Raw genomic sequence first — 955,878 nt, 5'->3', positions numbered from 1 at the left:
TGACCATTGCAGATTCTTTGAGGAAAATGGAGAATCACCAGAACGCCACATCAATAAGTGCGCCGAGATAACAACCATTCACGCCATGAACATTGGTACAAACGATATAGGAGATGGAGAGCTAACCTCTGCAAAAGCGTCTCAGATACTGGCTTTTGTCAAAGCCCTGAAACTGCATGATGAATTATAACTCAAGAAAGGGGGGCACAATAGAGATCACAGTCTACAAGGCTACAACAAACAATCTACAAGTCTTGTACTGGTCGGTCTTGGTCTTGGTCTCGCAGATCAAACGCTATAGTCTTGGTCTTCATTTTTGAGTAAGACCAAGACCAGTCTTGCTTATAACTAGTAAAAAATTATTTTATTATCAAGTAGTTACAAATATTTTTGCAAGTATTTAGTAAACATTTTTATTCATATCTTATTTTTGATTTTCATTACTTGTGCACTTGAAATAAATGGTATATAAAGGGATCGTTATTAATAGGAATCGATTGTTATATCAAAGACCATTGTGACGTCCTTTTTTTCATTCATGTACTTGATATAATGAACCACTAAAAGAAACAACCTCTAATAGCGAAAAATAAAAGACAAAATATACGAAAATAAATACAGTACGTATTTTTATCGTTTTATGATGCAGTATGGTTTTTATGCTTTTTTTAATCGTCGATTTGTGACAAAACGAGCCGATAATCTAAAAATGGCGTGACGTCGACAACTGGTCGCTCAATTACCGGTTTTTTATTATTTAAAAAGCATCGAACTCGGACATCCATCACAAAATTCGCCCAGTTTAATATTTATTGAGAACGTAATGCCATTTGAATACGAGTTTAGTCATGAAATATGAACGACATAACTTTTTCGTGGTCTATGCTTTTTATATTTACGATTTTTGAATTTATAATGCCGCGCCAGACCAAGGCGACTAAAAGTAAACGCAATTTTGTCGTAAAACATGCATGTTTCTGTCTTGTCGTTGTTTTGTCTGCTTGGTCTGGACCCGCCATAAAAATTACTAGCTCAGTCCGCTAACTAACTTCATACCGTTTAACAGCGAAATGAAGTGAGGATTCTTTTGAAATTATGGATTTCTTTCGGCGCTGCTAAAAATTATCGATGCCGATTTTATTATTTTATACTCATTTGAGGTAACTGTAATGTTTATTTATTTAACGTTTTGTTTTGCAGGATTATGTGGTTATGCAGAGAAAAGCGGACTTTAAGCTTCCGAATGGGACTTTTCTTCTAGATAATATCTTAAGGTAGTAATGCACGTTTTTATAAAGGTTTAATTTAAGCAGAATATGATTGAAGCAAAATTTGCGTAATCATACTCTGCTTAATTTAATTTGCAACTATTATATACCGGGTGCATCTCAAAAGTGGCTCACCCCCTATAACTTTTTTATTTTTTCATATTACAGAACGAGATTTGGTATGTTAGTATATGACATAAATTAGGATTGATTGACCGATATTTTTGTACTTTATTCGATAGAAAGTGACATTCTGAATAGAATGACATATCATATGTCAACTTTTGACATTTTCGCTTAGAAACAAATCGTATTTTAAATTTCAATCTAGAATGCCATGGCTGTGTTAAAGACACTAATTTTTAATCAAGCAACCTTGGAAAAATAGATTTGATCGTCTAATATTTTTAGTGTCTTGTCCTGGCCTGTTAAAAGATGCCCAAATCGTATTTTTAATCATATCTCAATTTTTTCAAATGGAACGAGGATGGCTCATTAGCATATTTGGAAAAAACATATTTTTACGAATAATTTGGTACCATACACTTGGTATTTCGAGTCAAATTGTCGTTATGAATTGGATATTGCAATTTCAAATAAATCATATTTGAAAATGTCAAAAGTTTCTATTCAGTGTGTCATTTTCTTTCGAATAAAGTAAAAATATACCGAGGGTGTCATTTAAAAATCAGAAGTTGTAGTCATTTCCGGTGACACAGGAAGTGACCGATAACGATCGAATACGTCAATCAATCCTAATTTATGTCATATACTAACATACCAAATCTCGTTTTTTTATCTGCAAAAATAAAAGAGTTATAGGGGTGAGCCACTTTTGAGACGCACCCGGTATTTCATCTCGTTGCCCATAAAAAATATGTTAAATAGTGGAAAATTTACTTCGCACAGCCGATGATGGGGTTAAATAATAATCTAATAGATTTTCAATCCGAAGGGATTATGTTTATATCATTCCGATGTCCATTATCGAACTAATCATGTCAGACATTGTGGCCATTACCTGACAAGTTATTAGCGCGATAATACCTGACGTTTTGTACGTTCGCGGCGGGTCGGAAAACACACAACATTATAGCGCTTTAAAATTATAGTGCGGACTGTAAATTATCTATAAAACAGGCGCTCATATTGTGAGTTATCTATATTTAATAATGGCGTTGCCGGTTTCCCTCCATGTCCTATCCGTTATTTACACGTACGGTACGTTGTTTTAGATAGAGGTAATTTCGTTGGTAATTGCAGCTAAAAAATATTTTGTCCTTTTTTATTCTTTTTCCTTTTTAGGGTTCCGTACCTCAAAAGGAAAAAACTGAACCCTGTGAAACTGAAGTCTGTCTGTTAAGACTAGGGTTGCCACCTGTCCTTTTTTGGAACAAATTGTCCCTGTTTTTCAAGTCCCAATTTTTTCCCTGAGAAAATTATATACAGTAACCATACATACCCAAGCAACACAGATAGTAGCAGGTACGTTCCTGGGACTACAAAAGCGACCATCAAGGATGACTTATTAGCATATTTGAAAAAAGCATTTTTACGAACAATTTCGTAATTCGTTTAAATAAATAAATAATTCGTTTTTTATATTTCGAGTCAAATTGTCGTTATGAACCAATGTTACAATTTCAAATAAACCATATGAGAAAATGTTATATTATGATATGTCATTCTATTCAGAGTGTCATTTTCTATTGAATTAAGCAAAAAATATTGAGGGTGCCATTTAAAAATCAAAAGTTGTCCTTTCCGGTGAAACATGAAGTGACCAAAAACAATTGAATAAAAAAATTGATGAATGAAAAAATTGAATTTTTACTTTCACCCTAATTTGATTTACTTCAATTCCAGTCTCCAAAATCTCATTTAATTCTGTTACAAAATCATGTAAAAATTCTTGTAATGGAGCTTTTGTCTTGTCACAATAAATAGCTGCCACCATGGGTTGATCACAAGGATATTCATGCATTTTTAGAAGTATCGGCCAAAATTCTAATGGAGAACTCTTAAATGTAGGCAAGCCGTCAACATTAAAAATTAGAGACACCGATTCTAGGTTGGTCTCTTCGGATAAACGTGCTACTAAAATCTTCCTTATTCCATTGTACCAATGGCACAATATCTCAGTGTACTCAATAAAGTCCTGCTGTTTCCTGGCAATGATATTAAGCCTTCATTTTTTAGTATACCAAGTAAATCTGTTAAAGCAATGTGGCTAATTTGGTGTTTTAATGCCCAATGCCTTAGTTCCTGACTTATGTTACTTTCTTCTCTGAGCTCTGTTTTATCTTTAAATTCATCAGTAGTCACCAACTCGACATTCCTAGAAAAATGCAGCTATAAGATCTTTACAAATTATAGAAAATAATAATAATATGTATATGAATTTTCAAAAATAAATTTAAAATAATTTATTGTCATATCAAAGCCCAGTCATACTTCTCTAAATTTAATCCAATAAACCCTTTATCCTGCTGAACTTGTCTAGGAAGTTCCACTAGCAGCGCAGTGAACAAACAATTTTATTGATCTTTATTCTTGTGGTAACGGACAGGATGGGTAAATACGTGATCTGCTACTATAAAGAAATATTTTTTAGTTTCCACAACTTTATAGTAGCAAGACGTCAATAGGAGTATAGTACCCGTTACTTTATAGTAACAAACCATAGTTGCAGCTACTATTTTGGGACCAACAATCAGTACTCAAATGCCTCGTAACTTTAAGACCCAAAATATAGGGTACTGCGACTATTCTGCGACTAAGCATGGTACTATATAGTAACAAGTACTTAATACACCCAGTTTATTAGCACAGGCTGGTAGCCGTTCCGCATTTATTGTCACTATGTAGATTTTGCCACTTAGTGGTAACAATGAAAGGATTTGCGTAGTCCCAGTTACTAGACGCAACAACCCATTTGCTACCTTAATTTTGGGTCTTTAAATTCCAAATGACTAGTAACAGGGTGGTAACAGATACTATCCAAAAATACTTTGCAGTGGTATTACCGGATATAGTGACAAATTATGTAACAGGGTGCACCCAGGAACTATGTTTTAGTAGCCAGTCTTAAACCGAAGGGATTTGGAACTATCTGTGTTGCTTGGGTACTGCCATTACTCGCTGACGAGTATTTGACATGCATCAGAAGATGGTCACGCAAGGCGTTTTCTTTCATGAGCTTTTCTGTGACTGAAAAACCCGATGCGTGATGTTATCTGTCTACCGCACTCCGGATATTCAAAAATCTCGTTGCTTTGTTGCCTCTTTACTTTTTGGTTGTCGCTGTTAACTGAGTTTACAATTCTTCTCCATTGAGTTCTATTGTGAGCTGCTTTTTCCCACTCATTCTGCATGTTAATCCCCTTTAAGTTTTCGTGGAAAATGTCCTTGTTCCGTTTGAGTTGTCCACCCGGCCTCCTCTTACCGTCTACAAGCTCACCGTAAAGCAGAGATTTTGGTATGCGTTTTTCTTACATTCTGCATAGGTGACCAGCCCATTTTAAGTGGGATTTTGTAACCATGACTTCAATACTTTCGCAGTTAGCCTTTTCAAGGACCGATACGTTTGGGACATGATGAAACCATTTGATTCTTAAGAGTTGTCTAAGGTATCTGTGTTGCAACTTGTTTAATGCGTTCATGTGTCGGCGGTACGGCACCCAGGTTTCGCTTCCATATAACATGGTGGGGATTATTATTGCTCGGTACACTGCAACTTTCGTTTTTGTGCTTAAGTCATGATTGTAGAAAACCATGTCTTTTAATTTCCAGTATGCTCTTGAGGCGCTGCTAATCCTGTGCTGAATTTCAGAGTCGATATTGGCCTTTTCCGAAATCAAACTGCCGAGATAATTGAATTCCGCTACATATTCCAATAGTTCTTCTCCGATTTTTATAGGATTGTTGTGATCTTCCGGGGCAGTGCACATGATTTTAGTTTTATCGATGTTCGACTTAAAGCCCAAAGCGTCATATGCCCAGGTATATATGTTCAACATTTCTTGTAATTGTTGTAACGTTTTTGCAACTAGAGCGCAGTCATCAATGAGCAGACCAAAATTTCATCGTATCTATATCTATTATCTAATGCCCAATCCTCTCTCCTGCAGTTTGCTGTCCACTATAATGGAGAGCGCTGCCATGAATAGGAAAGTAGTATAGGAAAATATATTATTAAACTGACATAATGTGTCAAATTCAACGAGTTTAAGCATATTATTATTACTTAACTATGATTACTTTTAAATATCGTTATATTATTTGCTACGTTTAAAATTGTTTAAAAAACTATTTGTGAAAAAAAATTCCATGTTCTATTCGAAGTAAAAAATGACTTTTTGCGCTTGGCCTGTAATGTCAAACGTACAGCCTTTTCACAAAAATATCATTTTTACTCCTAATAAAACAATATACTATATTTATAATGTGTTCTTTTTTTATAAATTGGATTAGGATCGAAAGAAATCAACAGAAGTCTTTTTCCGGCAGAAATCCGGCATAATATATAACATTCCTTGTACTCAATGTCCTAAAAGCTATGTTGGGCAGACCGGTAGATATTTAAAACAAAGATTGAATGAACATAAAAATGATCAAAGGAACTTTCTTTTGAAATCTAATCCTACCGCATTAGTAGAACACAAAATAGAGACAGGCCATAACTTCGATTTTGACAATACCACTATTTTACAATCACAATCTAATTATAAGAAAAGATTATTTGCAGAGATGATAGAAATCCAAAAAAACAAAAATTGCGTTAATAAAAGAACAGACGTAGAAAACCTGAGTACAGCATATTTTAATATTCTTTCAAAAATTAAATAATATAACTTCAAAATAATAGTTTAAATCCAAATAATATTTTTATATGTTTCTTTTTTCAACTGTTCTTTATCTCCAGGAAAAAATTATATTAGTATTTTATCAACTAGAATTAGTTGCTCTCTGTATACGGTCCACGTAGGTACATCTGCACTGCTTGTCTGTGAAAGAAAAAGATTTTCGTGATATTTTTCTATACATAATTGTGTTATATGTTTTTTTTTATGTGAGTGTGTTATGTGTTTTAAAAGGAAAAAAGGGATATATACCACTCCCCTCTATACCATCCGTGTATTAATGGATATGACTAAGAAAGTCCAGATTTAAATGTGAGTAACATATACATATATTTTATTTAATTGTTAACATTAGGGTAGTTTTACCAATTGTATATGTGTGGAATTCCACTGATATGTATTTTAAGTTGTTTGTTAAATTTTTTGAAAAAAAACTTTTATTTGATTGTAATTTTTGCTCTCTGAACTTTGTAGTGTCCTGAAGATGCAAATAAATTTTGCGAAACGTCGACAAATTTAAAAAAAAAGACTTCTGTTGATTTCTTTCGATCCTAATCCAATTTATAAAAAAAGAACACATTATATATTATTGGATCGACAACAATAAAAATTATATATACTATATTTATTTTGTAGATTTTTTTCCAGTTGCAAAAAATCATTCTTTCAAGAAATAAACCCGCCCCAAAGGTATAGGTGTTATTTGGACTATACTTTTGAACCACTATATTTGAAAAACTCAAATCTGTGTTACAATAAGCTATTTCTACAAATAACAAACGTATTGAATTTTAACCTATAGAGTTTAAATTCCAAACCACTAATCTATATATACATATTTAGTTACATGAACCGCATTATACAAGTTTTATCGGTCTACTACAAGAGCCGGAAATCCTTCTTTCAAAAAGGTATTCTCCGATTTCTACTTTTCAATAATTCATTGCGGCTTTTTTGAAGGTATAAAAGTGGACTACGATCCGACGTAACCATACTATTTCTAGGATTTTATTACTCTGTCACTTTTATAGCTCTTTTTTATTGAACAAGGCATGTCTAAATAAGAATTTGTTTTGATGTTTTTAAGACAGGAACAGGTATAGAATCATAAGAAGAGTCGTAAGGTCAAAATAGGTTAAAATAAATAATGTATCGCCTAGTATTATTGTTTCGAAACAAGTATTTTTTTTGACAGAATAAAAATAATGTTCGAAAATGTTTTGGCATTCTTTTTCACAAAACGGAAACAGAAAAAAGAATTTGGGAATTGGTACACCTGTCTAAAATTTAAAAAGAACTCAAATAATTTTTTCAAAATTTAGCCGGGAAATGATTTTATTTATTACTTACTATCTATACTAAATATACAAGGTGTCCCAGAAATAAGTGCAAATATTTTAAGGGGTGGTAGATTTCGATAAAAGAAACATATTTTCTCTTTATCGTTTTTCAAATAAGTCCAAAATAACGGAGTTATTTTACTTTGAAAATTTCCAAAAAAAAAATTATTTTTTGCTAAAATTTTGAGAACCACTGGATCTTTTCTGGATTTTCTTTCTTGTAAATTTAATCTAATACCTATGTTTTCATATTATTAAGAAATTATGTTTTTTAACTAAAAACTAAAAAAATTTCCAAAAAAAATTTCAAAAAATTGAGCTACCAGTTAACATATTTGCAGTTATTTCTGAGACACCCTGTATAAAATCCTTAAGTAACTGACTGACTGATCCTGCTCAAACATCTCAACGTAAGAAGCTCAAGTTTGGCATACAGGTTAATTCTAGGGTGTAGAGGGATCGATGAGAAAGGATTTTTCGAAATTCCAGTTCCAAGGGGGTGAAACAACCCCTCAAATATTACAATATTTTTTTATTTAAAAAACTGTCAAGTTTCCGAAAAAACGCTTAAATGCGTATATTGTATTTTGTTTTTTACATATTTTAAGATTTTTTATAAGTGTATACAGGGTGAAAACTCTGATCATTGATTAATCACGATCCTGCTTAAAGCGCTTGACGTAAAAAGCTGATTTTTAGAAAACGGATTGACTTTAGGATGTAGAGGTTCGATAAGAAGGGATTTTTCGAAACTCGAATTCTAAGGGGTGAAACCACCCCTCAAATATTAGAATATTTTTTATTTAAAAACCGGTGAGTTTTTCGGAAAAACGCTTGGACACGCATAATTTATTTTGTTTTTTTTACATATTTTGAAATTTTTTAAAAAATCATACAGGGTGTTCCAAAAAGTTGGGTAATTGATTAACCACGATTCTGCTTAAATTGCCAAAATATAATAATATCGCTATATTGTTTTTTCTCATGCTGACATAAATGTAAGAAAATTTTATCCAGTTTGTATGTTAATGGAAATTCTTGCTTTGCTTTATCATCACCATTACAAATGATTAATTCGACGCGAACGAAGTATAATAAAAAAAAATACACGTTAGTATTTCTATAAATGGCAAATTGGGTATATGGCAAATTTGCCATTTATAGAGTTTTTGATATATTTTTTATTTTATACAGACAAATTTGCCATTAATATAAGAGGTTAATTTTTCAACCTCAAACGTAAAACTTTTCAAACAATTTCCAGGCAAAAAGGAACACCCTCGCAAGTAACAATTTCACTCCTCCAACCTCCACATACCAAGAATGCGTAATTAGACAAAGAAAATAAAATCCTTCTACTCTGGGTGCAAGCTCAAGCGAGCAAACGATCAAACTAGAAAAGGAGACAGAACACTTCACTAACTGGACCAGAATCGTTCTGCTTCCCAAGTGGAAACTAACTTAAAACGGAACTCAAGAATCTGGAAGGCTCCATCAGTAACCTGGAATGAAAATCCTCCAATGGTCTAAGACACTCGAAGAAATTTCTCAGGACTTACAATCGAGAAAAATCAAAGATTTTCCTTGATTTAAGTAAGAACAGTCTTCGGATTGTCATGGGGTCTTTAACAGGACACTGCCTCCTCAATGAACACCTCAGTAGATTGAAGCTAAGAAAAAACGGCGGATACAGATTCTGCTGGGAAAATGGGGAGAAACAGCAGAACACTTAATCACTTAGTGCACCGAGAAAATTTCACCTATGCCAAAATTTCACCTATGCCTCGGCAAAATCTACCGAAGAAATTTCACCTATGCCAATAAATAGAAAACATACACATATGATCCAAACTTTATCTATGACACAATATTATAAGCAGTCGATAAACAATAACAGACATACAAAGTTTACGCAAAGAACTTCATATTCGCTTCTTTTTAACTTCAACACTTCAAAGAAAACCTTCATCGCCCCGACTTTATTTACTATTCGCTGTCAGTAGCTGGTCGTACCGATGAAATATGATTAAAACCAGAGAGGAAAGCAACAGACCATACGAAAACTCCTCCACTCTATAGATATACGCACGCAGACACTATATGCCGGCTCATTAGTGGTTTTATTTTGGTTCAAAGTCGTTCCAGTTTGCCGGTGTTTGAAAATATTCTCTTTGCCGATTTTAACGTTCGTTAGAACGAAGATAAACAGACGTAGATAAAATAGGAAATTTAATATAGTTTCAAGAGTTTCTTTTATATGTGTTGTTTACTGTTAACTTTATAGTACTTATTCCGCAACTCTAACTAGCACGCTTGCATCATGCAGGCTGAACCTAAGATCCGTTACTTTTTAAATACGCATTTTAAGTTATTTTTTTATACAAGACGAGAAAATAGTATTTTATATTTCATTATTATATTATTTCAAGGAATGTATTACGAGTGGAAAAAATATTATGCTGGGTTGGCCTTGGTTTCTATGTAATTTGACAAATAAACAAAGCTGTCTCTTTAGTTGTCAGTTTTGAGTCAATATTTTTTAATTCTCTTTCGTGTCGATTGCTGTTTGAATTGGAGCCAGAAGTGGCTCAAAACGAAATAAGTAAATTACCAACAGATATTTAGGCTGAGACGACAAACGCCATATCCAAACCACTCTCCAACTCTGCGTCCAAGTCGGTTCAACCGTCATTCCAAGAGTAAACGTCCTCAGGAATGGGTCGAAACGTCGATTTGGTGGGCGGAATCGGAACGGGCGGTCTAGAAATGGCCCCATGCCAAATTTGAGCCCTTAACTATGGTAAATAAAAAAGTTGGTTCGCAAAATCGTGGGTAATTTTCTTTTGTCCTTTTTGCCCCTGTATATTAAATTGAAGGAACCATATAGGGATGTCCGGACTCCTTTCGAGTACCTCTATCCACGTGCCGGGTTTGGTTCGAATCGACCCAAAATTAAGACAAACCCTGATGATTTCACCCATTTAGAAACGTCGGATCGAAACTTTGGCCACTTCATCTTGTAGCCCGTCTCCAATAGTGCCGAAATCGACCCCCATTTTTCCTCTATATCTAATAGTTTAGCCTACTCTGATGAAGGTTTAAACGAAACGTCGCGTCGGGTCCAACTTTGCACGGTAGAGCCGTGTGCACCATCGCCAATAGAGCCTACCTACCAAATTTGGTCGCGATCGGACGACTTTGACTTTGGACGTCTCTTACGTCAAAACTAACTGTCACAGGGACACGTGTCATACGGGGTCAAGTTGGCCTTGGTCCAATCTATCGACATGCCAAATTTCGTTGAAATCGGACGATTTTTTAGCCAGTGATGATGGGGTTTCATATTGGTCGAAACGTCGTCACAATATCATCAAAAATTGGGGCTCTGCGAGCCCCATCTACGTTCCAAATTTCAAGTCTCTAGCTGTTATAGGGCCGGAGCTATGACGGTCCAAAGACCCAACTATTGAACCAGTTGTATCTATTATGTGTCCAAACTACTTCTATTTAAATCCCGAATAACTTATGAAAGGCTTGCCGTCAAAACTTATGGGTTTGTAGCGCATACGTTGTAGGGCGCTGCTCATGGTACAAAGAAAACAAGGTATGATCGACAGCGGCTCCAATTTCGTTCAGTTCGCGCATACCACCTGTGACGTCACTAGGAAAATATGGAATAAATAAAAAATAAAGAAAGTTGACAGGAGATCTGCATTTTTTGTATTTTTTAGGGTTATGGTTAAGAATTGTTTATTTTTCTGACTTTTTAGTTCGTTTAATTTAATAATTACTAAAACCAGCAGTTCCACAAATATATTTAAAAATAAAAGACAAAAATCCAAAATATTAATTATCTATTAACATGGATTTGGACGATAATAGGTAAGAATCCTAAATTTAAAATTGTGTATTAGGTTTTTAGTTTGCGATGTTTATGGTAAATAATTTTCATGTTCATCGTCTCTGAATTGACATGAGGATATCTATGGAAAGGTAACCAAAAGAGGAATTGTTACATCATTAAAAAAAATTGGAAAGTTGATTGTTTCACGTCGAAAAGTAGAAAATGCCAATGCAGATGAATGTATTGTAATTGTAATAGAAGTAATTCCAAGGGTGAAGTTTATTATAATTAGTGACCTGTGCTTTTCGTTTTATATGTAGATGTTTCAGGTTTTGAGAATAAATCGGTTGAAGAAAACCCAAAATTTTGAGGAAGTACTTGCATACCCAGAATATGCCCATCAAGGATTATAGCTCAGATTTCCTTTAATGGTAGGCAATTATTCAATACAAATTAACTTTTTAAGTGACTGAAATATTAAATAGTTTACAATATGGTATATCACTGTAAAAATATATTACTTTTAGGTACAATTAGGGCCCGATACATTTCAAAAAGTAGAATACTATTTTATATTAAATGAGGTATTGTACTATCAATTTATATTAATTCCGGAGATTAAAAAATAACAGAATAAATAGTTCTTTTTTTTTATACCAGATAAATAAACTATAGAATACAACAGTATTTAAAAAATTAAATAAAAAAGTTTTGCCCCGGCCGAGATTCGAACTCCGGTCTGTCGCTTCCTAGCCTGACTCTTCGCGCACTGCTCCACAGTAACTTACTTAACGATAGTTCAATGACGGCATATAAACAAAAAAACAGGCTCATTACAATATCTTGACGATTTGAATTGGCGCGCGGTACGTGCTGACCAATAGCGCCTGTTATCACCTGTGACGACGTAAAGACCAACCTGCGCAATATCATACCTTGTTTTCTTTGTACCATGGGCGCTGCTATAGCGGTTGCTAAGAACAACCGCAAACAAGAAGAGAAATAATTTTCTCTTGTCAGAGTCAGTATCTTCAAAAATTATAAAATCTTTCAATATTTAAACCGCCTCATTAAAAAATACCAAAAAGTGTTTAAAGCGTCCATTTTCAAAGTAATTATTGCTATCTTGTGAGTTTAATTTAAATTTTGTTTACTCAAACCCGTAATAATTGTGAAAAAGTGGCATTAAAAATTTAAAACGCTGTGTGAACTGTGAACTGCAAAAACCATCGTGAATCGTGGCATAACGTCGGTTTCCAATGTTTCGTAGGTATTTCATACATGTTCTTACATAAAATAATGTTTCTTCTATGCACACACTGTATTTTATTTATAAAATTTAAAGAAAATAATATTAAATTTGAATAAATAATATTGGGCGACATAATTCCGGAAAAAACCGAACCGCTCCGAAATTATCAAAAGCTCTGGAGTGCGGTCAAATAGCGTCAAATCGTATTTACATTGTCCTTATGGGCACTTTCCAATCTAAACTTGTTTCTTTTATCTATGGATGACAACTTAAGGTACGTTGACATCTGCCTGGTTATTGTTTATAACCATTGTTACTGGTTCAGTTTAAAATAAACAAAATATATTATTTTTATTTAACCTTTCGAGGGCTGTAACTTCTTCATTCATAGGAACTTTTTGTTTTATTTTTCTCTATAATCACCCACCGAAGTTAGATATCCTTTTTTGACACCCTGTATATGGCCTGTATTCTTAGTTAGACACAGTCAGGGCCGTTCCTGGCGAGCGTGCACTGCACGCACGTGGGTGCAACATTTTGGGGGCGCAAAATCAAAGGGTCAATCAGTACTTTGTAACAAAAAACCGATACGCTTTCTTGCCAATAAACAAATACTTAAACATACATCACAGGATAAAGTTTGCTTAGCGCCTTTTTTGCGCTAGCCGCACCGAATAAACAAGTCTATGGCAATCTGTCGGCAACACCTCATCTATTTATTTTTCATTTTATGGAAAGCTCTGTTCATTAAAATGTTGTATCCTATGTTATAGGGCTTGTTTCTCTCTACAATTTCCTGTCTCACAATGTACCGTTTGTGTTCGGGAAGGGTTCATAGTTTCATAGTTGTCGATTTTCGAAAGAAATCAGTACATGTATATAATTTCGTATATTTTTCATTTTATTGATTTTATGGAAAGCACTGTTCATTAAAATGTTGTATCCTATGTTATAGGGCTTGTTTCTCTCTACAATTTCCTGTCTCACAATGTACCGTTTGTGTTCGGGAAGGGTTCATAGTTTCATAGTTGTCGATTTTCCAAAGAAATCAGTACATGTATATAATTTCGTATATTTTTCATTTTATTGATTTTATGGAAAGCACTGTTCATTAAAATGTTGTATCCTATGTTATAGGGCTTGTTTCTCTCTACAATTTCCTGTCTCACAATGTACCGTTTGTGTCCGGGAAGGGTTCATAGTTTTATAGTTGTCGATTTTCCAAAGAAATCAGTACATGTATATTATTTCGTATATTTTTCATTTTATTGATTTTATGGAAAGCACTGTTCATTAAAATGTTGTATCCTATGTTATAGAGCTTGTTTCTCTCTACAATTTCCTGTCTCACAATGTACCGTTTGTGTTCGGGAAGGGTTCATAGTTTCATAGTTGTCGATTTTCAAAAGAAATCAGTACATGTATATAATTTCGTATATTTTTCATTTTATTGATTTTATGGAAAGCACTGTTCATTAAAATGTTGTATCCTATGTTATAGGGCTTGTTTCTCTCTACAATTTCCTGTCTCACAATGTACCGTTTGTGTCCGGGAAGGGTTCATAGTTTCATAGTTGTCGATTTTCCAAAGAAATCAGTACATGTATATAATTTCGTATATTTTTCATTTTATTGATTTTATGGAAAGCACTGTTCATTAAAATGTTGTATCCTATGTTATAGGGCTTGTTTCGCTCTACAATTTCCTGTCTCACAATGTACCGTTTGTGTCCGGGAAGGGTTCATAGTTTTATAGTTGTCGATTTTCCAAAGAAATCAGTACATGTATATTATTTCGTATATTTTTCATTTTATTGATTTTATGGAAAGCACTGTTCATTAAAATGTTGTATCCTATGTTATAGGGCTTGTTTCTCTCTAGAATTTCCTGTCTCACAATATACCGTTTGTGTCGGGGAAGGGTCATAGTTTCATAGTTGTCGATTTTCGAAAGAAATCAGTACATGATTATTATTTCGTATATTTTTCATTTTATTGATTTTATGTATTTCATATAAAATGGGTCAGTTGTTTTTCTTTAAGGTACTATTTTTGTTACTAAATATTTTTGTGGTTTTGTTTGTTTTATCTATTTAATAAATGTTTTTATACTTTAATTAGATTAGTTTTTTCACATTTCCAATTACATATTGCTCGTTTGTCGCAGAATATAAATTCTTTAAATTTTTGAGATTTAGATTAAAATATATAAATTGATTTAAGTATAAAAATGGCGCACCAAAGAATGCTGCACGTGCCTGGACACAGTGTATCCTTAACTGGAAATTTACTGATATTGAAGCTAAAAGCTAACTCATAAAATATTTAAACGAAACGACAACAACACAACAACTGTGAAAGATAATGATGTCTAAAACTATTTATTGGCTAGAGATTCTGCGAAAACTCCATCCGTTATGTTCCAGCTGCTTTTTGTGCAGTCATTTTAGTTTTGTACTATTTGAAAGGCTTTCCTTGTTTATTTTCGTTTCTGTTAATTTTTACTAAGTGAACTAATGTGTTCGAGAAAATAAATAAGTGTATCTTATACCGTATGATCGAATATTTTTTATTAAAGAAGTTGTCTAAAAATATGCTACAATACGGATATAGTATAATCCTTTATCTTTAATTTTCTTCTTCATTTGTGTAAAAATACCTAGCCAGTTTGACATAAAACGTTAAATGCCGAACGCTTATTTTGCTACTTTTGAAATGGACTCTCGACCTGGTCAATTTTTTCGTTTTCAGTGTCACAATATCTAAAACATTTTTCGAATAAAAATTCCATTTTGGTTATTGCGCCATCACCAATAAAAATATTTTCAAAGCTCTCTTTCTGGTCCTTCAGCTTTTAGCGCAACAACATCGACTAATCATCGTCGAAGCAATCATATTCCGGCTCAATTTTAAGTGCTTTCGCTAACACTTGAAGTGGAAGCGAGTATAAATGAGGCCATTAAAAGCTTGATGATTCTTTAAAGCAGTCGATATCTCTCAATTAGGATTTACGACTGTTAGAAAAAGCAGTCTAATTGGATTTTTTCGATAATTCGGTTACTAATCCTATATTCTCGGAAATGAACCAGATCCAATGTTGCAATAACTGTGGATTTTATGTTGATGGAATATAATTTTATACAGGCTTTATTCTGAGTATTTTGATTGTTTTTCTAGAAAAAAATTATTGGGATATTTTTTGTATCACAATAATTATTCTTTTACGAGCTACTTTTATTAAGTATTATAGATTTTATTTTTTTAAACAACTTTCAGCCTATACGGAGGAAAAAAATCTCTTCATCAGTGAATTAAGACTTGTTACCTATTTGTAAAAACAAATGAAAAATTACGCCTGTCAAACGTTTGACGTATTTATTTACTGTAACAGGGGCGGATCGTGAATTTGTGGGGCCCTGGGCTGAAACTACTTAGGGGCCTACATAAGTAATAAGTACTCAACTAATAGCCATATCAAAAAACTGTTTCTATAATGATATATTATTATTCTTCTTCTTTACGTGCCGTCTCTTTCGTGGAGGTTGGCGATCACATTGGCAAAATCTTCACGATTCTCGGCTTTCATTATAAGTTCTTCAAAAGTTAGGTGAGTCCAGTTTCTGATGTTTCTCAACCAAGAGTTTCTTCCTGCCGAGACCTCTCTTTCCTTCCATCTTACCCTTAACTGTCAATTGTAGGACGTGGTATTTTTCATTTCTCAATATATGCCCTAAGTATGATGGTTTTCTGCCTATTCTGCTGTAGACTTCGGTATTTGTGATATGTGGATTTAAGTAACATAAATGTTACTTAAATCTACGCAAGTATTAGTTGTACAAAAGGCGACCTTATTGCTGTAGTAGCAATCTCTTCCAGGCAAACTTTGGGTGAGAAAGAAACCGAAATAGTGATATTTTATAAGAATATAAAAAAACAATAAAACAATTTTATTTATTTACTTATTATGAATTAGTAAAATAAATTGATAGGTTGTAGTCACAGAAATTGATAGTTATTTGGTCATCACATTCCAAGTCTTTTGTTAGATCACAATTTATGGAAAGAAGTGATAAATTATTTAGTCGATGGTTCGACATTGTTGTCCTATATTTATTTTCTACATAGGACATCTTGGAGAAGGAGCGTTCTGCTTCACAGCTAGTGATTGGCAATGTTAAAAAAATCTTTAAAATGGTATAGCAGTTAGGGAACATGTTAATAAGTTTATTTTCATACATGAGCATAAAAATGTCACTGCAAGAGGTGTAAGACTCAGACATAGATTGGATTAAGTACGATTTTAATTGAATGCACTCATTCACTAAATGCTCGTCTACGTCATCGGGATAGTAATCAATAATATGACGTGCAATTTCCAAATCTATATTTTCAATATTTTTGTCTTGCAAATCCATTAAAAATTTGAATTTTTTGCATATGTCTCATAGACTTGTTTCCTTTTATTTAAATCCATAATCAGCTTATCCAACGCAACTTTTAACGTGTCTCTTTAAATCTTTCTGCGCCGTATACTGAGAATTCACCTGTAGACTTATCTGAAAATTTTGGGATAATGCGTCTCTTGTTTATGTAATTGTAGTCTACACATGGTCTACACTAGTACTTAATTTTTTAGCTTTTTCGTCGTATTCCTGTAACATTTGATCTGATTGATGTCGTATGTTGCTCACAAACTCTTTTAAAGAAACAATTAACTTGTTGCCTTCACAAATGTCTAAACCAGGACTCTGTATTTTTTTATTAACTAAATGAAATCTCTCCAAAACTTCTTCCCAAAAGATAATCAAAATTGCAGTCTCGAGTTTCGCCATTTTAATGAATAAATTTCGTGCCTCTTTCCGGAAATCAACTTTCTCAACCTCATTTTCGCTGAAACTTTTGAAAATTTTCATAATGTCATCATAATTATTTTTTAAGGCTTTGACAGCATCATAGTGGCAAGGCCATGTCTGGCCATGTCCACATAAGCCTTGTCTGGCTTAAATTTTTAACCTGAATTATAATTTTATTTCACGATTCAACAGTTCCCACCTATGGGTCTATTGTTTTTCTCGGGGCCTGGGGGCCCCTTGTAACCTCGGGACCCTGGGCTGCAGCCCAAACAGCCCGTAGGTAGATCCGGCCCTGTACTGTAACTTCAAAAAGATGTTCTTCTGTTTGTTTTCCTAAATAATAGCAGTGGCACTTCTTTTAATTATTCTTTAGTTTCGTCTAACGTTGAAAAATAAAGCATAATTTGCGCCCCAAAATGAAACAAAGGCTGTTACACAGTTAAAAATCGTTTCAAATTAGTCTCAGAGGTTTCCGTAGCAGAATTTTCGAGCCTAATATTACTGTTTCAAGCATTTTTTGAGAGTTTGTTTTAATTAATGTCACTATACTTAGTAAATGTGATGAAATCATAGAAAAAAATAACTCTAACCCTGACTAATTATTATAAGACTACTGAAAGGGATTATTCTTGATTAAAAAAACTATTTAATAATTGAGGAGCAGACTTTCTAGATGCATTTTGGCCATTTTTTGCTTTTTGCAAGAAACTTACCGAAAAACTAATATACTTAAAAAATGGAGAAAAATTCATAAAAATAATACACCTACATGTGTAAAATTTAGTTTTAGAATGATGTTTTGATTTTGATGATATCTGAAAAAATTCTGAGTGGAATTTCTCTTTATTTTTTCTATTACCACGGTCCGTATCCCCAACCACATGGTGCCCAATTGTAGTTCCATTATTTATTATTTTAAGTACTATTATTCAAAAAATAATGAAGTTGTAGTACAAAAAAACACTCTTCATCTTGCACTGACAAAGAAACAGCACTATGCCCACAGCACAAAAGGACATACTCCTGTTTGTTTGTCTATCGCCAACGGAGATAGAGCACATAGAAAATCTAAAGTATTTTCGCCAATTAATTCGATAGGGATAAAATGATTTTAGAACGTCGTTCCTGACATAATATTGTTACTCTGTGTATGTAGTTTGCAATGCCACCTTTGGTTGAAAATCTTAAAAATTGACAAAATGCATTTAGTAAGTCTGCTTCTCAATTATCAATAAATAAAATGAGTAACATAAAAATATAAGTAAATTAATGTACAGGGTGGGTCAAATTCGACGCTTTTAAATGGAAACACCCTTTTCTATAGGAGATAGACAAAAACTAATATCGGTGTCTGGAGCTCAATTTTCATCAAAAACATGACGGTGAAAGCCGCACATCAATATCTGTTACCGTTTCGGAGTTACGGGGTGTTTTTCAAAAATGTGCATTTTTAACAAATCGCTGTAACTTTTTTGCTATGGAAAATTTTGTATTTCTATGAAAATATCTCTAAAGCACCTTTTTACGTAAAATTTAATGGTTTAAGTATAATTTTTTAAAAAATAATATTTTAAGAGTTATCAACAGAAAAATTGATTTTTTATTTGGGACACCCTCTATATTTTTAATTAACTGAAAAGAATTTAAAATTACCTTTCCAAAAATATAGCACACTTGATATTTTGTTATAATCGCCTTCGAAATACAGAATTTTTAAAAGTTCGCCACTTTTAACTAGTAGGCTTTGGACCCCTTATTGATAATATGCCCTTAATGGAACTAGAAAACATATTTTTCCAGCAAGACGACGCACCGTCTCTAAACGATGAAGTTATCGCCAAATTTTTGCAGCCAATTTCAAGAATTTCAATTGAATAGCTAACCAAGATCCCAGCCGTTGGCCGTCGAGGCCGCCTGACTTAGTGCCCATGGATCTAATCCTATGGATATATTTGCGGAAGAATAAAGGTTCCTTATTCTTACGTATAATCTAGACAAGAATTAGAAATACTTAGCAGTTATAAGAGGGTATCTTTCACCCCCACCGAGTTAATGAATTCCGCGAGAAATGTTCAAAAACTGCCCCGTCTGTCCATAACAGAAGACGGTCGATATGTCGAACACCTGTAGCAAAATCTCATGTCTTGGTTTGCTATTTATTTTTATTGTTATTAGATATAGTTTAAATGTGTTGATGTTGGTTAAATATATTTTAAGTTGTTATAAAATTCTGCATCTCTCATAGCAAATATTATTTTCGTTTTAATTGATGCTCACAGCTAGATTTTTTTTGCATTACAGCCGGTACCGTTCAAAGCCTACTTATTTAAAGCAGGCGAATTTTTATATACTCTATATCTCGAAGAGGAATCGAACAAAATATCAAGTGTGTTATATTTTTGGAAAGGTAATTTCAAATTATTTTCAATAAATTAAAAATATAGAGAGTGTCCCATATAAAAAATCAAATTTTCTGTTGATAATTCTTAAATTATTAATTTTAAAAAAATTATACTTAAACCATTAAATTCTACGTGAAAAGGTGCTTTGGAAATGTTTTTATAAAAATACAAAATTTTCCATAGCAAAAAAGTTACAGCGATTTGTTAAAAATGCATATTTTTGAAAAACACCCCGTAACCCCGAAACGGTAACAGATATCGATATGCGGTTTTCACCATCATGTTTTTGACAAAAATTGAGCTCCAGACACCGATATTAGTTTTTGTCTATCTCCTATAGAAAAGGGTGTTTCCATTTAAAAGCGTCGAATTTGACCTACCCTGTACAATAATTATAGAATACTTATTAGTTTTCTGTAAGTGTAGAAAGGTCAAAATCTGGAAAACAACGACAAAAGAGAAAAAGCAGAATACACCTGATAAAGTGATAACGAGAAAAAAAGGAGACGAAGAAAAAGATCCTGCTATTTTCAGGAAGTTTATTGCTCGATCCGCTTGTTTTATTAGCTTGAAAAATAGTCGGTTCGGGGGAAAAGAAACGACTCTAATTTTCAGGTTCGAATGGCGTTGTGATTGGCTAGAAGGTGATAAATCAGACATTTGGAAACATAGGATAACTAAATAAAAAATAATTTCTATTTCAGTGAAAAAACACCCAGCCTTTTTAGCAAAAGTAAAAAATTATATTTTCTTAGAAACTTCTAATAGTTAACATTTTACAACAAGGGTAAATTTTCCACTTGGTAGATGTACCCTCGGGTAAGTTTTGTTTATGTTCAGAATTATAATAGCATTTCCTTTTGCTTGTTCTCCAAATGAAAGGGGTAAAACCACTCCAGGCAAATTATATCGTTCAACAATATGCTTTATACCAATGTTATGTTAGATTACTAAACTAGACAGTAGTGTAGTTTCAAAACGTACTAAATAAAATATGTAAAAAAAAATAAATATAATAGTAATTACTCCTTCTGTAACCACGATTTACTCTCAATAATGTTGGGAGAAAAACAGTCACACAGTGATTAAAAAATTTCGTATAAAATATATTACAAGATACTCATATTCTTCCAAATTTTATTCGCCAAAATTTACATTACCTTAAATGTTATGAATAAAATTACTTAGATGACAACAAGGCCAAACAGACTAAAAAATGAGCCTAAAAATTGTCAAACCAATAAGAAAAATATCGAACTGAGAAAAAAATTAGCATGTTTAAAAAAATTACATTTATTTATCTTGTTGTCATCTTTCTTCAGTCTATTCTGTAATTAATATCAGAAATATTATTTACCTGAACAAATTGATACTCCATAGAAGTTAAGTCACATAATGAAATCACTTATCTACACTGTTGGATATTCACTATAAATTCATCACTGTCTTTAGTTTAACTTTAAGTATCTAATATTTATAAATATTAATCATTATGTTTTAAAAAAAGCTGTAAATAAATGATAATGAAGAGAAAATTACATTTTCATACAGGATGTTTCCTAAGGTAAAGATATTTATTGAGTGATTTCTCGTTTCACAGTGAGTGATACATTTTACATAAAAGTGTAATTTAGAATATATTAACACATACGGTATTCCAAAAGACAAACTTGTATACAAGGTGTCCCATATAAGAATGCACACTATACGAATATTAGCAACCATCTGTATGAAACAAAAAAATGATATATCACCCTTGTTAAAGAAATCTAGCTTATTTTTTACACACGTATCACATCAAAGCATCAAAAGTTTATTACCATTTTTAGACAGAATTTTACCGGATTTATTTTTATATATACAGCATGTCCCCGGATTGTCTTTATAAGACTTTTTTTTCATTCTTTAATAGATTGTTATTGATAGAATTTAAATTAACGTCATATTTTCTGCTGATTTGAAATGTTAAAGAAGCACAACGTTTATTTAGTTCAATGCTAGGGAGAGGGTGATTTTATCAGAAAATGTAATATTTTAACAACAGCCAAAAATATGACGTTAATCAAAATTAATCAAGACTATTATAAGACTTCAGAAAAAATTCAACTATATTTTCATTTTTGTTAATTTTCTCTAAAACTGGATGTAAATTTGGAAAAATATAAACGGGATTAACCATTTTAAAACAAGTAAAATTTTTTTTTATGAAAAATGCATTTTTCTCAAAACGTCAATAATAAAAAGTTTTTTCCCTTGTAAAGACAATATTCTATAGACATACCGTAGAGTGTTTTCAGTAAAGTCGTAGTTTCTGCGATATAAGCGAAAAAGTGAAAAAATTGACATTTAATTCCTTCCCCCTCCACGAAGTCATCCACGAAGTCGGAACTTTTGACACATAGCCCAATTCCAAAGAAACCGTTTAAAATAATTTTCAAAACTCTACGAATTTTTTCACAGGTGAGTTTTTATTTAAGTAATTTGACTGCGATAACTCTTTTCTCTAATTTAATCATCTTTGAAAATCTTCTGTTGTACGAAATCCCTAAAAAATGCATTCTTATATGCGATACCCTGTATGTTTTCATCAAAATTAAATCACCGTTATCACCTATTAATTGCCAATAAGAAAACAAAAATTTTTGAAAAAAAACTCCTTTCACTATATTTCGATAACTATTCTCACAAAACCATCACTTCAATTCAACTAACCCTTCACTACATTATTACAAATTTTAATCCTTTTAAATTTTTCAACACTTTTTTACTCGCTCTTCTCTAAGTATATTTCTTCGTTTCTATTCCGTAACTCGCGTAAACATCGCACGTGCGACTTTTTCACAAGCGTCTCGACGCTCGATGCTCCGTCGCGACGGCCAGCGGTACGAAGCGCGACTAGCGGGCGCGACGCGTCCACCATCGGCGTCGGTTTTTTACAGTCGGAAATAGACGCACGCGCCTGTTGGGGTGCTGAATGTATGGGCCAGTGGTCGTTGAAATCTAATATAATCAGTGGGTTCCATTTCAAAATTATGTGAAAATTAATCAATTATCGTCTTAATTCAGTGTTTAATAAGTTAATTCATTTATTAATTCATCCTAGTTAACACTGCCTTGTTGCTGACATTTCAGTTGAGAATAACACTAATATAGTTTTGATATGGCTTTGGTTTGATCCAACTATGGTATCAATTGTTTTATCAAAGTGGACTTGGAAGGCTTCGTAGAATTTAAGTAAGTTGACAACCAGCCTACTTACAAAATTTAATCGAAAAATCAATTTTTTTTAAATTTTCACAGTAAAATATTTCGGTTATTCTGGACTTATTTGAAGAATGGTAAAAAGAAAATATGTTTCTTTTATCAAGGTCTACCGGCTCTGAAAATATTTGCACTTATTAAAGACTCACTCTGTATATATATATATATATATATATATATATATATATATATATATATATATATATATATATACTACGCATCATACTTATCATATATAATAGGGTGTCAACAAAACTTTTTCAACTTTAGGCACTGAACAAGTATCCGCGTCGTACGAGAGGCGCCACCCTGTATATAGCACTATCGATGTTCTTCTCGAGAAAAACCTTTTTCCCTTCATCTGCAATATTTTATTCATGTTGTGCCGTCAAGTGCGGACAAAATACGAACAAGCATGAAGATGACCGAAATCTGACAGTATATATCCGAAATATGTTTGGTTTATGTGGGGAATGGACCCAGGGTAAAAAAGCAATTTTCTGTTTTCGGTCACAACAAATTCCCGGCTCAGAGATTGTATAGGTATTGTTATAGGGGTACGCGTAAAAAAATATGTAGATTTTTCACGTAGCTTTTGAAATATATCCTAGTGCGTTACGTCAACTGCAAAACCCTTTATTAAGGTATAACAAATACAACTTTTTTCCAAAATGTGTAAAAAAATAGCCTAAATTCGCGATTTCCGTCATATCACCGAATATTGAAACTGTTGTTATTTACTAATTAAAAGGTGTAGAATAAGAAAATATAAGCCGTTTTAGCCTTTAGTCTTACAAGAACAGTAATTGATGTAGGGGACGTGTTAACCTTTATGAAAAATCGCTGAAAAACAAGGGTCCAAAAAATTAATATTCTTATAAAGCCAAAGTACCTAATGTGGTTAAAGCGTAAAACTTTAGTATATTAATGTTTCTCTATATTTAATAGTTTTAATAGTAAATTAGTCACAGTACGTGCTCATACATTTTTCGTTTGCTGGGACCAGTAGGCGCTTGCAATTTGCTGGTCATTAATAAATTGATTTATGGGAATATAATTTCTGAATACAATGGAATTGTATAAATACTGATGATTCATGACGAAAATATTTCCTATTCTATTTTATCAGAAAAATATAGATATAAAAAATAAGTTGGGGGTGAATGGAATGGCGAGTGGTGAAATTGCAAGAACAATTTATTAATGCTATGCTTGTTACGCATTTTTACTAAAAATACAGTGTATTACAAATATAATTGCCAGATTTCAACATGAGAGCGAGTCTCAGAAAGTGAACATATTTTTAGGGGTGTTATACTTCGAAGAACACAAAACGAAAATTTTGTTCATTTCAAAAAACTTTTCGATTTTTTTTTAAATTTTAAGTTAACAACCAGTATCTTGATAATACAGTAATATAGGTAGTAGATTAAATTTGGAGGAAACTAAGACACCGAAAGAGTCTAGAAATATCAAAATCAAAGAAAAAAATCATTTTTCTTTTTTTTTAATTTTAAACTTGATTAACTCGGTTATTTTGGACGTATTGAAAAAACATATATACCGGGTGAGTCTCAAAAGTGGCTCACCCCCTGTAACTTTTTTATTTTTTCAGATAAAAAGATCAGATTCGACATGTTAGTATATGACATAAATTAGGATTGATTGACATATTCAATTGTTTTTGGTCACTTCCTGTTTCACCGGAAATGATAACAACTTTTGATTTTTAATTGGCACCCAGTATATTTCAACTTTATTTGATAGAAAATGACGCTCTGAATAGAATGACATAATATCATATATTATATCAACTTTTGACATTTTCGCATATGGTTTATTTAAAATTGTATCATGCGGTTCATAACCACAATTTGACTCGAAATATCAAATGTGTAGTACCAAATTATTTTTAAAAAATAATTTTTACCAATATGCTAATGAACCAACCTCGTTCCATTAAAAAAAATTGAAATATGATTATAATTAAGATCTAGGCATATTTTAACCGGTCAGAACAAGACACTAAAAACACCAGACGATCAAAATTATTATTTTTCTAAGGCTCGTTGATTAAAAATTAGTATTTTTAACAAAGCCATGGCAAGCTAGATTGAAATTTAAAATACGATTTTTTAAGCGAAAATGTCAAAAGTTGACATATGATATGTCATTCTATTGAGAGTGTCATTTTCTATCGAATAAAGTAAAAATTTATCGAAGGTGCAATTTAAAAACCAGAAGTTGTATAGTCATTTCCGGTGAACAGGAAGTGACCAAAAACAATTGAAAACGTCAATCAATCCTAATTTATGTCATATACTAATACTAACATACCAAATCTCGTTTTTTATCTGAAAAAATAAAAAAATTATAGGGGGTGAACAACTTTCGAGACGCAGTATAAAAAGACATAAATCTTTTAAATGACATAAGTCTTTTCATAAAAGAATTAAATCTTTTAAAAGATTTAAGCTTTTTTAATGACTTAATTCTTTTTCTATTTCACAATAAAGATTTAAATCACAAATAATTTTGAAAATGACTTAAGTCAGCTTTCGAAAAATGATTTAAAATCAAATGACATAGGTCATTGAAATGATTTAAATCCAAAAAGACTTAAGTATTCTGCGAGCTTACAGCTGTGCCCTCCTATAACACACCTTCTCTATTCTAGTAGTCCAAATTTTTAGTTTTCTGGAGCAGCTGTCCAGCAAATTAATAATATCGTTACCATCTTTCCTCGCTCTGTCTAGTTAATTTCGTGTCACCGCGACTGGAAAAAATAAATGTGGAAAAATGTCGGTCCGTCATCCGGCGCTCGGGACCAAATGAATCATTCCAGACTGCCAAGAAAAATATATATTATGTATGTAGAGAGTATATTTAGTAGCTATGGGCAAACGTGTCGTCTGTGATAACAGATGACTTCCTAATAATGTCATTAATATCGTCTATTTGGGTTTAGGGGCCGTGTTTGTTTCTTTTTAACTATCTGAAAATTTTAAGGAAATGGTTTAAAATAGGTATGTTACGGTAAATCACTTTGGGTATCAATAAAAACTGATTTAATCATGACAATAATGCTAATAAATGTTTAGAGAAAATTAAGCTTAAAATAGAGTCTTTTAGCTTCATTCAGAACCGCGAAGTTATTGAAATAAATTAGTGGTTTCAATTGGCGTAGTTTGTTCCTCTAAATTCAATTTAAGCATTTAGTACGTCAAAATTAGTGGCAGTAATTTTCAATTAATACATACATACATACTGCCATTACTCGCTGACGAGTATTTGACACGCATCAGAAGATGGTCACGCAAGGCGTTTTCTTTCATGAGCTTCTCTATGACTGAAAAGACCGATACGCGATGTTATCTGTCTACCGCACTCCACACACTCAAAAATCTCATTGCTTTGTTGCCTCTTTACTCTTTGGTTGTCGCTGTTAACTGACTTTACATCTCTTCTCCATTGAGTTCTATTGTGCACTGCTTCTTCCCACTCATTCTGCATGTTGATTCTCTTTAAGTTTTCGTGGAAAATGTCCTTGTACCTTTTCAGTTGTCCACACAGCCTCCTCTTACCGTCTACAAGCTCACCGTAAAGCAGATATTTTGGTATGTGGTTTTCTTGCATTCTGCATACGTGACCAGCCCATCTTAAGCGGGATTTTGTAACCATGACTTCAATACTCTCGCAGTTAGCTTTTTCAAAGACCGATACGTTTGAAACATGATGGAACCATCGGATTCTTAAGAGTTGTCTAAGGTGTCGCTGTTGCAACTTTTTTGTTTAATGCCTTCACGTGTCGGCGGTACGGCATCGGCACCCCGGTTTCGCTCCTTTATAACATGGTGGGGATTATAATTGCTCGGTACACTGCAAGTTTCGTTTTTGTACTCAAGTCATGATTGTAGAAAACCCTTTCTTTTAATTTCTAGAATGCTCCTGAAGCGCTACTAATCCTGTACTAAATTTCAGAGTCGATATTGGCCTTTTCCGAAATCAAACTGCCGAGGTAATTGAATTCCGCTACATATTCCAATAGCTCTTTTCCGATTTTTATAGCATTGTTGTGATCTTCCGGGGGAGTGCACAAAGTGCACATGATTTTGGTTTTGTCGATGTTTAGCTTAAGGCCCAAAGCCTCGTATGCCCAGGTATATGTGTCCAACATTTCTTTTAATTGTTGTAATGTATTTACAACTAGAGCGCTGTCATCAGCGTATTGAAATTCTATGATGAATTTTGAGTCTTTTTATGTTGAACAGACCGCCGTCGTATCTGTATCTAATGCCCCAATCCTCTCTCCTGCAGTTTGCTGTCCATTATAATGAAGAGCGCTGCCATGAATATGTTGAATAGGAGAGGCGCTAGACACATCCCTGCCTAACTCCTGTATTTGTTAGGGAGGGGTCACTCAATGATCCATGATGTGACACTCTTGACTTTATGGTTGTTGTTATGGAGGCTTTTATTGTTGGGTACTCCGAACTTTTTCATAATTGTCCAAAGTGCATCCCTGTTCACAGAGTCGAAGGCTTTTGTTAGGTCGATGAATGCAACATAAAGTTTAGACTGCTGCTCTTTTACTTCTTCCTGTAGTTGGCGGATGGAAAATATGAAAAATATAAAATTTTTAATTAATAGAAGTTAAGCTTCATTCAGAACCTCGCAATTACTTTGGAATAGACTAGAATAAATTAGTGGTGGACTTTGGAATAAATTAGTTGTTTCAATTAGCATAGAAGTTTGTTCCTCCAATTTGAAATGTAAGCATTCAGAACATCAAAATTAGTGGTAAGACATTTCAATTAGTAGAAAAAGTTACCAAACTTTTAACTTTTCCACTAATTATTCTTCAAAACTTGCGAGGAATGTCAGTTTGGCCTTTGATTATCATCCGTCAAGAGAAAATGTGATTAGAAATCAAAAGTTGATTGTTTTATAAGCTAAATATTAGGCTTTCTCTATGGATGCAACTGACTAACGCGAGCTGTTGCTAGGATATTCCATTAATTTTAATTGTGTTTTTTTAACATTGTGCCAGCTAGACCACTCTAAGGAAATCAGAAGAAGGATTGGAATAGGGCTGGTTTCCTCAACATGCGGAAGTTCTTATGCCATTCGAGAATAGCTATACCAACGAGGAACATTAAAATGTTATATATGGCCATTACTTCAATATGGATGCGAAACATGGACGCTAAAACAAGAAGACATCAAACGCCTTAATGCGTTTGAAATGTGGATGTATCGTCGGATGCTGAGGATAAGTTGGACCTCCAGAACAACAAATTGTGAAATTTTAAACAGAATGAAAACTCGTGCACACCTAACAGGCCCAATTAAAATCAAAAAGACTTCCTACCTTGGACATATAAAGCGGCACTCAGAATATGAAGAAATACAGCTCATAATAGAAGGAGAAATCGATGGAAAACGTAGCATAGGTAGGAAAAAGAAATCATGGCTACGTAACATAAGAGATTGGACCCACACCGACGGAAACACTCTTATTCACCAAGCTCTGGACAGAGAGTCATACGTCATATTAATCGCCAACCTCAACAGAGAAGGCACCTAGGAGGAGGAGGAAACATTGTGAATGACTTCCGCATGTTAAGCTGCCACTAATTTATCCTACTAATTGGGAGGTTCTAAATGAAGCTTAATACACTATATTTCATAGTCCAAATAAAGACGGTTTTTCTTCAAGTTTATTATGCTTTTTTAAGTTCTTTCTGAATTACAGCTGGATCAAATCGTATCTATATGAGAATGTATAAGTTCGTGTTTAGGCTTCTAAAAATTGTAAAAATAGAGTTTCTTTCATATCATTAAGTGGAATGAATACCAGATGTTCTAAACAAACATAATAAAACTGTCATTAGTTTCGGTGAATAAGTAAGAATTATAATTAATTATGTAAATGATCTTAATGTTCCCAAATAAAGATTAATCTGTATAACTATATATACCGGGTCGGCATTTCTGGCTTTGGGTGCCGATTTTTGTCTGTACGAAGAGTACAGTCAATACATTTAATTTATATATTTCCCATGTATTTTCCCAAGCGATGAAATCTAGCGTCGGGCTAAGTGGTTATCGACGGGTGTCTCACTTGGGTAAAAATATACATGTATTGCCAAACATTTTTTTTTACTGCCAAGCTACTGCCAGCGACTGCGAAAAAGACTGCCTATCTCAAGAGGGAGACTATAGTTTCATTCCCACAGCATCAGAAAATTGTCTGAAATAGTTGACCGAATTAGTTATCCATGTTTTTTGTTGACGACATATCTATGACTTGGTGTGATCAACTGCATTTGACAAGTTTCTGACCGATGTGGATGCTTGTGGGAACAAACCTTTAATCACCGCGACTTTATAGATCTATAGTATCCCTCTTTCTTGAGTTATAACTCATCATACATCATACAGTTTCAGGGCTTTGATAAAAGCCAGTATCTAAATAAATAATAAATAAAAACGCCTTTATTTTTAACTCGGCGAAATTCAGCTGAGCTGTTAGTTTAACCGAGCATTAAAAAAGATACAATTATAAGATTACATTAAAAATAAAAAGTTTCACGTTTACCTATCATAATATACTATGAAAAAAAGACAAAAAAAATAACAAAAAAGACAAAAAAAGATAGCCACCTAGTTATTTATCTGTAAAAGATGCTTTTTAAATTTTGATTTAAATGTGCAAAACGAGATATTGTTTGATTGACTGATAACTGGATATTGGTTAAGAAGTTTAACTGATGCATATGAGAAGCAGCTCTGGGTCATGGCTTTATTCGTTTTGGGTATTTGATAGTGCGTATTAAAACGAGTTTCGCGTGGATGAATATTGTCCACACGTGTTAGTTTTTCAAACAAATATGAAGGGCTCTCAGATTTAATTAATTTATGCAGGAAGCAAGCAAAATAAGACGGTTTTACAGAGGTTAGTAAATCTCCATCTCCGATATCAGGCACAAATAGTGGCCGTCTTGGTGCACTCAGTGATAAGGTGTTCTGATGTTTCCCCATTTTCCCACAGAATCTGCATTCGCCGTTGATTCTTAGCTGCAATCTACTGAGGTGTTGATTGAGTCAGTGTCCTGTTAAAAACCCCCTAAATCAAGGAAAATCCCTGATTTTTCTTCATGGTAAGTCCTGAAAAAATTCTTCGAGTGTCTTAGACTGTTGGAAGATTCCTATTCCAGGTTAAGTTTTGTTGATATGCTCTTTTCCTTAATATCCTCATTCAAAGCTTCGTACTTATTTATTTGTCAGGTTGTCAAGGATAGAATTTTTTTTATTTCACGTATTACATACAAATAAAAATACAAAATTTGACCATTTTTGGAGAAACAGGCCATACATAAATCGCTACACTACACCTATTTTTTGTATTACATCTCATCTAGCTGCAAACTTTTACTGCCGCATCTAAACTTTTTATCCTCCCGGTTGCGAAAGGCACATAAATCCTTATTTCGCGATTTTATATGTTTTCTGAATTTAAACGGAACAACTTTAGACCCCGGACTTACGTGTCTGTGAGTCGCTTTCCAGTTTATGTAAAAGCCAGTTTCGTATAAAGTAGCTCGCTGTTTGTTGTGGAGGTTGCCGTTTAGCGTGTCCAATAAATCCTGAGAGACATTGTTCGATCCGGGGAAAGTTTAAAGTTCGAGACATTATCGAATAGTGTTTTAGACCGTTGGAGAATTCCCATTCCAGGTTACGGATGGAATTCTCCAGGTTTTTCAGTTCTGTTTTAAGTTGGTTTCAACTTGGGAAGCGGAACGGTTCTGGTCCAGTTAGTGGTGATTTTGTCTTCTTGATCGTCAAAATTAGTGTTAAATATGGCAAATTTTGATGTTTTGGAAAGAGCAAATGTTGTTAGAAGACGTTTAAATATTGAAGAAATTGCAGGAGAGTCAATCGCAACGATACGTGTCGCAGCTTTTTACATGTTATGCATTTCTTGCATGTTACACAGTCGGTCATTTCCAGGCTATGGAATCGACACAGTAAAAGTTCACTCAACAAGTAAAAGTTGATTCTCACTCTACCTTCCATATCAGCTCCCTTCCGTGTCCCTTCCGTTTACATAAAATATTATATCATGTAAATGAATAGGATAATGCACACTATCCGTTCCGTTTCCCTTCCGTTCCATATCCTTTCCTTCCATACATTTTCTTGGCGGAGGGACTGAAGCGTATCGGAATCAGCGTTGTCAAGTAAGTATTACATTTGTACCAGTTCTGTTAAAATGTTGCTGCTATTTATTTATTCTTTCACCTCTTAAATAAATCTATTACCTTTTTCAAAAGATACAAATTTTTAAAATAAAACTTTTGTAGTGTAGTTATACAAATTGTACAATAAAAAGTATGGAACGGGTTCGGAACGGAAGCTTACGTATAGCGTCAATACAATAAAAAATAAGGAACGAATATGGAATGGATATGGAATGGAAACGGAAGGCATAGTAAGAAGCAACCTTAAGACGGACAAGGAGACTTGTTCAAGCCGCTCTTCGTGAAAGAACACTTACCGCAAGAAACCTACAAAATCTTCTTACGATCGCCACAGGAACTCAAATTTCAAGTCAAACTGTAAGAAATAGACTGCCTGAAGTTAACATTTTATCAAGGCAAGCAGCTGTTGTGCCGCATTTAACTGCTAATCATCGTAGGGCACGACGGATATTTGCTCAAGAATATCTTTACTGGGGCGTGGATCAGTGGAGACACGTCCTTTTTACGGACGAGTCCCGTTTTCGACTAAAGCTTGATTTTCATGCATCCGTTGTCCGACGATACGTTGATACGATATTAATTTTATTGGTTGAATTTAAAGGCTTCGATTGGTTAACCGTTTCTAGCCAATCAAAGTCTTTAAATTCAACCAATAAAATTAATATCGTATCATCGTATCGTCGGACAACGGATGCATGAAAATCAAGCTTAAGTCATAATGATGCCCGGAGAGTATACAGAAGACCGAATGAACGGTATCTGGACACATGAGTCAGAGAAGCGATTCGTTTTGGTGAAAGTTCCGTCATAGTATGGGGAGGTATAACTTTAAATGGGCTTACGGACTTGCATGTGTTTCTAGCCGGCATAAATAATGCTGAACGATACCGAGATGACATTCTTGAACCACTTGTTCCACTTGCTGCTCAGCATGGTACAGAATTCATCTTACAACAGGATAACACCAGGCCTCATAGTGCAAGAGTAGTTACTCGAAACCTTGAAGAGTCCAATATGACAATTATGGATTGGCCTGCTAATAGCCCTGATCTCAATCCAATTGAGCACCTTTGGGACCTACTAAAGAGAAGACTAGAAGCACCAGATCTTCAAACTTTGAGAGAAAATCTTTGAGAGGAGTGGACCGCCTTTCCTCAAGAGATTATTCGGAATCTCATTCAGTCTATGGCAAATCAGTGTGCAGAAGTGCGTTGAAACCGCGAAGGACACGCACATTATTAGGAAAAAAATATTTCCGTTGATAAAAAAGGGTATATTCCGTTGCTTACCTTGGTTATGGTTTTAAGTTCCGTTTCTATCGGTTTCCTGAAAGTTTTCTTGTTACGGAACACGGTTCCTGAAAAATTCGGTTATATCTGTCACCAAACTAACCAACGCGAGAAGGCTGGTTTTTCTGGTTTTGTTTGTCAATCAATGTCATTTATGTGACAAAAATCAAGCAAATATCGGAAGTTCAAGTGAAATTCTCATTTAATTTCTAAAGTTTGTAATAATATTTTGTATTTACATCCAAAAGCAATGGAGGTAGGCAATAAAGGTAAATAAATTTCATTAACTAAATAGAATGACTTTTTAGGACCATTTTAACTTATCATGCAGCTATTGTTTCTTAAAGTCAGGAACATTTAAAGAAAACATGAACCACAAGACAACAAGTAATCGTGAATGTTTTGTAAGCAATAAAAATATAAATATTGATTAAATTTGTTTATTTATTATTGATCTATTTTAATATTGGATCTGCAAATCTTCACTTGAGCTGTCTAACGAGTTTAACAGTTTATTAATAAAGTACTTTTCAATATTAAACTCCATTCCAAAGAAGAAGCAAACGTAAAAGCAGAGAATAGGTACATTAAAAATGCATAAAAGATAAAATTTATAATAGAGGTATTGAAATTTAGGAAACGTCCACATTTGACTTTTCCAGTATTTTACCAAACCGTTCCGTATCAAACCGATGTTTTTCAGGAACCACTCTTTACCGTAGTCACTCATAACGTAATAGAAATACAATTTTCAACATGTGATACCTTCCAAAATCGATTTCTCGAAGTTTCCTAAAACAAATCCCTTTTTAATTATCCGAGTTTAGTTTCTATTAACCCGATCGGTTATCTCAACCTCTCTACCCACCCCGTCAAACAAATCGTATCCACGCACACGCAATAATTGACACGTTTTCCATAAATCGTAAGGCCGCGATTCCACCGCGACGTAGCGTCGACTCCGCCTCGGATATCCGGCATCAGCCATTAAATTAATTAAGCGCTGGGGGAAACCCCGATAAAAAATGGTTTCGAGCCGGGCCGGCAACAGTGACAGATGACGGATTTTTACATTTCGGCCCGATAAAAGAAACCACCATGTTTCGTTTTCCATTATACCGGTGGGTTTTGATGCTAAAGCCGCCTGAGTGTCACTGTGCAAGGATAATTGGACCAAGGTAATGTTGCTTAGGTGGTTTACACCGGGTGCGTCCCAAAAGTGGCTCACTCGTTTTTAGGGTTTCGTACCCAAAGGGCAAAAACGGGAACCCTATTACTAAGACTTCGCTGTCCGTCCGTCCATCCGTCTGTCACAAAGCTCTATCTTATGAACCGTTATATAGCTAGACAGTTGAAATTTTTACAGATAATGTATAGTCTGTGAAACGAATAACTTTGAATTTGACAGTTCCCGCGGGCTTTTCTAGTGTTAATTTTATTAGGTTAGCAACGTGCGACCATGCTGATGCAATGCCGTCTCTAATAGAGCAGCCTCGGAGCGAGATTTATGACGTCACGCCGGTTAGAAACTACGGATTAATTATGTTGTAGAATACATGGAAAACATAATTATTCCTCGTATATGTAATTTTTTGGATTATATTCGACACTATTTTTTTCATATGACACAATACTGATGAAGGCTATAAACGTTAGCTATAACCTTTTTTTTAAACCAAAAAAAAAATAATGAAAAACTAAATGAAAACTTTTTCGCGTTTTTCCCGAACCTAAATCCGAAGAAAATCAAAAATTTTAGAATAATTTTACTGACGCCTTTTTTTCTATGATATTGTATTATTTGCAAATATAATTTTTCGAACATTGATGCTTGCAAAATATACATATAAATTTTGTGAATGCAAATAATAATACATCACTATTAGTAGATATTGAATGTTTTTTGTTGAATTAGATCGATTTTTCTACAACATATTTATTAATCCGTGGTATCTAACTAGCGTGACGTCATAAATCTCGCTCCGAGGCTGTGCTATTAGAGACGGCATTGGTCTGATATTTAGAAATTTCAAAGGCTGATGACATTTTACTTTTGTCAATTATGACATTTTGCGTTGATTTTTGCAAGAAGAGGAAGAACTGTCACCTGTTTTATTATTTTCCTTTTCTATTTCACGAAAGTAAAAAGAGTTACCTATCTGATTCGTTCAGGCACTCATTTTAAAGAATATCAGTAACTTTTTGGATAGAGGGCTTTTATATTTGCCATGTTGGTAAAAAATAACGGTCAAAATTCAAAGTTATTCATTTTATAGACTATATCTATGTTGCCGCTATAAGAACAAATACTAAAAACAGAATTAAATAAATGTTTATAAATATAAAATTACTTTCTCTAAACATTATCTTTTAAGTAAGAATTTTACATAGAATCTTTCAAGTCCTCGGTGGCCGCGTGGTTTAAAGCGTTAGGACTTTACGCTGCTATGACGTTGGAGCCGTAGTAAGGCAGGTTCGAATCCCAGTCAAGGCGACTTTTTTTTAATCGTTGTTTTTTATTTTTACATATTTTTACATATTTATTTTTACTTTTTACATATTTATTATTGATTAATACAATTTTTAGTAATGTGTGTGCATTTTTTTTAATTGCTTATACGCGCATTCAAAATTTCAGCTAAATAGGAAAAAAAGTTTATAATAATATAGTGTCTGATGTTGGTATAGATAATGAATGGTACGGAACCTTTCGTTCGCGAGTTCGACTCGCACTTGACCAATTTTTATTTTCTCACATAAAAAAACAAGGTTTGATATGTGACAATAATGTGAGACAACAGTATAATTGTCAAAACAATAAAGTCAGATTAAAAGGAACATTCGCGAATGGAACAAGTTAGTCGTATATAATTTTAAACTTTGAATTGATATTAGTTTTCTCTGATTCTCTCATCATAATTTACTTCTTAAGGATAAATATCTTTAAAAATGTGTCTCGCGATTGTGGGGTGAGACAACTGTAAGTTCAGGCGACAAAAAAAAGCCTTTATGCTAATCGGATGTCGGTAACTAGAATTTATTCCGCCACCCTTTGTCTTCATCTGTCTTCCGCCCTGGAGACGAAACTAAAGAAATGCAAATTAGCCTCTTTTTTCCAGGGGGAGAGTTGAAAGAAGTAAGGAAAAAAGACATTTTGTTCCAGAGTGTTTTCTGTCGCAATGTATTTACAATGACACATGTAAAAAGGAGCTTAAATAAGAAGAGTGAATTAAAGTTGAATTAGTATAATTGATTTTTTTTTATATCGGATTGCCTAAAGCCGTTATGGATTGCTTATAGAATTTATTTTAGAATTTGTAATATACAGGGTGGTCCGAACTGTATTCCGGAAACTTCAGCAGCATATTCTGCAGATAAAAATAAGTAAAAAAGTCTGTATAAATGTATGTCCTAAAATGTTTAGTTTCGGAGATACAGGATGTAGAAGATTTATTTTTATTTCGATTTTTTCCAAATAATTTCTGAAGTAACATCAATATTTGGATGAAAATTGGTGTCTGAGAGTTCTTTGATGTGAGGAATTTGATTTTGATAACAATATGACTCCTATTTCTAGGGGACGCCACCTACATGTGTTTTAACTGTTTTGAAGAGTAGTAACTTTTTGTCCGCACCTATATAAAACTACCGAGTCGAAAAATATATGTACATTTCTGTAAAATCGCTTATTTCTGGGGCTTACTCAACCGGGTCTCACAATGCAAATTCACCTCAAATATCCATTTAGTTGGTCATTGGCAAGCAGGCTCTCATTGTACATGAAAATAACAAAACAAACATTTACTGATCTGGATAAAATTGATAGTTAAATAGTAAAACTCACCTGGAGGTACTTCGCCTCCTAGCCACTGGTATTCTATTTAATATATCCCATTCCATATCTTCCATCTAATTCAAATATTATTCGGATCTATTGGTTAATCTTCAACAACTAGCTGGTGTCACCTGAAATAAGTATAGGGGCTTTCCCCGGACGCAAATCTACAGCTAAACAGATTCGCATCCCTAATAGTCAAAAAGACTCTTATCCTTAATAGTCATAAAGACTCGCATCCTTAATAGTTATAAAGACTCGCATCCTAATAGTCAAAAGACTCGCATCCTTAATAGTTTTAAATACTCGCATCCTAATAAGCTTAAAGACTCGCATCCTTTAATAGTCAAAATACTCGTATTCTTAATAGTCAAAAGGACTGTCAACCTTAGTCCAAAGACTCGCAACCTCCAAATGTCAGCTCTGTGACAAAACACAACACTACTTAACAGCCGGCCGTCCCGTCTACTACTGACTGAACTGCCGCGCGCCGGCAAGCTAAGCCTCCTCTTACACATTTTTACCTGATCACAAATATTTGCATCGCTTGCCAATGAATCATACTATTTTCTCTAATCGACGTTCAAATTAATAGAGTGTTCTAGCATTGCTAGGTAAATAAATAGAGAGTTTCCGAATTATAAAACCATTATTATAATCAACTTATTTTCCAAGTCTTACATTTCCGTCATTTTTTACGTAAAAAAATCTCGTCTCTTGATAAAAATGGCTGCGAGCCACCGTTCTTAAGATATTTAGAATAGAAATAGTCAATACATGTCATTATTGATCATATGACAAAAAATAAACATGTTGAGTAGATAGTTATCTAGCTGAAATGATAAATTTGGGAACTGTTTTTTTAAATTAATCATAAATTTTTCTTCGAAAAAAATGACGATAAAATAGTTTCTGCTGAACTTTTGACAAAAAAAACATTTCAAATTTATGATTTCAGTCTAATAACTATTTAATCAACAATTTATGTCAATGATGATAGTTATTGATAATTTCGATTCCAAATATCTAGAACATTACTCGTAGCGATTTTTACCAAGAGACTTTTTTACGTAAGAAACGTCGTAAATGTATATTTTTTTACTCGATTCTTCAATACAGGTACAGACGAAAAGTTATTACTCTTGAAACCAGTTTAAAAATATATAGGTGGCACCCTCTTCAATTAGGAGTTATATTGATATCAAAGTCAAATTTCTTATGTCAAAAACTCCCAGACGCCAATTTTTCATCTAAATGTTGACGTTACTTACTAATTATTTGGAAAAAATCGAAATAAAAATGAAACTCCTACACCCTGTATCTCCAAAACTAGGCATTTTGGGACATACATTTATACGATTTGTTTTACTTATTTTTATCTACAGAATATGCTGCCGAAGTTTTCGGAAAACAGTTTGGACCACCCTGTATAGAAAAAACCACATGGAAGTCATGTAAACTTTTAATAACACCTTTTATACACTTATACTCTCCTTAGATGACTAATTTAAATATCTATCTATCATTATCATTTTCAGCTTATTTTGTGAAGAGCCCTGTATAAGTCTTTAATTAACGCTAAAATAATTTCGCGATATTGTAATAAAATTTTTAGCAAGTTATTGATGAGGATTCTATTATTCCCATCTCCTAATCGTTTCATAACTATAATCCAGGCTATTCTCCCTATTCCTTAAGGAAACTCGGGGAAAAAAGTGGGAAACGCGGAAAACCGGAATAAAGAGCAAAAAGCTAGTTGACTGCAAAGAAAATCCTTTCAGGACTTAAGAGAGAATCCTTTATAAAATTTCAAAATCCTTTCGGATATCCTTTAAGGCCTATTTCAGATAAAAGCACCGTTTTGATTTCTCTGTTTTGATTAATCTCGTAAACGTTTGTAACTTTTACATAATATTTTTATTTTCGAAAGTATAAACTTAAACAAAAATAAAATTAATAAATTATTTACTTAAACTAATTTATTATTAAATTGTATTAAAATTTACAACACTGATATTCAGCGCTATCTACAGCAAATTCAAAAAAATAATGGCATTTGAGATAATAATTATTAAAACAAAACAATTTTTTAAAAATTTTAACAATAAATCTATGCTTTTTTAAACCCATGTTTATATAGGAACTTTTTTTCATATTTTTTGATGAGGAACACTTGGTCAGTTAATAACATAAAAAATGTTCATCAAGGAGATCGAAATAGACAAAATATTTTTTTTATTTATATTTTTTAATACAGTAAATTATATTACGTTTTTGGTCGGGCTATAACTGTCTATTACACAAATTATGACAGAACTAAGAAACTTCCTAATAAAGAATGTCCTGCAGGGCTTCCACGGCGTCTCAAAGGAATTTCCTGGACTCTCCTTTCTTGTCCCCTTCTTATCGTTTCCTATAAGTTCATGCGACAATAGGATTACACGTGTTCATCATCCCTGTTCTCTTTCTGCCAGCCCTCCCCTGGCCCGGATGCTGTCTCTCCCTAGGGATAGCGCCAATGTCAACCTGCATTTGGAGCGGGACGCTGTGAAGTCCCCGCGGTGAATGCAGGAAGACTGATGAGGTCAGACATAGAGAGATCAAAAGCCTCCAACAAATAATATAGAGACTCTAATTTTGAGAAAAATGTTGCTTATTCTAAAATGGTTAATCCCCTTTGTACTTGTTCAAATTTCCATACCGTTTTAGAGAAAATTAAAAAAAAAACATGAAAATGTGGTTGAATTTTAAAGAAGTCCTAAAAATCAAAAGGCCTATGGTAACATAATTTCGATTTTATTCTTTGATAGATTGTTATTATTAATTTTGACGACGTTTTTTGAGGCATGTATTAAAGAAAGATTAAAATTGTGAAGAGAAATTTAAAATATTAAAAGATTGGGTGAAGAAAAAAGAATATGCGCAACCTTATAACCGAATTTGTGACTCAAAAACAGACATGTTACTAGCCAAAACAAAATTTAAAAAGATATTCGCTGCACATTGAAAAATGAGTCAATAAAATACAATAAGGGTTTTGGACTTTAAGTCGTTTTTAATTTTTAAAACATAGAGTAAAATGCCGAAAGCTAGTGTTTACGTATGGATTGTCAAAATTGTAAATATAATACAATTTAAACTTAATTAGTACGCTTGCTCGCCCTGTACATTGTTGTCTAGGTATTGGAGTTTGTCGTCCAATAAGAGATAAAAGGAAAGTCACGTTCACCTGGAGCCGGCGATAGCCTTGCCGGAGTTGAGGAAACTTCAATTATTTCCCATGACTCATGCCACGGTCAAGCCATGTTTTGACTGTACACTGAATCTTAGAATAAATGGCCATTTCATTGTGTTTGCTTTCAGGAAAAATGCGTAACCACCTCACATAAAAATATGACTCAAAAGTGAGCATAGGTTCTTTTTAATCTTAAATACATGTTTGTAATATATGTATATTAAAATACCGTATGATCGAAAAAAACGGCGTCCAGTTGACTGGGAAATGACGATCGATGACATTTCCCATTTAAATTCATATACATTTATATACAGGGTGTCCCAGAAATAAGTGCAAGTATTTTAGGGGTGGTAGATCTGGTCAAAAGATACATTTCTTCTCTTTACCATTTTTCAAGTAAATCCAAAATAACCAAGTTATTTTACTTTCAAAATTTAAACAAAAAATTCTTTTTTGCTTAAATTTTCTTTCATGTAAATGTAATCTACTACCTGTGTTGCCACATTCTCAAGAAATTATGTTTTTTAACTAAAAACTAAAAAAATTTCCAAAAATTTTTTCAAAATTTTTTTTTTTCGCAAAAACAAACTCGTAGGCGTGTTTCTGAGGCCGAAATATACTACCAGTTAAAATACTTGCACTTATTTCTGGGACACCCTGTATAAAATGACAGGGATCTTCATTTTCCAGTCAACTGGACGCCGTTATCATCTATACTACTATATAAAATCCTTAAGTGACTGACATTACTGATTAATCACGATCCTGCTCAAACCACTCAACGTAAGAAGCTCAATTTTGTCATACAGGTTTATTCTAGGGTGTAGAGGTTCAATAAGAAGGGATTTTTCGAAATTCCAGTTCCAAGAGGGTGAAACCACCCCTCAAATATTACAATATTTTTTATTTAAAAAACGGTCAATTTTTCGACAAAACGCTTAAACACGTATATTTTATTTTGTTTTTTTACATATTTTAAGATTTTTTAAAAATATATACAGGGTGTTTCGAAAAATCTGGCCATTGATTAATCACGATCCTGCTTAAAGCGCTTGACGTAAAAAGCTGATTTTTGGAAAACGGATTGACTTTAGGGTGTAGAGGTTCGATAAGAAGGGATTTTTCGAAACTCGAATTCTAAGGGGGTGAAACTATCCCTCAAATAATTAAATATTTTTTATTTAAAAACCGGTGAGTTTTTCCGAAAAACTCTTAAACACGTATATTTTATTTTGTTGCTTTACATATTTTAAGATTTGTTATAAATTTATACAGGGTGTTTCATAAAATATGACCATTGAGTAATCATGATTCTGCTTAAACTGCTTGACGTTTAAAGCTGATTTTTGGCAAACGGATTGACTGTGAGGTGTAGAGGTTCGATAAGGAGGGGTTTCTCGAATTTCAAATTCCAGGAGGGTGAAAACGCCCCTCAAATATTACAATATTTGTTATTTAAAAAACGGTTAGTCTTTCGGGAAAAAAAAGTTGGGTAATTTCTTAACCACGATTCTGCTTAAACTGCTTGACGTAAAAAGCTTATTTTTGGCAAACGGATTTTTCGAAAGTCAAATTCCAACGAGATGAAACTACCCCTCAAATATTACCAAGTTATATAATAATATCGCCATATTGTGTTTTCTCATGCTGACATAAATGTGAGACAATTTTATCCAGTTTGTATGTTAATGGAAATTCTTGGTTTACTTTATCATCACCATTACAAATGATTAATTCGACGCGAACGAAGTCGCTGGTACACGCTACTACGGTATAAGTGGGTATTAAGGAACACAGGCTGTTTTCGAAATTTTAGCGCTTCTTTCAAATGTAGAAATTTTGCAACAGCCAGTGTCATCTTAAATCTTCTCTCTTTAAAACCACTTTTCAATACACAAAGATATTTCTTCTTCCTTCTACCCTCCTTGGTACGATCAAAACTGTCTTCTGGACTAGAGTACGGTTGGCAACACTAGTTATCACACTAAATCACACAATTTAATCTCTATCACAGCGCTATCTTAAAACCGACGGCGAGACTTCGACCGTTTATTCTTATTACAGCAGGAAAAAAGGCATGGAGAATAATCCTCAGCCTGCGAAACTGAGACTGGTCCTTAATTAAGGTAAAAAGGATAGCGGTGTCGTTAGTCGGTCTTAATCCCCCTAAAAGGTTTCTTTTTTTACAAGCAAGGCGAAAAGGAAAAGCGCCATTTTCACCACAAAAATGGCGTAATTAAATGCGGAGTGCGTTTCGTGAAAATAGTTCTCAATTACCGGAGTATTGGGCTATTTTTACGTTGTGTAGTCTGAGATTTAGAAATATGGTTTTGTCTTGTTTTACACGGTATATTTACAGGCGGTTTCGTGGTAAATTTCTTTTTTATATCAACATAGGTCCGATTCCGATTTGTTCCGTAGCTACAGAGGGTTAAAATCTTCATTTTTTTCGATTAAGTATAATTTTCCTCCAAGTGCTTTTAGCGATTCGAATGAAATTTTGAACTAAAGAATGCAACATATTTTAACCAAAAAAACTCTGAGCCACTGACTATTTTAATGTTGCGAGTACAGTTCTGTAGGCAACCAGTATTATAAAATTTAATAATAACATAGTATATAGTATAAATAAATAATTTATTAATTTTATTTTTATTTTAATTTTATTATTTATTGTGATTAATAAAATTGCGTTTATCTCATCAAGAAGATAAAAATCGACAAAATATCGAGACACAACTTTTAATCGGCTTTAAACGGCCTATACAATTTTGCTAACAAGAGAAAAAAGTCAGTGGCGCACATGTTTTTTTAGAAAAATATGTCAGTGATAACCTATATGCAAGTCCCTGGTGAATCTGTCGACACTTTTTAGTCCCAAAAATATGTAACAGTTATAGTAACTTTTACTTTTTTAAAATTATAATAAATCGAAAAAAAAACTTTAAGCCTCTGTAGCTCCGAAACAAAGCAGAATCGGACCTGTTGATATGAAAAATGATTCTTATTTTACATGAGGAATCTGCCCACAAAAGGTGGCACATGTTTTTTGAAACAACCTGTATATTTTAATAGTTATTCTGCTATTTCAGGTGGAAAAAATTCAACAAATCAGAGATCATCAGAGTTGATTCAACCGTTCGTGAGTTAAAAAGGATGTAAGTAACCTGACTATTTTATTTATTTATCCAGCTTAGTTTTGTTTGTTGAAAATATTGAATTCTTAGATACCTAGCTCCCTCGTTCAGTTTTATTTTCTGCAAGGCCTTATCTGATGGCGCAATCAAGCTGAATTTCTGCCTACCCCCTTATTACACGACCATCTTCTTCTTTCGATGGCTTTGCCCATAGAAGTATGCCCACAGGGCGTTAAATATCAACTGCGCCCAAATAATGTCAAACGCAATATATTTTGACGTTGACTCTTGCGAGTTTCACCCATGAATATTATAACAAATAGACTGTTCATGTGAAAAGTTATTTTTTTTAAAGGAAATACAATGTACTTTAATTTCTATGCGATGATGTATTAATATTAATAAAAAAACAAATATGTTTGAAAGTCTTTTATCTGTTGATATACAGGGTGGTCCGAACTGTATTCCGGAAACTTCGGCAGCATATTCTGCAGATAAAAATAAGTAAAAAAGGTCGTATAAATATATGTCCTAAAATGCATATATATAAGAAGTTTCATTTTTATTTCGATTTTTTCCAAATAATTTCAAGTAACGTCAATATTTTGATGAAAATGTGTGTCTAGGAGTTTTTTGATATGAGAAATTTAATTTTGATGTCAATATGACTCCTACTTGTAGAGGGCGCCACCTACATATTTTTTAACTGTTTTAAAGAGTAGTAACTTTTCGTCTGTACCTGTATAAAACTACTTTCTTCCTGCCGAGACCTCTTTTTTTTCTCTATATTTCTCAATATATACCCTAAGTACGATGTTTTTTCTTATTTTTATTATATTGAGCAATTCTCTTTCTCATCCTATTCTGTTATAAACTTCGGTATATTGTGATATGGTCTGTCCCTGGAATTTTAAGCATTCTTCGGTATATCCATGTTTCGAACGATTCGAGGCGATTCATCTCTTGAACTTTCAGTATCCATGTTTCTGCTCCGTATAATAGAATTGACCAAACATAACACCTGACGAGCCTAGTTCTCAACTCAAGCTCCACTCTGGGTTCTGGAAAACGTTCTTCATTTTTAAAAATGCATTTCTCGCTTGTTCTATTCTGGTTTTTATTTCCACGTCGTTGTTCAAGGTGTTAACTAAAATATTTGAACTTGTAGACCTGTTCTAAGGTATTGCACTCTATTTTAAAAAAATATTCTATCTAAAATATTTTACCTACTACTTTTAACATCGATGGTTCCACCCCACTCAACGCATCCAAGGAGAGCACAGAGGGTAGTTTTTCCTTAGGAAAATGGTAATTACTCGCAAATCGAGTTTATCACCCACGGGCACTACAAACGCAATCGTTTTTCAAGTGAGGGGAGGTCTTCGAGTGGAGGAAGTCTAAGGGTCTAAGATCTAAGGAAAGCTGGAATAATAGTTAAAAAGCAATTAGCGGTAGTATAGAGAGATATTTCCTCTACGGAATATACGTAAATCTGCATTTTTTGACAAAAAGATACAGTCAACAGTAAGCCCTATTTCTAGCTAGATCATTTGTCCAAAAAAATCCTATATGGGTATTTCGCCACTGCAAGAAAATCTACAAAATACCATATAAATGCGATCAATTTTACATTGGTGAAACATCTAGACTCTTAAATGTTCGAATTAAAGAATATAAAGATTATTTAAGAAAGGGAGATTTTCACAAATCTAAGATTTGTCAGCATTCATGGGACACAGAGGGCACAGAATAAATTTAACAACGCCAAAATTATAATGAAAGAATCAATAGCCTCTAAAAGAAAAATAAAAGAGGCTTTTTTATACAATCTAATAAAAATAAATGTATTGCTCATGCATTTGTAGATGCTAATAATGTATGGCAATTGCTTCTTTGATTTTAAAGAACATAACATAAATAAACATAACATACGTAAAAATTAAAAATAATCATACAGAAAGTTTTGAGGCTTTTTGGTTTAACCTTGTTAAGTAATTGTTATCAGGTAGTAATTGTTAATTTTGAAGTTTAACTCATGTTTAACTTGATATAATGTCATTTTAACAGAACGTCGACGATTTTTATAGACGTATCTGTTTAAACTGTTTATCAGTTATCTGTTTCTAAAGTGTTTTGGAATAGTTGCATTTAAACATTTTAAATAGTTTTTTTTTATTCTTTGTATTTTTTGGCTTTCGACGACGGAAAAAGATAAACTTTCCGAAACTTTAAGAATTTTTTTGTTCGTTAGGCAAATTTTTTTTATCAGTAAACCTGTATTTTTTCTTCTCTAAACCTGTATTATTTAAAGTATTTGAGGTGAAACTTCTTACGAACAGCTATTAAATTGAAAGATTTGATTTGATATAGAGCATTAAGTCTTCGCATTGGCAAAATCACCAGGTCCCTGCAGTGGCAAAATCACCAGGTCCCTGCAGTGGCAAAATCACCAGGTCCCTGCAGTGGCAAAATCACCAGGTCCCTGCAGTGGCAAAATCACCAGATCCCTGCAGTGGCAAAATCACCAGATCCCTGCAGTGGCAAAATCACCAGATCCCTGCAGTGGCAAAATCACTAGGTCCTGCAGTGGTAAAATCAACAGGTCCCTGCAGTGACAAAATCAATAGGTCCCTGCAGAGGCAAAATCACCAGGCCCGTGCAGTGGCAAAATCACCAAGGCCCTGCAGTGACAAAATCAACAGGTACCTGCAGTGGCGAAATCAGCAGGTACCGGCAGTGGCAAAATCACTAGGTCCCTGTAGTGGCAAAATCACCATGCCCCTGCAGTGGTAACATCACCAGGTCCCTGCAGTGGCAAAATCACCAGGTCCCTGCAGTGACAAAATCTACAGGTCTATGCAGTGACAAAATCACCAGGTCCCTGCAGTGGCAATATCACCAGATACGCGCACTGGCAAAATCACCAGGTCCCTGCAGTGGCAAAGTCACCATGCCCCTGCAGTGGCAGTATCACCAGGTCCCTGCAGTGACAAAATCACCAGGTCCCTGCAGTGGCAAAATCACCAGGTCCCTGCAATGGCAAAATCACCAGATCCCTGCAGTGGCAAAATCACTAGGTACCTGCAGTGGCAAAATCACCAGATCCCTGCAGTGGCAAAATCACTAGGTCCTGCAGTGGTAAAATCAACAGGTCCCTGCAGTGACAAAATCAATAGGTCCCTGCAGAGGCAAAATCACCAGGCCCGTGCAGTGGCAAAATCACCAGGTCCCTGCAGTGGCAAAATCACCAAGTCCCTGCAGTGACAAAATCAACAGGTACCTGCAGTGGCGAAATCAGCAGGTACCGGCAGTGGCAAAATCACTAGGTCCCCGCAGTGGCAAAATCACCATGCCCCTGCAGTGGCAAAATCACCAGGTCCCTGCAGTGGCAAAATCACTAGGTCCCTGCAGTGGCAAAATCACTATGCCCCTGCAGTGGCAAAATCACCAGGTCCCTGCAGTGGCAAAATCACCAGGTCCCTGCAGTGACAAAATCAACAGGTCTATGCAGTGACAAAATCACCAGGTCCCTGCAGTGGCAAAGTCACAATGCCCCTGCAGTGGCAGAATCACCAGGTCCCTGCAGTGACAAAATCACCAGGTCCCTGCAGTGGCAAAATCACCAGGTCCCTGCAGTGGCAAAATCACTAGGCCCTGCAGTGGTAAAATCACCAGGTCCCTGCAGTGACAAAATCACCAGGTCTCAGCAGTGACGAAATCACCAGGTCCCTGCAGTGGCAAAATCACCAGGTCCGCGCACTTGCAAAATCACCAGGTCCCTGCAGTGGCAAAGTCACCATGCCCCTGCAGTGGCAGAATCACCAGGTCCCTGCAGTGACAAAATCACCAGGTCCCTGCAGTGGCAAAATCACCAGGTCCCTGCAGTGGCAAAATCACCAGGTGCCTGCATGGCAAAATCACCAGATTCCTGCAATGCCGAAATCTCCAGGTCCCTGGAGTGACAAAATCAACAAGAACCTGCAGTGGCGAAACCAGCAGGTCCCTGCAGTGGCAAAATCACTAGGTCCCTGCAGTGGCAAAGTCACCATGCCCCTGCAGTGGCAGAATCACCAGGTCCCTGCAGTGACAAAATCACCAGGTCCCTGCAGTGGCAAAATCACCAGGTGCCTGCATGGCAAAATCACCAGATTCCTGCAATGCCGAAATCTCCAGGTCCCTGGAGTGACAAAATCAACAAGAACCTGCAGTGGCGAAACCAGCAGGTCCCTGCAGTGGCAAAATCACTAGGTCCCTGCAGTGGTAAAATCACCAGGTCCGCGCAGTGGCAAAATCACCAGGTCTCTGCAGTATCAAAATCACCAGGTCCCTGCAGTGGCAAAATCACCTGGTCCGTGCAGTGGCAAAATCACCATGTCTCTGCAGTATCAAAATCACCAGGTCCCTGCAGTGACAAAGTCACCATGCCCCTGCAGTGGCACAATTACCAGGTCCCTGCAGTGACAAAATCACCAGGTCCCTGCAGTGGCAAAATTACCAGGACCCTGCAGTGGCAAAATCACCAAGTGCCTGCATGGTAAAATCACCAGGTCCCTGCAATGCCGAAATCTCCAGGTCCCTGGAGTGACCAAATCAACAAGTACTTGCAGTGGCGAAATCAGCAGGTCCCTGCAGTGGCAAAATCACTAGGTCCCTGCAGTGGTAAAATTACCAGGTCCCAGCAGTGACAAAATCACCAGGTCGCTGCAGTGGCAAAATCACTAGGTCCCTGCAGTGGCAAAATCACCAGGTCCCTACAGTGGCAAAATCACCAGGTCCCTACAGTGGCAAAATCACCAGGTCCCTGCAGTGGGAAAATCACCAGGTCCCTGCAGTGGGAAAATCAACAGGTGCCTACATGTTAAAATCACCAGGTCCCTGCAATGCTAAAATCACCAGGTACCTGCTGTGGCAAAATCACCAGGTCCCTGGAGTAAATGAAAAATAAGATTGTAAAGTACTACACAATATCGTCCCTGCAGTGACAAGTTACCGTTGGATTAACGCAGCAGTGTTTACAAAAAAATAACTATTTTATTTTGTAGATTTTCTTGCAGTGGCGAAATATCCATATAGGATTTTTTTGGAGAGATGAATCCGCCACATAGATATAGACATTTTTTAGATCATTTGCCTTGTATCAATCCTTGCAGGGCTGGTGCTGGTACCTAGAGTAGGAGGACTTTATTTTCTTTGCCTAATTTGTTGAGCTTCTCTAGGCATTCTTTGACCAATTTCGAATTGATGGTTACTGAATTGATTGCTCTTGACTAAAAATTTAATAAAAAATGTCTATACCTATGTGGCGGACTCATCTCTCCAAAAAAAAAATAAAAAAAAATATTTAATAATACAAAATTCTTTAGTATGCTGGCAAAAATTTTGAAAGTTTCTTCTTAGTCGCATTTAATCCTTTTTCGAGGTTACTATCTGACCTATTTCGATGCAAATTATAACCCTAAGGACTTCCGCCGTGCCCTCGATAAAGACATACGTTCATTCTGATATTTCCCATTATCTGTTCCGTTTTCTTTCCCAGTTAGCTTTTCATTAAAGGCCTCGGACGACATTTCTATGTTTATTAATGAGACATAAGTGGAAAGGGGAGCAAAAGCTGTGTCCGTCTGCCTTGGTAGGGGGAATAAATAATAAGTTAGTAGGTTAAAAAGGGAAAGGGTTGATGATGGATATAAATATGACTGAAACCCGGAGAAATGTTTGCTTTGTAGGAATAAGGGGTGCTTGGAGGATGCTTATAACTTAATTATAAGGTGGTTTTGGGTTAATAAGAAAAAAAATTGAGATTAATTAAATAATACTAAAGTATTGTATAATTTCCAGAATTTACTGCGACAAGTTGCTAATAATTGCCGAATTATCTTGCCCGTTCATGTCAATTCGTAATTCCTGATTTATTGACATCGTTAATTCAAAACGTTCTCCCAGCTTACCTCGACGAGAGGGTTATACTAGCCAACATGGGTTTACTACCCATTTTCCAGCCTTTTTTTGGCACTTGAAATGTCGTGCAGGAAGAAACAGATAGCCTTTTGACATGCAATCCATTTGACAGATTAAAATGCGAAGTTCATTAACACATTCATAATTATTTTTTTCTTAATTCTATCACGTAATGTCTAATATAAAAAACTGTACTTTTTTATTATTTATACATTTTTATGTTTTATGCATAAATATCAAAAATAAACACCATTAAAGTAATTACTGACGAAATGTTCTCTTTGGTAAACAGTTATCCTTTAAAGCAAATCTACTTTAAAGCTACTACAAAAGACCTTCTTTGACGTTACAATTACTCCAACTATATATTTTATCATCAATGGGCTCTTTCACTATATTTTGGAATTAGCATAATTGAATAAAGCAATTAATTCTAGAATTTTCTGCTATCTCACTTTCGAAAAATTTGAAGTCGTTCTTAAGAAAATAAATAAAAACAAAAAAGCCTAGATTAAAAATCCGCACTTTATTTTTAATACGTCACACCTGGCATGTTGAAAAGCGGCAACACGGCCACGGCCGGGCCACCATGCTGACACACCACCACCTCCACACAAGGCCATTCAGCCTTTTCCAATATGGCGGAGATAGAAGTACTTTATTTGGCGCGTATTTTAAAACCTGTTTTATTTCCAAATAGACATTTTTCACACAAATGTCGGGTTAGATTACGTAATATTTCACTAATTTTTTAATATACAGGGAGTCTAAAGTTCTCCACATAAGTATGGAATTTTTTGTATTATTACTTTTATGAAAACATCAGTTAGTTACTTTTTATAAAAAGGTCTGCTTTCTCAGAAAATAGGTAGGTAGTGTTAAAATATTCAACCTTGAGGTAGCATATATAGGGTGTTCAAAATCATCGGAAAAAGAAATAACCAGAAATATATGACAGAAAATAGCAATATAAACTAAATATTAGAATTAGAATTTACTGAACGTTTGATAAATAATATATACTATTATGGACAGTATAGGAAGTTACTTGTCTTAGTAAAAGCCTTGGTAAATGCTCTTGGAATTATAAACTACACTGGCTTGGGTCAAAAAATATGGAATATTTTTTCTATGTTTTGCAGCATTACACAAATGGGAATAAATTTAAACTATAATAGGTGAGGATAAATAAAAAATATAATATGTCTTTCAAGTTTTCATATAAAAAATATAATGGGTCTTCTATTTAATATAGAAAAAAACTAAATAGCTTTTTGAGCGTTCGTAAGTAAAACTTACGCCTTAGCTTAGTCTTCTTTACTCTTTCTCTTTACATAGGGCATTGTCTTTGTGGTAAAGACGTCATTGGGAATATAAAAGCAGAAACCTTGGGACCCCATCTATAATTCCCGTAACAATTTGGAACAGAGCATGTAAAAGGCATGCAGGTACAATAAAATGTTAAGTAAGTAAGTCACCATTATAAAGTACTATGCAGACTGGCGGCGAAAGCTTTTTACTCATTTAGGTGTAATATCTTGATAAATACTTCTAGTTCTTACCTTAAAATAATTAATAATAGAGGAGTACGACAAGCACAAAGGTTTGAAGTTCCCTATGTGAAACCATGTCTAGTTTGGATTTTTAGTACACTGTTATTTTATCACAATTTTCTGATCACACCATGCACTGAACACTAAGAACTAAACAAACGTGTTGCAGAAGCACTACAAACTAGAGATAATTAATTATTTCTGGTATGCAATCGAAACGAGAAACCACTACCGGCTTTTCAGGTTAAAGGTAAACAATTTAACAATGCGCTGCCTTCGCCGCCATATTTGCCTTGCCCATATCATTTTGATTGGCCTTGAGTTGATGTAGTGCTGGTCAAATCAAATCGCAATGTTGCCAGTTGTTGGCTGGCGCACGAGCACGGTTCTGCAATGTGATTGGGCGTATTTTTCATACGTCATCAATTGGCGGTTTAAAATTATTTCAAATTAAAGCAATTTTGAGGGCCTATAAAAAATTATTCAATGTCATGGAACTATTTTTTTTGGATAAATATACTGAAAATAGTCTTCTATTTCAGATTTTGTCCTTGAATTGGGTATTTTATTTTTTGTGAAAGAGCCTATTATACAGGGTGGGTCTTAAATAAGTGCAAATATTTTCAGGGCTGATAGATCTCGATAAAACACATATTTTCTCTTTACCGTTTTTCAAATAACTCCAAAATCGTTATCTTACTTCGAAAATTTCCAAAAAATTTTTTTTTTCTAAAAAGCTTAAGAAACACTGGATCTTTTGTGCATTTTCTTTCTTGACAATTTAATCGACTATCTATGTTGCTATATTATCAAGAAATTATATATTTTACCTAAAAAATAAAAAAAATTAAAAAAAAATTCGAATTTTTCAAAAAAAATCGCGAAAAAAGCTCATAATGGTGATCCTGGGGTTGAAATACTTCTAAAAATATTAGCACATATTTGAGACTCACCCTGTATAGTTATCAGAGGAAGTTTCAAAACAGCAAAAAACAAGGAACATAGTCAACTTACCTTATAAAAACAACAAAAAAATTCAACAAATGATCATACTACGTATACTCATAAACAAGTAGGAAGATCTTCTTTATTATTGACATTTAGAGGAAAAAGCATTTTTCATAAATAAAATTGCTTGTTCTAAAATGGTTAGCCCCGTTTAAACTTTTCTAAATCCCCATACCGTTTTAGGGAAAATTTAAAAAACATGAAAATATGGTTGAATTTTTCCTTTATTAATTTTGATTAACATATCATATGTCATACATTTTATATGTCATATTTTTTGCTGATGTTAAACTGTCACATTTGCCGATAACTATTATTACCCTTTCCGTAGCATTGAACTAAATAAAGTTTGTGCTTCTTTGGCATTTTAAAAGAGCAAAAAGTATGACTTTAATTAAATTTCTATCAATAACAATATATCAAAGAATCAAATCGAATGATATTACCATAGAAACGCCTTTTGTATTCATATCATATTTTCATGTTTTTTTTTTAATTTTCTCTGAAACGGTATGGAAATTTGGAAATGTATAAAAGGGATTAAGGTTGTCGCCCACTAGACCGCTGCGCGGCGCGGCGCTGGGAAGAGAATTTTTTCCGGCTGCGAAGGGACTGCGCCCACTATAGTGCGCTTTTGAAACGCGGCAACGCTATTTAGTTATAGTCGAAGTGTTTTTTACTTACTGTAGTTTAGTTTTTAAAGCAATGAGTTCAAGTACGGACAAAAGCGTATTTTTTGTGCTCTTCTAACAGAGGAAGAGGAAGAGGGGGTGAGGAAAAGTTTGGACTCATACGATTAACAAAAAAAGAAAGAAGTTTGGAGAATTTTACCATCTTTTTCCAGATTTAATAAAAGACAAAATCATTTTTTTCAGTATTACAAAATATAAAGGAAACATTTTACGCACTCCTCAATTGAGGCCGAAGAAAAACACCGGGTATATCTACTCATCATATTTTTCAGAAGAGACAAATTACTAATATTTTTGATAATTTTATTTATTCTGATGTATATTAGTTATGTGGTCAAAAAACCTTGATCTTTTTTATATATTTAGGTAATTAGAATTAAAAATTGGAGATTGTCACTTTGTTAAAAAGTGGAGATTGCTAGTTTTGCCTCTACACCCCTCAATTATATTAAATCTTTTGATAGAAAGGCATTTCGTCCATCTGTCTCTAGTGAGGGAAGACTAAAAAATATCATATTCCTTATGAAAACTGATTTGCCTAATTTACCTTTAAAAATACAATTCTGCCATTGATACATATCACTAGTTCCTAGTCAAAAAGCCAACTGAAAAGACTCGAATGCAAAATTATCTCCCTTGTGAGTACGCACACTGCAACGCGCCGAAACGCGGGAGACGGAAAAAAGTTGCTAGAGAAGTCTTCCGACTTCTTGATGGAAATTCCGTGGCGCGCTTCTGCGCTGCGCGCTCTAATGTGCGTTGGTCCATTTAAATACATGGCAAGCAGACAAAAGAAATTTCCACATGGCGCCGCGCCGCGTCGCGCCGCGGTCTAGTGGGCGACAACCTTTAACCGTTTTAGAACAAGATTTTTTTTTTATGGTAAATGCATTTTTCTCAAAATCTCAATAATAAAAAAGTGTTTCCTCTTGAAAAGACAATCCGGGAACATACTATATTATAATCAATTTAAATTCAAATCTATTTATATGAGAAATCACACAAAAAAAATGCTACATACAAACGAATATTTCTTAATACAAAATAACAAAACCATTAAACACCCTACCTGTTTTATTCTGTCGTCTTCACAGCTACAGCATCCACTCCAACCACTCTCAATCTCCAATGTTTTCTGCTTACTAACAAACCCCACTTTAGGATAGAACACCCCATATACCGAACCAGGAGACAGCGGTGAATTTATTCCCGAATCAGAGTCCGAAGAAACTTTTCCAGGTTTAATCGTATCACCTAAAGTTTTCACTTGATCACACTCACAACGACATTCTGGAGGTTCATTAATATGCAAACACGCATTTTCTACAGTTAATTTTTTGAAGTTTTTACCGGATTTGTGAGAGTCCATGCAGTCCAAGTTCGTTATTTCTAAGTTTTTTCGCGATTGGAATAGGCCATGAGAAGGTTTTTGGTGTAAAAATTGTCCAGAAGCAGAAAGATTGACACTGGTTTCATTATTTAATCCAACACGAGTTTTCTGAAAATTATCACAGCATCGATATGATTTCTGACAGTTAAAATTAAAACTATGTTTCCCTCTATTACCAGAATCATTAAAACATACTCTAGAGTCTGCATGTGTGTCTTCTTTTACTATACCTTCATCACAAACTGGTGAACTATTTTTATAAAATCTTTTGTTAGCATCCTTAAATATACAAATACTATCGGGATTTACACTGAACTTGTCATCAAAAGTTGATTTAGAGCATTTTCTTTTATCCTTCAAAGCAGATCTACTAACACCTTCTTTGACATTAAAATTACCCCAACTGTATCTTTCATTGCCAATTCTATAGTTTTCAGAGAAAGTTTTAGATGAAGTGACTCTCCCATCACCATTTTCTCGTTTTTCGTAACACCTAAATTCTTTATTGCCATAACAAGTTGGTGCAGATACAGTGTTATCTTCGATCTCTTCAGATATTGGTCTGCGTTTAACGGTTCCAGTTTTTGTGCTGTCCGAGTCCCAGTCCAGAGAATTGGATCTGGATTTGGACAGGTATGGGTTAACGGGTAATTTTGATGAGCGACTTGGTGTCGCCTTAGATGGTTGAGGGAGTTTTGTAGACATATCTCCAGCATAGTTAGAATTGTTAGTTTCAAATGGTTGAAAAGTTGTTTAAAAAAGTTAATCACAGTATTGCACTTTTGTAGTTTTAATTTATTTTTATTGTAGCCAAGGTTTTAAAGAGTATATTTTTTTTTGGCATATAAAATCGATACTTGTAAGATTCCAATAAATAAGTTGTTATTTCATAAAAAAAACCGTAAAAAGACTTGGACTTATATCACTTTCAAAAATAACAGCTCGAACAATACTGAATCAACTGGTTAAAATAAATCTCGTCCATCTCATGTTACACTCTCCATTTCCAGACAAAAAAACACACAATCAATCAGCACACTTCAACACAATTTATCTACGGCACACAATCATCTTCTCCGATTAATCCACTCGAAAACCAATCAAATCACTGCTCGCTAATCACCCGTCAAAATCCCGACAAATTGACGTCACGCGAAAACAAATGGCACGCGACAAACAAACGAGCGATTCGCGATATCGGATCAGGTTTCCATGGCTGGCGTGATGATCCTATTACTGGCCGAAATCAGACTATGGACGGAAAGAACGGTGTATGACAAGTGCACATGGAAGGAAAACGATTCGAGGTCGTGGAAATGGGGGACTGGAAAATCCGGTGATGATTTTCCACCCTCTGGTGAGTTGCCGTCGCCCCCGCACCCTTGCGTTTTATTTGATAGGAAAATATTTCTATTGGTCGTAGAGCATCAATAGATGTAGAGCAGGAAATCTGTATAAAAAATTAAGGGCTGGATTATTACACAGAGAGTGTCTAGGATGATAGAAATGTATTGTAGATTGTATGCGAGAATTATCTGTGCCTCCTATAATAAAAAACTTATTAGTATATTATTCCTTTGATAGATGGAGAATTAAAAAATGAAAATTAATTTAAAGTATTTTAACGTAATAATCTATATCTATACTAATATAATATATAAAATCCTTAAGTGACTGACATACTGATTAATCACGATCCTGCTCAAACCACTCAACGTAAGAAGCTCAATTTTGGCATACAGGTTGATTCTAGGGCGTAGAGGTTCGATAAGAAGGGATTTTTCGAAATTCCAGTTCCGAGAGGGTGAAACCACCCCTCAAATATTACAATATTTTTTATTTATAAAACGGTCAACTTTCCGAAAAAACGGTTAAACACGTATATTTTATTTTGTTTTTTTACATATTTTAAGATTTTTAAAAAATGTATACAGGGTGTTTCGAAAAATCTTGTCATTGAATAATCACGATCCTGCTTAAAGCGCTTGACGTAAAAAGCTGATTTTCGGAAAACAAATTGACTTTAAAGTGTACATGTTCGATGAGAAAAGATTTTTCGAAACTCGAATTCTAAGGGGGTGAAACTATCCCTTAAATATTTAAATATTTTTTATTTAAAAACCGGTGAGTTTTTCGGAAAAACTCTTAAACACGTATATTTTATTTTGTTGTTTTACATATTTTAAGATTTTTTAAAAATTTATACAGGGTGTTTCATAAAATATGACCATTGAGTAACCAAGATTCTGCTTAAACTGCTTGACGTTTAAAGCTGATTTTTGGCAAACGGATTGACTGTGGGGTGTAGATGCTCGATAAGAAGGGGTTTCTCGAATCTCAAATTCCAAAAGGGTGAAAACGCCACTGAAATGTTACAATATTTGTTATTTAAAAAACGGTTAGTCTTTCGGGAAAACGCTTGGACAAGCATAATTTATTTGTTTTTTTTACATATTTTGAAATTTTTTAAAAAATCATACAGGGTGTTCCAAAAAGTTGGGTAATTTCTTAACCACGATTCTGCTTAAACTGCTTGGCGTAAAAAGCTTATTTTTGGCAAACGGATTTTTCGAAAGTCAAATTTTAACGAGATGAAACTACCCCTCAAATATTACCAAGTTATATAATAGTATCGCCATATTGTTTTTTCTCATGCTGACATAAATGTGAGAAAATTTTATCCAGTTTGTAAATTAGTGGAAATTCTTGCTTTGCTTTATCATCACCATTACAAATGATTAATTCGACACTAACGAAGTCGCTGGTACACGCTAGTATAGATATAAAACAAATATTAATTTGTATATGTATTGTATCTAAAATGAGTACGAAAATCAATGAGTATAATAATTTTATTCGTAATTTTGTCATTGATGAATGAACGCGTTCTATGTTATATACAGGATGTTACAAAAATGCACGTTCAGGTTTCAGGAGTTGATGATCCTTCATAAAAAAAATTTTGGGAAAAGTTCCTATAAACATGGGACTGGAAATGCATAGTTTAAAAAATCTTAATATCATTAAAAACAAAAAGTTTCGATAAAACTGTAATAAATCTCCATAGAAAAAATCTTCTATGGTATCGATAGTCTAACCTCCCTCTTACTTTTATTCAGGGGTTAGTTTTGTGCACTTCGCCAAGAGCGGGGGTGTTGAAACAAATGAAACAATCTCACGCACGATATTACCTTAATCAAACAAGCTGGGACATCGGTCCCAATGATCTTGCACCCCCTATTGGACAGTGGTGGGGTGGAGGGTTAGGGTAAAGGAATGAAATTGAAGTATGCGGAAGGAGGACAATCACAGGGGCGCACTAGATTTGTTTAGAATTTCTTCTCTTGAATAGAATTTGTTTTTTTGTATTAATACTACTTGTAAAAAATTGGAGGTCTTTACCGGGTGCGTCTCAAAAGTGAGATTCGGTTGTATCCAGGAAGGGTTCATATTTCCATAATTGTCGATTTTCGAAAGAAATCAGTACATTTATTTTATTTCGTATATTTTTCATTTTATTGATTTTATGGAAAGCACTGTTCATTAAAATGTTGTATCCTATGTTATAGGGCTTGTTTCTCTCTACAATTTCCTGCCTCACAATGTACCGTTTGTGTCCAGGAAGGGTTCATATTTTCATAGATGCCGATTTTCGAAAGAAATCGGTACATTTATTTTATTTCGTATATTTTTCATTTTATTGTAGTATATGACATAAATTAGGATTGATTGACGTACTCAATTGTTTTCGGTCACTTCCTGTTTCACAGGAAATGACTACAACTTTTGATTTTTAAATGGCACCTTGGTATTTTTTACTTTATTCGATAGAAAATGACATTCTGAATAGAATGACATATCATATGTCAACTTTTGACATTTTCGCATATGGTTAATTTGAAATTATAATATGCGGTTCATAACGAAAATTTGACTCGATATACCATGGGTGTGGTATAAAATTATTCGTAAAAAAATGTTTTTTTTCAAATATGCTAATGAGCCACCCTCGTTCTATTTGAAAAAATTGAGAAATGTCATTCATTCAGTCAAAGGTAAAAAACTAGTGACAAGCTAATTCCTGTTTGGATTCTAGGCAGTGGTATTATTGAAAAATATATTTTTTATTTTTTTATATTTCTCTTTTACTGGCGAAATACCCAGGCTTTTTCAAGAAATGAACCCACCGCGGAGGTATAAACATTATTTTCTAGAATGTTGTTTCTGTTTTTATTTTTATTAATTCTTTCACGCGCTTTCAATGCAAATGTCAAACGACATTTCAAACTTCTAAAAATCTAGAGTTGTTGTTTAGGTAAAAATATCTCTGGTAAAACGCTAGAATATAGTGTTTTTAAGTTTTTAGTTTTATTTTTAACGTTTCTTTTACAAGGTTTCAATGTAAATGTCGAGTTTATTTTCAAAACAAACCAATAAAAAGAAACTATAGTCGTTTTTCGTTGTAGTTTCGGGTAAAAAATACTTCTTGTGTACTCGATAAAGCGTGAATTTTGTGGGGCAATAAACTGACAGTTGAAGAAGTTAAATATAACTGAGGAAGTATGGCCAGTCTCTTTGATGATTCGTAAATGTTTTTGTGCTATTTCTAACTCCTATTTAGATAATACAAACGAAATACAGTAAAAGACAATTTTGTAATCCTGAATGTAGGTAACACGCTACAGTTTTATTTCCTATAGGAATTTGACATTTTCAAAAAGGTAAAATAGTGCTTAAAATAGCATAATTTTGTTTAAATTTCGTAGATACAGTGGCGCGATATTTAAAAAACGAATCGCCGTTGTTTCTTAGCTTCAATCTAATGTACTAATATACAAACATCTTTCAAAACACCAAATACACTTAGATCCATTTTAACACACACTAAAAAAATGAACACTGGACAACAAACAAAAAATGTAATATACAAAATACCATGTGAATGTGATAAATGTTATAATGGTGAAACATCTAGACCCTTAAATGTTCGAATTAAAGAACAAGACTTTTTTAAGAACGGGCGACTCACAAATCTAAGATTTGGCAGCATTCATGGAACACAGGGTACAGAATAGATTTTAACAATGCAAAAATTATAATAAAAGAAGCTATAGCATCTAAAAGAAAAATAAAAGAAGCTTTTTTAATACAATCTAATAAAAATAAATGAATCGTTCATGCATCTGTAGATGTTAGTAATGTATGGCAATCGCTTCCTTTCATTTTAAGGAACATAACATAAATAAACATAACATACGTAAAAATTAAAAACAAATTGAATATAATCAGACAGAAAGTTTTAAAGCTTTTTGGTCTTACCTTATTAAGTAATTGTTTTTAGGTAGTAATTGTTAATTTTAAAGTTTAACTTGGTATAATGTCATTTTAACAGAACGTCAACGATTTTTGTAACTATTTTATTTTGTAGATTTTCTTCCAGTGGCGAAATACCCATAAGACTTTTTTTGATAGATGAATCCGCCACATAGGTATAAACATTTTTTTTTTCTAAATACTCATATCCCAGTTCCTGCTTTGGTTTTGGAAACATCGGTGTCATCGGTCAACTGCAGAGCAAACGTTTCTATCTTCCAATTCTTTTTGTTGCAAGATGACACAAATGGGGACCTTTCAAAAAGTGACTGAGTTCATCCCTGTGCATCCCCGATAACCCTCACAGTGGGCATGATATCCAGGCGGCCGCAAATGACCCAGAGCGCGAAACCACCCCCTCGATTGCACCGACAATATGAGTCACGTCTCGGGAGGAGCGGATTCCTGCAGGGAATCCCCCACGCCATGGACCTAATCCTGCAGCGCCTCTAACGTTCATCAGTAACGGCACGCAGGCCGCTGCAAGGACGATATTGAAATTGCTTTACATCTTGTGGGGTTGGGTGGGGTGCGTTGTTATTAAAAAGGGTTGTTGCGAATGTCGCTGGGGTGTTGTTAGGATGAATAAATGCTTCGCGTTTGCTTTTCGGAGATTGATGTTATCGATGGTAATTTGAATAGTCGTTAATTCAAAAGAATAACATATTATTCTTGGAGGGTGGTCCGAAATGTATTCGGGAAACATTGGCAGTATATTATGCAGATAAAAATAGGTAAAAAAGTTCGTATAAATGTATGTTCTAAAATACTTTGTTTCGGTGATACAGGGTGTAGAAGTTTCATTTTTATTTCGATTTTTCCCAAATAATTTCTGAAGTAACGTCAATATTTGGATGAAAATTAGTTTCTAGGAGTTTTTTGACATGATAAATTTGATTTTGATGTCAATATGACTCCTACTCGTTGTAATATGTTTTAACTTTGAGTAATAACTTTTCGTCCGTACCTGAATAAAACTACTGAATAAAAAAATATACACTTACGACATTTTTTACGTAAAAAAGGTATCTTGGTAAAAATCGCCACGAGTAATGATTCTCAAAATATTTGGAATCTAAATTATGAATGCCTGTCAGCATTGACATAAATTACTAAATAGTTATTAGACTGAAATCATAAATCTGAAAATGTTTTTGTGCCAAAAGTTCAACAGAAACTGTTTTATCATCATTTTTTCGAAGAAAAATTTATGATTAATATAAAAAAAATAACAACTTAATGCAGATGTGTGTAGATCGGAATAAAATACCTAATGAATGGAAATTAGCCTATATCACTTCTATATATAAAAAAGGGAAAAGAAAAGATCCGAACAACTACAGAGGTCTTAGTGTGAATTGCACCTTCAGCAGACTTTTTACAAAAATAATTAGAAATAAGTTAGAAATATCTACTTATAACAAAATCAGTGAAGAGCAGAGTGGCTTTACTGCAGGGCGTTCATGTATAGATAATCTATTTACTATCCAACAACTGATAGAAAAACGGAATTCACGTGAAGAAGATACACATCTAGCTTTTGTAGACCTTCAAAAAGCTTACGACTCCATCCCCAGAGTTAAACTATGGTACATACTGGAACAACTTGATGTAGATGAATGTCTCATAAATTTAATTAAGGTGCTGTACAACAACACAGCTCGTGTTAAGAGCGGTAACAAACTGTCTGAGGTAATTTTTACAACTAAAGGCCTTCGACAGGGATGTCCTCTGTCGCCTCTTTTATTTAATCTGTATTTGGAAGTGGTTCTTAGGGACTGGAAGAAGAGGTGTGGGGGAATGGGCGTCCCCGTAGGAGATGACTGTTTGGTTACATTGAATTTTGCCGATGATCAGGTGGTCATAGCTCAAGATGCTTACGACCTTGAATTCATGATGAGCAGGTTAAATTCGGCATACACGGAATGGGGCCTTATTGTGAACATTGATAAAACGGAATACCTAGTGACCAATTCAGATGATAAATTTAACATGTTTATTACTGACAATGCAAAGCTCAGACAGGTTGAATGGTTTAAATATTTGGGGGCACGTATAACCAGAAAGAGACTGGACAAAACAGAAGTATCTGCTAGAATAGAACAAGGGCGGAAGATTATAGGAGCACTGAATGGCATCTGGTGGGACAAAAACATAAGACCAAACACAAAAGTACATATTGGAAGAGCCCTAGTGGAGTCCGTAGTAACTTATGGGTGTGAAGTTTGGACCTTAAAAGCTGAACAAAAGCGAGCTTTGAATGCACTCGAAGTGGACTATTTGAGACGCAGTGCGAGAGTATCTAAAGTGGACAGAGTTAGGAACGTGGAAATCAGAGCCAAAATGGATGCCACACAGACAATAGTGGATAAAATCGAACAGAGGGGCCTTAAGTGGTTTGGACACTTGCTACGCATGGAACACCGAAGATGGCCCTACCGTATCTACAGCTGGTCGCCTCCTGGAAAAAGGAAAAGAGGACGGCCTAGAAGATCCTGGAATGAGGCCATCAGAAGGGCAATGGAGGACCGTAACTTGGAAGAGGAAGATGTTCTTGATCGTAACAGGAGGCGGTTAGGCGTGGGGATGCGACGTTAGTTGCGACAACCCTGGAGTATATACATAAAAAAAATAAAAAGTTACCAAATTTATTCATTTCAGTCAAATAACTATCAACTCATCATGTTTATTTTTTGTCAATAATGACATGTATTGACTATTTCCATTCTAAATATCTTGAGAATTCTAGCGATTTTTATCAAGAGACATTTCTTAAGTAAAAAAATGTATATTTTTTCACTCAGTAGTTTTATACAGGTACGGACGAAAAGTTATTATTTTTCAAACCAGTTAAAATACATGTAACTCTACAAACAGGAGTCATGTTGACATCAATTTTCATCCAAATATTGACGTTACTTCAGAAATTATTTGGGAAAAATCGAAATAAAAATGAAACTTCTACACCCTGTATCTCCGAAACTAAGCATTTTCTGATGTATAGATCGCAGTAGATCAGGCTGACAGCCGCATCGAAGAATCTGTCTATCTATCTATAAAATGAATAGTATTTAAGCATATTTTATAATAAATAAGGTTTTATTAAGTTATCCTCAAAATCATTGAGTGTATTTTGTTCAGGCTTTCAGCAGCGTGACATTTTCGTTTCTACAAAAACAACATAAAAATCAAATATTGCAATTCAGGTCCCGTCATCCCTCGACTTTTTTATTTTAAAAGCGGCGCCTCGGGGCCAAAGTTAAATTGAAAACGGTACAAAAATACCATTCGGAGGCAACTGTGGAGACCGTTGTGGCGTGCTGTGGCTCGATATAAAATTTATAATTCGGAAAGGGAACCGGAAACGAACAATCCGGAGTTTGTTTCGGCCAGTTTTCGGTCAATATGGGACGATATAGTATGATTATTGGAACGGACGGAAAATGTTAATATTTTTTTATTAAAACTTTACCGACAAATGGGAATGGAAATTTAATTAGCTATACCTAATAGAGTAGCACGATTCTTTATCAAATACAAATGTAATAGAGTGTTTCCAAGTATAGTTTTTATTTTTTATAGACTTTTATTATTAATACATATAGAATGTGTTGAGTTACAACTCATCATACAGTCTCAGGGCTTTGACAAAAACCAGTACCTGAGACGGTTTTACAGAGGTTAATTTTCCATCTCCGATAGCAGTCGTACTAAAATTTATGGCACGAATGACTGTCGTCTCGGCGGACTCAGTGATGAGGTGTTTTCCCATTTTCCCCACAGAATCTGCATTCGCCGTTTTTACTCAGCTTTAATTTTTCATAGCCATAAGTTTCTTCATCCCCATTCCAGGTTAATGATAGAGTCTTCCAGGTTCTTGAGTTCCACTTTAAGTTGGTTTCCACATAGGAAACAGAACGGTTCTGGTCCAGTTAATGGTGTGTCTAGCTAGATCGTGTTCTCTCGGTCGTAAGTTCTGGGAAAAAACTATAACTAAAAATAGTTATTTTTTATACAAGACGATAAAATGGTATTTTATGGTCGACCGAAAAGATTAATTCACGAGCGATGAAATCGCGAGTAACTAAACTGAACTAAACTGTTACGTACTTAAACAACCGTACGTTGTTACGTTTCGTTATGATACGGTACGTTGTTACGTTACGTACGAAACGAAACTAAACGAAAGGAAACGAGCGAACCACTCTTGGATGTAATTTTTATGAATACTCCTGCTGTAATTATCCAAAATATTTAGCAGAAAACTTATATATTCACGAGCGACGAAATCGCGAGTGAATTAATTTCGGGAGACGATAATGCAATTTTATAGTCGTGTATAAAACAATATTTTTTCCATAGCGAGTTACGTTTTAAAAAATATTCAGAAATTATTATTTCAAGGAATTTATTGCGAGTAGAAAAAATATTGTGCTGGGTTGGCGTTGGTTTCTATGTAATTTGACAAATAAATAAAGCTGTCTCTTTAGTTGTCAGTTTTGAGTCAATATTTTTTGATTCTCTTTCGTGTCGATTGCTGGTTGAATTGGAGCCAGAAATGGCTCAAAGCGAAATAAGTAAATTACCAACAGATATTCAGGCTGAGGCGACAAACGCCATATCCAAACTACTTCAATTTAAATCCCGAATAACAACTTATGAAAAGGAATACAAAAATTTTCAAAAATGGAAGTAATTAAAAAACGTGCGAGAATAAATAAAGTTTTTAATCTATCTTCGCTGTTAAAGTATCATTTAATCTACCCTTGCGGTTAAAGTACTGTTTTATCTACTATTTTTGATAGATATTAAACAATTTTAACAGTTGCTATAGAAAAAAAAGGGTAATTTTTTTTATTATCGCTTTTTCTATCAATTCATTATTATCGTTTTTCAATCATTTCTGGATCGGCTGGAAGGAAACTAAGAAATGAAACAATTTTTTGTATATCCAAATAAACATTTTGATGCATGGAAGACGTGTATCAAATATACCATCAGAGATATTTTGGAAAAGAAAATTAAAAAATTTTAGGACATATATATTCATATGAAGTTTTTTTTTCTTAAAATAGGTCCAAAAATCACCTCCTTAAATATTAGCACGTCATTAAAGAACACCCAGGTATATTCTAGTATAGGACAACCGTGTATAACACTGATCCCTCCAAGCCATAATCGCTTCACTCCAAAGAAAACAAAGGCAACCGAATTGGCAAATCCGGCAAAACAGCCGACAGACACAGGTAAAAGCGCAACCCCCAGCCCAATATCCCCCTATCTTTTCCTCCCAGAAAGGTAAATTTGAGAAGGAGACCTGGGAGAACTTGGGGAGCAGGGTGGCTATTTTAAACGCGGGCGCCAAACGAAGGTGTTTCGGTGTACGTGAAGGGAGCTTATCTAGTAAAATACGGTTTGGGAGGAACGGGGGGATATGAGGTTGGGGTAAGGGGTAAGGTTACGCCGATGGCCCGCTCTTGGAGGGTAGTTTGCCGCAACTGCCGTGGGCGCAAAGTTAAGTCGACAAAGTCGAACTCATAGAGTCAGATTAAAAGAACAAAAATCAATTGTGCATAGGGTGAATTAGCCAGTGGTCTGACAGTTGGAAACCAACAAAAACTTAAAGAGGATTAACGTGCAGAATGAGTGGGAGGAAGCAGCTCATAATAAAACTCAATGGAGAAGAATTGTAAACTCACTTAACAGCGACAACCAAAAAGTTAAGAGGCAACAAAGCAATGAGATTTTTGAATGTCTGGAGTGCGGTAGACAGATAACATCACGTATCGGGCTTTTCAGTCACAGAAAAGCTTATCGACACTAAGGACACTATAAGGACACTCGTCCGACTACTGGACTTTAAAACATTTCACATTAAAATTGTGCGGAGCAGGATTTGTCATTCCTGCCGTACAGACATACTAGGATATGTGATCCTAGTATTAGCTTGTAAGACAAGCAGGAAGTACTACGTATACTACCTAGTTTAGTATATACTGTATTGTCAAGGATACTGGTTGGATATTTGAATAAAAAATAAATGTAGAACCATAATAGCAAACAATATTTAATTCAATAAAAAGAATAAACACAATTTCCTACTATACTAAATCCTTACACTCTCTCATTCATACTCTTTATGCTAGACAAAAATTTATACTATCTGTTACAAGATCTTTGAAAATATAAAATCGAAAATATAATATAACTAAAACTTGATAAAAAAAAAATTTGCGTGTAAATGTTCCAAAGTCACTCTCGTTAAATTGTCATTAAACCCTGTCATAAATGTTCAAAATTCGTTAGCTCACTTCTGCATTTGTATTGGCGGTAATTTTTTGGATATCGTCTGTCAAAATTTTCCCTAACACGTTGAAGAGATCTTACTGAATACAAGAGAAGAGCGTCGCCAGTCGATGGCCTAGAAGGCGCAGTAAAACAAAATCCTCGTTTTTTTTTGCAAATTTCTCGAAAACTTACCCTTAAGGCAATTTTTTAATCTCTAGCTTACGCTCTGCCCACCCTTAGCTACGCTCTTGCTGGAACATATTTCACGAAAATATATTCACTTGTATACAGGATATCTAAAAAAAGTGCGAGTGTAAAGTATTCCTTTCTTATCACTGTAGAAGTTTTGATAGTTCCAGAGAAATAAACTAACCAATAAATATATATACCTTTACAATATATTTTAAAAAATAACTAAAAACCTACAAATTGACGCCTTGAAGTTAAAACTATACTCAGTGTTTACAGTTGGTTCACACTAACTTATCATGAATATCGTAATCGTACATTGTACAGGGGGTTCAAAATTCGATGCCGAACTTGCAAAATGTCTTATTTTTTAAAAGGAACGCACTGAAATATTGACACGACTTTTTCACCTAATAGTTTTTTGCCCTGTATTTTACTGTTAAGAAAAAAAAAAAAAACAAAGTCCTCCTACACTGGGTGCCTGCTCACCAAGGGATAGAAGGCAATGAAAAAGCAAATAATCTAGCTAGGAAAGGAGCGAACACTCCACTAACTGGACCAGAACCGTTGTGCTTTCCAAGTGGTAACCAACTCAAGGCGGATGGCCACTCAAGGCCATTTCCTGGAATGGAAATCTTGCAATGGTCTAAGACACTCGAAGAAGTTTCTGAGGGCTTATGATCAAGAAAAATCACAGATCTTCCTGGGTCTGAGTAAGAACAATCTTCGGATTGTCACGGGGTTTTTAACAGGACACTGTCTCCTCAATGAACACCTCAGTAGATTGAAACTAAGAAGAAACGGCGAATGCAGATTCTGTGGGGAAGATGGTGAAACACCAGTACACCTCATCACTGAGTGCGCCGAGACGACAACCATTCGTGCCATGAATTTTGGTACGACTGATATTGGAGATTGAGAACTACCCTCTATAAAACCGTCCCAGATACTGGCTTTTGTCAAAGCCCTGGGACTGTATGATGAGTTATGATTCAAGAAAGGGGGACACAATGGATCTGTAAGGTCGAAGTGATTAACCCCCCTCCCAGTCATTCTAAATTCTAAAATTCTAAAAATTGGCGGTGAAAAGGTACAGCTAACCACAGTATAATACCTAGGGGTTATATTATACTGCGCTATAAACTTCTTTTGGTCGATTTCACACACTTTTGGTCGGTTTACACACTTTGTCGCACTCACGGTTCACTGTTCGGAAGCTTATTGTCTAGGAAAAAAAACTATAACTAGCACTAAACTTCCGCGTTTACTGAATAATTTAATTTTAATTTTCCTGGGTTGGAAAATTTAGAATTTCTTAGAGCAGAAACGTAAAACTTGTGTATGACACGTAAATTAACTTGTGTGTGAAACGTAAAATAACTTGCGTGTTTTTCGCTGTATCTTGGTGCAGAAACTTTTATAATTTTTGTTCACTGGCGCGTGAAAGAGACTAACTTGGACTTTCTATTTTTAGTAGTTTCTTGGTGCAGAAACTTTTGTGTTCACTGGCGCGTGAAAACTTTGAAAATCGTAACAGGGTACGATCGCGGGTGTCGGCGGTACTACCCCCTGTCGGTGAGAGACTGAGTTAGACTCTGTATTTTTACTAGTTTCTTGGTGCAGAAACTTATCTTTTTTAATTTACTGGCACGTGAAAACCTTAACCGTAACAGGGTACGGTCGCGGGTGTTGGCGGTACTACCCTCCTCGTCGAGAGGCAGAGTTAGACTCTTTATTTTTACACCCGCAAAATGGTCAGTTGTCCCGGATGGTACGTGATGTACGTGACCATTTTGCAGCCACATTTTCTTCTGGGAATCATACTTTCGTCGTGACTATCTCTTCGTATTTTAGGGTGTTATTTAGATTTTATTGGCGGGAATTTCCGACGGAGTATATTTTTATAGCTTGCTTTGTTCGCAACAAAAATATTAAAAAGTATCCTTTTTTGTTATTTGAAATAAAAGTTTAGGCTATTCTACATACAGGTAAAGTTATAAGTACTTCATAAGTTAGATACATAGATTTAGGAAGAACAGATATCACATTATGCATTTTAAACCGATCAAACATTCGGAGGTTGACTACGTACTGTAAAAACCAACTGAGATAGAGAAGGCGACATTGCCACATATCAAATTTATGCCTATCTACTTAGTTTGATTTGCAGAAAAGGTGACTTTAAAACCTTCACCGGATGTCAATAAATCTCAATTTCTTAATTAAATTAATAGTTTATTTTTAAAGAAGCATGCGTAATAATATGTTATTAACCAGAGGATATATGCGTTACTATTAAAGGACATGTTTACTGTTTAATGTGCTGAAACGTCTAGAACTATTGGCAACGTCGCTGCTAGTCTTCCAGAATGAAATGAGCCGTCCGTCCCACCACCCCTCGCGACGGCCTTTGGTCCGTTATAGCGTACTACGTTTAGCTTACGGTGTGTTTGAAGTCGGAATCAAGTCCGAAGTGAACTTTTCAGTGTTTTTCAGTAGTTTTTGTTTTTGTTTAATGTACTTTTGAATCTGCGAATTTTCAATATGGTACGACAGTGTCAAATGTGTGGACAAATAAGCTCAAATTACCCGAATTTGACTTTTCACAGGTAGGTATTGTTTCCGCCGCGCCGTAATCGTACATAGGCGTCCCACAAGGGAGCCTCTCACAATTAAAATAATTTCTAATTATATTTGTTGAATTTTGATCTATTAAAACAAGAACGTAGTAGCCGGTAATTGAATTATAATTCGTCTCAATTACTACCTAACTGTTGTAGATCATAACAAATTTGAATATAAACGTTACATTTGAAACTTAATTATAAGCCAGAAAGTGACATTTTTTTCTTAAAATTGCGTCCTATTTTGGTCATTATATACGATATTTTAAAGGAATTTTGCTCAACAAATAAATAAAGGTGTTTACCCGACCTTTTTGACATTTTATTGCTTTATTATATCAGCCCCTTCGGCCTTGTTTAGACAATTTTTTACCACCGTACAAATACATCTTCCTAGAGTTATTTGTACGGTGTGTTTAACTTTTTTTAGAATGTGACGAACTGTAAATAATTCTTAGGCTACTAGTTTTATACATGCCTATATAGAGAGTGACCCAGGCCTCCAAAAAAGCTTTTTACCTATTATTACGTTTTTGGTTTGTGATTTTTATTTCAATTTTTTACATAAGATGGGGGCCATTGTAACGCACATTTTCAAAATATTTTTGTCAACATACAGGGTGATTCAAACCGCAATACATATGCTTAATACAGTTCATGAAGATTAGGACATTTAACTAAAATTTGATTATCTGATGAAGCTACCTTTAAAAGTAATGGATTTGTAAATAAACGTAATAGGTATTCATTATTATGCGACAGAAATCCCATACTGTAGCACACAGATTTGATACTTTTAATGATAAATGCCTTCTATTGAGAGACTAAAAGGTAATTGCCTCGTATCAGAACCATTATAATACAAGAAGAAGACCGAAAGTCAAATCTTGTCTTATATTTTCAAAAAAAACACAATTTTCTCATTAAATATTGATTTTAGGTATAGGAAGTTATTAATAATACAAGATTAAACAATTATTACACAGTACTTCACAGGAAGCTATCGATTGCGAACTAACTAAATCGTTACTAATTAGGTACTAATTTTGAAAAGTTCTTTTTAAGATAAAAAAAGGTAAAACTAAAACCTAAACTATCATTTGAGATTAAACGGGAAGTTCTAAATAATGTTGCCTATTCTAAACAAGAAAAATTTATTTATAAGTTAAGTTTTATAACATTCCTAATTAAATTTGGGCGAAAAGAATATTTCTGTTTGCTGTAGGTAATTTTCTCAGCGAAAATACGTAAATAAAAATGACTTTTTAAGTCAAAAAAAGTCAAAAGGACGAAGGAAAGTTATTCTAAAAAAGGACTGTCCTTATCAAAAAAGGACAAGTGGCAACCCTAGGTATTTCGTTCCAAAAAACGATACGCCACTGGCCATTAGAACAATCCAAATGCACCTAGTTGCCGGGGTCGGAAATTTTAGACTTCTCTGTCTCTTCTGTCCTTGTTTGACACATTGGAATGTTTGATACACTACCAACGAGTATTTATGAATGAGATGTTCGGTCTATCTTTATAATGTCTTTGGTTAGATACAAAATTTTTAATTTACCTTACAAACTATCTCACCTCCAACTTTAACAGGCAAAAATTTGGACCACAAACATGTGGTCACTTTCTCGAATTTTTAACGGTCTTTTGGGTGACAATTTAGGCAAAGAAAATGCCTCATCACATTTAGAACACAAAACATTGCGAATACTTGGAAACAATTTTCTCTGGTTCTAGCTGTGGAAACTCGTCGGCCCTTAAGTGCCGGTGGAAAGCGAAATTGTGTTTGGGTGCCGTGGAAAGGTCGTTGCGACGACTGAATGGATCTAATCTTAACGAAACGTCTTTAAAATAAAGGAAAAACTACCGCGTATTTTCCAGCCACGCTGGAAAAGAACGGCAGCCAGAGAAAAAATGGCCAAAGTTATTTTCGTAATGCACTGCAAATGGCTTCGACCCTAAAGGTAGAGAAATAAAAGAAAATTTACTTTAAAAGTCTCATTACTATGGTACATTATACGTACCATACCATAGACTAATTTGTAGATATACTTATATAAATAAAGTCATTATACATGGGGATCTTTCTGTTGTAGGGGGGCGGGAAATTTCCCATCCTCCAAAGAGTGGACATCTACCTCCAACGAGTGGACATCTACCTCCAACGAGAACAAACTCGCTGGTTTTTGGGACTAGAGAGTTATACACCTCAGTGTACAAATGGCAAGCAAGCACCAAATAAAGGTAGATATCTTTTTATTTATCACTATATAGCGTGTACCAGCGACTTCGTTCGCGTCGAATTAATCATTTGTAATGGTGATGATAAAGCAAAGCAAGAATTTCCATTAACATACAAACTGGATAAAATTCTCTCACATTTATGTCAGCATGAGAAAAAACAATATGGCGATATTATTATATAACTTGGTAATATTTGAGGGGTAGTTTCATCTCGTTGGAATTTGACTTTCGAAAAATCCGTTTGTCAAAAATAAGCTTTTTACGTCAAACAGTTTAAGCAGAATCGTGGTTAATCAATTACCCAACTTTTTGGAACACCCTGTATGATTTCAAAATATGTAAAAAAACAAAATAAATTGTGCGTATCCAAGCGTTTTCCCAAAAGACTAACCGTTTTTTAAATAACAAATATTGTAATATTTGGGGGGCGTTTTTACCCTCTTGGAATTTGAGATTATCGAACCTCTACACCTCACAATCAATCCGTTTACCAAAAATCAGCTTTAAACGTCAAGCAGTTTAAGCAGAAACGTGATTACTCAATGGTCATATTTTATGAAACACCCTGTATAAATTTTTAAAAAATCTTAAAATATGTTAAACAACAAAATAAAATATCTATACGTGTTTAAGAGTTTTTCCGAACAACTCACCGGTTTTTAAATAAAAAATATTCTAATATTTGAGGGGTGGTTTCACCCCCTTAGAATTCGAGTTTCAAAAAATCCCTTCTTATCGAACCTCTACACCCTAAAGTCGATCCGTTTTCCAAAAATCAGCTTTTTACGTCAAGCGCTTTAAGCAGGATCGTGATTAATCAATGACCAGATTTTTCGAAACACCCTGTATACATTTTTAAAAATCTTAAAATATGTCAAAAAATAAAATAAAATATACGTGTTTAAGCGTTTTTTTTTCGGAAACTTGACCGTTTTTTAAATAAAAAATATTGTAATATTTAAGGGATGGTTTCACCCCCTTGGAACTGGAATTTCGAAAAATCCCTTCTTATCAAACCTCTACACCCTAGTATCAACCTGTATGCCAAAATTGAGCTTCTTACGTTGAGCGGTTTGAGCAGGATCGTGATTAATCAGTGAGTCAGTCACTTAAGGATTTTATATATTAGTATAGATTTCATCACATCTAAAATAATTATTTTCCCCTCTTCAAATTAAATTGATGTCCATAATATTATTATTATCGAAAAGTGTGTGATAAAAATATGATAAAAATAAAGTTCCCCCAAAACGATGATGGGTAGTTGAAGAAACCAGCAGCTATGTTTGAATTTTTGGACGTCATTTTACATAAGAATCCGCAGGGATGGTCCCTGGTACTCGAAAAAATGATTATTTGCAGACCAACGTTATCAGTAAAAAAATCGACCGCTTGTGGATTTCATTGGTGACATTAGAAATTTTCTGATAGCAGATACAGAAAACGTGTATGGTATAACACATTTGTGGAAAATTGTCACTGTAACTGAAACCCGTCAAGTTCACGTGATCCGTTTGTCGCTTTACCGCAAAAGCGCAAAATTTCGTCTGTGGCACCTCTTCTCTAGTCCCAAAGGGGGAGCTGTGCCCCCGCGGGCGGCTTACCGTTGTTGACTAATTAGTTTTGCATGTAGCGCCGGCCCGGGGCTCTAATTTTACCGAATAACCCTTTGTTTGTCCGGGGCAAATTGTATAATATGTCGTTATGCATACCAATTTTCCATTCGATAGCCTGTATTTTATTATGTATTAAATCGTATTGTATTTGTGCGTGTTTGTTCTACCGAACTTATTAACTATATTGTTTTTATTCCGTTTTAAATCAATCATTGATGATGAATGTAGAGACGAATTGAATAAAAACTACGCTACAGATTTACTACAGTCGAGTCAACAAGTCAGTTTTAAAAAGACTTAAAAGTCTATTACGCTGTACTTTCAGGTTGCTCTCAGGGGTCTGGTAAAGTGGGTGTGTAGCCGAAAGAAATATACAGGATTGTTCACCACATACGACACGGAGTATTGTAGCTAAACGATGAGATTTTTACAAATTGTAAGTTTGGGGTTCGTTGAAGGACTATTAGAGCTACAATTTAAAAATATTTTTACAAGATACAGAGTGTCCCAAATAAATAAAAAATATTAAAGTTGTATTTTTTTAAATGGAACACCCTGTATATTATTACATTTTTAGTTTCTACAATTAAAATAAAGGTAAATTTGATTAAGGTTTATTATACTTAAACCTTGCCGTTTTTGAAATATTTTCAATTTTGTGATATTGCAGTAAAAATTTTAAAGCTTCATTTCTCCAAGGGTATCAATGTTTTTAATACTAAATATTTAATGAAGTTTATTTATTGATCAGTTATTGTGTTGCAATAATAAAATAATACTACCTTATACAGAGTGTCTAAAAATTTATTTTAAATAATTATTAGCTTCAAACGGCAATAACTTCTTTAATTTAAATAGAATGCCCTGTATATTTTAGGAGAATCAGATGCACAATTAAATTGTCTATCAAATTGTGTTATACCATTTTTTACCTATCCCTTCAAGTTTTCGTAGAAAATGCATTTTCTTATAATTTAGACCTCATTTATCAATATATCCATGGAATATTGACATTTTAGATTGTTTTTAAAGCAACAAATGTACAAAATGTCCAGACTAGTAATATTATCGTTTTTAGCAAAACGATAATATTACTAGCCCATTTGTATGTTATATAAAAGAGTATACCATTAATTAAATATAACACCATTATTTCCGCCCATATACTAATTAATTACATACTTAATTGTGTTCGTTAATAAATTATTATAAATAAATGTGGATTTGAGTCAGAAATCAATATAATAATAAGTTATCAAATTAAAGTCTCTGTTGTTATAAATAAGCATCTATTAAAAAATGAAATATAATTTTTAAAGTGTTACTTTTTATCACACTGTCTAATGCCCATACAAAATTCAGTTTTTTAGTATTTGGAGCAATTATTATTAATCAACGCAAACAGTCAGTTAATGTAGTTTGAATACTGGAATCATATTAATTGATCCTCTTTAACAAATATTTAAACAGTTTTTTTTTATTTTTTAATGAAATAAACGAATTATATCGACAATATTAGTATCTGTACTCTTTAAAAATTTGGTACATCTTTAAAAATAATCTAAAATGTAAATAGTCCATGGGTATATTGATAAATAAGTTCTAAATTACAAGAAAATGCATTTTCTACGGAAACTTAAAGAAATAGGTAAAAAATGGTATAATATAATTTGATAGACAATTAAATTGTGCATCTGGTTCTCGTAAGATATACAGGGTGTCCCATTTAAATTAAACAAGTTATTGCCGTTTGAAGCTAATAATTATTTAAAATAAATTTTTAGACACTCTGTATAAGGTAGTATTATTTTTATTATTGCAACACAATAACTGATCAGTAAATAAACTTCAGTAAATATTTAGTATTAAAAACTTTGATACCCTTGGAGAAATGAAGCCTTAAAATTTTTACTGCAATTTCACAAAATTGAAAATATTTCAAAAACGGTAAGGTTTAAGTATAATAAACCTTAATCAAATTTACCTTTATTTTAATCGTAGAAACTAAAAATGTAATAATATACAGGGTGTTCCATTTAAAAAAATACAACTTTGATATTTTTTACTTATTTGGGACACTCTGTATCTTGTAAAATTATTTTTAAATTGTACCTCTAATAGTCCTTCATCGAACCCAAAACTTACAATTTGTAAATATCTCATCGTTTAGCTACAATACTCCGTGTCGTATGTGGTGAACGACCCTGTATATTATATTTCAGAAATCTGCCTAAGACTTATCCTGTCGTGTTAAGCCACACCCAAAATTCCAAACACACGTGCTTTGATTAAAACTTGATTACGGTTTGTAGAGCTTCAGCATTTGCCATAAAGTAGCGAGCAATTTGTTACAAAACCATATAAATTATATATCACTGTAATCACAAAGCTTCAATCTATTTCCGTATTGTAACGGAATTTTAAATTATGTCTTTATTTGCGAGAAAATTTAGTCCAAACATAAGGAACATTTTGTTGATGTTTGACCATCAAAATCTTAAAAATAAAAAAGTTGTCTAAAAATGTGCTACAAACCGGATATAGTGTAATCTTTTATCTTTAATTTATTTTTTCGTTTGTGTAAAAATACCTAGCCAGTTTTACATAAAACGTTAAATGCTACTTTTTCGGACTAGGGAAATAGATCTTAAGGCTTAAATCATTTCTAAAATCGAGTAGTAAAGTACGAGGGAATCATTAAAGGATGTAGCCTCAAAGTACATTGTATTCTGTGATATAGATCGAGTACAATATTCCAAATGAACACATATATACATAATTTCCTCCTAAAATTCTTCTTTTACCTTATCAACCATTCTTTCTAACGGTGCCATTCCGTATTCCTGGAGGACCTCAGATATGGATTTGCCATTAGGAAGAAGGAGGAGGCGCATGTGCCACGTGTCGCACGTGCTCGGGATAAGAAGCGTTAAGGATAAAGAGGGAAAGCATCGGAGAAGGCCTAGACCGCGTGACGTCGAAACTTTTGCTCTTTTCCCAGTCCGTTTTGGGCCCTTTAGGCCGTTTCTCATTTTTTACTTTATCAAGGACTTTTCGACGTGAAAGAAAAATGATCGTAGAAGGGCTTAGAGAAAACTATCGTTTATATATGGAGGGTAAAATAAGAGAGAGAAAATAATTCATTATACAGGGTTGGTCACCACATACGACACGGAGTATTGTAGCTAAACGATGAGATTTTTACAGATTGTAAGTTTTGGGTTCGTTGAAGGACTATTAGAGCTACAATTTAGAAATAATTTTACAAGATACAGAGTGTCCCAAATAAGTAAAAAATATTAAAGTTGAATTTTTTTAAATGGAACACCCTGTATATTGTTCTATTTTTAGATTCTACGATTGAAATAAAGGTAAATTTTATTAAGGTTTATCACACTTAAACCTTACCGTTTTTGAAATATTTTCAATTTTGTGAAATTGCAGTAACAATTTTAAGGCTTTATTTCTCCAAGGGTATGAAACTTTTTAATACTAAATATTTATTGAAGTTTATTTATTGATCAGTTATTGTGTTGCAATAATAAAAATTATACTACCTTGTACAGAGTGTCTAAAATTTTATTTTAAATAATTACTAGCTTTAAACAGCAATAACCTGTTTAATTTAAATGGAACGCCCTGTATATTTTAGGAGAATCAGATGCATAATTTAATTGTCTATCAAATTGTATTATACCATTTTTTACCTATCCCTTCAAGTTTTCGTAGAAAATGTATTTTCTTATAATTTAGACCTCATTTATCAATATACCCATGGAATATTGACATTTTAGATTGTTTTTAAAGCAACAAATGTACAAAATGTACAGGCTAGTAATATTATCGTTTTTAACAAAATGATAATATTACTAGCCCATTTGTATGCAAAAAGAAAACTATTTAAATCCTCATAAAAGAGTACACTATTAATTAAACATACCACCATTATTTCCGCCCAAATACTAATTAATTACATACTCGTGAATAAATTATTCTAAATAAATGTGGATTTGAATCAGAAATCAATATAATAATAAGTTATAAAAATGAATGTCTCTGTTGTTACAAATAACCATTTGTCAAAAAATGAAATATCATTTTTAAGGTGTTACTTTTTACCACACTGTCTAATACACAAAGAAAATTAAGTTTTTTAGTTTTTGGAGCAATTATTATTAATCAACGCACACAGTCAATTAATGTAGTTTGAATACTGGAATCATATTAATTGGTCCTCTTTAACAAATATTTAAACATTTTTTTTATTTTTTAATGAAATAAACAAACTATATCGACAATATTAGTACCTGTACTCTTTAAAAATTTGGTACATTTTTAAAAATAATCTAAAATGTCAGTATTCCATGGGTATATTGATAAATGAATTTAAAATTACAAGAAAATGCATTTTCTACGGAAACTTGAAGCTATAGGTAAAAAATGGTATAACACAATTTGATAGACAATTAAATTGTGCATCTGATTCTCATAAAATATACAGGGTGTCCCATTTAAATTAAACAAGTTATTGGCGTTTAAAGCTAGTAATTATTTAAAATATAATTTTAGACACTCTGTATAAGGTAGTATAATTTTTATTATTGCAACACAATAACTGATCAATAAATAAACTTCAATAAATATTTAGTATTAAAAACTTCCATAGCCTTGGAGAAATGAAGCCTTAACATTTTGACTGCAATTTCACAAAGTTGAAAATATTTCAAAAACGGTAAGGTTTAAGTGTAATAAACCTTTATCAAATTTACCGTTATTTTAATCGTAGAAACTAAAAATGTAATAATATACAGGGTGTTCCATTTAAATTTTTATTTGGGACACTCTGTATCTTGTAAAAATATTTTGAAATTGTAGCTCTAATAGTCCTTCAACGAACCCAAAACTTACAATTTGTAAAAATCTAATCGTTTAGCTACAATACTCCGTGTCGTATGTGGTGAACAACCCTGTATATGAAGCCTAAAAATGATATTTTTTTCAAACGTCACAAAAGTATTAATTATTGACAATAAAAAAAAGTAATTTTAACGCCTAACCATAAAAGTACGAAAATATATTATTAAACTGACATGAAGTGTCAAATTCAAGGAGAGTAACCATAGTTTCTCGATAAATAATTACATACAAGGTATGACTCAAATATCTTTTTATATTATTTGGAACATTTGAAATTGGTTAAAAAATATTTGTGGCGTTTGAAAAAAAAATAGCATGTTTTATTCTACTCACAGCTTCGCCACAGAGTGTCATTTTTACTCCTAATAAAATATACTATTATTATTGTAAATATGATATTAAATTATTTTCTGGAGTGTTCACATTTTAACATATTATTTCTAAATTTCTTTGTGGGAGATGAAATAAGTGTCCCTAACTCCATATAAAATTTAATGTAAAATTTTAACTTTAATTGTGATATAACCCAAGATTTTCGCAGAATTAGACGCAAATAAAACGACAACTAATTCTATTTAAATAATATATTTACATTTCATCTAACTGCAACAATATAAAAAAGTATAGTTTTAAACTACAAAACTGTATAAATCAATTACAAATATTTGTACAAAAAATCCAATCATCTCGATTTTAATAAATACTACAAGCACACGTAACACTCACGCCACAACAGAAAAGTTTCATTTCGCTTAGCATTCATCTATTAGTTACGGTACAATTTATTTTTATTTGTTACATAAACAACAGGGTGTTTCTCTAAAATGGCTCATCCCTATAACTTTTTTATTTTTGCACTTAATAAAACGAGATTTGGTACGTTAGTATATGACATAAACTAGGATTGATTGACACTTTCAATTGTTTTCGGTCACTTCCTGTTTCACCGGAAATGACTACAACTTCTGATTTTTAAATGGCACCCTCGGTATTTTTTTACTTTATTTGGTAGAGAATGACACTCTGAATAGACTGACATATGTCATATGTCAACTATTGACATTTTCTATTAAAAAAATCGTATTTTAAATTTCAATTTTTTCTTTCGGCTGGCTAAAACTGAAAAATTTATAGAGCTGAGCCATTTTTTTTACACCCGGTATACAGAGTGGCCAACTATTCTATAAAAGTATCAGGTTTCCTATTTCAAATGTCACATTTTATCAAAGTAATTTGAACTTATTATCTCACTAAAGAATTAATTTTTCAAGTGACTGAATTGATTGAACATGAAAAGAAATTCATCTTTAACTGAAAACCTCATTTATAGCGCTTTATCAGAATAGTATACCACCCTGTATTATAAATAACAGGAATAACTGTTTTGTTAATGCAGAAAATTCGATATTCTTCAAGGAAGAAACAAAATAAATTTTATTTTAAAGAAATTAACAATTAATTGTTGTCCTTCAAATCCTCACTGACCAGGCTATTTTTATAATAAACCTTGCAAAAATTAAAGCGGATACTCACTAAAAAAGCCTTTGGTGTTTGACTTAAGCGAATATAAGTGAATATAACAAGCGAATCCAATTCTAAAATCGAATAAAGATGTATACAGGGTGTTTTTAAAACGAAACAACACAAATAACACAATTCTCTAATAAATTAAAATAAATTGTTTGAAGAATTTTTTAGAGATCACATTTTTACATTGTAACACCAAATATAAAAAATGACAAAACAAATTAATAGCACTAACGTTTGACAAAAAAAAATAAAACATTTACAAACCCCAAAAAAAATGAGCTGGAAAAAGTCATGACAAATCATTTAAAATCTTAGATCATTTACACTTCCTGGATACCGCTACACCATAATATTTCTATAGTGAACTTTGTTGCCTATATCTTAAACCTATCTATAGTTTAATCTCTTTTTTTCCGTTAGAATATACCGTATAATCAATAAAAAAAACGATCAATGACTAAACCAAATAACAAAAACAGTTAAAGGAGAAATTCTAAAATCACAATTCATGAATGATGTAGCTTTATCCACGAATGTACAATCTAGGCTTAAAATTTTAATTTTTAAAATAAAACACCCTGTACAAGCAAAACGAACAAAAAAAATAATAAAAGCAACAAAATATAACAAGGCCTGGTGCGTTTTAGCATACTTTAAATCTAACTTTTTAAAAGCTTCGTTTGTGTTAAAACTTTCGATACTATTTACACTTATTAATTAATTTCCGACTGTTAGTTTTACTTGCCTGTTTTTGATTATAATTTATTAGTTTGCGACGCGAAATTTGTTACAGATATCTCTTATAGGCGACTAACGTTGTACCGCTGATCGTTGCTTAGAGCGAGATCATTTTGTTTGGTATTTCCGCGACCTACGTGATGATAGAGGCCTAACGTGACGTCACATGAGTAGATCGCATTTTAATCTATCTGACATGATGCGAAATAAAAATTTGCTGTAGGTATATTAAAATTTTATTTGCCACTGAAGTTAATATACTTATATTTTTAGATGCTATCTAGGGATTGAAACACAATTGAACTGAATAAATGTCTAACATACCTACTTGAAATTGATAAAAACAGAACACGTTCAATTAATAATTTAAGAACGTACTTAAAATGTTCTAAACAATATGAACTGATCTCAGACACACCCGAAAACGCTTGATGACGTAACGTTGAACGATCACAGACCGGAGAGTAATCTACTTCCTTGACGTCACGAATTCGTATATCAGGCCTCAATCACCAGTTGGTTTCGGTTCGATATTGCACACACGAAGTAAACATCAACACACAGATCTTACTGTTGCGGTACTACTCAGTCTTTTCGTCTTTTAGTTTCTTTGTAAAAAGTAATTATTACTAGCGATTGTTCGAACAACAATCTGCGTTTACCGCAACAGCAAGAACGACAAAATTTAATGAAATACGCTGTAAAAGTGTTAATAAAAACAAATGTGCAGTATATTGGGAGTAAACTTTAGTAAAAGGGTAAGACAATCAGAGGTACTTGTACTGTTTTCTAGGTTCCTCTTATTAATTTGAAAAGCTTTTTGTTTGGGCGGAGATAACCTACGTATGGGGTTCTATTCTGTGGTAGTTTCTCTTACCGCTACGTCAATGGTATTAAGCCATTTGTCACTGAAATGAAAGAAAAAATAATATAGATAAAAGAACGGAGAAATGTTTCCCATTAAATACAATTTTTAAACAAGAAATGTTCATCATGTTTCTCTAAATTATGAAAGATATAACATTTTAAGATTATTTTTTCTAAAAGTTAAGTAAATGGAATTTAACATTGCGAATATCAATTTTTGTAATCAACTACTGCCGCTATTGCTATAGTTCAGATAGATAAAAAGTTATTTGCATTTATTGAAAAATAAAAAAAGAAATGTGTATCACCTTTCTCTAAATTGTGTTCTCATACATTGACGCTGTATCTTTCTTACCTTTTTCAGACCTTTGATTCACAGCAACGTCACTTCGTCCTCCAGCTTAACATGGAGAACGTTTAGTTCGCCAGAGAGAGCCAAGGATGGTCCAGGACATCCTCTGCGGAAAACCGCAAATCTGGCACCAACTGCAACATGTTCTGGATCAGTTCCTTAGCCAGGGAAGAGACGTCTTGCCAGAACTCGTCGGGGAAGTCGTACTGGCCTGGAAATAAATAATTGAAATTTAAAAAAAACACAACGTTTTGTGATAACCGAACATATACCCAGGTTATTAAATAAATTGCGAATTATTACAAAAGAACTTTATCAATGGCGCCTATAAACAATTGATGGTAGGTGTACTGGAACTTATAACGATTGTATATTTCTCATAACAAAAAATTATTATTATTTAAATTGATGTACAGAAGAAACCAGAAGGTGTAAAGGTAAAGCTATAGGAATGTGGTATAATTAAAAACAATTTTAGGTATTTAAATTTTTGGTTTTAACATTATTATTGGTATTGAACAACAGTATTGGAACTTACCTGACAAAATGCAATCAAAAAGCTTCTCCTGATCATTGTCTTGACTAGCAAAAGGTGGATACCCACACAAGAGGATGTACAAAATAACTCCCGCAGCCCACACATCGATCTGCAAAATAATTAAAAAAAATGATATTCCTAAATAGACCTAGAATGTTGTATTTAAAATACGCCACAGGAAAGGCTGTTATTATTTTATTATTACCTTCAGTCCATATCCACTTTCAGCCAGTATTTCGGGAGCCACATAAGTAGGAGTTCCGCAAACAGTGTAAAGAGGTCCAGTCACTTCGCAGGCTAGTCCAAAATCACCCAGTTTCAAACACTTGATCTTACCATTGTCCATTTCAACCTAATTAATTTTAAGTTTAGAAAATTTCAATATTATTTGCAAGAATACATATTTTATAATACCATGTTGGCAACTCTTACTTTTGGGTCGGTTTTTACATATGTGAAAGTAGCAAAGAGATCTTATTACGTCGGAGTGAGAGAAATGCCACGGTGTGCTGTTACGGCGTTGCCACATGTCTCTGGTATGCCGTTCCCTATCAAGTAAAGTAAAATGGCGATCGCAAACCTTTTTAAAAGACTTTTTTCGAAAAGATAACTAGATAAAATCATTAGATATGTTTCTGAGCACCTGAAATGGAATTATAAGGATATTGTTAGGGTGTCCATATTTTTTATAACGAGAAAACTTCAGTAACCCGTCTACTTAATTTTAGTGCATAGCAATTTTCAGCAATCGTGTAACTTTTTTGTTTGTAAAGATTTTCACTACTGTCTGCGAAGAAAATATAGCAGATATATTAAGAAAGTTTTTGAAAAAAAACTACAATCAATTATTTCTAATAGATTTCGAGATATCGATTTCTGAATTCAGAGTTCTAATAACGAGACCACTGTCGAACACTCAATTCCACTTATTTTTACCAAAAATGCGAGTGTTTCTAACTTGCACTTAAAAATTTACAAGCTACAGGGAAAATTAGGACTCTTTAATAAATAAACAAATAAAATATCACGAGACGTAATTAAATCGTGAAGCTAAACGCATGATGTGCACCCTTGATTGGGTCGACCGGTCGACCGCGACGAATCTGCTATATCCCCTTTCACGTCTCTTAGCGATGTGCACAGTTTCTCGGTTTATTTCATACGTTTGGCAACATTTTTACTGTTCTCTTTTTGTTCAGGACATTATAAACGCATTGTACTCTTCTTACATACGGAAATCTCGACCCAAGACTAACCTTTGCCAGCCCTTAGTATATATTTTAAATAGTTTTTCTTTGTTTTTTATGTTTATTTTTTGCTTGCTACCTCCTTTAATTTTGAGCAGTTTTTGTCCATTATGCAAACTTGTTTTATTAGTAATATGCCGCTGACAAATTGGTCTCTATTGCATTAATGCAGCGGTATTTCAAAAAATACTATTTTATTTTGTAGATTTTCTTCCAGCGGCGAAATGCCACAAAGATATAGACATTATTTAATATTAATTACCAGTAGATTTTCTGGTTTGACGTCCCTATGCACGATATTTAAATTATGCAGGTAGCCTAAGGCGGACACAAGGTGTTTCACCATCAAGGCGGCTTGTTCTTCGGAAAACTTCTGAGCCACGGTGATGACGTCGAACAGATCACCCCCCGCTACGTACTCGCACACCAAATACAGCATGTTCTTCGAATCGTGTTCCTCAATTAGGGACATTATATTCGAATGCGTCACCATCCTTAGGATTTTCACTTCGTTTTCGATCATATCCTCCTGGAAATTAAACAAAACATCTTTTTGACATCCTGTTTTTTGACAAGTTTCTTAATTTTTCAAAAGTCATATAACAGAAAATTGCAAAAGCAGGGTTGGATAACGACGCATAGAAAATTAATTTTTTACGCGTATATTTAAAATTGCGTAGAAAATGATCAGGAAAATTTAAAAAAAATGTATTTCTGCAAAAAAATGATGTTAAAACAGTTTCTGTTGAACATTTGGCACCTACATATTTTAAACTTATGATTTCAGTCTAATAACTATCTAGTCTCAACATGTTCAGTTCTTGTCAATAATGACATGTATTGATAATTTAGATTCCAGATATCTCGAGAAACATTACTCGTGGCGATTTTTACCAAGGGACCTTTTTTACTTAAAAAATGTCGTAAATGTATATTTTTTTAATCAGTAGTTTTATACAGGTACGGACGAAAAGTTATTATCCTTCAAACCAGTTAAAAAATACGTAGGTGGCGCTCTCTACAAGCAGGAGTTATATTGACATGAAAATCAAATTTATCATGTCAAAAAAACTCCCAGACACCAATTTTCATCCAAATATTGATGTTACTTCATAAATTATTTGGAAAAAATCGAAATATAAATGAAACTTCTACACCCTGTATTTCCGAAACTAAGCATTTTAGGAATACAAACTTTTTTACTTATTTTTATCTGCAGAATATGCTGCCGAAGTTTCCGGAATACAGTTCGGACCACCCTGTATACTATCCATTTGTTAAATAATAAATAACAATTAGAGATATCGTTATTAGTTTATTTCATGTTCTAATTATTGTTATTAAAGTATTTGGGAACTAAATATTAACTGAAAAAACGGCTTACAATATACAAAGTAATTTAACTATGTCTGGACATGTAAAAAATGTAGAAAATTTGTTGGTGTAGAAAATTAATTTTCTACGTGTAGAATATACAGTAGAATATATAAAATTTTCTACCTACCCAACCCTGTTCAAAAATAACAATTGAAAAAAATATTTATTATTAAAAGGAATAAATTTTTCAATGCCACTCACCTTTCCCTTACACTTAGATTTATCGATAATTTTTAAAGCGTATTCTCGTTCGGATATCACCTCCTTGCACAGCCGCACGATGGCAAAATTGCCGTCCCCTATCATCCTGCCCACGCTGTATCTGCCCTTCATGCCGGCGGGCAATACGATATTATTATCTAGACTCAGTTTCCTTAGCAGACTCTCTTCGGAGTCGTAAGTCCTGTTCAGTTCTTTTTTAGGCATTTTCGGTTTGGGTCCCGCACTGAAAAACATATAAAAAAATTTGTCAAGTGCGAGTCGGACTCGCGCACAATAGGTTCCGTACCATTCATTATCTATACAATATTAGACACTATATTATCACGGCACATAAAACAATCGGCACGCCAACTCTACTCAGATTCCATTGTTTAAAATTTCTATAAAATTTGACCTTGTCGGCGCCATTATGGTTTCCTAGTCAGGGCCGGATTAAAACGTATTAAAAAATTTCTCAGAAAATACGACAGGGTCGTATTAAAAAAATACTGTAATTGACTGAAACTGAATTTTATTTACAATACTTTTGTCCAAACAAATGAATCGTTAACCGCGCATACTTCTCGAAAAGTAAAAATGAAAAAATCAATTAAATATTTCACTGTAGAGAATAGACAATTAAAATTAAAAAACATGCAACTAACAAAAACATGCCAGGAGTTACAACAAGAATTAAAAAAATACCAATAAAATATTTATTGAACAATATAAAGAGGCTACGTACAAATTATGCCCATCAATGGGCGTAGCAAATTTTATTAATATTCAAATTTCACAAATTAATAAATCCACAATTTTTTTTGAGAAACTTCTATTTTTTTCATGGCAGGAAACAAAGTAGGTACCGCATTGTATTTTATACGGTTACAAAGTGAATTGGTAAACATTTTAAATTCAAAGTGAACAGAACACAACCTGTACTTGTGGACCTTATTTATATCTTCAATCAAGTCTTCTCTGTTAGCTGCAATTGCCCATGTTCTTGCCCTAAAAATGTATTGTTAACTTATTTTCGATATACTCATTTTATTTATTTTTATAATTATATTTAAATGAATAATATAATGATTTTTAAATTTAATTTTTAATGTCTAGATTCTAGATACAACATTAAATTTTATTTTACTAAATATTTAACATTAAATCTTACTAATATTAAAGTTTGTTAAGATTTTTAATTAGATCTTCCTATTTAGCTGAATGTCCTAATATGTATACTACTGTTTTTTTAACTAAAATATGTTAAAATAATTAATCACATATGTATATACATACCTAATCGGATCTCTAGGAAACAGAAAGAAACTTTTATTGCAGTTTAGTCCTCTACTCGGGCAGTTTTTTGCTGAACAACTTCGCCCAGGCATTTTAAAAACACGTAAAAATTAACGATTTAAAAATGTTCAGAAAAACAAAAATAAATTATATAACACAAGAAACGAAAATAAACTAGAAAAACCAAATATATAACACAATAAACAAAAATAAAAAAACAACAACTATAAAATATAACTCAAGAAATAAACAAAATAAATTAATCCGTACGCTACTGACTCGAATCAGCCGAAAGTGTGCGCAGTCGATGAAAGAAACTACGACACTGGTTACTTTCTGTTGATGGAAACCCTAATGGCGGCGTGCGCGACGGTATGCGCGTAGCGTTCCCGCCAAAGAGAGTTAGCCTGCCGTGTGATTTATATGCCGTGATATTATTATAAACTTTTTTTCCGATTTAGCTGAAATTTTGAATGCGCGTATAAGTAATTTAAAAAAAAATGAAGAAACACATTACTAAAAATTGTATTAATCAATAATAAATATGTAAAAAGTAAAAATAAATATGTAAAAATATGTAAAAATAAAAAAAAACGATTAAAAAAAAGTCGCTTTCACTAGGATTCGAACCTGCCTACGGCTCCAACGTCATAGCAGCGTAAAGTCCTAACGCTTTAACCACGCTGCCACCAAGGACTTGAAAGATTCTATGTAAAATTCTTACTTAAAAGATAATGTTTAGTGAAATTACTTTTTTATTTATAAACATTTATTTAATTCTGTTTTTCGTATTTGTTCTTATGGCGGCAACATAGATACATTATCTGTAAAAATTTCAACTGTCTAGCTATAACGTTTCATAAGACAGACCTTTGTGACAGACGGACGGACGGACAGCGAAGTCTTAGTAATAGGGTTCCCGTTTTTACTCGTTGGGTACGGGACCCTAAAAATCAAATATAGGCTTGGTACATTTCAGTTGATTTTACACTTAATTTTTACTACCCAAAACAGCGTTACATCACACAAATTTCGTACCTAAGAATTTTATAGTTTCGATAACCGCATTTTTAAAAACTAAAATACTTAAATACAAGGTCCGGCAATAGTGCATCGGGCATCGGTAGCTACTAGATTAAAAAACCTGTGAATTTTGTTTAAGTGCTAATAAAAGTATTTTAACTTCTACAGGGTGGCTCCGAAAACTGTGAGTGGATCAGGATGATTTTTTTTAAACATAAAACCCTGAATATTATTGCATTTTTGGTATCCTTTCAGATCACTTTACATAATCCTATGATAAATATATTCGGTAGTTTCAGATATATTAATAATTAAATAAAAAAAATATATTTTTCAGCCTTTCTTAAAAAAATTATTAAAAATACAAGAACTGTCCTGAAATCAAAACTATATTAGGTACTTACTTTAGATGTCTGTAATTACTGTGCTATAAATATCGTAATCTTAAATCATACAGGGTGTTCAATATTCTACGCCAAACTTTCTAAAATATAAAATATTTCCTCTTTGTTATTTTAAATGGAACAACCTGTAGATTGTTTCTTTAATAGATAGAGAATAAAAAAATCAATATTTTTGTATTTTTTAGAGTATTTCAACATTTTTAACGGTTTCGCAGATACTCGCGGTATTATTTCATAAAGCTCTTTCAACGGTGAAATACGAGAGAAAAATCATTGGGTGGCTTTGATAAAAATTTACTGTGAAAAATGCCCTAAAATAGTTGAAATACTCCAAATATTATAAATAAATGTCCATTTTTTAATTCTCCATCTATTAAACAAATCATATACACATTTTTAAAAATTAAGAAAAATTATTTTATATTTTAGAAAGTTTTGCGTAGAATTTTAAACACCCTGTATGATTTAAGATTCCGATATTTCGAGCAAAGTAAGTGCAGACCTTCTAAAGTAAATATACCTATGATTCCAAGACAGTGCTTGTATTTTTTTTTTAATAAACGCTGAGAAATACACATATTTTATTTATTTATTAATATGGATAGGATTATGTAAAGTGATCAGAAATAAAGATAAAAATGCAATAATATACAGGGTGTTCCGCTTAAAAAAGTCATCCCGATCCACTCACACTATTTTGAGCCACCCTATAGAAGTTAAAATATTTTCCTGAAATACATCCTAGTACATAATTTAGGTTTGCACTTAAAATTCCCAAGTTTTTATTCTAGGAACTTCAATATTATTTTAATGCAGTCAACATGAACAGTAACCGGGGCACGTGAAATACAGAACCGGAAAGATTTCTGATTTCTGCCGTACCGGCGCTGCTGTCGGGGTTTTAAAAAATCGGTTGAAATCCACCAAGCTTATAGAAATTTTTACGTGAAATTCGTTGGCGATAGATAGTTTTTCTATGCGATTTTCGATGCTAAAATAAATAAATACGTACCCATTTCGTAGACCAGGGGTTTTCTTGTATTGCTGTATAGTCTTGCTCTCCTCGAAATCCAACTCGAAGTCGTCCTGCGAATGTCGCTCGTTGCCATAGATGAAGAAGACATCTTCGCACTCGAAAAGATGGGGAAGAGCTGTCACGGGCTGACCTACACACTCACTCTCAATCATAACATTCAAATTTGACAATTTCAATCAAATGATTTTGATCTGTTTATTTCTTTGAATAAGAAGACTAAGGAAGGAGCATATCAAAAATCTTAGGTACACGGCGATGGGCCTCAAATATGGCCGACTTAAATTCCGGTTTATCAGTGTCGTTCTAATTTTATTTAAAAAATGTAAAACTATGATGTAGGGTAGACGTGGGGTAGACTCAATAATTTGTTGTTTTATTTTACGTTGTGAATAAATGTTGGTAGTTATTAAAATTGTTATAAAAATATATAATTCTAATAAAAATAGATAAGTTATAATAAGTATTTATTAACACAAACATCCGATACGCTACTGAAGCAGGTAAGTCAAATTAACGTATCTAAATTCTTTGACATCTAATCTTTGACAAGTAATAAATAAAAGCTAAAATGCAAGAAAAATATATAATTTAGTTAATTTAAGTGAATTTCATAAATGATCGGTTTACTACACGTATGTATATTATATAGTCACTTACTAGCGAAAAGTTGTTCCATTATTTCACTCAATTTTTGCCGAGATCTACCGCACGCTACACAACCAACTATTTTAGAGTCTTTTTCGATAAATCGCGATAGTGTCACTGTTAATTTAAGTTCTGCCACAATTTCCATCTAGATTTACTACCTTTATACAACTATCAGTAGTAGAATAAATAATAAATAACATAAAATAAGCTCCATAAAGACTGACAAATCCACAAAATTTCAAATCAAATTCAAATGTGTCAAATGAATCGTCAAACAGAACTGTCAAGGATCCCCACCCTAGAGTCCTTTTTCCGCCCACCATGCATGAATACATGGATAGCATTATGCTCCTTCCTTAGTCTTCTTATTCAAAGGTTTATTTCATGCCAATTTTAAATTTACCGCTAGATTAAATACTGTGACATCATGAAATATAATCTATAGCAAGAAAAGCGCCAAATATAATTTACATTATCTTTATAAGCGATTTTCAATCTAAATTTATTTCATTTATCTATGATATCATCATTAGTTTAGATTATGCAGTGTAGAGATGAGGAGAAATATCTCTTATGGGACTTTATTTGAGAAAGTAGTAACAAAAATGGGAAGAATAAGAGTTCACCAAATAACCACAGTGGCGCTAATGACGCATAAATCTAAAAATTGAAAACTAACCATAGATAAGAGAATAAAAGTAACATAACCAAACATTACCCAAAAAAAGCTTTGGTTTTACTTTTTAGAATATAAAATAATTATTTTTATATATTAGAGGCCCAGTCTATTGCTGCTGAATAAAAATCAATATTTTATTTCATGTGACATGAAAATAAAATTTTTATTTTTTTGAAATCGCGCCTTCGCGTCAAATATTTATCTCTTTTGAATCATTTCCTGCTCTAAAAATTTTCGGCGCATATTTTAAATTTTAGGTTTGTGCTACAGCAGCGCCATCTTAAGTCTTCCCTTTTTTATGACCATTTTTAATACACGAAGATATTTCTCCTTACCTCTACACTCCATAGTCTAGATGTTGTGAGTCTTATTTTTCGTTTATTTTTTAGTCCCTATTAAGGTGTAATATATAATTGTCTTAAAAACACTTTTATAAGACCTATGTTAGTTGTACACCTTGACTATTTTGTTATTATACAATATGATCGAAAAAAAACAGCGTCAACGATGGCTATGAAATAAAGATCGTCATTTACGGTCGACGATGGCTATGAAATAAAGATCGATCATACGGTACTTTTAAATGATGAAACGTACCTGATAATGTAAAAACTTTCCTAACGGCTAACTGGGCGACTTCGGAGAAAGCACCCAAAACTTGTTCTAAACTCGACGAATTCCTTTTGTTTAAAAGTAACCGTAAAATCTGAAAAAAATCGTTGTATAATATTATAAAATAGTCACAGAATGTTACAAATCAGTGTCAGATAAAATTAAACTACCGCAAACTAAATGAACACCTCAGTTGATTCAAAACGACGTCACAGTAAGCATAGTAATAAGATTTTTGATTTGGTTTTACCTATGTCCATCGCCAATTCAGTTCAAGTAAAACGGAGCGTTTTTTCCAGATAATAAGTCCGCCAAAAAAATGTATGGATAGGGAACGGAAACGGAACGGAAACGGAACGTATAGTGTGTATTGTCCTATTCATTTACATTATATAATATTTTATGTAAACGGAATGGAAACTGAAGGGATCTGATATGGAAAGTATAGTGAGAATCAACCTTTAACTAAACAGATAAGACTGACAGGTCTTTGCTAACTATACCTAAAGTGTTCTGCTTCCCCAGTAACTTAAAGAAGAAGTCAAGAACCTGGAAGACTCGATCTGTAACCTGGAATGAGAATCTTCCAATGGTCTAAGACATACAAAGAAATTTCTCAGGACTTACGACCGAGAAATATCAAAGATTTTCGTTGTTAAGTAGGAACAATCTAGGGATTGTCGCGGGCTTTTTAACAGGACACTATCTCCTCAATGAACACCTCGTAGATGAAGCTAGGGAACAACGGTGAATGCAGATTATGTCTGGAAAATTGGAAAACACCAGAACTCCTCATCACTGAGTGTGCGACAGTACAGATTACTATCAAAGATGGAGAACTCACCTCTGTAAAACCGTCCGAGACTGTATGAGGAGTATAGAAAATATAACTGAGTGCAGAACGTATAACTCAAGATCACTGATAACTGAAGGAAGTATCTATAACTGAAAAAAAGTAGAAAAAAAAAGAAGAAAAAATGAGTACACAGGCTGACGGAACATATGAGAAACATTTTACAGTAAAAATAAAAAGATGTTGCAACAGTACTATAATAGTACTGTAGTTATAATAAACGAACAAAACGTAATAGCCTGTTTGAACTTAACTGCTATGTGTTCAAATAATACTGTACCTTTCTGGGTTTAATCCCATGTCGTATAATGGTCACTATCCTCGGTCGGACACAGTCGGGTGGTGCGATTTTAGGCGCGCTGATCAGAGAACTATTATTCCTATTCGTCTTTCGGGCTTTCAGTGTGTCCGTTTTGGAGTACTCTACTTTCTTGAAAGTCTCACCTTTACCGCTAACCACGTACTCCTTGCCGTCTTCTAACTCTTCTATAGTTAACACCTACAAGAGGGATAGAATATAGTTAATCTGTAGCCAAGAAATGTCCTATCAAAGAGTCAGGAAAGATTTCGATACATGACATCTAAAAAATGACAAAAAATACAATTTACGTATGCATTAAAATGACAGACACAACTGTCACTGTCATATATCCTCTCGATGGACAGACTATACGTGATTAGGTTAATAATTTTAACTGTTTAACGCAGAAAGAGAAAAATATTTTCTATAAAGTACACCAAAGATTCAACTACTTTGGCGTTATCTTTTTTCACATGATTAATGCTTTGAATTAATTAAATATACAGGGTGGCCCAGTATTGTCAAAAAGCTTCCTATTTTAAATATTTATAGAGTGATTCAAATATACTTTTACACTAGAGTCGTATTTTTTACGCATTTTTACGTTTTCTACACATTTAAAGCCCTTTTAAGATTGCAAAAATAGCAATTTTTATGCATTTTAACTGACAGTATTGTAACATATTCCGTGACGTATGATATTTAATCAACTTTTGTTCCAATCGAGTTTTTATCATGTGTAAATCTGTTAAAAATATGTAGTATTCTTGATTTTTATAAAAAAAAGATGATGTATGAACACTAACAGACTAAAAATATTCTAAATAAATTAGATTTTTTTTAACTGTTAGTATCAATAAGTTCTGCAAATAATGAAATATCATTGAAATATATGTTTACTAAAAGGCTTAGTACTATAAACTTCAATATAATGAAAAATGTGAAATCCCGCTGTATAAAAGACCTATAACATTCTCTAGAATTAATTTTCAAAAACCAAAAATATCTTCAATATTTATTTTCTTATTACTTCCCCACTATAGAAGCGATGAAATTCAATTTAAAATAAAAAGAAAATATTTATCATTTCATAAATTATATAATTTTCTAATGATCTCTCAACTAGATTTTAATAGCTATTTTCTATATTTAGGATTATTTATTTCATTAAACTGGCTGAATAAGCAATTCTAACTAAAGTTTATTTTCCAGAAGATGCAGAGACTAAAACGTCAGAGAAATAAGTAAAAAAAGAGGCGCCCTAACATATAAACAGCTATTAAAGACTGTCGAACGAATCAGGGAAGATTTCAACAGCAGAAATCCGAAAAATGACAGAAAATACAATTTATCTATGAATCTATGAATATCAACCTGACTGTTGTGTCTACTGTGTACAAGTATTTTCTAGGTTTACTTATTTCTCTGAGAAACTAAGAAAAACACTTAAAAATATCAAAATATCTATCTATAAAGCTCAATTAAAATCAGACCATCCTATATAACAGCAACTAAATTTTCTAGTGGCACTTTTCAAAATCCCAGATGTTCAGATTAATCCTTAGTTTTTCTCTGAAATACCTTGCTTATTTACATTCAAAGTTGTGTTTGTTTGGGAAAGAAAGTGCTAACCCAATTTCTTGAACTCCATAAACACCTGCCTGCTTCCTCAATTTGTAAAAATAGTATTTCTAACTCTGGTAATAGTCTGTTTAATTTAAAAAGTTTATACACAAAATAATTCTTTTAGACAAAGACAATTATTTAATTCACTCATAAATTAGTTCAAACTTGCAACTCCATAAAGCTCTAGCTACATATAACATAAAAATAATTTAAATATATAGAAAATTTAGTCCAAAATCGGTCATATATTAAAAACTACTCTATTTATGACAAAAATTTTATGGAAAATCTACTAAACAAAAAAAGTTTAAAAATATATTTGATTACCCAATAAATCTCTAAATAAAAAAAATCGCGCTAATGTTGTTCTCATATTTTGTAAAAAATGTTGAAGCAAAAATCTCAAATAAAAAATCTCAGAGCACTGTATTGTTTGAACTAATTATAACTGACAATATTTCTTTCTGCTAATTTATTATTCATTAACAAAAACGCCAAGTAATATACAAACAAAGTTTATAACAACAGTGGCATATATTTAGGTTTAATTGATATTCAATGTGGATCTCTACATATACACATTCTTCAATGTACTTTCAGTTCGTACCCTCAAACAATGAGTCACTGACCAACTATTTAAAACACAAAATAGTTTGTTTACTGCCTTGAACATTTGATAGCAGAAATATACTGTTTTACAAGAACATCATGCAAATATAAACAATATGTGAAATATACACAATTTTTATATTTTGTCAACAATGAATATATTATACTTTTTTTTTCGCATCACTTTGATTAAACATAATATAGATAATAGATAAAGTTGCATCATCAATTTGAGTCTATTGGAAATGTTGATTATATATATTGATTGCTATTAAGTACCTTTTTTCCATCCATAGAATATATATTTCGTACACCATTTGGTAATGTAACATTTTTGGCTAGTATTGATGTAAGTTCACTAGTGAGACTGTCGAAAGACCTATACCGCTCGTGAGCTACTGGTATCACAATTCCATTAAAAAACTTGTTGCCATTATGGTAAAACCTACAAGTTATAGATAAAATATAAATTCCAATAATCAATACTATGAATTGGACATTAAAAATATGTATCTAGAAACCATCTTTTTTAACTGTAAAAATAATGTATATGTTAAAAATTGATTGTACTAACCTGACCCTTTTCGCTTTGGCTGTTCTTGCTGTTGAGGAAGGCCTGTTTTTCGCTTTTATCGTATCGTCTAATCCATTTTCGAACGACTTCTCCGAATCGGATCGCAGTGAATTAAAACTAGCTGGAGATATACTTCTTGAACTGATCAAATTATTTTTAGACATGGTTTCGGGTGAATCGATCTCTCCTTTACAGTTTCTTTGTCATAATTTATACATTTGTAGTAATTTAACGTTAAAAATCGTGTATTGTAGAGAAAGGTACCGCCTAGCACAGCTGTCACTTGTGGGAGCACGAAAAAGGCACTGATATTGTCCCCCCGAGTAATTTTAAGGTCCAGCGGTCCGAATAAGAGAAAAACACATTATTTAACCGCGTAAAAACTTAAAATTATTTTAAACTAACTGTTTATTTCGTGAAAAAAGTTAATAACCTCTTTTTGTCAATGGTGGGAGGAAGAAATTTGATTCGCAGTGCAGCCAGCTGCTTTCAGATTTTAAATCGGGAACATTTTTATTTTTCGACTAATGGCAATCCTGAATATCCAAAATCTGTGGTTACACATGTCTCGGACCAGATAATTATAAAAAGTAGAAGAACTTTACTGTTATTCTGTGGTTCTTAGAATTTTTCTGATTTTTTGATAAAAAAGTAATTTTTCTGTACACTATTTAAGTGTATTATGTTCTTTTAGGACTCTTTAATATCCAGAAAGTGTAAGTACCCATTATTTTTCCTGTTTTCTATCGATTTTTTCACCTTCAAATATTTCAATTTTATCATGAATCATGAAAAGCTTATATTTTATATTTGTCCAATTTTCATAATTTTTGTTTTCAAAATCGAGTATATGGAAATATAGATACATTTCTTGAAGTATTGTTAGTATTGTCTATATTGTACAATAAAAATATAGTTACTAGAATATTGCTTCATATTTAGAAATATTTGGGTATTTTTTCGGCTTCCTCTTTTGGTAGAATTTAAAGATGTTTTTTATTCCTAAACGTAATTTTTAGGTGTTTGTTTGTACAGGCAATCAACTTTTTTCTACATCTTTTAGAATAGGTCAGTGTTAGATATAGACAAGGGTGTTAGTATACCTATAAACTATGTGGGCCCCACATTCTCAAGAATTACATAATAGGTACTCTCAGATAAAAAAATTGTTTTTGCATTTTTAACATCGTCATATTCAACAATTTTGCATTGTTTTATATAATGTTCTAATTTTTAATTTTCTTTTTTAGGGGTGTTATTAATAATACAGAGCCAGTACATAACGAACACTAAAAGAATAGATTTAGATAATTCTGATGTTTGGCCATTGTTCTGGTTTACAAGATATGGTTTTCCATTATTCAATTAAAAGTAAGTTTATTTTATTATTGAAAAACAATTTTAATAAATTTATTAAATGTTTATTTATTAACAGACTGACCAATTTTTTAAGACTTATTATTTAATCTTAATTTGAAGCACAAAAAAATAAAGACAGTTACAGTTGTGCAAATATAGGAAGAGACTTGAGGATAGCACCGGTCGCATTTCATTCATAGCATTTCTCACGTCTCTAGCTATACTTGTTAAGTTGTACTAAGCATAATTAATGAAATGTAATATTATTTCTCTTTTTTTTACAGATTTTCTACAACAAATCAATGGATGTATACAGTTTCAGGGCAGTACATTTATCCTTTTCATGAATATTACCAACAATGCATCTAAAATATTATATTTCTTTTGGGTGAATATATTTTTTCTTTTTTAATATTCACACTTCAGTTAAATTTAATTAAGTGGAGAAAATTCCAGTGAATCTTGAGTTTCATTTTTATGGTTTCTTATTATCAGAGAGATTCTCTAACTCTATTTTTAACTTCTGCCAATTTTTAGCTTTTAGCCATTTTTGTCTTTGGGAAAGAATCTTTTGCTTGAACTTTGTGCATTAATATTTTTTGAACTATACTTTTATTTATTTTCATTTAGTGAGAATAATGCAATCTATGATTAACTGTTAGAAGTTTATGTTTCAATTTACATAGTCGCAATTTATGTAATAAAATGATATATTTATTATAACGTATCATAATAATATATTTCAATGTTTTGAGTTTTATTTTACTTATATTGATGTATTTATTCTTTAGACTTGACTTACTAACGAGATACATTTACAACAAGAAGTATTCAACAATCTCTACAATAGGTAAGTTTGATATTTTATGCTACTGTGAATGTATATATACAGTGAAGAGATAAGAAAATCTTACATTTACTTCTGAAAAAAACGTCCGACTTTTTGAAATTTTTCCTTTGGCGCGCTTAAATGATTACAGCGCCACATTTATTTAGTGAGAGTTCTTGGTACTATTTTCGAAGCGATTATGGCGCCACCTCATAGGAAGTTTTAAAACTAAGTAGATACAGATTTCTGTTTTTAATAGATGTATGTGGCGCCATCATGGGGTTAGTACACAAACTAGTTATTTATAGGTTTCTATAATAGAATAATATTGCTAGTGATATCTATCGTTAAATACCTAAACTTTTCAAATAATTTTCTTAGAAATTCAAAGAAATCTGCAATTTTTAGTTCCCAAAAAGTGTTGAATGAGAGACATCTATGAATTAAATTTTATACTAATTGTGATTCTAACCCATAAAGTAACTAAATTCTAACCATAGAAAAATATTTTTTTTTATATTTTTCCTGAAATTTTTTTACAATTTACAATTGAATAGTAATTTTTGAGAATAATCTGATTTAAATCAGTTTGGTGATAAATCTGATGGTTAAGTTAAAATGTACGATCTATGTAATATTCTTTATAATTAATTTTTAATATTGTTTATCTTCAATTCGTATTTTTAAGTGTCTTTGAAGACTAGTATACAGACCTAACTTTTTTTTACAGATATGCAATAATACAGTGAAGAGAGATTGCTATGAAGAACAAAGGAGAATACATCAAGTAAAATGGAAAGAAATAGGGATAATTATCTTTTGGGAACATGCGTACGGGTCATAGATATAATTTCGTAAGAAAACCTCACCGATTGTACCCTGCTTTTCAATGAACCAAAAAAGAGTAACCTGGAGCAACAATATTGCAATCGACAAAACCAATATGAGATGGTTTCTGTTTTGGAGTATTATTGTTATGAAGATATGTTTGTAGTCAATTTGTAGTGGATAAGGTAAACTAATTTATTTTCATTGTTTTAGTGTGTTTTTTTATTTGTTCAATTTTTTCTTTAAAGTGAATAGGAAAAAGACGTAAATGAAATAGAATAATGTAAGAAAACACAGATTACACACAAAATAAAACACTAATTCACCGCAATACACCAAAACATTCTACTTTTGCACTGGACGCGCGTTTCGCTAACCATGTTAGCATCATCAGTAGGTATTTATTATCAGCAGATGATTAAAACTGTGTTCCCAGTGAGCATTTTATTTCTTTAAGGGAAATATGTTCTAGGTGACGTAGTTGTTACATTACCAGGCCCTCCTTTTGCCTGATAAAAATGAATAAAAGGCAGATACGTAACTGTTTCCCAAATGTGACAAAAGTTTGCTCACTTGAGTTTTTAATGTGCAGATGTAAGTGTTTTGGTGTATTATTGTGAATTAACGACAACGTTCATACAACACCCCCTGTATAACTATTTTTTTTATCTTTTCAGAAATATATGCGAGTTACTGGAAATATGAGCATCCATGCAGTATTCATCAGAAAGAAAATTCAATAGAAAAATCAAGAATCCATCCAAGTGAATTGTATTTATAGTGGTCTTTTTCTAATAAATCATAATAAAGTTTTCGTGTACATAGTTTCATTTGAATACCTTGAATCTGCCTTGAATAGTCTTTAAATTTAAACATATAATATTAAATGATATATTACTGGTTGCTAAAACAAACAAAAATCGAAATACCTATTTCAGAAGAAATCCAATAAATATTATTAATCTAGTTGCCTTTAATATTAGTACATTAATTTAATAACATATAAACCCTTTCATAGTCCAGACCCATGCGTCATTCTATAAAGATTTTATTTGTTTTGTCTCAAAACAGCCACATCTACCACCAAAAATTACCATTTTTAAAAATATTTTTCTGAAGTGAATTAAATCGGAAATTTTTGGCCAACGAGCTCAAACAGTTAGACTCATTTACAAAAACGTTAATTACTCAGAAACTAATTAAGATATCGGGGCGCGCTTGATGCCATTCGATAGGGAATTCAACCCTCTATCTGTACACAAAATTACAACCCCCCAGGACAAACTTTATTTTTTGGAGCAAAAATGAGCAAAGGGGTTAACCTTAGAAAATTTTTGGCCCAAAAAATAAAGGGTGTCCTAGGGGCTTGTAATTTTGTATACAAATAGAGGGTTGAATTCTCTATCGATTGGCACCAAGCGCGCCCCGATAGCTCTTTTAATTACGGAGTTATTAGCGTTTTAATTACGAAAACGAGGTCAAAGTCTTAGAGTCAACAAAATTCAGCATTTCTCTCCAGTGTTAAAAATTTGTTCGAGGCGTTGAAAAATTTCGCACGGGGCAACCAAATCTTGTGCATTTTTATCATCAAAAATTTCATTTTGAACAGAAATGAGGCACATTTTTCAGAACCATTCTTAACGTATAGATATTTTATATTGCGATTATATTTTTGGTTTGCCATTAATATAAAATTTTAGGTTGCAATTTTATTTTTTCTTGTTATATTTAATAGGAGCTCTAAGAGTTTCTATCTTTCTTTTAATTGTTATAGTAATGGAATTTTGTTATAAATAAAACACATGTACGTTCAATATATTAAAATATTTTATTAAAAATATTCAAATAGGTCCTTCATGTTAAATGTTTATACATATATTAAAAATGTTACCGTTAAGTGGCAAGGTAAATAAATTTTATATGTTGGGTCTAATTTAATAATAGCTAATGCTTTTATTTACATTCTCTTCTAATTATACACAATAAAGAATGGTATTGACATTTATTAAGGAAATAACTTAAATACTAAAAAATATTTACAGGTAAAATATATTTTTGTTGTCATTGATTACAGTTTTATTTAATAACATATTACTTTTTATTGACAATGTTAATATAGATGGTATATTAAAATCCAATGTGTTGATGGACATGCTGATATCTAGGTAGAAGTAATTAAATTTTCTAGCTACCCTTCTGAAGAGTCCTCATTTTATAATGAAAGTATAAAGAAACCAATTAGTTATACTCCATGATAAAACATAAAGAATTATTTTAATAGTAATACAAGAAAAAAACACGCAGTAGAATTTGCAATTGAGAAATATTCTAATTAGAACAATTAAAAAGGTGTTAAACTTAATTAAAATATTCACACCTTAACTATAGGCAACTCAATATACATGTCAAGTGTATTTTTAGTTGCCTATATTAATGTAAATTGTGGCGCTAAAATATTTAATTTAAAATTAATCCTTTTTATATTTACATATTTTACAAAACACAATAACAATAGATATTTATTAAACATATATGATTTAAAAAAACACTTTTTAGTATTTAGCTTCCTCTTCAATGATGAATTTAATTCTAAATCCACTGTAGAATGTTCAATTTAACCATCTAATGGCATCTTGAAGAGGGTGGTTGAATTGAAGTGAAGCTCTCCTTGTCCAAAGATCCTTGTTCCAAAGCAGTACAATATCGCAATCAAAAATTCAATTTTAACAGGAATTAGAAAGGGAATTCTACGTAGGCATCAATAGAAATGAGATTAAGCAGTAAAATAAACAATAACTTAATAACAGAGAAGATTTAGAAATACAATCAATACAGCAGAGATATAATAAATTACATTTAAGAAAATTTAAATTAAGTATACTCTGTATGAGGTATGAAATTATATGTATAATTACAGCTCTATAGAAGTGAAATAAAATGCCTTAGAGAAGTCTTGACATAGCCATGGCACAATAAAAAAATGATACGTTACAAATGATGATTGATAATTCAGAAATACATAAATTAACAGAAGATTTCAAAGAACGAAGAAAATATGAGTGATAAATAAAGAAACAGGGGTATGTAGAATTTAAAAAAATTGCATGAAAATGTGTGATGAACTTATAAAAGTCTCAGAAGAATGACACAAAAAAATTATACAATTATATTAAACGTTCTCCAACCCAGTGTAAGTACATATCAAAGTAAAACCTCTGACGAGGGGTAGGGGACAAATACGATTATATACATTAAGATGTACAAATACAACCAACAGAAGAGTTTATAGAATTGATGAATGTAACATTCCCATAAGGAAGAAAATAACGGGAGACAAATGATGAGAGACATGATGAATTAAAAAAATTGGCATAAAAATGGGAGATAAATTAGGGGAAATGTCATGAAAATATACAAATATATGAGACAGTCATTGGAAGAATGTAATATATAGAAATGATGAAGGATATTCTAATAATAAAGAAAATATGGCAGACAAAAGTAGGGAGAGGTAGGCCAAAAGCAAAATGCAGCAAAAAGTATTAGATGATATTAAAAAATAAAGAAGTATGCGGTCAATAAGAACAGGAAAATTAACAAAAAATTATGCTTAGCTACCTCTAACGAATATGTAGTCAAAATATGACTGAAGTGTGTAAAGAAAAATCCTCCAGATCATATAAGGTCGCCTCCCTTCATCAGATTTAACCCTTGTCCGACGATTAAGCCTCGCCAGTCAGTTCCCATCCCAGCTAAGCAGCCTCGTCTCGGGTCACCCTCGTCACCCATCGAGCGGACATCCACCGGGACCCCCTACAGGCGGACCCCCCTCATCATCTTCCATGTGTCCGATATCCCGCCCCCCCTACTGTCGAGACGTCACGGGATACGTGCACGAAGAAGTCTCGTAGCTTGGGTGCCAGGTCGTATCCGGCCGAAGCCTCTAGCGTTAGAACACCTAGCTCGTAAACCAGAGGGTGGTGACTCCCTTGGGTACCTCTGCATGCTACACAGGTCATCGATGCCCGAACATCAGAGTTAGGGGGGTGACCCGGGTCTCCTCCTCTTAGGGGAGGCTAGTTATGATGTTCTGGAGTCGATGTTACTCAGGAAAATTCATTGGAAAAAATGACAGGCAAGATAGAAGTGACATCGTTAGACGAGACAGGATTTTTAAATAAATGGCGAATGCGCCAGGAATTGACCGGAAATTAAGAAAAATAATACAAATAAAAGAAGACTTATTAAAAAAATATGGGAGTAGTCTCCTAAAAGATAATAAGAAGTGGCCAAAAGCCAAAAATTGGCTCAAATTAAAAATAAATGCTGTTTAGTGGTCATTCAGTGTTTTTATTGTTTTCTGTTTTCCTATTTTTATGTGTAAAGTTACCTTTAGTTATTGTACGTGTGGGACGACCTTAAGATTGAGAGTCGTCTGTCAAAAAAAATGAAAGAAGATGGCGGAACAATAAAGTAGTCAGTAAATACGTCCGCTGTTTTAATACAAGTTTTTAATTGCAATAGTAATACCTCTGAGTAATACTATCAACGAAGAAATAGTTCAATCTTCAACATATTTGGTCCTTCGAGCCGGATAGCTGGGTGAAATCTTCAATTATTTCAAAGATTCAAAGAAAATCCATACTTTTCCGATCAATTTCTATCGTTCAAGGTCGAAGCCGGACGAGTCCATTTGCGCAAGACGATCCAGAATAGGGGAGTTGCGTAGTAAAAGCGGTGCGAAGAGTGGACTGGTCCAACTGCATCGGAAAAGGGGAGGACACATCGACGAAAGCAGAAAAAAAATACGTTTTGAGAGCCGTGCCCGGGATTGGTAAAACGACGACGCAAATTGCCGGTGAGTCCGTTCCTATTTACCTTTATTATCCTTTTCTTTCAACGGGAAGATAGGTTTGCTCCAAGTTCTTATTAATAGGTTTTAATATCAAAATGCAAAACGAGGAGACAAGGGTTCTTTTAGGGAAACGTAGAGTTTTCAAACAACGACATACATTATTTGAAAAATATTTTAAAACCCTAAAGGAATCCTTTCAAGATACTTCGCCTACCGATCGTGAAAGGTTTAAGATTGCTGAATTAAAGTTACGTTTAGAAAAATATGAGAAATTAATACAAGAATACGAGATAGTTCAAACAGAGATAGAGATAAGTTCAGATGATTTAGATACACAAACGTTGGAAAGAGAAACTTTTGAGAAAAATTATTTTAGTTTATTAGTTGAGTGCAAGGAATTCTTAAGCATCTTTGACAAGGTAATTCCAAATTCTCATAGCGAATCGAGTAATTCAAGTAACTTTGATGTAGGCTCAAGTAACAATAATAAAAATGATTTCAATGTAAAATTACCAGAAATAAAATTACCGAAATTTACAGGTTGTTACGATAATTGGTTAGAATTTCGAGATACATTCGATTCACTTATCAATGAAAATTCAAGTATAACAAACATTCAAAAATTTCACTACCTGAGGGCAGCATTGGACGGCGGTGCCATGCAAGTTATTCGTTCTATAGAATTTTCGGCTGACAATTACCAGATAGCGTGGAATTCTTTACTTCAAAGGTATAATAACAATAGCGTTCTGGTAAACAATCATGTCAAAGCCATATTCGAAATGCCCACATTATCTAAAGAGTCAGCAAGTGACTTAAGAAAAATGTTAGATAGCCTCTCTAAGCATTTGTGCTCATTAAAAAACTTAAATCAACCGGTTGAGCACTGGGACACACTTCTTGTTTTTGTATTAAGTCATAAGTTAGACAAATCAACACTTCGAGCATGGGAGCAAGTTAAAGCAGCGACAACTCAGGGCAATTCGGATACGGTGACATTAAAAACATTCAAAGATTTTTTACGTTCAAGAGCCGATTTCTTAGAAACAGTTTTAATGACCAAAGAGGTCAAGATACAATCTCATTCATATCAAATTTCAACAAAGTTCAAAACTGAATGCATTTTTTGCAAGGGTTCAAATCATTATATACAAAATTGCAATGATTTTTTAAAGCTTTCAACTCAAGATCGTCTTAATCAGCTTAAGAATCGAAAATTATGCTTAAATTGTTTACGCGGTTTTCATACGATCAACAATTGCCTAGCAGGACATTGCAAAAAATGTACTCAAAAGCATAATACAATTCTTCATAACGACTTTCAAGTAAATTCAAGACCAGAGCGTCCAACAACTTCATCAAATAACGCATTTTCTGCAACTTCAAGCATTGCTTCGGATAATATTCTATTATCTACAGCACTAGTTCAAATTAAAAATTCAAAGGGATATTTTCAAACATGCAGAGTTTTATTAGATTCTGGGTCCCAATCCAATTTTATTACAGAAGATACATGTAAGAGATTAGGTCTAAAGACATTTCCAGTAAGTATTTCTGTTTCGGGTATCGTTCAAACTCCTTTTCAAATCAAACAGCGATGCAATATTACTGTAGTGTCCATGCATAACTCATTCAAAGCTGATATTTCATGTTTACTTCTACCTACAATTAATAAAGGTTTACCATTCCAGTCATTCGACCTTTCAAATTTAAATATTCCTTCCAATTTGAGGTTAGCTGATCCTGGTTTATCGGTTTCTTCAAAGATTGATATTCTAATTGGTGCTGAATGGTTCTACAATTTATTATGCATTGGTCAGTTCCGCTTAGGACCTAATTTACCTACGTTACAAAAAACTGTTCTAGGATGGGTAGTCTCTGGAAAATTATACAATGATCCTATTGCTGCGCAATCCATGTGCAATTTTAGTACAAGTTCAAACGACGAAATCTATTCTTTATTGAAAAGGTTCTGGGAAGTCGAAGAAACTGTTCCACCTGGTTCAAATGTGAAATTCTCCTCAGATGAACAGCTTTGCGAGGACATATTTTCTAAAACAACCGAGCGAAAAGACGACGGTAGATTTATTGTTCATATTCCCTTAAAATGCGATCCTATTATTCTAGGTGATTCTCGTGAAATTGCTACCAAAAGATTCTATTCTTTGGAGAAGAAATTGAATCGTGAACCAAAGTTAAAGGAAGAATATGCAGCATTTATGAACGAATATATTCAACTTGGTCATATGCGAGAAATATCTAAAATTGACGAACATTCTAATTCTGGTTTTCTGCCACATCATGCAGTTGTTAACGAAAATAATCAAACTACTAAGCTTAGGGTTGTGTTCGATGGCTCGGCACAAACTGATAATGGAATTTCTTTTAATAGTTTGCAGCTAGTTGGTCCTACCATTCAGGATAATCTTTTTTCCATTTTATTAAGATTCCGACAGGGGCCTATTGTCATCTGTGCGGATATTGTTAAAATGTATCGGCAGATAGAGATTCATAGATCACAAAAACATCTCCAAAATATTCTATGGCGTTTCGATTCTTCAGAGGAATTAAAAACTTTCGAATTACAAACAGTAACTTACGGTACTGCATCAGCTCCTTGGTTAGCTACAAGATGTTTAAAGCAATTGACCATAGATTATTCCAAAATATTCCCACAATCATCTCATTTCGTGGCATCCAATTTCTATATGGATGATTTGTTGATAAGTTGCAATTCAGAAAGTGAGGCGTTAACAATATGTGACGAAATTTCAAAAATACTTTCTTCAGGCTGTTTTCAACTTCAAAAATGGGCAACTAATAGTACCAAAATTCTTCAGCACATTCAAAATCCTTCTACTATTCTTAAAATTGGCAAGGATCAACGAACCAAGATTCTAGGTTTGTATTGGTCTTATGAAGACGATCAGCTAATGTACACTATTGCTGATTTTATCAGTTTAAATAAGTTTACCAAGCGTACTATAATGTCTGATATAGCTCAGATTTTTGATCCCTTGGGACTCTTGGGCCCATGTATCATTTTAGGAAAAATTCTTCTTCAATCACTTTGGTCCTTAAAGCTTGACTGGGATGAGTCTCTTCCAGCTACTATAGACAATCAATGGCGGCAATTACGGCAAGAACTACCAGTACTTAACATTTTAAAAATACCCAGATTTGTTTCAAATACGTCAATCGTTAAGTTGGAGTTACACGGGTTTGCCGATGCCTCTTTACAAGCATATGGCGCATGTCTATACATTCGTAGTATATCTTCCAGCGGAGAGATTCAGGTAAAGCTTTTGACAGCTAAAAGTAGGGTTAGTCCTCTAAAATCGTTAACAATTCCAAGATTAGAACTGTGCGGTGCTCTCTTGTTAGCACAGCTAGTTGATCGAGTGAAAAATTCAATGACTTTTACTTTTGATGATATATTTCTTTGGTGCGATTCCACTGTCTCTCTTGCCTGGATTCGTACTTCTCCAAGTACTTTGCAAGTTTTTGTTCAAACCAGAGTCGCTCAAATACAAAGGTTAACACAACCTAACCAATGGCATCATGTTCGAACCGCCGACAATCCTGCAGACTTTCTTTCCCGAGGTATTTTGCCTAGGGCTCTTTTGGATTGTACTATGTGGTGGAATGGCCCACAATGGCTTAGCCAACCTAAAGATCAATGGCCCTATTCTGCAGCTACTTTTGAAGGAGAACTCCCAGAAGTTAAGAAACAAAAAATAATTCTCGCAGCTTTTCAAACTTCAAATTGGATTAATATTAATAAATTTTCAAACTTAATGAAACTTCAACGGGTGGTCGCTTATTGTCTTAGATTCATATACAATTGTCGAAATCCCACTGACAAGCAATTTAAACCTTTCAAGGCAAAGGATTTATCTGATACTCTTAGATACCTTATTACGATATCTCAAAAGGATGATTTTGCAGAAGAAATTCAAACGTTGCAAAGGAGTCATGCGTTGCCAAGGCAATCTAAGCTTCTTTCTTTAAATCCTTTTCTAGACGATGAGGGTATTTTACGTGTTGGTGGACGTCTTAGTCAATCAAATTTTAGTTTTGATGTCAAACATCCAATACTTCTTTCGTCCAAGCACCATCTTACAAAATTGCTTTTTAGACACGAGCATCTAAGATTATTCCATGCTGGACAACAACAACTGCTTTATTCAATTCGTCAACGTTATTGGCCACTGGCTGGTCGCAATTTGGCTAAACAAATTGTTCATTCCTGCATAAAATGCTACCGCTGCAAACCACTGCAACCTTCTCCAATCATGGGTAATCTTCCAAAAGCGCGTGTTACTCCTGCTCCACCCTTTTATAATACTGGCATAGACTACGCAGGTCCAGTATATTTGAGTTCAAAAAAGGGAAGAGGAGCCAAGGTTTCTAAAGCGTATATTGCGCTATTTGTGTGCTTTGTGACCAAGGCCACTCATTTAGAATTGGTGAGTGACTTATCAAAGGATGCCTTCATTGCTGCCTTCCGGAGGTTTGTAGCACGCCGTGGTAAGCCAAGTAATGTTTATTCCGACAACGGAACAAATTTTGTAGGAGCCAATTCAGAGTTACGAGAATTATCTCAATTTTTAAAATCGCAAGAACATTCTTTACAAGATAGTATATCTAATATTGGCGTAAATTGGCACTTCATACCCGCATTCTCACCTCACTTCGGAGGAATTTGGGAAGCCGGTGTTAAGTCGGCTAAAAGACACTTGACTCGAATAATCGGTAGCGTAAAACTTACTTTTGAAGAGTATTGCACTATATTGGCAGAGGTTGAAGCAATCCTAAACTCTCGTCCAATCACTCCCATGTCCTCAGACCCCAATGACCTATCCGCTTTAACCCCTTCTCATTTCCTTATCGGACAACCGGCAACATCACTTCCCGATCCAGACCTTAGAGACATTTCAACGTCACGCCTTTCAAGATACCAGCTGATGCAGCAGTGCCAACAACATTTTTGGTCCCGCTGGACTCGTGAGTTTCTTAGCGAGCTTCAGTTACGCACCAAATGGAAAACTCAGCAAGCAGCACTTCAAGTTGGGTCTCTTGTTGTTCTCAGAGATGACCACTCTCATCCACTTCAATGGAAACTCGGTAGAATCGTCTTACTTCATCCAGGATCAGACGGCATCGCTCGAGTAGCTACTATCAAGACATCAAGTGGAACTGTGAAACGGAGTTTTGCTAAGTTTTGTGTATTGCCGATTGAGGTTGAAAGCTGACTCTTTCAAGGCCGGGGGCATGTTTAGTGGTCATTCAGTGTTTTTATTGTTTTCTGTTTTCCTATTTTTATGTGTAAAGTTACCTTTAGTTATTGTACGTGTGGGACGACCTTAAGATTGAGAGTCGTCTGTCAAAAAAAATGAAAGAAGATGGCGGAACAATAAAGTAGTCAGTAAATACGTCCGCTGTTTTAATACAAGTTTTTAATTGCAATAGTAATACCTCTGAGTAATACTATCAACGAAGAAATAGTTCAATCTTCAACAAATGCTTTGAATTTGTCCAAGAAAATAAGGAACCATAAAAATGTAACTCTGAGACTCAATGGAATTTTTGTCCTACTTCATTAAATTTAGAAAATCATGAAATCCACTAAAGAATATTAAAAACCAGTAAAAATATATTTACCCAAAAGAAATAAAATTTTAGATATACTTATAAGTCAATTGTAATATTCGTGAGAAGGATAAATGTACTGCCCTGGAACTGTATACATCCATCGATTTGTTGAACAAAATCTGTAAAAAAGAAATAAATAGTATTACGATTCCATCATAATTTATATCTACATATCTTAAAAAAATAAAAAATGTGGTTACTAAATATATTTGATTTAAAAAAAACATTTAGTTATATATACTTACCTAAAATTATTTAGTTCCTTCTCAATGATGAATTTCATCCTGACCCCATCTGTTGAATGTTGAATTTAATCAACCTAATGAGATCTTGAAGAGGATGGTTGACTTGAAGTGCAGCTCTCCCATAAAATCCTGGTTCCAAAGCAGTACAATATCTCATTCATAAACTCAATTTTAAAAGGAATTAAAAACGAAATGAAAGAAATAACAATTAGAAAATGAATCGAAAACTATAGAATTCCATGTAGGCATCAATAGCAAAGAAATCAAAGACTTGGTAGTTGGAAGTCTTAGAAGAATTACAGTAAAATAAGAAGTAATACACATAAAAGAAGAGATTTAGAAATACAATCAATATAGAAGAAAAATAATGTAGAGAAAGACCCTTTGTCTTGTTTGATAGCATCATATCTCTTAAAGAAAAGTGAAACTTTGGAAATATGTATAATGAAGAGGAGATCCTAAGATCGTCTGACTGCCAGTCTTTGCTAGTTCATTTAGCGTTACCCAGGGTGCACCACGTGGAGGCGAACTAGCTTTGCACCCCCCAGAATGAAAGAGACAAATAGTGAAATAGAGATATGATGCATCGAAAAACTGGCTTGAAAATAAATTAGAAAATCCTATAATTCTATACAGGTCATAGAAATGATGAAATATATCTCAGAAGATGACACAAAAATGTATAGAAATATATATAAAAATTACAGAAATACAATCAATGGAAGAGTTTATAGAAATTTGAAAATGGCATTCCTATAAGGAAGAAAATATGAGAGACAAATATAGTGAGAGACATGATTAATTCAAAAATTGGCATAAAAATGGGAGATAAATTAGGGAAATGTCATGAAGACATGAAAATATACAAATATATAAGACAGTCATTGGAAGAATGTAATATATAGAATTGATGAAGGATATTCTCATAATAAAGAAAATATGGCAGACACAAGTAGAGAGAGGTAGGCTAAAAGCAAGATGAAGCAAAAAGTATTAGATGATATTAAAAAATAAAGAAGTATGCAGTCAATAAGAACAGGAAAAAATAAAAAAAAATGCTTAGCCACCTCTAACGAATTTTTAGTCAAAATATGACTGAAGTGTGTAAAGAAAAATCCTCCAGAGCATATAAGGTCGCCTCCCTTCATCAGATTTAACCCTTGTCCGACGATTAAGCCTCGCCAGTCAGTTCCCATCCCAGCTAAGCAGCCTCGTCTCGGGTCACCCTCGTCACCCATCGAGCGGACATCCACCGGGACCCCCTACAGGCGGACCCCCCTCATCATCTTCAATGTGTTCGATATCCCGCCCCCTGCCCCTTCGAGGGTCACGGAATACGTGCACGAAGAAGTCTCGGAGCTTGGGTGTCAGGTCGTATCCGGCCGAAGCCTCTAGCGTTAGAACACCTAGCTCGTAAACCAGAGGGTGGTGACTCCCTTGGGTACCTCTGCATGCTACACAGGTCATCGATGCCCGAACATCAGGGTTAGGGGGTGACCCGGGTCTCCTCCTCTTAGGGGAGGCTAGTTATGATGTTCTGGAGTCGATGTTACTCAGGAAAATTCATTGGAAAAAATGACAAACAAGATAGAAGTGACATCCATAGACGAGTCAGGATTTTTAAATAAATGGCGAATGCGCCAGGAATTGACCGGAAATTAAGAAAAATAATACAAATAAAAGAAGACTTATTAAGAAAATATGGGAGTAGTCTCCTAAAAGAGAATAAGAAGTGGCCAAAAGCCAAAAATTGGCTCAAATTAAAAATAAATGCTCTGAATTTGTCTAAAAAAATAAGGAACCATAAAAATGTAACTCTGAGACTCAATGGAATTTTTTCCTACTTCATTAAATTTAGAAAATCATGAAATCCACTGAAGAATATTAAAAACCAGTAAAAATATATTTACCCAAAAGAAATAAAATTTTAGATATACGTATAAGTCCTAATGCATTGTAATATTCATGAGAAGGATAAATGTACTGCCCTGGAACTGTATACATCCATCGATTTGTTCAACAAAATCTGTAAAAAAGAAATAAATAGTATTACTTTGGTATTACATTCCATCATAATTTATATCTATATATCTTAAAAAAATAAAAAAAATGTAGTTATTAAATATATTTGATTTAGAAAAAAAACATTTTATTATATATACTTACATAAAATTATTTAGTTCCTCCTCGGTGATGAATTTCATCCTCACTCCACTGTTGAATGTTGAATTTAATCATCCTTTGAGATCTTGAAGAGGATGGTTGTCTTGAAGTGCAGCTGTCCTATAAAATCCTTGTTCCAAAGCAGTACAATATCCCATTCACAAACTCAATTGTAAAAGGAATTAAAAACGGAATGAAAGAAATAACAATTAGAAAATGAATCGAAAACTATAGAATTCCATATAGGCATCAATAGCAAAGAAATCAAAGACTTGGAAGTTGGAAGTCTTAGAAGAATTACAGTAAAATAAGAAGTAATACACATAAAAGAAGAGATTTAGAAATACAATCAATACAGAAGAAAAATAATGTAGAGAAAGACCCTTTGCCGTGTTTGATAGCATCATATCTCTTAAAGAAAAGTGAAACTTTGGAAATATGTCTTATGAAGAGGAGATCCTAAGATCGTCTGACTGCCAGTCTCTGCTAGTTCATTTAGCGTTACCCAGGGTGCACCACGTGGAGGCGAACTAGCTTTGCACCCCCCAGAATGAAAGAGACAAATAGTGAAATAGAGATATGATGCATCGAAAAACTGGCTTGAAAATAAATTAGAAAATCCTATAATTCTATACAGGTCATAGAAATGATGAAATATATCTCAGAAGATGACACAAAAAATGTATAGAAATATATATAAAAAATTACAGAAATACAATCAATTTTTTTACACAAGAGTTTATAGAAATTTGAAAAATGATGGCATTTCCATAAGGAAGAAAATATGAGAGACATGATTAATTCAAAAAATTGGCATAAAAATGGGAGATAAATTAGGGGAAATGTCATGAAGACATGAAAATATACAAATATATAAGACAGTCATTGGAAGAATGTAATATATAGAATTGATGAAGGATATTCTCATAATAAAGAAAATATGGCAGACAAAAGTAGAGAGAGGTAGGCTAAAAGCAAGATGAAGCAAAAAGTATTAGATGATATTAAAAAATAAAGAAGTATACAGTCAATAAGAACAGGAAAAAAAAGAAAAAAATGCTTAGCCACCTCTAACGAATTTTTAGTCAAAATATGACTGAAGTGTGTAAAGAAAAATCCCCCAAAGCATATAAGGTCGCCTCCCTTCATCAGATTTAACCCTTGTCCGACGATTAAGCCTCACCAGTCAGTTCCCATCCCAGCTAAGCAGCCTCGTCTCGGGTCACCCTCGTCACCCATCGAGCGGACATCCACCGGGACCCCCTACAGGCGGACCCCCCTCATCATCTTCAATGTGTCCGATATCCCGCCCCCTGCCTCTTCGAGGGTCACGGAATACGTGCACGAAGAAGTCTCGGAGCTTGGGTGTCAGGTCGTATCCGGCCGAAGCCTCTAGCGTAAGAACACCTAGCTCGTAAACCAGAGGGTGGTGACTCCCTTGGGTACCTCTGCATGCTACACAGGTCATCGATGCCCGAACATCAGGGTTAGGGAGTGACCCGGGTCTCCTCCTCTTAGGGGAGGCTAGTTATGATGCTCTGGAGTCGATGTTGCTCAGGAAAATTCATTGGAAAAATGCTAGAAAAATAGAAGTAACTTCTGTGGACGAGTCAGGTTTTTTGAGTAAATGGCAAATGCGCCAGGAATTGGTCCTAATTTTGAGATTTTTAATTGTGTTATAGTGTGTTTAAATTATATTTAAACACAAGCAAAGTCCGTATAATTACAGCAATTCGTGGCATATGATCTGAGAAAAATAACACGAAAAAAATCCATCAAAACTAAAATTCTGTGCAAGAAATGGCACAAGCAAAGAGTAGTATAGAAAAATAATAACATAATAAAATACAAATAAAGGAAGACTTATACAAATACAGGGGAATATTAAATATAATCAATAAATGATGTCATTATTCTCCCACAAAGGATAAAATATGGGAATCAAGCTGTTGTAGAGAAAAGAAAGTTAATCAAAAACAACATGAAGTAAAATTCTAAGTAGATGGTATAGAAAACCTGTAGAAATTAAAAAAAAAAGAATATTTTATAAAATTGATGAATAGGGATAGTATTATTCCTATAATCAAGAAAATATGGGAGTCAAGTTATTATAAAGAAATGAAAGTAAACAAAAAAAATTGGACTAAAGTTTCCTAAGTAGATATAGTATTCAACCAAAAATGCCAAAAGTTAAGAACTTGGCTATGATAATAAGGAACCATAAAAATGTAATTCAGGGACTCGTTCGAATTTTTTTTTTGTTTAATTAAATTTTGAAATCATGAAATCCATTGATGAACATTAAAAACCAGTGAAAATATATTTAGCTGAGAGAAATAAAATTTTAGATATACTTATAAGTCCTGATGCATTGTTGGTAATATTCGTGAAAAGGATAAATGTACTGCCCTGGAACTGTATACAATTAATGATTTCTTGCAGGAAATCTACAAAAAAAGAAATAAATAATATTACATTTCATTAATTATTATGCTTAATAATTGTGTTCATTTTTTATTGTTCATATTAAAATTAAATATATCTTGAAAAATATAGTTAGTCTGTTAATAAACATTTAATAAATTTATTAAAATTGTTTTTCACTAATTAAATAAACTTACTTTTAATCGAATAATAGAAAACCAATTTCGTAAACCAGAATAATCGCCAAACATCAGAATTATATAAAGAGCAATCAAAGTCTCTGCTTTAGGTGTTCTTAAGGTGCTGGGTCTGTATTATTAATAACACTCCTAAAAAAGAAAATTAAAAATTAAAGCACTTATATTAAAACAATGCAGATTTGTTCAATATGGCGACGTTAAAAATGTGAAAACAATTTTTTATCTCAAAGTATTATGTAATTATTGAAAATGTAAAAACCCTTTAGGTATACTAACACTGATTTATTCTAAAAAGTCAATCAAAGTATCTTCTTTAGGTGTTCTTAAGGTGCTGGGTCTGTATTATTAATAACACTCCTAAAAAAGAAAATTAAAAATTATAGTATTAATATTAAAACAATGCAAATTTGTTCAATTGTTCAATATGGCGACGTTAAAAATGTGAAAACAATTTTTAATCTGATAATATTATGTAATTATTCAGAATGTATATAAAGCCCCTTTAGGTATACTAACACTGGCTTATTCTAAAAGACGTAGAAAATACTTCATTGCCTGAACGAACAAACACCAAAACAAAAAACTTTAGAAATAAAAAACATCTCGAAACTACATAAAAAAAATGGCCGAAAAACAGTATTTCAACATCAAGTATTTCTAATATTTCAACAAGTATTTCTGAATATGAAGCAATATTCTAAGTAACTTTATTCTTATTGTACAATAGAGACATCAAGAAATGTATTTGTATTTCCATATACTCGATTCTGAAAAAGAAAATTATGAAAATTGGAAAAATATATGCCTTTAACGATGATGTAATTGAAAGTGAAAAAAATCTATGGAAAACAGGCAAAATAATGAGTACTTACATTTTCAGGAGATTAAACAGGCCTTAAGGAACAGAATAAACTCAAATAGAGCACAGAAAAATCACTTTTTCTATTAAAAAATCAGAAAAATTGTAAGAGCGTCATAACGACTTGCTGTTAAAAACGAAAAATGTCGTACGTCAACGTTGTCAGATTGTACAAAACAGAATGGTAATTTTTTGCTGCACTAATAATTTAATAACGCTGTGTCCAAAAGAAAATATATTATTTTTTCTACTGAAACAACCTTTGTATTATGTGTTTATTAGATTTATCATAACTTTGTAACGGTTCAATCCATTTTCAACTTAAAAAATATTGACTTAGATTAGTTGGCAACGTTGGAATTACTTTAGTTCAAAATTTTCTCATTTTTTCCACGATGGCGCCACCTGCAACGTTCTTCTTTTTTGTTTCTCGGGTCTTAAAAGAGCCGTTACCACAGATTTAAAGTAATGTTCTTCTTCTTTTTTAATTTTTCAGGATTTAAACCTGGATAACCATAGATTTCACATAGATTTTTCTCTTCTTTTTTGTTTTTCGTATTTTAGGTCTGTCATCTGTCAAATATATTTGACATTGACAGACTCTTTTGTGTACTTGTTATGGACATGATTTCGTGCCGATTTTGTAATTTTGTAATAATTATAGATTTATATTAATAAATAGAAGCTTGTCAGGTATAGCGCCACAAAAACAATTAATCTAATCAAAAGCCTTATTTTTATTACATTGTTAGTTGAATATTGAAGATGCCTCCTTTAGAAGTAGCAAATGCTGCTACGGAAGAGTCTGCCCCCACAAATCCAGTGGTGGGCATTATTTATCCGCCCCCGGAAGTTAGAAGTATCCTTTTACACAAAAAACCCTCTTAGTAACTATTGTGAAAACATACGTTGGTAAAAATTGCTTTAATTAAGCTGTTGGTGTACGTGAAGGTAGTATAACGTATTTTCAAACATGCCTTATTAATTATATTTTGTCCTTATACTTTTAAAAAGACATAGTCGACAAAACTGCTAGTTTTGTAGCTAGAAATGGTCCAGAATTTGAAGCCAGAATCCGGCAGAACGAATTGGGAAATCCAAAGTTTAATTTTTTAAATACCGGAGATCCCTATCATGCCTATTATCAGCATAAAGTTAACGAATTTAAGGAGGGGAAAGGTAATAAACTTTTGATAAATTTTCGTTTAAATATTACAAAAGAATAATTGGTTTTATAGGTCAAGAACCGACCATATCACATGGTGTGTCCAAGCTCACTGTTTCGGCCAGTGCCCAACAGAAACAGCATGAAATACTTAAACAAGTGGAACAGCCTTTTGTTCCTAAAGATCCACCTTCTGAGTTTGAATTTATAGCTGATCCACCATCTATATCAGCATTGGATTTGGATATAGTAAAATTGACTGCTCAGTTTGTGGCAAGAAATGGACGAGCTTTTCTAACACAACTCATGAATCGTGAACAGAGAAACTTTCAGTTTGATTTTTTGAGACCTCAACATTCACTGTTTCAGTATTTTACCAAGTTACTGGAACAATACACCAAGGTAAGTTTTTTAAGCAATGTTATGAAAATATCTGAATAACTATAACATGAACATTGAAGTTTTGAGATCATATTTTTTTAAACTAGGTACTGTTTGATTATTTTTTTATTATGTTAATATGTATGAAAATACCTATATTTTATTCTTTGATATTTGAGGGTACACTGTGTTCTATACAGAGTGGTCCGAACTGTATTCCAGAAACTTTGGCATCATATTTTGCTGATAAAAATAAGTTAAAAAGTTTGTATAAATGAATGTCCTAAAATGTTTAGTTCCGGAGATACAGGGTATTGATGTTTCATTGTTATTTCTATTTTTTCCAAATAATTTGAACACTGAAAAACATTGAATAAATAACATGCTTCTGTTGTTTATTGATTTTATTCTTATTGAATCCCTCTTAATTTTAGAATAAGAATCATCCTGAATTTACTGACTTTTCATTCATTTACACCATGTTTAATAATTATGAATAGGTTCTAATCCCACCAAAAACGATGCAACAAAAACTGAAAGAGGAAGTCAGAAGTACCAAAACCGTTCTGGAACAGGTGAAGTACCGGGCGGAATGGCAAAAGTACCAGGAAGCCCAGAAAGCCAAAGAAGAAGAGATATTGGAAAGAGAAAGAATCGCGTACGCTCAAATCGATTGGCATGATTTTGTAGTTGTTGAAACTGTCGATTATCAGCCGTTTGAAATTGGAAATTTTCCACCTCCCACAACACCGGAAGAGGTGGGGGCAAGAATTCTAATTCAAGAACGGCTTGAAGATGGGGACGATATTGAGATGCAACTGGAAAGCGACGAAGAAGATGGTGGTCAGGAGGTAAGTAACAAGAAAATACATATTTATAATTTTTTATTAGGTAAAAAACAGGGTTTTTATGTTTTAAACATTTGTTTAAAACATATTTAAAATGCTATTTTAAATAGAGTAGTGTTTAAAACAATACAACCTGTTAAAAAGTGTTTAAAAAAGTTAAAAAAAGATTAAGAAAGGAGTATAATGTTATACAATTATTCATGCATGGTCGACAGAAAGAGGACTCTAGGGTGGGGATCCTTGACAGTTCTGTTTGAAGATTCATTTGACACATTTGAACATTTTGAACACACTTTACTGAGCTTATTTTATGTTATTTATTATTTTTTCCATATCAACTATTAAAATTGCCTTATATAAGTACCTATATAAGTAAGAAACGAATAAGTTTGAATTTGACAGTTCCCGCGGGCTTTTCTGGTGTTAATTTTATTAGGTTAGAAACTTGCGCCCATGCTGACGCAATGCTGTCTCAATAGAACAGCCACGGAGCGAGATTTATGACGTCACGCTATTTAGATACTACGGATTAATAAAAATGTTGTAGAATACATGGGAAACATAATTATTCCTCGTATTTTTGGTTTGTATTTTAAAAATGATATAGTTTACATGAAATATACATAATATACAGTTAATAAATACAATATATATACCTATTTATAGTAATAAATACATTGGCAAATAAACTATGAACCATACAAATGCAGTAAATGTTTTACAATATACAAATAATGAATAGGTACATAAGATAATGGGTAAAATGTAAAATATATTTAAAATTGTGTGATTCGAAAATCGATTTATTTTAACAAAAAACATTCAATATCTACTAATAGTGATGTATTATTATTTGCATTCACAAAATTTATATGTATATTTTGCAAGTATCAATGTTCGAAAAATTATATTTGCAAATAATACAATATCATAGAAAAAAGGCGTCAGCGATGGCTATGAAATAAAGATCGCTGTCATTTTATATGTAAAATTATTCTAAGATTTTTGATTTTCTTGGGGTTTAGGTTCGGGAAAAATGCTGATTAAGTTTTCATTTGGTTTTTCATTATTTTTTTTTGGTTTAAAAAAATAACGTTTCGGCTAACATTATAGCCTTCATCAGTGTTGTGTCATATGAAAAAATAGTGTCGAATATAATCCAAAAAATTACATATAAAATATTCACACCACACACCACATAATGTTTACTGCAATTAATAAACTAATATAAACTTGTCAAAAGATGACCACATATTTTTTAAAATTATTATTCTTAACGCTAAAAATATCTACATCGACTATGGCTGAAATCGTACTCCATAGTCAATGTAGATAGTGCAGTTAGTGTTAAGAATAATAATTTAAAAAAATATGTGGTCATCTTTTGACAAGTTTATATTAGTTTATTAATTGCAGTAAACATTATGTGGTGTGATTATTTTATATGTAATTTTTTGGATTATATTCGACACTATTTTTTCTAACTAGCGTGACGTCATAAATCTCGCTCCGAGGCTGTTCTATTAGAGACGGCATGGGCCTGATATTTAGAAATGTCAAAAGCTGATGATATTTTACTTTTGACAATTATGACATTTCGTGTTGATTTTTTGCAAGAAGAGGAAGAACCAATGGCTAAAGAATATAAGGACATGTAACGCCCCTATACGGGCTGCAGCAGAATTTATGACCTTTTTTTTTGTTTTGGTGGCAAACAATGAGTCATCATTTGGTCACCAGCGACAATTTTAGCTATTTTTAATAGTTTGTGTGTAGTAAACTTTGTATAAACTTTATTATAATGGTGATTAGTTGTTCAGTTTTCAAGTGTAAAAGCAGCAGCGATAAGAAAGAGCCAGGAGTTACGTTTCATAGGTAAATAAACAGTCCACTCCAACTTTTTAGCGTTTCCTTAGTTTTCTTATTGAATTCGATAATTATTCTTCAATTTCAATTAATATCTATATGTACTTGGTATGTACTATACGTCGATACTAGTTTTGTACCTTTTGTTAACATTTTAATACGTTTTTTTCGTAATTAATTAGGATGATACACCATAGGCGTAGTCAAAACAATTATCAAAAAATATAAATATTGCTTCAAACAGCTAGGTTAAGAAAAATATGTGCCACGGCACTGTTTGATGGCATCGTCACAATTTACTCTCGGGTGTTATTGTCCTTGGATTCTTTAGTCATTGGGAAGAACTGTCACTTGTTTTATTATTTTCCTTTTCTATTTCAGGAAAGTAAAAAGAGTTACCTATCTGATTCATTCAGGCACTCAATTTAAAGAATTTCAGTAACTTTTTTTTTGATAGAGGTTTTTTATCTTTGCCAAGTTGGTAAAAATAACTGTCAAAATTCAAAGTTATTCGTTTTATAGACTATATCTATCAAAAATAGTAGATAAAATATGTAGGACTTTAACCGCAAGGGTAGATTTAATGATACTTTAACAGCGAGGATAGGTTATTTTAGGAAACTTTATTTCTTCTCGCACGTTTTTAACTGCTTCCATTTTTGATTAAGTTATTCGGGATTTAAATGGAAGTAGTTTGGATAAGCCTGTATATCTGTTGGTAATTTACTTATTTCGTTTTGAGCCATTTTTTGGCTCAATTCAATCAACAATCGGCACGAAAGAGAATTAAAAATATTGACTCAAAACTGACAACTAAAGAGACAGCTTTATTTATTTGTCAAATTACATAGAAACCAACGCCAACCCAGCACAATATAATGTGGAGTACCACAAGGCTCAGTACTAGGCCCTATTTTGTTTCTTCTTTTTATTAACGACATTGCTAACATAAACATCAGTGGCAAAATATGTCTTTTTGCGGACGACACTAGCTTCACTTGGAGCAACAAGGACATCACGGCACTTCATAGGATTATATCAAATGACTTAATCACCATTAAATCTTGGTGCGATTCGAACCTCCTGAGTCTCAACATTTCTAAAACTAAGGCTTTGTCGTATAAAAACTCGTTGCAGCCTTTTGTACTTGACAACACCACCATTGACGTCGTAAAATCCGTAAAATTCTTAGGGCTTGTTGTGGACAATTCTCTGAAATGGGACATACATATCGAAGCTTTGTCGAAAAAATTGAGCTCTGCCTGTTTTGCATTAAGGTCTGTTTCTAAGGAGCTTAACTTGTCAGTGGCTAGAACTGTTTATTATGCACTTTTTGAGTCGCACCTCAGGTATGCCCTTCCATTCTGGGGTACGTGTTGTGCGGCTCAATTTGACCGCATTTTCAAGCTCCAGAAGAGAGCTGTTCGATATTCACTGGGACTAAACAGCAGAACTCATTGCCGGGGCTTTTTTAGAGAATTAAAAATATTGACTCTTCCTTCCTTATTTATATTTGAATCCGTTTGCCTAATACGTAAACATGTATCAGCTTCTCAAGAAAGGCCATCTCACACTTATCCACTCAGGAACGCGGAGCAAGATCTTTATCTACCTACCCCACGCTCAGAGTTAGTTAAAAGTTCAATATTATACAACTCGAAAAAAATGCACAATCACCTGCCATTTGAAATCAAATCCATAACATCATTTTTTTCATTTCGCAAAGCATTGAACTCTTATTTACTAGACAAGGCTTTCTACGCCGTAAATTAATTAAATTTTGAAAATCAAATTTGATCTTGTAAACACTGGTGTCTAATGTTTGCTATTGCTATATTTACTAATGACATCGAAATGAATTTATTTAGAGGTCATTGATATTTTACTATAAACTAGCAAAATATTTTTGAATATTATTTTTATTTTTTTGTTCTTTGACATTATAAACGTTTATAAATGTTTATTTTAACAATAAGACTGACAATATTATTTGTATAATGTTTTGTATTATCTTTTGTTTGTGTGTTTGTGTACCTTGTTTTTTTACGTTGTTTGTTAGTTTACCTTTGTCTACAAATTGAAAAAAATTTTGACAATAAAGGCATTTATTTATTTATTTATATTTTTTCTGCTCGCAATAAATTCCTTGAAATAATAATTTCTGAATAATTTTTAAAACGTAACTCGCTACGGAAAAAAATATTGTTTTACACACGACGATAAAATTGCATTATCGTCTCCCGAAATTAATCCCTAACCACTTCTCGTCTCGCCCTAGCTTGTGTGTCACTTTGAATTTTAGTTTAAAAATACAAATAACATGTTATTTTTTAACCCTGATAAAATATGTCTCTCATTTCAGGATCAAAGTTTAAGCTATATGGAAGATCGTACCAATACGAACAGAAAAGATGCGAGGGATAATAATCAAGTGCAAGATATGGACGAGGAGAGTTCAGATGATGAAGATCAGGATAAACGTTCAGATCAACCGTCAATTCAGCCTCCACTACCGCCAGTTCCCGATAAAGTTTTGGTTAAGAAATACGATCCTAAGCAAGCTCCTAAAGTCACTCGGCCGACTGTTGGTGACGATTATCTAGTATCACCAATCACTGGGGAGAAAATTCCAGCTAGCAAGGTGCAGGAGCACATGCGTATTGGTCTGCTGGATCCCAGATGGGTGGAGCAAAGAGATAAACACGTTACTGATAAGGTAAGATAACTGAATAGATACTACCCTAAATTATACATAAATACAGCGTTGTCCGAACTATATTCCGGAAACTTCGGCAGCATATTCTACAGATAAAAATAAGTAAAAAAGTTTGTATAAATGTAAGAAATTGATTTAGTCTTTGGTTAACAATAACATTTTTCAGGATTGTCAAGTTGACGTTAAAGTTAGGTTATTAGGTGGTTGTCATAAATAAAACATAGATTATTGAAATTATTTAATAAGAATAAAAGGTATTTTACAGCAGATTCGAAGAGATTTTACTTAAAGGTATTTTATAAACTTTCTCAGTGAGAATATTAACTCTGTTTCTTATATTTCAGTTAAAGGGACGTAAGAACTATAGGAAGTGAATTTTTTGTTTTCATGTTTTGACGATATCTGAGAGTTCCCTAAATTATCAAGATTATTGAATAATTATAGCTGTTTAATAAATTGAAATTAATAGAAGACTTGGAAATAGGATGATTCGTTTCATGTTATAGTTTATAGATTACCTCATTTCTCTTAATTTGTTTTTATTTCAGTACAGTTAATCACAAATTGAATTGATGTGTGCAATAACAGCTATATATTTTCAAACATCTTATTTAAATAGTTCTTTTATATACTGTTAAACTGTTTCAACTACAAAGTCTTTAGCAAAAAGTTATAAGGTAATAAATTTTGTAGATATAATTTATGAAAATTTATATATAAAGTTTAGAACACAATCCTCTGAGGGAAAAAGACATACTCAAAAACTCATTAAATATACTTTATTAAAAATAACAACATACAAAAACAGCCATGCAAACTGTAATAATCAGAACATTATCCACATACCTTTATTAAATATGTTATGACACTCCTGTCAAGAAAGCCAGAAATGTTTGTTTAAATATTAACTTATTTTAAATTGCCAGAAACACATCAGAATATGTCACAACCACAACTATAGGTTTGGAATCAGTACTAAATTTTATACCTAGTAAGTAATGTGTGAACTAACAAGTATAGGATAAAAAGAATTATTAATATAGGGTGTACTATACAATGTCCTGCTTATTTATGAAATTACTTTCCTTTCAAATGCGAGGAATACCAGTAAAATAAAACATAATTTTTTGATTTGGTTTGGTGTTTGATATTCTAACTACATCTATTACAAACCTTAAGTGCTTTTAGTGAGTAACTGTATTTTTATTATTCTTTGTGCATCCTGTAAAGTAAAAAAAATATATATTTCAAAATATATAAAAACAATGCAATAGATATCAAACAGATTCATAAAAACTACTTACAATTATTGTACATATTATATATTTCAAGTGTTATTTGATCTTTGGTCCCATTACCAACATTACCTTATTTAAGTCTTCTCTACTAACTCAACTTTTAAACCTGTTTTAAACCTTCTTTATATTTTAAAATTGATTTACAACAATCTGTAATGCCGCGCTGTTTCCTGAAATATAAGTTTTAATCTATTTATTATCATATACATATTACAAACCTGAAAATTACTGATACGAGGAAACTTCTCAAAATAATTAGAGACCTTTTTACAAACATCTGGACTAATTTATTTTCACGAATTTGTGGACGAGTCAACATTTTCTAATACGTTTTTAAGCGTTTTACACATTTTGAATATCTTCCAGCCTATTCCTCAGTTCTTGATCGGTGAAAAGATTATTTATAACTTATAACTATATAATTAGTACTGCAGGCTGCACAAAGAACAAAAATCAAGTAGAAATTGTGAATAAAATCTCAAAAATAATGAAAATATTTAGAAAAAGGAACCGTAAACGTCAATGTCTGTCAATGTCAGCCAAGTGTCAGAGTTCAATTGGATTTACCACAGATTATCAATTTGAACGATTTGAACTACAGTCGATTCCAGTCTAGAGATTTTCGTTTTTTAAGCCTCCCATACTGAAGTCCGCCATATTGGGAAGTTTTAAATGAATACAAGTATACCCTAAATTATACATAAATACAGCGTTGTCCGAACTATATTCCGGAAACTTCGGCAGCATATTCTACAGATAAAAATAAGTAAAAAAGTTTGTATAAATGTATGTCCTAAAATGCTTAGTTTCAGAGATACAGGGTGTAGAAGTTACATTTTTATTTCGATTTTTTCTAAATAATTTCTGAAGTAACGTCAATATTTGCATGAAAATTGGTGTCTGGGAGTTTTTTGACATGAGAAATTTGATTTTGATGTCCATATGACTCCTCTTTGTAGGGGGCACCACCTACATGATTTTAACTGTTTTGAAGAGTAATAACTTTTCGTCCGTACCTGTATAAAACTACTGAGTGAAAAAATATACATTTCCGTGATTTTCTACGTAAAAAATGTCTCTTGGTAAAAATCGCTATGAGCAACCGTTCTCAAGATATTTAGAATGGGAACAGTCAATACATATCATTATTGACAAAAAATAAACATGTTGAGTAGATAGTTATTTGACTGAAATGATAAATTTGAGAAATTTTTATTTTTTTAAATTAATAATAAATTTTTCTTCGAAAAAATGATGATAAAACAGTTTCTGTTGAACTTTTGACACAAAAACATTAAAAAATTTTGATGTCAGTCTAATAACTAATTAGTCAACATATTTAATTTATGTCAATGATGACAGGTATTGATAATTTCGATTCCAAATATCTCGAGAACCATTACTCGAAGAGATTTTTACCAAGAGACGTTTTTTACGTAAAAATCGTCTTAAATAAACATTTTTTTACTCAGTAGTTTTATACAGGTACGGATGAAAAGTTATTACTCTTCAAACCAGTTAAAACATATGTAGGTGGCGCCCTCTACAAGTAGGTGTGATAATGACATGAAAATAAAATTTATCATGTCAAAAAACTCCCAGACACCAATTTTCATCCAAATATTGACGTTACTTCAGAAATTATTTGAAAAAAAATCGAAATAAAAATGAATTTTCAACACCCTGTACTTCCAAAACTAACTATTTTAGAACCTACATTTATATGAACTTTTTTACTTGTTTTTATCAGCAGAATATGCTCCCAAAGTTTCCGGAAAACAGTTCGGACCACCCTGTATATTCTTCTGAATAAAGCTTGCTATAGTCTGTTAGACGACAAAATCCTTGCCGGTGGTAGGTCTGTCTCTCATTTTAATTTCAAAGTAGTTTATTTTATTTTACAAAAAAATAAGTTGATAAAATTGAATTGCAAAGCGGGAAATTAATATATTTAAAATTTTAGAATGATTAATTCAAAATATTACGAACAAAAACTATTTAAACTGAAAATATCTATCAGTTATTTTAATAAAAGAAATATTTTAGGGTGTGTGTTAATACAAGATAAACAAACATGTGTGTTAAACAAGAAAATCTATAAAAAATAACTATTTCTTACTTTCAAACTTCAAGAAACTTCTTGCATTTATTATTATCAATATAACTTACAAAAAAAAATGAATATTGCGTAGGAATAAATAAAACAAAATTAATAATAATTTTAATAATTTACAAACACTTACTGAATTTTATAATTTAAATGTTGGTTAATTAACTTTAATCTTAATTTGTTTAAAGCAGTACCTTTTTTACTTTATCTTTCTACAGTACTAAACGCTATTAATATTTACCTATCGTGTGATGTCTTTATTTTACAACTACTCCAGTTTTAGTACCATATACTGGATGTTATACAAACTTTATTATTTATTAGCTAATACTACTCTCTGGGTCTACATTTACTTTTCCCTGGATTTTTCCTCCACTTAACTTTAAAAAACACAAAACAAAAGCAATATAACAAATATTTATCATTTTTCAGAACGCTTGTTATTTTACATTATTTGAGACATACCGTGCTGGCAATTCTTACCTTTGGGTCGATATTTACATGTGTGGAAGTAAATCTCATAGGGATCTTACTAAGTCGGAGTGAGAGAAATGCGGCGGTGTGCTGTTGCGGCGTTGCCACATTTCTTCGGTACGCGGTCTCTGTCAAGTAACGTAAAATCACGATTGCAAACCGATTATTTTTTAAAATACTTTTTTTTTGCAAAGATAACTAGATAAAATCATTAGATATTTTTCTGAGCATCTGAAATGGAATTATATCGTGAAACTTTTTTATTTGTAAAGATTTTCGCATACTGTCTGCGAAGAAAATATAGCAGAAATATTAAGAAAGTTTTTGAAAAAACTACAATCAATTATTTATAATGGATTTCGATTTTTGAATTCAGAGTTCTAATAGCGCGACCACTGTCAAACACCAACTCAATTCCACTTATTTTTACCAAAAATGTTTCTAAGTTGCACTTAAGAATTTACAAGCTATAGGAAAAATTAAAACGACTTGTTATTAAATAAAGTATCACGAGACATAATTAAATCGCAAAGCTGAAAAAAAACTGAAGCTGGGTCGACCGCGATGAATCTGCTGTATCCCCTTCCACGTCTCTTAGCAATGTGCACAGATTCTCGGTTTGTTTCATACGTTTGGCAACGTTTTTACTGTTCTCTCTTTGTTCAGTACATTATAAACGCATTGTACTCTTCTTACATGCGGAAATCTCGACCCAAAACTAACCTTTGCCAGTCCTTAGTATATAGACTCCATAGTTAACTTAAAAAATATTAGAAACATTTTTTAGTGAAATAAATTGATTGTTATGAACGTCACCTGCCTTTTTTCTGTCATCGTCTGCCCAAAAAAAATTTTCTGATTCAAAACAGGGTATACTGTAATTATTGTTTGTATTTTAGATGAACCAAGACACGGTGTACGCCCAAGGTACCGCCATCGAGGCCAGCTTGAAACTGTTGGCCGAACGTCGTACCGATATTTTCGGCGTGGGCGACGAGGAAACCGCCATAGGAAAGAAGATCGGCGAAGAGGACATCCGCAAAGACGAGAAGGTCACCTGGGACGGCCACACCTCCAGCGTGGAGGCGGCTACTAGAGCGGCCAGAGCCAACATTACTCTGGAAGAGCAAATTCATCAGATCCATAAGGTAAAAGGTCTCTTGCCGGACGAGGAGAAGGAAAAAATCGGACCGAAGAACGTTACCGGGGGAAGTAAGATGAAAGGTACCGGTCAGATGATCAAGCCACCGCCTCCGCCTCAGCTGCAAGCTCCGAAAGCAACCATTGTAACCGTACCTCCGCAGCCTATTCTGGCTCCACAACCGCCGATTATGATGATGGCTGCTCCGCCTATGCCTCCGATGCGTCCGTCTTTAATGGGTGAGTATCAAATAAAATACATGGAAAGATATTACAGATATTCTAGGAATTAAAAATGAAGCAGCATCCAGTCATTGATATTTGCTGTCTAGAGATCTCTTCTATTGATCTATTATTTTTTGTCTGGCGAACTCTTCTAATAACTCCCTAGAGATCTCTCCTATTTTCTTTCTAGAGATCTCTACTATTCTCTCTCCAGAGAACTCTAGAGAGATAATAGAAGAGTTCGCCAGACAGCAAATAATAGATCAATAGAAGAGATCTCTAGAGAAGTCTAGAGATTTCTCTTATTTTCTCTATATATCTCTTTTATTAGAGAAAATAGAAGAGATTTTTGGGGAGAGAATAGAAGAGTTCTCTAAAGAAAGCATAGAAAAGATCCCTAGAGAGAGAATTGGAAGTATATTTAGAGAGAGAATAGTAGAGATCTCTAGCAAGGGAATAGAGAATATCTCTAGAGAGAATAGATAAAATATTTTGAGAGTAAATAGAAGTAGAGAGAATGGAAGTGTTCTTTAGAGAGATAATAGGAAAAGTTTGCCAGACAGAGTGTCTTTAGAGAGAGAATATAAAGGATATCAATATCTCTTTAGATATCTCTTCTATTGATCTGTTATTGATCTATTATCTGATGTCTGACGAACTCTTCTATTATCATCCTAGAGATTGGTTCTATTCTCTCTTTAGAGATCCCTTCTATTAGCTCTCTAGAGATTGCTTCTATTCTTTCTCTAGAGATCTCTTCCATTAGCTTTCTAGAGATCTCTTCTCTATTCTCCCTCTGGTCCTTTCTCTCTAGAGATTTCTCGAGAGATAATAGAAGAGTTTGACAGATAGCAAATGATAAATCAATATAAAAGAGATATCTAAAGAGGTCTAGAGGTATCTCCTATTCTCTTTCTAGATATCTCTTTTATTAGAGAGAATAGAAGAGATTTCTCTAGAGAGAATAGATGAGATCTCTCCAGAGAGCATAGAAAAGTTCCCTAAAGAGAGAATTGGAAGTATATTATTTAGGGAGAGAATAGTAGAGATCTCAAACATATTCCCTATTAGGAAATATCTCTAGAGAGAGAATAGCAAAAATATTTTGAGAGTGAATAGAAGAGATCTCTGTAGAGAGAATAGAAGAGCTCTCTAGAGAGATATTTGAAGAGTTTGCCAGACAGAGTGTCTTTAGAGAGAGAATAGAGAGTATCTCTAGATCTTTAGAGATCTCTTCGTATCTTTAGAGATCTCTTCTAGTGATTGTTATTGATCTATTATTTGATGTCTGGCGAACTCTTCTATTATCTCCCTAGAGATTGATTTTATTCTCTCTCTAGAGATCTCTTCTACTAGCTATCTAGATATTGCTTCTATTCTTTCTCTATTCCCCCTCTGGTCCTCTTCTATTCTCCTTCTAGAGTTCTAGAGATTTCTAGAGAAATAATAGAAGAGTTTGAGAAATCAATATAAGAGAGACATCTAGAGGGGTCTAGAGGTCTCTCCTATTCTTCTTTAGATATCTCTTTTATTAGATAGAATAGAAGAGATTTTTGTGGAGAGAAGAGAGAGGGAGATCTCTAGAGAGAGCACAGAAAAGATCCCTAGAGAGAGAATTGGAAGTATATTTAGAGAGAGAATTCTATTCTTTCTCTATTCTCCCTCTGGTCCTCTATTCTTCTTCTAGAAAGATGATAGAAGAGTTCGACAATAATAAATCAATAGAAGAGATTCTAGAGATTTTTTCTATTCTCTTTATAGAGATCGCTTCCATGATCTATTATTGATTAATATTTGCCGTTAGGCTAACTCTTATATTATATTTTTTGAGGTCTCTTCTATTATCTCTCTAGAGATCTTTTCTATTCTCTCTCTAAAAAATATAAGATATATCTTTTATTAATCTATTATTAGTTGCCTGGTAAACTCTTTTATTACCTATCTCTTTAGAGATCTCTATTATTCTCTTTCAAGAGAACTCTAGAGAGATAATAGAAGAGTTTGTGAGACAGCAAATAAAAGATCAATAAAAGATATCTCTAGAGAGAGAATCGAAGAGTTTTTATGTTGTCTCTTTATAGATATCTTTAATTCAAGAGAATGTTGCTGCTGGACTATTCAGATTGGCCTGTAGGTACTGTTCAGTTTCCAGTCTTTATAGATCGTGGTTTATTTGTAATATTCCAATTTAGAACAGTTATTTTTACAATTAAAAGACAGTAATACTTTTTTGTTAGATTTTTGTTATATAAAAAAATAATTATACTTCTCAGTTCCAACACATCCTCCAATGGCCGGTTTTGTAACACCTCTACCTCCACCTCCAATGGGTCCTCCAGTAACCATGCCCATGAAGCATCCTAGCGAGGTGCAACTGGATGATGAACCTAGCAACAAAAAAATGCGAAACGAGGACTCCCTGGTACCCGAAGAGGTGTTCTTGGCCAGAAACCCAGTAAGACTAAAGAGAATACTATTAAATATTTAGTTTTTTATTAAACTTAACTTATCTCCAGAGTCCAGTAATGGTGAAAGTTACTATCCCGATGATGCCGGAAAAATCCGAATGGAAACTAAGTGGTCAAGTGTTGAATTTTACTCTACCCTTGGGAGAGTCTGTGGCTAATTTGAAGGCTAAGATCCAGGAGGAGATAAGTATGCCGCCGGCTAAGCAGAAGTTGTTCTTTGATGTAAGTGGAGATATTTTTAAATTTAGATCTAATTTTATGTCAATTAAAAAATAACACGCGTAAAACCCTGTTTATTGTATTGTAGGGCATGTTCTTCAAAGATTCAAACACGCTGGCTTATTACAACATCACTCCAGCGGCTGTCATTCAACTTCAGGTGAAGGAAAGAGGCGGAAGGAAAAAATAATTTCGACAAAAAGGTTTCAATGTCGTATATTTTTATTTGTAAGGTTATTAAGATAAATATTTTAGTTTAATAAAAACAAATAGTTAAAGTGTAACTGAATAACTAATATTGTAAAACTGCGGTTTGTCATTTTATTCTTCGGCTTAGAATTATTAAAGTAAAAAAATAGAAATATATAGAACTATTTTTTTCTGAATTTCCTGATTAACAGATACAATTTAAAGAGTTACTTAAGGGAAATTAATTATTGGTTCAAATAATTTACCAACTAATTCAATATTTAATGGGTATACCGGGTGCGTCTCAAAAGTGGCTCACCCCCTATAACCTTTTATTTTTTCAGATAAAAAAACGAGATTTGGTATGTTAGTATATGACATAAATTAGGATTGATTGACGTATTCAATTGTTTTTGGCCACTTCCTGTTTTACCGGAAATAACTACAACTTTTGATTGTTAAATGGCACCCTCGGTATTTTTTTACTTTATTCAATAGAGAATGACACACTTCGAATAGAATGACATATCATATGTCAACTTTTGACATTCTCGCTTAATTAAAAAAGGTATTTTAAAATTCAATCTAGAGCCGCCATGGCTATGTTAAAAACACTAACTCTTAATCAAGGAGTCATTGGAAAAATAGACTTGATCATCTAATGTTTTTAGTGTCTTGTCCTGGTCAGTTGCTGGAAAATGCTGAAATCGTATTTTTAATCATATCTCAATTTTTTAAAACGGGCCAGGGTGGCTCATCATATTTGGAAAAAGCAATTTTTTAAGAATAATTTCATACCACACACTGGGTATTTCGATTTCGAGTCAAATTGTCGTTATGAACCGCATGTTACAATTTCAAATAAACAATATGCGAAAATGTCAAAAGTTGACATCTGATATGTCATTCTTTTCAGAGTGTCATTTTCTGTCGAATAAAGTAAAAAAATACCGAGGGTGCCATTTAAAAATCAAAACGAAACAATGCCTACCCTGACGAGCCGCCACGGATATAAGGTTTGCTTATACAGGGTGTCCCAGAATTGAGTGCAGATATTTTAAGGGGTGGTAGATCTGGTCAAAATAAACATATTTTCTCTTTACCATTTTTAAAATAAATTGAAAATAACCGAGTTATTTAACTTTGAAAATTCAAAAAAATAATCGCAACATTTTGAGAACCCCCGGCAGATATCGCCAACTACATCCAATTACCCGGATCAAGCCCGGATTTCAGTTAATTCGACGCACTGTGTTGCCATAGGGACAAGAAAGTATATGTTAAAAGTAAGTCATAAAATCACAACACCTGAGGAGTTTGCAGAGATGCATTACATTTTTAAGATTGTGATATTATTACGTAAAATAAATTAAAAGTTAAATGTTTAATAATGTGTTAAAAAATATTGTTAAAAAGTTAAATTAAAAAACTTACCCAACATTAAAAAAGATACTTATGACAGATCGATGTAACTGTGACAGTTCTCTTTTTCGATATACACTTAACTAAAATACACTTCACTGTGCTGCTTTACTTGTACATGCTATTATAATAACTACTAAAATAACAGTCCCCGTTTTTAACACATTAATTTCATATAGGCCTCATCACAATTTGAACCACTGATTTACAAAACACCTTGAAAAGCACACATTACTTTGAATACCTTTCTGAATGAATAAATGTTGAGAATTATTGTCTCTTACCGCCACTTTCCGAACTACTTTCAATCTAAGAAAATACATGTTTCACTCAACAATTTTAAATACGTATTTTGTTTTTCGCTATTTTTCTATGTATTTCAACAATTCCATCGACAGCCCAAACGTCGCGTCGGCCGTCGGCCAAGAGAGCGGCGCATCACTGGTAACTGCTCCTTTGTCGCGCCGCCGTGTCGAGCTTGCGTCATGCGAGGTTGCCGTAGTTTCAACAATTTCAAATTCAAGACACTCGAAGCAATCAAATTCTTATTAAATTTTAAAAATAAAACAGAACAAAACACAAATGAATTGGTTATTGATAAGGTCACAAAAAAGAAATTTCTAAAATGTTTATCGTAATTCAGAATTCAATACATCGAAAACAGCCCGACGAATAATCAATTCATTTTTGTTTTGTTTATTTCCTTTCATGTTTCTCTGTATTATTTTTAAAATTTAATACGAATTTGATTGCCTCGAATGTCTTGAATTTGAAATTGTTGTAACTACGGCAACGTTGCTTAACATCGTCGTCTGACGCAAGCCCGCCACGACGGCGCGGCGACCGGCGACTCAAAGGACCAGTTCACAAGCGGCAGTTCTTGGCTGACGGTTAGGCTGTCGATGGAATTGTCGAAATACATCGAAAAAATATCGAAAAAACAAAATACGTTGTCAATAATTGTTGAGTGAAACATGTATTTTCTTAGATTGAAAGTAGCTCGTAAAGTGGCGATAAGAGACAATAATTCTCAACACTTATTCATTCAGAAAGGTATTCAAAGTAATGTGCGCTTTTCAAGGTGTTTTGTAAAGGAGTGGTTCAAATAAAACAGAGAAACATGAAAGAAAACAAACAAAACAAAAATGAATCGATTATTCGTTGGGCTGTTTTCTAAATTTCTTGAATTTAATTCTAAATTACGATAAACATTTTAGGAATTTCTTTTTGTGACCTGATTGTGAATAATATGAATCATTTTATTAAATTTATTCCCAAATAAAGTTATTTTGCAGCATAACAAAGATTTTCGTAAACGTCATAAACGTAATGTTTTAGTTAATTTTCGGTGGTTTTTGTTAAGTTTTCATTGAAAGGGTAAGTACTAAAAATAATTAATGTGTTTTTTTTCTATAATTATTAATAATGAGCACTGATAAAAGATTAAATTTAACATTCCTGATTTTTTGAGTAGAAATTTGTCTATGAATTTATAAATGTAGAACTATGTTCCGCCGAATTATGGAGAATGTGGATAACATAGGAGGTTGCAACACTGGAAGGTTTAGATACACCGTAGGGAAACCTCAGGTGAATAAACAAGCGGCACTAAAAAGTTTTTTCAAATTTCCCGGAGAATGTCAAGAAAAATTTTAAATTTTCAACATTTTTTTTTCGCAAAAAAAAACCTCATAGGCGTGTTTCTGGGGTTGAACTATACTACCAGTTAGAATATTTGCACTTATTTCTGGGACACCCTGTATAGCTGTTCCTAATAACTACAAATGGACGTTCACTCTTATTTCACTTTGAAGATATAACAGGTTGTGATTTATTGCCCATCTCTACCTTATATCACAAAAATATGTAGGTACAAATAATACACTTTAAATTTTCATATTAATTGTCACAGCGTCCTTTATTTCTTTTAATATTACAATATATTATTATTATTTACAATGTAGTTTTAACTTGCCTGCACTATAGTCTGTCTAACGAGAGAATATAGACATTGACAGTTGTATGATTTTTTTATTCTGACAATTTTTGGATGTCTTTCTCTTGCTGGAAGACTTAGTACAGTACAGTTAGGAAGAATGTCTATTGTGTAGCCACTTTTCTTAGGTATTCTACCTAAGAATCCTAAGTACTACCTATCTAAGTACCTTAGGTACATTTTCAATATTTTTATGAGGAATGTTTAAACCTTTCAGTGAGAAAAAAAAATAAGAAACATGAAAAAGTTTTATAGCTTAGTAAATAGGAAAACTGGGAAAAAATAGTGCATATACTACTAGTTTTATTAGGAATTTTTTAATTAAACAAAAATTGCAGAAGACATTATTTTTTTAGAAGTCATATCAGGAATGTTTTTTAATATTTGGAATGTGTTTTATTAGTTTATTCTTAAATAAATATTCCCATTAAAGCTTAACAATCAGAATATAATATGATCATTTTGCGTAGAAGAAAAATTTGAACACAAAATTGAGTATACCCACAAAAGAGGTATTTTTTATTTACTTGTTTTTAAACAAGAATATAAAAACATATCTTAGCATTACTGGAAAAATATTAGTAATGATGTAAAACACTTTATACAGAACTGGTCCTCTTAAATCTGTAGTTCTTGTTTTAATGAGTAAGACAAAGATAAAGAGATACAATGAAATGTAGGAAGATAAAATTCAATATTGAATTAAACGAGCACAAAAGAATGTAAAATATTATACCGGATTTTAAAATTGCAACAAAATTACTTTAGTTCATTCGGTAATAAATATTTTAATAGAAAACCGGCAATACCGCATAGAAGAAAATGTATTAGCCCATTCTTTACCTCTGTTTAACACAATCGAATTTCCATTAGGTTATCTCCATCATTATCTTGCACCTTAAAATCCAGACTACGGATTTAACATGTCCAGATCTGTATAAAAATATTTATTATAATGTATATATTTCAATATGTGAAGCTGTCAAACTGAAATTGTTAAAGATGAGGCAAATAATATCAAATATGTTTCTCTTCGTTTGAATTAATATATATTATACAAAGTGTCCCAGAAAAAAAATTGAAAATTCGGAATTTGTTGGATTTTTTTTTAGTTTTTAGTTAAAAAACATAATTTCTTGATAATATGGCAACACGGGTAGTAGATTAAGTTTACAAGAAAGAAAATCCAGAAAAGATCCGGTAATCCTCAAAATTTGAGCAAAAAATCATTTTTTTTGGAAATTCGCAAAGTAAAATAACTCCGATATTTTGGACTTATTTGGAAGACGATAAAGAGAAAATATGTATCTTTTATCGAGATCTATCACCCGTTAAAATACTTGCACTTATTTCTGGGACACCCTGTATAGAGTTATTAACTCCTGTCAAACGATAAATTCTGTTTCACAGCATTTTATTTATATATTTTTGTTTATCAATCACTCTGTATGTGATAGTAATGACGAGTTCTACGTATACTTATTTACAGAAAATCAATTAGAGAGTTTTGTTTGAAAATTTTTATTTCTTTTGTGCCACTAATTCTTTAATTATTTGTCGAAACCTTACGACCATGGGGTCGTAGATTTCCGGAGCATCTGGATACGGATCACACACTTTTGTTGGATTATGTAATGCTGCTATGATCTCGTTGTATTTCTTTCCTCCATAACTTTGTTTCGCCTGGTAAGCTGCGCCCAACATGGCCGAGTTAGCTGCGTCCTGTATAATAATAGATTTTTATTATTTTTACAAGGAACAAATATACAGGGTGAACAAATGTTTCCTGGAAATAGATCTACTACGCATTTTTGGAATTTTTCTTTGGAATTTTTTTTTGTTTAATGCCAATTAAAAGTTATCTCTTGATAAAAATTATATTATTATTATTCTTTATTAAATTTGGCCTCCTTGATGAGATAACTGCAATTTTATTAATCACAATTAATAAAATTAAAATAAAAATAAAATTAATAAATTATATATTTTACCTAATTTATTATTAAATATTATTACTATTAGTTCAACCTACAGCAATTTTAAATAAAAAAATAATGGTATTTGAGATAATTACAAAAAACCTAATTTTAAAAACTTTTAATATCCTGTAACTCTAAAACTATGCATTTCATGTTTTTTAAAACACCCTGTATAGTATGTCAGCTTCGATTTTTTTTTCTTAAAAGCTATGCGAAGTCGCATTTTTTACAAGAGACAAAAAACGAAGCAGAAATAGTCAAATTCGCATGCATACCTGTACATATACTGGGGAATTAAAAACATCGGACAGTACTTGTAGTAGGGCTTTGTTCGCAGATGCACCCCCTGTGGCTAGAATTTTAATGTCGCTACCTAGAATTAACGCAAAAAAAAGTATAAACAAACTTAATAAAATTTATTAAATTTTACTAATTAGCCAGTCAGTCGACTTGACGATAATTTACATGGAACTCTGCTTAGAGGGTGTCCATCAACATGGATTTGTTGGTACCAACAGTCAGTCACTCTTGAGACCGTGCATGTATGTATGACAACAGACGCGGCAAGTGAATATCACAAGGCAATACTCAAAATCTGGCCTAGTCGACCGGCTGCCTAATAAATAGGCTGTGATATTACCTATGGCGAGTCCGTAGTCTTCTGCGTAGGCCCTCTTTGCAAGAAATTGACCCTCTACGCACGCGCGAACTTCGACTTCGAGACTGGAGAATTTACTGACGCTTTGCGTCTTATTGTACCTATAGTCTCCTTTGAGGAATGGTAAAATTTCTTCCACGTCGTAATATAAACCTGTAATATAAAATAGAAATGTTGTATAGGCTGTCCCAATTTTACTATCCATCTTTTTTTTTAAATAGACTATATTAAAATGTAGTATAGATAAAATGTAAAAAATAATGTTTACTCATGGTATGATTTCCGAGTTAACATTAATTTTATTTTTTAAAATGACTTATACAGGGTGTCAAAAATAGTGTACCAAATCCTGGTGAATGACAGTCAAAAATTAACACTAATTTACACACGCCATTTCTTTTTCCATCGTATAGTATGTTGTTTATCATTTACCTAGGTTTCCAAAGTTTCCTCTGGGCGTGCTTTCCAACAGTTGGTTGAATATGTCCCACGATCCCTCAGCGCAAGTGTTTCGTATCCTTTCTCTTGTCAAAGACCCGTTCTTGAAGCACAGCAACGCAAAATATTCCTGCGGATCGATGGGATTGCACAGAACGTGGCCATCGAGTACTAATCTGGGTTCTTTTAACCATAGGAAAGCCGTATCGCTGGTACCCAAACTCACAGCTAACCATCCCGCTTGCAGTTTTAAACCTGAAAAGAAAATATGTAGTGATGCAAGACTAAAAGCAAGATTCTCTTGGTCTTTGTCTTGCATTCTTCCTAAGTAGTCTTAGTCCTAGTCTTGCAAACATTCTAATAAATAACACAAGACTAACATATCAGAAGAATAAATGTCCTAACTTAAAGTCTGAAAAGTTTAGACCACTTTACGTATATGATATACAGGGTGTTTCAAAAAAGATGTGCCATCTCTCCCGTGGGGAGATTCCCTATGATCCCTTCCCGGACACAAACGGTACATTGTGTGACAGGAAATTGTAGAAAGAAACCAGCCCTATAACATAGGATACAACATTTTAATGAACAGTGCTTTCCATAAAATCAATAAAATGAAAAATATACGAAATATTATACATGTACTGATTTCTTTCGAAAATCGACAACTATGAAACTATGATCCCATTCCCCGACACAAACGGTACATTGTGAGACAGGAAATTGTAGAGAGAAACAAGCCCTATAACATAGGATACAACATTTTAATGAACAGTGCTTTCCATAAAATCAATAAAATGAAAAATATACGAAATAATATACATGTACTGATTTCTTTCGAAAATCGACAACTATGAAACTATGATCCCTTCCCGGACACAAACGGTACATTGTGAGACAGGAAATTGTAGAGAGAAACAAGCTCTATAACATAGGATACAACATTTTAATGAACAGTACTTTTCATAAAATCAATAAAATTAAAAATACACGAAATAATAAATAATATACATGTACTGATTTCTTTCGAAAATCGACAATTATGAAACTATGAACCCTTCCCGGACACAAAAGGTACATTGTGAGACAGTAAATTGTAGAGAGAAACAAGCCCTGTAACAGGATACAACATTTTAATGAACAGTGCTTTCCATAAAATGAAAAATAAATCTTATTTTTACGTGAAGAATCTCCCCACGAGAGATGGCACATTTTTTTTGAAACACCCTGTATAAAAAATCATACGCATTATCACTTACCTATTAGGGATGCTGGGTTATCTCCCGTCGCCGCAATGATCCGACAGTTGGGGTTAAAATTATACCTGTCCACGAAATAGGAACACACATTGCCCACATCCGTGTCACTTGGAACTGGTTCACCTAACTTGGACTTTAAATCGGGTGCGCACGCGTCCAGTAAGGGTTGATGCCACTTTTTCGTCCTGATATCCAGCAGGTTCATGCCAGAACCGTCTGATAGGTCTATGGGCGCCACCTTGCCCAGGAACAGGCTGATCACGAAACTGCTAACTAAAGATATTCTCTAAAATTATTTTTAATCGTTTAGTTCGTAGATATTTTTATGTAAAAAGCCTGTCCAACGAGTCGGGGGAGATTTCGACAAAAAAAGGTCTAAAAAATGACAGAAAATACTACTGTCACTCTCAAGAGTCTCAAGTACACTCTTGTTGGACAGACTATAGTAAAAGGTGAGTATAGCAAGTCAATAAAAGCTTTTTTAGAATCACTAGAAACTTTAGATCATTAGAAAAAATAAAATGTAAAGGTCTCAGTTCCTTCACTACAAAAAGAAATGAGGTATCAGTAAAACCAAGTCAGTTATTTCAATCAGTGTCTATGGAAGTACCTAATCAACAATTTTCTCCTAAATTGTTTTCTATTCAATTATCTATCAACATTTATAGTGACCGTATCAATTAGGGAATGCAATTCCGCAAATGATGGATCCCGCAAATGCGGGATCCCTTTGTGATTCCGCGGAATCAAATTTGCGGGATTTACCGTGCGGGATCGACACCAGGGGATTCCCCTTACGGCTTGGCCATTAAAAATAAGTGAAACAAACAGGTTAGTTGTTAGATTTCTTTCTGGCGTATGTGGGTAAGTGAAGAAAAGCGTTTAACTAGTCCTTGTGAACAATTTCGTCAAATAAACTGCCGGACATAATTATCGGGACAAGCCAAATTTTAGGGTAAATTCAAAGTTGAATATCTCTTTAACTAAAAAAGATTTTGAGATGCGGTTTGGACCAGGTTTTAGATGCATCTATTGTGATTAAGATATTATGTGGTTTTAGAAAATATATTTAGCGCATTCTCGTATACAGGGTGTTTTATAAGAGTGTGAAAATTTGGTTAAGAATCTTTTTTACCGCAAATTTTCAATTTTTAAGAAATCGAAATTTTTACCAAGTACGACTAATCTGTATTGAAATTAGAAAAAACAATTTGATCGGGTATTTATTTTTTATGTTTTAAGGAAAATATGACGTTTTTTCGAAAAATATGCATTTTTAGACATACGATGGTCCTAAATGGTACAAAAAGCTTTGTACATTCTGCATATGCCAAAAAATTATTGATATAGAGTGTATCTAAAAGCAGATAACTAACACAAGTTGAAAAAAACCTTCAACATCAGAATAATATTTTTATTTATAAAATAAGTAGATAAATTATAATAAAATTTAAGTTTATTTAATATTAAATATATTTTTTGAACACCCTGTATACATCGGTCCAAATTTCTGTACAGCTAGTTTAAGATACACCCTATATCAGTATATTGTGGACCTATGCAAAATGTACAATGCCTTTTGTACCATTGAGGACCAAATGTATGATTATAAATGCATATTTTTCGAAAAAGCTCGTATTTTCCTTAAAACAAAAAATTTAAAAAAAAACACCAAATTGTTTTTTTCTAATTTCAATACAGATTAGTCGTACATAGTTAAAATTTCGATTTTTCAAAAATTGTAAATTTTCGGTAAAAAAAAATCTTGACCAAATTTGGACACTATTATAAAACACCCTGTATACGAGAATTCGCTAAATATATTTTCGAAAACCACATAGCATCTTAATCCCAATAGATGCGTCTAAAACCTGGTCCAAAACCGCATCCCCAAATCGGAGAGAGAAAAGAAGAGCATTTATTGTGACAATCCCGCCATTTTGCGGATCCGCAGGATTGTTTGCTTTAATCCCGCGGGTTTGCGGGATTGAGATTTTGGTACGGCATTGCATTCCATAGTATCAATATTAGACATATTTATAACAAAATAGGAACTACCTACTATAGACACTAACTAAAAAAACTGACTTGGTTTTACATGCATGAGATTTCACAACTTTTTCTAACATTTTTGTGGCATTTTTTTCAAAATTTTATATTTTTGATGGGATATATATTTCGCAGTAAAAACTATTGTACGACCGAAAAAAAAATCGGCAGCAAGTAGACTTGGAAATTCACCATATAATTTTACATACAAAATAACAAAGATCTTCATTGCCAAGCTAACTGTGACGCCGATTTTTTTTAGTTCGATGGTATTGTATATATTTTTACACTTATATATTAATTATAAGTAAGTAAAGGTATCTTACTTCGGTATTTTTGTACGCATCTGGTCTTGTTTGGTATATTTTGGCTATCTGAGACCCGGTAAACCTTTCATAAGCCCTGGATCCGGTGATTTGTGCCAGTTCCTAAAAAATGACAAATTTCAGTACAGGAAGCTGTAATAAAGTAATTACACGATCAAAATTAGTATACCAAAATCAAAACAACACTTTATATTTTACCTTTGGTCCACCGACTGCATCTTCTAACTGTTTACACTGTTTTGTACTGCTTGCGTCCATCCAGATAGGACTATTGGTCACCGAAAAGCTGTGTGACAATTGTTCGTGTAAAAATTGACTAGGATTCAGTTTTTTCAAGGTGTCTTCCGCCCCCTTTTGCCAGTAAACAGAACCATGTTGCTGAATAAAAAAATATCATTGGCTCAAAAAATTCTCCTCCGTGCTGATATTGAATAAAAACGATGCAAATAATATCATAGTGCTATTACCTGCGCTGTACCACTGAGTGCTGTCAGCTTGGTAAAATCCGCTCCTGCCACTGTTAATTTATCCAATAGAATATCAAAAGCCTTCACCCACATCATCACAGGGGCTGAAAAGGTCAGAACCCTTTAACAAATAATGCATGATTTTTTTATTATAAAAAAATGTCTTAAAAACATTTACAGAATGATCAAGATCATTTACACCTTATTGGAATTTTACTACAATAATTGATCATATTGATACTTGTTCAAATTGTTTTTTACCTGTAATATACTGCGGATCTGCCTTGTCAATGACAGCGCCATTTTGAGTACGAAATTCAGGTAAATCGCTGTCAAAACTAACAGCTTCCTCGTAGAGAATCTCTAGTTTGTCGTTTATTATTGCTGCTTTGAGCTGAAAAAAACAAAGACATATAAAATAAAATTTATATCAAAATAAATAATTGGACAGGAAATACATAAGCATTTAAACTTTCAATATTTAAATATATGCGTATGATTGGATATATATTGGATATTGTTGGTTAGTCCTTATAAAATTCCTATATATCATAAAGCCGTCAAGTGCGTCACATCAACGACGTCATACCTATTAACGGCATTTTAGTAAGCTACCTTTTAACGGCAGTTTAAGTACAGCCTATTTTTAATTAGTTGAAAACAATTTAAAATTACCTTTCCAAAAATATAGCATACTTCATATTTTGCTCGATTCCTCTTCGAGATATAGAGTTTTTAAAAATTCCTGCTGGAAAAATATGTTTTCGAGTTCCATTAGGGGCAGATCATCAATAAGGGGTTCAAAGCCTACTAGTTAAAAGTGGCGAACTTATAAAAATTCTGTATTTCGAAGAAGTGTGCTACATTTTTGGAAAGGTAATTTTAAGTTCTTTTGACTTAATTAAAAATATACAGGGTGTCCCCAATAAAAAATCAATTTTTCTGTTGATAACTCTTAAATTATTAACTTTCAGCTCCAGACACCGATAATAGTTTTCGTCTATCTCCTATAGAAAAGGGTGCTTCCCTTTAAAAGCGTCGAATTTGACCCACCCTGTACATTAATTTTTAGAATTTGTTTAAAGGCTTTTAGAGATTCCTAAAATACATATTAACATTAGGATAAATATTGATGAAAGACTTTCTATCATATCTAATACGGTATGGTTAAAAAAACGGCGTCCAGTTGGAAGGACGATCGATGACATTCTCTATATAATTTTACATAGAAAATGACAGCGATCTTCATTTTATAGCTATCGCTGACGCCGTTTTTTTCGTATTGTAGATCTATTATGTATTTGATTAAAAATAGTAAACTTGATAGTCATGATCTTAACTACCCAAATCTGAGTTTTAGCGACAAAAAAAATAATCACGCACAAACAGTGTGTATAAATAAGAATATTCCATTTTATATCAAATAATTGTTATTACATAATTAATTTATTAAACTCAAAATTTACTGCTTATTTACAAAAATATTGTAAACATATTAAGCAAGGAACGTTATAGTTTAATGATACACTATATAAATTTAATTAAACTAAATCCAAATCGTTTATTATATTATATACAGGGTGGCGTCTATTATAGGTTTATCTATAGTTTTAAAGATTTTGGCAAAATATTTTTCGTTAAATTGTTATTTAGGCTTTTGAAAGAAAATTGCATTTTCGATTAGTTCATTGACATCCTTATTTGTAATGTTGTTGATATTATTTGTAAACAACATATCTATCAATCAAAATTAGAAACATCCATCAATTCATATAAAAATGTTTATAATGTTTATTTAAGATATGCTTGAGCGGGCCTATAGACACACACCTCATTTAATTAATATTTCCTGTAACATAATATTTTTATTTGTTTTAGCACGTTTGAAATCACGTGAAAATTAAAAAAAAAACTATATATGTACGTCAGTTTTAAATTTTTACTGCGGTATATTTAAAAATTTTATTTGTTAAAAGGGATGTCTACGATATTCATGCAGAATATTGGCAACATTTCTATGAATAGTAAACAAAGGGTGTCTTCAAAAAAATCAATACTTTTGTTCACTAAATTTAATTCCACTGTCATTAAAATGAAAATAGATATAAGTATTTTTTAGCCTAGAAAGCTAAGAACAGATACTTTTTTTGATTAATTAAATTTGACCTGTATAGAATGAGTAAAAGAGGCAGAACTACTCCTGTATTATGCACCTACTAGATTTATTTTTTATTTTTTCGGCCTGGTATTGTCTATAGTAGGCCTAAACAGTTTTTATGAATCTACCAGAAAACTAGGTATGTCCATTTTAGGAAAAAAATCGATACGTAAATCAAATTTCAATATTTTCGACAGTACGTGTAACGAATTTATCTATTGTCTAATGACGCATGAAACTATAAAACATTTTATAGTCAAAATTAAGTAATTAGTAATGGTTCAAAATAAGTGTTATGTACTTGGTAGCGTTATGGCCAGCATAGAATTAGCAGCGCCTCAAGAGCATTCTGGAAATTAAAAGACAGGGTTTTCTACAGTCATGATTTCAACACAAAAACGAAACTTGCAGTGTACCGAGCAATAATCTTCACCTTGATACATGGAAGCAAAACCTATAGCCTAAGAGCTGACGACATATTTAGAGAACATATTTTAGGCAAGCTAGAATAACTTAAAATGTATAGTTTATTAACTGGTGAACCCAGAATCCTAAGTCTGGCTGGGGTGTTGGGGGTATTTTGCTACTGCGCAGCCCCTAACATTTGCAAAAAAATAAATCCAAAAAACATTCTTTAGGCAACTTGAAATTTGTTTATTCTTAAATTTTAGCATCTATTTAACCTAGAAATAAGTATGCCAGAGTTTTTTTTCGGGTTTAAAGTGTAACCAGACCATTCCAAATATGTTTAATTATTATACCTAGAAAACATACTTTAGGCATTCTAAAATTTTTACGGCGTGTTTATTAGATGATATTAAAAAATATGTATTAATTGCCAGACGAATTCAATGGGATTTAATACTTGCCAGACGCGAATAAAGATTTTAAATGAGCGTGATAAGAAAGTCGTATGAGTATCTATAAGCCCGAGAAAGATAGTTTATTGAGACCCGGTCGGCAGCCGATGTGGCTGACGTAACAGCATTTTGGAGTCGTAAAAACTTAGAAAAAACTTACTAATATTGAATAAATAAAAAGAAACATTTTTTAATAAAAATGTATGATTGAAATCCTTTCAATAAGAAGACTTTTTAATTTAAGTATTTTGTATCTGAAAGAATAAGAAGACGAATAATTATTTTAAATTAGCATAATATAAAAAATATTTTTTTCAAACGTCACAAAAGTATAATTATTATTATACTTTTGTGACATATTATATTATTATTAATTTTTACGACCTGATTGACAATATAAAAAAGTTATTTTAACGCCTAAGCATAAAAGTAAAGCACTTCTACTTACTTTTGAATCTATTTAGAAAGATTAACAATGGTACTTTAATAAAATTCCAGAATACTTATTTTTTTAGCACTATACATGGTACCCTTTTGTCAGGACTACGTTTTCTGGTAAAACCACTTGTTTATATTTTAAGCCATGTTGTTGGCGCACTTTTAAAAATTCTTTGCATTTTTGCAATCTGCCTTCATCAAAAACGATAACTTTGTCACTAGTAACTTTTTCACAAACTACACAATTTAAATGGCTTTTATCCATTGTGATTTAGTTAGTAGCGAAATTAGTAGTTACTAAAATATCTATTTGTACCACTTAACTCCAACAAAATAATCAAAATAATCTATGAAATAAAAGCCTGCAAATAATTGAAATGAAACCGCAAAAAATTGTTTTTATGAAAATTTGAAGTACTCCAAAATACCGTTACGTCAGCCGCATCGGCTGCCGACCGGGTCTCAATAAACTATCTTTCTCGCGCTTATAGATACTCATAAGACTTTCTTATCGCGCTCATTTAAAATCTTTATTCGCGTCTGGCAAGTATTAAATCCCATTGAATTCGTCTGGCAATTAACACATATTTTTTAATATCATCTAATAAACACGCTGTAAAAATTTTAGAATGCCTAAAGTATGTTTTCTAGGTATAATAATTAAACATATTTAGAATGGTCTGGTTACACTTTAAACCCGAAAAAAAAGTCTGGCATACTTATTTCTAGGTTAAATAGATGCTAAAATTTAAGAATAAACAAATTTCAAGTTGCCTAAAGAATGTTTTTTGGATTTATTTTTTTGCAAATGTTAGGGGTTGCGCAGTAGCGAAATACCCCCAACCCCCCAGTCAGACTTAGGATTCTGGGTTCACCAGTTAATAAACTATACATTTTAAGTTATTCTAGCTTGCCTAAAATATGTTCTCTAAATATGTCGTCAGCTCTTAGGCTACTAGGCGCCGCACCATGAACGCATTAAACAAGTTGCAACAGAGACATCTTAGACAACTCTTAAGAATCAAATGGTATCACCATGTCTCAAACGTACCGGTCCTTGAAAAAGCTAGCTGAGAGAGCGCTGAAGTCTTAATTACTAAATCCTTAGTAATTAAGATGGACTGGTCACGTATGCAGGATGCAAGAAAACCGCCTACCGAAATCTCTTCTTTAGGGTAAGAGGAAACCGTAGACAACTCAAAATGTACAAGGATATTTTCCATAAAAATTTAAAGGGAATAAGCACGCAGAATCAGCGGAAGGAAGCAGCGCACAACAGAATGCAATGGAGAAGAATTGTAAACTCAGTTAACAAGGACAACCAAAAAATAAAGAGGTAACAAAGCAATGAGTTTTTTGAATGTCCGGAGTGCGGTAGGCAGAAGATAACATCACGTATCGGGCTTTTCAGTCACAGAAAAGCTCATAAAAGAAAACATCTTGCGGTCTTGCGTGACGATCTTTTGATGCGTGTCAAATACTCGCCAGCGAGTAATGGCACTAAGTTGTCATCATCAGCGATAATTAAAACTAGTTTTAATAATCTGCTAATGAGTAACGCGCGTTCAATGTTTTAAATTAAAGGTTTTTTAGTGTATTGTGGTAAATTAGTGTTTTATTTTGCTGTTAAAACACCAAAGATTCCAACTCCTAACTGTAATATAGGGATGTTAAGACCACACATCAAAAGGCGACAAAAAGTATACAAAAAGTGAAGTTAATCAAGTTTATTTAATTTTTTTTTAATTTACCAAAATCCATTCTGCGTAATTCAGTTTTTTCTTTAAACTATCGACATTTCTATGTATCGATAGCTGTGGACCGTCCCTAAGAAAAACCGCTATTAGGCTAATCAAGTTCTTCCCGTTTAATGAACATAGAAAAGAAAAACGTCGATACAAAACAGAAAACTGCTGTTATTTTATGAGTCACGTAAGAACGTAACATCGTTTTAACTAGTACAATAATTTCTACAAATATTCTACAAAATAGTAATAGTATGATGCGAAGAAAAAATAAACTGGTTAACACATTGCAGGAATTGTCAAGTAAAATGCAATGTAAACAAATCAGCTAAAGTCGAGTTCATACCAATACCAATTGCGTATTTTAATTTTAACTCTCAAAATTGATCGAAATTCATATTAAAATATCTGACCGTGTCAATACACTAATTTTTCTTATGAATTTGAAAGAAAAAATGTCCCAAACTTGTTAATTTCCTTGAAATATTCTCTAGTCTATGTTAAGGACAATTTACACTATACTACTTCTGACGTATCTCCGAAATTAATAACTCAGAGTGTGGGTAAATTTGTTTTACTTGTAAAAAGAAACAATGAGAAGCTGGTTTTCCGTTTGGATTCAACCCAGTGGTGTTTAGTACAAAAAGTTGGCACCGGGAGGCACGTATATGCCGCCCATACTAAAATATGTTAATAAAAAATCGGTAGGCAGTTCTTTTAGTTTCAAACTAAAGGAATTTTTCCAATTTTGGTCCGCGGTTATTTCCTCTATCCGCCACCTGGGGTCGCGTCCGATGGGAGTTTGGAGTTCTCCACACGGATTTTCTCAAAAAGGGACTACGGAAACACGGAATATCTCAAAAGCTGCGACTTTGACTGATTTTGATGTTATTACAAATTTTGTTCCAAATATTATTCGTAATCTTAAATTGAAAACCGCGTTTCGCTAGCTACTGTAATTTTGGAGTTACGATTTTTAAAAATGTTTAACCCCCTCCCATATCCCCTTAACAACCCTTCACCCCCACCAAAAACTAATGCTAGATTCTCGGATGCCACAGCATTTTTTTGCCAAATTTGGTTAAAATCGGTTTAGCGGTTTTTGAGTTATCATGTTACAGACGGACAGACAGACAGACACCATGAAAATATTTTTTATTTAGGTCATTGAGTGGAATTAAAAAAACTTTTTTCTTGCCGATCTTAATAGCCTACGATACCTGTTGGTATGGTCGGCTAAAAATATCTATTTTATTTTGTAGATATATAGAAATTATTTAAGAACTATATGGTTTGACGCACACCGAAAGATCAAAAGAGTTTTAGTCAAAATTGTTTTTGACAAAAACTGTTTTCATGTGATGCCTCAACGAACCCGAGACAAAAACGTTTTAGATTAAAGGTCTGTTCACATTATCATACACGTATCGTTTCCGTGTATTCACATATTCATATAGATGAAGCGTTTCAGTTTGCTTCAGTAAAGTGATGTTTTCCCATTTTTCTCGTAAAAAAATATGTAAAATTGCACTACTACTGGATATAAAAGAAAAAAGAGAAAATTGAGTAACAAGATTTGCAATATATCCAATGTTAAAACAATTAATACAATTTTCTTGAAATGAAACAAAGTCTGAACCATTTGCGTCAAGTGAATCGGATTATCAGCCATCTGAAAGGTCTCTGATTCTATCGATTCTGAAAGTATAGTTTGATTTATCATTATTTCAACTATTACGACATTAATAAGTTAGGCTTTTTTCTTACAAAAATACTTAGATATCTGATATGTTGTTAATCTAAAAAAACTGCACGAGGAAGAAAAATCTTATCATTTCATGTAGACGTAAAGGAACACACGAAAGATCTTCTTCATTTTCCCTTTATCCCGCCTATGTACCATAATTTTTATAAAAATCGAAGAAAACACTATTAATAGGCAACGTGAAGTTAACAAATCCCTTAATGACGAAGAAGAATGTATCGATCAACCAATTTATATCTAAAATTTCAAATATTTTCGAGATAAAACGGCTCAAGTCCAAAAAAGTATAAACAAACGTTCTTAAAAATGACCACAGTTGTATTTTGAGTTGCTTTAGTTTGCAATTATACAATTTAAAATATAATAAAGCATTGTGTCAAGTTTTCTTCTCCAGCTTGTTTTATTTTAATTAAGTAATATTAAAAAATGTTAACTCTCATTTTCCCTATAATTATCTTCTAGGACTTGATCCAGTTCTCTTCTGAACACCTCAATTAACACTTTTATAATTCCTATGATACATAAATAAATATTTCTGAAAACGTTGCATTCCTTAAGCGATACGTGTATGAAAATATGCACAGACCTATAAGGTGGTATCAACCCGCCTTAATGCTTTATCAGCTGATTGATTGATTAAAGTATGAGGCCTACTATGTCACTTACTTGTTGCGTACTCAAATCCAGTCCCATATACGTGTTTGTTCCCGCCTTGTTGTTGCTGCTACACATGTTTTGCGATAATTCTCTTCGGTTTTCCTTGAAAATCGGTCTGTTCTTCGATGGTTCCTGCTCGAAGCCCAGCGAGTACTTTCTTCCTCGAAGAAGGAAACCCGTCGTTTGTACGCGTTTCAAGAATTGCGCTTCTAGGCTATGACCACCTCCTCGTTCGCTGTAACGTAACCAAATAAAATGATTTCATTTCACGTATACGATTGTACGACGGAGGATTATCGCTCTCAAGCCAGTGATATTGCTTTCGTTTTATTTAATTTCCTTTTAAGTTTTTGGTTTGGTTTGGGAAGTTAATAGGCGCGATGTTTGGTAAATGTTTTCTTTCTGGCTTGGGCGTTATCTGTCGCAGAGGTCAATAGTGTTGGCTTTGATAAAGGATGTTATCGGATGGGTTTAGCGTAATATAGTTATGTAGCAGGCGATAGCGTCTTGTATTAATAAATTTTGATTGGTGTTTGTTTTATTTATCTCTTTTTCTTATCGTAATTGGTGTTTTAATAAAAAGTTGTTAAAGCCGTAGGTATGTACAAGATTATTGAAACTTGAAGCCTTGCATGTTATAATAATACAAAAAATCTAAAATTGTGAATGAGATTCAAAATGGACTATAATTAGTTAACAAGTGTTTAAAATACCATTACTTGTTTTAAATTTTGTTTAAAACTATTTAAAATACCTACAAATCAAATATAGGTGTAGTACAGTATATAGATGTTTTCTTCGAGGAAAAAAAATACAAAAATTGTTTTTTTATAATATAAAAAAATGGTCAAGTGCGAGTCGGACTCGCGCACGAAGGGTTCTCTACCATTCATTATCTATACAACATTAGACTCTATATTATTATAAACTTTTTTTCCGATTTAGCTGAAATTTTGAAAGCGCGTATAAGTAATTTAAAAAAAAATGAAGAAACACATTACTAAAAATTGTATTAATCAATAAAAAATATGTAAAAAGTAAAAATAAATATGTAAAAATATGTAAAAATTAAAAAAAAAACGATTAAAAAAAAGTCGCCTTGGCTAGGATTCGACACTGCCTTACTACGGCTCCAACGTCATAGTAGGGTAGTCCCTTTGAATAAGAAGACTAAGGAAGGAGCATATCAAAAATCTTAGGTACACCGCGATGGGCCTCAAATATGGCCGACTTAAATTCCGGTTTATCAGTGTCGTTCTAATTTTATTTAAAAAATGTAAAACTATGATGTAGGGTAGACGTGGGGTAGACTCAATAATTTGTTGTTTTATTTTACGTTGTGAATAAATGTTGGTAGTTATTAAAATTGTTATAAAAATATATAATTCTAATAAAAATAAATAAGTTATAATAAGTATTTATTAATACAAACATCCGATACGCTACTGAAGCAGGTAAGTCAAATTAACGTATCTAAATTCTTTGACATCTAATCTTTGACAAGTAATAAATAAAAGCTAAAATGCAAGAAAAATAAATAATTTAGTTAATTTAAGTGAATTTCATAAATGATCGGTTTACTACACGTATGTATATTATATAGTCACTTACTAGCGAAAAGTTGTTCCATTATTTCACTCAATTTTTGCCGAGATCTACCGCACGCTACACAACCAACTATTTTAAAGTCTTTTTCGATAAATCGCGATAGTGTCACTGTTAATTTAAGTTCTGCCACAATTTCCATCTAGATTTACTACCTTTATACAACTATCAGTAGTAGAATAAATAATAAATAACATAAAATAAGCTCCATAAAGACTGACAAATCCACAAAATTTCAAATCAAATTCAAATGTATCAAATGAATCTTCAAACAGAACTGTCAAGGATCCCCACCCTAGAGTGCTTTTATGGCGCTTTTTCCGCCCACCATGCATGAATACATGGATAGAATTATGCTCCTTCCTTAGTCTTCTTATTCAAAGGGTAGTCCTAACGCTTTAACTACGCGGCCGCCGAAGACTTAAAAGATTCTATGTAAAATTCTTACTTAAAAAATAATGTTTAGTGAAAGTACTTTTTTATTTATAAACATTTATTTAATTCTCTTTTTAGTATTTGTTCTTATAGCGGCAACATAGGTACATTATCTGTAAAAATTTCAACTGTCTAGCTATAACGGTTCATAAGATAGACCTTTGTGACAGACAGACGGACGGCGAAGTTAGTATTAGGGTTCCCGGTTTTATCCTTTGGGTACGGAACCCTAAAAAACAACTCTAATACAAAAGAAATAACAACAAAGCAATCATATTAACCTAATATTGTCTAGAAAAAAAATCGTTCAGCTCATTATAATAGAATAACAAGTAATTATAACTTCGATAACAGAACTCATAAAAAACATGGTACTTAGTCACTTGAGCCTGTTATTTTGTCCTACAAGTCGTACGTGAAATGGGGTGACTTTGCCTCTTGGGGCGACTTTGCCAAATTCCGTCCGAAAATATGTTAGACGTAGCCGTAGTAGAAAAGAACGCGTTATGTGTTATCGGTAAATTATGGGTGGAGGCGCTCCACGTCTCGGAACAGTTGCGATGTAGCATTTACAGTGCTGTGAAGCCAAATCTGTTTTTAAAGTCTATTTTGTGCGTTTCAAACTTCTACGTGGCTGCAATAGTTAACCACGCTATATTGAGGTAAGTATTATGCAGAAGTTCGTTATAATATTGAGGGTGATGAAGCATATTTTACGTAATTATGCTTTTAAATGGGGTGGCTTTGGTCTATCAATAAGAATAAGGAAGAGGGCAAAGACACCCCATATAAGCAACTAACTTTGCCAATCTAGTTTTTTTCTTTTTTTATATATATATATTTGTTTAATAAACAAAAAAGCGTATTATTGTTGTGTTGTCCTTATTACCACTTATAGCATAGACCATGCGCATTTGAGATAATACAACAATTTTTTAAATAAACACGATTTAAAATTCAGAATTGGGTAAAGTCACCCCACTTCACGGTACATTATTAAGTTTCCGAAAAATCGAAATAAGTTATTTGTCACCTTATTGTTACCCAAAGACCTAACGTACTTCCACAAACTAACTTATTGTAAGTTTATGAAAATACTAAATACCACTAAATACTTAATACAAATTGTCTTTGTTTCAAATAATGTTATGTTTAGTTGAGGATGATATATTTAGTTTTAATTAATCCTGTATGTTACAAATAATTGCAAAGCAATATAGCGTATTTAAATAATAAGTAATTTTTTAATCTATGAAAAGAAACGATAACATTTTTCAATATACCTTCACCATATTGTCAAGAAAACCATTCAAAAGATGAAAAGCAACGATAACATTTTTCAATATACCTTCACCATATTGTCAAGAAAACCATTCAAGATATTTGTGCTTCAGAACAGGGGTATCTATATCCACAGTATGTCTCTAAATTGTATTTACAAGAGTAAAAACGTTTTTTATTAGTGAAATTTTGTCAAAAATGCATTCCTCATAAAAAGTTTTGCTTGTTCTAAAATGGTTAATCCCGTTTAAATTTTTCATAAAGTTTTAGAGAAAATTAGAAAAAAAAACATAAGAATATAGTTGAATTTTTTCAAAGTTCTAAAAACCAAAAGGCGTTTCTATGGTAATGTAATTTTGATTTCATTATTTGATAGATGGTTAGTATTAACTTTGATTAATGTCATATTTTTTGCGGTTGTTAAAGTATCTCATTTTCCGATAACTATCATCACCCTTTCCGTAGCATTAACCCTTAATTGGTCCGGTAATAGATATGTATCATAAACGGTCCGGCGTAGTCTATGGGACTACGCGTTCTAAAAAGTAAAAAAAACACAAAAACTAAAAAATAACAAATTTTTATCTTATTATATATTATATTATGTAGGATTGAACTAATCTAGACAAAAATGGGTTCAATTAATATAAACTTTAAGAAAATATAGTACAAAATAAAATAACATACATATAAATTTGAAAAGAAAAATAATTAGATTTTTACTAAGCTCTAAAAAATAAAACTAAAGTACTAACAGTCTTTACAATACAGAAATAAGTTTTTAATACTATATTTAAAAAAAATAAGTTATAAAACTGGTGTTAAAGAAAAGGTTTTTAGTTACAGCATGAGGCAAAATTCATTGATTTCCTGAACATGTTTTACAAAATGGATTCGTACATTCTAGGCATTAAAAATAATTAACTAGGACATAACATTGTCTATTAACTAGGATAAGAACTCTAGGATAAGAATATTTCCATGGGCGTGTTCTGGTTGTACAAGAATTGCAAGTATTCTACCAATTGTAAAGTGGACTTCTCTCTTGGAATATTTGACATTGTCAAACGCATTTGTCTGGCAGATTGTCATATTGTCACTGTCACAGTCCTCATCATATCATTTTAATAGAGTTTCTTCATAACTAGAGTCTCCTAAACGCACTCTTTTCGAAGGCCCGGCTATATTTTACGAAAGTTTGTCACACACAAAATCTTACAACAACGGTCCGGCGTCGTCTGAGAGACTACGGCTTAAGTATCTTTTGCCATAACTTCTAAAAAACTAATCCAGTTTGGGCATAAATATGGCTATTAGTCGTTGACCGAGAGGGGAAGGATTAGCTGGAACGCCAATTGTGTGGGCGGTCCCAGTAACTAATGAGAATGAGTTAATTATTTGGCGTAGTCTGTCAGACGACGCCGGACCAGTTAAGGGTTAATATTGTTTTGAAGTGAAACTTCTTTACGCGCGCTGGGAGTAAAAATTCAAGGCCGCGACACACGAGCTGGCGAGACGAAAAATGGTAAGGACAGCCCACGGCTTGAAATACATAGTGACTAGTATGTATCGGTATTTGAGTAACGCGATTTTGTAACGTCGCGTCGCGCTCCGCAACGAATCAGGAACCTGTTACTGAAGAACGACGATCATAATAACGACAAAACTATAAATTATACAGGGTGTTTCAAAACAAATGCGAAAAACTTTAGGGGGTGATTCCTTGTTCAAAATAAAGGGTAGTTTGCTTTATAAACGTTGGGTCAAAAGTCAACCATTTAGGAGGACGAGTTAAGGGTTAAATAAAATAAACTTTAACATTTTAAAACAGCAAAAAAATATGAGGTTAATTAAAATAATGTCAATAACAACCTGTCTAAGTTAGAAAACGAAATTATATTACCATAGAAACGTGTTTTGATTCAACTATATTTTCATGTTTTTCTTAATTTTCTCTAAAACGGTATTTTCTCTAAAACGGACATTTGGAAAAGAATAAACGGGATAAACCATTTTAGAACAAGCAATTTTTTTTATAAAGAATGCTTTTTTCTCAAAATTTCAATAATAAAAAAGTTTTTCCTCTTGTAAGGACAATCCGGGGACATACTGTATGCTACGATCCGTAAGTATATATTCTGTGATAAAATCATTAAATTACGACTTGAACGATTAACTTTCCAACTAATAAAGCATCTCCAAAGAGAGGATCCCTTATTCCTCACAGTGACAGTTATGTCGGCCATTTTAATTCACAAGAAAATGTATTTTCCGCCATTTTTTCAATGTCGACTGTCGAAATAATCCCTGACAGACCTTAAGAGTCTATTATGCTGTATTTTCGATCTGGCTCATTGATGTCAAAGTCGATCGTGTCTGCTGTGCTGGGCTCATCAGGGTGGTCTCATCAGGAATAACCCTGGACAGTAAACTCCTGTGGAACAGGCATATTAAGAACACTACCAGCAAAGCCATAAAGGCTCTCATGATATGCAGAAGACTGGCCGGAAATAGATGGGGCTGCTCCCCTAACATTTTGGGCTGGATGTATACCATGATAGTAAGACCCATGATTACTTATGGAGCAGTTGCTTGGTATACAAAACTGATGAGAACATGTCCAACAGCAGCAATGGAGGTCATTCTAGATCTAACACCACTGCACATTGTCATTGGTAGATATGCCAATGCGACAATGATTAGAATGGTCACTAACGGAATTAGTACTGGGAGAATTGTAAGATCAGGGGCTTGGAACACCCTCAAAAAGGAAATACCACTCCTGCAACTCCCAGTGGACGATATGCCATGAACGTACAACTTTGACAAACATGTCAATATTGTATTGAGCAATAAGAAGGATTGGAAGAGCGAAACGCTTGCCCAGAAGTTAAAAGACCATACCATAACTTGGTATACTGATGCTTCCAAAACCAATACGGGAACAGGGATCGGAGTGTTTGGGCCGAGAGCTAATTACTCCGAACCAATGGGCCTACCCTAGTATCCTACAGGCAGAAATCTACGCTATCGAGAGATGCGTACAACTTATCTTAGATAGGAACTATCGGAAACAAGAAATAGCCATCTTATCTGATAGTCAAGCAGCGTTAAAGGCGATCAACTCAGTATCAATCAATTCGAAATTGGTCAAAGAATGCATAGAGAAGCTGAATAAATTAGGCAAAGAAAACAAAGTCCTCCTACACTGGGTGCCTGCTCACCAAGGGATAGAAGGCAATGAAAAAGCAAATAATCTAGCTAGGAAAGGAGCGAACACTCCACTAACTGGACCAGAACCGTTCTGCTTTCCAAGTGGTAACCAACTCAAGGCGGAACTCAAGAACTTGGAAGATTCCATCCGCAACCTGGAATGGAAATCTTGCAATGGTCTAAGACACTCGAAGAAGTTTCTGAGGGCTTATGATCAAGAAAAATCACAGATCTTCCTGGGTCTGAGTAAGAACAATCTTCGGATTGTCACGGGGTTTTAACAGGACACTGTCTCCTCAATGAACACCTCAGTAGATTGAAACTAAGAAGAAACGGCGAATGCAGATTCTGTGGGGAAGATGGTGAAACACCAGTACACCTCATCACTGAGTGCGCCGAGACGACAACCATTCGTGCCATGAATTTTGGTACGACTGATATTGGAGATGGAGAACTACCCTCTATAAAACCGTCCCAGATACTGGCTTTTGTCAAAGCCCTGGGACTGTATGATGGGAGTTATGATTCAAGAAAGGGGGACAATGGATCTGTAAGGTCGAAGTGATTAACCCCCCTCCCACTCATTCTAAATTCTAAAAAAAAAGGGTGGTCTCTCAATACGTCCAACCAAACCATACTCTTCATCTTCAGCCGCCAGAGGGATATCTACAGGCAAGTCCAACTCCTCTTCATCGGATTCGTCGAGTGACACTTCAGTGACGTTGTCACAGGATTTCCCATTGCAGTATGCACAAATCATTGAACGTTTTAATCCTGCTTTTCTGCATCCGCAGGCTTTACTATAGTTGTTGGTTTTGCATTTACAGGATAAAAATGCCAACAGGGATTTGTCCAGCACGACAATTAATTATTCATAAATTAATATGAGCGAATTAATGATACGCCACTGTTTTATGACAAAATTGAAAAACTAATACTAGTTTTAGTGAACCCTAATCGACATTTGATTTCGGAAAATCGACTATACATAATATATCATATTGTTACGTTTTTCCTCGGTTCCGTGTGGATAGAAAGTCACAATTTATTTAAACACAATTTATTTAACACTAATTAACAAAAACAATAACGATAAAAGACTTAAAGAATTATTTACAAACGATTTACCACTATTTATCTAGAAAGAATTTATTTTGAACTTAGCGCGTCAACTGTACTCATCTTATTTATATCTGCCCTCTCTAGGCCCCAGCCGCCGGCTTTTATTCCCACAGCTAAAGATTTCTAGAATAGTCCATAGACCGTTAGGTGCATAGAGAAGGTTTCGATTGTTCTCGTATGTACTGCTCCATTCCAGTGGAACTCGATTCTTCTCGAAACTTCGAATGAATTATTACGGTGTCTATTCTTTAATGCGATGTTAAGGTTATCTGAGGGCGGGCCATATAGTTAGGTTAGGTCGAGTCCACACCGGTCCGCAACAATATTTTACGCAAAATTGTAAAATTTCCAGGGATTTTGTGCCTAAACTGTTGACTTTAGCGAAAATTTTCATAAACCTTTTTTTATATGAAATTTTATTCTCTTTAATTTTGCTCTCCTCAAATTTTCGCGAAAAATGCATAGTTTTCGAGATATTCACAAAATACCGATTTCGGGCGCCATCTTAGCAAGATGGCGGCGCCGGCGGCAAGTCTGGAAATGTGCATTTTATGGATTTTAGTTAGGGACCCCAAAACCTATAAACCTGCAAAGTTTCAAAACTTCCGGACTTTTTTCCATGCAGACGCCTTTTTTGATCCCCAATGACTATGTGTAATTGTAATTATGAACTATGTGTAAAAATACCTAGCCAGTTTTAGATAAAACGTTAAATGCCGAACGCTTATTTCGCTACTTTCTCGGATTAGTGAAATAGACTCTTAATAGTTTAGTATGTATTTTATTTTGAACCAAAGGGTATACGGAAGATTAGGACACCCTGTCAAATCACCGGCGTCACAATTCCTCGAAATAAACAAACCGTGTGACTCACCAAAACCAACCACCCCATCAGTATATAGTTCCCTATAGGCACTCACGACGTATTAATCAAAAAAGAGATCATAAGGAAACGGGGGCGAACAGCGCCACGGTCAGTCCCCCTGGTGCCTGGCGAAGGAACAAACAAGAGCGCGACGACGCCGCCAGCAGGAAGACGCCGGGCGTCGCGGCCGTCGACGCCGCCGGTCCTGCCGCCAGCCGAAGACGACGCCACCTTGATCCGTCGTCGGAGGGACGCCGACGCCGGACGACGCTCAAATGGGGAAGTAATATGGGGAGAGGGTCCCTTGGCCTCCTTGTTGTTTGTTAGTTTATCGCCGGGGTTGTTTTTAGAAAATGATTTAATAAACCTTTTCTCAATTCGATTATTTTATTTTATAATGTTTTTCTTTCGTGGTAGAGTACAGGGTGTCCTGTTGAGAGCGTACACCCTGTACACAAATATTCTACAACTTTCTCACTCCCAAACAATCTACAAACTTAGGAAGCAATATCATTAGCGTAACTAGAAATTTATCCTGTGGTAGGCCTGGGGGGTCTGGGGTTGAGCCCAGAGCGCCTAGGGCTTTTTTTGAATAAAACGTTTACATTAATTACTTGGTTATCAAACCCTGTTCCCGTAGATTACTTAAATACCTACAAATTTTCTAAAAAAATAAAAATTAACACATTTTTTGAACCCCACAAAATAATGTTAACTAAACAAAACTAGAAAACGTCATTTTTACTGCATCACAAGCAAATAAAAATGAATACGTAGCCAAGAGTCATAATTCAGGATCTCTCTGGGGGGGTGCCCAGCAATACCTGGGGGTGCGGGCACCCCCAGAAAAGAAAAGCAGAAAAGTACTTTGCCAGAATGGTCCTGGCAGCCTAGGCAACGCAGCTCTCTCCTGAAAATGAAAGTTTGAGAAGAAAGAAGAAGAAGAAATGTTGAGTAGATAGTTATTTAACTGAAATGATAAATTTGGGAACTTTTTATTTTTTTTAAATTAATCGTAAATTTTTCTTCGGAAAAATTATGATAAAACATAATATTTCTGTTAATCTTTTGGCACAAAAACATTTCAAATTTATGATTTCAGTCTAATAACTATTTAGTCAACATGTTTAATTTATGTCATGGATGACAGATACTAATAATTTAGATTCCAAATATCTCGAGACCCACTACTCGCAGCGATTTTTACAGGGGCCCTTTTTTACGTAAAAACGTCGTAAATGTATATTTTTTTACTCAGTAGTTTTATACAGGTTCGGACTAAGACCGACTCTTCAAACCAGTTAAAAATAATGTAAGTGGCGCCCTCTACAAGTAGGAGTCATATTGACACTAAAATCAAATTTCTCATGTCAAAAAACTCCCAAACACCAATTTTGATCCAAATATTTACATTCCTTTATAAAGTATTTGGAAGAAAAATGAAACTTCTACACCCTGTATCTCCGAAACCAGGGGCGCATATACGGGAAGGGTAATGGGGGTAATTACCCCTCCCAGGAAAAAAATTACAAATAAGAAAATCTGGTATAAAAGAAAATTGTCACAAAATAAATTAATAATGTCAATCGAAATAGAAGTCCAGAACAATCTTAGTTTATTTTTTCCATATAGTCATAATACCTTTGAGCGAAAATTTAATTTAAACATATTACTTTATTTAAATATTGCCACCACCCGTCCCAGACTCAATCTCTGGATGCGCAACTGTCCGAAACTAAGTATTCTAGGACATACATTTATACGAACTTTTTTACTTATTTTTATCTGCAGAATATGCTGCCGAAGTTTCCGGAATACAGTTCGGGTTACCCTGTAGAAAAACAAAGCCATGTCCGTTCATTGTAGAATACAGGGTATCCCAATGTTATAAAAATATAGCTCTATAGATCAGCTTGTCAGTGTTACGGCAACACTAGAAAAAATCTTCCGTCAACTGAACTGGGCACTGGACTAACAAAGGATTAAAAATAGATGAAAAATATCTTAACCATCTCAAAGATTCGCTGACGACATAGTCCTAATTGCCAATAGTTCTGAAGAACTAATACAAGCACAAATTAACGAACTAAATACAGCCAGCATTAAGGTAGGTTTCAAAATGAATTTAGCAAAAACTAAAGTAATGTACAACGAACTAGTAAACAGAAAAGACACACTGGAAAAAGTAGAAGAAAATTATATTTGGGACAACAAGGGGACATCTAATAAGAACACAGCTCGGGATTTCTACTACCAGAAATCAACAGAATTAAGTTATCATGGAGTACTTACTGAAGAAACTCGATCATATTCAAACCGAGAATGTCACTTAAAGAAGAAAACATTCGACCAATGTGTACTACCAGTCATGACCTATGCATGCGAAACCTGGACACTTAAAACGGACATTATAAGGAAACTACAGGTCGCACAACGCTTAGTAGAACGAAATATGCTGAGAATAACCAAGAAAGGCCTAAAAGAATAGAGTAGATACGAGAAACGGGACCCAGGTAATAGTTGTCACCAACAGAATCAAATTCCTCAAGTGGCAATGGGTAGGACACTTGGCAAGAAGACTGGACAACAGATGGACCATAAAAATTACAGCGTGGTACCCACGAGGAATTAAAAGACCTAGAAGCAAGGGCGTAGATAAGGGGGGGGGGTACTGGGGGACAGTACCCCCCCCCCCCTGACGCTTGACGAGATACGAGAATTGAAATAGTCATTGACTATGAAAGGATTTTTTTTAATTAATATCCGACATATAAGAACACTTTGTATGCTTTTAATTATGTTGATTTATCGTTCATAATATGTTTGACCTAATTAAAAGCACACAAAGTGTTCTTATTGGCCAGGACAGATTAGTGGGGTTAACTATAATTAATATCCATAAAGATATTGAAATAAATGTTGATGCTGTTATTGATAGGTTTTCCAAACAGCGTACTAGAAAACTTGATTTTGTTTTGTAGTTTTATTTATAGTTTATAGTTTATATAGTTTTTTTTTGATAGTTTAGAGTTTTTTATTTATAGTTTATAGAAAATTAACTAATAAACGTCGTTGTTTCATTTTTGTTTCTGTTATTTACAAATCTATATTTTAATTTTTGTGTTATGTTTTTATATCTTTTTGAAGACAGAAAAATCGCCGTCGTTTTGGTTCGACAAAAAAATTCCGAGGGTGATTTTTTTTGCGACTTAATCATAGTACCACCCCCATAGCATACACCTATCTACGCCCCTGCCTAGAAGAAGATCAAACCTGAGATGGGACCATGATATTAAATAATAGAGGCTACACCATGATTGGATATGGTTGAATAAGCTGACAATGATGATAGTGAAGTCCATTTAAAATTTTGTTAAAAACTTACCAGAACAATCCCCAGTATTTCCAATTACTGTAATAATTCATCTCGTCACATTTTTTGTATAACTATAATTTATGATTTTTTTCTATATATCTAAAAATATTCCCATTAAATTTTTAAATTTAAATATTATATGCCAATGTCATCATCGTTTGATTTAAACGATTTATCAAAGAATCTGTCTAAAATTACCCTCTGTTATCTACAGGGTGGACCAGAAACAGTACTTTTTTTAAGACATTCATGATGTAGGAAATAATACAATTTAAATGTATTTTCGCTTTAAAGTTCTTTTGAAGTTGTTCTATCTTAAACGAAATCTATACGGGGTGTTTCTTAAAAATACGCTAATATTTAAAAGGGCAGTTATTTGCTGGTCATTATACTAGAGAAAAACAAACAACTAATTGATATTTCATAATTTTTCTAATAATCTGGGGGCACGGTACTGCCCCCGCTAAATCGAGCACAGTCACACATCCTTTTTTCGAAGGTTTTAGCGGCACTTTTGATCACTGTGTTACTTAGTTGTGGATAAAGCAAGAATATTAATTTTTACTAAACGTGAAGACATAGGACATACTATAGCTGGCTAGATTACCAAACTATCTAGTAATTACAGGCCAGTCGGCAAGTGCATCGATGGCGGGAACAAATCCGGACAAGCTGGAATAAGTTTTATTTTGTTTAGTTTGGTGCCGAGAAACACGTATGAAATTTGCACTCCCCGTAAAGCCCGGATTTGGCCGGCATCTTGGAAAAATTGGCTAAAATTCGGTTTATTTTTCATTATTTGTCAATAACTCGATTTCTATCAACTTTAGTGCAAAATATGTAGAGACCAAAATTAAAGAAGAGGAAAAACTGTATAAAAAACATTGTATGGGTTTTTTTCGTGCGACTACCCAAAGTATCGAATTTTAGGAAAACAAAATTAAAATTTGATATGATGTACGTGTTCAATATATCCGGGGTTAACTTAACACCCCCCGAGACATAAAGCCTAAAAACTTTGTAGTAACTACCTTGCTTGCAGTAGTCTGCTGTCGCGGTCATAATGGAAGAACGCAATTTGCATTATGACCGCAATAACGGACTAAATTTTTATTGTTGCGCGACTGCACTGGTGGAAACTCAAGTTTAACCGCCTTATCTCTCAGGGAGCTGCCTTGAGGTAAAGTAACCGACGCGTTTTTTTTTGAGTGGTCTTCCCATTTCCAATAAGCCTAATCCACATGTCGTCAACTTAGCAGGTTTCTTTTGAGGTGAAATGTTCATCAGAGTTCCTTCGTTTTTTTGATGTTACTGGCTGGTCAATACAATCTTCCTGAATGTCTTCCACGTCTGTATCATATTCCGGATCTGGTTCATAAGGTGCAGAATATTCTTTTCGTTGATCTTTATCGAGAGGAAAATTGTCCTCGTACTCATCTTCGTCTAATTTTGCCAACTCCAAACTATTCTAACATGATTTGCCCTGACAAAGTGCACACATTACCGAGCAACGCAAACCTGCTTTGCGGCAACTACAAGGGGAACTACATCGGCAACTACATCTTGGGAAGTAGCAATGAGCATTCTTTGAATTTTTCCAGCTCCAATCCAGAGGTGATTTTTCATTTCCATACCATAGCTGTATCTGACTGTACGTACGGAAGGAGTGCGTTTTTGGTCGGTGGTAATGTTGGTAAGCTTTTGGTAATAGATTTTACGAAACACTGGTATCTGTACTTATCTAATGAGTCGAAGAAGAAGAAATCGTTCTCCAGCTTTTTCTGTATCTTCTGGGGATGCGTTTGGGTCTTTGAAAGTTTGTGCAGCTGTCTGTAATAATTCGTTTTCTTTCTGTGAAACTTTAACGAATTTAATTTTTCCTTGTCTGCATGTATAATGCGGATGTGGTGTCGCAGCCACTAAATGCGTGGAGAAATAAAAAGAGTAGGGTTCTCGGAAAGACAAAAACTGCCTAGAATAGAGGAAATAATAACTGCTTATAATATATTTAGCGTGTTTAAGAGATAACTTGGAAACGGGTCGTCGCACGGAAAAAGTACATAGAACGTTTTTTAGAGAGTTTTTCCTCTTCTTTAATTTTGTCTGTACATTTTTTGCACTAAAGTTGATAGAAATCGAGTTATTGACAAATAATAAAAAATAAACCGAATTTTAGCAATTTCTTCCAAATCCTGGCTTTGGGGGTGGTGCAAATTTAACACGTGGTCCCTTACACTAAACTAAACAAAATAAAATTTGTTCTAGCTTGTCCGGATTTGCTCCCGCCATAAGCTATTTTTTAATACTTGGCGACTGGCTTATTATACCTCATAGTTTATGAATTACTATAGCTTGTCAAATTTCTTTAATTTCGACATTGACTCACTAACACTTCATCAAAATTCTAAGGTACTAGATGTGTTGTAAATTTGACAAAACTTGATTTTACATGAGATCTTACAATTTTTTATAGTGGAAGAATTGTCTTGCGAGATTTGCTGTATGTATTTTTTTACATTCTATGTTTTTGATGGGATTCTATTTATTCCAGAAACAATTGCTCATATTTTTTTTAATAAAATGAGACCCTGTAACCTGTGGCTTTAAATTCTTAACGATTTGTTAACTCAAAAAGACTCAAAATCCGTGGAGGTGGACGCGTGATAATTTTTAGCCAACCATACCAACCGATATGGTAGGCTAAGATCGGCAAAAAAAAGTTTTTTTAATTTCACTCAAAATGAATTATTTGGGTCATAAATGACCTAAATACAAAATATGTTCATGGTGTCTGTCTGTCTGTCCGTCTGTCCATCTGTAACACGATAACTCAAAAACCGCTAAACCGATTTTAACCAAATTTGGCACAAAAATACTGTGGCACCCGAGAATCTGGCCATTAGTTTTTGGTGGGGGTGGGGGGTTTGTAAGGGGATATGGGAGGGGGTTAAAAATTTAATAAACTCCAAAATTACAGTAGCTAGCGAAACGCGGTTTTCAATTTAAGATTAGGAATAATATTTGCAACAAAATTTGTAATAACATTAAAAACAGTCAAAATCGCAGTTTTTGAGATATTCCGTGTTTCCGTAGTCTGTTTTTGAGAAAATCCGTGTGGAGAACTCCAAACTCCCATCGGACGCGACCCCAGGTGGCGGATACGGGAAATAACCGCAGACCAAAATTGGAAAAATTCCTTTACTTTGAAACTAAAAGAACCGCCTACCAACTTTTTATTAACATATTTTAGTATGGGCGGCTATACGTGCCTCCCGGCGCCAAGTTTGTTCAACCGCAAAATATTGAACGACGAGTCGCCACTGGACTCTGTCAAATCAAAACGAAAATACGAAATCTTCCTGAAAAAGCAGAACAAACACAGAACAAAGAACTGCCCACACAAACAGTTGATTATTATACACGTTCATCTGTTCCCCTCTGGGTGATATCCCCCACGGTGGTGGCGTCGCTTTTTTAAAGGCCGCGCCGTCCGTCCGTCGGCTGGCGTCCTTCTTCGGCGTCGGGCCAAACCGCACGGGCCGGCGTCGCGGCGCTTCTGTCGCCTGTCTCGACGGCGACGGCGGCCCTTCGCCCGACCGACAACTTCTCTCCGATTTTTGTTTACGGAAAACAACTCGCCACCATTCAATTTATCGACAACATAAACAAAACATAAATTCACCCTCGAAGGATATGCTTGTTTGTCCGAATTAAATAGTTGTTTTCGATGAGGCGCGCCAGAGTCCGTCTAGGTAAATAAGCGTCTTGGCGACAATTCGAATTTGGCGCCATCGCGTTAGGCGGTGGGGCATAAACAATAATACTATAATCTGTGATAATACTCTTTCTGGAATTCGCAATATGTTACTGTTAGTTTAAGCACAGGTTTAAGTTTTGAACCAATATCCTTCTAGATTCATTACCTCTTAAAAAAACGATTGTAGAATAAAAAATAAATAACATAAAATAATCCCAGGAAAGAACAACAAATTCGCAAATTTTCTTTAATAAATTCATGAATATGTATATACCAACATAAATAATATTCTCCCTATATTCTATTTTTAAATATATTTAAACTTACTAATTTTTTTCTTGACAATATGGCGAAGGGAAATACATATTTCTTTTTACCGGCATCGGCACAATAAAATTAAAATTTTCAAAGAAATTATTGCACTGTTACTTTACTATTACTACACTAACCCATTAACGCCCAAATTATTTTTTTTTCGAAATTGACTAATTTTTTAGAGAGTCCTACTTCTTTTTACGTAAATAAACGTAGAAAAATATTATTGTGAAAATAAGTTATCAAGTTTTTCAAAAAACTGCTGGCAAAAAACTGCTGTTGGAAATTCAGGATGAAATAAATATTGAAAAGTATTATTATTATTATGAAATATATATTATTATTATGAAATGGCAATATATTTTAAAGAAATTAAATGAATTTGTACTTTATTTCAGTATTTTATATAAAAAAATGATATCTTTATCTTTTTATTTACGATTTATGGAGATGGCTACTTGGTGAACATCGAACTACAAATTACTTAATGTTAATAGTTAATTCTATCGGATATCCACATTTTTTAAATATGTTAGGCAAATTTTTACAATTATTTTTAATTAAACTTTAAAATGTATTCTGCCGTTATCATATACAATACATTTTCTTAACTTGTCGATAAACGTATAGTTTTCAAATTTTTTAATATTTGGAAACTTTTTATTACAGGTATATTATTACTAGTTGCTAAATACTCGCTAACGCAATAGTAGGATACGCTTTTTTTATTATCTAGATTTTATTTTGTTCATCTTTGCTGTAGTTTATTTCATATTAATATTCGTGCTTTAGATCTAAATTTTAATGCTATTCAATTACTTTAACGCGATAAAAAGTTAAAGTTATTTTTTAATACCTTTCTGTATAATATTTTTCATATTTATATCTGGCAAAATTATCAATAAAAACTATTATTTATGCAAAAACTATATGCAGTACCATATAGAACAATACAAAAGCCGGACTAGTGCGGTGACGTCACAAATCGATGTCTCTGGCCTGTATGTCATGTTGGTTGTGGTAGTGTTAATTAGAGTTTCCAGAACAGTATTAAAATATTTTCGTTCAACGATTGTGGTGGAGTTGTGTCTGAACTCTAATCTTGTAGAGAAAGAAAGATTAAAATTTAAAAAAATATATTTTTTTCAAACAACAATTTTAATATCTAATACAATATGATCGAAAAAAACTGCGTCAGCGATGGCGATGAAATAAAGATCGCTGTAATTTTATATGTAAAATTATATGGGGAATGTCATTGATCGCGCCAGTTTCAAGCGAACTGGACAGCTCCTTCAGCAGATTCCTTACAGCTTCAATCTAGTTATTGATTGTTATCGACAGTTGATGACCGATGCAATCTATTCCAAAGACATATTTATTAAATAGAAATATCTAAATAGGTCGGGTAAACAGCTCCCTAGCTGACCGGCCGCGGCCCTCCGGAGCCTCCGAAGAAGAGACAGACCGCCGCCCCGTGGCCGTCGCGGCTGCTGGCCATTTTCCTGTTGTTTTCGTGGCAGCAGCGGCAACGCACTGTCAAAACACTCCATCGGACTAAATCAATTCCGTTTATGTATAAAACAAACATTAGATGACGACGAGGCGTCCCGGCACCGAAAACCGGTGCCAACTATGAGCTTCACGGCGTCGGAATGACTAAGTTTCCAACGATAAACACCCCGCCGAATTTTTAAATATTGATGAGATAAGGCGATTGATTATGCGATCAGTGTGGACGAGCGGAGTTTGATGAATGTGTTTTGACTATTTTTACCACCTACCGTGGTATAGGCAATGGTTAATTTCATTAATATTGTTTTGAAGTGAAACCACAGCTTAAGTAAAAACCAGCTCGGACAGTGTAGCGTGCCGCTTTGATCTTTTTACGCTCGGATTTGCGATTCGAAAGAGGGGGAACACTAGAGCGGCGAGCTCTCTCGCCTAAACCAATAGCCGCGTAAGCGCCAGTCAGCCCAGAGATGTATTCAAAAAAATTACACGTGACGTAAAAATTATTCGACTGGTGCTAGAACATAATTTAGATACACGTTTTTTAAATTGTTGACTTTAAATAAATATGCATTCTCAAAGAAAAACATTTAAAAAACAAATTAATTAATTTATTTCTAGAAATAACAGCAAAATGAAATAAGTACATTGATTACTTATAGTTATTTACGAATGTTTCTAAATTAGGAGCTTTCGGTTTTTGTTTGCTACATTTAAGTTCTTAGTAATATTCTTTAAGGTATAATAATTTCTAACTTTTGCGTATAAATTTAACAAAAAATACATTATAGGAAAATTTTGATTGATGGTTGAATTTAATTGTCTGAAATAATTTAACGAATTTACATAATATATTTTCATTTAAGAAAAGTTCTTCAAAATTGTTCTGAAAAATTTTATAAAAAAACTTTTTTAAAAACAAGTTTTTATTTAAATACACTAAAAAGAATAAAATAAACTTTTTCTTTAGAACTTTTATTATGAACTTATAACGTCATTACACAATTTTAATATTATATAAAAGCTTGTCGCGAGATTTGAGTGTACATTTGCACTCATAAAAATCTGGTACGACAACTTTATCTTGTAATTCCTGGTCTAGTGGTCTATCATAACAGAAACTTTGAGAATGAGACAGGGTAGACACAGGTTTTAGTTAATTTACTTGTTTATCGATGTAGAGAAATCTCGCGACAAGCTTTTATATATCTAATATTAAAATTGTGTAATGACGTTCTAAGTTTATAATAAAAGTTTTAAAGAAAAAGAGTTTATTTTATTCTTTTTAGTGTATTTAAATAAAAGCTTGTTTTTAAAAAAGGTTTTTTTATAAAATTTATTTTCTACTTTTTAGTTATGCTGGTTTCTCAATGCCACACACTTAAACTCAATTTTTTTCTTAAATAACTTTCTATGGGTATCCTAATAATATGTATATCGATTTTCATTAAAAAAGAAGAACTTAAAGCAAGTTAAATAAAAGCTTATAAAAATAGCCTCCAATGAGGAAACTAAATAAAAAAATGGTCACTTGGCATTAGCAAGCCTCCAAATAAGTAGTCTTCATCGTTTTGAAAAGCTCTAAAGTGTGAATATACTTTTGAATTGAACATTAATTTTGAATTGAATTGAAAATTAAACAGACTATATTTTGAATTATTTCCATAATTATTTGTGCAACCAGCAGCCGCACATCCCGGAAAACCTTTTCCCATTCCATCAATAAAAATAAAATTGAAATAAAAGCACAAATACCTATGGTTAAATATAAGAAAAAAAATCGAATTAAAATCTTCCGTAATACGGCCCTACGCGCCACCGGTGGAGGCTATGCATCGACTGAATGAGCAGCGTTGCCAATGGTCCAAAATTATATTCCACGGCGAACATACCCAAATTCCACAAAATTCCACAATCACTAGCCAGGTTCGGTCTTTAGGTCTGCGACCAATCCGACATTTTTTTTATATAAACCACGTGATCTTAAAGGGATTTTACATTATATAGTGACGTGTGATATGTGATATGTCGAAAAAAAGCTGCACAAAATGCTGGAAAAAAAAGCTGCACAGAATATCTAGCTACGCGTAGCTAGATATTCTGTGCTAGCTGCTAACCTCGACGGCGACGCTCTTTTTACAGAAATCTGTAAAATTATGATGAGTCCTATAATGTTTTTTACTATTAGCTAAATAAGGAAAAAAAAAGAAAAAAAGGAATAATTCCGAAAATTCCACAAAATTCCACATTTATTCTATTCCACAAACGTTCCACAACATTATTACGAATTCCACACATTTTGTGGAATTCCACAAAGATTGGCAACGCTGTGAATGAGGCTGACTGTAGGTCGCTTAATTCAGTTAGCGCATCGTCGGAGTGGGACGTTTTAAATTCGAGCGTGGGAAAAATTGGCGAGTGTCAAAGCTATGTTATTCTGTAAGCTGTGCTACTACGGCTTGAAATACATAGTGACTAGTATGTATCGGTATTTGAGTAACGCGATTTTTTTAACGTCGCGTCGCGCTCCGCAACGAATCAGGAACCTGTTACTGAAGAACGACGATCATAATAACGACAAAACTATAAATTATTTATAATTTGCAAATAAATTATTTATAATTGCTCTTGGAGTTAGTTCGAACCGCATAGTGCCGTGTTTAGCTCCAGCCGTCGCGCTCCTAGGGTAGCGATTTCGACGGTCGCGAACAGTAGTAACTGGAACTTAAGACTTAAGTACAGGTACATGAAAATATACAGGGTGTTTCAAAACAAATGCGAAAAACTTTAGGGGGTGATTCCTTGTTCAAAATAAAGGGTAGTTTGCTTTATAAACGTTGGGTCAAAAGTCAACCATTAGGGAGATATAGCGGTACAAAGATGGCGGAAAAATAATGTTTTTATTTTTTATCTTGTAAACGAAAAGAGATAGACTAATAAAATTTTATGGAAGCATTACTGTTATGAAAACACACTTTCTGATAATTTTTTCACTTTTTTAAAATGAATGGAAGGGGTTGAAATAAACTACCCCTATCATTCTTGTTAACGAAATCTAAAGAAAAATCTTATCAAACACATGTAAATGTTTTAATTTGGATAGTTTAGTTTGTTTAGAAACTTTTTTATCTCTTGTGTTCTTTTGATAAAACTCACCGATTTGAAATTAAAAAATAAAATGTAAAGCATTACATGTCAGGACAAAATACATTTTCTGATAAAGAATCTAGCGGGCTACTGTAATTTTTTAGGAAAAAATCTAGTCGGCCGCTGTTACTTTTTAGGATGTTCCTAATATTATTTTATTTGACATTGCTCTACTGCAATACGATATTATCTAGATGATTATTATTATCGTTATTATCACTAGATTCTTAATCTAAAAATGTTCTTTGTCCTGACATGTAATGCTTTACATTTTATTTTTTAATTTCAAATCGGTGAGTTTTATCAAAAAAATACAAGAGATAAAAAAGTTTTTAAACAAACTAAAATAACCAAATTAATTTTTTTGCATGTGTTTGATAAGATTTTTCTTTAAATTTCGTTAACAAGAATGATAGGGGTAGTTTATTTCAACCCCTTCCACTCACTTTAAAAAAGTGAAAAAATTGAAAGTGTGTTTTCATAACAGTAATGCTTCCATAAAATTTTATTAGTCTATCTCTTTCCGTTTTCAAGATAAAAAATAAGAACATTATTTTTCCGCCATCTTCGTACCGCGATATCTCCCTAATGGTTGACTTTTGACCCAACGTTTATGAAGCAAACTACCCTTTATTTTGAACAAGGAATCACCCCCTGAAGTTTTTCGCATTTGTTTTCAAACACCCTATATATTCCAAGTTTCAGCTCCCTAGTTCACATAGTACCCCAGTCAAATTAGCTAAAAAAAGAAAAAAAGATCCATCGGTGGAAGTAAAAAGAGTTACCTATCTGATTTGTTCAGGCACTCAATTTAAAGAATTTCAGTTAACTTTTTTGACAGAGAGTTTTTATATTTGCCATGTTGGTAAAAAATAACGGTCAAAATTCAAAGTTATTCATTTTATAGACTATACTTGGTTTTGCCTTATTAAGTTGCGAGACACAGAGAGAGTACCCGTACGCGTGAGACGACGTCGGACGCCAGAAAATGTTCGAAAATTCCCAAATAAAAAAAAACTCATCGAAACTGAAAATAATAAGGCCGTAATTACATTATTTATTCTAGACCGCGGACGGGTCTTTATAGGCATTTGGCCGTCTAGACGCTGCAGCGGTCTGGTCGGCGGCTCGCGTACCGTAATTTTCGGTAATTGTACCCGCTGGTACCGCGGTACCGTGTAATTTTCTCCGGCCGATCCTCGTTGCCCACCTCGGGAACGTTCTCGCTAGCTGGGCTACGGGAGAAGAATATCGAAGACAAAACAGCTGCCACAGCAAATACAAATATCTATGGAACTCAAATTTTCTTTGATTTTTAAATTCCAACAGCGGCAATTGAGGTCATTCTAGACCTAATACTACTGCACAATGATAAGCATGACTTATACTAAAACTAAAAAAAAATTTGCGCCGGAGGCACGTATAGGCGCCCATACTTGATATTTTTTTATCTCAAAAACTGCGACTGACTGATTTTGATGTTATTACAAATTTTGTTGCAAATATTATTCCTAATTTTAAATTGAAAACCGCGTTTTGCTAGCTACAGTAATTTTGGGGTTACGATTTTTTTAAATTTTTAACCCCCTCCCATACGGCCTTAACAACCCCCCACCCCACCAAAAACTAATGGCCAGATTCTCGGGTGCCACAGTATTTTTGTGCCAAATTTGGTTAAAATCGGTTTAGCGGTTTTTGAGTTATCGTGTTACAGACGGACAGACGGACAGACGGATAGACAGACAGACAGACACATTTATGAAAGTTCCACGAAATTTATTTTTTTAAGTTGTTGATGTTTTTTAAATGTGTGTTTTATGTTCTTGATGCGTTTATTTTTTATTGTTTATTATAGTTCTTTATATAATATTTTATTCTAATCTGTATCTACAATAAATTAATATAAATAATAAAAAATATCGGTAATGGGTAAAAACTAATATTAACATTTAAAAAAATAGGTATTTAAATTGAATTCTGGTTGTCTTGACTTGAGTGAAATTATATGGATTTAAGTCACTTTACTGACTTAACTTGCAGATTATCACGATTTAAGTAAAAAAGACTTAAATAACTTTATATTGATTTAATTCTTTACAAAAATGACTTGACTTGAAAGAAAATAACTTAAGTTATTTGAACTTTATATTGAAACTGACTTAAAACTTAAATCATTTTGATTTTAGAAATGACTTAAGATAGGAGACGACATGTTTTCTAAGTTAGTTAGACGTTTGACGTATAGTCTGAAGCCGGCTTTAGCTTCAGATTATACACCGTGGCAAAATATTTATTCAACCACTGGCGGATTACCGGTTGTTTGCTCGCGCCCACCCCTCAAACGAAAGGAAGCGGATGGGTGATGATCGTCGCGGTGGTGCCACCGATAGAAAAAGAGGGTCGTCTGTCCGTCGTTGGCGCCGGCACCGTCGGGGTGCATAATATACAAACGACCCCGTTCGCGCGCCCCTAATGCGATATTTTGATTGTCGACAATGCGGCGCGTCCTGACCACCGGCTCCACACTTAATTATTTAGTTATTTTGTTCGTGAGCTACTGTACAGGGTGGCGCCACTCATACGACGCGGAGGCTACCAGTAGAACTACAGCCTGTATTGAATTTTTTTTTTTTGTGAGGGGTGGTTTAAAAATCTTTTATAGACGAATAGTGATCATTTCCATGGCCATCTCGGAAGAGACAGTCATAGAAATAACCCCTAGACAGTGTGGGATTCGAAATACCCACTAAAAACAATCCACCTCCGAGGAATCAGCGGCCGAGGAAAGGCTGCTCTTATTCCTGCTTATGTGTTGGGGAAGGGAAGGGGCGAAGCCCTAGGTGCCTGAAGGCTAGTATTGAGATGCGAGATAAGAAGCTATTGGACATTACGTCCAGAAGAGTTTTGTGATTGTCCGGAAGACAGTTTTGGGAGGGGGGGATTTGAATCCGAAGAATGGAGATTAGATCTTGGGGGGTAACATACTTGTAAGTATGTTTGAAACCATGGTTTTGACATGACTGGCTACTTGTTCAAGTAGTTGTTTATGGAGTTCGGAGTTTATTGAAGAAATGGGTAGGAATTACTCAGGGGTATTACCATGTGGCGAGTTGGTGAGATTGCTTTTGAGCACTGAAGCATAAAGTTTAGGATTTGGAGGGATAGGAGTCGGAACCTTTGAGGGTTCCGGCTGACTAAGGATATTATTGTTGGGAATACGATTTCTCGGATTTTTTGGGCATGAATTGTGGCTAGCGGGATGCGGACCTCCGCAATTTGAACAAATTGCAGGTGCATCAGCTTCTTTATCACAGGACTTAGTGTGATGGGATTTGGGGCACCTCACGCAACGCGGGGCCGCAAAGCAGTTCGAGGCGGCATGGCCGAATTGCTGGCAATTGTGGCACTGACGTATCCCATTACCGCGCCTCGGCGTCACCACCCGAACCCTCAGCGAGAACACATGCGTGATGTCGAAGATGTGGGTTTGGTGTTTGGGGACTCTGACTTTGATGACAGCCATAGGAATACCGTCTCGTGAGAGACGATGCATTTCTCTGACCTCGAAGCCTTGGGAAGTAAGGTCTTCAATTATTGCCGAGTTGTCGACAAAGACTTCTACACCTTTGATTAGGACATTAAGATCCCTGTCATCAGGGGAGAAATAAGTATGGAAGGGAATTTACTTGTTTTTGAGATAGTCGACGATGGCCCTATGGTCATCAGAGGAAGAGGGAGTGATTCTAATGCCGAGAGGCACAGTTTTTGCTTCGGAAAAGCAGATTTTCTGCTCTTTGAAAGATCTTGTGATACTCATCCAGAGACGAGTATCACGAAGTACGACTTGGGGAGGCTTTTTGGGCGCTTTGGTTTTGGATTGATACTCCTGCTGGATTTGAGGAACAGCAGGGGGAATTTTAGGTTGAGGCTCCTGCTGTGTTTGAAGAACAGCAGGGGGGGGTTTGGGTTGGGACGCCTGTTGCGTTTGAGGAGCAACAGCGGGAGGGTTTTCAGTTTTTGGGACCTGACGTTCCGGACAATCAGGCTCACTTTCATCGGGATTTGCACCAGATGAAACTGAGCGGGCGTGTTCTGAGAAAAGTGTTCGGATTGGGGAAGCCTCCCTTGAGGCTGGCTTTTTGTCTGGGGTGGGTGGTAATATAGGAGACTCGTCAGGACTAGCCTGTATTGTCTTTTCGCGTATGATCTTATAGTTGAGGATCCCGATAAAGTCGAGATCATGCTGATGAAGAAGAATTTTATTCACTATCCTCATTTTTTCCTCATAGAAACGGTAAGAATAGATTAAGTCTGTGATTTCGTCGCGGAAGTAATCCCTTGACTCATCAAGACTAATGAACGGGTCTGGGAAGGATGCTAATTTAGAATCTATTAGGCGAGAATATGCAGGGTAGGATTTAACCTTCTTTTTCTTGGAAGCCATGATAGGCGATTAGGATAGAAAGGACCCTTGGAAAGGGCCGTAGGGGGCGAAACTTACTCTGAAGAATAGATGTAAGTTAATGATGATAGGAGGCACTTACCGAGCGCGAGAGCACTACCGAGCGCGAATACTAACGGAGCTGCGATGCACACTGTACGACGCACAGCTGACTGATTGAATTGACGACTACTGAGTAACGTACGTCGTCACGTCGTTGACTATACTGATCAGCCTGTATAGAAATGAAATTTTGTAAGCATATATAGGTTTATTAAGAGCATTTTTTAAAAATATAGGGAGTTCTCCAGGGTGTCTCCAAAATATGGATGTCATATACTAACGTACCAAATCTCGTTTTCTTATCTGAAAAAATAAAAAAGTTATACGGGTGAGCCACTTTTGAGACGCACCCGGTATATTGGCGAGAATTTCTATATAATGGCCTGCCAATACCTTGTTCCATTAGGGCTTCTATGTATAATACACCCTGTATATTTTAACAAAAACCCATAATTTAAATTGCAAACTTAACCAGTATATTCTGTGTATACCAGTTATAGTGATTTCCCGGGTTAGTGATTCACCCTGCCTGTTCAAGTTTATTCGAAAAATAAAAAATCCTGCTTCCAATTAAACTGTGTATTTATATTTTGCACAATTCCCAAATCGTCAATTAATTAATGGTAATTTGATAGTAATTTGATAATAATTAGTATTTATAAGCTAACTTAATGTTAAATAATCTTGAAAAGAAATTCCATTTTATTGATATGTCGGATTGACAACGTACTCTTACTACATAAAGCAATTTTGAATTAGTCTTTATCTAAGGGATTTTAAATTTGAGTTCAAAATTTCGATGGAATTCAATTTGATTTTTTATTTTTATTTTCATGAAAAATTGTGCGATATACATTATTTCATAATTACAATAAGACATCTATGCTTAAACTTATACAACATTCCTTGTTAGAAATGTTAAATGTTTTGTGACAAATTTGGATTTGCGTATTGTATTCTCTATTGACTGTGTTCAGAAAATACACATTTCCTTGGTAACTTTCAGAGATATGGAGATCTCTGGTAACTTTATTACAGGACAGTGGCGCATATACTGGTGGGGTATATGGGGGTAATTACCCCTCCCAAAAAGAAATTTATAAAAATGCTTAATGCACTTTTTCTATACATTCATTACAGTTGAGGGTTGTAACCTTTGGTGTTACACAGCAAAATAAAAACACTAAATCACCACAATACACCAAAACACTTTTACTTTTACACTGGACGCGCGTTTCGCTAACCATGTTAGCATCATCAGCAGATGATTATAAACTAAAGTATAATCTACAAGTTGAGCGTTTATACAGGGTGTTTCAAAACAAATGCGAAAAACTTTAGGGGGTGATTCCTTGTTCAAAATAAAGGGTAGTTTGCTTTATAAACGTTGGGTCAAAAGTCAACCATTAGGGAGATATCAGGTACAAGATTGCGTGGAAAATAATGTTTTTATTTTTTATCTTGAAAACGAAAACGATAGACTAATGAAATTTTATGGAAGCATTACTGTTATGAAAACATACTTTCTGGTAATTTTCTCACTTTTTTAAAATGAGTGGAAGGTGTTGAAATAAACTACCCCTATCATTCTTGTTAACGAAATTAAAAAAAAATGCTTATCAAACACATGCAAAAAAATTAATTTGGATAGTTTAGTTTGTTTAGAAACTTTTTTATCTCTTGTGTTTTTTTGATAAAACTCACCGATTTGAAATTAAAAAATAAAATGTAAAGCATTACATATCAGGACAAAAAACATTTTTAGATAAAGAATCTAGTGGGCTGCTCTAATTTTTTTAGGAAAAAATCTAGTCGGCCGCTGTCACTTTTTAGGATGTTTCTAATATTATTTTATTGACATTACTCTACTGCAATACGTTATTATCTAGATTCTTATTATTATCGTTATTATTACTAGATTCTTTATCTAAAAATGTTTTTGATCCTGGTATGTAATGCTTTACATGTTATTTTTTAATTTCAAATCGGCGAGTTTTATCAAAGAAACACAAGAGATAAAAAAGTTTCTAAATAAACCAAGCTATCCAAATCAATTTTTTTTGCATGTGTTTGATAAGATTTTTCTTTAAATTTCGTTAACAAGAATGATAAGGGTAGTTTATTTCAACCCCTTCCACTCATTTTAAAAAAGTGAAAAAATTACCAGAAAGTGTGTTTTCGTAGCAGTAATGCTCCCATAAAATTTCATTAGACTATCTCTTTTCGTTTTCAAGATAAAAAATAAAAACATTATTTTTCCGCCATCTTTGTACCGCGATATCTCCCTAATGGTTGACTTTTGACCCAGCGTTTATGAAGCAAACTACCCTTTATTTTGAACAAGGAATCGCCCCCTGAAGTTTTTCGCATTTGTTTTGAAACACCCTGTATACTCGCTCAGTGGACACCGAGTGGGCGTGGCAAAATCTAGCCAACCGAGTCAGGGCCCACTGAGCGTAACAGATTTCCGCCACTAGAGTAGTAGGAACAAAGAACTTGAAGGAATTGGACCGTTGTCTCTGTTCATACTATCTTTACATTTATTAATACTTATGCTTTCATATGCATCTAATTGCCTGTAATTTGAGACTTGTTTAATTAATTTTAAATTATTAAGATCTATACAATGTTCTTTATCAACAATATGTTCGGCAACGCAAGATTTATCCGGTTTACCATATCTTATCTGAGCTAAATGTTCTTTAAATCTAGTTAATATTGATTTTCTAGTTTGCCCAACATATTTCTGATTACAATCTTTACAAGAAATTTCATAAATACCCGACCTTTCCAGTGGAGGTGTTTTATCCTTTGGATTACCTAATAATTGTTGTAATTTATTATTAGCACTATACACAAGTTTATAATTTACATTCTTCAAAATTCCTTTTAGACCACGGGATAACTCTCTATCAAACGGCATCGAAAAATATTTAGACGTGTCTTTCTCCACTTGAAAAGTCGAATTTTCAGAAATCATTAACCTATACCTACGTTTTCTAATTAATTTATCAACTAGTGAAGGAGAATATCCATTACACTCAGCTACATTCCTAATGTAATCTCTTTCTATTTCATATCTTTCGTTGGAAAGTGGGAAACTAAGTAAACTATGAACTAAGAAATTTAAACTAGCCATTTTATGTTCAACACTATGATGTGATTCAATAGGAATATATCTGCGTGTGGTCGTATTTTTCCTATAGATATCAAATTTCAGGCAATTATTAGTATTTCTAATAACTGATACATCTACAAATGGTAATCTGTCGTTGTTCTCAATTTCATGCGTAAATTTAATGGAAGGAAAACGATTATTTAACTTAGCAATAAAATTATCTATGGTGTCTGAATGTGTGTCAAAAACAGCAAAAATATCATCCACATACCTAAACCACACTCTTGGAAAATACTCAAACTGATTCTTAGCCTCCACTTCAAACCTGCTCATGAATAAATTAGCCAAAAATGGAGACACGCATTGAGAACACGCCTTGTTTACCCATTGCTGTACCTTCCCGCTGTTCAAAAAAGTTGTTATTAAATTGAAAACAATTTTGTTTCATACATAACAATGTAAGCTCACTATATTCAATCACAGTTTTGTTGTCGAGACCATTTGCGTTCAGTAATTCCTTCAAGTAGCCTAAAGTATGTGGAATTGGAACACTTGGGAACAACGAAGATACATCAAAAGAGATAAGTGATATTTTCAAAAGTCAATATCTCGGAAACGATTTTTTTTTGCTTAGAATTGAAGGAAGAATTGAAATATGCAATAATATACAGGGGGTTTCATTTAAAAGAAAATAAAGTTTGATGTGACACAACTTTATGACCGACCCTGTATAAATAAAACCCATTACAACAGTGTCACTGTTTCGGCAGAATGGCATCATTAAATCAAACCAAACACATCGAAATTAATTAAATCGAATTGTTTAAGTGATATTTTCAAAAGTCAATAACTCGGAAACGGTTGGTTTGAGGTACATTGTGTATATTTCGATTTTTGCTTAGAATTGAAGGAAGAATTGAAATATGTAATAATGTACAGGGGGTTCTATTTAAAAAAATGAAACTTTGATGTGCCACGATGTTATGAATGACCCTGTATAGTTAAATTTATTACCCGCTAATAGATATTTAAAAATCCTGTAACTTTTGTATTGACTTTTTGTGGTACCTCCTATATTTTCCCTAATAATCCACCGTTTCCATACATAATGGTGACCCTGTAGGTATGCCACAATCTGAAAAAAATAGTCCAAAAATTTGTTCACCGACATTTAGTGAACCCGGAATTTGTCGTACAATAAACATCCTGAATTTTGCTGGATTTTTTGCAATTCCTATATTAATTTCTTAGATTTTGATTGTTCTAAATCTAATATTAATGTATTGGTTTTTCTTCTGTTATCTCTTAATATGTAATTAATAAAATTCCAGTAGTTATTAATTGAGTTGACAAAACTTTTTCATTTTTTGTTGGTAGTTGATAACCATGTCCAGTCCCTCCTATATGTGAATACCTCAATAAAGAAAATAATTTAGTTCTGATTTTGGTTAATTTTGTCCCCCATTACACAGATTATAAAATTAGTTTATTAACATAAAATATACATATGTATTCGTATCTCTAGACACCGATTCACAAGGAAGTGCGCCCATATCGAACCACCGTTATGATTGAAAATATTCTGCCGTGTTCAGGAAATGTAGCAAATACAGAATTAAAATAAATTGCGAGTAAACAAGGCATGTTCTCAATGCAACCTGTATAGCTGTTACGTTACAGATTTCATCCGTGAATCGGTAATGGCGAGTAGTAGCGAGTGCGCTCATTATCTGATGAAAGCACTACACGCAGGGGCGGATACAGGAATTTACTGTATTTTGTATTTCTGTTTTACTAAGAGTGGGTCCCAGGTGGGACACTCCACTAAGGCCGCGAGGGCCTATTGCGGCTCAGTTTCTACAAGCTCTTTAATAGGGTGATATGTCTTCTAGGTCTGATAGGTCTAGCGTGGGTTTGCCAAACACCTCAAACCTGGTCCTGCCCCCAGCGGGGCAGGTACACATAACGTGCTTCATTGTTTCGTCATCTTCCATACAGAGTCGGCATTCGGCGTCTTCCACCAGTCCCATCCTCTGTAGGTGTGATCTCAGCCGGCAGTGGCCTGTGTATACTGCAATAAGCACAAAACACATACACAAGAAGAAGTGCGAGCGCCTTGCTAAATATTGGAAAGCGAAATTGACGTTTAAATTTGACACTGTTGACAAGTCTACTGCTACTAGCGCCCCCAATTTCGCTTGTAGGAACTACGGACTAAATTGTCACGCATGGCGGGAAGTTTAAAAAAATAAAAAAAATTATTTCTTCATTTATTTTTAATTTGACATACACAAAAACACAAAAAATACACCATTTTTTAAAAATATGTTTAATATCAATATCAAATATACAACAGAAAGTAATTTCACCACAATAAATTAATAAAATTAAAAGAGTAATGTTACAAGTAGATCAAGAGACAAAATTAATTATAACAAAACTGAAAAAAATGGCGTCATAGATGGCTTAGAAATAAAAGATATATCATGATTTTGAAAGTAAAATTATATGGGAAATGTCTTCGATCATCATTTTTAAGCCAACTGATAAATAGGACGGAAAATATAAAATTCAATTTGATTTGATGATCCTTTTCTGTCACCTAAAATCAGGAGAACGACAATGAGCATGTTAAGATGAAAAAAAAATTATCAACACTTACCTACACGTTAGTCCGAGGAGTTTTATTAAAAACCTATATATTTGCCTAAATAATTTATGTATTAAATTTGCAAAGCAAAATGCAGCGTGTAAACAAAAGAAATAAAATGGCGACAAGTCAACGTCAACGACCCGACAAGGAGAAAAGTGTTGTTCGAATAACAAATTATGGGTCACCAAAAATTGTTTTTGTCTCCTTTCAACGCACACTTTAGAAAGAAAAAGAGATGAACTGGAATACTGAAAGAACGTCAAGGCTTTATCTGTCACGCTTGTCAATAATTTATCGGTAAGGAAGATTCCTAGAAAATCGCTTGTAGTCAAGTTTTCAATCATTGCCAGTTCTCCCATAAGAAGTGTCATCCACCTGGCAGTAAGCGTACGCGCTCCGTTCCTACCAGCCTTTAGGAGTTCATCTGTTCTACGTTTGGATGGCCCTGCTAGGATTGTCTTGGCATGTTCTATTCCGGGACTGTCATACCAGTCCGGAAACGTCGCACCCCTAACCCATTCACAGAACCTGTCTCTTGCGAGATTTTTTGGTACGCTAAGTGTTGGTTCTGAGCACCACGAATGGCGAGCCTGCACCAGTTTTGGCGAGGGAATCAGCACGTTCATTTCCCTCTAGGCCGACATGTCCCGGTATCCATATTAGCGATACTTTGTTTCCATCTCCTAATATATTGAGTAGTTTCTTACAATGAAGAATCGTCCTGGACGTGCTTTTCGTTGCCTCAAGTGCTTTCAACGCGGCTCGACTATCCGAAAATATGCTTATTGTTTTCCCGGTGTATTGCTGTTCTGCCAGCAGTTGCACACAGGTTTCAATCGCATATAGCTCAGCTTGGAAAATTGTGGTGTGTTTTTCAAGACTGTGGTAGATCTCAGTCTTTAGACTGCTGCAGTAAATCCCTGCGCCAGATCCTTTATCGTTTTTGGATCCGTCCGTGTACGAACACATTTCCGCAAGTAATAAGCCGTTTCTCGGCTTATCCCATTCGTCCCTATTCGGAAACAGGACGTTGTAGTTGCGCGTCAAGAGTTGGATTGGTGGTGTGAGCTCCGAGACCATTCCCAGAATCTCATCTGATTGTAGTTTGTCTACTAGTCGGTTTTTTATGAACATGATTGTTCCTTGGCTCTCTTGTGCCATATTTAGAAACCTATATGGAGCCCATCTCGCCTCTCTCTCCAAAATAATTTGAAGAGGAGGTAAGTCGAGTAGGGTTTCCATAGCTTTTGACGGCGTAGAATGAAAGGCACAGGAATTTACGGTAGGAAGGATCCAAATAAAAAATAAGGTAGAATATGCTTTTTAGGACGCCATTTTTAACCCAAAAGCCTATAGCTGCCTCCACATTGCTCGTGATCCTGTTCGCGCTCTTGCTTCTGATTGTGCTTGCGTTGCTCGCGCTTCCTGTTTGTCGTGTTTCTCAAGATCTTTCGGCTTGCAAGCAACGGCGTCCATATTGTAATGTAGTGCTTGCATTCGTGCTGTTCGGACATGGATGATACCAAAGTATTTTTAATAGCCGTTGCTAGTGCGATCATTACTGCAAAACGAAGGAGACGTCAAGAGAAAAAAAGGGGGTGTTGGATGTCTAATAATTTCAAAAGTAGATCCCAGCACAGTGAAAGTAAACATCTACGCGCTTTACAAACAGACAGAATGTTTTTTAATACTTTTTATCGCATGTCTGCTAGTGATTTTGAAAGACTGATTAACTTTGTTGGCCCCCGTGTAGAAAGGAAAATGTATATATGGATGGTAAAATTAACTAGGCCTATTGCTAACTTGTGGCTTTCATTTTCAAGTCTTTTTGCTGGAACTGTCTGTCAATGTTGCACAAAATCTAAAAATAAAAAACAATAATTATTGCAAGTATTCCTGAATAATTTTTGTTTGCCTTTTAATTTTATTTAAACAACTTGCGTGTACCAGCGACTTCGTTCGCGTCAAATTAATCATTTGTGATGTGGATCTTAGATTTAAAAAACATACTGCAAAGCTACTTCAGAGAGCATATTGTAACCTTAAGATGCTTTATCCCCATCGTAAAATACTTGATATACCAACTAAAATAAAAATTACCGATTCATTAGTTCTTAGTCATTTTAATTATTGTGATGTATTGTATGGGCCTTGTTTAGACGTTAGAGATACCGCCAGAATAGAAAAAGTTCAGAAATCTTGTTTGCGTTATATATATGGTATTCGGAAATATGATAGAATATCTCATAAACTTAAGGAGGCAAAATGGATGAACATGGCAACTAGGCGTAGACTGCACTCTCTGACTCTGTTCCATTCAATTATAATAAATAAAAGTCCACCTTACCTTTATGAAAAAATACAGTTTCGTACTGATATTCACAATTTGAATTTAAGGCACAGGGGTCTCATTTCACCCACTCCGCACCGATCTGCATTGTTTGAACGATCTTTTACATTTAATATTTATAGTATGTACAACAATTTAGATGTTAAGTGTAAGAACTCCTCTTTGGGTGAATTTAAGATAAAAGCCAGAAAAATACTTTCTGAATATTGATTAGGTTGCATGTTGTGTGTAGGTGCTCTTTTCTATCTGATTTTTGTGGGAAATTTTAGATTGCCTTTAGTTGTTTTGTTTTTATTATATTTAAATTATTATTTTTTATATTACTTTTTTTTAACTTTGAGGCTGGAACTTGATCAGCAACTGTTGTTTTTCCAGCCTTTTTGTAGTTTGTAAGATTATATTGTTGTTTTTTTTTGTATGATAATGTTTTTTAAACTCATCTGTATAAATTTGTTGCATTGTATATATACAAACTTCAATAAATATATTATTATGTTCTTGAATCTCGGGCTTTCCGGTATTTAACGTAGTCGCGGACTTAAGTCAAGCGTCAACGCTTTTTACTGTGTATTTAAGACTTGTCGTGTAATATTACATGTGTGGAGGATAACTGTTTTTTGAATGGGTATATAAAGTTTTGGTGCAAGTTCAAGGCCTTTCAGACTATCATGTAATGATCTTGGGATCAGTCCTGTTGATGACACTATTATTGGTATAATTTTTACAATGTCCTGGTGCCACATCTGCCTTATTTCTTCTGCTAGAGGTATATATTTTTCAATTTTTTCAGTGTGTTTCTTCTTGACATTTTGTGAATTTGGTATGGATATCTCTATTAAGTATGTCGTTTTGGTTGGTTTGTGGATGAGCGTGATGTGGTTTGTTGTGTGGTGTGGTTTTGTCTGTGATTATATCCCGGTTCCAGTAGAGCTTGGCTGTCTTATTTTCTAGAACGTTAGCTGCTTGATATTTGTAGTATGGTGTATGGTAGCAGATGAGTGAATATTTCTTTGCTATTTCCTGATGGATTATTCTGCAAACATCGTCGTGTCTTTGGGTATATTGTCTGGAAGCAAGTATAGGGCATCCCCCGGTTATGTGTTCTATTGTTTCGGTTTGTGTGTGACATAGTCTGCATTTGTCTGTAGGTGTTTTGGGGTCTTTGATTATGTATTTCTGGTAATTACGTGTGGCGATGATCTGGTCCTGGATTGCTATTATGAAACCCTCGGTTTCTCCAAACAGGTTACCATGAGTAAGCTATGCATTGGATGCTGCTATGTCAATGTGTGGTTGTGTTAGTTGGTTTGCATGTTTTCCATGTAGGGCTTTGGATTTCCATTTTTCAATTTTAGTCTTTGTTGTTGTAATTGCATCAACTGGTATGAATGCTTCATTGTTGAATTGTAACGGTGTACCTGATGTTGTTAGGTTAACAATGCTTCGGTGTAGTGGGCTGGTAACTGCTTTTCTCTGAAATATTCTCTGAGTGTGTGTATTTGCTTGTAGTTCATGTTCTTTAGATCCATAAATCCCCTTCCTCCTTCTTTTCTTTTTAGTGTAAATCTTTCTGTTGCCGCGTGTATATGGTGTATTCGGTACTTGTTACATGTTGTTCTTGTTAACCTGTTTAGTTCTTCTAATTCCGTATCACTCCATTTTATAACGCCAAATGAATACGTCAGGACGGACGCTGCATAGGTATTTATTGCTTTCACTTTGTTTCGACCGGACAGTTCTGTTTTGAGTATTGTTTTATTCTGTTTTGTATTTGCTTTTTAGTTGCTGTTTTATGTTGGCATGCTCTAATCCTGTTTTTTGTAGGTATCCGAGGTATTTGTATGTCTCATCCATTTCCATATTCTGTATGATATTTGAGTCTTGTAGAATGTATTCTTCCTGTATCGAGTGTTTTCCATTTATAATGCTGTTTATTTTACATTTATCTGTTCCTAGTTTCATTTGGATGTCTTCACTGTATGTTTCTGTAATATTGAGAAGGTTGTTGAGTTGTTTTCTGGTTGCTGCATAAAGCTTTAGGTCATCCATATATAGCTGGTGCGAGATGGTAGATGGATGTGTGAGTGAGGATATTTTATAAGCATCTTGGGGCGTTTTGTTGAGTAGGTTCGATAGGGGGTTGAGCGCAATACAGAACCAGAGTGCACTGAGGGAGTCACCCTGAAAAATTCCTCTATTAATTTGAATTGGTTCTGTGTGGATGAGTTGTTTTTTCATTTTGATGTTTAGGGTAGTTTTCCATGTTGCCATGATTCTCTGCAGAAGTTGTATGATTTGAGGGTGGATTTTGTATATTTGTAGAACTTGTATGAGCCAGGAGTGTGGGACGGTGTCGAAAGCTTTCTGATAATCTATGTATGCAAAATGTAGAGACTTACGTTTTAATTTGGCTTGAGTGTGTATTTCTGCATCTATCACCAGTTGCTCCTTGCAGCCCCTAGATCCCTGACAGCATCCTTTCTGCTCTTCTGATATGATGTTATTATTCTGCAGGTGAGTGTGGATCTTTGTTGTTATTATTGCCGTTAGTAATTTATAGGTTGTTGATAAACATGTTATAGGGCGGTACTTAGATGGATTTGCAGTGTCCGTGCCTTTGGGTTTAAGGTAGGTAACTCCCTGAGTTAAAAAAGAGGGGATGGCTTCCGTTCCTTGTACAAAATTTTGAAATATATTCGTTAGTGGTTTGTGGATGCTTGTGAATGATTTTAGCCAGTAGTTCTGTATTTTGTCGTCTCCAGGTGCTTTCCAGTTGTGTGTCTTGGATATGGCAGCTTTGATGTCTTCTAAGGTGATTGTGACATTTGGCATGGCTGTTGTATTTATCTGCTTGTTTTCTTCTTCTGTTATCCATTGAGCTTCTCTGTTGTGTTCTACTGCTTGTGACCAGATATTTTCCCAGAAGTTTTTTACTTCTGTAATTGATGGTGGATTGTTTATTTGCTGTTCCGTTGTTTCGAGAGATCTGTAGAACCTTTTTTCATTTGTGTTAAAAAGTTTGTTATTATTATTATTATGTTCTTGAATCTCGGGCTTTCCGGTATTTAACGTAGTCGCGGACTTAAGTCAAGCGTCAACGCTTTTTACTGTGTATTTAAGACTTGTCGTGTAATATTACATGTGTGGAGGATAACTGTTTTTTGAATGGGTATATAAAGTTTTGGTGGAAGTTCAAGGCCTTTCAGACTATCATGTAATGATTTTGGGATCAACCTGTTGATGACACTATTATTGGTATAATTTTTACAATGTCCTGGTGCCACATCTGCCTTATTTCTTCTGCTAGAGGTATATATTTTTCAATTTTTTCAGTGTGTTTCTTCTTGACATTTTGTGAATTTGGTATGGATATCTCTATTAAGTATGTCGTTTTGGTTGGTTTGTGGATGAGCGTGATGTCTGGTTTGTTGTGTGGTGTGGTTTTGTCTGTGATTATATCCCGGTTCCAGTAGAGCTTGGCTGTCTTATTTTCTAGAACGTTAGCTGCTTGATATTTGTAGTATGGTGTATGGTTGCAGATGAGTGAATATTTCTTTGCTATTTCTTGATGGATTATTCTGCAAACATCGTCGTGTCTTTGGGTATATTGTCTGGGAGCAAGTATAGGGCATCCCCCGGTTATGTGTTCTATTGTTTCGGTTTGTGTGTGACATAGTCTGCATTTGTCTGTAGGTGTTTTGGGGTCTTTGATTATGTATTTCTGGTAATTACGTGTGGCGATGATCTGGTCCTGGATTGCTATTATGAAACCCTCGGTTTCTCCAAACAGGTTACCTTGAGTAAGCCATGCATTGGATGCTGCTATGTCAATGTGTGGTTGTGTTAGTTGGTTTGCATGTTTTCCATGTAGGGCTTTGGATTTCCATTTTTCAATTTTAGTGTTTGTTGTTGTAATTGCATCAACTGGTATGAATGCTTCATTGTTGAATTGTAACGGTGTACCTGATGTTGTTAGGTTAACAATGCTTCGGTGTAGTGGGCTGGTAACTGCTTTTTCTCTGAAATATTCTCTGAGTGTGTGTATTTGCTTGTAGTTCATGTTCTTTAGATCCATAAATCCCCTTCCTCCTTCTTTTCTTTTTAGTGTAAATCTTTCTGTTGCCGCGTGTATATGGTGTATTCGGTACTTGTTACATGTTGTTCTTGTTAACCTGTTTAGTTCTTCTAATTCCGTGTCACTCCATTTTATAACGCCAAATGAATACGTCAGGACGGACGCTGCATAGGTATTTATTGCTTTCACTTTGTTTCGACCGGACAGTTCTGTTTTGAGTATTTGTTTTATTCTGTTTTTGTATTTGCTTTTTAGTTGCTGTTTTATGTTGGCATGCTCTAATCCTGTTTTTGTAGGTATCCGAGGTATTTGTATGTCTCATCCATTTCCATATTCTGTATGATATTTGAGTCTTGTAGAATGTATTCTTCCTGTATCGAGTGTTTTCCATTTATAATGCTGTTTATTTTACATTTATCTGTTCCTAGTTTCATTTGGATGTCTTCACTGTATGTTTCTGTAATATTGAGAAGGTTGTTGAGTTGTTTTCTGTTGCTGCATAAAGCTTTAGGTCATCCATATATAGCTGGTGCGAGATGGTAGATGAATGTGTGAGTGAGGATATTTTATAAGCATCTTGGGGCGTTTTGTTGAGTAGGTTCGATAGGGGGTTGAGCGCAATACAGAACCAGAGTGCACTGAGGGAGTCACCCTGAAAAATTCCTCTATTAATTTGAATTGGTCCTGTGTGGATGAGTTGTTTTTTCATTTTGATGTTTAGGGTAGTTTTCCATGTTGCCATTATTCTCTGCAGAAGTTGTATGATTTGAGGGTGGATTTTGTATATTTGTAGAACTTGTATGAACCAGGAGTGTGGGACGGTGTCGAAAGCTTTCTGATAATCTATGTATGCAAAATGTAGAGACTTACGTTTTAATTTGGCTTGAGTGTGTATTTCTGCATCTATCACCAGTTGCTCCTTGCAGCCCCTAGATCCCTGACAGCATCCTTTCTGCTCTTCTGATATGATGTTATTATTCTGCTGGTGAGTGTTGATCTTTGTTGTTATTATTGCCGTTAGTAATTTATAGGTTGTTGATAAACATGTTATAGGGCTGTACTTAGATGGGGTGAAGTGTCCGTGCCTTTGGGTTTAAGGTAGGTAACTCCCTGAGTTAAAAAAGAGGGGATGGCTTCCGTTCCTTGTACAAAATTTTGTAAATATTCGTTAGTGGTTTGTGGATGCTTGTGAATGATTTTAGCCAGTAGTTCTGTATTTTGTCGTCTCCAGGTGCTTTCCAGTTGTGTGTCTTGGATATGGCAGCTTTGATGTCTTCTAAGGTGATTGTTACATTTGGCATGGCTGTTGTATTTATCTGCTTGTTTTCTTCTTCTGTTATCCATTGAGCTTCTCTGTTGTGTTCTACTGCTTGTGACCAGATATTTTCCCAGAAGTTTTTTACTTCTGTAATTGATGGTGGATTGTTTATTTGCTGTTCCGTTGTTTCGAGAGATCTGTAGAACCTTTTTTCATTTGTGTTAAAAAGTTTGTTTTCTTGTTTTCTTTGGTGGCTCTTCTTGTATCGTTTTAGTCTTTTTGCTTGTGCCTGTAGTTGTTGTTTTTTAGTATCTAATATTTCTACTACTGATTCTTCTGAGCTGATATCTGGTAATATGTTTTGCGGGGGTCTCTTTTTTAGGTTTCCTTTCAAATGTTGTGTGATGACTCCAATTTCTTTCCTCAGTGTGGCTATCTTTTTCTGGAGCCGATGCTGCCATGGGGGTATTGCTGCTTTAGTTTTAGTTAAGTCGTTGTTTTTATTCTTCTGTTCGTGGGTTCGCATAGTTGTTGCTGCTCCACAGTATACGAGCGTGAGAATTTCTTCAATGTCTAGGCAGCTGTTTGATTCCTCAATCCTTTTTCCTATGATGTTATTAATTATTGCAATGGTGTTTTTGATATTTTGTGTGTTTTGTGGTCTGGTAATGAAAGGTCTGGATGATGGGTTTGCTCCCTGGTATTGGGCGTATAGTTCATTAAATGTTTCATCAATTTGATTAGATGGTTTGCATGTGTCTGTTGGCGGGATTAATGTTTCGTGTTGGGTGTGTCTTATCGACGACTCTGCTGATGAACTTTGGGTGTTAGTCAGCATGGTATGTGTTTCGGGTGTTTCTGGTGTGATTGTTTGTGGGTGTGATGTAGGTGAGGCTGATTGTTGTGCTTGTGGTTCGTCTTCATTTTGTATGGCTTCGGCCGCTTGTCTTCTTATAGTTTCTCTTTCTTTCTTTCATATTATTATTATTATTATTATTATTATTTATGTCAGCATGAGAAAAAACAATATGGCGATATTATTATATAACTTGGTAATATTTGAGGGGTAGTTTCATCTCGTTGGAATTTGACTTTCGAAAAATCCGTTTCCCAAAAATAAGCTTTTTACGTCAAGCAGTTTAAGCAGAATCGTGGTTAAGAAATTATCCAACTTTTTGGAACACCTTGTATGATTTTTTAAAAAATTTTAAAATATGTAAAAAAAAAAAATAGATTATGCTTATCCAAGCGTTTTCCCGAAAGACTAACCGTTTTTTAAATAACAAATATTGTTAATATTTGAGGGGCGTTTTCACCCTCTTGGAATTTGAGATTCGATCACCCTGTATAAATTTATAAAAAATCGTAAAATATGTAAAAACAAAATAAAATATACGTGTTTAAGAGTTTTTTCTAAAGTCGTTTTCCAAAAATCAGCTTTTTACGTTAAGCGGTTTAAACAGGATCGTGATTAATCAATGACCAGATTTTTCGAAACACCCTGTATACATTTTTAAAAAATCTTAAAATATGTAAAAAACAAAATAAAATATACGTGTTTAAGCGTCTTTTCGGAAACTTGACCGTTTTTTAAATAAAAAATATTGTAATATTTGAGGGGTGGTTTCACCCTCTTGGAACTAGAATTTCGAAAAATCCCTTCTTATTGAACCTCTACACCGTAGAATCAACCTGTATGCCAAAATTGAGCTTCTTACGTTTAGTGGTTTGAGCAGGATCGTGATTAATCAGTGTGTCATATTAGTATAAATTAAATAATCAAACAAATTTCTGTTTGATAACAGGTTTTAGTAATATAGGTATAGATTTAAAAGCATAAAAAAATAATTGGAGGCAATTAAGAGTAAAAAACATTTTATGATCAACCCTAAATTTTAAGGGAAATTAAACAATACTTGTCTAGAAAATGGCGAATGCGCAGGATCTCTTGAGTTGTTGTTAGGAATTGTTTACAGTCGTACGATGTCTGTCAAGGTAGTCTAATGATGACGAGGCGCCGGTCAATTCTACCACGAAATTCCGCATTCTCAGGTACCAGTTTTACGGGGGTGATTGTTAAGATTCGTCTGGTCGGAGAGGCGACGCTTGCAATTCACCCCGTAAATGCTTGGAGTATGTATGGCAATGTTTTTGCTAATTTTTTCAATTATTTCGAATTTCATAAAAGTAGTGATTATTTTCAAATTAAACAGAGCAAGTTAATTTTTGTCTTTTCTAATTTCAGTAGCGCCAACTTGTTGAGTTTCTTTTCGGGGTGGAATTAATGTACACTGTTGCTTTTAATGGCTATAATTTTTAAACCAAAAAAGATATCAAAAAAATAAAAAATACCGTTTCTATAATATCGAGGGGGAATACATATGATGTATTTTTTGAACCACCCCGACCTACCCCTTAGGAGGCACCCCTACTCACTTGAAAATCTTAAATGGCAACACCCCACTTGTGGCTTCTTTTTGGAAAGCTCATGAAACATGCTAAATGATGATCGGAATAAGTTTGTAGGGTGAAATTGAAAAACTACCCTTACACGAACAATTAGGTGGACATTAATGAAAAAAAAATTTCAGTATAAGTTACAAATTGGGACCCAGCTAAATGACGCAAATGAAGTATTTTTCAAACCACCCCTAGGTGGCACCCCCTCACTTCTAATCTCAAGATAGCGATACCCCACTTGTGACACTTCTTTGGAAAACTAATTGAAATTGCTAAACGATGGTCATACAGACTTCAACTTAATTATTGGTTAGTGACAATTTGAAAGAAATTTAAAATGATAATTTATTTTAATAATTGCTCAAAATGACAGCCGTTTTCTTCCATACAAAAATACAAACGATTTTCAAAATCTACTCTCACTTTTTGGAAAGTCCTTGCAAAAAATTCAACGAACCTGGTTTTGTCTTGTAGACTATGGATTTAGTGTAACCCCACAAGGAAAAGTCTAAAGGAGTGAGATCAGGTGACCTTGGCGGCCACTCGATTAGACCCCTTCTGCTAATCCATTGCCTTGGATAATATTTATCCAACCACCGCCTTGTGACAATAGAATAATGCGAAAGGGCTCAATCTTGCTCAAAGTGTATGAGGTCTTCATTAAGAGTTATAATAAATTTCTTTGCACCAGCTTTTTTTTTCTCGCAATGGTTCATGGAGACAAAAATAATTCATTCTATTGATTTTGACACGTTTTGACATTTTTATTTTATTTTTAGGCTCTATTTTTTTCGTTCTTTTTTATGACAGTCGTTCAGCATTTTTTATACGCTTTCCAAAGAGGTGTCACAAGTGGGGTATCGCTATCTTGAGGTTAGAAGTGAGGGGTGGCACCTAGGGGTGGGTCGGGGTAGTTTGAAAAAAACCTCATTTAGCTGGGTCCCAATTTGTAACTTATGCTGAAAAAATCACTTTTCTCATTAATGTCCACCTAATTTTTCGTGTAAGGGGTAGTTTTTCAATTTCACCCTAAAAACTTTATGATCATCGTTTAGCATTTTTCATGGGCTTTCCAAAAAGGCGCCACAAGTGGGGTGTTGCCATTTAAGATTTTCAAGTGAGTAGGGGTGCCTCCTAAGGGGTAGGTCGGGGTGGTTCAAAAAATACGTCATATGTATTCCCCCTCGATATTATAGAAACGGTATTTTTTATTTTTTTGATATCTTTTTTGGTTTAAAAATGATAGCCATTGTAAGTTTTTAGTGGCCCACCCTGTATAACTTAACTTTAATTATGATGAACTAATTACAATAGTTACCCTGAGGGAAACTGTGTAAAAATAACGTCGTGTTGAAGAGTAGAAAGAGAGTTGAAGAGCAAAAGCAAAAGAGTGTTGGGCAAAAGAATAGTGACTGAAAGAGCAAAAGAGTGTGAGGGCCTGTTTAGCAGTTCCTTAAATAGTATTTAAGCTACAGAAATGCCAGAGGCGTACAGTATAATTTATATATCCTTAAAAATCTAATATTCAGACCAGTGGACTACACTGCCCTAAACTAACATTGTTTAGATAGACAGACGTCTGCGACAGCTATATAAATTTATGATCAAAATTCCCAATGGTAATAGTTAAAGTTATCAATTAGAAATATATATTGTAGGGTCGTTTATGACCCTAAAGTTTTTATGATGGGACATACCTAAACTAATATTACAAATTTAATTAAAATGAGGACAATATACCGTGTGTTGCATCGTCGAGCGGGCATAAGAAACCCCATGTAAATTTTAATGGGGTCAATTATTGGCTTCCCTAATTACTTTAGAGAATAATTCTATTTAGGTTTATTGAAGAGCACTAAAACCCACATTGAAAAGAATAACTTTAGATATTTTTGATTAGCCCGTTTACGAATTATCGCCGATTTCTTTTTAAATATTTCTCCTTTCTTATGGCCCTGTATTTACTTATAAGCACCAGTCAAGGTAAAAGATAACTGTCAAATGAAGTTGTCATTTCAAAAATTTATCTATTTAGTGCTTTATTATTATTATTAAAAACTCATACCTACATCGAAAATATTAGCCATGAATTACACTACCGAAGAAAAAGTATTGATGATTAAATATTATTATCAAGGAAATAGTTATCAAAAGGTGTCGGACATGTTTGCTGCTCTGTATCCGAATAGACCGATACCTGGAAAATCTACAATCGCAGGGAATATCCAGAGAATTGAGACCAAAGGTACCCTAATAAATAACTGCAGATGTAAAGCAAGACAGGAACAAAGAGAAGATGCAAGAAATGATACCGACTTGGAAGTTTTATTGTGCCTGGAAGAGAACGATGGAAAGATCAGCACAAGGAAACTTGAGGATAAAATAGGAATAGAGCACACTACAGCGTTTCGAATTTTGAAAGGACATAAATACTATTCCTTCAAATATGAAAAGCACCAAGAGCTACGAGATGGTGATGAAATACGGCGGCAGGCGTTTTGTTTTGATATGATGGAAAGAGCAAACACGGATAGGGAATTTTTAAAAAACATATGATTCACTGACGAATGCACGTTTACCTTAAATAATGAACCCAATGTTCAAAATTATCGATATTGGAACAATGAAAACCAACACAGGTTCGTCGAAACAAGGACGCAATATCCACAGAAAGTAAATGTTTGGGCAGGGATATTCGGACACAATATTATCGGGCCATTATTTCTTACGCGAAATTTAAATGCAGAATATTATTTGGAACTACTCGAAAATCATATTTTACCTGCTTTACATGATGCCGCTAGGGAAGATCAGGAAGTTTGGTACCAAATAGTACTCTGGCTGTTCGGGAATATTTAGACAATAGTTTTAACGGAAACGTTATTGGTCTAAATCATACAGTAAATTGGCCAGCAAGGTCTCCTGATATTTCGCCAAATGATTTCTTTCTCTGGGGCCATTTAAAAAACAAGATATACAAGGATAAAAAATACCCAAATCTAGACGAGTTAAAAAATGCTATTTCTGCCGAATGCAATAGAATTTTAGTTTACCAACTAGCGAATGTAAGAAGAGAATTTTATGATCGCCTGGGTTATTGTCTAGCAGTCGATGGAGGAATATTTGAACATCTTCTTAAATCCTAAAGTTCTAACAATTTAATAGTACCTAAATTAATAAGTTATTGAATATTGTAATAATACTATAATTAACCTTTAACCTTTTAATTGATTACTTTATTTTACTTTAATTCATATTAATTTGTATTTATAAATACATCTTTAAGATTTCCGATGTAGGAATGAGTTTTCAATAATAATAAAGCACTAAATAGGTAAATTTCTGAAATGACAACTTCATTTGACAGTTTTTAGATCGTTTACCTTGACTGGTGCTCATAAGTAAATACAGGGCCATAAGAAAGGAGAAATATTTAAAAAGAAATCGGCGATAACTCGTAAATGAGCTAATCAAAAATATCTAAAGTTATTCTTTTATGTGGGTTTTAGTGCTATTCAATAAGCTTAAATAGAATTATTCTCTAAAATAATTAGGGAAGCCAATAATTGACCCCATTAAAATTTACATGGGATTTCCTATGTCCCATCCGACCATGCAACACCCGGTATAACACCGCAACAATAACTAGTGGTAGTCGTTTTGTAATAATAAGTATAGTAAATGTAACTTTTAATATCTCTATCCGTAACCTGGAATGGGTATCCCCCAACGGTCTAAGACACTCAAAGAAGTAACTCAAAACTTACGCTCAAGAATCAATGATTTCAAAATCATACATTTTCCTTGATTTAAGTAAGAACAATCTTCGGATTTTCACGGGTTTTTTAGCAAGACGCTGTCTCCTGAATGAACACCTCAGTAGATTGAAGCTAAGAAACAACGCTGAATGCAGATTCTGTGGGGAAAATGGGAAACCATCAGAACGCCTCATCACTGACTGCGCCGAGACGACAATCATTCCATAATAAATATTAAAATAGAGCCATAAACAGTAATAAATTAAAGTTGTCTCTTCCAAGTTTTAGACTTAACTTTCTCGCAATTAGGTTGAGCGTCGATGTTCTGCGGATGGTTCGCCAATCGTCGCGCTATTTTTAGAAAATTAACGATCGAGTTTTTCCATTTGCTCGAAGAAAAATCGTACCGTCCAAGTCGTTTAGCGGTAATAATATCTCCTTGGCGCCACTTAAATATGTAAACTATTTTATGCCACCTAGATAGCCTGCACCTCTGTCTCGTTTTCAAATTTAAATTAAATTGTCGACTATTGCTAATTACCTATGAGTAGGGATGTTGATGTATGTTGAAAAATATCGATAGCTGTACTATCATCATTTTTATTCAACCTTAAGCCGGGTCCAGACCAACGCGACAAAAAGTAAACACGATTTTGAGACAAAAACAAGACAAACTTGAGACAAATGTGTCCACACCGCAAGGACAAAAGTACAACAAAGTCAAAACACAGTAGGCAATATGTCCAAACCAAGTTGCAAAAAATAACATCCACAGTTTATGGCAATAACATTAGATTGGAAACATATTAGTTAAGAGACAAAAATGTCGCAGAAATGTTTTACTTGTCGTTGTCTTGTCTGCTTGGTCTGGACTCGGCATTACAGATCTAGATAATCTCCCTTGCAATTGGGTCTTTCTTTGCACTTGCCTCTTCTTCTAGGTCTCTTAATACCTCTTGAAAATGATGATGATGATGATATATCGATATACTCGTATATTATATGCACATTCCTAGGTTTGTCTCCGATAACGCAATGAACTAATTGATAATTTGTATATGTATATTATTATGTTTGTGTTATTTGAAATGTTGTTACACAAACGCGTTTACTAAATGTCAAGATACCGATATAACATTAAATATGTAATTTTTGAAAATTAAACTAAAGTTATCTAGCCGGTACATTAAAATGTAATTTTTGTTATTTTCTAGATTTGGGTATTATGTCAATGAGATTAAATCGTAGTTAATGTTTAACGATATTTGTAGTAGATGTAATCAATATCTTACCCCATTAAATAGGGGGTATCGACTGAATATTTTTGAAGAAAAAAATAGCAGGTACGCCGTGATTTTCCTTAAAATAAAAAATTCGCGCCGGGAAGCACGTATAGCCGCCCATACTAAAAATATTAACAAAAAGTTGGTAGGCAGTTCTTTTAGTTTCAAAGTAAAGGAATTTTTCCAATTTTGGTCCGCGGGTATTTCCCCTATCCGCCACCTGGGGTCGCGTCCGATGGGAGTTTGGAGTTCTCCACACGGATTTTCTCAAAAACGGCGACTTTGACTGATTTTGATGTTATTACAAATTTTGTTGCAAATATTATTCCTAATCTTAATTTGAAAACCGCGTTTCGCTAGCTACTGTAATTTTGGAGTTATGATTTTTTAAAATTTTTAACCCCCTCCCATGCCCCCTTACCAACCCCCCACCCCTAGCAAAAACTAATGGCCAGATTCTCGGGTGCCACAGTATTTTTGTGCCAAACTTGGTTAAAATCGGTTTAGCGGTTTTTGAGTTATCGTGTTACCACAGTTACAGACGGGCAGACAGACAGACACCATGAAAATATTTTGTATTTATTAAACGGTTTTATTTAGCTCGACCCGTACGGTAGTTATTTATTTGTTTGTTTATTTGGGTCAAAATTAGAAATTGAAATTTAAGTACCTTCCTGTTGTCAGATTGATCTGAAATTTGGTACACACCTTTAGTTCCGATGACAATACAATATAGTAATATCAATAACATTGTAAATCTAAGATGGCCGCCGGTACAAAATGGCGGATTTCATATTTTTCCACAACCCCTCAATATGGGTATCAAATGAAAGGGCTACACTAGTAGAATACTGTGATTATGACAAAATTTAAAATCCAAGATGGACGTCGTTACAAAATGGCGTATTAGGTGAGGGCATGAGTAGTCGTGTCCAGAACAGTTGTGTCCAAGATTGTGTGACGTTAGAAGGACAGATAAAAAAAATAGGTGATTAGATGTACCTACGTAGTTATCGGTAGCTTTACCACCCAAGTTAAGGTAATAGGTTAAAACGTGCTGAGGACTGTATGGCATTAGGGTGGCTAAAAATGTAATGTCGCAAGCGTTTTCCCCTCAAGATTGGGCGCCTCTTGTTGTATATTATAGCCTTGCCCCTCCACTGAACCTCTGGGGGGGTCGACCGTTAAAATGTCCATTACTCGTGGGAACTTCAAAACCCAAGTGATGAGTTTGCAACAGACAAAGCGTTAAGGGTATACCCCACTAATCAGCAAGTAAACAATCACAACGCTGCTGTTTTAAATCTGTTCCGGAATAAGGGATCTCGAATTTATACCATTAAAGCACAGGACCAACTAATTGACCGCACACGAAATACAGATAATTTAAATTTAGCAAATATAATACCAACAGATATAAATAAGACTGGAGGCTTACCATCAGTACTTGAAATATTTGTAGGAGCAAAAGTAATGTTGCGGTCCAACATTGACGTTACAAAAGGATTGGTAAATGGTGCTATAGGCCACATTACAGAAATTGTTTGGCCTCAGTTCCGTCGAACCCAAATGTACGAAACAGATGTACCATCAGTTTGGATTGATTTTGGCAGATACGGCATACACGTTATACACCCGAAAGTCATACAGTTTCCAGCAAAATTCAATTATGGTACGGCTGAAAGAAGGATGTTACCCTTAATTTTGTCATGGGCATCCACCGTCCATAAAATGCAGGGCAGCACAGTCGACCATGCAGTAGTGTATTTGGGGTCAAAATTGTTTGAGGAAGGGCAAGTATACGTGGCTCTAAGTCGAGTCAAGTCTCTGGAAGGGCTATGTATTGAGGAATTAGATTGTAATAAATTATCAAGTAAAAAACCATGTAATAATGATGCACTAAATGAATTAAATAGAATGAGGAATATTCGGTAGGCATTTTCGTTAAATACTAAAAATTAGAAAATAAAAGATCAGTAAAAAAACTTTTAAGTTAAACGGTTTCATCTTATGTGCACTGAAAACTAGAAAATAATAATAACAATTAGGTATTTTGAACTTGACAATCAATAACCAGCCGTGGCGGCTTCACCAGCGAACGCCGAGCTCATGATCTACCAAAGTATAAAGATATGCTTTGCCATAGGTAGGATTTCGGAGGGGCCCCACGTTTTTATTTTAGTCTAATATGCCTAAAAGCTATTCTGCCTAGTACTAAAATATTTCTGAACTAGAAGTTGAAAATACCTAATTGTTATTATTATTTTCTAGTTTTCAGTGCACATAAGATAAAACTGTTTAACTTAAAAGTTTTTTTACCGATTTTTTATATAGGTCATTTATGACCCAAATAACTCATTTTGAGTGAAATTAAAAAAACGTTTTTTTTGCCGATCTTAATTTAGAATTTCATAAACTCAGGGGCGGTGTTAAAATACTTGCACTTATTTCTGGGACACCCTGTATACCTTTCGTCTATTATATCAGAACATTATTCATATTAGGTACTTGCTATTAATATAATTGCGTAAAATATATTATTAGGAAGTGCGGCTTATAACTAGAGTATAAATTCATTGAGGAAGTCATTATTCATTTTAGTACAATGTATAAGGGAAGAAAAGATATAGATTAGGTACTCAGCGGATAGTACTTATATTAAATACTATTCATTAACATAATTGGCTAATATTTCATAGGTCTTATTAACTTCTCATTACGTTTTCTTTAAATTAATTTAGTTACTATTTCTTATTATATTAAATTTATTATTTTTTACGTTGAATTGAAATGTATTCAGGATTCCCATAATTTTCTATTCTTTTCTAATTTGGTATTAACTAAAATGCGTGTACCAGCGACTTCGTTCGCGTCAAATTAATCATTTGTAATAGTGATGATAAAGCAAAGCAAAAATTTCCATTAACATACAAACTGGATAAAATTTTCCCACATTTATGTCAGCATGAGAAAAAACAATATGGCGATATTATTATATAACTTGGTAATATTTGAGGGGTAGTTTCATATCGTGGGAACTTGACTTTCGAAAAATCCGTTTTCCAAAAATAAGCTTTAAACCTCAAGCAGTTTAAGCAGAATCGTGATTACTCAATGGTCATATTTTATGAAACACCCTGTATAAATTTATAAAAAATCTTAAAATATGTAAAACAACAAAATAAAATATACGTGTTTAAGAGTTTTTCCGAAAAAGTCACCGGTTTTTAAACAAAAAATATTTAAATTTTTAGGGATAGTTTCACCCTCTTAGAATTGGAGTTTCGAAAAATCCCTTCTTATCGAACCTCTACACCCTAAAGTCAATCTGTTTTCCAAAAATCAGCTTTTTACGTCAAGCGCTTTAAGCAGGATCGTGAACAATCAATGACCAGATTTTTCGAAACACCCTGTATACATTTTTAAAAAATCTTAAACTATGTAAAAAAACAAAATAAAATATACGTGTTTAAGCATTTTTTCGGAAACTTGACCGTTTTTTAAAAAAAAAAATATTGTAATATTTGATGGGTGGTTTCACCTGGTTTCACCCTCTTGGAACTGGAATTTCGAAAAATCCCTTCTTATCGAACCTCTACACCCTAGAATCAACCTGTATGCCAAAATTGAGCTTCTTACGTCGAGTGGTTTGAGCAGGATCGTGATTAATCAGTATGTCAGTCACTTAAGGATTTTATATATTAGTATAGATTCGTAATTTTGAATTTATCGCGGGAGATGACATTACAGCTCACTACATTTTAATTTTTTTACGATTCTATACTCCACAATAAGCATATCTGTCAACATCATAAAGATCATTTCTTTGACCTGACCCTCCAGATGTCCCGTCCCAGCAGACTCCCTAAACCAACAAACAAATCATTATACAGGCTTATTACCTGGATTATCTCACCCTGCTACCCCCCTCGCAGGTCGTTTGTCATCATCGCCTTATTTCCATCCCCCGTCGGAGCCGGTGCATCGTCAGCACGTGGTCGGCGCCCGTGCCGCAAGGGTTGCGTCTTGGAAATGAATGTGCGGCGCGCGGTGGCGCAACGAAACACAATTTCGTGCCGTCGCCACCGCCGCCGGCTCCTCTCAGTTGTCTAGACCGCCGTCGGTGGCGCACGTCCGCATGCAATGCTCTCGCCAGGCCCGGATTGATCACTATTTCATGTTTTTTAGGGTTCCGTACCCAAAGGGTAAAACCAGGAACCATAGTACGCATGCAGTACGATATCCATCGAAACTGCCGCATTAACGATAAATCGTAGCGTTTGTATGGAAACTGGATGGTTTGCACCATAAAATAATAAATACAAGAAGAAGTGTCAAGTCAATGTTAAATTATGGAAACAGCGTGGCTGCCTGGGTAACTAATTTTCAGATATGGCGGCTGGGACATTTGACATGACATAGACATGACAATTTCAATTTTATGAAATTTCTTTCCGTTTCGGTTTTTTAATGGCGGGCTGTTCAGGAGGTTTAAATGAGGGTTAATATAGTTTTTACTCTTTCTAGTAGTAAATAATACAACAAAATTACTCAAAAATATTTATTTGGAATTTAGAACAATGTAAATATGCAAATCAACACAATTAAAGAGCTATAATCCAATAAACTACTGTATAAATATCAAATATTTAAATAATATCAGAGATGCTGTGTTAAAGTGAATTAGTAAAGTAACAGTGCATTGACTTACAGAAACTTGAAGATAAATAAATGTTTTCACAGCTTCACGGGCATAAAACTAAATAACTGGAAGCAGGAAAAAGGCAACCGAAACCCACACAAAACCTAGAATCAAAAAAAATATGTAAAAAACATAAATGTACATAAGACTTTTGTGAATTAAATCAAACAGGACTTGAATGAAAATAAAATGAATAAAAAATATAATACATATACATCTAATACCTCATTTGTATTTTAAAAATAATCTACATACATAGATTTATAGCATTATTGCTATGAAAATACATAATAGGTACCTATGTGATATGTAATTACGCATTTCTGTTCATCTTGTAGAAAATTAATGTAGGCTAATAATACTTCAATAATCATAATTTACCTTGTATAACTTGCTTTCAGTTGCTCAAAATCACCGATCAGTCTTTAAAGTAGAGATACGGAAAAATCCTTGGCAAAGAATATCCCAAGATCCTTGGGTTTAAAGCTAAAAAAATATAAAAACAGTTAATATATTACCTATTTTTACATATAATATGGCTCATACCTACTACACGCAGAAACGTCGATTTCATCATTTTCTTCATGTAATTAATATCATATATACTTAATTAAAGTGTTAACAAGGAACTTTATATCAAAAAACATCTTTGTACTTATAAATTTCAGCCGAAATATCAGAAACAAACTTCCAATCAAATCTAAACGGCAAAAATTAAAATGGCGCCCGACCTTGCCAGAGGCCTCGGGAGCTGACGCTGACACACAGACAAAAGACAAAAGAACAGGACGCCGACGTGCATAAAAATGTTCCGTAGCAGAAATTGACAGAAATCATATAGAAATATTCAGATTTTTGTCTAGGACAGTCTAGAAGGCCATGCTTTCTGCCTGGGTAGAACCGCGCCACAACTGTTTCCAATTTTCCGGTTTACTGTCACCCCCCTGGTTTGCACTATGCAGTCGTCAATTGTTTGCAGTACGGAGCTTCCGTAAAATATCGTATCAACGGGTCGTGTCTGGGATGGGGTTTGAACGCAAGTCTGAACGTGTAGAGTGTACAGTATGTCTGTCCGTTCTGTGGCTACGGGGTATCCGTGAGAGGAGAAACGATATTCTCTCGATGTTTTTCGTAAAAAATTAGACGACGCGTCCCATCAATAAAAATTCGACAAATTTGCAAGTGGCCAATAAAATGAGTGGGCGGAGCGATTTGCGGTGACGTACTCGTCAAGTCGACGTATAAAATATATTGCTGTTTATTTAAATGTTTTTTGTCCGCATTCCTTTCATCAGCAGACGTACTGTATTCCCTGCCGCAGCGCGCAGTCACGATATAATTTTTATTTATTCTTGGTTTAGTCAATATTATGGATTTAAAAAATAAGACGTTCTGGGAAGACTTTATTGATTTATATAGAGAAGATAGATTATGCAAATAAAATGAAAAGAAATTCCAGTCATGAAATTTTGTTTAAAAAATTTCAGGAATTGTTCCCAGAAGCATCACAAGAAGTGATGAAAAAGAAAATAAACAATATACTTTTACTAACCTCATATGTGAATATTTCTTTCTCTCCAGCAACCACTTTTTACACGATTTTCGCTTTTTAATTTCTTTTTGTTCATCATCTATACTGGCTCCTGCAGCAAATAAAATAACAAATAGTATAACCTAAAATTATAAGTAGCAAAATATAAATACCTATATGGAACAAAGGAATTTGTTCCCTATCCATATTCATAAGTCAATAAAATGGAGAGTTTAGAAAAAAAGGTAATTCACGAAAAGAAAAATTAACAAACATGACGAATTGTCATGATGTTGTCATCTTGGTTGTCATGATGACGAAAACGAAAGGCGATTGTTCTAATTCTATTTAGAAATTACGTTTTATATGGCAACTTCTTTCTCTCTTGTTATATTAGAATGAGATAGTGGACCCAATAGACGCAATGCGCAGATCAACATAAATAGAACGAAATTTTGCGTTCTGAGTTGCGCTACGGGAACGTTGTCCCTCTCTTTGCCATTTAATTTGCCAGTCTCTTTTTATTTGTTTGTCTATGCTCAAAACTGACAGCTAAAGAGACAGCTTTATTTATTTGTCAAATTACATAGAAACCAACGCCAGCTCAGCACAATATTTTTTCTACTCGTAATAAATTCCTTGAAATAATAATTCGTTTTATACACGACGATAAAATTGCATTATCGTCTCCCAAAAATAATTTACTCGCGATTTTATCGCTCGTGAATTAATCTTTTCGGTCCATTTTATCGTCTTGTATAAAAACTAACTATTAATTCGTGTCTATTATATCTATATATCTATATAATACGGGCAATCTAAAAATAAGAGCTTTTATTCTTCCGCAAGGATAAAAATTCACTGAAGATAACAAGCACTAACTCCGACGGCCTCGACGGATAACGGCTGGGATCTTGGTTAGCTATTAATTATACTCGAAATTGGCTGCAAAAATTTGCTGATAACTTCAGCGTTCTGAGGCGGTGCGTTGTCTTGCTGGAAAACTATGTTTTCGAGTTCCATTAAGGGCATATCATCAATAAGGGGTCCAAAGTCTACTAGTTAAAAGTGGCGAAATTATAAAATTTCTGTATTTCGAAGCGGGCTATAACAAAATATCAAGTGTGCTATATATTTTTGGAAAAGTAATTTTAAGTTCTTTTCACTTAGCTGTCCCAAATAAAAAATCATTTTTTCTGTTTATAACTCTTAAATTATTAATCTTCCCCTAGGAGATGCAAGACCTTGTCGTTGGTGGGGAAGCTCCTGGTCAGGTGCTGGGGGAATCCCCTCTAGCACTTGGCTTGGTCTAAGAAGCATCTCACTCATCGTCTTGTCCCTGACTGTAGTGTCGTGGCCAGGGAATTGCACCAAGACATATAACGATACCGGGCGGGGCTACGGGCAGCCTCAACCTTGGGGCGCCGGGGGGCACCCCATTGTATTTTACCCCTTACTTCTACATGCGGGGCTCTGTAGAAGTGGACCGACTGTCCCTAACGACTCATAGGAACACTATGAGATCTGATAATAATAGTAATAAAAACATCACCGGTGAAGCTGTGGGGAAACCCCTTAGCGACACTGGGAACAGTAACAATGAAAGTTCCAAGGGGCCAAACCCAAAGAGAACTACAGGAGAGGTGGCTGACACTTGCATGAGACCATCCTCCGCAAGTGGCACACAAGAGAAGTGTCTAGTCCTAGCAGTCAACTATTAAGCTTGACCAATCAGGTTGGTTAGCGTGGTTATTTGGAGTGTGTTAATTCATTTGTGTTTGTCAAAAATTCTAACGTGATTGGTCGGGCTTAACAGTTGCCTGCTAGGGCTAGACACAAGTCATACAAGCAACCACCTCCTCCAAGGGTCGGGAGCCTACCTCCTACCTCTAAACCCAACAGGCGACACAAGTTACCGTTTCGTCTACCCGGCCTGGGTCGTAGCTTCTCGACTGTGAGGGACACGGGTCTCCGTAGGAAGTCCTGGGACTGTATAATGAGTTATAACTCAAGAAAGGGGGACACAATAGATCTCTAAGGTCGCAGAGATTAACCCCCCTCCCACTTATTCTAATTCTAATTCTAAATTATTAATTTAAAAAAATATTATAGGTACTTAAACCACGAAATTTTACGTAAAAAGGTGCCTTAGAAATGTTTTCACAAAAATACAAAATTTTCCATAGCAAAAAAGTTACAGCCATTTGTTAAAAATACACATTTTTGAAAAACACCCCGTAGCTCCGAAAGGGTAACAGATATCGATGTGCGGTTTTCACTATCATGTTTTTGATCAAAATTGAGCTCCAGACACCGATATTAGTTTTCGTCTATCTCCTATAGAAAAGGGTGTTTCCCTTTAAAAGCGTCTAACACTTCTAAAATATTAAGACAATGAATCTTTTTTTTACTTGTAAACAAACGTCCAACCAATATGTTACACCTTAGTTATCAAGTAAAAACTTAATTTTCATTATTCGTAACCACTTAACACCGAAAAAATCCCGTCCGTCTTCCTGTAGCCAGTCCGCCCCTGCCTTCGCCTGGCGCCACATACCCCTCACCCCACTCCCGCCCCGCCCGAATCAAACGACGACCTTCTCCGACGCCAAACCGAATTCCGCCGATTCAGTTTCGTTTCGACCGTTGTGGAGAGTGTACGTCGCGTCTAGGCTCCGCCAGCCAACTCCGATTTTTTAGCAATTTTCCGCCCCTCATTCGGCCATTTATTTACCGGAAACCTTCTCCTCTCGCTTCCAACAGTGTTACGGATAGATATAATAGTGAGTGGTGCTGCGATCTAGAGGAGGAAATTACAATTGTGGCCCCCAAATGTCCTTTAAATTGTTGTTACCCGAACAAGCAGCGCGACACACACAGTCCCTTAATGTTTATGTCCAAACGTAAGAGAACAGCCAACAAGTTGATCAGCAAGTGGAGGGCCAATTTAAATGGCCCTTCGGTCGTGGACAGGGGCCTGCTGGGATCGGCAGCCGACGCCAGGGAGCAGGATGTCCAGGAGTTACTCAATAAGTTGGAGGTGAGTGAAGTTGTTCACGGTGTGCAACAGGTCACGCAGAAATATATGAATTTTGCTCACTGACCACGTTTACTTCGAGTGAGTTTCAAGCTAAGTTGGCTTCGTATACCGATATAAACATGTGTATTGTTTGTTCAGTGATCGTTCAACGTCACGTCATTATACAGGGTGGTTCTAGTTGTATTCGGAAAACTTCGACAGCATATTCTGCAGGTAAAAATAAGTAAAAAAGTGTAAACTTATCCGGTCCTAAAATGCTTCTTTTCAGAGGTATACAGTGTGTAGAAATTTCATTTTTATTTACTGCTTTTGGTAATTATTGGGAAAACTGGAAATCGTCAGATTTTCACCAAAATTGGTATACCTGGTATTGGTATCCTATTTTGAGGTCGTAGGTTACAAATCTGAACTTTTTTCTTGCTGGTCTCTTACCGTTTTTCAGAAAAACGGAAAATTATATCTACATCGAATTTTTCTTAATTTCTCATATTTTTAAGGTTTTCTAGCACATATTTTGTTAGGTATTCAATAAACAATGATGTTGTTGCTATTTTCTGTTACTTTTTTAACCAGTTCTTTGCTAAAATAAATTTATAAACAATCTGAAAATGTTGGTTTATATGTTTCTGGCATTTAAAGCAACGTTGTCAATGCTAAACCTAAAATCAAAAAAAGATTAACCCCCTCCGCAAAGAAGTTAAAACCAATGCAATCAAAACTCTTTCGTGCAACTTCATGGTTATAAATAGTCTTTATATAACTTCTTTGCGGAGGGGGTTAAATCTTTTTTTGATATAATATAAGAACAAAAGATTAACACCCTCCGCATGGAAGTTGTAACCAATGCAATCAAAATTCTTTTCGTGCAATTTTGTGGTTATAGATATAATATAACAAAAAAAAATACTAACCCCCTCGGAATAGAAGTTGAAACCAATGCAATCAAAACTCTTCCGCGTAACTTTGTGGATATAGGTAGGTATATTTAATAATTATTATTGTCGATCTCTTCGGATTTTGAGCTAATGTATAATAATATTAAAATTAATTCAGTTAAAAGTATAAGGTTTCTGGGAGTGGGAATTGATGAACGACTGGACTGGAGAGGACATATTGAAACCGTGGCGGTTAAAATTGCACAATTTTCTTTTGCGCTGAGGATAATATCAGACGCTGTTGGGGTAGATGCTGCACTTTCAGCGTACTATGCATTTATCTACTCAAGGATAAAGTATGGCATAATATTTTGGGGAAACTCGAGCGATATCGGGAGAATTTTGCTTTTGCAAAAGAAATGCATACGTTCAATATTTAGAATGAAACCCACGGAGAGCTGTAAAAATTATTTTATTGAACAAAAAATACTAACAATAACAAGTATATATGTTGTAGAGTGTATAATGTTTGTTTATGATAACTGGCAATTTTTCAAAAATTTGAAACTAACTCACAATTACCCTACGCGAAATAAGTCCTATTTAGTCGGAGATAAATATAATTTTAGCTACCTACAAAAAAATGTTGATTTCTCATTAATAAAAATGTACAATTTCCTTCCCGAATGTGTTCGAGGTTTGGCAAGAAACAAGTTAAAAGCCACATTAAAAATCTTTCTAGCAAAGAAAGCCTTTTATTCATTAGAAGAATTTTACAGATCCGATAAAGCTGTGTTTATAAGTCTGATATCTAATGTGTAATATTTGTTGTTTGTATATATTAATTCTATCGTTTTTTATTTCTTCTATGTATTTGCTTATTTTACTTAGTTAAGATCTTAGTTTAATTGTAGTATTATCTTAACTGTAATTATATTATTTTGGTGTGAAATATTCTTATTTGACAATGTTTCCATGCCTGTTTGGGCTATTTTATGTGTTTTTATTGTAAACATTGGAAATAAATAAAGAAATATCTATCTATCTATCTATCTATCTCATAATAGGTAACTTATTTAAAATCCCTAATCACCCGAAAAAATAGAAGATATGGCAACGTTGTAAATTTTAAAATTTCTAGATTAGGTCTAGAATATATTTGTCTCTCTCATTACGTAGGAGAGAGAAAGAAGGATATATCAAATGTCAAACTTCCATCTGGGCTCAATTTTCTTTGTTATTTTGTTAAGAAAAGTGTTTTCAGTAAAATTTCGGACATTTTTCTATCCCCAATCAAGTGTAGCTTTTAGATAAACTATAATATAATGAAAATATAGTGAAATTATTACTTTATAGGGCCGAAATAAAGAAAAATTCAATGTTGAAATAATTTAATAGTATAATAACAGATGTTACATACAAATAACCCGAAGGGTGTAGAACATGTCAAAAATGTTCACTATTACTATGAATAATAAAAAATAACTAAATTAACAGAGAAGTAAGAAGATATATAATCATATCCATGATATATGATTAGTAGTTAACAATATAGGTATATACAAAATTCCAAATTTATGTTAATAACAAATTAATCCTGTCGTTGTCGTGGTAAAAATCGTCCACTGAATAGAACGCTTTACTTATCAAGTACTATTGTATAACTGCAAATATAGGAAGCAAACGAACAGTTTCAGGAAGGCTGTTATATAGAGATATTGAGAAGTTCTTAACATTTTTCTGAATATAACTAAAGTTACACCTCTCACCCATTACTATTCGCTTATTCCTTGTATCATAATCATGCTCTAGCCTATTATGGTTAAAAAGGTCTTTATTCTCATGAACAAACAGTATTGCATTCAATTTGTAAAGGCACACAGTTAGTGATGTGCAGGTCGGAACGTGCCCATGTTCCGGGAACGTTCCTCTAAGGTCTGGAAAGTGACTGAAATTCGGGAAAGTTGTATTTTGATGAGTTGGAATATTCCTCGGAACATTCCCTACTTTTCGGGAACTTTTCTTAAATTTTGGGAAAGTAATCAAAACATTGGAAAAGTTGTGAACAGGCCACGCCAGAAGAAGAAGAGAAACTAGGTTATAAACATAACCTAAATTTGTTTCTTTTATCGACTTGTGTTGCTTCGGTTGTTATCTATATATTTTATTTTGTTGTTATTAAATATATTTTGAAAGTTATATTTTCTTAACTTTATCACTTTTCTGCCCCCTTTGGGGAATATTTCCGAGAACCTTCCCGGAAAGTTTCCAATTTTTCATAACATTAAAAAAAAATTCCATTCCCATCACTATCCCGATTTGGGGAACGTTCCCAGGAACATTCCCTCAAAATAAGATTCCCGGAATGTCCCCATCTCTAAAAAAAACGCTTTATTGTACAAAAAGCCAAAACAGCTTCATCGACAAAGCAAAACAAAAAAAAAGCACAAAAACAAATATACAAATAATACAAAAAATGTCATACAATACAAATCAATTCATATATAGGGCTCTCTCCAGTAAGTATGATTTCAGAGCTTTGCGAAATGCGGGAAAGAATGAAAGTGACTTGATATTCGAAGGCAAATGATTGTACATTTTCTTGGCATTGTACAGTATTGAGCCCTTAGCTAGTTCTGAGCTCGGGGTTGGCAGATAAATATCGTGCTCCGCATTCCTAAGTGGATAGTTGTGAGAAGGCCTTTCCGGAATAGAGAATATGTGCTTGCGGATTAAGCAAACGGATTCAAAAATGAATAAGGAAGGAAGAGTCAGTATTTTGAAATTTTTAAAGAAATTCTAGCAGTGAGTTCTACTGTTTAGTCCCAATAAGTATCGAACTGCTTTCTTTTGAAGTTTGAAAATACGATCAAATTTTGTCGCGCAGCAAGTACCCAGAATGGAAGGGCATAACGAAGATGCGATTCAAAAAGGGCATAATAAACCATTCTAGAGGTTGATGAGTTAAGTTCCTTAGAAACAGATCTTAGCGCAAAACAGGCAGAGCTTAGTTTCTTTGATAAGGCTTCGATGTGCAAGTTCCATTTTAACAAGTCCTAAGAATCTCACAGAGTCCACGACGTCAATAGTGGTGTTATTAAGTACAAAAGGTTGTATAGTACTTTTATATGACAAAACTTTAGTTTTTGAAAGGTTGAGGCATAGGAGATTAGAATCGCACCAAGATTTAATGGTGCGTAAGTCACTGGATATAGTATTATCTTTGGTATTATATAGTGCCGTAACATCTGGGCCGCTCCAAGTGAAACTAGTATCGTCCGCAAAGAGGCAGATTTTACCGCTAATGCCTAGATTTGCAATGTCGTTGATAAGCACCAGAAATAAAATAGGGCCAAGTACTGAACCCTGATGGACACCACATTCTATAGGCTTACAAGAAGATATAGACGTATCAATCCTCACAAGCTGCCTTCTGTTGCCAAGATACGACTTAAGCCATTCGAGCGGCATTCCCCTGAATCCATAGTATTGCAATTTGTTAATTAAGATATTATGATTTACACAGTCGAAAGCCTTAGAGAAATCACAGAAAATTGTAGCTGTAGAGTGATGGTTATTCACAGGCTAGAGTATACATTATTAAAAAGGTCGAACATAGCATTAGTTACTTAGAAATCCAAATTGATGGGTAGACAGTACTTTATATTTAAGGAGAAAAGATAGAAGCCTTTTTTTAACCAATCTTTCAATGATCTTAGATAATGTGGGCAGGAGAGCAATTGGGCGATAGTTCGAAGCTTGATCTTTATCTCCTCCTTTATGCAGAGGAATAATTATTGCTGTCTTAAGGCAGTTTGGAAAACTCCTTTTTGGAATGACTCATTAATTAAAGTAGTAAGATAGATTAATGTGCATTCCGGAAGTTCTAGTTAGTCAGCACAGCGCCGAATATGTCAAGTCAATCCCATCACTGTTCTCTAAGATTGATTTGAGTGAAGCTAATTGATATTATCTCCCTCAAATTAATGTGAAATAAACGATTTTTGGATTAGAATCCAGATTGAAGCCTGCTTTAAGTGGAGTTTGCTTGAAACACTCGAAATAAACGTGGTTAGTGTTGTTTGTTGTTTGTTACATCACCTGACGTCATTTAAATACCGAGAACACCAAAAAATAGACTCTTAACTCTAAAATAATCAAGACAGAGTGTTAGTTATCACTGTGAATCTTCTCTAGCATCCGTTCATCCATAATTAAAACAGATTCGGTAGATAGTTTGTAGAAGTTGGCAAGCTGTAATCTCATTTATTTTAGTAACAGGCGTTTTGTTCGTATAGCCGAAATAGATGATAAATTTACAGGAGAAGGACATTTTAAAGTATGTGTGCTTGGTTAAATGCCTTTTTTTATTGCTATTGTAGAAAACACAAGACAGTGTTTTGTGTTTTAATAAACTTTCTATATTGTACTGTTTGTTATCAGTGACCCCCCCCCCTGTGCTTTATTATTATTATTATTAAAAACTCATACCTACATCGAAAAATTAGCCATGAATTACACTACCGAAAAAGTATTGATGATTGAAATGTTATTATCAAGGAAATAGTTATCAAAAGGTCGGACATGTTTGCTGCTCTGTATCCGAATGGACCGATACCTGGAAAATCTACAATCGCAAGGAATATCCAGAGATTTGAGACCAAAGGTACCCTAATAAATAACTGCAGATGTGAAGCAAGGCAGGAACAAAGAAAAGACGCAAGAAATGATACCGACTTGGAAGTTTTATTGTGCGTGGAAGAGAACGATGGAAAGATCAGCACAAGGAAACTTGAGGATGAAATAGGAATAGATCACACTACAGCGTTTCGAATTTTGAAACGACATAAATACTATTCCTTCAAATATACGAAAAGCACCAAGATCTAAGAGGTGGGGACGAAATACGGCGGCAGGCGTTTTGTTTTGATATGATGGAAAGAGCAAACACAGGTAGGGAATTTTTAAAAAACATATGTTTCACTGACGAATGCACGTTTACCTTAAATAATGAACCCAATGTTCAAAATTATCGATATTGGAACAAAGAAAACCAACACAGCTTTGTCGAAACAAGGACGCAATATCCACAGAAAGTAAATGTTTGGGCAGGGATATTCGGACAGATGCAGAATATTATTTGGAACTACTCGAAAATCATATTTTACCTGCTTTACATGATGCCGCTAGGAAGTTTGGTACTAAATGGATGGCTGCCCGGCACCTAGTACCCTGGCTGTTCGGGAATATTTAGACAATAGTTTTAACGGAGACGTTATTGCCCTAAATCATACAGTAAATTGGCCAGCAAGGTCTCCTGATCTTTCGCCAAATGATTTCTTTCTCTGGGGCCATTTAAAAAACAGGATATACAAGGATAAAAAATAGCAACTAGCGAATGTAAGAAGAGAATTTTATGATCGCCTGGGTTATTGTCTAGCAGTCGATGGAGGAAGATTTGAACATCTTCTTAAATCCTAAAGTTCTAACAATTTAATAGTACCTAAATTAATAAGTTATTGAATATTGTAATAATACTATAATTAACCTTGTAATTGATTACTTTATTTTACTTTAATTCATATTAATTTGTATTTATAAATACATCTTTAAGATTTCCGATGTAGGAATGAGTTTTCAATAATAATAAAGCACTAAATAGGTAAATTTTTGAAATGACAACTTCATTTGACAGTTATCTTTTACCTTGACTGGTGCTCATAAGTAAATACAGGGCCATAAGAAAGGAGAAATATTTAAAAGAAATCGCGATAACTCGTAAACGAAACGAGCTAATCAAAAATATCTAAAGTTATTCTTTTGAATGTGGGTTTTAGTGCTCTTCAATAAACCTAAATAGAATTATTCTCTAAAATAATTAGGGAAGCCAATAATTGACCCCATTAAAATTTACATGGGATTTCCTATGTCCCGCTCGACGATGCAACACCCGGTATATGCATTTATATTTTTGTGACATTATTATTTATGTGTATTTTAAATCCTACCCTGGAAAATTTGTGTAAAGAACTGTGACTGGATTTTTAGCAAAGTACCTCGTAAGAAACCAATTAAATTTGGTCGCGTCTTAAAGAAATCGACGCAATATTTTTAGATATTGACCTCCCTACAATAATGACCACGAGCCGCCACTGAATGTGTGATGTATTGATGTGAAAAACTGTATGAATGTTCTGGTGTGAAAAAAGATTTTCCTCTTGCGAAGACAATCCGGGGACCAGCAGCATTCGAGAAAGAATCACGACATATCACCAATTTTTTTAAAAAAGCCTCACTGAAAGTATTTCTCTGTTAATTAATTAATGAGTTTTACTAATTAGGACTTAGTTAATTAGCTAAAGATTTAAACAGGATGAAAGAGTTTTCTGTTTTTTTTATTATTAATGGTGGCTTTAATATTACAAAGGTCTGTTTTTATTATTCTTTTATTTTGTTAATTTTAAATGTAAATATATCCGGTATTCAAGTGTGTGTGTGTATAAGAAAAGTTGCGCTAACCGGTTTCAAATTCAATTATATTTTAGTAATTATGTAATAAAAGAATGGCAAGAATGCAAAGAATAATTATTATTAATTATTAATAACATTTTGTCTATATAGCTTTGTTGTTTGATTGAAATTTGTTCTTTTTCATTTCCTTTTGCATTTTTTTTTTGGTTCAGTGGGTATGTTTTTGTTATGACAGTGTTATTGATTATTCTATTGATTAGTAATATACCTACCTACATATACAGGGTGTCCTTCCAGGAACGTGTTTGCATTAGAAATTTATATATTTTTTTAAATAATGTAGAAATCATTTTATACCGATCTGGCCATCGAAACTACGTGGTCTGGATTTTAACGTGTAAGACAGTGATTTTAGAATTTAGAATTTAGAATGAGTGGGAGGGGGGTTAATCACTTCGACCTTACAGATCCATTGTGTCCCTCTATCTTGAATCATAACTCATCATACAGTCCCAGGGCTTTGACAAAAGCCAGTATCTGGGACGGTTTTATAGAGGGTAGTTCTCCATCTCCAATATCAGTCGTACCAAAATTCATGGCACGAATGGTTGTCGTCTCGGCGCACTCAGTGATGAGGTGTACTGTGTTTCCTCATTTTCCCCACAGAATCTGCATTCGCCGTTTCTTCTTAGTTTCAATCTACTGAGGTGTTAATTGAGGAGACAGTGTCCTGTTAAAAACCCCGTGACAATCCGAAGATTGTTCTTACTTAAACCCAGGAAGATCTGTGATTTTTCTTAATCATAAGCCCTCAGAAACTTCTTCGAGTGTCTTAGACCGTTGCAAGATTCCCACTCCAGGTTGCGGACGGAATCTTCCAAGTTTTTGAGTTCCGCCTTGAGTTGATTACCACTTGGAAAGCAGAACGGTTCTGGTCCAGTTAGTGGAGTGTTCGCTCCTTTTCTAGCTAGATCATTTGCTTTTTCATTGCCTTCTATCCCTTGGTGAGCAGGCACCCAGTGTAGGAGGACTTTGTTTTCTTTGCCTAATTTATTCAGCTTCTCTATGCATTCTTTGGCCAATTTCGAATTGATTGATACTGAGTTGATCGCCTTTAACGCTGCTTGACTATCAGATAAGATGGCTATTTCTTGTTTCCGATAGTTCCTATCTAAGATAAGTTGTACGCATCTCTCGATAGCGTAGATTTCTGCCTGTAGGATACTAGGGTAAGTGCCCATTGGTTCGGAGAAGACAGTGATGTAGACAGCTTAATGGAAAATCAAATGTATTAAAAAGAGATAGAAGTTGGGTTGATATAGGTTTCTTCTCGTCGTGTATAAAACAATATTTTTTCCCGTAGCGAGTTACGTTTTAAAAGATATTCAGAAATTATTATTTCAAGGAATTTATTACGAGTAGAAAAAATATTGTGCTGGGTTGGCGTTGGTTTCTATGTAATTTGACAAATAAATAAAGCTGTCTCTTTAGTTGTCAGTTTTGAGTCAATATTTTTTAATTCTCTTTCGTGTCGATTGCTGATTGAATTGGAGCCAGAAATGGCTCAAAACGAAATAAGTAAATTACCAACAGATATTCAGGCTGAGGCAACAAACGCCATATCCAAACTACTTCCATTTAAATCCCGAATAACTTATGAAAAGGAATAGAAAAATTTTCAAAAATGGAAACAATGAGGAAAATGCATGTTTTTAAATAATGGTTTTAAAAAATAGTTCATATAATTACAAATTGAACAAAAAAAAAATCGTTGAAATCGGTTAAAAACGCTCTCTACCGCGCCTTGCCGCTGTGACGTCACCCGCCGTTCTTTTGGTTGAGTGGAGCCAGACGCGTGTTTATTTTACACAGTTTGCTTTTAAACGCTGTTGAATCCGAGTCGAAATTTTAGTTATTTGTGTTAATTAATACATAATTAGTAATTAGTGATATTTATAAATAGTAATGGATGAGCGAAAACAGAAAAAAATGGTCCAAGGCCATGAGAAGAGATGAAAAGAAAAACGTTAAATTATCCTCTATTTTTACGATTTATTGTTGTGAAGATCATTTTGATGTAAGTTCATCTATTTATGTATATTGTCTTACATAGGTATATGAAATTTGAATGTGTACAGGGTTATTCATTATATTTTGACACCCACATACAGCCTTAACTGCAAGTTTTAGAAGAAAACATTAAATAAAAAAGTTGCATGGTTTTTCATATACTCTCTTTTAAAATTAATTCTAGTTATACAGGGTGTCTCAAAAAAGGTGGTCCAGAAAATTGTAGGTATTTTTCACTTTTCAACTGTCAATATTTCGTAAACATTTGAAGATAGGTATAGGATATCATACATGTATATATATATATATATATATACACACAAATATATCTAGAATATCTAGAAATTTCCGAAGAATCCAAAAATAATTAGGGTGTTTCACTTAAAAAAGTAACTTAATTTTGGCGTTTGCTTATGGGACACCTTGTATAATATTTTCATTACTGATAAACAATTTATTTACTATAATTTCGTAAAAAACAATCTTTAAAAATAACAAGGGTAAGGGGGTGTCAATATATAAAAAAAAACTTTCCTTTTCTCGCTATGCTCTGGAGTTATTTTTCCACGTACTAAACAAATATTTTTGTCTCTTTTCACTTTTACATAACCTACAGCATTATCTCCATACAGTCTCATATAAGTCTCCCTACCTGATCTGAAAAATAAGTTTATAACATTAATTTATAACTATATAAAAGTTCGTAACAGTACGTACCTACTTATACTTAAATATGCCTCAGTACTACAAAGAATAAATGTTACATACCTCTCTGTTTTTTTCCTCGTAATTCAGCCCCAATAAATTGGGAATTTGTATTTATAAAAGCAGCCAACATAAAAGCATCGACTTTTGGCAAGTTATCTGATTGTGCTTTTACAAACCCGGAATCTGCCATTACTTAAAAAATTCTCAGAACACACGACACATACAAATAATAACTGCACAAAAAAAACATAAAAAGCTCCTTCAATCAACGCTAAAAGGAACAAAAATGTCTTAGTACACCACCTAAATACGTACAAAAACGGAACACGCCTGGCTGCTGCTGGCCATCCCGCGTCGACGAGAACGGCGGGTGACGTCAGACCAATAGAATATCGTTTCAATTCGCGAGGCGTCGTTTGCGTTATCCATAGTATTTTAATGGCCCGTTTTATAAAATTGTGGTACTGCTTTCAAGAAAAAAGTTTTTTTTTGCATTTACACATATTTATTCTAATAAATTGAACAGTTTCTGGCGAAAAATAAAATATATGCATCTTCCTCATTAAGAAACGTGCGAGAAGAAATCAAGTTTTTAACCTATCCTCCCTGTTAAAGTATCATTTAATCTACCGTTGCGGTTAAAATACTATTTTATCTACTATTTTTGATAGATATAAGGCAATTTTAACAGTTACTACGGAAAAAATATTATTTTTACCCACGAGAGATGGCACATGTTTTTTGAAACGCCCCGTATATCTTTGTCTTCTTACTAGGACAACCAGATGAAGATGCTGCTGAAGGCGGTGAAGGACTGCGACCAGGACGGCGACTGCATCCTGGTGTCCTCCAAGTCGTTCAGCGAGGCGCACGTGCAGTGTTGCCGCTTCTGGCGCTGGCACGACCTGCGCCAGGGCAGCGAGCTGCGCAGACTGCCCCAGTGCAGGTCGGCGCTGGACTCGGTCTACGTGTGCTGCAACCCCAACCACTGGAGCCGCCTTTGTCTACCGGGTGAGTCTGATTTTTCATTTTTTTTTATCATTTTTAGGATTCCGTCGAGACCATAGACTTAAAATAAAATATAGACTGAGCATCTCATTCATAAATAGCTGGAACATGCGGTCAGACACTGTCTTGTTATTGTTGTGTTATTGTTTTAGGCTATAACGAGTGCGACACGAGCGATAGATAGGTTGTCTCTGTCGTAAATAAGTTGGCGTTAATGAACTCTGCCGAGAAACACAACACTGTCTTTCGTTTCTCAAGTACACCTGAACTCTCCGTATCATAGCCGGGTAATTTTTTTATTTTAATGAAGCTATAAGTAAATTAAAAATATATCGTATTTAAACGTTTTTATATTTTATTAAGATTTAGGACAGGTTTTTTACATAAAAGTTTAGAAAAAACGTCTTAGAGTCCGAAAAGGATAAACATAATAAAATACACGTTATAGAAGAAATTTTATAATCGAAATTACGTAATTTTTGAAATTAATAATAAATTATTAATTTTAGTCAAACATTTACAACCCCTAATATTAATCAAAACCGGATCTATTCCACAGATATAATAGAATCGGCGACAGGGAGAGAAAAAAAAATGATTGTTGTAATTTTTTTTCTAGTTAAGTGATGTCTTATTATGTAAATTAGAGAAAACATAAATCTGTTCCATTAAAGCAAGGAAGGTGATAGGAAGTGGATAAAATAAAAACTACATTTATTTAACTCGGTACTGTCTTTATTATACCGGGTGCGGCTCAAAAGTGGCTCATCCCCATAATTTTTTTATATTTTCAAATAAAAAAACAAGATTTAGTATGTTAGTATATGAAATAAATTAGGATTGATTGACGCATTCAATTGTTTTTGGTCACTTCCTGTGTCACCGGAAATGACTATAACTTTTAATTTTTAAACGGCACCCTCGGTATATTTCTACTTTATTCGATAGAAAATGACACTCTGAATAGAATGAAATATCATATGTCAACTTTTGACATTTTCGCATATGGTTTAATTGTAATTGTAACACGCGGTTCATAACGACAATTTGACTCGAAATACCAAGTGTGTGGTATCAATATATTCATAAAAAAATGCTTTTTCTAAATATGCTAATGAGTCACCCTTGTTCCATTTGAAAAAATGGACATATGTATGATTAAAAATACGATTTGTACATCTTTTAACCGGCCTAGACAAGACACGAAACCTCCTTGATTAAAACAGCTCCAGCTCCTTGATTAAAACTTAGTGGGTTGAAAAAAACTGGATTGAAATTTAAAATAGGATATGTTTTTAAGCGACAATGTCAAAAGTTGACATATGATATGTCATTCTATTCAGAGTGTCATTTTTTATCGAATAAAGTAGCAATATACCGAGGGTGCCTTTAAAAATCAAAAGATGTAATCATTTCGGTGAAACAGGAAGAGATCAAGAAATAATTGAATACGTCAATAAATCTAATTTATGTCATATACCTACTAACATACAAATCTGTTTTTTTTTATCTGAAAAAATAAAAAAAAGTCATAGGGTTGAGCCACTTTTGAGACGACCCGGTATATTAAAAAATATTGTTTCATAATGTAATATCATTTTAAAATTCTTGTATGTTATTTTAGATTCTGAAGATAATTTTAGAATAAACCGGAATATATTTTTAATAAAAACATTATTAATTATTAACAGGGTTATAATTATGATTTTGTTACAATGTAAGTAAGTAAATAATGTAATGTAAGAGAAAAAATTCAGATTTTACATTTTACTAAAATATTATCTAAATAAGCGCCTTTCTACAACAACGCCACTGACTCCCAATGGGTAAATTGAGAGTTGCCTACCGGTCAAAAGTCGTTTCAAGACTTAAATGGATTATTTAAGTCAAATTTCTTGCAAATTTGGCACTGGCGAACCATATTTTATAGTTCTTGAACAGAAAAAGTCAATAAAATAAACACTTAAGCACTACAAGCTAAGAAAATGCGTTAATACAGCCGGGGAGATAGCGGCAACAAAGCTTTACCGCACACGTGCGACACGTACTACAAGGTAATAAATGAATGAATAGGCTCCCTCGCCTCTAATCGGTGTTGTCATATTGTAAAGAACTTATCCTTTTTAAACAGTATCCGACTTATAATTTAGTAGTATAAGGACTATTTAATACATCTCTGGAATATTAAAACCTACTTTATTAAACTGTAGTATTAATATCTCAATATATGTGTATAACAAGAAAAAAAATATTGATAATATTAAAGACGTGACAACATAGGCTGGATGAGGAAGGCTCGGTCGACTGTACCCAGAAGTAAACATGTGTACAAAAAAGGTTGTTTATCCGCGTTGAGATGTAAATAGTGTAGTCTATATTTTATTTTAAGTCTATGGTCGAGACCCTTTATCTCGGGAACGCGTGGAGGTATCCTGTTGACATTTATAGACATTTTTTAAAACCATATACTCAGGTCTATAGTTTCTTGAAGCTGTGAAAAAACTCACAGATTAAATATTCATAATCTAGTCGTTTAGCTACAATACTCCATGTCGTATGTGGTGAACAACCCTGTATAAAAAGAAACATTGTCGATAGGATGAGAATCCTCATTAAATTATATTGTTTAAAAACATCCTAGACTAATAATGTTTCAGCTTTATACCAACAAACACACCTAAATAAACTTTACTATAGTCTGTGAAACGAATAACTTTGAATTTGACAGTTCCCGCGCGCTTTTCTAGTGTTAATTTTATTAGGTTAGCAACTTGCGGCCATGCTGACGCAATGCCGTCTCTAATAGAACAGCCCCGGAGTGAGATTTATGACGTCACGCTAGTTAAATACTACGGATTAATAAATATGTTGTAGAATACATGGAAAAAATTTCCTCGTATTTTAAAACTGATATAGTTTACATGAAATATACATAATATACAGTTAATAACTTTTTTAATAATATTAATTCATTATTATTTATTGTCTTTGTTTATTTTTAATATTTTGTTTATTTTTTAAAATTATTATTCTTAACACTAACTATCTACATTGACTATGGCTGAAATCGTACTCCATCCTAACCTAAATTCCAAGAAAATCAAAAATTTTAGAATAATTTTACATATAAAATGACAGCGATCTTTATTTTATAGCCATCGCTGACGCCTTTTTTCTATGATATTGTATTATTTGCAAATATAATTTTTCGAACATTGATACTTGCAAAATATACATATAAATTTTGTGAATGCAAATAATATACATCACTATTAGTAGATATTGAATGTTTTTTGTTAAATTAGATCGATTTTCAAACACCAAAATTTAAAATATATTTTACATTTTACCCATTATCTTACGTACCTATTCATTATTTGTATATTGTAAAACATTTGCTGCATTTGTATGGTTTATAATTTATTTGCCAAAGTATTTATTACTATAAAGAGGTATATATATTGTATTTATTAACTGTATATTATATATATTTCATGTAAACTATATCATTTTTAAAATACAAACCAAAAATACGAGGAATAATTATGTTTTCCATGTATTTTACAACATATTTATTAATCCTTAGTATCTAATTAGCGTGACGTCATAAATCTCGCTCCGTGGCTGTTCTATTAGAGACGGCATTGGTTTGATATTTAGAAATGTCAAACGCTGATGACATTTTACTTTTGGCAATTATGACATTTCGGGTTGATTTTTGCAAGAAGAGGAAGAACTGTCACTTGTTTTATTATTTTCCTTTTCTATTTCACGAAAGTAAAAAGAGTTACCTATCTGATTCGTTCAGGTACTCATTTTAAAGAATATCAGTAACTTTTGTGACAGAGGGATTTTATATTTGCCATATTGGTAAAAAATAACGGTCAAAATTCAAAGTTATTCATTTTATAGACTATATAATACACGATTCCCTGTGCAGAGTTCAACAATTCTTTGGACTGTACTACATTTATTATTTTCTTTATTTTCGCGGTTGCCAACGACCCATTCCAATACCGTTTTCGATATAATGTATATATCTAAATTTCGTTGTTATTCGGCTTTGAAACGCTGTGTAGCGGCTGTTTATGCCTTCGGGTTCGTTATTTGTGCTAATTACGGGCTAGACTAGGCGCCAGTGCTCTCCGCACGAACAAACATATGATGTCAACGAGTTTATATTGTTAATGCTTTTAATAGTTCGTCTTGTTTGTTTACGGTTTAGTGTCTGGGAACATCGACTTAAGCTGATATAATACTCGACTGTGCTATAGACGACTTTCTTTCTACCTATATGTATTAATTTCTACGAAACGGTTCGTTTTGTTTATAATTATTGCAATTTTATAAAATATATATACTAGGGTGGGTCTTTTTTTTCACTTATAATCTGAAAAAAAGATTGGTAAACACCTCAAAAAAATTCTCTAAAAATTCTCTCTGAAAGTACGAGCTCTTAATTTTAAAGGTAAGGTCCTTCGTCTCTCAGTTTTCTATCTTTTCCTTTATTTTAAGAAAGAAAAATTCATATCTCGGTATCTGCTATTTTGAAAAAATATATTATCAGGAAGCAATTCTAACCGACGACGGCCTAATAACTAGTAGTGGGAACTATCGAATGAATACTATCGAAACATTCGATAGTTGCAATTCATTCGAATAATTCGATAGCTAGTAAAAAAACATTCGTTGAAAACTATTCGAATAAAAATTATCGAATAGATGCGTCATCTGCCTTGAAATACTGTATTCTAGTAATTCGGCAGCAAAAACCATTCATTTATAAAATTCATTCATTTATGAAATTCATTTATTCGTCAGGATCCATTATAATAAAATATTAACTGGATTTTAGTTGTCGCCCAGCGACGTAGGTTTCATTCCGAGGAAACCCGACAGCGGTCGGTGGCAATGCTATGAAAGAAGCCGGCATCTTTGAGTTTTTGCGGAGTCATATAAAGATATGGGACACATTATTTTTTTTATTGAAGGTGCTAGTATTTACACAGAAAATACATTATGAAGGGCGCTGTTGCCATATATATATTGGTATTAGTTGATATTAGCAAAGAATATTATTGTTTGGCTTTTAGTTAGTTAGGGATGGTATGTCTATATATTTTGCATTTTTTTTATTAATATTCTGTTGTTACACTGCAATAATACTTGTTATTTTGGATGTAGGAAAATGATTTTTAATGCTTTTTAAGCAAAGACTGGTTTAATAAAAATAATAATAACAGTAATAATTTGTTATACCTATTAACAACAAAATTTAAAATAATTTAATATAAACATTTTTTTACGTAGTAGCAAAATATAAACAAAAATTTAGATGTCAAAATTATTTATATTAGATCCTATTTAAAAATAATATAGTTTTTAAATTTTTTGGCAACGTTGGTTTATTAAATAATAATAATTACAGAACTAATTTGTTATATTAACAACAAACTTTAAAATCATGAAATATAAACATTTATTAATTTTCTAAGCATGCAGTGTAATGGAAGAAAAATATAAATAAAAAATTAGAAATCAAAATTATTTATATTAGGTAGTTTATATTACTATTTAAAAATAATATTTACCTTTACTGGCATTTACTTTAAAAAATAAATGAAATATTTCTTCGCAAAAAACTACATGTAAGAGAATTAGCATAAACAAAATACAAACATCGTTAACTTTTTTTTAAATTGGCACGTGTAAAACTTTCAATTTAATTTTCACACCCCATAGTTTGAGTTCGATAACCACACATTTACTTAACCACATTACTTAAATATGATTATTAAGTTCAACTAATTCATATTATTAAAACATCTAAAATACAAATATGTATCTATTTTTAAAATTAATTCTAAGTTCATCTCATCTCTCTTAAAAATTGCTTCTTCTCAAAATTTCCCATTAAAAAATAGACCATATATACCATATAAAATTAAATAATTGAAAGATCGGGCTACGGAAAATCACACAAATTTTGGGAAAAATTTTGACACCTGCACACGCACACAATCGTCAATTAAAAAACCTACTATTTTAGTATTTTAAATATTTTAATAAACGCAAAAATAGCACAGTATTTATAAGGTGAAGTTATAAAAATTTGGAAGAACTAATAATGCACTGACGTACACAAAAATCAAACGAATACTAAATTTCATTTATCAAAAGCATTCGATAGTCGTGGCTCAACGATAACCATTTAGTTGCACAGCGAGGTTGTCACATATGCTTTAGTATACAAATGAATGAATGATTTTATTCGAATAAAACCATTCGATAGTTGAAATCATTCATTCAGTAACTATTCGATAGTCTAATTCATTCGATAGTTCCCATCGCTACTAATAACCCGAAAAACCAAAATTCTTCAAACGATGGCCGCAACAGCCTAAGGGCTCGAACTCACTGACGACCACAAAACACATACACAAGAAGAAGTGCGAGCGCCTTGCTAAATATTGGAAAGTGAAATTGACGTTTAAATTTGACACTGTTGACAAGTCTACTGCTACTAGCGCCCCCAATTCCGCTTGTAGGAACTACGGACTAAATTGTCACGCATGGTGGGAAGTTTAAAAAAATAAAATTTTATTTCTTCATTTATTTTTAATTATGACATACACAAAAACACAAAAAATACACCATTTTTTAAAAATATGTTTAATATCAATATCAAATATACAACAGAAATTAATTTCACCACAATAAATTAATAAAATTAAAAGAATAATGTTACAAGTAGATCAAGAGACAAAATTAATTATAACAAAACTGAAAAAAATGGCGTCATAGATGGCTTAGAAATAAAAGATATATCATAATTTTGAAAGTAAAATTATATGGGAAATGTCTTCGATCATCATTTTTAAGCCAACTGGACGATTATTTCAAACATACAAGCTGAGTTCGTTCATAGTGCTCTGAGAAATCTAGATAAACAAAGAATAATAAATTAAAAGTATTCCAGGGGAAAAGAGAGGAAAAACCTGTATCGTCTCTGATATCTGTCAGGGTATTGTTGAAAGTGTCATCTTTTTGCTCGAAGTTTTCAGGTCGATCAAAAAGATGACATTTACAACAATACTTTGCTGTAACTTTCACAAATATCAGAGAGAGTACATACAGGTATTGCCTCTCTTTTCCTCTGGGATGCTTTATATCTGTTGTTCTTTGTTTATCTATATTTCTCAGAGCATAATGCCGAACACGACTACAGTATATAATAATTTCAATATCCGAAGTGGAAAGAAAAAAGATCACCTTTCTGTTTTGTACTATGGTCCCTTTCTTCCGATGGCTCATCTCTTTGATATTTAGGAAGGATAAATAGGAAGGAAAATATAAAATTCAATTTGATTTGATGATCCTTTTCTGTCACCTAAAATCAGGAGAACGACAATGAGCATGTTAAGATGAAAAAAAAAATTATCAACACTTACCTACACGTTAGTCCGAGGAGTTTTATTAAAAACCTATATATATATATTTGCCTAAATAATTTATGTATTAAATTTGCAAAGCAAAATGCAGCGTCTAAACAAAAAAACAAAAGGAATAAAATGGCGACAAGTCAACGTCAACGACCCGACAAGGAGAAAAGTCGTGTTCGAATAACAAATTATGGGTCAACAAAAATTGTTTTTGTCTCCTTTCAACGCACACTTTAGAAAGAAAAAGAGATGAACTGGAATACTGAAAGAACGTCAAGGTTTTATCTGTCACTCTTGTCAATAATTTATCGGTAAGGAAGATTCCTAGAAAATCGCTTGTAGTCAAGTTTTCAACCATTGCCAGTTCTCCCATAAGAAGTGTCATCCACCTGTAGGATGTATTGCGTTTTTAGCTGCGGCCAGATGAACTACCAGTTTCAACAGAGTTGTCAAATCTAACGATTTTTTACGTTTTACCAATTAGAAAATATTGTTTCAGAAATGTTAAAATATCCGAGTTAACTAAAAAGCGAAGTTGCTATTCACAACAAACAAAAAGCATTGTGTACGCGCGTCCTACAAAAAGGGAGATATTCTGTTCCTTTTTTCTACTGATATGGCGCCCTTATCGACTTTAGAAGTAAACATATTAGGGTCATCGTAAAAAAAGATTGTCAGACACTGGCTCTAAATATAAGCAGGTAGAAAGTTTAGCTTCCAGTTATTTCAATGTTTACAATATAGCGAAGAATCTGCAACAGTAATTACTTCTATTTTTATGAATGTTTTAAGTTACTTTCTTATTTTTTTTTCAAAATAATGTACCTAGTAGAAATATAGTCTAATGAACCCTGTTTGAAAAACGTTAAATTAAATATCATATTTAAAATACAGTTGTCCTCCTTGTACATGACTACAATACAACTAAAAAAACTAATTTAATAAAAAAAACAAGTTGTTGTAGAAAAACTTTAAATATTTTTTTTTATTTTTTAAACCTTGAAAAACACTGTAAAATAAATTTTGCAGCCTAATTGATTGGTTTCCATTGATCTCCACCACTTGTATTCCAACAACTCTCTTTTAATCGGTCATATTTTTATTAATCACTCTACTCAAACGAGATAAATCCATCAACGAAAATCATTTCAAAAATAAACTTAGAATTCTGTAGAGATAAACTTAATGGGACGTAATTTTTTTAAGTCACATGCCAGATCTCATCTTACAGATAAGGGAGCCTATTCAATTTATTTCGATTAAATCGTCCGAGATATTATCCACAATAAAAATGGTTTTGGTTCGAAGTTTTGGACATGCTCTGTTGGTCGCGAGCGCCTCTAGCCACTACCTTCTAGAAGACTAAAGCCTCGGACCAATGAGGACCCTACTTTCATCGATAAAACTAAAATCATGTGCACTCTCCCGGAAAATCACAACAATGCTATAAAAATCGGAGAAGAACTACTGGAACTACTACCTCGGCAGTTTGATTTCGGAAAAGGCCAATATTGACTCTGAAATTCAGCACAGGATTAGGAGCGCCTCAAGAGCATTCTGGAAATTAAAAGACAGGGATCTTTGGATTGTCTGGTTTTTTAAAAGGACACTGTCTTCTCAATGAAAACTCAGTAAATTGAAGCTAAGAAACAACGGCGAAAACAGATTCTGTGGAGAAAATAGGGAAAGACTAGAACACCTCATCGCTGGGTGCGCCGAGACGACAATCATTCGTGGGCTAAAACTGGCTAGGTATTTTTACACAAATGAAGAATGAATTTGAAAAACGCAAGAAATATAGATGTAAATGAAATAAGTGTAAACGAGATAAAGAAAGCATTGAAGAACTCAAAAAATGGAAAAGCTGCAGAGCCGGGAAACATTTTCATTGAGCTAATAAAGCAGGGACCCGATATATTATTGGAAATACTAGCTGATATCTTCAACAGATGCCTGATAAAAAACGACAACATTCCTGAAGACTGGAATCTGGCGTACATCAGCTCTATTTTTAAGAAAGGAGACAAAAAAAGATGTAGCAACTACAGAGGCATTAGTTTGACAAGCTCAATGGGAAGGTTGTATGGCAGGATATTAAAAGAGAGATTAGAAGAAAGCTTTGAAGAAATAAAAGAACAAGGTGGTTTCCGCGCTGGGCGTTCTTGTACAGACAACATATTTGTGTTACAACAAATAATTGAAAAAAGGAGAGCTCGAAATTTGGACACGCATCTGGTATTTATAGATTTAGAGAAAGCCTATGACACGGTGCCTTTGAAGAAATTATTTGAAATCTTGGTTGAGTCAAATGTGAGTAAAACATATATCAATGCAATCTGGAATATGTACAAAAATCCAAAAAGTATGATCAGACAGGGGAAGTTCCTATCGGAATCCTTCCTGACTTCAAAAGGACTCAGACAGGGATGCAGTTTATCACCTACCTTATTTAAAATATATATCCAGGAGGCATTGAAAAACTGGAGAAGGAAGAGTAGAGCTATGGGAATAGAGATTGACAACCACTGTCTATCGACCTTGTTCTTTGCAGACGACCAAGTTATTGTTGCAGGTTGTGAGGGGGATGCCGACTATATGTTCAGGAAACTTGACGAAGAATACGATAGATGGGGACTCAATATCAACCTCACATAAACCAAATACCTGAAAGTCGGAGAAGAACAAACTGAAGATCCTGAACTACACATACATGAAATTAAAAGGTGTAGCGAATATAAATATTTAGGAAGTATTATTCTGAAGAAGGGAACTCCAAGAAAGATATACATAGCAGAGTTCAACAAGGTAAGAAAGTAATCGGTCTTTTAAACCCTCTCCTGTGGTCAAATAAAACATCCATCCAAACAAGGCTAAGAATTTACAAAGCAATCGTAGAGCCAATTTTAACATACGGTGTCGAATACTGGTAATTTACAGCAAAAGAAAGAAGGATGGTCGAGTCAGTGGAGATGGACTTTCTCAGAAGAGCGTGTCGAATATCAAGGATGGAGCACATTAGAAATGAGATCAGGTAAAGAACAAGGCGAATATATACCAGCACCGACAACATCGAATCGAGACAGCTACTATGGTTTTTACACGTATAAAACTATTTGTTACTGGCAGAGAACTATTTTTTACGCGTGTAAAACTATTTGTTATTGGTAGAAAACTATTTTTTACGCGTATAAAACTGTTTGTTACTGGTAAAAAACTATTTTTTACGCGTATAAAACTATTTGTTACCCGTAAAAATATATTTGTTACACGAAAAAAACTATTTTTTTACGCGTCAAAAACTTATTGTTTCTGGTAGAAAACCTTTTTTACGCAAAAAAAAATTTACGTGTAAAAAACTATTTGTTACACGTAAAAAATTATTTTTTTACGCGTCAAAAACTTATTGTTTCTGGTAGAAAACCTTTTTTACGCAAAAAAAAAATATTTTTTACGTGTAAAAAACTATTTGTTACACGTAAAAAACTAATTTTTACGCGTCAAAAACTTATTGTTTCTAGTAAAAAACTCTATTACCCAAAAAATATTTTTTACGGGTAAAAAACTATTTGTTACACATAAAAAGGTATTTTTTACGCGTCAAAAACGTTAGAAAACACTTTTTTACGCAGAAAAAACACTTTTTACCTATAAAAACTATTCTTTACGCGTAAGAAAATATTCCTTTAATTTATTACTTTTTCAACATTTCAAACTACACTTTTTCAAACATTTCCTTCAAATTTTTGAATTTAGTAAAATCTTCCTAAACAATAGATGTTCTTTATAAAAATATTTTTAGATAATATCCTAAAATGAAGAAAATGCATACTATTTAATTTATTTTTATTGTATTATTAAATATAACGTCCGCCTATGACGGGGTCTCATCTTAGAAAACGCTAAAGACGCTCCAGAAAACAAACTGATTTGTTTTCATTTGCGTTTTTTGCGAGACACGCCGAACGCTACACGCTTTTGGTGTGGCCACTCCTATATAATCCTGTTACTTTATTTTAGTCGCTAAAGACGCTTCACGCTAAGAACGCAAAAAATGCTTTCTGTGTGGCCGTGGGCTTAGGCTGATTTCTGAAATATAATATATATTTCCTTCGGCCACACACCCACCTTACCCGACCCCTGAGAGCGACCCGAAAGTACAGCGTAATAGACTCTAAGCCTCAAATTCTAAGGTGGCGTTGGAGCATATTTCCAGTGCGTTTCAGAGCCTACGTTCTGTTCCTAGTTCTCATTTACGAGTATTTCTCTCGATTATTATAGAATCTTATTATTATTATAGTTTCTTATGCCTTTCGAGCAAGAGATATTTTAATTAAGTTCCTTATTAAACAATTTGCAAGGAAACGGATGATGGTTTCCCATTCCGTTCGATTTCATCGCTAATTTAATCAATTTTTAAACATTTCCTAATTATAATATAAGATTAAAGTTGGTATTTAAACTATTTTTTTTATAAAATATCTATGCGTTATTGGAAAATGAACTGAGATGTTATACATCTATTATGTCCCCGTTTCTTGAGTTATAACTCATCATACAGTTTTAGGGCTTTGACAAAAGCCAGTGTCTAAAACGGTTTTACAGAGGTTAGTTCTCCAACTCCGATATCAGTTGTACCAAAGTTTATGACACGTTTCAACGGCTGTCTTTTCGGAGCACTCAGTGATGAGATGAGTACTGGTGTTTCCCCATTTTCCTCACAGAATCTGCATTCGCCGTTGTTTCTTTGTCTCAATCTAATGAGGTGTTCTTTGAGGAGATAGTGTCCTGTTAACAATCCCGTGACAATCCGGAGATTGTTCTTACTCCTGTCGTGTAAGCCACATCCAAAATTCCAAACACACGTGCTTTGATTAAGGTTTGCAGAGCTTCAGCATTTGCCATAAAATACCTAGCAATTTGTTACAAAACCATATAAATTATATATCACTGTGATCAGAAAATTTCAATCTATTTCCGTATTGTAACGCAATTTTAAATTATGTCTTTATTTTCGAAAAAAATTAGTCCAAACATAAGGAATATTTTGTGGATGTTTGACCATCAAAATCTTAAAAATAAAAAAGTTGTCTAAAAATGTGCTAATTCTTTTATCTTTAATTTCCTTTTTCATTTGTGTAAAAATTCCTAGCTAGTTTTACATAAAACGTTAAATGCCGAACGCTTATTTTGCTACTTTTTCGGACTATAGTGAAATGGACTTTAAGATATTATAAAAGACTTTTTTTTAAATTCGAAAGGTCATCGTCCCGAGCATCGCAATTTTGTAAATGTATCAAGACTTAAACTGTATTTTGAAATAAGTTTCTGTGTATTTTCGTTCGTAGTTCTCGGTAATTGTGAGTTTGAAAAACGGCACTGCCAAACAGCTACCGCTGCACGCACTATTTGGCCTCCCTCATTGTGCAAGAGGTGAGGTGAATTTATTTTTAAAATACTCGGTACATGTACAACGATTCGCACGTGAATCAGAAATGGTATTTTTAGAAGCGTCTTAGAAAAACGGTCTCTTCTGTGTCTCGTTTTGTCCTCGCAGCACTATGTCGCTGTAATGGACAAATATTTCGTATTTCTAGCGACTGCATTCCAGAATGACACACATGAAGGCGAACACATAAAACTGAAAAAAAGTCTGGTAAAGTTTGAGCCTTTTAATATTAATATTAAGAGGTTCCTCATCGTGATTTTCTATTCCCCATTTAATTAACACGGGGAAACATTTTTTTTTTCTTTGGAATTTTATTGCGTTTTAACAAATCAGCGATTGGTAAAAATCAATACATATTCTTGTAGAAAATTGAACGGTCTTCAAAAAAGGTCTGATATAAATTTTCATTTAATCGACTCGTTTAAAAGTTATTGAAGGTTAAAGTTCAACTTTTAAATCATAATTATATGATATCTTCCACAATCTATACAAAAAGATTAATCACGATCCTGCTCAAACCACTCAACGTAAGAAGCTCAATTTTGGCATACAGGTTGATTCTAGGGTGTAGAGGTTCGATAAGAAGGGATTTTTGGAAATTCCAGTTCCAAGAGGGTGAAACCACCCCTCAAATATTACAATATTTTTTATTTAAAAAACGGTCAAGTTTCCGAAAAAACGCTTAAACACGTATATTTTATTTTGTTTTTTTAGATATTTTAAAAATGTATACAGGGTGTTTCGAAAAATCTGGTCATTGATTAATCACGATCCTGCTTAAAGCGCTTGACGTAAAAAGCTGATTTTTGGAAAACAGATTGACTTTAGGGTGTAGAGGTTCGATAAGAAGGGATTTTTCGAAACTCGAATTCTAAGGGGGTGAAACTATCCCTCAAATATTAAAATATTTTTTATTTAAAAACCGGTGAGTTTTTTCGGAAAAAACTCTTAAACACGTATATTTTATTTTGTTGTTTTACATATTTTAAGATTTTTTATAAATTTATACAGGGTGTTTCATAAAATATGACCATTGAGTAATCACGATTCTGCTTAAACTGCTTGACGTTTAAAGCTGATTTTTGGCAAACGGATTGACTGTGGGGTGTAGAGGTTCGATAAGGAGGGGTTTCTCGAATCTCAAATTCCAAGAGGGTGCAAACGCCCCTCAAATATTACAATATTTGTTATTTAAAAAACGGTTAGTCTTTCGGGAAAACGCTTGGACAAGCATAATTTATTTGTTTTTTTTACATATTTTGAAATTTTTAAAAAAATCATACAGGGTGTTCCACACAGTTGGGTAATTTCTTAACCAAGATTCTGCTTCTTGTAGAAAATTGAACGGTCTTCAAAAAAGGTTTGATATAAATTTTCATTTAATCGACTCGTTTAAAAGTTATTGAAGGTTAAAGTTCAACTTCAAATCGCATATAATACCTTCCACAATTTTTTATATTTTATCACGAAATATTGGCGCATAAACATAAATTGTCATATTTTATCACAAAATCATGCCTCAAACACCTAAAATATCATATTTTATGTTTTTCGAGCCTTGGTGTAAATTTTTCTAAAATACAGTAGAAACGAACTATGTTGTATTCTCGAACGCAGCAGTGCATACATAAAATCTAAGAATATTCAAAGATGGCAGCGTGCCTTGTATACAGATAATGTAGACGTCGTTCAAGGACGCGCAAATATGTGAACAAATACGCGCGTTTCAACAAACAGCACCGCGTTTCGTTCTCAAATAAGCAGAGTTTAGATTAGGCATAAGGTTGGTCGTTCCTTGGCTTTCAGTTACGCTATTTAAACTGTACATTTTTATCAGAAAATTTGTTTAATTTATTGCCCGGAATTTCCTATGCAGTCAGCATATTACAAAAAGGACTGATGTACAGGGAGTTGGAAATTCGAGCCTTAAAAACGCATATTTGCGATTTCATTCATTTTTTGTGACTCTATTGAATAGATATAATGAAACTAGCGTGTACCCGCGACTCCGTTCGCGTCGAATTAATCATTTGTAATGGTGATGATAAACCAAAGCAAGAATTTCCATTAACATACAAACTGGATAAAATTTTCTCACATTTATGTCAGCATGAGAAAAAACAATATGGCGGTATTATTATATAACTTGGTAATATTTGAGGGGTAGTTTCATCTCGTTGGAATTTGACTTTCGAAAAAGCAGAATCGTGGTTAATCAATTACCCAACTTTTTGGAACACCCTGTTTGATTTTTTAAAAAATTTCAAAATATGTAAAAAACAAAAAATAAATTATGAGTGTCGTCCAAGCGTTTTCCCGAAAGACTAACCGTTTTTAAATAACAAATATTGTAATATTTGAGGGGCGTTTTCACCCTCTTGGAATTTGAGATTCGAGAAACCCCTTCTTTTCGAACCTCTACACCCCACAGTCAATCCGTTTGCCAAAAATCAGCTTTAAACGTCAAGCAGTTCAAGCAGAATCGTGATTACTCAATGGTCATATTTTATGAAACACCCTGTATACATTTTTAAAAAATCTTAAAATATGTAAAAAACGAAATAAAATATACGTGTTTAAGCGTTTTTTCGGAAACGTGACCGTTTTTTAAATAAAAAACATTGTAACATTTGAGGGTGGTTTCACCCCCTTGGAATTGGAATTAATATTCTTATCGAACCTCTACACCCTAGAATCAATCTTCTTCTTCTGCTGCTATCCATTAATGGATGTTTGCGATCAGTTCTGACCATCTTTCTCTCTCTCCGGTGGCGTGAATTAATTCTCCTGTAGTTCTTATTCCCGTCCAATGTTTAACATTTCGGAGCCACGACATCCTCTTCCTGCCCAATCCCCTTCTTCCTTCTATCTTTCCTTCTATTATTAGTTGGAGTAAATGGTATCTCTCATTGCGCATAACATGTCCCAGGTACGCTGTTTTTCTGCGTTTTATTGTGCTTAGCAGTTCACGCTCTCTCCCCATCCTCCTCAGGATTTCCTCGTTGGTCTCTTGCTGTCCATGGGATTTTCAAGATTCTTCTGTAGACCCACATCTCGAACGCTTCCAGCCTGTTCATGTTTCTGACTTTCAATGTCCAGCCTTCCATACCATATAGTAACACGGACCATACGTAACATTTTGTAAATCTTACTCTAAGGTCAAGGTCAAAGTCAGAGTTGGTTAAGACGTTTTTAAATTTCATAAATGCGCTCCTCGCTTTTCTCTATACGGCACTTGATTTCCACGTCCGAAGACCAGTCTTCACATACCCAAGTTCCCAGATAGCTGAACTTTTTTACCCGTTCTATGTCTTCCCCATTGTGCGTTAGTCTTGCATTCTGGTAGTCATCTGGTTTGCGGGTAACTATTAGAATTTTGTCTTTTTGTGTTGATGTCAATTCCCATACGTCGGCTGTGTATTCCAATCATGTCCAAGAGTGTTTGGAGGTCATTCATGTTATCCGCTATCAGGACTGTGTCATCTGCGTACCGTATATTGTTGATCCGTATGCCATTTACTTTGATGCCTATTTCTTGTCCTTCGAGCGCTTCTTGGAAGATGTTTTCTGAGTATAGGTTAAACAGGAGTGGGGAGAGGACACATCCCTGTCTTACGCCTCTAAAAATTTGCTGTGCTCCTGTAATTTCATTGTCAACCCTAACTGCAGCTGATTGGTTCCAGTACAAGTTCTCAATACAGCGCATTTTTAGAATCAATCTGTATGCCAAAATTGAGCTTCTTACGTTGAATGGTTTGAGCAGGATCGTGATTAATCAGTGAGTCACTTAAGGATTTTATATACCGTATGATCGAATAAAAACGGCGTCAGCGATGGCTATTAAATGAAAATCGCTGTCATTTTATATGTAAAATTGTATAGGAAATGTCATCGATCGTCATTTCCATGCCAACTGGACGCCGTTTTTTTTTTTCGATCATACGGTATTAGTATAGATATTACTGAAAATGCCAATAAACGGGTAAATAAATATTTATGGTATTGCGTGTATTGCAGGACCCCGTATGTCATCTTTTCATATTGAAATCTTTGACATTTTTCCGTCTCGTTATATCGTTCGATATTAAAGTAGTACGGCGGTGCTGCGGCGCCACGGCCGCGGGGTTCCGAACCAGTTGCCCCTCGCCCATTAGGGCCTGCGTCTCGTCGCAAGTGTATCATTAAGTACCGGGGCCGGCCGAGGATGGCCGTGGCGGCGGTGCGTTTAGTACCGGCCGCGTTCTCAGAAATCCACGTCTGGAATTCGAGTGGGCCGGTACCATCCGAAGTACGGCCGCGATGGCCCGCACCAACGTCCGCTTTGCTTAGAGTAACCGAACGTTCGTCATTAGGGACTTTTTGCTTACTTTTTCATTCTTTTATTTTTATCGGTATTCTGAGCTTGCGCAGTCTCAAAAAGGTAATCCGCTATCTTTATTAATCACAAAGGTTTCATAAAATGTCGATACCTCTGCAGAGGTATAAACATTTTTTGTTATTATTACAGTTGAGGGGTTGGAACCTTTGGTGTTACATAGCAAATTAAAACACTAAATCACCACAATACACCAAAACACTTTTACTTTTACACTGGACGGGCGACTACAGATCTAGCCAACCGAGTCAGAGCCCACCGAACGTAACAGTTAGATTTCCGCCACTAGAGTAGTAGGAACAAAGAACTTGAAGGAATTGGACCGTTGTCTCTGATCATACTATCTCTACATTTATTAATTCTGATGCTTTCATATGCATCTAATTGCCTGTAATTTGAGACTTGTTTAATTAATTTTAAATTATTGAGATCTATACAATGTTCTTTATCAACAATATGTTCGGCAACGCAAGATTTATCCGGTCTACCATATCTTATCTGAGCTAAATGTTCTTTAAATCTAGTTAATATTGATCTTCTAGTTTGCCCAACATATTTCTGATTACAATCTTTACAAGAAATTTCATAAATACCCGACCTTTCCAGTGGAGGTGTTTTATCCTTTGGATTACCTAATAATTGTTGTAATTTATTATTAGCACTATATACAAGTTTATAATTGGCATACTTAAAAATTCCTTTTAGACCACGGGATAGCTCTCTATCAAACGGTATTGAAAAATATTCTGATGTATCTTTCTCCACTTGAAAAGTCGAATTTTCAGAAATCGTATCATGTAATCATGAGATGCACCAAATGCACTGAATAGACTTGGAAAATCCTTTAACAATGGCTCAGCAAATAAGATCAAAGCAGTTTCTGAATCTGAAAATTCAGACAATTAATATTTAGTTACAATTTTCAAGTTTTTCAATGTCTACAATTAATTGTTAAAATTTAAATAAATGAGTAGGTATGTTTTTCATAATTACTCACATGACATCCAAATTATTTTTTTGCTCCTGGTTCAAAATTAAAATTAAAAGTCCATTTTGTGATTACAGTGATATATAATTTATATGGTTTTGTAACAAATTGGTCGCTATTTTTTGGCAAATGCTGAAGCTCTGCAAATCTTAATCAAGCCTTAATCAAAGCACGTGTGTTTGGAATTTTGGGTGTGGCTTAACATGATAGGATCGGGCTAAGCCTTAGCCAGATTTCTGAAATTTAATATATATTTCGGCCACACACCCGCCTTACCCGACCCCTGAGAGCGACCCTAACAGTACAGGGTAATAGACTCTTAAAGGAAAAAAAATAACTTCTATTGGTGCAGATGGTCCATCGATTAACCACATATACCTAACTGTTCCGTCCGACCAACATTCTTCTTCTTCTTCTTCGGCCGACATCGCATCAAACCCTGAGAAGATCCGTGCCGAAGATAGAGCTCGAGCTTTTTCCTCTCCTCTGTTCTTTCTGTCTTCGGTGTCGCAATATTTCTACGACAGATAGATTAGGACGTTAGGCCGCGTTTGAAAGATAAAGAATGTCTTTTGAATCACAGTTAAAAGAAACATGATGATGGTTGGGTCGTTCTAGGAATTTTTCAATTCGGTGTATTTGATTTTGGTTAATTTATTTGGTTTTATTATTAACTTTTACAGGTGCCTGAACATTCAGAATTTTTTTGCGAATGAAAAATATACGAAATAATATACATGTACTGATTTCTTTCGAAAATCGACAACTATGAAACTATGAACCTTTCCCGAGCACAAACGGTACATTGTGAGACAGGAAATTGTAGAGAGAAACAAGCCCTATAACATAGGACACAACATTTTAATGAACAGTGCTTTCCATAAAATGAATAAAATAAAAAATATACGAAATAGTATACATGTACTGATTTCTTTCGAAAATCGACAACTATGAAACTATGATCTCTATGCCCTGACACAAACGGTACATTATAAGACAGGAAATTGTAGAGAGAAACAAGCCCTATAGCATAGGATGCAACATTTTAATGAAGAGTGCTTTCCATAAAACCAATAAAATGAAATTAGAATTCTTAGAGTTAAGCAACTCGCATTTTCAACCAAACCAATATAATCAACGAGAATATTCGTATAATTTAACAAAATTACTGTAAATCACTATAAATAATGAACACAACATGTAAACAAAAACAGACCACAAGAATTGTTGGTTAGTTTCAAAATTTCTTCTCTTCTTAAGTGGATTTTGAGGGGCATTAAAATTATTAGGCATTTGCATAAAAGTGTGTATTTTGGGTGGTATCCCAGAAAATTTGCAGGCTATTGAGAAAACAGAAAATATTCAGATTACAGAAATAAATTGAAAAAAATATTTATATTAAAACGGTATTATATGTCACTTTTTCAAACATGGCCTTCAAATCCTTCAATATAATAGCTGCTAGTAAGAAGTTTAACTTCAAATATGAGCACATAGTGCACACACTGTTTTTTTATATTGCGAGTGGGTATATCAATAAATTTATTTTTGTGAAGAAAGCACCAATATGTTTGCAATAAAAATCGGTGTTTAATATTGTACCAATTCTATTTGAAAATGTATTTGGTAGGTATGTAGTAAAATTAATAGTAATCTGTGTAATTAGAAAATACATATAAAAAATTGTGGGTACTGCCAAGTGGACTGTTGCCCACGTCGTTCATAGCGCCCACGCGCCGGCACTTTAGATTTCTTAAAGTATTTTATATTTTTCCCAGTATTTAATTATTTAACAACAGCTTGCTTTAATCAGGATGGAGTTGATAGAAGTCAGTTTCTTTTTCACAGAAATTTTTCTAAAAATTGTCGTAATTTCTAAGTCCCTTGCCAACTCGGGCAACACCGTACCATCCTTACTCTTTTTACCTACTCCTTTTAAAAGCAAAATATCTTGCCTAGAAACACCGTTTCTAATGTCTAGTATTTTCTTTTCAATTGGTTTGTGCCAAATTCTTCAGTCTAACCAGAGACAAATTCTTTTTTCTTCAAACTTCAACTTGTTATATCAGATGTTAATAGACTTTTACAAATTGTAAGTTTTGGGTTCGTTGAAGGACTATTAGAGCTACAATTTAAAAATATTTTTACCAGATACAGAGTGTCCCAAATCAATAAAAAATATCAAAGTTGTATTTTTTTAAATGGAACACCCTGTATATTATTATATTTTTAGTTTCTAGGATTAAAACAAAGGTAAATTTGATTAAGGTTTATCACACTTAAACCTTACCGTTTTTGAAATATTACCAATTTTGTGAATTTGCAGTAAAAATTTTAAGGCTTCATTTCTCCAAGGGTATCAAAGTTTTTAATACTAAATATTTACTGAAGTTTATTTATTGACCAGTTATTATGTTGCAATAATAAAAATAATGCTACCTCATCCAGGGTGTCTAAAAAATTATTTTAAATAATTTCTAGCTTTCTAGGCAATAACTTGTTTAATTAGGGGGGAAACCCTGTATATTTTAGGAGAATCAGATGTACAATTTAATTGTCTATCAAATTGTATTATACCATTTTTTACCTATCCTTACAAGTTTTCGTAGAAAATGCTTTTTCTTATAATTTAGACGTCATTTATCACCATATACCCATGGAATATTGACATTTTAGATTTTAAAGCAACAAATGTACAAAATGTAATAAAACGATAATATTACTAGCCCATTTGTATACAAAAAGAAAACTATTTAAATATTTATAAAAGAATATACCATTAATTAAATATTCCACCATTATTTCCGTCCAAATATTAATTAATTACATACTTAATGGTGTTAGTTAATAAACTATTCTAAATAACTGTGGATTTAATCAGAAATAAATATAATAATAAGTTATGATAATGAACGTCTCTGTTGTTATAAATAAGCATACGTCAAAAAATGAAGTAAAATTTTTAAGGTGTTACTTTTTACCACACTGTGTAATACATATTCAAAATTCAGTTTTTTAGTGTTTGGAGCCAATTTTTATTAATCAAAACAGTCAATTAATATCGTTAGAATACTGGAATCATATTATATATATAATTAGTCCTCTTTAACAAAACATATTTAAACAGTTTTTTTTTATTATTTTTTAATAAAATAAATGAACTATATGGACAATATTAGTATCTGTACTCATTAAGAATTTATTACACCTTTAAAAATAATCTAAAATGTCAATATTCGATGGATATATTGATAAATGAGGTCTAAATTATAAGAAAAGGCATTTTTTACGAAAACTTGAAGAGACAAGTAAAAAATGGTATACTACAATTTGACAGACAATCAAATTGTGCATCTGATTCTCATAAAATATACAGGGTGTTCCATTTAAATTAAACAAGTTATTGCCGTTTAAAACTAGTAATTATTTAAAATAATTTTTTAGACACTCTGTATAAGATAGTATAATGTTTATTATTGCAACACAAACTTCAGTAAATAGAAATACTTCAGTACAATATTTGGTTTTAAAAATTTAAATGCTCTTAGAGAAATGAAAAGCATTAAAATTATTACTGTATTTTGACAAAAACCTGAATATTTAAAAAACGGTAAGATTAATAATAACTTAGTCAAATTTGCCTTTATTTTAATCGAAGAAACTAAAAAATGTAATAATATACAGGGTGTTCCATTTAAAAAAAACAACTTTGATATTTTTATTTATTTGGGACACTCTGTATCTTGTAAAAATATTTTTAAATTATAGCTCTAATAGTCCTTCAACGAACCCAAAACTTACAATTTGCAAAAATCTAATCGTTTAGCTACAATACTCCGTGTCGTATGTGGTAAACAACCTTGTATAATATTTTATAACATACAGGGTGATTAGTAAGTTCTCGCACGAGGAAAGGCATTAGCTTTGTTTTGGTTCGAATTTCAGGACGATTCTAGAATTGCACAGAACAAATTGCGTACTAGTTATTATCTCGGATCGGTTCGGAATCAATTCGAAAGAGCCATAAACCAAAACACATCAAAGATTATTATTGTTGCGCATGTGCGAACTGTTAATTCGTAAACCGTCCCTACTGAGAGGCGCGAATCGTTAGGACGATCCTAGAACTGTCCAGAACCAGTCCCAGCCAGAAACCAAAACAGCTGTGTAAACATTCAGAATCAATTCCGAATGAACCAAAACATAAAACGCTTACGACGCATGTGTGAACTGTCCTAACGCGTGAACCAAAACAAAGCTATTATTACACTTGGTCAAAATAATAATTAAACCCAGATCTAGGAAATACAGAGTCGCAGGCATTTCGCAACGCATACAGCTACATTATATAGACATAAAATTTTACTACCTACGGAACCCGAATCTCCATCCGATAGAAATGGCAACGGCGGTACTCCATAGCCGACATTATTAACGCATTTAGGTATTTTCATAAAAGGCAACTTGTAAGCCGGGGGCGTGGGCGTCAGGCGCCAGCCGCACGAAATGTGAATGAAAATTTTTACTGGTGGGCTTCGAATTAACCGCACCATTTATATGCAAATATCGTATAGAGCGTCGTCTGTAATAAACGCCGTTTTTTTTTTCTTTGACTGTATACCGCCGTACTTAATTGTCCAATGCGAATGTCATACACGGTATAACCTGTTTCGAGTTATGTGAAATCGCAGTCGCTCGTTTTTTTCTCTTCCGTTTTGTCTCGCCTAGTTCGAAAGCCAACAACCTTTAAGAGTCCATTTCATGCACTAGCCCGAAAAAGTAGTAAAATAAGCGTTCGGCATTTAACGTTTTATGTAAAACTGGCTAGGTATTTTTACACGGGAACCCGGGGGATTCCCCTTACGGCTTGGCCATTAAAAATAAGTGAAACAAACAGGTTAGTTCTTAGATTTCTTTCTGGCGTATGCGCGTAAGCGAAGAAAAGCGTTTAACTAGTTACCTGTGGACAATTTCGTCAAATAAACTTCCGGACATAATTATCGGGACATAGAAATTTGGCTGTACTTAAAATGCCGTTAAACGGTAGCTTACTAAAATGCCGTTCATAGGTATGACGTCGTTGATGTGACGCACTTGACGGCTTTATGAAATATAGAAATTTTATAAGGACTAACCAACGCTATCCACCCCACCAAATAACCAACTTAACCAACGCAACTAACCTACCAACTAACCAATGAATTAACACACTGAAAAAAGAAGCTATTTAACCTGAATAAAAATGGAGTGCAGCAAAATAAATATTTGTTTCCTATAAGCGGAATAAATATTTGTTTTATATTATTTGAAAAAATATTTGAACTTTGCTAAAAATTTTTGTTTAAGTCAAAAATATAATTATTTAATAAACAATATTTTTATTTCCACCAAAGAAATCAGTTTGTTTCTTGACCTTAGCAAGGTCTTTGTATTATGTAAAAATTTGTTTAACGTGCAGCATCTAATTATTCTCTGTAAATAAAAGATTATGTCTTTACAAAATAAATTACGTTTGCTTCAAAGGAATAGTAATTTAAAACCAAATACTTTTTTCAATTTACCTGAATACGCAAGTTGTTTGACTTGTTTTGACGTTTTTTATTCCAAAATACCTATTTGTTTGGATTAACCAAAATGATTTGTTTGACTCAAAATAAAATGTGTACAGGGTTTTCTTTTATATTTGACACCCTCTATAGAGACCTTATTTTTGAAGCTAGTAAAGAACTTCAAATATAAAAGTTGAATGATTTTTTCCATAGCATCTTTTGAATCTATCAGAAAAAATAAATGCACATCGGAAAGTGGAAAAAATCAAAGTTTTATGTATTTTTTATTAAATACCCTGTATAATAATAGCGAAGAGGACTTTTATTTTATCTATAATAATAGACAGACTGTTTAATCTCAAAAACACAACTTTGATTATTTTTTTCAGTTTTCCGATGAGTTGTTTTTTTTGTGATATATTTAAAACATAATAATAATGATATGGAAAAAAATCCTTCCACTTTTGTATTTCAAGATTTTCATAGCTTTAAAAATAAGGTATCTAGATAGAGTGCAAAATATAAAAGAAAACCCTGTACAGTTTTTCTTCAGATTCTCGTATATACCACTATTTTTATGGTCCTAACTAATTAAAAAAAAAAAAACAATAACATTTACTAAGTATATATTTATTGAAAGATATTATCACTATGACATGTGCACACAGATGCACTATTGAAGGGTCCATATATAAAACAAAACATGTTTTTTTCTCAAAATATTGTGTTTCACCTAACATCAAATAACATGATAAATACCTATATCTAATAATAAATATTCAGATAAACATCAGGAAATGGTACTTACAACGCTTTTACCATCCCCCGTGTAATGAATATTAAACGGAACTGGACAAACTTCTTTGTCAAAAGGATAAAGACGTACATACTTTGTACTATTTGAGTTAGAAACCTCAAACGCTTGTGCCTTAAAACTATATCCTACTGTTTCTAATAACGAATCTTATTGATGGAACCTGATGGATTTAAAAAACGCCTTCAATCGTCCAAAGGCACTCACTAAACAGACAATCGAAAGCAGGAAAATTTAGAATACACAGAGACAATCTGCGGTTGAATTCATATTATCTGGAAAATTAGTGGTTTCAAATCACAAGGACAGTCGCATACATCACGCACTAGACACTAGAGTCTCCGACACGAACCGGTAAAGGAATACGGATGATGAAATAATTCGAGAGGGCAGGTCAACCCTACCCCTCAATTTTCGCACGTACACCCGGACATGAATAAAAAGTTATTTAATGTCAATAAGGTATTTTTTGACAAAAATAAAATTACGAAATATGTAGAATGATGTTTGATAAATAAATAGTTATTTAATTAATTATAGAAAATATCAAACAAATATGAGGAAAATAACAATCAAGTCAGTTTACTTAAAGTAAACAAAATTTATTTTGAACAAACAATACTTATTTACGAAAAATAAAAATATGCCAAACACATCATTTATTTACATTTTTCTGTCGTTTATTTTCAGTGTATATACAATATATACAATAAATAAAATAACATAATAAGATGGTATGTTGTTCTTCTGACGAAGCACTCAACCACCTAAGCGAACCCTGTGAACAGGGGGGCCGGTGTTTGCCCTAGGTAGCTCTTTTATTGACCGGGCGAGGACTGCATGTTCCGCTTTTGCTCACACATGCATTGGGAGTATAGAGGCAATGCCGACGTGCTTTACTTTAATAAATATGTTGGTTACTTAAATCAGATCCGTAGAATCGGAGGAAAAAGCTCTTAAAAACCTTCGTCGAAGCGATAGCCTCAGCCACTGACCCACAGGTGCTCTTGCAGAAAGCTTAAGGCTAGGCATTACTTTCCGCCGACATGAACGACGTTACAATATCTATTAACGGCATTTTAGTAAGCTACCGTTTAACGGCTGTTTAAGTACATCGTAGAAATTTTAGGGTAAATTTAAAGTTGAATATCTCTTGAACTAAAAAAGATTTTGGGATGAGGTTTGGACCAGGTTTTAGATAGATCTATTGTGATTAAGATGCTATGTGGTTTTCGAAAATATATTTAGCGAATTCTCTCGTATACAGGGTGAGTATATTTACATACAGGTATATTTATGAGAGTGTGAAAAATTTGATCAAGAATCTTTTTACCGCAAATTTACAATTTTTAAAAAATCGAAACTTTTATCAAGTACGACTAATCTGTATTGAAATTAGAAAAACTATTTGATCGGTTTTAATTTTTTTTTGTTTTAAGGAAAATACGACGTTTTTTCGAAAAATGGTACAAAGCTTTGTACATTCTGCATATGTTAAAAATTACATTGATATAGAGTGTATCTAAAAGCTGATAACTAACACAAGTTTAAAAAATGTCAACATCAGAATAATATTTTTATTTATAAAATAAGTAGATAAATTATAATAAAATTTAAGTTTATTTAATATTAAATATATTTTTGAACACCCTGTATACATGGGTCCAAATTTCTGTACAGCTAGTTTAAGATACACGTTATATCAATGTATTGTGGGTCTATGCAAAATGTACAATGCCTTTTGTACCATTTCGGACCAAATGTATGACTATTGTTTACAGTCCCGCAATTTTGCGGATCCGCGGGATTGATTTGCTGTAATCCCGCGGGTTTGCGGGATTGAGATTTTGGTGCGGGATTGCATTCCCTACTCACAAAACTCATTGTGAAAATAATATCGTTTAGTAATAATCATTTAATATTAATAAATTGTTTTGCAAAATTACATTATTTTGTGAAACTATGCAAAAATAACCTATTAAGTTTCTTATTAAAAATACTGTAATGTATTAATATTTTTTTATAAAATTATTTATATTTTTTTTTCAGTGTGCTATTTCTTGTTTTTCAGTGACATGCATCACTGACCGTTATCAAGCGTGAACTAATCTAAATCCTAAAACAACTGAGTTTATACCAGAACAAAGCATAAACTCGTGGGGGTGAGTTAATGGGGTCAATTATTGGCTTTCCCTAATTATTTTAGAGAATAATTCTATTTAGATTTATTGAAGAGCACTAAAACCCACATTCAAAAGAATAACTTAGATATTTTTGATTAGCTCGTTTACGAGTTATCGCCGATTTCTTTTAAATATTCCTCCTTTCTTATGGCCCTGTATTGACTTATGAGCACCAGTCAAGGTAAAAGATAACTGTCAAATGAAGTTGTCATTTTAGAAATTTACCTATTTAGTGCTTTATTATTGTTGAAAACTCATTCCCACATCGGAAATTTTAAAGATGTATTTATAAATACAAATTAATATGAATTACAGTAAAATAAAGTAATCAATTACAAGGTTAATTATAGTATTATTGTAATATTCAATAACTTATTAATTTAGGTACTATTAAATTGTTAGAACTTTAGGATTTAAGAAGATGTTTAAATATTCTTCCATCCACTGCTAGAGGATGGCGATCCCAGCTAGAGGATGGCGATAACCCAGGCGATCATAAAATTTCTCTTCTTACATTCGCTAGTTGGTAAAGTGAAATTCTATTGCATTCGGCAGAAATAACATTTTTTGACTCGTCTAGATTTGGGTATTTTTTGTCCTTGTATATCCTGTTTTTTAAATGGCCCCAGAGAAAGAAATCATTTGGCGAAATATCAGGAGACCTTGCTGGCCAATTTACTGTATGATTTAGGCCAATAACGTTTCCGTTAAAACTATTGTCTAAATATTCCCGAACAGCCAGGGTACTATGTGCCGGGCAGCCATCCATTTGGTACCAAACTTCCTGATTTTTCCTAGCGGCATCATGTAAAGCAGGTAAGAAATAATGGCCCGATAATATTGTGTCAGAATATCCCTGCCCAAACATTTACTTTCTGTGGATATTGCGTCCTTGTTTCGACAAACCAGTGTTGGTTTTCTTTGTTCCAATATCGATAATTTTGAACATTGGGTTCATTATTTAAGGTAAACGTGCATTCGTCAGTGAAACATATGTTTTTTAAAAATTCCCTATCCGTGTTTGCTCTTTCCATCATACCAAAACAAAACGCCTGCCGCCGTATTTCGTCCCATCTCGTAGCTCTTGGTGCTTTTCATATTTGAAGGAATAGTATGTATGTCGTTTCAAAATTTGAAACGCTGTAGTGTGATCTATTCCTATTTCATCCTCAAGTTTCCTTGTGCTGATCTTTCCATCGTTCTCTTCCACGCACAATAAAACTTCCAAGTCGGTATCATTTCTTGCATCTTCTCTTTGTTCCTGCCTTGCTTCACATCTGCAGTTATTTATTAGGGTACCTTTTTGGTCTCAAATCTCTGGATATTCCTTGCGATTGTAGATTTTCCAGGTATCGGTCTATTCGGATACAGACTAAATAGGTAAATTTCTGAAATGAGAACTTCATTTGACAGTTATCTTTTACCTTGACTGGTGCTCATAAGCAAATACAGGGCCATAAGAAAGGAGAAACATTTAAAAAGAAATCGGCGATGACTCGTAAACGGGCTAATCAAAAATATCTAAAGTTATTCTTTTGAATGTGGGTTTTAGTGCTCTTCAATAAACCTAAATAGAATTATTCTCTAAAATAATTAGGGAAGCCAATAATTGACCCCATTAAAATTTACATGGGATTTCCTATGTCCCGCTCGACGATGCAACACCCGGTTATAGTCATATGAAGTTTTTTTTCTTAGAATAGGTCCAAGAATCGCCCTTTTAAATATTAGCATGTGATTAAGGAGCACCCTGTATAGGCTAGTACGCGTATCTAGACGCGAGTACAAAAATATAAATACCGATCATTAGACCTATTAAAAGTCGGGCGCCTAGTCTGGTAAACATTTATCATTGGTAGGCGCCGCCGAGTTATTTTTCGATGTACATATATAAATGTATATACTTTGGTCGTTTCAAAATAAATTTGACGTATATAGACGCTAGTTAGTAGTGAGATAGGGATCGAACGTATAGAAAAATCATTTAAGGTGTAAAGCTCAATCTACACATTAGGTTTCAGTACTGACTAATTTTTGTTCAGTGGTGGTGCAGTTCATCAATCAGAAAGCAAGGGATGGCTTTTCCAAGTAAAATTGATAAAAAATTGAGATTTTTAATGAAAATAATATCAAATTGTTAAGTAATCAGTCATTAAAAAAATTAACATGAACACAAGTAAAGAAAGTATAGGTAACTTAAAAACACCAATCACTAAACTGAAAAATAAAAAATCAACATCCATCTAAGCGTTGTTGATCGAAGGAGACCAATTACCGAGATGAAAAAAGACACTGAAAAAACAAAACGGGCACCGCTTAATGACTGGCCATCGACACGCCCCGTTAACTTTTTTAATTTTGTTGCGGTGCGTGTTTTCCCGGAACGAAACAACAACGAAAATACATACTCAACCAAGCTGCCAAAATCTCGATTCAATGTGAAATTTTTAGCAAAGAGCGTTGCCATTTGCGCGCGTGGTTGTATCAAAAATATAAGGTTTCAGTATGGGCAATAAAATGCAAGCCAGAAATGGCGGTGTATTTTTTATATAAAAAATATGAAATAAAAAATGCAGATCCGTATTTAAAAAAATTAAGTTGGCCTCTGTATCTCACAAATTATCAGCTGATTTGAAAATTTAAAAATACACACACCGGAAAAATCTAGGGATATCATTTTATTAAAGTTAAAAATAAATGTTTTGAATAAACAACCACATATTTGTAGGCCGATTCTTTCTACTTCGATATTCACACTAGTTATTTCTAAATTTGGGATATCTGTAGAAGTGTGCATTTTTTGTCAAATGTATAAAAAGCACCAAGCATCAATTGTTCGAATTTAACCTGTACTGGCTATGTTTTTATGATAACTGACCAGAATTCATTCAAATAACTTTGTTTAGTATTAAACGACATTATGGAGCGTAGACATCTTAACACAGACGAAATGCTAAGGGCCATGGGTATGCTCGAAGCTGGAATGCGCTAAATCGACGTAGCTAGAGCATTAAATACAACACAAAGTGTAATATCGCGATTAAGTGCACGCTACCGTGAAAGTGGTGATGTTGCTGAAAGGCACACAGGGCGACATCGCATTACTACCTCTCAGCAAGATCATTTTTTACAATTAAATGCTCGACGCCGACCGACTCTCAGAGCTTAGTTTAATTCTCCAGGAAAAACATAATGTAACCGTTAGTCCTGACACTGTTCGGAATAGATTAAGATAGGTCAACTTAAGAAGCAGACGCCCCTGGAGAGCTCAACCCTTAACGAGAGGAAATCGAGAGGTACGATATTTGTGGGCTCAAGATCATGTTCAGTGGTCGAATGAACAATGGGCCAATGTTCTCTTTACGGATGAGTCACGCTTTGGAATTCATCCGGATTCGAGAAGGCTTAGGGTATGGAGAGAACCGGGAAATCTTATTCTGTTCGATCATGTTCAGGAAGTGCACCCTTATCAAGGTGGAACAGTTATGGTCTGGGAGGAGTCCAGTTAGGCCGAAAACCGATCTCGTTTTTTCTTGAAAGGTTTCTAACAGGAATCACATATCGTGATTTAATTTTGAGCCTGTCGTGTTACCATATGCCAATGATTTTGGGAGAAACTTCATTCTCATGCATGACAATGCACGGCCTCATACAGCCAGAGTGGTAAGTGAGTTTATCAATGCTCATCAATTAAACATCTTACCCTGGCCGGCACAATCTCCTGACCTCAACCCCATCGAGCACGTATGGGACGCGGTCCAAAGAAGAATTTTGAGAATGGGTATGCCTCGTGAAACTCGTAGGGATCTGGTTCGGGCCGTGAATGCAGCGTGGCAGGCTGTACCTCAAGAAGAGATCGACAACCTGATCAGGAGCATGGAGAGACGATGTAGGGCTGTAATGAACAGTAGAGGAGGCCATACCCTTTATTAAGTAAAAATGGGTTTATCTTTTTTTTTAATTCACAGATTAGAATAAAAAAAAATGTGTGTATTTTTTTGAGTTCAATAAAAATCAAGGTAAATTTGAAAAATTCGGTAAATTTCGCATTTTTATTTCCAATACGTCCTGTAAACTATTGGTTTATTTTAATTTTATTATATCAGAAATGCAAATAATAAATTTACTGACGATGGTTGGATAAAATTGTAATATCCCTAGACTTTTCCGGTGTGTGTATATCAGATAGCCGTATAATAAAGTGGCTATGAGAATGAGCAATTGGTATTTTGATTTTCTAAAAAGTAACGACAGGAAAAAATAAAATTGATTTAAAAAAAACGCAGCAATCCTTGAAATTTTTAAAACTTTTTTGATGGCATCTTGGTGAACATCCCAAGGCGCAACTTTGCCCCAATTTAACCATCATCGTATCTATTACGGTTTCCGAGATACCAGTGATCATACCTCGAATTTGTAGCACTCTGTATACTTAAAATAACTCTCCTCGGTAATTTTTTCTTATCGCGCAACTATAATTTATATAAAATGTAAATATAATGTACCAACAAATACATCCCATTATAATATACATTTAGTTCCTTTCGGGAACGATAACCGACCTACCTACACATTCTACAACAAATCGTATCGTAACCGAAAAATAAAAACAAATCAAATCGAAATCCCACTAAAAAGGCTACGAGGCTTTTTTCATTCAATCTCCAGCGATAAAACGGATCCATTCACTCTTTCTTCGCTGCAAGAGAGTCTTAAAAGCTTTTTGGGCTGATAAAATGCTTCGCCCGCCCAATTCCTTAACGATAGCGTAATGCAGTCGAGGTTTTGAACGAAACCAGCGAGATTTTCCCATGCAAATAAGAGGATATTATCTCTATGGGCGCCGAGAACATTTATATCTATGGTCGTTTTGGTTAAAAGGAGTTAAGAATTAAAATAATAATAATAACTAGCGTGTACCCGCGACTTCGTTCGCGTCGAATTAATCATTTGTAATGGTGATGATACAGCAAAGCAAGAATTTCCATTAACATACAAACTGAATAAAATTTTCTCACCTTTATGTCAGCATGAGAAAAAACAATATGGCGATATTATTATATAATTTGGTAATATTTGAGGGGTAGTTTCATCTCGTTGGAATTTGACTTTCGAAAAATCCGTTTGCCAAAAATAAGCTTTTTACGTCAAGCAGTTTAAGCAGAATCGTGGTTAATCAGTTACCCAACTTTTTGGAACACCCTGTATAATTTTTTAAAAATTTTTAAAATATGTAAAAAAGAAGACTAGCCGATTTTTAAATAACAAATATTGTAATATTTGAGGGGCGTTTTCATCCTTTCATCATAAGAATTTGAGATTCAAGAAAAACCCGCCTTATCGACCCTCTACACCCCACAGTCAATCTGTTTGCCAAAAATCAGCTTTAAACGTCAAGCAGTTTAAGCAGAATCGTGATTACTCAATGGTCATATTTTATGAAACACCCTGTATAAATATTAAAAAATCTTAAAATATGTAAAACGACCTCTGTGTGCTAGCTCATAAAATATCGAAAATAGCTATTATTTTTGCATCATGTTTACTATGATTTTATTGTTAAATATTATTTTATTTAAATTTTACAATTATGCAACCCGATATATACCGCGCTATAGAGCCACAGAATATTGTCACTGGATGCCGCCCAGCATTAGAATTTTTGTCGACCTCTTTTTATCTTTGGTCATCACTTGTCACTTGTCACTGTCAGATCAAATCAGATGTTTTGGGATTTATTTATCCTGTGTTTTGGTTATTGAAATTTTATAATTATCAGATAAAATTTCGTAGTTAAATTGGTTATTTTTAATGTGGATCGCAGTGTGCAATTCGTTCATTTAATTGTAGGAATTTGTGAGTTTAGTTCGTTCATTGACCGGATATCGAAGATGGCTGTGAAAATAATCTAGAACATCATTTTTTATTTATGCCTTTTTGTGAGTTGGACTAGTCACGATATATAGTTTTCTATCTATATCCTGGAGGGAGATTTCCGGTTGAAATCTGATTTTGTGAAGGAAATCGAATCCTTGCTCACTTCTTGTGTACTCCCCGACCGAGAATATCGTCGTGAAGAACTGGCTGCCGTTTCGTGAAGCATTCCCTGTTGGCGAATAGCAGGTCTTCGTAAAGAAGGATTAAGGCTTCCGAAACACCTTTGGTCAGAGACGTGGTTGGATTTTGATGATTTTATGGACCGCCGACCAATTTCCGTTCATTTAGTAATAATAATAATACATTTGAAACTAAAATAATTTCCATGACTTCCATTGTCTTGATTTATTAAACGGTTTTACTTAGCTCGACCCGTACGGTATTTATTTATTTGTTTGTTTATTTGGGTCAAAATTAGAAATTGAAATTTAAGTACCTTCCTGTTGTCAGATTGATCTGAAATTTGGTACACACCTTTACTTCCGATGATTATATAAGTATACCCCACTAATCAGCAAGTAAACAATCACAACGCTGCTGTTTTAAATCTATTCCGGAATAAGGGATCTCGAATTTATACCACTAAAGCACAGGACCAACTAATTGACGCCACACGAAATACAGATAATTTAAATTTAGCAAATATAATACCAACAGATATAAATAAGACTGGAGGCTTACCATCAGTACTTGAAATATTTGTAGGAGCAAAAGTAATATTGCGGTCCAACATTGACGTTAGAAAAGGATTGGTAAATGGCGCTATAGGCCACATTACAGAAATTGTTTGGCCTCAGTTCCGTCGAACCCAAATGTACGAAACAGATGTACCATCAGTTTGGATGGACTTTGGCAGAGACGGCATACACGTTATACACCAGAAAGCCATACAGTTTCCAGCAAAATTCAATTATGGTACGGCTGAAAGAAGGATGTTACCCTTAATTTTGTCATGGGCATCCACCGTCCATAAAATGCATGACAGCACAGTCGACCATGCAGTAGTGTATTTGGGCTAAAAATTGTTTGAGGAAGGGCAAGCATACGTGGCTCTAAGTCGAGTCAAGTCTCTGGAAGGGCTATGTATTGAGGAATTAGATTGTAATAAATTATCAGGTAAAAAACCATGTAATAATGATGCACTAAATGAATTAAATAGAATGAGGAATATTCGGTAGGCATTTCCGTTAAATACTAAAAACTAGAAAATAAAAAATCGGTAAAAATACTTTTAAGTTAAACGGTTTTATCTTATGTGCACTGAAAACTAGAAAATAATAATAACAATTAGGTATTTTGAACTTCTAGTTCAGAAATATTTTAGTACTAGGCAGAATAGCTTTTAGGCATATTAGACTAAAATAAAAACATGGGGCCCATTAACTATTGCTGTAATACTTTCTTCTATACTAAGTGTGGATTGCATCGACTTACTATAATCGTAACTGGAGATTTTGACAATCAATAACCAGCCGTGGCGGCTTCACCAGCGAACGCCGAGCTCATGATCTACCAAAGTATAAAGATATGCTTTGCCATAGGTAGGATTTCAGAGGGGCCCCACGTTTTTATTTTAGTCTAATATGCCTAAAAGCTATTCTGCCTAGTACTAAAATATTTCTGAACTAGAAGTTCAAAATACCTAATTGTTCTTATTATTTTCTAGTTTTCAGTGCACATAAGATAAAACCGTTTAACTTAAAAGTTTTTTTACCGATTTTTTTTGAAGTTGGCAGGTGGATATTGATTTGATGAATTAATGATGATATTAAAAGAGACCACCGAACCAAACAGCTTTTCAAAAAAAAATGCAAATGAGCATGAGTTATGTAATATTTCACATTGGACGTGGTTCCATGTTCCGATGTAGTTCTTTTTCGTCCCTGTCCGTACCACAAAAAAACTAGACGCTGAAAAAAATCGATCGATGTAACCTACGTCGATAAAATCCCGAACATCGCCGACTCTCGGAAACGGGCAGGAGACAGTGAACAAGAGGAAAAAAATGCCGCCGAGACAAGAGACGGTACGACTTGCGGCAGACGGACGGGACGGTTCCCAGAAAGAAGCCGCCGGTGGCGGTTCTGGGTACTCGAATTGTTCCGAAGAAGCTGAAGAAGAAGAAAGAGAAGCACGACCAGATGTTTATTTTGGAAAATGCGGGTCCCGCGCACATTCGATACGCGGACGGCTTTTGGTTTTTTTTCTGTCCTGTTTTTTATTTACCGGTGGCGCCAAGTTGCGATCGAGGTTAATGTGGAACAAGATTGAACAATTAAACAAAATACTATTTATATCAAACCTGTTTTGTATCATAACTATCAGAATTGCTTTTAAAATTTTACCTAAAACTGCAATTTTACATGTAACAACACTTCGTTTCATTGCGATTCTTGAAGGCACTCAAAAGTGTTATCAATATTTTAACTATTTCAATATTTCCAACTCATGGGCCTGTGTCTATACTACTCTGAAAAAATTGTAAATTTAATAACAATATTGAGGGTTATATCTTGCCAGAGATTATTGTAGTAAATTTACCATCCATTCTTTAGATTTACAATTCGTTTGTAAAATCGCTGTATGGTTAATTTGTGGCATGTATGTACTTAACCAAACCAAACCAAACCAATATTCGTCGTGAATTTATTTAAAAAATGTGTGTCTCATAGTAAATTTACTTATTCATTGTAAATTTATCTTTTAAAATTGCCAACTTCTTGTTTACTATAACTTTTTTACTATAAAGTTACAACAAATTAAAACATTTAATTATAGTGAATTTACAATTACTTTTGTAAAGTCACACTCTTGGAATTTGAGATTTGGGAAACTCATCCTTATCTAACCTCTACACGCCACAGTCAATCCGTTTGCCAAAAATCAGCTTTAAACGTCAAGCAGTTTAAGCAGAATCGTGATTACTCAGTAGTCATATTTTATAAAACACCCTGTATAAATTTTTAAAAAATTTTAAAATATGTAAAACAACAAAATAAAATATACGTATTTAAGAGTTTTTTCGAAAAACTCACCGGTTTTTAAATAAAAAATATTCTAATATTTGAGGGGTGGTTTCACCCCCTTAGAATTCGAGTTTCGAAAAATCCCTTCTTATCGAACCTCTACACCCTAAAATCAATCCGTTTTCCAAAAATCAGCTTTTTACGTCAAGCGGTTTAAGCAGGATCGTGATTAATCAATGACCAGATTTTTCGAAACACCCTGTATACATTTTTAAAAAATCTTAAAATATGTAAAAACAAATTAAAATATACGTGTTTAAGCGTTTTTTTCGGAAACTTAATCGTTTTTGAAATAAAAAATATTGTAATATTTGAACGGTGCGGTGGTTTCACCCCCTTGGAACTGGAATTTCGAAAAATCCTTTCTTATGGAACCTGTACACTCTAGAATCAGCCTGTATGCCAAAATTGAGCTTCTTACGTTGAGTGGTTTGAGCAGCATCGTGATTAATCAGTGAGTCAGTCACTAAAGGATTTTATATACAGTGGTGGCCAAAAGTATGGAAACTTTTTACTTTTTAAAATATCACAGAAAATATTGCTATGCTTAAACTCTCAGGAATATAAATGAACAGTTTATCAGCAAATAAAAGTATTCTAAAAATTACACAGCGAAAAAAATCTGTTTAGCAGTTTTTGTAGGAGAACAATAGATTTCTTGTAGCCAAAAGTATGGAAACCATAAATAAATACATTAAAATTATTTAGTTTAAGCTGATAAACGGTACGATTTGCTTCAGATAAATATAAACATCATGCCCAAGTCTAAATATTTCTACGGATTTAAAAAAATAAAAATAGTTGAATTATACAAGAGCGGTTATAAACAAATTCAAAAAGTAAAAATTTAAACATTTTAAAAGGCACCGTTTCGAAAATAATTCGTAAATTTAATAAAACAGGGAACGTTTCAACAGCTTTTAAGTCAGGAAGACCAAGAAAGTTGTGCAACAGGACAATGAAAGTAATGAAGAGAATATCAATGGGAGATCCAAAAAAACATCCACAGACATTTCTCGAGAAATGGGTGAAAGGGGAATATCGGTGTCCGCACGCACGGTGAGAAGAAGGTTGGATGACATGGGACTTTTTGGAAGAGTTGCGGTGAAGAAATCACTAATACCAAAGAAAAATAGGATGGCCCGCTTTAAATTTGCTCAAGATCATCTCACCTGGTCTTATCAGAAATGGAATACTGTACTGTTTAGCGACGAAAGCAAGTTTCAACTGGTAGTGACGGGAGACGTTATGTCCGAAGACCAAAAGGTATACGGTACAGCCATAAATACCAGACGCCCACAGTAAAACATAGGGGTGGGAGTACAATGGTATGGGGGTGTTTTTATCGCTCAGGTGTTGGTCCTCTTGTTAAAATTGATGGGATAATGGACCGTTTTTTGTACAAAGACATATTGGAGAATAATATGCTGCCTCATGCTGATGAAGAAATGCCACTCAGATGGTTGCCAGCAAGACAATGATCCCAAGCACAAATCTCGGTTTGTTCAAAATTGGTTAAATGAACATAATGTTCCACTAATGGATTGGCCCTCACAGTCTCTGGATCTTAACCCCATAGAAAATTTATGGGACCATTTGGATAGCAAAATTCGAAGCCATTCTATTTCAAATAAAAATGAATTATGGGAAGTGCTAAAAACTGAATGGGCGGCCATTTCCAGTAAAGATTGTACGAGATTGATCGATTCGATGCCATGAAGATGTAGAGAAGTAATTAATTCAAAGGGATATTCCACTAAATATTAGTAATTTTTATATTATCTTGAATTTTAATAAACATTCTTCTTAAGTTTCCATACTTTTGACCAAGAAAATATTCATAATTTTTTATATATTTTTTGATAGCTGTAATTTTTAATTTAAATGTATTAGGTTTTGTAGGAAATTATTTGTAGGTCACGATTATATAAGTCGTTTTATTTCATATTTTAATTTCTCAGCATAAATGACAAATTAAAAAAGTTTCCATACTTTTGGCCACCACTGTATATTAGTATAGATTGATTTAAAACAATATTAAACAAATTGTCTTTATTTTATGTTTATACTTTCCTCGATCCATCATCGCGATGTTCGTGAATGTAAATCGATGGTTTTGGCGAACCGCAGGTACCGGATCGACGGGAAAGAACCCATCATATTATCTGGCCTGGTACTGCCTCGACCGCAGACGAATGCCACCCATCAGATTGTTGGGTCGGCGCCACGGCTATCTCATCTGCTCTCCGCCGTTCCACTTGGTTCTTTTTTATAATTAGCGGTGGCGGTGGTACGTGGGTACCGCCGCCGTCTCTAGAAAGGACGACGGGCGGACGGACTACTCTCGTTATCGCATGCTTCGCTTCGTGGGATTTTCGTGTATATAGTTTTATCGGTTTTGTATTGACCAATCCGCTATTTTTGACAAATTGAATTTTAACAATTCTTACACGGAAATTGTGAAAATGCAAAAATAATATATAGATTTATACACAGGGTGGTCCGAACTGTATTCCGGAAGCTTCGGCAGCAGATTCTTCATATAAAAATAAGTAAAAATGTTCGTATAAATGTATGTCCTAAAATGCAAAAAGAAATTTCGAGAACCATTACTCGTAGCGATTTTTACCAAGAAACCTTTTTTTAGTAATGAACGTCGTAAATGTATATTTTTTACTCAGTAGTTTTATACAGGTACGGACGAAAATTGATTACTCTTCAAACCAGTTAAAAAAATATGTAGGTGGCGCCCTCTAGAATTAGGCGTCATATTGCCATCAAAATCAAATTTCTCATGTCAAAAAACTTTCAGATATCAATTTTTACCCAAATATTGACGTTACTTCAGAAATTATTTAGAAAAAATCGAAAGTAATATGATGACTATTATCTATATATGACTTATACACCCTGTATTTCCGAATCTAAGCATTTTAGCACATACATTTTTACATATTTTTATCTGTGGAATATGCTGCCCAAGTTTCCAGAATACTGTTCGGACCACCCTGTATATTTGTATAAATAATAATGTAAATACATAGCTATGTGTATAATAATATGTTTTTCTTTTTTCAGAAACGCCACCACCTCCTTATAGTCGAACTAGTATAGATAGGATAAGACCTGAAGGTAAGCTATAGTTTAAAATTAAGGGATGTTAAACATTTTAAAATATTGTTAAGGTCAAGGTGTATTACTGGTTGCATAACTGTAACGTGCATTGAGGAACCTGGTGAATTCGCCAGGAAGTAAAAGAAAATTACAGAATTCTTTAGAAAATTCCAGAAACCATCGCCAGGGGGTATATAAGGCCCGCGCTTTGACAGTTGGGAGTCTGAAGATAGTCTGAAGTCTGAAGTTTGATAATACCGCGAAATACCGTTAGAGTAATAGTAGTTGCATAAATTGTGTTGTAAATAATATAAGTTGTGTGTACAGAGTGAGACAAATAAATTCGTTAAGTATTTTATCGTGAGTTTAAATAGTGGTTTTTAAATAAAAATATATTCTAATTTTTGAGGGGTAGTTTCACCCCCTTAGAATTCGAGTTTCGAAAAATCCGTTGTTATCGAACCTCTACACCCTAAAGTCAATCCGTTTTTCAAAAATCAGCTTTTTACGTCAAGCGCTTTAAGCAGGATCGTGATTAATCAATGACCAGATTTTTCGAAACACCCTGTATACATTTTTATAAAATCTTAAAATATGTAAAAAACAATATAAAATATACGTGTTTAAGCGTTTTTTCGGAAACTTGACCGTTTTTTAAATAAAAAATATTGTAATATTTGAGGGGTGGTTTCACCCCCTTGGAACTGGAATTTCGAAAAATCCCTTCTTATCGAACCTCTACACCCTAGAATCAACCTGTATGCCAAAATTGAGCTTCTTACGTTGAGGGGTTTGAGCAAGATCGTGATTAATCAGTGAGTCAGTCACTTAAGGATTTTATATATTAGTATAGATTACCTTTTTTTAAACCAAATCTCAACCACATATTTTTTCCCTTGTAAACCGTTTCTTTGATGTTTGACGACGTTCGAAAGCTCGGCATGCATCTCTTGTATGAACAGCCGGCCCAAGACAAACATTTTTACCCCGGGTCGTCCATTGTGCATTACGTCTAGATAGGTTTTAAGTCGTTTTAACAGCCACTCGAGTGCTAAAAACTGAGGCGAGAGCACTTTGGGCCTCGCTCGTACACCGGACGATAATGGCAGGTGGTAATTGTTTTTTTATGATATCGTGGGACTGGAGAACGACCTTAGCCGGACGCGAAGGGCAAGGGGTTATTATGACGGGCGTTTTTTTCCGGTAGGCGAATGAAAACTAAAAAATCGGAAAAAAAACTTTTAAGTTAAATAAAACTTTTAAGTTAAATCAAAAAAACTTTTAAGTTAAATCTTATGTGCACTGAAAACTAGAAAATAATAACAATTAGGTATTTTGAACTTCTAGTTCAGAAATATTTTAGTACTAGGCAGAATAGCTTTTAGGCATATTAGAACAAAAACTTGGGGCCCCTCTGAAATCCTACTTATGGCAAAGCATATCTTTATACTTTGGTAGATCATGAGCTCGGCGTTCGCTGGTGAAGCCGCCACGGCTGGTTATTGATCGTCAAAATCTCCAGTTACGATTATAGTAAGTCGATGCAATCCACACTTAGTATAGAAGAAAGTATTACAGCAATAGTTAATGGGCCCCACGTTTTTATTTTAGTCTAATATGCCTAAAAGCTATTCTGTCTAGTACTAAAATTCATATTTGAAGGAATAGTATTTATGTCGTTTCAAAATTCGAAACGGTGTAGTGTGATCTATTCCTATTTCATTCTCAAGTTTCCTTGTGCTGATCTTTCCATCGTTCTCTTCCACGCACAATAAAACTTCCAAGTCGGTATCATTTCTTGCATCTTCTCTTTGTTCCTGCCTTGCTTCACATCTGCAGTTATTTATTAGGGTACCTTTGGTCTCAAATCTCTGAATATTCGTTGCGATTGTAGATTTTCCAGGTATCGGTCTATTCGGATACAGAGAAGCAAACATGTCCGACACCTTTTCATAACTATTTCCTTGATAATACCACTTAATCATCAATACTTTTTCTTCGGTAGTGTAATTCATGGCTAAAATTTTCAGTGTAGGTACTATGAGTTTTTAATAACAATAATAAAGCACTAAATAGATAAATTTCTGAAATGACAACTTCATTTGACAGTTATCTTTTACCTTGACTGGTGCTCATAAGTAAATACGGGGCCATAAGAAAGGAGAAATATTTAAAAAGAAATCGGCGATAACTCGTAAACGGGCTAATCAAAAATATCTAAAGTTATTCTTTTGAATGTGGGTTTTAGTGCTCTTCAATAAACCTAAATAGAATTATTCTCTAAAATAATTAGGGAAGTCAATAATTGACCCCATTAAAATTTACATGGGATTTCCTATGTCCCGTTTTACTATGCAACACCCGGTATTCGGTATAGTATGTATTAAAAAATGGGGGCACCCATTTAAAATAAGAAAGTTACTGCTAGAGACAGTCGTTATTTTTATTTTTATTTTGAGGCTGTGGCATCTGTAACTTCCCTACAGATTCCAAGTTTTCTGTTTTTATTTCTCGGCCGTATCCAACGTCACTTGTTGCTTCATTCAGTTTGCAGAGCGATCCTCGATGACAGACTCGAGTTTGTTTAACTTGATATAGACAAACATTCTCTATAACAGACCAGTTGTACGAAGAAGCTTGGAAATAGTATCCGTTTCATTCTTACAAATCCCTTTGATGGAACGCTTTCTAGACATCGAATCGCTAAGTGAAATGTTTGTCTTTTAGAAATAGTTTTTATCGTTTGTATCGTTTGAGTTTGAAAATACTTTAAAGCTTAGTCTACACCTACCGTCTTACCGGACAAAAAGAAGGTTGTGTATACGATACTAAGATTAGAGTATTATATAGTCCATTAAAACTCTATCTCCTGTACAAGTTAAGTGAGACCTCTGGGGCCATTTTAAAAAACAGGATATACAAGGATAAAAAATACCTAAATCTAGACGAGTTAAAAAATGCTATTTCTGCCGAATGCAATAGAATTTCAGTTTACCAACTAGCGAATGTAAGAAGAGAATTTTATGATCGCCTGGGTTATTGTCTAGCAGTCGATGGAGGAATATTTGAACATCTTCTTAAATCCTAAAGTTCTAACAATTTAATAGTACCTAAATTAATAAGTTATGGAATATTGTAATAGTACTATAATTAACCTTGTAATTGATTACTTTATTTTAATTTAATTCATATTAATTTGTATTTACAAATACATCTTTAAGATTTCCGATGTAGGAATGAGTTTTCAATAATAATAAAGCACTAAATAGGTAAATTTCTGAAATGACAACTTCATTTGACAGTTATCTTTTACCTTGACTGGTGCTCATAAGTAAATACAGGGCCATAAGAAAGGAGAAATATTTAAAAAGAAATCCGCGATAACTCGTAAACGAGCTAATCAAAAATATCTAAAGTTATTCTTTTGAATGTGGGTTTTAGTGCTCTTCAATAAACCTAAATAGAATTATTCTCTAAAATAATTAGGGAAGCCAATAATTGACCCCATTAAAATTTACATGGGATTTCCTATGTCCCGTCCTACGATGCAACACCCGGTATTATAGTATGTAATAAAAAATGGAAGCACCCATTTAAAATAAGAAAGTTACTGTTAGAGACAGTCGTTATTTTTATTTTTATTTTGAGGCTGTGGTATCTGTAATTTTATTTCTCGGCCGTATCCAACGTCACTTGTTGCTTCATTCAGTTTGCAGAGCAATCCTCGATGACAGACTCGAGTTTGTTTAACTTGATATAGACAAACATTCTCTATAACAGACCAGTTGTACGAAGAAGCTTGGAAATAGTATCCGTTTCATCCTTAGAAATCCCTTTGATGGAAGGCTTTCTAGACATCGAATCGCTAAGTGAAATGTTTGTCTTTTAGAAATAGTTTTTATCGTTTGTATCGTTTAAGTTCGAAAATACTTTAAAGCTTAGTCTACACCTACCGTCTTACCTGACAAAAAGCAGGTTGTGTATATGATACTAAAATTAGAGTATTATATAGTCCATTAAAACTCTTTTATCTCCTTTACAAGTTAAATGAGACCTCTGGGGCCATTTAAAAAAACAGGATATACAAGGATAAAAAATACCTAAATCTAGACGAGTTAAAAAATGCTATTTCTGCCTAATGCAATAGAATTTCAGTTTACCAACTAGCATGAAGTAATTAGTAGTAAGAAGAGAATTTTATGATCGCCCGGGTTATTGTCTAGCAGACGATGGAGGAATATTTGAACATCTTCTTAAATCCTAAAGTTCTAACAATTTAATAGTACCTAAATTAATAAGTTATTGAATATTGTAATAGTACTATAATTAACCTTGTAATTGATTACTTTATTTTAATTTAATTCATATTAATTTGTATTTATAAATACATCTTTAAGATTTCCGATGTAGGAATGAGTTTTCAATAATAATAAAGCACTAAATAGGTAAATTTCTGAAATGACAACTTCATTTGACAGTTATCTTTTACCTTGACTGGTGCTCATAAGTAAATACAGGGCCATAAGAAAGGAGAAATATTTAAAAAGAAATCCGCGATAACTCGTAAACGAGCTAATCAAAAATATCTAAAGTTATTCTTTTGAATGTGGGTTTTAGTGCTCTTCAATTAACCTAAATAGAATTATTCTCTAAAATAATTAGGGAAGCCAATAATTGACCCCATTAAAATTTACATGGGATTTCCTATGTCCCCTCCGACGATGCAACACCCGGTATACTATCTGTTATCAGAATTAGCAATTCTAAGAGAAAAAAGCAACAGCTTGGTTAAGTTCATTTCAGATTATAATTTGTGATTTATCGTATTCGGAACTATTCATAAATTTACTTGTTAGAGAAAATTCAGACCTTTTAAAAACATATTTTAGTGAATAATTTGTGTAGTAATGTAGTGTTATTTTTATTGTGAACATTTTATCTCGCTGACCTTATGTGACACTGTAAATAAAAGATCTGAAACAAGCGCAATATTGCGTTTAACAATATTTATTGTTAAATATTCTATGTTACATTTAGAAGTAGACTTATATTTGTATTTTATTCCTTATTAAAGAACGAATCTTTACGCGTGTAAACATTATTTGCTCAGAATTAGATTGGGATAAATTATTATAAATTGACATTCACTGGTATATCTGTGAAAGAATTTATTTATTTTGATTTTTTTTAAGTTTTGTACTATCAAGATACATTTCCAAGCCTTGAAGGACAGAATTCGACCCAGTTCAAATATCACATCGCCATGCGAGTACGTTGGGTTGAAGTAGACGTCGCCGAGGCGCGCCAGCGAACGACGTCCACCGTGTAGCGGGTTGGCGTCGTCTGGCCGCCATGTTGCTATTTTTAGCCGCGCCGCTCGAGTCGCGCGAACGCCAGGCGCCAGGAAACACCGCAGCTAGCCGAGATATGCCTTTATAAAGGCTAGAGAGGCAACAGCGCGAACCGCGACCGGCCTTGCCCCATCCGGCAACGCGGTACTTCGCTCAGTCGAGGATGCGCCGTTGCCGCGACGACCCGGACGTGGCAGAGGCGGGGAAATGTATTTATTTCCGTGTTTTGGTTCTGAAGGATATTATTTGGGGGTTTTAATAGTTATTAATAAACTGTTAAACTCGTTAGACAGCTCAAGTGAAGATTTGCAGGTCCAGTATTAAAACAGATCAATAATAAATAAACAAATCTAATCAATATTTATATTTTTATAGCTTACAAAACATTCACGATTACTTGTTGTCTTGTTTTTCATGTTTTCTTTAAATGTTCCTGACTTTAAGAAACAATGCCTGCATGATAAGTTTAAATCGTCCTAAAACGTCATTCTATTTAGTTAATGAAATTTATTTACCTTTACTGCCTACCTCCATTGCTTTTGGATGTAAATACAAAATATTATTACAAATTTTAGAAATTAAATGAGTATTTTACTCGAACTCTCAATATTTGCTTGATTTCTGTCACATAAATGACATCGACTGACAAACGAAACCAGAAAAACCAGCCTTCTCGCGCTGGTTAGTTTGGAGGCAGTTATAACCATAGATAAAAGAAAATAATCTTCTATTAAGATAGATATGAAACTTAATAGTAAAATTTTGGGTCAAAGCGCCCCTCCGTGTTCTTAGTAGAGAGCGCCTTTGCCTTTTCTGCTGTAAATATTTTTTATGTTTATATTTGATTTCAAAGGATTTAGTTTTAAAGTTACACTGATATATTAGTATATCAGAGTAACTTTAATAAAACATAAGAATATATATATTTTACAGTTTATTAAATATAAATTTTGACTATAAGGTAGAAAGTAAATCACAATATTTGACAAAACTTAGAAGTATACCATTTTTACAGTTAATAAATAATAAAACTATTTCTGACTATGATATTTAAAATTTAGATAGATAGAATATTAAAAAACATACCGGTATTTGCAGACGCAGGCCCAAATTCAATAAAAACCAAAATTTTTCCTGCGAAAATCGGGCTTTTTCACAGAAAAGGTATTTTTGATGTATCAACAATCATTGTCAAGTTGACAATATACAGGGTTTTTTCTAATTAGTCTAAAAAATTGTGGTGTGATTCCTCATGTCTTCTTAAAACAATTTTTATATAACCATTGGGTCTAAAGTACTTCCTTTCTGATCTACAGGGTGTTAAAAATTAAAAAAATCGATATTTTGCTTAACATAAATGGTACACTACTGCTTTTTTAAAGAAAATATATTTTTTTCTTGACTGGCCATCCTTTTTCAACAAAATTGATCTTTTGAGTTTTTCTTGTTCATCAAACGGTTGCTGAGAAAAAAATAAATATACTTACTAAGAGCCCGTCTTAAGCCGTTTTCTAACGATTTTTTATTTTTTAGATTAATTAGGAAACACCCTGTATATGCATATCCCAGGCAACCAAATAAACTAGTAACCTCTAAAAATTATTTTTCCTACCACTAGCGACGTACCGTGTTTTTAGTGAGTACTAAATTATTTTATCAAAATTTCACCATATAAGTTTCCAGGCAATGGGCAGATCACCAATAAGGGGTTCAAAGCCTACTAGTTAAAAGTGGCGAACTTATAAAAAATTCTGTATTTCGAAGAAGACTATAACAAAATATCAAGTGTGTTACATTTTTGGAAATGTAATTTTAAGTTCCATAATAAGAAAATTTTCAGGAAAAGGATAGAAACGGAACATAAAACCATAACCAAGGTAAGCAACGGAATACACCCTAAAATGAACGCGCTGAATTTTAGCTACTTGATACGTGTAACTGCGGCCGAGGTAAAAAGGATTTTATTTCGGTAGATATGACAACACCGGTTTAGTTCGCATAGTTTTATTAGTCTGTAATTTCTGATTTATACCAGGTCAAGTCAATGGACGTATAAAAAATGTAGTTTATGATGACATTCCTGCAATGGAAATACTTGTTTATTTTCTATATTATTTGTTTTTCGTATAGGGATCTTGTTCAAAAATATTGCATTTATTTATTTTTATTTTTAAATAGATTTATTTTGCATTAGTTTAGCCAGTTTTATCAAAATCGTTTTGTGATTATTACTAATTTGTTGAAATTGTACAAATTATAAATTATTATCGTTTTACGTGGAATTCGTATATGGATATTTATGATATGTATCGCAAAATTAATTAATATAATTATCTGTGAGTTTTATGACATTATTTTAAATCCCGTATTATAATTCGATTTGGTAATACCGGCAACTGGGTACAGATAAATATAATTATTGTTTTATTATGGCAAGTAGTTAAGTGTTTTATAATTTTGTTAACCGTGCCATTTCTGATTTGTATCAGATTAAATTGATTCTATTTTATAGCCGACCATACCAATGGGTATGGTAGGCTATTAAGATCGGCAAAAAAAAAGTTTTTTAATTCCACTCAAAATTATTATTAGTTATTTGGGTCATAAATGACCTAAATACAAAATATTTTCTCATGGTGTCTGTCTGTCCGTCTGTAACACGATAACTCAAAAACCGCTAAACCGATTTTAACCAAATTTGGCACAAAAATACTGTGGCACCCGAGAATCTGGCCATTAGTTTTTGGGGGGGATGGGGGGTTGGTAAGGGGGTATGGGAGGGGGTTAAATATTTAAGAAAATCGTAATTCCAAAATTACAGTAGCTAGCGAAACGCGGTTTTCAATTTAAGATTAGGCATAATATTTGCAACAAAATTTGTAATAACATCAAAATTAGTCAAAAGTCGCAGTTTTTGAGATAACAAAAAATTGGAAAAATTCCTTTACTTTGAAACTAAAAGACTTTGGCGAGGGAATCAGCACGTCCATTTCCCTCTAGGCCAACATGTCTCGGTATCCATATTAGCGACACTTTGTTCCTATCTCCTAATATATTGAGTAGTTTTTTACAATGAAGAATCGTCATAGACGTGCTCACTGTTCGGTTTTTATATGATTCAAAATAAAAAATATATAAATTGTAAAATTAGTAATTTTTTAATGGCCATAATGCGTTCTTTCAAAATCATCGAACAACTAAATCATTTCCATAGATCCAGTGACGTACCGTGACTTTGAATTTTGAGACCAAAAACTGACAAATAATTTGTCAAAAAAATCATATTACAGCTATATGTTTTATTTTGCATAAAAATGTTAACTAATAAGTTAGAATAATTATATTTCTTCCCTAACTAAGTGGTTTTATCGCTAAATTTAACTGAAGCTAAGTACAACACAAATCTTAAATGCGTGGACTATTATAACAACAACTTCATCGTAAAAGACTATTTTGGTAGCATTCTGAACGAGGATTCAAGTTAAACTTTTTAGAAAATAATTTAAAAGAAAAATGAACTTACCCGCAGATGCTTGTTCCGAGTAAAATCCTAGAGCTCTATGATTTGCTTTTATAAACTCTGGCACATGATGCAGAATTGCATGAATCTTTGGAGTTATCTTAATACCTAAGTTGAGTATTTCCAATCTAAATTGTTCGATGTCATGTTCAAAATATTTGTTTAGTGCTTGACCAAAACGACTCGAAACTACTTGATTGAATGCAGAAAACACTGCATATATTTATTTCCTAAAAAAAAAGATGTTTAGGTTTTTGCTTCTACAAACGTTGAATAGGATTCTTTACCGGGCGATATCGTCTTCAAAATATCCACTTTCTTTAAAAGTTGTCTGGCGTTATTTCCGTTACATTTTCCATAATGATCTAGTTTCAATCCCGCTTTTTTTATCCATTCTGTTGCAACATTGGTATTCTCCAATCAAAACAATCAAATAGTTTTTGAACCACACCTAACAAAAGGTGAAGCTCAGGAGGGGGAATATACTTTAAGACAGGTGTTTCTTCGTCGCCAATAATTAAAGGTATGCTTATACAGTTTTCTAAAAAATAATTGCCCTTTTTGATATGGTTCATTGAACAACAGTTTAAAAAATACAAAAAAAAATATTTCAAACAAAAGCGCTTACTAAAATCTTTGGCTTTTGTTATATTTCCTCCAGATTATTGCCATACATTTATATTTTCTGTAATACTTTTTATAGTTCTGAATGATCCTTTAATTTCCATTTCCTTTACATTTACATCACACCATGGGCAAGTGTGAGTGGATGAATTTGACTGAAGACCAAGGAGAATCATAATAAGCTTAAAGTCAACGGCCAAAGTATAGGAACAAATTCCACATATGGACTGCAGATCTAACGTCTCAAAGAGGCTTTTAATGTTAGCATAAGATTTAACTTTAAGTGATCCACCACCACTATCAATGCCAATTTTTAGATGAAAATCTTCAGATAATTCTCTAATTTCCCAAATATATGATAGAAGACCAGATAAATCTGAGCAGTATACAAAAATTAATATTAACTGAATTAACATTTTTCCTTTAAATTATATTCTAAAATGTTTAACTTGAATTCTAGTTCAGAATGCTACCAAAATAGTCTTTTACGATGTATTTGTTGTTATAATAGTCCACGTATTTAAGATTTGTGTTGTATTTAGCTTTAGTTAAATTTAGCGATAAAACTTATTAGTTATCATTTTTATGCAAAATAAAACATATAGCTGTAATATGATTTTTTTGACAAATTATTGTTTCAGTTTTTGGTCTCAAAATTCAAAGTCACGGTACGTCACTGGATCTATGGAAATGATTAAGTTGTTCCATGATTTTGAAAGAACGCCATTATGGCCATTAAAAAATTACTAATTTTACAATTTATATATTTTTTATTTTGAATCGTATAAAAACGGAACAGTGTGCTTTTCGTTGCCTCAAGTGCTTTCAGCGCGGCTTGACTATCCGAAAATATGCATATTGTTTTCCCGGTGTATTGCTGTTCTACCGGCAGTTGCACACAGGTTTCAATAGCATATAGCTCAGCTTGGAAAATTGTGGTGTGTTTTCCAAGACTGTGGTAGATCTCAGTCTTTGGACTGCTGCAGTAAATTCCTGCGCCAGATCCTTTATCGTTTTTGGATCCGTCCGTGTACCAACACATTCCCGCATGTAATAAACCGTTTCCCGGCTTATCCCATTCGTCCGTATTCGGAAACAGGACGTTGTAGATGCGTGTCAAGAGTTGGACTGGTGGTGTGAGATCCGAAACCATTCCCAGAATCTCATCCGACTGTAGTTCGTCTACTAGTCGGTTTTGTATGAACATGATTGTTCCTTGGCTTCCTCGTGCAATATTTAGAAACCTAGTAGCCCATCTCCCCCTCTTTCCCATCTCGCCCCTCTAGTAGCCCATCTCGCTTCTCTTTCCAAAAAAATTTGAAGAGGAGATAAGTCGAGTAGAGTTTCCATAGCTTTTGACAGCGTGGAATGGAAGGCACCAGTCACCGCTAAGCATGCTTGTCGTTGTAGTTAGTTGGTTGGTTGGCTTTCTGCCACCAAGCAACTGTATTTTTGGGGTTTAATCCCCAGTTTCTACCACAAATTCGGCGGCATGCCCATAGAGCGTAGCAAGCCTTTTTTGATGTTTTTTCCAGATGAGAGGTCCAGCTAAGTTTTTGTCCAGGTTTAATCCTAGATACTTAACCTCCTCCGCAAACAGAATTGTCTCACCAAGAAGAATGGGCGGTTTCAATTTGTCTATTTTCCTTCTTCTGGTGAATGGTATGATCACGGTTTTCTGTGGGTTTACACTTAATTGTTCCAGTGTGTACCAGCTGTGAATTGCATGTAGGACTTCCTGTATTTTTGAGATGTCCTCCTCTTTGTGTCCTTTTACTATGATTACCAGGTCGTCCGCATATGCTTGTGCTTCAACCTCGTATGCATCGAGTGTTTTCGATAGTTCCTATCTTAAACTAATATCACTACAGCTACTCTACCAGACAATGTCAAATAAAATGGCTCTTATAATCATGAACCAATGCTACATTCATAATAATAAAAAATATTATCAGTAGATTGCTTGTGGCGGTAACATTTTTAAAAATCATTATAATTGATAAGATTTAATTATTGTCTTGTATTTTATTTACATAAATACCCCGGGCCTCATTAGTTGTTATATGCATACATAATATACAGAAGGAAATTATTACATGAGTAAAGTGGAAAGCCACTGAAGCGTGTAATGTAACGGATATTTGCGGAACTTTGCCGGGAAAAACTATCTCATTAATTATATATTTAAATCGAGCGAACCACAACGCTTCATTAAGCACAACTTTTATTTGAATCGCGTACGCTTTTAAACGGGCGGGCGCCTTTTGAGTCACCAAAAGCACAAATGCCGACGGCGTTACAGTACAATTGGTTAAATTAATTCCAGACGATGACAGGTGAGTTGAATTTTTAGAAAGTAAATTTATTTCCTGAGTGCTTGAACTTGAACAGCAAGCATCATTGCCAGAAATGTTACCCAAAATATTACATGACACTTTTTTCTTATTTTCTTTGGAATTTTCTATATAGCTCTTTGCCACTGTGTTAGAGCGCCAACCACCATGTCTTTTAACAGTTAATAAATCCACTCCTGAATCTGCAAGCAACGACGCAGACGATCTACGGAAACAATGTCCAGTGTATTGTTGTGGATTTAGAAGACTTTTAGGAACAATGCTATTTTATACGGCATTTTCCCTAAAGTATTAATGCCAACGGGTTGCTTAATACATTTTCCATTTCTGTACCCCACAAAAAATCGAGTATGCTCTGTGTTGCTTGGCCGCATAGCTATATATCTTCGAACCATTTCCACCATATTTATTCCTTCAACATTCCCTTTCGTTATAAAAAAAATTTCGTGATATCTTTGTTTTCGTAAATGGAATAATGACATGAATGCTTTGTCCTTCATTTTTAACATTTTGCAGCTGCAGATTTGTCAACTCGATACGCCGGCAGGCTCCCGCAAGTCCCACTATCAATGAAACTTTTGTCAGGAAATACATTTTATCATCAGCTTCCAACAAAAAACGAGTTATGTCTTCTTTTCTTAAAATTCTCGATTTTTTTTGACCGAAATCCTACCGATTTTCTTTTTAGAAATGCAATTAAATGGACGTACTTACTAATATCTGTATTTTCTTCACTGATATAACTGAACGTAGCATGGAATAATTTAATATAGCCAAAGTGATTGAGCCTTCCTATGTTTTGAAAGATGTTCAAAATATGCCAGGAGAACCTTTTCGTCACTACTATTCTTGATTCCTTTCCCTTTACACCAATCTTCAAGTTTTACATAGGCTTGCTCGTACGTTTGTCTTGATTTTTCGGGTAGTAAGGAATCGACAACGTTTTGCGCAATGCCTTCGATATCCGAAGGGACACTTTCAGAATCAGAATCACCCATATTAATATTATTTTTTGCTTTTTGCTAAAACTGAACGTTTAACACAAAATCGAACATCAATAATGGAGTTGTCAAAGTCAAAATGGAAACAATCAACAAGCACGGTTACCGACGGCGTCGACTAATATGGGCACCTGATAATTTTGAATTTTAATTTTTATGAGGATATCTCTGATATTTTAAATTAAATCAAATCTCTTTGGATCGTCCCTCGTGTCGCGTCGTAGATTAAATTTTGAATGATACACGTTCGATACGAACTTTTTAATGAAACTTGTGTAACTTAACGTTACACGTGTTTCATTATGATGTTCGTATCGAACTTGTATCGTCTGAGAATCTGTCCATTGGTTTTTGGTGGGGGTGGGGATTTGGTAAGGGGGTATATGCTCCACGTAGGAGTAAAGGACAAAATGAAATGAATTGTTCTCTAACTTAGTCATCTTTGTATCTCTTTTAGTTTACGTTCATCCTTATATGGGACACCGTGTATATGTTTTATTGCCATGGGATTTTTCTCAAATCCGACAGCAGACGCGTTTAAATAACTTAACGCTAAACAGCGTCTAGGCGCCACCAGAAAAAATTCCGCATCTCAAATAAATTTCATTTGGCTTATTTTTAACCTTCGCGCTTTTTATTACGACCGAGTTATTATTATTTTTTGTTTTTCAATGTCAAGTTTTGTTATATAGCACACACATTACATTTTGCCGTATCGAAAATAGAAATTGGTCGAATATCATGCTGGTTTTTAGGTTTTTTTTCTTTTGAATAAAAATATTAAGGAATATCTATGTATTCATGCATGGTAGACGAAGTTAGGCGCCCTAGGGTGGGGATCTTGACAGTGCTGTTTGACGGTTCATTTGACACATTTGAATTTGATTTGAAATTTTTTAGATTTGTCAGTCTTTGCTGAGAGGGTGGCCATCGAAAACGTTCTGCAAGGCATAACGGCTAGAGTAATTTTTTTTTCAGAAAATTCAAAAACACATCAATTTGTTGTGCCCCTCACAAACAAAATTGACGTGTTTTTGGATTTTTTGAAAAAAAAATACCCTGGCTGTTATGCCTTGCGGAACGTTTTCGATGGGCCACCCTGTATATCTTGACAACGTATAACAGAACCAACAAATGATTGAGTCTACTCTACAGGTCTTGAGACACGACTATAACTAGGAGCCTAATGTTTAGAGAATCACTAAATTTCTTTTAAATTTTCTTCTATTATAATAGTTTCATGAATATTTAATCATTTCAAAATTCATGTTCCTTTGATCTTCACTTTGAGACATTGTTTGTGATTTTGTTGACTCTAGAAGCACGTAGTCGTGATATAAATACTAAATATCGTCAATTTGTGGGAACAAAACAGTAATTTTCTATATTTTAAACACTAGATACTCATTAAACAATTATAAACATTTTTTAAAAATTTTTGATTTAATATACGTAATATCTTTTTTCATGTTATTATTCATGCAGACGAGGTTACATTATACTATTTTTGTCCCATATTATTCATTTAATTCCGAATTCAAGTTTTTTTAATGATAATTTTATAGCTATTTGTTTTGCGCTTTCTTGTTATGTAGTTTATTACGCCGAAATAGCTATAAAATTTTGAATTTATGGCCATCATTTAAATATGTGTCAAATTTGAGAAAAACAAAATCGATGAATGATACCACCGTCACAATACAGGGTGTCCCAGAAATAAATGCAAATATTTTAACTGGTAGTATAGTTCAACCCCAGAAACACGCCTATGAGGTTTTTTTTTGCGAAAAAAAAATGAAAATTCGAATTTTTTTGATATTTTTTTAGTTTTTAGTTAAAAAACATAATTTCTTGATTATATGGCAACATAAGTATTAGATTAAATTTACAAGAAAGAAAATCCAGAAAAGATCCAGTGGTTCTCAAAATTTTAGCAAAAAATCATTTTTTTTTTGAAATTTTCAAAGTAAAATAACTCCGTTATTTTGGACTTATTTGAAAAACGATAAAGAGAAAATACGTTTCTTTTATGGAGATCTACCACCCCTTAAAATATTTGCACTTATTTCTGGGACACCCTGTATATTGTGTACAATGTGAGGTTTTACATTTATAGACAGCTGCTTATTTTCTAAGTGTTGTTATTGGAGTACTTAGGGCACGCGTAGTCCCTAATCTGATACTTTAAAATATTGTTCCACGTTTTTTTTTCTACTAAAATAGTCGGTGTTAAGTAATATCTTTAGCGCGATATTTCTAAGTAATAAATTATACCGAAAGAACCCACAGAAAAAATTGGTGAATTATTTATTAATTCAAAAATTTAGATTTACGATGTTACTTTTAATTTACATTATTTTACATTTATAATGTTCGATTTTTAAATCTAGAAGATTTACAGTAGGCCTATAAAGTATACCTTATGAGGCTAAAGCGCCGCCTACACCTTCCGTCTTAACCGTTCAGTCAAAACGTACCAAATAAAACACAGTATGTGTAGACGAAAAAAAAAACTGACTATAGTGTCTACGTTAGTCTTTTAATTATTGATTTAAATAAGAACAATTTTCGAATTGTCATGGATTTCTTAACAGGACACTTCAGTGGATTGAAGCTCAGAAAAACCAGAACTCTTCATCACTGAATGCGCCGAGACGACAACCATTCGTGCCATATTTAGTACGGCTGATGTCGGAGATGGAGAACAAATATCTGTAAAACCGTCTCAGAGACTGGGTTTTGCCAAAGCCCTGAGACTGTATGATGAACTCAAGAAAGGGAGCACAATATATCTAGTATTTTAATTCGTTTTACCTGACTGAACTATCAGGTAAAATGTTATGTCTGTGGTTATGTCTAGGCGGTTCACTGTGTTGTTATCTTTCATATAAATTTATATTATTTCTTAATGTGCTTCAATTTAAAAATATTTCTCATTTTTTTTATTTGTCAGGTACACCAATCTATACTAATATATAAAATCCTTAAGTGACTGACATACTGATTAATCACTATCCTGCTCAAACCACTCAACGTAAGAAGCTCAATTATGGCATACAGGTTGATTCTGGGGTGTAGAGGTTCGATAAGAAGGGATTTTTCGAAATTCCAGTTCCAAGGGGGTGAAACCACCCCTCAAATATTACACTATTTTTTATTTGAAAAACGGTCAAGTTTCCGAAAAAACGCCTAAACACGTATATTTTATTTTGTTTTTTTTTACATATTTTAAGATTTTTTAAAAATGTATACAGGGTGTTTCGAAAAATCTGGTCATTGATTAATCACGATCCTGCTTAAAGCGCTTGATGAAAAAAGCTGATTTTTGGAAAACAGATTGACTTTAGGGTGTAGAGGTTCGATAAAAAGGGATTTTTCGAAACTCGAATTCTAAGGGGATGAAACTATCCTCAAATATTAAAATATTTTTATTTAAAAACCGCTGAGTTTTTCGGAAAAACTCTTAAACACGTATATTTTATTTTGTTGTTTTACATATTGTAAGATTTTTTATAAATTTATGCAGGATGTTTCATAAAATATGACCATTGAGTAATCACGATTCTGCTTAAACTGCTTGACGTTTAAAGCTGATTTTTGGCAAACGGATTGACTGTGGGGTGTAGAGGTTCGATAAGGAGGGGTTTCTCGAATCTCAAATTCTAAGAGGGTGAAAACGCCCCTCAGATATTACAATATTTGTTATTTAAAAAACGGTTAGTCTTTCGGGAAAACGCTTGGACAAGCATAATTTATTTGGTTTTTTTTACATATTTTGAATTTTTTTTGAAAAATCATACAGGGTGTTCCAAAACATTGGCTAATTTCTTAACCACGATTCTACTTAAACTGCTTGACGTAAAAAGCTTATTTTTGGCAAACGGATTTTTCGAAAGTCAAATTCCAACGAGATGAAACTACCCCTCAAATATTACCAAGTTATATAATAATATCGCCATATTGTTTTTTCTCATGCTGACATAAATGTGAGAAAATTTTATCCAGTTTGTATGGTAATGGAAATTCTTGCTTTGCTTTATCATCACCATTACAAATGATTAATTCGACGCGAACGAGTCGCTGTGGTGCACGCTAGTCTTTCATATAATATTATTTCTTAATGTGCTTCAATTTAAAAATATGTTTCTCATATTTTTTTATTTGTCAGGTACACCAGTATTACATAAAATTGTGATTTTTAGCCAGTATATCAAATATGACACGTTTTACAAACACCTTACGACATTTTTAAGCGTCCTTCGTATGATGTGCCAAAAAGTTAATTGCATTTTTCAAAAAAAAAACATTTTTTTATTATTCCTTGCAGCAAAGTGTATTTTGTCTGCAAACCATTAATTCTAAGTTATGTTTAACTGTTTAACTATATCAAAATGAAATTGAAAATACTTGTTTTTAAAAATAAATGTGATGGACTGCAAATCGTAAAGATAGCAACATTATCGCTACTGATGATGATTTATTTTATTTTGCTGTATTTTGTTGATTGTAAAATTTATAGCAAAGTTTAACAATATTAGTAAATAATATTTGTTTAGTAAACTTTGATTAGTGTTCTTGATTTTATACAAAATAATAGAATGAGTATTATTATTACTTATTGTTTATTTATTTTATTTTTATTTAAAATATAGGCCATTGGGAGGGGGGGGTAGTCCTACAAGAAAAGAAATAGATGTAGCAGATGCTACAAGAAAAGAAATAGATGTATAAGTCTTTAAAAAACTGCTGTTACTTGCTAAGTAAAAACGCGTAGAATAAGAAAATATAGGTCATTGTTGTCGTACGAGAACAGTAATGGATGTAGGAGAAAATTTAACCATCATCAAATGCGAATATTTTTTTTTATTTTTAGTATTCTATAACATCAGTAATATTTTTACCGCTCTGAGGGAGAGTTACAGGTAACTTCCGATAGAACTAGACGCAGGTGTCGGTAACATCTGTCCTTTTGGGAATACTTAGTTTCCTTTTTTATGCCGGTGGCGCCACTGCACGTACCATACAGGATGTGGTCGTCTGTCTGTCCTAAGTGCTATCGCTTGTATCGCCACATTATATTGTAATTATGATACAGTAGACTGAACACAGGTTGATTGTAGTTTGTATGGTTAAGAGGACACAGCTTCAAAAGATACATTCTTCCAACAGTTGAATGATGAGATTATAAAAGCGGAAAAACGAGAGAAATATTTTTGTTGGGGGACTTAAATAGCCGCACCGGAAAAAGTGATAATGATGTTACTATAGGAAAATATGGAGAAGAGACGCTCAATAACAATGTTGAAAGACTAATTGACATGTGCAAACAGAATAACTTAAGAATTCTCAATGGATTTTATCAACACCGTAACATACACAAATATACGTGGACACAAGACACAAAAAAATTAAGATCTATCATAGATTACGTAATTACTAAACAAAAAACAAAAATACAGATTCAAGACGTAAGGGTATATAGAGGGGCGATATGCGGTAGCGACCACCACCTCCCTAAAAGCGAAAATATTCTACCATATAAACGAGAAAAAATAGAATATAAAGAAATAGAAAATGTAACGAAAGAAATTGAAGAGAGAAGGTACAACTTAACAGCGCTCGAGGACCCAGCGTGCAAATGTTATACAGAAAAAGATTAGAGGAAAAATTACAACAACAACCTTTCGAAACTCTGGAAAAACATTATTATTATATCAAGGAATGCATACACAAAGCAGCTTCTGAGGTCCTGGGTACAATCGACAATAATGAAAGGAAAAGGAAGCCTTACTGGTGGGACACGGATATACAGGATATTATAGAGGATAAAAGACGCAAATATACAAAATACTTGAGCACCAAGAAGATCGAAGACAAACTAATATATAAAAAAGCCCAAGCTAAAGTACGAAGAGAAATATGCCAGAAGAAAAATCTAATATGGGAAAAGAAGTGTAATCAACTAAACACATATATAGGAGGTAGAAGAAGCACAGAAAGTTGGAAATTTATAAAAATGTCAGAAAGGCAAAAGGCAAAGAAATCATCTCCCCGATTACACCACAAAAATGGGAAGAATACATGGAAAATCTTATGACGGAAAATAGAGTCGAATTTATGGACTGCCCTGACGTGACGACAAATATAAGAACAATGCTCGCTAAAAAATCGTAAAGCACCCGGACCGGGAAATATACCGGCAGAGTTAATTAAATCAGGACCGAAAAAACTGTACGAACACTTAAGGAAAATAGTCCAGGACTGCATAAACGGAACGGATGTACCACAAGAATGGAATGAGGCTTACCTCTCAACTATATACAAAAAGGGAGATCGTACTAAGTGCGAAAACTACAGGGGAATATCAGTAACAGCCACCGTGAGTAGAATATATGGAAAATTTTTGAGAAATAGGATCGAAAACGAATACCAAGAAATAGAAGCCGAAGAACAAGCAGGATTTAGAGCCGGAAGATCGACGGTGGACCACTTATTTACAGTCACTAAAGTAATAAGTAAAAAGAGCAATATAAACCAAGAGCTACATCTTGTGTTCGTGGACCTGCAGAAGGCATACGACAGCGTTCCCTTGTGAGACTTTGGGAAGCTATGGAAAAAACCAATATAAATGTAGAGCTAATAAAAGCAGTGAAATCATTATATAAACAAACAAAACTAGAATAAAAGTCGGCAAAAAAGTTAACAACAGGATTTAATGGAACCAAAGGTCTGAAACAAGGGTGCTGTATTTCACCAACACTGTTCAAGATATATCTCGAACAAGTTCTCAAAGGCTGGAAGCAAAATGTAGAAATATGGGAGTACCCATAGGGGTAACATGCTCTACACACTTTGCTTCGCGGACGATCAGGTGATCATAGCACAAGATTACGATGACATAAATTATATGACACGTAAGCTTATAGAAGAATATCAGAAATGAGGACTCGAGATCAATACTAACAAAACAGAATATATGTGTATCGGAGGAGAACAACAAGATCTAATACTAGAAGAAGGGAAGAAAATTAAGTGCTGCACAAAATACAAATATTTGGGTATGCAAATCACAAATGATGGACTGTTGGATACAGCAATTAAAGAACGAAACCAACTTGGAAGGAATGCTATCACGGTATTGAATGGGACACTGTGGGACAGAAGCATAAACAAGAAGAACAAAACTCTAATATACAATACCATCATAAATAGTATAACCACGTACAGCTGTGAAGTCTGGCCAATTAAGGAAACAACAAAACGAATGCTGGAAGCTACAGATATGGATTTTTGGAGAAGATCAGCAGGCAAATCAAGACTCGAGCGAATAACTAATGAACGCATAAGAGAGATTATGGAAGTTAAACATACGATACTGGACGACATAAAGAACAGTCAACTCATATGGTACGGGCATGTCCAAAGAATGGCAGAAATAAGAATCCCAAAGCAAATTATAAACTGGAAACCTGCAGGAAGAAGAAAACCGGGTAGACCGAGAAGAAATTGGCAGGAAGGGATTGACACACGTTTATGGAGAAAAGATCTCTCGGAGACGGTGCATGGAGAGACAGACAGGCATGGAGAGATGGCATCGGAAGACGTAGAACGTTTTAAACCGATTAATATATATGGTTAAGAGGAAAGTTATTATTAATAACCGCGATGTTATAGATCTATTACCTGTTGGTATGGTCGGCTAAAAATTAGAACAATCAAAAGTGAATAAAAAACCACGAACAAAGCAAAACCGCACTATGTTGGTTAGTACCACGTCTGCACCGTCGAAAAATTCGAAGCGCCAGCGCCTGAAAGTAGTACCGTTTCTTCAAATGGCCGCAACTCTTCCACGGATTTCGAACAAAACCACGGGTGATTCACTGATGGTCTTGGGTCTAGGTGAGGCCAAGGAAGAACAAAGACGCCGCGAGCGGCAGATTAGAGTCACAGAGAGAGACGAACGCCGATGCAAGAGTCAGGTGGCTGGAAAGAGGGTCATCGGCGTTGAGAGAAAGAAAAGAGTTAGGTGACATGGTGAAGAGGTCGTTGGCTCGCGACTCGAATGCGTTATGTATATCGACGGTAACGGAAGATAGTGATGCGTTGAACACTAGTGTTTCTTGAAGGGACGTGTAAGTAGTCAAAGTTTATAGAATTAAGAATATCTGTAAACTTTGGTGTTGTTCTTAACTGGGTTCTACCGTTATGTCTAAAAAGAGCGCACCGAAAAAACCGTTCCATAAGTCTGTCCAACGATAAGATCGTTGACAGTGATAGATGTGTGTGTCATTTTAATTTCAAAGTAGTTTATTTTGTTCTACAAAGAAATAAGTTGGTACAATTGGAACGCACAACAAGAAATTTGAGTGACAAGAAGTAATTCCTTCAAAATATTGTGAAAAAAAAACTGTATAAAACAGAAAAAGTCTAATCGAGTTATTTTATTTAAAAAAAAACGGTATGTGTTAATACAAAGTAGACAAGAACACCACATACCAAAAAAATATAAAAAAAGAACTATTTCTTACTTTCAAGCTTCAAGAACTACCGGCATTTATTATTATATATTTATCAATATAACTTATGTACAAATACACATTTGTAATATTCCACAGAAATAAATAAAAGAAACTGTTTTACTAATAATAACAGAAAGGTTGATTAATTAACTTTAATCTTAATTTTTTTAAATCAATACCTTTAAACATTATTTTTCTGCAGTACTAAAATCCATTATTTACCTATCGTGTGATGTCGTTATTTTGCAGCTACTCCAGTTTTTAGGATGTTTAGTACGATCCTTGTACCATATACGGGATGCACTTATCTACGACGAGATGGTATACAAACTTTATTGACGATAACTTTATTGGTGTATAAGCCTTTCTGCCTGGGCACCGAGTATTAACTATAAACTGTGCTCTGGGTCTACAGTTAATTTTTCTTCGATTTTTCCTCCACTTGACTTCAAAAGACACAAAACACACGTAATAACAACACACGAATCAAAATGCATCATCTTCCAAAACGCAGGGTATTTGACATAAGTTGACACAAAAGTATAACCTATAATTTGGCAAGACTTTGACAAGCCTCAAAAATCTAAAGGCGGATTCATACGCATCGGCGTCCGTTTGTCGTTCGTCGTTCCGTCAAACCAATAAAATATGATCTGTCATTTTAGAAATAAACCAATAAAACTGGTTAAAAACAACAAGAGACGACGTATGACGGATTTATAGTTAAACCCATCCATAGTTAACTTAGTTTAAAGTGTAGTATCTTTGGACCCCATTAAAAAACTTTATTTTACACAATTAGTTACTCATTTTACTACAACCGTAATGGATTATATCTAGCTTAGATATATAATCTTCATTTCAGTAGTTTACATGAAAGTTTTTAAAGAAGTTTATTTTTTTCTACACACGTAAAAACCGGCAATACTGTATGTCGCTGTTTATTTTGTCTCTCTATTTCTCAACCGGTCGTTTATATTTATCTCTGTCGCATCCATTAAAATACAGACCACGCAGATGAAGTGTCCAGGATGGTATGTATTGGGTGTACAGTATTGGCCATAAGTGGATGAACTTTGTTAAAATAATGGGTTTTTCCTAATATGTTTAAAATTAAAATTTGAGCTATATTTACTTGAAGTCTAGTGTCAGTGCTATAAAAATAAATAGCATTGTTTTTTTAAAATGTGCTTTAATAAGGTAGCAAAAAATTTAAATTGAAAAAGCTATTGGACAAAAGTAGATGAACAAAATATATATTTAATAAAAAAAATCTTGTGTTAACAAAAACTGAAAAATTAACATATAATTTACTAGTACTTAGTGTAATAACCCTTATTCTTAATTACTTTCAGACATCGCTTAGGCATAGATCCCAGAAGATTTTCAATTATTGAAAAATCGATATTTTTCCAAGACTTTTCCAAAGCTGCAAATAATTCTTGCTTATTTTTGTAGAATTTGGTCCTAATGTGTTGATCCAAAATTTCCCATAAATTTTCTATTGGATTCAGGTCTGGGGATTGCGATGGCCATGTGAGAACAGTCACCATTTCATCTTCCAAAAACATTTTAACCAATTGTGAGGCATGTTTTGGGTCGTTATCATGTTGGAAGTAGTGTACAACTGGCATTTTTTCCTCCAAATAAGGCACTAAAAGGTTTTGTAAAATGTCTCTGTAGCCAAACCGATCCATTATGCCCTCAATTTTGTGGAGAGGCCCCATCCCATACCCAGAAAAACAGCCCCATACCATGATTGAGCCCCCACCATGTTTTACAGTGGGTCGCGTGTACTTTGGTAGCAATCGTGTGTTGGGAGGTCTTCTTACATGTTGAATTCCATCTGATGACACCAAATTAAACTTTGATTCATCACTAAAACAATTTTTTTTCCATTGTGCCACAGTCCAGTTTTGATGTTCCTTGGCAAATGCTAATCGGGCCTTCAATTTTTTTTTTGATAGTAGTCGTTTCTTGGCGGATCTTCGGGAAAACAACTTCTGGTTAACTAATTTACGTCGGATCGTCCTTGTACTCACTGGTGGATAGCCCATTTCTTCAAGTTTTGCTTTTATCTTCGTTGATGGCAAATATGGATCTTGTGAAGAAATTCGTTTTATGGCTTTTATCACATTGGGACCAACTTTTTTAGGTCGTCCTGGTTTTCTTTTTATAGAGACATCTCCTCCTCATTATATCTCTTTAAAATATAATGTACCGCTGATTTTCCAAGGCGTAATTGCTTAGCGATTTCCGATTGCTTCAAACCATCCTTAAAAGCATTCACTACTCGCAACTTAAGATCTGCAGACAAGTTAATTCCACGTGGAATGATATATCACAAGAGCGCAAATATTTTTAAATCGCAATTGTTCATAAAAGCAGAACAAATGAAACTAACGATTTTTAAAAATATTTTGTTCATCTACTTTTGTCCAAGATAAAAGAGCAATATTTTCCAATTTTTATCTGATAACTGATAAGACTAACAGAAGAATTTATATTTGTTTGTAGTATTTTTGTGAGAATGTATTAACCTTTTAACATACAAAGGTACATAAAATAATTTTGATATTTAACACCTCAAATCTGATTTTCTTCGCAATTATTGGTATTGGTTCATCCACTTTTGGCCAATACTGTAGGTATTACCAAAAATTACAGAATTAAAAATAATTCTGTAAACTTTGGTATTACTTTTCATTTGAATGTACGATAATAAATTACTAAATAAATATAAAAACTTATAAATATTGACACAAAACGTATTCATATATTATAGCAATTTAATATTTACCGTATTTTATTTATTAAAGTTGTTTTCTATCTCTTTTCAATGGAAAAAGTCGTAGGTTTTGCGTAATCTGAGATATACGTACGCTACTATAACTATTTTATTCTACTTTGGAAATTAATTGGCGCCAAGCGACTTATTTTATTTTCTCTTGATTTTAAAATATATGATATAGGATTTAACTCCAATTATAACAAATTAATACTTATTTATGTACGCTTATTTTATTTTATTTAATTAATCCAATTTATAGTTTTCAACCAGCTGTAGTTAGCAATTAAGGACACATTGTTTAGTTCTACGTTTTGTTTTGTACGTTAATTAATTGTATTAAATTACTAATTTGATGTATTTCTGTTTCAGATCGTGCACCAAGTGAATTACCTTTTTTAACTAGGAATTTTTGTGAATCTCTAACTACAAGTGGAGGTGAGTCATTTTTTTTATGTTAATTTTTATGTGAAGGGTAAGGGAAAAAACAGACGATGTCACAAAACCGACAGACGATACAAAGAAAAGCGATTTAATGTTGCCAAATATCTTGTTAATGTATTATTATTTGGACCTCGTTTGAGGGGCGGACATAACAGTTTCAGAAAAAACTTCGCTACCTCTTAGGGGAGTAATGGAACGCTTGAACTTGTCTGCACAATTCTTACAATTTCTTGGAGGATATCCTATACAATATAAATTCAAGATTGTGAAAGTCTCAGTACATCTGTAGCTCATAAAAAAATACAGATAATAGGATAATTCAAAAAATGAAATGTTAGGATGGTAATTATTGGGAAAACTGGAAATCGTCCGATTTTCACCAAAATTGGTATACACCCTATTTTGAGGTCGTAGATTACGAATGTGAACTTTTTTCTGGCGGTCTCTTCCCTAGCGGTTTTTCAGAAAAACGAGAAATTATTTCAACAACGAATTTTTCTTAATTTCTCATATTTTTAAAGTTTTCTAGCACATATTTTGTTAGATATTCAATTAACAATTATGTTTTTGCTATTTTCTGTTACTTTTTTAACCAATTCTATGCATAATAGAGGAAAATTTGCTAAAATAAATTTGTAAACAATCTGAAAATGTTGGGTTATGTGTTTCTAGCATTTTAAGCAACGTTGCCAATGCTAAACCTAAATTTAGCGTGTTTTTTTCGCCCATTCTGGGATTACGAAAGGCGGTCGCCGGAAGCACGGCTCCTTCCCATAACTGCTATTTTACCAACGAGATCTGACTATAACCACGACGTTGCACGAAAGAGTTTTGATTGCATTGGTTACAACTTCCATGAGGTTGTTCATCTTTTGTTGTTATATTATATCAAAAAAAGATTAAGCCCCTCCGCAAAGAAGTTGAAACCAAAGCCATCAAAACTCTTTCGTGTAACGTCGTGGTTATAAATAGTCTTTAAGTATATAACTTCTTTGCTGAGGGGGTTAATATATTTTTAATATAATATAACACCCTCCGCGTGGAAGTTGTAACCAATGCAATCAAAACTCTGCCGCATAACTTTGTGGATATAGGTAGGTATATTTAACTATTGTCAGATCTCATAATAGGTAATTTATTTAAAATCCCTAATCACCCGAAAAAATAGAAGATATGGCAGCGTTGTAAATTTTCAAATTTCTAGATTAGGTTTAGAATATATTTGTCTTTCTCATTACATAGGAGAGAGAAATAATATATGAAATGTCAAACTTCCATCTGGTCTCAATTTTCTTTGTTATTTTGTTAAGAAAAGTGTTTTTCAGTAAAATTTTGGACATTTTTCTATCCTCAATCAAGTGTGGCTTTTAGATAAACTATATTAATATAATGAAAATATGAAATTATTACTTTATAGGGCTGAAATAAAGAAAAATTCCATGTTGAAATTATTTTCCGTTTTTCTGAAAAAAAATTCAAGTTAAAGAAAAAATCAGATAATTCTATAAAAAATACAACTGCTCAAGTTTGCATTATTTGTCTAATAAAAGCTAGTAAGAAACAATGTCGAAATGTCAAAAATATTGCCTACAAAATAGTATCAAGTATGATAAACATTAATTGAATAAGATATAATATGATTACTCTGGCTATTAAAATTTAACAACCTAATTCTTTTCACACTTATCTGGTTTTTCCACATAGAATGTTTTATTCGGCACATCATCAAAAGATTACGGCTAGTATAAACAAAGGAGCTTGTTAACAATAATAAATAATGTTCCTTTCTCTTATGCAAGTTTACGTTTTTATTTGATTTTCGCCGAATCAAAAAATCTTTGTCGACATTACTGTTTGCCGAAGACAAGGCATTATGAGTGTATGACTTATGCTTGAATAATGATGATACAAAACCGTTATATTTCTAACAATTTGTTTGCTATACGATTAGGTTGGGTTTCGCGGAACCATATTATTTTAAAAATCCACAGAAATATTTTTTTTTTCGTACAGTCCAGTCCACACGTAACATTTTACCTTAGGTTTTGCCTGTCATTTTTCTGGAAATACTTCCGTCTTACCTCTGTCTATCAAAGAATGCCCAGAGAAGGTGATCAAATTAGTTAAAATTAGTTAAAGAAACCTTTGAAATATTTTATTTAAAATTCTCCCTCAAGAAGGGGTGAAATAAATCAATAATATAACTTTTTCAAAATTTCGTAGAAACGGTAAGAACTAAAAAAATGTTCAAATAAAAGTTGTGGGCCGTCAAATTTTGCATAGAAATGATCTCTATACTTTTTTTGCTCAGATCAAAATTAACCGAGATATTGTGGCTAGAAGCTAGGGGACGATAGTAGAAATTTAAAAAAAAATATAAGTTGCTGAAAAATTCATATATTTAACATTTTTACTCAATTTGCTTGGAAAATTATAAATTTCAATGAAGATTTTTTTAAATTTACCCCGAGAAAGGGTGAAAAATATAAATAAAGTGTGTTTTTTCTACATTTCAAAGAAACGGTAAGGACTTCATAAAAAATCAATAAAAGTTGTGATAAATCATAAAAATAAAATAATCACAAAAATCAGTAGGTCCTCGCAGTGGAAAAATCACTAGGTTCCCGCAGTAGGACAATCACTAAGCCCCCAGTGGGAAAATCACCAGGCCACCGCAATGGAAAAATCACTAGGTCCCCGAAGTGGGAAAATCACTAGGTCCCCGCAGTGGAGAAATCACCAGGGCCTCGCAGTGGGAAAATCAAAAGGTCGCCGCAGTGAGAAAATAACTAGGTCCACGCAGAGGAAAAATCGCTAGGTCCCCGCAGTGGGAAAATCACTAGGTCCCCGTAATGGGATAATCACCAGGTCCTCGCAGTAGGAGAAATCACTAGGTCCCCTCAGTGGTAAAATCACAAGGTCCCCGCCGTGGAAAAATCACCAGGTCCCCGAAGTGGAAAAAACACTAGGTCCCCGCAGTGGTAAAATCACAAGGTCTCCGCCGTGCAAAAATCACCAGGTCGCCGCAGTGAGAAAATCACTAGGCCCCCGCAGTGGGAAATTCACCAGGTCCCCGAAGGGGGAAAATCTCTAGGCCCCTGCAACGGAAAAATTGCTATGTCCCCGCAGTGGGAAAATCACTAGGTCCCCGCAGTAGAGAAATCACCAGGGCCTCGCAGTGGAAAAATCAAAAGGTCGCCGCAGTGAGAAAATAACTAGGTCCACGCAGAGGAAAAATCGCTAGGTCCCCGCAGTGGGAAAATCACTAGGTCCCCGTAATGGGATAATCACCAGGTCCTCGCAGTAGGGGAAATCACTATGTCCCCGCGGTGGTAAAATCACAAGGTCCCCGCCGTGGAAAAATCACCAGGTCCCCGAAGTGGAAAAATTACTAGGTCCCCGCAGTGGAGAAATCATCAGTTCCTCGCAGTAGGAAAAATCACTAGGTCCCCGCAGTGGTAAAATCACAAGGTCCCCGCCGTCGAAAAATCACCAGGTCACCGCAGTGACAAAATCACTAGGCCCCCGCAGTGGGAAATTCACCAGGTCCCCGAAGGGGGAAATCTCTAGGCCCCTGCAGCGGAAAAATTGCTATGCCTCGCAGTGGGAAAATCACTAGGTCCCCGCAGTGGAGAAATCACCAGGGCCTCGCAGTGGGAAAATCAAAAGGTCGCCGCAGTGGGAAAATAACTGGGTCCACGCAGAGGAAAAATCGCTAGGTCCCCGCAGTGGGAAAATCACTAGGTCCACGTAATGGGATAATCACCAGGTCCTCGCAGTAGGAGAAATCACTAGGTCCCCGCAGTGAAGCAATCATCAGTTCCTCGCAGTAGGAGAAATCACTAGATCCCCGCAGTGGAGAAATCACCAGGTCCTCGCAGTGGGAAAATCACAAGGTCACCGCAGCGGAAAAATTGCTGTCCCCGCAGTGGGATAATCACTAGGTCCACGCAATAGGATAATCACCAGGTCCTCGCAGTGGGAAAAATCACTAGGTCCCCGCAGTGGAGAAATCATCAGGTCCTCGCAGTAGGAAAATCACAAGGTCACTCCAGTGGGAAATTCACCAGGTCCTCAAGGGGGAAAATCACTAGGTCCCCGCAGAGGAAAAATCCCTAAGTCCCCGCTGTGGGAAAATCGCTAGGTCCCCGCAATGGGATAATCACCAGGTCCTAGCAGTGGGAAAATCACCAGGTCGCCGCAGTGGGAAGATCACTAGTTCCCCACAGTGGAAAATTCACCAGGTCCCCGAAGTGGGAAAATTACTAGGTTCCCGCAGAGGAAAAATCATTAGGTCCCCGCAGTAGAGAAATCAATCGTAAACAAAGTAGGCCCCGATTAGCCCTGGCGCCAAAAAGGAGACGTTAACTGGAATCTTTACTCCCCGCAGTGGGATAAACACCAGGTCACCGCAGAGGGAAGATCACCAGGTTACCGCAGTGAGAAAATCAGTAGGTCCAACTTTTATTTTACCTTTGTATACGAAATATCGAAAAAATAATTTTATTTATTTATTTCACTCCTTCTCGGGGGGCGAATTTAAAAATATCTTTCAGTTCGTATTTGAAGGCCTATTTTCTTGGACTATTAGAGAAAAGTGATGTTTTTTAAACTCATAAAATTCTACATAGATCTACTTCTGTCGCACAAGCCACATCGTTTTAAACAAAACTTTCACCGTGTAATAATAATAATCAGTGGTCTTGAGTATTAGTCATTAGGCGACTTGAAGAAAGAATAAACCGATATGTAGACAAATATTGATATTTTCATTAGTAAAAGCCACGGCACCGGACACAATCTCGACGTCGCAGTACCCGAATCGACAAATTTGAATACGAAATGACAGGACGAGAAAAACAGGTACACGCGGTATGACATCACACGCGCAGCAGTAGGTCCTCCGACTAGTGATGTGCGACATACATCGATCCACCTAAAACACCGTTATCGACATTTGATTGAAAGTCGTAGACAGTGACAAATCATCTCTTAATTACGAATTAGATAATATTTTTGGAGTAAAACTTCTTTACACGCCTTGGGAGTTCGCGAGTTTTTTTTGTAATGGTGATGATAAAGCAAAGCAAGAATTTCCATTAACATGCAAACTGGATAAAATTTTCGTACATTTATGTCAGCATGAGAAAAAATAATATGGCGATATTATTATATAGGTAACTTGGTAATATTTGAGGGGTAGTTTCATCTCGTTGGAATTTGACTTTCGAAAAATCCGTTTGCCAAAAATAAGTTTTTTACGTCAAGCAGTTTAAGCATAATCGTGGTTAATCAATTACCCAACTTTTTGGAACACCCTGTATGATTTTTTAAAACATTTTAAAATATATAAAAAAGCAAAATAAATTATGCGTGTCCAAGCGTTTTCCCGAAAGACTAACTGTTTTTTAAATAACAAATATTATAATATTTGAGGGGCGTTTTCACCCTCTTGGAATTTGAGATTCACCCCACAGTCAATCCGTTTACCAAAAATCAGCTTTAAACGTCAATAAGCAGTTTAAGCAGAATCGTGATTACTCAATGTTCATATTTTATGAGACACCCTGTATAAATTTTTAAAAAATCTTAAAGTATGTAAAATAACAAAATAAAATATACGTGTTTAAGAGTTTTTCCGAAAAACTCACCGGTTTTTGAATAAAAAATTCTAATATTAGAGAGGTGGTTTCACCCCCTTAGATTTCGAGTTTCGAAAAATCCCCTCTTATCGAACCTCTACACCCTAAAGTCAATCCGTTTTGCAAAAATCAGCTTTTTATACGTCAAGCGCTTTAAGCAAGGTCGTGATTAATCATCAATGACCAGACTTTTTCGAAACACCCTGTATACATTTTTAGAAAAAATCTTAAAATATATAAAAAAAAACAAAACAAAATAAACGTGTTTAAGCGTTTTTTCGGAAACTTGACCGTTTTTTAAATAAAAAATATTGTAATATTTGAAGGGTAGTTTCATCCCCTTGGAACTGGAGTTTCGAAAAATCCCTTCTTATTGAACCTCTACACCCTAGAATCAACCTGTTTGCCAAAATCGAGCTTCTTACTTGAGTGGTTTGAGCAGGATCGTGATTAATCAGTATGTCAGTCACTTAAGGATTTTATATATTAGTATAGACTATTAAAGATCGCGCACACTATACCTACACGGACCGGCACGGACCAGACCAGTAAAATCTACCGGTGAAGGTGACCGTGTTATTTAATAGAGTAGAGCACACTAGACCAGTACCAGCACGTACCGCCACAAGCCACGACCGTCAAAACAGGTCGTGTCGGTCAGGGACAAATATGACCGGCAATATTTACGCCTGGTCGTGCTGGTCCGACCTAATGTGCGCACCGGCGAACCAGCACACCTCCACAAACATGCAAATATTGAAGGGTTCGTCAGTATTTCGAGTACGCTAGCTGGCTCAAATCGCATGATGTAGGTTAGATTTCGTTTATTTTTGTTCGAACCTTTAAATCGTTTTAAATACGAATGAAGAAAAGCTTATTTTACTGGAACAAAAGTATCCAGAGCTGTGCGATACGAGCCAAGCATTTTATATATAGAGACCAAGAAAGAAAAGATGCAATATGGGAGTCGATAGCAAAAAAAAATAATCAAATTTGATTTGTGACATTCGAAAATATTGGAAAAACTTTTCTTCGAATCTTTTTAATTCGGGAAACAAATGATGAAATTCGCCATATTGCTTTCTCTTTTGATTTATAGGGTGAACCCAAAATCTTCTTTTTTTCTTAGCTTCCTTCTCTTCCTCCTCTTCTTCACACAACATGGCTAAAATAATAATTTCTTCCTCTGAACTACTCATTTTCAATACTTCTATGTTGCACGCTCTAGTAGTTGAGCCTTGACAACTGTACTTCTCTCTCTGTCTCTCTCTCTCGTCTGGTTTTGGCTCTGCTACTAGGCAATTGCCAGCTCAATTTCATGATGACCTCAATGTTGTCTGGCTGTACAACCATATTGGGGCCATCTACCATTCCACAATAATCAAAACAAAAAAAAAAGGTCCTTATATGATCATTTCGAAAGCTTCTCCCACGCCGGTAGCATCCGGCTACATAGAACCTGGTTACCCCGTGACAACGTGAAAAAGAGTTGTCCTTTAATAAATTTTCTCATGGCACTTCAAAGTAGGCGAACTTGTATAAAAATATTCATTGCACTTATAGTAGGCGAACTTTAAAAATGTTTCACAAAAATATGTATCTGAATGGGACACGAATCCACTTTAAAACTTTTATACCAAAAAATATTAAGCTTTTACAAAACGATTACAAGAATATTAACAGAAAACAAGAAACAAAAATTGACTCCCGAACAACCAACCATCAGACAGTATTCAATGTTGCCACGACGACTGACCGAACGGAAATCCTGACAACTGTACTTTTTTCGAAACTCTCGCTTATGTTGCTGGTCTGTGGCGGTAAAGTGTGCGACGTCGTGCAGGATGCAGGTTTGTGCTGTGCTGGTCCGTACTGGTCCGTGTAGGTATAGTGTGCGCGATCTTTTAATGTAAAATTTAACCGTGACAAAACAATATCGATATATTTTTCTAGTGCGCCCATCACTAGTTTTTGAAGCCGGTAGCCAGCGGCGGCTCCGAGATACCTCTCTCTTATTTCATTCAAGGTAACCGAGGTGTTCTCGCACTCACCCGCCTTAAAATAAAACTAATTTTTTACGTTAAACACACACATAGACTGACTAATCGTACAGCGATTTCGCATTAACGACTGCTTAGTATATTTATTAGTACCTGCACAGTTAATTAGGTATCAGTTACCTGTTCTACCCGTGGCATAATAAAAAAAACCTCTAAATGCGCTTAGATGAACCGTATGATCGAAAAAAAAATTGGTCAAGTGCGAGTCGGACTCGCGCACGAAGGTTCCCTACCATCCATTATCTATACAACATTAGACAACATTATATTATTATAAACTTTTTTTCCGATTTAGCTGAAATTTTGAATGCGCGTATAAGTAATTTAAAAAAAATGAAGAAACACATTACTAAAAATTGTATTAATCAATAATAAATATGTAAAAAGTAAAAATAAATATGTAAAAAGTAAAAATAAATATGTAAAAAGTAAAAATAAATATGTAAAAAAAACGATTAAAAAAAGTCGCCTTGACTAGGATTCGAACCTGCCTTACTACGGCTCCAATGTCATAGCAGCGTAAAGTCCAAACGCATTAACCACGCGGCCACCGAGGACTTGAAAGATTCTATGTAAAATTCTTACTTGAAAGATAATGTTTAGTGAAACTACTTTTTTATTTATAAACATTTATTTAATTCTTCGTTTTTAGTATGTGTTCTTATAGCGGCAACATAGATACATTATCTGTGAAAATCTCAACTGTCTAGCTATAACGGTTCATAAGATAGACCTTTGTGACAGGCGGACAAACGGACGGACAGTGAAGTCTTAGTAACAGGGTTGCCGTTTTTACCCTTTGGGTACGGAACCCTAAAAAGATCTAAACGCGCTTAGATGAACCGTAAAAATGATCAAAATCAAAGGGAATGAAAAATATATACATATTGTTTTTGTCGCAAAAACTCTTCGACATAAACTGGAGGACCCTGTGCGGTGCCTCACTGAGCCCTAGGGGCACCGACAAACGCGCTGGGTGTGGCTCAGTGCGACAGACTGAGCCAGTGTCTGTATGTGATTTGTGTTTAAATTTAGAAAATCGTCAGATGAAAGAAATGAGCGAAATCGCGACAGACCCGTTTGTTTCTCTTAAAACCGATGTACGATCGGGTCCTTTCAAATAAACACCGACGTCACTACAGCGTGAGTCAGTTAAATAAGTGCAAATATTACAGAAACACGTTCTATGAGGTTTTTTTCTGTAAAATTGGTATTTTTCGAAAAAAAATGAAATTTTAATTAAAAATCAAAATATCTTGATAATAATATGACAACATACAGTGGTGGCCAAAAGTATAGAAACTTTTTACTTTTTAAAATATCACAGAAAATATTGCTATGCTTAAACTCTCAGGAATATAAATAAATAGCTTATCAGCAAATAAAAGTATTTCAAAAATTACACAGCGAAAAAAATCTGTTTAGCAGTTTTTGTAGGAGAACAATAGATTGTGTGTGATTTGTGTTTAAATTTAGAAAATCGTCAGATGAAAGAAATGAGCGAAATCGCGACAGACCCGTTTGTTTCTCTTAAAACCGATGTACGATCGGGTCCTTTCAAATAAACACCGACGTCACTACAGCGTGAGTCAGTTAAATAAGTGCAAATATTACAGAAACACGTTCTATGAGGTTTTGCGCTAAGATCAGTTTCTAAGGAACTTAACTTCTCAACCTCTAGAATAGCCTATTATGCCCTTTTTGAGTCACATCTTCGTTATGCCCTTCCATTCTGGGGTACTTGCTGCGCAACAAAATTTGATCGTGTTTTCATACTTCAAAAGAGAGCAGTTCGATATTTATTGGGACTGAACAGTAGAACTCACTGCCAGAATTTCTTTAAAAATTTGAAAATACTGACTCTTCCTTCTTTATTCATTTTGAATCCGTTTGCTTAATCCGCAAGCACATATCTGCTATTCCCGAAAGGCCATCTCATAACTATCCACTTAGGAATGCAGAGCACGATCTTTATCTGCCAAACCCCGAGCTCAGAACTAGTTAAGGGTTCAATACTGTACAATGCCAAAAAATGTACAATCATCTGCCTTTGAATATCAAATCGCTTTCATTCTTTCCCGCATTTCGCAAGGCTCTAAAATCATACCTACTGGAGAGAGCCCTATATGCGGTAAACGACTTTTTGTTGATGTTTGATTATGAACAATTTTGAATTTTAAAATTTTGATCATCTCACACACTGGTCAAAGGTCAAGTATTTAATATTCTATAACTTTAAAATTATATCTATTTACTGCGTACTGTTCTAAAATTGTCCATGTATATTCTTTTTGTAATTTTAAAGACTTAAATTTTTTTGAATTGTATTATTTGTATTGTGTATTTTTTGTTGTTTGTATTTTTTTGTGATTTTGTTGTTTGTGAGTGCTTTGTCGATGAAGCTGTTTTGGCTTTTTGCACAATAAAGCGTTGTTTGTTTTGTTTGTTGTTTGTTTTGTGTAAAATTGGTATTTTTCGAAAAAAATGAAATTTTAATTAAAAATCAAAATATCTTGATAATAATATGACAACATACAGTGGTGGCCAAAAGTATAGAAACTTTTTACTTTTTAAAATATCACAGAAAATATTGTTATGCTTAAACTCTCAGGAATATAAATAAACAGCTTATCAGCAAATAAAAGTATTCCAAAAATTACACAGCAAAAAAAATCTGTTTAGCAGTTTTTGTGGAGAACAATAGATTTCTTGTAGCCAAAAGTATGGAAACCATAAATAAATACATTAAAATTATTTAGTTTAAGCTGATAAACGGTACGATTTGCTTCAGATAAATATAAACATCATGCCCAAGTCTAAATATTTCTCTACGGATTTAAAAAATAAAATAGTTGAATTATACAAGAGCGGTTATAAACAAATTCAAATAAGTAAAAATTTAAACATTTTAAAAGGCACCGTTTCGAAAATAATTCGTAAATTTAATAAAACAGGGAACATTTCAACAGCTTTTAAGTCAGGAAGACCAAGAAAGTTGTGCAACAGGACAATGAAAGTAATGAAGAGAATATCAATGGGAGATCCAAGAAAAACATCCACAGACATTTCTCGAGAAATGGGTGAAAGGGGAATATCGGTATCTGCACGCACGGTGAGAAGAAGGTTGGATGACATGGGACTTTTTGGAAGAGTTGCGGTGAAGAAACCACTAATATCAAAGAAAAATAGGATGGCCCGCTTTAAATTAGCTCAAGATCATCTCTCCTGGTCTTATCAGAAATTGAATATTGTAATGTTTAGCGACGAAAGCAAGTTTCAACTGTTTGGTAGTGACGGGAGACGTTATGTCCGAAGACCAAAAGGTACACGGTACAGCCATAAGTACCAGATGACCACAGTAAAACATGGGGGTGGGAGTATAATGGTATGGGGGTGTTTTTATCGCTCAGGTGTTGGTCCTCTTGTTAAAATTGATGGGATAATGGACCGTTTTTTGTACAAAGACATATTGGAGAATAATATGCTGCCTCATGCTGATGAAGAAATGCCACTCAGATGGTTGTTCCAGCAAGACAATGATCCCAAGCACAAATCTCGGTTTGTTCAAAATTGGTTAAATGAACATAATGTTCCACTAATGGATTGGCCCTCACAGTCTCCGGATCTTAACCCCATAGAAAATTTATGGGACCATTTGGATAGCAAAATTCGAAGCCATTCTGTTTCAAATAAAAATGAATTATGGGAAGTGCTAAAAACTAAATGGGCGGCCATTTCCAGTAAAGATTGTACGAGATTGATCGATTTGATGCCACGAAGATGTAGAGAAGTAATTAGTTCAAAGGGATATTCCACTAAATATTAGTAATTTTTATATTATCTTGAATTTTAATAAACATTCTTCTTAAGTTTCCATACTTTTGACCAAGAAAATATTCATAATTTTTTATATATTTTTTGATAGCTGTAATTTTTTATTTAAATGTATTAGGTTTTGTAGGAAATTATTTGTAGGTCACGATTATATAAGTCGTTTTATTTCATATTTTAATTTCTCAGCATAAATGACAAATTAAAAAAGTTTCCATACTTTTGGCCACCACTGTATATACAGGATGACAATTTGAAAACGAACAGTATTTAATATTACCCTACCGATGATAGTATGAAAATTTGGCGAAACACGTCAATTTACATATCAAGAGGGACAATTTTCGAGGCATTTATTGTCGTGTTACTTTCAACCCTTTGACCCCAGGGCACCTACCCCTAAAATTTTAAATACCAACCCCTATTTCTTTTACCATTTTTGTGTTTCTTATAGAATTCTACATACACTGCATTATTTTTTTGAGAATTTTATAAGGAACACAAAAATGGTAAAAGAAATAGGGGTTGCCATTTAAAATTTTAGGGGTAGGTGCCCTGGGGATCAAAGGGTTGAAAGTAACACGACAACAAATGCCTCAAAAACTGTCCCCCTTGATATGTAAATTGACGTATTTCGCCAAATTTTCATACTATCATCGGTAGAGGTAATATTAAATACTGTTCGTTTTCAAATTGTCTCCCTGTATGTTACAAATTATATTCTATTTATGTGGTTGAATAAGCTGAAAATGATGATGATGATGATCATGATATAGGTAGTAGATTAAATTCTCAAGAAAGAAAACCCAGAAAAAATCGAGTAGTTCGAAGTAAAATAGTTTGGTTATTTTGAACTTGAATGTGAAAAACGGTCAAAAGAAAATAGGTTTATTTTATCGAGATCTACCAGCTGTGAACCTCTCTCATTAAAAAAATGATACTATACAGGGTGTAGCAGAACAAATGCGAAAAACTTTAGGGGGTGATTGCTTGTTCAAAATAAAGGGTAGTTTGCTTTATAAACGTTGGGTCAAAAGTCAACCATTAGGGAGATATCGCGGTACAAAGATGGCGGAAAATTAATGTTTTTATTTTTTATCTTGAAAACAAAAAGAGATAGACTAATGAAATTTTATGGAAGCATTGCTGTTATGAAAACACACTTTCAGGTAATTTTTTACTTTTTTAAAATGAGTAGAAGGGGTTGAAATAAACTACCCCTATCATTCTTGTTAACGAAATTTAAAGAAAATCTTATCAAACACATGCAAATGCTTTAATTTGGATAGTTTAGTTTGTTTAGAAACTTTTTTATCTCTTGTGTTTTTTTGATAAAACTCACCGATTTGAAATTAAAAAATAAAATGTAAAGCATTACATGTCAGGACAAAAAACATTTTTAGATTAAGAATCTAGTGATAATAACGATAATAATAATCATCTAGATAATAACGTATTGCATTTGCAGTAGAGTAATGTCAAATAAAATAATATTAGGAACATCCTAAAAAGTAACAGCGGCCGACTAGATTTTTTCCTAAAAAAATTACAGCAGCCCACTAGATTCTTTATCAGAAAATGTTTTTTGTCCTGACATTTAATGCTTAATTTCAAATCGGTGAGTTTTATCAAAAAAATACAAGAGATAAAAAAGTTTCTAAACAAACTAAACTATCCAAATTAATTTTTTTGCATGCGTTTGATAAGATTTTTCTTTAAATTTCGTTAACAAGAATGATAGGGGTAGTTTATTTCAACCCCTTCCACTCATTTTAAAAAAGTGAAAAAATTACCAGAAAGTGTGTTTTCATAACAGTAATGCTTCCATAAAATTTTATTAGTCTATCTCTTTTCGTTTTCAAGATAAAAAATAAAAACATTATTTTTCCGCCATCTTTGTACCGCGATATCTCCCTAATGGTTGACTTTTGACCCAACGTTTATGAAGCAAACTACCCTTTATTTTGAACAAGGAATCGCCCCCTGCAGTTTTTCGCATTTGTTTTGAAACACCCTGTATATTGTTACCAATAATTAAATATTGATATAAAAAATAACTAACTCCATAATAATTATTGCCAAAAGGTACGTAGGTAGTGATGTTGGTAACGAATATTTCCATTCGAATTTTGCAGGAAATTTCCGAAATATTCGGTCCCAAGATCGCAAATATTCGCAAAAATCCGAATTTTGCAAGAAATTTCTTTTCAAAATTCAAGACACTGAGCAAAAATTTAACGAAAGTGTATCAAGTATGCCGATTCTTAAGTCAGAAGAAAAAGAATGCTTCTCCGCCTTACAAAATAAAAAACGTATAGCTCTTGAACCAATGCATTTTGCCGCGAATCTCTTGGACCCCTGTTTCCTGGGAGAGCACCTTAACAATGAAGAACACATAGACGCTATGGAATTTATCAACAATATCACCAACAATCATCCTCAGTTTGTCAATAATAAGCCATTTTTACAGATGTAACAAATTATTGCGCTAAGTCGGGTTTATGGGCTCTCGACTACGTTTGGATGTCAGTTAAAAATGTAGACTCTCTAAGTTGGTGGCAAGCAATGTGTAAAATTACGCAGTTGAAATATTTAGCTGTTGCTCTGCTGTCTTTACTAACGTCATCTGCAGCCACAGAAAGAAGTTTCTGTACTTACAGTTTTATCCATACTAAAAAAAGGAATTGCTTAACTGCACAAAGAGCCGGTAAAATAATGTTGGTAGCTCATAACAATAAATTATTACTACAAAAACAAAAAGTGGATATGGAGCATGATATTCAACAACATGAAACTCCTCCAGAACCACTAGAACCCGTAGAGGTAGAGGTGCATCCTTCAGAATCAGAAGCAGATGATACATCAAATATATCTGATTTGGAAATAGAAACTGACGACGACAGTACTATTACTACTACAATACCCTATGAAGATGGGACCAGCTCGGCGCCTGATATTCCGGAATAGAATAATTCAGTTATTTGTGTTTAACGTTTTTTAAATTTATATTTCGTGCTTTTTTGTTTTTTTTTAAATTCATAGTCAGAGTTCGTGGTTTATGCACAAAATACAAATGTTACCAAATTATTTTTGTTATGGGTTATGTTTATGACTTTTATGGGTTATGTATTGTTTATTAAAAATATAACAACTAATATTCTGTTTATTGTTTTTTTTCCACTTCCATGTTGGTATCAAATGTCTATTTAATGTATTCCTTTATTGTATCGACAAAAAATATGTAAAATTGTAAAATTTCCTAATATTTCATAAATTTCCGAAAGTTTCAGAAATTTCCTGCAACAATCAAAAACTTCTGAAATATTAACATCACTATACGTAGGTAATACTATTTACTAATTGCGAGTAATTGAAAAATACGATTTATTCATAGTACCGCCGGCCGTCTATACTGTCACATATTTCTCGAATCCGTACACTAGAATTTACATTTTTATTGCAATTTTATTTAAAACTTCTCGGCATTGCCGTTCATTTCGAAGCTGCAGATTTTAAAGTATCCATGTATTTATCTGAATTAAAATTGAATTGCTGTTCTTAGCTGAGATCTCAATCGTGAGTATCTTAGGAGAACTTACGATCGAGAAAAGTCAGAGATTTTCTTTGATTTAAATAAGAACAATCTTCGGGTTGTCACGGGGTTTTAAACAGGACAGTGTCTCCTCAATGACTTCCTCAGTAGATTGGAGCTATGCATATTGTGTGGGGAAAATTGGGAAACACCAATATCTCATCACTGAAGCTTCATTCAGAACCTCCCAATTAGTGCGCTGAGAGAAAAAACGTTGTAAAATTAAAAATAATGCTAATGAATCAAATAAAATCAAACATGTTTTGGCCTCATTAATGGTCATAATTGAATTAATAAGATATCTATTGATTTTATACATATAGTAGTATATAAAACATACATGATCATTGTCATTGTTAGTGGCATATCAAATTTAGAATAAAAATGCTGCCTATTTGATTTAAAGAAATATACATTTGTTTATTAGTGTTTTCCTGTTGTTTTTCAAATACTTTCCTTTTATTTCAAGCTTTTCTCTTTATATTTTCAAATGCAATGCTTAATGATTTATTAGTATGTCACTTTGTTTAAAACTTGAGTGGATTTTAATCGAATAGGATCAGTACTAATAATTTAAATGAAATAAATATCAAATTTATTAGGAAAATAACTTTATTTCGGAATTGATCTTTTGGTGATAAGTAGGTAAATACAATTGTATTGAATGTCTTCCAAAATCAAAAAAAATAATAGATATAAGGGTATCCTGGTGAATTTTGTCTGGTGACGAATCATTTTTGTAATGTCCTGGAATTGATCTGTCTTTATTAGATTCCTTCAAAGGTCACAGAGATTCTAAAAAAGAAAGCAACGTTTAGTTAAATATATGATATACTTTTCTCCATCTTAAAACTGGAGTTAACCTGAAACAGAAATGTTTCTATACAGGGTATAGAGGATTTGCAGGTTTTCTGAATCGTATAATTGCAAAAAACAGTATGTTTTAGGTTCCTAACGCCACTATAGATGAGAAAACCGCGCTATGTTGAATTTAAAAAGTGGGGTTCTTAAATTTCTTGAAAAAAAAAATCATTCATTCGTGAAAAAATATTGTCGTTGGGTAATACATTAAATTTTCCACCCTGTACAAATTTCTGTTCTGTACAGGATGAGTCAACGATAGAGTAAAGTCCATCATCTCAATAATTGTTTGGAGGTTTACAAATAAATGTTAAATACAAAAATTATAGGGAAGGTTGAGATACACGTTTTAAATTATTGTAGAATATATTTGTATTGTATATTTTTTTTTGTATTATTGTATATTTTTTTGTATTGTATATTATTTGTATTGTTATATTGTAGAATATACTGGGTGCTGCATAAAGTAAAAAAAAATAAGGAAGGTTGGAAAAAATATATTTTTTATTTATTTATTAATATCTCTGATATTATCGAAATATATTTACTCATATATAATATATTATGTAAAGTGGTCCAAAAGGAAGCCAAAAATGCAATAAAATACAGGATGTTCCATTTAAAAAAAACATACCGATCCACTTATACATGTTTGAGCCACCCTATAGAAGTTGAAATATTTTCCTGTAATACATCCTCGTACATACTTTAGGTTTGAACTTAAACAACATTGCGAAGTTTATTATTCTAGGAGCTACAAATGCCCGACGCACTACTGCCGGACCCTGTATATTATAAAAAAAATATTATTAGATAAAAAAGTTATAGAATTTTACGTAGAATTTAAAAAATAAAATAAAAAATAGGGTGTTGCATTTTACATGTTATATCCGCAACACTTTTTTGAAGCACTCTGTATATTCTACAATAATTTTAAAATAAGTGTATCTTAACCCTCCCTGTAACTTTTATATTTAACATTTTTTGTAAATCTCAAAACAAAGGAGATAATTACCTTACTCTATCGTTGACTCACCCTGTACATTCTGTAATGTTCATCAATATATTTTTTTACCTTTTATACTGGTACGAGCTGTAGTAAGTTCCACCTTTTTAACAATTTTGCTTAACAATTCTAAACAACTACTTAAACAACACATTACCTCTAAACGATACAATTCTCCTTTTTGTCACTAACAACTGTCATATACAATAAATATCATTGTACTATTCAAAATCATGGAACGCGACAAAAATCATACAACAACGTGTGGCCTAATCGGGCTTATCCCGTCAATACCGCCAAACACCATCTTTCGATGTCCACCTCAAATGCATGACTTTCTATTGGCAAATATTAATCACGTGGCAAAGTTACAGTTGAGGGTTGGAACCTTTGGTGTTAAGATCTAACATCATTTTTTAGTTCTAGTTGTTAATTCTTGTTAGGTTATTATGTTCTACGAGGCATGTTTTTTAAGTAAGTACCGTTTTGCGATTCCGCCGCCGCAGCGCTACGGTCGGCGTTCCGCGCATGCGCGCTGGTTACCTACATCTCTTGTCTATGCACAGACGCCAGTACAGTCTGATTCTTCATTGTATACGTTGTTTATTGAGTGTTTAAGATGCCTCCGACAATCGTGAGCCCCGCCGATTGTGAAGTACGGGCTGTCATACGATTTCTTAGTGCTAAAGGCGTAAAACCGATCGATATTCATCGTGAGATCTGTGAAGTTTACGGACAAAACACTATGAGTGATGGAATGGTAAGGAAATGGGTGAGAGCATTTAAAGATGGCCGCACAAATGTGCATGATGAAAAACGGAGTGGGCGTCCTTCGGTCGTTAATAAAGATTTGGTGCAGAAAGTGGACGAAAAGGTGAAAGAAAACAGACGCTTTACAATTTCATCATTGTGCGACTACTTTCCTCAATGTTCTCGTAGTGTTTTGTATCGCATTGTGACCGTGAACTTGAATTACCGGAAATTGTGTTCACGTTGGGTTCCGAAAATGTTGACGGATTTGCACAAAACCCAACGTTTAGGCAATGCATTGACTTTCCTTGAGCAGTACCACAATGAAGGTGAAGATTTTTTAGACAAAATTGTTACTGGTGACGAAACATGGGTGGCCTACGTCACACCAGAATCGAAACAACAGTCCATGCAATGGCGACATTCATCATCACCCAAAACAGTGAAGTTTAAGCAAACAATTTCTGCCCGGAAAATCATGTGCACAGTTTTTTGGGACAGAAAAGGAGTATTGCTAGTGGAGTTTCTGCCTCGTAATGAGACAATCAATGCAGCATCTTATTGTGAGACATTGAACAATCTGCGCCGTGCAATTCAAAACAAAAGACGTGGCAAGTTGAGTAAGGGTATTGTTTTGCTGCATGACAATGCCCGTCCACATGTGGCTAATCGGACCAAAGATCTCATCAAATCTTTTAAATGGGAAACTCTAGATCATCCATACAGCCCTGATCTGGCGCCCAGTGACTACCATTTATTCCTGCACTTGAAGAAACACCTGTGCGGTCAGCGTCTTCAAGACGATAACGAAGTCAAAACAGTTGTGATACAGTGGTTAACCAGTCAGGCGGCAGAATTTTATGAGGAGGGTATTGAAAAACTGGTGCCACGTTATGACAAGTGCCTCAATATTCACGGAAATTGTGTAGAAAAGTAGATTAAGGTACAGGCTTTCATGTAAAAATAAAGTTATTGCGATATCTTTGCACGTTTTTTTTTAATTCCAAAACGGTACTTACTTAAAAAACATGCCTCGTATTTTGGTTACCCGTTTGTTACTTTTATTTTTTATGGTATTTATTTTATTTATTTATTATGGAAGATTGGTTTGAAAAGTTTGGACACAGAGTTGTACGGAAAGGTCATGCTAGAGTGTGCTATTTGCGCTATTTTATACTACTTTTTGTTCGCGGAGCAATTTCGTGCATGAAAAGTAGTACCGAATAGCGCAAATAGCGTGCTCCACGAACCCACCATTAGTTTAAACTACCGTTAGTTTTTTTTTTATAATACCATTATACCAATATAATTTTGTCTATAAAACCAATGGCCAATATACGGTTTGTAGCCTAGACTTTATTTTATTTCATTCTCAACTCTATCTATAACACTGGCTATGATAGAAACAAAAATGAATACTGGTCAATATTAATGCCGGGTTTATACAAAATTTGCATAAATCATAATCATAATCACAGTCTTAATCATCGTCATAACTTTTATACGATTATGATTATGATTGTGATTACGACTATGTAAATTTTATATAAACCCGGCATACCTTGCGCAATTTCTTGTCTTGAAATTCAAGACAAGAAATTTTGAAAGTCTTGTCTTCAATTTCTTGCAAGAGTGTCTTGGTCTTGCAAGACTTTTTCAAGACTCTTGTGCAACACTAATAGAAACCAACGCCCCAACCCAGTACAATATTAATTAATTATGACGTTCTGAACGCTTACATTAAAATTAGGTGAACACACTTCTACAACTAATTGAAATTACTAATTTATTTCACTGGTTTCGAGGTTCAGAATGAAAGGCTCTCAATTTCCTTGAAACCGCTAAATCTGCGGCGAGCCGGCAACGGCGCTTGGTGGCGGCACTTAAAAATAGAGATTACGCGCCGCCGGTGGCGCCAAGATTACGCTGTTTACGATGATGGCCGGCCGTTACGTCACCAGGCGACCGACCAATCGAAGGTCTCGTCGAGGCGCGGCAAGGCGCGATTTCGAAAGGACGACCGGCGACGGAGAACCGCCACGATGACGGATTTGTGTGTTTCCATGTACAGGGTGAACAAGAAAATTACCGCGCGTATTAAAAATGTATTTTTTTTTATTATCTTTTACTAGTTGATACTGATGCTCCACTTCACTGTGCACAAACATGTGGAACGATACATTCGTTTAAGCATTGTCTACACAAAAACGGTCCAAAAAACATATTTCACTTATTCTGTGTCTATTGCGAACTAGATGGAAAATTTCAAGCAACTGCAGAACAGTCAGAAAAACTTGGCCCAAATACGTCCAGGATATTGCTGTTAGGGTTCAGAATTCCCGGTTCTTTTGAGGTATGACGTGTTTGACAGATAGACTACGTATTTAACTGCTCAACTTATGAAGTGGTCCTATAAACATGGTATACACTGCTCATAATTTGAAGTAGAATCTATACTAATATATTAAATCCTTAAGTGACTGACATACTGATTAATCACGATCCTGCTCAAGCCACTCAACGTAAGAAGCTCAATTTTGGCATACAGGTTGATTCTAGGGTGTAGAGGTTCGATAAGAAGGGATTTTTCGAAATTCCAGTTCCAAGAGGGTGAAACCAACCCCTCAAATATTACAATATTTTTTATTTAAAAAACGGTCAAGTTTCCGAAAAAACACCTAAACACGTATATTTTATTTTGTTTTTTTTTACATATTTTAAGATTTTTTTAAAAATGTATACAGGTTGTTTCGAAAGTAGTTGTTCTTGCGTAGCTAGATATTCTGTGCTTTTAGGTAGACGATTTCAAATTACTCCAACACATATTTGTGTAACTAGCTTATATGCATGTACGTTCACACTTTTCTTAATGCGCTTGCCAATTTATAAAATACATATACAGGTTGTAGCGTATAGAGGCAGCCTGTAATAAATTAAACCGGTGCCAGTAAATCTTGCAAAGAGCCTGTAACTTTCCCGCTAAGCCGACATTAATGTATTGAAATCATAAGGAGAGAATGCCATTTTGAAAAATCCATTTTCAACTAATTTCGTTCTTGAGGGTCTAATATAGTCACGCGACTGTAAGCTATATTTTTACGTGTAGCATTATTTTTATATACTTATTCTTATTAAAAAACAGTATGTGCACTATGTGTGACAAAGGTAAAGTAAACAAACAAAAGAGAATATAAAACAAGTATACAAATTGCATTGTCAGTCTTTTTGTTTAAAATAAACATTTATAAATGTTTACATTGTCAAAGAATAAAAAAATAAAAATAAGATTCAAAAATATTCAGTAAGTTTATAGTAAATATAGTAATAGCAAATATTAGACCAGTCAGTGTTTACAAATTTGATTATCAAAATATAAGTCATTTACGGCGTAGAAAGCCTTGTCTATTGTCTATATAGTATTTGTTTCGAGTTGTATATTATTGAACTTTTAACTAACTCTGAGCGTGGGGTAGGTAGATAAAGATCTTGCTCCGCGTTCCTGAGAGGATAAGTAGTGTGAGATGGCCTTTCATGAGAAGCTGATACATGCTTACGTATTAGGCAAACGGATTCAAATATAAATAAGGAAGAAAGAGTTAATATTTTTAATTTTTTAAAAAAGTCCTGGCAATGAGTTCTGCTGTTTAGTCCCACTTAGTGAATATCGAACAGCTCTCTTCTGGAGCTTGAAAATTCGGTCAAATTGAGTCGCACAACACGTACCCCAGAATGGAAGGGCATATCAGAGGTGTGAGTCAAAAAGTACATAATAAACAGTTCTAGCCACTGACAAGTGTCTAAGCTCCTTAGAAACAGATCTTAATGCAAAACAGGCAAAGCGACGATATGCATGTCCCATTTCAGAGAATTGTCTACAACATGCCCTAAGAATTTTACAGATTTTACGGCGGTGGAGTTGTTAAGTACAAAAGGCTGCAGCGAGTTTTTATACGACAAAGCTTTAGTTTTAGAAATGTTGAGACTCAGGAGGTTCGAATCGCACCAAGATTTAATGAGTTATTTGATATAATCCTATGAAGTGCCTTGACGTTCTTGTTGCTCCAAGTGAAGCTAGTGTCGTCCGCAAAAAGGCATATTTTACCACTGATGTTTATGTTAGCAATGTCGTTAATAAAAAGAAGAAACAAAATAGTGCCTAGCCGGGGCTTAAAGCGGTGGCTTAAAGCGGCAAAATTTCACCCTTTCGATTGGCCGCCCCCCGCTTTAAGCCCCGGGATCGCGCTGGCAGACATGACTATTTCATAATGGCTACACATAAGGAGACTTCACAAGAAAAATTAGCCATGTAACGATGATGAGGTTTTTTATGTAGCTTAGACTAAAACCTGTCAATGAAAATATCCATGAAATTTTACTTCCTAGCAAAGAACTTTCTTAGCTTTAAATCAAATGTTTTTCTTCGAGTTTTTACCAAATCACAGAAAAAAACAGGGCTTCAAGGGGGACTTCATTGACACAAGCTTAAACATATTTTTAATTATTTTTATGAAGTATAATTTTCGGATTTATGACAAAGAATAAGAAATGAACAAATCTAATAATTGAACTATTAATTTATAATACGTACTTTTAAATTGCGAACTTTGTCAATTTTTTGTTTATTTGATATAGGTAAATATAGCGGGTATATTATGTGGATCTCAAATAAATGAAAACCGATTAATCCCATACCAGGAATGTTTAATATCATGAACAGATATAATTTTCCAAATAACATTTGTCGTTCTAAATATAGTGTTGTCAATAAAGCAGCCGGGTCAACAAACAGAACTTTATTGGTTCTGGATCAGTTGAGAGCAGAATATTAGGAATGTCCCTTTGCCAATAAATTATCGATATTGCCACATCGATTTTCCACTTCTCTGAAACTATTTCAAAACAAAAATTGGTCAAGTGCGTGTCGGACTCGCGCACGAAGGGTTCCGTTCCATTCATTATCTATACAACATTAGACATTATATTATTATAAACTTTTTTCCGATTTAACTGAAATTTTGAATGCGCGTATAAGTGCGCATTTAAAAAAAAATGAAGAAACACATTACTAAAAATTGTATTAATCAATAATAAATATGTAAAAAGTAAAAATAAATATGTAAAAATTAAAAAAAGAACGGTTTTTCGAACCTGCCTTACTACGTTCCAACGTCATAGCAACGTAAAGTCCTAACGCTTTAAACCACCGAGGACTTGAAAGATTCTATGTAAAATTCTTAAAAGATAATGTTTAGTGAAAGTACTTTTTTATTTATAAACGTTTATTTAATTCTGTTTTTAGTATTTGTTCTTATAGCGGCAACATAGATACATTATCTGTAAAAGTTTCAACTGTCTAGCTATAACGGTTCATAAGATAGACCAGCGTTGCCAGGTTAAATATTTTTATTTCCCTAGCATAATCTCAAAAAATTCCCTAGAAGTTCCCTAGATTCTCAGTTCCAAAATTCCCTATAATTTCCCTAGAAAACGTTTTATTTCCCTAGATTTTTCCCGGTTTCCTATTTAAAACAGTTTTTTATATGTTTTTTTTAATGTGCAGGTATTTTATCTGGTATCTACGAGTACGAGTACGTGTTTCCTTCATAAATAAATAAGTATAGTAAACTATTTAGTTCAGATTTTGAATAAAAAAATATTACCTATTATAATTTGTAGATTATATTATATTGAAAACCATTCTGTAAATAATAATATTACATGATATTACTATATAGAACACAAAATAAACAAAACAAAAACATTGAACAAAAAATAATATATTCCGAGTAATATTATAACGAATACACTATATACTCTACCTAGTCAGTAATAGGTGCAAGATATATTTGCTTTAAAAATGTATTTCGATTTAAGAAACACAATTTAATAAAATTTTCTGAAAATTCCCTAGAATACTAAAAAATTCCCTGTAATACTAAAAAAATTCCTTTTTCCCTGCAGAGTTCATTTTTTCCCTAGATCTAGGGAAATTTCCCTGCCAATGGCAACACTGAGATAGACCTTTGTGACAGACGGACGGACGGACGGACGGACGGACAGCGAAGTCTTAGTAATAGGGTTCCCGTTTTTACCCTTTGAGTACGGATAGGGATGTTAATATTTCAGAAATTTTTGATTGTTGCAGAGGAAATTTCCGAAACTTTCGGAAATTTATGAAATTTTAGGAAATTTTACAATTTTACATATTTTTTGTTGATACAGTAAAAGAATAAATTAGATAGACATTTGATACCAACATGTAAGTGAAAAAAAAAACAATAAACATAATATTAGTTGTTATATTTTTAATAAACAATACATAACTCATTAAAGTCATACACATAACAAAAATCATTGGGTAACATTTGTACTTTGTACATAAACCATGAACTATGACTATGAACTTAAAAAAAAAACAAAAAAGCACGAAATATAAATTTAAAAACGTAAAACACAAATAACTGAATTTTTCTATTCCGGAATACTTTCAGGCGCCGAGTTGGTCCCATCTTTATAGGGTATTATAGTAGTAGTAGTACTGTCTTCGTCAGTTTCTATTTCCAAATCAGATATATTTGATGTATCATCTGCTTCTGATTCTGAAGGATGCACCTCTACCTCTACGGGTTCTAGTGGTTCTGGAGGAGTTTCATGTTGTTGAATATCATGCTCATATCCACTTTTTGTTTTTGTAGTAATAATTTATTGTAATGAGCTACGAACATTATTTTGCCGGCTCTTTGTGCAGTTAAGCGATTCCTTTTTTTAGTATGGATAAAACTGTAAGTACTGAAACTTCTCTCAGTGACTGCAGATGACGTTGGTAAAGACAGCAGAGCAACAGCTAAATATTTCAATTGAGTATTTTACACATTGCTTGCCACCAACTTAGACAGTCTACATTTTTAACTGACATCCAAACGTAGTCGAGAGCCCATAAACCCGATTTGGCGCAATAATTTGTTACATCTGTAAAAATGGCTTTCTTATTATTGACAAACTGAGGACTGAGGATGTTTGTTGGTGATATTGTTGATAGCGGCTGTTGATATTCCATAGCGGCTATGTGTTCTTCATTGTTAAGGTGCTCTCCCAGGAAACAGGGGGGTCCAAGAGATTCGCGGCAAAACGCATTGGTTTAAGAGCCATACGTTTTCTATTTTGTAAGGCGGAGAAGCCTTCTTTTTCTTCTGATTTAAGAATAGGCATACTCGATACACTTTCGTTAAATTTTTGCTCAATGTCTTGAATTTTGAAAAGAAATTTCTTGCAAAATTCGGATTTTTGCGAATATTCGCGATTTTGGGACCGAATATTTCGGAAATTTCTGAAATTTCCTGCAAAATTCGAACGGAAATATTCGCTACCAACATCACTAGGTACGGAACCCTAAAAACATCTCAAAAACGTATAATTTTTGAAAATATAATAACTTAATAATATTAATAATATGTAGGTACTTCTCTGATGCTTCAAGAAATAGCTATCTTCCCAAATAGCATTTTTGGACACATTTTAGGTGATGTTTCTAAGAATTGTGTCTGTTTCTTGACACAAAATGGAAACGGTATGCCACAAATAGGAAACATTTTCGAAACCTATATATGGTGGCACTAGCTGTTTCCTGAAATGTTTCGATGCGGAATCAAAACTATTAGAGGAAATGTTTCGAAACATTTTCTGCAATTTGTGTCCGAGATGTTCCCGTTTTCAGCAGCCACTGTTTCTAAATGTGAAGAAACAAAATACCAAACTAAAATAATCTATGTCTGTGTGTGGATTTCAAAATGAAAACAACCATCAACAATGTCGTCCTCCGCCATAATTTTTTTGTCTTAAAATCTTTGTTTCTAGTTTTTTTTGCATAAAAAATGTCTGGCAAAAGCAAATTCATCCTTTCATTTAAAAATGTACTTTCATATTTTTAATGCCTCTTCTATATATCATTATTTGTTGCTACAAAATATTCTAGTTTGAGATATAGATTTTTATTTTTATTTCTATATCAATGGTTCTGAAAATAAAAATATATAAATCAATATAAGTAGAACGCGTTCTAATGAGTTTATAAGCTTAACAGCCGTTAAAAACAGATATTTTTAGTTAAAAACGCTATCACTAACCAACATGGCGGAATTTTAATTCATTATTTTATAAAATTAACATGGAATCGGACACAAATCATCTACATTATGTCATATTTGTGTCTAAAAAGAGAGAAACTCGTGTTTCGAAAATGAATCGACAATAAATGAAAACCTTGTTTGCAAAATGTTTCGATTTAGCGATATGTGTGTAAATTTCGAACTAGTCACCTGTCAACAACGCCAATCAAAACTTCTCGTCAAAAAAATGAAAACATTTTTATTTACTTATTATCAACATCAAACACAATTAAAACATAAAAATATGTATTCCGTTGTGGAAAATGAGAAAAAAAACGTTTGCTGGTAACATTTTTCTTCGGTTTTCTGTTGGGTATGGGTAGTGGCTGTTATTACATTTTTTTTCGTAAAACAAATTATCTCTGTAATGCGTATAATAAATAATTATAAAATCGCATAAGAAAAGTATCTGTATTTGTATTCACCATATGTCCTTCCTTCGGCTTTTTTAATGATGAGTACTAAAAAAATTTGAAAAATGCTTAAATGCAAAAACTGCAAAACAAAATCTAAACAATAAAGTAAGGTTATGTTCTCAAATTTGTCAGTATATCAAATAAGTTACGGAAACTTTTCAGGCACAAAACGGGTACAAAATCTGTAAATGTGAGCTGCATCTGTTTCTTAAAAGTTTCTAAAAGTTTGTGATCTTTATTGTTATAGCTAAACAAAAAGCGATTTATGTTACGAAACGTTTATCAGCAGAGATTTTGTTTCGATTTTGTGTCTAAAAATGCTACTTCGGTCGTTTGCGCGAGTCCAAAACTACCGATTTATTAAGATATCGATATTACGCCATCCGATTTTTCTCAGCGTATCGATATTTTGATTGGTCGATATTTTCGGACCTCCCTACACGTAAATTTTTGCCGGCCGCAGTGATGGCCGTCCGCAAGATAGAATTACGTAAACCAAAACCGAATTCGTTTGATTTTTTGCGACGTACGTACGTGCTGTAGAACGTTTCAAAATACACATGTACGTCCGTATATCTGTATGCGGCGGGAGATAGTTGATTTAAAACTGCTTTGACATCTTTTTATTTAATAAGTTTCTATGGGCTTATCTCTTAACTAGTCGATTTTCAAAAATTTCAAAACACCATAACACGATTTAATTAATTAAAATAACTTATTAATTATCGTTGTTCTACAATGCTGTTCGGTCTCATTTAGATAGCGGGATTTTTGTATATCTTTAAACTATATTTGTTTGTTTTTAAATATTAAAACATTATGACATTGATTATAAACTTAAGTATGGCTTTTTTTAAATTTGTATTTTTTTTAATTGAGGTTTTCGCTTTTAAATCTTACTCTACGCGTAACGGTTTACCTGGCAGTCTTACCTGATCAAGGCGTATCAAGTAAAACCTTGTGTTTAGACGAAAAAAAAAATCGGTAAAAAAACTTTTAAGTTAAACGGTTTTATCTTATGTGCACTGAAAACTAGAAAATAATAATAACAATTAGGTATTTTGAACTTCTAGTTCAGAAATATTTTAGTACTAGGCAGAATAGCTTTTTGGCATATTAGACTAAAATAAAAACGTGGGGCCCATTAACTATTGCTGTAATACTTTCTTCTATACTAAGTGTGGATTGCATCGACTTATATAATCGTAACTGGAAATTTTGACAATCAATAACCAGCCGTGGCGGCTTCACCAGCGAACGCCGAGCTCATGATCTACCAAAGTATAAAGATATGCTTTGCCATAGGTAGGATTTCAGAGGGGCCCCACGTTTTTATTTTAGTCTAATATGCCTAAAAGCTATTCTGCCTAGTACTAAAATATTTCTGAACTAGAAGTTCAAAATACCTAATTGTTATTATTATTTTTTAGTTATCAGTGCACATAAGATAAAACCGTTTAACTTAAAAGTTTTTTCGTAAAAATAGTTTCGTAAAAAAAACAATCTTTAAAAATAACAAGGGTAAGGGGGTGTCAATATATAAAAAAAAACTTTCTTTTTCACGCTATGCTCTGGAGTTATTTTTTCACGTAGTAAACAAATATTTTTGTCTCTTTTCACTTCTACATAACCTACAGCATTATCTCCGTACGTCTCCCTACCTGATTTGAAAAATAAGTTTATAACATTAATATTTATAACTATATAAAAGTTCGTAACAGAATAAATGTTACATACTCTCTTTTTTTTCCTCGTAATTTAGCACCAATAAATTGGGAATTTGTATTTATAAAAGCAGCCAACATAAAAGCATCGACTTTTGGCAAGTTATCTGATTGTGCTTTTACAAACCGCGGCAGTGGCCTAGAGAGGGCAGTTATAAATATACAGTTGACGCGCTAAAATTCAAAATAAATTCTTAGTTATAAATCGTTTGTAAATAGTTCTATAAGTCTTTTATCGTTATTATTTTTGTTAATTAGTGTTAAATAAATAGTGTTTAAATAAATTGTGACTTTCTATCCACACGGAATCGACGAAAAACGTAACAATAACATATTTCACAAAGGTTAAAAAAAATGAGGATTTTAATTTTCTTTCCTCGGCTAAAAATCGACTTTTCGTTCAATAATCATGAACATATTATTTTTTCATGTCTTAGCCCACGGCCACACAGAAAGCGTTTTTTGCGTTTTTTGCGTTTTTAGCGTGAAGCGTCTTTAGCGACAAAAACAAAATTACAGGATTATATAGGAGTGGCCACACCAAAAGCGTGTAGCGTTCGGCGTGTCTCGCAAAAAACGCAAATGAAAACAAATCAATTTGTTTTCTGTAGCGTCTTTAGCGTTTTCTAAGATGAGACCCCGTCATAGGCGGACGTTATATTTAATAAATACAATAAAAATAAATTAAATAGTATGCATTTTTTTCATTTTAGGGTATTACCTAAAAATATTTTTATAAAGAACATCTACTGTTTAGGAAATTTGAAGGAAATGTTTGAAAAAGTGTAGTTTGAAATGTTGAAAAAGTAATAAATTAAAGGAATATTTTCTTACGCGTAAAAAATAGTTTTTTATGCGCAAAAAGTGTTTTTCTTCTGCGTAAAAAAAGTTTTTTTAAGAGAAACAAATAGTTTTTAACGCGTAAAAAATAGTTTTTACGTGTAACAAATAGTTTTTTTACACGTAAAATATTTCTTTTGGGTAAAAGAGTTTTTTACTAGAAACCATAAGTTTTTGACGCGTAAAAAATTGTTTCTTTATGTGTAACAAATAGTTTTTTACACGTAAAAAATATTTTTTTTGCGTAACAAAAGGTTTTTTACCAGAAACAATAAGTTTTTGACGCGTAAAAATTAGTTTTTTACGTGTAACAAATAGTTTTTTACACGTAATTATTTTTTTGCGTAAGAAAGGTTTTCTACCAGAAACAATAAGTTTTTAACGCGTAAAAAAGTTTTATACGTGTAACAAATAGATTTTTACACGTAAAAAATCGTTTTATACGCGTAAAAAATAGTTTTCTACCAGTAACAAATAGTTTTATACGCGTAAAAAATAGTTTTTTACGTGTAACAAATAGTTTTTTACACGTAATTTTTTTTGCGTAAGAAAGGTTTTCTACCAGAAACAATAAGTTTTTAACGCGTAAAAAAGTTTTTTACGTGTAACAAATAGATTTTTACACGTAAAAAATCGTTTTATTTAGTTTTATTCGCGTAAAATAATAAAAATAGTTTTTTACGTGTAACAAATGTTTTTTTACGCGTAATAATATGATTCACTTTACAAAATTTGTATTAAAATATCGGTATTTTTGATAAACACGTGGACTGCTCACAAATACACGTCGCGTCACTATACGTATTTCTAAGCCGTTAACACGTTTCGTTTACAACGAGCTCGTGTGTCAGGGCCGTCTCACTAGCTCGTATGTCACGGCTTTGAATTTTTACTCCCAGCGCGCGTAAAGAAGTTTCACTCCAAAATGTTTCATAAATCATGTCCTAAAATTGCATTAGAAACTAGAAATATTTACTATTCTATTATATAATTATAATTATTTATTATATTATATTATAATTATAACAAGTACTAACCACAACACTACAGCATAAAAAACTATACACATATAAACTAAAATTCGTAAAATAAATGGCAAATAATAATTATTGTTTTTACACACACCACTGGCACTAGCAGTAGATTTAAGGGCGTAGATAAGGGGGGGTACTGGGGGACAGTACCCCCCCCCCTGACGCTTGACGAGATACGAGAATTGAAATAGTCATTGACTATGAAAGGATTTTTTTTAATTAAAATCCGACATAAGAACACTTTGTATGCTTTTAATTATGTTGATTTATCGTTTATAATATGTTCGACCTAATTAAAAGCACACAAAGTGTTCTTATTGGCCAGGACAGATTAGTGGGGTTAACTCTAATCAATATCCATAAAGATATTGAAATAAATGTTGATGCTGTTATTGATAGGTTTTCCAAACAGCGTACTAGAAAACTTCATTTTGTTTTGTTGTTTTATTTATAGTTTATAGTTTTTATAGTTTGTTTGATAGTTTAGAGTTTTTTTTTATAGTTTATAGAAAATTAACTAATAAACGTCGTTGTTTCATTTTTGTTTATGTTATTTACAAATCTATATTTTAATTTTTGTGTTATGTTTTTATATCTTTTTGAAGACAAAAAAATCGCCGTCGTTTTAATTCGACAAAAAAATTCCGACGGTGATTTTTTTTGCGACTTAATCATAGTACCACCCCCATAGCATACACCTATCTACGCCCCTGAGTAGATTGTGTTTGTCTCCGAATATATGCCCCGGCTCGTCCACAATTCAACCCCAGCATCTTTTATCTTCGTCTCTTCAACGCTAACGGCGCCGATCTCGCCTATCTCTTTCTCACAGGATTGATTGTTGGACGGGCCGGGAATCCACGAGCTTGCGACGTTACTTATTGACATCTTGATAGAAACTGCAGACCTTCCGCGTCTTTTGCGTGTTTTTAATGGACACAAATCGAAAAAAACGCTTAAAACGGTAAAATCGCAAAAAGCGCTTGAGACGCAAAACACGCAAAACACTTTCTGTGTGGCCGCGGGCTTAGACTTCTAAGAATTAGAAAAAAAATCATCATTAATTAATTTTAAATTTTACTATAAAAATAAATATAAAATTGAAAAAACAGGTTTTTTTGAAAATCTCGAAAACCGTTTGAGTTAAAGAGCTAAAAATCCAGGTGAATTATTTTGATTCGATACCAAATCGATCCCTTGAGCGCGAGTCAAAAAAGCCGCGGGGGCAGATTTCCCATATTAATCCGGCTTTACACTTTTGTTAAAAAAAATCAAAAGTTAAATCGCTTCGTACTCCGTATAATGATTGTTAATTAGTCAATAACCGATTAATTGATAACGTTCACATGTTAGATTCAGAATAACGTCCTATAATTAATAACTTGTGTGTGTTTGCTGCTCGTTGCGGCTGTGATTCTTAGAAATGAATTAAAAGTGTGTGTAACATTTTGAAGTAGTGCCAGGACCGTTCGTCTCGTTGTTTTTCGTTGCTGTACGTTTTTTACAGATGCGGCGATATTAATATTTCGTTTATAAGTTATTAAATCGTTAAACTTTATATATTTTGTTGGTGCATGATACATTTCTCGTGGGACATTTTCGTAATCATCGCTAGAAATATGTACTACTACCTACGTTAAGCAATCAGTTCAAAAATATATATCATATAATATATAATAACTAAAGTTTTGTCTATAAAAGTACTATACAACCTTTTGTACTTAATAACACCACTATTGACGTCGTGGACTCTTGTGAAATTCTTGTAGACAAAACTCGTTAAAATGGGACTTACATATCGAAGCTTTATCAAAGAAACTAAGCGCTGCCTGTTTTGCGCTAAGATCAGTTTCTAAGGAACTTAACTTTATCAACCTCTAGAACAGTCTATTATGCCCTTTTTGAGTCGCATCTTCGTTATGCCCTTCCATTCTGGCGCGACAAAATTTGATCGTATTTTCAAACTTCAAAAGAGAGCAGTGCGATATTTATTGGGACTGAACAGTAGAACTCACTGCCAGAATTTCTTTAAAAATTTCAAAATACTGACTCTTCCTTCTTTATTCATTTTTGAATTCGTTTGCTTAATCCGCAAACACATATCTGCTATTCCCGAAAGGCCATCTCACAACTATCCACTTAGGAATGCGGAGCACGATCTTTATCTGCCAACCCCGAGCTCAGAACTAGTTAAGGGCTCAATACTGTAGAATGTCAAAAAAATGTACAATCATCTGCCTTTGAATATCAAATCGCTTTCATTCTTTCCCGCATTTCGCAAAGCTCTGAAATATTTGATCATGAACAATTTTGAATTTTAAAATTTTGATCATCTCACACCATCATGTCAAAAAACTCTCAGACATCAATTTTCATCTAAATATTGACCTTACTTCAGAAACTATTTGGAAAAAATCGAAATATAAATAAAACTTCTATACCCTGTATCTCCGAAACGAAGCATTTTAAGACATACGTTTATACGAACTTTTTTACTTATTTTTATGTGCAGAATATGCTGCCGAAGTTTCCGGAATACAGTTCGGACCACCCTGTATATATAATTCTATGGGTCACGAAAACTAATTTCGTTTACATTTTGATATTCTGTTTTACAAAATGCATTTTTCACATTATTTGACTGCCAAGCTATTTTTTTTAGGACATTGTACAGACAGGTTTGTGTTGTGAAACAGGTCTTTGAACAGATTGTTCGCTTTGCCTCGCTAATGTATCGGTCATGTTTTTCATTAAAAAGAAAAAACGAAAACAATCGTGTGGGAAATTTTTTGGCAAGACCGATTAATGGATTTTCACTTTTGGCCTGGCAAAATCCACATTAATGGACTAAAAATATACCTGCAAGTTTAATTGTCGTATGAGTTTTATTAAAAAGAGACAAATTGACATACATAAATTAAATATGTAAAATAAATATCTATACCTAACCTCTCAAGAACCTAGAAGACTCGATCCGTAACTTGGAATGGGAATTTTCCAATTGTCTTAAGACACTCGAAAGAATTTCTCAGAACTTGGTTCAGAGACCTGGAAAATTATATCGCCATTAATTAACAAACTCCCCAGTATTCATAAACCGCTGTCTGCAAAAAATTGTTGGAATATTCTGACCAAATACTATCAAAAATGAGGATTTATGGAGCTTAACCAACCAGAGGCTGGTATATAACGAGATCAAACTGAGGAAATGGAGGTAGATTGGTCACACTTTGATGCGAAGCAGCAACAAGTTTGGAGGTGTTGGTGTGTCTTTGTGGGCGGTATTGTTGCCGTCACTTAGTTTTCTTAAAAGAGACCATGCTTTTCTACTAGAAGTCTTGAAGTCCAATGCCTGAACGGTTTCCACCCATCGCCCTCGACGGGCCGCGTCAAGACTGTGTAGCAACTCGTCGGCAATTTCCTGGTCGTTGCTAGCGAGAAATGCCTGGTATTGGGTTTCGCATTGCTCGTCCCATCCTGGGATATATTGTTTGCGGTATCCTCTGGGTATGGCCTTCTTTGCGGAGCTTACGACCGCAGCTACAAATCTCGTGTATGAATCTGCTCTAGGAGGGATCCACCTCAGGCACTTATCCAGACTATTAGAGAACATTTCCCAGTTTGCTCTCTGAAAATTCCACCGTGGTCGAGGGAAAGATATTACCAAGGGGATAGTTATTCCAATCTCTATTAAAGCAGGTCGGTTTTGGCTATGTGGAAAGTCTGGTAGGATTTTATGAGATGTTCTTAGTGGTATGTTATTATGTAGTTCTTTGTCTGTGGTCACGAAGCAAAGATCCGGATTATACCCACGTTTCCAGGCCGCCGAAAAAAAGGAATCTCTATCCTTTGCGTCAAATACAAGGTACATGTTATTTTCATCCGCCCAATCTACAAGTGCCTCGCCATTTTCATCGTTATCTCTGTATTTCCATTGCGTATGATGGCTGTTGAAATCACCTACATAGATAGATGGATGTTGCAATGGTAGTAGAACTTGTGGCCATGGGACTGCCGGAGGTTTGTACGTGTTATTTATGGTGTAATCTCCTATTTGGATCACCACCTCATGTATGTTGTTGGAAGATGTTGAGTGCAAGTGAACATTTTCGATATTGGACCTCACATAAGTTGCCACACCATAAGCGTGGTGGTATGTGGCCCCGACTAGATCGTAGCCACATACCTTACCCCTCTTCGTAAGCTGCTCCTCATTCTCCGTATGTGTCTCCTGAATGGCAACGACGTCGATGTCGTTTTCGGTCAGTATAAACCTGCAAAGTTGCAAAACTTCCGGACTTTTTTCCAAGCAAATATCCCCAATGACTACTACATTGCGAGATGTCAAACCAATTGCAAACAACCGAATCCGTTGGGGAGCATTTATTGAAGCCCTATGCTCCACGCAGGAGTAAAGGACAAAATGAATGAATGATCTAGGATTACAGCTGTGCTATTAGTTATAATAAAAAGACGAAAGAATTTATTTTTACAATTCTGTTTACCATTGCTCGCGAATGCAAATTGATGTCGGCGAATAAGCGGCGCCTTGCTCGATAAAAATAAACTCGAAATCGAATGGAAATAAGAAGGCACGACGCGTACCGATCAAACAATTTTATTGTTTATCGGTTTTTTACAGCCGCCTTCGATGTTATTAGCCATTCGCTTTACGAGGCGAATTGTTGCATTTGTTGTTCGTACACAAAATTATCTGTTTAGCGCGACGAATACTGTGCGTTTTCCAGGACCATTTTTTTTTTCGTAAAACTTGTAACGTTTTTAGTTCGTTGCATGTATTTTTTTATATATCATTTATATGATGTCTGGCGTATCGTCATCGGATTCCGTATCGTTCAGGCCTGATAATTTATTTGGCACGCTTGGCGTAATTTTTACGTTCCCTAGTCGCCAACCCTGTTATCGTTTCATCGCTCCAAGGTTAGGTGGCTCTCCGCGCTTAACCTCACCTTTGTTCATCCGGCTTTTAGAATTGGTAATAATTTAAATTTTGCTGCAAAATCTGAATCAGCTGCCATTTCGAAGCAACAGGGTAGAGTTTTGGATTGACCCACCTTAACTCGTATTTGTATTTTGCTGGCACATTGATGTTCTTTTGTTTTTGTCCTCCAGAATGTTACATGGAAGAAAGGACAGTTTCTTTGTTTATTATTGCGCCCTCGGAAGTATTTCGAGGGTCTTATGGACGGACTGTGTCCAAGGTACTGGTAGTGTTCCCCTGTACCGTTATCTTATGGACAGTATCCAAGGTTATAGTCCTAGGTTATGGTCCAAGGTACGGGTAGTGCTCCCTTATACCATTATCCTATGTACGGATGTCCTGTGGACGAGTGTCCCCAGTAGGAATGATTTTTCTTACATATAAAGTGCCCCAGCGTGGATATAGCTTGAGCCCCATGCTGCTTCGTTCCCATCTAGTTAGTAGTTACGGCTGTATCATTTCATGGTGTCCTCATTCTGGCCCCTTTTGTTGTATTGGATGGCCGAGTACAGAGATGTGAGACCACCTCACGCTGTTACTGTTTGAAGCAAGATTACATAAAGAACAGCTAAGTGTAGATTTAAGTTCTAGTTTTACATTTAACATCTAAAACATTTTCAGTCTTAAACAATAACGTACATCTTAAGTAATATCGTACAGACTATGTTTAGTGGTTAGATTGTTAAGAACATTCATGTCGATTTAATCTTTAAAATATAATTTAGCTCTTAGGTTTCATTGCATTACGTCTTGTAATGGTATTACTTTTATAGATATTATTAATGCACTATTTTAACAGATGATAAAGATGTTTAGTGGTTAATAACTTCTTAAAGGAATTTTTTTTAGTTTTTAGTTAAAAAACGTTTTAAAAATTTTTTTGTTTCAAATGAATTGTTTTAGTTTATTTTTCTGTTTATTATTTTAAAGAATCCGTTTCAGTTTGTGTTCATATAGGTATGTTTAATAAAGTTGTTCCTAAAAAAATCAAGTTCAGTTAATTTTTTTTATTCCTTTTTCGTGAATATTCAATAAAATAAAATATCGGCCGATAATCGGCATGGTGGCCGATATGGCCGATATTGTTATATCGGTATCGGTATCGGTCGATCACTAATATAGGGCTCTCTCTAGTAAGTGTGATTTCAGAGCTTTGCGAAATGCGGGAAAGAATGAAAGCGACTTGCTATTCAAAGGCAGATGATTGTACATTTTTTTTTGGCATTGTACAGTATTGAGCCTTTAACTAGTTCTGAGCTCGGGGTTGGCAGATAAAGATCGTGCTCCGCATTCCTAAGTGGATAGTTGCGAGGTGACTTTTCGGAAATAGCAGATATGTGCTTGCGGATTAAGCAAACGGATTCAAAAATGAATAAAGAAGGAAGAGTCAGTATTTTGAAATTTTTAAAGAAATTCTGGCAGTGAGTTCTACTGTTCAATCCCAATAAATATCGAACTAAAGTGTTTACTATCATAAAATTTTTTGGTCCAAAGAAATAATAGTGGAAGCGATCGAAGTTTGATAGCGAAAGGTTGTTCGGAGAGGTCAAGCCGGTGCCGTCCGCCGGCGTCGCGACGCTTCTCGTCGCCGTCGCGATAAACAAGCGGCGCGGCCGCCCTTGCCAAATTTTAAATTTAGCGATTCGGTCATTCAACGTCGCCCAGTCAAAATAAGCCGGCGCCTAACGATAGATGAATATAGAGAATCTGCATCGGATTGCCAGCGATTTTTTCTATGCAGCGCGCCGCGCCGGTGTCTTCCGATCCGGCCAGGCGACATTTCTAGGACGCGTTTCTCTGGCCCCTATGTCTATATGTAATTGCGTTTTGGCATTCGATTTTGGGACTTTGTATGCTATACAGGGTCGACAAAATACGAACTTCCACGAGCCATTATTGCCTTTATATACTTCGAGAAGGCTTCAGAGGCTTTTACTTCCGAATTCAATTACTGTCAATGTATTTAATGTGAAGCCTTTTGTATTGCGTTTTATAGATAAAATACTAAAATATTTACCCTTTTAATTTTTTATTTTAGTAATTTTAGTAAATTCTTAGTTATTTTCTTCTTAATTTTTTGATTTTTTTAATTGTTTTTTAAGTAAATTTATTGAAATAAATGAATCTAATATTTAAGCTATGCCTATTCTGCTTATATTCTAATCATTGAAATTTTGATTGAAATCGAATTATACAGTTTGGCGCGACATATACGACGCGGTTTTTGCAAGGAGAACAAAAGTTTATATTGAAGTGAAATTTTGTGAGCTTGTGTCAGTCAATTTAAAGCATTTTCTAAAATTATGTAGAGTTCTACAGGGTGTCTCCAAAAAAGGTTACACATCAAAGTTATTCTTTTTGTATATGGATATATGTTGTATCCCTATATATTAATTGATTTTTGGATTCTAGAAAAAAAATAAAGGTTTGTTTCATTAGAAAAGTATATGACTAAAATATATAGTTTTTTAAATACATTCACCGGCACGAAAAATAAGCACCTTAAAACTTTGATGTATTTTAAAGGTTAATATATTTTGTTTTAATGGGTCGATTTTGATGATTTTTAAGCAGTGTGTAGCCAAATTATTTGACTTTTTAGTATCTTTTTCTAAATTAAAAATGAAACTCTCCATCTGTTAATTGTACGAGGGAAAACAAAATGTTGATATTTTGGTGAAAGTTTAAAACACCCTCTGGAATATGTTAAAACGCCAAGAAATTTAAAAATCATTTTATCATCTAGAATCTAGATACATCCTTTTTCGATGGTTTGTTTTTTGGTTCATCTCATTAGCTTTACTTTTGTTAGAAATATTCGTTTTTGAAGAAGGCACTTAACATTTTTTTGTAATTTTTAACCATTACAATACCAATAACCATTATTTTGACATGACCATGCCTTTGCTTTTGGGTCTAGTCAACACATCTGGTAAGTGCTGGTCCCGAAGCAGTTCTTCTTGACACAAGATTTGCTTCATTTAATCTTCTTCTTATACTCCGATAGTTAATATGTACGTTCCTTATACGTACGTTGAAATGCTCTCAACACGAACAGCAGAAGCTGAGATAGGTACCAAAACTGTAGTTGTTAAAACAACGCAAGGAACTCCACAAGGTGGAGTGACCTCCCCCCTACTGTGGAGCTTGGTGGTGGATGAATTACTGGAAGAATTAACTCTAGCGGGAATACACTGCATAGGGTATGCAGATGACATAGTCATGATTGCACGGGGGAAACATGAAGGCACCCTGTGTGATATTATCCAAAGAGGACTCCGCATCACTGAGAGATGGTGCAGGACTGTCGGGCTGAGTATCAACTCAGACAAAACCGCGATAGTGCCATTCACCAGAAGGCGAAGTTTGAAAAACTTGAAAAGAATCCATCTAGATGGAAAGGAAATACTGCCATCACAGGAAGTGAAATATCTGGGAATAACCCTGGATAGTAAACTTCTCTGGAACAGGCATATTAAGAACATTACCAGCAAAGCCACAAAGGCTCTCATGATATGCAGAAGACTGGCGGGAAATAGGTGGGGCTGCGCCCCTAACATTTTGCGCTGGATGTATACCATGATAGTAAGACCCATGATTACTTATGGAGCAGTTGCTTGGTATACAAAACTAGAGCAACGTACAGCAAGGCAAACCCTGTGCAAAGTACAGAGACTGGCATGTATCTGCATCACAGGTGCCATGAGAACATGTCCAACAGCAGCAATGGAGGTCATTCTAGACCTAACACCACTGCATATTGTCGTCGGTAGTTATGCCAATGCGACAATGATTAGAATGGTCATTGACGGAAACAGTACTGGGAGAATTTTCAGGTCAGGGGCTTGGAACACCCTCAAAAAGAAAATTCCACTTCTCCAACTCCCAGTGGATGACATACCAAGAATTTACAACTTTGAGAAACACCTCACTGTAGTATTGAGTAATAAAAAGGATTGGAAGAAAGAAACGCTTACTCAGCATATAAAAGACCATACCATCACGTGGTATACTGATGCTTCCAAAACCAAAGCAGGGACAGGGATAGGAGTATTTGGGCCGAAAACTGAATACTCCGAACCAATGGGCACCTACCCCAGTATCCTTCAGGCAGAAATTTGCGCTATCGAAAGATGTGTACAATTTATCTTGGATAGGAACTATCGAAAACAGGAAATTGCCATCCTATCTGATAGTCAAGCAGCACTTAACGCGATCAACTCAGTAACCATCAATTCGAAGTTGGTCAAAGAATGCCTAGAGAAGCTCAACAAATTAGGTAAAGAAAATAAAGTCCTCCTACTCTGGGTGCCTGCTCACCAAGGGATAGAAGGCAATGAAAAAGCAAATGATCTAGCTAGAAAAGGAGCAGACACTCCACTAACTGGACCAGAACCGTTCTGTTTTCCAAACGGGAATCAACTGAAAGCGGAACTGAAGAATCTGGAAGACTCCATCCGTAACTTGGAACGGGTGTCCTCCAACGGTCTAAGACACTCGAAAAAGTTCCTCAGAACTTATGACCGAGAAAAATCAAAGGTTTTCCTTGATTTAAGTAAAAACAATCTTCGGATTGTCACGGGGTTTCTAACAGGACACTGTCTCCTCAACGAACACCTCAGTAGGCTGAAACTGAGAAACAACGGCGAATGCAGATTTTGTGGGGAAAATGGGGAAACACCAGAACACCTTATCACTGAGTGCGCCGAGACGACGACCATTCGTGCCATGAACCTTGGTACGTCTGATGTCGAGGATGGAGAGCTGGCCTCTGTGGAGCCGTCTCAGATACTTGCTTTTGTTAAAGCTCTGAGACTGTATGATGAGTTATAACTCGTTATAACTCAAGAAAGGGGAACACACAATAGATCTATAAGGTCGCGGTGATTAACTCCCCTCCTAAACATTCTACATTCTACAAGTCAACCGCAGAATCAAATCCCTCAAGCGGCAATGTGCAGGACACCTGGCAAGAGGACGGACAACAGATAGACCACAAAAATTACAGCATGGTAATCACGAGGATCACCCCCCTAAGACACCCAATGCGCCGTCACTGGCAATCCATAACTAAATTACGGATATCGACTATAATTTCGGGGTAACGAGTATTTCCCCAGATTGTGACTAAAACTATACGCTCGGGTAATGATAATAATTAGAAAAAATTGAACAATCAGACACTTTATCGTGTCGTTCCGAACTTCCGGCGCCAGCCGCGACCTTACTAGGACGTCTCTGGCGGCACACGGATTAGTAAGTGACGTCAGTTGACGGTACACATTCCTACAAGTGGCCGATGTTGCCAGGTTTCGCCGCCATCGTAACTTCACTGCCATATACGTACAGATATAAACTCGAGATAGGGATAGGCTTAAAATGGAACAAGTATTGTAGTATTTATACCTTAAAATCTTGAGATTTTTAAGTACACGGCGAGTTTTAACCCTTTATAGGTTAATGGTTGCTAAATCGACCACTTTAAACTATAATATATACAGGGCCGCTGTTATAGTGTTATCTATGTAAACGGTCGATTATTAGGTAAAATATAGGAGGTACCGCAAAAAGTTAAATACAAAAGTTATATAATTTTTAAATATCTATTGGCGGGTAATAAATTTAAGTATACAAGGTCGGTCATAAAGTCGTGGCACATCGAAGTTTCATTTTATTAAATTTAACCCCCTGTATATTATTGCATATTTCGGTTCTTCCTTTAATTCTAAGCAAAAATCGAAATACACACAATGTACCTCAAAGCAACCGTTTCCGAGTTATTGACTTTTCAAAATATCACTTAAACAATTTGATTTAAATAATTTCGATATGTTCAGTTTAATTTAACGATGCCATTCTGCCAAAACTGTGATACTTAAAAATATTTGGAAATTACAAAATTTTCGTTTAACATTTTAATTTTTCTATTTATGGTCATTGTGTATTACGATTATTGCTTAAAATTGAAGGAAGAATTGAAATATGTAATAATATACAGGGGGTTCTATTTAAAAAAATGAAACTTTGATGTGCCGCGACTTTATGAATGACCCTGTATAGTTAAATTTATTTACTCCAAAAAAAAACAACGGTTTTGAAAATTTAAGAAAAAAATCGAAAATGGGTACGGTATAAAAATCAAAATTAAGTGTTTCTAATTACATAATAGTAATAGATATGTATCATCTGATAAGAGCTGTTAGATTCGGCTTGTAACTCGTTAAAAACATTTCGAAGAACCGTGTGAACAGAAATGTAGTAGGTATAATCTCGATCGTACTGGTATTACCTGACTCTTATCACGTATACCAAAAATAATCGTGAAAATACGAATTGAAATTTAAAAAATGGGGAAACAAACCATGTATTGACCTAGGACAAATAATAATAGAACTTTGTTCAATTTTAGTACCACTGTTGTATCTGAAAGTATAGTTCTATACTAGTGGTGCATCTAGAGATTTAATCTGGGACGGGTAGTGGCGATATTTAAGAAAAAAATGGTTTTTTTTTCAAACGTCACAAAATAATTAATGGAAATTCTCGCACAATCTTGTATAAAAATTATTTTTTTAATTTAAAAATTGTTAAAAAGTGTGCCATTTTGTTTGTGCCCTTCGCCATAACATTTTTCAGCAATTTCCTGTGAAAATAATCGTGATGCTTTAGAAAATAAATGGTCTAACCTCTCAATCATCACGTGTTTTTATTTTTAGGATACTTTTTCTCGAGTCAAGGATGCGTACTTTTCATCTCCGCTTATCTTTGCAATATTATCGCGATTAATAAAAAAATACAGTGTTGTCACGCTGGTGGTTCTGTTTATCCTTTAGTACTCGTTGTATTTGCTATTAATCATAAGGTGACTTGACACTTTTTTTTATATAACTAGATTAACCCGGATTAAACACTTATGGATGAGAAAAAATTGATTTTTTTATATATCATGGTTGCATCATATATTCCGTTAAGTTATTTTTAGGTGATATTTTTAACTAAGAGTAACAGTTCTAACTTAGTTTTGTCAATCTCTAATTTGTAATTTTGTTGATTTTATTCAATAAGTAACAGAAGCCTGTTATTTTAATCTGATAATTTGAAACAGTTTTGCCCACGACTATCAGAGGTCTGCTATTTTAAGCTGAGACTTTTAAATAACGGTAACAGATCTAACTGATATTTGGAAATAACATTTCCAACTGATATTTGAAAATAACAGTTACAACATTTCCTACTTTTATTCGGAAGTAACATTACCAATTGATTTTAAAATAACAGTTACAGCTGTTATTTGGAAATAAGTTTCAGTTGTTATTCGGAAGTAAAATTTCTAACTAATATCTGAAAATAACAGTTAAATCTGTGATTTAGAAATATCAGTACAACTGTTATCCGGAAATAACAGTTACAACTGTTATTTGGAAATAACAGTTCCAATTGTTACTCGAAAATAAAATTTCCAACTGATACTTCTTGAAAATAACATTTACAGGTCTTATTTGGAAATATCAGTTTCAACTGTTATTTGGAAATAACAGTACCAACTGTTAATCGGAAATATCATTTTCAACTGATGTTTTGAAAATAACAATTACAATTGTTATCCGGAAGTAACAGTTCCAATTGTTATTCGAAAATAACATTTCCAACTGATATTTTAAAATAACAGTAACAACTGTTATTTGGAAATAACAGTTTCAATTGTTGTTCGGAAGTAAAATTTCCAACTAATATCTGAAAATAACAGTTACAACTGTGATTTAGAAATATCAGTTCCAACTGTTATGCGAAATTAACAGTTACAACTGTTATTTGGAAATAACAGTTCCAATTGTTATTCGAAAATAACATTTCCAACTGATACTTCTTGAAAATAACATTTACAGCTGTTATTTGGAAATAACAGTTTCAACTGTTATTTGGTAATAACAGTACCAACTGTGTGTTATTCGGAAATAAAATTTTCAACTGATATTTTGAAAATAACAGTTACAATTGTTATCCGGAAGTAACAGTTCCAATTGTTATTCGCAAAATAACACATTTCCAACTGATATTTGAAAATAACATTTACAGCTGTTATTTGGAAATAACATTTTTAACTGTTATTCGGAAATAACAGTTTTGAATAACTTTTAATTAAGAAACGCGATTCCCGGTTAGGTTGATTGAGCCGATGATATTTATCTGTTGTTTTTTGTTGCAGATTCGAGGATGACCAGTCCTCTGGAGTGGTGTAAGCTGGCCTACTGGGAGCTGCGGGACCGGGTGGGCCAGCTCATGCCCGTGGAAACCTACACGGTCAACGTTTTCGGCAATGTACCTGACCGACTTGAAGGCTGGTGTCTGACGGAACTTGGACTGCAGAATCTGAAGGCCACCGAATCCGTTCTGAGCACGCGGGGTAAAATTGGTTTAGGTAAGTCTAACACTTCAACGTAAATTAATAGTTATTTTTTATACATAGTCGACCGAAAAGATTAATTCATGAATTAATTTCGGGAGACGATAATGCAATTTTATCGTCGTGTATAAAACAATATTTTTCCATAGCGAGTTACGTTTTAAAAAATATTCAGAAATTATTATTTCAAGGAATTTATTACGAGTAGAAAAAATATTGTGCTGGGTTGGCGTTGGTTTCTATGTAATTTGACAAATAAATAAAGTCGTCTCTTTAGTTGTCAGTTTTGAGTCAATATTTTTTAATTCTCTTTCGTGTCGATTGCTGATTGAATTGGAGCTGGAAATGGCTCAAAACGAAATAAGTAAATTACCAACAGATACTCAGGCTGAGGCGACAAACGCCATATCCAAACTACTTCCATTTAAATCCGGAATAACTTATGCAATCCTGAGGTAATACCGGACACAGGGTATAAGCTGTTCAGCGTAGTGCTAGCCACATTATACCTTCCTTGTATTAGATTAAAATAATAATTGTTATTTCGTTGTTGTAGGAGTGACCCTGTGCCGTGAAGCGGACGGATCCGTGTGGCTGTACAACCGTTCCGACCAGCCCGTGTTCGTCAATTCGTTGTACCTGGAGAGGGGCCTGGGCGCTGATGCGCCGGGGCCCGTCCGCATCCCCGCCGACCACTGTCTGCGCATCCACGTGCCGGGCGCCCAGCAAATGTTCGGCTGGGACAGTCTGGTCAATTACCACGGGCCCATGGGCGATCCCAATTCGATAAGGTGAGTTTGTTGTATTGAAATAAGAAGTCTAGAGTCCCGTCGAAAAATATCATATATAAATTATATATGACATATACAATATCATATAAAAATTATACAGGGTTGTTCACCACATACGACACGGAGTATTGTAGCTAAACGATGAGACTTTTACAAATTTCAAGTTTTGGGTTCGATGTAGGACTATTAGAGGTACAATTTAAAAATAATTTGACAAGATACAGAGTGTCCCAAATAAGTAAAAAATATCAAAGTTGTATTTTTTTAAATGGAACACCCTGTATATTATTACATTTTTCGTTTCTACGATTAAAATAAAGGTAAATTTGATTAAGGTTTATTATACTTAAACCTTACCGTTTTTGAAATATTTTCAATTTTGGGAAATTGCAGTAAAAATTTCAAGGCTTCATTTCTCCAAGGGTATCAAAGTTTTTAATACTAAATATTTACTGAAGTTTATTTATTGATCAGTTATTGTGTTGCAATAATAAAAATAATACTACCTTATACAGAGGGTCTAAAAATTTATTTTAAATAATTATTAGCTTTAAACGGCAATAACTTGTTTAATTTAAATGGCACACCCTGTATGTTTTATGACAATCAAAGGCACAATTTAATTGTCTATCAAATTGTATAATACCATTTTTTCCCTATCCCTTCAAGTTTTCGTAGAAAATGCATTTTCTTGTAATTTAGAACTTATTTATCAATATACCCATGGAATATTGACATTTTAGATTATTTTTAAAGATGTACCATATTTTTAAAGAGTACAGATACTAATATTGTCGATATAATTCGTTTATTTCATTAAAAAATAAAAAAAAACTGTTTAAATATTTGTTAAAGAGGACCAATTAATATGATTCCAGTATTCAAACTACATTAACTGACTGTTTGCGTTGATTAATAATAATTGCCCCAAATACTAAAAAACCGAGTTTTGTATGTGTATTAGACAGTGTGGTAAAAAGTAACACTTTAAAAATATTTTATTTTTTAATAAATGCGTATTTGGTGAACAACCCTGTATGTGAGATATCTTACAGCCTATTAAGTTCTGTCTACACATAACGTTTAACATGTTCAGTCAAAACGCTTATACAGGGTGTCCCAGAAATAAGTGCAAGTATTTTAATGGGTGGTAGTAGATCTCGATAAAAGAAACATATTTTCTCTTTATCGTTTTTCAAATAAGTCCAAAATAACGGATTTCCAAAAACAAATATTTTTTGCTAAAATTTTGAGAACCACTGGATCTTGTTTAATAACCTAATCTCTAATGATCAACATTTTGATAGTCTTAGCAGCGTTTTTTATTTTTTAATTGCTTTTTCAAAATGTCTTTTTTATTTGAAGTAGTTGAAGTTGTTGGCATTTTGAAACAGCAATCAAAAGATAAAAGACTATAAAAATGTTGATCCAATAACAATTTGACGTTTATACTGTTACGTCAAAAGCAACTTGTTTCCAAAGCCTACCATGACTTCACTGAATCATCGTTTCTTGTTCACTCTTATTAATATCTTAAATATTAGATATTAATACATCTGGTATTATGGTATTCAGGAATTTCGTCGATTAAATCAAAACTAACTCTTTCTATCTTATTTTTTTTTGTTAGAATGGGCATAATCAAGAGGGCTGCTGATACCGTGTTGTAAAAATAAGGTAATTAAGGGGCTTATTTTTTGGTATTTATTGTAATTTTGTTAATATCTTCGGTTTGAAAGAAGATATCAAGATGCGGTTTTCGCTGACTTTTTAAGCTTTTACTACTCTTTACTATCAGCTAAAATAACATATACTATCGTATTTATTTTATTTTTTTGAAAAAAACGCGCTATGTTTGTTAAATTGTAAGAAAGCGCCCCCTAGCGTCTACGTTCAAAACCTTATTACAATTATTTTTATGGTATAATATAGAGTAAGAAATGCTCTTTTAAACGAGCCTTCGTTTATTGGATTCTGATCGTCCAGTCCGGAGTTATTAACAATTAAATAAAGATAGATCTAACCTTCCCCCACCACTTTATTTTAGCAGATAGGGGAAAGTGGTTCTAACAAAAACAATCCAAAATTTACTGAAGATTATGAAGCTATTATTTATAGTGCCCATATTCTGTAAAAATTCTATTTTCTTATTTTCTATAGCAATTGCGCCCTCTAGCGGCCATTTTACAAACCTGAAAATAATTTCCAGCAATTTCTCGTAGCCCCTTTAATTATATATATTTTTCCGTAGGCCCTACTGCTAATACTTTCCGAGGTACAGCCGAGAGTTATTCTTAGTGGGACACCCTGTAACTAACTTCTGTTGTTTAATTATGATTAGTATAAAACAAGATATTGCCTTGACTCATAATTAACCAATTTGGGACACTTTGTACGTTTAGGAGAAATCTGGAAGTAACTAAAAAAGACACTTTTCTGTTGCAGGATCAGTTTTGTCAAAGGATGGGGTACCAAGTACTCCCGGAGAGAGATAACGTCCTGTCCGTGTTGGTTAGAAATTCTTCTGGCGCCCTGTAGGTGATGCAGAAGAAATATTTTTTCACTAAGAATGGTCTAAAGGTGAACAGAAGACGTGAAATTGTGTGATAAAGACATGGAAAACGCGAATACTTTTAATATATACATGTATTTTAGAAATGGCCTTGAATTTTTAACGTGTTATACCGGGGTACTAAGATTCCAGAAATCAAATTTCGGGTACGATAGTACGATATAACCATGTTGAACCAATAACAATGAAGTTAAAATGATGATGTCTATAAAAAATATGACATGCTTATATCGACCAGACCCCAGTACTTTTCGTAGTACCCCCGTAAGATTCCGTTAAAATCTACTTTTTTTAAAGGAAACGTGTCATTATGCCAGTGCATAAAATAAGGCTGAAAGTACTTTTAAGAAAATATAATGTCATAGTCCGTCCCTATAACTGTTTTTTTTGTACTTTTGTAAAACAAAAAGGAAAAATTTTTAAATTTCTCGTAAAATTTTGTACCTTTCTAGGCGGCTGACTAAAAAAATTAGTACTATATTGCGTTGTATCGGACGTTGAAACTAAAGGTACGACTACACGTCGAGTCGAGACTATGCCGTACTATTTATTGATGCCTAAAGTGCCTCAAAACTTTTTCTTATTTTGTTAAAAACAAATAATACTAAACAAGGCTTGGTACCGATAGTTTTAACTTCCAATAGCGACCAAAATTTCGTACCAATCTACAGGGTGTTTCAAAATAAATGACCCTAACCGACGCGAAAAACGGGCATCTTAAAATGTTGATGTAATTTTAAAGTTTAATATGGACACCCGAAATACCTAGCCAATATAGTCTTTCGAAAGTCAAAGTGAATTCAGTCGGTCTAAAAAAACTTTATTAAAAATTTCGAGTGCATTAATAGTATCGTCGTGTAGTCAAAAAACATTTCCTATTTTTTTGACAAAATAGTGAAGGTGCTTGTACTAGTCGGCCGATTTTGAGGATTTTGTAACCAATTTGTAGCGAACTTATTTGACTTTTCGTGTTTGATATTAACATTTTATCAACATTTTGTTTTCCCTCGTATAATAGACAGCTGGAAACTTTCATTTTTAATGTAGAAAGAGATACTGAAAAGTCAAATAATTCAGCTACAAATTACTTAAAAAATCATCAGAATCCGCACTGTATAAAACTTTAAAAAATATAAAAATTTTATGATGCTCATTTTTCGTGACAATATATAAAAATGTATGGATAATAATAATAATTTATAATAAAAAAAACACAAGGAGTAGGTTTATATTTCTTCTTTAATTTTTTTATTTTCAAAGGGAATCTACCCTTAAAATTTCTCGCATTAGTTTTGAAACACGCTGTATATTGATCCTTTTTGAAACAATGCCTTATATTACATCTACTGAACGGCGAGATGTATTTTTAAGGTTATAAGAATCTACGTAGGTAATTGGTGCTTAAAAAAAGACTGCTTCAGTCTTTTTGATAGAAAGGGACCACATTGAGTTTGCCGGCCATCTTTGTTTAAAAAAAAACTATGTAAAACTATTTTTTTATGAATTAAAAAAATAACTGTTTTCAATTGGAAATGTCGTGTTGTAGTAAAAAAATATTGTCACAATCGCAAAGTTGGCCGCTTTGTTTATTGAACAGCGCATTTTGTAGAAAAGTTATATGATTAAAGCGCTGTCTACACGTAAAGTTCTACCTGACAGTCTTACTGGTTCAGTTAAGAACTCGCGCGATCATTCAATTCTACAACAAAACTGTCGTTTTGCCTGCACCGAAATAATCTAAATTCCATGTTTTTTCTTCTCAAAATTATATAATCGATAAAATCTCGCTGGTAAAACTGCCAGTGTGCAGCTAGTCTTTAGTTCTAATCCGTCTAACCTGACAGGTAAAACGCTACGTGTAGGCGGAGCTTTATATGAACATGGTTCGGATATCCGTACTTATTCGTTTTTATTTTCATGTTAAATGTTATTTAAAAAAAAACTATATTGTGTAAAAATTATTATATTTAAACCTAGTCACTGCTCTTCGTAAAGATGCTATGTAATGCTACGATAGGTCCATTTTTTGAAAAAAAAAAAATACCATTTTCTTAGTGCCTTGGAAGAAAAATACAGCAAATATTTATGGAAATTTTTAGAAAAATATATATAATAATATGCCTTATAAAATTTAAAATTATTGTTAATATGGATATATGTACAGTATTTGCTTCTTACAAGTATGTACCGAAAAAAAAAAGACTTCTTTTTATTATGGTTATTTGTTCAAAACAAAATATCACACGATCGAAAAAAAACGGCGTCGGAGACGGCTAGGAAATGACAATCGATGGTAATTTTGGCGAGGTCAAGCCCTAGCCATGATTTATTTTTTTCTTTTTTAAAGGCCCTTTAAATTTTTTTTATTGGAAATAGATTTGTGTCTGGAAACGTTCTATGTTCTATCCTTCTTCGACGCCGTTTTTTTTCGAGCATACGGTACATTTTTTTTCTTAATTTCTGAGGATTAATGTTTGTTTGTTAAGTTATTTTGAGGCATTTTAATGTATATTTGTTCTGTTTTTTTGGTTTTATTCTACACTTGAACGCTAATGTTTTTATTACATGACAATCAATGTCAATAAAAAGAGAGAATAATAGTCAAACCAGAAATTTTTATTTTTTATTGTAAATATTTCTGTACATACAAAAACTACTGATGCCTTTGTAGCAATGAAAAATATTTGGGCAAATTGTCCTTCGATGATTTATGAATAAAAAATCTATTAATTTAATATGATTTCTGTTGTTTTATTTGATACCTAAGACTACCTATTGTAAGTACCTTAGATGGTACTTCAGCCGGTGACCAGCTCTTTGACTGTGAAGGGCACGGAGGGCCAAACCTCTATACTTATTAACATGAATAAATAAATTTATTATATGTGCAAAATGTGTTTTATTTTCCACCCTATAGTACGAAAATTTTAAGCTTAAATAATTAAAAGAATTTTCAAAGCCCGAAATACCTAGCCAATATAGTCTTTCGAAAGTCAAAGTGAATTCAGCGGGTCTAAAACTGAGGCAAGCAAATAAAAAAGTTTAATAAGAATGTTCAAGTGCAATAGTATCCTCATATAATTAAAAATAAATCCGACCTTCTTGACAAAATGGTGAAGGTGCCGTATTAAAAAATAAATTTTTAATAAAAAAGTATAAAAATATTCAAGCAGCATGGTAATTTTGTCAAAAATAATTCCGACCTTCTTGACAAAATGGTGAAGGTAAATTTTTAAAAATTCATTTTTCTAAAATAATAATTAATTTAAAATATATGCCCAACGAGCTCGGAGAGTTAGATTTTTTTTGAAAAACGTCAATATCTCGAAAACTAAGAAAAAAATACCTACATTTTTTTACGTCATTCGATAGAGAATTAAAAGCTCTATCTCTATGCAGAATCTCAGATCAATCGGAGATACTTTAATTTTACGGCTCAAAAATATCTAAGGTTAACCCCTTTGCTAAATTTTGCCCTTAAAATTAAAGTATCTCCGATAGAGCTGAGATTCTGCATAGAGATAGAGCTTTTAATTCTCTATCGAATGACGTAAAAAAATGTAGGTATTTTTTTCCTAGAAAAAAGTTATTAAGGGTTGAAGTTTGCCAACGAGGTCGAATCGTTAGAGATAGCACATTTTGCGGAAAAAATATCTGCAGTAACAATTTGCTCTATTTCGACCATAAATTGTCACCAGGGACAACACTTTGGACCATTTTAAAATAAATTTAGTTTATTAAATATATATTTTTACTACATAAGACAAAAAATTATTATTCACAAACATGGTATTCTTTTATATAAAGATTACGCAATTGGAATTAAAATATTAATATTCAGGAATAGTAATCAGGGGTAATGTAACAATATCTACTATTTTTGTAATGAAACAATAAATAATTGAAAACGTAAATATATTTAAATTCAATGATACATATGTAATAGAACATACCTAATAATATGATACCGTATGATCGAAAAAAAAGGCGTCAGCGGTGGCTATGAAATAAAGATCGTTGTCATTTTATATGGGAAATGTCATCGATCGTCATTTCCCAGCCAACTGGTCGCCGTTTTTTTACGATCATACGGTATATTGAACCGTAAGATCGAAAAAAAAACGGCGTCAGCGATGGCTATGAAATAAAGATCGCTGTCATTCTATATAAGAAATGTCATTGATCGTCATTTCCCAGCCAACTGGTCGACGTTTTTTTACGATCATACGGTATATTGAACCGTAAGATCGAAAAAAAAACGGCGTCAGCGATGGCTATGAAATAAAGATCGCTGTCATTTTATATGAGAAATGCCATCGATCGTCATTTCCCAGCCAACTGGGGGCCGTTTTTTTACGATCATACGGTATATTGAACCGTAAGATCAAAAAAAAAACGGCGTCAGCGATGGCTATGAAATAAAGATCGCTGTCATTTTATATGTAAAATTATATGTGTAAAATTATATGTCATCGATCGTCATTTCCCAGCCAACTGGTCGCCGTTTTTTTACGATCATACGGTATATTGAACCGTAAGATCGAAAAAAAACGGCGTCAGCGATGGCTATGAAATAAAGATCGCTGTCATTTTATATGTAAATTTATATGGGAAATGTCATCGATCGTCATTTCCCAGCCAACTGGTCGCCGTTTTTTTACGATCATACGGTATACTGAACCGTAAGATCTAAAAAAAAACGGCGTCAGCGATGGCTATGAAATAAAGATCGCTGTCATTTTATATGCAAATTTATATGGGAAATGTCATCGATCGTCATTTCCCAGCCAACTGGTCGCCGTTTTTTACGATCATACGGTATATTGAACCGTAAGACCGAAAAAAAAACGGCGTCAGCGATGGCTATGAAATAAAGATCGATGTCATTCTATATGGGAAATGTCAACGATCGTCATTTCACAGCCAACTGGGCGCCGTTTTTTTACGATCATAACGAACAAAATTTTATATATACATTTATATGGGAAATGTCATGGATCGTAATTCCCCAGCCAACTGGACGCCGTTTTTTTCGATCATACTGTACATTGTACCGTATGATCTAAAAAACGGCGTCAGCGATGGCTATGAAATGAAGATCGCTCTCATAATATGTAAATTTATATGGGAAATGTGATCGATCGCCATTTCCCAGCCAACTGGACGCCGTTTTTTTCGATCATACGGTATTAGATACATTACTAAAAGGGTCTACTAGCAAATATACAGTTCGTGGTGTTTCTGTACAAACTAACATAATAATTACTAACATAAGTTATATCTGCAAGACCTCAGTTAACCATACTGGTCTCGTATACTGGAAGGTCCAATTGTGTATTACTGGTTGCATGCCAAATGCTCTATTTAAGGTTCTTAATAATTCCAGATTACACTTCTTAAAATGTATAGATAATGGTAATGCATACTTTAAAAATATTTCTATCAATATACAGGGTGATTCACAATATTTGTCTCAAACTTTTAACTACTTAGAGGTTTTTTTTCTACTTAATGCTGCTCCAAAAAGCTGTCTTGAATTCCTCAAAGTCCTTCCTCTGCCTTCATTCCACTTTCAATGTTTTGCCAGTGTTTGTACCAACTCTACAAGAAAACTATCATTACCAAAGCTTCTTGTTACACCGCCAATGGTCTATTAAATAAAATATAGTTTAATTTCTACCAAAGATCTTTAAAAAATATATTTAACCACGTACCTTGTCCAGTAATCGGATATATTCAGATAATCTTGCTGCATACGTCCATCCGTAAACATGTCTGTCTTTCCTAAATCTCTGGATTTCTATTTTGATATGTACAGTTTTCCTATAAACACAGCCATGAGTGCAGTATACAACATCCTCGTGCATTTAATCCAACCTTCAGCTGATCCTAATAATAAAAATGAATGAGATACTATATATATTTGAAAAATTAGTTAATCTACCTTACCATTTCTCTAAAAGCTGGTTCTAAAGTGCCAATAATTGGGACAGGTCCCTAATTTTTTCCATTAAAATCTATCCATAAAAAGTCTTGTGCATCAACTAATTTTTCCTAAAACTTTCTTGGAATAATATTTTTTACTGCCATCCTGTACTGATCTACATGTAACACCTTGTATATTGAATTAATTGGCACTTTCGGGGACTGTTTCCAATAGGTACTTCTTCATAAAATCTATGAAGATATATATATTTTTAATATAAGATTATATATATTCTTATAGATCCAAGTGGTGCATCATTGGCATCAAGGGCAACACCGAACGGTTTTCTCTAAAATAGTTATCAAGATAATATTTTATTTTTCTAAAATATTTGTTTACCTTTTGGCCACTGTAGAACTTTGTATTTGCAATGTGACTTGGGGGAGGATACAAATTACGAGTATACCCAACACAGGCTATCATACCTGGTGGAGTTACACGTAATAACACAATACTTTTTCATCTTCTACGGAGATTCATTACACAACAGCGAGGTAGTGTTTCTTGTCATCCCGCTATCCTGGCATTGATGTAGTTTGCCGCTACCTAATTTAAAACAGCGTTTACTTTGAACTTAAAGTCATAGTTTATGAATAAAATACCTGTGCTTTAGATACATCGATAGCTTTGTGCCTGAACGGAAATTATCGATTTAAATGGGATAAAGCGATAATATCTATGTCGATGTGCTTGAAATACATCATTCTATTGGTATTTAAGCAGCTCGTAATCAAAAGGGTCTCCGTAAGTGGGCTCTAAATGGATATGATCAAGTCGAGAAAATCCGGAGACGGTTTACATTCAAACTTGATGCATTCTGGACGGGTCCCGGACGTTCCAAAACTTTTTCCAAGTGCTAATCCATAGTTTCTGATGAGATTTCTTCGCTTGTTCTACGGAAATTTGGAATTTATCCGGATTATTTCTGATTTTTTTCTGAAAAAGTAACAAACTTTATTTGAAATTGACATTAGTATTAGTCTTCTTATTTTTATTTTTGAAATTATATGGCTGAGAACTTTGGTTCGTATCCCACGCAAACGCGAGCGGCCAGATGATCTCCAGTAAGGGACGGATAGCTCTAATGGCCGAAGGCCAGAGCTGCTGGAGTTATCCGGCTATCTAAACGTCCGGCCAGATGACTCTAGCCGCTGGGGTCTTTGGCCACTAGAGCTATCCGGTCCCTACTTCTAGGGATCATCTGGCCGCTGACGTTTGCATGGGATACGAACCGAAGTTCTCAGCCATAGAATTTCAAAAATAAAAATAAGAAGACTAATGTCTGGCGCGGTTACATTTTCAGAAAAAAAAAATGAGATAAACCGGAAAAACTCAAATTTTCCGTAGAAAAAGCGAAGGAATCTCATCAGAAACGTTGGATTAGTACTTGGAAAAAGTTTTGAAGCGTCCGGGATCCATCCAGAATGCGAACCATCCCCGGATTTTCTCGACTTAATCATGTCCACTTAGAAGCCCACTTAGGGAGGCCCGTTCGATTACAAGCTGCTTAAATACCTTAGTTAAATACCAATGCAACGATGTATTTCAAGCACATCCACATGGATATTATTGATTTATCCCGTTTAAATCGACAATTTCCGTTCAGGCACAAAGATAATCGATGTGTCTAAAGCACAGGTATTTTATTCATAAACTATGACTTTAATTTCAAGTAAGTGCTGTTTTAAATTAAGTAGCGAGAAACTATATCAATTTCAGAATAGCGGGATGTCAAGAAACACCACCTCGCTGTTGTGCAATAGAATATGAAGAAGTATTGTGTGATTACGTGTAATTCCACCAGGTATGACAGCCTGTGTTGGGTGTATTATTGATTTGTAACCTTCCCCAAGTCTTATAGCAAATACAAAGTTGTACAGTGGCCAAAAGGGAAAAAAATATTATAGGAAAATAAAATATTATCTTAATTTTTTTGAAGAAAATCTTTTCGGTGTTGCCCTTGATGACAATGATGCACCACTTGGATCTATGAAGAAACATTAGAAAGAGCCAATCAGTTCAACACAATAAGTTGTACGGTGGTCAAAAGGTAAAAAATATTTAAAAAAAAAAAAAAATATATTAATTATTATATTTTTTATAGTAAATATTTCTGAACGTACAAAAACTACTGATGCCTTTGTAGCAATGAAAAATATATGGGCAAATTATTCTTCAAAGATTTATGAATAAAAAATCTATTAATTGAATATGATTTCTGTTGTTTTATTTAACACCTAATACTCTATCTATCTATAGTACCTTAGATGTTATCGATATAGTGAAAGAGAGACAGACCCTTCAGCTTCCACATCACAGGTACCTCAGCCGGAGACGAGCCCCTCGACTGTGAATGGCACGGAGGGCCACACCCCTATACTTACTAACACGAATAAATAAATTTATTCTATGTATAAATATATTTTATTTTCCACCCTATGTCCAAAAATATGAAGCTAAATAATTAAAAGAATTTTCAAAGCTCGAAATATCTAGCCAACATAGTCTTTCGAAAGTCAAAGTGAATTCAGTACAGTTTGTGGTACAGTACTTTAATAAACATTTTGTATGTGATCTGTGATAAAAATGTTCAAATACAATAGTATCGTCGTATAGTCAAAAATAATTCCAACCTTCTTGACAAAATGGTGAAGGTGCCGTTTTGAAAAATGTAAAAATAACATATTGAGCAACTAGTGCGAAAAGTTGTCGATTGCCCACGAGAGCGAAGTTGAAAAGGTTGAAAAAAAAAGCGAAATTGAAAAAAAAAACGCTCGATTAAAAAGCAAAAAATGCTTCAAAAATCTCGTGAAAAGAAAAACAACTTTTGGAAGACCCCATAGATGAATGCAAAAGAATTAAAAACTTCAAATTTTTTAAAACAAGGAATTTTAACGTTGCTTCTTCATAATGGTGTTTAATAATTTGTTATACATGATAATTTGTTTACATGATATGTGTATAACAAAAGAGACATATTAAAAAGCAACGTAATAAAATAAACCAAAAATAAAAAAATATTTAAAATGTCAACCTCGCTTCTTTAATATTGACACTTCGAGACTGTCTTTTTTGCTTGTCAATTTGCCTGTGCCAATGAAAATTTGGGTGCGAGAAGTTTACTTCACAAAACATCCCTCTTTAGAACTTCATCTGTCATGTTAAGAAATGAAAGTAAGTAATAAAGCGCCTCTCGTGTTTGTTCGCACTCTAAAAATTTCAATTAATGCCTGTATATATTTGTAATATATTTTTTAAATTTAATTTTTTTTAATTGTAAAGTAATATATTACATTTAAATGGAATATATTACATTACAATTATGTCAATTACAGGATTACAGGCTGGTTTTCTAACATTTAAAAAAAAAACGAATTGTTAAATTTCAATATATGTATATTTGTCGTAATACTTACATTGCAATAAAACTTCCACTTTTAGTTTTGCAATACAAACGCAATATTTCTATTTCACAAAAAAAAATATCCGACAACACTAAAAAGGCACTTTTTGTTTTGGACCTGCATATCAACATTACGCTGTACCATTATGAAAATATCTAATTATAACTTGTAAATTTTAATATTTTAACATGATTTTTTAACTATTTCTGACAATAACTAACTTTTTGCTATCAAGATGACATTTTAGACGGCAACTGACATATATGTCATAATATTTGAATTTTAAATATGTATGTAATATAATTTAAATTAATATAATGCAACTTTATACTAAGAAAACATTTATACACTCACAAAATACAATAAAGTCTAATAATATAGTTTGAAAACAATAAATATTGAAATAAAATTAAAAATGTTAAGCGCGACCCCTTGTGTCAAAATTAGATGATTAAATTTTCGCAATTTTTACACCATTTGATGACCGGTGGCGCCCCTAGTGTTTGTTCGGGCGGTTGGTCTTTTACTCCCACTTATGGCCATTAAAGAAAAAGTTCTAAATGTGGATGTTTTGTGGTTTACTTGTCGCACTCAAATCGACATTAAATTTGATCAAAACTAGTGTGGTAATTGTGAAGTGGGCAATTAACGGCTTTTCGACTCCAAAAGAAAGAAAAGATACTACTTTCCCCACATGAGTAATAAAAATATCTATACATATGTGGGCTATGTGGCGGATTCATGTCTCCAAAAAATCCTATATGGCTATTTCGCCACTGCAAAAAAATCTACAAAATAAAATAGTTATTTTTTGTAAACACTTCTGGCGTTAATCCCAAACGAAAACTACTTTCTAATTAGAATCAAAAATAATTCCGACCTTCTTGACAAAATGGTGAAGGTTAATAATAGTAAAACGAACTTTATCATAGAACTCTAATATATATAATTTCAATAATTTTCAAGTAAACAGGTCACAACAGGTTAAAACCGAATACGTACTAACTTGGCCCCATGATAAAAAAATCAGATATATCGTCGCCTTTCCTTAGGAACAGGTTTTGTTCGTTGCATAGATGAAGCAGGGCCACAAAAGCCAGCGGACAACTCAACTCTCTTCGCATACTTTCCGTCACTTTCTGAGGCAACACTTTGTACATGTTTGAAAAATTCGTATCCGTTACTTTCGCCGACGTATCCTGAAAAAAATATATATACAGTGTGTTATTTAAGTGCATAGCTAAACTACAAAGAGTGATTGTTTGAACGATTTAAGAAAAAACATCAACTTTAAAAATAAAAAGTGTATTTTTTTTCCTTGCTTATGAAAAGAAGTATAGAGTATATTATTTTAACAAGGCAAGCAAAATTACGAAAAAAATAATATACAGGCAGCAATTTTCTACGTGTATGTTGAAAAGTGAGTAGGAAATGTAGAATATTAAATAGAAAATGTATAAAATCTAAGAACAGGTATGAAACACTAAATCACCACAATACACCAAAACACTTTTGCTTTTACACTGGACGCGCGTTTCGCTAACCATGTTAGCATCATCAGCAGATGATTATAAACTAAACGATTTTAGTTATAATCATCTGCTGATGATGCTAACGTGGTTCGCGAAACGCGCGTCCAGTGTAAAAGTAAAAGTGTTTTGGTGTATTGTGGTGATTTAGTGTTTTTATTTTGCTTTAAAGACAATAGTTGTTCAGAAATTATTTAGAAAAAAAATGAAGTCAAAATGAAACTTCTACACCATGTATAATCTATAAAATGAATAACTTTGAATTTTGACCGTTATTTCTTACCAACACGGCAAATATAAAATCCCTCTGTCAAAAAAGTTACTGATATTCTTTAAATTGAGTGCCTGAACGAATCAGATAGGTAACTCTTTTTACTTTCGTGAAATAGAAAAGGAAAATAATAAAACAAGTCACAGTTTTTCCTCTTCTTCCAAAAATCAACCCGAAATCTCATAATTGTCAAATGTAAAATGTCATCAGCTTTTGACATTTCTAAATATCAGACCAATGCCGTCTCTAATAGAACAGCCTCGGAGCGAGATTTATGACGTCACGCTAGTTAGATACTATGGATTAATAAATATGTTGTAGAATACATGGAAAACATAACTATTCCTCGTATTTTTGGTTTGTATTTTAAAATCAAAGTTTGTTTTTCAAATACAAACCAAAAATACGAAGAATAATTATGTTTTCCATGTATTCTACACCATATTTATTAATCCGTAGAATCTAACTAGCGTGACGTCATAAATCCCGCTCAGAGGCTGTTCTATTAGAGACGGCATTGCGTCAGCATGGCTCAAGTTGCTAACCTAATAAAATAAACACTAAAAAAGCCCGCGGGAACTGTCAAATTCAAAGTTATTCATTTCACAGACTATATCTCCAAAACGAAGCATTTTAGGATATGATTTTAAACGAAATTTGTGATTGCTTAAATGCATCATCCTGTATATTATTACATTTTTGGATTCTTTACAAAATTCTAGACATAATTTTGAACTACATGCCTGTAAGGAAAATTCTTGAAATATTAACCAATTTTTTTATTATTATTTAACGAATCGACCAATTGGTATTTTTAGTTCAACGAAATCCCTTTATACAGGCTGGGTTGTGTAACAATGGTTAATACAAAATAGTCTTCCAGGTGCTCTATAGTTTATATCATCCTATAGAAATATTTTTATTTTCAAATAATGCTTGACCAAAACGACATCTAGAAAATGACATAAAAAAATACGATATGTCTGTGAATTATAATGACACCACAGTCACTGTCACGCATCCTCCCGTTGTACATATCAATTTAAAATAATATGAAAGTTAATAGTTAGGTTTTTTTTGACATACTATATGTTATCCACTTGTTAAATAGTAAATAACAATTAGAATTATCGTTATTAGTTTGTTTCTTGGACTAATCTTTGTGATTGAAGTATATGAAATAAATACAAACTCAAAAAAACCCTTACAATATACAAAACTAATTTTCTACGTCTGGACACGTAAAAAATGTAGATAATTAGTTGGTGTAGAAAATTAATTTTCTACATGTAGAAAATATAAAATTTTCTACCTACCCAACCCTGTATGCACTTACATAAGTATCTGAACAAGTTAAAATCTGCCATACTGCCGTTTTCAGTTTCTTCATGTCCATTTTCTTCGCTCTCTGGGCATAGTGCAAATCGGACTGGGTGACCTAAATATAATTTTGTTTTAGTTAGAATTTTATATAGGTAACAAAATATTTCAAATATTTTAAAGAAAAATAGAAAAAATATACAAAGACTCACCATTTCTGGCAATCCGACCAAATTGTCTTCTACAAAACCTCCTCTAGCGCTCTCACCCTCGAACTCCTGAGGTTCGTCTCCAAAGATGTCGTCCGCTAAGTCCGGCTGATTGTCATCATCAACCTAAAGAAAAATTTAATAAAAATGTGAGAAAAAAACATGGAAGTTCTGTATATACTATATACAGTATGTTCCCGGATTGTCTTTACAAGAGGAAAAGCTTTTTTGTTATGGACATTTTGAGGAAAATGCATTCTTCATAAAAGTTTTTGCTTATTCTAAAATTGTTAATTCCGTTTATGCTATTTCAAATTTCCATATCGTTTTAGTAAAAAACAGTAAAAGATTTCAGTTAACGTCTCCTTTTTGCTGCCAGGGCTAATCTGGACGGGTATACCGTTTTAGAGAATGCTTCATAACATTACATAACAGTTATTTTTAAATAGCAGATTCTGTTATATTTCAAACTGTTATTACTAAATAACTGTGTAACAGATTCGACTGTTATGTCAGTTCTGCTCACTCCTACTTTCTGGTGACTTTATTATTCGATTTTTCTAGAAATATTGCCAATGATTTACATAACAGTTATTTTTAAATAACAGTTCCTGTTATTTAAAAATAACTGTAATGTTTAAAAAAATCAATTTTGTCCACGTCTAGGTACGTTGTGGTAAAATTATTATTTCCCTTTTCTGTAAACATTGCCAAAGTGTTTCATAACATTAAATAACAGTTATTTTAAATAACATTTCCAACTGTTATTGTACTGTTAAAATGTACTATATGTAATACGTTTTTAATATGAAAGAATAGTTGGTAACCTTGAATAATGTCAGCTTAAGGCCCCGTTCTCAGAACTGCGACTGTCGCCAGCGAAAGAAAAAAAGAACCAATCAGATTTGTACGAAATTCGAACAGCTATCAATTTTAAATTTAGTACAGCTCCCATTGGTCGTTTGAAGTGTCAATCAGTGTCGCTGTCGACACGACGCAGTTCTGAGAACGGGGCTTAAGTCCCGTTCTCAGAACATCGTATTGTCGCCAGCGACACGCCAAAAGGACCAATGAGATTTGTACACAATTTAAACAGCTGTCATTTTAAATTTAGTACAGCTCTCATTGGATGTTTGATATGTCAAACTGTGCCGCTAGCGACATTGATTGACACTTAGAACTGAAGTGAAGAGCTCATGAGAGTTGTACTAAATTTAAAATTGACAGCTGTACAATTTTGTACAGCGTTCAATTTTAAGCAGCAGAAAATTTTGGACAAATCTCATTGGTTCTTATGACGTGTCGCTGGCGACAGTCGAAGTTCTGAGAACGGCGCTTAAATAACTTGGTCAAACGAACCAATAAGATTTTTAGAAAATTCAAACAGCTGTCAATTTTAAATTTAAACAACTCTCATTGGTTCTTTGAAATGTCAAACAATGTAGCCACCCACCCACACGACGAAGTTCAGCTACTGCAAGCTAGTGAAATTTGTCAGCAAAAATAAAACGACCAAGGGATGTAATTGCGAAATATTTTTGTACTATATTTAGTACATTTCTTAAATTATCCGTGAATAAATTCAACTTTAGTGAAATGGACCCTATGTGTCTCTAAAATGGTACTATATAAGTTACTTACAAGGTGATTAGGTATGTAGTTTGAGTCATTGGGATTATCAAACCGATACTCCTCCACCTCACAATCTATCTGGGTCTTGTCCTTATTGATGGGCTTCTTTGACGGTATCAGAATCAGTTCTTCGATGTGTTCGATCATTTCGCGGCAAGCTGAGTGGAACAAAGGAAGGGTAATCCTAAAAAAGTATCCAAAAAAATTTAATAAATTTATTAAAAAAAAACATAAAATTATCACCATTTAATTTTAAAGAAATCTATACTTACTTGTTTTCGTTAACCTCTTTGGTTTGTCTCTTTTTAGACATCAATTTGTATTTCTTTACAGGCTCCTCTAAATCACTAAAGTCCAACATTATCGGTTCGGCTTTTTTGCGTGCTTTCTTCTTATCTTTGTCTTGATCGACCAATTTATCTTGACCTTAAATTAACGGTAAAAATATAATACAGAGTGCGCAAAAGTATTTAGAGTAAAAATAGAAAAAAGTTTACATTTTTTCAGGAAGTTTTACTATTGATAAGTCTCATTGATCAAGTACTAATCTGCAACTAGTACCGTATGATCGAAAAAAAATGGCGTCCAGTTGGCTGGGAAATGACGATCGATGACATTTCCCATATAAATTTACATATAAAATGACAGCGATCTTCATTTCATAGCCATCGTTGACGCCGTTTTTTCTCGATCATGCGTCATCAAAAAAAAATAGAGGGTGAGTCAATAAAATAGAATAAAGTTTAGTGTGTAGTTCATTTGTTTTGAACATTTATTGTTAAAAAATATTAAATAGAAAAGTTTTAGTGACGCAATATATAATTATTTTTTAGTATGCAGTGTGCTTTTTAAAAACAACGTCAGGAAATAAAGACTTTTGTATATAAAATTATATTCCAAGGTAAAAGGACGCCGTTTTTTTACCGTACTGTATAATATACAGGGTGATAATTTGAAAACGAACAGTATTTAATATTGCCTCTACCAATGATAGTATGAAAATTTGGCGAAACACGTCAATTTACATATCAAGGGGGACAATTTTTGAGGCATTTGTTGTCGTGTTACTTTCAACCCTTTGACCCCCAGGGCACTTATCCCTAAAATTTTAAATAGCAACGCCTATTTCTTTTACCATTTTTGTGTTTCTTATAGAATTCTATATAAACTGCATTATTTTTTTGAGAATTTTATAAGGAACACAAAAATGGTAAAAGAAATAGAGGTTGCCATTTAAAATTTTAAGGGTAGGTGCCCTGGGGGTCAAAGGGTTGAAAGTAACACGACAACAAATGCCTCAAAAATTGTCCCCCTTGATATGTAAATTGACGTATTTCGCCAAATTTTCATACTATCATCGGTAGAGCTAATATTAAATACTGTTCGTTTTGAAATGGTCACCCTGTATGTACCTGTATACACCGGTAGTTTGGTTCTTCTAACATGCTTCATCTTCCAGTGGCTAGGCCCGGCCCAAAGTTGATCGATTTTGCCCATGCACGTACCGACCACTGTATTGTAGGAATAGTCGGACCGCTGTACGGAATTTACCAGCACCTGATTGGACGGTCTAAAATCGATGATAGTACCGTTTTCTTGGTACAGGGGAGGCAGCACGACCTCTTCTTCAAAACCGTCGTCTTCATTAACTATATAACAAAGAAAAAAATATTCACCTAAAGGCTCTCATATACTCTTCGGCTTTTTTGTTGGGTTTTAACCGTGCAGTTAAAACCGCGCAGGTAGAAAGCACAGACAAGCAACCTTCACAGTAATTACTAATTATAGCCTGTGAATTTTAATATTTTAACTATCTCTGACAATATTTAACTTTTTGTTATCAGGATGACATTTTAGACGGTAACTGATATATATGTCATAATACTTTAATTTTAAATATGTATACCTTTGAATAAGAAGACTAAGGAAGGAGCATATCAAAAATCTTAGGTACATCGCGATGGGCCTCAAATATGGCCGACTTAAAATCCGGTTTATCAGTGTCGTTCTAATTTTATTTAAAAAATGTAAAACTATGATGTAGGGTAGACGTGGGGTAGACTCAATAATTTGTTGTTTTATTTTACGTTGTGAATAAATGTTGGTAGTTATTAAAATTGTTATAAAAATATATAATTCTAATAAAAATAGATAAGTTATAATAAGTATTTATTAACACAAACATCCGATACGCTACTGAAGCAGGTAAGTCAAATTACCGTATCTAAATTCTTTGACATCTAATCTTTTACAAGTAATAAATAAAAGCTAAAATGCAAGAAAAATAAATAATTTAGTTAATTTAAGTGAATTTCATAAATGATCGGTTTACTACACGTATGTATATTATATAGTCACTTACTAGCGAAAAGTTGTTCCATTATTTCACTCAATTTTTGCCGAGATCTACCGCACGCTACACAACCAACTATTTTAGAGTCTTTTTCGATAAATCGCGATAGTGTCACTGTTAATTTAAGTTCTGCCACAATTTCCATCTAGAGTAGTAGAATAAATAATAAATAACATAAAATAAGCTCCGTAAAGACTGACAAATCCACAAAATTTCAAATCAAATTCAAATGTGTCAAATGAATCGTCAAACAGAACTGTCAAGGATCCCCACCCTAGAGAGCTTTTATGGTGGCTTTTCCGCCCGCCATGCATGAATACGTGGATAGCATTATGCTCCTTCCTTAGTCTTCTTATTCAAAGATGTATACAGTGTTATTAACCTCATCCGACATGGAGAACTGTAGCCAAATGATTAGATTTTTAAAAAAATAATTCACCTAAATTTTTAGTTCTTTAACTCAAACGGTTTATGAAATATTAAAAAAAAACTGTTTTTTCAATTTTATTTTTATAGAAAAATTCAAAATTAATTAATGATGTTTTTTTTTCTAATTTTTAAGCCGCGTCCAAGCTACTCGAACAAAATGTTCGCGAACATATATAATTAAACAGATACTAAGTAAAAATTGTGAGATAGGTAGATTTATAAATAATAAAGCCAACACGCACAGCTTGCCTAGGCCTATTAAGGACCGCGGAGCGCAGAGCGCCGAACGGCTAGTTTGTACGCCAGAGCGTGCGTCTGCCTATGCTAGAGCGCGCGCGTTCTTTTTCCGACGGGTGTCGGCAAATCAAAAGGAGCGAACGGCGTGCATTTCGGCGGACACTGTATCGGATATTTGGAAGGGTCTCATTTAATTTCGGGCATCCATCTGTGATTTTTATTTTTTACCGAGTATTCGACAATGGGGGACGCAGTTATTGACTGGGATCGTGAAAAACATTTACAACTAATTTGTTTACACAAAGAAAAGATTTTATAATTTTAATTTTATTGTGGGTTGAGTGTGAATAGCTATGTAGCTAGACTTCGTCCATATAATTTCATTTTTGTTAATAAAGATCTTTATGATTATTTTTATTAAAGACCGGAATTATTATAATCTGAAATTAAAAATTACTACTTAATAGGAAGTTTGACACCGGAAATGAAATTTTACCATTACATTTTTAGAAATAAATATACCGGGTGTTTCTGAAAAGTGGTTCACTTCTATATCTTTTTTTAATTTTTTATATAAAAAACGAGATTTGGTATGTTAGTATAGGACATAAATCAGGATTGATCGACGTTTTCATTTATTTTCGGTCACTACCTATTTCACCGGAAATGACAACAAATTTTGATTTAAATGGTACCCTCGGTATTTTTTTACCGTATATGATAGAAAATGACATTCTAAATAGAATGATATTATATGTCAACTTTTGACATTTTCAATTTAAAAATGGCCATAAATAAACGTAACGACAATTTTACTCCAAAGACCAAGTATGCGGTACCAAATTATTCGTAAAAAATGCTTTTTCCAAATATGCTGAGCCAGCCTCGTACCATTTGAAAAATTTGAGATATCATTAAAAATACGATTTGGGCATCTTTTAAGCGGTCATGAAAGGATACGAAAAAAAATTACACGATCAAATATATGTTTCCAAAGTTCATTGATTACAAATTAATAGTTTTAACTCAGTCTTGGTACTCTAGACTGACATTTAAAATGCTATTTTTATTTAATTGGAATTGTCTAAAATTGACTTTGGTATGTCATATTCTATTCAGAATGTCATTTTCTATCAAATATCTTAAGCAAAAAAGTACTTAGGATACAATCTAAAAATACAAAGTTGTAGTCATTTCCGGTGAAACAGGTAGCGACCGAAGGTAATTGAATACGTCAATCAATCCCGATTTATGTCATATATTAACAAACCAAATTTCGTTGTATTAGCTGAAAAAATAAAAAAGTAAAAAAGTGAGCCCCTTTTGAGAAACACCTGGTAGAATCGGCTGAAAATGAATACAGGTCTTAAAAATACACTATAGGTAACAAATAATCTATACTCTGTTTTTTTTCTCAGGTAAGATTTCGACAGACGATGACAGAAGAAAAACAGATGACGTCCCATACCAATCTATTTATTTTACTAAAAAAAGTTTCTAATAATTTTTAAGTTATCTATGGATGGGTTTAAATATAAATCCGTCATACGTCGTGTCTTGTTGTTTTTAACCATTTTATTGGTTTATTTAAAAATGACAGATCGTAATTCAATTTTATTGGTTTGACGGAACGATGAACGACAAACGAACGCCGATGCGTATGAACTCGCCTTTAGATTTTTGTCATTTTTGACGCTTGTCAAAGTCTTACCAAATTATAGGTTATAATTTTGTGTCAACTTTTGTTAAATACCCTGCGTTTTGGAAGATGATGCATTTTGATTCGTATTATTACGTGTGTTTTGTGTCTTTTGAAGTCAAGTGGAGGAAAAATCGAGTGAAAATTAACTGTAGACCCAGAGCACAGTTTATGGTTAATACTCGCTGCCCAGGCAGAAAGTCTTATACACCAATGAAGTTGCCATCGATAAAGTTTGTATACCATTTCGTCGTAGATAAGTGCATCTCGTATATGGTAGAAGGATCAAACTAAACACAAACTGGAGTAGCTGTAAAATATCGACATCACACGATAGGTAAATAATGGATTTTAGTACTGCAGAAAAATAATGTCAAAAGGTACTGGTTTAAAAAAATTAAGATAAGTAATAATTAATAAGTTAATTAATCAACTTTTAAGGTATAAAATTTGTTACATTTTTTCAGTTTTATACAGTTTTTTTCACAATATTTTGAAGTAATCACTTGTCATCTTGTCAATCAAATTTTAAATATATCCTGCTATGCGTTCCAGTTGTACCAACTTATTTCTTTGTAAAATAAAATAACTACTTTGAAATTAAAATGACAGACACATATATCACTGTCAAGGATCTTCTCGTTGGACAGACTATACCAAAAGACCCCTGTAACCCTCCGCCTGCTAAATATTGATTCTTCAACGACAAACTGTTTACCGGTTAATTTATTTAATAAAATGCTTGCACTCGAAATTCGGGCACTCGAAAAAACAGCGACTACCTAAACGCATCCTAGATCTATAGAGCAAACTGGTTGTCGTATTCTTCCCCGCACCTCAGTCCTCGGGACCGATGCGATAGGCTGTGCCGTCGTTTACGACCTGCTGCTACGAGTATATAGTGTGAATTATATATATGTTCGCGAACGTTTTGTTCGAGTAGTTTGGACGCGGCTTTAAGTCTAAGACATGAAAAAATAATATTATCATGATTCTTAAACGAAAAGCCGATTTTTAGCGGAGGAACGAAAATTAAAATATTCATTTTTTTAACCTTTGTGAAATATGTCACTCACTAAAAATCGTCAGAAAATTTATTTTAAACTTCTTTATACTCAGGAATTTTTTAAAATTTTGTGAAGTGGTGGAACAATATCGAAAAAATTAAGAACTCTTTTTTTCTAAAACCTTTTTGTTTCTAAAATCTTCTCGGACTAATTTCTTTATAATAATCTTTATGTTTATTTCTGGCAAAGATGTATTTTTAATAAAAAAATATTTTCTACTGATTTTTTTAAATTTTTTTCATATTGTTCCACCACTTCAAAAAATTCTAAAAAATTCCTGAGTATAAAGAAGTATAAAAGACATTTACTGACGATTTTTAGTGAGTGACATATTTTACAAAGGTTAAAAAAATGAAGATTTTAATTTTCTTTCCTCCACTAAAAATCGGCTTTTCGTTTAAGAATCATGACCATATTATTTTTTCATGTCTTAGACTTCTAAGAATTAGAAAAAAAATCATCATTAATTAATTTTGAATTTTTTAGTGTCTAAAAATGTATATTAAATAATTACTAGCTCTAAACGGCAATAACTTGTTTAATTTAAATAGAACACCCTGTTCTTTTTACCTTTTCATTTTACGTGAATCAGATGCACAATTTAATTGTTTATCAAATTGTATTATACAATTTTTTACCTATCCCTTCGAGATTTCTTAGAAAATTCATTTTCATATAATTTAGACCTCATTTATCACTATACCCAGGGAATATTGACATTTTAGAACACTTTGTATATTATACAGTATAAATCAAAACTTACTGTCATCGTCTATAGGCTCCTGAAACACGTTGTGAACCGAGCCGTCCAATTCAGGGATGGGTACGCCGTTCTCGTCCAAAACTATGTCGCTATTGCTCGCGGTTTTCCTACACACGCTAAAAATAAATAAAAATAAATCTTACTTGTTTTTTTTTCTGGTTAAAAATATGTCTTACTCGACTGCTTCCCCGTTGGGATCCCATACGTCGACTTCGAAGTCCTTAAAGGCCGTGCATATTCTATAATCGTTGGGTATTTCGTCATTTTCGATAGTGATAGTTTCAGGGACGATCGAAGGATCTGAACCAGGTAAATATGAGAATCCTTTATCATCAGCCCTGTAAAAAACATATACAGGTTATACACGTGATAGGATTTTATTGATAGTATATTATAAAAAAAAGGAAAGAAGAAACTTTCAAAAAAAAAAGAAAAAAATAATTAGACATTTATAAAATAAAAAGAAAGTTCCAATACTCACAGAAATATAAACCTGAAACCTGCATTGTCCGTCCTCAAATTATTTGTGAATAAATTCTCTATTGCACTGACAGAATTGTCAACCTTAGCAGAGAATGCAGCACTTTCGAGTTTGGGTAATGGTTCCCTAAATGTTTTCACATCATGGTTTATAGTATGCTTTCTACCTTCACAGAGCAGACTTCTTCTCTTTTTTTGTCTTTTTTTCTTCTGGGTGGGACCATTTTCTGTTTCAGATGCGTTGGGATTCTCATTCTCTTTATCGTCACCTAAAAACAATATGTTTTAAGAAAGTTTACATTATTCTAGAAGAAAATTTACAAAAAAATTGAGACCAACATGACATTTTTTATTATTTTAAAACATACCAGTTCTTTTTTGTTGATCCACTGTTCTTGCCAAATTGCTAGCTAGTTTCAAGCTTTCTGCATGTAAATCATCAACTCTGATACCATACACCTTTCCCGCTACTTCCAGTGAGTTTCCTGCCACTTTCAACACATCAGGGTTATCTTTCCTCACAAACTGATTTAGTAGCTCTATAACTTTTAATTTCCACGCATTATCTGCATTGATTTTCTAAAAAAAATCTTCTAAATTGATAATAAAAACCAATTATTAAGCACTTTACATTTTCTGCGTTTAATTTTGAGCAGATAAATAACTGGCTCTTGATATCCTGTTCACTTAGGGCTTTTATGGAGTCGTTTAAACCTGGAGAATCTTCAGCTCCTGCATTTTGTACTAAAATAGACCTGCGAGCTACTATCGAGGCTCTTCTGTTGGCACGCTCGTGGTCATCATTTGACTAAAAGTTTTCAATTGATAGAAAAATGTAAAAAAAAGACGATAAAAAAACAAACCTTCCAAGTCTTTTCATTCTTTTCAAAAAGAACACTGGGCCTTTGTTTACGCAGCGGAGTTTGAGTCGCACTTGCCCACTCAAAAATTCCAGTATTAGGGCCTTTTGGTGTTGATGTTTCCATGTTATATAAAACTCTTAAAATAGAAAAACCGTAAAAACATTCAAGAAAATTTCTTTAGAAAAAGTGTAAACGCAAACTGACACAATACACAATTTCAAATACAACGAATTATCCCAATACCAATTTAGGGATTTTTATTTTATTTTTCGTTGCAAATGTTTATTCTTTGGTTAGTTCGTGGACAAGGATGGGTTTGTTTCACGGATGTATAAAATGATTATAAAATGGATACTTCGGCGTCTACCGGCGTCTACCGTGGCGTCTACTATGCGGAGAAGATGCAGAGTGATTTTTTAAGTGGAAGATGTATAGGCAAATACGTAAATAAACTTTATTATTTTTTTCCCTTAATTAAAATTTATTTAAACGTACTGTAATGAGATATTTGATTATTTTAACCTTGATATTTTATAAATAACAATTAAATTTTATTAATAAACCTTTTGTGATTATGGATTTTTAATTTTTTACTTGTTTATTACGCCCAAGACGAATGCTTCCAAAACGCCCATTTCTTTTTTCACTTGCCACCATGTCAAATAGTCAAATCTATGGCACGCATCGAAACGCCAGAAACCGCCATTTTGCGCGTACGTTTTCGATGTGGTTTCTTGTCTTGATGCTTCGTCAGATTTGAAGTATTTTGGAATGGAAAATTCCTTAAATTTCGCTTTAAACCAGTTGGAGCCTATGTGGACAAAGTCGGGAACATAATAGTTTTTTGTTTCGGTGAGTTTCAACAAGGATTATTTGGGCGCCAACTCTACCCCATTAGAATCTGTCAAAATGAAATAATATGCACTGTTTATGTTTTTATTTTTATGAATTTTAGGGTATAAAAGAAGCAGGAATTAGTTTCTATTCCGCAGTGAATTACATTGTTTTACAAACATGTTTTATTCCCATTTTATTTTGGCTAAAAAGGGTCCGCTAGCCCGTATTTGGTTAGCTGCCCATTGGGACAAGAAAATAACCAAAGCTCACGTATTCGAGACGAATATTGAAACTTCAGTAGACGGTATGTACATTTGTTATAATTAAACAACGTTCTAATACAGGTTTTACTTAAAAATCAATTTATTTCAAGGTATAATCAAACCAAAAGTAAAACTGGCACTTCGTACATCTGGTCATCTGCTTCTCGGAGTTGTACGTATCTATTCAAGGAAAGCTAAGTACTTATTAGCGGATTGCAATGAAGCCTTTGTTAAAATTAAGATGGCCTTTAGGCCGGGCATGGTCGACCTGCCCGAAGAACACAGGGAAGCGGCAGTTAATGCTATTACTTTACCTGAAGTTTTTCATGATTTTGATACCACAATTCCTGAACTGAAGTAACCTTTTTTCTTTTATTAGTGACAATATTGTGTAATTTTTAATGTTTTGTAGTGATGTGGATATTGAAGCACAGTTTAGTTTAAATCAGTCTCGTGCTGAAGAGATTACTATGAGAGAGGAATATGGTAACATATCATTAGTAAACCATGATGATGGTTTTGGAGATATGGGCTTTGATACGGATACACCTGAACTAATGAGGCATGCTACAGGGCTAGAACCATCGATGGAACAAGTAAAATTATTGATATATATATATTTTTTTTTCAGTTTTAATAAAGGTTTATGTTTTTTTAGAGTAATCTGTTATTCAGTGAACCAGTTCTTGACTCTCAATCAATACCAAAGGATGTTACAGAACCAATGCCGTCAACTTCTGGTACTCAGGCTCATGAACAATCGATGGAAATAGATACAGGGGTTCAAGATGATAATTTAATATGTATGTTAACATAGAAATTTCAATTGAGGGTGTATAAAACTAAATCTGATTATATAATTTTAGCTGGGGGACTTTTTGAAGGTGGATTATTCGATGAGGCTCCGATGGGTGAAGTACCGTCGGTCGACGCGAGTATTCCAGTACCATCCGCACGGGATTTGCCAGCAGATAGTGATGATGATGGGGATATGGACAATTTTGGAGGACCTCCGTCTGTTGGAATGAGGTAAGAAATTATTATTATAATAGAGTTCAAAGAAAAGTGTGCTTGTTGCTGTCGTATTACTTTAAAATGTTAATTTGTGGTTAGTTCTGGAGGTAGTCGTCCCCCAACTCCGTTGGACGAGCATTCGCAACATCCCTCAACAAGACCGCAGACGCCTTCACATCAGTCGATAGCTCCGCAGTCCCCCGCGCATAGTTTGAGGTCTTTGAGGAGCGCTCAACCGACTCCTGCACCTCCCGAGGTAAGTACACATTTTAGAAGTTTGTTGGTGTATATAAACTGTCAATTTTCGTGAAAAAGACCAAAAAAATTCTTATTTTTAAATATAAGTAAGTATTTATAAATAGTAAATATTTGTAAATATACTGAGAAAGTCGTAAATAGGATATACACATACATATACAGACACCAGATATAAAAAAAATAACTTTTATTTATACAGGGTGTTTCAAAAACATTTACCATCTCTTGTGGGGAGATTCCTCATATTTATTAATCACAGTAAATAAAATACATAAATTATATATTTTACCTAATTTATTATTAAATATTATTGCTATTAGTTATTATTACTACCTACGGCAATTTCAAATAAAAAAATAAAGGTATTTAAGATAAATACAAAAAACCTAATTTTAAAAAGTTTTAACATCCTGTAATTCTAAAGGTGCGTTCACACCGGCTAGCGGCACAGCCGCGCCGCCCGAAACATTTTTTTAAAGGTGCGTTTACACCGGATGCGCCTCTCCTCGCCGCGCCGCGCAAATCATTTTTTAAAGCCGCGTCCAAGCTACTCGAACAAAATGTTCGCGAACATATATAATTAAACAGATACTAAGTGAAAATTGTGAGATAGGTAGATTTATAAATAAGAAAGCCAACAAGTACAGCTAGCCTAGGCCTATTAAGGAGCGCCGAACGGCTAGCTTGTACGTCAGAGCGTGCGTCTGCCTAGGCTAGAGCGCGCGCGTTCTTTTTCCGACGGGTATCGGTAAATCAAAAAGAGCGAACGGCGTGCATTTCGGCAGACATTGTACCGGACACTTGGAAGGGTCTCATTTAATTTCGGGCGTCGATCTGTGATTTTTATTTTTTACCGAGTATTCGACAATGGAAGACGCAGTTATTGACTGGGATCGTGAAAAACATTTACAACTGATTTGTTTACACAAAGAAAAGATTTTATAATTTTAATTTTATTGTGGGTCGAGTGTGAATAGCTATGTAGCTAGACTTCGTCCATATAATTTCATTTTTGTTAATAAAGACCTTTATGATTATTTTTATTAAAAACTGGAATTATTATGGGATTCTGAAATTAAAAATTACTACTTAATAGGAAGTTTGACACCGGAAATGAAATTTTACCATTACATTTTTAGAAATAAATATACCGGGTGTTTCTGAAAAGTGGTTCACTTCTATAACTTTTTTAATTTTTTAGATAAAAAACGAGATTTGGAATGTTAGTATAGGACATAAATCAGGATTGATCGACGTTTTTATTTATTTTCGGTCACTACCTATTTCACCGGAAATGACAACAACTTTTGATTTAAATGGTACCCTCGGTATTTTTATACTGTATAGAAATGACATTCTAAATAGAATGATATATTATATGTCAACTTTTGACATTTTCAATTTAAAAATGGCCATAAAAAACGTAACGACAATGTTACTCCAAATACCAAGTATGTGGTACCAAATTATTCGTAAAAAATGCTTTTTCCAAATATGCTGAGCCAGCCTTGTACCATTTGAAAAATTGGAGTTGTCATTAAAAATACGATTTGGGCATCTTTTAAACGGCCATGAAAGGATACAAAAAAATTACAAGATCAAATATATGTTTCCAAAGTTCTTTGATTACAAATTAATAGTTTTAACTCAGTCTTGGCACTCTAGATTGAAATTTAAAATGCTATTTTTATTTAATTGGAATTGTCTAAAATTGACGTATGGTATGTCATTCTATTCAGAATGTCATTTTCTATCCAATAAAGTAAAAAAGTACTTAGGATACGATCTAAAAATACAAAGTTGTAGTCATTTCCGGTGAAACAGGAAGCGACCGAAGGTAATTAAATACGTCAATCAATCCCGATTTATATCATATATACTAACAAACCAAATTTCGTTGTATTATCTGAAAAAATAAAAAAGTAAAAAAGTGAGCCCCTTTTGAAAAACACCTGGTAGAATCGGCTGAAAATGAATACAGGTCTTAAAAATACTCTATAACGAATAATCTACCAAAAGACCCCTGTAACCCTCAGCTAAATATTGATTCTGACAAAAGTTCTTAAACTGTTTACCGGTTAATTTATTTAATAAAATGCTTGCACTCGAAATTCAGGCACTCGAAAAAACAGCGACTACCTAAACGCATCCTAGATCTATAGAGCAAACTGGTTGTTGCATTCTTCCCCGCATCTCAGTTCTCTGGACCGATGCGATGGGCTGTGCCGTCGTTTACGACTTGCTGCTACGAGTATACAGGGTGTTTCAAAACAAATGCGAAAAACTTTAGGGGGCGATTCCTTGTTCAAAATAAAGGGTAGTTTGCTTTATAAACGTTGGGTCAAAAGTCAACCATTAGGGAGATATCGCGGTACAAATATGGCGGAAAAATAATGTTTTTATTTTTTATCTTGAAATCGAAAAGAGATAGACTAATGAAATTTTATGGAAGCATTACTGTTATGAAAACACACTTTCAGGTAATTTTTTTACTTTTTTAAAATAAGTGGAAGGGGTTGAAATAAACTACCCCTATCATTCTTGATAACGAAATTTAAAGAAAAATTTTATCAAACACATGCAAATGCTTTAATTTGGATAGTTTAGTTTGTTTAGAAACTTTTTTACCTCTTGTGTTTTTTTGATAAAACTCACCGATTGGAAATTAAAAAATAAAATGTAAAGCATTACATGTCAGGACAAAAAACATTTTTAGATTAAGAATCTAGTGATAATAACGATAACAATAATCATCTAGATAATAACGTATTGCAGTAGAGTAATGTCAAATAAAATAATATTAGGAACATCCTAAAAGTAACAGCGGCCGACTAGATTTTTTCCTAAAAAAATTACAGCAGCCCACTAGATTCTTTATCAGAAAATGTTTTTTGTCCTGACATGTAATGCTTTACATTTTATTTTTTAATTTCAAATCGGTGAGTTTTATCAAAAAAATACAAGAGATAAAAAAGTTTCTAAACAAACTAAACTATCCAAATTAATTTTTTTGCGTGTGTTTGATAAGATTTTTTTTAAATTTCGTTAACAAGAATGATAGGGGTAGTTTATTTCAACCCCTTCCACTCATTTTAAAAAAGCGAAAAAAATACCAGAAAGTGGGGTTTCATAACAGTAATGCTTCCATAAAATTTTATTAGTCTATCTCTTTTCGTTTTTAAGATAAAAAATAAAAACATTATTTTTCCGCCATCTTTGTACCGCAATATCTCCCTAATGGTTGACTTTTGACCCAACGTTTATGAAGCAAACTACCCTTTATTTTGAACAAGGAATCACCCCCTGAAGTTTTTCGCATTTGTTTTGAAACACCCTGTATAGTGTGAATTATATATGTTCGCGAACGTTTTGTTCGAGTAGCTTGGACGCGGCTTTATGGTAACATGAAATTGCAAATAAACAAACGGATTGTTGGCATTTTGCATTTGACTATGCTTGTGCTTGTTGTAACGAACCGCTACTCAATATATAGGCTTATTTTTAACTTATTTTTCAGCTACCTCAAGCCGAAGAAGCGCCGGTGGCAGACCAGACAACTTTGCTTCAGAACGACGAAGAAAGCTTCGCCTTACCTCCAGTAGATGCCTCAGCATTAAAAGGTGAAATATAAGTATATTTTTCTATTTAATTTTATCAGAAACTAATAACTACTGTTGATATTTCTTTTTTTATTAACTCTTGAAGAGTTAATAAAAAAAATATTCCTGTAACTTTTCATTTTTCAATATTGTATAAGTTATTAGAAAAAGAAAATTTCTGATTGATTTAATTATTATACAGTTTTAATTGGTATCGACTGACTATAAATTTTAATTTTTCTTGGACGAAAAAGGACTGTTGTGTATCCTTAGAATGTCTAAATTAAAAAAAAAATTGTCAATTTTACAGTAAATAATGTGTTCAGATTCCCATGTACCCCTATCTTTTATCTTTTCATCCCGAGAACTGCTCTAATCTCTGAATAGACATATATTTCCTAGGGACCACTAAAACCAAGCGGAAACGGAAGCTGATCATCGACGAGGTGAAGAACATTTCGGGGGAGGAGATGAAGAACCAACTCAGCGACACCAGCGATATAGGTAAGTCGATTTAATATGATCTAGAGTCTGTCCAGCGAAAGATTTTGTCCAGCGATTATTTTGACAGATTACAATTATTGTAATATTTTGCAAAATATGTATGGTGCGAACTACAATGACTGAAATAGTTGGCAATATTTTGTTACAGGATTTTGGTATTAGTAATTGGTATCTATGCAAAATTTGTATCAAACTGTGTTTTTTCTTGTAAATTTTCAAGTTTTTAATGAAATTTTCATATTTTTTTTTATACGGGGTGTCATTGAAATGGTGTAAAAAAAATCGGGGGGTGATAGTACTCCTAAAAATAGTAAAAAAAGTTCCTATAAGTATAGGGTGAAAAATGCATATTAAGGGAGTTAGGGGCACTGAAAGGGTGAATTTAAAAAACGATTCTTTTGCAATTGTAGGCTTAAAAAACGAGACAAAATTTCGAAAAAAAATCCTCTGCCATAAATTTTGACCCTAAATCAAACGGTGATACTGAAAAATTATTTGGAAAAGCGGAAAGGGTAGCTTTTCCAAGGGTAGGAGGTTGTTTCGCGAATATCTTTTTGAGGTTATTTTTTTTTGCAACGTGGGTTTATTTTTTGAAAACTACATACTTTCTCCTACAAAAAAAGGTATTCTTGTTGCACATCACCCAGAGCGATGGTTTCCGAGAAAATTGAACGCAAAGAGTTTGCCCTGATGGGTTGCTAATTGTTAAATTCTATTAACCTCTTATGAAAGAGGCTATTTTGTACAAAAGACGAGGTTTCATTTCGTATATAAAAATCAGGTATAGCTCTAGAATTGTGGCAATGTACATCCTGTACAAATTGTAACATATCTACAATATGATCTGGGTACAACAATAATAAAACAAACATGAAAATCATTGTATTAAAAAATATAATTTGTCTAACATTTAGTAAATTTGTTAAATTGTATTACACCCTGAAATACCTCTTAAGACACTGTTTTTTTTTTGTATTATGTTTGTTATTTCATTTTATGTTCTTATGTACTGAAAACTATGTACTGAATTATTTGAAATAAAGGTTATTATTTGAATTTCTTAAATGTCTTATTTGTTAATCAAATGAGCAATATCGGAACAACCAACTATTTCTTTCATAATGGATCGCTTACTATAGTCTGTGAAATTAATAACTTTGAATTTGACAGTTCCCGCGGGCTTTTTTAGTGTTTATTTTATTAGGTTCGCAACTTGCGGCCATGCTGACGCAATGCCGTCTCTAATAGAACAGCCTCGGAGCGAGATTTATAACGTCACGCTAGATAGATACTACGGATTAATAAATATGTTGTAGAATACATGGAAAACATAATTATTCCTCGTATTTTTGGTTTGTATTTGAAAACCAAACTTTGATTTTAAAATACACACCAAAAATACGAGGAATAGTTATGTTTTCCATGTATTCTACAACATATTTATTAATCCGTAGTATATATAACTAGCCTGACGTCATAAATCTCGGTCCGAGGCTGTTCTATTAGAGACGGCATTGGTCTGATATTTAGAAATGTCAGAAGCTGATGACATTTTACTTTTGACAATTTTGACATTTCGTGTTGATTTTTGGAAGAAGAGGAAAAACTGTCACTTGTTTTATTATTTTCCTTTTCTATTTCACGAAAGTAAAAAGAGTTACCAATCTGATTCGTTGAGGCACTCAATTTAAAGAATATCAGTAACTTTTTTGATAGAGGGATTTTATATTTGCCGCGTTGGTAAGAAATAACGGTCAAAATTCAAAGTTATTCATTTTATAGACTATACTATGGATCGCTTAGTAGCCTGAAGCATGGACGTATTTTTGCTTTTATTTAGTTACTTCACTGGATCTGGCCCCTCCAACCAAAAGACTGATGCACTGGAAGGAAACTGGAGGCGTCGAAAAGTTGTTTGCTCTACCGGCAAGATCGATACCAGCACGGATACTTTTTAAGGTAACAGATCAGCTCATTGGGCGTTGCAAGCAGTTTTTTACCGATCTTTTTTTATTCCAGATCTATCAAAGGCATCTAACGCTCAAATCCATCCGAACGGAGGACTTTGCCATGTTGGGCGACGCCGATTCCTTGGCTCTGGATCAAGTGAGAGACCACGAGGAACCTAGTATGGAAGCACCCACACCAACCCCCGCCAAAAGGGGTAGAAAAAGAAAAAACGTGGAAGAACCGGTTAGTTAAATACTTATAAATGTATTATTTTTTTGGCTGAGTTGAACAGCCAGATTAACCTTAGTAACAAAAAGGGGGCGTTAACTAAAATACTTTTTTTTACTTTTTATTATTTTTTACATTTATTGTATACATGTTTGTTTTAGAGCCAGACTCCGATACATATGCCCGAGGAAACGCCGATACATTTACCTCCGCCCTATCAGCAGTCGCCGGATCAGCCGCTGCCTGCCACGACGCCTATTCCGCAGCATTCGCCGATCCCGCCGCCTGGGACGCCTCTGCACCATCCCGGGACGCCGCTGCATTATCCTGGTACGCCTATCGGTACCCCTGTTCATCATCCAGGTAGGTTATAAAACAGTGGCGTACATAATATAATGTACGCAAAAAAGGTGTTACCTACCCCCGATAAAATTATAAAATTTTTTTTTCATATCGTTGCATTATAACGAACTTAACTCATACCTAATGAACAATCTGGGGATTTGTAATTTTTTCTTCCCAATCGAGAGTAAAAACGAATTATGATGGTGTTTATTTAATTTTGCCAATTTTTAACTGCCTGGCTTTGATTAGCACTGCAAGCCACTGATATAAAAGTTTGTTCGGTTTACTTGCGTTTGTTTTAGACATATTATACAGGACTTCAAAAAAGTCCAATGGTTATATCGCCATTTAAACTATATAAGTTATTTTTTATAAACAATTTTTGTATTTCTTCCCGTCGTCGGAAGCAAAAAAAAAACACAAAGAACAAAGAAAAAAACTATTAAAAATATCTAAATATAACTATTCAATAATAATTTTTTGTCTATAAAAACCGTTGATGTTCTGTTAAAAATCTTACGTCTTCTTAAGAATTGATTTTTATTGATTTGACTCTATTTAAAAAAGTACAACCGCTTAGAAAACACTTCAGTTTTTTAGCAGACACTTTTATTATTACCATTGACGTTCTGATGTACTGACATTGCATAATATGACCAAACATCAAATTAACAATTGCTCTTTAATGACAGTTACCTAATGGGGTGAGACCAAGAACAGTTAACCTAATAGGACTGTTCATTTAGCCAAAAGTGTCAGCCAGGCGCATGCGAAAACTCCTCGCTTTGTGACGTCATTGTAGTTCTTGTCATGATTATTAGTCCTTATCTGGCAACCAATGATACACACACGTGCATTATTGGTTGCCGGGTGCAAAACGTTCATTATTTAGTTTATTTCTTTGAATAAGAAGACTAAGGAAGGTGCATAATGCTATCCATGTATTCATGCATGGTGGGCGGAAAGAGCACCATAAAAGCACTCTAGGGTGGGGATCCTTGACAGTTCTGTTTGACGATTCATTTGACACATTTGAATTTGATTTGAAATTTTGTGGATTTGTCAGTCTTTATGGAGCTTATTTTATGTTATTTATTATTTATTCTACTACTGATAGTTGTATAAAGGTAGTAAATCTAGATGGAAATTGTGGCAGCACTTAAATTAACAGTGACACTATCGCGATTTATCGAAAAAGACTCTAAAATAATTGGTTGTGTAGCGTGCCGTAGATCTCGGCAAAAATTGAGTGAAATAATGGAACAACTTTTCGCTAGTAAGTATACATACGTGTAGTAAACCGATCATTTATGAAATTCACTTAAATTAACTAAATTATATATTTTTCTTGCATTTTAGCTTTTATTTATTACTTGTCAAAGATTAGATGTCAAAGAATTTAGATACGTTAATTTGACTTACCTGCTTCAGTAGCGTATCCGATGTTTGTGGTAATAAATACTTATTATAACTTATCTATTTTTATTACAATTATATATTTTTATAACAATTTTAATAACTACCAACATTTATTCATAACGTAAAATAAAACAACAAATTATTGAGTCTACCCCACGTCTACCCTACATCATAGTTTTACATTTTTTAAATAAAATTAGAACGACACTGATAAACCGGAATTTAAGTCGGCCATATTTGAGGCCCATCGCGGTGTACCTAAGATTTTTGATATGCTCCTTCCTTAGTCTTCTTATTCAAAGGTTTATTTATTTAACGACCTTATATGTATGCAGTATAGAAAATTAACTGTATAAAACGTATTAAATACTCGGATAATGCATTTTTAAGAACAGTAGTTCCCAGCATCACCTTTTTCAGGCATTCTTTTTAGAGTATTTCCATATTTTGCTTTAAAATAATTAATAAACAATATCGTAGGCACTTAGTAAGCACTTTGTCACAATCCACAACACAAAATGAACGTATTTATACACTCTATAGCTCTAAAAACTTTAAAAACACCTTTTTCACATTTAAAATTGACAAAATAATTAACTCAAAATTTCTCAACTGTTACTTTTATAAGTTTACCATATGCAACTAATAATACACACTATCATGACGAGGATTACAATGACGTCACAACTGTCAGCTGAAGCGCGGGAAGAGGCGAACGTACGTCTTATGAGGATGAGCAATCCTATTAGTTTAAGGTTCTTGGGGTGAGACAAAGAAACTTTAAAATGTCTGTGTATTGAAAGAATTTTATTTTTTACTAAGATTTATGTTATGTATTTGTTAATTGAAAAATCAATATCTATGGTCTATGTATTTACCTTAAACTCTTTCAGGCACTCCAATTCACGCTCCTGGAACCCCCATGCACCCTTCGCAATTAGGTTTGCCACCCTGGACGCCCGGAAGTTCGTTTGGCCTCCCCCCACCCACGCCCGGTTATGTCGGAAGCGGGTATCCGGACACGCCCGCCGTTATGCCCGGGCAAACGCCACTGCACATACCCGAGGGTGAAATACCCCATTTGGCACCGGATCAGGTAAATATCGCCGTTATACCGTGCCGGCAACTCTTACTTTTGGGTCGGCATTTACATGTGTGGAAGTAAATCGCATAGGGATCTTATTAAGTCGGAGTGAGAGAAATGCGACGGCGTTGCCATACTTTTCCGGCAGGCCTTTCCCTATCAAGTAAAGTAAGTGTATAATCAAGACTTATTTTCGAAAAGATAACGAGATAAAATCATTAGATATGTTTCTGAGCATCTGAAATGGAATTATAAGGATATCGTTAAGGTGTCAATTTTTTTTATAACGGGAAAACGTCAGTAATCGCGATAATTTAAAAAATCAACTTTTTAACACATAACACGCCATAACTCAAGAACCACTTTAGATATTGAAACGTTTTTATTATTTTGAAGTTAAGGATTTTTACAAGATGTTCAAATAAGAAAAATTCGATAGGCTTGTTTTTTTTTTCATTCAAAATTTAAAAAAAAACATCCGTTTACTTTTAGTGCATTGCAATTTTCAGCAATCGTGTAACTTTTTTATTTATAAAGATTTGCACATACTGTCTGCGAAGAAAATATAGCAGAAATATAAGAAAGTTTTTGAAAAAAACTACAATCAATTATTTCTAATGAATTTCGAGATATCGATTTTTGAATTCAGAGTTCTAATAGCGCGACCACTGTCGAAAGCCAACTCAATTTCATTTATTTTTACCAAAAATTTTTTACCATTTTGAAAATTGCCAATAACTTTTTTATTTCGCGGAATAATAAAATTCTGTAAAAACGCTCTTAAGGCACTTTTTTAAGCATAATCCAGTGGCGTAGTCAGTTTTTTTCTATGTTAGTTTTTTTGTCAGAAATAATTAAAAATATAATTTTTTAAATGGAAATAATAGTTAGCTATGAACTTAAAAAAATTCTGGCGCTTAACCCTTCCCAACGATATAAAGTTATGGATATCTATTTCCAAGAATGAGAGAAATATTAGATTTTTATCTTTGTATCAGAGTGGGCCTTGATTTTGTGTTGACCTAGTTGCCTAATTATTATTTATCTGCATAATTAAAGACTTTTGAAAAGGTAAATTAACATTCTATATTAGTATTACAATTGAAATCGATAAAATAAATAAAGAACAAAATTAAAAAAGGTATTTTTTGAGTGACGAATATAGTTTTCTAAAAAAATCATCTAGATGTTCAAACTGAGCACCTCCTTGTTGAATACATAATAAACATCTTTTGCGCACAGATTTACAGCGATTTATTAGGCGAACTGCGAAAAGGTGTAATAAGTCCAAAACCTTGCCTAGCAGCCTTCTGCAATTCTTCTCTCGTCCCAATGGTTTTTATATTGTTACGTTTTTCGTCGGTTCCGTGTGGATAGAAAGTCACAATTTATTTAAACACTATTTATTTAACACTAATTAACAAAAATAATAACGATAACAGACTTATAGAACTATTTACAAACGATTTATAACTAAGAATTTATTTTGAATTTTAGCGCGTCAACTGTATATTTATAACTGCCCCCTGTAGGCCACCGCCGCCGGCTTTTATACCGACAGGTAAAGAACTCTAGAATTGTCCATTGATCGTAAGGTGCGTAGAGAAGGTTTTCGAATGTTCTCGTATGTACTAGTCCATTCCAGTGGGACTCGATTCTTCTCGAACGAATGAATCATTGCGGTGTCTATGCGATGTTAAGGTCATCCGAGGGCGGGCCATATTGTGAGGTTAGGTCGAGTCCACACCGGCCCGCAACAATATATTAGGTATTTAATAATTTCCCCCACAAAAATGTCGAAAGAAGTTAAATGACAGGACCTAGCAGGCTAAGATATGAGGTCCCTTATTCCAATTCGATTCTCTCTAAATTCTCCATTTAATAGTTGTAACCCTGGCGTTTTAATTGTAATTGGTAATACCAATATAGAATGTTGATTTACCTTTTCAAAAGTCTTTAATTATGCAGATAAATAATAATATAGAATATTAAATTGTGATAAAAAATAATTAGGCAACTAGGTCAACACACAATAAAGATTACACACCCGCTTCGATATAAAGATAAAAAACCTAATATTTCTCTCATTCTTAGAAATAAATACCTATAACTTTATATCGTTGGAAAGGGTTAAACGCCAGCATTTTTTTAAGTTCATAGGCAACTATAATTTCCTTTTAAAAAATTATATTTTTTATTATTTCTGACAAAAAGAGCAAGTATAGAAAAAAACTGACTACGCCACTGGATTGTGCTTAAAAAAGTGCCTTGAGGAGGTTTTTACAGAATTTTATTATTGAGCGAAATAAAAAAGTTATTGGCAATTTTCAAAATGGTAAAAAAATTCAAAAAGACTGTATCTCAGTTGGGAGTGAAAATATTAACAGGCGGTTTATGCCATTAAACGTGTCCCAGAAATCAAGCCCATGACATCTATGTCGGTTTTACTCTATCTAGTCAGGAAATAGGTTTTCTCTGTTAAAACAAACCAATTTCGACCACTCTGTACACTCTTTCCTAGATTTTTAAGTACTAATAGTACTGATTGGGTCGACCGGTCGATCGCGAAGAATCTGCTATATCCCCTTCCACGTCTCTTAGCAATGTGCACAGTTTCTCGGTTTATTTCATACGTTTGGCAACGTTTTTACTGTTCTCTCTTTGTTCAGTACATTATAAACGCATTGCACTCTTCTTACATACGGGAATCTCGACCCAAAACTAACCTTTGCCAGCCCTTAATATGCGTAATTCCCCATATTAATAAATAACGTTAGCAGATGGGCGTACATCCGCAACTTATGGGTCAAGATTTGGGCGTGCCTCAGACGCCTATTCAGCCCCATCTACCTGAAATACCGCTGGATCAGCTACAGGAGCATCTGGATCCCATGGAAAATATGGGCTATGACCAGGTAAGATTTTCTAAATTAAACAAACAGTGAATTTTATCCTGTTCCCGTTTATTTTTCGGTACTTTCGGTACTTTCGGTACTGACTTATTTTTGTTCAATGGTGGTGCAGTTCATCAATCAGAAAGCAAGGGATGGTTTTTCAAAGTAAAAGTGATAAAAAATTGAGATTTTTAATGAAAATAATGTCACAGATTATACAGATTATAAACTTTGTTTTTTCTTTATTGTTTTTCGTGGTTCCAATTTTCGGAATCGGGCACTAGTTAGGTTACTAGTTTGCGCACACAGCACGCCCACTTATGGCCTCTAAAATTGTGCACAGCGCCTGACCGGCACAGTTATTAGAGAGATATCGGAAAACCGAATAGCGTCATGCAGTCAATTTTTAACGCAACACCCGCTAATAAAGTTACCGTCTGACGTAATTTGCGGATCAATTACACCAAGCGCTATTTCTAAATAACGTTTAAAAATTGCTTAAACGGCCGGCGAGATCTTTTATTTTAGGTTATGTTTGAATTGTTTTGAATTATTACTTTAGTTTTATTAGGTAATTTGATGTTTAAGTAGCTGGGATTAGTTTTAATTAAATAAATATGGGCCCAAAATATGGATTCCACCTCTTCCAATACTAAAGAACCTATAAAGAGGCTTAGGTTTACAGCAGATGACGACTTAGCCCTTCTAAGAGAATTTGTTGCTTGTTGCCCTAAACCCACTGGCAGACGTTGAACAATAAAGCACTGGAAATAAGCACCCTAGCCCTTTAGTTTTAAAATACCTAGTAAACAAAACAATTTCAAAGTTTTAAATTCAAAGTTAGGTTAAGTTTGAATAGCGGACGCGACGCGATCAGAATTCTTTCCGATCCGATATCTATAAATGAAGAGAGTTAATACCACCTCACGTAAAGGAAATAACACCTGGCCTTATTAACGTGCATGCACGCTATTCGGTTTAGCGATATCTCCCTATTACGCTGTTTATTGTTATTTTACGCGAGTTTATTTTTGCGCACACGAAATTTTACTCGTTTGCTTGTCATAAAAAACAATTTAGGGATAAGATTTTTATCTGTATACATATAGTATACCTAATCTGTGATAATATCAAATTATTAAGTAATCAGTCGTGAGAAAATTAATATGAACACAAGTAAAGAAGTAAAAAGTATAGATATAGTCTATAAAATGAATAACTTTGAATTTTGACCGTTATTTTTTACCAACATGGCAAATCTAAATTCCCTCTGTCAAAAAAGTTACTGATATTCTTTAAATTGAGTGCCTGAACGAATCAGATAGGTAACTCTTTTTACTTTTACGAAATAGAAAAGGAAAATAATAAAACAAGTGACAGTTCTTCCTCTTCTTGCAAAAATCAACACGAAATGTCATAATTTTCAAAAGTAAAATGTCATCAGCTTTAGACATTTCTAAATATCGGACCAATGCCGTCTCTAATAGAACAGCCTCGGAGCGAGCTTTATGACGTCACGCTAGTTAGATACTACGGATTAATTATTATGTTGTAGAATACATGGAAAACACTAAATATTATACACTAAAACTATCTACATTGGCTATGGAGTACGCTTTCAGCCATAGTCAATGTAGATAGTTTTAGTGCTAAGGATAATAATTTTAAAAAATATGTGGCCATCTTTTGAGAAGTTTATATTAATGTATTAATTGCAGTAAATACTATGTGGTGTTAGGTTAGGTTGTGAATGAAATTTTTTGGATTATATTCGACACTATTTTTTTCATATGATAGAACACTGATGAAGACTATAATGTTAGCCGAAACGTTCTTTTTAAACCAAAAAAAAGTAATGAAAAACCAAATGAAAACTTAATCAGCGTTTTTCCCGAACCTAAATCTCAAGAAAATGAAAAATTTTAGAACAATTTTACATATAACATGACAGCGATTTTTATTTCATAGCCATCGCTGACGCCTTTTTTTCTATGATATTGTATTATTGGTAAATATAATTTTTTGAACATTGATATTTGCAAAATATACATATACATTTTGTGAATGCAAATAATAATACATCACTATTAGTAGATATTGAATGTTTTTTGTGAAATTAGATCGATTGTCAAACCCCAAAATTTAAAATATATTTTACATTTTACCCATTATCTTATGCACCTATTCATTATTTGTATATCGTAAAACATTTGCTGTATTTGTATGGTTCATAGTTTATTTGCCAAAGTATTTATTACTATAAATAGGTATATATATATATTGTATTTATTAACTGTATGTTATGTATATTTTATGCAAACTTTATAATTTTTAAAATACAAACCTAAAATACGAAGAATAATTATTATATTTTCCATGTATTCTACAACATATTTATTAATCCGTAGTATCTAACTAGCGTGACATCATAAATCTCGCTCCAAGGCTGTTCTATTAGAGACGGCATAGCCGCAAGTTGCTAACCTAATAAAATTAACACTAGAAAAGCCTGCGGGAACTGTCAAATTCAAAGTTATTCGTTTCACAGACTATAACTTATATTTGACATCAAACAACAAAAACCAACTTAACTGAGTTTGAGACAATAGCCGTAAAATATTGAATTAAATATGCAAATATCTATCAAAACATAACATAATAAATATTATAGGAACTTCAAAAGAGAAAAGAAGCAAGAACAACAAGAAATATCTTCATTATTTAGAAGAGTTTGATTTTGATCGCTAGAAAGTATCAAAAGTAATCTTTCGCACGTAACAAAAAATATGTTTTTAATTATTATTACCGAGTCTTGGAAGTACCGAAAGGACCGGGAATTAATATTTTCGCGTCCCAGTTCTTTGACGTGTCAAACTAACCGGGAATTCCCGGTACTTTCGGTACCGGGATTTCCCCGAGTTATTTTATTAGAAACAATTACGGTATGTGTTAATACAAAACTAGCAAGGGTGTATTTTAAAAAACACCACAAAGATTTCCTGCTTTCCAGCCTTGTTTCAAGCTCAACCAACTTCCTGCGTTTATTCTTACATTTATCAATACAATTATTCAATATGATTATTATTTACCTATCGTGTGCTGCTATTTTACAGATACTCCAGTTTTTGTATCATATACAATATAGTATACAAACTTTATTTGTGGCTAATACAACACTCTGGCCATAATCTCTGGGCACCAAATATTATGGTCTGGGTCAATCATAGACTTAAAATAAAATATAGACTGAGCATCTCATTCATAAATAGCTGGAACATGCGGTCAGACACTGTCTTGTTATTGTTGTGTTATTGTTTTAGGTTATAACGAGTGCGACACGAGCGATAGATAGGTTGTCTTTGTCGTAACGGTCGTTCCCTGACGACTCTGCCGAGAAACACAACACTGTCTTTCGTTTCTCAAGTACACCTGAACTCTCCGTATCATAGCCGGGTAATTTTTTTATTTTAATGAAGCTATAAAGAGTCCAAAAAGGATAAAAATAATAAAATACACGTTATAGAAGAAATTTTATAATCGAAATTAGGTAATTTTTGAAATTAATAATAAATTATTAATTTTAGTCAAACATTTACAACCCCTAATATTAATCAAAACAGGATCTATTCCACAGATATAATAGAATCGGCGCCAGGGAGAGAAAAAAAAATATGATTGTTGTAATTTTTTTTCTGGTTAAGTGATGTCTTATTATGTAAATTAGAGAAAACATAAATCTGTTCCATTAAAGCAAGGAAGGTGATAGGAAGTGGATAAAATAAAAACTACATTTATTTAACTCGGTACTGTCTTTATTATACCGGGTGCGTCTCAAAAGTGGCTCATCCCCATAATTTTTTATATTTTCAAATAAAAAACAAGATTTAGTATGTTAGTATATGAAATAAATTTGGATTGATTGACGCATTCAATTGTTTTTGGTCATTCCTGTTTCACCGGAAATGACTATAACTTTTAATTTTTAAACGGCACCCTCGGTATATTTCTACTTTATTCGATAGAAAATGACACTCTGAATAGAATGACATATCATATGTCAACTTTTGACATTTTCGCATATGGTTTAATTGTAATTGTAACACGCGGTTCATAACGACAATTTGACTCGAAATACCAAGTGTGTGGTATCAATATATTCATAAAAAATGCTTTTTCCAAATATGCTAATGAGTCACCCTTGTTCCATTTGAAAAAATTGACATATGTATGATTAAAAATACGATTTGTACATCTTTTAACCGGCTAGACAAGACACGAAACCGATAGACGATCAAAACTATATTTCCAAGGCTCCTTGATTAAAACTTAGTGGATTGAAAAAAACTGGATTGAAATTTAAAATAGGATATGTTTTTAAGCGACAATGTCAAAAGTTGACATATGATATGTCATTCTATTCAGAGTGTCATTTTTATCGAATAAAGTAGCAATATACCGAGGGTGCCTTTAAAAATCAAAAGATGTAATCATTTCGGTGAAACAGGAAGAGACCAAAAACAATTGCATACGTCAATAAATCCTAATTTATGTCATATACCTACTAACATACAAATCTGTTTTTTATCTGAAAAAATAAAAAAGTTATAGGGTTGAGCCACTTTTTGAGACGACCCGGTATATTAAAAAATATTGTTTCATAATGTAATATCATTTTAAAATTCTTGTATGTTATTTTAGATTCTGAAGATAATTTTAGAATAAACCGGAATATATTTTTAATAAAAACATTATTAATTATTAACAGGGTTATAATTATGATTTTGTTACAATGTAAGTAAGTAAATAATGTAATGTAAGAGAAAAAATTCAGATTTTACATTTTACTAAAATATTATCTAAATAAGCGCCTTTCTACAACAACGCCACTGACTCCCAATGGGTAAATTGAGAGTTGCCTACCGGTCAAAAGTCGTTTCAAGACTTAAATGGATTATTTAAGTCAAATTTCTTGCAAATTTGGCACTGGCGAACCATATTTTATAGTTCTTGAACAGAAAAAGTCAATAAAATAAACACTTAAGCACTACAAGCTAAGAAAATGCGTTAATACAGCCGGGGAGATAGCGGCAACAAAGCTTTACCGCACACGTGCGACACGTACTACAAGGTAATAAATGAATGAATAGGCTCCCTCGCCTCTAATCGGTGTTGTCATATTGTAAAGAACTTATCCTTTTTAAACAGTATCCGACTTATAATTTAGTAGTATAAGGACTATTTAATACATCTATGGAATATTAAAACCTACTTTATTAAACTGTAGTATTAATATCTCAATATATGTGTATAACAAGAAAAAAAAATATTGATAATATTAAAGACGTGACAACATAGGCTGGATGAGGAAGGCTCGGTCGACTGTACCCAGAAGTAAACATGTGTACAAAAAAGGTTGTTTGTCCGCGTTGAGATGTAAATAGTGTAGTCTATATTTTATTTTAAGTCTATGGGGTCAATACTTAATTTCCCCTTTGAGTTTTCCTCCACTTAATTTTAAAAATCACGAAACACACGTAATAACACAGTCCAAAATGCAAAATATTTATCATTTCTATTTGACATAATTTGACACAAAAGGATAACCTATAATTTGGCAGGAGTTTGACAACTCTGAAAAATCTTAAGTCGAGTTTATACGCATCGGCGTCCGTTTGTCGTTATCTTTCCGTTAAACCAATAATATTGAAATATGATCTGTCATTTTTGAAATAAACTAATAAAACTGGTTAAAAACAACAAGAGATGACGCATGACGGGTTTCTATATAAACCCATCCATAGTTAACTTAAAAAATATTAGAAACTTTTTTTAGTTAAATAAATGGATTGGCATGGACGTCATCTGCTTTTTTTTTCTGTCATCGTCTGTCGAAATCTTACCTGAGAAAAAAAAACAGAGTATAACGCCATCTGGCGGTACAAATTTTCTAAATTTCTAGCGACTAATCCCACTTCTGATGCTTTAACAACCTGCAAAGGCGGACCTTTATGTGTTATTATAGATTCGTGTCGATCTTAATTGGAATAATTTATATATTTTTTAGTCACAGATGGCAAATATGGGCTACGACGACCAATTACCGTCGCAAACGCCTCACGCGGGCATGTCGGAGAGGGTTCATTCTCCGTGGGGTGGAGACTATGATTTACCCGCCTCAGTGGATCCAGTAAGAAAAATATTTTTAATGATTTTTTTTTCATTTTTGTAACAAAAAAAAAATTTTAAAGGCTGACGAACAGCAAGTGGACGAAACGGACGAACAGTTCGAAGAGAGAGTATTGAACAAGAGGGCATATCAGTTATTCTTACTCGTAAGAAACAGGTTACAGGATGCCAGTCAAATTACGCTGTCGGAATTGTGCCGTAAGAACAAACGAAAACAGGTAAGTGTGTACACTATTTATTTTCAATAATAAACAATGACAATTTTATTCTGAATTTTCCGTGCCATTCTATATTCAAGGCGGATTTTTTGAAGTATATTTATGATACATTTTATCGCGAAATTTTTCATACCTGTTCATCAACTGAGAAGGTTGAATAGATCTAACCATCTTTGTTGACAATTGCAATCTAACCTTACTGTTTGTTGTAAAATTTGGTGTATTTATCGCTGAAAGTGGTTATATGGTGGTTATTCTCATTCCTGTTTATACAGGGTTGTTCACCACATACGACACGGAGTATTGTAGCTAAACGATTAGATTTTTACAAATTGTAAGTTTTGGGCTCGTTGAAGGACTATTAGAGCTACAATTTCAAAATATTTTTACAAGATACAGAGCGTCCCAAATAAATAAAAAATATCAAAGTTGTATTTTTTTAAATGGAACACCCTGTATTTTATTGCATATTTAGTTTCTACGATTAAAATAAAGGTAAATTTGATTAAGGTTTATTACACTTAAACCTTACCGTTTTTGAAATATTTTCAATTTTGTGAAATCGCAGTATAAATTTTAAGGCTTTATTTCTCCGAGGGTATCGAAAGTTTTTAATACTAAATATTTACTGAAGTTTATTTATTGATCAGTTAGTGCGTTGCAATAATAAAAATAGTACTACCTTATACAGAGTGTCTAAAAATTTATTTTAAATAATTGCTAGCTTTAAACGGCAATAACTTGTTTAATTTAAATGGAACACCCTGTATAGTTTATGAGAATTAGATGCACAATTTAATTGTCTATCAAATTGTATTATACCACTTTTTACCTATCCCTTCAAGTTTTCGTAGAAAATGCATATTCTTATAATTTAGACCTCATTTATCAGTATACCCATGGAATATTGACATTTTAGATTGTTTTTAAAACAACAAATGTACAAAATGTAGAGGTTAGTAAAAACGATAATATTACTAGCCCATTTGTATGCAAAAAGAAAACTATTTAAATCTTTATAAAAGAGTATACCATTAATTAAATATATCACCAGTATTTCCGCCCAAATACTAATTAATTACATACTTAATTGTGTTCGTTAATAAATTATTCTAAATAAATGTGGATTTGAATCAGAAATCAATATAATAATAAGTTATGAAAATGAACGTCTCTGTTGTTATAGATAAGCATTTGTCAAAAAATGAAATATCATTTTTAAGGTGTTATTTTTTTACCACACTGTCTAATACACATACATAATTCAGTTTTTTAGTATTTGGAGCAATTATTATTCATTATTCCTCAACGCAGACAGTCAATTAATGTAGTTTGAATACCGGAATCATATTAATTGGTCCTCTTTAACAAATATTTAAACAGTTTTTTTTATTTTTTAATGAAATAAACGAACTATATCGACAATATTAGTATCTGTACTCTAAAAATTTGGTACATCTTTAAAAATAATCTAAAATGTCAGTATTCCATGGGTATATTGATAAATGAGTTCTAAATTACAAGAAAATGCATTTTATACGGAAACTTGAAGAGATAGGTAAAAACTGGTATAATACAATTTGATAGACAATTAAATTGTGCATCTGATTTTCATAAAATATACAGGGTTTTCCATTTAAATTAAACAAGTTATTGCCGTTTAAAGCTAATAATTATTTAAAATAAATATTTAGACACTCTGTATAAGGTAGTAAAATTTTTACTATTGCAACACAATAACTGATCAATAAATAAACTTCAGTAAATATTTGGTATTAAAAACTTTGAGACCCTCGGAGAAATGAAGCCTTAAAATTTATACTGCAATTTCACAAAATTGAAAATATTTCAAAAACGGTAAGGTTTAAGTGTAATAAACCTTAATCAAATTTACTTTTATTTTAATCGTAGAAACTAAAAATGTAATAATATATAGGATGTTCCATTCAAAAAAATACAACTTTCATATTTTTTATTTATTTGGGACACTCTGTATCTTGTAAAAATATTTTTAAATTGTAGCTCTAATGTCCTTCAACGAACCCCAAACTTACAATTTGTAAAAATCTCATCGTTTAGCTACAATATTCCGTGTCGTAAGTGGTGAACAACCCTGTATACAGTAGGGTGAGCAAAAAAAATTAACTTATGGAATTTATGCGTTGAAATGAACCATTTAAAGACTGGTAGATAATAGATTCGATAGAAACATATTTTCTCTTTACCGTTTTTCAAATAATTCCAAAATATCCGAGTTATTTTCCTTTGCAAATTTAAAAAACATGTTTTTTTGTTTAAATTTTGTCCAAACCACTCGATTTTTTTTGGTATTTCGTTCTTCTAATCTACTACTTATGTTAATATTATCAAGATTACATTTTTTTTGCTTAAGAAAAATTATTAAAAAAAAAATTCTGTTTTGTAACATTTTCGAAAAAAATTAACTAAAAATTCTAATTGACGGCCTGAAGTCAAAACAACACTCGGTATTTACCACTGCCTGTCTGTTTTTACGTTAATATAAATAATGGTAAACGCAAATTGTACAGGGTGCTCACAATTTAATATCAAAATTGTTATAATAGATATGGAGTAATAATAAAATAATAATATGGAGTAATTTTTCTTATTTTTTTTGAATGGTATGTCCTGTGTATTATTTTTTATGTCAGAAGCAGACTTAAAAAATAAGTCAATTAAAAAATATTTAAAACGTTATACAGGGTGTCCCAGAAATAAGTGCAAGTATTTTAAGGCGTGGTAGAGCTCGATAAAAGAAACATAATATTTTCTCTTTGTCGTTTTTCAAATAAGTCCAAAATAACGGAGTTATTTTGCTTTAAAAATTTCCAAAAAAAAATTATTTTTTCCTAAAATTTTGAGAACTACTGGATCTTTTCTGGATTTTCTTTCTTGGAAATTTAATCTAATACCTATGTTGCCATATTGTCAAGAAATTATGTTTTTTTAACTAAAAACAAAAAAAATCGAATTTTCAAAAAAAATTTTGGCGAAAAAAACCTCGCGGTTGAGCTATACTACCGGTTAAAATACTTGCGCTTATTTCTGGGACATCCTGTATGTATAGATCAAACGAAATCGACCGTTATTATTTCATAATAAATGATGAAATCAAATATAGCGATATCAGTAAAAGTCAAAGTAAAAAAAAGTGGAAGTGACGACATTACGACGTACATTCGTCAAATATCGTACGATCGAAAAAAAGACGGCGTCAAAGACGGCTGAGGAATGACAATCGATAATAATTTTGGCGAGGTCAATCTCTAGACGTCATTTACCAAAAATTGACATAAAACTTGTCAAAAATTAACACTGTTCATTATAAAGAGATTAAAAAAGGGATAGAACGTTTCCAGTTTCCAGAGGCACAAACCTATATTCGAAAGATTCTTTTTTCTCGAATTTTCAACTACATAATTTAAAAATCATTTTTATTCAATCTATACTAATATATAAAATCCTTAAGTGACTGACATACTGATTAATCACGATCCTGCTCAAACCACTCAACGTAAGAAGCTCAATTTTGGCATACAGGTTGATTCTAGGGTGTAGAGGTTCGATAAGCAGGGATTTTTCGAAATTCCAGTTCCAAGGGGGTGAAACCACCCCTCAAATATTACAATATTTTTTATTTAAAAAACGGTCAAGTTTCTGAAAAAACGCTTAAACACGTATATTTTATTTTGCTTTTTACATATTTTAAGATTTTTTAAGAATATATACAGGGTGTTTCGAAAAATCTGGTCATTGATTAATCACGATCCTGCTTAAAGCGCTTGGCGTAAAAAGCTGATTTTTGGAAAACAGATAGACTTTAGGGTGTAGAGGTTCGATTAGAAGGGATTTTTCGAAATTCCAGTTCCAAGGGGGTGAAACCACCCCTCAAATATTACAATAATTTTTATTTAAAAAACGGTGAATTTTTCGGAAAAAACTCGTAAACACGTATATTTTATTTTGTTGTTTTACATATTTTAAGATTTTTTAAAAATTTATACAGGGTGTTTCATAAAATATGACCATTGAGTAATCACGATTCTGCTTAACCTGCTTGACGTTTAAAGCTGATTTTTGGCAAACAGATTGACTGTGGGGTTTAAATCATACAGGGTGTTCCAAAAAGTTGGGTAATTGATTAACCACAATTCTGCTTAAACTGCTTGACGTAAAACTCTTATTTTTGGCAAATGTGAGAAAATTTTATCCAGTTTGTATGTTAATGGAAAATTTTGCTTTGTTTTATCATCACCATTACAAATGATTAATTCGACGTGAACGAAGTCGCGGGTACACGCTAATAGAAAAATAAATTACAATCTTCTGAAGGCCTTCTCGAGGTCATTCTCCAGCCGTCTTTGACACCGTTTTTTTTCGATCGTATTGTATTTTGACGACATAGACGCCAACTTTATTGATTTACTATACATTATCTTTTTCAATATGATGAAATGAATAATAAAATTGAAGAAAATGCAAACAGAACTGGGATTTTTTTAAAACGTATTGGCTGATAAATAAAAAAAACATGAACAGTAAATATGTACAAAAAAGCGAACCTTGTGGAATGTGCCTATAGATTTTATTTCATTTAGATCAAGTAAAGTCATACTAGACATAATATATCTAAAATGTATGCTAGATTTAAAGATTCTGATTACATGGTTCTGTTTTAAGTAAAAAAAATTAGTTGTGTTATATTTATATTCTTGGTAAGTTTTTCGTATTTTTATGTTTTGAAAGTTAGTATTTTATATTGTTTAAAAATTTCTATTTTTGGTTTCTAATTTGGAATTTAAATCTAAATCATTATGAATAAAATAATGATTTAATTAAATTTTACTTTATTACGTTCTACCTTCAAATTAAGTGGAATAAAAGCATATACAGGGTGCGGCAATAGTGCGTCGGGCATCTGTAGCTCCTAGAATAAAACACTTGAGAATTTTGTTTAAGTGCCAGCCTAAAGTATGTACAGAATGTATTTCAGGAAAATATTTTACCTTCTCTGGGGTGGCCCAAAAAAGTGTGAGTGGATGGGGATTATTTTTCTTAAACGGAACACCCTGTATATTGTTGCATTTTTGGCTTCCTTTCAGATCACTTTAAATAATCCCAAGATATGAGTAATTATATTTCGATAATTTCAGAGATATTAATACATAATTAAAAAATATACATTTTGAATCTTCCTTAAAAAAATATTACGAAAACAAGAATTGTCCGAAAATCAAAACTATATTAGGTGTTTACTTTAGAGGGTATGTACCTGCTTTGCTATAAGTATCGCAGTCTTAAATCATACAGGGTGTTCAAAATTCTACGCCAAACTTTCTAAAATATAAAATAATTTTTCTTTGTTTTTATTTTAAGTGGAACACCCTGTATACTATTTCTCTATTTTAAAGTATTTCAACATTTCTGATGGTTTCGCAGATACACGCAGTGTTATTTCATATGGCTCTTTCAACGGTAAAATTCGAGATAAAAATCATTTGGTGGCTTTGAAAAAATTTACTGTGAAAAATGCCATTTGAAATATAAAACCGCGGATATCTGCGAAACAGTTAAAAATTTTGAAATACTCTAAATACAAAAAATGTCAATTTTTTAGTTCTCCATCTATTGAAAAAATAATATACAGGGTGTTCCATTAAAAAAAACGAAGAAAAATTATTTTATATTTTGGAAGGTTTGGAGTAGATTTTTGAACATCCTGTATGATTTACGATTTCCATATTTATAGCAAAGTAAGTAGAGACCATCCAAAGTAAATACCTAATATAGTTTTGATTTCAGGGCAGTATTTTTAATAATTTTTTAAAAAAATTTTCACAACAAAAAATGTAATAAAATACAGGGTGTTAAATTGAAAAAAATACAACCTCGATATTTTTTATTTATTTGTGCCAGTCTGTACCTTTTGAAAATAATCTCAAATTGCAGCTTTAGTAGTCTGCCGTCACTCACCCAATCTAATTATTTGGCTACAATACTCCGTGCCGAATAGCGCGAACAACCCTGTATAAGAAGAAACCATTGTTTGTTTTTTTTTCTAGGCCGCCCAGAAATTCTACAGCGTGTTGGTGCTGAAGAAGTTCCAAGTGTTGGAGCTGGAGCAGGCGGGGGCGTACGACGAGATTTTCATAGAGAAAGGTCCCAAGTTCGAGAACCCCGTTTTGTAAAAAAGTCACCCGAGATTTGACGGTCGTGCGAGGACTCAACAGAACCTGTGCTAAATTTTCGGAAAAAACAATTTGGCATTTTGGAACCGGAACACCTATTTTCGAAAAATGTTTTATTTATAGTTATAGCCGTTAATTTTAAAAAGTATGCACATTTTTCCGGAATATGTTTTTTTCGAGGTTTTAGAAATTGAACTGCCATAATCTGCATGGCCGTTGTCAGAGCTCCGTTAAACGCGTTAAATCTTTTAGACGTTAGTTCATATGTTCCAGAGAGAGACTACTAGCACACGCCGAAATTACCGGAAAGATTTCCTAAACTTTACAAGAAAAAAACTATTTATATTAAACCCGTTTAAACTGCGAGTCGTTGTTCTGAAAGCCCCGTTTACACGTTATTACTGGAAGTGTTCGAAGAATTTGCTAAACTTTACAGAAATAAAAAAAAACGTTTTCATTAAACCGGTTTTAACCGATTTTGAAAAACAGTATCTCGGGTTGTTGCTTATCTATATTTTCCATTATTTTTGAAACAAATATATAGCGATTAGCTCAAAGTTCTGCGAATTATACGGTTTCTTTTTCTGGTTTGCAAAGTTCTCGTATCGCTTATTATTATCGCTCTTATCTTTTTATAAAGCCGTCTAGGGAAGATTAGCGTTATACCCTTTAAAAGTTGTTCCAGATTAAAGACTAGCACATACTGGAAGTACTCGAAGAATTTCCCAAAACCAAAAAAAAAAGTTTTTATTAAACCGGTTTTAACCTCTTTTCAAAAACAGAATCCGTTAAACCGGTTTTAACCTATTTTCAAAAACGGTTTCTCGGGTTGTTACTTATCTATATTTTGCATTATTTTTGAAACAAATATATAGCGATTGGCTCGAAGTTATGCGGTTCGAACGCTTTTTTTTCTGGTTTGCAAAGTTTTCGTATCTATTACAACTATTGGAAGCTGCATCTATCTTCTTATAAAGCCGTTAAGGGAAGATTAGCGTTATACCCGTTAAAATTATTCCAGATTAAAGACTAGCCCATACTGAAAGTACTCGAAGAATTTCTTAAATTTTAAAAAATACAGTTTTTATTAAACCGGTTTTAACCTAGTTTCAAAGACATTATCCGTTAAACCGGTTTTAACCTATTTTCAAAAACAGTATCTTGGGTTGTTACTTATCTATATATTCCATTAATTGAAAAACAATTATATTTCTGTAATTATTAGCTGCGTGCGTTATGAGCTGGTACCAAAGACGGTTTGTTCGTCGTACTTTGGGAGTTTTATTTAAACTGTCAGGTTTACTATACTTTATATACGTTTATTTAAGAGACTAATACACACTGGAATGACTCGAAGAATTTGGTAAACCTAAAAAAAAGTTTTATTTAAACCGGTTTTAACCTATTTAAAAAGAAGTGTCTTGGATTACTACTTATCTATATTTTTCATTAATTTAAAAACAATTATGTCGTCATTATTGGTTCCAAACATTATGAGCTGGTTTCAAAGCCGCTTTTTTGTACGCTTTTGTCGATTTATCTGTTACACATCAAATATTTTACTCGTGGTAATGTTAGTTCTAAGGGACAGAGCTGATTTGGCTTTGTGGTTTGAATAACCAGGTTTTATTGCAGATTAAAGACTAGTACACACTGGAAGTATTCGAAAAAAATTTGCCAACCTTTAAAAAAAATCAATTTTTATTTTACCGGTTTTAACCTGTTTTGTAAAAAAGTATCTTGTGTTGTTACTTACCTATAGTTTCCATTAATTTTAAAACAATTGTCTTGTCATTATTGGTTCCAAGCATTATGAGCCGGACACGAAAATCCTTTTGGAGACGAAAACGCTTCTATGAACACATTTGTCGAATTATCTGTAACATCGCAAATTTATTACTCTTGATAGTTCTAGCTCAACACGCCTTACCTATTTTGCCTTTGCCGTTTTAATAACGAGGGTCAGGTATATTGCAGATTAAAGAATAGTACACACTGGAAGTACTCGAAAAGAATTTGCTAGACTTTACAGATAAAAAAGTTTTTATTAAACCGGTTTTAACCTACTTTCAAAAACAGTGTTTTTTAAACCGGTTTTAGCCTATTTTCAAAAAGCGTCTTAAATCGGTTTTAACCTATTCAAGAGTCCATTAAACCGGTTTTAACCTATTTTCAAAAACAGTATCCGTTAAACCGGTTTTATTAGTTTCGTGAATAAGTATCTTGTGTTGTTACTTATCTATATTTTCCATTTTTTTTAAACAATTATATTTCTCTTGATTAGCTCCCAAGCATCATGAATTGGAAAGTAAAACGATTTCTTCACCGTGCTCTCGGAATTTTCTTTAGTGTTTTACCTATAGTATTCTTTGTATTCGTGGCTTTTGCGCTACAAATAAAAAAGTTTTTATTAAACCGGTTTTAACCTAGTTTCAAAAACAGTGTCTTAAACCGGTTTTAACCTATTTTCAAAAACAGTATCCGTTAAACCGGTTTTAACCTATTTTCAAAAACAGTATCTGTTAAACCGGTTTTAACCTGTTTCGTGAAAAAGTATCTTGTGTTGTTACTTATCTATATTTTCCATTTTCTTTAAACAATTATATTTCTCTTGATTAGCTCCCAAGCATCATGAATTGGAAAGTAAAACGATTTCTTCACCGTGCTCTCGGAATTTTCTTTACAGTTTTACCTATAGTATTTGTATTCGCAGTAGGAATTTTACAACGAGGGTCAGGTACTGTTAGATGATAGATTAACCTATTTTCAAAAACAGCATCCGTTAAATCGGTTTTAAGCTATTTTCAAAAACAGTATCTGTTAAACCGGTTTTAACTAGTTTCGTGAAAAAGTATCTTGTGTTGTTACTTATCTATATTTTCCATTTTTTTTAAACAATTATATTTCTCTTGATTAACTCCCAAGCATCATGAATTGGAAAGTAAAACGATTTCTTTACCGTGCTCTCGGAATTTTCTTTAGAGTTTCAACTATACTATTCTTTGTATTCGTGGTTTTTGCGAAGTAGGAATTTTACGACGAGGATCAGGTACTGGCAGATTAAAGACTAGTACTCACTGGAAGTACTCGAAAAATTTGTAATCCTAAAAAAACAGTTTTTATTAAACCGGTTTTTATTTATTTTCAAAAAAAGTATCTTGAGCTGTTACTTATCCATATTTTTTATTAAGTTAAAAATAATTATATTTCTGTAATTAATAGCTCCGAGTCCTATGAGTCGGGAACTAAAATCTTTTCGTCGCCATTTTGAAGTTTTATTCAAAATATCGTTTTTAGTATTCTTGATAGTCCTTTTTTATCGACTATAACGATTTTTTCGTCGCCCTTTTGGAGTTTTATTCAGAATATCATTTCATAATCAGAAGTTTAATATTCTTTGTATTCCTTACTTTTTCAGAATAAGAATATCACGACGAGTGTCAGGTATTCAAGATTAAAGACTAGAAATACTAGAAATACTCGAAGAATTTGTTAAAAAAAATATTTTTGTTAAACCGGTTTTAACCTATTTTCAAAAAAAGTGTCTGGAGTTGTTATTTTCCGTTATTTTTAAAACAATTATATTTCTATAATTATTAGCTCCCAAGCATTATGAAGTGGAAAGCACAATGATTTTTTCATCGCGTTTTCGGAGTTTTATTAACATTTTCTGGATTAATATTCCTGTTAGTCAAGGAATTTTACGTGTCAGCTATTGCAAATTGAAGACTAGTACTCACAGGAAGTACTCGAATAATTTGCTAAACTTTACGACAAAAGAACAATTTTTATTAAACCGGTTTTAACCTATTTTCAAAAACAGTGTCTCAAACCGGTTTTAACCTAGTTTCAAAAACAGTGTCTTTTAAACCGGTTTTAACCTATTTTCAAAACCACTATCTTGGGTTGTTATTCCATTAATTTAAAAAAAATTATATTTCTGTAATTAATAGCTCCCAAGCATTATGAATTGGAAAGTAAAACGATTTTTTCGTCGCCCTTTTGGAGTTTTATTCAGAATATCATTTCATAATCAGAAGTTTAATATTCTTTGTATTCCTTTTTCAGAATAAGAATATCACGACGAGTGTCAGGTATTCAAGATTAAAGACTAGAAATACTAGAAATACTCGAAGAATTTGTTAAAAAAATATTTTTGTTAAACCGGTTTTAACCTATTTTCAAAAAAAGTGTCTGGAGTTGTTATTTTCCGTTATTTTTAAAACAATTATATTTCTATAATTATTAGCTCCCAAGCATTATGAAGTGGAAAGCACAATGATTTTTTCATCGCGTTTTCGGAGTTTTATTAACATTTTCTGGATTAATATTCCTGTTAGTCAAGGAATTTTACGTGTCAGCTATTGCAGATTGAAGACTAGTACTCACAGGAAGTACTCGAATAATTTGCTAAACTTTACGAGAAAAGAACAATTTTTATTAAACCGGTTTTAACCTATTTTCAAAAACAGTGTCTTAAACCGGTTTTAACGTAGTTTCAAAAACAGTGTCTTTTAAACCGGTTTTAACCTATTTTCAAAAACAGTATCCTTTAAACCGGTTTTAACCTATTTTCAAAACCACTATCTTGGGTTGTTATTCCATTAATTTAAAAACAATTATATTTCTGTAATTAATAGCTCCCAAGTATTATGAAGTGGAGAGTAAAACGATTTTTTCGTCGCCCTTTTGGAGTTTTATTCAGAATATCATTTCATAATCAGAAGTTTAATATTCTTTGTATTCCTTACTTTTTTAGAATAATATCACGACGAGTGTCAGGTATTCAAGATTAAAGACTAGTATTCACTGAAAATACTCGAAGAATTTGCTAAAAAAAAAAGATTTTTGTTAAACCGGTTTAAACCTATTTTCAAAAAAAATGTCTCGAGTTGTTATTTTCCGTTATTTTTAAAACAATTATATTTCTATAATGATTAGCTCCCAAGCATTATGAAGTGGAAAGCACAATGATTTTTTCTTCGCGTTTTCGGAGTTTTATTAACATTTTCAGGTTTAATATTCCTTTTAGTCAAGGAATTTTACGAGTGTCAGCTATTGCAGATTGAAGACTAGTACTCATAGGAAGTACTCAAATAATTTGCTAAACTTTACGAGAAAAGAACAATTTTTATTAAACCGGTTTTAACCTATTTTCAAAAACAGTATCTTAAACCGGTTTTAACCTATTTTCAAAAACAGTATCCTTTAGACCGGTTTTAACCTATTTTCAAAAACAGTATACTTTAAACCGGTTTTAACCTATTTTCAAAAACAGTATCCTTTAAACCGGTTTTAACCTATTTTCAAAAACAGTGTCTTGGGTTGTTACTTATCTATATTTTTCATTAATTTAAAAACGATTATATTTCTGTACTTAATAGCTGCGAGTATTATGAGTCTGAAACTAAAACGATTTTTTCGTCGCGCCTTTGAAGTTTTATCCAGATTGGCAGGTACAATAATCTCTACAGTTCTTATTATTGTAGAACCACTATCTTTGGTTGGTTTGGTTTGGTATGTTCCAATAGTTATATTTCTGTAATTATTGGTGAGCCGACTCGAAAAAAATTGACACAAAAACGATTTTATTTCGCCTTTGCGGATAACAAGTCAACTTCATTACTCTTTGTAGTCCTAGCTCAAAATGTCATATCTGTTTCGCCTCTTAATTAAAAGAATCAGTTATTAAGCAGATTAAAGACTAGTACACAGTGACTCGAAAAGAATTCGTTTGAATGAACAAGTAAAACGTAACGTGTATACGGGCATTTAGCGTATGTTTATTTTTTTGTGTAAGTTATATTTACGAAAAAAATCTCTTTACGTTTTTTCTCGTTAGAAACACAGAGGGATCAAATTTATCGTGGCACGCCCAAATCATTTAATTAATGTAGTTGATAAAATGTACAGGTTGTTTTGAAAGATTAGAACACATTTTCCCTTATATACGAATTTACCGTGAAGTTAACTTTTTAACAAACTCTGTATATAGGTTAGGTATTAGGTCAGTGAGGTGTTTTTCTTTTTTTGTGAATTATATTTTTGCTTTTTTCTACACCAAAGCCTTATATATTTTTTGATTTTATTTTATATTGTATGTATATTTGTTTGGCGGATTTTTTCCTCTAAGTTGTGTAAGAGTGACAAAAATAATGTTGTTGAGTTTTTAGGCTTGTATTTTGTTTCAAGGCATTGAAGTTTTGATGTTTTTTGAAAAACAGATTCTTTATTGGTTTGTTATTCATTTAATATATTAATTATACAGGGTTGTTCTTGCAACTCGGTCACAAACAATTTGACAGCCACTTCCAATGTCAGAAAGTGGAAAATATTTACTACATTACTACATTCAAATAATTATCTAAATTATATTTTAAAAAACTCTTAACGAGCCAGTTAATTGAAAGACCCTGTATATAAGGATACTTTTAATATTCATGAACTTTAATGCCTTGAACTTAGAAACTGTAAGAATTATTTCATTCATAGTCATTATTATGCAATAAAATTTTGATTTTTCTTTCCATTCTACATATACAGGGTGTCTCAAACAAAAGCTTTTACTATTATCCAATTTTACTAAAACAGCAAATTAAGCTTTATTATATCTATTTTTTTTTGAATTTACAATTTGAAAGGTTAATATAACAGCTTTTTATGCTAAAATGTTCGTTTACATATTTAATCCTACTTTACTATGTCTATTAAAAATATTTACATATTTTTTACTGTGTATGTTTGTATTAATTAATAATTAAATCATTGTTTTATTGCTTTTTTGCATATTGTTAGTTTTTAGAGACTATATTTTGGATTTATTAATTTTATGATAAGAATTGTATAGTACAAAATTGATATAGTCTGTCCAACGAGCCAGGGAAACATTTCGACAGACGACGTCAACCAAAAAATGACAGAAAACTGTCAAAATCATGTACATTCTTGTTGGACGGACTTTATGTGACTTCGACGTCTCTAAAAAATTATTGAACCTTTATGTATATGACTTGTTATTGTCACACGAGTATGGAAAATCCGCAAAATCTAAAAAGAAATATTTTTTATTATTATATAGCACTTGTAAATTTGTCTAAGTGACGCCCGAAGTAGTATATTAGTGTCAGCATTTTTATTATTCTAAGTTTATTTGTCTTTTTTTAAAAAAGTAATATTTAATTATTGTTATTACATTGATAGTGTTTATAGAGCATAATTAATAAAATGATTTACAAGTATGGGGCGGTTTTCTTTTGCTTGTGGGTTGATTGGGGGCATATTTTTCTATTTTTCAGCTAATCTACAGGAAGATCGTTTTCTCAGGAGGTCATTACTTTAAAAAATAAAATCTTAGTATCTGTCTTTTGTATGACTTTTAGGCTGTGTCTGAACTTTGCTTTTCTTCTAAAGTTGTGAATATTTTTTTCTTTGTGCTTGCAAGTGCTGAATAAATACAATTTTTATATCTATACTAATATATAAAATCCTTAAGTGCCTGACTCACTGATTAATTACGATCCTGCTTAAACCACTCAACGTAAGAAGCTCAATTTTGGCATACAGGTTGATTCTATGGTGTAGAGGTTCGATAAGAAGGGATTTTTCGAAACTCGAATTCTAAGGGGGTGAAACTATCCCTCAGATATTAAAATATTTGTTATTTAAAAAACGGTCAAGTTTCCGAAAGAAACGCTTAAACACGTATATTTTATTTTATTTTTTTACATATTTTAAGATTTTTTAAAAATGTATACAGGGCGTTTCGAAAAATCTGGTCATTGATTAATCACGATCCTGCTTAAAGCGCTTGACGTAAAAAGCTGATTTTTCGAAAACAGATTGACTTTAGGGTGTAGAGGTTCGATAAGAAGGGATTTTTCGAAACTCGAATTCTAAGGGGGTGAAACTATCCCTCAAATATTAAAATATTTTTTATTTAAAACCGGTGAGTTTTTTTGGAAAAACTCTTAAACACGTATATTTTATTTTGTTGTTCTACATATTTTAAGATTTTTTAAAAATTTATACAGGGCGTTTCATAAAATATGACCATTGAGTAATCACGATTCTGCTTAAACTGCTTGACGTTTAAAGCTGATTTTTGGCAAACGGATTGACTGTGGGGTGTAGAGGTTCGATAAGGAGGGGTTTCTCGAATCTCAAATTCCATGAGGGTGAAAACGCCCCTCAAATATTACAATATTTGTTATTTAAAAAACGGTTAGTCTTTCGGGAAAACGCTTGGACAAGCATACTTTATTTGATTTTTTTACATATTTTAAATTTTTTAAAAAATCATACAGGGTGTTCCAAAAAGTTGGGTCATTTCTTAACCACGATTCTGCTTAAACTGCTTGACGTAAAAAGCTTATTTTTGGCAAACGGATTTTTCGAAAGTCAAATTCCCACGAGATGAAACTACCCCTCAAATATTACCAAGTTATATAATAATATCGCCATATTGTATTTTCTCATGCTGACATAAATGTGGGAAAATTTTATCCAGTTTGTATGTTAATGGAAATTCTTGCTTTGCTTTATCATCACCATTACAAATGATTAATTCGATGCGAACGAAGTCGCTGGTACACGCTAGTAGTAGTTAATATATGAATGCTTAAATACAAAAAAATAGTCTAGTGTACAAAAAAACCTATCAACTTGTATATATACATGTTTTCACATATTTGGAAGGGCAGTTACTAGCTATTTTCTTTAGGCAGCTATAGCGAGAAGTCAGCAATAGAAGGAAGACAGCGATTCTGATTTTTGCTACAGAAAGAAGATAATTTTTTTCAGGTGTATGTGTTCATTACTTTAAAAACTATTAGATGGGCTACTTTAACACAGTTAAGTTAATGTCTTTTATCTGGTGCCTTAAAATTAGTATTCTATTATAAAAAATATATTATCTCTTTTCAGGTTGGTAATGTTAAAATCTACCCTCTCTATCACTTTTAGACTGTGTCTGATAGAATTCTTTTCTTCCAAAGTTGTGTCTTCTGTACATTTCTTTCTTTGAACTTGCGAGTACTGAATAAATACTTTTTTTTATAGTTAAACCAAACGTAACTTTGTTCTGATATCATTGGAGCTTGGGCTTGTCAAACATTTTTTAAACTAGTAAAACAGCACTGCTAGGTTCCGAACCGCTGTCATTGGCCTCTCCCGACGTCATGAGTGTCCAAATTTGCTCGTGCGAGATGCTGAGTCTTTATTTGGAGTCTTATCTTGTGAAGTAGGTTTTGTGGGTATTATTTTTATTGTGTTGTACTGATGTTTATATGGGCATAATATATTTTACTAAATTCAGAGTACCTATACAGGGTTGTTCACCACATACGACACGGAGTATTGTAACTGAACGATTAGATTTTTACTAATTGTAGGTTTTGGGTTTGTTGAAAGATTATTAGACCTACAATTTAAAAATATTTTTACAAGATACAGAGTGCCCCAAATAAAAAATATCAAAGTTGTATTTTTTTAAATGGAACACCCTGTATATTATTACATTTTTAGTTTCTATGATTAAAATAAAGGTAAATTTGATTAAGGTTTATCACCCTTAAACCGGACCGTTTTTGAAATATTTTCAGTTTTGTGAAATTGTAGTAAAAATTTTAAGGCTTTATTTCTCCAAGGGTATCAAAGTTTTTAATACTAAATATTTACTGAAGTTTAATTATTGATCAGTTATTGTGTTGCAATAATAAAAATAATACTACCTCATACAGAGTGTCTAAAAATTTATTTTAAATAATTTCTAGCTTTCAACGGCAATAACTTGTTTAATTTAAATGGAACACCCTGTATATTTGAGGAGAATCAGACGCACAATTTAATTGTCCATCAAATTGTATTATACCATTTTTACCTATCTCTATGCTTTTTCTTATAATTTAGACCTTATTTATCAATATACCCATGGAATATTGACATTCTAGATTGTTTTTAAAGCAACAAATGTACAGGTGCTAAAAACGATAATATTACCAGCCTATTTGTATACAAAAATAAAACTATTTAAATATTTATAAAAGAGTGTACCATAATTAAATATACCACCATTATTTCCGCCCAAATACTAATTAACTACATATTTAACTGTGTTAGTTAATAAATTATTCTAAATAAATGTGGATTTGGAATCAGAAATCAATATAATAATAAGTTATGAAAATGAACGTCTCTGTTGTTAAATAAGCATCCTTCAAAAAATGAAATAAAATTAAGGTGTTATTTTTTACCACGCTGTCTAATACACATACAACAAATAGACAAACAGTCAATTAATGTAGTTTGAATACTGGAATCATATTAATTGGTCCTCTTTTACAAATATTTAGACAATTTTTTTATTTTTTAATGACATAAACGAACTATATCGACAATATTAATATCTGTAACCTTTAAAAATTTGTTAGATCTTTAAAAATAATCAAAAATGTCAATATTCCATGGATATATTGATAATTGTGGTCTAAATTATAAGAAAATGCATTTTCTACGAAAACCTGAAGACATAGGTAAAAAATGATATAATGCAATTTGATAGACAATTAAATTGTGCATCTGATTCCCATAAAATATACAGGGTGTTCTATTTAAATTATAGAAGTAATTGCCGTTTATTGCTAGTTATTATTTAAAATAAATTTTTAGACACTCTGTATAAGTTAGTAAAATTTTTATTATTGCAACACAACATTTAGCAAATAGAAATACTTCAGTACAATATTTGGTTTTAAAAACTTAAATACGCCTGGAGAAATAAAGCCTTAAAATTATTACTGTATTTTGACAAAAACCTAAATATTTCAAAAAGGGTAAGATTAAAATGCGGTAAACCTTAATCAAATTTATCTTTATTTTAATCGTAGAAACTAGAAATGTAATAATATACAGGGTGTTCCATTTAAAAAATACAACTTTGGTATTTTTTATTTATTTGGGCCACTTTGTATCTGTAAAAATATTTTTAAATTGTAGCTCTAATTCTTCAACCAACCCGAAACTTACAATTTGCAAAAATCTAAGAGTTTAGCTACAATACTCCGCGTCGTATGTGGTGAACAACCCTGTATATTGTTTAAATGCCACAAAATAGTCTGGTCTACAAAGAAAAAAAAACTATCAACTTGTATATTATACATGTTGTCACATATTTGGTATGGCAGTTATTAGTTTGTTTTCTTTAGGCAGCTACAGCGAGAAGTCAGCAATTATTTCGAGTAAAGCCATGCAAGTCTAAGCTAGACACCATAGTTATCCTCGACGAATCAATGTCACAAAAAGCACGACATACCAAGTCTTTGTAGTTCTACACAGAATACTCTCTTACCGTTATTGAAGTGAGAAAATCTACCATATCAGTCAAAAAAGCTTTACTAAAATAAATTTTAGTAAAGTTTTAGAAAATGAAATAATGTATACGACTTTGGTCTATGATGAGAAGGAACATTCTGTTTAGGCATACAGTGAAACATTTAAGCTATCTATGCCATGCAAAAACAATAAGGGATAGTTGATGAATTGAATGAAACAAATCGAAAAACTATATTTTAGTTATTTTTTATACAAGACGATAAAATGGTATTTTATCGTCTTGAATTAATTTCGGGAGACGATAATGCAATTTTATCGTCGTGTATAAAACAATATCTTTTTCCATAGCGAGTTCCGTTTCAAAAAATATTCAGAAATTATTGTTTCAAGGAATTCATTAAGACTAGAAAAAATATTGTGCTGGGTTGGCGTTGGTTTCTATGTAATTTGATAAGTAAATAAAGCTGTCTCTTTAGTTGTGGGTTTTGAGTCAATATTATTGCTGATTGAATTGGAGCCAAATGGCTCAAAACGAAGTAAATAAATTACCGACAGATATTCAGGCTGAGGCGATAAACGCCATATCCAAACTACTTCCATTTAAATCCCGAATAACTTATGAAAAGGAATACAAACATTTTCAAAAATGGAAGCAATTAAAAAACGTGCGAGAAGAAATAAGGTTTTTAACCTATCCTCGCTGTTAAGTATCATTTAATATACCCTTAGATTAAGAATAAAAATATACCCTTGTCCAGGGACGGGAAACTGAAATAGCAAAAGCGGTTCCACCGTTTCCACGGGAATCTCAAATAAAATAGTTCAAGCCCTAGCCACTAGGTGGTAGTGCAATTAATTTTTAGGTTAAGAAGTTGCTACTAGTTATTGCCAGATGGCGTTAAATCAGAATTTTTTTTGTAGTTTCCATAGTTTCCAACGGCCATTGTCATTATTGTCAAATTCTCAAAAAATATTGTCGTTGTTATAGCGCCAATCATAATATTATCAAATAGATGATTATCAAAACGTTTTTCAAACTATAATTTGTTATATGTGTTTTAATTAGACAATTCCTTTTGTTTGTGGCCCTAAAAATATAATGTAAGTCTTTTATATTTGCCATCATTTAAGTACCTATTTATATTTACTCCATTTACAAAACTTTGGGCGTATTACGTTGGTCTTGTTTTATTATAATAAACCATGCTTAAATATTTGACTTATAAATAAGAACTTTAAATAATAAATAATATTTCACATGTTTGGCTTTAATTTTATTTAATAATTGTATAAATTATACTGTTAAATCTTATTTTTTACACATCACAACAATACTTGTTATTAGTATTGTTGAATTTGTCTAAAAAATAAGATTTAATAATCAAATTTAATTATTTTAGAGTAAAATTCAACAAAAACGCTCATTTAAAAAGCCCGCGCTTCGATCCATTTAAGACAAGCCCTACTCAATAGATGGCGCCACTTCTGTAGGACCATTTTTCAGTATGGCAGAGTCCATTCTTTTTCTAGCTAGGTATATTCTTTGCCCTTGTCGTTAAAGTACTATTTTATCTACTATTTTTGATATATATATAAGGCAATTTTAACAGCAATTTTTGGTTTTGAAAAAAAAATGTTATTCATATATCAAAATTTTGTATTTGCTCATGTGTTAATATAGGTATGTGGTATGTGTATAACTTTATTTATACACATACCGGATCCGCGGACTTGGCCTTTCACATAAAATTCTCTTAATTCTAATTTCTCTCGTATTTTGGGCGAAAGGCCGGGGCCGGGTCGCAAGAGGCCTTTTCGTGTATAGGCAGCTATTGAGTTGTTCCACTTCTCTACAATTTCACGTCCTTATATTACTATGGTGTGCGATGTGCAGCGACCTCCTCGTGGTGCACACCGGAAACGCTCAGACGGCTAACAGCTTGCTCAAGATCATACCGTAACTCCCTCCCATTTCCCACCTCCCCTAATCTAGATCATGGGAGGCTCCAGGAGGGAAACGGGGGCTTTGGCTTCATCGCCTGAGCTGCGTGGATGAGGCACCACTATAAAAACCTCCCCAATCTCACGGTATTGCGCGCGCCAAGGGGACGAATGGCCGGGGGGAATCCCGGCCGCTAGCGGCTAACCTGGGACACCGGGCGACCTCCCAGCGTACCAACGCCTAGTCACGGTACCGCGGGGCTCTGCCGTGACGGTCTTTTTGTACCCTTGCTACTCGTGGGATCACTATGAACGAACAAGAAATAAGAAATTTTAACGACGACGGATCAATCCGCCTTGATCATTCTCTTAGTGAGGAGGAGGAAACAGAGATTGGGAATAACCCCACTCCAGGAGAGATGGAGAAAAGGAACAATTTTTCAGGCGCCACTAGGAGGTTTCTTTCAAAACTCCTCAAGAGTGGAATGCCTTATGAGGTAGCTTTAGAAACAGTCATCAAAGAGAAAGCTGAACGACGGCAGAGAGGAGAAGCCTTTGGAGGGAGGAAAATCAATCAGGAAGAGAGAAAAACTCCCAGGGAACCAGGCTGCATCGAGCGATTCCTTTCTGATGCAAGCACAGCACAACACAGTGCTATGAAGTCTCGTTTGGAAAGTTGTACTGGAGGAATCAGAGAAGGAACACTTCGACCAGACTACCCAGTTGACAGTCTTAGTATATCTAGTGAGGAGGAAGAACTGGAGATTGGGAATAACCCCACTCCAGAAGAGATGGAGAAAAGGAAAAAATTTCCAGGCGCGACTAGGAAGCGTCTTTCTAAACTCCTCAAGAGTGGAATGCCTTATGAGGTAGCTTTAGAAACAGTCATCAAAGAGAAAGCTGAACGACAGCAGAGAGGAGAAGCCTTTGGAGGGAGGAAAATCAATCAGGAAGAGAGAAAAACTCCCAGGGAAGCAGGCTGCAGCGAGCGATTCCTTTCTGATGCAAGCACAGCACAACACAGTGCTATGAAGTCTCGTTTGGAAAGTTGTACTGGAGGAATCAGAGAAGGAACACTTCGACCAGACTACCCAGTTGACAGTCTTAGTATATCTAGTGAGGAGGAAGAACTGGAGATTGGGAATAACCCCACTCCAGAAGAGATGGAGAAAAGGAAAAAATTTCCAGGCGCGACTAGGAAGCGTCTTTCTAATCTCCTCAAGAGTGGAATTCCCTATGAGATAGCTTTAGAAACAGTCATCAAAGAGAAAGCTGAACGACAGCAGAGAGGAGAAGCCTTTGGAGGGAGGAAAATCAATCAGGAAGAGAGAAAAACTCCCAGGGAACCAGGCTGCAGCGAGCGATTCCTTTCTGATGCAAGCACAGCACAACACAGTGCTATGAAGTCTCGTTTGGAAAGTTGTACTGGAAGAATCAGTGAAGGAACACTTCGACCAGACTATCCAGTTAGCAGTCTTAGTATATCTAGTGAGGAGGAAGAAATGGAGATTGGGAATAACCCCACTCCAGAAGAGAGAGAGAAAAGGGTAAAATTTCCAGGCGCTACCAGGAAGCGTCTTTCTAAACTCCTCAAGAGTGGAATTCCCTATGAGATAGCTTTAGAAACAGTCATCAAAGAGAAAGCCGAACGACAGCAGAGAGCAGAAGCCTTTGGAGGGAGGAAAATCAGTCTGGAAGAGAGAAAAACTGCCAGTGAAGCAGGCTGCAGTGAGCGATACCGTTCTGATGCAAGCACAGCAGAACACAGTGCTATGAAGTCTCGTTTGGAAAGTTGTACTGGAAGAATCAGTGAAGGAACACTTCGACCAGACTACCCAGTTGACAGTCTTAGTATATCTAGTGAGGAGGAAGAACTGGAGATTGGGAATAACCCCACTCCAGAAGAGATGGAGAAAAGGAAAAAATTTCCAGGCGCGACTAGGAAGCGTCTTTCTAAACTCCTCAAGAGTGGAATTCCCTATGAGATAGCTTTAGAAACAGTCATCAAAGAGAAAGCTGAACGACAACAGAGAGGAGAAGCCTTTGGAGGGAGGAAAATCAATCAGGAAGAGAGAAAAACTCCCAGGGAACCAGGCTGCAGCGAGCGATTCCTTTCTGATGCAAGCACAGCACAACACAGTGCTATGAAGTCTCGTTTGGAAAGTTGTACTGGAAGAATCAGTGAAGGAACACTTCGACCAGACTATCCAGTTAGCAGTCTTAGTATATCTAGTGAGGAGGAAGAAATGGAGATTGGGAATAACCCCACTCCAGAAGAGAGAGAGAAAAGGGTAAAATTTCCAGGCGCTACCAGGAAGCGTCTTTCTAAACTCCTCAAGAGTGGAATTCCCTATGAGACAGCTTTAGAAACAGTCATCAAAGAGAAAGCTGAACTACAACAGAGAGGAGAAGCCTTTGGAGGGAGGAAAATCAATCTGGAAGAGAGAAAAGCTCCCAGTGAACAAGGCTGCAGCAAGCGATACCTTTCTGATGCAAGCACAGCAGAACACAGAGCTAAGAAGTCTTGTTTGGAAAGTTGTACTGGGGAAATCAAAGAAGGAACACTTCGACTAGACTACCCAGTTAGCAGTCTTAGTATATCTAGTGAGGAGGAAGTAATGGAGGTTGGGAATAACCCCACTCCAGAAGACATGAAGAAGAGGAAAAAAATTGGAGATGCCACTAAGAAGCTTATTTCTAAACTCATCAAAAGCGGAATGCCTTATGAGGAAGCTTTAGAAAATGCGTTGCTGGGAGATGCAACGTCTTCCGGAGGAATACTTTTACCTGACTACCCAGACAGCAGTCTTAATATATACAGTGAGGAGGAAGAAATGGAGATTGGGAATAACCCCACTCCAGAAGAAATTGTGAAGAGGAAAAGATTCGGAGGTGCAACCAGGAAGCGTCTTTCTAGACTGCTCAAGAGTGGAATACCCTATGATGAAGCTTTAGAAACAATCATCAAAGGAAAAGCTGAACGACAACAGGGAGGAGAAGTCCCATTAGGTGGAAAAGGTAGCAGCAAGCGAAATCTTTCTAATGCAAGCACAGCAGAACACAGTGCTAAGAAGTCTCGAAGAGACGAAATGATCAAAGTGGGAATACTTCGTCCTGACTATCCTCAAACCTGTCTAACTTCTGAACAATTTGCATTACTGAAACGTTCTATCTTAGTAGCGCTTGATGCCGTAATTCAAGACAGTCCACAATTACGTTTCCATGGCTGTTTTAATCGAAATGGATGGGTACTTTTTAACTGTGCTGATGAAATATGCGCTGAATGGCTGGAAGGAACGATTAAAAACCTCTCGCCATGGCAGGGAGCTGAGCTCAAGACGGTAAAAGGAAATGATATCCCTGAATCTCAAGTCTGCGAGGTTTTTATCCCTGATGATGTACCAGGGAAAAAGCCTAGCAGTACTGTTGTGCTCAACAGATTGAGGTATATGAACCGGGGTTTGTTAACGGACAAGTGGAGAATACTGTGGCAACGCGACATAGGATTCGGACGAATCCTAATTTTTGACATCGATGAGAAGTCGATGTTTGTGCTCCGGAGAAACGAGTACGTGGCTTTCTTTGGGTATGGACGGGTTACCTTCCAACCGAAGGAAGGTGGTGTACGTTCAGGTGGAGTGAAATCGCCAAACTCCTGAGAAGACTGCTTAAACTCACGATAATACAGGCTAAGAAATTATTTCGAATTTTCAATTTTTTGTACCACAATTTTCCAGTTTTAGTTAAATAGGTTTTTAAGTAAAAATGTTCGTTTAAAAAATGAATTATTTTGAAGATGCATTATTAAGATACCTATTTCTTTTACTGAAACCAGTGGGCTTTTCCACAAATTTGCCTAACCAGCTAAGAATATTCAAAGTTTCATGGGATATGATTACATAATTATTTTAAAAGTATCTAAAGTATGTTAATAAATGTATTGAAAAATATGTACTTGAATAATTTTTATTTTTCATAACCAACTCCCCTTCCTGAATGTATATTATCTATATATCTATACTAATATATAAAATCTTTAAGTGATTGACATACTGATTAATCCCGATCCTGCTCAAACCCCTCAACGCAAGAATCTCAATTTTGGCATACAGGTTGATTCTAGGGTGTAGAGGTTCGATAAGAAGGGATTTTTCGAAATTCCAGTTCCAAGAGGGTGAAACCACCCCTCAAATATTACTTTATTTTTTATTCAAAAAACCGTCAAGTTTCCGAAAAAACGCCTAAACACGTATATTTTATTTTGTTGTTTTACATATTTTAAGATTTTTTAAAAATGTATACAGGGTGTTTCGAAAAATCTGGTCATTGATTAATCACGATCCTGCTTAAAACGCTTGACGTAAAAAGCCGATTTTTGGAAAACGGATTGACTTTAGGGTGTTAAGGTTCGATAAGAAGGGATTTTTCGAAAAAATAAAAAATAAAAATTTATACAGGATGTTTCATAAAATATGACCATTGAGTAATCACGATTCGGCTTAAACTGCTTGACGTTTAAAGTTGATTTTTGACAAACGGATTGACTGTGGGGTGTAGAGGTTCGATAAGGGGGGGTTTCAGGAATCTCAAATTCCAAGAGGGTGAAAATGCCCCTCAAATATTACAATATTTGTTATTTTAAAAACGATTAGTCTTTCGGGAAAACGCTTGGACACATATTTACATATTTTGAATTTTTTTAAAAAATCATACAGGGTGTTTCAAAAAGTTAGGTAATTGATTAACGACGATTCTGCTTAAACTGCTTGACGTAAAAAAGGCAAAAGGATTTTTTGAAAGTCAAATTCCAACGAGATGAAACTACCCCTCAAATATTACCAAGTTATATAATAATATCGTCATATTGTTTTTTTCTCATGCTGACATAAATGTGAGAAAATTTTATCCAGTTTGTATGATAATGGAAATTCTTGCTTTGCTTTATCATCACCATTATAAATGATTAATTCGACGCGAACGAAGTCGCGGGTACACGCTAGTAATATATAATATAGTAATACAACTAATACTAATTTGAGCAAACTAATAGAAAACCGTTTTATTCTAAAATAGAGATACCTAGAGACAAAGTTCCATCAGGATCAACCTTTAACCCACCATTAGGCGAATTTTTGCGAGCGCCCTCAGAGCGTAAGGCCGTCGTTTTTCGGCAATTTGTCTGGCAGAGGCGTCGCGACGCGAGCCCGCCGACGCTTACAGGTTGCATCGGGCCGCATTTTCCACGCTCAGTCTCAATCGTGGCGCTCCCTCGCACGGACTAGCGGGAAATTCGCCGGGAAATTTCCACGAGACGCGGACGCGAACTAAAGTTTTCTTCTGGCCAGAGAAGGAAATTTTGTGTTTTTTCGTTATCGATCGACTGTAAACAATTAAAGTGACTGACTAGATTGTTATTGAGTGAGATTTTGACGTTGAAATTGAAGATTTTCATTGAAAAAATCGGATGATTTGGTTTCTGCATTGAGCAGGTTTGTAACGTCAAGATTTACAAGTCACAATAATGTCACTTGCTTTAAGTATATTACTGCGGCATTTTTTTTAAATAGTAAGAAAAAAATATATTAAAAGATTTTTTGTATTTTGTTGGGCACCCACTTGAAGCCAAGTTAATGTGATATTTAAAAAATTAAGAAAATTTATATAGGCTCGAGATGTTCTGTAATGATATATCTCATATTAAAACAACAAAATTTAAGGAAAAACTAGGTACATTTATTAATAACTAAATTTGTGCAGGTTGAAAATGAATATTAGTAAAACAAAAGTTTTTATTAGGAAAATTACAAATTTTAAATTATTTTTTTCTTACTATTTTAACTTAAATTATACCGGGTGCGTCTCAAAAGTGGCTCACCCCTATAACTTTTAATTTTTTTCAGATAAAACAACGAGATTTGGTATATTAGTATATGACATAAATTGGGATTGATTGAGGTATTCAATTGTTTTCGGTCACTTCCGGTTTCACCGGAAATGACTACAACTTTTGATTTTTAAATGGCACCATTCGTATTTTGTTTTTACTTTATTCGATAGAAAATGAGACTCTGAATCAAATGACATATCATATGTCAATTTTTGACATAGTCTCTCAAAAACAAATTGTATTTTAAATTTCAATCTAGAATCCCATGGCTGTGTTAAAAACACTAGTTTTTAATCAAGGAGCTTGGAAAAATAGATTTGATCGTCTAATGTTTTTAGTGTCTTGTCCTGGCCCACAGTGGGGTATTTGACACCGATAGTTGATCGAATTTTTTTTATGTAGACCTTATATAAATTATTGCTATTTTCAATTAAAGAGGAAATAATATGAACAAAATAAAGGATAATTCGTCGATTCTAAAAAAAAGAAAGAAAAATCACTGTTCCAGTGTTTCCACGGTCAATGCCACTAATGCCAGTAGTAATATCGCAACTAATACTACTAATGCTACGACTGATCCGCGAGCAATGCCCATACCACTAAAGTCGCTACTAATGTCAAATTGTGCTATACTGCTAATGGCTCTAATGCGATCGCTTTATACACAACAATGCCATCGCAGTTTACACCTCGCATTAGTATATCACTGATTGGCAAATTAGAGGAAACCAAGAATGTTTTTCTCATTTTATCAGCAAAGTCGCAAAAAGTCGCGGTATTTTATTTTACTGTATGAAAGCCCAATGTTTACTAAGTAAAACGTATACACTGCCGGCAAAGGAATATTAGCAATAGGAGGTTTTCAATGCGATAAAAAAAGATGGTAAGGCTGCAAAATACACTGCAGTGCAACAGAGACGGATAAAGTGTCTTTTCCCTACCATTGTATAGGGGAAGTGATCATAGAAGTGATACGACGATAGAGCCCCTGCGAGGAGGGGCGCCGGGCGGGTCTTAAGACGCTTGTGTGGGGGCTACCGCCTACTAATAGAACAGAATCGAAAAAATAGAAACAGGACGGACAGTGTTGCCATTCAATTAAATCGAAATTATGTTGGCTTGTCAAAATCCTAAATCTTCTAATCCCTTATCTTGCCTGCTTAATGAAATATTGAATAAAGTACGAAACAATTTTAAGAATGTTTTCTCTAGGCACATAACTTCTTTCTAAAACGAAAAGTAACATGTAAAACTTTGAAATCATTTCTAAAATAGCAAGTGCAATTCTATGAAATGGCAATACCGTACGATCTTCCTAGCAGTCGCCCCGACACCGTCGGTCGGCGGCGGTGACAAAGGAATTAGGCCAAAAAACTTTATAAGAAGTAGCCGAACAGGGTTGCCGGGTTTGTTAGATTATAATTCCATACGAGAACAAAATTAGCATTCCTATGTGTCATAATAATAGATCACTCAAATAAAATACAAATATAATAAATATAACAAGAATTAGAAATAGCTAGATATATTATTTGATATTAAAAAAAAATATTGAATTAAATAATATATTAATATATTAATAAAAACATATAAAACTATAAGTAGGGATAGCAGTCACAAATTAGTGTAGCAGTCACTTTTTACCTTTGTACAAATTTTGACCAGTGTGATATCTAAAATTAATTTCATTTCAATGGGAAAGCTGTAGCAACTCTCAGCTCTTTTTTCATATTAATATATTTTTTTGACAGGAAAATCACTAAAATATTTGTCCGAATTTAGGTTGTTTCTTAACTTAAATTTTGTTTTTTGTTTACATTTTTTGGGGAAAATATGGGTTCAACTTTAGTAGATGAATGAAATAAAATCTTTTCAAAAGATATCAACTTCTTCGGGCATGTCGCCAATACCGCGCCTAATAAGGAGTAATAAGGAGTAATAAGGATTTTTAGGAATATCTCTGTAACTCTGCAACTAGACAGAACGATGACCTGTATGTGTGTTATTACTAAATAAAATTTAATGAAACAATAATAAAGTCAAATTATACAGATTCCAACACGGCAGTCGCTTAATTTTTAGTCAAATAAGTCAGCTTTTTATAAGTGCTTCTATTGTAAAAACTAAAGACGCAGTTGAATATATCGTTAGATTTTTCTTTAAATCGGTAGATCGGTAGCTTACAGACGAAACCGGTAGACCTGGCAACTCTGTGATGAACTGACGGGAGTCAGAATAGCGAGGTGCGGAGGCGCGGGAAGGGAAATAAAATAATGGCGATAAATAAAGGGCAGGGAGATGGGCATCATGAGTGGATGGGAGGTGGCGGAATTTCCAAAATTTGTTATCTTATTGGAGTTTGTCTAAGTAGACAGTCGTAGTGGAAGTGGAAACGGAGAAGTTGTTGTCCATCTCTGTTTAAGCATAGACTTTTTATAGGCGTTTCATTCCAATGCATGTAATTCCTATGCCTAGAGATCCATTGCCGGGCCTGTATAGACAACATGCTGAATTCTTCGAAACGCGCAACTAAATCTCTAAGTATAATAAAAATGTCACAAATTTAATGAAATTTTCTGAACGCCTAACTTTTAGTTGCAAAAAAATCGTTAGTATAGAGAATATCAAAATAAATAATATGTTTTTGTAGAATACATACCTGCAGCTTGCTGAGCCATTTTCAATCAAAACAATAATATAAACGTAAAAGGAGCACAAGAACAACAATAATTTATAATTTTAAACATAAAAAAGTTATAGGGGTGGGCCACTTTTGAGACGCACCCGTTATATTATTAACTAAATTACCAACCGTAATCTTTGTATTTGAGTTTCATTAAAAAAGTCTCAGTAAAAAGGCAAAACAGAACAAAGAGCAAAAAAGATTCAAAAACAAGATACAACTGAGTACTTATCTTTTGCTTTGAAGGTGTTGTCAATTAGGTCACTAGAACTTGATATCTCCAAACCATCAGAAAAGTTTCAAAAATTCGTACCACCATCCAACAGGGAAGCTTCACAGAAACATTAAAAAACTGTTTCAAAACTGCTCTACTTCTTGTACTTCTCAAATACTCCTCCGAAAAACTTCTGCCAAAATTTTCTATCAAAAACTTCTTCTCCCAAAATATGGGTGTTAAAATACTGCTGCTATTCCCAAGCCAGTTCTAAATGCTACGTATAATGAATCATATGAAATATCCCCGTAACATCTAAGCCTACCGAGCCTCCACGACTTCATGCGAAGGCAACCGGAGATTTCGCCTAAGCCCCGCCTTAATATGATACAACTCCGACTTACGTCGCGTCGCTACCGCACGATGAGTTAGACAGAGACAGAAGACTGCCGTACGTCGTGCATCGACTCTGATAGTAGGCGATGTAGAAATCGCCGAACAAAGGCATTCCAACGGTCAAAATTCAAAATTATTTTGTTTTCTCGCAGCGGCAGCGGCACAGTCAGCGTACGCCAGCGGTAGTGAATATGTTAATATTATACAAGACCACAAATATTAAAATAATATTGATTATTCAAACACACTTCCGTGTATTAACAGTATTTTTATGTACTTGCAACATTAATAGTAAATAATGTAAAAAGTTAAACTTCAAAATTAACAATTACTACCAGATAACAATTACTGAATAAGGTAAAACCAAAAAGCCCCAAACTTTCTGTATGATTATTTTTAATTTTTACGTACGCTATGTTTATTTATGTTATGTTCTTTAAAATCAAAGAAGCGATTGCCATACATTTAATAATAATATACATACATTTGCTTGGGCTAAATTAAAATGAGGTCAATACCAAACTATTATACTAAAATGCTACATATTCATCGAAGATAGTGACTTTGATATCGTTTATATATTCAATCAAAAACAAAGTAGCTCATAAATCAAAAGACAGACAGGCGAATTTCAGAATCGATTACTGCTGGTTTACATAACAAAGAGAACTTAAAAGCCGAAAACACGAAACTCTTTGTCCACAAAAGGAGGCACTTACTTGTTTTTTATTTAAGAACCAGAAATTGGCTGGCATCTTTTTTCTCAAAACGTCTAGGAGAGTGTGGGTTGTATCGAAATAAATATGTCTTGCCAAGAGACATCTCTTAAAAGAGGTGCGGAGTGAGATAAAGAACTGGGGAGGATAAAATATTTATAGACACACTACCCTCTGCGTAGAAATATAAAATTTATGTGGTACATTTCGAATTTCGTATAGGAAAATTGAATTTAAGGTTGTAATAGAATTTGAAACACATTTTGTGATTATATTTGGTTTGAGTTAGTCACCGCGACCTTATAGATCTATTGTGTTCCCCTATCTTGAGTTATAGCTCATCATACAGTCTCAGGGCTTTGACAAAAGCCAGTATTTGAGACTGGTTTACAGTAAAACTATGCTGACATGTAAAAAAATCAGCTGAAATGTTATATCTGAATCATCTATACTAATATATAAAATCCTTAAGTGACTGACATACTGATTAATCACGATCCTGCTCAAACCACCTAACGTAAGAAGCTCAATTTTGGCACACATGTTGATTCTGGGGTGTAGAGGTTCGATAAGAAGGGATTTTTCGAAGTTCCAGTTCCAAGGGGGTGAAACCACCCCTCCAATATTTTTTATTTAAAAAAAGGTCAAGTTTTCGAAAAACCGCTTAAACACGTATATTTTATTTTGTTTTTTACATATTTTAAGGTTTTTTAAAAATATATATAGGGTGTTTCGAAAAATCTGGTCATTGATTAATCACGATCCTGCTTAAAGCGCTTGGCGTAAAAACTGATTTTTTGAAAACGGATTCATTTTAGGGTGTAGAGGTTCGATAAGAAGGGATTTTTCGAAACTCGAATTCTAAGGGGGTGAAACAAGGGTGAAACCACCCATCAAATATTAGAATATTTTTTATTTAAAAACCGGTGAGTTTTTCGAAAAAAACACTTAAACACATACCTATATTTTATTTTATTGTATTATATATTTTAAGATTTTTTAAAAATTTATACAGGGTGTTTCATAAAATATGACCATTAAGTAATCACGATTCTGCTTAAACTGCTTGACGTTTAAAGCTGATTTTTGGCAAACGGATTGACTGTGGGGTGTAGAGGTTCAACAAGGAGGGGTTTCTCGAATCTCAAATTACAAAAGGGTGAAAACGCCCCACAAATATTACAATATTTGTTATTTAAAAAACGGTTAGGCTTACGGGAAAACGCTTGGACACGCATAATTAATTTTATTTTTTACATATTTTGAATTTTTTTAGAAAATCATACAGGGTGTTCCAAAAAGTTGGGTAATTGATTAACCACGATTCCGCTTAAACTGCTTGACGTAAAAAGCTTATTTTTGGCAAACGGATTTTTCGAAAGTCAAATTCCAACGAGATGAAACTACCCCTCAATATATAATAATATGAAATGAACGAAATTCACCAGCCCCTGGGCAGCCCACCTGATGAAGGGTAGGCCCAGAAACCGGTTGTGGGAGTGGAGCTTGGTTCCCCCCTTTACGACAAGCAAAACAATTTCCTTTTTACTTTTTATTATTTTTTTTCTCTACTTTCAATTTTTCGAAATTAGAAAAAATACACAGCTAAAGGCAAGAAAATATTATTTATTAATATACACTAAAGCTGTAAGAATTTCGTTCATTTCATATATATTTGAGCGGGCCGAAAAACGCTCTTTACCATCTTTTGACGGGAGATGCACTAATATCTCACCGACACTTTACGACATCGTCTGTTGATATAGAAGAAGTTTTGCTTGCCGTATCGGTGAGAACCAGCCCCTGGGCAGCCCACCTGATGAAGGGTAGGCCCAGAAACCGGTAGTGGGAGTGGAGCTTGGTTCCCCCCTTTACAACAAGCAAAACAATTTTCTTTTTACTTTTTATTATTTTTTTTCTCTACTTTCGATTTTTCGAAATTAGAAAAAATACACAGCTAAAGGCAAGAAAATATTATTTATTATATAATAATATCGCCATATTGTTTTTTCTCATGCTGACATAAATGTGAGAAAATTTTATCCAGTTTGTATGTTAATGGAAATTCTTGCTTTGCTTTATCATCACCATCACAAATGATTAATTCGACGCGAACGAAGTCGCGGGTACACGTTAGTTCACTTATACAACAAAAGAATTTCACTATTCTTTTTAGTATATCTATCAACAAGATGAAAACTAAGATATACGAGCAAGCGTATAATTTCGAAACATAAACGTAGGTGTATCTATGTCTATCTGACCTACATAAGTTTGAGAATTTATGTGTGCGTTGCATATTAGATCCGTTAATTGGGAAACAAGATTAACAAGCTGATTCCGCATAGATCGCTGCGTATCAGCCAAATACTGCACATTAATTTATCTGATACACGAGTTATTCAAATTTATGTCAGCAATTATTTGCTTCATTTAATCAGGTAGAAGTAGCCTGCTATTAATCATAGTTTCAAATACAGGGTGACTAAGGTAAAATGTAAAAATACAAATCTCGCAACACACTACAAAATCCGATCTACACACACCGGAAAAATCTAGGGATATCCTTTTATTAAAGTTAAAAATAAATGTTTTGAATAAACAACCACATATTTGTAGGCCGATTCTTTCTACTTCGCTTGAAACGAAGTAGTCACACTAGTTATTTCTAAATTTGGGATATTTGCAGAAGTGTTTGTGCATTTTTTGTCAAATGTATAAAAAGCACCTAGCATCAATTGTTCGATTTTAACCTGTTCTGGCTATGTTTTTATGATAACTGGCCAGAATTCATTCAAATAACTCTGTTTAGTATTAAACAGAGTTATGGAGCGTAGACATCTTAACAGAGACGAAATGCTAAGGGCCATGGGTATGCTCGAAGCTGGAATGCGCCAAATCGACGTAGCTACAGCATTAAATACAACGCAAAGTGTAATATCGCGATTAATATTAAGTGTAACGCTACCGTGAAAGTGGTGATGTTGCTGAAAGGCACACAGGGCGACATCGCATTACAACCCCTCAGCAAGATCATTTTTTACAATTAAATGCTCGACGCCGACCGACTCTTACAGCACCAGAGCTTAGTTTAATTCTCCAGGATACACATAATGTAACCGTTAGTCCTGACACTGTTCGCAATAGATTTAGAGAGGTCAACTTAAGAAGCAGACGCCCCTGGAGAGCTCAACCCTTAACGAGAGAAATCGAGAGGTACGATATTTGTGGGCTCAAGATCATGTTCAATGGTCGAATGAACAATGGGCCAGTTTTCTCTTCACGGATGAGTCACGCTTTGGAATTCATCCGGATTCGAGAAGGCTTAGGGTATGGAGAGAACCAGAAAATCTTATTCGGTTAGATCATGTTCAGGAAGTGCACCCTTATCAAGGTGGAACAGTTATGGTCTGGGGAGGAGTCCAATTAGGCCGAAAAACCGATCTCGTTTTTCTTGAAAGGTTTCTAACAGGAATCACATATCGTGATTTAATTCTTGAGCACCTGTCTGTGTGTTACCATATGCCAATGATTTTGGGAGAAACTTCATTCTCATGCATGACAATGCACGGCCTCATACAGCCAGAGTGGTAAGTGAGTTTATAAATGCTCATCAATTAAACATCTTACCACAGATAACACATAATCTATTATGTGTTATCTGTATTATATGTTATCTGTGATTATATGTGATTATATGTTATCTGTGATCTTACCCTGGCCGGCACAGTCTCCTCACCTCAACCCCATCGAGCACGTATGGGACGCGGTCCAAAGAATAAATTTGAGAATGGGTATGCCTCGTGAAACTCGTAGGGATCTGGTTCGGGCCGTGAATGCAGCGTGGCAGGCTGTACCTCAAGAAGAGATCGACGACCTGATCAGGAGCATGGAGAGACGATGTAGGGCTGTAATGAACAGTAGAGGAGGCCATACCCTTTATTAAGTAAAAATGGTTTTATCTTTTTTTTTTAATTCACAGTTTAGAATAAAAAAAATGTGTGTATTTTTTTGAGTTCAATAAAAATCAAGGTAAATTTGAAAAATTCGGTAATTTCGCATTTTTATTTCCAATACGTCCAATATTTCCAATATTTCCAATACGTGTAAACTATTTGTTTATTTTAATTTTATTATATCAGAAATGCAAAAAATAAAATTACTGACGATGGCTGGATGAAATTGTAATATCCCTAGACTTTTCCGGTGTGTGTATATGCAGGGTGGCGCCAAGGAGAACGACAGTTTGTATTGAAATTAAATTTTGTGAGCGTATGTAGGTTAATTCAGAGCATTTTTATAAATATAGAGAGTTCTACAGGGTGTCCCCTAAAACAGTTACATATCAAAATTGTGTTTTTTGTAATGGAACACCCTATATATTAATTGCTTCTGAGAGAAAAATAAAGGTGTGTTTTATAAGAGAAGTATATGACTAAAATGTAAGGTTTTTGACATATTTAACATTTTCTAGAAATAAGGAACAATTTTTAAATTACAATAAAAGCTAGGTACGTAAATTGGAATTTACCCGGTATAGCCTAATATATAGTTAAATTAACTATTGTACTTTAAATCAAATTAAAACATGATCCAAAAAGTTATACAGGGTGAGACAAAATTAATTTTGAACATTGGTCACCTTTAAAAGCATGTTACTCTTTTATTTTAAATGGAACACCCAGTATATTATTCCGATATTCAATGGAGAATTCATGTCTCTTCAAAATACTATTAAGGTTGCCTACCCCTCAAACAAAGATTTTTTCATTTACATGATTTGATCTGAGTAGATCTTTATTATTTGATAGAATCTAGGTGGCTGTAATATGTCTGACGTTACTTTAACATAGCTGTCTAATTAGTCCAACTTTAAAACAACTAGTTATCATTTTGTGTCAGTTAAAGCAAAAAAATTTCTCAGAAATTTGCCGAAAATGCAAACTTATCCTATATCAGAGAGAATTTATATGATTCTATTAAATAGAATACTTAAATACTCCTGATTAAACAGAGAGTGTTTAAAAAATTCGACTAACTATTGTAGACAACATGAGAGAAGTTATTGTAGCTGCTTTTCGAGGTAGAACTCCACATATCCTTTTTAAAATGAAAAGAGATCCTTTTGAAAAGACACTCATTTTATGCAGTTAACAGGAAAGGAAGCATTTTGAGCATTTGATGTCATTTGGCTAATTTTTGTCACATAATTATAGGTTTATATCTAGTTTTAATTGTGTAATAATTAAAATATATTTTAAATGCGTATCTTTTTATTACCGTTGAGTATTTTACTCTACGATCTTTAATTTTTGTTAAATTAACAAAAGTTATATCACAGCCACCCTAGATTTTTTCAAATAATAAAGATCTGCCGAAACAAAATCATAAAAATTAAAATATCTAGGAAAATCTTTGTCTGAGAGGTAGGGAACCTAATAATATTTTGAAGATATATAAATTCCCCATTGAACACCGGAATAATATACTGGGTATTCCATTTAAAATAAAGGAGTAACTTGCTTTTAAAAGTGACTAATGTTCTATATTAATTTTGTCTCATCCTGTATAACTTTTCGGGTCAAATTTCAATTTGGTTTAACATACAATGGTTACTGTAATTAATTATCAGGCTATACAAAGTCAACTGAAATTTAGGTAGCTGTTAAATTTAAAATTTACTCTTCATTTTCACAAAATGTGAAATATGTCAAAATCCTTAGATTTTAGGTATTTGCTTCTTTAATAAAACTCACCTTTATTTCTTTCCTAGAATCCTAAAATCTATTAATATATAGGGTGTTCCATTAGAAAAAACACAACTTTGATGTGTAACTTATTTGGGTGACACCCTGTATAATTTTATATATTTTTATAAAATGCTTTCAGTTAACTTACATATGCTGCCAAAATTTCATTTTGATATAAACTACCGTTCTCCTTGGAGCTTCCTGTTTAATACAAGAGATGAGTATTAGAGGCATATGAGAGGCGCCACCCTGTACAGAGTGGACCGAATTGTATTCAGGAAACTTCCGTAGCATATTCTGCAGATAAAAATAAGTAAAAGAGTTCGTATAAATGTATGTCCTAAAATGCTTAGTTTCGTAGCTACAAAAAATGTTTCGTTTTTACAGCACTTGTCCTATTAAAGATCTATGGTGTAGGACTGTCGGGCTGAGTATCAACTCAGACAAAACCGCGATAGTGCCATTCACCAGAAGGCGAAGTCTGAAAAACTTGAAAAGAATCCAACTAGATGGAAAGGAAATACTGCCAACACAGGAAGTTAAATACCTGGGAATAACCCTGGACAGTAAACTCCTGTGGAACAGGCATATTAAGAACACTACCAGCAAAGCCATAAAGGCTCTCATGATATGCAGAAGACTGGCCGGAAATAGATGGGGCTGCTTCCCTAACATTTTGCGCTGGATGTATACCATGATAGTAAGACCCATGATTACTTATGGAGCAGTTGCCTGGTACACAAAACTAGAGCAACGGACGGCAAGGCTAAACCTATGCAAAGTCCAGAGACTAACATGCGTTTGCATCACAGGAGCCATGAGAACCTGTCCAACAGCAGCAATGGAGGTCATTCTAGATCTAACACCACTGCACATTGTCATTGGTAGATATGCCAATGCGACATTGATTAGAATGGTCACTAACGGAATTAGTACTGGGAGAATTGTCAGATCAGGGGCTTGGAACACCCTCATAAAGGAAATACCACTCCTGCAACTCCCAGTGGACGATATGCTAAGAACGTACAACTTTGAGAAACATCTCCATGTAGTATTGAGCAATAAAAAGGATTGGAAGAGCGAAACGCTTGCCCAGCAGTTAAAAGACCATACCATAACTTGGTATACTGATGCTTCCAAAACCAATACGGGAACAGGGATCGGAGTGTTTGGGCCGAGAGCTAAATACTCCGAACCAATCGGCACTTACCCTAGTATCCTACAGGCAGAAATCTACGCTATCGAAAGATGCATACAACTTATCTTAGATAGGAACTATCGGAAACAAGAAATAGCCACCTTGTCTGATAGTCAAGCAGCGTTAAAAGCGATCAACTCAGTATCAATCCATTCGAAATTGGTCAAAGAATGCATAGAGAAGCTGAATAAATTAGGCAAAGAAAACAAAGTCCTCCTAACTGGGTGCCTGCTCACCAAGGGATAGAAGGCAATGAAAAAGCAAATAATCTAGCTAGGAAAGGAGCGAACACTCCACTAACTGGACCAGAACCGTTCTGCTTTCCAAGTGGTAACCAACTCAAGGCGGAACTCAAGAACTTGGAAGATTCCATCCGCAACCTGGAATGGAAATCTTGCAATGGTCTAAGACACTCGAAGAAGTTTCTGAGGGCTTATGATCAAGAAAAATCACAGATCTTCCTGGGTCTGAGTAAGAACAATCTTCGGATTGTCACGGGGTTTTAACAGGACACTGTCTCCTCAATGAACACCTCAGTAGATTGAAACTAAGAAGAAACGGCGAATGCAGATTCTGTGGGGAAGATGGTGAAACACCAGTACACCTCATCACTGAGTGCGCCGAGACGACAACCATTCGTGCCATGAATTTTGGTACGACTGATATTGGAGATGGAGAACTACCCTCTATAAAACCGTCCCAGATACTGGCTTTTGTCAAAGCCCTGGGACTGTATGATGAGTTATGATTCAAGAAAGGGGGACACAATGGATCTGTAAGGTCGAAGTGATTAACCCCCCTCCCACTCATTCTAAAAAAAAAAAAAATTAAAGATCTAAAAACTGGCAAAATATCATGACAATAAGAATAAGAAATAAAAAACGTCAATGTAAGTAATAAACTAACTATATAACAGTGATCATCTAGAACAGTCCGTGCAATTCGGTTTGTTACAGAACAAGCGAGAATCAATCTAACAGAGTCTCGCCGTCCTATATTGCTCTCCTGTGACAGACACTTGTATTAAACAGGAAATTGTGTGGAAGTTCCAGCAGCGTTGCGAACTTGGCTAATATTCCGAAGTTGTTTGGCGGTAGCCGAGGGGAATTATCACGTACCACATCTGAAACGTGAGACATGGCGACGTAACTAGCCACTTTTATTTGTCAAAGTCGCTCGCTTTTTGCTCTATGCAACGCCTGATTAGGGCGGAAACTTTAGTTTTAGTTTATAAAGTACGGCACGTATTACTTTCGAGTCTGTTTTTAACAATGAAAATGTTAAAAACAATAGCGTGGTCATTTTATTTTAAAATGTACAGGGTGGGTCAAATTCGACGCTTTTAAATGGAAACACCCTTTTCTAGAGGAGATAGACAAAAACTAATATCGGTGTCTGGAGCTCAATTTTTGTCAAAAACATGATGAAAACCGCATATTATCGATATCTGTTACCGTTTCGGAGTTACGGGGTGTTTTTCAAAAATATGCATTTTTAACAAATCGCTGTAACTTTTTTGCTGTGGAAAATGTTGTAATTTTATGAAAATATTTCCAAAGCACCTTTTTACGTAGAATTTAATGGCTAAAAAAAATATACTTATTTTTTTTTAAATTAATAATTTAAGAATTATCAATAGAAAATTTGATTTTTTATATGGGACAGCCTGTATATTTGTAATTTATTGAAAATAATTTAAAATTACCTTTCCAAAAATATCAACAAAATATTCCTTATGTTTGGACTAAAATTTGCTCGAAAATAAAGAAATAATTTAAAATTCCGTTACAATGATGGAAATAGATTGAAGTTTTGTGATTACGATGATATATAATTTATATGGTTTTGTAACAAATTGCTCGCTATTTTACGGCAAATGCTGAAGCTCTGCAAACCTTAATCAAAGCACGTGTGTTTGGAATTTTGGGTGTGGCTTAACACGACAGGATCGGGCTAAGCCCTAGGCAGATTTCTGAAATAGAATATATATTTCCTTCGGCCACACGCTTTACCCGACCCCTAAGAGCGACCCGAAAGTACAGCGTAATACTCTTATTTATTATTATTATTATTACAGCGTAAGACTCTAAACTTAAGAACTAAATAAAACTAAAGTTTTATTTAGTTCGTAACACCCTACATACCCATACAGCACGTCCAAATGAAATTACGTTTCTACAAGGGAGACACATGAGAAACAAAATATGTTAAAGTGAACCTAAGTGTTCATCTAGTTCTAACATATACATATGAGATACACGCAGGTTTATATTGATAGAATTGTGTGATACAGTGTTTACTAGTTGTATACCGTATGCACTCAAGATTCTAAAGAGTTTTTTGTAATGTAACAAATAATTATTAAAATGATGAAATCTGACGTCGGTATATGAGACATACAATGTTTAAGTCATATGTATGTGTGATACTTCGTATCATAGTTATGCCTATAGTACACACCTTGTATAAATGTGACGTATACACATAATACAAATATCTATATAGACACTTTGTAATAGTGTACTGTTGTGTCTACATTCTAGCATGAAATGAAGGTGTGCGCACGCGCGGATAGCCTCAGCGTAGATACACCGACCAAGTGTATCTTATGTGTCCTCTCTCCTTTCTCCTTTCTAGGAGTGGTTTGTGTTAGCAGCCATTATTGTTTTATCATTCCGAAGATCTATATACATGTTCTGTTTGTGTGTAGTTTAAAAGAGATTTTAAGGTAAGCACAAGTGTTTAATTACCTTGTTACACCTTCCTAAGAGTATTATTAATATTATAGCAGCGACTCTTCCCTTACTCGATACCTAATTTGCCAAATTTTGACTCCAATGAATGAAAACTCCAAATATTCTCGTATAATGATAAAGAGGTTAGCTCTGCAATATGATTTTTTTTTAATTTGGAAATAATAAAAATCTAAATGAACCAGAGAAACAAAAATTTAAACACTTTAAAGAACTTCTTACACTGATATTCGGTAAGTTATTGATGGATCAATATACAGATATGTTTAATATTCAATAATCAGTTTCATATAAAATTTAAGGGTGAGATTGTTAATCTGGAAATAAAATACAACGAAGTCCAACAGAGTGTTCGATGAAATGAGTATGCTAACAAACCAACTGCTTGGAGGGAAAAGAGGAGAAAAAAATGACTAAACGAGGTCCACCAAATCGTGGCGATATACCAGTGTTTACCATTATAGTATGTTGTTATACTAGGTACCTACTTATATTTTTAATACATTTTGATACAAATTCTGTTCTTTTACTGTGTTTTCTTTTGGAAAATACAAAGTTTTGCCTTCCTAATTTTCGTTCTAAAAAGATATAATTGGGATCATTGAATAAATAATTCTTAAAAAGAACGAAAAGTTAGGCATCAAAACTTGTATTATTTCCTAAATTCGTTCATAAGAAGTAGTTTTATTCATTCATCAATCGTTCATAAGAAGTAGTTTACAAGATGTATATACGAAGCAAAATACATACGTATATACGCGGTAGTCACAACTGCAATGTGTAAACAGAGTTTAAACGTCATACACAAGCACTGTGTGTCCTACGGCACACTGTGTATTCCTTACTTTGTGTATACGTAAATGCTATACTGTGGCTACATTGTGAGGCGGACGTTTAACCTTTGTGCATACGTGTTGAACTACAATGTGTAAACGTAGCATATTTACATCGGGGTAATTGTGTCACCCTGTGTCTGCATCTAATAATGTATACACATCGTAAATGTGATTTGATGTGCTGTATGGGTACGTTCTATTTTAATGTAGTAGCTTCGCGTGACACTTGCTAAATCTTAATACACCCTCGGTTTTGGTTCCCGAGTCCTTTTAATTTGAAATTCCCGCCCGTCTTTAATCAGTCCAATTAATGTACAAAGAAACCGCACCTTACGCGATCCGTATATGGAACGTGTAGTAAGCCTGTAGCGCGCGGTGATGTTAAATTGGATCAAGTAGGCGGGCGGGGGATGGCCCGAATCCACTCCGATTCTCGGTTCGAGTTGTCGCGCGCTCGTAATCCGAATCCGCGTGAATTATTCCCTTTATTCTACGGGAAATTAATGGGCGGGGTAGGATTGTTAGTCCTTTTTTTTCTTTAAAAATAGTAAGGGATCTATTTTTATGAGATCTCGCACCTGTTTGTAATCGAAGAACTGCGTAGCGAGACATGCCATTTTTATCTTTACTAATATATAAAATCCTTAAGTGACTGACATACTGATTAATCGCGATCCTGCTCAAACCACTCAACGTAAGAAGTTCAATTTTGGCATACAGGTTGATTCTAGGGTGTAGAGGTTCGATAAAAAGGGATTTTTCGAAATTCCAGTTCCAAGAGGGTGAAGCCACCCCTCAAATATTACAATATTTTTTATTTAAAAAACAGTCAAGTTTCCGAAAAAACGCTTAAACACGTATATTTTGTTTTGTTTTTTACATATTTTAAGATTTTTTAAAAATGTATACAGGGTGTTTCGAAAAATCTGGCCATTGATTAATCACGATCCTGCTTAAAGCGCTTGACGTAAAAAGCTGATTTTTGGAAAACAGACTGACTTTAGGGTGTAGAGGTTCGATAAGAAGGGATTTTTCGAAACTCGAATTCTAAGGGGGTGAAACTATCCCTCAAATATTAAAATATTTTTTATTTAAAAACCGGTGAGTTTTTCGGAAAAACTCTTAAACACGTATATTTTATTTTGTTGTTTTACATATTTTAAGATTTTTTATAAACTTATACAGGGTGTTTCATAAAATATGACCATTGAGTAATCGCGATTTTGCTGTATTGTCACTGGATTTCTGTACCATCGAATAGAAATAGAACTAAGCTAGTTGTAGCATTAAAAAGAGCATGAAAAATTATACTGGCCAAACTATTACTCATATAATAGACATTGATAATATTGTGTCAACTTTCGCCCATGCTAAAGCAAGGAAAAAAGAATTTTAATATGTCCATGTTCCTATTTACATTGATTATTTTAATTTAGTTAGTTTTGTTGTTGTTTTTTGTTTTGTTTTTATTTATTTTTGTATTTATTTGATATTTTATATCTTATATTCTATGTTGCAGTAATAAATAATACTATATAAAAATTAATTTGATAATGTTATTTCTATCCTAAAATATGGGGGGACCCGGTTTGGTTTGGTCTTTGCACACAGGCCCGTGAGTCTGTCGTTACGCCACTGGAGTCAATATATTAGTAATTGCTAACTATAATAAATGTAACAAGAAATGTTTGTTATAACGTCAGTTTACTTTTAATAAGCTAACAATATAGGAGATTAAATTATCTAAGAATCTTCTTAAATAACAATCCTTTATAATTCTGCAAGTTCTTACTTGGGTAGAAATAGAGCCGTAGCGTTGCGCCTTAATTAATTTATCACGAAACGCAAACATCGTTTCGCTGTTTAATAAAGCTGTTTCTCCCTCCGATTTAATTGGAAAATATCTCTATATTTCCGTAGAATTTTTCAGTCCCGCAGAGAGTCTCGCTGGTTTACATTCGAGCTACGATACTAACTTTAATTTATATTTGGTATAAAACTAAATTTGTAAAACCATACGAAGTTTTTTTATATTTTGCCAAATACTCGTTCGCGAGTAAGTAAAAACACTTCGAGAACGGATAACTTTAGCCGGTTTTGGTTCATCTCGGAACACTCAAACAATCGACTGACGTTTATTTTCGGGTTCATAAGGGTAAATCCAGGATTCATCACCACTGACAACATTGTAGATATTTTTTGAAGTTCCTGCTTTAAACCGATGCCGGTGTAGAGTTTTTTGATACCAACTGACTCTAATTGCTTACTGTTCTTCCGTCAACAGATTCAGATAATTCTTCATGTAAACTTTTCTTGTAGATTTTTTTGCAGTGACGAAACACCTAGAATGTTTTTGTTTGGCACACTATTTTTATAAAATTTACACCCCGTATATTAGCGAATCTTAGACGGTTGAGATATTCTCCATCTGTTATTAATTCTTTGTTGGTCTAGTCCATTTGACGGAAGATTTCTTCTAGATTTGCTGTAAACAGTTTCGGGATATACAGTCGTATTCATTTACCAGTTGGAAACTCTGGGGATATTTTATACAGGGTTGTTCACCACATACGACACGGAGTATTGTAGCTAAACGATGCGATTTTTACAAATTGTAAGTTTGGGGTTCGTTGAAGGACTATTAGAGCTACAATTTAAAAATATTTTTACAAGATACAGAGTGTCCCAAATAAATAAAAAATATCAAAGTTGTATTTTTTTAAATGGAACACCCTGTATATTATTACATTTTTAGTTTCCACGATTAAAATAAAGGTAAATTTGATTAAGGTTTATTATACTTAAACCTTACCGTTTTTGAAATATTTTCAATTTTCTGAAATTTCAGTAAAAATTTTAAAGCTTCATTTCTCCAAGGGTATCAATGTTTTTAATACTAAATATTTAATGAAGTTGATTTATTGATCAGTTATTGTGTTGCAATAATAAAAATAATACTACCTTATACAGAGTGTCTAAAAATTTATTTTAAATAATTATTAGCTTCAAACGGCAATAACTTCTTTAATTTAAATGGAATGCCCTGTATATTTTAGGAGAATCAGATGCACAATTAAATTGTGTATCAAATGGTATTATACCATTTTTTACCTATCCCTTCAAGTTTTCGTAGAAAATGCATTTTCTTATAATTTAGACCTCATTTATCAATATATCCATGGAATATTGACATTTTAGATTGTTTTTAAAGCAACAAATGTACAAAATGTACAGATTAATAATATTATCGTTTTTAGCAAAACATATAATAAATAAAAAATATAATATAATTTTCTCCTGTCCGCTTAACTTTTGCTTATGATATTGGCGAGAGTTTCTATATAAAAGAAGCCTCTTCTCAAAGTCTACAAAGGTTATGGCTAGAGGAAGTTCGTATTCATGGAATGTTCGTATTCGTGGAACTTCGTATATTAGTATCCCTACATTTTGTATACTTATATGGCAACATCCAAGTGTATTTTGTTCAAATAAGAGTGTCAACGGGGCTTTAGAAAAGATCGACACGACATAGTACCGAAGAAAACCATATCGTTGTCGTGTTTCTCTGCATAAAATTCCTACACCAACTTATCCCAAAACTTTCTGCAATTATATTCAGTTACAAGCTACACAATAGACAGCAAATTTGTACAGACCTAATCATCGTGCATGGTTCAGCCTAGAACTACTTTAAACTTTACAGAAAACTTCATTCTTCGGGCTTCAGAATAAAATAGAAAAAATAAAAAAGCTTGCACGAATTCTTACAAAAGGTTTAATGAAAGTTTTCACGCAGTCTGTTGTTAGCTTTCACCAAGAAAATACTAATTTTTCTCTGTTTTTCTTTTCAGAAAGATGCGGAAACCAGGACAACCTTAAAGAAGATCTATTTTGTGTGAAAAATTCGGGAAAATTTCAGAACAGGAAAAATAAATTCGTACAATTAATTTTGTTTAGTGAGTTTGGACGTTTTTTTTCTGAAAATTAATATCATACAGTTAAATCGCGAAATGAAATAAATGTGATATATAATGTAGTTAATTTCGTGAAGTAAATAAAAACAATTATTAGTGGAGAATGACGATGGATACTGATGAGGCTTCAGCCGCCGGGCCTAGTACTGCTCAGGATAGGTACGATTTTATCTTTTTTTAGAGTAACCGTCATCATGAAACATCCAAGTAAAAAATGTGTTTTAGTAACGTATAAGATACGCTACCGAAACACCTGAGTTAAACTGACGTATCCTAATTATTATTATTTTTGATAAGCTGTAAATAAAAGCAAAAGTGCAGCATAAAAAGATATACAGGGTGGTCCGAACTGTATTCCGGAAACTTCGGCAGCATATTTGGCAGATAAAAATAGGTAAAAAAGTTCGTATTAATGTATGTCCTAAAATGCTTAGTTTCGGAAATACAGGGTGTAGAAGTTTTATTTTTATTTCGATTTTTTCCAAATAATTTCTGATGTAACGTCAATATTTGGATGAAAACTGATATCTAGGAGTTTTTCGATATAATAAAATTTAATTTTGATGTTAATATGATTCCTACCTGTAGAGGACGCCACCTACATATTTTTTATCTGGTTTGAAGTAGTGATGGGATCACTCGAGTGAAAAATACTCGGTCATCCCAGTATTCTTATCCTCGGTATGTCTCGAGTATTTTTGTCGATCCTCGAGGATTACTCGGCACGCAACTAACATCGGGTGTAGTGTACCGTCCTCGCTGCGGGCGACGATACAGGCGATTTTACGATTTATGCTGAAACCTTTTATAGGACAGAGGATAACCGTTTAATCACTTGCTCGCATATCGCTCGCAATAATAGTCGGTTTTCAGAGTAGTAACCTGGCATTTTTGAACAGAAATACATTACTTATTTTTGTTTTCGAACCCACTACCTTGAAATTGGTAGACGAGAGCCTGTACCTCTACGACACCGGGCACCCTTAAACTTTAAAAAATAAATTATAAATAACTTCTACACTCTGTATATCCGAAACTACCCATACAGCACGTCCAAATGAAATTACGTTTCTACAAGGGAGACACATGAGAAACAAAACACGTTAAAGTGAACCTAAGTGTTCGTCTAGTTCTAACATATACATATGAGATACACGCAGGTTTATATTGATAGAATTGTGTGATACAGTGTTTACTAGTTATATACCATATACACTCAAGATTCTAAAGAGTTTTTTGTAACGTAACAAATAATTATTAAAATGATGAAATCTGACGTCGGTATATGAGACATACAATGTATAAGTCATATGTATGTGTGATACTTCGTATCATAGTTGTGCCTATAGTACACACCTTGTAAAAATGTGACGTATACACATAATATAAATATCTATATAGACATTTTGTAATAGTGTACTGGTTGTGTCTACATTCTAGCATGAAATGAAGGTGTGCGCACGCGCGGATAGCCTCAGCGTAGATACACCGACCAAGTGTATCTTATGTGTCCTCTCTCCTTTCTCCTTTCTAGGAGTGGTATGTGTTAGCAGCCATTATTGTTTTATCATTCGGAAGCTCTATATAAATGTTCTGTTTGTGTGTAGTTTAAAAGAGATTTTATAAGGTAAGCACAAGTTTTTAATTACCTTGTTACACCTTCCTAAGAGTATTATTAATATTATAGCAGCGACTCTTCCGTTACCCGATACCCAATTTACCAAATTTTGACTCAAATGAATGAAAACTCCAAATATTCTCGTATAATGATAAAAAGGTTAGCTCTGCAATATAATTTTTTTTAATTTGGAAATAATAAAAATCTTAAATGGACCAGAGAAAGATAGATTTAAACACTTCAAAGAATACACTGATTGATATTCGGTAAGTTATGGATGGATCAACATACAGATATGTTTAATATTCAATATTCAGTTTCATATAAAATTTAAGGGTGAGATTGTTAATCTGGAAATAAAATACAACAAAGTCCAACAGAGTGCTCGATGAATGAGCATGCTAACAAACCAAATGTTTGGAGGGAAAAGAGAAGAAAAAAAACCAAACCAAACTAAACGAGGTCCACCAAATCGTGGCTATATACCAGTGTTTACCATTTTAGTATGTTGTTATACTAGGTACTTATATTTTTAACACATTTTGACACAAATTCTGTTCTTTTACAGTGTTTTCTTACTTCTGGTTTCTGCAGTGTAAATAATTATTATTATTGTGTTATTTGCGCTATTGCGTTCCACGATATAAAGAAATATAAGAATTTTATTGTTTAATCACTTAATACATTTTATGGAAGAAAAATGACAATACTGCCAACAAAACATAACAAAAATGGAACAATTTTAAGGCTACTTCTCTTGAACTTACGATCGAGATACTTTTGGAAAATACAAGTTTTGCCTGCCTAATTTTCGTTCTAAAAAGATATAATTGGTATCATTGAATAAATATTTCTTAAAAAGAACGAAAAGTTAGGCATCAAAACTTGTATTATTTCCTAAATTCGTTCATAAGAAGTAGTTTTATCTAGCACAAGATGTATATACGAAGCAGAATACATACGTATACACGCGGTAGTCAAAACTGCAATGTGTAAACAGAGTTTAAACGTAATACACAAGCACTGTTTATCCTACGGCACACTGTGTATCCCGTACTTTGTGTATACGTAAATGCTATACTGTGGCTACATTGTGAGGCGGACGTTTAACCCTTGTGCATACTTGTTGAACTACAATGTGTAAACGTAGCACATTTACATCGGGGGAATTGTGTCACCCTGTGTCTACATCTAATAATGTAAACACATCGTGATTACATTATTAGATGATGATTTGATGTGCTGTATGGGTAAGCACTTTAGGACATACATTTATACGAATTTTTTTACTGATTTTTATCTGCAGAATAAGTTTGGACCACCCTGTATATATTCATTCTTCTATTTTCACTGTGCACTTCATTTCTCACTTCGTTTAAATTAGTACAAAAAATTCTGTGATTCTATTATGTCTAATATAGTATTTTGTACTTGATTGTAGGGAACCGACAGCTCCGGAACCAAAACCGACAGTTCCTGAGTCAAATATCAGCACTCAAAGGTAAATATATTTAATCAGTCTTGTTACTTTGTGTTTTAAATATTTTTTCAAATTCTATTCGAGTAAAAAATGACTTTTTGTGCCTCTCCTGTAATGTAAAACGTACAGGGTGAAGGACGAAAACTAATATCGGTGTCTGGAGCTCAATTTTTATCAAAAACATGATGGTGAAAACCGCACATCGATATCTATTACCGTTTCGTAGTTACGGGGTGTTTTTCAAAAATGTGCATTTTTAACAAATCGCTGTAACTTTTTTACCATAGAAAATTTTCTATTTTTATGAAAACATTTCCAAAGTACCTTTTTAAGAGAATTTAATGGTTTAAGTAAAAAAAAATTAAAATTAATAATTTAAGAGTTATCAACAGAAAAATTGATTTTTTATTTGGGACGCCCGGTATATTTTTAATTAAATGAAAAAAAACTTAAAGTCACCTTTCTAAAAATATAGCACACTTTATAATTCCCTTCGAAATACAGATTTTTAAAAAGTTCGCCACTTTTAACTAGTAGGCTTTGGACCCCTTATTGATCATCTGCCCCTAATGGAACTCGAAAATATATTTTCCAGCAAGACGAGGCACCGCCTCAGAACTGTGAAGTTATCAGCTAACTTTTGCAGCCAATTTCAAGAATAATTGATTAGCTAACCAAGATCCCATCCGTTGGACGTCGAGGCCGCCAGACTTAGTGCCTATGGATTTTTATCTTTGCGAAAGAATAAAGGTTATTATTGTTAAAGTGCCTGTATAAACTAGACAAACATTAAAAGTTCTTAGCGTTTATGCGAGGGTATCTTTCACCCCCATGGAGTTAAAGAATTCCGCGAGAAATGTTCAAAAATTGCTTTAAAATTGCAAATATTATTTTCGTTTTAATTATTGCTCACAGCTACAATCTTTTTGCATTACAGCCAGCGCACTTCAAGCCTACTTATTCAAAGTGGGCGAAATTATAAAAACTCTATATTTCTAAGAGGAATCGAGCAAAATATCAAGTACCTATGTTATATTTTTGGAAAGGTAATTTTAAATTCTTGTGGGAGAGGGGGGGGGGGGTGTCATATAAAAAATCAAATTTTCACTTATAATATCACAAGAGCTTAAATTATTTTCGGAAATTTTTTTGAGGGCACGAATATTTTGAAAATTATCCCGAGTCGAAGACGAGGGATAATTTTCCTAAAATATTATGTGTTTTGTCATTTTTGTTTGCGATTCTGTCATTAAGCTATTACTAGTTTTAAAACGTCTGTACGTAGAGTAAGAAGTGTATAGCGAAATGTCGCGATTTGGAAAAGTAAACCAACAAGTCATTAAAGAAGAAATTGAAAATATAAAACCAGATAACACCCGAAAATCAAAATCAAGTGTATGGAAACAGTTTGTTGAATTTTGTGATGAAAAGTAATAATTACAAAAAATTTCCACTAAAGTTTCGTGGCGCCTCGAAAAAATTTCCGGAAATTTTTTCAGTTGCCATGGTAACTAGTCAACATTAAAGCATGTTATTGGTTGAAAAGTAGAGGTGTGAAATTTTCTGTTGATAATTCTTAAATTATTAATTTTAAAAAAATTATACTTAAACCATTAAACTCTACGTAAAAAGGTGCTTTGGAAATGTTTTCATAAAAATTCAAAATTTTTCATAGCGAAAAAGTTACAGAGATTTGTTAAAAATGCACATTTTTGAAAAACACCTCGTAATTCATAAACGGTAACAGATATCGACGTGCGGTTTTCACCATCATGTTTTTGATAAAAATTGAGCTCCAGACACCGATATTAATTTTCGTCTATTTCCTATAGAAAACGGTGTTACTCTTTAAAAGCGTCCAATTTGACCCACCCTGTACAGCCTTGCCACCAAAAGTATCATTCTTACTGCTAACAAAACAGTATACTACTACTAACTGAGTTTTTTTGTAGTTATAAAAAATATCTGACAAAGAAAAAAAAATAATACACCAAAATAGCAGCGTAATTTTCTTTGACAAACTGCAATACCGCAATATAAAAAAAACTTTCCGTTCTCTATTATAAAGGTAATTGTCTGGAAGAATAATGTTAAAATAACGTTCCCGCGTCTAGTCTTGTGTAAAATGAGAATCAGATGAGTTTATAATAAAATTTACGACTCTGAGCTCATATTTTTCAAAAAGTTACTTTACGACTTTTATTGCGGCATAGACGAACTTTATTATACATGGTATCCCAGGCTGAGCTCCCATTAGAAGTTTCTAGACAATTAAACTAACTATATCGGAGCTTTTTTGGCCCACTTTTGTTTTACAATAAGTTCTCCCGATTAAAAATATTTTTTATTCTGAATAAAATGATATATCTTCTCGCTTAAAAAAATAGTATCTTAAATTTTAATCTACGGGGTGGTCCAAACTGTACTTCGGCAGCATATTCTGCAGACAGAAATAAGTAAAAAACTTCGTATAAATGTATATCCTAAAATATTTAGTTTCGGAGATACAGGGTGTAGAAGTTTCATTTTTATTTTGATTTTTTTCCAAATAATTTTTGAAGTAACGTCAATATTTAGATAAAATTGAAGTCTGGGGGTTTTTTGACAAGAGAAACTTGATTTTGATGTCAATATGACTCCTATTTGTAGGGGACGCCAACTACATGTGTTTTAACTGTTTTGAAGAGTAATCACTTTTCGACCGTACCTGTATAAAAATATTGAGTAAAAAAATATAGATTTGCGACGTTTTTTACGCAAAAAAGGTCTTTTGGAAACAATCGCTACGAGTAATGGTTCTCCAGATATTTGGAATCGAAATTATCAATACATCAGTGACATAAATTTAACATGTTGACTAAATAGTAGTGATGAATCACGCTTGATACCAAACTGACCTGGAACCGACATTTGGAAAATGTCACAAGGAGGGCGGTGACTACACTAGCGGTAGTCAGACGCCTTCATGGAAAAATCTGGGGCCTTAGACCACAGATGGTGCACTGGCTGTACACTGGAGTGGTGAGGCCTTCAGTAACATATGCATCCTTGGTATGGTGGCCTAAGGTAATGCAACAAACAACAATGCTCAGCCTCAGCAAGGTGCAAAGACTTGCTTGTCTGAGCATAACAGGGGCGATGAAATCAACGCCCACTGTATCAATGGAGGCGCTTCTGGACCTTCCGCCTCTTCACATAGCGATCCAGGCGGAGGCAAGAATGGGACTCTATCGACAACAAAGTGTCTTGTCTCTGGGAAATAGGACAGAAACAGGACACACAAAGATGGGAAATCCTATCGGGGGACCTCTACTCCAAATGAGATCGGACCAGATGACCCCTCTTTATCACTACCACAAACCATTCGAGGTGAACAAAATGGATCGAGGAATGTGGACAGATATAACATTCCTTCAGGATGGACTAACCTGGTATACAGACGGGTCAAAGACCGCTGAAGGAACAGGAGCTGGAGTATTTGGGGAAAGACCAAGGGTAAGTCTATCCTTTTCCTTGGGTAAACACTCAACCGTATTCCAGGCAGAAATCTTCGCCATTCTACAATGTGCGAGAAAAACAATAGAAGAGCTTATTCAGATAAGCTCATCAATATATGCTCAGACAGTCAGGCAGCATTTGGGGCGCTTATGAGCCCAAAGGTATCGTCGAGACTCGTCTGGGAATGCCTAGGTGAACTGGAAGCTCTGGCTCGACGGAACAGAATTAAGTTATTCTGGGTGCCGGGCCACAGCGGCATCCAAGGCAACGAAAAGCCGATGAGCTAGCTAGGCAAGGATCATCGGCATCTTATCTTGGTCCAGAGCCAGTACTGGGAATACCCAAATGTATGGCCCGTAGTGCATTAAAACTCTGGATCAGGGAAAAGCAGAATGTCCACTGGAGAAACAGACAGGGGCACAGGCACAGCAAGGCTTTTATCCAAGGACCTAGCTCCAAAACCGCAAAAGAACTGCTAATGCTTAGCAGGAATAAATTGCGGATTACAACAGGCCTCTTGACAGGACATATGGCTGTCAAGTGTTACCTGAACAAGCTCAATCTGTATCAAGGAAGTCTTTGCTGCAGACTCTGCGATAAAGATCCTGAAACAGCGGAGCACATAATATGTCACTGCGAGGCTCTGGATCGCAAGCGACACTTTTATTTGGGAAAGCTAGGCTAGAACCGGAGGAACTATGCTCCCATCCTATCAAGGACCTGCATAAGTTAGTGCAGGGCACAGGGATAGGAGAATGGGTGCAGATATAGAAAGGGGACAAACACAATAGACCTCACAGGTCGCAGTGTTTCCGGCAGAGGACGGCCCCTTATTGTGGGAAAAAAAAAATAGTAGTGATGTAAAATTTCCAGAAATATATTTTCGGAAATATTTCCCGAAACATTGGAAATATATGGAAATATTGGAAATATATGAAATATTTTAAGAAATAAGAAAAACTGAAATATTTATTTATCAAAATCATAACAAAACATCGCAAAACACAAAATGCTTATACATAAACACAAACAAAGAGGTATTCTTCAAATTAAAAAATAAATTAAGGTTAAATTTGTACAAAAAAAATATTTTTGACAGACTAGTCGAGCAAGAGGCATATCTTTATCGCTGTCATCGGCATCACACTCAATAACATCTTCTTGCCAGTCTACTTCCTCAAAATCTTGAAAAAATGGATCTATTGCCGTTTCCTATTTTCTTCAGCAAATTTTCATTGTGGGATACATAGAGTAGCTTAGCGGCTCTATCATTAGTAAGCCTGTTTCTCTTTTTTGAATGAATATGACTATAAACGCTAAAACTGCGTTCCGTGGCATCTGAAGATGCTGGCATCATCAACATTCGTGAAGCTACTTGTGATAATGAAGATGAAGAACACAGTCCTTTCCACCAGGAGACTGGGTTATCAAAACTACTTTTCCATATGAAGTTATTCATAGGATTATATCAAATGACTTAATCACCATTAAATCTTGGTGCGATTCGAACCTCCTGAGTCTCAACATTTCTAAAACTAAGGCTTTGTCGTATAAAAACTCGTTGCAGCCTTTTGTACTTGACAACACCACCATTGACGTCGTAAAATCCGTAAAATTCTTAGGGCTTGTTGTGGACAATTCTCTGAAATGGGACATACATATCGAAGCTTTGTCGAAAAAATTGAGCTCTGCCTGTTTTGCATTAAGGTCTGTTTCTAAGGAGCTTAACTTGTCAGTGGCTAGAACTGTTTATTATGCACTTTTTGAGTCGCACCTCAGGTATGCCCTTCCATTCTGGGGTACGTGTTGTGCGGCTCAATTTGACCGCATTTTCAAGCTCCAGAAGAGAGCTGTTCGATATTCACTGGGACTAAACAGCAGAACTCATTGCCGGGGCTTTTTTAGAGAATTAAAAATATTGACTCTTCCTTCCTTATTTATATTTGAATCCGTTTGCCTAATACGTAAACATGTATCAGCTTCTCAAGAAAGGCCATCTCACACTTATCCACTCAGGAACGCGGAGCAAGATCTTTATCTACCTACCCCACGCTCAGAGTTAGTTAAAAGTTCAATATTATACAACTCGAAAAAAATGCACAATCACCTGCCATTTGAAATCAAATCCATAACATCATTTTTTTCATTTCGCAAAGCATTGAACTCTTATTTACTAGACAAGGCTTTCTACGCCGTAAATGAATTATATTTGAATTGAAAATCGAATTTGATCTTGAAAACACTGGTCTAATGTTTGCTATTGCTATATTTATTAATGACATCGAAATTAATTTATTTAGAGGTCATTGATATTTTGCTATAAACTGGCTAAATATTTTTGAACATTATTTTAATTTTTTTTGGTCTTTGACATTGTAAACATTTATAAATGTTTATTTTAACAATAAGACTGACAATATTATTTGTATAATGTTTTGTATTATCTTTTGTTTGTTTGTTTGTGTACCTTGTTTTTTTTTACTTTGTTTGTTAGTTTACCTTTGTCTACAAATTGAAAAATTTTTTGACAATAAAGGCATTTATTTATTTATTTATATTTATTTCCAAATAACTTGCCAATTCTTCAACGGTAATCTGCTAGTTCATCTATTATTTCTTGCTCCTTTATATTGAGTTTATTTTTATTATATATTATATATATTAAGTATATGCATTCTATGGCAGAAAGAATTTGGGTTTCATCAAGTTCAGAACCTTGTGATTTTGGATTTTGTAATTCTGCAGCATAATGAATGGGTTTAGTAGCAAATTTTTCTGTTTGTTGTGCCAAACTGTTTTGCCATCATTTTTTCTATGAAAAATTTATGATAAATTTAAAAAAAAAATAGAAAGTTCCCAAATTTATCATTTCAGTCAAATAACTATCTACACAACATGTTTATTTTTTGTCAATAATGACATGTATTGACTATTTCCATTCTAAATATCTTGAGAACGGTGGCTCGTAGCGATTTTTAACAAGAGACATTTTTTACATAAAAAACGTTGTAAATGTATATTTTTTACTCAGTAGGTTTATACAGGTACGGAAAAAAAGTTATTACTCTTCAGAACAGTTAAAACACATGTAGGTGGCGCCCTCTACAAATAGAAGGCATATTGACATCAAAATCAAATTTCTCATGACAAAGAGCTCCCAGACACCAGTTTTCATCAAAATATTGACGTTACTTCAGAAATTATTTGGAAAAAATCGAAATAAAAGTGAAACTTCTACACCCTGTATCTCCGAAACTAAGCATTTCAGGACATACTTTTATACGAACTTTTTTACCTATTTTTATCTGCAGAATATGCTGCCGAAGTTTCCGGAATACAGTTCGTACCACCCTGTATAGTACGTTACTGTATATTGTTATTCAAACTTATTAATTAATTATATACACATTATTTGGGAGCGAAATAGGGTAGCGGTATTTTCGTATTTGTCGTGTATATTTAATGTTACCGATAAAAAAAAGCCAGCTCAATAGAATCGTAGTGTTGACATGGCAAACACATCGATTGAGTTTGTTTTGCGGGCCACTCTCAGTCAAGTCTAATTTATTTCCACGAAGTTGCACTAGTGCCAAAGAAGCACTCTAGCTTTCTAAGTTTGTTCTCAAGTAAATCGAACCGCAGTCCATAGAATGGAGATGAAAGGAAATCGAACATTTGAATTTCCTTTAAGTTTATACAGGGTGGTCCGAATTGTATTCCGGAAACTTTGACAGAATATTCTACTTTCGGAGATACAGGGTGTAGAAGTTTCATTTTTATTACGATTTCTTTTAAATAATTTCTGAAGTAACGTCAATATTTGGATGAAAATTGCTGTCTGGGAGTTTTTTGACATGAGAAACTTGATTTTGATGCCAATATCACAGAATATCTAGCTACGCAACAGAAAAATACTCGAAATGAAAGAGCTAAAATTGCACAAATAAAATACTAGATGGCGCGACAATGTCATAATCAGAATATAATTGGAAATTTTCAACTTTCGGTGTTGGTTCGACGTAGATCGACGGCACGTCGACGGCCTTAAAGCTGGGCTAAATATGCACAGTTGCCAGATTCAAACAGACTTTAATTGGCATCCCATTCTTTTTCTGGTGTATAATAGTTTCTTTCTATTCTTCGTTTCTTGTCAGATACACTTACATTAATTATTCGTTTGACTTTTAAAATAGTTTTAATTTTAAGTATGTTATTAGAAAACATATGCTCTCAAAATACATTTACACTACTTTATTATGTTAACTAAGAAAATAACTTTAATTACCTTTAAAATTAATAATATACAGGGCGATTGATAGCGATATTTATTAATTCTGAAACGTTAGTAATGAAATATACGTTTAATAATAATAGAAATGATTTATTAAAATGTAGTACAAAAAATGTTAATTGACTAAAAAAATACTATAATAACAATTTTTTTCTGTTTGCCATGTTATTTATATAGACCTAGGTAGATTTTCAGAAGTGACACAGGTACAATTAATAATATATTAGATCGGTATAAAAGTTGCTGTCACGACATCGTACAATAAATTAAAATTCGTAAAATAAATTAAAATTATTAATTAAACAAATCTTTATAAAGAAACACAAGTATATCAAATTTGGGCCCAATCGAACGCCAGGAAATGGTATCGTAATGTGGTACTACATTATGGTACCCCTTGATATGCTTCATGGTACCATAATATTGCAATGTCATCAAAAATACGCAAGTATAATCAAATATGAGCCCAATCGAACGTCAGGAAGTGGTATCGTAATATGGTACTATATTAAGGTACCACTTTATATATGCATCATAGTACTATCATATTGCAATGTCAATATTGTCGCCGAATTACAATCAAAATTCAGGATTCAGTTAGAATCAAACGTCAGGAAGTGATTTTAATTCAGCTCAAGATTTAACTCCAACTAACATGGCAAGTTAAATACTTAAACGTTTGAAAAAAGAGCTCTAATCTATTTTAATATGTTTAAATGATGTAGCAAATTTGAAGGTAGGCTTTATCAGGAAGTATTACAATAAAAATTACACAATGGCAACACTGCATAAAATTCTTTTAAATTTCGTTTGTAGAAAACTGTTTTCTTTTAAATTTATCGCCTTCTGTTATGTAGTAGTGAAACTACCGCATCAAAATATCTGATTTGGAGATAGACTTTAAAAGCCTGTCTCCTTTTGAGACCTACGATTTTATACATGTAACGAGGCTTCTGTTGCGTAGCTAGATATTCTGTGCCAATATGATTCCTACTTGTAGAGGGCGCCACTTACTAATTTTTTAACTGGTTTGAAGAGTAATAACTTTTCATCCGTACCTGTATAAATCTGATGAGTAAAAAAATATACATTTACTACATTTTTTACGTAAAAAAAGTATCTTGGTAAAAATCGCTACGAGTAATGGTTCTCGAGATATTTGGAATCGAAATCATCAAGACCTGTCACCATTGACATAAATTAAACATGTTGACTAAATAGTTATTAGACTGAAATCATACATTTGAAATGTTTGCTTGAAGGATGCTGGGGTGAATTGTGAATTTTAGAAAGAAGCTTGAAAAATTGTTACTTAAAAATAAATAATTCTTCCCCTAAAATTAACTTTAAAAAACTTACGTTGTACGAATACGCGCTTCCTAAAATGTCGCCAAGAAATTAATTTAAATTTGTCTTAGCCCGTCTTCGCCGAGAACGAAATTAAGTTTATAATTTTATGGATGTAAGACGGCTTAATTAGACAGCTTCATTTCAAAACGAAATATAATTGCCGCTTATTAATAATTCAGAGCAAAAGAAACGTTGAAGAAACAAAAAATTACTAACGAGGAAAAAATTGCATTTTAAAAATTTGATTGAATTAATTACAATTAATTCACAATTGAAGTATCATATTTGTAAGTTCTATACAGAAGAAACATAGAACGTAATGTTTCTTGTCGTTGGTGGAGATCAAAGACATTATAAATATAGACCGAACATCTCATTCATAAATACTCGTTGGTAGTGTATCAAACATTCCAATGTGTTAGACAAGGACAGAAGAGACAGAGAAGTCTAAAATTTCCGACCCCGGCAACTAGGCCCATTTGGATTGTTCTCATGGCCAGTGGCGTATCGTTTTTTGGAACGAATTTAATTAGTAAAGTAAAAGTAAAGTAATTAGTAAAATTTTTACTCCATATTAATATACTACATTAACACTTTTTCGTCAGATGAGTTTTGTTATAAGGTCTAATATAATAATATAATTAATATCCCACATATACTTATGTTGAAACGTTAGTAGCTAGTTTTAGAAAATTCTATAAAAATAAATCTAAATATATAAATCTAATATTCTAAATAAATGTAATTCTATATAAACCTTCAGTTACTTTTGAATATCTATAAGGTGACTCATGCTTCCGAAACAGTTCTATATTAGGTTTGTGGTTGGTGACTTTTCTTTCATTTTTTTTTCAGATAATGGAGGCAATAGTAAAGCACATTTTAGACATTTTTGTAAACATAGGTGGCCGGAACATATTTTCAAACTAAAGTTGTAGATTTGCCATTAAATTTTCATTCCAGAAATACCTAGGGTTGCCACCTGTCCTTTTTTGAAAAGGACAGTCCTTTTTTGGAATAACTTGTATTTTTGACTTTTTTTGACTTAAAAAGTTTAATTTTTTAATTTTCCCTGAGAAAATTACCAATAGCAAACAGAAATATTATTTTCGTCCAAATTTAATTAGAGATGTTATAAAACTTATAAATAAATTTTTCTTGTTTAGAATAGGCAACATTATTTAGAACTTCCCGTTTAATCCGAAATGATAGTTTAGGTTTTAGTTTTACCATTTTTGATCTTAAAAAGAACTTCAAAATTAGTAATTAGTAACGATTTAGTTAGTTCGCAATCGATAGCTTCCTGTGATGTACTGTGTAATAGTTGTTTAATCTTGTATTATTAATTAACTTCCTATACCTAAAATCAATATTTAATGAGAAAATTGAAAATTGATTCATTAAAAGTATCAAACCTGTGTGCTACAGTATGGGATTTCTGTAGCATAATAATGAATTACGTTTGCTTCATCTACGTTACAGTAGATGGAGCTCAAGGCTTGGTAGGATTTGTATAAATAAACAAAATACAAGAAGCAAAAAATTATTAAGGCCTAACCCCTACATATATGCTTATTCTCTGCATTAAGTTCATCAGACTGAAGGGAACAGCCATTCGACGACCGATTTCGGAGATTTATCTCCATCGTCAGGCCGACTTTGCTGTAACCCTCAATTCGACAAACGAAAAGCATAAAAGCAGAAAATAGCATTTGAGTACAAAACGTACTACTATGGCGAGTACTAGATGGCGAGAGCAGCTAGTAGTAATAGGTAAAAAGCTTTTTTGGAGGCCTGGGTCACTCTGTATATAGGTATGTATAAAACTAGTAGCCTAAGAATTATTTACTGTTCGTCCCATTCTAAAAAGGTAACACACCGTACAAATAACTCTAGGAAGAGGTATTTGTACAGTGGTAAAAAATTGTCTAAACAAGGCCGAAGGGGCAGATATAATAAAGCAATAAAATGTAAAAAAGGTCGGGTAACACCTGTGTTTATTTGTTGAGCAAAATTCCTTTAGAATATCGTATATAATGACCAAAAATGACACAATTTAAAAAAAAATGTCACTTTCTGGCTTATAATAAAATTTCAAATGCAATATAACAAAATTTCAAATTTATATTCAAATTTGTTATGATCTACAACAGTTAGGTAGTCATTGAGACGAATTATAATTCAATTACTGGCTACTACGTTCTTGTTTTAATAGATTAATTACAAATATAATTAGAAATTATTTTGATTGTGAGAGGCTCCCTTGTGGGACGCCTATGTACAATGACGAAAACAATACCCACCTGTGAAAAGACAAATTCGGGTAATTTGAGCTTATTTTTCCACACACTTGACACTGTCGTACCATACTGAATTCGCAGATTCAAAAGTACGTTAAACAAAAACAAAAACAAAAACCACCGAAAAAACATTGAAAGTTCACTTTCGTCTTGATTCCGACTTCAAACACACCGCAAGCTAAACGTAGTACGCTATAACGGACCAAGGGCCGTCGCGAGGGGTGGTGGGACGGACGGCTCATTTCATTCTGGAAGACTAGCAGCGACGTTGCCAATAGTTCTAGACGTTTCAGCACATTAAACAGTAAACATGTCCTTTAATAGTAACGCATATATCCTCTGGTTAATAACATATTACAACGCATGCTTCTTTAAAAATAAACTATTAATTTAATTAAGAAATTGAGATTTATTGATATCCGGTAAAGGTTTTAAAGTCACCTTTTCTGCAATTCAAACTGAGTAGATAGGCGCAAATTTGAGATGCGGCAAAGTCGCCTTCTCTATCTCAGTTGGTTTTTACAGTACGTAGTCAACCTCCGATTGTTTGATCGGGTTAAAATGTCTAATGTGATATCTGTTCTTACTAAATCTATGGTGGAGATACATACCAGGTTATGACTGGCTCAGGACATATAGAAAGTACGTCTTCCCTAATATTTGTTACAGTGAAAGTCGAAAATTCAGTGATTATTAACATTCAATAGGAAATGCTAGCAATTACGGATTGGACCAGTGAATGTGGTTTTTTAAAGAGATTTGTCAACTTTTCTTAGGTAATTTCTAACATTCACTAGTGAAAGTAACATTTACTAAAGGTTGCCAGTAAAAGTTATTCCATTGTACAGGGAGAGTATGGTGAGCAAGAAACCGATATACGATCTCGATTATCAACTCAAACCAGTTCTTTTTACTTAACTGTTTCAAACAGTTCCAAGTTCCTAACCGTTCTAAGCCCTAAACTGTTCCAGGTCGCAAACTGTTCCAAGTCTCAAACAGTTCCAAGTCCCTAACTGTTCCAAGCGCTAAACTGTTCCAAGTCTCAAACTGTTCCAAGTCCCACTGTTCAGGTTGGGACTTGAAAGAGTTTACGGCTTGGAAGAGTTTAGTGCTTGGAACAGTTAGGAACTTGGAACTGTTTGGGACTTGGAACAATTTGGGACTTGGAACAGTTAAGTAAAAAGAACTAGTTTCAGTTGAGAAACGAGGTAGTATATCGCTTTAGCGACGCGGTCGCTTGACGTTATATTATCGAGATTCAGTGCGAGTGCACTAATATAGTGCATAGACGTAAAAAAAACAAGGGTGACGGTTTTTGCAGCGTTGCCGATATTTGATATATTTAATTAAAATTCAACTAAATTTTTATAATGAATTTTAAATAGAAAATCAATATTTAAAAATACAGAAAGAAAAGAATATCTAATATTTACTATTTTATATATGTAAAATAGTAAAATACTTATATAAAATAAAAACAATTTACATTCCTAGATAATAAAAACAAGCGGTTCCTTTGTCGGTATGTATACATTTTTTGCGCAGAGTTTTTTTTAATGTAAACAGAATAGGCGAAGAGGATTTCTTACCATCAAAAAAAACGTACTGGCGATGTTGCCAAATGCAATATAATATATAATTATCTAATTTTGAAAAATACACAATTAAGAATCTAGTATCACAAATATAGTAGATAACATAATTTAAACAATTCCAAGAATTTATTTCTTTAAGTATTTAATTTAAGTTGCAGTGTTTTGAAACAGCTGGAACAGTTGGAACTGGAACTGGTATAGGATAGGACATAAACCTGTTCCAAGCCAGTTCCAAAACAAACCTGTTTCGAAAATAACAGATCCTGTTCCAAAGCGTCATCACTAAAACATATCAAAAAATTCATAGTCACTAGGTTCCTTAATATTTCTTTCTCTTGCAAGCTTAACTTTTGCTATAACTTCATTATATTGCAAAAATGAAAAACAAGCACTATTACATTCTTGCGACTGCATAGTTTATCTTTACTTACAGAACATTTCTTCCATAGGGAAAATACCGCACAACACTTTTTACAACGATAACAAAACAATTATACATAACCACAAAAAACAAAGCGAATTTACGCCAGATGTCTGTCAACGTTGCCAACGTTTAGCCCAATTTAATGTTATCCTTGTATTAGACTATTATCACAAACTAACCTAAACAGATGCGACACCTTATGGGAAATTTTGTGTTCAAAAAGACCTATGTTCGGAAGTGCGACGACAGAGCGGCGATACCGTCGATGAAGGCAAAATATTCGGCCAAACAAACAGCCGTGGTGACTTCAAATCGTTCCCGCACACCCCCTTCTCTAAGCTTCCATTTCTTTCGTTCTTTCTCGCATTTAACCTTGCCTTTGATACACCGCGCCGCCTCGTCTGGCCGTCGCAGCCGCCGCACGATTATAAAGTCAAAGCGAGATTGCCAGCTTGAACTTTTTTTATGTGAGAATTAAATGTTATATGTACTTGTATTAGCGCTTTCTCCTGGATAATAATAAATAACTATTACATGATGTTAGGAAATATCAGCTAATATTTATTTGTAAAGTATGAGAAATTTACAAATTTTAACAATCGGTTAAGATCAATACATATGTATAAAGAAAATGACGATTTCTTTAAAATTAAAAATTATATAAAATATCAGAAATATACAATTCTTAAAGAATAGGATCTTTGTTGTCAGCTTGCCGTTTGTATTTAGCTGTACTTCCAGCTGTTAATTTCAAATATTAATCTAAAGTCTATCTACTATTAGCCAGCTTAAATTATCTTTAATTATTTTTATATCCTGCTTGTTAATAGTTTTATGCACTACTATAATTTTATTTGATATTTTAAATTGATTTAAAATTTAGCAGCTGATCTTTTATATAGCAAATAGGTACTTTTATGATACAGACACGGCATATTGTTTGCATGTGCCGTGATACCGATATAGTTTATACAAATTGGTAAGTAGAATTGGCAACAGTGTCCTAGAAAAAGGATATGGGAATCTAAGATGGGAATATTGAAGGTTTTCAGAGGATTTTTAAGTCAGTTTCTTCAGTTGTTTCACATGGATATTACATACATCATTATTATTAGCTGTTTCCGATTTTAATTTTCTGTTGGGTTTTGTTGGTTTACATTTAGTTAGTTCACGGTGTTCTTAGTATTGTTTTAGTTAATTCAGCTATTCAGTTTAAGTTTCTTGTTTTGATTTTATTTAAAATGCTTTTAAAAAAATGTGCATTCAATGGATGAGAAAACACTAAAAACTGAAGAAGATACATTTTTTAGATTTTCTAGGACTAAATTATATCAAAAACTGTGGGTGTTTTTTTCCGAAAATACCTAGATTTTCTAATACGAAAAAAGCGAATAGACATACAGTTCGATCAAATAATCGACTTATTAACTACATAAACTTTGTAAAAATATTATACTTCTATGCCAGGTAGTAATAAATTTTCATACCAACTTTCACCCCTATATCATCCCCGAGATGAGGAATTTTCAAAAATTTCCATTAACATACAAACTGGATAAAATGTTCTCACAGTTATGTCCTGAGCCTGAGAAAAAACAATATGGCGATATTATTATATAACTTGGTAATATTTGACGGGTAGTTTCATCTCGTTGGAATTTGACTTTCGAAAAATCTGTTTGTCAAAAATATTTTTTTTTGCGTCAAGCAGTTAAGCAGAATCGTAGTTAATCAATTATCCAACTTTTTGGAACACCCAGTATGATTTTTTAAAAAAATTCAAAATATGTAAAAAAACAAAATAAATTATGCGTGTCCAAGCGTTTTCCCGAAAGACTAACCGTTTTTTAAATTGTGACGACTTTTTCTGTCATCACTCAAACAGAAAGAAAAAGGTATCCGTTGCTCAGGGTTAGAGGAGAGCTGGGTTCGTAGGTAAGGCTTGTGACCTGTGGTGACTTAATAATGTTGTTAAATAATAAAATGAAAGTAATAATGTATAGGCTGCAAAGATTCTAAAATTGATGTTAAGTATTCAAATAGTAATGGTCAAAGACAGTAAAAAGGGCGCCACTTACTTTGGGTATGAAAAGGTAAAGTAAGAAACCAGTAAGAAAATTTGATCATGAAATAGCTAAAATAAAATAATCAACAGCAATAAGGGTCTATTATGTTCATCAAGAATAAAAGTCAGATATAACTATCCTACGTTGAACATTTATTTAAAGACGAACACAATTATCAATCAGTTTAAACCCAGTTTTAATTATCCCAATGAAATCGTTAGTTACTTTAAGTAAACTCAAATTTAGTTAAAGTTCTCTCCAGTATACTATACTACGTAATATATAAACAGGTGAAATTTATGTAAGTACCAATACGATGATGTTTCGAAACAAGTCGTGTACAATACCCTTCAAAAATGAATCCGTGTTAGCGATTCTCACATAAAGATCATACTGAAGTAAAACGTACCGTTAAGGACAAAGCATGACTTATAATGTTAACTAAAAGGTAAATTTTGACTATAATATATGGAATAAATGACAACAATTCACAGAGATATTCAAAATATTATCTCAAAGTAAAAAAAATTTAGGGAATACCTTGTGTGTTGAACTTAGAACTTATCTGTATTTTTTTTTTAATTTATGACGTAGTGAACAGATAGGCAGGCAGTCTCCAGACTAACGGAAGTGGATGTAGACTCTTCGATAGTAGCAGGAGTCTTCGATATCAGTAGAATAAATGTAGAGTCATAAATACTGTCTCAAAAGTGGTTACTCATATGCCAATTACTTATACGTCAATTTCTTATACGCCAGTTACTCTATATAAAAAAAACTCTCAGAACAGTCACCGAATACCAAAAAAAATAACTTACGGTCTGAAAATCAGCTGTACACATTCCAAAATATAGCCAAACTATATGCTGATCCAAACCAGTAATGCACAATCAAACATTATCAAGATAAATAAAAAACGGGAATAACTGAAATAAAACTTAGTTAGACATGGCGATACAAAATGGTAGATACACTTACTGTGATCTTATTCCAGGAAAAGGCCAAAAAAACACGAACTAGGCTCTGAACAGTATATTCTACAGGATTTCAAATCTCCACTTTTGGATACCCGTGCCTAACTGTTAGGAAAAGTGTTTCAGAAAGCCCTTTTTCTCTGAGATTCGTCGGACGCTGAACCACGCGTCTTTTTCTGATCTCAATCTCTCGGAAAAAAACTCCTTCCTCCTTTTCGCAAAACGGAAGTCTTCGAATTGACAGGTCATATGACCAAAGGCAATTAAGTGAACTCTATCGTCTATACTGAATGAAATTTGTTTTTATGGAAAGGAACCGCTACCTGTACTGAATGAAGTTTAACATCTAGCGAATAGATGGCGCCAGCAATATTAAAATTTGGAATTTTATAAAAAGAAAAATAAAACGCTACAAAATAACAAATATTGTAATATTTGAGGGGCATTTTCACCCTCTTGGAATCGAGAAACCCCTCCTTATGGAATCTCTACACCCCACAGTCAATCCGTTTGCCAAAAATCATCAGCTTTAAACGTCAAGCAGTTTAAGCAGAATCGTGATTACTCAATGGTCATATTTTATGAAACACCCTGTATAAATTTTTAAAAAATCTTAAAATATGTAAAACAACAAAATAAAATATACGTTTTTAAGAGCTTTTCCGAAAAACTCATCGGTTTTTAAATAAAAAATATTCTAATATTTGAGGGGTGGTTTCACCCCCTTAGAATTCGAGTTTCGAAAAATCCCTTCTTATCGAACCTCTACACCCTAAAGTCAATCCGTTTTCCAAAAATCAGCTTTTTACGTCAAGCGCTTTAAGCAGGATCGTGATTAATCAATGACCAGATTTTTCGAAACACCCTGTATACATTTTTAAAAAATCTTAAATTAGGTAAAAAAACAAAATAACATATACGTGTTTAAGCGTTTTTCGGAAACTTGACCGTTTTTTAAATAAAAAATATTGTAATATTTGAGGGATGGTTTCACCCCCTTGGAACTGGAATTTCGAAAAATTTCTTCTTTTCGAACCTCTACACCCTAGAATCAACCTGTATGCCAAAATTGAGCTTCTTACGTTGAGTGGTTTGAGCAGGATCGTGATTAATCAGTGAGTCAGTCACTTAAGAATTTTATATATTAGTAGGTATAGATTTTGAATGTATCAAAAATTGAAAAAAAACTAATGAAATTAAAATCATCTCTATTTGATTCCGAACTACAAAATTCCCTCTCTATTTTCTACACGAAGGAGGCGTGGCTTCTTAGTAAACGAATGGAGGTTACTTTGCTGGTCCGCTGTAAAATTCGCCTATATGACAAATCTAACGGAAAAATTTGCCTGGCGCATTCGCCAAAATGTAATTTTCACATTTGCATTGTTTGTCGCATCTGTTTAGGTTAGTCTGTGCTATTATTCAACTTATCCTTATATTTTACAACATGTGGCAACCGCGCTAACTGAGTCTTTTAAACTCACTGCTATCGTCCTGGCGTAGTCTTAGCAAATCAGTGAATGTGAGATTTTACTAGTAATTGTTAACAATCACTGATTTCCAACTTGTACTGTAACATATACAACAAATGATGAGGTCATGTACTAAAAATTGACATAAAACTTGTAAAAAATTAATTATTGGTCTCGTCAAAACTATCACCGATTCTCATTTCCGATCGATTCCGATTTTTTTTTCGATCGCATGGTATTTTAATTCAAAGGTTTAAATTAATATACATAATTTTGATAAACACTCAGTTAAGACAAAAGTTAAGAAGAAATATACAGTTAGTACAACTTATTTCTTTATGTCGAAAGGAGATAAAAACGAGTAATGTTAAATTCTCTTTGTAGGGTATTCAAGAAATCGTCTCCCAACAACAAGCTGACCATGTACCTGTCAAGTCGTGATTTGGTAGTGTCGCATGGTTGTATCGATCGGCTTATAGGAGTGCTATTAATAGATCCCGAGTTTGTGGACAGTAGGAAGGTGTATGGACAAATTACGTTAACGTTTCGGTGAGTATTAACAATATTTATTTCTTACTTATAGCCATAAATACAATCATAATTTCTTGGGACATTATTAAAATGTCAGTTCCCTCTACCTTTTCTTAGAGAACAACCATGAAATACAATAGAGATTTTGAGTAATAATATAAAATGAAAATGGACATTCATCTAACTATTCTAATAATTTATTTACATCATTAGTGTCACACGTAATAAACTTACAGGAGAACAGTTTTATCGACATCCCCTGCTACAGTATTTTTCGGTCCCAGCCACTGAAGGTATTTTTTATATTTCTTTTGGTAAATGGACTCACCTTTAGGTGGAAGTAACTCTTGTCGTGCTTCTTCAGTTTAATATTTCATCCATTTTAATGGAAACGTACTCGAACGTGTGCCGAATTCGTGCGAAAGGCGTTTTTTTACAAAATTCCTGAACTTGATTGACAACAACTGTTAATTTATAAACAGGTCATTTAATACAATAGTAACCTGGTAACAAATAAGGTTCCTACCAGCAGAGTTAATACAAATATACCAGAAGATTTATAACACACTAAATTCGGTAAGAAATAAAATTATCTATGTACTACGGGAATTATAAATTATTAATAACCACGGGCAATTATTGTCACTCGGGACAGACACTTTGCCCTCTGTAATTATCACCCTTATAATTTTTTTGATACGTAAATAACTATTATGTAAAACACTAAATAATAAAACAGATTAGAAATGTGCATAATATTTGATACTATGATTCACCTTTTCTTTTAAAAGTCGGAATTTGTAAACAAAACAAGTGTTTGTTGTATTTTCTGTTTCACATCGTATAGACAAACTTTTAATGATTATAACGGAAGTCATATCTTATACTTTGCCGTCGGTGATTAAAATTTTAATAAAACATCTTATAACAAAAATTAAACATTCATATTTTTTAGATACGTTGTTTCGCGTTTTTGAGGAGATTTATTTTTAATTTTTTCCAATTAGTGTTTTTATCGAAATTTTCTGTTTTCAATTTCTCCCCATAAATTAACAAGAAATGTATGGATATTTAAAATTTACTGTCGAGAGCCTACGCAAGTGTTTGACCTTTTTAAATATTCATTTGCGAAATGAATTAAAAATACAGGAGTATCTTCGTTAGATAATATTTATTTTTGCATATTTTCATAATTATTTTGAATTTCTTTTTTGATTATAATATTATAGACATTATAATATTTTTAATTTAAATTTTAAGTTTTAACAAGTTAAGTTAACAAGCAAAAAAGGTACCTAAATACGTTTATTTATTGTAAACATTAATTATAATATCAGTACAATTGGTTAAATTAATTCCAGACGATGACAGGTGAGTTGAATTTTTGGAAAGTAAATTAATTTCCTGAGTGCTTGAACTTGTTGAAGATCCATCATTGCCAGAAATGTTACCCAAAATATTACATGACACTTTTTTCTTACTTTCTTTGGAATTTTCTATATAGCTCTCTACCACTGTGTTAGAGCGCCAACCACTAATGTCTTTTAACAGTTAATAAATCCACTCCTGAATCTGCATGCAATGACACAGACGATCTACGGAAACAAATGTCCAGTGTATTGTTGTGGATTTGGAAGACTTAGGAACAGTGCTATTTTATACGGAATTTTCCCTAAAGTATTAATGCCAACGGGTTGCTTAATACATTTTCCATTTCTGTACCCCACAAAAAATCGAGTATGCTCTGTGTTGCATGGCCGCATAGCTATATATCTTCGAACCATTTCCATCAGATTTATTCCTTCAACATTCCCTTTCGTTATAAAAAAAAATCTCGTGATATCTTTGTTTTCGTAAATGGAATAATGACATGAATGCATTGTCCTTCATCTTTAACATTTTGCAGCTGCAGATTCATCACCTCGATACGCCGGCAGGCTCCCGCAAGTCCTACTATCAATGAAACTTCTGTCAGGAAATAAGTTTTATCATCGGCTTCCAACAAAAAACGAGTTATGTCTTCTTTTCTTAAAATTCTCGATTTTTTTGACCGAAATCCTTCCGATTTCCTTTTTCGAAATGCAATTAAATGGACGTACTTACTAATATCTGTATTTTTCTTCACTGATATAACTGAACGTAGCATGGAATAATATACCCAAAGTGATGAAGCCTTCCTATGTTTTGAAAGATGTTCAAAATATGCCAGGAGAACCTTTTCGTTACTACTATTCTTGATTCCTTTTCCTTTACACCAATCTTCAAGTTTTACATAGGCTTGCTCGTACGTTTGTCTTGATTTTTCGGGAAGTAGGGAATCGACAAGGTTTTGCGTAATGCCTTCCGAAGCGCCAATCCGAAGGGACACAGAATCAGAATCACCCATATTAATATTATTTTTTGCTTTTTGCTAAAACTGAACGTTTAACACAAAATTGAACATCAATAATTGAGTTGTCAAAGTCAAAATGAAAACAATCAACAAGCACGATTACCACGGCGTCGACTAATATGGGCACCTGATAATTTTGAATTTTAATTTTAATGAGCATATCTCTGATATTTTAAATTATATCAAATCTCTTTGGATCGTCCCTCGTGTCGGGTCGTTGATTAAATTTTGAATGATACACGTTCCATACGAACTTTTTAATGAAACGCGTGTAACGTTTAATTGCGGCTTAGTTACACAATGATGTTCGTATCGAACTTGTATCATTAATAACTATTATACATATGTCTTTTTTCCCTAGGCATCGAACACCAGGATTATTAGTCAGCACATCTCTTACAAGGACAATTTAAAATTTAAAAATCTACATTGACATAAACATTTTAAGATGAGTGACAAAAAGATCAAAAACAAACACAAGAAAGAAAAAAAACACATGTCTATGTGGTTATTAACCTCCTGGAAGAAAAGTAATTCTTAATTGTCATCATATATTTCAATTTAAACCATAAATTGTTCGTTCATAGGCTTAAAGATGAAGGCTATAAATTAATAGCAGCTAAACTTCCTGATAAATTGCCATCCACTTGCTAAACGTTTGGGATGAAAAGAGATTTATTAGACACACTTTACTAAGACAGTCATATCGTCGGTTGAATCGATCTGAGATTGGTAGCGTTCATCTCAGAAATTTCAACAAACTACATCGACTCGGTACTTATCAAATGGAAAGTAAGACTAGAAAAAAAAGTAGTACATAGTATACTGGTGAACATAATAGTTATTTATGTATCAAGGTAATTGTAAAAGTGTTAAGTACCGCTTAACTTATACAGTGTTGTTCACCACATACGACACGGAGTATTGTAACTAAACGATTAGATTATTACAAATTGTAAGTTTTGGGTTCGTTGAAGGACTATTAGAGCTACAATTTAAAAATATTTTTACAAGATACAAAGTGTCCTAAATAGGTAAAAAATATTATAGTTGTATTTTTTTAAATAGAACACCCTGTATATTATTCTATTTTTAGATTCTACGAATGAAATAAAGGTAGATTTGATTAAGGTTTATCACACCTAAACCTTACCGTTTTTGAAATATTTTCAATTTTATGAAATTGCAAAAAATAAATTAAGGCTTTATTTCTCCAAGGGTATCAAAGTTTTTAATACTAAATATTTACTGAAGATTATTTATTGATCAGATATTGTGTTGCAATAATAAAAATTTTACTACCTTATACAGAGTGTCCAAAAATTTATATTAAATAATTATTAGCTTTAAACGGCAATAACTTGTTTAATTTAAATAGAACACCCTATATATTTTACGTGAATCAGATGCACAATGTAATTGTCTATCAAATTGTATTGTTCCATTTTTTACCCACCTCTTCAAGTTTTCATAGAAAATGCATTTTCTTATAATTTAGACCTCATTTATCGCTATACCCATGGAATATTGACATTTTAGCTTATTTTTAAAGATATAACAAATTTTCAAAGGGTACAGATACTAATATTGTCGATATATCTAGTTCGCTTATTTAATTAAAAAATAAAAAAACTGTTTAAATATTTTTTGTTAAAGAGGACCGATTAATATGATCCCAGTATTCAAACTACATTATTTGACTGTTTACGTTGTAGTAATAATTGCTCCAAATACTAAAAAATTGAATTTTGTGTGTGTATTAGACAGTGTGGTAAAAAGCAACACCTTATAGATTTTACTTCATTTATTAACGAATGTTTATTTATAAAAACACACGTTCATTTTTATGACTTATTATTATATTGATTTCTGAGCCAAATCCACATTCATTTAGAATAATGTTTTAATTAAAACAATTTATAAATATGTAATTAACTAATTTTTGGTGTTTTTGGTAGGAAATAATGATGGTATATTTAATTGGTATACTCTTTTGTAAATATTTAAATAGTTTATTTTGTATGCCAATGGGCTTGCAATATTTACCACCTGTACATTTTGTACATATTATGGTGCTATAAAAAAATCTGAAATGTCAATATTCCATGGGTATAGTGATAATTGAGGCCTAAATTATAAAAACATGCATTTTCTACGAAAACTTGAAGAGATGGGTAAAAAATGGTATAATAAAATTTGATAGACAATTACATTGTGCATCTGATTTACGTAAAATATATAGGGTGTTCCATTTAAATTAAACAAGTTATTGCCGTTTAAAGCTAGTAATTATTTAATATAAATTTTTGGACACTCTGTATAAGGTAGTAAAATTTTTATTATTGCAACACAATATCTGATCAATAAATAATCTTCAGTAAATATTTGGTATTAAAAACTTTGATACCCTGGGAGAAATAAAGCCTTAAAATTTTTACTGCAATTTCATAAACTTGAAAATATTTCAAAAACGGTAAGATTTAGGTGTGATAAACCTTAATCAAATTTACCTTTATTTCAATCGTAGAATCTAAAAATAGAATAATATACAGGGTGTTCCATTTAAAAAAATATAACTATAATATTTTTTACTTATTTGGGACACTCTGTATCTTGTAAAAATATTTTTAAATTGTAGCTCTAATTGACCTTCAATGAACCCAGAACTTACAATTTGTGAAAATCTAATCGTTTAGCTACAATACTCCGTGTCGTATGTGGTGAACAACCCTGTATAATAAGTTACTTATTATATAGTAATTATTATAAAATATTATCGCAAATTTGAATAAAAGTAATTATTGCATACTTCTAAATGGAGCACACATTTTGCTACCTTCCTCTTGCGAGGTTTTTGTGATAATTAGGCTACGCGTTGATATGCAATTTTTTGTCGGTCGGCTATTTAGTTGCAAAAGTGAAAACAATGCATTCCTATATGGTTACGATCGGCGGAATATCTTATTGCATTACGTAACCTTAGGCTATGCGCTGACAGGCAATTTTTAGTCGGCAAACTATTTAGTTGCAGATTTATAACCAATATATGCTTATAGTGCCGCGCTCACATGCAACGAAATAGTCGGTCGCTCGGCTCCAAAAATATGTATTGTTTTCATTTTTGCAACCAAATAGTCGGTCGACTAAAAATTGCATGTCAGCGCGTAGACTTATTGTTTCGAATATTTCTCTTTACAGTATCCAAACTATTTAGAAACGTAAGTCAGAGAATTCAAGGTGTCTCATTTTTCAAATTAATATTTTTGTTTCGAAAATATGCGACAAGTTTTTTGAGTAATCTATACTAATATATTTTTGGCATACAGGTTGATTCTAGGGTGTAGAGGTTCGATAAAAAGGGATTTTTCGAAATTCCAGTTCCAAGGGGATGAAACCTCCCCTCAAATATTACAATATTTTTTATTTAAAAAACGGTCAAGTTTCCGAAAAAACGCTTAAACACGTATATTTTATTTTGTTTTTTTACATATTTTAAGATTTTTTAAAAATTTATACAGGGTGTTTCGAAAAATCTGGTCACTGATTAATCACGATCGGCGCTTGACGTAAAAAGCTGATTTTTGGAAAACGGATTGACTTTAGGGTGTAGAGGTTCGATAAGAAGGGATTTTTCGAAACTCGAATTCTAAGGGGGTGAAACCACCCCTCAAATATTAGAATATTTTTTATTTAAAAACCGGTGAGTTTTTCGGAAAAACTCTTAAATACGTATATTTTATTTTGTTGTTTTACATATTTTAAGATTTTTTAAAAATTTATACAGGGTGTTTGATAAAATATGACCATTGAGTAATCACGATTCTGCTTAAACTGCTTGACGTTTAAAGCTGGCAAACGGATTGACTGTGGGGTGTAGATGTTCGATAAGGAGGGGTCTCTCGAATCTCAAATTCCAAGAGGGTGAAAACGCCCCTCAAATATTACAATATTTGTTATTTAAAAAACGGTTAGTCTTTTGGGAAAACGCTTGGCCACGCATAATTTATTTTGTTTTTTACATATTTTGAAATTTTTAAAATAATCATACAGGGTGTTCGAAGAAGTTGGTAATTGATTAACCATGATTCTGCTTAAACTGCTTGATGTAAAAAGCTTATTTTTGGCAAACGGATTTTTTTGAAATTTGAGAAAATTTTATCCAGGTTGTTTGTATATTTGGTTAAATTATATTGACTGAAAAAAAATGCTATCAACCAATTGTAACATTAACGAAATGAAATCATTTTGTTTTGCAATCGAAATGAGTTTCTATTTGACTGATTTTTTTACATTTTTTTTTGTTTCCTCTAAACTTCTATGGTAGTTAAATTTTGTCCAAACTTTTATTACGGGCGAAAAAAAAACTGTTACCGGATCGTCATGCCATTAATTTGCTGAAAATATCGGAAAAACAATTAAATCGAGATTCAATTATTCCCGTACTTGAAACAATAGCAATGATTCAACGATATATGTTTGCAATAAAAGCAGGACTGACCGTAAAACATCAATAAATGCAAACTTGGCGGCCAACTATTTATTTTTAATTAATATTTATAAGTTTAGCCTTCGTTAATAAAAACACTGCAGTGATTGTTAGTTTTACGGTATCAAAAATGTGTATTATACTAATTGAATGAACAAAATGTAAAATCGCTTATTTCTGGGGCTTACTCAACCGGGTCTCACAATGCAAATTCACCTCAAATATCCATTTAGTTGGTCATTGGCAAGCACTCTCTTATTGTACATGAAAACAACAAAACAAACATTTACTGATCTGGATAAAATTGATAGTTAAATAGTAAAACTAGCCCCCTAGCCACTGACATCACTGACAAAAATAATATTAAGCATTGGCCACATTTAAGAGCAAGTTACTCTTTTATTTTAAATGAAACACCCAGTATATTATTCCGATATTCAATGGGGAATTCATTTTTGTTCTCTTCAAAATACTATTAAGGTTTCCTACCCGTAAAACAAAGATTTTTGTAGATATTTTCATTTTTGTGATTTAGTGTCAATAGATCTTTATTATTACAGTTGAGGGTTGGAACCTTTGGTGTTACAGAGCAAAATAAAAACACTAAATCACTACAATACACCAAAACACTTTTACTTTTCCACCGGACGCGCGTTTCGCTAACCATGTTAGCATCATCAGCAGATGATTATAAACTAAAGTACAATCTACAAGTTGAGCGTTTATATACTCGCCCAGTGGGCACCGAGTGGGCGTGACAAAATCTAGCCAACCGAGTCAGAGCCCGCTGAGCGTAACAGTTAGATTTCCTCCACTAGAGTAGTAGGAACAAAGAACTTGAAGGAATTGGACCGTTGTCTCTGTTCATACTATCTTAACATTTATTAATTCTGATGCTTTCATATGCATCTAATTGCCTGGTCTACCATATCTTATCTGAGCTAAATGTTCTTTAAATCTAGTTATATAGTTTGCCCAACATATTATTTCTGATTAAAATTTTTAAATGAAATTTCATCGTCGGGTATTTACGAAATATCATGTAAATATTGCGTAATGGCAATTAATTATCCTTTGAAGTTTTTAACAAAAAATTTAAACGTATATAGGGTGTTTTATTACAAAAAACCCAACTTTGAGGCGTAATTTTTTTTGAAAACCACCCTGTAAAACTCTATATATTTTTGTAAAATGCCTTGAATTTGCTCTCAAAATTTCATCTCTATATAAACTACCGTTCTCCTTGGAACTTCCGCATCTTATGAGAGACGCCACCCTGTATTTTCATAATATTCAAGTTACAATAACGCACGCAAATCAAACAACAATTTTAATTTAAATTTCATTGTCGTACTGAACTGAATGAATCAATTGTCCAGCCAAAGGGAATGGACAAACAAAATCAACAGGACATGTTAGGGCCGTATGATAACGTCCCGCTCTATCCTAGTATATGTTCAATTAAAATATCGGCCTATAGGTGGAACAAGGCTCAATTGGTTTGCTAAATTTCGCAGATAATTGACCGCAAAGCAAAATTGGAATATCTGAAATGCGAAATTATGTTACTTTGCGTACGGTTCGTGATTTCCAAAGGATTTATATGGTATGAGAGTTGGTTTAATACGTATACCGGTTATTTGTTCCGGAGGTAGTGATTTAGTATTGTGTATTTAATAATACAGGGTGGTCCAAACTGTATTCCGGAAACTTTGAAAGTAAAAACTACTCAGTGAAAAGGCAAACATAATAAATGTCATTATTGACAAAAAATAAACATGATGTGATCATGCATTAACTATATTTAAAATAACGAGGACATTTATATTTCGCGTAATTTATAATTTTTTTGAGTGTTTGAAGTATGATCGAAAAAAAAACGACGTCAAAGACGGTTAGGGAATAACATTCGATGATAATTTTAAAAACTGTTCAAAAATTAACACTAGTTATAGAATGAGAACGAAAAATATTTTTTCTCGAATTTCGAAGTTATGGATGTACTGTAGGTACATGTTTAAAATATGGTACCATTTTTGTAAAAAGCTTATGCCATTTAGATTAAATCATTATTCGACCTTTTGTTTTATTTGTTATTGGTATTTTTCCACCGTTTTGCACAGTTTTTAACAAAACTTCATGGAATATTTATGTTGTTCCAAATCTACACTGGAATTTCAATATAATTCATAAAATTTACAGATGAAAATTTAACGTAAAATTAACACAAAGCGGTAGTCCCTTTACAAATGTATATTTGTTAAATTTTCGATTGTTTTGTTGCGCATAACTCAATATGGACGGGTGAATCCGTTAAATCTATTGTGGAGTGTATTGTATCGGCCAAATATTATTAAAAATTCATTTGAAAAGCTTTCCGAAAACGTTTTCGTTTAAATTTTTTGTTAAAAACTTCAAAGGATAATTAATTGCCATTACGCAATATTTACATGATATTTTGTAAATACCCGACGATGAAATTTCATTTAAAAATTTTAATCAGAAATAATATGTTGGGCAAACTAGAAGATCAATATTAACTAGATTTAAGCAACATATGGCTTAGGTATGATATGGTACACCGGATAGATCTTGCGTTGCTCAACATATTGTTGATAAAAATCATTGTATAAATATTAATAATGTAAAATTAATCGAACAAATGCCAAATTATAGGCAATTAGATGTATATGAGAGCGTCAAAATAAATAAATATAAAAATAATATGAACTGAGATAAAGGTCCAACTTTTTCCAGTTCTCTGTTCCTATTGCTCTAGTCTCAGTAATTGATGGTTACGCTCGATTGGCGTTGACTCGGTTGGCTAGTTTTACCACGCTTGGTCACTGCCAACTGAGCGTCTATATTTATAAACTCTCAATTTGTAGCAAAATAAAAACACTAAATCACCACAATACACCAAAACACTTTTACTTTTACACTGGACGCGCGTTTCGCTAACCATGTTAGCATCATATGCATACCATGTGAAACAGAAAATACTATGAACACTTCTTTTGTTTACGAATTCCCATTTATTAAAGAAAAGGTGAATGATAGTATCAAATATTATGCACATTTCTAATGTGTTTTATTATTCAGTGTTTAACATAGTAGTTATTTATGTATCAGTGGAATTATAAGTGTGATAATTACCGACAAAGTTTCTGTACCGAGGGCCTATGGAGGGACCCTTACCTTACACTTGGTCCAATTTTAAAACAACACAAATGTTGCATTTATTAATCTTTCGGTATATTTGTATTAACGCTGCTGGTAGGAACTTTGTTTGTTACCAGGTTACTATTGTATTAAATTACCTGTTTATAAATTGACGGTTGTTGTCAATCGAGTTCAGTTTTTTGTCAAAAAAAACGCCTTTCGCACGAATTCGGCACACGTTCGAGTACGTTTCCATTAAAATTGAGGAAATATTAAAAAAAAATGAAGAAGCGCGACACGCGTTACTTCCACCTAAAGTGCTCTCTTGTAAATTTACTGTATGTGACATTAATGATGGAAATAAATTATTAATGTGGTTAGATGAGTGTCCATTTTCATTTTATATTATTACTCAAAATCTCGAATTATAGCATCTTAATTCCAATAAATATTCTCAACCTCTTCTATACACAACCTTCAATTTGATTTTCTCTATTTGCCTCTACCGGTAAATTTACCTCTATATCGATCTCTTTAAATTATGTCGCTCATTATCTGTTCGCGCCTGATAATTGTCCTCTATACGTCACCGGCAGGATTGAGTATAGACATGACGAGATGTCACCAGTGTATTAGCACTAGACGCACACGTCGGTATTTTTTCCCGCTAATTACTAAATCTGCCGTTGACATAATCAGGTTAGAGGTAGATGAATGATATCGAGTACTGATTTCTTTCGAAAATCGACAACTATGAAACTATGAACCCTTCCCGGGCACAAACGGTACATTGTGAGACAGGAAATTGTAGAGAGAAACAAACCCTATAACATAGGATACAACATTTTAATGAACAGTGCTTTCCATAAAATCAATAAAATGAAAAATATACGAAATAATATACATGTACTGATTTTTTTCGAAAATAGACAACTATGAAACTATGAACCCTTCCCGGACACAAACGGTACATTGTGAGACAGGAAATTGTAGAGAGAAACAAACCCTATAACATAGGATACAACATTTTAATGCACAGTGCTTTCCATAAAATCAATAAAATGAAAAATATACGAAATAATATACATGTTGTTCAGGCTAGCTAAGACATTTTTGTTAGATTATAATAATTGTTTATAGTTTTAAGTTACTCTACTCTATTAACAAAGTTGAAGAAATTTCCCATTATAAAAACCTTATTAAGGTACCTTACCTTTAAGATGATAAACGACCCTACTTTATATTCGTAAAATTATAACTTTAACTTAACTATTACCACTGGGAATTTTGATCGTAAAACTATATAGCTGTCGCAGACGTCTGTCTATCTAAACAATGTAAGTTTAGGGCAGTGTCGTCCACTGTTATGAATATTAGATTTAAGAACATGAAAATTGTATTGTACGCCTATGGCTATTTTTGAAGTGAAACATTATTTAAGAGACTGGAACGTGGTTCTAAGGAGAGTACGCTTTAGGCGTCCAGAGTACGCTTCAGGCGTCCAGAGTCCGCTTCAGGCGTCCAGAGTACGCTTTACGCGTCCAGAGTACGCACGACGCGTCGAAAGACGCCATCCGCATATCGACAGTTTTTTCTTTGGCTTTTATAATATTGTTACGAGAAATTTTAAACGTTGTTATTTTTAAGTATAATTAATAAGTTTCACTTGTGTTATTTGTCTACAATATAAGTGTGTAAAAGTTATCGTTGTTGAATGTTATTTCAACTGGTCCTTCGACAGTCCGACTACCAGAATCATCCAGATTTTGGTTCTCCGCCAAGATACATTTTGGTCCTACAAGCCAGAAACATTTTGGTTTTACGAGCCCCAACCACATGTACTGATTTTTTTCGAAAATAGACAACTATGAAACTATGAACCCTTCCCGGACACAAACGGTACATTGTGAGACAGGAAATTGTAGAGAGAAGCAAGCCCTATAATATACAGGGTGTCTCAGATTTTAATCGGGAAAATTTAATAGACTATAGAACTTGCAAAAATAAAACAAAAAGTTTATATCAACTTGTAAAATTTAAAGCTTCCTTTTCGAGATACAGAGTGTTAAAGTTACTTAAAAAAGAAAAAAAAATAAGATATTTGAAAAACTATTTAATCGACTTTGATATAACTTGACCCGTTTATAATACTTACTATGGGACTTAATTTGTTGTAATTAGATTTAAGTTTAATGGCCAGCGGCGGCGGTGGGGCATCACTGTTAAATTATTTTAAAGGAAAAAATAGGCACGCCACTGCTTTTTTAGAAGTTTAATATTATTTTTGGATTTAGTAATTAAAAATATTATCTTTTTGTCTCCTGACTTTTTTGTCTATTTTGCTTACTTCTTGCGAAAAAAATTAAATTCTAATTGGTAATTAATATTATAATTGGTATTCTAATGGTACCCTGTATCTCGAAAATGAAGCTTTAAATCTTACAAGTTGATATAAACTTTTTGTTTTATTTTTGCAAGTTCTATCGTCTATTAAATTTTGCCGATTAAAATCTGAGACACCCTGTAGAACACAACATTTTAATGAACAGTGCTTTCCATAAAATCAATAAAATGAAAAATATACGAAATAATATACATGTACTGATTTCTTTCGAAAATCGATAACTATGAAACTATGAACCCTTCCCGGACACAAACGGTACATTGTGAGACAGGAAATTGTGGAGAGAAACAAGCCCTATAATATAGGATACAACATTTTAATGAACAGTGCTTTCCATAAATTCAATAAAATGAAAAATATACGAAATAATATACATGTACTGATTTCTTTCGAAAATCGACAACTATGAAACTATGAAACCTTCCTGGACACAAACGATTCATTGTGAGACAGGAAATTGTAGAGAGAAACAAGCCGTATAACATAGGATACAACATTTTAATGAACAGTGCTTTCCATAAAATCAATAAAATTCTCTAACCCAGTATGAGTTATTTGTCCCTTACCCGCCTTCAGAAGTTTTACTTTGACATTGTATAAATATTAATAATGTAAAATTAATCGAACAAATCCCAAATTATAGACAATTAGATGCATATGAGAGTGTCAAAATAAATAAATATAAAGATAATATGAACAAAAATAAAGGTCCAACTTTTTTCAGTTCTTTCTTCCTATTGCTCAAGTCTCAGTAATTAATGGTTACGCTCGGTTGGTGTCGACTCGCTTGGCTAGTTTTACCACGCTTGGTCACTGCCAACTGAGCGTCTATATTTATAAACTCTCAATTTGTAGATATATGTTTGGTTTTTGGTCATTTGCTGATGAACGTAGCTAGCGAAACACGCGTCCAGTGTGTAAGTAAAGTGTTTTCCTGTATTGTGGTGAATTAGTATTTTATTTTTGCTACTTTACAGTCTTTTTTCGGAACTCCCAATAATGTCACTGTTAATTTAAGTTCTGACATATACGAAAAAAAACTGAAAAATATACAAAATAATATACATGTACTGATTTCTTTCCAAAATCGACAACTATGAAACCTTCCTGGACACAAACGGTACATTGTGAGACAGGAAATTGTAGAGAGAAACAAGCCCTATAACACAGGATACAACATTTTAATGAACAGCGCTTTGCATAAAATCAATAAAATGAAAAATATACGAAATAATATACATGTACTGATTTCTTTCGAAAATCGACAACTATGAACCCTTCCTGGACACAAACGGTACATTGTGAGACAGGAAATTGTAGAGAGAAACAAGCCCTATAACATAGGATACAACATTTTAATGAAAAGTGCTTTCCAACAATTATTCTTTAGAGATTGGACATGAAACAGTTCTGCGGTTGGATAAAATTTTGTATGGCACTCGCGTGTTATAACATACATATAAGTCACTTGAAAGCATTTCCCAGCGTGATTTATATGTAAGATAACACACTAGTAGCATAAATAACTATTATAGCATATTCGACAAAAAAACCTAAAAAAATATCTTATTTCGCCGAATTCCTTACTACCATTTCTTCTCTATTCTAAAAAACTTGTTGGCCAAACAATCGCATCCTGTCCGTGTCTCTTTCTTTATATTTTTGCCATTTGAGAGACAAGGGTGCTTTGTTCAAGATTCAACTCCATTACCATCTATTTTTACAGGAAGTAATTAATTGCTGTCGGTTGTACGGCACAAAGACTCGGTATAATTTAATTGGCGCACAGAAAGAAATCTCTTAGTGGGAGGAACAAACAAACGTGTTCCGGCGAGAACTAAATTTTTAATACAACTCTGACGGTTTTCTTAATTAAAAAAGAAAATATAGAATTGCCGAGATCTGAGAAAGGGCAATTTTGACTTAATTTTTTATATATTTTATTTGTTTTTTTTTTGTAAAAGCAAATATAAGAAGACTTATAATGAAAGAGGTCTCAAAATGAATGATGAGACAGAAAAGACATTCTAGTAAATAACACAAATCGAAAACGAACGGAATCACTATAAGTGGAATTAAGCAAAAACGTAGCAATATCGATAGGTGATTTAAAACTTCTTTACGGCAAACTATTGGCGTATAATCATTAGCCGTGTTATAGACAATACACGTATAATAGTTAAGTTACTTAGGGGAAATTTAGCTCCAAACTTAAACTAAACTGAGTTGGTGTAAACTTTCGGCAACAACTTCTACATGTAGAAGTTTATGTCAGTTTAATAAACTGATATCTCGTACCGGGATCTTAACAGCGAGCGGTTAAATTCTGAAGTAGTGCATTTCCGTCTCGATACAGTCGTGTTTTGTGTTTTAATTTAATTTGTATAACGTTAAGAGTTTCGTGTTTCAAGAAAACATGAACGTTAATGAAGATAACAATGCCAATCAAGAAGTACTTCGAGTATACTAATTTAGTGATTTAAAAAAGGCCATGTCTCGCATCGCAGATCTGATCTAAAACCAAGTCAGTTATTTTAGTTAGTGTTATATACTCAGATCAGAAAACGCAACGGAGAAAATTTTTGTAAAATTTAAAGTGTTATATTTTTGTTATTTTTACAGTTAAAGTACAAACACCAAGAAACAATCCTAAGAAACGATAACAACGAGATAATTCTGGGAGTAAAGGCTAAGCTTGTGAGATGGAAAGAATATATCGAAACACTTTTTAATGATGACAGACCCTGTTCCCCACCACCGATAGATCACATACTGAATGAAAAGGCTCCAGCAATAACCAAAGACGAAGTTGTTCATGCAATAAAAGCGCAGAAAAGCGGAAAAGCTACCGGTCCCGATAAAATAAACGTTGAAATACTTAAACTCATTGCAGATAACGACAGCAGAAGTCTAGATTTGGTAACAGCATTATTTAACAAATTATATAGCTCAAGCAAAATACCGTCAGATTGGCTTAAATCAACATTCGTAACCCTGCCAAAGAAACCCAATGCCTCACAATGTGATGACTATCGGATGATAAGTCTTATGTCCCATGTCCTCAAAATCTTTCTTTGAATCATCCACACTCGAATCTACAAGAAGTGCGAAAATCAGATGGACAACACCCAGTTTGACTTCAGAAACGGACTCGGAACGCGTGAAGCACTCTTCTCCCTAAATGTAATGACACAGAGGTGTAGAGACATGAATGTGAATGTATTTGCATGCTTCATAGACTATCGTAAGGCGTTCGACTGTGTTAATCATCAGAAGATGATCAAAATTCTAAGAACAACCGGAGTTGACGAACATGACCTACGTTTCATATCAGAACTTTATTGGCATGAAACGGCGGTAGTTGAGATGAAGCAGTCAACATCGGAAGATATACAAATCAGACGGCAGGGTTGCGTCTTGTCTCCGCTCCTGTTTAACCTGTACTCGGAGACTATATTTAGAGAAGCACTGGATCGAATCCAGGGCGGAATCAAGTTCATTGAAATCCCAATAAACAATTTCAGATATGCCGATGATACGGTTATAATAGCCAACGATATACAAGAACTGCAAAGCATTATAGATTCCGTAGTCCACTATAGTGAGATGTTTGGACTGCATCTCAATGTCTCCAAGACCAAACTATTGGTCTTTTCTAAGACTCCAATAATGCACACCTGCGTGTCAAGGGACAAACAATCGAACAAGTGACCTCAATAAAGTATTTAGGAGCTAACATCAATAGTCAGTGCGACCCGAAAAGAGAAATATTTTCAAGAATTGAGCAAGCGAGAAAAATCTTCGTGAGAATGAAATCATTTTTTACAAGAAGAGACCTCAGTGCGGATCTCAGAACTCGAATGGCCAGATGCTACGTCTTCTCTGTGTTACTCTATGGATATGAGAGCTGGACACTGGATTCACAGACCGAGAAGAGAACAGAAGCCTTCGAAATGTATTTATACAGACGGATGCTGCGAATCTCGTGGGTACAAAGGATCACCAACAATGAAGTACTCCAGCGCATGCAGAAACAAAAAGAGATACTGAACACCATCAAGGAAAGAAAAATGCAATATCTGGGTCATGTGATGAGAGGTGGTAGATACGAAATACTGCGCCTCATAATAGAGGGCAAAGTGCAAGTGAAAAGATCAGTAGGAAGACGCCAGAACTCATGGCTAAAAGATTTGAGGAGATAGTTTGAACGCTCGTCTGCGGAAATCTTCCGGGCTGCAGTTTCCAGAGCCACAATTGCCATTTGGATCGCCAACCTTCGGCAGGAGAGGGCGTGATAAGAAGAAGAATATATTACAGTTGGGGGTTGGAACCTTTGGTGTTACACAGCAAAATAAAACACTAAATCACCACACCAAAACATTTTTACTTTTACACTGGACGCGCTTCGCAAACACACTTCGCTAACCATGTTAGCATCATCAGCAGATGATTAAAACTAAACCACAATCTACAATTTGACCGTTTCTATACTCGCTCAGTGGATCAAGATCTAGCCAACCGAGTCAGAGCCCACCGAACGTAACAGTTAGATTTCCCACTAGAGTAGTAGGAACAAAGAACTTGAAGGAATTGGACCGTTGTCTCTGTTCATACCATCTTTACATTTATTAATTCTGATGCTTTCATATCCAGCTAATTGCCTGCAATTTGAGACTTGTTTAAATAATTTTAAATTATTAAGATCTATACAGTGTTCTGCCATCTCACACTTATCCACTCAGGAACGCGGAGCAAGATCTTTATCTACCTACCCCACGCTCAGAGTTAGTTAAAAGTTCAATATTATACAACTCGAAAAAAATGCACAATCCATTTGAAATCAAATCCATAACATCATTTTTTTCATTTCGCACAATGCCATTTGAAATCAAATCCATAACATCATTTTTTTCATTTCGCAAAGCATTGAACTCTTATTTACTAGACAAGGCTTCCTACGCCGTAAATGAATTATATTTGAATTGAAAATCGAATTTGATCTTGAAAACACTGGTCTAATGTTTGCTATTGCTATATTTACTAATGACATCGAAATTAATTTATTTAGAGGTCATTGATATTTTGCTATAAACTGGCTAAATATTTTTGAATATTATTTTGAATTATGAAAAATGAAAATTTTTGTTCTTTGACATTGTAAACATTTATAAATGTTTATTTTAACAATAAGACTGACAATATTATTTATATAATGTTTTGTATTATCTTTTGTTTGTTTGTTTGTGTACCTTGTTTTTTTTCTACTTTGTTTGTTAGTTTACCTTTGTCTACAAATTGAAAAATTTTTTGACAATAAAGGCATTTATTTATTTATATTCAACAATATGTTCAGCAACGCAAGATTTGTCCGGTCTACCATATCTTATCTGAGCTAAATGTTTTTTAAATCTAGTTAATATTGATCTTCTAGTTTGCCCAAAATATTTCTGATTACAATCTTTACAAGAAATTTCATAAATACCCGACCTTTCCGGTGGAGGTGTTTTATCCTTTGTGTGTGTTTTTTTTGTTAAACTGTATATCCTTATATCAACTTCAATTTGTAAACTAAGTTTTTTTTTATAAAGTTTAGTATTTGGGATATTATACAGTACATACTTTAAGAATCGAGGGGTTGTTTTTACCTTAACTTTAAAACACCCTGTACAATAATTTCGTGTATAAATTTTCCTAAAATATAGTTTTACGATCAGAACCATCACTTCTGAGCATTTTGTTTTTTGATTCATGTCAATACATGCTTCGGTTCATTTTTAAGAGCCAAATGAACTGATCACGATCAATTTGCAATTTTTTCAATTATCATTACTTTTTGATTTAATTTTTTAATATGACGGGGTGGTTTTGGTGACCATTGTCGTAACGGCACATTACGCTGCATTGGATACTCTATATTAAATTAAAAAAAAAACGTTAAAGACTAACAATACAGTCCTGGTTTTAATAAACATTCATAACGATAATAGAACTAACGATATTAAAGAAAACATCTGTACTACTCAAGTATACAAACAGAAAAAAAAATTGTAAAAATTCCCTAATACTTTGTATTGCATCCGTTCATACTGTCATTGAGGTTGCTATGGAAAAAAAAAGGTTTAAAAAATAAAACTTTTCTTTGCATATTTTTGCCAGCAAACTACATACAAACACCTCTGCGAAATGTCAGTAAATATCAAGACGCTACCTGTTATTATGATTATCCCTCAACTCTATACCCTAAACTTGTGACTATTTGCACGAACTTTGAGTATTTACTTCTATATAGTCGGAAGGAGTTTATATCCCTTGAATAAACACGAGCCCATTGGACGAATTCTCACACAGGAGCCGGGGATCCTAAAATCCCATATTTGGGTCACGAACTGATTTGTCTTGTGTTCGAATTGATTATGTTTTGGTGTAATGACAGAACAAGTGGGGGCTTGTTTCTGTTACGGGTAGTTTCTATAATATTTCAAGCGGCTTAGTATACTATACTTTGTGTAACTAAAACTGTACAGTGGCAAGGAATAAGTCTGCACCACATTAGGTTATGCAGGGTGGGGCATAATTGGAGCTATTTCGGCTATAACGAAATTTGTTCATAAATGTTCATAAAAAAATTAAGCCCGTTAATACTACAAATTATATTTTATCCTATCGTAGTATATTTATGTCGAACTGCTTGAATCCATTTTTGCTAATGATCAAATCGGTGTAAGAAATTGTGAAGCTATATAAAAAATCGGTAAAAAAACTTTTAAGTTAAACGGTTTTATCTTATGCACTGAAAACTAGAAAATAATAATAACAATTAGGTATTTTGAACTTCTAGTTCAGAAATATTTTAGTACTAAGCAGAATAGCTTTTAGGCATATTAGACTAAAATAAAAACGTGGGGCCCATTAACTATTGCTGTAATACTTTCTTCTATACTAAGTGTGGATTGCATCGACTTACTATAATCGTAACTGGAGATTTTGACAATCAATAACCAGCCGTGGCGGCTTCACCAGCGAACGCCGAGCTCATGATCTACCAAAGTATAAAGATATGCTTTGCCATAGGTAGGATTTCGGAGGGGCCCCACGTTTTTATTTTAGTCTAATATGCCTAAAAGCTATTCTGCCTAGTACTAAAATATTTCTGAACTATAGAAGTTCAAAATACCTAATTGTTATTATTATTTTCTAGTTTTCAATGCACATAAGATAAAACCGTTTAACTTAAAAGTTTTTTTACCGATTTTTTATTTTCTAGTTTTTAGTATTTAACGGAAATGCCTACCGAATATTCCTCATTCTATTTAATTCATTTAGTGCATCATTATTACATGGTTTTTTTACCTGATAATTTATTACAATCTAATTCCTCAATACATAGCCCTTCCAGAGACTTGACTCGACTTAGAGCCACGTATGCGTGCCCTTCCTCAAACAATTTTGAGCCCAAATACACTACTGCATGGTCGACTGTGCTGCCCTGCATTTTATGGACGGTGGATGCCAATGACAAAATTAAGGGTAACATCCTTCTTTCAGCCGTACCATAATTGAATTTTTTCTGGAAACTGTATGGCTATCGGGTGTATAACGTGTATGCCGTCTCTGCCAAAGTCAATCCAAACTGATGGTACATCTGTTTCGTACATTTGGGTTCGACGGAACTGAGGCCAAACAATTTCTGTAATGTGGCCTATAGCACCATTTACCAATCCTTTTGTAACGTCAATGTTGGACCGCAACATTTTCACAAATTCATCACCTATTTTTTTTATCTGTCCTTCTAACGTCACACAATCTTGGACACAACTGTTCTGGGCACGACTCATGCCCTCACCTAATACGCCATTTTGTAACGACGTCCATCTTGGATTTTAAATTTTGTCATAATCACAGTATTCTACTAGTGTAGCCCTTTCATTTGATACCCATATTGAGGGGTTGTGGAAAAATATGAAATCCGCCATTTTGTACCGGCGGCCATCTTAGATTTACAATGTTATAGATATTACTATATTGTATTGTCATCGGAACTAAAGGTGTGTACCAAATTTCAGATCAATCTGACAACAGGAAGCTACTTAAATTTCAATTTCTAATTTTGACCCAAATAAACAAACTAATAAATAAATACCGTACGGGTCGAGCTAAATAAAACCGTTTAAAAATGTTGTTTCGGGGCAGTTGAATATCCGGGAATGATGAGTTGTTGAATGTTATTGCACCCAACAACGCCCTAATTACGCTCTCCTTTACGCGTTAAAATTTTTTCGGCAATTTTATTAACATTTGAAATTGTCACAACACAACACGACGCGACGCCTAGTTCGAATTTTTTTCACTTATTTTTTACTAACCGTTACATCACACAAACCTCGTACCTGTTATCGACGCCTATGGTCTTTATGATAGGCAGTCATTTTCACGCCGTGCCTGCGCACCCCGTGTCCGCTGATGTTTGCGAGTAGCGGAGTAGTAGGCTTTGGAAACAGTTGAATGTGGGAGATTGTTGATTTCGGCCAGAGAAGACATTTTTGGTCAAGCTAGTTAGAATTATATTTAAAATATCAATTTCTGTTAAAGATATTAATCTCCCGATTACCTGAGTGTTTCATAGTCTCAGTAACTGTACTAGCCAAACATTAAAATATTTAAATATTCTGACAAAACCACGATTTCAATATTGTTTTAATGCGATCAACGTGACGGCGGCGTGTAATACGTACTGGTAATTTATGATTTCTGCCGTAGAGTGCGCTGCGGTCGGAATTTGTTGAAATCAACTAAAATGCACCTAACCTATACATTTTATGTTTTTTTTGTGGAATTCGGTAGTTTACGATACATATTATACATGGCCCAGTGGACTCAACTAAAATACCAAAATTCGCACAAATACAATCTCATTTACTGCTGTAACGCGTTATCCGTGGTTATCCAGACGAGAGGTTTGACCCTAACTTTAGTTTAATGTGGCGGCAAGCTTGCCAGATGTTTATTGTAACGGCCAAAATGGAAGCGATATTTCTTATCAACGGTCTAGACGAGTCTAACAAACGGTCCAGACGATATTAACACCCTGCGAAACAAAGATAATTATCAGGATACTAATGAATTTAAGGACCATATAAATTTTAGTGATACAAAATGAAAAAAAAGACTCAAAAAACCGTGTAACAGAACGAACAACAGACAAAACAAATTATTTCGTTAGAAGTATTTAGAAACATATTTACTTGAATGGGATTAGACAATGATTCAGAATAGATTTATCAGATTATTCATTTTATTCAGATTTATCGATTTATTGATTTATCGGTTTATTGATTTATCGATTTATTGATTTATCGATTTATTTTGATTTATTGATTTATTGATTTATTGATTTATTGATTTATTGATTTATTGATTTATTGATTTATTGATTTATTGATTTATTGATTTATTGATTTATTGATTTATTGATTTATTGATTTATTGATTTATTGATTTATTGATTTATTGATTTATTGATTTATTGATTTATTGATTTATTGATTTATTGATTTATTGATTTATTGATTTATTGATTTATTGATTTATTGATTTATTGATTTATTGATTTATTGATTTATTGATTTATCGATTTATTGATTTATTGATTTATTGATTTATTGATTTATTGATTTATTGATTTATTGATTTATTGATTTATTGATTTATTGATTTATTGATTTATTGATTTATTGATTTATTGATTTATTGATTTATTGATTTATTGATTGATTCATTGACTCATTGATCCATTGATCCATTGATCCATTGATCCATTGATCCATTGATCCATTGATCCATTGATCCATTGATCCATTGATCCATTGATCCATTGATCCATTGATCCATTGATCCATTGATCCATTGATCCATTGATCCATTGATCCATTGATCCATTGATCCATTGATCCATTGATCCATTGATCCATTGATCCATTGATCCATTGATCCATTGATCCATTGATGCATTGATGCATTGATGCATTGATGCATTGATTCATTGATTCATTGATTCATTGATTTACTGATTTACTGATTTACTGATTTACTGATTTACTGATTTATTGATTTATTGATTTATTGATTTATTGATTTATTGATTCATTGATTCATTGATTTATTGATTTATTGATTCATTGATTCATTGCCTTATTGATTCATTGCTTTATTGATTTATTAATTCATTGCTTTATTGATTTATTGATTCATTGATTCATTGATTCATTGATTCATTGGTTCATTGGTTCATTGATTTATTGATTTATTGATTTATTGATTTATTGATTTATTGATTTATTGATTTATTGATTTATTGATTTATTGATTTATTGATTTATTGATTTATTGATTTATTGATTTATTGATTTATTGATTTATTGATTTATTGATTTATTGATTTATTGATTTATTGATTTATTGATTTATTGATTTATCGATTTATCGATTTATCGATTTATCGATTTATCGATTTATCGATTTATTGATTTATTGATCTATTAGAATTAAGAACACATATCGAACATCTGGTAAATTCTTTAATAATGACAGCTTAGATATTTGCAAACCTTATCACGTTATAATAAATTCCGTTATAAAAAAAAGAAAAATATATTCAGAGATGGAGTTTTAACAGTTCAAAAGTAAAATATATCAATTCCAAAGAAAATTTTAAAAAGTGTATGACTATTTTAGTAAATACCATTTTAATTTTTTGTTATTTATCACGGCCTACTAATAAGAAAATGATATATATTAAATATTGCCGTAAATAGTGAAAATAAATATAGAGTGATATATATTTTTGAGAAGCTCATAGCAAGGCGGATCATACGATTTATAAATATACAGGGTTTTCTATTTGAAAAAATATAGCTTTAGTTCATATTTTCAAAAATATTTTTTTCGTAGAAAAATAGACAACGCCACTATATTCTACGTAAAAAGTTCTACAAGAATCAGTTTTCACCTTCTCGATATCATCCATAATAACGGAAATACGGTGGTTGTCCCAAATTGCAAAATTTTCGAAAAGACCCTGTAGCTCAGAAACGAAGAGGGCTATAAAAATTTTGTTTACAGCATCTTCCGTTTGACAAAAAAGTGAGACAGGACTGTGCAAATCGCGTCCTCCTATCTTTACTTATAACGGAGATATCGTATGATTTCAACCAAAATGGGACACCCTGTACAACTTATTTGCCCGCCGCTGCTTTCAGTTAGTAAACGTTAAATAAGATTAGACAGAGGTCCGTTCAGTTTGTTGGATAAGGGGGACATGACAACTCATTTATTACCATTAATATTCAGAGCCAGATCTTTACAGTTGGATAAACTAATGCCAGATGTTGGCACGTCTAACTCTTTGTTCGAAATAATTTCCATTTTAATAGAAGTTTCTAGACGAATATAATATTTTTCAACGCCAATCATTTCATGCACTGTTTAAAAATTTCCTTACCTTATAGAAAGAAATATTTCAATAATGGATAAGAGTGCTAAAATTCAAAATTTGAAGTTTGTAAGACTACTAGAAGTACAGATTTTTCGAATTTTGATAATCGGTGAATGTGTTACTGTAGAAAGTAATAGTTATTTTTTATACAAGACGATAAAATGGTATTTTATGGTCGACCGAAAGGATTAATTCACGAGCAATGAAATCGCGAGTGAATTAATTTCGGGAGACGATAATGCAATATTATCGTCGTGTATAAAACAATATTTTTTCCATAGCGAGTTACGTTTTAAAAAATATTCAGAAATTATTATTTCAAGGAATTTATTACGAGTAGAAAAAATATTGTGCTGGGTTGGCGTTGGTTTCTATGTGATTTGACAAATAAATAAAGCTGTCTCTTTAGTTGTCAGTTTTGAGTCAATATTTTTTAATTCTCTTTCGTGTCGATTGCTGATTGAATTAGAGCCGGAAATGGCTCAAAACGAAATAAGTAAATTACCAACAGATATTCAGACTGAGGCGACAAACGCCATATCCAAACTACTTCCATTTAAATCCCGAATAACTTACGAAAAGAAATACAAACATTTTCAAAAATGGAAGCAATTAAAAAACGTGCCAAAAAAAATAAAATTTTTGACCGATCCTCGCTGTTAAAGTATCATTTAATCTACTCTTGCAATTAAAGTACTAATTTATCTACTATTTTTGATAGGTATAAGGCAATTAACAGTTGCTATGGAAAAAATCCAAGTCCAAGAAGAGTACCAAAATGGACGTCACAAGATTAAGAAACGACGAAACTAGATCAAGGGTTCAAAAACGACTTACAGAAGAGTTGCAAACATCACAGAGTAGAGATAAGGGAGACATAAACATCGAATGGGAGAAAATTAAAGACACAATTCTTGAAATAGGAAACAAAGAGTTGGTCTGTAAGAACGAGAAAAAAAAACGAATGGATGACCGATGAAATTATCGAATTAATGAGATTAAGAAGAGAGGCTAAAACCACTGAAAACAACAGATACAAAAGTATACATCGGGAAATACAAAAGAAAGTAAAAGAGACGAAAGAACACTGGTTGAATGAAAAATGTGCCGAAATTGAACAACTGCAAAAAGTACATGACTCCTTTAATATACATAAAAAGGTTAAGGAGATCCCTGGAAATTATAAAAAGAGGAACGCAAATATATTGGTGGATGATGATGGGAACATAGTAATGGAACTGACATCAAAGCTTAAGACATGGAAAACATATATCGAAACGCTGTTCGAAGATGACAGAAATAGACCTTTACCCCCAGAAAATGATATAGAAACCGGACCAGAAATAACAACAGATGAAATAGAATATGCGCTGAAGAACGTGAAGAACGGGAAAGCACCTGGCCCAGACGAACTACCCATTGAAATGATAAAACTGCTTAAGGAAGATAGCTTGGATGCACTTGCTGAGCTCTTCAATGCGATCTACAGATCAGGAACGATACCAACTGGTTGGTGTCGACCTTCATTGTGATTCCTAAGAAAGCCAACGGAAGATTATGTAAAGATCATAGGACAATAAGCCTAATGAGCCCTACACTCAAATTATTTTTAAAAATAATTCACAACCGTGTGTATACAAAACTGGATAACGACATCAGCGATACACAGTTCGGTTTCCGCAATGGAGTTGGCACGAGAGAACCATTATTTAGTATAAACGTGTTGACTCAGCGCTGTTTGGATGTTAACAAGGATGTATACGCCTGCTTTGTGGACTATGAGAAAGCATTTGACAGAGTCCGTCATGAACAACTTATCAAAATTCTGAGAGAAAAGCAAATAGATACCACAGATGCCAGAATTATTGAAAACTTATATTACGACCAAACAGCAAACATCAAGATAGACAGATAAATACACGGAAAACAGCAACATCAAACGTGGTGTACGACAGGGATGTATACTTTCCCCGGTATTGTTTAATATGTACTCGGAAGTCATCATGAGGGACGCATTACACAATGAAGCAGCTGGAGTAGTAGTAAACGGAGTTCCTATAAACAATATACGATACGCAGATGATACCGTACTGCCAGCAGAAAGTATACAGGACCTGCAACGAATGGTCCAGAAAGCGTATGAAACAAGTATCCATTATGGCTTGAATATGAACCTTAATAAAACAAAATTCATGATATTTACCAAAACACCAAATTAAAATACTCAACTGATCGTAAACCATCAGATAATAGAGCGAGTCTATAAATATAAATATCTAGGAACCCTGATCAACGACAACAATGATTACTCATCAGAATTAAAAACGAGAATTGAAATAGCACGTAACACCTTTATTAAAATGAAGCAATTCTTTTGTCGCAAAACTTTAAGTAACCACCTTAAAATACGAATGCTAAGATGCTACATATTTATAATAATGCTCTATGGTATAGAAGCTGCCACTCTAACAAAACAAATGCTTAAAAAGATAGATGCCTTCGAGATGTGGCTTTACAGAAGGGTACTCCGGATATCATACGTTGACAGAATTACCAATGAAGAAGTCTTACGAAGAGTCTCAAGTCATTATAATTATTACAGAAATAAATATGTCTATAATATTGTTACTAACAATTTATAACAAAATTGTAGAAAAGGTTCTTCCAAAGAAACTAAGAAATATAAAAATAGAAAAAAACTATTGGAATAACCGTTGTTTTTTTTATTCCAAACTTTAAAACAGCCTGTGCAATAATTTCGTGTGTAAATTTTCCTAAAATATAATTTTACGGTTAGAACCATGATTCCTCAGCATTTTGTTTTTTGATTCATGTCAATACATACTTTGGTTAATTTTTAAGAGCGAAATGAACTGATCACGTATATTGCTGTTTATTTAAATATATGTTTTGTAGTAAATTGATCATACTCCAATGCAATCACTTTCATAAACACAGATTCAGTCGACGTACCTTACTTATTTCTTAACTTACAAGAAGTTCAAATTGTTCAAGAACAATTTCTTCTATATTCTCTTCTTGTTCCAGGTACGGCAGGGAAGATGAAGAGGTGATGGGTCTGAAGTTCTGTAACGAAGCTGTCATGTGTTTGACCCAACTTTACCCGCCCCCCACGCGGCCTGTCTTCACCACGCCCTTACAGGTCAGTAGCACTCTTACAGAGGGACGTTTATGAAGGGGGATGGATTGGTGAAATTTCACGTCCGAACCAGACGGGAATCGATTAATTGAGTTTTTGCGTTTCTCTCTTGTCACGGAAATGAATTATTAATTTTTATTCTACCGAGACAACGAAAACGTACCTTTATATTTGAATAAATAAGTTATTTTTTAATTTAGTTAAATATTTTGTCTATAAACCTCATGTAGGGCATCAATTGTTATTGTTAATAAAATGTTTTTCTTTGTTCTTTGTGTTTTTGCTTCTGAGGGCGGGAGAAGATGTATCTCCTGAAACAATAAAAAAAATTTTCGGTTAGATGTTGTTCTAGTGGTGAAAAATCTAGAATTCTTTTCAAGAAATGAACCTGCAACAAAGACGACCCAAAACTGTTAGTTTTGGGTCGGTATTTACATGTGTGGAAGTAAATCGCATAGGGATCTTATTAAGTCGGAGTGAGAGAAATGCGACGGTGTGCTGATGCGGCGTTGCCACAAATAGCCGGTGCGCCTTTCTCTATCAAGTAAAGTAAAATCACGATCGCAAACTGCTTATTTTTAAAAGATAACTAGATAAAGTCATTAGATATGTTTCTGAGCATCTCAAATGGAAATATAAGAACATTCTGAAATGGAAATATAAAAATTCTCTCGGTTTTTTATCGAGTATATCACGTTAAAATCGGATTTCAATTTATTTCATTCTAGGATCGCTTGCGTTCGTAGCTTGGTACTCGTCAATTGCATCGCTCGTTCATAATCGAGCGATGTCGGTTATTTCAATAATCGAGTACTCGAGCGAATTTTCGCTCGAGTTATCCCATCACTAGCTAGAACATAAATGGAAATAGTTGAAAAAGCTGAAAATAACGTTGAAAATGGTACGTTTTAGGCTCTTTTTTAGAGGGTTTAAATAAAAGTTCTTTTTAAAAAGATGTTTTTAATTAAAAATTTTATTATACTGTTGCATTGCCAAAAATTCCAACCTCAACCGTATTTTACAGAACAGATATTAAAATTAATAAAAAAGTTTCCACATTTTCCGGATGGTGAGACTATATAAAGAATATTAAAATAAGTTCGCGACTGGCAGTCTGTTCCTATTTCTTGAAATGTGTTTTATTTCGCTCTACCTGATTTATTGAAAAAGGTTCCAGCTGAGGAGTCGGAAATATAACGACATAGAATTTGTATTTCAAAAGTTATCATAATTTGTCGGGATATGATTACTATATTATTTTATATTGTCTTTTCTGTCTGTCTGAGTTTTATTATAGAGAAATATGTATGTAAAATATAACTGTAAATGACATGTAAATCCCATCAAAAATATAAAATTAAAAAGAGAATGCGAGTTATTCCTCTACAAAAAATTGCCAGATTTGATGTAAAACGAAGTCACATTATTGTTATGATTAACAAATTAAGGTTTATGTAGATGTTGATATTATTTAGTAATAATTATTTTTTATTAGAGTATAATCGGTCTTTAATGTTTGTAGAGACTTTTGCGATCTAAGTTTATTTATTGATCAGTTATTGTGTTGCAATGATAAAAATTATACTACCTTATACAGAGTGTCTAGAAATTTATTTTAAATAATTACTAGCTTTAAACGGCAAAAACTTGTTTAATTTAAATGGAATACCCTGTATATTTTATGAGAATCAGATGCACAATTTAATTGTCTATCAAATTGTATTATACCACTTTTTACCTATCCCTTCAAGTTTTCGTAGAAAATGCGTTTTCTTATAATTTAGACCTCATTTATCAATATACCCATGGAATATTGACATTTTAGATTGTTTTTAAAACAACAAATGTACAAAATGTACAGGCTAGTAATATTATCGTATTTAGTAAAACGATGATATTACTAGTCCATTTGTATGCAAAAAGAAAACTATTTAAATCTTTATAAAAGAGTATACCATTAATTAAATATACCACCAGTATTTCCGCCCAAATACTAATTAATTACGTACTTAATTGTGTTCGTTAATTAAATTATTCTAAATAAATGAGGATTTGAATCAGAAACCAATATAATAATAAGTTATGAATTGTCATAACTATGTAGGCATTTGTCAAAAAATGAAATATCATTTTTAAGGTGTTAGTTTTTTTACCACACTGTCTAATACACATAAATAATTCAGTTTTTTAGTATTTGGAGCAATTATTATTAATTAACGCAAACAGTCAATTAATATAGTTTGAATACTGGAATCATATTAATTGATCCTCTTTAAAACAAATATTTAAACAGTTTTTTTTATTTTTTAATGAAATAAACAAACTATATTGACAATATAGTTTGTTTATATGTATCTGTGCTTTTTAAAAATTTGGTACATCATTAAAAATAATCTAAAATGTTAGTATTCCATGGGTATATTGATAAATGAGTTCCAAATTACAAGAAAATGCATTTTATACGGAACCTTGAAGAGATAGGTAAAAAATGGTATAATACAATTTGATAGACAATTAAATTGCGCATTTGATTCTCATAAAATATACAGGGTGTTTCATTTAAATTAAACAAGTTATTGCCGTTTAAAGCTAATAATTATTTAAAATAAATAATTATTAGCTTTATACACTTATACACTCTGTATAAGGTAGTAAAATTTTTATTATTGCAACACAATAACTGATCAATAAATAAACTTCAGTAAATATTTAGTATTAAAAACTTTGATACTGCAGTTTCACAAAATTGAAAATATTTCAAAAACGGTAAGGTTTAAGTGTAATAAACCTTAATCAAATTTACCTTTATTTTAATCGTAGAAACTAAAAATGCAATAATATACAGGGTGTTCCCTTTAAAAAAATACAACTTTGATATTTTTTTTTATTTGGGACACTCTGTATCTTGTATAAATATTTTTAAATTATAGCTCTAATAGTCCTTCAACGAACCCAAAACTTACAATTTGTAAAAATCTAATCGTTTAGCTACAATACTCCGTGTCGTATGTGGTGAACAACCCTGTATAATTTACTTATATTTGTAGATAAGTTACAGTAAAATAATTTAGCTACATTATACTAGCTGATATTGTGATCTGACAGGAACTGAATTTGAACCAATATTAATTGTCTTCAATTCCTTTTTTGCATGTTTTTTTTTGATTATTATTATTTATTTGTAAATTACATTTGTTGTAAATGATATTCATGCAAAATAAGCATTTTAGGACATACATTTATACGAACATTTTTACTTAGTTTTATTTGCAGAATATGCTGCGGAATGTTCCGGAATAATACAGTTCAGACCACCCTGTATTATAGGTTAATTCTAGTTCAAGCGATCTATTTGTCAATTACCTTCTCTTTTTTCCAAATTATTTTTAATTAGACATAAGTTATAGCCTTGGTAAGATATTATACATTCATGTAACAACACTCTACCCGAGAAAGTTTCCATATAATGGAGCTTGTTACATACCTTAATAAGTTGCTAAAACCACAAGAAAGTTTTATAGGTCCATGCTTAAAGGGAGATATTATAAACTTTAACAATAAATTTGCTTTAATGATCTGAAAGGTATAGAAGAACCCGATTTTGGTCATTAATTTTGGGGCGATGAGGTTTTTTTACTGTTGAGTTATACCTACCATGAAAAAAAAACCGCGTCAAAGACCCTAGACGTAATTTATTTGGCTCGTACATTTTTTTTATATTTTTTAATGGAGCTTAATGTCAGTTGGTCTTAAGACGGTTGTAATTTATGTTTATGTTGAGTAAAAATGATTTTTAAATGGTTTAGTTTAAAATTTGAGAAAAAATATTTTTTTTTGGAAATACAGTTGTGTGTCTAGAGACTGACCTCACCAAAATTATTATGGATTCTCATTCCCCAGTCGTCTTCGACGTCGTTTTTTTTCGTTCATACGGATTTTTTTTGTTCAAAGTGTAGTATAACATACCCAGGGTCATTCAACAAGTTAAGAAGGTTTGGTTTGGTTGCGAATTTATATAGTTTATAATCATCTGCTGATGATGCTAACATGGTTAGCGAAACGCGCGTCCAGTGTAAAAGTAAAAGTGTTTTGGTGTATTGTGGTGATTTAGTGTTTTATTTGACAGAAAAATAGAATATATCGTCCCATTGTTGCCAAAAGTCACTAACTTACTTTTTACTACTTCCGAGAAAAATGCGTCTAAAGATGAATTGCATTGCATAAAGATGTTATAGTTAGTAACTATTCGGTATTAAAATAAAACATAAATAGCCAGAAATCTTAGTTAATTACTTTTGCAATCGATTCTCCGCTTTAAAACATAGTTAGTGATTGAATTTGGTTGTTCGGAAAAATGTTAGTTAGTGACTTTTGGCAGCAATAGGACGATATGTTTTAGTTAACACTAGTTAAATAATGAGGAAACATTTACTTTACCTTTAATAACGTTCTTTGTCTCAATAACCAAAACTCACAAACCAAAAATAATATCAATGCGTCTCGAACGGTAGTTTAAAAGGTATTACGTAACACCTATCATCTCTGTTCGCCCTCTCCCTAGTTTGCGAATAAATATTTACAAAATCAATAATTATGTATGTATACAGAGTGTCTTAAAACTGAATGTTATAATTTAAAGAAATATGTTTATTTTTAGATAGTAGGGACATCTCCAAAGATATAGTATGATGGTAAATTATATAAAATAGCCTCCATAGCAACTGTTAGGTTAGGTTAGTTAAAATTGCCTTATATCTTTGAATAAGAAGACTAAGGAAGGAGCATAATGCTATCCATGTATTCATGCATGGTGGGCGGAAAAGCAACCATAAAAGCTCTCTAGGGTGGGGATCCTTGACAGTTCTGTTTGACGATTCATTTGACACATTTGAATTTGATTTGACATTTTGTGAATTTGTCAGTCTTTACGGAGCTTATTTTATGTTATTTATTATTTATTTTACTACTGATAGTTGTATAAAGGTAGTAAATCTAGATGGAAATTGTGGCAGAACTTAAATTAACAGTGACACTATCGCGATTTATCGAAAAAGACTCTAAAATAGTTGGTTGTGTAGCGTGCGGTAGATCTCGGCAAAAATCGAGTGAAATAATGGAACAACTTTTCGCTAGTAAGTGACTATATAATATACATACGTGTAGTAAACCGATCATTTATGAAATTCACTTAAATTAACTAAATTATATATTTTTCTTGCATTTTAGCTTTTATTTATTACTTGTCAAAGATTAGATGTCAAAGAATTTAGATACGTTAATTTGACTTACCTGCTTCAGTAGCGTATCGGATATTTGTGTTAATAAATACTTATTATAACTTATCTATTTTTATTAGAATTATATATTTTTATAACAATTTTAATAACTACCAACATTTATTCACAACGTAAAATAAAACAACAAATTATTGAGTCTACCCCACGTCTACCCTACATCATAGTTTTACATTTTTTAAATAAAATTAGAACGACACTGATAAACCGGAATTTAAGTCGGCCATATTTGAGGCCCATCGCGGTGTACCTAAGATTTTTGATATGCTCCTTCCTTAGTCTTCTTATTCAAAGCCTTATATCTATAAAAAATAGTAGATAAAATAGTACTTCAATTGCCCGATCGTTTCCTGCAACAGTCAGTTCTTCTGCATTTAAAATTGGTAGGTGGGTGGAATAAACACTGTTATTTTTTGTTATTATATTATAAAAAGTTTATTTATTTTTATGTATAAATAAATATGTTAATAAAACAGTACAATTTTTGCTTTTTTTATAATTTCCCTTATAATAGTAGTATTCTTCCGTTCTGAAAGAAACTGCAAATTTTCACTTACACTGATTTATTCCCTACACCACGTTCCCTTTACGCGGTATAGGGAATAAATCAGTTTAAGTGAAAATTTTCAGTTTCAGAATGAAAGAATACTACTAATAATGGATAATTTAAACTTTCCGCCAGCCAGAATGTGCTATAATGCCTTACGATACGTTTTATACCTGTCTCTTTCTTTTTCATATAAAGCACACATAATAAAGAAAGATAGCAATAAAGACGTACGTCCTGCCATGGTCCTGCTAATTGGTTTCAAAATTGTTATTCTGAGTTGCGCTGCGTGAACGTGGGACCGCTCTTTACCATGAGATTTGTCAGTCTCTTTTTATTTGTTTGTCTATGCTCAAAACTGACAACTAAAGAGACAGCTTTATTTATTTGTCAAATATTACGTAGAAACCAACGCCAATCCAGCACAATATTTTGTCTACTCGTAAATAAATTCCTTGAAATAATAATTTCTGAATATTTTTTAAAACGTAACTGGCTATGGAAAAGAATATTGTTTTATACACGACGATAAAATTGCATTATCGTCTTGTATAAAAAATAACTATTAATCTGAGGAGGATTTTGAAAGTAAAATAAATCGAAATTTTATAACAGATGACGTAGAAAATTATTAAACGGCTTAGTTCTCTAGTAAACATCTAGCTTAGATGAATTATCGATAATCTTTGTTCTTAAGAGTTTTAAAATGGACGACTTTTTAAGTTCTCGCGAACTTTTAAGATAATTCATAATGCAACTAGCGGCGAACTGGATTCAATTGCTCCAGAAAGTTCCACTAAAAGCATTATTACTCATTTTTAATTTAATTTAGAAGTTAGTTTATAACTAATATTAAATTAGCGTTAATTGCTCTTTTAAGATTATTCAGAAGTAAGTTTTACAAAATGTACTTTGTAAAATTACTTTACAAAAGTTTTTTTTCTGTTTTGTTTATTAATCTTAATAATTACCCAAGTAGTTTTTTTGGATAGAAACTTGAACGCCCAATCCTACATTAATAAGGTGTTCCCCATACACCCGCAGATCCGGCCTGCCAGGAAATCTTTGCGTTTGAGGGCAAGACCAAGTCTTTGGCAGGCCAAGCTTTTGGCGGACTGAGCCTGTCACAGGCCAAATCCGCGGACTTGGCCTGTGAGATTAGATTTGTCTAAAAAAACGAACGAACGGTAAAGTCTGCGGACTTTACCTTTCGGCCGCTTTTTCTCTCTATACAGGGTGTTTCAAAAAACAGGTGCCGTCTCTAGTGGGGAGATTCTTCACGTAAAAATAAGATTTATTTTTCATATCAACACAGGTCCGATTCTGCTTTGTTTCGTAGCTACAGGGTGTTAAAAAAAATTAGGTTTTTTGTAATTATTTGAAATTGCTGTAGGTTAGACTAATTGTCATAATAACTAATAGTAATAATATTTAGTAATAAATTAGGTAAATTTTATTATATCATTCTATTTTATTTCTAAATATGCTAATGAGCCACCCTCGTTCCATTTGAAAAAATTGAGATACGATTAAAAATACGATTTGAGCATTTTCGAACTGGCCAGGACAAGATACTAAAAACATTAGACGATCAAATCTATTTTTCCAAGGCCCCTTGATTAAGAATTAGTGTTTTTAATATAGCCATGGCAGATTGAATTTTAAAATACGATTTTTTATTAAGCGACAATGTCAAAAGTTGACATATGATATGTCATTCTATTCATAATATCATATTCTATGGAATAAAGTAAAAAAAATACAAAAGTTGTAGTCATTTCCGGTGAAACAGGAAGTGACCAAAAACAATTGAATACGTCAATCAATCCTAATTTATGTCATGTACTAACATATCAAATCTGGTTTTTTTTATCTGAAAAAATAAAAAAGTTATAGGGGGTGAGCCAGTTTTGGGACACACACGGTATAATGGGAATAATTTTCATTTAGAGTAAAATTAAGTTTTATCTGATATTAAAGCAGTACCCGTATATGTGTGGCACGCTTTTAGATAATTATATGGTAATTGTATGCTTGCGGTTTGGATACAGGTCAATGGTAATTAAACTCTCATAGGAGTATTGCAATATCGGGCAACAATGCTTTGGCAAGCAGAGAATAGCTTAATAAGCAAAGAGTACAAATATATATATATTGTATCGCTTCAACTGTAATCAAGGAAATATATTTATAATTTGGAATATTATACAGGGTGAGCCTTAAATAAGTGCAAATATTTTCAAGGCTGGTAGATCTCGATAAAAGAAACATATTTTGACGCTGCTATGACGTTGGAGCCGTAGTAAGGCAGGTTCGAATCCCAGTCAAGGCGACTGTTTTTTTAATCGTTTTTTTTATTTTTACACATTTTTACATATTTATTTTTACTTTTTACATACTTATTATTGATTAATACAATTTTTAGTAATGTGTTTCTTCATTTTTTTTTTAAATTACTTATACGCGCATTCAAAATTTCAGCTAAATCGGAAAAAGCCAGTATCTGAGACGGTTTTAAGGAGGTTAGTTTGACTAACTTAGGCATTCTTTGACTAACTTCTTTTACACCTAATAAAATCATATACTATTTTCAAACAGTGGAAATTCTTCAGCTAATGCACATGCTCTCGTGACTTTCAAATTTAATGCGTTTTTTTTGGCGATATTTTTAAAATTCAATGGTGTTATGAAACAAAGCACTTCAATATTTCAAGCGACTCTTCGAAAATACTCGAAAGAATAATCTAAATAATAAATTTTTGTTTCAGTGACAAATGGATATTGTATATAGGGTGGTCCAAACTGAATTCCGGACTTCACAGCATGTTCTGCAGATAAAAATAAGTAAAAAAGTTCGTATAAATGTATGTCCTAAAATACTTAGTTTCGGAGATACAGGGTGTAGAAGTTTCAATTTATTTCGATTTTTCCAAGTAACGTCAATATCTGGATGAAAATTGGTGTCTCAGAGTTTTGTGAAACGAGAAATTTGATTTTGATGTCAAAATGACTCGTATTTGTTGGGGGCGCCACCTACATACGTTTTGACAATTTTGAAGAGTAATAACTTTTCGACGGTACCTGTATAAAACTACTGACTAAAAAAATATACATTTCCATGATTTTTTACTTAAAAAATATCTCTTAGTAAAAATCGCTACGAGCAACCGTTCTCAAGATATTTAAAATGGAAATAGTCAATAAAAATTAGTTATTTGACTGAAATAATACATTTTTATTTTTTTAAATTAATCATAAATTTTTCTGCGAATAAATGATGATTAAATAGTTTCTGTTGAACTTTTGGCACAAAAAGATTTCAAATTTAAGATTTCCGTCCAATAACTAGTTGGTCAACCATGTTTAATTTGTCAATGATGACAGGTATTGATAATTTCAATTTCAAATATCTCGAGAACGATTACTCGTAGCGATTTTTACCAAGAGACCTTTTTCATGTAAAAAAGTTGTAAATGTATATATTTTTACTCGGTAGTTTTATACAGGTATGGATGAAAAGTTATTATTCTTCAAAACAGTTAAAGCATATATAGGTGGCGCCGCGCCCTCTACAAGTAGGAGTCATATTGACATGAAAATCAAATTTCTCATGTCCAAAAACCTCCAGACACCAATTTTCATCCAAATATTGACGTTACTTCTTAAATTATTTGGAAAAAATCTCGAAATAAAAATGAAATTTCTAGATCCTGTATTTCCGAAAGTAAGCATTTTAGGACATACATTTATACGAACTTTTTTATTTATTTTTATCTGTAGAATATGCTGCCGAAGTTTCCGGAATACAATTCGGACCACCCTGTAAATGTAATAAAATATGGCCTTCGTTCAATAAAGGGCGCGTATTGCATTGAAGTGTAATGGTTTAAATTTCGCAGCGTGATTTGTTACATGTGCAGAATTTATTATTGTAAGCCGATTAAAGGTTATCTCGTTATTTCAGTGTCTGAATCCAGTCCAGGTGCAGTTAAACAAAATATATTGCCCGTTGTATGTTTTGAACTGCAGATTGTCCCTGTTTATATAGATCAGTTTAAATTTTCCATGCGTTAAAAACCAAAATTATCATTGATTGTGATTCCCCAGCCCTCTTTGACGTCGTTTTTTCGATCGTATGGTATTTATAAACTACAATTCGTACCAAATAAATTTTTAGTCACGTGATTAAGCCTGACCGGCACAGCGTTGCACAGTGGATCGAGGTATAGGGATATAGCGGTCATAAATAGAAAAAAAAAATCGGTAAAAAACTTTTAAGTTAAACGGTTTTATCTTATGTGCACTGAAAACTAGAAAATAATAATAACAATTAGGTATTTTGAACTTCTAGTTCAGAAATATTTTAGTACTAGGCAGAATAGCTTTTAGGCATATTAGACTAAAATAAAAACGTGGGGCCTATTAACTATTGCTGTAATACTTTCTTCTATACTAAGTGTGGATTGCATCGACTTACTATAATCGTAACTGGAGATTTTGACAATCAGCGAATCAAATCGATTTTTTCACCAGCGAACGCCGAGCTCATGATCTACCAAAGTATAAAGATATGCTTTGCCATAGGTAGGATTTCAGAGGGGCCCCAAGTTTTTATTTTAGTCTAATATGTCTAAAAGCTATTCTGCCTAGTACTAAAATATTTCTGAACTAGAAGTTCAAAATACCTAATTGTTATTATTATTTTCTAGTTTTCAGTGCACATAAGATAAAACCGTTTAACTTAAAAAAGTTTTTTACCGATTTTTTATTTTCTAGTTTTTTAGTATTTAACGGAAATGCCTACCGAATATTCCTCATTCTATTTAATTCATTTAGTGCATCATTATTACATGGTTTTTTAGCTGATAATTTATTACAATCTAATTCCTCAATACATAGCCCTTCCAGAGACTTGACTCGACTTAGAGCCACGTATGCTTGCCCTTCCTCAAACAATTTTGAGCCCAAATACACTACTGCATGGTCGACTGTACTGCCCTGCATTTTACGGACGGTGGATGCCCTTGACAAAATTAAGGGTAACATCCTTCTTTCAGCCGTACCATAATTGACTTTTGCTGGAAACTGTATGGCTTTCGGGTGTATAACGTGTATGCCGTCTCTGCCAAAGTCAATCCAAACTGATGGTACATCTGTTTCGTACATTTGGGTTCGACGGAACTATTTTTTTTATCTGTCCTTCTAACGCCACACAATCTTGGACACAACTGTTCTGGACACGACTACTCATGCCCTCACCTAATACGCCATTTTGTAACGACGTCCATCTTGGATTTTAAATTTTGTCATAATCACAGTATTCTACTAGTGTAGCCCTTTCATTTGATACCCATATTGAGGGGGTTGTGGAAAATATGAAATCCGCCATTTTGTACCGGCGGCCATCTTAGATTTACAATGTTATTGATATTACTATATTGTATTGTCATCGGAACTAAAGGTGTGTACCAAATTTCAGATCAATCTGACAACAGGAAGGTACTTAAATTTCAATTTCTAATTTTGACCCAAATAAACAAACAAATAAATAAATACCGTACGGGTCGAGCTAAATAAAACCGTTTAAAAATACTTTAATAAGTAATTTGTAGCCCAGCTGCTTTATTTATGGTGAAAACTTTATTTATGGTGATTTTTTATAATTTTAATTAAATTTTAGCAAAACGCCGGTCTAATTATGACTGCAAAAATTATTTTTTGTAAAGCGTGTCACTTAATAATATCGGTAAAGGTACACACCTGTAGATTTACCGTTATCGCTTAGTAATGATTTCTGGTGAACTCAATGTAAGAAAAAATGTTTTTCTTACATTAAGAGCCCCACGCCCCCTCCTTTAAAGGGTGAACGTGGGGAATGGGTTTCGGGAAATGTTTGGATTGGGTAAGCAGGTGAAAGGTGAAAGAGATAAGTTTATAAATTCTTTAAAAATCACTTCTTGTATCACTAGCTGTTTGTTTATACCTTTCTTAATAAAAAAAAATCCCCCGTGAAAAAATAAAATAACAAGATACTAATTTAACAATGGGATCCCAAAAATATATTATATCCGTGCAGACGAAGAAGCGTTTATAATTTAATTATGTTTGTAAAAAGTTTTATTTTGTAAATCAAGTGATTTCCATACTTAAAAGAAACTTTAAACAATACTAAAATAAACCTGAAGTATAAAATTAAAAAAAATATATATTTCACAAAACAAAAAAACTAAATCACCGTTACAACTCTGAACGTAAAAGAAGAAAATAATATTTATTTAAGAAAACATATTCTGAACCAACTCAGTAATATGTTCTATAAAAGGAGTTCTTTGGCTTCATCATCCAGCTCTAAACATTCACTATTCTTCCACATATGCCGAAATGCAGCCAAAAAAGGGTCAGAGGATATCTGGAGACAATTAAAAACATCTTGATTTATGGCATACCGTGAACATTTTCGACTATTGTCTTTTCTGAAAAAACGTAACTTAAAATTGTGTTACGGTCTATTGAGAAACACGGACTACTTCAAATAAATATATCGCATGAATAGGCAGAATTCGGCAAACCATTTTTTGTTTATAAACAAACACATTCCTCAAACAATATTATTTGCGATAAGAGGAAACGTCGATAAGCGTCGATAGTATTTTTTTGGTATTTTGAAAACTATAAAAATATGGATAAAAACGACGTTTAAAAAAACATGAAAAATTAATACATAATAATAATTCCCGAACTTTCTTAGTAACAGTCCAAAAGTAGAGAAAACCTTTTCTTTAAAGTATAAAAAATAATAATCATCTCGGGTTTTTTAAAGCCTCCAGGAATATTTAGATTCTTATTTGCTATTTGCGAAAAAGACAATTAAATGTGATGGGTTTAAGCATATATTGATGAGCTTACCTGAATAAGCTCTTCTATTGTTTTCTCTTGCACATTGTAGAATGGCAAACATAGATACATTATCTGTAAAAACTTCAACTGTCTAGCTATAACGGTTCATAAGATAGACCTTTGTGGCAAACGGACGGACGGACGGACAGCGAAGTCCTAGTAATAGGGGGTTCCCGTTTTTAACCTTTGGGTACGGAACCCTAAAAATGTTCAGATAACCAGACATGTAGATCCGACGAGGCCCCAAAGCCGATTTTACAGGATATTTTCCAACAACTCATATTATTACCGCGAATCATATATTTACATGCTTCCGAAAAAAAAACAGCGTTATGTTTGCGTTGGTTTTTACTTCCCGCGCTGAAAATTTAATCTGATTGCGTGCAAACAACCCTTTTTAAACTTTATGGTTGGACTGTTTGCTAATAAAATATGAAATATGTAGTCCGTGTTTCAGATTTGTAATTTATACGGTTTATCTTACGAATGTAATTATTAGAGGCACGTGAAATTAGTGGTTTTATGGTAAATTTTAATTAACTGCTGGAATACTTTATAACATGTAAAATCAAGTAATATACTTGCTATAATCATTGTTATACAGGGTGTTTTAAATTGGCATAGAGGTGCCTGTAATCTGTAATCTGCCGGTAATCTTAGTAATTGAACTTTTCTTTTTCATTTCCGGAAATATGGCGGTAAAACTGAAATTTCCGGTTTTTGATTTTATTTTTTTACGACTTTAATTTGAAAGTTGGAAAGAATCTACGGTATGTCCTCTGTTGGTTTTTTTACATACAGATTTCGATAATTCAAAAATATTAATTGAATCGGTATTAAACCATCTATAAAAAATAATTCAGATCCACTTGAGTCGTTTTTTTAACAAACTATAAAATGTCCGATCATATACAGGGTGCTCCACTTAAAATGGATACAAGCCAATATCTTGGTTGTTTGTTGAGCGATCTTTTTCATTTTTGGCAGGAGGCTGTATAGCTATAAGGCGTACATTTTGCTCAGGGTAAGAAATGCGATACCTCATAGACGTACCTTTTAATGGGGTTTGATATTTTTCGAGTCAAGAGGAAACTACCCTTAGGATAGTATTTATTTCAAATTATAAGTAATAGCTAAGTTCTATTTTTTTTATAAATATTGATACAGGGTGTGTCATTAAAATAAGACATTTTTATTTTTATTATTATTTTTTTAAGTACTTACAACAACGCCACTGGATAAACAACTGGTTTGTTATCAATAACCAATTATATCCAATTATAAATTAATAATCGATTTATGGGATGGGATTTTTCCTGCCCTGCTAAAGAAGGGTCAGGAAATAGCTACACTCCATCTATTAAACATTACAAGAAGCAGCTTAGCGATGGGATATATACCAACCATCTGGAGAAGAGCGAAAGTCATCTTCATACCTAAAATAGGCAAAACTGACTGGGCTAACCCCAAATCATTTAGGCCTATTAGTCTCACATCGTTCATATTAAAAATGATGGAGAAAGTAGTGGACAACCATATTAGAGTAAATCATCTACAGATTAAACCACTGCACGATAGTCAGCATGCATATAGAGCGGGCAGATCCACAGAAACTGCTCTGTACCAGTTAACTGAGCTAATACAGGCAAGCCTGGATAGCAAAGAAACAGCACTTTGTGCCTTCTTGGACATTGCAGGGGCGTTTGACAATATACCTCACAAGGTGGTCAAGCGATCTCTTGAAACAAGAGGGGTGAACAGTACGATAATTCGCTGGTTTTGGGAAATGCTTTTCAACACGAACAGCAGAGGCTGAGATAGGTACCAAAACTGTAGTTAAAACAACGCAAGGAACTCGACAAGGTGGAGTGACCTCCCCCCTACTGTGCTTGGTAGTGGATGAACTACTGGAAGAATTAACTCTAGCGGGAATACACTGCATAGGGTACGCAGATGACATAGTCATCATTGCACAGGGGAAACATGAAGGCACCCTGTGTGATATTATCCAAAGAGGATTCCGCATCGCTGAGAGATGGTGCAGGACTGTCGGGCTGAGTATTAACTCAGATAAAACCGCAGTAGTGCCATTCACCAGAAAGCGAAGTTTGAAAAACTTGAAAAGAATCCATCTAGATGGAAAGGAAATACTGCCATCACAGGAAGTGAAATATCTGGGAATAACCCTGGATAGTAAACTTCTCTGGAACAGGCATATTAAGAACATTACCAGCAAAGCCACAAAGGCTCTCATGATATGCAGAAGACTGGCGGGAAATAGGTGGGGCTGCGCCCCTAACATTTTGCGCTGGATGTATACCATGATAGTAAGACCCATGATTACTTATGGAGCAGTTGCTTGGTATACAAAACTAGAGCAACGTACAGCAAGGCAAACCCTGTGCAAAGTACAGAGACTGGCATGTATCTGCATCACAGGTGCCATGAGAACATGTCCAACAGCAGCAATGGAGGTCATTCTAGACCTAACACCACTGCATATTGTCGTCGGTAGTTATGCCAATGCGACAATGATTAGAATGGTCATTGACGGAAACAGTACTGGGAGAATTTTCAGGTCAGGGGCTTGGAACACCCTCAAAAAGAAAATTCCACTTCTCCAACTCCCAGTGGATGACATACCAAGAATTTACAACTTTGAGAAACACCTCACTGTAGTATTGAGTAATAAAAAGGATTGGAAGAAAGAAACGCTTACTCAGCATATAAAAGACCATACCATCACGTGGTATACTGATGCTTCCAAAACCAAAGCAGGGACAGGGATAGGAGTATTTGGGCCGAAAACTGAATACTCCGAACCAATGGGCACCTACCCCAGTATCCTTCAGGCAGAAATTTGCGCTATCGAAAGATGCGTACAATTTATCTTGGATAGGAACTATCGAAAACAGGAAATTGCCATCCTATCCGATAGTCAAGCAGCACTTAACGCGATCAACTCAGTAACCATCAATTCGAAGTTGGTCAAAGAATGCCTAGAGAAGCTCAACAAATTAGGCAAAGAAAATAAAGTCCTCCTACTCTGGGTGCCTGCTCACCAAGGGATAGAAGGCAATGAAAAAGCAAATGATCTAGCTAGAAAAGGAGCGAACACTCCACTAACTGGACCAGAACCGTTCTGTTTTCCAAACGGGAACCAACTGAAAGCGGAACTGAAGAATCTGGAAGACTCCATCCGTAACTTGGAATGGGTGTCCTCCAACGGTCTAAGACACTCGAAAAAGTTCCTTAGAACTTATGACCGAGAAAAATCAAAGGTTTTCCTTGATTTAAGTAAAAACAATCTTCGGATTGTCACGGGGTTTCTAACAGGACACTGTCTCCTCAACGAACACCTCAGTAGGCTGAAACTGAGAAACAACGGCGAATGCAGATTTTGTGGGGAAAATGGGGAAACACCAGAACACCTTATCACTGAGTGCGCCGAGACGACGACCTTTCGTGCCATGAACCTTGGTACGTCTGATGTCGAGGATGGAGAGCTGGCCTCTGTGGAGCCGTCTCAGATACTGGCTTTTCTTAAAGCCCTGAGACTGTATGATGAGTTATAACTCGTTATAACTCAAGAAAGGGGAACACACAATAGATCTATAAGGTCGCGGTGATAACTCCCCTCCTAAACATTCTACATTCTACATAATCGATTTAAGTTTGGTCGAAGATGTTGACTTTTAGTTCGTTATAGTTTTATAAATCTTTGTTTAGAGCATATTTTTCAAAGTTAATAGTGATTGTTTTAAATAACTATTTGGATTTTTTTAAATATTCCGCAATAAAACGAATAAAAATCATATTTCAGATTGCATTGAAAACTGCATTTTTAAATTATTTTGTAACTCATTTTATTCATTTGTATTAGCAAACTTATAAAACAATTTTTTAAAGTAAACAAAGTAAATTGAAAATATTTAGTTTTTTTGTATCGTATCTTAATTATTATGGAATCTATCTGAAAACTTAAATCGATTATTAATTGATAATTGGTTATAATTGGTTATTGATAATAAACCAATCGTTTATCCAGTGGCGTCGTAAGTACTTAAAAAATAATAAAAATAAAAATGTCTTATTTTAGTAACACACCCTGTATCAATATTTATCAAAATTAGAACTTAAGTATCTTGGGTAAGAAAGATTCAATATAATTTATCAGATTTGAAATAAATACTGTTCTAAGGGTAGTTTACTCTTGACTCGAAAAATATCAAACCCCATTAAAACGTACGTCTATGAGGTATCGCATTTCTTACCCTGAGCAAAATGTACGTTTTATAGCCATACAGCCTCCTGCCAAAAATGAAAAAGATCGCTCAACAAACAACAAAGATATTGTAGAGATTCTGTAGTATGAACGGCTCTATAAAAGTATTGATTACATCAGTTCCCAGGAACTATCCGACATCTAACGGGCTATTAACTTTAAATTCCATACGGATAGCGATTGTTCGCCGCTTTCACGATTAGTTGGGCACAGCAGACTCTATGACATCATAAATTGTCATTTTCGGTGACATATGAGACGTGAAATATTGCCATCCCTGAATGGGACGCGACATCCTGTGAAACTAGCCGGTCTGAATATAGTGATTTGTGAGGAGAAAATTAGTACTTTGAAAAAATGGAAGTTTCATCATGGTAATTTATGTGTTATTTCCTATTTTTCTACAAATATTGGAACACAGATTTTACGTGATTTTACAGCTGTGTCAGGGCTAGGTGTAACAGTAACTCCTTGTTTAGCTTAATAGTTTGCTTTTTTATTACCTCTATCCTTGGGTGGGCTGGCATCCAGAGTAGGAGGACTTTATCATCTTTGCCTAATTTGTTCAGCCTCTCCAGGCAATCTTTTCCCAACTATGAATTGATGGTTACTGAGTTGATTGCTCTTAAGGTTGCTTAACTATCCGATAAGATGGTTATTTCTTATTTCCTATAGTTCCTACCTAAGATAACGTATACACTGCTTTCGATAGCGTACAACAAACACTACTACATGGAAATACTTGGAAATTTAAAACTTGTAGTTTAAGTTTGACATTACAAGTTTTAAAACAGTTATTGTTAAATTTAAAGGGGTAGGAGACAAATGACAGCCAAAAAATAGGAATCACATTTATTATTAGCTTTTACAATCAATTGTTCATTTGTGCAACACTGAAAAATAATACTACAGGGCAATCGAAATCTACTACATTATGTTTGCAACTAAAAAAAAATAAACGAAAAAACACAAACGAAGCAAAAATTTCAAAATAAACATTATTCTTTTATGAAAGTTTATACTTAGACAACCAAACCACAAATCTGACACTAATTGTACATTAGAGGTAAAAATATTGTATGAGCTGTTTTATAGGTGAATTTTTGGTAATTAAATGTACTACAACGAAAAAAAATTGTAATCAAAATTAAATATTTTCTTTGTTTAAAATATACTAACGTCATATTTTTACCCCTAATAATAATAATACTACTAGATTGCCCTGTTTCTGTCTAGTTTTTAGTAGCCTTCATCGGACCAAGTAATGTTATAGTCAGGATATTTGGTCTTCAACACGTCGACGGATTGTTGATGATCAGCTTTTCCATAGCCCTGAAATCAAGAAAAACAAGATTTAATCACAAAATGTTATTTGGAATAAAATTTCTTTTTCAAAAGTTTTATTTTAATATTTTAAAATATACATAGTGTCCCAAATAAATATTCATACTACAGGGGTCTGGTAAATTACGAGAGATACAAAGATCACTAAACCAGAGAAAAAAATTACAAAGTCATGTTTCGAAATCTTCTAACCCCCTAAACTGTTTCTATTTAAAAAAATAATACACTTAAAACAAATACTTTGATTTTTTATTGTTCTATTCAACATAATTATGAAAGAATAAGACTAATTTCGATTACTAAGTAAATCTAAACAAAGCATTTAAGAATAAAGTATTTTAATTATGTAGTAGAATAATTTGCTGGGGAATTGCCATGTCATTATCATTATTACACAAATAAAGATGTCTAATATTAATAGGGTAAACAATGTTGATAAATGTCGATAGGTAATTAATTATATATCAATTTTTAACAAAGTTGTTAATAGGTGCTTCCATATACACTAACTAAAATAACTGACCTGATTTTACATCAGGTGTCTTTAATATTTTATTTTTTTGTTGGAATTTACAGTTATATTTTAATTGCATATTCTCTAAAATAACATTCAGACAGACAGATAAGTAATAAGACAAAATAAAATAATATAGTTATCATATCCCGACAAATTATGATAGCTTTTTTAGTTTTAATTTTTTTAAATTAATCACAAATTTTTGTTGAACTTTTGGCATAAAAACATTTCAAATTTATGATTTCAGTCTAAAAACTATTTAGTAAACATATTTAATTTATGTCAATGACAGGTAGTGATAATTTAGATTCCAAATATCTCGAGAACCATTACTCGTAGCGATTTTTACCAAGAGACCTTTTATACGTAAAAAAAGTCGTAAATGTATATTTTATTACTCAATAATTTTATACAGGTACGGACGAAAAGTTATTAATCTTCAAACCAGTTAAAAATATGTAGTAGCCGCCATCTACAAATAGAAGTCATATTGACATCAAAATCAAATTTCTCATGTCAAAAAACTCCCAGATACCAATTTTCATCCAAATATTGACTTTATTTCAGAAATTATTCGGAAAAAATTGAAATAAAAATGAAACTTCTACACCCTGTATCTCCGAAACTAAACATTTTAGGATACGAACTTTTTTACTTATTTTCATCTGCAGAATATGCTGTCGAAGTTTGCGGAACACAGTTTGAACCACCCTGTACAACTCTATAAATGTTGATAGATATTTATTTCATTTTTTCTTTTTGTTCTTGGCTTTAGGTCGTGGGAGTTTTAAAAATGTTACTAGATTTCGTTTAATAATAGAAATAATTAATTAAAAATAGTTATTTATAATTAATCATATTTTATGTTTTTAATGGGATCTACTTGTCATTTACAGCTTTAGGTATTTTACATGCATATTTCTTTGTAATAAAATTCAAACCGATACAAAATAAAATAATATAGGTATCATATCCCGACAAATTATGACATCTTTTGAAATATAGAAATCTTGTCGTTATCTTTCCGACTCGCATGCCTTGTCAGCTGGAAACTTTGCCAATAAATCAAAAAAGACAGAGAGAAATAAAACACATTTCAAGAAACAGGAACAGAATGTCGGTTGTAAACTTATTTTAATATTCTTTATATAGTCTCACCATCCCGAAAGTATGAACATTTTTTATTAATTTTAATATCTGTTCTGTAGAACACAGTTGAGGTTTGGGAATTTTAGCAATGCAACGGTATAATAAAATTATTAATTTAAAAAGTATTTATAGAAAGATTTTACTTAAATGCTCTGAAAAGAAAAAAAAATAATATACCGTAACAGCCATGTTACAAAAATAATTGTTGTAATTACTCAAATTGGATTGGGGAAAAACTCTCGGTCATACATTTTTGAATTCAAAGTCCTAGAAATAGAATTTTGTAAAATGTTATAAGTACACAGTAATTTAAAATATGTAGTCGGAATACTTTTAAACAAGCAGAAGTAAAAAGATTTTTGGTACAGTAAATATTTCATTTCTTTATTGCTCCATTTATGTTGTTTCGATCAAAATAATATTGATATTTTAATACAAATTTTGTGAAAGTGAATCAAATTATTACGTGTAAAAAATATTTGTTACACGTAAAAAACTATTTTTACGCGTATAAAACTATTTGTTATACATAAAAAACTATTTTTTACGTGTAAAAAACTATATGTCACACGTAAAAAACTATTTCTAACGCGTAAAAAAATATTTTTAACGCGTATAAAATATTTTTTTTTAGTTTCTTACTTTTTCAACATTTCAACCTTAAAAATATAAAGGCAAAAAATTTTGAAACCTTTAGATAAATAAAGGACAGACCCACAAAAAAAACTTGGATGATTTGGCTACTATGTCGCCGTCCTATGTGTTTAAATTTTCATTAGATCAAAGTGGTTTTTTCTGCTCTTCGGGATTTCAAAATCTCTAAATAATCTAAAAAACTAAATCAGAATTTGCTGGACCGTTTTACATGTTATCCAATCTAATATAAAAAGTTTTAATGAATACTGATAGAAAAACAAATTATTGATCGAAACATTTCAGCAAAGTATGTGACTTCATTTTAAATTTACAAGTTTTTACTTGTTATTTTTGTGAAATCGACATGTTTTCCAAAGTAAAAAATTACAGTCACAGGGCTTTGACAAAAGCCAGTATCTGAGACAGCTTCATACAGGCATACTCCGGTATCAATTTTACTAAAGTGTATGGCACGAATGGTTGGTCTTCATTTTGAATCGCTCTGTAGTATTAGAAAGATATTAAAAGCTCAAATAGAAATAAAATACAACCAAAACGAAAAACGATCTACGTAATATAAACGTGTAGCAGATGGCATAACGATCAAAAATTCACCAAATTATACCGAAAGAGGAAAGCGAGAAAGAAAGAAAGAAAATAAACGATATAAGACCGGAAAAAAATAGGTTTATTTGAATTTCAACTTTTCCCCATTGTACAGGGTGGTCCGAACTGTATTCCGGAAACTTCGGCAGCATATTCTGTAGAGAAAAATAAGTAAAAAAGTTCTTATAAATGTATGTCCTAAAATGCTTAGTTTCGGAGATACAGGGTGTAGAAGTTTCATTTTTATTTCGACTTTCTCCAAGTAATTTCTGAACTAACGTCAATATTTGGAGGAAAATCGGTGTCTGGGAGTTTTTTGACATGAGAAATTTGATTTTGATGTCAATATGACTCGTATTTGTAGGGGGCGCCACCTACACGTGTTTTAGATGTTTTCGAAAATAATAGCTTTTCGTCCATACCTATACAATATACATTTCCGTGATTTTAAAATCGCTACGAGCAACTGTTCTGAAGATATTTATAAGAGAAGAATGAAAATAGTCAATACATGTCATTATTGCAAAATAAAAACACTAAATCACCACAATACACCAAAACACTTTTACTTTTACACTGGACGCGCGTTTCGCTAACCATGTTAGCATCATCAGCAGATGATTATAAACTATTTGCTGATGATGCTAACATGGTTAGCGAAACGCGCGTCCAGTGTAAAAGTAAAAGTGTTTTGGTGTATTGTGGTGATTTAGTGTTTTTATTTTGCTGTGTAACACCAAAGGTTCCAACCCTCAACTGTAATCATGTCATTATTGACAAAAAATAAACTTGTTGAGTAGATCGTTATTTGACTGAAATGATAAATTTGGGAATTTTTTGTTTTTTTTTTTGAATTAATCATAAATTTTTCTTGAACTTGAAAAACTGACGATCAAAAAGTTTCTGTAGAACTTTTGCCACAAAAATATTTCAAATTAAATGAACAAAAATACGAGTAGCGGAAAAAGGGGCCAAAAAAACCCTAGATAGAAGCTAAAGAGCCGCACTCCATTTTTGCTCCTTTGGTTCACGCATGCATTGAAATGCCAGAGCGAAGTAATACTTCAATATAGTTCCGTTGTGAGCAACGGGACGGTGGATCGAACCTCGGTAGACATATTACTTTTTTATTTTTTTACAGCTGTTTTTATTTTTTAAAACTGTTTGTATTTTTTTTTTATTTATTTAGAGATGTTGGTAACAGCGATGGTTAGATGTTGATTGCGTTGGTTAGTCTTTGGTGTGAGTTTTTTTGTATTTATAGCACGCGGAATACCCGATCGATTTTGTATAACTCATGCGCATGCGCGGAAGCAAAGGAGCAAAAGTGGAGTGCGGCTTTAGTTACATATATGCTTATTCTCTGCATTAAGTTCATCAGACCGAAGGGAACAGCTATTCGACGACCGGTTTCGGAGATTTTTCTCCATCGTCAGGCCGACTTTGCTGTAACCCTCGATCTGACCAACGAAAAGCAGAGAATAGCATTTGAGTACAATAAGCACTACTATGGCAATAGTGCTAGACGCTCTACGCCATCTAGCGGTAGCCGTGACAATCACCGATCGTACCGCCAAAATTCAAAACCAGCGGCCTACTGGACAAACATGCTTGCTTCATCCACATTACCGTAGATGCAGCTAAGAAGGCTTAGGTAGGGTATATATCATGGTACAAAGAATACAAGGTATGATATTGCGCAGGTTGGTCGCTACGTCAAAGGTGATAACAGGCGCTATTGGTCAGCACGCTCCGCGCGCCAGTTCAAATCGTCAAGATATTGTTATAAACCTGTTTTTTTGTTTATATACCGTCATTGAATTATCGCTAAGCAAGTTACTGTGGAGCAGTGCGTAAGGAGTCGGGCTAGGAAGCGAGAGACCGGAGTTCGAATCTCGGCCGGGACATAACTTTTTATTTATTTTTTAAATACTGCTGTATTATATAGTTTATTTTTGTAGTATAAAAAAGAACTATTTATTCTGTTATTTTTTAATCTCCGGTATTAATATAAATTGATTGTTGGTACAATACCTCATTTAATATAAAATAATATTCTACTTTTGAAATGTATCGGGCCCTAATTGTACCTAAAAGTAATATATTTTTAATGATATACCATATTGTAAACTATTTAATATTTCAGTCACTTAAAAAGTTAATTTGCATTGAATAATTGCCTACCATTAAAGGAAATTTGAGCTATATAATCCTTGATGGGCATATTCTGGGTATGCAAATACTTCCTCTAAATTTTGGGTCTCGTTCAACTGATTTATTCTCAAAACCTGAAACATCTACATATAAAAAGAAGCACAGGTCACTAATTATAATAAACTTCACCCTTGGAATTACTTCTATCACAATTACAATACATTCATCTGCATTAGCATTTTCTACTTTTCGATGGGAAACAATAAAATTCCCAACATTTTTTAAATGATGTAACAATTCCTCTTGTGTTTACTTTTCCATATATATCCTCATCTCTGTCCTCATGTGAAATCAGAGGCAATGAACATGAAAATTATTTACCATAAACATCGCAAACTAAAAACCTAATAAACAATTTTATAGGTACCGAATATAGAAATAAATTTAGTATTCTTACCTATTATGGTCCAAAGTCCAAATCCATGTTAATAGATAATTATTATTTTTAAATATATTTTTTTGGAACTGCTGGTTTTAGTAATTATTAAATTAAACGAACTAAAAAGTCTTAAAAATAAACAATTCTTAACCATAACCCCAAAAAATGCAGATCAATGCAGATCTCCTGTCAACTTTCTTTATTTTTTATTTATTCCTCATTTTCCTAGTGACGTCACAGGTGGTATGCGCGAACTGAACGAAATTGGAGCCGCTATCGATCATACCTTGTATTCTTTGTACCATGAAAAGCAGAGAATAGCATTTGAGTACAATAAGTACTAGGTACTATGGCAATAGTGCTAGACGCTCTACGCCATCTAGCGGTAGCCGTGACAATCACAAACATGCTTGCTTCATCCACGTTACCGTAGATGGAGCTAAGAAGGCTTAGGTAGGGTATATATAATAAATGAACAAAAATACGAGTAGCGGAAAAAGGGGCCAAAAAACCCTACATATTTTCTTATTCTCTGCATCAGTGTTGCCAGGTCAAAATTTAAAAATTCACTAAATGGCGATTTAAAAAATCACTAAAATTTCACTAGATTTAGATTTTTGAATAGAAAATTTTTTGTTAATGGGGGTGAGGGAGGGGGGGGGTGTTGATGAAAATACCGAAAAACATATTATATGCATATTTTTATTTTATTTTAACCATTTAAATCACAAGTCAACAGAAACAGCTTTGATTTAGATATTTAAACTTAAGTAAACTAAAACAAAAAACATCACATATTCTTTGGTGCCTGGCGTACAGACAAATTAGGTATGTATGATTAAAGATATATGTAGTTATGATTATGTATTTCAACATTTCGCTGGGTTATTATATTATATTATATTATTATGATATAAATCGTAATATTATGATATAACGTGATATGAAACTTTCCGATCTTAGGATACCTGCTACTGGTATCAACTACTACCATAACTACTACTGTCACCGCTATGGGGAGATAATACACAATCGATATTGCATAGTGGTGTTTACTACTTTTCATGTTAAGGCAATATTTCCCATTTAGGATTAATTTAAAATAAATAAATTATAAGATCAAAATATTAAAAATAATAAAATTCGAAAAAATCACTAGAATATGGCATTTTAATAAAAGTTTTCACTAAATCACTAAATTATAAAAAAATCACTAGATCTAGTGAAATTTCGCTAGACCTGGCAACACTGCTCTGCATTAAGTTCATCAGACCGAAGGGAACAGCCATTCGACGACCGGTTTCGGAGATTTTTCTCCATCGTCAGGCCGATCGTTGCTGTAACCCTCGATCTGACCAACGAAAATCAGAGAATAGCATTTGAGTACAATAAGTACTACTATGGCAAGAGTGAACTAGAATAACAACTTACTCAATAATTTTAAAATACTTACTCAATAATTTTAAAATAATGAAATTTTTACATCCTCTGTATCTCCGAAACTAAGCATTTTAGGACATACATTTATACGAACTTTTTTACTTATTTTTATCTACAGAATATGCTGCCGAAGTTTCCGGAATACAGTTCGGACTACCCTGTATATTTTTTTAAAATTTGTCTTTGACAGGTCCTTTGTCACTCATCCGTTCATTCATTTTTTCGACAGTCCAGAGAGCGCATTGGCGGAAATTAAATTAAAATTTCAAATCGGCCGCCGCGGTGTCTGAATATCGTAAATATTTAAATGCCAACCGTAAAATGGGCCGAATTGCGAATGGGCCGTATTATAAATGTTAAAACGCTTGTCCATAATAAAACCTCAGCTCGCAGGAAACACCGAAAATGCCGAAAGTGACGTTCGCTTTTATTTATAAAGGCTTTTAAGCGAAACCGTCTGGGATTTAGTAGAAGGATAATAATTGAAACCATTTGGACGTTTTTTTTATCTAATTTACGAGGTACAAAGGGCTGTTTAGACTGTCAGATAATTTGCGCAAACGAAACTGTACAGGGTGGGTCAAATTCGACGTTTTTATATGGGAAAACCGTTTTCTATAGGAGATAGACAAAAACTAATATCGGTGTCTGGAGCTCCATTTTTGTCAAAAACATGATGGTGAAAACCGCATATCGATATCTGTGACCGTTTCGGAGTTACGGGGTGTTTTTCAAAAATATGCATTTTTAACAAATCGCTGTAACTTTTTTGCTATGGAAAATTTTGTATTTTTATGAAAACATTTCCAAAGCACCTTTTTACGTAGAATTTAATGGTTTAAGTATATTTTTTTTTAAATTAATAATATAAGAATTATCAACAGAAAATTTGATTTTTTATATGGGACACCCTGTATATTTTTAATTTATTGAAAAGAATTTAAAATTATCTTTTCAAAAATATAACACACTTAATATTTTACTCGATTCCTCTTCGAGATATAGAGTAGATATATAAAAATTCGCCCGCTTTAAATAAGTAGGCTTTGAACGGCACCGGCTGTAATGCAAAAAAGTTCTAGCTGTGAGCATCAATTAAAACGAAAATAATATTTGCTATGAGAGATGCAGAATTTTATAACAATTTAAAATATATTTAATCAACATCAACACATTTAAACTATATCTAATAACAATAAAAATAAATAGCAAACCAGGACATGAGATTTTGCTACAGGTGTTCGACATATCGACCGTCTTCTGTTATGGACAGACGGGGCAGTTTTTGAACATTTCTCGCGGAATTCATTAACTCCGTGGGGGTGAAAGATACCCTCCCATAACTACTAAGTATTTCTAATTCTTGTCTAGATTATACGGAAGAATAAGGAACCTTTATTCTTCCGTAAATATATCCATAGGATTAGATCCATGGGCACTAAGTTAGGCGGCCTCGACGGCCAACGGCTGGGATCTGGGTTAGTTATTCTTGAAATTGGCTTCAAAAATTTGCTGATATAACTTCAGCGTTCAGAGGCGGTGCGTCGTCTTGCTGGAAAAATATATTTTCGAGTTCCATTAAGGACATATCATCAATAAGGGGTCCAAAGCCTACTAGTTAAAAGTGGCGAACTTTTAAAAATTCTGTATTTCCAAGGGGATTATAACAAAATATCAAGTGTGCTATATTTTTGGAAAGGTAATTTTAAGTTCTTTTCAGTTAGTTAAAAATATACAGGGTGTCTCCCAAATAAAAAATAAATTTTTCTGTTGATAATTCTTAAATTACTAATTTTAAAAAAGTATACTTAAACCATTAAATTCTACGTAAAAGGTGATTTGGAAATGTTTTCATAGAAATACAAAATCTTCCATAGCAAAAAAGTTACAGTGATTTGTTAAGAATGCACATTTTTGAAAAACACCCCGTAACTCCGAAACGGTAACAGATATTGATGTGCGATTTTCACCATCATGTTTTTGATGAAAATTGAGCCCCAGACACCGATATTAGTTTTTGTCTATCTCCTATAGAAAATGGTGTTTCCATTTAAAAAACGTCGAATTTGACCCACCCTGTACAAATTTATCGAAAAGTGTAATCAGAAATCGTCAGTTTGTGCAGTTCAAAAATTTGGCTTCAGTAATCTCGTCTCGTCTTGATTTTTAACTGAGCGTTACTCATAGGCACTAACGCACCAACTAACTGAACGTGTAAACGAAAAAATAGGTTATTTTTATAAATAAACCTAAATATACAATTGCACGGTCGAGATTCGCTACAAGCCGCACAAAAATAAATAAAGAGGGCTTAAACTCTTTCCTGGAAAATCCTAAAACTCTGTGAAAATAGGTTCGACCATTTCCGGGAATAATCCGGACAAATGGAGAGAGAAAACTTTGAAAATGCTTGTGTGGGACTTAGTACTGTAAAAATAAGCGTATAAGCTTAAGAAAAAAACATGTACTTCCAAATTAAGAGATATAAACGTTCTATTTATAGAGGGTTAAACTATAAAGTTTAAAGATTCCAAAAATGTTTTCTTTTAATGCAGCTAGACAAGTATTCCAAGCATCCTCTCATAGCCATTATTATTTTTTTATCATTATTAAAAATCTTTCTCTAATTATTTTAGAGAATAATTCTATTTAGATTTATTGGAGAGCACTAAAACCCACATTCAAAAGAATAACTTTAGATATTTTTGATTAGCCCGTTTACGAGTTATCGCCGATTTCTTTTTAAATATTTCTCCTTTCTTATGGCCCTGTATTTACTTATGAGCACCAGTCAAGGTAAAAGATAACTGTCAAATGAAGTTGTCATTTCAGAAATGTATCTATTTAGTGCTTTATTATTATTATTAAAAACTCATACATACATCGAAAATATTAGCCATGAATTACACTACCGAAGAAAAAGTATTGATGATTAAATGGTATTATCAAGGAAATAGTTATCAAAAGGTGTCGGACATGTTTGCTGCTCTGTATCCGAATAGACCGATACCTGGAAAATCTACAATCGCAAGGAATAACCAGAGATTTGAGACCAAAGGTACCCTAATAAATAAATGAAGATGTGAAGCAAGGCAGGAACAAAGAGCAGATGCAAGAAATGATACCGACTTGGAAGTTTTATTGTGCGTGGAAGAGAACGATGGAAAAATCAGCACAAGGAAACTTGAGGATGAAATAGGAATAGATCACACTACAGCGTTTCGAATTTTGAAACGACAATACTATTCCTTCAAATATGAAAAGCACCAAGAGCTACGAGATGGGGACGAAATACGGCGGCAGGCGTTTTGTTTTGATATGATGGAAAGAGCAAACACGAATTGGGAATTTAATTTTTAATTAAATTAAAAAAGTTTCTAAACAAACTAAACTATCCAAATTAATTTTTTTATATGTGTTTGATAAGATTTTTCTTTAAATTTCGTTAACAAGAATGATAGGGGTAGTTTATTTCAACCTCTTCCACTCATTTTAAAAAAGTGAAAAAATTACCAAAAAGTGTGTTTTCATAACAGTAATGCTTCGATAAAATTTTATTAGTCTATCTCTTTTCGTTTTCAAGATAAAAAATAAAAACATTATTTTTCCGCCATCTTTGTACCGCAATATCTCCCTAATGGTTGACTTTTGACCCAACGTTTATGAAGCAAACTACCCTTTATTTTGAACAAGGAATCACCCCCAGAGGTTTTTCGCATTTGTTTTAAAACACCCTGTATACAGGGTGAGCCTTAAATAGGGGCAAATATTACAAGAGAAAATCAAAAAGAAAAACAAAATTTAAGCGAAAAATCGTTTTTTTTTTCAATTTTCATAGTGAAATATCTAGGTTATTTTGGATTTATTTGAAAAACGATAAAGATACTTATTTCGAACTACATATTTTGTGTAGAAAATTACTAAATTTCTAATTTCAGCTTTATTAATCCTTATAACAGTTAAGTATACACATAAACTGATTTATTAGCTTGGAATTAATCTATAAAACTGAATAACTGACCATAATAAACAGCATAATTGAATTAGTTGACTAATAAACGCAGCGTCTTTTCGAACCAGACGACATGACATCGTAAAATGTATACGATTTTGGAAAAAAAAACTATAAAACTCTTGTTGATGAATTCTTTCATTTCCTATTAAAATTGTCCTTTAAAAATTTTAGTTTCGTTTACAAAATAAGGGAGTTTCTATTTTATACTAGTTTTACTCTTCTAACAAATTGGAAATGGTTGTAATAAATAATAAATAAAGTTTAAATCAATAGTGCTGTCATACTTTAAGCTTAAAAATGTTTACTATACAGGGTGAGTTTCTTGCGATGTTCTCTATGGATATCTCAGAAACTGCTATATATATGTACAGGGTTGTTCATCACATACGACACGGAGTATTGTAGCTAAACGATGAGATTTTTACAAATTGTAAGTTTTGGGTTCGATGAAGGACTATTAGAGGTACAATTTAAAAATAATTTTACAAGATACAGAGTGTCCCAAATAAGTAAAAAATATCAAAGTTGTATTTTTTTAAATGGAACACCCTGTATATTATTTCATTTTTAGTTTCTACGATTAAAATAAAGCTAAATTTGATTAAGGTTTATTATACTTAAACCTTACCGTTTTTGAAATATTTTCAATTTTGTGAAATTGCAGTAACAATTTTAAGGCTTCATTTCTCCAAGAGTATCAAAGTTTTTAATACTAAATATTTACTGAAGTTTATTTATTGATCAGTTATTTTGTTGCAATAATAAAAATAATTTTCCCAAGGGGAATTTTTTTATATTTATAGGTAGTTCATTTTCGAAAAAAAAGATAACAAGTACGCTGTAACAGGTATATAAAAATGTAAGCTATATCCACCCACACACTTGAATTAGACATGTATCTGCGGCAAAATACCCCCTACGGAAATATAGTCCCAACCCTAAAAAATAATAAAAGAAGATATAACATTGCTTATTTATTTTTTGAGGAAAGAAATATAGATACTTTTTTAGATATACGGTGTGTTTTTTTTTATTTTGTGATCTGAGTTGTTATAATTCTTTGTAACATTGATCGGACAACATAAATTAGATTTTAGTATTTTAATAAGCACGCTTTTAGATGTTTCAAAAAACTTTTAATAAGAGTAACTTTAACTCAACATATATGTTTCGGCTTGTTAGGCCTTTTTCAAGAGTTTTTTAAGAACTAATCGTCTAACTACACTGTAACTATATATATATTTACTATGGGGGTCGGTTCAGAGAGTTTACAATAGGGGTAATAAAAAATGTGTTTAGAAATCCTTGTTGGTCGTTAACATTATTTTCGTTTTTAACAGATTTTTTAACTGTTCAATGTAATTTAAGCGTCTACCTTTTGTGTCTCTGTGTAGTAACTTAATTGAGTTTTCATTAATTTTGTGATTATTTACTATACAATGAGTTGCAAGACCAGAACTATGCTGGAGATTATTAATAGACTTTACATGTTCTTTAATCCTTATATCTAAATTTCTACCTGTTTGGCCTATGTACACGGCATCACAATCATTGCAATCCACCCTATATACACCCGACTTATTTTTTGACATTAGTTTTGTCTTTATTATTTAATAAAATTTGACCTAAATTTCTTTTATTTACGTTAATAGTTTTACATCCCTATTTTATTGAGATTATTTGATATTTTGTTAGTTAAATTAGGGAATGTAGTTTAAAAGTCGATAATTGTTATTGTCTTTAGAATTAGCGGAATAAAAATTTTTCATTAATATTTTCTTTTGTTTTTTCTTTAGCATATTATCAATAAGGGAACACTTATATCCATTGTTGATGGCGATTTGTTTAATAATATTTAATTCTTTTTTAAAATTCTCTGGGCTCAGTGGAAACATTACTAATCTATGAATTAAACTATGAAAGGGTAACATTTTGATTTGCCAGGATTGGTGTGATTGACTATGTATTACAGTGTCTGTGGTAGTGGGTTTTCTGTAAATATCAAATTGTAATCTATTAGACTGTTTTATAATTGTAACATCAAGAAAAATAGGATGTAAAACTATTAACGTAAATAAAAGAAATTTAGGTCAAATTTTATGAAATAATAAAGACAGAACTAATGTCAAAAATAAGTCGGGTGTATATAGGGTGGATTGCAATGATTGTGATGCCGTGTACATAGGCCAAACAGGTAGAAATTTAGATATAAGGATTAAAGAACATGTAAAGTCTATTAATAATCTCCAGCATAGTTCTGGTCTTGCAACTCATTGTATAGTAAATAATCACAAAATTAATGAAAACTCAATTAAGTTACTACACAGAGAAACAAAAGGTAGACGCTTAAATTACATTGAACAGTTAGAAATACTAAAATCTGTTAAAAACGAAAATAATGTTAACGACCAACAAGGATTTCTAAACACATTTTTTATTACCCCTATTGTAAACTCTCTGAACCCACCCCCATAGTAAATATATATATAGTTACAGTGTAGTTAGACGATTAGTTCTTAAAAAACTCCTAAAGTTCTTAAAAAACTCCTTCTTGAAAAAGGCCTAACAAGCCGAAACATATATGTTGAGTTAAAGTTACTCTTATTAAAAGTTTTTTGAAACATCTAAAAGCGTGCTTATTAAAATACTAATATTTCAACGATGTTTCACAAGGAACCAACCACAGCTTCAGTACAATTTAATAAATTAGATTTTTATCTATCAAAGGATTCAAGTTTTTGACTGTTTATATGAAAAATATTACTGATTATTTTTTATGCTCAAAGATATCCTTTGAAAAACTACTTTTCCTATTTCGCAGAGCCGATGGTGGTATATGAAAAACATATTAAGCAGAAACCTGTCGAAGAAAATGAATTTGCCTTAATTGGTTCTTTTATAGAAAATCCAATAGAACTATAAAAGTAATACTTACTTATTAAACTATTATACGTAAATTAAATAAAAATAAACTGTTATAAATTTAAACAAAGTACATAAACTAATGTCGACTTTGAAAATAGCTACTGTCACTAGCAATTTGCCATGACGACACAAGCCATCTTGATCTTGCTTGCCATTTTATTCAAAAATCGCTTTTTATTCAAAATCTGTGCCAGATAGGTATAGGAAACCCTAATATAGTTTGAAAGAGCATTTAAATCTGCTTCGACCTATTTTAAAAAAAATACATAGTTTTGTATTTGAAATAACGAAGTTTTTTTGTAAAATAAATATTTAAAATAGACCAGCAATTTTTGATACCCCTGTATACATTTAAGGAAGCAAATACATTTTTTAGTAAAGTTTATTTCTCTGGCTTCAAAGTCAGCACAAGAATTAATTCTGAAAAGCAATGTACAGGGTGTTGACAATATTTTTTAGTATAGCATGCATATTTAAATATATTTAAATATCTCAAAAACCAAAAGATTTAAACATATTAAACCCTTACAATAAATGCCTTATTTTATGCCCAAGAATCCAAAAACGAAATAAAATACTGGGTGTTCTATAAGAAAAAATATAACTTTGGTATGGATCTTAGTTCTGACACACCCTGTACGTTTGAAAATAATTTTAAATTATGCACATTGCCTCTCTACATAGACCCATAAAAAATTTTGTTTCTAGATCTTTCCGTTTTCGTATAATTAACCGAGGCGAATGAGGTGCGCCATCCTGTATTTCAAATTAGTCAGAAGCTCATATTCGTCCATTCTTTTGACGTATTGCGTGTGCAAGTATACTTTATTAAGAAGTATACAAAAAACAGAGAAGGGGCACGTCAACTCTAGCGAAAATATGATTTCGTTAAAACGTATAAAAACCGGCGAAGTGGAAGCAAGAAATTAGGTCAGTGGCGTTACGCTGTAGGCCCTATATTATACACGACAGGGTCAAAATATAACTTGGCAAACTTTCCCTTTACATTATGCAAAGACGGAATTAATTTTGATAGTTTTCCCGGCGTTCTTGAACATTTTTTCCTTTAAATACTGTGACCCTGAAATTTAAATATAGGCCAGCATCGAAAGTAGAAAGAATAATTACACTGTTCTTTGTAACAAACAAAAATTCTAGATTTGTGTGTCTGAAAACGTTGTATCCTTTTTTAAACATTCTATAATTATTAGTCTTAATTTTTGACAAGTTTTATGTCACTTTTTAGTAAATGACATCTAGGGATCGACCTCACCAAAACTATCATCGCTTCACAGCCCTGTTTATCGCCGTTTTTTTTTCGATCATACGGTAATTTAACTAAAGCTTTGTTGAATTACTCGGAAAAAATATCTTCTCAATTTGGAAGCACAAAGTTTAGTTCAATATAGCCCCAACCCCAACAGGGAATATAATACTTTTATAAACTTAGACGCTTCTTGATTCCTTGAAAAAACATAAAGGCTCTAGACTAACAAGAATAGAATTAGTTTTTGAACGTTTTGAACGAAAAAAACTTCAACGAAGTCCTTTATTTCCAATAATTTATTTGGCATATATCCCATTTTGTTTTGTTTCAATAGACATAATGGACATATCAGTGTCTAGTATAGAATTTTTTTATGTAGTAAATACTAGTTCACTTTATTTTTGTGTTTATTTTTTTTTTCAACTGGACATTTTTATAAAGGACAGCTAAAAATATACCACTATAATTGGAAATCATGAAAATGTTACAACAAAAAGTTATTAGCTTTTTGTTCGAAATTCAATATACACATTTTGATTTATTTCTAAACTTCTGAATATATTTTTCTGTATAAAAAATCGGTTTTAAAATACCAGTTATTGCTATAAAAAAAAATAGTTATATCAATACAGATTGCAATCCAACCTTATAATACAGGGCAACTGACAAAAATAAAGAAGAGTACAGGCCAAGTAAATGAAGTCTAGGGCTTGACTTCGCCAAAATTATCATTGATCGTCGTTTCTTAGCCGTCTATGACGCCGTTTTTTTCTATCGTAAGGTATTTTTTGAATTTTGCAGATAGGACTTTCCGTTTTAAGGTTGATTTCCACTATACCTTCCGTTACCATTCCATATTCGTTCCGTATTTTTATTGTATTGACGCTACGTAAGCTTCCGTTCCGTATCGGTTCCATATTTTTTATTCTACAATTTATATCATTACGAAAGTTTTATTTTAAAAATTCGTATCTTTTGAAAAAGGTAATAGATTTAATTAAGAGGTGAAAGAATAAATAAATAAATATCAGAAAAATGTTAACAGAGATGGTACAAATGTAAGAACTTGACAACGCTGTTTTCGAAACGTTTCAGTCTAGGGGTGTGTAGTTCGTGAACGAACTAGTTCCCATGAACTATTCCGACGCCGGAATGAAAGGAACTAGTTCCTGGTTTCTCAAAGAACTAGTTCTTCAGGACCTATTCCGGGATCGAGACTGTGACCGATATATAATAATATGCGACGGCGACGGCAGGAGTGGGGAGTGCCAGTCGTACGTTATCGCATCCGGACCTAGAGGAACTAAATAAAAGAGTAGTATACGTACGGACGGATCGGGCCAGCGCGATCGATTGATGCAGGAGTGGGGAGTGCCAGCCGTATGTTATCGGATCCGGAGCTAAAGGAACTAGAGGAACTAAATAAAAGACTAGTTTACGTATGGATCAGCCAGCGCGATTGTTATCGGATCTGGACATAGAGGAACTAATTAAAAGACTAGTTCACGGGAATCTATTCAGTCGGCAGATCCGAGTTATAATACAAGGCGACGACGATGGATTCGGCCTTATCTATTGCCACAGCCGGCGTATACGGGGGGACCACAGAAAATTGTCGTGGATACTGTTTTTGATTTTTAGTTTGTTTAGGTTATTTTTTTAAATATTTTATGGGAATCTTCCACTTTAGGTCCCTAAAATTAAGAAATATCTTATAAAACGAAGTAGATATTCTGAATTTTTAAACAAAAACAAAAAACTTAAAGTGAGGAAAAATGCAATTTTTCGTAAAATTTTTGTAATATTTGCTCCAATTGATTTGTGATATAGTTTTTTAAACTCCTATTTGAGTTTCTTTTTTATTTTTTTATCTGCAATAAAACTTACCTATATGTTTTTAACATACATAATTACACATCTCGTTATACCTCCGTACATTATAAAAATTATACAGATCATACTGTGAATAGTTCTGATTGACAACGAAACGCATTAGCAAGAAAGGGAGATGTCAATGTTAGTCGGGAACTATTGTGAACTAAAGACCTAGTTCAAGGAATTATTCCTCTAGAGGAACTAGAACCAAGGAACTAGTTCCTCCCAAGGAACTAGAATTCCCACCTCTACTTCAGCCCGTTCGCCACAAAATATATGAAAGGAAAGGATATGGAACGGACGGGAAACGGAACGGATAGAGTGCATTGTCCTATTCATTTACATGATATAATATTTTATGTAAACGGTTTTTTTTCTCAGGTAAGATTTCGACAGACGATGACAGAAGAAAAGCAGATGACGTCCCATACCAATCTATTTATTTTACTAAAAAAAGTTTCTAATAATTTTTAAGTTATCTATGGATGGGTTTAAATATAAATCCGTCATGCGTCGTGTCTTGTTGTTTTTAACCAGTTTTATTGGTTTATTTAAAAATGACAGATTGTATTTCAATTTTATTGGTTTGACGGAACGATGAACGACAAACGGACGCCGATGCGTATGAGATTCCTTTATTAATCCTTTAGATTTTTGTCATTTTTGACGCTTGTCAAAGTCTTGCCAAATTATAGGTTAGAATGTTGTGTCAACTTTTGTTAAATACCCTGCGTTTTGGAAGATGCTGCATTTTGATTCGTATTATTACGTGTGTTTTGTGTCTTTTGAAGTCAAGTGGAGGAAAAATCGAGTGAAAATTAACTGTAGACCCGGAGCACAGTTTATGGTTTATACTCGCTGCCCAGGCAGAAAGTTTTATACACCAATGAAGTTGCCATCGATAAAGTTTGTATACCATTTCGTCGTAGATAAGTGCATCTCGTATATGGTAGAAGGATCAAACTAAACACATACTAAAAACTGGAGTAGCTGTAAAATATCGACATCATACGATAGGTAAATAATGGATTTTAGTACTGCAGAAAAATAATGTCAAAAGGTACTGGTTTAAAAAAATTAAGATTAAAGTTAATTAATCAACCTTTAAGGTATAAAATTTGGTAGGTGTTATTATTAATAAAATAGTTTGTTTTATTTATTCCTGTGGAATATTACAAATTTGTATTTGTACATAAGTTATATTGATAAATATAATCATAAATGCCGGTAGTTTCATAAAGCTTGAAAGTAAATAATAGTTCTTTTTTATATTTTTTTGGTATGTAGTGTCTTGTTCTTGTTTGTTTTGTATTAACACATACCGTTTTTATTAAATAAAATAACTCGATTACATTTTTTCAGTTTTATACAGTTTTTTTCACAATATTTTGAAGTAATCACTTGTCATCCTGTCAATCAAATTTTAAATATATCCTGCAATGCGTTCCAGTTGTACCAACTTATTTCTTTGTAAAATAAAATAAACTACTTTGAAATTAAAATGACAGACACATCTATCACTGTCAAGGATCTTCTCGTTGGACAGACTATAGCTGATACGGAAGGTATATAGTGAGAATCAGCCTTTAGGAGGACAGAATACTTAAATCAATAATAATAATAAAAATGTCGAGGTAAAAAGACACACATTTGAAAGTGGATCGATAAAGGGCTCGACACCTTCCAAAGATCCAGTGCGGATACAATTTATAACCAAAGGTCGATAAATCTATTTCTGGTTCGGCTCTCGCAGAAAAACTGATAAATCGTCACGTGCAAAGTCTTTTGTCATTGAAACCATACACGTAAACCATACGGTAAAGAATGATGAAATATATTGGTGGATTTGTCAGAGTGGCTTAGAAATTAATCCAGAAAAATGAGATATTTAACGATAACATTTTGTTTGTAAAAAATATTATAAAGTGAGTATCATAGAATATCGAGTTATGATAAGGAAATATAAAAAAATAAATTTAACTTTCAATTAATATCTTTTGGCATTATACAGGGTGTTTCAAAAAAATGTGCCATCTCTCGTGGGGAGATCCCTCACGTAAAAATAAGATTTATTTTTCATACAATATAGGTCCGATTCTGCTTTATTTCGTAGCTGCAGGGTGTTAAAGTCTTTATAATTTTTCGATTTATTATAATTTTCTTTCAAGCACTTTTAGCGTTTCGAATGAAATTTTGATGGTAAAAGTTACTATAAAAGCGACATATTTTAAAACTAAAAAAGTGTCTACAGATTCACCAGGGACTGGAATATTTTTCTAAAAAAAAGCATGTACGCCACTGATTTTTTTTTCTCTTGTTAGCGAAATAGTGTAAGCAGTTTAAGGCCGATTAAAAGTTGTCTCTTGATATTTTGTCGATTTCGGCCTCCTTGATGAGATAAACGCAATTTCATTAATTTGCGGTGCTTCAAGTCTATTAGTAACCTTTAAAAAATTGGTTATCATTAACTTGCAAAAACTTTAAATAAGTACTCATTGATTCCTCATCATCAACATGAAAAAAAGTTCCTATAAATATGGGTATGGAAACGCATAGTTTTAGAGTTACTGGATGTTAAAACTTTTTAAAATTAGTTTTTTTGTAATTATCTTATAGACCATTATTTTTTTATGTAAAATTGCTGTAGGTTGGACAAACAGTAATAATAACTAATAGTAATAATATTTAGTAATAAATTAGGTAAAATATATAATTTATTAATTTTATTTTTATTTTAATTTCATTAATTGTTATTAATAAAATTGCGTTTATCTCATCAAGGAGGCCGAATTCGACAAAATATCAAGAGATAACTTTTAATTGGTATTAAACGGCCTACACAATTTTGATATCAAATGAAAAAATGTCAGTAGCGCACATGTTTTTTTCTGAAAAATATTTCAGTAATCACCCATATGCACGTCCCTGGTGAATATGTCCACACTTTTTTTACCTTTAAAATGCGTCGCATTTACAGTAACTTCTACCCTCAAAATTTCATTCGAATCACTAAAAGTACTTGGAAGAAAATTATAATAAATCGAAAAATTATAAAGACTTTAACACCCTGTAGCTACGACACAAAGCAGAATCGGACCTACGTTGATATGAAAAATAAATCTAATTTTTACGTGAGGAATCTCCCCACGAGAGATGGCATATATTTTCTGAAACACCCTGTATATTTTAGTATTCAGTTTTGTTTATCCATTTAACTAATGATTTACTTTTTAGAACTAAATAACCAAGAACGAAAATATATAAATTTATTTTGAAACCGATATTATTTATGAAAATAATCATTTATTCAGCGGGCATATCATATTAAACTTGTTAAATATGTATAGGCTGACAGAATATAATAAATACGCTGTCACGGGGCATGTTTACGCAAAAGCAGCCATCAGTTTCGTTTTTGCAGCTCTCAATTTTGATTTTTCGAACCTCTCTTTTATACAAAACAGCTATTATTTATTTATACGTTTTGTTTTATGTTTATTAAAACGTATGTAAAAAACTCTGTGAAAAATCTTTTTTTAATCTGGAAAAATAATTACGTTTTGCTTCGAAAAGAGGCCTTGGAGTGACAAATTAAAGGTAAAAGAAATAGATTAGTTCTCCGTACTCTATATATAATTTTTTCTATAAATTAATCACTGGAATAAATTAAAGTTTCTTGATCGTAATGAAAAGAAATACTTAGAACATTTATTTAATTTCTAATGGATTTTGAACTAAGTCTGAAAAAAGTAGCAAAATAAGCGTTCGATATTTAACGTTTTTTGTAAAACTGGCTAGGTATTTTTACACAAATGAAGAAGGAAATTAAAGATAAAGGATTATACTATATCCGTATTACAGCACATTTTTGACAACGTCTTTATTTTTAAGATTATGATGGTCAAACATCAAGAAAATATTCTTTATGTTTGGACTAAATTTTCTCGAAAATAAAGACATAATTTAAAATTCTGTTACAATACGGAAATAGATTGAAGTTTCGTGATTACAGTGATATATAATTTACACGGTTTTGTAACAAATTGCTCGTTATTTTATGGCAAATGCTGCAGCTCTGCAAACCTTAATCAAGCCTTAATCAAAGCACGTGTGTCTGATAATTTTTTTATAGTTATGGAACACTCTACTAAATTCAGTTTTGTACGAAATATTATAATGTATTTTTGTTACTAAAATTAAGCAGAGCTTACCTGAGAATACCCGTAAACGTTCAAGGCTTTGGCATCAGGGTCGTGCTTAATCCTCCCACCGCCTAATACTTTGGCTCGCCAATCGGTGATGGTTTTTGCTTTTTTCAACGCTTGAAGCTCTTCAGTTACTTTGTCGTTAATGTCAGCTAGAACAGAAAATTTATATTAATAAAAAATGTTCAACAATACAGAAATCAAATCTATTGAAAAGAGTATTTTACCAATAAACTTTGAAACTCTGTCGCTAAGCCCACGGCCACACAGAAAGCGTTTTTAGCGTTTTGCGTTTTTTGCGTCTCAAGCGCTTTTTGCGATTTTACAGTTTTAAGCGCTTTTTTCGATTTGTGTCCATTAAACGCAAAAGACGTGGCAGGTCTGCAGTTTCTATCAAGATGTCTTACTAATTAACGTCGCAAGCTCGTGGATTCCCGGCCCGTCCAACAATCAATCCTGTGAGAAGGAGATAGGCGAGATCGGCGCCGTTAGCGTTGAAGAGACGAAGATAAAAGATGCTGGGATTGAATTGTGGACGGGCCGGGGCTTATATTAGGACAAACACAATATACTGCTAGTGCCAGTGGTGTGTGTAAAAATAATAATTATTATTTTCCATTTATTTTACGAATTTTAGTTTATATGTGTATATTTTTTTATGTTGTAGTGTTGTGGTTAGTACTTGTTATAATTATAATATAATAAATAATTATAATTATATAATAGAATAGTAAATACCTTTAGTTGCTAATGCAATTTTAGGACATGATTTATGAAACATTTTGGAGTCAAACTTCTTTACGCGCGCTGGGAGTAAAAATTCAAGGCCGTGATATATGAGTTAGTGAGACGGCCCTGACACACGAGCTCGTTGTAACGAAACGTGTTAACGGCTTAGAAATACGTAGTGACGCGACGTGTATTTGTGAGCAGTCCACCTGTTTATCAAAAATATAGATATTTTAATACAAATTTTGTAAAAGTGAATCAAATTATTACGCGTAAAAAACATTTGTTACACTTAAAAAACTATTTTTATTATTTTACGCGAATAAAACTGTTTTACGTAAAAAACTATTTTTTACGCGTATAAAACTATTTGTTACGTGTAAAAAACTATTTGTTACACGTTAAAAAAACTAATATTTATGCGTCAAAAACTTATTGTTTCTGGTAAAAAACCTTCTGTTACGCAAAAAAAAACACTTCTTACGCATAAAGAAACTATTTTTTACGCGTAGGAAAATATTCCTTTAATTTATTACTTTTTGAACATTTCAAACTACACTTTTTCAAACAATTCCTTCAAATTTTTTAATTTAATTGAATCTTCCTAAACAGTAGATGTTCTTTATAAAAATATTTTTAGATAATACCCTAAAATGAAAAAAATGCATACTATTTAATTACTACTATTTAATTTATTTTTATTGTATTATTAAATATATCGTCCGCCTATGACGGGGTCTCATCTTAGAAAACGCTAAAGACGCTATAGAAAACAAACTGATTTGTTTACATTTGCGTTTTTTGCGAGACACGCCGAACGCTACACGCTTTTTGTGTGGCCGCTCCTATATAATCCTATTATTTTCTTTTAGTCGCTAAAGACGCTTCACGCTAAAAACGCAAAAAACGCTTTCTATGTGGCCGTGGGCTAAGCCGTTTTTAAATTATCTGCAAAATTAGGTCCTTAAAAAAAGTAATTTGTACAACGATAAAACACTACCGAAACGAACTTTGAAAACGAACAGTATTTAATATTTATATTATACATTAATTTTATATAGAATTCTACATAACCTGCATTATTTTTTTATAGAATCAATTTTATAAGAACACAAAAATGGTAAAAGAAATAGGGGTTGCCATTTAAAATTTTAGGGGTAGGTGCCCTGGGGGTCAAAGGGTTGAAAGTAACACGACAACAAATGCCTCAAAAATTGTCCCCCTTGATATGTAAATTGACCTATTTCGCCAAATTTTCATACTATCATCGGTAGAGGTAATATTAAATTCTGTTCATTTTCAAATTGTCACCCTGTATGTTCAGAGCCGATACATAACCCTGTATATCTATCTATACACTGGTAGCGCGCAGCAAGATCAATTGATGCAATAAATCAACGGAGATTGTGTCTAAATTGATTTTGTATTCTTCTGTGCGTGATATATTTTCGGAAATAAAGAATATACATCAAGATTTGTAAACATTACAATTTGACATTTATCGAGAAAAAAAATACATCTAAATAAATAAAACAGATTTGGGTTAGTTATACCATTTATTACGCAAGATCGCTAGATTGATTTTAATGATCCCTAACTTGTTGAATTCGTTTTTTGTTTATTTCTGTCGTGAAAGTAACTACTAGAAAATGCTCTGTTAATGTCAATAATAAATATGTAAAAAGTAAAAATAAATACGTAAAAATATGTAAAAATTAAAAAAAAAACATTAAAAAAAGTCGCCTTGACTAGGATTCGAACCTGCCTTACTACGGCTCCAACGTCATAGCAGCGTAAAGTCCTAACGTTTTAAACCACGCAGCCACCGAAGACTTGAAAGATTCTATGTAAAATTCTTACTTAAAAGATAATGTTTAGTGAAAGTACTTTTTTATTTATAAACATTTATTTAATTCTGTTTTTAGTATTTGTTCTTGTAGCGGCTACATAGATACATTATCTGTAAAAATTTCAACTGTCTAGCTATAACGGTTCATAAGATAGACCTTTGTGACAGACGGACGGACGGACAGCGTAGTCTTAGTAATAGGGTTCCCGTTTCTACCCTTTGGGTACGGAACCCTAAAAAACTCTCACTTAACCTAGCCGGGTCAGCTAGTAATTCACAAAACACGTTCTGCATGAAATTAATCAATTTTCCACAAAACTAACACATCGTTCTACATTTTTCGGGACAATTTTCACACCGCGTTGTAATGATTTTTCCGCCTTATGATTGGAAAACACAACTGCGGTCCCGGGGGCAATTTTCACCGGGAAAATGATTAAAGTAATTTGGCCGGAAATGGCGTTACGTGCTCTCCCAATTGCGGTTTTCAAATTTTTTGTTTGCCGCTCCCGATAGCCTCGTATCGAAATGCTTTCCGTGTTGTGGCGGAAATTCGTAATACCCAAAAGGAAATTACTTCATCATCATGCTTTATTTGTTTTTTTTTTTGTAAAATGAAAAAAAAATGTACCTACTTATCTTATTCAAATGTATCCTCCGAAGTTTTATATTCTCAATGATTTAGTTTGGACGTCAAAATGGCCACTCAAAAGTCCTATTTTAGCAAATGTGACTTGTCAACAAGTCCAGAAATGACGCTATGTTTTCCCTCCTTAATAAAGTTTACTCCAGCCTAAACAACCATCATTCTACAGCAACAATTTTCTGTGATTTTTCTAAGGCGTTCGACTGTGTAAATCATAAGATCCTAATTAATAAACTGCAGCACTATGGGTTCAGGGGAACATCTCTCGAATGGTTTAAGTCGTATCTGAGCAACAGATGTCAACTTGTGAGGGTGGATACCACGTTGTCTTCTAGCAAACCAATGTGGAGTACCTCGAGGCTCAGTACTAGGCCCTATTTTGTTTCTTCTTTTTATTAACGACATTGCTAACATAAAAAAAATCAGTGGTAAAATATGTCATTTTGCGGACGACACTAGCTTCACTGTGAGCAACAAGGACGTCACGGCACTTCATAGGATTATATCAAATGACTTAATCACCATTAAATCTTGGTGCGATTCGAACCTCCTGAGTCTCAACATTTCTAAAACAACAGTCGTATAAAAACTAGCTGCAGCCTTTTGTACTTAACAACACCACCGACGTCGTAAAATCTGTAAAATTCTTAGGGCTTGTTGTAGACAATTCTCTAAAATGGGACATACATACAAAAATTAAGCTCTGCCTGTTTTGCATTAAGATCTGTTTCTAAGGAGCTTGACTTGTCAGTGGCTATAACTGTTTATTATGCACTTTTTGAGTCGGACCTCAGATATGCCCTTCCATTCTTCGTGTTGTGCGACTCAATTTGACCGCATTTTCAAGCTCCAGAAGAGAGCTGTTCGATATTCACTGGGACTAAACAGCAGAACTCATTGCCAGGACTTTTTTAAAAATTAAAAATATTAACTCTTCCTTCCTTATTTATATTTGAATCCGTTTGCCTAATACGTAAGCATGTATCAGCTTCTCAAGAAAGGCCATTTCACACTTATTCACTCGGGATAAATATATAATAGCAAAATCTTTATCTACCTATATACCCCACGCTCAGAGTTAGTTAAAAGTTCAATATTATACAACTCGAAAAAAATGCACAATCACCTGCCATTTGAAATCAAATCCATAACACTATTTTCTTCATTTCGCAAAGCATTGAAATCTTATTTACTAGACAAGACTTTCTATGCCGTAAATGACTTATATTTTGATAATCGAATTTGATCTTGTAAACATTGGTCTAATATTTGCTATTACTATATTTAGTATAAACTTACTAAATATTTTTGAATCTTATTTTTATTTTTTTATTCTCTATGACATTGTAAACATTTATAAATGTTTATTTTAAACTATAAGATTGACAATGTAATTTGTATAATTGTTTTGTATTCTCTTTTGTTTGTTTACTTTACCTTTGTCTAGACAAATTGTAATTTTTTTGACAATAAAGGCATTTATTTATTTATGTATTTGTAGTTTGCATCTTGCACATCGTAACCGTCCGGGCTTTTACCATTTTTGAAGTAGTTTTCCAAATAATGTTTACATAATAGACAATTTTAAAATTTTCTTGCAAGTACTATCATCCTTTTTATTCACTAACACTGCTGGACTTGCTGCTTTACGGTTTTACCTCCTTTTCCAGCACTTATGAATTCACACACACAATGTCATATTGGCACTTTTTAAAACACTTTTTTGGTACTTTACTAGGTCGATTCCAACTTCTGATGTCAGAACATAGCTCGTATTTTCCAAATAAAACACTGGATTTCCTTAATAATTCCTTTATTCCATCGTAATACTCAGGATTTCTCTACTATTTTTAACTAACTATCTCGAGCATAATATGTCTCTCCCAACTATCATTTTTGTTACACAATATCTATGTAATTCTCTTTTCTATTACTAAAGTTTTATAGGATTTTTTGTATTTTTTTTTGTTTTAGTTGGTAGATGCTGGTCGGTACATTATTCATGTGCCTTTGCTAACTTTTGCACGTCAGTTAACAAAACGTATTTCAAAACGTTCAATTATTAAAGGGAATTCAAATTCGCCTTCGTGGCGAGCACTTAAAACATCAGCGCAAAAAGTTGCTTTCGAATACGTATTCAAATTATACGGAAAATGTAGAAATAATAGAACATAACTTTAATGTTTCTTCGAAAGACATTCTAGATATTGTAAATGGAAATTCGACGGAAAATGGTGGGAAAATAGCATATTTGAATCTAGAAAGATACTGAAATATACAGGGTGGTCCGAACTGTATTCCGGAAACTTCGGCGGCATATTCTACCGATAAAAATAAGTAAAAAAGTTCGTATAAATGTATGTCCTGAAATGGCTTAGTTTCGGAGATACAGGGTGTAAAAGTTTCATATTTTTTTGACAAGAAAAATTGGAATTTGATGTCAATACGACTCCTATTTGTAGGGGGCGCCACCTACACTTGTTTTAACTGTTTTGAAGAGTAATAACTTTTCGTCCGTACCTGTATACAACTACTCAGTGAAAAAATATACATTTCTGTGATTTTTTTCGTAAAAAATGTCTCTTGGTAAAAATCGCTACCAGCAACCGTTCTCAAGATATTATAGCGTTTTTTAACATAACAACTACCACTGCGAACGGCAGCTTTTCATCGGAGAGCAGTCGTGGATAAGGTATTTCACTGGAAAGAAAACTAATTCATAGAATGCAGAATGTAGAATGTTTAGGAGGGGAGTTAATCACCGCGACCTTATAGATCTATTGTGTTCCCCTTTCTTGAGTTATAACGAGTTATAACTCATCACACAGTCTCAGGGCTTTAACAAAAGCCAGTATCTGAGACGGCTCCACAGAGGCCAGCTCTCCATCCTCGACATCAGACGTGCCAAGGTTCATGGCACGAATGGTCGTCGTCTCGGCGCACTCAGTGATAAGGTGTTCTGGTGTTTCCCCATTTTCCCCACAAAATCTGCATTCGCCGTTGTTTCTCAGTTTCAGCCTACTGACGTGTTCGTTGAGGAGACAGTGTCCTGTTAGAAACCCCGTGACAATCCGAAGATTGTTTTTACTTAAATCAAGGAAAACCTTTGATTTTTCTCGGTCATAAGTTCTAAGAAACTTTTTCGAGTGTCTTAGACCGTTGGAGGACACCCATTCCAAGTTACGGATGGAGTCTTCCAGATTCTTCAGTTCCGCTTTCAGTTGGTAAACTAATTCATAACAATAAACAAAAAATATAGATATTGGGCGCCAGGCATGTACAGAGAAAGAAAACACAGTTGTATATTACTTAAAACTAATGACTATATCTATTCATGATGGACTCTATTGATAGTAAATGACATTGTAGAATTCTAGTAATTATAGTAGTTGTATGTCGAAGAAAGTTGTGTTAAAAATAGTAAAGTTATAGAAAATATACGAAAGGTAGCATTACTTTATTATATTTTATACGATGTTAAATCTGAGACCTTGCAAGCCTTAGATTCTAGAATCTGTTCGGTTATTCATCTGTCAAAATGACGCTATTTATATATAGAAAGTAATCCTATTACAAAACGTAATGTTCGCAAAGAAACGAAGATCTAAATCATATTTTAAACACTAATCGGACATAATATATATATATATATATATATATATATATATATATATATATATATATATATATATATATATATATATATATATATATATATATATATATATATATATATATATATATATATATATATATATATATATATTCAAACAGGTGTCTTGGGGATGCAGTCTAATAAGAAGGCCGTTAGTTCAAGGAAAAACCCTTTATTGTTTAGTCAAGCTTTCGAGAATTCAGTTGTTCTCTTCTTCAGGACTCTTCTACAATTATAGTAATTAAATACAATTTCTATTCTTGTAAAAAACTATTAAAATGCAACTCACCAAAGTGGGATTATGGTAAAGTTTACAACATTGCTCAACAATCAAAAGAATCCTCATTTCTCAAATGCAGTAGTAAAAATCAACTTTTAAAATACACGTGAAAACTAACTACAAAAACTTTATAAAAAAAACAATACAACGTGTATGTGAGTACAAAGTCAAAACACGAAAATTGCATGTCAAAAATCTTAAAATAAAATAGCAATTAACTTTGCTTCATCTAATAAAAACGATCTAATTATTTTATTGTAAATACTCAAAAGACAAAAGAAACGAATTAATTTTCAAGATTAATCTTGAAAATTAATTCTTGAATTGTATTTAATTACTATAATTGTAGAAGAGTCCTGAAGAAGAGAACAACTGAATTCTCGAAAGCTTGACTAAACAATAAAGGGTTTTTCCTTGAACTAACGGCCTTCTTATTAGACTGCATCCCCAAGACACCTGTTTAATATTTTTCTCAACTAGTCAGTCGCGTAGACTACCCACTCCATCTCTTTATATATATATATATATATATATATATATATATATATATATATATATATATATATATATATATATATATATATATATATATATATATATATATATATATATATATATATATATATATATATATATATATATATAAATATATTTTTGAAAACACCCTGTATATATATAGGGTAAAAGTCAAAACATAAATGCGAAATATTGCTTCGTAAGTAGTTGGGTATAAGAGTTAACCATTAGGGAGATATCGCGGGTACAAAAGATGGCGGAAAAAAATGTTTTTTTTTTTTTATCTTGAAAACGAAAAGAGCTAGACTAATGAAATTTTATGGAAGCATTACTGTTATGAAAACACACTTTTCTGGTAATTTTTCACTTTTTAAAATGAGTGGAAGGGTTGAAATAAACTACCCTATCATTCTTGTTAACGAAATTTAAAGAAAAATCTTATCAAACACATGCAAAAAATTAATTTGGATAGTTTAGTTTGTTTAGAAACTTTTTTATCTCTTGTATTTTTTATAAAACTCACCGATTTGAAATTAAAAAATAAAATGTAAAGCATTACATGTCAGGACTAAAAATATTTTTAGATTAAGAATCTAGTGATAATAATGATAATAATAATAATCTAGATAATGACGTATTGCAGTAGGGTAATGTCAAATAAAACAATATTAGAAACATCCTAAAAAGTGACAGCGGCCGACTAGATTTTTTCCTAAAAAAATTACAGCTGCCCACTAGATTCTTTATCTAAAAATGTTTTTGTCCTGACATGTAATGCTTTACATTTTATTTTTAATTTCAAATCGGTGAGTTTTATCAAAAACACAAGAGATAAAAAAAGTTTCTAAATAAACTAAACTATCAAAATTAATTTTTTTTGCATGTGTTTGATAAGATTTTCTTTAAATTTCGTTAACAAGAATGATAGGGGTAGTTTATTTCACCCCTTCCACTCATTTTAAAAAGTGAAAAATTACCAGAAAGTGTGTTTTCATAACAGTAATGCTTCATAAAATTTCATTAGTCGATCTCTTTCGTTTTCAAGATAAAAATAAAAACATTATTTTTCCGCCATCTTTGTACCGCGATATCTCCCTAATGGTTGACTTTTGACCCAACGTTTATAAAGCAAACTACCCTTTATTTTGAACAAGGAATCACCCCTGAAGTTTTTCGCATTTGTTTTGAAACACCCTGTATATATATATATATATATATATATATATATATATATATTATATATATATATATATATATATATATATATATATATATATATATATATATATATATATATATATATATATATATATTTTTTTTTTTTTTTTTTTTATTAAATTAGTATAATAATATTCTAATAGCCAATATTATATGTTACATATAAGAGCTTTTAACAAAATTAGTTTATCGCGTGATGGACATAAGAATCGCATTAGATTTAAGCCAATATTTAATGTAATTTATTTGTAATTTGCTGGATAGCAAGATTATTTTAATATACCTAAAAGATTATATTAATATAGGCAAACATAAAACAAAGAAGATGAACCCTACAACGTCGTGTCACCAAATCTGAATAAATGCCATTATTTCCGAAGATATTTGAGGAAAACCGAATTTTTTTAACTACTTTACAGTTTTTTTCTGTCATTTGCAATGATGTCACTGTTAATTTAAGTTCTGACACGATATCCACCCAGATTTACTAACTTTGAAGAGAATAAATTGTAGAATAAATAAAATTACAATTTCTAGACAAAGGTAAAGTAACCAAACAAACAAACAAAATACAAAACATTATACAAATAACATTGTAAGTCTTATTGTTTAAAATAAACATTTATAAATGTTTACAATGTCAAAGAACAAAAAAATTAAAATAAGATTCAAAAATATTTAGTAAGTTTATACTAAATATCAATGACCTCTAGATAAATTTACCTTGATGTCATTGGTCAAGATCAAATTCGATTATCAAAATATAAGTTATTTACGGCGTAGAAAGCCTTATCTAGTAAATAAGATTTCAATGCTTTGCGAAATGAAGAAAATGATGTTATGGATTTGATTTCAAATGGCAGGTGACTGTGCATTTTTTTCGAGCTGTATAATATTGAACTTTTAACTAACTCTGAGCGTGGGGAAGGTAGATAAAGATCTTGCTCCGCGTTCCTGAGTGGATAAGTGTGAGATGACCTTTCTTGAGAAACTGATACATGCTTACGTATTAGGCAAACGGATTCAAATATAAATAAGGAAGGAAGAGTTAATATTTTTAATTTTTAAAAAAGTCCTGGCAACGAGTTCGGCTGTTTAGTCCCAGTGAATATCGAACAGCTCTCTTCTGGAGCTTGAAAATGCGGTCAAATTGAGTCACACAACACGTACCCCAGAAAGGAAGGGCATATCTGAGGTACGACTCAAAAACTGCATAATAAACAGTTCTAGCCACTGACAAGTTAAGCTCCTTAGAAACAGATCTTAATATCGATATGCATGTCCCATTTCATAGAATTCGCTACAACAAGCCCTAAGAATTTCACAGATTTTACGACGTCAATGGTGGTGTTGTTAAGTACAAAAGGCTGCAGCGAGTTTTTATACGACAAAGCTTTAGTTTTAGAAATGTTGAGATTCAGGAGGTTCGAATCGCACCAAGATTTAATTGTGATTAAGTCGTTTGATATAATCCTATGAAGTTGCGTGACGTCCTTGTTACTCCAAGTGAAGCTAGTGTCGTCCGCAAAAAACATATTTCACCACTGATGTTTATGTTAGCAATGTCGTTAATAAAAAGAAGAAACAAAATAGGGCCTAGTACTGAGCCTTATGGTACTCTACATTCTATTGGCATGCTAGAAGACAACGTGGTATCCACTCTCACATGCTCAGATACGACTTAAACCATTCGAGAGAAATAATAAAAAGAGAATAATAAATAACATAAAATAAGCTTAGAAAAACCTTTTTCCAAACAACAAAATTATCTCTATTGTGTACCTGTCCCTAGCATCTCTTTTAACTTCTTTTTTCGCATATTTCAAGATAAAAAAATAAATTTATACTCTAGCCCAAGGTGTATCGATTCACTGGATATTTATACCGATATTACAGAAAATTGCCAAAAACGTTTACCGAATATGGAAACTTATTTTGTGGAAGGTATAGCGAAAGGAGAAACTACGTTTACCGTGTTGCAAAATTTTGCATATAGGAAATTTATAACTGTATTTTCCGGCAAAGTAGCTTCAGTGGTGCACTTCAAAGAGCACTGCAAATATTGTTAGATATTTGGATATCGATTTTAATCTATTTGCATAGCTGGAGCAAAAACTGTTCATAATCTTTTATTAAAAAAGAATTGTGTGCGCAAAAAAATTGTGTTTTTTAAAAACTGCTAAACATTTCAAGACATTCTCTAACAAGAGTTATTTCTTTTAAGATATATTTAGTTTGACGACGTATATTTTCGGAACTTCTACAGCAATTCAATTATTGGTATTGAAAATTGTGAAGATTTCTGCTGGTGACGAAGGATAACATCCGATGACAAGGCGATTGATCGAGACATGGCCTGGAGAAGGCGAAGGAACAATGTTTGCCGTAAAGCAAAAATTATTTCTGACAAGGGATTCGTCTTGCTACATCGTCCTGTGATTAAGTTGACGTGATAAATCATGTTATATTTTTTTTTCAAACGTCACAAAAGTATCAATTTTTGCGATGTGATTGGCAGTAATATAAGAAAGTAATTTTAAAGCCTAGGCATAAAAGTACGAAAATATATTATTAAACTAACTGAGACAAAGTGTCAAATTCAACGAGTGTAACAATAGTTTCTCGAGATACAGGGTGGTCCGAATTGTATTATATGAACTTCGACAGCATATTCTGCAGATAAAAATATGTAAAAAAATGTTCGTATAAATGTATGTCCTAAAATGCTCGTTTCGAAGATACAGGGTGTAGGAGTTTCATTTTTATTTCGATTTCTTCCAAATAATTTCTGAAGTAACTATATTTGGATGAAAATTGGTGTCTGGGAGTTTTTTGATATGAGAACCTAATCACCTACATATTTTAACTTTTTGTCCGTACCTGTATAAAACTGCTGAGTAAAAAAATATAAAGTTACGGAGTTTTTTACGTAAAAAAGGTCTCTTGGTAAAAATTGCAACGAGTAATGGTTCTCGAGATATTTGGAATCGAAATTATCAACACCTGTCATCATTGACATAAATATGTTGGCTAAGTAGTTATTAGACTAAAATCATAAATTTGAAATGTTTTTGTGCCAAAAATTCAAAATCATTTTTTCGCAGAAAATTTATGATTAATTTAAAAAAATAAAAATTTCCCAAATTTATTATTTCAGTCAAATAACTATCTACTCAACGTCAGGGTTGGGAAGTAGTTAATTAAGACGTAATTTACCTGATTAAGTACGTGTAGTTTTTCTTCAAAAACTACGTCTTTTTTTTGTTTATTAACTACATGAAAACTACGTTAATGAACTAGAATTATAAATTCATAAAAAAAACAGAATATAAAGGATAACACAATATATTAAAATTATTATAAAATACGAAACTCAAAACATTAAAACACATTACGTGTTTTCTAAAGCTTCAACTTATTATAACTTCACCTCAAATCTGCCTCAAAGCTTTGATATTTGAAAGTTACATACATATGTTACATAAACTACACCCTCTACACTACATGATCTACATGTATAGTGTGACCAACGGATCTGTAGCTACGGGGTATCGGCAGGGGAACGCAGTTGTAAACGAAACACGCCCAATTTCATTCATAAAATAGGCATGGGCGTACGGTGTTATATGAAAATAATGGTAATCATAAATATAATACCCAGGTTAATACTTTTTTTCAAAAAACTTTATGCTGTTTGAATCGTTACTGTTGAGTTAGCAGATAAACACTAAAAGCTTTTATTAAAGCTCCCTTAAATATTTTGAATCATCTTATTATTGTGTTGTTAATATAATAGAAGAAATAATTACAGCTGGAGGTTGGAACCTTTGGTGTTACACAGCAAAATAAAACACTAAATCAGTACAATACACCAAAACACTTTTAATTTTACACTGGACGCACGTTTCGCTAACCATGTCTGCCATCAGCAGATGATCAAGACTGAGTCTTGAGGTATATTTATTTATATATCTATACTAACTATATTTTTTTCTATAATACATAATTTTAGATATAACTATTTCCACCAAAAAAAAAATCTTGAAAATAGTTAACTTTGGAAGCGCAAACAAAAAATAATTTTACTCACCAGTAGATCCAATATTGCCTATTACACCAGATATGGTATCGCTCCGCCAGCAGTTAAAGGTTACGTCATTGTCTACCCATATGTTTCATCCAAATAGATAATACTTGGCTATATTTTCGAATTTCGCGTATATATTTATATCTCTCTTTGCAATATAATGGGCCGCTCCATTAATATTTATCTGTTATTTTGACATTTACGCCAAAAAAATTAATTTGATTTTAATAACCCCCTAAGCGTTTCCCTGCAAAAGGAAAATTCGATTCTTCCTGCAATTTTTGCAAATGCTTTCTAATTGCGGGGACGAGTTTGAATTCGAGATAAAATGTATTTATCAAATTCCTGACCACTTCGAAAAAGTCGTCGAGCTTTTCGACAGCAGTCTCACGTGGTCGTTTCTTTCCAGAGCTGGATATCATTTTATCGGGGTTAGTTTTCAGTCTTTTTTTATCTTCTGTGTAATTTTTTTATAGCCGATACGCTAACTCCGGTATAAAAAAATATCCGCTCAAGTTTACGTTTAAGCGGCAACTTAAGCGAACTCTCTGTAGCTTCTTCATCGCGAACCTTATTATGAACACAAGGAAATAAACCAAATGAGATTTCATCCACGTTATTATTAACTTACCTATATAAATTAGCTATTATTTCTCTTGTCTGACTATGTAGCGTCTTACCCTTAACAAATTTATTCATTTTAAAATACAAATATACGATCAAGCTTGATATTAATAATTAAAAACTACTAACGAAAAACATTATAACAAGATAACAAAACAATAAAACCCAACTTAACTATCAAATATACGAAAAATATAGGAATAAAGTTTAGGATAACCGGTATAAAATAATGAAATAAAGTAATAATGATCAAAAAAATGACACCGCCACTGGATATTTCAATAGTATTCAATATTCCTACTCTTTTCAGAAGAGACCCTGAAGTTGGGGATAAAGCAAGCGAATAGGAAAGGCGTAAAAGCCATGGCAACCGCGTGGTAACAAACCCTGTGACGTACTCTCGCCAATCATGTTCGATGAATAGGCGACCATGCGCGGCGATGCCGGTTTGCCAATGATATCGTTGAAAAATCTTCAACTTTCATAATAAGCAGATTATACAGAATGAAAGAAATAAGTTATTAAATAAAACATATCGACCAATATGAACTACGTTAAAATTCCTTAGTAATATACGTCAGAATATATGCTAAACACATTATATATAATAAAAATATATTAAATTTATAGTTCATGTCTGGCAATTTTACAATTTTATAGATAAACGTGGCAATGTCGATTTTTTTTTCTCGCATTCCTTCCGTAGCTTCAGATCCGCTGGTCAAACAGTAATGTAGTTTATATAGTTTTTAAAAATAACATGTAGTTTTTCGAAATCTGCTCAACGTGTTTATTTTGTGTAAATATTTTGAGAACGGTTGCTCGTAGCGATTTTTACCAAGAGACATTTTTTACGTAAAAAGTCACGGAACTGTATATTTTTTCACTCAGTAGTTTTATACAGGTACGGACGAAAAACTATTACTCTTTAAAAAATCAAAATTCTCATGTCAAATAACTCCCAGACACTAATTTTCATCCAAATATTGACCTTACCTCATAAATTATTGAGAAAAATTTCAAATACATATGAAACTTCTACACCCTGTATCTCCGAAACCAAGCATTTTAGGACATACATTTATACAAACTTTTTTACTTATTTTTATCTGCAGAATATGTCGCCGAAGTTTTCGGAATACAGTTCGAAGCACCCTGTATAATTACATACAAAGTATTACTCTTAAATCTGTTTATATTATTTGAAAAATTTAAAATCGTTTAAAAAATTATTTCTGACTTTTTACTACGTCTGTTTTTCTTTTTACTACACCTGCTTATTTTTTCGCCTGTAATGTCCAAACGTACAGCCTCGCCATAAAAAGTATCATTTTTACTCCTAACAAAACAATATACTATTTTTAATCTATTCCCAATCTATAAAGCCGGCAATGTTTCCTAATTTATCGGCAATTGCATATACATATTGGAATCTATTGAATACTCGTATTGCAATAGGACATACGAACACAGAGGTAAACATTATTTTGCCGCATGTAAAGTTATTTATTCGGGCCAGACCACGGCCAAATAGACACAAATAGAGGTCTACCTCGATATTGGCTTTGTCCGCCGGCTATTCAAAAGATTCGTTCTAATGTGGGGCTATTGTGTATTGACATATAATTCCCATTACCTGGACCGGATACCGCCAACTACACACTAGTTTAATTGTTTTAGCAGAGAAACTTGATTATAAATCTAAGCTATGTATCCTTAATACTAGAGTTCATATCAAATATAAACTTTTAGTCACGTGATTAAGCTTGACCAGCACAGCGTTGCTCATTTTTACATGTTTTTTTTAATCAAAATGTAACATCGCTTATTTCTGGGGCTTACTCAACCAGGTCTCACAATGCAAATTCACCTCAAATATCCATTTAGTTGGTCATTGGCAAGCACTCTCTCATTGGACATGAAAATAACAAAACAAACATTTACTGATCTGGATAAAATTGATAGTTAAATAGTAAAACTAACCCGGGAGTACTCCGCCCCCTAGCCACTGATATTCTATTCAATATATCCCATTCCATATCTTCCATCTAATTCAAATATTATTCGGATCTATTGGTTAATAATCTTCAACAACTAGCTAGTGTCACCTGAAATAGTATAGGGGCTTTCACCGGACGCAAATCTGCAGCTAAACAGATTCGCATCCCTAATAGTCAAAAAGACTCGCATCCTAATAGTCAATAAGACTCGCATTCTAATAGTCAAAAGACTCGCATCTTAATAGTCAATAAGACTCGCATTCTAATAGTCAAAAGACTCGCATCCTAATAGTCTAAAAGACTCGCATCTTAATAGTCAATAAGACTCGCATCCTAATAGTCAAAAGACTCGCATCCTAATAGTCGAAAGACTCGCATCCTAATAGTCAAAAGACTCGCATCCTAATAGTCAATAAGACTCGCATCCTAATAGTCAAAAGACTCGCATCCTAATAGTAAATAAGACTCGCATCCTAATAGTCAAAAGACTCGCATCCTAATATTCAATAAGACTCGCATCCTAATAGTCAATAAGACTCGCATCCTAATAATCAAAAGACTCGCATCCTAATAGTCAATAAGACTCGCATCCTAATAATCAACAAGATTCGCATCCTAATAGTCAAAAGACTCCCATACTAATAGTCAATAAGACTAGCATCCTAATAGTCAAAAAGACTCGCATCCTAATAGTCAAAAGACTCGCATCTTAATAGTCAATAAGACTCGCATTCTAATAGTCAAAAGACTCGCATCCTAATAGTCTATAAGAATCGCATCCTAATAGTCAAAAGACTCGCATCCTAATAGTCAAAAGACTCGCATCCTAATAGTCAATAAGACTCGCATCCTAATAGTCAAAAGACTCGCATCCTAATAGTAAATTAGACTCGCATCCTAATAGTCAAAAGACTCGCATCCTAATAGTCAATAAGACTCGCATCCTAATAGTCAATAAGACTCGCATCCTAATAATCAAAAGACTCGCATCCTAATAGTCAATAAGACTCGCATCCTAATAATCAACAAGATTCGCATCCTAATAGTCAAAAGACTCGCATACTAATAGTCAATAAGACTCGCATCCTAATAGTCAAAAAGACTCGCATCCTAATAGTCAAAAGACTCGCATCTTAATAGTCAAAAAGACTCGCATTCTAATAGTCAAAAGACTCGCATTCTAATAGTCTATAAGAATCGCATCCTAATAGTCAAAAGACTCGCATCCTAATAGTCAAAAGACTCGCATCCTAATAGTCAATAAGACTCACATCCTAATAGTCAAAAGACTCGCATCCTAATAGTAAATAAGACTCGCATCCTAATAGTCAAAAGACTCGCATCCTAATAGTCAATAAGACTCGCATCCTAATAGTCAAAAGACTCGCATCCTAATAGTCAATAAGACTCGCATCCTAATAATCAACAAGATTCGCATCCTAATAGTCAAAAGACTCGCATACTAATAGTCAATAAGACTCGCATCCTAATAGTCAAAAAGACTCGTAACCTTAGTCAAAAGACTCGCAACCTCCAAATGTCAACTCTGTGACAAAACACAACACAACACTACGCAGTCGGCCGGCCCGTCTACTACTGACTGACCTGCCGCGCGCCGGTAAGCTAAGCCTCCTCTTACATCACATTTTTACATGATCACAAATAGTAGTGGGAACTATCGAATGAATACTATCGAAACATTCGATAGTTGCAATTCATTCGAATAATTCGATAGTTAGTAAGAAAACATTCGTTGAAAACTATTCGAATAAAAATTATCGAATAGATCCGTCATCTGCCTTGAAATATTGTATTCTAGTAATTCGGCAGCAAAAACCATTCATTTATAAAATTCATTCATTTATGAAATTCATTCATTCGTCAGGATCCATTATAATAAAATATTAACTGAATTTTAGTTGTCGCCCGGCGACGTAGGTTTCTTTCCGAGAAACCCGACAGCGGTCGGTAGCAATGCTATGAAAGAAGCCGGCATCTTTGATTTTGCGGAGTCAGATATAGATAAGGACACATTATTTTTTTATTGAGGTGCTAGTATTTACACAGAAAATACATTATGAAAGGCGCTGTTGCCATATTTTGGTATTAGTTGATATTAGCAAAGAATATTATTGTTTGGCTTTAGTTAATTAGGGAATATAAAGACATACTATCTATTCTGCATTTTTTTTATTAATATTCTGTTGTTACACTGCAATAATACTTGTTATTTTGGATGTAGGAAAATTATTTTTAATGTTTTTTAGCAAAGACTGGTTTAATAAATAATAATAACAATAATAATTTGTTATACCTATTAACAACAAAATTTAAAATCATTTAATATAAATATTTTCTTTTAAGTAGTAGCAAAATATAAACAACAAATTAGATGTCAAAATTATTTATATTAGATCCTATTTAAAAATAATATAGTCTCTAAATTTTTTGGCAACGGTGGTTTATTAAATAATAATAATTACAGAACTAATTTGTTATATTAACAACAAATTTTAAAATCATGAAATATAAACATTTATTAATTTTCTAAGCATGCAGTGTAATGTAAGGAAAATATAAATAAAAAATTAGAAATCAAAATTATTTATATTAGGTGCTTTATATTACTATTTAAAAATTATATTTACTTTTACTGGCATTTACTTTAAAAAATAAATGAAATATTTTTTCTTCGCAAAAAACTACATGTAAAAGAATTAGCATAAACAAAATATAAACATTGTTAACTTTTTTTTTTAAATTGGCACGTGTAAAACTTTCATTTTAATTTTCTCACCCCATAGTTTGAGTTCGATAACCATTTACTTAAATATGATTATACAACCGCATTACTTAAATATGATTATTAAGTTCAACTAATTCATATTATTAAAACATCTAAAATACAAATATGTATTTTTAAATTAATTGTAAGTTCATCTCATCTCTCTTAAAAATTGCTACTTCTCAAAATTTCCCATTAAAAAATAGACCATATACCATATAAAATTAAATAATTGAAAGATCGGACTACGGAAAACCACACAAATTTTCGGAAAAATTTTGACCACCTGCACATGCATATAATCGTCAATAAATAAAATTAAAAAATAACTACTATTTTAGTATTTTAACTATTTTAATAAACGCAAAAATAGCACAGTATTTATACGGCGAAGTTATAAAAATTTGGAAGAACTAATAATGCACCGACGCATACAAAAATCAAACGAATACTAAATTTCATTTATCAAAAGCATTCGATAGTCGTGGCTCAACGATAACCATTTAGTCGCACGGCGAGGTTGTCACATATGCTTTAGTATACAAATGAATGAATGATTTTATTCGAATAAAACCATTCGATAGTTGAAATCATTCATTCATTAACCATTCGATAGTCTAATTCATTCGATAGTTCCCATCGCTAATCACAAATATTTACTTTGCTTGCCAATGAATCATACTATTGTCTCTAATCGGCTTTTAAAATAGAGTGTTTTAGCATTACTAAATAAATAAATAGAGAGTTTCCGAAGGAATGCATATGCATATAAAGAACATTCTTTATTAGAAAAGTGAATAATAAAAGCATTATTATAACGAACTTACTTTCCTAGTTTTACAAAAGTGTCAAAACGAATGATAAAAATCCATGGTTGGCAACAATGAATTTAAAAATCGCGTCCTCCATTATGTAATTAAAAGTTTAATTGATATCAAATATAGAATATTATATACAGAATAACACATAAGTATCCTCCATAAAAAGTTCCATATCTGACGTTTTTTACATTTTACTCTAAATCTTTTTTACAATACTTGCGTTATTTCGCAAAAGGTATTTCGAACAGGAAACATATTCTGAAAAATTAATCTTCTAGCATCTCTTCGCAAATCTCGTTTGTGGATTTTGCGTTTCTGCGTTAAAATTTCTCTCAGGTTCTCTTTCTATCTCATCTATAATTCAAAAAAGAACTGGCCTGTTTTTATCCACATTTTTCCATAAGATATTCTTTGAACCATATACCTAGTCTACTTTTTTATTTTACATCCATTGATATTTTTTAATTTCTCCGTGATTCAAAAAAATCAGTTAATAATGAACAGAATATCGTAAAATTTGATTATCTATGTACGGGGTGGCTCGAATTCGACGCTCATCATTGGGATTTCGGAAACCGTAAGAGATATACAGGATCGGTTAAATGGAGGCAAAGTTGCGCAATTTGATGCTCAATAAAATGCCGTATTGTATTTTAACTTTTTTTTTGCATAAACTATTCTGGTGATGGAATTTTCTGTACGAAACGTCGGCAAATATCAAAGTGACTATATATAGTGTTTTAAGAGTGATGAAAGGGTCTAATTAAATTGAAAAAAAAAATCAGGTCCGTATTTAAAAAAATTAAGTTGATGGTCGCCAGAAGCCGAAACGTCAGAGTCAATATTTAATCACACAGAGTTATAGAGCAGGAAAAGTGGGCATGAAAATGTGTTTTTTATTTTAAATTATCTTAACAAATAAAGCCAGGAAACAAGAGAAAATAAAATTGAAAATTCCGTTTTTTTCGAATATATTCGGAAGTATTCGGAATTTTTCAAAATGCAATACGGCATTTTATTGAGCATCAAATTGCGCAACTTTGCCTCCATTTAACCGATCCTGTATCTCTTACGGTTTCCGAAATCCCAAAGATGACCGTCGAATTTGAGCCACCCTGTACAGGGTCCGGCAATAGTCCGTCGGGCATCTGTAGCTCCTAGAATAAAAAAACTTGGGAATTTTGTGCAAATCTAAATTATGTACTAGGATGTATTTCAGGAAAATATTTTAACTCCTATAGGGTGGCTCAAAAAAGTGTGAGTGGATCGAGATGATTTTTTTTAAACGGAACACCCTGTATATTATTGCATTTTTGGCTTCCTTTCGGATCACTTTACATAATCCTAAGACATAAGAAAATATATTTTGGATAATTTCAGAGATATTAATAAATAAATAAAAAATATATATTTTTTAGCCTTTCTTAAAAAAAAAATATTAATAATACAAGAACTGTCCTGAAATCAAAACTATATTAGATATTTACTTTAGATGGTCTGTACTTACTTTGCTATAAATATGAAAATCGTAAATCATACAGGATGTTCAAAATTCTACGCCACACTTTCTAAAATATAAAATAATTTTTCTTCGTTTTTCTTTAAATGGAACACCCTGTATATTATTTTTTCAATAGATGGACAATTAAAACATGAACATTTTTTGTATTTAGAGTATTTCAAAATTTTTAACGGTTTCGGAGATATTTCCGGTTCTAACACCTTATTAGGGTTATAATATTTTTTATTCATATACGTCTCATTTTTTCTAAAATCTGAGGGGTCGACGGAAAGATACTTTCTTTTGCAAAATGATTAGTTTTTTCACTGGCTTTATGAACATGGCTTACGCAATTAGGAAGGCAGCAAAAGAGTACATTTGTATTCTTTAGAGAGCTTTTCGGACATCCGCCTAAATGATAAATGCGCTAACGGGCTCGGATATAGAATGTCACAAATGTCCCATTAGCTATTTTCCGAAAAAAAAGAAATAAACGATGAAAAACTGCTTTTTGAAAACATAAATGGAATACGTTCGTGTAGTCGTATAAAATTCTTTTATAATGGTATTAAACATGGGATAATATTACGCATCAAAATATACCGGGTTCTACAACGAAATTCCATTTTACTTGTTTTTCTACAATAAAGTTGATATAAGTTCACAAATAAGTAAGCTGAATAGGCATCTAAAGCTTATGGGATTGACAGACGAAGCCATGTGCAGGTTTTATCAATCTGAAGAAGAAAGACAGAATAGAATATATGTCATATGTATGAAAAAAAAAGTATGAAATTCAGCACAGGATTAGCTGCCAGCACCACAGCGCACAGTGTAACGAAATCGGGAAATGCGGGACATTAGCCCAAAAAACAAAAAATTTAATTCAAGTTTTTTATATACAGGGTTGCTCACCACATACGACACGGAGTATTGTAGCTAAACGATGAGATTTTTACAAATTGTAAGTTTGGGGTTCGTTGAAGGACTATCAGAGCTACAATTTTTACAAGATACAGAGTGTCCCAAATAAATAAAAAATATCAAAGTTGTATTTTTTTAAATGGAGCGCCCTGTATATTATTACATTTTTAGTTTCTACGATTAAAATAAAGGTAAATTTGATTAAGGTTTATTATACTTAAACCTTACCGTTTTTGAAATATTTTCAATTTTGTGAAATTGCAGTAAAAATTTTAAAGCTTCATTTCTCCAAGGGTATCAATGTTTTTAATACTAAATATTTAATGAAGTTTATTTATTGATCAGTTATTGTGATGCAATAATAAAAATAATACTACCTTATACAGAGTGTCTAAAAATTTATTTTAAATAATTATTAACTTCAAACGGCAATAACTTCTTTAATTTAAATAGAATGCCCTGTATATTTTAGGAGAATCAGATGCACAATTAGATTGTCTATCAAATTGTATTATACCATATTTTACCTATCCCTTCAAGTTTTCGTAGAAAATGCATTTTCTTATAATTTAGACCTCATTTATCAATATATCCATGGAATATTGACATTTTAGATTGTTTTTAAAGCAACAAATGTACAAAATGTACAGACTAGTAATATTATCGTTTTTAGCAAAACGATAATATTACTAGCCCATTTGTATGCAAAAAGAAAACTATTTAAATCTTTATAAAAGAGTATACCATTAATTAAATATAACACCATTATTTGCGCCCATATACTAATTAATTACATACTTAATTGTGTTCGTTATTAAATTATTATAAATAAATGTGGATTTGAGTCAGAAATCAATATAATAATAAGTTATCAAATTAAAGTCTCTGTAGTTATAAATAAGCATTTATTAAAAAATGAAATATCATTTTTAAGGTGTTACTTTTTATCACACTGTCTAATGCCCATACAAAATTCAGTTTTTTAGTATTTGGAGCAATTATTATTAATCAAAGCAAACAGTCAGTTAATGTTGTTTGAATACTGGAATCATATTAACTGATCCTCTTTAACAAATATTTAAACAGTTTTTTTTTATTTTTTAATGAAATAAACGAATTATATCGACAATATTAATATTTGTACTCTTTAAAAATTTGATACATCTTTAAAAATAATCTAAAATGTCAATAGTCCATGGATATATTGATAAATAAGTTCTAAATTACAAGAAAATAAATTTTCTACGGAAACTTAAAGAGATAGGTAAAAAATGGTATAATATAATTTGATAGACATTAAATTGTGCATCTGATTCTCGTAAAATATACAGGGTGTTCCATTTAATTAAACAAGTTATTGCCGTTTGAAGCTAATAATTATTTAAAATAAATTTTTAGACACTCTGTATAAGGTAGTATTATTTTTATTATTGCAACACAATAACTGATCAGTAAATAAACTTCAGTAAATATTTAGTATTAAAAACTTTGATACCCTTGGAGAAATGAAGCCTTAAAATTTTTATTGCAATTTCACAAAATTGAAAATATTTCAAAAACGGTAAGGTTTAAGTATAATAAATCTTAATCAAATTTATCTTCATTTTAATCGTAGAAACTAAAAATGTAATAATATACAGGGTGTTCCATTTAAAAAAAATACAACTTTGATATTTTTTACTTATTTGGGACACTCTGTATCTGGTAAAATTATTTTTAAATTGTACCTCTAATAGTCCTTCATCGAACCCAAAACTTACAATTTGTAAAAATATCATCGTTTAGCTACAATACTCCGTGTCGTATGTGGTGAACAACCCTGTATATAAATTCTCTTGGTTAACAATAATCTCAAAAGTTATTTGCATTAATAACAACTTGTTAAGGAATGGAAAGTGTATCATAACTCAGGCAGGCCTTAGATTTAAGTTTTTCACATAAAAATGTTTGAAGCGTTTCAAGAATAAATACTACGGAAAAATATAAGTGTTGCGAAATTTTTTGTGAGGTGTGTATTATGGTTTCCTTTGTTGAAGTTGAATACGTTTTTTTCGCATATTATCATATTATTTAATACTGTTAAAATATATTTGCCACTTGTGTCGTTCTCTTTGAGTTTTGCAGTCTTATCTAATTTATCCTTGATTATTTCAATATTTAGGAATGTTGATTGAGTTTTAACATATTAGTTCGAAAGTAATTTGATAGATTGATCGTTTTTGGTTTGGTTATTTAATTTCTGTCAAAAAATTTCACCAAGAATAGTGATAACTGAAGAAAAATGCCAATGTCCCACTATTTTAGTTTTCGTTACACTGTGCAGCGCGCCAAGAGCATTCTGGAAATTAAAAGACAGGGTTTTCTACAATCATGACTTGAGTACAAAAACGAAACTGCAGTGTACCGAGCAGTTATAATCCCCACCATGTTATATGGGAGCGAAATCCGGGTGTCGTACCACCGACACATGAACGCATTAAACATGCTTTCATGTTTAATGCGTTCGATGATTTAATCCGATGGTTCCATCATGTCTCAAACGTATCGGTACTTGATAAAGCTAACTGCGAGAGTATTGAAGTCATGGTTACAAAATCCCGCTTAAGATAGGCTGGTCACGTTTGCAGAATGCAAGAAAACCGCATACCAAAATCTCTGCGCAAGAGAGGCAACAAAGCAATGAGATTTTTGAATCTCCGGAGTGCGGTAGACGGATAACATCACGTATCGGGCTTTTCAGTCACGGAAAAGCTCATGAAAGAAAACGCTTTGCGTGACCATCATCTGATGCGTGTCAAATACTCGTGAGATTTTTAAAATCAGCAATAGCACTCAGTTTTGAAGAGAAGCGAGCAATAGATATATACAGACAGATTCATTTCATTTTTACCAAACCAAACCAAACCAAACCAAAATATTTTCAGTCGTTTTCTAAAAATGATGTAACTTTCTTATACGAATGTTGTAGAGGAGTGACATATACAATTTTGCGCCTCGGCAATCTCATATTCTGTGCCGGAAATTAGACATTTTCTTTGACAAATGATATCCATCCAAGGTGCAAGCATCCGCTATTTGTTGCCGTTGAAGAATTTCGAGGTATTTTAACTTTGGGAAAAGGGTATGAAAATATGCTGGTTTGTAATGCCAAGTTAAGTAATAAATAGCTTTATATTAGGGTTTCATTAATATCCTTAACATAGATAAAAGAAAATAATCTACTATTAAGATAGATATGAAACTTAATAGAAAAAATTTTGGGTCAAAGCGCCCCTCCGTGTTTTTAGTGGAGACTACGTTTAACCCAGCACTTTCGCCTTTTCTGCTGTAAATGTTTTTTATGTTTATATTTGAATTCAAAGGATTTATTTTTAAAGTTACACTGTATATCAGAGTAACTTTAATAAAACATAAGAATATATATATTTTACAATTTATTTTTTTATTTATTTTACAGAGTTTCATGTAAATGATCGTAAGTTGACTGGCTGTCTAATAAATAGACCGAGATTTGTAGACTTTAAAGCGAACGAAAAAAAATCAAACAACGAATACATACCATATATTTTTCTTTTATCTAAGATACATACCCTACCGTCTTTTGGAAACACGTACATTTTTGCAGTTTTGTTAGTTTCTTTGCAAGATGCAACACAACAAGAAAACACCATTTTTACAGTTAATAAATAATAAAACTATTTCTGACTATGATATTTAAAATTTAGATAGATAGAAAATTAAAAAACAAACGATTATTTGAAAACGCAGGCCCAAATTCAATAAAAATCAAAATTTTTCCTGCGAAAATCAGGCTTTTTTCACTGAAAAGGTATCTTTTGATTTATCAGCAGTCATTGTCAAGTTGACAATATACAGGGTGTTTTCGAATTAGTCTAAAAAAAATATGGTGTGATTCCTCATGTGTTATTAAAACAATTTTTATATAACCATTAGGTCTAAAGTACTTCCTTTCTGATCTACAGGGTGTTAAAAATTTAAAAAAATCGATTTTTTTGCTTAACATAAATGGTACACCATTGCTTTCTTAAAGAAAAAACATTTTTTTCTTGACTGGCCATCCTTTTTCAACAAAATTGATCTTTTGAGTTTTTCTTGTTCATCAAACGGTTGTCGAGAAAAAAATAAATATACTTATTAAGAGCCCGCCTTAATTCGTTTTATAACGATTTTTTATTTTTTATGTTAATTAGGAAACACCCTGTATATGCATATCACAGGCAACCAAATAAACTAGTAACCTCTAAAAATTATTTTTCCTACCACTAGCGACATACCGTGTTTTTAGTGTATACTAAATTATTTTATCAAAATTTCACCATATAAGTTTCCAGGCAATGATCCTTAATCTACGACAATGTCATTATGACACATTTAACATTGTCATTTGGATGTCATTATGGTTTCATGAAAATGATTTTTGCACAAAACCAGTTATAAAATAAATAATAGATAATAAAAAATAAACAGAGAAAAGAAAGAGAAACTCCACAAACTCAACAACATTCAAATTATCCAGATAAAAGTTAAACAAAACTAATAGATTTGTTCCTTCTGTCATTAATGTATGCATATAGAAAAATAGCTTTTGAGACTTCTTCCATATTATTTTTATTCAATATATTTTTCTATTTAATAGAACATATAAGAGCTAGGAAACGTTCTCTAAAACAAAACGACAAAAAGAAAACATATTATATATCATTAAAATAACGAGCGTCTCCGTTCCTTTTGAACCGAGAAATATCATCCGAAAGGCATTATTTCCAACAGAAATAAACGAAATAAGAAAGATAAATAATACGGACAGCTTGTGTTCCAGGAAAAAAAACTTTAAGGTGAAATAAATTACCTTGAGAAATATATTTAAAGATGATTGTTTCAAAAGATTTATTTTATTGATATAAGTTTCGTTCTAGCAATTCCATCTTAAGTAATGTATATCCCTTTAAATATTTTTATTTAAACAAATAAATAAATTTATAATATTTTTATCTCTTTCCGTTTGAAAAAAAAAACATGTCAATATTTATAAATAAAAGAACAGTCTTTTTGGATTGTTTTGCAAAGCCGACGCGGCCCGAGAGAATGCCAATATTTAATCGGATGAACGGCCTTACATGCCGGAAACAATGTTTGCCCCGTCCCATATCCGCACATGTTGCTGCCTGCCTGCCATTTTGTCGCGGTTAAATATTTGCCCTCGCCCGGAATCCTTGAAACTTAGTGCCTGTTTAAACATGTTAACACAACACAGAAAATGACGAGATTAAACGGCAACAAATGCCAACATTAGCCCTTTAAACGGTGCGGTTTCGTGGATAGTCCACATTATTTAGTTGACCGTGCTGCCAGAGTAGAGAGTAAATCCAGGAATTCCAGTCACGCAGACTGTTGAAATTAATAGTTAATAAAAACATGGTAATCAATAAAGCATTGCTAAGGGGTTAGTTGGACATTAATTACATGACTCATTTTGGGGGATATTTATAATTGGTAAGAATGGAAAAATAAGTAATCCATGAATTAAGAAGAATACTCTTAGTTCATAGATTACTTAGTTTTCAACTTGCCAACGAAAGATATGAAATAGAAAGAAGTTACATTATGAATGTAGCTTAATAGATATGTTTTTTCCATAGCAACTGTTAAAATTGCCTTATATCTATCAAAAATAGTAGATAAAATAGTACTTTAACCGCAAGGATGATAGCGAGGATAGGTTAAAAACTTTATTTTTTCTCGAACGTTTTTTATTGCTTCCATTTTTGAAAATGTTTGTATTCCTTTTCATAAGTTATTCGGGATTCAAATGGAAGTAGTTTGGATATGGCGTTTGTCGCCTCAGCCTGAATATCTGTTGCTAATTTACTTATTTCGTTTTGAGCCATTTCTGGCCCCAATTCAATCAGCAATCGACACGAAAGAGAATTAAAAAATATTGACTCAAAACTGACAACTAAAGAGACAGCTTTATTTATTTGTCAAATTACATAGAAACCGACGCCAACCCAGCACAATATTTTTTCTACTTGTAATAAATTCCTTAAAATAATAATTTCTGAATATTTTTTAAAACGTAACTCGCTATGGAAAAAAATATTGTTTTATACACGAAGATAAAGTTGCATTATCGTCTCCCGAAATTAATTCATTAATTAATCTTTTCGGTCGACGGTAAATTACCATTTTATCGTCTTGTATAAAAATAACTATTCTTCATTAGTGGATAAAATAATTAGAAAACGTAGGTATAAGTTTGCGATTTCTGAAAATTCGACTTTTCAAGTGGAGAAAGATACCTCAAGATATTTTTCAATACCGTTTAATAGAGAGTTATCCAGTGGTTTAAAAAGAATTTTTAAGAATATCAATTATAAACATGTGTATAGTGCTAATAATAAAATACATAACAATTATCAGGTAATTCTAACGTTAAAACACCTCCACTGGAAAGGTCGCCAACTGAGCAAGTATATAAACACTCAATTTGTAGATATTAATTTAGTTTTAATCATCTGCTCATGATGCTAACATAGTTAGCGAAACGTCCGTATTAACACCAGTGTTATTTTTTTACTATAGTGTTAATTTCTTTAATACATTCGATTCAAATGGAAACAACAAATATAAAATACTGGGCTATTTATTATTGATTTTATTATTTTGCTATTCCGTAATAATTTTGTAGAGTGAAATGTTTTCATTTCCTAGATGCTGGCCATTGTACTAAAATTTTTTGAATCATACTGAATGGATCCTAAAGGAAAGGAATTTGAGGAATGCTTTTATTGCGAAGATTTCCCGTTATGCGCAGACTTAAGACATACAATATTCTATACAAAATTCTTAGGTATTTCCAGATTATAAATATTCTTTCAAATTTTTTGACAGACTGTTTTCCAAAAATCTGGAAAGACAAGTATATTACATATTATGAAGCTCCACCTCATAATATGTAATCGATATAAATACTTTCTATGACATCAATTTCGAACTTTCATAAAATTTACGATCGTTAAAAGCTTGAGATAATTTGAAATTTGCTCGTTGCTCATTAGAACCGACGTAAATATAGTACGACGTAATACACGTGGCAAGAATATACGAGATTTAATGTATAGAACTTTCCTGAAAATACAAATATAATGCAAAATGTTTATTTTACATATGAAATATCGAATCGCTTTGCGATTTTTATCCTTAAGGGAATATTATTTTGACTAAAAATAACTATGCCTAGAAATATACAGAAATATTCCTACATATCATAGATAATATCGCTTTGCTTCTTTTTAAAAATAGTTGTGGTTTGTGGTTCTTAAATTGTATACTTAATTTTCTTTAGAATTTGGAAGGTATAAGCTCTTTGTTTTCTTGTGTAACGTTTTTAGTTCGTTACATGTCTTTTTTATATATAATATATGATGTCTGGCCTATCATCACCGGATTCCCTCTCGTTCAGGCCGGATAGATTATTTGACGCGTAATTTTTACGTTCCCTGGTCGCCAACCCTGTGATCGTTCGACACAACCCTGTTACTATTCTGTGAAGAATTCTTTAGATTCGATATTATTATTGAATATTTTTAGGGTAGAGTTACGGATGTCCCAACTTGTATTTGTGTTTTGCTGGCACGTTGGCGTCCCTTTTCTTTTGTCCTCCAGAATGTCACATGGAAGAAAGGACATGTTGTTTATTATTTATTGAGCCCTCGGAAGTATTTCGAGCGTCCAAGGTACGGACTGTGTCCAAGGTACGGAGTATTTCCAAGGTACGGATAGTGTCTTATGTACAGACATTATCTTATGTACAGATGTCCTGTGGACGAGTGTCCCCAGTAAGAATGATTTTTTCCTACATATAAGTGCCACAGCGTGGATGTAGCTTGAGTCCCATGCTGCTTCGTTCCCAGCTATAAGCTAGTTAGTTACGGGTGTATCAAGTCATGGTGTCCTCATTCTGGCCCCTTTGGTTGTGTTGGATGGCTGAGTACAGAGAAATGCGAGACCACCTCACGATGTTACTGTTTTAAGCAGGATTGCATAAAGAACAGCTAAGTGTAGATTTAAGTTATAGTTTTGCATTTAACATTTAAAACATTTACAGTCTTAAACAATAATGTACATCTTAAGTAATATCGTACAGACTATGTTCAGTGGTTAGATTGTTAAGAACATTCATGTCGATATAATCTTTTAAATATAATTTAGATCTTAGGTTTCATTGCATTACGTCTTGTAATGGTATTACTTTTATAGATATTATTGCACTATTTTAATAGATGGATAATCAAACATAGATTCTAGAATCTACAGGTTGTAACATCTTCGATTTAGTATCATATGGAATATATTAAATTAATTAAAGTAATGCTACATTTCATATTTTCTCTTAAACTTTACATGTCCTGTATTTTATCGTAGTTGTTTTCATTGATATTTAGTACGACTCTTACCACCACTTTCTTTGACATATAACCACTATATATTTACTAGAACTCTACAATGTCATGTATCAGCAAAGAACGTCATGAATAAATATAGTCATTAGTTTTAAGTATTATACAACTGTGTTTTCTTTCTCTGTACATGCCTGGCGCCCAATATCTATTTTTTTGTTTATTGTTATTAATTAGTTTTCCTTCCAGTGAAATACCTTATCCACGACTGCTCTCCGATGAAAAGCTGCCGTTCGCAGTGGTGGTTGTTTAAAAAACGCTACACTTGTGTTATTATTATTAAATACCTTACATATAACCGAATATTCTTTTCGTGCTCGTGATATTACAAAATCAAAACCACTAAAAGTACTCTACATAATGGATGGATATATGTAGATGCGAACCTTAATTATTAAATGGATTTACTCGTCCATCATATTCGTACGTTCAGAAATTCATTTAGACGACGACACACAACATAATCTGGAGCGGACCTTATAATCTTCGACATTGTTTGCTAATCCATTAAGCTAGCGAAGTATATTTTCCGATTTAGCGAGCGCAAACATGCACCAAAGTTTTCTCGCAAGATATTATGTAAATACTGTTGAGAGCAATTAGTCAAACAAAAATTTTAACCGTCGCGCGTCGCGTCGCCGTCGTCGGAAAATATTTGAACGAACAAACTTTCGCCAACAATATTAACGTTTTTCGTCGCTCTTCAACATTTAGGCCGGCGAAAATAGGATATTATTTTGAGCTAATTCAGGATAAATGGAAAGGGTACCGCTCTGTGCCTTTACAACTGCAAAACAAAATGAGACCCAATAAAAATGTTTCTTTGATTTGGATGTGGCTCAGTATTGAACCGAAAAGTTTCTTTATATCGAATTGTAAGACTGTCTTATTATTGTACCACACTTTAAAAAATATATACTACTAATTGACTACCGGTTGTACTTGTGCTTGGCGAAGAATGGAACCCATTTTGAAAAATTCATAAAGTAGTAAAGGTAAGCCTTAGTATTTCATTATCATAATTTTTCGATGTAGCTCAATTTTGGCATACAGGTTGATTCTAGGGTGTAGAGGTTCGATAAGAAGGGGTTTCTCGAATCTCCAATTCCAAGGGGGTGAAAACGCCCCTCAAATATTACAATATTTATTATTTAAAAAACGGTTAGTCTTTCGGGAAAACGCTTGGGCAAGTATAATTTATTTGGTTTTTTACATATTTTGAAATTTTGAAAAAATCATACGGGGTGTTCCAAAAAGTTGGGTAATTTCTTAACCACGATTCTGCTTAAACTGCTTGACGTAAAAAGTTTATTTTTGGCAAACGGATTTTTCGAAAGTCAAATTCCAACGAGATGAAACTACCCCTGAAATATTACCAAGTTATATAATAATATCGCCACATTGTTTTTTCTCATGCTGACATAAATGTGAGAAAATTTTATCCAGTTTGTATGTTAATGGAAATTCGTACTTTGCTTTATCATCACCATTACAAACGATTAATTCGACGCGAACGAAGTCGCTGGTACACGCTAGGATAATATAAAATAATATACTCTGTTTTTTTTCTCAGGTAAGATTTCGACAGACGATGACAGAAGAAAAGCAGATGACGTCCCATACCAATCTATTTATTTTACTAAAAAAAGTTTCTAGTAATTTTTAAGTTATCTATGGATGGGTTTAAATATAAATCCGTCATGCGTCGTGTCTTGTTGTTTTTAACCAGTTTTATTGGTTTATTTAAAAAATGACAGATCGTATTTCAATTTTATTGGTTTGACGGAACGATGAACTACAAACGGACGCCGATGCGTATGAACTCGCCTTTAGATTTTTGTCATTTTTGACGCTTGTCAAAGTCTTGCCAAATTATAGGTTATAATTTTGTGTCAACTTTTGTTAAATACCCTGCGTTTTGGAAGATGATGCATTTTGATTCGTATTATTACGTGTGTTTTGTGTCTTTTGAAGTCAAGTGGAGGAAAAATCGAGTGAAAATTAACTGTAGACCCAGAGTACAGTTTATGGTTAATACTCGCTGCAGAGGCAGAAAGTCTTATACACCAATGAAGTTGCCATCGATAAAGTTTGTATACCATTTCGTCGTAGATAAGTGCATCTCGTATATGGTAGAAGGATCAAACTAAACACATACTAAAAACTGGAGTAGCTGTAAAATATCGACATCACACGATAGGTAAATAATGGATTTTAGTACTGCAGAAAAATAATGTCAAAAGGTACTGGTTCAAAAAAATTAAGATTAAAGTTAATTAATCAACCTTTAAGGTATAAAATTTGGTAGGTGTTATTATTAATAAAATAGTTTGTTTTATTTACCTATGTTGTTTTATTTATTCCTGTGGAATATTACAAATTTGTATTTGTACATAAGTTATATTGATAAATATAATCATAAATGCGGGTAGTTTCATAAAGCTTGAAAGTAAATAATTGTTCTTTTTTATATATTTTTGGTATGTAGTGTCTTGTTCTTGTTTGTTTTGTATTAACACATACCGTTTTTATTAAATAAAATAACTCGATTACATTTTTTCAGTTTTATATAGTTTTTTTCACAATATTTTGAAGTAATCACTTGTCATCTTGTCAATCAAATTTTAAATATATCCTGCTATGCGTTCCAGTTGTACCAACTTATTTCTTTGTAAAATAAAATAAACTACTTTGAGATTAAAATGACAGACACATCTATCACTGTCAAGGATCTTCTCGTTGGACAGACTATACATAATGTATAGCTGTCTTTAAATCTGGAACTACTTTAAACATTTTTTCTTCAAAAAAACAAAACCAATTTCAGAGAAACTCTTTTATTGTTACAAATTTCAGCGTGTTTTTTGCGGTACGTTAATCGGATTTCGGATAAGAGAGCCCCCCAATTAAACATGAAAGACAATGTTACGTACACGAACAATGAAGAAAATCTTTGTAATCGCGATTACGCATTTCGCGGCCTATTTAAAAGAGCCGCAACTTTAGCCTCTGCTTTTACCCTCTTCGCTGAAAAGACACGTAATTGTAGCCTAATTCGCAAACGACGAGCAACACGGCGAAACTTTTCATCTAAATTTAATCCTTTAAAGCGATTCCTTTTGCACGGTAAATAATTTACATTTCCAAATGAAAAAATACAGCCATTAGGAATTATGAAAATATTTCGTTAAATTTCGTTTTGGTAACATAGCTTAATAGAAATTTTATTTCAGTATCTTAGCATATGATCTATAGTATATTGTTTTATTAGGAATAAAAATGACATTTTTCTACAAACGTCAAAAGTGACAAGGTTCGCGAATTGATAGCAATGTGCCAAGTGACACTTTTTTTCATTTTCCTACGTTACCATGACACGGTGCGAGAAGTAATGCGCAAAATGTCTATTTCGCACACTGCATGTAAGCTTTTTTAAACCCATCATTGCTCAGGCCTGTGTAGAGATGTTAGTAATGTATGGCTATATCTATATCAAAGACTTGGTAATTTAATTATTGTTTTCAACCAGTTCGCTCTGAATTGAATTGATTTTGTCATTCCTCCGCATGTTTCATGAAAGGGTGACAAATAAAAGGGAACGCGAGAACAAATATACGCGTTCGATATAAAATTTTAATTAAAGCGACGAACGATCGGAGAAATCGGAACAAAATAGCGATGTAAATTTTTATTTTGACAATGCATTCCCGGTTTCCTATTTGAGCTTTCATTGATTTCTACTTCGAAACATCACTGGAAAACATGTTTCTCGAAAAATGCAAGCGGTTTTTTTTTATTGACGTATGTACCCGATCTAATGGGAACACAATTTCAAAGATTTATAAATCTCTTGAAAGAACTTTGTAGCGTTTTTTATAAACATTACCACTGCGAACGGCAGCTTTTCATCGGAGAGCAGTCGTGGGTAAGGTATTTCACTAGAGAGAAAACTAATCAATAACAATAAAAAAAATATAGATATTGGGCGCCAGGCATGTACAGAGAAAGAAAACACAGTTGTATATTACTGAAAACTAATGACTATATTTATTCATGATGAATTCTGATGGTAAATAGCATTGTACAATTTTAATAATTATTATAGTGGTTAAATACTATTACAAAGCGTAATGTAATGAAACCTAAGATCTAAATCATATTGTAACTACTAAATCGACATAAATGTTCTTAATAATCTATATAATATCTTATAATTATTCAAAATGTACGTTATTAAGTTAAGTCTGAAAATCAACTGAAAACCAGAACCTAAATCTACACTTATCTGTTCTTGAGGCAATCCTGTTTCAAAGAGTAGCAGCGTGAGGTGGTCTCGCATCTCTGCACTGGGCCATCCAATACAACAAAAGGGGCCAGAATGAGGACACCATGAATTGATACAGCCGTAACTACTAACTGGCTTATAGATGGGAACGAAGCAGCATGGGGCTCAAGCTACATCCACGCTGGGGCACTTTATATGTAAGATAAATCACTCGTACTGGGGACACTCGTCCACGGGACATCCGTCCATAAGATAATGGTACAAGGGAATACTACCCGTACCTTGGAACACTACTAGGACCTTGGATAATGCCTGTACCTTGGAAATAGTCCGTACCTTGGACCCTAAAAATACGAAACTCTTGTTTAGAATCAAACAAGGTCTAATAAACAAAATGAACCTACCTCGAATTACTTCCGAGGGCTCACTAAATAATAAAGAACATGTCCTTTCTTCCATGTGACATTCTGGAGGACAAAAGAAAAGGGACGCCAACGTGCCAGCAAAATACAAATACAAGTTAGGTTGGGACATCCAAAACTCTACCCTAAAAATATGTAGTAATAATATCGAATCTAAAAGGATAATAACTCATCTTTACCTGTAGCTTCGAAATGGCAGCTGATTCAGATTTTGCAGTAAGATTTAAATTATCACCATTTCTAAAAGCCGGGATGGTTAGGTTAGGCGACGATAACAGGGTTGTGGACTAGAGAACGTAAAAATTACGCGTCAAATAAACTATCCGGCCTAAACGAGAGGGAATCCGGTGATGATAGGCCAGACATCATATATTATATATAAAAGACATGTAACGAACTAAAAACGTTACAACTTCATATAAAGCGGGTCTTGATATTCAGTGTTAACATACAACTTATAATGATATAATTCGGAAAATATAGTGCCAAAATATATTAAAGGAAAATTAAATTTAACTTTTTTATATTTATATATCATAATTCGTTATTCTATGATACGCACTTTGTAAAAAAAACATTTATGATCTTCAAAAATATTTTCTCTAAAGCGGGTGGCAAAATAAAAGCATTAATTTACCACAATACACCAAAATACTTTAGTTCTAAGGCTGGATGCGCCTTTAGCATCATCAGAAGATGATTTAAACTAAACCAATGGCGCTGGTATTGGCCAAACTTGACAAAATTAGTCAAGCGTGTCAAAACCAATCGTGAAGAGAACTGGAAGGGATTGGACCATTATCTCTGTTCATATTATCATTACATTTATTTATTTTAACGCTCTCATATGCATCTAATTGCCTGTAATTTGAGACTTGTTTAATTAATTTAAAATTATTAACAATCGCAAGATTTATCCGCTTTATCATATCTTATCTAAATCATATGTGGTTTAAAAAATACTGATCTTCTAGTTAGCCCAACATATTACTACAATCTTTGCATGAAATTTAATAAATACCTGACCTTTACAGTGGAGGTGATTTATATTTAGGATTACCTAATAGTTGTTGTAATTTAATACTAGCGCTATACATAAATTTACAAGTGACATTTTTAAAAATTCTTTTTAAACCACTGGATAACTCACTATCAAACGGCACTGAAATATATTTTAACGTATTTTTCTCCATTTGAAAATTTGCAGAAATCGCAAACTTATACCTACGATTTTTAATTATTTTAACTAATGAAGGAGAAAATCCATTATACTCAGCTACATTTCTAATGTATTTTTTTTCTACTTCATATCTTTCGTTGGTAAGTGAAAAAAATAAAAGAAAAAAACGTTTTATAAAGTGTCTATCATAGAATGCCGAGTTATGATATATAAAAATAACTTTCAATAAATATCCTTAACCCATATATTTTCTGAACTGACAGACAATAATATGATATCATTGTGCAGATATTTTGCAGAAAAAAATGATTTGCCATTAAAAATTTAAAAAAAAATGTCAACGACCAGCAAAAAAGTATTTTGAGCGAATCCCTAAAATTTAAAATATAATCGTTTTTTATAATGAAAAACGATCTTATCCAGATCGTACAGCCTTATAATTCGTCGTGTCAATGGCATCGACATCATTCTGATTAGTGCCAGCAAAACCGCCGAGAAATATAAATCATTTAATCGATTATCTCATTTGCTCTTAACAGATTAACGGGAATTTATGTAGGAATACAAATTTGATTTAGATTATTTTTTAAAACCGGATTATAGAAAAATCAATTGGTTTTTCATTTTTATTTGGGAATGGGGAGAAATCAGTAAAGTATAGTAATATCTACTAGTAAAAATAATTAGTGTATTTATTATTGGCACAATCGATAATCGGTATTTGAAGAAAATAGAGAAAAAAATAGTTTTATAAGTGTGTATCATGGAATACCGAGTTATGATAAGTAAATATAGTCCAAGATCCCAGAGCTCTCAGTAGTATTCTCATGTGCTTTGAATAGCGGCGTGTTTGTGTGGTTCGCCCTGTGATACCTTGGCAGATACCAAGTGAGACAAAGGTAACTAAAAGAAATAAATGAACTTTACTTATTTTTACATGTCTGATTTTTACATATGTTATTAAGATAGCTATTATAAAGTTATATTTAATCAGTCAGACAGATTGTAATGACCAAACATCCTCTAAACACAAAAATTATTTAGCCGTGACTATGAGCGCGGGAGAACAACTATGCACTACCAAGTAAAGTATTTAAATATTTTAAAAATACTTACTGCTTTCGATTTAACATTTTTGCATCTCTATTTAAATAAGATGAGCTTTTTTATAATTAATAATTATTAAATTAAATTAATTTATTGCATATTGTTGCGGACCGGTGTGGACTCGACCTAACCTAACTATATAGCCCGCCCTCGGATGACCTTAACATCGCATTAAAGAATAGACACCGTAATGATTCATTCGAAGATTCGAGAAGAAACGAGTTCCACTGGAATGGAGTAGTACATATGAGAACAATCGAAACCTTCTCTATGCACCTAATGATCTATGGACTATTCTAGAGTTCTTTTAGCTGTAGGTATAAAAGCCGGCGGCTGTGGCCTAGAGAGGGCAGTTATAAATCGACAAGTGCAGTTGACGCGCTAAAATTCAAAATAGATTCTTAGTTATAAATCGTTTGTAAATAGTTCTATAAGTCTTTTATCGTTATTGTTTTTGTTAATTAGTGTTAAATAAATAGTGTTTAAATAAATTGTGACTTTCTATCCACACGGAACCGACGAAAAACGTAACAATATAAACTACTCTAAAAATATTAATTTGAAAAACAAGACACCTTGAATTTTCTGACTTACGTTTTTAAATAGTTTGGATACTGTAAGAGGAAATATTGGAAAATAAGCCTGGGAGTGACATGCAATTCTTAGTCAGCCAACTATTTAGTTGCAGATTTGTAACCAATAATTTATTTATGGAGCCGTGCTCACATGCAATCAAATAGTCTCTTCCACGGAAATGCATAGAAAAAGGATGAAACGTGCGCTCATAGTCACGGCTAAATAATTTTTGTGTTTAGAGGATGTTCGGTCATTATAATCTGTCTGACTGATTAAATATAACTTTATAACAGCTGTCTTAATAACATATGTAAAAATCAGACATGTAGAAATAAGTAAAGTCCATTTATTTCTTTTAGTTACTTTCCTCACCAGGGAGAACCCCACAAACACGCCGGTATTCAAAGCACATGAGAGTCTAAGGTTTCATCCTTGTGAAAATAAGTTATGTCTGATCGCTCTGGGATCTTACTCTAATATAAAATATATAAGAAAATTAACTTTCATTTAATATCTTTGAGCATTATATTTTCTGGATTATATCCGTATAAGTTGTAATTTAGCACGGAAAATTAGGCCACCCTGTAGTTGAAGCTAATTCAAGAGTTAATCATTGAAACTGTATTCACTTAGAGCGGGTACATATAATATATAATGTCAATAAAAAAACCTCTTGTATTTGTCGCGAATATACAGGGTGGTCCGAACTGTATTCCGGAAACTTCGGCAGCATATTCTGCAGATAAAAATAAGTAAAAAAGTTCGTATAAATGTATGTCCTAAAATGCTTAGTTTCGGAGATACAGGGTGTAGAAGTTTCAATTTTATTTCAATTTTTTCCAAATAATTTCTGAAGTAACGTCAATATTTAGATGAAAATTGGTGTCTGGGAATTTTTTGACATGAGAAATTTGATTTTGATGTCAAAATGACTCCTATTTGTAGAGAGCGCCACCTACAAATGTTTTAACTGTTTTTAAGAGTAATAAATTTTCTTGCGTACCTGTATAAAACTACTGGGTAAAAAAATATACATTTCCGTGATTTTTTACTTAGAAAATATCTCTTGGTAAAAATGGCTACGAGCAACCGTTCTCGATATATTTAGAATGGAAATAGTCAATACATGTCATTAGTAACAAAAAATAAATATGTTGAGTAGATAGTTTTTTGACTGAAATAGTAAATTTGGAAACTGTTTATTTTTTTTATATTAATCATAAATTTTTCTTTCAAAAAACGATGATAAAACAGTTTCTGTTGAACTTTTGACACAAAAACATTTCAAATTTATGATTTCAGTTTAATAACTATTTAGTCAACATGATAATTTCGATTCCAAATATCTCGAGAACCATTACTCGTAGCGATTTTTAACAAGATATCTTTTTTAGGTAAAAAGCGTCGTAAATGTATATTTTTTTACCCAGTAGTTTTATACAGGTACGGACGAAAAGTCATTACTCTTATAAAGATGATAAGGGAGCTTATCCTTATACCGCTAACAAAAATAATTAATTTGTGCTTTAGGGAATGCATTTTTCCATGTTGTCTCAAGGAGGCTGTTATAGTACCCGTATTCAAAAAGGGGGACAAGAATGATATATCTAATTATCGTCCGATTTCACTGCTTCCTGTTTTTTCAAAAATCATTGAGAAATGTATGGCCTCAAGAATGGCGTTATTCCTTGAAGATAATTTATTGCTGAACGACCAACAGTTCGGCTTCAGGTCCGGACGCAGCACTGTGCTGGCTATTCTGGACCTCGTGTCATTCATCTTGGATGGCTTTGAGGGTAGGGAACATGTTGGCGCGGTATTTTGCGATTTAAGTAAAGCCTTCGATTGTGTGTCTCACGAGTTGCTCATTAAAAAACTCGACTATTATAAATTTAGTGTTGCCCTTTTGAAATCCTACATGGAGGACAGAATACAGAGAGTGGTCGTTGATGGTGTGTGGTCGAACCCAAGACCTCTTAAAAATGGTGTCCCACAAGGCTCAGTACTGGGCCCTTTACTTTTTTTGATTTATATAAACAACTTACCACATATCCGACGTGACGACCACTACGTTTTATTCGCAGATGATACAGCGGTCTCGGTCAGAGGAAAAGAACTAAAAGACCTAGAGGGAGGCGCGGATGACGCTCAAGCGAGGGCGGCTGACTGGTTCCGGAAAAATAACCTAGTTTTAAATGAGGCCAAAACAAATCGTGTAATTTTTTCTTTGAGGAGTGTGCCTGAGGACTGTCGCTTCTCCAGGGAATCTGTTCCATTTTTAGGGGTTCAGTTGGACAGTGAAATGAGATGGAATGCTCATATTGAGCAACTATGCAAGAAGCTAAGAAGCGCGCTCTTCGTTCTGCGTAATTTGTCAGGTACTGTTTCCTGTTGCGTATTGCGGACGGCTTACTACGCTCTTTTTCATTCTGTGATGTCCTACGCTGTTTTGGCTTGGGGTCACGCACCTCAGTGGCGCAGGGTTTTCGCGCTTCAGAGGAGGGCTGTGAGAGTTGTCGGAGGATTGGGCTACAGGGATGATTGCAGGGAAACCTTTAAAATTTTAAATATACTTACTCTCCCAAATCTTTATATATTGGAAAATCTATTATATGTTAAAGCCAATACGGAAAAATATCCCACAAATGCTCAGCAAGGCTCTCATGACACTCGTAGGGCGGAGCACCTCAGTATCCCTATACATAGATTAGAAAGGTCTCGAGATGGACCTAGATACTGGGGTGTGAAGTTTTACAATAAACTCCCGGATGGGTATAAACTATTGTCCGATAAGGTGTTTAAGGGCAGGGTTCGTGGCTGGTTACTTGAAAATCCACTGTATGACACGACGGAGTTTCTTTCAAGTGATATACATATTAATCTCACTTGATGGAAACTCCTTCTACAACAGAATGTGGGAACTGGAAACTCCCACCCTATATTTATATTACAATGTATTAACTAGAATATATAACTGTCATTGTATACCCATCTAATATGATGGTTTTAACTTTATGTCTTTTGTGTTAATTTTTAAGTAAATTGTGTTTTATATATGTATTTTATTTTATATTTTGACTTATGTACGCCACTATTTGTATGGTATTGACATCAATAAATTATTCTATTCTATTACTCTTCAAACCAGTTAAAAAATATGTAGGTGGCGCCCTCTACAAGTAGGAGTCATATTGACATCAAAATTAAATTTCCCATGTCAAAGAACTCCCAGACACCAATTTTCATCCAAATATTTACGTTACTTCAGAAATTATTTGGAAAAAATAAAAATAAAAACGAAACTTCTCCACCTTGTATTTCCGAAACTAAACATTTTAGGACAAACATTTATACGAACTTTTTTAGTTATTTTTATGTGCAGAATATGCTACTGAAGTTTCCGGAATACAGTTCGGACCACCCTGTATGAATATTAAATAGGTTATAAGGTATTGGTAGTATGCATACAACCCTGTATAACAATTTTAACCACGATTTCTCTTAACAGATGATAATAAAAGGCCAAAGTGACATTACTCGCACCACCGCAATAGTATTTTACTAATTGAACATTAATATTAGAGGAACAAACATCTGCTCTAGTGGAAACTACTAATTTAGAGGTTTTAAATCAAGCCTATATTTTATTTTATATTATTTAGCCAATATTATGTTTTCTTTCATTAAACATTCCTGTTTTTATTTGTCTCGAAGACCTCTCAGATCTTCGTTAAAATTAATTGCAATCACTGTAATTCGATGTATCACAAAGCCTATTATACTTTTCACCGTGTTGTTTTCCTTTTTTTTATTAAAGAATCCACTCCCGTTACAATGTCAACTTTATCTGCGACATTGTGCGTTTTTAATCTGGAAAATTGGCAATTTTTCTCTTTTTTACTTTCGAAATGCCATTATGCGTAATGAACGAAGCGAAATTGGTGCTGCGAGAGGGGCCGAATGTGTTCGCTGTTTGCTTTGCGCCGTGCCGTCGCACGCTTCTTATGTAAATTGGATTTTTTCGGTCTTATCTTTGTGACGGCGGATTCATTATCACCACTCTCGTAGATTTTTAACGCCTGCTTTGGGTAAATTCGCCGTTAAAAGTTAGGATTATCGCTATACAGGGTTGTTCACCACATACGACACGGAATATTGTAACTAAACGATTAGATTTTTACAAATTGTACGTTTTGGGTTCTTTGAAGGACTATTAGAGCTACAATTTAAAAATATTTTTACAAGATACAGAGTGTCCCAAATGTGTAAAAAATATTATAGTTGTATTTTTTTAAATGGAACTCCCTGTATATTATTCTATTTTTAGATTCTACGATTAAAATAAAGGCAAATTTGATTAAGGTTTATCACACTTAAACCTTACCGTTTTTGGAATATTTTCAATTTTATAAAATTGCAGTAAATATGTTAAGGCTTCATTTCTCCAAGGGTATCAAAGTTTTTAATACTAAATATTTACTGAAGAGTATTTATTGATCACATATTGTGTTGCAAGAATAAAAATTTTACTACCTTATACAGAGTGTCCAAAAATTTATATTAAATAATTACTAGCTTTAAACGGCAACAACTTGTTTAATTTAAATGGAACACCATTACGTGAATCAGATGCACAATGTAATTGTCTATCAAATTGTATTGTTCCATTTTTTACCCATCTCCTCAAGTTTTCATAGAAAATGCATTTTCTTATAATTTAGACTTCATTTATCACTATACCCATGGAATATTGACATTTTAGCTTATTTTTAAAGATGTAACAAATTTTCAAAAGGTACAGATACTAATATTGTCGATATAGTTCGCTTATTTAATTAAAAAAAAATAAAAAAACCTGTTTAAATATTTTTTGTTACAGAGGACCAATTAATATGATCACAGTATTTAAACTACATTAATTGACTGTTTACGTTGGAGTAATAATTGCTCCAAATACTAAAAAACTGAATTTTGTGTGTGTATTAGACAGTGTGGTAAAAAATAACACCTTATAAATTTTATTTCATTTATTGACGAATGCTTATTTATAAAAACAGACACATTCATTTTCATAATTTATTATTATATTGATTTCTGAGCCAAATCCACATTTATTTAGAATAATTTATTAATTAAAACAATTTAAGTTTTGGTGTTTTTGGTAGGAAATAATGGTGGTATATTTAATTGGTATACTCTTTTACAAAGATTTAAATAGTTTTTTTTGTATGCCAATGGGCTTGCAATATTTACCACCTGTACATTTTGTACATATTATGGTGCTAAAAAAAACTTGAAATGTCAATATTCCATGGGTATAGTGATAAATGAGGTCTAAATTATAAGAAAATGCATTTTCTACGAAAACTTGAAGAGATGGGTAAATAATGGTATAATACAATTTGATAGACAATTACATTGTGCATCTGATTCACGTAAAATATATAGGGTGTTCCATTTAAATTAAACAAGTTATTGCCGTTTAAAGCTAGTAATTATTTAATATAAATTTTTGGACTCTCTGTATAAGGTAGTAAAATTTTTATTATTGCAACACAATATCTTATCAATAAATAATCTTCAGTAAATATTTAATATTAAAAACTTTGATACAATGGGAGAAATAAAGCCTTAAAATTTTTACTGCAATTTCATAAAATTGAAAATATTTCAAAAACGGTAATGTTTAAGTGTGATAAACATTAATCAAATCTACCTTTATTTCAATCGTAGAATCCAAAAATAGAATAATATACAGGGTGTTCCATTTAAAAAAATAAAACTATAATATTTTTTACTTATTTGGGACACTCTGTATCTTGTAAAAATATTTTTAAATTGTAGCTCTAATAGACCTTCAACGAACCCAAAACTTACAATTTGTAAAAATCTAATCGTTTAGCTACAATACTCCGTGTCGTATGTGGTGAACAACCCTGTATATCAGGGTCGGTATTAAAGAAATGTAAATATTTTTAGGGGTAGAATATTTCGAAAAAAGTCTATGAGTTTTTTTTGGTTCAGTTACTGAACCAATACCTGTAGAGAAAGACATTCTTTTTAATATAATCATGGACGAAATGTAAAAAAATGTAAAACATATATCGCTTCAATTTAGTAGAAAAATCTTATAACATGATAATCTCTGCATCCAAAACAAAGACCCTGACAAGATCAAAAATACCTATCAGATGCAAGATTGTCGTGGATAACACAATAATACAGCAATAAATAAAATTTAAATATCTCGGTATAGAGTTATCCGGTTATCGCGATATCGAAACAGAGGTAAGACAACAAACAACAAAAGCAATGAGAGTGGCTGGATGTCTGAATGACACCATATGGAAAAATAAATACATAGGTGTCGAGGTCAAGTCATTGACAATATAAAAAAGTCATTTTAACGGCTAGGTATAAAAGTAAAGCACTTTTACGTCAAAGAACAAAAGTACGAAAATATATTATTAAACTGACATAAGGTGTTAAATTCAGGTTCGAGCGTAATCATATTTTCTCGATAAAGACTCAGGGCAAAAACACTTACCTACAAAATTCATCAAAGAACTTCAATACCCTCATGACTGTGCTCTAGTTGCCAAAAACGTTACAGCAATAATTACAAGAAATGCTGAACACATATACCTGGGCATACGAGGCTTTGTGCATTCAGCTGAACATCAATAAAACTAAAAGCATGTGTACTCCCCCGGAAAATCATAACAATGCTGAAAAAATCGAAGAACTATTGGAATATGTAGCGGAATTCAATTACCTCGGCAGTTTGATTTCGGAAAAGGCCAATCTCGACTCTGAAATTTAGCATAGAAATAGCAGCGCCTCAAGAGCATTCTGGAAATTAAAAGACAGGGTTTTCTACAATCATAACTTGAGCACAAAAACAAAACTTGCAGTGTACCGAGCAATAATAATTCTCACGCATTAAACAAGTTGCCACAGAGATTACTAAATGATTACTAAATCCCGCTTAAGATGGACTGGTCACGTATGCAGGATGCAAGAAAACCGCCTACCGAAATCTCTTCTTTACGGTGAGCTTGTAGACGATAAGAGGAAACCGGGTGGACAACTGAAGAGATACAGGGATATTTTCCATGAAATCTGGTAGTAGAGATCCTGAGCTGTCCCTAGTTGTCCCAAATATAAAAAAAAACAATACTGTTCAATATACAAACTGTGTCTTTATTAGAACATCTTTAACTTTTTTAAAGTTGTATTCTCTCCATCTATCTCTCAGGCTTCTTTCCTATCCAAATTAGGTCTAGATTCCTTTACTCTTTGCGATTTTATCTTCGATTTCATTGATCATTAGTCTCATTAGCTCTCATTATTGAAACGCTTAGCACGTCCACAGTTCATTTACATTTTAATTCGGTATTCTCTAGACAATTACCGAGGCCTATATTTCCTTTGACAGGGCACCATTTATATCTCCGTCGAGCTATAGGCTTCCCGGCTATTTCTTTCTTCCCTCTGCGAGAGCCTATTTACGTTTTTTTCGGCCTCTTCTCTACTGTGACAGTCCCTTTGCCTCTCTCGAGAGACCTTTCCTTTAATCTTCCAAAGGACGGTCCCGTTCGTGTGGAAAAAATAGATACGAAGCATCTTTTATGCCGATCGAAGGCCTTTAACAAGTCTTTGTCGTCGATAAAGTATTAATTACCAAATTTTTTGAGAGGATATCTTTATTTGGTATCGTATCATTATTCTGTGGTATTGGAGGAAAAAGTTAATCATTAAAACATTAAATGAAATACAAATCCCAAATCATAGACACAATGATAACAATACACAATCTATACCAGCGGTCGCCAACCTCTTCAATGTGTTGAGCTACTATGTTAATTTTGGAATAAACAGTGAGCTACCCACACGGAAGCCACGTAACGCAACGTAAATGAAATAATCCAGAGTTAATTTATCATTATATGTATTTATTTTACTATTTAACTGGTAATACATAATACATGTCATAGGTACTAATAATAAACTAATAACAAAACAACTAATATTACTAGTACGTACTTGTTCATAGCTACATTCCTACCTACCAAACGAAGGTGTTTGAAAAATAAACACAAACTTTTATCCAGCCACAACGGCATGTCACGTAAGATTTAAAAATTGTTATTAATATCAACAAAAAAGTAACGCACTATCATAAACATAAACATTGAGAAATAAAAAAGCACGTTCAATGGGAAGGCTGACACTCAGACTCATCGATAATTTTTTTAATGTTTGCAGTATAATTTGATACAGCCATTCGAATACAATTATCCAAATGTTCATCTGTAAGTCGATTGCGATATTTGTTCTTAATAAACTTCATATTGGAAAAAGAAGATTCACACAAATAGGTTGAACTGAATAATGCTTTCACTTTCAAGGCAACACGGCATAGAACTGAATATTTGTCTTTGCTTACAATAGACCAGATACATTTGGTACTTGAGACTAACGATTTTAAGGCTAAATCATTTTGAAACTCAATTACTTCCATTTCTGTTGCAGCGATGTCTTCGCCAAAGTTCTGCATAACACAAGTTGCAAACTGTTGGATATCAATTTCCATAAAGGGTGAACCAACAAACTGCGCTACTAAAGCCATTTCGTCGAAGTCCTTAAAACGATTTTTGAAGTTATTCTTCAAGGTAGAAACTATTTCTACATGATATTTGCTGTCATAGGGTTCTAATGGATTTTGAGATATCTTTTCTGAAAGAATAGGAAAATGCTTGGCATCGCTGTTAATTAGGTTTTGTTCCCAAAACTCCAGCTTTCTGATAAATGCTTTTATATCAGAAATCATTTCCGCTAGTTCTTTGTCTCTCCCCTGAAGCTGCAAATTAAGTTCGTTTAATTTCTCTGTAATGTCCACGAGAAAACCAAAATCCCGAAGCCAGATTGAATTTTCTAGTTCCGGAATCGGTTCATCGCGTTGTTTGAAAAATTGAACTATGCCAGATAGGACATCATTAAAACGTTTCAGCACTCGTCCTCTACTTAGCCATCGGACTCCAGAGTGAAGGAGTAGGTCCCCGTATTGACAGTCGACTTCATCGGCCAAAGTTTTGAATAATCTTCTTTGTAATGCTTGAGCTCTAATCTTGTTCACAATTTTTACCACCAGTTTCATAACGTTGTTTAGTTTCAGAAAATTTCCACATAATGCTTGCTGATGGATAATGCAGTGGTAAGAGAGAAATTGCGGAAAAGTTTCATCTTTACGACATAACGCCACCAGACCCTTATCACAACCCACCATAGCTGGAGCGCCATCGGTTGTCAAGCCTACCATTTTCGATATTGGAATTTTCTCGGAAGAAATAATATTTTTTAAATGAGAAAACAACTCCTGTCCAGTAGTGTATCCTTTCAGTGGAATAAACTTCAAAAGATCTTCTTTAATCGTAAAATCACTAAAAACCATCCTGACGAACACGGCCATCTGGGCAGTCTCAACCACATCTGTTGATTCATCCAGTTGAAGTGAAAAATAAACACAGTTATCTAAGTCAGTTCTTAACTGTAAAAAAATATCATTGCTCATTACTTCTACACGTCTCATCACTGTATTAGCAGAAAGTTGCATAGATTTTATAGCTGAAAGTATCTCGTCTTTATTTCTAAAGTTGGCAAATAACGAATCAGCAGCTTCTAAAAACGCCTGTTTTATCATTTCCCCGTCTTCATAAGGTTTCTTTTTTTGTGCAATTATCTGGGACACACGGTACGATGCTTCAGTTGCAGCCTTATTTTTGTCGACTGTTCTTAAAAATATTGATTGTTGTCCGATTAACTGATTTTTTAACTGTTTCAGTTTCTCCTTTCTGGCGACAGAATGTAGTGGGAATGATTTTTCAAAATTAGAATGTACAGTTGTATGATGTCTCTCAATATTTCCTTTTTTAGCAACGGAGACCGAAGTATTACATAACAAACACACATTTTTACCTTTAACTTCTGTAAAAAAGTACTGTTCTTCCCATTCCGAATGAAAGTGGTATGTCTTTACCTTCTTACTACTGCTTGCCATAATATTCTTTTTTGTTGTTCTCTACTAACCCAACCGCTGGACGTTGGTTATGCGTTCAGGTTCAGTTTTAAACTAAGCGCAATGTCGCCGCACCGTGCGTATTTATACCGTTCAAAGCAATCCAGACCGTTCTCTCTCGAACACTAACGCGCTGGTCCGGCCGGTCGGTTCTAGCCGCTTCTAGCTTGATGGCGTCAGCGGCATCGCTCACCGCAACGTTGCCGCTGTTTATGTTTAATATTATGACAATTACATTTTTTTGTGGAATTTTCGGAAGCTTCTCTGATTTTTGCAGTTTGTGTTTTTAAAATTGTGAGAGCTACCAGAATTGCATCCGCGAGCTACCGGTAGCTCGCGATCGACAGGTTGGCGACCGCTGATCTATACTAATATATAAAATCCTTAAGTGACTGACATACTGATTAATCACGATCCTGCTCAAACCACTCAACGTAAGGAGCTCAATTTTGGCACACAGGTTGATTCTAGGGTGTAGAGGTTCGATAAGAAGGGATTTTTCGAAATTCCAGTTACAAGGGGGTGAAACCACCCCTCAAATATTACAATATTTTTTATTTAAAAAACGGTCAAGTTTCCGAAAAACGCTTAAACGCTTATATTTTATTTTGTTTTTTTGCATATTTTAAGATTTTTTAAAAATGTATACAGGGTGTTTCGAAAAATCTGGTCATTGATTAATCACGATCCTGCTTCAAGCGCTTGGCGTAAAAAGCTGATTTTTGGAAAACAGATTGACTTTAGGGTGTAGAGGTTCGATAAGAAGGGATTTTTCGAAACTCGAATTCTAAGGGGGTGAAACTATCCCTCAAATATTAAAATATTTTTTATTTAAAAACCGGCGAGTTTTTCGGAAAAACTCTTAAACACGTGTATTTTATTTTGTTGTTTTACATATTTTAAGATTTTTTAAAAATGTATACAGGGTGTTTCATAAAATATGACCATTGAGTAATCACGATTCTGCTTAAACTGCTTGACGTTTAAAGCTGATTTTTGGCAAACGGATTGACTGTGGGGTGTAGAGGTTCGATAAGGAGGGGTTTCTCGAATCTGAAATTCCAAGAGGGTGAAAACGCCCCTCAAATATTACAATATTTGTTATTTAAAAAACGATTAGTCTTTCGGGAAAACGCTTGGACAAGCATAATTTATTTGTTTTTTTTTACATATTTTGAAATTTTTTAAAAAATCATACAAGGTGTTCCAGCAAAAAAGTTACAGGGATTTGTTAAAAATGCACATTTTTGAAAAACACCCCGTAACTCTGAAACGGTGATAGATATCGATGTGCTGTTTTCACCATCATGTTTTTGATAAAATTGAGCTCCAGAAAGGGTGTTCTAGAAAAGGGTGTTTCCCTTTAAAAGCCTCCAATTTGACCCACTCTGTACAAATTAAAAAAAAACGAGAAATAAAAGTTGAAATTAGGTAACAAGGTTTTTTTTAATAAAACAACAAAATTTAATCAGAAATACGCAAAGCTTTAAAATATAACTGAAAATTTACACCTGCTGTAGCTCTCGGGTTGTTCTGCTGGGAGCTGTGCTGAAAAGTCAAGGATTTATTAGGGTTGTACTATAAATAATGCGAGAAACAGCCAGGTGAAATTCCCCAACTCTCTGTGACAAACATATATATTCCGGGGGGTTAAATCTGGGAAGTTTTTGATATAAAATGAATGAAATATGGCAGAGGAAAGTGGAGGGTGAAAGTGAAAAAAAACAAGTAACCTAGTTAAGCTTTTTCTGAATATAACCCTTAACCCTATTTGAACTTTTTTTATAAATATAATAATAAAATTCAGGATTTTTTTTCTGGAATCTTATAACAAAAATAAAACATCTTGTTGGTATATATTTTATTGTATACAGGGTGGTTCGAACTGTATTCCGAAAACTTTGGCAACATATTCTGCTGATAAAAATAAGTAAAAAAGTTCGTATAAATGTATGTCCTAAAATGCTCAGTTTCGGAGATACAGGGTGTAGAAGTTTCATTTTTATTTCGATTTTTTCCAAATAATTTCTGAAGTATCGTCAATATTTAAATGAAAATTGGTGTCTGGGAGTTCTTTGATATAAATACTACATAAAAATACTTGTATACTATATAAATACTTGTAGGTGGCGCCACATACATGTGTTTTAGGTGTTTTGAAGAGGAATAACTTTTCGTTCGTGCCTGTATAAAACTACTATTTTTTTACGTAATAAATGTCTCTTGGTAAAAATCGCTTTTTTTGCATTCTGCATTCTTTCAAAATTGCTACGTTTCGACGTAGCAGGGCCGTTGCCCTAAATGACAAGAGATGACATATTATAATCGACCAATAACAATATTTGCAATTTGCATTTCACAATTCGCTTGTATATGAACCTACCTTAATGTTAACCAATTAGAACTCCATATTTTTCAGATTTCATCCGGAAAACTTGCTAATAACTTCATTAAATTAGAATTTGTTTGCGTAATCATCATAGACGAAGTAACGTAGATTTAAAAAGTATTTGTATATGTAATGTCTCTAAAACTGAAGTGAAAGTCGGCGATAAAATTACGAGACTTGTCAAAAGTCACCCAACATTTATTGATTTTCTTTTATAAGTAACATAATAAAGTAAAAGCTGAAATATAAACGTTGTGTCTTCATCAAAATAGAATTTAATCCGGAATTTAAAGCTTAACTATTATTTTGTTTTTCCATTACACGTTTAGTTTAGCTCATATAATCGGTTTTTCGTTTTTATTTGGCCGGAAATAGCGGTTTTCCCTTATGCAGCGCCATATTTCCGTTTTTAAAACAGAAAATTCTGTATGCAGAGTAGATTATTTGCACGAACTGGCTTACAGTATTTTCGCTCTCATTATTTTATTTATTAGATTACTATTGTGATCCTTAGATTATATCTCCTATCCTAATTAAAATTCAGTAAATATTTAGTATTAAAAACTTTGATACCCTTGGAGAAATGAAGCCTTAAATTTTTTACTGCAATTTCACAAAATTGAAAATATTTCAAAAACGGTAATGTTTAAGGATGATAAATCTTAATCGAATTGACCTTTATTTTAATCGTAGAAACTAAAAGTGTAACAATATACAGGGTGTTCCATTTAAAAAAATACAACTTTGATATTTTTTATTTATTTGGGACACTCTGTATCTTTGTAAAATATTTTTAAATTGTAGCTCTAATAGTCCTTGAACGAAACCAAACCTTACAATTTGTAAAAATCTAATCGTTTAGCTACAATACTCCGTGCCGTATGTGGTGAACAACCCTGTATAAATTATCCACATTTGAATTAATAGAAAACTAAGTAGGAACATAAAAATGAATCGCGAAGTTTTAAAATTAAATATTCTTTACTAACTCTTTTATTATCTCGGGACCCATCCCGAGCCACTCGGAACAATAGAAAATTCAATCGTAAAATGGAAAACAGTTAGCTTAAACTTTTCCCATATATCATTTTAGTTTTTCTTTTTTCCCTTGCAAAGTGCCGCCGTATTTTTGTAGCATAATTGTAACAAATTTACTCACAGTGCTGCCTGGAGTACTTGAAAAGTAATTTTAAACTCAAACACTAAAAATTTACTAGACAAAAATTTTATGCGGTAGAATTTTGTACAATACCTCTATATACACCCTGTACCTGTTAGTTGAATAAGTCTGACCTCCAAACGACGCAGAATTCGCAAACAATGCATAGTGCCCAATATTCGAGAGGACACGTACACAGTTTGCGTAGGCCTACCTTGTCAAGCCTCACTGACCTACTTAGACCGTGTAATATATCAAATTACTCTTTTGTCGACATTGGCTAGCAAATATTTACCGATTTGGCTTTATTTCGTGATAATGTAAACAAAATCGACACTCAAGTAGTAATTCTATTAAGCTTTAAGTAACTCTGACTGAACTGTCCAGTTTTTTTTAGTTAATGAAGTTTTATTTAGTGTAATTTTAATTATGCAAGCTTATATCTCAATCATCATCATCACCATCATCATTTTTAGGGTTCCGTACCCAAAAGGTAAAAACGGGAACCCTATTACTAAGACTTTGCTGTCCGTCCGTTCGTTCGTCTGTCACAAAGGTCTATCTTATGAACGTAGTAAGGCAGGTTCGAATCCTAGTCAAGGCGACTTTTTTTTAATAGTTTTTTTTTTAATTTTTACATATTTTTACATATTTATTTTTACTTTTTACATATATATTATTGATTAATACAATTTTTAGTAATGTGTTTCTTCATTTTTTTTAAATTACTTATACAGGGTGGACTATTTTGGTTGTTTCTATACGGTATCTAGGAAACCGTGAGAAATATTCAAATTTTGATACTGCAGTCACGGGTTCTTTTTTTGAAAAAATGACAATGACGCAAACGGATCGTGGCTATCTTGATCGGTTTCGAAGCTACAGGGGGATTCTCAAATTTTATACTTTTTGAAGATGTTCGATAGTTTGTTTATTTCAGCAACCACGGAAAAATGAATTATACATTCTAAAGGCACTTTTCTGAGATATTAACTACACTTTTATATATATATTTTTTAAATAGAACCCCCTGTATATTTTTAAATTTTCTTATTCAGCTTGGCATGGGCTTTTCGAAAATATATAACAATCTATATTTATTTTCACTATTATACAAAATATTATATTCAAAAATTATCAGAAAGAAGATGAAGAAAATCAATATATTAACGTCCTCGGAGCCGAATACGTGAATTAACAATTAAATAAAATGGAACAATACCAAGCAAATAAAAAATAAGTGTGACAGAAACAAAAAAACATATTTTAATATAAACTCAAGAGGTTACTTCAATCGGGCTTCTCAGTTAATATAAAAAAAATAAAAAAACAAAGACTACATTAAATGTTCAGACTGCTGCCCATTATTATCTAGACAGAGTTGCAACCGCACGCCACACGCCGCACGCTGCAGCATTTCAATAGATTTACTTGTTGGATCTAGTGTTACGGCTCCGAGGACATTAATATATTGATTTTATTCATCTTCTTTCTGATAATTTTTCAGGCCCGGTTTTTGAAAATATCCAAAATTGATTAACTATCTTCTAACCTTTTAAAAATGGCTGGGTTTGGTTGCTCGGCTCTCTGGATACCGCTCAAAATATAAATCAGCTGCCTTTTGCTTATGTTTGTTAGACTCAATATAACATTCTAACATATTATATTTCTCAAAATTTTCAAATTTACTCATTTTTTTATTATTTAAAATACACACACTTCAATCTATTGAAATAAAATGTCCCGCATCCATCAAAGGTATGTTCCGATCACCATGATAACCGTTTACTTTGTTACTCGGCGCGGCCTACTATCCACTAAGTGGATATTTTAAGAAAAATTTGAAATGTTGAGGTTAATAGTGAAAATAAATATTTATTTTCACTATTAACCTCAACAATATTTATTTTCACTATAACACTCTATATAGAGTGTTATATATTTTCGATGCCAAGCTGAATAAGAAAATTTAAAAATATACTATTTAAAAAAACATAAGTAGGTACCTATAGTTAATATCTCAAAAAATATTTTTTTCGAAAAAAGTCTGACTACGCCACTGCATTCTACACAGAAAAGTACCTTTAGAATGTATAATTAATTCATTTTTCCGATTTATCGAACATGTTCAAAAAGTACAAAATTTGAGAATCCCCATGTAGCTTCGAAACCGATCAAGATAGCCACGATCCGTTTGCGCCATTGTAATTTTTTCAAAAAAAGAACCCGAGACTGCAGTATCAAAATTTGAATATTTCTCACGGTTTCCTAGATACCCTATACAGGGTTGTTCACCACATACGACACGGAGTATTGTAGCTAAACGATTAGATTTTTACAAATTGTAAGTTTTGGGTTCGTTGAAGGACTATTAGAGCTACAATTTAAAAATATTTTTACAAGATACAGAGTGTCCCAAATAAATAAAAAATATCAAAGTTGTATTTTTTTAAATGGAACACCCTGTATATTATTGTATTTTTAGTTTCTTCGATTAAAATAAAGGTAAATTTGATTAAGGTTTATTACACTTAAACCTTACCGTTTTTGAAATATTTTCAATTTTGTAAAATTGCAATATAAATTTTAAGGCTTCATTTCTCCGAGGGGGTATCAAAGTTTTTAATACTAAATATTTACTGAAGTTTATTTATTGATCAGTTATTGTGTTGCAATAATAAAAATTATACTACATTATACAGAGTGTCTAAAAATTTATTTTAAATAATTACTAGCTTTAAACGGCAATAACTTGTTTAATTTAAATGGAATACCCTGTATAGTTTAGGTGAATCAGATGCACAATTTAATTGTCTATCAAATTGTATTATACCACTTTTTCCCTATCCCTTCAAGTTTTCGTAGAAAATGCATTTATTTAATTTAGACCTCATTTATCAATATACCCATGGAATATTGACATTTTAGATTGTTTTTAAAACAACAAATATACAAAATGTACAGGCTAGTAATATTATCGTTTTTAGTAAAACGATGATATTACTAGCCCATTTGTATGCAAAAAGAAAACTATTTAAATCTTTATAAAAGAGTATACCATTAATTAAATATACCACCAGTATTTCCGCCCAAATACTAATTAATTACATACTTAATTGTGTTCGTTAATAAATTATTCTAAATAAATGTGGATTTGAATCAGAAATCAATATAATAATAAGTTATGAAAATGAACGTCTCTGTTGTTATAAATAAGTATTTGTTAAAAAATAAAATATCATTTTCATGGTGTTAGTTTTTTTACCACACTGTCTAATACACATAAATAATTCAGTTTTTTAGTATTTGGAGCAATTATTGTTAATCAACGCAAACAATCAATTAATGTAGTTTGAATACTGGAATCATATTAATTGGTCCTCTTTAACAAATATTTAAACAGTTTTTTTTATTTTTTAATGAAATAAACGAACTATATTGAGAATATTTGTATCTGTACTCTTTAAAAATTTGGTACATCTTTAAAAATAATCTAAAATGTCAGTATTCCATGAGTATATTGATAAATGAGTGCTAAATTTGAAGCTTGAAGAGATAGGTAAAAAATGGTATAATACAATTTGATAGACAATTAAATTGTGCATCTGATTCTTATAAAATATGCAGGGTGTTCTATTTAAATTAAACAAATTATTGCCGTGTACAGCTAATAATTATTTAAAATAAATATTTAGACAATCTGTATAAGGTAGTAAAATGTTTATTATTGCAACACAATAACTGATCAATAAATAAACTTCAGTAAATATTTAGTATTAAAAACTTTGATACCCTCGGAGAAATGAAGCCTTAAAATTTATACTGCAATTTCACAGAATTGGAAATATTTCAAAAACGGTAAGGTTTAAGTGTAATAAACCTTAATCAAATTCACCTTTATTTTAATCGTAGAAACTAAAAATACAATAATATACAGGGTGTTCCGTTTAAAAAAATACAACTTTGATATTTTTTATTTATTTGCGACACTCTGTAACTTGTAAAAATATTTTTAAATTGTAGCTCTAATGTCCTTCAACGAACCCAAAACTTACAATTTGTAAAAATCTAATCGTTTAGCTACAATATTCCGTGTCGTATGTGGTGAACAACCCTGTAGAAACAATCAAAATGGTCCACCCTGTACGTGCATTCAAAATTTCAGCTAAATCAGAAAAAAGTTTATAATAATATAGTGTCTAATGTTGTATAGATAATGAATGGTACGGAACCCTTCGTGCGCGATAACAAAAAAGTTTTTTTTCCACTTGTAAAACAATCCGGGAACATACTGTATACTAAAAAATCTGATTTTTTTGCTTTTACAAAAAAAAAATCTTGTATACACATTTATCGAATTGAGTGGCATTTTTCAGGCGTTTGATCGTATAAAAAAATCACATATTTTTTCAGCGCTTTTCAGATAACTCATAATATTGATATTTGTATGGCGCAGCTCGCCGGTTTTGTTTAAATTGCTAATACCGATTGCCCGCTGGTTGTATGCAAACTGGAATGTTAAATATTGAACGTAACACAGTTACATATGCCAATTACCAAGTCCATTCTACAATTAAATAGTATTAAGTCCGCACGTCATATCGCTTTTCGGTCCAACAATTCCAACTATTTTACACAAAATAAATCAAAAAGTAATAATGTATCTATCGAGTGGTTGAATACTGATAAATTTGGAAGTTTGTTCATGTTCGGTCATTGAAATATTGACATATTATGGTAATATTCATTGATAATCACTATATTATACAGGGTGAGTCTTGAATAAGTGCAAATTTTTGGGTAGGGCTGGTAGATCTCTATAAAAGAAACATATTTTCTCTTTACCGTTTTTCAAATAAGTCCAAAATAAGCGAGTTATTCAAGTTCGAAAATCTAAAAATAAATTGTTTTTAAAAAATCTTTAGAGCCACTGGATTTTTTCAATATTTGCATCCTTTTTTAGTGTCGTAATCATGGTAATATCAGAGATTAAGAAATTTTGCCGTGGGAAAATTTGCGGTAATCTTTCGTTTTTTGCGAAAAAACCTCATAGGCGTGTTCCTGGGGTCGAAATACAGGATGGTCCGAACTGTATCCCGGAAACTTCAGCAGCATATACTGCAGATAAAAATATAGCCCAGAGCCTATACAGGCCGAGGTTCAACAAATTAGAGACAAGCTGAAATTTGGCATGGAGCTTCATTTTGTAGGTCTTGAAATATTCTGAAACCCCAGCGATGAACCGTTGAGCCCGTCACCCCTAAACCACCCCTACGAGGGGTAAAAATGGTCATTTTTTTATTTTTTCTTCAATTACTCTAAAACTACGAATTTTAGGAAAAAAAGTCACGAGTAAAAAATTGAAGAGAAGAAAATTTCCTACCACATAGGTAAAGAACCAAAATTTTTAGAATTTCAGTGGCGCAGGTGCGAATTCTTTAATTTAGGAGGATTGTTTTAATAACCAACCATTCTGTGTTTAACTTCAAATGAAAGCATTTTTGAGATAAATCTCGAGACCAGAAAGTTTATTAGGATACAAGTTTCTATAAAAACGATCTTTTTAATAAAGGTAAGTTACCAGTGGCGGAGATAATTTTTTTAAATGTGCGTTTTTTACATTTTAAAAACATTGAATAAGAAAAATTGCAGTTTTACAAATAATTTCCCATAAAATAGGTATATTGAAAAATTTACACGTTTAATAACAAAATAAGAAAAACCTTAGCTCAAAAATAGGATAACTTATCTTAAGGATAGTCCTCATTCACTTCCACATTTGTCGGGTTCATACATGTAATGCCATTGCATTGACCACATGCCATAGTGCAGGTGAGTCCTATTCGCTTGCATGTACATGCTTTTTTACAGCCTCCCGAAGAGCAATTGCAAAAATTTTTCTCTAAAACCCATGTAGGAGCAATGTGCTGGTCTGAATGTATTGGATTCATCTCTCGATTTTTCAGATGCCAACGCCAATCTTGCGGTGGTCAATTGTTATTTAACCAAGCCTGTACCTGTAAGTCAAAAATGAGAATTTAGTTTAACATTTGAATGCAACATAAATTTAACTTACCTGATGAGAAAAACTCTGAGTCCATGATATTTCGCACTATTGGAGGTAGGTGGTAATGATGGTATTAAGACTTCGTTTAATAAAATCACTAAATCACCACAATACACCAAAACACTTTTACTTTTACACTGGACGCGCGTTTCGCTAACCATGTTAGCATCATTAGCAGATGATTATAAACTAAAGTACAATCTACAAGTTGAGCGTTTATATACTCGCCCAGTGGGCACCGAGTGGGCGTGGCAAAAACTAGCCAACCGAGTCAGAACCCACTGAGCAAAACAGTTAGATTTCCGCCACTAGAGTAGTAGGAACAAAGAACTTGAAGGAATTGGACCGTTGTCTCTGTTCATACTATCTTTACATTTATTAATTCTGATGCTTTCATATGCATCTAATTGCCTGTAATTTGAGAGTTGTTTAATTAATTTTAAATTATTAAGACCTATACAATGTTCTTTATCAACAATATGTTCGACAACGGAAGATTTATCCGGTCTACCATATCTTATCTGAGCTAAATGTTCTTTAAATCTAGTTAATATTGATCTTCTAGTTTCCTCAACATATTTCTGATTACAATCTTTACAAGAAATTTCATAAATACCCGACCTTTCCAGTGGAGGTGTTTTATTCTTTGGATTACCTAATAATTGTTGTAATTTATTATTAGCACTATACACAAGTTTATAATTGACATTCTTAAAAATTCCTTTTAGACCACGGGATAACTCTCTATCAAACGGTATCGAAAAATATTCAGACGTATCTTTCTCCACTTGAAAAGTCGAATTTTCAGAAATCATTAACCTATACCTACGTTTTCTAATTAATTGATCAACTCGTGAAGGAGAATATCCATTATACTCAGCTACATTCCTAATGTAATCTCTTTCTATTTCATATCTTTCGTTGGAAAGTGGGAAACTAAATAATCTATGAACTAAGAAATTTAAACTAGCCATTTTATGTTCAACACTATGATGTGATTCATTAGGAATATATCTGCGTGTGGTCGTATTTTTCCTATAGATATCAAATTCCAGGCAATTATTAGCATTTCTAATAACTAATACATCTAGAAATGGTAATCTGTCGTTGTTCTCAATTTCATGCGTAAATTTAATGGAAGGAAAACGATTATTTAACTTAGAAATAAAATTATCTATCGTGTCTGAATGTGTGTCAAAAACAGCAAAAATATCATCCACATACCTAAACCAAACTCTTGGAAAATACTCAAACTGATTCTTAGCCTCCACTTCAAACCTGCTCATGAAAAGTGGAGGCTCATCAAAAAGCTCATTTGAATTCTACTTTTTTGTCGAGTTTTTAACATATGCTGCTATAAAAAACTGAGATGTAACTTCTTCTAACTTCTCCTTTGTAGCCTCGGGATTATAAAATTCTTTTAATAGATCACATGACTTTTTCTTCTGGATGGTGTTCACAAAATTAATCTTCCCTTTATTGAACACACCAGACGTTTAAATCCTGTCACAACCAGATATAGCGTGGACACTAAGAATCACATTCTTTAGATCCCCCAATTTTTGTTGTAAGGCCGATATGTCGATTATTTTATTTGGTTTTGACACCTTTCCCGGACGAATCATAAACAGTCTCTTGTGGCAATAATGAATCAGTAACACTATAATGTCCGTCTCTTCGCTAACTACTACTACGGTCCCTTCTGGTAAAAAAAATACGCAAAAAATCACGGAAATGTATATTTCTTCACTCAGTAATTTTATACAGGTACGGACGAAAAGTTATTACTCTTCAAAACAGTTAAAACACGTTTTTAGAAGTCGTATTGACATCAAAATCAAATTCTTCATGTCAAAAATCTCCCAGAGATCAATTTTCATCCAAATATTGACGTTACTTCAGAAATTATCTGAAAAAAATCGAAATATAAATGAAATTTCTACACCCTATATCTCCGAAACTAAGCATTTTTGGACATACATTTATACGAACTTTTTTACTTATTTTTATCCGCAGAATATGGAGCCGAAGTTTCCGGAATAGAGTACGGACCACCCTGTATACCACCCCTAAAAATATTTGCACTTATTTAAAACTCTCCCTGTATAAATACCTACATGTATATAACCAATATAATTAATTTCACATATTTATAAAAAAATAACTAAAGTAATAGCTATAAAACTATGCTAATATAGACTAGCTTATGGATTCCTACTCCAGTATTTTAGCTATTAACTTTTACACAAATAGAGGTAAATTGTACCTTTTAGATAAATTACCTTTGTTCATAATTATTATTGTTACAGCCCGTTAGGATTTTAAACGAGTCAGTTAAATATAGGATTGAAAATGTACCGGAACTCGAATTTAAAGCCGATTCAATACTCTCCGATGCAGCATGCGTAATTATTAAATGTGTAGATAAATTAATTATAGATATATTATGTATTAAATATATAGTTCAGATATTCGGCGAGCTTAATAATTATATAAAAATTACTAGTAACAATATTTCCATATCCGAATATGTATGTAATTACTCTAGCGTATTGTAAATAATTTATTTCAGAGAAAAGTAAATTTTATATTAAAAATATTTATAAGCTACATATTATATTTTGTTATTATACCTACATTAACTAAAAAGTATACAGGGTGTATTATCTAAGAATGCACACTACAGGGATCTCGTAAACCACAAGAGAAATAAAGATGATTAAATTATAGAAAAGTTAGCGTCCTGCTGATTTTTTTAATTTTAATCATGTGATTTAAATAAAAAAATAATAATTTTATTGAAACTTTAGAATAAATCATAAAATAACTGTAAAAGTTACAAAAATGTATCCTAGAAAACTAGAAAAAATATTTCTATAACAGATATAATAGATAATAAATCGAAAAATAATTGTAAATGTTATAAAACTATATAAAAATATCTATTCATCAAAATTTAAATGTTGGACCGATTTTTGAAGTCATTTCGTGTGAATCCATTAGACCGCTAAACGCAGGGATTTATTTTAAATTTTATGTATAAGTGACAAAAATTCGCTGTTCTAATACATATCATTCGCAAAGTCTAGTGCAGAACTAGGTTCTTCTGATATAGAGACTATATCTTCACTCCCGAGAATCTATAATCGTTGTCGGAAAACGAAATGTTTTATATTTTTTTCTTGAAACGGTTGTATGTTTCCAAATTCCTACCTTTTGACATTTTGATCTGCAGTAAGTACTTTACACTTTGACATTGGATAATACATACTAATTTCATTCTCGACTTAACAATAGTGTATGTTTTATTAGGAGTATAAAAATTATACTTTTTTTTGACGATGCTGTACTTTTGAAGGACCATCGTCAATTTATTCCGACGTTACAGGGAGGCACGAAAAGTAAATTTTTGCTCCAAATAGAACATACTATTTCTTTTAAAACATTACAAATAATTTACACACGCTGAATTTGACACTTAATATCAGTTTAATAATATATTTTTGTACTTTTGTGCTTAGGCGTAACAGTGCTTTATAGTCTATAAAATGAATAACTTTGAATTTTGACCGTTATTTTTTACCAACATGGCAAATATAAAATCCCTCTGTCAAAAAAGTTACTGATATTCTTTAAATTGAGTGCCTGAACGAATCAGATAAGTAACTCTTTTTACTTTCGTGAAATAGAAAAGAAAATAATAAAACAAGTGACAGTTCTTCCTCTTCTTGCAAAAATCAACACGAAATGGCATAATTGTCAAAAGTAAAATGTCATCAGCTTTTGACATTTCTAAATATCAGACCAATGCCGTCTCTAATAGAACAGCCTCGGACCGAGATTTATGACGTCACGCTAATTAGATACGGATTAATAAATATGTTGTAGAATACATGGAAAACATAATTATTCCTCGTATTTTTGGTTTGTATTTTAAAAATGATATAGTTTACATGAAATATACATAATATACAATTAATAAATATAATATATACCTATTTATAGTAATAAATACTTTGGCAAATAAACTATGAACCATACAAATGCAGCAAATGTTTTAGAATATACAAATAATGAATAGGTACATAAGATAATGGATAAAATGTAAAATATATTTTAAATTTGGGGGTTTGAAAATCGATCTAATTTAACAAAAAACATTCAATATATACTAATAGTGATTTATTATTATTTGCATTCACAAAATTTATATGTACATATATTTTGCAAGTATCAATGTTCGAAAAATTATATTTGCAAATAATACAATATCATAGAAAAAAATGCGTCAGCGATGGCTATGAAATAAAGATCGCTGTCATTTTATAATGTAAAATTATTCTGAAATTCTTGATTTTCTTGGGATTTAGGTTCGGGAAAACGCTGATTAAGTTTTCATTTGGTTTTTCATTATTTTTTTTTTTGGTTTAAATAAACGTTTCGGCTAACATTATAGCCTTCATCAGTGTTGTGTCATATAAAAAAATAGTGTCGAATATAATCCAAAAAATTGCATATAAAATATTCACACCACAAACCACATAATGTTTACTGCAATTAATAAACTAATATAAACTTGTCAAAAGTTGACCACATATTTTTTTTAAATTATTATTCTTAACACTAAAACTATCTACATTGACTATGGAGTACGATTTCAGCCATAGTCAAATATAAGGAATAATTATGTTAGCGTGACGTCATAAATCTCGCTCCGAGGCTGTTCTATTAGAGACTGCATTGCGTCAGCATGGCCGCAAGTTGCTAACCTAATAAAATTAACACTAGAAAAGCCCGCGGGAACTGTCAAATTCAAAGTTATTCGTTTCACAGACTATACTTTTATTCCTAGGCGTTAAAACGACAAAAGGTAATATTTTTCAGATGTTTGAAAAAAATTCTTTTGATCTGAAGCGAGCGACTTGTTTTGCGGAATAGGTATATTGGTGATCGATTTGGAAAAATGACACGCGCCCTAGAATTGTTAACGTTATCGGTATCGGGCAGAGTTATAAAGATTTAGCCATTTAGGATAGGACTTTAATTGGAAATAAGTCCCAGTCATTTGGAAATCCGATTTAAATATTGTTTTGAATTAAAATAAAAAAAATCTGATTTTTTTGATTTTTTAAAAAAAATCATGATTTTTTCCAACCTTCCTATAAATAATGAACAAAACATGTAAATAAAAACAGACCACATGAATTATTGTTGGTTAGGTTCAAAATTTCTTGGTTTTTTTTTATTTACGTTATTCGGGATTTGCATAAAAGTGTGTATTTTGGGTGGTTTTCCACAAAATTTGGCAGGCTATTGAGGAAACAGAAACTGTACAGATTACAGAAATAAATTGAAACTAATATTTTGTAACGTTTTTAGTTCGTTACATGTCTTTTTTACATATGATATATGATGTCTGGCCTATTATCACCGGATTCCCTCTCGTTCAAGCCGGATAGTTTATTTGACGCGCAATTTTTACGTTCCCTAGTCGCCAACCCTGTTATCGTTCGACACAACCCTGTTACTATTCTGTGGAGGCGCGCGCTGTCAACGTCGCTGCTGTCAACTCTCTCCGTGCTTAACCTCACTTTGTTTTGACGCTCTGTTCATAGATAAATGCAACAAGTTTAGATTGGAAAGCCCGTAAAAATTTTGGGCCGCGAAATTATTTTGGGTCGCGACCGTTATACGCGATCTGGCGCTGCTATAGCGGTCGCTATGAACAACGGCAAACAAAAACAGAAATAATTCTCTCTTGTCAAAGTCGGAATCTTCAAAAATCATAATAATCTTTCAAAATCTAAACCGCTCTCATTAAAGAAATTCCGAAATGTGTTTATAGCATCCATTTTCAAAGTAATTATTGCTATCTTATGAGTTTAATTCAAGTTTTATTTACTCCAACCGGTGATAACTGTGAAAAAGTGGCATTAAAAACTTAAAAAGCTGTGCTGTGAACTGTGAACTGCAAAAACCATCGTGGATCGTGGCATAAAGTCGGTTTTCAATGTTTCATAGGTATTTCGTACATGCGTAATTATATAAAATAAAGTTTCTTGTATGCAACACACTGTATTTTATTTATAAAATTAAACGAAAATAATAATAAATTTGAATAAACAATATTTGGCGATATAATTCCGGAAAAAGTCGAACCGCTCCGAAATTTTCAAAAGTTTTGGGTCGCGACCGTTGCAAGAATAGCGCCAAATAGTGTTTACATTGTCCTTATGGGTACTTTCCAATCTAAACTTGTTTCATTTATCTATGGCTCTGTTTTATCCCAGCTTTTAGAAATGGTGATTATTTAAATCTTGCTGTATAATCTGAATCAGCTGCTATTTCAAAGCAACAGGGTAGAGTTACGGATGTCCCAACTTGTATTTGTGTTTTACTGGCACGTTGGCGTCCCTTTTCTTTTGTCCTCCAGAATGTCACATGGAAGAAAGGACATGTTGTTTATTATTTATTGAGCCCTCGGAAGTATTTCGAGGGTCCAAGATATGGACTGTGTCCAAGATACGGACTATGTCCAAGGTACGGACTATTTCTTATGTACGGACATTATCTTATGTACGGATGTCCTGTGGACGAGTGTCCCCAGTAAGAACGATTTTTTCTTACATATAAGTGCCACAGCGTGGATGTAGCTTGAGTCCCATGCTGCTTCGTTCCCAGCTGTAAGCTAGTTAGTTACGGCTGTACCAATTTATGGTGTCTCATGCTGGCCCCTTTGGTTGTGTTGGATGGCTGAGTACAGAGATGCGAGACCACCTCACGCTGCTACTGTTTGAAGCAAGATTACATAAAGAACAGCTAAGTGTAGATTTACGTTCTAGTTTTCATGTTTTAGATTTTCTATATTTTCAGTCTTAAACAGTAACGTACATTTTAAATAATATCGTATAGACTATGTTGAGTGGTTAGATTGTTAAGAACATTCATGTCGATTTAGTAGTTAAAATATAATTTAGATCTTAGGTTTCATTGCATTGTGTCTTGTAATAGTATTACTTTTTTATAGATATTATTATTGCACTCTAACATCATATAAAATATATCAAATTAATTAAAGTAATGCTACATTTCATACATTCTCTTAAACTTTACATTTCTTGTATTTTATCATAGTCGTTTTCATAGATATTTAGTACAACTCTTACCACCACTTTCTTTGACATATAACCACTACATATTCACTAGAACTCTACAATGTCATGTATCAGCAACGAACATCATGAATGAATATAGTCATTAGTTTTAAGTAATATACAACTGTGTTTTCTTTCTCTGTACATGCCTGGCGCCCAATATCTATATATCTTTTGTTTATTACTATTGATTAATTTTCTCTCTAGTGAAATACCTTATCCACGACTGCTCTCCGATGAAAAGCTGCCGTTCGCAGTGGTAGTTGTTTAAAAAACGCTACAATTTATAATAAAACAGCATACACGGTTTTTTCATGTTAATTAATTTTGTTTCAAAATACACTCAATATTTTCTCCTGTTCTATAAAATAAATTAATTGAATTAAATAATTTAATTCTAGTATTTTACGAATACTTTTCTTCAAAGGCTCTATTCTTCTTGAAAACTATTGTTATAACTATTAAATATCTACCGATCTTGTTAGAGAGAGAACCGGGAATTTATTATGCGTGCTCAATAGAGCAATTTGGAGTATGTACCTTAAACTTAATCATGCCGAATTCCCGTCTCGCTCGAATGCTCGTCAAATATGCCGGAAATCTCCGACATTCTAAAACTATGCAAGCAGGAAACCTTGTTCTATTCCGAGATAAGATCGCGGGTTGTTTGGAAATTATTATTTGTACGTTTGAGGAATTTTAAATTCTTCGGAAGTTCCCGAGAAATACAAAGTACGTCTTTGAAGACATACTTACTTTGTAAGGATATAAAATTTTATACTGTTTTTCTTTAAAAATATGTAATACTAGCTGATGCCTGCAATGTGCGAGATTTAGTATCCCTACGTGTTGCAATAATTAATATTTTTACTATTTTTAATGTGAGTAAACAACGGAAAACTGCTTACCAGGGTGTACCATTTTAGTTGAAATCATACGGTATCTCCGTTATTCGTGAAGATAGAAGGGTGCGGTTTGCACAAACCTGTGCCACATTTTTTGTCAAACAAAAGATGCCGTAAACAAAATTTTCATAGCCCTCTTCGTTTCTGAGCTACAGGGTCTTGAAAATTTTGCAATTTGGGACACCCCCTGTATCTCTGTTATTGTTAAAGGTATCGAGAAGGTGACAACTGGTTATTGTAGAACTTTTTACGTAGAATACAGTGCTAAATAATATTTTTAAAGATATGAACTACAGTTATTTAACATACAATACATCAATAAAATGAAAAATATACAAAATAATATACATGTACTGATTTCTTTCGAAAATCCACAACTATGAAACTATGAACCCTTCCCGGACACAAACGGTACATTGTGAGACAGGAAATTGTAGAGAGAAACAAGCCCTATAACATAGGGTACAACATTTTAATGAACAGTGCTTTCCATAAAATCAATAAAATGAGAAATATACGAAATAATATACATGTACTGATTTCTTTCGAAAATCGACAACTAAGAAACTATGAACCCTTCCCGGACACAAACGGTACATTGTGAGACAGGAAATTGTAGAGAGAAACAAACCCTATAACATAGGATACAACATTTTAATGAACAGTGATTTCCTTTTATTAAATAGAACACCCTGTATATTTATAAATTATATGATCTGGCTTGACATAAGCTTCTCAAAAATATATACCACTCTATATTTATTTTGACTATTTGCTGCAATATTTAAAAAAAAATATATATTAAAAGATCATATATTTATTAGTAGACCATGGATTGATAATAAAAGAAACTAAAGAATTATTGAAAGTATATACTGCTATCTGCCTCTTGTTTTATTTTGAGAGCCACTAATAAATTTTTTATATATTAGGGAGACTTTTTTTGAAAACATTTTGAAGCATTTTGAAAAAACAATCAAAAGATAAAAAACGCTGCTAAGACTATGAAAATGTTGATCTAATAACAATTTGACGTTTATACTATTACGTCAAAAGCAACTTTTTTCCAAAGCCTACTTCACTGAATCGTTGTTTCTTGTTCACTGTTATTAATATCTTAATTATTAGATATTAATACATCTGCTATTATGGTATTCTGGTATATCGTCGATTTTAAAAAACACTAACTATTCCTATCTTATTTTTTGATTAGAATGGGCATAATCAAGAGAGCTACTGACACCGTGTTGTAAAAATAAGGTAATTAAGGGCTTATTTTTTGGTATTTCTTATAATTTTGTTAATTTCTTCAGTTTGAAAGAAGATGTGAAGATGCGGTTTTCTCTGACTTTTTAACCTTTTACTACACTTTACTATCAGCTAAAATTACATATACTATCGTATTTAATTTTTTTGAAAAAACGCGCTATGTTTGTTAAATTGTAATAAAGCGCCCCCTAGCGTCTACGTTCAAAACCTTATTATTATTATTTTTATGGTATAATATAGAGTAAGAAACGCTCTTTTAAACGAGCTCTCGTTTATTGGATTCTGATCATCCAGTCCGGAGTTACTAATATTTAAATAAAGATAGATCTAACTTTCCCCCACCACTTTATTTTAGCAGATAGGAGAAAATGGTTCCAACAAAAAAAATCCAAAATTTACTGAAGATTTTGAAGATATTATTTATATAACCCATTATCTAGGCAAAATTCTGTAAAAATCCCATTTTCTTATTTCCCATAGCAGTTGCGCCCTCTAGCGGCCGTTTTACAAACTTGAAAATAATTTCCAGCAATTTCTCATAGCTCCTTTAGTTATAAATATTTTTTTCCGTAGGCCCTACGGCTAATACTTTCCGAGATACAGCCGAGAGCTATTCTTAGTGGGACACCCTGTACAACTTATTTACCCGCTGCTGCATTCAGTTAGTATAAATGTTAAATAAGATTAGACAGAGGTCCGTTCAGTTTGTTGGATAAGGGGGACATGACAACTCATTTATTACCATTAATATTCAGAGCCAGATCTTTACAGTTGGATAAACTAATGCCAGATGTTGGCACGTCTAACTCTTTGTTCGAAATAATTTCCATTTTAATGGAAGTTTCTTGACTAATATAATCTTTTTCAATGCCAATCATTTCATGCACTGTTTAAAAATTTCTTTACCTATATTATTATTATTTATTACCATATTCCATGTGGAATAAGAGTACTAAAATACAAAATTTGAAGTTTGTAAGAATACTAGAAGTACATATCTTAGAATTTTGATAATCGGTGAATATGTTACTGTAGAAATTAATAGTTATTTCTTATACAAGACGATAAAATGGTATTTTATCGTGGACCGAAAAGATTAATTCACGAGCGATGAAATCGCCAGTGAATTATTAATTTCGGGAGACAATAATGCAATTTATACGATAATCCGATATATTAAGACGATAATCCAAATATTGACGTTACTTTAGAAATTATTTAGAAAAAATCGAAATAAAAATGAAACTTCTACACCCTGTATCTCCGAAACTAAGCATTTTAGGACATACATTTATACGAACATTTTACTTATTTTTATGTGCAGAATATGCTGCCGAAGTTTCCGGAATACAGTTCAGACCACCCTGTATATAGGGTGTCCCAGAAATAAGTGCAAATATTTTAAGAGGTGGTAGATCTCGATAATAGAAACATATTTTCTCTTTATCGTTTTTTCAAATAACTTTGAAAATTTCCAAAAAAAATGATTTTTTGATAAAATTTTGAGAACGACTGGATCTTTTCTGGATTTTCTTTCTTGTAAATTTAATCTAATACCTATGTTGCCATATTATCAAGAAATTATGTTTTTTAACTAAAAATTAAAAAAAAAAAAAAAATTCGAATCTTCAAAATTTTTTTTTCGCGAAAAATACTTCATAGGCGTGTTTCTGGGGTTGAATTATACAACCAGTTAAAATATTTGCACTTATTTCTGTCGTAGAAAATTAATAATCCGATCTCCTCTGGCCTGAAACAGGCGTGAATCAGCAGTGTGTGTCAATAGATTTTACAGTCTGAGGTTCCAGACCGGTCACACATCCATTCACTAGCATCGTCTAACATCGCTTAACTTCTGTGATTTATAACTTATCTACTTAAGATATAATGATGTGTAGATTATGATAAGTTTTCTGTGTTTGGTTGTAATAAAGGGAGGAAGGAGTACCATTGCGATAAAAAAAGTAGTACAACAAAATATGATTTAATCTGCTGGTCTATAATAAAATATTTTTAAAACTTGAAAAATTGCCCATTTTTAAAAGGTAGGTAAATTTTTTATACTTTTATTTCGCCACGGATACCTACCAATTATTACCAAATTCATGGTAACGCCTAAAAAGTTCGGTGGCATAATTGTATTGTTTTCATAGTGAGCACGATATCCACTTCTCGATATCCTTATAGACCAGGAGTTCTATTTGGGACTACTAATTCTTGTACTACTTTTTTTTATCGCAATGGTACATGAATCAGATCAGAGGCGGATATATAGGGGGGTTTGGGGTTTGGTTTGGGCCCCCCAAAAAAAATACACGATGGAAAATTTGTCCAAATCAAAGTCGTTGATGCAACAGATAACTTTCGTTTTAGCTGCAAAGAGTGCAAAGCGACCATAGAAAGCGACTAAAAATTGATTCGATACCTTCAGGATCGACAGAGTCTTCTGGAGTCTTCTTTACAAGAGGAAAAACTTTTTTATTACTGACATATTGAGAAAAATACGTTCTCTACGGTAAAAAGGTAGAAAATGCGTATCGTAATTGGCCAAATTATGAAAATCACTATAACATAATTTTTCTTATTTTTCTATTACTAATAAATTAATTTCTAGCCTGATACAAACTATAATAGTTATTTTTTATACAAAACAATAAAATGAACCGAAATTAAAACCCGAATAACTTATGAAAAGGAATACAAAAACTTTCAAAAATGGAAGCAATTAAAAAACGTGCGAGAAGAAAGATCAAGTGAAAACATACTTTTAGCATATTTTTTTGAAAAATCAAAGAAAATGCAGCCGTCCAGTTTGTGGTCGTACTATTTATTCAATGTTAAAAAGTACAATACTGGTCAAAGAAAACACTGATATTTCAAGGTAAGGAGAAGTTATACCGTTTAAATTTCCGCAGTAGTATAGTAACGTCTAAACTTTGTAGATATAGCAAGCTCATAGCTTTCTTGAAGCAGTCATGTAGCGGTTACAAACCGAAAAAGTCAAAAATTTTAAACCCAGAAGAAGAAGTGAAATTTCCCTGCACTGGTTTTTTTTTGCATTTAATCTCCCCTTGCGGTTAAAGTACTATTTTATCTACTATTTTTGATAAATATAAGGTAATTTTAACAGTTGCTATGGAAAACAATATTTCATGGTAGTTGTTTGAATATGAGGCGTCAAGTTGCAAAACCCGCGTTATCCATTTAAAAAAATGGCCTAGTGACATATATATTAATTGCGGATCCAGAAATCTACACAAACATAGTCCCGAACTGCAGCAAAAGTCGCCTATTCCTATATAAAATTCACTACAAATTACGTTACTGCAGCAAAATCCGTCTTATCCAATATTTTTGTGTTTTCTCTTCGTTTCCAATCGTATATTCAATATTTTTGTGTACTTTCTCTTTAAAAATGAAATATTAATTTTTATTTCTAAAAAAAACGACATACAAAACAACGATTCCACTCTATGGACACGTTTTTTCGTAAAATAACGCTTCAAAAATTTGCTAAAATAGTTTTTGCATACTATAAGTTTTTAATGATACGAGGCTGTCATTTTATAACAGGGCCCCGAATTTCAAACAAATCATTCTCATGGCTTCAAAATACTTCGAAGTTGAGGTTCGTTGCTATCTAGAGGGACGGAAAATTAAACCAGAATTGTTTGCCTACTTTAGACAAAACATTCGAACTATTCAACTATAAATTACGAATATTTCAGCCAAGAAAATGTATAGTCGTATTACAAGAAATTAATAACGAAATTATAATATAGTTATATGAAGGATAAATTTAATATTTTGATAAATAGCAAGTAAGTTATTAAAGAATTATTAAAACCCTTTATAAATTATAAATATGCAAAAAATCAGTTATTTTTTCGTCGACCGAAAATATTAATTCACGAGCGATGAAATCGCGAGTCGGGAATTTCGGGAGACGATAATGCAATTTTATCGTCGTGTATAAAACAATATTTGTTTCCATAGCGAGTTACGTTTTAAAAAATATTCAGAAACTATTATTTCAAGGAATTTATTACGAGTAGAAAAAATATTGTGCCGGGTTGGCGTTGGTTTCTATGTAATTTGACAGATAAATAAAGCTGTCTCTCATGGCTGAGAAACTTAAATGGAAATGACGGTTCATTAAAAATAGTTTTTCCTCCAAGATGCAGAGGCGCAAAATATTAAAACTGTCAATATTAACAATGCAAATGTCAATATCTGACAATAATAAAATTTGATTTTTAACTGTCACTCAGAGACGCTTTTGTTGTGATTTTACGGTTTGATTTCGTTTTGATTTGTCGAATTATTGTAAAATTAAATTCCTTCAGAGTTTTTGCCAGTATTCTGTTTTAGACAATGTTTTTTAAAAATGGTGGGACAATTTGTGTTTTGTATAGACTCTTAATTATTTTTTATCATGGAGTTTAATTGTTGTACACCTGGTTTCCGAAGGATACAATGGTAAGTAAATTAAACATATCTACTTACAGTTATAGATTTTTTAAATTAGTACTGCTAATAAATGCCACCTGCTGAGCAGTTATTTAATTTTATTACGGTGCATGTAAGGAATTAAGGACGCGCGTTGTGTTATATTAGCATGATCAGCAGATGATTACATCTAATTTAATTTGTTTTTATTATTTCAGGTCTCAAACGGAAACAAACTGGGAATCTTGCCTACACCAAAATTATATAGCCGTTTCCAATTCACTTCAAAGGGAGGAACATTATGTAAAACTGCCTGCTATTTGCTGAAAACCGCCAAAGATTAAATTATAACTGTAACAACTTAATATATACTATTTCTAGTCTTTTTAATATATTTTTTAATTAATATCCGACATATAAGAACACTTTGTATGCTTTTAATTCAGTTGATTTATCGTTTATAATATGTTCGACCTAATTAAAAGCACACAAAGTGTTCTTACATGTATGTCTAAATTTATTTTAAATTAACTAAAACAACCCCCCTTCCCCGCACCCCTCTCTTCCATTAGTATTTCTTCCTCCATCTACCAGAGGCGCCCTTGTATAATAAAATTGAAATGTATTATAAGTTGCCTATCTATTTAATAGTATAAGTCTTTTATCTATGCTATCTCTTTAGTTTTTTTTTAATTTTCTCTCGTGTCGATTGCTGATTGACCAATTCCAAAACCAGAAATGGCTCAAAACGAAATAAGTAAATTAGCAACAGATATTCAGGCTGAGGCGACAAACGCCATATCCAGACTACTTCCATTTAAATCCCGAATAATGAAAAGGAATACAAAAATTTTCAAAAATGGAAGCAATTAAAAAACGTGCGAGAAGAAATAAAGTTTATAACCTATCCTCGCTGTCATCCTTGCGGTTAAAGTACTATTTTAGCTATTATTTTTGATAGATATAAAGGCAAACAGTTGCTATGGAAGAAATTGTTATTTTTTTACTCTTTGATATTTCTTTCATGATCTACTGACTGTGTTCTATGAATAATGGCATTGTTTAAATTACGAATGTAAATTTTTCGCTGGTCGTATACAAACAAGAATATTAAATACTGAACATAGTAGATGCGAATGAATTATTAAACAGATCTGAAATTTCATTGTCACATCAACTGTAATCTCGTTTTCGAATGTGCGACATTTGTGATGAATGAATGCCTATGGATACGTCAAATAATGATGAGATATGGCTTGTTATATGTGCAAGTATAGAACTAATTTTGACTTACACTCATACTTTTATACGTTTGTTATAATAAACTAATAAACAGTTAGTAGAAAAATTATATTAATATTTATAAAAAAAGTATAATCTGACGTGATACAAATTAATAAAATATCGGTAAAAAAACTTTTAAGTTAAACGGTTTTATCTTATGTGCACTGAAAAGTAGAAAATAATATTAACAATTAGGTATTTTGAACTTCTAGTTCAGAAATATTTTAGTACTAGGCAGAATAGCTTTTAGGCATATTAGACTAAAATAAAAACGTGGGGCCCCTCTGAAATCCTACCTATGGCAAAGTATATCTTTATACTTTGGTCGATCATGAACTCGGCGTTCGCTGGTGAAGCCGCCACGGCTGGTTATTGATTGTCAAAATCTCCAGTTACGATTATAGTAAGTCGATGCAATCCACACTTAGTATAGAAGAAAGTATTACAGCAATAATTAATGGGCCCCACGTTTTTATTTTAGTCTAATATGCCTAAAAGCTATTCTGCCTAGTACTAAAATATTTCTGAACTAGAAGTTCAAAATACCTAATTGTTATTATTATTTTCTAGTTTTCAGTGCACATAAGATAAAACCGTTTAACTTAAAAAAAAATTTTACCGATTTTTTATTTTTGTTTATTTTATTTATTGTTTCCATGGTGTTCCCACGAGTAATGGACATTTTAACGGTCGACCCCCCCAGAGGTTCAGTAGAGGGGCGACATTAAATTTTTAGCCACCGTAATGCCATACAGTCCTCAGCACGTTTTAACCTATTACCTTAACTTGGGTGGTAAAGCTACCGCTAACTACGTAGGTACATCTAATCACCTATTTTTTTTTATCTGTCCTTCTAACGTCACACAATCCTGGACACAACTGTTCTGGACACGACTACTCATGCCCTCACCTAATACGCCATTTTGTAACGACGTCCATCTTGGATTTTAAATTTTGTCATAATCACAGTATTCTACTAGTGTAGCCCTTTCATTTGATACCCATATTGAGGGGGTTGTGGAAAAATATGAAATCGGCCATTTTGTACCGGCGGCCATCTTAGATTTACAATGTTATTGATATTACTATATTGTATTGTCATCAGAACTAAAGGTGTGTACCAAATTTCAGATCAATCTGACAACAGGAAGGTACTTAAATTTTAATTTCTAATTTTGACCCAAACAAATAAATAAATACTGTACGGGTCGAGCTAAATTAAACCGTTTAAAAACCGTTTAAAAATCAATATATTTGGAACAAAATATATATTATTAAGCTATAGAGAAGACACTAGAGTGTAGAGAAGATATTAGGGTATAGATTATACAGGGTGTTTCACAAAAGTGGCCCACCTCTATAACTTTTTTGTTGTTTTTTCGGATAAAAAAACGAGAATGAATGACATATTCGATTGTTTTCTGTCACTTCCTGTTTCACCGGAAATTACTACAACTCTTGAATTTTAAATAGCATCTCGGTATTTTTTGCCTTATTTGAGAGAAAATGACACTCTTAATAGAATGACATATCATATGTCAACTTTTGACATTCTTGCTTAAAAAAAGTCGTAATATAATTTTAATCTAGAGTGCCATGACTGTGTGACAGCAATTTTTAATGGAAGGGGCCTTGGAAAAATAGATTTGATCGTCTAACGTTTTAATAACGAGGGTGGATCATTAGCATATTTGGAAAAACCATTTTTTACGAATAATTTGGTACCACACACTTGTCTAATTGTGTTGTTCTTGTTCTTTGTAATAATAAGAAAAAAATAGAAAACTGAAAGGTGGAGGACCTTTCTATTAAAATTAAGAGCTCATATTTGGAGAGAATTTTTTGACCCACCCTAATATACAGATTAATGTTTTTTGAGTTTTTTTTTATCTGAAAAAATAAAAAAGTTATAGGGGGGAGTCACTTTTGAGAAACACCCGCTATAGGACATCGTATACAGGGTGTTTCAAAACAAATGCGAAAAACTTCAGGGGGTGATTCCTTGTTCAAAATAAAGGGTAGTTTGCTTCACAAACGTTGGGTCAAAAGTCAACCATTAGGGAGATATCGCGGTACAAAGATGGCGGAAAAATAATGTCTCTATTTTTTATCTTGAAAACGAAAAGAGATAGACTAATGAAATTTTATGGAAGCATTACTGTTATGAAAACACACTTTCTGGTAATTTTCTCACTTTTTTAAAATGGGTGGAAGGGGTTGAAATAAACTACCCCTATCATTCTTTTTAACGAAATTTAAAGAAAAATCTTATCAAACGCATGCAAAAAAAAATAATTTGGATAGTTTAGTTTGTTTAGAAACTTTTTTATCTCTTGTGTTTTTTTTTATAAAACTCACCGATTTGAAATTAAAAAATAAAATGCAAAGCATCTGTCAGGACAAAAAACATTTTTAGATGAAGAATCTAGTGGGCTGCTGCAATTTTTTTAGGAAAAAATCTAGTCGGCCGCTGTCACTTCTTAGGATGTTTCTAATATTATTTTATTTGACCATTACTCTACTGAATACGTTATTATCTAGATTATTATTATTATCGTCATTATCACTAGATTCTTTATCTAAAAATGTTTTTTGTCCTGACATGTAATGCTTTAGATTTTATTTTTTAATTTCAAATCGGTGAGTTTTATCAAAAAAAAAACACAAGAGATAAAAAAGTTTCTAAACAAACTAAACTATGCAAATTATTTTTTTTTTTGCATGCGTCTGATAAGATTTTTCTTTAAATTTCGTTATAAAGAATGATAGGGTTAGTTTGTTTCAACCCCTTCCACCCATTTTAAAAAAGTGAGAAAATTACCGGAAAGTGTGTTTTCATAGCAGTAATGCTTCCATAAAATTTCATTAGTCTATCGCTTTTCGTTTTCAAGATAAAAAATAAAAACATTATTTTTCCGCCCTTTTTGTACCGCGATATCTCCCTAATGGTTGACTTTTGACCCAACGTTTATAAAGTAAACTACCCTTTATTTTGAACAAGGAATCACCCCCTGAAGTTTTTCGCATTTGTTTTGAAACACCCTGTATATTACTGCAAAATATTGATATTAGAATTATTAATTCTACAAAATATGACAGGAATCTAGTACCAAAGAATATACCTAGCTAGAAAAAGAATGGACTCTGCCATAATGAAAAATGGTCCTACAGAAGTGGCGTCATCTATTGAGTAGGGCTTGTTTTAAATGGATCGAAGCGCGGGCTTTTTGAGCGTATTTATTGAATTTTACTCTAAAATAATTAAATTTGATTATTAAATCTTATTTTTTACACAAATTCAACAATACTAATAACAAGTATCGTTGTGATGTGTAAAAAATAAGATTTAACAGTATAATTTATACAATTATTAAATAAAATTAAAGCCAAACATGTGAAATATAATTTATTATTTAAAGTTTTTATTTATAAGTCAAATATTTAAACATCGTTTATTATAATAAAACAAGACCAACGTAATACGCCCAAAGTTTTGTAAATGGAGTAAATATAAGTAGGTACTTAAATGATTGCAAAAATAAAAGACTTACATTATATTTTTAGTGCCACATACAAAAGGAATTGTCTAATTAAAACACATATAACAAATTATAGTTTGAAAAACATTTTGATAATCATTTATTTGATAATATTATGATTGGCGCTATGACAACGACAATATTTTTTGAGAATTTGACAATAATATGACAATGGCCGTTGGAAACTATGGAAACTACAAAAAAATCTGATTTAACGCCATCTGGCAATAACTAGTAGCAACTTCTTAACCTAAAAATGAATTGCACTACCACCTAGTGGCTAGGGCTGGAACTATTTTATTTGAGATTTCCGTGGAAACGGTGGAACTGTTTTTTTTGCTATTTCACTTTCCCGTCCCTGTCTAGTACTGTCGAAGATCCAGACATAAATATTCACAATGTATTTTTTGTTCAGTATATACCCAGGCAAAAAAATTAACGGGCGGTTTTATTGGAATTTTCAATAAGAAACCCTAAATCCATATCCTGGCAAACCTCAGTCGGCGATCAATCATCCTTGAAATTTCAGACGAGCGCCAGCCAGTTCGGAGTTTTCACGTCGAATTTCTCAATAAAAGATATATATAAAGTCTTGGAAATGTGAGAGCGGTGGCAGCAAAAACCATCCGAGCTTGAACGACAGACGAACCAAACCGGACCATCACGGCAAGCAAATCGACGAGTGTTCGTATATTTGCCTTTTGAGAGAAATATTGACTGAGCGCCATCATGCGGAAGACAACCCGAGGCTACGACGTCAAATAATATCTCGAATTCCTTGGATGGCAAATATAACGAAAAATTATTCATAAATCTGTATACCGGGTGGTGCATCGGAACATAAGAAGTCCCACAAAAATTTTGAAAAAGGTCAAGTGTTTATTTTTATTATCTCCCCCAGATGATTTAATGCAAAAGTCGTATTAAGCTGCGTCCACGTTGCTCGCGAGCAGGCCGAACGATCACGCGAAACAAGAAAAACATGGCAAAGAGTCGGAGCGAAATGTTCGCGATGCTCGCGGTGCTCGCTGTGCTCCACGTGCTTGTGATCTCATAAAATGCCTGTTTCGACTGTTCGGCTATCGGTACATCAAATAGACGTTCCGGAGCCAGGCGAGCATACTTTACGTCGGTTCGAAGTGCTCGAGCTGTTTGCGTTGTTTGTTAAGTTTTTAGTTTGGTTTCATTCATAGGATTCGGTATTTACTGCAGTTTGATGATACTACCATGATTTTTCTTATTTTATTTTGTTCAGAATTACAAATATTTGTGTTTTGTTCTTGAATTAATAATAATAAATATACCTTTAATAAAATATAACTCTACCGGGTGTTCCATCGTCGGACGGGACATAGGAAATCCCTTGTAAATTTTAATGGGGTCAATTATTGGCTTCCCTAATTATTTTAGAAAATAATTCTATTTAGGTTTATTGAAGAGCACCAAAACCCACATTCCAAAGAATAACTTTAGATATTTTTGATTAGCTCGTTTACGAGTTATCGCCGATTTCTTTTTAAATATTTCTCCTTTCTTATGGCCCTGTAGTTACTTATGAGCACCAGTCAAGGTAAAAGATAACTGTCAAATGAAGTTGTCATTTCAGAAATTTACCTATTTAGTGCCTTATTATTATTGAAAACTCATTCCTACATCGGAAATCTTAAAGATGTATTTATAAATACAAATTAATATGAATTAAAGTAAAATAAAGTAATCAATTACAAGGTTAATTATAGTATTATTACAAGATTCAATAACTTATTAATTTAGGTACCTACTATTAAATTGTTAGAACTTTAGGATTTAAGAAGATGTTCAAATATTCCTCCATCGACTGCTAGACAATAACCCAGGCGTTCATAAAATTCTCTTCTTACATTCGCTATTTGGTAAACTGAAATTCTATTGCATTCGGCAGAAATAGCATTTTTTAACTCGTCTAGATTTGGATATTTTTTATCCTTGTTTATCTTGTTTTTTAAATGGCCCCAGAGAAAGAAATCATTTGGCGAAATATCAGGAGACCTTGCTGGCCAATTTACTGTATGATTTAGGCCAATAACGTTTCCGTTAAAACTATTGTCTAAATATTCCCGAACAGCCAGGGTACTATGTGCCGGGCAGCCATCATTTGGTACCAAACTTCCTGATTTTCCCTAGCGACATCATGTAAAGCAGGTAAAATATGATTTTCGAGTAGTTCCAAATAATATTCTGCATTCGAATTTCGCGTAAGAAATAATGGCCCGATAATATTGTGTCCGAATATCCCTGCCCAAACATTTACTTTCTGTGGATATTGCGTCCTTGTTTCGACAAACCTGCGTTGGTTTTCTTTGTTCCAATATCGATAATTTTGAACATTGGCTTCATTATTTAAGGTAAACGTGCATTCGTCAGTGAAACATATGTTTTTTCAAAAATTCCCTGTCCGTGTTTGCTCTTTCCATCATATCAAAACAAAACGCCTGCAGCCGTATTTAGTCCCCATCTCATAGCTCTTGGTGCTTTTCATATTTGAAGGAATAGTATTTATGTCGTTTCAAAATTCGAAACGCTGTAGTGTGATCTATACCTATTTCATCCTCAAGTTTCCTTGTGCTGATCTTTCCATCGTTCTCTTCCACGCACAATAAAACTTCCAAGTCGGTATCATTTCTTACATCTTCTCTTTGTTCCTGCCTTGCTTCACATCTGCAGTTATTTATTAGGGTACCTTTGGTCTCAAATCTCTGGATATTCCTTGCGATTGTATATTTTCCAGGTATCGGTCTATTCGGATACAGAGCAGCAAACATGTCCGACACTTTTTGATAACTATTTCCTTGATAATACCATTTAATCATCAATACTTTTTCTTCGGTAGTGTAATTCATGGCTAATATTTTCGATGTAGGTATAAGTTTTTAATAATAATAATAAAGCACTAAATAGATAAATTTCTGAAATGACAACTTCATTTGGCAGTTATCTTTTACCTTGGCTGGTGCTCATAAGTAAATACAGGGCCATAAGAAAGGAGAAATATTTAAAAAGAAATCGGCGATAACTCGTAAACGGGCTAATCAAAAATATCTAAAGTTATTCTTTTGAATGTGGGTTTTAGTGCTCTTCAATAAACCTAAATAGAATTATTCTCTAAAATACTTAGGGTACTCTTGCGATAAAAAAAATATTAAAAAACATTCTGTCTCTTTGTAAATCGCATAGATGTTTACTTTCACTGTGCTGGGATCTACTTTTGAAATTATTAGACATCCAACACCGCCTTTTTTCTCCTTGTCTCCTTCGTTTTGCAATAATGATCGCACTAGCAGCCGCTATTAAAAATACTTCGGTATCATCCATGTCCGAACAGCACGAACGCAAACATTACATTACAATGTGGACGCCGCGCCGTTGCTTGCGAGCCGAAAGATCTTGAGAAACAAGACAAACAGGAAGCGCAAACAACGCAAGCACAATCAGAAGCAAGAGCGCAATGTGGACGCACCTTTAGACTTATTTAAAGTTGTCTTACTTTTGTCTAGGGTTTCGTTTTATTTGGAATAGGCATTAAAATGTCTTCTTCTTCTACTTATTTGAGATCTTTCTAAAAAACTGTGAAACTAAAACCAGCAAAAAATACATGACAAAAATAAATAAAACATTGTTTGTTTAGAGGACGCACAACTTTTGTTTATACACAGTACACTGTCCAAAAACACACAACAAAAGGATCCAAACAAAACGTAGAAACAAGGCAACGCTGCATTAATTCTGCTTTGTCCACCGGTCATGAATATCTTTGTGAAGTAAAATTTGCAAAACCCCCGAAAAAAATTTATGGTCGAGATCGGTCCTCGGGCAGTCATTATTTATTTTTAAATTCGCAAAACAGACCCTGAACGGACGAGATATCTAAATAATATCAAATTAATGAACGCTCTTTCACATTTTAAATGAGACCTTACCTTTTATTGTAAATGCCAAGAAGAACCCGACAGAAGATGGATATTTTTTATCTTTTGGGAATCTGTTGCAATTATAATTTTGGTTTTATAATTTTACACACATTATTTAATTTTTAATTTGAAAGAAATTGTATATATCCATTAAATTTCACCTGTGGAACACACTAATCCTAAATATTTTTATACAGGGTAGCCCAGAGGATTCCGAAACAAAAACTGATGATTAAAAATAAAAAATCGGTAGAAAAAATTTTAAGTTAAACGGTTTTATCTTATGTGCACTGAAAACTAGAAAATAATAATAACAATTAGGTATTTTGAACTTCTAGTTCAGAAATATTTTAGTACTAGGCAGAATATAGCTTTTAGGCATATTAGACTAAAATAAAAACGTGGGGCCCATTAACTATTGCTGTAATACTTTCTTCTATACTAAGTGTGGATTGCATCGACTTATTATAATAGTAACTGGAGATTTTGACAATCAATAACCAGCCGTGGCGGCTTCACCAGCGAACGCCGAGCTCATGATCTACCAAATTATAAAGATATGCTTTGCCATAGGTAGGATTTCAGAGGGGCCCCACGTTTTTATTTTAGTCTAATATGCCTAAAAGCTATTCTGCCTAGTACTAAAATATTTCTGAACTAGAAGTTCAAAATACCTAATTGTTACTATTATTTCCTAGTTTTCAGTGCACATAAGATAAAACCGTTAACTTAAAAGTTTTTTACCGATTTTTATTTTGTTTGTTTTTTTTTATTTATTGTTTCCATGTTGTTCCCACGAATAATGGACATTTTAACGGTCGACCCCCCCTGGTCCAGTAGAGGGGCAAGGCTATAATATACAACAAGAGGAATCTTGATGGGAAAACGCTTGCGACATTACATTTTTAGCCACCCTAATGCCATACAGTCCTCAGCACGTTTTAACCTATTACCTTAACTTGGGTGGTAAAGCTACCGCTAACTACGTAGGTACATCTAATCACCTATTTTTTTTATCTGTCCTTCTAACGTCACACAATCTTGGACACAACTGTTCTGGACACGACTACTCATGCCCTCACCTAATACGCCATTTTGTAACGACGTCCATCTTGGATTTTAAATTTTGTCATAATCACAGTATTCTACTAGTGTAGCCCTTTGATTTGATACCCATATTGAGGGGGTTGTGGAAAAATATGAAATCCGCCATTTTGTACCGGCGGCCATCTTAGATTTACAATGTTATTGATATTACTATATTGTATTGTCATCGGAACTAAAGGTGTGTACCAAATGTCAGATCAATCTGACAACAGGAAGGTACTTAAATTTCAATTTCTAATTTTGACCCAAATAAACAAACAAATAAATAAATACCGTACGGGTCGAGCTAAATAAAACCGTTTAAAAATTCCTCAGCTTCTTTGACGCCGTTTTTTTTCGATCGTATGATACTTTTAACGATTCAGGAATATAATAGATTTTTTTGTAGAATAACAAGTAAGAAAAAAATGTATTTTTTAGTGTATTTTGAAAAAAACTTGAAAATCTTGAACCAACAAAATAAGCTAGTAATCTTCCACCAATCCACTGTCCAGATTTTTAAAGTCAATTCTCTCCCGTCCAGGAAAATCCCTTTAGGCCCTTAGAGGATGGAATATTTTCCAAACGAATTTCGTCTGGTGATCCCTTCAAAATAAATAGATTTAATTTTGATAAAAAGGGATACCTGGCCGGGTCCCTTGAGCTTGAAGGGCCTAGTGACACGGCAGAGTGAATGTTGGTGTCAATAAGAAAACCTTTTTTCTTATTTTGAGACCAGATTCGTATGAGAATAGGGTTTCCAGTACTAGTAGACCTTGCAGTTGAACAATGTTCTTTTTAGGACCTCTTTGAGTGCGAATAAGTGTGCAAGATATAATGCAATTTTAATAGTTGCTATGGAAAAAAAGAATATAACTCGCAAATCTTTTGCATCTGTAGCTCATTAAAATTTATCCTTCCAAATGCATACTATTTGTTGGAAAATAAACTCTCGACAAAGCAAATTTTATTTTTCTTTATCGCCGTTTGAAAGAAAAAAAGTCATTTTCGCGTTTATGGCTCGAATTTTCGCATTTTTTATTAAGCCGTCTAATCAAAACGCTTTTGTCCGAACCTAGAAGGCATGGGACAAAAGGACAGACGACAAAACGAAGGGCAATTTGGCAGAAGAAATGTAAAATCGGGAGCGCGAATTCTACCTTTTTTATTTAATCTATTTCGCAGTTTATTTTTTGAAATGGCAGGCATTAAAATAAAATTGAACCCTGATGGCTTCTTTGTTGCTTTAATAGGGTTAATACATTTTTAATTTAATTTTCGTTTCGAATAGTAGGTACCTTGATTAGTAAGGAGGGTTTCTTGGGATTACTTATAGTCTGTCAATGTTGCCAAGTGGAGCACAGTCGTACCATCCTCCTTTAGAAGCAACTAAAGGCATTTTTGACCCCTCTGTTATGTCGTTTTGGATACAGTAAGTATCGTAATTTTTACTTTTCAAGAGGACATACAATAACTAGTATAAAAACTCGCTGCAGCCTTTTGTACTTAACAGCACCACCATTGACGTCGTAAAATCTGTAAAATTCTTAGGGCTTGTTGTAGACAATTCTCTGAAATGGGACATGCATATCGAAGCTTTGTCGAAAAAATTAAGCTCTGCCTGTTTTGCATTAAGATCTGTTTCTAAGGAGCTTAACTTGTCAGTGGCTAGAACTGTTTATTATGTACTTTTTGAGTCACATCTCAGGTAAACCTTTCCATTCTGGGGTACGTGTTGTGCGACTCAATTTGACCGCATTTCCAAGCTCCAGAAGAGAGCTGTTCGATATTCGCTGGGACTAAACAGCCAGAACTCATTGCCAGGACTTTTTTAAAAAATTAAAAATATTAACTCTTCCTTATTTATATTTGAATCCGTTTGCCTAATACGTAAGCATGTATCAGCTTCTCAAGAAAGGCCATCTCACACTTCTTATCCACTCAGGAACGCGGAGCAAGATCTTTATCTGCCTACCCCACGCTCAGAGTTAGTTAAAAGTTCAATATTATACAACTCGAAAAAAATGCACAATCACCTGCAATTTGAAATCAAATCCATAACATCATTTTCTTCATTTGGCAAAGCATTGTACTCTTATTTACTAGACAAGGCTTTCTACGCCGTAAATGACTTATATTTTGATAATAGAATTTGATCTTGTAAACACTGGTCTAATGTTTGCTATATTTACCAATAACATCGAAATAAATTTACTTAGAGGACATTGATATTTACTATAACCCTTAAGTACTAACACCCCGTCTAACAGACGCAACGGACTAGCTGGACATATGACATCTCCACTCCCCTCCGTTTCTAATTATCATCCAACTATGTAATTTCAATACGCATCAAAACAAGTTAAAAGCCGGCAGGGCAATTTGCGAAAGTGTGTAGTTTTCAAAATATTTTAGTTTAAACTGTCGATGCCGTCTGACAGACGAGTGTTAGTGTTAACGTAAGCTTTTTTTTTCCAATTTGTGCAATGAATCAAGCACCTAATAGCTCAAAACACGTGATGTATGGCGAGCAAAATTACAAGAATACTCTTCTAAAGTGGTATGAAGAGATTAGCAGCGATAATAGCAAAATAGTGACATAGCATCCGAATGTGGCGAAAATTTTGCTATAGACAGCGATCATAATTCTGAATTCGAATTAGAAGGTAAAAAAACGGTTTTTAACTAATATCTAAAGGTATGTAGCTGTGTATGTTTTGTTATAGATGACGAAAATATGGATGTGAACGATCAGTAGACTAATATCGAAGAAAATGAAGAGAACAATTTGGAATGCGCAAAAAGTGTGTAGGGAACAAGCCCATCTTTAGGCATTGTCATTTTTTTATTCTTTATATTTTCTTTTGCTTTTTTGTGCTTAATAGATAGGTTTTTATATACTAAATATAATAATAAATATAGTTTTTCATTTTCCTTTCGTTTTTTTTTTCTATCTCAATGAGAAACAAAGATATGTCAAAAATCCAAAACTAGTACTTTTATTTCAATAATATAAAACATGTTTGCATAATATAAGTATTAGATATTTTTTTCCTGTAGTTTTAATGCTAATGATTCACTCCACTTACAAAAAATCTGTTAGACACAAACAAAATATGTATTTTTTTAATGCGTCTCTCAGACAGTCTGTTAGTATAGGCGCGACTATTTCAATATGCTAGTACTTAAGGGATAAACTAACTAAATATTTTTCAACATTATTTTTATTTTTTTATTCTTTGATATTGTAAACATTTATAAATGTTTATTTTAAACAATAAGACTGGCAATGTTATTTGTATAATGTTTTGTATTATCTTTTGTTTGTTTGTTTGTGTACCTTGTTTGTTTACTTTGTTTGTTTAGTAACAGTACAATAAGGGTATTTTTTAATTATTAGTAAAATTATATTTTAGGAAAATTTACACAAGAAATTATTGCACAGGGTGTTTAATAAATAACAAAAATAAAACACTTTAAATTAGCCCAAAATTTTCTCCGTTGCGTTTTTTTTTTGTTTTTGAGAGTATTTAAACAAAATTCCCTACACACGGTATGATATGTAAATTACGGCTATTAAATTCTCCAGACTAATACCTAGCGACAATTAATTTCTTAGTTTTCGGTGCCGTTTAATTAATAACCTGAAACTGTTCGCCCTTTTCGGAGATAATTAAATTAATTAATCAAACTAATTTGCTGTTAAAGTAAACATTTTCTAAATTGCCTTTAATAAAATTAAACCAAAAACTGTATGGAGAGCCTACAAGTAACCGAATATGTTTTCTGTCTAATAATTATAACTCAGAAATATACCTACGGAGTTTTGCCGTATATTTTTGTAGATTCAAATAAACAAATATGGTATAAAATGTTTCTTATTAATTCAAAAAAAAATATTATAGACTTTTAGTTATTTTTTATACAAGACGATAAAATGGTATTTTATAGAAATTATTATTTCAAGGAATTTATTACCAGTAGAAAAATATTGTGCTGGGTTGGCGTTGGTTTCTATGTAATTTGACAAATAAATAAAGCTGTCTCTTCAGTTGTCAGTTTTGAGTCAATATTTTTTAATTCTCTTTCGTGTCGATTGCTGATTGAATTGGAGCAAGAAATGGCTAAAAACGAAATAAGCTCGGAAATAAGTAAATTACCAACAAATATTCAGGCTGAGGCGACAAACGCCATATCCAAATTACTTCCATTTAAATCCCGAATAACTTATGAAAAGGAATACAAAAATTTTCAAAAATGGAAGCAATAAAAAAACGTGCGAGAAGAAATACATTTTTAACCTATCCTCGCTGTTAAAGTATCATTTAATCTACCTTTGCGGTTAAAGTACTATTTTATCTACTATTTTTGATAGATATAAGGCAATTTTAAGAGTTATCATTGACTGACAGTTAAAAAAATTATAAGAATAATTATTATTTTTCATACTCATTGGACTGTTTCATACCAAGAAGGTGGTAAAAAATACTAAACCTTACGTTAGAAAATATAAGGTCATAAAACACACGCTGGCTACTTCGGTAAAATAACCAGCAAGTATTCTCCTCAATTCTAAGAGTTTCTTTTATGAACGGCAAAAAGTTCTTTCGCTTAAAGAAAACACGCCTTTGTGCTTAAGGGAAAAATGCCGTTCATTTGTAAGAAAGAATTTGTTTCATTTAGTTGATGCTTTCGGTCCTGCAACAACCACAGTAAAACAAATAAATAAAGTAAAAAAGACCGTTATATTTTTTTATTAAAGTGGCAAAAAAGAAAATTGGCTGCGGATATATAAGAGAAACGAATGTTATTTAATTACTGAGGTAATTAGGTCACATACAGTGTGACCCACTCAAGACCGGGCACCTTCCATAAAATCTGTGTTTATAGTCCGATTTTGATGATTTTTTTTTCAAATATAAAGTTTCAAAAAATGTACTTTAGGGCTCAATGTCATGTTATTTCGCAAAAAACAAGGCCTACTTAATAAAGTTTTTGTGGTGAAAAATTTGCAAAATCATATTAGCGATTTTTTTTCAAAAAATTTGAGTACACCCCTACATTCGGCATCCCCCAAAACAGTTCTGTACCAAATTTCGTTTAAAAATATTAATTATTAATAATTCTGCAGTTAAATTAAATAATTCCCTATTTTTGCCAATTTAACGATGAGTTATCACGTAACCCTTGAAAAAAACAATCCACAATTCAATTTAATTTCAATAGGACGGATCACCTGTGCATAACGCGGCAGTTGTCAGGAAATGGTTAAATGAAAATTTTGAAAATAAGTGGATAGGTCGAAATAGCCCGCTAATTGAGTGGCCACCGAGATCCCCGGACCTAACACCCCTTGATTTCTTTCTTTGGGGTTTCTTAAAGCAACAAGTTTACAAGTCTAGACCTCAATCTGTAGATGAATTACGTATTAGAATTACAGAGGCTTCTGCAAATATTACACCACAGCAGCTTAGAATGTAACTGTTAATCTAAGAAAAGATGCGACAAATGTATTGAACTGAATGGAGAGCTGGTAGAAGCAACTAGAATTATTTGAATATGTTTTCTTAACTTATTATTCGGTTATTGTGTTGCTTGTAGTATTTTTATCATTGTTTGTAATAAAACTCGTTGTCGTGGATTGTTTTTTTTAAGGGTTACTTGATAACTCATCGTTAAATTGGCAAAAATAGGGAATTATTTAATTTAACTGCAGAATTATTAATAATTAATATTTTTAAACGAAATTTGGTACAGAACTGTTTTGGGGGATGCCGAATGTAGGGGTGTACTCAAATTTTTTGAAAAAAAAATCGCTAATATGATTTTGCAAATTTTTCACCACAAAAACTTTATTAAGTAGGCCTTGTTTTTTGTGAAATAACATGACATTGAGCCCTAAAGTACATTTTTTGAAACTTTATATTTGAAAAAGAAATCATAAAAATCGGACTATAAACACAGATTTTATGGAGGGTGCCCGGTCTTGAGTGGGTCACACTGTATATTTTATTAGGAAAAGTAATGTGTATAAATAGTAGAGCTAGAATGTATATTTTTTTCCATAGAAACTGTTAAAATTGCCTTATATCTATCAAAAATAGTAGATAAAATAGTACTTTAAACACAAGGGTAGATTAAATGATACTTTAACAGCGAGGATAGGTTAAAAACTTTATTTCTTCTCGCACACTTTTTAATTGCTTCCATTTTTGAAAGATGTTGTATTCCTTTTCATAATGTTACGTTTTTCGTCGGTTCCGTGTGGATAGAAAGTCACAATTTGTTTAAACACTATTTTAACACTAATTAACAAAAAGAATAACGATAAAAGACTTATAGAACTATTTACAAACGATTTATAACTAAGAATTTATTTTGAATTTTAGCGCGTCAATTATAACTGCACTCGTCTATTTATAACTGCCCTCTTTAGGCCACAGTCGCCGGCTTTTATACCTACAGCTAAAGGTCTCTAGAATAGTCCATAGATCGTTAGGTGCATAGAGAAGGCTTCGATTGTTCTCGTATGTACTACTCCATTCCAGTAGAACTCGATGCTTCTCGAATCTTCGAATGAATCATTACGCTGTCTGTTCTTTAATGCGATGTTAAGGTCATCCGAGGGCGGGCCATATAGTTAGGTTAGGTCGAGTCCACACCGGTCCGCAACAATTGACCGTTTTTTCGGTCGACACACGGTAAGAAATTAATTTATTAGTAATAGAAAAATAAGAAAAATTATGTTATAGTGATTTTCATAATTCGGCCAACTACGAGACGCATTTTCTACCTTGTTACCAAGAACTGTAAAATGTGTTTTTTAATACAGGGTGACTCTTAAATGAGTGCAAATACTTTTAGGGCTAGTATATTTCGACCCCAGAAACCCGTCTATGTATTTTGCGCGAATTTTTTTTTAACTTTGAAATTTTTTGAAAATGTTTTTGGATTTTTTTTATTTTAAATTAAAAAACATAATATATACAGGGTGACTCCTGTAAGTCGGTCATGCTTTCGAGGAATGATAGGGGACGTCAAAATATTAATTTTGATATAGCACACTATGGGTCGGAAATGCATCTTACGCAAGATACAGGGTGTTAAAGTTTTTGAAAAATTAAAGATATTCTTTAATAGTTTTTTAACAGTTGAAGGTATCGTTATAAAATTTCAATGTAGGAATCTACCAAACAGAGACACTTTAAATGTAGAAAGAAGAGGTTTTAGTTTCAACAAGTGGCGTAGATGTGATACGCATCAGGTAATTTTTTCAAAAAAAAAATAGTACGCCACTGATTGAAAAAAAATTTCGGAGTTTTTTTATTTACTCGGTTTATTTCCAAGAAAAAATGTCTCTTGCAACTTTCTCCTATCTAACTAGAGGGCAGAAACACATGTGCATCGTTAGCTCCCTTCATCTTGGATAAGTACTTTTTATTATTAGCTCTAAATACATTTTTAAAAAATTATAAATTTAAAACTAGAATTTTTCTTTATTGTTAATAATAAAATTCGTAGTTTTAAGGTAGTTATAATAATTCGCATATTTAAGGTTCTCATTAAAAAAATATTTATTTTTAAATTGTGACAAAATGGTGTTAGATAGGAGAAAGTTGCAAGAGACATTTTTTCTTGGAAATAAACCGAGTAAATAACAAAGCTCCGAAATTTTTATTTTTATCAGTGGCGTACTATTTTTTTTTTGAAAATATTACCTAATGCGTATCACAGCTACGCCACTGGTTGAAACTAAAACCTCCTCTTTTTACATTTAAAGTGCCTCTGTTAGGCAGACTCCTATAATAAAATTTTATAACAATACCTTCAACTGTTCAAAAACTATTAAAAAATATCTTTAATTTTTCAAAAACTTTAACACCCTGTATTGCGTAAGAGGCATTTCCGACCCATAGTGTGCTATATCAAAATTAATATTTTGACGTCCCCTATCATTCCTCGAAAGCATGACCGACTTACAGGAATCACCCTGTATATAAAGCGGGAGTCCTACAGCTTCTGCCGCATCCCGCATTTCGACCTCCATATTGCTCGATTTTGCCATTCTTCCTGGTTAATAGCTCTGTCTCTCATATACTGGTCTACTCCATCTAACCACGTAGTTGTAGGTCTTCCTCTTTTCCTTCTGCTTTGAGGACGATACTCCATTGCCCTTTTTGGCCATCTTTCCCCTCCCATTCTTTTTACGTGCCCATACCATAGTAGCTGTCTCGATTCGATGCTGTCTCGATTCGATGTTGCTGGTATATATTCGCCTTGTTCTTTGCCTGATCTCCTCATTTCTAATGCGTTCCATCCTTGATATGCGACATGCTCTTCTGAGAAAGTCCATCTCCACTGACTCGACCATCCTTCTTTCTTTTGCTGAAAATTGCCAGCATTCGGTACCGTATGTTAAAATTGGTTCTACGATTGCTTTGTAAATCCTTATCTTTGTTTGGATGGATGTTTTATTTGACCACAGGAGAGGGTTTAAGAGACCGATTACTTTCTTACCTTGTTGAACTCTACTATGTATATCTTTCTTGGAGTTCCCTTCTTCAAAACATAATATCTCGATAAAATGGCAACATAGGTAGTAGACTAAATTTAAAAGGAAGAAAATCCAGGAAAGATCCAGTGGTTTGATCCAAGAAATTTGACCAAGTAACATCGTCTATATCTATACTACAAGTATAGCAAAAAATCTGAAAACTATACATTTATAATTAAATCATAAAAAATATAGTCTTTAAACGGAACCCTCGCATTTGTTTGAGCTTTTTTTAATATAGATTACTCCCAACAAACAGCAAAACGTTCGCAAGTATTAACTGACGAAATAGCCGGCAGCTATCCTATCAAGTTTCGGACTTTTATAAGTAGAAAAAGTTCCACTTAAGGGAGACACTCCCGCAAGGCAGCAAAGAAATGTTCATTTGTCAGAGAAGATTTATTTCGCTTATTTAGCGGGGTTTCTACCACTGCAAAGACGAGTATATCGGTCTTAAAACCGTGTATAAGAAAAACTTCAGAAAAAAACGGAGTTATTTGTTACAGTAATCTCAAATAATAATGGTAATTTTCTCAAGTGACTTATATGTTATAACACGTGAGTGCCATACAAAATTTTATCCAGTGAGTAATGGCTGTTGAATAAAAGTACTTTTATTTTCTGTCCGACTAACTATCCGAGACTAAGATACCTCCAATTCTTTTCTTTCAATTCCCTTTGAAATCTTTTATTTCTTTTGGCATTTCACTTTCATCGATCATCTCCGAAGTCATTAAGCACAGATGAGCGAAATGTCTGTCGTTTTTTAAGGGGTCGATAACAAAAAAGGAAGGAACAAAAGCATTAGAGAATAGCTCTAGGGCTATTATATCAGGAGATAAGACCGAGTGAAATATCAGTTGGGTCAAGGCAGCCCTGAAGCTACAGGTTGATAAACTCGAACAGCCTTTAGAAAGAGAAGTAACTGAAATTCAGGATTTTAATGTTATTTTCTAGAAAAAATAAGTCGCATTTTACGGTATCATAATTTAGTTTTATTCCAAAAACATGTTTGTTCGAAGGTATCCAATACCGGGTGCGTCTCAAAAGTGGCTCACCCCTATAACTTTTTTAGTTTTTTAGATAAAAAAACAAGATTTGGTTTGTTAGTTTATGACATAAATTAGGATTGATTGACATATTCCATTGTTTTTGGTCACTTCCTGCTTCACCGGAAATTACTATAACTTTCGATTTTTAAATGGCACCCTCGGTATTTTTTTACTTTATTCGATAGCAAATGACACTCTGAATAGAATGACATATGGTTGCGACCCTGGTTTAGAGGGTTGCGGCTAGGGACGTTTTAGGTATCGAAGATCATTAAAACATCATATACAAAATATAAATTTATTATAGAATTAAATGCATGAGTTTATTTAGAGGAAATGTCAAGTAGAATGTATTTTGACCAATAAAATATACTTAGAGAAAATATATAAAAAATTATTAACTTACTTTACTGTCACTATGATACTTGCGAAAATGTCAAAAGTTGACATTTTCGCATATGGTTTATTTGAAATTGTAACAAGCGGTTCATAACGACAATTTGACTCGAAATACCAAGTGTCTGGTACCAAATTATTCGTAAAAAATGCTTTTTCTAAATATGCTAATGAGCCACCCTCGTTCCATTTGAAAAAAATTGAGATATGATTAAAATTACGATTTGGGCAACGATCAAAACTATTTTTCCAAAGCTCTTTGTTTAAAAATTGTTGTTTTTAAAACAGCCATGGATTGAAATTTAAAATATGATTTGTTTTTAATCGAAAACATCAAAAGTTGACATATGCTATGTCATTCTATTGTCATTTTCTATCGAATAAAGTAGAAATATACCGAGGGTGCCATTTAGAAATCAGAAGTTGTCATCGTGTCCGGTGAAACAGGAAGTGACCAAAAACAATTGAATACGTCAATCAATCCTAATTTATGTCATATACTAACATACCAAATCTCGTTTCTTTTAATTAAAAAAATAAAAAAGTTATAGAAGCGAAACACTTTTGGAAAACACCCGGTATAGTATATAAAGGCAATGCACAGTGGTTCCCAGATAGGTCATTACTTAGAAATATTAATTTCAAAATGTTTGCATGAAACTCTGTTAATAATACTTTTCTTATATTCCCCTGTAAACGATACATAATAAATAACGAAATCAAGTAAGCCTAGTGTAGCGCTTTTTTATTAGAAATGTCACCTTTTTGCTACTGGTATCAAGCTGACATAAACAGTTTTCAGATAACGCCAATTAATTACTTATTTTTATTAAAATTGACAAAAGCTGTTGCCTTTTCTGTAATGGACGTTCGACAAGAAGATAAAAAGAATTGTTTTTTTTTTATTTTTTGCACTTAATTAAACCTAAGTAATATCAGTTTATGGCAATTTATTTTTTCTCACACTCGCAGATAACGCGCTGTCAGTCAGAGATATTGATATTTTTATAACTTGTCCTATACGTAATTTCACACACAGAAACTAGCGTAGAATAGACAATAACCAAAATTTTACGTCGACTCGATTGTTTTGATTATCTCATGTAAATCAGCCGCCTATGTCATAAACTTAATTAATTAATGTATCTTGTTTATGGAAACAAGTATAGGATATATTTTTCGAAAGCTCATAACAAGACAAATAAAATTAAATTTTTTTAATGAAATAAGCGACAATATTAGTATCTGTACTTTTTGAAAATTTGTTACATCTTTAAAAATAATCTAAAATGTCTATATTCCATGGATATAGTGATAAATGAGGTTTAAATTATAAGAAAATGCATTTTCTACGAAAACTTGAAGAGATGGGTAAAAAATGGTATAATACAATTTGATAGACAATTACATTGTGCATCTAATTCACGTAAAATATATAGGGTGCTCCATTTAAATTCATTGCCGTTTAAAGCTAGTCATTATTTAATATCAATTTTTGGACACTCTGTATAAGGTAGTAATTGAAATTAATTTATTTGAAGGCAACAAAAATAGTATTTTTACATTTTTGCTTGTCACTATTTAAGACTTTTAACTACTTTCCCTTTCAAATCCTCTTAAACGGCATGATTATACTTGTTGCTTAAAGTATATTACATATAAATTAATTGCCACTGGCTGGGTGGTTAAAGATTGACCCTTTGTCTTAAAATAAACGTAACTTATTTTTTCTTCTTCGTGTCAACTTATTTCGTGGACACACTGTATATCAATTGACAATAAAATTGTATTTATAAAATGAAACAACTGTCTCTTTTATTTTTTCAACATTTAAAATAAATTTGACCTCTTCAATATGAAAAAAACATGTACATATGTGCAAATATAATCTGTATACCTTTCCGAATAGTTAGAACTTAAAATGCAAATCACACGAACTGGGCCCAATTTTTTTAATACGTACTACATTAAGTTTTTTATATACATTTATTTAGCATTTGTTATCAATTTCTATTAAAAAAGTCAAGCTATATCTAGATATCTAACAGTTATGACCACGCAGCTAATTAAGGGGAACCACTGTGCAATGGTAACAATATAAAAACAAAAAAAAAAGTTAACATAATGATATCGATATTTACAGGTTTTACAGGTTTTCATAATTCGCTGAATTATGATTCGCACGTCTTTGCCTTTGTGGGGTGAGCCACTTTCAAGACACACCCGGTATACTATTTCATACATTGTTCAATAAAATTTATCAAATATATTGTTAAATACAAAAATTCGTATTAAAATTTCCAGTAAAAAGAGACAATGCCCATTAAATCAAATCATATTAAACTGAAAAAGCCATTTAATCTGTATTTTTGCTGCGAATTTTCATACTAAATCACCTACAGAGAAGTGAGTGTTTTACTGGCCATATATCAGCGAATTTTTAGCTGGCTTTAGCACGCGATTCGTTCGAAAAATTAAAATAATCTGAAAAGTTTTTTCGTCGAGCAAATCTGGGAAAATTGCGTCAGGGCAAAACGGCATAAAGTGTCTGTGGGTCAAGGTTGGGATAGACGAGGTATTACAGACACGCCGATGGTATTGGAAATGTGCCAAGATCATATTCAGAAGTGATTATCATTATCCCTGAGAAACTTTTAATATTCAGAAGTTATTTTCATTATCCCTAAGAATTTTTAAAAAATGGTAAAAAAATTATCCTTAATTTAAATTTCTAAATTTAGTTTAATAATATTGCAAAATATATAAAAAAACAACGCTTTATTGTACAAAAAGCCAAAACAGCTTCATCGACAAAGCATTCACAAAACAAAAAAGCACAAAAAGAAATATACAAATAAAAAAAAATTCATACAATACAAATCAATTTAAAAAAAATTTTTTTGAACGTATCTAGAAAATTTTACTAAAGGAAAACTGTAAATGGATAAAATCATGTTATATATCATAAAATCAAGAGTTATAAAATATTAAATATTAAATACTAGACCTTTAACCAGTGTGTGAGATGATCAAAATATTAAAATTAAAATTCTAAATTGTTCATGATTAAACATCAACAAAAAAGTCGTTTACCGCATATAGGGCTTTCTCCAGTAAGTATGATTTCAGAGCTTTGCGAAATGCGGGAAAGAATGAAAGTGACTTGATATTCGAAGGCAAATGATTGTACATTTTCTTGGCATTGTACAGTATTGAGCCCTTAACTAGTTCTGAGCTCGGGGTTGGCAGATAAATATCGTGCTCCGCATTCCTAAGTGGATAAGGCCTTTCCGGAATAGAGAATATGTGCTTGCGGATTAAGCAAACAGATTCAAAAATGAATAAGGAAGGAAAAGTCAGTATTTTGAAATTTTGAAAGAAATTCTGACAGTGAGTTCTACTGTTTAGTCCCAATAAGTATCGAACTGTTCTCTTTTGAAGTTTGAAAATACGATCAAATTTTGTCGCGCAGCAAGTACAGCAGAATGCAAGGGCATAACGAAGATGCGACTCAAAAAGGGCATAATAGACCATTCTAGAGGTTGATGAGTTAAGTTCCTTAGAAACTGATCTTAGCGCAAACAAAACAGGCAGAGCTTAGTTTCTTTGATAAGGTTTCGATGTGCAAGTCCCATTTTAACGAGTTGTCTACTACAAATCCTAAGAATCTCACAGAGTCCACGACGTCAATAGTGGTGTTATTAAGTACAAAAGGTTGTATAGTACTTTTACATGACAAAACTTTAGTTTTTGAAAGGTTGAGGCATAGGAGATTAGAATCGCACCAAGATTTAATGGTGCGTAAGTCACTGGATATAGTATTATATAGTGCCGTAACATCTGGGCCGCTCCAAGTGAAACTAGTATCGTCCGCAAAGAGGCAGATTTTACCGCTAATGTCTAGATTTGCAATGTCGTTGATAAACACCAGAAACAAAATAGGGCCAACACTAACTCAACACAATACACCAAAACACTTTACTTTTGCACTGGACGTGCCTTTCGCTAAGCATGTTACTATCATCAGCAGATGAGTAAAACTACTACTAGTTTTAATGCTTTTTTCACCTTTTTGTACATACTTTTTTGTACTCACTAAGGCTGTATTGCGTTGCAAAACCAGGCGAACGAGATCGGTAAACTACGGTAAAGAGCGGTTCCTAAAAAACATCGGTTTGATACGGAACGGTTTGGTAAAATGCTGGAAACGTCAAATGTTGACGTTTTCTAAATTTCAATACCTCTATTATAAAATTTATCTTTTATGCATTTTTAATGTACCTATTCTCTGCTTTTGCGTTTGCTTCTTCTTTTCAATGGAGTTTAATATTGAAAAGTACTTTATTGATAAACTGTTAAACTCGTTAGACAGCTCAAGTGAAGATTATTACTGCAGGTCCAATATTAAAACAGATCAATAATAAATAAACAAATCTATTCAATATTTATATTTTTATAGCTTACGAAACATTCACGATTACTTGTCTTTTTTTTCATGTTTTCTTGAAATGTTCCTGACATTAAGAGACAATGGCTGGATGATAAATTTAAATGGTCCTAAACAGTAATTCTATTTAGTTAATGAAATTTATTTACCTTTACTGTCTACCCCCATTGCTTTTGGATGTGAATACAAAATATTATTCCAAATTTTAGAAATTAAATGAGAATTTCACTAGAACTTCCAATATTTGCTCGATTTCTGTCACATAAATGACAGTGATTGACAAACAAAACCAGAAAAATCAGCCTTCTCGCGCTGGTTAGTTTGGTGACAGTTATAACTGAATTTTTCAGGAACCGTGTTCCGTAATAAGAAAACTTTCAGGAAACCGATAGAAACTGAACATGAAACCATAACGAAGGTAAGCAACGGAATACACCCTAAGTCATTTTTACTACGAATAGAACATGCTATTTTTTTCAAACTTTCCAAATAATTTTTTAACAGAGAACTCACTGCCAGAATTTCTTTTTCTTTAAACATTTCAAAATACTCACTCTTCCTTCCTTATTCATTTTTGAATCCGTTTGCTTAATCCGCAAGCACATATTCTCTATTCCGGAAAGGCCTTCTCACAACTATCCACTTAGAAATGCGGAGCACGATATTTATCTGCCAACCCCGAGCTCAGAACTAGTTAAGGGCTCACTACTGTACAATGCCAAGAAAATGTACAATCATTTGCCTTCGAATATCAAGTCACTTTCATTCTTTCCCGCATTTCGCAAAGCTCTGAAATCATACTTACTGGAGAGAGCCCTATATGCGGTAAACGACTTTTTTGTTGATGTTTAATCATGAACAATTTTGAATTTTAAAATTTTGATCATCTCACACACTGGTTAAAGGTCTAGTATTTAATATTTAATATTTTATAACTCTTGATTTTATGATTTATAACATGATTTTATCGATTTACAGTTTTCCTTTTGTAAAATTTTCTAGATACGCCTTTGTTCTGCAATATCCATATATGTTTTATTTGTAATTTTATGACGTAAATTTTTTTGAATTGAAGTTTGGTTTAAATATATATTTTATATTACTATTTATGTTCTAGCTATTCTATGATTCTACATTGGAAAACTGTTATAAAATTAAAATAGTATATTTATATTGAAACTTTGGAAATAAACCTTAAATTATTCAAGCAATTAAATTTGGTTCTATTTTTACCATCGCTCTCTTAAAAAGGGTTTCGTCGGTCTTTTATGAAGAGATTACAAAAATTGCGAGATCTTTTTTTGTTAATTACCATTTTCTCGTCTTACTCTTTAAACTTTTATCTTTCTTAAGTATTACTTTATCGTTCTTTTTAATTACAATTTTTAGTCAAAGGGTTCGAGTCCAATAAAAAGCCTTATTGAGAGGAATTTCCAATTACGTTATTCTAATAAATATTGTAATTACAGAGGATATTTTCGTTTGATGAATATTTCTCAATGATAAACAATGTAGTGACTTTAGAGAATAGAATATGGTTTTATTAGGAGTAAAAATGATACTTTTTGGTGAGGCTGTACGTTTGACATACAGGCGATGCACAAAAAGTCATTTTTACTCCGAATAGAACATGCTATTTATTTTTCAAATGCCACCAAGTATTTTTTTAAACAATGTCAAACGTTCCAAATAATATATATATATATATATATATATATATATATATATATATATATATATATATATATATATATATATATATATAAAAGATTTAAAAGTAATACCTTGTTAGTAATTATATATCGAGAAACTATGGTTACGCCGTTGAATTTGACACACATAATACATTTTCGTATTTTTATGCCTAGACATTAAAATTATTTTCTTATATTGTCAATCACATTTGAAAAAGAATATTTAAGTTAAAAAAATGTTTTCTTTACAGGAGGCACTTTTAAAACGGCTTGGTTCCAACGCGTACCCATTCACAATGGAAATAACACCCCTGGCACCACCAAGCGTCCAGTTGGTACCAGCAAAGGAGTATAACGGTGCTCCAATTGGTACTAGCTACGACGTTAGAGCTTATGTTGGTAAGTATTACTTTAATACAACATACTACACATAACAGACACATATTTTTTACACAGTTGAGGTTCTATGTGATATATTTCTCTCAGCCTTATCCAAATTATATTCTAAAGAAGTTTTTAATGAAGAGAAAATGTCTAGAAAATCTTGTGTAGATTAAAGTAAGGCAAGTATCAACATTAAATTAATAGATTTGACGTTAAAGATTGCTGAAATGAAAACAAAAAGCTTTAATATGTTAAGTAGCCCTAAATAGCGTGCTTGAAAACAGTTATTTTAAACTGCCCTGGTTTTCAGTTGTTATACAAAACTATACGTGGTACTTATTTTTATAATAAATGACTACACCGTGTTCATGCCTAAAATAGGACAGCTTTTAATAGTCTTTATATGAAAAACGGAGGATATACATGATATGTTAGTGGAAGCTATTAAAAATATCTAATTTTTATAAACTTTATTTATTTGTTTTATCCATTTGCCGATAAAATCAGCATTAAAAAAACACGTTTAGCGTTTAAAATACAAAAATATTTCTTTAATTTACTTTACAATAAAAGCTATACAAATTTATATTTCAAAGTTTTTCTTCAAAGAAAATTATTCTGTATTCAATCAACTGAAAGTAAGTATTTTTAAACTTATTTTCCCTCTTGAAAAACATAGCAAAATTGATTCCACTTAAGAAAACGTTTTATATTTACTTTATGCTCTTGGTTTACTGAAGCACACCGCATTTTCAAAGATTCGGGATCAAAAGAAAATTCATCTGTTCTCGAAGTTAAGAGAAAAATAAATATAGAATAAATATTTATCAAATTCTATAAAATGTCTGTTGTATAAAATGCAATGGTTTGTATAAATGCTATTAAATAATTTGTAGACTGCAGAGACTGAAGAAATAATAGTACAATATAAATATACGTAAATATACACAATAAAATTGAAATAATAGCAATATGTCATAATTCGACCAATTATGATATGCATTTTCTACCTGATTACCAAGAAGTGTAAAATGTGTTTGCTAATATAGGGTGACTTTTAAATAAGTGCAAATATTTTCAGGTTTGGTAGATCTCGATAAAAGAAACATAATTTCTCTTTACCGTTTTTCAAATAAGTCCAAAATATCCGAGATACACACACCGGAAAAGTCTAGGGATATTACAATTTTATCCAGCCATCGTCAGTGATTTTATTATTTGCATTTCTGATATAACAAAATTAAAATAAACAAATAGTTTAGAGGACGTATTGGAAGCAAAAATGCGAAATTTACCGAATTTTTCAAATTTACCTTGATTTTTATTGAACTCAAAAAAATACACACATTTTTTTTATTCTAAACTGTGAATTAAAAAAAAAAGATAAAACCATTTTTACTTAATAAAGGGTATGGCCTCCTCTACTGTTCATTACAGCCCTACATCGTCTCTCCATGCTCCTGATCAGGTTGTCGATCTCTTCTTGAGGTACAGCCTGCCACGCTGCATTCACGGCCCGAACCAGATCCCTACGAGTTTCACGAGGCATACCCATTCTCAAAATTCTTCTTTGGACCGCGTCCCATACGTGCTAGATGGGGTTGAGGTCAGGAGATTGTGCCGGCCAAGGTTAGATGTTAAACTCACTTACCACTCTGGCTGTATGAGGCCGTGCATTGTCATGCATGAGAATGAAGTTTCTCCCAAAATCATTGGCATATGGTAACACGACAGGCTCAAGAATTAAATCACGATATGTGATTCCTGTTAGAAACCTTTCAAGAAAAACGAGATCGGTTTTTCGGCTTAACTGACTCCTCCCTTTCGGCTGGACTCCTTTTTTTGTAAAATAATTGTTCCACCTTGATAAGGGTGCACTCCCTGAACATGATCCAACCGAATAAGATTTCCCGGTTCTCTCCATACCCTAAGCCTTCTCGAATCCGGATGAATTCCAAAGCGTGACTCATCCGTGAAGAGAACATTGGCCCATTGTTCATTCGACCACTGAACATGATCTTAAGCCCACATGTATCGTACCTCTCGATTTCATCTCGTTAAGGATTGAGCTCTCCAGGGGCGTCTGCTTCTTAAGTTGGCCTATCTTAATCTTTTGCGAACAGTGTCAGGACTAACGGTTACATTATGTGTTTGCTGGAGAATTAAACTAAGCTCTGGTGCTGTAAGAGTCGGTCGGCGTCGAGCATTTAATTGTAAAAAATTATCTTGCTGAGGGGTAGTAATGCGATGTCGCCCTGTGTGTCTTTCAGCAACATCACCACTTTCACGGTAGCGTGCACTTAATCGCGATATTACACTTTGCGTTGTATTTAATGCTCTAGCTACGTCGATTTGGCGCATTCCAGCTTCGAGCATACCCATGGCCCTTAGCATTTCGTCTCTGTTGAGATGTCTACGCTCCATAATGTCGTTTAATACTAAACAGTAGCGATGGGAACTATTGAATGAATTAGACTATCGAATGGTTAATGAATGAATGATTTCAACTATCGAATGGTTTTATTCGAATAAAATCATTCATTCATTTGTATACTAAAGCATATGTGACAACCTCGCCGTGCGACTAAATGGTTATCGTTGAGCCACGACTATCGAATGCTTTTGATAAATGAAATTTAGTATTCGTTTGATTTTTGTATGCGTCAGTGCATTATTAGTTCTTCCAAATTTTTATAACTTCACCGTATAAATACTGTGCTATTTTTGCGTTTACTAAAATAGTTAAAATACTAAAATAGTAGTTATTTTTTAATTTTATTTATTGACGATTGTGTGCATGTGCAGGTGGTCAAAATTTTTCCGAAAAGTTGTGTGGTTTTCCGTAGTCCGATCTTTCAATTATTTAATTTTATATGGTATATGGTCTATTTTTTAATGGGAAATTTTGAGAAGTAGCAATTTTTAAGAGAGATGAGATGAACTTAAATTAATTTTAAAAGTACATATTTGTATTTTAGATGTTTTAATAATATGAATTAGTTGAACTTAATAATCATATTAAAGTAATGTGGTTAAGTAAATGGTTATCGAACTCAAACTATGGGGTGAGAAAATTAAAATGAAAGTTTTACACGTGCCAATTTTAAAAAAAAGTTAACGATGTTTGTATTTTGTTTATGCTAATTCTCTTACATGTAGTTTTTTGCGAAGAAATATTTCATTTAATTTTTAAAGTAAATGCCAGTAAAAGTAAATATAATTTTTAAATAGAAATATAAAGCACCTAATATAAATAATTTTGATTTCTAATTTTTTATTTATATTTTCGTTCCGTTACACTGCATGCTTAGAAAATTAATAAATGTTTATATTTCATGATTTTAAAATTTGTTTTTAATATAACAAATTAGTTCTGTAATTATTATTAATTAATAAACCAACGTTGCCAAAAAATTTAGAAACTATATTATTTTTAAATCGGATCTAATATAAATAATTTTGACATCTAATTTGTTGTTTATATTTTGCTACTACTTAAAAAAATATTTATATTAAATCATTTTAAATTTTGTTGTTAATAGTAATAATTTTGTTGTTCGATAATGTTCTTTGACATTGTAAACATTTATATATGTTTATTTTAACAATAAGACTGACAATATTATTTGTATAATGTTTTGTATTATCTTTTGTTTGTTTGTTTGTGTACCTTGTTATTTTTTACTTTGTTTGTTAGTTTACCTTTGTCCACAAATTGAAAAATTTTTTGACAATAAAGGCATTTATTTATTTAGGTATAACAAATTATTACTGTTATTATTATATATTAAACCAGTCTTTGCTTAAAAACATTAAAAATAATTTTCTTACATCCAAAATAACAAGTATTATTGCAGTGTAACAACAGAATATTAATAAAAAAAATGCAGAATATATAGACATACTATCCTTAACTAACTAAAGCCAAACAATAATATTCTTTGCTAATATCAACTAATACCAAAATATGGCAACAGCGCCCTTCATAACGTATTTTCTGTGTAAATACTAGCACCTCAATGAAAAAAATAATGTGTCCTTATCTATATCTGCCTCCGCAAAAAATCAAAGATGCCGGCTTCTTTCATAGCATTGCCACATTGCCACCGACGGCTGTCGGGTTTCTCGGAAAGAAACCTACGTCGACAACTAAAATTCAGTTAATATTTTATTATAATCGATCCTGACGAATAAATGAATTTCATAAATGAATGAATTTTATAAATGAATGGTTTTTGCTGCCGAATTACTAGAATACAATATTTCAAGGCAGATGACGGATCTATTCGATAATTTTTATTCGAATAGTTTTCAACGAATGTTTTCTTACTAACTATCGAATTATTCGAATGAATTGCAACTATCGAATGTTTCGATAGTATTCATTCGATAGTTCCCACTACTACTAAACAGAGTTATTTGAATGAATTCTGGTCAGTTATCATGAAAACATAGCCAGTAAGGTTAAATTCGAACAATTGATGCTAGGTGCTTTTTATACATTTGACAAAAAATGCACAAACACTTCTGCAAATATCCCAAATTTAGGAATAACTAGTGTGACTACTTCGTTTCAATCGAAGTATAGAAAGAATCGGCCTACAAATATGTGGTTGTTTATTCAAAACATTTATTTTTAACTTTAATAAAATGATATCCCTAGATTTTTCTGGTGTGTGTATTTTACTTTGAAAATAAAAAAAAATGTTTTTTTGCTTAAATTTTCTTAATTTTCAAAACCACTAAATCTTTTCTGAGTTTTCCTGCTTGTAAATTTAATCACCTACCTATACTGCCATATTATGAATACATTATGTTTTCTAACTAAAATTTACAAAACATTTAAAAAAAAATTTCGCGAAAAAAAACTGAGACGTGTTCTGGGGTTGAAATATACTACCCCTAAAAAATTTGCACTTATTTAAGACTCACCCTGTATAAAACTAATAATAATTTATTGAGATGTATAATAAGTTTTTAAGAAATCACTAAGTAAAAACACTAATTAATCTAAACACTAATTAGTCTAAAACACTAATTGAAATAATATATTTTACCAAAAATAGCTTTTTTTACTGTGAATATGAAAGTTAAAAAAACATTGAGGTCAATAAAACTCTGTTTACTCTGTATTTTTTTCGACTAGAACCTTTCTAGATTTACCGTAATAATAGCTATTATATTTGAAAATATCAAAATTGACTAAAAGGACTTGCTGAAAAACAGGTCTTTTTATTAGTAAACATCTAGGAGCAAAAATATGTATGCCGAAATAATAACCGACCCGCCTATTTATGAGTTTCGTTTTTTGCCATTACCATCTACACAAAGAAAGTCGAATGCTGTTAGGGATGTAAACGAATAATCGATATTTCGAAAACATCGATATTTCAACAGCAAAACATCGATGTACATTTTTCTAACGCTGTTTTACGTCGACAGAACAGATTTATTTTAAATCTTTGGCATTTTTAAGTTTTCCGTCCACTTCGAGGAAAGCTCTAGGATGTCAAGAGCAATACTCTCTGGGTCTCGGTCTTGCAATTAATAGGTAGTCTTCCTCTAGGTCTCTTGATTCCTCGTGGATACCATGCTGTAATTTTTGTCCTGTTCTTCTTTCCAAATGTCCTAACCACTGCCACTTGAGGGATTTGATTCTGTGGATGACATCTATTCCCTGGGTATCAGTAGTATTATATACCATTCCTAAAACTTCTGGCTCTGATATTAGAGATGTGTATCGGAGAACAACAAAAACTAAGACTAGAAGAAGGGAACTATTGGGAATTCTATTGCATTCTGCAGAAATAGCATTTTTTAACTCGTCTAGATTTGGGTATTTTTTATCCTTGTATATCCTGTTTTTTAAATGGCCCCAGAGAAAGAAATCATTTGGCGAAATATCAGGAGACCTTGCTGGCTAATTTACTGTATGATTTAGGCCAATAACGTTTCGGTTATAAACTACTGTCTAAATATTCTCGAACAGCCAGGGTACTATGTGCCGGGCAGCCATCCATTTGGTACCAAACTTCCTGATTTTCCCTAGCGGCATCATGTAAAGCAGGTAAAATATGATTTTCGAGTAGTTCCAAATAATATTCTGCATTTAAATTTCGCGTAAGAAATAATGGCCGGATAATATTGTGTCCGAATATCCCTGCCCAAACATTTACTTTACCTAATATTGCGTCCTTGTTTCGACAAACCTGTGTTGGTTTTCTTTGTTCCAATATCGATAATTTTGAACATTGGGTTCATTATTTAAGGTAAACGTGCATTCGTCAGTGAAACATATGTTTTTTAAAAATTCCCTATCCGTGTTTGCTCTTTCCATCATATCTAAACAAAACGCCTGCCTCCGTATTTCGTCCCCATCTCGTAGCTCTTGGTGCTTTTCATATTTGAAGGAATAGTATTTATGTCGTTTCAAAATTCGAAACGCTGTAGTGTGATCTATTCCTATTTCATCCTCAAGTTTCCTTGTGCTGATCTTTCCATCGTTCTCTTCCACGCACAATAAAACTTCCAAGTCGGTATCATTTCTTGCATCTTCTCTTTGTTCCTGCCTTGCTTCACATCTGCAGTTATTTATTAGGGTACCTTTGGTCTCAAATCTCTGGATATTCCTTGCGATTGTAGATTTTCCAGGTATCGGTCTATTCGGATACAGAGCAGCAAACATGTCCGACACCTTTTGATAACTATTTCCTTGATAATACCATTTAATCATCAATACTTTTTCTTCGGTAGTGTAATTCATGGCTAATATTTTCGATGTAGGTATGAGTTTTTAATAATAATAATAAAGCACTAAATAGATAAATTTCTGAAATGACAACTTCATTTGACAGTTATCTTTTACCTTGACTGGTGCTCATAAGTAAATACAGGGCCATAAGAAAGGAGAAATGTTTAAAAAGAAATCGGCGATAACTCGTAAACGGACTAATCAAAAATATCTAAAGTTATTCTTTTGAATGTGGGTTTTAGTGCTCTTCAATAAACTTAAATAGAATTTTTCTCTAAAATAATTAGGGAAGCCAATAATTGACCCCATTAAAATTTACATGGGATTTCCTATGTCCCGCTCGACGATGCAACATCCGGTATAGCTGTGAAGTGTGCCCAATTAAGAAAACAACAAAACGAATGCTTGAAGCTACAGATATGGGTTTATGAAGGAGAGCAGCAGGCAAATCAAGATTCGAATGAATAACTAATGAACGCATAAGAGAGATTATGGAAGTTAAGCATACAATAGTGGACGAGATAAAGAACAGACAACTCATATCATAATGGTACGGACATGTCCAAAAAATGGCAGAAATCAGAATCCCAAAGCAAATCAAAAACTGGAAACCTGCAGGAAGAAGAAAACCGGGTAGACCGAGAAGTTGGCAGGAAGGGATTAACACTTTTTTGGAGGAAAGAGCTCTCGGAGACGGTGCATGGAGAGACAGACAGGCATGGAGAGATGGCATCGGAAGACGTAGAACGTTTTAAACCGATTAAGTTTTAGAGAGAAAAAATAATAATTTTAATTTAATTCTATTTCATATCTTGAAAAACATCGATAGTATGATAAATAGATGTTTTTATACATCGACGTTTCCTTTTGCAATGTTTGCCATTCCTAGAAGCCCTGTTCTAGCTCCGAGCTCCATAAATTCGCCTTCACACTTGCTCTACTTATAACAGTTTCAATATAATGTAATGCGATGTAGTAAAGGCCCGTTTTCAGCGTCGCCGGCGTTCCCAAAATGGAATTTTCCAACCAGTATGAATGGAATATAAAATGAGTAGTTTGGGAAAATATCGCCTAAAATTTTTAAGAACTTGTAAAAGCGAAAAGAGTTTCAGTAATTTGAGAACAATAATTTCACAGCTCTAAAAGTTAACTATGTTATTAGTAATTATTCGTTGATTTGATTTTAATAAAGTATTTTTATAAATGTGTTAAAATATACGGGGTGTTTCTCAAAAGTGGCTAACTCCTGTAACTTTTTTAATTTTTCAGATAAAAAAACGAGATTTGGTACGTTAGTATATGGCACAAATCAGGATTGATTGACGTATTCAATTGTTTTTGGTCACTTCCTTTTTCACCGGAAATGACTACAACTTTTGATTTTTAAATGACACCCTCGGTATTTTTTTACTTATCGATAGAAAATGAAACTCTGAATAGAATGACATATCATATGTCAACTTTTGACATTTTCGCATATATGGTTTATTTGAAATTATAACATGTGATTCTTTATCAGAAAATGTTTTTTGTCCTGGCATGTAATGCTTTACATTTTATTTTTTAATTTCAAATCGGTGTTTTATCAAAAAAATACAAGAGATAAAAAAGTTTCTGAACAAACTAAACTATCCAAATTAATTTTCTTGCATGTGTTTGATAAGATTTTTCTTTAAATTTCGTTAACAAGAATGATAGGGGTAGTTTATTTCAACCCCTTCCACTCATTTTAAAAAAGTGAAAAAATTACCAGAAAGTGTGTTTTCATAACAGTAATGCTTTCATAAAATTTTATTGGTCTATCTCTTTTCGTTTTCAAGATAAAAAATAAAAACATTAATTTTCCGCCATCTTTGTACCGCGATATCTCCCTAATGGTTGACTTTTGACCCAACGTTTATGAAGCAAACTACCCTTTATTTTGAACAAGGAATCACCCCCTGAAGTTTTTCGCATTTGTTTTGAAACACCCTGTATATATGATATGTCATTCAATTCATTTGTCATTTTTTTAACAAAGTCATTTTCTAAGGAACAAAGTAAAAAAATACAGAGAGTGCCATTTAAAAATCGAAAGTTGTAGTCATTTCCGGTGAAACAGGAAGTGGCCGAAAACAATTAAATACGTCAATTAGTCCTAATTTATGTCATATATTAGCATACCAAATATCGTTTTTCTATCGGAAAAAATTAAAAACTTATAGTGGTGAACCACTTTTGAAAAACACTCGGTGTAGTGTATAAAGGCAATATTAACAATATAAAAATAAAAAAGTTAAATAACTTAACCTAATGATATCGATATTTATTTATAGTTTAAAGTTATTAGAAAAATTGTTATACATGTTTTCATAATTCTGAAAATTATGATGCGCACGTCTTTCTAAAAGGTTGAAAATGTGTGTGTAGTATAAAAGCGTATCACCGTTAAAGTCAAATATACATATTTGTTTTTTTCGTCATTTAACATTATTAGAACACCATAAAAAAAAAGAAAAATCTATTTGCAGTTCCCAACAAACAAACAAATCACTTGTAATCCTGCTAGCCTGAAAAATAAAATCCAAAACAAAACTGGATAGTTCGTGTCGCTTTTTAAATGCCGCTGCAGGATTTTTTCGCTGGCCCCGAATTGACCTAATCGCGTTACAAAATATGTCAGCAGTAAAGTCGGTCCCTAATTTAAAGTTATGCGCTAGTTCAGTTTGGCAACAGTTCAAAATTGAATTCTCCAACACGCTTAAAACATTTAAAACTTATTGTACGGTTAGTTGCATTATAGATTTAATGGAACTATGTCGGGGTTAGATAGAAGAATATAATAATTCAGGATATATTTAAATCGAATTGTTTTATAAAATAACTAGCGTGTACCCGCGACTTCGTTCGCGTCGAATTAATCATTTGTAATGGTGATGATAAAGCAAAGCAAGAATTTCCATTAACATACAAACTGGATAAAATTTTCTCACATTTTTTAGTCAGCATGACAAAAACAATATGGCGATATTATTATATAACTTGGTAATATTTGAGGGGTAGTTTCATCTCGTTGGAATTTGACTTTCGAAAAATCCGTTTGCAAAAAATTAGCTTTTTACGTCAAGCAGTTTAAGCAGAATCGTGGTTAAGAAATTACCCAACTTTTTGGAACACCCCGTATGATTTTTTTAAAAATTTCAATATATGTAAAAAAAAACAAATAAATTATGCTTGTCCAAGCGTTTTCCCGAAAGACTAACCGTTTTTTAAATAACAAATATTGCAATATTTGAGGGGCGTTTTCACCCTCTTGGAATTTGAGATTCGAGAAACCCCTCCTTATCGAACCTCTACACCCCACAGTCAATCCGTTTGCGAAAAATCAGCTTTAAACGTCAAGCAGTTTATAAAAAAATCTTAAAATATGTAAAACAACAAAATAAGATATATGTGTTTAAAGCCGGAGTCTCATGCATCCGAAATCCGATGGTACGACATCCGAAATTTGAAGTTATCGTGTGAAATAAAAAAAGCCTGTCACATACATCCGAATGTTCGTTCCGAAATTTGACAGTTTTGACATTTAGACCTGTCATTCCATGTATTATTATTATGTATTATTCCCCATGTATTATTGGAGAAACACTTATAAAAATAACTTTCTCGCCAAATATCCCGAAATTGCCCACTTCCCACTAAACTTGATTTTAAAAACCAATGTTTTCAAAAAAAGTGAGGTTAAAAAACACACGATATCGTACAAAAGTTAAACAAAATTTAACTTTATACGACGTCGGACGATTAGTTAAAAATATCGGATAAAAATTGGTGTCAAAATATTTCGACCAATAGGAGCACCGTCGGATCGTCGTGTCATCGGATTTCGGATGCATGAGACTCCGGCTTAAGAGTTTTCTCTATATGTGTTTAAGAGAGAAAAAACTCTTCGTTTTTCTTTAAACCGGTTTTTAAATAAAAAATATTTTAATATTTGAGGGATAGTTTCACCCCCTTAGAATTCGAGTTTCGAAAAATCCCTTCTTATCGAACCTCTACACCCTAAAGTCAATCTGTTTTCCAAAAATCAGCTTTTTACGTCAAGCGTTTTAAGCAGGATCGTGATTAATCAATGACCAGCTTTTTCGAAACACCCTGTATACATTTTTAAAAAATCTTAAAATATGTAAAGAAACAAAATAAAATATACGTGTTTAAGCGTTTTTTCGGAAACTTGACCGTTTTTTAAATAAAAAATATTGCAATATTTGAGGGGTGGTTTCACCCTCTTGGAACTGGAATTTCGAAAAATCCCTTCTTATCGAACCTCTACACCCTAGAATCAACCTGTATGCCAAACTTGAGCTTCTTACGTTGAGTGGTTTGAGCTGGATCGTGATTAATCAGTATGTCAGTCACTTAAGGATTATATATATTAGTATAGATAGTCAAAAAAGGTAAACGTTGAATTAACCTCTCTTAACAATTTATTTATACATATCATAATGATTTTTGCCAGAGTCATCAATCTAGGGTCAGTGATACTAAAACAATTTCAAACTTATCTTTATTTGCTTTAACTTAAACATCGTTTTGTCAGATTGACCATTGTTGTATAATCTGATAAGTCCAAAATTCTTTTGGTATAGAAATGGTAAAATTCCTTTAATATCAAAAATGAATCGTTGTCTACTCTACAAAATTCAGAGAAAAATAGGAACAAAACAGACTTTATTAAATACGTACCAATATCTGCATATTTCTGTAGATATCAAAATTACTCACCTGAAAAGAAAAATAAATTATTAGAATAACTAAAATCATACAAGGCAAATTTTATTAAAAACTATTATAAATTTCTTCAAAACGAATCATATTAGAATATGCCATATCGGTAATCTATAAAAGGTGAGTCAACTCTATTTTTCAACGCAGCTTAAATCCAACATTATATTTTGTTACGTATTTCTTTTGCAAAAATCTGTATTTGTTTATTAATTATCTTTTTTAACCAAACAACTGATCTCTGTCTTGCTTACCGTATGATCCAAAAAAACCGGCGTCCGCCAAATCAATATTTCTCATATAAAATGACACCGATTTTCATTTTATAGCCATCGCGACGCCGTTTTTTTCGATCATACGGTATGTGTGTGGTGTGTCAGTGAACAGTGCATGAACAGTGCTTTCCATAAAATCAATAAAATGAAAAATATACGAAATAATATACATGTACTGATTTCTTTCGAAAATCGACAACTATGAAACTATGAACCCTTCCCGGACACAAACGGTACATTGTGAGACAGGAAATTGCAGAGATACACAAGCCCTATAATATAGGATACAACATTTTAATGAACAGTGCTTTCCATAAAATCAATAAAATGAAAAATATACGAAATAATATACATGTACTGATTTCTTTCGAAAATCGACAACTATGAAACTATGAACCCTTCCTGGACACAAACGGTACATTGTGAGACAGGAAATTGCAGAGACACACAAGCCCTATAATATAGGATACAACATTTTAATGAACAGTGCTTTCCATAAAATCAATAAAATGAAAAATATACGAAATAATATACATGTACTGATTTCTTTCGAAAATCGACAACTATGAAACTATGAACCCTTCCTGGATACAAACGGTACATTGTGAGACAGGAAATTATAGAGAAAAAAAACGCCCTATATCATAGGATACAACACTTTAATGAACAGTTCTTTCCATAAAATCAATACTATTATACCTTAAAATGAAACTATGATACCTTCCCGGACACAAAAGGTACATTATGAGACAGGAAATTGTAGAGAGAAACAAGCCGTATAACATAGGATACAACATTTTAATGAACAGTACTTTCCATAAAATCAATAAAATGAAAAATATACGAAATAATATATATATGTACTGATTTCTTTCGAAAATCGACAACTACGATCCCTTCCCCGACACAAACGGTACATTGTGACACCCACAAACCAAACGAAACTAAAGTAAGTATAAATATTTTAACTTCTACAGGGCGGCTCAAAAAGTGTGAGTGGTCCGCGATATTTTTTTCAAATGGAACGTCCCTGTATATTATTGAATTTTTGGCTTCCTTTCCGATCATTTTACATAATCCTAAGATATTAGTAAATATATTTCGATAGTTTCCGAGATATTAACAGACCATCTATAGTAAATATTTACCATAGTTTAGCTTTCAGGACAATTATTTGTATTTTTAATAATTTTTTTCAGAAAGGCCGGAAAATATGTATTTTTAATATCTCTGAAACTATCGAAATATATTTACTAATATCTTAGGATTATGTAAAATGATCGGAAATGTGCAATAATATACAGGGTGTTCCATTTAAAAAAAAATAATTCCGATCCACTCATACTTTTTGGTTCTCAAAATTCTCAAGTTTTTTATTCTAGGAGCTACAAACGCCCGACGCACTACTGCCGGACCCTGTATTTTGTTAAGTATTTCTTTAACTAAAATCTGCATTTATTGAGTAATTTTCGGTTTTTTTAATCAAACTCACGATCTCTGTCCTGCTTTGTTTAACAATAGGTGTTTGTGTAATCTTCATAATTTGGGCAGTTATGATACACACGTCTTTACTAAGGAGTGTAAAATGTGTGTGATGTTAATATAAAATGTATAATTATCTGAAATATATAAAAAAAACCTTGTAAAAACATTATATCCGAAATACGGGTATGGGCGAAATACACAGGCTCTATAATAATCGTACTATAATATTATTATTTCTGCTGCGCTTTAGTGGAACGAACAACTATAAACTTGACAGACTCAATGCTTGTCCCTTTATAACGACCAAGATAAACGTGACATACATAAAATTCGATTACTAAGCCATAAAATACATAATCCTGTGGTGTTAGAGCAGAATAGTCCTCAGGGTATCGACATAAAAGCGCTTCTTCTTCCTTCAAGTTTAGACATCGAGCCGATTTGATCTTACCGAGAAAAAGCTAAAATATCCGAGTATGGCTTTACATCGTTTCGGCCTGAGAAGTATAGAGTACGTGTATTTCGTGGCACACGCTGAATAATGTATGTTAGTTTCAGCCGATAACTTCTAGGTTTAGTGTTTAAAATGCACTGACGCAAACTGGGAGAATTTCAATATATTTTCTTCCGCTTGGTATTGCAAACGAAGTACAAGTTCGCCATATTTAGAGAAATTTAAAGAACTTTTGGAGAAAATAACTTAGTCTACGGAAGTTAATAAAAATAAGTAGCGAGAGTAGATTGTATACAGGGTGGTCCAAACTGTATAACTAAATAAGTTTTAAAAATGAATGTCTCTGTTGTTATAAATAAGCATTTGTCAAAAAATGAAATATCATTTTTAAGGTGTTAGTTTTTTTTACCACACTGTCTAATACACATACATAATTCAGTTTTTTAGTATTTGGAGCAATTATTATTAATCAACGCAAACAGTCAATTAATGTAGTTTGAATACTAGAATCATATTAATTGGTCCTCTTTAACAAATATTTGAACAGTTTTTTTTATTTTTTTAATGAAATAAACGAACTATATCGACAATATTAGTATCTGTACTATTTAAAAATTTAGTACATCTTTAAAAATAATCTAAAATGTCAGTATTCCATGGGTATATTGATAAACGAGTTCTAAATTACAAGAAAATGCATTTTCTACGGAAACTTGACGAGATCGGTAAAGATGGTATAATACAATTTTATAGACAATTAAATTGTGCATCTGATTCTCATAAAATATACAAGGTGTTCCATTTAAATTAAACAAGTTATTACCGTTTAAAGCTAATCATTATTTAAAATAAATATTTAGACACTCTGTATAAGGTAGTAAAATTTTTATTATTGCAACACAATAACTGATCAATAAATAAACTTCAGTAAATATTTAGTATTAAAAACTTTGATACCCTTGGAGAAATGAAGCCTTAAAATTTTGACTGCAATTTCACAAAATTGAAAATATTTCAAAAACGGTAAGGTTTAAGTGTAATAAACCTTATAGTTTTTTTCAACTATATTTTATCAACAGTCTCTGAATAAATAACTTAATTATTTTAAAGTATTTCCCCCCTGTTTATGTTTAGAAGATAAAGTTATGCTAATTGGTTGATAAGAGTAGAGTGAATTTAAATAATTTACATACTTATAGTACAGATAAACATTCAACTAAACACTTCGTTCCCGTATATATGCCTAAATTTGCATAGAAAGTATAGAGGGGCTCCTAAAGCATGCTAATAGATAATTTATTTTGTTATGTTGAAGTTTTAAGGTAGCTAGTTAAATTTTTTAATGAAACTTTCGTTCCAAACTTTATATTTGTAGTTATTTTAGTTATATTGTTATTTTAATTATTCTAAAAGCGTTATGAAGTATAATTTGTGAAAATTCAGAAAATAAAAATAAAAAAGTAAATATTTTGCTATCTTCAGGAGGTCTAACTGGTATTATAATTTATTATTCCAGCTAAAAAAAAACTACGATACCGAGCATAGTTTTAATCACCGGTTTTGATAGTGTAAACGCTTGGACACGCATAATTTATTTTGTTTTTTTACATATTTTGAATTTTTAAAAAAAATCATACAGGGTGCTCCAAAAAGTTGGGTAATTGATTAACCACGATTCTGCTTAAACCGCTTGACGTAAAAAGCTTATTTTTGGCAAACGGATTTTTCGAAAATCAAATTCAAACGGGATGAAACTACCTCTCAAATATTACCAAGTTATACAGGGTGAGTTTCCTACGATGTTCTCTATGGGCATTTCGGAAACTACTGGAGATAGAGAGTCGGTTAAATGGGGAAAGAATTGCAGTTTTGTGGGGTCATAAATATGCGCCTTTCAGATTTTTGAAAAAGTTCATAGTTTACTAGATATTTCGAAAAAAACAAATTTTGGCTATTTTAAAAATTGTTCCTAATTCCATTACAATCTATTTTAGCCAAAAAGTGTTCAGATAAAAGTTGTAGATAATCACATTCCTAATGAGTTTGTGTTCTCCGATTTTTTATAAAACCTGTCATTTTAGATATATGACACAAACATATGTTTTTTTAAATGGAAACCATAGTTGGCTATGACTTCATAAAAAGCGCCATTTTTAAGCTTTTCAGCAATATAAGCTATAATATGTTTCTTTCACAAAATTAGAGTTATAGCAAATTCTTATCTTTCTTGACTAATTTCACTTAGTTAGCCATAGAAACAAGTTCAATCGTCGTTGCTCTCAGAAATGTGAAATTGTGTCACATCCAATCTTTGTAAATTAAAATAAACAAAAATTGTAAATAAAACTTTTTCAAATGAAGAAAAGCGTGTAGGATTATTGGTTCAACTTTTCTTGGCCATACAGGATACGTTGACCGGTGAAAGTTACTTACATTTTTTAGAGAACGGTTTTCAATTGTGTTCAGATATTGTTGTGATTTATAACTTATAAAAAGACAAAATATGTTATTAACACGTTCACTGCGATACAAGTCAGATATGTCCGGTACCGGTGATTCCGTTCTAGCGGTTACCAGTCACTCCATCTATTCCATTCCGGCGAAAGCCGTATCTTTTAAAGTATTAATCCGCCAAATATGTTACAGATACCCTTGAAGAGCGTAAAAAGGCCAATTTATTTAGGATGGTTAGTATTTACCGGTCAAATACGTCTTGTATCTCACCAGATAAAAATTGCTTAACTCAAGTGCGGTACCAGACAAATTCGTCTTGTAGTTTTATTTTCACCTCCCTGAGTCTACATAATTATGATATAAATAATTTTTTAAATAACATTTCTTTCATTGTCGGGGGGGGGTCGGTGCGTCATAATGAAAGTCATGTTGGAACCACTGTATTAATGCGCGAGTATCTAAATTTAACTTTTCTAACATGTCTTGAAAACCGTTTTCTAAAAAACGTAACGTTCACCGGTCAACATATCCTCGAAACTGTATGGCCAAGAAAAGTTGAACCAATAATTCTACACGCTGTGTTTATGTTAATTTACAAATATTGGATGTGATAATTTCACATTTCTGAGAGCAACGACGATTGAACTTGTTTCCATGGCATGAAATTAGTCAAGAAAGATAAGAATTGGTTATAACTTAGTAATTTTGTGAAAGAAACATATTATAGCTTATATCGTTGAAAAGCTTAAAAAACGGCGCTTTTTATGATATCATGGCCAACTATGGTTTCCATTTAAAAAAACATATGTTTGTGTCATATGTCAAAAATGACAGACTTTAGAAAAAATCGGAGAACACAATCTCATTATAGGATGTGATTATCTACAACTTTTATCTGAAAACTTTTTGTCTAAAATAGATTATAATGGAATTAGGGACAATTTTTAAAATAGCCAAAATTTGTTTTTTTCGAAATATCTAGTAAGCTATGAACTTTTTCGAAAATCTGAAAAGCGCATATTTATGACCCCACAAAACTGCAATTCTTTCCCCATTTAACTGACTCTCTATCTCCAGTAGTTTCCGAGATACCCATAGAGAACGTCGTAGGAAACTCACCCTGTATAATAATATCGCCATATTGTTTTTTCTCATGCTGACATAAATGTGAGAAAATTTTATCCAGTTTGTATGTTAATGGAAATTCTTGCTTTGCTTTATCATCACCATTATAAATGATTAATTCGACGAGAACGAAGTCGCGGGTACACGCTAGTAGGTCTATATCACGGTGTGATTTTCCTCCTCCCATACAATACAAAAAAATTAAGATAAAATAACTAAGATACTGGTTTGAAAGACATACTTACGGAAACATCTATATAGTCACTCTTACATTCGAAACCATCAAATTAACAAAAACTCCCATTAATCAGTTTCGTTAATCTGAAATGTACGCTATTCAGAGCAATGTATAAATCTAAAAGAGAAGTGGCTCTAAAAGGCTTACTGAGCGCTAAATGCCCTGTCGCTCCCGAGAAAGACGCCAGCTCTATTCAAATCTTTTGCTTAAAACAAACCGGTACCAATTTACAACGCGAAACGTAGTACGCTGGCTACAGATTCTTTTACCTCGAAAATTGCTCGTCAAATCGAAATTAAATTGTCAGTTACAGAAAACAAGTCTCGGGACGACGTATTTTAAATTGCCTTGCTTTGTCTCTATACAAAAAAGCATCGGAATATTAAATACCGAACGAAACAATTACAAAAGGTATTCTGGTTTAATTATTAGATGCTATACAACACGGAGTATTGTAGCTAAACGATTAGATTTTTACAAATTGTAAGTTTTGGGTTCGTTGAAGGACTATTAGAGCTACAATTTAAAAATATTTTTACAAGATACAGATTGTCCCAAATAAATAAAAAATATCAAAGTTGTATTTTTTAAATGGAACACCCTGTATATTATCACATTTTTAGTTTCTACGATTAAAATAAAGGTAAATTTGATTAAGGTTTATTACACTTAAACCTTACCGTTTTTGAAATATTTTCAATTTTGTGAAATTGCAGTCAAAATTTTAAGGCTTCATTTCTCCAAGTGTATCAAAGTTTTTAATAGTAAATATTTACTGAAGTATAATAAAAATAATACTACCTCATACAAAGTGTCTAAAAATTTATTTTAAATTATTTCTAGCTTTAAACGGCAATAACTTGTTTAATTTAAATGGAACTCCCTGTATATTTTAGGAGAATCAGATGCACAATTTAATTGTCTATCAAATTCTATTATATCACTTTTTATCTATCCCTTCAAGTTTTCGTAGAAAATTAATTTTCTTATAATTTAGACTTCATTTATCAATATACCCATGGAATATTGACGTTTTAGATTGTTTTTAAAGCAACAAATCTACAAAATGTACAGGCTAGTAATATTATCGTTTTTAACAAAATGATAATTGTATTTGTATGAACAAGAAAATTTGTATGCACAAAGAAAATTATTTAAATCTTTATAAAAGAGTGTACCAATTAAATATAGTACCATTATTTCCGCCCAAATACTAATTAATTACATACTTAATTATGTTCGTTAATAAATTATTCTAAATAAATGTGGATTTGAATCAGAAGTCTATATAATAATAAGTTATGAAAATGAATGCCTCTGTTGATATAAATAAGCATTTCTCAAAAAATAAATATGATTTTTAAGGTGTTAGTTTTTACCCCACTGTCTAATATACTTACAAAATTCAGTTTTTTTAGTATTTGGAGCAATTATTATTAATCAACGCAAACAGTCAATTTAATGTAGTTTGAATACTGGAATCATATTAATTGGTCCTCTTTAACAAATATTTAAACAGTTTTTTTTATTTTTTAACGAAATGAACAAACTGTATCGACATTATTAATACCTGTACTCTTTAAAAATTTGGTACGTCTTTCAAAAGAATCTAAAATGTCAGTTTTCCATGGGTATATTGATAAATGAGTTCTAAATTACAAGAAAATGCATTTTCTACGGAAACTTGAAGAGATAGGTAAAGGAGGATGTTCCATTTAAATTAAACAAGTTATTACCGTTTAAAGCTAGTAATTATTTAAAATAAAATTTTGGACACTCTGTATAAGGTAGTATAATTTTTATTATTGCAACACAATAACTGATCAATAAATAAACTTCGGTAAATATTTAGTATTAAAAACTTTGATACCCTTGGAGAAATGAAGCCTTAAAATTTTGACTGCTATTTCACAAAATTGAAAATATTTCAAAAACGGTAAGGTTTAAGTGTAATAAACCTTTATCAAATTTACCTTTATTTTAATCGTAGAAACTAAAAATGTAATAATATACAGCGTGTTCCGTTTAAAAAAATACAACTTTGATATTTTTTATTTATTTGGGACACTCTGTATCTTGTAAAAAGATTTTTAAATTGTAGCTCTAATAGTCCTACAACGAACACAAAACTTACAATTTGTAAAAATCTAATCGTTTAGCTACAATACTCCGTGTCGTATGTGATGAACAACCCTGTATTATAAATTGATATTCTTCTATATCTGCGAGTAGGTTACTAACAATAATTCTATTCGAATTCCTGTCACTTTCAATTGAAAATAAGTTATCCTAATCACATTTCCACGGGATAGTTCGTGCCGAAGTTTCTGCTTGTTAGGCTCTCCTTCACGATTTTTGGTCTTCAGGCAGTTTCTAGAGGGCCCAAGTATAAATTATTATATCTGAGAATGGCGGCACCTCTTACGTGACCAGCGGTCTGTGCTAAATTCGACCCTAATTGACAGCCTATTCGCATTCAGGAAAGTTGGCACACCGAATTTGTAATAGAACAATCTTAACGGAGTTCGAGTATTATGTAAAACTGGCTAGGTATTTTTACACAAATGAAGAAGGAAATTAAAGATAAAGACTGCTATATCCGTATTGTAGCACATTTTTAGACAACTTCTTTATTTTTAAGATTTTGATGGTAAAACATCAACAAAATATTCCGTATGTTTGGACTAAATTTTCTCGAAAATAAAGATATAATTTAAAATTCCGTTACAATACGGAAATAGATTGAAGTTTCGTGATTACGGGTGTCCCAGAAATAAATGCAAATATTTTAACTGGTAATATAGTTCAACCCCAGAAACACGCCTATGAGGTTTTTTTTGCGAAAAAAAAATGTTGAAAATTTAAAATTTTTCTTGACATTTTCCGGGAAATTTGAAAAAACTTTTTAGTGCCACTTGTTTATTCACCTGAGATTTCCCTACAGTGTATCTAAACCTTGCAGTGTTGCAACCTCCTATGTTATCGACATTCTACATAGTTCGGCGGAACATAGTTCTACATTTATAAATTCATAGACAAATTTCTACTCAAAAAATTAGGAATGTTAAATTTAATCTTTTATCAGTGCTTATTGTTAATAATTATAGAAAAAAAAAACACATTAATTATTTTTAGTACTTACCCTTTCAATGAAAACTTAACAAAAACCACCCAAAATTAACTAAAACATTACGTTTATGACGTTTACGGAAATCTTTGTTATGCTGCAAAATAACTTTATTTGGGAATAAATTTAATAAAATGATTCATATTATTCACAATCAGGTCACAAAAAAGAAATTCCTAAAATGGTTATCGTAATTTAGAATTCAATTCAAGAAATTTAGAAAACAGCCCAACGAATAATCGATTCATTTTTGTTTTGTTTGTTTTCTTTCATGTTTCTCTGTTTTATTTGAACCTTGAAAAGCGCACATTACTTTGAATACCTTTCTGAATGTATTAATGTTGAGAATTATTGTCTCTTATCGCCACTTTACGAACTACTTTCAATCTAAGAAAATACATGTTTCACTCAACAATTTTAAATATAATAGGTATTTTGTTTTTTCGCTATTTTTTCGATGTATTTCGACAATTCCATCAACAGCCTAACCGTCAGCCAAGAGCACCGCGTGTGAACTGTGAACTGGTCCTTTGATTTTGAGCCGCCGCGCCGGCCGGTCGCCGCGCCGTCGTGGCGGGCTTGCGTCAGACGACGATGTTAAGCAACGTTGCCGTAGTTACAACAATTTCAAATTCAAGACATTCGAAGCAATCAAATTCATATTAAATTTTAAAAATAAAAAATAAAATAGTGTGTTTAATAAATAAATTGATTATTCGTCGAGCTGTTTTCGATGTATTGAATTCTGAATTACGATAAAAATTTTAGAAATTTCTTTTTTGTGACCTTATCAATAACCAATTCATTTGTGTTTTGTTTGTTTCCTTTCATATTTTTCTGTTTTATTAAAATTTAATAAGAATTTGATTGCTTCGAGTGTCTTGAATTTGAGATTGTTGAAACTACGGCAACCTCGCATGACGCAAGCTCGACACGGCGGCGCGACAAAGACTTGTGTCTAGCCCTAGCAGGCAACTATTAAGCCCGACCAATCACGTTAGAGTTTTTGACAAACACAAATGAATTAACACACTTCAAATAACCACGCTAACCAACCTGATTGGTCAAGCTTAAAAGTTGACTGCTAGGACTAGACACTTCTCGACAAAGGAGCAGTTACCAGTGATGCGCGGGTCTCTTGGCCGACGCGCGACGCGACGGTTGCGCTGTCGATGGAATTGTCGAAATACATAGAAAAAATAAAATACGTATTTAAAATTGTTGAGTGAAGCATGCATTTTCTTAGATTGAAAGTAGTTCAGAAAGTGGCGGTAAGAGGCAATAATTCTCAACATTTATTCGTTCAGAAAGGTATTCAAAGTAATGTGTGCTTTTCAAGTTGTTTTGTAAATCAGTGGTTCAAATTGTGATGAGGCCTATATGAAAATAATGTTTTAAAAATGGGGACTGTTATTTTAGTAGTTATTATAATAGCATGTACAAGTAAAGCAGCACAGTGAAGTGTATTTTAGTTAAGTGTATATCGAAAAAGAGAACTGTCACAGTTACATCGATCTGTCATAAGTATCTTTTTTAATGTTGGGTAAGTTTTATAATTTAACTTTTTTAACACATTATTAAACATTTAACTTTTAATTTATTTTATGTAATAATATCACAATCTTAAAAATGTAATGCATCTCTGCAAACTCCTCAGGTGTTGTGATTTTATGACTTACTTTTAACATAATATACTTTCTTGTCCCTATGGCAACACAGTGCGTCGAATTAACTGAAATCCGGGCTTGATCCGTGTAATTGGATGTAGTTGGCGATATCTGCCGGCGGTTCTCAAAATGTTGCGATTATTTTTTTAAATTTTCAAAGTTAAATAACTCGGTTATTTTCAATTTATTTTAAAAATGGTAAAGAGAAAATATGTTTATTTTGACCAGATCTACCACCGCTTAAAATATCTGCACTCATTTCTGGGACACCCTGTATAATTTATATGGTTTTGTAACAAATTGCTCGTTATTTTATGGTAAATGCTGAAGCTCTGCAAACCTTAATCAAGCCTTAATCATAGCACGTGTGTTTGGAATTTTGGGTGTGGCTTAACACGACAGGATCAGGTTAAGCCTTAGGCAGATTTCTGAAATATAATATATGTTTCCTTCGGCCACACACTAACTTTACCCGCCCCTGAGAGCGACCCGAACAGTACAGCGTAATATACTCTTAATCTTTTAATACCTAACAAAATTATTAGCACTGCGATGAAATAAAAACCCTCAGGTGCTCTACTACTGTGTATGCACGCACGCAAGTGTATTTATTACTTCGTAAATTCAAACTTCGCGTCGTTCGTGACATTGGAAAGCGGCGCCGAAGTCTAGCGGAAACCGTAATTGTATGATTAAAGCCAGCACAAGGCCGTAACGACAAACACGAGCTTGTCCGCGTATACGTTTCGACTCTGTAACGAAATTGCACGGTTATGAGTAACCTTTAATTGGCCGTTTGCCGTTGTTAATGTTCCCAAATTGCCTATATACTCCCGGAAATGTTCTAATATCAACCGCTGGGACGACGTCAACGATATTCCAGGTGGTGGCATAAAATGCGACTTTGAAACAGTAGAATCTTTAGATTGCACCGTCTACTTTGAACGTTAAAAAAGCATGTGTGTTGTTACTTAAAAGATATTAAAAGATAGATAAATAAAGTCGTGGATAAAATTGGCATTATATACTCCCCGGCACCTTAAGATTTTGATGGTTATTTCTCGATAGTTTCTTTTGATTTAGTAGGTTACTGAGTAGGTTATCCATTTCGATAGTTATTTTTTGGTTCATCTCAATAGCTTTATTATTTTTGAAGATATTCACCTTTGAAGAAGACACTAAGATTTTTTCGAAATTTTTACGTTAAAACCATACCTTTGCTTTTGGTCGCAGTCGTCAGACCTACTATTGAAAAATCATGCTATTATTGTCTGTTGGGCAGAGTTACTCTAGCAGAGATCGTTGGCTAGGACCAAAAACACGGTTTTAATATACAGGGTTGTCCACCACATACGACACGGAGTATTGTAGCTAAACGATGAGATTTTTACAAATTGTAAGTTATGGGTTCGATGAAGGACTATTAGAGGTACAATTTAAAAATAATTTTACATGATACAGAGTGTCCCAAATAAGTAAAAAATATCAAAGTTGTCTTTTTTTAAATGGAACACCCTGTATATTATTACATTTTTAGTTTCTACTATTAAAATAAAGGTAAATTTGATTAAGATTTATTATACTTAAACCTTACCGTTTTTGAAATATTTTCAATTTTGTGAAATTGCAGTAAAAATTTTAAGGCTTCATTTCTCCAAGGGTATCAAAGTTTTTAATACTAAATATTTACTGAAGTTTATTTACTGATCAGTTATTGTGTTGCAATAATAAAAATAATACTACCTTATACAGAGTGTCTAAAAAATTATTTTAAATAATTATTAGCTTCAAACGGCAATAACTTGTTTAATTTAAATGGAACACCCTGTATATTTTACGAGAATCAGATGCACAATTATATTATACCATTTTTTACCTATCTCTTTAAGTTTCCGTAGAAAATGCATTTTCTTGTAATTTAGAACTTATTTATCAATATACCCATGGACTATTGACATTTTAGATTATTTTTAAAGATGTACCAAATTTTTAAAGAGTACAGATACTAATATTGTCGATATAGTTCGTTTATTTCATTAAAAAATAATAAAAAAAACTGTTTAAATATTTGTTAAAGGGGATCAATTAATATGATTCCAGTATTCAAACTACATTAACTGTTTGCGTTGATTAATAATAATTGCTCCAAATACTAAAAAACTGAATTTTGTATGGGCATTAGACAGTGTGATAAAAAGTAACACCTTAAAAATGATATTTCATTGTTTAATAAATGCTTATTTATAACAACAGAGACTTTAATTTGTTAACTTATTATTATATTGATTTCTGACTCAAATCCACATTTATTTATAATAATTTATTAACGAACACAATTAAGTATGTAATTAATTAGTATATGGGCGGAAATAATGGTGTTATATTTAATTAATGGTATACTCTTTTATAAAGATTTAAATAGTTTTCTTTTTGCATACAAATGGGCTAGTAATATTATCGTTTTGCTAAAAACGATAATATTACTAATCTGTACATTTTGTACATTTGTTGCTTTAAAAACAATCTAAAATGTCAATATTCCATAGATATATTGATAAATGAGGTCTAAATTATAAGAGAATGCATTTTCTACGAAAACTTGAAGGGATAGGTAAAAAATGGTATAATACAATTTGATAGACAATTTAATTGTGCATCTGATTCTCCTAAAATATACAGGGCATTCCATTTAAATTAAAGAAGTTATTGCCGTTCGAAGCTAATAATTATTTAAAATAAATTTTTAGACACTCTGTATAAGGTAGTATTATTTTTATTATTGCAACACAATAACTGATCAATAAATAAACTTCATTAAATATTTAGTATTAAAAACATTGATACCCTTGGAGAAATGAAGCTTTAAAATTTTTACTGCAATTTCACAAAATTGAAAATATTTCAAAAACGGTAAGGTTTAAGTGTAATAAACCTCAATCAAATTTACCTTTATTTTAATCGTAGAAACTAAAAATGTAATAATATACAGGGTGTTCCATTTAAAAAAATACAAGTTTGATATTTTTTTTTTATCTTGTAAAAATATTTTTAAATTGTAGCTCTAATAGTCCTTCAACGAACCCCAAACTTACAATTAGTAAACTATCGAGAAATGATGTACCTAGATGATAAAATGATTTTTAAATTCTTTTCTGTCTTAATACATTCCATAGTGTATTTCAAACATTCACCAAAATATCAACATGTTGTTTTCCCTCGTATAATTGACAGATGGAAACTTTCATTTTTAATTTAGAAGGGGATACCAAAAATTCAAATAATGTAACTACATATTGCCTAAAAAATCATCAAAATCGGCCTTCGAGAATAAAATACAGGGTGGGCCACTGAAAACTTACAATGGCTATAATTTTTAAAGCAAAAAAGATATCAAATAAATAAAAAATACCGTTTCTATAATATCGACCTACCCCTTAGGAGGCACCCCTACTCACTTGAAAATCTTAAATGGCAACACCCCACTTGTGGCGTCTTTTTGGAAAGCTCATGAAAAATGCTAAATGATGATCGGAATAAGTTTTTAGGGTGAAATTGAAAAACTACCCTTACACGAACAATTAGGTGGACATTAATGAAAAAGGTGATTTTTTCAGCATAAGTTACAAATTGGGACATGGATAAATCGCAACCAAAATAAAAATAAGCTTGTACGTAGCAAAAGAACAAATAATTCTATAACAACCAAGGCAATTCGGTGGTTCGGGAAAAAGACCTGTTTAAAAATTTATCGACACTAAATCTAGCTGGAAGGTAATGTGCTTTTATTCAACTGGTATTTATAGCGCAGTAAATTTAGATTGTTTGGCAAACGTTAATTTATGCGAAAACCGTTCCAAAAACAAACATTGTCTTTGTTGAACAGATTTAGGAGTTGCCTACAAAGTTAACGAGCGAAGTCTATTAAAGCGACGTAGCTATAGCACTTAAATTATTAATTATGGTTGAAACGAAACAATTATTTCTTTAACTGTGCGCACGACAGAACAACACAAATAATATTGAAACGGTTTAAAAGCTCGTTTTTGTGAATGTCGTTTCGAAGTAAAAGTTGAGTCGATTTAACTGCAGAAAGTTGCATTTTAGAGAAACTCTAAATTATAACTCATTATACAGTCTCATCAGGGCTTTGACAAAGGCCAGTATTTGAGACGGTTTTACAGAGGATAGTTCTCCATCTCCGATCAGTGCCTTCTATTAAAAGAACAGCCTACGGGCGAGATTTATGACGTCACGTTAGTTAGATATATCGGATTAATAAATATGTTGTAGAATACATGGAAAACATAATTATTCCTCAGATTTTTGGTTTGTATTTTAAAAATGATATAGTTTACATGAAATATACATAATATACAGTTAATAACTACAACATATATACCTATTTATAGTAATAAATACTTTGGCAAATAAACTATGAACCATACAAATGCAGCAAATGTTTTACAATGTACAAATAATGTATAGGTACATAAGATAATGGGTAAAATGTAAATATATTTTAAATTTTGGGGTTTGAAAATCGATCTAAATTAACAAAAAAACATTCAATATCTACTAATAGTGATGTATTATTATTTGCATTCACAAAATTTATATGTATATTTTGCAAGTATCAATCTTCGAAAAATTATATTTACAAATAATACAATATTATCTAAAAAAAGGCGTCAGCGATGGGTATGAAATGAAGATCGCTGGCATTTTATCAGTAAAATTATTCTAAAATTTTTGATTTTCTTGGGATTTTTAGGTTCGGGAAAAACGCTGAGTTAAGTTTTCATTTGGATTTTCATTATTTTTATTTGGTTTAAAAAAAAGTTTCGGCTAACTATAGCCTTCATCAGTGTTGTGTCCTATGAGAAAAATAGTGTCAAATAATTCACATAATTAAATTAATTTTTTAATATATATTTTATAATTAAATTTAATTTATAATTAAATTTAATTTAATTAAAACATTCAAATAATATAATTCACACCTCATAATGTTTACTGCAATTAATAAACTAATATAAACTTATCAAAAGATGACCACATATTTTTTAAAAATATTATTCTTAACACTAAAATTATCTACATTGACTATGGAGTACGCAGTAAACATTATGTGTGTGGTGTGAATATTTTATATGTAATTTTTTGGATTATATTCGACACTATTTTTTCATATGACACAACACTGATGAAGGCTATAATGTTAGCCGAAACGTTTTTAAACCAAATAAAAATAATGAAAAACCAAATGAAAACTTAATCAGCGTTTTTCCCGAACCTAAATCCCAAGAAAATCAAAAATTTAGAATATTTAGAAAACAAGGTTCAAGAATATCAAATTTTCCAAGATTGTAAAATTATAGTTAATTATTTTATGTGTACAGTTATTTAGGGAATGTCATCGATGTTCATTTCCAAGCCAACTAGACGCCGATTTTTTTCGATGATACGGTATAATTCTTACGTAAAATGTAAATAACATTAGACCAATTAAAACAAAGAAATATAAATTTCTTATTATTTTTAGTAATACCTTTATTCTTAAAACTTAATTTTGTATTATGCAAATATACCAATTTTATTGTTATTTTATTCATATTGTATTCAGCCATCACTTAAATATTTGATATTAATTTGGTATTATAAATAATCAACACTATTCATTAAAAATTACTGAACAAAAATATATGTTATGCTTGACAACTTGACATACATTATATATTATCAAACAAAAACACATTCTTCTTTTAAACTGTATCAGTCTTGTCTTTACAAAAATCTTTTTTAAAATTTGAACGCAAAATAATAATCTTTTTCATGATCTTTAATACACATATTCTTTATTTTTCCCTAGATCATAATACCTACTTACGTGTTTGAATCTATCGAAGCTGAACCAACAACACTTGCAGTGGAGATTCCACAATATGAATAAAATAAACATAATTGTCCAGTTTTCATTAATACCATCATGGGAGAATATTATTTTTAAATTTATTAAAGATATTTTCAATATAATTCTCTTGATTTATAACTCGTACCCACTTTTCTTGCTCTTCCGGACACTTTAGGCTGCCTAGTATAACTATCCTTTCCACCAGGAACACAACAAAGATGAGGCATAGCACCAAAAAACACACTCCACTTAAGCTTTATTGATGAATTGTTAGAGTCTTAAAAAACACACACAAAAATCACGATGAGTAAAAAATGTATGGGCACTTTTAGGTTAAATCACTTACACAACGTGTAATTTTTCAATTTTTCTATTTTTTTATGCGAAACCGAGAGTGACCATATATCTGGTAGTAGGTTATGTCACTTAAACACCAAAATAATTAGTTTTTTGCACTACAATAATAAATAATACCAAAAATCATAGACTTAAAACCAAAAATCAACCGACAAAATATGAAACGGAATCTAACCCAATATCTAAGTATGTACAGCTGATGAAGTAAACAAAAGTCCGCCCCCAGGCTGATCTTTTAAAGAACGGCAGTGCTCCGATATCAGTCGTACCCAGTGATGCCAGAATTGGAGGATTTCCTTCAATGTGAAGAATTTAACTGTCAAATTTCGTCGATTGGAAAGCTTTTTAAATCAAACCAAACAAAAAGACACCAATGCTTAGCCTTTGCAGATGATTTAGTTATCTTAGCAAGAGATCGGAAAGAGCTGATGGCTTCCCTAATTATTTTAGAGAATAATTCTATTTAGGTTTATTGAAGAGCACTAAAACCCAAATTCAAAAGAATAACTTTAGATATTTTTGATTAGCCCGTTTACGAGTTATCGCCAATTTCTTTTTAAATATGTCTCCTTTCTCATGGCCCTGTATTTACTTATGAGCACCAGTCAAGGTAAAAGATAACTGTCAAATGAAGTTGTCATTTCAGAAATTTATCTATTTAGTGATTTATTATTATTATTAAAAACTCATACCTACATCGAAAATATTAGCCATGAATTACATTAGAATCTACAATCGCAAGGAATATCCAGAGATTTGAGACCAAAGGGTAAATTAGGTACTGCAGATGTGAAGCAAGGCAGGAACAAAGAGAAGATGCAAGAAATAATACCGCCTTGGAAGTTTTATTGTGCGTGGAAGAGAACGATGGAAAGATCAGCACAAGGAAACTTGAGGATGAAATAGGAATAGATCAGCATTTCGAATTTTGAAACGACATAAATACTATTCCTTCAAATATGAAAAGCACCAAGAGCTACGAGATGGGGGCGAAAAACGGCGGCAGGCGTTTTGTATATGATGGAAAGAGCAAACACGGGTAGGGAATTTTTAAAAAACATATGTTTCACTGACCAATGCACGTTTACCTTAAATAATGAACCCAATCTTCAAAATTATCGATATTGGAACAAAGAAAACTAACACAGGTTTGTCGAAACAAGGACGCAATATCCACAGATAGTAAATGTTTGGGCAGGGATATTCGGACACAATATTATCGGGCCATTATTTCTTACGCGAAATTTAAATGCAGAATATTATTTGGAACCACTCGAAAATCATATTTTACCTGCTTTCCATGATGCCGCTAGGGAAAATCAGGAAGTTTGGTACCAAATGGATGGCTGCCCGGCATATAGTACCCTGGTTGTGTTCGGGAATATTTAGACAATAGTTTTAACGGAAACGTTATTGGCCTATATCATACAGTAAATGGGCCAGCAAGGTCTCCTGATATTTCGCTAAATGATTTCTTTCTCTGGGGCCATTTAAAAAACAGGATATACAAGGATGAAAAATACCCAAATCTAGAAGAGTTAAAAAATGCTATTTCTGCCGAATGCAATAGAATTTCAGTTTACCAACTAGCGAATGTAAGAAGAGAATTTTATGATCGCCTGGGTTATTGTCTAGCAGTCGAATTCTAACAATTTAATAGTATCTAAATTAATAAGTTGTTGAATATTGTAATAATACTATAATTAACCTTGGAAATGATTACTTTATTTTACTTTAATTCATATTAATTTGTATTTATAAATACATCTTTAAGATTTCCGTTGTAGGAATGAGTTTTCAATAATAATAAAGCACTAAATAGGTAAATTTCTGAAATGACCACTTCATTTGACAGTTATCTTTTACCTTGACTGGTGCTCATAAGTAAATACCGGGCCATAAGAAAGGAGAAATATTTAAAAAGAAATCGGCGATAACTCGTAAACGAGCTAATCAAAAATATCTAAAGTTATTCTTTTGAATGTGAGTTTTAGTGCTCTTCAATAAACCTAAATAGATTTATTCTGTGAAATAATTAGGGAAGCCAATAATTGACCCCATTAAAATTTACATGGGAATTCCTATGTCCCGTCCGACGATGCAACACCCGGTATAATTGATGTTTCTATTGATGGGTCTTATGTCCTTGCATATGTCAATATGTCCTTGTATAATATCAGCTTTTATATCAGGAAAAGTTGTAATGGGAATGTGAAATTTGTATTATTAGTAATTAGTAATATAAATTGGAAAATAATATTTAATAACAAACTATAAAAAAAGAAACTCTTACCAACCCATCTTCTAGAAAAAATCTTATTTTTATACCGTTTTTATTACATCTTGATGTTGTTTTCCTGCAAAGGCCAAAACGACATGATTATTTTTTTCTTTATTGCCCTCTAAGAGCAAAACACTAGGGCTCTGTATGGTTTCCATGTTCTTATACATATAAACGAAACAGAGCAGTTCCCGCCATATATGTTTTTCTCCATTAGGTTTTGGCGCTGCTTTTAATTTCTCTCTATTTCTCTCTCTATTCTCCGAGGAAATCGTGGAAATTTCTACTAATGGAGCGCCTTTTCCACATAGAGAGTGGAGGAAACTATTTATTCAGGAGCCGGCTTAATGTCTCTATTAATTAGAATGATTAGAGTATATAGAGCTCTTTTAATTATACAAAAAAAAACATTTATAACTTTTTAACATATATGCAGAATTTTAGAAATTAGCATGTAAGAGATATTTGTATTATTTTTAGTCGGTGTTACTATTAAATAAATTCCATACCAGGTGTTTTTTTAAAAATTTATACAGGGTGTTTCATAAAATATGACTATTGAGTAATCACGATTCTGCTTAAACTGCTTGACGTTTAAAGCTGATTTTTGGCAAACGGATTGACTGTGGGGTGTAGAGGTCCGATAAGGAGGGGTTTCTCGAATCTCAAATTTCAAGAGGGTGAAAACGCCCCTCAAATATTACAATATTAGTTATTTAAAAAACGGTTAGTCTTTCGGGAAAACACTTGGACATGCATAATTTATTTTGATTTTTACATATTTTGAAATTTTTTAAAAAATCATACAGGGTGTTCCAAAAAGTTAGGTAATTAATTAACGACGATTCTGCTTAAACTGCTTGACGTAGAAAGCTTATTTTTGGCAAACCGATTTTTCGAAAGTCAAATTCCAACGAGATGAAACTAGCCCTCAAATATTACCAAGTTATATAATAATATCGCCATATTGTTTTTTTCTCATGCTGACATAAATGTGAGAATTTTTTTTCCAGTTTGTATGTTAATGGAAATTCCTGCTTTGTTTTATCATCGCCATTACAAATGATTAATTCGACGCGAACGAAGTCGCGGGTACACGCTAGTATATGTATAAAAATAAGTAAATATTCCACTTAATAAAATTAAATTTCACACTCGATAACATTTACTTTCCGAAAAGCCCCGAACGTTGTTATAATCACAACCAAACCGTTTCTAATTTCAAAGCGAAACATATTTGAAAGTTTTAATGAGTTCCCGTTGTTTTGTCGATTTCGTACAAATTCTTTGCGCCGAGTTATGGCTTTGATCTCTCGTTTTTTGCCAATTCTAAACTTTTTAATTGAATTTGGGAAATTTATTAAACTAACTCCTTCAAAAATTCCCTAATGAAATTCCTGAAACGACTTGCCATAAACACAAAATCGGCTGTGGAAGTTTTTGTCAATCTTCGTTTAAACCAGAAAAAAGTAATTATAATAATTTAGTATTACATGCTGATTACAGTTGGGGGTTGGAACTTTTGGTGTTACACAGCAAAATAAAACACTAAATCACCACGATACACCAAAACACTTTTACTTTTACACTGGACGCGCGTTTCGCTAACCATGTTAGCATCATCAGCAGATGATTAAAATTAAACTATAATCTACAATTTGAGCGTTTATATACACGCTCAGTGGGAACCGAGTGGGCGTGGCAAGATCTAGCCAACCCAGTCAGAGCCCACCGAGCGTAACAGTTGGAAGGAATTGGACCGTTGTCTCTGTTCATACTATCTTTACATCTATTAATTCTGATGCTTTCATATGCATCTAATTGCCTGTAATTTGAGACTTGTTTAATTAATTTTAAATTATTAAGACCTATACAATGTCCTTTATCATTGAGAACAACGACAGATTACCATTTCGAGATGTATTAGTTATTAGAAATACTAATAATTGCCTGGAATTTGATATCTATAGGAAAAATGCCACTACACGCAGATATATTCCTAATGAATCATATCATAGTGTTGAACATAAAATGGCTAATTTAAATTTCTTAGTTCATAGATTACTTAATTTTCCACTTACCAACGAAAGATATGAAATAGAAAGAGATTACATTAGGAATGTAGCTGATGATATTCTCCTTCACTAGTTGATAAAAAAATTAGAAAACGTAGGTATAGGTTAATGATTTCCGAAAATTCGACTTTTCAAATGGAGAAAGATACGTCAAAATATTTTTCAATACCGTTTGATAGAGAGTTATCCCGTGGTCTAAAAGGAATTTTTAAGAATGTCAATTATATACTCGTGTATAGTGCTAATAATAAATTACAACAATTATTAGGTAATCTAAAGGATAAAACACCTCCACTGGAAAGGTCGGGTATTTATGAAATTTCTTGTAAAGATTGTAATCAGAAATATGTTGGGCAAACTAGAAGATCAATATTAACTAGATTTAAAGAACATTTAGCTCAGATAAGATATGGTAGACCAGATAATACCAGTCGCCTTTGTGGATTATGAGAAGGCTTTCGACTCTATAGAGCTTCACGCCATCCTCGATGCCCTACAAAATGCCGGATAGACTACAGATACTCGGGCATAATATCATCTATTTACAAATCAGCTACAATGACTATCAAACTGGATGGCATAAATATCACAAATAAAATTAAAATGGAAAGAGGAGTCCGACAGGAAGATACTATTTCCCCCAAACTTTTTACACTGGCCCTGGAGGACGTATTTAAGAAGCTGAACTGGGACAATAAGGGTATTAAGGTAGATGGTGGGATGCTTAACCACTTGCGCTTCGCTGATGATGTCGTTGTCCTGGCCTCATCGTTGGAAGAACTTCAAACAATGCTCAAACAACTTCACCACACATCTGCGCAAGTAGGTTTAAAAATGAATTTGTCTAAAACTAAAACCCTAAATGAAAATGAAGAGCAAGTTAATGTTAATGGACAAAGGATTGAGAACGTTAAAGAGTATATATATCTAGGTCATGCCATAAAACTCGGCAAGGAAAATCAAACAACCTAAATTTCTAGAAGGATCAAACTCGGATGGGCAGCTTTTGGTAAATTTAATTTTATATTCAAAAGCAAAATCCCAAATAGCCTAAAAAGAGACGTTTACAACAAATGCGTCTTGCCTGTCATGACCTATGGTTTGGAGACTATGACGATGACGGCACGAAGTGTGAACAGGTTGTGAGTGAGCCAAAGAGCTATGGAAAGAGCCATGATGGGTATCAGTCTTCGCGACCACATTAGAAATGAAGATATTCGCCCACAGACGAGGATAACGGACATCGTAGAGAGGATAGCTAACTCTAAATGGTCTTAGGCAGGACACTTGGCCAGACAGTCCGAGGAAAGATGGGCAAAAACACTTCTTTGCTGGAGGCCACGCCTAGCAAAACGCCCAGTCGGCCGACCTCCTAAAAGATGGACTGATGATATCCAAACCGTAGCCGGTAAGAACTGGATGAGGAGAGCACAGAATCGAAACGAGTGGAAGAAACTGAGAGAGGCCTACATTCTGCAGTGGATGAGTAATGGCTGAGAAGAGAAGAGAGAGACCAGATAAGTCTTGCGTTGCCGAACATATTGTTGATAAAGAACATTATATAGATCTTAATAATTTAAAATTAATTAAACAAGTCTCAAATTACAGGCAATTAGATGCATATGAAAGCATCAGAATTAATAAATGTAAAGATAGTATGAACAGAGACAACGGTCCAATTCATTCAAGTTCTTTGTTCCTACTACTCTAGTGGCGGAAATCTAACTGTTACGCCCGGTGGGCTCTGACTTAGTTGGCTAGATCTTGCCACGCCCACTCGGTGCCCACTGAGCGAGTTAATAAACGCTCAAATTGTAGAATATAGTTTAGTTTTAATCATCTGCTGATGATGCTAATTGTCTCTTTTCACTTCTACATAACCTACAGCATTATCTCCATACGTCTCCCTACCTGATCTGAAAAATAAGTTTATAACATTAATTTATAACTATATAAAAGTTCGTAACAGTAGGTACCTACTTATACTTCAATATGCCTCAGTACTACAAAGAATAAATGTTACATACCTCTCTGTTTTTTTCCTCGTAATTCAGCACCAATAAATTGGGAATTTGTATTTATAAAAGCAGCCAACATAAAAGCATCGACTTTTAGCATGTTATCTGATTGTGCTTTTACAAACCCGGAATCTGCCATTACTTAAAAAATTCTCAGAACACACAACACATACAAATACTAACTGCACAAAAAAGCATAACAAACTCCTTCAATCAACGCTAAAAGCAACAAAAATGTCTTAGTACGCCACCTAAATACGTACATAAACGGAACACGTCTGGCTGCTGGTGGCCATCGCGCGTCGACGAGAACGGCGGGTGACGTCAGACCAATAGAATATCGTTTCAATTCGCGAGGCGTCGTTTGCGTTATCCATTTGTATTTTAATGGCCCATTTTATAAAATTGTGGTACTGCTTTCAAGAAAAAAGTTTTTTTTTGAATTTATACATATTTATTCTAATAAATTGAACAGTTTCTGGCGAAAAATAAAATATATGCATCTTCCTCAATGCCCATTCTATTATATTTATAAATAAACATTATTTTTAATCGAGTATTAGCGAAACGCGCGTCCAGTGTAAAAGTAAAAGTGTTTTCGTGTATTGTGGTGACTTAGGGTTTAGTTTTATTACATGCTGTATAACAAATTACTAAAAAAATTGTTCAAATGTTTGAAACGACATATATATTTTTCCTATTATTATAGAACAAACCTTTGATATAATTTTATAAAATACATACATTTCTGAAACAGCAATTATATTCATTGACATATTTATTAACAGTATTATTTCTTTCTATATTTTAGGTATCGACCCCAAGTTTGCATCGTTTTTGTCGCCTGGTAAGACCCGTAGTTATTTAATGCTTGCTTTGTAGCAAATCGTTTATTGCAAAAATGCCAAACAAATCAGAATAACTGAACAACTTCAGGCTAAACACATCACATAAATATACAGTGTGTTTCAAAAGAAATAGAAAAAATGTAAGGGCTGATTCCTCGGTAAAAATAAAGGGTGGATTGTTATTTTATTTATGTGTGTCAAATGTCATAAAACGTTTTGATTAAAATATACAGGATGTTTAAAAATATTTTATGTTTTAAAAATCATGAAATTTTGATTTTCCAATTAATTATTTAATAACTACTTGGCTACTTTTGAACCGCCATAACTTTCATAAGTTTATGTTCATTAAGCTGTTAGCAACCCATCAGAGCAAACTCTTTGCCTTCAATTTTCTCGAAAACCATCGCTCTGGGCAATATGCAACAAGAGTACCTTTTTGTAGGAAAAAGTATCTAGTTTCCAAAAAATGAACCCACGTTGCAAAAAAAAATAACCCCCGATTTTTTTTACACCATTTCCATGACACACTGTAAATACTGGTTAATTTTTTTTTTTCGTTTTATGCATCTTTATTTAGCGTTAACTACGTTGAGCAAATTCAAGAAAACCTATTAGCCTTAACAGAAATTTTTGATTTTAAATTCAATGCTTTGTTTGTTTTTTTTTTCAAAAAATGTTTCCATTATTCTTGGCAAAAATGTCAATATGACTTTTATTCTCGCTTTTGTATATTTAAAGAGAGGAAACCGAATGAACTGTGAATAATTTTTCTCGCTTTTCCTTGTAATTCGTCTGAAGATTAAATAGAAAACGTACTTTTAACTTTTTACAGAAACTTTTTTACTTATTTTTACACGGAACTTTGTTAAAGAAGAAAAGTACAATTTTAAGGCCTTCGTTTAAAAAATAAAATTAGAGAATAATCCTAATGCTGACGATGATGCTATGACTGCTGATGATGCTATCATGGTAAGCAACGCGCGACCAGTGTTGAAAGTAAAACCTTTTTATATACAGGGTCCGGCAAAAGTGCGTCGGACATCTGTAGTAATAAAAAACTTGAGAATTTTGTTTAAGTGTAAACCTAAAGTATTGTAGGATGTATTTCAGGAAAATATTTTAACTTCTTAGAGTGGCTCAAAAAAGTGTGAGGGGATCGGGATGATTTTTTTTAAAATGAAACACCCTGTATATTATTGCATTTTTGACTTCGTTTCAGATCACTTTACATAATCTTAGAACTTTCCTTAAAAAATTATTATAAATACATGATCTGCTGTCCTGAAGTCAAAACTATACTTACTATAGTGGTCTATACTTACTTTGCTATAAATATAGTAATTAGTAGTGGGAACTATCGAATGAATACTATCGAAACATTCGATAGTTGCAATTCATTCGAATAATTCGATAGCTAGTAAGAAAACATTCGTCGAAAACTATTCGAATAAAAATTATCGAATAGATGCGTCATCTGCCTTGAAATATTGTATTCTAGTAATTCGGCAGCAAAAACCATTCATTTATAAAATTCATTCATTTATCAAACTCATTTATTCGTCAGGATCGATTTTAATGAAATATAAACTGGATTTTAGTTGTCGTCCGGCGACGTAGGTTTCTTTCCTAGAAACCCGACAGCGGTCGGTGGCAATGCTATGAAAGAAGCCGGCATCTTTGATTTTTTGCGTAGTCAAATAAATATAAGGACATTATTTTTTTTATTGAGGTGCTAGTATTTACACAGAAAATACATTATGAAGTGCGCTGTTGCCATATATTCGTATTAGTTGGTATTAGCAAAGAATATTATTCTTTAGCATTAGTTAGTTAGGGATAGTATGTCTAATGTTTTGCATTTTTTTTATTAATATTCCTTTATTACACTGCAATAATACTTTTTATTTTGGATGTAGGAAAATGATTTTTAATGTTTTTAAGCAAAGACTGGTTTAATAAATAATAATAACAGTAATAATTTGTTATACCTATTAACAACAAAATTTAAAATCATTTAATAATATAAACATTTTTTTAAGTAGTAGCAAAATATAAACAACAAATAGAAGTCAAAAGTATTTATTAGATCCTATTTAAAAATAATATAGTCTCTAAATGGCAACGTTGGTTTATTAAATAATAATAGTTTAGAACTAATTTGTTATATTAACAACAAATTTTAAAATCATGAAATATAAACTTTATTTTTAATTTTCTAAGCATGCAGTGTAATGGAAGGAAAATATAAATAAAAAATTAGAAATCAAAATTATTTATATTACTTTTTATTACTTTATATTACTATTTAAAAATAATATTTACTTTTACTGGCATTTACTTTTAAAAATAAATGAAATATTTCTTCTGCAAAAACTACATGTAAGAGAATTAGCATAAACAAAATACAAACATTGTTAACTTTTTTTTTAAATTGGCACGTGTAAAACTTTCAATTTAATTTTCTCACCCAAAATTTGAGTTCAATAACCCCCATTTACTTAACCACATTACTTAAATATGATTATTAAGTTCAACTAATTCATATTATTAAAACATCAAAATACAAATATGTATTTTTTAAAATTAATTGTAAGTTCATCTTATCTCTCTTAAAATTGTTACTTCTCAAAATTTCCCATTAAAAAAATGCAATCTAACCTAACCATAATATACCATATAAAATTAAATAATTGAAAGATCGGGCTACGGAAAAACACACAAATTTTCGGAAAAATTTTGACCACTTCGCACACAATCGTCAATTAAAAAAAACCTACTATTTTAGTATTTTAAATATTTTAATAAACGCAAAAATAGCATAGTATTTACAAGGCGAAGTTATAAAAATTTGGAAGAACTAATAATGCCACTGACGCACACAAAAATCAAACGAATACTAAATTTCATTTACCAAAAGCATTCGATAGTCGTGGCTCGTGGTTGTCACTTATGCTTTAGTATACAAATGAATGAATGATTTTATTCGAATAAAACCATTCGATAGTTGAAATCATTCATTCAGTAACCATTCGATAGTCTAATTCATTCGATAGTTCCCATCGCTAATAGTAATCTTAAATCATACAGATCATACAGGGTATTCAAAATTCTACGTCAAACTTTCTAAAATATAAAATATTTTTTCTTGTTTTTTTTTTAAATGGAACACCCTGGATATTATTTTTTTATTAGATGCAGAGTTAAAAAATTAACATTTACATAGACAAAGGTAAATTAAAACAAACAAAAGAGAATACAAAACAAGTATAAAAATTACACTGCCAGACTTATTGTTTAAAATAAACATTTATAAATGTTTACAATATGGCAGGTGATTGTGCATTTTTTCGAGTTGTATAATATTGAACTTTTAACTAACTCTGAGCGTGGGGTAGGTAGATAAAGATCTTGCTCCGCGTTCCTGAGTGGATAAGTGTGAGATGGCCTTTCTTGAGAAGCTGGTACATGCTTACCTATTAAGCAAACGGATTCCAATATACATAAGGAAGGAAGAGTTAATATTTTTAATTTTTAAAAAAGTCCTGGCAATAAGTTCTGCTGTTTAATCCCCAGTGAATATCGAACTCTTGAATAATTAATTAATTATTCGCCTTTTAGCTAACTCTGTTACGAGCTATTAAAACGAGGGATTTACTACCCGCATTTTTACATTTTATAAGGAAACTTACCATAAGGTAGCAATCCTCTAAACCACTTACCGCTTCATAAAGGAGTCCGGCAAATCGAGAAAAGGACATAAAACTTGTATCGGAGATTTATATTTCAAATGGAACACCCTGGATATTATTCTTTTTATTAGATGGAGAGTTAAAAATTAACATTTACATAGAGGAAAGGTAAATTAAAACAAACAAAAGGGAATACAAAACAAGTATAAAAATTACATTGTCAGACTTATTGTTTAAAATAATCATTTATAAATGTTTACAATATTGTGCATTTTTCGAGTTGTATAATATTGAACTTTTAACTAACTCTGAGCGTGGGGTAGGTAGATAAAGATCTTGCTCCGCGTTCCTGAGTGGATAAGTGTGAGATGGCCTTTCTTGAGAAGCTGGTACATGCTTACCTATTAAGCAAACGGATTCCAATATACATAAGGAAGGAAGAGTTAATATTTTTAATTTTTTAAAAAAAGTCCTGGCAATAAGTTCTGCTGTTTAATCCCAGTGAATATCGAACTCTTGAATAATTAATTAATTATTCGCCTTTTAGCTCAACTCTGTTACGAGCTATTAAAACGGAGATTTTCTACCCGCATTTTTACATTTTTATAAGGAAACTTACCATAAGGTAGCTTAATCCTCGAAACCACTTATCGCTTCATAAAGGAGTCCGGCAAATCGAGAAAAGGACATAAAACTTGTATCGGAGATTTATATTTCCTCTCGGAGAAGGAGACTCGTTCTCGGCATCTCCAATCGGCTTAAAAGTTAAGTGTATTTTATCGGAGGATTTGACTTTTATAGGCCCAGAACGAATAAAATATGTCTTTAAAAATAGCGAAAATATCTAAAGAAAATCGATTTATTTGCTCGGTTTTCCACGGGAAATTGGCTATTACGGAGCAGGAGCAAAGGCAATGGCTAATAATCTCCGAGCTGAAACAAAACGAATGAAAATAAAATATCGAAAATGGCGGAATGGGGATTTTCTCTTAATGTATATTAGCAGAAAAAAAGAAAATCTAAAAAGCTGAAAAGAGGAAAAAATATACAGGGTTTCAGAACGAAGATCCATACCAAAGTCATATTTTTTCTTATGGAACATCCGGTATTTTATTTCATTTTTGGATTCTTGGGCCCAAAAAAAGGTATTTATTATAAGGGTTAAATACGTTTAAATTATTTAGTTTCTGAGAGATTTAAAGATATTTGCATGCTACAGTAGAATAGATTATTAACACCCTGTACACTGCTTTTCAGAATTAATTCATGTGCTGACTTTTAAGCCGGAGAGAAAAACTTTATTAAAACATTTGATTGCTTCCTTAAATGTATACAGGGGTATCAAAAATTGCTGGTCTATATACTTTAAATATTTATTTAACATAAAAACTTCGTTATTTCAAATACAACACCCTGTATTTTTTTCAATAAATCACAGTAGATTCAAAGGCTCTTTCAAACTATACTAGAGTTTCCTATACCTATCTAGCTCAGATTTTGAAAAAAGGGCAATTTTTCAATAAAATGGCAACCAAAATGTCGTCATGGCAAGAATTTAGAGTTAGTAACTCGCATTTTCATTGATGGACACGAGAATATTCGTATAATTTAATAAAATTACTGTAAATCACTATAAATAACGAATTGTTTATAATTGAACTGTAATTTCTGTATTATTAATCCGGTAAATGATGGAGATAAACAATTGTGATTGATTAAAATTTTATTTTAAGATAAAACTTTTGTTAACAACATTCTGAGAATTAACAAAAGAGAAATAAAAAAAAGAGAACAAATCCTTCACATAGTGAATACACATTTTTTTTATTTTGTAGATTTCTTCCAGTGGCGAAAAAAACAGAATTATTCTCAATAACTATACCGTATGATCGAATAAAAACGGCGTCAGCGATGGCTATGAAATGAAGATCGCTGTCATTTTATATGTAAATTTATATGGGAAATGTCATCGATCGCCATTTCCAAGCCAACTGGACGCCATTTTTATTCGATCAGACGGTATTTCTTGTCGGTTTTTCCTTAAAGATACCATATAGAAAAAACTACGAAATATAATGAGAGTTATACGATAAAAATATATTTTAATTAGATGCCTAATTAGGCGAATTATGAGGCGTCGCCGTCGCAACGCTAAAGCTTTTGGATTAAACCTATTAAGGGTATTTAGACGCCTAACAAGCTGCGTGCCTTAATGAATGAGTGCCTCTTTGTCGTCGACGTGCTATTTGGCAGCTAATATAATAGAGAAAAGTTTGAGAGGGCGTGCATTATTACGATTTATATTTGGATGGAGCTGCCGGAGTTTTAATTTGCGAATGAAATTTAACCGAAAAACGGCGATGAATTTCGAACGAATAGCCTTTAAAAACTTAAAGTTATGATATATTGTATTAGACTGTATGGGGGGAGTTAAGGTAATTACCGCAGCCTTATAGATCTATTGGGTCCCTTTTCTTCAGTTATAAGTTAATATAAAATCACTCAATGACCTGGAGCATCAGCTTCTTCAGAGAATGTACCATTAGAGGTAATTAGAGCTAATTATCAATAAACGTCACTTTTAACGAAAAACAACCTGTGCTTCTTAATAACTAACAATCTCTCTAACGTTTCTCTAGAATAAAAATGCCCCAAAGAAAACTGATAGAAACGATTTTACAAGAGCTGGAGCATCAGCTTCTCCAGAGAATTTTGTATTTAAGCGAATCCAAATAGCGGAAATTACCTCTACAAGTCTAAAACAAGCTTTAATAAACATCTCTTCAAAGAGCAGTAACTTAAAACATGAATTTACCATTTTTTTTCGTATACTACAAACAAAATTAGAGGTAATTATCAATAAAAATCACTTTTAACGAAAAAAAAACATGCGTTTCTTGATAATTAACATTCTCTAAATAAATTAGAATAAAAATGCCCCGAAGAAAAGTAATAGAAACTATTTTACAAGACCTGGTGCATCAGTTTCGTATACTATAAAGAAAATTAGAAATAAAACTCAATAAAAACCACTTTTAGCAAAAACCGATATGTGTTTCTTGATAATTAAAATCAGATAAACAAATTAGAATAAAAATGCCCCGAAGAAAAGTAATAGAAACAATTTTACAAAACCTGGTGCATCAGCTTCGTATACTAAAAAGAAAATTAGAGATAAAATTCAATAAAAACCACTTTTAACAAAAATCGGCATGTGTTCCTTGGTAATTAACATCAGATAAACAAATTAGAATAAAAATGCCCCGAAGAAAAGTAATAGAAACAATTTTACAAAACCTGGTGCATCAGCTTCGTATACTAAAAAGAAAATTAGAGATAAAATTCAATAAAAACCACTTTTAACAAAAATTGGCATGTGTTCCTTGGTAATTAACATCAAATAAACAAATTAGAATAAAAATGCCCCGAAGAAAAGTAATAGAAACAATTTTATAAAACCTGGTGCATCAGCTTCGTATACTAAAAAGAAAATTAGAGATAAAATTCAATAAAAACCACTTTTAACAAAAATTGGCATGTGTTCCTTGGTAATTAACATCAGATAAACAAATTAGAATAAAAATGCCCCGAAGAAAAGTAATAGAAACAATTTTACAAAACCTGGTGCATCAGCTTCGTATACTAAAAAGAAAATTAGAGATAAAATTCAATAAAAACCACTTTTAACAAAAATTGGCATGTGTTCCTTGGTAATTAACATCAGATAAACAAATTAGAATAAAAATGCCCCGAAGAAAAGTAATAGAAACAATTTTACAAGACCTGGTGCATCAGCTTCGCATACTATAAAGGAAACTAGAGATAAAACTCAATAAAAACCACTTTTAGCAAAAACGATATGTGTTTCTTGATAATTAAAATCAGATAAACAAATTAGAATAAAAATGCCCCGAAGAAAAGTAATAGAAACAATTTTACAAAACCTGGTGCATCAGCTTCGTATACTAAAAAGAAAATTAGAGATAAAATTCAATAAAAACCACTTTTAACAAAAACCGATATGTGTTTCTTGATAATTAAAATCAGATAAACAAATTAGAATAAAAATGCCCCGAAGAAAAGTAATAGAAACAATTTTACAAGACCTGGTGCATCAGCTTCGCATACTATAAAGGAAACTAGAGATAAAACTCAATAAAAACCACTTTTAGCAAAAAACGACATTTGTTTCTTGATAATTAACATCAGATAAACAAATTAGAATAAAAATGCCCCGAAAAAAAGTAATAGAAACAATTTTACAAGACCTGGTGCATCAGTTTCGTATACTATAAAGAAAATTAGAAATAAAACTCAATAAAAACCACTTTTAGCAAAAACCGATATGTGTTTCTTGATAATTAAAATCAGATAAACAAATTAGAATAAAAATGCCCCGAAGAAAAGTAATAGAAACAATTTTACAAAACCTGGTGCATCAGCTTCGTATACTAAAAAGAAAATTAGAGATAAAACTTCAATAAAAACCACTTTTAACAAAAATTGGCATGTGTTCCTTGGTAATTAACATCAGATAAACAAATTAGAATAAAAAATGCCCCGAAGAAAAAGTAATAGAAACAATTTTACAAAACCTGGTGCATCAGCTTCGTATATTAAAAAAGAAAATTAGAGATACAATTCAATAAAAACCACTTTTAACAAAATTGGCATGTGTTCCTTGGTAATTAACATCAGATAAACAAATTAGAATAAAATGCCCCGAAGAAAAGTAATAGAAACAATTTTACAAAACCTGGTGCATCAGCTTCGTATACTAAAAAGAAAATTAGAGATAAAATTCAATAAAAACCACTTTTAACAAAAATTGGCATGTGTTCCTTGGTAATTAACATCAGATAAACAAATTAGAATAAAAATGCCCCGAAGAAAAGTAATAGAAACAATTTTACAAGACCTGGTGCATCAGCTTCGCATACTATAAAGAAAACTAGAGATAAAACTCAATAAAAACCACTTTTAGCAAAAAACGACATTTGTTTCTTGATAATTAACATCAGATAAACAAATTAGAATAAAAATGCCCCGAAGAAAAGTAATAGAAACAATTTTACAAGACCTGGTGCATCAGCTTCGCATACTATAAAGGAAACTAGAGATAAAACTCAATAAAAACCACTTTTAGCAAAAAACGACATTTGTTTCTTGATAATTAACATCAGATAAACAAATTAGAATAAAAATGCCCCGAAGAAAAGTAATAGAAACAATTTTACAAGACCTGGTGCATCAGCTTCGTGTACTATAAAGAAAATTAGAGATAAAACTCAATAAAAACCGCTTTTAGCAAAAAAACGACATTTGTTTCTTGATAACTAACATCAGATAAACAAACTAGAATAAAAATGCCCCGAAGAAAAGTAATAGAAACAATTTTACTAGACCTGGTGCATCAGCTTCATATACTATAAAGAAAATTAGAGATAAAACTGAATAAAAACCACTTTCACTATAACATATATTTTCTTTAGAGTTTGAATTTTATTATTTGAAACATTTACAAACAAAATTAAAATATCAAATGTCGTATTTTTGTTATGACGAACAGTTCGCATAGCAATGGCTACAAATTACGTTGTTAAACAGATTCGTTAATGCATATTTCGCTGGTTTCAGCTCCCCATTATCAGAGTCATTAATTTAATTTGGCAATTTTACAGAATTAATGAACAAGAGAAGATCATATTGCACATTACCAAAACCCAAACGCGTTTATAGAACGGTTGTTCCATTTCTGATGAGGTTTTTTTTAATTTCTAATATTTTATTTTTTTCAAACTTCTATAAATTTGAATTTTAGCAGATCTAATTTTCCAAATATATTAAATCATTAAGAAAGATATTGGAGTTTTTAGGAAAGCATTACAACGATTAGGGAATTGGCAATAAAGGGCTGGCCATTTTAGGGTCTAATTTATAGTCGATCGATTATCGTTTTTGGTTAGCTAAGGGTAATCTCACTCATTTATCATTTTTAGATTCGCTTAAATTCTGAATTGGTACTCTTTTTCTTGTTGTGATTATTTTTGACTTTTTCTTGTTGTCATTATTTTTATTATTTTTTCTCTTCATGTATTCTACTTTTTTATTTTGAAAATGTCATTTTCATTTTGCGACAACTCCCACAATGCAATATGACTATAACAATACTTTTAGGGAAAAATACGTTTTATTTTTAGACAGTCTATAGGCTATAGAATTCAGAAAAGTTATTTTATCTTTTTCTAACATATACTACCCTAGATTTAAAAAAAACACAAAAGGCTGAAAGAAGAAAAGATTTTTTCTTGGCGTTAGCACTCGTAATAACAAACTATTGTTGAAATATATATACAGGAAAAAGGTTTTATTGCCAACCGGCATCGGCACAAGAGAATACAAAATTCTGCTGTATTTGATTTTCAGATAGACTTCTTTTATCCAACAACGCCACTCTACTATGGAATTTAATATTTCCACACTCCTGTTGACTGACGTGAATACATCTTAAAGACAGGCATGTTATAGCTAGGAAAAAAAATGTAAATACTTCGAAAGAATACAGAGGGAAAATATAAGAAATATTTTATTTTAAATAATACAGCTATTTTCTAATATCGACTGATAATGGAAATTACAAAATTTTCGATTAACATTTCAATCCTTCAATCTATGTACAGGGTGTCCCATTTTAGTTGAAATCATACGGTATCTCCGTTCTTAGTGAAGATAGAAGGGTGCGGTTTGAACAAACCTATCCCACTTTTTTGTCAAACGGAAGATGCCGTAAACAAAATTTTCATAGCCCTTTTCGTTTCCGAGCTACAGGGTCTTTTTGAAAGTTTTGCAATTTGGGTCACCTCCTGTATCTCTGTTATTGTTAAAGCTATCGAGAAGGTGAAAACTGTTTATTGTAGAACTTTTTACGTAGAATACAGTGGCGTAGTCTGTTTTTCTACCAAAAAAATAATTTTGAAAATATGAACTAAAGTTATGTTTTTTTAAATGGAATCATATGATCTGTCTTGCCATAAGCTTCTCAAAAATATATATCACTCTATATTTATTTTCACTATTTACTGCAATATTTAAATGTTTTTATTAAAAGATCATATTTATTAGTAGGCCATGATTGATAATAAAAGAAACTAAAGAATTATTAAAAGTATACTGCTATCTGTCTCTTGTTTTATTTTGGGAGCCGCTAATAAATTCTTTATATATTAGGGAAACTTAAGTCTCTACCGCTATTTGTAAATCTTGGAATACGTGTATACGTAAGAATAATCTATCGTATCGGAAATTTTAGATATTCCTTTAGCTAATTTACGTGAAATATACTTTCAGCAAGATGGGGAACATTCCCACTCATAACTATGGAAATATTAGAATACTGTTAAATTATTATTTTTCAAATCAATGAATTGGAACCAATGGACACATATTGATAGCCTCCTCGATTCCCGGATTTCGCCGTTCTCGATTTCTGATTTTGGGGATTTTTGAAATACGAAATATATCGTGGGCACTACAACAATGTCGAACACCTGAAAAATGCTTTAATAATTCAAGATTTAGATATTTGCAAACCCATCCCATTATAAAAAAAGAAAAATATATTCACAGTTTCAGTGGTAACAGTTATTTCAAAAGTAAAATATATCAATACCAAATAAATTTTAATATGTGTATGACTATTTTAGTAAATACCATTTTGATTTTTTGTTATTTATCACGGCCTACTAATAAGAAAATGATATATTTTAAATATTGCAGTAAATAGTGAAAATAAATATAGAGTGATATATATTTTTGAGAAGCTCATAGCCAGACAGACCATATGATTTATAAATATACAGGGTGTTCCATTTGAAAAAACATAACTTTAGTTCATATTTTCAAAAATATTTTACTAAAAAATAGTTACTAATAACGGAGATACCCTGTGATTTCAACCAAAATGGGACACACTGTACATTGTGTATTACGATTATTGCTTAAAATTGAAGGAAAAATAATTGAAATACGCAATAATATACAGGGGGTTCATCACAAAAATGGACCGATTATGTTGATTTCTTTTAGCATATTAAAGATCGTTTTTCGTAGATTGATCTGATTTTTCTAAATTTTGTATGAGATTTAGTTTTCTATGATATACAGGATGTGAAAAAAAAGAAAAGAGCAAGATCTTTAGGTAGGTCTACCTAAGGATCTTGCTCCGCATTTATGAGTGGATAAGCGTAAGATGGCCTTTCTTGAGAAGCTGATACATGCTTACGTATTAGGCAAACGGATTCAAATGTAAATAAGGAAGGAAGAGTTGATATTTTTAATTTTTTTAAAAAGTTCTCGCAACGTACCCCAGAATGGAAGGGCATATATGAGGTGCGACTCAAAAAGTGCATAATAAACAGTTCCAGCCAATGACAAGTTAAGCTCCTTAGAAACAGATCTTAATGCAAAACAGGCAGAGCCCAATTTTTTCGACAAAGGTTCGATATGCATGTCCCATTTCAGAGAATTGTCTACAACAAGCCCTAAGAATTTTACAGATTTTACGACGTCAATGGTGGTGTTGTTAAGTACAAAAGGCTGCGGCGAGTTTTTATACGACAAAGCTTTAGTTTTAGAAATGTTGAGACTCGGGAGGTTCGAATGGCACCAAGATTTAATGGTGATTAAGTCATTTGATATAATCCTATGAAGTGCCGTGACGTTCTTGTTACTCCAAGTGAAGCTAGTGTCGTCCGCAAAAAGACGGTAATATAAATGCGTAATATTACCCCTTAACTAATCAGGAATAATACTCGACCGACTATAAATTAAACCCTAAAACGGTCAACCCTTTATAGCCAATTCCGGAATCGTTGTAATGCGTTCCTGAAAAGTCCAATATCTCTCTTAATGATTTAATATATTTGGAAGTTAGATCTGCTAATATTCAATTTCATAGAAGTTTGAAAAAAAAATACAGTAGTGATTTAAGGGTTAATACACTAGTGTCAATTTTTTGTACTCAGATGTTAACTATTTTGAATTGCATAAAACAAAGAAGGTAAAAAAGAAGAACAAAATGTTCAAAAATCATGGCAAAAAATTATTGTAATATTCGTAAAAAAATTTCAGAATTTTTATATAAAATTTACATGTTATTTTAATCACCATTATGTATATTTTTATGTGTGGATTAATCATTAGTGTAATAGCGTTAAAAATGGACGTCAGGTAAACCATTTCGTGCCTTATTTCCATTAAACCGTATTCGGTCATGCGAGTTATCGATTGAACACCAACTTACCGAGTTATGGCATATATGGATGTATCAAATGGATGTACGGATTACAAAGTAATGAGTAGGTAGATGTGGAAATACGTTAGCCGGTAATAATGAAAATGAAATTTTGTATTAAGTACGATGATTCTGATGGGGAATCTCAACATTTGTGGAAAAATAATAATACCATAGTTCTAACGTCAAATTTATATATTTTCTCCATAGCAACTGTTAAAATTGCCTTACATCTATAAAAAATAGTAGATAAAATAGTACTTTAACCCCAAGGGTAGATTAAATGATACTTTAGCAGCGAGGATAAGTTAAAAACTTTATTTCTTCTCGCACGTTTTTTAATTCCTTCCATTTTTGAAAATTTTTGTATTCCTTGTCATAAATTATTCGGGATTTAAACGGAAGTAGTTTGGATATGGCGTTTGTCGCCTCAGCCTGAATATCTGTCGGTAATTTACTTATTTCGTTTTGAGCCATTTCTGGCTTCAATTCAATCAGCAATCGACACGAAAGAGAATTAAAAAATATTGACTCAAAATTGACAACTAAAGAGACAGCTTTATTCATTTGTCAAATTACATAGAAACCAACGCCAACCAGCACAATATTTTTTCAGCTCGTAATAAATTCCTTGAAATAATCAGTTCCGAATTTTATACACGACGATAAAATTGCATTATCGTCACCCGAAATCTTTTCGATCGACGATAGAATACCATTTTATCGTCTTGTATAAAAAATAACTATTAATGAATAGTTATGTTTGTATCCAATAATTTTATTTCCAATGGTTTACTTACAAAAAAATACTAAATTCTTTTATACGGCAAATACAAATAGCTAATTATAATTGGTTGGTTAAATCGAAAATCCCAACAATTGATCGCCTAGTCCGGCCTGGCAGTTTGAATTGCTGTCGTTATGCCGTAATTAAGATCATTAATTTGATTAGTATTAGTTTGCGCGTTGATTGATGGCACTGGGGACAATGTTATTGTTTACACAATATCTAATATTTGCCGCATGATATATGATTTATGCCACTAAAGAGGAAAACAAGAAAATTTACTTTATTTGACTTTATATTTATTTTTTCTACGACTAGCCTAGAAAATGCAGTTTGACACACGGAAAACTCGATCTGAAATTGGCGTTTTGCAAACTGTTGTTTGCTAAGAATTTAGCGCACGACATGTGCCATTTTGCACACGATATGTGCCAATTTTAACATTTTTAACCTCCAATGTTTAGCTGAAACGCCAAACGCAACGCAGCCGTCAAACAAGTGTCATCATTACATCCCAAATTATTGCACAAAACTGACAAAAACTGAGTGAGTCTGCTGCTAATTTGTAGTCGTAAAAAAATAGCGTAAAAAACCATAACCACCGTAATAACAAGGCCGAACAGCTGTGACGTAAAAATCTCGTGACGTCACCAACTGGAGGCTCAACTCTATTTAGCAGCGTTGATAATTACCCGATAAAAGTTCAAATTGTGGATCTTTTTTCACTCACCAGATATATTTCGAAGTTTTAAAATGTCTTTTTCCGAGTTTTTAAAAATATTATAGTATATAAAAATAGTTTTAATAGAATACGGAAAAAATCATACCGGTCAATAAATGCAATAAAATACTCTCACTTTTTATCAATCAAATTTAATAAAGGAATATTTTAAGTTCACAATAGTGTATAATATGAGAAAAAAAACAATAAAAAAATAGATATTTTTTACAGTATATATTATGTATTTTATCGATATTCTACGCCATATGAATATTATATTTAAAGCTATATTTCTTCTGTTTTCTCAGATAATTTATATGTATTTTCTAAAGCTTTTACTTATCTTTTACCTCACCTCATACCTTTCATATTTGAAAGTTACATAAACTACACCGTCTACAATCTCTACATCGATTAACTACATGTGATGTAGTTTATGTAGTTTTTAAGAGTAACATGTAGTTTTCCGAACCCTGATAGTAATACTGATCAAATTATTAATCATGCTTGTTATTTACTAAATTCTTTAAATGCGATGAAAATAAATAAAAAATTTCTAACTTTTATCTGTGTTCAATATTAAAGTTATTAACTTGAGTTGAGTAACAGGTTGAGCTTGAAGTAATAAAATATTGTTTTAATGAGTAAAATATGAGGTATGTTTTACTAGGGAACTTGCAAACTGATCCTCTTGAAAGTAGGTTTGGAAAATATAGGTCTACCCGGCCTGGGTCGTAGCTCCTCGACTGTGAAGGACACGGGTCTCTGTAGGAAGTCCTGGGACTGTATGATGAGTCATAACTCAAGAAAGGGGGACACAATAGATCTCTAAGGTCGCAGAGATTAACCCCCCTTCCACTTATTCTAAATTCTAAATTCTAAATTGTCCTTTTTGTTTTTTTCTGCTTATGGCGACGGGGGGAGATATACCCCCAGAAACGTTATGCATTTTTGCTGCCCAGGCAAATTTGTTTCACAAGTAACTAGAGTAGTTAACTGGAGGAAGTTTAACAATATCTCAACTAATATTATCTTTATTTTCCTCCACCGTTATTGAGAATATTCGAAAGAAATAAGTTCCATGCAGATTGCCATTTTAGTGGCAAAATCTACATTAATAATCCGAACTTGGAGTACCATCGTAAGCCTGCCGATTATGTTGTTAAAGTTTAATCCTTCCAATTCGGTGAACCCCGGACGATGCCGATATCGATATGTAGTAGGATTGAGTATCATAGAAATAGATTAGTTGAAAAATACTATCCATATATAATATTAAATTTTTGATAGTAAAATATCGAAAAATTTCATTTTCAAAATAATAATGAACTATTAAAAAAAAGTGTTAGTTCTAATAAAATAATTTCTGTCTATACGGAGAGTCATACCCAAAGAAAACATACGAAAATGGGACACCCTGTACAGGGTGGCTCGAATTCGACGCTCATCATTGGGATTTCGGAAACCGTAAGAGATACAGGATCGGTTAGATGGAGGCAAAGTTGCGCAATTTGATGCTCAATAAAATGCCATATTGCATTTTGAAAAATTCCTAATACTTTTGAATATATTATTCGAAAAAAAAACCGGAATTTTCAATTTTGTTTTCTATTGTTTCCTGGCTTTATTTGTTAAGATAACTTAAAATGAAAAACACATTTTCATGGCCACTTTTCCTGCTCTATAACTCTGTGTAATTAAATATCGACTCTGACGTTTCGGCTTTTGGCGACCATCATCAACTTAATTTTTTTAAATACGGACCTGATTTTTTTTTCAATTTAATTAAATCCTTTCATCACTTTAAAAACACTATATATAGTCACTTTGATATTTGCCGACCGACGTTTCGTACAGAAAATTCCATCACCAGACTATTTTATGCAAAAAAAAATAAATAAAAAATAAAAATGCAATACGGCATTTTATTGAGCATCAAATTGCGCAACTTTACCTCCATTTAACCGATCCTGTATCTCTTACGGTTCCCGAAATCCCAATGATGAGCGTCGAATTCGAGCCCACCCTGTACATACTCAAATATCAGAAACATGTCCAATTAATATTTATTCATTCAAAATGCAATTTCTATTTATATATCTGATGAATATCTTGACATAATAGATAATTAATGCATTATTAATATGCAGAGTATCACTTGGCAACGTCGGACTCAACGTCTGATGCAAAATACGATCGATGCTAAATTAATTAATTAATTTTGGCTAAATTTAAGGTCGCAAAGCTCCGCCGTACTCTAATTGAGGCAACTTCATTATATATAATCCGGTTTCCTCGGCAACGATGCATTTTGAACTGTTTAACAAGAGATGCTTTGAAGCGTATGTTAAAATACCAAAAAACTTATGGGATTTTATTACCAAATTTTCAAAATTATTTTTTTTATCGGTAATCCGATTGATTTTTTAATTAGTTAGTTGCATTTGTAAAAAAATAAATAGTTATGAATTAGTTAAGTACGATACACATCACTGATTTTGGAACTTTAGAAACTCTTAAAATCCGTATCGAAGGATTTGAAGAAATTTGAAAAAGTGTAGTTTAAAATGTTGTATATTTTTTTACTCAGTAGTTTTATACAGGTACAGACGAAAAGTTATTATACGCTTCAAATCAGTTAAAAATTATGTAAGTGGTGCCCTCTACAAGTAGGAGTCATATTGACATCAAAATAAAATTCCTCATGCCAAAAAATCTCCCAAACACCAATTTTCATACAAATATTGACGTTAGTTCAGGAATTACTTGAAAAAATTGAAATAAAAATAAAACTTCTACACCCTGTATCTCCGAAACTAAGCATTTTAGGATATACATTTATACGAACTTTTTTACTTATTTTTATCTGCAGAATATGCTACCGAAGTTTCCGGAATACAATTCGGACCACCCTGTATATTTCTTTTTTAAATTTTAATTTCTCTCTTAAAAGTAATAAACGTATTTGTAAGACTTTTGTATATTTTGTCTTATTTTATTTTGTTTATTGTTCTTTATTGATATTTTCTGTCTATTTTTTAATTTTGTTGTCCAAGTTAAAGCCTCACAAATGCTTAAAATAAAAATAGTTCGACCCCTGTGATAAAAAAATTGTAAAGATGAGAACAGGAAACCCAAGCAATATAAAACAGGTATTTTTTCAGTTTTAAGATTTGAATTCGCTTGGAGCATTTATTCAAATTTATGATCAAGATTTTTCTGCATATCATAAATATTAAAAGTAAAACAACACTGTTCTTTAAGCAGTGAATAAAATAAGATTTCTGTGTTTTTAGTTTATATTTTGATATAGGTATTATATTCCATTTTTTTATAATTATTGTAAGGTAGATATCTATTAATTGTCGATAAAAATGTGTATAATGAACAGCATTAAAAATTGCTCGACTTTTTACACATAATAGCCACTAAAATCTTTCACTCTCTACAGGGTTGTTCACCACATACGACACGGAGTATTATAGCTAAATGATTAGATTTTTACAAATTGTAAGTTTTGGGTTCGTTGAAGGACTATTAGAGCTACAATTTAAAAATATTTTTACAGGATACAGAGTGTCCCAAATAAGTAAAAAATATCAAAGTTGTATTTTTTTAAATGGAACACCCTGTATATTATTACATTTTTAGTTTCTACGATTAAAATAAAAGTAAATTTGATAAAGGTTTATTACACTTAAACCTTACCGTTTTTGAAATATTTTCAATTTTGTGAAATTGCAGTCAAAATTTTAAGGCTTCATTTCTCCAAGGGTATCAAAGTTTTTAATACTAAATATTTACTGAAGTTTATTTATTGATCAGTTATTGTGTTGCAATAATAAAAATTATACTACCTTATACAGAGTGTCTAAAATTTTATTTTAAATAATTACTAGCTTTAAACGGCAATAACTTGTTTAATTTAAATGGAACATCCTGTATATTTTATGAGAATCAGATGCACAATTTAATTGTCTATCAAATTGTATTGTACCATTTTTAACCTATCTCTTCAAGTTTCCGTAGAAAATGCATTTTCTTGTAATTTAGAACTCATTTATCACTATACCCATGGAATATTGACATTTTAGATTATTTTTGATTTTTGAAAGATGTACCAAATTTTTAAAGAGTACAAGTATTAATATTGTCGATATACTTTGTTAATTTCATTAAAAAATAAAAAAAACTGTTTAAATATTTGTTAAAGAGGACCAATTAATATGATTCCAGTATTCAAACTACATTAAATTGACTGTTTGCGCTGATTAATAATAATTGCTCCAAATACTAAAAAACTGAATTTTGTATGTGTATTAGACAGTGGGGTAAAAACTAACAGCTTAAAAATGATATTTCATTTTTTGACAAATGCTTATTTATAACAACAGAGACATTCATTTTCATAACTTATTATTATATTGACTTCTGATTCAAATCCAGATTTATTAAGAATAATTTATTAACGAACATAATTAAGTATGTAATTAATTAGTATTTGAGCGGAAATAATGGTGGTATATTTAATTAATGGTATATTCTTTTATAAAGATTTGAATAATTTTCTTTGTGCATGCAAATGGGCTAGTAATATTATCATTTTGCTAAAAACAATAATATTACTAGTCTGTACATTTTGTAGATTTGTTGCTTTAAAAACAATCTAAAATGTCAATATTCCATGGGTATATTGATAAATGAGATCTAAATTATAAGAAAATGAATTTTCTACGAAAACTTGAAGGGATAGATAAAAAGTGGTATAATATAATTTGATAGAAAATTAAATTGTGCATCTGATTCTCCTAAAATATACAGGGCGTTCCATTTAAATTAAACAAGTTATTGCCGTTTAAAGCTAGAAATAATTTAAAATAAATTTTTAGACACTCTGTATGAGGTAGTATTATTTTTATTATTGCAACAAAATATCTGATCAATAAATAGACTTCAGTAAATATTTAGTATTAAAAACTTTCATACCCTTGGAGAAATGAAGCCTTAAAATGTTGACTGCAATTTCCCAAAATTGAAAATATTTCAAAAACGGTAAGGTTTAAGTGTAATAAAAATCAAATTTACCTTTATTTTAATCGTAGAAACTAAAAATGTAATAATATACAGGGTGTTCCATTAAAAAAAATACAACTTTGATATTTTTTATTTATTTGGCACACTCTAGCTCTAATAGTCCTTCAACTAACCCAAAACTTACAATCTGTAAAAATCTATATACAAAAAAAGTAAATCTGTATACAATACTCCGTGTCGTATGTGGTGAACAACCCTGTATATTCGAGAGACACGCTAGTTTAGTAGAAACGTAGACATTGTAATTAATTTCAAATTATCTACATTAACGTTTTAGATACATAAAAGGGCATAGATTAACGGTGATGTTAATAAATTACCAGTAAAGTGATAAAAAAACTTCGTGTAATTTAGAAACACGCTGGCAAAGTCAAGTAAAATTAATTTGAAATTCCCTAGACTAGTGGCTACGCTACTAATACACGACACTGCACAAATACACATAAGTAGCGTTAATATATGATTCACAGTTCTTTACTTCGTTGTCTTTCAACATAAACCAGAATTTAAAATTTATAAACCAGCAACGGAATCCAAATATATGAGGAAATTGTAGATGGGGCTATTTTGTTTCGATAATATTTACTTTCTAAATATCTGTTAAACTAAAATAAATATTTACAGAGTATTACAAAGTTTTCGTAGTCTCCATCAACACCACGAATGTTTTGAAATCATGTCAGTGTCGAACACATTCACATATCGATACAGCTTTGAAATGAGAGAAATACTTTTAAGAGTTTTAAGAATCGAATATTTTTACCACTGATTTTTTTGTTATACCGGGTGCGTCTCAAAAGTGACTCACCCCTATAACTTTTCTATTTTTTTAGATAAAAAAACGAGATTTGGTATGTTAGTATATGACTGAAATTAGGACTGATTGACGTATTCAATTGTTTTCGGTCACTTCCTGTTTAACCGGAAATTACTACTAATTTTGATTTTTAAATTGCATTCTCGTTATTTTTTTTACTTTGTTCGATATAAAATGACAGCCGGATGCTTTTTCCAAGTATGCTAATGAGCCACCCTCGTTCCATTTGAACAAATTGAGATATGATTAAAAATAGGATTTGGGCATCTTTTAATCGATCAGGATAAGACACCAAAAACATTAGACGATCAAGTCTATTTTTCCAAGGCTCCTTGATTAAAAATTATTGTTTTTAACATAGCCATGGCACTACAGATTGAAATTTAAAATACAAAAGTGTCATTTTCTATCAAATAAAGTAAAAAATACCGAGGGTTCCATTTAAAGATCAAAAGATATAACAATTTCCGGTGAAACAGGAAGTTACCAAAAACAATTGAACACGTCAATCAATCCTAATTTATGTCATATACTAAAATACCAAATCTCGTTTTATTCTCTGAAAAAAATAAAAAAGATATGTATGTCACTGCAATACGAGTACCAGTCGCAATGATATGTGAATAATAGAATTTTTGAATGGGCTCTTTCACTATATTTTGGAATTAGCATAATTGAATAAAGCAATTAATTCTAGAATTTTCTGCTATCTCACTTTCGAAAAATTTGAAGTCGTTCTTAAGAAAATAAATAAAAACAAAAAAGCCCAGAATAAAAATCCCCACTTTATTTTTAATACGTCACACCTGGCATGTTGAGAAGCGGCAACACGGCCGCGGCCGGGCCACCATGCTGATCCACCACCACATCCACACAAGGCCATTCAACCTTTTCCAATATGGCGGAGATAGAAGTGCTTTATATGGCGCGTATTTTAAAACCTGTTTTATTTCCAAATAGACATTTTTCACACAAATGTCGGGTTAGATTACGTAATATTTCACCAATTTTTTAATATACAGGGAGTATTGTTTATACATGAGTAGGAGCCATAACTACATCCTCACTAGGGTAACAGAGGCTTTGGCCTTTGGCCTTTTTGAGGCATATTTAATGCACTTCTTACCCGAGAACTACTAGTAGGAGTGAAATTATCTATTTTAATAGCTGTCAACCATTTTTTACGAAGCTCGTCATTTTTGGGGAATAGCAGAAATAAAAGCAGAAATCTTGGGACCCCCTCTATAATTCCCGTGACAATTTGGAACAGAGCATGTAAAAGGCATGCTGCAATAAAATGTTAATACCTACCCTTTAATAGCTATCTTTTGATTATTGTAAGTAACCATTATAAAGTACTATGCAGACTGGCCGCGAAGGCTTTTTACTCATTTAGGTGTAATATCTTAATAAATACTTCTAGTTCTTACCTTAAAATAATTAATAATAGCGGAGTACGACAAGCACAAAAGTTTGAAGTTCCCTATGTGGAATGTCTGGTTTGGATTTTTGTTACACTGTTATTTCATCACAATTTTCTGATCACACCATGCACTGAACACTAAGAACTAACGTGTTGTAGAAGCACAACAAACTAGAGATAATTAATTAATTATTTCTGGTATGTAATCGGAACGAGAAACCACTACCGGCTTTTCAGTTTAAAGGTAAACAATTTAATAATGCGCTGCCTTCGCCGCCATATTTGCCTTGCCCATATCATGTTGATTAGCCTTAATTTGAGGTGGTGCTGGTCAAATCAAATCGCAATGTTGCCAGTTGTTGGCTGGCGCACGAGCACGGTTCTGCAATGTGATTGGGCGTATTTTTCATACGCACTTTAAAATTATTTCAAATTAAAGCAATTTTGAGGGCCTATAAAAAAATTATTCAATGTCATGGAAATATTTTTTTTTGGATAAATATACTGAAAATAGTCTTCTATTTCAGATTTTGTCCTTGAATTGGGTATTTTATTTTTTGTGAAAGAGCCCAATATACAGGGTTAGTCTTAAAGAAGTACAAATATTTTCAGGGCTTGTAAATCTCGATTAAAGAAACATATATTTTCTCTTTACCGTTTTTCAATTAAGTCCAAAATAACTGAGTTCTTTTAAACATTTTTTGCTTAAATTTTGAGAACCACTGGATCTTCTCTCGGTTTTCTTTCTTGTAAGTTTAATCTACTACCTATATGTTCTCATAATCGCGTTTTTGGAGTCGAAATATACTACGCCTCAAAGTATCTGCACTTATTTAAAACTCATCCTGTATAGTTCATTTTATTAATAAATTTTCAGTAAAATTTAAATATATATTACATGACAGATACGTATAAATCTGGAAAATACTTTCTACTATTCGCAAGCACTACGAAAACAAACAGGATAAATTTAATCTACGTATATGAGTCGAGATTTACATAAGGTACGGGCAATGTAAATGCGGCAAAATAGAATGTAAACGGGCCTTTAATCGAATTGGATTTCAAGAATTCGTTCATAAGCTGCACCCGGCAAACGGATTGGCCGTACCTCAACAACAAATTTCAATATTCGGAGTGGTCCGAATGGGGCTCATGCATATTCCCGAGCTCTCGAGGCCAATATCTTAGCACAAATTGACATTTAATATATTCCCCGACGGTGCGGCTGGCGGTGCCTCTATCTGGTCTCCTGTCTGTCGCGCCTTCAAATTTCAACCATTAATTTCGGAAATTTACGTTTATCTGGCTATTGAATTGGGGGGTTTAGAGCTGGAAAGGGTTGTTTCAAAATTAAACTAATAATAATGTAAGTAGTTTTGTGAGTCAGGCTAGGAAGCGAGAGACCGGAGTTGGAATCTCGGCCGGGATAAAACTTTTTTATTTAATTTTTTAAATACTGTTGTATTCTATAATTTATTTTTGTAGTATTAAAAAAAGAACAATTTATTCTGTTATTTTTTAATAATTAATAAATTGATTGTTGGTACAATACCTCATTTATTATAAAATAATATTCTACTTTTTGAAATGTATCAGGCCCTAATTGTACCTAAAAGTAATATATTTTTACAGTGATATACCATATTGTAAACTATTTAATATTTCAGTCACTTAAACAGTTAATTTGTATTGAATAATTGCCTATCATTAAAGGAAATTTGAGCTATAATCCTTGATGTGAATATTCTGGGTATGCAAATACTTCCTCTAAATTTTGGGTTTCGTTCAACCGATTTGTTCTCAAAAACTGAAACATCGACATATAAAAAGAAGCACAGGTCACTAATTAGAATAAATTTCACCCTTGGAATTATACTTCCACTAATTATAATAAATTTGCATTGGCATTTTCTACTTTTCGATGGGAAACAATCAACTTCCCAACATTTTTTAAATGATGTAAGAATTCCTCTTGTGGTTACTTTTCCATAGATATCCTCATCTCTGTCCTCACGTGAATTCAGAGACAATGAACATCAAAATTATTTACCATAAACATCGCAAACTAAAAACCTAATAAACAATTTTATACCGAATATAGAAATAAATTTAGTATTCCTACCTATTATCGTCCAAATCCATGTTAATAGATAATTAATATTTTGGATTTTTGTCTTTTATTTTTAAATATATTTTTGGAACTGCCGGTTTTAGTGATTATTAAATTAAACGAACTAAAAAGTCAGAAAAATAAACAATTCTTAACCATAACCCTAAAAAATACAAAAAATGCATATCTCCTGTCAACTTTCTTTATTTTTCATTTATTCCTTATTTTCCTAGTGACGTCACAGGTGGTATGCGCGAACTGAACGAAATTGGAACCGCTATCGAGCATACCTTGTTTTCTTTGTACCATGGTGGTAATCACTAAATTTGACGTTTAGGTTATACAATTCCTGTTTACAGGCAGTTTTTTTCGTCCAAAATTTTCAAATATTGTTTTCTCAAAAACGATTAATATTAGGTATAGAGTGTTTAATATCAAAATTCATAAAATTTTACGGAGAATTTAGGTATGGAATTAAAAATATAGGTACCCATTTAAAATAAGAAAGTTGCTGTAAACTTCCGCTATTTCCGGAAGTGCCGTCATATTGAAAATATTTTTAATCGGTAGATCCCGTTGTGAAAACTGAACTGTTTCAATAACACATCGAAAATACCACATCGCAGAACTAATCTCACAATTTTCTTGTTACAGCCGAAAGAATGGACGAGAAACTGCACAAACGCACCACCGTGCGGATGGGAATCCGCGTGGTGCAAAGAGCCTTTGCTCCCCCCTCACCCTACCGCTACGTGCCGGGGTATGGCGGTCGCACTACCAAGGAACAGGCAAAATTCAACCGGAAAGCCTTGTTGTTCGGCTGCAAAAGCGCCCCATTAGATAATAGATTTTTCGCGGCTCAGGGTAAGTCTAAGCGAATTCCGTAAGTACCGATGTATGATGTTTTTTTTTCTTTGTTATATGTGTTCGTATAGAAAGAATTTGAGATCTGTTTGAATGTGATAGAGACCGATTTAATATAGATACTACAGGGTCTGGCAATAGTGCGTCAGGCATCTGTAGCTACTACAGTATGTCCTTTTTATTGTTGACATTTTGAGAAAAATGCATTTTTCCTAAAAAATTTTGCTTGTTCTAAAATGGCCAATCCCGTTTATACTTTTCCAAATTCCCATACCGTTTTAAAGAAAATTAAGAAAATCATGAAAATGTGGTTTATGTTTTTCCTAAGATGTGATGAAGATTTCTAAGTTGATAAAAAATCAAAACGCGTTTCTATGGTAATATAAATTTGTTTTCATTTTTTGGTAGATTGTTATTCATAGAATTTTAATAAAGGTAATTTTTTTTAAATGTTAAAAAAGCACAAAATTTATTTAGTTAAATGCTATGGAACGGGTGACGATAGTTATCGGAAAATATGATACTTTAACAACAGCAAAGAATATGACATTAATCAAAATTAATAACCATCTATCAAAGAATGAAATCGAATTGATATTACCATAGAAACGCCTTTTGATTTTTAGGAAAATTCAACCATATTTCCATGTTTTTCTTAATTTTCTCTAAAGCGGTATGGAAATTTGGAGAAATATAAACGGGATTATCCATTAAAATTTTAGAACAAGCAAAATTTTTATGGATATAGCATTTTTTTCATAAAGTCAATAATAAAAAAAATTTCCTCTTGTAAAGATAATCCGGGGACATACTGTAGAATAAAAATTTTGGAAATTTTATTTAAGTGCAAACCTAAAGTATGCACGAGATATTTTAACTTCTACAGGGTAGCCTTGAAAAAAGTGTGAGTGGATCGGGATGATTTTTTAAATGGAACACCCTGTATATTATTGCATTTTTCGCTTCCTTTCTGATCACTTTACATAATCCTAAGATAGCATTCAATATGTTTTGATGGTTTCAGAAATATTAAAAAACAAATAAAAAAATATTTTTTTGATTATTACTATTTCAGCCTTTTTAAACGGTTTTATTTAGCTCGACCCGTACGGTATTTATTTATTTGTTTGTTTATTTGGGTCAAAATTAGAAATTGAAATTTAAGTACCTTCCTGTTGTCAGATTGATCTGAAATTTGGTACACACATTTAGTTCCGATGACAATACAATATAGTAATATCAATAACATTGTAAATCTAAGATGGCCGCCGGTACAAAATGGCGGATTTCATATTTTCCACAACCCCTCAATATGGGTATCAAATGAAAGGGCTACACTAGTAGAATACTGTGATTATGACAAAATTTAAAATCCAAGATGGACGTCGTTACAAAATGGCGTATTAGGTGAGGGCATGAGTAGTCGTGTCCAGAATAGTTGTGTCCAAGATTGTGTGACGTTAGAAGGACAGATAAAAAAAATAGGTAATTAGATGTACCTACGTAGTTAGCGGTAGCTTTACCACCCAAGTTAAGGTAATAGGTTAAAACGTGCTGAGGACTGTATGGCATTAGGGTGGCTAAAAATGTAATGTCGCAAGCGTTTCGTGGGAACAACATGGAAACAAGAAATAAAACAACAAACAAAAATAAAAAATCGGTAAAAAAACTTTTAAGTTAAACGGTTTTATCTTATGTGCACTGAAAACTAGAAAATAATAATAACAATTAGGTATTTTGAACCTCTAGTTCAGAAATATTTTAGTACGAGTTTTAGAGAAAAATAAAAAAAAAACATGAAAACGTAGTTGAATTTTTGAACTAGTAAAAATAAAACGCCTTTCTATGGTAATATAATGTCGTTCTCATTTTTTGATAAATTATTATTGACAGAATTTTAATTAAAGTTATATTTTTTGCTGTTTTAAAATGGTAAAGAAGCATAACATTTATTTAGTTCAATGCTACGGAAAGGGTGATAATAGCTATCGGAAAATGTGATATTTTAACATCAAAAAATATGACGTTAATCAAAATTAATTATAACGATTTATCAAAAAATTAAATCGAAATTATATTATCATAGCCTTTTAATTTTTAGGACTTTTAGTTTTTTTAGGATTTTTTTGGGGGAAAAATTACGTTAAAAAACTACATTTTTATGTTTTTTTTATTTTTTCGAAAACGGTATGGATATTTAGAAAATTATAAACGCCATTTTACAACAAGCACAAATTCTTATAAAGAACGTATTTTTTTCAAAAAGTCAATAATTAAAAAGTTTTTCCTTTTGTAATCTGTGTCTGTCTTTTCCTCTGGGTGTCCCAGAAATAAATGCTAGTATTTTCACTGGTAGTATAGTTTAACACCAGAAACACGCACATGAGGTTTTTTTCGCGAAAAAAAATTGAAAACTTCCCAAAAAAATTTTTGAAAAATTATTTGTGAATTTTTTTAGTTTTTAGTTAAAAAACATAATTTCTTGTTAATATGACAACATAGGTATTAGATTAAATATAGAAGAAAGAAAATCCAGAAAAAATCCAGTGGTTCTCAAAATTTTAGCAAATTTTCGAAGTAAAATAACTCCGTTATTTTGGACTTATTTGAAAAACGATAAAGAAAAAATATGTTTCTTTTATCTACCATCCCTTAAAATACTTATTTCTGTGACACCCTGTATATATATCGATTTTTATTACAATTATTACAGTATATAAATACTTGAAATTTGTCAACCATTATTCATACGTCATTCAATCTTTACAAAATGTGCAGACCGGGGGCCACATTTAGCTTTGCCGCCCCGGGCCCCCGACTTTACTCCGCCACTGATTCAGATTGTGCCAATTCCAAAATGATAAAGAAGTATATTTATTTTTACTTCTTCGCAGGAAAATCTAGATCGGTGGAAGCCGTGACCACCATTCAACCAGTGACAGAGGCGTGCAGGGACATATCAGTGGCGCACCATTCTATGCCGGAATGCCGGAACAAAGATACCGAATTTGTGGACAATGAAGCAAATCAAGGTAACTAACATCAACATATAATAAATCCCCAAACTATTTCATACTATAAAACATTAAACCGTGTTTCGTTTTTTTTTCAATTAAATGCTTTTTCTGGCGCACAAATTCAGCAAAGAAAGGATTTTATTTCAATTTTCCCCGGTAACTTAAAATGGCAGAGTGGTAACGTAAAGTTCAGTGTGTGCCGGGGTATTTTTTACTTTAAACACCGGTGCTAACACATACTTTATATTACTATCACGCACGGAACGTTTCCGTTTTTTTTTTCTATTGCATGCAGGCTGATCTTTTCGTGCTGAAGTAATGGAATCGATCTCAAAATTAGATATATTTACCAGTGCCTGCTCGTCGACGAACGCGGTTTATAGTTAGAGAATAAAGTGGTACACTTCCATTTAATTTCAGTTAAAACGATATGGATGAAATTCGAATGTTAATGTAGCTATTTTTGTAATTTTACGGAGCAATAAAAAATAATTGAAAAAGTTGGCAATACTCAGGGGATTTATTTTTAGAATACTAAAAATCTCTAAACCTACCGCATCTCTTAAGGTCGATTTATAAACTGAAAACGTTGCGGTTCGACGCCCGACGTTACGGTCGGTAAAAAGTTTATTTATGCCCAGGATGTTTTGTTGATTAGAAATTTTTCGGTTGTTGTTGCGGTTGACGTTTTACGTCAAAAATTAACCAATTTTTAACTTCGACAGGAACGTTGACTTTGAAACGTTAGTAATAGCCAATAGAAATAATCGCAACCGCAACGTCGAACCGCACCGTTTTCAAATTATAAATCGACCTTTACTGTAAAATGAGTGCGAGGGGGGGGGGGTTAATCACTGCAACCTTAAAGATCTATTGAGGTATAACTCATCATACAGTGTATCCTATGTTATAGGGCTTGTTTCTCTCTACAATTTCCTGTCTCACAATGTACCGTTTGTGTCCAGGAAGGGTTCATATTTTCATAGTTGTCGATTTTCGAAGGAAATCAGTACATTTATTTTATTTCGTATATTTTTCATTTTATTGATTTTATGGAAAGCACTGTTCATTAAAATGTTATAGGGCTTGTTTCTCTCTATAATTTCCTGTCTCACAATGTACCGTTTGTGTCCGGGAAGGGTTCATAGTTTCATAGATGTCGATTTTCGAAAGAAATCAGAACATGTATATTATTTCGTATATTTTTCATTTTATTGATTTTATGGAAAGCACTGTTCATTAAAATGTTATAGGGCTTGTTTCTTGTTTCTCTCTAATTTCCTGTCTCACAATGTACCGTTGGTGTCCAGGAAGGGTTCATAGTTTCATAGATGTCGATTTTCGAAAGAAATCAGAACATGTATATTATTTCGTATATTTTTCATTTTATTGATTTTATGGAAAGCACTGTTCATTAAAATGTTGTATCCTATGTTATAGGACTTGTTTCTCTCTACAATTTCCTGTCTCACAATGTACCGTTTGTGTCCAGGAAGGGTTCATATTTTCATAGTTGTCGATTTTCGAAAGAAATCAGTACATTTATTTTATTTCGTATATTTTTCATTTTATTGATTTTATGGAAAGCACTGTTCATTAAAATGTTATAGGGCTTGTTTCTCTCTACAATTTCCTGTCTCACATTGTACCGTTTGTGTCCAGGAAGGGCTCATAGTTTCATAGATGTCGATTTTCGAAAGAAATCAGAACATGTATATTATTTCGTATATTTTTCATTTTATTGATTTTATGGAAAGCACTGTTAATTAAAATGTTGTATCCTATGTTATAGGGCTTGTTTCTCTCTACAATTTCCTGTCTCACAATGTACCGTTTGTGTCCGGGAAGGGTTCATAGTTTCATAGATGTCGATTTTCGAAAGAAATCAGAACATGTATATTATTTCGTATATTTTTCATTTTATTGATTTTATGGAAAGCACTGTTCATTAAAATGTTGTATCCGATGTTATAGGGCTTGTTTCTTTCTACAATTTCCTGTCTCACAATGTACCGTTTGTGTCCAGGAAGTAATAAGTTCGAATTAATGAACATAAAGATTATTTAAGAAAGGGAGATTTTCACAAATCTAAGATTTGTCAGCATTTATGGGACACAGGGCGCAAAATAAATTTGAATACCGCCAAAATTATAATGAAATAAGCGATAGCCTCTAAAAGAAAAATAAAAAAGGCTTTTTTAATACAATCTAATAAAAATAAATGTAGTACTCATGCATCTGTAGATGTTAGTAATGTATGGCAATCGCTTCTTTGATTTTAAAGAACATAATATAAACATAACATAGGTAAAAATTAAAAACAAATTAAAAATACTCATACAGAAAGTTTTAAAGCTTTTTGGTTTTACCTTATTAAGTAATTGTTACCAGGTAGTAATTGTTAATTTTGATGTTTAACTTGATATATTGTCATTTTAACAGAACGTCAACGGTTTTTGGTCAAGACGTATCTGTTTTAAAAAACTAAAGTGTTCCCGAATAGTTGCATTTGAATATTTTAATTTAGTACATTAATTATGTCAACTTTATCGACCACATTGTATCAGAGAAGCTATTAAAACCCTAATTATTCCATATATTAAGTTTTAATAGCAAAGTACAAAATTTTAATTAAAATATTTTACATATTATAAAGACTAAAGCAGGATAATTATAAAACATATCCCATACAGTTAACAAAAAATCGATAATACCGTATCATGTGAAATAAACTTTTTAGCTAGAAAATGGCAAAAGTCCAACAAATATAATTGCTAATTAAATAAATTTTCTATATGTTGGATAAATTTAATTAGTGAAATAATTGCTGGTACGAAGGAAAAATACACAAATAATAACAATAGTTTATCGAAATTCATTAAAAGATATAATGCGAAATTATTTGGGAATCGAACTAGTAAATAGGACTCGAATAGATATAATTATTAATTAAAATTAACGTTTTTTTTATATTTTATTTTATTTAATAATTAATATTTTAGTAATTAATTGATTTATTTGTTTTATAGCTTATTTTTAACTATTTTACAATATTGGTAAAAACCAGTTCATTATGAAGATTATTCTAAGCGTTATTATGGGTTATTTATTTATTGATTGATGCCACAAGTTACAACACCACAAGTGGTTTGGTGCTATTAATGCACAAACTGATAATCCCAGAATTTACTAAAAACTAACGTAGAAATAACTTTGAAAGTGGTATAAGGGTAATAAGTCAAGGGTAATAAAGGACCTTTATTAACACGTTCTCGTCCAAAATAGCCAAAAAAAACCGGGAAACTACAAGCTCTTTAATTCGACTGTTTATGCTTCGGCATATTTTCAACACACAATTTCAAGAAATGCAATACAAAAACTCGAGAATTTATTTCTTAAAAGAACTGTATGTGCTTAAAAGTACAATTCTTAAAAAAACTATGAAAATAGGCAAAAAACGGGAATTACTCACAAAGATTCAACAACAACACGATATTATACAAAATAATGACTGATTTTATGATAATAATTGTCAAATAATAAACGACAATAACATTGCTGAACACGGCGTAATGTGACCAATATAGTTATAATAAAATTCGGTTTAATCTAATTTTTGCAGCTTTAATCTAAATAAAATATCTGTTACAATCATTTGCTCTATAAAGTAAAATGAAGAGCTGTTCGGTATCTTAAATTATGCAACAAATTTAAACAGTTTTGGCCAAAAAACTTTAGTGTCAATTTCGATACGATTGATTACGTGCATCGGAATATGTTTTGCGATTACCGTACTTAGATTAATACAATGTTATTACACTGTATAATATAATATTCATTGTTGAGTAAACTTCCTAAATGCATCCATTAAATTACTACGCTAACTAAACACCATTAGCTTATAGCTATCGGTTAATTAAACTATTTAGTTAGCAGTAGTGTCGTGTTCCAGAAACAACTCCCAACCACAACAGCGGTGGTCCAGCCGAGGCAGATTTTGACAAAGAAAACAACAGACAATCGCCGACGCTCTTCAACGGCACGTCGTTAAGTGATCACGAGGAACCGGAACCGGAACCGGAACCGGAAATGCTGCCCAAATCCAGTTGCCGGAGAGCGTCAAAGATGGCGGCTACTCGGTCGCAGAGCGTGGAAAGCAACGAGGTAAAAATATATATTTTTTTCTTGATAACAATTTGTCCATCATTTTAAATCTTGTTCCATATAAACTACAGTTTATACCAAAAAACTAGCTAAATCATTTATTTTTTCATTACCTTCTATCCCTTGGCGGAGTGACACCGAGTGTGGAAGAAAAAACTTTATTTTCTTTCTCTGATGAGAATTATGTGTGTAGTATCTTTAGTTTCATAAAAAAGTAGTACAGCAATGTGAATTGAAAACAATATCGCTTCTCTGTATCTCTACTCATAAACCAGAAACCCCATAAAACACTCAAATGGGACACCCTGTACAGTATTTTAAAATTAAATTTGTATCTTAATTATTGTCACTAAGGACGTACATTTTCTTTACTGTGCTGCCATCATCATCAGATAATTATCGAAAATTTTGGAAAAATAATTAAGAAAAATAAAAGTGTATCGCAGACACATAAATTATGTAAAATTAATGATTTAATATTACGCCTATTATTGAATCCAATTGGTTTATAAGTTTTCTGCTGAATATTTTTAATTTAGAGCAGGAATATTTATAAAAATTATACCCAAGAGGGGCTGGCTCTCTGTATAGGGGTAATAAAAATGAATTGTGCTTATTTGACAGATCAAGCTCTTTAGTAAATTTATTTTTGGAATAAATTACACAAAACGTAAGGCAAATAGGTTTTGCGAGTTAAAGGGTCAAATTAATATAGCCGAAATGCCAGAACAAATAAAAGGGGATTAGAGGAACGGTTTGTTTTCAAACGCCTAAGGGTTGCGCGTTGGCTATACGAAAAAAATGATCGACAATAAAAAATGCTTTCAAAACATTTAAGTCGGACGTTCCTTTTAAAAAAGTGATGTTATTAAAATATGTATTTAAGAGTCTATTACGCTTTACTGTTCGATTAGGACACTAATTTTCGTCCGAATATTGACGTTACTTTATAAATTATTTGGAAAAAAAACGAAATAAAAATGAAACTTCTCCACCCTGTATCTCCGAAACTAAGCATTTTAGGACATACATTTATACGAACTTTTTTATTTGTTTGTATCTGCAGAATATGTTTCGGGAATACAGGTCGGACCACCCTGCCTTTTGATTATTTTAAGAGTATTATTTATAAGATCCTTATTATCCTGTTCCTTTAAAACAGTTCCCAATATTAAAACCCGATAAATTCTCATTTATACAGAAAATTTTAGACTACCACTTCACTCCCGTTTCTTTATCGCTGTTTCCCAGTGCAGTCTGAGCTTACACTAAACCAATTCCTGGCGCTGGTTACGTTTATAGAGCCCAATACACCTGCTTCTAACTCCATAAATCAAGAGGATCGCGGCAGGCCGCTTCTGGGGAACGATTTAGTGGCGGGGCCGAAACACATCGGCAAAAACTGGACCTGAGTTAATTTCCGCTATCGTCGAGCCCCGAACCGCCGGCGAATGCATTTGCTGATAAGCTGCCGCTGCTGCTGCTCGGTTCAGAAGTAAAAAACAAATATTTCGTTGGCCAAGGAAATACACGGATGGTTTAGCAAACTAATATTCTCACGAATAAAGCTTGATTTTCATGCATCCGTTATCCGACGATACGACATTAATTTTATTGGTTGAATTTAAAGACTTGGATTGGTTAGAAAATTACGCAGTTATTAAATTTATTGCCTTTTCATGCCTCCATTCAGCGGATGTAGGTTTTGCTTGTGATTGGTGTTATTTTATATTTTCACTAGCCTGTATTCGCGACTTCGTTCGCGTCGAATTAATCATTTGTAATGGTGATGATAAAGCAGAGCAAGAATTTCCATTAACATACAAACTGGATAAAATTTTCTCGCATTTATGTCAGCATGAGAAAAAAACATTTTGCGATATTATATCTATTATTATTATTACATGATAAGCAGTTTAAGCAGAATCGTGGTTAATCAATTACCCAACTTTTTGGAACACCCTGTATGATTTTTAAAAAAAAATCAAAATATGTAAAAAAACAAAATAAATTTTCCCGAAAGACTAACCGTTTTTTAAATAACAAATATTGTAATATTTGAGGGGCGTTTTCATCGTCTTGGAATTTGAGATTCGAGAAACCCCTCCTTATCGAACCTCTACACCCCACAGTCAATCCGTTTGCGAAAAATCAGCTTTAAACGTCAAGCAGTTTCAGCCGAATCGTGATTACTCAATGGTCATATTTTATGAAACACCCTATATAAATTTTTAAAAATCTTAAAATATGTAAAACAACAACATAAAATATACGTGTTTAAGAGTTTTTCCGAAAAACTCACCGTTTTTTAAATAAAATATATTGTAATATTTGAGGGGTGGTTTCACCCCCTTGGAACTGGAATTTCGAAAAATCCCTTCTTATCGAACATCTACACCCTAGAATCAACCTGTATTCCAAAATTGAGCTTCTTACGTTGAGTGGTTTGAGCAGGATCGTGATTAATCAGTGAGTCAGTCACTTAGGGATTTTATATATTAGTATAGATTTCTCTTTACCGTTTTTCAAAGGGGTCCAAAATAAGCAAGATATTTTATTTTGAAAATTTCCAAAGAAAAAAGATTTTTTTCTTTGTAAATTTAATCTATTACCTATGTTGCCTAACTAAAAAAATCCAATTTTTTTTATATATTTAATTAAAAAACATTTTTATTTTAGCACAACTTCCTTATATCAACGTCCCGTAGAGCAAAACTTACTAAAAAATCTCCATTTTCAAAGAGAAAACGTAAATAGCATTTTCGCGGCTCGCCTAAAAGCAAAAGGCACTCGACTATATCTAAACAGGGGTTTCAGAGTGTTCGTTCCATCTGCGAATTGCCGCTGCTTCGTGGGGGAATCGACTCACTACTTTTATCTCTAGGTCGTTCTCAAAAGGCGCCGAAGGACACCCGCAGCGTTAGTTTCCCTAAACAAGTCATTCGTGAAAAGAAAAACTATCGTGAGACTTGGCTTCCGGAAGAGTTCATATTTATAGAGAATGTACGTATAGTAGGGATGGGTAACGCTTGAACGAATCGTACATTTAAGGGAGTCTTATAAACAGTCTTATAAACACCCATTGCGCTAAGCGATTTGAAAACGGTTACCTCAAAGGGTCGCCTCAAAGATGACTTGAATAAACATACACGACTGTAATGTTTTGATACCTTTATTTTGTATTTAAAGATGTAAAAATTCTATTTAATTGCAATAAAAATCACAGGAGCTAAGTGTTAAATAGTTTAACGATATTAATTTCAAAAACAAATAAAAGTGTATCGCGTACACATAAATTGTATAAAACGCTTGTTAATTTTTTAACAATTATTGACCAAAAAACTGGCTATTCTAGTAATACAGACGCTCTAAGTAGAGAACATCAAACTAAGACACAAACTCAAGACTCTATAATAAATGTTGTGTGCGGTGGGTGTCTGGTTAATTATTAAATCGGCATTAATAAAGTATTAGGTGGCTTAACTTTAAAACTTGGCAAGGTCAATTAATAGAATATAAAGTGAGTTTTCAACCAAACGGTGTTAGAGTTAGTTGAGTTCAGTTCAGTTCAGCAATCGCTTCGTACATAAATATATCTCCAACATCCCTTTTTCCATTCAACTATCTTACACATATATGTCAAAAAGACGTGCGTTGCACCTTTAATATTCCCTCTAGGAAATAAAGAATTGCATTGGATCTTTCATGCGGTAATGGTCTGGCATCTGTTAGATGTAACACTCGAAATGATAAGGTATAAGGCGTGAAATTATACGCGAAGTTTTAAATTCCAGCGTTACATAATTTTCCCGTTAAACCTTTTTGAATTACGATAGTGAACTTATAAAATATCCATTCTATTTTGTAATACATAGCATCCTTAAAATTTGATTCAGTTTATCAGAAAATTAATAATTGAAGGCATAGAGTTCATATACAGGATTCGGCAATAGTGCGTCGTGAATTCCTAGAATAATAAACTTTAATTAAATACTTTTTAATTACTTATTAACTTCTTTAGGTGGCTTAACTTTAAAACTTGGCAAGGTCCCACTAATTTGCTAAGGTTTATGTAAGATAATTTACTGTTAAGTTCAGATCAGTTCAGTTCAAATGAAATGAAATGTTTACGAATTATTGAAAAATATTTTTTTCCGTGTTATTTAAATTGAAAACCTTAAATGTTCACCGACACCTTTTAGAAGTGAGCTAAAAATCCTGCCTTCCGGGTATATTTTTTCTCGGTTACTAGGTTCATGTTAACCCATAAATTCCACAGGTTAGTTTTTTTGGCTCACCCTAATGGAGAGCTAACCTCTGAATTAATGTTAAAAATTATAAAATAGTGTTGTTCCAATCCATATTTTTTTTGTTATCAATCAAATCGTAACATTTCAGAATGGACTGTTAACGACGGAAAGCAAACAAAAAAGATATCACGAAAAGAAGCAAAAACTTGTATTGCGATCAAACGAAATAAAAACATTTGCTTAAGATTGTCGTCGTTCCTTGTACTGTTTTCTTTCAATTCTCCTGATGAAAACCGGAAAAATAATCATAAGCGTAGTGTTTGATCGATGACTTCAAATAAACATACACGACAATGTTTCGATACCTTTATTTTGTATTTAAAAATGTAATAAAATATATTTAATAGCAATAAAAATCACAGGAGCTACGTATTAAATAGTGTAACGATATTGATTTCAAAAGCAAATAAAAGTGTATCGCATACACATAAATTATGTAAAATGCTTGTTAGTTTTTTAACAATATTATCGACCAAAAAAACGGCTATTCTAGTAATACAGACGCTCTAAATATAGAACATTAAGCTAAGACATAAACTCAAGACTCTATAATGAATGTTGTGTCTGGTGGTTAATTATTAAATCTGCATTAATAAAGTATTAGGTGGCTTAACTTTAAAACTTGGCAAGGTCCCACTAATTTGCTAAGGTTTATGCAAGATAATGGAGTGTGCTTATTTTAAGCGAGACAAACCGTCCGATTAATAGGATACAAAGTGAGGTTTCAACCAGACGGTGTTAGTCTTAGGTCTAGTCCGAAAGTCTATGATGTACAGGCTGGTAGGTAAAGTAAATAGAATGACATTTTAGCAGAGCTACAACGGTTTAAAATTGCCGTATCTGGTAAATATACTAATGTATTCTGGAATAATTATATTCAAGATTAGTTTCATAATTTTTTATTTTGTAATTCGATCTTTATGACTATGGTATCAGTGTGAGGATAAATTTATTGGCATTATTTTTTTATTATTATAATGGCTTATTTTTTGTAAGGAGGGTTTATAATAATAATAATAGCTCCCGTATATAGCGTTTAACGCCTTGGGAGTACCAAGGTACAGCTTGCTATACTAGAGCCGTTCGGTATACAAGGAAGGTAATGTGGCTAGCACTACGCTTCAACCGCCTATTATTACCTCAGGATTGTGAATCCCAAGTACTCATTTAAGGCTGAGTCGACCTAGGCACCCAAACTATTTTTATTTTAATAAAAATAGTCGGCTGATGAAATGCCGGGTGTGGCAATCGAACCTACACCTTGAGATTGGTAGACGAGAGCCTGTACCTCTACGCCACCGGGCACCACATTTTGTAGGTGGTTTATACCGGGGTAAATCAAAACGTTTTTTTTTTCTGCAATAAATTCAAAATACCCTGTGGAAAAAATGGGACGGGCATTTTGGATAGAAAATACTTTCTTGTAATCTTAGATGTATTCCTAGCGTTTCATTTTTTGAATTATCCATTACCTCTATTCTAAGCTAGACATTTTTAAGTAAAATATTGATTTATCGATTGATTTATTGATTTATTGATTTATTGATTTATTGATTTATTGATTTATTGATTTATTGATTTATTGATTTATTGATTTATTGATTTATTGATTTATTGATTTATTGATTTATTGATTTATTGATTTATTGATTTATTTATCGATTATTGATTTATTTATTATCATTAATTAATTGATTTATTGATTCATTAGTTCATTGAGTTATTGATTTATTGAATTATTGACTTATCGATTTATCGATTTATTGATTTATTGATATATTGAATTTATTGATTTTTATGATTTATTGATTTATTGATTTATTGATTTATTGATTTATTGATTTATCGATTTATCGATTTATCGATTTATCGATTTATCGATTTATCGATTTATCGATTTATTGATTTATTGATTTATTGATTTATTGATTTATTGATTTATTGATTTATTGATTTATTGATTTATTGATTTATTGATTTATTGATTTATTGATTTATTGATTTATTGATTTATTGATTTATTGATTTATTGATTTATTGATTTATTTATTATTATTATTAAATTGATAAATTCTCTTTATCTCTCGATTTATCGATTTATGCAATAGCAAGTCGCAATCACAAGTCGCAAGAAGGGTCGTAAATTAATTTAAAATAATTTTTAATTTAATTTTAAATAAATAGTCGGTACGATTCTCTAATCGTTGCGCAAAGACAATTTTTCGGCTAGAACAGTTTTCAGAGAGAGAAGCCAAGACGCCCATTCCATCGAGGATCTTCCAGTTGCCGGCTGTAATACACTAATTGTACAAAATCGCAAATTCTATCTGAATTTGCGATTTGCGACTACGACTGCGATTAGGATTGCGTTTAAGTAATTGTAATTGTAATTATTATTATTACAATTACAATTGCTTAATCGCAATCCTTTAAATAATTATTACTACAATTACAATTACTTAATCGCAATCCTAATCGCAGTCGTGATCGCAAATCGCGAATTGCAAGACGCAATTGCGAGTCGCTATCGCATGCCGTAAATTGCAAATTACAAACTCGCCAATTGCATAACGCAGTTGCAAGTCGCAATCGCAAGTCGCAATTGTATGTCGCAAACGCAAGTCGCAATCGCAAGTCGCAATCGCAAGTCGCAATCGCAAGTCGCAATCGCAAGTCGCAATCGCAAGTCGCAATCGCAAGTCGCAATCGCAAGTCGCAATCGCAAGTCGCAATCGCAGGTCGCAATCGCAAGTCGCAATCGCATATCGCAATCGCAAGTCGCATGTCGCAATCGCATGTCGCAATCGCAAATCGCATGTTGCAGTCGCAATCGCTATTACTAATTACTAATTACCAGTAACTAGTAAGTGTAACGTAACAGCGTAACAACGTTTTGTTTCATTTCGTTGCGTTTCGTTTCGTTGCGTTTTGTTACGTTTCTTTCATTTCTTTGCGTTTCGTTTCGTTGTGGTAACAAAACTGAAAGCGGAACTCCACACCTTGACACAACAGATAGTCGGGTAATTTAACTTCCCTTCTCCTAGACTAGAATCTACAACAATCTACATCTACATGGGACACCGTATAATTTTGGTTTTCTTCCAAAATAAGCTTGATCGTTCAAACAATATATTTACCTAATCACTTAGACAGCCCATTCTCTGGGCAAAAACTGGGCGTCTAAATTAATTTTCTCTACCGCTGAATTCTTGAGCGTCGTCGTCGGCCTCCCGGTTGCGCCGAATGCATTTGCTGATAAGCTGCCGCTCAGTTCCGGGGCAAAAACAAATACTCGGCTCCGGTGAGAGATATGCCGGTAATTTAGTGGTGCGCATTTTCCAAATTACGTTTACCGTGCTATATTTTCATCGTTCGATGGTTCTCAAACCGCAGATTAATCCATATAAATCCAGTTAATTTACAATTCAATAATTTTACTGGGATAAACAAACGTTTTATTTGTTTTTGCTGTTTGAATATATACTTTAGATTGGATAAAAGAAGTTTTTTTGTTTAGGTTAAAAGTCCCGTTAAGTATTTTTTGTCCGTTAGGCAAATTTGTTTTAACGCACCAGTGTTTAAAGAAATAACTATTTTATTTTGTAGATTTTCTTACAGTATAAGTGACGAAATTTCCTTTTTTTTGAATTGACGAAGGACATTTTTTTCAGAAAAGTTTTGTTTTACAAAAAAATTGTTACATTAAGTTTCTATACAGGGTGAGTCTTAAATAAAAATAATGTTTCTTTTATCGTTGTCTACCAGCCTTGAAAATATTTGCTCTTATTTAAGACTCACTCTGTATATAAAATAATTGGATCTCTTCCTCGGAATCTGCCATACTAAATTTAGAATTATGTTGAACACAGTCGATTGCCTCTGCATTCTAAAAATAGTCTCACTTAATCATACTCTTTATAGAACTTTTTTATATCATTCAGCGTGGAAAAAAGGTGAAATCTACTCTCAATGCCTTATGAAAGAGTCTAATTGGACAATTGAATCAGATTGTAAGTGGAGCGAGTCAGATTGATTGAGTTATTTGTTACTTTCTTTTTCCATGGAAATGTCATCTCTTTTTTAATAATATAATATCTGTTAGTAAAATCTTGCGTTTTCGTCACTAGAAAAACATCTACAAAATAAAAAGCAGTGTGTGCACTCTGTGCGCATATTTGAAGTGACACTTCTTACTAACAGCTATTAAATTGAAAGATTTGAAGGATATATCTTTTTTATGAATGCTTTTTATAAACTTCAAAAAAAATACTGGTAATATAAAACCGTATATTATTCTAGCTTTGTAATTTTATGTTTTATTAATTTTTGTTAAACATTTCATAGATATTAAGATAGCGACACAACTTTATAGGCAAATGTTAGCGTTATTTGAGGCACCATCAAAGAAGGCAATATACGCTTAGTCCCAGAAATGTTACAGCTTAGTTATTTTGCCATACAAGGGAAAAACCAGAGTAGCCCACGCGTAATTGCATTTTTCTCTGTAAAAGAAATATGTTATCGATTATTAAAAGAAAGCTCCTTACTAGTTCCTAACCTAAAAATCAATAAATCAATAAATCAATAAATCAATAAATCAATAAATCAATAAATCAATAAATCAATAAATCAATAAATCAATAAATCAATAAATCAATAAATCAATAAATCAATAAATCAATAAATCAATAAATCAATAAATCAATAAATCGATAAATCGATAAATCGATAAATCGGTAAATCGGTAAATCGGTAAATCAATAAATCAATAAATCAATAAATCAATAAATCAATAAATCAATAAATCAATAAATCAATAAATCAATAAATCAATAAATCAATAAATCAATAAATCAATAAATCAATAAATCAATAAATCAATAAATTAATAAATTAATAAATTAATAAATTAATAAATTAATAAATTAATAAATTAATAAATTAATAAATTAATAAATTAATAAATTAATAAATTAATAAATTAATAAATTAATAAATTAATAAATTAATAAATTAATAAATTAATAAATTAATAAATTAATAAATTAATAAATTAATAAATTAATAAATTAATAAATTAATAAATTAATAAATTAATAAATTAATAAATTAATAAATTAATAAATTAATAAATTAATAAATTAATAAATTAATAAATTAATAAATTAATAAATTAATAAATTAATAAATTAATAAATTAATAAATTAATAAATCAATAGGTCGATAAATCAATGAATAAATAATCAATAAATCAATAAATCAATAGATCAATAAATCAATAGATCAATAAATCAATAAATTAATAGGCGAAGAATACTAACAACTATACCAACAACGTAACGGAACAGCGTAACGTAACAACGTAACGTAACAACGTAACGTAACACCGTAACGTAACAGCGTAACATAACTGAACTGAACTGAACTCGTATTTTATCGTTGAACGAGTCATGTAATACATAACAACGTAACGTAACGTAACAAACAGTAGTTCAAAACAAAAACGTAGTTCAGTTTAGTAGTTTGGTTTTGATTTGCTTCATTTCTTTCCATTTCGTTTCGGTTCGTTACGTTATCTGGAAACTTAACACAACGTAATAGCATCGTGTGTAGCATCTTTACTTTCCTAAAAAAGTAGTACAATGATGTGAAAATCGCGAGGAATATTCCTAAAAAATTACATCAAGAGTGGTTCGCTCTTTGTATAAGCGGTAATAAAAATGAATTGCGCTTATTGGTCAGATCAAGCTCTTCTCTAAATTTATTTTTGGAATAAATTACACAAAACTTAGGGCAAATAGGTTTTGCGAGCTAAAGGGTCAAATTAATATAGCTGAAATGCCACAGCAAATAAAGGGGGATTAAAGAGAAAGGGTTTGTTTTCAAACGAATATAAGGCTTGTGCGTTGGCTATACACAAAAAATGATCGACAATAAAAAATGTTTCAAAACATTTAAGTTACGTTTCGTTACATTTCTTTCGTTTTTTCTCATTTTTAATTATTCTTCTCAAGTACAATCTTCTAGATCCAACAGCTATAAGACGAAATACAATAAGGCAAAATAGAACGGGCGCAATAAAACCAATACTAGCTATAAAGAAAAGCCATAAGCTCGGAGCGATAAACAAAAGCGACAAAATTACATAAAAATCAAATAAACCTATCGGGAAAATGTAACAAACGAAACGTCGAATTTCTAAACTTCGATTTAAAGACCTCCGGCATTCCGAGCCTGGAGCCACCATTTAGCCATCAATCCTTTTATTGAAGCTGTAAAAGTTTTTATAAGACCAAGCCATTTTATTTGGCCTCGGCGAAGCCCGAACGTAATTATGTCCCAAACGACGATATTTGCGATATTTTAATTACGTTTTATGAGATAATAATTGGGTAGAAATTATTATCGTATTTTACGCGGCCTTAAATCGGCCATAAAACGATTTTAGAAGTCGGTTTATTAGGTATGAAATTAATATAGATTTGATTGGTACAGAAAGTTCCTGTTTTATTGGTCATTATAGTCTAGGAACTATTATCAAGTCCAAGCAGTAAGAAAAAGTCAAGCTATGTGTCTACAAGGAATTAAATTAAAAAGGGTAAATGCTATTATTAATCCTCTGCTATTGATATAGAAGACCCAAGACTAAAATATCATAAATTAAAAGAAATTGTGTTCCACGAAGTAATTTGCTAGACGTTGTATCCAAGGGTTTCTTATAGAAAAGTTATGAAAGTTTAGACCGAAAATATATTACAGTACGGAAGTCGTACAGCGCTTTATATTACCTTGTGGGAAAATTATTTTTTGAGAAGATAGAGAACTTATAAAACCGTACAAAATCACTCAGTTTAGAGTTTCTAACGGTTTCTATGGAAAATTATACAATTTTGGTTTAGGAAATATTTTAGAGGCTATTAGATCTCGATAATTTTGGTATTTTTTTATTATTTGGTTACCGCAATTGTCAAAAATTTCAGTAATTTGCATATCAAACCTCTTAAACTGGCAATACTCTCCTATTACGTTTAGTTTTCCAAATACATACAGGGTGTTTCAAAACAAATGCGAAAAACTTCAGGGGGTGATTCCTTGTTCAAAATAAAGGGTAGTTTGCTTTATAAACGTTGGGTCAAAAGTCAACCATTAGGGAGATATCGCGGTACAAAGATGGCGGAAAAATAATGTTTTTATTTTTTATCTTGAAAACGAAAAGAGATATCTCTTGTGTTTTTTGATAAAACTCACCGATTTGAAATTAAAAAATAAAATGTAAAGCATTACATGTCAGGACAAAAAACATTTTTAGATAAAGAATCTAGTGGGCAGCTGTATTTTTTTTAGGAAAAAATGTAGTCGGCCGCTGTCACTTTTTAGGATGTTTCTAATATTGTTTTATGACATTACCCTACTGTAATACGTTATTATCTAGATTATTATTATTATCATTATTATCACTAGATTCTTAATCTAAAAATATTTTTAGTCCTGACATGTAATGCTTTACATTTTATTTTTTAATTTCAAATCGGTGAGTTTTATAAAAAAATACAAGAGATAAAAAAGTTTCTAAACAAACTAAACTATCCAAATTATTTTTTTGCATGTGTTTGATAAGATTTTCTTTAAATTTCGTTAACAAGAATGATAGGGTAGTTTATTTCAACCCCTTCCACTCATTTTAAAAAGTGAAAAAATTACCAGAAAGTGTGTTTTCATAACAGTAATGCTTCCATAAAATTTCATTAGTCTATCTCTTTTCGTTTTCAAGATAAAAAATAAGAACATTATTTTTCCGCCATCTTTGTACCGCGATATCTCCCTAATGGTTGACTTTTGACCCAACGTTTATGAAGCAAACTACCCTTTATTTTGAACAAGGAATCACCCCCTGAAGTTTTTCGCATTTGTTTTGAAACACCCTGTATACGATGAAGTGAGAATCCTATCCATCTAAGTTATGTAAAAAAATAATTAGTTTGTCTAATAATTTTATATCCATCAACTAGTACTTAATTTTGCTGTTGCAACGCCAATTGTATTTTAGAATAATGTCCTTTCTGAATTGCGATAATTTAATTCCTAAAATGAAGTAAACAAGTTTGTTTGTTGTTGATATACTATACATTGACACAAATGGAGGGCAAACAAATCTCATAAATAACTTTATTACCCATGTCCCGCGGGTATACACGATTTTCGTAACTTTCCTAAAATATTTCCTAGTAATTCCCTAGTGATAATCGAGTAGGGATCGCCCTACTTTGCTTTAGAACTTAAAGAAAATATTTTATACGAAAATCAGAATCTAATACGAGTATATTTTAATTACTTTGAAAATACTTAACCCTCAACTGGTGTGGTGGGGTCCAGCGGACCCCAAGCACTATTTACACCTCTGTAAAATGTTTACTTTTAAGAACTAAGCCTTGCCGCGCCATCTACCTTTAAGTTAGGGTACTAATATGCAACTGTTAAAGGCGCACTTGATTTTATGAAGTATTGTTCCTACCAGCGGGGGCTAAAGTTTCATTGGGGTCTGTGTGGCACCACCACGCCAAGAATGTTTCATTATTAGGATGGTGGGTAGTCTAAAAAGTGTGCCTCAGTGGGACGCTAATTTTGAGGAAGCATTAATTGAGTGGTTTGATGAACTTAAAGTTGTTTGACGTTTGACATTTGACAGGTGACAGTCCCCCACTCCTAGCGCATGCGCTGTACCCCTCCTCCTAGCGCGTACGCTGTGCGCTCCCTCCTCCATCTCCATCACCTCCACCCTCCACTGATGCAGAATCGGCCATCTACCTCTACTAGGCTTAAGTGAGATGAAGATCATCGAGACATTGATCTTTCTCCGAAGAGTAACCATAACTCCGATTCTGAATCTCTTACTTATAGAAGAGAGAAAATTGAGTAATCAATACCAGAAAAGAAAGAGATGTGGTATATGGCAACCATATGTCAATGAAGAAATAACAAAAAACAAAAATCTCATGAATCAAATGTGCACGATCCATGTGCGGCAAATGCAGATCCTATATTACCATGAACTGTATTTAATAAAGTTATGTACATTGAAGGTTTGCCAGTTTTGTTGAAAATAATTTATGTTTATTACTTTAACTTCACATTTCAGTTGTTTGTACTTTTAATAATACGGTAAAATCATAAAATATATGTTTATAATTTCTATGGGTTTCTTAGCCAAGTTATATTTCTGTTGTCAAAAATTCCTAAAAAATGCGATTTACTTTATTGTTTGTTCACAAGTTTGAATATATTGTAAACAGTGTTAAAATAACAAGCCTTTTATAAAATCTCTTCATCATGTATTTTAAACTGAAAAAAAATTGGGGTCCGTCACGGGGACCCCAGCACGCCATAAGCGTTACAAAAGTTCACCACGCTAGTTGAGGGTTAAATATCTAAACCAGAAGTGTACTATATAAGGAAGTAAATCAAACTAGAATAGTACAAATAAATTTCCTATAATAAACTTAAAACTACTAAACAAAAAACGTTTTTTTGCTTTTCGTTTGTTATAAGGAACTTTATTTCAGTAATATTATTTTGTTTCAAAAATATTGATCTAATGGCTCTTATATTATACCTTAATAATTCAAATTCGTGTATTCAAAAGCATAGTAACTATTTTATAAAATTTATATTATAACATGAAATTCTATATTTTCCAGCACTAGGCGTTTTCATAATTTATTTTCATTACCTAAATTTTAAACGTAATATTTACAAAGTAATAAAGGATAACTAAAATAAATTGAAACTTAACTGAATTATATCTAACTAGGGGCAGATATTTAAAATATAACGAGTTTTATAATTTAAATTACTAGAAAGCTAGGTGGGTCACTTATAAAATATTTTGAAACAAATGCATACTTTTTTTTCCTATAGAGTCATTAGTGTAGACAAAAATTTAAAATAAATTGCTCAAATTAAAAAAGATTATTTACAAATTTTAAATTGAATTTTGGAATTTTCTCAAGACTTTTCTTGTATATTTAGTTTAAAACAATCCATCTCTCGAGGAATACAGAGTGTAAAGAAAGGACTGACAAACATAGATTAGGAAAGAGGCAGGCCAAGACCCTTCTGTTGATATATTTATTCTCATTTTATATTCCATTATTGTACAAAGTATACGTGCGTGAATAAGTAAATTTAAATTATTACTATGCACGAGCTTTGTGGAGTCATTGTGTAGCTTCTGACTTTGGTTTCCGTATTGTTTTCTTACTTGCTCCACTCGACACTTGAAAGCACCTTAATTTTTCAGTGCTATGAAAGTGAAAATATACGATTTAAAAAGTTTCACTTGATAAGAATTTATTGTCTAATTTATTTTTTGAATATTTCTTTAATGTTTCCAAATAACTTATTTTGATTCTTTCACAGAATATGTAGTAGGATGTCCACAGAATATTGGGAGGTTTTGTAAGTGTATTGAGCTATAAAGAACTCAGTTTGTTCAGTTATAACTGGCTTATTGAATGAAATTATAAATTTGGGAGAAAATTTATAATGTCAGTCAGAAAAAAAACAAAAAAACTTTTGGCAGAAAAACATTTCAAATTATTTATTCAACATGTTTAATTTATGTCAATGATGATAGGTATTGATAATTTCGATTGCAAATATCTCGAGAACCATTACTAGTAGCGATTTTTACCAAGATACATTTTTTACGTAGAAAACTTCGTTAATGTATATTTTTTTACTCAGTAGTTTTATACAGGTACGGAAAAAGAGTTATTACTTTTCAAACCAGTTAAAAAATGTGTAGGTGGCGCCCTCTACAAGTAGGAGTCATATTGACATCAAAATCAAATTTCTCATATCAAAAAACTCCCAGGCACCAATTTTCATCGAAATATTGACGTTACTTCATAAATTATTTGGAAAAAATCGAAATAAAAATAAAACTTCTACACCCTGTATTTCCGAAATTAAGCATTTTAGGACATACATTAATACGAACTTTTTTACTTATTTTTATCTGCAGAATATGCTGCCGAAGTTTCCTGAATACAATTCGGACTACCCTGTATATTATGTAAAAGGATTTAGAAAATTTAATTTTAATTATACTGTTATAATTTAATTAAAGAGAAAATGAAATTTTAACAGAATATTTTTTTTATCTAAAGGATATTCGTACAGAGGGTACAGATATTTTTATAATGACAGGGCATTTGTGAAATAAAATTTAATTATAATCACTTAATACCGTTTAATATTGAATTTTAAAAAGGATTATATTAATTTAGGTTCGGCCAGATGAATAATACTTTGTACCAGTGAATACTCGAAATAATTCCATTAAATACAAAAATTATCACTGCTGTAAAATTCGTAATAGTATTATATCATTTATATTTAGTGTCGCATATATGTATTTGCCAGATATAAGCGCCAGTTAACTAATTTTTAGATTTAAAACTAATGAAATTAGTTAAACTGGAGGAAAAGTTGAATTTATAGTACCGTATGATCGAGAAAAGGAAACTGTAGGTCGCACAACTCTCAATGGAACGAAATATGTTGGGACTAACCAAGAAAGACCGTAAAAGAATAGAGTGGATACGACAAAAGAGCCCGGTAATAGATGTCATCCACAGAATCAAATCCTCCAACTGTCAATGGGCAGGACAGCTGGCAAGAAGGACGGACAACAGATTGTAAAACTTGGAAAATAAGTTCGTCATAATAATGCTTTTATTTATTCACTATTCTAATAAACAATATGCATTCCTTCGGAAACTCTCTATTTATCTAGTAATGCTAAAACACTATTTGAAAGACGATTAGAGAAAAAAGTATGATTCATTGGCAAGCGATGTAAATATTTGTGATCAGGGAAAATTGTGATGTAAGAGGAGGTTTTGCTTGCCGGCGGCGGGTCAGTAGTAGACGGGCCGGCCGGCTGTAGTGTTGTGTTTTGTCACAGAGCTGACATTTTGGGGTTGCGAGTCTTTTGACTATAAAAGTTGCAAGTCGACTGTAAGGCAACGGGTCGTTTGACCATTGAGAAGAAAACCTCTTGTGACGTCTTCCCTTCGAGGTTGGTCTTGAGAGTTTGAGGTCTCCCTTGTCTTATCGATTGACACGATGCGGCGTTGGGGTAGTGAGGTACCCCAATTAGCCTATTCGATTGGGATGCGAATCTGTTTAGCGGCAGATTTGCGTCCGGGGGAAGCCCCTATACTATTTCAGGTGACGCTAGCTAGTTGTTGAAGATTATTAACCAATAGATCCGAATAATATTTTGAATTAGATGGAAGATATGGAATGGGATATATTGAATAGAATGTCAGTGATGTCAGTGGCAAGAGGGCGGAGTACCCCCGGGTGAGTCTTACTATTTAACTATCAATTTTATCCAGATCAGTAAATGGTTGTTTTGTTATTTTCATGTACAATGAGAGAGAGCTTGCCAATGACCAACTAAATGGATATCTGAGGTGAATTTGCACTGTGAGACCCGGTTGAGTAAATCCCAAAAATAAGCGATTTTACAAGATGGATCACAAAAATTACAGCATGGTACCCACGAATTAAAAGACCTAGAAGAAGACCAAATTTGAGATGGAACCATAATATTAGAAAATTAGCAGGGATAACTTGGCCCCGCATAGCCAACAATAGACAACAATGGGCCCAATTACAAAGAGAGTACCTAAATATGTCAGAGATGCTACACCATAATTGGAAATGGTTGAATAAGCTGAAAATGATGATGATGACTATGATATAATGTGTGCAGTAATTATAAATGGCCTTATTTACGTAAAAGAGATATTTTTTTAAAAACACTACCTAGTCGTAGTGTATTTTAAACTAGCATCTCTTAGCCAGATACTAAGTCTCCTAGTAAATAATTCAAAAGAGTAAGCAGAAAAATAGTTAAAAGTTTTATTAAAGGAAATTTTAAGCCAGTCCTAGCTTATCAGGAAAGTTATGAATTTAAAATTTTTCTTTAGATCTTGAGTAAACCGCGGTATCAGAGAGTTTTATGCTTATTTAATGTATTTTCAAAGTAACGTATAGCGTTATATAGGGTACGTCTAGGGAATTTCGTTAGAAAAAAAATTAAAAAATACATTTCGAGATATTTTATAGTATTTTTGTACGTTTATAAATACAAACTATACAGTTTTTGAAAATAATTCTGGGTTTTTGAGACTCGAAGAAAATTAAAATTAAAAAAAATATATATTTTTTTGGATTTTAACAGAACGTTAAGTTCGATGATTTCCACTTTTTCTGCAAGTGAGTACACCATAATTGTTAAAAAGTTTAACTATATTGAGAAGAACTTCAACGCACAAGTCACGGAACAGCTATCTTGTGGCAATCAGCGTTCAATCTTGTGGCAAGTGAAAAAATGCGTAAACATCTAGAAATAATAAGAAAAAATAGCAAATTGGTCGAAGGAATCATTTACTCTGATAAATGTATAAATAAACTTTTCAAATTTCAATCCTTCATATTTTCTCAATGACTCGAACGATTTTCAAAAACAAGGCAGGAAAGTATAGAGAATAGAACTTGACCCCCTTCCCATTTTAAAAAAATTGGGGGATGGCATCCCCGCTTAGAGGGTTGAAGATTCTGCAAACATTTTTGGAGCAAAAGTTGTCCCCCTCACAAACAAAATTGACGTGTTTTGGATTTTTTGAAAAAAAAACCCTGGCCGTTATGCCTGGCGGAACGTTTTCGATGGGCCACCCTGTATATACTCCGTGCTAACTTAATTCTGTTGATTTCAGTAGTACAGCTCCTGAGCTGTGTATTAGTTGTCCCAAATTAGTCGAAAAAACATAATACAATATAAATAAAATTACTTTAAAGCCTCGAATTTGCCACAAAATAATGTCCCCAACGCGAGACAATTTCCTAAATAAGTTAGACTCCGGCTAAAATTAGGTCTCGCACAAATGGTATTGTTCCTTCGGCCTTTAAGCATCAAAATTACGTCAAAATGTTTCGTGACCCACTCGAGCCACTTAACTTCGTTAGTTCGCCAGAAAGGAAGGAGTAATTAGTACTAAAATCGTATCAAAGAGATTGCTTGATATAGCCCACAAGGAACTTGCTCGCTGGAGAGCCTTTTTGAGGTTCTTTGCTAAAAAAACAACTTCAAGAAAACTGTAAACTAAGTTTTTTACCGACATTTCGTCCACATAAAATTCTTTGATTAATATAAAGTGTAATATTTATTATTGCACCTAGTGGCAATATTTCAAAGTACCTGTAGTCTAGTTGTAATTGACAGTCTATGAAAAAATATATATTCATTTGACAGAGTTTAACCCAGCCGTGTGTTGTTTTTAAACGGTTTTATTTAGCTCGACCCATACGGTATTTATTTATTTGTTTATTTGGGTCAAAATTAGAAATTGAAATTTAAGTACCTTCCTGTTGTCAGATTGATCTGAAATTTGGTACACACCTTTAGTTCCGATGACAATACAATATAGTAATATCAATAACATTGTAAATCTAAGATGGCCGCCGGTACAAAATGGCGGATTTCATATTTTTCCACAACCCCCTCAATATGGGTATCAAATGAAAGGGCTACACAAGTAGAATACTGTGATTATGACAAAATTTAAAATCCAAGATGGACGTCGTTACAAAATGGCGTATTAGGTGAGGGCATGAGCAGTCGTGTCCAGAACAGTTGTGTCCAAGATTGTGTGACGTTAGAAGGACAGATAAAAAAAATAGGTGATTAGATGTATCTACGTAGTTAGCGGTAGCTTTACCACCCAAGTTAAGGTAATAGGTTAAAATGTGCTGAGGACTGTATGGCATTAGGGTGGCTAAAAATGTAATGTCGCAAGCGTTTCCCCTCAAGATTGGGCGCCTCTTGTTGTATATTATAGCTTTGCCCCTCTACTGGACCTCTGGGGTCGACCGTTAAAATGTCCATTACTCGTGGGAACAACATGGAAACAATAAATAAAAACACAAACAAAAATAAAAACGAAACTGCTACACAACGAAAAAGAAGGCTCGAAAAGGCGAAAGAAAAGTATAGAACGAAACGTGCAAAAGAAAGTGAAAATGAAACTTATAGTCGACTACAGAAACGAAGAGAACGGTTAGCAACAGAAACACCTGAGCACATGATGCCAGGTTAATAGCACAACGTGAGAGACAAAGGCAGCTGGTAGAGTCAGAAACACCTGAGCGTCATGAGTCCAGGCTAGCATCACAACGTGACAGACAGAGAGAGTTGTTAGCGGCAGAAACACCTGAGCGTCATGAGTCTAGGCTGGCATCACAACGAGAGAGACAAAGAGAGTTGTTAGCGTCAGAAACACCTGAGCGTCATGGGTCTAGGCTAGCATCAAAACGCGACAGACAGAGAGAGTTGTTAGCGTCAGAAACATCTGAGGGTCAGATTTTAATAAATTATCAGGTAAAAAACCATGTAATAATGATGTACTAAATGAATTAAATAGAATGAGGAATATTCGGTAGGCATTTCCGTTAAATACTAAAAACTAGAAAATAAAAAATCGGTAAAAAAACTTTTAAGTTAAACGGTTTTATCTTATGTGCACTGAAAACTAGAAAATAATAATAACAATTAGGTATTTTGAACTTCTACTTCAGAAATATTTTAGTACTAGGCAGAATAGCTTTTAGGCATATTAGACTAAAATAAAAACGTGGTGCCCCTCTGAAATCCTACCTATGGCAAAGCATATTTTTATACTTTGGTAGATCATGAGCTCGGCGTTCGCTGGTGAAGCCGCCACGGCTGGTTATTGATTGTCAAAATCTCCAGTTACGATTATAGTAAGTCGATGCAATCCACACTTAGTATAGAAGAAAATATTACAGCAATAGTTAATGGACCCCACGTTTTTATTTTAGTCTAATATGCCTAAAAGCTATTCTGCCTAGAACTAAAATATTTCTGAACTAGAAGTTCAAAGTACCTAATTGTTATTATTATTTTCTAGTTTTCAGTGCACATAAGATAAAACCGTTTAACTTAAAAGTTTTTTTACCGATTTTTTATTTTATTGCCCTCCTCTTATTTATCCTTTTATTTTTTATATCTTTATAAATTATAGCCTATACAGGGTGGTCCGAACTGTATGTCAGGGAAACGTCGGCAACATATTCTGCAGATAAAAATAAGTAAAAAAACTTCGTATAAATGTATGTCCAAAAATGCTAATAACTATTTAGTCAACATGTTTAATTTGTGTCAATGCTCACAGATATTGATAATTTCGATTCCAAATATCTCGAAAACCATTACTCGTAGCTATTTTTACCAAGAGATCTTTTTTACGTAAAAAACGTCGTAAATGTTTTTTTACTCAGTAATTTCAGTTACTCAGTTTTTTTCTTAGTGGGACACCCTGTACATACAGTTTCATTAAAATCCATTCAGTAGTTTTTGCACGAAAGAGTAACAAACACAATTCTACTATGAACCATTCATTTTATGTTGCATAGCTGGCTTATTCAATGCGACAATTATTGTAATATAGATAACAAATGTTTGGTAGGTTATTCGGGGTGTATCAACTATATCGCGTCAAGTAATCCATTTTAATTAATAAATGCATTATAGGGCTTTTATCGCGCCGCAAACTGCGCCAAAGGTATCGCTAATTTAAGCAATAAATTTTCATGAAATAGTAGACTTTTATCCCTGGGGATTTTCAAGTTTCATAAAATGCGATATATAAATAAACTGGATTAGTAAACTAATAACTGTTTAATAATAGATAACAATGATAAATTGCCGAAATATGTATTTTAATTCATAATTTTAGTCTGTTATTTATAAAGTAGCAATATGTTTAAGTTTAATGAGTTTAATAATCTCTATACCTTTTATGATAATCTATTTCCGTATTGTAACGGAATTTTAAATTATGTCTTTATTTTCGAGAAAATTTAGTCCAAACATAAGAAACATTTTGTTGATGTTTCACCATCAAAATCTTAAAAATAAAAATGTGCTACAATACCGATATAGTATAATCATTTATGTTTAATTTCCTTCTTCGTTTGTGTAAAAATATCTAGCCAGTTTGACATAAAACGTTAAATACCGTACGCTTAATTTGCTACTTTTTCGGACTAGTGAAATAGACTGTTAATGATCATCCCCTTTAAGTAAATATTCCTCGATATCTCACGTTGTCGTCGAAGGATTTCGTTTATTCGTTTTATTTATCGATCCTGATTAAAATTTCATAACGGCAACGAAACGTGAAACGATTTTTGGGCAAAAGTTTGGAATAAATATCTCTGAGGCGGGCACAATAAAAATCAAACCAGAGATAAAACCCCGCACCAAGTCAAGTATATTTTACGTTTGCGGATTTCTAAACGAACTGCCTTTTTGTATTGTATCGAAATAATATTTTGTTTGAAATTGTATACTGTTTCTAAAAACAGTCCAAATAATTGAGTAAACCAAGGACATTGAGTGTCGCGGCTTTCAATTTTTACTCCCAACGCGCGTAAAAAGTTTCTTCAAACTTCAAAAAAAAATAGACTAGTATATTACAGTTGAGGGTTGGAACCTTTGGTGTTACACAGCAAAATAAAAACACTAAATAACCACAATACACCAAAACACTTTTACTTTTACACTGGACGCGCGTTTCGCTAACCATGTTAGCATCATCAGCAGATGATTATAAACTAAAGTACAATCTACAAGTTGAGCGTTTATATACACGCTCAGTGGGCAACGAGTGGGCGTGGCAAAATCTAGCCAACCGAGTCAGAGCCAACTGAGCGTAACAGTTAGATTTCCGCCACTAGAGTAGTAGGAAAAAGAACTTGAAGGAATTGGACCGTTGTCTCTGTTCATACTATCTTTACATTTATTAATTCTGATGCTTTCATATGCATCTAATTGCCTGTAATTTGAGACTTGTTTAATTAATTTTAAATTATTAAGATCTATACAATGTTCTTTATGAACAATATGTTCGGCAACGCAAGATTTATCCGGTTTACCATATCTTATCTGAGCTAAATGTTCTTTAAATCTAGTTAATATTGATTTTCTAGTTTGCCCAACATATTTCTGATTACAATCTTTACAAGAAATTTCATAAATACCCGACCTTTCCAGTGGAGGTGTTTTATCCTTTGGATTACCTAATAATTGTTGTAATTTATTATTAGCACTATACACAAGTTTATAATTTACATTCTTCAAAATTCCTTTTAGACCACGGGATAACTCTCTATCAAACGGTATCGAAAAATATTTAGACGTATCTTTCTCCACTTGAAAAGTCGAATTTTCAGAAATCATTAACCTATACCTACGTTTTCTAATTAATTTATCAACTAGTAAAGGAGAATATCCATTACACTCAGCTACATTCCTAATGTAATCTCTTTCTATTTCATATCTTTCGTTGGAAAGTGGGAAACTAAGTAACCTATGAACTAAGAAATTTAAACTAGCCATTTTATGTTCAACACTATGATGTGATTCATTAGGAATATATCTGCGTGTGGTCGTATTTTTCCTATAGATATCAAATGCCAGGCAATTATTAGTATTTCTAATAACTAATACATCTAGAAATGGTAATCTGTCGTTGTTCTCAATTTCATGCGTAAATTTAATGGAAGGAAAACGATTATTTAACTTAGAAATAAAATTATCTATAGTGTCTGAATGTGTGTCAAAAACAGCAAAAATATCATCCACATACCTAAACCATACTCTTGGAAAATACTCAAACTGATTCTTAGCCTCCACTTCAAACCTGCTCATGAATAAATTAGCCAAAAATGGAGACAATGGATTACCCATTGCTGTACCTTCCCGCTGTTCAAAAAAGTTGTTATTAAATTGAAAACAATTTTGTTTCATACATAACGATGTAAGCTCAGTCTAGTATACATAACATATCGGTCTATGATTCACAATTCTTTAATATTATACAATAATTATGATATCTCGTTTAACAACATTCTAACTACAATCTTTTTATCGAAAAAAATGAAGTAAAATATGACGAATCAAACAACGCATTTTCTATTAATACAGAGTGGCCCATCGAAAACTTTCCGCAAGGCATAACGGTATTCTTTTTTTCAAAAAATCCAAAAACACGTCAATTTTGTTTGTGAGGGGGACAACGTTTGTCCCAAAAATGATTCCAAAATCTTCAACCCTCTAAGCGGGGGTGTCATCCCCCAACTTTTCTCAAAAGGGAAAGGGGGTCAAGTGGCGCATGGCGCCGCAATGAAAACAGCTTCCTATTCTCTATATTTCCCCGCCTCGTTTGAAATTTGAAAAGTATATTTAAACATTTATCAGAGTAAATGATGAGGATAAATTCCTTCGACCAAATTGAGGTTTTTTCTTATTATTTCTAGATGTTTACACATTTTTTCACTTGCCACAAGGTTGAACGATCAGGTGAGGTAGTTGTTCTTCTCAATATCGTTAAACTGACCTACAATAGGATTTCAAAAAATACCAGCACACACGTTCAATTTCTGAGGGTTTTGTGTGTGCACCTCGTGAAAAACCCTGGGATTGTCCTCAGCCCAGTACCGACAGTTCTGCTGATTAACTACGCCGTTCAAAAAAAAGTACACTCATCCGAAAAACACACATTAAATAGAAAATTATTATCATTCGCCACTCGTTCACTCATAGTTTCACAAAATTGCAAGCGACGATCAAAATCGTCTTCGTTGAGTTCTTGTACCAACTGAATTTTGTACGGGTGGAACTTGTGTTTTTTTAATATCCTTTGGACACTTGTACGATTCACGCCGGTCTCATTGGCTAATTTTCTTATACTCAGCGTACTATCCATGGCAACTTGGCCCATTACGAATACCTCCATAACTTCATTTACTTCAGGATTTTCCCTCTGTCTCTTTTTATTCACAACGGAATCAGTTTCGTGAAATTTTGCTACCAACTCGCGAACAATTTTGCCATAGAGGTGTTTGTCAGGATGGAGTTTATTGAATATCTGCGCTACCCGATTGCCACATTCATTATTTTTAAAATAAAGTTCGATTATTTCCAATTTTCTTTCAAGTGAGTACACCATAATTATTAAAAAGTTTAACGATATTGAGAAGAACTTCAACGCATAAGTCACTGAACAGCTATCTAGCAACTACCGCACCTGATCGTTCGAACTTGTGGCAGGTAAAAAAATGCGTAAACATCTAGAAATAATAAGAAAAAACAGCAAATTTGTCGAAGGAATTTATCTTTATCCTTTACTCCAGAGAATAGGTACATTAAAGAAATGCTAACTTCATGTTAAAAAATGGAAACAGACGCCACCTGGTGTCGCCTGGCAGTACTAGCTAAATTGAGGGGAATTGGAGGGGCGGGGCTTAAAAGAGAGGAAATTTAAAAAAATATATTTTTATAAGTATCACTGACTTACTGTTTAAAGTTAATAAACATATTATTTATTACTTTAATATAATTTAATGTATTAAAAAATATGTCTATTAACTTTACACAGCAAATCAATGATATTATTAAAGACTTATTATTTTCAGAGAAAATTCATAGTAAATAAATTACACCTTAGTAAAGAATATCATTTATTTTTTAGAGCTGCGATTTATATTACAATAATATTGAAATATATATATATTTTTTTAACAATGAAAAAGAATATCCCGGAACCTGAAAAAGAAAGATGAAAAATTAATGACTTAAATTAGTTCAAAATACATTTTGCAAATAACTAGTGAATTGGAAAGATAAACATACTATTAAAAAGACATTTTAGTAGTATGTTATCATCTATTTACTGATAATACATTACATAAGTATATAATAGGTAAATAACATGCATAAGGCACTATGATACAACTACCTGTATCATGATAACACACTAATATGACAAAAAATATATGCTAATTTAAATTCCTTTAATGATCTAATGAAACACTATCTAGCCTCAATGCATGCCATTCCAAAGGCAAAAAAAAACTGTTATACCAAATAAATATAAGCTGAATAAAACATAAACCAAGCCAACGTGCATAAACAACCAAAAAATGCATCAAAAAACAATTTTATCAGATCATACCCTTGGATATATTATGTATTTTATCTATCGCACATCCCGTTCAAAAGTTTACTAACTCAAAATAGAGAATATAGAGAACATTGTCAGGAGAAGTAAAAGAAAATTTAAGTTAAGGCAATATGTTACTTTTTGCATATTAACGGCCAAATAATATAATGTTGATTTAATAAAATTTTACTGGCATCCTTCTGAGGTATAAATCAGATTAAAAGGACATTGTTTTTTTAATAATTGTTTGTATTGTAAACATTTTTTGAAGACAATACAGTTTTGAACGGGCTGTGCGATATAAACAAGGATCTTACTATTATTTGAGGTTAGAAAGTATTTAAATAATATAAAACATAATCAAAATCATTTTTCATCATAAATTATAGAGGTACTTACGTGTTTTGATATTATTATCAGGAAATAATACGTTTAGTCTCTGGTTTAGTTAAACAGGTACGCTGCCAGGCAAGTTCTATCGGCGGGTCTTTGCAAAAGTTGAAATCTAAAAATACAAAAATACGTTTACATCTTAGTTGTATTTACGAATAAAGTATTTGTGTGTAATTTCTGACTTACCAGTTAACTGAATAATCACATTAAATACATCCAAATGGTAATTTAATATTGTAAAAAAGCAAAATTGTTTTAAGTCACTTGCCAGGACAGCCCGGCCAGCTTCTTTGTTGGCAAAATGGCCGCGGTATCATGATTTAAGCAATGTGAGTGACAAAGAAAGCCAGTGCCTGGCAGATGTTGCTTTCTTTGTCGTTGGTCCTGGCACGTTTAAATTTGACTGTTGCCTGTTTTCCCATACAAGTGACATCCCCGTGCTTTACTCTGATAAATTTCAATCCTTCATGCCGGAAAGTATAGAGAATAGAAAGCCCTTTTCATTGCGGTACCACTTGACCCCCCTTTCCATTTGAAAAAAATTGGGAAATGACACCCCCGCTTAGAGGGTTGAAGATTTTGGAATCATTTTTGGGACAAACGTTGTCCCCCTCACAAAAGTGAGGTGTTTTTGAATTTCTTAAAAAAAATTACCCTGGCCGTTATGTCTTGCGGAACGTTTTCGATGGGCCACCCTGTATAAATGATAACGTTAATAAATGAAAATAAAAATTTCGTATTTTTAATTTCAGTATTCCAATAATGGAATAAAGTTATTTTAAACCACTAGTGGATAAAAAAGATCACTTTAAACGCTTCATATGATTGGATAAAATTTTCATTATTGTATGATTTTGGTTAAAGTAAAATAACTATCCCAATTTGCTACACGGGAAATAAGATTTTTAAATTTTAACCTGGGCAAATGAGGGGAAAACTTACTCGAGAGTTTGTTGTCTTTAAGATCCTATCAAAATTGCATCTGCACTTAACGAGGGGCATTCTGGCTGCATATCTTTAGTAAGTACCTTGAAAACCTCTTGCCAAACATACGATAAAATCTAAATTAGTTTGCTGCTCGAGCCAGTAACTTTGTGCTACTATTATAAACATCTCTCTAGTATTTTGATGGTCATATATTTAAGGAATATTAGTAAAGTAGTTTCTAGACTTTACTCTCCCGAAAGTACTCTTGAAGATTTTCGAAGAAAACGTTTGTTAGGCGTTCACATTTTCATTAAAATCTTTCTGATTTTCAAAGTTTAATATTATATTTACTAGTGTTTTTAGTGTTTTATTAGACTTATTACAGGTAATAGTACTTAGCCTAGGTATAGAATACAGCCTAGTGTTCTTACTCCTTCCATTTGTGAAAAACACAGAATTCTTATCAAGAAGTAAATGGTTAGATTTGACACGCCACACAGTGCTTCGATCATATGGCTCTAGAGGACAAAAATGCAAAACTTCTCTTTTATTGTAGGCAATTTATTCAAACTAGGTTTATTTGACACATATGATGAGTACTCTCATTGTACTAAAAGGTGATGTTCTTAGTCCCACGTTTATGAAAAAAAAATCTTATAAATAATAAAAACGTTGGAGCTGTGTTCCATCTAAGGAAATAATAATTTATAGTATGAAAACGGTGTAAGTATTAAAAAAATCCCTGTGATAAAAAAGAATTGAAATAACATTAGAACATGATTCCTACAATATAAGCCTAATATAAGATAAAAATGTTTTTCTTTAATGAAAAAGAAACATTAATGCTATATTTAATTAAAAAAAAACTTAAGATACTATAAATTTACTTTAGGACAAAAAAAATGCATAGATCGTAACTACTCTGATTCAGAAGAATCACTGCTGACAGAATCTTCCAAATTAATAGTATCCAAATCACAGGTAGATGAATTATCCTCACATATTATAAGATGTTTCTGTACATCATTTTCTAATATGTTACTTTTTCGCGTTGTTTTGCGTGTTCCCTTTATTGGTATGAGGGGTTCGGATGTTAATAGATAATAAGATAAATTGAAAGATGGAAACTTTTTTTATGCGACGTTTCGCTCCAACATAGTGGGCTATTTCAGGCACAAGTGGTGTCTTATTTGACTGGAAGGGTCATCAATATCTAATAAAGAACACATTTTTTGAAATACAAATAATTTTGAGTTCTTGTCCTTATGATCAAGCTAAGTATTAACCAGATCGGCATTGCTTATCAATTTTACTCCATTTGAAAAGTATTATAAAATAAAGTTCGTCGCAAGCAGACGCAGGTGAACTATACAAAAATTAAAAAGTGTATGAACATGACAACAAATATATTCAATAATTACGATATGTTTTGATATGTTTTTTAAATGCCTTTTGAAGTTTGAAAACGTAAAATTTTTATACACATTTAAGATTCATCTTAAAAATAAATAAAAACTAAACAATCACGAACTTGTTTAGAAATAAATTTAAAGTACATACCTTGTTTAACAATATCCATAGTGGCTTTCAATTAAGTACGTACCGTTTAACTCCATATACAGAACTACTATGAATGTTATTCTTTTCACTGATATAAGATAATTTCACTGATATATGATCGCAAAACTTATTTTTAGTGAAAATATTTGCTAACAAAAAACACTGATTATGAAAAATAATATACAGGATGATTGAACATTGCTATAAGTATAAAATTACATATTCAGATATTAGTAAATTTTAACTTTTTTTTCGATTTTTGTCCATGGGACGAAGCACTGTGCGCCAGTTCGCATCTGTTATAATCGAAACATTTTCAACCAAAATAATCGGAACATTCATTTTGCTTCAAATAAATTAGTTTTGTTACCATAGAACGCATTTTAATTTTCCTCGGTAACCCACATTTATGTTTTCCAATCAACTGCGCAATATCCATCATTAATAGATTTGTAGATCTGATTTATATATAAATTGAATTCTAGGCCATTTTGGTTCCGTTTTAGATTATCTATCCATCACCGACGCGTATAAATTTGTTACAAATCGAAAATACTCCGGAAATGTCGAAGCTTTCGATTATATTCCGGAATAAGCATAGTTGCGACGGGAAAAAGATGTAAAAGGAATGTGGGAATAGACGTTTTTGGATCTGGTCGATTTCAAACGGCATCGCCTGGGTTACAAAAGCTCTTCTTCGATTTATGTCGTGGATATTAATGTTTACGCTTCGCAAATATTTGAGTTTAATATAATCTCGAAACGTTACTATTCCATGTTGTCTTTTGCAACAGGATCAGATTATATGTAGAGTGTTTCGGATTTGTGTTTATATATCTAAATATACACGACGGGTTGTGTTATTACTTCAATTCGGAAGAGTTTAAGCAACACATTGCTGGCACAATCGATAAACATAAATCAAGTCTAAGGCGTTTGATTTTCCACCCCAGGTGATTTATTTTCATCTTCTTGTTTTTCTTCGTGAAACCAACATCAGCTATAAACATAAATAACAGATTTCAGACGAAAATACCTGCGATAAGAAAGTAATAAAAATGAAATATGTAAATTGACCCCGATTTCCTAAACCAGTTTTTCATTCATATACAGGGTGGTCCGAACTGTATTCCGGAAACTTCGGCAGCATATTCTGCAAATAAAAATACGTAAAAAAGTTCGTATATACTCTGTTTTTTTTCTCAGGTAAGATTTCGACAGACGATGACAGAAGAAAAGCAGATGACGTCCCATACCAATCTATTTATTTTACTAAAAAAAGTTTCTAAAAATTTTTAAGTTAACTATGGATGGGTTTAAATATAAATCCGTCATGCGTCGTGTCTTGCTGTTTTTAACCAGTTTTATTAGTTTATTTTAAAAATGACAGATCGTATTTCAATTTTATTGGTTTGACGGAACGATGAACGACAAACGAACGCCGATGCGTATGAACTCGCCTTTAAATTTTTGTCATTTTGTCTTGCCAAATTATAGGTTATAATTTTGTGTCAACTTTTGTTAAATACCCTGCGTTTTGGAAGATGATGCATTTTGATTCGTATTATTACGTGTGTTTTGTGTCTTTTGAAGTCAAGTGGAGGAAAAATCTAGTGAAAATTAACTGTAGACCCAGAGCACAGTTTATGGTTAATACTCGCTGCCCAGGCAGAAAGTCTTATACACCAATGAAGTTGCCATCGATAAAGTTTGTATACCATTTCGTCGTAGATAAGTGCATCTCGTATATGGTAGAAGGATCAAACTAAACACATACTAAAAACTGGAGTAGCTGTAAAATAAATATCGACATCACACGATAGGTAGGTAAATAATGGATTTTAGTACTGCAGAAAAATAATGTCAAAAGTTATCTACTGGTTTAAAAAAATTAAGATTAAAGTTAATTAATCAACCTTTAAGGTATAAAATTTGGTAGATGTTATTATTAATAAAATAGTTTGTTTTATTTACCTATGTTGTTTTATTTATTCCTGTGGAATATTACAAATTTGTATTTGTACATAAGTTATATTGAGAAATATAATCATAAATGCGGGTAGTTTCATAAAGCTTGAAAGTAAATAATAGTTCTTTTTTATATTTTTTTGGTATGTAGTGTCTTGTTCTTGTTTGTTTTGTATTAACACATACCGTTTTTATTAAATAAAATAACTCAATTACATTTTTTCAGTTTTATACAGTTTTTTTCACAATATTTTGAAGTAATCACTTGTCATCTTGTCAATCAAATTTTAAATATATCCTGCTATGCGTTCCAGTTGTACCAACTTATTTCTTTGTAAAATAAAATAAACTACTTTGAAATTAAAATGACAGACACAACTATCACTGTCAAGGATCTTCTCGTTGGACAGACTATAAATGTATGTCCTAAAATGCTTAGTTCGGAGATACAGGGTGTAGAAATTTTATTTTTATTTCAATCTTTTTCCAAATAAGTCCTGAACTATCGTCCTAACTAATATGTGAATGAAAATTGGTTAGGTATTTGGTATTATATTTGTAGGGGACGCCCCAAATATGTGTTTTAACTGTTCTGAACAGCAATAACTTTTCGTACGTACCTGTATAAAACTACCAAGTAAAAAAATATACATTTCCGTTATTTTCTACGTAAAAAATGTCTCTTAATAAAAATCGTTACGATCAACCGTTCTCAAGATATCTAGAATGGAAATAGTCCATACATGTCATTATTGACAAAAAATAAAGATTTTGAGTAAATAACTATTTGACTGAAATTATAAATTTTGGAACTTTTTGTTTTTCAAATTAATCATAATTTTGACTTATGATAAAACAGTTTCTGTTGATCTTTTGGCACAAAAACATTTCAAATCTATGATTTCAGTCCAACAAACTATTTAGTAAACATGTTTAATTTATGTTCAAACAAACAACAAACAAACAAACAACGCTTTATTGTGCAAAAAGCCAAAACAGCTTCATCGACAAAGCACTCACAAACAACAAAATCACAAAAAAATACAAACAACAAAAAATACACAATACAAATAATACAATTCAAAAAAATTTAAGTCTTTAAAATTACAAAAAGAATATACATGGACAATTTTAGAACAGTACGCAGTAAATAGATATAATTTTAAAGTTATAGAATATTAAATACTTGACCTTTGACCAGTGTGTGAGATGTTCATGATGACAGGTATTGATAATTTCGATTGAAAATATTTGAAGAAAAATAGAAACCAGTTAAAAATATGTAGATGGCGCCCTCTACAAGTAGGAATTATAATGATATCAAAATCAAATTTCTCATGCCAAAAAACTACCAGACACCAATTTTCATCCAAATATTTACGTTACTTCAGAAATCATTTGGAAAACATCCAAATAAAAATGAAGTTTCTACACCCTGTAAGCATTTTCGGATATACATTTATACGAACTTTTTTACTTATTTTTATGTGCAAAATATGCTACTGAAGTTTTCGGAATACAGTTCGAACCACCCTGTATGAATATTAAATAGGTTATAAGGTATTGGTAGTATGCATAATATATGGGGTTGTGATTCACAATTGTTTTATATTTTCTATTCTGATCTCCTACATAAAATATATGGCTGAAGACACTTCAGAATAAGAGATCTACATAATCAAAAATGGCATCTTCTTCTTACAGTACCATACTCTATACAGAGCGTCAGCTACCTCTCGCATGTACTTCAGATAAATCAATATTTTTATTTAAATAAATAAAGCGACCGTACTGGCTGAGTATCCCATCTCTCGCACCGCAGATCGACACACTACTGCTTGCGCTACGACCGGCCACAAAAATTTGTATCTTTTGCAAAAGGTAATTAATTTAATTAAAAGGCGAAAGAATAAATAAATATCAGCAAAATATTAACAGAGCTAGTGCAAATGTAAGAACTTGACGAAGGAAAACGGAAGGTATAGTGAGAATCAACCTTAATATTGTCGGTTTCATACCAATATCCACCAAACACGACCCTTTTCCCCGAAAATTACTTGGCTGGAAATTTCTTTTCATCGTCGAAACGAAACCACCACCCAGACCTTTCCAATCGACCGTATAATGGCCGATATTAATAGGATTGATTTATATATAGCTGGAACGCGTTCTGATTTGGGTCTCGGCCCAAGGCCGCATCCATCTGTCAGCTGGCGTCGATGTGTATATCCGTTATAAATTGAACGGCCCGGAATTGTCCCGCACCAATACATTAATCGTATCGGAATAATCGTAGCCGAGACCCGGAAAATACGCGAGGGCAAGTGGGATAGATGGTCTAGGACGTGGGACAGATTCATTTTCTCTGCCAGGCGACGCACAGTGCTTCGAACATATGGCTCTAGAGGACAAAAATCCAAAACTTCTCTTTAATTGTAAGCAATTTATTCAAACTAGGTTTATTTGACACAAATGATGAGTACTCTCATTGTACTAAATGATGATGTTCTTAGTCCCACCGTTTATGAAAAAAATCTTATAAATAATAATAATGTTGGAGCTGTGTTCCATCTAAGCAAATAATAAGTCATAGTATGAAAACGGTGTAAGTATTAAATAAATTCCTGTGATAAAAAAGAATTGAAATAACATTAGAATATGATTCCTACAATATAAGCCTAATATAAGATAAAAATGTTTTTCTTTAATGAAAAAGAAACATTAATGTCATATTTAATTAAAAAAAAAACTTAAGATACTATAAATTTACTTTAGGACAACAAAATGCATAGATCGTAACTACTCTGATTCAGTAGAATCACTGGTGACAGAATCTTCCAAATTTATAGTATCCAAATCATAGGTAGATGAAGTATCCTCACATATAAGATATTTCTGTACATCATTTTCTAATATGTTACTTTTTCGCGTTGTTACTGTTCATTTTGTCGGTATGAGGGGTTCGGATGTTAATAGTTACATCTTTAATAGACCATATCCATATATTATTTTTTCCTTTTCTTGGGTATGAGATTTTATAATAAATTGAAAGATGGACACTTTTTTATGCGACGTTTCGCTCCAACATAGTGGACTTTTTCAGGCACAAGTGGTGTCTCATTTGACTGGAAGGTTCATCAATATCTAATAAGAACATATTTTTTGAAATACAAATAATTTTGAGTTCTTGTCCTTATGATCAAGCCAAGTATTAGCCAGATCGGCATTGCTTATCAATTTTACTCCATCTGAAAAGTATTATAAAATAAAGTTCGTCGCAAGCAGACGCAGGTGAACTATGCAAAAATTAAAAGTGTATGAATATGGCAACAAAAATATTCAATAAATACGATATGTTTTGATATGTTTTTTTTAATGCCTTTTTGAAGTTTGAAAACGTAAAATTTTTATACCCATTTAAGAATCATCTTAAAAAATAAATAAAAACTAAACAATAACGAACTTGTTTAGAAATAAATTTAAAGTACATACCTTGTTTAACAATATCCATAGTGGCTTTCAATTAAGTACGTACCCGTTTAACTCCATAATATACAGAACTACTATGAATGTTATTCTTTTCACTGATGAGATAATGATCGCAAAATTTATTTTTAGTGAAAATATTTGCTAACAAAAACGCTGTTTATGAAAAATAATATACAGGATGGTTGAACATTGCTATAAGTATAAAATTATATATTCAGATATTAGTAAATTTTAACTTATTTTTTGATTTTTGTCCATGGGACGAAGCACTGTGCGACGTTCCGTGAAAATTCGTTTTATTTTGTTGGGTTTGTTAGGTTGGAAAAAATACCGTCAAGAAAATGTGTTTTGGATCTACACTCAGCGGGAGGAAAAACGGACATCTTAAAATTTTGACGTATTTTAAAGTATTATACAGGGTGGCCTAAGGGAAGAGGGGTCAAGTGGTACCGCAATGAAAAGGACTTTCTATTTTCTATATTTCCCCGCTTCGTTTTTGAAAATCGGTCGAGTCATTGAGAAAATATGAAGGATTGAAATTTGAAAATTTATCAGAGTAAATGATAAGGATAAATTCCTTCGACCAATTTGCTGTTTTTTCTTATTATTTCTAGATGTTTACGCATTTTTTCACTTACCACAAGGTTGAACAATCAGGTGCGGTAGTTGCTAGATAGCTGTTCTGTGACTTGTGCGTTGAAGTTCAACCTCAATTGCGTTACACTTGCTCAATATCGTTACACTTTTTAACAATTATGGTGTACTCATTTGCATAAAAAATGGAAATAATCGAACTTTATTTTAAAAATAATGAACGTATCGGGTTGCGCAGATATTCAATGAATGCCATTCTGACAAACACCTTTATGGCAAAATTGTTCGCGAGTTAGTAGCAAAATTTCGCAAAACTGGTTCCGTTATGAATAAAAAGTGGCAATCCTGTAGTAAATGAAGCTATGGAGGTATTCCTATTGGGCGAAGTTGCCATAGATAGTACGCTGAGTACAAGAAAATTAGTCAATGAGACCAGCGTGAATCGTACAAGTGTCCAAAGACTCAACGAAGACGATTTTGATCGTCGCTTGCAATTTTGTGAAACTATGAGTGAACGAGTGGCGAATGATAATAATTTCCTATTTAATGTGTGTTTTTCGGATGAGTGTACTTTCTTTTTGAACGGTGTAGTTAATCGGCAGAACTGTCGGTACTGGGCTGAGGACAACCACAGGGGTTTTTCATGAGATGCACACACAAAACCCTCAGAAATTGAACGTGTGGGCTGGTATTTTTGGAAATTCTATTGTGAAAAGAGTCTAAAAGAACTGCCAACCAACTTTTTTTTAACATATTATAGTATGGGCGGTATACGTGCCTCCTGGCGCCAATTTTTTTTATTGAAGATGTTCGCTTTTGAAAAAGACTAACATTTTTTCGTAATTTTTACATTGACTTTGCTTTTGAACCCCGTCAACCCATGATTTATTTATTTAGCGGATGGTTTTAAAACACATAAAATAACATGTTATTATCACAGCTGTAAATATGAAACAAAAATAAGAAAAATTGTACATGTCAAATACAAAATGTAAAAAAGGAAAATTTGAAATATTGTACAGAACAAACTTGTACACAAATAAACATCTAGTCTTTTTATATAATCAATTACACTTCCATCCATGCATCATATAAGTTGAGCTCTGCATTCTCGTCAGTATTCCCAAGTATTTTTGACGAGAGTATAGTAGTTTTCTTTAAGCGGAGTCTATTAATATTTAAATCTGCTAACATGTATTACATAAAACAAATATAAAAACTACATCAAACCGAATTAAATACTGATAATAATGAGAAAACACGACAAATAAATCTTGTTCCCCCTACAGCGTTACTTTATTTAAAAAACACACAATCTTATTGTATTTTTATTTTGTTTCCCTTTGAATGCAATTAAGACACCTTAAATCTGAAAACAACACCAAGATTTCACGTTTTTAATTTAGTTCTCCTTTAATTTTATGACCATACGATAATAGTTTTCGTTTCCTTTTGTTCGAATTAATAGTTCGTAGAGTTCGAAAATAGACTCGATCCGTCGAGTCCACGACTTCATTAAATTTCCGTGGAAATTTGTCGATGTAACGTTAAACAAGCATAATTAAACGTTGGATTTATTTCCCCGAGATTTTCGGAACAAAGGAACCGAGAAATGGTAACGAATTTACATTAAATATTATCAACAAAATGATGTCTCTTCCTTACAACGAGCGATCATCGTGATTTGTGCCATTTTAATTAGTATACCTAATTTGAATAATATTCTATACCTGTAAGTTTTTTGGGATAATAAAACGAAATATAAAATCCTTAAGTGACTGACATACTGATTAATCACGATCCTGCTCAAACCACTCAACGTAAGAAGCTCAATTTTGGCATACAGGTTGATTCTAGGGTGTAGAGGTTCGATAAGAAGGGATTTTTCGATATTCCAGTTCCAAGAGGGTGAAAGCACCCCTCAAATATTACAATATTTTTTTATTTAAAAAACGGTCAAGTTTCCGAAAAAACGCTTAAACACGTATATTTTATTTTGTTTTTTTACATATTACATTTATACCCCCGATTTTTTTTTACACCATTTCAATGACACCCTGTATACAGTTTATTTATTCCATAAATATACGAATCGATATAATATCTAAATAACTTATTTATTCCACACCCTTTCAGGACCGCATCTGCGACCACTACCGATCCCTCTGCAGCGCCAAAAGGCCGTCGCTGGCCGCCTATATGGCCGGAGTGCCTAATCCCAAGGCGGCCGTGGAAAAGCCCTTTATGCTAAGCGACGGCAAAGTCTTCCTGTCCGCCAGTCTGGACAAGGCCATCTATTCGCACGGCGAGGAGGTCCGAGTCAGCGTCCACATCAGGAATAACAGCACCAAAACCATCAGAAGGATAAAGGTATAGTTTGTACCGATTAAACTTTTAGTCCCGTGATTCAGCTTGACACTTGCTTATTTTCTTTTAATCAAAATATTATAAAAAACAAAAATAAATTAGTTATAAATATATAAACAGTTATTATATGCATCAACAAAACTCACCTCCTTAACAGCACTTAAGGGACATAAAGAGCAATTACTACCGCTTTCCCGTTCAAAATATTCTAATAAGGTTGCGATGAGTTTTTTGCAACGGCTGTTAAGCTATCTTGTACAGGGTGGGTCAAATTCGACGCTTTTAAATGGAAACACCCTTTTCTATAGGAGATAGACAAAAACTAATATCGGTGTCTGAAGCTCAATTTTTGTCAAAAACATGATGGTGAAAACCGCATATCGATATCTGTTACCGTTTCGTAGTTACGGGGTGTTTTTCAAAAATATGCATTTTTAACAAATCGCTGTAACTTTTTTGCTATGGAAAATTTTGTATTTTTATGAAAACATTTCCAAAGCATCTTTTTACGTAGAATTTAATGGTTTAAGTATATTTTTTTTTAAATTAATAAGTTAAGAATTATCAACAGAAAATTTGATTTTTTATATGGGACACCCTGTATATTTTTAATTTATTGAAAAGACTTTAAAATTAGAGTATATAACAAAATTCGCCCGCTTTAAATAAGTAGGTTTTGAACGACACCGGCTGTAATGCAAAAAAATCTAATAAATATCTAATAAATAACAAAGAAAAAATAAATAGCAAACCAAGACATGAGATTTTGCTATAGGTGTTCGACATATCGACCGTCTTCTGTTATGGACAGACGGGGCAGTTTTTGAACATTTCTCGCGGAATTCATTAACTCAGTGGGGTGAAAGATACCCCCTCATAACTGCTAAGTATTTCTAATTTTGTCGAGATGACGGAAGAATAAGGAACCTTTATTTTCCGCAAATATATCGATAGGATTAGATCCATGGGCACTAAGTCAGACGGCCTCGACAGCCAACGGCTGGAATCTTGTTGGCTATTCAATTATTCTTGAAATTGGCTGCAAAAATTTGCTGATAACTTCAGCGTTCAGAGGCGGTGCGTCGTCTTGCTGGAAAAATATGTTTTCCAGTTCCATTAAGGGCATATCATCAATAAGGGGTCCAAAGCCTACTAGTTAAAAGTGGCGAACTTTTAAAAATTCTGTATTTCGAAGGGGATTATAACAAAATATCAAGTGTGCTATATTTTTGGAAAGGTAATTTAAAATTCATTTCAGTTAATTAAAAATATAGAGGGTGTCCCAAATAAAAAATCAATTTTTCTGTTGATAACTCTTAAATTATTAGTTTTAAAAAAATACTTAAACCATTAAATTCTACGTAAAAAGGTGCTTTGGAAATGTTTTCATAAAAATACAAAATTTTCCATAGCAAAAAAGTTACAGCGATTTGTTAGAAATACATATTTTTGAAAAACACCCCGTAACTCCGAAACGGTAACAGATATCGATATGCGGTTTTCACCATCATGTTTTTGACAAAAATTGGGCTCCAGACACCGATATTAGTTTTTGTCTATCTCCTATAGAAAAGGGTGTTTCCATTTAAAAGCGTCGAATTTGACCCACCCTGTACAGTATTGAGCCTTTAACTAGTTCTGAGCTCGGGGTTGGCAGATAAAGATCGTGCTCCGCATTCCTAAGTGGATAGTTGAGAGGTTTGGTTTGCAGATTAAGCAAATGGATTCAAAAATGAATAAGGAAGGAAGAGTCAGTATTTTGAAATTTTTAAAGAAATTCTGGCAGTGAGTTCTACTGTTCAGTCCCAGTAAATATCGAACTGCTCTCTTTTGAAGTTTGAGGCTTTTGAAGTTTTGACTGCTCTCTTTTTAAGTTGATCGTAATCTTAAATCATACAGGATGTTCAATATTCAGTGCTAAACTTTCTAAAGTATAGAATAATGTTTCTTTGTTTTTTTAACTGGAACAATCTTCTATATTATTTTTTATTTGATGAAGAATTAAAAAATGAACTTTTTTTGTATTTCTAGTATTTTAAAATAGGTTTTGCAACAGCTAAATTCCTTGCTAAACAAAGTAAACAAACTTTTAGTATTTGCCCGAAACAGAAACAAACTGTTTGTATTTTTCAGCAAATTTTACAATAGAAAATGAAACGCTGGAGTTCGTTTATTCCTTCATGCTCCGCAAAAACCTTTCAACCGTAATATCGAACTTCTATTACCAACTATTCTGTTCGTCTAAAGCATCCAATGAATGTTTTTTAGTCGTTTTTCTACGGTTATTATCGAAATTTCAAATTTAATGGATAAATTAGTATCAAATGATTATTAAGAAAGCACAAAAAATGTTAAAAACCCATAACGAAGAAAAAAAGCATAACGAGTATAGGAAAAAATTAAAAAAACTGGATTTATAAGAGCTCAAGTCAATTTATTTTTTACAAGCAATTTCACTCACAGCATAATACATTAATGTATGCTATTTTAAGATCCTGTAATAAAATTTTTACTAAGCGCCTAAATTAAAATTGAATTTTTCGGATAAAAGAACTACGTAGTTTTTTTTAGATACAGAGATAATATAATTTCGCGTTCTAAAAATAACAAATTAAATGCCATGCTGCTTTATGGTAAATTTTATTTCTTCTTTAATTTCAGTAATTATTGTGTTTTTGTACTTATTCTTTACTTATTAGTTTGACTTGACTAGTTTTTTTTTCGTTGTCCTCTATCGCACAAACGAAGCACTTTGCTATACAGGGTGTTTCAAAAAACATGTTCCATTTCTCGCGGGGAAATTCCTCACGTAAAAATAAGATTTATTTTCCGTATCAACATAGGTCCGATTCTGCTTTGTTTCATAGGTACAGGGTGTTAAAGTCATAGGTACAGGGTGTTATATGTAATGTCATACTATCATCGGTAGAGGTAATATTAAATACTGTTCGTTTTCAAAGTGTCACCCTGTATACAACTCCGTAACATGAAGCTATTGAAAAACTTTTCCACTTGACTATATTAATATCAGACATCTATAATCGGTTTCAGATGCTCATGAAAATAACTATTTTAAAACAATATAACAAAAAAGAGAACAATCAAACCATTAACAAACAAAAAGTTTTCGAAGCACACAACCACAATATTAAATAACAAAATATTTTAACCGTCCGTCGCTAACAGAACCAAAAGCAATTTTCCTAATTTATCCCCAACTCCTACTATCTGATAAATAATCAAAAGTTGAACGGTAAAAGTAGGTGGTAAAATATTATGTCGGGCAAGTTTCCGGAGAACAGCAGTTTAGTAAGCGGTAAAAAGGAGATATAAAAAAGACTACAAAACTTGGCCTAAGAGGATTAAACTTATAATATGGCCCGGAGGTAAACGAGTCCCGGGTGACGTAAATTTTCCAACTAATTTATTTGCATAATTTAATTTTCTACGTGGTTTTATTAGCCCGGGTCCCTAATACAATCAGGATAATGACTGTTAGATAAATAGCTCGGCCTTGAACCCACGAGCACTGTATTTTCCTAAAAATGGCTCTAAATTATATAAGGCTGGCCCTTTGGATTGAAAGATTAAGGAGGAACTATTATAAAAAATGTCCATACCTATGTGGCGGATTCATCTCTCCAAAAAATCCTATATGGCTATTTCGCCACGGCAAGAAAATTTGTCAGAAGTTAGGTTTACAGATATACAAATTTGCCTAACCAACAAAAAAATGCTTTACGTTTCAGAAAGTTTATCTCTTTCCGTCGTCGGAAGCAAAAAAAATACAAAGAAAAAAACTATTTAAAATATTTAAATTCAACTATTCGAGAACACTTTAGTTTTTTAAAACAGATACGTCTACAAAAACCGTTGACTTTCTGTTAATACAATATTATATTAAGTTAAACTTCAAAATTAACAATTACTTAATAAGATTACAGTTGAGGGTTGGAACCTTTGGTGTTACACAGCAAAATAAAATTACACTAAATCACCACAATACACCAAAACACTTTTACTTTTACACTGGACGCGCGTTTCGCTAACCATGTTAGCATCATCAGCAGATGATTATAAACTAAAGTACAATCTACAAGTTGAGCGTTTATATACTCGCCCAGTAGGTACCGAGTGGGCGTGGCAAAATCTAGCCAACCGAGTCAGAGCCTACTGAGCGTAACAGTTAATTTCCGCCACTAGAGTAGTAGGAACAAAGAACTTGAAGGAATTGGACCGTTGACTCTGTTCATACTATCTTTACATTTATTAATTCTGATGCTTTCATATGCATCTAATTGCCTGTAATTTGAGACTTGTTTAATTAATTTTAAATTATTAAGATCTATACAATGTTCTTTATCAACAATATGTTCGGCAACGCAAGATTTATCCGGTCTACCATATCTTATCTGAGCTAAATGTTCTTTAAATCTAGTTAATATTGATCTTCTAGTTTGCCCAACATATTTCTGATTACAATCTTTACAAGAAATTTCATAAATACCCGACCTTTCCAAGGTGTTTTATCCTTTGGATTACCTAATAATTGTTGTAATTTATTATTAGCACTATACACAAGTTTATAATTGACATTCTTAAAAATTCCTTTTAGACCACGGGATAACTCTCTATCAAACGGTATTGAAAAATATTTAGACGTATCTTTCTCCACTTGAAAAGTCGAATTTTCAGAAATCATTAACCTATACCTACGTTTTTTAATTAATTTATCAACTAGTGAAGGAGAATATCCATTACACTCAGCTGCATTCCTAATGTAATCTCTTTCTATTTCATATCTTTTGTTGGAAAGTGGGAAACTAAGTAATCTATGAACTAAGAAATTTAAACTAGCAATTTTATGTTCGACACTATGATGTGATTCATTAGGAATATATCTGCGCATGGTGGTATTTTTCCTATAGATATCAAATTCCAGGCAATTATTAATATTTCTAATAACTAATACATCTAGAAATGGTAATCTGTCGTTGTTCTCAATTTCATGCGTAAATTTAATGGAAGGAAAACGATTATTTAACTTAGAAATAAAATTATCTATGGTGTCTGAATGTGTGTCAAAAACAGCAAAAATATCATCCACATACCTGAACCATACTCTTGGAAAATACTCAAACTGATTCTTAGCCTCCACTTGCAAGTATCCAATCCCTCATTACCAAAATTGTATGCTTTGCCAAAAATTCATAAACCGGACAAGTCTATGCGCCCAATTGTTTCGGCTGTAGGTTCTCCGACTTATAATTTGGCAAAATGGTTATCAAGGGAGTTCGAAAATTTACCTAATCATGAACCTTCTTTTTCAGTTAAAAATAATATTGAATTCATTAACAAAATTAAAGATATAACATTGCATGAAGGTGAAATTTTGGTTTCCTTTGATGTATCTTCGTTGTTCCCAAGTGTTCCAATTCCACATACTTTAGGCTACTTGAAGGAATTACTGAACGCAAATGGTCTCGACAACAAAACTGTGATTGAATATATTCAGCTTACATCGTTATGTATGAAACAAAATTGTTTTCAATTTAATAACAACTTTTTTGAACAGCGGAAAGGTACAGCAATGGGTAATCCATTGTCTCCATTTTTGGCTAATTTATTCATGAGCAGGTTTGAAGTGGAGGCTAAGAATCAGTTTAAATTACAGGCAATTAGATGCATATGAAAGCATCAGAATTAATAAATGTAAAGATAGTATGAACAGAGTCAACGGTCCAATTCCTTCAAGTTCTTTGTTCCTACTACTCTAGTGGCGGAAATTAACTGTTACGCTCAGTAGGCTCTGACTCGGTTGGCTAGATTTTGCCACGCCCACTCGGTACCTACTGGGCGAGTATATAAACGCTCAACTTGTAGATTGTACTTTAGTTTATAATCATCTGCTGATGATGTTAACGTGGTTAGCGAAACGCGCGTCCAGTGTAAAAGTAAAAGTGTTTTGGTGTATTGTGGTGATTTAGTGTAATTTTATTTTACTTAATAAGGTAAAACCCAAAAGCCCTAAACTTTCTGTATGATTATTTTTAATTTTTACGTAGGTATGTTATGTTTATTCATGTTATGCTCTTTAAAATCAAAGAAGCGATTGCCATACAGTACTAACACCTACAGATGCATGAGCAATACATTTATTTTTATTAGATTGTATTGAAAAAACCTCTTTTATTTTTCTTTTAGAGGCTATCGCTGCATTCACTATAATTTTGGCGTTATTAAAATTTATTCTGTACCCTGTGTCCCATGAATGCTGACAAATCTTAGATTTGTGAAAATCTCCCTTTCTTAAATAATCTTTATATTCTTTAATTCGAACATTTAAGTGTCTAGATGTTTCACCAATGTAAAATGTATCGCATTCGCAAGGTGTTTGGTATATTACATTTTTTGTTTGTTGTTCTGTATTTATTGGTTTAGTATGTGATAAAATGGATCTATAAATGGAGCACGAGTATTAATAATTTTAATTAACCTTATATTTTTTGCTATTTTTAAAACGGTTTCGGAATACTTTTAAACAGTCATTAAAACTAAATCCAAGTTTGTACAAAATGTTATTTATGGAGATATCTAGCACTGCGTAGGAAAGTTGAACATTAGGTTCAAGTTAATTAAAAGTTTTTCTCATCTTCCGCCAGTTTGGAGAAAATGATGTATTAACGTGTATAGCTATAATTATTTTTCGATCGATATCGATACCAACTACAGTTAATACCTTTTTAACCATCAATTTTATCTTGAAATTGTTGTATATCTATTCTATTTTCGTTCTAATTATTTATATTAATGATTATTGGTGTCTATAAATAAGTTCCTAACAACCTGATATTAAAAAATGTCAACGGATATCTATATAAATTTATATAATTTTTAGCCGATTACGATATTAAGATCATAAATGACCTAAATACAAACTATTTTCATGGTGTCTGTCTGTCTGTCCGTCTGTAACACGATAACTCAAAAACCGCTAAATCGATTTTAACCAAATTTGGCACAAAAATACTGTGGCACCCGAGAATCTAGCCATTAGTTTTTGGTGGGGGTGGGGGGTTGGTAAGGGGGTATGGGAGGGGGTTAAAAATGTAAAAAAATCGTAACTCCAAAATTATAGTAGCAATTTTTTTTTCCTCATTTGATCTGAAAAAAATCCAAATGGAAAAAGAAACCCATTTCATTTATCCTCCGATTAATTTGTCATGCTTTTGTCGGCCAAATACTGAAAGGGGTACATTTAATTTCGGATGGCACAACACGATTACTAGGGGATTTTTAACCGACTACAGATTTTCAATCAGTTTGTTTTTCGAACGAGTGAGTGAGCATAAACCAATTTGGTCAAATGATTCGGAAAAAAAATCTGGAATTAGTGGGAGCCACAGTTACGAAATACGCGATGTAATTTTTTCTGTGTTTTTTTAGTACCTACTAGTATTTCAAAATTCAACATTGTAGATTATGGTATGCATCAATTAAATCATTATGCACATTTTGCAAGTTCGTTTTGAACGCACAAGGATAAGTGTGAGATGGCCTTTCTTGAGAAGCTGATACATGCTTACGTATTAGGCAAACGGATTCAAATATAAATAAGGAAGGAAGAGTTAATATTTTTAATTTTTTAAAAAAGTCCTGGCAATGAGTTCTGCTGTTTAGTCCCAGTGAATATCGAACAGCTCTCTTCTGGAACTTGAAAATGCGGTCAAATTGGAAGGGTATATCTGAGGTGCGACTCATAAAAGTGCATAATAAACAGTTCTAGCCACTGATAAGTTAAGCTCCTTAGAAACAGATCTTAATATCGATATGCATGTCCCATTTCAGAGAATTGTCTACAACGAGCCCTAAGAATTTTACAGATTTTACGACGTCAATGGTGGTGTTGTTAAGTACAAAAGGCTCCAGCGAGTTTTTATACGACAAAGCTTTAGTTTCAGAAATGTTGAGACTCAGGAGGTTCGAATCGCACCAAGATTTAAAGGTGATTAAGTCATTTGATATAATCCTATGAAGTGCCGTGACGTCCTTGTTGCTCCAAGTGAAGCTAGTGTCGTCCGCAAAAAGACATATTTTACCACTGCTGTTTATGTTAGCAATGTCGTTAATAAAAAGAAGAAACAAAATAGGGCCTAGTACTGAGCCTTGCGGTACTCCACATTCTATTGGCTTGCTAGAAGACAACGTGGTATCCACCCTCACAAGTTAACTTCTTCAAATGGCACACGGTGGGGTATTAGCATGAAAAAAGTGATCGAAATTCGAAAAAGCAAATGTGTTTAAGATTTCCCAAAAAAAGATAAATGATAAGTTAAATCATGTCTGCCATGAATGGGGTTGCTATGGGTGTGTTTAGTTGTATTCATTTGTTTCAACGAAACGTCAAAGTTGTTACTTCTCACAGATAAGAGGTAAATGGCTAAATTTTATGTTTAAAACTATAAATTGTTGTTGTTCTTGTGCTCTTTTTACGTTTATATTATCGTTTTGATTGAAAATGGCTCAGCAAGCTGCAGATATATATTCTACAAAAACCTATTATTTATTTTGATATTCTCTATGCTAACGATTTTTTTTGCAACTAAAAGTTAGGCGTTCAGAAAATTTGATTAAATTTGTGACATTTTTATTATACCTAGAGATTTAGTTGCGCATTTCGAAGAATTCAGCATATTGTCTATATACGTTTTACTTAGTAAACATTGGGCTTTCATACAGTAAAATAAAATACTGCGACTTTTTGCGATTTTGCTGATAAAATGAGAAAAGCATTCTTGGTTTGCTCTAATTTGCCAATCAGTGATATACTAATGCGAGGTGTAAACCGCGATGGCATTGTTATTGTACAAAGCGATCGCATTAGTGCCATTAGCAGTATAGCACAATTTGGCATTAGTAGCGACTTTAGTGGTATGGGCATTGCTCGCGGATCAGTCGTAGCATTAGTAGTATTAGTTGCGATATTACTACTGGCATTAGTGGCACTGACTGTGGAAACACTGGAACAGTGATTTTTCTTTCTTTTTTTAGAATCGACGAATTATCCTTTATTTTGTTCATATTATTTCCTCTTTAATTGAAAATAGCAATAATTTATATAAGGTCTACATAAAAAAATTTCGATCAACTATCTGTGTCAAATACCCCACTGTGTGGCAGTAGTATGCACATTTCTATTAATTTAGATGAATGCGTGACATCATTCCATGTTGATCTTTGGAAATAGTGTCTTAAAATCAACAAGAAACTGTAACTAAGTATATGTTTCACTTCGACATATTAAAACAAAACTATGTCAAACAGGAGAAACAATGTATAATAGTAATTTACAAGTGCAAATATTTGATTTCGGTCTCATTAACAATTTATGACATATTTCCGCTGTGTTCGCTACGCCACCTTCTGGCCATCCCAGGACAATAATTCTGCGGCAATATCAACGTAAAATATTTAAAAATAGCATTACAGTATTCTCTGGATACATTTTCCAGCAAAGAGACATTAGAAGACTTGGGGGAAAAGGAATATAATTTTCTTACGGCTGTATATCATGGCACAGAAATGATTCTTTGCCACGCTATCAGTATAATAGAAGTTTTTTTTTAATTTTTAATCGTTCTAGAATATATGATTCGTTGCTTTTGCTTACTAGAGACAGCAAGTAATAATTTGGATTTTTCTCGCTTTTTTATGGTTCCGTACCTAACTAACAGGAACCCATTACTAAGACTTGGCTGTCCGTCCGTCCATCCGTCCGTCTGTCACAAAGGTCTATCTTATGAACCGTTATAGATAGACAGTTGAAATTTTTACAGATAATGTATCTATGTTGCCGCCATAAGAACAAATTAATACTAAAAACAGAATTAAATAAATGTTTATAAATAAAAAAGTACTTTCACTAAACATTATCTTTTAAGTAAGAATTTTACATAGAATCTTTCAAGTCCTCGGTGGCCGCGTGGTTAAAGCGTTAGGACTTTACGCTGCCATGACGTTGGAGCCGTAGTAGGGCAGGTTCGAATCCTAGTCAAGGCGACTTTTTTAATTTTTACATATTTATTTTTACTTTTTACGTATTTATTATTGATTAATACAATTTTTATTAATGTGTTTCTTCATTTTTTTTAAATTACTTATACGTGCATTCAAAATTTCAGCTAAATCGAAAAAAAAAAGTTTATAATAATATAGTATCTAATGTTGTATAGATAATGAATGGTACGGAACCGTTCGTGCGCAAGTCCTAACGCTTTAAAAATTAAAAATAAAAAATCGGTAAAAAAACTTTTAAGTTAAACGGGTTTATCTTATGTGCACTGAAAACTAGAAAATAATAATAACAATTAGGTATTTTGAACTTCTAGTTCAGAAATGTTTTAATACTAGGCAGAATAGCTTTTAGGCATATTAGCCTAAAATAAAAACGTGGGGCCCCTCTGAAATCCTACCTATGGCAAAGCATATCTTTATACTTTGGTAGATCATGAGCTCGGCGTTCGCTGGTGAAGCCGCCACGGCTTATTGATTGTGAAAATCTCCAGTTACGATTATAGTAAGTCGATGCAATCCACACTTGGTATAGAAGAAAGTATTACAGCAATAGTTAATGGGCCCCACGTTTTTATTTTAGTCTAATATGCCTAAAAGCTATTCTGCCTAGTACTAAAATATTTCTAAACTAGAAGTTCAAAATACCTAATTGTTATTATTATTTTCTAGATTTCAGTGCACATAAGATAATAAAACCGTTTAACTTAAAAGTTTTTTTACCGATTTTTTATTTTCTAGTTTTTAGTATTTAACGGAAATGCCTACCGAATATTCCTCATTCTATTTAATTCATTTAGTGCATCATTATTACATGGTTTTTTACCTGATAATTTATTACAATCTGACGCTCAGGTGTTTCTGACGCTAACAACTCTCTCTCTGTCTGTCGCGTTCTGATGCTAGCCTAGACTCATGATGCTCAGGTGTTTCTGACGCTAACAACTCTCTTTGTCTCTCTCGTTGTGATGCCAGCCTAGACTCATGACGCTCAGGTGTTTCTGACTCTACCAGCTGCCTTTGTCTCTCACGTTGTGCTATTAACCTGGCATCATGTTGCTCAGGTGTTTCTGTTGCTAACCGTTCTCTTCGTTTCTGTAGTCGACTATAGGTTTCATTTTCACTTTCTTTTGCACGTTTCGTTCTATACTTTTCTTTCGCCTTTTCGAGCCTTCTTTTTCGTTGTGTAGCAGTTTCGTTTTTATTTTTGTTTGTGTTTTTATTTATTGTTTCCATGTTGTTCCCACGAGTAATGGACATTTTAACGGTCGACCCCAGAGGTCCAGTAGAGGGGCAAAGCTATAATATACAACAAGAGGCGCCCAATCTTGAGGGGAAACGCTTGCGACATTACATTTTTAGCCACCCTAATGCCATACAGTCCTCAGCACATTTTAACCTATTACCTTAACTTGGGTGGTAAAGCTACCGCTAACTACGTAGATACATCTAATCACCTATTTTTTTTATCTGTCCTTCTAACGTCACACAATCTTGGACACAACTGTTCTGGACACGACTGCTCATGCCCTCACCTAATACGCCATTTTGTAACGACGTCCATCTTGGATTTTAAATTTTGTCATAATCACAGTATTCTACTTGTGTAGCCCTTTCATTTGATACCCATATTGAGGGGGTTGTGGAAAAATATGAAATCCGCTATTTTGTACCGGCGGCCATCTTAGATTTACAATGTTATTGATATTACTATATTGTATTGTCATCGGAACTAAAGGTGTGTACCAAATTTCAGATCAATCTGACAACAGGAAGGTACTTAAATTTCAATTTCTAATTTTGACCGAAATAAACAAACAAATAAATAAATACCGTACGGGTCGAGCTAAATAAAACCGCGGCCACCGAGTGCTTGAAAGATTCTATGTAAAATTCTTATTTAAAAGATAATGTTTAGTGAGTGTACTTTTTTTTATAAACATTTACTTAATTCTGTTTTTAGTATTTATTCTTATAGCGGCAACATAGATACATTATCTGTAAAAAACTGTCAACAATAACGGTTCATAAGATAGACCTTTGTGACAGACGGACGGACAGCGAAGTCTTAGTAATAGGGTTCCCGTGGCACGGAACCCTAAAAACAGTAAAATATAAATAAAAGTCAAAAGTTTTAAAGATTTGAGAGAGAGAGTATTTCAGAAATGCAGAAAATATCATTTAAATTCAATCAATCACGCTGGAATCGCGAGCAACTGCGGAAGCCTTCAAATTTAATTCAGCCAATTGCCGTTGAGCCTCATAAATATTTCACCCTTGTAAATGCTCTCTGCAATCCAGCCTTCGTCCTATCTATATTTCAGAGATTTCCACAGGAGAGAAAACGCGTCAGATGTTTTTAAATTAGTAAAAGGCGTATATTTCGCTTTAATTTAATTAAACCCTCAAAAGCAGGGAGTACCTACGAAACTATTGTTCAAATTAATTTTATTTTCCGTATAGAATTACCGGTAAAAGTTGGGCCATTGTTTGGTAAATCTAGTAATTACATTAGTTGTTCCAGTAATTAAATGTATTTACAGAAAATTTTAATGGCGGTAAAGTATAATTAGATTTAAATAAATAAATGCCTTTATTGTCAAAAAAGTTTTCAATTTGTAGACAAAGGTAAACTAACAAACAAAGTAAAAAAAAAACAAGGTACACACACAAACAAACAAAAGATAATACAAAACATTATACAAATAATATTGTCAGTCTTATTGTTAAAATAAACATTTATAAATGTTTACAATGTCAAAGAACAAAAAAAATTAAAATAATATTCAAAAATATTTAGCCAGTTTATAGCAAAATATCAATGACCTCTAAATAAATTAATTGCGATGTCATTAGTAAATATAGCAATAGCAAACATTAGACCAGTGTTTTCAAGATCAAATTCGATTTTCAATTCAAATATAATTCATTACGGCGTAGAAAGCCTTGTCTAGTAAATAAGAGTTCAATGCTTTGCGAAATGAAAAAAATGATGTTATGGATTTGATTTCAAATGGCAGGTGATTGTGCATTTTTTTCGAGTTGTATAATATTGAACTTTTAACTAACTCTGAGCGTGGGGTAGGTAGATAAAGATCTTGCTCCGCGTTCCTGAGTGGATAAGTGTGAGATGGCCTTTCTTGAGAAGCTGATACATGTTTACGTATTAGGCAAACGGATTCAAATATAAATAAGGAAGGAAGAGTCAATATTTTTAATTCTCTAAAAAAGCCCCGGCAATGAGTTCTGCTGTTTAGTCCCAGTGAATATCGAACAGCTCTCTTCTGGAGCTTGAAAATGCGGTCAAATTGAGCCGCACAACACGTACCCCAGAATGGAAGGGCATACCTGAGGTGCGACTCAAAAAGTGCATAATAAACAGTTCTAGCCACTGACAAGTTAAGCTCCTTAGAAACAGACCTTAATGCAAAACAGGCAGAGCTCAATTTTTTCGACAAAGCTTCGATATGTATGTCCCATTTCAGAGAATTGTCCACAACAAGCCCTAAGAATTTTACGGATTTTACGACGTCAATGGTGGTGTTGTCAAGTACAAAAGGCTGCAACGAGTTTTTATACGACAAAGCCTTAGTTTTAGAAATGTTGAGACTCAGGAGGTTCGAATCGCACCAAGATTTAATGGTGATTAAGTCATTTGATATAATCCTATGAAGTGCCGCGATGTCCTTGTTGCTCCAAGTGAAGCTAGTGTCGTCCGCAAAAAGACATATTTTGCCACTGATGTTTATGTTAGCAATGTCGTTAATAAAAAGAAGAAACAAAATAGGGCCTAGTACTGAGCCTTGTGGTACTCCACATTCTATTGGCTTGCTAGAAGACAACGTGGTATCCACCCTCACAAGTTGACTTCTGTTGCTCAGATACGACTTAAACCATTCGAGAGATGATCCCCTGAACCCATAGTGCTGCAGTTTATTAATTAGGATCTTATGATTTACACAATCGAACGCCTTAGAAAAATCACAGAAAATTGTTGCTGTAGAATGATGGTTGTTTAGGCTGGAGTAAACTTTATTAAGGAGGGAAAACATAGCGTCATTTGTGGACTTGTTGCTTAGAAATCCAAATTGATATTCAGTAAGTATTTTGTACCTAAACAGAAAAGATACCAGCCTGCTTTTAACCAACCTTTCTAGATTTGAGAGAATCGCTCTTTCTTAAATAATCTTTATGTTCTCTAATTCAAAGATTTAAGGGTCTAGATGTTTCACCAATATAAAATTGATCACATTCACCTGGTATTTGGTATATTACATTTATTATTTGTTGTCCAGCCCATTGGTTTAAAACACATTGATTTTTAGAACATAAAGATTACCAAAAATAGACAAGGAAAAAAATACAACATTAGTATTTCCACTGTCGTTTTAAACCACGGTACGCTAGATTATTATCGTTTAATATTAAATTCAAGTTGAATATTGAAAAAATACGCATTTTTGTTTGTACAAGTTTTATTCGAATCCGCCGGGTAAAGCTTCGTTATTTTTAACCTTCCCTAGGGGGCAAATAAAAAGACACGAACGCTGCACGTGCCTCTGGTCGCCGGCATGTAATCCACCCTTTGATTTCATTTAAAAATTGACGATGAAAATCAGTAAAACAAACCTAAATTTAGAGGTCGCACAGAGGAGTGTTTTATGCCAAAGCAGGGTCAAAAATAAACTCATTTGTAGGTTTACAATTCACAATAAAAAACTCTGATTTGGAACGTTTTTAGACCTTTGGACCTACAATGGGACACCCTGTACAGTATATTAAAGTTATATTCGTATCTTAATTATTGACACTAAGGACGTACGTTTTCCTTACTGTGCTACCATCATCATCAGATCATCGAGAATTTTATAAAAAAAATTAACAAGTAAAAGTGAATCGAGTACACATAAATTGTGAAAAATTAAGGATTCAGTTTTACACCTATTATTGATTGCAATTAGTTTATAAGTTTTCTGCTGAATATTTTGGATAACTAGAGCAGGAATGTTCATAAAAAATTATACCCAAGAGTGGCTGGTTCTCTGTATAGTGGGTAATAAAAATGATTTGTGCTTATTGGCCAGATCAGGCTGTTTAGTAAATTTATTTTTGGAATAAATTACACAAAACGTAAGGCAAACAGGTTTTGCGAGCTATAGGGTCAAATTAATATAGCTGATGTGCCACAGCAAATAAAATGTTCTACAGTGTGTCCCAAACTTTCACCAAAATAACAATTTTTTTGTTTCCTCGTATAATTGACAGATGGGAACTTTCCTTTTAATTTTAGAAAAAGCTACTAAAAAGCCAAATAATTTGGCTACAAATTGCTTAAAAGATCATCAAAATCGGTCCACTAAAACGCAATATATTAAACTTTAAAATATATCGAAATTTTAAGTGCGAATTTTTTGTGCCGGTGTGTGACAAAAAAATATAAATTAACTTTGCTACTCGAGTTTTTTTTTGTGTTTCAACTTCGAAATTTTAAAATCAGATTTTCCACATCCCGACTTATTTCCAACCAAATCCAACTTTCTTCATTCCGCAGATTTAAAACCTCGACTGCTAAATCTCGTTGTAAAGTTTGCACAGGAAACGGATCGTGTTGAAAGCCGCACTATTTGACGTCGCGGTTTAAACTCGTCCTGTTACATTTCGAAGAGTTAATCTATTTCAATAGAAGTAAAATAGATTTTGAAAGGACTCTGGCAAATTGACCTTCATTAAGGATGTATTCCGTTGCTTACCTTGGTTATGGTTTTATGTTGTAATTTTTTATCTGTTTCCTGAAAGTTTTCTGAAAATTCGGTTATAACTCCGTCACATAACTGGTTTTGTTTGTCAATCAATGTCATGTATGTGACAGAAATCCAGCAAATATTGGAAGTTCGAGTGAAATTCTCATTTAATTTCTAAAATTTGTTATAATATTTTCTATTTACATCCAAAAGCAATGGAGGTAGGCATTAAAGGTAAATAAATTTCATTAACTAAATAGAATTACCTTTTAGAACCATTTAAATTTATCATGCAGTCATTGTTTCTTGTTCAAGTCAGGAACATTTAAAGAAAACATGAAAAACAAGACAACAAGTAATGGTGAATGTTTTGTAAGCTATAAAAATATAAATATTTATTAGATTTGTTTATTTATTATTGATCTGTTTTAATATTGGACCTGCAAATCTTCACCTGAGCTGTCTAACGAGCTTAACAGTTTATTAATAAAGTACTTTTCAATATTAAACTCCATTGAAAAGAAGAAGCAAACGTAAAAGCAGAGAACAGGTACATTAAAAATGCATAAAAAATAAATTTTATAATAGAGGTATTGAAATTTAGAAAACCATCAACAATTGACTTTTCCAGTAATTTACCAAACCGTTCCGTATCAAACCAATGTTTTTCAGCAACCGCTCTTTACCGTAGTTTACCGGTCTGGTTCTCTTGGTTTTGCAACGGAATACAGCCTTAATCTTTTTATATTATTTGGAACGTTTGAAATTGTTTAAAAAATTATTTGGTGGCGTTTGAAAAAAATAGCATGTTCTATTCGGAGTAAAAATTACTTTTTGTGCTTTGCCTGTATGTCGTCGTTGTAGTCAAACGTTATATGCTATCGTATGCTCCGAATATGCTACCGTATGATCAAAAAAAAACGGCGTCAGCGATGGTTGTGAAATGAAGATCGCTGTCATTTTATATGTAAATTTATAGTGGAAATTAGCGATGGGAACTATCGAATGAATTAGACTATCGAATGGTTACTGAATGAATGATTTCAACTATCGAATGGTTTTATTCGAATAAAATCATTCATTCATTTGTATTTGCATACGTGACAACCTCGCCGTGCCACTAAATGGCTATCGTTGAGCCACGACTATCGAATGCTTTTGATAAATGAAATTTAGTATCCGTTTGATTTTTGTGTGCGTCAGTGCAATATTAGTTCTTCCAAATTTTAATAACTTCGCCGTATAAATACTGTGCTATTTTTGCGTTTATTAAAATATTTAAAATACTAAAATAGTAGTTTTTTTTAATTGACGATTGTGTGCGTGTGCAGGTGGTCAACATTTTTCCGAAAATTTTTGTGATTTTCCGTAGCCCGATCTTTCAATTATTTAATTTTATATGGTATATTTTTTAATGGAAAATTTTGAGAAGTAGCAATTTTTAAGAGAGATGAGATGAACTTACAATTAATTTTAAAAATAGATATTTGTATTTTAGATGTTTTAATATGAATTATGAATTAGTTGAACTTAATAATCATATTTAAGTAATGTGGTTAAGTAAATGGTTACCGAACTCAAACTATGGAGTGAGAAAATTAAATTGAAAGTTTTACACGTGCCAATTTTAAAAAAAAGTTAACGATGTGTGTATTTTGTTTATGCTAATTCTCTTACATGTAGTTTTTTGCGAAGAAATATTTCATTTATTTATTAAAGTAAATGCCAGTAAAAGTAAATAATATTATTTTTAAATAGTAATATAAATCACCTAACATAAATAATTTTGATTTCTAATTTTTTATTTATATTTTCCTTCCATGTTGCATGCTTAGAAAATTAATATATGTTGATTCATGATTTTAAAATTTGTTGTTAATATAACAAATTAGTTCTGTAATTATTATTATTTAAAAAATAACCGTTGCCAAAAAATTTAGAATCTATATTATTTTTAAATAGGATCTAATATAAATAATTTTGATATCTAATTTGTTGTTTATATTTTGCCACTACTTAAAAAAATGTTTATATTAAATGATTTTAAATTTTGTCGTTAATATGTATAACAAATTATTACTGTTATTATTATTTATTAAACCAGTCTTTGCTTAAAAGCATTAAAAATCATTTTCCTACATCCAAAATAACAAGTATTATTGTAGTGTAACAACAGAATATTAATAAAAAAATGCAAAATATATAGACGTAACTAACTAAAGCCAGACGATAATATTCTTTGCTAATATCAACTAATACCAATATATGGCAACAGCGCCCTTCATAATGTAGTTTTTGTGTAAATACTAGCACCTCAATAAAAAAAATAATGTGTCCTTATCTACTCCGCAAAAAATCAAAGATGCCGCCTTCTTTCATAGCATTGCCACCGACCGCTGTCGGGTTTCTGGGAAAGAAACCTACGTCGCCGGACGACAACTAAAATCCAGTTAATATTTTATTATAATCGATCATGACGAATAAATGAATTTCATAAATGAATGAATTTTATAAATGAATGGTTTTTGCTGCCGAATTACTACAATACAATATTTCAAGGCAGATGACGCGTCTATTCGATAATTTTTATTCGAATAGTTTTCAACGAATGTTTTCTTACTAGCTATCGAATTATTCGAATGAATTGCAACTATCGAATGTTTCGATAGTATTCATTCGATAGTTCCCACTACTAGTGGAAATATCATCGATCGTCATTTCTTTTTTTCGATCATACGGTATTTTTTTCAAACGCCACAAATAATTTTTTAAACAATTTCAAACAAGTTCCAAATAATATAAAAATATTTAAAAATAATGCCTTGATTGCATAAATGGAAAATAAATTAGCTTACTACAATTTTTACTATAAAACAGGATAAACAAAAAATGAAAACAGCATTAACTTCGTTTTGTTTTACAAACTCAATTTGATTTCACCGTAATAAATAAAACTTCGTTAGTTTTATGAGATGGTCGGAATCCAACGGGAAATCAAAATTTTTATTTCACAACAATATCCATTTTATATTATTGGGTAAATTAATAACGATATAAATTTAGAGAACGCATATCGAGTGAAATGGAATGAAATAATAAAATAATTGATCGTTCAATCATTCCGGACCATTCGTTCAATTAGTCAAATCAAACCACAATCGCCTGCAAATTTTATGGAATACTTATTATGGAATAAAATGTATTGTTGCGGGCCGGTGTGGACTCGACCTAACCTCACAATATGGCCCGCCCTCGGACGACCTTAACATCGCATAGACACCGCAATGATTCATTCGTTCGAGAAGAATCGAGTCCCACTGGAATGGACTAGTACATACGAGAACATTCGAAAACCTTCTCTACGCACCTAACGATCTATGGACAATTCTAGAGTTCTTTACCTGTCGGTATAAAAGCCGGCGGCCGTGGCCTACAGGGGGCAGTTATAAATATACCAGTGCAGTTGACGCGCTAAAATTCAAAAATAAATTCTTAGTTATAAATCGTTTGTAAATAGTTCTATAAGTCTTTTATCGTTATTGTTTTTGTTAATTAGTGTTAAATAAATAGTGTTTAAATAAATTGTGACTTTCTATCCACACGGAACCGACGAAAAACGTAACAGTATTTAAAAAGAGAAGAAATTTTGAAGCTAACCAACAATTCGTGTGGTCTGTTTTTGTTTAAATGTTTTTTATTATTATTTATAGTGATTTACAGTAATTTTGTTAAATTATACGAATATTCTTGTTGCTTATTATTGGTTTGAACTAAATATGACAATGTCCTTCAATGAAAATGCGAGTTGCTTAACTCTAAGGGTGCGTTTAGACTTGAGCACGCACGCACTGATCCTCCGCGAATGCTCAAGTGTAAACGGCTGTGCGCGCACGCCCACTCTGAATCTGCCTGTGCGCGAGCAGCCGCGAACGTGAGCCGTCTGGTGTCGGTTTTTGGTCCGTGCTCAAAGGGATTTTATGTGTGCGCGAACGCTCAGTTTGCACCGGCAATTTGTTTTGTCTGTGTTCGTGCGTGCGTGTGTGATTTTTTTCGTTTTCTTTATTAAAATTATGGAGTGGATCAATGAATCTTCGTTATTATTAGTTGAAGAATATGAAAAGTTGCCTATATTATGGGATGTTAAACATTCTTTATATTATTAAAAAATAAAAAAAACGCATGGCAAAACCTTGCAAATAAAATTAATATTGAATATGTCGATATTAATGAAATTGCTATTCTAAAATTTGTATCTTTTGTTCGTAATTTTTGGTGTTATTAACTGATTATTATATTGAACTGATCATAGCCGTCCTCTGACACTAAGTTGTTGCAGTGAATTATATCGATTTCTAAAAATTTGGGTTTGCCACCAGCGACGATGTTTTCGATTTTTCTCCTTTTTAATAATTAAGCTGTGCATAACAATGACTGCAGCCTCGACTATTTCTTGGTCGTCCATTATTTTCGCCAACACAACTCTGCTGTGCGCGCACAAATGGATCACTTCATTCGTCCAAAAATAAGTTTTTAATTTGAACGTGCGTGCTCAAGTCTAAACGCACCGTAATACTTCTAATTTTGAGCTAGCAAATGAGCTAGATGCTTTATCGTTATTCAGAAACTACAAACCTATCGATGAAAACATGCATGAAAATTTACAAAAACAGTTAAACAATTTGAATGTATTTTTTAGACAAAAAACAGCGATTTAACGACGTGACCTGTACACAGTCCCTTCGGTAATGTTTCTACTAAACACACTTTAATTAAATTAATAAAAATACAAGCTAGTGATCAGTCTCACCCCCGGAGATCAATTTCACCCCATAGGACGGTAGCTTTAAACTTATAACCAAAGGAGAAAATGAAATATCCTTATGGATCAAAAGTTAGCTGTCTAGACGCTAGCGGTAACCGACTTTTCGGCGATGGTAAAAGGAAGACCGGTGATAGGATTGTTTTGAAAATTTTGATTTTTATATAACGGCATCTGCTCCATCTATCTAAAATATTATCAGCGTTATAGTGTTGCCGGATCATTTGAAAAGTTGTGTCATCTTTTTAATCTTAAATAGAACACCCAGTATATTATTGCATTTTTGAAAACTACTCTCATATCTCATCATTTTTTTTATTATACTAACCTATACCTATCTCTTATAGTTTTCGAGATAAAAAATAAAATATGTGTAAAATTAATACTAACAATTTATAACAAAATTGTTGAGTAGGTGCTTAAAGAGAGACTAAATAAAATAACCTGATTTGGTTTTACATGAGACCTCACAATTTTTTATAGTGGAACAATTGTATTGTGAGACTTGGCATTTTTTTACATTCTATGTTTTTGATGGGATTATAATGATTTTTAAACGGTTTTATTTAGCTCGACCCGTACGGTATTTATTTATTTGGGTCAAAATTAGAAATTGAAATTTAAGTACCTTCCTGTTGTCAGATTGATCTGAAATTTGGTACACACCTTTAGTTCAGATGACAATACAATATAGTAATATCAATAACATTGTATATCTAAGATGGCCGCCGGTACAAAATGGCGGATTTCATATTTTTCCACAACCCCCTCAATATGGGTATCAAATGAAAGGGCTACACTAGTAGAATACTGTGATTATGACAAAATTTAAAATCCAAGATGGACGTCGTTACAAAATGGCGTATTAGGTGAGAGCATGAGTAGTCGTGTCCAGAACAGTTGTGTCCAAGATTGCGTGATGTTAGAAGGACAGATAAAAAAAAATAGGTGATGAATTTGTGAAAAGGTTGCGGTCCAACATTGACGTTACAAAAGAATTGGTAAATGGTGCTATAGGCCACATTACAGAAATTGTTTGGCCTCAGTTCCGTCGAACCCAAATGTACGAAACAGATGTACCATTGACTTTGGCAGAGACGGCATACACGTTATACACCCGAAAGCCATACAGTTTCCAGCAAAATTCAATTATGGTACGGCTGAAAGAAGGATGCTACCCTTAATTTTGTCATGGGCATCCACCGTCCATAAAATGCAGGGCAGCATAGTCGACCATGCAGTAGTGTATTTGGGCTCAAAATTGTTTGAGGAAGGGCAAGCATACGTGGCTCTAAGTCGAGTCAAGTCTCTGGAAGGGCTATGTATTGAGGAATTAGATTGTATTAAATTATCAGGTAAAAAACCATGTAATAATGATGCACTAAATGAATTAAATAGAATGAGGAATATTCGGTAGGCATTTCCGTGAAATACTAAAAACTAGAAAATAAAAAATCGGTAAAAAAACTTTTAAGTTAACTAGTTTTCAGTGCACATAAGATAAAACCGTTTAACTTAAAAGTTTTTTTACCGATTTATCTTAGCTCTAAATAGAATGTGTTTCGATCGCTAGCTCGTGTGTCGCGGCCTTGAATTTTTACTCCCAGCGCGCGTAAAAAATAACCGTTATAGCAGAAAAGGTCATACGAACATACAATATCCGAATGTAAAAATTTCAACGTGGTGAAAAAAAAGACGCGGGTTGTATAATCTGGAAAAATCCTTCGCTTTCCAAAAATATAACTCGATATTCAAATTTGGCACCATTCGCAAATATCCACAAACGAACGGGAGGTTAAATGAACCGCGTCGTCGATCGGATTAGGTTTTTTTTCCTTCATTTGAAAATGGCGCTTTCCAGAACTTTTCCGAAATCAAAGAAGCGAAAGCTAAAGTTTACCTTGTTTCTTTTAGTCGTGATTTCGGTTTCTGTCGAGTCGTTGGATAAGTTTTTATATTCGGAACACAAATTGGATAAGGCGAAAGAAACATTTAATGACTTGTAAAACAAGAAAGAACACCCTGCAGGGTTTTATTTTTAATTAATTTTTGAAAAAAGTTCCCACACGTACATTGAAAAAAAAAATTCACAGTCCTTTACAAAGATGCAACCGGGGGGCATTGAAAATGATGAATAAAAACGTAAAAATATGATTAGTGTTAATATGAGTGTATTACATACATATGTTTAAATAACGAATGTTATGGATGAATGTTAAATAACGAAGTTTATGGCGCTCTTCTGTGACGGCTTTTTATGTCTTAATAATTATATATATGGCGTTTTAGAACTCGAACCAAAGTCGAAATTTTGCAAAATCTCAAAAAAGAAAATCTATCGAAAATAATAAATAGTAAAATGACATTTACCCTCTATGGATATACATATAGTAAAATGACATTTACCCCCTACCTATGGTCCCATATAAACTGTATACTAAAATAAATAGCTTTGACATATAATTGTCGTTTTTCTTGATATACTCCCCTGATTTTATTTTATTTTTCCAGAGCACTAATACTCTCTTTATGTTATTTTTATTCCTAGAAGGATGATTTGAAGAAGAAATATTTCGTTCATATTATTGATGTCACTAAATAAACCCTTGTATAATATGTTATACTTCTAGATGTTATAGTAATGCATTTTCGTACAGCAAACTTTCATTTCCTATTCTACTCCCTAAGGGTACGAATTTCATAAATTCCTATGTCCAAATAATTAACTCATGTCTTTTAAATGATCCTTTGTGCAACAAATTTTTATGTGTATAATCCAGAGGTCACGAAGGTTTATATAATTTTTTACTAACTTTACCCATTTGGTTGATGAATTTCAAAAATCTCTTCTTATTCTTCTTTCTGTAGAACTTCATTCTTCTAGTAAATGGTTTTCATACAACAAATCGTTCGACATAATTTTAGACTCTAAGAGGATGAATTTTCTAAAATCGCTTTGCGTAACTAATTCACTAATCACTAATGTCCTGTAAACGAATCTTTGTGCTAATATTGATGTATCTAAAGCTAGCGGTATGAACTGACCCCTAAAATATCTAAAAACTTGATATATAATCTCTATAATCTAACTGACACACCATTGACAATGACAAATAATTGATTTCTGGAGGTATTTTGTGTAGGTGTTTTTCAGGTATGTTTTAATATTTATTCGTTTTACATAAAGAAATACCGATTAAACGATATAATAATACTTCATAACAAATCTAGACATATATACCTTTCATTTAAAAAAAGAATCATCAAGATTGGTGAGGCGGTTTCGGCGGGATGGATGTAACAAAAAAACCCTTTGAGCTTTTATATATGTATCCCACATCGGTGTCACAAGCTGAATTTTTCAGGGAAGGAAGTACAAGTACGTGATATGGAGACCCTTATTCCAAAAGTAGTACAAAATTAGACCGGGAAAAAGAGCACTATCATCAAAAATCGATATATTAATACCACCGTATAGAGAAAACAAATACTTATTTTTTGATCCAGTACAAAATAAAGTCTTCGTAGGGAGTAATTTTTTATAATTATTTACAAAAAAAACATTTCCATTAGCGCTTATGACCGAAAAAAACTTTAAACATGAATAACTCATTTCAATCATGCGAAAATTTGGTTTAAAAATGGACTTTTTTAAATATAACTTTCATTTAACGAAAAACGAAGGCCTAAATGAAAAAAAGAAACGATTTATAAGTTTCGCTTATGTCTTGACAAGGTAACAAAGCAAACCCCATATTTTTTGCTTTTAAACTAATAAAGATATATTAATAAACAATTAGCGATGTCCGACTGCCGCCGCCGCGCCGAGATTTCCTATACGTATACGCGTGATGACGTCATGGTGTGGCAAATGTAGCATTTTAATTCGATTTGGGCTCCCTTATATAGGATAACAGAAACATTTTCAATGTTAAAAGTCATTTGTAAGAAACTTGTAAAAATAAGATATTTTTGCATAGTTTCACAAAAAATGTAATTTTGCAAAACAGTTTATTAATATTAAATGATTATTACCCTTGTTTATATATTCTTAAAGTTGGTCAACCGACTAGACAAAATGTGCTGCCAACTGGAGGACAAATCGTGAACCTATCGGGGCGGAGTCAAAAATATCGATTATTTTCGTTATTTTCCTCAGAGTAATGTAATAATATAGCCCCGGGTATCTGCAAACTTTAATAGTGATCAGCTGATTAAGAAATTTAAACGAAACTTTTATTTGTGTCGTCACTGGAAACTATCCCACGGGGGTAAACCTCGTAAGATGGAAAGTTTCCGACGACGACTACCGCAGAGAATGCGGAGAGGAAGAAGAAACCATAGAGCACCTGCTGTGCCACTGTCCGGCACTGGAATAACGCTTGAATACTTTAGGGCAAGGTTTTTTGAAGGGACTAGAGGAAGCAGCAGAAGCCAACATCAGCGATATCGGGAACTTTGCAAAAAGTGCTTTAACGCAAAGAAAGAATGAGAGGAAGGTTTGGTAAAACAATACAGGGGTACCGCAATGGGCCCAAGGCATGATGATGAATGTTTAATGATCAAATATGATCGCAAACCCCAGCAACCTAACCTAACCTAGAGGAAAGACGAAGAAAATTTTAGTCTAAGGAGTTTCTTGAACAGGTGGGAGTCTCAGTGCGGTGCTGATTATTGTTTTTATAATTTAAGGGTAAGTATTTATATTAATTATGTTTATATTATGTAGTTTCCGTAAATATACAGGCAGCTCTCTTAGAAAACACAATCTCCATTTATTATACTTATTTACATTTTAATTTTAGCGATATGTAAACACATAATTGTTCCACGATCTCTCCATATCAACATATCTCTAAGTATTATTTATTGTGGAGGACTCCATAGCCTCTAAGTTGGTAAGTTGACTCTTTTGATTAGATATCGTTTACTTGCATGTTTTTTATTTTGTTTTAATGGCAATTTTGTTCCTATTTTGGTTAGGCGTAGAATTCAAGGTTCTTCTAGACAAGAAGAGATGCAATGATTATCTTACATACATAAGTTCTGTTTTGTGACTTATAATTAACTTGATAATAAATATTACAATTATAAACACGTTTATAATTTATTAATATTTACTAACGCTTTGTGAATTTACAAAAGTAATTGTAAATTCACTATAATAAAATGTTTTAATTTGTTGTTACTCTATAGTAATATTACAAGAAGTTGGCGATTTCAAAAGATAAATTTACAATAAATAAGTAAATTTACTATAAGATTTAAGACATTTTATAAGTAAATCCCCAAAGTATATTGGTGAACATAAAGATATATTATAACATATTTACATACATGCTACAAATTAGCCATGCAGCGATTTTACAAATGAGTTATAAACCTAAAGAATGGGTGGTAAATTTACTACAATAATATGTGCCAAGAAATAACCCTCAATATTGTTATTAAATTTACAAATTAATGTTTTCAGTGTACAGTCTCGCCACAAAAAGTGTCATTTTTACTCATAATAAAACAATATACTATTGTCTCTTTCACTGTACTATTGTTCTCAAATTCCTGTTCTTTCAGATATGAGTTTTGCCTTACGTGAAACTTTCTGAAATAAAATTTCCTTTAAAACAACCTTCGAACGACACAAGACAAACGAGTATCAATTTAAACTCTTTGCGGGAAACCGGATACTGGTTTAATAGATAATCGACGAAAAATAACAAAATAAAAATAAGGTATTTGTTACATCTTCAAATAATGGCAATTTTATTTCATAGAACGCGTTTTTTGTTGGTCCAAACTGTATTACGCAAACTTTCCATTCTACAGCTAGATTAATAAGAGTGATCTTAGAGTCAGAATTATTCAAATCATTTAGCCTAAAATTTATAGACTAATAATTGTAATCAATAATAGGTGAAATTAACTAAATAAACTAAACCTTTAAATTTTTCACAATTTATGTGTATGCGATACACTTTTACTTGTTTTTCAAATGAATATCATTATATGATTTAATACCTAGCTCCTGTGATTTTTATTACTGTAATATACAGGATGGTCCGAACTGTATTCCGGAACTTCGGCAGCATATACTGCAGATAAAAATATGTAAAAAAGTTCGATAGAAGTTTCATTTTTATAATAAGTAACGTCAATATTTGGATGAAAATTGGTGTCTGGGAGTTTTTTGACATGAGAAATTTGATTTTGATGTCACTATGACTCCTATTTGTAGGGGGCGCCACCTACATGTATTTTAACTGTTTTGAAGAGTAATAATAACTTTTCGTCCGTCCTGTGTAAAAAACTACTAAGTAAAAAATATACATTTCCGTGACTTTTTACGAAAAAAAATGTCTCTTGGTAAAAATCACGAGCAACCGTTTTTAAGATATTTAAAATGGAAATAGTCAATACATGTAATTATTGACAAAACATAAACACGTTGAGTAGATAGTTATTTGACTGAAATAATAAATTTGGGAAAATTTTATTTTTTTAAATTAATCATAAATTCTACTGCAAACAAATGATGATAAAACAGTTTCTGTTGAACTTTTAGCACAAAAACATTTCAAATTTATGATTTTAGTCTAATAACTATTTAGTCAACATGTTTAACTTATGTCAATGATGACAGGTATTGATAATTTCGATTTCAAATATCTCGAGAACCATTAGTAGTAGCGATTTTTACCAAGAGATCTTCTTTTGCGTAAAAAACGTCGTAAATGTATATTTTTTTACTCAGTTAGTTTTATACAGGTATGGACGAAAAGTTACTAGTCTTCAAACCAGTTAAAAATATGTAGGTGGCGCCCTCTACAAGTAGGAGTCATATTGATATTAAAATCAAATCTCTCATGTCAAAAAACTCACAGACGCCAATTTTCATAAAATATTGATGTTACTTCATAAATTATTTGGAAAAAATCGAAATAAAAATGAAACTTCTACACCCTGTATCTCCGAAACTGAGCATTTTAGGTCATAAATTTTTAACTTTTTTATAATCTATATCTACGTCTAACTGAGGTTTAATCAACTCATAAATTTAATAAATAACATTTTATCAGAAAAACCTTGTAGTTTTACAACATAGGGTACTTTGTTACTTTTAGTTTTTTGTCTTTCTCTGCGGTTTCCCCAAATAATCGCGATAACACGGTTTCCTACTCAAATTGTTTCGAGTTCGGTTCATAAAATTTAATAAGTCCTCTATTCTGTTGACAGGGAATTGGCCTTTCGGGACAGAATAACGTTAATTTTGCTCTCCGACCCCTGCTAAGATGAATAATGTATCAGGCTCTTGTATTTTCTAATTTCCTGTTGCGGCCGAGAGTCTTTTTCGCGAGAGAGTGGGGAAAAAAGAGGAAAAAGTTAACTGTCAAAGTTCAGTTTCGTCGGGACGAGATAATTTGTCATTCAGCTAAGATTGTGGCCTTTTTTCCTTAAGAAAATGGTAGAGGGTAATATGGTATCGTTTTTCATAAACTTAAAGCCAATTAAGTTCTAGAAAGAAAAAAAATATTTTTTAGGGTTCCGTTAGAAAGAAAAAAAAATAGCGCCGGGAGGCACGTATAACCGCCCATACTAAAATATGTTAATAAAAAGTTGGTAGGGAGTTCTTTTAGTTTCAGAGTAAGTGAATTTTTCTAATTTTGGTCCGCGGATATTTGCCCTATCCGCCACCTGGGGTCGCGTCCGATGGGAGTTCTCCACACGGATTTTCTCAAAAACGGACTACGGAAACACGGAATATCTCAAAAACTGCGACTTTGACTGATTTTGAAAAAAAATTGTAGCTCATTTATTAAGGGTTGTGCCGCAACGAGACCACCTGGAAACGATGTACAGATGACAAGGGTACACCACCCCGCATTCAAAATCATTTGCCGGTCCGTAGGAAAAGGGCCAACTTCAAAAAACCGCTGTTTCTCTTGAAAATTAACAGAAAAAAACTTGTAGCTCATTTATGGAGGGTTGTGCCGCAACGAGACCACCTGGAAACGATGTACAGATGACAAGGGTATACCACCCCGTATTCAAAATCATTTGCCGGTCCATAGGAAAGGGGCCAAGTTTAAAATACCGCTGTTTCTCTTGAAAATTAACAGAAAAAAAATTGTAGCTCATTTATTAAGGGTTGTGCCGCAACGAGACCATCTTGAAACGATGTACAGATGACAAGGGTACACCACCCCGTATTCAAAATCATTTGCCGGTCCGTAGGAAAAGGGCCAAGCACAAAAAACCGCTGATTCTCCTAAAAATTAACAGAAAATAAATTGTAGCTCATTTACTAAGGGTTGTGCCGCAACGAGACCATCTGAAAACGATGTACAGATGACAAGGGTATACCACCCCGTAAGTGTTGTGCCGCAACGAGACCATCTGAAAACGATGTACAGATGACAAGGGTATACCACCCCGTATTCAAAACCATTTGCCGGTCCGTAGGGAAAGGGCCAAATACAATAAACCGCTGTTTCTCTTGAAAATTAACAGAAAAAAATTTGTAGCTCATTTATGGAGGGTTGTGCTGCAACGAGACCACCTGGAAACGATGTACAGATGACAAGGGTATACCACCCCGTATTCAAAATCATTTGCCGGTCCGTAGGAAAAGGGCCAAGTACAAAAAACCGCTGATTCTCCTAAAAATTAACAGAAAATAAATTGTAGCTCATTTACTAAGTGTTGTGCCGCAACGAGACCATCTGAAAACGATGTACAGACGACAAGGGTATACCACCCCGTATTCAAAACCATTTGCCGGTCCGTAGGGAAAGGGCCAAATACAATAAACCGCTGTTTCTCTTGAAAATTAACAGAAAAAAATTTGTAGCTCATTTATGGAGGGTTGTGCCGCAACGAGACCACCTGGAAACGATGTACAGATGACAAGGGTATACCACCCCGTATTCAAAATCATTTGCCGGTCCGTAGGAAAAGGGCCAAGTACAAAAAACCGCTGATTCTCCTAAAAATTAACAGAAAATAAATTGTAGCTCATTTACTAAGTGTTGTGCCGCAACGAGACCATCTGAAAACGATGTACAGATGACAAGGGTATACCACCCCGTATTCAAAACCATTTGCCGGTCCGTAGGGAAAGGGCCAAATACAATAAACCGCTGTTTCTCTTGAAAATTAACAGAAAAAAAATTGTAGCTCATTTATTAAGGGTTGTGCCGCAACGAGACCACCTGGAAACGATGTACAGATGACAAGGGTACACCATCCCGTATTCAAAACCATTTGCCGGTCCGTAGGAAAAGGGGCAAGTTCAAAAAACCGCTGTTTCTCTTGAAAATTAACAGAAATGTTATTACAAATTTTGTTGCAAATATTATTCCTAATCTTAAATTGAAAACCGCGTTTCGCTAAATTTTTAACCCCCTCCCATACCCCCTTACCAACCCCCCACCCCCACCAAAAACTAATGGCCAGATTCTAGGGTGCCACAGTATTTTTCTGCCAAATTTGGTTAAAATCGGTTCAGCGTTTTTTGAGTTATCGTGTTACATACGGATAGACGGACAGACAGACAGACAGACAGACACCATGAAAATATTTTGTATTTAGGTCATTTATGACCCAAGTAACTCATTTTGAGTGAAATTAAAAAAAAATTTTTTTGCCGATCCTAATAGCCTACCATACCTATTGGTATGGTCGGCTAAAAATATAACTTTGGTATGGATCTTAGTTCTGACACACCCTGTACATTTGAAAATAATTTTGAATTATACACATTGCCTTCCCACATGTACCCATAAAATATTTTTTCTACGACTAGCCTAGAAAATGCAGTTTGACACACGGAAAACTCGATCTGAAATTGGGGTTTTGCAAACTGTTGCGTGCTACGGATATAGCGCACGACATATGTCATTTTGTACACGGCATGTGCCAATTTTAACATTTTTAACCTCCAATGTTTAACTGAAACGCCAAACGCACGCAACGCAGCCGTCAGCAAAGTGTCATCATTACATGGCAAATTATTTCACAAAACTGGCAAAAACTGAGTGAGTCTGCTGCCTATTTGTAGTCGTAGAAAAAATAGCGTAAAAAACTCGTTCGAAAACTCCTTTGTACACTCGTTCGACTTGTGGCTCTTGCCTGCGGCTCGAGCCAACAAACTGTCGAACTCGTGTGCAAAACGTCGTTTTCGAAACTCGTTGTTTAATATACTATTGTTTCTATAGTCTGTCCAACGAGAAGATCCTTGACAGTGATAGATGTGTCTGTCATTTTAATTTCAAAGTAGTTTATTTTATTTTACAAAGAAATAAGTTGGCACAACTGGAACGCATAGCAGGAAATTAATATATGTATTTAAAATTTGTCTGACAAGTAACTTCAAAATATTGTGAAAAAAACTGTATAAAACTGAAAAAATGTAATCGAGTTATTTTATTTAATAAAAAATGGTATGTGTTAACACAAAACAAACAAAAAAAAGACACCACATACCAAAAAATATAAAAGAGAACTATTTCTTATTTTCAAGCTTTATGAAACTTCCCGCATTTATGATTATATTTATCAATATAACCTATGTACAAATACAAATTTGTAATATTCCGCAGGAATAAATAAAACAGCATAAATAAAATAAACTATTTTATTAATAATAACAATTACCAAATTTTATACCTCACAGGTTGATTAATTAACTTTAATCTTAATTTTTTTAAACCAGTACCTTTTGACATTATTTTTCTGCAGTACTAAAATCCATTATTTTACCTATCGTGTGATGTCGATACAGCTACTCCAGTTTTTAGTATGGGTTTAGTATGGTCCTTCTACCATATTCGTAATGCACTTATCTACGACGAGATGGTATACGAACTTTATTGATAGTAACTTTATTGGTGTATCTGTATAAGACTTTCTGCCTGGGCAGCGAGTATTCACCATAAACTGTGCTCTGGATTCTACAGTTAATTTTCACTCGATTTTTCCTCCACTTGACTTCAAAAGACACAAAACACACGTAATAACACGAATCAAAATGCATCATCTTCCAAAACGCAGGGTATTTGACAAAAGTTGTCACAAAATTATAACCTATAATTTGGCAAGACTTTGACAAACGTCAAAAATCTAAAGGCGAGTTCATACGCATCGGCGTACGTTTGTCGTTCATCGTTCCGTCAAACCAATAAAATTGAAATACGATCTGTCATTTTTGAAATAAACCAATAAAACTGGTAAAAAACAACAAGTGACGACGCATGACGAATTTATATTTAAACCCATCCATAGTTAACTTAAAAATTATTAGAAATTTTTTTTAGTAAAATAAATAGATTGGTATGGGACGTCATCTGCTTTTCTTCTGTCATCGTCTGTCGAAATCTTACCTGAGAAAAAAAACAGAGTATACATCCTTCCGTTTTCTTGTATATTCTATATACGGAACCTTTTTTCAAGTGTTGATTTCAAAAACTTGTTGCAGGTATTCATCGTACAACACGTGGACGTCTGTATGTTCAGCAACGGGAAGTTTAAAAACGTTGTAGCGATATACAGTGACAAAGAGAGCTGTCCCATTCACACTGGCGAAACCGTCACCAAAACCTACACCTTACTTCCGCTAAACACTAGTACAAAAAACTGGATCGCCTTGGAGGACACCTACACAAAGTCCAGCTCGAATCTGGCAAGCACAGTCTGCTCTTCATCCGGCAATTCGGAAGATAGGAATGTTTTTGCCATTTATGTATCCTATTATGTTAAAGGTAAGACAAATAAATATCCTTCAATAATAATTTTTTCGTTGGGTATAATATTATTATGCAGAGATTTGGTTTATTTGACGTGAAAAAAGAGAGAAAAAAACAGATTCTCTCGGAACTATATCAGGCTAAACATTAATTAAGAAGAAAATACACAAAAAGCAGCAGGAAAGAGAAGAAAAACGAACAGCGGTTTTTTGAACTGCAAACTAAATAGCGAAACAGTTAATTTAAAACCCAGCTTGTTCCTGTCATTCTTACAAATTCTCATTGCGCCAAAGAAAAATCGTATATTTCTATTTCAACTTTCTTTTCTCGTCTGTTTCTTAATGTTTGCCAGAGAGAAACGTAATATCAAAGGAGCAACTTCAATTTATACTTTAATCCATTTCCGATTTTTAGCTTAAGCGGGATTATAGTAAATAATAATAAAGGAAAGAAAAATATAGTAATAATTAATAACAGAGACACACAAATATTGCTTAAACCTTTTGAATAAAAATATTAAGAGTCCATTTCACTATACAGGGTGTCCCGGAAATAAGTGCAAATATTTTAAGGGGTGGTAGATCTCGATAAAAGAAACATATTTTCTCTTTATCGTTTTTCAAATAAGTCCAAAATAAGGGAGTTATTTTACTTTGAAAATTTCCATTTACTACCTATTTGTGTTTTAGACCTTACAATAATTGTTTAGTATGACAAATTTATAAAAACAATTTTCCTTTGCAGTGAAACTATTGGCCAGCGTGATGGGTGGTGACGTCAGTCTGAAGCTGCCCTTCACCCTAATGCACACGTGCACGGACTACAACAGCGAAACGTTGACCAGGGTGAAAAAAATTGACACGGAAAACAGAAAATATGTCCCGAATCAGTCTCCGAAATGTCAACGAGGCACCGAGGATGACATCAAGCCGGCCAAGGATGGGACGTGAGATAAAGAAAAAGTAAGAACAATAGAAATCCACAATAGGAAAAAATTGTAATAATATTGTTAAATCGAAAAAAAAAATGCAAAAAATGTCTATACCTATGTTATGGGTTATTTCACCACTGCAAGAAAATCTTCAAAATAAAATAGATATTTTTTGTAAACACTTATACAGGGTGTCATTGAAATGGGGTAAAAAAATCGGGGGGTGATAGGTAAAGTAGTAAAAAAAGTTCCTATAAGTATCGGGCGGAAAATGCATATTAAAGGGTGAATTTAAAAAACGGTTGTTTTGAAATTGTAGGCCTAAAAAACGAGATAAGACTTCGAAAAAAAATCCACTGCCATAAATTTCGACCCTAAATCAAATGGTGATACTGAAAAATTATTTGGAAAAGCGGAAAGGGTAGTTTTTGCAAGGGTAGGGAGTTATTTCGTACATAACTTTTTTGAGGTTGTTTTTTTTGCAACGTGGGTTCATTTTTTGAAAACTACATACTTTTTCCTACAAAAAGGTACTCTTGTTGCACATCGCCCAGAGCGATGGTTTTCGAGAAAATTGAAAGTAAAGAGATTGCTCTGATGGGTTGCTAACTAGTTAATCAACCTAAACTTATGAAAGTTATGGCGGTTCAAAAGTAACCAAGTAGTTATTAAATAATTAATTGGAAAATCAAAATTTCATGATTTTTAAAACATCTTATTGCTTTAAAAACGAAATAAACTTTTTTGGTTTAAAAAAATTTGGTTTGCTCAGTGCCGATTAATACTGAAAAGCAACTACGGCAACGCATTATTGATTGTTCCAATCAAATTCGGACAACACCAAGGATATTCCACAGGGTATCTACGCAGATCGTGGAGAAGAAGATCAGATGTCTACATTGAAATGAATGGTGGTCACTTTGAACTTTACTATGAATGAATTAAGGAATGCATTATTTTAACAAGGAATTTTGGTAATTGGATTATTTCGTTTTTTTTCAAAGCAATAAGACGTTTTAAAAATCATGAAATTTTGATTTTCCAATTAATTATTTGATAACTACTTGGTTACTTTTGAACCGCCATAACTTTCATAAGTTTATGTTGATTAACCAGTTAGCAACCCATCAGAGCAAACTTTTTGTCTTCAATTTTCTCGAAAACCATCGCTCTGGGCGATGTGCAACAAGAGTATCTTTTTTTGTAGGAAAAAATATGTAGTTTTCAAAAAATGAACCAACGTTGCAAAAAAAATAACCTCAAAAAAGTTATTCGCGAAAAAAAACCTACCCTTGCAAAAACTACCCTTTCCGCTTTTCCAAATAATTTTTCACTATTACCATTTGATTTAGGGTCAAAATTTATGGAAGAGGATTTTTTTTCGAAATTTTATCTCGTTTTTTAAGCCTACAATTTTAAAACACGCGTTTTTTAAACTCACCCTTTCAGTGCCCCTAACTCCCTTAATATGCATTTTTCACCCTATACTTACAGGAACTTTTTTTACTATTTTTAGGAGTACTATCACCCCCCGATTCTTTTTACACCATTTCAATGACACCCTGTATACATATACAAATTTGCCTAACGAACAAAAAAATCAACGTTTCGTAAAGTTTACCTCTTTCCGTCGTCGGAAGCAAAAAAAATGAACTTGAAATGAATGAAACAAAGAATAAAGAAAAAAAACTACACACACCGGAAAAATCTAGGGATATCATTTTATTAAAGATAAAAATAGATGTTATGAAAAAACAACCTCATATTTGTAGCCCGATTCTTTCTACTTCGATTGAAACGAAGTAGTCACACTAGTTATTTCTAAATTTGTGCATTTTTTGTCAAATGTATAAAAAGCACCTAGCATCAATTGTTCGAATTTAACCTATACTGGCTATGTTTTTATGATAACTGGCCAGAATTCATTCAAATAACTCTGTTTAGTATTAAACGACATTATGGAGCGTAGACATCTTAACAGAGACGAAATGCTAAGGGCCATGGGTGCTCCAAGCTGGGGTCGCCAAATCGACTAGCTAGAGCATTAAATACAACGCAAAGTGTAATATCGCGATTAAGTACACGGTACCGTGAAAGTGGTGATGTTGCTGAAAGGCACACAGGGCGACATCGCATTACTACCCCTCAGCAAGATCATTTTTTACAATTAAATGCTCGACGCCGACCGACTCTTACAGCACCATAGCTTAGTTTAATTCTCCAGGAAACACATAATGTAACCGTTAGTCTGACACTGTTCGCAATAGATTAAGACAGGTCAACTTAAGAAGCAGACGCCCCTGGAGAGATCAACCCTTAACGAGAGGAAATCGAGAGGTACGATATTTGTGGGCCCAAGATCATGTTCAGTGGTCGAATGAACAATGGGCCAATGTTCTCTTCACTGATGAGTCACGCTTTGGAATTCATCCGGATTCGAGAAGGCTTAGGGTATGGAGACAACCGGGAAATCTTATTCGGTTGGATCATGTTCAGGAAATGCACCCTTATCAAGGTGGAACAGTTATGGTCTGGGGAGGAGTCCAGTTAGGCCGAAAAACCGATCTCGTTTTTCTTGAAAGGTTTCTAACAGAAATCAAATATCGTGATTTAATTCTTGAGCCTGTCGTGTTACCATATGCCAATGATTTTGGGAGAAACTTTATTTTCATGCATCACAATGCACGGCCTCATACAGCCAGAGTGGTAAGTGAGTTTATCAATGCTCATCAATTAAACATCTTACCCTGGCCGGCACAATCTCCTGACCTCAACCCCATCGAGCACGTATGGGACTCGCTCCAAAGAAGAATTTTGAGAATGGGTATGCCTCGTGAAACTCGTAGGGATCTGGTTCGGGCCGTGAACGCAGCGTGGCAGGCTGTACCTCAAGAAGAGATCGACAACCCGATCAGGAGCATGGATAGACGATGTAGGGCTGTAATGAACAGTAGAGGAGGCCATACCCTTTATTAAGTAAAAATGGTTTTATCTTTTTTTTTAATTCACAGTTTAGAATATAAAAAAATGTGTGTATTTTTTTGAGTTCAATAAAAATAAAGGTAAATTTGAAAAATTCGGTAAATTTCGCATTTTTATTTCCAATACGTCCTGTAAACTATTTCTTTATTTTAATTTTATTATATCAGAAATGCAAATAATAAAATTACTGACGATGGCTGGATAAAATTGTAATATCCCTAGACTTTTCCGGTGTGTGTATTTAAAATATTTAAATGCAACTATTGGAGAACACTTTAGTTTTTTTTAAACAGATACATCTAGAAAAACCGTGGATGTTCTGTTAAAATGACATTATGTCAAGTTGTTTAATGCATTAAACACAATACCTCAGTATAACAGCCTCGATGTATTAGACATCCCAATAACAGAACAAGAAATAAAGACCTCCATAAAACAGCTTAAAAACAACAAATCAGCTGGCTGTGACGATATTCCGGCGGAAATCTATAAGTGTGCAAATAAAGAACTTATTGGTCATCTTAAGGCTCTCTTCGATGTCGTATGGGAAAGCGGAGAGGTACCTCAGGACTTTCGCAACGCGAATATACTGAATAATTTAAGAACACAGGAAGTGCATCAGATTGCGGAAATTACCGTGGAATTTCGCTATTGGCTATCGGCGGAAAAATTCTTGCAAAAATAATGTCAAACCGCCTGCACCCATATATAGAAAAAATCCTTCCAGAATCGCAAACGGGTTTTCGTACCAACCGCGGCACCGTCGATTCCATATTTTCCATCCGTCAACTACAGGAAAAAGCAATAGAGCAGCAGTCTAAACTTTATGTTGCATTCATCGATCTAACAAAAGCCTTCGACTCTGTGAACAGAGATGCGCTTTGGGCAATTATGAAAAAGTTCGAAGTACCCAACAAATTTCTTACACTGTGTAAAAGCCTCCATAACAACAACAAGTCAAGAGTGTCACATCATAGATCACTGAGCGACCCATTCCTAACAAATACAGGAGTTAGGCAGGTCTTAGCGCCTCTCCTATTCAACATATTCATGGCAGCGCTCTCCATTATAGTGGACAGCAAACTGCAGGAGAGAGGATTGGGCATATAGATACAACACGTACAAAATTTATCACAGAACTTCAATACGCTGACGACTGCGCTCTAGTTGCAAACACGGTACAACAATTACAAGAAATTTTGAACACATATACCTGGGCATACGACCTTAAGCTAAACATCGACAAAACTAAAATCATGTGCACTCTCCCGGAAGATCACAACAATGCTATAAAAATCGGAGAAGAATTATTGGAATATGTGGCGGAATTCAATTACCTTAGCAGTTTGATTTCGGAAAAGGCCTATATTGAATCTGACTGAAATTCAGCACAGGATTAGTAGCGCCTCATTCTGAAAATTAAAAGACGGGGTTTTCTACAATTATGACTTGAGTACAAAAACAAAACTTGTAGTATACCGAGCAATTATAATCTCCACCATGTTATATGGGTGCGAAACCTGGGTGCCTTACCGCCGACACATGAACGCATTAAATAAGTTGTAACAGAGGCACCTTAGGCAACTTTTAAGAGTCCGGTGGTTCCATCATGTCTCAAACGTATTGGTCCTTGAAAAAGCTAACTGCGAGAGTATTGAAGTCATGGTCATAAAATCCCGCTTAAGATGGGCTGGCCACGTATGCAGAATGCAAGAAAACCGCATACCAAAATCTCTGCTTTACGGTGAGCTTCTAGACGGTAAGAGGAGGCCGGGTGGACAACTGAAAAGATACAAGGACATTTTCCACGAAAATTTAAAGGGAATTAGCATACAGAATGAGTGGGAAAAAGCAGCTCACAATAGAACTCAATGGAGAAGGGTTGTAAACTCAATTACAGCGGCAACCAAAGCAATGAGATTTTTGAATGTCCGGAGTGCGGTAGGCAGATAACATCACGTATCGGGCTTTTCAGTCACAGAAAAGCTCATGAAAGAAAACGCCTTGCGTGACCATTTTCTTCTTTATGTGTGTCGAATACTCGTCAGCGAGTAACGGCTGTATGTATGTATGTATGTATGTCAAGTTAAACTTCAAAATTAACAATTACTACCTGATAAGAATTACTTAATAAGGTAAAACCAAAAAGCTTCAAACTTTCTGTATGATTATTTTCTTCCAACCTCTACAGATTCCTGAGCAATACATTTATTTTTATTTTATTTTTTTTAGATTGTATTAAAAAACCTCTTTTATTTTTTCTTTTAGAGCCTGTGGCTTCTTTCATTTTAATTTTGGCGTTATTAAAATCTATTCTGTGCCCTATGTTCCATGAATGCTGACAAATTTTAGATTTGTGACAGTCGCCCTTTCTTAAATAATCTTTATGTTCTTTATATATAAATATATATCTGTAGATGTTAGTAATGTATGGCAATCGCTTCTTTGATTTTAAAGAACATAACATAAATAAACATTACCATACGAGAAAAAAAATTGAATTCATAATTTATTTTAAAAGTATTTTTTTTTAACAAAATATCTAACGATCCTGTTTCAAAAGTTTCCATTATAGTTTAGAATTTAACGAGAGTAATTGAATACTTTCTATTATAAACGATGAATAGCGGAGTCGAAACCTTCTATAAGCTTGGCACCCATTCAAGTACTTCCTACTGTATCGATCTTAATTTGCGAAGAAAGTAATCGAACGATATTTCCCTTTATTTAAACTTCATTTGGGTGCTCTATTAACTATCAGTATCATATTTTATACAAATTTTATTTAGTTTCCAGATGAATTTATTTTTTAATGTTTTAGGTAATAAACTTTTTATTATTTTTAGGGTTCCGTACCCAAAGGGTAAAAACGGGAACCCTATTACTAAAAGCTCCGCGCGCACTGAATAGGTATCGGCGAGAGCGAGCGACACGTAATTTTCAGTTTACGTTGAAATAAATGTAAGCCCGCGCACCCCATTAGATCGGTGCGCTCGGTACGCTCGGTGCGCTCGGTGCGCTTCGCTCGGGCGGTACTCGCGCCATCAGGCGAAATCAGAGAATGCATGGGAGGGGGCGATTAGTCTACGCCGAGCGACTGTTTGTTTTAATTAGACGTTTTTACATTAAAACGCCGATGAATTATTAATCGAAAGTGTACGAGACCATATCATACTTAATATGCGGTTTTTATAAAATTCTGTGCAGGGACTGTCGGGCTGAGTATTAACTCAGATGGAAACCGCAGTAGTGCCATTCACCAGAAACGAAGTTTGAAAAACTTGAAAGAATCCATCTAGATGGAAGGAAATACTGCCATCACAGGAGTAGAAATATGGGAATAACCCTGGATAGTAAACTTCTGGAACAGGCATATTAAGAACATTACCAGCAAAGCACAAAGGCTCTCATGATAACAAGAGACTGGCGGGAAATGGGTGGGGCTGCGCCCCTAACATTTGCGCTGGATGTATCTCATGATAGTAAGACCCATGATTACTTATGGAGCAGTTGCTTGGTATACAAAACTAGAGCAACGTACAGCAAGACAAAACCTGTGCAAAGTACAGGGCAAGCTGCATCACAGGTGCAATGAGAACATGTCCAACAGCAGCAATGGAATTTCTAGACCTAACACCGACGCACATTGTCGTCGATATTATGCCAACGACAATGATTAGAATAGTTACTGACGGAAACAGTACTGGGGAGAATTTTTCCAGGTCAGGGCTTGGAACACCCTCAAAAGAAATTCCACTTCTCCAACTCCAGTGGATGACATACCAGAATTTACAACTTTGAGAAACACCTCACTGTAGTATTGAGTAATAAAAAGGATTGGAAGAAAGGAGCCTTACTCAGCATATAAAGACCATACCATCATGTGGTATACGGATGCTTCAAAACCAAAGCAGGGACAGGGATAGAGATATTTGGGCCGAAAACTGAATACTCGAACAATGGGCACCTACCCCAGTATCCTTCCAGGCAGAAATTTGCGCTATCGAAGATGCGTACAATTTGCTTCTTAGATAGGAACATCGAAAACAAGGAAATTGTCATCTATCCGATAGTCAAGCGGCACTTAACGCGATCAACTCCAGTAACAAATTCGAAGTTGGTCAAGATGCCTGGAGAAGCTCAACAAATTAGGCAAGAAAATAAAGTCCTCCTACTCTGGGTGCCTGCTCACCAAGGATAGAAGGCAATGAAAAGCAAATGATCTAGCAAGAAAAGGAGCGAACACTCCACTAAACTGGGGCCAAGAACCGTTTCTGTTTTCCAAACAGGAACCAACTGAAAGCGGAACTGAAGAATCTCAGGAAAACTCCATCCGTAACTTGGAATGGGTGTCCTCAACGGTCATTCAAGACACTCGAAAAAAGTTCCTTAGAACTTATGACCGAGAACAATCAAGGTTTTCCTTGATTTAAGTAAAACAATCTTCAATGGTTGTCACGGGGTTTCTAACAGGACACTGTCTCCTCAGCGAACACCTCAGTAGGCTGAAACTGAGAAACAACGGCGAATGCAGATTTTGTGGGGAAAATGGGGAAACACCAAGAACACCTTATCACTGAGTGCGCCGAGACGACGACCATTGCCATGAACCTTGGCACGTCTGATGTCGAGATGGAAGCTGGCCTCTGTGGAGCCGTCTCAGATACTGGCTTTTCTTAAAGCCCTGAGACTGTATGATGAGTTATAACTCGTTATAACTCAAGAAAGGGGAACACACAATAGATCTATAAGGTCGCGGTGATTAACTCCCCTCCTAAACATTCTACATTCTACAACCTATATTGTTTACTACACTTATTCAATAACTGAATTGGAAAACCTTCCGATTAAACCCATTTATTTCTCATCTCGTTTTGATTATCTCACATTATTTTGTAAGTCGAATTTAAATATCGTCAAAAAACTTATCATATATTATTTTAATTTATATTATTTTATTTTATTTAATTTTTGGTTTGTTTTGACGTTAGTAATAACAGCTGATAAATAGTCATCCTATGTTACTATGTTGATCGCTCCGTAAAAGGTACAAATAGAGAAAATAATATTTATGTTTGAATAAAATATTTGTACATATGTATATCTAATGTATGATAGAAAAAAACGGCGTCCAGTTGGATAGGAAATAACGATTGATGACATTTCCTATATAAATTTACATATAAAATGGCACCGACCTTCATTTCATGGTCATCGCTGATGCCGTTCCTTTTCCATAATACGGTATACTATAAAAACTATTTATATTTTTTATTTTTTCAATTTTCTTTGACTTTTTCATTATATTTTAAGTTTTTAAAATCTTGGTTTTAAGTCAATAGTGAATAAAACGAAACTTGTGTTTACATTTTGGTTAATGATTGACGTTTCGACTAATTTTAATTCGGTCTTCTTTAGAATCTATAATATACAATACAATTTTATCACTAACAATGTGTTTAATATATAATTTTTTCTTACCACAAACGTAGAAAATTATTTATACGTATATTATAGATTCTGAAGAACCAGGCCATAGTCAGGCTGATCAATCGACAAACAAAATGTAAACACAGACTCGTTTATTTACGACTTAAAAACAAAAAGATTTAAAACTTAAAATAAAAAACTAGAATAGAATGAGTGGGAGGAGGTTACTGCGACCTTACAGATCCATTGTGTCCCCCTTTCTTGAGTCATAACTCATCATACAGTCCCAGGGCTGACAAAAGCCAGTAGCTCTGGGACGGTTTTATAGAGGTAGTTCTCCATCCAATATCAGTCGTACCAAAATTCATGGCACGAATGGTTGTCGTCTCGGCGCACTCAGTGATGAGGTGTACTGGTGTTTCCCCATCTTCCCCACAGAATCTGCATTCGCCGTTTCTTCTTAGTTTCAATCTACTGAGGTGTTCATTGAGGAGACAGTGTCCTGTTAAAAACCCCGTGACAATCCAGATTGTTCTTACATAAACCCAGGAAGATCTGTGATTTTCTTGATCATAAGCCCTCAGAAACTTCTTCAGTGTCTTAGACCGTTGCAAGATTTCCATTCCAGGTTGCGGATGGAATCTTCCAAGTTCTTGAGTTCCGCCTTGAGTTGGTTACCACTTGGAAAGCAGAACGGTTCTGGTCCAGTTAGTGGAGTGTTCGCTCCTTTCCTAGCTAGATTATTTGCTTTTTCATTGCCTTCTATCCCTTGGTGAGCAGGCACCCAGATTAGGAGGACTTTGTTTTCTTTGCCTAATTTATTCAGCTTCTCTATGCATTCTTTGACCAATTTCGAATTGATTGATACTGAGTTGATCGCTTTTAACGCTACTTGGCTATCAGACAAGATGGCTATTTCTTGTTTCGGATAGTTCCTATCTAATATAAGTTGTACGCATCTTTCGATAGCGTAGATTTCTGCCTGTAGGATACTAGGGTAAGTGCCCATTGGTTCGGAGTATTTAGCTCTCGGCCCAAACACTCCGATCCCTGTTCCCGTATTGGTTTAGGAAGCATCAGTATACCAAGTTATGGTATGGTCTTTTAACTGCTGGGCAAGCGTTTTGCTCTTCCAATCCTTTTTATTGCCCAATACTACATTGAGATGTTTCTCAAAGTTGTAGGTTCTTGGCATATCGTCCACTGGGAGTTGCAGGAGTGGTATTTCCTTTATGAGGGTGTTCCAAGCCCCTGATCTGACAATTCTCCCAGTACTAATTCCGTTAGTGACCATTCTAATCATTGTCGCATTGGCATATATGCAATGACAATGTGCAGTGGTGTTAGATCTAGAATGACCTCCATTGCTGCTGTTGGACAGGTTCTCATGGCTCCTGTGATGCAAACGCATGCTAGTCTCTGGACTTTGCACAAGTTTAGCCTTGCCGTCCGTTGCTCTAGTTTTGTGAACCAGGCAACTGCTCCATAAGTAATCATGGGTCTTACTATCATGGTATACATCCAGCGCAAAGTGTTAGGGGAGCAGCCCCATCTATTTCCGGCCAGTCTTCTGCATATCATGAGAGCCTTTATGGCTTTGCTGGTAGTGTTCTTAATATGCCTGTTCCACAGGAGTTTACTGTCCAGGGTTATTCCCAGATATTTAACTTCCTGTGTTGGCAGTATTACCTTTCCATCTAGTTGAATTCTTTTCAAGTTTTTCAGACTTCGCTTTCTGGTGAATGGCACTATCGCGGTTTTGTCTGAGTTGATACTCAGCACGACAGTCCTACACCATCTCTCAGTGATACGGAGTCGTCTTTGGATAATATTACACAGGGTGCCTTTTCCCCCGAGCGATGATGACTATGTCATCTGCATACCCAATGCAGTGTATTCCCGCTAGAGTTAATTCGTCTAGTAGTTCATCCACTACCAAGCTCCACAGCAAAGGGGAGGTTACTCCACCTTGTGGAGTTCCTTGCGTTGTTTTAACAGCTACAGTTTTGGTGCCCATCTGAGCCTCTGCTGTTCGTGTTGACAGCATTTCCCAAAACCAGCGAATAATAGTTCTGTTCACCCCTCTTGTTTCTAGAGATCGCCTGACCACCTTATGTGGTATATTGTCAAACGCCCCCGCAATATCCAAGAAGGCACAAATTGCTGTTTCTTTGCTATCCAGACTTGTCTGTATTAGCTCCGTTAATTGGTACAGAGCAGTTTCTGTGGATCTGCCCGTTCTATATGCATGCTGACTATCATGCAGTGGTTTAACCTTTAGATGATTTTCTCCAATATGGTTGTCAACTACTTTCTCCAGCGTTTTTAGTATGAACGATGTGAGACAAATAGGCCTAAATGACTTGGGATTTGTCCAGTCAGTTTTGCCTATTTTGGGTATGAAGATTACTTTTGCTCTTCTCCATGTGGTTGGTATATATCCCATCGCTAGACTGCTTCTTGTAATGCTTAGTAGATGGTGAGTAGCTATTTGCTGACCTTCCTTTAGAAGGGCAGGAAAGATCCCATCCACTCCTGCTGCTTTATAGGGCTGAAAGGTGTCGATCGCCCATTTCAGTTTTTGTTCTGTTATTACTAGCTTAGCCACTTCCCAATCTTCAAAATAAAAGCTATATATAAATGTTTGTAATGACACTTATTTAGATTAAAAAACTAAAAATAGAAGTTTTATTTGACTATTTTTCATTTCTAGCTTTGTTTTTAAAGAACAAATTAAACCCTTTTGAGTTATACCAAATTTGTTAAAACCGGTCAAGCTAAGAGTCATGTAGTATATTTTATCCCCATCTTCCACTCTATTTCACTAATTTTATGTGGTTTGTTAAGATCTGTTAAGATATTAATGTGTGTTTGGTTAAGATCTAAATAATATCAATTTCCATCATAAAGCATAAAATATAAAAAGTTGCATAAAAATATAAATAGTAATAATACTTTATAATTTTTTGAAATGCCGAATGAATTTGACTAAATTTGAATAAACTTCTCCTCGTCTATGCTCAAATTTGTGCTGTTGACGTACTCTCGACCGTCGATCGTGCGAGTCCAGTGCGCGGCTACAATCGACTTTCCGACCGGTTCGGACCGCTCGCTCTCACCGATACCTATTCAGTGCGCGCGGAGCTTAAAGACTTTGCTGTCCGTCCCTCCGTCTGTCACAAAGGTCTATCTTATGAACCGTGATAGTTAGACAGTTGAAATATTTACAGATAATGTATCTATGTTTCCGCTATAGGAACAAATACTAAAAACAAAATTAAATAAATGTTTATAAATAAAAAAGTACTTTCACTAAACGTTATCTTTTAAGTAAGAATTTGACATAGAATCTTTCAAGTCCTCTGTGGCCGCGGGGTTAAAGGCGTTAGGACTTTACGCTGCTATGACGTTGAAGCCGTAGTAAGGCAGGTTCGAATCCTAGTCAAGGCGACTTGTTTTTAATCGTTTTTTTTTACTTTTTACATATTTATTATTAATTAATACAATTTTTAGTGATGTGTTTAGCAACTTCATTTTTTTTCGGAAAAAGTTTATAATAATATAGTCTCTAATGTTGCATAGATAATGAATGGTACAGAACCACTTGACCAATTTTTTTTTGTAAGGTGTCAAAAAAGTTTTACTAACATCCTTTTTTTACCTCCAGGTAGTGGTAGAAATAAACAAAACCGATCTTCACCCCAGCGACGTAAATCCCAAACCTTCCATCATCGTCCAATCCCCCAGCCAAACCACCAACCAATCCGACTCAAACCCCACCAGTCCCGCAGCCAACGTTGCCAGACGTCGTCCCAGCACCCTAGAAATCGGAAAAGAACCGGAGGATCCGCTCCAATCCATCAGGAACCTGTCGCAATCGCCCCGACACCAGGTCGACTCGTTCGGCAGCCGGCAACGTCGCAAGTTCCCGGACCTGGACGAGATCCTGCCCGTCGTGTCCGCGCATAGGGACGAATCGGACAGTGACGTAGCGTCGAAACTGAACGGGCAGCGGAACGAGGGTAGTACCAAAGTGTGTGAGTGTTCGGAGGAGTTCGGGGACGAGGAGGAACGGCGCGGATTAGTGTACAATTTGACGAAAGCGTTTTGTTGCTTGAGGACGACCAGACGCGGATCATAGCAGTAGAAATGAATATGAGTTAGAATATTGTAAATATGGATCTTAGGTCTTGTAACCTGTGTGGATATATCGATACCAAGTAAATTCTTAGGTACGTCACAGAAATTCCGCCACCCTAAAATTTTGACTAAGTTTGATTAGGGTCCGAATTCTGAACACCTGACCGATTGACTTGAAATGTTAACACTGAATAGAGATATATGTAAGAATCAAAAGTTACGTAGTAGCGATGTGTGCTTTCACCCTGGGGGTGAGTGCCACCCTTTCTTGTGGGTGAAAAATAAATCACCCATTTTAATTGCAAAAATCAATAAAGGGATGAATTATAAGCAAAAGATGTTCTATAACATTTTTTCAGGAAACTAATATTTTCCGAGTTATTTAGGATTGAAAATGTTGATTTTTCATCTAAAAACTGCATTTTTTTTCTGCCATTTTTTATAAATAATTCGAAATTAATTTTTTGTTGTTTCCTGTAGGTGTAATAATAGCCGAGTTATCACTCTGTAAAAGTGATTTTTTATTTTTCGAAAACTAAATGCAACATTCTACCCTAAAATAATAAGAAGAAAATGAATATATCGGTCATGAAGTTTATAAGATCTGAGATATAGGTATTTTTTTACGTGTATTGTCAAATCAACAGCGACAGTATTATTAGTTATCTACTAAGAATGATAAAAATCAATCAATAGTACCTAAAAATCGAAAAAATATCAATTTCGAAAAAATAAATACTACATTTTTAGTACTGATGGTACTAATGCTATTAATCTGTACTTAGCTAATCCATTCCAATAAAATAATTTAATAAAGTTGTTTTATTTGTTTTACACAACAAAAAAATCTCATAATAAACAAAATACTTTGAGAATGTGAAGTGAAAAGCTCTATATTTATAAAATTATTTAAAAAATTAGAATTACGCAAATTTAAAAATTGACATAAATAAAAAAGATTATAATGATTCAAAATTCTAAGGCAAAATCGAAGAATTTAAAAATATAGCTCAAAATAAAAAGTGTTGAGAAAATATGGGATGTATTTTTGAGAAATTATTATTTATATTAGTAGTACCCTTAGTTTTATCAATAAATGAAATATGCATTGTATTATTTTTTATTTGATACCCTTACTCATCTGTTAATGTTAAAGCATTCATTATACAGGGTTGGTCACCACATACGACACGGAGTATTGTAGCTAAACGATGAGATTTTTACAAATAGTAAGTTTTGGGTTCGATGAAGGACTATTAGAGCTACAATTTAAAAATAATATTACAAGATACAGAGTGTCCCAAATAAGTAAAAAATATCAAAGTTGTATTTTTTTAAATGGAACACCCTATATATTATTACATTTTTAGTTTCTACGATTAAAATAAAGGTAAATTTGATTAAGGTTTATTATACTTAAACCTTACCGTTTTTGAAATATTTTCAATTTTGTGAAATTGCAGTAAAAATTTTAAGGCTTCATTTCTCCAGGGGTATCAAAGTTTTTAATACTAAATATTTACTGAAGTTTATTTACTGATCAGTTATTGTGTTGCAATAATAAAAATAATACTACCTTATACAGAGTGTCTAAAAATTTATTTTAAATAATTATTAGCTTCAAACGGCAATAACTTGTTTAATTTAAATGGAACACACTGTATATTTTACGAGAATCAGATGCACAATTTAATTGTCTATCAAATTATATTATACCATTTTTTACCTATCTCTTTAAGTTTCCGTAGAAAATGCATTTTCTTGTAATTTAGAACTTATTTATCAATATACCCATGGACTATTGACATTTTAGATTATTTTTAAAGATGTACCAAATTTTTTAAGAGTACAGATACTAATATTGTCGATATAATTCGTTTATTTCATTAAAAAATAAAAAATAAACTGTTTAAATATTTGTTAAAGAGGACCAATTAATATGATTCAAACTACATTAACTGACTGTTTGATTAATAATAATTGCTCCAAGTACTAAAAAACTGAATTTTATATGGGCATTAGACAGTGTGATAAAAAGTAACACCTTAAAAATGATATTTCATTTTTTAATAAATGCTTATTTATAACAACAAAGACTTTAATTTGATAACTTATTATTATATTGATTTCTGACTTAAAAATCCACATTTATTTATAACAATTTATTAACGAACACAATTAAGTATGTAATTAATTAGTATATGGGCGCAAATAATGGTGTTATATTTAATTAATGGTATACTCTTTTATAAAGATTTAAATAGTTTTCTTTTTGCATACAAATGGGCTAGTAATATTATCGTTTTGCTAAAAACGATAATATTACTAGTCTGTACATTTTGTACATTTGTTGCTTTAAAAACAATCTAAAATGTCAATATTCCATTGATATATTGATAAATGAGGTCTAAATTATAAGAAAATGCATTTTATACGAAAACTTGAAGGGATAGGTAAAAAATGGTATAATACAATTTGATAGACAATTTAATTGTGCATCTGATTCTCCTAAAATATACAGGGCATTCCATTTAAATTAAAGAAGTTATTGCCGTTTAAGCTAATAATTATTTAAAATAATTTTTTAGACACTCTGTATAAGGTGGTATTATTTTTTTATTATTGCAACACAATAACTGATCAATAAATAAACTTCATTAAATATTTAGTATTAAAAACATTGATACCCTTGGAGAAATGAAGCTTTAAAATTTTTACTGCAATTTCACAAAATTGAAAATATTTCAAAAACGGTAAGGTTTAAGTATAATAAACCTTAATCAAATTTACCTTTATTTTAATAAAAACACTAAATCACCACAATACACCAAAACACTTTTACTTTTACACTGAGTGTAAAAGTAAAAGTGTTTTGGTGTATTGTGGTGATTTAGTGTTTTTATTTTGCTGTGTAACACCAAAGGTTCCAACCCTCAACTGTAATTTATTTTAATCGTAGAAACTAAAAATGTAATAATATACAGGGTGTTCCATTTAAAAAAATACAACTTTGATATGTTTTACTTATTTGGGACACTCTATATCTTGTAAAATTATTTTTAAATTGTACCTCTAATAGTCCTTCATCGAACCCAAAACTTGAAATTTGTAAAAATATATTCGTTTAGCTACAATACTCCGTGTCGTATGTGGTGAACAACCCTGTAGAACATCTACAATTCAAATCATTGTTTGTATTTTGTATATATAAAACATTCTGTTTTATACAGAGTGTTCCAGAAATAAGTGCAAGTATTCTAACTGGTAGTATAGTTCAACCCCAGAAACACGCCTATGAGGTTTTTTTTAAATTTTTGGATTTTTTTAGTTTTTCGTTAAAAAACATAATTTCTTGATAATATGGCAACATAGGTATTAGATTAAATTTACAAGAAAGAAAATCCAGAAAAGATCCTGTGGTTCTCAAAATTTTAGCAAAAAATCATTTTTTTGGAAATTTTCAAAATAAAATAACTCCGTTATTTTGGACTTATTTGAAAAACGATAAAGAGAAAATATGTTTCTTTTATCGAGATCTAGTACCACTTAAAATACTCGCACTTGTTTCTGGGACACCCTGTATAATGATTGAAAACATATACTGATTTTTTTTAAAATAATTAGTAGGTATGATTGAAAAAAAATGGCAACCAGTTGGCTTGGAAATGACGATCGATAACATTCCCTATACAATTTTACGTATAAAATAACAGCGATCTTCATTTCATAACCATCGCTGACGCCGTTTTTTTTTTGTATATTACAAAAATTTCAAAGATATTCAGAAGAAAAACTTTATTAAAAAAAATAATTTACTCGTATTTTATATGGTTTTAATCTTTAATAAATGGGAATATAGATAAGGCTGTTGATTTGATATATTTTGTCCAAGATTTGAGTAAAATGGAAGTTATTTATTATAAAAAACTATATGTCATATAAATTACCTATATGTATTGTATAGTATATAATCATAGGCAAATCACAGATAGAAAATGAAAAAAAAAGTATTTTTTTACAAAACATATTATTATTTATTTCAAACATTAAATTTAATAAAATATCTGTCATATAAAGGTATATAATTATATTTATTTGTCATAAGAAAAAGGTAAACAATTTTTAAAATATTTTACTACCAAGAATGTTTCGAAGAAAATTTTTATTATGGCCCTTCACCATTTTGTCAGGAATTGCAATAAAGTATCTGTCTGTTATTTACTTGTGATAATTTTGAATCAGATTTCCAAAACATGCTCTATTTCTCTAAAATAGGCACGTGCTCAATGCATACCAAATTTTTAATTTTTTATCTTAATTTTTTTTATTAAAATCAATTTTTACAAAATCATGTCAAGTCTATGTAATATTAAAATACACGGTATATGCATGCAAAAAAAATAATATCTTTAATAGATATTATTTTATCATGTTATGCCATAAGATGATAAAATACTTTCAATTTTCAGTTAACTTCATTCTGAGTTAGGAAGAAAATTTTTATTTGGCGCATTCACCAATTTGTCATGAAATTTAAGACTTGAAATTTTAAATAATAGAATATCTATTGTATAATTATTTTTCCACGTGTACTATTATTTTACTGCAACTACAGCTCAAAGATTATGCTATATAAATGTCAATTACTTGTTTTAGTTTCAGAATAATAACCGTTTAAAGCAATGTATAAACTAAGGGTTACTGTGTTACATCTCAGGCCTCCCAAATGTAAAAAAATCAGATCTTTATTAGATACGTCATGATATATATTTTATATAAATATTTTTAATGTGTTTTAGACAAATAGCAAACCAAAATATATAGATATAATATATGTAAAGATATGAAAATTAGAAAACTGTGCAACACCTACATTGATTGTAATAATAGAGTTAGAGGTAATTGTAAAAATAACAATAAATGACCAAATTTTACTAATTTTCATCAAAGTAAGTAAAATAAGAAGTGATTTGTAATTGTATTTAGTTTAAATAAAGCAAGTATAACTTTAATAAGTTAATCCTCGCCTTAACAATAAGTAATGTACATTGAAATTGTTGTAATAAAATAAAATTTATTTATACTTCACTTTGTTTTATTAAAGTTAAAAAAAATCCAATAATAAGCTTTAAAATAAATTAAAAACTTACCGTGATAAGGGCACTCAGCATATCCCCTTACTATCAATTTGTCTTCTAATTTGCCACCATTACCAGCCGACACCTTGATAAGAATGTACTTAAAAGTACCACTTGGATCAATATCCACATCTTTAATTTGCAAAGCGACAGCTGAAGCCATTGTTCTTAAACGTTTCGGTAGTACTAGCAGACGTTTAAGCATAAAAATGTTCCCTAAAACAATATAAAATCAGGATATAATTTTCTAAATTTCTTGACAATATGGTGAAGGTAATTAGACAGATATGGTTTTAAAGAAAAACGGTCAACTTTCGTTTAGTTCAAATCAGTTATTAGAAAAAAAAATTTTTGTTTTTAAAAAGCTACTGTGAACCACAGAAAACACAAATTTTACTGCGGAAATGCGTAATTTCCAAATTTCGCACTTTAGAATAACTGAAATCTGCGATAAAAAAATACATTTTGCGTATTTTTTTAACAGATTTCAGCTAAACGAAAGTTGAGCCAAGAAAAATTTTATATTGGGCCATTCGCCATTGTGTCAAGATATCTAAGAATTAAAACCAATGATTGTTTAATTTGAATATGTACGGAATTAAAATATTTAACAATAATTTAACTATGGCATAAAAGAATAGATAATAAATAAATATATGATAATTGTATACTATATTAAATCAATATTTTAACCCCCAAATATCAATATATCAACATAACCTCTTTAGTTTTGACGATATTTAACAGACGTAAATAACTATATTACTACATGATTTTGAACATAATAAAAAAGCTGTTTGTAGAACATTACAATGAGCATTACAGGAACTAATTTATTTTCATTCATAGCTAGGTTTTTATATTATTTAATAAAGAAAAATCACCGGTTTCCAGAAATTTCTGAATGACATACAGACATAATATAAAAGACTATTAACATCCCTTGTTATAAAATTTAGTCAATAGTCTCTATTTTAATTGCTTACATATTTAAATCACAGAACCATAACTAATATCCTAATATTAAACTCACCGAAATGTTTATATTTTCGTTCAAATTTCCACTCAGCAGCTGATAACGAAATGTGAGAAACTAGGGATGAACCATTAGAATCGATTTTAATCGAATATCGACCTTTTCGCACAAAAAAATCGATTAAAATCGGTCAATTTTTGTCAAACAATATTTTGGTATAAACGATTTTTTTTTCAAAATTGAAGATCGATTTTATACAGTTTTACAGGTTTATTTATTTGTTAGAATAAGAAACACTTTAGTTTTTCTTGAATAATTATTGTTTACTGGCAAAACTCCATCTAACAATGAATAGAAGAATCAAGTGTTAGTGCTGGCACAGAATATCTAGCTACGCAACAGAAGCCTCGTTACACGTATAAAATCGTAGGTATCAAAAGGAGACAGGTTTTAAAAGCCTGTCTCCAAATCAGATATTTTGATGCGGTAGTTTCGCTACTACATAATAGAGGGCGATAAATTTAAAGGAAAACAGTTTTCTACAAACGAAATTTAAACGAATTTTATGCAGTGTTGCCATTGTGCAATTCATATTGTAATACTTCCTTATAAAGCCTACCTTCAAATTTGCTACACCATTTAAACATATTAAAATAGATCAGAGCTCTTTTTTCAAACGTTTAGGTATTTAAATTGCCATGTTAGTAGGAGTTAAATTTTAGAGCTGAATTATAATCACTTTGTGACGTTTGATTGTAATTAAATTTCCTCGATTGGACTTATACTTGGTATAGTAAGTATCTTCGGTGACATTGTAATATGATGGTACTATGATGCATACAAAGTGGTACCTTCTATAGTACCATATTATGATACCACTTCCTGACGTTCGATTGGGCTCATATTTGATTATACCTGCGTATTTTTATGACATTGCAATATTATGGTACCATGAAGCATATCAAGGGGTACCATAATGTAGTTCCATATTACGATACCATTTCCTGGCGTTCGATTGGGCTTAAACTTTGTATGATACGTATGTTCGGTGACACTGTAATATGATGGTACTTTGATGCATATAAAGTGGTACCTTCTATAGTACCATATTATGATTGATTATACTTGCGTATTTTTGATGACATTGCAATATTATGGTACCATGAAGCATATCAAGAGGTACCATAATGTAGTACCATATTACGATACCATTTCCTGGGGTTCGATTGGGCTTAAACTTGGTATACTACGTATCTTCGATGACATTGTAATATGATGGTACTATGATGCATATAAAATGGTACCTACCTATAATATCATATGACGATACAATTTCCTGGCGTTCGATTTTGCTTAAATTTATTATACTATGGATCTTCGGTGACATTGCAATATTATGAAGCATATCGAGTGGTACCATAATATAGTACAATATTATGATATCATTCCCTGGAGTTCGATTGGGCCAAAATTTGGTATACTTGCGTTTCGTTATAAAGATTTGTTTAATTAATAATTTTAATTTATTTTACGAATTTTAATTTATTGTACGATGTCGTGACAGCAACATTTATGCCGAACTAATATATTATTAATTGTACCTGTGTCACTTTTAAAATCTACCTAGGTCTATATAAATAACGTGGCAACAGAAGAAATTTGTTCTTATAGTATTTTTTTAGTCAATTAACATTTTTTATACTGCATTTTAATAAATTATTTCCATTATTATTAAACGTATATTTCATTACTAACGTTTTAGCATTAATAAATATCACTATCAATCGCCCTGTATATTATTAATTTTAAAGGTAATTAAAGTTATTTTCTTAGTTAACATAATAAAGTAGTGTATTACATATATTAAAAATGTATTTTGTGAGCATATGTTTTCTAATAATATACTTAAACTTAAAACTATTTTAAAAAGCCAAACGAATAATTAATGTAAGGGTATCTGACAAGAAACGAAGAATAGAAAAGAAATTATTATACACCAGAAAAGAATGGGATGCCAATTAAAGTCTTTTTGAATCTGGCAACTGTGCATCTTTAGCCGAGCTTCAAGGCTGTCGACGTGCCGTCGATCTAAAACCGAAAATTGAAAATTTCCAATTATATTCTGATTATGATATTGTCGCGCCATCTAGTATTTTATTTGTGCAATTTTAGCTCTTTCATTTCGAGTATTTTTCTGTTGCGTAGCTAGATATTCTGTGGTGCTGGCTACCGCATGCGCCGATGTTTGTTTATTACTTATGTCAGGTGTCAGATTCTTGTCGGCGATTCCCATATTTTTATATTTTAGATTTTTTTTAATTTTATATCGTATAGTTTGTATATTTATAATTCTAGCCTCTGGTTCAGTTTAATTTTAAAATGTGTTAAGAAACGTTGGTAATGGTGTGGATCCGGTGGCTGACCTTGAAACGAGTTTCTGCTGCATATAGCCACATACACTACGCATGCGCACATCTTCGATGTTGCCAGATTGTAAGTTATTTTGGAATTATTTTCAGTAGAAAACAAATATGTGTTTTTCAGTGTTTTTTGTCAATATATACCGTATGATCGAAAAAACGGCGTCCAGTTGGCTGGGAAATGACGATTGAGGACATTTCCCATATAAAATGACAGCGATCTTCATTTCATAGTCATCGCTGACGCTTTTTTTCAATCATAGTACGCGGTATATTATTTATATCAAGGATTTATATATTATTTTAATATTTCGCACAACACGTGAACGCTTATTATGTATTTTCATAGTCAATAAAATTAAATAGAAATAAAACTCTAGATTCCTATAATTAATCTAATTGCTCTAGATCATTATGCTACGTTTAAAAAGGGCTTTATTAAAAATTCGGGAAATTATATGTCCAAGTTTTTCCTTTTTTTTTAATTTTTAGATGCTGTAGCTCCATGTCATGTTCATAATAGGTTTTCTGCTACTTTAAGATTTCTCTATTCTTACACCTAATTTATGTGATTTTCTTAGCTATAATATGATTTATAAACCATATTTTTCCTAATGGAAGGATGGAATAGGATATGCAAAATTAAGATATTTTAACATTTATTTTCCAGACAAAGCATAAGATTAAGACATAATAAATATTATAAGAAAGATCTTAATATAAATCACAAACTAAGTCTTAATTTGGTCTTGTATAAACACAGGTATAAAACTAATAAGATCAAAACTCAACCTTCACCATATTGTCAAGATTTGGCATTATAGGAAACAAGAAATTGCAGTAAATTAAGAAAAGAATATCAAAGTACACGATATTAAATACTGTAATGTATTCTACGATACAAACCATCTCCCTTCTAAAGAGAAAAAGATAAAACATAAAGCTTATTTTAGTCTTATCAACACTCTTCGATAAAATATATGTCTAAAATTGCTATTAATCCACTAACTTGATATTTTTAAGAAATTATATGATACAAACATTACAATCAAAGTATATTATATTAGTAACATTATAGGTAAAATATGTTACCTCTATCTCCCATTGACGTGTATTGTTCTATAAGACTCGTCATGGTAATATTTCAAAACATCAATATACATAATATAATGAAAACTATTGTTGCCTGTAAATAACTAGAAATTAAATAACTTGAAAGAAATAAAATAATTCTAATAAGTTTAAAACCATTAGAAAAAATCCGTAAATGATAATTTTTAATTCTAATGTAAATATATAAATAAATGTTATTATTATTCAACCACTTCCATATCTCTGTTATTATTACGTACAATTTTATATATTCATAATACTTTCATTTCACAATCTTCATTATCCTTCTTACCTTAATTTTGGATATCAAGATAAATCTGAAATTATAAAATTAATTATAGAATTTGTATTATTATTGATTAACATTCAAAAAAAAATTCAACTGCAAATAATTCGAAAATAAACTGCAATTTGGCAACATCGGCGATGTGCGCTTGCGTAGTATCGATGATCAAATGCTGCAAATATGGCATTCAAGGTCAGCCACCGGATCCACACCTTTACCGAAACGTTTTACGATTTTTATGTATCTAATTTTTTAAATGATTATATCTCAAAAATATCGATTATATCTCAAAAATATCGATGATTCAAAATATCGATTTATTTTATTTTTGGGACATCCCTAGAGAAAACTGAATACCGGAAAACTTGCGGTCAGGCAACTTTTTATACACAGGTGTATAAAAAGTTGCTTAACCTTTGAACCTTCAGTACAAGGTCTATAAAGTCTATAGACCTTGCCTTCCGTAATAGTTGATCTCAAAAAATAATAAAAGTACCAAACCAAATACCTATGATCAAAAATATTATTTTTAAATATTGATAACGAATTAAACAATTCTTATCAGAAACTACATTAGGTTGTAATAATTTGTTAATTAATTGTACTTAGTAATTGATTTTCTTATAGTTTAAATCTGGCTTCATTATGAAACTTAATTAATTTACATTTCATTGGTCCTCTGCAATTTTAGCTCTTGCTTTTTTTTTGTTTATAGTTTAATATTTTTAGTTTAAACAGAATGTTGATTATAACTTTTTTGTACTCAAATTCTATGACCCTATTATTGTAGATAGGTACTTATTATGATACAAAATAAGTACAAGCAAGATTTTTTTTAAATACATCATTATAATATATTATTGTGTCGTTATTGTAGACTATCGATATCGATATTCAGCTTGGATTGATTTATATAAACATTTAGTTTCTATAAATGTATACTGGTTTTATACGGCTAGTGTGAACTAAATTACCATAGTCAGGTTGGCCGAGCGGTCTAAGGCGCCAGATTTAAGCTCTGGTTCTCGAAAGGGAGCGTGGGTTCGAACCCCACACCTGACATACGTTTTTTTTATTTTTTTTTTATTTGTTTTCATTTTTTAATATTATTTATAAACTATTGTTGGTTTTCCTTAATAATTTAATAATAAAATTTCATTAAAATAGAGTACGATTTAAATATTTTTATTAGTGTATATTTCGGTAATATAAGGGTAATATGAAATAGACCTGCTAATATGGAATCCCCTATTTTTTGAAAACAATATGCCACATCTACGATCTAATAATAGCCAAAAAACTATTATTAGATGAATTAGTTTTGTTACCGGAGTCGTTAAAATTTTAATAGTGTAGTTATTTCGATGGTAATTAGTAATTAGTATTTATTTGGTCAGGTCAAACAAAGAATTGAAGTCTAGGTTATTTACCGTTTATTTAACTGATTATTTAACTCCATCCTATATCTATAGTATGTCCCCCATTTTTTGACATGAGAAATTTGATTTTGATGTAGTGTATGACTCATACTTGTAGATGGTGCCACCACACATATTTTTTAACTGGTTTGGAGAGTCATAATTTTTAATGCGTACCTGTATAAAACTACTGAGTAAAAAAATATACATTTACGACATTTTTCACGTAAAAAAGGTCTCTTGGGAAAAATCGTTACGAGTAATGGTTCTCGAGATATTTGGAATCGAAATTATCCATACCTGTCATCATTCACATAAATTAAACATGTTAACTAAATAGTTATTACACTGAAATCATAATAAATTTGAAATATTTTTGTGCCAAAAGTTCGACAGAAACTGTTTTATCATAATTTCTACGCACAAAAATGTATGATTAATTTAAAAAAATAAAGATTTCCCAAATTTTTTTATTTCATTCAAATAACTACCGTGTGATCGAGAAAAAACGGCGTCCAGTTGGCTTGAAAATGACAATCCATGACATTTCCCATATAATTTTACATATAAAATGACAGCGATCCTCATTTCATAGCCATCGCTGACGCCGTTTTTATTCGATCATACTAATATTCATGTATTGACTATTTCACTTCTAAATACATATCTTGAGAACGGTTACTTGTAGCGATTTTTACCAAGAGACATTTTTTACGTTAAAAGTCACGGAAATGTATATTTTTTCAGTCAGTACTTTTATACAGGTATGAACGAAAAGTTATTACTCTTCAAAACAGTTAAAACACATGTAGGTGGCGCCCCCTACAAATAGGAGTCATATTGATATCAAAATCAAATTCCTCATGTCAAAAAACTCCCAGACAGAACTTTTTATTCAAATATTGACGTTACTTCAGAAATTATTTGGAAAAAATCGAAATAAAAATGAAACTTCTCCACCCTGTATCTCCGAAACTAAGCATTTTAGGACATACATTTATACGAACTTTTTTACTTATTTTTATCTGCAGAATATGCTGACGAAGTTTCCGGAATACAGTTCGGACCACTCTGTATACAGAGTGTCCCACTAAGAATAGCTCTCGGCTGTAGGGGCTGCGGAAAATACCTTCTTTATCTGAAGTAGTTGAAGTTGTTGGCATTTTGAAAAAGCAATCAAAAGATAAAAAACGCTGCTGAGACTATCAAAATGTTGATCTAATAACAATTTGACGTTTATACTATTACGTGAAAAGCAACTTTTTTCCAAAGCCTACCATGACTTCACCGAATCATCGTTTCTTGTTCACTGTTATTAATATCTTAATTATTATAGATATTAATACCTCTGGTATTATGGTATTCTGGTATTTCGTCGATTTTAAAATAAACTAACTGTTTAGATCTTATTTTTTTGTTGGAATGGGCATAATCAAGAGGGCTACTGATACCGTGTTGTAAAAATAAGGTAATTAAGGGCTTATTTTTTGGTATTTATTATAATTTTGCGAATATCTTCGATTTGAAAGAAGATATCAAGATGCGGTTTTCGCTGACTTTTTAAGCTTTTACTACTCTTTACTATCAGCTAAAATTGCATTTAATTTTTTTGAAAAAACGCGCAATGTTTGTTAAATTGTAAGACAACGCCCCCTAGCGTCTACGTTCAAAAGCTTATTATTATTGTTTATATGGTACAATATAGAGTAAGAAACGCTCTTTTAAACGAGCCCTCGCTTGTTGGATTCCGATCATCCAGTCCAGAGTTATTAATATTTAAATAAAAACAGATCTAACCTTTTCCCACCACTTTATTTTGGCAGATAGGGGAAAATGACTCTAACAAAAAATCTTCAAAACTTACTGAAAATTATGAAGCTATTATTACTTATAGTACACCTTATCTAGGCAAAATGCTGTAAAAACCCCAATTTCTTATTTTTTTGTTGCAGTTGCACCCCCTAGCGGTCGTTCTATAAACTTGAACATAATTTCCAGCAATTTTTCATAGCCTCTTTAATTATAAATATTTTTTTCCGCAGCCTCTACTGCTAATACTTTCCGAGATACAGCCGAGAGCTATTCTTAGTGGGACACCCTGTACAACGTCCGACTAAACATTTATAGAGAACAATAAAATGCCGAATTTAACAGCCAATTCGTAGCGCTGAATGTTGCCGTCACTTACATGTTATATATTTACATTGTAACATTTCGCTATGTTTAACTTTATATGGCACCTCTTTTCCTGTTCATTCCCTGGGGATAGTTTCTTTATCTCCAATGAATTTATGTCAACGTTCAGAATAGAGGCTATTTTTGTCTTGATCCTGTTTTAATAGAGAAATTCTGTAGAATAATATATATATAATATATATATAATATATTCTAGTTACGCCGACGATATAGATGGCCTAATAATAAACATTACATATAAGGTCGTGCAACACTACGTCTGTCATCTGTAGCTTTTATAATTTTTTTAGAATTTAGAATGAGTGGGAGGGGGGTTAATCACTTCGACCCTACAGATCCATTGTGTCCCCCTTTCTTGAATCATAACTCATCATACAGTCCCAGGGCTTTGACAAAAGCCAGTATCTGGGACGGTTTTATAGAGGGTAGTTCTCCATCTCCAATATCAGTCGTACCAAAATTCATGGCACGAATGGTTGTCGTCTCGGCGCACTCAGTGATGAGGTGTAGTGGTGTTTCACCATCTTCCCCACAGAATCTGCATTCGCCGTTTCTTCTTAGTTTCAATCTACTGAGGTGTCCATTGAGGGAGACAGTGTCCTGTTAAAAACCCGTGACAATCCGAAGATTGTTCTTACTCAGACCCAGGAAGATCTGTGATTTTTCTGATCATAAGCCCTCAGAAACTTCTTCGAGTGTCCTAGACCATTGCAAGATTTCCATTCTAGGTTGCGGATGGAATCTTCCAAGTTCTTGAGTTCCGCCTTGAGTTGGTTACCACTTGGAAAGCAGAACGGTTCTGGTCCAGTTAGTGGAGTGTTCGCTCCTTTCCTAGCTAGATTATTTGCTTTTTCATTGCCTTCTATCCTTGGTGAGCAGGCACCCAGTGTAGGAGGACTTTGTTTTCTTTGCCTAATTTATTCAGCTTCTCTATGCATTCTTTGACCAATTTCGAATTGATTGATACTGAGTTGATCGCCTTTAATGCTGCTTGACTATCAGATAAGATGGCTATTTCTTGTTTCCGATAGTTCCTATCTAAGATAAGTTGTACGCATCTCTCGATAGCGTAGATTTCTGCCTGTAGGATACTAGGGTAAGTGCCCATTGGTTCGGAGTAATTAGCTCTCGGCCCAAACACTCCGATCCCTGTTCCCGTATTGGTTTTGGAAGCATCAGTATACCAAGTTATGGTATGGTCTTTTAACTGCTGGGCAAGCGTTTCGCTCCTCCAATCCTTCTTATTGCTCAATACTACATTGACATGTTTGTCAAAGTTGTAGCTTTTATAATAATGAACACGTTTGTAGTAATGAACATAACTGTTTTATAATAATGAACACTACAATTGTTTGTAGCTTTTATAATAATGAACACACACGCACGCTCAGCTCGTGCGTGCGTGCTCAGGTCTAAATCAGAGAAATAGAAGGGATAGAGAATGAGCGTCAACATGCGCAGAAGGTCTAATCAAGTTGGGCGCCATATTCCAGGTCTTCCTGTCATTTTGTATATAGGTGGTAATCTATAAGTAATCAAATATCAATTTGCTGTTTTCAACCATACGGGGGGCAATTTAAATTTAGTGAAATTCTATCATTTATTATGGTTAGTTAACATTAATATGATTTATTTAATTATCAGTTTCAAAACTGCGTACAATATTGATATATAATACACTAAATATACGAATATTCTGACAAAAGACGCTACGGACAGATGACCTTTTCGTCGTTAAACACTCGAAATGATATTAAATAAGTATTTACAATATTTCATGTTTACTTGTACCGAATTACGCGTTTCAATTTCAAATTTTTGCAAATTTGCTAAAAATTGTTCTAAACAACTTTTTGTTCAAGTTGTATATTCATAAAAAACATTTGGTTCATAATTATTTTTGATGATTACCTACCTTGTATTTTTAATATAAACCTAGAAAAAATATGTTTTTGTTTTATTTTTTTATTCGTCCCTTCAAATTGTGTTTCAAAAACTGTTACATAACATGTCCTCTAACAAATATTTTCATAATACATAAACATCATTGATTTTATTAAGGGTATTATTATTAGTATTTATCCTGGTTTTTGTCGACAATAAAAACTCACTCTTGTAATAGAACATCAATTTTATATTTCGTAACATTAATTTGATACAAATTCAATTTGTAAAAATTCAAGTCATTAATATATTGATAAACAACCGAAATTATTCCTAAATATTTTATTATAAAAAAAAATCTGTTACCGGTAAGTTTGTAAAACACATTATGGTTTGTCGTAATACTAGAAAAAATCATTTATTTTTTGCACAAAAGAAGCTTGTCGATCCTTATTTGTCCATAACAAAATTCTGTATGTACAATATACTACATATACATAATTTATTATTAAGAAAATTAGATTATATGATCTCAGAATTTTAAGAATTTTTTTTTAAGATGAAATAGTTTCTTCTCAACTGTAATATTGTCAACTTTGGCCTGTATTTTATCTATTTAAAAACATGGGATTGACAATCCCCTTACTAAAATACATACTGGAAGGTACCGATTAAGTTTCATTGCATCAAATACCTTTGCTATAAATCCTGGCTCACAATTTAAAGCCATTGCAAAATGCTTTTGAACTTCATCATAGATTTTACAAGAATAAAAGTGTAATATTGAAACAAAGTAACATTGTAAGCTTCATGACTAATAATCTCATTTTTAACACTCTTTAAATATCATCTCGTTAACAATTATGAATATTATATGATTTTTCTCAGTGATTTGTGGCAGAGATACAAATTAATATATGCCCCATAACAGTTTTTAAATAAGAAACTTCTGCCTACAGATTTAATTTTCTTATTGGCATAATACCCTTTCTTTCTATATAAATCTTGCCATTTTTCCAGTCCAATGTTCCTTGTTTTTACAGTTGTAGGAATACTAAAAATGTTGACTATAGAACTCGATACTATGTTTGAAAAAGCCTTCATACCTGTAACTGTGCATAAATCTAATTAACTGAATTCTCCTCCTCTTGACACTCTGAACACAGCCGCTGCTAATGTTAGAAATATTTAGCACAAAACTACAACTACCTACAACAAACTTTACAATAAAAATGTTAAATTTTCGCTGTTCGATTAAAATACCCTATCTTATGTTTTCTTTTCCTCCAAATAATCTTCTTGTCAAGTAAGGACCAATCTTATTTGATATATTTCTGGTCACTTGAACTTGTGCTTTCATGGACACTATAAGAGTGCACTGTTTTACAGAACCACGAACATTGATTCCAAGTATCTTCTTCCTCCACACGTAATAAAAACATCCTCTTTAAATGGCCACATCATACACTTATTTTTGACCATTCCCAATTACAATCACGATTTTTACAAATCGCCTTTAGGAAAGTTAAAAATAAACAGTTTTGAATCATCTGTAAACACGATTATGTTGTATAAACTTACACATGAAAACTAATCATTATTCCCGGCGTATTAGCTTTCTAGAATGACTATGAATATACAACAGGCCTTTTTGAATTAGTGTTTAGAATAATTGAAATAATAATAAATTTTAACTAGATAACAACACAAACGAAAAAAAAAACAAACAGATGTCAATTAAAGAGGGGAAGTGACAGCGAGACCTGGAAGATGTCTGCCATCTTGCCGTCGACAAAAATTTGGATGCGCACTCGTCGAAGCTCATTCTCCCACTTCCATATCTCTGGTCTAAACGCACCATTATAAAACAATCAACTTTTGATTATGAACTGAAAATGTCTAATAATTTTGACGTTCTGAATGCTTCCATTGAAATTAAAGGAACGAACTTCTACGCTAATTGAAACCACTAATTTATTGCACTAATTGCGAGGTTCTGAATTAGACTTAAATATTAAAAAAAAACATATACAGAAGACTCCAAGTAGCACAATATAAAGTAGGTAGTCTAAAGACCTAGTTGTTCACCAGGTACCAGAGAATTTTCAGTTCAGGGGCTTGGAACACCTTCAAAAAGAAAATTCCAGTTCTCCAACTTCCAGTGGATAACATACCAAGAATGTACGGGGTGGGTCAAATTCGACGCATTTAAATGAAAACACCCTTTTCTATAGGAGATAGACGAAAACTAATATCGGTGTCTGGAGCTCAATTTTCATCACAAACATAATAGTAAAAACCGCACATCAATATCTGTTACCGTTTCGGAGTTACCGGGTGTTTTTCAAAAATGTGCATTTTTAACAAATCGCTGTAACTTTTTTGCTATGGAAAATTTTGTATTTCTATGAAAACATTTCCGAAGCACCTTTTTACGTACAATTTAATGGTTTAAGTATATTTTTTTTAAATTAATAATTTAAGAGTTATTTAACAGAAAAATTGATTTTTAATTTGGGACAGCCTCTATATTTTTAATTCGCTGAAAAGAATTTAAAATTACCTTTCCTAAAATATAGCACACTTGATATTTTGTTATAATTCCCTTCGAAATAGAGAATTTTTAAAACTAGTAGGCTTTGGACCCCTTATTGATGATATGCCCTTAATGGAACTCGAAAACATATTTTTCTAGCAAGACGACGCACCGCCTCTGAACGCTGAAGTTATCAGCAAATTTTTGCAGCCAATTTCAAGAATAATTGAATAGCTAACCAAGATCCCAGTCGTTGGCCGTCGAGGCCGCCTGACTTAGTGCCCATGGATCTAATTCTATGGATATATTTGCGGAAAAATAAAGGTTCCTTATTCTTCCGTATAATCTAGACAAGAATTGAGTTACACTGAGTTAATGAATTCCGCAAGAAATGTTCAAAAACTGCCCCGTCTGTCCATAACAGAAGACGGTCGATATGTCGAACACCTGTAGCAAAATCTCATGTCTTGGTTTGCTATTTATTTTTATTGTTATTAGATATAGTTTAAATGTGTTGATGTTGGTTAAATATATTTTAAATTGTTATAAAATTCTGTATCTCTCATAGCAAATATTATTTTCGTTTTAATTGATGCTCACAGCTGGAATTTTTTTGCAATACAGCCGGTGCCGTTTAAAGCCTACTTATTTAAAGAGGGCGAATTTTTATATACTCTATATCTCGAAGAGGAATCGAGCAAAATATCAAGTTTGTTATATTTTTTGAAAGAAAATATTAAATTATTTTCAATAAATTAAAAATATACAGGGTGTCCCATATAAAAAATCAATGTTTTTGTTGATAATTCTTAAATTATTAATTATACTTAAATTATACTAATAAATTATATATATTAAAAAAAATTATACTTAAAACATTAAATTCTACTTAAAAAGGTGCTTTGGAAATGTTTTCATAAAAATACAAAACTTTCCATAGCAAAAAAGTTACAGCGATTTGTTAAAAATACGTATTTTTGAAAAACATCCCGTAACTCCGAAACGGTAACAGATATCGATATGACGTTTTCACCATCATGTTTTTGACAAAAATTGAGCTCCAGACACCGATATTAGTTTTTGTCTATCTCCTATAGAAAAGTACAACTTTGAGAAACATCTCACTGTAGCATTGAGCAATAAAAAGGATTGGAAGAGAGAAACGTTTGCTCAACCATGTAAAACACCATACCATAACGAGGTATACTGATGCTTACAAGGAACTTTGAAACTGTGGTCAGTGATACATCTACCCGAAACGTTGTGTGTAAGTTAAAATAAACAAAGACAATGGAAGGTCTGAAATTCTGTTAGCATCACAAAAATGCGATACGCCACTGAGTTGCCAATTTCTTTATACACCCTATTTAAGTATAGGTTAAAAGTCACTTTTTGATAATCAATTTTCTTGAAAGTATTATCAATTCACTATCAGAACGCATTAGATAAAACAATATGTACTTAAGAAGCATTATTTTTATATTGCATTCTAGCCAAAAGTAATTGTGTATCGTTGAGTGAACAGTAACTTGCAGTAGTTTTATCTGAGTAAGAGGATCTTTAGATTATGTAGAATATAATATACCGGGCGACTCTTAAATAAGTGCATGTATTTTAACTGGTACTATATTTCGACAACAGAAAAACATGAGTTTTTTTGCAAATAAATATACAAATTCTACATTTTCAAGACTATAAGGGTAATTATTTTTAAAACATTTTCTTATAAAAGGTCCATAGTTTAATATGGTATATACCTGGTGGTGCATTGGCGTAGTTGGAATATAGGAAATCGCATTCAAATTTTGAACTGTCCAGATATTGACATTGTTTTATTGACATGTTTTTTGTAATGGAACGCTCTATATATTAATTGATTTTCGGATTCTATAGGAAAAGTAAAGGTGAGTTTCATTAGAGAAGTATATATCTAAAATATTATGTTTTTGGCATATTAAACATTTTCTAAAAATGAGGTAGGATAACTAAATAATGAGGTAAAAACAGGATATACATTTAATCGGTAATTTTTAAAAAAAATAATTTTATTTTTCAGAAACTATTAGAGACAGAGTTTACCAAAAATGCTTTTTATAACTACTAGTGGGTAAATGAATTTGTAGATATATTACAACTTTTCTTGGAACTTTAGTTTCGGAGATATACATTTAATCGGTCATTTTTAAAAAAATAATTTTATTTTTCAGGAACTATTAGAGACAGAGTTTACCAAAAATGCTTTTTATAACTACTAGTGGGTAAATGAATTTGTAGATATATTACGACTTTTCTTGGAACTTTAGTTTCGGAGATATACATTTAATCGGTCATTTTTAAAAAAAATAATTTTATTTTTCAGGAACTATTAGAGACAGAGTTTACCAAAAATGCTTTTTATAACTACTAGTGGGTAAATGAATTTGTAGATATATTACGACTTTTCTTGGAACTTTAGTTTCGGAGATATACATTTAATCGGACATTTTTAAAAAAATTAATTTTATTTTTCAGAAACTATTAGAGACAGAGTTTACCAAAAATGCTTTTTATAACTACTAGTGGGTAAATGAATTTCTAGATATATTACGAATTTTTTTGGAACTTTAGTTTCGGAGATATAAATTTAATCGGACCTTTTTAAATAAAATCCACCTAAATTGGGATTTATCCAGTATAAACTAATATGTAGTAAAAATAACTGTTGTACCTTAAATCAAATTAAAAGTTTACCCAAAAAGTTATACAGGGTGAAACAAAATTAATATTGAACATGCGTTACCTTTAAAAGGAAGATACTCATTTATTTTAAATGAAACATCCAGTATATTGTTCCGATATTCAATGGGAAATCGTGTTTCTTCAATATACTATTAAGGTTGCCTACTTCTTCAGCAAAGATTTTCCTAGATATTTTTATTTTTATGATTTAATGCCAGTAGATCTTTATTAAAATTATAATAAATAAAAAATAATTAAGAATTTAATACCCTGTAGCTACGAAACAACACAAAATCGGACCTATGTTGATATGAAAAAGTAATCTTATTTTTACCAGAAGAATCTCCCTACGAGAGGTGGCACATGTTTTTTGAAACACCCTGTATAGAGTAAATTACAGTTTATACAGGGTGTCCCAGAAATAAGTGCAAATATTTTAAGGGGTGGTAGATCTCGATAAAAGAAACATATTTTCTCTTTATCGTTTTTCAAATAAGTCCAAAATAACAGAGTTATTTTACTTTTAAAATTTATATATATATATATATATATATATATATATATATATATATATATATATATATATATATATATATATGTATAACCAAAACTAAGAAGAAAATTCTTGGGGATAGCAGTCTAGAGGCACAAAATTAAACAATTTATTACAAACGCCGAGCTTTCGGAAAATATATTTCCTTTTTCAAGGCTAAAACATCACAAAAGTCAACTGAATATAATATAATATTATATAAACTTACGTGTAAAAAGTTTAATTATAAAAATAGAAAAATATATCAATTTCTATATGGAAGAAAGGAACTAAAATTTTGTATAAAAGTTAAAATCTTCTTAAATATTCATGATTTCTGACATTACTAAAAATTATTTTGACATAGAAAGGTAAATTTAATTATTAATAAAAAAACACGTAAAAAACATATAAGGTTAATCACAAGTTACAAATAAAAATAGAGAAAAAATCAAATTTTAAATATTATTTTTATTTTTAATAAAATGGAGTAAGAAAGAATATATATTACTAAGATCCCAATATCTTTTCTTTTATTAATACAATTATCATTAATGTAAATTTCTACCATTTCAAGAAAAAGTCTTTTATTAGTATTAAATTCAGTATCCAAAATTTTTGCATTTTTAAAATCAATATTATGTAGTGTATCAATCACATGTTCTGATAATGCACAACTACAAAAAAAAATACTTAAAAAAAAAAAAAAAAAAATAATTTTTTTTTTTTATTAAAATAATTTTTAGTAATGTCAGAAATCATGAATATTTAAGAAGATTTTAACTTTTATACAAAATTTTAGTTCCTTTCTTCCATATGGAAATTGATATATTTTTTTTTCTTTTTTATAATTAAACTTTTTACACGTAAGTTTATATAATATTATATTATATTCAGTTGACTTTTGTGATATGTTTTTAGCCTTGAAAAAGGAAATATATTTTCCGAAAGCTCGGCGTTTGTAATAAATTGTTTAATTTTGTGCCTCTAGACCGCTATCCCCAAGAATTTTCTTCTTAGTTTTGGTTATAATTGATCGGTCAAGACTTCCTCTTTGTATATATATGTATATATATATATATATATATATATATATATATATATATATATATATATATATTTTTTTTGCTAAAATTTTGAGAACCACTGGATCTTTTCTGGATTTTCTTTCTTGTAAATTTAATCTAATACCTATGTTGCCATATTATCAAGAAATTATGTTTTTTAACTAAAAAATAAAAAAAATTCAAAAAATTTTTCTAAAAATTTCGAATTTTCAAAAAAAATTTTCGCGAAAAAAACCTCATAGACGTGTTTCTGGGGTTGAACTATACTACCAGTTGGGACACCCTGTATAGCTGTTATTGAAATTTAAAATTTATTCTTCATTTTTACAAAATGTGTACCTATATGTCAAAATTCGTACATTTTAGGCATATGCTCCTTTGACGAAACTCACCATTATATTTTTCAAATATATACAAATACATTTCTATATTGTTACATTCAATTATTCATTTAAAAAGTATTAAATAACTATACCTCAAAATATGTATAAGTCTAAATAAAATAAAATGTTTTTTATAAAAGTTTTACTCTTTTTTTAATGTTTACTGTTCATTTTTAAAAATGTTAGTTTTAAATGAATATTCTGTTTTTTAGGTTACGTTATGAAGACGTTTATTTGTACGTTAATATGGCTAGCAGTTATTTGTAAATATGAAGATTTTGTAAATGCATTGATCAACTGTGAAGAAAGGTCTGAGACATTTTACTCTAAATTTGAGAAGGAAAGGTATCCTGGAGTTTCTGGAATCCATTTATATTGTGTTAACACAAATTTTCATAATATTTTTCAAAACATATTAGAAGATGACGATTATAATAGTGAAGATTTTGATATTGAAGATTATGATAATGAAATTGATACTAATAATATACGCATCCTATCAATATATAACTCATCGTTGGGAGTGCTTAAAGGCTCACCACAATCTAATCAACTAGGAAGATTGAAATATGTACGAAAGCTGGATATTTCACACAATAATATTACCAAAATCTTACCTGGTTTTTTTGCAGCATTTTCAAAATTATTAGAATTAAATTTATCTGACAACAATAACTCCAATTTAATAGAAGGAGTGTTTTCAAATCTCCATCAACTTCAAATATTAAATATGTCAAACAATAATATTGAACAACTCGATGATCATGTATTCTTAGGATTAACTAGATTATACATGTTAGATTTAAGTAATAATACTTTAAAATATATCTCTTCTGTTACATTTGCGAGTAATACAAGATTAGAAATATTAATTTTAAATAATAATTATTTTATGAAAATCGATGCTTTTCCACTATCTATAAAATCGTTATGTGTTACAAATAATAATATAAGTGAATTTAGAAGTTATAACAATTTTGAAAACCTAGACCTAAGTTTCAATAGAATTGAAAGTGTTGAAATTGACAAAAATATAGTAAATCTTAATTTAAGTTATAACAATATAATAGATACAAACATAATTGGAAATGTTCGTTTCTTAAACGCCAGTCATAACAATTTGACATCTGTGAGAGGTCTAAATAGCAGGAATATTGAACGATTAGATTTAAGCTTCAACAACATTTCAGACATGGACCCAAATTCATTTTCCAACAGTACTGAGTTAAGATATATCAATATTCAGCATAACTATCTCACGGATATGCCTTCAAACATATTTTTATACCTTACTAGTTTAGAATATCTCGATATATCTTATAATTTATTTTCAAAATATCAACACGGCTTAAATAATAATTGGGCAAACATATTTTCCTCAAAATACTTAAAAAGTGTCTCACTAGCACACAATTTTTGGATTTGTGCAGATTTGAAAGAAATATTAACTGTTTTACACATTCGAGGTGTAGAGATAATAAATGTAGACAAAAAATATGAGAGAAGTAATATTTTAGGAATCGAGTGCCTTGATATAGATCAGAACCAATCTGTGAAAACATTTAATTTGTCTGTATTGGATTGGCAATTTGAAAGTGAAATTTCGGAAAAAATGGACAAAGTGCAAAATTTATCCGTATCTTTTAACCAACGAATAGCAGAAGTAGAGAATAAAATCAGTGATGTCAATAGCACAAACGAACATTTACAAAATGAACTTTTAGCAAAGATGAACTTAAGTCAACTAAATGATTTAAAGGAAGATATTCGAAATATTACTGATAAGATAAAACATTTTTACAATTATTCAAATATTGATAATAATAAGGTCTTATCAGATAAAATTTTGTTGGATTGTTTAAAAAATCGACCGAAAAATATTAGTCATTGTTTTTATAAATTAATTGAAAACGAATTGATGGTACTGATGGAGATGTCCGATACAAAATACGAGAAAAAAATCGAACAAATGTCGAAAGATATAAAAGCACTTTATGATAAATACGATTCTACCCGAACCATATCATATGTACCACTCACAGATCAGAGCACGGGCTTTGGTACATTTTTTCAAGTACTCACTCTCATATTACTAATAATAATTTTTTTGGCTCTAGTGTATATCAGTTATCACATGAAAAAAACAAGAACTGACTCGATAAGAAAGGAACATATTGCATTACTGTAAAAGTATTATTACACAACTTGTCTAATATAAACGTAACACGCTGTATATTTTCAAGCATTAGATGTAAAATTTATTTTTTATTTTTTATAATGTTACACCTTTTTTATAATCCCATCTAGTTGTTGTAAAAAATGCTGATGACTTATATACAGGGTGGCGCCTCTCTCAAAATATGTCAAAATCTCACGTTTTAATCATATACTTCTCTAATACAACTCACATTTATTTTTCATTTAGAATACAAAAATCAATTAATATATAGGGTGTTCCATTATAAAAAACAAAACTTTGATATGTAACTTTTTTGAGGACACCCTGTAGAACTCCCTATATTTTAAAAAAGTGCTCCGAATTGACCTACATATGCTCACAAAATTTTATTCAATACAATATATTTCAATACGTTCTCCTTGGAGCTTCCGTGGAGTATGAGAGGTGCCACCCTGTATAAAGTATCTAATTTTTTAAAAAAACTTTGCTTGTGATGCTAATACAATAAAGCAATAGGTATGAACTTATTAGTATTATTTTAAATGTACCTGTATTACATTTTACTTGTCTAATAAAAATACTTTGTTTTATAATAGATGGTTTTTATTTCAATTACAGAAGTTTTGTGGATGTTTTACTACACTTAAAAGCTACTATGCTAAAAAATAAATCCGAAAATTGGCCCATTCAATATTTTTTTGCTAATATTTATTAACATTAAATAAAAATATCCACCTGACGACAAATTTGGATTGTTTTGAATAAAGTGTACTGTTTAATTTTTAGTTAAAGTATTTTTTTATTTTTAAGAATGGAAATTAAAATATTTCAACGGTAATAAAAATATACGCATATAAAACATATTTTAATTATTACAGAACTAAAACTCGATATGCTCAAAATGCTTTCTTTCCTGTTCACTGTATAAAAAGATTCGCTCTTTTCAAGAGATCCTTTCATGTTAAGAGGTGTACAGGGTGGCGCACCTCATTCGCTTCGGTTGATTATACGAAAATGGAAAGATGTAGAAACAAAATATTTTATGGGTATATGTGCGGAGGTCATGTGCACAATTTAAAATTATTTTAAAATGTACAGGGCGTTTCAGAACTAAGATCCATACCAAAGTTATATTTTTTCTTATGGAACACCCAGTATTTTATATCATTTTTGGATTCTTGGGCATAAAATAAGGCATTTCTTATATAGGGCATAATAAGGCATAAGGATCTACTTTTAAACTCAGCATAAGAATGAATTCTGAAAAGTAATGTACAGGGTGTTAATAGTCTATTCTATTGTAGCATGCAAATTTAAATATCTTTAAATATATCAAAAATTAAAGATTTTAAACATATTTAACCCTTAAAATAAATGCATTTTTTTGGGCCCAAGAATCCAAAAATTAAATAAAATACCGGGTGTTCCATAAGAAAAAATATAACTTTGGTATGGATCTTAGTTCTGAAACACCCTATACATTTTAAAATAATTTTAAATTGTGCACATGACCTTCCCACATATACCCATAAAATATTTTGTTTCTACATCTTTCCGTTTTCGTACCACCCTGTATACTAATTTTGCTTGTCTTTTAAGGAATGTCTTAATTATCACCTAGATGCAGGAATAAAAATATGTTTTCGTATTTAAGTGTTATGGAAACAAAACTCAAAATGTATCTTTAGATCTTTTACTAATATGCGTCTGCTGATTAAAAATGACATACCTATCTGTTCGAAAAACTCAAAGTTATTCGAAAACAACTAAATTTATTGCATATTGGATACTGTACATAAATAATTTTTAAATATAATTTCACAGATTGAAAATATAATAAAACGCCTACACAGTTGCACTGAAGGTTTTTTTACGCCTGATATACATGGGACCGACAAACATGCTTTGTTTATAGATAGCAGGCATTAGGCGTAGTCAAATTATAAATTAATTTGACATTATACAGGGCGAGTCTTAAACCTTAACCAAGCCAATTGAACGCCGATTTATTTCGATAATACGGCATTTATTTTTATAATGTACTCTGAATTATTTTTTATTAAAAAAAAATAAATATTAAACATAAAAAACATATACAGAGTTTCGTCCAAGCAGCACAATATAATGCTGTGTGTAAGTTGTGTGTCAGTTAAAAAAATTGGCGCCGGGAGGCACGTATAGCCGCCCATACTAAAATATGTTAATAAAAAGCCTTAAAAAGTTAGCAGGCAGTTCTTTAAGTTTCAAAGTAGAGGAATTTTTCCAATTCTGGTCCGCGGTTATTTCCCCTACCCGCCACCTGGGGTCGCGTCCGATGGGAGTTTGGAGTTCTCCACACGGATTTTCTCAAAAACGGACTACGGAAACACGGAATATCTCAAAAACTGCGACTTTGACTGATTTTGATGTTGTTACAAATTTTGTTGCAAATATTATTCCCAATCTTAAATTGAAAACCGCGTTTCGCTAGCTACTGTAATTTTGAAGTTACGATTTTTTAAAATTTTTAACCCCCTCCCATACCCCCACCCCCAACAAAAAATAATGGCCGGATTTTCAGGTGCCACAGTATTTTTGTGTCAAATTTGGTTAAAATCGGTTTAGCGGATTTTGAGTTATCGTGTTACAGACGGATAGACAGACAGACACCATGAAAATATTTTGTATTTAGGTCATTTATGACACAAAAAACTCATTTTGAGTGAAATTAAAAATAAAAAATCGGTAAAAAAACTTTTAAGTTAAACGGTTTAATCTTATGTGCACTGAAAACTAGAAAATAATAATAACAATTAGGTATTTTGAACTTCTAGTTCAGAAATATTTTAGTACGAGGCAGAATAGCTTTTAGGCATATCAGACTAAAATAAAAACGTGGGGCCCCTCCGAAATCCTACCTATGGCAAAGCATATCTTTATACTCTGGTAGATCATGAGCTCGGCGTTCGCTGGTGAAGCCGCCACGGCTGGTTATTGATTGTCAAAGTCTCCAGTTACGATTATAGTAAGTCGATGCAATCCTCACTTAGTATAGAAGAAAGTATTACAGCAATAGTTAATGGGCCCCACGTTTTTATTTTAGTCTAATATGCCTAAAAGCTATTCTGCCTAGTACTAAAATATTTCTGAACTAGAAGTTCAAAATACCTAATTGTTATTATTATTTTCTAGTTTTCAGTGCACATAAGATAAAACCGTTTAACTTAAAAGTTTTTTTACCGATTTTTTATTTTCTAGTTTTTAGTATTTAACGGAAATGCCTACCGAATATTCCTCATTCTATTTAATTCATTTAGTAAGGTAAGTCCCACGAGTAATGGACATTTTAACGGTCGACCCCCCCCCAGAGGTCCAGTAGAGGGGCAAGGCTATAATATACAACAAGAGGCACCCAATCTTGAGGGGAAAACGCTTGCGACATTACATTTTTAGCCACCCTAATGCGATACAGTCCTCAGCACGTTTTAACCTATTACCTTAACTTGAGTGGTAAACCTACCGCTAACTACGTAGGTACATCTAATCACCTTTTTTTTATCTGTCCTTCTAACGTCACACAATCTTGGACACAACTGTTCTGGACACGACTACTCATGCCCTCACCTAATACGCCATTTTGTAACGACGTCCATCTTGGATTTTAAATTTTGTCATAATCACAGTATTCTACTAGTGTAGCCCTTTCATTTGATACCCATATTGAGGGGGCTGTGGAAAAATATGAAATCCGCCATTTTGTACCGGCGGCCATCTTAGATTTACAATGTTATTGATATTACTATATTGTATTGTCATCGGAACTAAAGGTGTGTACCAAATTTCAGATCAATCTGACAACAGGAAGGTACTTAAATTTGAATTTCTAATTTTGACCCAAATAAACAAACAAATAAATAAATACCGTACGGGTCGAGCTAAATAAAACCGTTTAAAAAACTTTTTTTGCCGATCTTAATAGCCTACCATACCTGTTGGTATGGTCGGCTAAAAATAAATAATAATTAATATCGATACTAAATCATTCACTAAATTGTAGTACTTCCACCTCTGATTTTGTCCCATTTTGATAATTTCTTATACCCCCTATATACAAGTAAAAAGTCACTTTTGATTAATTATATCTAAAAAGTATTATCAATTCTCGGAACTGCCATCAGAACGCATACTATCATCTAGCATGCGTTAAACAATAATTAGACACTTAAAATACAGAATTTTTATATTGCGATCAAGCCGAAGTTATTGTGTATTATTAATTAAAAAAGGAAAATTTGCAGTGGTTTTATGTGAGTAAGAAAAACTTTTAGATTATGTATGGTTTATTATAATTATTTACTGGATTCAATCTTAACTATAGAGAATACAGGGTGCCGAATTGTCGACACCAGAGTTTGTTAAAAATTAAAATTATTTGTTTAAAGTTTTACACCTTCATACTTTTGCACCCTTGTAATGTTGACCTCTTTACTTCTGCAACGTTGGCATCTCCTTGCTTCTGTATACTTGTTTAAAAGTTTACAGTGATTTTACTTATACACGGTGTCCAAATAATAGTGTCCAAATATCTAACTTTGGTGGGTGATTTTACAGATAAAAATAAAACAAAAATTTCCTATGAACATAAATATGCCCTAAAAGGTTCCCCGAAGAAATTGCAGCCATCGAAAGGTTAAATAGAAATAATATACAGGGTGGTCCGAACTGCATTCCGAAAACTTCCGCTGCATATTCTGTAGATAAAAATAAGTAAAAAAGTTCGTTTAAATGTATGTCCTAAAATGCTTAATTTCGCTGATACAGGGTGTAGAAGTTTCATTTTTATTTCGAGATTTTTTCCAAATAATTTCCGAAGTAACGTCAATATTTGGATGAAAATTGGTGTCTGGGAGTTTTTTGACATGAGAGAATTTGATGTTGCTGTCAATATGACTCCTATTTATAGGGGGCGCCACCTACATGTGTTTTAACTGGTTTGAAGAGTTTTAACTTTTCATCCGTACCTGTATAAAACTACCGACTGAAAAAATGTACATTTCCGTGATTTTTTACGTAAAAAATGTCTCTTGGTAAAAATCGCTACGAGCAACCGTTCTCAAGATATTTAGAAGGGAAATAGTCAATTCATGTCATTATTGACAAAAAAATAAACACGTTGAATAGATCAATTATTTGACTGAAATAATAAATTTGGGAAATTTTTATTTTTTTAAATTAACCATAAATTTTTCTGCGAAACTCGTAGCGCGGCAAATTCTCGCGGGGCCCCCCAAGTACACTCAAAAATTCCTTCAAATACATCATTATTGTCATATCTGCTTGCAACATATTTTTTAACAAGAGCCACAGTGTGATATTTTTTTATATTTTGATAATTGTTTCAACATTTATTTATTATTATAGTACTCTTAAAATACTTAAACTAGAAAACAAACATTTATGCTTCTAATTAATCAAAGTTTTATTAGAAATTATTAAAAAAAAACTAATAAATTTAGAAAAAAAAGGATTTATTAAAAAAAACTCAACATTTAAATACTAATAACTAAAACACAGTGAAATGTGAACAAGACATTTTAAATATTTATGAAGTACCCTATGGTATATTAGAAAGTAATATTCCTTTTTCCCTCGACCTTAACAAAAGAAACTTGTTTATGAGGTTGTCCAAATCTATCTCTTTTGCTCGATCATTCTCAACTGATATTATGGCCACTATGGCCAGTGAGCTTAGGCGATTTTGGGACATAGTAGACCTCGCAAAACTTTTTATTATTTTCAGCTTAGAAAAAATTCTTTCTGGTTCAGCGGATGTTACAGGGAGAACCAGAAACAACTGGAATACAGTGCAAATCTCAGGTATACTGCTAATCAGTAATTGTTTTTCAAAAAAAAAAAATCAGAAAACTCTCTGATACTGTGAAAAATTTTGATTTTTTCATAAAGTAAATTTTTTGCTTGAATTAACTCCGATGCTAGATTTTGTGTTAGGTCGTTAGGATATTTGTCTACTAATACTTTGGCATTAGCTATAAGATATCAGATTCCTGGGATTTTAACAATGTTTGTGGGTTTAAAATTTCAAATTTTGAATAAATATTTTGAAATGCGTCATACCTGATTCTAAACTGAGTTATTATTATATCGAAACAAACATAGAAACTGTGACTTTTCAACGACTTTTACGATTTTCAATGGGCTCATCAGCTGCTATTTCATCAAAAAAGTTTTGACTCTACGAACTCTTTTGTTTTTTAACTGAGGTTCAATATTCCAAGATTTCGCAATTGAAATTGACAGTTCATACACACTTTCAAAATTGTCCCAAAGATTTTCTATTTTAACAAGAACTCCTGATATTAGATCTGTGGCCAGTCAGTCCTATGTCAATATAATTTTTTTGTAAGCATTTTAAAAGCAAGTTAGTATTTTCCAACATTGTACCTTGCAAAATTTAGTAAGAAAATAAATTCGAAATTTTCTATTTTATCTTGTAACATCTTGGCCTCATCTCTATCGGTACGTTTTTTCAGTATTAACGTTAAATTCGCTAGACACTTGACAACGGACAAAAAATTAGTTTTTATCAATAGTATGCTTTCGGCTTTTGACGACCATCTAATTGGACATAATTTTTAGTTAAACCAACAGTTTTACTATTTTTTATTTAGCAGTTTAGGCTTTGCCAACGGGGTAGACTTTCACTGAAAAATATATAAAGACTCCGAACCGTGTCAAAAAAATGTCTAATCTCGCTAATATTGCTCACAGATTCATTTGAAATAAGTGTGCTTATGGAAAAACTCTACCGATATGATACTTTTAATCAAAAACGCCGTGAAATATGATAATCGCTGTGTGTTGTGTCACCTAAACAACTAAACCAAATTCGAAATTAACCTGTACAATAATAATTATTATTATACCTGTAAAGAATAATGTAGTGTAAAATAATTGTTTAGTCAACATGTTTATGTCAATGATGACAGGTACTGATAATTTTGATTCCAAATATCTCCGAGAACCATTACTCGTAGCGATATTTACCAAGAAGCTTTTTTTACGTAAAACACGTCGTAAATGTATATTTTTTACTCGGCAGTTTTATACAGGTACGGACAAAAATTTATTAGTCTTGAAACCAGTTAAAAAATATGTAGGTGGCGCCCTCTACAAGTAGGAGTCATATTGACATCAAAATCAAATTTCTCATGTCAAAAAACTCCCAGACACCAATTTTCATCCAAATATTGACGTTACTTCAGAAATTATTTGGAAAAAATCGATACAAAAGTGAAATTTCTTCACCCTGTATCTCCGAAGCTAAGCATTTAAGAACATACATTTATACGAACTTTTTTCCTTATTTTTATCTGCAGAATATGCTGCCGCAGTTTCCGGAATACAGTTCGGATCACCCTGTATAAATAGTTTTTGTATCACACTCACTTCAGTTGAAAGAAATTAAGTGCAATTTTACTATAACATAAAAAATAAGTGTATAAAATGTTTAAATGTATTTTTATGTAAGTTTTACTGTTTTTTTAAATTGTTTGTTTTTTTCAGGTTGATATGAAGACGTTCATTTGTATGTTGATATGGCTAGCACTTGTTTCTCAATATGTAAATTTTGTAAATGCATGGAAATATTGTCAATATGTAAATTTTGGTAAATGCAATTGTTGGACAAAATATGAGATGTTTTACTTTCAAAATGACAATGGAAATAGTGATAGTATTAATGGAATTCATTTGTATTGTATTAACACCACTTTGCAAATTCAAGTAGACGAGTATAATATTCATACGATATCAATATATAACTCTTCGTTGGGAGTGCTTAAAGAGCCACCTATCTCTCATCAGGGAATATTTGAAAATTTACGAAAGCTGGATATTTCAGACAACAATATTATTAAAATCTTACCTGGCTTTTTTGCCCCATTTTCTGGATTATTAGAATTAAATTTAGCTGATAACAATAACTCCAATTTAATCGAAGGAGTCTTTTCAAATCTTCATAAACTTGAAATATTAAATATATCAAACAATAATATTGGACGTCTCGATGATCATGTATTCTTAGGATTAACTAGATTATACATGTTAGATTTAAGTAATAATACTTATTACTTAATATTACTTATAAAATATATCACTTCTGTTACATTTGCGAGTAATACAAGATTAGAAATATTAATTTTAAATAATAATTATTTTATGACAATCGTTACTATTCCAGAATCTATAAAATCGTTATATGTTTCAAATAATAATATAAGTGAATTTAGAAGTTATAGCAATTTTGAAAACCTAGACCTAAGTTTCAATAAAATTAAAACTGTTGAGATTGACACAAATATAGTTAATCTTAATTTAAGTTACAACAATATAATTGATATAAACATAACTGGAAATATTCATTTCTTAAACGCCAGTCATAACAATTTGACATCTGTGAGAGGTCTAAATAACAGGAATATTGAACGATTAGATTTAAGCTTCAACAACATTTCAGAGATGGAACCAAATTCATTTTTCCACACCACTAAATTAAGATATATCAATATTCAGCATAACTATGTCATAAACATGCCTTCAAATATATTTTTAAATCTTACTAGTTTAGAATATCTCGATATATCTTTTAATTTATTTTCAAGATATCAACACGGCATAAATAATAATTGGGCAAACATATTTACTTTAAGATCGTTAAGACGTGTTTCACTAACACACAATTTTTGGATTTGTGCAGATTTAAAAGAAATAATATCTGTACTACACGCTCGACGTGTAGAAATAATAAATGTAGACAGAAAATATGAGAGAAGTAATATTTTAGGAATTGAGTGCCTTGATATAGAACAGAACCAATCTGCGAAAACATTTAATGTATCTGTATTACATTGGCAACTTGAAAGTGAAATTTCTGAAAAAGTTAACGAAGTACAAAGGCAAATGTTAAATTTATCCGCATCAATTAACCAACAAATGGCAGAAGTAAAGGATGAAATCAATGATGTCAATAGCACAAACGAACATTTACAAAATGAATTTTTAGGATCGTTGAACTTAAGTAATACAATGCATCTAAATTATTTAAAGGAAGATATTCGAAATATGAGTGATAAGATAAAATCTTTTTACAATTATTCAAATATTGATAGTAATAATAATGTTTTATCAGATAAAATTTTGTTGGATTGTTTGAAAAATCGACCCAAAAATATTAGTTATTGTTTTTATAAATTAATTGAAAACGAATTGATGGTACTGATGGAGATGTCCGATACAAAATATGAGAAAAAAATCGAACAAATGTCGAAAGATTTAAAAGCCCTTTATGAGAAATACGATTATACACGAACTATACCTCTCACTAATCAGAGTACGGGCTTTTTTACATTTTTTCAAGTACTCACACTCATGTTACTAATAATAATTGTTTTGGCTCTAGTATATATCGGTTACAGCATAAAAAAGAGAAGAACTGACTCGATAAGGAAAGAACATATTGCTTTACTGTAGAAGTATTATTACATAACTTGTTCAATTTAAACCTAACGCCCTGTATATTTTTTCAACAATTAGTTAATTTAATATAATAATATAATGTGCATTTTCTACAAAAACTTGAAAAGGTGAAAAAATAAGTTATTAAATTTTGCACCTTTTTAAGTTTTTGTAGAAAAAGCATATAATTTATAATTTACATACATATATTGAGAATCTTATAAAATTTGAATTATCAAATCAAAATATACAGAAAGTTCTTTTTATATGCAACAACTTATTACCGTTCAAAGCGATTGATTATTTAGAATTAAGTTTTAGATGCCCTGTATAAACTTATATTTTTTTTATTATTGTAACACAATGTTTAGTAAAATATTTTGTTTTAAAATGTTAAATTATTTTTTTTATGTGAAATAAACATTAATAAAGTTCACCATTATTTTTATTGCAGAAATAAAAAATGTCATAATATACAGGGCCTTACCACAATGTAATTTCGATATTCTTTATTTATTTTCGATACTGTGTATGTGGATCTGTTATTACATTTTACATGTCTAATAAAAATACTTTGTTTTTTAATAGATGGTTTTTATTTTAATTACACAAGTTTTGTGGAAGTTTTACTACACTTAAAAATTACTACGCTAAAAAAAAATAAATCCAAAAATTAGCCCATGAATATTTTTTTTTGCCTAATATTTATTAACATTAAATAAAAATTTTAGATGTTTTGAATATAGTGTACTGTTTAATTTTTAGTTAAAATATATTTTTTATTTTTAAGGATGGAAATTAAAATATTCAACGGTAATAAAAAGATAAATTATCTTTTACGATTTAATTTATTTCTTACGTGTATAATTATTATTATTTTAGTGATATCTAATAGTTGATATTATTAATAATATTCCGTATGATCGAAAAAAAAACAGCGCAAAGTTGGCTCGGAAATGATGCTGCTTTTTGAACAAAGACTATATACAATTTAAAAATGTACCGAATTAGACCATACACAGCCTATAATATAGCTCTTTCCATCTATCAAATTTCGGAAACGGATAGAGTTGCTTTTTCAGGCCTGTGTGCAATAACAATAATGATTGTTATCCGGAAAAGTGTTTTAAGGTCATTCTCCCATCCATTCTCCTTCTCTATCTCCCACCCTTTCTACTATCATCCCTTCTAGCTACCATCGACGCCTCGCCGCTCCAGCCTCCGTGTGGACGCTCCAGTTGCAATCCGACGTCGCGGCGCAAGGACGCCGTTCGTGCATCGCGTCACGCCACACGATGTCCTCGTCTGTCGCGACGACCCGGACGTCCGCTGGTTTCATGTCCGGACTTTTGTTGTGCGTCCTGATCTGCTACGGGGCGGTAACCGGAAATCCGGACGCCAAAAGACTGTACGACGACCTGCTCAGTAACTACAATAAGTTGGTGAGGCCGGTGGTGAACACGTCGGATGTGCTCAGGGTGTGCATCAAGTTGAAGCTGTCGCAGCTGATTGATGTGGTGAGTATAGACAGACGGTTAGTCCAATGTAAGCTGCCTGTAACCAGGAAAGCAAAGTGTCAATCATATCCACATACGACACGGAGTATTGTAGTTAAACGATTAGATTATTACAAATTGTAGGTTCTAGGTTCGTTGAAGGACTAGTAGAGCTGCAATTTAAAAATATTTTTACTAGATACAGAGTGTCCTAAAAAAAGTAAAAAATATTATAGTTGTATTTTTTTAAAGGAACACCCTGTATATTATTCTAGATTTAAATTCTACGATTGAAACAAAGGTAAGTTTAATTGAAGTTTATCATACTTAAACCTTACCGTTTTGCAAATATTTGCAATTCTACGAAATTGCAGTAAAAATGTTCAGGCTTCATTTCTCCAAGGTTATCAAAGTTTTTAATACTAAATATTTACTGAAGTTTATTTATTGATCAGATATTATGTTGGAATAATAAACAAAATACTACCTTATACAGATTGTCTAAAAATTTATATTAAATAATAATTAGCTTTAAACGACAATAACTTGTTTAATTTAAATCGAACACCCTGTATATTTTACGAGAATCAGATGCACAATTTAAATGTCTATCAAATTGTATAATACCATTTTTTACCTATCTCTTCAAGTTTTCGTAGAAAATGCATTTTCTTATAATTTAGACTTCATTTATCACTATACCTATGGAATATTGACATTTTAGATTATGTTTAAAGATGTAGCAAATTTTCAAAGAGTACAGATACTAATATTGTCAATATAGTTAGCTTATTTCATAAAAAAATATTTTTTTGTTAAGGAGGACCAATTAATATGATCCCAGTATTCAAACTACATTAATACTGTTTACGTTGATTAATATTAATTGCTCCAAATACTAAAAAACTGAATTTTGTATGTGTATTAGACAGTATGGTAAAAAGTAACACCTAATACATTTTATTTCATTTTTTGACGAATGCTTATTTATAACAACAGAGACGTTCATTTTCATAACTTATTTTTATATTGATTTCTGAGTCAAATCCACACATTTTATTTAGAATAATTAAAAAATAATAATTAATAATTAATTAAAAAATAAATTAAGTATGTATTTTTTTGCCCAAAAACTCATTTTCGAGCGGAAATAATGGCGGTATATTTAATTGGTATAGTATTTTACATAGATTTAAATAGTTTACTTTTTGTAAACAAATGGGGGCTTGCAATATTATTATTTTTACCATCTGTATATTTTGTACATGTGTTGCTTTATCCTGTATGTGGATATGATTGACACATTGCTGTTGCAACAAAAGCCAACGTTTAAAATATACAATTATTTGACTTCTTGACAAAATTATCACATGGCAACTTAAGATACGTTGGCATTTGATTAGTTTTGTATTGTTGCCTGTTTAGTCTGTGTTTAGTTCTTAGTCTGTGATAAGTTAAAAAAAAAACAATGTGGTAATCATATCCACTTATATTATGTATATTTAAATACAATAGTAATTGAACTGCAAATTATCTAAATTAAATTCATAATTCAAAAATTAATATAATACTATAACACATAATTAACTATAATAAGTTAGTCAGACTGATGATAATCACTATTTCTAACGTGCTCAGGGAGTGTATTAAGTTGAGATTGTTCCAGTTGATTAATGTAATGAGTAAAGGCAGACAGGTAGTCAATGTATCGCTGGTCCCAAGTCTGTGGTAAAATAAAAAATAATCTGTCAATTATCATCATTATCATTTTAAACTTATTTTTATAAAAAATATTCTATTGAGCATACAATTCAGTATTTATTAGAATTATCTCTATAGGTTATTATATTTAGTATTTTAAAGTAAATACATAGAATGAGACTGCATATTTAGGTATTACGGTTATATAGATATTATAAATTAAGGAATTCATGATTTTAAACTCAAACTGTCCGGTCGTCCATTGATTTAAATTATTGTTTACCTCTTTATGGATAGAGCTAGTGAGCCTTACAAAAATGCACCATTTAAACTACGATTTTAACAGTTTTAGAGCTACAGGGCGAGTCTTGAATAAGTGCAAATATTTTCACGACTCGTAGATCTCGATAAAACCTGCCACTGCAAATTTTTCCAAAATCCGAATAAAGAAAATCTCTCGAAAATAATAAATAGTGAGATGACTATTTACTCTCTATGTATAGAACCTTTATGGTCCCATATAAACTGTAGGTATGACTAAAATAAATAGCTTTGACATATAAAGTTTTCAATTGTCGCTTTTCTTAATTAACTCATGTCTTTTAAATGATCCTTTGTGCAAATTTTTATGTGTATAATCCAGAGATCACGAAGGTTTATATAAATTTTTACTAACTTTACCCAGTTGGTTGATGAATCTCAAAAATCTCTTCTAAATTTTTCTGTAGAATTTCATTCTTCTAGACCAGATATTAAGGAATTTTCGACTCTAAGAGGATGAATTTCCAAAAATCGCTTTGCGTAGCTAATTCAATAATCACTAATGTCATTTAAACGAACATTTGTGCTAATATTTATGTATCTAAAGCTGACGGTATTAACTGACCCCAAAAATATGTTAAAACTTGATATATAATCTAACTGACGCACCACTGACAATGACAAATAATTTGTTTCTGGAGGCATCGTGTGTATGTATTTTTCAGGTATGTTTTAGTATTTAGTCGTTTTACACAAAGAAATAGCAATTAAACAATATAAAAATACTTCATAACAAATCTAGGCATTACAACCTTTTATTTAAAAAAAGAATCATCAAGATTGGTGAAGCGGTTTCGGCGGCATGGATGTAACAAAAAAACCTTTTGAGCTTTTATATATGTATAGATATGGATGGATTCGCTCTTATTTATAACTGTGATTTAGACACTTATTTTACAGTACAATTTTTGTCGTAACAAAGCTAAAATGCAAATTTCATAACTACAAAAATCTAGTCTGATCTAAAAAATACTTGTTTAAAATTTTATTATGTATATTTTATGCAAAAAATGATGTCTAGCTTTAAACGCCAATAACTTCTTTAATTTAAATGGAGCGCCCTGTATATTTTAGGAGAATCAGATGCACAATTTAATTGTCTATCAAATTGTATTATACCATTTTTTACCTATCCCTTCAAGTTTTCGTAGAAAATGCATTTTCTTATAATTTAGACCCTATTTATCAATATACCCATGGAATATTGACATTTTAGATTGTTTTTAAAGCAACAAATGTACAAAAAGTACAGGCTAGTAATATTAACGTTTTTAGCAAAACGATAATATTACTAGCCCATTTGTATGCAAAAAGAAAACTATTTAAATCTTTATAAAAGAGTATACCATTAATTAAATATAACACCATTATTTCCGCCCATATACTAATTAATTACATGCTTAATTGTGTTCGTTAATAAATTATTCTAAATAAATGTGGATTTGAGTCAGAAATCAATATAATAATAAGTTATCAAAATTAAAGTCTCTGTTGTTATAAATAAGTATTTATTAAAAAATGAAATATCATTTTTAAGGTGTTTCTTTTTATCACACTGTCTAATGCCCATACAAAATTCAGTTTTTTAGTATTTGGAGCAATTATTATTAATCAACGCAAACAGTCAGTTAATGTAGTTTGAATACTGGAATCATATTGATTGGTCCCCTTTAACAAATATTTAAACAGTTTTTTTATTTTTTAATAAAATAAACAAATTATATCGACAATATTAGTATCATGTTGATTTATATATAAGTTGATGCATAAATAATGCATCAACTTCTTTAAATTCACATTAAATCACATTGTTTTGATACATTGTAATCTCGTTGCAGAACAATATAATACTTATATGTATTAAAACAAAACGTAAAGTACTGTTTTTTGATACTTAACGATTCTTTACGCCAGTATTGACACAAGAAATTGCGAGCAGCGCAAACTTGCCCTATATATTACATAATTCTCTATGGCAACTCGAGAGCTGAAACGAAAATAGAAGAGTAATGCTCTTAATGGCAAAAACGTTTTATCAATGAAATGAGGACGTCCCCTAAACCTTTTATTTTGTTTCGACACAATTTGTACAAAATAAACAGTGAAACCCACTTTAAAAAGACGTGTTTTTCGTTTGTCTGTTGTGTCAATTTGGATGACAAATATAACGAGAATCAAGAGTTGGAGCTAACTAGAGCCAGACTAATTATTTGTGCATTAAAACAATTGATTTGGAAATATACACACAACCAAACTTATATGGAATCATCTATTATTTTTCATAATTTTTGAGACGTATGAAAATTTTCTGTTTATGAACAAAACTCAGTCCTTACCAATGACTTTTAATGAAAAATAATCCATATAGGAATAAAAAAAATTAATCAATTCCCAAAATAAACAAAATGGTATTTTTTGGTTTCTGAAACAGAATGATAGCGGCAGTGTTGCCACAGCTACCCCATTCGGGGTAGATCTAGCCCTATGTAAAACAATTTAACCCCGCTATCTCGTGATAGTTTACCCCGGTGAAATATAAGCTTGTGGCAATTAGTACTGAAGAAATTCTCCAAGGAACCCAGGCTTTCCTGACTACCTCAACAGAAAATACAACAGCCCAAGAAATATGGGAAGCTTTCAAAAAATGCACAACAAATGCAACAGGGTCAGAAAAAGAAGATCAACCGATAAAACGAAAACACTGTTATCGAACGAGACATTCCAGATCATCGAAGACAGAAGACTTCTCCACCGGAAAGGCATACATACAGAAGAAGAGAAAGAAGAACTAAAATACCTGAATAAGGCAATAAAGCAAGGAGCAAGAAGAGACAAACAACAATTTTACTCTGATATATGCAAAGAAATCGAGAGACACAGTCTAAATAACCTACCAAGAGACCTCTTCAAAAAAATAAAATGTATTACCAGGGACTTTAAAGCCAGAAATTGGGCAATCGAAGATCAAAATGGAACTTTAAGAACCAAAAAAGAAAACATTATTTAGGTGTGGATATCATATTGCGAACATTTATACAAAGACAGTGAAGAATATAACTATGTCGACCACCACGAAAATTCAGAGAAAGAACCGGACATCCTTAAAAGTGAAGTTGAATTGGCCATAAACAAATTAAAATACCATAAAGCACCAGGTTCAGACCTAATGACAGCAGAAATAGTAAAAGCCGTTAAAGAACCTGGATTAGAAATGCTTCATCTGATCTGTAATAAAATATGGCACACAGGAGAATGGCCCGACGGCTGGACACACTCCACCATTGTCACTCTCCACAAGAAAGGGAGCATACATAAGTGCAGCAACTATCGTACAATTTCCCTCATCTCACATGCCAGTAAAGTAATGTTGCAAATTATAAATGAAAGACTGAAAGCTTTTCTAGAAAGAGAAATTCCAGCAGAACAAGCAGGTTTCACCAAGGGCAGAGGTACTCGGTAACATCTTCTGAATATGCGCCAAATCATAGAGAAAGCAAGGAAATTCAACATCCCTCTTTATTTTTGTTTCGTAGACTATAAAAAAGCTTTCGATAAAGTCAGATGGCATCACCTGTGGAAAATCTTAAAGGAAGTGGGGGTACCGCAACACCTTATTTCACTTATCATCCAGTTGTATCAGCACACTACAGGATCAGTTAGAATACTGGATTCAGCTTCAAAGGAATTTTCCCTCGAACAAGGAGTCAGACAGGGGTGTATATTGTCTCCTCAACTATTTAACATATACGGAGAATACATAATGAGAAGGTCGCTAGAAACATGGGAAGGGGGCATTTCAATAAATGGCCAAAAAATAAATAATCTACGCTTTGCAGATGATACAGCACTACTCGCTAACAGTCAAGAAGAGTTAATCAATTTAGTAAATAGGGTAGAAAACGAAAGCAATCGGCTCGGTCTGGATTTAAATACGCAAAAAACCAAAATTATGATACTTGATAGGCAACATAACAACCATCCAAATATAAGTCATATCGACCGCTTTGAAGTCGTTAAGTCATACGTATACCTGGGATCACTATTGACAAATACAGGCACATCGGAAAAAGAGGTGAAGCGTAGGTGCAACATGGCAAAGGTAGCTGTTGGGAGACTGATCAAGATCTGGAAAGACCGCCAAATTTCAAGAGCCACCAAAAACCGGCTAGTCAACTGTTTGGTACTCCCAATATTGACGTATGGCTGCGAATCGTGGACTCTCAGGCAGGCGGAACGTAAAAAGATCGATTCTACCGAGATGTATTGTTATAGACGTATGCTCCGTATCCCATGGACTGAACGCCGTACAAACGTTTCATTATAAATGAACTTAATATTACTAACAGGCTTTCCTGTAAAATCCGACTAAAACAACTAAAATATTTTGGACATATAATGAGGAAAAGTCCGGACAATATGGAAAGACTCATAATTCAAGGCAAGATGGAGGGACATAGACCACGTGGCCGCTCTCCAACTCGATGGATAGACCAGATCACGACTAGCTGTAGCAAGCCAATGCACGATGTCATCGAGATGACAAAAGACAGAGGCGCATGGAGAAAAATCATCCATGATGTTACGCTGACCACTACACTCCCTAATGGGGGTCAGGACTGAAGAGAGAGAAACAAGAAGCATATTTGTATAATTTAATAAAATTACGCTTAATCACTATAAATAATGAATTGTTCGTAATTGAGCTGTAATTTATGTATTATTAATCCGGTTAATGATGGAGATAAACAATTGTGATTGATTAAAATTTTATTTTAAGATGAAACTTTTGTTAACAACATTCTGAAAATTTGAATAATGAATTGCATAATGACAAGACAAGCGACATCTGTCTAAAAAAGACAGCGATTTAGAGTGACAATTTGGTTATGTAAAATTTAGAGTGAAAATTTTGATTACTATGAGTTTACTGGTTGCGTAACGATTACCTAAGTTTAATTCCCAATATGAATAACGAACAAAACATTTAAACAAAGACGGACCACAGACAGACAAATTATATTAGATTTTGCTGCGTTGGCATATTTAATAAAAATAACGACCATTAATTTTCAGAGGAACTTAAAAGATGGTTCTTCTTAAACGGTTGAAGGTTGAACTACGAAAAAAATTAAGTTATAATTTTATCTGAAAAATCAACTAACTCTACTTGGATAAATATTGAGACAGGCCGCTGTAAATTCTAGGAAATTGCTCTTAGTGTTACGAAAACCTCTGGGGTATTACGAACGTTGAAACGGAAGTAGAAGACTAGTGCTTTTAATGAAAAAAGCACTCTGTCAGCAAAATGAGGACCGGTTAAGCGTATTTACTCTTTTTGCTATAACTTTGCTGACAAAAAAATAAAGGTTGCTTTATTTGCAACAATGTTTACTTCAATTTTAATAAAGTTTGTAGTTTAAACGTTAATTTTGCAATGATTTAATGCACTATAATTTGTAGTTGGGAGTTTATAAGCTTATAAAACAATGCAATAAAAAATCAAACTCAAGTCCGTATTTAAAATAATAAAGTTGATGGTGGTGGCTAAGAAACGATTCGTCAGATTGTAAATCTAATAATATCAAATTGTGGAGCAGAAAAACTTACTTGCTTACTTACTCCCATTACTCGCTGACGAGTATTTGGCACGCATAAAAACATTTTTTTAGAAGCTTTTCTGCCACTGAAAAGCCCGATAAGTGATGTTATCTCTTTTCTGCATTGTGAACATTCAAACCTTTTATTACTTTGTTGCCTCTTAATTTACCGACCCTGAAATAGCCTTGATTTACCAACCCTAAAAATATGTGCACTTATTTAAGTTTACCCTGTATAAATACATTTTATCATTGCAGTAAGAACGTAATTTTGATTTTCAAACGAAAAATCTTAACATTGTAATAAACTGTAACAACTAAAATTAAACTAAAAAAACTGGAAAAATAAACGGCAATGCAGCTGCTCTGAAGAAACCGACATAAATTTTAATAAAAGTGATAAGCGGAGAACCATTTTGCCGATCTATCCTATATCCCGCGATAAAATATAAAGCTATAAAACGTTTCTCTCTTCCCTGACGGCTAATTCGTCCAATAACATTGAGAGGACCCGAGCTCAATTGCATTTCCTTTAACCGCAAACAAGCATTCGTATAGTGTATGCCTTCGAAATTGGACTCTGGCAAACATCGACCAAATTGAAATGCGATGAGATACATTTAGTCACATTTTCCTATCAAACTTTCTAAATAATAATAGGATTCAGAAAGTTTATAACATTTTCTTTCTACTTTGTAGTTTGTTACTTTCAGTTATTGAAGTTTTACTTGTAGTATTAATTTGCATTTTTGTTGCTCATCAAAATACTAAACTATATTCTAGTATAACTTTTTAATTGAGGAACTATTTTATGTAGATTCGAGTCACAAAACTACTATATTTGGACCGAAGATGACGTTAAAGCCTAAAATAAAATAAATTTATGTAGATTTAAATAAAATTGTGTTGTAGTATTCTTCTATTTCGGAATTTCATATTTATTCCGAATTGAAATACGAGAAAAGAGATTTTGCCATATCTTCGTAATTATTTATTCATTATACAGGGTGTCATTGAAATGGTGTAAAAAAATCAGGGGGTGATAGTACTCCTAAAAATAGTAAAAGAAGTTCCTATAAATATCGGGCGGAAAATGCATATTAAGGGAGTTAGGGGCACTGAAAGGGTGAATTTAAAAAACGGTTGTTTTGAACTACTGATTTACAAAACACCTTGAAAAGCAGACATTACTTTGAATACCTTTCTGAATGAATAAATGTTGAGAATTATTATCTCTTACCGCCACTTTACGAACTACTTTCAATCTAAGAAAATACATGTTCCACTCAACAATTTTAAACACGTATTTTGTTTTTTCGCTATTTTTTCGATGTATTTCGACAATTCCGTCGACAGCCCAACCGTCGGCCAAGACTGTCGCGCATCACTGGTTGTAACTGTCAGAATTCAATATCAATCAATTCATTTTTGTTTTGTTTGTTTCCTTTCATGTTTCTCTGTTTTATTTTTAAAATTTAATACAAATTTGATTGCTTCGAATGTCTTGAATTTGAAATTGTTGTAACTACGGCAACGTTGCTTAACATCGTCGTCTGACGCAAGCCGGGCCACGACGGCGCGGCTCAAAGGACCAGTTCACACGTGGCACTCTTGGCCGACGAGCGACGGATGGGCTGTCGAAATACATCGAAAAAATAGCGAAAAAACAAAATACGTATTTAAAATTGTTGAGTGAAACATGTATTTTCTTAGATTGAAAGTAGTTCGTAAAGTGGCGATAAGAGACGGTATTCGAAGTAATGTGCGCTTTTCAAAGTGTTTTGTAAATCAGTGGTTCAAATAAAACAGAGAAACATGAAAGAAAACAGAGAAAATGGAAATTAATCGATTATTCGTTGGGCTGTTTTCGATATATTGAATTCTAAATTACGATAAACATTTTAGGAATTTCTTTTTTGTGACCTGGTTGTGAATAATATGATGGATCATTTTCGTAAACGTCATAAACATAATGTTTTAGTTAATTTTCGGTGGTTTTTGTTAAGTTTTCATTGAAAGGGTAAGTACTAAAAATAATTAATGTTTTTTTTTCTATATAATTATTAATAATGAGCACTGATACAAGATTAAATTTAACATTCCTAATTTTTGAGTAGAAATTTGTCTATGAATTTATAAATGTAGAACCATGTAGAATGTGGATAACATAAGAATTTGCAACACTGCAAGGTTTAGATACACAGTAGAGAAATCTCAGGTGAATAAACAAGTGGCACTAAAAAGTTTTTTCAAATTTCCCGGAAAATGTCAAGAAAAATTTTAAATTTTCGACATTTTTTTTTTCGCCAAAAATACCTAATAGGCGTGTTTCTGGGGTTGAACTATACTACCAGTTAAAATATTTGCACTTATTTCTGGGACACCCTGTATAACAGAAAAATTAAAAACACAAAGAAGATCTCTTTAAAATATCTAAATACAACCTATCAAAAATTCCTTAACAACAAAATATTAGTCCTTGGGAAATAAAATATTATTAATTTTCTTAAGTGGAGGAAGATAACAAAAACCTTCTTCTTATTCAACTCTATTATATTCCACGATAAAATGTAAAGCTATAAAATGATTTCCTTCCTTCCGTATGCCAAATTCATCCAATAACATCAAGCAAACCCATACTCTATTGTATATCCTTAAACCGCAAACAAGCGAACGTCTGTCTACGTTCCGAATTGGGCGTTGGCAAACATCTGCCAAATTGAAATGCGAGGAGAGACAGTTTCGTCGGATCTTCCTAACAATTTCTTGATGCGTTGAAAGATGTAAATAATAAGAGAGTTAAAGAGGTTTCTAATATTCCGAACATCTGTGTTTTATTATTTTCTCTCCTTCAAATTTTCTTGTTTCCGTAATTTTTGTTATTCGTAAAGATGCTTCAGCAAAATTAAAAACAAATACTCAAAAGAAAGAAAAATAAAAGAGTTAAATAAAAATCTTAAGACAATCCGGGGACGTACTGTATATTACTTAATTTAACAGTTCATAATTTGAGTATCAGCGAAGGTTATAGTTGACGACCAACTTTCTGATGAAGTAAAGGTTCTGAGCGGCGTGTGTCAAGGATGTATACTTTCTCCGCTATTGTTTAATATATATAGCGAATCAAGTTTTCGGGAGACCTCGACTAGTAGAAAGGAGGGCATCACTATTAATGGGCAGGTCTTAAATAATATGTCTGCAAACACTTCTACAAAGACTAAACAACACGTGAGTCTATGGCCTGAAAATGAACCCTAAGAAAACTAAATTTATGATAATCACTAAGAGAGAAGATGTCCAAACCAATGTTCTAATAGATGATACACCTATAGAGAGAGTACAAAAATATAAATATCTAGGCAGTTGGTTGACCGAAAACTTGGATCAATCAGCAGAAATATAAGCTCGAATAGAAATAGCCAAAGCAGCCTTTGTAAAACTCAAAAAATGTCTCTGCAGTGGAGAGAGGACCTAAATATGCCCTGCTGCAGAACATAATAGAAGGAAAGATAAAGGGCAGAAGGAGCCAAGGAAGAAGAAGAACATCATGGCTTAAGAATTTGAGAGAATGGTTTGGAATGACTTCAAACCAGTTATTCAGAGCAGCCGTTAACAAAGTTAGAATTGCCATGATGATTTCCAACCTCCATTAGGAGATGGAACGCGAAGAAGAAGAAGAATTTGAGCATATATGATATGCACATACATAGATTCGTTTATTATTAAGTCACCCTTAAATAGATTTTTATTTACAAAAGCAGTACTAACTAAAGATATTCTTAAATGTAGATGTGAGTTAAAATATGTACACAATTAAGACAAGTTGCCCATTGATTTATTAAAACGTTTTTATTAAATTTTTGTTTCATAATTTGAGCATATATGATACGCACTTTATTTATAATAAAAGTCACCATTAAATAATTTTTTATTTACAAAAGCAGTATTAACTAGAGATATTCTTAAGTGTAGATCTGAGTAAAAATATGTACACAATTAAGAAAAATCGTTCATTGGTTTATTAAAACGTTTTTATTAAATTTTTCTTTCATAATTTGAGCATATATGATACGCATTTCATTTAAAATAAAAATAACCACTAAATAACTAATTTTTATTTACAAAAACAGTAATTAAGAATATCTTTATTCTTAAGTGTAGGTGTGAGTTAAAATATGTACACAATTAGGAAAAGTTACCCATTGTTTTATCAAAACGTTTTTCTTTCATTTTTGTCTTGTTTCTTTTTTACTCAATATTTTTCCGTACGGCGTATCCGTCCAATAACATCAAGTCGATCCAAATTCTATCGAATTTCCTCTAACCGCAAACGAGCATACGTCTGTATATACGGTCGGAATTGGGCGGTGGGAAATATGTCTTCCAAATTGAAATGCGAGATGGAAAATTTCGGCCGATCTTCGCAACAATTTATTTACACTTGGAAGTTTGAATGGCGTCTTTAATTTGTCTGTGAATTAGAATGACAGACACAACTGTCACTGCCCGAGATCCTCTCGCTGGACAGAATATACAACCAATACAATACAATAAAAATAAAATTCTTTTTAGGTTGCATACTGTAATGGATTCAGACAAAATACTGGTAGTGAAGGGAGGAATGGAGCCATATTTTTTTAATTCTTTTACGTCACAATTTCATTTACTGTATGCCATTTAATGCATAGAAAAATATCGCTAGACTATTTAATCTAATACAGTGTAATCAACAAAAAAAAACGCTCTTAAAGACGGTAGCAGGGACCTAGTGACTTTCCCACTGCAGGGACCTAGTGATTTTCCCACTGCAGGGATCTAATGATTTTCCCACAGCAGGGACCTAGTGATTTTCCCACTACAGTGACCTAGGAATTTTTCCACTGCAGGGACCTAGTGCTTTTCCCATTGCAGGGACTTTGTGATTTTCCCACTACTGGGACCTAGTTATTTTCCCACTGCAGGGACCTAATAATTTTCCCACTGCAGGGACCTAGTGATTTTCCCACTACAGTGACCTATTGATTTTTCCACTGCAGGGACCTAGTGATTTTCCCACTGCAGGGACCTAGTGATTTTCCCACCGCAGGGACCTAGTGATTTCCCCACTGAAGGGGCCTAGTGATGTTCCCACTACCGTGACTTAGTGACTTTTCCACTGCAGGGACCTAGTGATTTTCCCACAGCAGGGACCTAGTGATTTTCCCACTGCAGAAACCTAGTGATTTTCCCACTACAGTGACCTAGTGATTTTCCCACTGCAGGAATCTAGTGATTTTAACACTACATTGACCTAGTGATTTTTCCACTGCAGGGACCTAGTGATTATCCCACTGCAGGAACATAATGATTTTCCCAGTGCAGGGACCACCACAGTGATCTAGTGATTTTCCAACGGGGGGTCCTAGTGATTTTCCCATCGCGGGGACCTAGTGATTTTCTCACTGCGGCGATCTGGTGTTTTCCTACTGCGGGGACCTAGAGATTTTCCCACTGCAGGGGCCTAGTGATGTTCCCACTACCGTGACCTAGTTACTTTTCCACTGCAGGGACCTAGTTATTTCTTCACTGCAGGAACCTATTGATTTTCCCACTACAAGGACCTAGTAATTTTCCCACTGGGGAACCTGGTGATTTTCCCACCGCAGTGACCTAGTGATTTTCTCACTGCAGGGATTTGGTGATTTTCCCACTGCGGGGACCTGGTAATATACTTAAATTTACATATACTTAAAGAAGTACCGTGTTCTCCCATTTTCTATTTCCTAGTTTCTATTTCAGGTTTCTTAATGTATCTTGAAAAAGCATAAATATTTTGTTCTTTAACAGAAATCAACAAATAGAAATAGATGTTTTTTCATTAGAAGGTAATTCTTAATTTGAAATTTGATTATATCTAATGTTAGTTTTTTTTTATTAAACCGTCAATGAATGTGAATACGCGCTGTGTTTATGTCGCAAAACTAAATTTAAAAACTTTATACTAACAGCAGCGACTAAAAATCAAAAATTAATTTATTAATTATTAAGTTCAGTCCCTTTGGAATATATTTTACATACATTTTCTTAAGTGGAGAACGATTACGTCTACCTATCGTACATCTTGCAATAAAATAAAAAGATATAAAATGTTTTTTTTTGTGTTTTGTATGTTAAATTCATCCAATAACATCAAGAGAAAACATGCTCTATCTAGAATTTCTCTTAAACGAAGAAATTTATAACTTTCATTCAAAATATAGTTCATAAAAACAGACATTGTCATGAATAAAAATGTGAGTTTAACTAAATTTTAAATTTTGAAAAGGATTCTGTTTTTTTTTCACAAGAAAAAAATTTTCAAAACCTGTAATTTTTCTTACTCTTTCAGTAACCCTGTAATTTTTCACACTTTTTACTCTAAGTAAACTATCTGAAATAATGTCAACGTGTAGATTTCAACTTTTAACCCCTACAAATATTTGACGCACATAAATATGATTCGGTAACAAATTATTAATATTACTTCACCCTAGGCATACGAATGAGCTAAATAAAGCGGGAACAAACAAAAATAAAACATTTCCTGACGTCTTGGTTTAGCAAAACGTTGTTGATTTATCAACAACGACTTATATCTATTTGTCTCTGTAGACATTTCCAGAAAATTTTGGATAAGCTCAATAAATACAAAGTTTAATAAGACTTTTAATTTAAATCTTTGAATAAATATACGTATTTCTTCACTAAGTTGACACAAAATTATAACCTATAATTTGGCAAGACTTTGACAAGCCTCAAAAACCTAAAGCCGACTTCATACGCATCGGCGTTGACAGTAAATTTATTATTAAAAAAAAATAAATAAATAAATTTATTATTTATTATTTTAAATTAACTAAACGTAAACCAATTATGCATTAGCATAAAAAAGTGTATGACCCTTCACATTTTCTAAAAAAATACTAAGCTTTTTTCCACTCACGTTAAGGAACTCCTATCGTCGGTAACAAGGAGTTAGATAGGGCCTAGCGTGAGCCGGTGATCTAAATGCGCGATAGCTATTCTAATTCGATGGTGATAAATTATTTTTAAAAGCCTCTCGAGTCGTTATTTCAGATAAGATTTTCTTCTTTAACTGGATTAGAGGAAGTACGAGTATAAAAAGGGTCGATGTGGGATTTTATTTCGTTTACAGACTAAGTACTTTTGTGTACCTACTGCTTATCAATAAAAATGTCTATTAATGTCTGAAGCCTAAAATACAAAAAGATAAAAAAACACCCTTACTACATTTCTCCATTGATAATCAATTAGCAAAATCACCCAGGACTCATCTCTCTATCTTCTTTCATATTTAATTACCTCCGATATAGGATTTCTACCTGAAACATTATAAGAATAGTATTATCCCTTCCAGATTATCTCCCCTTAACGATCCATATTTATGAAAATTACTCCTGCTGGAGTTAATGCTGGAATTCCCCGTTCTTTATGACAGCTCGCTACAAGGGTTTATGGGAGAGTTTATGTGGGCCACAAAGAGCAAATAAGTGAGAGATTACCACCGGCGTTTTTTATTGCCATCGTGTCCTCTTTAAAACTGCCTCTGTGGTGGTTTACAGAGTAGAAATCTGCAATAAATTTCATATAAAATAAAATGGAACGAACAAAATATAAAATCCAGATGTGTAGCATTAAATTAGTAAGATAAGTACCGTATGATCGAAAAAAACGGCGTCCAGTTGGCTGACATATCCCATTTAATTTTACACATAGAAAAACAAATAAAAAGAGACTGACAAATTAAATGGCAAAGAGAGGGACAACGTTCCCGTAGCGCAACTCAGAACGCAAAATTTCGTTCTATTTATGTCGATCTGCGCATTGCATCATGACAATTCGTCATGTTTGTTAATTTTTCTTTTGGTGATTTACCTTTTTTTCTAAACTCTCCATTTTATTGACTTATGAATATGGATAGGGAACAAATTTCTTTGTTCCATATAGGTATTTATATTTTGTTACTTATAATTTTAGGTTATACTCTTTGTTGCTGCAGGAGCCAGTATCATATATTTTCTATATGTATTGGTACCCCCTTTCTCTGATAGATATGTTAAAGACACCCGGTAAAATAAAAGCAAGTAGTTATATTTATCATCTTATTAAGAAAAAAGTAGAAGTAGTAGTGTCAAAAATATTTCGAACCTCTCTTAACATAACAAATTAATACAATTAATTTTTTTCATTTTTTGGGTAGGTAGTTTATAGCTGGTTTATAGTAACCAGAATCTTTATTAATATGTCTATTTTACTTTTGTTTTATGATTAAAACTGGACTTCAAAATGGTTCAGGATCATGATTCTCGTAAAGTCTTCTTTGCTTGGATATTCACTTTGCTATTGCAATTAGGCAGTTTTTTCGAAAATGAGGTTTTTAATGCCCTTTAAAAAAATTGGCCGATCGTTTCCTGCAACAGTCAGTTCTTCTGCATTTACAATTGGTAGGTGGGTGGAATAAACACTGTTATTTTTTGTTATTATATTATAAAACGTTTATTTATTTTTATGTATAAATAAATATTTTTATAAAACAGTACAATTTTTGCTTTTTTTATAATTTCCCTTATAATAGTAGTATTCTTTCGTTCTGAAAGAAACTGCAAATTTTCACTTAAACTGATTTATTCCCTACACCACGTTCCCTTTACGTGGTCTAAGGAATATAAATCAATTTAAGTGAAAATTTTCAGTTTCAGAATGAAAGAATACTACTAATAATGGCTAATTTAAATTTTCCGCCAGCCAGAATTTTCATATAAAGCACACATAATAAAGAAAGATAGCAATAAAGACGTACGTCCTGCCATGGTTCTGCTAATTGGTTTCAAAATTGTTATTCTGAGTTGCGCTACGGGAACTTGAGATTTGTCAGTCTATTTTTATTTGTTTGTCTATGATTTTACATACAAAATAACAACGATCTTCATTTCATAGCCGTCGCTGACGCCTTTTTTTCGATCATACGATATATTAAGTTATCGTGATCATCCTTGGTTATAATATCAGATGTGTAAACAGTGGAGTTGGGCTAAAACGTGAATTAGGTATGCATAATTACGGGGATTCAACATTTCAAATTTATGATTTCTGTCTAATAACTATTTAGTCAATATGATGTTTAATTTATGTCAATGACGACGGGTATTGATAATTTTGATTCTAAATATCTCGAGAACCGTTACCCATAGCAATGAAAGTTACAGTAGTTTTATACAGGTACGAACAAAAAGATATTACTCTTCAAATCAGTTAAAAATATTTAGGTGGCGCCCTCTACAAGTAAGAATCATATTGACATCAATATCAAATTTCTCATGTAAAAAAACACCAATTTTCATTCAAATATTGACGTAACTTTACTAGATTTATTTGGAAAAAATCGAAATAAAAATAGAACTTCTATACCCTGTATCTCCGGAACTAAACATTTTGGGACATACATTTATACGAACTTTTTTACTTATTTTTATCTGCAAAATACATTATTCAACATTTTTACTATACCATTAATCCTATCAATATGTGTATTAAACCCTTTATTCCCATTAATAATCACTTTTAGAACAAAGGACAAAGTTGATTGAATCAAACCAATTAGCGGAGAAAATTAAAAAAAAACGTAATTTGCCTTTTCATATAAAATCGATCGATTTGCTAAATTGACGTTAAGTTCACATATAACCGATATTAAAGTCGAGGGCAGATTAATGACGGCATTAAAATATATACGAACTGTTAGCAGATTTTTTGCCGCAATTAGGTTTAACCCTTCGGGCACTCAACTTCCCCTTTGTAAATTCCCAAAAGTTTAATCGCTTAATGGTGAATTTGTGAAATGTGTAAATATACCCTAAACAAAGGTGAAATATGCCTAATCGAATAATTTAAAGACCAAACTTTTTGCGTAATGAACGGAAGGTATGTATAAAAGCGGTCCATGTATAACTTATTTATCAGATGTTAATATTAAAAAGAGAATAAAATAATACAGGGTCGTCCAGTGTTTCGAAAAATGGTTTTATGTCATGTTCGTTATTTGAGAGTTTCATTCCAACCTCTGCAATATTGCAAGTAGTGTAATAACTGTGTATTCTGTAATTTATGGTTGTGTAATAGTAGTGTAATAATAGTGTGTTCTATAACTTAGAAAACGGTAAGCGCTTTTAGACGCTTAGCGTATATGACGTTAATTTTCTCTTAGCGCACACTTAACTACCGATTTGGATATACTCATCTGACGCGTTTAGCGTCTTTACTGATTGCGCTAAGCGATTCGAAAACGGCTACCTCGAAGGATCGCTTTGCTTGTCGAACTGTCAGTAAAAATAGAAAAAATTGTGATTTTGTGCGTTCTCTTGTTCTTTACTAAAAACTACTTCTTCTTCTATAAATTCCTCAATAAGTAATTGATAATTTACGACTTGGCAGCTGAGCGTCCATGAGAGAAACAAGCCCTATAAGAGAGGATACAACATTTTAATGAACAGTACTTTCCATATAATCAATAAAATGAAAAATATACGAAATAATTTACATGTACTGATTTCTTTCGAAAATCGACATCTATGACACTATGAACCCTTCCTGGACACAAACGGTACATTGTGAGACAGGAAATTGTAGAGAGAAACAAGCCCTATAATATAGGATATAACATTTTAATGAAGAGTGCTTTCCATATAATCAATAAAATGAAAAATATACGAAATAATATACATGTACTGATTTCTTTCGAAAATTGACATCTATGAAACTGTGAACCCTTCCTGGACAAAAACGGTACATTGTGAGACAGGAAATTGTAGAGAGAAACAAGCCCTATAACATAGGATACAACATTTTAACGAACAGTGCTTTCCATATAATCAATAAAATGAAAAATATACGAAATAATATACATGTACTGATTTCTTTCGAAAATCGACATCTCTGAAACTGTGAACCCTTCCTGGACACAAACGGTACATTGGACAGGAAATTGTAGAAAGAAACAAGCCCTATAACATAGTGTTACGAATCCGTGGGTCCACTGATTTAAACTCACGATAAAATACTTAACGAATTTATTTGTCTCACTTTGTACACACAACTTATACTATTTACAACACAATTTATGCAACTACTATTACTCTAACGCTATTTCGCGGTATTATCAAACTTCAGACTTCAGACTATCTTCAGACTGGTCCAACTGTCAAAGCGAGGGCCTTATATACCCCCTGGCGATGGTTTCTGGAATTTTCTAAAGAATTCTGTAATTTTCTTTTACTTTCTGGCGAATTCGCCAGGTTATGCAACCAGTAATACACCTTGACCTTAACATTTTCTTTTACTTTCTGGCAAATTCGCCAGTTATGCAACCAGTAATACACCTTGACCTTAACAATAGGATACAACATTTTAATGAACAGTGCTTTCCATAAAATCAATAAAATGAAAAATATATGAAATAATATACATGTACTAATTTCTTTCGAAAATCGAACCCTTCCTGGACACAAACGGTACATTGTGAGACAGAAAATAGTAGAGAGAAACAAGCCCTATAACATAGGATACAACATTTTAATGAACAGTACTTTCCATATAATCAATAAAATGAAAATATTGGAAATAATATACTTGTACTGATTTCTTTCGAAAATCGACATTTATGAAACTATGAACCCTATGAAAAAAAAAGGATTAAAAATAAGTCTCCTTGACTAGGATTCGAACCTGCCTTACTACGGCTCCAACGTCATAGCAGCGTAAAGTCCTAACGCTTTAACCACGCGGCCACCGAGGACTTGAAAGATTCTATGTAAAATTCTTACTTAAAAGATAATTTTTAGTGAAAGTACTTTTTTATTTATAAACATTTATTTAATCCTGTTTTTAGTATTTGTTCTTATAGCGGCAACATAGATACATTATCTGTAAAAAGTTAAACTGTCTAGCTATAACGGTTCATAAGATAGACCTTTGTGGTAGACGGACGGACGGACAGCGAAGTCTTAGTAATAGGGTTCCCGTTTTTACCCTTTGGGTACGGAACCCTAAAAAAAGAAAAGAAAAAAAAAAGAAAATGAAACACAAAAAGAAAAAAAAGAAAAACGGTTTACCAATAAAAAAAACAAGAAAAAGAAAGAATAAAAAAAACGCAAAGAATGCTAAGAAATAGCAGCGAATGCAGATTCTGTGGGGTAAAATGGGGATCAGGACACCTCATCACTGAGTGCGCCGAGACAACAACCATTCGTCTCATAAATTTTAGTACGACTAAAATATAAATAACCGTCTTAGATACTGGCTTTTGCCAAAGCCCTGATGATGATAAGTTATAACCCATGAAAAGGACACAATAAATATATTAAAGTTGCCGGTGATTAAATTAAATTTGATTAAATTCCCCTACTCCAATACTATCTACAATCTGGTTCTTTATAACGTCACCGCTACCAGCACAATCATATCTATAATCAGATTTTATCGCGAATAACGCGACATTCCGGTCGAGTATCGATAGCAGGCCCTTCACGTTCCATCCAGCCTCTCTGAGGATCGATTATATGTCGCGGGAAGCTGGGGCTTCCGGCCGATGCCAACAACAACACGAATAAAGACTCTCCTTTATTCTTTGAGGGCACTTAGAAGAGTGACACCTTGGAATCGGCTCCCAAATCGATAATGCATCTTACGTGATTTTTCGACCTCGGTGAGCTTATAAGTTTTTTCCCGAAAAATTTACACTTATCATAAAATTGAAACGTACGAGTAGGTAGAGCTGCCATGCCAACATTGGAAAATATTTTCAGCAAAACTGGGACATTTTCTGTAAATCTGTAAGGACCTCAAAGGATTTATTGACTTTTGAAACACTTTTCTGTTTGAGGTTAATATCTAGATAATAATTCTTATTAGAATTAAAATATAACTACAAGAGTCCTTATGTAAGTTTTATTTTAATTGAATTGGTAGTGGTATACTATAGGCTTGGTACATTTCAGTTGATTTTAAAAATCTCGATACGGCAGGAATCAAAAGCTTTCGGCTCTGTATTTCGCGCATTTCTTATGTTGATTGCATTGAAATAATATTAAAAACGTCATAGACGAATCATAGATTTTTCAGTTATGAACATTTTTGTAAGATAAATACACCAAATGCAACATGCAATTTTGGAAAACGTTTCTACTTGTTAGCGGAATTATTTAAAGTAATATATAAGAAAATGCGAATCATAGATTCTTCAGTTATGAACATTTTTGTAAGATAAATACTAAATTTAAAGTAATACATATGAGAAAATGAGAATGATAAATTTTTCAGTTATGAACATTTTTGTAAGATAAATACACCAAATGCAACATGGAATTTTGGAAAACGTTTCTACTTGTTAGCGAAGTCATTTAAAGCAATATATGAGAAAATGTAAATCATAGTTTCTTCAGTTATGAACATTTTTGTAAGATAAGATCACCAAATGCAACATGCAATTTTGGAAAACGTTTCTACTTGTTAGCGAAGTCATTTAAAGTAATATATGAGAAAATTCGTATCATAGTTTTTTCAGTTATGAACGTTTTTGTACGATAAAACACCAAATGCAACACGGAATTTTGGAAAACGTTTCTACTTGTTAGCGAAGTCATTTAAAGTAATATATGAGAAAATTCGAATCATAGTTTCTTCAGTTATGAACGTTTTTGTAAGATAAAAACACCAAATGCAATATGGAATTTTGGAAAACGTTTTTACTTGTTAGCGAAGTCATTTAAAGTAATATATAAGAAAATGCGAATCCTAGTTTCTTCAGTTATGAACATCTTTGTAAGATAAGATCACCAAATGCAACATGGAATTTTGGAAAACGTTTCTACTTGTTGGCGAAGTCATTTAAAGTAATATATGAGAAAATTCGTATCATAGTTTCTTCAGTTATGAACGTGTTTGTACGATAAAACACCAAATGCAACACGGAATTTTGGAAAACGTTTCTACTTGTTAGCGAAGTCATTTAAAGTAATATATGAGAAAACGCGAATCATAGATTTTTCAGTTATGAACATTTTTCTAAGATAAAAACACAAAATACTAGTTAAACTAAAGTATTTTAGTTTTTAATGGTACAGTTATTGAAACTAAAACACTTAAGTACAAGGTTATGGTTGTTTTAATGAACTAGTGCTTAATTTTTTATGAACATCTTTTAAAATTGTAATGTACACTTAAAAAGTTCGTTACCTATTACCTAAATAGCTTCAGTTATGTCTCAACTAACAGAATCACTGCGAATAACTATGCTAGCTAGTAGTTGAACTATATCTAGAAAGTTTTATTAAGTTGAATAATAAATTATAATACAAGTTAGATCTTCTGATGATATCAAAATATTTATTTTTATTTTTACAATTTTTACAAATTACTCTTCCTAACACTTTTAGAATAATTATATAATAAATTTTTCGTACACTCGCTATTTAAATCTGTGTATTTCTATATGCCGGTTGTTTATGATATTCTTCAATGTCGGCAGTACCGACGGAGAATGCACTAAGCCAATAACAGAAAGTGGAATTATAAAGAATCCCAATTTAAAATACTATTCTTTAAAATACCAAAGAAAATAAAAATTCGGTAGAGATTCAAAAATAAAATTGGCTGCCTGTTAACTCTAACGATATAACTTTAGACTAAATAAGGTTTATAGTCGTCTAACGTAACAAAATCTGGAATAAAGATTCTATAGGATTTATTTCTCAAGGACGGCCATTGTTAGGCAAAACCCTATATTTTAAAATCTGAAAAAATACGTAACTTGAAATAGAATGAAATAAGTTGAAAATACGTTTCACATCTGGAATTTTACAGTTTTTTGAGGTTCAATAATATTTAAAGTAAATCAGAGAATGAATAAATATAATTTATAAATAATTTCGAAATGTCTATGCTATTTACAATTTATTTAAATTAAAGTTCAAACATATATTAAATGATTTATAAGTACAAAAGTGATCATTAAAATTTATAATACCACTAAATAGCAATTTTATATATGAAATTGCAAACGATAGCTAATTATCCAGTGTTATTAAAATTTCGGTATTTTAACAGTTTTATTTAATTAAAGTTTTTGCCGTTTTCACTCGATTAGTAATTTGCTAAAGAATGATTTAGCTACAAACAAAATTACATACATACAGTATATCCCCAGATTGTCTCTACAAGCAAAAAAACTTTTTTATTATTGACAGTTTGAAAAAAATGCATTTTTCATAAAAAATTTTGTTTGTTCAAAAATGGTTAATCTCGTTTACACTTTTCCAAATTAATAAATACCGTTTTAGAGAATTTATTGGTTGATTTTTTTCCTAAAAATAAGTTCTAAAGAAAGTCAGATTCATAGTTTATTTAGAACATTTAGTTCACAAACTGTTCAAGAGGTCTAAGTTTCCAGTCTCATACCAAAACATTAAAAACAATAATGTGTTCTTTATAGTGAGTTTATTTTAATACTAGTATTTGGCACTTAGTGTTTTCATCTTAGTGTTTGTTTTATAAAATTTTCATAACTGGAGAATGTATGATACACATTTTCTTACATACATTGTCCTGTCCGATTGTCTCTACAAGAGAGTCTGTCGGAGTCCCCGGATTGTCTCTACAAGACATAAAACTTTGTAATTATTGACATTTTGAAAAATTTGCATTTTTATAAACATTTTTGATTGTAGTAAGATGGTTAATCCAGTTTAAACATTTCTATAATATTATGCCGATTTCATTGTTTGATATTTATCGATGCCGATTGATTGTTTGATCGTTATTGGTATAATTTTAATTTACGTTATATTTTTAACGTTTTAAAAAAAAGTGCTGAAAAAAGTTGTTTAAAAAAGTGTAAAATTTATTTAGTTCAATGCTACGGAAAGAGCTATCGGGAAATGTAATACATTAAAAACAAGAAAATGAAAATAATAATAACCATCTATCAAAGAATGTAATCGAAAAAGAGATTTTTGATTTTTAGGACTTACAAAAAAGTTAATCATATTTTCATGTTTTTCTTATTTTCTCTAAAACTTTTCTAAAAAGCAAAGGCAAAATTTTTTATGAAGAATATACTTTTCTCAAAGTGTCTATAATAAAAGAGTTCTTTCTTTTGTAAAGACAATCCGGGGACATACTGTATATTATTTGATATATTTTAACAGTTTATAATTTGAGCATGTATGATATGTACTTTATTTATAATAAAAATCACTATTAAATAAACATGTTTATTAAAAAGTATTAACGATTACCCATTTTAGAAGCATAATTTTTTATGAAGAATACATTTTTCTGAAAATGTCAATAAAAAAGTTTTTCCTCTTGTAAAGACAATCCGGAACATACTGTATATCGAATTTCCCAATTATTTTTTTTTTTTGAAACATGCAAAAACATAATCTGTAATGTAGACTATTGAAAAATCGTATGGGAACTGCCGTGGTACTTTACGAAGGATTGGGATTTCAACGTTGACGTTGATATTTTATAAACGTGACAACCGCGGTAAGATATAATATAAAAACTCTCTTGGAAGAAAACCTATCTATCTATCTCTCTTATCTTAGCAGCGAAATTGTCAAATCGTACAGCTCTTTTCAGTTGGATCAACGTAACACATTAACCGTAAAATATTTCGATAATTTTAAATATTTCGATGATCTTAGTCCCAAGAAATGTAACATATTTTATTTCATTTTATTTTTTTTTTGTTACTATGCATTGTTAGAATTAAAGAAAGTTCTACTATGATTGACAGGTGACTTATTTCAATATTTCATTTGGTTTGGAAGGCATCCAAAATCAATAGTTTATGCCAAGAATTTCCTGTCGTTAGCAGGCCCTCAACGCGGCAATCAGAGCGAGAATACGGTTATCGGAAATGGAGAGTCAAAATGGCGTAATAAATGTAAGCTACTCGCAACAATATCGCAATAATGTTACTATACGATAAGTAAAATTGCAATAAAAAGTGTCTCAGTCAATATATCGTCTTCTTGTTTTATTATTTTTATTAATATGTATAAAATACATATTTTCTTCAAAGGAGTGATAAATGCAGTTACAACCTGACGTAAAATTATCCACATAAACTGGGTGCAAGGTAGTCAAATGTGGGATTGGTATTTTACTATCTATAGTAGGTCTTTTAGTAGAGTTTGATCTTGTCATAAAGAATTTTATGCCAAGCTTTTTATTAATCCTTGGATAGATAGAATAGTACGAGCAAATAACTAATAATAATTTCCGTTGGCAAATGTCTAGTTAAAATCTTTATTTGGCTGGAAAGCACCCAAAATCAATGCTATAAATATACAGAAAAAGGTTCAGGAGAAGAGGATATAGAAACACTTTTATTTTGTAGGGAGTAAATCAATAATCAACAATAGTAAAAACTAAATTCAAAAAAATATAGTTTTCTGAATATAAGTCTTAAGTTTTTTCCATTGATCATTGTGTTGATATGTACAGGGTGTCCCACTTAAGATGGATACAAGCCAATATCTTGGTTGTTTGTTGAGCGATCTTTTTCATTTTTGGCAGGAGGCTGTATCGCTATAAGACGTACATTTTGCCCAGCGTAAGAAATGCGATACCTCATAGACGTACGCTTTAATGGGGTTTGATATTTTTCGAGTCAAGAGTAAACTACCCTTAGGACAGTATTTATTTCAAATCTGATAAATTATATTGAATCCTTCTTACCTAAGATACTTAAGTTCTAATGTTTATAAATATTGATACAGGGTGTGTCATTAAAATAAAACATTTTTTTTTTATTATAATTTTTTAAGTACTTACGACGCCACTGGATAAACAACTGGTTCATTATCAAAAACCAATTATACCCAATATTCAATTAATAATCGATTTAAGTTTGGTTGAAGATGGTTGAAGATGTTGACTTTTAGTTTGTTATAGTTTTATAAATCTTTGTTTAGAGCATATTTTTCAAATTTAATAGTGATTGTTTTAAATAACTATTTGAATTTTTTAAAATATTCCTCAATAAAATGAATAAAAATTATATTTCAGATTCCATTGAAAACTGGGTTTTTAAGTTATTTTGTAACTCATTATATTCATTTGTATTAGCAAACTTAAATCTTTTTTTAAAGTAAACAAAATAAATTGAAATCGTATCTTAATTATTATGGAAGCTATCTGAAAACTTAAATCGATTATTATTGATAATTGGTTATAATTGGTTATTGATAATAAATCAGTTGTTTATCCAGTGGCGTCGTAAGTACTTAAAAAAATAATAATAAAAATAAAAATGTTTTATTTTAATAACACACCCTGTATCAATATTTATCAAAATTAGAACTTAAGTATCATGGGTAAGGAGGATTTAATATAATTTTTCAGATTTGAAATAAATACTACCCTAAGGGTAGTTTACTCTTGGCTCGAAAAATATCAAACCCCATTAAAACGTACGTCTATGAGGTATCGCATTTCTTGCCCTCGGCAAAATGTACGTCTTATAGCTATACAGCCTCCTGCCAAAAATGAAAAAGATCGCTCAACAAACAACCAAGATATTGGCTTGTATCCATCTTAAGTGGAACACTCTGTATATTTTTAACTATATTATTTTTTTCATTTTCTATTTAGATTATATAATATTCTCTATGTTTGCATGTATACGATATTTTCTATGTTCCATTGTGAGTATCCAAAAAAAAGATATTCAATTTTAGATTTTTATTAATAGATTTTAAGGAAATTGTACAGCTACATTAGAGCAGATAAGTGCTATTAATATTTAAAGCTCAACTGCAAGAAGGAAAAACTTTTAACACGGTGCAATTTAAAATTTTAGCCGAAATAAAACTGTCGCATTAAAAAAAATAATAGAGGTCTTAGCCCGGCTTGACCTACTTTCGATTCACTTTCGAATAATTTAAAACAATTATAGTAAGATGAAAAATGCAAAGCTTTGAATAAATTTTTATTTGGCATTTCGTTCCAAATGAAGAATTAGAAATGGGTTTTGTAAAAATATTTTTTCCATAAAAGTTTTAGTAATAGATATATTGCTTTATTACCATAGATTTAGGAAGAACAGATATCACATTGTGCATTTTAACCCGATCAAACAATCGGAGGTTGACTACGTACTGTAAAAACCAACTGAGATAGAGAAGGCGACATTGCCACGTCTCAAATTTGCGCCTAACTACTTAGTTTGATTTGCAGAAAAGGTGACTTTAAAACCTTCACCGGATATCAATAAATCTCAATTTCTTAATTAAATTAACAGTTTATTTTTTAAAGAAGCAGAGGATATATGCGTTACTGTTAAAGGACATGTTTACTGTTTAATGTGCTGAAACGTCTAGAACTATTGGCAACGTCGCTGCTAGTCTTCCAGAATGAAATGAGCCGTCCGTCCCACCACCCCTCGCGACGGCCCTTGGTCCGTTATAGCGTACTACGTTTAGCTTACGGTGTGTTTGAAGTCGGAATCAAGTCCGAAGTGAACTTTTCAGTGTTTTTCAGTAGTTTTTGCTTTTGTTTAACGTACTTTTGAATCTGCGAATTTTCAATATGGTACGACAGTGTCAAATGTGTGGAAAAATAAGCTCAAATTACCCGAATTTGTCTTTTCACAGGTAGGTATTGTTTCCGCCGCGCCGTAATCGCCGTACATAGGCGTCTCACAAGGGAGCCTCTCACAATTAAAATAATTTCTAATTATATTTGTTGAATTTTGAGCTATTAAAACGAGAACGTAGTAGCCGATAATTGAATTATAATTCGTCTCAATTACTACTTAACTGTTGTAGATCATAACAAATTTGAATATAAACGTTGCATTTGAAACTTTATTATAAGCCAGAAAGCGACATTTTTTTCTTAAAATTGCGTCATATTTTGGTCATTATATGACGATATTCTAAAGGAATTTTGCTCAACAAATAAACAAAAAATGTTTACCCGCCGATTTTTTACATTTTATTGCATTATTATATCTGCCCCTTCGGCCTCGTTTAAACATTTTTCATACCGTACAAATACCTCTTCCTAGAGTTATTTGTACGGTGTGTTTACCTTTTTTTTTAGAATGGGACGAACTGTAAATAATTCTTAGGCTACTAGTTTTATACATACCTATATACAGAGTGACCCAGGCCTCCAAAAAAGCTTTTTACCTATTACGTTTTAGGTTTGTAATTTTTATTTCAATTTTTTACATAAGATGGGGGCCATTGTAACGCACATTTTCAAAATATTTTTGTCAACATACAAGGTGATTCTCGGGGTGATTCAAACCGCAATACATATGCTTAATACAGTTCATGAAGATTGGGACATTTAATTAAAATTTGATTGTCTGATGAAGCTACCTTTAAAAGTAATGGATTTGTAAATAAACGTAATATTCATTATTATGCAACAGAAATCCCATACTGTAGCACACAGATTTGATACTTTTAATGATATATGCCTTCTATTGAGAGACTAAAAGGTAATTGCCTCGTATCAGAGCCATCATAATACAAGAAGAAGACCAAAAGTCAAATCTTGTCTTATATTTTCAAAAAAACACAATTTTCTCATTAAATATTGATTTTAGGTATAGGAAGTTATTAATAATACAAGATTAAACAACTATTACATAGTACTTTACAGGAAGCTATCGATTGCGAACTAACTAAATCGTTACTAATTACTAATTTTAAAAAGTTCTTTTTAAGATCAAAAAAGGTAAAACTAAAACCTAAATTATCATTTGAGATTAAACGGGAAGTTCTAAATAATGTTGCCTATTCTAAACAAGAAAAATGTATTTATAAGTTTTATAACATCTCTAATTAAATTTGGACGAAAATAATATTTCTGTTTGCTGTAGGTAATTTTCTCAGGGAAAATACGTAAATAAAAATGACTTTTTAAGTAAAAAAAAAATTATTCCAAAAAGGACTGTTCTTTTCAAAAAAGAACAGTTGGCAACCCTAGGTATTTCTGGAATGGAAATTTAATGGCAAATCTACAAATTTAGTTTGAAAATATGTTCCGGCCCCCTATGTTTACAAAAATGTCTAAAATGTGTTTTACCATTACCTCCATATTCTGAAAAAAAAAATTGAAAGAAAAGTCACCAACCGCAAACCTAATATTGAACTGTTTCGGAAGCCTGAGTCACCCTGTAAATATTCAAAAGTAACTGAAAGTTTATATAGAATTAACTGAAAGTTTAAATTGAAAATCGACGTTGGAGCGATTTTCGAAAACTACCTACTAACGTTTCAACATAAGTATATGTGGGATATTAATTATATTATTATATTAGACCTTATAACAAAACTCATCTGACGAAAAAGTGTTAATGTAGTATATTAATATGGAGTAAACATTTTACTAATTCCTTTACTTTTACTTTACTAATTAAATTCGTTCCAAAAACGATACGCCACTGGCCATTAGAACAATCCAGATGCGCCTATTGCCGGGGTCTGAAATTTTAGACTTCTCTGTCTCTTCTGTCCTTGTTTGACACATTGGAATGTTTGATACACTACCAACGAGTATTTATGAATGAGGCATGGGCGTACTATATTATATAATGTCTTTGTTTATTACTAACGTATGCTTTTATTAGGATTTTTTCAAAAAAGGTTTTGCTGTTTGAATCTTTACTGTTGAGTTAGCAGATAAACCCTAAAAGCTTTTATTAAAGCTCCCTTAAATATTTTGAATCATTTTATTATTGTGTTGTTAATATAATAGAAGAAATAATTACAGCTGGGGTTTGGAACCTTTGGTGTTACACAACAAAATAAAACACTAAATCAGTACAATACACCAAAACACTTTTAATTTTACACTGGACCACGTTTCGCTAACCATGTCTGCCATCAGCAGATGATCAAGACTGAGTCTTGAGGTATATTTATTTATATATCTGTACTAACTATATTTTTTTCTATAATACATAATTTTAGATATAACTATTTCCAGCAAAAAAAAATCTTGAAAATAGTTAACTTTGGAAGCGCAAACAAAACATAATTTTACTCATCAGTAGATCTGATATTGCCTATTACACCAGATATGGTATCGCTCCGCCAGCAGTTTTTAAAGGTTAGGTCATTGTCTACCCATATGTTACATCCAAATAGATAATACTTGGCTATATTTTCGAATTTCGCGTATATATATTTATATCTCTCTCTGCAATATAATGGGCCGCTCCATTAATATTTATCTGTTATTTTAACATTTACGCCAAAAAAATTCATTTGATTTTAATAACCCCCTAAGCGTTTCCCTGCAAAAGGAAAATTCGATTCTTCCTGCAATTTTTGCAAAAGCTTTCTAATTGTGGGGACGAGTTTGAATTCGAGATAAAATCTATTTATCAAATTCCTGACCACTTCGAAAAAGTCGTTGAGCTTTTCGACAGCAGTCTCACGTGGTCGTTTCTTTCCAGAGAGGATATCATTTTATCGGGGTTAGTTTTCAGCCTTTTTTTTATCTTCTGTGTGAATTTTTTTATAGCCGATACGCTAACTCCGGTATAAAGAAATATCCGCTCAAGTTTACGTTTAAGCGGCAACTCAAGCGAACTCTCTGTAGCTTCTTCATCGCAAACCCTATTATGAACACAAGGAAATACACCAAATGAGATTTCATCCACGTTATTATTAACTTACCTATATAAATTAGCTATTATTTCTCTTGTCTGACTATGTAGCGTCTTACCCTTAACAAATTTATTCATTTTAAAACACAAATATACTCAAACTTGATATTAATAATTAAAAACTACGAACGAAAAACATTATAACAAGATAACAAAACAATAAAACACAACTTAACTATCAAATATACGAAAAATATAGGAATAAAGTTTAGGATAACCGGTATAAAATAATGAAATAAAGTAATAATAATCAAAAAAAATGACACCGCCGTTGGATATTTCAATAGTATTCAATATTCCTACTCTTTTCAGAAGAGACCGTGAAGTTGGGGATAAAGCAAGCGAATAGGAAAGGCGTAAAAGCCATGGCAACCGCGTGGTAACAAATCCTGTGACGTGCTCTCGCCAATCATATTCGATGAATAGGCCGCCATGCGCGGCGATGCCGGTTTGCCAATTATATCGTTGAAAAATCTTCAACTTTCATAATAAGCAGATTATACAGAATGAAAGAAATAAGTTATTAAATAAAACATATCGAACAATATGAACTACGTTAAAATTCCTTAGTAATATACGCAGAGTATATGCTAAACACATTATATATAATAAAAATGTAATAAATTTATAGTTCATGTCTGGCAATTTTGCAATTTTATAGATAAACGTGGCAATATCGATTTTTTTTTCTCGCATTCCTTCCGTAGCTTCAGATCCGCTGGTCAAACAGTAGTTGCCGTGGTCTGAAATTTTAGACTTCTCTGTCTCTGCTGTCCTTGTTTGACACATTGGAATGTTTGATACACTACCAACGAGTATTTATGAATGAGATGTTCGGTCTATATTTATAATGTCTTTGTTTATTACTAACTTATGATTTTATTAGGATGGTTTCAAAAGAAGGTTTTCTGGAAAAAAAAATATTTTTTTGTACAAATACATATTGATTTGTAAGTTAGAAACATACTGGATAGTGTACAAGGTGTCCCACTTTCCTGTGTTTTGCAAAGATGCGGATGCAAAATAATATACAGTGTATTGCATAAAAACCATAAGTTTGGGTAATATTTCAAGAATTGCAGTTCTTAGCAAAAATCTAGTTACGCCACTGCTACGTGAAAAACTCTATGGGACTTTTTTCACAGGAATGTGGAATTAAATTTAAAATCTGACGTTTCATTTCCGAGATACCATCATCAACTTTTTTTTTGATATGGATTTATATTTCCTTTTAAGATCACGATCTCCCAAATGCAAAGGTCAAAAGTTAAAGCTAGTATAGAAAAAAAATAATGTTTTTCATATTCTTTAAAGAGATATAGCTATATCGTATAAACTACAAATTATAAATTATGTTCTGAAAAATGGAGAAATAAATAATTTTTCGCCGTTCCATAAATGTTTTTACTCGCCGTTTTACACTAATAAATGACAGGGTAAATTTCGAATATGCTTAATAGCGACAAATTGATTAAAACATTTGCTTTTAATTTGTGTTTCAGTTAGTAATCAATATAATTTGTAATTTATTTTAATAGAAGTTAGAGATGTTTTAGGAGGCTTTAAATTAGGTTTAAATCAAAAACTTTTTATATATAAAAATGTTTTTTATACCTACTACTAGGTAAATGATTTGTAGATATAGTATGACTTTTTTTGAAGCTTTAGTTTAGGAGATATAAATTTAATCGGGCCTTTTAAAAAAAATAATTTTTATTCCGAAACTATTTGATACAGAGTTTACCAAAAATGTTTTTACACCTACCTATTGTATACCTTTGTATTTTTATGGTATATTACCATCTTATTTGAAAAAAAAATAGAATACTGAACTAGATTTTTCATTTTTACTGTGATTTTTAATTTTGTTTTTAAAAGTAATTGTTAAGCCCATATTTGATCAATTTCTGGAAAAAATGTAGCTCTAGGTCAAAGAAAAATACATTTTTAAAATTGAAATTTTTGTTATAACCAAACTAGGAAACACAAGTCGTCATAGTCGAAAACTAGAATTAATCTATTTGATAATTTGATATTATCTGACTTTATACAATAATTCAAGTTTATGAATTATTGCGAGACAAACTTTAAATTATTTTGAATAATATATTACCCGAGAAAAAAGTAGGAGGATAACCTACAAAAAGAAATGAGATCCTCCCCATCAAAAACATAGAATGTAAAAAAAATCGGTAAAAAAACTTTTAAGTTAAACGGTTTTATCTTATGTGCACTGAAAACTAGAAAATAATAATAACAATTAGGTATTTTGAACTTCTAGTTCAGAAATATTTTAGTACTAGGCAGAATAGCTTTTAGGCATATTAGACTAAAATAAAAACGTGGAGCCCCTCTGAAATCCTACCTATCAAAGCATATCTTTATACTTTGGTAGATCGAGCTCGGCGTTCGCTGGTGAAGCCGCCGCTGGTTATTGATTGTCAAAATCTCAGTTACGATTATAATGGGTAAATTGCAATCACGTATAGAAGAAAGTATTACAGCAATAGTTAATGGGCCCCCACGTTCTTATTGCACTCCTATTAGCACAAAAGCTGTGCCTAATCTAAAATGACTACGAACTGGTAAAAGCTGGTATTATTATTTCTGATTTTCAGTGCCTGCCTAAAACTGCGTTTAACAAGTTTTCTTGCCAATTTTTTGTATTTTCTGGTTTAGTATTTAACGGAAATGCCTACCGAATATTCCTCATTCTATTTAATTCATTTAGTGCATCATTATTACATGTTTTTACCTGATAATTTATTTAATCTGACGCTCAAAAGGTGTTTCTGCGCCTAACTCTCTCTGTCTGTCACGTTGTGATGCTAGCCTGAACTCATGACGCTCAGGTGTTTAGGCTCCTCGGCTGGCATTGTATGGGTTGGCTATTGACAGCATCATGTTGCTCAGGTGTTTCTGTTGTTGCTAACCGTTTCTCTTCGTTTCTGTAATGTAGAAGGTTTAGAGTAATAAATACTAACGGCCAAGGGAGAGAGATGTATAGAGGGCCAAAATCTCAGTCTGTAAGGAGACAGTTTCCCGTATTCACAAGAAAGTGAAAGAGATAGCTGGGTTACACTATAATAAATCAATAACCCTAATTAAAACTGACGAAAATAAAATTAGAACGGAAACAGAAGAACTATTGCAAACTTGGAGAAATTATACCATTAATCTTTTCAACGACGAAAGATCAGAAAACCCTGCAACTGAGATTCCCATGCCATCAGGACCAAGCATATTGGAAAGTGAAATTATTCATACGATTAGATTAATGAAAAACGACAAAACTCCAGGGCCTGATGATATGTATTCAAAACGTTCCACTTAATTAATGAACAAAACTTAAAAACTATAGTACAGCTTTTCAATAACATCTATGACACCGGTCATATCCCTGAAGACTGGCTTCGTTCTACGTTTATCACGCTGCCCAAGTCAAGTAACGCAACTTCGTGTAAAGAGTATCGTCTTATTAGTCTAATGAGCCACTTTCTTAAGCTCTTTTTACGGGTACTGCATACAAGACTCTACAAAAAGTTGGATTTAAGAACGGCTTTGGTACTAGAGAAGCCATATTCAGTCTTCAAACTTTAGTACAGAATTGCCAAGATCAGAGAAAAGATGTCTTCATGTGCTTTATAGACTATGAAGGGCGTTCGATAACCTGTTAAACATAACCTCCTTATATCATACCTCAGAGACTTGGGACTTGATGGAAAAAGATATAAGCTCATCAGTAATCGTATACATAGCGTGGGAGTAACAGAAGATTTTGGAATAAAAAAAGGGGTAAGGCAAGGGTGTATTCTATCTCAATGTTGTTCAATTTATATGTGGAAAGAGCATTCACTGAGTCAATATCCGATAGTCCCATTGGTTTGAAAAATAAATGGTATTCCAATTAATAATATCCGATATGCGGATGACACAGTGATATTGGCAGACAATGCAAATGATCTCCAAATCCTTCTAAATAAGGTTAACAGTGAAAGTCAAAGACTGAGTTTAAACATAAATACTACAAAACTAAATTTATGGCTGTTGGGAAACAATATTCCGAACACCAGAATTTACTTAAATGGAGAGGTCATCAAGCAGGTCCCACATTTTAAATATTTGGGATGCATGGTTAACGAAACGTGGGATCCGGATCAGGAGATCAAATGCGGGATCGAACAAGCAAGATCTACTTTTCTGAGACTGCGAAGATTTCTCACAGATAGGAATTTGAACTTCGGCCTTAGATACAGAATGGTGAAGTGCTATGTCTGGTCCGTTTTGTTATATGGTGTGGAAGCATGGACACTGAAGGTAGCAACAATAAACCGAATTGAAGCCTTCGAAATGTGGACCCTGCGACGAATGCTAAGAGTGCCCTGGGTCGACCGTGTTAGGAATGAAGACATTCTCAGAAGAGCTGGTCTGGAACAACGTGAACTCTTCGAAATCATCAAGGAGAGGAAAATAGCCTATTTGGAACACATACTACGTGGAGAACGCTATCACTTTCGGCGTCTGATTCTCCAGGGTAAAATAGAGGGGGGCAAAAGGGGGATAGGACGAAGGAAGCTATCCTGGCTGAGAAATATTCGTCATTGGACAGGCATACAGGACTTCCAAGCACTCCAAGTCGCGGCAGTTAACAGAACCATCTGATGAGGAAGGAAAAGATGAACGCCTACGCAGGAATCTGCACGGCACCTTAAGAAGAAGAACTCAAAACTTCGTTTTTTGCAATAAATTCAAAACACCCTGTGGATAAAAAAACAGTTTCTTGTAATCTTAGATGTATTCCTATCATTTTATTTCCTGAATTATCCTATTATCTCTGTTCTTTTATGAGCCACACATTTTTAAATAGAGTATCAATATTTTTACAATCTTGAATTTTGTGAAAATGGAGCTCTCAATGCCCACCGTTATATTGAGGATGTCCTCCAAGAAGTTGTTGTTCCATTTGCTCCTTTCATTGGAAGTCAGTTTATACTGATGCATAATAATGCCAGGCCCCACGTTGCGCAGGGTAACGAGTTAGGAGTACGAGTAGTTAACGAATACCTGGATGAGGTTGGACTACGAAGATTGGAATGACCTTCTTTTAGTCCCGACCTCAATCCAATCGAACATTTGTGTAATGAACTTAAAAGAGCTGTTCGTCGTCGTCCTTTTCCACCACAAACTTTACAAGACCTATGGCTAGCATTAACAGAGATTCCTACTTTAATCTTGTTTTGATCTTGTAAAGGGTTTTCGTGATCTATAACTTGATATTCATGAAGCTATAGATCAAAAAAGAATAACCCTTACTCTTATTCATTCGATACGATGAAGACCTCGAGCTGTTATTGCTGCGAGAGATGACAAAAATGTGTAGCTCATAAAAGAATAGAGATAATGGGATAATTAAAAAAATATTAGGGAATACATCTAAGATTAAAGAAAAGTGTCTTTTATCCAAAATGAGCGTCTCATTTTTTCCACAGGGTATTTTAAATTTATTGCGAAAAACAACGTTTTGATTTACCCCGGTATAAACCCACCTAACCAAAGAATATAAGCCATTAAAGTAATAAGAAATAATCCCAATAAATTTATCTTTAAACTGATACCATAATCATAAAAATCGGATTCCAAAATAAAAAGTTATGAAACATCAAACTTCGCGAAATTTTTAGGGTGGCGGAATTTGAGCATAGTAAAATCTGAAATATTTTAACAGATAATAGAAGGTAATCTTCATTTCCTCAGTAATTATACGGAAACAAATTACTAACTGTGCCAGAAATTTCCCCCCCTGTGCGATGTACAGAAGTTGCGGTAGTCCGGTAACTTTAGATTTATTTGCCTGACCCAGATTCAAATTCCCGATGCATTCGCGAAATTTATGATCGTTTTGTCTGCACGGCAAACGTTTAAAAACACACTCCGAACGATATTTTCGCTATCTGCCTGTGTGTTTTTCGCTTATACTATCGAACATTTATTTTTCCACGTGTCGCTTCAAAACATGCATTTTTCTTCGTGAGAAATCGGAAAAAGTGCCGGTTCCAATATTTTCTCTTATTTTTCTAATGTCAACAAGATTTGTCAGCATTCACGGAATACAGGCCACGGGTAGACTTTAACAATGTATGGCTGTCGCTTCTCTGCTTTTTTTAATCGTCACGTAACATCATCAGTATTTTTAGCTTATTCAGTCTTAATTCTTCTGTTGATTTTTGGTAGTAGAGATCCAGAGGTGTGTATTAGTTGTCCCAAATATATCTATATATATATATATATACAGGGTGTCCCAGAAATAAGTGCAAATATTTTACAAGAAAAATTTTAAATGTTCAACATATATATATATATATATATATATATATATATATATATATATATATATATATATATATATATATATACAGGGTGTCCCAGAAATAGAGAAGTGCAAATATTTTAACTGGTAGTATAGTTCAACCCCAGAAACATTTTGCGAAAAAAAATGTTGAACATTTAAAATTTTTCTTGACATTTTCCGGGAAATTTGAAAAAACTTTTTAGTGCCACTTGTTTATTCACCTGAGATTTCCCTACAGTGTATCTAAACCTTGCAGTGTTGCAACCTCCTATGTTATCGACATTCTACACAGTTCGGCGGAACATAGTTCTACATTTATAAATTCATAGACAAATTTCTACTCAAAAAATTAGTTAGGAATGTTAAATTTAATCTTTTATCAGTGCTCATTATCAATAATGATAGAAAAAAAACACATTAATTATTTTTAGTACTTACCCTTTCAATGAAAACTTAACAAAAACCACCGAATATTAACTAAAACATTACGTTTATGACGTTTACGAAAATCTTTGTTATGCTGCAAAATAACTTTATTTTGGAATAAATTTAATAAAATGATTCATATTATTCACAATCAGGTCACAAAAAGAAATTCCTAAAATGTTTATCGTAATTTAAAATTCAATTCAAGAAATTTAGAAAACAGCCCAACGAATAATCGATTCATTTTTGTTTTGTTTGTTTTCTTTCATGTTTCCCTGTTTTATTTGAACCACTGTTTTACAAAACACCTTGAAAAGCGTACATTACTTTGAATACCTTGCTGAATGAATAAATGTTGAGAATTATTGTCTCTTATCGCCACATTACGAATTACTTTCAATCTAAGAAAATACATGTTTCACTCAACAATTATTGACAACGTATTTTGTTTTTTCGCTATTTTTTCGATATATTTCGACAATTCCATCGACAGCCTAACCGGTCGTTCTTCTCTGGCCTAACCGTCAGCCAAGAACCGCCGCGTGTGAATTGGTCCTTTGAGTCGCCGGTCGCCGCGCCGTCGTGGCGGGCTTGCGTCAGACGATGATGTTAAGCAACGTTGCCGTAGTTACAACAATTTCAAATTCAAGACATTCGAAGCAATCAAATTCGTATTAAATTTTAAAAATAAAACAGAGAAACATGAAAGGAAATAAACAAAACAAAAATGAATTGATTATTCGTCGGGCTGTTTTTGATGTATTGAATTCTGAATTACGATAAACATTTTAGAAATTTCTTTTTTGTGACCCTATCAGTAACCAATTCATTTGTGTTTTGTTTGTTTCCTTTCATGTGTTCTGTTTTATTTTTAAAATTTAATAAGAATTTGATTGCTTCGAGTGTCTTGAATTTGAAATTGTTGAAACTACGGCAACCTCGCATGACGCAAGCTCGACACGGCGGCGCGACAAAGGAGCAGTTACCAGTGATGCGCCGCTCTCTTGGCCGGTGGCCGACGCGACGATTGGGCTGTCGATGGAATTGTTGAAATACATAGAAAAAATAGCGAAAAAACAAAATATGTATTTAAAATTGTTGAGTGAAACATGTATTTCCTTAGATTGAAAGTAGTTCGTAAAGTGGCGGTGAGAGACAATAATTCTCAACATTTATTCATTCAGAAAGGTATTCAAAGTAATGTGTGCTTTTCAAGGAGTTTTGTAAATCAGTGATTCAAATTGTGATGAGGCCTATATGAAAATAATGTGTTAAAAATGGGGACACTGTTATTTTAGTAGTTATTATAATAACTACAGCATGTACAAGTAAAGCAGCACAGTGAAGTGTATTTTAGTTAAGTGTATATCGAAAAAGAGAATTGTCACAGTTACAATCTGTCATAAGTATCTTTTTTAATGTTGGGTAAGTTTTTTAATTTAACTTTTTTAACACATTTTTTAACACATTATTAAACATTTAACTTTTAATTTATTTTATGTAATAATATCACAATCTTAAAAATGTAATGAATCTCTGCAAACTCGTCAGGTGTTGTGATTTTATGACTTACTTTTAACATACACTTTCTTGTCCCTATGGCAACACAGTGCGTCGAATTAACTGAAATTCGGGCTTGATCCGGGCAATTGGATGTAGTTGGCGATATCTGCCGGCGGTTCTCAAAACGTTGCGATTATTTTTTTAAATTTTCAAAGTTAAATAACTCGGTTATTTTCAATTTATTTTAAAAATGGTAAAGAGAAAATATGTTTATTTTGACCAGATCTACCACCCCTTAAAATATCTGCACTCATTCTGGGACACCCTGTATATAGTATATATATATATATATATATATATATATATATATATATATATATATATATATATATATATATATATATATATATATATATATATATATATATATATATATATATATATATATATATATATATATTATATATATATATATATATATTCTTCTACTATTTCCATTGTTGTGTTGTTTACTAGAATGAAATTTTAGAATATTTAGAACTAAACTAGTTTGTTGCACATTATTTTAGTTACTCACTCTGAATTTCTCTGTACGCGGGTAGCCGCGAACGTGAGCCGTCTGGTGTCGGTATTTGGTCCGTGCTCAAAAGGATTTTATGTGTGCGCGACCGCTCAGTTTGCACCGGCAATTTGTTTTGTCTGCGTTCGTGCGTGCGTGTGTGATTTTTTTTCGTTTTCTTTATTAAAATTATGGAGTGGATCAATGAATCTTCGTCATTATTAATTGAAGAATATAAAAAGTTGCCTATATTATGGGATGTTAAACATTCTTTGTATTATTAAAAAATAAAAAAAAAACGCATGGCAAGACCTTGTAAATAAAATTAATATTGAATATGTCGATATTAATGAAATTGCTATTCTAAAATTTTTTGTTTGTAATTTTTGGTGTTATTAAATGTTTTAAATATTCAAAGTCGGGCCTGGTCATTCTTGTAAAGTTTTTGAACTGATCCTAGCCCTCCTCAGACACTAAGTTGTTGCAGTAAATTATATCGATTTCTAAAAATTTAGGTTTGCCACCAGCGACGATGTTTTCGATATTTTTTCTTTTTAATAATTAAGCTGTGCATAACAATGACTGCAGCCTCGACTATTTCTTGGTCGTCCATTATTTTCGCCAACACAACTCTGCTGTGCATGCACATATGGATCACTTCATTCGTCGAAAAATAAGTTTTTAATTTGAACGGAGCCGAGAGCGCGAACGAATGCCGTGCGCGCACGCTCAGCTCGTGCGTGCTCAAGTCTAAACGCACCATTAGATAGTTAAGATATTCTCCTTCCATAGGAAAGAGATACCTCCGAAATACCAAAAAAATCTAAATCATAACTTACATTGTATATTGTTTAAAAGAAAATGTTCAAATCAATCACTAAATATGAAGGTCCTTGTAATTATAAATCAGCTAAGACAAACGTCTGGAAATAATAATTTCCCTAAAAGCTCAAAGGTGACTAATCTCCTAATTCAGTCCGATTGGCCAGAATCCAAAATCAATATCGTAAATATCCGATTACTGTCTATTCGGAATATCTACATTATTGAAGAGCATGTTCGCATATGAATGTTAAGCTGCGTTTCATAGAGTGGTAATCATATCTATAAAATTCTAGAATAATGGGATTATTATAGTAATTTTTGTATTATCTGGTATAGCTATTTTTATTATAAAAAAATACAATATGATGAAACCGGGGTCAGCGATTGCTATGAAATGAAGATCGCTGTAATTTTATATGTAAAATTATTTGGGGAATGTTGATCGCAATAATGGGGAATCGTCATTTCCGAGCCAAGTAGACGGCGTTTTTTTGTCATACAATGGCTAAGAGGAGATAACCTTACCAAAAACCTAAATCCTACGATGGTCCAGCCATCAGCCAGGTCAAAGGGCTATACAAATTATTTTACTCACAAATCGGACATAAAATAGCACTAAGCGAAGAATAGTATAAAACCCTAAAATCAAAGTACTAAAAATAATAGTTAATTATAAAAAAGTCCAATATAAAGTTTTAGTGCTTCCAGTAATATGGTATTTATGGACTTAATAAAATTTGCCCGTTTACAATATTTAACTATTTTCATAATGTCGTTTCGAACACATTACCGCGTTATAACTATTTTATGTCCAATAAAGATTATTATTTGACGTTTATCCATAAACACATATCTAGTAGAAATTATTTTGAAATATGAATAACGATAACTAGGTTTAACTAGGTGGGATTGAAACATAAAATAAATCCCATCAAAAACATAGAATGTAAAAAAAGCAAAGTCCCGCAACACAATTCTTCCACTATGAAAAGTTTGTGAGATCTCATGTAAAACCAAGTCAGTTTATTGTATTTAGTTTCTCTTTAAGCACATATTCAACACTAATACAAACACCAAACACTTTTACTTTTACACTGGACGCGCGTTTCGCTAACCATGTTAGCATCATCAGCAGATGATTATAAACTAAAGTACAATCTACAAGTTGAGCGTTTATATACTCGCCCAGTAGGTACCGAGTGGGCGTGGCAAAATCTAGCCAACCGAGTCAGAGCCAACTGAGCGTAACAGTTAATTTCCGCCACTAGAGTAGTAGGAACAAAGAACTTGAAGGAATTGGACCGTTGTCTCTGTTCATACTATCTTTACATTTATTAATTCTGATGCTTTCATATGCATCTAATTGCCTGTAATTTGAGACTTGTTTAATTAATTTTAAATTATTAAGATCTATACAATGTTCTTTATCAACAATATGTTCGGCAACGCAAGATTTATCCGGTCTACCATATCTTATCTGAGCTAAATGTTCTTTAAATCTAGTTAATATTGATCTTCTAGTTTGCCTAACATATTTCTGATTACAATCTTTACAAGAAATTTCATAAATACCCGACCTTTCCAGTGGAGGTGTTTTATCCTTTGGATTACCTAATAATTGTTATAATTTATTATTAGCACTATACACAAGTTTATAATTGACATTCCGAACATATTGTTGATAAAGGACATTGTATAGCTCTTAATAATTTAAAATTAATTAAACAAGTCTCAAATTACAGACAATTAGATGCATATGAAAACATCAGAATTAATAAACGTAAAGATACAATAGATACAAATACATTTTAGTAGTAGAATCAGCGGAATACTTGGAAAGTTAAAACTGGATTTGCGTCCATCAGAAGGCAATAAATCATTACCCAAAAAAGTATAATAATTAACTTTAGACTTTTTGTAAATTCTTTCTACCCTTCTAAATAAGTTTAGAAAATTAATAGATTACAATAATTCTTCTTCTTCTAATTTTCCCGTCTCTATTTTTCCTTTATTTCCTTTATAACAAAAGCTTCTCCTTTTTAATTAAGTTGTATTATTTGGTCCTTGAACCTGGCCAGAGCCATCAAATAAGATGCAACATATGGCACGGACTCTCATCCTCCTCAATTAACAAGATTTTCGCGATAAAGTTCTACAATATTTGCAAACTGCTACAATTTTTTAGACTTTTTATGTTTTAATTTTACCAAGATAGAAACATAGATATATTTTTTGTAGTTTATTTAATTTGATTTTATTTTTCAAATAAATAGCATCAAACTCTTCTACAAATATTTGTTTCTTTTCGAAAATTGCAAAGATTACTTAAGAGTTTGGCGTTCTCTAAATAATATAACTGTAATTCATCATATTTTTCTTCTTTTTTAGACTTTTACTGGTTTTATTTGAGTTTTTAACAGGTTTTACGGATTTTATTGATCTTTACAAATGAAAGGAATATTAATATAAAGCATTTTTTTAATTTTAAATAGACCTTTTTGAGGTATTATATACAGGGTACCCCAAATTAGAGAATAACCACAAATTATTGCAAAAAATTTAAAAATTTTTTGTTTTTAAACGGTTTTATTTAGCTCGACCCGTACGGTATTAATTTATTTGTTTGTTTATTTGGGTCAAAATTAGAAATTGAAATTTAAGTACCTTCCTGTTGTCAGATTGATCTGAAATTTGGTACACACCTTTAGTTCCGATGACAATACAATATAGTAATATCAATAACATTGTAAATCTAAGACGACCGCCGCCGGTACAAAATGGCGGATTTCATATTTTTCCACAACCCCCTCAATATGGGTATCAAATGGAAGGGCTACACTGATAGAATACTGTGATTATGACAAAATTTAAAATCCACGATGGACGTCGTTGCAAAATGGCGTATTAGGTGAGGGCATGACTAGTCGTGTCCAGAACAGTTGTGTCCAAGATTGTGTGACGTTAGAAGGACAGATAAAAAAAATAGGTGATTAGATGTACCTACGTAGTTAGCGGTAGCTTTACCACCCAAGTTAAGGTAATAGGTTAAAACGTGCTGAGGACTGTATGGCATTAGGGTGGCTAAAAATGTAATGTCGCAAGCGTTTTCCCCTCAAGATTGGGCGCCTCTTGTTGTATATTATAGCCTTGCCCCTCTACTGGACCTCTGGGGGGTCGACCGTTAAAATGTCCATTACTCGTGGGAACAACATGGAAACAATAAATAAAAAAACAAACAAAAATAAAAACGAAACTGCTACACAACGAAAAGAAGGCTCGAAAAGGCGAAAGAAAAGTATAGAACAAAACGTGCAAAAGAAAGTGAAAATGAAATCTATAGACGACTACAGAAACGAAGAGAACGGTTAGCAACAGAAACACCTGAGCAACATGATGCCAGGTTAATAGCACAACGTGAGAGACAAAGGCAGCTGGTAGAGTCAGAAACACCTGAGCGTCATGAGTCCAGGCTAGCAACAACGTGACAGACAGAGAGAGATGATAGCGGCAGAAACACCCGAGCGTCATGAGTCTAGGCTGGCATCACAACGAGAGAGACAAGAGAGTTGTTAGCGTCAGAAACACCTGAGCGTCATGAGTCTAGGCTAGCATCAGAACGCGACAGACAGAGAGAGTTCTTAGCGTCAGAAACACCTGAGCGTCAGATTGTAATAAATTATCAGGTAAAAACCATGTAATAATGATGCACTAAATGAATTAAATAGGATGAGGAATATTCGGTAGGCATTTCCGTTAAATACTAAAAACTAGAAAATAAAAAATCGGTAAAAACTTTTAAGTTAAACGGTTTTATCTTATGTGCACTGAAAACTAGAAAATAATAATAACAATTAGGTATTTTGAACTTCTAGTTCAGAAATATTTTAGTACTAGGCAGAATAGCTTTTAGGCATATTAGACTAAAATAAAAACGTGGGGCCCATTAACTATTGCTGTAATACTTTCTTCTATACTAAGTGTGGATTGCATCGACTTACTATAATCGTAACTGGAGATTTTGACAATCAATAACCAGCCGTGGCGGCTTCACCAGCGAACGCCGAGCTCATGATCTACCAAAGTATAAAGATATGCTTTGCCATAGGTAGGATTTCAGAGGGGCCCCACGTTTTTATTTTAGTCTAATATGCCTAAAAGCTATTCTGCCTAGTACTAAAATATTTCTGAACTAGAAGTTCAAAATAGCTAATTGTTATTATTATTTTCTAGTTTTCAGTGCACATAAGATAAAACCATTTAACTTAAAAGTTTTTTTACCGATTTTTTATTTTTTCTGACTATATTTTTTGAAGATATATTTTAGAATAAATGTCATTTCATCATTGTCACTTTTTCTCTTATAAGATGGTACTACTAAATGGAGTGGTCAGAATTATTAAAATAGATCATTTTCTACTATTATTAACTACTTTCTTCTACTAAAGTCCAATTTTTAAAAATTGTATTAATCAATAATTAATATGTAAAAAGTAAAGATAAATATGTAAAAATATGTAAAAATTAAAAAAAACGATTAAAAAAAAGTCGCCTTGACTAGGATTCGATCCTGCCTTACTACGGCTCCAACGTCATCGCAGCGTAAAGTCCTAACGCTTTAACCACGCGGCCACCGAGGACTTGAAAGATTCTATGTAAAATTCTTACTTAAAGATAATGTTTAGTGAAAGTACTTTCTTATTTATAAACATTTATGTAATTCTGTTTTTAGTATTTGTTCTTATAGCGGCAACATAACATAGATACATTATCTGTAAAAATTTCAACTGTCTAGCTATAACGGTTCATAAGATAGACCTTTGTGACAAACGGACGGACGGACGGACAGCGAAGTCTTAGTAATAGAGTTCCCATTTTGGGTACAGAACCCTAAAAAGCAACATTGCAGTTTAAAAAAAGACAAAAATACAGTTTTCAAAAATTTAATAGTAAACCTATCATGTTAGATACTTTATAGTGAATGACCCTCTATAAATTTAATATTGCTTTACTACTTACTCCAAATTATTTCCACATTTATAAATAAATAAGTACTACATTATATCAGTAGGAATTCAGTTAGTAAGCGAACGTTAAATCCAGTTAATAAACGCTCATAAATTTGATTCGGTTAAAATTTATCGGCGATTCGGGTTGCGGGAAGCAATTGGCTCTCAAAGCGATAATTCTATTTATTGTCGTAGCCTAATTAGATTTTAAACCGGCCACGGGCCAATTGATCCCCGAGCCTGCTTCGTTAAAATTATTTCCATAAAGGTTCGCTATGAAATAGCCCTTTCACAGACCGTATATATAACTAGCTGAAATAGTTTTCGGAGTTGGTTATTATATAAATATTAGACATAATATCAGTTTAATTCAAAGTCACATAAAACTCAAGCTTTCTTAAATTTTTTCTTTTTTTTTTGGCAATGACATCAATATTTAGATTAAAATTGGTGTCTGGATGTTTTTTGACATGAGAGATTCGATTTCGATGTCAATATGACAGCTCTTTTGAAGAGTAAGAACTTTTAATCGGTACCTGAATTATTCTACTGAGAATAAATAAAAAATCGGTAAAAAAACTTTTAAGTTAAACGATTTTATCTTATGTGCACTGAAAACTAGAAAATAATAATAACAATTAGGTATTTTGAACTTCTAGTTCAGAAATATTTTAGTACTAGGCAGAATAGCTTTTACGCATATTAGACTAAAATAAAAACGTGGGGCCCCTCCGAAATCCTACCTATGGCAGAGCATATCTTTATACTTTGGTAGATCATGAGCTCGGCGTTCGCTGGTGAAGCCGCCACGGCTGGTTATTGATTGTCAAAATCTCCAGTTACGATTATAGTAAGTCGATGCAATCCACACTTAGTATAGAAGAAAGTATTACAGCAATAGTTAATGGGCCCCACGTTTTTATTTTAGTCTAATATGCCTAAAAGCTATTCTGCCTAGTACTAAAATATTTCTGAACTAGAAGTTCAAAATACCTAATTGTTATTATTATTTTCTAGTGTTCAGTGCACATAAGATAAAACCGTTTTTTTACAGATTTTTTATTTTCTAGTTTTTAGTATTTAACGGAAATGCCTACCGAATATTCCTCATTCTATTTAATTCATTTAGTGCATCATTATTACATGGTTTTTTACCTGATAATTTATTACAATCTGACGCTCAGGTGTTTCTGACGCTAACAACTCTCTCTGTCTGTCGCGTTCTGATGCTAGCCTAGACTCATGAAGCTCAGGTGTTTCTGACGCTAACAACTCTCTTTCTCTCTCGTTGTGATGCCAGCCTAGACTCATGACGCTCAGGTGTTTCTGCCGCTAACAACTCTCTCTGTCTATCAGGTTGTGATGCGAGCTTGGACTCATGACGCTCAGGTGTTTCTGACTCTACCAGCTGCCTTTGTCTCTCACGTTGCGCTATTAACCTGGCATCATGTTGCTCAGGTGTTTCTGTTGCTAACCGTTCTCTTCGTTTCTGTAGTCGACTATAGATTTCATTTTCACATTCTTTTGCACGTTTCGTTCTATACTTTTCTTTCGCCTTTTCGAGTCTTCTTTTTCGTTGTGTAGCAGTTTCGTTTTTATTTTTGTTTGTTTTTTTATTTATTGTTTCCATGTTGTTCCCACGAGTAATGGACATTTTAACGGTCGACCCCCCCAGAGGTTCAGTAGAGGGGCAAGGCTATAATATACAACAAGAGGCGCCCAATCTTGAGGGGAAAACGCTTGCGACATTACATTTTTAGCCACCCTAATGCCATACAGTCCTCAGCACGTTTTAACCTATTACCTTAACTTGGGTGGTAAAGCTACCGCTAACTACGTAGGTACATCTAATCACCTATTTTTTTATCTGCCCTTTTGTAACGACGTCCATCTTGGATTTTAAATTCTGTCATAATCACAGTATTCTACTAGTGTAGCCCTTTCATTTGATACCCATATTGAGGGGGTTGTGGAAAAATATGAAATCCGCCATTTTGTACCGGCGGCCGTCTTAGATTTACAATGTTATTGATATTACTATATTGTATTGTCATCGAAACTAAAGGTGTGTACCAAATTTCAGATCAATCTGACAACAGGAAGGTACTTAAATTTCAATTTCTAATTTTGATCCAAATAAACAAACAAATAAATAAATACCGTACGGGTCGAGCTAAATAAAACCGTTTAAAAAATATACATTTGCGTCATATTTCTACTTAAAAAACTATCTTGCTAAAAGTTGCTAGGAACAACAGTTTTCAAGGTATTTGGGATGGAAATAATCAATGCATGTCATATTTGACACCAATGACATATGTTGGCTGGATAGTTTTAGTCTGAAATAATAAATTCGATTTTTTTTGTGCCATAGATTCAACAGAAACTGTTTTATCCTATTTTTTCGAAAAGTTTATGATTAGCTTAAAAAATAATAAATTTTCAAGATCATCATTTCAGCCAAATAACTATCTAGTCAACAAGTTTATATTTTTGTCAATAATGACATTTATTGACTATCTCCATTCCAAATATCTTGAAAACGGTTGCCCAAATTTATCATTTCAGTCAAATAACTATCTAGTGAACATGTTTATTTTTTGTCAATAATGACATTTATTGACTATTTCCATTCCAAATATCTTGAAAACGGTTGCTCGTAGCGATTTTTACCAAGAGACATTTTTTACGTAAAAAGTCACGGAAATATATGTTTTTTTACTCAGTAGTTTTATACAGGTACGGACGAAAAGTTATTATCCTTCAAAACAGTTAAAACACGTGTAGGTGGCGCCCCGTACAAATAGAAGTATACTGACATCAAAATCAAATTTCTCATGTCAAAAAACTCCCAGACACCAATTTTCATCCAAATATTGACGTTACTTATAAAATTATTTGGGAAAAATCGAAATAAAAATGAATCTTCTACTCCCTGTATCTCTGAAACTAAGCATTTTGGGCCATAAATTTTATACGAGCTTTTTTACTTATTTTTTTATCTGCAGAATATGCTGCCAAAGTTTCCCGAATACATTTCGGACCACCCTGTATATCTAGAAATACAAACTTTTTGTACTAAAAAATAACACACATCTGTTAAATTGCCTTCGAAGAGTAACGCACGAAAGAATTTCCCATTTTTTCCTCGCTCGTTTTAACGAATTAACGGAAAATTAAACGGGGGCTCGAATAAAAAACGAATTAGAAAGGAAAAGGTGCAAGAAATGTCAGGTTTTACGTCCGTCTTTTTCGCATCTAGCGTTTTGGAGAAGCGGAAAAAGAAATTTTATTTGAAAGGTTTCCCCGAAGGCGTCGTGGGGGAGAACTTTTGGCACCGGATTAAACGAGAAAGGAAAGTGTAATAATTCTGATCCCGGTGTGTAAGTATTAATGGAATTTTTAGCGGGGGGAGGGGGGATATAAATTCCAAGGAAGAATAACGTTTGAAGCGAGTTGTATTTAATCTCCAGTTTTCGTAAAATAACTAAGTAAACATATGTGAATTTTTATATAAATTAGTTTTAAAATTGTTAGTGATATATAAAACTCTATAACTATATTAGCAAATAAGATTTGTAGTTTGCATCTTGCATATCGCAACAACCCTGGCTTTATCCATTTTTTGAAGTAGAAAGTGATATTTTTCAAAGGATTTTTACATAATAGCCAATTTCCCAATTTTCCTCTAGGAACTATTATCCTTTTTATTGATTAGCACTGCTGGACTTATTGCTTTATAGTTTTACCTAATTTTCCAGCACTAATTCACACACAACACGGTATACTGGCACCTTTTAAAACTTTTCTGGTACTTTTAATAGGACGATCCCACTTCTGATGTGAGAACGTAGGTTGTATTTTCCAAATAAAACACTGGATTTTCTTCATAACTTCTTTATTCCAGCGTAGTACTCAGGATTGCATAAGTGCGACCCGACATTCTCATTCATCTATTCTTAACTAATTATATTGAACGTAGTGCTTCTCCCAACCTCTCATTCTTGTTACATAATATCTAGGATCTTTCTCTGAATATAAAGGGCTGAATCTCACATACAGATAAAATTTAAGATATTTCTTGAATCACAAAACCATAAAATAATCACATAGGAAGAATCTAGTATAAAGAGATATTATTTTTCAGAAATGTTTTCGATTACGACAACCATATTTATTTAAATCAGTGCATAGAATTATAAAATTCTTTCTCGTTAGTAAGGAGAGCTGGGATTCCTTTACTAGAATATTAAACGATATTTCTGCACGGCACACAGATTACAGTAATTTGAGCTTGTCGTTAAAGGTCTCTCCTGTGCAATATACAATTACAATACACGTGGGTCTCCTGTGCAACCAATTTGCCACTACCAACGCGCGTTCAGTTAGGTTTCTGCAAAAATTATGAAATCTAGTTTTAAAGTAATATTTTGCTTATAGTGAATTAACATAACTATTTTATTACTTTGTATTTATCCTTTATATAACAGTGTATATAAAATTTTAGAGACGGAAAAAATATTTAGAAATATTTTCTAAATGTATTATGGGGAAAAATGTAGTAAGAGTCAATGATCCGATTAATTTTTAATTTAGTTTTTAGTGAGTATGTATGTACGAGGAAAAGAGGATTAAAAATTTATTATATCGAGATTAATACAATTATAACTTGTGTAGATTTAAAAACAACGATTAAAATACTAAAAATTTACATAATTTGTTATTATCTGATACACACCTTTTTGTTTAACGGAATCTTAGTCAACTTACATTGCCACTTACAATCATATGGTTCATTTTGACTTATTAATTAATAGAAAGAGCAAGGTTCTATCTTTACTGATAAGCGAGATAACCCTAATTTGCAAGCAAAATGGGTACTTTTATTGAGTATTAGTTAATTTGCATGATATATTCCACTGATAAATTAAAATTATCTTGTTTTATGCATGTCTCTATTAAAATTGAATTTCGCGGGATATAGTAATGCTCATCCCCTTTTAGATATGCTCCAGACACAACCTCTACCTCGAAACAATATTTACCCGACTTAGGAGTAATTAAAATCCCTTTCTGTCTAATTTATTCAAAGCAAAGTCTTGGAGCGCTCGCACTTAACTGATAGTTAAGTAATTCCATAGACAAGCAGAGTGTATATACACTGTGTGTGTATATCCAGCAAGCCGTTATAAGCCGTTCCGATAAAAGCTGTTAATCATTCGGCGGAGCAGAAACGCCGATAATGAGAATTAGCAGCTAATCTTTTACGTTAAATGATGTGCAGAATAAACTGGCTTTGATATTCCGCATGGGGGAATCGAATTGCTATCAAAGACAGTTTTGAAATATTATACTTAAATATTAATACTGTGTGAATGGTTGCCAAAACAATACCAGTAACATACAAGATATTCTCACAAAAAATAATAAACAACATACAAAACACGCTAGAAGCTGCAGAACCACGAGAACAAGCAGGCTTTAGAAGCGGCTTCAGCACGATTGGTTGCACGAAAAAAAATGTTACTAAATTATAGGAATAAAATATTATAATTATTACAGAAATAAAGATGAGTAATATTGATACTAACAATTTTAACTAAATTGTTAAAGGGTTACTTAAAGAGAAACCAAATAAAATAAACTGACTTGATTTTACATGTGATTTCATGACTTTTTATAGAATTGTGTTGCGAGACTTTGTTTGGCCTCAGTTCCGTCGAACCCAAATGTACGAAACAGATGTACCATCAGTTTGGATTGACTTTGGCAGAGACGGCATACACGTTATACACCCGAAAGCCATACAGTTTCCAGCAAAATTCAATCATGGTACGGCTGAAAGAAGGATGTTACCCTTAATTTTGTCATGGGCATCCACCGTCCATAAAATGCAGGGCAGCACAGTCGACCATGCAGTAGTGTAGTTGGGCTCAAAATTGTTTGAGGAAGGGCAAGCATACGTGGCTCTAAGTCGAGTCAAGTCTCTGGAAGGGCTATGTATTGAGGAATTAGATTGTAATAAATTATCAGGTACAAACCATGTAATAATGATGCACTAAATGAATTAAATAGAATGAGGAATATTCGGTAGGCATTTCCGTTAAATACTAAAAACTAGAAAATAAAAAATCGGTAAAAAAACTTTTAAGTTAAACGGTTTTATCTTATGTGCACTGAAAACTAGAAAATAATAATAACAATTAGGTATTTTGAACTTCTAGTTCAGAAATATTTTAGTACTAGGCAGAATAGCTTTTAGGCATATTAGACTAAAATAAAAACGTGGGGCCCCTCTGAAATCCTACCTATGGCAAAGCATATTTTTATACTTTGGTAGATCATGAGCTCGGCGTTCGCTGGTTATTGATTGTCAAAATCTCCAGTTACGATTATAGTAAGTCGATGCAATCCACACTTAGTATAGAAGAAAGTATTACAGCAATAGTTAATGGGCCCCACGTTTTTATTTTGGTCTAATATGCCTAAAAGCTATTCTGCCTAGTACTAAAATATTTCTGAACTAGAAGTTCAAAATACCTAATTGTTATTATTATTTTCTAGTTTTCAGTGCACATAAGATAAAACCGTTTAACTTAAAAAAATTTTTACCGATTTTTTATTTACATTCTGTTTTTGATCGAAGAAATCTTTTCTAAATGTACTATGGGGAAAAACATAGTAAGAGTGATGATCTAATTAATTTTTAATTTAGTTTATTGTGGATGTATGTACGAGGACAAGAGGATTAAAATTTCTTATATCAAGATTAATACGATTATCACTTGTAGAGATTTAAAAATATAACAATTAAAATACTAAAAGTTACATAACTTATTGTTATCTGAGACACACTTTCTTGTTTAACAGAATCTTAGTGTAATCACTTTATTTTCAAACCGAAACTACAGGGCATCCGTAACATACTATTAGGCGGTACAAAAAAAGAAATGTTACTAAATTATTCGAATGAAATATTATTAAATTCATAGAATAGAAAAAAGTTTGGCCTTTAGTAACTTCGTGCATTAAATGTAAGTGAATCTAAGAAGAATCTGTGGATATGATGTCGTCTAACTATCCTCGGGCGCATCTTTAATAAATCCCACGCCAACCGCAGCTATCGAGAAAACGCGACACTATAAATCGTCCAGACGTTTCGGGATCTAAGGGGCTCACATCATAGCCGCCACGCTTGATCTATGCCACTTTTTCGTCGAACATCCCGTCGGTTAGGAAAGTGAGAGAGATACATTTTTCAAATCACGTGTGACAGCTTGCAAATTTTATCCTGACCCCGGTGTCCCGGTGGTTTATCCTGAGAAGGATAACAAAACGATGAGGAGTAATGTCCTTCGAATTAGTTATGGGAGCTACGATTCTTTTTTGTGAATCGATTCACGCGGTTCAGATACTCAAAATTTGTTCTTTTGACCGAACTATTCATCTACCAGGCGATAGGAAAAAAACAGTCTTTTAAGAAACCGGAAACTAGTTCCTTTCGTTCCGGAGTCGGAATAGTTCATTGGAACTAGTTCGTCCAAGAACTACATATCTCTACAATATTAAGGTTGATTCTCACTATATCTTATACAGGGTTTCTCACCGTAGCCGTTCGTTAGAAGTTTTTGAGGTTAGGAAATACTTAGAAGTTTGAAATTTTGAGACTTTATTTGAAAATGTTTACAGATTTACCCCTATTTTTAACAGTCGGCCTTTTACTAATTTTGAATCGGTGATAAACGCTTCTGCGGTAAACCAAAGCAGAGGACTAATACTTTCGAAATCCATATTGACAATTAATTTATTGCATACACTGTGTCCAAAATTTGATAACTGATTAGATTATTTTCAAACTCAAAATAGTAAATTTTTTCAAATGAGACACCCTGTATATTTTTCGATAGTTGGATGCAGAATTCAATTCTGCATCCATTTGCTATAACTTTCCCTATACCCATTTTCAACGGTTTTCTTGTTAATCCGTATTTATTACTTTAATTCAATTTTTGGCAGAGTCGACAATATCGTTTGTGTTTTTTAAAAGAAAACAATTATGTTAAAGTAAAGAAATTGAATGTAATTAGAATATACGAACAAAACAGGGACAAAACAAAAGTGAAAACGTATAAAATATAACATAACATAACAAAACAAACGTATTTTCAACAGTAACGGTGAGGCATTAATTATTAATACTAGACGTTAGTGTATCCCTACAATAATAAAAAAAAGTTAACTCAATAATTACAATAATTTTCGTTCATAGCGGTCACTTCGAACAATAATTTTTATAATTATTGTGTTTACTTTTTTTTATTATGGTAACGATACACTAACGTCTAGTGTTAAAATTAATGCCTCACCGTTATTGTTATACGTTTGTTTTGTTATGTTATGTTATATTTTATACGTTTTCACTTTCGTTTTGTTCCTGTTTTGTTCGTATGTTCTAATTACATTCAATTTCATTACTTTAACATAATTATTTTATTTTAAAAAACACCAAAAAAAAAAGAAAACTGCCAAAAATTGAATTAAAATAAAATATACGGATTAAAAAGAAAACCGTTGAAAATAAGTATAGGGAAAGTTATACCAAATCGATGCAGAATTGAATTCTGCATCCAAATATCGAAAAATATATAGGATGTCTCATTTGAAAAAATGGACTTTTTTGAGTTTGAAAATAATCTAATCAGTTATCGAATTTTGGACACCCTGTATGAGATAAATTAGTTGTCAATATGGACTTCGAAAGTATTAGTCCTCTGCTCCCGTTTACGGCAGAAGCGTTTATCACCAAATCAAAATGAGTAAAAGACCCACTCTTAAAAATAGGGGTAAAAATGTAAAAATTTTCAAATAAATCAAGATATCTGAGAAACAGTTGAAAATAGGTATAGGGAAATCTAATGAAACTCATCATAAAATGTTCTGAGAAATCCAAAAATTAAATAATATACAGGGTGTTCCATTGGAAATAAGGAAGTTAATGGCGACTTCCGGTGTAACCGGAAGTGGTATAACCTTGAAAATATTTTTAAATGAAAGGAAATTTTAAATAACCCTAATTCTCAAAATTTCAAACTTTTAAGTTTTTCCTAACCTCAAAAACTTCTAACGAACGGCTACGGTGAGAAACCCTGTATACACTATACCGTTTACATAAAACATGAATGAATAGGACAATGGATATGCACACTATTCGTTCCGTTTTACTTCCGTTCCATATCCTTTCATTCCATACATTTTTTTGGCGGACGGACTAAAGCGTATCGGAAACAGCGTTGTCAAGTTCTTACATTTGTACCAGCCCTGTTAACATTTTCTTGATATTTATTTATTCTTTTGCCTCTTAATTAAATCTATTACCTTTTACAAAAGATACAAATGTTTTAAATACAAATTTTGTAATGATATAAATTGTACCATAAAAAGTATGGAACTGATATGGAACGGAAGCTTACGTATAGCGTCAATACAATAAAAAATACGGAACGGATATGGAATGGATATTGAATGAAAATGGCAGGTATAGTTCGAATCAACCTTTAAGCTTCATTTTCATGCGTCCGTTATCCGTTGATACAATGATCACACGGCGCTCTGATTGGTTATAGCGTTTTCGCGCCACTTTTCATCCGTAATTTTTTTTACTCCAGTAAGTCAACGGAGAAAGATCGTACGATAACGGACGTTTTGACACTTTTTTTACAAATTTAATCTAACCTTTGATAAAAATGTAACAGTACAAGATCACACTGCTGGGAAAACAATAATTTTAAGAAAGCTGGTTCTTTAATATATCTTTTGCTGTGCTCTCCTTACCAAAGTGCGGGCGGTCTGGCTGCCGGTAGACTACTGCGGTTCAATACTGCGCATCACGTCTGTACAGGGTGGGTCAAATTCGACGCTTTTAAATGGAAACACCCTTTTCTATAGGAGATAGACAAAAACTAATATCGGTGTCTGGAGCTCAATTTTTGTCAAAAACATGATGGAGAAAACCGCATATCGATATCTGTTACCGTTTCGGAGTTACGGAGTGTTTTTCAAAAATATGCATTTTTAACAAATCTCTGTAACTTTTTTGCTATGAAAAATTTTGTATTTTTATGAAAACATTTCCAAAGCACCTTTTTACGTAGAATTTAATGGTTTAAGTATATTTCTTTAAAAATTAGTAATTTAAGAATTATCACCAGAAAATTTGATTTTTTATATGGGACACCCTATATATTTTTAATTTATTGAAAAGAATTTAAAATTACCTATCCAAAAATATAACACACTTGATATTTTGCTCGATTCCTCTTCGAGATATAGAGTATATAAAAATTCGCCCGCTTTAAATAAGTAGGCTATGAACGGCACCGGATGTAATACAAAAACATTCTAGCTGTGAGCATCAATTAAAACGAAAATAATATTTGCAATGAGAGACACAGAATTTTATAATAATTTAAAATATATTTAACCAACATCAACACATTTAAACTATATTTAATAACAATAAAAATAAATAGCAAACTAAGACAAGAGATTTTGCTACAGGTGTTCGACATATCAACCGTCTTCTGTTATGGACAGACGGGGCAGTTTTTGAACATTTCTTGCGGAATTCATTAACTCAGTGGGGGTGAAAGATACCCTCTCATAACTGCTAAGTATTTCTAATTCTTGTCTAAATTATACCGAAAAATAAGGAACATTTATTCTTCTGCAAATATATCAATATGATTAGTTCCATGGGCACTAAGTCAGGCGACCTCGACGGCCAACGGCTGGTATCTTGGTTAGCTATTCAATTATTCATGAAATTGGCTGCAAAAATTTGCTGATAACTTCAGCGTTCAGAGGCGGTGCGTCGTCTTGCTGGAAAAATATGTTTTCGAGTTCCATTAAGGGCATATCATCAATAAGGGGTCCAAAGCCTACTAGTTAAAAGTGGCGAACTTTTAAAAATTCTGTATTTCGAAGGGGATTATAACAAAATATCAAGTGTGCTATATTTTTGAAAAGGTAATTTTAAATTTTTTTTGTTAATTAAAAATATAGAGGGTGTCCCAAATAAAAAATCAATTTTTCTGTTGATAACTCTTAAATTATTAATTTTAAAAAAATTATACTTAAACCATTAAATTCTACGTATAAAGGTGCTTTGGAAATGTTTTCATAGAAATACAAAATTTTCCATAGCAAAAAAGTTACAGCGATTTGTTAAAAATGCATATTTTTGAAAAACACCCCGTAACTCCGAAACGGTAACAGATATCGATGTGCGGTTTTCCCCATCATGTTTTTGATGAAAATTGAGCTCCAGACACCGATATTAGTTTTCGTCTATCTCCAGGTGCGTATTCATTATCCGCACGAACGAACGAACGAACGAACGAATGTTCGCTAGTGGTATGGACGGGGACCGCACGATAGAACCGCACGAGAAGACCGCACGCATTTCTTCATTCGCGCGCCAGTTCAAATCGTCAAGATATTGTTATAAACCTGTTTTTTTGTTTATATACCGTCATTGAATTATCGCTAAGCAAGTTACTATGGAGCAGTGCATAAGGAGTCGGGCTAGGAAGCGAGAGACCGGAGTTCAGATCTCGGCCGGAACATCACTTTTATTTTTTTTAAATACTGTTGTATTCTATAGTTTATTTTTGTAGTATAAGAAAAAGAACTATTTATTCTGTATTTTTTAATCTCCGTTATTAATATAAATTGATTGTTAGTACAATACCTCATTTAATATAAAATAATATTCTACTTTTTGAAATGTATCGGGCCCTAATTGTACCTAAAAGTAATATATTTTTAGTGATATACCATATTGTAAACTATTTAATATTTTAGTCACTTAAAAAGTTAATTTGCATTGAATAATTGCCTACCATTAAAGGAAATTTGAGCTATATAATCCTTGATGGGCATATTCTGGGTATGCAAATACTTCCTTTAAATTTTGGGTGTCGTTCAACCGATTTATTCTCAAAACCAGAAACTTCTACATATAAAAAGAAGCACAAGTCACTAATTATAATAAACTTCACCCTTGGTATTACTTCCACTAATTATAATAAACTTCACCCTTAGAATTACTTCTATCACAATTACAATACGTTCATCTGCATTGGCATTTTCTACTTCTCGATGGGAAACAATAAACTTCCCAACATTTTTTAAATGATGTAACAATTCCTCTTGTGGTTACTTTTCCATAGATATCCTCAACTCTGTCCTCATGTGAATTCAGAGGCAATGAAAATGAAAATTATTTACCATGAACATCACAAACTAAAAACCTAATAAACAATTTTATACCGAATATAGAAATAAATTTAGTATTCTTACGTATCGTCCAAATCCGTGTTAATAGATAATTATTATTTTTAAATATATTTTTAGAACTGCTGGTTTTAGTAATTATTAAATTAAACGAACTAAAAAGTCTTAAAAATAAACAATTCTTAACCATAACCCCAAAAAATGCAGATCTCCTGTCAACTTTCTTTATTTTTTTTTACTCATTATTTTCCTAGTGACGTCACAGGTGGTATGCGCGAACTGAACGAAATTGGAGCCGCTATCGATCATATCTTGTATTCTTTGTACCATGACGTCTAAACGCCTTTGATGTACCGACTCGAAGCGGATGGCCGAGCGCACGAACGAACGAACGGCCGCATGTGTTCGGTCCCCGTCTAAATATACCGCACTTTCATTCGTTCGTTCGGATAATGAATACGCACCTTAAATCTGAAAGCGCACGCAGGCGAACGCCTTTGATGTACCGACTCGAAGCGGATGGTCGAGCGCACGACTGAACGAACGGCCGCATGCGTTCGGTCCCCGTCTAAATATACCGCACTTTCATTCGTTCGTTCGTTCGTTCGTTCGGATAATGAATACGCACCTTCCTATAGAAAAGGGTGTTTCCATTTAAAAGCCTGTACAAGCCTGTACAAGCCCTTTTTCGTTTCTTTTATGGGATTTTTCGTTTATAAGTAGAGATAAAATGATGCGATTTTTACATTACTTTGCTACTTTTTTTGAAACAAAATATGCTACACAGAGGTTGGTCCTTCCTTAGTTCCTAAAATACAGGAAGAATTTTTGATGCGCAGTAGTAAACGCAACGTCTACTGGCAGTCAGACGGTGCGCACTCTGTTCAGTAGAGCATAGCAAAAAGTATATTAAAGAACCAGCTTTCTTAAAATTCTTTCTCGAAGATAAAAGTTCTGAAGATATATACATTTCTTCTAGTATTTATACATTCCTTTTTGAATTACGACATTTTTTTCGGTCGCATTCAATACGGCAGTGCCTATCGAATAACTCCATTACCTTAGCGGGCCTGTGTGGGTGTGGAAAAGACGCCGATACGCGTTTTTACGCGTCATCATGAATGTTGATAAGGATCAATTCCCTTTTAGGGCGGATGCTGCTGCTGCTGCGGCTAAGAAAACCTATTCATTTTTTACCGTGTGCGCCGCCCTATTTTCTTTTTACAGGCATTATAGATTAGGGGAGCATATAAATACGCAAAATGGAAATGTATTATTGATAATAATATAATGGTATCCAGCAGGACGTTTATAGAATATCAATTTTTTTGTCTTGTCCTGTAATATCTACTGATAAAAATAAAGCAGAAATTTTTTCTTACGCAGAAAAGTCCTAGTATTTTAATTACTGCACCAATTAGGATAAAAACGTACCACCAGTACTACCCTCTACTCTAATGTAATGAAATAATAAATAATCTCCCAGTGAAGATTTCTACACTATTTTTTCGACTCTCTGTATATTTACGCACAGTCCGTTCGTTGGATTTAACCAATTTCCATTATGAATTAGCACTCTCCCTATCGATTTCCGTAAAAGGGGTTGCGATTGCTCCGCTTTACCCCATAAATAATAACCAAGTCATTTCTCGCAAAGAACCCCCGGGCTCGCAACCTCCGTACTTCGCGAGACAAAAGTCTATTTCGAGATAATCCGAGAGAGCCGGCCCATTCAGAGGCGGCTATGGTCGTCTTTGCTGCGGCTTTAAAACGCTCTCTCAACGTTTATGGATTGCGTCTGAAAAGGAGGTCAATTCATATAAAAAGGCATTTTTGTTTTATTTAGGGGCCCCGGCAAGGGTCACGGTATGAAAGCAAAAGTGAAGGAGAAGTCTTCAGTTTTTCCTTTATATGAAAAAGCTGTTGAGATTTTACCACGGGTCGTTGTAAGTATCCGAACTGTAGTCCGGAAACTTTGGCAGCATAAATATTTCTTTTAGTAATCAAACCAAACCGGAGTGCGGAAGGAGGGATAAGATAAGACTAGTTTTTATCTTATCATTACATTTTATAAAATTATCATAACTTAAGGATACATGAGACACATTTTCTTATAAATCTGTCGGTCCGAATTGTATTCGGGAGACTTTAACAGCATATTCTGCAGACAAGAATAAATAAAAAACGTTTGTATAACTGTATGTCCTAAAATGCTTAGTTTCGTAGATACAGGGTGTAGAAGTTTCATTTTTATTTCAATTTTTTCGACATAATTTTTGAAGTAACGTCAATATTTCGATGAAAATTGGTATCTGGGAGTTTTTTGACATGAAAAATTTGATTTTGATGACAATATGGCTTCTACTTGTAGAAGGCGCCACCTACATATTTTTAACTGCTTTGAAGAGTAATAACTTTTCGTCCGTACCTGTATAAAACTACTGAGTAAAAAAAATATACATTTACGATGTTTTTTACGTAAAAAAGAACTACCATTCTCAAGATATTTAGAATGAACATAGTCAATACATGTCATTATTGACAAAAAATAGTCATGTTGAGTAAATAGTTATTTGACTGAAATGATAAATTGGGGAACTTTTTACTTTTTTAAATTAATCATAAATTTTTCTTCGAAAAAAATATGATAAAACAGTTTCTTTTCAACTTTTGGCACAAATTTTGGGCATATTGACGTCAAAATTAGATTTCTCATAACAAAAAACTCCAGGCTACCAATTTTCATCCAAATATTGACGTTACGTCAAAAATTATTTGGAAAAAATCAAAATAAGAATGATACTTCTACACCCTGTATCTCCGAAAGTAAGTATTGCTGCCAAAGTTTCCGGAATACAATTTGGATCACCCTGTATATATTTTCGTGTTTTTATAATTTAGTAAATACTAGGAGGGCCATTTTGCGAAAAATCAGTGATAGGTGGGAGTTTTTAGTTTTTTTTTTATTTATACAAAAAATTATGTACGGGTGGAGATAGTTTTCACTCTTCCCGTACTTTTTCTTGATTTCTATAAAAGCAAAATGTTAAAGCACTTAGCAAAACATAGGCAACCTAAATCTCATTAAAATCTTTAAAAAAATGTGTTTATTTTTTAAACGGTTTTATTTAGCTCGACCCGTACGGTATTTATTTATTTGTTTGGGTCAAAATTAGAAATTGAAATTTAAGTACCTTCCTGTTGTCAGATTGATCTGAAATTTGGTACACACCTTTAGTTCCGATGACAATACAATATAGTAATATCAATAACATTGTAAATCTAAGATGGCCGCCGGTACAAAATGGCGGATTTCATATTTTTCCACAACCCCCTCAATATGGGTATCAAATGAAAGGGCTACACTAGTAGAATACTGTGATTATGACAAAATTTAAAATCTAAGATGGACGTCGTTACAAAATGGCGTATTAGGTGAGGGCATGGGTAGTCGTGTCCAGAACAGTTGTGTCCAAGATTGTGTGACGTTAGAAGGACAGATAAAAAAAAATAGGTGATGAATTTGTGAAAATGTTGCGGTCCAACATTGATGTTACAAAAGGATTGGTAAATGGTGCTATAGGCCACATTACAGAAATTGTTTGACCTCAGTTCCTTCGAACCCAAATGTACGAAACAGATGTACCATCAGTTTGGATTGACTTTGGCAGAGACGGCATACACGTTATACACCCGAAAGCCATACAGTTTCCAGCAAAATTCAATTATGGTACGGCTGAAAGAAGGATGTTACCCTTAATTTTGTCATGGGCATCCACCGTCCAGAAAATTCAGGGCAGCACAGTCGACCATGCAGTAGTGTATTTGGGCTCAAAATTGTTTGAGGAAGGGCAAGCATACGTGGCTCTAAGTCGAGTCAAGTCTCTGGAAGGGCTATGTATTGAGGAATTAGATTGTAATAAATTATCATGTAAAAAACCATGTAATAATGATGCACTAAATGAATTAAATAGAATGAGAAATATTTGGTAGGCATTTCAGTTAAATACTAAAAACTAGAAAATAAAAAATCGGTAAAAAACTTTTAAGTTAAACGGTTTTATCTTGTGTGCACTGAAAACTAGAAAATAATAATAACAATCAGGTATTTTGAACTTCTAGTTCAGAAATATTTTAGTACTAGGCAGAATAGCTTTTAGGCATATTAGACTAAAATAAAAACGTGGGGCCCCTCTGAAATCCTCCCTATGGCAAAGCATATCTTATACTTTGGTAGATCATGAGCTCGGCGTTCGCTGGTGAAGGCGCCACGGCTGGGTATTGATTGTCAAAATCTCCAGTTACGATTATAGTAAGTCGATGCAATCCACACTTAGTATAGAAGAAAGTATTACAGCAATAGTTAATGGGCCCCACGTTTTTATTTTAGTCTAATATGCCTAAAAGCTATTTTGCCTAGTACTAAAATATTTCTGAAATAGAAGTTCAAAATACCTAATTGTTATTATTATTTTCTAGTTTTCAGTGCACATAAGATAAAACCGTTTAACTTAAAAGTTTTTTTTTACCGATTTTTTATTTAAAGTTTGGTGACATCTAACATACAAACGAAGTATTTTGTATAGAGATGAATTGTGACCAACAAACCTATTTCGATTCGAAAAATACGCAGTAGTTCTATGTCCACGGCATATTGGAACACCCTGTATATTTTATAGATTTCCTGTGTGCCTGTATGATGCAAAAAATAAAACTCGGCAGAAATATGGAGACAAATAAAACAAAAGGATACAAATGATATCTAATTCTTCTTTCTGCCGCGCGAGAATGACTCGAGCGGAAAGCGGACTGGGGACGCCATTTTTTGCACCGATTTACTTGGACGTGTTCTCATTTCTAAACGGAAACGACGCCATTGATAAGTCTAAGCCGCTGGTGTATCTATCTTATTTTACCTTTTTTTACTGGGTTTAAAGAAAACGGAGGTTCAGTAATTTTCTGCCTCCAAATCAGAGAACACAAATATAGTTTTTAATTATTTTTTGACCAAATTAATTATCTCAACTATTAGTATGACTCACAAATTTTACATTATACTTAATATGTTCCCAAGCATTGTTGATAAAATTGTTCAAATCTGTGAACTATCTGTATATGTTACAAAACATTTTCTTCAGATATTCGAAATATTCTAAACAAACATATAAAATAGATGGGATAAGCAGCATTTCTTTAAGAAGTTAAGAATTAATCCCGGAGGTAACGTATTCCCAAAGGGGAATTCTTGGAACCGAAAAAGTTTATCCCCAATTCCAAAGACACCAAAAGAAATTAAAAGTGTCTTGGGCTTTGTAGGCCATTAACAAAAGTTTGGACGAAACCCTACAAAATTCTTCACATATTTATTTATGGAAGAGAAAAGAAGTCATAAAATATTATTAGAAAATTATTTTATATAAAAAAACTGTCAAAAAATAAGTTTGATTTAAATATTACAATAATATAGTTAAACAACAACTGTTAAAATACAGAGTCTAGTAGAATACCATACTAAAAAAATCTATTAAATAAAATTATAAATTCAAATTTAAAAATCTTGTTCTGTCGACCATATCTGTACGAAGCCAAAATGATTGAAGAGTTTGCAATATGTTTTTAATCGTTTCTAAATCAGCTGTTGTGTAACGATTAAAAAAGCATCTGTCATTTATGTCATTTCATTACGATTCGTATCTTTTTGACGTATTTTTCGTTGAAAATTTATGCGTTTTTCATTGAATTCATTTCGCAACAAAATGTTTTACATAAAACGAATTCTCTCTTTGGGATCAAAGAGGTAATTTAGTTTTTTAGTTACTACATATTTAAACTTTTTTTATTTCAAATTACGTTATGTTTAAGATTGAGAAATATATATTTTTACGTAAAAAATCATCAAATCTTCAACGTGACTTTGGATACGCGTTTTTAGAAATATCCAATAATACTTCAAATAAAAGACGCGTAGACCTGTCTTATACAAAATATTTTATAGAACTGTGCACATGCTTTGCATGAAAAATTGTTTAACTGAGTTTGTCGATAAAAATCTTTATTATATCACATTTCCATAATCTTTAGCACTAATGCTTAAGTAGAATCGCTTGATTGTATACTGTACTATTGTGTCCCCTTTTTTTTAAGTTACAACTCATCATACAGTCTTAGAGCTTTGACAAAACTCACTTTCTAAGACGGTTTTATGGAGGTTAGTTCTCCATCTCCGATATCAGTCGTACCAAAGTGTATGGAACAAATGCTTGTCGTCTCGAGCACTCAGGGAAGAAGTGTTCTGGTGTTTTCGCATATTCACATGCGGATTCGGATTCACACACTTTAGTTATAAACATTTTTGTAAAATAATAACACCAAATATTCGTTTTAAAATAAACTTAATCTATTTTTTACTTTAATTTATTCAAAGTGTTTGGGATAAACATTTTCGCTTGATAGCGGAAAGACATATTTAAATATATAAGAAAATGTAAATCTTGTATTTTTCAGTTATGTAAATTTTTGTCAGATAACAGAAAAAATAACAGAAACATCAAATACTAGTTTTGGAATAAATTTAATATATTCTTTACTTGAATTTATTCAGTGTTTGGAAAAAACATGTTCACTTGGCGAAAAAACATTTAAAGTAATATATGAGAAAATGCGAATCATGGATTCTTCAGTTATGAAAATTTTTGTCAGAAACACCGAATACTAGTTTTCGAATAAAAAGTTCTTTACTTTAATTTATTCAGTGTTTGGAAAAACATGTTCACTTGGCGCAAAGATATTTAAAGTAATATATGAGAAAATGCGAATCATGGATTCTTCAGTTATGAAAATTTTTGTTAGAAACACCGAATACTAGTTTTGGAATAATAATAAGTTCTTTACTTTAATTTATTCAATGTTTGGAAAAAACATGTTCACTTGGCGCAAAGACATTTAAAGTAAGATATGAGAAATTGCTTATAATGGATTCTTCAGTTATGAAAATTTTTGTCAGAAACACCGAATACTAGTTTTGGAATAAACTTATTGTATTCTTTACTTTAATTTATTCAGTGTTTGGAAAAAACATGTTCACTTGGCGGAAAAACATTTTAAGTAATATATAAGAAAATCTGAATCATATATTCTTCAGTTATGAAAATTTTTGTCAGATAAAAACACCAAATACTGGCTTTGAATAAACTTAATGTATTCTTTACTTTACTTAATCCAGTGTTTGGAAAAAACATGCTTTTTTGGCGGAAAAACATTTAAAGTAATATATGAAAAAATGTGAATCATGGATTCTTCAGTTATGAACTGCTTGTAAGATAAAAACACAAAATACTAGTTTTGGAATAAACTTAGTAATGTACTATTCACCTTAATGTATCCAAAGTGTTTAGAAAAAAGATTTTCACTTGATGGCGGAAAGACACATTTAAATTAATATATGAAAAAGTGCGAAACATGGAAAATTTTTGTCAGAAACACCGAACACCGTTTTGAAATAAACTTATTGTGTTCTTTACTTTAATTTATTCAGTGTTTGGAAAAAAACATGTTCACTTGGCGGAAAAACATTTTAAGGAATATACATATAAGAAAATGTGAATCATGTATTCTTCAGTTATAAAATTTTTTGTCAGATAGAAACACCAAATACTTCGTTGGTGGAAATACACATTTAAATTAATATGTGTGTGCAAAGTCCCTATATTCTGCATTCTTAAATGAAACACTTTGTATACCTTTGTTTACGTTGCCAACAATCGAAAGCAAATAAATACAACTGGGTCAAGACAATGAAGCATATTATTCTTCGTTTAAGGTCGCGTTGATATAGGTTCCCATCATACACGTGTCAGATTTCTTTCATTCATCATAACCTGTTTACTTTCGAGCCATTTATTATGATACTCCTTGGCAAATTTATGCATGGAAAATGTTATTCAGAGACTACTGACACGGCATAATCATTTTTTATCGTTCGGAAGAAACGGTCCATGCATTTTACACGAGTTTTTTCGTGCCGGAAAAATACGTGGCTCTATGTGTGAAAAATAGAGATGGGTAGATCCGGTATTATATAAGAATGTGGTCCGGAGTTACATCGAGCTTCATGGACCTACATCCAGGTTCCAGGTCAGCCGGATGTATATCATTCTAACCTTTAATTTTAATTTATCTAAATTTTGTTTTGTATGAAGCAATCCGGCGTTTAAAAGTTTTATAGTCCTCTAGGGAAATCTGATGTTTGCTTATATTGCCAAATCCTTATCACCTGATCTGGGCTGTTCTATTTATTTCGTAGAGGTACCTTAAGGTTCAAATTTATGACTATGAGGCAAAGCATTACGATCTTCATATACTGATAAAAGATAGTCGAGACACAATTACTGCCTTCCATCAAAACAGCCGCATAGGGATTGCTTCGTGCTAGAAGCAAAGTGATCGGCATTTAACAGATAATAAACTCCACGGCACAAAATCCCGCCACCCTAAAATTTTCATTACGTTTGATGTTTCATAACTTTTGAATTTGTAATTCGATTTTTATGATTATAGTATTAGTTTGTAGGTAAATTTGTTGGCATTATTTTTTATTATTTTAATGGTTTATATATTTCGGTTGGGTTAGTTTATACTGGGATAAATCAAAACTTTGTTTTTTGCAATAAATTAAAAACACCCTCTTGAAAAAAATTAAACGGGCATTTTGGAAAAAAATACTTTCCTGTAATCTTGGATGTATTCCTAACATTTCGTTTTTTGAATTATCCTATTTTCTCTATTCTTTTGTGAGCTATACATTTTTAAGTAAACTACTGATATTTTTACAATCTTGAATTTGTTGAAAATGGAGCTCTCAGTGCCCACGGTTATATTGAGGATGTCTTCCAAGAAGTTATCGTTTCATTTGCTCTTAGTTTATACTGATGCATCACGAAAGAATAATTATTCTTATATATTCGATACGACGAAGACGTCGAGCTGTTATTGCTGCGAGAGGTGACATACACGCTATTAAAATGATTATAAAATTATTTTTTTTGTCAATAAATGAATTTCTGAAATCAATACTTTACTTAAATATGTGTAGCTCTTAAAAAAATAGAGATAATAGGATAATTCAAAATATGAAATGTTAGGAATACATCTACGATTACAGAAAAATGTTTTTTTTTACACAAAATGCCCGACTTATTGAAATAATACAAAATAATTATGGATACGGTTACAGTTCCGCAAAAGTAAACTTAAAAACAGTAAATATAACTTTTCCAATTGTAAAATTTTATTGATACGTTTTTTTGTGTTCTGCAATGTCCATGTATGTTCTATTTAGTTTAGTATGATGCTTGGTTAGATCTTTTATTATTTGTATATTTTTGTGCTTTTCTTTGTTTTTTTTAAATGCTTTATCGATGAAGCTATTTATCTAGCGTGTACCAAAATATGTAAAAAAAAAACAAATAAATTATGCTTGTCCAAGCGTTTTCCCGAAAGACTAACCGTTTTTTAAATAACAAATATTGTAATATTTGAGGGGCGTTTTCACCCTCTTGGAATTTGAGATTCGAGAAACCCCTTCTTATCGACCTCTACACCCCACAGTCAATCCGTTTGTCAAAAATCAGCTTTAAACGTCAAACAGTTTAAGCAGAATCGTGATTACTCTATCGTCATATTTTATGAAACACCTTGTATAAATTTATAAAAAATTTTAAAATATGTAAAACAACAAAATAAAATATACGTGTTTAAGAGTTCTTCAAAAAAACTCACTGGTTTTAAATAAAAAATATTTTAATATTTGAGGGATAGTTTCACCCCCTTAGAATTCGAGTTTCGAAAAATCCCTTCTTATCGAACCTCTACGCCCTAAAGTCAATCTGTTTTCCAAAAATCAGTTTTTTACGTCTCAAGCGTTTTAAGCAGGATCGTGATTAATCAATGACCAAATTTGTTGAAACACCCTGTACACATTTTTAAAAAATCTTAAAATATGTAAAAAACAAAATAAAATATACGTGTTTAAGCGTTTTTTCGGAAACTTGACCGTTTTTTAAATAAAAAATATTGTAATTTTCACCCCCTTGGAACTGGAATTTCGAAAAATCCCTTTCGAAAAATCGTATCGAATCTCTACACCCTAGAATCAACCTGTATGCGAAAATTGGGCTCCTTACGTTAAGTGGTTTGAGCAGGATCGTGATTAGTCAGTATGTCAGTCACTTAAGGATTTTATATATTAGTATAGATTATTATTAACTCAGCACAGCAGTTACAATTTTCTCTTTATTCCAATACTCTCCAATGCTGATTTATTTGGCTGCATCGCTATGTTTTCGTTATCTGCCGACGATGTGGCCGGTTGGTTGGCTATCTGTCTGCAAAATGCAGTTCCGCGGATAGGACTCGATATTCAGTAGAATCCACATCCATCAGTACCGGGAAAGAATAATTCGGGAGACCTCCGTGGATTGGTATCCATCCGGACCTTCTCATCTCTAGTGGAAAACCGTTTCTCCCAACATCTTGTCGAGGATTTTTTTCCCAATCGATATCTAACAGTAATATTTTTTTCGCCTGCCTTCGAGGGGATCAGTTTTGACGTTCCCCCAAAAATGTTGAATAAATTACACGGTTGGTGGCGTTTCCCAGATGCAATAAATCTCGGCTCATTGATTCCGGAGTGAACAAAAATGTGTTAAACGTTTTATGATTTCTGGTAAAAAAATAAATTAATACATTGTGAAAAAAAATAACTCTTAATTTTCTAAGCAGAAATACTGTTAAAATACATCAATTAAAGGAAATTTATTCAATGTAGTCGTTAAGGGTTAAGTCAGTAAGGAATAAATTAAAAATATGATTTACTTTTTTTGCTGTTTTTTACTCTGTTTGACTACTATTATAGAGACCTCATTTACGTTTATTTCCCCCGAGAGCAGAACTTTAAGGTTTCCCTCAAGCGAAACAGTATTTATCTGTTTTCCTGCAACCTCATTTCTATGGTTACAACCCATATAAACCCCCATTGTTACATTGTTGTATTAAAAGGAAACCATTTTATTAATGAAGAAGCAGGTGTTCCTGTTGGGAATAAAAACAGGTTTTGTTGACGTGTACAGTAAAATGCCGTAGTTTATTATGACTATGTTATTTAGTCCCTTTGGAAGTATATTAAAAATTGCGAATATAGCTTAAACGCTTTATTATAAACGTCAGCGGTTTATAGTACCATAATCACTAAATCTTTAAAATTAGTTGTTTAAACACGAGTTATACCCAATAATTTCTTAATACAACTTTTTCTTTGTTAAAAACTTATTTTTTCTTTGATTCGTTTCATCATATTTGTATGGGGATTACAAAACAAACAAAAAATGAATAGTCAAAACAATAAAAATTAATGAATTGTATTATTAAAAATGTAAAACATCTCCATAGTTCTTCTGAGACAACGTGGATAATTAAATTCTCTATTTGCTTTGTCGGAATATTTTCATTCGGCCGGATTACCGTTTAAGCACACCAATATAATTCTTAAAATTCTACAAAATTACAGGAATTATTATGGTTGCAGTAACGATCAAAAATTAATCAAAAACGAAAGGGAAGGCAGTGTTCGGATCTGGGTAGAATTAAGCTCGTTCTTTAGAAATTATTCTCATATTTCTCTATAATTAATTATTTTAAACAAAGGCCCCTCAAATCCGCTACTTGGAAGCCCTGTTTCTATTCAATAAAGACATCTTTCTTGTTGTTTTTATTAAGGAATACGTTTTAGACATTAACAATTTTAAGAAGCACTTGAAGTATACTTCCGGGAGTTTTTAATAAAGAACATTTCATCTTTATTTTTCTCATTTACTTTTGACTTAATTTTATTAAGGATAAATATACATAATAAGATGATATGTTTTTTATAAAATTTGATACATGTCGTCTATGCATCAAAAAGGTAAGGTATATTCTACATTCTACATTCTACATTCTACATTCTACATTCTACATTCTACATTCTACATTCTACATTCTACATTCTACATTCTACATTCTACATTCTACAATCTACAATCTACATTCTACATTCTACATTCTACATTCTACATTCTACATTCTACATTCTACATTCTACATTCTACATTCTACATTCTACATTCTACATTCTACATTCTACATTCTACATTCTACATTCTACATTCTACATTCTACATTCTACATTCTACATTCTACATTCTACATTCTACATTCTACATTCTACATTCTACATTCTACATTCTACATACTACATTCTACATTCTACATTATACATTATACATTATACATTATACATTATACATTATACATTATACATTATACATTATACATTATACATTATACATTATACATTCTACATTCTACATTCTACATTCTACATTCTACATTCTACATTCTACATTCTACATTCTACATTCTACATTCTACATTCTACATTCTACTTTCTACATTCTACATTCTACATTCTACATTCTACATTCTACATTCTACATTCTACATTCTACATTCTACATTCTGCATTCTGCATTCTACATTCTACATTCTACATTCTACATTCTACATTTTACATTCTACAGTCTACAGTCTACAGTATGCAGTCTACATGCTACATTCTACATTCTACATTCTACAGTCTACATGCTAAATTCTACATTCTACATTCTACATTCTACATTCTACACTACATCCTACACTATACTTTCTACACTATACATTTTACAAAATACATTCCACATTATATATTCTATGCTATACATTCTTCACAATTCCATTCTCTATACTTTCTACACTATACATTTTACACTATATATTATACACCATATATTATGTACTATATATTCTACAGTATACATTCTACACTATAAATTCTATACGATGCATTCTACAAAATACATTACGCACTATACGTTCTATAATTTACATTTGCATTCTACACTATATTTTCTATACTATGCATTCTGCAATATACATCCCACACTATATAGTCCACACTGTACGTTCTACACTACACGTTGTATACTTTCTATACTATACATTATACGCTATACATTCTAAACTATACATTCATACATTATACTCTGCATTATACCTCCTAGATCCCACGTTCTATATTCTACACTATACAGTCCACACTTTACATTCCAAACTATACATTCTACACTATACACCAAAAAAGTAATTTTGATGCATAGACGGGGTGTATCAAGATAAAGATATCTATAATACCAGAGATCAGAGTTATGATAACAAAATTTGGTACCTATATCTTCAATGTTAAAATGTTTAGGACATACAATGAACCCTTTAAATATTAGGATGTAAGTAATGAATACCCCCTGTATTTTGGCATTAAAAAATCAATTCGGATACTATCAAATCGGATGAATGCCAACAGAGAAAACTTTTCAAATTTCAGCCTTTTTTAATCTTTCCGTTTTTTGCTCTCCTCAATCGCACTGACTACGGTAAATAAAATTTGCATGTTTAAATATAGGCTCGGGTTATTTGAGGGCATTTAGGAGCGCTTGGAGAGGACGTTTAGAAGAGCTTTAAACTAGATTTAAATTGCCGTAAAACCTTTTTATGCGTGTCCGAGCGCGCTGAAATTATTTCGCAACGGGAAAACGTTTGGGGTTTTGTGTTGCTTTTATTATTACGCTTAAGTGCATTTTTAAGTGCGAATTCATGCAACGGAAAGAGTTACGTTTCATTACTTTGTATAATAAAGCAATTATTTAGGTAAGGTATCTTCAATCTGAGATATGATTATTTCAGTCGGTATTGTAGATGTACACTGTAATTGAAATTTTGATGTATTTTAAAGTTTTATATAATTATTGTGTTCTAGTGGACCGATTTTGATAATCTTTTTAGCAATTTGTAGCGAATTTATTTGACTTTTTAGTATCTATTTCTAAATTAAAAACGAAGGTCCCCATCCGTCAATTATACGAGGAAGCACAAAATATTGTTATTTTGGTGAAAGTTTGAAACACTCTGTGGAATATGTTAAAAAAGCAACGAATTTGAAAATTAATCTTCTATGTGCATCTTTTCTCGATAGTTTATTTTTTGGTTCATCTCAATAGCTTAACTTTTTTTGGAGATATCCGCTTTTGAAGAAGACACTAACATTTTTTTGTAATTTTTATAATATTTTTTTGTAATTAAAACCATGTCTCAGTTTTGGTCCCAGTCAACAGATCTATGAAATAGCGTTTGTGATTTATCTAGTGTCACTGTTTTGAAAAAATCATATTATTATTGTCTGTTAGCTGTTGGGTACACTAGCAGAGATAAGTTTTAAGTCCAGTAAACACTATTTTGCTTTAATTAAAGATGATAGCGATCAAAATTATGTTGCTAACAGATTTAGATATGCACGAAGTATTCTGCAGTCGCTTTATGAGCCAAATTCATATGCTAGACGCTCAGGAACCTTTGCTCCTGAGCTAGCTCTACCATATGAATGTTTCCTGAGTTTCAAAGTTTTTGAGTTCCAAAGCTTTCCTCATACTCGATGTTGTAAGTTTATCGCTAAGAAACCGCCGTTTGTCAGCATTTCAAATTTATAATAAATTGCACCTAAGGAATGTACATTTAAGTAAACGGACTATAAGAAGAAGATTAAACAGTTTTTTATTAAGATATAACTTTCACTCGTGGTCTTAACATCCCAATAAATTTATCACAGTTAGTAGATTTATAATAACCTGATAATAAAACGTAAATTATTAAAACTATTGATCTGTTTAGAAAAGAAAATACTACGAATAGATATAGTTTGTAAAAGTAATGAATATACAGAAAAATAAATTGAAGTAATTTTTTTAATGAAAAACTATTTCTCTTTTTCTTGGCTCTGTCAGCTTTAGGCGCTCGCTTCTAATGTTATTAATGGCAAATGATTTTTGTCTTGTAGGAGAGAAAAAAGAAAATATATTAGACGGGAAATAAATGTCGTGGTATCTCCCGCTAAAGGCCATTTCTCTAACGAGACACAAGTTTGTATGACAAATCGCAAAAAGACGAGAAAATAATATTAAATAATGCAATCAAAACACAATAAATCTGATTTAATATTTAAGTTGAAATACTTAGGTTTAGGATATATGTATTAGAAAATTTAATATAAAAAAGTTACCACTATGTAATTTTTTTAAAAAAGTCCTATTAGTGCTTTGCCATTAGTAATTTTTAAACGGTTTTATTTAGCTCGACCCGTACGGTATTTATTTATTTGTTTGTTTATTTGGGTCAAAATTAGAAATTGAAATTTAAGTACCTTCCTGTTGTCAGATTGATCTGAAATTTGGTACACACCTTTAGTTCCGATGACAATACAATATAGTAATATCAATAACATTGTAAATCTAAGATGGCCGCCGGTACAAAATGGCGGATTTGATATTTTTCCACAACCCCCACAATATGGGTATCAAATGAAAGGGCTACACTAGTAGAATACTGTGATTATGACAAAATTTAAAATCCAAGATGGACGTCGTTACAAAATGGCATATTAGGTGAGGGCATGAGTAGTCGTGTCCAGAACAGTTGTGTCCAAGATTGTGTGACGTTAGAAGGATAGATAAAAAAATAGATGATTAGATGTACCTACGTAGTTAGCAGTAGCTTTACCACCCAAGTTAAGGTAATAGGTTAAAACGTGCTGAGGACTGTATGACATTAGGGGGGCTAAAAATGTAATGTCGCAAGCGTTTTCCCTTCAAGATTGGGCGCTTCTTGTTGTATATTATAGCCTTGCCCCTCTACTGAACCTCTGGGGGGGTCGACCGTTAAAATGTCCATTACTCGTGGGAACAACATGGAAACAATAAATAAAAAAACAAACAAAAAAAAACGAAACTGCTACACAACGAAAAAAAGAAGGCTCGAAAAGGCGAAAGAAAAGTATAGAACGAAACGTGCAAAAGAAAGTGAAAATGAAACCTATAGTCGACTACAGAAACGAAGAGAACGGTTAGCAACAGAAACACCTGATCAACATGATGCCAGGTTAATAGCACAACGTGAGAGACAAAGGCAGCTGGTAGAGTCAGAAACACCTGAGCGTCATGAGTCCAGGCTAGCATCACAATGTGACAGACAGAGAGAGTTGTTAGCAGAAGAAACACCTGAGCGTCATGAGTCTAGGCTGGCATCACAACGAGAGAGACAAAGAGAGTTGTTAGCGTCAGAAACACCTGAGCGTTAGATTGCAATAAATTATCAGGTAAAAAACCATGTAATAATGATGTACTAAATGAATTAAATAGAATGAGGAATATTCGGTAGGCATTTCCGTTAAATACTAAAAACTAGAAAATAAAAGATCGGTAAAAAAACTTTTAAGTTAAACGGTTTTATCTTATGTGCACTGAAAACTAGAAAATAATAATAACAATTAGGTATTTTGAACTTCTAGTTCAGAAATATTTTAGTACTAGGCAGAATAGCTTTTAGGCATATTAGACTAAAATAAAAACGTGGGGCCCATTAACTATTGCTGTAATACTTTCTTCTATACTAAGTGTGGATTGCATCGACTTAGTATAATCGTAACTGGAGATTTTGACAATCAATAACCAGCCGTGGCGGCTTCACCAGCGACCGCCGAGCTCATGATCTACCAAAGTATAAAGATATGCTTTGCCATAGGTAGGATTTCAGAGGGGCCCCACGTTTTTATTTTAGTCTAATATGCCTAAAAGCTATTCTGCCTAGTACTAAAATATTTCTGAACTAGAAGTTCAAAATACCTAATTGTTATTATTATTTTCTAGTTTTCAGTGCACATAAGATAAAACCGTTTAACTTAAAAGTTTTTTTACCGATTTTTTATTTATAAACACCGCTGCGTTAATACAATTCTTTATTTTTTGATATTTAGCATGAAAATATTTGTTTGATAAATACTGACAGGTTTTGCATTGGTCTCTATTAGAAACGTAAATCTAGTTCAAATTCAAAAACCTAATTAAAAACAGTAGTGTAAACAGTAACAAATCAAGAATGGAAAATGAAAAGATCGAAAACATAGTGATAAATTTAAAAAAATAACTGAATTTGCTGAATAGAGTTGTTATTTCATGTGTATACGTACTTCACAGACTAAAAAATATACGTATTGGATATTGTACAGGGTGATTTAAACTACACTCACCAGTACGAAAAACGGGCACCTTAAAATTTTCATATAAGTTTAATATATTGTGTTCTAGTGTATCGACTTTGATGATTTTTAAGCTATTTTTAGCTAAATCATTTCGCTTTTTAGGGTCTTTCTCTAAATTAAAAATGAGTTGCCATCTGTCAATTATACGAGGGAAAACAAAATGTTGATATTTAAGTGAAAGTTTGCAACACCCTGTGGAGTACGTTAACAAAGCAAGGAATTTAAAAATTCTTTTATCATATAGTTGTATCTTTTTTACAGATATTCACTTTTGAAGAAGACATTAACATTTTATCGTTAGAATTTTGTATATTAAAACCACGTCTTTGCTTTTGGTCCTAGTCAACACACCTATAAAATAGTTTTTATGAGTTATGTATTGTAAAACTTGGAAAATAAGTTCGTCATAATAATGCTTTTATTTATTCACTATTGTAGTAAACAATATGCATTCCTTCGGAAACTCTCTATTTATCTAGTAATGCTAAAACACTCTATTTTAAAGTCGATTAGAGAAAATAGTATAATTCATTGGCAAGTAATGTAAATACTTGCGATCCGGTAAAATTGTGATGTGAGAGGAGGCTTAGCTTGCCTGTGTGCCTGCGGCAGGGCAGTAGTAGTCTAACCGGCAGGCTGTTGTGTTGTGTTTTGTCATAGAGCTGATATTTGGGGGTTGAAAGTCTTTTGACTATAAACGTTGCAAGTACTGTAAGGCAACGGGTCGTTTGACCAGAAGAAAACCTCTTGTGACGTCTTGCCTTCGAGGTTGGTCTTGAGAGTTTGAGGTCTCCCTTGTCTTCTCGATTGACACGATGCGGCGTTGGAGTAGAGAGACTAGTGAGGTACCCCAATTAGCTTATTCGATTGGGATGCGAATCTGTTTAGCGGCAGAATTGCGTCCGGGGGAAGCCCCTATACTATTTCAGGTGACACTAGCTAGTTGTTGAAGATGATTAACCAATATATAACCGAATGATATTTGAATTAGATGGAAAATATGGAATGGGATATATTGAATAGAATATATCAGTGGCTAGGGGGCGGAGTACCCCCGGGTGAGTCTTACTATTTAACTATCAATTTTATCCAGATCAGTAAATGTTTGTTTTGTTATTTTCATGTACAATGAGAGAGTGCTTGCCAATGACCAACTAAATGGATATTTGAAGTGAATTTGCATTGTGAGACCCGGTTGAGTAAGCCCCTAAAATTGCGATTTTACAGTATTGTCACTGATTTTGGAAGATCATGATATTATTGCCTCTAGGGCAGTTACTCTAGCAGATACGGTTTTAAGTCAAAAAGTTAACTCTACCATGATCAATTAAAGCAGTAACAAACACTTCAGAACTTAAGACCATCTCTACTAGAGTAAATACTAGAGTAAATGTCAATAAGCAATAATAATATGACTTTTTAATAATAGTGACATTACAAAAACAATAGACATTATTTTATATGTTTGTTGATGGGTAACCAAAATCAAGGGCATGCTTTCAATGCTAAAAATGCTGTGAATCGTTACTGTTTTATTCTAAAGCAAATATCTCCAATAAAAATGAAGTAATTGGTATAAATCAAAAATAAAACTATCGAGTAAAGACGTACCTAGATGATAAAATGATGATTTTAGAATCCTTGCTTTGTTAACCTATTCCGCAGGTTGCTTCAACCTCTCACCAAAATATCAACATTTTGTTTTCGTATAATTGACAGATGGAAACTTTGAAGATGGTTTAATTTAGAAAGAGATACTAAAAAGTCAAATAATTGAGCTACAAAAACAAATTACACATAAGAGAAAGATAAACAAAAGAGTTTAAAGATTTCGAATACTTTCGAAGTTCAAATCGATGTTTCTTCTTTGAGCTGCCGTCATCAATTTTCTTTTTTTAAATACCACTCTATTTTTTTTATTAAGGATACTTAAAAGCTGCTAAGATTCAAAAAACAATGGCATGTCGCACTTAATTAAAAAATTCATATTTATTCATAACTTGGTCACAATTCCCGAGATCTCAATGGCCATCATCAAATTCGCCACACCCTGTACTGGGCTAAATAGCCATAACTATCGAAGTTTGGCAACACAGAGATCGGCATTAATAAAACAGCAAAGCAGAGAAACGCAGCTGTTTGCAATTAGTAGGAGAAATATTGACGCGAACAACAAACGAACTCGATAGCCGAAATTGGAAATAAGCTGAAAAAACTAATATCGCATAACGTACGACGGGTCCTGATTACAAAAATTTGTCATTTGGCAAATGCGCAAGAAGAAAGTGGAATTTATGGTAGGAAACGTAATTTCCCTCACGCGAAATTGACTGTTTCGACGCTCCGAACTTTCATTTTTGATTTATGAGGCCGAGAAGTATACGTTCCATGACTTTATTTACAGACTGTCATAGATGACTGATATTAAGGGCGATTCTTTAATGTCGCTCAACGAAAAATTGTACTGTAAAGTCAGAAAATGTTTCGTTGTCGAGATACAGGTTATATAACTCATCATACAGTCTCAGGTCTTTGAGAAAAGCCACTATCGAAGACGGTTTTTTAGAGATTAGGTCTCCATCGCCAATATCAGTCGTACCTAACGTTTATAGCACGAATGGTTGTCGTTCCGGGGTACTCAGTGATGAGGTCTTCCAGTGTTGCAGTACTGCCGGCACATGAACGCATTAACCAAATAGCAACGGAAGCACCTTAGACAACTGTTGAGAATCAAATGATACCATCATGTCTCAAACGTATCGGTGCTTGAAAAAGCTAGCTGCCAGAGCACTGAACTTCTTTACGGTGAGCTTGTAGACGGTAAGAGGAAACCGGGTGGACAACTCAAAAGGTATAAAGCTATTTTCCACGAAAACTTAAAGAGGATAAGCATACTCAGTGGAAAGAAGCAGCGCACAAAAGAGAGGGATGGAGAAGAATTGTAAACTCAACAATTTTACAACGACAACCAAAAAGTAAGAAGTCAACAAAGTAATGAGATTTTTGAATGTCCGGAGTGCGGCAAGGAGATAACATCACGTATCGGGCTTTTCAGTCACAGAAATACTCATGAAAAAAAACCACGCCTTACGTAAACATCTTCTGATGCGTGTCAAATACTCGTCAGCGAGTAATGGCAGTAAGTAAGTTCCGGTGTTTCACCATTTTTCCCACAGAATCTGCATTCGCCATTGTTTCTCAGCTTCAATCTAATGAGGTATTCATTGAGGAGAGAGTCATAAAATAATTAACTAGAAAAAAGTGTCAACTCTGTGTTAAATCGTGGAAACACGATACGCCACCGAAAGCCTTCGTTGTCATCTGGAGAACTAATTTTCCAATTGACAGGTTGACATGATAAGGACATGATGGCTTAATTTTCATTTCCGTTTCCGGTTATTCATTGGCGGGCCCTCTTTCAGTTCAAATGTATTTTGTATTTTTTCTTTTCATAAATAAAACCAAAAAATAATTTATTCACATATATTTATTTAAAATATGGAACAACGTGACTAAATAAATATAAAAATATAGAGGATTGTATTGTTTCAATACCAATTAGTTAATTATATGCACTTTTAACGTAAATTAGTTAAGGTATAAGCATGACTTACAGTAATTTGTAAATAAACACCCGCATTCGCAAACTTCAAGGACAGAAAACGGACACATGAACATGAAAACGGGAGCCTTATACAAAAACCTGAAAACAGAAAAACAATTGTTTTTATACTAAAATTAACAATGTAAAAATATTATTAGGTATAAAATATAAATATACTGTTTAAATTCCCAAAGAACCTGGCTTATAAATGAAAAAGATGCAAAAAGAGACTTTTAGTCGGATAACATAATCAGATTATCAGTCCGATTTATTGCATTATTGACAATAAATCGCACCTACTGGAGATAACTAATGTTGGCTATAGTTAAAAATGATCTTACCTTGCTGTAAATTGTTTCCATTTTCAAAAAAATCGCCGATCAAAGAGATTATAACACCATTTTCTTGCATCTAAAAAATGTAAAAACAGTGTGTGTTTACTACCTATTTTTCATATACATGGGACATACCTACTACTGCAGAAACGTCATTTTCTCCAGGATTCTTCATGTAATATATATTTTATATACTTTATTACCTTTATATTTATAAATTTCAGCCGAAATATTAAATTGAACTTCCAAAACGAAACTAAACGGAATGAATTAAAATGGCGTCGAATATTTTCTAATTTGTTCTAGAACAAATCTGAAGTTGTTTCTGAAACTGAAATCTGTCAATTCTAAACTGTGAAGTTAGACAATAGTTAGACAAAAACAATGCTGTCCTTGTCTAGGCGGCCATACTTGTCGTGAGGAGAATGACAGGAATGACACTAATGACTGTTTCCAATTTTCCTATTTCACTGTCACCCCCCTGGAGAGAGTGTCCTGTTAAAAACCCCGTGACAATCCTAGGATTAAATGAACAAAAATACGAGTAGCGGAAAATGGGGCCAAAAAACCCTATATATATGCTTATTCTCTGCATTAAGTTTATCAGATCGAAGGGAACAGCCATTCGACGACCGGTTTCGGAGATTTTTCTCCATCGTCAGGCCGACTCTGCTATAACCCTCGATCTGACCAACGAAAAGCAGAGAATAGCATTTGAGTACAATAAGTACTACTATGGTGAGAGTGCTAGACGTTCTACGCCATCTAGCGGTAGCCGTGACAATCACAGATCGTACCGCCAAAATTCAAAACCAGCGGCCTACTGGACAAACATGCTTGCTTCATCCACGTTACCGTAGATGGAGCTAAGAAGGCTTAGCTGGGTATATATAATAAATGAACAAAAATACGAGTAGCGGAAAATGGGGCCAAAAAAACCGACATATATGCTTATTCTCTGCATTAAGTTCATGAGACAGATCATCCTAGGATTGTTCTTACTTAAATCTATGAAAATATTTGATTTTTCTCCGTTGTATGTCCTGAGAAATTTCGTCGAGTGTCTTAGGCCGTTGTAGGATTCCCATTTCAGATTACTGATATTGTTGATGGATTTAAACCCGTCAAACCAATATTAATTTAACGGGGAGCCTTCAAAATAACTGGCATTGTAACATGGGTCTAAAAACTGACATTGATTGGCTAATACTACTAGTATTAGCCAATCAAATTAGTGTATTAAACTAGTTTATTCAAAAAGAATTGCACGTACCCATAATTTGTTATAATATACAGTTCCCAAATATTGGGAACCTATATCTTTCGATTCTTTCTCGTGATTTCTTCTTCTTCTATTAGGAAGGAGCTTATAATTGTTTCTTGTTCGTTGTCATTCATTGTTGGGAAATATCAAAAAACACGCTTATCACCGCAGACAAGACTCTGGAAGCGATTGAGCAGAAATTCGATTGGCAAATACGAGTGTAGTAAAAGCAAAAAATAAACAAAATAGCGAATAATACAAGACAAGAAAAAAAGTGCGATTCGTGCGGCGCGTGCGGCGACTGCGGCGCTGGTCAGTGTGCACGTACCTTTAGTGATTTTTTTAGTGATTCAATATGTAAACATATTTCAGGGCGTGAAAATAGCGGGTGGTGCATAGTTGTTGGAAACTGTTTAAATATTGCTATTGTTATTTCACGATACTAAATTTTTTCATTAACGAGATGTGTAGCATTTTTAAATTAATCCTTTACGGCTTTTATTATTCTGTTTTTTTTTCTTGCTATACAAATAAAACTTAAATGGCTGTTTTTAGAGGAGCTTCGTGATTTAGCCAAGGGCTCTTGTGTATGAATTGGTTCTGTCATACGTGATGGCTGCTAATGGTCGATAAATTCAATTTTTCCATCGTAAAAAGGTTTTTGTTCGTTATCACTCAACTCCGTTTTAATTCCGCGTCCTTTCATCGTAGATTTTTTCAGCTTTAATTTTAAAATTTCAAATTTTACTGGCTCGGACATTGTATTATACCGTAGGATTGAAAAAATGGCGCCAAAGACAGCCAATCGATAATAATTTTAGTGAGGTCAATGTCTAGACGTCGCACAGTGGGGTATTTGACACAGATAGTTGATCGAAATTTTTTTATGTAGACCTTATATAAATTATTGCTAATTTCAATTAAAGAGGAAATAATATGAACAAAATAAAGGATAATTCGTAAATTCTAAAAAAAGAAAGAAAAATCATGTCACAAATTTAATCAAATTTTCTGAACGCCCAACTTTTAGTTGCAAAAAAAATCGTTAGTATAGAGAATATCAAAATTAATAATACGTTTCTGTAGAATACATACCTGCAGCTTGCTGAGCCATTTTCAATCAAAACAATAATATAAACGTAAAAAGAGCAAAAGAACAAAAACAATTTATAATTTTAGACATAAAATTTAGCCATTTTCCTCTTATCTGTGAGAAGTAACAACTTTGACGTTTCGTTGAAACAAATGAATGCAACTAAACACACCCATAGCAACGCCATTCATTGCAGACATGATTTAACTTATCATTTATCTTTTTTTGGGAAATCTTAAACACATTTGCTTTTTCGAATTTCGATCACCTTTTTCATGCTAATACCCCACCGTGCGTCGTTTACTAAAGATTTACATAAAACTTGTCAAAAATTAACACTAATTATAGAAAAATTTAAAAAGCATAGGAACATATATTCCAGATAGAAACCTATTTGCAAATTTTTTTCTAAAAAAATCCTTTCTAAAACAAAAAAATGTTTATTTTCTTGTAGTATATTACATGTATTTTTCTAACTTAGCAATTTTCTGTGGTGCAATCAAGGTTAATTAGTTATAATGGTCTCAAATCTAAAACCCAATTCTATCAAGCTATTCGTTTGGGGTAAGCAGTTTTTTTACAACTTTATTAGAGTGGGACCCATCTCAAAATATTTGTCTACGAAGTATAATTAAGGCTTTTGACCTTTTGCCTACTTTTTATCCGCATTATCCCGCGCTAGACCATATCAGATTTTCGCTAGACAAGCTCTTAGTTTTCCCATACTCAATTTGTTTTAGACTTTATGACAAATTTAGTGAACTATAAAATACTGCATAACGAATAAAAAATTGTCGGTCAATAAAATTTTAACCCCAATTTAAATGATAAAGACAATTACTAAAAATAAAATGCAGTAATTTATGAAATTCCGTAATGACGTCACCAATCTCTTTCATCTATCTGTCAAGTGATTAAGAGAGTTTGACAATATATGACGTGACGTTGAACGATGCTACTGTTCATAACAGTATCAATCTATTGTGTTTATAAGCGTTAATTAATACATATACGCCATAACAGAACTCGCACAAGCAAAATAAATTCCATTAGTAATATTAATGGCAATGTCATATTTTGTGTTCGCGTTAGGTAGTGGTGAAACTAGGGTAAACCGGTGTCTAGTTCAGTAGAACGCTTCCCGAACGCACACGAGACAAGCTTTGTTGCTGGCGGGCGCCCTAACTGATACATTACATTAAATTCCAACCACTCTGACATGCATTTTTAATATTTCACATTAAATTCTGTTACACTTAATGTATAATAATAGCTTCCTATGTATAATGTGACGTTGAAAGAATATTTATAGATATTCTTGAATTTTTAGGAAAGCTATTATTAAATATTGCATTTTGGTCACATCAAAGAATACGAAATTCTTGTAAATAAATAAAAATAATATACATTTTATTATGTATATTTTGTAATACTTTTATTCTTTTGGTATTAGTATTTTGAAGTTGGTAAACGAAAAAGATCTATTTCAATTTGCTTTCGACAATACGGATCTCGGGGCGAAATATAATTCCATTTTTTTAGTCCAAAAAAAAACACCAACGCAATATCTTTATGATGAACATTTATTGTATGAATAAAAAGTTGGGTACACCACAACATATATGGGATAATGGAAATGCCAGTTCTCTTTTTTCCTACATTCGTCTTCAGAATTGCTTTTTCAATCGTCCTGAAAAATGGCCGAAAATTTACCATGCAAATTTAGAGAGCTACAGAGCATGGAAACAAAATTAAATATAATGTTAGAGAAATATCATTTTTGGCTTTAATTTAACCGATTTAATTGACGTATCTTCTAAAAAACTTCTATTAGATATATTTAGACATTTTAAATAGGTTTGTCTTTATTCTTTTTAAAAATGCCTTAAGGGTATTTTTGCCTTATTTATTAGATTACTCTTTTACTGGCAAAATACCTATCTTTTAAGAAATCCGGTATACATTTATTTGTTCTAAGAATTTTAAGAAATGTAATACTTCATATTTTAATGTTCAATCTACAATATTTAATTTCAATCTAGAAGTATTAAGTAACATAAAATTAACTTCTATTTGCCTATTGCAGATAATATCAGTGTCGTCACAGTAATTACAATATAGTGTCTGGTTTAAACATTCTTGTTCAAGATCATTTGTTGTCTATTTTTGTGCCTCTTTCATAAATAAGAATCATCAGAATACTAACGGCAAAGCAATTATGTAAAAAAACATCTAAACCTGTATTGTATACTTTGGAAAGGTCTATTATTCGGTGTACAAGGACCAAATAGTCCCATCGTCCATCTTGCTTTACCTTTGCTCTCCCTACTTCCGAGCGTCGGTAGATTAATAGGCTCGCCTGTAAATTTCATTACGCCTTTTAGGAATGAAAGAAGGCTCCACTATTTCAGCTTTGCGCTTCGAAAAGAAAAATGGGAAAGTTTGATTCGCGCGTGAAGCTCTAGCCAGGAACGTTGTCAGAAACTAATGGTTTTTTTATCCGATGGTTCGACGCCAAATCAATAAACAACCGGAAGAGTCTTTGGGAAGTTCATTTTTCTAAGGATGGAGTGGGTAAAATATACATAAGTGCAAAAGTTCAACCTTTAATAAATTTATTGTAAAATGAGGGAACAACTAATCTGAATGTATGTAACTAATCTATTGTAAAGAAAATCAAATAAATAGTTCGTTAGGATATTTAGTTCACAGATTTTACAGTTGTTTGAGTGAAAAGCCCAATAGGTGATGTTCTTTATTTCATCCATTATCGATACACATTTTCATCATTATTGACTATAGTTCAGAATTTTTTTTCATCATTCATTATTGATTGAAAATGCGAATCATAGATTCTTTAGTTATGAACATTTTGGTAAGATAAATACAAGAAATACAACATGGAATTTAGGAAAACGTTTCTACTTGTTAGCGGAGTCATTTAAAGTAATATATAAGAAAAGGCGATTTATAGATTCTTTAGTTATGAACATCCTTGTAAGATAAATACACGAAATACAACATGGAACTTTGGAAAACGTTTCTACTTGTTAGCGGAGTCATTTAAAATAATACATGGGAAAATGCGAATCATAGATTCTTTAGTTATGAACATCCTTGTAAGATAAATACACGAAATGCAACACGGAACTTTAAAAAGCGTTTCTACTTGTTAGCGGAGTCATTTAAAGTAATATATAAGAAAATGCGAATCATAGGTTCTTTAGTTATGAACATTCTTGTAAGATAAATACACGAAATACAACATGAAATTTTGGAAAACGTTTCTACTTGTTAGCGGAGTCATTTAAAGTAATATATAAGAAAATGCGAATCATAGATTTTTCAGTTATGAACATCCTTGTAAGATAAATACACGAAATACAACATGAAACTTTGAAAAGCGTTTCTACTTGTTAGCGGAGTCATTTAAAGTAATATATAAGAAAAGGCAATTCATAGATTCGTTAGTTATGAACATCCTTGTAAGATAAATACACGAAATGCAACATGGAACTTTGAAAAGCGTTTCTACTTGTTAGCGGAGTCATTTAAAGTAATATATAAGAAAAGGTGATTCATAGATTCTTTAGTTATGAACATCCTTATAAGATAAATACACGAAATACAACATGGAACTTTGGAAAACGTTTCTACTTGTTAGCGGAGTCATTTAAAATAATATATGGGAAAATGCGAATCATAGATTCTTTAGTTATGAACATCCTTGTAAGATAAATACACGAAATGCAACATGGAACTTTGAAAAGCGTTTCTACTTGTTAGCGGAGTCATTTAAAGTAATATATAAGAAAATGCGAATCATAGGTTCTTTAGTTATGAACATTCTTGTAAGAAAAATACACGAAATACAACATGAAATTTTGGAAAACGTTTCTACTTGTTAGCGGAGTCATTTAAAATAATATATAAGAAAATGCAAATCATAGATTCTTCAGTTATGAACATCCTTGTAAGATAAGAACACCACATGCAATATGGAACTTTGGAAAAGGTTTCTACTTGTTAGCGGAGTCATTTAAAGTAATATATGAGAAAATGCGAATCATAGATTCTTTAGTTACGAACATTCTTGTAAGATAAATACACGAAATACAACATGGAATTTTGGAAATCGTTTCTACTTGTTAGCGGAGTCATTTAAAGTGATATATAAGAAAATGCGAATCATAGATACTTCAGTTATGAACATTCTTGTGAGATGAATCGCATTTTCTCATATATTATTTTAAATGACTTTGCTAACAGGTAAAAACGTTTTCCAAAATTCCATGTTGTATTTCGTGTATTTATCTTACAAAAAATGTTCATAACTGAAAAATCTATGATTCGCATTTTTTCTTATATTATTTTAAATTTGTCATTCCGCCATCAAGTGAAAATGTTTTTTCCAAACACTTTGAATAAATTATACTCGAACAAAGTACTACGCCATAATTTAAAAGAAAAGCTCCTAAAATATATCGTACATTTGCGCCCTGATGCTCGGATATTCTTTTGTGCTCTCGAAGAGCATTTAAGTTAATGGACTTAAAAGGGTTACTGGTTGAAAAGACAGAGGGAGTAAAAGGGAAAGGAAATGATAATCTGCGTTTTCAAAGCCAGTACTTACCTATACATACAATTTTCATTTTGTTCATGCTTTAATTAATTAATTCAGATAAACACAGTATTTATTTCGTTGCAAATATTTATAATAAAAAACACACAAAGAAATTTTTACTAATATAAGATTGTAGTAGTTTAGGCTTTCGCGGCCATCGTTTGAAGAAATTTCGTTTTTGGTTTGGTTGTAAAACTAAGACTGATCAGTCTAGTGTGAGCAATCGGAGCAAACACACCTCTGAGGATGCTAGCCACTCGTGCTAGCGAAACGTTAGGAAAAAAATCGTTTTCTTTTTTTAATAGTGTTTAATTCTTATATTATGAACTAAAATTGTGCAGATATACAACCACCGGTACGAAAATCGCGCACCTTAAGATTTTGATATATTTTATAGTTTAATATATTGTGTTTTAGTGGACCGATTTTGATGATTTTTTAAACAGTCTGTAGCTCAATTATTTGACTTTTTAATGCCTCTTTTTAAATTAAAATTAAAAGTCATTATCCGCCAATTATACGAAAGAAAACAGAATGTTGATATTTTGGCGAAAGTTTAAAACATCCTGGGTAATTGTTTAACAAAGGAAGAAACTTAAAAACCACTTTAACATTAAGGTGTATTTTTTCTCGATAGTTTTTTTACTTATCTCAATAGCTTTGTTAGATATATTCGCTTTTAAATTCCTTGCTGTCTTAACATATTCGACAGGGTGTTTCTAATTTTCACCAAAATATCAACATTTTGTTTTTCCTTGTATAATTGACCGTTTTTAAATAATTGACAACTTTCATTTTTAATTTAGAAAGAAGTCAGATAATTTAGCTACAAATTGTTTAAAAAATCACCAAATTCTACTAGAACAAAAGATATTAAATTTTAAAATACATCAAAATTTTAAGGTGCCCGATTTCGTGCCGGTGAGTGTATAAAAGAAACCTAAAACTTATATAAAGGTAAAAACTAAACCTTCCAATTGCATGGCGGCAAAGACCCACTTAGGAATTCAATTGAGGGAAAGGCGTATCTGTGGATAAACGAAATAAAACACCTTTACATCCACAAAACCTTGCAGTATTTATTTTTAGACATGTGGGATACTTTTAGAGTCTTAGAGAACAGATTTAATTTACTCAGAGTTATATTTATAAGTTATGTTAAAAATAACAGTATACAGGGTATTTCTAAACAAATGCGAAAAACTTCAGGAGGTGATTCCTTGTTCAAAATAAAGGGTAGTTTGCTTCATAAACGCTGGGTCAAAAGTCAACCATTAGGGAGATATCGCGGTACAGAGATGGCGGAAAAATAATGTTTTTATTTTTTATCTTGAAAACGAAAAGAGATAGACTAATGAAATTTTACGGAAGCATTACTGTTATGAAAACACACATTCTGGTAATTTTTTCACTTTTTTAAAATGAGTGGAAGGGGTTGAAATAAACTACTCCTATCTATTCTTGTTAACGAAATTTAAAGAAAAATCTTATCAAACACATGCAAAAAAATTAATTTGGATAGTTTAGTTTGTTTAGAAACTTTTTCATCACTTGTATTTTTTTTATAAAACTCACCGATTTGAAATTAAAAAATAAAATGTAAAGCATTACATGTCAGGACTAAAAATATTTTTAGATTAAGAATCTAGTGATAATAATGATAATAATAATAATCTAGATAATAACGTATTGCAGTAGAGTAATGTCAAATAAAACAATATTAGAAACATCCTAAAAAGTGACAGCGGCCGACTAGATTTTTTCCTAAAAAAAATTACACCTGCCCACTAGATTCTTTATCTAAAAATGTTTTTTGTCCTGACATGTAATGCTTTACATTTTATTTTTTAATTTCAAATCGGTGAGTTTTATCAAAAAAACACAAGAGATAAAAAAGTTTCTAAATAAACTAAACTATCAAAATTATTTTTTTTCCATGTGTTTGATAAGATTTTTCTTTAAATCTCATTAACAAGAATGATAGGGATAGTTTATTTCAACCCCTTCCACTCATTTTAAAAAAGTGAAAAAATTTCCAGAAAGTGTGTTTTCATAACAGTAATGCTTCCGTAAAATTTCATTAGTCTATCTCTTTTCGTTTTCAAGATAAAAAATAAAAACATTATTTTTCCGAATATATCAATTATCATTCCTCCTTGTTTATTATGTATAATACTATTTTTTCTGTCTACTACTTTCTTGTACATTACTTTAGTTTTTGCTAAATTAATTTTGAGACCTACTTTGTTGCTGTATTCTATACGTTAATCTTTGCTTGTATAAGTATTCTATATGATTATTTTTATGACTTACATTTTTACAAGTATAATTTCCTAAACTTTAGAAATTATGTAAAGAACATAGCGTAATTCTAAGACATTACAAATTAGATTACACTCCCAATCAATTTTAACAAAAATATGGGGGGTAAAATATACACTCGGGCGTCTACCTGGACTTTCCTTATCTCGAAAATTAACCGGAAATTAAAGTTCATCAGAGAACAATGCGGTTGTTTTGTGCTGGCTAACTCGTTTTAATGGCAAACATGGATCCGTACAAGTCTATTGTTACGGATTTATGGAAGATTGCGGTTTAATGCAAAACATATCTGGCATTAACGCACGAACGGCTTTTGGATAAACCCTATTAAATTTTAATAATTTCATTTGGGCTTATCGCAGTTTATTCTTCTCTTTCCACTGAATAAAACTGGACAATATGTGCATTCATAAAATACGGCAAATTATAATAAACGACATATTAACATTAATTAAAAACAAAAATAATTGTTAACCATAATATTTGAAAAGAAATATTTTCTCAAAATATATTTTCGTTTGTTGCAGAATCTGAAGAACCAAATTATGACCACAAACTTATGGGTAGAACAGGTAAGCATGTATTATTAACGATTATTTTCTTTATAAAATTAATTTCGAGTGGATGCTATAAGGTTATTTTGTATTTAAATTAATTTAGAGATTCTGGAAGTCAGTCATATTATGAAAATAATAAGAATCACTTAAAAAAGTTTAAATCCTAATTATACAAATATCTAAACTTCATACAGATAAAATTATTATATTAATAACAACTTTCAAATCAGCGACAGTCACAAATTGTTTTATCAAAGCGTTCAATAACATAGTTTACTATCGAAAAATGTATAATCGAACTGACATTACTATTTTGTACCGGAACAGAATACTAATGTAACAAATTTAAATTAAAATACATTGGTAGCTAATATAAAAATTACTACTTCATTTGTATTCGGCTGGCGATTCGTGAAAATGTATAAAAGTTTGAAAACCTACAGTGGAATTACTCTGTCCATATTTATTTGCAAAACACTCAGGAACGGAGAATGTTAATTTAATAAACAAAATATCAAATTAAATTTTCATAATTTTTTTGATGTGCAAAATATTTATACAGTGTTGTTCACCCGGACACATACGACACGGAGTATTGTAGCTAAACGACTAGGTTTTTACAAATTCTAAGTTTTAGGTTCGTTGAAGGACTATTAGAGCTACAATTTAAAAATATTTTTACAAGATACAGAGTGTCCCAAGTAAATAAAAAATCTCAAAGTTGTATTTTTTTAAATGAAACACCCTATATATTATTACATTTTTAGTTTCTACGATTAAAATAAAGGTAAATTTGATTAAGGTTTTTTACACTTAAACCTTGCCGTTTTTGAAATATTTTCAATTTTGTGAAATTGCGGTATAAATTTTAAGGCTTCATTTCTCCGAGGTCATCAAAGTTTTTAATACTAAATATTTACTGAAGTTTATTTATTGATCAGTTATTGTGTTGCAATAATAAAAACTTTACTACCTTATACAGAGTGTCTAAAAATTTATTTTAAATAATTACTAGCTTTAAACGGCAATAACTTGCTTAATTTAAATGGAACACCCTGTATATTTTATGAAAATCGGATGCACAATTTAATTGTCTATCAAATTGTATTATACCACTTTTTACCTATCTCTTCAAATTTCCGTAGAAAATGCATTTTCTTGTAATTTAGAACTCATTTATCAATATACCCATGGAAAACTGACATTTTAGATTATTTTTAAAGAGTACAGATACTAATATTGTCGATATAGTTCGTTTATTTCATTAAAAAATAAAAAAAAACTAAAAAAAAACACATTAAAAATGATATTTAATTAAAAGTAACACATTAAAAATGATATTTAAGTTTTTGACAAATGCTTATTTATAACAACAGAGACGTTCATTTTCATAACTTATTATTATATTGAATTCTGATTCAAATCCACATTTATTTAGAATAATTTATTAACGAACATAATTAAGTATGTAGTTAATTAGTATTTGGGCGGAAATACTGGTGGTATATTTAGCCTGTACATTTTGTACATTTGTTATTTTAAAAACAATCTAAAATGTCAATATTCCATGGGTATATTGATAAATGAGGTGTAAATTATAAGAAAATGCATTTTCTACAAAAACTCGGAGGAATAGGTAAGAAGTGGTATAATACAATTTGATAGACAATTAAAGTGTGCATCTGATACTCATAAAATATACAGGGTGTTCTATTTAAAGTAAATAAGTTATTGCCGTTTGAAGCTTGTAATTATTTAAAATAAATTTTTAGACACTCTGTATAAGGTAGTATAATTTTTATTATTGCAACACAATAACTGATCAATAAATAAACTTCAGTAAATATTTAGTATTAAAAACTTTGATACCCTTGGAGAAATGAAGCCTTAAAATTTTGACTACAATTTCACAAAATTGAAAATATTTCAAAAACGGCAAGGTTTAAGTGTAAAAAACCTTAATCAAATTTACCTTTATTTTAATCGTAGAAACTAAAAATGCAATAATATACAGGGTGTTCCATTTAAAAAAATACAACTTTGATATTTTTTATTTATTTGGGACACTCTGTATCTTGTAAAAATATTTTTAAATTGTAGCTCTAATAGTCCTCCAACGAACCCAAAACTTACAATTTGTAAAAATCTAATCGTTTAACTACAATACTCTGTGTCGTATATGGTGAACAACCCTGTATAGATTTTAATTTAGTAAGTCTAATGGTGAAGATTTCCTTTTCTTTTTAGCTAGAACAATTCAGGTGAAAATGTAATTTTATATTGTTACTAATAAAAATAATAATAAAGATCATTAAATTTGTCAGTAAAGTAAAAATTAGGTCTGCAAATATACAAGGTGCCCCATTTTTGTGTGTTTTACAATTTTGCTTTTCCTCATGTTATCTTAATATTAGGTCTTCATCGATTTTACCTCAGCTTAAAGTCTATTTCGAAAGAACATTTGCAGTTCTACAATATTCAAGAGGGTATCCGTCAAAACCGGTGCAATGTTAAATTTGAATGGCATGCTGGAGCTTGTCACCAAGAAATTCAAAAACAAACAAACAAAACACATTCTTTGAAAAATACAACGTGGTAAAACAATTCGCTGTTCGTTAAATGACAAAAGCATTTAAATATTTAACGTTGAAGTAGCGGAAAGCGTTTGTGAGAATGATATTTTGTTTTAAATTGAAGATAAAACAACATAATATTCTTATTTTCAGTCGTGGTACGATTACAAATTAAGATGGGAACCTAAGGAATATGGCGGTGTACATATGCTGCACGTGCCCTCGGACCATATATGGAGGCCAGATATAGTTTTATATAACAAGTAAGTAAGAAATCATTTATATACATTAACTAATTGAAGTATGACTTAAGTTTGCTTTTAAATTTTGGGTAATACATTATATAACTTTATAATAGCTCTGATAATGTCTCCTTTAATCCTTTCTTTTACAGTTTCATAGCATTTTCAGAATCTGCAGTGCTGTTCGCTTTTGCTTCATCTAATCACATTACACTCATAACACATGCTAACATGTTTTACACAGTAATAATTTCCTTTTTTTATTTCATTTCACAATTATCAAATAACATCCCAAGTAGCATCTATCTGACTTCGAACTAAATATGACCTGAAGCGACGTCAGACTTTGTGCAAATTTAGGTCGGGTGTTGGTGATACGACCGGTGACGTCGCTTTCCTATTAAAAGCGACGTCGTTGGATCCGAGTCGGTAAATCCAACGATCTGTCCACGTACAAAATGACAACGTACCATTTTTATTAATTTCCCAACGTCGTTCCCACGTTGGCTTGCACGACGTACATATACTTGAACTAGCCCGACGTCTACCCGTTGTCCGAATAGGATACGTCTCACTGATAATCCCTAAAGTTACGTCCAATTATATTTTGTTGTATTTTATGTTCATATTTATAACCTAATTTACGTATCTCTATTTACGTCCGTAAATACAACCCATTAAGTAGCATTTGCGACATAATGAACATCATGAACATAACCTAATAAAAAGTTTTTTTAAACAAACTTATTTTTTTTATTATGCCTAAAAAACACTAAAAATGCATTTAGACATTCATCTACATTTTACAGAAACAGGTCGAGGCTTTTGCAAAATAATAATAGTAGTAGTGATGTCTTGCCTCCACCAATAAATGCTTTTTATCCGGAAGATCTTATATTAATTTCATTTTTTAGCTAAGGAAATCAGCAGACCCCATCCTCCTCCCACATGTGAGGTTAGGCTTAAAAAAGTGGCTGCCCAATTTTTTTATGGAGAAAACAAAAACTAAAATATAGTTGCACAAATCCACAAATCACTGATACGCAAAGTGAGGTTACGTGGCGTACGTTGGAATTATATACGTCATAATACGATTGCCGGTCGTCCGGTTTGATGACTTCGGTCGTGTGAGACGACTAATATTGAGACCCGGTCGGAATTGGTATATTGGTAGTTCATATTAAGTCGGACACAGAAATCCGCCATTCTTAACAAGTATCCGATTGTCAGCCATTTTAAAATCGTTTTTTGTTTTTAAAATTTATATTCACATTTCGATTTCTAGTAGAATAATATTGATAAGGTTGTGTTTGGGGGGAACCACAGTACAGTTTTATGATTAAACCAGCTAGAAAATTAAAAAAATATTTTGCGAGTTACTTTTTTATAGATATTTTTATTTCATAAATCTACCTAATTTTGAAGGCGCTCGTTGTTTTCCGGAGTATTTTAATCAGATATATCAAAAAAGTGATTTCCGTTGACAAAACTGATGTCTGGATTAATGATTCAGAATTATTATAATATGAAATTAGATAGGCACTTATAGTTCTATTCGAAGAGTGACTATGAATCCATTTGTAATTAGGTAGTTTGGTTAGGTTTTTATGTACTCTTGGTAGCGAATATGAAACCAAACGTAACGTAAGTGCTTAGCGACGAATTTTAAGTAACTAAAATCCAACGTAATATGACGTTGGTAATTGGTAGAATTACATTCCCTATTAGGTCAGATACCGACGTCGAGGCGACCCGAATTTCAGGCGGTCGAACCTACGTTGGTACCCGACGTCGGGTTTATTGAACGCGACGTATACCCGACGTTAGATAACGTCCAAATGCTACTTGGGATATTACTTCTTTCCATAGATATTTTTGTCCAATTTAGCTAGATGACATAGCGAGTAATCCATTTGTTTAGAGCCATTTTTTTCAATTAGTTTAATACATATATTGTGAAATATTAATTACTTTAGTTCACAAAAGAACATCTTTGTAATATCGGAAGCATTATCTTAACACAAAGTTAAATTAAAAATTATGGAAAAAGTAACGGTGAAACTAAGAAGTAGATGTTTCAATTTATTTATCCAAGTATACAGGGTGTCCCACAATAAGTTCATTATACACATTTTACTTCTATACAAAAGTGCTTCGGTTCTTCGCTGGAGAGCATCAAACTTTAAAAAAAACATATTGTTTAAGATTTTTTAAGAGCTTTAACCATTGACATTCGCTAAAAGAAACAAGAAAAAGTACGGGTAGGGTAAAAACTACCCCCACCCCTACATAAATTTTAGGTAATAAATACAGGGTGTCATTGAAATGGTGTAAAAAAAAGTCGGGGGTGATAGTACTTCTAAAAATAGTAAAAAAAGTTCCTATAAGTATAGGGTGGAAAATGCATATTAAGGGAGTTAGGAGCACTGAAAGGGTAAATTTTAAAAACGGTTGTTTTGAAATTGTAGGCTCAAAAAACGAGATAAAATCTCGAAAAAAAATTTCCTACCATAAATTTTGACCCTAAATCAAATGGTGATAGTGAAAAATTATTTGGAAAACCGAAAAGGGTAGTTTTCGCAAGGGTAGGGGGTTGTTTCGCGAATAACGTTTTCAAGGTTATTTTTTTTGCAACGTGGATTCATTTTTTGAAAACTACATACCCTTTCCTACAAAAAAAGATACTCTTGTTGTACATCGCCTAGAGCGATGGTTTTCGAGAAAATTGAAGGCAAAGATGGGTTTTGCAATTTGCTCTGATGGGTTTTCCGATTTTTTTTTACACCATTTCAATGACACCCTGTATAGGTACCCTAAATCTCATTCAAATCCGAATACTGATTCTTAAAATATCTGAAAAAATGTATTTAATATTTTAAAGTTTGTTGCTCTTTAGCGTACAAACGAATCACATCAGTTGTATAGAAGTAAATTGTATCCAATGAACTTATTTTGATTCCAAAAACACGTAGTAGTTCTATGTCTACGGAATATTGGGACACCCTGTATATTTAAAAGCAATATTCAAGTTTCATACAATATCTTGTAAGAAGAAAAAATTCTTAAACTGATTTTGTTCTAGTAAAAAATGAAAATGCATGTTTTAAGAGTCGTCTCTTATTACAAATTTAAAATATTTTCGTTTTTTTTGTAAAATTACTATTTGTGAGCAACGTAACATTATTTGCTGGCACAATGCCAGCGTATGAAAGTTAGATAAGTACTGTAAAAGAGAAATGTAATTTAAAACTCTATTTAAATATCTACTGGTTGAAATAATGGAGAAAGATGAAGAACAAGCAAGGCAATGGCAAAGCAAACGGGCACGTTTCAACGGTTTCTAAAAGTTTTTAATTTATCTTAAAGATTTTTTAAATGCGATTCCTTTGTTCTCGCTTAGCGTAAATTTTAAAGGGCATCAAAAGATATTTTTAGCATTGTCGTCGTCAAAACGTATCTAAATTTAAATGTAAAAATTTGTAGTTTTAATTTTATAACGAGTCATAATGGCAAGAAGCCTTTTGTAAATTTTAATTATTTATCGAAAGAAAGTAATAATGACATTTTGTTCTAGACCTGTATAATATCATCTAAACGAAAAGTGTTGTAATAATATAAAAAAATATTACAATAGATCTAAAAACTACTAAAAAAAATATGAAAATCGGGTGAAAATAAGACAGATTAAAACGCAAAATATGACAAAACATTTATGGTTGCAGAATTTTTTGTCGGGGAGTGTATTAACTTAAAAACATTTGTAATTATCTAAAGCGGAACTGTAATCAAGTGCATTTGTGTGTGTATGTGCCGATTTTACTGCTAGAACGTTCGGGGATTAATTTAAATAGATGTTGGATGGGTAGCCAAGCAGATAACTTTTACGTGGGCAATCCTTAAACCGCAAACCTCGTAAATAGTAAATAATAAACAGATAAACACGGCCAGAAACAACATTGTAAATTTAACGTGATTGGTTTTGTGTGTGCTCGAAACATTGGAGGATTAATGTATAAATACCGTAGTAACTTCAAGTAATAAAAATGAAAATAAAACAAAGGTTTTGATATATTATCATATAGAAAATTAAAATTAAGTAAATCGAAAAATATTGTATCTGGCTTTGGTTTACTACTCTCAATTTTTTACTAGTAAAAAGCCACCGGCAAGTTAGTTTTCGTTTGGATTCTATGCAGTGGTATTTAGCTTTTTGAAAGAAATGAACCGGACAATGTTATACAGGGTGGTAGAAATATCAAGCAAATACTAAACCAAAAAAAATCGAGAAACTTCAGAAGCATATTCTACAGATAAAAATAAGTAAAAAGGTTCGTATTAATTTATTTAATTTTTATTAAATATCCTAAAAGAGTGTAGAAGTTTCATTTTTACTTCGATTTTTTCCAAATAATTTGTGAAGTAGCATCGATAATTATTGGATGAAAATTCAATTATTATTATTCGTTTCAGGCAAATAACTATCTTGTTAACATGTTTATTTTTGTTAGCGATAACCATGTATTGATTATTTCAATTCCAAATATCTTGAGAACGGTTGCTAGTAACGATTTTTACCAAGAGACTTTTTTTCCGTAGAAAATAGATGAAACGCATATTTTTTTACTAGTAAGGATTAAAAAGTAGTAAGTCAGATTGACATAAAAATCAAATCACTTGTGTCGAAGAACATCCAGATGCCAATTTTCATCCAAATATTTGCGTTAGTTCATAAATTATTTGGAGAAATTCGAAATAAAAAAAACTTCTACACCCTGTATCTCCGAACTGGAGCATTTTTAGACATAAATTTATAGGAACTTTTTTACTAATTTATACAGGGTTGTTCACCACATACGACACGGAGTATTGTAGCTAAACGATTAGATTTTTACAAATTGTAAGTTTTGGGTTCGTTGAAGGACTATTAGAGCTACAATTTAAAAATATTTTTACAAGATACAGAGTGTCCCAAATAAATAAAAAATATCAAAGTTGTATTTTTTTAAATGGAACACCCTGTATATTATTACATTTTTAGTTTCTACGATTAAAATAAAGGTAAATTGATTAAGATTTATTATACTTAAAACTTACCGTTTTTGAAATATTTTCAATTTTGTGAAATTGCTGTAAAAATTTTAAGGCTTCATTTCTCCAAGGGTATCAAAGTTTTTAAAACTAAATATTTACTGAAGTTTATTTACTGATCAGTTATTGTGTTGCAATTATAAAAATAATACTACCTTATACAGAGTGTCTAAAAATTTATTTTAAATAATTATTAGCTTCAAACGGCAATAACTTGTTTTATTTAAATGGAACACCCTGTATATTTTACGAGAATCAGATGCACAATTTAATTGTCTATCAAATTATATTATACCATTTTTTACCTATCTCTTTAAGTTTCTGTGGAAAATACATTTTCTTGTAATTTAGAACTTATTTATCAATATACCCATGGACTATTGACATTTTAGATTATTTTTAAAGATGTACCACATTTTTAAAGAGTACAGATACTAATATTGTCGATATAATTTGTTTATTTTATTAAAAAATAAAAAAAAACTGTTTAAATATTTGTTAAAGAGGACCAATTAATATGATTTCAGTATTCAAACTACATTAACTGACTGTTTGCGTTGATTAATAATAATTGCTCCAAATACTAAAAAACTGAATTTTGTATGGGCATTAGACAGTGTGATAAAAAGTAACACCTTAAAAATGATATTTCATTTTTTAATAAATGCTTATTTATAACAACAGAGACTTTAATTTGATAACTTATTATTATATTGATTTCTGACTCAAATCCACATTTATTTATTTAATTTATTAACGAACACAATTGTTTAAATTAATTGTTAATATGGGCCAAATAATGGATGTTAGTATTTAATTAATGGTATGACTGTTTGCTAATTTTAAAATAGTTTTCTTTTTGCATACAAATGGGTAGTAATATTATCGTTTTGCTAAAAACGATAATATTACTAGTCTGTACATTTTGTACATTTGTTGCTTTAAAAACAATCTAAAATGTCAATATTCCATGGATATATTGATAAATGAGGTCTAAATTATAAGAAAATGCATTTTCTACTAAAACTTGAAGGGATAGGTAAAAAATGGTATAATGCAATTTGATAGACAATTTAATTGTGCATCTGATTCTCCTAAAATATACAGGGCATTCTATTTAAATTAAAGAAGTTGTTGCCGTTTGAAGTTAATAATTATTTAAAGTAAATTTTTAGACACTCTCTATAAAGTAGTATTATTTTTATTATTGCAACACAATAACTGATCAATAAATAAACTTCATTAAATATTTAGTATTAAAAACATTGATACCCTTGGAGAAATAAAGCTTTAAAATTTTTACTGCAATTTCACAAAATTGAAAATATTTCAAAAACGTAATGTTTAAGTATAATAAACCTTAATCAAATTTACCTTTATTTTAATCGTAGAAACTAAAAATGTAATAATATACAGGGTGTTCCATTTAAAAAAATACATCTTTGATATTTTTTATTTATTTGGGACACTCTGTATCTTGTAAAAATATTTTTAAATTGTAGCTCTAACAGTCCTTCAACGAACCCCAAACTTACAATTTGTAAAAATCTCATCGTTTAGCTACAATACTCCGTGTTGTATGTGGTGAACAACCCTGTATACGTAGAATATGCTGCCGAAGTTTCCTCAATACAGTTCGGACCACCCTGTATAATAATTACTAATTACAGTATATTAAAAAAGTAAATATCCCTTCTGGCAACTAAACAACAACGGCTTAAATATTTATATACGAAAAAAAGTAAATTAAAAAAGTTTTCAATGCAGTTACGTTATATTACGAGAGTTATAAACACCAGCGTCCCGACGTTACGAGGATACAAGTTGAAGTTAATCGCTTTATTCCTGCCACAGAATAAAGTTTCGACTCGTCCGACTGTCATTCTAATGTTGACGAATGAGTCCCGGTTTTCGACCGCCCGATATTACAGGAAACTTTAAAAAGTTGGGTATCCGGGTGAGATTTATTTTTCTGTTGGCTCGTGGCTGGTCACTTTTCTCAGAGAGAAACAGGCTTTTAAGGAACATTCTGTTTACAGATGACAAAATTGTCTTTATCTCATATATACCGGGTTGTCGGAAACACAAGGAATCGCATGTAAATTTTGAACTATCCAAATATTGGCTCCCCTATTAATTTTACACCTAAAGTTTGACTTTCATGCCTCCGTTCATCGAATGTACGGTTTGCTTGTGATTGGTATCATTTTTATATTTTCATTTCCATAACAGTTTCGCTGTTTTACTTATAGTCTTAGAGCTAGCAACGTTTTCGAGAGAGAATTTCAGGAATGCTGATTCTGGAGTGCGGGCCGTCTGGCTGCCGGTAGACGTTGCGTTCATTACTGCGCATCATATCTGTATTCAACAAACAAACTTGTCCTGTATTTTAGGAACTAAGGAGGCTAGAAGAATTTAGAATTTAGAATTTAGAATGAGTGGGGGGGGGGGTTAATCACTTCGACCTTACAGATCCATTGTGTCCCCCTTTCTTGAATCATAACTCATCATACAGTCCCAGGGCTTTGACAAAAGCCAGTATCTGGGACGGTTTTATAGAGGGTAGTTCTCCATCTCCAATATCAGTCGTACCAAAATTCATGGCACGAATGGTTGTCGTCTCGGCGCACTTAGTGATGAGGTGTAGTGGTGTTTTCCCATCTTCCCCACAGAATCTGCATTCGCCGTTTCTTCTTAGTTTCAATCTACTGAGGTGTTCATTGAGGAGACAGTGTCCTGTTAAAAACCCCGTCACAATCCAAAGGTTGTTCTTACTTAAACCCAGGAAGATCTGTGATTTTTCTTGATCATAAGCCCCCAGAAACTTCTTCGAGTGTCTTAGACCGTTGCAAGATTTCCATTCCAGGTTGCGGATGGAATCTTCCAAGTTCTTGAGTTCCGCCTTGAGTTGGTTACCACTTGGAAAGCAGAACGGTTCTGGTCCAGTTAGTGGAGTGTTCGCTCCTTTCCTAGCTAGATTATTTGCTTTTTCATTGCCTTCTATCCCTTGGTGAGCAGGCACCCAGTGTAGGAGGACTGTTTTCTTTGCCTAATTTATTCAGCTTCTCTATGCATTCTTTGACCAATTTCGAATTGATTGATACTGAGTTGATCGCCTTTAACGCTGCTTGACTATCAGATAAGATGGCTATTTCTTGTTTCCGATAGTTCCTATCTAAGATAAGTTGTACGCATCTCTCGATAGCGTAGATTTCTGCCTGTAGGATACTAGGGTAAGTGCCCATTGGTTCGGAGTAATTAGCTCTCGGCCCAAACACTCCGATCCCTGTCCCTGTAGGGAGGACAAACATATATGTAGTATATTTAGTTTCATAAAATATGAAAGCATAGTAATATGAAAATAGCATCATTGTATCGATACTCATAAACGAGAAATTCCATAAAACACACAAAAATTGGATACCCTGTACAGATGTGATGCGCAGTAGTGAACAGCACAAGTCTACCGGCAACTAGACGGCCCGCACTTTGGTCAGGAGAGCATAGCAAAAATGAAGCTCGAGCCGTAAATTGAACAATGTTGGACAAACCGATTTTGCTTCTATTTTGAAATTTATAATAAACAGGTAATAATGCGAAACCATCCAAATACCTTGGGGATCTCGTAAGTCAGAAAAGGTACGAGCATTATTAAATTAGAAAAAAAACGACTTTTCAAGATTTGGTTTTTTTTTTATTTTGATCGATGATTTATTTTCTCTGTGATATTCATTTTCTTTAATGATAAATGAGAATTTGATAAATTATATTGTCAATCCCAGTTTTATATTACTTTGACAAAAAAAAATAATTCGGTGCAAGAAAGTGATTATTGAATGAATTTCGATATCCAGAGGGCCTAATATATAAAAGATGCATGCAAAATCAAATTATCGAGTACGGAAACCATATAGGGCTAAGTTCATGGATATGTAAATTGAACAAGGGCCTGGTTACGATCAAAATCGATCCGACTAGTCTATTAGTCGAATCCAACGAATGTTAAAGCAAATTTCGACAAGGGCTAATTTCTAATAATTTTGTCCAGCAAGCGTCAATAGCAAGATTTACAAGAAATTTAGTATAGGGTAGGAAATTGAACATTCGTAGGTATTATAAAAAACCTTATAATAATATTTGATTGTTGATTTTATTCTATAGCGTTATACTATTTGTTGTAACTCTAAATTTCAAATATGTTGTTTTTTGAATCGTACCATAATTTCAATTCTTGTACAAACAATCTCAGAGGATAGCGTCAGATTAAAGTACTACTGTATCAGATTAATTAATTTATTAAAATCGTTCAAATACACATATTATAATTTATAAGAAATCTTAAATTGCTAACTTTTAGACCACTAATCCTTAAACATATGTCGTTGGTATTATTCTTATCGCAAAAAAGTGACGTTGAGATTTCATAAAAATGCACCCCTTTTATTACAAGTCATAAATTCTAAGAAAAAACACGAGATACATGTATAGGGTTTACCTCCGGCAGACAAAACTTAGACATAAGAAGATGAATGTAGTGGCATCCGGGAACGTTGATGGCCTCGTTTGATTAATTATCTCCAAGATCCAGACGCTAGATCAAGTTTTGGACCGCTTTTTATCCAGCCCCGGCTTCTCTAAGTGTTCCACATCTTTCTTCGTTTTGATTATACATAAAAAAAAGGTAAAAGCTATACGACTGGGATTGCTGAGTCATTATGGCAAGTACTTTTTCCACTACGTATAGAAATGTCCGTTATATTTTATATTTGAACTTTGATTTATATTCTAAATATTAGTAAATGAATAAAGCTTAATTGTGATTCTATGTTGGCAGATAATTATATAAAATACGATATAATAATTAAATATATGCAAATGTTGTTTTATGAAACAATCCAGTCAACTTACTAATGAAGCAATATAATAAATATCATCGAATAAATCTCGCAAAACCCAATTAAGTTTCGGACAAATTTAATTAACAAAATATATGTATATGTAATGAATAATATGGGCCGTACTATTAATACAAATGAACGTATTTATTCATACCAATGTCAGTATTTAGTATTATCATTTATTTTAAATTACCAGGTTTATTAAATTTGGTTTTATTTCTAGTTTCACATAACATTCCACCGTTTCCTCTACCCGGCCTGGATCAAGATCGAGCTGAGAGTAACTAACTAATCTAACCCCCGACTGTTCCACCATAGCAAATTATTTAAACATAAATAAAGCGTTACAATAGCTAACTAAAATATTTAATAACATACTTTATTTTGCTATATTTTAAAAAGTTTAAAATTATAATTTCCCCGTTATAATTTCCGGCTTACAAACTCAGTCTATTCGTAGAATTAGGAGAGTTTTGCATTTTTAATTAGTTATCTTATACCCGTTCCCGATATACGGTTTATGCTATGAAATATACTAAAAACTTTTATGACAAGTACCCGGGTTTCCAAAAATAGACACTTCATCAAAAACTTCTGACACACTCAGCGAGTTGAAAACAGACCCTAAATTGCAAACCTTGTTTATTCACTTACTAAAGAGTCATCAAATTAGCAAACTCTGTTCGTAACTGCATTTCAAGTATTTAACTTATTTCGGTTATAATTAATGCTTAAATTGGAGAACTATGATATATACAGGATGAACCAGCCAGCAGGTTTTTTAATAAATATTTTCTCTTGTTTACATTATATACATTCTATATTATACAGGATGTACCGGATCTTCTTTACAAGAGAAAACAATAAAAAAATACGAAATATATTTCGTTCGTAGACTTACATCCATCCCAAAACTGAAGATAACTAAGTTAAAAGTCAATGATACGAACGGTTACTTAAAACTCTCAAGACTTTTGAAACAGAGAAAAGTCCTTTCGTTGCTTTTTTTAAATGAGAAATTTAGCCCGGGCGCTTAAATTAAAATTTGAAAACTGACCTAGCAAACGTCATATTTTTCATGGTCTTGCTAAAATTACCGGGAAGAAAATTAATTTATAGTTCTTATTTTAGTTAGCTTGAAGAAACATTAAGGAAAAACAAATTTAATTTAAATCGATAAATCAATGATCGATAGATCGATAGATCGATGGATCGATAGATCGATAAATCGATAAATCGATAAATCGATAAATCGATAAATCGATAAATCGAGAAATCGATAAATGGAATCGATAAATCGATAAATTAATACATTGATACATTGATACATTCATAAATCGATAAATCGATAAATCGATAAATCGATAGATCGAAAAATCGATAAATCAATAAATCGATAAATCGATAAATCGATAAATCGATAAATCGATAAATCGATAAATCGATAAATCGATAAATCGATAAATCGATAAATCGATAATGGATAAATGGATAAATCAATATATTGATACATTGATACATTGAAACATTGATAAATCAATAAATCGATAAATCGATAAATCGATAAATCGATAAATCGATAAATCGATATATTGATAAATCGATAAATCGATAAATGGATAAATGGATAAATGGATAAATTGATACATTGATACATTGATACATTGATACATTGATACATTGATACATTGAAACATTGATAAATCGATAAATCAATAAATGGATAAATCAATAAATCGAAGCTGAAAAAAGGAAAAACGAATTTAATTTAAATCGATAAATCAATGATCGATAGATCGACGGATCGATAGATCGATAAATCGATAAATCGATAAATCGATAAATTGATACATTGATACATTGATACATTCATAAATAGATAAATCAATAAATCGATAAATCGATAAATCGATAAATCGATAAATCGATAAATCGATAAATCGATAAATCGATAAATCGATAAATCGATAAATCGATAAATCGATAAATCGATAAATCGATAAATCGATAAATCGATAAATCGATAAATCGATAAATCGATAAATCGATAAATCGATAAATCGATAAATCGATAAATCGGTAAATCGATAAATCGATAAATCGATAAATCGATAAATTGATACATTGATACATTGAAACATTGATAAATCGATAAATCGATAAATCGATAAATCGATAAATCGATAAATCGGTAAATCGATAAATCGATAAATCGATAAATCGATAAATCGATAAATCGATAAATCGATAAATCGATAAATCGATAAATCGATAAATCGATAAATCGATAAATCGATAAATCGATAAATCGATAAATCGATAAATCGATAAATCGATAAATCGATAAATCGATAAATCGATAAATCGATAAATCGATAAATCGATAAATCGATAAATGGATAAATGGATAAATGGATAAATGGATAAATGGATAAATGGATAAATTCATACATTGATACATTGAAACATTGAAACATTGAAACATTGAAACATTGATACATTGATACATTGATAAATCGATAAATCGATAAATCGATAAATCGATAAATCGATAAATCAATAAATCGATAAATCGATAAATCGATAAATCGATAAATCGATAAATCGATAAATCGATAAATCGATAAATCGATAAATCGATAAATCGATAAATCGATAAATCGATAAATCGATAAATTCATACATTGATACATTGATACATTGAAACATTGAAACATTGAAACATTGAAACATTGATACATTGATACATTGATAAATCGATAAATCGATAAATCGATAAATCGATAAATCGATAAATCGATAAATCGATAAATCGATAAATCGATAAATCGATAAATCGATTAATCGATAAATCCATAAATCCATAAATCGATAAATTGATAAATCGATAAATGGATAAATAGATAAATCGATAAATCGATATATCCTTAAATCATAAAAATGCATTATTCATAAACAATTTTGCTTGTATAAAATGGTTAATTCCGTTTATACGTTTTCAAATTTCCATACCGTTTAAAGAAAACTTTTTCCGTCCGTAGTAAGTTCTAAAAATTAAAACGTGTTTCTATGGTAATATAATTTCGTCTTCATTTGGTTTTCATTCTTTGATAGATTGTTGTTAATAGAATTTTAATTATCGTCATATTTTTTGCTGTTTCAAAATGATAAAGTAAAAATGGAAGGGTGACAATAAATAGTTATTAGAAAATGTGATACTTTAACAGAAGCAAAAACTGACATTAATAAAAATTAATAATAACCATCGATCAAAGAATGAAATGAAAAAACGGTATGAACATTTAGCAAAAGTAACTGGATTAACCATTTTAGAACAAGCAAATTTTTTTATGAAGAATGCATTTTTCTCAAAATGTTAATAGTAAAAGAGCTTTTCCTTGTAAAGAAAATCCGAGGACATACTGTAGAAATTTAATCTAAAGTAATATCATATTTTATGTGTATTATGTTGAATGTTTACACAATTGTTTCAATTCGAGCGTAATAAAATTGTTCGCAGAGTGTAATAAATCTCTGACTTTTCCGTCAGATAAGAATTTAAAAGAAAATTAATTGATATTGGATTAAGAATTTCCAGGATTTTTCCTAGAAACAGTGTGAAATTGAGAAAACGAGTGAAGCACGCTGTAATGAAAATAAATAGTTAACTATGTTCTAGCCATTTATTTCATTAAAGTTAATTTAATTTACTTTCTTCGTTCGTTTTTTATTTTATCTTTGGATTATACAGTTCAGGGAGATATTAGTGTACAGATTTTAAGGCATATAAATGAAAGTTTATAGAAAGCTAAACATTATAGAGAGCTTGTAAACGTACAACTTATCTTAGATAGGAACAATCGGAAAGAAGGAACGGCCGAATGATCTTATCCTGCGACGATTTAAGGCACTCGAAGAAATTTCTTGAAAAATATTTTTTGAAAAAACACTTGTGTATATTGAAGCTAAGAATCAATGGCGAATGCAGAATCTGTGGGGGAAATGGGGAAGCACCAGAATACCTCATCACTGAGTGCGCCGAGACGACAACCGTGTCATAAAGTTTGGTACGACTGATATCAGACATGGAGAACTAACCTCTGTAAAACCGTCTCATATACTGGCTTTTGTCAAAGCCCTGAGATGATACTAGAAATGGGGATATAATAGGTCTGTAACGTCGCGGTCATACATTCTACATTTTACATATACAGGGTTGTTCACCACATACGACACGGAGTATTGTAGCTAAACGATTAGATTTTTACAAATTGTAAGTTTTGGGTTCGTTGAAGGACATTAGAGCTACAATTTAAAAATATTTTTACAAGATACAGAGTGTCCCAAATAAGTAAAAAATATTACAGTTGTATTTTTTTTAATGGAACACCCTGTATATTATTCTATTTTTGGATTCTACGATTGAAATAAAGGTAAATTTGATTAAGGTTTATCACACTGAAACCTTACCGTTTTTGAAATATTTTCAATTTTATGAAATTGCAGTAAAAATTTTAAGGCTTCATTTCTCCAAAGGTATCATGGTTTTTAATACTAAATATTTACTGAAGATTATTTATTGATCAGATATTGTGTTGCAATAATAAAAACTTTACTACCTTATACGGAGTGTCCAAAAATGTATATTAAATAATTACTAGCTTTAAACGGCAATAACTTGTTTAATTTAAATGGAACACCCTATATATTTTACGTGAATCAGATGCACAATATAATTGTCTATCAAATTGTATTATACCATTTTTTACTCATCTCTTCAAGTTTTTGTAGAAAATGCATTTTCTTATAATTTAGACCTCAATTATCACTATACCCATGGAATATTGACATTTCAGCTTTTTTTAAAGCAACATATATGTACAAAATGTATTACAAGCCCATTGGTATACAAAAAAAACTATTTAAATCTTTGTGAAAGAGTATACCAATTAAATAATTACATACTTTTAAATTGTTTTAATTAATAAAGTATTCTAAATAAAAATGTGAATTTGGCTCAGAAATAAATATAATAATAATTTATGAAAATGAACGTCTCTGTTTTTATAAATAAGCATTCGTCAAAAAATAAAATAAAATTTATAAAGTGTTACTTTTTACCACACTGTCTAATACACACACAAAATTCAGTTTTTTAGTATTTGGAGCAATTATTATTAATCAACGTAAACAGTCGATTTAATGTAGTTTGAATACTGGGATCATATTAAATGGTCCTTTTTAACAAAAAAATATTTAAATTTTTTTATTTTTTAATGAAATAAGCGAACTATATCGACAATATTAGTATCTGTTCTCTTTGAAAATTTGTTACATCTTTAAAAATAATCTAAAATGTCAATATTACATGGGTATTGTGATAAATGGGGTCTAAATTCTAAGAAAATGCATTTTCTACAAAAACTTGAAGAGATGGGTAAAAAATGGTATAATACAATTTGATAGACAATTATATTGTGCATCTGATTCACGTAAAATATATAGGGTGTTCCATTTAAATTAAACAAGTTATTGCCGTTTAAAGCTAATAATTATTTAATATACATTTTTGGACACTCTGTATAAGGTAGTAAATTTTTTATTATTGTAACACAATATCTGATCAATAAATAATCTTCAGTAAATAGTTAGTATTAAAAACTTTGATACCCTTGGAGAAATGAAGCCTTAAAATTTTTACAGCAATTTCATAAAATTGAAAATATTTCAAAAACGGTAAGGTTTAAGTGTGATAAACCTTCATCAAATTTACCTTTATTTCAATCGTAGAATCCAAAAATGGAATAATATACAGGGTGTTCCATTTAAAAAATACAACTATAATATTTATAACTTATTGGGGACACTCTGTATCGTGTAAAAATATTTTTAAATTGTAGCTCTAATAGTCCTTCAAGGATCCCAGAACTTACAATTTGTAAAAATCTAATCGTTTAGCTACAATACTCCGTGTCGTATGTGGTGAACAACCCTGTAATCCCCAACTTTTTTTTAGGACATAGCTCACAAAAGACGAGTATTTACAGAGGTATAAAATCCCGCCATTTCCGCCATTTTTAATTCGTCAGCTGAGCCTTTATTTATGGCTCGAGGTATTTCCGGTATTTACACGATATGAAATTTTACGCCATCATAAAAGTTAACTTAATATCTCTCTTAAGTGCTTATCTATAAACTACAAAACGCCGCGAAATTATGGAGTGACTTAACCCCGAAGCCGTGTTTCTTGACAGAAGAAAATTGAATTTTGTGTTGACAATGTCTCGTTTACGTCGGAATATTCTAAAAATATTGTGATGAAATATTGAAAAAACTAATGGAAACCGCAAACAATTTTCTGAGGGATTTCTGCAAACTTTATATATCAGAATATTTATATTAAAAAAATTTAAAGTTACACAATCTTTAAAATATTTTAATTTTATTACATATACTTAATATCTTTTTCTATTTAAAAAAAACATATATTAAATAAACAATCGGTAAAAAAACTTTTAAGTTAAACGGTTTTATCTTATGTGCACTGAAAACTAGAAAATAATAATAACAATTAGGTATTTTGAACTTCTAGTTCAGAAATATTTTAGTACTAGGCAGAATAGCGTTTAGGCATATTAGACTAAAATAAAAACGTGGGGCCCATTAACTATTGCTGTAATACTATCTTCTATACTAAGTGTGGATTGCATCGACTTACTATAATCGTAACTGGAGATTTTGACAATCAATAACCAGCCGTGGCGGCTTCACCAGCGAACGCCGAGCTCATGATCTACCAAAGTATAAAGATATGCTTTGCCATAGGCAGGATTTCGGAGGGGCCTCACGTTTTTATTTTAGTCTAATATGCCTAAAAGCTATTCTGCCTAGTACTAAAATATTTCTGAACTAGAAGTTCAAAATACCTAATTGTTATTATTATTTTCTAGTTTTCAGTGCACATAAGATAAAACCCTTTAACTTAAAAGTTTTTTTACCGATTTTTTATTGGTTTATCTCAATAGCTTTATTTTTGTTGGAGATATTCTCTTTTGAAAAAGACACTAACATTTTTCCGTAATTTTATTTATTTAAGAGATACTAAAAAGTGAAATAATCTACCTACAAATTGCTTAAGAGATAATCAAAATCGGTCCACTAAAACACAATATTGTAGAATAAAAACTCTTTTTGTGTAACGGAAGCATTTTATTTACAGACTTTTTTTACACGGAAATCAAATAACTGTAGCAAATAACGATTTTAATTTGGGAGCAATATCCACATCAACGCATAAAATGCATCCCTCGTGAAGCAATATCCATCCTGTTAAACTTACATCGGCATTGTTTACGGTTCATCAAACGTACGATAGCACTAATACAGTTGGCTATCAACGTAGAAAACTCTGCCTTTCGGATTTTTCGGAATGCTGGCATCATTCGAGTATTTTTCCTTTCGCAATTTCTCGTTTTCTCTCATTTTAATCCTGAAATTTAATCAAACATTTAACAAAAACATTCTCTACTTTATGTTACATAGTAAATTAAAATTATAGAAAATTCTGCGTGAAGAACGATAACAATAAAAAAGAAAAATTTATTATAATCTACACTTACGGGCACGAAAAACGCGCACCTTAAAATTTTGATGTATTTTAAAGTTTTTTAGATTTTGTTCTAGTGCAGTGGACCGATTTTGATGATTTTTTAAGCAATTTGTAGCTAAATTATTTGACTTTTTGGTGGAAAATTTTAAGGTTGTGAAAAATTTTAAGGTTTTCGTGCCGGTGAGTGTAGTTCGATGCAAGAAGAACATTTTGTAAAATAAAAACAAACTAAATAATATAATAAGTATACTACTGACTAGCATAACACAACAATTAAATTATCGATAACTATAAAGTAACTCTTAATTCGTGGTTTTAATTTCTTAACATACAGGGTTGTTCACCACATACGACGCGGAGTATTGTAGCTAAACGATGAGATTTTTACAAATTGTAAGTTTTGGGTTCGATGAAGGACTATTAGAGCTACAAATTAAAAATATTTTTACAAGATACAGAGTGTCCCAAATAAATAAAAAATATCAAAGTTGTATTTTTTTAAATGGAACGCCCTGTATATTATTACATTTTTAGTTTCTACGATTAAAATAAAGGTAAATTTGATTAAGGTTTATTACACTTAAACCTTACCGTTTTTGAAATATTTTCAATTTTGTGAAATTGCAGTCAAAATTTTAAGGCTTCATTTCTGCCAGGGTATCAAAGTTTTTAATACTAAATATTTACTGAAGTTTATTTATCGATCAGTTATTGTGCTGCAATAATAAAAATTGTACTACCTTATACAGAGTGTCCAAAATTTTATTTTAAATAATTAATATCTTTAAACGGCAATAACTTGTTTAATTTAAATGGAACACCCTCTATGTTTTATGAGAATCAGATACACAATTTAATTATCTATCAAATTGTATTATACCGTTTTTTACCTATCTCTTCAAGTTTCCGTAGGAAATGCATTTTCTTGTAATTTAAAACTCATTTATCAATATATATACCCATGGAATACTGACATTTTAGATTATTTTTAAAGATGTACCAAATTTTTAAAGAGTACAGATACTAATAGTTTGTTTGTTTCATTAAAAATTAAAAAGAAACTGTTTAAATATTTGTTAATGAGGACCAATTAATATGATTCCAGTATTCAAACTAGATTAATTGACTGTTTGCGTTTATTAATAATAATTACTCCAAATACTAAAAAACTGAATTTTGTATGTGTATTAGACAGTGTGGTAAAAAGGAACACCTTAAAAATAATATTTCATTTTTTGACAAATGCTTATTTATAACAACAGACAACAATCAATTTTCATAACTTATTATTATATTGATTTCTGATTCAAATCCACATTTATTTAGAATAATTTTTAACGAACATAATTAAGTATGTAATTAATTAGTATTTGAGCGGAAATAATAGTGGTATATTTAATTAATGGTATACTCTTTTATAAAGATTTAAATAGTTTTCTTTTTGCATATAAATGGGCTAGTAATATTTTCATTTTGCTAAAAACGATAATATTACTAGCCTGTACATTTTGTACCTTTGTTGCTTTAAAAACAATCTAAACTGTCAATATTCCATGGGTATATTGACAATTTATAATGAGGTCTAAATTAGGTCTATAAATGAGGTCTAAATTATAAGAAAATGCATTTTATACAAAAACTTGAAGGGATAGGTAAAAAGTGGCGTAATACAATTTGATAGACAATTAAATTGTGCATCTGATTCTCCTAAAATATATAGGGCGTTCCATTTAAATTAAACAAGTTATTGCCGTTTAAAGCTAGAAATAATTTAAAATAAATTTTTAGACACTCTGTATGAGGTAGTATTATTTTTATTATTACAACCCAATAACTGATCAATAAATAGACTTCAGTAAATATTTAGTATTAAAAACTTTGATACCTTTGGTGAAATAAAGCCTTAAAATTTTGACTGCAATTTCACAAAATTGAAAATATTTCAAAAACGGTAAGGTGTGGTTATAGTGTGATAAACTTTAATCAAATTTACCTTTATTTTAATCGTAGAAACTAAAAATGTAATAATATACAGGGTGTTTATACCATTTAAAAAAATACAACTTTGATATTTTTTATTTATTTCGGACACTCTGTATCCTCTGTATATATGTAAAAATATTTTTAAATTGTAGCTCTAATAGTCCTGCAACGAACCCAAAACTTACAATTTGTAAAAATCTAATCGTTTAGCTACAATACTCCGTGTCGTATGTGGTGAACAACCCTGTATATGTATATATAATATATGTTAAGAAATTACCTGCAACCAATATAAAATAAAACTCTCAACTCAAACAATTTTTTCAATTTAAAACGTTACGCTAGAAAGATTAATGGTAACTCTCGCTAAATCAGAAAATTATTTTTCATTCTAAAAACGTTTATTAAATTTCGATGCAATTCATATTATGATAAATTGTGCAGTAACTACCATTAATATTAATATACTCACCAATTTGATTTAAGCTGACGGATATTTGAAATATATTCGTCAAACTTGTATAATTCCGTTGTACACTTAGATTCGATTTCTTTTAAATTGCTTTTATCCAATAAGATAGATGGTTCTCGATGAACCGATGTTGAGGAGGGTTCCTGTAATAGATTGGATTTATAAATTATTTTCTTTGCGTAAACATTAAGAAGAAATTAACATTTTTTCCGAAATGTAACAATAATGTTGAAAAATAACACACAGTTTGGTTAAATTCTGTCAAACGACTATATTTATTCTTAGTCTATCAATTACAACTGGACACAGGCAATAAGTACTTCCACATTTTGCTTTCACTAGGTGCTATAATAAATATTATACTTCATATTAATATAATTCGAATTTTATGCGGACTAAACCGCGTGTAAAAACTAGATATTTATATTTATCAAGATATTTACCATAACACAGAAAATGTAAATTTATCATAGAACGAACGTAATATGTTGGTAAGTAAGCAATTCCTCTAGGCGTTATCTTTAAAGGGACTGTATCCCTTTCTTGCTTTTAGCTATTTTCTCGAGAACCGTATGAAATCCTGACGTTAACAAGTTTGTCCCAAGGGGATCGTCACACGAATCGACTAATCCTCTCAAGTTTAAAGTCATTATAGCACAACAAAATAATTTTGCCCCAGGTGATAGCGTCGGTTACTGTTACAACTGAGATTAGTGGAAAACTTAAAAAAAAAATAATCTAAAATTATTTCATGTAACGTCAGTTTTTTAGAATGCCAAAAGGTTTTTAAAAGACGCATCTACTAAAAAACTAAAGTTTTTTCTGATTAGTTATTGTTAGGCTTATTAATTAGTATTTTTTATAGTTTCTTTTGTGTTTTAAGATTTTTTTTTTAATTTTTAATTTAAAACAACTTTTTTCTCAAAAACAAATTGAACATAAAGGCACCTAAATATGGAATAGTTACTCAAATATGGACCAGTATAAAACAAACACTTTAAACTAGTAGTTGGAACTATCGAATGAATACTATCGAAACATTCGATAGTTGCAATTCATTCGAATAATTCGATAGTAAGAAAACATTCGTTGAAAACTATTCGAATAAAAATTATCGAATAGATCCGTCATCTGCCTTGAAATATTGTATTCTAGTAATTCGGCAGCAAAAACCATTCATTTATAAAATTCATTCATTTATGAAATTCATTTATTTGTCAGGATCGATTATAATAAAATATTAACTGAATTTTAGTTGTCGCCCGGCGACGTAGGTTTCTTTCCGAGAAACCCGACAGCGGTCGGTGGCAATGCTATGAAAGAAGCCGGCATCTTTGATTTTTGCAGAGTCAGATATAGATAAGGACACATTATTTTTTTTATTGAGGTGCTAGTATTTACACAGAAAATACATTATGAAGGGCGCTGTTGCCATATTTTGGTATTAGTTGATATTAGCAAAGAATATTATTGTTTGGCTTTAGTTAGTTAGGGATAGTATGTCTATATATTCTGCATTTTTTTTTATTAATATTCTGTTGTTACACTGCAATAATACTTGTTATTTTGGATGTAAGAAAATGATTTTTAATGTTTTTAAGCAAAGACTGGTTTAATAAATAATAATAACAGCAATAATTTGTTATACCTATTAACAACAAAATTTAAAATGATTTAATATAAATATTTTTTTTTAGTAGTAGCAAAATATAAACAACAAATTAGATGTCAAAATTATTTATATTAGATCCTATTTAATAATAATTACAGAACTAATTTGTTATATTAACAACAAATTTTAAAATCATGAAATATAAACATTTATTAATTTTCTAAGCATGTAGTGTAATGGAACGAAAATATAAATAAAAAATTAGAAATCAAAATTATTTATATTAGGTGCTTTATATTACTATTTAAAAATTATATTTACTTTTACTGGCATTTACTTTAAAAAATAAATGAAATATTTCTTCGCAAAAAACTACATGTAAGAGAATTAGCATAAACAAAATACAAACATCGTTAATTTTTTTTTTAAATTTACACGTTTAAAACTTTCATTTTAATTTTCTCACCCCATAGTTTGAGTTCGATAACCATTTACTTAACCACATTACTTAAATATGATTATTAAGTTCAACTAATTCATATTATTAAAACATCTAAAATACAAATATGTATTTTTAAAATTAATTCAAAGTTCATATCATCTCTCTTAAAAATTGCTACTTCTCAAAATTTCCCATTAAAAAATAGACCATATACCATATAAAATTAAATAATTGAAAGATCGGACTACGGAAAACCATACAAATTTTCGGAAAAATTTTGACCACCTGCACATGCACACAATCGTCAATAAATAAAATTAAAAAATAACTACTATTTTAGTATTTTAACTATTTTAATAAACGCAAAAATAGCACAGTATTTATACGGCGAAGTTATAAAAATTTGGAAGAACTAATAATGCCATACTGACGCATACAAAAATCAAACGAATACTAAATTTCATTTTTCATTTATCAAAAGCATTCGATAGTCGTGGCGCAACGATAACCATTTGGTCGCACGGCGAGGTTGTCACATATGCTTTAGTATACAAATGAATGAATGATTTTATTCGAATAAAACCATTTGATAGTTGAAATCATTCATTCATTAACCATTCGATAGTCTAATTCATTCGATAGTTCCCATCGCTACTTTAAACTAATCAAAACCTAACTCAGATTTATTTCAGACAAGAAAAGGTCTCTTAAGCAATCAAACAAACATGTAATCGATGCGTTGTCATAAAATGCAATATTATTTAAACTATATAATAACCTGCACGTGAGTATACGGATGGAAAAAGATTAAAAATCACAGTCTTTTACGATTAGGCGTATTCGTTTCCGAAAAGTGGCGAAATACCTACCCAGAGACTTTTTCTTGAAATATCTACACAGAATATTATAACGTATTCTGTTGGTAAAGTCTGTAAAACGAATAACTTTGAATTTGACAGTTCCCGCGGGCTTTCCTAGTGTTAATTTTATTAAGCTAGCAACTTGCGGCCATGCTGATGCAATGCCGTCTCTAATAGAACAGCCACGGAGCGAATTTTATGACGTCACGCTAGTTGGATACTACGGATTAATAAATATGTTGTAGAATACATGGAAAACATAATTATTCCTCGTATATATAATTTTATGGATTATATTCGACACTATTTTTTTCATATGACACAACACTGATGAAGGCTATAAACGTTAGCTATAACGTTTTTTTTTAAACCAAAAGAAATAATGAAAACTTAATTAGCGTTTTTCCCGAACCTAAATCCCAAGAAAATCAAAAATTCTAGAATAATTTTACATATAAAATGACAGCGATCTTTATTTCATAGCCATCGCTGACGCCTTTTTTTCTATGATATGGTATTATTTGCAAATATAATTTTGATGCTTTCAAAATATACATATAAATTTTGTGAATGCAAATAATAATATATCACTATTAGTAGATATTGAATGTTTTTTGTTAAATTAGATCGATTTTCAAACCCCAAAATTTAAAATATATTTTACATTTTACCCATTATCTTATGTACCTATTCATTATTTGTATATTGTAAAACATTTGCTGCATTTGTATGGTTCATAGTTTATTTGCCAAAGTATTTATTACTAGAAATAGGTATATGTATTGTATTTATTAACTGTATATTATGTATATTTCATGTATACTATATCATTTTTAAAATACAAACCAAAAATACGAGGAATAATTATGTTTTCCATGTATTCTACAACATATTTATTAATCCGTGGTATCTAACTAGCGTGACGTCATAAAGCTCGCTCCGAGGCTGTTCTATTAGAGACGGCATTGGGCTGATATTTAGAAATGTCAAAAGCTGATGACATTTTCTTTTGTCAATTATGACATTTCGTGTCGATTTTTGCAAGAAGAGGAAGAACTGTCACTTGTTTTATTATTTTCCTTTTCTATTTCACGAAAGTAAAAAGAGTTACCTATCTGATTCGTTCAGGCACTCATTTTAAAGAATATCAGTAACTTTTTGGACAGAGGGATTTGATATTTGCCATGTTGGTAAAAAATAACCGTCAAAATTCAAAGTTATTCATTTTATAGACTATATCAATTCATGTAACGGTAATTACTAGACGTCTTTATTAGCCAACCAGATAATTATGTCACTGTCAATTACTCGTCGCCATTATCGACAGCATGTCAACTGAACTTCAGTCCTGCCCTTTGGTTGTCGGCAAGACAATGAACGCCTTCGCCGTTAAGCTGAGACTCAGACGTTAATTCGATTAAAGCGTCAGGATGATCGGAGACGAAAATTAAAGGGCGTCGAATAGCACGCAACACGAGATTGCTATGGCGGGGTTGCCTAATAAGAAAAATATTTATAAAAAAAATATAATATATCAGAATTTTAAGGTTTCCGTTTTTCGTGCCGGTGAGTGTATATTTACATGTTTGTTTTCTTAATCATGAGATATAATATGCATTTTAAAATAAGCAATTAGTTAAGTAGGTATTGGACATTACTTTATAAAATATAGCAATAAAATGCGAGTACGACTGGCAGAAATCCTGCTTTTTTTACTGCAGCATAACATAAAGAATATTTGCTTCGTGGTGCATGATGCTTTATCTATGCTGTGGTTGCGGTCAACGGGAACTTTTATTGCTTGATACTGTTTTCAGAGCGACCTAGATCGAGCAAAAGATACCGTAATTTTGTCGTTGGGCAAAGCGTTCCATTTTGGTTGCAAAAAATAGTTTGAACATGAGAATGACAGTTGTTTTTTTTTCTATTTTGAATTTACAAGTAAATTATATTCGAGTCCACTGGACAGATTTTATAAATAAAATAATAAATATTTTGGGAATACCTTCACTGATATCTTATCATGAGATCCGGCACCGTGCCTTTCTATTTCCAAAAGCTTTTTCTCCAAAATAAGCTGCTCCCGAAGATAACTGATGAGATTCTTTATCTCGTATATTCGATGAACCAAAACAGATTTTTTTCCTTCGTTCTCCCCATAATTATATGATAGTTCCATTTCTCATGTATTTAAGTGCCTTACTAAAACTAAAATTTTGATATATGGTTCGCGCTTGACAGCCTATGTGACATAAATGTCTTTTGGTCACCTGCACATTTACCTTAAATTTCGTAGCTATTATTAACCGGTACCGAAATAAATCGATAAACAAAAAAAAATCTAATTATGTTGGTAAAATCATGAAAAACATAATTACAATGATAAATTACATTTTGCAGGACGAATTTTACAAAAAAATACAGGGTACTTTAAAATCTACTAAACATCTGCCATCACTGGTGTGAAGATTACTCACGTAAAAATAAGATTTTTTTTATATCAACTGTTTATTTTATCATATAAATTATTTTTTGTCTATTCACATTCCAAACATAAAAGGAAAATGTAATTAATTTCAAAGAAAAATGACAATGAGTTATAAACTTAGAATAGATAAAGGGGCTGTGAGAACGTAACATTTCAAAACCAAATGTAATTAAATTTATTTGTGTAATCCCTTGTTCTCTTAGTCTAGGGAAGATTATATTAAAGGCTTAATTATAATTATTAGTTAAAATCGTCCCGTCTGAGTTCAAGTTTTGATTTATGCCTTTTATTCAAATCAGCGTTCCTAGAATGAACTGTGTATTTTATAGACGATGCCATTTGAATATATACCTAAAATTAAACTTAGTTTAGTTATAAAAAATCGAACATTAAACTTATAAAAGACCTTACAATTTTTATCAAAATAATTACCGAACACAATATAATCAGTACTACATCAAAAAAGAGCTTCTTGACTATGACGGAACTTGGTTTTGTGGTCAAGCAGCACAAGATAAAGTAGTCGTTAATTTAAACCAACCGATTTTATATCAAGCATTTTAATAATATTTTGCTATACTTAGCTACTGTACAGTGTAGCTTTCAAATAAGGCAATTTGAGAAAGCGCGACGAAAAGTAATATTTCTCTAATTTTACTTGACAGGTAAAGCAGAAACTTTCTTTCTCTATCTGTCAACTTCGTGGTAAAGTTTTACATCAGTGCAAACTAATACGCGCGCTTCGAAACTCTCCCCTATAAAATCTTACCTGTATACGAGAGAATTACTGTTAAACTTTTCAAATATCAAAGTTTGGTTATATCTATACATTAGAAGAGTTGCTGACGCTTTCGCTCAATACACGTATGTCCGCATAACTTTGGAATAACTCAAATATAATTCTGTCTGATAAATGTAATTGCAAGTTAAATTAATTTACAGGGTTGGAAAGATATACGTTTATTTTACAAAAAGAATTTTGTAAAATAAATATTAACACTTATATACTAATAAAAATAAATATCAGGTAAAATATAAAAATAGACTATAGAAAACAAAAGGACACAGATTTGTTCCAGATGATTCTAAATGGGTTAGAGAAACAGGTATATTTTTACTATGAATGTGGTATAGAATAATTCAGTATTGAAACTAAAAGAATTTCGGACATTCATTGTTTTTATTTATTTTTTTAACACAACGTTTCGGTTTTTCATACATCTCAATTCACAAAATGATTCCAACAGATTTACGATTGAGAAAGAGAAAGAATTGTGTCGTTCGTTTCTAGATGTCCTTGTTAACAGAAATGGGGGATCTATTAAGGATTCTGTATACAGAAAATTTACACAGACAGCCTCGGTTGACTACACCAAACTTCTTCACCGGTGAATGCCTGGCTGTAGTATAAAAGCTGTAAAGCAGTAATTTTAGGAATTAGATTAGATTACACTTGATAACAGTCAGTGATCGTTATGACCGAAACGTATTAATCAAATAAAAAATCGGTAAAAATAACTAAAAAACGGTTTTAACTTATGTGCACTGAAAACTAGAAAATAATAATAACAATTAGGTATTTTGAACTTCTAGTTCAGAAATATTTTAGTACTAGGCAGAATAGCTTTTAGGCATATTAGACTAAAATAAAAACGTGGGGCCCATTAATTATTGCTGCAATACTTTCTTCTATACTAAGTGTGGATTGCATCGACTTACTATAATCGTAACTGGAGATTTTCACAATCAATAACCAGCCGTGGCGGCTTCACCAGCGAACGCCGAGCTCATGATCTACCAAAGTATATAAAGATATACTTTGCCATAGGTAGGATTTCAGAGGGGCCCCACGTTTTATTTTAGTCTAATATGCCTAAAAGCTATTCTGCCTAGTACTAAAATATTTCTGAACTAGAAGTTCAAAATACCTAATTGTTATTATTATTTTCTAGTTTTCAGTGCACGTAAGATAAAACCGTTTAACTTAAAAGTTTTTTACCGATTTTTTATTTTCTAGTTTTTAGTATTTAACGGAAATGCCTACCGAATATTCCTCATTCTATTTAATTCATTTAGTGCATCATTATTGCATGGTTTTACCTGATAATTTATTACAATCTAATTCCTCAATATATAGCCCTTCCAGAGACTTGACTCGACTTAGAGCCACGTATGCTTGCCCTTCCTCAAACAATTTTGAGCCCAAATACACTACTGCATGGTCGACTGTGCTGCCCTGCATTTTATGGACGGTGGATACCCATGACAAAATTAAGGGTAACATCCTTCTTTCAGCCGTACCATAATTGAATTTTGCTGGAAACTGTATGGCTTTCGGGTGTATAACGTGTATGCCGTCTCTGCCAAAGTCCATCCAAACTGATGGTACATCTGTTTCGTACATTTGGGTTCGACGGAACTGAGGCCCAACAATTTCTGTAATGTGGCCTATAGCACCATTTACCAATCCTTTTGTAACGTCAATGTTGGACCGCAACATTTTCACAAATTCATCACCTATTTTTTTTTATCTGTCCTTCTAACGTCACACAATCTTGGACACGACTACTCATGCCCTCACCTAATACGCCATTTTGTAACGACGTCCATCTTGGATTTTAAATTTTGTCATAATCACAGTATTCTACTAGTGTAGCCCTTTCATTTGATACCCATATTGAGGGGGTTGTGGAAAAATATGAAATCCGCCATTTTGTACCGGCGGCCATCTTAGATTTACAATGTTATTGATATTACTATATTGTATTGTCATCGGAACTAAAGGTGTGTACCAAATTTCAGATCAATCTGACAACAGGAAGGTACTTAAATTTCAATTTCTAATTTTGACCCAAACAAATAAATAAATACCGTACGGGTCGAGCTAAATAAAACCGTTTAAAAATAAAGACAATGGATGTTCGAAACTGTTTTAGTTTCAATAAAGTATATCTTTTTCTATGCAGCCATACTTGTGGTAAAGACAGAAAAAATGATGTTTCCCTAGAGATAAATACACTATACCTATTCTAAGTCCAATTTAAAATATTTCTTTCATTTTAGTTATTGATAAAAAAAAATAATCAAAAACTCATAGTAGTTATCTGTTTTCAAAGTTAGTATGTGTATCCATCAATAAAGATCATTATTCTGATAGAGTGCAATTTTCGTCTAATCCGTTCGGAAATGAAAAAAGGAGAAAATTGAGGCTCCTAATTGCGTCACAAAATGCAATATCCGCCGGAGCCGAATAGTTTTCTGAAGCGTCTCCGGAACGAAGGTTATTATCTAGAGAAATCATGAATATCATTTTGTCCCAGTCAAACTGGAGCGGTGCCGTTTAATTTCAAATTTTATTACAGTTTGCGGTCTCTTTTTCCAATTTATCGTCGAGTTTTTAATAGGATTTTAGACTGTGACGTAATTATCGTTCGTATACAGGGTGTTTCAAACATATGTCATCTCTCGTGAGGAGATTGTGCTCGCGTAAAAATAAGATTTATGTTTCATATTGTCAAGGATGTCCCCCGAGCCAGTGATGATGTTCGTCCATAAATATAATATGTAAGTACATATATTTAGTTTTATAATTATTTCATTATTCGTAAATTAATTAAATTAGTTATTAAATTGAATCGTTTATTATAATTATTTTCCAAGGACCTACAAAATTTTGCTAACAAGAGAAAAGAAGTCTCTAGCTACGAAACAAAGCAGCATATAAAAACCAAATTTTATTTTTACGTAAGGAATCTCCTAACGAGAGATGGCACGCGTTTCTTGAAACACCCTGTATAAGTTAATGTTATTTATGATTTATTTACTACAGTAATTCGAACTAATAATTTTCTGATAGAAAATTAATGAATCTTATATTTTCGTGCAATGCTTACAACCCATAGACTTAAAATAAAATATAGACTGAGCATCTCATTCATAAATAGCTGGAACATGCGGTCAGACAATGTCTTGTTATTGTTGTGTTATTGTCTTAGGTTATAACGAGTGCGACACGAGCGATAGATAGGTTGTCTCTGTCGTAACGGTCGTTCCCTGACGACTCTGCCGAGAAACACAACACTGTCTTTCGTTTCTCAAGTACACCTGAACTCTCCGTATCATAGCCGGGTATTTTTTTTATTTTAATGAAGCTATAATTAAATTAAAAATATATCGTATTTAAACTTTTTTATATTTTATTAAGATTTAGGATAGGTTTTTTAAAAAAATTTAGAAAAAACGTCTTAGAGTCCAAAAAGGATAAAAATAATAAAATACACGTTATAGAAGAAATTTTATAATCGAAATTACGTAATTTTTGAAATTAATAATAAATTATTAATTTTAGTCAAACATTTACAACCCCTAATATTAATCAAAATAGGATCTATTCCACAGATAAATAGAATCGGCGACAGGGAGAGAAAAACAAATATGATTGTTGTAATTTTTTTCTGGTTAAGTGATGTCTTATTATGTAAATTAGAGAAAACATAAATCTGTTCCATTAATGCAAGGAAGGTGATAGGAAGTGGATAAAATGAAAACTACATTTATTTAACTCGGTACTGTCTTTATTATACCGGGTGCGTCCCAAAAGTGGCTCATCCCCATAATTTTTTTATATTTTCAAATAAAAAAACAAGATTTAGTATGTTAGTATATGACATAAATTAGGATTGATTGACGCATTTAATTGTTTTTGGTCACTTCCTGTTTCACAGGAAATAACTATAACTTTTAATTTTTAAACGGCACCCTCGGTACATGACACTCTGAATAAAATGACATATCATATGTCAACTTTTGACATTTTCGCATATGGTTTAATTGTAATTGTATCACGCGGTTCATAACGACAATTTGACTCGAAATACCAAGTGTGTGGTATCAATATATTCATAAAAAAATGCTTTTTCCAAATATGCTAATGAGTCACCCTTGTATCGTTTGAAAAAATTGACATATGTATGATAAAAATACGATTTGTACATCTTTTAACCGGCCTAGACAAAACACGAAACCCATTAGACGATCAAAACTATTTTTTCAACGCTCCTTGATTAAAACTTAGTGTTTTTAACAACACCATGGCACCCTGGATTGAAATTTAAAATACGATTTGTTTTTAAGCGACAATGTCAAAAGTTGACATATGATATGTCATTCTATTCAGAGTGTCATTTTTTATCGAATAAAGTAGCAATATACCGAAGGTGCCTTTAAAAATCAAAAGATGTAATCATTTCGGTGAAACAGGAAGAGACCAAAAACAATTGAATATGTCAATAAATCCTAATTTATGTCATATACCTACTAACATACAAATCTGTTTTTTTTTATCTGAAAAAATAAAAAAGTTATAGGGGTGAGCCACTTTTGAGACGACCCGGTATATTAAAAAATATTGTTTCATAATGTAATATCATTTTAAAATTCTTGTATGTTATTTTAGATTCTCAAGATAATTTTAGAATAAACCGGAATATATTTTTAATAAAAACATTATTAATTATTAACAGGGTTATAATTATGATTTTGTTACAATGTAAGTAAGTAAATAATGTAATGTAAGAGAAAAAATTCAGATTTTACATTTTACTAAAATATTATCTAAATAAGCGCCTTTCTACAACAACGCCACTGACTCCTAATGGGTAAATTCAGAGTTGCCTACCGGTCGAAAGTCGTTCAAGACTTAAATGGATTATTTAAGTCAAATTTCTTGTAAATTTGGCACTGGCGAACCATATTTTATAGTTCTTGAACAGAAAAAGTCAATAAAATAAACACTTTAGGACTACAAGCTAAGAAAATGCGTTAATACAGCCGGGGACGTAGCGGCAACAAAGCTTTACCGCACACGTGCGACGCGTACTACAAGGTAATAAATGAATGAATAGGCTCCCTCGCCACTAATCGGTGTTGTCATATTGTAAAGAACTTATCCTTTTTAAACAGTATCCGACTTATAATTCAGTAGTATAAGGACTATTTAATACATCTATGGAATATTAAAACCTACTTTATTAACCTGTAGTATTAATATCTCAATATATGCGTATAACAAAAAAAAAATATTGATAATATTAAAGACGTGACAACATAGGCTGGATGAGGAAGGCTCGGTCGACTGTACCCAGAAGTAAACATGTGTACAAAAAAGATTGTGTGACCGCGTTGAGATGTAAATAGTGTAGTCTATATTTTATTTTAAGTCTATGTTACAACCGCTATTTCAATATTATTCACACTTGCATAACTCACATCATTCTCATCTTTCACACGCATTCCATATCACACAGCTTCTCAGCTTTACCTCAGTGGAGCACTAACGTAACATTACCAAGCCATTCTGTCTCCAAATTCCCCTTCTTCCCGAAACAGTACCCATCAATCAGGAGGTTATAGAAAACGAAAATTTTAGCGCAGACGGCAATTTCGAGGTGACCCTCGCAACAAAAGCTACCATTTACCATCAGGGTCTCGTGGAATGGAAGCCTCCGGCGATATACAAGTCGTCGTGCGAGATCGATGTCGAATACTTTCCATTTGATGAGCAGACATGCGTCCTGAAATTTGGTAGCTGGACGTATGACGGGTTTAAGGTAAGAAGGATTGATAGGAGACTTACGGGTTATAGAAATTCTAAACGCATCTATACAAAAACCTCGATTTTTATCTAATAATCAGTAGTACCTTTTATAGTAATCAAGGAATCAGAAAATACGTTTAATAAATTTCGAACTTCTTAACTATTATGGCCTTTATAATTTATATAGAGTGTGTATCAAACAAATACAATAAATTTGGTTATACAGGGTTGTTCACCACATACGCCACGGAGTATTGTAGCTAAACGGCTAGATTTTTACAAATTGTAAGTTTTGGGTTCGTTGAAGGACTATCAGAGCTACAATTTAAAAATATTTTTACAAGATACAAAGTGTCCCAAATAAATAAAAAATATCAAAGCATATTTTTTTTAAATGGAACATCCTATATATTATTACATTTTTAGTTTCTACGATTAAAATAAAGGTAAATTTGATTAAGGTTTATTACACTTAAACCTTACCGTTTTTGAAATATCTTCAATTTTGTGAAATTGCAGTATAAATTTTAAGGCTTCATTTCTCCGAGGGTATCAAAGTTTTTAATACTAAATATTTACTGAAATGTATTTATTGATCAGTTATTGTATTGCAATAATAAAAACTTTACTACCTTATACAGAGTGTCTAAAAATTTATTTTAAATAATTACTAGCTTTAAACGGCAATAACTTGTTTAATTTAAATAGAACACCCTGTATATTTTATGCAAATCAGATGCACAATTTAATTGTCTATCAAATTGTATTATACCATTTTTTACCTATCTCTTCAAGTTTCCGTAGAAAATGCATTTCCTTGTAATTTAGAACTCATTTATCAATATACCCATGGAAGACCGACATTTTAGATTATTTTTAAAGATGTACCAAATTTTTAAAGAGTACAGATACTAATATTGTCGATATAGTTCGTTTATTCCATTAAAAAATAAAAAAAAAATGTTTAAATATTTGTTAAAGAGGACCAATTAATATGATTTCAGTATTCAAACTACATTAATTGACTGTTTGCGTTGATTAATAATAATTGCTCCAAATACTAAAAAACTGAATTATGTATGTGTATTAGACAGTGTGGTAAAAAGTAACACCTTAAACATTATATTTAATTTGTTGACAAATGCTTATTTATAACAACAGAGACGTTCATTTTTATAACTTATTATTATATTGATTTTTGATTCAAATCCACATTTATTTAGAATAATTTATTAACGAACACAATTAAGTATGTAGTTAATTAGTATTTGGGCGGAAATACTGGTGGTATATTTAATTAATGGTGTACTCTTTTATAAAGATTTAAATAGTTTTCTTTTAGCATACAAATGGGCTAGTAATATTATCGTTTTAGTAAAAACGATAATATTACTAGTCTGTACATTTTGTACATTTGTTGTTATAAAAACAATCTAAAATGTCAATATTCCATGGGTATATTGATAAATGAGGTCTAAATTATAAGAAAATGCATTTTCTACGAAAACTTAAAGGTATAGGTAAAAAATGGTATAATACAATTTGATAGACAATTAAATTGTGCATTTGATTCTCATAAAATATACAGGGTGTTCTATTTAAAGTAAATAAGTTATTGCCGTTTAAAGCTAGTAATTATTTAAAATAAATTTTTAGACGCTCTGTATAAGGTAGTATAATTTTTATTATTGCAACACAATAACTGATCAATAAATAAACTTCAGTAAATATTTAGTATTAAAAACTTTGATATCCTCGGAGAAATGAAGCCTTAAAATTTATACTGCAATTTCGTAAAATTGAAAATATTTCAAAAACGGTAAGGTTTAAGTGTAATAAACCTTAATCAAATTTACCTTTATTTTAATCTGCAGAAACTGAAAATGCAATAATACAGGGTGTTCCATTTAAAAAAATACAACTTTGATATTTTTTATTTATTTGGGACACTCTGTATCTTGTAAAAATATTTTTAAATTGTAGCTCTAATAGTCCTTCAACGAACCCAAAACTTACAATTTGTAAAAATCTAATCGTTTAGCTACAATACTCCGTGTCGTATGTGGTGAACAACCCTGTAGATATATGTATAGGATAGTCCGAATTGTATTCAGAATACTTCGGTAGCACATTCTACCGATAAAAATAAATATAAAAAAGTTTGTATAAATGTATGTCTTAAAATCCTTCGTATCGGATACAGAGTGTAGAAGTTTTCATTTTGATGTTGATTTTTTCCAAATAATTTCTGAACATCGCCACGAGCAACCGATTTCAAGATACGTGGGATAAACATAGTCAGTACATGTCATTATTGACAAAAAATAAACATGTTGACTAAATAGTTATTAACTGAAATGATAATAAACTTAATAACTTTTTTTTTTACTAATCATGAATTTTTCTAGAAGAAAAATCGATAAAACGTGTCTTTCGAATCTTTGGCACAAAAACATTTCAAATTTGTTATTTCAAACTAATGACTATCCAGTCAACCTGTATAATCTTTGTCAATTATAATATGTATTCACTATTTCGATTCCAAATCTTGAGAACTATTACTCGTAGCGATTTTTACCAAGGGATCTTTTTTTCGTAAAAAACGGTTAAAATCTATCTATCGAATTTCTCATGTTAGAAAATAGCCAGACACCAATTTTCATCAAAATATCGGCATTAGCTCGAGTTATTTGGAAAAAGTCGAAATAAAAATGGAATTTCTGCACCCCGTATCTCCGAAACGAAGCATTTTAGGACGTTCATACGAACTTTTTAACTTATTTTTATCTTCAGAATATCCTGCCGAAATTTTCCTAATACAATTCGGACCACCCTGTATATTGTCGTATTTATCGTATTTTGGCTGAGTATGACACTGTTTAAAACTATAAACTAATATAGGTTAGAAATAGATCTGTCTAAAATATTGTGTTAGTACGTTAATTAAAAAGACAATGGAAGTTCCAAATTTGTTTAGCTTAAACACTCTTTTGTATGCATTTGCATTAGGAATCAAATCATGATATGTAACATTACCTGATAGAATGATTATTGCCAATATTTTATTTCGGCCAATAAAATATTTATGAATAAATTGTTCAATGCAAGATGGAATGAACAAAGGCAAACGTATTTTTCTTACCGCTTGACTGGACGTAATAAATTTTCAAACAGGTCATGGCCCTAAGGACAATTTTGTATGCAATACAGCGCTGTTCTAAAGATATATTACAAATAAAAAAATCTTACAAAATATCTATTTCATAAATCTATTCGTTTAAACATTTCGTTACGATTTAAAAGTTTCTTTCAATAAATTTAATACACCGCGGTTGTCCAGTTCTATTTTTTGCTCTGCGACTTACGACTGACACAAAGGAACTAAAATAGTTCACACAAATTTCGAACTTCTTGAGAAACGAAGTCGAGGAAAAGTTCTTTCTATTGAAATTTACGTGCCGCCGTTTTTTCGACGACAGTTTTCTTTCCAGTATTAGAAAATACCGATCCAGTATTTTAAAAGAAAGTGTGTTGACTTATTTTTTTTTATCCGCTAAGTTTGTAAAGAATTCGAAAATGTTTTAATATTTTTCAGACTTTCTTTTCTAGAATATTTTTTTAATATTCTCTATAACCCTTCTAGTTTCTCCCAATATTCTTTTATATTATTACTATTTACTTTATTAATAATATACCGGGTGGTACATCGTCGTTGGAAGCATAGGAAATCCCATGCAAATTTCGAACTGTCCAAATTGTATTTTCTAAACGTTAGGCTTTTGCCTCATTCGAACAGTCAGTTTTAAATTACAAGAATATATTTCGGGGATATTAAGCGTAGATACTATGTAGACCGCACACATAGACAAACAAATAAAAAGAGACTGGCAAATTAAATGGCAAAGAGAGGGACAACGTTCCCGTAGCGCAACTCAGAACGCAAAATTTCGTTCTATTTATGTTGATCTGCGCATTGCGTCTATTGGGCCCACTATCTCATTCTAATATAACAAGAGAGAAAGAAGCAGCCATATAAAACGTAATTTCTTAATAGGAATTAGAACAATCGCTTTTCGTTTTCGTTATCATGACAACCAAGATGACAACATCATGACAATTCGTCATATTTGTTCATTTTTTTTGGTGATTGCCTTTTTTTCTAAACTCTCCATGTTATTGACTGGAATGAATATGGATAGGGAACAATTTTTTTTTGTTCCAGATAGGTATTTATATTTTGTTACTTATAATTTTAGGTTTTACTATTTTTTTTTTGCTGCAGGAGCCAGTATCATCTATTTTTTTTATATGTATTGGTACCCCCTTTCTCTGATAGATATGTTAAAGACACCCGGTAAAATAAAAGTAAGTAGTTATATTTATCATCTTATTAAGAAAAAAGTAGAAGTAGTAGTGTCAAAAATATTTCGAACCTCTCTTAACATAACAAATTAATACAATTAATTTTTTTCATTTTTTGTGTAGAGAGTTTATAGCTTGGTTATAGTAACCAGAAACTTTATTAATATACCTATTTTACTTTTGTTTTAGGATTAAAACTGGACTTGAAAATGGTTCAGGATCATGATTCTCGTAAAGTCTTCTTTGCTTGGATATTCACTTTGTTATTGCAATTAGGCAGTTTTTTCGAAAATGAGATTTTTAATGCCCTTTAAAAAAATTGGCCGATCGTTTCCTGCAACGGTCAGTTCTTCTACATTTAAAATTGGTAGGTGGGTGGAATAAACACTGTTATTTTTTGTTATTATATTATACAGAGTTCATTTATTTTTATGTATAAATAAATATGTTTATAAAACAGTACAATTTTTGCTTTTTTTATAATTTCCCTTATAATAGTAGTATTCTTTCGTTCTGAAAGAAACTGCAAATTTTCACTTAAACTGATTTATTCCCTACACCACGTTCCCTTTACGTGGTATAGGGAATAAATCAGTTTAAGTGAAAATTTTCAGTTTCAGAATGAATGAATACTACTAATGGCTAATTTAAATTTCCCTCCAGCCAGAATATGCGATAATGTCTTACGATACGTTTTATACCTGTCTCTTTCTTTTTCATATAAAGCACACATAATAAAGAAAGATAGCAATAAAGACGTATGTTCTGCTATGGTCCTGCTAATTGGTTTCAAAATTGTTATTCTGAGTTGCGCTACGGGAACGTTGTCCCACTCTTTACCATGGGATTTGTCAGTCTCTTTTTATTTGTTTGTCTATGACCGCACAACAAGTTACATCTGACAATGATAAATTCATAGGTTGACAACTTAAGGTATATTAATATTTGACTGGTTTTGCGTTGTTACCTGTTGAGTTAATTTAAAAATAGATGCAGTTTTCTTGAATTACTTAAAATCGACTTGTACAACAATGTTCAACTTTGGCATGTGTATTCAGACTAGGCAGCTCTTTAAAAAATAACTATTTGGACAGTTTAAAATTTGCATGGAATTTCCTGTGTTTTCAATGACAATGCACTATCCGGTATACATAGAGCGAATAAGTTTGAGAACATGTACAAATTAATTTGATTCCTAATACACCTGCCTACTGCTTTTCCTAAATTTATTGATTGACTACTGTAGTTTGAATTTATTTTGTTTATACAACAGGGTTGTTCACCAGATACGACACGGAGTATTGTAGCTAAACGATGAGATTTTTACAAATTGTAAGTTTGGGGTTCGTTGAAGGACTATTAGAGCTACAATTTAAAAATATTTTTACAATATACAGTGTCCCAAATAAATAAAAAATATCAAAGTTGTATTTTTTTAAACGGAACACCCTGTATATTATTACATTTTTAGTTTCTACGATTCAAATAAAGGTAAATTTGATTAAGGTTTATTATACTTAAACCTTACCGTTTTTGAAATATTTTCAATTTTGTGAAATTGCAGTAAAAATTTTAAGGCTTCATTTCTCCAAGGGTATCAAAGTTTTTAATACTAAATATTTACTGAAGTTTATTTACTGATCAGTTATTGTGTTGCATTAATAAAAATAATACTACCTTATACAGAATGTCTAAAAATTTATTTTAAATAATTATTAGCTTCAAACGGCAATAACTTCTTTAATTTAAATGGAATGCCCTGTATATTTTAGGAGAATCAGATGCACAATTAAATTGTCTATCAAGTTGTATTATACCATTTTTTACCTATCCCTTCAAGTTTTCGTAGAAAATGCATTTTCTTATAATTTAGACCTCATTTATCAATATATCTATGGAATATTGACATTTTAGATTGTTTTTAAAGAAACAAATGTTCAAAATGTACAGACTAGTAATATTATCGTTTTTAGCACAACGATAATATTACTAGCCCATTTGTATGCAAAAAGAAAACTATTTAAATCTTTATGAAAGAGTATACCCTTAATTAAATATAACACCATTATTTACGCCCATATACTAATTAATGACATACTTAATTGTGTTCGTTAATAAATTATTATAAATAAATGTGGATTTTTGAGTCAGAAATCAATATAATAATAAGTTATCAAATTAAAGTCTTTGTTGTTATAAATAAGCATTTATTAAAAAATTAAATATCATTTTTAAGGTGTTACTTTTTATCACACTGTCTAATGCCCATACAAAATTCAGTTTCTTAGTATTTGGAGCAATTATTATTAATCAACGCAAACAGTCAGTTAATGTAGTTTGAATACTGGAATCATATTAATTGGTCCTCTTTAACAAATATTTAAACAGTTTTTTTATTTTTAATGAAATAAACGAATTATATCGACAATATTAGTATCTGTACTCTTTAAAAATTTGGTACATCTTTAAAAATAATCTAAAATGTCAATAGTCCATGGGTATATTGATAAATAAGTTCTAAATTACAAGAAAATGCATTTTCTACGGAAACTTAAAGAGATAGGTAAAAAATGGTATAATATAATTTGATAGACAATTAAATTGTGCATCTGATTCTCGTAAAATATACAGGGTGTTCCGTTTAAATTAAACAAGTTATTGCCGTTTGAAGCTAATAATTATTTAAAATAAATTTTTAGACATTCTGTATAAGGTAGTATTATTTTTATTAATGCAACACAATAACTGATCAGTAAATAAACTTCAGTAAATATTTAGTATTAAAAACTTTGATACCCTTGGAGAAATGAAGCCTTAAAATTTTTACTGCAATTTCACAAAATTGAAAATATTTCAAAAACGGTAAGGTTTAAGTATAATAAATCTTAATCAAATTTACCTTTATTTTAATCGTAGAAACTAAAAATGTAATAATATACAGGGTGTTCCGTTTAAAAAAATACAACTTTGATATTTTTTACTTATTTGGGACACTCTGTATCTTGTAAAATTATTTTTAAATTGTACCTCTAATAGTCCTTCATCGAACCCAAAACTTACAATTTGTAAAAATCTCATCGTTTAGCTACAATACTCCGTGTCGTATGTAGTGAACAACCCTGTATATTTAATACAACTTTCTTTAATTATACGTACTCAAAAAGTGAATAGGGTAATATATCGACTTTCACAAGATAACTTACGAGAACCGGAAGTAATATGCTCAGCAGCATTTTTTAAAGCATGTTTGCACAACAAATTAGTAACTAATATGCTGAAATATACGGATTCATTATAATTGGGCACTTATTAAAGATAGGAGAAGTATACCTTGCGGTCTTTGTTAAAAGATTCACAATTTTTTATTTTTTTTACATTTTTTTAGATACTTTTCTTTGTTAATTTATTTGCCTCAAAGTTTTCCCCAGACTAAGATTATCCAACCCAGTCTCTTACAGGTCTTAATGCAGAACAATGATCGGTTGGTCCTCGCGGGCCCCCAAATTTCACTAATTTTCAATCTATATTCCCAACCCGTATTCTTTGCAGTGCCGACGGCAACTACGAGGTAACCCTAATGACGAAAGCGACGGTATACAATAGCGGGCTGGTGGTTTGGCAACCGCCCGCCATATACAAATCGTCCTGTGCGATCGACGTCGAATTTTTCCCGTACGACGTGCAAACTTGCGTGCTTAAGCTGGGCAGCTGGACGTACGACGGGTTCAAGGTTCGAATCCTGCCGGCTCTAGGCAGCGGTTATCACTCGTTTGTTGTTATTCGATGCTAATCTTATTATTTATGTATAAGTATATTTTTTATTTTTGTTTTCAGTATTTGATGACGGCATGTCAATACGAATGTTATGATCATAACGTGTTTTTCATTGTTTTCACAATTTATTGGTTTATGATTGACATTTGATATTATGAACGTATATTAGGTTTATTCGTAGTATTTTTTAAGATAAATCTACTAATCTCTAAATAAAAAGGGTCCAAGATGTTTTCTAGTTATTTGGCTATTCAATTCCCAAGAATAAAGATTAATTGAAATCATTTATTTCAACGGGTACTGTAAGATTTTTTTGAATTTTAAAATTTAATATATTTTGTTCTAGTTGGCCGATTTTGATGATTTTTAAGCAGTATGTAGCTAAATTATTTTTCTTTCAAATCAAGAATAGATGCACCTAGATGATAAAATTATTTTCAAATTCCTTGCTTTTTTAACATCGGGTGTTCCAAGTTCCAAACTTTTATGACAATAACAACATTTTGTGCTCCCTCGTATAATTGACAGACCTGTCCAACAGCAGCAATGGAGGTCATTCTAGATCTAACACCAATGCACATTGTCATTGGTAGATATGCCAATGCGACAATGATTAGAATGGTCACTAACGGAATTAGTACTGGGAGAATTGTCAGATCAGGGGCTTGGAACACCCTCAAAAAGGAAATACCACTCCTGCAACTCCCAGTGGACGATATGCCAAGAACGTACAACTTTGACAAACATGTCAATGTAGTATTGAGCAATAAGAAGGATTGGAAGAGCGAAACGCTTGCCCAGCAGTTAAAAGACCATACCATAACTTGGTATACTGATGCTTCCAAAACCAATACGGGAACAGGGATCGGAGTGTTTGGGCCGAGAGCTAAATACTCCGAACCAATGGGCACTTACCCTAGTATCCTACAGGCAGAAATCTACTCTATCGAAAGATGCGTACAACTTATCTTAGATAGGAACTATCGGAAACAAGAAATAGCCATCTTGTCTGATAGTCAAGCAGCGTTAAAAGCGATCAACTCAGTATCAATCAATTCGAAATTGGTCAAAGAATGCATTAGAAGCTGAATAAATTAGGCAAAGAAAACAAAGTCCTCCTATTCTGGGTGCCTGCTCACCAAGGGATAGAAGGCAATGAAAAAGCAAATAATCTAGCTAGGAAAGGAGCGAACACTCCACTAACTGGACCAGAACCGTTCTGCTTTCCAAGTGGTAACCAACTCAAGGCGGAACTCAAGAACTTGGAAGATTCCATCCGCAACCTGGGATGGAAATCTTGCAATGGTCTAAGACACTCGAAGAAGTTTCTGAGGGCTTATGATCAAGAAAAATCACAGATCTTCCTGGGTCTGAGTAAGAACAATCTTCGGATTGTCACGGGATTTTCAACAGGACACTGTCTCCTCAATGAACACCTCAGTAGACTGAAACTAAGAAGAAACGGCGAATGCAGATTCTGTGGGGAAGATGGTGAAACACCAGTACACCTCATCACTGAGTGCGCCGAGACGACAACCATTCGTGCCATGAATTTTGGTACGACTGATATTGGAGATGGAGAACTACCCTCTATAAAACCGTCCCAGATACTGGCTTTTGTCAAGGCCCTGGGACTGTATGATGAGTTATGATTCAAGAAAGGGGGACACAATGGATCTGTAAGGTCGAAGTGATTAACCCCCTCCCACTCATTCTAAATTTAATAAAAAAAAATTCTAATTGACAGATGGGAACTTTAGCTACAAACTGCTTAAAGGGTTATCAAAATCGGTACACTGGAACACAATATATAAAACTATAAAATACATCAAAATTTTAAGGTACTCGTATTTCGTGTCGGTGAGTGTACTTTGTGTATTTACTCTATTGTAAGGACTATCTTTTTTCTTTTTAGTTTTTTATTCTGTCTTAAAAAATGCTTTATTATAATCGAACATCACATCCAAATTAATTAGATTATATTTTACCGCAAGTATCAATAACAAATCGAGATGATATGAATAACCTACATTTTGTATTGGCATGCCAAACTGTACTGACTTTAGATTTGAAAATGCTGGATTTTGGAGTTGACTGATTTATATATGTTTAGCATTCTTAAAAGTTATTGATAATTCTTGTATATATACATATTGTACACAAGTTTGGGAAAGGTATAAAATTGAAAAACATACTATTTGTCTAGTTATACGTACTTTATACTCCTTAATACATTTTTAGTATAATTTCAATGGTTGTTTCTAAAAATTTCAGTAAGCTGGATTTTGGCACGTACATCTTTTTAGAAACTGCGACTATCCCTACAAAGTAAAATAAAGTTTAAAGTTTTGCACTGCTAAATATTAGGCGTTGTTAAACTATGCGAGATATTCATTTAGACGTGTTTATTGTTTGTTAGCGAAATTGGTTCTAAAGTATCTATCTACCGAGAATTTCTTTCTGGACTGGTATTCCGTAGATATATTTTATAAACGCAAAAGTGTTTGTAAGTATGGCTATTTGTTACTCTTACTTCACACAAAAACTACTAAATGGTTTTTAATGAAACTTTACAACAACTTGGCTTCTTCATCAGAATAAAAAAAATTAAATACCATTAGAGCAATAAAATAACACACGGTTTAGTTAAACTCTGTCAAACGGCTATCTTTATTCATAGATTATCAATTAGAGCTAGACACATGTCATAGGTACAGCTGGTTCCAAAAAAAAATGAATAGGACTCTTTACACATTCATTTCGAATATTTGAGCAGTGTATATTTATGTGTCAAGTATTTTGACATGTTAGGGTTATTGTAGTATTGTATAAAATAACTTTGCTTTTGACAACGTGGCAAATACATTTTTCAGAACGTCAGCATGACATGAGTAGAGAAATGGAGGACAGGTATCATAGAATATACTGCCCGAAATACAGGGCTGTTCACCACATACGACACGGAGTATTGTAGCTAAACGATTAGATTTTTACAAATTGTATGTTTTGGGTTCGTTGAAGGACTACTAGAGCTACAATTTAAAAATATTTTTACAAGATACAGAGTGTCCCAAATAAATAAAAAATATCAAAGTTGTATTTTTTTTAATGGAACACCCTGTATATTATTACATTTTTAGTTTCTAAGATTAAAATAAAGGTATATTTGATTAAGGTTTACCGCACTTTAATCTTAGCGTTTTTGAAATATTTTCAATTTTGTGAAATTGCAGTCAAAATTTTAAGGCTTCATTTCTCCAAGGGTATCAAAGTTTTTAATACTAAATATTTACTGAAGTTTATTTATTGATCAGTTATTGTGTTGCAATAATAAAAATCATACTACCTTATACAGAGTGTCTAAAATTTTATTTTAAATAATTACTAGCTTTAAACGGCAATAACTTGCTTAATTAAAATAGAACACCCTGTATATTTTATGAGAATCAGATGCACAATTTAATTGTCTATCAAATTGAATTATGCCATTTTTTACCTATCTCTTCAAGTTTCGGTAGAAAATGCATTTTCTTGTTATTTAAAACTCATTTATCAATATACCCATGGAATACTGACATTTTAGATTATTTTTAAAGATGTGCCAAATTTTTAAAGAGTACAGATACTAATATTGGCGATATAGTTTGTTTATTTCATTAAGAAATACAAAAAAACCTGTTTAAATATTTGTTAAAGGGGACCAATTAATATGATTCCAGTATTCAAACTACATTAATTGACTGTTTGCGTTGATTAATAATAATTGCTCCAAATACTAAAAAACTGAATTTTGTATGTGTATTAGACAGTGTGGTAAAAAGTAACACCTCAAAAATGATATTTCATTTTTTGACAAATGCTTATTTATAACAACAGAGACGTTCATTTTCATCTTATTATTTTATTAATTTCTGATTCAAATCCACATTTTTTTAGAATAATTTATTAACGAACATAATTAAATATGTAATTAATTAGTATTTGAACGGAAATAATAGTGGTATATTTAATTAATGGTATACTCTTTTATAAAGATTTAAATAGTTTTCTTTTTGCATACAAATGGGCTAGTAATGTTATAATTTTGCTAAAAACGATAATATTACTAGCCTGTACATTTTGTACATTTGTTGCTTTAAAAACAATCTAAGATGTCAATATTCCATGGGTATATTGATAAATGAGGTCTAAATTATAATAAAATGCATTTTCTACGAAAACTTGAAGGGATAGGTAAAAAGTCGTATAATACAATTTGATAGACAATAAAATTGTGCATCTGATGCTCCTAAAATATATAGAGCGTTCCATTTAAATTAAACAAGTTATTGCCGTTTAAAGCTAGCAATAATTTAAAATAAATTTTTAGACACTCTGTATGAGGTAGTGTTATTTTTATTATTGCAACACAATAACTGATCAATAAATAGACTTCAGTAAATATTTAATATTCAAAACTTTGATACCCTTGGAGAAATGAAGCCTTAAAATTTTTACTGCAATTTCACAAAATTGAAAATATTTCATAAACGGTAAGGTTTAAGTGTAATAAACCTTAACCAAATTTACCTTTATTTTAATCGTAGAAACTAAAAATGTAATAATATACAGAGTGTTGCATTTAAAAAAATACAACTTTGATATTTTTTTCATTTGGGACACTCTGTATCTTTTAAAAATATTTTTAAATTGTAACTCTAATAGTCCTTCAACGAACCCAAAACTTATAATTTGTAAAAATCTAATCGTTTAGCTACAATACTCCGTGTCGTATGTAGTGAACAACCCTGTATATGTTTTATATCGTAATCAATTTTATTGGAACCAGCTGTACATGCAAACATCGCCCACTAGGTGCTATGATAAATATTACACTCTATATTAATAAAATTCGAATTTTATGTGGACGAAAACACTATTAATAAAGGTCGTAATTTTTTCATCACAGTCAAAAATCATAACGATATTCAATTGTAAGTTCTCAGTTTCATCAGCACTTTAACAGAAAGATATGTACTAAAATCCGGTATTCTAAAACTAATTATAGTTTACACAATATTGAAACTCCCATACACGACTATTAAGAGTCGTTTTCTTAAATCAATTTCAAATCATCCATTGTTACTTTATTTTTTTTGTTTCAATTTTGTCATCTCTAGGCCATTGTAATGTTGCATATAGTTTAAGAAACAATTTTAAAACAATTATTATCCTGCATGGATCCTGCATGTTTTTGACCTTTTTTTTATAAACATTTTCTTAAATCATTTTGTGGTGGTATGTATTAGTATGCGTTAATGTTAGGCCATATTATATAATATTCATTTTTTATCATTTTAGATGTTTTATTGTTTCAGTGTTAATAGATACCATAAGAATATAGCGGGTGATACTCAGATATTCAGAAGCTCACCCCTATAACTTAGCTTATACTTATCAATTAGAAAAGACAGCACTTAAAAAAACATAGTCACCCCAAATCTCATTCAAATCGGAATAAGGGTTCTTAAAATATCTTAATATGTTTTTTTACGTTTGATGCTCACTGAATATTGGGACATCCTGTATAAGAATATATTTTTTAATTATCTTTATGGGAGCAATGACAAAACATATTATAGTTCGAGAGCAACCGCTTTTTAAATAATTAAAAAAGTTTTAGGGTCCAGGTCTTAGTTTACTGGTAGCCGTCAAGATCAAAAGTTAAATGTCATTAGCGAAAGTCCTGCAACTGACACGGCCGTCCGCACCACAGCAGGAGCAGCAGAAACCGTGAGAATGATGGCTAAATAATTATTTTGATTTGCTTGTTGTCGCCGTAAATTTAAGGGCAATTGGTTAGGCCCTTCGGGATAAGATACAGCTTTCCTGTCATTCACCGATGTAAAAGGGTTTGTCAGAGAATCGTTAGAACAATGTACATTTATAGGATTGGCCTCATGATTGCCGCTCTCTTACATTTGCTTTATTATTTTTATTATAATAGACACAAAGAACTGGAAACGTTTAAAAATACACAAACCGGTACGAAAAATGGACACCTAAAAAATTTTAATGTGTTTTAAAGTTTTATACATTGTGTTGTAGTGTGCCGATTTTTATGATTTTTTAAGCAGTATGTAGCGAGATTATTTGACTTTTTAGTATATCTTTGCCCAACAGCCAACAGACATTAAGAATGTGATTTTTCAATGACAGTGACATTACATAGATCATAAACCATGATCATAAACACTATTACATAGGTCTGTTGACTGGGACCAAACGCGAAGGCATGGATTTAATGTAAAAAATATGAAAAAATATTGGTGTCTTCTTCAAAAGCATATATCTCCAAAAAAATAAAGCTATTGAGATGAATCAAAAAATAAACCAACGAGAAAAGATGCACCTAGATGATAAAATTATATTCCTTGCTTTTTAACATATTCTACAGGGTGTTCTAAACTTTCACCAAAATAACAGCATTTTGTGTTCCCTCGTGTAATTGACAAATGGGTACTTTCAATCATCAAAATCGGTCCTCTAAAACACAATATACAGGGTTGTTCACCACATACGACACGGAGTACTGTAGCTAAATGATTAGATTTTTACAAATTATAAGTTTGGGGTTCGTTGAAGGACTATTAGAGCTACAATTTAAAAATATTTTTACAAGATACAGAGTGTCCCAAATAAATAAAAAATATCAAAGTTGTATTTTTTTAAATGGAATACTCTGTATATTATTACATTTTTAGTTTCTACGATTAAAATAAAGGTAAATTTGATTAAGGTTTATTACACTTAAACCTTACCGTTTTTGAAATATTTTCAATTTTGTCAAATTGCAGTAAAAATTTTAAGGCTTTATTTCTCCAAGGATATCAAAGTTTTTAATACTAAATATTTACTAAAGTTTATTTATTGATCAGTTATTGTGTTGCAATAATAAAAATAATACTACCTTATATACAGTGTCTAAAAATTTATTTTAAATAACTATTAGCTTTAAACGGCAATAACTTGTTAAATTTAAATGGAACACCCTGTAAATTTTATGAGAATCAGATGCACAATTTAATTGTCTACCAAATTGTATTATACCATTTTTTACCTATTTCTTTAAGTTTCCGTAGAAAATGCATTTTCTTGTAATTTAGAACTTATTTATTAATATACCCATGGAATACTGACATTTTAGATTATTTTTAAAGATGTACTATATTTTTAAAGAATACAGATACTAATATTGTCGATATAATTCGATATATTTCATTAATAAATAAAAAAAAAACTGTTTAAATATTTGTTAAAGAGAACCAATTTATATGATTCCAGTATTCAAACTACATTAACTGACTGTTTGCGTTGATTAATAATAATTGCCACAAATACTAAAAAGCTGAGTTTTGTATGTGTATTAGACAGTGTGGTAAAAAGTAACACCTTAAAAATTATATTTCATTTTTTGATAAATGCTTATTTATAACAACAGATACGTTCATTTTCATAACTTATTATTATATTGATTTCTGATTCAAATCCACATTTATTTAGAATAATTTATTAACGAACACAATTAAGTATGTAGTTAATTAGTATTTGGGCGGAAATACTGGTGGTATATTTAATTAATGGTATACTCTTTTATAAAGATTTAAATAGTTTTCTTTTTGTGACATAAATGGGTTAGTAATATTATCGTTTTACTAAAAACGATAGTATTACTAGCCTGTACATTTTGTACATTTATTGTTTTAAAAACAATCTAAAATGTCAATATTCCATGGATATATTGATAAATGAGGTCTAAATTATAAGAAAATGCATTTTCTACGAAAACTTGAAGGAATAGGTAAGAAGTGGTATAATACAGTTTGATAGACAATTAAATTGTGCATCTGATTCTCATAAAATATAGAGGGTGTTCTATTTAAATTAAATAAGTTATTGCCGTTTAAAGCTAGTAATTATTTAAAATAAATTTTTAGATACTCTGTATAAGGTAGTATAATTTTTATTATTGCAACACAATAACTGACCAATAAATAAACTTCAGTAAATATTTAGTATTAAAAACTTTGATATCCTCGGAGAAATGAAGCCTTAAAATTTATACTGCAATTTCGCAAAATTGAAAATATTTCTAAAACGGTAAGGTTTAAGTCTAATAAACCTTAATCAAATTTACCTTTATTTTAATCGTAGAAACTAAAAATGCAATAATATACAGGGTGTTCCATTTAAAAAAATACAACTTTGATATTTTTTATTTATTTGGGACACTCTGTATCTTGTAAAAATATTTTTAGATTGTAGCTCTAATAGTCCTTCAACGAACCCAAACCTTACAATTTGTAAAAATCTAATCGTTTAGCTACAATACTCCGTGTCGTATGTGGTGAACAACCCTGTATAAAACATTAAAATACATCAAAATTTTAAGATGCCCGTTTTTCGTACCGGAGAGCGTATATTGAATAAACTGGTGCAAAATACTACTTGATACTGCATGTTTAATTGATCATGTAAAGATGTAAACAAAGATGTAACATTAGTTTTTAATGTAGTAAGTACTTACAGTGCAACACTTTTTGAGTCACTGTATATTTTATACCTTTCTCATGTCAATAGTGTTAGTTATTAGAAAGTATGAGGTCTATTTTGGAAGTAGATATTGGCTTTAAAAACGCTTTACTAAGTAGAAGGCTACATTTACTTTACTTATATTATTTTTCCGTGAAATATCTCAATATAAACTTGAAACGGTGATTTCCTATATTTATTTGTAGCATATTTATGGAATACCTATCAATTTTCCAGCGTAAAAAAAAGTCACAGTATCTGTTCTCTAAAAGTAGTAAAACTGTGATTTCGGACTAGCTTTTTCTTTATTAAATTTTGTAATAAAAATAGTTTTGTAATTTTGTTTTTTTTTTTCGTACAATTTCATAAAGATTCTCGAATTTGGAGTGTAGGACTGTGTTTGAGAATATTAAATTTATATTAAAGCAACATTTTTTTGTTAAAAAAATTATATGATTTTTGGAAATGTTTGTTATCACCACTTGCCTTAAAGAAGAGTATATTTTTAATCGGTCCAATGCCAGAGGCAGTATCTCATTAACCTTCAATATCCTAATTATTGTTCCAGGTACACTCAAAAATTTTAATATAGTAAAATAACTGTTCAAAAAAATAATGTTTTCTAGATAAAAAAAATAGATAAATTAAGGTAAGAATAATTAATTCGCTAAACGTATTTAATATATTTACGTTTTCTACGAAGCCGGTTTATAAAAAAATTATAGATATTATATACAGGGTTTTTCAAAAAACATGTGTCATTCCTCACGTAAAAATAAGAGTTCTCTTTTATTAACATAGGTCCGATTCTGCTTTTTTTCGTAGCTGCGGGAGGTTAAATTACAGTTACTTCAAGGAACAGCTTTTAATCGGCATTAAATGGCCTGCACAACTGTGCTAACAAGAGAAAAATTCAGTAGCGCCACATGTTTTTTTTAGACAGATGTTTTAGGGATAACCCATATCCACGTCCCTGGTGAATAAAGATCGATACTTTTTTGGCTTTTAGCATTGAAATAAATAGCACTTATAGTAACTTTTATCCTCAAAATTTAATTCCAATTACTAACAGGATATGGAAGAAAATTATAATATTCGAATAAATCGAAATCGAATAATATAATAAATCGAAAAAAAAATAAGACATGTATACTAAAGAATAAAGCAAAGAATATACCTAGCTAGAAAAAGAATGGACTCTGCCATACTGAAAAATGGTCCTACAGAAGTGGCGCCATCTATTGAGTAGGGCTTGTTTTAAATGGATCGAAGCGCGGGCTTTTTAAATGAGCGTATTTATTGAATTTTGCTCTAAAATAATTAAATTTGATCATTAAATCTTATTTTTTACACAAATTCAACAATACTAATAACAAGTATCGTTGTGATGTGTAAAAAATAGGATTTAACAGTATAATTTATACAATTATTAAATAAAATTAAAGCCAAACATGTGTAAATATTATTTATTATTTAAAGTTTTTATTTATAAGTAAAATATTTAAACATCGTTTATTATAATAAAACAAAACCAACGTAATACGCCCAAAGTTTTGTAAATGGAGTAAATATAAATAGGTACTTAAATGATGACAAAAATAAAAGACTTACATTATATTTTTAGGGCCACAAACAAAAGGAATGTCTAATAAAAGTTCATATAACAAATTATAGTTTGAAAACGTTTTGATAACCATTTTTGATGATTGGCGATAGTGTCACTGTTAATTTAAGTTCTGCCACAATTTCCATCTAGATTTACTACCTTTATACAACTATCAGTGGTAGAATAAATAATAAATAACATAAAATAAGCTCTGTAAAGACTGACAAATCCACAAAATTTCAAATCAAATTCAAATGTGTCAAATGAATCGTCAAACAGAACTGTCAAGGATCCCCACCCTAGAAAGCTTTTATGGTGCTTTTTCCGCCCACCATGCATAAATACATGGATAGCATTATGCTCCTTCCTTAGTCTTCTTATTCAAAGTGATGTATACCCCTTTAGCTACGAAACAAAATAGAATCGGACCTATGTTGATATGAAAAATAAATCCTATTTATACATTTGTATCTAAACTGAATCTTAAAAAAAAATCTCAATGAACCATAGTTGCGTTAAAAACCTTGTATTCTATGAAAATCTGAATAACCAGTATATTCGTTCGCTAGTAAAGTATTTAAGTGTCGTATGTGTTGTGTCAGTGTGCTTCTAGCCGTTACTTCATTTATCAACCGCTCATTTAAAACTCTTTATAAATAAAGTTACTAACATAAAAGAATTCTTAAAAACTATCGACCTAAATCAGAAACTAAAAAGAAATCAAATGAACCAGTACATGGCTTTTCCAAGTTTGTGTACGCTATACATAACTAACAATTTTTCTGTAGCCGCTTACTTTCGAGTAATCATTTCATAAATCTATTTAGGGCTGTTAAAAAATAAATTATTATTTGTGATAATTTAATGAGAATTTTCTATAAATAAAACTAGTTTAGTAAATCAAAAATATGTTTATGAATTGTATAAGTAAATTTATACTGTATTAATTTTAAAACAATAACATAAATATTACGACCATACACTAATACATATAATATTGATTAAAATTATCTGATAAACTATCTATAAAATTAGTGAATGGTCTTTAAATAAATCCACATTTAATTAATTTAAAAAATTTAAAATGTTTCTGTATGTATGCTATACACAAAGTGGTCCGAATTGTATTCGGGAAACTGCAAATAAAAATAAGTTAAAATGTTCATATAAAATCGTGTCCTAAAATGATTCGTTTCGGAGATACAGGGTGTAGAAGTTTTATTTTTATTTCGGTTTTTTTCCAAATAATTTCTCAACTATTGCCGATATTTGGATAAAAATTGCTGTCTGGATTTAGAATTCTCATGACAAAAAGACACCAATTTTCATCCAAATATCAAGATTAATTCAGAAATGATTTTGAAAAAATTGGAATAAAAATGAAACTTCTACGCCCTGTGTCTCCGAAACGAAGCATTTTACGACATACATTTATAAAAACTTTTTTGCATATTCTTATCTGCCGATGTTTTCCGAATACAATTCAGACCACCCTGTATAACAAGAAGTGAAGTTTTATGTAACAGAATTCCATAGAAACATTTATTTTAAGAAAGTAAGTATATCTTATTAAATATACAAGACGATGAAATGAAATCATATTTATTTCCCTTATATTGGAGTAGAAGTTTCTTAAAATAAGTATTTCTATTATCTATAGAGTCTGGCTACAGAAAACTAAACTATCCTGTACAAGACTTCGAAGTATATAATTTTGTTCGATTATATGAATATAGCTTGTCCAAGCACGTGAGGGATTGCTGCTATTTTGTTGTTAAATACTTTACAACTCTTTTTTATGTTAATATTATACATATATTGATTAATTAAATCTGTACATATAATTGTAAAAATTGTACATAGGCTAGCTTTATATGTGTTTTAATGTGTTTAATACCCTAGACTGTTAGAATATTCAATCAAATTTTCTCTATTAATCCCGTGGGAAGCCGTTGGTAAAATTTAATCAATTTCTGTTAATTTATAGGTGGATCTGAGGCATATGGACGAGAAAGCGGGAAGTAATGTGGTTGACGTCGGAGTGGATTTGTCCGAATTTTATATGTCCGTAGAGTGGGACATATTAGAAGTTCCGGCAGTGAGGTAAGTTGCGACATAATTTTATTATAACGGATTTTATAACTTATAGTCAAACCACGGCATATAAAGGACACGGCAGGCTAACTCTGCCCAGATCCCATTGTTTTAAATTTCTATAAAATTTGACCTTGAAAACGCCATTATGGGTGCCGAGTCAGGGCCGGATTAAAACGTATCAAAAAAATTCCCAGAAAATAAACTATTGATAGACAGGGTCGTATTAAAAAAAAATACTGTAATTGACTGAAACTGAATTTTATTTACACAATACTTTTATCTAAATAAATGAATCGTTAACCGCGCATACTCCTCGAAAAGTAACAATGAAAAAATCAATTAAACATTTAACTGTAGAGAATAGACAATTAAAATTAAAAAACACGCCAGGAGTTACAAACAAGAATTAAAGAAATACCCAATAAAATATCTATTGAACAATCTAAAGAGGCTACGTACAAATTATGTCCATCAATAGACATAGCAAATTTTGTTAATATTCACCATAATGTAATAATAATATCATCAAGTGCAATTTATTTTATAATAGTGGTCGTGATAATATTGTAGGTTTTGAGGACCAGAAGGGGAACAGAGAGTTTAAACCAGCTCGGGTGTCTAATGTTGTTATGGTAAGAGGTATCTCTACCAATGGAAAGCAGTCCCTAGCTTATTTTACAAGCTTTTATTTAACTTGCTTTGTATGTATGTTTGTTCGGGGCAAATATTTAGAAGCACTTCCTTTCATTGGAAATTGAAATTTGGCATGTAGGTTCAGTCCCGATGACAATACATTTTCTTGCAAAGCATGATCCGAATTATTGACAGCTGTCAAAAAAATTTCAAAGTTGTCCGATTTTGATAAAAATCTATATATAGGATGGCCATGGGTTAAAATGAAAGAAAAAAAATTGAGCTGTCAAATTTGACAACTGTCAAAAACATTTCAAAGTTGTCAATCTCAAAGTTGATATATTGGATGCTCCCTACCCCATAGTCGGTTTTCATTTTATTTGTCTCACATTTGAACTGTCAAATTTGACAGCTGTTGTTTTTTTAAGTTCTCCTTTTTTAATGAAAATCGATATACATATTATTGGGATGCCTATAGGAAGTTATTTAAAAAAAAGAATTGAGTTTAAGTGTGTGGCACTAAGAAACCAGCATAACTAAAAAGTAAAAAATAAATTTAAGAAAAAAAACTCTTTTTAAAAACAAGGTTTTATTTAAATACATTAAAAAGAAAAAAAATAAACTTTTATTATGGACTTGTCGCGAGATTTGAGTGTACAGTTGCACTCATAAAAATCTGGTACGACAACTTTATCGTGTAATTCCTGTAATTCTTTTAATTCCAATATCTTGTAAACCTATCATTATTCCCATCCAGGATAAATTCATCCAGTTTAGAAGAACATTTAAAAAACTTTGTGTTCGAATATTACACACGGGTACTGAAAATTGCCAAAATGATCTGGCAAACATCTTATTAAAAACGGCAGACCTTATTGTTTACGTCGGAATCCGTAACATTATTATAAAAAACAACGAGACCTCTGTTCTTTTCTCTCTGAATTGTCATGAGCTTTCCATAAAAATTAAAAATAGATACGGATAATCAGAATAACAGCAATTTAGAAATGAATCTTGTTTGTCATTTTGGCAGGATACCTAATAATAAAAATTACTTTGAATGCCGTAGACAATTACTGAGTATTAAAACTAAAAGAATTTCGGACTTCCATTGTACTACTAAACTACAAAAACCAAATATATCACACACAATAAACAAACATAAAAAAACAAAATATATCACTCAAGAAAAGAATGAAATAAATTAAACCGCACGCTACTGACTCAAAGCTGCCGTAACTGTATGTTCTCGATGACAAAGACTACGACACTGGTTAATTTCTGTTGCTGGCACCCATAATGGCGTCGTGCGCTAGGATATGCGCGTAGCGTTCCCGCCAAAGCGAGTTGGCCTGCCGTGTGATTTATATGCCGTGGTCAAACTGTATAAAATGTATTCTACCGCTTTCAACTTTATTTCTTTAAATCTGGATAAGGGTTTTTATACAGGGTGTCCCAGAAATAAGTGCTAGTATTTTAAGGGGTGGTACATCTGGCCAAGATCATATACTGATCTCAAAAAGATGGAGGAGCTCATTACTGGATGTCAGAAGCAGACGCGAGGCAGACATTGCAAGCGATCATTTTCTAGTGGTGGGTCAACTGAGAATTAAACTTTTAAAAAAGATAGATAAAAATTTTGCAAAAAGACCGAAATATAACATCGAACAGCTTAGAAAACCTAACGAACTCCAGAAATTTAAGAACAAGCTCAAACAACAAAGGGAGAATACTAACGTAGCTTCGTGGAACGACGCAGCAGACTTGTTTAAAACCGTTGCTGAAGTGACATTAGGCACAAAACGCATAAAAAACAAAGAATGGCTTAGCGACGATACTTGGAACTTAATAGAACAAAGAGCTCAGATAAAACAAAGAATAAATACAACTTCAACTCACGAGACCAAAACTACTTTACAACAACAATATCAAGTATCGAATAGAGCAGTTAAGAGATCAGCCAGAAAGGACAAACGAGCTTGGCATGAACAACTAGCAAACGAGGCACAAAAAGCCGCAGAACAACGCAATATGAGGGAACTGTACAAAATAACAAAACGCCTGAGTGGACAACGTAGTAACTTCAATACAGTTATTAAAAGCAAAGACGGCAGACCACTACTTCTTCAATCCTCTGAAGAACAGCTTGACAGATGGAAAGAACACTTCAGCAACCTGCTTGGACCAATAAGTGAACAAAATTTCGACAACGAGGAACCGAAGCCAACAATCGAAATGCCTATCAACTGCGACACGCCAACGAAAACAGAAATACAAAAGGCTATTAAAACACTTAATAACAATAAAGCAGCCGGCCCCGATAGCGTCCCTACAGACCTCCTCAAAGCAGATCCTAGCACAGCAGCAGACATACTGAGTCCTCTAATTACACGAGCTTGGGTATCTAACATCATCCCAGATGAATGGAAACAGGGTCTCATTATTCAACTCCCTAAAAAAGGAGATACCACTAACTGTGACAACTGGAGAGGTATTGTTTTGTTAAACACCATTCACAAGATAATATCCTCTATAGTTCATTTAAGGTTAAACTCCTATATAGAGCCTACTCTGAGAGAGAGAACCAAGCTGGTTTCCGACCGAACCACTCGTGCATTGACCATATTAACACATTGCGCATTATCATAGAGCAGTCAATAGAATTTAGGTCACCTTTATTCTTATTATTCATAGATTTCGTCAAAGCTTTTGACAGTATCCCCCATGCGATGGTATGGAAAACTGTAAAAGAAAAAGGTGTTCCGGAAAAACTAATTTATATAATCAAGGAACTCTACAGAAATACAGAATGCAATGTGCTGCACAACGGTAGAACCAGCGACAGTTTTATCTTAGGGACAGGAGTAAAGCAGGGTTGCACATTATCGCCGCTTTTATTTAATATCGTGCTCGACAGCGTTTTGACTAAAGCCACAGCAAACATTAGGGGAGTAGAATGGACTCTGACATCGCATCTGACGGATCTTGATTATGCTGATGATATCTGTCTCACAACGCAATCCTTCAAAGACATGGAAATGATGCTCCGACGTCTAAAAACAGAAGCAGACAAAGTAGGATTAAGCATAAACATCGACAAAACAAAGTCAATGCGCATTAATACAAACAACAACACTCCATTCAATGTAGGAATCAAACATGTCGAGAATGTAACAGAGTTTACTTACCTGGGAAGTATTGTAACAGCAAACGGTGGCGCAGACGCGGATATTGTCAGCAGGATCAGGAAGGCACAGCGAGCCTTTGGTCAACTAAAATCAGTTTGGACCTCCCGTCAACTCTCCATACAAACAAAATTAAGAATATTCAATTCCAACGTCATACCAGTTTTATTATATGGCTGCGAGATATGGAGAGTGACAAAAATATCCATCAACCGTCCACAGGTGTTTATCAATCGCTGCTTGCGGAAAATACTTAAAATCTTTTGGCCAGACACCATACGTAACACCGACCTGCTTCATCTTACAAACCAACAAGAAGTAGGCATTGAAATCCTCAAAAGAAAATGGGGTTGGATAGGTCACACTTTGCGGAAACCTGATAGTAATATAGCGAGATCAGCGTTGGAGTGGAATCCCCAAGAAAAAAGAAAGCAAGGACGACCTGCTCAAACATGGAGACGTTCCATACTGGATGAGCTTCAACAAGTAGGGTCAACATGGAAGGATATAAAAACAACTGCCAAAAACAGATATATATGGAGAGTTTTCACACATCTTTATCGTTATATAAGAACTTGATCATCTGGCGATATATAGGGTATAGAGACAGGCATCTGAGGGAGATTAATGCCCATTCCATTACATTTTCTCTTCCATTGTCTCAAGGCCTTTGCTACATATATTTTAAATAATGTGGGAGAAACACAGCATCCTTGTCGTAGACTTTTATTGACAAAGAATCTTCCAGATAATGTGTTGCCTATTTTAATTTGTGATGTCGATTCGTCGTACAAGTTTTTCAGAGCTCTAATTAAGGTGTAGTTAATGTTGGTGTCCTGTAGTACCTTGAATAGTTTGTTAACTGGAACGGTATCATATGCTTTGTGAAGGTCAATAAACATGAGGTGTGTCTCCTGATAAATACTACTTTTTTCTCTATTAGTTGTTTCAGACAGAAAATATTATCGGTACAGGTTCTCCCAGTCCGAAAACCAGATTGTTCCTCCTCTTCTTGTTGTTGGTATTCCTGTTCTATTAAATCTCTAAGGATTCGTCCGTATAATCGACTTAGGGTACTTGTTACTGATGTACCTCTATAGTTGGAGCACACTTGTTTATTTCCCTTTTTGTGGATTGAGGATATATAGGCGATTTTCCACTCTTTTGGTATTGGGGCGCCGTTCAAGAATCTATTTATACACCAGGTTAAGGCTTTAAATAGTTTTTCTGTTCCACATTTTACCAATTCACCTGGAATATTCTCCGGTCCCGGGGTTCTGTTATTTTTCAGTGCTGCCACTGGCTTTTTCGTTTGCGGTATGTCGATGTTAATAACTTCTCCGGAAATATTTATCTCTGTAAGTGATATTGTGGCGTATTCCTGCCGTTAAAAGTTCTTCGTAGTATTCCTTCCATTTATTCATTGGTATTAATTGTAGCTTGGCCGTCTATTTTTCTGAGGTTTTGACTTGGTTTATGAACTTCCATGACTCGGCACACTTCCTTCCTCCCAAATAGGCATTTATTTCTTGACATTTCTTATCCCATATTTCTCGTTTTGCAGTTCTTATTTTTTGTCTTGTTGTTCTTTTAACTTCTAGATATGCGACTCTATCTTGTTGTTGTTTACTACTTAGCCATTTTTTGTACGCGTTTTTTTTTCCTTAATTAAGCAATCTATTTCTTCATTCCACCATACGTTGTTACTTTGAACCTGAGCTCTTGATCCAAGAGCTTCTTCCGCTGCACTGTGAAGACTGCTTAGAATATTTGCGTATACTTCTTCAACGCTATTGTTCTGAGTTATACTTATTAGTTTTTCATCCAATCTTTTATGGTAAAGTTGCCTGGTACTCTCGGTTGTTAGGCTATCCAGATTATATCGCTTAGATTCAATACGTTGGTATGCTCATAATTTCGATTGGTTTCCTCCCTTTTGTCGCGTCTGAATGGGAATATAATTTTAGCTTTGACTAAGTAATGATCTGATCCACATGTAATGCCTCTATATGGTCGTACATCATTTATCTGAAGTGTCGTTTGTTGTCTTACTATGACGTAGTCTATTATTGATTTTAGATTCCTGGATGGTTGTGTCCAATAGTCGAATAGTAATCTACACTCATTAAAAAACTACAGCGAATGAAATTAATTTAAGTATTTTTCTTGCAGAAATTTAAAAATGTGAACTTATAAACACACAGAATATGCATAACGTAGGAGATTGCTACATTGGATTCTCTCGAAGCACTCGAAAGTTTTTCAATATTTTCCGGAAAGTGTCATGAAAAATATAAAATCAGCCATGTTGTTTTTCGCAAAAAAACTTCATGAGCGTGTTTCTGGGATCGAACTATACTACCAGTTAAAATACTTGCACTTATTTCTGGGACGCCCTGTATATTTTTTATGAATACCCTATCATTTTATTTACTTCATTTACAGAAATGAAAAATTTTATACCTGTTGCGACGAGCCTTATTTGGATATAACATTCAACATTACGATGAGGAGGAAAACGTTGTTTTATACGGTCAATATTATCATACCGTGCATGGGCATATCATTTCTGACAGTCCTTACCTTCTACTTGCCATCAGATAGCGGCGAAAAGGTATAATGATATTTTAATTATAAAACAAATATTATGCATCTCTATAAATCTCAATAAAATTTTGTTATTCCTCAAATTCCTTCAAGGAAATATCCAGAGCTTAAACTTTCTGAGAGCAAAAACCTTATTCAGAAAAGTTAATAAAGGTCTTTGGGGGGTAGCGTATCCCTATACATAATGGTACTTAAATTGTCAACACTGGAAAATAAGAAATTAGGACCTAAACAAAAATTTTTATATCTTAGAGTCGATACCAAAATTATGGGAAATCAGAACTAACAAGTTTGATTGGCAATAACATCGGAGGCAATCTCTTGGCATTTTTAAACTATTGATCATCTGATGAACTGAATACTTTATTGCAAAATTAAATAAATAGGTTCTGTTTTTTAAACTTAACAGTGATCAATATACAGTAAATATCATATTACTAATATTATTTATTAGTCCTGAAATTTTTTATGTTTGGATTTTTGATTTTTTGCTAGTTTTAAGACCGAAATACACCTCTGTACGATGCGAATAATTTTTTGTTGACTACCCAAAGAGAAAAGCAAACGACAAGGCATTTTACAAAAAAATAACTTTTATATATCGGTTGTTTCTACTACAATTAGTAGTATTAATATTGTATTCCTTTTGTTCTAGGTGACACTCTCTATTTCAATATTGATTAGTCTCCATGTGTTCTTCCTTCTTGTAGTAGAGATCATTCCACCAACCTCGTTGGTCGTCCCACTTTTAGGAAAATATTTAATATTTGCAATGATATTAGTCTCCATAAGGTACGATAATTAAAAACGTGTAAAGAGGTACATGTATATTTTTTATATTAATTTATATATCGAGTTAACAATGAAATCTGGGGAAAGTATACAATTTATACCTCGATTTATACATTGTTTACAATTTTAAAATTTATTTTTAAAATAATTGTAAACAATGTATACAGGGTGGGCCCACTGAAAACTTACAATGGCTATAATTCTTAAACCAAAAAAGATATCAAAAAAAATAAAAAATATCGTTCCTATAATATCGAGGGGGAATACATATGACGTATTTTTTGAACCACCCCGACCTACCCCTTAGGCGGCACCCCTACTCACTTGAAAATCTTAAATGGCAACACCCCACTTATGGCGCCTTTTTGGAAAGCCCCTGAAAAATGCTAAACGATTATCATAAAGTTTTTAGGGTGAAATTGAAAAACTACCCCTACACGAAAAATTAGGTGGACATTAATGAAAAAAGTGATTTTTTCAGCATAAGTTACAAATTTGGGCCCAGCTTAATGAGGCAAATGACGTATTTTTTAAACCACCTCGACCCACCCCTAGGTGCCACCCACTCACTTCTAATCTCAAGATAGCGATACCCCACTTGTGACACTTCTTTGGAAAGCTAATTGAAATTGCTAAACGATGGTCATACAGATTTCAACTTCTGTCTTCTTTCAACAATTACTGGTAAGTAGTGATAAGAAATGTAGGTTTGACAATTTGAAAGAAATTTAAAATGATAATTTATTTTAACAATTGCTCAAAATGACCAACCACCCCCTTGTGACAATAGAATAATGCGGAGGGGCTCCATCTTGCTGAAAGTGCATGAGGTCTTCATTAAGAGTTAAATTTCCTTCCAAATCTCTTTGATTTTCAACCTCATTTACAATGGCTGGCTCTATCAAATTGTTCAGCATTTCCACATAAGCATCACCAGTCAAATTTTCGTCGATGAAAAATGGACCTATAATTTTATCGTCTAGTATTCCGCACCAAACATTGAGCTTTTGGGGATGTTGGGTGTGTCCTTCAACAACAATATGCAGATTCTCATCGCTCCAGTATCTGAATTATTCACAATTCATCACTAAAACAAATATTTTTAGTAAGTGAAGGTTCCCTTCGAATTTCCTCCGTCATTAGTTCACAGAACAGAATCCTTCTATCTGGATCGTCGTCGCCAAGTTCCTGCAGAATCTTCATTTTGTAGGGATGGAATTTGTGCATTTTCAATACTCTCCTGACAGATGTTCGAGGTATACCTGTGATTGATGCCAACTGGCGTGTTGATGCTTCTGGATTGACCGATACCTGACCAATAACTTCCATCTACATTTCTTCATTCAGTTCCCTGGGCCCTGTCCTTTTTTTTTATTTTTAACCGACCCAGTTTCTTGAAACTTTAAAATCAAATCTCTAATGTAAACGTGACTTACGTTTTTGTCCGGATTTCTCTCATTGAAAACACGGGCCGTTCTCAAATAACACATACCTTCAGCACCATCAAGAAAAACTATTTCAATTCTTTCTTCCACAGTATAAACCATTTTTCTTTCAAATAAGCGAATCAAATAAACGTTTAAAATACCACCAAATTTGCAAACGACTGAAAATCGATAGAAGACAGTGCAAAAACGCAAAGATATGCCATGCCGTTTTAAGGTTCCTGTTTGTTGAAAGTAAAAAAATAGATGATAAGGAAGAATTTGCGTTATCGCAAAATTAGGCTGTAAAAACATCTTTGTGTTGCCTTTTTTATTATACATATATAAACGGGATTTGGTATAAGTATTTGATACTTTTTTCCAACTACAGCCTATTGCTGCCTTCCCGTTACCCTACGCCACACGTCTCGACTTACGCGTGCCGGCCATCGACGCTGTCCAAGCGCTACGAGCTGGCTCCATTGCTTTGCCTAACGTTCCATGCCTCTCTCAGCCGACAATTCCTATCTGATAGGGGGTCTGCCTCTACTTATCTACCTGCGGGAATCACATTGAGAAAACTTTTCTTGGTCACCTGTTCTCCGGCATACGAAGAACATGTCCAAACCACTTTAAGCTGAATTTTTCAATTCGATCTAGCACTGTCTCCTTCGATGCATTCATGATACGCCCGACCTCGATGTTTGTCTTTTCTTCCATCCTAGATATACCTAACTTCTTCTAAGGTAGTCCATTTCAACAACTTGGCTTTTGCGCTTCGTATCTGCACTCAAAGTCCATAGTTCTGAACCATAGCAAAGAACTGACTCACCAATGTTCTTCCAAGTACTTCTTTTTAGTTTTGCAGACAAGTTTCGTTCCAACCAGAGGCTATTAAAACATCCAATAACTTGCTTGTTCCTCTTAATTTGGGTTTGTATTTTCTTCTTTGCCCAAACCCTCGTTGTTGATAATAGCACCCAGGTATTTTTAAAATTTGTCTATGGTGTTGGAATCTGGACGTTATTCATCTATGAATGACATTCAAAACAAGCGGTTTGGAATTTGACAGCTAAGTATTCTGTCTTTCTTAGACTAACCTGAAGTCCCCATTTGTTATATTCTTGGCAAAGCCTCTTAGTCATGAACTCCAGATCGCAATCACGACCTGATCGTCTGCAAAGCTCAGGTAAAAGTGTGTATCTTACCCCCAATGGGTATTCCCATGTCTTGGCATCTCCTCTTCCATTCCCTAAGGGATACTTCAACGTAAGCATTAAAGATTAGAGCAGATAAGCTGCATCCTTGTCGCACCCTTTTGTGGTGTTAATTTGATTGGATGGCATAGTCCATGCTGTCATCCTATCTTAACATGTACCCTTATTATTTTCTTATATAGAGCCTTTTATTATCTTAAAGTAGGGGTCTATCTACTTCTAAAACATTCAAGGCTTCCCATATCTTGTGGCGAGGAATAGAGTCGTAAGCTTTCTCCAAACCAATAAACGCTAGATGGACATCTTGATCCATTGCTATCTTTTTTTCCATCACCTGCTGATAGCGACCAAAAGACGAGTATCTGTGCAATAAGATTTCCAGGTTGAATCCGTTTTGAGTCTTCGAGATCTTTGTCACCACAATATTGATCCCTGAGCTTACCCTTCGAACTTTTCCAAAAAATTGCTTCACGAACTGTTAATGCTCAGGCCTCTATAACAACCGGGGTTGTTGCGATTTCCCTTTTTAAAGATAGACACTATATGAGCCACTCTCCATTCTTGGGATAGTTTATTTTGCAGACAGCACTGGTTGAACAGCTCTGCCAGGCGCCAGCGCAATTTCTCGATCCCACACTTTAACAATTCTACTGCAATGTTACCAGAACCTAGGTGGGGACCGTCCTTTTTTCATTTTTTTGAGACTTAGATGTACTTCTCTTTCGCTGATCGTTAAAGTGCCCGCAAGGTTGTCTTCCTCTTCTGCAGATTGGAATTCTGGTCGGTTTTCTGTCAGTAATTCTGCCTAGTAGTTGCGCCATTTTTCCAATATATCAATTTTATTCAGGCTTGTCCGTTTGATTGGTTTTCATTTGTCGGATTGTTCGCCAGACCTCAGTACTCCGTGCGCCCCCTAGTAGACTTTTCACTTGCTGACATCTTCTTTCCCACATATCCGTTTTTCCTACCTTTAATAGCGGCTCGTACCTCTCTGTTTTTTTTTTTTTTTTTTTATTTTTATATACTGTTTTATATTAGGTTATTTTTCATTGCATGCTTTTGGTACTTATATATATTTATTAGGTCTTTATGTTGTCAGTTATTCAGGCTGGTTCATCCCTTTTCTTCTGCATGTTCTGTTCACCTAACACTTTAAAGGCACTTTTTTAATTTAAGATTAGAAAGTGATTATCACTAACTTATAAAACCGTTAATTAAAAAAGGCCATTTTTTATCTATATACATTAAAAATCGGCATTTTATTAGTATAGAAGTTTAGGGGATGGGACCTTAGGGTTGCGTCGGGGTTGGTCTTGGAAAATGCCATCATATTGGCCTCATTTAGCTGGGTCCAAATTGTAACTTGTGCTGAAAAAATTACTTTTTGTCATTTAATGTCCACCTAATTTCTCGTGTAAAGTTCAATTTTACCCTAAAAGTTTTATGATCGTCGTTTAGCATTTTTCATGGGCTTTCAAAAAAGGCGCCACACGGCTGGCCGGTATTGCCATTAAAGATTTTCAAGTGAGTAGGGGGTGCCGGCCCATAGGTACAAAGAATTACTAAGGTTCATGATGATCGATAGCTGCTCCAATTTCGTTCAGTCCGCGCATACCACCTGTGACGGCACTATGAAATAGATGAATCAAATAAAAAATAAAGAAAAGTTGACAGAGAGATCTGCATTTTTTGGGTTATGGTTCAGGAAAGTGTATTCACCTATACTTATGTAAGACTTTAATTTAGTTACATCTTTAATGTCAAATAACGTAAAACTGCAGACAAGTGTCCACTAAAACGATATACTTTATAAGAATATATAATTATTACCTTATTAACCATGGATTTGGTCAGAATATACAATAAAGCCTTAGGTAACGAATACTAAACTTCTATATTCTATATCTCGTGGTATGTATAGAATATGTGTTTGATTTTAGAGTTGTTTAGTTGCGTCACTTGTTGTATGGTAAATAATTTTTTCACTGTTTCACGTTGGCCTCTGAGTACATGAGGACAGACGGATGAGGTTACTTGCCTATGGAAAAGTTACCACAAGAGGAATTGTTACACATCATTTAAAATATGGTGGGAAGTTTATTGTTTCCCCTCGAAAAGTAGAAAATGCAAATGCAGATGAACGTATTATAATTAGTGGATTAGAAGTATTCCAAGGTGTACTCTCTCTCTTCTTGTATTTTTTAAATGGAACACCCTGTATATTGTACATTTTTAGTTTCTACGATTAAAATAAAGGTAAATTTGATTAAGGTTTATTATACTTAAACCTTACCGTTTTGAAATATTTTCAATTTTGTGAAATTGCAGTAAAAATTTTAAGGCTTCATTTCTCCAGAATTATCAAAGTTTTTAATACTAAATATTTACAGAAATTTATTTACAGATCAGTTATTGTGTTGCAATAATAAAAAAATAATACTACCTTATACAGAGCGTCTAAAATTTATTTTTAAATAATTATTAGCTTCAAACGGCAGCAACTTGTTTAATTTAAATGGAACACCCTATATATTTTACGAGAATAAGATGCACAATTTAATTGTCTAGATATATTATACCATTTTACCTATCTCTTTAAGTTTCCGTAGAAAATCATTTTCTTGTAATTTAGAACTTATTTATCAATATACCCATGGACTATTGACATTTAGATTATTTTAAAGATGTACCAAATTTTTAAAGAGTAAGATACTAATATTGTCGATATAATTCGTTTATTTCATTAAAAAATAAAAAAAAAAACTGTTTAAATATTTGTTAAAGAGGACCAATTAATATGATTCAGTATTCAAAACTACATTAACTGACTGTTGTTTGCGTTGATTAATAATAATTGCTCCAAATACTAAAAAACTGAATTTTGTATGGGCATTAGACAGTGTGATAAAAGTAACACATAAAAATGATATTTCATTTTAATAAATGCTGTTATTTATAACAACAGAGACTTTAATTTGATAACTTATTATTATATTGATTTCTGACTCAAATCCACATTTATTTATAATAATTTATTAACGAACATAATTAAGTATGTAATTAATTAGTATATGGGCGGAAATAATTGTGTTATATTTAATTAATGGTATACTCTTTTATAAAGATTTAAATAGTTTTCTTTATGCATACAAATGGGCTAGTAATATTATCGTTTTGCTAAAAACCATAATATTACTAGTCTGTACATTTTATACATTTGTTGCTTTAAAAACAATCTAAAGCCCAATATTCCATGGATATATTGATATATGAAGGTCTAGAATATAAATGCATTTTCTACGAAAACTTGAAGGGATAGTTAAAAAATGGTATAATATTGATAGACAGATTGGTATTGCATCTGATTCTCCTAAAATTTACAGGGCATTCCATTTAGAATTAAAAGTTATTGCCGTTTAACATAGTATTTAAAATAGAACCACAGAACATAAACTTAAAATAAAAAAAAAAAAAAAAAAAAAATCAATAAATAAACTTCATTAAATATTTAGTATTAAAAGCTATTAATGTGGCTTTAAAACACTGCAGTAAAATATTTCGAAAACCCGGCTGGGACTGAAAACATAATAAACTGTAATTTACTATTTAATCGTAGAAAACAAAATGTAATAATATACAGGGTGTTCCGAACTAAGAAGCAACGATATTTTTGTTTATTTGGGACACTCTGTATCTTAGCAAAATATTTTTAAATTGTAGCTCTAATAGTCAACGAACCCCAAACTTACAATTTGTAAAAATCTCATCGTTTAGCTACAATACTCCGTGTCGTATGTGGTGAACAAACTTATAATCAGATTATTTTCCATCTTATAATCAGATGCATAATTTACGTCATATTACCTCATAAAAAATTAAAACTAAAAAAATTCGAGGAGGTGAAATATCATTCAGAATTAAAATATAACATTATAGTTGAGGGTTTGAACAACTGGGGGTTACAACAGCAAAATAACACACTTATTCACCTCAATGCACCAGAACCCTTTATTTTTGCACTGGACGCCTGTTTTGCTCATCATCTTAGCATCATCAGCAGATGATTAAAATTGATACTCCATAATTTCATTAAAATTTCATAATGGTTTTGGTGTTTCAGTAAATTTATGACTAGTAAGTTTATGTCAACGAGTGGAGGAAACATATCGACTTCCTGTATATACCCTTATCATACAACAGTTAGGAGAACCGAATCAAGTCCTAAAAGAAGGTTTGTTCCGAATAGCAGGACTCCTTCGAGAGATAACATCCACCAAAAGTAAGTACAACGCGTACAGTATCATTTAATGTTTCTTTTTATTTCTATGTAAACGTATTTTTTTCAAACGTCAATATAAGAATGAAATTTTAACGCCAAGGCATATAAAAAATCGGTAAAAAAACTTTTAAGTTAAACGGTTTTATCTTATGTGCAGTGAAAACTAGAAAATAATAATAACAATTAGGTATTTTGAACTTCTAGTTCAGAAATATTTTAGTACTAGGCAGAATAGCTTTTAGGCATATTAGACTAAAATAAAAACGTGGGGCCCATTAACTATTGCTGTAATACTTTCTTCTATACTAAGTATGGATTGCATCGACTTACTATAATCGTAACTGGAGATTTTGACAATCCAGCCGTGACGGCTTATATATATACTTACCAGCCGTGACGGCTTCACCAGCGAACGCCGAGCTCATGATCTACCAAAGTATAAAGATATGCTTTGCCATAGGTAGGATTTCAGAGGGGCCCCACGTTTTTATTTTAGTCTAATATGCCTAAAAGCTATTCTGCCTAGTACTAAAATATTTCTGAACTAAAGTTCAAAAATACCTAATTGTTATTATTATTTTCTAGTTTTCAGTGCACATAAGGTAAAACCGTTTAACTTAAAAGTTTTTTACCGATTTTTTTATTTTCTAGTTTTTTAGTATTTAACGGAAATGCCTACCGAATATTCCTCATTCTATTTAATTCATTTATTGCATCATTATTACATGGTTTTTTACCTGATAGTTTTTTACAATCTGACGCTCAGGTGTTTCTGACGCTAACAACTCTATCTCTCTCGTTGTGATGCCAACCTAGACTCATGACGCTCAGGTGTATCTGACGCTAACAACTCTATCTCTCTCGTTGTGATGCCAGCCTATACTCACGACGCTCAGGTGTTTCTGACTCTACCAGTTGCCTTTGTCTCTCACGTTGTGCTATTAACCTGGCATCATGTTGCTCAGGTGTTTCTGTTGCTAACCGTTCTCTTCGTTTCTGTGGTCGACTATAGGTTTCATTTTCACTTTCTTTTTCACGTTTCGTTCTATACTTTTCTTTCGCCTTTTCGAGCCTTCTTTTTCGTTTTGTAGCAGTTTCGTTTTTTTTTTGTTTGTTTTTTATTTATTGTTTCCATGTTGTTCCCACGAGTAATGGACATTTTAACAGTCGACCCCCCAGAGGTCCAGTAGAGGGGGAAGGCTATAATATACAACAAGAGGCGCCCAATCTTAAGGGAAAAACGCTTGCGACATTACATTTTAGCCACCCTAATGCCTTACAGTCCTCAGCACGTTTTAACCTATTACCTTAACTTGGGTGGTAAAGCTACCGATAACTACGTAGGTACATCTAATCACCTATTTTTTTTTATCTGTCCTTCTAACGGCACACAATCTTGGACACAACTGTTCTGGACACGACTACTCATGCCCTCACCTAATACGCCATTTTGTAACGACGTCCATCTTGGATTTTAAATTTTGTCATAATCACAGTATTCTACTAGTGTAGCCCTTTCTTCTTTGGGGACGGGCTACAGAATGATGTCCTCGACGTTTCGAACCGATGCCTCTAAATGGACGATATCATCAGGATTTTTCTTAATTATGGGTCGATTGGGACAAAATAGCAACATTTTGTTTTCCCTCGTATAATTGACAGATGGGAACTTTCATACTTACTTTAGAAAGAGATACTAAAATGTCAAATAATTTAGCTACAAATTCCTTAAAAAATTATCAAAATCGGCCTACTATTCGTATTTATTTTAAAACAACCTGTGTGATTTTCCAACCGATATTTGTATGTGGTACACAATCTAACCGATTTTTATTATTTAATAATAGTAATTAAACAATGTTTTTCTTATGCCAGTTTAGCCGACGGCGGTCCTTTTGGGAGCGCATGTCAAATCCATGGCCCCGGCATGGCAATAACTCCAGCCGGTTCCGAAGACATTACGGAGTCTTCAGCATTAGATAATGGAGATAGTGGCCCTAAAAGTCCTATACTACTGCGAAATCCAGCCTTCAGTCACTCGAAATGTCCTCCGGAAATACACAAGTCGTGCTTTTGCGTGAGATTCATCGCAGAACACACCAAAATGGTGGAGGATTCAACAAAGGCTAGTATATTTATATAGGGTTGTTCACCACATACGACACGGACTATTGTAGCTAAACGATGAGATTTTTACAAATTGTAAGTTTTGGGTTCGATGAAGGACTATTAGAGGTACAATTTAAAAATAATTTTACAAGATACAGAGTGTCCCAAATAAGTAAAAAATATCAAAGTTGTATTTTTTAAATGGGAGAAATTACCCTGTATATTATTACATTTTTTAGTTTCTACGATTAAAATAAAGGTAAAATTTAAGGTTTATTATACTTAAACACTTACCGTTTTTGAAATATTTTTCAATTTTGTGAGAATTGCAGTAAAAATTTTAAGGCTTCATTTCTCAAAGGGTATCAAAGTTTTTAATACTAAATATTTACTGAAGTTTATTTACTGATCAGTTATTGTGTTGCAATAATAAAATAATACTACCTTATACAGAGTGTCTAAAATTTATTTTAAATAATTAATGCTTCAAACGGCAATAACTTGTTTAATTTTAAATGGAACACCCTGTATATTTTACGAAATCAGATGCACCATTTAATTGTCTATCAAATTATATTATACCATTTTACCTATCTCTTTAAGTTTCCAGAAAATGCATTTTTCTTGTAATTTAAGAACTTATTTATCAATATACCCATGGACTATTGACATTTTAGATTATTTTTAAAGATGTACCAAATTTTTAAAGAGTACAGATACTAATATTGTCGATATAATTCGTTTATTTCATTAAAAAATAAAAAAAAACTGTTTAAATATTTGTTAAAGAGGATCAATTAATATGATTCCAGTATTCAAACTACATTAACTGACTGTTTGCGTTGATTAGCGTTTTTAGCAAAACGATAATATTACTAGTCTGTACATTTTGTACATTTGTTGCTTTAAAAACAATCTAAAATGTCAATATTCCATAGATATATTGATAAATGAGGTCTAAATTATAAGAAAATGCATTTTCTTCGAAAACTTGAAGGGATAGGTAAAAAATGGTATAGTACAATTTGATAGACGAATTAGTGGCATCTGATTCTCTAAATACAGGGCATTCCATTAAATTAAAGAGATTGCTTAATATAAAATACTGAACACTAATATAGGTAGTATTATACAATGACCCAACAACTAACGATCAATAAATAAACATTAAATATTTAGTATTGACTTGGAAAACAAAATTCCTAAGGTAAAAAACTTGGCGGAATTTAAATAAACCTTGTCAGAACACAATCGTAGAAACAAAAATGTAATAGCCTGAAGTGTTCGACCCCGAAAAACTGGCTAATATGTATCTTGTAAAAATATTTTTTTAGATTTTTTTTTAGTTTTAAAATACCTAGCAAACCAAACAATTTGTAAAATCACTCGAACTATCCGTGTCGTGGTAAGGAAACAACCCCTCGACTAATAAATTGTATTTTCTGTCAAAGTTGCTAAAAAATTCAAAAATAAATAAGTCCAAAGTGTTCGCTTAAATAATCGCAATCGACTTTTTCTATTTTAATAGAAAATATTTTCTATGTTAAATTACAGTTGAGGGTTGGAACCTTTGGTGTTACATAGCAAAATAAAAACACTAAATCACCACAATACACCAAAAACACTTTTACTTTTACACTGGACGCGCGTTTCGCTAACCATGTTAGCATCATCAGCAGATGATTATAAACTAAAGTACAATCTACAAGTTGAGCGTTTATATACTCGCTCAGTGGGCACCGAGTGGGCGTGGCAAATTCTAGCCAACCGAGTCAGAGCCCACTGAGCGTAACAGTTAGATTTCCGCCACTAGAGTAATAGGAACGAAGAACTTGAAGGAATTGGACCGTTGTCTCTGTTCATATTATCTTTACATTTATTAATTCTGATGAATCCAATTCCTTCAAGTTCTTTGTTCCTACTACTCTAGTGGCGGAAATCTAACTGTTACGCTCAGTGGGCTCTGACTCGATTGGCTAGAATTTGCAACGCCCACTCGGTGCCCACTGAGCGAATATATAAACGCTCAACTTGTAGATTGTACTTTAGTTTATAATCATCTGCTGATGATGCTAACATGGTTAGCGAAACGCGCGTCCAGTGTAAAAGTAAAAGTGTTTTGGTGTATTGTGGTGATTTAGAGTTTTTATTTTTCTATGTTAAAAATATTTTTATTTCTTCCCAAGTAGCAAAAAGAAATTCTAAAAGGATTGAATTATTTTATAACAGTCGAATAGCGTTGTCTTAATTTTAATTTAATGTCATTCTGTTTTTTAATTTAAGTTGTCATATTAAACTATTTTCTAGTGGTTTTTACAACGTATCCTATAACGCATTAAAAGATAATTTCTTTTAGTATGATATAACACTTAATAAGACAATGCTATATGATAACAAACATATTATTTTATTAGACTCTTATACCCACCATGTAAGAGTTCTATAATATTCATATAACTAATAGTCACAAGATCATATAATAGTTACTTAAACTTGTCTTATTAAAGTTGTATTACGTTGTATGATAGAATGTTTTATTGCGTTAACTACGGGTATATAGCCTTATATGATAAAATTGTGATTAACAAAATAAATTCGCTGTAATATCTGCATTATGAAACTAGTAATGTATAATATAATCTCATTTTAAATTAAATGGTATACCTAGTTATTTATTTTGTTATCGTTGTTGTTGCAAAAGTAATACGTACGAGTATAATCAATCACAGCTATTATGAATTCTGGACAAAGTTGGAAAAAAGTTAACAAACGCAGTGGTAGTTATGAAGAGCATGTAAGAAAAAACTCCTCGAAATTACGGCAAATAATCCCGAGAATTCCCTGGGTTCCTAAAAGCCAAAATCTCTCGGGTTGTCTGGCTTCTTCAAAGCATTGTTGCCGCGTTGATGTAAAAGTTTTACTGTAGTAATGTTTGTAATGTTTGTATTTTTCCAAGTCCTTAGGTTGCCACTCACTCGTCGGGCACGCATGAAATGCATTGCGTGCATGAATCCATGAAAATCTGATCATGTTTGTTAGTTTAAATACTAATCAAATGAGATTTGGCAACATCTATTTGTCACAAATCTCAATATGTCCAAAATAGTTCTATAGTGCCTGGAAATTCTGCGTAATGATAGATATTTATCCTATACCGTTTTATTTTACAACAAAGACTTATTTAAGGGATTCATTTATAATAAAATGTTTGCATTATAATTCGCCATGTTTAAGGCAGAATTTTTGTATGGCCTATGGCCGCCATTATATGAAACAAAATTAAAAACATCAAAATAAATTGTAAAATGTTATTTTTGAGAACTATTTTGTGATAAGATTCCCACGTACAGTAAAGTGTTTAATTAAATTAAAAACAAGAATTTTTGAAAATTTTATTTTATTTTATTGTTTAAATTTATACGGAAACCTTAATCGAAATTAAAGCGCTTTAATTTTTTGCCAAATACATACCTATAATCTACCAGTCAAATTTTCGGCTTAACAAAAATTGTCCCTACTTTTCAAACCCTATTAATGATTTTTTATATTACATATTTATTGTACCTTCTGGCTCTACCCGCCATTTTCATTGTCGAGTACCAGTCTCCTTTTAACAATCCACATCCTCTAGATTCATTTTACGACACGCTTAAAATATAATTTGCTCCTAATATTCTTCGGTAAAAAATAAAATACTCTTTTGCCTCGCTAAATGATCAAATGTTTTTATTGTTCTGTTTCTTAGATGTGACCACGTAATACACAATAAAACAAGTCAAGTTTTATAATAGTTATATAACGCTGTGTAAAATAGTTGCATAAGAGTTGTATACCCTTTTTATAGAACTTCTATACTACTAAACGGTTGTATAAAAATGGGCCTTTTTTGGTTGTAAAGTTATAATATTACGGTCTTATAGCACGTTATATGAATTGAGGTATCCTATAAAAATTATCACATAGCTGTTTATACAGTCTTTATAAAATAAAATTGCTACTTGGGTTCATCATCATCATTTTCACCTTATTCAGCCATTTCCAATTATGGTGTAGCCACCCTCGCGTATTTAGATAACCTCTTTGTAGACGGGTCCATTCTTGTCTATTTTTGATATTATTAAAAAGATATATCGTGATGACAGTTCCACTTGAGACTAACATGACGATTAATTTTAGGTAAAAGAAGATTGGAAATATGTTGCCATGGTATTGGATAGGTTATTCTTATGGATATTTACATTAGCAGTCCTAGTAGGTAAGAACAACTAAATCCTCGTAAATAATAGACAGTTTTACGCAGATATAATACGTGAATTGTCTTTTTATATAGGAACTGCAGGAATAATCTTACAAGCACCATCTTTATATGATGATCGAGCACCTATAGACAAGAAATTTAATGAATTTGCCACAACTGTTGTCAGATGTCCCCCTCCATAGAGTGCCATTGTTATTTAAAGTTTTTATTTGAGTCACATTCATAAACATTTTATTACTCAAAAACTTATAGAATCTATTGAATGGTGTTAGAATAATTCTAAAGCGTTTACCTGTTTAGAATTAATGTGTAAAATATAATGGTTAAGAGTTTCAAAGTGTCTAGAATGATTGTATTTTAAGCGATTAGTTACTATGTTTATAGGAATAATGTATCAACGAAATATTTAGTTCAACGAAAAATATTTATATATCTTTGATATCAAGAGGTAAGAGTAAAGAAATTAAATGTAATATTAGAAACGCTCATATTATATTATTGTTTGTAGTTATCGATTGTTGATTAATGTTTAGACTAAAAAATTGTGCCAAAGAATTCGACTGTTGCACAACGTTAATACAATAAGCCCTACGTGTTGATCTTCGTGTAAACATTGTACGAAATATCACGACTAGTAATTATTCGAATTACTATGATTAAAATGTTACTTACATTACCAATTACTTTCCCTCAAAACTGCCTCTTTTTGAAGTGAAACTTCTTTACGCGCGATGGAAGGGAAAATTTAAGGCCGTGACACCACACGGCCTTGATACATGACCTAGCGAGAAGGAAAAGTGGTAAGTCAGTGAGGAAGTTAAGATGGGTCTTTGGAGCGTCGCAACTCAGGGCCTATGTGAGCTAGGAGTCGATAAATGAAATTTAGTACGTCGATAGATGATTGATCGCGATGGTTTCAACTTCTTTGGGGGGTTAATCTGGTTTTTACAAGTTTTTTTATAAGTTATTTTATAAGTGATAAATTTAGCAACGTCAGTTTGGCGGCAAGGACGTTCTCGATAGAATGGACCAAAGCCAATATGAGCGTGTACGACACGTATCACTGTAACAGTTAGTTTTGACATAGAATTTTTTAGAATTTAGAATGAGTGGGAGGGGGGTTAATCACTTCGACCTTACAGATCCATTGTGTCCCCCTTTCTTGAATCATAACTCATCATACAGTCCCAGGGCTTTGACAAAAGCCAGTATCTGGGACGGTTTTATAGAGGGTAGTTCTCCATCTCCAATATCAGTCGTACCAAAATTCATGGCACGAATGGTTGTCGTCTCGACGCACTCAGTGATGAGGTGTACTGGTGTTTCACCATCTTCCCCACAGAATCTGCATTCGCCGTTTCTTCTTAGTTTCAATCTACTGAGGTGTTCATTGAGGAGACAGTGTCCTGTTAAAAACCCCGTGACAATCCGAAGATTGTTCTTACTCAGACCCAGGAAGATCTGTGATTTTTCTTGATCATAAGCCCTCAGAAACTTCTTCGAGTGTCTTAGACCATTGCAAGATTTCCATTCCAGGTTGCGGATGGAATCTTCCAAGTTCTTGAGTTCCGCCTTGAGTTGGTTACCACTTGGAAAGCAGAACGGTTCTGGTCCAGTTAGCGGAGTGTTCGCTCCTTCCTAGCTAGATTATTTGCTTTTTTCATTGCCTTCTATCCCTTGGTGAGCAGGCACCCAGTGTAGAAGGACTTTGTTTTCTTTGCCTAATTTATTCAGCTTCTCTATGCATTCTTTGACCAATTTCGAATTGATTGATACTGAGTTGATCGCCTTTAACGCTGCTTGACTATCAGATAAGATGGCTATTTCTTGTTTCCGATAGTTCCTATCTAAGATAAGTTGTACGCATCTCTCGATAGCGTAGATTTCTGCCTGTAGGATACTAGTTTTGACATAAAAAACGTCAAAATTTAATGTCGTCCGATCGCGACCAAATTTGGTGGGTAGGCTATGTGAGCGACGGTGCACACGGTCCCACCCTGCAAAGTTGGATGCGACGTTTCGTTTACATCTCTATCAGGGTGGGCCTAAGGATTTGATATTGAAGAAGTATGTTGGTCGATTTCGGTTTACAACCAATAACTGTAAATGAACGAAATCATCAGGATGTTGTAAATGAACGAAACCAAACTCGGCACGTGGGTAGAGGTCCCAAATGGGCTCCTCTACAGACGGACCGACTGACGGAATTAAAAACAAGTTTCACTTCAAATATGGGCACATTCAAGTTTATATCAAGAATTGAAAATTAAATAAATCGAAAGAAAAATCGTCAATTTTGAGTGTAACAGGCTATTTTATTATTCAATTCTCGCAAATTGTACAGGATATTATAGAAAGTAAAGACTTCTGAAAATTACGTTCATTTTATTATACACAAATATTATAGTTTTTAAAAGAAATTTCATATCATCAAAGGTTCATGTACACTCACCGGCGGCGGCGCGAAAAAAGGGCATCTTAAAATTTTGATGTATTTTAAAGTTTTATATACGAGCCCTAACAACTATATGTTGGGACAAGGTCTTTTTTGCAATAAAAATAGTAATTTGTTAAAACGACTCAATTTATTTTGTTTATTATTCTAAATTCAAACATTACAATATGATCTAGACAATTTTACTATATTTTTATAACTTTGCAAACAAATCACTTTTGATAATAGCTTTTTTGCCAAAATCAAGCCAAATTTGCTGACAACTATATATTGGGACAGCACAACAAGAAATTTGTTTAATACGGAGTTACATCACCTTTCGCCTTAACAACTGCCTGAACTCTTAATGGCATTGTATTTACCAAAGATTGGCACATTTGAGGAGAAAAATTATCCCAAATTTCCTGCAGTTTTGTCCGCAAATCAAAAATTGTTCGTTGAGGGTGGTTTCTTAAATATTGCTTCATTTTATGCCATACAGTTTCTATAACATTGAGGTCCGGACTACTTGCAGGATGGGATAGAACATTTATATTATTATTACTGAACCAATTTTTAGTTGATTTTGCTGAATGGCACGATGCTCCATCTTGTTGGAAAATATAGTCTTCGTTGAAAACAATTCTTGAGCACTAGACAAAAGTGAGGTCTCAAGTATATGTTGATATTTTTGGGTGTTAACAGTGCCATCTATAAAATTTAATTTGCCCAAACCTCTTGCTGACATGCAACCCCAAACCATAATCCCCTTAGGAAATTTAACAACCCTCTTTAAGTAATCTTTATGAAAGGCTTCTGCTTTATTTCGTATTATTCGTTTTCGATGATCTCCAACGCAAACATCAAATTTAGACTCATCGCTAAATATGACCTTATTGCAATCATTTTGTATCCACGATAATTCAGATTTTGCCCAATTGTAGCGATTTTTCTTTTGAATTTCTTTCAGTAGCGGTTTTTCTTTGGCCTAAATAAGAATTTGTATCAATAATCTTCAGGTAATTGATTATCCACACAAAATAATGTTTACCTTGTAAAATCCCAGACCGCATTTATGGATATATTTTCGGCAACATTCTCTTGATATATTTAAACCAGTTACAGTATTCCATTTAACTGTTACTTCGCGAAGAGTACTTCTTCTCGCAGACTTGCAAATTTTTACTAAATTTCGTAAATCTCTCTGAGATACAACTTTTGGCCTTCCCGAACTTTTACCTCTAACGTCTGTATTGGCAGATTCGCCGTATTTTTTTTATTATATTAAAGACCGTGGTTTTTGAAATACTTAAACCATCAGAAATTTTTCGAATTGTTTTTCCCGTACTGTATTGACGAATGATAATTTCGCGTAGTTTTTGATTTGTAGCTTTTCCATGGACCATTACTTTGAATTAAATAATTAACAAAATTAAAAATTAAAAAAATTAAAATGACTTACGGTAAATCTCACTACTCAAAGTATCGAGTCAGTTACAAACTGTCAATGCTGAAGGAAACAGTTTGCGACATTTGTGACGTTTATACCAAAGCCGCCTATGATGATATTAATTATTTAAAAATACTTGTCCCAACATTTAGTTGTCAGCAAATTTGTCCTTTTATAAACAAAATCCGCTACTGTAAATATAGATTGATTTACAAATTCATAAAAATATTGTCAAGCTGTTTAGGATATATGGCTATGTTTATATTTAAAAAATTAAACGAATATTTTTCAGTCATTTTGAAAAATCAGGGCAATAATTCCAAAATATGACCTTGTCCCAACATATGGTTGTTAGGGCTCGTATTGTGATCTAGTGGACCGATTTTGATGATCTTTTTTAAGCGGTTTGTAAAATAGTTGAATTTTTAGTATCTCTGTCTAAATTAAAAATGAAAGTTTCCATCGGTAAATTATACGAGGAAAAATAATTTTTTTTTATTTTTGGTCAAAGTTTGGAACACCCTATGAAATATATTAAAAAGCTTTGAAAATTTGGAACTTGAAAATATTTACATTATCTAAGTGCATGTTTTCTCGATAGTTTATTTTTTGGTTCATCTCATTCTAGCTTTATTTTTTATAACGTTTCAAACTTTTACCAAAATATTATTTTGTTTTCTCTCGTATTATAAAATTATACGAGAGAAATATATCATTTGTCAATTATTGGCAAATGAGAACTTTCATTTTTAATTTAGAAAGAGACACTAAAAAGTGAAATAATTTAGCTACCTACTGTTTTAACATTATTAGAATCGTCCCACTAGAACAAATTATATTTTAAAGTTTAAAATAAATACCTATATCAAAATTTTGAGGTGTCTCTTTTTTGTGACGGTAAGTGTATTATTAGTCATATTAAACTATACTATAACTTCAAATTTATAAGTTTTTATTGTTAATGTGAAACGTAGACTTAAAATGTTAATTTTTATACATTATTCTGTTGATGATATTTTAAGTAATAATAACATTATAGTCTGCATGGATCAAAAATTTACAGGTGATTTCTGTAACAAAATATACTTGATTTTTTTTAATCTAAAATTTTTCCGTTCACAGCTCTCTACCCTTTACTATCAGAGCAAAGAAAGTACAAATTTACACAAAAAAGCTGGTATTGTAAATTCACTACCTATCTACAATATTATTTTAATATTCTTAAAATATTTTAATCCCCCATTCCGTCTTTAATTTCAATTTGAATGCAGACAATAAATTTACTGACACTTTATGATCCATCTGTATTATAATCACCTTTAGATTTTTTAAATGTCAATTAGTATTTAGTTTTCCTTTTTTTTATATGTATTTAGTATGTATTTAACTTTATAAAATATCGTAATATACGTAACTATTTCTTTTGTATTTATTGTACGATATCTTGGTGAATTCATTATCACACCAATTAGTGCCAGGATTGTATAACACGTTAATAAAAAAGTATACAGGGCGATCACAGCGATAGTACGTTAGACGTTTATGGAGAACCGCTGATAGGAATTTTTCGGGAATTTGGATTTTTACACAAAGGCACCTGTTTGACGGATCATTTAAAAAGTGGTAACATCTTTCTTATTTTAAATAGAACAACCGGTATACTATTACGTTTTTGGAAACTACTTTAAAATCTCATAATTTTCCTGTTATACTAACCTATACCTAAACCAAATATTAACCTAAAATGTTTTATCTCGAAAACTAATAGAGATAATATATTATGTATAAGTTAATATAATTTATGAGTTCTGAAAGGAGTTTCAAAAAATGTATGGAATAATATACCGGGTGTTCCATTTTAAGTAACAAAGATGCTATCTATCTATATAACATTTGGTATGCAGAGACAATTATGTAATTTTAAAAATAATTTAGACTGTGTAAAATCGTTATTTTTGGGGCTTACTCAACCGGGTCTCACAATGCAAATTCACCTCAAATATCCATTTAGTTGGTCATTGGCAAGCACTCTCTCATTGTACATGAAAATAACAAAACAAACATTTACTGATCTGGATAAAATTGATAGTTAAATAGTAAGACTCACCCGGGGGTACTCCGCCCCCTAGCCACTGACATCACTGACATTCTATTCAATATATCCCATTCCATATCTTCCATCTAATTCAAATATTATTCGGATCTATTGGTTAATAATCTTCAACAACTAGCTAGTGTCACCTGAAATAGTATAGGGGCTTCCCCCGGACGCAAATCTGCCGCTAAACAGATTCGCATCCCAAACGATGAGGCTAATTGGGGTCCTCACACAACGCCCCAGCGGTGTCAATCGAAAAGCAAGAGAGACCTCAAACTCTCAAGACCATCCTCGAAGGAACGACGTCACAAGAGGTTTTCTACTTCCATAGTTAAAAGACTCGCTACTTCCAAATGTCAGCTCTGTGACAAAACACAACACTACACAGCCGGCCGGCCTATGAACAACTGACTGACCTCCGCCTGCCGAGCTAAGCCTCCTCTTACATCACAATTTTACCTGATCACAAATATTTACATCGCTTGCCAATGAATCATACTGTTTTCTCTAATCGACTTTCAAATAGAGTGTTTTAGCATTACCAAATAAATAAATAGAGAGGTTCCGAAAGAATGCACATTGTTTATTAGAATAGTGAATAAATAAAAGCATTATTATAACGAACTTATTTTCCAAGTTTTACAACTGATGAAGCAGAAGCTTTTATGCAAAAGTCCAAATTAAAAAAAAAACTATCACAGGTTCGCCATAAACGTCTAACGTACCATGGTCGCGAATCACCTTGCATATACACAAATAAATATCCGAACATACCGAAATGAATTTATTCCAAGTTACTTACAATACAGGGCGAGTCTTAAATAAGTGCAAATAATTTCAGGTCTGGTAGATCTCGATAAAATAAACATATTTTCTATTTGCCGTTTTTAGCGATGGGATATATACCAACCATCTGGAGAAGAGCTAAAGTCATCTTCATACCCAAAATAGGCAAAACTGACTGGGCTAACCCCAAATCATTTAGGCCTATTAGTCTCACATCGTTCATATTAAAAACGATGGAGAAAGTAGTGGACAACCATATTAGAGTAAATCATCTACAGGTTAAGCCACTGCACGATAGTCAGCATGCATATAGAGCGGGTAGATCCACAGAAACTACTCTGTACCAGTTAACTGAGCTAAGACAGGCAAGCCTGGATAGCAAAGAAACAGCACTTTGTGCCTTCTTGGACATTGCAGTGAGGTACATTTGACAATATACCTCACAACGTGGTCAAGCGATCTCTTGAAACAAGAGGGGTGAACAGTACGATAATTCGCTGGTTTTGGGAAATGCTCTCAACACGAACAGCAGTTGTACCAAAACTGTAGTTGTTAAAACAACGCAAGGAACTCCACAAGGTGGAGTGACCTCCCCCCTACTGTGGAGCTTGGTAGTGGATGAACTAATGGAAGAATTAACTCTAGCGGGAATACACTGCATATGGTATGCAGATGACATAGTCATCATTGCACGGGGGAAACATGAAGGCACCCTGTGTGATATTATCCAAAGAGGACTCCGCATCGCTGAGAGATGGTGCAGGACTGTCGGGCTGAGTATTAACTCAGATAAAACAGCAGTAGTGCCATTCACCAGAAAGCGAAGTTTGAAAAACTTGAAAAGAATGTATCTAGATGGAAAGGAAATACTGCCATCGCTGGAAGTGAAATATCTGGGAATAACCCTGGATAGTAAACTTCTCTGGAACAGGCATATTAAGAACATTACTAGCAAAGCCACAAAGACTCTCTGATATGCAGAAGACTGGGGGGAAATAGGTGGGGCTGCGCCCCTAACATTTTGCGCTGGTTGTATTACCATGATAGTAAGACCCATGATTACTTATGGAGCAGTTGCTTGGTATACAAAACTAGAGCAACGTACAGCAAGGCAAAACCTGTGCAAAGTAAAGAGACTGGCATGTATCTGCATCACAGGTGCCATGAGAACATGTCCAACAGCAGCAATGGAGGTCATTCTAGACCTAACCCCACTGCATATTGTCGTCGGTAGTTATGTCAATGCGACAATGATTAGAATGGTCATTGACGGAAACAGTACTGGGAGAATTTTCAGGTCAGGGGCTTGGAACACCCTCAAAAAGAAAATTCCACTTCTCCAACTCCCAGTGGATGACATACCAAGAATTTACAACTTTGAGAAACACCTCACTGTAGTTTGAGTAATAAAAAGGATTGGAAGAAAGAAACGCTTACTCAGCATATAAAAGACCATACCATCACGTGGTATACTGATGCTTCCAAAACCAAAGCAGGGACAGGGATAGGAGTATTTGGGCCGAAAACTGAATACTCCGAACCAATGGGCACCTACCCCAGTATCCTTCAGGCAGAAATTTGCGCTATCGAAAGATGCGTACATATTATCTTAGATAGGAACTATCGAAAACAGGAAATTGCCATCCTCTCCGATAGTCAAGCAGCACTTAACGCGATCAACTCAGTAACCATCAATTCGAAGTTGGTCAAAGAATGCCTAGAGAAGCTCAACAAATTAGGCAAAGAAAATAAAGTCCTCCTACTCTGGGTGCCTGCTCACCAAGGGATGGAAGGCAATGAAAAATCAATTATCTAGCTAGAAAAGGAGCGAACACTCCACTAACTGGACCAGAACCGTTCTGTTTTCCAAACGGGAACCAACTGAAAGCGGAACTGAAGAATCTAGAAGACTCCATCCGTAACTTGGAATGGGTGTCCTCCAACGGTCTAAGAAACTCGAAAAAGTTCCTTAGAACTTATGACCGAGAAAAATCACAGGTTTTCCTTGATTTAAGTAAAACCAATTTTCGAATTGTCACGGGGTTTCTAACAGGACACTGTCTCCTCAACGAACACCTCAGTAGGCTGAAACTGAGAAACAACGGCGATGCAGATTTTGTGGGGAAAATGGGAAACACCAGAACACCTTATCACTGAGTGCGCCGAGACGACGACCATTCGTGCCATGAACCTTGGCACGTCTGATGTCGAGGATGGAGAGCTGGCCTCTGTGGAGCCGTCTCAGATACTGGCTTTTCTTAAAGCCCTGAGACTGTATGATGAGTTATAACTCGTTATAACTCAAGAAAGGGGAACACACAATAGATCTGTAAGGTCGCGGTGATTAACTCCCCTTCTAAACATTCTACATTCTACATTTGCCGTTTATTATAAGTCCAAAATAACCGAGATATTTTAATCTGAAAATTATCTTGAAAATTAAGAAAAAACGATTGATGAAAACTAACAAAATTTCCAAATTTTTTTCATATTTAATTTTCTCCCTCTAAAAAACTCATAATCATGCCCGTCTGGGGTCAAAATATATTACCCCTAAAAATATTTGCTGTTATTTAAAACTCGGCCTATACAGGGTGCTACAAATTCGAGGTACGAGCATTGGTATCCCGGAAACCGTAAAGATGGTTAAATTGGAGCAAAGTTGCGCCTTGGGATGTTCACCAAGATGCTATCAAAAAAGTTTTTAAAATTTCAGGGACAGCTGAGTTTTTTGGAAAAACGAATTTTTTTGAAAATTAATTTTATTTTTTCCTGTCGTTACTTTTTAGAAAATCGAAAAACTAATTGCATATTCTCATAGCCACTTTATTAGGGCTATCTGACAGTATTTTTAGATTTTCAAATTAGCTGATAATTTGTGAGATACAGAGGCCGACTTCATTTTTTTAAATACGGACCTGCATTTTTTATTCCAGTTTTTGAAAGAAAGACCGAATTCTTTCAAAAACTGAGTACAATGATATGCCACACTATACTTTTTTTTTATTTTGGGTACCTTAACAACAACAAAACTATTTAATTATTATTTAAAATATTTTCAAGTCCAATCCTGGTTTCTTAAAATATTTAATCTGATTATATTCATTGCAACAATATTGATCAGCGCTAATTAACATTGAATTAGGAAAATCGAGCCGAGATTGAAATAAATAATATCCAGCTCAGCAATTTAAAGATATTATTTTTAACTTTTTTTATTGTGAATTTGAAATTCTCAGTATACGATCTAACAATATGCATAATATTAATCGTAGTTAACGCTCTACATGTTCGAAAGGGTTACCACCTTGCCTATTGCACAAATTTATTATTCTTTCAATTTTATTTATAGCTCTTTGAACATATCTTCTTCTTATACTTCCAAATGAATTTTATACTCTTTATTGTAAATGTTGAAAAATACT

General features: G+C 32.6%; 12 protein-coding genes, 4 long non-coding RNA genes and 1 other non-coding gene across 21 annotated transcripts; 12 read left to right on the top strand and 5 right to left on the bottom strand.

The window, feature by feature from the left end:
* Positions 1-78,633: 78,633 nt before the first annotated feature.
* Positions 78,634-93,685, bottom strand: LOC115888782 (serine/threonine-protein kinase GL21140). Its single transcript, XM_030908622.1, has 11 exons — positions 93,209-93,685; positions 92,914-93,079; positions 90,379-90,597; positions 89,231-89,339; positions 87,283-87,436; positions 83,548-83,791; positions 82,232-82,498; positions 80,928-81,074; positions 80,723-80,831; positions 80,188-80,395; positions 78,634-79,873 (listed from the first exon to the last, which is right to left on the bottom strand). The coding sequence occupies exons 1-10, from the start codon at positions 93,370-93,372 to the stop codon at positions 80,250-80,252; spliced, it is 1,725 nt and encodes a 574-aa protein (XP_030764482.1). The 5' UTR covers positions 93,373-93,685; the 3' UTR covers positions 78,634-79,873; positions 80,188-80,249.
* Positions 93,686-93,845: 160 nt separating this feature from the next.
* On the top strand, positions 93,846-95,249 carry LOC115888781. The gene is made up of 3 exons (XR_004051310.1): positions 93,846-93,924; positions 94,459-94,579; positions 94,852-95,249. It is a non-coding gene; the product is annotated as an uncharacterized LOC115888781 (long non-coding RNA).
* A 626-nt stretch (positions 95,250-95,875) lies between these two features.
* Positions 95,876-97,038, top strand: LOC115888780. Its single transcript, XR_004051309.1, has 3 exons — positions 95,876-96,016; positions 96,127-96,409; positions 96,902-97,038. It is a non-coding gene; the product is annotated as an uncharacterized LOC115888780 (long non-coding RNA).
* A 4,136-nt stretch (positions 97,039-101,174) lies between these two features.
* LOC115888878 lies at positions 101,175-106,334 on the top strand. Its single transcript, XM_030908746.1, has 2 exons — positions 101,175-104,801; positions 104,964-106,334. Exons 1-2 carry the CDS (start codon positions 101,175-101,177, stop codon positions 106,332-106,334), a joined length of 4,998 nt encoding a protein of 1,665 aa, XP_030764606.1.
* A 6,883-nt stretch (positions 106,335-113,217) lies between these two features.
* LOC115888801 (splicing factor 3A subunit 1) lies at positions 113,218-127,899 on the top strand. 2 transcript variants are annotated; one of them, XM_030908641.1, is made up of 10 exons: positions 113,218-113,318; positions 113,378-113,484; positions 113,640-113,804; positions 113,864-114,192; positions 114,672-115,022; positions 119,248-119,601; positions 124,383-124,863; positions 127,122-127,303; positions 127,365-127,538; positions 127,624-127,899. In XM_030908641.1, the coding sequence occupies exons 2-10, from the start codon at positions 113,391-113,393 to the stop codon at positions 127,723-127,725; spliced, it is 2,232 nt and encodes a 743-aa protein (XP_030764501.1). In that variant the 5' UTR covers positions 113,218-113,318; positions 113,378-113,390; the 3' UTR covers positions 127,726-127,899. The 2 variants fall into 2 exon arrangements, with proteins under 2 accessions (XP_030764501.1, XP_030764503.1); XM_030908643.1 differs by having other exon boundaries at positions 113,224-113,484.
* A 4,643-nt stretch (positions 127,900-132,542) lies between these two features.
* LOC115888788 (xylulose kinase) lies at positions 132,543-157,985 on the bottom strand. The gene is made up of 11 exons (XM_030908627.1): positions 157,848-157,985; positions 145,951-146,176; positions 138,580-138,712; positions 138,319-138,422; positions 138,050-138,229; positions 137,852-137,953; positions 135,477-135,762; positions 134,212-134,472; positions 133,762-133,932; positions 133,397-133,494; positions 132,543-132,864 (listed from the first exon to the last, which is right to left on the bottom strand). Exons 1-11 carry the CDS (start codon positions 157,886-157,888, stop codon positions 132,664-132,666), a joined length of 1,803 nt encoding a protein of 600 aa, XP_030764487.1. The 5' UTR covers positions 157,889-157,985; the 3' UTR covers positions 132,543-132,663.
* A 42,918-nt stretch (positions 157,986-200,903) lies between these two features.
* LOC115888777 (mothers against decapentaplegic homolog 6) lies at positions 200,904-323,674 on the top strand. Its single transcript, XM_030908619.1, has 7 exons — positions 200,904-201,301; positions 212,202-212,436; positions 251,272-251,325; positions 275,837-275,902; positions 319,038-319,250; positions 319,792-320,026; positions 322,472-323,674. The coding sequence occupies exons 1-7, from the start codon at positions 201,149-201,151 to the stop codon at positions 322,566-322,568; spliced, it is 1,053 nt and encodes a 350-aa protein (XP_030764479.1). The 5' UTR covers positions 200,904-201,148; the 3' UTR covers positions 322,569-323,674.
* A 4,000-nt stretch (positions 323,675-327,674) lies between these two features.
* Positions 327,675-329,552, bottom strand: LOC115888863. The gene is made up of 5 exons (XR_004051325.1): positions 329,187-329,552; positions 328,924-329,130; positions 328,548-328,873; positions 328,313-328,487; positions 327,675-328,199 (listed from the first exon to the last, which is right to left on the bottom strand). It is a non-coding gene; the product is annotated as an uncharacterized LOC115888863 (long non-coding RNA).
* A 309-nt stretch (positions 329,553-329,861) lies between these two features.
* LOC115888805 lies at positions 329,862-331,311 on the top strand. Of its 2 annotated transcripts, none has more exons than XR_004051319.1 (3): positions 329,862-330,222; positions 330,304-330,634; positions 330,844-331,311. It is a non-coding gene; the product is annotated as an uncharacterized LOC115888805 (long non-coding RNA). The 2 variants fall into 2 exon arrangements; XR_004051318.1 differs by lacking the exon at positions 330,844-331,311 and adding an exon at positions 330,689-330,799.
* A 1,599-nt stretch (positions 331,312-332,910) lies between these two features.
* On the bottom strand, positions 332,911-345,065 carry LOC115888813 (condensin complex subunit 2). The gene is made up of 12 exons (XM_030908660.1): positions 344,841-345,065; positions 344,609-344,785; positions 344,346-344,556; positions 343,979-344,246; positions 343,674-343,835; positions 343,498-343,613; positions 338,362-338,598; positions 337,222-337,375; positions 336,959-337,133; positions 335,321-335,443; positions 335,125-335,226; positions 332,911-333,187 (listed from the first exon to the last, which is right to left on the bottom strand). The coding sequence occupies exons 1-12, from the start codon at positions 344,961-344,963 to the stop codon at positions 332,990-332,992; spliced, it is 2,046 nt and encodes a 681-aa protein (XP_030764520.1). The 5' UTR covers positions 344,964-345,065; the 3' UTR covers positions 332,911-332,989.
* A 466-nt stretch (positions 345,066-345,531) lies between these two features.
* On the top strand, positions 345,532-379,086 carry LOC115888812 (double-strand-break repair protein rad21 homolog). 3 transcript variants are annotated; one of them, XM_030908659.1, is made up of 17 exons: positions 345,532-345,692; positions 345,796-345,981; positions 346,051-346,297; positions 346,353-346,536; positions 346,599-346,743; positions 346,807-346,969; positions 347,054-347,210; positions 350,730-350,832; positions 351,214-351,315; positions 353,156-353,274; positions 353,335-353,508; positions 353,655-353,856; positions 356,151-356,353; positions 359,119-359,256; positions 365,300-365,422; positions 365,484-365,639; positions 371,723-379,086. In XM_030908659.1, exons 2-17 carry the CDS (start codon positions 345,855-345,857, stop codon positions 371,846-371,848), a joined length of 2,469 nt encoding a protein of 822 aa, XP_030764519.1. In that variant the 5' UTR covers positions 345,532-345,692; positions 345,796-345,854; the 3' UTR covers positions 371,849-379,086. The 3 variants fall into 3 exon arrangements, with proteins under 3 accessions (XP_030764519.1, XP_030764518.1, XP_030764516.1); XM_030908658.1 differs by having other exon boundaries at positions 351,199-351,315; positions 359,122-359,256; XM_030908656.1 differs by having other exon boundaries at positions 351,199-351,315.
* An 11,279-nt stretch (positions 379,087-390,365) lies between these two features.
* Positions 390,366-746,039, top strand: LOC115888735 (arrestin homolog). The gene is made up of 14 exons (XM_030908556.1): positions 390,366-390,606; positions 409,402-409,683; positions 412,584-412,643; positions 430,977-431,141; positions 458,107-458,221; positions 595,219-595,366; positions 631,145-631,180; positions 655,775-655,984; positions 658,879-659,016; positions 662,954-663,165; positions 699,642-699,875; positions 731,977-732,259; positions 732,989-733,206; positions 745,255-746,039. The coding sequence occupies exons 2-13, from the start codon at positions 409,628-409,630 to the stop codon at positions 733,192-733,194; spliced, it is 1,863 nt and encodes a 620-aa protein (XP_030764416.1). The 5' UTR covers positions 390,366-390,606; positions 409,402-409,627; the 3' UTR covers positions 733,195-733,206; positions 745,255-746,039.
* A 10,599-nt stretch (positions 746,040-756,638) lies between these two features.
* On the top strand, positions 756,639-756,722 carry Trnal-uaa. The gene has a single exon. It is a non-coding gene; the product is annotated as a tRNA-Leu (tRNA).
* Positions 756,723-765,582: 8,860 nt separating this feature from the next.
* LOC115888738 (chaoptin-like) lies at positions 765,583-770,642 on the top strand. Its single transcript, XM_030908572.1, has 2 exons — positions 765,583-765,598; positions 768,607-770,642. The coding sequence occupies exon 2, from the start codon at positions 768,615-768,617 to the stop codon at positions 770,580-770,582; it is 1,968 nt and encodes a 655-aa protein (XP_030764432.1). The 5' UTR covers positions 765,583-765,598; positions 768,607-768,614; the 3' UTR covers positions 770,583-770,642.
* Positions 770,643-774,800: 4,158 nt separating this feature from the next.
* LOC115888739 (toll-like receptor 3) lies at positions 774,801-780,185 on the top strand. Its single transcript, XM_030908573.1, has 2 exons — positions 774,801-774,859; positions 778,137-780,185. Exon 2 carries the CDS (start codon positions 778,143-778,145, stop codon positions 780,099-780,101), a length of 1,959 nt encoding a protein of 652 aa, XP_030764433.1. The 5' UTR covers positions 774,801-774,859; positions 778,137-778,142; the 3' UTR covers positions 780,102-780,185.
* Positions 780,186-781,351: 1,166 nt separating this feature from the next.
* LOC115888877 (acetylcholine receptor subunit alpha-like) lies at positions 781,352-946,017 on the top strand. The gene is made up of 13 exons (XM_030908745.1): positions 781,352-781,603; positions 869,880-869,924; positions 872,636-872,745; positions 904,604-904,784; positions 925,072-925,187; positions 931,445-931,613; positions 932,262-932,398; positions 936,990-937,008; positions 938,384-938,391; positions 939,160-939,318; positions 941,194-941,443; positions 945,604-945,682; positions 945,758-946,017. Exons 1-13 carry the CDS (start codon positions 781,382-781,384, stop codon positions 945,865-945,867), a joined length of 1,605 nt encoding a protein of 534 aa, XP_030764605.1. The 5' UTR covers positions 781,352-781,381; the 3' UTR covers positions 945,868-946,017.
* LOC115888740 lies at positions 889,897-897,946 on the bottom strand. The gene is made up of 3 exons (XM_030908574.1): positions 897,694-897,946; positions 892,775-892,917; positions 889,897-890,199 (listed from the first exon to the last, which is right to left on the bottom strand). Exons 1-3 carry the CDS (start codon positions 897,865-897,867, stop codon positions 890,088-890,090), a joined length of 429 nt encoding a protein of 142 aa, XP_030764434.1. The 5' UTR covers positions 897,868-897,946; the 3' UTR covers positions 889,897-890,087.
* Positions 946,018-955,878: the final 9,861 nt, after the last annotated feature.

This window comes from Sitophilus oryzae, unplaced genomic scaffold (genome assembly GCF_002938485.1).
Source record: "Sitophilus oryzae breed Bouriz unplaced genomic scaffold, Soryzae_2.0 scaffold_808_pilon_pilon, whole genome shotgun sequence".
NCBI lineage: Eukaryota > Metazoa > Arthropoda > Insecta > Coleoptera > Curculionidae > Sitophilus > Sitophilus oryzae.
Note: the sequence above shows the minus strand (reverse complement) of the source record. Positions and strands in the feature narration are given on the sequence as shown.

What these genes read in the sequence shown, in the direction of transcription:
- LOC115888777 (XM_030908619.1), top strand. Translation starts at nt 201,149, where the DNA reads ATGTTTATGTCCAAACGTAAGAGAACAGCCAACAAGTTGATCAGCAAG. An exon ending in GAGCCGCCTTTGTCTACCGG is followed by an intron (nt 212,437 to 251,271) that starts GTGAGTCTGATT and finishes TTCTTTTTTCAG; the next exon opens with AAACGCCACCACCTCCTTAT. An exon ending in GCGGGGTAAAATTGGTTTAG is followed by an intron (nt 319,251 to 319,791) that starts GTAAGTCTAACA and finishes TCGTTGTTGTAG; the next exon opens with GAGTGACCCTGTGCCGTGAA.
- LOC115888740 (XM_030908574.1), bottom strand. Translation starts at nt 897,867, where the DNA reads ATGGAACTATCATATAATTATGGGGAGAACGAAGGAAAAAAATCTGTT. An exon ending in ATGATAAGATATCAGTGAAG is followed by an intron (nt 892,918 to 897,693) that starts GTATTCCCAAAA and finishes AATCTATTACAG; the next exon opens with GAACCCTCCTCAACATCGGT. An exon ending in CGTCAGCTTAAATCAAATTG is followed by an intron (nt 890,200 to 892,774) that starts GTGAGTATATTA and finishes ATTAAATTTCAG; the next exon opens with GATTAAAATGAGAGAAAACG.
- LOC115888738 (XM_030908572.1), top strand. Translation starts at nt 768,615, where the DNA reads ATGAAGACGTTTATTTGTACGTTAATATGGCTAGCAGTTATTTGTAAA.
- LOC115888877 (XM_030908745.1), top strand. Translation starts at nt 781,382, where the DNA reads ATGTCCTCGTCTGTCGCGACGACCCGGACGTCCGCTGGTTTCATGTCC. An exon ending in TTAGAAGTTCCGGCAGTGAG is followed by an intron (nt 925,188 to 931,444) that starts GTAAGTTGCGAC and finishes CTTCATTTACAG; the next exon opens with AAATGAAAAATTTTATACCT. An exon ending in TGGTGGAGGATTCAACAAAG is followed by an intron (nt 941,444 to 945,603) that starts GCTAGTATATTT and finishes GATTAATTTTAG; the next exon opens with GTAAAAGAAGATTGGAAATA.
- LOC115888801 (XM_030908641.1), top strand. Translation starts at nt 113,391, where the DNA reads ATGCCTCCTTTAGAAGTAGCAAATGCTGCTACGGAAGAGTCTGCCCCC. An exon ending in CGAATTTAAGGAGGGGAAAG is followed by an intron (nt 113,805 to 113,863) that starts GTAATAAACTTT and finishes TTGGTTTTATAG; the next exon opens with GTCAAGAACCGACCATATCA. An exon ending in AAGAAGATGGTGGTCAGGAG is followed by an intron (nt 115,023 to 119,247) that starts GTAAGTAACAAG and finishes CTCTCATTTCAG; the next exon opens with GATCAAAGTTTAAGCTATAT.
- LOC115888739 (XM_030908573.1), top strand. Translation starts at nt 778,143, where the DNA reads ATGAAGACGTTCATTTGTATGTTGATATGGCTAGCACTTGTTTCTCAA.
- LOC115888735 (XM_030908556.1), top strand. Translation starts at nt 409,628, where the DNA reads ATGACGATGGATACTGATGAGGCTTCAGCCGCCGGGCCTAGTACTGCT. An exon ending in CAAATTACGTTAACGTTTCG is followed by an intron (nt 431,142 to 458,106) that starts GTGAGTATTAAC and finishes TTCTTGTTCCAG; the next exon opens with GTACGGCAGGGAAGATGAAG. An exon ending in CGACGTTAGAGCTTATGTTG is followed by an intron (nt 595,367 to 631,144) that starts GTAAGTATTACT and finishes TCTATATTTTAG; the next exon opens with GTATCGACCCCAAGTTTGCA.
- LOC115888782 (XM_030908622.1), bottom strand. Translation starts at nt 93,372, where the DNA reads ATGTCTAAAAATAATTTGATCAGTTCAAGAAGTATATCTCCAGCTAGT. An exon ending in GCCAAAGCGAAAAGGGTCAG is followed by an intron (nt 93,080 to 93,208) that starts GTTAGTACAATC and finishes TATAACTTGTAG; the next exon opens with GTTTTACCATAATGGCAACA. An exon ending in AATCTAAGTGTAAGGGAAAG is followed by an intron (nt 82,499 to 83,547) that starts GTGAGTGGCATT and finishes TTTAATTTCCAG; the next exon opens with GAGGATATGATCGAAAACGA.
- LOC115888878 (XM_030908746.1), top strand. Translation starts at nt 101,175, where the DNA reads ATGCAAAACGAGGAGACAAGGGTTCTTTTAGGGAAACGTAGAGTTTTC. An exon ending in TTGAAGGAGAACTCCCAGAA is followed by an intron (nt 104,802 to 104,963) that starts GTTAAGAAACAA and finishes AAACCTTTCAAG; the next exon opens with GCAAAGGATTTATCTGATAC.
- LOC115888813 (XM_030908660.1), bottom strand. Translation starts at nt 344,963, where the DNA reads ATGGAAACATCAACACCAAAAGGCCCTAATACTGGAATTTTTGAGTGG. An exon ending in GGTTTCAGGTTTATATTTCT is followed by an intron (nt 343,836 to 343,978) that starts GTGAGTATTGGA and finishes TGTTTTTTACAG; the next exon opens with GGCTGATGATAAAGGATTCT. An exon ending in CCCAACGGGGAAGCAGTCGA is followed by an intron (nt 343,614 to 343,673) that starts GTAAGACATATT and finishes ATTTATTTTTAG; the next exon opens with CGTGTGTAGGAAAACCGCGA.
- LOC115888812 (XM_030908656.1), top strand. Translation starts at nt 345,855, where the DNA reads ATGTTTTATTCCCATTTTATTTTGGCTAAAAAGGGTCCGCTAGCCCGT. An exon ending in AGATGCCTCAGCATTAAAAG is followed by an intron (nt 350,833 to 351,198) that starts GTGAAATATAAG and finishes ATCTCTGAATAG; the next exon opens with ACATATATTTCCTAGGGACC. An exon ending in AAAATATGGGCTATGACCAG is followed by an intron (nt 359,257 to 365,299) that starts GTAAGATTTTCT and finishes TATATTTTTTAG; the next exon opens with TCACAGATGGCAAATATGGG.
- LOC115888788 (XM_030908627.1), bottom strand. Translation starts at nt 157,888, where the DNA reads ATGAATTATTACAGTAATTGGAAATACTGGGGATTGTTCTG. An exon ending in AAATACTGGGGATTGTTCTG is followed by an intron (nt 146,177 to 157,847) that starts GTAAGTTTTTAA and finishes GTTACGTTACAG; the next exon opens with CGAACGAGGAGGTGGTCATA. An exon ending in AGGAAACTTTGGAAACCTAG is followed by an intron (nt 133,933 to 134,211) that starts GTAAATGATAAA and finishes TTTATATTACAG; the next exon opens with GTTTATATTACGACGTGGAA.